The sequence below is a fragment of the Dendropsophus ebraccatus genome, chromosome 4, assembly GCF_027789765.1.
Source record: "Dendropsophus ebraccatus isolate aDenEbr1 chromosome 4, aDenEbr1.pat, whole genome shotgun sequence".
Lineage (NCBI taxonomy): Eukaryota > Metazoa > Chordata > Amphibia > Anura > Hylidae > Dendropsophus > Dendropsophus ebraccatus.
This window is the reverse complement of record NC_091457.1, coordinates 94096835-94951547: the sequence shown is the minus strand read 5'-3', so window position 1 is coordinate 94951547 and position 854713 is coordinate 94096835. Positions and strand designations below refer to the sequence as shown.

The following is an 854713-nucleotide window of genomic DNA, read 5'->3' as shown; positions in this document are numbered from 1 at the left end:
GAGGAGTGAGGGGGAGAGGAAGAGAGAGAGGGTGAAGGGGGTAGAGAGGGATAGAGCAGGTGATAGGGGAGAGGTAACGGAGGTGAGGGGGCAGAGAGAAGGTTATGGGGGAGAGAGAAGGTAAAAGGGGTAGAGGGAAGAGAGGAGAGGAAATAGGTGATAGTGAAGAGGACAAGAGGGTCCGGACATGTACTGGCTTAAAGGACAACTCCCCCGAATTTTTTTTTTGCCTTATTTAACACACATTAAAAAGTTATATAACTTTGTAATGTGGTTAAATACCTTCCCCCACTTTCCGACCCCCCCCCCCCCCCCGAAGTTAAAGAATGCATACATTACCTATTACGATCGTCACGGTCCTCTTCTCTCGGGTGCCATCTGGTGACGACGACGTCAGAGCCGGGGGGCGGTCCGGGTCTTCTTCCTCCTCGGTGTCCTCATGGAAAGTGAATGGGACAGAAAAGGCTGCTGGTGCACATGCACACCAGCAGCCTTTTCATTAGCTGAAGCGCATCACATGGCTTCCAGCTTGCTCAGCCCTGATTGGCTGAGCTTGCTGGAAGCCATGTGATGCGCTCCAGCCAATGAAAAGGCTGCCGGTGCGCAAGCGAACTGGCAGCCTTTTCTCTCTCATGGACCCGGAAGTGAGAGACAACGCTGGACAGCTGACGGAGGTGACGGTGAGTGAATCAAGTAGCGATCGTCACCAGAGGGATGGTGAATATAGTGGTTTTTTGGGGGGGGTCCCGTGGGAGTTGTCCTTTAAGCAGGGGGACACATGTGGCACTGCAGGATCTGAGTCCCTGGGGGCGTAGTGTGTTACTGATGGTAGGCTTTGTTACATTGGTTCCACCTCTCTGCAGTTCATTCACTAGGTCCCCCCCGCGTGGTTCTGGGATTTTTGCTCACCATTCTTGTGATCATTTTGACCCCACGGGGTGAGATTTTGCGTGGAGCCCCAGATCGAGGGAGATTATAAGTGGTCTTGTATGTCTTCCATTTTCTAATTATTGCTCCCACAGTTGATTTCTGCACTCCAAGCTGGTTGCCTATTGCAGATTCAGTCTTCCCAGCCTGGTGCAGGGCTACAATTTTGTTTCTGGTGTCCTTTGACAGTTCTTTGGTCTTCACCATAGTGGAGTTTGGAGTCTGACTGAGGGTGTGCACAGGTGTCTTTTTATACTGATAAGTTTATGTGTAATCTGATTTTATTGACAACCAAACGCAAAACAGCATATACAAAATCAATGCAATCTCAGTACATGGCGACCTGCAAGTCGCCTGGTGTCACATTTTAAACTATTTAAAGAGCAAGAAAAAGAGCAGTGCAATGTCAACATTTCCAAACATCAGCACTACACTACCACGGCAGTGCACTACAATGCAAACCACAAGCATAATAAAAGTCCTGCAGGTTGCAGGGGAGAGAAGGAAAAGAAAAAAAAAAAAAAAAGGGGGGGGGGGGAAGAAAAGGAGGCTGAGGAAGGAAATGGAAACTCAAGGAGAGGGGAGAGAAGGCGGGCAGGGGGCAGACCACTGAGCCAAGCGCCACAACAAGTACAGCGCTATAAGAGCATGAAGCACCCCTACCTAACAGGTGAGGGCAAGGAAAGCCTCTGAGTCCATGAACAGGGGCCAGGGGAACCACACCTTATCAAATTTAGTAGACTGCCCATGAGCCTCCGCAATCAGCTCTTCCATTCTACCCAGTTCTTTGAGTTCACTAAGCCACTCCATTAGTGTAGGCACCCTAGGTGTTTACCAGTGTCGGGGGATAACCATGCGTGCCGCAGTCAATAAATGTCGCAACATCCCTTTCTTAATGGTAGCAAGGGAACCCAGGATCTGTGACAGAAGGGTCAGCTGCGGGGAGTTGACGATGGTCCTTTCAGAATATGCGGTATAGATGGTCAAGATCTTATCCCAAAACTCTCGAATGCTCGGACATGCCCACCAAATATGTAACATGTCACCAGCTTCCGTGAGGCATCTCCAGCAGCGGTCAGAGACCTCAGGGAACATTGCATGCAAGGAGACTGGGCAAAAATACCACCGCGAAAGGATCTTGTAATTTTTCTCCTTTGCCTTAACGGCCATAGAAGCACCATGAGTGAATTCGCAAATTTTCTGGAGGGACTGACCATCAAGAGACACATTCAAATCGCGTTCCCACTTGTCAAAGAAGGAAGGTCTGTCAGGGTTTTCAATACCAACCAGAATCTGGTATAGTACAGATATGCAATGTGGGATAGCTGAGGTGGAAACCACTAGGTTGTCAAAATCTATGAGTGCAGCAACGTATGTGCCCCTCGGGAAGAGAGTTCGTAAGAATGAAGCTAACTGCCCGTATTCCAGCCAGGACAACTGACGGTCCGGGGACTAAGCCTGAAGTGTCACCACAGATGAGATGGCGTCACCCGTCATGCAGTCCCTAACCCTAGGGCAGTCAGACCGTTCCCACAGAAGAAATCTGCGCGTCTGCAGGCCAGGCGGGAATGATGGGTTCTGGAGTATCGGGGAAAGCGGTCCCGGTACCACAGATAGCTTGTATTTAGCAACGCTCCTATCCCTTACGCATAGCGTATGTGGGACAAAGAAGGGAAGACCAGACAGAGAGTGGCGTATTTCAGGAGAGATCCATGGCAAGAGAGAGGGTGCAACCGAGCTTAACGAAAACTCCAGATCCACCCACCTCTTAGAGCCCCGACAGTGTACCCTGTCCAGAACTCCACGCAGGACAGCCGCCTCATGATAGAGATGCAGATCAGGGAGCCCCATACCTCCCATGGACCGAGATTGAGTCAGGGTGGAATATGCGATCCTGGGCTTGCAGTTTCCCCAGATGAATTTTGAGATAGCCCTGCGTACAGTCCTGAAGAAGGCAACGGGGACTACAATGGGAATAGTTTGGAAAATGTATAATAGTTTAGGAAGAATGTCCATCTTTACAATGGCCATTCTACCAAACCATGAGGTCTGTTTCAGAAAATAAGAGGTCATGTCTGCGAGAACCCTGTTCAGCATGGGGGTATAATTCAGATCAAAAAGAGAGCTTAGCGCAGGCGGGAGCTTTAACCCCAGATAAACTATGAAGTCCGTTTGCCACTGGAAGGGAAAGGAAGCCCTGACCGCGTCGAACACAGCCTGTGGGATCGAAATATTAAGCCCCTCGGTTTTTGTCAGGTTGACCTTAAAATTACTGAGGTCACCAAACCGCTGGAACTCCTGCAAGAGAGAGGGAAGCGCGGTGGTGGGGGATGAGATGTAGAGCAGGAGATCATCTGCATATAATGCTAGCTTGTGGTGGTCCCGTCCAAACACGACACCCCGGATGGCAGGGTTATGTCTAAGAGCAACTGCCAGGTGTTCCATGGTTAGAATATAAAGCATGGGAGACAAGGGACAGCCCTGGCGCGTACCGTTATGAATCTCAAAAGAGCTAGACAACAGCCCATTGACTCGCACACGTGATACTGATAAGTTTAAACAGGTGCCATTACTACAGGTAATGAGTGGAGGAAAGAGGAGACTCTTAAATAAGAAGTTACAGGTCTGTGAGAGCTAGAAGTCTTGATTGTTTGTAGGTGACCAAATACTTATTTTCCACCATAATTTGCAAATAAATTTTTACAAAATCAGACAATGTGATTTTCGGGATTTGTTTTCTCATTTTGTCTCTCATAGTTGAGGTCTACCTATGATGTAAATTACAGACGCCTCTCAACTTTTTAAGTGGGAGAACTTGCACTATTGGTGACTGACTAAATACTTTTTTTTCCCCACTGTATGAGAGAGGAGATGAAGGGGGTATGGAGGAGGTGGAAGTGGGAGAGGAGGTGGAGGTGGGAGAGAGGAGGTGGAGGGGTATAGAGGAGAAGGAGGTGGAGGTAGGAGAAAAGAGATGGAGGGGGTGGAGGTGGGAAAGAGGAGGTGATGGGGGTATGGAGGAGGTATGGAGGAGGTGAAGATGGGAGAGAGGAGGCATGGAGGAGGTGGAGGTGGGTGGATTTGACGTGGGGGAGAAGTATGTGCTATTCGGGGAGGGGGGTATGCTAGGGGTCCGGCCAGCTCCCGGTCAGGAAACCACATCAGCGAGGGGGTTGTGGTGTGCCAGGCTACCCCGCCCGGGGCTCCTTAAGCAGTTGATTGTAGACCAGGAGATGGAACCCCCACATCCACCTGCTGCCGCCTCTTCTCCCCTATCCCACGACCTGATCTAGAGTATCACCTGCCCCTTTTGTGGCATTGTAATGTAAAATCCTGTCTAGCTTACTGTCTCGGTTACTGGTTGCATTATCATGGTGCACGGTGCTCATCAGAATGACACGTTTGTGTTTTTTGGAAACGTAAGAAACTACTGTTGTTGAATAAAACATATAACTATAAACGTCTCTCACTGAGGATACCTTGCAGCAGTTCTGGCTCATTTTTTTCTAACAGTACCCAGCATGGTCATTTTTCTTTTCAGCAACATCTTCCCCTAGTTGTTGTGATGGGAAAAAATTGTCACATGTAACATTTCGTCCTTTGATCCCATGTGTCAAATCCAAAACTACTCGCATATCTTGATTTTTTTTCAGCTCTTTTTCCTATGTATACCTGAGCATTTACAGTGTATGAACTTTTGCTGTCGCACAGAGTCCATATTTTGATGCCATAGTTTGCAGGCTTACTTGGAATACACTGTCTGAATGGGCACCTACCTCTGAATGACACCAGTTGTTCACTTACAGTCACATTTTCACCAACATTATATAAAATGTATGTATGTGTAACTCTGCATGGACGAAAAGGTCCTAGATAAACTGATAAATAGTAGTAGAGGAACCATATAGACCAAAATGAGATTATAACTGCTTTATTTTTTTCAAAAAATGGCTGGGGATTAGCATAAAAGGCTATCGGTCATTTTTGCTCAAATAGTAAAAGTGTAAAAAAAAGACGTGGAGCAAAAAGTAAACAAAAAATAAATAAATAAAAACTGCCATTAGTAAGAACCCCTCAAATGAGGAAAAGTCAATGAACCACAAGTTTCATGAATGAAATATTTTAAAAAATATCAAATTTGGTAACTTTTGACCAAACAGCAGGGTTAAAGTGACTGTACCACCAGGCCCAGGCTGAAGCACTGGAGGCGGGCCGACCCACCCTTAGTGGGAGGAAACCCCCGCCCCTCTATGATAGGGTTCCATTGATTCTAATTGAGTCACGTCATGAAGGGGCTGGGGTTTCTTCCCACTGAGGGTGGATCGGCCCGCCTCCAGTGCTTCAGCCTGGGCCTGGTGGTACAGTCACTTTAAGGCGAATGTTAGTCATAAGTCATTAAAGGAGCGTAAGGCACGGGTAGGACGGTAGACAGAGATGAGAAAGGAGATGTAGGGAGGTGCGGTACTGTGGAGAGACTTGTGGGTGAGCAGGGGGAGTTTGTATTGTATCCTGTGTTTAATAGGGAGCCAGTGCAGTGACTGGCACAGGGGGGAGGCATCAGTATAGCTACTGGACAGGGAGTTGAGCCTGGCTGTTGCATTGAGAATGGACTGGAGAGAGGAGAGCTTAGAGGAAGGAAGGCCGATTAGTAAGGAATTGCAATAGTAGGATTCATTAGCAAAATGAAGAGCAGAGTAGTAGCTTCTAAGCATGAACTTATGTAAAAGGTTGGCTGTTGTCTTAGATTTCCTTCACGAGCATTCAGCACACCTAGAACGCAGTCTAAGAAAACGAGTTCTGGATGTGTGCCAGGGTTGTGGCTGTCTGTGTCAGGCTTTTTGGGGTATGGGAGGTGCAAGTATGTCCAGGGTGGTTTTGAGGGTGTCATGGTATTGGTTGGCAGCCAGATTAGGACAGGAGAGGGAAGAGATGGGGGTAGTGATGACTGTACCGTGTCTAAGAATTGTTGGGTGTCTAGAGCATGTAGGTTCCTGTATGTGAGTGAGGTTGGGGAGTCAAGAGGAGGATGAGAATTTGTGACCATAAAGGAGAGGAAGTTGTGGTCTGAGAGATCATTGGCAGAGTTCGTAAAGTGGAAAACTGGGCAAAGTCTGGAGAAGACCATGTCCAGAGCAGTTTGGGGAGAGAAGTACACCCACTCCTCCACCATGCCTGCTATAAGGTCTAGGGGTATAGGAAAGGTGTAGACCACCATAGGTAAGAGCGGCGGGTGAGGCTGTGTCTGACTCTTGTAGCCATGGTTCTGTGAGCCAGCAGGTCGAGCGATTTAGTAATGCATGAATTTCGGTAAGTTTGTTACAGACAGACCGGGCATTTCACAGAGCACAGTTAAAGGGGTTATCCAGTGCTACAAAGACATGATAACTTTCTTTCAGAGGCAACACGACTTGTCTCCAGCTAAAGGTGCAGTTTGCAATTAAGCTCCATTCACTTCAATGGAACTGAGCAGCAAAACCCCGCCCAAGCTGGAGATAAGAGTGGGGCTGTCTCTGGAAGAAAGTGGCCATGTTTTTGTAGTGCTGGATAACCCCTTTAACGTGGATAGGATCTGGCAAGCAGCAAATCCTGACAAGGTTTTGAGAGTTTCTGTAGGTGGTAGGTGAAAAGAAGCTGTTAGTGAACATGGGAGGACTAGGGTTAGGAGAAATGTCTCCTGCTGCTAGAAGGAGGAGAATTGTAAGGGATATTTTTTTTTAACAATATTTTATTAGTGGCTTATGTTATATTTGAACATACATATTGAAAATTCATTACATATTCAAAAAGAAAGTCGCTCACAGGCAACAAAGGATTGTATGTTTACAATATCATACAGATACAATGAGCCTTTGTAATAACTTTAAAAGACATATCATATACAATACAACGTAGTCTTACCAAAAACATAGGTAGAAAAACTGTAACCTATAATATCACCTTAAAACATGGTATAGATGTCAGATATTCAAATATGCTACCAATAGAATGGAGAGAATTGTCTTTAACAGAGAAAGAGAAAAGCTTAAGATATTTGGAGTGCTCCCAGAGTTCCCTTTTGGGCGGCCATGCAATACCAATCACTGTCGTCAAATTTATTAATGACAGAGTCTCTCTCTTCTATAGTAAAATCATGAATTAGAAATTATGTCCATTTGGACATAAATGTTTTTGTTGATTTTTCTTTGGTGCGCAATACATCCAAAAGTTCCCAATGAAAGATCTCCTTCAGAGCGGAGATTAACTCAGAAATGTCTGGTAGAGTATCCAGTATCCAGTGTCTTAATAAACATTTCAGGGAAACTAATAGAGTTAATAAAAGATAACTAAGAGGGAGAAGTGGTATGGCATGGCCCCAAGTGGACAAAAGATAGAGCCGCACAGAGTCCCAAAATTCCTGCACTCGCGTGCAGGCCCAGGCACAATGAAACAAGTCTGCTTTAGGAAGTGAACATTTTGGGCAACTGTTTATGTGAGCAGTGTGGGAGTTGGAAAAAGGAATATTAAAGACATATATAGCCTTGTGTATAAAGCGGAAATGTATTTCACATAGAACCACATTAGGTGTGGCAGAATGCATTAGTTGAGATCCTCTCAACTCAATATTTGTTGGGTCAGATCCTGTGAAAAAATCACGGGAGGACCATTTTTTAAAAAAAAACTTGTCTAGATAAATTCTTTTGAGAGCGTGATCTAAGTTTTCCATATGTATGTGATAAAGAATTATGTACCGGTGGTGTTGGGAATAGATTATCAAATTCTATATCACTTTCTGCTTCTGCTATGTCCCGTACTCTGGAAGTAAAAAATTCAATTATAGAATCGTATTGAGGTAAATGAAATGAAGACAATTTAAATCGTGTTCTGACGATATCCCATGATAAGAAAGTGTTGGAATTAGTATCCAGCAGATCCCCAACAGAAGAAACATGTGCACTCTGCCACTCTGAGTAGTCCAATTTGTCTGAGTCAGGTGGGTAAAGTGGTGAATGCCACAGAGGAAATCTTTTCGACAGGCAAAAGGGTAAACCATATAATTTTCGTATCGCCTTCCATGTGGCAATGGTGTCTTTAAAGATAACACTTCTCTTAATTTCTGGGGGGAGTTCTGGTAATTTAGCATGTAGCAGGGTGGGTAAAGGCCAAGGTGCTGCTAAAGCTTTCTCAATTAAAATATTGGAGAAATATGACGTGTCCATAATCCAATCTTTAGCATGGCGAAAGAGAGCTGCTAAATTATATAATCTAATATCTGGGCATTGAGCGCCACCTTTAGAAGTAGGGAGACAGAGAGTGGAATAGGCAATACGAGGTCTCTTTGATTGCCAAATAAATTTAGTGAAATATGATTGGAGTAGGGAAACGTCAGAATGTTTGAGTAAAAGGGGTATTGTTTGCATTGAATATAACAGTTTTCCAAAACACATCATTTTAATTAAGTGGGTACAGCCTAGAATTGACAATTGTAGAGATTCCCATCTCTGGAGATCTTGTTTTATTCTCTTAATTATAGGGCGATAGTTCAGGGAATATAGTGAGGAGGGAGTTCTGCCAATCTGGATTCCAAGATAAGTAATATAGGATTTAGCGATGGAGACCCCCTGCAAGACCCGAAGTAGATCTCTTATGTGCAGTTAGGTAAAGAAGTTGACTTCTATGTATATTGATTCTATACCCACAGAAGGAACCAAAGAATTTTAAAGCATCTAATACTGCCGGAACATGTAGATCTGGGTTATCTAAATATATTAAAGTATCATCAGCAAAGCTTTGATGACTTGGGAACCAACCCGTATGCCTGAGAAAAAGTCAGAAGAAATAAGATATCTAGCAAGAGGCTCCATCGCCAAATTGAACAATAGAGGGGATAGGGGGCAACCCTGTCTGGCACCTTTTTGTAAGGGAAAGCTATCTGAAAGGAAACCCGGGGTATGAATTCTAGCTTTCGGAGATGTGTATATTATGGAAATAAAATCTTTGAATTGACCTGTGATACCAAATTTTTTTAAGGTCATTTCCAGCCACTCCCAGCAGAAATTATCAAAAGCCTTTTCAGTGTCAATTGCCAACAGACCTGGAGAGTGGCTGGAACGACCCCCAGATTGGACACCAGACTGGGCCGCTAGTACCGTTCTTATATTAGTGACACCAGAACGTCCTTTTATAAAGCCAACTTGATGGCTGCCTATTAGTGATGGTAGGATGTCTGCCAATCTATTGGTCATAATCTTTGCCAACAATTTTAGGTCTAAATTTATTAAAGAGATTGGCCTGTACGAATTAGGAGATGTCGCCGTCAGGGCCTGGAGCTTTGTTATTTTTAAGTGAAGAGATAGTGGCAGTAATTCCCTCCAATGTGACTGGGGCGTTGAGAGAATCAAGAGAAGGTGTATCAAGAGAAGGTAGAGTTAATGACTCTAGAAAGTTCTTACTTTGGAATATAGTGAGCGGTAAAATTGTTGTAAAAGTTGTGATATGACTTTAGGATCTTTTTGTATATTACCCGCTGAATCTTTGAGAGCAGGGATATGTGTAGTAGGTCTACGTCCTTTAGCAAGGTTAGCTAACATTTTCCCTGATTTATTACCATAGCGGAATAAACGGGATATGTATTGATCTCTATATATACTGTAGCATTGAGTTTTTCCTGTGCAATTTCAAAAGCTTGTCTAGCTGCTGTCCATTTAGATTTATTGTCATTTGTAGGGGAAGACAGGAAAAGAGTATATGTAGAGCGCAGATCTTGGGAAAGTTGAAGATAGTTTTTACGTGCTTCACGTTTCTGGGCAGCCACATAAGAAATTATTTGGCCCCTTAGAACTGCTTTTGCAGTCTCCCAGAAAAGTATTGGGGATTGTGTATGTTGAGCATTGTTAGAGTAAAAGTCTGACCACCATTTTTTAAATAGTTTGATAAATGATTCATCATTAGCTAAATGAGAAGGAAATCTCCAAATAATATCGGATCCCTTCTGAAAAATCTCTTAATTGTAAACAGGGGAGTGATCCGAAATTACTTTATCATGAATTTCAGAGTCTTCTACTCTGCCAAGAGAGTCTGGTGACACTAAACAGTAGTCTATTCTTGACCAGGCCGTTTGGGAGCGAGAGTAAAAAGAGTATTCTCTACCATCTGGGTGTAGATGATGCCAAGAATCAGATAGGGAGGTAGAATTAAGCAAGTTGGATAAAATATTATCTGATGAAGTATATACAGTAGGGGTCTTAGTTCTTTTTCTATCTTCAGTTGTATTAAGAACAGTATTTAGATCTCCACCAACTATTTTAAGATTATTGTCATCTTGCAGAATGAGGTTTTCCAATTTTTAAAAAAAATCAGGTCTCTTGAGTGTTCGGACCATAAACATTATATATGCTATATTTGCCCGCTGGAGTATCAATAAGAAGATGACATATCCTGCCTTCATCATCTTGATATTGAGATAATACCGTACAGGCTAAATTTTTATGTGTAAGAATAACTACCCCGCCTTTACGGTTAATAGCTGGTGAACCATAAACCCAAAAACGTTTGAGTCTGAAATAATCTGATTCAGTTAAATGTGTTTCTTGCAATAATACTATATCGGCCCTAAGTCTCTTAAGGTGTTTCAGTATAGAAGTCCTCTTAGATGGGGAACGTAGTCCCTTAACATTCCAAGTGATTAATTTCATAAAATATTAATAGAAGAGGAGGTGTTAAGAAAAGACCCTGGAAGCAGGGGCGGTCTTGGCATTTCTGGGGCCCCAAGGAAGTTATGTCTGGGCCCCCCCCCCTCGACACGCGTTCCAAAACAATAGACCGCTGTGTGTTGCCCCCAGTAGTATATACCCCTTGTGCGCTACCGCCAGTAATATATACTCCTTGTTTGCTGCCCCCAATAGTATATACCCCTTGTGTCCTGCCCCCAGTAGTATATACCCCTTGTTTGCTTCCCCCAGTAGTATATCGACCCCTGTGTGTTCGCCCAGTTATATATAGCCCCCCCGTGTGCTCCCCCAGAAGTATATAGACCTCCTGTGTGCTGCCCCAGTTGTATATAGACCCCCTGTGTGCTGCCCCCAGTTGTATATACCCCCTGTGTTCTTCCCCACTAGTGTATAGGCCCCCTGTGTGCTCCCTCAGGGGTATTTAGCCCCCCTGTGTGCTCCCCCACTTGGATATAGACCTCCTGTGTGCTCCCCCACTTGGATCTAGACCCCTGTGTGCTCCTTCAGTAGTATATAACCCCCCTGTGTGGTTCCTTCAGTAGTATATAGACCCCCTGTGTGCCCCACCAGTTTTATATAGACCCCTTGTGTGCTGCCCCAGTAGTATATACCCCTTGTTTGCTTCCCCCAGTAGTATATCGACCCCTGTGTATTCGCCCAGTTATATATAGCCCCCCCGTGTGCTCCCCCAGAAGTATATAGACCTCCTGTGTGCTGCCCCAGTTGTATATAGACCCCCTGTGTGCTGCCCCCAGTTGTATATACACCCTGTGTTCTTCCCCACTTGGATATAGACCCCTGTGTGCTCCCTCGGGTATATAAACCCTGTGTGCCCCACCAGTATTATATAGACCCCTTGTGTGCTGCCCCAGTAGTGTACAGACCCCTGTGTGCTCCCCCAGTTATATATAGACTACCTGTGTGCCTCACAAGTAGTATATAGACCCCCTATATGTTCTCCCAGTAATATATAGACCCCCTGTGTGCCCCACCAGTAGTATATAGACCCCTGTGTGCTCCCCCAGTAGTATATAGCCCCCCTGTGTGCTCCCCCACTTGGATATAGACCTCCTGTGTGCTCTCCAAGTTGTATATAGACCCCATTCTGCAGCCCCAAGTAGTATATAGCCCCAAGTAGTATATAGACCCCTTGTGTGCTGCCCCCAGTAGTATGTAGACCCCTCTGTGAAGCCCCAGTAGTCTATAGCCCCGTGTGTTCCCCCGTTATATAGCCCCCCTGTGTGCTCCCCTTATTTATATAGACCCCTGATGTGCGCTCCACCAGTTAAACAGACCCCTGTGTGCTCCCCCCCCGTTAAACAGACCCCTGTGTGCTCCCCCAGTTAAACAGACCCCTGTGTGCTCCCCCTCCCATATAGTATATAACACAATAAAACAAACACTTATACTCACCTGGGTCCCTTCCTGCGGCCACAAGAGTGACTGACAGGAAGGGAGCCAATGTCTCCCGCCCTGTCAGTGCTGCTGCATGTAATTATGAGCGCTCATTACGAGTGCTCATATTTACAGTTCAGATTGCAGCAGTGAGCGGGGCAGCGGCCCTGTCCAGCCGTCTTGAGCGCAAGAGCAGGGCGTGGGGGCCCCCCTGGATGTTGGGGGGCCCCAAGCGATCGCTTGGGGTGCTTGGTGCCAAAGACCGCCACTGCCTGGAAGCACAATAATATAGTGGGTAACCCTTTCAGGCAGAAAAAAAGAGGATAGCATGTAGCATATTCAGACAAACTTAAGGTGATATACTTAAGAATAAAACAGTCAACAATATAAACTAAGCGAATAAAGTGAGATGTGGACTTCACTTTTTTCGTATTGTCCAATGTTCGGAGCATTCGCAAACTCCGCATTATGGAGAAAAAATAAAGAGAAAGAAATAACTGGTGGAGAGGTCACATCAACCTCCGCTCCACTAAATGAGTATATATTAAAATTAAAGACATACACATCCCTACCCTCCTGAGAAATGTGTGAGTTGTCACAGGGAAGCAAATAAATAAAACAAAATAAAAGGAAGAGCCAGTATATAATGATTAGTACTTAATGGAGTTGTACTTAAACCTAAAACCATACAAGGTGGAATTATACATATACATACATATACATGCACACACACACACACATATACATATATATACACATACATACAGTAAATACATACTTACACACACACCACCAAATGCATTACTACCTAGACTAAAGAAAATAATAATGTAGTAACAAGGTGTCCCTAATATAGTATTTAGTCAACATACTGTATATAGGACTAAATAGAGAAAAAATACTCAGTTTTAATGTGCAGCATAGCGTCCAACAGAATAGAGATGGCATTCATAATCATTCCATTTTTTCTACCGTGTCAGTAGGACTATCCAAACGTCGTCTCTTGTGCTTGTCTTGAATAGGTGGAGTGAGACCCTTTACATCTTTAACCCCTTAGCGACCCATGGCGTATCTGATACGTCATGGTTCCGCTCTGAACGGCGCTGATCCCGGCTGACACGTGCAGCCGGGCAGTGCCTCTATTAGCCGGCGCGGGTCCCGTTGCCGCGCCGGCTAATTAAGCCTCTAAGTGCAGCTGTCAAACCTGACAGCTGCACTTAGAGGCTTCAGACCTCACGTCCCTGGTGCCTAGTGGGACGGATCTCCCCCCCACGATGCGATCGCTGGGGGGAGATCCGTTCTTCTGCCCGTGCCGGGCCTCAGCGTCGGAATGACGCTGATCCCGGCTCGGCAATAGATTGCTATGGCCTGCAGCAGGCCATAGTAATCTATGACCGATCTAATCGATCTTTGCTGTGTATATACACAGCATTGATCTCTATGAGAGATCAGTGCTGTCTATATACAAGTCCCCAAGGGGGGCTTCTAGTTACAGTAAAAAAGTGTTTTTATTAATAAAAAATCCCCTCCCCTAATAAAAGTCCAAATCACCCCCCTTTTCCCATTTTATAAATATAAATTAATAAATAAATAAACATATTTAGTATCGCCGCGCGCGTAATCGCCCGAACTATTAATTAATCACATTCCTGATCTCGCACGGTAAACGGCGTCAGCGCAAAAAAATTCCAAAGTGCAAAATTGCGCATTTTTGGTTGCATCAAATCCAGAAAAAATGTAATAAAAAACGATCAAAAAGTCGTATATGCGCAATCAAGGTACCGATAGAAAGAACACATCATGGCACAAAAACTGACACCTCACACAGCCCCATAGACCAAAGGATAAAAGTGCTATAAGCCTGGGAATGGAGCGATTTTAAGGAACGTATATTTGTTAACAATGGTTTGAATTTTTTACAGGCCATCCGATACAATATAAGTTATACATGTTATATATCATAGTAATCGTAACGACTTGAGGAACATGCATAACAAGTCAGTTTTACCATAGGACGGACGGCGTAAATGCAAAACTCCCCAAAATCAAAACAAATTCGTTTTTTTTTTCAATTTGACAGCGCAAATGATTTTTTTCCGGTTTCGCAGCATATGTTATGGAAAAATAATGCCTGTCATTGCAAAGTACAATTGGTTTCGCAAAAAATAAGCGCTCATATACGTCTCTAGGTGAAAAAATGCAAGCGCTATGGACTTTTAAACTTAAAATGGAATAAGCAAAAGCGCAAAAACGAAAATAGGCTTTGACCTTAAGGGGTTAAGGGAAGAAATGGCTTCCTCAGGAGAACTGTAAAGAGAGGCTGAACCATCCGATTTGAAAACTTTCAGTATGGCAGGATAAAGAAGAGCAAATCGTATTTGATTTTTCACCAATGTCGAGCAAATGTGTGCAAAAGCTTTACGTTTTTGAACCACTGCTGCGGAGTAGTCATTAAACATAAGGATTTTGTGGAAATTGCAACATCAACTGTAGATTTTTAAAGGGAACCAATCACGACGAAATTGCCCCCATTGATAAGGAAACGTGCTGGTACATCAGCCAGCACGCTTCCCAAACATCCCCCTGTCCCCTCCTTTATTACCCCATAATCTTACTTTTGTGATGTCCCGCGCCGTATGCTAATCAGCCCCAAGTAGTCAAGGTGGGCTGAACTAGTTACGGTCCCGGGCGCTGTAAGCACGCCCAGAGGGGCATGATTCAAAGACCTGCGCTCCGCCGACGTCATCTCTGGCCCGCGTTCACGTCGGCGGCGCGACGCGTCTTTCGCATGCCGCGCATGCGCAGTACAGCGGGAGAAGACGCTGACGTACTGCGCGTGCGGAAGACATCGTCGCGCCGCCTTGGAGCGCAAGCGTCGCCGACGTCTTCCGCACGCCATGCACGCGCAGTACGTCAGCGTCTTCTCCCGCCGTACTGCGCATGCGCCGCATGCAAAAGACGCGGCGCCGCCGACGTGTACGCGGGCCAGAGATGACGTCGGCGGAGAGCAGGTCTTTGAATCACGCCCGGGACCGCGACTAGTTCAGCCCACCTTGACTAGTTCAGCCCACCTTGACTACTTGGGGCTGATTAGCATACGGTGCGGGACATCACAAAAGTAAGATTACGGGGTAATAAAGGAGGGGACGGAGGGGACAGGGGGATGTTTGGGAAGCGTGCTGGCTGATGTACCAGCACGTTTCCTTATATGGGGGCAATTTCGGTGTGATTGGTTCCCTTTAAAGCTTTGTAAAATGTTGTTTTTATCATTATAATTCAGATACTTGACAATCACTTGTCTGGGTTTCTGTTCTTTTTTATTTGCATCTTGCTTTTGTTTCGCTGGTGGGGGTCCCACACGGTGAGCTCTTTCCACAGTAATGTGACCGGGGATACCCAAGGCTTGGGGAATTTCTAGAGAACATATAGCATGAAATTGCATGGCTGGAATGGATTCAGGTAAACCTATAATACGTAAATTGTTGCGCATAGAGCGGTTCTCTAGATCATCAGTCTTTGTTTGCAATGAAGCTGTGACATTCATATTCTGTTGTAGTTTTATTTTTGAAGAATGTATTTCATCTTCTAACATGCTGACTCTCTCCTGAAGTTCAGTAATCTGTGAGGTGTGCGTTGCTATATCTCCCTGTATGGTTGCTAGGGAGGAAACTATAGTGGCCTCAAGAGAGGATTTTATGTCATTTAATATCATCTTGGACACTTGAATTGCCAGTGCCTTGCAAGACATCTTTAGTCCTGGTATTATGGTGTCACAGAGGTCCGGCACTGGGGTTTGTGAGGTATGTGTTTCCTCTGTGTGTGCCTCAGCAGCAGCACCTCGTGACGGCGCCATCTTAGGTGTCCCTGTGACAGAGCTGTGAGGTAAATGAAGGAGGGCTTATGGGGAGGTGTATAACTGGTTCCCCGCTTAATGAAGTGGTGCCTCCGACTCCTCGGCTCTTAGAGAAGTCAGAGGTGTGGTCCGGCAGAGCTGGTAATGTCAGGAGTCAGAGTGGGGAGCGATATTATGAGCGGAGGGTGGAGGAGCTCACTCACACTGCTGCCATCCCATACGCGCCGGAACCGGAAGTCCTTGTAAGAGATATTAAATGATTTAGTGACTTATAAGGACGGTATCTGTGCTGCACCTTGGAGAAAGAAAGGTGATGGGGGTTCAGGAAGGTAAAGAGTGAATGTGCACAGTACATAGGTGACGGAAGGAGAGAGGGGCTGATGTGGACAGAGTCCACAGGGGGGATGGGTGGGGGATAGGTATATAGACATAAGATTAGCATGTATAAAGAAATACACAGCATAATGCAGGTAGAAAAAATAAAATAAATTAAAATTAAGCGGTTAATAGGTCTATAAAATGCATGTGAAGTACTCACAGGTTTTTTCTCAGAGGTTTCATTTGGTTTCTTTCTGGTTTAATTCTGGTCTAATTCTAAAGGGGTCACTTGCGATGGAGCGAACAATGGAATATTCAAAAGACCACTGTGCCCACTGATATAGTTCTATGGCTATGATTACCTGACTCCAAAAGGCTAGAGTCAGGCTCCAGGCAGGCCCGCTTCTGCCATGAGGCGGAATGAGCCTTCCGCCTCAGGCGGCAGAATTTGCGGTCCGGCAGGGGGCGGCATTATGTCCCCCCTGCTGTCATTTTTGTTAAGTATCACTTAACAAAAATGACAGCGGCCGCTCACCTGTCCCGTCGCCTGCGCTCTCCACATCCTGTCTGGTCCCGCAACGTCACTCTGCAGCTGTCACGGACCTCCAGGCTGTGGTGAGTGCCCGGGGTCGGTGGGGGACGCGCTGGGGTGATCAGGTCGCGCGGGACCGCCCCGCGAGACCCGATCACCCCACTCACTCACCACAGCCTGGAGGTCCGTGACAGCTGCAGGGTGACATCGCGGGACCTGACGGGATGTGGAGACAGCGGAGAGCGCGGGCCGGCTGCGGTGTGGGACAGGTGAGTAGATGGCGGCGGCGGCGGGGCGGGGCGGTGGTGGGGTTGGGGGGGGGCGGGGGGTCCGGGGGGATGCCGGCTATCACTCGGGGCGGCCGCCTGAGGTTTTCCTCAGGCGGCAGAAACCCTTCAATCGGCCCTGGCTCCAGGTGTCAATTTGGGAGGGGCAATTAGGGGTAAGAGTGAGTCAGAGGGCACAGATCTAGTGGGTTGTTACAAAAAAGGCCAAATGAGGGGTAATAAAAATCAGTCAAGACATACTAGACACAAAACAGATAGGGCCCTATTTCATGGGACGGTTATCGTGAAAGAAATAGTTAAATCATCCGAATTTAAACAATAATTGTTCTGTGTATTTGCAGGCAACAATCGAAAATCGTTTGTATGCCATTGATTTAGATCTGAACCTAAAATTATTGTTAATCGTTCGCTGTAATTCCACGTTACTGCATTTTTTCACTAATCGTTCAGTGTAATAGCACATTGTTCATTATTTTTCTGGGATTAGAAGGAATAAACGATCATAGTAACATTCGTAACTAACGATTATCGTTCTGTGTAATATGGTGAATGATTTCAGGTTAACGATAAACAATCTCGTTTGCGATCGTTTATCGCTAATCCTTAAAAATTGATCAGTGTAATAGGACCCATACAAAACAGCAAAGCAGATGATGAGGATGATAGTGACTCAATGGCTGACATACCAATACACACAAAGCAGATACAATGGCAGTGGGTGAACATCACAGACAGCAGCCGCTGTGTGACAGGGCCATGTCACACAGCGGCCGCTGTTTTTTACAGCGTCTGAATGTGGTCTAAGGCTATGTTCCCAGAACACACTAAAGATGGCAAACGTCCGTTACTGTAAATGATCATTAATTCTAACTATTGTTTTCCAACAACAGCCGTTGTTTGCGATCTTTAGTACATTGTTGTAACATAGCCTATTAGTTATGTAGTGTATATATAAGTTATGTAGTGTATATATAATCAGTGGCGGTCTTTGGCACCAAGCACACCAAGCGATCGCTTGGGGCCCCCAACATCCAGGGGGGCCCCCACGCCCCGCTCTTGTGCTCAAGACCGCTGGACAGGGCCGCTGCCCCGCTCGCTGCTGCCATCTGAACTGTAACTATGAGCACTCGTAATGAGCGCTCATAGTTACATGCAGCAGCACTGACAGGGCGGGAGACATTGGCTCCCTTCCTGTCAGTCACTCTTGTGCGCTTCCCCAGTTAAACAGACCCCTGTGTGCTCCCCCTCCCATATAGTATATAACACAATAAAACAAACACTTATACTCACCTGGGTCCGGGCGTCTCCTCTTCTCTTCACTCTTGTGGCTGCAGGAAGGGTTTTCCCTGCGGTCACAAGTGGCAGCTTTGTCCTTGTGGTGCCGGCGCTCCAGTGACATCACTGGAGCATCGGCGCCAGGACAAGGGGAGTGCGGCCTTTTGTGACCGCAGGGAAAACCCTTCCTGCGGCCACAAGAGTGAAGAGAAGAGGAGACGCCCGGACCCAGGTGAGTATAAGTGTTTGTTTTATTGTGTTATATACTATATGGGAGGGGGAGCATACAGGGGTCTGTTTAACTGGGGGAGCGCACATCGGGGGTCTATATAAATGGGGGGAGCACACAGGGGGGCTATATAACAGGGGGAACACACAGGGGGGCTATAGACTACAGGGGCTTCACAGAGAGGTCTATATACTACTGGGGGCAACACACAGCGGTCTATTGTTTTGGAATGCGTGTCGAGGGGGGGGCCCCAGACATAACTTCGCTTGGGGCCCCAGAAATGCCAAGACCGCCCCTGTATATAATCACCATATGATGCACAGTATATTGGTTGTATATAGACATAGAATGTACAGTATACAGGATAATATATAACAATCTATGAGGTCTAGTATGAAATAGTATGGCTGTATAATGGACTGTGATGGTATATTACAGGGATAGTTATATAGCCATGTACAGTATGGATAAAGAAAGTTCAACTGCAGCAGCTCCAGACTTGAAGTTGAAAAATACGTGATTTATTCCATACGTGATATACAGGGAAACAACAGCGACGTTTCGCTCCTCCAATAGGAGCTTTCTCAAGCCAGTGAATACACACATCAAAAAGCAGGTGTTATATACATCAGTGATAGGTCAATTAGTGACGTGTACTAAAGTGGGAGTGAATAAATTAATAAATTACACAGTTTTCGGTATCTCTCTCGTAAGGGAAATTACATTCCAAAAGATAAAGTGCACTATATAATAGTGAAATGTATCAGTGACATAGATGAAAAATGCAAAAATACATAATAGAGCAGTAGTGGATCCCACACGGACAGCCACAGTTCCGGCATCTCATAACAAAGGATGAAGGTGAACCGCACGCTCACTTGGAACGCACGGCCATATTGTGAATTGTAAAGCGTCTCGGTATCCAGGCAACTGGTGATGACGTCAGATGTAAACATCAACTGGAAAAACCAGTTCCCATGATCAGCCACATCGATGAGACCATCCAATTATCACAGGAATTCAAACCCTCCGGTAAGAGAGCGATCTCGTTCAGGTAGCAACCCTCTCTTACAGGGGTGCACATCCCGAGGATCTTAAGTCTTCTGTGGGGGCTCATCGGGGTTCGGCCGTGTATGTGGATAACAGTGATTCACCAAAATTGCTGTAGAGACTGTTCTGGATACCAGATGCATGGGTAAATCTAGGAAGATGCAGGAGTTCGTTACTGTCGGTGAGGATCCACGGATTCTGCTCCAATGGTAAGACTTGATAGCATGAATATCTAGATATACCAGATGAAGAAATGAATATAAGTAGTAATATCAAAAAAGCGATATATATATATAATTAATAAAATATATACAAGTGTATTCACAGATGCTCAAATGTGTTGGTTACACGCATACGGGACTGGAGAAATGATACTTATCTAGCATAACAGTACTTCGGTAATATTTTATAGTCTACGTTTAATCCCTGTGGTCTCAGGGTACCTAAGCGGAATATCCACTGTAGTTCCCTCTTCTTCAACATGGATATACGGTCCCCCCCATGGGACAAAGGTGGAATTTGGTCAATAAACATGATTTTTAAATCACTTTCCTTGTGGTTTTGATCGAAAAAGTGTTTCGATACGGGTAAATCTTGTTTGCCTTTCCTGATTGTGTAGCGATGTTGGGTTAACCTCGTTTTCACATCATATGTGGTTTCTCCCACATAAAGAGCTTACACGGACACCATATTACATAAATAACATATTCTAAATTACAATTCAAGAATCTGTTAATGTTATACCTTTTTCCTGTGTTAGGGTGTTGAAAAAATTGGCCCTTATGGACATATCTGCAGTTAACACAGCCTCCACAAGGGAAGCAGCCAACTGCACGTGGGCCCAGAAAGGTGAGTGATGACTGAATTGGTAATGTGACATCAGTTTTAACAATCATGTCTCTAATATTGGGCGCTCTCTTGTAGGACATCAAAGGTTTAATTTGCAAGCTGTCTATGTGAAGATAGCTTCTTTGTAGAATATGCCAGTGTTTGTGGATGATCTTTGTAATGTTAGGACTATGAGAATTGTAGGTGGTAACAAAAGGGATACGATTCATGGTTGACTTGGTTTGCTGTTGTGTAAGTAAGGAATTTCTATCAAGTTGTCTGACCTCATTTGTATGTTGTACGATTAGTGTCTTGGGGTAACCCCTTCTTTGAAAGTTACTAGCCAGAGTAGTTACTGCATTTTCCAGTTTGTTCTCATCAGAGACAATTCTCTTGGCACGTAAAAACTGGCTCTTAGGGAGTCCACGCTTCATTGGTGGTGGATGATTCGAATCATACCGTAAAAGCGTGTTTTTGTCGGTGGGTTTGACATACATGTCCGTAGCTAGTCTGTTGCCTTCTTTGTAAACTATGGTATCTAGAAACGGAACTTGAGTATATGAGTGTGTGATGGTAAACTGAATGTCATTGTCGATCTCATTCAAAAATTTCCAAAAATCCAAAAGCTCACTCTCTGTGCCTTTCCAAATAATGAACACGTCGTCTATGAATCTCCACCACCCCAAAAGACTCCGGGAGTGGTGGGATCCATAGATACACGTCTCCTCCATGTGTTCCACGAAAAGATTAGCATAAGTTGGTGCTACGGGACTGCCCATCGCAGTCCCAATCAACTGTAAATAGTACTGTTTATTAAATGTGAAGAAATTACAGGTGAGTATCATATGTAAAAGTTGTAGCAAAAAATCTTGACATGATGGTGTAAAATTAGCCTTGTTCAAAGTGTTCTTGATGGCATGCATGCCGTTTGTGTGGGAAATGGAGGTATATAGACTAGCTATATCCATGGATGCTAGAATAACAGTGTCATCTATTTCAATGTCGCTGATTTTTTGAATGAAGTCCGATGTGTCACGCACATAAGACCTCATTTTTGTCACATGTTCCTGTAGTATTTTATCAAGAAAAATGGCAGCATTACTCAAGATGGATCCTCTACCCGAGACTATTGGTCTCCCTGGGGGGTTATTTATGTCTTTGTGAATCTTAGGTAAAAGATATAATTTTGGGGTGAGGGGATATTCAACCCATATGAAATCTCCCAGTTTTTTATCAATGATTTTGTCATTTAATGCTGTATTAATTAAGGACCTTAATCTTTGTTTGATAGAGTCTGTGGGGTCTCGGTCAAGTTTAAGGTAAGTAATGTCATTCAGTTGTCGTTCTGCCTCTGTGATATATTGTATGGTGTCCATAATTACTATGCCACCCCCCTTATCTGCAGGCTTCACTGTAATTTCTTTCATGTCAGATAAGAATGTTAATACATTGTATTCTTCCGTAGTCAGACATCTCAGAAAACCGTCAGGTGTGTTACTTCTGAGAATGTCCAAGTCTTTTTTAACTAGAGATATATAAGTCTCCAGAGCGTGAGATGTGATAGGCGGCATGAAATTGCTTTTGGAAAATAAACCAAGGCATTCAGCAGATAATTCACATGAGTCATTAGCAATTTGTGATGTTGATTTATCAACCAAATCACTCCAAATCTTCAGCTTAATGCGCCTGAAGAATAGGAATAAATCAAGTTCCAAATCAAACCATTTGATAGTGGTATCTGGACAGTATGAAAGACCCTTACTTAATACATTCATTTGCATATCGGTAAGCATAATGGATGAAATATTTACCACAGAATTATCTCGATCAGAGTCCCTCAATTCGTTTTGTTGTCCTTTCTTTTTCTCCTTCTCCAGGAACTTTCTTGTCACTTGTGTCCGGGCTGGCTTGAATGCAGCTGTTCTTCCTATATCGGTGTCTCCTCTTCCCTCCGCGTCTGGTTGGGCATGTACAGTATGGAGAGAGGCGGCACAGAGGCCCCCTGGCAGCAGTGTGTAAGGTTTAGCTGGTCTATGGTGTAACCTGTGGGGTGTCAGGGGGCAATAAAGATAATGTCCCTCTGTGTTTCTTTTCTGTCTTTTTTTAGGTTTATAAGAAGCGACCCCCTGAGGCCCTCTATACTGCAGTAGCTATCACTGCCATACATTTGGGATAGCTGTTGGTTTGGCTTTCAGCCATCTCTCCTGAACATTGGGCAGGTAGGGATCCAACATCCCCTAAAAGTCACAGGGCGGGAGTGGTGACCCCATACACAGATGCTTGGCTGATCCACTAGATTTGTGGCCATTGACCAGATGGATTTATGTTGGCAGGACCCATCTAATGGGATGCACCCTCTGTCCCCTGGCTGCAGAATGTGTCCCCATTGATCTCTGTGGCCTTGCACACGAATCACCCAAGAAAGGGTTGTACAGGGGGTATATGAGACAAGAGGCACACAGGGGATGATTACTGTGGGTCATGGTGGGGGTGGTAGCAGATGCTGGGAATATGGGGGCACATGGTTACACTGCATGTCCCTCCCCCATTAGGGTAACCTCCCCTCTCTATAGGGATGCTAGTAGTGACTATAATATGGAGGCTGTGAGGCAGCCATACACCCGGCTGCCAGGTAGCTGCCTGCTTGGCTCCAGCTTTGTGCCATCACTGGGGAGACAGGAGGTTGTGGCTGCCAGACACCTTCCAAGCCCCAGGGGGCTTCTAGTATAAGTGTAAAAAAAAAAAAAAAGTATTGTTATTAGTAAAAAGCCCCCTCCCCTAATAAAAATCTGAATCACCCCCCTTTTCCCAAGTTTTAAATAAAAGTAAACAAATAAACATGTTTGCTATCGCTGCGTGCGTAATTGTCCAAACTATTAATCACATTCCTGATCTCGCACAGTAAACGACGTAAGCGCAAAAAAAATCCCAAAGTGCAAAATTGCGCATTTTTGGTCGGATCAAATCCAGAAAAAAATATAATAAAAAGTGATCAAAAAGTCGTATATGTGCAATCAAGGTACCAATAGAAAGTAAACGTCATGGCGCAGAAAATAACACCTGACACAGCCCCATAGACCAAAGGATAAAAGCTTTATAAGTATGGGAATGGAGCGACTTTAAGGAACATATATTTGTTAACAATGGTTTCGGTCTCGGTATTGGATGGGAGCAGGGGTACCCTCCTTTCATGAATGGAAAGTGCTGGTAGAGAGAGTATATAAGTATGAAAAGTCTACGGCGAGAAGACAGTCCAGTAGAAGATTAAAGGACAACTCCCGCGGGACCCCAAAAAAAAAAAAACACAGACACACACAGACACCATACTCACCATCTCTCCGGTGACGATCGCCACTCGATTCGCCCGCCGTCCGCCTCTCCGTCGCCGCCTTCCGCCATCCAGCGATGTCTCCAACTTCCGGGTCCAGGGGATGGAAAAGGCTGCCAGTGCGCTTGCGCACCGGCAGCCTTTTCACTGGCTGGAGCGCATCACATGGCTTCCAGCAAGCTCAGCCAATCAGGGCTGAGCAAGCTGGAAGCCATGTGATGCGCTCCAGCCAATGAAAAGGCTGCTGGTGCGCATGTGCACCAGCAGCCTTTTCATCCCCATTCACTTTGCATGAAGACGCCGAGGAGGAAGAAGACCCGGACCGCCCCTCGGCTCTGACGTCGTCGTCACCAGATGCCGCCCCGGAGAAGAGGACCGTGACGATCGTAATAGGTAATGTATACATTCCTTAACTTCTGGGGTGGGGGGTCGGGGGTCCGAAAGTGGGGGAAGGGGGCCAGGCCGGGTATTTAACCACATTACAAAGTTATATAACTTTGTAATGTGTGTTAAATGAGCAAAAAAAAATTTTTGTGGGAGTTGTCCTTTAATGCGTTTTAGTAGGACTTGGGCGAAATGGGAGAACAGGGGGATCGACTGAATGGTTACCGGCAATTGGGGTTCCTGGGAAAGTGGGGTGTGTTTTTTTTTTTTTTTTTTTTTTTTCTTCTGCCTTCTCCATTCCTTCGCTGGGGGGGGGGCGATAGGTCGGTAGGGTGGGGGGGATCGCTTGGGGGCATTATCTTGTATTTTGTATATTTGTTTATTATTTCTTTTAACTGGGTTGTGTCTGTTTTGTATATACGTGTTTTTTGCAAAATAAAAAAAGATTTAAAAGTTAAAAAAAACAAACAAAACAAAACAATGGTTTGAATTTTTTTACAGGCCATCAGATAAAATGAAAGTTATACATGTTACATATCATTGTAATCGTAACAACTTGAGGAACATGCATAACAAGTCCGTTTTACCCCAGGGCGAATGGCGTAAAAACAAAAAAACCCTAAATAAAAAAAAAATGCCTTTTTTGTTCAATTTCACCACACATTTTTTTTTTTCTGGTTTCGCAGTGTACTTTATGCAAAAATTCAGCCTGTCATTGCAAAGTTCAATTAGTGACGCAAAAAATAAGGGCTCATGTGGGTTTCTAGGTGGAAAAATGCAATTGCTAAGGCCTTTTAAACACAAGGAGGAAAAAACTAAAACGCAAAAACGAAAATTGGCTCCGTCCTTAAGGGTATATAGCCCCCCTGTGAGCTCCCCCCAGTAGTATATAGCCCTCCCTGTGAGCTCCCCCAGTAGTATATAGCCCCCCCCCTGAGCTTCCTCCAGTAGTATACAGCCCACCCTGTGAGCCCCCCTTGTAGTATATAGCCCCCGTGAGCTCCCCCCAGTAGTATATAGCCCCCTCATGTGAGCTATATAGTATATAGCCCCCCTGTGAGCTCCCCCTCCCATATAGCATAAAAAAACAACACTTATACTCACCTGGGTCCAGCGTCTCCTCTTCTCGTGGCCGCACGGCAACGGTCACAAGAGGCCGCTCTTCCCTTGTCCTGGCGCCGGCACTCCAGTGACGGTCCGTCAGTTGGGGACCCGTGTATACGGTGATGTTAGAGGTCGCTGTATAGCCGGTGCTCCCCGGTGCTCTCCAGCCGCCCTTACAAGTCTTCTTGTCCCCGCAGGTGTCATGACCGCAGCTCGGTGAGCGGAGGATGCAGCAGACGGGGCCGGCTCGGTGAGATCGCAGCAGCAGCGCTCAGCAGCGCTCAGCAGCCCCGGAGGGAGGGCGGGAGCGGAGGAGGCGGGCCCAGCCGGAGCGGGAGGCGGCGATTCGGTGCATCGCAGAGAGCTGGGGCTCAGCAGCCGCCGCCGGGTGTGTCCCGGGGCACCATGGTGGAGAAGCAGCGCTGCCCCCTGCAGAGGGACGGCGTGTACCGCTGGTTCTCCGAGCTCTCCTCCTCCCAGCGCATCGAGTTCCTGTGCGGCCTGCTGGACCTGTGCCTCCCGCTGGAGCTGCGCTTCCTGGGCTCCTGCCTGGAGGACCTGGCCCGCAAGGACTACCACTCGCTGCGGGACTCCGACATCAAGGCCAACAACCCGGCCGACCTGGGCAGCCTCACCAACCTGGCGGACGAGGTGGTCCGGAGCAAGCTGCTCGTGTCCCTGGCGCTGCTGGCCTCCGACAACCGGGAGGCGGCGGGCGTGCTGTGCCGGACCCTCACCCACATCGACTCCATCATCAACAACCTGGGCCTGCAGCTCAATGAGGGCCGCACCGGGGACGAGTTCCTGCTGCTCTTCACCATGGCCACCAACCACCCGGCCTTCAGCTTCCACCAGAAGCAGCTGCTGCGCAAGGAGCTGGCCCACATCCAGGGGAGGCACGGTGCCAGCTCGGGGCCCCCAACCCTGCCCACCACCACTGTCAGCAGCAGCAGCAGCAAGGGCTGCACCAAGGTAACTGTTACTGTGCACCCACCAAGCTACATGTCATTCTGCCCCTCCAGAGGCCTGTCACTGTTACCCCCTCCTCCTACCACTGCCTGTCACTATGCCACTCACCCTGCCTGTCACTGTTACCCCCTCCTCCTACCACTGCCTGTCACTATGCCACTCACCCTGCCTGTCACCGATCCCCACCTCATCTGCCTGTCACTATGCCACTCACCCTGCCTGTCACTGTTACCCCCCCCTCCTCCTACCACTGCCTGTCACTATGCCACTCACCCTGCCTGTCACCGATCCCCACCTCATCTGCCTGTCACTATGCCACTCACCCTGCCTGTCACTGTACCCCCACCTCATCTGCCTGTCACTATGCTACTCACCCTACCTGTCACTGTATCCCCACCTCATCTACCTGTCACTGTATCCCCACCTCATCTGCCTGTCACTATGCCACTCACCCTGCCTGTCACTGTACCCCCACCTTATCTGCCTGTCACTATGCCACTCACCCTGCCTGTCACTGTACCCGCACCTCATCTGCCTGTCACTATGCCACTCACCCTGCCTGTCCCTGTACCCCCACCTCATCTGCCTGTCACTATGCCACTCACCCTGACTGTCTGCCTGTCACTGTACCCACACCTCATCTGCCTGTCACTATGCCACTCACCCTGCCTGGCTGCCTGTCACTGTACCCCCACCTTATCTGCCTGTCACTATGCCACTCACCCTGCCTGTCCCTGTACCCCCACCTTATCTGCCTGTCACTATGCCACTCACCCTGCTTGGCTGCCTGTCACTGTACCCGCACCTCATCTGCCTGTCACTATGCCACTCACCCTGCCTGTCACTGTATCCCCACCTCATCTGCCTGTCACTATGCCACTCACCCTGCCTGTCACTGTACCCCCACCTCATCTGCCTGTCACTATGCCACTCACCCTACCTGTCACTGTATCCCCACCTCATCTGCCTGTCGCTATGCCACTCACCCTGCCTGGCTGCCTGTCACTGTACCCGCACCTCATCTGCCTGTCACTATGCCACTCACCCTGCCTGTCACTGTATCCCCACCTCATCTGCCTGTCACTATGCCACTCACCCTGCCTGTCACTGTATCCCCACCTCATCTGCCTGTCACTATGCCACTCACCCTGACTGTCTGCCTGTCACTGTACCCGCACCTCATCTGCCTGTCACTATGCCACTCACCCTGCCTGGCTGCTTGTCACCGATCCCCACCTCATCTGCCTGTCACTATGCCACTCACCCTGCCTGTCACTGTACCCCCACCTCATCTGCCTGTCACTATGCCACTTACCCTGCCTGTCACTGTATCCCCACCTCATCTGCCTGTCACTATGCCACTCACCCTGCCTGTCACCGATCCCCACCTCATCTGCCTGTCACTATGCCACTCACCCTGCCTGTCACTGTATCTCCACCTCATCTGCCTGTCACTATGCCACTCACCCTGCCTGTCACTGTACCCCCACCTCATCTGCCTGTCACTATGCCACTCACCCTACCTGTCACTGTATCCCCACCTCATCTGCCTGTCGCTATGCCACTCACCCTGCCTGGCTGCCTGTCACTGTACCCGCACCTCATCTGCCTGTCACTATGCCACTCACCCTGCCTGTCACTGTATCCCCACCTCATCTGCCTGTCACTATGCCACTCACCCTGCCTGTCACTGTATCCCCACCTCATCTGCCTGTCACTATGCCACTCACCCTGACTGTCTGCCTGTCACTGTACCCGCACCTCATCTGCCTGTCACTATGCCACTCACCCTGCCTGGCTGCTTGTCACCGATCCCCACCTCATCTGCCTGTCACTATGCCACTCACCCTGCCTGTCACTGTACCCCCACCTCATCTGCCTGTCACTATGCCACTCACCCTGCCTGTCACTGTATCCCCACCTCATCTGCCTGTCACTATGCCACTCACCCTGCCTGTGCCCCTGCTGGAGTCATTTTTAGTGCCCATCTTTCTGCCTGCCTGTTGCTGTGCCTCTCCTCCGTCTGGCAGCCTACCACTGTGCCCCCCCTTTGGGCACCTTTTTACCCTGCTTCTTTCGCTCTGGCGCCTGTCACTATACCCCCTCCAGCTGCCTTTTGTGAGTCTACCTACCAGCCCCCTGTCTTTTGCACAGGGTACAGTGTATAGTAGGTGTACAGGTTACACTGTGACATGTGCTCTATAATAAGACTAGGTTCACACTGCATGTGTGTATACAACTAAAGTGTATACATATAAATAGTCGCTATATTAGAGCAGAATCCATTTCTTATAGACTTTTAGACTTTCTTATAGACGTTATGGGGATAAATGCATTGCAACATGTTTTTTATGTTTTTGTTTTTTTTAATGACTGGACTCAGTAGTCCAAACTACTATCTTGTTCTATACAACAAGAGATGAGTAACTAAACCATGCAATGTGAATCCAGCCTAAGCTGATAGAAACCCTCTGCTCTTACCTATTCTCTTCTCACTTTGGCGCTAAAACTTACTGTGAGGCGGTGGAATAAGCATTGTCTGACTAGGACTGGTGGGTACAGGTCAGGGGGCACTGTGGGGCTGATAGCTCCTGTGCTACTACCCTGGAGTCTCATAGGCCAGGACACCCCTTCCCTTGTCTGACAGCAGCCCAAGGACCGTGACCTATGCCAGGGCTCCACAGTGACATATCTTATGCAAGGTGCTGTGGTGTTAGAAGTTGGGGAGGGCATTCAGTTTATTCACCAGCACATGCGGCCGCTGTCACTTGATTTGCTGCAGTCTTTCCTTGCATTCAGTGGGATTGGTTACAGAGCTCAGTGTGAACCCAAATGTCAGGTGAGGACACAGCCTGGCATATTCACCCCAGGCCCGTGACTGCCCACAGTGAATTCCAGGGTGATTGTCACAGCCTGTGGTCACACACTTGCCACCTGCTGACCTTGGTGTAAGAGGCGGCCATGATCAATTTGTGTCTTGCTGGGGGCTTATCAGTGAAATGTCACTTACTTGGCAGTCAGGCAAAGCCTTCTATAGATAGCACTGGGGGAGAGTGCCTGCAGGTATACAGGAGTAATGGTCACTTCGCTTCCTGTGCTTCCATTCTGCTGTATAAATATAGCAGAGCTGGCCGCAATTAGAGGGAATTTCCCTTTAAATATTTTTGCTCACACCACATGTGAGTGGAAAGATTGAGAACATCACTAGTTCTGTGCTGTACAAATCCCTTCCTGATGAACCATATCACTTCCATGTTGGTAAACCAAATAAGGTTTTTGTAGCTTTTTTTAAGTAACTAAATTATATATAAGTGCTGAGTTGATCTGGTGTCAAGTTTGATGCAATAAAGGTTAATGTGTGTATAATAAGGTTCTGCCATTTTCTAGTAGATTCTGATTGGTTGCTAGGGGCAACTGAGCCAGTTCTAATTTTCACCAGTTTGATAAATCTTCCCCTGTGTATTTTATGTTCTGATCATTTTTATGTCCTCTGCTGTCTGTTAGTGAATGTGACCATTGTTTTGTTAGGGCCGGTTCACACTGAGCAAATACGGCGGAATGCTATGGCGGATCTCTCCACCGCGGAATCCCGCCGTGCTCAGTGTCCCGATGTGAGTTAATGAGAGGGCGCGCGCTCCTCCGCCGCTTTCCGCTCAAGGAAGTGACATGTCACTTCTTTAAGCAGAGAGCGGCGGCTACGGAGGAGCGTTTGTTCTCCCATAGACGGGCTATGGCACACAGGCGGAATTCCACCTGTGTTACTCAGTGTGAACATACCCTTATAGTTGTGTCCAGTTGAAACAATGCTTTATAGCTTTAAAGGGGTTTAGTTTATTGTCACCTCCCGTACTCTGTGTGGTTCTCCACACCATCCACAAGCTTAGATGCTACATTCAATATATACCTGTATAACACTTGTCTGTGTCTTCGTTCTGCTCTAAAATTGCTTCATTTTATCAGTGGACAGTGGCACCTAGGTGCTTTGTGGCACTTAGATGGAGCCCAATTGCCATGAAGCCTGCCTGGATGACATTGTCCATATAGAGGAGAGGGTCCACCTGCTGTGAAACCCCGCCTAGATGACACTGTCAAAACAAAGTGATTTTAGAGCAGAAAGAAGACACAGACAAGTGTTATACAGGTATTAATTGTGCAGCATCTAAGCTTGTGGATGGTGCAGGGAGCCGCACATAAAGGAAGAGGGTGGCAATATCACCTTAAAGGGGTATTCCATTCAAATATAAAAATATAACTTTTCATATGTTGCTGCCCTTGGTGAGACTAACAATTTCTTTTATTCTTGTTTCTGTCTATTCAGACTCCTTCTCCCAGTTATAAGCTGCTGCTTTATGCTGAGAACACAAAAAAAAAAACTTCCGAGATGGCTGCTGTAAAAACGTCCCTATCTGCAACTTTGTAATGCTGGGAGGGTTAAAGGGGAACTCCAGGTAGAGGTTAAATAATGAAACTTCTGTAGAAGCATATAGCATTACTTACCTGTCTATCCCAGTTTTGAAACTACTAAAAATCCATTTGTTTGGGGTGGGTGGGGGTGCTCTTTATTGTGTTTCTGTCCTTCCTGGTTTAGCATTTCCCAGAATGCAATGCTTTCCATCAGCTGACCATCACAGTCCCCCACCCACACAATCAGTAAAATTAGTGCAGCAGCTGCTTCTGGCCAGTCAGAGATGGTGAATCACTTAGGGGATTGGGGGATTCAGCCAAGCCTCCTGTTATATCACGCCCTGCCCCCTGTCTGCATCATTAGCCTGTGCTCAGCAAACACATACAAGACAGAAGCATGGAAGATTTGTCTCCTAAGGGTACAAACACACACAGCAGATACGCAGCAGATTTGATACTGTGTTCAGTTATTTAGATCTAATCTGCTGCGTATCGCAGCAGTAAATACGCAGCGTATAAGCCGTGTGTGTTTGTACCCTAAGGGGGGATAGCAGAAGGAGCAGGAGACAATGTGAATTGGCACAGGGGCCATTTTTTCACTTCCTGGATTTCTATCGGCTACCAGTGTGGCAGAACTGTACAGATACGATAATACATTGTATAGACATATCTATATAACTTTTAATAGAAAACAAGTTTTTCTTATCCGGAGTTCCCCTTTATTCGCAATGAGTTTTTCAGCAACTCTACCCCACATTAATCCTCCCAGCATTACAAAGAAGCCACAAAGTTGCAGATAAAGCCTGTCAGTACTTATTTACATCAGCTGTTTCAGAAGGGAGGAGGAGGGGGAGATGGAGAGAAAAGCTCACACACAGATTTGTGTTCTCAGCAGTAAGAAGCAGCTCAGAACTGGGGAAAGGAGACTGAATAGATAGTTAATCTTACCATGGGAAGCAACATATGAAAAGTTATGTTTGAGCAGAATACTTCTTTATGGTGCGTTCACATCTACAGGATCTGCAGCTGATTTTCTGCAGCAGATTTTTAAATAACTGAACACAGCATCAAATCTGCTGCAGATCCTGTAGGTGTGAACGCACCCTTAATTAGCAATGCTGTGGGGGACACGACAGTAATGTGTACTTAACTGTCCTGCTACTCCGCAGCTGCCGGTTCCCAGGCCGCAGCCTCTATTCAAAGTGCTGACAGAGGCAAAGATCTGCCAATGTGCCATTCTCACAGGAAATGGCTGGTGAGCATAGAGTCCTTGCTGACTGGCCATTTCCTATAGAAACGGCACATCAACAGATGTTGGAAAACGCTGACCACAGTGCGAAGCAGGCTGCCCGGGGACTGGCCGCTGCAGCGGTGCGGGGCAGGTAAATATACATTAATGTCCTGTCTCCCCAAGCCCTGGCAGCATGGCTCATCAAGAAATAATCTTGACTACTTTAACAGTCTGGACTCCTTTAACAGTCTGGACACTTTCTAGTTACACTGATATCTAGCACCTTCCCAGGAGGTAGCGGTTCTGCTCATGTGTAACTCACACAGGATTGTCTAAACTGATGCAATGTAACAGTCCCTCAGCTGTGAGGAGTATTAGGTATAAACAGGTTTTTAGCTTTTGGGTCTAAACAAGAATGTTTTAATTCACTCAGAGCAAGCAGAGATCCTAATAATGAGGAATTAAACAAAAAGCGTGAGTTTACCAAAGACTGGCATTATATGTTCTGTTCTTAAAGGGGTTATCCAGGAGTAGAACAACATATTCAGCAGCCCTTTACATTTCTAGGGGTACATACATTCTTGCAAAAACTGTCTGTCCTCCGTGGAACTGAGCTGCAAAATCAGGACTCGTAGGTGTCATTTCTCAAAAAAAAAAACAGCCATGTTTTTCTAAGCCTAAGCAATCCCTCTAAGAAAAACATTGTCAGTGGCTTTCTACCAGCCACAAATAGAAATTCATCTTGGCTTTGAGCTGGTATAGTTTTCAGGTACAGTTAATGCCAGTTTTTGGGGTAAATGATGGCATAATCATCAGGGCTGTATGAGGTCATGCTCTTCAATCTAAGTGTGGTATTACACGGGCCAATGGGGGCCCGATATTAACTGTAAACGAGTGCTGATTTGCTAGATTGGCTCTCGTTTACTGGACCTATTACACGGCCCAATAATCGTTTAACAAGGGCTGCATGGACATCGTTACCAATGTCCTTGCAGCCCTTGCTAAACTGACATACATTACCTATCCATGCTCCAGGACTGCGGTCCGCTTCTCCTCGTGTCCCGCGTGCTGCAGCTTCAGAGTGGCCTGTCGGTTATGTTGCGCTGGTATCGGCCAGTCATTGGCTGAGCGGCCTGTCAGGTAAGACAAGCTGCTCTGAAGCTGCAGAGCGCAGGAGGAGCCCTGGACCATGGATAGGTAATGTATTTACTTTGCAAATCGTCAGCCTCACACAGCTATTAGACATAGCGATGTGCGGTCAGTGGCCAAAAATTATAGGTCCAAACCTATATCAACGATCATCGGCTGATCATTGTGTTTATTACACGGAACGATAAACGGCCGGATAGGGCCAATTATCGTTCCGTGTAATAGTACCCTAAGGGAATGTGCACACTACGGAATTCCGACAGAACACCAGTCACAGATTCCGCAACTCGCACCTGCTCGCGGAATCTGTCGGTCGCACACATCTCTGCTGCTACCATAGGGTTCATTTTATGGTTTGCCAGATTGCGCCGTTGGCCCAAAGAATGAGTGGGTTAATTCTTTTGGCAGAGGGCGGAATCTGGCAAATCATAGAATGGAGTCTATCGGAGCTGTGAAAAAATTACAGGAAGACAGGGGGAGAGGGAACACAATAAACAAAGTATACTTACCTATCCCCGTGCCTCCGTTGTACCTCTCTGATGGCTTTCATTTTCAGCCAGCACCTGGCTGATGGATTGCCGCTCAGCCATCTAGGTGTGTGACATTGCTGCAGGAGGAGCCGGATGCTGTATGAAAATGACTTTATGATGTTCCTTTACCCCTCTGTTTTTCTGGCATTTTTTTTTGTTTTATGGGCACTTCTCCTTTAAGCTTTATATACATAAAACCAGTCCCTAATGTTTCTAATGGAAAATCCAAAATGTAATCCTTCCCAGTTGATGTCACAGGCAGTGACTGTTCCCAGTGGCTTGTCTTGCATGATGTATTGTATCTGCTCTGTCTCACAGATGACTACAAGAACAGAAACCTCAATAAGCAGTGTTGGTAACAGTTTAGCAAATGCACTATACACATCGGCACATTCCATAGAAGATCCGATACCCAAGAGGCCTTCCGGAAAGTACTCCAAAGGTAAGACTGGACATTCTTACCCATTCACAGGGTTATATACTTCTAATTGTCAAAAATCCTCCAAATGTTCAAATAGGCTGATTTTAATATTTTTACTCTAATCCTAGTAGAAGCTACCTACAATGTGCAAGTTTTACCCAGTCTGTGCCCTATTACCAAGTTAGTGGGAAGGGAGATGTATGCTGCTCTTGATAAATCCCCTCTTTAGTTCGAGATTTTAAGGAAGGTTTCTTGCTTGTGGACCCCTCAGGACTAGTCTCCGGAGAGATGTGCTGTAATGAGCAGTTTTCAATATGGAGAATTCAGTAGGAGCAGTGGCAGTGTCACTGCAGGGAAAATTGGCCAATATTTACTAAAACCAAGTAAATGTAGACTAGACAAAAATGCACAGGATTTATCAAGGTGTATAATGCTGGTTGACCTGTTGCGTTCTTACATTGGCTATTCTAAGTTTAGACTAACTATTAGGCTTAGGGCGCCTTCACACGTAACTGGTTTGCATGCAATGCCATTATGGTCTATGGCCCTGCACTCTTATGGATTTTCATTCTGCTGCAAGAACGTAATGACAGCCATAGTTAAAGGGAACTTGTCACCCCCACCCCCCCCAGCGAGAGAGACACTTATACTTACCCACCGCTCCTGGAGCCGGTCCCGGGACGGAGATATCCCCGCCCAAAGCCGTGCGCGCGCTGCAGAGCTGAGTCTGACGCCCATAGAGAATGATTGGTTCCATTCATTCTCTATGGGCATCGGACTCATCTATGCAGCGCGCGCGCTGGGCTTCCGACGGGGATGTCTTCGCCCCCGGACTGGCTCCAGGAGCGGGACTTGGAGAGAAGGGGTAAGTATAAGGGTCTTTAGCAGGGGGTCGGGCAGCCTTCACCCCGGCACGGGGGGGTAATAGGTCTCCTTAAACTAATTTGATGCCGTGCCAGTAAAAAAAATAATCAGCCCATGCATACCTGCCCGCGCTCCTTCCCTAGTCTTTGTCCCTTCTTACAGACAACCCACTCAGCCAGTCACTGTGCTGTCCTTCCGCAGCCAGTGAGTGGCTGATCGGGCTGTCAGTGAGCAGGAATGGAGACTCAGGCAGGAGCGCGACAAGGGAGCACTGACTGGTAAACATGGGGGCCCAGATTTATGAAATGGTGTAAAATTTTGACTGGTGCAAACTGTCCACAGGAACAATTCATAGCTCCTCTTTCATTTTACCAGAGCTGAAAGTTGAGCTGCAATTGGTTGCTGTGGGCAGTTTGCACCAGTCTAAATTTTTCACCCCTTGATAAATCCTCTCCAGGCTGTTTAAAATTTTTAGCGGCACAGCAGCTAATTATTTGAATACGGTTGTCAGTTTATTTTCACAGCAGAATGAAAATCCTCCGGGAGAAGGCAGGGCTATAGATTATAATGGTACCAAGTATTGCAAACCATATCAAGTATTTGCTGCGAAAATGGCAGCATGAAAGCTGCTACTTACTCATTATGTGTGAAGACAGCCTTAAAGTGCGCCAGAATTCTGGCACATGGTGCTTCAGTTTTTGGCACAAATTACCTCTAAATTCTGGTGCAGTGGTAAGACTGCACTAATCTTCAACCAAAAAAAATGGCCCGCAGTGATAGTGACTCTCCTGCCTGGAGATGCATCATGTTAAAGGTGAATTCCTCACTAATCTCTGCCTTGTAGCTATGTTTTTGGCCGGGACAATAGTAATGTGTTACACTCCCTCTGTAGGTTTCAAATGCAGATTTTGCTGTTGATTCACCATGTATTTTTAGCTTTGGTATATATGTAAAAATAAATGCAGGTGAAATCCATAACAAACCCCACCCATGTGAACTTGCTGTTTGGGTATTTCGTCACGTACTAAATCTGCTGCAGATTTTATCAAAATAAATAGCTGAACATCTACAGCATGAAATCTGCGACACATGAAAGAAGTATTCGCATCTGGAATAGCTATGCTTTGTCTAGAGTATCCAGAGGATAGGACATAACTAAGTGATAGTGGAGGGGTCTGACCACTGGGGACCCCAAAATCGTGGCTGAATGAAGCTGCAGGCAATGGATACGCACTGCTGCTTTATTCATTTTATATGAAGCCCCCCTCCAACTTTGATCTTGGTTATTCCCTAACTACTCCAGAAGAAAATCCCCCCATGAGTGCATGCGAAAATACCCTCGGTGTACATTCACAGGTGTGGATCTGTTGCAGATTTTTTTTGCATCAGATGTGCAACCAATCTGCAGCAGATATGCAGCTGGTTTTCAATGTACAGTGGTGCCTTGGATTACGAGCATAATTCGTTCTGGGACGGATGCTTGTAATCCAAATCCACTCTTAAACCAAAGCAAATTTCCCCATAACAAATCATAGAAAGGCAGACAATTGGTTCCACACCCCAAAAATAATGATTTATTATTCTGAATAACATGTAATACAAATGAAACAAACATTCAGAAACAGCAGAATATGTGATATTATAAGTTACTGTACAGTAATGGAGAGGATGGGAAACACAAGGGCTGACGGAGACTGCAGGGAGCATGAAGGAATGAGCAGGACAGATGTGGGCACATACATGCAGCACTCTCTGTCCGGGGAGAGAGGGGTTACAGCTATGAAGAGATTACCTCCACAGTCCTGTCCCCTGATGCAAGCTCCAGCCTGAAGTGGATCTGCTATGGTTTGGAAGGTGAGGGAGACTTCCTGGGTCAGAGTACAGTGCTGTAGACCCCGCTATGCTGACCATGCCCCTCCCTTGCTCCCACCCAGTACAGGGAGCTCTTAAACCAAAGCAATGCTCTTAAACCAAGTCACAATTTTGAAAAAGTGTGAGCTCTTAAACAAAAACGCTCTTAAACCAAGTTACTCTTAAACCAAGGTACCACTGTATTTGATTAGTTTTAATGCAAATAAACACAGTACAGCACATCTGTACCATAGTAATCCCCAGTGGATACAATACAGTAATTGTAACCCTAGGTTATGTTCACACGTGCAATATATGCTGCAGAATTATTGCAAACATTGCATGCAACATTAAAGGACAACTCCCACAAAAAATTTTTTTTGCTCATTTAACACACATTACAAAGTTATATAACTTTGTAATGTGGTTAAATACCCGGCCTGGCCCCCTTCCCCCACTTTCGGACCCCGACCCCCCACCCCGGAAGTTAAGGAATTTATACATTACCTATTACGATCGTCACGGTCCTCTTCTCCGGGGCGGCATCTGGTGACGACGACGTCAGAGCCGAGGGGCGGTCCGGGTCTTCTTCCTCCTCGGCGTCTTCATGCAAAGTGAATGGGGATGAAAAGGCTGCTGGTGCACATGCGCACCAGCAGCCTTTTCATTGGCTGGAGCGCATCACATGGCTTCCAGCTTGCTCAGCCCTGATTGGCTGAGCTTGCTGGAAGCCATGTGATGCGCTCCAGCCAATGAAAAGGCTGCCGGTGCGCAAGCGCACTGGCAGCTTTTTCCATCCCCTGGACCCGGAAGTTGGAGACATCGCTGGATGGCGGAAGGCGGCGACGGAGAGGCGGACGGCGGGCGAATCGAGTGGCGATCGTCACCGGAGAGATGGTGAGTATGGTGTCTGTGTGTGTCTGTGTTTTTTTTTTTTTTGGGGTCCCGCGGGAGTTGTCCTTTAAGAGAGTGCACACACACTGTATGCTGTGGATTTTCTGCTGTAGATTTTATCTTTGACTGATCAGCATTAAAGGGATTGTACCATACAATACGGCCTGATCGTTGCCACTACCTACATTGTAAGTGTGCCCTCTATTTCTCTTATCGCTGCGCGGTGCCATTCCCAAGATCTCTGGTTTGTATATATGCAAATATGCTTGTTTGGTGCACTGGAAGCGGGCCTAGTACACAGATATCTCCTCCCCAGTGCTCCAAAGTTTGTCCCCCACCTGGTGCATCACTGAGGGGAGGAGATATTGGTGAACTGGGGGTGCTGGGACTGCCTTCAATCCACCAAACTAGCAAATTTGTATATATACAAATCTCAGGACCCAGGCAGCAATATGAGGAATAGATTGCACCAGTACAGTTTTAAATATGGAACTGTTTATTGAGTAAATCTAGCTGTACATTCACTTCAAACCCTTGAATATATATTTTGTGAACACATATTGTTAGGGTGCGTTCACAAGTGCCAGTGACAGCTCAGCGTTCCTATCATATTGAGCTTTGGTAAAATAAAAGCTGAGCCGTAATTGGTTGTTTAGGGCAAAATAGAAGATTTTTGGTATCGGGCAGATTCTTAAATCTGGGCCATAGTTTTTAAAAATGGTCACAAACCGGGGTTGTGCAGGAGCTGCCAGGATTGCCCCCAGTATAAGATACCCTCTGAGGCCTAACTTGAAGAAGAACAATACATTGTATGATTCTTTCATAATATTATTTTAATGTTGGAGAATTTGGAGGAGATTTATGAGGGCAGAGTTGCCCCTTCTCCCCGGCATACACCTGCGGTAACCTCTGCTCGCCACCTCCCGCGCCTGATTTATCATGATTTACGCCTGCTCGCAGGCATAAATAATTATACTAATCTATACCTGCTGGAATCTATACCTGCTGGAAGCACGTTTGTTGCGCAATACCTGCGCCAGGTGCAGGGCCAGCCAGGTTTTCTAGGAGGCGTGAAAAAGGGTGTGTGGCTTTATTTTAGTGATCTTGTCACCCCCTTTTTTTATAAGGCGTTCTCAGCTCCATTCTTGAAGGGGTTTGCCAATTTATGATAAAATTGCTTAGTATATGGTATTAGTAAGTGTACTCACTGCACTTACTTATGACAGCTTTCTGTGTACCTCATAAAGCTGAATTCAGACTCCCCTCATCCAGGCTGTGCTGTCCTGCTATGTGGTGAGATGGCCGTAAGATGGCCGACATGGAGGAGTATGTAATCGTGCCCCGCCACCTAGTGCCCATTACTGAGTTTGCATATGCCTATGGAGGACACTAGAGACAGGGCATGGTCACATGCTCCTCCATGTCGGCCATCTTATGGTCAGACGCACCACAGAGCAGGGCAGTACAGCCTTAAGGAGAGGAGTCTGATTTCAGCTCTATGATGTACACAGGGAGCTGCTGTCAGTATATACAGTGAGTACACTTACTAATACTGTAGACTGAACTATTTTACTATAAAATGGCCAACCCCCTTAAGCTTCTATTGTGGTCATTTCATATCTTACCGTATAAAGGATTTCTTTGTGGTTTCTCTGCTCAGAAAAGCATGTTATTGTTGATGGACAGTGGTGTAAGGGCAGCGCTTTACGCCTGTGTAACCCCATATCAATGCCCACATTGGCGGCACCCCACCATGACGTCATCACAGTCTAGGCCCTGCCCCCTCTGGAGCCATTGGGATGGGCTTACCTAGAGGGGACGGGGCCTAGACCTCTAGATCTGCCTATTCCAGTGGCTGTGGAGGGTGTGGGAAATAGATTGAAATGACCTAGACGGGGGAGGTGCCGCCCCTACGCCACTGTCCACCAACAATAACATGCATTTTTGAGCAGAGAGACCACAAAGAAATCCTTTATACGGTAAGATATGAAATGTCCAGAATATAAGCTTAAGAATGGTGCTGAAAACTTCTTATATGAAAAGAGTGTGACAATATCACTGTAATCTCTATAAACAGTTTTAATGGGGGAAGGGGCATTTGTCATTGTGATACCCCATAGTTGCGGCTTTAGAGTAAACCTCCTAGAACTTGCAAACTTCTGTGTCTTATTCCTTGTCTGTAAAGTCTGTATTTCTCTAGGCTACATTACTGCCCTGTTATCTGATCTCCACAGTGTTATCATAAATTGAATATTCAAGCCAAGGCATGCTGCCCCAACAGCTGCTGGGTATACCCTTAATCTGCTATGTGGACAGGTTAACTCTCTCATTGCTGGGGAGAGTACGAAACCTTAGCTCTTCACATAAGGCCCCGTTCCCACTGAGCAAAGCTAGCGGAATTCCGCGACGGAATTGTCCGCCGCGGAATGCCGTTAGCCTCCCGCTCATAATGGGAGTCTATGGGAGGCGCGCGCTCCTGCCCTGTCCGCGCTGAAGAATGAACATGTTCATTCTTCAGCGCGTATAGAGCAGCAGCGCGCGCCTCCCATAGAGTCCCATTATGAGCGGGAGGCTAACGGCATTCCGCGGCGGACAATTCCGTCGCGGAATTCCGCTAGCTTTGCTCAGTGGGAACGGGGCCTAACACTGATTCACATAGCATTGATGATCATCGAAAAACAGAACATGGATACAAATATTTGTAGCCACTTTCACTAGTGTTTCTGCAAACCAATTTAAAGGAGACCTGTCACTCCCTGTGTCGGGGTGAAGGCCGCCCGAGCCATTCATTCTCTATGGGCGCCGGACGTAACTCGAGTCGATCTGAACCCGAACTTTCGGCATTTGATTAGCGGTGGCTGCTGAAGTTGATAAAGCCCTAAGGCTATGTGGAAATCATGGATATAGTCATTGGCTGTATCCATGTTTTCCAGACAACCTTAGAGCTTTATCCAACTTCAGCAGCCCCAGCTAATCAAATGCTGATTCAAACCCGAACCCGGTTTGCTGTAATTGGGAGTAGTGGTGGGTTTGGAATTAATACATAGGAGCAACTGTTCTCTAGAGCTGTTATGGTGGCTGGGGGCTGTTTTGTAAGTGGGCCACCCCCATTTGTGAGGCAACCCTTTTAAGACTAGTATTTTTTTTTTTTTTGTCAAACCAGGAGTGGTTTTAATAAAGTTGAATGGAAGAATAAAGTTTAAATGAAAAGGTTTGCACTTTTGTTTTCTACCCAGTTATCATTTGGGCTAAAATGCTGATCAAAATGCTGTGTGTGAACCCAGCCTCAGAGTGACCTTTGCAGAGTTAGTTTCTCTGTTTCTCAGGCAGGGTTCCATGGACCCCTTTCCCCCCCCCCCCCCCCCATGAGAAGTATGAAACCGAGAGTTAACGCATCCAATTGAACAAGTGTGTTTCCATCCAATTTCTGCTTGGATTGCTTATTTTTCTATATTCCTGCGGCTTCCTCTCACCACGTCTGTTATTTGTCCAGCATTAAGCTCTGCATTTGTAGAAATTACAGTTGTGTTCTGTGTCCTTCCAGGATGATGAATACACACTGTGCAGATGAGAAGTGTGTTTTCCATATCTATCCCACTGTTATTTTATGTTTGTTGCACAGTAAGGCTTTGTTCCCACATTCACGTTTGAGAACAGAAGAGAAAATGCATAAAAATAAAAACAAAACGCAGTCATGTGAGAAAGTAGCCTGAGGCCTCATTCACACACCAGTTTTTTTTCTGTCAGGATCTTGATGTACGGACAGAAAAACGACCTGTTAATATTTATGAGGTTGTCCACACATCCATTTTAAAAACAGATCAGTGTGTGGCTGCCAATCATTTCCGCAAAAGAGTAGGATTGGTCCATTTTGTGGTCCAGCCTCCTTGCTTATCCCCTTCAGAAGGGCTTAGCCCTAGTCCATGATTTCTGCAGCACATCCTTGGACCACTGGCATTCACAGACCGTGCATTTCTGTCTTGCCCATGTCTGCGTGGATGAGACCTAAATGGGACAGAATCTTACTAATAAACTTGTGCAGCTGATCCACAGGACAAACGCTGGATATACACTGACTGTTCCTAAATGGGTGGAGATGGTATTGATTGGTCTTTTCTAGGAGAATACATTCCACCACACAAGTAGTGTTACTAACATAGTAATTTGGAATATATATTACCAGGACATTACTGATGACAAAATAGGGATTTAAAAAAAATACAGAATCTGTTTATATTACTAGTTAAGATCCTTGCACTGCAGCGACCCCATGTCTTTTAGGAAACTAGAGCTCTTTTATCCAGAGCTGCTTACAGAGCAGTGGAGAAAGAAAGATGGAACTTAAAAAGACCGTCAGTAGGTTTATGCCGTCCTATCTAAGGGTAGCATAAACTATTGACATAGAAGCTGAACAAAATAATGTATCACTTACATTGTTCTGTGCAGCGGCTTCAGATATCATGTGCGCAGTTAACTGTCAATCAGCAGGTGGGGGGGGGGGGGGGCGGCAGTGGCAAGAATCCTATTCTCCTGCATCTTAGGAGAACGGCTGAATAGAATGATGAGTAATTCATCGATCTGTTCAGCAGCTTATTCTGTCCTCATTTAAGATGGAGTAAACGTAGTGACAGATTCCCTTTAAACCTTATCGGTTTATATGCCATTCAGAATCTGTGAAAGGCAGTATGACATCCCTAAGGACATTAATGGCAGCCTGCAGTAGTTGACACCCAGTAACTGTTGCCCATGTAGGATAATCTATCGACAGATTATGTCGGTGGAGATAGGGAGTTGAGTGGGATGAAAAATCACCACCCGACCCCTTTGTTTCAGGAGAGATAAGCCACAGCAAGAGCTATCTTACAGTGCCTTTCTCATCCCCCATAGAGAACATAGGAACTCTTGGCTGTACGGAACTTTCCTGTATATAGGGAAGATGGGCGGTGGGCAGGAGAGATAACCGATTGCTGAATGATCGATCGCTGTCAGTTATTTAAAGTGTATAGGGACCTTTTATGCCAGTGCATTGTTTGACTTTGAGAGTCACCCTCCAGTTAGCAGCAGGGTTCTTTCTTTCCTTTTCAGCAGACCCTTTTCTCGAGTCTTGCATCCCAGGTCTAGACAATGTTGGAGTGGAAATTCTGTGAATAATAACATCTGGCAGTGCTGCTTGCTTCCCGTGGATGAATCATCACTGGCGCTGCTGCAGATGGAAGCATTTTACTCCCTGTGTACTGTATGGAAACCATGTGCAGCCACAAAGGAGAAATTCTTTGATCAGCATTTGCTGACGTAGAATGTTTTTTTGCAGCCGCCACGCTCTTTACTGGTGGAGCTGCATGTATATGAGGAGGTCACATTAATGCATCTCTCACCTTCTGCCCTGCTGGAATAAAAGCCATCATTGTATTGTGGCAGGATGACTTGTTCTAAGTAAATAGAAAATATAAGCAGAAAGCAAAATCCTCTTCTCTCTACAGACAATGAAAAATGCAGATGTGGCAAATTCTTAGTTATTGTAGAGTGTGTCTCTACAGAGTGGAGCAGAAAGCTGGATCCTAACCGATATGGCCTCTGTGACAGCTTCCACAGAATGTCATCCAGCTTTTCCAGACTTCCCAATGCCTAGTGTTACCTATAGTTATGGGATTATTATGGTTGATAAAAAAGCATGTCCTTGAAGTTTATCCAGGCAATATAAGATGATGTGGATGAAGTGGAAGGGTATGGGTAAATGTTAGAACTTGCGGTGCTGGAAAGTGAAAAAGACATAATAAGCTTAGCAAAGGGGGATTTCATTTGTTTACGTAAGTGAGGGTTTTTTTTTTAATCCATTAAGGGCCCTATTACATGGGCAGATTATCATGTGGAAAATTGTTGTATTGTACGAATTTTAACAGGCAGGCAACAATTGAGAAGTTTTTCATGTGTCATCGATCGTTGATTTAGATCGAACCCTAAAATCATTGTTAATCGTTCCCTGTAATTCCACATTCGTTTGCTGTAGTTCCGCATTTGTTCATTTATTGTTCAGTGTAATTGCACATTGTTCGTTCTTTTGCGGGGAACAGATGGAGTTACCGATTGTAACTAACAATTATCTTTCTGTGCAATATGGTCAACGATTTCAGTTTAACGGTAAGCAATCTTGCTTGCGATCGTTAATTGTTAAAAATCGCTTAGTGTAATTGGACCCTAATTGTTTCTGCTTTGGCAAAAGTGTAAGTGGTTTTGTTGGTCACCTGATGCTGAAACACAGCTTATTGTAGACCTGTCAGCAGCTCATTGCTTACTAAAGTAAAGGCAGTGTACAACAGGGCTTCTTACCTTGAATCAGAAGATATAACTATTTAAGTAATACCCATTCCCATGTGATTCAATATTATCTGATTTTATATAATCTAAATAAATATTGGGTTATTTTAATAAAGCTCCTTGTCTTGTATTTGACCTCTCCCCTGGATGAACTGTATTTTATCCATCTGATCTACGTAGCAGCATTTACTTATATCATCCAATTACATCTTATCTTTTACCGCCAGGGCTAACCACTAGTATTTTACATTTAGCAATTAATTTTCTAAGTTAATGCTGCTACATAGATCAGATGGATAAAATATAGTAACAATTGGCCAATTATGGTGCAGGTATGGTCCATACAATACTGTGCCGTGGACAGTATTGTATCTGCCGTGTATTGTATGCACTTTCTTGTTGCTCCGGGGGAGAGATCAGGCATAGTAAAAACTGCTCACCAGTCCTAATAACAGAGCGTTCTCGGGAGCAATCTATGTCACTCATGGCAGCGCGTCCTCATGGAGGTATTTACAATACATGTTTTATTGATGCAGCCGATTGCTACTTCTATAGTGACCTACTGTCCTCTGCATTCATCTCTTGAACTGTGCATAACAGTGAATATGTTTAAACAGTATTGTATGGACTGTATGAGCACCATAATCCGCCATTTGTTATTGTATTTATTCATCTGATCTGTGTAGCAGAATTTACTTCTAACTTGCAATTACACGTCATCTTTTAGGGTTAGACATGATCGAACCTCGAGCATGCTTGATTTCATCCGAACCCGATCGTTTGTCATTTGATTATAGCGGTGGCTGCTGAAGTTGGATAAAGCCCTAAGGCTATGTGGAAAACATGGAAATAGTCATTGGCTGTATCCATGTTTTCCAGACACCCTTAGAGCTTTATCCATCTTCAGCAGACACCACTATTAAAATGCCTAACAATCGGGTTAGGATGGACTCGAGCATGCTCGAGGTTCGCTCATCTCTATTTAGGGTGCATTAACACAGAGTTATCTGACAAATTTTTGATGCCAGGAACACACTATAACCAGGGAACAGGTCATAAAGGAAAGACTGAGATTTCTCCTCTTTTCAAAACCATTCCTGGCTTTGTTTTAAAAAATCTGTCAGATAAAACACACCATTATCGCCTGGGCCATTTGACAGCTTACAACTAGTATTATACATTTAGCCGCTACTTTTAGTTTCATTTTACTGTGTGTTGATTTTAATATTAAAACTCATTTAAATTATAGCTAACCAGGGGAGAGATAGATTTGACAATAATAGACTGGTGCCTACGGCACCTCTCACCAGTCGTGGCAAGGAAAAGGTCCCGAGAGTGGTCACAGACATAGGCACAAATGTTTTCAATTCTTGTATTTATAAAAATAAATAGGTCAGTCAAGTGGAGTAGTCAGGTAGCATAGGGCTGAGCCGCCAGTCTGTTTAGTTTATATTTACTTAAAGGGGTAGTGCGGCGGTAAACAATTATTCACAGAATAACACACATTACAAAGTTATACAACTTTGTAATGTATGTAATGTCTGTGAATGGCCCCCTTCCCCGTGTCCCACCATCCCCCACCCGTGTACCCGGAAGTGTGGTGCGCTATACATTACCTGTCACGTGCCGACTCGTCTCCGATCTTCAGTCAGCATAACATACATTACAAAATTGTATAACTTTGTAATGTGTGTTATTCTGTGAATAATTGTTTACCGTCACACTACCCCTTTAATACAGCATATTTTCCTTCTATCTTCGTTTTGCTATTTTTCATTAACAAAAGCAAAGCCAAAATGAGAGTGTTTTTAGTGCGGTTGGTTTAGGTTCGGTTTGCAAATATTTGTGAATTTGTGGTGAAATTTGCTCATTTTTAAGTGCTTTGCTCATCTCTAGTCTTGACAGTAATTCTTTACCAATTATTTCTCCTGTCTTGATATTTTTTTTACAGTGTCAGTACAGTACAGGAGAAATAGTTTTTGTTATGATGAGAGATCCAGATAAGGAAAATTTGTTTTCTATTAAAAGTACATTAAAAGTTACATAGATGTGTCTATACAATGTATTACCGTATCTGTACGGTTCTGCCACACTGGTAGCTGATAGAAATCCAGGAAGTGAAGAAAAATGATCTCTGTGCCAATCCATATTGTCTCCTCCTCCCACTGCTCTCCCACCTTAGGAGACAAATATTCCATGCCTCTGTCTCACATTGTGTGTGTTTTCTGAGCGCAGGCTGATGATGCAGACAGGGGGCAGTGCGTGATGTCCCAGGAGGCTTGGCTGGATCCCCCAATCCCCTGAGTGATTCACCATCTCTGACCGGCCAGAAGCAGCTGCTGCAACTTCACTGATTGTGCAAAAGTCTGCAGTGAAATTAGGGCTGTGTTCACACATGTTGGAGTTTCATTGCAGTACTGCTGCGTATTCACAAAAAGGATTCAGTAACACAAGTAATTGGCCGAGAGGATCAGAGCCGGCACTGCAAATCCCACCTGGACAAAAAACAAGGCATAACCAATATATCAAATGTAAGATAATATCGGATAAACTCCTTATTGTGGGGCTCAACTTCAAAAATAAAAGATGCTTAATTGTAATGTTTGTGGATTTGAAAAGAAAAAGTTCTTAATATAAAAAATGTATAAAAAACAACCGCGCTCCTGACAGACACAGCTATTAGTAGAATACCAGTGTCCGTATAGCTGCAGGCTACCAACAAGTGGTTACTGCTCCCACTCAATAAAACTATAATACAAGGTAATAATAATAATAATAATGTTGTGCCGCGCTAAAAGGTTACCATATTGTAATGAAATGGTTAACTAATTCACATACTATCATTCATGTGCTTGTAAAAACTAGAGTCACTCACCACATAGGTGTACTAGTTGTGCTCTGACTTGTGATCCTCCGTATCAGCCAATACTGCATCCGGTAGGCTTTAGTTTTCTTTCAAATTCCTTTAAGGTCCACGGGATAAGTTAGAGTTCTCTACGTCCTTTGTAGTTGTTTGTAACTTCTTTGCAAAGCGTGCGCCCCGGCCGGTGGCGCGTGCAACCACTTGCTGGGATAATCCTGAACGGAGTCCTCTGTGACGTCACAGTACGGATTGCTGTAGGAGGCAATAATGTCCTCAACGCGTTTCAAAGGTTCCGACCTTCTTTCTCAAGAGCTCTTGTGTGGTGTTAAGTGCTGTGTGGTGTTACAGGTAGAGAATACAGTGTGCTGTATGGTGTTACAGGGAGAGAATACAATGCTCTGTGTGTTGTTAAAGGTAGAGAATACAGTGCTGTGTGATGTTACAGGGAGGGAATACAGTGTGCTGTGTGGTGTTACAGGTAGAGAATACAGCATGCTGTGTGGTGTTGCAGGTAGAGAATACAGCATGCTGTGTGGTGTTACAGGTAGAGAATACAGTGTGCTGTGTGGTGTTACAGGTAGAGAATACAGCGTGCTGTGTGGTGTTACAGGTAGAGAATACAGCGTGCTGTGTGGTGTTACAGGTAGAGAATACAGCGTGCTGTGTGGTGTAACACATAGAGAATACAGCGTGCTGTGTGGTGTTACACATAGAGAATACAGCGTGCTGTGTGGTGTTACACGTAGAGAATACAGCGTGCTGTGTGGTGTTACACGTAGAGAATACAGCGTGCTGTGTGGTGTTACACGTAGAGAATACAGCGTGCTGTGTGGTGTTACACGTAGAGAATACAGCGTGCTGTGTGGTGTTACACGTAGAGAATACAGCGTGCTGTGTGGTGTTACACGTAGAGAATACAGCGTGCTGTGTGGTGTTACACGTAGAGAATACAGCGTGCTGTGTGGTGTTACACGTAGAGAATACAGCGTGCTGTGTGGTGTTACACGTAGAGAATACAGCGTCCTGTGTGGTGTTACAGGTAGAGAATACAGCGTGCTGTGTGGTGTTACAGGTAGAGAATACAGCGTGCTGTGTGGTGTTACAGGTAGAGAATACAGCATGCTTTGTGGTGTTACAGGTAGAGAATATAGTGTGCTGTGTGGGTGGGACCACAATAAAATAACGTACTGCAAATAATTCAGTAACGCAATGAATCTGCAATTTGTGAACACAGCCTAGATGTTCTGCAACATATTTGGCTGGGGAATGGGCAGGGTGGAGGACTGTGATGAACAGTTGAGGGAAAGCATTGCATTCTGGAACCAGTACTGCATTCTGGGAAATGCTCAACCAGGAAGTACAGAAACACAAAACAGAACAACCCCCCCCCCCCCCCCCCCCCAAAAAAAAAAAAAAAAATAGATTTTTGTTAGTTTCAAAACTGGGATAGATAGGTAAGTAATGCTATATGCTTCTGCAGAAGTTTCTTTTTTTTTTTATTTAACCTCGACCTGGAGTTCCCCTTTAAGGTCCCCATACACTTTTCATGGTTGTACCCGCCACTCCCATCAGTATACATTTTAAAGGGCTCCCCCAACCATAGATAGGGGTCAGGCATGATGTAAAATCAGGAGATAGAAGAGCTCTCACTGAAGTTTACACCTTCCCTACCCACAGAGAACACAGGAATGCTCTGCCGTGAAACTTTCCTGTGTATGAGAAGGACAGGGGGTGGTCAGGGGAGATAACTGGCAGCCATATTGTCATCTAGCTGTCTGTTATTGAAGGTGTATGGCCAGCTTTATCTCTCCAGTCCTTTCTATAATCATAATTGTTCAGCATTGTTGAACGTTCATGTGTTCTTTATGGGGGGGGGGGGGGGGGGCGGCGGCTAAGCCACAACCAGACTGCTCTGGTGCTGGCTTATGCCTCTAAGAACAAAGGGGTCGAGCAGTGCAATTTTATCTGGTTTGTCAATGAAGAATTGGGAGGCATCTATACTCATTATACAGCTGGTTAACTTTAGTATAATGTGTATAAGTACCTTTAAGGTGTGCTCACAATGGGTTCTGTTTTCTAGGAGCCATGATACATTTAATCTATCAATTATGAAGGTAAAATTCGACTATCTGAGTAATAATTGTTGTTGTTTTTTTTGTCTCATTTTAGTGAATGTTGAAAAGATTGAACTTAAGCTTTTGCCACCTAAGAAGAAAGACAAGAATGCTGACTGCTCTTTTGAGGTAACTAGTGTTCGCTTAGTTAAAAGGGTGAAACAGTACAGCATTTTGGATATGAAAGTAGAAAAAAAACAAACTTACATTGAAGAGTAAGTCCTATGATTATCGTTATTATTTAAAGTGACACTGTCACCCCCTTTTTGCATTCTGACATCTCTACACAGGTGTAAAGGGTAAATTTAGCAGTTTTCATACCTTATTTTATATCATACGTCATGGTGCTTGTTCAAGTAAAAAGTCATCTTTAATCAACTGCAGATTGTTTTAAGTGGGTGGGGCCTTGTGGCATAAGCACCACTTAGCCTCGCCCACAACACCACAGTTGGCCCCACCCCCTCACCAGCCATTTGAATAGGCTGGCCGAAAGGTCTAGACCCCACCTCCTTTACATAGGCCAACCAATGGGCGCCAAGGGGGCGGGGCCAACGATGCCGTTGTGGGCGGATCTAAGTGGCACTAATCCCGCGAGCCCACGCCCCCTTAATACAATCTGCAGTTGATAAAAGGATACTTTACTTGAACAAACACCATGACATATGATATGAAATAAGGTATGAAAAACGCTAAATTTACCGTTTACACCTGTGTAGAGATGTCAGAATGCACAAAGGGGGTGACAGTGTCACTTTAAGACTACAGTAAATTTAAACTGTCAGAATTAGCGAGCAGCCAGGGAGGGAATCAGCGGCCATGGGTTTCTCCATCGCAGGGGGTCTTAGATGGGACAGCATCATGGCCAGTGACTGGCTAACCAGGCTGTCACTGCCGAGACAAGTCTGACTCAGAAGCGGAGGCAGGATAATTTAGTGGGGGGCCTGGAGACCTGTAGGAAGACACCAGGGAAGCGCAGAGAGGTAGGCATCACTTCATTCTTTGTATACTTGCGACAATCCTAAATATAATTTACCCTATCTGGATAACCCTTTTAATTAGTGATTGGGTAGTGTGTCAGACATCCTAGTGCATTATGTTATGGTCCCTCAGCATAGATATGTTTAGGCTGATAAACCATACTTTGGTAAAACTAACTCTACTAAACCTATATGTGTGAATATTTTCACAAATTGTTTTTTATTTACTTTAGGTATTTTGGTCAGATTCCTCTGTGTCATTGGTTACCAAATCTTTAGCTGAAGTTATAGAGTTCATTTCTAAGGTAAGCAGACTACTAGTGCCCAATGTGATTACAGGGTAATGTCCTCTGTGTTTCAAGTGAATCAAGTGTCAAACTGCGGCCCTGCAGCGGTTGCAAAACTATAATTCCCATCATGCCTGCACAGCCAAAGCTTTAACTGTCCAGGCATGATGGAAATTGTAGTTTTGCAACAGCTGGCGGACTGCGAGTTTGACTCTGCTGTTAGACATTGAAACCAGTCATGCCTCCAGAAAGAAGCCCTTCACTTGGACAAAGGCCTCCTGTGGCAAAGCACATTGCAGAAATCAGGGCTGTGGAGTCGCAGTCGTGGAGTTGGAGCTAGTTTTGGCTGGTGTCGGAAAAAAATGTAGAATTTAATTTTGATATGAATTTTACAAGTTTTGCTCATGAATATATATTATGAGCAACATTCTAATAGGACACTGGCCCTACTAGATAAGGGTGGTCATGGAAAAGTGGTCGGTCACTATTTGGCAGTTTGTTTCTGAGCTGAAAGAGTCCACTGTGTGGGGGGAGATCTGTGCTGTTCTCTTCCTGGATGCTGGATATGAGCAGCAGTGTAATATGAAGATATCCTGTGTAATATAGAGGAGGAGGAGAAGACATAAGTAGTGTAGCAGTAACCTCTGTCCTCGGTGTGGTGTTTTCTCTCTGGGAGAAGATTTTTTGTGTGTATGTGCGCGCGCGCTATGGCTGCAGTAGGGGGTGTGTGTGTGTGTGTGTGCTATGACTGCAGCAGACTGTGTGTGTGCGTGCTATGGCTGCAGCAGGCTGTGTGTGTGCGTGCAATGGATGTGCAGCAGGCTGTGTGTGTGTGTGTGTGCTATGGCTGCAGCAGGCTGTGTATGTGTTCCATGGCTGCAGCAAGCTGTGTTTGTGTGCACTATGGCTGCAGCAGGGTGTGTGTGTGCGTGTGCACGCGCTATGGCTTCAGCAGGCTGTGTGTGTGTGTGCACACTATGGCTGCAGCAGGCTGTGTGTGTGCTATAGCTGCAGCAGAGTGTGTGTGTGTGTGTGTATGCTTTGGCTGCAGCAGGCTGTGTGTGTGTGTGTGTGTGTGTGCGCGTGCCATTGCGTGCCCCCACAGTGACCTTCTATATCACTGTGAGACCCCTCTCTATATCACTATGTGTGACCTCTCTCTATATCACTATGTGACCCCCTGTATCTCACTATGGCTGACCTCTATATTACAGGTATCTGGCATTGTTAGCTGTGTTTCTTTAAGTATGGTGAATATTTAGTTAGAAACATAGAAGATTGTCAGCAGGAAAAGACCACCAGCTCCATCTAGTCTAGTTCTGAGTTGTTCAGAACATGGAGGCTGGAGACTAGCTGCATCCACTGCACACACAGGAGAAGCTGCTTTATATACAGTATTCCTTTATTCACTCAGAAGTCGCCCCAGGATCATGTAGGACATTAGGGAGAAGCTGCTGAGCCAGTGTGCTAAATAACTCCACTGGTATATGACTGGCCATTTATGAAGGAGCAGGAGTCTGAGTCGGGAGTCTGAGTCGGTCCTGATAAAATTCAGGAGTCGGAGTTGGAGTCGGAGCTTCGGCTTACCGACTCCACAGCCCTGGCAGAAATAGTGATACACTCTTTTTATTTTCTTCCTGAGAAGAGAGAGAAATTAACGAAAAAAGCATGGTTCCTGGAAAGTAGAGTACACTTTATATGTCACAGAGATGACATAGCTGAGCTCAGCCGAGCTTCTGAGGTGTCTGTATGTTGTGAACCAAGTGTAGAGGAAATGCTCTGTTCAAACATTGTAGCCTTAGTGCCTTATAAAAAGCCATCTCAGTTCCAATGAAATCCAGCCATTTTCCTTTTAATCATCTGGTATAGATAAACTTTTATAACCTGTTGGATGTTTTCTTTAAAGGGGTACTCCGGGCAAAATGTATTTTAAAATATGTTATTACATAAAGAAAGTTATACAAATCTATAATATACACTAATTATGGGAAATGCATGTATTCTGCTATTTCCCTCAATTCAGTAGATCAGGCAGGCTTTACTTCCTCAATAAAAAAGTGACGTCACGTCTCAAGTCTATCCACCAGCAGGGGCCACATGTACAAGTATAGAAAGGGAATAGACGTCTATTCTCCCTGTGCTGGTCCCCCCTCCCCCTGCCCGGTCCTATTACAGCTGCTGCAGTGGGCTTCATATCCGACGCTCACCCCAACTAGCCGCCCGTCTCTCCCCGGCCCGGTCTCATTACTCCTTACCTTTTACCCGCCGCGGTGAGCGCTCATTCATCTTCTTACATACTGCCCAGATGTAAGCCGGCCGGCCCCTGCACAAGCACTCAACCCCGCTGCCCCGTCCCGCCGCGGTGAGCGCTCATTCATCTTCTTACATACTGCCCAGATGTAAGCCGGCCGGCCCCTGCACAAGCACTCACCCCCGCTGCCCCGTCCCGCCGCGGTGAGCGCTCATTCAGGGGACGGCCGGCTTACATCTGGGCAGTATGTGAGAAGATGAATGAGCGCTCACCGCGACGGGTGAGCGCTTGTGCAGGGACGGGGCGGCCGGCTTACATTTGGGGTAAAAGGTAAGGGGTAATGAGCCCGGGCAGGGGAAAGACGGGCGTCTAGTTGGGGTGAGCGTCGGATATGAAGCACTCACCCCACTGCAGCAGCTGTAATAGGACCGGGCAGGGGGAGGGGGGACCGGCAGGGGGAGGGGGGACCGGCAGGGGGAGGGGGGACCAGCATAGGGAGGGGGGACCAGCATAGGGAGGGATAATATACGTCTATTCCCTTTCTATACTTGTTCATGCGGCCCCTGCTGGTGGATAGACTTGAGACGTGACGTCACTTTTTTATTGAGGAAGTAAAGCCTGCCTGAATTGAGGGAAATAGCAGAATACGTGCATTTCCCATAATTAGTGTATATTACAGATTTGTATAACTTTCTTTATGTGATAACATATTTAAAAATACATTTTTCAAAAACTGACCTTTCTCACTTTGTGCGCTTATACCTCGATGAACTTTGAAATTCTATGCTTCTGAAAACAGAAAGTCGAATCACATAAAGTAGTTACTAGGTCACATTAACAATATGTCTTCTTTATTCTGGCTTCATTTCGTAAACATATTTTACTTTTTTTTAGGATTTTACAGGGCTTAGAATGGTATCAGCAAATTATCAAATTTCTTGAAATTTCCAAAACAGATTTTTTTAGGGACCAGTTCTGTTTTTTAAGTGGGTTTAAGAGGCTTGTATAATTGAAACCCCCATAAGTGACCCCATTTTGAAACTACACACCCTAAAGAATTTAATCTAGGGGTATAATGAGCATTTTGACCCTACAGGGGCTGAAGGAAAGTATTCACCATTAGGCTGGGTTCACACTATGTATATTTGAGGCTGTATTTGGTCCTCATGTCAGGTCCTCATAGCAACCAAAACCAGGAGTGGATTGAAAACACAGAAAGGCTCTGTCCACACAATGTTGAAATTGAGTGGATGGCCGCCATATAACGGTAAATAACTTCCATTATTTCAATACAACAGCCGTTGTTTTAAAATAACAGCACATATTTGCCATTAAATGACGGCCATCCACTCAATTACAACATTATGTGAACAGAGCCTTTCTGTGTTTTCAATCCACTCCTTGCTTTGGTTGCTATACAGCCTCAAACATACAGCCTCAAAAATACGTAGTGTGGACATAGCCTTAGGCCGTAAAAAATAGAAAATAATTTTTAAGTAATATATTAGTTTAGAATAAAATATCTCATTTTCACAAGCTACAGGAGAGAAAAAGTACCCCAAACTTTGTAACGCAGGTTCTCCTGAATAGAAAGGTACCTCATATGTGGGCATAAACCACTGTATGGGCACACAGCGGGGCTCAGAAGGGAAGGAGCGCCAATTATCATTTTCAGTGCTGATTTTGCTGTAGAAGTTTCTGAGCGCTAGGTGCGTTTGCAGAGCCCATGTAGTGCCAGCAGAGTGAAACCTCCCCCATAAGTCACCCCATTTTGGAAAGTGCACCCCTCAAAGAATACATCTTGAAATGTGGTGAGCATTTTGACCCCACAGGTATTAGAAAAAAGTATTCAAAATTAGACCGTAAAAATTAAAAAATAGAATTTACACCTGAGGACAGAAGTTACACCTACACTACTTATGTCTTCTTCTCCTCCTCCTCTGTATTACACATGATATCTTCATATTACACTGCTGCTCATATACAGTCATCCAGCATCCAGGAAGAGAACAGCACAGATCCCCCCCCCCCCTACACACACACAATGGACTCTTCCAGCTCAGAAACAAACTGCCAAATAGTGACCGACAACTTTTCCATGACCCCCCCTTATCTAATAGGGCCAGTGTCCTATTAGAATGTTGCTCATAATATATATTCATGAGCAAAACTTGTAAAATTCATATCAAAATTCAATTCTACATTTTTTAAAGATTTTTTTAAAGCTGGAGTCGGAGTCGGTACATTTTTTTCCGACTCCGACTCCAGCCAAAACTAGCTCCAACTCTGACTCCACGACTCCGACTCCACAGCCCTGGAGGAAAGTATTCAAAATTAGAAAGTAAAAATGAAAAAATTAAATTTTTCCAATAATATGTTTGTTTATCTTAAAATTTCTCAATTTCATGAGGAACAGGAGAGAAAATGCACTCCAAAATTTTTAAGGCAGGTTGGTTCCCCTGAGTACGGTACCCCATAAGTGGGTATAAACCACTGTATGGGCACACAGCAGGGCTCAGAAGGAAAGGAGCGTCATTTTCCTGGAGCAAAACCGCAGCTAGTATCGGTTATTAGAATAGCGCAGTTGCTGAAAAAAAAAGTTAAAATGAGATTACAAGTAATCTGGTGTGGTGACGGGCAACCTGGGGGTGTTTACTTGCTATCTGGGGTGGTGACGAGCAATCTGGGGTGGTACGAGCAGTCTGTGGCAATCTGAGTGTGTTTACTGGCTCTCTGGAGGTGTTTACTGGATATCTGGGGTGGTAACGGACAGTCTGGTGGGGGGGGGGTGTCACAGGCAATCCTGGGTGGTGACGGGCAATCCGGGGAGGAGTGACAGGCAATCCGGGGTGGTTACTGGCAGTCTGTGGCAATCTGTAGTGGTTTGGGCAGCCTGTGGCAATCTGGAATGTCTACATACAATCTGGGGGTGTTTACTGGATATCTTGGGTGGTGATGGACAATCGAGATGGGGGGCAGGGTTACGGGCAGTCTGTGGCAATCTGGGGTGGTTACGGGTAAACTGGAGTGGTTATGAATAAACTGGGGTGGTTACAGGTAATCCGGGGCACTTGACTTTTTATCCCCGGTCACCAATGATTTATGGTGACGGGATAAAAAGTGTGGGCAGCATTTGGAACAAGTGATCAGTGGTATATAGTATATATCGCTGATCACTTGTACCAGGACCACGTCTGGTAGTCCCTTATCTTTGCCCCATGCTCTCTGCCGCCTCTGGTGGTGGAGAGAATGGGAGTTTGATTTTTTTTTTTTTGTTTAGGAATCAATCACTGTGAACACTAGGGTGAATCCAGGGGGGGGAGTGGTGGGGACATCTATTCATCTCCTTTCGCTGTGGATTAACGGTGAAAGGAGATGAAAGCGTGCAGCTTCCTTTTCTGGCAGCCATCGTTATACTGTTAATAACGGCGATCGCCTGTGCGGGGACCGTTCGGGACTGACCCCACATTCTGCCCCAACCCCTCAGCTACCTCCGGTAGCTGAGAGGAGGGTGCTGCGGGCCTTACCGGCGCTGCTGCACTATTCTGTGCCATCGCCATAAAGAGCTGATGACCGCAGAATAGAGCCCATTAGGGACTGCCGTAAAAATCCATATTGGCGGTCACTAATAACATAATACATGTATTCTCTGGGTCACTGCGGTTACGGTGATACCACATTTGTGTAGGTTTTTTATGACTATTACCATTTTGGCGTAATAGAAACTAACTTCCTAGCAAAAAAACACAAAAACTGTCGCCACATTGCAAGATCCATATCTTTTGTGCGACAGAGCTGGTTTTGGGCTTATTTTTTTGCGGGAAGATCTGCAATTTCTATTGATACCAAGTTTTATATGTATATGACTTTTTTTTATCTTTTATGATGTATTTTCTAAAGCAGATTGATAAAATACAGCTGTACTGTTTTTTTTTTTTTTTTTTTTATTTACAGCGTGTATTGTGCAATATAATAATTGATATAGTTTTATAGATTGGGTTGTTACGGACGTAGCGATACCAAACATGTATATGATTTGTGTTTTTGATATGTTTTATGTAACGGTTTATTGTGTATAGGGAATGTAATGCATTTTTATTATGCACTACTGCACTTTTGTAGTGCAATGTATTGTATAATGTGCCCATCCTGCTGACAGGCAATCGCTTAAGCCATTCCTGTCAGCAGGATGGGATATCCATGGTAAGCCCGGGGGCCACCATGGTGACATCGGGGGACCGGACCGCCCCGGGACATCACGATCATGTGAGTAAACCCGCAGCGCCGCCCGGGACCCACCTTATCCCGTTAGATGCCGCTGTCATGATTTGACAGCGGCATTTAACTGGGTTAAACTACCGCTCCGGGTAGTTTCAGAATAAAGGCCCTTAGTGACCGCTGTGAAAAGGCAGCATGGCGGTCACTAAGGGGTTAAACAGAGATGGGGAACCTTCAGCCCTCCAGCTGTTGCAAAACCACAATTCCATCATGCCTGGACAGCCCTGATTTCAACTTTTTCCAAATTAAGTGTCCACCTCTACACTGTAGGTGAATGGTGTCTTTTCTTACTTCTATACTTGTAATAAGACTTCTGTTTGTGTCCCTGCAGCTCACTCATATGTTTTCAGAAGATTTGGAGAAATGCATTCCTTACCGTGGGGGAGTAGACTCTTATTCTATGGACAAAAACCATGTGGATCTTGATTTTGATCATCGGTATAATCTTTTACTGAAGTTCTTGTTTTGTTCTGCCCTTCTTATTCACAACAGTGTTTCATTGACAATTTTGTATTGTTTTTCAGGTGTTTGACGTCTTTGCCACCCCACATATTAAAGAGTGACCTTATTAAAAAATTCTTCAGTACTTCAGCAAACCACCAACAGCATCTGAACTTATGTGAGTTTTAGGCTAGGAACACATAATGGAGAAATGCGGCATATTTAAAAGGAATAAGAAATATTTCCTTCTGCCCCAGATCTGCAACGTGTGGCCATATGTGTAGCATCTACTTTACTGTGTTCTGTTTACTGTTTGTATAACGCCTGATTTGTTGGGGTTACATCTCACACAGGTCCCAGCAACCCATCCCATGTGAAAGTGAGCACATCTGTGGGCCCCTCTGTACGGTACGTAGGATGCAGTAGCAGAGTGTAGCCTGCCTGTAGCCTCACCTTTGTGTGACTGGATATTGCTTGTATTGCAGACCGATATGCGGTGTGGCCAGTATCCAGTCTTCTCACAGCAGCATTGCTTTGCACCACAGTGGAGCCGCAATGAACATGTCCCCATGTTCAAGCTCAACTTCTGTAACTTATCGACCTCCAGTGGAGCCTCCATCCTCTACCGGAATACCTTCCAGTGTGCCAAGCCCTCAAACTCAAGAACAACAGGATATATTAGAATGGCTCAGAAAGTTGCGATTACACAAATACTATGCAGTATTCAGTCAGTTGTCCATGAAAAAGGTAACAAACTGGTAACTGAGTTCACACACAGTATTTTGGTTCTTAATTTTGGTCACTGGTTTTACCAAAATTAGGAGTGGGTGCCAATCTTTCTGTTATAGTTTTTCTCTGTGTTAGATCCACTCCCTGTTTTGGTAAAATTACTGACCAAAATAGGGCCCCACACAGTCCACCTTAAAGGGGCTATCTGATTTGAACAGGCTGTACTTGTAAGACTGGTCACTTGAAAAATTACTGATCACAAAAAGTGTCCCCTGCGTGGAATCTCCAAGCTAAAAACTGTGAGGAAACGTGGCACTAGATGTTCAGTTTCCCTGCAGCCCTACCACAGTTGAAATTAAAGGGGTTGTCCACGTTTCTTTTAAAACAGCACCTCTCCTGTTCTCTGTTTGAAAGTGGTTTTGCAGCTTAGTTCCATTGAATGGGGCTGAACTGTAATGTCACACAGAACCTGGGAGCGAGGGTGGTGCTGTGTTTTTTCTTATCCTGGATAACATGACAGATGGCATAATGCATTACACAGTGCTAAAGGTGAGTGAATTTACTTTAGATACAGATTTGTCTAGAACTTTTTTAGAGAGTTTGCTTTGTTTAATCTGAAAAGTTAATGTAAATTTACTCACCTCTACAGAGTGTCTATTCGAATCAATGAATGGTCTGTGTTAATATAGCACAGGAAAAGTCCTCCTGAGTGATATACCGTCTTTGTAGCCCCACTACTCTGGCCAGGAGATGTGGATATAGAACAGAGCTGCCAGGATGCCCATTGACTCTCCATATATTGCTTTTCCTCAACATATTAGTTGAATATAAATATATAAATGTTATATATATGTTTCCCAGCCTGCTCAAGCAAAGTTCATTGACTTAAAAGCGCCACCTGCAGACTGAAATTATATAGTCCACTCTGGGGAATGTTCACCAGTGTAAATAAATAGAAACTACAGAACATTACAATTTGAGGCTATTGTTACCAGTGGTGGAACTACTGCCATAGCAGCCGTAGCCGCTGCTACGGGGCTCCTCACATCAAGGGGCACGGTCAGTTTGCCATGTGTGATGTTTCCACTCTCCCTGGTTATCTGTTCGGGACTTTTGTCCTGCCACTAGCTAACCAGGGGAGAAACTGTACTGAAGCCGTGCCCTGCCCCGCGTCTCGGCCGGCTCCTGCTGCACTGCTGGGCAGGCACAGCAGAGGTCAATTGCTAATTCCTTATGGTGTTCCAGAAAGCACAGGCACAGTCTCCTCCCCCAAGGTAAGTGTATTTACACAGGTCCCCTCTTCTGTGCCGTTACATGTCGTTGGGTTACATGTTGTGTATTGTGTGTGTACTGGATGTTTTGGATTTGTAGAATGTGTTTTCATGAATGTGTTAGTGTTAGTGTGTGTGTGTGTCTGTATATATACCAATCGGAGCAGAAGTGTTGAGGTGCAGTCACCATGTACTGTGTATTGGAGCTGCAGCCATTCTCAGGCCTCATCAGTCATATGTAATTGTTGCATGTGACCACTGGGGCCGGTGATTGGCTGGCTGCATCAGTCACTTGAGTAGTGTATGATGTCACTAATGTAATTCTGTGTTTTATTCTGGTGTTATTCAGTCCCTATATGGCGGTCACTCTATGGTGGTAATATTGGTCTGTATATAGTGTATTTCTGGCTCTTTATGCCCAGAAGAACGGGCGGGGGCCCTCACCTGGGATAGCTAAGTATATTGTACTGTATCCGACTTAGCTTTGTATTTGTATCTGACTTAGCTTTGTATCTTGTATTATATTTTTCTTACTTTTATCACTTAAATAAACTTTATGCTCTTCTTATTGTATGTGGACCTATTTATTCCCGCATCTTAGAACCTACTATAAAACAGAGTCATTATGTTGCGTTCACTCTATGGTGGTAATATTGCTCGGTATATATTGTGTTTATGTGGCATTCACTCTATGGCGGTAATATTCGTCTGTATATAGTGTGTATATAGAGTCATTATGCTGTGGTCACTATATGGCAGTAATATTGGTCTGTATATAGTGTGTTTCTGGGTCAGGTGGTGGTAATATTGGTCTGTATATAGTGTGTTTCTGGGTCATTATGCAGTTGTCATAGAGTGGTGATATTATCGATATTTATATAGTGCGTCGTCTTCAGTAACAGTAATTATTTGGTCCTAATATATTTAAAAAAAATCAACCAAAAAAATAATGCATATAAATAGTTTTTGGTGTCGGTCTTTTACCACACCAGTGACGGTCCTGGCTTGCCACCTTCTGAGCTGAGTAAGTGTGACTAAACTTTCAATAACTGTTGGCTGAACAATCCTTTGCTGACAATTCTCGCTCTGAGAACAAAGAGGTTGTGCATTGATTTGCCATCATGTCCGAACCACTATGTCCACAGACATCATTTGTCAGAGGACTGTCTGGAGACCCCATACACCTTATACTGACGTCCGAACCCGCCATGAGCAGCCGGTACCGCCAACAAAAGTGTGAAGTGTATGGCGACCTTAAATTGTGGCCACAATATTTCAGCATTTGGGGCCCCACCTTTAACTTTGCCCAGGGCCACATTTAGTCTAAAACTGGGGGGGGGGGGTATTGGAAAGTTTGCTATGGGGCCCATCCACTTCTAGTTACGCCCCTGATTGTTACCTTTTGACATGGGGAAAAATTAAATGTGCTTCTCTTTTGGATAAGATTGGGGGTGCCTTCACACCTACCGGATCCGCAGCGGGTCTCACTTCTGCGGATTCGTAGCGAGATCAGCTGTGGATCCGGTACCATTGACCCCCTATGATAGCACACACTCGCAGCGGGATTGACATCCCTCTGTCAGTATGTGCTTTAACCCCCCGCTGCCCGCAGCCCCGCCTCCCGAATCTACCATCCTCGGCCACATCAGTCTATCCCCGGCCGCATCAGTCTATCCCCGGCGCATCCCCCCATCCCCGGCCAAATCCTTCAGCCTGCCACCGCCCGCATCTCCGATCCCTGGCGCATCTCCCCACCCCTGGCCGATTCCTGCAGCCCACCGCCGAGAGCATACAGTACCTGCTAGGCGGCGTGGCTGCAGTGAGGCTGCCGGCTCCAGTCCCGCTCAGATCAGCTGAGCGGGACCGGAGCCGGGAGCCTAACTGCAGCCGCGCCGCCGAGCAGGTACTGTATGCTCTCGGCTGCGGGATGCGGCCGGGGATGGGAGGATGCGCCGGGGATCGGAGATGCGGGATGCGGCCGGGGATGGGAGGATGCGCCGGGGATAGACTGATGCGGCCAGGGATGGGGGGATGCAGACGGGGATGGGGGATGCAGACGGCGGCGGGCTGCTGGATGCGGCCGGGGATGGGCTAATGCGGCCGAGTATGGACTGATGCGGCCAAGGATAGTAGATTCGGGCGGCAGGGCTGCGGGCAGCGGGGGGGGGGGGGGGGGGTTAAAGCACATACTGACAGCGGGATGTCAATCCCGCTGCGAGTATGTGCTATCATAGGGGGTCAATGGTACCGGATCCGCAGCTGATCTCGCTACGAATCCGCAGAAGTGAGATCCGCTGTGGATCCGGTAGGTGTAAAGGCACCCTAAGTGTAGTTTCTGCTCTTGTTAGTTTATTATCAGACATGGCCTCTATCCTGGGGACCATATATTCAATGGATTTTTAGAACACGGAGATGGAAAAAGAGCTTGCTCTGTCCTCTCCAGACATTGACTGGTTATTGCAGTGCTTCCAGGTTCAGTGAAAAGAATGAATAAATGTGCATACTTTAGGGTTTACCTTGTGTTTTAGGCTGCAGTATTTATTTTATACGCTGCAAACCCCTGACTCTTCTTATGTGGGCATATCTCTCCCAGAAATATATGGCTGCTATCTCTTTTGTACCTGCACAGCTTTATTCATGTACTGATTTCTTAGGGCTTATTCCCACGTCCTGTAGCCCCAATAATATACGGCATGTGGAATAAACCCTTATTCTACGATTGGGTGATGGATCTTGTCTTCCTTGTGTTGACAGAGGGTATGATCCTTCTTTTTACTTTTATGGACAGTCTGTGTAATCCCTCCTTGTGTGTGTATATTTCCTTCTCTATTTACATTGTGATATGAACATCTTCTAGGGTGTGCTTTCTTCTTTTTCTGTGATGTATCTGCTATGTACACCCTACCCCTCCTTCCTGCTGCTTGAAAGGCAAAGAGAGCATACAGCCAGGAGCAGTTACACACTTAGTGTAGCAGCAAAATGATTGCAGCATTTTATTGAGTTCTATTGAGAACTTTGGTTAGTTTCTCATTTAAATGGGTTGTGCCATTAATAAACATGGGTCTGAACTGATTTATTATCTACAATGAAATATATGTAAAATGTCCAAGTATTTCTGCAGTTGTGCTGTTTGAGAGAGAGACCTAGGGTACTATTACATGGCCTGATAACTGTAAACGAGCGCCGATCTGCTAGATAGGCGCTCGTTTACTGGGCCTGTTACACGGCCCGACAATTGTTTAACAAGGGCTGCATGGACATAGTTACCGATGTCCTTGCAGCCCTTGCTTGAACTGCATACATTACCTGTCCAGGGCCCCTCTTGTGGTCTGCTTCTCCCCGGTCCCGCGCTGTATCTTCAGAGCGGCCTGTCTCAGCTGACAGGCCGCTCCGGTCCTGGCCAGTGATTGGCTGAGCGGTCTGTCAACTCAGACAGACCACTCTGAAGCTGCAGCGTGCGGGATTCGGGGAGAAGCGGACCGCAAGGGGAGCCCTGGAGCATGGATAGGTAATGCATACACTTTGCAAATCGTCAGCCACCGGCCGAGCATCGCTATTACTAGTAGCGATGCGCGGTGGGAGCCCAAATTTATAGGTCCAAACCTAAATCAACTAGCAGCCGAGGGTCGTTGTCATCAGCTGATCGTTGTGTTTATTACACGTAGCGATAATCTGTGAGATAGGGGTGATTCGGCTGATCATCATTCTGTGTAATAGGGCCCTTAAGGTTTTCCAGGGAAGTTTTAGCAGTTGGTCTCTACTGAGCCTGCAAATAAGGGGGATTGTGGGAAAGTGTGTGCATGGCAATGGTAGGGTCACAATTCAGAGATTCAGGAAATCAGTAATTAGTTACATAAAGAAATAAAACAGTACAATAGTTGCTAAAAACACCACATGTATGTATGTGGAACACATCTGATGTTACCTTTTGACACAACCCCTTTTAAAGGAGAAATCCATCTCTGGTCACTATTTTCTAAAAGGCAGGGCCAGGGGAGGGACACAATAAACTATTATTACTCACCTGTTCCTGTGCTTCTCCAGCGCCGGATTATCTATCCGGGATCTTTTCTAAACAGACCTGGTTGATGGACTGGCTTAGCCAGTCATTGACTGGGGTTGGACAACGCGGGGGGAGGGGGGATGCCTTCCCGGCGGGGGTCCCCGCAGTTTGCCGCACAGCGTTTCACGGGCACATATAGAGGTTAATAGTGGTTTGTTATTATGGCCCTCTCTGTCGTCTGCCAGTATTTTTAAATGGCCAGACTTCTCATTTAAGAAGCAATGAACAGTGGAAAAAAAGTGCAAAGATGTTCATCCCTGGTTTGGAAGATAGTGATGAAATAAATGTAGACCTCTGTGGCTTTGTCTACTAAGCTTGGTTTAATCACAGCATTACCATGACTCATACTACAACTTAAATATTTTCCTGTAACAAAATGTTTCCTGCACATCGGTTTCCTATTGGGAAACATTGTAATTGTCTCATGATTATGCACTGATTTTAACACATCTTACAGATCACATAGTTTTCCCTTGGAGTCCTGGACTAAAATGAGAAAAAGTCAATGTTTACAACAGTTAGATGAAAGCATGAAAGCAAAAATAGGCATTTACTTAATTTCCTATGGCAAAAAAGTAGCATATGCTAATGCCATTTTATCTATTGGTCTATGGGGCTGAGTAAGGTGTCATGTTTTGCACCATTATCTGAACTTTCTTTCGGCACCTTGCTTGCATATTTGCGAATTTTTGATCACTTAATACAATTTTTCTGGGATTGCGGCTGTTCAGAGTGGGGTAGCCGCGCAACCCCTCTCTGACTCAACCCCCCTCCCGTATAAGGACGTACAGTTACGTTCTGATGCAGGAAGGGGTTAAATAGCAGTGATTCACTAAATTTCAACAGTGTGTGAACATAGCCTTTCTGTGTTTTTAATCCACTCCTGGTTTTGGTTGCAAAATAGTGAGCAAAAAAAACTGTGTTAACCCAGCTTTCACATGTATGTTCTTTTCTTTTCAGTTCTTGAGTCTCACAGAAGAAGATTTAAATAAGTTTGAATCTCTTACGATGGGAGCAAAAAAGAAGCTGAAGACTCAGCTGGAGCTTGAGAAGTGAGTTCCATAGCCGCATCTTCACTAATGCAGTGTTATTACCTCTTGAATGATTAATGATTTTAGAATGATCTGTAGGGTGAAGCCCTTGTAACTGACTGGATATTTAAGATCCCAGTGAGCAAAGCAATATCTGGAAGACAATCCACTTAAAAGATAAAAGAAAGGTTTAAAATCTTTTACAGTCATGGCTGAAGTGTTGGCACCCCTGAATTTTTTCCAGAAAATGAAGTATTCCTCCCACAAAATTATTGCAATTACACATATTTTGTTATACACATGTTTATTTTCTTTGTGTGTATTGGAACAGCACAAAACACGGAGGAAAGAAAGTGAAATTTGACATGATTTCACACAAAACTCCAAAAATGGGCCGGACAAAATTATTGGCACCTTTTTCAAAAATGAGGGTAACTAATGCTGCGTTTACATGGAACGATTATCGTGCCAATTTGCATGATAATCGAATTTGAACGATAATCGTACGTGTAAACGCTGCGACAATCAAGCGCCGAGTGATAAATCGTTCATTTAGATCTTTTAACAAGTTCTCAAATCGTCGTTGATCATTTGCAAAAAATTCGCAGATCGTTCCGTGTAAACAGTCGTTCAACGATTTACCGTATGTGTGGGATGGGCTTAAGCGATCACAAAAAAATTTTCCGTATGATATATCGTACCGTCTAAACGCTGATCATTATGAAAAACACATCGTTACTTCAACATTGTTAATCGTACGATCGGGCGAATTATCGTTCCGTGTAAACGTAGCATAACTTTTGTTTCAAGCATGTGATGCTCAGTCAACTGTGACAAATAACAGGTGTGGGCAATTTAAAAATCACAGATAAAAACAGGGGAAGTTGACAATCTTTTCATTGTGTGTCTATGTGTGCCACACTAAGCATGGAGAACAGAAAGAGGAGAAGAGAACTTGAGAACCAAATATATCAACAATTCCAAGGTTCCAAGTCCATCTCCAGAGATCTTGATGTTCCTTTGTCCACGGTGCGCAACAAAATCAAGTTTACAACCCATGGCACAGTAGCTAATCTCCCTGGATGTGGACGGAGGAGAAAATTGATAAATTTTAAATATTAGTCCGGATGGTGGATAAGCAGCCCCAATGAAGTTCCAAAGAAATTCAAGCTGTCCTGCAGGTGCAGGGTGCATCAGTGTCAGCTCGAACTATCCAACGACATTTGAATGAAATGAAACACTATGGCAGGAGACCCATGAGGACCCCACTGCTGACACAGACATAAACAAGCTAGACTGCAGTTTGCCAAAATCCTTCTGGGAAAACATCTTGTGGACAGAGAGACCAAGATAGAGCTTTTTGGTAAAGCACATCATTCTACTGTTTACCGGAAACAGAATGAGGTCTACGAAGAAAAGAACACCGTACCTACAGTCACATATGGTGGAGGTTCAAAGATGTTTTGGGGTTGTTTTGCTGTCTGAAACTAAGTGCCTTGACTGTGTGCAAGGCATCATGAAATCTGAAGATTACCAAAGGATTTTGAGTGGCAATGTAGGGCCCAGTGTCAGAAAGTGGGGTTTGCATCCTAGGTCATGGGTCTTCCAGCAGGACAATGACCCCAAACATACAATAAGCACCCAGAAAAAGATGGAAACAAAGCGCTGGAGGACCATTTTTGGAGTTTTGTGTGAAGTTATGTAAAATTTTGCTTTTTTTCCCCTTCATTTTTTGTGTTGTTCCAACACACACAAAGGAAATAAATAGGCGTATAACAAAACGTGTAATTGCAATAATTTTCTGGGAGGAATACTTCATTTTCTGGAAAAAAAAATCAGGGGTGCCAACACTTTTGGCCATAACTGTATATAAAAATAGATTTTTTTGCACCATTTTGATGTCCAGGTCAGATTTTGCAAGTATAAAGAAAACAATAAAGAAGCTATGCTTACCACTCTGCAATCCTCCAGTGTCCTCCACTCCATGTATCGTAAGAGTGGTGTACTTTGGAAGTTTGAGGGACAACAGTCTCTGTCTGTGGCACTTTTAAATTGTTTTTGAACACTTATAATGCTAATTTACCACTACCACTCATGTAATATAATTTCAGTTCCGCTCCATCCATACATTTCATTATTGCGGCTGGGTCAGGAGATCACCACACAGACCACCAGAAAATGGTATGCTTTCCTGAGTAAGAGTGTGGGGTATCTCCTGCTTGGCTACCTTTTTGTAAACTGCAAAATTGTATAATTGCCATAATCAGATTCCTCTTGGCCGCTCTTGGCCTCCTTCTTACTTAGATCTGCCCTGGTTCATGTTTATGTGCCTCCACATTCTTTGTGTGTATTGGTACAACACAAAACACGTTAGTTTGTTGCTAAAAATATAATTTGTTTCCTAAAAGACCAGGAGAGCAGTGATATAGTAGTAGATTTTATACAGTGATTAGTTGCAGAGCTACGCGACAGAGTTTCTGACAGAGTTTCTTGACCTGGCAGAACAGATTCAGAAAATTTCACACAATAAAAGTTACAAACCTGATATAGTCTAATGCACTGCAGCCCATCATCTAAATGTTACCTCTTCTATTTTTGGAAGTTAATTAGCAACAATAAGAGAAAAGGGAACGTGCATCCAGCTGAGGCCCCAGGATATAATGAGTTTCCTTTGCAGGTTTCAGGAAATTAACTGTAATGTTCTGTAGGCGATGAGGAAACTTTGGAAAATCCAAGCACAATTTTATTTCCCGATAAGTTTGTGACCATTGAAATATTGGTCACAAATAAAAATCTTATTTGCTGACAGCTACTGAAGGAATGAAGAATCAACACAGTCTGCTAGAAAGCTGCTGGACCTTAATTATAAAGCTTTAATCACTCAAAACCAGATGTTCCCTTTAACACACCTCCTTTAGTAGCCACTACTTCAGCTGATGCATATCTAGAGGCTATTAGCTTTCATTGTACGCTATATTCTTTTTATTAGAGAGAAGTCTGAAAAAAGATGTCTGAATGCAGCATCGTGTACCTTTACCAGCAGTGGAGTTGCGCGGGTCCCTCCTACCAGTCATGTGGGGCCTGTTCAAAACGTCCATTGCATCCATTCTACAGGTAAGCCTACTTCTGTGATATCTGGATGGTCATTGTTCTCAAAGGTCATTGTAGTTTGTGACTGGGGCAGATGATTTGGAATCATAAAACAGCTGCTTTCTAGATTTCTTTAGTTTTGGACTGCACCTGTAGCAATTTTTTTTATCTCCTTACAGATGACGCTGAGGGTATGAAAATATAATTTGAAACTCATGATTGCTTTGTCTTTTATACAGATTTGTCGTATTTTGTTTTGGGTGCGTCCTCATATATCATGTGTATGAAGTTGAATGAAGGACCTGCATAGACTTATGACTCTAATGAGATTAGTGTTTATCTATATTCTGATAAATCATATTTATCAGTAATCAGTGAGTGCTGCCCTTTGCAAGCTGCCAGCCCTAAATTTTAGCAATATCCCATTTATGTTCTAGAACTGTCTGTAGACGTGGAGCCCACAGCCTCACAGATGCCTCAAGAAGGCAGCTCATCGTCAGAGTATTCCAGCTCACCATCAAGCCCGATGGGACTCCAGGCTCGAGAAGAGAGCTCTGATAGTGCAGAGGAAATGGACAGACGTAAGGAATATGCTTTTATCTTTATTAAGCAACACCAATTCTTTTGCTCATAAGTTGTTTTTTTATTTTAAATTCCTTGTTTATTTGAACCAGCACTGAAGCTGTCCATACACTTTAATGTCTTTTGCATTTCATCAGTAACAGCTAACACTGACAGAAAATGTGTAGAGATGGATCTGGCAGTTGGATCCCTTTACTCCCTAGGGAGAGGTTTCTGGCAGATAGAGGCTTGCTCCTCTATCCCCATTCAGAACACATGCATACTACAGAATTAGGCTACATTCATACATCTGTAACTTTGCAAACCTTATGGACAGGGAAGGTCTATAATGGATTGTTTCGCCACCCGGCATGATGTATCAACATCATGCCAGCAGTGGGGAAACTGTTTGAATGTCCGCTGGACTGTAGTGAAGAGCCACGCAGTTGTGTGACTACAGTACTGCAGAGATCCAAACATTTTCTCTGCTCCTAGCATGATGTTCATACATCATGCCGGGGGGTGGGGGGTGGGGGGGGAGACTCCATTACAGGCCTTCCCTGTCCATAATGTCCCCAAAATTTACTGGCGTGTGCATGTAGCCTTAAGCTGACAGCTATCTAGGGAATAGACCATACTATGAAACCCAACACCCATACCATAAAACGAGACTGTGATTTCTGAAGAAAATGAATTACAAAATTGACAGCTTGTAGCTTTCATTTTGTTGCTGATAGATGCAATCTATTTCTCATTGTTGTCAGCCTATATCAACTGACTGTATCCTTATAATCTGCTATTTAAGGGTATGTGCACACTGAGGAAAATACGCGGAGCACTAGTGGCGCACGCTCCTGCTTCCCTCTTCACCTGTGCCACAGACTCCGTTCTCTGTTCAGGCAGATTCCGCCCTCCGCCCAAAGAATAGACAAGTTAATTCTTTCGGCGGATTGCGGAATCTGCCTGACAAGTGAATACAGTCTGTGATTCCTGTGAGTCATGGAGAGGCTAGTTGTAATGTTCTTTTGTGGATGCGTACAGAGAGTATAGAAGCCTACCCCATGCCACTATTTTAAATGGGTTGTCCAGCGAAAAGCTTTTTCTTATAAATCAACTGGTGTTAGTTATAGTTATATAGATATAGTTATATAGATTTGTAATTTACTTCTGTTAAAATTTCTTAAGTCTTCCCATACTTATTAGCTGCTGTATGTCATGCAGGAAATGTTTTATTTTCAGTCTGACACAGTACTCTCTGCTGACATCTCTGGACGAGACAGGAACTGTCCAGAGCAGGAGAGAGTTTTTTTTAATGGGGATTCATAGAAAACTGAGACAAAGTTCCTGTCTCTGCCAGAGATGTCAGCAGAGAGCACTGTGTCAGACTGAAAATAAAGCAACATTTCCTGCATGACATATAAGAGCTAATAAGTATGGGAAACCTTGAGATTTTTTAATAGAAAGTTATATAGATCTGTAATTTATTTCTGACATCAGTTGATTTGAAAGAAAAAGATTTTCGCTGAACAACCCCTTTAAGACAAATATCTCAAATGCTAAGAACTGCAGAGCATTTACTTTATCTATTAGACAGTCCCACTTATTCTGATTCAGCATTTTTACTGCTTGTAAAAGGTTAGTTTATAGTATATGTTAAGTTTATATAACAACTTAAAGGGTTTTATTTTGAGATCCTTCCAGCGCTATAACTGTTCAATCTACCTGATCTTTTCAGGGATTTATTTTTGATTGATGGTTCTCTGATGACATCACTGCTACTGGCCTTAACATGTGCAACTCCAATGCTGCTATAGAAACCACTCATAGCAGTGTCAGGACACAGGGAAGCTTCCTGCTCCAGCATCAGCTTTTTCATTCCATTGGATCGTCACCATAAGACCATGATAAAAGCAGTTGTGTCGTTCCCTTGTTAACCTTTCTCAGTGCCATAGTACGTAGCCCTACAGCTGTCGCAGCAGTAGAGCTTCTGTGTGTGTGTATATGGGGAGAAAAAAAGTGTTTGTCCATACGGCATGGCCAAGAATATGGGGTAGCAGATTTAGAATTGTCCTGTATGTCAACTGCAAGAACAGATCTGCTTCCTCATATTAAAAGATACTAGGAAAGCCATGGGGAGGACTATAAATCAACATAATGTCTGATAAACAGACAGCTCCAGGATTTTTGCACCTGCCCTCAAGTTAACAAATAAGCCCACTGTCATATCTAGGGGATGGGAGCTACTGCACATGCATGTATATATACGAGCTCCCAAGCCCCGCTGTGCTCCTCATGCACGAAGTAGGGGAGATGCGGCTCACGTGTGTTCTGAGCAACCCAGGCCAGGAAACAATGGCAACCCAATGTGAAGAAGCAAAAGCAGGTTAAGAAACATATATGCAGAAATACTTATTGTGGCAAGGTTGATCATTAGAGACCATGTTTGTAAAGCGGGGAAATTCTGAGGTCAAAGAGGTCAGTGCTGACTTCAGAGGAGAGAGCCCGTAATTTAGCTGTAAATTAACGCTTTGTTGTCCGGTTTTGGTGCCTTATTTCCCTCCACCCCTCCCCCTCCATAGGAAAACCATTAAGACGGGGGAGAGCTTCAAACTGCTTTTTCATGAGTAAAATGCATTTTTCGGCTAATAAACCCAATTACAAAGTTTCTTAAAATCGCCTGTACTATTGATTTCTGAAAGAAAAAAAAAAAAGAAAAAAAATTAAACGACGGTGACACTTTAACCCCTAAGCGACCCTGGACGTATGTGTACGTCCAGGGCTGCCTCCATGTGTTCAGAGCAGAGCCGCGCTGTGAACCGCTGCGGTCTCGGGTGCTGCTCGTTGTCCGGGACCGCGGCTATTAGTGGGCACGGTCCGATCGCCGTGCCCGCTAATAAAGTAATCGGATGCAGCTGTCAACTTTGATGCAAATTGATGCAGCCGTTCACTGGTGTCTAGTGTGGTGGATAGCTCCGTCCGGGGTCAGCGCCGTAATGGCACTTATCTTGGCTCGGCACTCGATTGCTTCCGGCTGCAGCATAGATCTGTATGAGAGATCAGAGTACTTATACTAGAAGTCCCCCAGGAGGGCTTCTATTATAAGTGTAAAAATAAAAGTGTTGTTATTAATAAAAAGCCCCCTCCCCTAATAAAAGTTTGAATCACCCCCCTTTTCCCATGTTATAAATAAAAATAAATAAACATGTTTGCTATCGCCACGTGCGTAATCGCCCAAACTATTAATTAATCACATTCCTGATCTCGCACGGTAAACTGCGTAAGCGCAAAAAAATCCCAAAGTGCAAAATTGTGCATTTTTACTCGCATCAAATCCAGAAAAAATGTAATAAAAAGCGATCAAAAAGTCGTATATGCGCAATCAAGGTACCGATAGAAAGAACACATCATGGCGCAATAAATGACACCTCACACAGCCCCATAGACCAAAGGATAAAAGCGCTATAAGCCTGGTAATAGAGCGATTTTAAGGTTAAAGGAGAAGTCCGGTGAAAATTTTTTTGCCCTATTCCCTCCCCACATAAAAAGTTATATAACATCTCAATATACACTGATTACTGATTACATTCCCTTACCAGAGTTTTCCTGCTGCCTCCAGCCGCCGGAAGTCCACTACTTCCTCTTCTCTTGCCTATGTCACGACGAGTCCCTGGTCCCCTGCAGCTTCATGGGTCGTGACGTGCAGCAGTCAACGTCACGATCCGGGGCGTTCCTGAAGTGTTCTTCTGTGCAGTTGGCACGCCTGTGAGCCTTGGCACGCCCCCAGCCTCATGCATATGCAGACTAGGCAATCAGCACTTCCTCCTTCCTGGACGGGATTTCTGGTCACATGGTTCTCAGGGCAGAGCAAACAGCCCTGAACACCATGTGACTGCTGTGTGCCTAGCCGATGAGTAGAGCTTTTTATTGTGGTGGGCTAAGGTGAGCTAAGGTGGGCAATGCTGTTCCCATCCCCCCTAACATGTACAAATTGCAAAACAATAAAAGTTTTCTTTAGAACCTGGCTTGTCTTGGACTGTTTTCATTACTCCTCGTCTGGCATGCTGCAGTGTGAAAGTTTACTTTGATGCCTGTGTAATCCTCTGTGGAAAGGTAAGCCAAAATGGCTAAAAACATGATATTTTTATAATGTTTGCCTTTTTTCACTCAGATTATTTATTTATGGGGCACTATAAAAAGATAGCAGCAATGGAAATTCATATACAATAGCAGCTCCCTGTTTCCCTGCTGCTGCAGTGTCAGTGACACTGCTCTTGGTGTTCTATTCACTGCATATACAGGACGATTATACTGACAATAGATCATAATACTGCTGCTCCCTGCTGCTCTTGGTGTTCTATTCACTGCATATAGAGGACGATAATACTGACAATAGATCATAATACTGCTGCTCCCTGCTGCTCTTGGTGTTCTATTCACTGCATATAGAGGACGATAATACTGACAATAGATCATAATACTGCTGCTCCCTGCTGCTCTTGGTGTTCTATTCACTGCATATAGAGGACGATAATACTGACAATAGATCATAATACTGATGCTCCCTGCTGCTCTTGGTGTTCTATTCACTGCATATAGAGGACGATAATACTGACAATAGATCATAATACTGATGCTCCTTGCTGCTGCAGTGTCAGTAACACTGCTCTTGGTGTTCTATTCAATGTATATGGATGGTGATAACACTGACACCAATACTGGTGTCAGTATTATTGCCATCCATATATACTGAATATAATACCAAGAGCAGTGTTACTGACACTGCAGCAGCAGGGAGCATCAGTATTATGATCTATTGTCAGTATTATCGTCCTCTATATGCAATGAATAGAACAACAAGAGCAGTGTCACTGACACTGCAGCAGTAGGGAAGCAGGGAGCTGCATTTTTTAGTGATGCTGTTGCCCATCCCCTTGTGTGTACACCATGATATTATTGGCATAGAGATAGATAGATAGATAGGAGATAGATAGATAGATAGATAGATATATAGATAGATAGATAGGAGATAGATAGATAGATAGATAGGAGATAGATAGATAGGAGATAGATAGATAGATAGATAGATAGATAGATAGATAGGAGATAGATAATAGATAGATAGATAGATAGATAGATAGATAGATAGGAGATAGATAGATAGATAGATAGATAGATAGATAGGAGATAGATAGATAGGAGATAGATAGATAGATAGGAGATAGATAGATAGATAGATAGATAGATAGATAGATAGATAGATAGGAGATAGATAGATAGATAGATAGATAGGAGATAGATAGGAGATAGATAGATAGGAGATAGATAGATAGATAGATAGATAGATAGATAGATAGATAGATAGATAGATAGATAGGAGATAGATAGATAGATAGATAGGAGATAGATAGATAGGAGATAGATAGGAGATAGATAGATAGATAGATAGATAGGAGATAGGTAGGTAGATAGATAGGAGATAGATAAATAGGAGATAGATAGGAGATAGATAGATAGATAGATAGATAGGAGATAGATAGATAGGAGATAGATAGATAGATAGATAGATAGATAGGAGATAGATAGGAGATAGATAGATAGATAGATAGATAGGAGATAGGTAGGTAGATAGATAGGAGATAGATAGATAGGAGATAGATAGATAGGAGATAGATAGATAGGAGATAGATAGATAGGAGATAGATAGGAGATAGATAGATAGATAGATAGATAGATAGATAGATAGATAGGAGATAGATAGATAGGAGATAGATAGATAGATAGATAGATAGATAGATAGATAGATAGATAGGAGATAGGAGATAGATAGATAGGAGATAGATATAGATAGATAGATAGATAGATAGATAGATAGATAGATAGATAGAAGATAGATAGATAGATAGATAGATAGATAGATAGATAGGAGATAGATAGATAGGAGATAGATAGATAATAGATAGATAGGAGATAGATAGATAGATAGGGGATAGATAGATAGATAGATAGATAGATAGATAGATAGGAGATAGATAGATAGATAGATAGATAGGAGATAGATAGATAGGAGATAGATAGATAGGAGATAGATAGATAGTAGATAGATAGATAGATAGATAGATAGATAGATAGGAGATAGAGATAAATAGATAGATAGGAGATAGAGATAGATAGATAGATAGATAGATAGATAGATAGATAGAAGATAGATAGATAGATAGATAGATAGATAGGAGATAGATAGATAGATAATAGATAGATAGATAGATAGGAGATAGATAGGAGATAGATAGATAGATAGATAGATAGATAGATAATAGATAGATAGATAGATAGATAGATAGATAGGAGATAGATAGATAGGAGATAGATAGATAGATAGATAGGAGATAGATAGATAGATAGATAGATAGATAGGAGATAGATAGATAGATAGATAGATAGATAGATAGGAGATAGATAGATAGATAGATAGATAGGAGATAGATAGATAGATAGATAGATAGGAGATAGATAGATAGAAGATAGATAGATAGATAGATAGATGTTGCTAGCAAAAGTACAAGTACATATGTATATACACCAGTGCTAGCAACAGCTCAGTGTTGTTGTACTTGCTATTCATATTAGTTTTGTGTTTGCAACCATTCAGTACATTCAGAAATAGAGATTTTGATTGAGGTGGAAGGCAGGTACCAGAACAGGGGTGGGAGGTGAGGTGGATGAAAGCATGACAGGCTTATGCAGGCTCTGCAAACACCTCACTCTGTTCACTCAACAGGAGGAGGGGGGGGTGGGGGGGTGGAGAGAAGAGTGCAGGAGGAGACAGCCTGGCCGGCTGAGGAGACAGTGAAAGATTATCTCCCCCTGCACTCCCCCCTCCCTTCCTCCCGTTATGATCGGTGCACAGAAAGTCAGGCAGGCTGTGCAGACACTGAAAGGACTTCTGTGCACCGATCATAACGGGAGGAAGGGAGGGGGGAGTGCAGGGGGAGATAATCTTTCACTGTCTCCTCAGCCGGCCAGGCTGTCTGTGCAGCGATCATAACGGGAGGAGGGGGGGGTTTACAACAGGGGATGTGAAATCAATACTGTCATGTTTCTACACTATATGTTAGATAGTAAAGGTGCATATCTATGTGCTGTTTTTGGAGTATAATGATTTACTATTTTGCTAAGCTGTTGGTAGAAGATACTTCAGACTTCAGCAACAGGTCCCCTCAGGCCATGCAGACTCCGTACTAGTGATGCTATGCAGGATGAAGGGGCGGGGATATAGGTTAATGAGAGTAATAAGAATATTCAGAAGGTGGGCTGGACAAAGAGCAGAGGGGAGTGTACAGTAGGTGTGGCATTGTAAGAGCCACGAGGAAGAGGAGCTGGGAGCTCAAACAGGAAGTGAAGAGAGACCAGGTGATGATCAGAACAGGTGATGTGGGGGTCAGAGAGAAACCATTTTGGGCTCAAACTGTTACTACATAAAAGTTAGACATGATCCCTTGTTTATTTGAAAATTGTTTTTTTTTTACCAGACCCCGGAATTCTCCTTTAAGGTTAACAATGGTTTGAATTTTTTACAGGCCATCAGATACAATGAAAGTTATACATGTAACATATTGTTGTAATCGTAACGACTTGAGGAACATATATAAAACAAAAAAAAACCAAATAAAAGAAATGCGTTTTTTGTTTTTTTTCAATTTCACCACACTTTGAATTTTTTTTTCTGGTTTTGCAGTGTACTGTATGAAAAAATTCAGCCTGTCATTGCAAAGTGCAATTAGTGGCGCAAAAAAAAGGGGCTCATGTGGGTTTCTAGGTGAAAAAATGCAAGTGCTATGGCCTTTTAAGCACAAGGAGGTAAAAACGAAAACGCAGAAATTGAAGTTGGCCCGGTCCTCTAAGGCAGTGCTTCTCAAACTTTTTCTACTGGAGCCTCACCCAACAGACCAAGGTAATGCCTGGGCCTCACCAGACTAACCAAGAGGATGCCTGGGCCTCACTATCTGTGGTGAAAGTCCATTTAAAAGCTGAAAATAATGCTAGGGCTACCTTTTACCCATCTCCCAAGCTTTATATACTAATAAAGTAAGTACAAAATAAATTAATATTGTTGCTAAAATGGAGATTTTTGCAAACAGCTAAAGGACTGTGGCGATCATAGTTACTTTGTGAAAACTGGCTCTCCAGCTGGGCCTCACCAACAACTAGGGGGCGCCTCACAGTTTGAGAAGCACTGCTCCAAGGGTTAAATGTGTAGTAAACATTAAGTTAAATATTTTTGCATTCATTTAGCAAACTTAGTCTCCTTCTCCTGATAACCCTTATTGTTTTGTAGGTCTTGGAAGGCACTTGGACTGCACAGAGAAAGACAAGTCTGTTTTGCTGGTGAATCACTTTACATCAAGTTCAGTTCGCCCTACAGCTCAGGTTTTACCAGTGCAAAATGATAGTGGTTCCAGCCCTTCAAGCCATCATCCAGTATCACTTCAGATAATAGCCGGGGGCTCCTCTCACATTGCTCCCCTTCACCTCATGAACACTTTGCACAAATCAGATCGGGGTGGCACAGAGATTAAAATCCTTCAGCCGTCTCCACACTCCGTTTTGTCTTCAGAAGATAAGAGTAAAGTTTTATCTGGATCCAGAAGTGGCATGAAAATAGAGAAGAGCTTTGGGAATCTGCTCCTGGATGTTAAAGCTTCATCCAGCCCATTGCAGCCTGGTCAGGTACTTCCCATAATCCCTGACAGCAGCTCCATGCAGCAGACTGTAAACTTTGGTGTCCGGGCTAAAGTTGGAAATACTTTGTCTGGGGAGAGAACGGTAAAACCAGCTCAACAGCCAGCCCTAATGGTGGAAAGCAATGCCCCCACCACCATGCCATCTACTTCAGTCTTCCACGTTACCCGCACACCAGTGAAGCTTCTTGTATCGTCATCGGATTCTTCTGTGGTTGGACAGATAACTTGCACCAGTGTCTCTCCTGCAATAATAAACCCCAGAAGTGTTCTGTATACAGCCAATACCAAAGTTGCCTTTTCTGCTTTGAGTGGCATGCCTGTAGCCCAAATGCCTGGCAACTTCTGTGCAAACAGCATCGCCACTTCCAGCAACCATGCCTCAACGTCATATAGTAATGTGACAAACCTGCCAAGCTGTCCTGTCCCCAGCTCGAGCCCATCAGTTTCCTCCACATCTGATAACAGCCACTACAGTGGCAGTGGCAATGCACCAACCATGAACATTCAAATTTCCAATCAGACTCCCAGCCACCACCATGTTCACCACCATCATCATCAGCAGCAGCAGCCACCACAGGCGGGGTGCACAGTCTGCAGTTCCTGCGGCTGCAGTGGCAGTTGTGGGTCTGGTGGAGTCACTGTCAATTATGGCAACTATTTCCAGCATCAGTTTTCAACTCCCTCAGTGTTTCCTTTCTCTTTTATGCCATTCAGCCCAGTGTGCAATAACGGATACATTAACACCCAGCAATACAACAACAGTGGTTCATTTCCTGTAGTGCACACACCATACAATAACAGCTTGAATCCGGACTCTATGCTAACAGGGCAGCCAGGCTTTTCCTTGCCTCCAATGCAGAACTTTATAACAGGCACAGCAGGTGTGTACCAGCCCCAGGGCATGATGGGAACCATTAATGGCACAACACACAAAAAGACTGGGAACATTTCATGCTATAACTGTGGTGTCAGTGGCCACCGCGCTCAGGACTGTAAGCAGCCGTCAATGGATTTTAATCAGCAAGGTAACGTGTTCTCAGCCACAGATTTATGTTCAGTGAATTTCATTATATTTGTCTAGGATTATATGTGTTCGTATATGTAGGGGTTTTTTTTTTTTTTTATTTAAATTTAAATAACATAGCTTGTACATGTAAAGTGTTTTACAAAGCTGAGTGCCCCTGCATGGAAACATCATGGAGCCACTCAATCTTTACCTCACCCTGCTCACAGCCCTTTAGTCTGTGCAATGTACAGGTCACCTGCCTGTAATGTAACTAGTGTTGTGTACATTGCATTGGCTGGAAGGGTACGAAACTTTTTAAATTTCTGTCACAGAAATGTCTGTGACTATCCTGTTACTCTAAATGGGGCTTGTGGATCCCATTCAAATAAAATGAACCCATGTGTGAATCTACCTGAAGAGCCCTGCTGTTGTTTAATAAACCAAATACTCCCAGATGACCTCTTTTAAAGTGTTGTCTGAAACCATATTGATTGCCTAGCCTTAGGGTACGAATTTGAACGATAATCGTTCCGTGTAAACGCAGCGAACGATCAAACGACAAACGAGAAATCGTTCATTTTGATCTTACGTTCTCATGTCTTATGTTCTAAAATCGTCGTTAGCAAAAAATTCCCAGATCGTTCCGTGTAAACAGTCGTCACGAAAGTCCGGCCCCCCGCTCGCAGCCCGGCCCCCCGCTCGCAGCCCGGCCCCCTGCTCATCCGCCGCCCCCTGCGCCGGCTCGCTCGCCGCCCCCGCCGCGAGCATACCTTACCTGCTCGGCGTAAGTGCTGCCATGCATTCATTGGCTAAAGAGTAGAGGCGGGAATTTCAAACAGCACCTCTTCAGCCAATCAGTGCTCCTCTTCAGCACTGATTGGCTGAAGAGGAGCCGTTTGAAATTCCCGGCTCCACTCTTTAGCCAATCAATGCACGTTAGCACTGATTGGCTAAAGAGGAGCTGTTTGAAATTCCCGGCTCTCCTCTTCAGCCAATCAATGCACTGAAGAGGGGAGCCGGGAATTTCGAACACCCGCTACGCCGAGCAGATAAAGTATGCTCGCGGGGATGGCGATTGGAGTGGAATGGGTGGCAATCGGGGCAGCGGGGGTGGCGATCGAGCGGCGCAGGGGGCTGCGGATAAGCGGGCGGGGGGCCGGGCTGTGGGCGGGCGATCTTAAAACGATCGCAAAACGATTTTTCCGTACGATATATCATACCGACTAAACACGGATCGTTATAAAAAATAAAATAAAATTGTTACTCAGACATCGTTAATCGTACGATCGGGCCAATTATCGTTTCGTGTAAACGCAGCATTAAAGGGCTGATTGGTTGCAGTGTCTCGCTTTGACCATGGAAGTGTAGTGCACCGTGACAGTGGCGTCATTGGAGGAGTGAGGACATGTGTTTAGTATTTCCCCCCACCTGTCTGAGCAGAAAGTTAAAAAAAAAACAAAAGAAACGACATTCTACCTTGAAAACCCCTTGAAGGTCTCCCTGAGCATAGTGTTCCTCTATTGTTCAGATAGTTAGGAGTGACTTGCAATACTAGATATTGTCACTACCAGAAGTATGATATTGTGCATGGTAAAGAACAAAGGCAGATATGGTGTCTGCTGGCGCCTGTCTAATTCAGTCAGCCAATCAGCAGAGATGCTGGCAGTCAGACTTTCATTGATCTGATATTTATGGCCATCAGTAGTGTAGTCCCAGTAACCCTATATAAAACAGCCATAGATGCAATACCGCTTTGAATAATTTGACATTAACTATGATTATATTTATGTCTCCAGGGTTGAGAGTGGTGTAGTGATAATTCCTTTTGTATGCACTGGAAAATTCAGTGTTACATAGGGAGGCTGTCCTCTAACCAAGGTTAAGCTTGCATTTCATAGGATTATTAACTGTAATGGAGCCTTTGAAGTGATCATTTGCTTCAATAACCTTCTTAATCATTGATACCTGTCTCTGATAAAGGAATCTTGTACATTAGAGAAGCCCCTTCTCTAGTGAATTGCTAAGTCAGTTGTCTGTGCACATGTGACAGTTTATTTTCTATATTCTTGTTAGTAATGTTTATTTTTTTTATTTATCCAGGAACTTTCCGTCTTAAGTTTGCTCCACCATCAGACGGCCTAGACTCTGCCGATTAACCATCTGGACCTTGGTCTCCTCACCCTGCGTCCCCCATCTAAAGGTGCTTTAGTTTTACCCAGGCTGAAGTGAAACACGTTCAGGGCCTATGTTTCTGTATTGCCAAATTTTGCTTCAAGAATATCATTACTCTTAATGGCGACCATGATGACCTTGGACTGTGTGAACCTTACAATTTATAGGACATTTAATTGAGAAACCGTTTCATTGGTGAAGAACTTGTTTTGTTTTTTTAAATATGTTCTTTGTTTTTATTCAAACACTATCTAAAACATTTAGGGCAGCTACAATAAACATTAAGGTAAGGTCTAAGAGGTAACAGTGCCGAGACTTGTGTCTTTTCACCTGCGTTACATGACATGAGCGCTCGCCAGGAAGTAATCACTGGGATTCTTCTAGATTGCACTAGGGTAGGACTATCCAATTTATCTGTTTGTAAATTTTACTGGGATAAAAGAAATGTTGGACGGCCTATTAAAAGACTAAATTCTTTGTCCTCTTCCTCTGGCAGTAAACCCCATTATACTTTATCTATGAGGAATTTTGCACTTTAATTTTTTTAAATATCTTATTGGATCTGTGTTACAAATAAGGATGCCTCTGAGAGTGCGCCATCCTCAAAAAGAAGAAAAACATATGAGTGATAACCTAAAAGAAGACTTCCTGCTTGCTATTGAGTTACTGCAAGCACCAGGGCCTGGGACCCTAAACCTGACAGTATTATCTGTGCCGAGGACTCGTATCCAAGGGCTATAGCTTCTCTAAAGTGTAAACACTACGTCTAAACCATCATTAGATTCATGTGATGTTCTCTGGTCTTGAAAGCTGAGGCTGCTGGCTTAGAAGTGTTGCTCCTTTCCAGACAGGTGTTGATCAAACTATAGATTTTATTTAATTATTTTTTAAACCTATCTTGCAGACATTCACTGCAAGACAGGTCTGTGTTGATAGCCGTAAAGTATTAACAGCCGACAGGAGGAACGTCATTTAGCACTAAATCCTTGACTGCTGCAGTGACACCAGAAACAGGCTCTGAGTGCCTGAAAAACCAAAGATTCAAGTGATGTGTAGAGGAGACTCACAATGCTTTTCATGATTGTTTCCTACTTGGAATCTCAAATGATTGTGACGTACTAGACTCCGAGAGTCCTAAAGCCCCACTACAAGAGTCTTTCTACATTGTCACAAGGTTCTTTTCTACTGTGGGTTTATGCAGTGAAAACACTACAGAAAAGTCTGAATGTTCATCACCCTATCCCTAATGCCTGTAGTGAGGATCAAATTGTACTTTAATTGTGTTTTGAACGTCTCTTGAGATTCAGGTACACGGCTGTGTTATACATCTGTGCTGTATGGGTCCATAGTGCAGTACCAATCTCTTAGCTTGCATATGGCATTGTGCCATAGATATTGTTTATAGCAGAGCAAACAGCACCATATGGCAGCACACAAAGTACCTACAGTTCTGAGCTGAGCTGTGATTGGTTGGTATGGGCAGTGTACACCTGTGTCTATTGTACAGTCTGATAAATCTGGGCCTTTGTGTGCCACCGTCTAGGCTCTGTCCTCATGTCACTGCTGTGTTCAAAAAAACCTTATGCACTAAACTGACTGCACCAAGTGAATCCAAGACTAACATGTATCTTTGGTCTTAAATGTTGGCCAAGATTTACCAAGCTCCTTGAAGCCCACACTGTCTGGTTTTCTCAGCAAACAGTCACAGCTCACGTTTTATTTTACCAGACCTTGTTCAGATATGATACCTGAGCTATGGGGAAAGTCAGACAGTGTGCGCATCAGGCAGCTTGACAAATCTGGACCATTGTTTTATCATCTAAATATAATGTTGAGTAAACTTACAAAGACTTAACCCTCTTTGTGTTAGCTGATATTGTATTGTATTGTATTCACATTCAGGCATTTACTGGCATCACACATAAATGTCTGAACAGTGCGTGCAGGACTGCGGTGCATTGTTTTTTCTTCTTTGTTCTTCATCAGACTTGCCTGAACTCCCACAATGCAACACCACAGGGAATTGTAGATTATGATCTAGATATACATGGTATAATAATAATTAGAAGTCATGCTGCATATTAAAGCAGGTCGTAGAATGTCATCTGTTCATGTTGATCGTGACGTAAAATTGTAAATCTGCTGTTATGACAGAACAAGGCATTATGGGTTAATATGTAGTAATATATTGTCCAGGCCCTCAGCATAGAGCAATATACAACTGTTAAACGTTCCTTTATACTGTAATAAGCAAGAAAAGAACTTGCATCAAAGGATATTACATCAAAATGAATGGTTATATCTACAGCCTGACTTCTAAAAAGACACTAAGCCTTAGTATATTGTAATCCATGGCACGCACATTACCGGACAGTGTATAAAGAGTCTCTGGTTTTAGATGTATATTTTTTAATTTTTTTAGTTTTTTTAATATTATAGAAGATCTGCATTGGCCTTTTTACATGGTCTACTCGTGTGCTAAAAGCCAAACTTATGTTTTTTTAAGAAAAAAGTTGTCTAAACTTGAATTGTATTTAATGACATAGGAATAATAATGTAAATATGTCTATTTTTAAAAAGAAAGTGATGCCTTTTACTTCCATTTGATGTTTCAATGGCCAGCGCACAAAAATATACAAAAAATGGAAAAAGATGAAAATTTCTCAGTCATGTGCTGTGTTTCATATTGTCCCTGATGGGAATGTGTGGCGTCCAATGCCTTTGTCTCGTGCGTTACTGCTCTACAAGATTAGGAGGACATCCATCTCTTCTGTTACATTTCTAAGGCATTTAGTTTTATCTTGATCATATTTGCACCTTAGGATTTACCCTGTTGGTGGAAGCAAATGTCACAGTCATTCAGACCTTACTTCTGCTGACACTTGGCTACATTATTGGCCCGTGTGTGTGGAAGAAAGTGAAAGCACTTGTGTCAGTATTTGGAATACATTCTGCTTTGCTTTAGCACTTTTTTTTCAACCCTGATCATGAAACTGGAGCTCCAGTTGTACAGGTATATTTGTAATAGGAAGAAAATAATTACAAAGAAGCTGAATGTAAATGGCTTTCTTATGCACATGGTTATATTATCAGGGTTGTCTCACCAAGGGGAACCCTATCAATATTGGAGCTGCCATAGTGATCAGCTGATTTCTTCAGGTATGACTCCTGACACTCAGTAAGCTGCAGCCAGTAAGAGGATTTCATGAAAGGCCATCCATGTAAATCATGGTCAAACGGAGAACCACTCTCTGTGAATACCATAAACCCTAGGGCATGTAAACAGGGATGCTTGTTATACAGATCCATAATATGGTGTTCATTGATTGTGCCTCCAATGCATAGCAAGGATTTTTCTCACAAATTTATATGGAATTCTTAAAGGTAAAAATCATGGCATGTTTCCCCAGATGCCATATTCAAACATCGCCCTTTGCTTCATTTAGATGAGTGATTAGCTCATCTCTACTCAGGAGTCCTGATTTATCAAAATGTGTAAAATAGAAACCAGTGTAAACTGTTCATAGCCATTACCAAACACATCTCGGCCTTTTATTCTACCAGAGCGGTGATTGGTTGCTGTTGGCAATTCATACCAGTTTCTCTTTTACATGCTTTATGATTCTTGCCCAATGTTGCCATATAAACAGGCAACCTACCTGTTACAGTGAGCTGGAGTAGAGGGTTTAGGGGCATTAGTATTTGCTTCTTTCTTTACTATACTAAGGTGTTTGTTCATGTGGGGAAAAAAAAGACTTGTTATTGAATAAAGACCAACTCTATACAGTGATTAACATCCCCTCATGTTCACATTGTGTACCCTTTTTATTTCCTATGAATGAATAAGCACAGGTACAGTGGGCATGGAGAATTAAAACAAAACAAAAAAAAAAAAAACCTAGCCGCTTTCTTAAACAAAATTTTGTTTTGAGCCATTCTAGCTAAAATGGAGTGATTTCCTGCAGTATTACAAGGCATGCATGTTCCACCTGTACATATTTCATGTGCTCAAATTAACTGTACCTTGTTGTGTGTTTGGTTATTGTATTTTTTTATGTTTATTATACTTTGTTAAGAATTATAACTGTACATTTTTAGATTGACGTTTTTATCTAAGTACTGAAGATAAAATATGGTTTATACAGAAATGCACAAAAAGTGAATAAAATAAAAATGTTTCCTTTTTTTTTTTACAGGAAGTCTTTGTTTACTTTTTTTTATTGTGTTCTGACAAGTGGGCTACCAAGTGGTTTACATAACCACCGAGCAATGAAGAGAAAATACAGCTTTTAAAAGGGTTTAATAACATACCTTGTTAGTCTAACATCTCTCGAACATAGAGGTACCCAACATGTCCTGCATTACAAGAGTTACAGACTATACAAAAATCTTTTCCTTGGAGCCATTACCACCAAAACTGAAAAATGTAGGAGTCTCATGAAGTTTGTTGCAATAATTATAGGATGTTATAATAAAAAAAACTATACTGCGTGCAGTGGCCAGTATCTTCCTCCTCTTTGCTGGACAGTCAACTGTCACCTGTTGGGCAATGTGAAGCAGGTACAGATGGCAGAATGCGGGACACTGAGTTACTCTGAATCACAATTATAAAAAGCCAGAAACTGGAAAATGATAAACCCTTTGCTAAATCTCCCTAGTAATGTTTATAATTAAAGTCAAGCAGAAAGAAATTATATTGCAGAAAGAAATTCTATTTCAGTAATACAAGATCGGGGGGGGGGAGGAGATTAAAGCGCAAGAGGACATTTTAGAGTGTTTTGTAAGATACTATAAAAAATTATATACTACAGAAAACCAGTGTTCCACAGAGGAAGTACAATCTTTTCTGGACACTATTAACCTCCCGATTGTAACAGAGGTTGTGAATGTTACTACTAGGGTACAAGAATGTAGTGCCGGTCATGAAAGAATTGGGTGAAAAAGTAGAAACCTCGATAAAACTGGTGAGATCCAAAGTGGACAGAATAATGTTGATAAAAATAATTATACTCCCAAAAATACTTTCTCTTCAATACCTCCCTGGTATGGGTGGATGAGCAAACCGAACCGTAACAAACCAGTTTCGTTACGAACTTTGCAAAAAGTTTGTAACGAATCTGGTTAAAATAACAATAACAAATAAAATCACAGAATAGACCAGGATAGAAGGGATTATTACTCCTATAATCCCTCATATCCTGGTTTTCTTAGACATACCTGGGTGCTGCCTAATCAAATATGTAATGTGACAGCTGTCTGTGAGTATCAACCAAGACACATGAAAGCAACTTCAGTGTTCAAGCTGATCTACTTTATTAAGTCAAAATCTCAGTTCATATTTTTACAATAAAGGTTCAAAAAAATAGGAGAACCTCCTTTAGCCACAAAAATCAAAAAAGTCCAAAAAAAATCCCATCACTGCACAGTTGTGTAGAAAAATGTTGGCAACTCATTGGGATTCTTAGTGTCCAAGACCGTGCACCCCAGTGCTGATGTCTGGTCCTTTTAATTATAGGCAAGGGCAGTACATGTCTGTTACTGCCCATTGGGTCAACATTCCCCCAGAAGACCATCAGAAAGCTAGCCCATTCTTGCCACTGTCACCTCCAGACAGACAGCAGACAGTCAATATGACAGCCCTCTGTGCACCCATAACACCAGTGCTTTAGGGGGCCAGTTCTGCACAAGTTCTGCCTCCACCAACTTGCAACCATCCACTGCTTTGACTGCAGTCCAACCTGCCCCGGTGTCTTACCAACGATGTCAGGCCCGGAGCTCTCAGGCTGTCCTCTATTTTGTGAGCCTGGGTGAAGGGAGCCACAGTGTGCAGGAGCTCCTCTGGACTATTAGGTAGGAGATATATGATTGGCTGACCCAAGGTCAACTAACGGTGGGAAGTGTTGTAGCCCACAAAGGGAGGAACCTTTTCTCTGCAGTGCAGCAGGGAGGGCTAAGTCGTACACCTTGTATGGCACATGTGATAAATCTCAGGTTTCTGCGAACATGTCCTGACAATTGTTGATCTCTTTTGAGGACGCAACACTGTTAGCAGGCATGACTATGGGATCAACGACATCATCCCACTCATCCGTGTTCTGGGAAGTGGATCGAACCGAACTTTTCAAAAGTTCACTCATCCCTAATATATATCCAGTGTACAGCATATGACATATACACTGTGTACAGCATATAATATATACCCTGTGTACAGCATATAATATATACACTGTGTGTAGCATATGATATATACCCTGTGTACAGCATATATCTATACCCAGTGTCGGACTGGGGTACCTGGGGCCCACCAGAGGAAATGTTCCTTGGGGCCCACCAATATAGAACCAGTGAGACACGACATGCTGACCCGTTCCTCTCCTGGATTCATCTGTATCTTTTTTTTTTTTTTTTTTAAAGGTTTTATTTATGCAATTTTTTCAAAACCAACAGACAACCAGACTGTACAGGCATCAAGTACAACCAGACAGACAACCAGGAAGCAGATTCCATCATGAGGCTGGGTTCACACACAGTATATTTCAATCAGTATTTGGTCACTATTTTGCAACCTCAACCAGGAGTGGATTGAAAACACTAGGCTATGTTCACACAATGTTCAAATTGAGTGGATGGCCGTCATATAACGGTAAATAACTGCCATTATTTCAATACAACGGCCTTAGTTTAAAATAACAGCAAATATTTGCCGTTATATGGCGGCCATTCACTCAATTTCAACATTGTGTGAACAGAGCCTTTCTGTGTTTTCAATGGTTAAGGTTGCAATATGAGGACCAAATATACTGACTGAAATATACTGTGTGTGAACCCAGCCTGAAGCATAGAACATAATAAAGAGTCCCAAAACCAGAACGTTTCAACCATATTAACATAACCAAGAGGAAGGCCAAGTGGATTCATCTGTAGCTGTGACAAATCCCTTGTGAATAACATTTGCAGTTGAACTAAAACTTTTAGAACCCCCTACATTTATACAGCGCTCAGGGTATGCTGGGAGTTGTAGTCTCTGAGAGGACAACCCTTTAAAAATTACTGTATGCAGAGGCTCCTGGTGGCTGCAATCTGTGGGTGACAACCATCAGCCCTGAAGGTCCAGCCATACATCTGTCTACAGCGGCAGCTATCAGAGGATTGTACTACTGTACTACAACTCCCAGCATATCCTGAGGGCTGCAGACTGTCAGTACATGCTGGGAGTTGTTGTGCCCGCAGCTGTTGTAGTTGGGTCCTAGGTGCATCATACACTGGATGCTTTGTGGAAGGTGAGAATACATAGATTTGTGGGGGCTCAGTGCAGGGAAGTGACCCCAGAACATCACTAATAGGCGATAGAACAAAAACATCTACCCCTACCATATTATCACCATACTGTCACACTATTACTAGTCAAATCCAGAAAACCAAGAACAATATTACCAATAATACCTGTATATAAAAAAACAAATATTGTCACCTCACCATGACCCCCACCATTACCACCACATAGTGACTAAGGGGACATTAACACATTTGTAGAATTTTGTCCGTACATGGAAGGTGTTCTGTGGACTGGACCCCCATCATGATGTCAGGAGCTCCTAGGCAGTTTAAAAGTTTGCGCTAGTGTACTGTAGTGACCGCGGGGCTGTCGCAAACCACCACAAACCATACACTGACCCATTTAGACCCCAATGATACACAGGCTCTGCACTATAGAGGTGATTACAGTGCAGTTACTAATGACTCACAGGTGACGGCTTCTCTGATGTGGGGGTGAATGGGCAGCTGGGGGTGACTGGGGCAGCTGGGGGTGACTGGGTCAGCTGGGGGGTGACTGGGGAAGGGAGGCAGGTGGGGGTGAATGGGCAGCTGAGGGTGACTGGGGCAGGGGGGCAGCTGGGGGTGACTGGGGAAGGGAGGCAGGTAAATTTGAATGGGCAGCTGAGGGTGAGTGGGGCAGGGGTGGCAGCAGGGGGTGACTGGGGCAGCTGGTAGTGACTGGGGAAGGGAGGCAGGTGGGGGTGACTGGGCAGCTGGGGATGACGGGAGCAGCTGGGGTTGACAGGGGCAGCGGGGCACCTTGGCGTGACAAGGGAAGGGGGAGCAGCTCACGCCTCTGGAGAGGGGAGGAGGACCGCCTGAGTGGGTGATGGTGCCGCAGGGGTTGCTGGACAACCCCTTAAAGTGACACTGTCACCCCCTTTGTGCATTCTGACATCTCTACACAGGTGTAAAGGGTAAATTTAGCGTTTTTCATACCTTATTTCATATCATATGTCATGGTGTTTGTTCAAGTAAAAAGTGTCCTTTTATCAACTGCAGATTGTATTAAGTTGGCCTCGCGGCATTAGCGCCACTTAGCCCCGCCCACAACGGTGCCGTTGGTCCGCCCCCTTGACGCCCATTGGTTGGCCGACGCAAAGGGGTGGGGTCTAGACCTTTCGGCCAGCCTGTTCCAATGGCCGACGAGGGGGCGGGGCCAACCGTGGTGTTGTGGGCGTGGGTTAAGTGGCGCTAATGCCGCGAGGATATAAAATAAGGTATGAAAACTGCAAAATTTACCCTTTACACCTGTGTAGAGATGTCAGAATGCAAAAAGGAGGTGACGGTGTCATGTCTGTTCATATGTACCATAACTCCCAGCATATACTGAGGACTGCAGATTGTCCGTAAATGATGGGAGTTGTAGTGTTTGCAGCTTTTGTAGTTGAAGGGTCCTAGGTGCGTTGTACACTGCAGAAGATCGGAATACATAGGGAGAAATGTATCATTTATGCCCCTGGACCCACTAGATTTACTAAGAGGTGTTCGTTTCTTACTAAATCCATCAGTATGCATCGGCATATTATTGAAGACCAACGAACAAGTATGCTAATAATTTCCCCTGAAATGTTCTGTGGAGTCTTAGGGAGGCATTTATTAAGTCCGGCGTTTTTTACGCCGGACGTAAAAATGCCCCCGCAGCTCCGGCGCTACGGAGATTTATGTAGAGGCGGACTGCCTCTACATAAATCCTGTGCGCGCCTTTGCGCACCGCCGAAAACCTACGCCAGCTGAGGACTGGAGTAGGTTTTCGGCGTACATTTTGGCGGAACGGATGGTAAATCGCGCGGACTCTGAGTCCGCGCCCTCCGTTCCGCCCACTTTCCGCCCCTTTTCCGCCCCCTGGCGTACTCGGCGGAAAGTGCCGATTTGCGAATATTTTATTCGCAAATCGGCCATTTGCGTTTAAAAAAATACGCAAATCGGCACTTTCCGCCGAAAATCATCCGTTCGCCGAATGATACATGTGGCCCTTAGTGTGTAGAAGTTACTCCAGAACCCCAGGGGATATAACAAACTTTTGACATATCAGAGAGACATGTCAAAAGTTTTGATCGATCCGCGGCTGAGTGTTCAGACCCGTACTGATTGTGAGAAGACCGCACTCAGAGCAGTCTGCTCCCTGCTCCGTGTCAGTGAAATCAGTCGGGCTCCATAGACCCTGAGCCACATCACATGACACAGAACCCGGAGAAGAACGCTCTTACCACTGTCTTCTCCTGGCTCTCACAGTCTGTACTGGTCTGAACACTCAGACCAATCAAAACATTTGACATGTCTCTCTGATATGTCAAAGGTTTTGAGACACTTTAATGATGCTATTTGTAAGGGCATTTTTACACAGGCAAATTATCGGCAATAACCATTCCTAGAAATGCTCATTGTCAGACAGTGTAAAAGGGCCGGCGATCAGCTGATGAGTGGGAAAAATGTCCACCCATCGGCTGATTGGAACTTTTGACAATGGACCATGTAAAAGGACCCATAGAGCCATATTAGACAGACTTTATGTTATATATATTTGATTGTCCATGCAGCCCTTACTTAATAAGTGTAAAATAATAAAAGTACACATATCTGTCCGCGCTTTGGCTTTGGGAGCTTTGGCCCGCTCCCTGCAGTGTCTGAAGTGACAGGCCGCTCAGCCAATCACCAGGACAGTGCTGCGGTCAGTGATTGGCTGAGCGGCCTGTCACTTCAGACACTGTAGGGAGCGGGCCAAAGCTACAGGACATTAGGGTGCATTGACAGGTTTGTGTACATTTATTATTTTTTACACATTTATCAGCCGTTGGCCCCGCATCGATATGACATGTAGTCATGTGCGCCTGGCAGCTGATGATTTTAGGTCAGGACCAAAAGACATGATCTTTGTCATTGGCTGATCATTGTCTTTATTACAAGGAGCGAAGATCCGATTCGGCAGATTATCGCTCCATGTAATAAGCCCCTTACTATAGGAATATGGGTCCTGTACTGTGATTAGCTGTCACTTCTCTGGCCCTTTCAGTTTCTTTTTATTGGAGACTTCTGCAGCAGCAGACTATTGCAGCAGACAGGTTTAACCCTTACAGTGCCTTCACAGACAACTGATTCATGAGCTCCAGAAACTTTCAACAATAAATACAAGTTACTGTATTTATACTGTAATGAGAAACTAGGGAATCCAGAGAAAGAAGCTGACCCCCCCACCCCCTACACACACACACACACACACACACACACACACACACACACACACACACACATATAGCCTGACACTGCCTGCCGTCTTCCCACAGTGACACCTCACCCTCTCCCCTCCAGCTCAGCCCTAAAGAGATAAGAAAGAGCAGGACTTACAGAATGCTTTCTCTTCCACTGTGTCCCGGCCGGGTTGGGGGAGAAGCTGTCACCAGGTGCTGCTGCCTGTGTGTACAGAGCGGGAGATCATTATCACAGCAGCCAGGGACATCGGGAAGTTCCTGTTAGGGTCCTATTCCACGGGCCGAGGAGGGCCCGATCAACGATGTAAACGAGCAGCGATCTGCTAGATGCAACATGTTGAAAAACAAACGACTGCAACGATCAGCCGACATGAACGATGCCGGCTGATCATTGCTGTCAATTCCACGGGCCGATTATCGGCCGTAACAGCCGATATCAGCCGATAATCGTTCCGTTGAATAGGGCCTTTACTATGATCGTTTATTCCTTCTGATCCCAGAAAAACAATGAACAATGTGCAATTACACTGAACGATTAGTGAAAAAACGCAGAACTTGAGCAAACGAACGTGGAATTACAGCGAACGATTAGCGTCAATTTTAGGTTCTGATGTATATCAACGATCAACGTCATACAAACGATTTTTCAACCGTTGCCTGCAATTACACAGAACGATTATCGTTTAAATTCGAACGTTTTAACGATTTTTCCCACGATAATTGTCCTGTGTTGTTGGGCCCTTACAAGTCCTGGTTCCGCCTGCAATTAACAACTGCATATGCTATCTGTGGTGGCTAACACAGTGGGCAAGAGAGCACAGAAAGTGCTAAAGTGCTGTGTTCTCACATTGCTTTATTAACATAAACACAAAATGAGAACACACCGCGATGCTCACCCCTCCCCCATCCTGTCTCTAGGGCCTGGCATCTTCCTTTGCACTGCAACCTCTAGTGACCATCATATGCAGAAAAGAGGGGGATGCTGAGCCATACAGCCAGGAGTGAGGAGGGGTAGGTACTTAGTCCCCTACAGTAAGTAGCCCCTTGTATAAATCACTGTACGGTTTATCTTGTCGCCCAGGGCCTTCACCAACCTTAATCCGGCCCTGAATATATATATATATATATATATATATATATATACACACAGACACACAGTGGTCTCTCAGTTTAAAGGAGAAGTCCAGCGAAAAATTTTACTAAAGGCTTATAAAGTTCTTTTTCCCTGCACTTACTACTGCATCAAGGCTTCTCTTCCTAAATAAAATGGTGATGTCCCGACCCGACTCCCAGAGCTGTGCAGGCTGTGGCTGCTGGAGAGGATGATGGCAGGGGGACACAGAGGGACACAGGGCACTGGAGGGACACTGAGCATCCCCCTGCCATCATTCTCTCCAGCAGCCACAGCCCGCACAGCTCTGGGAGTCGGGTCGTGACATCACCATTTTATCCAGGAAGTGATATCACCATGTTATTCAGGAAGTGAAGCCTTGATCCAGTAGTAAGTGCAGGGAAAAAGCACTTTATAAGCATTTCCTGTAATAAGTGTATATTGGTTATTTGTATAAATTTTGGAGGGCAATACAATACTTTAATAAAAATTTTTGCCGGACTTCTCCTTTAAGAGAAGAGCTCACGTTTTTTTTTTTAAATGTAACTTGGTTTAACCCCTAGACGACCCAGGACGTAGAGTTACGTGATGGAAGTCTGTCACCAGACGACCCTGGACGTAACTCTACATCCTGGGTGTTTCTCCGGCTATGAAGCGCGCTCCGGAGCGGAGCGCGCTTCACAGCAGGTGGGGGCCTCACCTGGCAGCCGGGACCTCACCGGTAATGACACGCTTCAGCGATCGCACTGCCGCGTGTCATTAACCCCTTAAACGACTGCGGCGTTTAAGTGTAAGTGACAGGGGGAGTCCCCTGTCACTTACCGATCGGGACCCCCGCAGTGTGACTGCGGGGGTCCCGATCATTGAAACGGACCGCCGGAGGTCTCTCACCTTCCTCCGTGCGGTCCGATTGGCGATCTGCTGCACTAAGCCTGCACAGGCAGGCTCAATGAGCAGATCGCCGATAACACTGATCAATGCTATGCCTATGGCATAGCATTCATCAGTGTAGAAATCAAAGTACGGTATGTAGAAGTCCTCCAAAGGGACTTCAAAAGTGTAAAAAAAAAAGTTAAAAACACTATTACACTACCCCAAAACCCCTCCCCCAATAAAAGTTGAAATCACCCCCCTTTCCCATTATATAAATAAAACATATAAAAATAAATAAACATATAATATACCGTAGCGTGCGTAATTGTCTGATCTTTTAAAGTATAACAAGCGTCATTGCGAACGGAGAATGGTGTAGACGAAAAGAGGGAAAAAAGTGCGCGGATTACCCATTTTATGTTACATTATATATATAAAAAAATTCATAAAAAGTGATCAAAAAGTCGGATCTTCACAATTGTGGTATTAATAAAAACTAGAGATCATGGTGGAAAAAATGGCGCCCCATACAGCCCCATGGGGGAAAAAATAAAACCGTTATAAGCGTCACAATAGGGCCATTATATTATTAACTAATTGCCCAAAAAAAAGGATTTAATAAAAAAAATTTACATAACATTAGAGAATCTGTGTAACCTGCATATGGTTGTGATCGGACTGAGCTATAGAGTAATAGTATCATGTCGCTTTTACCATATAGTGTATTACGTAGACACAGGAACCCCCCAAACGTTACCATATTGCATTCTTTTTTACGATTTCACCTATTTATATCTTCATAAATAATATATTTGGGGTTCCATCATACATGTTATGGTAAAATGAAAGACGCCATTACAAAGTACAACTATTCCTGTAACAAACAAGCCTTTACATCGCCTTGTAGATAGAAAACTCGAAGTGCTGGAGCTCTTAGAAGGGGAGGAGGGAAAAACGAAAGCGCAATGATCAAAATTTGCACGGTCCACTGGGTCATTTTGGGCCTGGTCCTCAAAGGGTTAAAGAAGAACTCCGGGCAAAATCGATTTTTTTATATGTTATTACATAAGCAAAGTTAGCCAAATTCCTAGGCTTCGGGCAGGCTTCAATTTCTCAAAAAAAAAGTTATGTTACAACCTGGTCGATATACCTGAAGGGTCCAGCAGGGGGCGCAGAATATGTAGAAGTACAGTATAGAGGCAGAAAGTATAAGCAGTGAAATCATCCTGATCCTCCCCTCCCATGCTGCATCTTCCTCCCTCCCCAGGCTCCCCGTTGCCTTGCATCTTCCTCTCTCCTGCCATGTGCTGCCTGGTGCCGTGCAGCAGGGTGAGGGACAGATAAGGAGCGCTCACCCCGCTGTATGGAACCGGGCAGCACAGGGTGGGAGGGAGATGAGCTTATTGGCATCGGGAAGCACTGTCCTCCTCCACAGCTCTGTGATTCTCATTTCCTGATTGGTCCATGCTGAACCCACACCCCTCCCCAATTGCTGTCATGTGACCACACAGCCCTCTGACAGCAGCCCTGCTTCTCTATTCTAGCCTGTTGTACTACACTACTGCATTATAGGGATCTGCATTTACATCCTGTATCTCCAACCTGCTGCTGTGTTTTCAGGTTTATGCCCTTACTATACATTATACTCCACATACTGATTGCTATACTGTACAGTAACTTATATCACAGAATCAGCTGTTTCTCATTATTTGTTTAATTTGTTTTACATGTTATTCAGAATAAAAAAAAATCATTATTTTCCTGTGGAACCAACTCTCTGCATTTCAATGTTTTTTATGGGAAAATTTTCTTTGGTTTAAAGCGACTTTGTACCCACAATCTGACCCCCCAAACCACCGTCAGATAGCTGCTTTGAATCCAAGATCTGTCCTGGGGTCCGTTCGGCAGGTGATACAGTTATTGTCATAAAAACAACTTTTAATCTTGCAGCGCTGTGTCTAACGGCCGGGGCTTACATTTGTATATGCATTAGGCTGGCACACCCTCTCTGTCCTTCCTCCTCACCCTCCTCATCATTAGGAATGCTCCAGGCAGATTGCTTCCTATTCCTCAGCTGTGTGTATAATGAACATGGGCTGGATCGTTAATACACCTGTGCAAATCTCAAACAGCAGTAAATGTTCCTGGATCATTCCTAATGATGAGGAGGGTGGGAAGGAAGGACAGAGAGGGTGTGCCAGCCTAATGTATATACAAATGTAAGCCCCGGCCGTTAGACACAGCGCTGTAAGATTAAAAGTTGTTTTTATGACAATAACTGCATCACTTGCCGAACGGACCCCAGGACAGATCTTTGATTAAAAGCTGCTATCCGAAGGTACAAGTGGTTTGGGGGGGGGGTCAGATTGTGGGTACAGAGTCACTTTAAGAGTGGATTTGGATTACAAGCACAGTCCTAGAACGAATTATGCTCATACTACAAGGCACCACTGTATTTGCCATATGTGAGGGTGATCCGTAGTTTTTATTGGTAAAACTTTTTGATCACTTTTTATTCATTTTTTCTACACAGTGATGGGATCAAATATTTAAAATTTTGGACTATGATTCTTTGTGCATTTCTCCAAACATCATTTTCTTTGTTTACATTTTTGTGTTTGTATGATGGAATTGATAAAAATTTTGCATTTTTAGTAGATGACCCTTTTTTGTGACTAACTGAAAAAGATAACAAAATGTGAGCTTTCAAGGCTACTTCATCAGACATGGCCTAGAAGCCTCAGAAGCTCACATTTTGTCAGCTCACATTTCAATTTTAATTTTTATCATTTCTATTAGGGAAAGAATTATTTCTATAAAGCCTTACTACTCCTTTTCTTTCAGTTATTTAGTTATCTCAGTAGAAAAATGAAGAGGGTATATGCCTCCCCTCCTTTCCCACAGAAACCTGTAGGGAAATTACTATTTCAGGCAAAATGTTTTAGGCTATGTTTACATTATGTAAAAACAATAGCTGTATTTTATAACAACAACCATATTTCATAACAGCAGCTGTTGTTGTGCAAACAATGCACATTATATCTTAAACAACAGCTGTTGTTATGAAATACGGTCTTTGTTTTTACATGGTGTGAACATAGCCTTAGATTGTATGTATGTAGTAGTAAGAACATAGCCTTAGATTGTATTATGTTGTAGTAAAAAGTTTACTTCACTGGATATATTGGCTTTCATAATAACCATTATTGTGCAAATAGCGTACTTATTTGTGAAATATAGCTATCCAGCATTAGAAAAACATGGCCACTTTCTTCCAGAGACAGCACTACTCTTGTATCCAGTTCACTTCTTCTTTACAATTAAGCTCCATTCATTTCAATAGAACTGAGTTGCCAATACCCGCCCAAACTGGAGACAAGAGTGGTGCTGTCTCTAGAAGAAAGTGGCCATGTTTTTGTAATGCTGGAAAACCCTTTAAACACCATGTAAAGGTTTGTTTGTAGTTGAGGTTTATAAGAAAGTTAAAGGAGAAGTTCGGCCAAAAGTATTTTTTTTTTATATGTTATTACATAATGAAAGTTAGACAAATTCCTAATATACACTTATTATGGGAAATACACATTTACTGCTTTTTTCCTCAATTTAGTAGATCATGCAGACTTCAATTTCCCCCAAAAAACGTGACGTCACTAATCAGGGCAGAGCTGGGTGTAATTCCTATGAAGCTACCAGCATGGGGCGCAGTAAATGGAGAATTTACATTGTAATTCCGGCACAGGTTTCAGTCATTCATAGCAGCTTGTGCACTGACTGGGTGGCAGGAAAAGGCTCCCCTATGCCCCCCAAGGTCCCCCCCACACCGGTCCATGCCGCCAGCCGCCCTCCCCTAGCCCCCCTGCTCCCATTCATGCTGCCGGCCTCCCCCTGCTCCCATTCATGCTGCCAGCCCCCCCCCCCTGCTCCTATTCATGCTGCTGGAAGCGCGCCCCCCCCCCCGCACCTGGTTATGTCTGGCTGCCATCCCCCCCCACCGTACCTGTCCATGCCTGGCCGCCCCCCCCCCGCACCTGTCCATGGCTCAGCGCCCCCCCGCACCTGTCTATTACTCCATAATTTAGCATTCCATAAGTCAGCATTTAAAACCACGGGGCAGCACTGCACACGGGAGTGGATTGTCCCAATAAACTCACTGTAATAATATTACAGGTACAGTGGTGCCTCAGATTACGAGCATAATTTGTTCCAGGACTGTGCTTGTAATCCAAATCCACTCTTAAAGTGACACTGTCACTCCCTTTTTGCATTCTGACTTCTCTTCATAGACGTAAAGGGTAAATTTTGTAGTTTTCATACCGTATTTTACATCATATGTCATGGTGCTTGTTCAAGTAAAAAGTGATCTTTTATCATGCGGATTGTGCTAAGTGAGCGGGGCTTCACAGCAACTTCGTCACTTAGCCCCGCCCACAGCACCACCGTAGGCTCCACAGTTTTGTGGGCACTTGGGCGACACAGTCTCAGCGGGCCCCTTTGTGGACCACTCCTGTGGTGACAGCAAAATAGTTGCACTCTTATAGATGCCCCCCTCTGCCAGACAAACATCTTAGGCTCTTCAGCACCTTCCTCTATACAAGCTCCCAACAGCAACGGGCCCCTACGCTAGGGGGGGCCCGCACAGCCCCCCCTTGCCACTTCCTCCTGTGCTCCCCCAGCCCAGCACCTCCCATACAATAACTTTGTCCCGCTGCACCGCTGGCACATGCTGTCATCTGATTGGGCCTCTTACCTAATCAGATGACAGCAAGCACCAGCGCCCCCTCCTCCAGTAGTGGACTGCAGGTGACTACTACATTATCTGTACTCAGAGATATCACTGTGTTATCTGTGGTGTTACATAGGACTGCAGGTGACATCTACATTATCTGTACTCAGAGATACCACTGTGTTATCTGTGGTGTTACATAGGACTACAGGTCACTACTATATTATCTGTACTCGGAGATACCACTGTGTTATCTGTGGTGTTACATAGGACTGCAGGTGACATCTACTACATTATCTGTACTCAGAGAGATATCACTGTGTTATCTGTGGTGTTACATAGGACTGCAGGTGACATCTATTACATTATCTGTACTCAGAGATATCACTGTGTTATCTGTGGTGTTACATAGGACTGCAGGTGACATCTACTACATTATCTGTACTCAGAGATATCACTGTGTTATCTGTGGTGTTACATAGGACTGCAGGTGACTACTACATAATCTGTACTCAGAGAGATATCACTGTGTTATCTGTGGTGTTACATAGGACTGCAGGTGACAGCTACTACATTATCTGTACTCAGAAATACCACTGTGTTATCTGTGGTGTTACATAGGACTGCAGGTGACATCAGGTGACTTCTCCAGGTTGCAGAAGTTTAAACTTCATCGTGCCCTGCTGACAGTTTATTATGGGAGTTGTAGTTTTGCAGCATGTGGCTCTTCAGGTTGCAGCACTACAACCCCCATCGTTTCCAACTGGCAGTTAATGATGAGAGTTGTAGTTTTTCAGCTGGAGAGTCAAAGATTGGAAAACAATGATTAGACAGTGACAGTACAGTCCATTAATTATAGGGGGCAGCAGTGCAGTACATGGTGGTGGAGGTGGAGGCAGTGACAGTGCATTAGAACATGGTTGCACATTAGAGTAAGTGGATACAACGTTAGATATGACTTTGCCTGATCGGGTGAGATGGGGGGGGGGGCCCAAGCTAAAATCAGCCTTTAGCTACACCCCTGACGGGACCCTCTTTGTGCCTTTAAAGTTATTTCCTTTCTTTATGCCATATTCTGTGGTTAGGATCCCATCTGTAGTTGAGCCCCCTCTTAGTGCGCATATCAATAGTTAGGCCTCCTTTCTGCCCCTCATCTGTAGGTGAACCCTTTGGGCTTCAATCTGTAGTAAGGTCCTCTCTTTGTGCAAAAAGAACTTTGCCTTTATGAACTGTGCCACTGCTCCCCCCTCCCTACAATAAACTCTCACTGCCCCCCAATAATCCGTGCCACTGCCCCCCAATAAATTATGCCACTGCGCCCTAGATAAATTGTGCCATCGTCCCCATAAATCAGTGTTTCCCAACCAGTGGCTCGACAGTTGTGGCCAACCTACAACTCCCATCATGTCCTGCCAGCAGGGGATGAGGGAAGTTGTAGTTTTGCAGCACCTGGAAAGTCACATGTTGGAGAACACTGCACTAAATAAACTTTGTTCCCCAATCAGTGGCTTTTCAGCTGTTGCCAAACTACAATCCCCATTATGCCCAGCCAGCAAAGCATAGTAGTTGTAGTTTTTCAGCAAATGGAAAGTCACATGTTAGAGAACACTGCACTGATAAACTGTCCCACAAGTCACTGTTTCCCAAAAAGTGATTCTTCAGTTGTTGCCAAACTATAACTCTCATCATGTCCTGCTAGCAGTACATGGTGAAAGTTGTAGACTTTCTGTAATTGGAAAGTTATATGTTAGGGAACACCACACTAAATATACAGTCCCATAAATCAGTGTTTCCCAACAAGTGACTCTTCAGTTGTTATCAAACTAAAACTCCCATCATGTCCTGCTAGCAGTGCATGATTGGAGTTGGAGTTTTGCAGCAATTGGAGAGTCACATGGTCTCTAAACACCCCACAAAACCCTGCCCCCCTCCCCTTTGTACACTCACCAGTCTCCTGGCCGGGGAGATGAGCTGCTCTGCTGCTCTGGCCTCCTCTAATCAGGTCTGGGCCAGGGCAGAAAGATGCAGGGAGTTCAGATAAGGCTGATCTACAGCACCTAGGAGATGCTGGCTGGCCGGGCAGGTAGGTCAATGCTCCCTATCTCAAGCTAGTCTCAGTGAGGAAAGAGAGCAGCCCTGGCGGGTCTGAGCCCCTAGGGGTGCTGTGGGCCCCGGCACTTGCCCAGGCAAGCCAGGCGCTGACGCCGCCCCTGACCAAGGGGGCGGGGCCTATGTGCCGACCATGTCAGGGGCGTGACCTACTGTGTTGCTGTGAGTGGGGCTAAGTGGCACAGTTGTCGTGAAGCCCCACCCACTTAACACAATCTGCAGATGATAAAAGATCACTTTTTACTTGTACAAGCACCGTGACGTGTGATGTAAAATAAGGTGTGAAAACTGCTAAATTTACCGATTACACTTGTGTAGAGGAGTCAGAATGCATAAAGAGGGTGACAGTGTCACTTTAAACCAAAGCAAGTTTTCACATAAGAAATAATTGAAATGCGGAAAATTGGTTCCACACCCCAAAAATAATGATTTTTTTAAAATTCTGAATAACATGTAGAACAGATTAAACAAACATTTAGAAACAGCTGAATATGTGATAAGTTATTATAAGTTACAGTTATTATAAATGTACAGTATAGCAATCAGCATGTGGAGTATAATGTATAGTAAAAAAAACAGCAGCAGTTTGTAGATACAGGATGGAACTGCAGATGCAGATGCAGGAGCGTAGTACAACAGGCTAGAATAGCGAAGCAGGACCAATCAGGAAGTGAGAATCACAAAGCTGTGCAGGAGGACAGTGACAGAAACTTTTCTATACAGCAGTGTGAATGGTTGAGTGTAAGTGAAGGCACATTATAGCAGCAGTGTGCATAGCTGAGTGTGAGTGCAGGCACATTATAGCAGGAATGGAGAGGATGGGAAACACAAGGGCTGACAGAGACTGTAGAGAGCATAAAGGAATGAGCAGGGCCGATGTGGGCACATACATGGCAGCACTCTCTGTCCGGGGAGAGAGGGGATACAGCTATGGAGAGATTACCTCCACAGTTCTGTCCCCTGATGCAAGCCCCAGCCTGACATGGATCTGCTATGATTTGGAAGGTGAGGGAGACTTCCTGGGTCAGAGTACAGTGCTGTAGACCCCGCTATGCAGACTATACCCCTCCCCCACTCCCACTCGCACCCAGTACAGAGAGCTTTTAAACCAAGTTACAATTTGGAAAAACTGCGAGCTGTTCTTGAAAAATGCTCTCAATCCAAGTTACTCTTAAAGCGAATGTACCATCAGATACATTCGCTTTAACCTGACCCACAGGTAGATCGGCACCGGGAAGCCAGTGCCATGGTCCATTTTTTGAACTGCGGCCTGGTTCCCATGTACGGTGCCGTTCTATCCACGGGTATCGGGCCGGGGCTGAAGCACTGGAGGCGGGTCGGCCCACTGATTCTGCGGCTCCATTGATTCTAATGGAGCCGCGTCATAGAGGGGGGATTCCTCCCACTGGGGCAGCCCAGCCCGCTTCCAGTGCTTCAGCTCCGCCGGCGCCAAATCTATCTGTGGGTCATGTTAAAGCGAATGTACCTGATGTACGCTTTAAACCAAAGTACCACTGTATATATATTTGCTAGGGTCTGGAGAAGGGTCTTTGATCCAGGATTTATTCCAGATTTTGAATCCAGAAAGTTTTTTTGGGGTTTATTTAGATTAGGATGATGGCCATCTACTCAATTACAACATTATGTGAACAGAGCCTTTCTGTGCTTTCAATCCACTCCTGGTTTTGGTTGCTATGAGGACCTGACATGAGGACCAAATACTGCCTGAAATATACTGTGTGTGAACCCAGCCTTAGGCTATGTTCACACTACGTAAAACTACGGCCGTAGTTCTCGCTGCAGAACTACGGCCGTAGTTTTGCGGTGTGTGACATAGCTTTATGTTGAATGGGATCCCGGGTGGAGCGTACATACATCGTACACGCTCCGGCCGGGAGCCCATGCGGCACCGGAACAAAACTGTCAGTGCACACAGTCAGGGGCTTAGCTAATGTCTCCTGGGCCCTGGTGCGAGAGATCAACTTGGGCCCCCCCCCCCTTCACAACCAAGTAATGCTATTGGTATATATATATATATATATATATATATATATATGTACACACACACCAAGACAGATATTAACAATAACATAACATATTACCGCCATACTGTTACTGACCAAATCCTGTACACTGAGACCAATATTACTAATAATACCAGTATACAAGGGGGAAATATTACCGCCACACCACAACCACTACCATCACCACCATATTGTTATTGACCAAATCCTGTATACTAAGACCAATAAAAAACACAGTACCAGATAACAAGTAACAAATAATTTCACCACATGCTGACTAACACCGCCACATACCGACTAGCACTACCACATACTGAATAACACCGCCACATACTGACTAACACCAACGCTGCTACTAATACCACCACCACATACTAACACCACCGCTGCCCCTATCCCCGGCAGCACGCGCATCATAGAGATGCCTGTGGCTGTGACTTCCTGCACAGGGAGCGCACGTTAGAGACGCTCCCTGTGCAGGAAGTCACAGCCACAGGGAACTCTATGATGCACGCACTGCCGGGGATAGGACGCGACACCCCCGGCAGCCGCGCATCAGCCAGGGGCAGACGGAGTCGGCCTCTTGTGACCGCAAGCAAAACAATGCTTGCGGTCACAAGAGTGGTTGATGGGGGGGCCATGCGGGCCCCCCCTTGTGGCGGGCCGGGTCGCAGTGGCGACCGCTGCAACCCTGGTAGTTACGCCACTGCACACAGTGAAGCGAGTGGCTCCGGCTGCTCGCTTCACTGTGGGCTATGGGAAGCTCTGATGCGGGCGCGCGCTGATGCGCCCGCATCAGAGCTCCACGGAGGAAAGATCATCCTGCCGGTACTTAAGTACTGGCCGTGATGATCCGGACCTAGACCGGCTGTTCCGTGACCCGGCCGGGGTCACGGAACGCCCGGTCTGATACGCAGTGTGAACATAGCCTTATACTGTATATGCTACATCTTATATAATAGCAATTTTTACAATGGGTAGCTCTAGAAGCACTGCTGTGTCTGTATATATGCTGCATGTCTATAATCCACAGCTGCTAGATGAAGAAAAAAAACATGTGTATTGACACAAACCAGGGGATTAGACTGAATAAGGATTTTCCACAATCCTATTTTCACAATAAAGTAGCTCTCTGCAATCCTGCCTGATTTACCAGATACTGAGGCTTATGCTGCCGCTACCCGGCGTGACTGTTATGGAGATCTTCAGTTGTTTGTTCTATCCATTTCTAGAGTCCCTACCAATATGTCATAAGTGGCTGTCACCCAACTTTCCTAGACCACTGCATGTAAGCTATTATTCCATAAAACCAATGCAGAGAATCGCTGCTCCACATTGACAGGAATATATTACTAGCCCCTCTGGGTATTCTATACAGTAGAAGGGGAAGATGACAGTAGAGAATTAAGGAGATTTTGCTGCTCTTTTGTAGGATTAAGAGTAATTGATGTAATTATCCCCAGTGAGGAGCTCAGAATCACAAGACTATTGTGTCTGGACCGGGACTCCTATCTGATCTGTATTCTTCATCCTGTGAGTGATGCTTGCCTAAATTGTCTGAGCTCTTGATATTTAGAGGAAACTGGAAAAGAGACACTTCCTTGTATCTAGAGATGAGCAAATCACCCATCTAAATGAAGCAAATCGCTTCGTTTGATCGGCAACCAGCTTATCAGCCACTTGCCGGGGGCTGGGAAAAGCTGGATCCAGTCTTGGGAAACTTCTCCCAGTTCTCCAGGACTGGATCCAGCTTTTCCGACACCCGGGAGCAGAACAGGGTTGAAATGCTTGCGGCTGATAAGCCGATTGCGGATGAAACAAAGCGGTTTGCTTTATTTGGATAGGCGATTTACTCATCTCTACTTGTATCTGACATGTTCAATGTGTTAGTATGATATCAGTAGTGGATTATAATAGGGGCGGCAGCCCGGGGACCTGAGCTCCTGGGGGGCCCATGACCACCCAAAAAGACTTATACTTTCAGTGGTGTACTGTCTCCTGGCTACACTTCCGCCATGATTTGCAAAAATCACAGTTTTTTTTATGGCAATTTTGCACAAATCAGGACATCATGACATTATCTGTCCTGTACTATGAACGGCAGGCTAGTGCTGCCATAGTTACAGTGGGGTGGGGGGCCCAGGCTTGGTGAACAGCCCGGGGCCTATGGTAAAGTTAATCCACCCCTGTATGATATAGGATATGAACCCTTTTAGGCTATTTTCCCACACAGTATTTTTGCTCAGTATGTTGGTCACTATTTCGCAACCAAAACCAGAAGTGGATTGAAAACACAGAAAGGCTATGCTGAAATTTAGTGGATGTCTGTCATTTAAAGGCAAATAATGGTCGTTACTTCAAAACAATGGCAATTATTTCCCATTTATTGACGGCCATCCACTTAATTTCAGCAGTGTGGGAACATAGTCTGTGTTTTTAATCCACTTCTGGTTTTGGTAGTAAAATACTGAGCAAAAATACAGTGTGGGAACATAGCCTTAGGGTAGAACCATGCGTTGGCCCACATTTATCATAAATGTGTTCACAGCTCAAAGTGATGTCATTGGTTGCTGTCTGCCTGATACATAAACCAGACAGGTAATCCAGGCCATGTTGTAGACCATGAGCTCTGATTGTTTAAGCCAACTAAAAGAGTCTTTCTTTTATTCAGTTTGACAAATTTCTCACATTGCTCTGGTAAAATGAAAGCTGAGCTCTGATTGGCTGCTACAAGCGACTGACTGAGACTATTATGATAAATCAGCCTCATTGAGTTTTCTTGTATACTTTTCAGGGCTCTAATACTTCAGGTTGCCCAGCGTCCACTAATCTTCCTGTCTGGGTGGTCATAAGTTGTCATGGGCTGAGTCTTCCCGTTTCAGAATAATTTGAGCACATGTCTGTGCATCTCTATCACGCTATTTATTTAGGTCCTTAAACCCACAGTCCGACTGACACTAGGATGTGATACAGTTACAGATAACCAAATTACACTAATATAAAATTAACATATACTAGTTTTAGATATCTAACTGTAACAAACAATGCGATAAGGTTTTATTGAGCAGGTTGTGCAGAAAATTTAAATAAGACAGCAATAGTTAAGAAATCTATTTCCTTAAAATATTTGTTTGCTGAAAGACTGTGGTTACCCTACGTAAGCGCAGTACCTCTCTTTGTCCACTTGGTGACATACTAGTTCTATGTGACCATCTCACATAATATGGTGCTGTATTCCACAGTCACCCAAAGATTCCCAGATCCCACATCCCAGGTTCCTCCAGCGACTCCCTGATGCCCAGAATCTCACACAGATCGCCGCTGTTTCTACTGATTCCTGGATCTCAGGGCCTGCAATTTATGGGCTTCTCTATATACTGTAGCTTACACACACAGTGTAATATATTCTGCAGATCATTACAACACTGACCGCCCTTAACATTGTATTGCATTCAGATATGGGGGTAGTTTTCTGTAATTACATATAAATTATGACAAATCTGCTGTGTTTGGTATTTCCACAACAGAATCTTGTTACCTCCTGGTTACCTGCGGGTTATCTATTCAAATTTCAACCATGACCTCTACAGAGATCTGCAGAACATTGCTCTGCACTCTCTGCCTACTTCAGGAAAGATACATAGTGATATATTCTGATTGTTACACTACTGAATTTCCCTTGAGATCTGCTGTGTCTTCTCTGCCCCTAACAGATACAGAATGATATATTCTGAAAACTATTACACAACTGCATCTGCAGAACATTGCTCTGCCCCCTCTACTTTCTAATACATATTGATATATTCTGATTATTATTACACACATCTACACTCTCAGGATCAACAGAACATTGCTCTGTCTCCTCTAGTCATTGACAAATACATAACTATATTTTCTGCAGATTATCACACCTCTGACACCTTCCTGACAGATACATTGTGATATATTCTGACTTCTCTTCAAATCTACAAAACATTATTATCTTCTCTGCCTTGACAGATGCATAACTATATACTTTACAAATTGTTAGAACACTGACCTCTGTAGGCATCTGCAGAATACTCTCTTCCCTCTACCTTCTGTTAGATACATAGTTCTGTATTCTGCAGATCATCGCACTAACCTCTGAAGAGAAAAACATTGCTCTGACCACTCTACTTCTACATGATACATTTAGCAGCTTTTTACATCATTGACCTCTGCAGAACATTGCTCTGCCTGATTTACCTCTTGCCAGATGCATTCTATATTCTACAAATTATTAAACCAATGACCTCTAGCAGCAGACTACTGCTATTTTCCTTCAATATCCTGACAGGTACTTGTTGATATAGTCACATATTATTCTGCAGATCATTACATCTGTGACTTCTGTAAACATCTGCAAAATATTACCAAAGACGTTCAAGCTTTGTGGTGATAGACATAGTACCAGAGGAGCTCCCTCCCCCTTTTGCAGTCCTGGAATCTGCTGGAGGGGAATGTCCGACGAACAGCTCAGAAATTCCTCGGCTGTTCCAGAATAAAAGCACAGCTGGAGCATTGGTGGTTCAGTGGTAGAATTCTCGCCTGCCACGCGGGAGGCCCGGGTTCGATTCCCGGCCAATGCAACACTATGTTTTTATTAATGGATATATATATATATATATATATATATATATATATATATATATATTATTTTTTTTTTACTATTTATTTTTGAAATGCCCTTGATTCCAGAGTGTTATACAAATTACAGGTTAACATACAGAATTTACCCATATAGAGTGTAACATAAAACTAAGAAAAAAAAACTACATGACTAAAGTAAATGACAGACTGGAGCATAGAGAGAGAGAACCCTGCCCACAAGGGCTTACAATATTACCATGATCATAGAAAGTAGAGATGAGCAAATTTTAAGCGCTTCATTACACTCAGCTGTTAGCTTGTCAGATGGTTTCCTTTGATCTTCGCTCCCTGGGAAAGCTGGGTGCAGTCCTCGGAAACTTTGTTCTTCTCTAATAGAAAGCCTATTCCCAGCCATCTGTGATTTTTGTTCATTGTAAAAATCTTTTAATTGACCTTAAAGTGAATGTACCATCAGGTACATTGCTTTGGGTTTTTTACCTTAACAGATCTGCAGTGGATTGCCGTTGGCGAGGTCCCTGTGCCGCCGCCCATCCATTAAGGTAAAAAAAAAAACAAAGCAATGTACCTAATGGTACATTCACTTTAAAGTCTCCTGAGAAGTGGTTTCACAGATGATATTTTTCTAACAACAGAAAAAAAAAATCTATGAAAATAATGCCCATAAAAATTCAGTACATTTTTTTAATATAATGCAGTTTGGTCTAGGTGCATTTTTTTCCGTAGACCTCCATAGTTTAAGGTGAAAATGTATGTTGCACTTTTTGTGTGTTTTAGTGACATTTTTTTCAAATGCTTAGGCCTTATTTACATGTCCCTCAAAGTTGTGCATGATTCATATAGTCTGTTCTATTATGGATTAGCAATCCGTATGGCAAAAAAAACAGGACATGTCCTAGTGCGGGTTGTGATTGTGGTATGGATTACCAATAAAAGTTTAGAGGAGCCGTGTTTTTTGAAAATGTCATATTCATGAGGTCCATGAAAAAATCTGATCAAATCTAAGAAAACTAGTTATTTTTATTTTTTACCAGTTTAACTTTTGCTGATGTGGATGCAGATATGGATGCAATTATGGACCATATTTCACAGATCAGGGAATAAAAATAGCCTACCTTTAGGGGGGGACCTTAAAAAATCACTGAATGTGTGAATGCTGCCTTAGAAACACACTAGAAAAACTGCACAAAAAATGTGTTGCTAACCCCATGCTGCAAAATGACATTTCGGGAATGTCATGAAAAGCAGGGAGTTCTTGCAATATGATGTTCCTGGAACATCATGCTGTCTCTCGTGGAAGTGAAAGGTGGGTGATGCACATTGCCTCCTCCCGCCGCCACTGCACAGAGAGGAGCCGCACTTTCCCCCGGGCAATTAAAGGACAATGGGGAATAGGAGGAAAGATCGGCTCCCTCCTTCACTCGTCGGGCGAGCGATCACACAGCTCCGAGGTAGCCATAGAAACCCAGAAGCCAGCCGTTTGTTCTTGGTTGCTGGCTATTGTAACTGATCAGGCTCCTGCATTTAGGCAGGAGTCTGATCTGTATGAGTTGTCAGTGTGTAACTGACAGCTCATACAGGGTATATAATACATTATAGCACAGATCATGCGCTGTAATGTAATACATATATTTGATCAATTGTTAAGAAAAAAAATAAAAGTAAAAAAAAATGGCAATTCTTCCCTTAAAATTTTTTAAAAAAGCAATTAAAAGGTTGTATGCACTCAAAAAGTGCACCCCTACAAAATGTCAGCTTATGCCTCAAAACAAAAAAAGCACCCATTTAACTCCATTATTGAAAAAATTTAAATATTGCAGCTTTTACAATACAGTTTTTATAGTATAAATGTCATAAACTATAACAAACGCTATTCGTCCCACCTCATAAAAAATGTAAATAAAAAATTATCAGGGTGTCCCCCAGAATGGTACCAATGAAAATGTCAACTTGTCTTGCAAAAATATATAGGCACCCCTCGGTGACTTGATATAATGGCTAAAAAACCCTAAATAAAAAAAAGACCCCAAAATTCACCAAGCCTCTGTCATGTCTGAGGCCTGTGGTTGAGTTAGGTGACACTAAGATGAATCAATAGTGAGTTGCATTTCTAAGTTAGTATTTGCTGTGATTAAAATGGCATATTTGCAAAAAGAAAAAAAAAATAATAATTTTTAAATTTCCTCTCCAAGTTGATTAAATTTTTGTGAAGCACCTAAAGGGTTAATAAAATTATAAAATGTTACTTTGAATACTGAGGGGTGCAGTTTTTAAAATGAAGGGATTTATGGGGGGAACTAACCTACAGACAACACAATTCCACTTCAGAACTGAATTGGTCCCTAAAAAAATCAGAATTTGAGATTTTCCTAAAGATTTAAAAAATGTATGCAAAATTTCAAAGCCCTCTAACATCCTAAAAAAGTAAAAGGGCGTTCACAAAATGACGTTACCATAAAGTAGCCATGTTGTAGATGTTGCAGTGATAATTAGGTTATGCGGCATGACTATCTTTCTTAGAAAAAGATCATTTTGAATAAAAAGAAATTTTTCTAGATTTTGCACTCTTTTTTTTGTTTACAAAAAACTACTGAGTGTATCAACAAAAGTTTACCAGGAACATAAAGAGGAATATGTCATGAAAAAACATTCTCAGGATACCTGCGATAGTTAAAGGGGAACTCCAGGTAGAGGTTAAAAAAAATTAAACTTCTGCAGAAGCATATAACATTACTTACCTGTCTATCCCAGATTTGAAACCAAAAATCCATTTGTTTGAGGGGTTTTTGCTCTGTATTGTGTTCCTGTCCTTCCTGGTTGTTACGGCCGCGGCGGCGTCCCGCGTTCCGGGCCGCCGCCGCGACCGCTGCCTGCCCTATGCAGCAGCCGGTGTCCATAGTCGGGGACCCGGCGCTGCTGTCACCTCGGCCCCGGGGGGCGCCTCACCTCTCCACGCCCCTGTCTCCCGCTGTGCCGGCCGGCGCGCGCGTCCCCGCCTCCTCGGGCGCGCGCGCGCCGGCTGTCTCAGATTTAAAGGGGCAGTGCGCTCCTAATTGGTAGTTGCACCCAATCACTCCCCTATAAATCCCAGCATGCCCTGTCCTTAGTGTTGGAGCCTCTACATGCTTCCCATAGCGTTTGGCCCAGCCCCTGTTGTTCCTGAGTCCTATCTGTTACCTGGTCCCAGTCCCTGTTCCTGAGTCCTATCCGTTACCCGGTCCCCAGTCCCTGTTCCTGGTTCCTGTTTCCCAGCCACTCCATCTGTTCCTGCGTTCAGCCTGTCACGTGCGCTCTCACCTGCAGACCTTTGCCAGTGCCATCTCCTGCCTACTGCTCCTGCCACGCCTCGCCTGCCGTCACCAGCAACCAAGCCAGGGGTAGCGACCTGGGGGTCGCCCGCCGCAGCAAGTCCATCCCGCCTTGCGGCGGGCTCTGGTGAAAACCAGCGGCCCCTTAGACTCCGCTCCCTGGTGAGGTTTGTGCCATCGCTGGTGCCGGTCCAGTGGATCCACTACTCCAGGCGTTACAGTAGGCTCCAACCATGGATCCCGGCGAGGTGCCAGATCTCCGTGACGTCGCCAGAGTGGTCGCGCAACAGGCTCAACAAATCCAGAAACAGTCACAGCAGATCCAGCAACTCACTGCCGCCTTACAGCAGCAGACTACTGCCCAGCGCACACCATCTCCTGACGCTGCTTCTTCACTCCGACTGGCCCTCCCAAGCAAGTACTCTGGGGACTCTAAGTTGTGCAGAGGATTCCTGACTCAGTGCACCATGCACATTGAACTTTTGAGTAGTCAGTTTTCCACCGAGCGCTCTAAAGTGGCTTTCATCATCAGCCTATTAGAGGGTAGAGCCCTGGCCTGGGCCACGCCACTGTGGGACCGTGATGATCCTGTTGCTGCCAATCTCCGGGCCTTCCTATTCGAGTTTCGCTCCGTCTTTGAGGAACCTGCCCGTGCTTCTTCAGCCGAGACTGCTCTCCTCAACCTCTCTCAAGGCAGCTCCTCTGTTGGTGACTACGCCATCCAGTTCCGCACCCTGGCAGCTGAATTGGACTGGAACGAGGCCGCCCTATTGGCCACCTTCAAGAAGGGCCTGTCTAGTCGTGTGAGAGACGTGCTCGCTGCCCGAGACCTGCCTACCTCCCTGAACGAACTCATTCTACTGGCCACCCGAGTTGATACTCGTTTTTCGGAGAGGGAGGAGGAGGTTCGGCATGAACATTTACTAACCCGTTCCCGTCGCCATCCCCAGCTGGCGCCAGTTTTCCAGAATCCTGACCTTTCGATGTCCCAACCCTCTCCTGAGATTCCTATGCAGGTGGAACGGGCTCACCTGACGCCTGATGAAAGAATCCGGCGCCTGGAGCAGAATCTCTGTCTCTATTGCGGTGGTTCCGATCACTTCCGGCTGGGATGTCCCCTACGTCCCCAAACATCCGGAAAATGCTCGCACCTAGGTCCGGTGGGACAGGTGTCCCTAGGTGTAAATGCCACCATTCCAAGTCTGTCTATGCCAGTTTCCATCCGGACTCCCTCAGGACAAAATCATCTGACTACTGCCTTCCTCGATTCGGGGTCAGCAGGCAGTTTTATTGCGGCAACATTGGTCCAAAGATGGCGGCTACCCGTGACCCGACTAGCCAGGCCCCTGACTATCTCCTCGGTCACGGGCGAAATTCTTACCGACCGTGTGTACTACCAGACCGCATCTTTAGTCCTCCAGGTGGGTCCTTCACATCAAGAAGAGATATCCTTCTACGTCCTGCCCCATTCTTCCCCCGCGGTCCTCCTGGGACTCCCGTGGCTACAAGAACATGCCCCTCAGCTGGACTGGAGAACCGGGGAGATTCTCAGTTGGGGTCAGGACTGTTCCCACCAGTGTCGCAAGTCACCTCAGACCAAGTGTATTATGTCATTTCCTGTCCCGGCCAAGCCTCTATCCGGCCTACCGGCAGAAGACCAAGACTCGGCGGATGCCTTCTCTGCCGAGGTGTACCCTCTCCCCGTACCCAAGACTAAGGTCGTGTTCTCTCACCACCGGAAGAACTTACAGAAGGTCCCTTGCCACGTTATACCGCCTGATCGCCTAGTACCAGTCGTCACCTCCACTCTTCAGAGAGTACCCCCCGGAAAGACTCATGTTCACCCTGCGCTTCGAAGAGGTATTTTGAACTGGGGACATTCCTCGTTGGAGGCCGGGCACCCGGGAGTCCGTAAGACCGGCCAACGGATCTCTCGCCACTACTGGTGGCCCAGCCTATCCCAAGATGTCAAAGACTTTGTGGCTTCCTGTACCATTTGCAGGCAAGAAAGAGGGGGAGGCCAAAGGGGGGGGGTACTGTTACGGCCGCGGCGGCGTCCCGCGTTCCGGGCCGCCGCCGCGACCGCTGCCTGCCCTATGCAGCAGCCGGTGTCCATAGTCGGGGACCCGGCGCTGCTGTCACCTCGGCCCCGGGGGGCGCCTCACCTCTCCACGCTCCTGTCTCCCGCTGTGCCGGCCGGCGCGCGCGTCCCCGCCTCCTAGGGCGCGCGCGCGCCGGCTGTCTCAGATTTAAAGGGGCAGTGCGCTCCTAATTGGTAGTTGCACCCAATCACTCCCCTATAAATCCCAGCATGCCCTGTCCTTAGTGTTGGAGCCTCTACATGCTTCCCATAGCGTTTGGCCCAGCCCCTGTTGTTCCTGAGTCCTATCTGTTACCTGGTCCCAGTCCCTGTTCCTGAGTCCTATCCGTTACCCGGTCCCCAGTCCCTGTTCCTGGTTCCTGTTTCCCAGCCACTCCATCTGTTCCTGCGTTCAGCCTGTCACGTGCGCTCTCACCTGCAGACCTTTGCCAGTGCCATCTCCTGCCTACTGCTCCTGCCACGCCTCGCCTGCCGTCACCAGCAACCAAGCCAGGGGTAGCGACCTGGGGGTCGCCCGCCGCAGCAAGTCCATCCCGCCTTGCGGCGGGCTCTGGTGAAAACCAGCGGCCCCTTAGACTCCGCTCCCTGGTGAGGTTTGTGCCATCGCTGGTGCCGGTCCAGTGGATCCACTACTCCAGGCGTTACACTGGTTTAGCATTTCCCAAAATGCAATGCTTTCCCACAGCTGATCATCACAGTACCCCACCCATACAATCAGTAAAATTAGTGCTGCACCTGCTTCTGGCCATTCAGAGATGGTGGATCACTCAGGGGAATGGGGGATCCAGCCAGGCCTCCTGTGACATCACGCCCTGCCCCCTGTCTGCATAATCAGCCTGTGCTCAGCAAACACACACAATGTGAGACAGAGGCATAGAATATTTGTCTCCTAAGGTGGGAGAGCAGTGGGAGGAGGAGACAATGCGAATTGGCACAGGGGCCATTTTTCTTCACTTCCTGGATTTCTATCAGCTACCAGTGTGGCAGAACCGTACAGATACAGTAATACATTGTATAGACACATCTATATAACTTTTAATGTTTTTCTTATCTGGAGTTCCCCCTTAAAAGCATTGCAGAGTTATAACTGCATAAAGAGAGACAGGTCAGATTTGAAGCATAGGCCCTGGGCATTAAGGTCCTCAGCTGTTAACTAGTCACGGCTGACAGGAAACCTCTTCGTAAACACACCTACCTAGGAACATCAGGGAATAGCGGCCAATAGTGTCACAGAGGGGCAGTCTCTAAGTGCCAATGCTCCCAGGGAGGTGTGATAAATAAAGATGTTTTAATGCCAGCCGTGACTAGTTAGCAGCTGAGGACCACCCCCATGCTTACATAGGTAAGACTTACAAAGTACCTTTTCAGGCCATTTAAAGGGAACCTGTCACCCCCGATGCCGGGGTGACAGGCTCCTGACCCCCACTAGAGCACCTTATAAGTACCTGATCCCGCCAGGTCCGGCTTCTTGATTCGGTCGGGTGACGGAGATATCAGCCCCCGAAGCCCGGTGCGTGCTCCTGAGATGAGTCCAACGCTCATAGAGAATGACGGAGCGTCGGACTCACCAGTCATTCTCTATGAGAGTTGGACTCATCTCAGGAGCGCGCATGACGGGCTTTTGGCGCTGATATCTCCGTCGCCCGACAGAATCAAGAAGCGGGACCCGGCGGGATCAGGTACGTATAAGGTGCTCTAGTGGGGGTTGGGAGCCTGTCACCCCGGCATCAGGGGGTGACAGGTCCTCTTTAAGTAACACTCATAGCATTTACTTACAGTTGAAACCGAAGTTTACTATATAAAGTTTACTATATAAAAAGACACATGTGCATGTTTTTCTCACTGTTTGACATGAAATCAGAATAAACCTTTCCTGTTTTAGGTCAATTAGGATTAGCAAAATTTATATTTGCCAAATGCCAGAATAATGAGAGGAAGAGAAATTTTTAAGGCATTTTTATTACTTTCTGCAAACTCAAAAGTTTACATACACTAATTCCTAATATACTATTCTTTTAAAGACAATCAATTACCTTTTTTTATTCTTTCATTGAATTAATAATTACATTATTATTTTTTTTCTAAATATATAGAAAGATAGCTATATCTCTTTTCCTGGTATGCAGAGCGGTGGAATGGGCTGCCATGATCCTTTGCCCACTGCTCCGTCAGTACACAGTGATCTGGCTGAAGCTGGTAAGAGTGTGTGATGAATCAAACGAGTATTGTGTTGACATGGGCTGAAAGGCCACTCTGCCAGGAAGAAGCCATACTCCAAAATAAAACATGATAAAGCCAAATTAATAATTTCAAGTGCACACAAGACCTTTATTTTTGGACCTGTGGTCTGATGAAACTAAAATTAAACGGTTTGGCCATAATATCCAGCATTACGTTTGGAGGAAAAAGGGAGAAGCTTGCATGCCTTAGAACACCATCCCAACTGTGAAACACAGGGTGGCAGCACCATGTTGTGGGGTGGTTTTGCTGCAGGAGGGACTAGTGCACTTCTTAAAATACATGGCATTACGAGGAAAGAACGTTATGTGGCAATACTGAAGCAAAATCTCAAGACATCAGTCAAAAAGTTAAAGCTTAGGCGCAAATGAGTCTTCCAAATGGACAACGACCCGAAGCATACTGCCAAACTGGTTACAAAGTGGCTTAAAGGACAACTCCAGGCAAAATTTTTTAATATGTTATTTCAAAAGCAAAGTTAGACAAACTCCTAATATACACTTATTATGGGAAATGCACACATAGTACTATTTCCCTCAATTTTGTTGATCAGGCAGGCTTCAGTTTCTCTAAAAAAAAAAAAAAACGTCACCAGTGACGTCACCACTCCCCGCTGCCTACATCGGGGGCTGTCTACTGGAGGATTACCTACGGGGGGACGCCTGAATGGTGCACTGTGCCTACTGGGGCAGACCTATCTACTTAAAGGGGTAATGCGGAGCTAAGAAATCATTCACAAAATAACACACATTACAAAGTTATACAACTTTGCAATGTATGTTATGTATGTGAATCGCCCCCTTCCCCGTGTTCCCCCACCCCCGCACGTGGACCCGGAAGTGTATTGTACCATACATACCTGACGCGCGTCGTCCCCGTCCTCGATCTTCTGTCAACGACGTAATCTTTGCTCAGACGCGGCAGTGAGGGGCCGGCATCAGGGACGCCTGCAGCGATTCGGCCGGCCTCCTGAAGAATACGTCGTTGACAGAAGATCGAGGATGGAGACGACGCGCGTCAGGTATGTATGGTACACTACACTTCCGGGTCCACGTGCGGGGGTGGGGGGACACAGGGAAGGGGGCGATTCACAGACATAACATACATTGCACAGTTGTATAACTTTGTAATGTGTGTTATTTTGTGAATAATTTCTTAGCGCCGCACTACCCCTTTAACTGGGCACTGTACCTACTGAAGGCAGCACTGTATAGTGCAGGGGGCACTTTACTTACTGGGGATGCAACACTATTTACTGGGGGACACTGTACCTACTGAGGGGGAAATCCTACTTTACTGGAGGGTGTAGGTTTTCTTAATATTTTTCCTCCGGAAAAATGTTATATGTGGCGCATGCAGAGGCCATGCCCCCTCTGCATGCTGCCGCACCCCTCTTATGCCCCCTCCCCGCCCTTCTGGCGTGAGCAGAACAGAGAAGCGACTTGCGCATAAATTATTTGCACATAGATTTATGCAGGTTCGTACATACAAACCTGATGGTAAGTACATGTAGTTCATTGCACGCTGATTCGAAGTATATCCCTTGTTGTTTGATCTGTTGCGCTGACATTTGGTAATTTGGTGCACTGGGGGCAGGTGAGTGACATTAATGGGAGGGTGACGCTGTGAATATATTTGGTGGCAGGTAAATGACATTCATGGTATACATGGTGAGTCGCATAAATGATTAGATATGATGACACGCAGAGTATATCTGGTGAAAGGTGAGTGATATTAGTGGTATATATGGTGGCGGATAAGTGACATAGTGGTAGATATGGTAGATGCTGTGACATTAGGGGTCCATCTGATGATAGGTAAGTGACATTAGGGGTATATATGGTGATAGGTAAGCCCCAATATTGGTAAATATGGTGAGACTTGGGGTTTCTCTGGTGATAGGTGAGTGACATTAGGAGTAGATTTGGTGACAGGTGAATAACATTAGTATTAGATATGGTGACAGGCAAGTGACATTAGTAGTAGATATGATGAGACCAGGATATCTCTGGTGATAGGTGAGTGACATTAGTGGAAGAAATGGTGACACTCGTGGTATATCTGGTGATAGGTTTTAGACATTAGTGGTAGATACTGTATGGTGACAGTTGAATGACATTTGTGGAAGATATGGTGACACCAGAGGTATCTCTGGTGGTAAGTACGGACATGGAGGGAAAGGAGCTGCTGCACCTCACACCCATGGCTGACACTAATGCCTCTCGACTACATTTAAAAACCAATGCCAGGATGTTGGTATATAATTTGATTAAACCATATTGCTTCATGTAACATGTGCAGGTCCCCTGGTTCACATGAGTCCCTACACTAACTCAACACTGTGTCAGTCAGTGACAGCCAACCCCGCAAAGCGAGTGCAAGCAGGGAAGGGAGGCCACCGAATGACCCTGCAACCCCACTGTCACAGGACCAAACTCTAAGGGCCCCCCTAAACCTTGTAAGACCCATGTGACCCCAATAAGCAGGAAGCCCCTGTGCACACATGGTAAGTACCTCCTATTTCTCCAATTCTACCTCCGGTGTAGTGGTGAGTAGTAAGACCCTGTTCACACTTGTGTTGCTTGGTGGCCACTTTCACCGCCGCCGGGGCCTGCTGGGTTTGGGGGGCCCTTGGGGTTTGGTCCTGTGACAGTGGGATTGCAGGGCCATTCCATGGCCTTCCTTTCCTGCTTGCGCTCACTTTGCGGGGTTGGCTGTCTCTGACCGACACAGTGGTGAGTTAGTGTAGGGACTCATGTGAACCAGGGGACCTGCACGCGGTACAAGAGGCAATTTGGTTTGATCAAATTATATACCAACATCCTGGCGTTGGTTTTTAAATGTAGCCGAGAGGCATTAGGGTCTGCCATAAGTGTGTAGTGCAGCAACTCCTTTCTCTCCATGTCTGTATCTCTGGTGATAACTATGTGACATTAGTGGTACATATGGCAGCACTAGAGTTGTATCTGGTGATAAGTATTGTGACAGATGAGTGACATTAGGGGTATATGTAGTGACAGGTGAGTGACATTAGTGGTATATATGGTGAAAGGTTATATTAGTGGTATATATGGTGACAGGTAAGTGACATTTATGGTAAATATGGTGACAGATGATATTGGTGGTGTATTTGGTTACAGGTGACATTAGTGGTATATATGGTGACAGGTGACATTGGTGGTATATATGGTGATAGGTGACATCAGTGGTATATATATATATATACGGTGACAGGTGACATTGGTGGTATATATGGTGATAGGTGACATCAGTGGTATATATATATGGTGACAGGTGACATTGGTGGTATATATGGTGATAGGTGACATCAGTGGTATATATATATATATATATATATATATATGGTGACATTAGTAGTTTATATGGTGACAGGGGACATTGGTGGTATATATGGTGATAGGTGACATCAGTGGTATATATATATATAGTGACAGGTGACATTGGTGGTATATATGGTGATAGGTGACATCAGTGGTATATATATATATGGTGACAGGTGACATTGGTGGTATATATGGTGATAGGTGACATCAGTGGTATATATATATATATATATATATATATATATATATATATATGGTGACAGGTGACATTGGTGGTATATATGGTAACATTAGTGGTTTATATGGTGACAGGGGACATTAGTGGTATATATGGCGACAGGTGACATTGGTGGTATATATGGTGATAGGTGACATCAGTGGTATATATATATATATAGTGACAGGTGACATTAGTGGTATATATATATAGTGACAGGTGACACCAGTGGTATATGTATATGGTGTCACGTGACATTGGTGGTATATATGGTGACTTTAGTGGTATATATGGTGATAGGTGACATCAGTGGTATATAGATAGATAGGAGATAGATAGATAGGTAGATAGATAGGAGATAGATAGATAGATAGATAGATAGATAGATAGATAGATAGGAGATAGATAGATAGATAGGTAGATAGATAGATAGATAGATAGATAGATAGATAGATAGATAGGAGATAGATAGATAGATAGATAGATAGATAGATAGATAGATGATAGATAGGAGATAGATAGATAGATAGATAGATAGATAGATAGATAGATAGATAGAGAGAGAGATAGATAGATAGAGATAGATAGATAGATAGATTAGAGATAGATAGAGATAGAGATAGATAGATAGATAGATAGATAGATAGATAGATAGATAGATAGATAGATAGGAGATAGATAGATAGATAGATAGAAGATAGATAGAAGATAGATAGATATAGAAAGAGATAGATAGATTAGAGATAGATAGATAGATAGATAGATGATAGAAGATAGATAGATAGATAGATAGATAGATAGATAGAAGATAGATAGATAGATAGATAGATAGATAGGCGATAGATAGATAGATAGATAGATAGGAGATGGGTAGATAGATAGATAGATAGATAGGAGATAGATAGAGAGAGAGAGAGAGAGAGAGAGAGATAGATTAGAGATAGATAGGAGATAGATAGATAGATAGATAGGTAGATAGAGAGAGAGATAGATAGATAGAGAGAGATAGATAGATAGATTAGAGATAGATAGAGATAGAGATAGATAGATAGATAGATAGATAGATAGATAGATAGATAGATAGGAGATAGATAGATAGATAGATAGATAGAAGATAGATAGAAGATAGATAGATATAGAAAGAGATAGATAGATTAGAGATAGATAGATAGATAGATAGATAGATAGATAGATAGATAGAGAGAGATAGATAGATAGAGAGAGATAGATAGATAGATAGATTAGAGATAGATAGAGATAGAGATAGATAGATAGATAGATAGATAGATAGATAGATAGATAGATAGGAGATAGATAGATAGATAGATAGAAGATAGATAGAAGATAGATAGATATAGAAAGAGATAGATAGATTAGAGATAGATAGATAGATAGATAGATAGATAGATAGATAGATAGATAGATAGATAGATGATAGAAGATAGATAGATAGATAGATAGATAGATAGATAGATAGAAGATAGATAGATAGATAGATAGATAGGCGATAGATAGATAGATAGATAGATAGGAGATGGGTAGATAGATAGATAGATAGATAGGAGATAGATAGAGAGAGAGAGAGAGAGAGATAGATAGATTAGAGATAGATAGGAGATAGATAGATAGATAGATAGATAGATAGATAGATAGATAGATAGGAAGGAGATAAATAGATAGATAGATAGATAGATAGATAGATAGATAGGAGATAAATAGATAGATAGATAGATAGATAGGAGATAAATAGATAGATAGATAGATAGATAGATAGATAGATAGATAGGATATAGATAGATAATGTAGATGGATAGATAGATAGGATATAGATAGATAGATAGATAGATAGATAGATAGATAGGAGATAAATAGATAGATAGATAGATAGATAGATAGATAGAAGATAGATAGATAATGTAGATGGATAGATAGATAGATAGGATATAGATAGATAGATAGAGAGATAGATAGATAGATAGATAGAGAGATAGATAGGAGATAGATAGATAGATAGATAGATAGATAGATAGGAGATAGATACATAGATAGATAAATAGATAGATAGATAGATAGATAGATAGATAGATAGATAGATAGATAGATAGACAGACAGATAGATAGATATAGATATGGTGACAGGTGACATTGGTGGTATATAGTGTTTCTCCGGTAACAGGTGACTACTGTATGCCTGTATTCCCCTGTGGCCGCTGCGTCTGTCCCCGGGATGACGCTGCCAGAGACCCCGCCCCGGTGCTGACACTGGCCGCTGGTGTCTGGGATTATTCCGCTGTCGCCTTATTGCGCAGTCGCTGCGTCTTGTGAGCGCAAAGGGCGCAGCCGAGATCTATCAGTCCCGGGAGCAGCAACCAATGCAGCGGGAGGAGGAGGAGGAGGGGGCCGGGACATAGACCAGGAGGAGGGGGAGGAGGAGGGAGAGGGCTCGGCAGCTGCAGTGCTCATCCCCCCGTACACGGCGAGCATCCCCCGGAATGCTGGGGAGCCCGGGGTCCTTGAGTGCGCCCCTGAGCTGAGCCCCGGGCCCCCCGGAGCCCCGTCTTCACAGTGTGTGTGCAGGGGCCGCGGTACGTGCATGTCCACGGGGGGAAGATTTAACTTTGACGATGGGGGGTCTTACTGCGGCGGCTGGCAGGACGGCAAGGCGCACGGCCACGGCATCTGCACCGGTCCCAAGGGCCAGGGCGAGTACACGGGCTCCTGGAGTCACGGCTTCGAGGTGCTGGGCGTCTACACCTGGCCCAGCGGCAACACCTACCAGGGCACCTGGGCGCAGGGCAAGCGCCATGGCATCGGCGTGGAGAGCAAGGGCAAGTGGGTGTACCGGGGCGAGTGGACCAACGGCTTCAAGGGGCGCTACGGGGTCCGGGAGTGTACGGGCAACGGAGCCAAGTACGAGGGCACCTGGACCAACGGGCTGCAGGATGGCTACGGCACCGAGACCTACTCTGACGGAGGTAAGACGCTGCGCCGGTGCTGCTCCCCCGGGGGGGCTCCATGTTATACATAGATCAGGGCCCCTGCACTGGGCACAGCAGATACACAGTGAGGGCCCCTGCACTGGACACAGCAAATACACAGTGAGGGCCCCTGCACTGGACACAGCAAATACACAGTGAGGGCCCCTGCACTGGACACAGCGGATACACAGTGAGGGCCCCTGCACTGGACACAGCAGATACACAGTGAGGGCCCCTGCACTGGACACAGCGGATACACAGTGAGGGCCCCTGGACTGGGCATGGCAGATACACAGTGAGGGCCCCTGCACTGGACACAGCGGATACACAGTGAGAGCCCCTGCACTGGACACAGCAGATACACAGTGAGAGCCCCTGCACTGGACACAGCAGATACACAGTGAGGGCCCCTGGACTGGGCATGGCAGATACACAGTGAGGGCCCCTGCACTGGACACAGCAAATACACAGTGAGGGCCCCTGCACTGGGCATAGCGGATACACAGTGAGGGCCCCTGCACTGGGCATAGCGGATACACAGTGAGGGCCCCTGCACTGGGCACAGCGGATATACAGTAAGGGCCCCTGCACTGGGCATAGCGGATACACAGTGAGGGCCCCTGCACTGGACACAGCGGATACACAGTGAGGGCCCCTGCACTGGGCACAGCGGATATACAGTAAGGGCCCCTACACTGGGCATAGCGGATACACAGTGAGGGCCCCTGCACTGGACACAGTGGATACACAGTGAGGGCCCCTGCACTGGGCACAGCGGATACACAGTGAGGGCCCCTACACTGGGCATAGCGGATACACAGTGAGGGCCCCTGCACTGGACACAGCGGATACACAGTGAGGGCCCCTGCACTGGGCACAGCGGATACACAGTGAGGGCCCCTGCACTGGGCACAGCGGATACACAGTAAGGGCCCCTGCAGTGGACACAGCGGACACACGGTGAGGGCCCCTGCACTGGGCATAGCGGATACACAGTGAGGGCCCCTGCACTGGGCACAGCAGATACACAGTGAGGGCCCCTGCACTGGGCACAGCGGACACACGGTGAGGGCCCCTGCACTGGGCATAGCGGATACACAGTGAGGGAACCTGGATGGCTCCATGGCGGTTGTAAAGTGAGGGCCCCTGCACAGCCACATAGCATGTCTACATAGACGGGGCTCCTGGTTTAGTCCAAGTATAGAATGAGGGACCCTGGACAGCTCCATGTCCTGTATAGGTGCTGAGGGCTCCTGTGACAGCTCCAGCATGTAAAGAGTCAGGGTCCCTGGACAGCTCCATGTCATACATAGTCAGGGTCTCTGGACAGCTCCATTGCAACTTCATGTCACACATAGAGTCAGGGTTCCTGGACAGCTCCATGTCCTGTATAGGTGTGAGGGCTCCTGTGACAGCTCCAGCATGTAAAAAGTCAGGGTCCCTGGACAGCTCCATGTGATACATAGTCAGGGTTCCTGGTCAGCTCCATGTCCTGTACACTGAGGGCTCCATGACATACATAGAGTCAGGGTCCTACCAGCTCAAAAACAGTAAAGACAGAGGGCTCCATGACATCTCCATGTCCTGTAAGGACAGAGGGCTCCATGACATCTCCATGTCCTGTAAGGACAGAGGGCTCCATGACATCTCCATGTCCTGTACGGACAGAGGGCTCCATGACATCTCCATGTCCTGTAAGGACAGAGGGCTCCATGACAGCTCCATGTCCTGTACGGACAGAGGGCTCCATGACAGCTCCATGTCCTGTAAGGACAGAGGGCTCCATGACAGCTCCATGTCCTGTACGGACAGAGGGCTCCATGACATCTCCATGTCCTGTAAGGACAGAGGGCTCCATGACAGCTCCATGTCCTGTACGGACAGAGGGCTCCATGACAGCTCCATGTCCTGTAAGGACAGAGGGCTCCATGACAGCTCCATGTCCTGTACGGACAGAGGGCTCCATGACATCTCCATGTCCTGTAAGGACAGAGGGCTTCATGACATCTCCATGTCCTGTAAGGACAGAGGGCTCCATGACAGCTCCATGTCCTGTAAGGACAGAGGGCTCCTAACAGGCTCCTAACAGCTTCAGGTAAAGCAGCAGTCAGGTAAAGGCTGAGGGTCCTGGTCAAAGCTCCATGCCTTGAAAAAACTGAGGCCTCATTGACATCTCCATGTCCTGTTTAGTAAGGGCCAATCGACATCTCTTTATCATGTAAAGAATTAGGAAGGGTCCCTGTACAATTCCTGTCATGTATAGGGAGGCCCGGTGGATAGTTCCATGCCATCTATAGGGAGACCCCCTGGATAGTTCCATGCCATGTATAGCGAGGGCAGCCTCATGCCATGTATAGCTCCTGGGGGCCTCTAGACAGCTCCATGTCATCTATAGCTGCAGAGGGCCCCTGGACAGTTCTATGTTATTTACTTAGGGTATAAACCCACACACCGTATACACAGCGTATTTACTGCTGCGATTAGCTGCATTAGAGGATGGGGCCTCCTGTCCTATAACCCATTCACTGTACACAACACTCCTCCCAGAGCCAGAACTGTGGGACCGCTTCCAGGACTTATAACACAGATAATGTGTACAATAGGCAAAAATAAGTGAGAGATAAAGAATTTGACAAGATTCAGATTCAGGCCTGATGTGCAGTATAGTAGGGGGATCTGGTGTTCTGCTTTGGGGTGGGTGTGTTTGTGGGGGGGTGATAAGAGTTCCTAAGGTTAATGGTATAACACTGATAAGAATTATTCCACATTCACAGGAAATGTAGTCAGTGATGATGTTCTGTGGATTGTGAGCTGCCCTCATCCCCGGCTCATCTACTGGATCTTATCACAGATATGACAGTTCTCTCATGGAGTTAAAATAAGTTTAATTTCTGAGAAGTCACTACTCCCCCTCCCTCCTTTGGTCGCAGTGACAATGGGTGTCTGCTATAATCCACTTTACAGGGTGATAGCAGTATATAGAGAATGTGTGCAGGCCTCACCAGTAATACTCTAGTAAGCTGATCCAGAGATAATGCACCAGCGCTGCCATCACCGCCCTCACTGTCAGCAGCCTCTTCTCTCATAATATTCAATTATTTTTCCACCTCTTATACTTATTTAATTTTGGTGAGTTTGTACATGTAAGGGAACTCCATCAGTCCATGTCTGATGTGTCCACTATATGATGTAGGTGTATCCGTATGCCGTGGCCAATGACCATTATCAGGTGATACAATGGCAGATCATATACTACCTGTATTATGCAGCACATGTGCTATATACTGGTCCCATGTGGCCTGCTATAGTGATAACTGACACACACACACACACACACATCTCTTTCAGGATGATTTCAGTGTACTGATCGCTGGCTGTACCTGTTACATCTTGAAGGTATCTTTAAAGTATGCCATGCTGTATAATTGACTCTCTTTGTTGCCTGTTACACTAGATTGCCCATTACACCTCATATATCAGTGTAAATTTCTTTATAAAGTCCTATACAGAAACCCCAGGATGTTGCCTCATCCCCGTCCTGCCCCAGGTCTGATTAAACCTGCAGAGCTACCCATCACCATAGATGTAGATAGAGTACAGCTGTAACCCCTTTCTTCTGCCGTCAGCAGCAGCCGAATATTCTTATTAATATAGATTTTCTGTGAATACCTGTATAATTGAGGCAGCACAGCTCTGATCATTTCCTGTGTACCACTGACAGTGTATTATTTTGCAATGTGTCCCTATAATGAGATTTGCCTCTGGGTCCCCAGCTGGAAATATATTGGTATCTGGGGAGAAGCAGGCTCAGTGTGTCACTGCCGGCCCCCAGCCTACATCCCTGATCATGTGATTGATTGGTGTGCCCATTAATTTATGGAGGAGGGGGGGAGGTGTGCAAAGGTTGGAGTCTTGATCAATATTGGATGTGAGGTCTAGGTTTCTATATAGAGCATGTGCAGAGCATCAGATCCACATTGCAGTGCAGTCTCATAGCAGGTACCAGGGCATCAGACCTTGCTCCATCTGTAGCAACATATCATGTATGGGGAGGAGGGAGCGCACACACATACAACACATTGGAGCAGTCGGATGCAGCTGCTGTGATAGGACCAGGGCTTGTTTATGCCATTATAAAATGCTGAATATGAGTCCCCCATTGCTGTAGTATTGCTAGTGCCTTCTCTGCTCCCTCCCTGCTGGGGAATTGTCAGCATAATAAACAGCAGGTCTTATTTGTTACTCGATTTCCCTGAGAGACCAATACATATGCAGCAGCAGCATTCTGCAGAGACAAAATCATTAGTGAGGCCGAGATCTGCCGTCATGTTGTTGGCCATTCCTGGGCTGGATAAAGAAGGGGGGGGGGGCGCCTACCGTGTAGAACACATTAATATGATCACACTATCCCACTATACAGTCAGCAGCCGGTGGGGCCTAAAGCGCAGTGCAGAATCCAGAGGTCTGTGTAAATACTTTATCATACCTGTATGTTTCTTCAGTGCTGGAGATCTTTGTCTAGCTGGTGTGTACAGTGCAACTGTTGGAAACCTAGCTGGGCAATAGCAAGTCAAACAGAATCAGCTATTTGTAAGTAAAAAATAGAACCAAACCAATGTTTAATAGAGCATTGGAGCATGTACCTTTTTAAAAAAAAAAATTTTCTTGACTGCAGATTTTCAGTGATCAGTCATTGTAATAGTAAAGAATATAATTAGCGGGGACGCTTGGAACAGCAATATTTGCTATCTAAAAATCAGTCGCTGAGAATGCAGCCTGTCCATTCATTAGAGAGCAGTGAGGATATTACAGAGACTACAACCTATCCATTCAATACAGAGCAGAAGTGATATGACTGAGAATGTAGCCTATCCATTCACTAGAGAGCAGCTGTGACATCACTGAGAATGCAGCCTATCCATTCACTAGAGAGCAGCAGTGACATCACTGAGAATGCAACCTATCTATTCACTAGAGAGCAGCAGTGTCATAACTGAGAATGCAGCCTATCCATTCACTAGAGCAGTAGTGACATCACTGAGAATACAGCCTATTCATTCAGTAGAGAGCAGCTGTGACATCACTGAGAATGCAGCCCATCCATTCACTAGAGAGCAGCAGTGTCATAACTGAGAATGCAGCCTATCCATTCACTAGAGCAGTAGTGACATCACTGAGAATACAGCCTATTCATTCAGTAGAGAGCAGCTGTGACATCACTGAGAATGCAGCCTATCCATTCACTAGAGAGCAGCAGTGTCATAACTGAGAATGCAGCCTATCCATTCACTAGAGAGTAGCTGTGACATCACTGAGAATGCTGCCTATTCATTCACTAGAGAGCAGTAGTGACATCACTGAGAATACAGCCTATCCATTCACTAGAGAGCAGTAGTGACATCACTGAGAATGCAGCCTATCCATTCACTCAAGAGCAGTGACATCACTGGGAATGCATATGCTGACATAGATAATTGAGAATTTTAGGGTATGGGGTAGGTATATGCAGTAATGATGGATGCAGAAAGCCTGATATATTAGGGCGGCCATTCTCCAGTGCACAGATTTCACTGGTCATGCTATTTTCTGCTACACAAACTTTAGAGGTTAGGTTACAGGAGCGGAGGTCACAGTGGACCCATAAAATCATACGTAAATTTTATTGAACCAGTAACAGATGTGGAATGATCTCTGCTCTGTCCTACGGGTCATTACCTGCTGTATCCTCATAAAAATAACGTTATGGTCTCCTTAAACTATGAAACGAAGTTCAGTCCAGTTTATTGTGTATACATCCATGTTGCGTTCAGAGCTTTTCCCCTTTGCCATCGCTTGGAGAATAGTGTAATAGTCTTATAGTGTAATAGTCTTATAGTCTGCTTAACCTGTTTCTCCCATATAGCCAAACATCATGGGCCTTAGTTTGGATGGTGCTGTATGTAGTACCTTGTTTATCATGGATCATATAGGACCTACAGTCATACAGCATAGAAATAACCATATCATCAGTAGATTGCTAAATACCACAGACCAGTCAATGCAATCAATGGGCTGTGCAGCTGCCTTCAATAGGTCTGTGCATCCAGAGGGATTGGTGGTGCACTCTTCATGTGCCCATGCTATTGTTGTCCCCTTCATTAGTAAAAGATGACGTGCGCTGTGTGACCCCAAAGGTCAGCCCTGCCTCCTTGCTGCTCATTAGGGCAGAGACCAGACATGTTCTGGTTTTGCCTTGTTATAGGTGAGTTTATAATCGGCTTCTTAGTGTCACCATATGGGCATGCTCTGTGAGTTTTCTAAACACAACATTTGTTTTCAAACAGCCAGTTAAGGCTCTATTACATGATCATCCTATATGCACAATGTCTGCTGAACGTGGTCTTTCAACAGGTTGAAAAATCACAATATCGCTATGTTTAAGGATGCCTTTACCCAGAGAGATTTATCTGACCGATTTTTGAAGCCAAAGCCAGGAATGTATTTGAAAAGAGGAGAAATCTCAGTCTTTCCTTTATGACCTGATCTCTGTTTAAAGTCTGTTTCTGGCTTTGGCTTAAAAAATCTGTCAGATAAACCTCTCTGTGTAAAGGCACCCCCAGACGCAAAAGAATGATAGCTTGGTAATGCTGGATTTGCACTGTGTGTTTTTTTTTTTTTTTACTGTTTCTCTTTCAGTATGTTTAATTTTAACATACAGAAAAATGGGATCAACCACATTTCTGTGTACACAGATCCATTTAAATCAGAACCATTTCATTTTTTTTAAAATGTAAAACAATTGGAAACAGATAGAGGTCACCCAGCATCTGTACTCAGTATGATGGAGGTCACCCAGCTCTCCCAGCATCTGTACTCAGTATGATGGAGGTCACCCGCTCTCCCAGGATCTGTAGTCAGTATGATGAAGGTCACCCGCTCTCCCAGCATCTGTACTTAGTATGATGGAGGTCACCCAGCTTTCCCAGTATGTTGTACTCATGTGTATGGTCCCAACTCTAAATTTAATACAATGAAAGCAATAAAGGAAAACTTCATTAAAAAAATCAACACTAATGACAGGCCACACCGCTGAAAAAGCACCCACAAAAGCCGCACCCCCTTGTTGCCAAAGCCTTAGGGTCCTTTTAAACTCAAAGATATGTGATGGATTTGTGAAGCCAAAGCCAGGAACAGACTATAAACAGGTCATAAAGGAAAGACTGAGATTTTCTCAAATCCATTCATGGCTTTGGCTTCAAAAATCTGTCAGATATCTGTGTGTGTAAAAGGATCCTAAAGGTCCATTTACACAGAAAGATTATCTGACAGATTATCTGCCAAAGATTTGAAGCCAAAGCCAGGAATGGATTTGAAAAGAGAAGAAATCTCAGGCTTTCCTTTATGACCTGATCTCTGTTTATAGTCCGTTACTGGCTTTGGCTTCAAATCTTAGGCAGATAATCTGTCAGATAATCTTTCTGTGTAAATGGAAGCTCACTGCATCATAATGAATTATGAGAGTCCTGTTACAGATAAATGTTTAGTCTGTGATATGCAGCCAGCACACAGGTCGTATATCACAGGCTGCACATGGACGCGTGAAAGGGGCTTAAGACCTCATTCTCACCCCCATGTGTTTTCAAATAGTCGTGTGATGTTGCCAGGATTGTGGGCAGCATCGGGGGGGGGGGGGCTATTGGTGAACAAATGGGGCGTGGTTTCAGTCGCATGCAATTCTCCACATTTAGGAACGCAGCCTTAATAAACTTGTAGCAACTTAGTGCCAGTCGGCACGGAGTAAAACTAGCAGAATTCTGCGGCAGAACCCTCAGCCGCAGAATCCCGCCAGCCTTCGCGTATACTGGCATGTTAACATATTAATTCTTCCGAGCAGAGAGGCGCGGAGAGAGAAGGCTCACAAGCCCTCCCATAGACTGCCAGCATACATGGAGGCTGGCGGGATTGTTCGCAGTGGAATTCCGCCAGTTTTACTCCGTGTGAACTGGCCCTTAGAGTTGTGATCACGCGGCATCTCAACTCATGTAAGTGAATAAAGTTGCATTGTAACCTGGCAGTCGTCATAATCTAGGATGAATTCTGGATGAGTCGCTGTGTAGCCGTAGCCTTTATAGACATTGTAACAGGTCAGGTATTATCTGGACAGTCATTTTCTACATATAGCAAGAATGTCCCTATACACTCACAGTAGGCAGAGATCAAGAATATTACAACATGAAAATGAATAACAAAGCTGAAAAACATTGAATTTTTTTTATTATTTTTATAAATCCCCTCTAATAAAAAAAAAATCTGGTTGTCAACATTCTAGGTAAACACAGCAGAATGATCTTATGTTTGACTACCTTGTATAAGCACTAAGAGGGAAATTTACGAAAATTCGCCTGCTGAGCCGGTAGGGGGCGTGGCAAGGTGGTGAGAAAGCATAGCCTTCTGTCGCACCAGATTTACCATGATTTACCCCTGCTCGCAGGGGTAAATCATGGCAGAAATCCACATCTGCTCAGATTTCTGTGCCCGCCATATGGAAGGCGCAGGTTAGGCCAGTTTCACTAGTCATGCATTAGTGAATCTGGTGGGGTAATTGGGGGTCAGGGCCTTATTTAAGCTTGGCTTTGGTTTGGCATGATGGGAATTGTAGTTTTGCAACAGCATGAGAAGAACAGGTTTCCTATTCCTGGTCTAGTAAATAAGCAGGGAGGCGAGCTTTCGATTGTGTTAAGCAGTGTTCTGCAGAATCCTTTTCTCGTAATAAGTAAAAACACAATGAAGCAGGCTAATGGTGTGTTTACACAGACAGATTTATCTGACAGATTTTGGAAGCCAAAACCAGGAATGGATTTGAGAAAAGGAGAAATTTCAGTCTTTCCTTTATGATCCGTTCCCTGTTTATGGTCTGTTCCTGGCTTTGGCTTCAAAAATCTGTCAGATAAATCTGCCTGTGTAAACGCACCATCAGGGTCCATTTACACAGAAAGATTATCTAACGGATTATCTGCCAAAGATTTGAAGCCAAAGCCAGAAATGGATTTGAAAAGAGGAGAAATCTCGATCTTTTCTTTATGACCTGATCTTTGTTTATAGTCTGTTTCTGGCTTCGGCTTCAAATCTTTGGCAGATAATCTGTCAGATAATCTTTCTGTGTAAATGGAATCTAAGTAAAAACATAAAAGAAGGAAAAAAAAGCATTTTTACTGCCTCACACTGAAACCAAATGCATTTTTTGACAGCTGTTTTCATGTTAAAAAAAAAAGTAAAAGTGAACCCAGTCTAAGGCTTGGTTCCCACACAGTATTTTTGAAGTGGATTGAAAACACAGATAGGGTACACTGCTGAAATTGAGTGGAAATTGAGTCAGTTAACAGCAAATAATTATTTCAAAGCAATGGCTGTTGTTTTAACATAATGTCCGTTATTTGCCATTGAATGACGGCCATCCAGTAAATTTTAACAGTATGTGAACATAGCCTTTCTGTGTTTTCAATCCATTCCTGGTTTTGGTAGTAAAATACTAAGAAAAAAAATACTGTGTAGGAACATAGCCTTAGGGTAGCTTCACACTGACCGGATTTCACACTGTGAGTTTGCAGCGAAATCCACTGCGGATCCAGTAGTGTGAAGCTGAATGGGTCCCATACACGCTGCCTGTTTGGGACCCGGTCCCTTTAACCCCGCAGCCCCGACCCGAGTATACATTACCTGCTCGGCGTTGTGGCATTGTGTAAAGCTTCTGGCTCCCCTCGTTCCTCATCAGCCAATCAGTGCTGCCGTGCACTGATTGGCTGATGAGGAGCGAGGGGAGGCGGGAGCCTCACACAGCCGCAGCGCCGAACAGGTAGTGTATACTCGGGGCGGCTGGCGGCGGGGAGGTTGAAGGGGCAGGGTCCCATACAGGCAGCGGATCCACTGCGTGTATGGGACCCATTCAGCTTCACACTACTGGATCCGCAGAGGATTTCGCTGCAAACTCGCAGCGTGAAATCCGCTGCGGATCCGATACGTGTGAAGCTACCCCTATAGAGCAATCTGTTACATGTTATATATTCAACTCTCACTTGTTTCTAAGTAAACCCTTATTTACATAATATCCTGCAGGCAGTGAGTAAGATGTATAAGTGACCAGTAAAACTATAGAAACGTTTTTTTGCCGTTATCCAGATTAGACTTTGTTGCCGCATTGTGTAAAGTCAGACACGTGCTGTATTATCAGGTGTTGCAGAGTGCGGCGGAGCTCCATGGTGCCAGCTGTGGCACATCTCTGTCTTGATTGACACTGTGTTGTACCATATGCTACTCAGTCATCATTCTAGGGACAGAACGTAAACCCTGAAGACATTGTGAAATATCTGTCACATATGGAAATCAGACTTCACAGTCCCAGTAAATGCAGCTCTGCTTCCTAGCTGTTTGCTCACAATATATATATATATATATATATATATATATATATATATTCTCAGTCTAACTTTAATGCATGATAATTTTCTAGTAATATGTTATATTCCAGTAATTGTGCTCCTCTCTACTTTCCCTGTCATCACTAGTTACAGGTTCATGTATAACACAAGTTTCAATATTATGGAGCCAATTGTGGAATTCCTTACTACCATCTGTTTGCTGAGGAGTTTTGAGACTGAAGTTGTGATCCTGCTTGCCTTTAGTGATTGGACTTCATCCATTTACCTGATAAAGTGGGCCATGGAGTTGTCCAGCGAAAAAAACATTTCTTTCAAATCAACTGGTGTCAGAAACTTATTTAGATTTGTAATTTACTTCTATTTAAAAATCTCAAGCCTTCCCATACGTATAAGCTGCTGTATATCCTGCAGGAAGTGTTGTTAATTTTCATTCAAACTATCTGCTGACATCTCTGGCCGAGTCAGGAACTGTCCTGAGCAGGAGAGGTTTTTTATGGGGATTTGTTACTGCTCTTGACAGTTCCTGTCTCGGCCAGAGATGTCAGCAGAGAGCACTGAATGTAAATAAACAACACTTCCTGCAGGACATACAACAGCTAATAAGTATGGGAAGACTTGAGATTTTTAAATAGAAGTAAATTACAAATCTATATAACTTTCTAACAACAGATGATTTGAAAGAAAAACATTTTCGCTGGACAACTCCTTTAATGAGGATATATCCCTGTTATGCTCTATGTTACATGGTGCCCCATGAAATAATATTGGAGACAATAGGGGAGGGTAAATATGGCTCCCTGAAGGTTTATTCTACTTGGAATACATGTAGGCCTTCATCATGTTCACAGTATGAGCAATATAGACTTGATACAATCTAATTATACCCAGGTTTTTAATGGTCCTCATTATCCAGTTGGTAGTGCCGGAGTGGAGAATTATTCATTTTAAAGTGAGTTAAAGCTGGGTGACAGCCCTAATGTGAGTTTTTATCGTAGCTGTATAGTTTTACCCTCCCATCAGTAGATGTCATATAAAGCATATTTGCAATTTACATTCATAATTTTTTTTATCATGGAAGACACAGGACTTCCCAAAGAGTCTAAACACAGGAAGTCCTGTGTTTCACAGGCTAACTGAGCACTCACAAAGAGAAGGCAGTCATGTGATTGATGGACATGTTGAGCTGTGACTCTGTAGTGGCTGGCTCTTCATATGTTTAGTCACTTTTTTTTCAACCAACACAAGACTAAAAATCTGCCTTCAGGAGCCTGGACCTGGATTTCTGGTAAGTACAGTGGTGCCTTGGATTACAAGTATAATTCATTTCAGGACTGTGCTTGTAATCCAAATTACTCGTAAACCAAAGCAAAGTTTCCCATAAAAATAATTGAAATGCAGAAAATTAATTCCACGTCCCAAAAATAATGATTTTTTATTCTGAATAATATGTAAAACAAATGAAACAAACATGTTTATGTGATATAAGTTACTGTAGATTATAGCAATCAGCATGTGAAGTATAATGTATAGTAAGTGCATAAACCTGATAAAACAGCAGCGGATTGCAGATACAGGATGGAACTGCAGATCCCCATAATGCAGTAGTGTAGTACAACAGGCTAGAATAGAGACGTAGGGCTGCTGTCAGAGGTCTGTGTGGTCACACGGCAGCAATGGGGAAGGGGTGCGTCCAGCAGGAGCCAATCAGGAAGTAAGAATCACAGAGCTATGTAGGAGGACAATTGTGCAGTGTGAATGGCTGAGTGTAAGTGCAGGCACATTATAGCAGCAGTGTTTATAGCTGAGTGTGACTGCAGGCACATTATAGCAGCAGTGTATACAGCTGAGTGTAAGTGCAGGCACATTATAGCAGCAGTGTGTATAGCTGAGTCTGAGTGCAGGTACATTATAGCAGGAATGGAGAGGATGGGAAACACAAGGGCTGACAGAGACTGTAGAGAGCATAAAGGAATGAGCAGGGCATACGTGGGCACATACATGCAGCACTCTCTGTCCGGGGAGAGAGGGGATACAGCTATGGAGAGATTACCTCCACAGTTCTGTCCCCTGATGCAAGCCCCAGCCTAAAGTGGATCTGCAATGATTTGGAAGGTGATGGAGACGTTCTTGGTCAGAGTACAGTGCTGTAGACCACCCTGTGGAGACCATGCCCCTCCTCCACTCCCGCTCCCACCCAGTACAGGGAGCTCTTAAACCAAAACAATACTTTTAAACCAAGTTATAATTTTTAAAAACTGTGAGCTCTTCTTGCAAAACGCTCTCAATCCAAATTACTCTTAAACCAAGGTACCACTGTATAGCTTTGTTTTACAGCATGATAACAAAAAATAATAATGAATGTAAACTGCAAACTTGCTTTATTTCACATCTACTGTTTTGAATGTTGAACGTTATAATTACAGTGACACTTTAAATACAATTTTTACTATTTTGATAGAAGGCGATGTCTCCAGGGCTTATTAATACCGACTTATATTTGGGGTTTCTGACAGCAGTACAGGTGACTTTGGTGATGGGGAAACCGCTGTCTCTTCCTTTCTTGTCTTAGGCCGCAGTAACTGGGGAGGGGGACTATAAAAGAGAAGCGTTTGCATATGAGTTTTAATTGACAGGGGGAGGAGAATAAGATGCTTTATTGCTAAATCAACACCTCCACAGTGATGACCAGACAGCTGCTGTGGTGACGGCCTCTCTCGGCAGTCACATAATGAAGATTGATGGTGCAGCCAGTTAAGTATATATGTATATATTCCTGCTACATCTGTATATGAACAGGTTCCAAGACCACCGCCTGGAAATTCCATCTTAGAATCGGGTATTAGGTGATAGACTGGAGCTCAATAACTTGTGGAGGATTATATATTCTACTGTTACTGGTAATAATATGTTGTATGTGTTAGGTGAATTAAGTCTCCATGATTATTAGGGGGTGGGGGTGTTGCTGGGACTACTTAATAGATCAAAGGTCATTATAACTAAAGGTATACTGTAGACCAGGAGTGGGGAACCTTCGTCCCTACAGCTGTTGCAAAACTACAATTCCTATCATGCCTGGACAGCTAAAGCTTTAGCTTTCTAGGCATGATGGGAATTATAGTTTTGCAACAGCTGGAGGGCCAAAGTTACCCCATCACTGGTGTAGACAAAAAAAGGTACACAGTGTTGTGACTAGAACAGGGATTAAAAGAACACCTAAAAGAGAATCCCTGTATCATACCCATCCATGTGATGCCCAGTACTAGACTCTGTATCAGTGTAGTCTGGAGTGTTCCTTTAAATGCCCAGATTGAAACCTTTTGTCTGAAGGTCGCCATTGAAAATCCCCTGTTCTCCACATCCCTGCATAGACGACTATTAACAGTGTTATTACCCTATCACTCAGCTGAGAGGCAGGAAAAGGCTGCAATCTGACGATCTGTATTCTGTAATGGGAAAATGGGATTTATTGATTTGGAGTCCGTGCTGGATGCAGACTATGGAGAGATGCATTTTACTCAGCAGCTCCCTGATTTCCATAACATCACAGTGAAGCCAACTTACAATCCTCTGCGGCAGTTCACTGTGGTCATAGACACAGCCATAAGGATGAAATAGTAGATAGACCTAAGGGATTTTCCGATTGTTTGTGTATAAAGTTTAATCATTGTATAATGAAAGTTCTGCAAATTTCTAACGTACTGTGTTTTTCACTGCTTTACCATTTCCAAGATCTGACATCTGTGACTGGAAACATTTTTTTTACATCCAATGACTGAAAACCCTTTTACACCTAATATTTCATAGGTTTGTAACTTTAATGTTCAGGCAGTCCTATGGACTCCAGTTTGATGCATTATACCTACATTGATAATGTTACACTTTGTGAATCATTGTGTGTCACCATGGCTGGCTCCCTCTTCTAGCTGCGATCCCAGGGCTGGTGTGATGATTTCAGCACCTTGGAGAGCGTTGCCCATTGTTGCTTGTGTATCTTCTAGGCTTGGCTCTTAGCATGCACATAGCTGGACAGGATGCAGCTGCCGCCCAGTTGCAGCACAGGAGTGGATTCTGCCATGTAAGGGGTTTGTCCATTGGACGCAGTGTAACTGTTAAGTGCCAGAGCAGTTAATGGATAATGGAGATTACTAAGTACGCAGCTTCTTCCCTCCCCCAACTGCAAAGGCAGCAGCCAAACAGTGACTCAAGTGTTCAGTTCATTAAAGTATTTTATATCCAGGATCCAGCTAGGATCTGTGTACATAGCACTAGTGGCAAACAATGATTACCCTGCTGATTTAGCTACTACTGAGTATTACCATTCCTACTGTTCATGTTTGCATTGAATCTACACCTTATATTATTGTGTTGTATTAGTCCTGAACTAAAACTGTCGGGCACGCATTGCTACGTGTAATAGCGATGCCTGTCCAGCAGCTGATGGTTGTAGTATAAAATAATAAACATTAACTTACCTTACTACGTTCCTCAGTGTCCTTGGAGACCTTCCCCGCTGTCTGCAGCTCTGCCTTCTGTCCGGCCCTTTCACTGACAGGCCGCGGCCTGTCTTGGCCAGTGATTGGCTGAGCGGCTGCGGCCTGTCAGTGCAAAGTCCAGAGCAGAAAACAGAGCTGCAAACAGCGGGGAAGGCCTCCGAGGACACTGGGGAACGAGGTAAGGTGACTTAATATTTTATTATTTTACACTGAAGGCAAGGGCTGCATGGACATCCCTAACGATGTCTATGCAGCCCTTGCTGAACGATTATCAGGCCATGTAATAGGCCCAGATGAGCGCTCGGCACCTGTTTACAGTATTAGGCTATGTTCACACAACGTATGAGACCGGCCGTTCCGTGACCCCGGCCGGGTCACTTAAGTACCGGCCGGATGATCTTTCCGGCCGCAGAGCTCCGATGCGGGCGCATCAGCGTGCGCCCGCATCAGAGCTTACCATAGCCCACATAGCCGGAGCCGCTCGCTTCACTGTGTGAACTGACAGGTCTTTCTGCGGACGGAATTAACTGAATTCCAGCCGCAGAAAACTGACCTGTCAGTTATTTGCGGGGCCGCAGAGATCCCGGCCGGAGTGTATACGATGTGTGTATGCTCCGGCCAGGATCCCATTGCTTAATAGGCTGTGTTCCGCTGCGCAAAAACTACGGCCGTTGTTGCCATCGGCAACAACGGCCGTAGTTTTACGTAGTGTGAACATAGCCTTAAGTAGTAGATACCTGGAACAAACTTCCAGCAGACGTGGTTGGTAAATCTACAATAACAGAATTTAAACACGCCTGGGATAAACATAGATCTATCCTAAGATAATAAAAAGGAAATACTAAAAGGGCAGACTAGATGGACCCAGTGGTCTTTTTCTGCCGACAATCTTCCATGTTTCTATTAATTGGGCTGCTATTGGCCCATGTAATAGGACCCTTAAGCATGGTGGTGAAAATATCATACTTTGGGGATGCTTTAATGCAAAGGGGATAAGATAACTGCATCATACTGCATTGATGGGGCTATGACCAACAACCTCCTTCCCTCAGTTAGAGCATTAAAGATGGGTCATAGCTGGGTCTTCCAGCATAACAATGAAATGAATAACACAGCCAGAGCAAAAAAGAAGCCTTTTAAGGTCCTGAAATTGCCTAGCCAATCTCCAGACAATCTTGGCTCCGCTGGGTCCTGTTCTCACCTTCCCCGCTGTCCCCTTTATCCAACTTCAGCAGCCCCCGCTAATCAAATGCCGATTGTTCGGGTTCGGATGGACTCGAACCCGAACCCGGTTCGCTCATCTCTACCTGTGACGAAAAATAAATGCAGCAGCCATGCCATTCACTCCCTGGCCATATCTCCATTATGATGGAATATTCATCGGGGGACTTAACCCCCTGTGGGTCAGATTGTGCTCCGTTAGGGGACGGTTAACCTAGCCCCGGTCTTTATTACATCTTCTTCAACCGTACCCAGCTGCAGCTACTGATTCGCTGAGATGAGGCTTGTGCATTGTCATCTCAGCCAATCAGCATCTGCAGCTGTTTAATTTTTTAACCTGGCTGGTTATGGTAATAGGGGGAACCCTATGCATTTTTTGGAAATTATTTATTTAATAAAAAAAAATGCATAGGGTTCCCCCCCCTTTTTTTTTTTATAACCAACCAGGTTAAAAAATCAAACAGTAGCAGCCTAGTAGTATCAGGGTGGGAAGAGTCATTTTTTAGGCTCTCCCCAGCCTAATAATACCAGCCTGCCCAGTCCAGGAGAGCCAATTTTGACTACTGGTACCTGACTCTTCCCAGTAACCCTGGTGCAGTGGGTACTGTAGTAATAATGGAGAAGTTAGCATTAGTCATTTTATACCATCTAACACTAGGCCCTGAATTAGTAATGGATGCTGTCTATAAGCCTGTAATAAAAGAAAAAAAACACACAATGCAATAAAGAAAAGTATTGTATTAAAAAAAATAACACCTGGGCATTGACATAGTCCACTGAATCGGATACAATCCTGTGGATAACGATGTCTGAAAAACAAAAGGGAAAGACACAAAAAAGCCAGGAACAGAACACCCATCATTTTGACAGGTGTTCTACACCTTACAGGATGCAGAATCTTGCCAGATTTTGCTCACAGTCTGGCACACAAGGGGTTATGTGAGGATGCTTAGTACCCACAATCAACCCCATGGGGGCCATATTGATTTCAAACTGTACCCATCCCAGCAAGGAAGGGGGTTAAGTCCCCCCCCCCCCCCAACGGAGCACAGTCTGGCCCACAGGGGCTTCATTTAACCCCCTGGGGACCAGACCGTGACGTTCTGTTCCCCCTGCCCCAGCAACCTGGCACACAGAAAAGTAATGCCTAGAAAACTAGTGGTCTAGCGCCTGCTCCAGCAAAGAAAGGGTCCCTAAACCCCTTTCTACTTTCTCCCCTCCTTCCTAAAGCAGCTGCATTGGGGTTGTCATTTTTTTAATTTGTCATTTAATTCACACATAAAGTGAGAAACACCACAAAAAATGCCAAAAACAAACAAACGCATGGAAAATTTGCCATGCACCTCGTTGGCGTTTTTGGTGTGTTTTGTTTTTTTTTGCCTAAAAAACGCCAAACAAACAAAAAGGATGTGTGAGGGCACCCTGATGCTGGTTTCACATATGGCAGTTTTTTTGGAAAAGTGCCACTGCAGTTTTTGTGCCAAAATCGGAAGTAACCCCCCGCCCACCCCTTAAAAAGGCTGGTAACACACAGCAGTTTCTTGGGAAACTGCCACTGCAGTTTGTGTGCCAAAACCTGAAGTGGATTCAAATGGGATGGAAAATGTAGAGGGGGGACTTTTTTTTCAGCCTTAGGTCTATACAGACTTCTGTAGCAGAGAAATGGAGCTTTGACCACTACAAAGGTGCAATATCCCCTTTCCAGTGTTTGACATTCATGTACATCAAAATGTCAGGTGAGTATTGCGTGGGCTGAGAAGCTGATCCCATTCCATGTATGGTGAAAGCCGGCTGTGTTACACAGCTGACGCCCACCTGCAGTGACTGAGTTGGAGGTATCTTATAAAATGAGAAAGGCAGCTCACCCTTGCACGTGCTCCGGTGCACGGATTCCGCACTTGGCTTGTGCGTGGCAGTCCAATATAGTAAACAGATGATCCAGCAATCCGGTAAAACTAATATCTTTATTCCAACTCCAAGTTAATGTTTTACCGGATTGCTAGATCATCTGTTAACTTTAATCTTGTCCTTATAACCACTTTAATGCCACAATCAATAGTGACTGCAGTATCTAAGCCATTAGATTGGGGGACTTCCACTTTTACATTATGGCCACCATTGAGATGGATGTACTAGATTATATTATAGCACTATACACTGCAGTACCTAAAAGTACTTAAATAAAGACACAGAAAACAAAGACTTGTTATTTATCTTGCGCTATGAGTACAGAATTGCTGTTTTTTTTGCCCACCTCTCCTCCTCAAAGTGGAATGTAAAAGTGGTAAAAATCAGTCCCTTAACCCCTAGACGACCCTGGACGTAGGGTTACGTCATGGAAGTCTGTCCCCAGACGACCCATGACGTAACTCTACGTCCTGGGTGTTTCTCCCGCTATGAAGCGTGCTCCGGAGCGGAGCGCGCTTCATAGGAGGTGGGGGCCGGCTGCAGTGAGCAGCCGGGACCTCACCGGTAATGACACGCTGCGGCGTTTAAGTGTAAGTGACAGGGGGAGTCCCCTGTCACTTACCGATCGGGACCCCCGCAGCGTGACTGCGGGGGTCCCGATCGTTGAAACGGACTGCCGGAGGTCTCTCACCTTCCTCCGTGCGGTCCGATCGGCGATCTGCTGCACTAAGCCTGCACAGGCAGGCTCAATGAGCAGATCGCCGATAACACTGATCAATGCTATGCCTATGGCATAGCAATGGTCAGTGTAAAAATCAAAGTAGTGAATGTACAAGTCCCCCAAAGGGACTTCAAATGTGTAAAAAAAAAAAGTTCAAAACACTATTACACTACCCCAAAGCCCCTCCCCCAATAAAAGTTGAAATCACCCCCCTTTCCCATTATATAAATAAAACATATAAAAATAAATTAATAGATAAACATATAATATACCGTAGCGTGCGTAATTGTCCGATCTATTAAAATATAACAAGCGTCATTGTGATCGGTGAACGGCATACAAAAGAGGGGAAAAAGTGCGCAGATTACCGATTTTATGTTACATTATATATTTAAAAAAATCTATAAAAAGTGATCAAAACGTCCGATCTTCACAAATATGGTATTAATAAAAATAAGATCATGGCGGAAAAAATGACACCCCATACAGCCCCGTAGGTGAAAAATAAAACCGTTATAAGCGTCACAATAGGCCCATTTTATTAATATTTAATTGCCAAAAAAAAGGATTTCATAAAAAATATATATATAACATTAGAGAATCTGTGTAACCTGCATATGGTTGTGTTCGGGCTGACCTATAGAATAATAGTATCATGTCGCTGTTACCATATAGTGCATTACCATATTGCATTCTATTTTACGATTTCACCTATTTATATCTTCATAAATAATATATTTGGGATTCCATCATACATGTTATGGTAAAATGAATGACGCCATTACACAGTACAACTATTCCTGTAACAAATAAGCCCTTACATGGCCCTGTAGATAGAAAACTGAGAGTGCTAGAGCTCCTAGAAGGGGAGGAAGGAAAAACAAAAACACTAAGATCAAAATTTGCGCAGTCCACTGGGTCATTTTGGGCCTGGTCCTCAAAGGGTTAAATGGATCTGTTTTTAATTGTTTATTTTGAAAACGTGGTCAACCATGTTTTTCTGACTGCTTTTAAAAAAAAAAAAAAGGATTTTTTTCCATTTATATGGAACCCTATATATGGTTAATGTTGACCTTTGAAAGATGTGAATGAATAAAAATATATAAAAAAAAAATATTAAAAACTTTATTGAAAAGCTGGCCCATTGGCAGCAGTGGAGATGGGGTGCCTGTGACTGTCAGGCAGGGTTTTAGTTTAAAGTTAATGTACCATTCGGTACACTTTTTTTTTGTTGTTAACAATAGAAGAAGTAGCAGTAGTAGAATCAATGGAGCCGTGTCATAGTGGGGAGGGGATATCATCAGACTGAGGTCGGCGGGTATACCCCCAGTGCATAGAGCCGGGCCAGTGCACTGTGCCTGAACCAGTCAGCATTTTAAAAAAAAGGACTATGCCCCTGGGATCCACGCACCAGTGCTTATCTGCTAAAGTAAAAAAAAAAAAAAAAAAAAAGCAGTGGTACATTTACTTTATGGCCCTATTTCACGGCTCGTTCCCTGCTCGCTGCCGCCGCTATTTAACGCGGCAGCAGCAAGCAGGTGAGTGCAGGAGGGGCGTTGGGGAGCTGCGGGGGGCTGCCCGGGTGATCGCTGATCGTCCGGGCAGCCCATAGGATACAGCAGCGTCTGCTGCCGATGCTCCTATTCAACGGAGCGACGGCAGCAGATCGCTGCTATATCAGTCGCTTGTTTTTCAACATGTTGAAAAACAAGCGACTGCAACGATCAACCGACATGAACGATGTCGGCTGATCGTTGCACTCTATTCCACAGGATGATTATCGTCCATAGCGGCCGATATCGGCCGAATACGGACGATAATCGTTCCGTGGAATAGGGCCTTAATAGTAGCTGAAGGGACACATTGCAGATCACTAATTTGGACAGGTTAGGAACTGAAATAAAGACCTCTGGGGCTGAGTATTTTTTTCATCTGAGGAGAGGAGCTATGTTATAATTCCCAGGAGTGTGGTCACTGGTCATCTAATGACACAGTGCGTGTGATGAAAGGCAGCGATACATCATAGTGATAATTATCCCATTCCAGTTAGCCCAGTTATTAATCATTACATCGCACCTCCCTGGCTTCATAATACAACGCTCTTAGAGCAGGGCACAGGTTCCTATTGATATTTGATGCATTAGTAGGGAAAAAAACTGTGAGAATTCTCATATGACAGAAATGAGGCAATTATAATCAAAGAGACCTCGACTTCGGCACAATGGGAGCGTTCTGCTGTCTGCAAGGTGTCATGTGTGGAGAAATGAAGACAGGACACTCTAGCAATTAGAAACAAAGAAGATGTGGAAGCTAATGGGAAAATGAGCGATTGCCGGAGCTGAGAGCATTTACTGATGAGATGGACGAGGCTCCATAGAGACCTTTACTACACTACAGTATTACAGGGGAGGGGAACATGGATTCGCCTCTGGATAAGAATCCTAGAGATACTTCGCCCCTCATGGAGGAGAGTAGAGAGGGTAATGGCCCTGGTCCATTGCGCCTTAGTAATTACAATAATTAATAATAAAATGTCATCTCACCAACAGTGGTCGCAGCTAGTTAACCATGCATATTTATGCACGGGTTTCCTTTTATGAAAGTAAGAAACCTCTTAATAGAGTTTGCCACTAAAAGCTGCCACTTTGGGTGATAGCAATGAAACGTTCTAATATATTACTTGTCCCAATTCTGCCTCCAGACCAATTACAGGGAACCAGGTACAGATACCACAACTTATTCAGAACAGAGTTCTCCTGAATGATCCCACTACATTGTGGCCTTTGACCATCAACTAGGCAATACCTCCACAAGCCCCATTATTGGTTAAGGAAGGTGGATTGGAGCAGGATGTTTTACCCCTGTATTTATTTCAGCCTATGAGGGCAGTCTCCTATGAGGGCTTATTACCATGCAGAACCCCTGTAACCTCCCTATGACTCATGATACAGGGGTGCCTTCTACTAGTATCTCTGCTAGTATCTCCTTCTACTACTATGTCCACATATATATGCACAGTTGTGTCAATGCATTGATCAGGACGGTTTCCATGAGTGTAACCTTTCACTGACAGACAAGCTCTTGAAATGTTGAGGAATTGTGATACAAGTGATACAACATCTTGTGCACCTATACCGTATATATGGCATCTAGTGGAGCACGGCACATGGCATTTAGGAACAATCTGATAAAGTCCTCCTTGTACCTCCGTGACTGGCTGAAGGTATGTCCTGCACATGAGCGAAGGGCTTAGTCAGGAAGGTGATTTGGTTTTAGAAGTGTTTTTAAATCACATAATCCTCTTTGTGATGCTTGAAGTGAGAACTGTGGCCAGGGGGTGTAATTTATAGAGTGCCTAGGAGTTAAATGCTGCAAACTTACTACTTGCTCTGAAGTCTCAGGCCACACATAGAACACATAGTATACATAGCTAATCATGAATATGTAGAACAGAAATATATAAAAAAAATCCCAATAAAACCTTTTATTGATCATTACTACAATATACATACTAACAAAAAAATATCAGTGCACAGGGTGATAATTAAACTATGATATATTCACAGATAAAAATCATTTATGCTATTAGGGTCTATATGCTTGGGTAAGTAGTAAGTGTAGTATACACTAACTCAGAAAGGAACTAATTCACCCTTCACCAAGGACACAGCTACAGTTGTGCTCAAAAGTGTACATACCCCGGCAGAATTTTTGTTTTCTTGTTCTTTTTTCAGAGAATATGAATGCTAACATAATTTATTTTCCACTGTTTAGTGGTCGGGTGAAGCCATTTATTTACTGTGTTTTCTCTTTTTAAATCATAATGACAAACAAACACATCCAAATGACCCTGATCAAAAGCTTACATACCCCAGTTCTTAATACCGTGTATTGCCCCCTCTAACATCCATGCCAGCTTGAAGTCTTTTGTGGTAGTTGTAGATGAGGCTCTTTATTTTCTCAAATGGTAAAGCTGCCCATTCTTTTTGGCAAAAAGCCTCCAGTTCCTGTAAAGTCCTGGGCTGTCTTGCATGAACTGCACACTTGAGATTTCCTCAGAGTGGCTCAATGATACTGAGCTCAGAAGACTGAGATGGCTACTCCAGAACCTTCACTTTGTTCTGATATTCAAGGAATTGATAATGCCAACAGCAGTGTTCAAACTGTGATTAACAAATGGAAAATTAGGGGCTCTGTAAAAACCAAACCACATTTAGGAAAAAAACAACAAAAATGTTGGCCACAACTGCCAGGAAAATTGTTTGTGATGTAAAGAAAATCTACAAATAACATCAGCTGAAATACAGGACTCTCTGAAAAATAGCAGTGTGGCTGTTTCAAGATGCACAATAAGGACGCGCTTGAAAAAATGGGCTGCATGTTCTAGTCGCCAGAAGAAAGCCAGTACTGCACGAATGCCACTTCACCTACAATATGCCAAACAGCACAGAGACATACCTCAAAACTTCTAGAACAAGGTAATTTGGAGTGATGAGACCAAAATCAAAATTTTTGGCCACAACCATAAACTCTACATTTGGAGTGGTGTCAATAAGGCCTATGATGGAAGATACACCATTCCTACTGTAAAGCATGGAGTTGGATCGCTGATGTTTTGGTGATGTGTGAGCTACAAAGGCACAGTACACTTGGTCAGAGTTGAAGGAAGGATGAATGCAGCATGTTATCAGCAAATTCTGGAAGCAAATTTGCATTTTAACCCAGAAGCTGCACATGGGACATATTTGAACATTCAAGCATGACAACAGTCCAAAACAGGAAGCCAAGTCGACCTGTCATTGGCTACAGCAGAACAAAGTGAAGGTTCTGGAGTCTCCTGATCTCAATATAATCAAACTACTTTGGGGAAATCTGAAGAGATCTTAAGTGGGTTTACAAGAGGAAACAGTGAGAAGTTAGTTGGGGGAAAGATCAGAAGCAACATGAGAAAATATTACTTTACCTAAAGATTAGTAGATGCTTGAAACAATCTTCCAGCAGATGTGGTTTGTACATCTACAATAACAGAATTTAAACATGCCTGGGATAAACATATATCTATCATAAGATAATAAGAAGGGAAATACTAAAAGGGCAGACTAGATGGACACAGTGGTCTTTTTCTGCCAACAATCATGTATGTTTCTATGTTAAGCACACAGATCATGCAAGACAGCCCAGAAGTTTACAGGAACTGGGGGCTTTTTGCCAAGAAGTATGGGCAGCTTTACCATCTGAGAAAATAAAGAGCCTCATCCACAACTACCACTAAAGACTTCAAGCTGTCATTGATGTTAGAGGGGGCAATACATGGTACTAAGAACTGGAGTATGTAAACTTTTGATCGAGGTCATTTGGATGTTTTTGGTTATCATTATGATTTTGACACAATAGTTTGACAGTAAATGGCTTCACCCAAGCACTTACTATGAGTGGTGGAAAAAAGGTTTTTGTGTTATATTCTCTGAAAAAAGGACAAGAAAGCAAAAATTCTGCCGGGGTATGTAAATGTTTGAGCACGACTGTATATTTTGAGCTGTAATTTTGGAAATCAGTTTTCTTTTAGGCTATGTTCACATTACGGTCTTAGCCCGTATCATCCTGGCCGGTACTTAAGTACCGGCCGGGTGATCTTTCTGTCCACGGAGCTCTAATGCGGGCGCATTAGCGCGCGCCTGCATCAGAGCTTCCCATAGCACAGAGTGAAGCAAGCGGCCGGAGCCGCTTGCTTCACTGTGTGAACTGACAGGTCCTTCTGCGGCCGGAATTCACTGAATTCCGGCCGCAGAATACTGACCTGGCAGTTTTTTCCGGCGCCGCACAGATCCCGGCCGGAGAGTATACGATGTGTGTACGCGCTGGCTGGGATCCCATTGAAGATAGGCTATGTTTCCACCCCGAGAACTACGGCCGTAGTTTTACGTAGTGTGAACATAGCCTTAACCTGCATGATATATTGTAAAGCCTAACAGATATGTGAATGTTGATGCTGGATATCTATGCTCAAAGATGTAAGGAAAATTTACAACGTCCCCTAACTGTGTTATATCATGAAATGAGAAGGCTAGATTGTATGTCATTGCTGCACACTAGTGAATGGATAGGCTGCATTCTCAGCGTTATAATTGCTGCACACTAGTGAATGAATAGGCTGTATTCTCAGTGATATAATTGCTGCACACTAGTGAAAGAATAGGCTGTATTCTCAGTGATATAATTGCTGCACACTAGTGAATGAATAGGCTGTATTCTCAGTGATATAACTGCTGCACACTAGTGAATGAATAGGCTGCATTCTCAGTGATATAATTGCTGCACACTAGTGAATGAATAGGTTGTATTCTCAGTGATATAATTGCTGCACACTAGTGAAAGAATAGGCTGTATTCTCAGTGATATAATTGCTGCACACTAGTGAATGAATAGGCTGTATTCTCAGTGATATAATTGCTGCACACTAGTGAATGAATAGGCTGCATTCTCAGCGTTATAATTGCTGCACACTAGTGAATGAATAGGCTGCATTTTCAGTGATGTTTCCACTGCTGTCTAGTTAATAGGCTACATTCTCAGTTATTTTACCGCTATTCCATACTAAATTCATAGACTGGGTTCTTAATTACATCATTACTATTCTCTAGTTAATGGATAGGCTGTATTCTTAGTAATGTCACTGCTATTCTATAGTGAATGGATAAGCTGCAATCTCAGTGATGTCACCACTGGTCTCTATTGAATTCTAGTGATGTCACCAATAATCTCTAACTGCATTTTTAGTGAGGTCACCACTGTTGCATTCTCAGTGACGTCACCACTGCTCTCTTTTGAATAGATATGCCACATTTTCTGTGATGTCACTGCTGTTCTCTAGTAAATGCATAGGCTACATTCTCAGTGATGTCCCTGCTGCTCTCTTTTGAATAGATATACCACATTTTCTGTTATGTTACTGCTGCTCTCTTTTGAATAGATATGCCACATTTTCTGTGATATCACTGCTGTTCTCTAGTAAATGGATTGGCTACAATGCCAGTGAAGTTGCCACTGTGCTCTATTGAATTCTGGTGCGGAGTACCTTCTCTATGATCTACTCCGAGGCTTCACAAAGCGCAGTCAGCATAAAATGTTACAGTTGTATAAAAGGACCAAACCATGACCAATGAGAAGAGCTGTATTTGTGTGACATCCTGGATGAATAGAAAATAGAAATGTTGTACACTCGTGGCCTCACAATGTGCCCTCTCACAATCGTGAACAATTTAGTTAATGACAGCTACCATCTTCTATGCCATTCCTATACACCAGCCATTGACATAAGTTGGAAGTGAATGTGTTAGTCTGACTTGTATCCCTGCAGCTTAACAACCTGACTTTTCTACATGCCAATTTTAGCTCCAGAAAAAATAGAGAGAGAGAAAAAAAAAAACACTTTTGGAAGGAAACAGTCAGTGACCTAATTTATTCATCTACCTCTTAATATGTGCACAGTGAGTCAGTGCAATTTTTATGGCGACATTGAGGAAAACTGTTCCAGAAAAGGACAGCACGCTTTTTTATTTTATAACAAAGCTTTCCATTGAGCGTTCTGGGATGCGAGAAGAAAGGCCCCTGTCTTACAGACACATAGCAGATCAAAAACAACCTAAAGAACTGCATGCCTGTACCTTATAAAGAAGCTCGGTGCTGAAACAGCCTCCATCATCCAAGAGCATCTCCCTCAAAAATGAAAAAATTACCAGGAAATAGAAGTCCTTGAATCGTCCTCTTCTGTCAAGTTATTACAGTCTCTCTTTCCCTATCTAGAGCAGATCTGCTAATGGGAAAGCGGGGCGAAACCATTGTGATAACCAGTGCAGATTTTACTGTGTCACCCAATTCCAAATCTCTCTAGACTTTTTATGTACAATATATGCATTGGAAGATGTACCTAACCATTTAAAGATGTCCACTGTAATTCCGAGGAATCCTTTGATACCATAATATAGCTGGTTCTACTCCATGATGAACAGCTTTTGGCCAGTGCTTCCTATGATTTAGCATTTTACAGGAGCATGCAGTGAATTTGAGTGTTGAGATCTGACAAGGATAAATCTGACAATTATTGCAAACAAAGTCTTCCATGGGCCAAGACGTCAATGGACCTTGGACACATAGCAGATAGGTTTTTAATTTTGTGAAACAAGATTTTATTGACATTTTAATGCAATAGTACAAGAATATACAGGAGCATTAACAGATGACAGCCCAAAAATACCCATATCCCTGTCACATGCTTTTCTGTGACGTTGTTATAAACTAATCAGGTATTCATACAATAAACACCAATAGATGATTTCTGACATAATATGCCACAGTCCGTTTAACATATAGATTTTATGGAGGAAAAAAAAATGGATGTAATTGTGTGCAATCCATTTGGATCTGGTTGACCACATTTTTGTATAAGTTAAGACGACGTTCACACAACGTAAGTAGTCATCAAACAGCTGCTGTTGTTGCAGATTTGCAGTGGTCGATTACATTATAGCCTAGGGAACCATGGCCGTTATGTATACACACTGCATACACTACGGCCAGGGTTCCATGCGGCCGCACAGAAAACAGACATGTCTATTTTGTGCGGCCTCTATTTAGTGAACAGCGGCCACACAACATAGACTGTGCACACAATGTAAACTACGGCTCCTGGACGTACTTTACATTGTTTGCTATGGCTAATTGGAGTGTGGGCACACCCGAACGTGCCCACATTCCAATTAAAATGAAGTGATGTTCATCCGCCAGTCGGCCGTATCAAGCAACGTCAGCTGTTTTGCCATGTAACCATTTAAAAGGATGAGTTAAACGGATGGCAAAAACGAAGAGTGAAATCCATCCTAAGCTGCACTGTAACCCGAATGTTACTCGGACTTAAAGGCTTCCTTACAGATTCAGAAAGGTGAAGGAAGAAAGTCGTTAAACTTTTATAACAAAAACCATAAAACCAAATGTGGTCTGTACTTCACAATTACCTACTTGGGGGTCAGTCTGTCTACTTTATTATTTACACCACCTTAGTCGGTCTACTTTATTATTTAAACCACCTTAAAGAGGTATTCCACTCAAACATAACGTTTCATATGCAAAGGGTATAAACAGCATGCCAGCCATGTAGGGGCTGTGTAAATAGAGCCGGATATGGTACCAGCGGAGAGTCCTGATAAATAAAAGTAGCCCTTCCAGGGGTGCATGGATCAGAGAAGAGAATGCATGCATTGGAAAATGAAGAAAATACTTCCAGCACTCACTGAATCTTGATTGCAGGCATTACTTTATTGTTCGAAGATCTCATAGCAGGGAGGGGATGGGTTAAAGTGCATAACATGCCTCCTGTTTCAGGCACTTAGCCTTTCTGCAGAAGGAGGGCACGTCAGGGGGGAGGAGGAGTCTGAAATAATCACAGGTGAATACATCTGACAAAATGTGCATAAAATTCTAACAAGTAACAAATCTTACAGAAAGACACTTAAATCATTTCTTTTATTTAAAACCAGTGGGCCTGTAGCTTCCAGACCCACTACCCACAGAGATTCCAATCTGTTATCAGTCATTACTATCTTTCAGGGCATTAATCCTTTCCAGCCCTAGAAAGTTTATTGATCTTAAAGTGTCACTGTCATTAAAATTTTTATTGCAGAAATCAATAGTCTAGGCAATTTTAAGAAAACAGTCGAGATTTCCTGATTCTGACCAGTGGATGACAGAAAGGAGAGGAGAGAGGGGCCTGGGAAAAGGCTTTTTACATGCAGATAATGGCATATTTGCCTAATAAACCCAATTACAAAGTTTCTTAAAATCGCCTGGACTATTGATTTCTGCAAAAAAAAAAATTAAAAATTTTAACGACAGTGACACTTTAACCCTTTAAGGACGGGGCCAATTTTCGTTTTTGCGTTTTCGGTTTTTCCTCCTTGTGTTTAAAAGGCCATAGCACTTGCATTTTTCCACCTAGAAACCCACATGAGCCCTTATTTTTTGTGTCATTAATTGTACTTTGCAATGACAGGCTGAATTTTTGCATAAAGTACACTGCAAAAGCAGGAAAAAATTCAATGTGTGGTGAAATTGAACAAAAAAAAGCATTTCTTTTATTTGGGGGGACTGTGTTATTACGCCATTTTCCTGGGGTAAAACTGACTTTTTACGCATGTTCCTCAAGTCGTTACGATTAAAATGATATGTAACATGTATAACTTTTCTTGTATCTGATGGCCGGTAAAAAATACAAACCATTGTTAACAAATATACGTTCCTTAAAATCACTCCCTTCCCATACTTATAACGCTTTTATCAGGTGTCAGGTTTTATTTTTTGCGCCATGATGTGTTCTTTCTATCGGTACCTTGATTGCGCATATACAACTTTTTGATCACTTTTTATTAAATTTTTTCTGGATTTGATGCGAACAAAAATGCGTAATTTTGCTTTGGGATTTTTTCGCGCTTACCGTTTACCGTGCGAGATCAGGAATGTGATTAATTAATAGTTTGGGCGATTACGCACGCGGCGATACTAAGCATGTTTATTTATTTATTTATTCACTTTTATTCAAAACCTGGGAAAAGGGGGATGATTCAAACTTTTATTAGGGGAGGGGGCTTTTTACTAATAACAATACTTTTTTTTTTTTTACACATATACAAGAAGCCCCCTGGGGGACTTCTAGTATATACACTTTGATCTCTCATTGAGATCTTTGCTGTATACTTATACAGCAAAGATCAATGAGATCGGCACTCGTTTGTTTTCAGCTGCTGCAGCCGAAAACAAACGAGTGCCGAGCCGGGGTCCAGACCCTGGCCGGCTGCAAACACGCAGGCCCCCACTAGACACCAGGAAATGGCTGCCTCCGTTAATTGGAGGCAGCTGTCAACTTTGACAGCTACCTCCGATTACTTGATTAGCGGGCACGGCGATCAGACCGTGCCCGCTAATAGCCGCGATCCCGGGCTACACGCGGCACCCAGGATCGCGGCGGTTCAGAGCGGGGTCGCTCTGTTTTCATATGCGTATGCTCAGACTAACAATTCTATACCTGTTATCTTTTCTATTCTGTTATCTATTTTATTCTATATCTGTTATCTATTCAGTCTCCTTCTCCCAGTTCTTAAATGCTGCTTTCTGCTAAAGACACAAAAAAACTGTGTGTGATCTTTTCTCTCTGTATCCCCCTTGTTCCCCCTACCTTCCGACTGATGTTAACAACTGATGTCTGACTGACGACTGATGTAAACAAGTCCCTATCTGCAACTTTGTAGCAGCTTTGTAGTTCCGGGAGGATTAATAATAGTGGGTTTATCAGCAACTTGACCTCCAATTAACCCTCTCAGCATTACAAAGAAGTTACAGAGTTGCAGATAAAGCCTGCCAGGGACTTGTTTACATCCACCATCTTGGAAGGAAGGGGGAGGAGGGGGGACGGAGAGGAAAGATCAACACACAGTTTTTTGTGTCTTCAACAGAAAGCAGCAGCTCAGAATGGAGACTTAATAGATAATAAAAAGTATGGAATGAATTGTTAGTCTCATGGGCACCATGGGTAGGAACGTACGAAAAGTTATGTTTGAGGATGCCCAAAGATCCCTTCATTACTTGTTCTGGGACCTGAATGCTTCTAACGTGTAAATTGATTTTCCAAAGAGTCTGTAAGGAATGAAAGGTGGAATCTGATTGGTTGCTACGGGCAACTGAGCCAGTTTCACTTTACACCATGTTTGATAAATCTCCACCAAAGTATATAATGAAAAAGGAATTGCATAGGTTTTAGCCACACATTAATTCCAATCTTTAGAATAGACAGAATAGCAGATAGTTGTCTAGAGTCCATTTCCTGCCAAATCATACTGATTGCCACTGTCAAAAGCAAAAAGTTGTGCATGGGGTGCACTATTGGGGTTAAACAGGCTACAATGTCATGGTCTCCAGAGTGTTTAACTAGACAATTCTTGAATGGTGAAGGCTTTGGCGACTTGTAAGTTGACCATCTGCACCCATATCTTCTCCGCCACAGTGGCATCTTTCAAACTATGCTCTGTGAAGTCAGGAGCTCTTGCTCCTCGTTCTCCGATTGCTGACTGTACTATTACATGCACAGACATTGAGCAGGGAGGAGCAGGGGTGCCACGGGGAGCAGCGGGAGGGGCTGCCCTGACAATCTTTGGAGCATCGCTATGATTATTGTGATTTTGGTTCATATTGTAAAACAATTATTTTACAAAATGAGCTATTACATATAATGATTATCAGCCGCAACAACTAGTAATCAGCCAATAGCTTCGTATTAGTACCCTAACTCTCCCTTCTACCTTGCCTCTACCCACTCACCAAACTGTACCCTGTTGAATATATTTGGGATATAAGAGACTTAGGTCTGCTCCTACTACACCAAAAAATATGCCAGATTTGACAGAGCTGCTGCTGTGGGCATGGGTCATGTTGAGGATCGAGGACATTTTCCAACTTGTGGAATCTGTTCCCCAATATCCGCAAGCCATGATCACAAAAAAAGTAAGACACACCTGTTATTGAGTAGGTCTTTCTATGGTAGTGTTTATTTATTTTATAGAAGTAGTTCATGGAAATGGGAGGGCTGCAGCTCAGGCCTACCTCACACTCATGGTTGGTAAGAACCTTAGACTTCTCCTTTTCCAGGAAGTGTAACCTTAGCAACCCATCAAGTGTAGAAGAAGGGCAAAGAGCCATGATATTCTTATATTCAATTAAAGGGAACCAGTCAGCACAATTGTGCTGACATGGTTCCCTGCAGCACACTAACGGATCTCTCTGTCTGTCAATCATCCCCGCACTGCGCGCTGACAGGCAGAAAGCGGCGACTAGTCACCAGCGGCTTCCCACCCAGATGACTAGTTGCTGCCCCTCTCCCTGCCTCGCACGACATAATAAAACCTATTCTTCACCTTTATAAAGTTGCTGCTGCAGCCACAGCTGGTGTGCTCTGTGAGCTGCGCAGGAGCTCTATACTGTGCTACAGGGAACCATATCAGCACAATCAAGCTGATTGGTTCCCTTTAAAGAATGGGAATAGAGTGGCGACTGACAATGAGCCGGACGGATAAACTGCTTTTCTCATAAATTGGGATGCGGGCGCATCTGCGTGTGCCCTCATCCCAATTCACCATTGCACACAATGGAGAGTGCAGCTGGAGCTGCAATTTAACTGTGTGCTCTGTCAGTCTTGTGCAGCCGCTATTCAATGAATAGTGGACGCACAAAACTGACATGAAAGTTTTTCTTGCGGCCGCTAGGGATCCCAGCCTGAGTGTATACTATATGTATACACTCCGGCCAGGATTCCATTAATTTCAGCACAATGCATTTTTGTGAATTCATCAAAGTCGTTGTTGCAAATCGCAACAACGGCCGTGATTAATTTAAAATATATGTTGTGTGAACGTGGCCATAAAGGTAAAATATAAAGCCTACTGTGGCATGCTAGAGGCTCCTGCAGAAAATGCATTCGTGATAAGATGCTGTAAATTCTTATTAAGTTCTGTTAAGACCTCACCCGGTAAATGTTTGCATAATGCACGTTATAAATATTGTGGAGTGTGATCTACTGAGGTTTCACTCTTCACACTTGTGCTATTATGGGACACAAAAGGTGTTAAGTGTGTGACTCACAATTGTCAAGTAAGGAAAATGTGTCATTTGAAGAATGGTATTAAATCTGCAGATCTATGGCTGAAGCCTGTGATGTTGAATGGTGCTGTGCTCTGTTGTGTGCTTTGCCAGCTTCCTCTTGGGATCTGTGCTTGTCTGGCAATGTGATAGTGGGGAACATATCTCTGAGACCTAATGGTAAAAGTAATGATTAATGGAGCAACTGGCAGGATGCAGATAATAGGCTGAGGGGTGACTGATGACCTGCAATGCAATTTTGTGGGGGGGGGGATCTCCCTGCAGAGTGAGTATCTCTGGTGTATCTGCTCCCTGATGATGGTGATTTCTATGGAAGGTCTCCTGCGTTTTATAAGTTGCCTGAGTCAGGAGCAGATAATTTCAGGAATCTATGAGAGAAACAACATCACTATTCTCTAGAGTTTAATTCTTTTGTCTGTGTGTTTGGCTTCTTGTCTATTCTCTTGGGCTGAGCCGTGCAATATCGCAGCTCATGTAGTTGCCTCAGACTGTGACTCCAGGTATCAAAACAGCTTCTTCCCTGTAAAATGTAAAAGTAGAAATTCTTCTGACTCACCTGTAAAAAGAGGCAAAATGCTTTTTCAATTTGTGGAAAAACTGATAAACATTATGGCCGCTTGCCTTAGAAGACCTTATTTAACCCTAACTGGTATCTTAGTCCAATAGCATTCGAGAGACATGAAGAGGAATGAGCTAGTGTTACTACTAGTGATCTCATAAATCTTAGGAAGGAATTTAATTTTTTTAAGCAGTACTCCTTCTTGTCTTCTGAATAGCAACACGTTGCACATGTAGGGCCTGCAGAAAACAGGTGGAAATTCCGGGCGGAATCCCTGCTGTGGACTCCGCTTGAAATTCCGCCTGCCTCTGTGTCTCAATGATAAGATATGTATAGGGTGCCTCCACTCTCCGCGGCTCTCCGCTGAATGAATTGACATGGCACCCTTTACTTATAATTGAGACACTGAGGCAGGCGGAATTCTGAGCAGCAGGGATTCCGCTCGTAATTTCCGTCTGTATTCCGCAGTATGAACAGACTCTTATACTATATGGACCAAAGTTTTGGAACCACTATATATTTCACCTAAAGGAGCTTTTAGAGCATCCAATTCTAAACCCAACAGCATTAATAAGGAGTTGCTCTCTCAGAGTAGTTGTAATAGCTTCAACTGTTCTGAAAAGATTTTCTACAAGATTTTGGAATGTATCTACATGATTTAAAGGAAAGGTAAGACGAATCTAACCTGGTGATATATCCCTATTGCACATGAGACGCTGTGGAGAGAGGTATCTCTCTTACCTTCCTCCTTGGTGTTGTTCTGGTACAGTTACCCGTGTGCTCCAGTTACCCCAGTGCTCCTAACAGTCTTACCGGAACAGCTCCAAGGAGGAGGGTAAGAAACATACCTTCCTCCTTCACTGCTCCTGTACAATTGGGACATATACGATGGTTCCCCTTTAAACTGTGTCCAAAATGCCTGGGCATGATGAAGCATTAAGATTTTCCTTCACTGGAGCATTGCATCCAAATATGTGCATAATTGGATGCCATGGTCCATGCAATTTCCCAGAACCATTATACGGTATGGATGCAGCCTGGCCTCCATAGACTTTAAACCCTTTAAAAAATGCACAGTCCATGATTGTGGGTTGCACATGGAGTGTCATCTATCAGACACCTGCACTTATGAACCTCATGAATGTGTGTAAAAGGCCTAAGAAAGCAGAGAGCACTGTGTCAGGCTGGAAATAAAACAACATTTCCTGCAGGGCATACAGCAGCTGATAAGGCTTGAGATTTTTTAATAGAAGTAAATTACCAATCTATATGAATTTCTGACACCACTTGATTTGAAAGAAAAAGATTTTCGCTGGACAACCCCTTCAAACTTGTTGTCATCTCTATTCCTTAATATTGTTTTTTTCAGTTTTTTCAGTTCCCTGACACCTGTTAACCCTCAGAAAGAGAAACCTTATGACAAGTTTGATCTGTAAATTAAGATGCGGTGAACAGTTTGTACAAACAACCACAACTGCGGCAGCTCCCGGGTACTTAACTCAAGTGTTTGCAACGCTACGAATCTCAGTTGAGCTGGCGCCACATCTGGCTCCATGTGTTTAATCCTCAGGCCTCTACCTGTCACTTCCGAGTCAGATTAAGCGTTCCTTCTTCCTTTAGTCATGCAGAACATGTCTTGGTGCCTGCATCATTTCTATTTTATATTTTAAGATCACTACATCACATTTAGGTGCACATTTATAAAATGAAAGGAACCAGAAAAGAACGAGAAAGAAGTGGTATTCTTTCCAGTCTGGAGAGCAGAAGAAGTTTTCTATGGGGATTTGCTGCTGATCTGCAGAGTTAAGGGCATGGACAGGGGTGACAGCAGAGAGCACTGTATCAGACTGGAAATAATACACCACTTCCTGCAGGACATACAGCAGCTGATAAGTACTTTTTTTAAAAAAGATTTCTTTTATAGACGTAAATTAAATCAAAGATAAAAGTGAAAGCCAATGTTGTCTTGGGTGGTTTGTTCATCCTCTAAGGAAATAAGTTCATAATAAGATCTTTTCTAATAATTTGAAGGTTTTGAGCTTAATGCCATTCTAAGCTGCATTTTTTGTTTTTTTCCAGGTACTTACCAAGGTCAGTGGGCAGCTGGAATACGCCAGGGTTATGGAGTGCGCCAGAGTGTGCCATATGGAATGGCTGCTGTTATCAGGTCCCCCCTTCGGACCTCTATAAACTCACTCCGCAGTGAGCACACCAATGGGACAGCAATGCATCCAGATACCTCCTGTGGGGTGGCTGGCAGCCCGGCCGTTTCTAGAGGGGGGTTTGTATTGATGGCCCACAGTGACGCTGAAATGTTAAAGAACAAGAAGAAGGGAATCTTTAGAAGGTCTATCCTCAGTGGCCTGAAGCTTCGAAAGTCAGAATCAAAAAGCTCCCTCGCCAGCCAGCGGAGCAAACAGAGCTCATTCCGCAGTGAAGCCGGCATGAGCACTGTGAGCTCCACCGCAAGCGACATCAATTCCACCATTAGCCTGGGTGAGGGGGAGACTGAACTTTCGGTGATCGAAGATGACATAGATGCCACCACAACCGAAGTCTACATGGGGGAATGGAAGCATGACAAGCGGTCTGGTTTCGGAGTTAGTCAACGCTCAGACGGTCTAAAGTATGAAGGAGAATGGGCCAATAATAAGAGGCACGGGTATGGGTGCATGACTTTTCCTGATGGGACAAAGGAGGAAGGGAAATACAAGCAAAATGTTCTGGTGAGCGGAAAAAGGAAAAATCTGATCCCACTCAGAGCCAGCAAGATCCGGGAGAAAGTGGACCGGGCCGTGGAACAAGCTGAAAGGGCGAGTAACATTGCCAAGCAGAAAGCAGAGATAGCAGCTTCAAGGTGAGGATGGTGCATTCTAGGGGATTTTCCTGTACTGTATATGGGTGAATTTGTTGGGACAAAGCACTGGGCTCCTCCTGAAGCTCATAATGCTTTTTTTTTAAACAGATGTTACCCTGCAAATTACATACATGTTTTACAGTTAAATGCATCTAAATGTCATCAGCCATTTCAGGCTGCAGAGAGTATGGTGTACTTCAGTGGAATTTGTGACCCTTCCTGACTTCATTATCCCCTAATATTGCTTGTTGTATATATACCTTCCTGACTTCATTATCCCCTAATATTGCTTGTTGTATATATACCTTCCTGACTTCATGACCACATCCTTATGTCACATATCTGCAGTTCTGAAAACATGATACCTTTATTAAAGGGGTTTTCCCATAAAACAAAGTTGATAGCATAGTTGGCAAAATAGTATGTGTACCAAATACATATATGTAAAGGAGTACAAATGTGCATGTATTTTTTTATGTAAAATGACTTACGTCACTGTACGGTTTTAATCCCTCATGGATCATGATCCTGACCCTGATCCTGCTGTTGCCATTCAGCAAACCATGTATCCCCCAATCCCCAATTGCTTACATACAGCTAGTAGAGCCTAACAAGCAATATGCAGTTGCACTGAGCATGCTTGACTATCTCAATGGAAGCGCTATGAAGGTCATAACCAAAGGCAACGGGCCAAAAAAAAAAGAAGCACATAAGGGATTAGTATGTTTTTTATATAACTCTGAAATAGTACATTTTAGTACAAATATGGTTCACTTTACATAATGAATCAGTTTAGATAAATTATCTTTGTGGTACAAATTGCAGTTTGCCATCCCACTGTGGTACTGTTAGAGGGCGCTTGACCAGTCCCAAGGACAAAATATGAACCTTATGACATTGTTAAGAAGTTTTGATGTTCTTTATGTCTACCTGTAGAAATCATTATCATAGCTGACATACATATGCTGCATGTGATTCTCTTGTATAAGTTGTAATGATCATGTGTAAGCAACAATTTCTAGTGGGGCATTTTCATTTATAATCCCATCATGGTGAAAACTTTATACTGTTGTGGCAATTCTTCTCAAATCCCTCCTCTCCCTGTTGACTTTCGTTAGGAAAAAAAAGAATGTAACTGATCTTACACAATGGATACAAAGCATTTGTATGATAATTGTTAGTTTCGTATATCACCCCTAAAACAGTAGCAGTGTTAAAATACTATCCTACTGCTACTCATGTTGCTACTTAATAATACCCCTACACCAATGATCATGCATTGCCACAACGCTATTACTAAATAAAAGTGATTAGAGTTACATTTAGTTAGGGTGTGTTTACACAGAGAGATTTATCTGACAGATTATTGAAGCCAAAGCCAGGAACAGACTATAAATATAGCACAGATCATAAAGGAAAGACTGATATGTCTCCTCTTTTCAAATCCATTCCTAGCTTTGGCTTCAATAATCTGTCAGATAAATCTGTCTGTGTAAACACACCGTTAGTTCTGTTTCCCTTTTCTTCTCCATCCAGCTCAGCCCATCATGAAGACTTTTTTCAGCCCCAACAATGATATTGAATCTTCTATGCTCCCACGCACTAATAGTACCTGAGTTTGCCTCCACATAGTAACAGTGGCTCCTAAAGGGGTTCTCCAGCCTCAGCAAAAAATTTAGAATTTAGAGTGACACTTCCTGGTTCCTAGTAACCTCGGCCAGTGAGTGGCTGGGCAGGGAGTTCCTGCGGATCAACATGTCACAGGAACCAGGAAGCAGTGGTGAGTGTTTTGGGGCTGGGAGTATTAAAATGGCAGCTATGGGGGTTTATGGCAGGTGAGTATGACTTTACTTTTTATTTTTCTGTCACACAGCCAATTGTAAAAAATTGCTGGGGCTTAACAAGTGCCTCCATGCAGTAGTAGTTCCCTATTATTGCCTGTATACAGTGACAGTGTCTTCTTTTGTGTCTGAACCCAGTAATTCTGCTCTCAACACAGTTAAAGTCCAGCCTAAATGAAAAATTTACATAATGAAGAATGTATACTTACCCGTCCCTGTGCCCCCACAGCACTGCATCACTGCTACCGGACACCCAACAGTCTCCTGCAGCTCCCTACCGCTCATGTCACGTCACAACCCATGGAATGCCAGTCAGTGACAAGCAGGAGACTGCTGCAGTCACTGATTGGCTGAGCGGGTACTTTCCCCCAGGTCGTGACATACCAGGAAGGCAGGAGAAACTGTAGCCCATGGCAGTCAGGGAGCTGGTGACGTGGGGCTGTGTCTGCACGGAAATGGGTAAGTATACATTCTTTATTATGTTCCAATACCCCCAAAATTTGTTTCATTCTGGACGAAGTTCTCCTTTAATGTACTTCCTTAGTGCCTCCGCACACAGTAAATACCCCAGTAGTGCCACCATGCACATTAAGAGCCTCATAGTGCACTGGGTGTTCAGGTGAGTAAAGTGGTAGGGTATCAGTCTCAAGAGCCCCATAGTGCCCACACACAGTAAGTGTGTGGGCACTAAAGGGGCACTTACAGTATGTGGGAGCATTAATGAGGTACATGCCCTGGTAAGTCTAGCTAATGTCCTTTTTATCACCGCTCGCTGGCCTGTTTGCATCTGCCTGCCCTGTGTTACTGACAGCCATTAGATAAAGACGTCATGATCTGGAGATGTCATGGGCTGGACTTACCTGGGCTTCTACCAGGCTGGGGAGGGCCTCATTTGCATATGAACAGATAGAGAGAGGACTGTTGGGAATCATAATGACTTAGCTTATCTATATCCATGAGCTTATTTACAGCCTTGTTTTCCTGTTCCCAGGTCCACTTTAAGTTATGCTTACAGCAGTCACCAGCTACATTGGGGGACAGAGAGTCACAAGACATAGCTTTAGGAAAACAGCTAAATTAAGAGAAAGAAAGTGGTAGGGTGGCGTTACATGGCACCCTGCATTAAATAATTCTTTCTTCTGATCATGTTTATAGAGGCAATATAGTGCCTGATCCTATAGTGATGATCAACATGGCGTCATTTATTTTTTTAATCTAGTGTGCATGGACTGCTCCAGGTGTTTTCCCATGAAGTGCTGTATGTGCAGCTTTGATGTGATGTTTAACCTTCCGTGGCTACATTCTATCACATACATGTCAGTGCCCCCCCCCCTCCCACACACACACACACATACACACATACACCTACACACCTTCACTTATTACACAGGATGACTGTATAGAGGGAATTCCTCCACTTGACCCAATTCCCCTCCTCCTAATCCATTAAGGCTTTATGCTGTGCTGCCACACGTCTGCCCTCTTGAATCACCTTGCAGCAGTCAGAGGCAGCATCCTGTGCGCTCCGAGCTCCACTACATAACCTCACTGTTCCGCCCACATCTGTGACAGACGGGTTCTTTGTGCCACGTGAGCTGGGAGTGAATCATCTCTTTGCCTGTCATGAGTAGCATGACCTCACCATGCGGGGTGATGAGCTGACACTACAGATGGGAAAGTTACAGACCAGGAGGAACTAACTGATCTCTCGCTGTCTGCATCAGTATTTGGTATATCCCTGGCTCTGCATGGCCTCCATAAGTCTCTGTAACACTGACCTAAACAGCCAGGACTCCAGACCGATCCATTTAACCTGCACTAATACATGTTTACAAACTATGAAGACAGAAAAGCTGCTAATGTGCTAAACTAACTTAGACTAGGAACATGCTCATATACCCTCAGGCCCCTTTATGGATCTGTAATTGTGGACAGCAATAGCCCATTGATATGAATGGACCCTTTTACACATCCATAGTTGCTACAGATCCGTAAAAGGGCCATGATCCATGTCACAAAAATACTTGCAAGGCAAATACGGGCCATATTTGTGGATCAATGGGTCTGTGCAAATGCTGTTAGTTTCCCTTAAAGTTAGTTAACCTGCTGTTAGTTTCCCTTTAAAGCGACTCTGTACCCACAATCTGACCCAACAAACTACTTGTACCTTCGGATAGCTGCTTTTAATCCAAGATCTGTCCTGCGGTCCGTTTGTCAGGTGATGCAGTTATTTTCATAAAAAATTACTTTAAAATTGCAGCTTTGTGCCCTACGGGAGTATCTGTGCCCTAACTGTGCACCACCCCTTCGTCCCTCCTCCCCGCCCTCCTTATTATTAGGAATGCTCCAGGCAGATTGCTTCCTATTCCCCACCTGTATCAGCCCGGCACATGGGCTGGATCGTTTAGACACCTGTGCAATGTTCAAACAGAAGTAAATGTTCCAGTGGCATTCCTAATGATGAAGAGGGTGAGGAGGAGGGAAGGAGGGGTGGTGCAAAGTTAGGGCACAGATACGCCCGTAGGGCACAGGCTTCAATTTTAAAATTACTTTTTTATGACAATAACTGCATCACCTGCCGAACGGACCGCAGGACAGATCTTGGATTAAAAGCAGCTATCCGAAGGTACAAGTGGTTTGGGGGGGGGTCAGATCAGATTGTGGGTACAGAGTCACGTGCTGCCCCTTCTCTCAATGGCAGCAAATCTGAATAAACCCAACTCTATAGGACACTGTCTCATTAATACACTAGTGGGTTCACACTACGTATATTTCAGTCAGTATTTTGGTCCTCATATTGCAACCAAAACCAGGAGTGGATTAAAAACACAGAAAGGATCTGTTCACACAATGTTGAAATTGAGTGGAAGGCCGCCATTTAATGGCAAATATTTGCTGTTATTTTAAAACAACGGCTGTTATATTGAAATAATGGCCGTTATTTACTGTTATATGGCGGCCATCCACTCAATTTCAACATTGTGTGGACAGAGCCTTTCTGTGTTTTCAATCCACTCCTGGTTTTGGTTGCAATATGAGGACCTTAATACTGACTGAAATATACGTAGTGTGAACCCAGCCTAATTAGGCTACATTCACACAACATAAATTTTCTATTAATCATGGCCATTGTTGCCGATTTGCAACAAGGCGTGATTAATAGAAAATTTACATTGTGCTGCAGTCTATGGAATCACGGCTGTAGTATATACACATAGTATATGCTCCGGCCAGGATCCTCTAGCGACCGCAACGAAAACTGACATGTCAATTTTGTGCAGCCGCTATTCATTGAATAGCGGCCGCACAACACTGACAGTGCACACAATGGAGAGTGCGGCTTTTCCTGCTGCTCTTTCCATTGTGTGCAATGTTGAATTGGGTGTCAGTGAAGTTTATATACTTAATTTCTATTGAATTGGGATGTGGGCGCATCCGTGTACTGCAGTACCAGCTGGGATAAACTGCACTGACACTGGCCGTTCTGTGACCCGGCCGGGGCACAGAATGCCTGGTGTCATACATTGTGTGAACGTGGCCTTATCCTAAATTAAATAAAGACATTATGTGCCACAACTTACTACCAAATAATAATCTATGACGTCCAGAATATAGTAGATACAATTTTATTGTTTAAAATTTTTTAGACAAACAGTATAAAGTGCATCATGCCACAAAACCAGCACCCCAGGCTATTCAGCATAAGATAGAACAATGGTATAATATGTTGCACACAAACACCTATAGTGAGCCAGTAACAAAGCAACTGATCCTATGACCTAGTTAATCATCAATAAATGAGCTGCACTGCTCAACTATACGTATGAACCTCACAGATTAAAGTAGCCTTAAACTAGGCCCCGCACCATTTTCCCTGGCCGAATTAAGTAAGAGGCGCCTGACTCGACCCTGTGCCTGGCATACCAAAAAATAACTTCTATTTGCCCATTATATAACTACAATAAGGCTGAGTTTACACTGCATTTTCAAATTTGTTTCTCTGTTTCCGTTACAGTATGTTAATTTTTCTTTAGTAAGTCAATGGAAAATGGGTTCTGGAGTATGGCATACAACAACATATTTTTTATTATCTGTTTTTGCATCCTTTTTTTTCCATGCATGTTAAACAGACAGTAAAAACGCAGCCTAAACCTAGTCTGAGGCTGCATTCACACGTTCTGTGTTCCGCACGGAACACAGACGTGGAATGCCTGTAACGGACTTCTCCCTCCGCCTGGGCAGTATCTGTGATAAGATGCTGGGAGCGGGGGAACTGTACAGATGTGCGGCGCGCTGTAATGAATCAGCCGCGCAGCGCTGTCATTAAAACACGGCGCATATCTGTACAGTTCCCCCGCTCCCAGCATCTTATCACAAATACTGCCCAGGCGGAGGGAGAAGTCCGTTACATTATTGCGGAACACGGAACGTATGAATGCAGCCTTAGGCTCAGTATTTTGGTCAGTATTTTGCATCCAAAACCAGGAGTTGATTGAAAACACAGAAAGGCTATCTTCACAACCTGTTGAAATTGAGTGGATGGCCGCCATTTGATGGCAAATAATTTACAACCGCCATTATTTAACATTAAATGGCAACCATCCAGTCAATTTCAACAATGTGTGAACATAGTCTTTCTGTGTTTTCAATCCACTCCTGGTTTTGGTTGCAAAATATTGAGCAAAAATACTGTGTAGGAACATAACGGCCGTTTTTGCAGATTGCAACACTGGCTGATATTTATTGTAAAAAGTGTGAAATAACATTATTTTCTATGGAACAACAAGTGTATACTGTCAAGGCCGTGGCGAAGTCCAGTGTTCCAGGCCGCCGCTGCCATTCCCCTTCTCCCTCTGGTCCCGATAGAAGGCGCAGGAGCCTAGATGCGGGACTCCGGCGCTGCTGTTTGTTCGGCCCTGCAAAGCAGTTTACCATCCAGCTCTCCTGATCCCGGGCGCGCGTGCGTCCTTGTCTGCTAGGGCCTGAGCGTTCTGGCTGTCACAGATTTAAAGTGGCAGTGTGCTCCTAATTAGTTGTTGCACCAATCACATGCCCCTATAAATAAGCACCCTCCCTTAGAGTGTGGTTTAAGCTCGCGTTGTTCCTGCCCGTTGTTCCTGCTCGTGGTTTCTGCCCAGTGCTACTAGCCCTTGTTTCTGCTGTCTGTGGTTCCTGCCGTGAGTCCTGCTCCCGGCAGGAGCTCCCGACTCCCGGACGTACTTTACATTGTGTTCTATGGTTAATTGGAGCGCATACACTCCAATTTCAATTGGACAATTAACTTGAAGTGATGTTCACCCGGCCGGTACTGCGGTACCATACAGGTGAACATCATAGACAGCAGCCATTCTGTGACATGGCTGTGTCGCAGAACAGAAGCTGTTTTTACAGCGTTTAAATGTGGCCTAAGACTGTAGGTACTATAATATAGTATATACTTACCATAATAATCCTTGTATAATGAAAACACTCTCAAATATTTAAGAGTATAATTTCCCTAATACTGCCTGAGGCCCCCTTCACATGTCCGTGGCTATTTTTATAGTAAGGAAATAGTGATCAGCAAGCCTTTTAGGAAGCCTTGTAAAAATGGGGGGGGGGGGAACCCCAAAAACCACATACTTGCTTGCTGTACGCTGCAGATGTGTCCTCCTCCTGCTTCTCTTTTACTTTCCTGGCAATTCGTGCGCATGACTGATGTCATTCATGTGCCGCAATACTAGAGGGGGGGAAGGTAGCGGCCTCTTGTGGCTGGGGGTATAGTGCTGTCTCCAGCCACAAGAGTGATTGACAGGGTTTGGAGCCAATGTCTCCCAGCCCGGTCAATCAGAGCACCTCAGAGCCCTCTTTGTGGAAGAATATATCTACCACAAGGCTGTTGTCTTTGTTCAAAAAAATATAAGTACCACAAGGCTAGGTTGACGCTAGCTAGCCTTAAATGACTGTATTATTACATTCATATTACAGCTAACAAGTCTAATGACCGGAACCAATAGCTGTCAGTCCAGATCATCATAGTAACATAGTAAATAAGGTTGAAAGAAGACAAGAGTCCATCAGGTTCAACCTAGGAAAATCCTACTGTGTTGATCCAGGGAAGGCAAAAACCCCCATGAGGCAGACGACAATTGTCCCGTCACAGGGAGAAAACTCCCTCCCGACTCCAATGGCAACCAGAACAATCCCTGGATCAACATATCACCGGAAATCTAATGCCCATAACTTCTAATATTATATTGTTCAAGAAAAGCATCCAGGCCTCCCTTGAACTTATTTAATGAATCGGCCATGACAACATCATGTGGCAGAGAGTTCCACAGTCTTACCGCTCGTACAGTAAAGAACACGCGTCGATGCTGATTATAAAACCTTCGTTCCTCTATACATAGAGGATGCCCCCTAGTCATGGTTACAGACCTAGGAGTAAAAAGACCACTACAAAGATCTCTGTACTGTCCATTCATATATTTGTACATTGTGATCAGATCGCCCCTAAGACGTCTTTTTTCCTAGCATAAATAACCCCAAGCTTGATAACCTGTCCTGGTACTGTAACCCACCCATTCCCTTAATGACCTTTGTTGCCCTTCACTGCACCCGCTCCAGTTCAGCTGTGTCCTTCTTATATACCACTGCCCAAAACTGTACACAGTATTCCATGTGTGGTCTGACCAGTAATTTATAAAAAGGCAAAACTATGTTCTCATCTTTAGCATCTATACCTCTTTTGATGCACCCCATTATTTTATTAGCCTTGGCAGCTGCTGCCTGGCGCTGATCACTAAAGTTGAGTTTGCTGTCCACCAATACCCCCAGGTCCTTTTCGGAAGTAGTTTTACCCAGTGTTTTATTATTTAGCACATAACTGTACTTATTATTTCTACGGCCCAAGTGCATAACCTTACATTTATCCACATTAAACTTTATTTGCCATTTCCCCGCCCAAGCCTCTAGCTTCTCCAAATCCCTCTGTAATATGATATTATCCTCCTCTGTACTGATTACTTTACCCAGTTTAGTATCATCTGCAAAAATGGAGATTCTACTCAACAAGCCCCTCAACAAGATCATCGGACCCCAGCTCAGGCTGGGATTTGTGTCTGTAAAATGTCTGTAAAAATACATTCACATTAGGCTAGTGTGAACCCAGCCCTTTACACAAATATTACTGCACTCACAGTAAAGGAAATAGAGTGATGGTTATGTAAAGATTTACTGTTTGATGTAGCAGTAAATGTAGGAAGGTAATTGTGTCTTAATCTGCTGGGTCAGGTCAGAATCTGCTGGTCCCCCTCAAGCTTTATCCTGCTATACACCATCAATAATTTACACAGAATCCATTTCTAATGCACATGTTACAGCATGATATCAGTTGGGAACATATTACAGGCTGAGTATTTGCCACACAGTGAGCAGCTATGAATTATGTATATCTTGTTATACTGTTAGGGAGCCTCTCCTCATCCAGCACCGCATTGCCATAGATGTAAGGATTTCCTTGTCCCTGCTACTTTTTTTCTAAGCATTTTCCAGCATTAGTAAATGAAAGCTTAAAGGAGAAGTCCAGGCAGGGACTTTTTTTTAAACTTGCCGGGGAGGAGGTGGGTAAAAAAAATTATATGCGGCTATGTCAGTACACTAGCGCAAACTTTTAAACAGCTTAGGAGCTCCCGACATTATTATCATGATGCTGGGAGCTCCTAGGTCCAGACCACAGAACACAGTCCATGTACGGAATGAATTATACGGACATGTGACTGACCCAATAGCCACACAAGCATTTGTTTGCTTGATGTTACCTGTTGTTCTACTGACCTTTGCCTGTACCTTGTGTTTCCCTTTGTCTTTGTGATTTGGTTCTGACGTGCTACTCCTGAACTTTCTGACCTTGGCTTGGTATTTGACTTTGTCCTTCCTTTGTGATTGAGTTCTTCATGTATACTCCTGGTTTGGCCTGGCTAGTCTGACTTGTTGTCCTTTTCCCTATCCCTCACATTATCTTAGCAAAGGATCGTTGTCAAGTTGGGGCCACTGTTTGGCGTCAAGTAGGTAGGGACAGCAGGAGGGTTTAGTTGCAGGGCTGCACTCACCCTTCACCCCTCATGACATTACAATTGAACCTTATCCAATATTATTTTTAAAGGGGAACTCCGGTTAAGAAATATTTAATCCTTTTCAATCCCAACCCATAATCTAAGTTTGTAATAGGCTTCTATTACATGAATTGGACTGTTGGTCTGCAGCACATCCTGACTTACACCCTGAAGCTGCTGAAAATCCTCACTTCCTGGTCCACTTTGTCTCCACTCCTCTCTCCTTCCCCTCCTTTCTGAGACACAGGTTAAAGGGGATAAGAAAAACTTGTTTTCTATTAATAGTACATTAAAAGTTATATAGATGTGTCTATACAATGCGTTACTGTATCTGTACATTTCTGTCACACTGGTAGCTGATAGAAATCCAGCAAGTGAAAAAAAATGGCCCCTGTTCCAATCCATATTGTCTCCTGCTCCCACTGCTCTGCCACCTTAGGAGACAAATCTTCCATGCCTCTGTCTCACATTGTGTGTGTTTGCTGATTTTGCAGACAGGGGGCAGGGCGTGATGTCATAGGAGGCTTGGCTGGATAACCCAATCCCCTGACTGATTCACCATCTCTCTCCGGCCAGAGGCAGGTACAGCACTAATTTTACTGATTGTGTGGGTGGGGGACTGTGATGATCAGCTGAGGGAAAGCATTGCATTCTGGGAAATGCTAAACCAGGAAGGACAGAAACACAATACAGAGCAAAAAAACCCAAAAACAAATAGATTTTCGGTAGTTTCAAAAGTGGGATAGACAGGTAAGTAATGCTATATGCTTCTGTAGAAGTTTAATTTTTTTAACCTCTACCTGGAGTTCCCGTTTAAGTTATCTCTGTCTCTTCTGTTGCCAGGCAAGCTGTAGCCCCTCATCTGTAACCCCACCCACCACTGACATCACACAAGGATCACCTGGACAAGGATAGGGAAACAACATCCTCTTCTGAGTAATACAAAAAAGGAGACACTAATTCAACTCTCTCTCTCTAATCTATCTATGTAGATGAATAGATAGGCAAAAATAGGTAGATTCTGTGTTTACTGTGCAAAGCAGAAGCAGAGGGGAGGGCAGATCCAACAAGACAGAGGCTGGTGCCCAGCAGTTTGTTAGGAGGTGCAATGCATGCAGGGAACTGTAGTTTCACGGATGGTGCCATGATGTAAAATAGGGATCATTTGTAGAAGTTTGAATCTGGGGCTAGGAGCAGCGTAGACAAGTGGGAAAGGTGTCATTGGGGGATCGGTGAGTGCACTTATATGCGTTTTGTTTGTTTTATGTTTTTTATGGGATCACTGGAGTTCCCCTTTAAGGGCTTTTAAGATGTTCCAGACATAGCCAAAAAACATGCCCTCGCCCTTTATTTGCTGGAGTTTTTTGGGATATGTCATTTTTCCTAATATAAAAGGGTATCCTGAAACTTTTGACCCACCCAGTACATTTTTTAATATTATAGTTGAGTTATATTTCCCACATTATCTATGTATGTATATTTATGGGTATATTAAAGGAGAAGTCATTGGAATACATTGTCAAATCCAGACTGAAAATGAGGAGTGGGTGTGGAGCTCCACTTGTTGATTCTAATCGTATTTTTATATGTCTAGCATCAGGCTACAATGTCATCAATCAAACGTCTACACAATAATTTCCCTCATTGGGATCTGTCGTTTGATTTACGGGCTCTTGGGTTGTTGGAAATGGTTTGCTGCAGATTAAAAAAATGTTGTACAAAGTTATACAAAGGTGGCAAGTCTGCAGCACCCTCTGCTGGCTGGGAGCAAAACATTGGCTATTCAGGCTAAAACTTATAGTTCCATGGCAGCTATGGCCTTGAAACATTAGCAAAATTAGCAGCATGGGGGAGGGGTGCCTGATTCATAGAGACAGTCTCTGTCCAGATGGTGTGTTTCTACAAGGAGCCAGTGTTGTGTGCAGGAGGCCTATGAGTCACTTTCACTCCAGCAGTCACAGAGCAAGAAATTTCCATACACAGAGTGACACTTGTAAGATTTTGTACAGCAGCAGCTCAATACTGAGCTTTGTCCTGTGACAATGACCCAGCTCCATTCACTATGTAATTTAGTCTTTGATCTCCAACAAGACCTGCACATGCCTCACCTAAAATACTCTGTACTGCTGAGGACCCTGCTGCTCATACTATGTGAGTGTCAATCTGTAACCCCTCACAAGATCAGCAGACTGTTCTGTAATACTGGGCCGCTTAGAATACCCAGCTCTTTCCATCTTTTGACAGTATAAGTGACTATTGAATGTAACTACTATATTACTGACCTTATGTGTTATTCTAAAATGCTCTGTGCTGTAGTAGCAAATGCAGAGAGCTTATATATATATCAACCATATCTGTCGCATGTTAATTTATCTTCCCAGATACAACCTCAGACATTCTAGTTTTTCCTGCAACAGACCAACAGGGAATTGACCAATTGTGTGATATCTGGTTCGAAATCACTGAAGATCTGACACGTCCTTGAAGTTTTGCTATTTCGTGCCTTTAATTTCATGACGCACGCACGCACGCACACACACACACACACACACACAGAAGTGGAAGTATTGATTAAACAGGAGAAGTGTAAAAGAGTAGGTAGTGGAAGACTTGGGATAAACTGTATCAGTGACCCAAGAAATATCGACCTGAAGACCCTTTAATGACCTTGAGCTTCTGACAAAATCCAGGACAGCAGAGCCTCCTCCTGATAGATAGCTGGGCATCGTTCACTGTGAAGGAAGAAAAATCAATGGACTCTTCAGGAACCACAGGTTTCAGCATGTCACTTATTATTTACTTCATTAACATGTGGGGGTTTTAGTCAGCTAGAGCTGGAAGTGGACTGAGAGTTTTCTGGGTCCCTGTTAACAATGGTCATGGGCTATTTGGCACTCTCCATAGTTTTATATATTGCTTGGCAAATTTGCTCGTCAGGTGTCTGGAAAAGCTGGGTGACAGCTCATATGACTTATGTCATGGCAGTCTTTCCAAAGCAAATACAACTAAGAACTTGGTGACTGGAATTGTCCTCAATCTAACAGAAGACAATGAGTAAAGGCTTTACGTTTTTAAATAAAAATTTTGGGGTGGGAAGAGGGGAGGGGGTTCCTTCATTATGGTAAGGCCATGTTCACAGTTTTTAAAAAAAATTAAAATAATAGCTGTTATTTGATACTCAAAATGCGGCCGTTATTTAGTGGACAGCACCCGTTATTTTACATTAATCACACACAGATTTTTTTGTTCATCGTCCTTTCACCATATTTTCAATTAAAATCAATGCACCTTTTAAATGGGCCATCATCAACCTGAACTAGAATAATGTATCAATGGCCGTCATTGTAATTGCTACCAAAGTATGTTAAACAACTGCTGTTATTTTCAGTATCAAATTATGTTCGTTGAAAATCGTTGTGTGAACATAGCCTAATGATAGTTTGTGTGGGAGACCCATTCTGTTAGGCCTTATTCACACGATCCATGCCGCGATCCGGAGTAGGATCGTGGCACGGATCCCCTAGCCAGAACAGATAGCTCAGAAACAGCCCTAAAGGTTTTTTTTTTCTAAAATAATCTATAATTCTTCACCTTTAGCAGGGGATGGCAAATTTTAGCCTGAGGGGCCAGCACACAGCACTGGCCCATGTATCGCAGGCTAGCAGCCCATCCTTCAAGGACCACTTTTGCCCTTACCTATTATTACCCTCCCCACACCACTGGGGGGAAGGTAGATGCCTCACGTGCCACAGAATTAGGGTATTGGGGCCAGTGTACCCAGCCTTAGTTAGACTCTGTGATTGGCTTTGGCTGTGAAGGCCAGCCCCAACATTCTAATTCAGACACGTGACTCCAGGGGAGTTATTTATCACACTGGCTCAGCAGCTTCTCCCTAATATCCTACATGATTTCTGAAGGAATAAGGAAAGATATAAAGCAGCTTCTCCTGTGTGTGCAGTGGATGCAGCCAGTCTCCAGCCTCCATGTCCTGAACAACTCAGAACTAGACTAGATGGAGCAGGTGGTCTTTTCCTGCTGACAATCTTCTATGTTTCTGACTAATTATTTACCATACACAAAGAAACACTGCTAACAATGCCAGATCCCTGTGATATAGAGGTCAGCGATAGTGATATACAGGGGGTCACACATAGTGATATAGAGAAGGGTCACACATAGTGATATAGAGGTCACACAGTGATATAAAAGGTCACTGTGGGGGCACGCAATAGCACGCACACACACACACAGCCTGCTGCAGCCATAGAATACACACACAGCCTGCTGCAGCCATAGCACACACACAGCTTTCTGCAGCCATAGCGCACACCACACACAGCCTGCTGCAGCCATAGCACACACACACAGCTTGCTGCAGCCATAGCGCACACCACACACAGCCTGCTGTAGCCATAGCGCACACACACACAGCTTGCTGCAGCCATAGCGCACACCACACACACACAGCCTGCTGCAGCCATAGCACACATACACACAGCCTGCTGCAGCCATAGTGTGCACACGCACACACACACACACACACAGCTTTCTGCAGCCATAGCACACATGCACACAGCCTGCTGCATCCATAGCACACACACACAGCCTGCTGCAGCCATTGAACACTGAAGAAAAACACACAATATTCTCCTAGAGAGAAAACACCACACTGAGGACAGAGGTTACTGCTATACTACTTATGTCTTCTCCTCCTCCTCTATATTACACAGGATATCTTCATATTACACTGCTGCCCATATACAGTCATCCAGCATCCAGGAAGAGAACAGCACAGATCTCCCCCACACAATGGACTCTTCCAGCTCAGAAACAAACTGCCAAATAGTGACTGACAACTTTTCCATGACCCCCTTATGTAAAAGGGCCAGTGTCCTATTAGAATGTTGTTCATAATATATATTCATGAGCAAAACTTGTAAAATTCATATCAAAATTCAATTCTACATTTTTTAAAGATTTTTTTTAAAGCTGGAGTCGGAGTCGGTACATTTTTTTCCGACTCCAGCCAAAGCTAGCTCGGACTCAGACTCCAGCCAAAACTAGCTCCGACTCCGACTCCACCTCCACAGCCCTGGTAAGAATGCAGAGCCATAGGCCATAACTGTGCCGAGCATTACAGTGGATTTCACTGTGAAATTCGCTGGGTGAAATTTGCTGCAATGTGGTATGTGTGAAACTGGCCTCAGTTTCATGTAGAATACTGATGTTGGATTTTGTAGCAAAAGGGAGTTTGTGAAATAACTAAAGATGATCAAGGATTTGTTTAGGAATAAGTGAATCTGCCATTCAGTATATGTTGGATGATGTTGTGAACAATGATAATGGAAGTACCCCTCCTGAGAGCAGTCACATCCTTACGACCTTCAAAACAGCAGACACTCACTTCCCACCCACTTCAACTGATCGCTTCTCGGCTGGGATATCACTCAGCACACTCAGGTCTCCATGTCAAGTTTCAAGAATTGCGTACTTCATGTTATCACATTGAGATATCGTACACACACAGACAACTACACAAGTCATATTAGTGAAATGATATTGTGATGTTTTCTCTTATAATAAGTGAGGTGTGATGTCATTACTCGTATACAAATGTATAATGTATACGATGTAATGTTAACACTTTACTGCACATAGAAAGAGTGAAAATATCAGAGTTGTGTTAGCAAAGGAGAGAATTAGGGAGGCACTCTAGTAGAAAGAGATGTGAGCAAGTCATTTTAATAGAAGGAGAAGAGTGGGAAAGCCATTTTGGTATAGGGAAAAGAACAGGGAGGCATTCTAGTAGAGGGAAAAGTTCATGGAGGAATTATAGTACAGAAAAGTTATTTTAGTACAGTTAAAAGAACTACAATGTATTCTACTAGCAGGAGATGATCTGGGTGGCATTCCAATTGAGAGCGAAAAGAAAAAAGAGTTAGAGGATTTGGCGGGCATTTTAATAGAGGGAGATCAGGGAGACATTATAGTAGTGAGAGATCAGAGAGGCATTTTAGTAGTGAGAGAACTTAGAGACATTCTAGTAGTGAGAGAACTTAGAGGCATTATAGTAGTGGGAGATCAAGGAGGCCTTCTAGTAGTGAAAGAACTTAGAGGCATTCTACTAGTGGGAGATCAGGTAGGCATTCTAGTAGTGGGAGATCAGGTAGGCATTCTAGTAGTGGGAGATCAGGTAGGCATTCTAGTAATGGAAGATAAGGGAAGCATTCTAGTAATTGGAGATCAGGGAGACATACTAGTAGTGAGAGATCAGGAAGGCATTCTAGTAGTGGGAGAACAGGGAGGCATTCTAGTAGTGGGAGATCAGGTAGGCATTCTAGTAGTGGGAGATCAGGGAAGCATTCTAGTAGTGGGAGATCAGGTAGGCATTCTAGTAGTGGGAGATCAGGTAGGCATTCTAGTAGTGGGAGATCAGGTAGGCATTCTAGTAGTGGGAGATCAGGTAGGCATTCTAGTAATGGAAGATCAGGGAAGCATTCTAGTAATTGGAGATCAGGGAGACATACTAGTAGTGAGAGATCAGGAAGGCATTCTAGTAGTGGGAGAACAGGGAGGCATTCTAGTAGTGGGAGATCAGGGAGGCATTCTAGTAGTGGGAGAACTTAGGTATGCTAGTAGTGAGAGATCAGGGAAGCATTCTAGTAGTTGGAGATCAGCGAGGCATTATAGTAGTGAAAGAACTTAGAGGCATTCTAGTAGTGGGAGATCAGGGAGGCATTCTACTAGGGGGAGATCAGGGAAGCATTCTAGTAGTTGGAGATCAGTGAGGCATTATAGTAGTGAAAGAACTTAGAGGCATTCTAGTAGTTGGAGATCAGGGAGGCATTCTAGTAGTGGGAGATCAGGGAGGCATTATATTAATGAGAGAACTTAGAGGCATTCTAGTAGTTGGAGATCAGGGAGGCATTCTAGTAGTGGGAGATCAGGGAGGCATTATATTAATGAGAGAACTTAGAGGCATTCTAGTAGTGAGAAATCAGGGAAGAATTCTAGTAGTTAGAGATCAGGGAGGCATTATAGTAGTGGGAGATCAGGGAAGCATTATAGTAGTGAGAGAACTTAGAGGCATTCTAGTAGTGAGAGATCAGGGAAGCATTCTAGTAGTGGGAGATCAGGGAGGCATTTTAGTAGTGGGAGATCAGGGAAGCAGTATAGTAGTGGGAGATCAGGGGAGCGTTCTAGTAGTGGGAGATCAGAGAGGCATTCTAGTAGTGAGAGATCAGGGAAGCATTATAGTAATGAGATAACTTAGAGGCTCCTAGTAGTGGGAGATCAGGGAGGCATTCTAGTAGTGGAAGATCAGGGAAGCATTCTAGTAGTGGGAGATCAGGGAGGCATTCTAGTAGTGGGAGATCAGGGAGGCATTATAGTAGTGGGAGATCAGGGGAGCATTATAGTAGTGAGAGAACTTAGAGGCATCCTAGTAGTGGGAGATCAGGGAGGCATTCTACTAGAATGCTTCCCTGATCTTCCACTACTAGAATGCCTCCCTGATCTCCCACTACTAGGATGCCTCTAAGTTCTCTCACTACTATAATGCTCCCCTGATCTCCCACTACTATAATGCCTCCCTGATCTCCCACTACTAGAATGCCTCCCTGTTCTCCCACTACTAGAAATGCCTTCCTGATCTCTCACTACTAGAATGTCTCCCTGATCTCCCACTACTAGGATGCCTCTAAGTTCTCTCACTACTATAATGCTCCCCTGATCTCCCACTACTATAATGCCTCCCTGATCTCCCACTACTAGAATGCCTCCCTGATCTCCCACTACTAGAATGCTTCCCTGATCTTCCACTACTAGTGGGAGATCAGGGAGGCATTCTAGTAGTGGGAGATCAGGGAGGCATTATAGTAGTGGGAGATCAGGGGAGCATTATAGTAGTGAGAGAACTTAGAGGCATCCTAGTAGTGGGAGATCAGGGAGACATTCTAGTAGTGAGAGATCAGGAAGGCATTTCTAGTAGTGGGAGAACAGGGAGGCATTCTAGTAGTGGGAGATCAGGGAGGCATTCTAGTAGTGGGAGAACTTAGGTATGCTGGTAGTGAGAGATCAGAGAAGCATTCTAGTAGTTGGAGATCAGCGAGGCATTATAGTAGTGAAAGAACTTAGAGGCATTCTAGTAGTGGGAGATCAGGGAGGCATTCTACTAGGGGGAGATCAGGGAAGCATTCTAGTAGTTGGAGATCAGCAAAGCATTATAGTAGTGAAAGAACTTAGAGGCATTCTAGTAGTTGGAGATCAGGGAGGCATTCTAGTAGTGGGAGATCAGGGAGTCATTCTAGTAGTGGGAGATCAGGGAAGCATTATAGTAGTGAGAGAACTTAGAGGCATCCTAGTAGTGGGAGATCAGGGAGGCATTGTAGTAGTGGGAGATCAGGGAGGCATTCTAGTGGTGGGAGATCAGGAAAGCATTCTAGTAGTTAGAGATCAGGGAGGCATTCTAGTAGTGGGAGATCAGGGAAGCATTCTAGTAGTTGGAGATCAGGGAGGCATTCTAGTAGTGGGAGATCAGGGAGGCATTCTAGTAGTGGGAGATCAGGGAAGCATTCTAGTAGTAGGAGATCAGGGAGGCATTCTAGTAGTGAGAGATCAGGGAAGCATTATAGTAGTGAGAGAACTTAGAGGCATCCTAGTTGTGGAAGATCAGGGAGGCATTCTAGTTGTGGAAGATCAGGGAGGCATTCTAGTTGTGGGAGATCAGGGAGGCATTCTAGTAGTGAGAGATCAGGGAGGCATTCTAGTAGTGGGAGATCAGGGAGGCATTCTAGTAGTGGGAGATCAGGGAGGCAATATAGTGAGAGAACTTAGAGGCATCCTAGTAGTGGGAGATCAGAAAGGCATTCTAGTAGTGGGAGATCAGGGAGGCAATATAGTAGTGGGAGATCAGTGAGGCATTCTAGTAGTGGGAGATCAGGGAAGCATTCTAGTAGTGGGAGATCAGGGAAGCATTCTAGTTTAGGAGAGGCACCTTACAGCTTTCCAGCAAGATTTAAGGCAAATTCTTCCTGCTTGTTTCTACTTGAAATCTCTGTATTTACACAATAATCTTTTTCGGTGTGTTATAATTCAGGTGTGAACTGCCCTGTTATGATGGTGAATTCATTCTTAGGCTATGTTCACACTACGTAAAAAACACGGCCGTATTTCATAACAACGTCCGTATTTGCGCAAACAACGGCTGTTATTTTGCAAATAACGGCCGTTGTTTGCGCAAATACGACCTTTGTTATGGAATACGGACGTGTTTTTTACGTAGTGTGAACCCAGCCTTATAATGTAATACATCACATCAGAAGCTGAACTTGTATAAAGGAGATGATAATTTAAGATTATTGGTGATATGCAATAAGGAGAAAGGAACCAGATGGCCAACTCTTTTCTAAGAAAGAGGTGGGAGGAGATGACAAGTGCTGAACAGGAGAATATTCATGTGGTGGAGCAGAATTCATTGCAGTGTATCTTTTTCTGTTCGTAGACCTGGCATGCACTGTACAGGTGTTGATAAGAAGACATAGTTGTAGATGAGCTATCACTAGAGAGGCCTTGCCAGCATTCTGGCTGCATTCTTAGGCTGTGTTCACACAACAATCTTTTAAGTAAAATGACAGCCACGATATTATTTTAAAATAACGGCCATTGTTTACTGATTTCAGTGAGCAGCCATTGGTCTCAGTGGCCATCAAATTAATGTTTAGGACATTTATTTTAAGTTGTTCACACAGATAGATTTTTTGATTGTCCTTTCACTGTCTTATAAACAACGTTCCATGTAACTCACAAAATGGCTACACCCAAAGGCCATAGCAATGACGGCCACCAAAGTATGATGAATGACAGACATTGTTTTACACTCAAAACAACCGCCACAGTTTTGAGTCTAAATCTTTGTGTAAACATATCCTAATGCTGCATTTTATTTGTCTGCCATTAGAACTCTCTGAAAAGTTTTAATATTAAGAAATAGCAGCTGTCTACCTTAATTATTTGCTGCTGTCAGTGTCCCAGCAGGCCCAGATTAGACCAGTATTGATCCTACAGTCTTATTACAATTCACTCTTCTTTGGTTTCTGCATTTTCCTGGTGGGAGTTATATCATTGCAGATCCTTTTAAAAGACCATTTTATTTTAAATAAGATACACATGTAGCAAAGCTTAGCATGTAATTCATCACAGTGTGCAGTAATGGGATTTCAAAGAAATCTACTATATTATCTTAATCTGAGTGCCTAAAATGCACAGTTAACTGTCACAGTTAGCTCTGCTACATCTATGGCCATTTTTAGTTGTCAATGTCAGCATCCTGTACCCCAAGTGTCAGTGCATCTTCGCCCAGTTCCACCTCCCAAGTATCAGTGTGTCATTGTCATTTACCCCAAGTTTCATTGTGTCATTATTCTGTATCCTAAGGGGAGATTTATAAAGACCGCCATTTTCTGCGCCAGTCTTGCCCAGTGGTTCACAGGCGCAATGCCTGTACATACCAAGTGTCAGAGTGACATTTGTTAAAGGGGTTATACAGCGCTACAAAAACATGGCCACTTTTCCGCCTCTCTTGTCTCCAGATTGGGTGGGGTTTTAAACTCAGTTCCATTGAAGTAAATGGAGCTTAGTTGCAAACCACACCTGACCTAGAGACAAGAGAGGGGGAAAAGTGGCCATGTTTTTGTAGCGCTGGATAACCCCTTTAAAAAGTATCCTTCCAGTTTCCAAGTAGCATAGACTTCCTCCTACCCCACACTTTCTCTTCTTCACTATCAGCCTTTGACGCAAGAAGAAAAGTCAGCTCTAGGCTCCTCTCTTCTCCTTGCCCTCTTACTTGCATCAGTGATCCTATTGCTTTACCCCTTGTCCAGTCTCTCTCCTCAGCAGTAGCGGATTTTAATAGGTCCGTTTTGGACGGTAGCCCGGGGCCCTGAGCTCCTGGGGGGCCCGTGGCCTCCCAAATATGACTTATACTCTCAGTAAAGTATTGTCTCCTGGCTACAGTTCTGCCATGATTTGCAAATATTGCTGCTTTTTTACCACAATTTTGAACAAATCAGGGCATCATAACATATCTATCCTGTACTACGATAGTGTTGCCATAGTTACAGTGGGGTTAGGGGCCCAGGCTTGGTGAACAGCCCGGGGCCCATGGTAAAGTTAATCCACCCCTGCTCCTCAGCTGTCATTTTAATAAAATATTTAAAGCGTAACTATAATTTCAGTAGCCAAAAAATGAAATTCCTCAAATAAAACGCCCTTGTGTTACCCTTTAAAAAAAAACCTAAAATGCGTTAATACGCTCGCTGAGATATCCCCAGTTGTTTGGCTCAGAGGAATAAATGAATTTTTCTTCTGGCTGAGACAAAGTGGGCGTGGCCTATCCCTCATCTCCCTGGCTGGGTCCCTCCATTCACTGACCAGCACCTCAGCAGATGTATCACACAAAGTGGGATTAGATACAGCCCCAACATACAGTTTCACAATGTGAGATTAGATACCGAGCTCCAGCAGATGGTATCACACACAGTGGGATTAGATACAGTCATCTGCTCTCATTACACTGTAGGATAATGTCAGCCATGGAGGTGGGGGCACCTGCTGCAGACCTCTGATAGTGAATGTTATATGTACTATGGAAGGACTACAGCTGTGTTGTGCTGGGACTTATAGTCCTTCACTCAGTGACTCACCTACTCTCCCTTATGCAGTTCATTGGAGCCATGGCTGGCATGTCCCCCTGGGTGAAGCACTGGGTATTTGTCCCTCCATCCATCTCCTCCCCTGCGCTGCTCCTCACACACAACACCCTCAGCTCTGCTAAGCCACCTCTGTGAGGGAAGGGGGGAGAACGTGCTGCTAGGAGGGGGGAGGAGGGTTTGTTTATGTCTCTCTCTGTGTGTCAGGGCTGTTATCTGATCCTCCTGTCAGAGTCCGTACACTCAGGATCTCCAGGGAGAGGGCGTGTCCAGCAGGAATGCAGAGAGGGCTGTAAGGGGATAATCAGCCTTATGTATTTAAAAAACTGTTCATTTTAGGTTATTAATGTATATTGCAAAAATTCTTATCATGACCTACGCTAACTAAAACTGAAAGGTCAAAATATTTTATAGTTACACTTTAACCCCTCTTTTTTCTCTGAAAACAACAAAAAAACGTCAGCATACCGCTCCTTATAGCAATTCTACGCTGTACTTGGAAAGCCTAATGGTCCTTTTACATGGATCGATTATGGTTCAAATCTGCACAATAGCGATTACATTTGAGCAATTATCTGCTTGTGTAAATACAGCTAACGATCAAGCGACCAGCGTGGAATTGTTAATCGTGACCTTTCAACATGTTCTCAATCATCGCTGATAGTTTGCAGATTTGTCTATACAGTCTTTCGCAGATTCATGCTCTGCAAACTTTTGACCCATCTCTAATGTCATTTTTATCTTTTTCCCCTTAGTGACCAAGCCAGTTTGAGCATCATTGCCCAAATAGTTTTTTTTCTTCATTTTTTTTACATTTAAAGCTATAAGAGCTATAATTTTTATTACTTTTTTTTATTGGTATCATTTGACTTTCGGTTTAATTTTTTAAATACAGCATTTACTATGCAGGATAAAAAGTAAATCGTTTGTGGTAATACCAATAAATGTATTTATTTATTTATTCTATGTTATGTACATTTATTTTTAGGAAATTATATACATTTTTGCTTATGGGGGTTATTATCTTATTACATTTTTTCAACTAATCCCATACTTTAGTGCACTGAATTATGATCCTCATGGCTGAGTACTAGTGTATACATGGCAAGTCAAGTCTGCTGGCCTTCAGAAACTACCCATCAGCACCTCCATAAAAGCACTGTCACTAAGAAGTTATACTCCTGAAACATTTGGTCTACTATTGTTTATTCTGCTGTCTCTCTACTCTCTTCTTGACCCAAAGTCTGTTCTCTGCACACTACTCTATAGAAATGTCCCCTATCAATGTGTCAAAGGGAACCTGTCACCTTGGGAGAGCAGGCCTAACCTACCCACTCCTGAATAGAACCCCCCTATACTTACCCCCTCCTGCTGGTCCCACTCCTTATGCTGGTCCCTGTTCCTGGGAAATTGCAGATGCTTCTCTGCACAGTCTTTATTAAAATGAGCAGAGATGAGTCCGATGGTCATAGGAAATCACTGGAGCACCGACCGTTTAGGACAGTCATTGGCTATAGTGTCACATGCACAATTTATGCGACATCATTAAAGCATTTTCAATGGGAGACACCAAAACACAAGGGGTAGGTAGTTTTTCTTTTCTTTTTTTTCTTGTGTGCCCTAGCTTGTAGGGAAATTTAGTTAGTTATCAGAGAACAAGTTTTACGAATACTGCTTTCTTCTGGTTTTCTTCCTCTTAAATTTAAGGTACCTCAGGGATCAGTCCTAGGTCTTCTCCTCCTTCATTTCTATACAGTCCATACTGGGGAAACTAACAGCAGATTAGGCTTTTAATATCACCTTTTCTCATTTAACACCCTTTTATATACCTCCTCCTATAATACCATTCTTGTAGTGCTACAAAACAGCAGTTATTTCTGTCTTAATGCTCTCTATCTGAAAAATAATCTTTCAAAAATCCATATTTCCATAGATAGTAAGCTCTTGTGAGCAGAGCCCCTTGCTCCTCTTGTATAAGTTGTTCATTAGTTTGTACCTCTTTTGTTTGTTATTCATTTTGTGTGTATATGTTCCCTCTGTGTTGTTAAGTTGTTAAATAGAGGGTATTCTTAATAATAACTCAAGTGTGAGTGTGTCATTGTTCTATCCCCTGTAGTGTCACTGCTACTGTTTTTTTCATCACTAGATGTGTACATACCTCCTCTTTTCATCCACGTTGGTTAGACATCCAACTTACACCCAGTTTGAGACTAATTTCTTCCAAACATGGCAGCACCTCAGCCTTATCAAACCATCCACAAAGAACCTTCACCCCCCCTTTAGATTCAAACTAGCACAGAACAGCTTGATGTAATCATATGTAGAGAATGTGAATCCACAACCCCAAACAAGCATACGTCTAAGGTATTAACCATTCAATAGAAACTTTCCAATGAGTTCCCAAGTAATAAAATATCCAGTAGACAAATAATATAAATATTACAACAAGTTAAGGAGAGATACAACACTGGACTATATGAAGAAAACTAAAGGTCCTCTTACACGGCAAGATACAGGGCCATGCAGGGACACAAGCAAGCTCCAATCAGCGAGATCTGCATTTTCCTGCTCCTCGTCTGATCACTGACATTTTTCGACAGGCCGATTATCAGTCCAAGGAGCTTTTCAAGCATTGCTTCCTGCTAATAATTGGCCTCTGTAAAAGGGCTGTAATAAAGCATGTATAGTAGGAACACAGTTAGTGCTTCCAAGTTTATTTTATAATAATAATATGTATTTCTATAGCGCCAACAGATTCTGCAGCGCTTTTTTTTTTCTTAAGACAGTGAAGAGGCTACAATTACATATGATAAAATTAAATCATTAAAATAAATAAAAATACATCATAAATTTGAAACCTGCTCGCGAAAGCGTACAGACTACAAACTGGGGGTGACACGAGGCACAAGTGCTTTATTTTCCACTGGTCCAGTCATTGTACATAGGAGCTGGATGAGCCAGTTTCACACCAATGTCTTGTTACAGGTAAAACATATAAAGTGCATGGAATCGTCGAAGATATAGTAGAAAGTGAGGAGACAACAGAAGGGGGAATAAGATTAGGGAAGGTTATAAGCAAGCCTGAAGAGATGAGTCTTTAGGGCATGCTTGAAACGGTGAGTGTTAGGTATGAGTCTGAGGTCTTTGGGTATGGCATTCCAGAGAACTGGTGCAGCACGAAAGAAGTTTTGGAGACGGAAGTGTGAGGTACTGATTATGGAAGATGTTAGGGTTAGATCATTAGCAAAATGTAGAGCATGGGAAGGATGGTAGGTGGAGATGAGGGAGGAGATGTATGGAGGGGCAGAGTTGTGGAGAGCTTTATGGGTAAGGGTGAGGAGTTTAAACTGAATTCTGGATTTAATTGGTAACCAGTGAAGTGACTTGCACAGGGGGAGTGTAACAGCTGGAGAAAAGGTTAGCCTGGCTGCTGTGTTCATGATAGACTGGAGAGGGGAGAGCTTAGAGAAAGGTAGACCGATTAGTAGGGAGTTACAATAGTCAAGACAGGAATAGATCAGGGCAACAGTAAGGCTACTATTACACAAAGCGATTTTTAACGATTGACGATAAACGATCACAAACGAGATTGTTTATTGTTAACCTGAAATCGCTCACCATATTACACAGAACTATAGTCGTTAGTTACATCTGATCCCAGTAAAACAATAAACAATGTGCAATTACACTGAACGATTAGTGAAAAAATGTGGAACTTGAGCGAACGAATATGGAATTACAGTGAACCATTAGCGAACGATTATCGATAATTTTAGGTTCATATCTAAATCAATGATCAACGACACACAAACAATTTTTCGGTCGTCGTAAATTTGAACAATATAGCGATTTTTTGCATGATAATCATCCCGTGTAATAGGGCCCTATGAGTCTGAACTGTGTCAGTGGTGAGAAATTTTTTGAGATGTATGTGACAGGAGCGTGCAAGAGCTTGGATATAAGGAGTGAAGGATAGATCTGAGTCTAGTATATCCCCCAGACATCTAACTTGATGCACAGGAGTTATGCTAGTGCCACAGACTGATAGTAAGATGTCATGTTTATCCATGGCAACTGTAACAGATAATTTAAGGAGATAAAACCAATGGATTTTTCACTACTATACAATGAAATAACATGACTGCAATATGACAGAAGCAAAAATCCCAATCTGATGGGTTTTGTGTTACAAATTATGCACAACTTTGCCAGTGCGGTAAGTTGCTGGGTATCCCTAGCCCTAGACTGCACAGAAACTCTGTAGAAACAAATGAGAGGAAATGACATACACTGGATGTGTTTTGTGCTTTGGGGTTACAGGAAAGCGTCTTTACTAAGACAGGCTAACAGCTTAATTGTTGCCTTTCAGCTTGCGGAGCAGGCGTCTCAGTTAAAAAGCCTTTAATCTGCACGTGCAACATTATCCCATTAGCTCGTATGTAGTGAAAAGGATCCTGATGGGGAAGGTGGGAGAAGTCATACTGAGCAGTGATGGGTGGGTGGGTGGTGGCTGTGCTTCATGTTACCCTACTTTGTGCAAATTAATTTTTTACATTATTTCAATACTTTTTGATGGGGCAGTTATATAAAGGGATTAGATTAGATATTGGATGCAGGGTAAAATGTGAAAGGCCTAGTTACCATGGCAGGCTTCCTCTACTGTCACTTGTACCATGTCCTATTATATACTATTATTGGGTGACATTGTACCCTCTATGTTACTGCCTAGGGCAGCACCTTGCAGGGGGGCAGCGCCAGAAAGCAGGGGAAGGAAAAAACATTTTTTTTTTTGTTTTTATTTTTTTAGTCTCCCACCTCCTGTTCAGACTTGCCAGTAAATCTGGTGTCTTTTCCAGGGGGGGGTGGGGGTATGGGTGTATTGGTCAGGTCTGGCAAGGCCAATTGATGCGTGAGGATGGGGCATCTTCAGGTTTAGTGCCTAGGGCAGCAGCAGTTGTTAATACGACCCTGGTTACACCCCAATTAGTCATTGAAGACAGTATACGTTATACCTATCCCACCTCCCATCCTCATATGCAGGAATAGATCTGTCAGTAAGTATGTGCTTATGTGACCCCTAATGCCTTTGCTGAATGGCTGACAGGGCTTAGAAGGTGGAGGGACATGTGTGGCAGGCCGTTTTTTCTGTACTTTGCTTGAAAGGCTGTTTGCGCCCTCTCATTCATGGTTACTTAGATTACTTGTGGGGCTTCAACTTAAGGACCATCATGGGCAACTGTTTTTTTTTTTTTTATGGAAAATTGTCTGTATGGAAAAGTAATAACTGCTGTCACTTCCCTTCCTTCACATGGTATTTAAAGTAGTGTATTCATCCTTTTTCTAGTAAGTTCTTTTTACACTACTGGTATCCTGGTGAGTGTCTCCTATTTAATGCAGAGAATAATATAAAGGAAATAATGGCAGGGAGCGGAAGATATAAAAATGGTAAGTGGATGAACCAGTTATCAATATGTCTGTAGTGTATAGTAATGATGTATATAGGGGGAAGGGATAGGACTGAATTACAGCAGCTGATTCTTCAGGCACTGGTTCTGTCAGGTGCCCTTCCCATTACTCTTATTAATTATGCAGATCTCCCCCAGTCACTGCAGTTAATAAGGATGTGGTTGATTATGGGCCGAGAGCAGCTGCATATTCGGAGTCAGGAGGTTGCTGAACGTCCATCCTTACAGCATTGTCATTAATCGACATTTCGTCCACAGGAATTTTGAGGCAGGTGGTCACTGTAGGTGGAGAACCGAGTGTGAAATGATAGGTTGCAATGGCATAAGGCGTGTGGCACTGCTCAGATGATTTCTGGAGCTTGCGTAGGTTTCCTTCCCAGCGATGCCAGATTTCTCAGTCTGCAGGAGAAGGCCGGCTGTCTGCAGCGGACATTAATAATTCAAACACAATTTGCACTCTGGTGGAAGCGCGCTATGGCTAATACACTCCACAGAGGTCTCCAGAGATTTCTGTACAGGAAATAAGTGTAGATTCCACGTAACTACATTGTCTGCAGCAGTATTGAGGAGGTTGTAAAGGCTGTAGAACTGCAAGTCCCAGCATGGCTTACCAGTAACAGCATGCAACTAACAGCATATCTCATAAGGGTGTGCTAGGGCTTCTGTGTTCATAGGTTAGTCCCCTGCAGTATAATGCATTGTTAAAATAGTACCCCTATTTTATATTATTAACAGATGTAACTAAGAAACAAAATATAATAACCTGACAAAAGGGGATAGATACCTCAAGGCATTAAAAGGGGTTTCTAGTTTCATATATTGGTGGCACATTGCTAGGATATGTAATCATTTTATTATCAGTGTTGATCCAGCCTCTTGGACCCCCACTGCCCATAAATAAAGGGGCCGCACCACCCAGGAAGAGCCCCAGAACTGCAAATTTCTTAGGCAAACCTCCAAAAACCTGTCGCCAAGTGGGGCTGTTCATAAGACAGCCCCTAAACATGTTAAGATATGAAAAGCTAGCCCCCTCCACAATCTTTGTCCTCATCTTGCTGACTGCTATAAACACCATGCTGTATCCCCTTCATACATTTACAATCTTGTATTGCTCTTAATATCTAAATGATGAAATTATTTCTTCAATTATCTAATTAAGAGAAAACAATTCCACTCGTCTTGTCCACTGTAATCTCACCTATTGATTAACCGTGCCTCTTAGCCATGAAAAACAGCTGAATCTGCACCATTTCTTTTTAATCAGTTTGTCAAAGTGACTACAGCAGTAAACACGTGCAATTTCCCCCACTACATTCACCACCTTGTCACTGAAAAAAAAATGTACTCTGTTATTCAAGTTTAGCATAACATTCCCTTTTCAGCTGATTTATTAATTTATAATTTTGCACCATCTCACGCCACCCCGGACCAAACTTTGCAATATTACATTCACCCCCCATTAGGCTGGAGAGGCTTCAAAGGTGCCAATTGGATGGGGTGCAAAGCCTCACCCACGGTTAAAAAAAAGTAAGGTAGTCAAACAAAATTAACAAAAAAAAACATTGAAAGTTGTGTTAGAAAGAGATGAGGAAATTTACATACAAACTCTTCCAAGAAATTTACCTATGCATAGGACTAGGGCAGGGGTAGGGAACCTTGGCTCTCCAGCTGTTGCAAAACTACAAATTCCATCATGCCTGGACAGCCAAAGCTAAAGCTTTGACTGTCCAGGCATGATGGGAGTTGTAGTTTTGCAACAGCTGCAGAGCCAAGGTTCCCTACCCCTGGACTAGGGTATATCATGTGGACAAAAGCATAGGGAAGGGTTAAACTATGAAATGTCCAACCATGATGATCAAATATGATAATGAAATGTATAACTATCAATGGAACTGATCCTAGAAACAATTCACATCCTTTGTGTATCAGGAAGGATTTTTTGTTATAAATTTAGCTACTGTCATCCAGGGAGTTTTTGCTTCCACTGAAACCACTGATGTTGAACTTGATGGACGTAACTCTGTACCTTTATTATATGACAATGTGGTCATGTTATGCAAATGAGCATATGAGCAGAATAATAAATATACAACAGGGAGCCCGCATAAAGGAGATTACATTTCAAGAATATATATCATATTCCAGCATTGTCTATATATAGGACCTGGTGGCCATTTGTTCTGGAATTGTCATGCTTTTCTGCGTAATCAATTATGTTTAAAGCGACATTAAATAAAAATTTTCTGGATGCTGATTTCTACTGTGTTTTGCACGTCTTAGGAATAAATGGATTGTATAATACACTACGGGTTGGATTCATGTTCCACTGATATCACACTGAATGGTTTCTGATTGATGAACAAACTAGTCCCAGACTCACCTTTTTTAAAGTTGTTAATTGTATTAAGCCATTGCATGTGTCTCTAGGTAAAGCTGGGTGACATCCAGCATGGCTACCATTAGCGCTTTTGTATGGTTGCATTCACACATTCCATGCACATTCCATCCATATATGCAGAAAATGTTATATGGACCAGACTTTGGAACTCCAGACACCATCATTTCTTATTGAGCTCTGAAGTCAGGTCCGTAACACATTGCAGTAATTATGGAACATGTGAATGCCCACTGTGGCCATTGTCTCCCAGTTCTCATAGAATCTTAGATGGCAAATCTGATTAAAAAGTAGCCCAAAGAGACTATTATCATGTGAGTGAACATTCCTATGAATGCATGTTCCCAATAATCGGCCTGTGTAAAAGGGACAGATCAGCTGATGAATAAGAAAACACTTGTTCATTGGCTGATGACATTTTTTTTTATAAAACTCTTGTTGGTCCCACAAAGCCCTGTATAAACAGGGAAAGTGCTGCTGACAGTGATGTGGTTAAGGGCTTTCCAGAACGATCCAGCGATCAATTGTTTAGCCCAGTCGCATGAATTATTGACCTTTGTGAAGGCTCAGTAATAGAGATGAACAAATTTACATAAAGTTTTCCAGGACAGGATCCATCTTTTCCCAGCACCTGGGAAGGAGCGGCAGGGAGCGGAGCAGACTTCAAAGCCTGTAGCCTGATGAGCAGAATGTATATAGGAACTAAGCTACTGCTTTATTCTCTACTCAATAAGCAAGTGGCGATCACTGAGTTCAACGCTTGTTTTTTGAAGCCTGTCGACACCTCTATACAAATTTTTTTTTTATTGGTCGTATTTTGGCCATATTTTTGATCAGCCTTTATTTTGAAGCAAAAAATAGGCTATTTGGATAATACGGCCGTATTTTTGTCTCCAAATGATGGCCTTTCAAAAATATAGCCAAAATAAGGCCAAAAAAAGACGCTGGGTTTAAATATAATATTTTAGTTATAGTATTTTAAGCCAAAACTAGTGGAACTAGCACAGAGAAAAAGTACATATGTGTACCCTTTTCTGGTTTTGGATAAAAATACTGCGCAAGGCTATGTTCCCACACAGTATTTTTGCTTAGTATTTTGGTCAGTATTTTGCAACCAAAATCAGGAGTCCATTGAAAACACAGAAAGACTATGTTCACACCCTTTTGAAACTAAGTGGATGCCCATCATTTAATGGCAAATAACGTCAGTTGTTTTAAAATAACAGCAATTATTTGCCATTAAATGAAAGCCATACACTCAATTTCAACATTGTGTAAACATAGCCTTTCTGTATTTTCAATCCAAAATACTAAGCAAAAATACTGCGTCGGAACATAGCCCAAAAATGATGATCAAATACTGACTAAAATACTTCCTGTGAACCCGCCCTTACAAGAGTAAGTGATGTACAGTATGTGTATGTACCTAGGCAGATTTGCCATTTAGGACTTCAGACAGTTTGGTAACTTCTGGAGGAGCTGTAATGGTGGCCATATTGCTTTCTCTAACCATCTCTAAGAACAGATACAACAGACTTAAAGGGGTTTGCGAAACTATTTTTCTTTCAAATCAACTGGTGTCAGAAAGTTATATAGATTTGTAATTTACGTCTATTAAAAAATCTCAACTCTTCCCATACTTATTAGCTCCTGTATGTCATGCAGGAAATATTGTTTTATGTTTAGTCTGACACAGTGCTCTCTGCTGACATCTCTGGCCGAGACAGGAACTGTCTAGAGCAGGATAGGTATTCTATGGGGATTCATAGAAAACCGAGACAAAGTTCCTGTCTTGGCAAGAGATGTCAGCAGAGAGCACTGTGTCAGACTGAAAATAAAACAACATTTCCTGCAGGACATATAGGAGCAAATAAGTATGGGAAGACTTGAGATTTTTTAAAAGAAGTAAATTACAAATCTATATAACTTTCTGATATCAGTTGATTTGAAAGAAAAAGATTTTCGCTGGATAACCCCTTTAAAAAAACATACTGGCTCACCAGTTTGAGGAAGTACAAGTACCTGCACGCTTTGACAGAATGTGATATAGTTTAATGGCAGCCAAATAGCCACAAATACTACACTCTGCTTGATTCCATGAATACTGTGCATGCTCTGGGCCACAAGGGAGAGTTACTCCATTTTACCTATTTTTTTTCTTCTATTTATCTGGTCAGGACGTCACATTCCAGGGCGAAGGCTGACGCAGCTGCAGCAGCGGCTCTCAAGGCGCAGGAGGAAGCTCAGATTGCCAGAATTGCTGCCAAAGAGTTCTCTCCATCCTTCCAGCAGCGGGAAAATGGTCAGTGCCCACCAGAGCCCACACCCCTGTAGCTCAGACACAGCTGGATCTCGGATTAGTCATTTGCCTTTAGGATTTTTGCTGCTCGTTCACTGTACACAGCAAATGTTCTAAACAGCTGCATTCAGTATAAGGTGTATTATGTACACAGCTCCATGTACTCCATGTACAGAACCTGTTGGTAGTAATCTCTACAGTGTTGTCTATGTGTCATATAACAATCTGAACCATTTTACTATGTATATAGTAATCAATTACATATTAAGGCCATGTTCACACAACGTATCTTTTGCATAAATCATGGCCGTTGTTGCAATTTGCAACAACAGCCATGATTTATACAGAAGATATGTTGTATTGGAATGAATGGAATCTCGGCTGGAGTATATACACATAGTATATGCTCCGGCTGGGATTCCAACTGGTCGCATGGAAAACTGACATGGCAGTTCACACAATGGAGCTTGCTGCTCCGGCCACACTCTCCATTGTGTGCAACGGTGAACTGGGATGCGGGCGCACACAGGTGCGCCCCCATCCGAATTCAAAAGAAATGAAGATCATCCGCCCGATACTGGATGATCTTCTCTGACACAGGCCGTTCTGTGACCAGCCGGGGCACAGAACGACCAGTGTTATACGCTATGTGAACATGGCCTAAGGCTATATTTACACACAGTATTTCAATCAATATTTGTTCAGCATTTTTTTTTCCAAAATCAGGAGTGGGGTGAGTTTTTCTCAATCAAAAATCCATTCTTGATTTTGGCTACAAATACTAACAAAAACATTGGTAAAAAATACTATGTGTGAACATAGCCATACAGTTATAATACATACAATAAATATATTTCTTAAGTTATTCTTGCCAATTGTGCAAAATTTTCAAATCTTATTGATAAGATTATTGATTATTGATAATATGATTTTCCTGTCAACACATAGGCTGCTCACTCAGAGCCAATGTGAACAATGTGCAAAGTGTGCACCACCACATGAACTGTTCATATTAACTCTCATGTCATGTTACTGAGGTCATGTGATAGCTCAGAATTAATATGCTGACGGTAAGTAGTGTGATTAGAGTTCTGCCTCTGTAGACCAGGTTAGCATATTACTATTGATTCATAGGCTACTTGCTAGTTAATTAATAACAGTCAATATTCAGACATTATTGTCACTTATTTCATGATTACTCAGAGACAGTGGGCCACATTTACTAACAATGCATCAACTTTAGGCCATTATGCTGTTATGACTTTTTTTTGCGCCAAATTCATTAATGTATGAAAATGTGGAAGCTTTTTCACAGGACAAAACTAAAACCGACCATCCCGCCACACTAGTGACCGTTTTTTAAAATAGAAAACCCATCAAAAAAATGATGGTTTGCTTAGTAAATCTATTGGTTGTGGCAGGTTTTAAAGGACTTACCCATTACATGCCAACCTGGACAGAAATGATGGGTTTATCAGGTTTTGGACAAATTGTGTCACGCACCTTTAGTAAATGTGTCAGTACACTGAAAATGGATAAAAACCTCACAATTTGCTGCTGGGAACACCTTAGATTTTGTGTCAACATAAAAAAGTTCCAAATAGGAATTACAGTAATACATTATTTATTACATTGTAATATTACAATAATGATCATTATTTACCATGCAAATAATGAAAGGATCAATACCTTTCATTATTATTATATTCAGCATGCTGACCTTTCTTACTCAATTTATTGAAAAGCTGCCATGATCCTTAAGAGACCTGACCTCTGATACTAGTAGCTACGGTCATGGCTGTATAGGCAGTTACATAGTATATAGAAAGACGTCAACTTTAACCAAGGGATCTATACGCCAGTCTAAACTAAAGTCCTGTCCTTGTCACTCATGCCAATTTTATTGAGAGGGACATCCAGCGTATCTCGGGATGCTGTGTGGCAGCCGCAGTGATCTATACCAGCTCCGAAACCTATATGGCATGAAAAGGACTGGCCCAGTAAAAGGATTTATCAGTCAAAATACCAGGACTTACATTGATCTGAACAGAGGTCTTGTGAATGGAGCAGAAGTTCACTTGTGTGACCACTGCTCTGTTCACTGTTGTGACCCTGATAGAAATAGTAGTCAGCTATTGCTGTCAGACCCATGTCAGTGAATGAAGCAGAGGTCATGCAAGCAAAGTATCATTGTTTGTTTTTGTGTGGATTTTTAGCATATTTTGGATATAAATCTTTGTGTAGCTTTTGAAGCGCTCATTGATTTCAATGGGAATGAACCACACAAAAACACACCCAAAAGTAGAGTTTTTTTCAGTGCTACCTCGCTGTTCACAAAGCTGCACACAGATATGCAGTATGTAGATTGTCAAGCTGATTCCCAGTGAAATTGATGGGGTGGTTTGCAGATGGAATTATTGTGGATTTAGACACAGAATATTTTATCCTAGAATCCTGTATCAAAATTCTCCATATGAACGGAGCTCCCTAATAGTGTTCCTGATGTAGTCTATTCCACAGATTCCCAGCTCTTATAGTTAAGATGTCTTGTAGTCACTGAAGAAGGAACCCTTTTATTCTACGGGCTATTATTTATAGCTGCTGGCACACATGTAGGACACTACAGATACAGAGGCTCAGCAGTCAGAATCACACATTAAAGACTCTGACACAGCAGACAGTATTGCATGTGATGGAATTGGCTACAGTAGCTTATATCTGTGAAAAACAAATATAGATTAGGGCTTTTACTGGCAGCAGATATTTATATAGGTATATTTTTTTCTGGCTTAGAAATGAAACTATGAGATGACATTTATAGAAAGCGGTTTGTGACGTGAATTTTGCGGCTCCTGTACTGGTCCTAATTGCTTGCGCTATAGCAGCTGTGAGGCGGAATTTGTGCTAAAATCCCTCTGAGATTTTTGAATGACCTGCCTGCCTCCTATTTCTCCCGTGTGCTGCCAGCTCAGTGTCTGAGAGAAGACGCTGTGTAAGGCTGAGGTAATCCTGATCCTGAAAATATGGGGGGAAGGGGCAGGCTCGCGAGCAATTAGCTAGCGTGTCCCTAGAGTCAGGCTCTTACCACAAGAGCAGAATCCTGCTGCTGCCAGTCTCATGACCAGCTCTGTGCACCTTCAATGCAGACACTATGCTTTTGCTATTAGATACAGTTACCCTCTCACATGCCGTCGCCTTCACAATAATAAATCCCAGTGGACCACCGCGGCATGACATGCACAGCTCACTTCCAAACCAATCTAGTATACTGTTATAAACACCTGCTTAATAATACATAGGTCCCCCTTGTGCCACCAAAATGGCTTAAACCCATTGAGGCATTAGCTCTGCAATATCTCTAAAGGTGCCTTATGGTATCTGGTACCTAGACATTAGCAGCAGGTATTTAAAGGGGTTTTCTACAGGTGCTTGGGTATTGCAGCTACAGCTCGTATTTACTTCAATAGGAGCTAAGGCTGCAAGACCCCGACATAGCCACTGCACTAAGTACAGAGCCAGCTGTTTCTGGCTCTGTTCTCTATGTAGTGCAACTGCCAAACAGCTGATCACAGGGTTGTCAATTGTCAGCACCTTGCCAATCAACTATTAATAGCTTACCCTGTGGATAAACCAATCATCAGCTGATCGTTGTCTTTCATCATGTTTAAAAATTGGCCACTTTCTTACTTTCCCTTTTTTACTTTGATCAGCTGTTGGTTGTGCATCGTTATTTGCGCAACCGACAGCTGATGAAAGTGAAATAAGGGTAAGTAATAAAGTAAGGGAAAGTAAAATAATAAAAATTATACTTACCTGTCCACACTCCCAGGTTTCCTTCTGGCTTTTCCCCACAGGCCACAGTTGCCACTGAAGCTGCTCAGCCAAACACTGGCCGCAGCGCTGTCCCTCCCGTCTCAGCCAGTGATTGGCTGAGTGGCCTGTCACTTCAAAAATGTCTACAAAAGTGCCAGTGGCGGTGAGCAGGAAACAATTAGAACAGGCAGGAGGACACCGAGGTAAGTATAATGTTAATTATTTTACACTTATAGAGTTTCATTAGCTGTATGGACAGCCCTTGCTGCAAATAATCAAGCTGTGTAATATGCTTAGTAAGTGAGCACCAATTTAGCAGATAAGTGTTTGCTTACGAAGTACAACTGGCCTTTCAATACAGCCCTAAGTTAGCAACTTGAACTCTTTGTCATGTTTCTGAACAGTTTTCACAGTTTGTTAGGGCGCATTATCCTGTGAAAGAGGCCAGTGTTATAGTTATAGGGAATACCAGTACCGTGAAGGGGTGTACTTGGTCTGCAAAAATGTTTAGGTAGGTGGAACATGTGACAGTAGCAAGAACACTAGAACCCATATTTTCCCTGCATAACAAAGTCAAGAGCATCAAACTGCCTTGTTCATCTTGCCTTCTTCCTATATTGAATTCTCTGCAGTTGTGCTATAGTTGTTCTGAGGAATTGGACCAGACAGGTTAGTCTTATTCTGTTTCCGGTACACTAGGTATCCTTCTTTGGACCACTTTTGGGAGGTATTAACTCCTGTAAAAGGAAAAAACACAAGACCTGCCATTTTTAGATGCACTGAATGATTGAATAAACTTTATCGTTTCCACCTGCGACATAAAATTTATTAACCATATCGTCTCTCTGCTCCCCCCAGCCTGTCCGCTCTGCTCCTTGTCCACCTCCGCTGCCTCTCTGCTTCCCGTTCCACTCGTTTTTCCTGCTACGCGCCCCCTGTCCGCTCCGCTCACTGTCCGCCCCGACACCGTATGCCTGCAGGGAGGTGTGCCGCTCTGCTCCCTGTCCACCTCCGGTCCCGTCCGCCCGCCCTGCAACACATATCTTGCTCCCCTGGCCCATCCGCTCTGCTCCCCATCCGCCCCCGACGCCGTATGCCTGCCGGGAGGTGTGTTGCTCTGCTCCCCATTCGGTCCTATCCGCCCCACCGCCATATGCCTGCCAGGAGGCGTGCGGCTCTACTCCGCTGTTGGCCCTGCCGCCATATGCCTGCTGGGTAGGTGTGCCGATCTGCTCCCCCGTCCACCTCCGCGACAAAACATAGAGCCGGGCGACTCCTCGATGGTTCATTACATCATTTCCCTGAATTTGCATTTGATCTGCATTTGATCAAATCCCTAAGGAAATAATGCAACCGCGTATTCATTCCATCATTTCCTGGGATTTGATCAAATCCCTAGTGATTTGATAAAATCCCTGGATGCACCTGGTATTGTACTTGACCTCATGTCCATCAGTGCTATAGTGTGATGCACACACACACCTGCGGGCCGCATCAGATGCGGCAGGGGGCAGATGCGGCCCGTGGGCCGTAGTCTCCCCATCCTGCATTAGGGGATACTTAGAAGATAAGCTTAGGTTGAGAAACACTGCCCTAGATGACCATGATTGGCCATGAAGAACTATTAGAGATACAGGTGGCTGTTCAGCATAAGGCAAGAATTTAGATATTTTTTTAAATTCAGTCAATTTGTTGCATGTTGTATGAATATTTCTTATATATTAAAACTAACAGCAAAGCCACAAAAAACTGTGGGGAGAGTAGTAACTGCTAGAAGTGCACAGCTTGTCTGTGACTGTAATTGCACCAAGTGAATGTTCATAATTTTATGAGCGATAGTGTCAGTGAGAGGATAGTGTAACAGAGAGGCCTGGAATCTCATGATTTCATTTAGTTGGGTGGAAGAGCTCTTGATAATAGATTTACTTATCTAAGTACAATACCCTATAAAAATTAACTAAAAACACCCCAAAGTTAGGAGAAGAATTATTGTGTCTTCTAGTTTTATCTGAATGGCTGGGAATGGCTGGGAGTCCGTGCTTTTGTGGCAAATGATTTAACGGCCCTCTCATAGGGACTTTACTCAGGGAAATTACTCCCTCTAGTTTAGGATTATAAGGACATCTATAAAGAGGCATAGGCAGATCTAAAAAGGACAAGACCTTAGAAGCTAATTGTCATTGCTCTAGCTAGTTGGTTGTTGTTGTTGTTTTTTTTTTTTTTCAAAAACTTTTTATTAGTGTACAAAACAATACAACACTTGGTTCCTACAAATATACAATGTCAAATCTGAGTAGAATTGCGTCCGTGAGACAGGTCAAATTCTTTTCAGGAAAACTGCATTACTGTTTTAACAAGGCTGTTCATCAGAGTGAAGCATGTATACCTTGTTACACATATCCCTATCCAAGCATTTGTAGCAAAGGATTTAGAGATATTGAACCAGTGTTGTATAAAGAAAAACATAAAATCAACTATGTCCAACCCTTTACCCCAACTTTAGCCTCCCCTCCCCCCTCTCTTCTCTAGTTGGTTGTCTTAAGTAATCCTGCTATTTGTAACTTTAATTTTGAATTTTTTTGTGTTTAGGGCTAAAGTGCCAGAGGCCAAAACATCAGAACTCATGTGATGACATTGAAGTCATCTCAACAGAGACACCACCACAGCAGGACAGTCCAGAACTGTACAGAAAAGGGACTACACCATCAGATGTAACACCAGATGACAGCCCTATGAGAAGCCCACTCTGCAGCCCACCATCAACCCCGCCTCCACAACAGCCAGCACCCAAGCCTAGAAATAAGAGCGCCCACTTCTCTCGACAGTTGTCTGTGGACGAGGATCGGGGAGTGGACATTCAGATGTTGTTGGAGGGACGGGCTGGGGACTACATTAGACCTAACAACTGGGTTGAGGTTGGTGGGAGTAGAGTAGGGATATCAACAGGAAATCCTTTGGGACCTTGTTCCATCCCTGAAGACCTCATGATGAAGAGCACTGGCCACAAACATGTGGTTTCCAACCACAAGCCAAGAGAACGGTGGGCAGATTCCCCAACCACTGTATCGTGGACTTCCCATAGGACCCACAACCACAGCCCAGGTGGGAACAAGCTTCTGGAGGTAGATGAGGAAAAGCTCAGCAATTATGAGATGGAAATGAAGCCTCTGAAAAGAATGGATTCTTATATGCAAGAGATTCACACCCAAAAAAGACATTACAGCAAAGCAGGGCCCAGGAACCCAACTGAGGCCCACCACCTAGAGGACCGCATGTATGGAGTCCAGAGACTGAGGTCCAAACCTCAGAACAAAGAGAACTTAAGGCCTGCATCTACTGCTGAGCCCACCGTGCAGAAACTGGATACATTGCGGTTTGGGGAGAAAGGAGAATCGCGTCTCCTGAGGCGAGATTTAACTCTTTCCCCTCCACAGAAATCTTTACCTGTTGCACTAGAATCTGACGAGGAGAATACAGCTGAGCTCAAACCCACGGTAAGGTCTGAACCTTGATAAGTTCTTACAACTATGTAATTATTGTGCAGAACATGAATGTCCTAATGGGACCTGCAAAGAGTTGTATTGTTCCTTCTTGCTTGTGTCATGCTGAGGGACATTACTTAGGTTATACTTTAGATGTAATAATGTCCTATTTTTGGAGGTGGGGGTAGTGCACCTCATTCTTAACTGTAGTCATAGATAACAGCATAACAGTCAGGCTCCTGCCACAGCTGCAGTTTAGTCCTATAGATACAGTGGTCATTAGTGATTGCTGCATCCATAAGGTTGCCAGGGGAAGGGGGCTCCCCTGTCACCCATCAGGACCCCAAGCGATGCAATTGCGGTGTCCCTATGGTTGCCTAGCAGCCAGAGGTCAGATCATGACCTCCAGTCTGCTAGGTAAGAAAGAATGTGAGGTCCAGCTAAAAATAAAAAAAAGCTATGGCTTTCAGAATATGGCAACACCAAAAAGTTTTTTTTTTTTTTTTTAATTGTTTTGATATAACTGATTTTATTGTGTAAGGGTACAAACCCACTTGACGTATTTGCTGCGTGAATCAGTCTTAAAAATAAGCAGGCAAAACGCAGGTTTATACAATTGTTCTGCGTTAAAATACGCAATTGCGTATTTTTGAAGTGTGAAGCTTGTTGTTAGCAAAGCATCAGTTGTTAACAACCTGTGCGAAAAACGCATGTAGCTTCACGCTTCAAAAATACGCAATTGCGTATTTTAACGGAGAACAATTGTATAAAGCCAACCTGCGTTTTGCCTGCTTATTTTTAAGACTGATTCACGCAGCAAATTAGTCAAGTGGGTTTGTACCCTAAAGGTAGTAAAACATATTTTAAAAAAAATAACTCGGGTATCGCCATATTTGTACCAACCCACAGAATAAAGATGAATTTTTACCGCACAATGTATGTCATAACAAAAGGTGGAAAAAACGGTGTTTGAATTACTATTATTTTTATCTCTCCTCCCCATAAAATGTTATAAGAGCTGATCAAAATGTTATATGTACCCCTAAAATGATACCAATAAACACCATAACTTCTTTTGCAGAAAACAAGGCCCCAACACAAAATTATGGTTGGCAGAATATGGCGATGCAAAAAAGGATAGATTTTAAGTGATTGGTGGGGGTCTGACTGCTGTGAGTGACCCTGACTGATCGCAAAAAGGGGGCCCCTTAGTAAATGCTATATCAACACTGAACCACAGCTTCAGTCACGCACTATGGGACTGCTCAAGATAGCCACGTGCTATTATCCATACAGACCCTTAGCGTTTCAGTGGAACAGCAGTGCACATACATGACCGGAGGAGGATCCATTGTATTCAAATCATGGGCACACTGCAAATGCAAATTGGCTTAAAACCATTCCACAAAATCTGCACTAAAAATAGTGCCCCTCCCTTTCTGAGCCCTACTGTGTGCCCATACAGCGGTATATGGTTACATATGGGGTACTGCTGTACTCAGAGAAATGGGCTACACATTATGGGGTGCATATTCCCTTGTGTTTCTTGTGCTGCAACTACATATAACTCTAATAAATTCTTTTAAATATCTGTAGGGGCCAGACATGAAATATCTGTGGGGGTCACTGACCCTCTAATTAAATTCTTTGTAGGGTGTAGTCTCCATCCACAGTGGGGTTTTTGGGGGCAGTTGTTATGTTTTGGCATCTGAATTCTTAAGCAAACCCAACATGGTGCACGGAAAACAATCTAAACAACCGAAGGCCCCAAAATCCAGGCCTGTGTGTAAGGCAAGGACCGCACCAGGGTCACACATGGCATATTTCTTAAAACTACAGAATCAGGGGAACTGACTACAGGGGAATAAATATTGAGTTACATTTTTTCTGTTAATGCCTACTGTGTTACAGGAAAAAATTACATTGAATGGAAAATTTACAAACATGTAACTCTTTAAATTTCAGTCTCACTGCTATAATTCCTAAACGGCTAATAAAGTTTGTAAATCCTTTTGTGAATTGTTTGAGGCGTGCAGTTTCTAAGATGAGGTGGCTTTCAACTATACTGGATGCCACTTCAGATATCATCCATCTTGAACAGCCCTATAAGCTTAACTACATTAGTTGAGATGGAAATGCCCCTTTAACGTCTTTTAGGGCAGCCTTCCCTATATATCCCCTTCCTGCGGAGCACCTTGGCACTAGCAGGCCACACACTGTAACTTTAACCGACTATTCATTAATGCGTTTGTAATATCATCAGGATGCTGTGTGCTGGGATCATGGTGCATGCGTTGTATCGAGCCAGCAACCATCACTTTGTCTCATTTGGTTGGCTGCCTGGATCTTGTTGCTAAGCAACACCTTATGCTTCCCCTCACTCAGCAGCATCGCAGTCAGCTGACAAATGCTGAGAGGATGCAGAGCGTAATAACAAGGGGGGGGGGGCAGATAGTCAGCTGCTACTTAACTAATTACACAGGGCTTGTGGGGTCTTTGTGATGATATCTATCTATCTGTCTATCTCCTATCTATCTATCTATCTCCTATCTATCTATCTATCTATCTATCTCCTATCTATCGCCTATCTATCTATCTATCTATCTTTTGCCTATCTATCTATCTATTATCTATCTCCTATCTATCTATCTATCTATCTATCTATCTATCTATCTATCTCCTATCTATCGCCTATCTATCTATCTATCTATCTATCTATCTATCTATCTATCTATTTATCTATCTATCTATCTATTATCTATCTCCTATCTATCGCCTATCTATCTATCTATTATCTATCTCCTATCTATCGCCTATCTATCTATCTATCTTTTGCCTATCTATCTATCCATCTATCTATCTGTCTATCTCCTATCTATCTATCTATCTCCTATCTATCTATCTATCTATCTATCTATCTATCTATCTATCTATCTCCTATCTATCGCCTATCTATCTATCTATCTATCTATCTATCTATCTATCTATCTTTTGCCTATCTATCTATCTATTATCTATCTCCTATCTATCTATCTATCTATCTATCTATCTATCTATCTATCTATCTATCTATCTATCTCCTATCTATCGCCTATCTATCTATCTATCTATCTATCTATCTATCTATCTTTTGCCTATCTATCTCCTATCTATCTATCTATCTATCTATCTATCTATCTATCTATCTATCTCCTATCTATCGCCTATCTATCTATCTATCTATCTATCTATCTTTTGCCTATCTATCTATCTATTATCTATCTCCTATCTATCGCCTATCTATCTATCTATTATCTATCTCCTATCTATCGCCTATCTATCTATCTATCTTTTGCCTATCTATCTATCCATCTATCTATCTGTCTATCTCCTATCTATCTATCTATCTCCTATCTATCTATCTATCTATCTCCTATCTATCTATCTATCTATCTATCTCCTATCTATCGCCTATCTATCTATCTATCTATCTATCTATCTATCTATCTATCTATCTATCTATCTATCTTTTGCCTATCTATCTATTATCTATCTCCTATCTATCTATCTATCTATCTATCTATCTATCTATCTATCTCCTATCTATCGCCTATCTATCTATCTATCTATCTATCTTTTGCCTATCTATCTATCTATCTATTATCTATCTCCTATCTATCGCCTATCTATCTATCTATTATCTATCTCCTATCTATCGCCTATCTATCTATCTATCTATCTATCTATCTATCTTTTGCCTATCTATCTATCTATCTATCTATCTATCTATCTATCTATCTATCTATCCTCTTCCTCCCTGTATCTTTTTATTTTGGAAGTTATTATATGGCTTCATCGTTCCCTAATTGTTATAAGAACAGTGATGTCAGTCATATCACATAACCCCTGATTTATCTGTCATATTTTATGGGGCTGACATCACTGATATTACACTACTACTCTGATAGATGATGATGCTTACTGACGGAGAGCAGAGGAAGGGAGGATAGAATATAAGAACTCTGGTGCAGCAGTATGGAGGCTGACATTGCAGTCACACCCAGGGACCGATGATTGATTGTTCCCAGCATGGCAGTATTATATCAGGGTAAAGTAGACAAGTGATGGTGGACAGTGACAGCTCTGCCTACTATTACTACATACTAATATATGTGCCATGTTAGTCTGGATACACAAGTGGCTTCCCTTTAAATGGGCACTGTCATTTTAAACATCTTCCCTCCATTTAATAAGAAACTTACCGCAGAAAAAAACTAACATTTTTTCCACTAGATGTTTTACTTCCCTGCAGACTGCCATCTGCTGCCTGATGTTAGGGTAATTCAGTCTGTAGCAGCAGAGGCACCAAGACAGAAACCAATAAGTGGGGTAAGGTTTAGATTTTTTCACGCAGGGAGAAAGCCTGGGTGGTGTGTGCATGCAACCTGAGCCAGTATGCTTCCTCCAGAGGGTCCACTCTGTCTGATAGGTAAGTCAAGCTTCCTTCTTATGTTCAATCACCCTTAAAGCTCTGGGCAGCTGTCCCTGCTATAGTCTACACAGAGCTGCATCCTGAATGTAGTCTCCTCTCCCCAATTCCTTTAGCTTATCATAATGTAAACCCCTGTTTGTGTTCCTGTGCTCCTTTCTGATCACAAAGTACATTGCAAACCCAGTGCATCTGTAATACCAACTCCGCCCCCCGCCCCCCCCACACACACACACACTGGGCAACTATAATAATAAACTATGCGTATCCCGCAGCACAGTGTCAGGCTGTTCAGTCTATTGCACTTCTTTAACAGTATGTCACAGCATAGTAGTTAGGAGTAGATGCTGTTCTGTCTCAGAGAAGTTAGAAAAAGAATGTCCAGGTGAGAGTACGTCTGGCAAACCACTCAGTTTTCGTCTTCTCCCTGATTTGGAAAGGATGAGATTTAGCTGTGCACCATGAAAGTGGGTCTCAGATGCCCAATAACCAAAATGAGAGCTGAATAACCTTGTCACCACACTGAAGGGTTAGTGTAAAAAATAATATAGGTTTTTAACATTATTCAGAAAGTACAGCTTCACACGTACCGTATTGCAGTGGATTTTCTGCTGTGGATCCGCAGCAGATTTGACTAAATGAATGAATGAAATCTGCACTGTAAAATCTGCTGCGGATCTGCAGCAGATTTGATGGTGCAGATTTGATGCTGTGTACGTGTACGAATGAAGCTACCCTTAGGGTACGTTCACACTTACCGGATCCGCAGCTGATCCGCAGCAGATTTCTTTTAATTAACTGAACACAGCATCAAATCTGCTGCGGATCTGCTGCAGATCTGCTGCGGATCCTGTAGGTGTGAACGCACCCTGCTGGGTTCACACTATGTATATTTCAGGCTGTATTTGGTCCTCATGTCAGGTCCTCATAGCAACCAAAACCAGGAGTGGATTGAAAACCCAGAAAGGATCTGTTCACACAATGTTGAAATTGAGTGGATGGCCGCCATATAACGGTAAATAACTTCCATTATTTCAATATAACAGCCGTTGTTTTAAAATAACAGCAAATATTTGCCATTAAATGGCGGCCATCCACTCAATTACAACATTATGTGAACATAGCCTTTCTGTGTTTTCAATCCACTCCTTGTTTTGGTTGCTATACAGCCTCAAACATACAGCCTCAAATATACGTAGTGTGAACCCAGCCTAATTATAAAAGAGATTTTCCATGCAATATACATTAATGGCCTATCCATCAGTGTCTGAGTGGCAGGGTGCTTGAGCAACTTCTTGCTCAAACAGTCAATTGGTGGCGGTGCCATATGGTGGCTCCCCACAGATTAGACATTGATGGCATATCCCCTTTAAAGCCCCCCCTCCCCCCCCCAAGCTGGGGAACATGAAAGTGGCACAGTCAGACACTTTAGCCCCATGGACAGTGCAGACACTAAGGATTCCTGGGTTAATAACTGGTGGCTCTTTCATCTCTGGTTTCACTTTTAGTATTTTGCTATATAGGGTTTACATTGGATAATGCCCCCCGTTTTGTAAATTATGACAATACTATAAATCACGAGAGCAGGCTGAGTCACAGAAGTGTTAGATGACTTGTAAGTCTTTATACTTTGTGGTAAGAGGAACATTATTACCAAATGCTGAAGCATTATTACATTGGTCCAGACATGAGATTACATTTGTTAAAGGGATTTCCTGAAATCAGAAAAATAACTGAGGCCAGTGGTCATACGGGTATACAGGGAAATCATTTCTGCAGCACAGTGGACATGCAAGTTAGTGAATAAAAGTGAGATTTAAAGGAACCTGACTTTAATGCTACCATAACCACAAGTCATCAGGGCAGTCCCCAGCAGCTTCTCCCAGCCCCACTGTCTTTGATTGATAGGTATCTCCCCATTTGGATTTATGGAGAGATATATCAGTTAAGGCCACTGGGGACTGCCCCAATGCCCAGAATGAAAGGTATGTCAGGTTCCCTTTAAGGCCTCATGCACACGGCTATAAAATGTCTCCAAGGTCTAAGTTGTAGAGAGTCATTACCAATGCCCATAGATGTGTATGAGGCCCTTTTGTGTGAAGCCAGTCACTGGCTATGCAGAAACTGTTTGCATTGTACATTACTATAGAGGCAGCCATTGAAATCAGGTAGTAGAACTTATATTGGGTGTCATAATAATCGTATATCAGGGATGTATGTTATACACCTGTTGCTTATGTTCTAGTCTTTTTTTTTATCCAGTTCACTTCTGTTTACTCCCTGATATTTATACATACTGCTCTCTATACATTTCTTCCAGTTTAGTCCATCTACAACAGGACATCTCTGTCCTGTATTGACCACCTATGTAATTGCTGCGCTGGGATAAGAGCGGGGAATATGTCAGGGTTTCAGATCATCTTTCATTTTCAGTCGCACCTTGTAAAGATTTCTCCCCGGATGTCGGTATCACTGACAACGTCTGTATTTTGCAGCATTGACCCGTGGCAGGCAAGCACTTATCCTATCCTGCACGCACATACTCATTACCTGCAGGGGGTTCATATCTATTGATCGCTTTACTTTGAAGTTGATAATTTACAGTGTAATAAAGTTGCGTTTTGATCCTTGTTAGTGCTTTTGTCATGGAGGTTACTGACCATTGGTTCATGCCCATCTGCATAGAGTGCACAGATGATGGCTACTTCCCTGATGCCAGTTAGCTTGAATTGGTTCTTGTAAGGTGCCATAGCCTGTGGAGAACCATCAGTTTGGCACTAGTGGGTAAAGATTACACCTTATTAAAGAAAAAAAAATCTATGAGACTAACAACTAATTAGCATTTTATTATTGTATAGGAAAAGCTCACATTGCTTGTTGTCATATCCAACCCCTAGCCTCTTGGGTAAGGCACCCACTGAATACAGGTTACTGTAAATGATTCTGGTGACTCCACATGTAAAAAGAAAGTTCCAGAGGTGGTAACATATTTATCTTTCAGAGTGCAAGTCTCCAATATTATAATGTAGGTGATTCTTATGGAGAAGTTTGTGAGACAGGTGTGACACCAGTATTTACCTGCATTGTGGATTATTTGGAGTTTCTACAATATGAAGTTATGGAGCCAGCTTCTGTACTTCAAAGAAGTGCAGTCACCTTCTCATCCCATAGCATTATTGGTCTCTTAAGCACCGTCATTCAGGTCTGTAGGAGATGGTGGCATCTACTACTGTATATGTCCTTGGTGAAATGGATTAAGTACCCCCCCCCCCCCCCCCCTAATAGTAGGAGACATAGGCCCAGGCTTACTAAGGCTGCTGCACCATCAGTTTGTCCTTAAAATGCACCAGAATGGTGGTGTACAGCAATTAGCACATATTTATTAAGCAAAGTGCATAAAAAAACAGAACTGAGGGAACATTGGTTATTGGGAATTGGTTGTGGCATGGCTGGAAAATGAATAAGATTGAAATTTCAATGCTGTGTGCCACAAATGCGCCACAACTGAAGCACAACATTTTAGCCTACAGTAAGCAAAAAAATTATCTAAACTTAAAATTTCAACTCAACCCAAACTTAGGGTAGGGTCTTTTCGTCCCCAGTACTTGTTTAAAGTGCTTATAGTTTGGTGCTTGTTGAAGGAAACTATTACATGGCTGAAGCATTGGCTGTGCCAGTTACACAGGACAGTATTGACCTGTTCGTTCAATACTATCTTTGTGCCACCTGGATTATTTTTGATTTTTAAACAATATCTTTTTTGTCTTTCAGGGTTCTGCGCCCATCCTGGTCGTCATGGTGATTTTGCTGAACATCGGAGTCGCCATTTTGTTTATCCACTTTTTCATCTGACAGAACTCCTCCAAAGTTTGCAAAAAATAAAAAAAAGAATAAAACAATAAAATGTGTAAACAAAAAAATAAAACAAACTCTAGAACAATGGACGCTGCTTGTGGAGCCCGGAATGGAATGTAGCTCCGTCATCGGCTGATTTTCTGATTGAGCCTCTGCGTTTAATATTCTTTAATTTAATGAGAATTTTGTTTTTGTTTTTTTGTTTTTAATTTTTTCTTCCAAAGGAACAAGAATTCAGTTTCAATCACAGTTTGCCTTCCCCCTCCCCCATGGGTAATGTCTTTTATTTTTTATTTTTTGGAGTAATTTTTTTTTTTTCTTGCTTGTTTGGCATGAGAGAATGCAAAAGATAATGACATTTTATACCCGTCCGTCCCTCCCTGACAGTTGTGTTAATCATGTGTGTGATGGGTTTATAAAGACAAGACTTTTTCCTTATTCCACCCCCTTCAGATGGAAAGAGCCATTTATGGTCAGAGGATCTTCTTACTCTGCCGCCTCTGTCTGGAAATGGTTCTAACTCAGTAGGATTACAAGGATTGTGCCATCCACCTGATTTTCTGATCTTTCTTGGTTTTTCTTTTGGTTGTTACTTTTTACTTTGCAGCCGTCATCATTTTACCGAATGCTGACTTCAGGTCTTAGATCAGTAAACTTTTTGGTCAAATCACTGGCCATTAGGATCCACTGGGAGAATCAATTTGTCTATTTTTGGGAACAGTTGGAAAATAGTTTCTTCCATTGTATTCTACCACCAGTGCATTGGAAATCGGCGGGGAGGAGTTTAGCTCACTCCCATATATAAGTGCAAAGATAGACATTTTATTGGACTGATGGGCATATATAAATTTTCTTATAAATCCAGATCCATTCCAAATATTCAAAGTTTGTCAATGCAAACGTGAATTTAAAGAAAAGGAGGTTTAAAGGAAAACTCCAGTCCAACATTGAACATTGCAGTGGTATTATGTGTTTAGAGGGAATGTGTCATCATAAAAATTTTATCGTTTCAATATTTTTTTCATGTTAAACATATTTTTTTAAGAATTTTTTTTGAAGTTTTTTTCTAATTTTCCATTTCTCTGTCTATATTTAAAAAAAAAATCCTAAAATTTGCAATTTTCATTCTCACGACTGGAGCTAAAACAAAGCTGCGACTTCCTGTTTTGTCTGCTGTGATAAGATGAAGCTGATGTAAGGTGATCTGTGCAGCATTGCAGCGACATGTGACACCAGTAGATAGATAGCATCAGTTTAAAACAACAGCAGCTCCCTGTGGAATGACCTCTTTAAAGATCACAGATAGAGATGAGCGAATTTACAGTATGGCTCGGCAGTCGGCTTATCAGCCAGCTGCCTTTGAACTCTGTGTTGATCCATGCCTCTCCGCTCCTGGTGCCTAGAAAAGCGGGATTCAGTTCTTGGAAACTTCTCCCAGTTTCCCAGGACTCGATCCAGCTTTTCCAGGCACCCATAAATTTGCTCATCCCTAGTCACAAAGTATGCTTAGTAACAAAAACATTGCTCAGAAATGTTTCACATTTATCTCAAGGGGAAAGACTCTATTGTCGTCTATGACCATGAGTCTTGCTGTAAAGCATGTCACTAAAAGCTATTAAAAACAGAAAAAATTCTGTCAGAAAATAGAAATAATATAGAATTACGGTAAATACCAAGTTTTAGTATCTGGTTCTAATTAGCAAAAGAAAAGGTAGGTGATACATTCCCTTTAAGCACTACACTATAAAGGCTGTGCCATTCCTGTAGTCGTTGTTACTGTATAGTTTTCACATTGTAGTAACTTATGCCCCTCACTCCTAAGCCATTTCTCTTCACTACATGGTCACTATTCAACTAAGCTTCACCAAGGCTTGAAACTAAAGTATTAGTAAGTTTTTATTATTTATTTCCCAAGTTTGGTTATTATAGGCTTCTTGTGGAGTTTTCCTTTAAAGGGTTTGTCTTGGAAATTAAAAAAATTGGCCTAGCAGAAGAAAAAACAACATTACTCACTCCATTGGCAATACTCAACTGGTTCCTGCCAGTTTTCGCTTTTTTTTTCCTCTAGTTATAATATAGCATACAGCTATGTTACCGCTGCAGCCAATCACTGGCTGGCAGTTGTGGTCATGTGACATCATGGCTGCAGGAAAAGAAAATAAAGTCCATCCAGGGTTTTGACAGTAATGGCTGTTTTTTTCACATTTTTACCGTTAGACTGATCTTTTAAACTTCTGAACAACTCTTTTCACGACTCTTGTATTTTAAACTTTGCATTTCAGTCCAGTAAAAGGTTTTGCACTGATTCAGGTTTGCTGGTTTGAAGGTTCATCAGTCATTGGAACCCATCCTTACAGGGTATTGCACAATCCTCTTGACATGACTCCAGGCCACCACTGCCGACAGTCCGGAGAGCAAGGGTTTTTTCTTTTTGGCCAAGTTCTGAGTTCTCACTACATATCCTGCAATCTGCCCCTGCTGCATGCTTGCTTTTAATGTTCTGATCATCATCTTACGCTCAATCAGGTTGTCGCCTGTCTGTTCAATAAACCATTTTAGCAATGCAAACATTTGCAGAACATTGGAAACTTGTCATTCATGGTTTCAGTTGTGTTGTGTGTCAGATTTAATATTAGCAAACAATAATAGCAAGAGAAATTGTACAAGTTACCAGACACCATAGAAACATCTTATATAGTGTATGGAGAATGGTCTGCAAGATGGTTTTCCTTGCTGAACCCAACTCTTCTAACTCATGATTTGCTATAGTGAGGGTTGATGTGTTCTTCAGTGCCAGTCCTTGGCTTTGAGTCTATGTCTTGGGGTCTGCAGGACTGTGGGGGCTTTTATAATGCATCACATGAAAGTATAGGCTGCCAGTTAGTGGCGCACACAGTGGAGGATGTCTTGGAAGAAGTATTTTATGGTCTGCACAGCAACATGTGGGGGAATTTTTTGTAGGAGCCACCATTTCCTGTGTAAATCATACAAGTCCCAGTTGGAAGGAGCACAAACCAAAAAAATAGCATGTTGCAGCTTGTATATAATCTATATGAGCAGTGCACTCACTTGTAAATACATAGCATTACTTTTCTCGCATTATAATCAAGAGCTGCATTCACAATTGTGCTTGTAAGTAAAAACTGTGAGCAAGCTTGTAGACAGACAACCCCAAACAGCTTCTAAAATGTAGAGAAATATTTCACTTTTCCTACATCGGATACATATACGGAGCTTTGTGTAAAGAGGTCACTTTTTAGAATGCAGATCCCCAGAACAAGCTCTTTGTAAACACTGAACAAACTGGGAATGTTGTGGGATTTCAGCTCTGAAGCCTGCAGGATAGTGAGTTCAACATTGAAGCATAACATAGAATGTAACTCAGGATCAGTACAAGGTAAGTAATACAATGTATTTACAAATTAAGAACACTAAGAATTAATTTACATAAAACTGTTCTTTAGTAGATATTTGGTACTTCTACCCAGATCTGAAACACAAGGCATTGATACCTTGTCTAGTCGTTAACATATCATGTCACAATCTTTTGCAGGTATGGGTCATTCCCATTTTACTCACTTCATAGATTCAGCTGCTTCGTTCCACCTGTTAATCATTTCCATTCATAAATATGGTGCATAATTGACTGTAGGGGTGCATGGAGCTTTCCTCTTTCACCCATGTGTCATTGTCAGGAAAAAAGAGTTAATAAATCAGACATTACAGCCACAAAGTCTTCTTCTCTGTTGCTTCCAACATTTGTGTTTTTGGAGCCCTAACAGGATATGAGCATTGATAAACATCACAGGGCATGCATCACAGAAGAAGCAGAAAATCTTGTCTCAATTTTTTTTTTTGCCCCAACATATTGGAGCTAATTTGACAGTGTGCTGTAACATGGTGAGCATGGTACCTTTTGGTAATTTGAGCAGTGTATTATGCACAATCCTACTGTAATGAAGTGTCAACGTGTTGTTTTAGCCACACTCTGGCACACCACACTCCTCCTTCCTCCTCTTAATGAATAACGAGTGCTACCCAGCCTCCTGCTCGCTCAGCTGTCAGTGTCTCTGATTGCAGATCAGTCCTCTGAAGGCAGTTTATTGAAACAATCCAGGTATAGTTGAATCTCTGACCCAAAATGAGTTGGAGCTGTGGTCTAAGGGTAACTCACCTGTCTAGAGACCTGCCAGCAGTTTATTCTTTGGTTCATTATTGTAATATTTTTAAGGCTATATTCACACTGTATTTCTGCTTAGTATTTTGCAACCAAAACAAGAAATGGATTGAAAACACAGAAAGGCTATGTTCACACACTGTTGAAATGGAGTCGATGGCCATCATTTAATGGCAAATAACGGCCATTATTTAAAAACAACTCAATTTCAACAGGGATTTGAACCAAAAAATTACCTGCTACCAGGTCTTTAGAGAGGTGAGTTACCCCTAGATGACAGCTCCAGCACATTTGGGGTCAGAGATTCAACTATATCTGAGTGTTTCTTTCAGCCATAACCTGCCTACAGAGGACTGATCTGCAATCAGAGACACAAGCAAGGAGTGGTAAGGCAACACTTTATTACAGTAGGATTGTGCACAATCCACTGCACAGACCAAAAGGTACCATGCTTACTAGGGGACTGCCAGCTACAGCACACTTAGGTAGGGCCCAGCAGCTGACAGATTTTCTTTAAAATATGCATAATAAATGGGGCACACGGCATACACATTTGAGTTTGTTTCTGAGCACTTAAATTAGTAAATCTAGATCTTTGTGTTTTAATTCCTCCCCTTTATCAAAACCTCTGCTTGCTGTCATAAAGTGCGAACATTCATTATATTTAGGGGCTAAAAATACTTTCTAACATAGACCTGCTTACATTACTGCTGGGTTTGTTGCAATGTATTGGTGTAAGCGCTATGAGGCTGGATTTACACTTGCAATGTTGATGCATTTTTGAGCCAAAGTCTAGACTTAATACCTCCTTCACACCTTTTTCTTCTCCTACAATCTAGAAAAGCTTTGACTTAAACAATATTAAAGGATGTTGGAGTTCATTGGAGCATTGCTGAAGTATTGGGATCAATGATCCCTCCACTATTTAGATGAATGGCACTCTATCCTTTTTATTTCATTGTTAAACTATGCAGCTAAGAGTTCTATCCAAAATATTTTTTTCTTAAAAATTAAACTTTGCCATCATGCATCATAGAATGCAGAGATTTACAGGCATATTGTACCTTCATTGCAACTTGGGTGGCTAAATATTGCTTCATTTCACAGATTTCATCTGTGTTCCACATCCTACATGACTCACTTAGGGAACATGGCTTCCATATTGGTGGGGGTGGGACAATGGGGCAGGGATGGGGGTGCTTAATAAATATCATGCTTTTGATCACAGCATGTTTCCTTTTTGCACAATATATGCAAATTGATACTGTCCCTGTACAAAGTTCTTTTGGCAACAACAGTCAAAAAACAAACAAAAACAATGTATCCTTTTGTATTTGTCCCTGGATTTTCATTTGTTCAAACTTTGTAACACTGCCTGCTGACCCGTCCTCTGGTTCCTAATGATAAATATGCATATTCATTAAAGATTACGCATTCCTGTTTCAAGTCCCTTGTGGAGGTTGATATTTTAGGCCGGAGCCGTCTCGCAGAGCCCTCTCATAAAGCTCCTGCCACGATTTGCTACTATATCTTTTGCTAACACTCTTTTTGATCCCTTGCTGGTATAAGGTATGGAGGTGAGGAAGTACAGGACCAATAACCACAGAAGGTAATGGGTCATTAAAAAATTACCTTTGGTTTAAATCAAGTTTTTGGGTTAAACCTAATTTGTATGAAATTTTGGTGTTTCACCAAAACCACCACCATCACCAGCTCCAAAATGTTATAAAAATACAAAACTTTATTCAATCACATTGAAGTAAAATCCTTTCATGATGATGAAAAAAATATGTATCAGTTTCAGGCTCTGAGCTCATTACTCATAGATAAGTTTATATCATAATACAGTTTATATATAACCACTGAACCGAAACATACAAAAACCCCACCTCTCCACAGGTGTGCAAACACAATCTCTCTTAAATGGAAAGAGGTACACTATGGGGGAGATTTATGGAAATGGTATAATGTAGAATTGGCTCAGTTGCCCCTAGCAACCAATCAGATTCCATCTTTCATTTTTCAAAGAATCTGTGAGGAATGAAAAGTGGCATCTGATTAGTTGCTAGGGGCAACTGAGCCAGTTTCACTTTACACCATGGGGGAGATTTATCAAACTGGTGTAAAGTAGAACTGGCTCAGTTGCCCCTAGCAACCAATCAGATTCCACCTTTCATTTTCCAAAGAGTCTGTAAGGAATGAAAGGTGGAATCTGATTGGTTGCTAGGGGCAACTGAGCCAGTTTCACTTTACACCATGTTTGATAAATCTCCCCCTATATGTTATATCAAGCAATATATATAGTAACTCACATATGGCTGTTCAATACACATACAACGGGTTTCTAATAAAACCATGTGGGTGTCTGCTGTCCGGTTTAAGGATCCAAAACGCTTTCATCATCCATGGAATAAGTTTAACATGACTGAATAAAGTTGTGCTTTTTTTTTTTTTTAACAACAACATATTTGCGCTGGAAGGGCATTTTCCTTTTCTGTATGTTGTAAGGGCCAAGAAGAGGGAAGTAATGTAATTTACATAGGACTGTATATTGTATTAGGCTGTAGGGGAAGAACTGATATTCCTTACACGGGACTGTATGTTATAAGGGCTGAAGTGAGGGCTTGTAGGTGGTCACTATGCCCCTTAAAAAAACTGCCAAGCAGCATGTTGTCATACTATCAGAAACTTTATTTGCCTACCTAACAAACATGCTGCATGGCACAGTTTTTGGTACTCAACAGGAGATACATCATGGGGCTGTGCCCTCGTGTTCCTCACTGCACCATGTAGTTAAATAAATATGTGCCATGTAAGAAAGAACCACGATTTGTTATATTCTAACCCACATGGCACACTACAACCTCATCTTCAACATCTAGGAAATTTAGGGAAGAATGAGGTGTGTTTACAACATGCTGCCTTGTGCTGAACAAAGTCACAGGTAAAACCGCAGACACTGAATGTATACAGCAGGCGCTGCTGCCTATTTCTGCAACTTTCTGCTGTAGCTCTGGGCAAGGGGAATTGCCAAAAAGTTGTGGGAAAAAAGTAAAGGCCCTATTTCACAGAACGATTATTGTCCGTATTCGGACGATGGTATTAATAAAAACTAGAGGTCATGACGCAAAAATGACACCCCATACAGCCCCGTAGGTGAAAAACTAAAACCGTTATAAGCATCACAATAGGCCCATTTTATTAATAATTGCAAAAAAAAAAAAGGATTTGATAAAAAAAATATATATAACAGAAAATCTGTGTAAACCTGCACATGGTTGTGTTCAGGCTGACCTATAGAAAAATACGCTTTTACCGTATAGTGCATTACGTAGACACAGGAACCCCCCAAAAGTTACCATATTGCATTCTTTTTTACGATTTCACCAATTGATATCTTTAGGCTATGTTCACACAACGTAAAACTACGGTCGTAGTTCTCGCCGCAGAACTACGGCCGTAGTTTTGCGGTGTGGAACATTGCCTTATTTGCAATGGGATCCCGGTCGGAGCGTACACACATCGTATACGCTCCGGCCGGGATCCCATACACCGCCGGAAAAAAATGACAGGTCAGTTTTCTGCGGCCGGAATTCAGTGAATTCCCGGCCGCAGAAAGACCTGTCAGTTCACACAGTGAAGCGAGCGGCTCCGGCCGCTCGCTTCACTGTGCGCTATGGGAAGCTCTGATGCGGGCGCGCGCTGATGCGCCCGCATCACAGCTCTGCGGCCGGAAAGATCACCTGGCCGGTACTTAAGTGATGATTCGGCCAGAGCCCGGCCGTTCCGTGACCCGGCCGGGGTCACAGAACGGCCGGTCTCATATGTAGTGTGAACATAGCCTTATAAATAATATTTTGGGGGATACGTCATACACGTTATGGTAGAATGAAAGACGCCATTACAAAGTACAACTACTCCTGTGAAAAACAAGCCTTCACGTGGCCCTGTTGATAGAAAATGAAAGTGCTAGAGCTCCTAGAAGGGGAGGAGGAAAAAACAAAAACACAAAAATGAAAATTTGCGCGGCCCACTGGGTCATTTTGGGCTTGGTCCTCAAGGGGTTAAAGTAATTTTCCAGGAAAAAAAACAAATTGACAGCCTATCCACAAGATAGGTCACCACTCACCAGTACCTGATGAGCATGGCGTCAACATCTTGCACCTCCATGTAAAGAATGTACTGAGCCAGAAGCCTCTGATCCATACATTGTGCAGTGGTTGCACTGTAATACTGCAGCGCAGCTTCTTATATATGGAGGTAAGGTTTTAAGGCTTGTTTACATCTGGGCACCACAGCTGATCAGCAGGGTGCCAGATGTCAGCACCTCACCATTCAGCTATTGATCACCCCTTTAATGATAACTGCTACTTCTATGGGTGGCTCAGAGTTCAGTTTATTATGAATCTTCTCTGGTTATCTTAACTTCACCATCCTGCTTTAAAGCTCTCCACATATTCTGCATTGTATATGGAAGAAATAAGATTCTTCAAACAGAAGCCACATAGGGTGCAGGAAGGGTCTATGCTCCATCCCTGCAGGTCCTATACATCAGCTGCTATAAATGGGTTTACCAGGCCGTAGCTAAATGTTTTATCCGGCACAGTGACAGATGTGTGCAGCAGCAAGGTCTGAGCTCAGGACTAGCTGCACACATTACATTAACAAGAACTCAAATACTGGAGTGGAAAATTGTTCAGACAACACGCGGAGAAACCTGACAGATTCAATTCTGTACACCCCATATAGTGAGTTCACTGGCTGATGTCATGGCGGAGAGCGGACCTGTGTCATTTAACGGAGGAAAACAAACAAGACTGGAAACAGTGACAACCAGAAGTGGCTGCACCAGCGAACATACAGATATATAGAAGAACTATAATACTGCCCTTGCTTGTGAGTATAATATCTAAAATACTGCCTACTATAAACAATAATATAACTAATAACACTTGCATACATGTATTAGCTCACTAATGGTTCAGCCAGGAGGCCCAAAGTGATTTGTTTTTTGCAAGAAGCTAGCTGTGTTTTTTGTTTAACACCCCCTTGGGAGGGGTTACAGCAACACCACACATTTATGGGCTATGTTTACACATAGTATTTTGGCCAGTATATCTGTCAGTCTATTGGTCAGTATTTGTAGGCAAAATTAGGAGTTGAACCAACAGAGAAAAACTGCAGAGGAAAGGCTTGCAGTTTGTGTTTTCAACCCACTCCTAGTTTTGGTTGAAAAAACACTGCTCAAAATGCTGAGCGAAATACTGTATGAGAACATAACTGACTGTCAGTCAGTGAGGACATGCCTGCTCCACACTTCCTCCTCTCTGTACATATGATGTCCATTTCAAATCAACCCAAACTTACTTTCTTACATTGTTACATTTGAAACTATTAAAAATACTGCTAATAATACAAGAATATCATTAATATAACGCTATGGTAGTTATTTTAACAATTTTGATGGCAAATGACATGTCACTTCTTTCGGCGGATAGCGCAATACGCCGGCCCGTAAAATGGTGTCTATGGAGAATGGAGCCGGCGGAAAGGCGGACATACTGCAGAATTCTGCGGACATTATCCACGATAATTCCTCAGTATGAACCCACCCTAAGATAGCAGTGCCGACTTGGTTATGTGCTTAGAAGAGTAGAGAGTTTAGAGAAGCGGAGAGAAGTTTGTCTTGAGATTCCCAACCCAATTTAGTACTGTGCTCTGCCGAAACTTTAGAAGAAGAAGAATACTTGAGAAGGGAATACAGTGGTACCTTGGTTTAAGAGCTCACAGTTTTTCAAAATTGTGACTTGGTTTAAGAGCTCCCTCTACTGGGTGGAAGCGCGAGTGGGGGAGGGGCATGGTCTGCATAGCGGGGTCTACAGCACTGTACTCTGACTCAGGAAATCTCCCTCACCTTCCAAATCATAGCAGATCCACTTCAGGCTGAGGCTTACATCAGGGGACAGGACTGTGGAGGTAATCTCTTCATAGTTGTAACCCCTTTCTCCCCGGACAGAGAGTGTTGCATTTATGTGCCCACCTCTGCCCTGCTCATTCCTTTATGCTCCCTGCAGTCTCTGTCCTCCCTTGTGTTTACCACCCTCTCAATTAGTGTACAGTTACTTATAATATCACATATTCTGCTGTTTCTGAATGTTTGTTTAAATGGTTTTATATGTTATTCAGAATAATAAATCATTATTTATGGGGTGTGGAACCAATTGTCTGTATTTCTTTGATTTCTTATGGGAAAATTTGCTTTGGTTTAAGAGTGGATTTGGATTACAAGCACGGTCCTGGAACGAATTATGCTCGCAATCCAAGGCACCACTGTACTTGAAAAAAGAATACTTGTGCCCTTGTTTCGACCTTTGTCGCGATACCACCTTTTGCCCTGTAGTTTCGAGTTACCCCTCCTGCCAGGGTGACAGAAGCCCCAGTCCAGAGTTGTGCAAAGTGTCCGAAATGATCCGGTGTAACCTGAGCTGCGAGACAGAATACGTAAGCTCTTGGCTCCTTTGCTCTATCCGGATCAGTTCCTCTGATTTAGGATACTGTCCTGCACTGTGTAGATATGTTCACAGCGTGGGTTGAGGTGTCCTCTGACTTGTCCTCTCTTTAATGTTTAGCACTGCATCATTGGTGGAAGAGTTGCTTTAAGAAAGAAAGTCTCTGTTCTCCATATGTTTCTGTACACTACAGCTGGTCTGTCCCGGACAGGAAACCTTGCAGAGCCAGGACTAAGCTCAGCAGGGATGCCTGATCTGTGTGTGTTACTCCTCAGAGAATCATAGAAGAACTGAACTACACTTCTTCTCCTAATGTGACTACTTACTACAGGGTGTATGCAACAACTTCTGTGAGTGGTGAAGAAGAGAGTGTGAGAAGAAAAGAGAATAGAGATATGCAGAGAAAGAACAGCATCTCTCATTGGTGTACAGGATCCCAACATATAATACAGTAACCCTTAGGTGACTACAGCTGTGCAGCATATATACATAAATACAAATAGTGACATCTATTGGCAAAAATTGTACAATACTTCATCACTTTACTTCTGAAGTACCAGGCTTTTGCGAGGGGTGTTCAAAACAGAAACACCCATAGTGGGACACCTCGCTATTAAAGTACAAGGATATTTTTACTATAATACTGTTTTTAATGTACAATATAACCACTATAATATAGTGTAGTATTGAGACAGATGCTTACACTACCAGAAAAAGCTGAATTTGAACACAGACCAATAGAGGTATGTGATGTAGTATAATATTCAGACCCAACCGGGATGCATAAGACAGAGCAGTAGATGGAACATGCAGCAACAGAGGAAAGAGTCCAGCACTCACCAATATGCAGGTATCCAACACAGGAAGAGGAAAAGATGGAGCAAAGGTGCAGGTGCCTTGCCTCAGACGTCCGTTTCAGCATTAACACCTTCTTCCAGCCAGGACAGTCTATGCCTTACACACATGGGGGGAGATCTATCAAACTGGTGTAAAGTAGAACCAATAGATTCCACCTTTCATTCCTCGCATATTCTTTAAAAAATGAAAGGTGGAATCTGATTGGTTGCTAGGGGCAACTGAACCAATTCTACTTTACACCAGTTTGATAAATCTCTCCCCTTGTGTGTAAGGGGGAGATTTATCATACTGGTGTAAAGTAGAATTGTTTTTGTTGCCCCCGTATGATAAATCTCCCCCCTGGTGGTTTTTTTTTTTTTTTTTTGCTTTCTGGCGTTTTTGAGGATCGGTGGCAGTTTTTCTAAAACGCAGCTTGCTGAGGGTGTGGCGTTTTTTTTTTTTAATTATTTTGGATTTTTTTTTTAAAAGACAATGGGATTGTTCTGGTTGTCTCAAAAACGCTATTGCTGTGCGTATGGCATTGTTTTTCTTGGAGTTTTTGTCACCTTTTGTGGTCCAGCAACTAGATCATGTAATGGCAGAGGAAAACAAAAGTTCAGCACGCAATAACGCCTAAACCACAAAATAGGTTATTCACACAGTCAAAAATGCTAGAAAAAATGCAAACTCATAAAAAAAGGCTATGCGCCCCACTGTCATTGTTTTTTTTTTTGGCTTGAAAGGTGTGTGTAGACCCTAAGGCCATGCTCACACACTATTTTGAAGCAAATTGCATAAAATGGTCAGGCATTTTTTGCTACTTAGGCTTCTGCCAATTTTAACACCCCTTTAGAAGAGAATACAAAAACACTACACAGTAAAAAATCTGACTAACAGTTGAATTCTTGTAGGAATGGTTTAATAAAATTAAACTTTGTGTGAACTGAAACAGCTTTTTTTGCATATTCTAATACTAATCCCCATATAATAATATATAGTATAGCTCCTATAATATTGCCTCCTACGTAGGAGGAATATAACTAATATAATAACCTCCTGGCCAGAAGAAGTTCTCACACAGTATGTTTCAACCAAAACCATGAGTGGATTGAAAACAAAGAAACAGAAGAGTTCTCACACACTGTTGAAATTTAGTGGATGGGTGTCTTAATATCCTTTTAGTTTTTTTTTTTTCTTTTAATCCACTCCTGGTTTTGGTTGAAAAATACTGACCAAAATACTGAGCAAAAATACTGTGTGGGAACATAGCCTTAGGCTGCATTCACACGGTTTCTGTTTCTGACAAAACACGGACGTGGAAGGCCTGTAACAGAGTCCCCTTCCCCACCGCACGGGCAGCATCTCTGATATCATACTGGGAGTGGGGGAACTGTATGAACGTGTCATGCTGTAATGACAGAGCCATGTGGCTACTTCATTACAGTGAGGCATATATCCACAGTTCCCCCGCTCCCAGTATAATATCAGAGATGCTACAATACAGTAGTAGAGACAGCACTTCCAAAGAATCCAAGTGAAGTTTATTGTACACCAGTGCGACTTTTCCGCATGATAGCCTTTTTCAAGCAGTGATGACTATCATGCCGAAACGTCGCACTGGTGTACAATAAACTTCACTTGGATTCTTTGGAAGTGCTGTCTCTACTGTATTGTGGATTCCCTGATGCAGACCTGGTCCGGTTTGGTGAGGCATGCAACCACACTTCTTTAAATTGGCTTTTGTGCTGCTGAAAGACTTCTTTGCTTTGTGGATATCAGAGATGCTGCCACCCTCCCCCTCATTACAGTCCTTCCACGTCCGTGTTCTGTGTGAAACACAGAACATGTAAATGCAGCCCTACGTGGAATGGCCGTCCCAGGAATGTACTAACCTGTTTGACCCCTCCCTGCAGTGCCTCGGTGAGGGAATAAACTCTATTTAATTGCATATGGCAGTGAATGACGGACTTTTTTTCCTTTGACTTGTCATATTGAATTTCTTATCCTCCTAAGTATGATAGCTGGTGATGGTGTTTCTGTATTTTGAGACTGTTGTTATAACTTCTATAATGCTGTCCCCTATGTACAAAAATACAAAAACTATAATACTTCCCCCAAAGCAAGATAATAATAACAATAATAATAATAATAATAATAATCAATAGGTACCAGAATATTAATACTAAAATTCTGCCCCAGGTGCCATAATATACTTCATACTGTTATACTATCTCTTAAGTACAAAAACACAACTATTCTAATACTAACTTATGCTCCAGACTATATGTACTATACTTTTTCCTACATACAAGAAAAGGAGTACTAACACTTTGGGGCTCACCTTATGAACTACCTGTATAACTAGCTCTTTAGATGACCTGTCCTGTGATTACGGATCATGTGAAGGCCTTTGGGAAAGCATTCTTCTCAGTGCCAGCAGACTGTTCCTATCACATGGCCAGCTCTGGTGCTAGAATGTAGATAGGACTCAGGGCTCTTTGAAGACTAGAGGTGACTGTGAACAAGGTTTTCAACTGAAAAGACCAGATTATCAAGGTCCCACTTGGAAGGAAAGTATTTCAGGAAAAGACTTATGGTGGACAGCCCCCACATGATAACAGAGACCAACAGACACTTACAGATATAGAACAGACTTCTTGTTTTCCAATTCTACAGATGTAGCAGAGCTACAGTATAAACGTTTTAGAAGGGCTTGTCTTACTTTAAGAAAATAAAGCTTAACTGTATAATGAAAAATCCTTTAAGCTTCTAATATATTTTTTGAGTTTTAAAGGGAACCAATCAGCCCGTTTGGGCTGATATGGTTCCCTTGAGCATTGTATAAAGCACCTGGAGCAGCCCCTGCACATACCGGCCGCAGCAGGTGCTTTATAATGGAGAAAATGACTTTTATTCCCCGGCTCGTGACTAGATACGAGCGGGGAAGTAGTCATGGTGGGCGGCTCCCCGCTCGTATCTAGTCACTGCGCTTTGCCTGTCAGCGCGCTCGGCGGGATGATTGACAGGCAGAGAGGCAAGTAACAGACCTCTCTGCCTGTCAATCATCCCCTCTGAGCGGGCTGACAGGCAGAGCGCAGTGACTAGATACGAGCGGGGTGCCGCCCACCATGACTACTTCCCCGCTCGTATCTAGTTACGAGCCGGGGAATAAAAGTCATTTTCTCCGTTATAAAGCACCTACTGCGGCCGCGGCCGGTAGGTGCAGGGGCCGTTCCAGGTGCTTTATACAATGCTCAAGGGAACCATATGAGCTCAAACGCTTTTATGGGGAAAACCCGTGCTGTGATCTCGTCCGAGTTATGACATGAACGGATTGCGGATCTGTGAAAAAAATGGAATGCGTGAATAGTTGAATAGAAAGCAATGGGCTATAAAATTGTTTATGACCACGGATCCATGATCACAAACAACTTCACGGAATTTGTGAATAAGCCCTAAGGGTGGCACAAGATGAAGCTTTCTGGATACTCTCTGACTCACAGTACAGTATTTTCAATGTGACTACCTGTGGAATATCACATAAGCAATACAAATGTGAAACAGGCACTGTGAGGGGATCAGTCACAAAGGGGTACATAGTGATAAGTATTGGGGGGCCTGGACTCCAGTGGGAATAATACTCAGGTTAAACAGTGACTGAAATAAACAATTGTCTATGGAACTGGTTGCGCTGGGCTTACCTAACAAAACCTTCCCGCTTCACAAAAATTCACTGCAGGCACACCTACTATCTGCAGTAAAACGACAAATCCCATTACAAGAGGTCCCATCCAGACGGCAGTGGATAGAAAAAGTGAACCAAGTCTGCAGAATCTGTTAGAAGAACTAACAAGCATACTGAGCCATACCAGAACAAAATTTCAGAAAACCTGGGCTCCATGGATAGCAAACAGAGATGCTACTCTATCGCAGTTATGATACGGTACCCCCCCCCCCTTATCTCCCTCTCTTCTTAATATCCCTCTTTGCCATTCCTCCCCTACTTACTCCCCCCCCCCCCCCCCACACCCCTCTCTTTTGACTACCTCTCCTTGATCCAAAACACACACACTGGGCACATCTCCTAGAGGTGCACATAATGACCCTGCACCTTGGTAATGAAGAAAAATAAATAAACCCCAAACTGCTAATCGATGATATCTTGAGATGTACAATAACTTCTACAACTGCCCCCTAAAAGAGATCAGAATACTTATTAACAACTACCAGCCAACAAGTTGTATGCCCTACACAGGATATCCATATTTTCCGGGATATATCATCGCTATTGCTGTAAACTCCTTTCAACCCCCATATCTCCATTCTGTCTGGACACATATCCCCACTAAGATATGTACTAAGGTTTCTGTATGATGCGATAGCCTTCACAAAGGCAACTTACCAAACCTGATGTACTATGGAGAGACTTTGCAGCAGGCTATACCCTGCGGTATCATCGCTAGTGATCAACAGACACTTTTCTGTAGCTATTTTACTTATGTGGACAGTTAACCAGTTGATATGAAAAATGTCAATCTGTTTACTCCCTGCTACATCTATTCGTTTTATTACTGTAAGAAAAAGAAAAATGTCTTATGTAATTGCACTATTATTGAAAAATAAAAATACAGATTTTAAAAAAAAAAAAAAAAAAAAGAAATGTACAATAAACGTAACAGTTTTGGGCTATGTTCACACACAGTATTTTGGTCAGTATTTTGCAACCAAAACCAGGTTGCAAAACATAGCCTTAGGCCTTAGCCTGCAACACAATGTAGGTAAATGATTAATCACGGCTGTGTTGCAAATTAGTAACCACGGTCGTAATTAATAATTTACTTACATTGTGTGAACATAGCCTTATTCTGTATGCAGGATAAAAGAAATATGCCTTGATGTATGAGTATGTGCAGAGCAGTGAGCAGTGATCTTTAACTCTAGTTCGATTGCTGCACCTCCTGCATCTTATCAGACAGTGGTAAATTCTTCCACTATCAAATGAAAAAAAAAGTTAACATCTGGTCCAAAATCATAAAACTTCAGGAGATGCACAAAGAACTGAAAGGGTTAAACCAGTGAGGCTGGCATAATAGTCAGGGATACAAGGAGAAGCTGTCCGCAGGGAGAGACGAGCATTGTTTATGTCACATTGCATCAGACAGGCTGCCATCAGGTGTTTCCTCGCCCCCTACTAGTCACCGCAGTAAACAGGGACTTTATGTAACATGGGAGAGGAGGCAGAACAAATCCCATCACTAATCATGATAGAAGCCCACATCATGAAGGCACAATATACAGTATGGTTATAATTATTACAGTACAACTGCTTCAATCCAGGCAGAACCACAAGACTGGATTATCAATCAAAAAAGGATATAAAATTCACTTCATTAAAGGGGTTATCCAGCGCTACAAAAACATGGTCACTTTCATCCAGAGACAGCCCAGCGCTTGTCTCCAGCTTGGGCGGGGTTTGCTGCTCAGTTCCATTGAAATGAATGGAGCTTAATTGCAAACCGCACCTGAACTGGAGACAAGAGTTGTGCTGTCTCTGAAAGAAAGTGGCCATGTTTTTGTAGCACTGGATAACCCCTTTAAAAGGACTTATGTACTGGATTCATAGAATCTATGGGCTACATTTAAGATGGATTTTACTATGTTCTTTTCATATACAACAAATATCTGTCAATTTGCTGATCCTGCAATGGCAAATAATGGTTCTTTATTTCTATTTTTTAACCATTTTTATTTGTTAAAGTTTATCAAAACCAATGGACATTTCAGTGACATCTCTGGGTCAAATGGTACCACTTCTGGTTAAAAGTGGCTGTCTGCACCCTAATGTTAATAAGGCCACCTGAGAGTCAGAAGCTATGATTAAACAGGGACTGTGACCCTGACAATGTGGCAGCACCATCCCATTGTACAGATTTCCATTAGAAGCCTTTGCAGTTATTACATTGTCCTCCATGGTGCTATTTATCTCTAAATTCATAAAATGTCTTTGCCATGGCATGTGCTACTTTAAGGACTTTCTTCTCTTTGGCTTCAGGGCCCATGTTTGCTCGAGCGAGCTGGACCCAATGTTGTTCTGTGCGGGGCAAATAATTGGAATACTTCTCATGGGGTTCCACTGGGGGGTGTTCTTCATCTGCCAGTAGGAATAAAAAAAATAGGAGACTCATTAAGCCAGTCTACTGGAAATTACAATCATCTTACAAGATACTGCACTCACCACTGTCCTCCTCCTCGCTTTCGTCTTCTTCTTCTTCTTCTTCCTCCTCATCGTCCTCCTCCTCTCCCCCCTCGGCACCTTCTTCTTCCTCAGAGTCAGATTCACCCAACCATTCTTGGGTCTCTGCACAACAAAGGAAAAAAAAACACCATAACAGATGTCACTACAATTATTATGACAAAATATGTCATTAGGTTACAGCAAATCAGGAGATTTATGCTGAATTGCAATGTGCCAACACCGCACCTGTTAAAAGAATTTAAACAGACTTTAAAGTGCCCACCATTTTCAAGAGTTCCACTTGCTGTCAGTGAATGAGAACAAACATTCAAGGTAGAATCCTTTTGACCTATTAGCCCTTTAGACTGTGTACTTCAGTTTTTCAAAAAAATTTGCCAGATATTAGCAGAACTTTGCATTATACAGTGATTATGCTCTATTTATATGTCAGGTATTTAATATACATATGATGTTTACATGGCCGCTCTACATGCACTTACTTGGATCCATCTCCACAAGTACTTTCCATTCTTCCATTTTATGGAGATCGAGGCTGTAAAGGTCATTCAGAGTGAACTGTCGGTCACCAACTTCAAACATCCCACCATACAAGTACAGGATGCCATGTTTGACAGCCATCATGCTGCTGGATCTTGGACAGGGCTCCACCTGTGGTCCTACAGCTTCCTCCTTGTCCTCCTCTTCTTCCTCGCTGTCATTATCATCATTAGCTTGAGGTTGCTGGCTTGAGATCACTTGCTTGACGGTCATCACTGTCCCATCTTCAGCCACAATTTCCTTTATGATCTCAATAGGTTCTGCTGCACTCTGGGCTTTTGCCTCAGATGGTTCTGCCTCCATAGTTTTATCTCCACGCCGCCTCTTCTTCCGATCTGACCTGTACCCCTGAATTTGAGAAAGGTCAAAGGCCTAGTTATCAAAAGGACTGTTCAGCACAAATCTCTTTCCTGTATTTGTTACCAGTATCAGATATCACTACAGGTAAAAGGTATCAGTTTGGGGTCTAGAGGAATAGGTAGATTGAATATAAATGTAACAAATCCTAAATTGGGAAGTATGAGGTCAGAACAGGTTTTCAGTCTCTATATGTAAACACAAATATTCACACTCACTGACTGAAAGCAGACAGCTTGCATATGAAGAAGGATTTAAATACACAGTATAACAAAACACAATAATCACTGAGCTTAAGGAGATCAGCGATTCAATAGAGTATTAACTAAAATTTTGCATATTTATTGGCCAGAATCCTACTCCACACTGACGAGGGGCAATACCCTGAGACAGCTGTCTGTGGATGGATGATTGGCTTTGGTAATCCCTTGTCATGTTGTAATACCTGCAAATGAGTTAGACTGACACCAAACCACCCTGATACACGAGTGGGACTTAAAGAGGATGTACCACCAGGTACGTCCTCTTTAACCTGACACAGGGATAGAATGGTGCAGTCACAGAGAAGCCGGCGCTGCAGTCCGTTTTTAGAACCGCTGTCCGGTTCCCCTGTACAGCGCCGTTCTTTTCACGGTTACCGGCCGGTGCTCAAGCACTGGAGGTAGGCTGGCCCGCCCCCAGTGGGAGGGAATTCCCTCCCCTCTATGACGCGGCTCCTTTGATTCTAATTTCGAACCGCGGCACCGGCTTCCCCGTGACAGCGCCGTTCTATCCCTGTGTCAGGTTAAAGAGGACATACCTGGTGGTACATCCTCTTTAAGGTGCTATGAATCAGGGTGGTTTGGTGATCTGCCCACTGTGAAGCACCCCTTGGCAACAGGGTTCCGTCCCTGTAGGGATATCTGGCTATTCCTGGGTTTTAAGACTCACAACCAAGGCTTTATATTTAAATACACAGTATGCCAGAAAGTTGCAGAATTAAACTCAAAAACCCCTTTAACAGTCTGTCAGATGATAAAACAAAGGTCTATATTGAAAATGGAGCCATCACCGTTCTTTGCTTTAGTTAATAGAATTTGGTATAAATTAAAGATTTGCTGGTCAAAAGCTACTAGGTGGTGAAACTCCATAACCCTTAAAAACAAGAGGACCACACTAAGAATGTGGTAATCGAGTTCTAACAATGCAACCACATTTGCAGCAGTGGGTGGTGAGCGTGAATTCAGGATCAGACACTAAACTGTATCATACAGTACTACTTACATCATTTATTGTGAAAACTGTAACTTCTTTATAATTTATGTGGTATCAGGGGAACTTTTAGTTCATACTAGAGAACAGTGTAGCTGTGAAAGATGTTAAAGTGGTACTCCAGATGGGAGCCTTTTTTAATATATATATCCGGGGAAGTGCACTTACCTCCCCAACTGCCGCAGCAACATCTTACCATTCCATATTACCGTTTGGCTGCCAATCAGGGGCTGGACACCAATTTCACAACAACAGGTCAGATTGGTAACAAGTCAGATTGATAACAAATCGACAGCGCTGCAGGAGTCGGGGAAGGTAAGTGCGCTTTATTATTTTCAAATGACTCATCCCCGGGCATGTATTAAAAAAGGCTCCAGCCGGAGTAGCTGCTACACAACTAAGAACTAGATCACAGATGTGTCCCCAAAAATTTTATCCTCAGGGGCTAAAAAATATACATTGTGGCCTCAGAGGGGGCAATGTGTAGAAAGTTCTTTTTTTTTAATCAGATTGTTTTTATTAAACAGATTTTACCACACACACAAAGCGTGTCTTTTTGTTTACAAACAAACCAAACAGATCCCCCACCCTCCCCCCGCCCGCCATAAAGCAACAACACCCCTCCCCCTCCCCCCTTGAACCAGCTTCCCTGTCAATGTGAAGGGAGTTCTAGCCCCAAGGGAATGAAGTAAATAGTTACAATGAGGTGGTGTGGTGCCCCCAGCCCCCAATGGAGCTCAGCCACTGGAAGGCTGCGTTCCAGTAATATCATTCTGTGCAGTGACGTCCGCTACAGAGGGCCTCTCTTGCTTCATGCTGTGCTGCCCTGTGGCACAGCCTGAAGTAAGAGACGCCCTCTGCAACAGACGTCACAGCATGGAATGGTAGCACTTGAACACAGCCGGGCTGTGACATCAGGTTTCCGGCGGCTGAACTTCATTCCAAAGTAAGCTGGCCCGGAGTACCCCTTTAACTTAAAGGAAAACCTGTCATCATGTACATGCTACCTGGACCACACTGCTGGAATGGCAGAATAAAAGTGATCACAGGTTCCCTTTATTTGCTGGAAGGGGGCAAAATTCAAGTAAATTGGCAAAACCATCTTCCATTTTAATGGTCCAGGATAGACAATACAATACTCCCTGAGTAAACCATTAAAATGAAATGGATATTGGGGTGCTATGCTGCATGGCATATACGATTTCAAAATTGGGCAGCACACTCCAATATTATACTACAATGTCAATTATAGCCCTATAGGGCTATGATAAATGTAAATCTACCTTAAGCTGTGCAGCGAACCATCGATTCTTTCCCTGGTCATAAAAGTAAAGGTCGTTAAAAAAGTCTCCTTCAATGGTCTCCTCCTCCTCCTCATCGTAGACTCCTCCAAAGAGAATGCTGCGATTGTTGGGTCCCACAACCATGGAGAAGCCAGTCCTGGGAGTGGGCTTCACGCCAGAGGGGTTCAGACGACTCCACATCCATTTCTCTGTAAAATTAGGAAAAGAACAACAAAACTGACTATAGCAAAGACAATAAGAATGATGACCCATGGTTACTCTCTAGTTGTTCTCTGCTCAGAAATTTTGGTCATTTGCTTGCTCATTTCTGGAAAAGCTGGATGACAACATGGTAACTTCCCAGAATTCAGAAAGCAAATATACTTTATTAACCAGCAGCGAATCAAGACTGGAAAAATGAGAGACATCTCCTGCAGAAATTATATTGGCAGCCATATTGCTGGAAACCCAGCTTTCCCAGAAGCAGATAAAATGTATTCTAATAGTAACATACTGTGTCGGTCTGATCCATTGCCCCCTCTGTAGCTCTATCAGTATTGGTTCCTCTTTGAAGAGTCTATTTTGTAGAATATTTTTCTGAAGCTTAATCACATGGTTCCTTCCATATGCTCCCAGTATCGTCTGTGGGCCCCCTGGATATTTGTTTATTCAGATGAGGACAGATCAGCTGGTTGATGCAACAGTCCTGATTCTAGCTACAGTCTTTACCATCATAGATTCATCCTAGTATGTATGGCAGCGCCCCCTGGTGGACTCCGGTGGACACTGCCACCATTGCACTGCACATACAGGACCATCTGTTTTAATTTGGTCTTTACACAGATGCTTCGCGGGTTACACACAGGATGATCAAGCTGATGGTTTGTTACAATTGTATCTAGTTTAGACTATCCTTAGTGAGCTAAGCACACCAATAATGCATATTTACACCCCTTCCTGGGTCTGTGAAAATGCATCAATATTTACTTTACAGGATTGTCTGTACCAAATATCCAATGTTTTCAGACAGTGAATATCAAGAAACATGTTTCCAAACACTGAGAGCAAACAGTTCATGGAACTGGTGAAGAACTCAAACAAAGTTCAAAGGGAAGATGCACAACTTCCACTGTACAGCAATGAGGCTTCACTTGGATAAAACCTTTTTAAGACCTTCCCTTACAATATAAAAACCTTATTTATTTATTTTTTTTTTTTTTTTTGGGGGGGGGGGGGGGGGGGGGGTTATTTATCATCCCTGCACTTGCCATATTTGTTTTTAAAAAAATGTGGGTATGTGGTATTTGGTGGAACTTGCGACCTCTCGGGGTCTTGAAATGAAAAACACTCTCTCGCTAATGCTGTATATACTTTATTCACGTTGTCTATGTACCTATGTACTGATTGTGTATCGTGTGAGAGATTAATAAAAACAGATTTTCCATAAAAAAAAAAATGTGGGATGCAAGACATTTGTGAAAACTCCTGCTTTGTGCAAACATTTTAAGGCCATGTTCACACAACATAAGTTGGGTATTAATCACAGCCGTTGTTGCCGATGTACAACAATGGCTGTGAATAATACACAACTTACGTGCACTGCAGTTAGAGGGGATCCCTAGCGGCCGCATGAAAAACTGACATGTCAGTTTTGTGCGCCTGACACAAGCCTGACAGGTCACACAATGGCGGCCGCACTCTCTATTGTTGGCTATGGTGAATTGGGATGCGCCCACATCTCAATTTAGTACAAATGAAGATCATGCGGTCAGATGATCTTCACTGACACTGGCGGTTCTGTGACACAGCCGGGTCACATAAAGTCTGGTGTCATACGTTGTGTGAACCCGGCCTAAAACTTTTTAACATCCTGCGCCAAGTTAAAAAAGTGGTTGTGCATTACACTCGCACCTGATTTGTTATTTTTCTAATGTAAATCTATTTTATTCGGCACCTGCACAGGTTTCCGAGTACCCGTTGTCTTCATTGCTTATAACTATACATTATCAGATAAAGCATCCCTTTGCATCTCTATAGCTCTTGTCTCTAGTGCGAGACCCAGTGCCATACCAAATCATCCCCCCCCCCCCCCCCCCAAACAAACAGATTTTTGGTAGTTTCAAAACTGGGATAAATAGGTAAGTAATGCTGTATGCTTCTGCAGAAGTTTCATTTTTTTTTTAACCTCTACATGGAGTTCTTCTTTAACTTCACTCTCGGTGTGTGTTGCCTGACCACGGTATCAGACACCGCAGCTGGGCTTGATGCCTTTTTATAGGATTTTATTGATTATGATTAATTAAAAAAGCTTGTACATTTTTATTCTATGGCAGCATCTGTGCATGTTTTTTATTTTTTTTGTTATTATGAGGTGAAAGAGAAAAGACAGTGCTATGATTTTTCACCTCCACCAATGGAGGAACACTTTAAAAATGGCATGTTAGACGCTGGTCTTGGAAAATCCCCTCTATATTGTCTCTGTGAGTAAGTTTGAGAAGAAGATCTTAACTGCTGCAGATGAAAGGGCATGTTTGCCATCCTACTGCTATGGTTTAGATTATGGGAACTGCACATGGACATGTTTTTGCAGCATGAAGCATAAGAAACTGCTAGTCATACACTGATATTACCTCCTGGGTACACAGCCACAGACCCCCAGGACCCTCCTTACTTATTGTTTCTCAAGTTACAGCACGCTGCAGCCGGCCTGCTTGAGTCTGTAATTACTAGTTAGGGAGCCTGGCATCAAACTGTTTACCAGCTGAATGCTGTTGTGTGGGCTGGGTGAAGGCAGCACCAGCCCACTTGTGATATAACACTTGATGAGGGTGGGGGGCTACTAATCAGAGACTGGAGAATGAATTATAATTTCACATCTTAAATGTTAAGGCTGTGGATAGACATGTGCAAATATATTGCAATCGCCGTTCCGGCTCAATGCCAGCACTGCGACTGGTGATGTTCACAGGGTTATTCTTACCATCTATAGTCACAGTTTTATGCTCAGAACCTTAGCACCGTTTATACTAATCTTTCTGGTTAATAAACAGAAGGATTTGCAGTAGAGGAGCACTAAAGACAAAAAGAGCCTTTCTTAAGCAAAAGCTTGGAGCTGAAACATTGCAATAGAGTAATAAAGGTATCTTTTCTTAGTGCTGCTTTATGAGCACTGTTTATGAATCAGAAAGATCCGGATGAACTTTTCAAAAAGAACCTATCCAGCGTTAGAAAAACATGGCCACTTTCTCCCAGAGACAGTACTACTCTTGTCTTCAGTTTAGGTGTGGTTTGCAATTAGGCTCCATTCATTTCAATAGAATTGAGTTACAAAACCTACACCCAAACTGGAGTCAAGAGTGGTGCTGTCTCTGGAAGAAAGTGGCCATGTTTTTCTAATGCTGGATAACCCCTTTAATGTACTGATACAGATCATGAATAAGGGCCCTATTATACAGCCTGATGACTTTATGTAAGCGAGAGCTCGCTTACTGAGCCCATTTACAGCCCGATAATCGGGCAGCAAGGACTGCACGGACATTGTTAGCAATGTCCGTGCAGCCCTTGTAAATAAAGGCAGTGATTGGCTGAGCAGCCTGTCAATTCAAACAGTGCACGGAGCAGGCCGAAGCTAGCAGGACATCAGGGAGTGTGGGGATGTATATAGGAGTTTATTTTAGTTTTTTTACAAAGTCACAAGCCGTCAGGCAAGGATCGCTATTACACGATTTTAGATCTGGACCTAAAGAAACGATCAGCCAATGACCGTTTCATCAGCTGATTGTTGTCTTTATTACATGGAGCCATAATCGGCCAAAATGGCCTGACTCGGCCGATTATTGCTCGGTGTAATAGAGCCCTAAGATGGTCACTCCCCCAATCTTTTTGCCTACCAATGCACTGTTTACTAGAAGAGGCACAGTAGGGGAAGGCCCACACAAGGGCTTAATTACAGCCCACAGTGTCAGTAAGCTCATATAGTGACCTTGTAGAGTTAGAATGAAGCATGCGTACCATTACACTGTATTGCTGCACATCCTCCACTCCTTTTCTTCAGCATCACAGGCAGGGGCGAATTAACTTTACCATGGGCCCTGGGCTGTTCACCAAGCTTGCCCCCCCCCCCCCAACCCACTGTAACTATGGCAGCACTAGCTTTAGCTTTTTCTTCTATAATGCAGCCTGTTAAGGACCTGTGATGACATCACTGTCACATGATAAGGTCCTTCAGTATGTTCTGTAATGTTACTGCATTGTCTCCGGGCTGCAGTTTTGCCCTAATTTGTGCAAAAAACTGAAAGTATAAGTCTGTTTGGGGGGCCATGGGCCCCCCAGGACCTCAGGGCCCCGGGCTACCGCCCGAAACAGACCTATTATAATCCGCTACTGGTCACGGGACTACCTGAAGCTGTGGGGTCTGATAGGAGATGAGGACTCCAACAGCAGTTCATGACCCACAAATACATACAATAGCAATCTCTAGCTTGACCGCAGGTCAGATAGCAAAAGGGGGTCTTTGCCCTGGATAATTTGGGACCCTAGCAAGGGGTGTTTCAGGCAGCCAATGCTGTGTATAGATTTGAAGTACAGGCTAACACAAAAGTAGAGCAATAGAAGAGTGTATAAAGAGTGTAGCTGTATACATGACTGCAGAACTGTTTCTTGTGGGAAAGTTAGCTGGTAATGTAATGGCTATGACTATGTTACCCTGCCTTTATTACTTCAGTAGGTGATAAAGTAAAATAGAACTCAGGGTGACTGATCAAAGTATATTTCGAGGTCAGATAGGACTGCTCACCTGCACTTTCCATCTTCAGCAGGAACATGTCTGTGTGCACTGTCCCTTTGTCTACATCCTTCTTCACTCTCTGGGGAGCACAACAAACACACAAATTAGGCTAACAAGCAGTTGAATGTAAAGCCCCTTTTACATGGGCCGATTATCGCTAGAAAGTGCTCTCTTGGCCTATAATCAGCCTGTGTAAGCATCAGCAATCAGCTGAGGAGCGAGAAAACGCCTGCTCCTCAGCTGATCGCAAATCACTGCAAACAAGCACTGATCTCGCTGATCGACGCTCACTTACGTCCTTGCACTGCCCCGTATCAGGCCATGTAAAAAGGACCCTAATTTATTATTTCATGATATCAGCCATTTCAAACCAAAGCACGGCTGACTGTAGGACAAATTAACTCTGGCTGACGCCCAAAAGAAAAGCTGACCATGAGGCCCAGCTCGCATCAAGTTAAGGTCTACCATTTTATATATGCTGGGAAATGTTCCAAATGTGTACCTCCAAAATAAGGTTGTATAGGCGCACAGCACAATATATCATCCACAGACTGCCACTATAAATTATTTTAACGTAGTATATTGTTATATACCGGGCCAATGGAGGGCAAATACACTCTTAGTTTCTGAAGCCCTGTTATTAGCCATTATAGTGTGGTAAGAGGATGACTCTAGGACACCTGAATACAGTCTATTGTTCCCTTTTATCAAAAATTCTGGCGGGGGTTAAAAAGTTTTTAGAACAGATTGCTCCGTTATCAGTTACTTCAGGTTAGAGGAATGACCACTATATATGACTATATGTTTTCTGTTAAAACCAAATTTATGTTAAATTAACCTCAAGAAACTTTTTTATCCATACTTGTTACCAATAGTGATTGGGTCTCTTGACACGGTTTTGCACTGTCCTAGGTTTCTATATTTGCAGGTCACTGCCCCCCAGTTTTATGTCGGCACTGATTCTACAGAAAGTAATATGTTGAAAGTCTCACCAGCTTAGAATATCCCCCATAGATAACAACACCTCCATCCTGGGTCAACTGACATCCCGACCGCGGTGAAGGGCCAGTGCCAGATGGTGAGATCTTCGCCCAAGTGAAGGAGTCCAGGTTAAATGTGTACAAGTCGTTATAATAAATGTAATCCCTAAAAAGAGTATCAATAGCAAAGGAAGTGTCTTAATAGGTGTTAAAAGGTATTGGTGTGTACTTACACGCTACTGGCTGAAATAATAAAGACTGCAAATCACAATTTTTTCAGCATAAGAGGCCTAGTCAAAAATGTGTGCGTGTAATTTTGTGTCTAGGGATTAATAAATCTCCCTCAAAATTATCAAAGGGGAACTATCAGCAGGTTAGACAAATCTGTATGTCTCTTACCTTCATCCTCTAGCTGTTCCCATGCAGTTTGTAGTGTAACCTTGTGTCCGGTAAGGCTGTTTGGAGCACTGAGGGCGGGGGCAATGCTCCAAAGGATCCATCCGATCTGGTGGATCTGCACTCTAAGGGCGGGAACCCTACCCCGACACCACAAGCGGCACAGGAACGGTGCGGAGGATGATGGTAAGAGACATACCTTCTTCCTCAGCACCCCATGCGCAATAGGGAGTTATCAGTAGGTTAGATTTGTCCAACCTGCTCATACTTCCACTTTATATAAAATCAGCATGTCCCTTTAACTAGGGGCACAAAGTAGATGAGGGTGGATTGAAGGCCCCATGATGGAAATAAGAACAGTTAATGCATTATGGTAGCTTGACACCATGAATTCCTCAACATGTGGCTCTCCAGCTGCTGCAGAACAACATCTGTAAGAATTTTAGTCTATGCTTGAAGTAGGAGTTTCGCCACAGCTGAAGGCCGAAAGCAGGTTAGAGATGAGTTGGTCGCACACTACTCAGAGATCTCCCAACAGACTTTTAACACCCTTTCTATGGCAAGTGTGGGTCTGAGGATGGGCATGTCACTAACTAAGGCTCTCACCTTGTGCTTTCATGAAATCCTCCAAACACTATAAGCTGCTTCTTAGAATACAACATGCGGTGGCCACTTCTTCCAGAGGGTCCTCCTGGGGATCTACACAGTAGACATGTATGTGAAACACATCAACAAATACATCCCTAAATTGTGCAGATACTTTATATCCTTGATCATTGTTTATTTAGTCCCCATTAGGGCTTGACACCACTCAGCTATATAAAGGAAGGGGATTCAAATTAGAATACCTCAGAATTTAGGGACTGCCACAGTAACAGTGGCTATATTGGTGGTCACCTACCCACAGAAGCTGTGCAAATCTTTCCATTATAGTTTTGCCCTGTCAATTACACTTCTGATTTTGGTTGAGAAAATACTGACCAAAATACGGAGGGAAACACTGTGTGTGAACATAACCTAACAATATAATGGAAGGTAAAGACTTGAGGCTCTACGTGAGAGTAAAAGTGATTGGACAAGAGTTGCAGTACAAGAGATGCAGATTTACATGAAGGAGAAACAACCGACCGTTATCTTACTTTATCTGCTCCCATGTTTTGGTATTGAGGTGAAGTACCCAGAGGTCCTTGTAATGGTAAAACTGTTCCCCATCGGGAGATGCAAACTCCCCTCCGAAGACCCACAGCTGTCCCCCAGCCTGAGGGACTGCCACTGCCTGCCAAGAGAGGAAGATACTTAGTGAGGGGTGTGGAGGGGAAGATACATAAGAAACATGATGTACATGGTTTGTGCTGCTTTGGATATAGCCTTAATACATGAGCCTCATAGAACCTAAACACTTGTCATCGACGCTTAGCAATGAGAACAAAGTGTCAAATCTGATGGGATTTATCACATATGTGTAGGGCCAGTGAGTGCCATGCTCTTTTCATAACTGAGGGACATATTTCAATCTGTGGCCATAATCCAGGAAGCCATGTACACATCAACAACCTGCAGTGTCAGCAAAAGTCAGGACTGTGCAGCTAGAGTGCCACCTACAGGCAATTTGTAGTATTATATGTTTGGCTTGGGTGTCATTAGTGCTACTGAGAACAATTAGGATTTATTGTTGCCCCGCTATACCATTGTGATGCCCATTTCAGACAGGATTACACAAAATGATTACCCTTTTTGTGTGATATCGCACAACTTTATTTTTTTCCTCTTTCATCTGACCTTCTAAATTCTCACATTATGTTATTCCCAGTAGCACTGAGGCACCAAATTGTGTACTCCTATAGATGTTAATGTCATATGACTAAAGGTGCCATGAAGTCCATTACACTTACATTTTTGAAATTGCATTTGATTGAATAGAATTGATTTAAATTTATTCACACTAATAAGGAAAAGGATTAAATAGATATTAATTTAATTTGTTTAAAAAGCTGCATATAATCATATGTTGTATCCTAAAGCCTTACTGGCTGTAGAATAGAGGTGCTGTGATTTGTTACTTTATACATGTTGTGGGCTCTTTAAGATGATGCTGAAGAAGCTTCTGTGCTTGTCATTGCTGTGAACGCCCACATGTCCTCTCTCAGCTTTGCAACTGGCACACCCACTCATTAGGCGTACAGAGCTTTATACAGTGTGACAGGGGGAGGATGGAACCCCCAGTGTCCATGCCAGAATACCTACCCTAGCATTACCATATCAACAGGCGTCAAAGCAGAATTAACTAAAGAGATGCCGTGGCTTAATAGTGCAAACATCCACAGAGAAAGTCAACCAGCAAAATAAGTCAGTCACTGTATACATTTCTAATATACTTTTGTGTTTCTTACCAATTTTTTACCAATATCAAGATCTCCACTTGCAGCCAGTGAATGGTAACATTCTTCTTCTCCTGTAAACTTCTAAGCTAAACTCATCGGTATCACACATCTCTCCAATTCTGATTGTTTGTTAAAATATATCAGACGGATCTTGCATGCCCAGAGCATAGGCGTATTACACGCCATGGAGAGGCCATTACAGTGTAGGGTCTGCCTCGATATGAGTCCACCTTATCCTGGTGAGGCAGTTTACGCTGTTTGGGAATTATTTTTTTTTTTAAGTTGGGGGGGCTGCTTTTAACTATTTTCATGTCTGTGGTGGGTCTGTATCTTGCTGTTGCAGTGAGCTGTTGCATTTTTCTGTGTTTTTGTGTGTTTAAAATATATCAGTGCAAGTACAATGTATAAAGAATGCAAACCTAGGGTTTGGTCCTGTGACAGTGTGGTTGCAGGGTCATTCTGTGGCCCCCTCTCCCCTGTTGGCTCTTGCTTTGCAGGGTTGGCAATCGCTGACCGGCATAGTGTTGTATTAGTGTAGGGACCCATGTGGGCCAGAAGACCTGCACGCGGTACATGAGGCAATATGGTTTGATCAAATTATTTACCAACATTCTGGCGTTGGTTTTTAAAAATAGCCAAGAGGCACTAATGCAAGCCATGGGTGTGAGGTGCAGCAGCTCCTTTTTAATCGATTGCCAGGGGAATACTTTTTACTGTGCCCAGCTTTCCTACACCGACAGAGCCTGGTCACGCTGTGTGGCACTTCCAGGTCTTGGTCTTGATACAAGTAAGTGCCAATGACTGGCCGACACTTCTCTGTATAGAGACCAAACCTAGAAAGGCCATGCAGTAGGATCAGGTTCAGTTGGCACAGCAGTGATGGGGGAGCAGGGCAGAACAGAGAACATTTTGGTTCCAAAGTGTTTCCCTTTAGGATGGCACCATGGATGCTCCAATATAACTGTAGGGACAGGGAACAGAGTTTAAAAAGAAGTCCCACCCCTTTCTCCTTAGCGTTTTTCTGTCCCTACATGGATGGGTCAAAGAGATGGCCAGTAGCCGTGAAATATTGCTGTTTCCAGCAGATCAGAGCCTGAGGGGTTTATTCCTCCTTGGGTTGGAGTCCCCCTTGTGCCAAGGAGCCAAGCTGTTTCAGCCTCGGTGAGTTGTGCATTGGCAGGGACGCCATCAGGGCAGTATTGGCGGTACAGCTGTAAGGGGCCCGGCCTCAAACTAGGATCCAGGGGGGCCTGGTCGTCCATCCTCCCTTCATACAGGCTCCTTACAGCTGTACCGCACAGGCAGAAAGAGGTAAAGACAAAGGCCCCCCCCGAAGCTGCTGTGTGAGGAGCAGAAGACTGCATCACGGGCCCGGAGCTTCCCTGCATAGAGTAAGTGTGTGTGCGAGTGTTAGTGTGTGTGTGCCCATCCTGGAATAGTATATAAATCTGCTACTGCTGAACCAGTCCCTACTGCCCAGACAACTCAGCTCTGCTGTGCCTGCCTATAGCCCAATGTAGCCCAGGTCATTATTACAGTGTATGAGGGGCTGAGGGGGCTCTGCTATGGTATATGATGATATAGGAGGGATTATTACAGTGTATGAGGGGCGGAGGGGGCCCTGCACTGGCGGAACTACCGCCGTAGCAGCCGTAGCGGCTGCTACGGGGCCCCGCCGCATCAGGGGCCCGTGACGCGGGCCCCTGGAGCTTACATATCCTGCAGCACCCGGCGGCTGAGCATGCCTCCCGGGTGCTGTAGCCGGGGGCCGGTCCCGTGCTCCTCCCGACCCGGAGACTCCTTTCCCCAACCATAGGGAAAAGGAGTCACTGGGCCAGGAGGAGCACGGGACCGGTCCACAGCGCTCCTGTCACCCCCTGTCTGATGCGCGGCTGCCGTCTGATGCCGCGTCCTAGCCCCGGCAGCGCGCGTATCATAGAGTTCTGTGTGGGCTTGTGCTGCGGTTCAACTTCCGGCACAGAGACGTGTGCCGGAAGTCGCGGCCACAGGCCCACACAGAACTCTATGATACGCGCGCTGCCGGGGCTAGGACGCGACATCAGACGACAGCCACGCATCAGACGGGGTGACAGGAAAAAGGCTCGACGGGGGAGCGTGTTGTTAGGTGAGTTTTTTTCTTTTTTTTAAACTTGCTTTCCTCGGAAGGGGGCGAGAGAAGGGGGCATCTATAAGGAAGGGGGGGGAGAGAAGGGGGCATCTATAAGGAAGGGGGCATCTATATGGAAGGGGGGAGGAGAAGGGGGCATCTATAAGGAAGGGGGGGAGAGAAGGGGGCATCTATAAGGAAGGGTGGGGGGGAGAGAAGGGGGCATCTATAAGGAAGGGTGGGGGGGAGAGAAGGGGGCATCTATAAGGAAGGGTGGGGGGGAGAGAAGGGGCATCTATAAGGAAGGGGGGGGAAGAGAGGGGGCATCTATAAGGAAGGGGGGGAAGAGAAGGGGGCATCTATAAGGAAGGGGGGGGGAGAGAAGGGGGCATCTATAAGGAAGGGGGGGGAGAAGGGGGCATCTATAAGGAAGGGGGGGGAGAGAAGGGGGCATCTATAAGGAAGGGGGGGGGAGGAGAAGGGGGCATCTATAAGGAAGGGGGGGAGAGAAGGGGGCATCTATAAGGAAGGGGGGGAGAGAAGGGGGCATCTATAAGGAAGGGGGGGGGAGAGAAGGGGGCATCTATAAGGAAGGGTGGGGGGAAGAGAGGGGGCATCTATAAGGAAGGGGGGGGGGAGAGAAGGGGGCATCTATAAGGAAGGGGGCATCTATATGGAAGGGGGGAAGAGAAGGGGGCATCTATAAGGAAGGGGGGGGGGAGAAGAGAAGGGGGCATCTATAAGGAAGGGGGCATCTATATGGAAGGGGGGAAGAGAAGGGGGCATCTATAAGGAAGGGGGGGGGGAGAAGAGAAGGGGGCATCTATAAGGAAGGGGGGGAGAGAAGGGGGCGCAAGAGAAGGGGGCATCTATAAGGAAGGGGGGGGGGGAAGAGAAGGGGGCATCTATAAGGAAGGGGGGGGAGAAGAGAAGGGGGCATCTATAAGGAAGGGGGGGAGGGGGACATCTATAAGGGGGGGAGAGAGAGGGCCATCTATAAGGGGGGGACACCATAGGGGGAGAGCAGGCCATCTATAAGGGGAGAACATAGGGGGAGAGGGGGACAACATAGGGGGAGAGGGGGATATAAACGTACAACATTGGGGGAGAGGGGAACATCTATAAGGGGACAATATAGGGGAAGAGGGGGCCATCTATAGGGGGGGCAACATAGGGGACCATCTATGAGGGGACAACATGGGGGGGCATCTATAAGGGGGACAGCGGGGGGGGCAACATAAGGAAGCTATCTATAAGGAGGGGTGACAGAGAGGAGGGCCATATACTAAAATGGGATCACATAGAGTCAGCCTACCCACTAAATGTGGGTGTAAAGGGGCCAATACAGATGTGCAGTTGGTAGAGATGAGGATGGTGACAGAGTGTGGAGCCTAATATGTCTGTCTGGCAGATTCTGTGGATTCGTGGCCCGGAAAGGTTCTCATAACGGCCCAGGGCAGATGGAAAAGAAAATGAAAAGGGAAGAACTCCGATCAGAGAAGACGTCTCCTGTAAGTCACCTGATGTAACTGTACTGTAATTTATATGGTGTACAGAACCTGTGTAGAGCTGAGTGTGTTGATGGCATAGTGGTCGATCGAGAGGGGGTGGGGCGGGGGGGCCCCAATCAAAAGTTTGCTATGGGGCCCAGCCATTTCTAGTTACGCCCCTGGGGCCCTGCTATGGTATATGAGGAAATAGGGTGGATTATTACAGTGTATGAGGGGCTGGTGGGGGCTCTGCTATAGTATATGAGGATATAGGAGGGATTATTAGGCTGGGTTCACACACAGTATATTTCAGGCAGTATTTGGTCCTCATGTCATGTCCTCATAGCAACCAAAACCAGGAGTGGATTAAAAACACAGAAAGGATCTGTTTACACAATGTTGTAATTGAATGGATGGCCACCATATAACAGTAAATAACTGCCATTATTTTAATGCAACGGCCGTTCTTTTAAGATAACAGCAAATATTTGCCATTAAATGGCGGCCATCCACTCAATTAAAACATAATGTGAACAGAGCCTTTCTGTGCTTTCAATCCACTCCTGGTTTTGGTTGCTATGAGGACCTGACATGAGGACCAAATACTGCCTGAAATATACTGTGTGTTAACCCAGCCTTACAGTGTATGGGGGGCTGAGGGGGCTCTGCTATGGTATATGAGGACATAGGAGGGATTATTACAGTGTATATGGGGTGGAGGGGGCTCTGCTATAGTATATGAGGATATAGGAGGGATTATTAGTGTATATGGGGCTGAGGGGGCTCTGCTATGGTATATGAGGATATAGGAGGGATTATTACAGTGTATATGGGGTGGAGGGGGCTCTGCTATAGTATATGAGGATATAGGAGGGATTATTACAGTGTATATGGGGCTGAGGGGGCTCTGCTATGGTATATGAGGATATAGGAGGGATTATTACAGTGTATATGGGGTGGAGGGGGCTCTGCTATAGTATATGAGGATATAGGAGGGATTATTACAGTGTATATGGGGCTGAGGGGGCTCTGCTATGGTATATGAGGATATAGGAGGGATTATTACAGTGTATATGGGGTGGAGGGGGCTCTGCTATAGTATATGAGGATATAGGAGGGATTATTACAGTGTATATGGAGCTAAGGGGGCTCTGCTATGGTATATGAGGACATAGGAGGGATTATTACAGTGTATGAGGGGCTGAGGGGGCTCTGATATGGTATATGAGGGATTATTACAGTGTATGGAGGGCTGAGGGGGCTCTGCTATGGTGTATGAGAACATAGGAGGGATTATTACAGTATATGAGGGGCTCTGCTATGTTATATGAGGACATAGGAATTATTACAGGGTATATGAGGACATAGGAGGGATTATTACAGTGTATATGGGGCTGAGGGGGCTCTGCTATGGTATTTAAGGACCAAAGTGCCATTACTTTGTGAAGCACTATGAGGGCAATTAAAGGGGTAGTGCGGTGTATAAAAATCTTTCACTAAATAACACACATTACAAAGTTGTACAACATTGTAACGTGTGTTATTGAAGTGAATGGCCCCCTTTCCCATGTTTCCACCCTCCGATGCTTAACCCGGAAGTGTGTGTGTGTGTGTGTGTGTGTGTCGATTTGTGCTGATTTCTGTGGACATGGAGTCTGGGGGGTGAGGCTGTATGGCTATCTGTATACTATATCCAGGTTGTATGATATCTGTATGCTATAGCCGGGCTGTATGGTATCTGTATACAATATCCAGGCTAGGCTGTATTGTATCTGTATACTAAATATATTAGCAGTGGCTGACCAGGCATGCTGGGGGTTGTAGTTGCACAGTAGGTTAAGTGTGTTAAGTGTGCTGTTTGTCTGCCGGAGCACTCATGTCCCAGCTAGCTGGGAGTAATGCACGCTGTGCACCCGCCAAAGGTCGACCCTGAGTCAAAGATACGTTCTATGTTTTTTGTTAATGGGGGGTGGGAACAGACACTTCGACTAAATTCCAGATGGCGGCCCTGTGCATAGAGGATCTGCAGGAGGAACTCCTTATGGGGTTCAGTGTAGAAAGTGGCAGGTTTCATGTATACCGGAGCGACGATAACGTGTTCCACGTAACCCTGATCTCTCTGTCTGTGAATAGGTACACCCATTTGCACAGGGGGAGACACTATATGCTACCCATGCTCTGCAAGATGGATGCACCTACCAATCCATGCGGTGACCCTGCAGAACCAGGAAAAAATGCAAGTTCTGTAAGTAAGGCTCACTCATGTTATATGTGGGTCTCTGCAATTAAGTCTTCTTTCTTTGTTTTATCAAGGAGAGAAGGATGCATTTCTTAAAACTACAATGAAGACAAAAAAGGGTGCTTTCTCTCAGAACTGGGATTCGCCGCTGGCATGTGCCTTTCCTCTGTTTCCTCCAATAACTGCAGTACTAAGGAAGATCAGAACAGGGGGAGCCACAGTAATCCTAGTTGCTCCATGTTGGATCAAACGGAATTGATCCCCCAAACTGGAACAACTTAACAATAATCCTTATGCTTCCTCTTCCACACAGACCACATCCCCTTCAGCAGGGTTCCTGGCACATTTAGGGGCAGATGCATCAAAAGCTGGCTTTTTTTTTTTTTTGCGCAGTTCTAATTTCCTCCTTTTTTGCGGTTTCCTTCCACAAAAAGTTTAGACTTTTTGCTGGCTTCCTTTAGGCGTAAACCTTAATGCATCTGACACTAATTATCTTGACATCTTTTTAATTCTAGATTTTCTCCAAACAAGGGGTAGACTTGGGTCTTAGTTGTAGACACCATCATTGTACAGATAGCTGGTTTATGTAACTTTCCCCTTTCAGAGAATAGTTGGGTAAAAAAATTTGCAAAATGAGTTACTCAGAACCTCCCTCTATCCTTACTTGCTTTAGAAATTAAAAGAGTTAGAAAAATATGGCCACTTTCTTCCAGCAACAGTACCACCCTTGTCCTCAGTTTGGGTGTGGTTTTGCAGGTCAAAGCCCATTGAAGTTAGTAGAGCTGAATTGTAATACCACACGCAACCTGAGTTGGTGCTGTTTTTGCATGAAAGTAGTTGTGTTTTCTCTAACTCTGCATAAACCCTTTAACTTCATAACTTGGAAAGCAGCTTAGCTGCTATACCTACAGCCTGTACAGTAGGGGAAATACAGGCTTTATCTATGATACCCCCGAGTGTTGTATGACAAGATTATTCTTAGGTATAATCCAGAGTCGTTTGAAAATCTTCTTCTGAAATTAACAGATAAATACTTCTGTCATTTTGTCCAGATCCAAAGAATGAGAAAAAAAATCATAATTTCACTTAGTGGATGTACAGGAGATTGGATAATCATCTTCTCTTGCAGTTCTTAGGATACAATAGCAGTCTGGATCAGATCGGCTATAATGGAGAGAATGTCCTCTAAAGATTAAGGCTCAATCCACACTTCTTAGGCAGAGAAAGGACACGTCTCTAGAACAAATTTGCAGAGCGGTGGTATGGTCTTCTCTTCACACATTTTTCTACCATTAGAGAACGGATGTATGAGCCGATTATGCCTTCACTTTTAGACGTTAGGTCCTTTGGGTAATTTTCTCAGCCTGAGCTCCTTTCATGGTGCCGTCATGGGGGGGGGGGCGGTTTAAGGTGGAAGAACTTTTTCTACCATTAATGTAGTTTCCACAAATCCTTCATGAGGGCACCGCCATATAGTCCCTCCCTTTGTTTTAACTTCCTTTCATAGTGTTGTCATGAAGGATTCTGGGGAAAATAATTAACTGTAGGAATAACTCCTTTTTTTCCTTTACCACAGTCTGAGCCTACTACATAGTAAAAATATTCCCCAAATATCCCCATAATTAAAAAGGGTAATCTCAACCTGTGGAAATACAAGTGGATTAAGTCTGAACTACAACACTGAAGACACTCACCAACTGTAGTAAATGCAATGTAATATGGAGAGAAGACATTACCTGATGAGCACAGCGCCGTGGTGGGGGGTTTGGGATATCCACTTTACTCCAGCTGTTCTTTTTTATGTTATAGGTGTACAGCTCGTTGTATAGGAAGGTCTGAAAAAAAAAAACCAATAAAACAGTTATAAAAAGACAAACAATACAAACTATTATATATTAGAGCGTTCTATATTTCTCCTAAATTACTCTACAAAATCCCTGGACCCATCATTCCAACAAACCTTGCATAAGTAAATAGTACAGGTGACTAGAAGAAGCTTTGTAACGTATCTTACTAGAGAAAAGTGTAAGATAACAGCCATAAATAATGCTTCTCCACACATACACATTAGATTATCCTGAAACTACAGCTATGCTTTACACACTCCCGCCAGAGACTGATCTGCATTTGGTTACATTTCAGGTTGTTCAGAGCCATGTTTAGCTCTATACAGATCACCCTCTAGTGGTAATCACAATCACATCCTTACATTGATTAAAACAAGACATTCCAGTGTACTATTCACAACTCTATAGGGAAAGCATAGCAGCTTTCTCACCGCAAACAGCCTATAAGGCTGGTAGTCAGGTGAAGCAGCCCTCCTTTTTTGCCAGTTATTACCCCCAAAATACATCCCAGCGCAAAACAGCTGTTTTTGGGATACAGCTTTTCCTAAAGCTCCAAAAAAAATCCTAAAACATCTACCCAAAATGCTGTACTTTAAAGGTAAAAAGCCACAAATGAAAAAACATAAAAAAAAAAAAAAAAGTGACATTAAGTGCAAGTCTTATAAATATCGTTTCAGTCCACAAAGTAAAACCCGACATACGGTATTTGGTATACCCATACAGTACAATAAACATGTTATTAATGGTGATCAGTAAACAGTGTGATTTATTAATAATAATTATAATAATAATTTGTATTGTGCATTTATTTATATAGCACCAACAGATTCTGCAACACTTCAATAATAAAAGTGCTGACAAGCCAAAAATCTGCAACAATTTACAGTAAAATTCATGAGGAAGGGGATTTGGAAACATAGCCACGTGTAGCAGAGATAAGCCACAGAAAAGCAAGCGCAGCAGATTCTTAGCACATATTCTAACCATCCACTATATAGGATGAAATCTGTTGTGAATCTGCAGCAAAAACTGTATGTAACGTGACTTACAGTAACTTCCTGCTGCATGTGGAGCATAAGGGGCCCCAAAGAATTCTTTGATGTAACATTTTAAATTAAGCGACCGTCAGTGGGACCTGGGAGTGACGATATGGAGGCAGGGGGACAGGTAAGTTTACTTTGTTTATTATCTGCTAAATGCCAAAGCCTCACACCAATACTCTGTGCTCCTTCCTCTTGACGCATTTTCTGCCTTTGACACAGTTGACCATTCCCTCCTCCAACAAACTCTTTCATCCCTTGGTGTCACCAGATTGGCCTTTTTCTTAATCTCCTCTTACCTCTCCAACCGAGCTTTTAGGGTCTCCCATTCCACCTCCTCTCCTCACTGTTGGTGTCCCTCAAGGCTCCATCCTAACGCCTCTTCTCTTCTCCATCTATACCTTTGGCCTGGGACACATCATAAAATCCCACAGCTTCAAGTACCACCTGCATGGCGATGACACTCAGATCTAACTCTCAGGCCATGGTGTCACCTCCCTGCTATCCAGCTATATCTTCCTTCTTCTCCTCTCATTTTCTAAAACTTAACATGGAAAAAACAGAACTGATCATCTTTCCCCCATGTTGCTCCACCCCTCCATTTAATCTGTCAATCACAATCAATGGCTGCACTCTGTCCCCCAAGTCCGCTGCCTTGGGGTCACCGTTGATTCTAATCTGTCTTTTAAACCACACATTCAGGCCCTGACCACCTCCTGCTGCCTTCCCCTTAAAAGCATTTGCCGTATCTGCTCTTTTCTCAACCCTGACTCCACAAAACTACTGGTACATGCTCTCATAATCTCCTGCTTGGACTACTGCAACATCCTTCTCTAATCATCTAATACCCTTGCCCGACTAATCCTCCTCTCCCCTCTGCCAATCCCTTCACTGGCTCCCCATTGCCCAGACATCAGATATAAAGCCACAGACAAAACCATCTGTGAAGCATGCTGACATTTGTAGATCACAGTCCTTACAGGCTAACCTCATTAAAAATTGGAAAAAATTAAGGTGTACTTTACTTTTTGGCCATTGAAATATTCACCTCCAAAGAGAATAAGTTCATCCTTCTCAGGATGCGGAGTAAGAGAGGCGTTTAACCTGGTCAGAGAGAAAAAAAAATTATTTTATATTTCAACAAAGGTAAGTTATCCAGCATCATACAATAATCTACATGTCTATATGCTATGTATCCAGGTTTCTGTCTGATGCTGTCTGTAGAGCTAAGTAACTGTGTGGCTTAGGTAGTATACTGTCTGATGAGCCACTTATCATAAGTGATACTGTCTACTGAGCATACACTTTATACCGATGTCGGAAAAAACGGCTGCTGTGTTAGTTGAGGATGGGATAGATAGGCATCAGCAAATCCCTATTCAGAGGGAACAGGTTTAGGGTCCTGATGGCCTGATGCTCTATGTAAACAGGCATTGATCACATATATTGGCACAACTAAAGCTCCAGACAGGAAGGGGATGCATGAAAGATCGCTGAATCGGCCCTTTTTTGCAATTCGTTAACAGTTTAATGTCTTGATCAGTAGGTGAACGAATGTCAGAATCAATATTCAAGAAAAAGGGGGCATAGCACCTCATAGGGTTACACTATCTCAATATACAATGGGGCCCAAGAAACCTCTATATAACCGTTCACCTTGCTTAGTTGTGTCAAAACCAACTATGAATATAATATTGATGCTGATGTCATACAGCATAGTTGCAGCAGAAGTAAGCATTCGTAATGCCCACAGGTACAGACAGACATCGAAAGCAGCAAAAAAAAAAGGCATCTTCTCAACAGACCATGTATATTTAAGAAATTTATTCAGCAAAATCATAGGTAACGTGATTTGGGATCTCTGGTTTCCCTGTCTCAGACATGCCGGAGTCTGGAAGTACAATCCCTCAGGCAAGGGCCTTCACACATGCGTACTTGGATTGCTGCTACAGCAACCAGGGACGCTACAGGTCGCCTCACTTTTTGGCTCCACTAGTCAACAGTAATGATGGCTGCATTGGGATAACCAGTCTGTCATTGTGTAGACTGTTCTCAGCCCCCTCAAGGAAAGCCTGAAGACTTGACTGTGGCGCCAAATCTAACACTTAACAAGTGCTACCAAGGGGTCGGAAAGTGAGGCGACCTGCAGAGTCCCTGGTTGCTGTATCAGCAATCCAAGTATGCATGTCCTTTCCTGATAGATTGCACTTCCAGACTCCGGCATGTCTGAAGAAGGGTCACCAGAGGTCCCAAAAAGCACTACCTACAATTTTGCTGAATACATTTCTTAAATATACATGGTCTGCACAGAAGATAACCTTTTAACTGCTTTGGAGATTCAGAATAAAATATCTGTGCACAGACAGACACAGGCCCCAGTGATTTCGGAGGCCCAAACGTAGTATGGGTCATTTTCTGAGTGTATATGAGTTTTTTAGATGCTCGGAAAATGACCTGGGCAGGGTCACTAGCTATGTTTGGGTGACTGAAATCTATACGGCCAGTGCTATTCTGACATTTTGCCGTCACAGACATGATGTGAAGAAGCCCTAATACTGTCTGTTGAGCTGGTAAATCTAAGTCTATCATGTGTGATACTATCCTCAGATCGTGGCTGTGTGCTTTTTTTGTGACATACTTAAGGGTGTCATAATACAGCAGGGTTTATTGTCGTCTCACCTGGGACTCGGTGGTGGACATGATGTTTCTACCACTTGGGTTTTCTTTGCATCCAGTGACTGGAATTCTGCTATTAAAGCCTCCAGATCCTCCTACAGCAGAAGAGACAAAAAGAGAACATGTTAAGACTTTGATAGTTCCTCCATAATAATCACCTCCTTACACTTAGAGCATGCAGAATCCATGCACACTTCCATCTCCAAATCAGGGCATTATCTTGTCAGTGTCTACACAATGCAGAAAATCACCGCACTTTCTAACAACCAAATTGCACAATCACAACCAAAATACCACCTCACTTCTCCCCATAATGTTGTTGCAGATATCCTCCAGTGTACATCCACACAGATTAGATCAGGGTGTGACCAAGCCCTTACAGATTATTAGGTCACTGACTACTGCATATAAACAATGGGAGGCACTATGCAAAATGATGACAGCAACAGAGCAGAGAACCATCAGGGCTTGTGAATACTGGATCCTGGAGCCGACAAGCTGCCATTATGTGCCCCGGGACACGTGTTCTCACCCCCTCCCCAACTCGCCTCATCCTTCTTAGATCTCTTGGATACTTTCTTCTCCATCTTAGAAGCAGTCTTCTCCGCTCCCTTCACTTTTTTCTCCTTCTTGCCTTTCTTCCCCATGATAGCTCAGGTCGTGCACACTCCCAAGAATCACACTGCAGACAGAGCCCAGGATGACGTCATCAGTGTCAGACCAGGCAGCGGAAGATGACGTCATTACTACCACGTGACTGCTGTCAGTGGAGGAGGGCTGTGCCTAAGGGTGGAGTCATGTGACCAGACGGTATAGCACTGTATTACACGGTAGCCAGTAGCGGAACAGAGCCGCGTGTAGGGCCGGGTGAGGGTGGGGGGTCGGGACTAGTATCTCCCGTTATGTTGTCAGCTGTGGGTTGGTAGTTCCTTGTGTTCGCAGTGTGTTGGGGCAGGGGCTAGAGCCAATGGGCTGAGCTGCTGTAGGAGGGTGCGACACAGGGTCCAGAACCATATGTATTCCTTATAGAAGTATGCAGAACTATTGTATATAACATAATAGACTAATAGAGGTATACAGCACCAGAAATATATATACAGCCATAGAGGTGTACAGCACCAGAACTATTGCATATACAGTCATAGAGGTATACAGCACCAGAAATATATATACAGTCATAGAGGTGTACAGAACCAGAACTATTGTATATACGGTCATAGAGGTGTACAGCACCAGAACTATTGTATATACAGTCATAGAGGTATACAGCACCAGAAATATATATACAGTCATAGAGGTGTACAGCACCAGAGCTATTATATATACAGTCATAGAGGTATACAGCACCAGAGCTATTATATATACAGTCATAGAGGTGTACAGAACCAGAACTATTGTATACACTGTCATAGAGGTGTACAGCACCAGAACTATTATATATACAGTCATAGAGGTATACAGCACCAGAAATATATATACAGTCATAGAGGTGTACAGCACCAGAAATATATATACAGTCATAGAGGTGTACAGAACCAGAACTATTGTATATACAGTCATAGAGGTATACAGCACCAGAACTATTGTATATACAGTCATAGAGGTGTACAGCACCAGAGCTATTATATATACAGTCATAGAGGTATACAGCACCAGAGCTATTATATATACAGTCATAGAGGTGTACAGCACCAGAGCTATTATATATACAGTCATAGAGGTATACAGCACCAGAGCTATTATATATACAGTCATAGAGGTATACAGCACCAGAAATATATATACAGTCATAGAGGTGTACAGCACCAGAACTATTGTATATACATTAATAGAGGTGTACAGCACCAGAACTGCTATATATACAGTCATAGAGGTGTACAGCACCAGAACTATTGTATATAGATTCATAGAGGTGTACAGCACCAGTACTATTATATATACAGTCATAGAGGTGTACAGCACCAGAGCTATTATATACAGTCATAGAGGTATACAGCACCAGAGCTATTATATATATAGTCATAGAGGTGTACAGCACCAGAGCTATTATATATACAGTCATAGAGGTATACAGCACCAGAACTATTGTATATACAGTCATAGAGGTATACAGCACCAGAAATATATATACAGTCATAGAGGTGTACAGCACCAGAACTATTGTATATACAGTCATAGAGGTGTACAGAACCAGAACTATTGTATATACAGTCATAGAGGTATACAGCACCAGTACTATTGTATATACAGTCATAGAGGTGTACAGCACCAGAGCTATTATATATACAGTCATAGAGGTATACAGCACCAGAGCTATTATATATACAGTCATAGAGGTGTACAGCACCAGAAATATATATACAGTCATAGAGGTGTACAGCACCAGAACTATTGTATATACATTAATAGAGGTGTACAGCACCAGAACTATTGTATATAGATTCATAGAGGTGTACAGCACCAGAGCTATTATATACAGTCATAGAGGTATACAGCACCAGAGCTATTATATATATAGTCATAGAGGTGTACAGCACCAGAGCTATTATATATACAGTCATAGAGGTATACAGCACCAGAACTATTGTATATACAGTCATAGAGGTATACAGCACCAGAAATATATATACAGTCATAGAGGTGTACAGCACCAGAACTATTGTATATACAGTCATAGAGGTATACAGCACCAGAACTATTGTATATACAGTCATAGAGGTGTACAGCACCAGAACTATTGCATATGCAGTCATAGAGGTGTACAGCACCACCGGGAATATATATATACAGTCATAGACAGGGGCGCCGCAATGATGAGGCGACCTGAGTCGTCTGCCTCAGGCGGCGCCACCAGCTATCTTCATGGGGGCGGCATTCAGGGCCGCTTTAACCAGAGGGCACATGGTGCACGTGCACCGGGCCCACTGGTTAAAGGGGCCCCCCCCGAGCAGGCCGGCCGTTGCTATGTGCGACCAATGCGGTCGCACAGGGCTCCGGCCACCAGCCTGTCAGGGGGGAGCGCCATGGATGGGTAATCTACTTACCCCTCCATGGCGCCCCCTGCAGGGCCCCCCCGTCCGCCGCTGCCCCCGTCCGCTGCTGCTGCGGCGCTTCAGCGCTGCAGCAGCAGCGACACTGACAGAGAGAGAGCCATTGGCTCCCTCCCTGTCAGTCACTCTTGTGGCCGCACTTCCTGCGGTCACAAGAGGCCGCACTCTCCCTCTAGCGGCCGACGTCACTGGAGCGTCGGCGCGAGGGTGAGGGGAGTGCAGCCTCTTGTGACCGGAGGAAGTGCGACCACAGGAGGGAAGAGAAGAGGAACGCGTGGACCTAGGTGAGTAACAGTGTTTGTTTTTTTCAATGTTATATGGGAGGGGGAGCTATATACTACGGGGGGGGGGGGGGGTTTAGGGGGGGCACAGGGGGCTATATACTATGGGGGGGCACAGGGGGCTATATACTATGGGGGAGGACGGGGCTATATACTATAGGGGAGGACAGGGGGCTATATACTATGGGGGAGCACAGGGGGCTATATACTACTGGGGAGCACAGGGGAGCTATATACTATGGGGGAGCACAGGGGGGCTATATACTATGGGGGAGCACAGGGGGCTATATACTATGGGGGAGCACAGGAGGCTATATACTATGGGGGAGCACAGGGGAGCTATATACTATGGGGAGCACAGGGAAGCTATATACTATGGGGGAGCACAAGGGGCTATATACTACTGGGGAGCACAGGGGTCTATATACTATGGGGGAGCACAGGGGAATATATACTATGGGGGAGCACAGGGGAGCTATATACTACTGGGGAGCACAGGGGAGCTATATACTACTGGGGAGCACAGGGGAGCTATATACTACTGGGGAGCACAGGGGGCTATATACTATGGGGGAGCACAGGGGGCTATATACTATGGGGGAGCACAGGGGGCGCTATACTACTGGGGAGCACAGGGGGCTATTTACTATGGGGGAGCACAGGGGGCTATATACTATGGGGGAGCACAGGGGAGCTATATACTGTGGGGGAGCACAGGGAGCTATATACTACTGGGGAGCACAGGGGGCTATATACTACTGGGGAGCACAGGGAGCTTTATACAATGGGGGAGCTTAGGGGGCTATATACTATGGGGGAGCACAGGGGAGCTATATACTATGGGGGAGCACAGGGGGCTATATACTATGGGGGAGCACAGGGGAGCTATATACTATGGGGGAGCACAGGGGACCTATATACTATGGGAGAGCACAGGGGACTATATACTACTGGGGAGCACAGGGGTCTATATACTATGGGGAGCACAGGGAATCTATATACTATGGGGGAGCACAGGGGGGCTATATACTATGGGGGAGCACAGGGGGGCTATATACTATGGGGGAGCACAGGGGGCTATATACTATGGGGGAGCACAGGGGAGCTATATACTATGGGGGAGCACAGGGGAGCTATATACTACTGGGGAGCACAGGGGAGCTATATACTACTGGGGAGCACAGGGGAGCTATATACTACTGGGGAGCACAGGGGGCTATATACTACTGGGGAGCACAGGGGGCTATATACTACTGGGGAGCACAGAGGGGCTATATACTATGGGGGAGCACAGGGGAATATATACTATGGGGGAGCACTGGGGAGCTATATACTATTGGGGAGCACAGGGGACTATATACTATTGGGGAGCACAGGGGAGGTATATACTATTGGTGAGCACAGGGAGCTATATCATATTGAGGAGCACAGGGGTCTATATACTATGGGGGAGAGCACAGGGGGGCTATATATTATGGAGAGCACAGGGGGGCTATATACTATTGGGGAGAGCACAGGGGGCTATATACTATTGGGGGGAGCACAGGGGGGCTATATACTATTGGGGGAGAGCACAGGGGGGCTATATACTATTGTGGGAGAGCATAGGGGTCTATATACTATTGGAGAGCACAGGGGGACTATATACTATTGGGGGAGAGCACAGGGGGGCTATATACTATTGTGGGAGAGCACAGGGGGGCTATATACTATTGTGGGAGAGCACAGGGGGGCTATATACTACTGGGGAGAGTGCACAGGGGGGGCTATATACTAATAGGGGAGCGCACAGGAGGGCTGTATATAACTGGAGGAGCACATGAGGGTCTATATACTACAGGGACACCTTAAAACTATGGAGGCACAGAGGGGTGTAACTATGTAGGAGTACAGAGGGGTGTAACTACTGTATAGGGGTACAAGGGACCTAACTACTGGATGTGTTGGAGCCTAAAATATTTGTCTGGCAGATTCTGGAGAGAAGATTCACAGCCAGGAGAAGACTTCAAGGTGGCCCAGGCTGGATGGAGAGAAAAAGAAAAGGTGACAGACTCTGATTGGAGAAAACACCCCCGGTGAGTCACTGGATGTAACTGCACTCTGTTATAGGATTGTAGTGTTAGGGGTCATGATGTGGCGGTATTATGTAATGGTATCATTGGTAATATCTTTCTGTTTTGTTTAGTGCAGTTTTTATGTAATATGTAATCACTGTATTGTGGAAATAGTGTTATAAGGTAACTACTGTATGTATTGGGGCTCTTGATACAGTGTGGGGGCAAATTCAGTACATTATACAATGTGCAGAAAGGTAAGGGGGGGGCCACTCTTGAGGGCTGTGCACTGGGCCCACCAATGTATTAAAACGGCTCTGGCGGCATTCAGTGGCAGATTATAATATGGGCGGTTCGGGCGGCCGCCCACATTATAATCCGCCACTGATTGTACCATGTACTGGAGTCCCCCCGCGCCCGGGCAGTATCTGTAATGAGATGCTGTGAGCGGGGGAGACTGTATTCATAAGCGCCCCGCTGTACTAAATCAGCCGCGCCGTGCTGATACTACAGCGCGGCGCTTATGAATACAGTCCCCCCCGCTCACAGCATCTCATTACAGATACTGCCCGGGCGCGGGGGGGGCTCCAGTACATGCAGACGGATCACGGAACGTGGGAATGCAGCCTTAGTCCCCCGGGTGATGTGCGGCTGCCGGGGGTGTCCCGTCCTGTCCCCGGCAGCGCACGCATCAGAGAGCTCCCTGTGCGCCGGAAGTCACAGGCGCACGGGGAGCTCTGTGATGCGCGCGCTGCCGGGGACAGGACGGGACACCCCGGGCAGCCGCACATCAGCCGGGACCAGACCAGAGAGGCTCGACGGGGGGAACGGAGGGTAGGTGAGTTGTGTGCTGTTTTTTGTTTTTGTTTTATCTGCTGTGCAGGGGGGGGGGGAGAGGGGGACCATCTATAAGGTAGGGTGGAAAGAGGGGGACGATCTATAAGGGAGGGGGGAAAGAGGGGGACGATCTATAAGGGAGGGGGAGAGGGAAGAGGGGGACTATCTATAGGGGGGAGAAGGGGACCATCTATAAGGGAGGGGGGAAAGAGGGGGACCATCTATAAGGTAGGGGGGAAAGAGGGGGACGATCTATAAGGGGGGGGACCATCTATAAGGGAGGGGGAGAGGGAAGAGGGGGACTATCTATAGGGGGGGGAAGGGGACCATCTATAAGGGAGGGGGGAAAGAGGGGGACCATCTATAAGGTAGGGGGGGAAGGGGACCATCTATAAGGGAGGGGGGAAAGAGGGGGACCATCTATAAGGTAGGGGGGGAAGGGGACCATCTATAAGGGAGGGGGGAAAGAGGGGGACCATCTATAAGGGAGGGGGGAAAGAGGGGGACCATCTATAAGGGAGGGGGGAAAGAGGGGACGATCTATAAGGGAGGGGGGAAAGAGGGGGACGATCTGTAAGGGGGGGGGGCCATCTATAAGGGAGGAAGAGAGGGAAGAGGGGGACCATCTATAGGGGGGGAAGGGGACCATCTATAAGGGAGGGGGGAAAGAGGGGGACCATCTATAAGGGGGGGAGAGGGAAGAGGGGGACCATCTATAAGGGGGGGGGGGAGAGGGGGACCATCTATAAGGGGGGGGGAGAGGGGGACCATCTATAAGGGGGGGGAGAGAGGGAAGAGGGGGACCAACTATAAGGGAGGGGGGAGAGGGGGACCATCTATAAGGGAGGGGGGAGAGGGGGACCATCTATAAGGGAGGGGGGAGAGGGGGACCATCTATAAGGGGGGGAGAGGGGGACCATCTATAAGGGAGAGGGGACCATCTATAAGGGGGGGAAGAGGGGGACCATCTATAAGGGGGGAAGAGGGGGACCATCTCCTAAAAGATCAGCACCCTCCTCTCCTGACATCCTCTGTGCTGCTGGGACTTCTCCTATAGGATTAGCACCCTCCTCTCCTGACATCCTCTGTGCTGCTGGGACCTCTCCTATAGGATTAGCACCCTCATCTCCTGACATCCTCTGTGCTGCTGGGACCTCTCCTATAGGATTAGCCCCCTCCTCTCCTGACATCCTCTGTGCTGCTGGGACCTCTCCTATAAAGTCAGCCCCCTCCTCTCCTGACATCCTCTGTGCAGCAAGGGACCAAACATTATGTTTATTGGGGACAGCAGTGGGGGGGGGGGGGGGCAGTAGTGGATTATAATGTGGGCGGATTGACCGGGGGGGGGGGGGGGGCGTCATTCTATAGTTCGCCTCGGGCAGCAGAGAGGCTAGAATCACCCCTGGTCATAGAGGTATACAGCATCGGGACTATATATACAGTCATAGAGGTGTACAGCACCAGAACTATTGTATGTACAGTCGTAGAGGTATACAGAACCAGAACTATTGTATATAAAGTCATAGAGGTATACAACCATAGATGTGTACAGCACCAGAACTATTATATATACAGTCATAGAGGTGAACAGCACCAGAACTATTATATATACAGTCATAGAGGTGTACAGCACCAGAGCTATTATATACACTCACCGGCCACTTTATTAGGTACACCATGCTAGTAACGGGTTGGACCCCCTTTTGCCTTCAGAACTGCCTCAATTCTTCGTGGCATAGATTCAACAAGGTGCTGGAAGCATTCCTCTGAGATTTTGGTCCATATTGACATGATGGCATCACACAGTTGCCGCAGATTTGTCGGCTGCACATCCATGATGCGAATCTCCCGTTCCACCACATCCCAAAGATGCTCTATTGGATTGAGATCTGGTGACTGTGGAGGCCATTTGAGTACAGTGAACTCATTGTCATGTTCAAGCAGAAATCGAGACTCATCAGACCAGGCAACGTTTTTCCAATCTTCTACTGTCCAATTTCGAAGAGCTTGTGCAAATTGTAGCCTCAGTTTCCTGTCCTTAGCTGAAAGGAGTGGCACCCGGTGTGGTGTTCTGCTGCTGTAGCCCATCTGCCTCAAAGTTGGACGTACTGTGCGTTCAGAGATGCTCTTCTGCCTACCTTGGTTGTAACGGTTGGCTATTTGAGTCACTGTTGCCTTTCTATCAGCTCGAACCAGTCTGCCCATTCTCCTCTGACCTCTGGCATCAACAAGGCATTTCCGCCCACAGAACTGCCGCTCACTGGATGTTTTTTCTTTTTCGGACTATTCTCTGTAAACCCTAGAGATGGTTGTGCGTGAAAATCCCAGTAGATCAGCAGTTTCTGAAATACTCAGACCAGCCCTTCTGGCACCAACAACCATGCCACGTTCAAAGGCACTCAAATCACCTTTCTTCCCCATACTGATGCTCGGTTTGAACTGCAGGAGATTGTCTTGACCATGTCTACATGCCTAAATGCACTGAGTTGCCGCCATGTGATTGGCTGATTAGAAATTAAGTGGTACCGTGCAGTTGGACAGGTGTACCTAATAAAGTGGCCGGTGAGTGTATACAGTCATAGAGGTATTCAGCACCAGAACAATTGTATATACAGTTATAGAGGTGTACAGCACCAGAGCTATTATATATACAGTCATAGAGGTATTCAGCACCAGAACAATTGTATATACAGTTATAGATGTGTACAGCACCATAACTATTGTATATACAGTCATAGAGGTGTACAGCACAAGAACTATTGTATATACAGTCATAGAGGTGTACAGCACCAGAACTAGTGTATATACAGTCATAGACGTATACAACCATAGAGGTGTACAGCACCAGAACTATTATATATACAGTCATAGAGGTATACAGCACCAGAACTATCGTTTATACAGTCATAGAGGTATACAGCACCAGAACTATTGTATATACAACCATAGATGTGTACAGCACCAGAACTATTATATATACAGTCATAGAGGTGTACAGCACCAGAACTATTATATATACAGTCATAGAGATATACAACACCAGTACTGCTATATATACAGTCATAGAGGAGTACAGAACCAGAACTATTGTATATACAGTCATAGAGGTATACAGCATCAGAACTATTGTATATACAGTCATAGAGGTATACAGCACTAGAACTATTGTATATACAGTCATAGAGGTATACAGCACCAGAACTATTGTATATACAGTCATAGAGGTGTACAGCACCAGAACTATTGTATATACAGTCATAGAGGTATACAGCACCAGAACTATTGTATATACAGTCATAGAGGTATACAGCACCAGAACTATTGTATATACAGTCATAGAGGTGTACAGCACCAGAACTATTGTATATACAGTCATAGAGGTGTACAGCACCAGAACTATTGTATATACAGTCATAGAGGTGTACAGCACCAGAACTATTGTATATACAGTCAAAGAGGTGTACAGCACCAGAACTATAACATATATAGCCATAGAGGTGTACAGGACTAGAATCATTGTATAGTGATTTATATAGGTGTACAGCACTAGAATTATTGAATATTCATCTATAGAGGTGAGTAGCAGAAAAACTCTTAAAAAACAAAACTGTAAATAAAGATGTGCACTGTATAGATGCAACCACTAGGGGACACACTAATATAAGTTTAAGCAGGAACTTTGCAAGCAAGAACCAAAAAGCAGTTGAATAGATCACTGAGCTAAAATATGGCAATATACTCCAGGAGGCTGTTATAGCCCCTTTACACGGGCCAGTTATGGCTAACAAGCCTTCCTAGGAACTCTCGTCCTACTGATAATCGGCTTGTGTTATGGTGCGTTTACAAGTAACGATTGTCGTGCGAATTTGCGCGATAATGATCGAATTGGAACGATAATCGTACGTGTAAACGCAGCGAACGATCAAACGACGAACGAGAAATCGTTCATTTTGATCTTTCAACATGTTCTCAAATCGTCGTTCGTCGTTCACAAAAATCGTCGTTCACAATCGCAGATCGTTCCGTGTAAACAGTCGTTCACCAATTTAACCAATGTGTGAGATAGGCTTAAGCGATCGCAGAAAACAAATTTTTCGTACGATGTATCGTTCCGTCTAAACGCTGATCGTTATGAAAAAAAACCCCGTTACTCCGACATCGTTAATCGTACGATCGGGCCAATTATCGTTTTGTGTAAACACACCATAACAGGGTCAGCGATCGGCCGACATGCGAGGAAACACCCACTCATCGGCTGATTTGATCTTTTGTGCAGGTAGTAGAATCATTGTTATCGGCCATGCATCTCTCTGTCTGAACATTTAGGGGTTCCCTTTATGACATAAAACAGTGGCCCAGATTTATTAAGAATGTGCCATGCACCGACTCAAAGCAAAAAGTCTAAAGTCTTCTATACAGACAATGCAGTTGTGCAAAATTTGTACTTTTTTGCGAGGTCACCAACTATGACATGGCACAAAGGGGGGTGGCCTCCCCCTTGCCAAATGTACTACAATTTACGGCTGTAATCAGGTATATATGTTAGTAGAAATGTCACTGCTGGCACACAGCCTGCTATATGCCTGGATGCATGTAGAGGCTCATGAGACACTGATTTTATTAAATCCCCACATTATGTTCTGTGATATTAATTTACCTTATATTGTCTAGTCTGTCACTCTCCGTCACCCAAGCTCAGCCTCTTTGGCCCCTTGACCTCTGTAATATTAATGATGGGCTTGACACAGATTATTGTTTCATCCCTGTCTGCAGATTTCACGGTTGACACCATATTTGTAGTCACTGATTTTTTATGGATGGACTGGCCTGTGCTCTTGTTCTTTAATGAATTCATTCAGCAGGAAAGTCATTTGTGCCGTTTCAGCAAAGCTAAAACTCAGGAACCTAACTGTGTTACATAACAATGGAATCAGGATATGACCCTGAATTACCAGGGTGTCAGCTCCATCACACTTATGGGAATATACTGATGGGAGAGCCCTTTGTTGCCTACAATTTTGCTTGTGATCCAATATAAATATCATGTGGCAGGAAGGCCATCTTTATTGTCTTAGCCCCCCATAAGTGAGCTGAGTGACAACACTTGCGGCAGCTGGTATATTACTGGGACAGGTAGTGGGTAGTTTTGCGCAAACTTGCTGAACGTTCGGCGAGTTCGCTCATCACTAGCAGTGGACCCTCTCTATCATGATCTTGTTGGTGCAACTTTATTAGGAGTCTTCTTTACCTTTTACACACTCACTGACGTATGTTATTTTATGCAGAATACCAGGATAATCTCATGTTGGTCATAACTGTATTACAGTAGCCAAAGGGTAAAGGTTAGGTCAGTGCCAAGCCAGAGACCAGAGCAGAAGGTCAGAAAACAGTGATAACAAGAGACAAAGTGGCAGAAAGTAGAGTGTATCTGAAAAGAAATGCTCCAAATATGTTTAAACAACATTTGGGAAAGTGGGTGGTAATGGAAAATGCTGAAAATTTGCCAAAATACATCTTATATATGACAAGTATAAGTATATACTGCTGGGGTATATCTTCTTTTTGGATTGGGGAGCTTTGGTCTTTTTTTTAGTTTGTTTGTTTAATTCTACATGTGCACCACTGCGGCCACCTGTGCTCCTGATACACATGTGAATAAGCCCCTTTCTTTATATGGCCCATGCTGGGTCCAATTCCTATAATATCCTACAGGGGGCAGCATATTTCAGGTTATGCCATTGATTCCTCCAGATTTTGTCTAGTGTAATCTCCCCGCCAGTGTTGCATCATTGTCTTGTCTGAGACGTTACACTGCAGTCCTGGAAGAGAAAGGAACAGACTTATAAAATCTCAGGCGTGTCCAATCCTATAATAGGGTGACGCACAGCAGATGACTCAGCCACTACATTTACATTCTTTCCTGTTCTCAGACCCTTGTATGTTAGATTACATTTCAGTAAACAAAGCAAAAATCATTCTGGTTCTCATTCAGAAGGGTCCTGGGAGTGATTAGTGGCTATGCTACAATTAGAGCTTTATAAGGGTTAACTCCATGTCCCAGGGAACGCAGCACTGCATTATTTACCGCCGCACCACATTGTCACATCGGTCGTCTACATCCATTGAGTTCTGTCTGGAGTCTGCACACAGGGAAGAGACAGATGACAGACATTCTAGGTAATTAGACAGTCAGTATTGAAACCTGGGGAATTACTTAAATGTGACCCTAAAGAAGAAAGACCTGTTTTTGGCTATAGGAAAAATAAGTCATTAGCCGACAAATTTATCAGAAGTGATATTAAGAAGAAAAGAGGTCAGCAGACAGACTTTCACGTAAGGATACATTTGCATCAATGCAGTGCCAACACTGTACCAGTATAATCAAAGGAGTTGAGGTATATCACCCCGCTTAAGGTGTCAACTACCCATGAAAGGATTCCATACATGCAATGACGCTAATTTGGTCTATTTATTAAAGTGGCTATGCGGAATGGGGTGGGTCGGTCAAACAAGCAGGGGAATTAAAATTTGCTTAAATGAGCTATTAGGAAATATAATGAACTAAGGACATTAACCCCTTGAGGACAGGCACCAATTTTTAGTTTTGCATTTTTATTTTTTCCTCATTGTCTTCTACGAGCTATAATGTTTTCCATTTACAGGGGTATGCGAGGGCTTGTTTTTTGTTTAAGGAACAGGTGTACTTTCTAATGCTGCCATTCTATCTGCCATAAAATGAATCACAAAACCCCCAAAATATCATTTATGTGGTGAAATTGGGGGGGGATACAAGTGCGCAAATTTTGGGGGGTTCCGTGTTTACGTAATGCACTTTATGGTAAAACCAACATGATAACATTATTCTATAGGTCAGTCTGAATAAAGCGATATGCATGTTTATATAGATTTTCTAATGTTTTACTGTTTTTTTAACAGTAAAACTTTTTTTTTGCAATTAGGAATGGTTAAAAAAATTAAATTTTACCTATGCATGGGGCATCATTTTTTGGGCCATAATCTATAGTTTTTTTAGTACCATAATTCTGTAAATCGGATGTATTGAACACTTTCTATTAATTGTTTTTATATAAATTGTAATAAAAATCAATCTTGCTTTTTTTTTTTACTGCTTTTTGTTTACACCATTCACTGTGCGGGAACAATATTGTTTTATTTTAATAAATTGGATAATTACACACGCTACGGTATATAACACGTTTATTTATTCTTATATTTTTTTTATAAAGTGGGAAAGGGGGGTTATGTAAACTTTTATTGGAGGAGGGCTATGGCATGATTTTTAAAACCTTTTTAAATTTTTAATTTTACACACAAGGGAACTTTAACATTTTTACATTACATTGCTTACACTGATCATTGCTATGCCATATCATAGCATTGATCAGTGTTATCTGCGACCAAGGCGTAGAAGCTGCCTGTGGCAGACTCTATACATGGATCGCAGAGCTGACTGCCGGGAGGAAGGTAAGAGACCTCCAGCAGAAAGTTACAACACACAGATTATCTGACAGGTTTTTAAAGCCAAAGTCAGGAACAGACTATAAACAGATAACAGGTCATAAAGGAAAGACTGAGATTTCTCCTCTATTCAAATCCATTCCTGGCTTTGGCTTCAAAAATCTGTCAGATAAATCTGTCTGTGTAAACACAACATAAGGGTCCCTTTACACACACAGATTATGTGACAAATATCTGACAGGTTTTTGCAGCCAAAGCCAGGAACAAACTGTAAACCAGGGCTGTGAAGTCGGTAAGCCGCAGCTCCGACTCCAACTCCAACTCCTGAATTTTATCAGGACCCACTCAGACTCCCGACTGGGGAGTTATTTATCACACTGGCTCAGCAGCTTCTTCCTAATGTCCTACATGATCCTGGGGCGATTTCTGAGGGAATAAGGAAAGATATAAAGCAGCTTCTCCTGTGTGTGCAGTGGATGCAGCCAGTCTCCAGCCTCCATGTCCTGAACAACTCAGAACTAGACTAGATGGAGCAGGTGGTCTTTACCTGCTGACAATCTTCTATGTTTCTAACTAAATATTCACCATACACACAGAAACACTGCTAACAATGCCAGATACCTGTAATATAGAAGTCAGCCATAGTGATATAGAGGGGGGTCACACATAGTGATATAGAGAGGTCACACATAGTGATATAGAGAGGGGTCTCATATAGTGATATAGAGGGGTCACACATAGTGATATAGAGAGGGGTCACACATAGTGATATAGAGGGGTCACACATAGTGATATAGAGAGGGGTCACACATAGTGATATAGAGGGGTCACACATAGTGATATAGAGAGGGGCCACACATAGTGACATAGAGGTCACACAGTGATATAGAAGGGCACGCAATAGCACACACACACAGCCTGCTGCAGCCATAGCATACACACACACCCACACAGCCTGCTGCAGCTATAGCACTAGCACACAGCTTGCTGCAGCGATAGCACACACACACACAGCCTGCTGCAGCCATAGCACGCACACACACACACACATAGCCTGCTGCAGCCATAGCACACACACACAGCCTGCTGTAGTCATAGCACATCAATGAAGAAATCCCGGCACTCGCAACTGTAATAACATGTGCAAATCTTTATTGCGTGAAGGCTGCACGCGTTCCGACCTCACCGGTCTTTATCAACAGCATACAGATCACTGGTTAACGGTACGATTTAAACAGAAAGAATCGCGCCAAATATGACGTCACTATTCCTGGCCTCCATAGTGACAGCGCCAAACAAAAACAAACAACAATCCAAACACATGGCTATAGGAACTATATACAGAGCGCATAGAATGAACGTAATCAGATAATGCAATAGTGCTCCGTAGACTGAGCGGAACTAGCGTTTATCCCACTCTTCCGTCTTGAATCTGAAAAGGAAACATAATCAATAAATGTGTCATATAAATGTATCTTAACCCAAGTGGCTAATCTCATAATCTCTATTTAAACCGTGTGGTTCTAGTGTGCGGAGGTGATGGATCCAGTACGCTTCCCTCTTCCTCAATAACTGTTTCACATCACCTCCTCTTCTCGGCTGTTTGACCTGTTCAATAATCTGATATCTTAGTTGTGAGATCTGATGTTTGTGTTCATGAAAATGTGCGGGAACAGGTAATAATAAATTCTGACGCCGAATTGAAGATTTATGTTGGACAATCCTCTCCCTGACTCGTTGTATTGTTTCACCAATATATAACAAACCGCAGGGACATTTCAGACAGTACACGACATTTCTGCTATTACAGGTGAAATGACCCCTGATCTGGTATGTCTTTCCCGTATGGGGATGAGAAAAAGTATCACCTTTAATGATATTAGAACATTGTTGGCAATTAAGGCAAGGGAATGTACCATTTCTCAAGGGTCTAAGTGTCATCTGTCTGGAGATGTCTGACCTAGATCCGCTTTGACCAGTTTATCCCGTAAATTGGGTGCCCGTTTGTTACACAGGATGGGTGGTGATTTGAACTCCTCTACTGTCGGATGTGCCTCACTCAAAATGTGCCAATTTCTTTGGACAACCCTATCAATGATATAGTTCAAGGGATGAAATTTCCTTACAAACGGGATCCGCGGTAAGGGGTCGCGTGTCCTGTTGGAGTTATTGCCAGAGGTGTTCGTGAGTAACTTTCTGGGATACCCTCTTTGTGTAAAGCGTCCCTTCATCTCTTCTAAACGTAGTTCACATTGGGCAGGATCAGTCACTATACGTTTGACACGCTGAAATTGAGATTGTGGTATGGATTTTTTTGTAGCATGGGCATGACCACTCGAAAAATGAAGTAGACTGTTCCTATCTGTGTCCTTACGATATAGATCTGTGTGTATCCTGCCTGTATTGTCCTTAAGTATGGTGGTATCCAGAAAATTAACTTCAGTCTGACTGTATGTTATCGTGAATTTTAATTCATCCCAAACCTGGTTAATGGCAGTGTGAAACAGGAGAAGAGTGTCAAGGGGTCCCTCCCATATGCAGAACACGTCATCAATAAAACGAAACCAGCATTTAGCCTGGCCCAGAAAATCATCTCGGATATATATATATCTCTCTTCAAATGATGCCATATATGTGTTTGCATAGGGAGGGGCCACATTTGACCCCATCGCCGAGCCCCTTTGCTGTACATAATACGAATCCCCAAACAGAAAGTAATTTTCACGTAGTACTAGATTGAGTAGTTCAATAAAAAATTCCCGTTGTGTAGGAGTGTATTCAGAACTAGCGAGTAGATCGTGCACTGCCTGAATGCCTTTCTCGTGCACAATCGACGTGTACAAACTCTCCACGTCGATTGTCACGAGCCAAGCATCGGCCGTGATGGGACCCAGAGCACTGAGTTTTGTCAAAAAGTCCCCTGTGTCCAGCAAAAAGGATCTAGTTTGTCTCGTCAGTGGAGTCAGAATTTTTTCGAGAACAATGGATAGAGGACTCAAGACTGAGTCCGTCGACGCCACAATGGGGCGTCCTGGAGGGTTGTCCAGTCGTTTGTGCACTTTGGGTAGTATGTACATGACCGGTGTTATAGGTGTTTTATTAGTGAGGTAGTCTGCCATGGCTGTATCTATGATGCCTATCTCAGAATATTTATGTATGACTCCTTGTATTTTATTCTGAATGGTAGTGAGTGGATTGCGTGAGACCCGTAAGTAGGTGTTTGTATCTGACAACTGACGATATATTTCTCTTATGTACATGTCTACATCCATAACGACAATTGATCCACCTTTATCAGCTGGCTTAATTATACATTTTTTCTCGTCCAACAGAGATTTAACAGCTGCAAAGTCCTCCTTAGAAAAATTCCCTTGTAGCTCATACAATCCCCTTTCATAGTCTCTTCGGAATCGATCTGCCTCTGATTGGACTAAATGAACAAAAGTCTCTGTGGCATGATCCGTTTTAGGAGGGTTGTATGTGCTACGATTTCTCAGTCCCAGGTTTTTGAGGAACAACGTCTCACTAGATGCATTAGTGGAAGTCACAGGGGAAATGTCTCTATCCATCTTAGAAAAATGGGTTTTGAGTCTCACGTTTCTGAAAAAACGTGATAAATCAATGTCCATTTGAAAGGAATCAAAACGTTCAATTGGACTGAAGGACAGACCCCTTTCTAGTACACGCATCTGTGCAGGTGTAAGTGTCATAGAAGAAATATTAATCACTAGTGATTGGTTCCTACCTGGGACCGGGTCACTGTTCCAGATGTTCCTTGGATGTTTGCGGCCCCCTCTGCGTGTCTTTCTGGTGGCTGGCGTGGACGGCCTCTCCGGAAAAAAGGACGCTGGTCTTGGGGGGCACGTCGATCGCTGCTCGAGCTGGATGAACGGGAACCCCCTCCGCGTCTCCTGGAAAAACCTCCGGCACGAAAGGATGGATCTTGCCATCTGTAGACCCTCTGGTTGTTGTAATCCTCGATGTCACGAAGGTATTTATTCCTTTTCTTTGTTTCTAGGTCTTTGCGATGAGAAGCCAAGTGTGTTTCAACGGTCTCTTTAAGCTGTGTGTATTCCTCTGAATTCAGGGAGTCACGAAGCTGGCTCTCAGTAGTTACCACTTGTTCCCGTAATGCAGTCACCTCCTTTTGAATTCTTGAAATGGTCAAAGTCATGATATCTTTAGCACATTTATTGAGAATTTTCTCAAAATCAGCACAATATGCAGAATCTTCTGTAAAGAATGTGGGTCTCAGGTTAACTCTCAATCCACGAGGAATTTTGTCGGCTCGCACGTATTCAGCAAGCGTTGCTGCGTGCAAATCATAGCCCAAGAGTTTTTTAGAGTCCCGTTCATACGTGCGTTTCTTGAATTCACTGGGTGGTATTCGTAGGAATTCAGTCGGGGTTGTGATTTGATTCAAAACCCTTGTAGTCTCCTCATCATTAAATGTTAGCGTTGTGCTAGTGGAGGTAGACATGTAGATCTTCTCCGGGTGCTCGTATAAATATTAATAGCAAATACCGAAACCACCGGCACTCCGGTCTCATCTGTGGTGCGGTGCACGTAGTAAAATTGTTGCATCAATGAAGAAATCCCGGCACTCGCAACTGTAATAACATGTGCTATTAATATTTATACGAGCACCCGGAGAAGATCTACATGTCTACCTCCACTAGCACAACGCTAACATTTAATGATGAGGAGACTACAAGGGTTTTGAATCAAATCACAACCCCGACTGAATTCCTACGAATACCACCCAGTGAATTCAAGAAACGCACGTATGAACGGGACTCTAAAAAACTCTTGGGCTATGATTTGCACGCAGCAACGCTTGCTGAATACGTGCGAGCCGACAAAATTCCTCGTGGATTGAGAGTTAACCTGAGACCCACATTCTTTACAGAAGATTCTGCATATTGTGCTGATTTTGAGAAAATTCTCAATAAATGTGCTAAAGATATCATGACTTTGACCATTTCAAGAATTCAAAAGGAGGTGACTGCATTACGGGAACAAGTGGTAACTACTGAGAGCCAGCTTCGTGACTCCCTGAATTCAGAGGAATACACACAGCTTAAAGAGACCGTTGAAACACACTTGGCTTCTCATCGCAAAGACCTAGAAACAAAGAAAAGGAATAAATACCTTCGTGACATCGAGGATTACAACAACCAGAGGGTCTACAGATGGCAAGATCCATCCTTTCGTGCCGGAGGTTTTTCCAGGAGACGCGGAGGGGGTTCCCGTTCATCCAGCTCGAGCAGCGATCGACGTGCCCCCCAAGACCAGCGTCCTTTTTTCCGGAGAGGCCGTCCACGCCAGCCACCAGAAAGACACGCAGAGGGGGCCGCAAACATCCAAGGAACATCTGGAACAGTGACCCGGTCCCAGGTAGGAACCAATCACTAGTGATTAATATTTCTTCTATGACACTTACACCTGCACAGATGCGTGTACTAGAAAGGGGTCTGTCCTTCAGTCCAATTGAACGTTTTGATTCCTTTCAAATGGACATTGATTTATCACGTTTTTTCAGAAACGTGAGACTCAAAACCCATTTTTCTAAGATGGATAGAGACATTTCCCCTGTGACTTCCACTAATGCATCTAGTGAGACGTTGTTCCTCAAAAACCTGGGACTGAGAAATCGTAGCACATACAACCCTCCTAAAACGGATCATGCCACAGAGACTTTTGTTCATTTAGTCCAATCAGAGGCAGATCGATTCCGAAGAGACTATGAAAGGGGATTGTATGAGCTACAAGGGAATTTTTCTAAGGAGGACTTTGCAGCTGTTAAATCTCTGTTGGACGAGAAAAAATGTATAATTAAGCCAGCTGATAAAGGTGGATCAATTGTCGTTATGGATGTAGACATGTACATAAGAGAAATATATCGTCAGTTGTCAGATACAAACACCTACTTACGGGTCTCACGCAATCCACTCACTACCATTCAGAATAAAATACAAGGAGTCATACATAAATATTCTGAGATAGGCATCATAGATACAGCCATGGCAGACTACCTCACTAATAAAACACCTATAACACCGGTCATGTACATACTACCCAAAGTGCACAAACGACTGGACAACCCTCCAGGACGCCCCATTGTGGCGTCGACGGACTCAGTCTTGAGTCCTCTATCCATTGTTCTCGAAAAAATTCTGACTCCACTGACGAGACAAACTAGATCCTTTTTGCTGGACACAGGGGACTTTTTGACAAAACTCAGTGCTCTGGGTCCCATCACGGCCGATGCTTGGCTCGTGACAATCGACGTGGAGAGTTTGTACACGTCGATTGTGCACGAGAAAGGCATTCAGGCAGTGCACGATCTACTCGCTAGTTCTGAATACACTCCTACACAACGGGAATTTTTTATTGAACTACTCAATCTAGTACTACGTGAAAATTACTTTCTGTTTGGGGATTCGTATTATGTACAGCAAAGGGGCTCGGCGATGGGGTCAAATGTGGCCCCTCCCTATGCAAACACATATATGGCATCATTTGAAGAGAGATATATATATATCCGAGATGATTTTCTGGGCCAGGCTAAATGCTGGTTTCGTTTTATTGATGACGTGTTCTGCATATGGGAGGGACCCCTTGACACTCTTCTCCTGTTTCACACTGCCATTAACCAGGTTTGGGATGAATTAAAATTCACGATAACATACAGTCAGACTGAAGTTAATTTTCTGGATACCACCATACTTAAGGACAATACAGGCAGGATACACACAGATCTATATCGTAAGGACACAGATAGGAACAGTCTACTTCATTTTTCGAGTGGTCATGCCCATGCTACAAAAAAATCCATACCACAATCTCAATTTCAGCGTGTCAAACGTATAGTGACTGATCCTGCCCAATGTGAACTACGTTTAGAAGAGATGAAGGGACGCTTTACACAAAGAGGGTATCCCAGAAAGTTACTCACGAACACCTCTGGCAATAACTCCAACAGGACACGCGACCCCTTACCGCGGATCCCGTTTGTAAGGAAATTTCATCCCTTGAACTATATCATTGATAGGGTTGTCCAAAGAAATTGGCACATTTTGAGTGAGGCACATCCGACAGTAGAGGAGTTCAAATCACCACCCATCCTGTGTAACAAACGGGCACCCAATTTACGGGATAAACTGGTCAAAGCGGATCTAGGTCAGACATCTGACATCTCCAGACAGATGACACTTAGACCCTTGAGAAATGGTACATTCCCTTGCCTTAATTGCCAACAATGTTCTAATATCATTAAAGGTGATACTTTTTCTCATCCCCATACGGGAAAGACATACCAGATCAGGGGTCATTTCACCTGTAATAGCAGAAATGTCGTGTACTGTCTGAAATGTCCCTGCGGTTTGTTATATATTGGTGAAACAATACAACGAGTCAGGGAGAGGATTGTCCAACATAAATCTTCAATTCGGCGTCAGAATTTATTATTACCTGTTCCCGCACATTTTCATGAACACAAACATCAGATCTCACAACTAAGATATCAGATTATTGAACAGGTCAAACAGCCGAGAAGAGGAGGTGATGTGAAACAGTTATTGAGGAAGAGGGAAGCGTACTGGATCCATCACCTCCGCACACTAGAACCACACGGTTTAAATAGAGATTATGAGATTAGCCACTTGGGTTAAGATACATTTATATGACACATTTATTGATTATGTTTCCTTTTCAGATTCAAGACGGAAGAGTGGGATAAACGCTAGTTCCGCTCAGTCTACGGAGCACTATTGCATTATCTGATTACGTTCATTCTATGCGCTCTGTATATAGTTCCTATAGCCATGTGTTTGGATTGTTGTTTGTTTTTGTTTGGCGCTGTCACTATGGAGGCCAGGAATAGTGACGTCATATTTGGCGCGATTCTTTCTGTTTAAATCGTACCGTTAACCAGTGATCTGTATGCTGTTGATAAAGACCGGTGAGGTCGGAACGCGTGCAGCCTTCACGCAATAAAGATTTGCACATGTTATTACAGTTGCGAGTGCCGGGATTTCTTCATTGATGCAACAATTTTACTACGTGCACCGCACCACAGATGAGACCGGAGTGCCGGTGGTTTCGGTATTTGGTAGTCATAGCACACACACAGCCTGCTGCAGCCATCGCACACACCACACACACACACACACAGCTTGCTGCAGCCATAGCGCACACCACACACACACTCGGCTTGCAGCGGCCATAGCACACATACACACAGCCTGCTGCAGCCATAGTGTGCACACACACACAGCTTGCTGCAGCCATAGCACACATACACATACCTCCCAACTTTTGCGCGGAGGAAAGAGGGACAGTCACGGCAATGTGGGACGCCCCCCCCGTAGCCACGCCCCTCATAACCGCATCACCTGTCTCTGCAGATAGGTGATTGTATTGCAGGTATTCATTGACTCACAGGGGACGTCTTCTCCTCTTCAATTTTGTGCTTCTTGCCATCTTTCTCCTCCCCCTGTGCAGCCGTCCCCATAGAGTATAGCCCTCCCCCGTAGCAGCCCCTATATAGTATAGGACCCATTCCTGTGCAGGAGCCCCCCAAAAGCACATAGTATAGCCCCCTTTGTAGCCCCCACATAATATAACCCCTCCTCTTTAGCCCCCACATGGTATATACCATGCCCCTATGTTGTATTCCCCTTAGTACTCCCTTAGTATGCCCCTTAGTACCCCCTCAGTATGCCCTTTAGTACCCCCATAGTACCTTTTTAGTATGCCCTTTAGTACCCCCCTTAGTATACCTCTTAGTACCCCCTTAGTATGCCCTTTAGTACCCCCATAGTACCTTCTTAGTATGCCCTTTAGTACCCCCTTAGTATGCCCTTTAGTACCCCCTTAATATGCCGTACCCCCTTAGTATGCCTTTAGTACCCCCTTAGTATGCCCCTTATTATGCCCTTTAGTACCCCCTTAGTATGCCCCTTAGTATGCCCTTTAGTATGCCCCTTAGTATGCCCTTTAGTACCCCCTTAGTATGCCCCTTAGTATGCCCTTTAGTACCCCCTTAGTACCCAATCTCGTGGAGCTGCTGGTGCTGGCTACCATAGTTGCCAAGAGTCCTGAGTATGACCCGGTAAGCCCCGCCCCCACCGTGTTAAGCCCAGCGCCCACCGCGGGGCTAACTAACCAGCAGAGTACACAGGGCCAGAGGAGGAGAGACACCATGGACAACTGGAAACATGGTAAGTAAGCTGACTGAACCATTATACTTACCATATTTCCAGTTGTCCATGGCGCCTCTCCTCCTCTGGCCCTGTGTACTCTGCTGGTTAGTTAGCCCCGCGGTGGGCACCGGGGGCGGGCTTACCGCGTTGGGGGCAGGGCTTACCGGATCATACCCAGGACTCCTGGCAACTATGGGCTTCCTCTTCCAGCTCCACGGCGCCTGCACTCTTCTCTCCTTCTTGGCACCGGATGTGACATCATCTGTGCCAAGCAGGAGAGGAGTGCGGGGCTGGAAGAGGAAGCCTGCACCAGAAGCCTGTGCATGGCCTCCTCAGCGTCGGGAGCGGCATACGTCTGGCCAGTAGGTGTCGCTGTGAGCGCTCGTCAAGAGCGCTCACAGTAAAAGGGCCGCACTCTGCACCCGGCAGCTGCCGGTGCGAACGCCTGGGCCTGGCCAGGGTAGGGGACAGCGGGACACATGGGGGACGGCGGGACATCACCCCAAAACCGGGACTGTCCTGCCGGATCCGGGACGGTTGGGAGGTATGCATACACACAGCCTGCTGCAGCCATAGCACACACACACACACAGCCTGCTGCAGCCATAGCTTACACACACAGCCTGCTGCAGCCATAGCAAACACACAGCCTGCTACAGTCATAGCACACACACAGCCTACTGCAGCCATAGAACACTGAAGAAAAACACACAATCTTCTCCCAGAGAGAAAACACCACACTGAGGACAGAGGTTACTGCTACACTACTTATGTCTTCTCCTCATCCTCTATATTACACAGGATATCTTCATATTACACTGCTGCTCATATACAGTCATCCAGCATCCAGGAAGAGAACAGCACAGATCTCCCCCCACACAATGGACTCTTCCAGCTCAGAAACAAACTGCCAAATAGTGACCGACAACTTTTTCCCGACCACCCTTATCTAATAGGGCCAGTGTCCTATTACTGATATATTCCCTGACCCCCCTTATGTAATAGGGCCAGTGTCCTATTAGTATGTTGCTCATAATATATATGTCGGGCACAGTTGAAAGAAACAATGTTATGGGTTAAATGTATGTATGTGACCAAAGTTATGCATCACTGGTGTGTAATTAACTGAGGATTTTTTGGAAGTGCTGTCTCCATTGCCTATTTGAATTTTCTGCTGCCAGCCTGGTCCGGTTTGATGAGGCACGCACCCACACGCTATTTTTTACATCGTGCTGTTGAGTTACTTTACTGCGACTTGAGACATGACGTTTCCAGCCCGCTCAGCCATTCATCAGCAGAGGCGGGATCGCGCTGCAGTCGCTAAATGGCTGGGCAGGCTGGAAACACCACGTCACAGACCAGGAAGAAGCTAGGCACTGCAGAGAGGAGCAGCATGATATGGGTCCTGGCACTGGAACCGGGGAGGTAAGTGGACGTTGTTGCCTTCATCCACCCCTTCCCGGCCATAGAAAATAAAAAGCCCTCCTGCGGGTGGCATCCTTGTATTATGGATAACTCACTGGGCCTGAGGCAGCCTCTGTTAACCCAGGATATATATCAGTTGGCCACTCCAATTGCCCTCCACACAGATAAGAGGACATCACACTCCTTGAGTCTTCTGAAGTGCACAACCAGGGTTGAGTTTATGATCCAAATCCAAGGCAAACGATCTGGCCCCACATATACCTTGTTGATTATCCAACTGTCCATTGTATGTGAATTGGCATGTGCTTGCTGATGATAACATACACCTCGGTGATCTTGCATACAATCTCTTATTGTCCATTGTAGTGGTCTGATGATAGCAAGCACCTAGGGTGTTCTTGCATAAGCTTGATGAATGCCTATTGTCCATTGTACTGCTATTCCAAACAGCCAATGTCTCAGCCAGATTTTGTCCATCCTGTGACCTTTCTTGATATTAGGTCTCATTCAATATTATACATATAAAAATACCTAATATCACTCATGTTGATCTCCAACATGTATTCAGATCAAGGGAGGGCATATAGCACTCCGAGCCCGGTGACAAGTGCCACAGCGGTACTGCAACACCTGTCCTTGCGAGTTCCATCTAGCACCCTCTGGGTCACCACACTCTGATCCAGTCATCTAGTCATCACAAGTTGGCTGTTGTTCAACCCGACACTGCTCCCTGCTCCTGGCCCGCACCCTCCGAGATGGCATCACGTGTCCTTCTCCTCTTCAATGGGCCGGGCTAGGCTTCTAACCCAGCACACTGAAGTGAGGGAGGACACTGACGGGGATGGCTGCTGTTAGAGACGGAGAGTGTGACCAGTGCAGCTGTCACTGTCTCCCTCTCACAGCAGCCAACCCCGTCACCCGAACCGCGTGCCCCCAGCCCCGGAGCACTGTTTCCCCCTGACTGTGACCCCCGCACCGTTGCTCACCCGCAGCACCCGAACCGGCCACCCCCACACACACACACTCTCACGCTGCTGTGAGAGAGGGACCGACCCCGCTGTCACCTGCGGAAGTCACAGAGCACTGTTCCCCCCTGACTGTCCCCTCCGCCCCATCACCCATGGCCGTCACCAGTACCCCCTCCACGGAGCTCACCCGCGGCGCTCACCCGACCATCCCAATCACCGACGATTGCAGCAGCAGGCTGGTGTTGGTGGGGGATTCGGGTGCCGCGGGTGAGCGCCGGTGGGGGGTACTGGTGGCGGCAACAGTGCTCTGGGTCTGGGGGGGCACACAGTGTGGGTGATGGGGATGACTGACTGAGAGGGAGACAGTGACAGCTGCACTGCTCGCTGTCTCCCTTTCTAACAGCAGCCATCCCCATCAGTGTGTTGCAGCTGCCTTGGGTGAGAGCGTGGCAGAGGGATGGTCGGGTGCCGCGGGTGAGCGCCGTGGAGGGGGTACTGGTGACGGCCATGGGTGAGTGACGGGGCTGGGGGGACAGTCAGGGGGGACCAGTGCTCTGGGGGGGTGGGGGGACACACAGTGCGCAGGTGAGCTTCCCCCAATACCCCCCGTCCAGTGCACAGTGCGGCCCGCCCAACCCCCGTTCACATGCGGCTGTCAACTCCCCCCCTTGACAGTGCCGCCCCATAATCCCCCCATGCTCACCCGCGACCCCCTCGACTCACCTCTGCTGTTCCGCTGCCCCAACTCCGCTGCCCCAACTCAGCTACCTCAACTCCGCTACCTTGCTGCCCCAACTCTGCTACTCCGCTGCCCCAGCTCTGCTTCCTCAACTCTGCTGTTCTGCTGCCCCAACTCTGCTACTCCGCTGCCCCAACTCTGCTACTCCGCTACCTCACCTCTGCTACTCCACTGCCCCAACCCTGCTACCTCACCTCTGCTACTCCGCTGCCTCACCTCAAATCTGCTATATCTTATGGATATCATCTCTGCTACATCATGGACCAATCAGGCATAAGCATTGCATGATGGGAGATGTATTTTTTTGGCCGGCGCCGTGTTGAATATAGATCAGCTTTTTAGAAAACATGTAACTATGGAACGGAAGCAGCTAGAAAGACGGGAGACGGCTCAACATACTCAGGGGGACTTGGTGAGTAAGACCAGCTAGGTTTGGGAGCATTTTTTTTTTTTTTTTTTTTTTTTTAAGCTCATGGGGGGAATACCCCTTTAAGCACAGATTCTGCTTGAAATTTTTTGCCTGTTCCTCAGTGTGAACTTTTGCTTATTTTTCTGCCTTTCAACATATCAAAAAACGGACTGTTCACTAGCTGCCTAATATATCCATCTGTTGTCATTAGGTGATACAATAAAACGCCCCCAAAGTTAAGAAAAATGGCATATAAAAAAATCTTTGTAGGGCATTTTATATATCCCTATATTGACTTTTAGTTAACATCACCATGAAAAATGCAGGTAAAAACACCTCCAAATATGTGACTCTGGCCTGGCAGTTAATGAGTTAAGGGTCCAGAAGCCAGTAGTTTCCATTATGCAGCTATCATGTTGTGATCGCAGATTGTGTTTGCTCCGGTGCAGGTGACTCAGGATAGCTCCTCATCTCAGTGTTAGCCAGGATTATCTATTACTGGCTCTTATGTGTGTATGTTACTGTGGCCACAGGCGTCATGTGATAATGCACTGCATAGGAAATTAGTTCTAAAAAAACAAACAAACACCATACACTGGGCATGCTGCAATTTACACTATATTGCAGTACTTGATCATTTCAATGCATTGCTGCATCATTTCATTGTGTTGCTGCATCACTTCATTGCAATAACCATTTAAATGCCCCCAGCCGCCTTTCATTGCGTTAAGCCCCTGTCAGGTCGGCTTTTACTTTCTCCTCGTTCCCCGGCGCTATTATACACACCCACAGCAAGTAAGTGTGGGGGTGCCGCAGGGAGCTGCAGGATCGTCTGGGGAGCCCATAGGAGATATGGGCGGCCTGCTGCCGCCGCTCCTGTTACAGCAGATCGTTGCTATTCTAGTCGTTAGTCTTTCAACATGTTGAAAGACAACAATCAGCTAACATTGTGCATGTCGGCTGATCCTTGCCCTTTATTTCACAAAACGATTACTGGCCATTATGGTCGATAATCGCTTTGTGTCATAGGGCCTTTACTGCAATTAAACTAAAATGTGTGCGAACATACCCTTTAAGTGGAGGATTATGGGGGAGAATGATCAAATAGTTTTACAGTGGGAATGTTCTCTAATTCCTCATGCTTTAGTGATATATACTGGCATCAAGTGACTTTGGATTCAGCTGTTAGATGCCTGAGATCATTACATGCCTGCACTGTGCATACAACTACATACTACATCAAGCCATTTACCTTTTCCCTTAGCTGTAACCATTACGCAGCTGGATCCCTACATTGTCCCGTATGTCAGCTGTAATGTTTACATGCAGTACAATGGTGACTCATTGTAAATTAGTCACACATCAACAGACTGCTCCCGCCGTATCTCCATGTTCTGTCTCAGGCTGGGGATTCTCTCCTCAATAGCTGTGCGATATTGCCGATAATCCTGGCAACATTGCGTGACAATTGGGGGGGAACTGGGGGCATGGTTTCCATAGCAGCCATTTTGTATTTATGGCCTTTAGTTTAGATCAAATATACATTTATATCCAGCCTTGTGCATGTAGGAGTGACTTCACCACTAAGCAAATGTCATGTAAAATAAAACAAAAAGTTTTACTCCGCAATTTAAGTGTAAGGTATAATTGATAATGTATATCACAGCAGCATCCAAGCCATGAGGAGGAAAGAGCTGCCTGTAGAGCTTAGAGACAGGATTGCGTGGAAGTGTGAATCTAGAGAGGGGTACAAAAAATCCTGAAAGTTCCGAGAGCACATTGGAACAATTTGAACTCTTCCTAGTTCTAGGCGCCCCACCAAACTAAGAAATTTGGAGAGAGGAACCTTAGTTTTAGAAGGGGATCAAGAACCAAATGGTGATATGTATGTCTGGCACATGGTGTGGTACATGTCCCAATTTCACACATTTATTCCCACCTGGGTGCCAGATGAATAAAACAAAAATGACGCTTGTTCCTAAGTGCAAAGTAAAGCATTGTAAATCTCCCCCTATGCATTTTGTAAAATAGTGAGAACTACATGGGTTGTCCAGTTCCACTGCAGCTCATCACCAGTTTGCACAGTGGAATATCACAGGCGCACTGTGCAGTGAGGTGGAAGGACCTTCCACATGAATAGGCCATGAGCAGACTCAGCAAAGCCAGGAATGTACTTATGCCCCCCACGTAGACGCGGGATGTAATGTGCCCTCCCATTGGGGGAGAGAGTGGGGCGTATGTTCTTTCCCCACTGCTTACCACAATGCGACATATTAGGAGAATGATGCAAGGAAGGATAATTGTACCTGAAGGACCTAGACGAGACACATAGAGACGCTCAATAGGTAAAGTTTAGCAGTAGGACAATAAGATGCATGAAATTAAGAGTCGATGACTATGGAGCAAAATGGCATTTATTTTATGGCACCATAGATCTGGGACATTAAAATATTAAGTAATTTCTATTGACCATATCCCTTTTTCTCAGACATCGGCATCTCCAGGTTTGGGTCCCTTTAGGCCATGTTCCCACACTGTGTTCCACACATATGGCATAAACCAGCAAGTAGTCACCAATAGTGGCACAATGTTGCTGATGTATGAGGGTGTGATTTTTGGCTCCACGTGTCCTGATTGACAATGTGCAGACACAAAAACAGAAAAGCGCAACATCACACTGCAAAAGCCAATTGGGAAACTGCTATAGAAAAAAAAGATGTTCTTGACATACCATTTGACCAAATTCATGGACCACTACATTACAGGCATTGACCGTTGCTGCAATTGCGGGTCTGTGCTACAACGTGTCCTTTATTTTTGCGGCACAGATCACTCCCTATTTACAGATCCGCTAAAAAAATTGTAAATAATTGAAAAAGCACATTGAAATCAAAGGCCCAGATTCACTAATGTGTCTCCACCAGAATTTTGGCTGAAAAAGTGCAGTGCATTTATTATGCCACTACTTTCAGACACTTTTCCGAGTACGAAAAAGGGGCAGAATTTGTGCACAAATGGGGTGTGGTCTATTTTGCAGCAAAAATGCACCTGAATCTGGCTAAAAATTCTGGTGGACTTCCAGCAGATGGTGTAAACTTTTTGCCAAAAAACTAGACAGTCTTTAAGTGCGACAGATTTATCAAACAGGCTGATACATATGACACATTTAAAGATTGTCAAGTCTAATTTTGCACTTATACAGTTTTAGTAAATGTGGGCCAATGTAGGTAAATGTAGGTACAATGCTTTGTGTTTTTTGCATGAACAGACCGTCACCGGTGCAGGGATGATGGTGCAGCGGATCTTTTTTTGAACTGCCGCCCGATGCGCGCACATGGTTCCTTTCTATTACTGAGCACGGCTCAGCATGAAGCACTGGGGCCCGCCAGACCCCAGTTTGACGAAACCCCTTCCCCTCTGTAATGCGTCTCTATTAGAATCACAGAAGAGTGGGGAGATGGTCACACAGGGCTTTATGCTGGGCCAGTGCGCGGGAAGAGACCAGCGCCGTGCGCATGAATCAGCGCTCGTTTAAAAAAAGGACCGCTGCACTGGTATCCCCATGCTGGTCTGTTCATGTAAAAAACACAAAGCGATGTATCTAGTGGTACATTCACTTTAAATTTGTCCATAAGTACAGATCTGCAGTTGTGGACAAATTTTGCAGATGTGTGAAAGAGGTCTAAATAAGGAACATTTGTTCAGCCAAGGGCAGAACTACCGCCATAGCGGCCTGGGCCCCCTAAACTGACATCACTTGCAGCACCCGTGGTTGTACGGGCCTCCTAGTTCTGAAAATGGCCTCTGAACTGTCCCACACTGGCTCTTTAACTGCAAGCACCCCTTATGAGCGATCACAGTAAAATTTTCGTGCATGCTGTGGAGTTGTTTTATTGCATATTCAAGGGGTCAGTAAGTACAAGGGAGGCTTCTGGGGCCAGTGATGGGACTAGTGTTTGCGTTATACACTAATCTCATTAGCTCCTACAAGTGAAATCTAACACAGTTTGTATATTCAGAGTCGCAGAGGAATGTAGTGCAGAAGAATTGACAAAAACCCTGGAAAACAGTATCACTTGCTGGTGATAAAAATGTAAGACGTCTACTGTGAAAGTGCTAGCATGCAAAATCTCACTTGTGAATTCATGTGTCCAGCGAGAAATGAGGAATAATGAAGTAGATATTGGGTGATATGCAAGTGGGGGGTCAGTCCATACACCCTTATTGCCAACTTCCTGATTCCACCTATAAACCTAGCTATGAGCATCTGTTGACTTCTACCTTTTGGATTTATGGATTTCATTCATTTCTTTTTTTACAGTATATTTTTTATATAGATTAGTCCCTCCACAATGTCTTTTCTATGGAAGAAACTGAAAACAAAAAATACAAATTACAGTTCACAATACGCCCTTTACCACATATTCCTCTTAAAACAATGGGACACATACTGCATATGCAAATGCTTCTGACATTTTTCATCCACACCTTATGCTACCTCTCTGGTCAGGAGCCTCAGTCCTTAAAGGAATATTTTCAATACAGCCTTAAAAAAAATTAGACCCTCTGTCTCTCCCACTGAAGCAGGCTTCTTTTATGTTGGTAAGAAGGATGGTTGGCTCCACAGACAACTGGGTGTTGAAATCAGTGTAAGGGTAATATTACACAGGCCAATAAAGGCCTGATGCATATAGTAAACGAGTGCCGATCTGCTAGATTTGCAATCGCTGACTGGGCCTTTTACACGGCCTGATAATCATTTAGCAAGGGCTGAACGGACATTGTTAGCGATGTTCATGCAGCCCTTGCCCAAACAGTTAATACATTACCTCTCCACATTCCCTGTTGGCCTCGCATTGCCATTACACATAGCTATGCGCAGTTGGCGGCCGATTATCACTCAGTGTAATAGGGCCCTAAACAACCAGTATCCACTTCATCCCAGATTTAATTATATCCCTGAGATAAAATGGTTTTCAAAATTGGATTTGAGAGGGGCCTACAGGATTCACGGGGCTCCGTACAATTTTTTGCACCATGAATCCTACCCATGCCCCTGGTGTGTTCTATTTTTATTTTAATTCTGTAACCATATGATCTGTATTTGTGATTTCTAAATTGATTTCAATGGTGGAAGTGGCTTAGGGCAGAGATAGCACTATTCCAGGCCACAAGCTCCTGCACAGCTATGACTGGAATGTGAAGTTTCATACTCACATAGCCATACTATAGTCAATAAAGTCCTGCAGCACCAGGTCACTCATGTCTTTTCAGCATAACTCACATTGATGTGTCACATACATTTCTCAGTCATTTCTTAAGTCAAATGAAAAAATCTTGGAACGCTCTGAGGCTAGTAATGTACTCTTGGAATCTTACATGGCACCACAAACTATTCCTGGACAACTAGATTGTGAGCTCCAAGGCAGCTCTGCAGTTCATTTACTAACTACTCCTGTCCATTTACCGTTTTGTAAAGTGTGTGACAGTGTAAAAGAAGCCCTAGCTGTACTGCCCCACCCCGGCCAATAAAGGTCCAAGTAGTTAAAGGTTAAAGGCAACATCTAACAGGAAGACTTCCCTTAAGTACATGTGCAAAAGGTCATAGACAGTGACAGATTATAATATGACTGTATTAGAGATGAGCGAACCTCAAGCATGCTGAAGTTGGATAAAGCCCTAAGACATGGATATAGTCATTGGCTGTATCCATGTTTTCCAGACAACCTTAGAGCTTTATCCAACTTCAGCAGCCCCAGCTAATCAAATGCTGAACGCTCGGGTTTGGATGGACTCGAGCATGCTCAAGGTTCGTTCATCTCTAGTCTGTATATATTTGGGGTCTGGTTGAGGTCTGAAGCAATATTGTGGATTGATTGGGGGGGGGGGGGGCTTTTTTATACTTAATCCTTTGATGCCTCTCTGGGACTAAAAAAAATGTAAAAAGAAAAGGAGCTAAAGATGTCTGGGCATCAAACCCTGTAGAGATGAGATGTAGTTTTAAATTACTGAGGTCATTGTGTAAAAGTAAATGTTAGGCCAGGTTAACACACCCTTTTAGACTCTGCCTCCTGTTCAAAGAAGTTCCTAGAGGTAAGTGCTTATTTGTTGCTTTTCCTTCACCCAGCAGTCTAGGGGTACTATTACACGGAACAATTTTTAACGATTAACGACTAGCGATAAACGATCGCGACGAGATTGTTTATCTTTAACCTGAAATCATTCACCATATTACACAGAACGATAATCGGTAGTTACGATCGTTATTGCGATCCTTACTATGATTGTTTACTCCTTCTGATCCCAGCAAAACAATGAACAATGTGCAATTACTCTGAACGATTAGTGAAAAAATGCAGAACTTGAGCGAACGAATGTGGAATTACAGCGAACAATTAGCGAACGATTAACGATAATTTTAGGTTCAGACCTAAATCAATAATCAACAACATATGAACGAGTTTTCGATCATTGCCTGCAATTACATAGAACGATTATCGTTTAAATTTAGAGATGAGCGAACCGGGTTTGTGTCGATCCGAACCCGAACGTTCGGTATTTGATTAGCTGGGGCTGCTGAACTTGGATAAAGCTCTAAGGTTGTCTGGAAAACATGGATACAGCCAATGACTATATCCATGTTTTCCAGATAGCCTTAGGGCTTTATCCAACTTCAGCAGCCACCGCTAATCAAATGCCGAAAGTTCGGGTTCGGATCGACTCGAGCATGCACGAGGTTCGCTCATCTCTATTTAACGCATTAACGATTTTTCGCATGATAATCGTCCCGTGTAATAGGGCCGAACTATGTTAATTGCGTTAGGTAAGACGATTGTGGGGGACATGTCATCTAACGCAGCATCCCATCACTCTCCTTCTTGGTCAAATAGCTCATACATAGCCTGGAAGTGTGTTAGGGCCAATCTTTACTAGTTGCATGCTGCACAAAAACGTACATAGTTACAGTCACAGTGTTAAAAAAAATGATAGTTTTAGATCACAAAACCCATCTGACAAGTTAAACGGGTAGTGCGGCGCTAAAAAATTGTTCACAGAATAACACACATTACAAAGTTATACAACTTTGTAATGTATGTTATGTCTGTGAATCGCCCACTTCCCGTGTCCCACCACCCCCGCCCGTGTACCCGGAAGTGGGGGGGGGGACGGCGGCAGGGATTCGGCCGTGCGTCCGAACATGACGTTTGGCACAAAATGGCAGACGGCCCTCGACACGGGTCAGGTAATGTATAATGCACCACACACTTCCGGGTTACATGGGCGGTGGTGGTGGGACACGGGAAGGGGGCGATTCACAGACATAACATACAATACAAAGTTGTATAACTTTGTAATGTGTGTTGTTCTGTGAATAATCTTTTAGCGCCGCACTACCCCTTTAATATACTACATAAAATATAAAAACTGTACCCAGGTCCCTGAATTAATGTGTCCCTTACTGTTACCTAAGACAATAATTGGTGTTTACCGCACCCTATATTCAAGTTTAAGCCTGGTCTCTAATCGCTTCTCTTATGGAATTTTAGGTTTGAAAGTATGGGAATTTTTATATTTGTGGATTAAGAGGCTTCCATTAAATCATAACCACAGGGCACATATTTGCAAAAACTCTGTCTGAGACACCAGTTACAACTGGAAATACATGCCCTGCATTTATGAGCAGTAATTGTGCTTAGGCTGCTGCTGGAGTCATCCAGAGGGTACACACAGTATGGCTATATTCCCACAACGTTTTTTCCTGTCCGTTTACTGGCTTTTTAGCCACCCGTCAGTACAATGACGGCTGTTGGTACATTATTTTAGCTTGGGTACACTAATTGGCCTTTGGGTCTTTAACTGAAAAGTCCATTGAGTTTAATAGTAAGGAAAAAAGAAAAACTGTGTGTAAAAAACTAAAAAATAAAGTCAGCTGCGAAAGACGTCAGAAAAAATTTGTCATGATCATTATTTTGACGTCCGTACAGACAACGTCCATCATTTAATACACTGTGCATTTGACGGCCTTCATTCCATTGACTTCAATGCATTGCTTTGAGGTCATGTCACGAGCCGGGCTGTGCGCTCAGCTCCCGACACTGCTGGAGTGCACGGCCTGCCTGTCAGATGCGCTGATGGTGTCCCTGGTAATCGCCCCGGCCAGTTTCTAGGGGCGTGCCAGCAGTGTCTTTAGCTACCACATTGCAGCCAGGGCCGTACTGCTCCCCGGCCGGGCATTCAGCTGTACATTACTGTGATGCTGACTGGCAGATGCCAGTCAGCTTTTGTTTTGAACAGGAGGTTGGAGTCCCAGGCCCTAACCTCCCATGTAAGCCTGTCTATTCCCCTCCCTCCTTGCCTGCGATATAGCCTTAGTTCCTGAGTGTCCCTTGACCTAGTGTTTATTCTGATTGTGTTCCTGGTTACCTGATTCTGGCTTTTGTACTTTGCAATGACAGGCATTATTTTTCCATAACATATGCTGCAAAACCGGAAAAAAATCATTTGCGCTGTCAAATTGAAAAAAAAAAAGGAATTCGTTTTGATTTCGGGGAGTTTTGCATTTACGCCGTTCACCCTATGGTAAAACTGACTGGTTATGCATGTTCCTCAAGTCGTTACGATTACAACAATATATAACATGTATAACTTTTCTTGTATCTGATGGCCTGTAAAAAATTCAAACCATTGTTAACAGATATATGTTTCTTAAAATTGCTCCATTCCCAGGCTTACAGCACTTTTATCTTTTGGTCTATGGGGCTGTGTGAGGTGTAATTTTTTGCGCCATGATGCGTTCTTTCTATCGGTACCTTGATTGCGCATATACGACTTTTTGATCACTTTTTATTACATTTTTTCTGGATTTGATGCGACCAAAAATGCGCAATTTTGCACTTTGGAATTTTTTTGCGCTTACGCCGTTTACCGTGCGAGATCAGTAATGTGATTAATTAATAGTTTGGGCGATTATGCGCGCGGCGATACTAAATATGTTTATTTATTTGTTTATTTATTTATATTTATATAAATCTGTCCCACTAGACACCAGGGATGCACGGAGGAAAGCCTCTAAGTGCGGCTGTTAGATGCACTGCCGGGCTGCACATGTCAGCCGGGATCAGCGCCGTTCAGAGCAGGGTCCCGGCGGGACCCCTCTCTGAACACCCCGCGCGGCACCATGACGTATCAGATACGCCATGGGTCGCTAAGGGGTTAAAGGGGTAGTGCGGAACTCAATTTTTCACAGAATAACATACATTACAAAGTTATACAACTTTGTAATGTATGTTATGTCTGTGAATGGCCCCCTTCCCCGTGTCCCCCCTCCCCCGCACGTGTACCCGGAAGTGTGGTGCGCTATACATACCTGATCCGTGTCGACCGACCCCGTCCGCCATCTTTTTCAAAGACGTCATCTTCAGGAGGCCGGCCGACCCGCTCCTACCGGCCCCCCTCTGCCGCGTCATAACTGTGCTCAGCGATTGGCTGAGCACAGTTATGCTCAGCCAATCGCGGCAGAGCAGCTGATGACGCTGCATGCGGGACGGCTGCAGCGAGTCGGCCGGCCTCCCGAAGATTGCATCGACAGAAGACGGGGGTCGACACTCGTCAGGTATATATATCGCACCACACTTCCGGGTACACGTGCGGGGGTGGTGGGACACGGGAAGGGGGCGATTCACAGACATAACATACATTACAAAGTTATATAACTTTGTAATGTGTGTTATTCTGTGAATAATTGCTGAGCGCCGCACTACCCCTTTAAGTCACACATTTATAGCCATTTATTAGTTTTCATTGGAAAGTGGACAACCCCTTTGAATCAGTGATGTGTATGGATTTGTTGGGTCTTCTAAAATGAAATATGCCTTATTGTGGACCAGTATAGCTCTTTTGTATTTGGGTTATTATGTGAATCAGCTCTGAGGGACAAACAGTCACACAATAAGTCAATTTCAGGGCAGTCGGATTTCCTTCTGAACAGCAAAACCTCCTACACATGAAAGCCTCCGATTGTTCCAGCAGCATGGAGGTTATAAAAATCAAAGTTTTCATCTTTCCTGAAGATTTTGTTTCCTGTAATTTTTGTGATGAAAGTTTCTGCTCTTTTCCTGTTTTGGTTTTATTTATTTTTTTCATTTTTTAATCTATTTTCAGCAGCTTCTGCAAAATTTTAAGAAATTTCAACCGATACTTGTGGTTTACGACTAAGTACATTAACATTACAGAGAACAAATGCTTCCTTTATAATGTTTAGATGTGGTACAATCCATAGAGACATGCTGTCATGTAACATTGCTGTCAAACAGAGGCAAAACCTAAAACTCCTGGGCCCTAGCGCAAAATCTGTACAAGATCCCCCACCCACCATGTGCAATACATAATACTGGTGTCTTTTTATGTGGTAGTGGGGTCTCACCCAGGCCCATGGTATATCATGGGTTCCCTTACATAAAGGCTTCTTTAGGGGTACTTAGGCTGAGACCCCTTTTTCGGCATTTCCTGGTCTGAGATGGGACTAGAAACATGACATGGCAGGCCTGCTTAGCACTTCAGCTGCTGTAGCGGTGTCCCACCTGGCGCTGAACAGCTAAGTGGGCCTACCATGTCACATCTCAAGTCCCGTCTCAAACCTGGAAGCGTCCATTCACTTGGGGACCGCAGCTGCGAAATGCAGACAGCATCACTAGAGCCGGGAAGGAGGGTAAATGTTTTTGTTTTCAGCCACTCGCTCCCTGAGCATTGCAGGAAAGGGGGTGCAGGTAGAGAACTCCTTTAATCTGGAGGCTAGGCTTTTTTCCGTTTTTTTCCTATTGACTGACAGCACAGACACAATGCAATGTCAACAAGCGCTGAGGTCTGGATGTTTCTGGGCTGGCAATCATTAGGCAGTAGGCATGATTAGAGCCTGAATGAGAGTGATTACAGCCAAGGGCACTGTGGGCGCACCCAAATGACTACCTGTGGGTCATTTACATATAGTGCGGGAGATTTATAAAAGTCTATTTTACATAAAACTGCTGACATCCATAAATGGGGGGGGGGGGAAGCTATATAAAGGTGTAATACATGTTGCTGATGATTATATAATATAAATATAAGCGTCAGGTTCCCTTTATCTGATAATTTTATAATAGTCTATATGAAATGGGTTGTCTGGACAAGCAAAACACAGCAATCGCTGAGCTCAGGGAGACCAGCGACAAAAAAATCAGATAAAGTACTCACTGAAGAGTCTCCACTGATGCATTGCCCCCTATAAATTTAAATCTGCAAAAGAAGGGTCCGTGGAGTCTCAGTTACAAGTCTCAAAACGGGAATAGCCAGATATCGCTCCAGGGGAGGGAAGCCTATTGCCAAGGGGGTGCCTCCCAGTGGGGAGATCACCAAACCACCCTGATACATAGCCCCTTAAGTCCCACTCGGTTGCGAGTATTGGAACATAAATAGGGAAATACCAGGGTGGCCCCTTATACGTCAAAGTCTAACTCAATGTCTGGACAAGCCTCAGATTGACCTGTTTATCGCTCATGAATGGAGCAGATACCTTTGCCCTTTGTATATCAGATAGGGTCCATAATGGGACATAGTTATCTGTATAGGGCAGAACGAAGAGTGTCCATTTTTAGTCTTTTACAACAGGAACAGTATGGTTAACTGCAGCAGTAACATTAGTAAAGCCAAATCATGTTCCCAATGAAGGGACAGGGGGTGTTCCAAAGTGAGACATCTGATTGGCTCAGACTTTGGGGTGGTTTTCATTCAGTCCATGTGTGGAGGGAAATTTGCTAGTCAATTATATCCAGACAGCCCAAAGGCCCATGTTTTTCATGTTACAGATGCTGGGAGGGAAGCACAATAGAAGTCTTATTTGTTGAGAGATGTTTCCTACAAAGTCATCATGTAACAAAACTGTGCAGAACTGGTTCTTGTTAGTTTGTAATATAGTTATGGCTAAGAGACACTGTGAATGCTGAAGCCATATCCTCTGTTCTAATGATATGCTAATGGTATAAAATAAATCATATTAAAACATTTCCAGGGACAGAAGGTATTTAGTCTATTATGTGTGGTACTGTTCACTAAGCTGCTGTGTCTAAGTGCCTATCATGTATGATACCCTTTCCTCAGTTGCTGTATCTAAGTCTATCATGTGTAATACTGCGTAGTGAGCCAATATATATTAGAAGATGATGTCCTTATTTTGTGGGATGGAGATGTAGAGCTCTTCCAAGAATTCGTAGATGCCCTAAATAACAACCAAATCAGACTCCTGCAGTGTCCCAGCACAGAGGTTCTTTCTCTTTATACAGATATCCTGCTTGGTGTGGTTCTGGAAAAGTTTAATGGCCACTGCAAAAGCTTGTTTTATGTTGCCCCCAGTGTTTAAGTCTAGTATTGCATCTTATATTATCATAATGCTGTTATGTATATTGATTTGCATATTTGTTGGTCATGTGGTGTGATGATGCAAGGCCGTGGCCTAGTATCACGTGACTTCCCCGGCCGCCATAGCAACTCCAATAGCCATCGAGCTTTTGGCTGGGGTTAAGTTAGTTCCTCTCTATTCCTCAAGAGAGAAGGACGCTTTGCTACCACTCCTCTGTCAGATATCTCAAAAACTCATTCTGGTCCAGTCAAGACCTGGCGTATTCTTCAAGATTCCTGTATATTCTAAGATCTGGGTTTTGGGTGCTGTTCCAATAAACATACAACTCCCGTTGTTTCCGAACCCTGGCATTGGTCTCATTGGTGCCTTGACTAGGGGCAATGAAGTAATGGTGGCCCGTGTGGTAAGGTTCCCGTGGATTAGCCACATACCCTCATGCCATAACCATGACCATACCATCTGGCATAGTGGCAACCCGGGGCCTGCTTCCTCCCCACATGGCATACCGCACTCCAATTTACCAGTGAAATCAGCTTCAATCAGGTAAATTTTTTGGATCCTGCCATAACCATTCAAGAAGGCGCTAATCGTTTTCTACAAAAGCCACCATCCAACCTCACTTTGAAGAGGTATATCGGTGAGACAGAATTTGGGAGCTTGCAGAAACTGCTCTACCAAAGAGGCCTTTCAACAAGAATGCAACATTCTATATGCAAGATTTGTACAAAAAGGCTATACAAAAAAAGTCTTATGTATGATCTACTTCAGAGCAAAAAATAACTCCTTACCTAACTCAAATACAACAAAAAAAATTGACAGAACAGTAAGACACAAATTTGTGTCATCATCAAAAAAATTCTGGCCTGTGCTCAGGCAGACCCAGATTTGTATTAACATCATCGCCCAGCATCACCTACAGGCGCAGGAGGAATTTGGATACCCTAATACATAGCTATTTCTCTGATATGCATGTTAACACACCGGGAGGCACCGGGAGTCCTAAAACACTGGCTCATTTGCCTGTGGCTCCGTGCGCCTTCTGCAAATATATTTCAAAACAAAAAAAAATTCAAAAATCCAAAGAATATCAAATCTGAAAATTCTTAAATTGCCAAATGACAGGTGTTATCTAAGCTAAGTGCCCGTGCAATTTAGTATACACTGGGACAACAATACAACAAATGAGACAAATGATAGTAAAGCACATTAGTAATACCAACACAAAAAACAATACCAGCCTAGCATGTCATGTTAACACGTATCATGGTGCCAAGAAGCCTCACCTTGTGTGGGGTCTAACAAGTCAAAGCTAAATGGATCCATCGATTGAGAACACTTTCACCACACGCCTTTAATGAGGGGTTCATGTTTACTCCTTTTCTGTAACTCCACTAAATAACTGACTAACTGACAAATTTTAGTGCAATTTTAGATCTAGTATTTTATGACAAACCCATCCAAATCAATCTGTCTAAAAAGGTCTATTGGCTAATCCTGTCCCATTGATTCAATGGTATTTCTCGTGCGCCTCCACTTTCTGCTCAAAGAAGTGATATGTCACTTTCTTATCCGATAGCAAGGAGTATATCCCGCAACAGCAATTCTCCGACAAATCACTCAGATCGCTAATAACCTGGACAGCAGTGTTTTAACTTTGTACTCAAAATCGTTACTTTTTTTTTAAATACATTTTAAACTGATTAAATAAAGGTAACATTATAACCTTCGGATAAAACAGGGAATTTCTCTGAGGCAAGCCTCAAATAATAGCCTATAAGGGTTCCACATCAGGCGTATAAGGAGGATGATCCAGCACCTTGATGCCTGGGGTCAACTTTTTGCACCTGACAACTTCTGCACTCTGTAGTTTTTGGATGTGGGGAACCACTGTGTCCCCATTGTTTTAACTTCTCTTTGACTCTTTTGATGCATAATAATTTACATTTGATCCATGTTCACCAGTCGACAAAGGAAAACATCAGCATCCAGGTAAAAATGCTGCAGAATTCTCCATGAGGCTTACACTCAGGCATGCTTATCTGCTGACAAAATTTTTGAACCCACTCGGTGGACACCTTTCCCATGCCAAGTTGATCAAGAATTATAGACCCGACTGTTTTAGAACCTTGCGTATCCTCAAAGCAGAAATTTTCAGTTTTTTTAGAGTCATGTCATAGATAGCATCTATGATTTCTAGAATTGTCATCACTGGAGATCATCAGTTCAGAATCTGGCAACCAAGTTTTTTTTACTTTGCAGTATGAGGGGCATTTGTTGTCTAATGCAGGGCTTCTTAAACTTTTTGTCCTCCGGCCTCACCCGGTAACCCATGTTGATGCTGAGAGCTCACCGTCAAACATATATTACTATACTTTGCCAGATAGTGCACATAATATCCCTGAGTAGCACCAAATTAGCACTATAGTGCAGAATAATAATAATAGTTATTTGTATGGCAACAACAGATTCCGCAGCGTTATACAAATAAACATTATTATTATTATTATTATTACCTGTATAATCCAACACCACACTGCAACAATACACAGTGCTCCAGCTGGATAAACCAACAAAGCATCAACAAAAATTGCTCCACCTGTATAGCCCAACACCAAGTTACACTAATACATACTGCTTCCCTTGTAAACCAGCACCACAGTGCAGCACTCCTGTCTTCATAATCCACCCCTCTAAAATTCTAATTGCAAAGCCAAGGACTTATCAGCACCCCTCATACACAGCACATTGATTCCCCTCAGTTTTATTAAAGGAAACCTGCTATGCAAGGGACCAGGGCAAACAGCACCATACCCTGTAATAAGGATCTGCTGGTCGCCTTGCAGAGAAATCCTCACTTCTTTTCTTCACGTTCATTATGCTAATGAGCAGAGATCCGATGTCCATAGGAAATCACTGATCACTTACATTTAAAGTGACACTGTCACCCCTTTTTGCATTTTGACTGTTCTCCACAGGTGTAAAGGGTGAATGTTACAGCTTTCATTACTTATTTTATATCACACCTCATGGTGCTTGTTCTGATAAAAAGTCATTTTTATCACCTGTGGATTGGTATATGTGGGCGGGGCCTCGTGGCCTTTGTGCCACATCTCTCCGCCCCTAGCGATACTTAGCCCCGGCCCAATACGTGACTTCACCGCATAGGCCCCGCCCCCTCAGCAGCCATTGGAAGGGCCAGCCTAAAGCTCTAGGCCCCACCTCCCTAGATTGTCCCACACCAATGGCCACTGAGGGGACGGACCCTATGCGGCGATGATGTCACGGATGGGGCAGGGCTAAGTGGCGCTAAGGGTGTGGTACAAATGCTGCGAGGCCCCACCCACCTATACCAATCCACAGGTGATAAAAAAGACTTTTTACCAGAACAAACACCATGAGGTGTGATATAAAATAAGTAATGAAAGCTGTAACATTTACCCTTTACACCTGTGGAGAGCAGTCAAAATGCAACAAGGGGGTGACAGTGTCACTTTAAAACTATCAACAATGAAATTTGTTAGCATCCAATTAATTAATATCCTATAATTCATTTGCAGATAAGTAACATTGTTAGTGATAAATGTCTGGCCTGCAGAGCTGACGTTCTCTTTCTGGCTGTTCCAAATCAAGCAATAATGAAAAGTGGAGTTCACATGATGTCTGCTTTCAAGGTAAAACCTCCTGCTGTTTAATGGCTAATATGAGCTCAGATGTGAGATGTCTATAGTTTGATGTTATGCTATAGAAGTTTACAAGCACAAAGGCACACACAGACTAGGGGTTAAACCACGTTGATACCCCCTGGTGACCTTAAATTGCACAGTATGAACCTTTCCTACTCACTTCCCCTTCCAAGCTGCAAAACAATGGACTATGCTTTGTAACACTTGGACTTCCTAAACGAGCAGGAGGCCAGCCTTACAGGAAAGGTGCCTCAAAGTAAGCTGCCAATAAAGGTATTTGAGTTCATTAACCACTGACATCGTCGATGAGTCTTTACTTAGTATTTGCAAAGTTATTAGCTAGTATTAGTATACTAGTATTGACCTTCATGGCAATATCAGCAAACATTGTGACCATGGCCTTGCACTACTGGGACATAGGTAAAAATCTGACCCACACAGATGTACTTACTCTCATTATGAGAGTTTCCTTATTTCAGAACATTACTTTAGTAGTCCAATGGGGAAACTGGCCTGTATTCAGCATCAGAAAACAGTATATGTACAGTCATGGCCAAAAGTTTTGAGAATGATACAAATATAAATTTTTACAAAGTCTGCTGCTTCAGTTTTTAAAATGGCAATTTGCATATACTCCAGGATTTTATAAAGAGTGATCAGCTTAACAGCAATTACTTGCAAAGTCAATATTTGCCTATAAAATGAACTTTATCCCCCAAAACACATTTCAACATCACTGCAGCCCTGCCTTAAAAGGACCAGCAAACATCGTTTCAGTGATTGCTCCATTAACACAGGTGTGGGTGTTGATGAGGACAGGGCTGGAGATCAATCTGTCATGATTAAGTAAGAATGACACCACTGGACACTTTAAAAGGAGTCTGGTGCTTGGCATCATTGTTTCTCTTCTGTTAACCATGGTTATCTCTAAAGAAACACGTGCAGTAATCGTTGCACTGCATAAAAATGGTCTAACAGGGAAGAGGATCGCAGCTAGAAAGATTGCACCTCAGTCAACAATCTATTGCATCATCAAGAACTTCAAGGAGAGAGGTTCCATTGTTGCCAAAAAGGCTCCAGGGCGCCCAAGAAAGACCAGCAAACGCCAGGACCGTCTCTTAAAAGTGTTTCAGCTGCGGGATCGGGCTACCATCAGTGCAGATCTTGCTCAGGAATGGCAGCAGGCAGGTGTGAGTGCATCTGCATGCACTGTGAGGCGGAGACTCTTGGAGCAAGGCCAGGTCTCAAGGAGGGCAGCAAAGAAGCCACTTCTCTCCAGAAAAAACATCAGGGTCAGACTGATATTCTGCAAAAGGTACAAGCAGTGGACTGCTGAGGACTGGGGTAAAGTCATTTTCTCTGATGAATCCCCTTTCCGATTGTTTGGGACATCTGGAAAACAGCTTATTTGGAGAAGACGAGGTGAGCGCTACCACCAGTCTTGTCTCATGCCAACTGTAAAGCATCCTGAAACTATTCATGTGTGGGGTTGCTTCTCAGCCAAGGGAATCGGCTCTCTCACAGTCTTGCCTAAAAACACAGCCATAAAGAATGGTACCAGAATGTCCTCCAAGAGCAACTTCTCCCAACCGTCCAAGAGCAGTTTGGCAATCAACAATGTCTTTTCCAGCATGATGGAGCACCTTGCCATAAAGCAAAGGTGATAACTAAATGGCTCAGGGAACAAAATATAGAGATTTTAAGTCCATGGCCTGGAAACTCCCCAGATCTTAATCCCATTGAGAACTTGTGGACAAACAAAAACCAACAAATTGTGACAAAATGCAAGCATTGATTGTGCAAGAATGGGCTGCTATCGGTCAGGATTTGGTCCAGAATTTGATTGAGAGCATGCCAGGGAGAATTGCAGAGGTCCTGAAGAAGAAGGGTCAACACTGCAAATATTGACTTGCTGCATTAACTCATTCTAACTGTCAATATAAGCTTTTGTTACTCATAATATGATTGCAATTATATTTCTGTATGTGATAAAAACATCTGACAAACACACATAAAAACCAGAGGGCAGCAGATCATGTGAAAATCTAATATTTGTGTCATTCTCAAAACTTTTGGCCATGACTGTATATGTAAAAATCCCTTTGTTTTCAATAAGAATCATATAGTGGTGCACATCACAGAAAATAAATAATATTTATCATGGAAAAAACATTAGATGGCCAGTCACCATCTAACACCCTCCCTCCATCTAACATTCCACCCTGCAGCTTTATCACCATGTGGTGTCTTGCTTTAAAAGGGTTATCCATGCTTAGTAACACATGACTGCTTTCTTCCAGAAACAGCACCACTCTTGTCTCCAGTTTAAGTGTGGTTTTGCAAATCAGTTCCATTGAAGTGAATAAGCCTAATGGTCCTTTTAGGTCTAAAGGTTCTTGGCTGCTTGCGTAAATGGGTGCAGGTCAGCAAGATCGGGGCTCATTTGTAGGGCCTTAAAATAGCACAATAATTGAGTGATTGGAAAAATGGAACAATCAATGTATTGTTCGTGTGGCCATTTAACGAAGGGAATCTGAAAGCACAAATTTGCATGCATCCGTGCTGCCATTTTCCAGATGATGATCACCATCAGCAGTCCATACTTACCAAGAGCGCTACTGTGTGATCTGGCATCTTTACTTTCTTTCTGACTGTCACAGGTCCGTCCTGCTGCTGCCACTGTATCTCCCGCCCCGTTCTTCCAGCTGTTAATCACTGTGAAGGAGCGGCCTGAAGATACATTGGAGGCCGGAGGGTGGGATGATGCATCTGTGACACTGTCAGAAAGAAGGTGAAGACGCCTAATCACACAGGAGTGCTGATAGTAAGGGCCCTATTCCACAGTAACGATAATCGGCCGAATCGGCCCCATTCGGCCGATTATCGCTCGGTGAAATAGAGAGAACGATCAGCCGATGATCATGTCATCGGCTGATCGTTCATTTAGGGCCAGACCTTAAATCATTGTTCCCCCACCGCGCATCGCTACGGTTGAATAGCGGTGCACGGCGGGCGACCAACGATTTGAGAAGTAGCAGCAGCATACATTACCTGTCAGGTCTTCTGCTCCGCTCAGTCTTCCTCCCCGGGTCCTCCACGCTTTAGCCTCATAATGGCCTGTCAGCTGAAGGATCGCTCAGCCAATCACAGGCCGGGACCCCAGCTGACAGGCCATTCTGAAGCCAGAGTGCGCGGGACCCGGGGAGGAAGACGGAGTGGAGCAGAAGATCTGACGGGTAATGTATGCTGCAAGGGCTGCAAGGACATCGGTAACGTGGAATAGGCCCAGTAAACGAGCGGCGATCTAGCAGATCGGCGCTCGTTTACATCGTTGATCGCTCCTCGGCCCGTGAAATAGGACCCTAAGTGTGCACTGCATGTCTGCTAGGCATCTGGAAACTGGCAGCACGGATATATGCATATGTCACTTTGCCTGTTTACACAGGAAGATGTGCGGCCGATATTGATAAATTTTAAATTCTGCTGTAAACATGTGATCAGCCGAGGATTACGTGTTTTCCGGCTCCTCGCTGTCACTTTTACATTGGCCGGAATGCAAGTTCCCAACAATCGGCCTGTGTAAAAGGCCCTTAATTGCAAAACTGGGAACTGGAGGCAAGAATCATGCTGTTTCTGGAAGAAAGCATTTATGTTTTTATAATTTATATACAATAGTTCCAATGGACACACACTATCAGCATTGGTCTCTGCCCTGCAGAGTTAATTGACCACAACGTAACAGGTCCAAGGATTATATACAGGATTAATTAGCTTTTTTTTAAGAATAACAATTACACCACACAAAGCTAAATTTTAAATATCATAATTTTTATTTAACATAAAAATCAATTAAAAGATCTTTTTAGTGCAAAAGGGAATCCAGCAGAAAATGACAACCAGAACACCTCGGTCTAACAAAGTCCTATTATATACCACTATACCATGTAAACGTCTAAGTCATTATACAACTAACCATGTAGTATATCCACACAGCCTCGGATGGCTAAAAACAATGTCAGCCCATACCCGCAAGTACTTAGAAAAGTCTAATAAGACGCTTACCCATCGTGGTGTCTGGCATCAATAACCCCGACGCACGTTTCGCGTACAGGTCGCTTTATCAGGGGGCGTCATGTTTTTATAATTCTAAATAACCCCTTTAACCAATTTTGATTCTTGTGTTTTCATCTACACAGCCAGGATCAATTGTATTTTGTAATGACACCTTTCATTTTTGCCGTAAAATGTACTGCGAAACAAAAAAAAATGAGGGATGAAATAAAAAAAGAAGGAAATTTAGCAAATTCCTGGGGGCTTTTGTTTTTATGTAGTGCACTTTACAATAAAACTGACTAGTCATCTTTAGGCTAAGTTCAGCCCCCATCTATAAAGCATGCTCAGCTCCTGTGTTTCAGGTGGAGGATAGCAAGCAGGGCCGTCTTAACAGCATTATGGGCCCCTGGGCAGAGGTGCGAATTGGGCCCCACCCCCTTCGGCCGCCGCCATCAAAACCCCCAATCTTTGCAACCCCGCCCCTAGCCAGTACAATTACGTACAATAAAAAATACAAATTATTGTTAACATAAACTTTAATTCACAAAACAGTCTTTCAGCAGCGCAAAAACAAAAAATAACCGTGCGTGCGTGCCGCACCAAACCAGACCAGGTTGGCTTCAAAGTATCCAAAAAACGCAATGGAGACAGCACTTCCAACAGCAATCTGCAGGGTTTATTGTCACACCAGTGCAACATGTCTCATATATACAGAGGGGCAACAACATGACTATTATATATGAGAACCATGTTGTCTGCCTGTATGTATACTGTATTATACAATATACAGGGAAACAACATGGCTTATATATAGAGAAGGGCAAAACAACATGTCTCATATATACAGAGGGGCAACAACATGACTATTATATTATATATGAACCATGTTGTTTCTCTGTATACAGAATACAGGGAAACAACATGGTTCATATATAATATAATAGTCATGTTGTTGCCCCTCTGTCTATATGAGACATGTTGTTTTGCCCTTCTCTATATATATGCCAGATAACAAGCAACAAATATTACCACCGCATACTGACTAACACCACCGCTGCTACTGACTAATCCACTGTACACAGATCACTATCACCTCATCCAGTCATATAGAGGTACCCAGCTCTACACAGGTTCTGTACACCATATACAGTACATTACAGTGCAGATACATCAAGTGACTCACATGGGACGTCTTCTCTGATCAGAGTTCTTCCCTTTTCATCTTCTTTTCCATTTGCCCTGTGCCGTTATGAGAACTTCTCCGAGCCACAAATCCACAGAATCTGCCAGACAGACATATTAGGCTCCACACTCTGTCACCATCCTCATCTCTCTACACACTGCACATCTGTATTGGCCCCTTATAGATAGCTCCCCCTGTATTACCCCCTTATAGATGGCTCCCCCCTGTATCCCCCCCCCCTTATAGATGGCTCCCCCCTGTATCCCCCCCTTATAGATGGCTCCCCCCTGTATCCCCCCCCCTTATAGATGGCTCCCCCCTGTATCCCCCCCTTATAGATGGCTTCCCCCTGTATCCCCCCCCCTTATAGATGGCTCCCCCCTGTATCCCCCCCGTAATAGATGGCTCCCCCTGTATTACCCTTATAGATGGCTCCCCCCTGTATTACCCCCTTATAGATGGCTCCCCCTGTATTACCCCCTTATAGATGGCTCCCCCCTGTATCCCCCCGTATAGATGGCTCCCCCCTGTATCCCCCCCGTATAGATGGCTCCCCCGTATTCCCCCCTTATAGATGGCTCCCCCCTGTATCCCTCCCCCCTCGTATAGATGGCTCCCCCCTGTATCCCCCCCTCGTATACATGGCTCCCCCCTGATTCCCCCTTATAGATGGCTCCCCCCTGTATCCCCCCCCTCGTATAGATTGATCCCCCTGTATCCCCCCCTATAGATGGCTCCCCCCTGTATCCCCCCCCTCGTATAGATGGCTCCCCCTGTATCCCCCCCCCCTATAGATGGCTCCCCCCTGTATCCCCTCCTATAGATGGCTCCCCCTGTATTCCCCCTATAGATGGCTCCCCCTGTATCCACCCCTATAGATGGCTCCCCCTGTATCCCCCCTATAGATGGCTCCCCCCTGTATCCCCCCTATAGATGGCTCCCCCTGTATCACCCCCTATAGATGGCTCCCCCCTATAGATGTCTCCCCCTGTATCCCCCCTATAGATGTCTCCCCCCTGTATCCCCCCTATAGATGTCTCCCCCCTGTATCCCCCCCTATATATGGCTCCTCCGTATTCCCCCCTTATATATGGCTCCCCCCTCTATCCCCCCCGTATAGATGGTTCCCCCGTATTCCCCCCTTATAGATGGCTCCCCCTGTATCCCCCCCTATAAATGGCTCCCCCCTGTATCCCCCATATAGATGGCTCCACCCTGTATCCCCCCCTATAGATGGCTCCCCCGTATCCCCCCTTATAGATGGCTCCCCCCTGCAAAGCAGATAAAAAAAACAAACACCCAACTCACCTACCAGCGCTCCCCCGTCGCTGCTTCCTCTCCTCTTCTGCCCCCGGCTGACGCGTCGCTCCCCGGAGGATTCTCCGGGAGCGCACACATCCGGAAGCTCAGTGTGCACCCAGGCCGGGACTTCCGGTACAGGAAGCCCCAGCGACGCGCACTGAGGTTCCTGATGCGTGCGCTCCCGGAGAATCCCCCAGGGAGCGACGCATCAGCCGGGGCCGGATTTCCTCTTGCGACCGCAAGTAAGAAAGTGCTTGCGGTCGCAAGAGAAGGGGAAGGGGGGCGCGCAGGGCCGTCTTACCCATTGGGCATGGGAGGCGGCTGCCCGGGGACCCTTGCGTCCTAGGGGGCCCCTGCCCGCTGTCACAGTGGGCAGGGGCCCCCTAGGACGCAAGGGCCCCCGGGCAGCCGCCTACCATGCCCAATGGGTAAGACGGCCCTGATAGCAAGTTATCACGGCAATCATAAATTAGACAGGTATACTGTTCTACCTCTCAGAGATGGTCCGCAGATTTAAAGGACAGGACATTATACATTAATTCTGGCACATTCACAATGAATGGGGCTGGAAAACATGCACCATTCCTTATGCAGTGGTGACTCTGGGTTTCTGCGGCTCAGCTTGTATTGAAGTGAATGAGAACTAAGCTGCACTAAGGCCGCATTAACATGTTCCACGTTCTGCACGGAACACGGACGTGGAATGCCTGTAACGGACTTCTCCCCCACCCCTTTGATAAGATGCTGGGAGCAGGGAAACTGTATTCATATGCATTGTGCTGTAATGAATCAGCCGTGCAGCGCTGTCATTACAGCACAGTGCATATGAATACAGCTCCCCCGCTCCCAGCATCTTATCACAGATGCTGCCCGGGTGGGGGAAGAAGTCCGTTACAGGCATTCCATGGCCGTGTTCCGTGCAGAACACGGAACATGTGAATGCGGCCTAAGGCTATGTGCACATTGCGTAAGAGACTGGCCATTCCATGACCTGGCCGGGTCATGGAACGGCCGGTCTCTGCAAAGATCATTCCGCCTGCATCAGAACTTCCCATAGCACACAATGAAGCAAGCGGTCGGGGCAGCTCGCTTCATTGTGTGAATTGCGGCCGCAAAAAACTGACATGTCAGTTCTTTGCAGCGCCGCATGGGATCCCGGCCGGAGCGTATACACATCGTATACGAGATCCCATACAAGAATAGGCCGACCGGGCAGGATAAAGAGAAATGCTCCACACCAGCCTCTTCTACATGTCAGCGCCAACAGATTAGTATGTATATCACAATATATGAGGTCTGATGGTACATCCTCTTTAAGCGTACTGTGCAGGGGTTGATTAACTCTACCATAGGCCCTGGGCTGTTTACCAAGCCTGGGCCCCCCTATCCCACTGTAACTATGGCAACACTAGTGTAGTGTTCATAGTACAATATAGATAATGTCATGATGTCCTGATTTGTGCAAAACTGCAGTAAAAAAAAGAAGCATTTTTTTTGCAAATCATGGCAGAACTGTAGCCAGGAGACAGTACACCACTAAAAGTCTTTTTGGGTGTCCATGGGCCCCGGGCTACCGTCCAAAACAGACCTATTATAATCCACGACTGGTACTGTGAACTTAGCCTTTCACTACATATCTTATAGAGGAAGTTCCTTAAAACCGACACCAGTCTTAATACAAAATGCATTTAAATTAGATGCAGCAAATGAATTTCGGGGTGCAGGCCACTTAATATACCGGCACATGTTCATGTTTCACAAACTGAAATCTACACCTGCTATCCACTTAACAGATTTCTGCTGTAATGTAGGCCAGTTCCTGGTGTAAAGTCTAGTAAATCTCTCATGCAGTGGGAGGTCATATCTCTTGCTATGAGCCATGAGTTAGAGATACAAATGTGTGTGCATTAAAAGTTTTATGAGATTGGCACAATAACACCAGAATTGGTGTAATGGCATCTATGAATTCAAACCAATGGCCCAGTTTTATGGGTCTGTCCTAGACAAAAATTGTTTGGCTTGCTCACAGCAACCAATCACAGCTTAGTTATAATTAAATGATATATGAGCTGTGATTGGCTGCTGAGGGCAAACCATTTTTTTTGGGGACAGACTGATAAATCTGCACTATTAGGTGGCTGGTTCCCATTGAGACTATTCAAATAGTCTTGTATACTTTAAACATGGGTGTGCTCACTTTTTTGTTGGAATCTGCTTTAACATACACTGAATCATGAGACATGTAAAGTTTTTTGAATTTAACACTCCTCATTGTTTGCTATGTCAGAATATGTTTCTGATGTATTACAGGTTTCTTTAATTAAAGTGGCATTTTCATCTTAACTAATATAGTTACACTTGTAGGGTTCATCAAGTTAAATATTTTTGCAAACGTATTCATTTACCAAACCTGCCTTTTTTCCCTCATATTCTGCTCTTTCCCTCCTAATATTGATAGCTCATTGTCTAGGTTACTGACCACCACTCTGCTCTAAAAACAGTGGTCTGGTGGGTGTTTATATAGCTGTAATGTAGATGTATAGAGGTACTGTGTATATAAACTGTATAACATAAATAAATATGTACACTATAGATATATATACACTCGTCAAACAACTGTTTTAGAGCAGAAAGGTGGTCTGTAACCTTGAAAATGAGCTGTCAACAATAGAAGGGGAAATATGTATTTGCTAATTTATTTAACATGACAAGTCCCACAAGTATAACTATATTAGCTCAGATGGAAACACCCCTTTAAAACAATTTAAAATATATCATGTTGTATTTTGTTTTGCAGTAGTGATGCAATGTAATCTCTAACATATTGCAACAAACTGTCTTTTAACTCATGACCAGCACAGCATGTTGTAAACAAAGCCCTTACCAGATACACAGACACATACTAAACATGAATTTATTTTAGTGGTCAACTTTATTCAGGGGAAGAAAAAAAAACATAAAATGCACAAAAATCTAATATCAGGTAACTCTACGTCCAGCTGTAACAAAAATACTGCAAAGGCCTCAAATATCATTAACCCTATGAAAAGAATACTAATACAGTTTATCCTAGGTACAAACCAAAACACAATAGCTCCAGGACTTTAACAGCCTCTAATAATAATATTAATAAAAAAAAACAAAGAAAAGCATAAAAAGCACATCTGAAATGTAACAACAAAGTAAACAAATAAATGATGGTCCCGAAAGGGCAGGAATGTCCCCAATTATATCTTAGCACATGAGGTGGAGGGGATATAAGGAGAATGACTGATATCTCCTAGAGGGTCCTATCCCTTTAAATTCAAGAAGTGCTTAATAAAGGTTACCTTACCTTGGTTACCTTCATGTTGGCGGTAGGTAAGAATATCACTGTATAGCAATGATACACTAAAATGTAATTTATGTAACACATTTGTTTTCTCTGTGAACAGAAGACTGGTGAAGAGCTGTGCTTGGAGTTAGGTGATAATGTGTGTGGACAATGGTAATGTCAAGAGAACAGCTGCCATTTATCACACAAAGGCACACACTGTAAAGCTTAACAGACACAGGGTCACAACTCAACTCAGCAGGGGCAGGACTGACAAAGCTTGCAGGAGGAGCACAAGAAGGGACTGACAATACAAACAAAATGGCGGCCATCTTCAGAAGAACATGGTCAGATATATCTAACTGTTATATCAGTAAGCTTCTTGATCTAATTTTGGAAACTTCTTAATACATATATACTAAAAGACCCTATATTCTAACTGGTGATAACAGGGACATGTACTCCTTTAGGCTAGGTTTACACGATTTACAAATGATAGCTGTCTTTCATACCTACAGCCAACATTGTGCAAATAACAGCCATTTAAAAAGTAATGGATGTTATTTGTGCATTGACAGACATTGTTATAAAAGCAGGCCGTCATAAAATAGTGTGAACCTAGCCTTAAGCTGCACTGATTGTCACCTGGGCAGGTTCACCTATGTCATATATACTGCAACAAAGATATTTTTACACAAATCACATTGATTGTAGTTGGCACAATTTAATGGAAAAAAATAAGATTTATAAAATACTTGGGCAAGTTTGTTGACAGCAGCTAAATGCAGTCCTGCATAGGGTGGAGGATATATCATAATGTTGTTTTTTTTCACAGGGATCCATCACTGTATTTGCTATACCTTCATTTTTTACATAGGGATGAGTTAATTTACAGTATTAACAAATGAAGCTCTACTTTAGCTTGGCCGTCAACAGCCGGCTGCTTTTGAACTCTGTGTCACTCCATGCTGCTCTGCTCCAGGTGCCTGGACAAGCTGGATCCAGCCTGGATCCAGCTTTTCTAAGCACCCAGAGTGGAGCAGGGTTAAAATGAAGACTGCTGAGCTAATGTAGCACTTCACTTTGTTAATACTATAAATTTGCTCATCTCTAATGGAAACCATCAAAATGCAGGCTAGCTGTTGTTGATAAATCTTATTGTGGCTTGTGAGAATACCCAGAGTGATCTGACACTCACATATGCACACTCAAATAACAAGCATATGGATCTGTGATGTTTGTATTCGGTACTAACGTGCTATTCTTTACTATTATGAAGCTATAGGTAATAAGGTAATAATAAGTCAATAGGACTCACAGCTCCTTACACACAAAACATATATTACCATACTACAGAGGTCCCCAATAGAAATTACATATTTGTCAACAGCAGTCTCTAGCTAGCATTATATTATTGGCTACAGCCTCTTCTACTTCAAATGCTTTATATCTGTAGCAGGCAACCATTTTTCCTTTCACAATGCACTAGGAACCCATGACCTTCCTTTATTACATGGCAGCAAATGCCTCCCTCCAGAGCGTATGTTATACATCAGTAATAGAGATGAGCGAACCTCGAGCATGCTCGAGTCGATCCGTACCCGAACTTTCGGCATTTGATTAGCGGTGGCTGCTGAACTTGGATAAAGCCCTAAGGCTATGTGGAAAACATGGGTATAGTCATTGGCTGTATCCATGTTTTCCAGACCTTAGAGCTTTATCCAAGTTCAGCAGCCCCAGCTAATCAAATACCGAACGTTCATGTTCGGATCAACTCGAACCCAAACCCGGTTCGCTCATCTCTAATCAGTAACCATAGGAATATACTTTGTCCAGAAATACCATATAAACATTGAGCAGTGGCTCAGCTGGACATCAGACTATGTCAAAGCAGTGGAGCCAGCTAAAACTGTAACAGAAACACCGGTCAGCTGCCCTGGAAGCGACACATTGAAGGTTGATTGTAAATGCTACAAAAACACACAAAAGAAGACACATATTCAGTGAATAAATCTGTTACCTTGTTAATGTTTAGTAATAAGTTGTGTTGGATAGGAACTATTCAATGAGAAAACAAATAGATAATTCTCACTGTGGACAGGTGTCACTAATGTCATCAAGTTAGTTTAAGTTCTAAATGGCTAGTCTTCTGTATACTAGAACTTGGAGTGATTTCATGGTGTAAAAAGCAAATGCCTTGTTATCTTAAGGTGCACCTTCTACATGTAAACTGCATATAATATGGAGTAATTAAAGAATATTTGTACTAATCTGCAATAGCCTGATGTTTTTCACCCAACTCACACCTAGAGAGCTGCATTTACAATGACTTCTCCTATAAGTCCATTGGCTAATTTGCTTTCATCAGTACACCCTGCAACACTTCATTCTGGAATAGTTTTTTTCTTTTAAAGAAAAAAGATGTAAACACATCTCCAACAATGCACTACAGCAGAGCATTCTTTGTACAGACACCAGAAAGGGCTACAGAAAGTTGTGAGCCCAGAAGAAGCCAGCAGAACTTTGAATGCAGCTCTGGATGTAAATGGGAGTATAAGAAATGATAAAGCAGTAATTGCAAACAATCTGAACATGATGCATAGACGGCATATGTGTACACAGAGGTGGAGTTGCCCTTTAAAATACCTGCATAAGTAAATTATATATTATTGAGTTTTAAGACTAGAAACATATCTACATATATAGATACAGGAATAAATAAAATATATTCTAAGAGATTCAAAATAAATTTAAGTTAGTATCTAAAACATAAAATATAACAATTCTAATAACAGACTGTACTGCATCGAGAGAACTACTACTAAACAGTGATGTGGAGTAATGGCCCAAATGTTGTGTATCTGGTTAATTAGTATTATAGGCTGCTCTGATATGACTATTACTTTATGGGGAATTCCATTTTAGGCCACAACCACACATTGCCTTTCTTGGCTGTTTGATGGACATTTTTTGTGAAATAACGTCCATTTTTGTGCGGAATTACAGTCGTTATTTGAGCAAAAAATGACATTCGTCCATAAAAAACGCCCGTCAAACAGCTAAAAAAGGACGTTGTATAGTCTTAGCCTAAATGTGTTCCTCCAGTTAGTGAGTTGGGAGAAGGCCGGGAATCGCATCCTGAATCTGGATAAATTGGGATCTCAGTCATCCACTTATATATTTTTTTACATGTCCTTATCACAACATGAGATAATTTATTGTAGTACTGCCTCTCAGCATGGCCATAGAAGTTAGGAGTGCCTCCATAATCAGAGGAACCTTTTGATATTTTCTGGAAAGTTCTTCCATAATTGATGTGAATGCTCAGATATTACTAACAGTTCTTTAATTACAGGGAAATTCTGGGCAAATATACACTGTGTTCTGCCTAGTGCAGGATCTGGGAATAGGGCATGACACAGGGGTTTTCTCCTTTGTGTTTATTGGAGATCATGCTCCACCACCACTAAAAGTAGTGAACATTCTCTTTTCCCATCTATGGCTACATCTGTGCATATAATGTTGCAGTAGTTTGGGCTGAGGGCAGTGCCAGCAATACTGGACATTAAGTGCTATAAGTAGATAAAAGACCTTTTTCTTTTTACAACAAAATATAAAAACTTTTGCAAACAAAACTAAACTTTTATCAGTGGAGAGGATGGTCCAAACCAGACAGCAGTAAACCGTGTGCAGCCAAATGCTGGCAGTCCTGTGTAAGCGTCCTCCGTTGACTAGGCAGTGTAGTTTATGTTAATTGCATAATAGAGTCAGTTCTAATCTTGAGGCAGAGGGAACACATTTGGGGTTCCAGCTGCACAGTCAGCCTGGTCAGTGGTTCTAAGGTCCAGTGATTCCAGAGTCCGAGTTATCATGAGCCATAAAAGCCTGTTTGCAGAGGCTGCAGGAAAGAAGACCTTTATCACAGAGACATCATCGACTTCAAAATAGAGATCACTTCTTTGCAGACTTTTGTGGCCGTTTTGCTTCTGAGGTAACTAAAAATCTATTTCAGAGTTTTATTTATAAAAAGAAAAAAACAATAAAGCAAAAGAAGACGACCACTCTACAAAAATGAGGACCCCAATACAATCTGGGTCAGGGGTTATGTTGGATAAGAAACTGCATATATTTTGGGTGGTGAAAAAAGGGGTCTTAAGTCTGTATTTGGGGGTCTTGGTTTGAAAATGACCCCAGAAATAATCTGGGCTGATAGTTCTGTTTGTAACTGAGAGCAACATTTAGTCAGCTACTTAAAGAACAACCCTTTTCCTTGTGCACAGTAGCAGAGACAGGGCATTGCAAAGGTTTAGGATTCCTGAGGGACGACCTCCATCATCTTCTGTAAAAAGACAGTTGTGGAATCTATAGAGACACAGAAACCAGATTCATTAATGCAGCCAACAGATAAAAAGATTTACCCAGATTTAGTCTAGCATTCTGGTACTGCATTTGTTCTCATAACATGACTATGCACAGGTATCCGACATGGAAAATAAAGCTATAGGACATATCCAGGGGTCTTTTTAACAATGAGCTGAACAGCATAGACTTCACACTAAAAAACAGCAATAGCGAGTCAGCACACCTATGTAGTATTCCCAGTGTCACTGTCACATAAGAAAACTTTTGACACGTCATAGAGACATGTCAAAAGTTTTGATCGGTCCAGGTCTGAGTGTTCAGACCCATACCGATCGAGTGATAGAGCCGGGAGAAGACGCGCTGCAGCGTCCAACTGAACAAGTGATCAGTTGGACTTATAATGGAGCTCTATGGGTCCTGACTGATCATGTGACACAGAGTTGGGAGAGTACACGCTACAGCCAGTCCTCTTCTGACATGAGCTGTTGTACAGTACTCCCAGAAGCACCATAGATCGCAATGGAAGTGTGTTACAATGCCGTCTATGGCACTTCTGGGAGTTCTGTACCACAGCTCATGTCAGAAAAGGACCGCCCACCTGCAGGATTTGTTCGGGGGATCCTGCCACTGTCACCAAGTGATAGGTACCCTTTAAAGAGACTGAGAGAGAACGTAATTTACAGATTATGGATAAGTATCTGCTGGTTTGTTGAACACTCAGCTTATCCTAACTGCTGATCCTACAGCAAATGTAAAACTCTTATTCCCTATACCTGGGATAGCTGCAAGGACTACATACTGAAGAGGACAAGATTATATTCTTATACTTTGGTCAGCTGTATGTAATATTTAAGAAGAGATAGATGAGTTCCCTTACATGTAAACTGTAATGTCATAAGAGATACTTACGTATAGCCTGCTGTACCCATTCAGGCTTATTCTGCCACCAAACCCCAAAGTAGTAAACGGGAACACCCGATAATATGATGACAAAGCCGATCAAGCACTCAATGGGGGTCATGTAGAATGACACAACGATAAGGAAGACACAGGCAAGGATGAAGAAGATGGGGAGTGAGAGATTTAGCTACAATGAGAAGGAAAAAAAGCAAGTTAGGTTATTTCTGATTATGTAACCTATATTACAGCACATTAACACAAACACACACTTAGTGTGATACAGAATGAGTGAATTGTGAACCAACTAAGTGCAGGTTACCTTTGATCTCCACTATTTAATTTATGTATTTAACCAATCTACACAAACAGTGGAGTCATTGTGTACATATACTACATTGCTGAGTTATATCCCGTATTATACTCAATATTCTGCTGGAGGAGACGCTGTAGACATGCATTACATTTCTTATCCGTTATTAATCCTGAGTTACAGCCTGTACAGTACTCCAGAGCTGCAACCACTGTTCTTCTAGGTCAGGGATGGGGAACCTTCGGCCCTCCAGCTGTTGCAAAACTACAATTCCCATCATGCCTGGACAGCCAAAGCTTTAGGGAATTGTAGTTTCGCAACTGGAGGGGCGCAGATTTCCCATCCCTGTTCTAGGTGAATCGGTGTGTACATATATTACATTGCTCATCCTATACTGACAAGCAATGTAACTCAGGATCAGTGTAGCATAAGTAAAGTCGTGGGCCAGATTTATTTATCTGTTTGAGACAAAAAAAATCAACCACATTTTTGTCTCAGACATATAACCACCAATCACGGTCCATGAAAGACAGATTAACAAATCAGGGCCAGTGACTCCACCAGGAGAATAATGAGTGCAGCTCTGGAGCATAATACAGGCAGTAACACAGGATACTGTCAAAAGTGTATGCAAAGACTTTTCTGTTCCTACAGACTATACAAACAAAAATATATAAAATGCTATTTATTCTGTATATATGTGTGCTTCACCTGTACCCTTAGATCATGGGGACTGCCCTAGTTGCTTTGTTACTATTCCTGTCTTCCCTATACTCCCACTGTTTTCAGACTTCACACTGTGTGTGAATGGTCTATCCTCAGCAGGTGAACTTCTCCAGGAAACTTTGAAACAATGAGCGGCAAAAAGGACAAGGAAGAGGAGCAGTGGTCAAAAGTTTTGCCTCCCCCCTCCCCCTTGGTTGTTGTCTGAACTAACTCATAACATCAATACGGGGGCGACAGGAAAAAATGAACCCTTAAACTGTATCCAGCTGAGATCAAAGAAGCACAGCAAGTGCTGTGTGTTCTGACCAAAGCGGTGGAAACATTGTAAAAATGCCATTGTACCTGTCTACGGCCTCCAAGGCCAAGTTAGCCTTCAGTTTAGGGACCTTACTGCTCTCTGGTCATCTGAAATTTTAGGTCTATATTGCACCTTTAATGCCATGTTAATAAATATATTAAAGTACTCCCAAAATAGCGACTCCATAAATAAGCTGTTATTATGGGAATAGATTTCAGTGGCCATGGGACTGTTCCCAACTATCTCAGAGGCCAGCCTTGCGTGTTATTCTAGACATCGCTCTTGCAGCTAACAGGTGCACGTCCCATAATAATGTTATATTAGCGAATTGACATTTAAAATACATGTGGGAGCAATCTATTAAAAGAGCTGGAGAGTGCAGATGATGATTCTACGAAGCTAAGGGGCCTATTACATCAACAGATTATCTGACAGATTTATTTAAGCCAAAGCCATGAATGGATTTGAAAAAAAGAGAAAGCTCAGTAATTACATGTTCTCTGTTTATAGTTAGAGATGAGCGAACCTGGAGCATGCCCGAGTCCATCCGAACCCGAACTTTCGGCATTTGATTAGCGGTGGCTGCGAAAGTTGGATAAAGCCCTTAGGCTATGTGGAAATCATGGATATAGTCATTGGCTGTATCCATGTTTTCCAGAAAACCTTAGAGCTTTATCCAACTTCAGCAGCCCCCGCTAATCAAATACCGAACGATCAAGTTCGGATGGACTCGGGCATGCTCGAGGTTCGCTCATCTCTATTTATAGTCCATTCCTCAAAAAGAAAATCTGTCAGCTAGTATGTTTGTGTAATAGGGCCCTTACCCATCACCTGGACTCGGCTGTGGGCATGCTGCTTCATAGACAGAATAAAGACTGCTGTAAAGGCAGCTTGCACTCTGCACAGGGATTCACAAATCAGCCATGGGAATCTACTCTTTCCACTGCCTGCCAAGATTATTATTAAACTGTTATACCCAATAAATGGGGTGATTACATTACTAACTATATACTAGGGGATTTACATATATTAAGCTAAAGCACTGCAGCATGAAAAGATCCTCAACTTTTTAAAGGGGTACTCTGGCGAAAATGTTTTTTCTTTTAAATAAACTGGTGTCAGAATGTTATATAGATTTGTAATTTACTTCTATTTAAAAATCGCAGGTCTTCCAGTACTTATCAGCTGCTGTATTTCCTGTAGGAAGTGATGTATTCTTTGCAGGCTGACACAATGCTCTTTGCTGCCACATCTGTCCATGACAGCTAATAAGTTCTGGAAGACTGGGGATTTTTATATAGAGAAAAAATTACAAATCTGTAGAACTTTTTGATAACAGTTGATTTAAAAGAAAAAAAAATCACTGGAGTTCTCCTTTAATGACTTTCGTGTTTCAATTCCTCAACCTTTTCCACATTGCTTCTGCTTTCAGTGAACTCCTTTGCACCCAATGTCCTGTTCTGACTTCATACTTATTATAGCTGAAGGTTTGGATACCAATCTAGACATTCCTCTGTCTGCTAAACACATCAGCATCACTTTAGTCATGTTTGTTACAATTAGAGATGAGCGAACCTGCCGAGGTTCGGGTTCGTATGAACCTGAACTCTCAGCATCTGATTCCCGCTGTCTGCAGCCTCCGTGAAGAGGGTGGATACAGCCGGAGGACCGCCTGGAAAACTGGGATACAGCCTATGGCTGTCATTAATTTTGGGAAATGCACATATAGCCAGGCTAATCTTCCTCTCCAGCCGCTATACCGACGTCTCCCTTCTGTGCCAGTCACTGCACTGGTTACCCATTAAATATAGAACACAGTTCAAACTCCTCACCCTCACCCATAAAGCTCTCCACAACTCTGCCTCTCCATACATCTCCTCCCTCATCTCCACCTATCATCCTTCCCGTGCTCTGCGTTCTGCTAATGATCTTACACTAACCTCTTCTTTAATCAGAACTTCTCATTCCCGCCTCCAAGACTTCTCTCGTGCTGCACCAGTTCTCTGGAACTCTTTACCCAAAGGCCTCAGACTTATTTCCAACATCCCCAGTTTCAAGCGCGCCCTGAAGACCCATCTCTTCAGGCGTGCTTATAACATTTCGTAATCTCGTCTCCCTTTGCTATCCCCTCTCTATAACTTCTTTGGTGCTATGTACACTGTCCTTGTTATCTGAGCTAAGAAAATGGAATGTGACTGGCTTGCCCAGCCGCCTATAGGCACTTAGAGACTCCATGTACAATGACTGGAACATTGACAAATAAAGCACTTGTTGCCTCTCGTGTTACTCCCAGTCATCCTAGCCTGTAAGCTCTTGAGAGCAGGTCACTAATTTGTTATTGTAACTTATTCATTGTATAATTTAATATATAACCTGTAATGTATTTATATATTTAAATAAGCGCTGCGGAATCTGTTGGCGCTATACAAATAAATATTATTATTATTTCCCTTAATTTAGTAGATCAGGCAGGGTTTAGATTCTGTAAAAAAAAACGTGATGTCACAAATCAGTTGTAATTCAATTGTAAAGTGTCCTTGCTCTCCAAAGTATTCCATAAATGTATTCAATCAATGCATTTGGAGGGCACCGAGCAGGGAGGGAGAGAGGTGCCTGTGCATCTAACTACCTCCCCCCTCCCTTTCTGCTCAGTGCTGTGGGACACATATACACTGTACTACTACTCCCATCACTGTACTACTACATCCCATCAGTAGTACCAAGGCCATCCCCATCACCCACATATACACTGTACTACTACTACATAGTATGAGCAGATGATGGGGGAGTAGTACCAGGGCCACACCCATCACCAACCCCCCTCCACCACATATGTACTGTATCACCCCTCCCATCATCTGCTCATAGTATGAGCAGATGATGGGGGAGTTGTACCAGGGCCATCCCCATCACCAAACCCCACCCGCCGCCACATATGCACTGTACTACTCCTCCCATCATCTGCTCACAGTATGAGCAGATGATGGGGGAGTAGTACCAAGGCTAACCCCATCACCAGCACCTCCTGCCGCCGCTGCTGCACTGCAGTTCACATACCCTGCCGGAGACTGCAGAGCTCACCGCCGCCCCCACGTCTTGCCGACTCGTTCCCTGATGTCACCCCCGGCGGCTTGGGGCAGGGGGTGCTGTTGATGGAGATAGCCCTGGTACTACTCCTCCATGATCTGCTCATACTATGAGCAAATGATGGGAGGAGTAGTACAGTGCATATGTGGAGGCAGTTAACTGATGGGGATGGCCCTGGTACTACTTCCCCATCATCTGCTAAAACTATGAGCAGATGATGGGAGGAGTGGTACAGTGCATATGTTGCGGGGGGCATTGGTGATGGGTGTGGCCCTGGTACTACTCCCCCATCATCTGCTCATACTATGTAGTAGTAGTAAAGTGTATGTGTGTCCCACAGCACCATGCAGGGTGGGAGGGAGGGAGGGAGGAGGTAATTAGATGCACAGGCACCTTTCTTCCTTCCTGCTCGGTGCCCTACAAATGTATTGAGTGAATACATTTATGGAATACTTTGGGGAGCAAGGACACTTGCTCCCCAAAGTATTCCATTAATGTATTCAATCAATAAAGCATAGTGTACATTACACTACATAACATTACATACATTTCCATAGACACAATACAGTGCCATAGACTTCTAAATATAGTGCGCCCCCAGCTGGACACTCTATAGGAATTACAACTGATTTGTGACATCACTGTTTTTTACAGAATCTAATCCCTGCCTGATCTACAAAATTAAGGGAAATAGTACTATATGTGCATTTCCCATAATTAATGTACATTAGGAATTTGTCTAACTTTCCATAAGTATTAACATAGTAAAAAATAGCTTTTGTCCTTAAAGAACGATGCCTGGGATACCAATCTTAATAAATTCCCCCAAAGTGAATTAGAAGTCCCTTAAAGGACTAATTAAAGGTTAATAAAAAAAATAATGTATTTCAAATAAACTGGTGCCAGAAAGCACCAGAGTTTTGTAATTTACTTCTATTAAAAAAAATCTCACCTCTTCCAGTACTTATCAGCTGCTGTATATCCTGCTCTAAGTGGTGTATTCTTTCCAGTCTGCAGACCAGTAGAGGTTTTCTATGGGGATATGCTACTGCTCTGGACAGTTCTTGGCATGGACAGAGGTGGCAGCAGAGAGCACTGTGCCAGACTGGAGAGAATACACCACTTCCTGCAGGACACAGCAGCAGCTGATAGGTACTGGAAGTCTTCCGATTTTTTAATAGAAGTAAATTACAAATTTCTGGCACCAGTTGATTTGAAAGAAAACACTTTTTGATGAACAACCCCTTTAAATTTTAGTGGCATAAATGTTAAAACCCTTTTGTTTCTATTTCAGGGGAGGATCATAAAGGTACAGGCAGGGGTATAATCTGACGTAATTTGAAAGCAGAACACGTTGGTACAGTGTTGGTGAGTACACAGATTCTGGACTTTCTACTTCGTGTGATTTGGTATCTGTGCAGCCGGTGGGCATCATTTATGCTTCCTATCTTATTATTATCGTTAAATGGAGGGAACTGCCATTGTCACCGCTCTGTTACCTTACAGCAGAAGCTGCATTAACTGAGCTATGGATAAAAACCTGCCTCCTGGCTACCATTATTGTCTGCAGAAAGATGATGAATTCCTGAGGTTTAACATGATTTAATGGCTTGATCTTTTATGGATGTAATTGTACATAATCTCTCAGGTCCTTACAAGCTGTGCATCTATCCACCCCACCCTCCCTAAAGTCACTGACTGCCAGACACGCGGCCTGGTATTAGTTTAATAGTAGTGCCTAAGCGATGCTATGCAACAAGTACAGACAGCAGATATAATAATACAGGAGATATACACTGCTACAAAAAAATCTTGTTTTTTTTTTTACAATTGTATTAAGTATATCTACTGTTTGTATCTTTCTATGTACTTGCATTTTTTGCTATAAGCCCACAAACATAGGAGTCTAAGTAGTACTTTGCATAATATTCTTGAACTAAGCAGTGCTCTCTATGCACCAACATGCCCAGTGTGCTGGCTTAGGTACAGTTTAAAGAGGACCGGGAGAAAAAGGAGCATTGCACCTCACACCTATGGCTGACACTAATGCCACTTGGCTACATTTAATAACCAACGCCAGGATGTTGGTATATAATTTGATCAAACCATACTGCCCCATGTACCACGTGCAGGTCCCCTGGTTCACATGAGTCCCTACACTAACTCACCATCGTGTCGGTCGGAGAACACCCACCCACCCAGCAAAGCGTGCACTAACAGGGAAGGGAGGGCATAGGATGGCCCTGCAACCCCATATTTTAAAGAGGACTTCTCACATAAGTTATGATACAGTAATGATGCCACAACCAGGGGGGAAAAGGTCTGCCCCAGCTGCTGAACTGGCCGCTCAGATAATAAGTGACTGGAGCAGCATCCCACCCATCAGCCGGGTCATGACGTAGACATCCGGGCATCCCGGAGCCCGGTGGGGGTCCCGCGGCTGGTCCCGATGGGGGTTCTGCAGCAGGTAAGTTAGTAATTGTGATCAATTTGCCCCCTTCCCCTGCAGGATGCCTGGTTTTAGAAAATGCCAGACTTCTCCTTTAATAAGGAGACAACTGGGCTCACTCTCTAATGACTGGTGGGTTTCTCCATATTACTGTGTATAGGAAGAAATCTGCCAATCGAAAGTAGGTGAGCAGGACCAGCTGCCGATGGGTGTTGTTATCCTCTTTAACTTAAAAAACAAGACATCTAGCTATTGAAATCAACTGTTAATATACAAAAAGCACCAAGACCTTACTACTACTACTCAATCATAAAACTTCAGTTTTTTCTTAAAGGGGTGTTCTTATCTCAACTAGCATGGTTAAACTGGTAGGCAACATCAATATTTTTGGAAGTACATTCATTTAGCAAACTTGGCTCCTCCTCATTGACAGCTTGTTGTTTAGGTTACTATCCACCACTCTGCTGTAACAGCAGTGCTTGGCTCAAATATATACATATAATAGTGTAGATAGATTGATATATATTAAATCTATATAAACACTATATCCAGGCCTGTATTTGCAGTTCATACTGCCGATGACCCAAACCTACACCCCCAGGAGACGGGAGAGGTAAGTGTTCAGCTCTGCTTCTATATTACGGTTATGTTAAAAATGCATTATAAGAACACAGCACTTCAGCGTTTTGTGGGTGGTCTTCTCTTTTTTTGCGCTAGGTGTCAGGCTTAGCATATGCGCTTTTTAACTGCAGACAAAACTTGCAATGCCAGTCCCACCTGGAGTTCGCAAGCGCATGCAGTAGTCACAGCTGCTAACACAACAGGGACACACAGGGACATGTGGCCTCCATTTACAGCTTTTTTTTTTATTTTAATAAAAGTTTTTCTCTGGTGTATTGTTTTTTTAACTCACTTTGCAAGCTTCACTAGTAGAAGGTGTAAACAGCCTGTAAAACAGCTAGCTTTAACCCTGCATTGTTACCCCAGTACCCACAAGCACAGGACTACTAGGAAAAGCCGGGTACCATCCTTTCTGGAGCTTAAAAAAATGACACTTCTGATCCGGAGTGCTAGCAGGCTAGTATTATTAGGCAAGGAAGGGACAAAATAAATGGTGACAAATATGGCCCTGACTATATCTATATAAATATTTCAGCCCGGCAACTGCTTTTACAGCTGAGAGGTGGTTGGTAACCTAGACAACAGAATGGAGGAAAAGTGCAGGCATATCGGGAGGAGGAAAGTTGGCTAAATGAATATATTTTCAAAAATATTTATTTTTATGAGACCTACATGTTAACCTACGTTAGATCTGGGTACCCCTTTAACTGGGCCTCATTGGTTTCTTACCTTAATGGGTCTCTCCAGTTCTGGTTTCTTGTATCTGAGCCACAACATTCCAATGATTGCCAGCGCTACACACAGCCAGTTAAAGAAGCTGAAGAAATTGATGACTGAAAAGATGTCATTTGAGAAAGCATACAGCAGCGTCATGGCACACTAGAAGAAAAATAAGGAAAAGAATGAGGCAGAGAAAACAGACAATAACACAGATTCATTTAATATGCTACATGAAGAGATCTTGTGAGGGTTTACATATAGACACACAATATGTAGATGCTTTATGAATAATGCATGATGAATAGAATTCCAAAAGGGGTTATCCGGGCTTAGAAGAGCATGTTCATTTTCTTGCAGAAATAGCACCACTCTTGTGGGTTTTGCAGCTCAGTTCCATTTAAGTGAATTGAGCTGAATTGTAGTACCACATACAACCTGAGGACAGGGATGGTGCTGTTTTTGCAAAAAATTAGCTGTATTTTTTAATCCTGCATAACCCCTAAAGCTATAGTGAACACACACAGGCAGCAGAAGGAGATTTGGTAAGAGGGCTGTTGGAGTGTAATTTTACAGGACAATATAGGATTATTTGCCATTCAGGGTCTGTGAAAAGATGGGGTCCATTTGTGACTGTCAACAAGCATCTGTTACCCTTGTAAGAGATGACTGAAAGCAGAGAATGACTTATACTTCCAAGTAGTTCTTTGGTTTTTGGGGAAAAACTCTTATATAATGAACAGATTTCTCAGCAGCAATCTCTTCCAAATAAACAGTGACATCACATTTTCAGCAGATGACTGCCCTCTGTCCCCTGTTTACAAAACTAATAGAATAAGTACATCCTTCTCATCCTTTCTCTCACATAATAAACTTTACGGAACAGAAATATGGCTAAAAGCCACCAAAAATGAGCAGCTTTAACATGCAGCCCACATTCTGTTCCTTAAATTAAAGTAGCTCTAAACAAATAAAGTTTAAAAAGCATTAATGTGATTTAGTTTTTTAAACATGTCTCACAGACATGTCAAACGTTTCGATCAGTGTTGAGACCCCCACTGGTTACTGGAGCACTTCACTCTATGGCTTGCCACCTTATTTTTATTTTATTTATTTTGGATAGCCACTTGAACTATTTGAGTTGGAGACGAGCCAAGGAGTGAAGCACCCTGATGTGAGCTTCTCCCAGCTATATGTAGAGATCATAGAAGTCTCAATACTAAGGGCTATTGCACACGTCTGCAGAATTCCGTCCGTGCATGGACGGTGTTCTGCAGACTAGACCCCAGGGCTCCCAGCATCATGATTAATTATGCCATGTGGCTGTGTCAGTACACTAGCACGAACTTTCAAACAGTATCGGAGCTACTGACATCATAATTGATCATGATGCTGGGAGCTCCGGGTTTCAGTCCGCAGAAAACCATACATGCACGTATGGAAATCTGCGGACGTGTGCATTGGCCCTAAGACCCAACCAATCAATACTTAGAAATGTCTATGTGACATTTCAAAGGTTTTTTTTTTTTAAATGACCGTAACACTTTAAATAGGGTGATGTGGGTTTTAAAAAAAACCTGGTGTCCCCTAACGGGTTTGCGGTGATGACATCACATACATCATGACACTGAAGCCAATCACCAGCCTCAGAGGTCATGTGCCATCTATGCAGGAAGAGACTGCTCAGACCTGTGATTGGCTGCTGCATCACATAGACAATGTATTTGAAATGATCGCATTAGGTGTTGCAGGGAACAACTTTTTGGTGGATTCTATCCTGTAGCTATTGTTTGAACCCCTGAAACCCCTTTAGTGGCTGTATAAAGAAAGGTTCTGCAACTTTCTACTATACTTCAGAGGAGATTTATGCAAAATGTAGACAAAAGCTGTGTTTAATGTCTATAGCGGCCAACCACACCAAAACTTCCTTTTTCAAGAGTACTATGAGAACTTAAAGGGACACTTTCACCCCCTTTTTGCATTCTGACTTCTCTACACAGGTGTAATGGGTAAATTTAGCAGTTTTCATACCTTATTTTATATCATACGTCATAGTGCTTGTTCAAATAAAAAGTGATCCTTTATCAACTGCAGATTGTGAAAAGTGGGCGGGGCTTCACGGCATTAGGACCACTTAGCCCCGTCCACAGCGCCACTGTTAGGGGTGGTGATCCCTACCTATTGGGAGGTATTGATCAAGGTTGTGGATATTGCCTGTGGCAGAATACCTGTATTTCCCCAAAGCGCCACTGTTGGCCTAGACCTTTAGGCCAGCCTGTTCAAATGGCCGACAAAGGGGACGGGCCAACTGTGGCGCTGTGGGCGGGGCTAAGTGGTGCTAATGATGCAAAGCCCCACCCACTTAACACAATCTGCAGTTGATTAAAGATGACTTTTCACTTGAACAAGCAGCATGACGTATGATATAAAATAAGGTATGAAAACCGCTTAATTTACCCATTACACCTGTGTAGAGAAGTCAGAATGCAAAAAGGAGGTGACAGTGTCACTTTAAAGTGTGCTGTGATTGGCTGCTATGGAATCAATAATAGTTTCTTTTTAGACAGCTTTCATAAACCTAAGCCCTTTGTGTTTTACTTCTGGAACATTCTAGTTTACTTTTAACTTTTCCAGGTCTAAACAATCCAATTAGCTTTTTCTCTGCATTTTGTTTTAGCTTATAATGGGGTATTCTAGGGAGATACAATTATACCTAACCCCTTCATGCCAAAGGTCATTGATGCCCGGATGTCCAGGTGAAATTGAAGCAATGTTCCTCCCCACCTTTTAAGAGCCATACCGCTTTTAATTTTCCACCTACAAGGCTGGTAGGGGTGTCATTTTTTGCGCCATGATCTCTAGTTTTTATTGGTATGATATTGGTGTAAAAAGAAAAATTTTGATTGCTTTTTATAATTTTTTTCTAATATATAATTTTAAAAAAATCTGCAATCTTGATTTTTCTCCTCTTTACGGGTATAAACACACACACCGTATATGCAGCGTATTTACTGCTGCGATACACAGAAAATACGCAACAAATACGCAGCAGATTAGATCTAAATAACTGAACACAGCATCAAATCTGCTGCAGATCTGCTGCGTATCTGCTGCGCATACAGTGTGTGTGTGTTTGTACCCTTAATTTAAGCCCCTTCACTGCACTGAAGGAATATGTGAGATGTGGAAACTAAAAAGAGGCAAGACAAGCAGAGGCTGCAGAGTTGGTACGACAATAAAAAAGAAAGAAGTGCAAAGTCACGGTAGAGTAAATCTACAGTAGAAAATCTGCACCAAACTGTGTGGATTAGCCACTGTGGATTTGCCTGCGGATTTTGAAGAGAATAAAAAAAATCGACTGGTTTGAAATCCGCAATTTCATATTTTGATGCAGGTATGACATTTAACATGGGTTTATTGCAAATGTTTATCCCAAATAAAGTAATTGTGTAAAATTAGCAACAAATCAATTACACAGACTGACTAGCATAAAGCCAGACCACTGTACAGAGTGCAGTTCCAGGCACATACCGTGAAGATGAGAGATGGCATTGGAGTAAGCAGTCTGGGGTGAATCATTGATAGGAGAGATGGCAGATGTCCTTCTCTGGACCCGACATAGAACAACCTGAGGGAGGAAAAAACACACACTTAGGACTAAAAATCATATAAAGGGACAAACACACAGGCCGGATCTGCAGCGGATTTCCATCCCGCTGCGATTATGTCTTCTCAAAGAAACTACAGGGAAGTGATGAGCAGCAGATATCGCTGCTAATTTCGCGGCGAGAAATTCGCTGTGGATCTGGCCTGTGTGTTTGTACTCTAAGGGGGTTTCCTGAATTTTTTTATTTTTACTTTTTAAACAAAATTATACATGGACTGCTAATGAGAGTGCACGTGATTGAAGAGGCCAATGATTGGTTGTGGTGCTCCATTTCTAGCATGTCCATCAGGGACTTGATGGCAATGGCATTTCACCAGTGGTGAACTGAGAGAAGAGTTCATAGCTACATAGTTAGTATGGTTGAAAAAAGACACATCTATCAAGTTCAACCAAAGAGAGGGTGGACAATGGGTAGATTCTATACATATGCATTATTGTTATTTTTGTTCATAGTTAGTACGAGGAATATTTCCCCCCCCCCTAATTTCTGCTGCTATGTTATTTAGTACATGCAACATGTCCAAATGCCCTTTTTGCAGCAATTTCTTTCCAGTGGCCACATGTTATATCAAAGTCTAGTGAATTATGAAATCATCTACAAGCAAAACATATTTCTGATGGTGTTCTTCTATTGCATTTTAACCATTTTTTGTGAAAAAGGCACAAAAGGCAACAAACACTAAGCGTGAGTTTTTTTTCTCTACAGGAAAAAAAATGACTGAAACTTGGCCCCAAAACTCCTAGTAACTCTCCCAAAATGTCACCTAAAATGTCCAAGTATATTACACAGAAATTTGCAACTATTTTATATAAAAAATAAATGGGAAATCCCTTTCAAGGTTTTCCCACTGTTATTTTAACATTCAGAACTAGTGCAGCTCTGCCACACTACATCTAGCACATGTGAATCCAAGCAAAGACACCTGCTAGCCCTTCGCTGTCCTAAGGGTGTTTTTGATAATAAAGCTTCTGTAATTAGGTTGGTTACTCTTTACTTTGGCAGAACACGATCTGTTTGTCATGTTACATCAACATATTCATCAATTGTAAAGACACATGAAAATTCATAGTCAGTTTGGGGTTTGTCTCTAGAACCTTCATTACCTGGAAGATGTAAACAGTGACCCGTTCACAGAGCCGAAACAAGACAATCCCACAAAGACGGGAATGATCCAGGCCATGACTCCTAAGTGATAGTTACCGAAATCCTGGTGTAATAAAGAAAACAAGATCTTGTCATATAGCTGCTTAGGAGGAAACAATACAAGACACAACTGATACAAAATAAAATCAGCTAAACAAGCTGAGGATACTCTGGTGTGGGGGTGTATCACTTTATAATGGGTGGAAGTCTTACAAATCTGGATGGCACCCCCTATAAAAGCTGCAGTGGTAACCATATTACTTGTTAATCATTTTCCTAAAAACAGACATGGCTAATGTACAATTCATGTACAATAGGATGTTTGGGCAAAATAATTTTTAACTGTTTCAAACAGTTGTGATTCCTCCCAACAGTAGACCGGACTAAAATGACCTGTCGTTTCTGCTGATCATCACAGTCCTAGATTTCTTTAACAGTTATTATTTTTCAGTGGTCTATAACTATATGTGACATCCAGGACTGTGGAGTCGGAAGTAGTTTTGGCTGGAGTCGGAAAGAATGTACCGACTCAGATTCCAGCTTTTTAAGAAAATCTTTTGAAATTTCATTATTGTATTTTCACATAATTTTTTATAAATGTTTCTCATCAATATATTTTATGTTCTATTAATCTAAGTACCTTATTTATCACAACTAGAAAAACACTTTCTCACATACATTTAGTTTCCTCAAAAAATCAGAAATAAAGCACTGGCCCTATTAGACAAGGGTGGTTGGGGTTGTATCTGGTCCATGGTTCCAGGGCGGACTGTATCTGGTCCATGGTTCTATGCTTTATTTTCACCTTTATTATTAGGTTATCATTTTACATTTTTTTTGGCCAGATTTTTAGGCGATTTTTGCACAGATATTTTGTTGCACTAATGCACTTAGATTGTACTATGTAGCACTTTACTGTGTATGATTGTTTATTTTTTTCAAATGGTTTACGCCTCACTATTATTATTCATAGCAGAACATATGGACCGGCCACAGATAGGGGGAGCTATTTACTTCCCTTATTAGTGCCCTGTAGGTTATTACCCTGATTATTTTTCAGGAATACCTGACTATTTTGTATCCCCTGTATTGGGATTTTTAGTGCGTTTAACTTTTTTGTGTATTAATAAAATTGATGTGTTTATAATTTTCTAAATTATTTGTTGTGATTTTCTTGTGGGGTGCACTCATAAACATAGTACCTTCTTGGTTCTTTATATTGTTCTATGTAGTGTGGTTGCTGGTACAGAGTGGCACCCTCAATTTTGGATTGTTTACTACTTAGGTAGAGCCCCCACTCTTTTTATTTTTCATATTAGGGGTTGTGTACTATGGCTGCAGCAGGTTATGTGTGTGTGCTATGGCTGCAGCAGGGTGTGTGCGCGCGCTGTGGCTGCAGCAGGCTGTGCATGTGTGCTATGGCTGCAGCAGGGTGCATGTGCTATGGCTGCAGCAGACTGCGTGTGCTATGGCTACAGCAGGCTGTGTGTGTGGGTGCTATAGCTGCAGCAGGCTGCATGTGTGTTCGCTATCGCTGCAGCAGGCTGTGTGTGTTTTTGAGAGAGAGAGAGAGAGAAATTAAAGGGGTATTCTGAGCAACAGCGAAAAATCCAGGGGTGCAGGGGGTGGTGGAATATTAAAGCAGTCCTTTTTACCCATCCCAATGCCCCGTGACACTGCACAGTGTCACGGCTCATGCCCCCCCCCCCCCACTGGGCTCCTGATCCTGTGATGTCATGACACCACTCAGAAATGCCAACTTAGCCAATCAGTGAGTGAGGCAGAACACAGCTGCAGTCACTAACTGGCTGAGCGGGTACTTTCTCTGGGGCTGCGATAATTCAGGAACACAAACGCTGACAGAGAGCTGATAAATCTGGGCCTATGTCTGACCCCTCTATGTCACTATGTCTGACATCTATATCACTGTGTCTTACCCATATATCAATATGTCTGGCCTAAAGCATTTTTATTATTACTACTATGTCTGACTATTTGATGAGCTCTGTTTAGTGTGTATATAAGTCTGTGATTTTTTCAGTTCTGTATAACATCTTGTCTGACGAAGGGAGCTAGATTCTCGAAAGCTTACACCCAAATATACTCAGTTAGCCTCCAAAAGGTATCGCCTGATTTCTTCTCTATTCTACTATGTCTACTATGTCTGACTACCTGGTCCATCTAGTCTAGTTTTGAGTTGTTCAGGACATGTTGGCTGGAGACTGGCTGCATCCACTGTACACACACAGGAGAATCTGCTTTATATCTTTGCCTTATTTCCTCAGAAGTCGCACCAGGATCATGTAGGACATTAGGGAGAAGCTGCTGAGCCAGATCTACTTTACACCAGTGTGATAAATAAGTCCCCTGTTGTCTGACTGGCTATTTATAAAAGAGCTGGGGTCGTTCCTGATAAAAAATTTAGGAGTCAGAGCTGCAGCGTACTGTCTCCACAGCCCTCCACAGCTCTGCTGACATGAAGAAGGGTACTTAGCATGAAATGTTTTCAGGATATCAGTCACATACCACAGCTACAGCCTCGGAGGTCAACATCTGCTCTGGTGTAAGAGTTGTGAAATACGCCAGGTTAGTGAGGACGTAAACCAAAGTGACGATGGGCAGAGAAATGATTATCGCGCGAGGTAGGTTTCTGTAAAACATAAATAGTTATTATATATAGAGGCTGCACAGTCCTACTTATTTATTGATCTATCAATCAAGCTCAGTAAAAAAAAAAAAAATGTGGACTACTCTGGCAACTTTATGCCAGAATCCTTGCTAGTTTACAAACTACTAAAACGCTGCAGCATAGACAGTTATAGACGGATGTAATATGGCAGCCTGCCCATATTTCCTTCTGCCTATGGTTCAGGCTAAATGGAACCAACTAAAAAATTTTAGTTTTATTCTGTTATAAGGGTATCTGGTAACAATTGGGGAGTTAATAAATAGAGATGAGCGAACCGGGTTCGTGTCCATCCGAACCTGAACGTTCGGCATTTGATTAGCGGTAGCTGCTGAAGTTGGATAAAGCTTTAAGGTTGTCTGGAAAACATGGATACAGCCAATGACTATATCCATGTTTTCCACATAGCCTTAGGGCTTTATCCAACTTCAGCGGCCACCGCTAATCAAATGCCAAAAGTCCGGTTTCGGATGGACTCGAGCATGCTCAAGGGTCGCTCATCTCTATTAATAAATCCTCTCTTTAAGTGGCTGTGCCTGAAATTCATTAGTTTTAGAGGTTTGTGCTGGCAAAAGGACAGTAAGAACTGTCAGGTCACTTACTTGTAAGGTTCTATCATTTCTTCTGTGACAAAATTCAAGTAATTCCTGCAATAAGAATAAAAGAAAACTGTCAGCAATGAATCAATCAGATGCAATCCCTAGTGTTTTAGGTCAGGCAGATCTCATTGTGGACTTGCTGCTATAGATCATATGTAACAGTTAACCTACCATCCTCCATAAGCAAAAAGTCCACTGTATAATGCCAGGACCCATTTGCCAACATCTTTACTAGTGTTATCAAACGAATGTTCTGGGCTCAAATTGCTGACGTCTCCTATAAGAAAAAATGGACATGAATATTATAGAAGGACAATGTACAAGTCTTGGTAAGTGGTATGTGGCTGGTAAGACTTACAGTCTGGCCTTCTAGAGTCCCCACAGTTACTGTAAAATGGCAAGTGATATGAGGTGGTTCATGGAGGTTCCCATGGGCAGGGAATGGGAAGCAAAATAAAAAAAAAAATTGACTGCTTGCAGAGTCACATGCTCAGTATATAGTAATGTGATCAGTGTACCAAGGGGTAAATATAGTTTTTTTTTTTTTTATCATGCCCAACATCCACTGCTCCTTGGTAATATTTAGAAAAATCTTAACTGTCATTAAAGAATTATAATTCCACAAGCCAGGAGAAACACGCAGGCAAGTGCTTCTTTCCCCATCTAACTCATTGCTGAATTTCAAAGAATTACCATAGAGGCCATCTTCAGCAGTAAGCAGCATGACAAGGAGAAACGTGCTTAGCCGAGTGCTCCTGGCTCGTTCTAGTGATCAGTTGTGACAGTGACACTTCAAAATAAAAATTCTCAAGTCTATCAGTAGTTCAAGTTATTTAAGATTCTGTTTGGCTAACTCACGGTCATATCAATTTAAAAGAAAACTGGGTAGTAACAGATACAGCTATCACAATGTCCCTCAAACGTCTTTCCCAAACTCCTGAAAGACAATTTTGCCTAAATATGCTATAGTATCCTTAGATATTGTGTCAGATGGCTCACAAACCTATGTGAATGTCAAACTACAATGAGCCATGTAAGCGCTGTACAAGGCCACTTCTTTCCATAACATAATCCGTCCTTGGAAGGCTCAGGCTTGAGAAAATTATCCTGGAGTACAGGAAAAAAATGTAAAAACATAAGAAGCTTTTACATCCCTGAAGCTCCTGAGGATTTTTAATTGAAATGAAAGGACCCATTCAATGAAATCTCTGTTAACCTGCTCTCTAATACATGATAGGCTAGAGTCACTCTGCCACAATGACACACTAGCGGTGATAGAGATGTAAAACACATGACAACGTGGGATAGGGCATAAATCCAGCAGGAGCCACAGCCTCAGCCCAAGCTGAAGCAGCTGACTAGCCGACTGGCTAACTGTGTGCAGAATCTCAGCCTAATCTGCTGCATGACCTGTCACATGTGCCATGACCTCAAGGGCAAAATACTATCTAACACTTAGGGCCAGGGACATACAAGGGTTGGTAAAACATGTATATACCACATAATGTCACACAAACAGACATACAATCACCCACATAATCATACACTCATATACCCCTAGGTCAGTAGCAGACTAGTGTAGTACAGATGCATTTTGGATCCCTATGAAGCTTTTAGTTCAGGTCCATAGCCGTGCAGCCGGGATGGAACATTGTGTCCGTATTATGGATGCAAAAATGTGGCTGTATTAGTCAGAAAATGCCCACAGGCACAAACATTCATGTGATCAGCCTTGACAGTAAAGCCAGAGACAAGTGAAATTGTATTGATTATATTAGGCAGTTTGAAAACAGTCTAAGATGGTGTGTTTAAAGCAGGAAAAATAGGCAAGCATAAGAATTTTTAATAAGGACCAAACTGTGATGCATACATACAGGTCCTGTAGTGGGTCCCTGGTATACAGTGGTCGATACCAACCAAAAGGGGTACAAGGGAGGATAACTGGTGAACAAGCAAGAAGAGTGCCAAAAGCTCATTGATGTGAGTGGGAAGGCTATCCCATTTTGTCTGATCCCATAGAAAAGCTACTGTAGCACAAATGCTAAATAAGCTAACACTGAATATGATAGAAAGGTGTAAGAAAACACTACGGAGCCCAATGCAGTCTGGTTAGAATGCCTATGCTGACACCTGAGCATGGATGAAAGCACCTCTATGACCTCAAAACATCAGGACTGGACCAAAGTGCAATGAAAGAAGGTGGCCTTTTCCTCATGTTGGCTGCTGGGTGCTTGTGTGTCCCATACCTGGGGAAGAGATGGCACAATGGGAAAAAGACAAGCCGGTGGAGGCAGTGAATTACACTCGCCAATGTCCTGCTGGAAAACCATTTCTATTCATCTGGATCTATTCATTTCCTGGTTTCCTCTTTGAACTGTGACCCTACTGTTGCCATGCATCAGTGCAGACACTTTCCCACAATCCCCCTGGCTTGCATGTGAAGTGAAAACCAACTGCCAGTACTAATGGGACAGATCAGGTGACTGCAACTGAACTGAGCATGAGTGATCTAAGATGGTGGATGCATGGCAGGCAGTAACAAAGGGCAACAGGTTACCAAACAATCCAGGTACATAAGGGATTAGTGAGTGTATAGCTTTCAAATGATATATTTTAAGAAATGCTTGAAATAAGCTTCATTTATCCATAATTATAAGGGTGACAAACCCTTTAACTAAGGTTTCATATATTTAAAAAAGTACACCTTAGGCATGATAGTAATTATACTAATCCACAGAAATACATTATCATGTTGTGAACACCAAAACATGGGCTCCATAAAGTCATTTTTCCCAATACACCATTTAGAATTTTGAAAGACTTTTTCAACACACTTTCAATAAACTGCTATCATATGGAAGTGTACCATACATGTGGACGCCAGATAAGATGTCATTGCCCGTGTCTAGACAAGACACTGAACAATCATTCTGTCCAGGACATGGGTAAAGCTGTGGGTGCAGTTATCAAATAACCAGATGGGTCAATGGATAAAGGGTCTCTTTTTAACTTTTTATTTCTAAGGGGTGTGTACAGAAATGTTCTCTGATGGTTTGGTTCCTTATCTTCCCTTCTAACACACTGTCCTCACAATGTGCAGACCAGTCACGATATATCGGGAGCACATGCTGTAAAGTGGACAAATCTCCTGTCTACATTAAGTACTTAGTACTACAAAATGTAACATACAAACACCAAATGGATCTATCTAATTTCCAAATAAATGATTGGTATGTTTATTAAATGTGGGAGGAAACGCAGGAAGAACACACAAACTCCACAGGGATGCTGGTTGGTTGTATTCAAATCCTGAACCCCAGTGGTGCAATGCGACAGTTCTAACCACTGAGCCATCTTGCTGATTCAATCTTCTACTTACAATAAAGTGTTAAAATTTATTTCATTGGCTGTCTATAGAAATGTTAGTTAAAAAGAAGTCTGATGAGAAAGGGAGAGGTTTGGATCTCCAAAAGTCTCTTTCTGATCCTTAGCAAATTGTAATTTGGACTAAAAACCTGACAGAGACTTGTTGCTAGGGATGTGTTGCCTGACAACTTCACTAAAAAACTGTGGTTGCTAGGCAGCAGAGGCTTGGCAGCAGCCGCCCTAGGTTGGTGCCCATCCTACTCTATTAATCAGCTTTTACTAAAAATGGAGGTAAAGACTATTTAATAAGTATCAGGCCAGCCTCCCAGCTATGACGTTCTTGGCTGTATTCCAGCTAATCTCCTATATAAACTGGATTCTGTTGTCTACTTTGCCAACTCCAAAATGCAAATATTCCAAAGCTTCAGTCACTAGAGGTTTGCAATTCAAAGCAAGCACTTCAGCTCTGTGACCCAGTTCTAGGTGTCCCCAACAGTCATGTATGCTGACGCCTTCAATGTTCCCCTCTGAAAATGGGAATAATCAATTCAGAGAAGCCACCTCTTATTACTTTCATAGGTGCAAGTGTAAATCTATACTTCATTTTCAGACGCTCTGCCATATTGGTCATAAATTACAACATTCTTTTTTACTCCAATTACAACCAAAGCTGCATATTTAATTTCCTGTTTTTTTCCAGGTTGCGGGACTTTACATGTCACTGCTGTCCCATGCTTATTCACTGTCTGCACAGACTAAGGGTACTACTGTGATGCAGGGCCGGGACAAAGAGTAGGCAGGGGTAGGCGATGGCCTAGGGCGCCAGATGACACGGGGCGCAATCTGGATGGGTAATTAATCTGTTTACCCATCCATGCTTCCCCCCTGCAAGGCTGGACTCAGCACCCACGGCCCGCCCACCCCCTGCACTGTTACCAGGAGCGTAGGCAGAGGGGGCAGCTGCCCCAGGCCAAAGTCTCCCCTGATACATAATGCCTTCAGCAGCAGCTTTATCCTGACAGAGAGGAGGTGTGTTGGAGCCCTGCATGTACACAGCACCCTCGCTGTAATACTTCTGATGCAGGGGTCGGGTTGTAAGGAGCCCCCAGTCCCTGCTCTGTGCTCCCACTGTGAGACGGAGGCAGCAGTGATAGGTGAGTAGCTGCCTCCATCTCACACTGATGTTCCCTGACAGAATGGCCTCTGACCTGCCTAACTAATCACTTCCTGTGTCCCCTGCTGTGAGGCCCCGAACTCAAGATACTGTGGGGCTGCAGGCAGCTAGAGTCCACACAGGGTCCTGAGGCCGATCAGCATGAGGACCCCACAGGTGACTTTTCAACTTCCTGGTTAGTCCATCACCATTATAGAAGCAGAACGTATGAGTGCAGGTATGTGGCTGGTCAGATGTGTGATGACAGGGGGAAGGTGTGTGTGTGATGACTGGGGGCAGATGTGTGTGTGATGAATGGAGGCAGATGTGTGGGTGATGACAGGGGGCAGATGTGTGTGATGACTGGGGGCAGATGTGTGTGTGATGACTGGGGGCAGATGTGTGTGTGATGACTGGGGGCAGATGTGTGTGTGATGACTGGGGGCAGATGTGTGTGTGATGAATGGAGGCAGATGTGTGGGTGATGACAGGGGGCAGATGTGTGTGATGACTGGGGGCAGATGTGTGTGTGATGACTGGGGGCAGATGTGTGTGTGATGACTGGGGGCAGATGTGTGTGTGATGACTGGGGGCAGATGTGTGTGTGATGAATGGGGGCAGATGTGTGTGTGATGAATGGGGGCAGATGTGTGTGTGATGAATGGGGGCAGATGTGTGTGTGATGAATGGGGGCAGATGTGTGTGTGTGTGTGATGACAGGGGGCAGATGTGTGTGATGACTGGGGGCAGATGTGTGTGTGATGAATGGGGGCAGATGTGTGTGTGTGTGTGATGACAGGGGGCAGATGTGTGTGATGACTGTGGGCAGATGTGTGTGTGTGTGTGTGTGTGTGATGACGGGGCAGATGTGTGTGATGACTGGGGGCAGATGTGTGTGTGATGAATGGGGGCAGATGTGTGTGTGTGTGTGTGTGTGTGTGATGACAGGGGGCAGATGTGTGTGATGACTGGGGGCAGATGTGTGTGTGATGAATGGGGGCAGATGTGTGTGTGTGTGTGTGATGACAGGGGGCAGATGTGTGTGATGACTGTGGGCAGATGTGTGTGTGTGTGATGACGGGGCAGATGTGTGTGATGACTGGGGGCAGATGTGTGTGTGATGAATGGGGGCAGATGTGTGTGTGTGTGTGATGACAGGGGGCAGATGTGTGTGATGACTGGGGGGGGCAGATGTGTGTGTGATAACTGGGGCAGATGTGTGTGTGTGTGATGACAGGGGGCAGATGTGTGTGTGTGTGATGACAGGGGGCAGATGTGTGTGTGTGTGATGACTGGGGGCAGATGTGTGTGTGATGAATGGGGGCAGATGTGTGTGTGTGTGTGATGACAGGGGGCAGATGTGTGTGATGACTGGGGGGGGCAGATGTGTGTGTGATAACTGGGGCAGATGTGTGTGTGTGTGTGATGACAGGGGGCAGATGTGTGTGTGTGTGATGACTGGGGGCAGATGTGTGTGTGATAACTGGGGGTAGATGTCTGTGTGATAACGGGGTAGATGTGTGTGTGTGTGATGACAGGGGGCAGATGTGTGTGTGATGACAGGGGACAGATGTGTGTGTGTGATGATAGGGGGAAGGTGTGTGTGATGACAGGGGGCAGATGTGTGTGATGACAGGGGGCAGATGTGTGTTTGATGACAGGGGACAGATGTGTGTGTGTGATGATAGGGGGAAGGTGTGTGTGATGACAGGGGGCAGATGTGTGTGATGACAGGGGGCAGATGTGTGTTTGATGACAGGGGGCAGATGTGTGTGTGTGATTGGGGGCAGATGTGTGTGTGATAACTGGGGGTAGGTGTGTGTGTGTTTGTGAGATGACAGGGGGCAGATGTGTGTGTGATGACTGGGGGCAGATGTGTGTGTGATGACTGAGGGACATGTTACATACAGATCAGACATGGTTTAGTCACCCTGATCTCCCTGTGATTGATGGGGCTGCAGTCTGTTGTCTATTAATAATAATCCTGATCCTGCACTGACCAGAGCACCATGGAGCACATAGACAATAAATCTCTGTATGCAGACACCTCATAGGGCTGATATTACAAGCTCCCATGGGTGCAGTGCAGGCATCTCATCATAGCACAACTGAGGGCAGAACATAGGTGGCTATATACTACTGAGGGCAGCACACAGGGGGTCTATATACAACTGTGGCGGTATTATTCAATGGTATCATTGTTGATATCTTTTGGTTTTGTTCAGAGGCAATATGTAATCACTGTATGGTGGTAAGAATGTTAAGGTAACTACCAAATGTATTGGGGCTCATAATACAGTGTGGGGGCACTTTCAGGGCATAATACTATCTGTGGCACACTGATTCTAATAACACTGGGTTGGGGGGGGGGGGGGGCACCATTTGCCTTCTCTGCCTAGGGCACCAAAACTCCTTGTCCCGGCCCTGCTGTGATGCATTGTGAAAGATGTAGTAATTACATCTGACACCATACAAAACATTCCACATAAATAGTGGAATAGGTTCAGACAAGTTTTGAGCAGCAGATCACAGAATTATAAATGCAGCTCTGGAGTGATGCTCAGAATAAGTGCAGTGTCACTTATCCTGGTGTATTTGAAAAGATGAATCGTAGAATAGTCACAAGCTGCTGAGAAAACAATTGGCTCTGATACCATGCTGAAGCACAACTATCACAGAGACATAGCACATACATCAAAACGCCACTTTTATTCATTTAGGCAAAAAGAAACAAAAAGAAAAAGGATTTCATCACACAATAAAACTGGGTCCACCTACAGCTTACGATAAGCTATATCATCATTTGGTAATGTTATACTTGAAATGGTGTTGTTTAACATTAGTATTAAAGGAGAACTATGGGCTGGGGGGATTTTTGGCAGAGTGCTGGGGGGGAGTTGAAAACTGGTCGGGAATGGTGCAGAAGATGAAGGTAAGACACATACTCCTCGGCATCCCTTGTGCAATAGGGAGCTATCAGCAGGTTACATTTGTCTAACCTGCTGATAGTTCCCCTTAGGCTGGGTTCACACTACGTAAGTTTCCGTCCGTAGCGCGTTCCGTGAATAAGCGGCCGGAAACTTACGTAGTTTGCGTACAATGTAAAGTATACGATCTACGGCCGCACAGTTCACACTACGTACGAACTTACGCCCGGATCGTATGCGGCGCCGTAAAAAATGAACCAGACCATTATTTCGGGACGGAAATGCCGTAACTTACGCCCGTAGCGTAACATGCGGTCCCGTACGTAGTGGTGATTTCTTCATTTTTCAAGCTTTTTGTGCCGATCCAAAAGGTTCTGTGGGGTGTCCGGGGCTAGGCGAAGATTTCGCTACGAAGAGCGCTCAGGAAGCGTAAGTACACTACGGGCGTAAGTTTGCGTTCCGTACGTATCCGGCCGCAACTTGCGTAAAGTCCCGGCCGGAGTTTCATACGTATATGTCCGGCCGCGAAAATATGCGGCCGGACATATACGTAGTGTGAACATAGCCCCCAGCTGTAGGTAGACCCAGTTTTATTGTGTTTTGAGACTGTGTTTGTTTTTTTGTCTATTACAGCATATTTTAACATAATAAAAGTGATGTTTTATCGTATATGATACACCTCTGTATTTGAAAAGATAGCTAAATAATACCTGGCACAATTTAGCGTGAAGTGCTACGTGTATTCAAAAAAACAAAAAAAAAAACAATGTACATATGTTTCATGTATTTTGGTGTGTAATATTCATCTTTACATATGACAAAAAAACTCTGTGTGAACATAACCTCAAATTTTATACAGCTCAAAAATAGTGCCAAGACAGGTAAAGCAAAGGATGTGGTAAGTCACAGAACAATACATGTAGCGCCCTGCTCCTGTAAGCCTCACGCATCAGGTGGAGTATAAAGGGATAAAATATAATTTGTATTGTGGGTATTTTTTGTGGTGAGAGGACGCCAAGCTTTTACTAATTAGATAAACATTCAGTCTGAGTTTAAGCAGCGGGTACAACAACCGGGCAGACAGAAGACAGGTTGCTTTAGGTACAAAGCCATGCCAAATAAGTGGGATTTGGAGGTAATCCTCTTAGGGTGAGATTTTCTGATGAGGCAAGCAGCGGCCTTATCATATTAATTCCAGTCGAGGTGTTCAACTCTTGTGATGGCTGTTGGCAGCGGAGAAATGGTGAAGTTGTAATACAGCAGGGGGAAGCCGAGACACGTGCTCCCATAAAACCGCACAATCGTTTATAATTCCTGCAAAACTAATCACTGCTCTAAAACTATACTCTTACTATACTCCTTATGGTAACCAAACATTGGAATGATATCATTGTATTTTCCAGACATTACTTAGATAGTAGCATCCTGTATTAAAGACAAACGTAGCAGTCACAATTCTCCTGGCTGTTATAGGAAAGAGTTAGCAAGCATTTGGATGAACACGTCCCTAAAAGCCTATTAAATCACCTGTAAGGTAGGGGGCAGTTTGTTTTTCTTACATCAGATGACTATGTAAAGTCTGTCAGTCTATGACTAGCACTGTGTGCATGGCAGCCTCTCCGTCATCCTCTATGAGCGTTGGACTCATCTCGGGCTGCAGCGGCTGAGATCTCCGTGACCCGACCGGATCCAAAGCGGGACCCGGCGGGATCAGGTGAGTATAGGGGGCTGTAGCGGGGGGTCGGGAGCCTGTCACCCCGGCACGGGGGGTGACAGGTTCCCTTTAAGCACAGGTTCTAGGGCATATTCAGGATTTTTCATTTGCCGAATGTGTGTTTTCCACTATTTCCTAGTCACTAGAGGAGAGATTTATCAGACTGGTGTAAAGTAGAATTTTCAGATTCTGTGAAAAATTAAAGGTTAAATCTGATTGGTTGCCAGGGGCAACTAAGGCAATTCAACTTTACACCAATTCAATAAATCTCCCCCCTTGTTTCCGACATAACTAAAGTAAAGCGAACCTGTCAAAATGTTTGAGTTTGGCTATTTTATCCAAACCTGAAAACTCAGCGTTTGATTTCCGGTAGTTGGATGCAGCCCTAGGGAGTCCTAGAAAACAGGGATACAGCCACAGGTATTCATCTTCTGCAGATATAACTTTAGGGAGGAGTCTGAATGGTTTCACATAGTGTAACTTAAAGCACCAGGTATGGGTTTAAAGTGCCGTCACAGGCATATCTTAGGATTTGTGAACTTCTGCGGAAGTGTAGATAAATATATATATTTTTATATGTGCAGCAAGTACTCAAATCTAAAGTTAAAGAGAACCTGTCAGGTGGGGCAGCCCCCCGAACCCACCCCACCCCCGGACGGGACCCGACATACGTACCCTCTCCTGTGAGTCTGGCACCCGATCCCGGTCCCGCCACGGAGATATGGCTGTCGGCTCAACTGCGCTTAATATGTATAAGCGCAGATGAGCCGATGGCCATATTTCTGCGGCAGGACCGGGAGCCGGACTCGCAGGAGAGGGTACGTATGTCGGGTCCCGTCCGGGGATGGGGGTGTTTGGGGGGCTGCCCCACCTGAAAGGTTTCCTTTAATTCTGTGAAGACGCTTCTAACCCTTTCATGGCACTGTGATTAGTTACACTATGTGAATCCATCCAGCATTTAAGATAGGATTTGTTCATTTGTATCCATTAATATCCTTGGTTGCCAGTGGCAATGGCAGCCAATTCAGAGGAATTTATTATTGTGAGCATTTTTGCTCTGTGCAAAGTGGGAGTGTGCACATTTTTTTTGTGAAAAGTCGGGTTTGTGCTTCTAATCAGGAGTGGATACAGTTGAATGTGGTGCTGTGTTCGAAATTGGCAGTATTACGTCTTTGTCCACAAGAGGCCGCTCTCTCCCCCAACATTCCAATGCACAAATGACATCACATGTGCGCTCACAGAGCAGGAAGGGAGAGGAGAAGCTGAAGGAGAGAAGTGCTGCAGTCTAGCAGCAAGTGACTATGGCTATTTATTTCAAAGTAAGGCCTTATTTACACTATTTGCCATTACGAACAAATTTAGAGCACCTAGCCAGAATCCTGCTCCACACTGATGAGGGGCAACACCCCAAAACAGCTGTATGTGGATGGTTACCTAGCCTTGGTTTATCCCTTGTCATTACATTGACTTATAGGGCCACTTAATATGGTGGTTTTGGTGGTTTCCTAACAGGAGCTGCCCCTTGGCTGGGTCCTTCCCGGAGGGATATCTGGCTAGTCCTGCGTTTTGAGACTCTTCAATGAGGCTCCACGGGCTCCTCTTTTGCATGTTCATGTTTCCCAGGGGGCAATGCACCTAGAACTTCACTGCATTGAGCGCTTTCACTAGCAGCCGGCAGTGTTGTCGTTTGGCTGGTCTCCCTGAGTTCAGCAATCTGTTTCTCTTATGGCTCTACTAGGCATTGCTCACACCTAGCCAGAATCCTGCTCCACACTGATGAGGGGCAACACCCCGAAACAGCTGTATGTGGATGGTTACCTAACCTTGGTTCATCCCTTGTCATTACATTGACTTATAGGGCCACTTAATATGGTGGTTTTGGTGGTTTCCTAACAGGAGCTGCCCCTTGGCTGGGTCCTTCCCGGAGGGATATCTGGCTAGTCCTGTGTTTTGAGACTCTTCAATGAGGCTCCACAGGCTCCTCTTTTACATGTTCATATTTCAAAGTAAGGCCTTTTTTACACTATTTGCCATTACGAACAAATTTAGAGCACATTGATTTCTATTGGGCTATTCACATTATCTGTAGTTTTACGGATCTGTGCGGATTCCCCCATAGAAGTCAAAAAGAGCACCTGTAATTTTTGCGAATCCGTTATTTTTATGGACAAAACATCTGTAATATTTGCAAAAAAATAGGGATTACAGGTGCACTAGGGAATAATTTTTTTGACAATTGTGGACATAATATATGGTCCAGAAAAACTACTGAACGTGTGAATTTATTTACATATATATTTATTATCTATATGTAATTGTAAAGCAATACAATTACATATAGATGGTAAATATGTTGGCATATGTTTTAAGAAATACAAGATGAGCACAATGCTTTGAGGCTATGGTCACACGTTGTCATGGTTTTCAAAATCAATTAATGTGAACACAGCAGGAAAAAAAAAAAAAGTAAAAAAGTGGCAAAGGTGGAATGTGTGAAATCTCCAAGTAAGAACTGACTCACCTCTGCCGAGCTGTATAAAGCCCAGGATGATTATCAGACACAGGGCCAACAGTTTTGCAGCAGCAAATGCATCTTGTACCCTTGTGGCAGCTTTAACACTGTAGCAGTTAATGGCAGTCAGCAGCACTGAAAGAGAGAAAAAGAGGAAAGTATGGTTATCAGCAACAGCCTACAACTGTGAGTTCTCCGAAACAGGAAGTACTTGGGCAATAATACAACATGTGCTGTGAAGGGCTTAGGTGGAAACTCAGTGTGTCATGAATGCAATACGACGCATGTTCCTGTATCAATATATACAACATATTGTCACAAAAAATCGTTGCCTGTGCTGCACTTAAGGTTTCTCTATTGACTTTCATATAAAGGGGTTATTCAGCGCTACAAAAACATGGCCACTTTCTTCCAGAGGCAGCACCACTCTTGGCTTCAGTTCAGATATGGTTTGCAGTAAGCTCCAGTCACTTCAATGGAACTAAAAGCCCTATTACACAGAACGATTATTAGCCGATATCGGCCGTTACGGCTGATAATTGTTCCATGTAATAGAAGGCAGTGATCAGCCGACATAAACGATGTCGGCTGATCATTGCAGTTGTTTGGCTTTTAACATTGTTGAAAGACAAACGACTTATATAGCAACGATCTGCTGCCGTCACTCCGTGGAATAGGAGCGGTGGCAGCAGACCGCTGCTATATGCTATGGGCTTCCCGGACGATCAAGCAATCACCTGGGCAGCCCCCTCAGCTTTTTACCTGCTTGCTGCTGCTGCGTGTAATAGTGGTGGCAGCGAGCGGGGAATGAGGAGAAAACAAGCACTGACAGCACTTGTTTGCTCCTCATAGTCACCCGCGTAATAGGGGCTTTAGTTACAAAACTCCACCCAAACTGGAAGGAAGAAAGTGGCCATTTTTCTTTAGCATTGGATAACCCCTTTAACATCTGGTTTCAATGTCTGTTAGCCAATAAAATGCAGGCAAAAACACATAAAAAGTGTTGTTTTTCCCAATATACACCAGCCTGAATCTAATCGTCTAGAAATCATTATTTCTCCTCTGAATTCAGGCCCATGAGGCCACTACTACTCTGCATTTGAGTCCATTTTAAAGACCCAAATGTATGTGCCCCCATGTCTTTGGGCGATAAAATAGTTAACCCTGCTCGATAAGCGCCTATATTTGGAGCTACCACAGACTTTGTTAATCGGCTCACAAAAAAAAAAAAAAAAAAAGTTGACTGTATGGCATGCACCCCCACTTCACACTACAGGATCCTGGCACCAGATGCCCTAAAATCCCCTTATCAGCCTTGGCTTTTGTAGAACCCACTAATAATGCTACTCTCTAGCGCTCCCGCACAAGACCTCCAGTTCTTTTTTCCAGCCGTCATGCTATGCTATGGGGTGATTTGTTCAATGTGATCAGGACAAAGGTCTCATTGTGTGATCTGGCAGGTATGGAGCTGCACAACGCCAGGGCTTTATTCTGCCAGCAATTAGTTAGGGGCGCTCATCGACTTGCCCATGGTGTCACAAAAGGGGCCAGGGCACAGTACCAAACAGCCAGACAGCACACTGTACCTAGTTTAGAAAACTATGCTGTTACCATGCTTTACACTACAGTTGTGCTTGTTGAGACAGAATGCTATGTACAGTACAAGCTTAGCAGGAAGGCAGTGCAGAAATATCTCAGACAGAATATTTATAATCTACAAGTGGCTGAAGGTTATAAGGACAATGCTGCACTATTTAAGGACTGGGCAGAGGAGATATAATTCCCACATAAGTCTGTCCTATTAAACCCCCTTTGATTAGGCAGACCCATTTGTAAAGGCACTTGTTGAAGTAGTTATTTCCAGCCGACAACAACATCTCCCTGTCTTGGGGCACAGCACTGATATCACCAGAGGTCACTGGAGAGCTTTGGCTTCTTATAAGATCCTGCTTCCTGGACTGATGTTATTAACAGGAAAGATATTTTCTAACCCCTTGTGTAAATACAGAGCTGAGACGCCTTCAGCTCTGTACAGCATGACTTGTACCTTCTGCTCAGAAGATGAGGGATTCCTTCCAGTAGTGGTGAGACCCAGCATCTGAGTCAGCACAATTCCTCATACAGGGATGTCTTTATCTTACGGTTGGTTCTTCCTGACTCCTGATGATGAAGCCATGGGCTGAACACTCAGCCAAAGCTGTGCAGGCTATTGGGGGCTAAAATAGTTCTCAGGTTCAGGCTATGTTCACACATAGGGGGACATGTATGAAAAGGCGTAAATGCCTTTTTTAGGCGCAGATGGGGCAGATCGGCGTAAAAATATTCGCAAATGGTCTTTTTGCGAATATTTTTTTCGCATCTGCCCCATCTTCGCCAGTGGGGCAGAGAGGGAAAGTTACGGGGGTGGGGAAGCGGCCTCTGCGTGCGCCGCATTTATCTTTTTTCCAATGGAAAAATTATATTGAAACCTACACCAGCTCTGAGCTGGCGTAGGTTTCAAAATTTTGCATGAACGGGCTCCATGCGATCAGGATTTATGTAGAGGCATACATAAATCCCCTGAGCTCCAGGGACATTTATAAGCCTGGCGTAAAAAAGGCTAGACTTCATAGATGTCCCCTATAGTGTGTCCTTCAGTCTTTTGATTAGTATTTTTTCAACCACACAAGGAGTGGAACTCAAAATATGAGCAGTTAATGCTTCAATTTAATAACAGCAAGCAGGGGGGCCATGGAGGCCAAAACTATGGAAAGCAAGAATAAAATAACAGAAATACCATATATCCTATGGACAGGCTACTTCATGGAAAATATGGTGATATAATCTAGACTTCCATTATCATCTCTCTTCCCCTGACTGTTTGGCACTTCATCAAAACACTGCAAGGGATCTGTATAAAGATCTACAAAAAGTAATGTTCCAGGAAATACCTTGTCTAAAAGCTTTAATGCAGTAAGAAACATGCAAAGAAATGTCAAACATCTCCTGTATATAGGATACTGAATAGATATTGCATCTGAAGTCCTCCATAAATCTGGGGTGGTTGTTCCCTCATTTCTGGCAAAGGAGTAGATGGACGCTCATAGACTGTGACTATATAAACAATGAGCGGGATTTTTCATTGTCATGACTGGTAAGGGTCTTGAAAGTCCAAAGGAAGGCAGTCAATGATTTAGTCCCAAAATCCCTGCATCATTTGGGTCAGTATTTTGTACCTGTGTTTGTGAACAAAAAACAGGGGTGAAACAAATACAGATGCATGTTCTGCAATGTGGAAGAGGCCTAAGTGATGCTCAAAGCTCCAATCCATAGGACTGCATCCTTACTAGGGATGGTCCGAACTGAGTTCGGTTCGGGTTCGTATGAACCCGAACTCTCGGTAATGATTCCCGCTGTCCCACTCCGTGGAGAGGGTGGATACAGCGGGAGGACCGCCTGGAAAACTGGGATACAGCCATAGCCATAGGCTGTATCCCAGTTTTCCAGGCGGTCCTCCCGCTGTATCCACCCACTGCACAGAGCGGGCAGACAGCGGGAATCTGATGCTGAGCGTTCGGGTTCATACGAACCCGAACCTTGGCAGTTTCGGACCATCCCTAAATTCCTTACACAAGATTACTGGTGCAGCCTGCCTGCCCCCTACAGTGGCTGCAGTTTAAAACTCTTTCGCAGGAACACTGACGTTCTGCTGTATACGAATAATAATGAAGACTTGGCACAACCAATCCTTGGGAGACGTGAGGAGTAAGGAATGACGCAGGTAAATCCTTTATATGTCAGATGGAAACCTGAACAAGCAGGCTGTCAGGAAGCCACACCAGAGCCAGATCAAACACATTTATCACACTGCTGAAGACGGCTGTTAACCCTTCATGCCTGACAAGTCATGGGAACTGGCCACTTTAATTTAGGTGGCTTCACCAATCTACACATTGTAGAACTGCAAGACCCAGGATGCCCTGACAACTGCAGAGTACACACCTCTAGATTAGAAAAGCTGTACAATATTCAATAACATCTGAAGTAGCAGAAGACAGACAGACAGATAGATCTGAGACGGATGGATAGGTAGATATATACAGTACATACACACATAGATGGATAACAGCGGAACATACAGCAGATATGAGATATGAGACAAATATGCAGCTGTCTTCCTGTAACATCAGAGTGAAAGTGCCTCACACTTATACATATGTTATATTGATGCATAAAGCGGAATGCTGCAGAAATGCTGCATTTTTTTTGGTACTACAAATGATGCAATAAAGCCCATTTTATGGTGCGTTCACACCTACAGGATCTGCAGCTGATTTTCTGCAGCAGATTTAATTTAAATAACTGAACACAGCATCAAATCTGCTGCAGTTCTGCTGCAGATCCTGTAGGTGTAAACGCACCCTTACACATATTTTTATTGGGAGTGCTATGGTTTTTCCAATCTATATTTAAGTGGACCTTAGGGCCCTATTCCACAGGAATGATTATCGGCCGAATCGGCCCCATTTGGCCGATTGTCGCTCGGTGGAATAGAGAGAACAATTATCCGATGATCGTGTCATCGGCTGATCGGTCATTTAGGGCCAGACCTAAAATCATCATCTCCACCGCACATCGCTACGGTGGAATAGCGGTGTACGGCAGGCGACCGACAATTTGAGAAGCACATCATACATTACCTGCAGGGCTTCTCCTCCACTCTGTCTTCCTCCCCGGGTCCCACGCGCTTTAGCTTCAGAATGGCCTGTCAGCTGACGGAGCGCTCAGCCAATCACAGGCCAGGAGCGCCGCGGCCTGTGATTGGCTGAGTGGCCTGTCAGCTGACAGTCCATTCTGAAGCCAGAGCGCGCGGCACCCGGGGAGGAAGACAGAGCGAGGAGAAGACCTGACAGGTAATGTACGGTATGATGCAAGGACATCGGTAATGATGTCCCTGAAGCCCTCGCTCAACGATCATTGGGCCATGGAGTAGGCCCAGTAAACGAGCGGCGATCTAGCAGATCGGCACTCGTTTACATCGTTGATCGGGCTCTGCTCGGCCTGTGATATAGTACCCTTACAGAGACTGTGCTGCTTTGTCTTGGGGATGGATGCATAGGTAGATATTGTCACACACGTGACACATGCAGAACATATCCAGGTACAGTGGTACCTCGGTTTTAGAGTAAATTGGATAGAAGGCGTTTTGCAAGAAGAGCTCACAGTTTTTCAAAATTGTGACTTGGTTTAAGAGCATTGCTTTGGTTTAAGAGCTCCCTATACTGGGTGGGAGTGCGAGTGGAGGAGGGGCATGGTCTGCATAGCGGGGTCTACAGCACTGCACTCACCCAGGAAGTCTCCCTCACCTTCCAAATCATAGCAGATCCACTTCAGGCTGGGGCTTACATCAGGGGACAGGACTGTGGAGGTAATCTCTTCATAGCTGTAACCCCTCTCTCCCCGGACAGAGAGTGCTGCATGTATGTGCCCACATCTGCTCTGCTCATTCCTTCATGCTCCCTGCAGTCTCTGTCCACCCTTGTGTTTCCCATCCTCGTCATTACTGTACAGTAACTTATAATATGACATATTCATCAGTTTCTCATTGTTTGTTTCATCTGTTCTACATGTTATTCAGAATAAAAAATTATTATTTTGGGGGTGTGGAACCAATTGTCTGCATTTCAATTATTTCATATGGGAAAATTTGCTTTGCTTTAAGAGTGGATTTGGATTACAAGCACAGTCCTGGAAAAAATTATGCTCGTAATCCAAGGCACCACTGTACTAGAAATGCTTGGTGATACAGTAGTCAGTGGTCGCCCCTCCTTCCTGAGCTGCCCCCTGCTGTTACAAGCTGTCTGTGTTTTTCATGGTCACAGGACCAGCTCAGCAGCCTCTATTATTCCTGACATATTGCCCCCAGGATCTCAGCAGAACTTGTTCCTCACGGAAGGTTACAATAGCGTTACGCAAACCCACCATGTACAGTACACTACAGCCAAGAGATCTGCAGGACGGCATTCTTTCCAGTCAACTGTTTACATAGGAACAAAACTAAACTGCAGATCTCTGGCTTTGGCACATAGCAACTCTGGTAGCAACAGCAGGGACTAACATTAGACACCCTGTCTTGTGCTTGTCATTGCAAATAAAACCAGTAGGTGAGAACATAACCTCGAAGAGTTTCTTAAAGGGGTATTCCCATCTCAAGTAACATAATTCAACTTGTATGCTTTAATGTTTTTGCAAATACATTTATTTAGCTAATGTGTCTCCTTCTCCTGATATGCTGCTCTTTTACTCTCCATGTTGACAGCTCGTTGTCTAGGTTACTGACCACCACTCTACTCTAAAGGCCCTATTACTAGAGATGAGCGAACCGGGTTCGGGTTCGAGTCGATCCGAACCTGAACGTTCGGCATTTGATTAGCTGGGGCTGCTGAAGTTGGATAAAGCCCTAAGGTTGTCTGGAAAACATGGATACAGCCAATGACTATATCCATGATTTCAATTGCACATAAGAAGAGAAAGTGTATGTCATAAATCACAAGGCACACAACTATATGTTCAAAAATATATAAACATCATCTTTATTAATATATTAGTACATACAGAAAACAACCCTACCCAAACCCCAAAAACATTAAAAACACTTAAAATACCCAAAGAAATATCCAGGAGGGACCCTTAACCAATACATGGGGTCCCTACCTCCCCACACTCAGTTCCAAGATATATGAACTCACACTCCACAAATAAATTACAAATGATACAAGAGACACAAAAGAAACCAATAACTCATAATTACCAAAGTGCACGTGCCTATAATCAACAAAGTGCAATACACAATGTGCATGTATATACATATAAAAGAAGTAAATAAGTCAAGAGGTTAACTAAACCAAGGTACATAAACTCAAGTGTCACCCCATGGAGTGTGGTCAGCTGAATGGGGTCCAAAGCACCCTACGCGTTACGTCCCGAACCCGGAACTTCGTCAGGGGTTCCGGGTTCGGAACGTAACTTGAATGGAGCACTTGAATGGAACTTTGTTGCTGTCCAGTGAACAGCATGTGAGATTTGAGGATTTCTCACCAAACGTGGTGGAGTTGAAATCCACAGCAAACTGCAAATCCGTGTAACCCAGTGGACTGTCTACTTTCTGCTTTGTGTAAAATTACCTTAAGGGTATTTTCACACAGGGCAGATAGAATGCTGATTTTCCGCAGCAGAAAATCTGCACCATATCCGCCCTTTGTTAACATGCCCTCATAGTTCATCTCATCGCTGCAGGGTTAATCAAAATGAGCTAGTGTTTTTGGTAAAACTTAGAAAGAAAAGGGTAACTAATAGAGATGAGCGAACCTGGAGCATGCTCGAGTCGATCCGAACCCGAACTTTCGGCATTTGATTAGCGGTGGCTGCTGAAGTTGGATAAAGCCCTAAAGCTATGTGGAAAACATGGATATAGTCATTGCCTGTATCCATGTTTTCCAGACAACCTTAGAGCTTTATCAAACTTCAGCAGCTGCCACTAATCAAATACCAAATGTTCGGGTTCGGATCGACTCGAACCCGAACCAGGTTCACTCATCTCTAGTAACTGACCCAAACCAGCCAAACCTGTAAAGCATCATTGCCTTGGAGTTTAATGTAATAGACTAATAGGGCACTAGGGACTTCTATTCTTATAGGAAAAAATTTTACCATCTGCCCCACTTGAATTGTAGACATCATCACTTTGTTTGGAAGACATAGTTATACCACATGCACTTATGAAAACATTAGACTCCTTAAAACCAGTTAGCATGGCCACGGCTGGCTTAACGGTATATAGCATTAATAATCTCATCAGCAGCAAGGTAAACAGGATTTTCTAGGAGAATCCTCCTCTTACACATCTTATAGCAGTTCACCTGATTACTGACGTCCTCATCCCTATACTATAAAAAAGATGATCTAAAGTCTATACGATAAATACAGGATTTACAACTGACTACAACCTGATAGCAATTAAAACGGAATTCCGGGACATTAAAGGGGTACTCCAGCAAAAAGAATGTTCTTTCAAATCAACTGGTGTCGGAAAATGCCAAAGATTTGTAATTTACTGCCATTAAAAAAAAAAAAAAAATCTTGCATTTTCCAGTACTTATCAGCTGCTGTATGTTCTGCAGGAAGTGGTGTATTCTCTCCAGTCTGGAGAGCAGGAGAGTTTTTCTATGGGGATTTGCTAATGCTCTAGACAGTTCCTGACATGGACAGAGGTGGCAGCAGAGAGCACTGAAAGAATACACCACTTCCTGCAGGACATACAGCAGCTGATAATTACTGGAAGACTAGAGATTTTTTAAACAGAAGTACATTTTTTTCTCGCCAACCTTATCTGGCACCCCACACTACCTGCCTTATCATCCCAGTTTGCTATAAAGTGTAGACTATGTATATATGTACTTCTGTATAACTGCATTTTGATGACCACTGGAAATGTTATCACATGGCACCCCGCTCCCCCAGGGACACATGCATAAGAAATGTATGCCTTCTGTCGCATGCAGCAGCTGTGGAGAAACCTAATATTTAGTCTGTAATTCTGGTTTTAGACCAGTTCTAGAGGCTTTAATAATAGGAGGGGTGTGCCTTGGGACAGTAGAATTAATGGGCTGTATATAATCGGAAGCTCCTGCTCCCGGCCTCAACCGGTTTGGGTAACAATGATGTGTGGTTTAGAAGCTGATGTAATGCTGGAGTGACAGCGAGGAGAAGGGGAGGAGACACACACATGGAATGAATGGGAGGTGGAGCACCAACCATCCATAGACCATGTGCTGGAGTAGAGAGCGGCTGATATGATGCAAACTCTGAAGCCAGGCACCATGACACCCATTATCTACAATGTGAAGATTGCTTACTATGTATCAGCATCTGTTCTTATTTTGGGTAACCTGAAGAACTCACATACTGTACACAGAAGGTTTATAGTATTATGCAATAACATTTCTTTAGTCTGACATCCAAAAATCCAGAAAGCTTAATAATCTGACACTTAAAATGTAGAATTTCAGAAGTATATGCCTTTAAAAATATTAAAATACCTAGGAACATATTAGTCATAGTGATCCATTAAAGAGGTTTTCTCATCTCACAGCTTTATTAAATGTAGTCCTGAATCCCATAGTCTGTAGGAGCATCTATGTGCCATGAGTGTCTGGTACCCTGCATGCTGCAATGTAATCCTATAATCCTCATCATGGCAGCCATGCCTGGTAACAGCGGCATCTACAGGACTGGCTGCCATCCTATGCCTGTCCGCTCCCTGACCAGGAGGAGGTCCGGAGTCCCTGCACAAGGAGATGGCACTACAAGGGATGGATTACTGGATAATCCGGCATCTAGCACATCCCATTGATGCCAGTCTGTCAGAATTCAAAATAATAAAGACTTCTGACCAGAACGATGGTGGTTAATCCATTGTCTGCAACTTTCTATATAGCTACGGTAGATTAACACATAGCGAATGATGCAGATAGAGCTGCCATGTGTATAGATACATACTTCTTATATACAACTATTTGGGTTCAGACTTTACCCACAAGCTTCAAGATGTGTATAAAATGCTATAAAAAAATTTGGAGGGGAAAACTGAACCTCACCATCCTGTGACTAAGTAAGACTCTTGTGTGTATATAAGAGAAACTGTATATTGTCCTAGGTGTTACATTGTTTCAACAGAAGGTTACACAGCTTTAGAAGTTATAGTGTATAGTTTTATACAGTTCTAGATGTTATAGTGTATCTATAGTTTTTTACAGTTCAACAGGTGCCACTGTCTCTATAGGTGTATACAGCTGTAGATGTGTCACTGTCTCTACAGGTGTATACAGTTCTACATGTGTCACTGTCTCTACAGGTGTATACAGCTCTACAGGTGCCACTGTCTCTATAGGTGTATACAGCTCTAGATGTGTCACTGTCTCTACACGTGTATACAGTTCTACATGTGTCACTGTCTCTACAGGTGTATACAGTTCTAGATGTGTAATTGTTTCTATAGGTGTATACAGCTCTAGAAGTGTCATCTCTACAGAAGTTTACAGCTCTAGATAGGCTATTGTCTCTATAGGTGTATATAGTTATAGATAGGCCATTGTCTCTATAGGTGTATACAGTTATAGATAGGCCATTGTCTCTATAGGTGTATACAGTTATAGATAGGCTATTGTCTCTATAGGTGTATGTAGTGTATGTGTCACTGTCTCCATAGATGTATATAGTGTATGTGTCACTGTGTCTATAGGTGTATATATAGTGTATGTCTCTTTGTCTCTATGGGAATGCAGTGACGGTATGTCCAGCACTGTGAGGAGGGGTCAGCTACTTACAGACACACAGACAGGCCACCAGCTTGGCCGCGTCGTCGGGCACCGGGCAGGTGGGGAACAGGGGCTTGAGCAGGTAGGTGGCGAACACCAGGGCCACGATGTACTGCGAGGACGGGCGGATGATGAGCAGCTCCACCCAGAGCTTCAGGAAGGCGGGCAGCGGCCCGTACACCTCCAGCACATAGGCATAGTCTCCCCCGGACTTGGAGATGGTAGTGCCCAGCTCGGCATAGCACAGGGCACCCACAATGGAGAAAAGGCCGCATACGGCCCATACCAATAGCGACAAACCGGGGGATCCCGCCTCTCTTAGCACGCCGGTGGGGGTAACGAAGATGCCTGAGCCGATGATGGTGCCCACGATGATGGCCACACCGTTCACCAGGGTGATGGAGCGCTTCAGCTCCACCGCCGACTCTCCCGGGGCTGCGACTCCATTCTCCCGGAGCATTTTCTCACTAGCCTCTTCCTCCTGGGGCCCCGGTGACCCCGACTGCCGGCGCTTCAAGCTGCCGCCCGACATGTCCGGTGTGGTGGCTGCCCGCTGGGGATGCTGGACGCTCAGCAGGTGCCCGACCTGACGCTGCTCCTCTGGGCTGCCCCTCACTATGGCAGCTGTCAGCTCAGTGAGTGGCCCGCCAGGTGACGCGGTGCCCAGGTGCGTGCCCTCTGTCTGATGGCGGACGCTCTGTCACTGGCTGCCCCTCTGTCACTGGCTGCCCCTCTGACTGATGGCGGACCCTCTGTCTAGTGCTGGACCCTCGGAGGCTGCTGGTGCCACGTGGGTGGGTGCCTTCCCCACGTGCTCCCTTGTCCGGCAGCTCTTCCTGGGTGCTGTGTCCCCGGTCCTTCTGGTCCCCCTGAGTCCCGAGTGAGCTGTGTGGCTGTGCCGGACACCTGTGCCCCCGTGCTGGCTGCTGTGCTCGTTACCCCCGGTGCCGGTTCACTGACATCCTCCGCTCCCGCCGCTCAGGTTTTATTCTCGGGCTCTTACCGACGTCACGAGAAATACATATTAATGTGATGAAACGAAGATGGAGCAGATGGAGAGTAGGGATAGGCCGCCCCCTGCTGGAGGATGGCCGCACTACACATTAACCTCTTCCACCCCACACGCGCAGAATGTGGAGGCTGGAAAAGTATGACGCAACTCCTGCGTCACTAATCCACTCTTCACTGTCTTATATGTTACGGTGTCTTTACACAGAGAGATTTATCTGACAGATTTTCGAAGCCAAAGCCAGACTCTAAACAGGGTAAAGGTCATAAAGGAAAGACTGCGATGTATCCTCTTTTCAAATCCATTCTTGGCTTTGGCTTCAAAAATCTGTCAGATAAATCTCTCTGTGTAAACACACCACAGAGTGTGGTGTGTATTTTGGTTTGTGCTAGGGGCAGATTTATCAAGCTGTCTTTTGGTAAGATTCTCATTGTTGCACATGGCAACCAATCAGAGCTCAGCTTTCATTTTCCCAGAGCTGGTTAATATATGAAAACTGAGCTGTGATTGGTTGCTGTGGGCAAGAGAGAGAATCTCACTATAGGCCAGCGCAATATACTTGCCACCATTGCTGCGTATTCCCAGCCATTTTATTAAAGGGGTAGTGCGGCGCTAGACTTTTATGTAAATCCAGCACCACATTACAAAGTTATAGAACTTTAATGTGATGCTGTTACCTGTTCTGCCGTCTTCTCACATTTTTTAGATGTCCCGTCCACCGCCGGAAGTTCTGTAGTTCCTAGGTTTTTCTCAGCATGTCGACCCCCTATGCCCGGCGGCCATTTTGTTCCAATCCGTAATCGCATGACGTGTTGCGGGCCGTCCCGGGTTGTGCTGGGCTGTCCGACCCGTTTCCCCATCTACAGCTTGTCCCATGGTTCGGCCCCCCTCTCTGACGTCTTGGCTCTTCTCCCATTGACTATCATGCAGCATCACATGCTGCCGCCGCCATCCAATAGAATCCCATGTACAGCGCATGCGCCGCTCGGAACAGCGGCATCTCCTCTATACATTCCCAATGTGTCTCCGCTCTGTATTCACTCATTTCTATGTAATCGCAAAGAGCAAGTACAGTGTCAGACACCCTGGGATGCTTGTGCCCCAACGCACAATTCATTATCTGACACTGTCTCTCCGCCCGGCCATCATTGTACACTTTTAGACAGGGGATTCCCAGAGTGTAATCGCTCTCTGTGATCTGTAGGTAATGACTGGAATGAAGGGCGGGCACTAGAGGGCTGGGGGTGTGATCAGAGTAGAGGGGAGGAATATGGATTAGGTGGGCGGGTAGAGGGGATGGCGATATGATGTAATGATGCGCGCTGCAGCCTGGGAGTTGTAGGCATTCAGCATCAAGCATCACGCTGGCTCAGACAGGAAGTGCAGGCTTTTTGAAAAATGAACAGAGGGCAGACCGGAGGCTGGGAAAAGGGCGTCTAGGGTCCTGGCAATGCAGAACATTGTAGGTAGGATATATGAGCAGCTTGGGAAACGTTTTGGTAATTTCATGCAGCGCCGCACTACTCCTTTAAGACACAGCTCAATACCATCTGTATAAGTTTCCATAAAGCGGCAGTGTGCTGCACATGTGCTTTACCATGCATCTCTGCAGCTTTGCAATGCAGTTACTGGCAGCCCAGTTCAGCCTTAAAGAAGCAGTTCACTAAAAAAAAAATTTTGGCCACCCTGGTAGCCGCTGGCATGTATACTCACGGAAGCTGATCGATGTCCCGCGGTGCCGTTCCAATCCGGCAAGCGCTCACATCTACCGGCGCTGTGATTCCTCTTCTCTGAGCTGTCATTATAGGCCCGAAGTCACTTGCTTCCATGCATTCTCTATGGAAGCGCGTGACTTCCGGCTTTCAATTTACAAGGCAGAGAAGAGGAGTCACAGCGCCGGCGGATGTGAGCGCTTGCCGGATTGGAACGGCAACGTGGGACGGGAACGGAGCCACGCCGCGGGACATCGATCAGCTTCCATGAGTATACATGCCAGCGGCTATTATAAAATAATCCTGAGATCTTGAAGTTTTTATTCTCACCACTTGGGCTAAAACTAAGCCAAGACTTCCTGTTCTGTCTGTGGTGATAAGAGGAGGCTGCTGTAAAGTGATCTGCACAGCATTGGAGCAACATGTGACGCCAGAAGATAGATAGCATCAATACAAGACATTATCTGCTCCCTATGGGATGACCTCTTCAAGGGTCAAAAAGTGCTTTCAATTATATTTTAGGAGACTTGGCACAGAGGCAAGTGAATTGGCACAGAGGCAATTTTTCTTCACTTGCTGGATTTCTATCAGCTACCAGTGTGGCAGAACCGTACAGATATAGTAATACATTGTATAGACACATCTATATAACTTTTAATGTACTTTTAATAGAAAACTCATTTTCCTTATATGGAGTTCCCCTTTAAGCAGGTGCATTATGACTGATTGGTGTATACAGCAATGCTGTACATACCACTTCTGGATCGTCAGGGGTTAATTATGAAGTGTTGGGAACAAGAGGCTATTGAGTGAATCCACACAGAGCCTGACTGATAATACAAGGTACATTGGACAAATAATCATATTTCAATAACCTGTGATTATGCTGGGAGTTAAACGTCTAAAGAATATTGAGCGAGTAGTGCAGGGAGCGCCATCTGCTGGCAATGAGTCCTGAACATGGAGTCAATGAAGAGGAAACTACATGAATTCATCATTATACATTTCCTTTATCACTGAAGTGGCTCCATGCTGGAACTTTACTGTAAAGCAGCACAGTCTATTAGAACTCTAGAGGGTCATGGTGTATTATAACTGGGGGGCGGGGGGATTGTACATTTACCAACCACATCTGAACATTTTAAAGCATCTACTACTCAATTGGTTAAGAAATATTTTCTTACATTGATGTTCCCCTAACTAACCTCAGATTGTGCCCCATTGTTAAAACTCATTAACTCAAAACTCAGGTTTCTTCACAAGTCTCCCAGACAAAATAGATATGCGAGATATGGTTTTATATCTGATAATATACTATATATTTCCAAATTATAGTCATACAGCTAATAAATAATACCACTATACAAGGGATACATGTAATAAATGTTACCGTCATACTGTTACTGACCAAAGTCCTATTAGTATTATAGGTACTTATGATACGATTGCAATTAATATATGTGGGAATTTTTAAATACTGCATTTTGCATCCAGATCCTATACTTTTCAAATCCCCAGCTATCACACAACCAGAGATGAGCGCTGTTTGGCATTCAAATACCAGTGGCTGAAGAAGTTGGATGCAGCCCTTGGCTGCATTCACACACAGTAATTTCTTCAGTATTTTGATTAGTACTTTTGCAGCCAAAACCAAAAGTGGGTTGAAAACACAGAAACTGTGCAAATGTTTCCATTATAATTTTGCCCTGTCAGGTCATCTCCTGGTTTTGGTTGAAAAAATATTAAGCAAAATGCTGAGTAAAATACCATATGTGAACATAGCCCTAGGGTGTCCTAGAAAACATCGCTACAGCTTATATCTGTCTTCTATAGCAGAATGATTAATGATTGGTCAGAATGATTGGTCTCCGCTACACGGAATGTCAGCAACCACTTCAAAGCTACCAATTCATGACAGGCCTTGGGAGGTTCCAGCCACAGGATTTCTCAATAGAAAATGAAGAAATAATCCAATTGTCTTACCAGGGCTTAGTAGTGGGTATCATGGTTAGAAAGACCAACAGGCTAAGCTGGTACATAGGAGATGCATGGGACAGTGAAGTTTCCAGGAGTCATGTGACTAAATACAGAGACAGTAAGAACATGTATAATGACTTTATTTTTTTTTATTTCTAAATGTTAAAACAAAAGCAAAATTTATACCATATTACTGGGTTATTAAAAAATAAGCAGATCATTTCACAGGGAACAGTATAGATGTAAGACTTCTCAGCGACACAGACTCAGGAAAACATACAAAACACTAAAATGTGTAGTAACAGGGACACTAGTGAACAAAGTTTCTAATAAAGTGAAGTGAGGTAAACAAAGGCAACATTTTCCAAAATGGCAATAAACTCTTAAAAGGGAAATTGTACCTGACCCCCCACCCCCATACACACACACACACACAATGGTCTTTTTACACGGAACGATTTATTGTTCGAATTTGTACGATAACGATCGAATTCGAACAATAGTCGTACGTGTAAGCGCAGCGAACGATCAAACGACGAGCGAGAAATCGTTCATTTTGATCTTTCAACATGTTCTCAAATCGTCGTTGATTGTTCGGAAAAAATTTGCAGATCGTTCCGTGTAAACATTCTTTCAACAATTTCACCTATGTGTGAGATAGGCTTAAGCGATCGCAAAACGATCGCATAACGATTTTTCCGTACGATGTATCGTTCCACCTAAACGCTGATCGTTATAAAAAATATTGTTCATTCAAAATCGTTAATTGTGCGATTGTGCGAATTATCGCTCCGTGTAAAACCACCATTAGGGTTAGCTTCTTGCATGCCCATCAAGTATTTCTGTAAGTCATAATTCGCCCGATTGTACGAATAACAATGTCGTAGTAACAATTTTTTTTTCATAACGGTCAGCGTTTAGACGGTACGCTATATCGTACGGAAAATTCGTTCTGTGATCGCTTAAGCCTATCTCACACATTGGTTAAATCGGCGAACGACTGTTCACACGGAACGATCTGAGAATTTTTTGCGAACGATCAACAACGATTTGAGAAGTTGTTGAAAGATCAAAATGAACGATTTATCGCTCGTCGTTTGATCGTTCGCAGCATTTACACGTACGATTATCGTTTGAATTCGATCATTATCGTGCGAATTCGCATGATAATCGTTCCGTGTAAACGCAGCATTAAAGACAACAATGAAGTGTCACTAGTCAGGTAGAGTGATAGCTCATTCAATTTCATATGATGATCAGCTGTGCTCACACTACAATTTTAACATGCATTAAAACGCATGTTAGGGCGGTAATACTCAGGCAAAGCCATGTGCGCAGCGAGCAACGATCAAGTAGACTGGCGCTCATTTGCCTATTACATGGCTCCACTAATAAGCAGACGGGGTCGCATGAACAATCGCTGGATTTGTCAGATTTATTACACAGGGCCATTGTACAATAATTTTTAACCTGCTAAAATATTCACCCGACAAATGAGCATTTGCTTGCTAGTCTTGTAATAAGATTCCCTTAAAAACATCACAGTAACACAGCTTGAGAACAGCCTTCAGGCCTCTCACACATGGGGCAGCTGCAACATTCAAATAATTATAAAAATAGTTGAAGGAATTTACTAATATGGTCTAATTTCTAGTGTTCAAAAAGCTAGGTTTACCAAAGTGTATTGGATGCATCTAAAGAGTTTCCAGTCCAAGTTTACACCAAATATATTTGGTTTACTTTAAGGCCATGTTTACACTATATACAACATCAGCCGGTGTTTGCAAATGTGTGTGATGTTCACCGGGCAGATTCTATAGTATTGTCCGGATGAACATAATTTTATTTAAAATAGAATGCAGTCGGGAGCTGTACTTTACATTGTGTGCAGACGCTGTTCACTGAATAACGGTTGCACAAAATAGACACGTCATTTATTTTGTGCGGCCACAGAGAAACATGGCCGTAGTGTATACACTACGGTCGTGATTCCATAGAAACTAATGTAAAGCCGGAGTCTCAGTCTTCCTAAAAAAAATACCAAGTGAACTTGGCCTAAATCAGAATTGTGTGGCCAAGTGTTTTGTTGGCGCAAACCGTGCAAGTTTTCTGCTGCATTTGCAATAGTATATCTGGGTATTTAGTAGCTTAGTTTTTGTAGCCAAATCCAGAAGTGTAGCCAAATCACACTGCGTTTTTGTAATGAGTTTAACATTTTATGATGAAACGGATGTTTACTACATTTTACTGTCTGTTAATAGTAACCAATTAAAAACAGATGCATTAAACGGATTTGAAAAAACGCAATGTGAACCCAGCCTAACCAGGGGGGGCGGGAACCTATGGAAAGATTTTTTTTTTCGTATTTTTGTTACAAATTCGGACTAAAATAGGTCATCAGAAATGTTTATGGTCAATGTAAAGACAATGGCAGGGCAAGGGTTACAAAATATCCAATATGACTAAAGGTAATAACTGTTCCACATACAGCATATTCTTTCTTCCCACAGACACAGTTACATTCTGCAAGGGGGTCCACAAAGTGGTGACTGGACATACACAGAATTGGCTTTACAGGCTCCTACATAAGAGAACAAGTTTGGCCTCATTTTATTTCTGCTTCTGCAATTTTGTCCAAAGCTCCCACACTGGTGGCCAGAAACAGACTGCCTATTTATAACAGTCATATGGGAAACGCCTATCAGTGCTGAATTGCTATAGGACAGATTGTAATCTGCAAGGTTCAGCAGCAGGAATTTCCAGATAAGTCTGTACAACAGGATTACAATACATTGTAATAGTCCTTCAGTTTTTCTATTATGTTACAATACTAAAGGCCCTATTCCAAGGGCCAACTGACAGGAGCAAACAAGCGCTATTAGTGCTCGCTGCCAATGCTATTCCACACAGCAGCAGCTGGGGGGGGACCTGCCCGGGTGATCGCTAGATCATCCGTGCAGCCCATTGCATACAGCAGTGGTCTGCTGCCGCCGCTCCTATTCCACGGAGTGACGGCAGCATATCGCTGCTGTACAAGTCTTTTGTATTTCAACATGTTTGAAAGACAAACTACGCAATGATCAGCAGACATGAACGATGTCAGATGATCAATGCCTTCTATTCCATGGGACGATTATCGGCCGATAATTGTTCCGTGGAATAGGGCCTTTATTCCTTCATATCAAGGAAAATTCGCCATTCAATATTCTAGTAATACTGGGTGAAAGACTCAGCAGCAATGAGGGTTGTTCTTAGCCTACAGCAGTAAAAGCAAAGGCTGCAGTATTATCATTTTTTATATGGTGGGGTGGCTGCGGAGCCCTTCATATCATCAGTATCCCCAGAATCCTGAATGGGAGGTCTACCTAGTTTTACAGTGGATGCCTAGTTAGATGTCTGCAGGGGACGTGCAAAGCTGGATAACAACTCCTGATGCTCTATAGGTTTTACCTCCACAAGGAGCCATACCTAAAGGGGAAACTAAAAGCAGGTTAGAAGAGTGCTTCTCAGACAGAGGTGGGTCCAATCAGTTGTTGGCGAGGCAGCTTTCACTGTTTGCAACAATCTCCATCTACATTACTAAGTCATTTTGTACTTATTTTATTCGTATAAAGAGCTTAGAAGACAGGTGAAAAGGTAGCCCTAGCATTATTTTCAATGGAGCTTTTTAATGGACCTCCACTATAGATGGTGAGCCCCAAGCAGCTTCTTGGTCAGTGTGGTGAAGCCCAGGCATTGGTTTGGTCTGTTGGATGAGGCTCCAGTAGAAAAAGTTTAAGAAGCGCTGGGTTAGAAGACTCTAAGGGCCCTATTCCACCGGACGATTATCGTTTGCATAATCGTTAACGATTAACGATCTCAAACGACCGCTATTGCGAAAGACCTGAAAACGTTCACTCATTTCCATGGAACGATAATCGTTACTTATGATCGTAATTGCGATCGTTTCTTCTTCCGTATTTATTCGCTATTGCTTTCGTATCTATTGCGAACGACCGAACGATGTCTTATTCAATGCGAACGATTTGCGAACGTTTTGCGAACGAGCAACGATAAAAATAGGTCCAGGTCTTATAAAGCGATCAACGATTTCTCGTTCGGTCGTTAATCGTTACTGCATTTCAACCGAACGATTATCGTTGAGATTCGAACGATTTAACGATAATCTGAACGATAATCGTCCGGTGGAATAGGGCCCTAAGGGTTAATGCACATCCACAAAAACACATCCATGCACAGACTGTGTCCTGCAGACTGGACCTGGGAGCTCCCAGCTGTAATCCCACTCCCAATGCATCAAACCGCCTGATTGAAGTGAAGATTTAGCGAAACCAGCGCTAAGGATTAGAGTAAGAAAATTACCTTTATTCTCAGCATCCCATGTGCTGTAAGAACATAGCAGCAGGTTAAAGTCTAACCTGCTGTCGTTTCCCTTTAAGGAACAGCCTAGGTGAGTTCAGACTGTACAATTTTCCCTAACGTCAGATCCATATTAACATCACTGTATGCGCCATTAAACAAACCCTCTTATCTCAAAAGCTGTACTGGACTGTATCCTGTGCCAGCTCTGAATGTAAGATCACACAAGAAATTACTTAATTTGGAGCATTTATAATCTCTACAGAATTAACCCTGTCCTCCCATGACGTCTATCAATGAAAAAATAATACCTTTAATTGGATTATACATGACTTGAAGAATTCGTCTTTACACTTTGTAGGATCGACCTATATTCAGTAGCCAAAGAGCAGAGCTTTCTAAGCGGCCTCCATCTGATGCTCAATAGAGCCCCCTCTAATTATCTCCTCATATAAAAAAAGATCCAGTTTCCCACAAAGCTGGAGGAAGCACAGTTAATCCACACAGAAAATGCTCAATGGATGAATTGTTGCAAGAAACAAATAGGTCGGATTGTCTTATGTATGGGAATCAGAGCCAGCTCCTTGTGGGATTGTGAGCGGAAAGAACAACTTAAAGAGAAAGCATATTTCGATCACCTTGTTTGGTTCAGCCAAGTATATGTCTGTTCCTTGGGGATAAGTGCCTGCCAGATAACTCTGGGCCACTGATCTCCTGAAGAATGTAGGGCAATATTACTGTGTACAAATAAGTATACCCCACAGTAGTAGGATCGGCTTTTGAAGGGAATCTATTAGCAGGTTAGGGCATCCTAACCCATTAACAGATCTTTATAGGGGACATCAATATGGTGCTCCATTTTTTATGAAATATGCATTTTATTAACATGTTGAAATTTATAAAATGCATTTTTTAAAATAAAAACTGCATACCGAAGCACCATGTGCCGCGAGGTAATGTCCCCTATAAAGATCTGTTAGCAGGCTAGGCTGCCCTACCCTGTTCATAGGTTCCCTTCAATATGAGAATTAATCTCTATACCTACTGGGACGCATCAGAAGTTGCATAAATGTGAGCCTTTACATTTACCTTGATCATAAACAGATTAACCCTGCTGTTCTGTTCTAAAATACACATATAATGATTTGGTCATTTTTGACCAGGCCTATTAAGGTCTTGATTTTTAACTAACTAGTGTTTTATTTGAATATCTTTTGCATTATTATACTGTATGTGAACAACATAGTTGTTCATAAACAAATGAAAAATGAAATAAAAAAAAAACTTAATTTATATATTTTGTGTCAAAAAAATGTTAGATGGCCTTATTGCATTGTTCATTTTTCTTCAGCATGCTGTTGGATCCTGTGGACAATGGCTGCAGCTCCATCACCTCTGGGTTTTACTTTTCTTTGTTCTTTTCTTTTATACAGTTTATTTTTGTTCCAATTTGGATTATTTCACACCATAACACAACTGCATTGTACACCGACACATCAAGAATATTGTAAAAAACAACCATTGGCCACCGATTAGTTTTGCGTTTACAAGTCTAAGTTAATAAAATTATGGCTGGCTTTCTATTGTCTCGGTTACTGAGTGACCAAAATGAGATAACTCCTTTACTTTTTTTCAAAAAATGGCTGGAGATCAGTATAAAAGGCTATCGGTCATTTTTGACCGAACAGTACAAGAGTAAAAAAAAAGACATGGAGCAAAAAGAAGACAAAAAATAAATAAATAAAAACTGCTATTAGTAAGAACCCCTCAAATGAGGAAAAGTCAATGAATCACAAGTTTCAGAGCCGCATAATGAATATTTTAAAAAATATCAAATTTCAAATTCGGTCATTTTTGACCGAACAGAACAGCAGGGTTAAAGGGAACATGTCATCACTTTCATGCTGCTTGAAACAGAAGCCATTAGGATGGTTCCCAGTGGCTTCTCCGCACCCCACCAGCCTTGATTGATCATGGTTGATAGAACTTTCCCTGTTTGGGTACAAACAAAGAATGGTGAGGCAGAGATAAGCCTGCTGGGATCACTTCGATGACCTGTGGTTCAGGTGGCATGAAAATTATGAGAGGTGGTGGTGATCTCACCAAGTGGCACTAGTATCTCTTAGACATTACGGCATATCCAATTGATGTGTCATAAAATGTCTAACCAGACTACAGGTAACAGAGAAACTCAAAAATCAAAAAAAGAAAATGCATATACATTTATTAAGATTTTTTTTTAGATTATAAGACCAACAATAAAAAAAAATTACATTATTTTGCACCTTATTCACTCTTTTAACCCAGTGTAAACCCCAATTACTCATAATATCTATTTATCAAATCACTGTTATTATACAATAAACTATTTAAAGTGAACCTATCTCTTGCACTTGAGACGTAACCAGCATGTGCAGCTCCCTGCAGCCTGTAACCTGGGGCTCTCCAGCCATAGCCCAACCACTAGTTCAGCAACTATTGGTAAATTACCAGTTGCAGCACTATAGTGTAAGCCCAGCCCACACATAACATTCAGTGTAGATAGCTAGAACATGAAACAAGTAGTTCTCTCAGCTATATACACACACACACCTATGAAATACTTGTATGTATATTATTAACTACACAAAGTTGTAAGTAAGTATGATGGCAGGAGCCTAGCTAGATTTCCTAGCAATCTTAATAAACCCCAGGCCTGAAAGTACACACACTTTTCCAAGGGTCAGCCTCTAGGAATCTCAGGAAATACAGGGAGCAGCAGCATGCTTTCATCTGCCCCTCAAGTCTGAAAACAACCCACTGATCCCTGTCAATTTAACTGCAAAGGGAATTAAAAGAAAACAGATTGCAGGTTTCTAGTGTCTTTAAGAAACCAACTTTTCTAGGAAATATGTGTATTTATTTCTGAACTACAACACCAAGTGAACATTTGTTGGATGTATATAGTTTCCTATAACCAGATGTACATGAACAAACCTATGTCAAAATGGAACTGTTCAATTAGGAGTAATGCCCAATGTCTCCACAGTGCACAGGAAAGCAACAATACAATAAAAGTCCCTCATATAAAAAGACAGAAGACGTGTTCGATTACACAACAGGACTACAATGTAGGGGATTTACTTCACCTATTACATGTGATATGTAAATCTGCCAAGGGATTGCTACATGGTCCAGGGATGTATGGTCATGGGTTACACCTGTGTCACGGTGCATACTGTCTAAGCACCATTATGGATTCCAGGCACAACATAATAGTCCTGCACCTCAAACAAAACCACAAGGTAGTATCAGTCTTCATGTCTAACAAGACTATTCATGGCAAACCCATGGGTTCTGAGTTTAAGACACCTAATGTTATTCTAAGGTCACTTAGAACCAGATATTTCTCTTTAACAGAACAAAATTCTTAAAATCAAATGAATATAAAATAAGGCACAGATGTTCAGCTCAGACGTGCCTGTAAACAGGTAACTGTAACATAGAAAAAGTCAGAAACATGATTCCAGTGTCAACATTAGAGGCAGTATCTGTTCTATAGTAATGCAGAAGTTGGTCATACATAATATCACTATGTCGTGTAAAATGCAAACATGGCTGTTGTGAAAAGGGTTGCCATCTAGAACAGAAGGTCCATGCTTTAACCTGCCTGAACATCAGCCTTCTTGAAGTTGGAAACCTTTAAGGCTGGTTCAAAGGAGGAATGGACTGTGCGGTTCATAAGTGGCTGAAGAGGACGGAAGTTATCCACCATGTTTTTCTCTTCTTCCCCCACAGCAGAGTAAAGTAGACTGCGAAAAACTGCCAGCTAAAAGAAAGAATAGAAAATTACTAGTCTAATATATAGAAATAAATCAGTCTAACTTGTCATGATAGTACATGTCATTTCTGATTAACAATTTTTATATAGAAATAATATACACTTATGGATGATGGTAAGATCTTGAGTAAAAACACAGAAGGAGTTTTAAAAATAGAAGTAGTACTTGACTTTGCGCCTCTATGGCATAACAATTATTTGATTTAATTTAAAAAGCTTGGAGTGATAAAAACATTATATGATGCAGGGAATCAGAGTGGAGTTTAAAGGCCAGCCAATTATAAAGTCCAGCAGCTGCCGTGGCGGAAGCGGCCAGGGGACCCCCACTAGAAGGCATTCCCCAACACCCCCACCCCCGAGTTGTGATGATGTCTGACTCAGACCGGGGAAAATGCCTGTCACGGCTGATGGACTGGCCGCTCAGCCAATCAGTGATTTGAGCAGCGTCCTGTCCCAGTCACTGACTGGCTGAGCAACCAGTCCATCAGCCGAGTTGTGACGTGTCAGCTCCAGAGATCCTGCAGGCATAGGGAGAGGCAAGTTACTACTTGGACGGGACCTTTCCTTTTATCTACAAAACAGTATGGTTTAGGTTTTGTTGGATGATAATGTTTTAAAAGAGGACTTAAGAATAATAGAGAAATTTCCTGTAGGTTTTATCTCTAAGTTGAAAGAGAACTTAAGAAGTCAGACTGTCAATAAAAAAGGACTGGCAATTATCTATGCATATCTGACTCAGGTCCAAGAGGGGGAAATAATAAAAGTAAATTAAGGTGGCAAGAAAAGATAGGGGGGTAAGAAGAATCACAGTGGGATATGATAATGAGTAATACAAAGTTGGTTTCCTCTTTGGGAGACCACAGAATAATGCAATTTAGTGTTATAAACCGATTGTATTACACCCCAAGCTTTTTATTAAGAATCAGAATAAGTCCAACATGTAGTAGAAACAGCACAAGTTTTGCACATGTGCTTTGAACTTGTGATGCCCTAAAGGAGTGTTGAATACAGGTACACAATAAGATATCAGAAAAAGTAGGAGTGAAATTGGTGCTAAACCCAAGGATAGTTAAAGGAGAAGTCCGGCCAAAATTTATTTTTTATATGTTATTACTGATGGAAAGATATATAATTTTCTAATGTACATTAATTATGGGAAATGCTCATATACTGCTATTTCCCTTAATTTAGTGTATCAGGAAGTGTTAGAATTCTCTCAGAAGCAGTGAAGTCACGACGAAAGGTGTAATTCCTATGGAGTGTCCAGCAGGGGGCGCACTATATATAGAAGTCAATGAGTACCATTGACTTCTATATATAGTGCGCCCCTGCTGGACACTCCATTGGAATTACAATGGATGTGTATGTAAATGTAGTATACAGTGTTTTTGATTGCTTACATTTATGGAATACTTTGGGGAGCAAGGACATTTGCTCCCCAAAGTATTCCATAAATGTAAGCAATCAGTACATAACAGTAAGCCCGCCGAATCGCCGCTGACCACCGCTACCGAACTCCCGCCGCTCTGGACTACTCAACTACTACTCTCCCCACCTGCTCATAGCATGCACAGGTGATGGGAGAGTAGTAGCTGGGTTATATCTCAGAGATCGCCGCCGCCGATGCCGCGCAGGGGAGCCGCTAATCACTTCAGCCATCAGCCCCCTCCTGCTGCTTCCTTACTCTCTGAGATATAATCCGGCTACTACTCTCCCATCACCTGCGCATGTTATGAGCAGGTGGGGAGAGTAGTAGTTCGCCGCCGCCGCAGGGGAGCTGCACGTCACTGCAGCCATCATCCCCCTCCGCTCCCCCCTCCTGCTGCTTCCTTACAGTACTTCCTTCCTGGGTCTCCAAACTGCAGCCCTCCAGCTGTTGAAAAACCACAATTCCCATCATGCCTGGACAGCTAAAGCTTTGGATTTGGCTGTCCAGGCATGATGGGAAATTTAGTATTGCAACAGCTGGAGGGCCACAGTTTAGAGACCCATGGTTAAATTGTACCTGTTGTTATAACTTTTAAAATCTAAATCAACAGTAGATGTGAAATAAAGGAAGTTTGCAATTTACATTCATTATTATTATTTTTTAGCTATCATGGACAGCACGGCACTACCTGTTTTCTGACTTTTTTTTCCCTAAAAAAAAAACAGGAGTCAGAAAACAGGAAGTCCTGTGTATCCCAGGCTGAGCGCTCACAGAGAGAAAGCAGACATGTGATTGATGACACAATTTTTGTATGAATAATGGAAAATTGGTAAAATATAAAGATATAAAAAAAAATAATCTACACTAAAAGTTGAGTCACTGTATACATACATACATTACTTAACCTCCACTGAGTCATAGTGACAGACTGTATTATGTTCCAGATCTGCACTCACTATTCTGCAGTTTTAGAATAAAATGGGCCATTCCAGCATTCCCCACTTGATCAGCAGCAATCTGCACTCAGAACTGCTGTCTTTACACCATGTGCTGTACAGTCATCTCCTGGGAAAAACTAACTTCCCGTTTACTATATGACTCCTCAACTAATTGTGTGTTTACACAGAGACAGTTTTAAAGCCAAAGCCAGAAATGGATTTGAGAAGGGAGAAATCTCAGTCTTTCCCTTATTACCTGTTCTCTGTTTATAGTCTGTTCCTGGCTTTGGCTTCATCTGTCAGCTAAATCTCTCTGTCTGAACACACCATAAGCGGTTGTGAACAGACATCTTAACTGAGCTCTTAACATGCAGGGGTATTTAGTTTTTACCACATCACAATGCTATAAATCCACTAGAGAGGTGGACAGTGGTAATGAACAGAGGGTCTTTAGCACCATTCTGACCCCTTAATGTCACATTTATAGGGGTTAGAGGTCGGGTCATAACATGGAATGTAACAAAAACACTCATTCAGGCAGATCACCTGACTGTGGTCAACTTCAATTGGTTTCTTCATTATAATCCAAGTCACAGACTCAGTTAGTGGTGGTGTGGTCAGCGAGCCAGCATACGTCCAATAATCACTACAGGTTGGTAACATGCAGGAGGGGTCAAAATAATTAAACTCAGTAAGAGCATCCTAAAAAAAAAAAAAAAAAAAAAAAAAGTTAAAACAAATGTTACAATTAAAAAAAAAAAATAAATTCTCTATATAAGTGTGTACATAGTAGAATTTTATTAATGCCATTATAGTAATAGGAGCTCCCCAGGTGGCAAGGATTAGGAATTCCATACTTACAGTAACCAGCTACATATTTTTTGGAAGTTAATTTTTTTAACAACATTACTAAGAAAAATAAACACACTCCTCTGTCATTTCTATAATTAAGCTTTTCAAGCACTGACTGAAATTTACTTTCTCCATTCATTCTGCATAGATATGCATTCTACAATATATACTGAGGTTTTTCAGCGCCTCCTTGTGGCCAATCTATAGCTTACGGTCAGCAGTAAAAGCCATATCCAGCTGCAGTCAAAATGACTCAACCACCATTGCAAACCAAGTTTATTCCCAAAAATATAAATAATTTCAGCTTCTTGCAAAAAATATAATCAAACAAGACCAATAACTCAGCACAACCGATATACAAATTCAATGGATATACTAATATACTGGGTTCAACAAGCAGCGGTAAGAGCTTGTGGCTACTGTGCAGGTTTAATCACTAAAACTGGCACCAGGAGTAGTTTTATCAGTGTACAGCATACAGTCTGATAACTTCTTGCCACAGTTACCAGGGACTCTTGAGCACTACAGGCCAACAGATGACCACTAGCACTTGAGATTCTCCGATTGCTAATTGTGGAATAACTTTGATGGACACTGTAGCCCCAACTAATAGTTTACAGCACCCAAACAATATATTGAAATCAACTTACCTTATAGCGTACAGAAGGCAATATGTCTACCAGCTTTTGCAGCTTCTCATGGTGTCTTCCAAGCTGTTGGAACAGAAAGTGTGTGTCTCACATAACAGTAAAATTAATTCTAAGTTTTCCACACAGATATAGAATTACCTTCATAAATATGCCTATAACAGCCAAACCATTCTCTTCCATGATGGCTTCCTCAAAAGTCCGGTACCTGGAGCAATTCCAATGCACCAAGTGGAGCTGCAATGGTAGAAGATTCAAAATTCACTATACAGGTAAGGCCACACACAGCGTATATATACACTGCAGAATTTCTGCTTAGTTTTTATTAGGAAACACCACACTGTTTAGAGTAAAAGCAACCATGATGAAGAAATCTCATCCATACGCTGTAGAATAAAATCCACTATGATTACGCATCTGCAGCATATGTCAATGTATGTTGTGAATAAGCTGATTTATTGAGGACTTTTAGTGGGTAGGTCAAAAACTGCTGACTGTTTGGACAGTTTTAGTTTTTATTTTGCATTTTCTGTACTACAAAAATCCAGAGACAACCCTGTTTGACTGGATTGGTTGATTCCCCCATGTGCATATTGGTGGGGGAATGCTGACACATTGCAAGTCATGTGGCCTTTATGAATGTATCAAGTTATGCTATTGGGTACCTGGTATTACAGTAGGTGCCAGCTGCTCTGATGTACATTATTCTCACACACATACTGTATATTAACTTATCGGATGTCTTATCTTGAATGTAAGTACTATAAACTTTTTTATATATATTGTATACTGCTATATTATATATACTATATATGCTATATAATATACTATTATATTGATGCACTGGTCACTCCATCCTTCTATCAGTGCAATTCACATAAAATCATTTTACATTAGTTATTTACTTAGTATCTGGAGGAAGCCTTGAAAAAGCCTTTATTTATTCTAATTATTTGTGTATTATGTCACCTCTGTACTGTATGTATAAAAAGCGCTGCGGAATCTGTTGCCACTTTACAAATAATAATAATTATTAGTTATTATTATTATTATTATTATTATTATTATTAAAAAGCTGTAGTATTAGCATAAATCACACATCAAAAAAGTGCACTAAAAAGTGCTCCAAATTATCACAAATTGTATGACAAATGAATACATACAGCATTAAAAATAAAAGTTCAAGCTTGAAAACAGGCATGTACCATACTAGATTCCTTTATCCATGATTAGAGTATCTCACCTCTGCAGGAAAGACTTTGCTGTCCACTGTATGCTCTGAGCCCCAGTCATTATTTGCCCCCCAATGGAAATGGAACTGCTTTAGTCTGAATGGGTTTTCCAGTGGTCCGCCACTCAAAACTGTGACCAAAGAAAGAAATAAGACTGACATCAGACTTTTTAGTATAGGACCGGACATCATGAACACAATGAATAGTATGGTCAAGGAGCTACATTATAGGCAACATTTAAAATTCTACTACTGAAGCCAAGCAACATCTCTAGTCTATTGTTTCCTATGATCCATTTAACTGATGCACAGTTTATCTCTGAATGATACTGGCAGAGCACAGCAGCAGCTCAGGAAAGATGTCGTACCCTTCATCACATACAAAAAATTTTACAAAATTTTTCAAAAGTCAGTACATAAAAAAAAAATAAAAAAAGGATGAAAAACAAATATTTATCAGTATCTGGTTTTAAGTTTGTAAAACATACATACAGCCACAAAGAAACAGTTTATATAAAGACCATTCAGCACCCTTGACTGTATCCTTTAGGAGGATGATTGCACCGTTCTCCCAGCAGGCAGAGGTGTAACAGTCTTTATCTGCCCATGTGATTTTGCGCTGATGCATTGTGGGATTAAAGGGGTTGTCCGGCGATAAAAAATTATTCACAGAATAACACACATTACAAAGTTATACAACTTTGTAATGTATGTTATGTCTGTGAATGGCCCCCTTCCCCGTGTCCCACCACCCCCACCCGTGTACCCGGAAGTGTGGTGCGCTATACATTACCTGTCACGTGCCGACCACGGTCTCCGATCCTCAGCAGTGACGTCTTCTTCGGGAGGCCGGCGGATCTGCCCGAGTGCCGGCCGCCCTCTGCAGCGTCATCCGAAGCTCAGCCGCGATTGGCTGAGCATAACTGTGCTCAGCCAATCGCGGCTGAGCAGCTGATGACGTGGCCGCGTCATCAGCCGCGATTGGCTGAGCACAGTTACGCTCAGCCAATCGCGGCTGAGCTTCGGATGACGCTGCAGAGGGTGGCCGGCACTCGGGAAGATCCGCCGGCCTCCCGAAGAAGACATCACTGCTGAGGATCGGAGACCGTGGACGACACGAGATGCGGTGAGTATAATGCACCACACTTCCGGGTCTAGCGTGGGTGGGGGGAAACACGGGGAAGGGGGCCATTCACAGACATAACATACATTACAAAGTTGTATAACTTTGTAATGTGTGTTATTCTGTGAATAATTTTTTATCGCCGGACAACCCCTTTAATGGCAGGTTTGAAAGGGAGAGTCATGGTGGTGGCTGATCAGAGGTCACATGACCCAGACACAGTAATGAAATGTATGAATTAAACAAGAACTTGAATGAAAAAGATGACACTGTGGAAATATAGATGAATGTTAAAGCATAACTGTCATTTCAGGGTCATTTTTCTGAAAACAATATCTATAGTACAAGCGATTTTAAGAAACTCTAATAGGTTTTATTTACCAAAAGAGGTTGCTTTTGTACTGAAAAAGCAGTTTCCCTAGCTCCCCCTGACTTCAGAAGAAGCAGGATTTCTGTGTCCATTATGCTCTATGGAGAGGGGAGGGGTTGAGAGGAGTGAGTGAGCACAGAGGAGTCCTGCACAGCACAACACCATGCAATCTTCTCTCAGCAAGTTCCTAGATAAGCATTGAACTTTCTGTTTTAGGTGCCCAGACAGTCTACAAACAGCTGTACTTTATGTCACCTCTTCCTGCTTACTCATCTCCCTCGGCCCCTACCCCCTCCATAGGGATATAATGGACATAGCAGAACCTGTCTTCACTTGCTTCTCTGTAATGAAGATGGCTTTGCCTGATGAACAGATAAGTGTGTGGGGGGGGGGGGAGGCTTGGAAATTGCTTTAAGTACAGAAAGATGCTTTTTTGCCTAATAAAACCTATTACAGAGTTACTTAAAATCGCTTATACTACTGATTTCTGCAAAAAAAAAAAAAAAAAAAAAACCTGTAATGCTTCTTTATTATATGACAAAACCATGTGGTCCTGCAGAGGTGGGGGTGGGAATTTATTAATAAATGGTGTGAACACAATCTCCCCGCTGATAACTTTCATACAATGACTGCTGGGAGATTACATATCAGCAACAAGAGTGCATTACATCTACAGTGTGTTAACAGACTGCAATAAAAGAACAAGCACAAGTAAATATTAGTGCAGCAAGTCACACGAACTTCAGTCATCTATTACTGGAAAGAGGGGAACTGAATTAATTTACCAAGATACAGAACGAGCAATCAGTGCTGTGAGGTTACACAGAGACATAACAGGTTAACTAGATAGGGAGAACAATCCCCAGAGATTACTTTAGACTCCTGGTCACAAGTTGTTCACACAGAAACATACCTTTTCTGAGTAAAGGAAAACACGAATGACCCTGACTGGTTATACTGCAACTCCTCTGAAACCTGACTACTCAGCCTCAGTAACCCCCTCTCGTGCACATTGTACACAGGAGGATGAGATATGAGGAGCAACCTAGAATACTTCAGCTCTGCCTGTACTGCCTATAATGGGGAGAGGCCATAGGGGCAGGCCTGTATTTAGAGTTCATGCTGCCCTAGGCACTTTGCATGCCGAGGCGCCCCCCCCCCCCCCCCCCCCCCGGCGAACTAGTGCCCCCTTCCCCTCGGCACTGGCAGGTTACATGCATGGTATATACCCTGGCACAGCTGGCAGGCCGGCACTCCAGCACCCAGTACTACTGAGCGGCACACCCCGACTGTCAGTAGTACTGGGGTGCCCTTTTGCTTGATGCCCGCTCTTCTCATCATCAGACGTGATGGAGGAAGGAAGGAGGGCGGGGACTTAATTTGGGGACAGCTTCTGTCCAGTGTCGGACTGGGGCACCTGGGGCCCACCAATATAGAACCAGTGAAACGCGACATGCTGACCCGCTCCTTCCTGGATTTATCTGTATCTGTGACAAATCTCAGAACACCCTCCATTTATACAGCTCTCAGGGTATGCTGGGAGTTGTAGTCTCTGAGAGGACAACCTTGTAATGACTGTGTGCAGAGTCTCCTGGTGGCTGCAATCTGTGGGTGACAACCATCAGCCCTGAAGGTCCAGCAATACATCTGTCTACAGCCGCAGTTATCATAGGATTGTACTACTTTACTACAACTCCCAGCATATCCTGAGGGCTGCAGACTGTCAGTACATGCTGGGAGTTGTAGTGCATGCAGCTGTTAGGTCCTAGGAGGCTTGGTGGAAGATCAGAATACAGAGATCTGTGGGGTCAGTGCAGGGAAGTGACCCCAGAACATCACTAATAGGGGATAGAACAAAAACATCTACTCCTATCCCCTATTAGTGATGTTCTGGGGTCACTTCCCTGCACTGAGCCCCCACAGATCTATGTATTCCTATATGTCATATAATGCACCTAGGACCCAACTAGAACAGCTGCAGGCACTACAACTCCCAGCATATCCTGAGGGCTGCAGACTCAGTACATGCTGGGAGTTGTAGTGCCTGCAGCTGTTGTAGTTGGGTCCTAGGTGCATCATACACTGGATGCTTTGTGGGAGATCAGAATACATAGATCTGTGGGGGCTCAGTGTGTGGAAGAGACCCCAGAACAGCACTAATAGGGGATAGGGGGAGATGTTATTAGTGATGTTCTGGGGTCACTTCCCTGCACTGAGCCCCCACAAATCTATGTATTCTGATCTCCCACAAAGCACCTAGTGTATAGGACCCAACTACAACAGCTGCAGGCACTACAACTCCCAGCATGTACTGAAAGTCTGCAGCCCTCAGGATATGCTGGGAGTTTTAGTACCTGCAGCTGTTGTAGTTGCATTCTAGTTTAAAAGTTTGTGCTAGTGTACTGTAGTGACCGCAGGGCTGTCAGTACACTACCGCAAACCATACACTGACCCATTTAGACCCCAATGGTACACAGGCTCTGCACACTATAGAAGTGATTACAGTGCAGTTACTAATGACTCACAGGTGACGTCTTCTCCGATTGCCGTCGCTCACTTTTTTCTTTCTTCTCCATCTGGTGCAGCCATCATGATGACTTCTCCGACCACAACTCGTCTGCAGGCGGGCAGAGCAGGGTGACTGGGGAAGGGAGGCAGCTGGGGGTAACTGGGGAAAGGAGGCAGCTGGGGATGGCAGGAGGAACAGCTGGGGTGATAGGGGGAGGGGGAGAAGCTGGGGAGTAGCTGGAGTGACAGGGGGAGCAGGAGAAGCTGGGGAACAGGGGGAGCAGCTGGGGCGATGAAGGCAGCTGGGGCAATGGGGAGAAGCTGGGGCGACAGGGGGAGAAGATGGGGTGGCAGGGGGAGGGGGATAAGCTGGGGTGACAGGGGGAGCAGCTGGGGGTGGCAGGGGGAGAAGATGGGAGGGCAGCTGGGGTGGCAGGGGGAGAAGCTGGGGTGACAGGGGGAGAACCTGGGGCGACAGGGGGAGAAGCTGGGGAACAGGGGGAGCAGCTGGGGCGACAGGGGGGCAGTCGGGTTAACAGGGAGGGGAGAAGCTGGGGAACAGGGGGAGAAGCTGGGGCGACAGGGGGAGGGGGAGCAGCTAGGGGTGGCAGGGAAAGGCGGAGAAGCTGGGTAACAGGGGGAGCAGCTGGGGCGACAGGGAGGGAGAGCAACTAGGGGTGGCAGGGAAAGGGGGAGAAGCTGGGTAACAGGGGGAGCAGCTGGGGCGACAGGGGGAGGGGGAGTAGGGGGAGAAGATGGGAGGGCAGCTGGGGTGGCAGGGGAGCAGAGGGACCAGCCGGGGGGGGGCGCAGAGAGACCAGCTGGGGGGGGATGCAGAGGGACCAGCCGGGGGGGGGGGGGGCGCAGAGAGACCAGCTGGGGGGGGATGCAGAGGGACCAGCGGGGGGGGGGATGCAGAGGGACCAGCGGGGGGGGGGGGGATGCAGAGGGACCAGCGGGGGGGGGGGGGGGGGTCAGTCGGGCGGCAGGGACAGAGGCAGGCTGGGAAGGAAGGTCCCCCTATGCAGGGCCGGCGTGAGCTTCCGGCACAGACTGTCACACAGGCCGGAAGCTCACATTGCAGCCCCGCGATGCCCAAACTTCCCTGCTCAGCAGCGTGCGTGTGACGTCATCACGCCGCTGCTGAGCAGGGAAGTTCGGGCATCGCGGGGCTGCACTGTGAGCTTCCGGCCTGTGTGACAGTCTGTGCTGGAAGCTCACGCCGGCCCTGCATAGGGGGACCTTCCTTCCCAGCCTGCCTCCGTTCCTACCGCCCGACTGACCCCCCGCCACCCCCCTCCCCCCGCACCACCCGGGCGCGGATGTCAGCGGCGGGGCGGCGGAGGGGGTAAAAAAAAAAAAATTAAATACAAAAAGAAATGTGTCCTGCGGGTGCCGCCCCCCGCAGGGCGCCGCCCTAGGCACCGGACCACGGGTGCCTAGTGGCAAATACGGCCCTGCATAGGGGTCAGAGATTGTTTTCCATAGCAAAAAATATCAGCTCGGCAAGGACTCAAAAAGGGAAGAGGGGTCAGATTGAGTGGCTTTACAGTTGCAGGATCTATTGGCCATGTCTATTGTGAGTGTCACCATGAAGCATGAAATGAAAGCAGGCATGGTGAATCTATCATGCACTGGGCACATGTAGATAAATAGCCAATACCTTAGACAGCACCAGTCACTAACACAATGTATAATAATAAGAATAGTAGCAATGTAAAGGATTTCACTCAATGTAAAGATTTCCCAAATGACAGCTGCCCTTTAACAATTCAGAACCTGTCAAGTCCAATGAAACTCCAAATTAAAGGCACCCGAGTATAATTCATTAGAGATTTTGTTCAAGGCTAGTCCAGCGGAATGTGGTGGCCAAAAGCCAAAAGGTAAAGCTGCTTGTTAGAACACAAATTACACAATAAAGTCGCCAATTAATTTTGGAGCTGAAAGCAGGTTCTGGAGGAGGAAGCAGTGATTTACTCAAAATATGGTTTTTATGCTTTAAATCTTAACAAATACATTTCTAAAAAAAAACAATTCAGGCTGGGAAGAGGCTGACAGTAGCCCTATTTTCTCCAATAAAATGAGTTAAACGAACTTGCCCCAATGATCCCAACTTCTTTCACATATGTGAAGTGCTGAGAATTTCCAGAGACATTTTACTGTTAGAACAAGATAAAACATGGAGGCACAGACAGATATATGAAAGGTACCATAACATAAAAAAATGCTATAAATCCCCGCTGTAAAGAGTCAAAAAGGCTTTCTCAAGCTCCTGAGATGCAGCAAGCTGGAAGGCTTCCTCATTCCCCCTCCCAGCCTGAGCCTACGTGGGACTCCCCTTCCAGCTGTCAATGAAGGAGACATTCCAGTGTGAATAAAAGCATTTTTCTATGTTACGTACAGCACTCAGATCTTTCCTTCGTCTCCATAGAAATGAACAGAGCCGTGGGTCATGTGCCAGTTTAAGGTAATAGGACCCTTATGAAGAGTATTTAGAAAGGTGCTTCATTTTTCCTTCACAAAAAAAGGGCAAAATGTGTCCTAAGCCTTTACACCTCTAATAACAAATAATTACATTATAATTCCATAACAGAAAATCCAATACAGTTTTTTTTTCCCTACAGAGACATGAATAATTCAGGAGTAACAACTCACCTGACTTGTTAGTGGAGTCATCATACTCCACCAGGAAGGAGTAACCATTGTTCCAAATGTGAAGACAAGTATTAGGGTCATACTGGGTAGAGATAGGCGCAAGATTTGGGTGAAAGACACTATCCCGTACACGAATGTCAATAGGGGACTGGCGAGATCCTCCAGGGATATCTAGGGGGCCTTTCCATAGAGGGTGCACTGCAAAAGTTAAAAATATTAATTACTGAGAAAAAGCAATATATAAATTACATAAACCTAATTTAACTATAAAAGAATCTTTAATAATGTTGAGCTAAGTTACAGCTGTTTATCCAGGCTTTTAAAACAAATAGCAAAGGGTCCTTTTAGAGTAACCTATACTCTGCCGAGTAGGGCTGCTAATTGCGACAACTGTTCTTGCTTGCAGTACCTTCAGAATACGCAATAAATCGTGAGGCAAGGCCACACAAACGATTGCTACATCATCTACACAGAGATAGATATGCGTCCGATAACTATTCTAGTTTATACGGTCGCACAAGATCAAATAAGCCAGAGTTTTCTCACTCATTGGCTGATCACTGTCTCTTTTACATTTTAAGAAATTCTTTTCACCATTTTCATGCTTCCAGAAATCTTTTATTATAGAAAATTCATCAGATTTTTTTACAGCGGTAAAAAACAGGACGTTTCGGCATCAAGCCTTCAGTTGAGGAAGGCTTGATGCCGAAAAGTCCTGTTTTTTACCGCTGTAAAAAAAAAAAAAAAAAAAAAAGTCTTTTACATAGGCCAAATTATTGGCCGAATGAGCGTTTCTAGGAATGCTCTATGATGATAATTGGCCAGTGTAAAAGGGCCTTTATCCTTCAACTAGGCCATTAATATTAAATCTGTGGGAGTCTGACTGCCCCACTGACCCATTCGCGTGGATAAGCTCCGGTGGATTCTGTGCAGGCCCGGATTGGTAATCTGGCAAAGCGGGCAAATGCCCGCTGGGCTGCCAAGATTACCAATCCGGGGGCCGCCGGTCCTGGCCCCAATGTGCGCCGGCCCTCAGCAGTGGCTGCAAGAATGCGCTATTCATTCAGCCTCTGCAGAGGGCCGGCGCCCTGGCTCTTTAACTGTGAGCGTTCAAGATGAACGCTCACAGTCTGCAGCGGCCGCGCTCTGACTGACAGAGCCAGGGAGCCATTGGCCCCCGGCCCTGCCAGTCACTCTTGTGGCATGTTCCCCCCCGGGCCGGTCTTTGCAGCTGGAAGTAGTTGACAGGGCCGGCCCGGGGCCGCAGACGTGCCGCGCGCAGGCACGTCTGCAGGCACCTCTGCCAGGCCCGCAGCGGCTGACGTCACTTCCCTGATGCGCCGCTGAGGACCTGGGAGGAAAGCAAGAAGAGGCCCCGCCGTGCTGCAGCAGGAAGAAGCAGCTGTGGACCGAAGATCCGGGACCGAGAGGAAGAAGCTGCCGGGAGCGAGGTGAGGATGTTCTTTTTTTTTTTGGGCTGTCAGGGGCTCTACAAGGGGGCTATTCTATATGGGGGGGGTGCTATTCTATATGGGGGGTGCAGGGGGGCTACTCTATATGGGGGGATACAGGGGGGGATGGCTGTCTGGGGCTTTACAGAGGGGCTATTGGGCTATTCTATATGGGGGGGATGCAGGGGGGGCTATTCTATATGGGGGGATGGCTGTCTGGGGCTCTACAGGGGGGCTACTCTATATGGGGGGATGGCTGTCTGGGGCTATTCTATATGGGGGTGCAGGGGGGGTGGCTGTCTGGGGCTCTACTCTATATGGGGGGAATAGCTGTCAGGGGCTCTACAGGGGGGCTATTCTATATGGGAGAATGCAGGGAGGCTATTCTATATGGGGGGATGCAGGGGGGCTATTCTATATGGGGGGGTACAGGGGGGGATGGCTGTCAGCGGCTCTACAGGGGGCTACTCTATACTGGGGGGATACAGGGGGGCTATTCTATATGGGAGAATGCAGGGAGGGTATTCCATATTGGGGGATGCAGAGGGGCTATTCTATACTGGGGGGATGCAGGGGGGGCTATTCTATACTGAGGGGATGCAGGGGGGGCTATTCTATATAGAGGGATGTGCAGCGGGGGGGGGGGGGGGGGGTGGCTATTCTATATGGGGAGATGTATAGATGAGGATATTGCTGGAGAAAGAAGCCTAAAATGTCTGTCTGGCAGATCTCGTGGAGAGGAGTCATGGCCAGAGAAGCCTTCATGATGGCCGGAGCCAGATAGAGAAGAAAAGGAAAAGTGGACGTCTCTTCATGCAGAGAAGACGCCTACTGTGAGTGACAGGATGTGACTAGCATTATTTTTAGGTGCTGATGGTGGGTTCACATGTTTAAGGGAGTAGTGGGGGACACGGCTAAATGAAGCAGAATTTGCTACAGGGCGTATTTTACACCGCTATCCATGATATGGTATGTGGACTGCTGGGGTTTGACTGCCAGGGCTGATTTTAAGTCCCAGTCCGGCCCTGATTCTGTGCTCGCTGCCACTTGAACATCTGGCCTGGCACGGAATCCTCTGGAGGTTATCTGCGCGGATTCCGTAGTGTGAACCAGGGCTAAGCCGCATTATCCACTGCATTGTTTAAATTTCATGGTATGAATTGGCTCCAACTATCAACTCCTACCCCCATTATCCACTGCATTGTTTAAATTTCATGGTATGAATTGGCTCCAACTATCAACTCCTACCCCCATTATCCACTGCATTGTTTAAATTTCATGGTATGAATTGGCTCCAACTATCAACTCCTACCCCCATTATCCACTGCATTGTTTAAATTTCATGGTATGAATTGGCTCCAACTATCAACTCCTACCCCCATTATCCACTGCATTGTTTAAATTTCATGGTATGAATTGGCTCCAACTATCAACTCCTACCCCCATTATCCACTGCATTGTTTAAATTTCATGGTATGAATTGGCTCCAACTATCAACTCCTACCCCCATTATCCACTGCATTGTTTAAATTTCATGGTATGATATCTGGCTCTACTCTTCTCAGCATTGACTTTTATTGCCCTCTTTTCTAAGCAGTGAACCCAAATTGTTTGTTTACAATCTTCTCTCTATCAGTTACCCCTGCCCTCTTCCATCTCTTCCCCACCCACCCCATGTTTCACACCTGGTAGTACTTCTCAGCTAGTTATCTAACTATATAGTGAACTGCTCTGGTCATTCCTGATCACTCTAAGTGCTGATCAGTCAAAGTGTCTAGATGAATTAAGCCAGAATTGAACCAGAAGGGAACTGAAGGTAACTGCATTCCATATACTCATCTGCTCTCCAAAAATGTTCACCTTTGCTATCACTTTTGCTTCCCTAACACTCAAACTCTGCTCCAAACCCCCAACTCCTATATCAAGCAATAGTATATTTATCTCTTCTTCCCTTCTACCTGCTGATCTAACCCCCCCTGCTGTCTTTTTCCCATACAATAAACCATTTCTTCCCATTCCCTCCAAACATCCTCCCTCCCTCTCTTACTCACACCTGCTATCTCTATCTCTGCTCCTGCTTACTGCTGGAGACATCTCTCCTAACCCTGGTCCTCCAACCTTTACTAACAGCTTCTCTTCATCGGCCACCTACAGAAACCCTTTTAACCTGATTAAGATTCCCTGCATGCCAGACCCCATCTCCATTAACTGTGCTCTATGGAATTCTAGATCTGTCTGCAACAAACTCACTGAAACCCATGACTTATTCCTCAATAAATCGCTCAACCTGCTGGCTCTCACAGAAACATGGCTACAAGAGTCAGACACAGCCTCACCTGCTGCTCTGACCCATGGAGGTCTTCAATTTTCCCATACTCCTAGACCTGATAACAGACATGGTGGAGGAGTGGGTGTACTTCTCTCTCAGGACTGCACTTACCAGGTCATTCCCCCTGAGCCCTCCCTCTCATTCTCCTCTTTTGAGGTGCACACCATTAGACTCTTCCAGCCCTTTTCCCTGAGAGTCGCAGTCATATATCGCCCCCCTGGTTCACAACTACGCTTTCTTGACCATTTTTCTACCTGGCTTCCTTACTTTCTATCTTCTGACATTCCCGCCCTCATCATGGGCGATTTTAATATCCCTATTGACAAACCACTTTCCCCATCGGCCTCTCAGTTTCTTTCCCTAACCTCCTCCCTTGGCCTCTCCCAGCATTCTGACTCTCCAACCCACAAGGGTGGGAATACCCTGGACCTTGTCTTCTCCAGACTTTGCCCAGTTTCTCGCCTTAATAACACTCCTACCGGGCTCTCGGACCACAATCTTCTCTCCTTTTCAATCACTAATACTCATTCTCCTCCTGACACCCCAACCTTGGTCATGTACAGAAACTTACGTGCCATCAACACCCAACAACTTACAGACTCTGTACAGTCATCACTGCCTCCTATCTCTTCGCTCTCCTGTCCCAATCTGGCTGCCAAGTGCTATCACGACACCCTCAAAACAACCCTTGACAAAATGGCACCCCTCACACCTCAATCAGCAAAACGCAGACGACCACAACCTTGGCACACACCTTCAACTCGTTTTCTTAGACGGTGTTCTAGGTGTGCTGAACGTTCGTGGAGGAAGTCTAAAACTGATGCAAACCTCCTACATTACAAATTTGTGCTTAGAAGCTACTACTCCGCTCTTCATTCTGCTAAACAATCTTACTTTACCTCTCTCATTTCTTCTCTATCCCATAACCCAAAACGTCTCTTTGATACCCTCAACTCCCTCCTCAAACCCAAAGTTCAGACACCCGTAACTAACCTCTGTGCTGAAGACCTAGCATCCTACTTCAAGGAAAAGATGGATACCATCCGTCAGGAGATCGCCTCCCAGTCCCAAAGAAGTGTTGATCCCATTCCCTCTTGTATTTCCTCCTCTTCCCTCTCAGTATTTGAACCTGTAACAGAAGAGGAAGTCTCCAGACTCCTCTCCTCATCTCGTCCCACCACCTGCCCTAGTGACCCTATTCCCTCACACCTTGTCCAGTCTCTCTCTCCTGTTGTCACTACTTACCTTACTAAAATCTTCAACCTCTCCCTCTCCTCTGGCATCTTCCCCTCGCCTTTCAAACACTCCATTATCACTCCCTTACTGAAAAAAACCTCTCTAGACCCCTCCTGTGCTGCCAACTATCGACCTGTCTCTAATCTTCCTTTTATCTCCAAACTGTTGGAACGTCTGGTCTATTCCCGCCTAACCGGCTACCTCTCTGACAACTCTCTCCTTGACCCCCTTCAGTCCGGTTTCCGTCCTCACCACTCTACAGAAACTGCCCTTACTAAAGTCTCTAACGATCTCCTCTCCGCCAAATCTAAAGGTGACCATTCACTTCTCATCCTCCTGGACCTATCTGCAGCTTTTGACACAGTAGACCACCAGCTCCTCCTCTCCACGCTCCGCTCTATCGGCCTCAAGGACTCTGCTCTTTCCTGGTTCTCCTCCTATCTCTCCGACCGCTCCTTTAGTGTATCACTTTCTGGCTCCACGTCATCTTCTCTCCCCCTTACAGTTGGGGTTCCTCAGGGATCAGTCCTGGGCCCTCTCCTTTTCTCACTTTACACTTTACCCATCGGACAAATCATCAGCAAGTTTGGTTTTCAGTACCATCTCTATGCTGATGATACCCAGCTATATACCTCCTCCCGTGATATCACCCCCGCACTTCTACAGAACACCAGTAACTGTCTGTCTGCCGTCTCCAACGTTATGTCCTCCCTATTCCTAAAACTAAACCTTTCTAAGACTGAGCTTCTTGTCTTCCCTCCCTCTGCTAAACACCCTCCACCTGACATTTCCATCTCTGTCTGTGGTGCGACCATAGCCCCTACACAGCAAGCCCGCTGCCTTGGGGTTATGTTTGACTCAGATCTTTCCTTCACTCCTCACATTAAATCTCTTTCACGTTCCTGTAATCTGCATCTAAAAAACATCTCTAAAATCCGTCTCTTCCTTCCTGTCGAATCTGCTAAAACTCTCATTGTCGCTCTGATTCATTCCCGTCTTGACTACTGCAATTCCTTACTAATCGGCCTTCCTTCCTCTAAACTCTCCTCTCTCCAGTCCATTCTCAATACAGCGGCCAGGCTCATCCCCATGTCCAGCCGTTATACTGATGCCTCCCCCCTGTGCCAGTCACTACACTGGCTCCCTGTTAAACACAGGATACAATATAAAATCCTCCTGCTCACCCACAAGGCTCTCCACAGTGCTGCACCTCCATACATCTCCTCCCTCATCTCTGTCTACCGCCCTACCCGTGCCCTACGCTCCTCTAATGACTTACGACTAACATCCACCTTGATCCGCACCTCTCACTCCCGTCTCCAGGACTTCACCCGAGCTGCACCAGTTCTATGGAATACATTACCTAAGACTGTCAGACTCACCTCCAATACCCAAAGCTTCAAACGTGCCCTCAAAACACATCTGTTCAAACAGGCTTACCAGGTTCCCTAATTTTGACTCAACCCTCAACCCCCCCTCCACACACACACACACACACACCTCCACCACGCACACAGACACATACATACACGCACACACACACACACACCAAGCATTTAAGCACTTAGACCTGTGCATGCAGGCATTGGCTGGTGACAGGTTCACCCCCCCCTTACCCGCACTGCCTTATTCATAAAGATGGCTGGACCATAAGAACAACGATGCACTTTGCCCCTCTGCCATTTTGTCTCGCACCCCCTCCTGATAGTCTGTAAGCTCATGCATGCGAGCAGGGACCTCACTCCTCATGTATGGATAATTATATGTATCTCTGTAATGTCGATTTTTTTTTTTTTGTCTATGTATGTACCTCCAGAATTGTAAAGTGCTGCGGAATCTGTTGGCGCTATATAAATAAAAATTATTATTATTATTATTATTATTACGACTCAGACTCCTGAATTTTATCAGGACTTACTCAGACTCCTGCTTGTTCATAAATGGCCAGTCATATACCAGGGGAGTTATTTATCACACTGGCTCAGCAGCTTCTCCCTAATGTCCTACATGATCCTGGGGCGACTTCTGAGGGAATAAGGAAACATATAAAGCAGCTTCTCCTGTGTGTGCAGTGGATGCAGCCAGTCTCCAGCCTCCATGTCCTGAACTACTCACAACTAGACTAGATGGAGCAGGTGATCTTTTAGTTTCTAATTAAATATTCACCATACATACAGAAACACTGCCGGATACCTGTAATATAGAGGTCAGCTATAGTGATCTAGATATAGAGGAGGGGGGGATGCTGGATGACTGCTGCTCATATACAGTCATCCAGCATCCAGGAAGAGAACAGCACAGATCTCCCCCCACACAATGGACTCTTCCAGCTCAGAAACAAACTGCCAAATAGTGACTGACAACTTTTCCCCGACCACCCTAATCTAATAGAGCCAGTGTCCTATTAGAATGTTGCTCATAATATGTATTGATGAGCAAATTAAATTTCATATTAAAACTCAATTCTAAGTTGTTCTAAGATTTTTTTTTAAAGCTGGAGTCGGTACATTTTTTCCGACTCAGACTTCAGCCAAAACTAGCTCCGACTCAGACTCCACAGCTCTGGTGTGAACACGTCCTAAAGTTGCTGCAGTACTTATGTGAGCACTGAAGCCCTTTCAAAACAGCCGATCAGTGTCTGAATATAAATAAAAAAAGTTTCTGCACATAAAAAACGCAAAATGCTGGTAAATTTGTATCTATATATAATAGAAAGTTGCCGATTTTTTTTTATTATTATACAAGAATTAAAGGGTATCTGTCATTATTTGTTGCCACATGGTTTCCACAGTCTGGTGTGTAAAGACATACCTCACACTGGGGGATTAGGTGGCCTCAGTAAGGGTCCTCTTACACGGCCTGATTATAAAGTGTAAACAAGCCCCAATTTACTGAGCAATTATACGGGCCGACTATTGGGCTGCATGGACATTGTGAGCGATGTTCCTGCAGCCCTTACCTTTAGAGTAAAATAATAAGGCATTGCCCGGTGTAGTCTGGCCTTCCTCCGGTCTCTGCAGCTGCAGCTTTGCCTTCTGTTTTAATCTCTGCACCGACAGGACACTCAGCCAATCACTGGCCATGGTCCTATGTTGGCCAATGATTGGCTAAGCGGTCTGGCAGCGTAGAGACTGGTCCAGAAGGGAACAGAAGGCAAAACTGAGGCTGCAGAGACCGGGAAAGGCCTGAGGACACCGGGGAACGTGGTATGGTATGTGAACTTTTTTATTTTTTTTTTTACTGCAACCATTAGCCATCGGCCGCACTTTGCTATTACATGTAGCAATGTGCGCCCACCACCCACTGATTTTAGGTCTAGAACTAAAGAAGCAATCAGTCGATGATGGTTTCATTGGCTGATCGTTGTCTTTATTACACAAAGCGATAATTGGCCCAGTATGAACTGCGTCACACACACGTACATCAAACTGTGGAGAGCAAGTGACAGCGCCTTGTGATGGGTACCTTTTAAACTTTGCAAAAAGCTAAAAAGAAGCGATCTGGAATTTCAGAGATGCTCTTGAACTGCAGTGTAAACTAGTTTGACAAGATCCCCCAAGAAATAGCTCCAGGGGTCACTTGTTTTTCTCCATGGCTGTAGTAAAACAATCACAGCTAATTTGAGAACAGCTCGTTCTGTAACCTGTAGCACACAACCTAGGATAATAAACATCTTGTTTACAAGAGGAGCTGCAAACCCCTACAGATCATCTCAGAGCCTATCCCTTGTGTGACACCACTCAGAACGAGGTTTATGGCATCGCACAGGGACAGGCACAAGACTCCAGGCACAATCATGCACAGATCTCAGGTATACAGTCAACGTTGTACAAGTTTGATTGCAAGAAAACAATGTAAAGATTACTGCACACAAGACAAATGACGTAAAGAAGAAGCATAGCACCAGCACGTGGAGACAACCCCTACCCCAATTCACACTTTTTTTATACAGCTGCTGGGGCAGAGATCTGTCAAGTGTGAGGACCAGGGTGGTACTCTGATGCCCGAAATCTTGGATCTTTTTGGTTGGATTTTATTTTCTTTCAATCAAGCAAACATTTAAAAAAGGCATTTTGAGAAACTTATTGACGGCAGCATGCCTTCTCTAAACATTGGAAGACTCCATGGCTGAATGGCTGTGCGAGCTTAAAGGGGTTATCCAGTGCTACAAAAACATGGCCACTTTCTTTTAGAGACAACACGACTCTTGTCTCCAGTTCAGGTGCGGTTTGCAATTAAAGGGAACCAATCACACTAAAATTGGGCATAAAGGTAAGGAAACGTGCTGGTACATCAGCCAGTACGCTTCCTAACCATCCGCCTGTCCTCCCCGTCCTATGAACATGGACGTGCAATGGGCGTGATTACAGCCCAGGAGCCGGCCCAGGACCCAGTGACTACTTGACAAAGACCCCGCCCACCGTGACTACTCGAACAGCCGTCCCGCCCACTGTGACTACTTGTATGGTAATTTGCATAGAGCACGGGACACGATTAAACTAACTTTGCGGGGTGAATGTTCATGGGACGGGGGGGTAACAGGGGGATGGTTAGGAAGCGTGCTGGCTTATGTACCAGCACGTTTCCTTACCTTTATGCCCAATTTTAGTGTGATTGGTTCCCTTTAAGCTCCATTCACTTCAATGGAACTGAGCAGCAAAACCCCGCCCAAGCTGGAGACAAGAGTGGGGCTGTCTCTGGAAGAAAGTGGCCATGTTTTTGTAGCGCTGGATAACCCCTTTAAGGCAACCGTACCACCAGGTACATCCCTTTTTTTCTTTTTATATGAGCCAATCGGTCATATGAGCCAGTTATACTTTTTATATTCTGATTACATTGCTTGCTTTGTATTATTTTATATTATTTAAATAAAAACCAGGTTACACCTAATCAGAGATGAATACAAGTCCTTTGATGCACGTTCCTTAAATCTAGAACATTTGCCTGTAGAAATAGAGGTAGCCACAATGCTGGGTTGAAAGAGGCTGCAACTGACTATACTGATGATAAATATTCTGCATCAAGCTGGTTACAACTTTCTTGAATAGCTGTTGCCAGATCAGCTTTGCACAACAGAGTTGTGTCATGGAATTATTTTTTGAAGATTTTCACCATAAATTTTCAATTGGATAAAGTTCTGGACTATTTGCTGACCATGTCAATGAGTGAATATGCTTTTCCTAAAGAAATGCTTTAATGCTGTGCTCTGGGCAAAGATGCCTACCAAAAATGATTTATTCAATGGCAAACCTATATCAATAAAGTAAGAAAATTCTAAACACTCCATGATCAGTCCTCTTTGAACCCTTATAACCCACTTCTGTGTAGATGTTAGTGCTTTATTGTGCTTTCCTATATATAAATCAAATTCCATTCAGACAATTTTTTTACTGTTCTGTTAACACCAAAGTGTGCCTTTTCTATTTTGCAAAGCATATTGCTTTAAGTTTTTTATCCCAACGCTTTGATTTCCTTCTTTTAGAATGTTTCCAATCAATTTAGAATTAAACCAAAATGTTATACACAGCTGACTGGGGACAATGAATACCTTTTGTCATGCATGTTTGATTTCCATGTTTAGGGTATGTTCACATATGCTGCAGTTCAGTTGCGGGTATTCCTATCTCAACTAATTGGGTCCACAACAGCCAAGTCTTCAGTAATGTCTAACCCCTTTCCATTTTAATTGCAAACTAGTGTTTTTAGGATTGTGTCAGTATGAAATGAAGTAATAATGTAAACACGGAACTTGTGTGGCCTGTGGCCTGTGCCCTGTCCCAAAATGAATGTTTCTATCACATGAAAAACTGAGCAGGCAGGTCTCTATGAGAGCAGGTGGCAGACTACTGAACATAAAAGTGCTCCCAGTGTCACTGGATGTCCACATGACTCCAGCATGCACCACACTCCTCCTGGGAAATGACCAAAAAACATTTGCCCTAGCAGTAGAAGCCTGTTGAGGAGGAGTCTTTTACAGTGCACTTACATACATCATGCAACTGGCTTTAAAAGCAAGACGTGCCTCTCAGCATCTTCTACTCATGTGGATATGAGAATAAAAGTCCACCTGTCCTTGACCTCCATATGGACCTGCACTTCGCTGCCCTGGAAAAATAGCCCAACCAGACCCTATACTGTTAAGCCCCTATTACACAGGGTGATTCAAAGAAGCAAATGAGCGACAACCTGTCAGGTCAGCGCTCGCTTGCTCCTCTTTCCCCACTTACTGTCGGCGCTATTACATGCACTGACAGCAAGCTGGTAAGTGCGGGGGTGGGGTTGCTTGCCTGGGTGATCATTAGATCTTCCGGGCAACTCACTACTGCACGTACTATTGCATCAAGGCTTCACTTCCTGGATAAAACGGTGATGTCACGACCAGACTCCCAGAGCTGTGCGGGCTGTGGCTGCTGGAGAGGGATGCTCAGTGTCCCTCCAGTGCCCTGTGTCCCTCAGTGTCCTCCTGCCATCATCCTCTCCAGCAGCCACAGCCCGCACAGCTCTGGGAGTCGGGTCATGACATCACCATTTTACCCAGGAAGTGAAGCCTTGATGTAGTAGTAAGTGCAGGGAAAAAGGCACTTTATAAGCATTTCCAATAACAAGCGTATATTGGTGTATTGGTGATTTGTATAATTTTTAAGGGGCATTACAATACTTTAATAAAAATTTTCAACGGACTTCTCCTTTAATAAGGTGAATCTAAAAAAAAAAAAAAAAAAAGAAGAGGTCAAACTGCCTACATGGCTACACAGTGGAACTCTCAGCCGTGGAATCCCTTCTGCCTCAGTGTGCCATAGCCTGTCTATGTGAGAGCTCACACACCCCGCTCCACAAATTGACATGGAATTCCGCCTGATTTACTTAGTGTGAACATACCCTTCTAGTCTAATTGCCACTAAGGTCTATGGCACTCCATTCTCACAGCGGATTTTCATTCCACTGCAAAATGGATTGCCACAGCCATGTAAAACTTAAGACACTGTGCTGCTATTATATTAAAAGCAGCCATTCTTACCTGTACATGCTCCATCAAACTTAATTTGGCCAGCACAGTTAAAGGGGAACTCCACATAAGAAAAAAAAAATTTCTATTAAAAGTACATTAAAAGTTACATAGATGTGTCTATACAATGTATTACCCCATCTGTGCGATTCTGTCACACTGGTAGCTGACAGAAATCCAGAAAGTAAATAAAAAAGGCATCTATTCCAATTCACATTGTTTCCTGCTCCCACTGCTCTCCCACCTTAGGAGACAAATATTCTATGCCTCTGTCTCACATTGTGTGTGTTTGCTGAGCACAGGCTGAGGATGCAGACATGGGGAAGAGCCTGATGTCACAGGAGGCTTGGCTGGATCCCCCAATCCCCTGAGTGATTCACCATCTCTGACCAGCCAGAAGCAGCTGCTGCAAGGACTGTGGACTGTGATGAACAGCATTGCATTCTGGGAACTACTCGACCAGGAAGTACAGAAACACAATACAGAACAAAAAAAAAAAACCAAAACAATTGGATTTTTAGTAGTTTCAAAACTGGAATAGATAGGTAAGTAATGCTTTATGCTTCTGCAGAAGTTTCATTTTATTTAACCTCTACCTGGAGTTCCCCTTTAAATTGTAGACAGCAGGTTGTCTATGAAGAGATTTACCTGCCTCCTTAGAACTGTATTTGAATCTATTGCACAACCAGAAAACATCAGAAACCCTTTACAAACACACTGGGCGGATCCGCAGCGGGTTTCTCGCTGTGGATCCCTGCCCTGTACACTCTATGGGCGAGTTTGTCAGCAGCCCGTCCCGTTTACCCCCGGCCGCCGGAGCATATACATCACCGGGTCCCCACTCCGGCTTGCTTCGGGGCTTCCTGCCGGTCCCACTCGGCCAATCAGTGCGCTGCCCCACCGCAGCACACCGATTGGCTAAGCAGGACGTGAAGACACCGGGAGCCCCAAAGCAAGCCGGAGCAGGGCCCCGGTGATGTTTACGCTCCGCAGCCGGGGGATGCCCATCCTGCTGAGAGTTTGTCTGCCCATAGAGTGTACAGGGCAGGGATCCGCAGCGGGTCTCGCTGCGAATTCACAGCGAGAAGACCACTGCGGATCCGCCCAATGTGTTTGTACCCTAAAAGGGTTATCCAAGATTAGAAGGAAAAAAAAAACATTCTTCTTGCAAAAGCTGAACCACACCTGTCCTGAGGTTGCTTGTATCTGTAAGTAGATTTACCCATAACCTTAGGATTGTATTGCATTCTGGTTGTGTAGTAGAATCAATAAGGAAACCTTAATGGGTCATGCATAGTAATTTGCCATGTTTAAAAGGTTTTCTGTGGGAGCTGAAGCTTAGTATCACACAAGCCTGGGGAAGCAGTAGGCGTTAGGATTTATGCTGCAACAGAACAATTAAGTGCTAGGTGTGGGCAGGTCAGAGGTGCGAGTGTCAGCGCAGGTGAAGTAACTTGCACCAGGCCCTATTCACACATCTGGTCTGTGCATGTCCTGTATACTGCAGACCGGACATTGGAACTCCTGGCATCATCAATTATGATACCATGAGCTCGGAAACTGTTAAATCATTATGCTACTGTACTAACACGTCTGTGTCAGTACAGTAGCACAAAGACTTACCTCTTCCGTAACTCACAGCATTATAATGCCAGGAGTTCCTAGTATACAGAACATGCACATACCGTATACTACAGATGTTTGAATAGGGCCTTACTATCCTCTCTGCAATCATACTGTGAGTGAGTGGATAATCTGTGTCACATGTAGTAAGTGTGACAGTAAAGCCAGTCACAAAGTTCAGAATAAGCCCCCGATACAACATACCTAATAACCATTCTCTCTAAAAAGGTTGTCCAGCTAAAATCTCTTTTAAATCAACTGATTTCAGAAAGTTATACAGATTTGTAATTTACTTCTATTTTAAAGGTCTCAAGTTTTCCACACTTATCAGCTGCTGTATGTCTTGCAGGAAATGTTTTCTTTTCAGCCTGACACAGTGCTCTCTGCAGCTACCTCCGTCTGACACAGGAACTGTCCAGAGCAGCAGCAAATCCCCATAGAAAACTTTTCCTGCTCTGGACAGTTCCTCTCTCCAACAGAGAGCGGACATACAGCAGCTGATAAGTATGGGGTATGGTTGGATCATTCATTTATGCCCAGTGGACATTCTATTAATCTTCATGCAGTAAAGGGAATGATGAGGGATTAGCAGTAAAAGTGGCAGCACAAATCATGCTATACAATACATCCACTGGCTACACACTATATAACAAGGACGGTCATAGCTGCAATGACTGAAGACCATATAAACACACCCAGATAAGGCAGTACAAGTGAAGAATATGGGTGAGAGTTGAGATCAGGGTGTACTCACACTCTACTAAACTGTGTTGTTATTGCTGCGTTTCATGTGAGTAAATACCCTTTAGTAGACATTGTAGAATGTACTGAGGATCCAATGAAATGGCTAGATGAAAATTCAATGAAAGTTGCAGGAGCCATTTACACATATAGAAATATGCATGTCACAATAATGCACATCATAGGCCAGCCTTAAAATGAATCTGTCAGCTGCAATTCATGTACCAAACTGCTGACACTGTTAGATAACCATTACAGCAAGGTGACATATGGTACCTTCCATATATCTGTCTGTGATTCCATAGTGTACAAAATGCTTTTATTTTCCTGTACAAAGAGTCAGAGAGGCATTCCCAAGCCCCTGATCTGCAGCAAGCTGGAATGTCTCTTTGCTCCCCCTCCTGACCCTGCTTGACAGTCCACTTTAGCTAGAAGTGGAGTCCCAAGGCGGGTCAGGTACGGGAAGGGAAGCTTTCAGCATTATAGGAGCTTGGGAACGCCTCTAACTTTTTTCAAAGGCAAATAAGAGCCTTTTTCAATGTTATGGAGGCACAGATATATAAAATATGCCATACGTCTCAGCCTTACAGCTAAACAGTGTCAGCAGTTTGTAAAATGAATTACAATGGACAGGTTCACCGATGCAGTGAGGTCCTAAAATACCATAGTGGTATGCTACTGAACGGACAAAGCAGTGTCAGCCTGGGAGCTTTTGAATCATATGCCATTACAGGTAAGTGTTTGGTCTGCTTTATGCAACCAGCACACAGGCCATATATCACTGGCTGCATACAAATGCATGAAAGGGGCCTAAATGTGATGCCCATGCCCCTTTCATGTGAAGCCCCATCTACTTTTTAAAAAGTAGCAGGAACATAAAGAGGCAAGAGCAAATTAACTTTGTGCACAAATGTGTCACTTTTAAAGGGGTTATCCAGCGCTACAAAAACATGTCCACTTTTTCCCCTCTCGTCTCCAGTTCAGAAGTGCTTTTGCTATTAAAGCGACTCTGTACCCACAATCTTCCCCACCCCCCCAAACCACTTGTACCTTCAGATAGCTGATTTTAATCTAAGATCTGTCCTGGGGTCCGTTCAGCAGGAGATGCAGTATTTGTCCTAAAAAAATACTTTTAAACTTGAAGCCCTGTGCCAAACAGCAGTATCTGTGCCCTAACTTTGCACCACCCCTCTGTCCCTCCTCTTCATCATTACGAATGCCACTGAAACATTTTCTCCATGCTGAACACTGCACAGGTCCTTAACGATCCAGCCCATGTGCTGGGCTGCCACAGGTGGGGAATAGGAAGCAATCTGCCTGGGGAGGGGAGGGGAGTGGAAAGTTAAGGCACAGATACTCCCGAAGGGCACGGGGCTGCCAGTTTAAAATTTGTTTTTTTTAGGACAATAACTGCATCACCTGCCGAATGGACTGCAGGACAGATCTTGGATTAAAAGCAGAGTTCCCAACTCCACCCAATCTGGAGACAAGAGAGGGGAAAAGTGGCCATGTTTTTTAGAGCTGGATAACCCCTTTAGGGTAGCTTCACACGTACCGTATCGCTGCACTTTAAACGGTGCATTTTTTACATGCGCATTTTGATTTTCACATGATTTTCATGTGAAAATCAAAACTCGCATGTAAAAAAAAAAAAAAAAAAAAAAAAAATAAATCGCACCAAAAACGCAGCATTAAAGACGCACCATTAAAAACGCAGCGATACGGTACGTGTGAAGCTACCCTTAAAGTGACTGTACCACCAGGCCCAAGCTGAAGCACTGGAGGTGGGCCGACCCACCCTAAGTGGGAAGAAACTCCAGCCCCTCCATGACGTGACTCCATTAGAATCAATGGAACCCTATCATAGAGGGGCTAGGGTTTCCTCCCACTAAGGGTGGGTCGGCTCGCCTCCAGTGCTTCAGCCTGGGCCTGGTGGTACAGTGACTTTAAGGGTGCCTTTATACCTACCGACTTGCAGTGTTAACAACACTGCAAGTCGGCTAGGTCCTGGCAGATGACACCAAGCTTTGTAGTACATTACAGTCTATGGAGGATGTGCAGATGTTACAGGATGACTTAGACACACTGAGTGTTTGGGCGTCCACTTGGCAAATGAGGTTCAATGTGGATAAATGTAAAGTTATGCACCTGGGTACTAATAACCCGCATGCATCATATGTCCTGGGGGGAGTTACACTGGGAGAGTCACTGATAGAGAAGGATCTGGGTGTACTTGTAGATAATAGACTACAGAACAGCACACAATGTCAGTCAGCTGCTTCTAAGGCCAGCAGGATATTGTCATGCATTAAAACAGGCATGGACTCACGGGACAGGGATATAATATTACCGCTTTATAAAGCTTTGGTGCGGCCTCATCTGGAGTATACTGTCCAGTTTTGGAACCCGATTCATAAAAAGGATGTTCTAGAGCTGGAGAGGGTACAAAGACGGGCAACTAAACTAATAAGGGGAATGGAGCATCTTAGTTATGAGGAGAGATTAAAAGAATTACATTTGTTTAGTCTGGAGAAGAGACGTTTAAGGGGAGATATGATTAACTTATTTAAATATATAAATGGCCCCTACAAGAGATATGGGGAAAAGATGTTCCAGGTAAAACCCCCTCAAAGGACAAGAGGGCACTGCCTCCACCTGGAGAAAAAAAGGTTCAATCTCCGGAGGCGACAAGCCTTCTTTACCATGAGAACTGTGAATCTGTGGAACAGTCTACCACAGGATCTGGTCACAGCAAAAACAGTAGAGGGCTTCAAAACCGGCCTAGACAAGTTCTTAGAGCAAAATAATATAAATGCATATGTATAGAACCTATCACCCCTCCCCCTTCCCTGTATTCATCCCCTCCTTGGTTGAACTTGATGGACATGTGTCTTTTTTCAACCGTATAAACTATGTAACTAAAATCACTGTCAGTACATACACGCAGCGGTCTGAACGACCGCTGCGTGTATGTAAATATGCCGGCTGCTTAACCCCTTCTGATGCCGGCCGCCTCCCGCTCAGCTCTGTATACATTACCTCCTCGCTCCACGGGGTCCCGGCGTCCTGCTCTCCCGCCAGGCCAATCAGTGGCTGCGACAGGGCAAAACACTGATTGGCCGGGCGCGAGAGCAGGACGCCGGGACCCCGTGGAGCGAGGAGGCAATGTATACAGAGCGGAGCAGGAGGCGGCCGGCAACAGAAGGGGTTAAGCGGCCGGCAGATTTACATACACGCAGCGGTCGTTCAGACCGCTACGTGTATGTACTGACAGTGATCTGCCAGGACCTAGCCGACTTGCAGTGTTATTACCGCTGCGAGTCGGTAGGTGTGAAGGCACCCTAAGGCCAAGTCCACATATGCATTGGACTCTCAGCCTCAAATCTGTAACATTTGGGCAACAGAGAAATGGACATAAACTAATGACTAGCAAATTGACAAATGGAAAGCCCTTCTGCTTATATCCTCCATTGTATTGATAGTATTCGATGGTTGAAGACCGCTTGGGAAGGAGGTTTTAGCCACATGCATGGTTTATCAGCTACAAATGCAGCTCAAAGTAATCCACTGAATTATATGCAATCATGTGCACTGCAGCTGGCGCTCAATAAAGTCACAGTGTAGCCCTGTATCTAATATATGCATAAGAATACTGGTAAACATTACAATAGTGACAAAAAGGTATTCTGACATATACTGTGGCGTGCCCATAGGGTTATGTGGGCAAAAAGTAGTCTACTCCAGACTATAGCTGGTCTGCGTCACCATTATTTACACACAGAGGCTGAAAACTCATCTTGAGGTCTCATCATACCAGCTGGGATAGATATATATATATATATAAATATATATATTTTTTTTTATTATTACAGTTGTATCCAGTCTAGGAAACCCTCAGTGATATGGACAGCTCGGACTCCCGGCACTGATACAATGTAACACATTAGAACAGGGAACAGGGAACAGGGAACCTTCGCCCTCCAGCTGTTGAAAAACTACAATTCCATCATGCTTCGCGCTTTGGCTGTCCAGGCATGATGGGAATTGTAGTTTTGCAACAGCTGGAGGGCCGAAGGTTCCCTATCGCTGCATTAGAAGGCTAGAGAGATATATTGCTGCTGAGGTTTTCCAGCTGTTACACAACTACAACTACCAGCATGCCCTGACAGCCGCTGGTTGGAGTCTCCACAGCCACAGGTTGGGGAACATTGCTCTAGGGACTTTCCACTGTTAGGATTGTCTTATGGCATCAATAGGATATTACAACCAGCGGCTCAGAGAGGCAATACTGGGCCCTGGGGGGCAGGTGGTCGTCGGCCAGGTAATACTGGGCCCTGGGGGGCAGGTGGTCGTCGGCCAGGTAATACTGGGCCCTGGGGGGCAGGTGGTCGTCGGCCAGGTAATACTGGGCCCTGGGGGGCAGGTGGTCGTCGGCCAGGTAATACTGGGCCCTGGGGGGCAGGTGGTCGTCGGCCAGGTAATACTGGGCCCTGGGGGGCAGGTGGTCGTCGGCCAGGTAATACTGGGCCCTGGGGGGCAGGTGGTCGTCGGCCAGGTAATACTGGGCCCTGGGGGGCAGGTGGTCGTCGGCCAGGTAATACTGGGCCCTGGGGGGCAGGTGGTCGTCGGCCAGGTAATACTGGGCCCTGGGGGGCAGGTGGTCGTCGGCCAGGTAATACTGGGCCCTGGGGGGCAGGTGGTCGTCGGCCAGGTAATACTGGGCCCTGGGGGGCAGGTGGTCGTCGGCCAGGTAATACTGAGCCCTGGGGGGCAGGTGGTCATTACGATAAGCCCAGCAGATGAGGGGCACACCATGCAATGCTATGGGGAGCTTGCAGCACAACATCCCAAGCCTTGTCCCACTCCTTCAGTGCAGCAGCTGAAGGGAGGGGCAGCTACTAATGGACCATGGTTGTCCTAAGTGCACACCCTCTAAGTAACGCAGTCCCCCCCTAACACCAGTGCCCGCTGTCACTTACAGTCCACGTTTCGCAGCCTGTAGGAGCAGGCGGAGATATTACATGCCCGGGAGGGTACTCTGCCAGGGAGCCTCAGCCTGAGGGCCCGTCCCGTCCAGCCGGGGCTCAGCAGCGGTAACAGAAGCCTCCTGCAGCCGTGCGTCAACATGTCAGCAGCGCACAGGTAACTAAAGCATCGGTTCTGCCAGCTAGCATAAAACACACACACACAGGGGGAAAAAAAACACAACACATGAGGCCACGCCCGTGACCCGCCCACCAGTGCTTAACGCTCCACCCAGCAACAGCTGACCGAGACTTTAAAGCCAATCGCTGTCAAGAACTGTCCGCGAGGTTTGGAACGCACGCTTCCGGGTTTTAGACAACTGTGCGTGTATTAGCTAATCAGCGTCAACGTGTTCCTATCCTCCTCCTCAGCTATTGTATAAGTCACGTGTGCACACACTTACAAATACACATTCCTGGGCGTGGTCATATAGGCTGGGGCTGGCACTCTTAGGGTACGTTCACGCAAAAAAAAATTTTTGTTTTTTAACCTCCTGTATTAACTTAAAAATGTGTGTTTTTCTAAACAGTGAGGATCAAAGAAGTGACCTTACCCCTCTGATGTTTCTGCAGAGTACTTCTGCTTTTGTCTCCCATGGAAATCGCAAAAGATTAGAAACAGCGCTGCTTTTATTAATGTTACAAGATTTTAGGCCCTTTTTTATGCGGAAATGGCTCCAAAGTTATGCCTAAAATGCTTGTCAAACAGGCTGACCTCCAAGCTGTTCTTATAGATTGCAAAGACATGGTTTTGTTTTAGGGCTCGTTCCCACTGAGCAAAAGTAGCTGAATTTCTGCGCTGAATCAGCGCTGAAATTTCAGCCGTTAAAATAGGTGCAGAGCTAATTTCCATTGTGTTGAATGGAAATTCTGCTCTGCAGTTCACACAGTGGAATTTCTGCACTGAACTAATCCGCTTTCCGCCAGAAGAATGAACATGTTCATTCTTCCGCTAGCGGAAGCCTATACAAATCAATGGGGCTCTGATTTTCTGTTTCAGCGCGGATTCAGCGCGGAATACAAGCGTAATACAAGCGGAAATTACTCGCTGAATCAGCGCGGAAATGGGGAAAAGGGGGGGGAGGAGGATTCTAGTATATGGTCTGGTATAGTCTAGTTTACTCGCCAAATACTCGCTGAATTTCAGCGCTGAATGCATGCGGATTCAGCGCGGATTCCTCGAGTATTCCGCGCTGAATTTGTCAAGAGCTGATTACGAGCTGAACACTTTCCTAGCAGAATACGCAGGGATTCTGCTTACATTCTGCTTATATTCTGCTCGGAATTCAGTGTCAGTTGATTTCAGGCGGAAATATTTCCTTGCGTAATCCGCTCCTTTTGCTCTGTGTGAACGTAGCCTTATACTATGTGAACATACCCATACAAGTGGATGGGGTTGTGTTGCAACTCCGACCATACAGTAACATAAGGCTCGCGGTACATGGCGGCCTCGGTTGTGGGACTTTATTGCAGTTGTCACAAAAAAAAGCTAAGTCCCAAGATGCAGTGAATTGTATAAATGATTCTTCACTCTGACTTCTGACTATGCGCTAATATGGACACTGTACACCTGTGATTTCTGACCTGTTAACAAAACGGATGGATTTATCGTGATTGAGGCGTCTCGGTCCCTGCTGAGTTGCAGCATAACCCCAATCACTTGTATGAGTGATGGAGTTACATGGTTTGGCATTGCAGTATGTGACCAGGAATTGCAGTGTAGCCCTAACCTTGTCAGGGAATCAGCATCTGCTGCTTCTATGCAGAAAGCTGAAAACCTCTAGCTTAAAGGGGTTATCCTGCGGTACAAAAACATGGCAACTTTATTCCAGAGACAACACGACTCTTGTCCCCAGTTCAGGTGTGGTTTGTAAGTAAGCTCCATTCACTTCACTGGAACGAAGATGCAAAACCTGCACCCAAACTAGAGACAAGAGTGGGGCTGTCTCTGGAAGAAAGTGGCCATGTTTTTGTAGCGCTGGATAACTTCTAGTTTCCCAGGACTGGATCCAGTTTCTTCAGGTACCCAGAGTGGAGCTGCAGAGAGGGGCAGGGAGTTCATAGGCAGCCAAGCCTAGCAAAGAGCTTCCCTAGTCATCACCCCTGACATTTCTATAATAATTCTGGGACATCTTTTGTTCTGTGATGTGACGTTTCTCTGTTATTCTGATGTGAAATGTGTGACTGAATAATCAACTGGATGTCACCAGTTGTCGGGTGTCCCTACACAGGGCTGTCATCTATGATTGGATAGTCAGACTGTGTAGGGAAACCCCCAATTGGTAACACCAATGGTACAACACAGAGCTATTAAAATGATCCAGAATTGTTATTTTATGGGCATTGCATGTATTTGCTAAAACAGACAGGCCAGAGTGATGACAGGTCCTCCTGGCTGGGTTCACACTGGGTTTTTACAATCCTTTTTCTTTTTTTTTTTTTATCCGTTTTATGCAAAACACATGCATTTGTGTGCATCCGTTTTGATCCATTTCTCCATTGACTTCCATTATAAAAAAAAAAAAAACTGATCAAAACAAGTTTTTTAGCATACACAAAAATGATCCGTTTTTTTTTGTTTTTGTTTTTATGGAAGTCAGCGGAAAAAACACATGCACACAAATTTTTAATCCGTTTTTTTTTTTTTTTTTTGCATGAAACGCATGAAAAAAACTGATTGCAAAATGCAAGGTGTGAACCCAACCCAAAAAGCTTATAAGCTCATTATGAAGTATAATGTCACAGAGGTCTTTAGCATTTGGATGGATGAAAACAAATAGTATTAAAAATGACAAAGAATTGAAATAAAATTTCATGCTGCGTGTTCCGTAATTTTCTATGGCTTTACATACTAGCTGCGGATTTTCCAGTGGATTTTTACTCACTGCGAGTATGTAAACCCATAGAAAATGTCAGAACACAGGATCGCAGTAGATTTTGCTGCGGAACTCACAGCGTGAAATCCGCTGTGGTCCTGTACGCTAAAAGAAGTGGTCCAGGCAAAATTAATTTGTCCACTATCAACAGGATAGGGGACAAGTAAGAGACTGAGGGGGTCTTACTTGTCCCCTATCCTGTCGATAGTGGACAAATTAATTTTGCCTGGACCACTTCTTTTAGCGTACAGGACCACAGCGGATTTCACGCTGCGAGTTCCGCAGCAAAATCTACTGCGATCCTGTGTTCTGACATTTTCTATGGGTTTACATACTCGCAGTGAGTATTTTAGATAGTTCCTGGTAAAGGGATGGATTGAGCCCCCTGGTGAAATCCCCTCCGGATTATATTGCTGTTTGGTTATGGTTTATTATGGATGGTAATGAACTAGACCGGGTATATTTAGCGGATGGAGATAGTATGGGGTAGGATGTGGATTATTGAGGTTTTAACATGATTTTGTACTATGAAAATTTTCTAAAGTAAAAAAAAAAAAAAGAGACTGCGGGGGTCTTACTCCGTACCCCCCACTGATTTCTGTATTGGGCCCCTGGCTTCTTTGTTATGATTACAGCCACGGGTATGACATGTGGCTAATCATTCCTATGGAGCCTACGAAAAGTGCATTTTCTAATTCCACCAGTAGAGGACAGCATAGTGCCATGCCTTTATTTATGTAAGGCCATCTAAGGAAACATGCACATCCATCATATCCACCATCATAAGCTCTAATAAGCAATGAAGTCTCCTCGAAATAAATAGTAAAATCCTCTGTCATTTACAAAGTGTTCCAGAAAGCAGCTGCAGAACCTCAATACAGCAAATAGAACAAACCTTTAAATGGGAAAAGCAGGCTTATGTGTGCAGACGAGAGGATTGTGTCAGAGGATAGTAGCTAAGGACACACAGCTTCTACTAAAAAATCTACTTGGGGTTAAAGAGAATGTACCATCAGGTACATCCTCTTTAATCTGACCTACGGATAGAACGGCGCCGTCACAGGGAAGCCGGTGCCTTGGTCTGTTTTTTGAACCGTGGACGGTTTTCGTGTACTGTGCTGGGTATCAATGGAGCCGCGTCATAAAGGGGTGGGGGATTCCGCCCACTGGGGGCAGGCTGGCCCGCCTCCTGTGCTTCAGCCCCGGCCCGTTACCCGTGCATAGAATGGCGCCGTACACGGGAACTGGGCTGTGGTTCAAAAAATGTGAGGTGTCGTCCTCTTTAAAGTCTGTTCCTAATAAAAATTCCTATCTAAAACATTTTTCTAAGTAGTCTTAGGGCCCTATTATATGGAGCAATCGTCCAAATCGGCCCGATTTGGCTGATTATCACTCCGTGTAATAGAGACAACGATCAGCCGATGAAACAATCATCGGCTGATCGTTTCTTTAGGCCCAGGCCTAAAATCATCGGCCACTGACCGTGCATCGATATGTGTAGTAACAATGTGCGGCCGACAGCTGACGATTCAACTAACAGTTTATATTGCTTCTCCACGTTCCCGGTGTTCTCCTGCTCTCTGCTTCCTCCCTGGTCTCGTGCTGCAGCTGCAGCTTCAGCTAATCACTGGCCGTGGTGATCAATACTGTAAATGTGCACCGTTCTGCTAGATCAGTCATGTCAAACTCTGGCCCATTATTTTTGGCCCGCTGAGCTTTTCCATTGCTATATTAAATCTTGCCCGCCTCACGTTGCAGAAAATTATAATATGGCTGGTCGGCCTGGCTACTATACAAGAGACTATTTGGAGGGCTGGCTACTATACAAGAGACTATTTGGAGGGCTGGCTACTATATGAGACTATTTGGAGGGCTGGCTACTATGTAAGATACTATTTGGAGGGCTGGCTAATATATAAGACACTATTGGGGAGGACTGGCTTCTACATAAGAGACTAGTGGAGAGAGCTGGCTATTATATAAAACTATGGGGGAGGGGTGGTAATGTATAAGATACTATTTTAGGGACTGGCTTCTATATAAGAGACTATAAGGGAGGGCGTGCTACTATATAAGAGACTATTTTAGGGACTGACCTCTATATAAGAAACTATTGGGGAGGGCTGTCTACTATATAAGAGACTGATGGAGGGCTGGCTGCTATATAAGACACTATTGGGAGGGCTGGCTACTATGTTGGGCACTATTGGAAGGGCTGGCTACTATGTGGGGCACTATGGGAAGGGGGGCTTCTACATGGGGCACAATTATGGGATTGCCTACTGCTTGAGGGATATAATGGGTAACTATAATATAGTATAATGTGGGGTAGTTTAGGATAGGCAGTGCTAGGAAACGGCGCATGCTGCTCTGACAGTGCCAGAAACGCTGCATGCACTCTTCGTTAAATATTAAAGGGGTTATCCAGCGCTACAAAAACATGGACACTTTCCCCCTACTGTTGTCTTTAGTTTGGGTGGGGTTTTGAAACTCAGTTCCATTGAAGTAAATGGAGCTTAATTGCAAACCGCACCTGAACTGGAGACAACAGTAGGGGGAAAAGTGGCCATGTTTTTGTAGCGCTGAATAACCCCTTTAAGGTTGGCCCTCGACTTTCTCCAATTTTTTTTATTTTGGCCCACTGTATTTGAGTTTGACACCCCTGTGCTACATTATTAGTGTAACCCCCTATCACCAGCAACAGCTCAGGGAGTGTGAGGAAATGCCTGTATAAGCCCCGACTGTCTTGGAATGATGGGAATTTTAGTCTGGATGGTCGTAGGTTTGACACCTCTGCCCTATAGCTATGGTGACTATAGATGAGCGCAACTCAAGCATGCTGGATTGTTAGTCATTTGAAGAAGTTAAAAGCAGCCTTTGGAGATGTTTACACAGGGTATGAACATCGGCACTTTGGGGTGCCCCCACTCCACTTTACCATTGACCACAGTGTAAAGTACGTCTGGGAGCCATAATTTACAATTAGGGCACAGCCTATTTTCTACGGCCGCTGTTCAGTAATCTGTGTTCGTAGAAAATAGACCTGTCAATTATTTTCTGCAGCCGCAGAAAATAATGGCCGTTGTGTATACAGCGTGTAAACACTGTCAATAAACAACAGCCATTTTGCAGCCTGCAACAATGGCTGTTGTTTATTGCTAAAATACAGTGTGTGAATGTGGCCTTAGGCTATGTTCCCACACAGTATTTTTGGTCAGTATTTTGCAAACAAAACCAGGAGTGGATTGAAAACACAGAAAGGCTATGTTCACAAACTTTTGAAATTGAGTGCATGGCCGTCATTTAATGGCAAATAATTGCCATTATTTTAAAACAATGGTCGTTTGTTTTGAAATCCACTAAATTGAAACAGTGTGTGAACATAGCCTTTCTGTGTTTTCAATCCACTCCTGGTTTTGGTTAAAAAATACTGTGTGTGAACACAGCATTAGGCTATGTTCACACTACGTACTGTAAGGGCCCTATTCCACTGGACGATTATCGTTCAGATTATCGTTAAATCGTTCGAATCTAAACGATAATCGTTCGGTTGAAATGCAGTAACGATTAACGACCGAACGAGAAATCGTTGATCGCTTTATAAGACCTGGACCTATTTTTATCGTTGCTCGTTCGCAAAACGTTCGCAAATCGTTCGCATTGAATAAGACATCGTTCGGTCGTTCGCAATAGATACGAACGCAATAGCGAATAAATACGGAAGAAGAAACGATCGCAATTACGATCATAAGTAACGATTATCGTTCCATGGAAATGAGTGAACGTTTTCAGGTCTTTCGCAATAGCGGTCGTTTGAGATCGTTAATCGTTAACGATTATGCTAACGATAATCGTCCGGTGGAATAGGGCCCTAAGTTCCGTAGTAATCACGGTTGATGCCTAGCGGCGCCACAAGAAACTGACATGTTAGTTTTCTGCGGCTGCTATTCACCCGCATCCAAATGCGCCCGCATCCAAATTCGGCAGCTGTAAAGATCATTTAGCGGGTACTGCAGTACTGGCCGGGATGATCTTTTCTGACAACAGTGTCTTACAGAGTGGGAACATAGCCTTAAAGTGTACCTGTCGTTATGGCTTTCAAAATCTAAATCAACAGTTTGCAATATACATTCTTTTTGTTGTTATCATGCTGTAAAACAAAGCTATACTTACCAGAAATCCAGGTCCAGTCTCCTGAAGGAAGATTTTTAGTCTTGTGCTGGTTGAAAAAAAGAGACTGAACCCATGAAGTCCCAGCCAGTACAGAAAGTCACAGCTCAATGTGTCCATCAATCACATGACTGCCTTCTCTGTGAGTGCTGATGACCTCGTAAACACGGGACTTCCTGTGTTTAGACTCTCTGGGGAAAAAACGAGTCAGAACACAGGAAGTGCCTGTTTTCCATGATAAGAAAAAATAATGAATATCATTTTCAAACATGCTTTATATCACATCTACTGTTGATTTAGGTTTTCATAATTATAACAACAGCGACACTTTAATTAAATGCAAAGTGCTCGGGTTTGCTAATCTCTAGTGACTAGCTAAATATTAATTTAAAAAAAGTTTTTACCAGTTTGTATCTTTGTCAAAAACTTTGTCTAACCTAAAAGAGTATGGGTCACTACCTAAAATGGATCTACACTCCAATTCAGTTCTTCTTTCTGACCTCCATCCACAATGTACGCCAACTGTATTTCACCTATGCCTATAGGGGTCAGCCTCCTAGGTATACTCAGGCCCTAGTATACCAATTTTAATATCCCACAGGTTGCCAGCACCTGTTCTTACCAAGTTAGCAACAACCCAGCTTTGGTCCCCTGCTGAGTATTTCCTGACAGTAAAAACTGACAGACGTCAGACGTGTGAGGCCTTACGACCAACCTGCCCACTGCCTCACTCCAGCACCACCCTAACCTCTACATAAAGTTCCCATCTGTATTGCTCCTCCTATACCATCACATAGACTAAGGCTCTCAATTGTACCATACCTCCAAACTGTCCCGGATTCCGCGGGACAGTCCCGTTTTCGGGGTGCTGTCCCACGGTCCCGGAACGTCACCCAGTGTCCCGCATTATATGTAGCCCCACCAAAAAAAACAGTAAACCAGTAACTCACCTGTCCGCCAGCCCCAGCAGCTCCTCTCCCGGCAGAGCACGCACTCCCGTCATCCTCCGGGGCGGGCAGCGGGGTATACAGACACTGACTGTGCCGGAAGTGACCTGCCGCCTCCATCATGAATCACTTCCAGTACAGTCAGTGACTCTGTACCCCGCCCCGGAGAATGACGGGAGTGCGCACTCTGCCGGGAGAGGAGCTGCTGGGACCGGCGGACAGGTGAGTTACTGGTTTATTGTTTTTCTGGTCGGGCCACACAAATGGGGAGGATTAGCTACTATGAGGGGCGCTATATGGGGGATTGGCTACTATGTGGGGCACTATATGGGGGGATTGGCTACTATGTGGGGCACTATATTGGGGGCATTGGCTACTATGTGGGGCATATATGGGGGCATTGGCTACTATGTGGGCACTATATGGGGGATTGGCTACTATGTGGGGCACTATATGGGGTATTGGCTTATATGTGGGGCACTATGTGGGGGGATTGGCTACTATGTGGGGCACTATATGGGGATTGGCTACTATGTGGGGCACTATATGGGGATTGGCTACTATGTGGGGCACTATATGGGGGCATTGGCTACTATGTGGGGCACTATATGGGGGATTCGCTACTATGTGGGGCACTATATGGGGGATTCGCTACTATGTGGGGCATATATGGGGGCATTGGCTACTATGTGGGCACTATATGGGGCATTGGCTACTATGTGGGGCACTATATGGAGGGATTGGCTACTATGTGGGGCACTATATGGGGGGATTGGCTACTATGTGGGGCACTATATGGGGGATTGGCTACTATGTGGGGCACTATATGGGGGGATTGGCTACTATGTGGGGCACTATATGGGGCATTGGCTACTATGTGGGGCACTATATGGGGCATTGGCTACTATGTGGGGCACTATATGGGGCATTGGATACTATGTGGGGCACTATTTGGGGGCATTGGATACTATGTGGGGCACTATATGGGGGCATTGGCTACTATGTGGGGCACTATATGGGGGCATAGGATACTATGTGGGGCACTATATGGGGCATTGGATACTATGTGGGGCACTATTTGGGGGCATTGGATACTATGTGGGGCACTATATGGGGGCATTGGCTACTATGTGGGGCACTATATGGAAGCATTGGCTACTATGGGGCATAGGCTACTATGTGGGGCACTATATGGGGCATTGGCTACTATGTGGGGCACTATATGGGGGCATTGGCTACTATGTGGGGCACTATATGGGGGCATTGGCTACTATGTGGGGCACTATATGGGGGATTCGCTACTATGTGGGGCATATATGGGGGCATTGGCTACTATGTGGGCATTATATGGGGCATTGGCTACTATGTGGGGCACTATATGGAGGGATTGGCTACTATGTGTGGCACTATGTGGGGGGATTGGCTACTATGTGGGGCACTATATGGGGGATTGGCTACTATGTGGGGCACTATATGGAGGGATTGGCTACTATGTGGGGCACTATATGGGGCATTGGCTACTATGTGGGGCACTATATGGGGCATTGGCTACTATGTGGGGCACTATATGGGGCATTGGATACTATGTGGGGCACTATTTGGGGGCATTGGATACTATGTGGGGCACTATATGGGGGCATAGGATACTATGTGGGGCACTATATGGGGCATTGGATACTATGTGGGGCACTATTTGGGGGCATTGGATACTATGTGGGGCACTATATGGGGGCATTGGCTACTATGTGGGGCACTATATGGTGGCATAGGCTACTATGTGGGACACTATATGGAAGCATTGGCTACTATGAGGCATAGGCTACTATGTGGGGCACTATATGGGGCATTGGCTACTATGTGGGGCACTATATGGGGCATTGGATACTATGTGGGGCACTATTTGGGGGCATTGGATACTATGTGGGGCACTATATGGGGGCATTGGCTACTATGTGGGGCACTATATGGGGGCATAGGATACTATGTGGGGACTATATGGGGCATTGGATACTATGTGGGGCACTATTTGGGGGCATTGGATACTATGTGGGGCACTATATGGGGGCATTGGCTACTATGTGGGGCACTATATGGAAGCATTGGCTACTATGGGGCATAGGCTACTATGTGGGGCACTATATGGGGCATTGGCTACTATGTGGGGCACTATATGGGGGCATTGGCTACTATGTGGGGCACTATATGGGGGCATTGGCTACTATGTGGGGCACTATATGGGGGATTCGCTACTATGTGGGGCATATATGGGGGCATTGGCTACTATGTGGGCATTATATGGGGCATTGGCTACTATGTGGGGCACTATATGGAGGGATTGGCTACTATGTGTGGCACTATGTGGGGGGATTGGCTACTATGTGGGGCACTATATGGGGGATTGGCTACTATGTGGGGCACTATATGGAGGGATTGGCTACTATGTGGGGCACTATATGGGGCATTGGCTACTATGTGGGGCACTATATGGGGCATTGGCTACTATGTGGGGCACTATATGGGGCATTGGATACTATGTGGGGCACTATTTGGGGGCATTGGATACTATGTGGGGCACTATATGGGGGCATAGGATACTATGTGGGGCACTATATGGGGCATTGGATACTATGTGGGGCACTATTTGGGGGCATTGGATACTATGTGGGGCACTATATGGGGGCATTGGCTACTATGTGGGGCACTATATGGGGGCATAGGCTACTATGTGGGACACTATATGGAAGCATTGGCTACTATGAGGCATAGGCTACTATGTGGGGCACTATGTGGGGCATTGGCTACTATGTGGGGCACTATATGGGGGCATTGGCTACTATGTGGGGCACTATATGGGGGCATTGGCTACTATGTGGGGCACTATATGGGGCATTGGATACTATGTGGGGCACTATTTGGGGGCATTGGCTACTATGTGGGGCACTATGTGGGGGATTGGATACTATGTGGGGCACTATATGGGGGATTGGATACTATGTGGGGCACTATATGGGGGCATTGGCTACTATGTGGGGCACTATATGGGGGCATTGGCTACTATGTGGGGCACTATATGGGGCATTGGATACTATGTGAGGCACTATATGGGGGCATAGGCTACTATGTGGGGCACTATATGGGGCATTGGATACTATGTGGGGCACTATTTGGGGGCATTGGCTACTATGTGGGGCACTATATGGGGGCATTGGCTACTATGTGGGGCACTATATGGGGCATTGGATACTATGTGAGGCACTATATGGGGGCATTGGATACTATGTGGGGCACTATGTGGGGGATTGGATACTATGTGGCGCATGTGGCGTTTACACAGACAGATTTTCCGTTGCAATTTTTGAAGCTAAAGCCAGGAACAGACTATAAACAAAGAACAGGTCACAAAGGAAAGGCTGCATTCCCACGTGGGGGGGGGGACTGTATTCATAGGCGCCGCGCTGTAATGAATCAGCCGCGCGGTGCTGTTACTACAGCGCGGCGCTTATGAATACAGTCTCCCCCGCTCCCAGCATCTAATTACAGATGCTGTCCGGGCGCTGGGGGACTCCGGTAAATGCATTCCACGTCCGTGATCTGTCAGGATCACGGAACGTGGGAATGCAGCCTTAGATTTCTCTGCTTTTCAGACCCATTCCTGGCTTTGTATTCACCAATTGCAACCAAAAATCTGTACATGTTAACGCACCATTAGAAGGTAGTCAACCGTTTGTAGGTAACCCAGCTCTAGTACGTAGTTTCCCCATGTAGGCATCCCCCTTTAGGTAATCCATCTCTCAAGGGTTCAGACATGGATTTGTTTTGACATTATCATATTAGTTAGGTTTTAAAGCGTAACTGTCATTTCAGGGTCATTTTTTTAAAAACATTAAATATCAACAGTACAAGCGATTTTAAGAAACTCTATAATAGGTTTTATGTACTAAAAGAGTTTCCTTCTGTAGTGAAAAAGCAATCTCCCAGCCTCCCCCCTCACATCAAATGAAGCAGGATTTCTGTCTCCATTATGTGGCTATGGAGAGGGGAGGGGCTGTTAGGAGTGACTGAGCACGGAGGATTTCTGCACAGGACAACACCCTGCAATCTTCTCTCAGTAAGTTCATAGATAAGCACTGACCTTTCTGACACCTGAATCCTGCGTTTTAGGTGCCCAGAGAGTCTACAAACAGCTGACCTTCATGTCACCTCTTCCTGCTCCCTCATCTCCCTCAGCCCCTCCCCCCTCCATAAGGATACAATGGAGAGAGCAGAACCCGTCTTCACTGGCTTCTCTGTAATGAAGACGTGTTTGCCTGATAATGCACAGATAAGAAGTCAGGGGGGGAGGCTGGGAAATTGCTTCTTGAGTACAGAAAGAGGCTTTTTTGGCTGATGGAACCTATTACAGAGTTTCTTAAAATCGCTTATACTACTGATATCTGCAATTAAAAAAAACATGACAGTTACGATTTAAGCAGGCTCAGGCCATTACAGAGATCTTTATCAAGCTTTCCTAGGTTCCTAACTCTGTCTGCTCTCCAGATCCCCAAACTCTTATACTGGTGTGCCACTACCCCTGAAAAAGCTGGGTGACCCCCATCATACTGATTACAAGATGCTCGGAAAGCTGGGTGACACCCCCCCCCCCCCCCCAAAAAAAAAAAAATAATACTCAGCATAAGATGCTGGAAAGCTGGGTGACCTCCACCAAACTCAGTACAAGATGCTTGAAAAACTGGGTGAGCCCAATCATACTGAATACAAGTTGATGGAAAAGCTAGGTGATTTTTTTTATGGAAGACTGCAAAATGCAGTGTGAACCCTGTCTAAAACATAGTGTATCTAAAATAGTGGCCTGAAATGGGTGCTGCTTTCACTAAGTGAAAGGGTAAAAATGTAAAAGGGTAAATAAGATAATGAAAATTGTATAATCCTCAGCGGGTGCCGCCCTAGGGTCTGTCCCACAAAATCCCACAAAAAGAACTTAAAGGGGAACTCCGGATAAGAAAAACTTGTTTTCTATTAAAAGTACATTAAAAGTTATATAGATGTGTCTATACAATGTATTACCGTATTTGTACGGTTCTGCCACACTGGTAGCTGATAGAAATCCAGGAAGTGAATAAAAATGGCCCCTGTGCCAATTCACATTGTCTCCTGCTTCTTCTGCTCTCCCCCCTTAGGAGACAAATCTTCTATGCCTCTGTCTCACATTGTGTGTGTTTGCTGAGGACAGGCTGATGATACAGACAGGGGGCAGGGCGTGATGTCACAGGAGACGGGGCTGGATACCACAATCCCCTGAGTTATTCACCATCTCTGAATGGCCAGAAGCAGGTGCTGCACTAATCTTACTGATTGTGATGGGTGGGGGACTGTGATGATCAGCTGAGGGAAAGCATTGCATTCTGGGAACTGCTCAACTAGGAAGGACAGAAACACAATTCATTAATGTACCTATAACACACACTAACATATGAGGCAAACAATGGAGCAGTCCCTTTGATAACAAATGTCCAGTTAAAGCTTAGGCTTTCCAAGCATAATGGGAATTGTAGTTCAGCTGGAGGGTCAAAGGTTTCTCATCCCTGATTTAAAGCCACAAGAGGATTTATCACTGATTTTTCTCCTATCTTTTGACTACATTTTTGTATTTTTTATGGCCATCTTACTATACTTTTGCACCATTTTTGGTGCACGTACACCTTTTTCATAAGTTTTACCTATTCACAGACTTGGGAGCGTGGCTTACCTGCAGTAAGGTTTTCAGACATATTTATTATTACCTTTTAAAAAGTCACAATTTTGTTTCTCATAATTTTACTCCACTTGTGTGGTAAAGAAATCCAAACACCCAAAACAGTGTTTGGAAAGCTGCATCATATTTGCTATACATCATGCATCAATAAACTTGACATCAACATAAGAGATAAGGGCATGCTAGAAAAGTGGTGAGAAAAAAAACTGCAGAAGATAAATTTAACCATAGTCTCTAATATTTGTGTGTGTGTGTGTGTGTTTTTATGTGTGGAGGATGGAACCATAATATTACAACTTTTTTGTTTGTTTCAAGAAATCTTTTATGTGTTTTATTATAATTAGTTCATTGGCAAGGAGGTTTCTGTTTCTAAGATGTGAAAAATAAGATAAATCAGTAAAAAGAACAAAAAAATTACTCCTGCCTGAGTAATGCAATGGAAGCAGTTTCCACCCCCCTCCTTCCGTTCCATCCAGTACATGATGTTCATAGCACCCTGTGAGCTCCAACAGAATAAATGCCAAGAACATCAGAAACCACACCCAAATCCACATTCTACCATCATGCCCAGCAGGGCTGCTGACAAAACAATCCTAACTTCTCATACAAAGGAGGGAAACTGGATGTGGGGGACTGGAGAAAGGGGGGTGAAAATATGACCCCTGTACTTAACATTATGTTTAATCTGCCTTATAGTTACAATATATTATTAACATATTTTGTAATGCATGCAGATACTAACTCTGCAAATAAAGAATCTTCACTGATCTATTTAGGTTTTGCATAAAGACTCATTCTATAAAGGTAATCTGTCAGCTGCAGTTTTTATATCTTATTTTATATCATAAATCATGGCGCTTTGTCCAGTAGAAATTGATCTTTTATCATCTGTGGATTGTACTATGTGGGCGGGACTTCACAGCAAAGCGCCACTTTTCCCCCCACATCGCTACCATAGGCCCGCCCCATGATGTCATCACAGCATAGGCTGGCCTGTACCAATGGGCAGGGCCTATGTGGCAGTGACGTCATGGTGGCGGTGCATACTGTGGCGATGTGGACGCTTCATTAGTGAAGTCCCGCCCACGTAGCCCAATCCACAGATGATAAAAGATCACTTTTTACTGGACCAAGCACTATAATTTATTATATAAAATAAGGTATAAAAACTGAAAAATGTACCCTTTACACCTGTGTGGAGAAGTCATAATGCAAAAAAGGGGGTGACAGTGTCATTTTAAGTATTCAAGTAGCCGGGCCACACGAATAATCACTGTATTGTTCTTTTGGCCATTGAAATAAACAGCTAAAGACCACACCTCTACTGTTCACACAGGGAGATGCGCAGCCGATAAAGAGAAATGTTGCCGCCATACAAAAGATGTGATCAGCCAAGGATTGGACATTTTCCTGGTCCTTGACTGACTGCTGCCTTTTTTACATGGGCCAGTTATCAGACGCAGGAGCATTTCTAGCAATGCTCCTTGCCGATATTTGGCCCATGCAAAGAGGCTTTACACCTCCTTAGCCTGCTTCATACTCAAGTCTGCTTGGGACTTGCTTCCTGGTGTTAAAGGGGTAGTCCGGCGGGGGGGGCATTTTTTTCCTGACACCGGGGAGTAGGTGGGAATTGACGTTCACTCACCTCCCCGGTTCCAGTGGCGGGTCCCGCATTGCGGCGCTCTGGTCCCCGGCCGCTTCCTGGTGTCTGACGCGGGCCCGAGACGTGACATCTCAGGTCCGCTCAGCCAGTCAGTGATGGAGGCGGGATCCGTTTCGCTCAGATCCCGCCTCAGTCACTGACTGGCTTAGCGGACCTGAGACGTATCGTCTCGGGCCTGTGTCAGACACCAGGAAGCGGCTGGGGACCGGAGCGCCGCGATGCGGGACCCGCCGCTGGAACCAGGGAGGTGAGTGGATGTCTATTCACTCAGCCACCTCCTCCCCGGTGTCAAGAAAAAAAATGGCCCCCGCCGGAGTACCCCTTTAAAAGGTTTATCCAGCGCTACAAATACATGGCCACTTTTGCACCACGCTTGTCTCCAGTTCAGGTGGGGTTTGCAATTAAGCTCCATCTACTTTAATGGAACTGGGCATCAAAACCTCACCCAAACTGGAGACAAGAGTGGCGCAAAAGTGGCCATGTTTTTGTAGCAATGGATAAACCCTTTAATCAAGTGGGGGGAGGCGGGCTAGAGGAGACATTACAGCTTACAGCTGTTTCCAGAGCTTTGAAAGGCCTCTTTTTTCTTGTACCACAGAATAAAAGCTTTTCTCTACATCCTGGAAGCACAACTGTATATATGAAAGGTACAAGGTGTCTTCTCGTCCTAACAGTGTCAGTAGGGCATATTGATGCTGTAGATTGCCGAATGACATGACCATGTACCAGAGTGCTGTTTGTGGCAGCCTGTATTCTGTTTGAAGCAGCAGATACACAGCCTGTGTCTGCTGAACAATAAAGACATTTGAAGTCCCCCAGACTCAGGATGCTGCATGAGCCCTTATTAGTGCTATATTACCTCTACTTACTGGCTCCTAATAGTTCATGCTGCTGTTTGTGCTGTGCAGCAGCTCCCAGGCCACATAACATGTGGCAGCTCAGCCTGAGGGAGCAGAGAAAAAGTGAACATTCAAGGCTGCAACTGATGCATGTGAACTTTCTCCCAGTTACTTACAAACTCTCTGACCTGACATCTCTCACCTGAAAAATAGCCAAATTCTTAAACGGAATATTTACCTCATAACAACATCTCATAGTATTTGCACATAAGGGGTAATATATAAGTTGCTTATTATTACACATTGTTATAATTTGCTGTTCTTTTACACAGATTGTATTCATTTATAATGTATGAAATGTATATAAAAACTAATTACCATAATACTGATAACCCATAATATAAGTACTATAATAAAACTCCTATATGCCATATATCCACTGTATTACACTGTCTCCTTTGTGCAAGAATATAAGGCTAACACTACATCCTATGTACTACATACATCTGTTCTTCTTTTTTTCTTTTCTCTTACTACATTAGGCTCCGTTCACATGGAGCAAAACTGGCGGAATCCCGACAGGCTACCTGTCATAATAACAGTCTATGGGAGGCTTGCTAGCCTCCTCTCTCTGCACTGAAGAATGGACATGTCTATTCTTCAGCACGGAGAGACATGGAGAGAGGAGGTGCGCTAGCCTCCCATAGACTGTTATTATGACGGGGAGGCTCAGTTTTGCTCCGTGTTAACGGAGCCTTACTTATTTGTTATTGTAGGGTGTAATGCAACTATTGTTTAAGAAAATGAAAACTAAGAAGTAAAAAACACAAAAGCAAGCAAATAAGGACTTGTCAGGTTAACGGAGAAGTCACACATAAGTTTTTGCGGAATGTATTTGCAGATCTAGGCTATGTTCCCACGCTATATAAACAATGCCGTTCCGTTGTAAACGGACATTGTTTAATAATCATTAATTCTGACCATAGATAGCGTTAAACAACAGCCATTCACGGCGGAACGCCTGCTGTTTGTACAGCGTGGGAAGATAGCCTTAATCGGCTGTTATGCTCCCATAGTGTACGTTTCTGGAAATCTTGACTTTATTTTATATGCAAATAAGGCAGTCTACTCCGGCACTTATCACTGCAGATTGCCAGATTAATACATTAGGAGGGGTAGGCCAATGCAGAAAATGTTGTTTTTTTGTTTTTGCAAAACACCAGATAACCCTCTAAAGTGTCACTGTCGTTATAACTTTTAAAATCTAAATCAACAGTAAATGTGATATAAAGCAAGTTTGCACTATACATTCATTATTTTTGTTGTTATTTTCATGCTGTAAAACAAAGCTGAACTTACCAGAAATACAATTCCATTCTCCTAAAGGCAGATTTTTTGACTGGTGCTGGCAATATACATTCATTTTTTTGTTATCATAGAAAACACCGCACTTCCTGTTTTCTGTCTTTTTTTTTTTCCCCAAAAGAGTCAGAAAACAGGCAGTCCAGTGTATCCCAGGTCATCTGAGCACTCACAGAGAAGGCAGTCATGTAACTGATGGACTCATTGAGCCGTGACTCTCGGTACTGGCTGCAATTCCTGTGTTTAGTCTGTTTTTTTTTTTTTTTCAACCAGCACAAGTCAGAAAATCTGCCTTCAGCAGACTGGACCTGGATTTCTGGTAAGTTCAGCTTTGTTTTACAGCATGAAAACAACAACAAAAATAATGAATGTATATTGCAAACTTGCATCTACTGTTGATTTAGATTTTGGAAGTTGTAACAACAGTGACACTGTTACACAACTGCATTTACATTTCTGAGTTTATTTGTTTTTGTTTTTGTTTTGTTTTTTGCAAAATGCCAGATAACCCCTTTGAGTTACATAACTGCATTCACATTTCTTAGTTTGTTCCTTTAAAGTCTCTTTTTTATGAAAAGGAACATTCAGTAACAAAAATACTCAGTAAACACGATGAATCATAAAACCTACAAAATGAGTCACCAGGAGAGACAGTGAACACTATTTAAGGGAAAGAAAACTTCCCTAGAGTTCTCCAGTAGAGAACTTTCAGAATGCAAAATGTTTTATGGTTCTTGAGAATGTACACATGTTGGCTGAGATATACAAAAACAATATAAAAACACTACTCTTATATATACTCCTTCACTTCTTTTATATATGATCTCCTATATCACTTTTCCATGTATGTTTGACCACTGAATTAAATGTTAGGTAAAGTGTTAATGAAGGTAACTGGATGTTACAAGTATGATTGTGGAAACCAGATCTCCATACTTATTAGAAAAATGTCATGTCTAATGTATAGGGTGGCCCTTTTAGAACAGATGAGTGCAGACTGTGTATAGAAGGGATCAGGAGAGATAGCGAGTTTGTTTGGCTGACAGCTATTGTATGTTATGAGTACCTAGTCATATAGGTATGAGTAAGGTCCCTATTACACCAACAGATATCTGACAGTTTATCTTATAGATGTCTGCAGCCAAAAGCAGTAGCAGACTATAAACAGACTGAGATTTCTCCTTTTTTCAAATCCATTCCGGGCTTTGGCTGCAAAAATCTGTCAGATAATCTATCAAACATCTCTTGGTGTAATAGGGCCCTAAGGGCCTTATTACACACACACATATATCTAATAGATTTGTGCAACCAAAGCCAAGAATTGATTTGTCCTGGGTTTGGCTTCAAAAATCATTAAAGGGAACCGGTCACCCGGCATTCCGACGCTGATCCCGTCTGACTCCCCAATGCAGCCCCAGATACTTACCCTTTCCTGCAAGTCCCGCTCCTGGACCCAGTCCCGGGACGGAGATATCGCCGTCGGCAGCCGTGCACGCGCGCTCTAGATATGAGTCCGACGCCCATAGAGAATGACGGTTCCAGTCATTCTCTATGGGCATCGGGCTCATCTCATGTAAATTGGATACAGTGCGCGCTCACCCGATATCTCCGTCCGGGGATCGGGTCCAGGAGCGGGACTTGCAGCAAAGGGTAAGTATCCGGGGCTCCACCGGGGGGTCGGGCAGGCTCAGCGTTGGAATCCCAGGTGACAGGTTCCCTTTTAGATAAATCTATGTAATAGGGCCCTTACAACTCTGACATTTCAAAACATTCACAGGAAGCTTCAGGACATTTACAGGGGCCATTCACACGTACATAATCTGCAGCAGGTTTGAAGCTACAGATGTAATGCTGTGTTTAGTTGTTTAGTTACATTGATATCTGCAACAACAAATATGCTGCAGATCCTGCACATGTGAATAGACCCATAACCAGAAACCTATAGCTAGAAGTGGTTGGAATGAATTTTATCACATGCAATACTGTAAACTGCCAAGCAGAATTGTAGCTGTAGGGTATACAGAAGCAGCAGTTGCACTAGGGCATGGCTATCTCTATCACATAAAAAAGATGTCAGTATGATAAGTGGCTCATGGTGGGTGAGGGTCTCAAGTAAAAGCAAGGAAAGACAAAATGACGGATGAATGCACTAGAATAAGGTGACTGGCTACTTTCATTGATTTATTCAGTAGTCGGATGTTTCCTCCTGTATGCTGTACACATGGATGCAAGATGATAAGCACCCTGACAGGCTGATGGCGTGGTGTTCATGTGTCCTGACATGGCCTATCATCTCTGATGCCGCATAGCACGACAGAAGTGCTGCTATATGTAGCTATATCATGATTTATCAGGGTAAATGTACAGTGATGTCATTATGCAGAGACCCCTCATAAATATTTCACTTTAGGGCCACATGTACATAGTAAAACCTGCATAGTGTGCCTCCTGATAGAGGCTTTACAATTTAAAGGAGGATGCCAACTTTTTTTTTTCCCTTTTTAAACACAGATTCTTTGTAATATGACAGATACTGTATAGGGTGAGTTTTTATTGCTGACATATTACAGATCTGTTCTGCTATACACTGAAATACATCTAAGTGCACAAGCCCTTATATTACATATACTGCCGACTGTGACATTGTAGTCAGTTCGATGGTCGGCTCAGGTAAGGTCTTTACAGTTGAATGGAAAAGCTCTGTCTCTGTTATCCAGTACCCTATACATTATTGCTGGATGCTGTGAACATACTGTCCTATATACAAAGATGTTACTAAACGGTGTCTTATAGACATCTCATTGTGTTCTCAGGGTAAATAGGTAACCTAGCACATTCATGCATTTACATGCATACTCACCAACTTCAATACGTGGTGGTTAGAGACAATAGCAGAAGGACACCCAATTTGTTTACCCTTGATGCAGCCCAACCGCTTAAACAGTATAAGAGTATATATATATATATATATATATATATATATATATATATATATTTAGAGTTCCCATTTAAATCACTAGCTGTAACCCTAAGTAATTTTCCTGAACTCTGATACATTACAACGTATCTCATGAAATTAGGTTATTGTTTTTGTTCCTTAAACAGAAGGAGCAAAATACCAAGATAAAATTATCCATTCTGTTGAATTACATTCAGATCTCTTAAAGGAAATCTGTCAACTATAATTCACATTCCATACTGCTGACACTGTTATCTAGCTGTTAGGTCAAGGAAACACATGGTACCTTCTAAATATCCATCTGTGCTTCCAGAATGTAGAAAAAATACTTTTATTCTCTGGTATAAAAGGCTTTCTCAGGCCCCTGAATAGCTATAAGATGCAATGCCTCCTCTATATCCCTCCCTGCTGGATTGACACCTGGAAGCTAAGTCCCAAGCAGGTTTAGGTATAGGAGGGAGGAGGAAGAAGATGTCACAGCTTGCTGCACTCAGGAGCTTAGGAAAGCCTCTTTGACTCTTCTTCCTATATAATAAAAAACATTGCTCTGCATTCTGGAATCACAGATATATAAAGGTACCATGTGTTTCCTTGTAACACCAATCTAACAGTGTCAGCAGTTTGGAAGATGAATTGCAGCTGACAGATTCCCTTTAAGGTTGGATGTCACATGGTTCATTAGTGTTACATTTAGAGCCAGCTTAGAATTCTGTTATTATACATTTGGTGCCCTTGGCTGCAATCAGGAGTACAGTTTCATAGCCCTGGCCAGATGATGGTATACTCAGTTACTCACAGTTTGCGTCCTTGTGCTGGAGAAGAGAACATGCAGCCAGGTTGCAGTGTCTAACTTGGAGCCTTTTATGTGGATGGAGAACACATTTTGCTAGTTGTCTACTTAGTGTAAGGATAGATTTTGCCCTCATCACTGTGTCCTATCTGGAACTGGGTTATCAAATGCAGAAGGGAATGCCACAGATACACACGAGTGCTTCTCTTATTTATATTGAGATGCTTAGTGTCTGTTTGTTTTGAGCAGCACAGTTAATATTCCACCCAGGTCTCCTCATTGGCTCCAAGTTTCTCTGGGTGGGGACAGAAGTCAGAGTGTTTTTTTTTTCCCATTAAGTACTGAGTATGAATGTAAATCAGAATTTAGCTGCAGCCTTCTATCAAATATCTATCTATCTATCTATCTATCTATCTATCTATCTAGGCACACATATACACTATTGACTAAAAGTTAGGGGTATTTGGCTGCAGGTGAAACTTATAGAAAGCATAAAAAGTTCACGCCACAGTGATATTGTATCATTAAATTAGGGCATTTAAGTACTGTAGAAGCATGCAATAGTGATTTCCTCATCTCAAGCTCTTTATTGAAACAAAAGCTGACAACCGTGGTGGGTAGATGAGAAGTGATGAGCAATTGTCAGAAAATTGTCCAGGTTTGGACACGTGGCTGAACCCAAATTCTGCATTCAACTCCTGGTATCTGTAGGAATTGAATGCCAGGAGCTGAATGCTGAGTGTTTGGGTTTGGCCACAGACAATGGTCCGACATTTGCACCTTGCGTACTGGTCAAAGGCTCTATGTCGAAGCATCATATTGTATCCTTGATTCTTCAATAAAGTTTTGAAGAATACTCCACTTGTATGCTGTTGGACTCCTTGGATGCCTTGGACTCCTCTGTTCACTTGGGGTTGTTGACCAACCAGCGAGTATCTGACACACAGCTGCAACATTGGGACTACTGGTGCTGTTGGATCTACCTCGTTCCCATTTGCTCATTACTAGTCATGTGGCCTTGAGCATCTATTACAGGTTGACAATGGTGTCTCATGCTATTCACAATACAACTTATTGTCTGCTTAGGCATAGCATCTCACTCCCCTTAAAGGCAGCTCTTGAGTCTGGCGTACAGAGTTATGAGCCTCTATATGACAACTCTATGAAAGGTTTTCTATGGGATTTAGGTCTGGAGTGCAGGCCACACCATTTGAGGTACCGCAGTCTCTAGCAGCATGATGTGACCTGGATGAACTGGAGTATTGTTGTCAATGAAGATGACATTAGGCTTGTGCTGTTCATGCAGAGGCACAATGTCTGGCTTAATGGTGTTACTCATGTAGTATTGACTTGTCACTGTAGCATTCGCAAAGTATAGAGCAGTTCTGTATTGACTAGACACACCTGCTTACGCTGTAACACCACCACCAAGGGCAACAGTGGCTGATGCATAGTGCTCTGCTTCTATGCTGGATGAAGGACCAGTGGGCCTCAGTGCTGTTTACTAATGAAAGTCAATTAAATAGTCAACTTTTTGTAGTGCTACTGATTAATTTAAGCTTTAGGCCTGTTTCATGAGTGTTCAAACCCTGCCTGTTCAGTAGAACAAGTGGGGAGAGCAGTGCGCTGCTTGCGCTTCTTTAACCTCTCTTTGTCTATAAGACCCTGACAACCCCATAGACTTAAAATGGATATCCAGCCAGGTCACGTCTCACAGAATTGGGAGAGAATGTGCTCTGTGCGTACTCCTCTTGGCTTGTTCTTCTGATCAGTCAGGGTCTGAAAACTTTTTGTCTTCTTGACATAACAAAAGTTTTTATGACAGGTACCCTTTAAAGTACAGTATCTTACAAAAGTGAGTACAACCTTTACGTTTTTGTTAATATTTTATTATATATTTTCATAGGACCACGCTGAAGATATGCCACTTGGATACAATATGAAGTAGTCAGTGTACAGCCTATATAACAGTTTACATTTGCTGTGCCCTTAAAGTAACTCAATACACAGCCATTAATGTCTAAACGGCTGGCCGCAAAAGTGCTCCCATAAGTGAAAATTGCCAGTTTATGCCCAAAGTGCCAATATTTTGCGTTGCCACCGTTATTTTCCAGCACTGCCTTAACTTTCTTGGGCATGGAGTTCTCTAAAGCTTCACAGGTAGCTATTGGAATCCTCTTCCACTCTTCCATGACGACATCACAGAACTAGTGTATGTATGCCCACAGATATTCAATAGCATTTAGATCTAGAGATATGCTTGGCCAGTCCAGCACCTTCTCCCTCAGTTTGTTTAGCAAGGCAGTGGTGGTCTTGAAAGTGTTTTTTGGAATTGTTATCATGTTGGAATACTGCCCTGCGGGCCAATTATCATGGGGTGGAGATCAAGCTCTGCTTCAGTATGGCACATGACATGTACATGTAATTCAAGAAGAACTTCACGCCACAACTTAAAATCCAATGCAGGCAGGGGTGTGGGGGAACATAATAAAGAATACATACTTACCTGTCTCATTGCCTTCGTAGTGACACGTCACTATCTCCCCAGCTGCCAGACTTTGTTTTCTCCCAGCTTCTTGCTACATCAGGACCCGGGGGAAAATACCCATTCAGCCTGTCAGTGACTGCAACTGTGTCCTGCATCAGTCACTGATGGGTTGAGCAGGCATTTTTGAGCCAGGGATGTAATGTTTCAGGGGTCCAAGAGTGGTGTTGTGGTGTTGCAGGGGCACGTGTAAGTATATCATTCTTTTTATGTACCCCATCCTCTGCCTACACTGAATTTTTAGTTGTGGCCAGACTTTTCCTTTAATGCTTTGTAGCTTTCTGCAGCATGCATGCAGCCCTAAACCTTGACACTCCAACTACCATTCTTGACTGTAGGCAAGACACACTTGTCTTTGTACTTCTCACCTAGCTTCCACCAAACACACTTGCCCCCATCTGAACTAAAAAGTTTATCTTGGTCTCGGCAGACCCCAGGACATGGTTACAGTAATCCATGTCCTTAGTCTACTTGTCTTCAGCAAACTGTTTGCAGGCTTTCTTGTGCACCATCTTTAGAAGAGGCTTCTTTCTGAGACAACAGCCATGCACACTAATTTTAAGTGAGTGTACCATTTCCTAAGTAACTTTTTTTTACCACCTTGAAAAACTACAGAGGAGTCACTAGCAGCAGATACTGCAGCTAAGTTCTGTATACTACTAACTGATAAGCGAATTTTAGAGAGTGCAAGTGTTTTTTTTTATCTAAAGTGTGTTTTTGTCTCAAGTGTGGGACTTAAAATTCAGGGACTTTGTGGGAGTTTAGAGAGCAAAATGTTTTATTATCTGTCTGCTTTTGTGTAATGCGGTCCAATGTACATCTTGTATGTATGCAATCCCTGAAAAACCATTTAAAGGGTGCATATTATTGTTCGAGATGTGTGCACAATGCTGATTAGGAAGCCCAGATTCTGAATCTAAATGGGCCGTTGGCAACATTTAGATCCATTGACAACTTGAAAAGAAGAAGTCTGCTGGTCACTGAGTAAGCACTCGCAGCACAGATGGGGGAAGAGGGTCATAGCATGGAGGTGCAGGAGGATTAGGCATCTAGTTGGGTGACAATTAGTAGAGGGAAGAATGCCAGGGGGGCTAGTCCTGATCTGACACAGCCAAACTAGTTGGCTGATGAAGGTGATGAAGTTGGCTGATGAAGGGGATGTTGGTTCAGGAGTGCACTTTTGCTGTAGAAATAATGCATACAATTAAGTGCCAAGTAACCAAACACTGGGTAAAACTGCTTCCGAAAAGGACCTGGTGGTATTGGTGGAGAGTAAACTCACCTTTAGTGATCAGTGCCAGGCAGCAGCTGCCAAGGCTAATAAAATGGGATGCATCAAACGAGGCATAAATGCTAAAGATGGGAACATAGTTTTGCCTCTTTATAAATCACTGGTCAGACCACATATGGAATACTGTGTACAGTTTTGGGCAGCGGTATATAAGAAGGACACAGCTGAACTGGAGCGGATGCAGAGGAGGGCAACAAAGGTCATTAAGGGAGTGGGTGGGCTATAGTACCAAGACAGATTATTAAGCTGGGGGCTACTATGTAGTTCATAATACAACAACTCAATACTAACTTTCAGTAGTAAATATATCTTTATTATTCGCATTTGCAGGCTGGGTTCACACTACGTATATTTCAGTCAGTATTGTGGTCCTCATATAGCAACCAAAACCAGGAGTGGATTAAAAACACAGAAAGGATCTGTTCACACAATGTTGAAATTGAGTGGATGGCCGCCATATAACAGTAAATAACTGCCATTATTTCAATATAACAGCAGTTGTTTTAAAATAACAGCAAATATTTGCCATTTTATGGCGGCCATCCACTCAATTTCAACATTGTGTGAACAGATCCTTTCTGTGTTTTTAATCCACTCCTGGTTTTGGTTGCAATATGAGGACCATAATACTGACTAAAATATACGTAGTGTGAACCCAGCCTAAAACATCATATATTAAAAAAGAAGGAGAAAGAGACCATACATTAAAAACATAGTAGCAATCCCGGGGGGTATACACAGTACAATTTGTTGTTATAATACTATCTGCCCCCCCCCCACCAAAAAAAATAAACATAAAATAATATATATATATGTATATTTATATCTATCAGGGCATCTTATCCATCATGAAAATTAATAGAAGGTCCTCACATAACTAACAGCATAAAGTGCAAGTGCAAATGAATAAATGTAAACTCACTGGGATACTACTAAAGTGCATTCTATTACTAAATGCAACTATATAGTTTACGCCATATCTCAGTGACTCGACTGGACCACATTAGCCCTAACTCTATATCGTACCCCATATAGGTTTGGGACAAGATAGATACTGTAGATCACCTGGAAGTTGTTATAGATCAAGCTCTTCCGGGACGCCACCACCCCATCTATCTATTTAGTTTAGAATAAAAACGTCTTAGGGGCAATTTGATCAAAATGTACAAATATATGAATGGACAGTACAGAGATCTTTCTAGTGATCTTTTTACACCTAGGCCTGTAACCATGACAAGGGGCATCCTCTATGTATAGAGGAAAGAAGGTTTTACCACCAGCACAGACAGGGATTTTTTCCTGTAACAGCAATGAGACTGTGGAACTCTCTGCCACATGATGTTGTCATGGCTGATTCATTAACTATGTTCAAGGGAGGCCTGGATATTTTTCTTGAAAAATATATTACAAGTTATGGCCACTAGATTACATGTGATAGACTGTTGATCCAGGGATTCATACTGATAATCATTTTGGAGTCAATAAGGAGTGTTGGGGCAATTGCCACCTGCCTCATAAGGGTTTTTGCCTTCTTCTGGATTAACACGGTAGGGCTTCTGTAGGTTGTACTTGAGGATTTGTCCTTTTTCAACCTTAATAACTATGGTACTTGCCAGCATAGGGATCCTCGTGGTGTGGTCTATTTTTCAAACTGTTGCCCAGTTTCCGTGCTTGGTACTTGGTACATGTGCAACAATGTAAATTTGGAACAAGAAATCTCAGGGTCTTCTTTAGACTTCTGTTGCGGCTGCAGTGCATGTATTGTGTTTGGCAGCTTTTTTTTCCGATTTTGCAAGGTAAAATGTAAAAACTATTAAATTTGACCTTCATCTCAGTGGCAGCCTGTTCATGATATAAAGTGGCTGTTTATCAGTAGTTAACTCTGGATTTGATTTGGAACACATGTAAGATTGCACAATGGGGTATGTAGCAAGAAATGTTTGATGCCAGGACATGAAACAAGGGGTCATCTGGTGCCAGTATGATGCTATGACCTGCAGTGTACATTATTTTTATACATATGATACATAGGAACACATAAGGATGGCCATAGGCATAACAAGAATGATGGCATGTACAAGTTGTGTGCAATCATGGGAATGAGTTAAAAAAAAATAAAGATGTAATATGCCTGCACTTGTAATGGCACTTTGTAATTACACTCACATACTCTTTAGTTAACACATGGTATATCTTTGTCTGTATCTAAACACACCTATTACAATTAGTTCTGCATCATATGCATTTTGCATTTTAAAAGGTTTGGCTGTTTAGAGTACTTGGATGAAAAGTAGGGTACCTCCTTCTATGACCAATTTCATAAGGCAGTTCATATAACTGTATAACGGCACGTGGCCATGTCCGTTACCCAATACCTCCTCAGGGTCGTACTGCACTGTGATAATCTCCCTTTCTCTCCCCCTGCTTGTTCTCTGGCAGTTTCTTTTGCTCTGAGCTAGCCTCCTGGAGGATTGGGGTCGCTCTAGTGGCAGACATGTACCTGCCCACCTGCATATATAGCTCAGCAGCTGCTGCCCTAGGCACTAAACCTGAAGACGCCCCATCTTGGGGAGCGTGGGGAGAGTGGTTTCGGCCATATGCATTTTTCTACATGTAGAAACATTGTCTGAATCGCGTTTTTCATGGTTTTAAGGGTACAAACACACACACCGTATACGCAGCTTATTTACTGCTGCGATACGCAGCATATACACAGCAGATTAGATCTAAATAACTGAACACAGCATCAAATCTGAACCACCAAGCGGGGTCCGTACAAACCCGAACCCCCCGCAATCATTACCGCTGTCTGCCCGCTCCGTGCAGCGGGCGGATCCAGTGGAAGGAACGCCTGGAAAACTGGGATACAGCCATAGCCATAGGCACGGAGCGGGCATACAGCGGGAATCCGATGCCGAGCGTTCGGGTTCAGCCGAGCCCGAACCTCTGCGGGTTTGGACCATCCCTAGTTTGTACCCTTAAACAAATTTCCACATTGAATAAATAATTAGAGCAGTCTGCATATTGTTTGAAGGAATTCTCACTACAGGATTGGTAGATTGGTAGGTAATAGCTCCAGACGTTACAGTTAACTACGCCACACCAGACCTGACCAATACCGCCATACTGTGACTGGATAACACCGCCATACCAGACCTGACTAATAATTGTCAGCATCATGCTGGCAATCAACACAAACATTCCTATGAATGTACATAGCAGGCCTTGGGGCCTTCAGAAGGCCCCTGGTTGCCATGGGTATCTATCGATAGCCAGAGATCTTGATGCTGGACTGATGATAGGTAAGTAGTAGAGATGAGGGAATCTCGAGCATGCTCAAATCCATCCGAACCCGATCATTCGGCATTTGATTAGCGGTGGCTGCTGAAGTTGGATAAAGCCCCAAGGCTATGTGGAAAACATGGATTGTCAGGACTGGCGGTCAGAGCGTCCGTGCCATCGGTCCTGTCTCTGACACTGCAAGTGATGTGGGTGCTCGCTCCCGTTCTCAATCATTAGCTGCACGCCGGAGAACGTGAGCATTTATTCATTGCCATGTTGTTCTGCCCTGGTCACACCAGGGTTAATTGTTTCTACAGTTCTCCTGCTCTCACCTGTGGGGGTGGGGATTCCAGCCTGCATTTAAGCTCTGCAAACTGGCTGCTGGCTGCCAGTGTTTGTTATCCCTGCACTAGTTAGTTTGGTGATTTGATTTCTACAGTTCTCACCTTGCTCTGTGTTCTGACCATCTCTTTGCCTGACCCCTTTGTACCTTGCTACCGGTTGGTTTTGACTTCCGCTTGTTTTTGACCTTTCTTAGCTTTCTGATTTTGTCCTGACGCTCTTTCCTGGTTTTTGACTCGGCCTGATTGACAATTCTTCTGTGTTTGTCTGTCTGTCTCTTGTCTCCCATCCCCTGCACCCTAGTCAGTGTATACGCAGTCTTCGTGGTTGTCGCCCCACGGTCTAGCGTGGGTGGGGCAATAGGCAGGGACAGAGGTTGGGGTAAGAGCAGGGCTCACGTTGCTCTGTTGTCTGTTTATCCCAGCCCTGACATGGGTTATAGTCATTGGCTGTATCCATGTTTTTCAGACAACCTTAGAGCTTTATCCAACTTCAGCAGCCCCCGCTAATCAAATGCTGAACGATCGGGTTCGGATGGACTCCAGCATGCTCGAGGTTCGCTCATCTCTAGATGTCAGCTGTTTGTTTACATGACACTGTTATGATTTGACTGTGGCGTGTAAAATGTTCAACTACCTGTAGCGGGAGAAACTCTGGGTAGTTACGGCGGGAGCCCAGCTGACATCAACTGACAGCTGATCTCCAGTGATGCTGGCACAAGAGCGCAGCATTAACTTATTCCGATCCTGATGTAAAAAATAGGGATGACTGAATTTAAAGTAGTAGTGAAGCCATGATTTATACAAAACATACGCTGTATCGGAATGAATGGAATCCCAGCCGGACGAATGAAAAACTGACATGTCAGTTTTCTGCGGGCGCTATTCATTGAATAGCGTCCGCACAGAACTTGTCAGTTCACACATTGAAGAGTGCGGCTCCAACTACACACTCCATTGTGTGCAGTGGTGAATTAGGATGCGGGCGCACACGGGTGTGCCTACATCTGGATTCACCAGAAGTGAAGATCATCCGGCCGGTACTGCAGTACTGGCCAGGATGATCATCAGTAACACCGGCCGTTCTGTGACCCAACCAGGTCACGGAATGGCTGTTGTTAGACGAAGTGTGAACCCGATCTAAGGCTACATTCCCACGTTCTGTATATAAGGTCTGTGCAAGGACTCTGTGCTATGGACCGAGCTATCAGAACTCTGAAACAGTTAAAACTCTCTGCTGTACTGAAATTTTGGCTTAGGGTCCTAGCCTGTAAGAAGAGATTTAATTAAAGGGTATTTTCACCTAAAATATCCCTTCTTTATAAGCTGTATATACCTGTTACTATTTTATCCATAGCTGTATATTATAAGTAGATAATGTTTGAAAAGAATTAATATGTTCCCACTGCACACAGCTGATACAGGGGTGGTTGGTTAATCTTTATCTAGTATATCTCTTCTGGCCTTGTGATTCATGGAGAGAATGGAGTGTGATGTACAGCAGCAAACAAATGACTGCGCTGTACAATAGGTGTCCAGGTGGCATTCAACCAAGAAAAATAAGCTGGTACACAGCAAGGACACTGCTAGCCCCAAAAACAACAAGATATCAGAACTGATGACCTGAAAGCATAATCATCAAAAAGTGATTTGGTTTCATTGACCAATCTGCAACAGATCTCTCTGTTGGTGCATACAGGGTCTTGAAAAAGTATTCAAACCCCTTAGACTTTTCCCCGTTTTTCATGTTACACTCACAGGCTATGTTCACACATAGTATTTCTGTCAGTCTTTTTTTCCAGCAAAACTAGTGGAACTGACAGGGCAAAATTATAATGGATAGATTTGCCCAGTTTCTATGTTTTCAGCCCAAACACTGACCAAAAGACTGATGGGAAAACTGTGTGTGAATGTACCATCTTTCCTTAAAAATAAGACAATGGGGGAGATTTATCAAACATGGTGTAAAGTGAAACTGGCTCAGTTGCCCCTAGCAACCAATCAGATTTCACCTTTGATTTTTCTAAAGAGTCTGTGAGGAATGAAGGTGGAATCTGGTTGCTAGGGGCAACTGAGCCCGTTTCACTTTACACCATGTTTGATAAATCTCCCCCAATGTCTTCTATTAATTTTCGCTCAAAAGATACGCTAGGTCTTATTTTCAGGGGATGTCTTATTTTTCCATGAAGAATTGACATGTCACATACACAGCAGAGACAGAGCGTACGGTATGGTGGATTCTGGCCACCAAGGGGAGCTCGCAACAGCACACTCATACAGCTTCGCAAGGACAGTGTACAGTATGGCGGCAGGTGACTGGATAATGGCAGACTGTGTGCAGCTCTACATCTGTGTAACGCCTGGAGTAGTGGATCCACTGGACCGTCACTAGCGATGGCACTAACCTCACCAGGGAGCGGAGTCTAAGGGGCCGCTGGTTTTCACCAGAGCCCGCCGCAAGGCGGGATGGACTTGCTGCGGCAGGCGACCCCCAGGTCGCTACCCCAGGCTTGGTTGCTAGTGACGGCAGGCGAGGCGTGGCAGGAGCAGTAGGCAGGAGATGGTACTGGCAATGGTCTGTAGGTGAGACCGCACGTGACAGGCTGAACACAGGAACCAAAGTGTAACGGGGAAGCAGGAACCAGGAACAAGGAGTGGGGACCAGGTAGCGGACAGGAATCAGGAACAAGGACTAGGGACCAGGTAGCAGACAGGAATCAGGAACAAGGACTAGGGACCAGATAGCGGACAGGAATCAGGAACAACAGGGAGCTGGGCCAAACGCTATGGGAAGCATGTAGAGGCTCCAACACAAGGGACAGGGCATGCTGGGATTTATAGGGGAGTGATTGGTGCAACTAACCAATTAAGGGCGGACTGGCCCTTTAAATCTGAGACAGCCGGCGCTCTCAGATTTAAAGGGCCCTAGGAGGCGGGGACGCGCGCGCCGGCCGGCACAGACCGAGACAGGAACGGAGGAGAGGTGAGGCGCCCCAGGGGCCGAACTAGCAGCAGCGCCGGGTCTCTACACATGGACCCCGGCGGCTGCATGGGACAGGAGGCGGTCGCGGCGGCGACCCGGAACGCGGGAAGCCGCCGCGGCCGTGACAGTACCCCCCCCTTTGGCCTCCCCCTCTTTCTTGCCTGCAAATGGCACAGGAAGCCACAAAGTCTTTGACATCTTGGAACAAACTGGGCCACCAGTAGTGGCGGGAGATCCGTTGCCCGGTCTTTCGGACTCCAGGGTGCCCGGCCTCCAATGAGGAATGTCCCCACTTCAAAATCCCTCTTCGAAGCGCAGGGTGAACATGGGTCTTTCCGGGGGGTATTCTCTGAAGAGTAGAGGTGACGACTGGTACTAGGCGATCAGGAGGTATACTGTGGCGAGGGGATGTGGGTTTGTGGATGAGATCCTTCTCGGCAGAGAAGGCATCCGCCAAGTCTTGGTCTTCTGCCGGTAGGCCGGATAGAGGCTTGGCGGGGTCAGGTGACGACACCGAGTACTTGGTCTGAGGTGACTTGAGACACTGGTTGGAACAGTCCTGACCCCAACTGATAATCTCCCCGGTTCTCCAGTCCAGCTTAGGAGCATGTAATTGCAGCCAAGGGAGTCCCAGGAGGATGGCGGGGGATGAACGGGGCAGGACGTAGAAGGATATCTTTTCCTGATGTAAAGGACCCACCTGGAGGACTAGAGATGCGGTCTGGAAATATATCTGGTCGGTAAGAATCTCGCCCGTGACCGAGGAGATAGTCAACGGCCTGGCTAGTTGGATCACGGGTAGCCGCCATCTTTGGACCAATGTTGCCGCAATAAAACTGCCTGCTGACCCAGAATCGAGAAAGGCAGTAGTCTGGTGATTTTGTCCTGAGGATGTCTGGATGGAAACCGGCATAGACAAATTTGGAAAGGTAGCGTTCACGCCTAGGGACACCTGTCCCACCGGACCTAGGTGCGAGCATTTCCCGGACGTTTGGGGACGTAGGGGACATCTCAGCCGAAAGTGATCCGAACCACCGCAGTAGAGGCAGAGATTCAGCTCCAGACGACGAATTCTTTCATCAGGCATCAGGTGAGCCCGTTCCACCTGCATGGGAATCTCAGGAGAGGGCTGGGGCACCGGAAAGTCAGGATTCTGGAAAACCGGCGCCAGCTGGTGATGGCGACGGGGCAAGCCTAGTAGATGTTCATGCCGAACCTCCTCCTCCCTCTCCGAAAAACGAGTATCAACTCTGGTGGCCAGTAGGATGAGTTCGTTCAGGGAGGTGGGTAGGTCTCGGGCGGAAAGCACGTCTCTCACCCGACTAGACAGGCCCTTCTTGAAGGTGGCTATTAGAGCGGCTTCATTCCAGTCCAATTCAGCCGCCAGGGTACGGAACTGGATGGCGTAATCGCCAACAGAGGAGCTCCCTTGAGAGAGGTTGAGGAGAGCAGTTTCAGCTGAAGAAGCACGGGCAGGTTCCTCAAAGACGGAGCGAAACTCGAATAAGAAGGTTCGGAGATTGGCAGCAGCAGGGTCATCTCGGTCCCACAGCGGCGTGGCCCAGGCCAGAGCTCTACCCTCTAATAGGCTGATGATGAAAGCCACTTTAGAGCGCTCAGTGGGAAACTGATTGCTTAGAAGTTCGATATACATAGTGCATTGAGTCAGGAATCCTCTGCACAACTTGGAGTCACCAGAGTATTTGCTTGGGAGAGCCAGTAGAAGTCTCGAGGTAGCTGCAGGTGGTGATAGGCGCTGGGCTGTAGTATGCTGCTGTAGGGCGGCAGTCAATTGCTGGATTTGCTGAGCCTGTTGAGCGACCACTCTGGCGACGTCACGGAGATCAGGCACCTCGCCGGGATCCATGGTTGGAGCCTACTGTAACGCCTTGAGTAGTGGATCCACTGGACCGTCACTAGCGATGGCACTAACCTCACCAGGGAGCGGAGTCTAAGGGGCCGCTGGTTTTCACCAGAGCCCGCCGCAAGGCGGGATGGACTTGCTGCGGCAGGCGACCCCCAGGTCGCTACCCCAGGCTTGGTTGCTAGTGACGGCAGGCGAGGCGTGGCAGGAGCAGTAGGCAGGAGATGGTACTGGCAATGGTCTGTAGGTGAGACCGCACGTGACAGGCTGAACACAGGAACCAAAGTGTAACGGGGAAGCAGGAACCAGGAACAAGGAGTGGGGACCAGGTAGCGGACAGGAATCAGGAACAAGGACTAGGGACCAGGTAGCGGACAGGAATCAGGAACAAGGACTAGGGACCAGGTAGCGGACAGGAATCAGGAACAACAGGGAGCTGGGCCAAACGCTATGGGAAGCATGTAGAGGCTCCAACACAAGGGACAGGGCATGCTGGGATTTATAGGGGAGTGATTGGTGCAACTAACCAATTAAGGGCGGACTGGCCCTTTAAATCTGAGACAGCCGGCGCTCGCGCGCCCTAGGAGGCGGGGACGCGTGCGCCGGCCGGCACAGACCGAGACAGGAACGGAGGAGAGGTGAGGCGCCCCAGGGGCCGAACTAGCAGCAGCGCCGGGTCCCTACACAAGGACCCCGGCGGTTGCATGGGACAGGAGGCGGTTGCGGCGGCGACCCGGAACGCGGGAAGCCGCCGCGGCCGTGACAATCTGGCAGTAGGGAACAACGGGGATGGCGGTAGGCAAGAGGCCAATTGATGCCTTGCCTGCACATTTGTGGGGAAGATCAGGGGTTGCCGTCATGTCCTGCATGCAGCTGCTCTGCAACAAACAGTGAAGGAAGGGGACAACAGCGGCAGGCTAAAAAGATTCACAGCTGCGTGCCCTGGTGTTCTGTTCATCCGGCATGATTCCAAACAGAAACTTTGCTAGGTCTTACTGTCAGGGGAGACCTTATATTGAGCAATTCTCCAAAACCTCTACTAGGTCCTATTTTCACGGGATGTCTTATTTTTGGGAAAACAGGGTAGTCACAACTTTAAACCCATTTTAGTTGGATTTTACGTGAGCCAAATAAAAAATAAAAAGAAAAACATGGTTTATTAAAGGGGTTGCCCAGGAAATTAAATACTTAACCAGGCTACCAGGGCTGTGGGGTATGTGTCCGTGATATATACTTACCTGTCCCGTTCCCCGCCGCTACTGGATACCGGGCCACCCAACTCTGCATTGCTGCCTGTGTTTTCAGAACATCCGATGACGTCCTGCTCCCATAGGAAATGACCACTCAGTATAGAGTCTATGCTGACAAGCCATTTGCAGTAGGAGCGGGACATCATTGTATGTTATAAAAACACAGGCAGCGGTGCATAGCGACAGGCCTGGGATCTGGTAGCGGTGGAGAACAGGACAGGTAAGTATATATCACAAACACGCCCCCCCCCCCCAGTCCACAGTAATTTTTCTTGGACAACATCTTTAACCCCTTAGCGTCCCATGACGTACCTGGTACGTCATGGTGCTACGGGGGGTGCTCAGAGCGGGGTCCTGGCGGGACCCCGCTCCGAACGGCACCGCTTCCGGCTGTGATCTGCAGCCGGGCAGTGCCTCTATTAGCCAGCGCGGGTCCCGTTGTCGCGCCGGCTAATTAAGCACTTCAATGCAGCTGTTAAACCTGACAGCTGCATTGAAGTGCTTTGTACACAGCATCCCTGGTGTCTAGTGGGACGGATCCCCCCCCCCCCCCCCCCGCGATGCAATCAGGGGGGCGAGATCCATTTCCTGGCCGGCTCGGGCCTCAGCGTCGCAATGACGCTGATCCCGGCTCGGCAATAGATTGCTGTGGCCTGCAGCAGGCCACAGCAATCTATCACTGATTACAATTATCTTTGCTGTGTATATACACAGCATTGATCTCTATGAGAGATCAGTGCTGTCTATATAGAAGTCCCCCAGGGGGGCTTCTAGTTTATGTAAAAGAAAAAGTAAAAATGTGTTTTTATTAATAAAAAATCCCCTCCCCTAATAAAAGTCCAAATCACCCCCCTTTTCCCATTTTATAAATCTAAATTAATAAATAAACAAATAAATAAACATATTTGGTATCGCCGCGCACGTAATTGCCCGAACTATTAATTAATCACATTACTGATCTCACACGGTAAACGGCGTCAGCGCAATAAAATTCCAAAGTGCAAAATTGTGCATTTTTGGTCGCATGAAATCCAGAAAAAATGTAATAAAAAGTAATCAAAAAGTTGTATTTGCGCAATCAAGGTACCGATAGAAAGTAAACATCATGGCGCAAAAAATGACATCTGACACAGCCCCATAGACCCAAGGATAAAAGCGCTATAAGCCTGGGAATGGAGCGATTTTATGGAACATATATTTGTTAATAATGGTTTGAATTTTTTAAAAGCCATCAGATAATATAAAAGTTATACATGTTACATATCGTTGTAATCGTAACAACTTGAGGAACATGCATAACAATCAGTTTTACCATAGGGCGAACAGCCTAAATGCAAAACTCCCCGAAATCAAAACAAATTCGTTTTTTTTTTTTTTCAATTTGACAGCGCAAATGATTTTTTTCCGGTTTCGCAGCATATTTTATGGAAAAATGCCTGTCATTGCAAAGCACAATTGGTTTTGCAAAAAATAAGCGCTCATATAACTCTCTAGGTGAGAAAATGCAAGCGCTATGGACTTTTAAACATAAAATGGAAAAATTGGCTTTGACCTTAAGGGGTTAATAAATTAGGGGGTGCTGCCCAGTGTCCTTACCTAAACCAATAACACAGAAGGATGCTGTAAATTTTTGAACAGAGAAAAGACCAAATATCGGTATGGAAGAAGCATGGACCACAGTTTGGCCGTATGTAAAATGCTGATAAAAACAGTATAATGAATATAATGAAAACTACAGTGTAAAGTGCGAGGGGACTGATGGAGTCACCGTAGAGTGATGACACAAGTAGTCCTAGTGTAATATTTATTCCCGTTTAAATTGTTTTCTGTCTTAGATTTTCAAACTGATGTTTAAACTTGTGTAGGGTATCTTTGTGGCATGTTTATATGGCACTGGTTGTGTTTTGATATTTACATGGATCAGGTTATTTTTATATATATATATATATATATATATATATATAAATGTATACACTCACCGGCCACTTTATTAGGTACACATGTCCAACTGCACGTTACCACTTAATTTCTAATCAGCCAATCACATGGCGGCAACTCAGTGCATTTAGGCATGTAGACATGGTCAAGACAATCTCCTGCAGTTCAAACCGAGCATCAGTACGGGGAAGAAAGGTGATTTGAGTGCCTTTGAATGTGGCATGGTTGTTGGTGCCAGAAGGGCTGGTCTGAGTATTTCAGAAACTGCTGATCTACTGGGATTTTCACGCACAACCATCTCTAGGGTTTACACAGAATGGTCTGAAAAAGAAAAAACCTCCAGTGAGCGGCAGTTCTGTGGGCGGAAATGCCATGTTGATGCCAGAGGTCAGAGGAGAATGGGCAGACTGGTTCAAGCTGATAGAAAGGCAACAGTGACTCAAATAGCCAACCGTTACAACCAAGGTAGGCAGAAGAGCATCTCTGAACGCACAGTACGTCGAACTTTGAGGCAGATGGGCTACAGCAGCAGAAGACCACCCGTTACTAGCATGGTGTACCTAATAAAGTGGCCGGTGAGTGTATATTAGAATTTCCTGGAGGAAGGATAGTTTATTTTTGTTTCCTCCCCCTTTGTCATTAAAGGGGAACTCCAGGTAGAGGTTTGCTCTGTTTTGTGTTTCTGTTCTTCCAGGTTTGGCATTTCCCAGAATGCAATGCTTTCCCTCATGTGATCATCACAGCTCCCACCCATTACAATCAGTAAAATTAGTGCAGCAGCTGCTTCTGTTCGGTCAGAGATGGTGAATCAGTCAGGGGATTGGGTTATCCAGCCAAGCCTCCTATGAGATCACGCCCTGCCTGTCTGCATCATCAGCAAACACACACAATGTGAGACAGAGGCATGGAAGATTTGTCTCTTAGGGGGGGATAGCAGCAGGAGCAGGAGACAATGTGGATTGGCACTGGGGCCATTTTTTTCACTTCCTGGATTTCTATCAGCTGCCAGTGTGGCAGAACTGTATAGATACAGTATTAGGCTGGGTTCACACACAGTATATTTCAGGCTGTATTTGGTCCTCAAGTCAGGTCCTCATAGCAACCAAAACCAGGAGTGGATTGAAAACACAGAAAGGATCTGTTCACACAATGTTGAAATTGAGTGGATGGCCGCCATTTAACGGTAAATAACTGCCATTATTTCAATATAACAGCCGTTATTTTAAAATAACAGCAAATATTTGCCATTAAATGACGGCCATCCACTCAATTACAACATTATGTGAACATAGCCTTTCTGTGTTTTCAATCCACTCCTTGTTTTGGTTGCTATACAGCCTCACAAATACAGCCTCAAATATACATAGTGTGAACCCAGCCATACATTGTATAGACACATCTATATAACTTTTAATGTACTTTGAATAGAAAACAAGTTTTTCTTATCCAGAGTTCCCCTTTAACCAGTATGTTATTAAGTGTTTTAAACATTTTTTGGTGCTTTTCATCTGACATGTTTAATAAAGGCTATTTCTAATCTTGATTTGGTGGTGAGTGTACCAATCATTATAGTATCCCTCTGTTTTACTTCTTTGATCATTATTAGCCAAATACAATGTAGCAGTAATTGAAGTATGAATAGTTACATGGGGGGAGATTTATCAAACATGGTGTAAAGTGAAACTGTCTCAGATTCCACCTTTCATTTTCCATGTGGTTGGTTGGTTCATTTACCATGTGAATCTGATTGGTTGCTAGGGGCAACTGAGCCAGTTTCACTTTACACTATGTTTGAAAAATGTCCCCCATGGTTTTTAATCATTTTTAAAAATAAAAATCTGGAAGTGTGTGGCGTGCATTTGTTTTCAGCCCCCATAAGTCACTGCTTTGTAGGACCTCCTTCCTCTGAGATTACAGCTGCAAGTCTTTTTGTGATATGACTCCACCAGCTTTGCACATCTAAAGGCTAAAATTTTGTCTATTCTTCTTCGCAAAATAGTTCAAACTCAGTCAGATTGAATTGAGATATCTGTGAACGGCACTTTTCGAGTCTTGCCACAGATTCTCAGTTTATTTTCTTTAAAGTTTTCTATGTTTAAATACACATTACACCCCCCCTTGACGGCCCCGCCTACATCCTCTATTCCTACTTTACAATAAGGAGATATGATTCTGGTATTCTTGCTTGCACTATCTATATTCTTATGTATAAAGAGATATGTGATATGTGATGTTATGGAGCACTATAACACTGTTTGAGATGCATTGTTTACTCGCTATGTCTAAGCAATACTTTGTTAAGCACTATGCCATGTTGGCATCTATTTGCATTTATGTGTATATGTTATGTCATGATTCTCTAATTTTATGAGTCAATAAAACAAGTTAAAAAAAAAATACACATTACACATACGTCCAAACTGTGGTCCGAGCTTCCTCCGTGCTGATATTTGGACCAAACACAAGGAAACTCACTTGTTCATCATGCTTTATTGTATATCAGTTGAGTTTAAGGCAATTAACTAAAGCTAATTATATTATTATTTTTTTGTTAATTGTATTATCAACTCTGCATGCTTCCAAAGAGACAATGCTCTCCGTTATGCATCACTTCAGTCAGCATAATGTGTGGTTACTGAGGTGTGACAGGAAAGCTGACCATTTAATGTGAGCACCCCCAGGATTCTCTGCTACTGAATGTGGATGTGCAGCGGCTGTATACATGTGAAGTGAAGGGAGACACCTAGTGGCCATATGTATAATGTTGACTTAAACAGAAATCTTGAAAAAAAATAAATAAATAAAAATAGAGAGGATAATGCAAACTGCTTACGACCCATGTTGATTCCCTAGACAAAATTTTTTAAGCCTTTAAGTCTGGGCTTTAGGCTATATGTTATGACGTAAACTGTGCCAATTATATATCTGGCTTTATGTTTAGGATTGTTGTTCCGCCGCAAGGTGTACCACAACAACAGTCTTTTGCAGCTTCTAACAGGTTTTCCTCCAGGATTGCCTTCTATTTAGCTTCATCCATCTTCTTATAAACTCTGACCAGCTTTCCTGCCCCTGCTGAAGAAAAGCATGCCCGCACCATTATGCTGCCAATGCCATGTTTCCTGGTGGGGATGGCGTGTTTAGGGTGATGTGCAGTGATCAACACATAGGCCCAGATTTATCAACCTATGTAAAACAGAAACTGCTGTAAACTCCCCACAGAAATAAAACACAACTCAGCTTTCTGTTCTGGTAAAATGAAAGCTGATGGTTGCTGTGCTGGTAGTTTATGCCAGTTTCTGTTCTACTCAGTTTGATAAGACTGGGTCTATGTGTTTTGCATTCAGGCCAAAATGTTCAACTTTCGTCTCATCTGACCAGAGAACCATTTTTAAAACATTTGCTGTGTCCTATACATGTCTTGTGGCAAACTGAAATTTGGTCTTCTTACTTTCAAAAATAGTCTTCTTGCCACTCTTCCATAAAGGCCAGATTTGTGGTGTACACATCTAATAGTTGTGCTGGGGAAAGATTCATTCTGAGCTGCGGATCTTTGCAGCTCCTTCAGTGTGACTATGAGCCTCTTGGCCGCTTCTCTAGTTAGTGCTCTTTTTGCCTGGGCTGTGAGTTTACACTTGTCCACAACTTTATCCCTGATCTGCCTGGTAAGTTCCTTGGTTTCCATGATGCAACGTCTTTCCAGCCATTAGGCTGCCCATACACATTTTATAGCGGTCAGGCAAATGCGTACTTGCATAACAGCTGTTTCCGCCCCTGTATTTAGTATAAAGGGAATCCCTAAGAAAAGGTTTATCTCTTGCAGGAACAAAGGTCAGTTATGTTAAATTCCAACATGCCTGATCTTTCTTGTTGCATTTTCTGACAGCAAAAGTTGGGACACTGTCATACATGTAAGTCAACCAGTCCTTACAAATTCAGCAGGTGCAGCCAACATTTATATACTGTGCAAGGGCACCTTGGATTGAGACATACTGTATGCAAAAAAAGATGTAAAGAAGTTTAGGGTAGGCTGTACACTTGCAGAAGTTTGAACTGTCTAGCGTTACTAGTTTTGTTTTTATTACAATCCTGCCACCTAGTGGTCACCAGTCATAAAATCAGCCTGGAATCTTTTGTTTTACCATCATCCTGTCTATCACATATACAGCCCATATCTACCCATGTAAAGTTTGCCATTTTTGAAAAAGCTGTGCAGACTGGTGAAACATGCTAGGGGCGGTATGGTATTAAACAGTTTAACATCTCACTGTTAGTAGTATTAAGGGGTATAATGCAGCTGCTCTGAGCATTCTGGGAGTTACTTAGATATTGAAACTGGTCTGATATAAATAATTCGAGGAATAAAGGGGTTATCCAGTGAAAATCTTTTTCTTTTAAAACAACAGGTGTCAGAAAGTTATATAGATTTGTAATTTACTTCTGTTTAAAAATCTCTAGTCTGCTCATACTTATCAGCTACTGTACGTCCTGCAGGGATTGATGTTTTCTTTCCAGTCTGACACAGTGCTGACATATCTGGCCAAGAATTGCTGCTGCTCTGGACAGTTCCTGTCTCGGATAGAGATGTCAGTAGAGAGCACGGTGTCAGACTGGAAATAATACACCACTTCCTGCAGGGCATACAGCAGCTGATAAGTACTGGAAGACTGGAGTTCTTAAAGTAAATTACAAATCTATATAACTTTCTAAAACCAGTTGATTAGAAAGAAAAATAAAGTAAAACTGGTGAAATTCTCTGCCGCGGAATCCCGTCAGCCTCTGTGTCATACAGGCAGTCTATGGGAGGCTCGTGCACCTCATCTCTCCGTGCGGAAAAATGGACATGTCAATTCTTCCGTGCGGAGAGAGGAGGCGCACGAGCCTCCCATAGACTGTATGACACCGAGGCTAAATGGAGCCATTATTTTTTCCTGCATGCAATGACAGGAGGGGGGCAGCAAATAGTAATCTGGGCAGATAGCTGCCCATGACTAGTTACAGCTCTCTAGGAGCAATCGTAGGAGACAGCACCTTTTGGTGAAAAACATGTTTTTTTTATTAACATCAAACGCGACGTTTCGGCTGGTACTTTAGCCGAAATGTCGCGCTTGATGTTAATAAAAAAAACACATTTTTCATTTGAGCCGAACAGAAGGGTCCTGTGCGGTGAGACGTGCACTGTATTCTACTACCTCTGCTATTTTCTTCTTCTACCAGTGCTGCTCCATTCTGATTTTTTCATAATTACGGCTCTCTGCCTGTCAGTGTGCCCTGCTGGGATGATTGACATGCAGAGAGCTGCACAGCAGAGACATGGGGAGCTGCACAGCAGCTATTCTGTGCAGTAGGGCACCATATTGTGCAGATTGATTCCCTTTAAGAGTACCTCTAAATAACTTTTGTTATGTCATCACTTGCTTGTTCCGACACTTTAGCCTCATGGCGTATACTGAAGCAAAAGTGACAGAATTAGCTGGCAGCCGGGGAGTTGAGGGCACTGCCACCGCACTTTCTCCCCGGGTGTATCTTTATATTGCAGGGACTCTCAGGAGTAAGACCCACTGCAATCAATCACTTATGACATGCCGGATGACATATCAAATGTTACTAATAATACAATGACAGTGAGTGCTGGGCACTGATCAGAAGCCCCATAGAGAATGAAAAGACTGATGCATTTCATTTGTTTCAGGTTACAATTTCCCCCATGGGAAGGGGGGTCCCCAGCAGGTGGACTGTCACCAGCTTGTTATGCCCTATCCTTGAATAGAGGATAATTTTTTGAGATGGAATACCCCTTTTTAGCATAAATAAGACCGAGGATCTCCAAAAGTCTTTGTAGGTGCATCATGCACAGTCTGTCCTATCACTGCTTCTATTGTGGCGGTGACTCTTACTATTGTGATGATGATTGTCAGAACACACGTGATTCATCGCCTCGCACACAGACCGCTGGAGTCGCAGTTCCACGTTGTGACCAGTAGGGGGACACGAGTCACACAGTGTCGAATCACGCTTGCGTTCCTCATCGCGGCCCGCGCAGCCGCAGTCTGGTAGCCGCGGCAGCGAGGAGGAGAGGAGGTGCTGGATTCTCTCGCGAGGAAGGACGCCATTATCGCCCACAAAACACCACGAGAACTCGCCCCCAAACGGTAACTGGCGACCAGCGGCGGAACTCCGTGCTCTTAGGGCTCTCGGAGCCTTCCCGCCACCCTCCCCGGCTCCCCAGAGATCGGCCGCTTTTCATGAACACCCGGAGAGAGCGAGGAGGAGGGCGGGAAGGGAGGCCTGAGGCGGGAGGTGCGGGCTGTGAGGGCAGTGGTGGCTGAGGCCTGGTCCACACCCGGCACTGCTTCCTCCCAGGCCCGAATATCGAGTCATTATAGCTGCCCAGCCGCAGCGGCCTGGTGAACCTACCGTGTGAATAGGGATGTGCGGGGTAATAAACACCGGGGTGTCTTATACATTAGTATCGGTTGCGGGGGATCTTGTGGTGACGTGCTGCTGTACGTGCAACTATCGGTGAGCTGTGTCCGTGTGGTGGGGCGCTCAGAGGCGGGCTGCTGGCTGCGGAGGATCCCGCCATGTTTCCTGGTCCAGGCCGGTCATAGTAGTGTGCAGTGCCGCAGTCTCAGCTGATGAGTGACCTGCAGTGGATGATGGCAGTGTGCCTGGCCGAGCGGCGTTCTGTGCCTGTGTCCTCACACCCAGGGCTGCAGAGCCTGGCCACCCATACTAATGCACAGGCATTAGAGGCCTCCGTCACAGCTTGGTCAGGATTTACATGGAACTGTTTTAGGGTAGCTTCACACGTACCGACTCGAGTCGGCTAGGTCCTGGCAGATCACTTGCACTACATACACACAGCGATCTGAATGACCGCTGCGTGTATGTAATTCTGCCAGCCGCTTAAAGGAGAAGTCCGACGAAAATTTAGTATTGTTTTGCCCCCCAAAAGTTATACAAATCACCAATATACACTTATTATGGGAAATGCTTATAAAAGTGCTTTTTTTTACCTTCACTTACTACTGCAACTAGGCTTCACTTCCTGGATAATATGGTGATGTGACGACCCTAATCCCAGAGCTGTGCGGGCTGTGGCTGCTGGAGAGGATGATGACAGGGGGACACTGAGGGACACAGGGCACTGGAGGGACACTGAGCATCCCCCTGCCATCATTCTCTCCAGCAGCCACAGCCCGCACAGCTCTGGGAGTCGGGTCGTGACATCACCATTTTATCCAGGAAGTGAAGCCTTGATGCAGTAGTAAGTGCAGGGAAAAAAGCACTTTATAAGCATTTCCCGTAATAAGCCTATATTGGTGATTTGTATAACTTTTAGGGGGCAATACAATACTTTAATAAAAAATTTTGCCGGACTTCTCCTTTAACCCCTTCAGCTCCCGCCCGGCTCCCGCTTCCACTCCGCTGTATACATTACCTGTCCTCACGGCACGGCTCCCGGCGTACTGCTCTCCCGCCCGGCCAATCAGTGTGTTGCCCAGCCGCAGCCACTGATTGGCCGGGCGGGAGAACAGTACGCCGGGACCCCATGCAGCGAGGACATGTAATGTATATAGAGTGGGAGCTGAAGGGGTTAAGCGGCCGGCAGAATTACATACACGCAACGGTTGTTCAGACCGCTGTATGTATGTAGTGAAAGTGATCTGCCAGGACCTAGCCGACTCGCAGCGTAAATCGCGCTGCAAGTCTGTCAGGTCCTGGCAGATCCCTTTCACTACATACATGCAGCAGTCTGAACGACCGCTGCGTTTATGTAATCCTGCTGGCCCCTTAACCCCTTCGGCTCCCGCTCCGTATACATTACCTCTCTTCGCTGCACGGGGTCCCGGCGTACTGCTCTCCCGCCCGACCAATCAGTGTGTTGCCCAGCCGCAGCCACTGATTGGCTGGGCGGGAGAGCAGGACGACATTTACACTGCGAGTCTGTACGTGTGGACAGACCCTTAAGGACACTATAGATTTTGGCCTTAAGGGTGCCTTCACACGTACCGTATCGCTGCTTATTTCTCACACAAAACTCACATGAAAGTAGCTGCGTTTTTTGTGGTGTTGAACTCGTCTGTGAAAATCATATGAAAATTAAAACTCGCATGTAAAAATCGCACCAAACACGCAGTGAAAATACACATACATTGACTTGATAGCAATCAGTATCACTGTGGATTTATGTGCGAGAAACTCGCAGCGATAAATACACAGCGGTACGTGTGAAGGCACCCTAAAGGGGAACTATTGTCACTATCGTGCAAATAAACCTGCTGATACCCCCTGCGTCTGTGTCCCTCATGTTAGCAGCGCTGGTCTTTTTTCCGTCAGTCCTGCCGTTTTGGATTAGTTTGACAACAGCAAATATGCAAATGAGGTCCTTAGGAATATTGGGGGCATTGCTCAGCGGCACATAGCACCCACCTTAGCTGGCTCACCCACCGCCTCTTGTGTTGCTGCCTACTATGCATATTCGTATAGGTAGAATTATGCCGCCTGTTGATTAGAGATGATCAAACAGCGGGAATTTTCAGGTACGTTTGAACTCGAACTATTGATATTTGACTCACGCTGCCTTTCCGTTCTGTGGGGGAGGTGGAGGCAGCCCGAGTACCGCCTGGAAAATGGGGATACAGCCTATTAACTAGGCTGTATCCCTTGCTGCTGCAAGATGGCGGGACTGGCAGAAAAAAGACCAGCGCTGCTAACATCAGGTACACAGCTGTAGGGGGATAGCTACAGGTTCACTTGCACAAGCCCTTTTAAGGACTAGGCCAATTTTAATTTCTGCTTTTTTGTTTTTTTCCTCCATACCTTCTAAAAGCAATAGCGCTTTTATTTTTATGTTTTGTTTTGTGCATCAATCTGTGGTTTTGACTGGTACCATGTTTGTATAGATGAGACATTCAGCAATCAGCAATCCTGACCTTTTTTGCTTTTTTCGTTTACACTTCCCTGCACAGGAACACTATTATTATACTTTATTAGACCGGACAATTGTATACACTACAATGTATAATATGTTTTTTTGTGTGTGTTTTATATGTAAAAAAGTAAAGGGGGTAATTTAAACTTTTGTTGAGGCATAGCAGCCAGTCCTCACACTCTGTGAAGTGAGTTCAGCTCCTGAACTTGCTTTATAGAACCCCCGGACCCTCTGGCATACTAGTATATCATGGGCCCTTAGATGGAAACCCTGCAGCTGATATCCCCCTGCCTCATCTTTCTGGTGATGGTCTTCTTTCTTTTTTTCTTGGTCCCGCTGTTTTGGAGAAGTTTATTATAAAGTAAATATGCTTAAAACTTCATTAATTTGACTGAAAATTCATGAAGCTTGCAAAACGAATTTCCGTCTGCTTCGCTCATCTCTAGACATGATCAGTAGATTACAAGGACAAAAAACAATCCTGAAAAAAATGGACATCATAGAAATCAATGAGAGCCGATATTTTCTATGGATTGTAACCTTTTGGCTTCTGTATTTCCGTTAAAAAAAAAAAGGATGGGTCATTAGTCACATATTAAAAGGTTATATTTCTAAAAACAGAAACATCTTTACAGAAACACGGACGCACTACAGATGCCCATTCTGTAATTTTTAGTGGATTGTACGGGTGGATAGCAGGAGGAATCTACGGACATGAAAAAACTAGTGAACATGTGCGTAAGGCCCAAGACCAGCTAGGTTTGGGAGAATTTATTTTTTTTAGCTGCAAGGGCACATCAGTGGGTTTATTTGCACGAGCCTGCTGATATTTTCTCTTTAAGAAGTTAAAGCTACATTTTGAGATATCTACACAAAGATGGAAGGTTTATAAGGGTATGTTCACATGTGGCACATTTTTTTGCAGAAGTTTCTGAAAGTAAAAATAATTTCTGTTTATCCGAAGGGGGTTCTGAGGTACATGGTTATTACTGTTAGGCTGCAAATATGGGGCATATACTCCATTAGCTACAAAGGGGAATATGAACCTAAGGGTATGTGCTTATGGGCAAAAACTGTTGCTTTGATGTATGGAGTGCACACATTTTCACACTAATAACTGCACACATTCAGCTAAAACAAAACACAAATTTCCCAGTGGGATACATGGTACCATGCAGAAAAATATGTCGCCATATCCACATGGCCCTGCTTTAAAACATAACTGTTTAAATTTTAGTACAAGGGATATTAAAGGGAACCAATCACACTAAAATTGGCCATAAAGCTAAGGAAACGTGCTGGTACATCAGCCAGCAAGCTTCCTAAACATCCCCCTGTACCCTCTGTCCCATGTACATACAGCCCGCAAAGTTAGTTTAATAGACTCCCGCGCTCTATGTAAATTACCATGCAAGTAGTCACGGTGGGCGGGTGGCTGTTCAAGTAGTCACGGTGGGCGGAGGCTTCTTCAAGTAGTCACTGGGTCTTGGGCCGGGTCCAGTGCTGTAATCACACCCCTCTGGGCGTGTTGGAGAGTGGCGCCTGGTGACGTCACTCGGAGGGGCCGGCATTTCACGTCGGCCAAGCCGACGTCTTTACTATGCTGCGCTTTCGCAGTGCAGCCGGATAAGACGCTGCTGTACTGCGCCTGCGCGGCTTAGTACAGCGGCGGCTTCACCCACATGCGCAGTATAGTAAATACTGCAATGCCGCCCCCCCCCCCCAGTGACGTCACTAGGCGCCGCTTTCCAACACGCCCAGAGGGGCGTGATTACAGCACCGAAGCCAGCCCAGGACCCAGTGACTTGAAGAAGCCCCCACCCACTGTGACTACTTGACCAGCCACCCGCCCACTGTGACTATTTGCATGGTAATTTACATAGAGCGCGGGAGACTATTAAACTAACTTTGCGGGCTGTATGTACATGGGACAGAGGGTACAGGGGGATGTTTAGGAAGTGTGCTGGCTGATGTACCAGCACGTTTCCTTAGCTTTATGGCCAATTTTATTGTGATTGGTTCCCTTTAAGAAACTCTAATAGATTTTATTAAGCAAAAGAGTTTTTCTGTATTCAAAAAGTTGTTTTCCTACCTCCCCCCTCGCTTTAGAAGAAGCAGGATTTCTTAGTCAATTATGCTCTAAGGAAAGGAAGGGGTCGAGGGGGTTGATTGAGCACGGTGGGAGAAAAGGCAGTCCTGCAAAACACTATATCCTGCAATCTTCTCTCACTCAGCTCCCACATAAGCACTGACCTTTCTGACCTCTGAATCCAGCGTTTCATGTGCCCAGTCTTCAAACTGTATAGCTTCTTGTCTCCTCTTCCTGCTCACTCATCCCCCTCGACCGCTCCCCCCCCTATAGGCAGGGCTGTGGAGTCGAAGCCTATTTTGGCTGGAGCACAGATTCCGACTCCAGCTTTAAAAGAAATCTTTAAAAATGTTATAATTGAGTTTTCATATGGATTTTATAAATGTTCCTCATTAATATAGTTTATGTTCTATCAATCTAAGCCCTTTATTTATAACAACCAGAAAAACCCTACCCCCGGTAGGCTTTGTCACGTATACTCCCGGCAGCTGATCATTCCGGTCCCGCGGCGCCGCGTTCACATCCGCCTTTGCAGTGACTACTCTTATCGGTCCTGTGACAATACGCCGGATCTCATGCACTTCCATGCATTCTCTATGGAAGCACTGACTTCAATTACAAGACAGAGAAAATGAGTCACTGCAGAGGCGGATGTGAGCGTGCGCCGGATTTGAACAGCGCCGTGGGACCTTGATCAGCTGCCGTGAGTATATGTGACAGAGCCTACCGGGGCTCTGCTTCTTTAAGTTTCCTCCATATATCAGTAGTCTGGTCTCTATTTGCCAGCTTGTTTTTGAGCTGGAAGAGCCCATTGTGTGGGGGGAGATCTGTGCTGTTCTCTCCCTGGATGCTGGATGATTGTATATGAGCAGCAATGTAATATGAAGATATCCTGTGTAATATGGAGGTGGAGGAGAAGCCATAAGTAGTGTAGCAGTAACCTCTGTCCTCAGTGTGGTGTTATCTCTCTGAGAGAAGATTTTGTGTGTGTGTGTGTGTGTGGGGGGGATATGGCTGCAGCTGGCTGTGTGTGTGTGTGTGCTATGGCTGCAGCAGGCTGTGTGTTTGCGTGTATGTGTGCTATGGCTGCAGCAGGCTGTATGTGTGTGTACGCGCTATAGCTACAGCAGCCTGTGTGTGTGCGCGCTATAGCTGCAGCAGGCTGTGTGTGTGTGTGGGCTATGGCTGCTGCAGGCTGTGTGTGTGTGTATCACTATGGCTGACCCCTCTATATCACAGGGATCTGGCATTATTAGCAGAGTTTCTTTGTGTATGCTGAATATTTAGTTAGAAACATAGAAGATTGTCAGCAGAAAAGATCACCTGCTCCATCTAGTCTAGTTCTGAGTTGTTCAGGATATGGAGGCTGGAGACAGTTACATGTTAAGGCTCCTATTGATATTAGTGGACTTATGACCCATCCTGCTGTCTAAAAAGAATACTCAACTAATAAATCCATGGAATTTTCTATAATTGTGAGACTTGGAGCAATTTATTGGGAAATTAACAGATTTTCCGTAGAAACAGGCACAATAATCTTCATTTGTATTAACAACCTGTAATGAACAGGATATATGTGGAGTTTAAAGTGGCGGAAAATTAATATGGTTCTATTTCTTTGGAATAATGTTCATTCCGCTGTAAACTATACATTTATCATGTTCATTCCTGGTGTATCAATCTCATGGAACATAATATGCATCTTATTCTATGTAATGCATGTTAATTCCACTATAAACAAGGCATGCATCCTGTTTATTCTAGGCTTATCAAGATTAGGAAAATGATTACGTATCTGTTTCTATGGAATATATGTTTATTACCCTATAAAGTACACATATATTATTTGCTATCCAAGTCTATTACTCTTAGGAAAATTATTTTCAATCTTTTTCTATGAACCTGTAGAGAGTGCTGCATACAGAGATTGTGTCAGGCATCCTTCCCCCAGGTACTGTAGATAGAAATATACAGTACACTAGTGGAAATTGGTCCTGCTCTATATAGTGCTGTGTTGCAACGCTTAAGAAAAGAGCCCTGCAGTTCCTGGCACAAACAATGTAGGTAGCAGAGGGGGGTTTATTCCCCATCACTGTTGCCAGTCAGCGGCAAAAAAGGAAATAGCATGCTCTTGACTTCCCCGCTCCAGCGCTGGTGGCCGCATACCACTGCTCTGGTGCCCGGCCACTTCCTGGTCTGAGCGGGGACCCGGGTTGTGATGTGTGAGGTCCACTCAGACTGTCAGCAGCCGAGGTGGGATCCCAATACGGCCGCTGACTGGCTGAACAGACCTCACAACACATCACAACCCGGGTCCCCGCTCAGGAGTTAAGAGCAGGTTATTTATTTTATCCTCCCCAGCACTTGCTAAAAATGGGTCTGTCCGAACTTCTTTAATGCAACGCATTTGCAAAATAAAAAAAGATATATATAATTTTTTTTGTAGTACCTCTCCGTTAGGCCTGGAAGGTACATCCTTGGGACATAAGGCCTTAGATGCTGCACATTTGATATATACCCGTAGAGTAAGGGGTGGGGGGGATGACGGTATCACTTTAAGTTCTAACAGATGTAACACTTTTATTTTTCAATATACAGAGCCATATGATTTGCTTTTTGTTGGATCAATTGTAGTTTGCATTGACATTTTTAATTTTTACCATAAAATGTACAAAAAAGAAAAAAATATATATACTTCATTTTTCGCTTTATAAGATGCTCCTAGGTTTGAGAGGAGAAAATGAGAAGAAAAATATTTAAAGGGAACCTGTCACACAGGACACCGGGGCAGAGAACCCACCCTACCTGTTAATAAAGCTTTGGATACTCCTGGTGACGTGACGGATGCTGTGACGTGACGTGACGGTTGCCAATAAATCCCTGCCGCTCATCTTGTGCTATGGAGCAGAGATGAGTCTGATGTCCATAGGAAATCACTGTGCAGTGGTTCCCGATGGACATCAGACTCATGTCTGCTCACTTCCATCTGTTTCTACTACATGAAGTTAGGCATTCTTCCTGATGGTCATGGAAAATGATAAGGACCCTCACAATAACACTGAGGGGGTCCTGACGGGGAAGTGACAAGGGCTGCGTCTGCCACTTACACTTGAATGTTGCAGTGTTTAAGGGGTTAATAATGGGCTGCAGCGAGTCATTAAATAGTGAATGGTACCCTGCTTTTTACAGTTTCTTGAGACACCCTTCTGTTCCCAAGATGATATGTAGATTTAAAATTTGTCCAACAAATCAGTCAGATAGGGGTTAACTTAAAGGGGTTGGCCACTTTATAGTAAAATAGTTCAGTGTACAGTATTAGTAAGTGTGCTCAATGTATATACTGACAGCCGATCCCTGTGTACCTCATAGAGCTAAAATCAGACTCCTCTTCGCCAGGCTGTGCTGTCCTGCTCTGTGGTGAGTCTGTCCATAAGATTGCTGACATGGAGGATCATGTGACCAGGCCCCGCCCCCCAGTGTCCACCACTGAGCCTGTATATGCCTATGGAGGACACTGGGGACAGGGCATGGTCACATTCTCCTCCATGTCACCCATCTTATGGACAGACTCACCACATAGCAGGACAGCACAGCCTGGAGGGGAGTCTGATTTTACCTGTATGAGGTACACAGGGAGCTGCTATCAGTAAGTATAATGAGTACACTTATATTGTACACTGAACAATTTTACTATAAAGCGGGCAATCCGTTTAATTATTAAGTGAGTATCATATAAGGCTGGTCGATATGGCAAAAAGATAATTTTTTTTTTTTAGCTAAATGTGAATATGTGAATGGCTCCTACATCTGAGCCTGCTGTCATATTGACCTCTATTTATTCTCTGCTTGTCAATAATTTAACAATTTTAAGTAAGAAGTAGTGAACTGTCGTAAGGGAATATGGCTACAGGATTGTTCTGCACATGAGTTGAATATAGTCCATTACTATGGAAACACGTCAGAACCGAGAGATGTGGCGCGCGAGCAACTCATAGAGTTGTTATGACAGGGAGGCTGGCGACATTCTGTGGCGGACAATGCCGCTGCTTTTGCTCTGTGTGCACGGGCCTAAGGCAAGAAAAATCCCTGTACTTGCAGCAGCTGCTGTGTTATCTGAAAGGTTTTATGTATAAATTGATTGAAGCCAACATGTGAACATCTGTAGTGTTTTGACGTAGGTGCATCTGGTGTCGAGTGTTTCATTCCTATGCTAAAATCTAATGACATGCACTCAAAGCTTTTCTCTTGTTCTTCATATGAGAGTGATATAAAACCTGTTTGATTTAAGAAGATCTCAGACCAGAACCTCACTAGATACAGAACACCTGCAGCATCCTATTTATTTCATTCTAGATTTAGAGGTGCTAAATATTTGACCTAATGCTATGAAGGGCTTATCGTGAGATTTGTGTCTGGTTAGACATTAGCTTTTCTCAGACATTGCAATTTCAGCTGGGATATTTTCCTGGAAGACTTCTCTCTGATAGAATCTCAAAATAACAAAAGGATGTACATCTTGGTGAAAGTTTGAAAATGTAATCCTTTATTTCTTAATATTATCTGGAGTTAATCTTGAATTTGACTACACAGAATGCTTCAAAAAACAAAACAGCCCTTGTTATATGCTCCAAAGCCCCATATTTCCTCTCAGTTCTTGTAATTTAGCATATGCTGATCTGTATCCAATCTTAAATTAAAGTGCTGAGATTCCATAGAAGTTTTGTTTTTGTTGGACAGACGTTGACCTGCGCAGTGTTGCACTTGGCCATCTAGCTCTGGTAGCTTAATATTCAAAATGAAAACAATTACTAAAGAATGCATAGATCATTTTTTTAGACCTGCTGTGGATGTATTGAGCTACGATATCTCTATGCCGTCCAAAAAATAGAACCATACCGCAAAGAAGAACGGCTACGGCAGGTGTAATTCTAGGCATTATGCATTATTCTTTGCTCTGGTTCAGGCTAGGAAGATCGCACATTCTTTAAAGAATTGTGTAACTTGTGTTTCTGGCGCCAAAGTGTCAATGCCAGCTTGTTCTAATATGCTAATATGGATGTTTAAGGATGCTGGGAGGCATAAAAAGCCACTGCTACTTTAAAAGGAATTATCAGTAAGGGCTCTATCGTTTCTTATTCTTTCAGAGCATTACTTGTGCTTCATGATATTGTTAAATTGGGATGCAATACAGTGAGGGGGGAAAAATAAAACTGTCTGGATCAAAATTTGGTAACATGTTATGCTAAAAATGTGGAGCTTATTGAAAAGTAAATCTGGTTTATTAAAAGGGGAAGGGGCTTAAGTGTGCCAAAAATACACCATTCTAAAGATGCCTCAGATTGGCTACTGTTTAATTTAAAAGGAATCTGTAAGCTACTGGGCCCTACCTAAGGTGCTGACAGTGTTCTGTAGCTAGCAGTCCCATAGTGAGTATGGTAACTTGGTAATTTTCTGTGCAGTGGATTATGCACAATCTCACGTCTCCTACTGTACTGAAGAGGCAAAGAGGAGTTGTTTGTGCCACACTCTGGAACGCCTCACCACTCCTTCCTCCTCCCTCTTCTTCATGAATATTCAGTGCTGCCCGGCCTCTTGCTCGCTCAGGTCGGTGTCTCAGATCAGTCCTCTGTAGGCAGTTTATGTCTGAAAGAAACATTCAGATATAGTTGAATCTCTCAGCCCAAATGTGTAGGAGCTGTGGTCTAGGGGTAACTCACCTGTCTGGAGACCTGACAGCAGTTCATTCTCTGGTTCAAAGCCCCTGATGGACATGAAATAGAGGTCTTTGTTTTTTTAATTTTTTTTTTTCTTTCTCAATATTATATCATTTTTAAGGCTGTGTTCACATACAGTATTTTACAACTAAAACTAGCAGTGGTTTGAAAACATGGGTTGTAGAAACACTGTTGATGAGCGGATAGCTGTCATTTAAAGTGACAGCTGAGCTAGCAGGAGGCGGGGCATCTTTGATTATTCATGAAGAAGAGGGAGGAGGAAGGAGTGGTGAGGTGTGCCAGAGTGTGGCACAAACAACTCTTCTTTGACTCTTCTTTACAGTCGGAGACCTGAGATTGTACATAATCCACTGCACAGAAAATTACGAAAAGGCACCATGCTCACTAGGGGAACGCCAGCTACAGCACACTGTCAGCACCTTAGGTAGGGCCTGGGAGATTACATATTCCCTTTAAGTTTACACTGTCTTAATAATTAGATTACATTTACTGTGGCTGATACTCCAAAATTCTAAAGCCAATTTTGGTTTCACTTTAACTCCATGCAAGTTACCATAAAACATTCAATTCTGTGGATAAGTGCGATTTTGACGATACCCAATTTATATAATTTTCGTCTCATGTTACTACATATTTATATTGCATTAAAGTGTCACTGTCGTTATAATTTTCAAAATCTAAATCAACAGATATGATATAAAGCAAGTTTGCAATTTACACTCAATATTGTTTTTTGTTATTATGGACAACAGGGTACTTCCTGTGGACAGGAAGGCCTGTGTTTCCCAGCTCATCTGAGGGCTCAGAGAGTGTAGTCATTTGATTGATTGACACATTGAGTCGTGACACTATAATTCAGACTTCCTAGTACTTATGTAGTTTCTTTTTTTTTCAACCAGCACAAGACAAAAAAAATCTGCCTTCCGGACACTGGACCTGGATTTCTTATAAAGTATAGCTTTGTTCTTTGAAAGTTATAATGACACTGAAAAAAATAAAAACTTTTAATTTTAATTGAATATGCTTAACCTCTTAACCATGCAGGACAAGCATGCTTGTCCTGCCGCCATTAGGGAGAAGCAGAAGGGGCTCACGGTGCAGGCCTTCTCTGCAGTGCACTGCTCCCAGCAGCCAGGGACCATGTGTATTAGCCAGCACAGCCAATCGCCGCTCTTGGCTAATTAGCTTTTTAAATGCAGCTGTCAAGACTGACAGCTGCATTTAAATAGCTTGTGTCCCCCATCCCTGGTGTTTAGTGGGGGGATCTCTGTGGGGGGATGCTGCACTGACGCCAATCGTGGCTCGGCAATCTATAGATCTGGGCTGCAGCAGCCCAGAGTGATGCAGCACTGCTGATTTTTGGTCACATCAAATCCAGAAAAATTGTAGTAAAAAGTGATTGAAACATTGCAAATATGCAAGCAAGGCACCAAAAGAATGGCTCAAAAAATGCCACCTCACACAGCCCCATAAACCAAAATATGAAAAGCATTATAAGGATCAGAATAGAGCAATTTGAATAGAATAGAGCAATTTTTTAAGTTTTAATATTTTAAAAGCCATCAAGAAATATAAAAGTTATACAAGTTGCCTATCACTGTAATCGTACCAACTTGAGAAACATAGATAACAAGCCAGTTTTACCATAGGACAAACAGCATGAACATGAAACCCCTCAAAATAAAAAAAAATACTACTTTTTTTTTCAATTTCACTGCATATTTTATGGAAAATCTAAGTCTGTCATTGCAAAGTATAATTGGTGCCGCAAAAAATAAGGGCTCATTTGGGTCTGTAGGACAACAAAGGAGGACAAAATTAAAGTGGAAAAATACAAAATTGGCTCGGTCTTTAAGGGGTTAAAATTGCTCTGTTCTAATTCCTATACCTTTTTAATATTTCCGTCCATGGGGCCGTATTAGGGCTTATTTTTTGTGTAAGTTTAGGAACTTTTTGAGTTTTGCTACTTATTCATTTATTTTTTGATATATATGTGACCAAAAATCAGTAGTTTAGGCATTTTGGCAGTATTTTTGTTTACATATTTTACCGTGCAGGTTTATAACATCATATTTTAATAGTGTGGACAATTCTGTACCCGGCAATACCAAATATGTTTGGTTTTATTGTTTATTAACATTTTTTATTTGAAAAATTGAAAAGGGGGAAGATTCAAGCATTAATGGTGGAGAGTTTTGTTCTATATTTTATTTATTATTTTACACTCTTTAGTCCACCTAAGGAACTTTCATAAGCAATGTTGATAATGTTGCTAATGTTGATCTCCGCAATACTATGGCATTGCATAGATCATTTAGATTGGTGCTCTGCTAGGAGAGTCTGCCTGAGCCACATATCAGCAGATACGGAGGGAAAGTAAAGGCCTCCACCTGCAGAAGTAACCGATCGACACCCCTTGATCAAGTTGTGGGGGCGCCAATTGGACACCCGACACCTGTCATTTGGACATTTAAATGCTGCGATCGCTTTTAATTGTGGCATTTAAATGGTTAAATCAGTGATGTCAGTCTTTAGCTGCCAGTGTCACAGTGGCTGTGCTTGGCGCAGGCGTGTGTGTTGTTGCCATAATTTGCGTGACTAGTCTTACTTCCATGTCAGTAACCTGATATTTATAAATGTCATTCACCTATGCATTGTATTTTTGTAGGATCAGCTGCTCTTTTTTTATTCTTTATTTTTAGTGAGCTTCTCAACATAATGATAATGTCCAAAGTCAATAAGTGACAGAGGTGCTGTAGACAGGCAGATTTTAACCCATTGTAACTAATTACATTTTTTGAGGGGAGAAAGTACAATATATCTGGATTACATCTAAACTGCAGATTTCTTTATGTCTCGACCATCAACGCTACTTGTTTGAAGTACGAGCTGTCCTCCCAGGCTTGGATATCTCTGTGTAATTCTGTATAGAGGGCCAGATGGCTCATCCCAAAATCATATTTCATCTCTGAGCTCTCTTGGGTTGTCTGTCATAAGCCTTGTAGAGCTTTCAAAAGTTCTGTCTTCCAGGCATATTAGCTGTTATGAACCTGTTTATGGATGGGTTTTTCCAGATAGGAGGTTTTGGAGAAGGGTGTAGGAATGTGTTTGTCCATCTACAAGTTGTAGTTACAGTCCTTGGAGACTTTGATTGATCAGCAATTGCACTCACAAGATTTATGTTTTGTGAGCTGTGCCACAATTTTGTTAAGAAGTGGCAACTATAGTTAAGCAGACCTATGGTGAGTTTTTCTGAATCCAGATTTACTGAATCTGTCGATTTATTTAGTCTTGTAAAAATCGCTTTGCTTTTGAAGTCTTAGGGGATATCTAGAACTCTCACTCAAGACTTTTCTGTGGATTCGGAACATTTGAAAATTGGAATGTCTTTTACAAGATTGGGGAGGTGGGGGGATTTAAGAAGATGGCGTTTTATATGCCATTCTTAAAAATAAAAATCCATTGCAAACCACACAGGCACACATCAGAGCTGCCGTGCGTTCTCTGAACAGCTTGTGTGAAGGTCAGGTCCCTCCACACACACAGCTGGGCCCACCATTCTACCCTAAGGGCCAGTTCACACTAAGCAAGATCGTTGGAATTCTTTGTTAGTTCCTTGAGCGGAGAGCAGCGGCAGCGGACGAGCGCACACCCTCTCCATTCACTTACAGCAGCACACTGAGCACGGCAGGAATTCCGACGATCTTGCTCAGTGTGAACTGGCCCTTAGGGTGCGTTCACACTACGGAATCAGCGCTGAGAACTTCCAGCAGATTCCACTGCTCGCTCCCGCTTGAATCTCCGCTCGTCCTATAGACTCCATTTTATGCTCAGGTAGATTCCGCCGTCCATCCAAAAGAATTGACATACCCCTTTAATTTATGGGATAATAACTTTACATATGCTTTAACTTATCCAAGTGATTCTGAGATCATTGTACCTTATGTAAGTGTTACATTTTGGGTGATTGTTGGGTGACACAGCAATTATTTGTAAAAAAAAAATAGCAAAAGCTAGCATTTCTGGTGTGAAATTCTCTGCTTGTGGGACAGTCATAACATATTAATGAGTTATTAATTCCCATATTACAATATGTCTACTTTATGTTGTCATCATTTGGTAAGCATTCTTTTACTTTTTTAAGGACAACAGCAAATCTGTACATTTCTTTGCATTTTCCAGCATTTTTTAAGGGACCAGTTAAGTGGATTTGAGAGATCTGTATGCTAAAAAACCACCCATAAAGCAGCCCATTTTAAAAACTGCACCCCTAAAGTCATTCCGTCAGCTGCAATTAATGTTCCAAACTGCTTACACTGTTAGATCATTGTTAGATCGAGGAGACCCCTGGTATGTTTCATATAGCTTGCTTTCAGAATGTAGAAAAATGCTTTTATTATATAGTACAATGAGTCAAAGGGTGTAGTGAGCATCTGGACCCCACAGGTGTTTGAAAAAGCTTATAGCATTGGGCTATAAATTAAAGTGTCACTGTAATCATAGAAAACTTTTGACATGTTGTAGAGACATGTCAAAAGTTTTTATCCATCCAGGTCTGAGTATTCAGACCTGTACCGATCAGGAGAACTCATGGGTAGAGAACCACATCAGCAGTGTGTCTCCTCCCCGCTCTGTGTCAGCATGATCAGTCAGGCTCCATAGATTTAATTTTTGAGCCCAACTGATCAATTGACACAGAGGACCGATCGGAACAGGTCTAAACATTCATACCCGGACCGATCAAAACTTTTGACACGTCTCTATGACATGTTTTGGCATTTGACATCTTTGGCAGATAATCTGTCTGATAATCTTTCTGTGTAAATGGACGCTAAAAGTGACACTCGACAGCTTGCTGGCTAAATTGATCTGTTGTACAACTGTAAAATCTATCGGTATTTATCGATAACAATGTATTAAAATGGCCTCACAAATGATACAGTGATTATTCCTGTGGCCCAACTATACAATTGTGCCTGCAGGCACTGCAGGCAAGCGCCGATATTGACGATAGACGGACGAATATCAGGCTGTCAAAAAGAACAATAAGCACACAGCAGGATTTAGAAGGGTAGGAGCATCAGTGTGCATATTTGACACAGATATAGTTTGAACGGCTGTTGTGCACCATGCGCATTGTTAGTAAAAAAATAAAAAACAATAGTGACCCTAATTTTAAAACTGTACTCCTTCAAGAATTCATCCACAGGTGTAATGAGCATTTTGGTGTTACGGGAAAGCTTTTAGCGTCAGCCAAAAAAGTTAAAATATATATTTTTTGTAATAATATATACATTTTAGCTCAAAGGGGCTTATTTTCCCAAGGAGTACTGGGACAATGTTTCGGGAAACTTGCCATGTATTCATTTAGGCCTCTGCTTATCTAAAGTGGGTGGTCCTACTCAGTGATTGACAATTCTTTGTGTGTAAGTAAGCCTTCAGAGCTGTCTATGTAGCCTAGTATGAGCAGAGATTAACATGAATTAATGCAAACTGTCCTGGAGCTTTTTCAGCAAAACTCTGTATATGCTCAGCTTCTCCTGTTCTACAGCACAATGTCTGCAGATTGGACTGCACTTTTCATGTGATAGATTCCCTTTAAAAAATGTTAAAGGGGTACTCCGGCCCGGGGGTATTTTTAAGCTATGGCCGGGGAGGGGGTGGTTATAGACGGCGGCGGTAACTTACCTCCCCGGTTCCAGTGCCGGGTCTTGGATCACGCCGCCCCGTACACCCGTTCCGCGGCCGCTTCTTGGTGTGAGCTGCGGCATGACACGTGACGTCTCAAGGCAGCTCAGCCATTCAGCAGCCGAGGCGGGACTCCGCTACAACTCTGCTGGAACTGGGGAGGTAAGTGACCGCCGCCTATAACGACCCCCTCCCCAGCTATAGCTTAAAAATACCCCCGGGCTGGAGTACCCCTTTAAGAGCTGGTTTACATCATAGATGCAAAACAGTATCAAGTTCCTATAGTGTGAAATTAATGAATATTACCAGGGTAAAGATTAAAACCTATTCATGTATTTCCACTGGCACTTGTAGCTTCGATCCTAATAATGCAAGAACGAATGCATTTGTCTGGGAATTCCTCCCTGAGGCTTATCCACTAGCTGTGTCTCCAGGAATACAGACTTTGATTTTCCAGTTACCTTTTGGAGTTGAATGCATTCACCTCAATTGCCTGTCTCTACAGAATTACAATTATCTGCAAAATGCTCTTTAATCTTCCAGTAAGGTCTGTAATTATATCATTACTTGCCAAGTAATACAAATTGGCAAAAATGGTAAATAGTTTTTCTTTCTATTAATTAAAGTACAATCTCTTGAATTATGCATGGCGCAGGATCACAGTAGTGCTTTAAGAACGTGTTACATGAGGGAACAGAGATTTTCTGCATCTGTAACAACCAGCTTCTGTTCCAAACTAAATCGTGCACAAGTATGTTTTTCAACTGTTGACCTTTTCATAGTACAAAATAGTTTTGCTGGTGCTCTGATGCAAGGTCTGGGGGGAGGTTTCTTTTCACAAAAGGATGCTTAGGGTATGTTCACACTGAGCAAATATGGCGGAATTCCCTCTGTGCTCAGTGTCCCATATCACTTCCTTGAGCCGAGAACGGTGGCTGCAGAGGAGCATGCGCTCTCCCATAGATGGCTATGGGACACTGAGACATGCATCAGTTTTTCAATATTTTTTTGCAAAAGTGGATTGCAAAAACCTAGTGTGAACTCAGCCTTAGACTGTTAGGAACACTGAGGCACCCATTAGCAGCACTGCCTGCCCCCCATAGTGCCCATCCGCGCCTGGTTGGCCAGACCCTTTCTAATGATGATGAATAAAGCAGGCCGGCAGTGGGCAGGCAAATTGGTGCCATGGGGGGCAGGCAGTGCTCCTAACGGTGTTACTGGAGCAAAGAGTGCACGTCTAACTGCACTGAATTACGCCGAGGAGGAAGGTAATACCTTCATCCTCCGTATCTCCTATGCAATAGGGACATATCAGCAGGTTAGATTCGTCTAACCTGCTGATAGTTCCCCTTTAAAGCAAATATACCACTTCTCCAAAGGAATTTATTTTTTTATATCACCGGTTCGTACTATCTGCATTGGTTTCTCCATCTTCAATTAGGACCTGCACAGATGGCGGGAACTGGGCGGAGAGTTGAAAAATAGACTGAATTTACACACTGGCACCGACCCAGGGATACAATTGCTTTAAATTGCTTTAAATTGGCTAGATAAAAGTCAATAGGACATACAAAAACTACAACTATATTAACACCTATGACCCTGAGTCTGTCAAAGTGCTCGCTAAACTATGTCAATAAACCTAGGAAAATTGCAGTATATATTACTCACTGAAAAAGGCGACTGTATGTCCCAATACCAAAGAAAAGTCAAAAGAACTATTATGCCATATCTGTTCACAGATCACATTTCAGTATAGACAGAAAAAGAATGTAGAATCAATCCATTGATGAAAAATTGGTGTGCATGTAAGGCAGGCCAGAATTGCTATTCTGTACCCCTAGTCATCTGGTCACTGACAACCATGTCAGTTCTTGTTCACTATTCTCATTTATTTTCCACATCAGAGAACGCAAGCTTTCCTTAATATTTAATAATTTTTTTTACATTTTTATCAAAGTTTTGAAAGTACATAATACCCTATATTCTCCTTAATTTTCTTTTCCCCTAATTTATTAGAATTTAAAAAACATAAAATGCAGGAAACGCAGCGAGTCCCTGGCACCATACACACTGTACCCTCTGCAGCAGGCCTTTGAGGTGAAGGGCTGTAGACTGCAAGATAGGAGACAAGTATGAGATTGCGGGGGTCTGACCTCGTAATCTCTGCACCGTGCCCTGGCTCCTTTTTTATGAAAAGAGTTGTGGGTTGGCTATTCATTCACCAGAGCTTCCAGAGAGAGAGCTGAGTATAGCCTGGGGGTCCTGTGGATAGGGGGCAAGTATTTTTAAATACCTGTCATGACGCCCTGCTGCCGGATTAGCGGAAATTTCCTCTGTTAATCCAGAAGTTTGGGTCTCCACTGTTATAAACGGGCCATGAGCCTGTAAAGCGTACAAACCCCATTGGATCCAGTTAGGGTTGCGTGCATTATGGTCGCATGGTGTGTTCTTAGCCATGGAGAACTGAACTTCCAGATTAACAGAAGAAATCTCCACTTATTCGGCAGTGGACCATGATGACAAGTACAATTTAATACATGAAGAAACGGCAGTGATGATACAAGTGTGAGTATTTACATTGGCTCCCAATGATGTGTATGCTGTATAGTTAAAAAAAAAAAAAAAAAAAAAAAAAAAAGCGAGTATTTAAGTGCCTTAAAGTTTTTGGTTGTGTTTTGCATCTTTACTCTGGCAACAAAGTAAACTATATAGAAAAGAATAAGAGTGGACTCTGCTTTTTTAATAAAATTGTGTGCCCAAGGTCATAATCGTATTTCAACAAGGTACAGTAATAATTGTGTTGGCTTGCAGTTTCGGCCTTACCTCATCCTCTAATCACTTTGACTTGGAAACAATGCTTTCTGTTTTATGTTCTAAAGTTCATTTTGGGTACAAAAAAAAGTTCTATTCAACTGCTGAAGAGAACGTTAAGCTGTGTACATCATAGAACTTAGTGTTAGAACAATGCTAGTCATTAAACTCCCATCCAAGTCTACCCAAAATATATTGCTAAAGACAATAAATTAAAGATCAAATACTGCATTGTGGTTCATTTGACTGCATGTCCAAGAACAAGATGTATTTGTTTGAGATTTGCCCCATTTACATACTACAGAACATCCTTGGCTGTTGAAACAAGTAAGTAAGGAAGCTTAGTTTGGCATTCTTCTAGACACCAGAGCAGATTTTGCTAGAGCTCCTGTATTGCTTTTGCAGTCTGTGAAATTGTGGGAGTAATGATCTTTCTATTGTTCTGAAAGCCATTGTAAACATGTTTCACTCACATCCGTTAGGGTTGTATGAGATAGTAGGTTAGTGACTGTAGAAGCAGATTACTTGGGAATTTGTATGAGGTTAATTTCCCGTATAGAAGCTGTATACACACTACTGTAGGATATAGTTTCAGGGTACTTCACACATTCCGGATTGAAGCTGATTTCATGCTGTGATACTGATCAAAGCCTGTGGCACTCCATTCTCGCAGTGGATTTTTATTTCATATTCTTGTAAAACCTAAGATAGCTTGCTGCTGTGATGTAAAAAAAACAATAAATCAGCCATTTTTACTTGTTCATGCTCCCCTGATGCCCTCCATTGCTATGTCCAGGTCTCTGCAGCTAAGAATATGTGAATGTACCACCAATCTTTATTACTGGCGTTTTAAACATCATTCAGTGTTCTTTAGACATAATCCATTGCAATTGTCACCACTTGTTTGCATGTTTTATAGTTATTTGTATGATCCATGCAAAAAGCCTTTCATGTAGGATTGCGAATAGGGCATATGATTTAACTCCTTAACGACATCGGGCGTACGTATACGCCCCCGCAGGGTGGGCTTTAACGCAAACGGGCGTATACGTACGCCCGATGTTTCCCCGATCGCTGTGTGTTCACACACAGCGGTCGGGGAAGATGGCCTGCTATAATGTATAGCAGGCCATCTCTGCTCGTCGGCACGGGGGGTGATTAACCCCTCCCATGCCGACGATCGCTGCTATATGCTGATCTATACAGATCAGCATATAGCAGCTAAATTCAGCTTTCCGGGTCATCGGTGACCCGGAAAGTAATGGCGATTGGTGCTGTCCGAGATAGCACCAATCGCCATTAGTGTCCCCACTAAAGATGGCCGCGGTGCCACCCCCACGATCGCCGTGATAGGCCGGCCAGTACCGGCCGGCCCATCACGGCGATCATACTGTAAAAAACAGTTTTGCCGGGTTCTGCACCCCCCAGCTAGGTAGCTGAGAGGTGCAGAACAGGTGTGTGTGGTGCAGGTGTACCATACTCACCTGATCTGGCCGTCCGGAGCGAAGATCTTCAGTCCGCGCGTCTTCTTCGCGTCGCTTCCGGGTTCGTTCGTCCAGCGTCGGAAATCTTCGGAAACACTCGGGTCCTCGTGTTCGGCGGGCCTCGGTAATCTCCGGCAATCTTCTCTCTACTGCCACCTAGCGGCTGATCAGTGAATATCATTCACTGATCAGTGAATATCATTCACTGATCAGTTGCTTTGGGTTAAAAAGATTTTTTTTTTTTTTTTTCCCAATTTTTTTTTTTTTACTTTTTTTGCGCCCTAACGCCGCTGAGTACTGATCAGCATCGCACGTAAGTGCGCCACTGATCAGCAACTCCTCCTTTTTGGCGTAGGAGCGTTTTTTCCCCCTATATCCTACCGCCACTGTCTGCTGATAAGTGCCGCACATAAGTGCGGCATTTATCAGCAGCTCCTTTCTTGGCGTAGGGATATTATTTTCTTACTGTCAAAAAAACACTACATTACACTACACTACATGAAATAAAGTTTTACAATAAACATTTACATACCCCATATACTAGTCCCCGTATAAAGATGGCCCCCAGGGTGTTTTTGGCGTCGGACGCATATGCTATTATTGCCTCCAACACCGAAACAGCCAGTGAGAATGAATGGGGGGATCCTTCTTTCCTCCATTCATCCTCATCATCATCATCATCATCATCATCCAGTGAGGTGTCTGGGGGTAGCGTAGCGTACGCTGCCCCCCAGACACGTCTTTTCCGCCAGTACGGTCCCAATAAGAGATCACGGTATGGCGTGAAATTCTACAAACTCTGTGAGAGTACCTCAGGGTACACTTACAGATTTAGGGTACGTGCACACTGCGGAATGGCGAAGGATAACCCTTTGTGCATTCCGCAGCTGGCACCCGCCGGCGGACTGATGCAGGCGTGCGTCTCCGCTCGTGTCACACTCCATCCTATGCACGGGCGGATTCCGTTGTCCGTCCAAAGAATGAACACGTTCATTCTTTGGACAGAGGGCGGAATCCCCCCGTGCATAGAATGGAGTGTGACACGAGCGGAGACACACGCCTGCATCAGTCCGCCGGCGGGTGCCAGCTGCGGAATGCACAAAGGGTTATCCTTCGCCATTCCGCAGTGTGCACGTACCATTACAGTGTATGAAGGAAGGGACACCCGAATCCAGCCCCAGATGCCCCCAGATGAACCCACTCCCCTCCTCCCGTCCTCAGAGTTAGTGGGGAGATCGTCCGGGAACTGATCTTCCCACTGCTGGATAAAGGTCACCACCACCTGTACGGGGATAACTTTTATACCAGCACCCCCTCCTCTGGTCTCTCGCTGCCCGAGCTACTGTAGCTTGCGGCACAATACGAAAATATCAGAAGTAGTAATAAAGCCCTAATATTTAGCAGCCATGGAGCGGACCCAGCGCTTCTGGATATGAAGGACCCCGTATCGCACCAGGACAACATTTTCCAGGTGACGTCCCCCACACTGGAGAACGGGAGACCCCAGAAGAAGTGCAGAGTGTGGCGTAACAGGGGGATCAGGAAGGACACCATTTTCCAGTGTGACACCTGTCCTGATCCCCCGGCCTCTGCATACTGGATCGCTCCAAGGCGCACCACACGTCATTGGAGTTCTACATTATCTAAATTCTGTCCCTTTTTCCTATTTCTGGGGTCACGTTGATCCAGGGATTATTCTGATCGCCATTATGGAGTCGGGAAGGAATTTTTCCCCTGTGATGAGGCTACTGTCGTCTGCCTCACGAGGGTTTTTTGCCTTCCTCTGGATCAACACAGGTTGAATTTGATGGACACCTGTCATTTCCAACCTTATAAACCAATAATTGGCCTAATACCCCCAAATAAATTAGAATTGTCCCTTTTCCCCAGCTAAGTAGGTATGGCCGCCATTCCCATTAGAGGATGCCATGATGCAATTACAGAGCCTCTGTGCTGCCGGGACAGAAGAAAACCCCCACAAGTGACCCCATAAGGAATCTAACAAGTGGGGCAGCGGGGATATGGCCCCCTGGTGACGGCCACATTTGTGGCGTGAAAATAAAAAAAAAATATTTTTTATTTTCACGGCACATGTTCCACATATGTGCCCATCACCAGTGGGGTCCATATCCTCACTGCACCCCTTGTTGGATTCCTTATGGGGTGTAGTTTTCATAATGGGGTCACTTGTGGGGGGTTTCTACTGTCCTGGCAGCACAGGAGCTTTGTAAATGCGACATGGCCTCCATCCTCCATTCCAGCCTCTAAATGGCGCTCTGTCCCTTTGGTGGCTTGCCCTGTGCCAATATGGCACATTATGTCCACATGTGGGGTATTTTCGTACTCAGGGGAAATTACCCTACACGTTTTGTGTTCACTTTCTTTTTTAACCCCTTGTGGAAAAGGAAAAAATCAAGGCTAGACCAACATTTAGTGTAAAAAATGTTTAATTTTTACACTAAATCATTGATCTTGTCTTGATTTTTTCATTTTCACAAGGGGTTAAAAAAAAAAAAGATAAAAAAAAAAAACACAAAATGTGTAGAGCAATTTCCCCTGATTATGGAAATACCCCACATGTGGACATAAAGCGCCATGGGGGTGCAGGGTAAGCCTCCAAAGGGAAGGAGCGCCATTTGGTTTTTGGAGGCTGTATTTGGCTGGAATGGATTTCGAGGGGCCATGTTGTATTTAAAAGGCCCCTGTGTTGCCAAGACAGTTGAACCCCCCCCCCCACAATTGACCCCATTATGGAAACTACACCCCTCAGGGAATGTAACAAGGGGTGTAGTGAGCATATGGACCCCACTGGTGACGGGCACAAATGTGGAACAATGTGGCGTGAAAATTAAATATTACATTTTTTACACTATAATGTTGGTTTAGCCTTAAATTTTTCATTTTCACAAGGGGTTAAAAGAGAAAAAAACACACAAAATGTGTAGAGCAATTCCCCCTGAGTCCGTAAATACCCCACATGTGGACATAAAGCGCCGTGTGGGTGCAGGGCAAGCCTCCAAAGGGAAGGAGCGCCATTTGAATTTTGGAGGCTGGATTTGGCCAGAATGGATGATGAACGCCATGTCGCATTTACAGAGCCCTCGTGCTGCCAAAACACTGGAAACCCCCCACAAGTGACCCCATTCTGGAAACTGCAGCCCTCAGGAATCTATCAAGGGGGGCAGCGGGGATATGGACCCCTTGATGACGGGCACATTTGTGCTTGAAAGTGAAAAAATTAAAATTTTCCCTTTCACGTCACATTGTTCCACATTTGTGCCCATCACCAGTGGGGTCCATATGCTCACTGCACCCCTTGTTAGATTCCTTGAAGGGTGTAGTTTCCAAAATGGGGTCACTTGTGGGGGGTTTCCAGTGTCTTGGCAGCACAAGGGCTCTGTAAATGCGACATGACCCTTGAAATCCATTCCAGTAAAATCCAGCTTGCAAAGGCCAATTGGCGCTCCTTCCCTTTGGAGGCTCGTCCTGCGCCCGCTTGGCACTTTATGTCCACATGTGGGGTATTTCCTTACTCGGGAGAAACTGCGCTACACGTTTGGTGGTTTTTTTTTTTCTTTTATTCCCTTGTAAAAATGAAAAATGAAGGCTAGAACAACATTTTAGTGTAAAAAATAGAATTTTTCCTTTTTTACACCACATTGTTCTGAAAATCTGTGAAGCACCTGTGGGGTCCAGATGCTCACCGCACCCCTTGTTACATTCCTTGAGGGGTGTAGTTTTCTAAATGGTGTCCCTTTAGGGGTGTTTTTTAGGTTTTGGCACCCCAGAGCCTCTGCCAACCTGAAGTGGTACGGTCAAAAATAACCAAATATAACGGAGGCGTTGAAATTCACTGGGCGCTCCTTTATATCTGAGGCTTGTGGTTGCGTCAAATAGCGCAATAGGGCCACATATGGGGTATTTCTATAAACTGCAGAAACGGGGCAATCAATATTGGGGTGCATTTCTCTGCTAATAGGTTTATAATTATGAAAAATATTGGATTACAATAAAGTCTCTGCACAGAAAATAAAAATTTTCAAATTTCTTACACACTTAGCTTTTATTTCTGTGACTCCCCTAAAGGGTTAAAACACTTTCTGGGTGTGCTTTTGCAGAGTGTGGGGGGTGCAGTTTCTGAAATGGGGTGCTTTGTGGGGCTTTCTAACACACAGGCCCCTCAAATACACTTTAAACCTGAACAGGTCCCTGAAAATATCTGATTTTGAAATTTTACAGAAAATTTGGAAAATTGCTGCTAATGTTTTAAGCTTTCTATTGTCTAAAAAAAATGAAATATAGTTTAATAAATGCCGCCAACATAAAGTAGACATGTTGCTAATGCTATTTAATGTATAATTTATGTGGTATAACCACTTCCTGTATAAGCAGAAAGGTTTCAAAGTTTGAAAAATGCATTTTTTCACAATTTATCAGTTTATTTTGGTGTTTTTCATAAAGATTCGTTATGAGTATCGACTCCATTTTACCAGAAATGTAAAGTACCATATGTCACGAGAAAACAGTCTCAGAATCAGCCAGATAGGTAAAAGCATCCCGAAGTTATTAGTGACTAAAGTGACACAGGTCATATTCATAAAATTTGTCTCTGTCCTTAAAGAGGACCAATCACCTAAATATAACTGTCCCTATTATGACAGTACATCTCTCCCTAACTCTATTCATGAAGATACAGACTGCATTTGCAGTCTGTATCTTTATACTTTACCTGATCCTCTGTTCCCTGGCTGTTCCGGTGGGCGCCGCCATCTTGATGACGTCACTTGCGTTCCAGCGGTGCGTTCCAGCGTGACGTCATCAAGATGGCGCCGCCGCCGGAACAGCCAGGGAACAGAGAATCGGGTAAAGTATAAAGATACAGACTGCAAAGGCAGTCTGTATCTTCATAGATAGACTTCATGAAGATACAGACTGTATTTGCAGTCTGTATCTTTATACTTTACCTATCCTCTGCTTCAGTGCCGCACGGCCGGGCGCCGCCATCTTGATTACGGGCCTTGCGTTCCACCGCTGGAACGCAAGTGACGTAATCAAGATGGCGGCGCCGGCCTTGCTGCACCGAAGAAGAGGATAGGTAAAGTATAAAGATACAGACTGCAGAGGCAGTCTGTATCTTCATAAATAGATTAGAGGAAAGGGACTAGAAAATACACAGCGATCTTGCGCTGTATAGCGCGAGATCACTGTGTATTAACGGAGCGGCGGGCAAAGGATCATGGGAACCTTTCCTGCCGCTCTGCATGACGGGAGTTTCCTGTCTCGCGCCGGCTCTTTTGAAAAGAGCCGGCTCGAGACAGGAAAATAAAAAGTGAATAATTAAAAAACGTGACAATAAAAATAATGAATTATATTTACAAATGTTAATAAAATGATGATTTACATCTAATTAGGGAAAAAAATTTTTTTAACTTTCGTCCATGATTGGTTCTCTTTAAGGCCATTTCAGGCTCTGTCCTTAAGGGGTTAAATAAAAAGACAGCCTGGATACACGCGACACAAATCCAGTTGTCACCTTAGAATTGTGACATATCATTTTAGAAATTTGCTCCAGCCAAAACACAGGAAAAAGTACCCAAACAACGTTTTCCTTATGTACAGACAGATTATAAATATGCCTCAAGAGTTTAGAATACATTGATTTTTCTGCCTAAAATCCTTTCTCCTATCAGACTGTATCTCGCCATGTTTACCTAGGTAATGCACAGACTCCTTGCTATCCTGTGCTTTATTTTCACATACTCGGGTTACTCTGTTCCTGTTCGAGATCATTTATTACCTTGTTTTCAAACTGAGTAGGTAACTTATTTTCCAATTCTCTTAGAAATAATGATCCATAAAATCCATAAACAAAACTTAGTTTGGCTCACTCTCTGTTGGTCTGCTTTATTTGCAGTTCCTGCTGGCTAGTAAAATCTCACGTGTGTTTGTCAGCAAGGTATTAAACGTCTTGATTTGCTTTGTTTCACAGCATGATATGAAGGGAACATCTGTTGTGCATGTACTGTGCATTTGTATCAAATGTTCCTGCATTTGATCAACTATGGGGGGGGGTGCTTATGCCACTCATTCTTTATTATACAAACAACAACTCTCAAAATACCTAATGCTGCATCTGTGCACCCTAGTACCCCCCTCCTGTGGTAGTAACTTTGCTACAGGGGCATTGATGCTATTTGTTCCTACAAGATTAACATTTTAAGTAGTGGCCAAAAAAATATTTACCTTTTTTCATTTATACTAAACTTCCAGTTCCCAAAAACTTTTAAGGGTGCCCATGCTTACCTCTCCACACTCCCCTGGCGTTCTACAGTGTTTCCTGTATCCCCCACTGGTTGCAGCTGTCGCCATGACAAATTTGTTTCAGGAGTGACAGCTCTCTCAGCCAATCACTGGTTGAGGTGCTGTCTTTTCTTAGTCAGTGATCGGCTGAGAGTGCTGTAACTCCCAAAATGAGTTTGTCTTGGAAGTGGCAACGGCTGAGACACCACAGAACAATGCAGGGGGAGGGGGTGAGAGGTAAGCATAGGCTATTTGATATTTTCCAAGTCAAAATACTTGATATTTTCCAAGTCAAAAGTCCTGGATAACTACTTTAAGGGTATGTAAACATAGATTTTCTGAGGATTTGACAAGAAAAAAAAAAAAAAACACTTGAAAAAAATAATTTTCAATACCTTGTCATATCCATGTCAAAATCCTTTTCAGTCCCTTCTTAGGCCATGTTCACACAAGGTATGTTTAGCATAAATCACGGCCGTTGTTGTAATTTGCAACAACGGCCGTGATTTATGCTAAACATACAGTGTATTTGAATGAATGGAATCCCGGCCGGAGCAGACACACATATTATACACTCCGGCCGGGATTCCATTCGGCCGTCAGTTTTCTGCGGCCGATATTCATTGAATAGTGGCCGCACAGACATATAATCTCACGCAATGGAGTGTACGACTCCGGCCACGTGCTCCATTGTGTGCAGCGGTGAATTGAGATATGGGCGCACACGGGTGCGCCCACAACCGAATTCACCAGAAGTGAATGCAGCACACCGGGGTAATGGGAAGAAAGTGAGGGGAATGAGGAGAGGATGATGGTGATAGTAGTCTCTCCTGAGTGTGGCGCTGAGCTCCTCTGTGAGGGGATGCACTGAGGGCTGCAGGGGGAAAGTGTGCTATACCTGCAGGATGGCTGGAACTTTGTCACGGTCACAGGTGGGCACGAGGGCTTCTGCAGGTACAGGGGGACTCTCTGGCACTTCCCTGGTATCACTCTCTCTTCTGTGGCTGCTGCAGCGGTTTCTGTAGGGGGGGCTGCACCTGTGTGTAAGGTGGTCGGTGGTGTGGACCTGTAGTTCCCCCGGGGCCAACCACAAAATACTGCTGCCTGGTAATATGGCCCTTGATGGAAGATGGGTGCCAAGGCCTACGTTAGCTCGGCTCCCTCCTACAGCCAAGTCTCTCCACTTAGGGTTTCTGTCTCTAGGATTCCCACTGACTGTATATGTGCTGGCCCTTTCCTGAGGGGGCACCTGACAAACTGTCTCTCAAGGTCTCTCTTTCTCTCTCACCTCCAGCTGTTTGTTCTCTTGCTACTCTGTGTAAGATCTTTCTCCTTGTTCCCCTCAGCAGCTTTTCTCTCTGTGGTGATCTCCTGAGGTGATGTTATTCCCTCTACAGCTGGTCACTTGTCTCACTGGTCACTGGTCTCTTGTCTCCTGTCTCTTGTCTCAGCTAAGCTCTGCAACAGCCAGCCTTATATAGGGGGCCTAATCTGCGTAATCCCACCCCCTTCTAGCAACTTCCTAAGCTTACCACACTACCTAGAGCAGTTCCCACTACGATCAGTAGGTGTTGCTGTTGTGTGGTGTGCAGGGTGAAGCATGTAACCCATCTCTGCCTGCCAGTTACTGGTACAGAGAAATACACAGAATAGTTGCACATAAAACATGTTAACTCCTAAAATATATAATAACACTTGTTGACAGGTGCCATCCTCAGCCCAGCCACAGGAACCATGCTCTTGTATACTACATGAAGATCATCCGACCGGTAGTGCAGTACCAGCTGGGATGATCTTTAGTAAGAACGGCTGTAGGTCTGCACTGCACCCCCCAATTCTGCTGTACAGCTCCAGTTACTGTAGCGACGCTGTCACCCTATTCTTCTCTACTGTGCCTGTTTTCTGGGCACAATGGCAAGGCAAGGGAAAGCTGTCTAGCTGGACGCTAGTAATGAAGGACAACAGGGGTAAAGTTTCATTAAAGGGGTAGTGCGGCGGTAAAGAATTATTCACAGAATAACACACATTACAAAGTTATACAACTTTGTAATGTATGTTATGTCTGTGAATCACCCCCTTCCCGTGTCCCACCACCACCGCCTGTGTACCCGGAAGTGTGTGGTGCATTATACATTACCTGATCCTTGTCGAGGGCCGTCCGCCATTTTGTGCCAAACGTCATCTTCGGACGGACGGACGGCCGAATCCCTCTGCCGCGTCACAACTGTGCTAATCCGCGATTGGCTGAGCACAGTTATGCTCAGCCAATCGCGGGCTGAGCATCGGATGACGCTGCAGAGGGCGGCCGGCATTCGGAACAGTCGAAGCTGTTCGCCCGCCGGCCGAAGAAGACGTCACTGACTGAAGATCGGAGACGGGTGTCGGCACGTGACAGGTGAGTATAGCGCACCACACTTCCGGGTACACTGGTGGGGGTGGTGGGACACGGGGAAGGGGGCCATTCACAGACATAACATACATTACAAAGTTGTATAACTTTGTAATGTGTGTTATTCTGTGAATAATTCTTTACCGCCGCACTACCCCTTTAAAGCACAGAGGCAGAAAATACAATATTTTCAACACTATTTTAATTTAAAACACTATTTTATTTTAAAACAGCTATAACAGGCTTTCTTATAGCTCAGACCTGTCAAACTCAGGCCCTCCAGCTGTTGCAAGTCCCATCATACTTGGACAGCCAATGCTTTAGCTTTGGCTGTCCAGGCATGATGGGAATTGTAGTTCCCATTATGCTGATCAATGTAAGCGCCCCTAATCCCTCCATTCGTGCTGTACAGCTCCAGTAACTGCAGCTACACTGTCACCCTATTCTTTAGTCCTTGCGGCCTCCTCCAGAGACCAGGAACCTCTGTGTGCCCGGGGTGAGAGTAGGTGAAGGAGGGGTATACCGAATATGTGCCCTTCTGCCCCAGTCACCCCCATCTATACCTGTACTACTACACCCATCATCTATTCCTATACTACTACACTCCTCATCTGTACTTGTTCTACTACTACACCCCTTATCTGTACCTGTACTACACCCCTCATCTATACCTGTACTACTACTACTACTACTACACCCATCATCTATACCTGTACTACTACAACTCTCATCTATAACTGTACTAACACTCATCTATACCTGTATTATTACAAACCTTATCCACAATACCTCTACCACTACACCCTTCCTAGATGGAAGCACAAATATCTCCTATACTATATGGGGCACAGAGTGACACATATTTGGCAAACCTACTTATATGGGGCACAGAAGGGGCTTGTCTACTACATGGGGGCACAGGGGGAGCACTAGTACAGTGGAAAGCAGTACAGTTGTCTCAAACGTCATTAAAATAGTATTTGACATTGTAAGGAGAAAAATGTTCTATTTAGCAAAAAGGAAAAAATTCATGATTATAATCGAGAATCGTCCAAAAAAATTTAAAAATCGAGATTTTATTTTTTGGCCATGTCACCCAGTCCTAATCACAGTATATTGGTAAACGTGACCTTAGATCCAATTGTTTCCCACAAGGCTTCCTATATAAAAATGCATTTTATACTGTACCTTTTCTGTATTCTACCAGTGAAGCAGTGAATAAAAATGAAATAAGCTTATTTATTTTATTTGTCATTGTACCTGACCCTCTATATCGAGGCAAACTCCCTATGCCCTTAGAGATGAGGGGAGGAGGGGTGGGGCATCCTTAATATCACCAAATACTATCAAGCTGCAATAGTTCCTCAACTAGCCGCCTTACACATTCCTGTTTTCCTATATCAGCATATTTAAATATTCCAGATGTCCATCCTTTACTCATTCAGTCCTTGCTTTTTCTCCATAATGACCCTAAAGTAGCTCTTTTGCATGGATAATGGACCAACCAAAGTCACAATTAGCCACCTTTTGGCCTGTTAAAGTGAATAAGCATGTTGATGTAGATATAGAGTCTGACAGAAAGGCCAAAATGGGGTTTGAATGTAGCCTTACTAATAAGAGCCTCTAAGGAGTACCATTGCAGAAATCCCTATAGTCTTTATTATATTGCTCTACATTTATTCCTATCTTCACCATCTTAAAATTAGCCATTGTTCTGCTATGTACTTACATTGTCACTTAGCTGATGCACCATTTACCAGTATTATTTTCAAAACTCTTGTAGAAAAATTAATTTTATGTCTGTCTGATAAAGCCCCATTAATACTAGGTTTTTGCATCCAGTTGAAATGTAGTATTTTTTACAAGATTAAAATAAAATAAAAATGTAATTCTTTTAGTGTCTATATCTGTAATTACTGTAAACAAAGGTGAGCTATAACAAGCTTTTCCACTAGATGGAGCTATAGCTGCTATTTAGTATGATGCTCATTGCAGCAACACACTACCTAATGTTTGTGTAATAGAATTTGATTGAAACATTTGTTAAATTAACAAATTTTAAGCATGACATCCATTGCTTTGATGATAACCAGTTCTCAGACTGTAATACTGTGTCTTCTGTAAATAAGTGATAGGCTCCTTATCAAAGGAGATGTCTGGCCAATATAAAAAATCTCATGCAGACAGGGGCAAGAGGGGAACATAAAGAAGCTTTACTTACACGTCTCGTATCGCTGCCTTACCACTCATGTGAACCCACCAGCCTCCTGGATCTCCAGTGATGTCACACCCCAGTTGATAAATTGCCTGCTCAGCCAGTCAGTTACTGGGGTGGGAAACCGCTGCAGTAACTGACTGGCTGAGCGGGCTCTCCATCAGCCTGGTAAGGTACTAGAAAATTTGTTCTGGTAGCAGTCAGTAAGCTTGTGATTCGGCCTACAAGGACAGGTAAGTATAGCTTTTTTATTATGTTCCCCCCTACCTACATCCAATTTATCATTTTGGCCAGAGTTCCCCTTTAATGGTAATTTTTTTTTTATTAAAAAATCACAACCAGTAAAAATGCACCAAACACATACAAAAAAAAATCAGATTTGTTTTTAATGTAACTGTGTAAGTGTGGATGGTTGACCTATTTTGTGTCTAGCTCTTTGAGCCTTCTTTTTAAAGTTACAAAGGTTTTTCAGAGCTAAAATTATTGGTGGCCTATCCCCAGAATAGACCATTAATCGATGATTGGTGGTGTACTGTTTATTGTGTAGTGGTGGTGCCTGGTTACTGCAGCCCAGATACTATTTACTTCAGTGGGAGCTAAGCTATATTAACCCCTAGCTTCACCAGGACTTTACTGTACGTCCTGGCGCCGCTAGGGGCGTTCAGAGGGGGGGGTCGTGCGGCGACCCCGCTCTGAACTGCCGCGATCCCGGGTGCTATATGCAGCCGGGAACCGAGGCTATTAGCGGGCACAGTCTGATTGCTGTGCCCGTTACTTAAAGGACAAGTGCCATGAAAAACTTTTTCCCAGTAATTGAAGCACATTACAAAGTTATATAACTCTGTAATATGCTTCAATCACCTATCTGCCTTTCTTCCCTGTCTTTTCCCCCCTCCACCCCCCATCAGGAAGTGTAAGAAACTCACACAGACCTTATTACTGTCGTCACCAGTTTCTTCTCTCAGCTCCTTGTGACGATGAGTCATTAGCAGGGAGGCTGCTCTAGCTCCTGTTACACCAGCCTCCCCCTCCCCTGCCTTGTCAGGTGACTTAGCTTGCTCAGCTCCGATTGGCTGAACAACTGCAAGCCATCTTAGTCCATGTCACTTGCTTATCTTCCCTAGTGACATGACTCCTTCACTCACTGAGTCCACTCGGCAGCAGCAGAGAGTATGAGGGGAGGGGGGAAGCTGCCTTTGTGCTGGGGGTCAGTAACGGAGGGAAATAAGCAAGTGACATGACTAAGATGGCTTGCAGTTCTTCAGCCAATCGGAGCTGAGCAAGCTGAGTCACCTGACAAGGCAGGGGAGGGGGAGGCTGGTGTAACAGGAGCTAGAGCAGCCCTCCTGCTGATGACTCATCGTCACTAGAAGAAGCTGAGAGAAGAGCTTGGTGACGACAGTAATTAGGTATATGTGAGTTTAGTGCACTTCCTGGTGGGGGGTGGAGGGAGGAAAAGACAGGGAGGCAGATAGGTGATTGAAGCACATTACACAGTTATATAACTTTGTAATGTGCTTCAATTACTGACAAAAAGTTTTTCATGGAAATTGTCTTTTAAATATTTAGATGCAGCTGTCAAAATTGACAGCTGCATCTAAATGCTTGCTGTCCTTCATCTGTGGTGGTCTAGTGGGGGGATCACCGATGCGATCACGGAGGAGCGGTCCTTGCACCTGTGCCAGGCCGGGGTCTGCGCCATAATGGTGCAGATCCCGGCTAGGCATTCTATTGCTCTGGGCTGCAGCAGCCGAGAGCAATAGAACACTGATCTCATCGATCTATAATGGGAGATCAGTGTAGTCATACTAAAAGTCCTCCAGGGGTACTTCTAGTATGTGTGTAAAAAAAAAATAAAAAAAAATAATTGTTTTTTTTTCGTGAATAAAAAAAATCTCCTCCCCTAATAAAAGTCATTCCCCTTTCCCCATTTTATAAATAAAACTTAATTAAAAAAATATTTTTTAAAAATAAACATTTTGTATTGCCCATGTGTACTCGCCTGAACTATTAATTTATCACATTCCTAAACTCGCACGGTAAACGGCGTAAGCGCAAAAAAATGCCAAAGTGCAAAATTGTGTATTTTTGGTCGCATCAAATCTAGAAAAATTGTAATAAACAGTGATCAAAAAGTCGCATATACGCAAACAAGGTACCGATAGAAAGTACAGATCATGGCGCAAAAAATGACACCTCACACAGCCCCATAGACCAAAGGATAAAAGCACTATAAGCTCGGTAATAGAGCAATTTTAAGGAACATATATTTTTTTTAAAAGGTTTTAATTTTTTAAAAGCCATCAAATAAAACAAAGTTTATACATATTACATATCCTTGTAATCGTACTAACTTGAGGAACATGTATAACAAGTCAGTTTTATCCTAGTGTGTAACAGCGTAAAAACGAAATACCCCCAAATTAAAAAAAAAACTTTTTTATTTTTTTGCAATTTCACCACACATATAACTTTTTTCTGGTTTCACGGCATATTTTAGGTAAAAATTACTTCTCCTATTGCAAAGTACAAAGTAGGTGGAAAACTGCACGCGCTATGGCCTTATATACACAGGAAGGAAAAGAACGAAAGCACAAAAATCTAAACTGGCTGTGTCCCCTAAGGGTGCCTTCACACGTACCGGATCCGCAGCGGATTTCACACTGCGGGTTTGCATCGAAATCCGCTGCGGATCCATGTAGTGTGAAGGTCTATGGGTTACATATCCGCAGCTGAATTTTCTTTCCACTGCGGATATGTAAGCCACCCCCTTTAACCCCCCGTTGACCGCAGCCCCGGCCAGAAGCATCCATTACCTGCTCTGTGCCGTGGCTGTGTGTGAGGCTCCCGGCTCCCCATCAGCCAATCAGAGCACGGCAGCACTGATTGGCTGATGATGAGCAAGGGGAGCCTCACATATGCTTTGAGGGGGGGGGGGGGATTAAAGGGGCAGGTTTACATATCCGCAGGGATTGTCCAACGAAAATCTTTTTCTTTCAAACATACTGGTGTCAGAAATTTATATAGATTTGTAATTTACTTCTATTAAAAAATCTCAAGTCTTACCATACTTATTAGCTGCTTTATGTCCTGCAGGAAATGACTCCCCATAGAAAACCTCTCCTGCTCTGGACAGTTCCTGTCTCGGCCAGAGATGTCAGCAGAGAGCACTGTGTCAGACTGAAAATAAAACAACATTTCCTGCAGGACATACAGCAGCTAATAAGTATGGGAAGACTAGAGATTTTTTTTATAGAAGTAAATTACAAATCTATTTAACTTTCTGACATAGTCCTGACACTACATTTTCGCTGGACAACTCCTTTAAGAATATCTCTGTTCTTTGCTTTGTTTAGATTTCCCTCATCCCATCTCTCAGCTTCTGAAACCACTCCCACAGTATGATGCTCTCACCACCATTCTTTATTGTAGAGATGGTATTGGCAGTTCTAAAAAGAGTCCTGGTTGTTCCAAACTACTTCCATTTAAAAAATATGAGAAATTATAGTTTTTCCTTTTAATACATTTTTTGAACATTCTTTTTTTTCATGTAAGGGATATTCGGTGCTGAAGGATGGGCAAAAATTTTAAAACATAAAATATTGTTAATGGTAAAAAAAAATTCAAGGGTCTGAAGACTCCGAATGCGCTGTCCACTATTTATCGACTAAGTTTACTTTGTTTTTTTTAGATATATTACTCTAGAAAAGAAATAATTTGTAATCTACTTCTGATTGGTTTGCATTTCCAGGCCACATTTTAGACTCCTTTCTGTCCCTTTGAGATACACAACAAGCTAAGACATTTCACAGAGCTTTTGATGTCTGCTGATTTATATGACAGTGTTAGTGAAATCTATTGTTACATTTATTATAACAGTTATTTTTTTTCTTAAATTAATCCCTAATGTGGAATAAAATAGCAAAAGATTGTGTGTCTGTTTCCAGTTTAGTAACACTATGTGATTGGTATCTGGACAGTGTCCGGTAAATACAACTCCATTGAGTCAAGAGATATTTAAGGGGCCAGGCTCCTTACACTTATAGCCAGTGTTTTTGACTTAAGTAGCATTGTAGACAATGCTGTGGTGGGCATACCTGGGAAACCTGTTACCACTTTGCAACCATTAGCACATTCTCCTGCCTTGTTTTTTCACCAAATTGCACAATTCAGGATAGTCATCGCCTCTTTGATCAGTTTCAGATATGTCAACCGATATATTTGGAACCACTTTAAGCTTTGGGATCTTGTGTTAAGTAGGGTACTGTCAGCAGTAAGTTAATTTATTAGCTATGAATGTAATCTTTCGAACTGAGTACTTAATGACGTCATGTAGAAAAACATAGATTGCGCCTCATCAGAAGTAACTTAGAAAAGAAAGGCTTTTTACATTAATAAATGTAACACACCACACTCTGAAAGCGTAAGTCTGTTTTCACAGTTGCTTTTGTATCTATCACACATTGTTAAAGGTTTTCTATGCCTGCATGCCCCCATCACATAGAAAATCAGAAGCATTTTTTATTTATTGATTTTATAATTGCTTATCAAATATATTCTGTGTGCAAATGCAATAACATACATAAGCACACATGCCTGTGTAAGGGTTGGTTCACACTATGGAATTTGAAGTTCAGCCTGTCCCAGTCTGTGGATTTGGCGGAATTAGCGTAAGACATCCTATTGAATAAATGGGACAGGTGGAACTTCAAGCAGAGTACGCTTAAAGTCTTGCACAAATTCCATAGTGTGAACACACCCTCACCTGCACAACTGTTGATAGCTTATACTGTTGAGTAGCTTCGATTGAAATGAGTGAGAGATGCTCTGCTGTTGAAGGGGTTTTTAACATATTGCTGATGGTGCATATTAAACAATAAACATGTTATGTTAACCTGGCTGCCTTTCGCCAGTGTCCTGTTGTGTATGTTTCTGGTGTCCCCCGTTGACTCCAAGATGAACTCGTTGGGAGTCTATTCTTCGGGTGGACGAGCGGCAGATTCCGCACAGTTTTCCGACACAATTACTCATTGCATATACCCTAATTGGGGATCCGTAATTATTGACAAAATGTGTGCCCATTGATTTCTATACAGCTATTCACACTATCCATAGTTTTATGTATCAGTAATCCATACTGCAAAAAATTACGACATGCCCTAGTACTGACCATAATTGCGGCGCACTTTAGCCAGTAGAGGTTTCTGGGATCTGCAATTTCTTGTGGATGTTATAGATGTGACATCTGTAATGTCTGCAAAAAATACTGATCTGCAGAAAAAATTCAGATTCCTCAAGAAACGCCTCAGGCTGAAAGCGATTACATGACTTTTTTTTTTAACCAGTTCAACTTCATTAACTAGCAGTTTTCAATTTTTGCGGATGCACTACAGACAATTTTTTTGGCGATTGGGGACTGAGGACATTAATGTACAGACCAGACAATAATCACTGACAGTGTGAATGAAGCCTAAGGCTGGTCCAGGGTGTGTGAACAGGGCAATTCAAACGCCTTCAAATTAACCCCTTCCCCCAATATGACGTACTGGGACGTCATGAAAAGCAGTGCCAGAACGCATCATGACATCCCAGTGTGTCATGCTTTCCCTGCCTCCCCCCTCTGTCCATCCCCCCAGGCAGTTAACCCCATAGACGCCACGGTCGTTGCGACCGTAGCGCCTTTGGGGAGATTTGCCGTCTTCAGCTGATCGGGTGGCAGGAGGAGGCTGCAGCACGTTGCCTCCTCCCGCCGTCCCTGCCTTAATCCTTCCCCCATGCCCCGCTTCCTTTCGCCTGCCCCGATCCAGCTCCCCCCGTCACCCGCCCGCCCATGATGCAGCTCCCTCATCCCCCCGCCCTCCCCGATGCAGCTCCCCGTCCTCCCGCCCTTCCCGATGCAGCTCCCCCGCCCGCACCGATCCAGCTCCCCCCGTTCTCCTCCCTTTCCCGGTCTGGCTCCCTTCCCCCCGGATTCCGTTCGCTCCCCCCTGCCTAACGATCAGGTCCCTGCGCTGATGGTTTGAATCAGCTGCACGGACCTGATCGTTTGAATGAGTGTCAGTGACACTCATTCACTATATAATGCAGTACAGCACAGATCAGGTGCCGTACTGCATTATATATACGGTATACCAAAAGTAAAAAACACACACAAATACATAAATAAATAAATTAAAACACTATAAGCGGGCGGAACATTAAAGTAAGCAGAATATAGGAGCAGGAAGTGTCAGCGTCCTGCTCCTATATTCACTCCCATAGACCGCTGGCACTTCATGCCAGCAGCCTATGGGAGGCCGGGACGTGACCTCTCCGGCAGGCGTGATGATGTGACGTCATCACGCCTGCCGGAAGTCCCGTCCCCGCGGCTCGCAAGACGGAGCCCGAAGAGGAGGAGAGCTGCTTCCTGCAGCCACAGCGCGGATTAGGTGAGTAGGGGCAGAGCAGGGGGCATTATTAGTTCATGGGGGGCACCTCTGGGGGCATTATTAGTATATGGGGGCACCTCTGAGGGCATTATTAGCTCATGGGGGCACCTCTGGGGGCATTATTAGCTCATGGGGGCACCTCTGGGGGCATTATTAGTATATGGGGGCATTATTAGCTCATGGGGGCACCTCTGGGGGCATTATTAGCTCATGGGGGCACCTCTGGGGCATTATTAGTATATGGGGGCACCTCTTGGGGCATTATTAGTTCATTGGGGCACCTCTGGGAGAATTATTAGTTCATAGGGGGCACCTCTGGGGGCATTATTAGTTCATAGGGGGCACCTCTGGGGGCATTATTAGTTCATAGGGGGCACCTCTGGGGGCATTATTAGTTCATAGGGGGCACCTCTGGGGGCATTATTAGTTCATAGGGGGCACCTCTGGGGGCATTATTAGTTCATAGGGGGCACCTCTGGGGGCATTATTAGTTCATAGGGGGCACCTCTGGGGCATTATTAGTTCATAGGGGGCACCTCTGGGGGCATTATTAGTTCATAGGGGGCACCTCTGGGGGCATTATTAGTTCATAGGGGGCACCTCTGGGGGCATTATTAGTTCATAGGGGGCACCTCTGGGGGCATTATTAGTTCATAGGGGGCACCTCTGGGGCATTATTAGTTCATAGGGGGCACCTCTGGGGGCATTATTAGTTCATGGGGGCACCTCTGGGGGCATTATTAGTTCATGGGGGCACTTCTGGGGGCATTATTAGTTCATGGGGGCACCTCTGGGTCATTATTAGTATATGGGGGCACCTCTGGGGGCATTATTAGTTCATTGGGGCACCTCTGGGGGAATTATTAGTTCATAGGGGGCATCTTTGGGGGCATTATTAGTTCATAGGGGGCACCTCTGGGGGCATTATTAGTTCATAGGGGGCACCTCTGGGGGCATTATTAGTTCATAGGGGGCACCTCTGGGGGCATTATTAGTTCATAGGGGGCACCTCTGGGGGCATTATTAGTTCATAGGGGGCACCTCTGGGGGCATTATTAGTTCATAGGGGGCACCTCTGGGGGCATTATTAGCTCATGGGGCACCTATGGGGGCACCTCTGGGGGCATTATTAGTTCATAGGGGGCACCTCTGGGGGCATTATTAGTTCATAGGGGGCACCTCTGGGGGCATTATTAGCTCATGGGGCACCTATGGGGGCACCTCTGGGGGCATTATTAGTTCATAGGGGGCACCTCTCGGGGCATTATTAGTTCATGGGGGCACTTCTGGGGGCATTATTAGTTCATCACAGCAGGGGATCCTACATACAGGGGGCATGCCACATTCCTACTCGCTTTACTGCACATAACACCAAACAGCGCAGTTACTTTGGGAGCCGACAGGAGGGAGAAAGGATAGGAAGTTGCTAGAAATGTGCGGAGCCTAAATTGTTTGTCTCGCAGGTTCTGAAGAGATGAAAAGTAGCTGGAAGAAATCATCATGGCGGATGGAGAGGAAAAGGGAAAGTGACGCCTCAGATCAAAGAAGACGTCACCTGTGAGTCACTGTATGACGGTTTTCTTATTTTGTAGAACATTATTTAGGAGGGGTGCCCCAAGGAAATTTTTTTTTCCCAAGGTATGCCCTGAGGTGGAAAAGGTTGGGAAGCACTGGTATACACATTCCACATCCCCCTTTTATAAATGATCCCCCATAAATAAGACACATATTTGGTATTGCCGCGCCCGTAATGACCCCGTCTATTAACCCATTAGAATAATTATCCCGCACGATTAACACTATTCAAAAAATAAATAAAAAACTAACCAAAATGACAATTTTTTGTTAATCCCGCCCCTAAAAAAATAACGATAAAAGATATCAAAATGTCACAAAACGCCCAAAATGTGTACCACTAAAAAAAAAAAGCCCTCACATAACTCCATTGGCGGAAAAATTTAAATATTACTGCTCTTACAATATGCTAGACACAAACAGTATTTATAGTATAAATGCCATAAACTATAACAAAAGCTATATAAAATGGATATCACTGAAATTGTACCGACCTGACGAATAACGATAACATGTCATATGTAACGTATAGTAAATGGGTTACAAAAAAAAATGATGAAAAACAGCTGATAAATTGTGTTTTGTTATTCATACCAACTCTTAAAAAATTAAATAAAAAATTATGAGGGTGTCACATGTCCCCCAGAATGGTACCGATGGAAATGGCAACTTGTCTTACACAAATATTTTGTCCCCCCTAGGCCTCTGTCACATGGTATAATGGCTATAAAAAACCTGAAAAAAAGAAAAGACCCCAAAATTCACCAGGTCTCTGTCATGTCTGCGGCCTGTGGTTGAGTCAGGTGACGCACTGTGGCCACATATGGGGGATTTCTAGAAACATTAGAATAAGGGGAATAAATAGTGAGTTCCATTTCTCAGTTATTATTTGCTGTGTTAGAGGAAAAAATGGATTAAAATGGAATATCTGCCCCAAAAAATGAAAATTTTAAATTTCCCCTCCAACTTGCTTAAATTTCTGCGAAACACCTAAAGGGTTAATACGCTTATGGAATGTTACTTTGAATAGTTTGAGGGTTGCAGTTTTTACAGTGGAAAGATTTATGGGGGTAACTAACCTACGGGCCCCACAAATCCACTTCAGAACTGAACTGGTCACTAAAAAAATCAGAATTTGACATTTTTCAGAAAATTTGAAAAATCTCTGCAGAATTTCTAAGCCCTCTAACATCCTAACAACTAAAAGGACGTTCACCAAATGACATCATCATAAAGCAAACATGCTGTAGATGTTGCAGTAATAATTAGTTTATGTGACATAACAATTTTTCTCAGAAAAAGAGAATTTTTAATATAAAGGATTGTAAAATTTTCAAATTTTTGCGCAAATGTGTTTTTTTTTTTACAAAAAGCTACTGAGTGTATCAACCAAAATATACCAAAAACATAAAGAGGAATATGTCACGAAAGAACAATCTCAGAATAACCGCGATAGGTAAAAGCATCGCAGAGTTATCACTACATAAAGAGAGGCAGGTCAGATTTGTAAAATAGGCCCCGGGCATTAAGGCCAAAACAGGCTGCGGAGGCAAGGGGTTAACCCTTATAGTCTGTCCACAATTTTGGATCGACTACAGACCCATACATTTGAATATCCCCATTCACGTATCACACTTTACGGGGCCGTGATCCGTGCTGCAAAAGAAACTGACAAGTCCTAGTACTGACTACAAATGTTGGGATGGATCAGCATTCACTAATGATAAGGTCTGTGCATTGCGGACAGCTACGGATGCACATATGTACTGCAGTCTAGCTATGGGTCTGCAGCTATGGACAGCCCTACGGACGTGTGCATCTAGCCTAAGGGTTCTACTAGACGGATGGATAACGGCCCAACTAATAATGTAAACGGGCGCTGATCTGCTAGATCGCCGCTTGTTAACTGAGCCTATTACACGGCTTGATTATCAATTAGCAGGGGGTGCACTGACATCGTTAGCATTGTCTGTGCAGCCCTTGCCCTAAATTGTTCATACATTACCTCCACACGCTCCCGGGTCTTCTCAGGACCTCTGTTTGCTTCTTGGCGCCATTGCTGTAGCTTCAAAGCGTCTCTGACGTTGATAGGCCGCTTAGCCAATCAGTGTCTGGGAAGCAAGCAGAGGGTAGGAGAAGACCAGGAGAGTGGAGAGGTAATGTATTAACAGGTTATTCAATTGTTATCCCTCGGCCGCACATCGCTATTACAAAATCATTGGCCGCGGATGGAGGCTAATAATTTTGGTGTCGGACCGATCATTAATTGTTGTCTTTATTATACGGAGCGATAATCGACCAAATTGACCTGATTTGGCTGATTATTCCTAGAATAAAAGCATTTGTCTAAGTTCTGGAAGCACCGAGGGATATACGAAAGGTACCTTGTATCTTCTTAGCCCTAACAGCAATAACATAAATTACGGTTGGTAGATTTCCTTTAAGAGTAGGATACAGTGTATACCATTTATAATGTTGCATGTTAAGTTTTTTTATTTTTCTGGTGTGACACGTCGAATAATGTAAACATTTCACCAGATGTTTATGTAGTTCATTATAGGCAGTGTTTTCTCTTTGTAACTTCATTGACTCCATCTGAAATCATTTCCAGCTGTCCCAAGGGGCAAACACCCACCTAAAAATGCATTTATTCTTCCATGTCCTGATTAATATCCAGAGAATTACATTTCTTTTAATTGACTGTTTTTAGACTTTTTTGGGGTCTGTGGAAAATCACAGATTGTACCATTTTTTTTTAAGCTAATTTGTGCATTATTGAAGAAACAAAACCATTATTATGATAGAAACATTACAGTCATTTTGAGGTTCAGCCCTTAAAAAAAAAATCCCCTTGGCTCGTGATTTGGCCCTTTGTTTTGTGTGCAGGACAGCTGTTCAGGAGTTGAGTCAGTGAGTGCACCCTAACAGAACACTGGTAAATCGCTCTTCCTTTACAGACGAGGAGCATGCATTTGAGATCAGAGCTATTTCTTGTACTTTTTTTTTGCTTTATCTTCCAATGCCAGTTTCTTATTGCCAGTGTAAGGCAGCTGAATTCAGTGTCCTGGAAGCTATTAACTTACTATTGCCAACAATGAATTGTACTGGAATCTATGTTAGAAAAAAACTGTTCTTTTGTCTGATTTTTGACATGTATGGAGCGCTTATACACGCAGGACTCACATTTATCAAGCACATTGCCATTTTACAAAAACGTATTTATTTGTTCTTCATTATGGTTACCAAACAATACAAATAGAAAGTCTTGATAGTGTGTTGTTATTACTGGTATTATGTGATACGTTCTAAAATTGCGTCATTTCATTGGTGGACAGTGTCACCTAGGTGGTACTTCACAGCAGTAGTGATGCGCGGCTGACAGCTAATGATTGTAGTATAAAATAATAAAGTAATAACTTACCTTACCACGTTCCCTGTTGTCCTTGGAGGCTTTCCTGATTTCTGCAGCTCTACCTTCTTTGCATTGACAGGTCGCTGGCCGCTCAGCCAATCACTGGCTGAGACAGACTGGGGCCTTCGCTTGGCTGAGTGGCCGGCGGCCTGTCAGTGTAGGCAACGAAGGCCGAGGACACCAAGGAACGTGGTAAGGTGAGTTATTATTTTATACTAAAAGCAAGTGCTAACGATATCCTTGCTGCCTGATATTTGGCCTTTCTAATTGCTTACTAAATGAGTTACAGTTTATGATCAGGCCGTCTAATAGGACCCTAATCTTGTGGATAGTGCAGAGAACCACACACAGAGTAAGCGGGTGACAATAATACATAAGCTGTTGGTTTCTGCAAACAGCATCACTTTAGTATAGAAATGTCAAGCCAGGTTTTTCCAGCTGGTCAGGTTTAGTTATTTTGAGTTTGATACAAATAACAACTTTTTTATTTTAATACTTAATAAAGTACCAATTTTAATACTTAATGAAGTATAAAAAAAAAAACCTCACAAAAATATAGAAATGGAAAAAAGTATTTTTTTTTTAAATAAATGTTTAAAATTAGTCTATTCTGGCTCTTATAGCTTTATGTTTTGATCTTTTGATTTTTTGCACCTTTAGTTTTGATCGGTAGGAAGTTTCAATATATGTGACTTTTTTATTTAATTTTTTCTTGGATGTGATGTTACCAAAAAACAGCAGTTTTGGTCATTTTTTTGTACGCTTTTTTCTTTACGCTGTTTACTGAGATCAGGATTTGATAATGTTATAGTTCGGGCAGTTATGCCTGTGTTAATGCCAAATATGTTTTATTTTATTACTTTTTTCACACTATTCTAAGTCCCCTTTAGGGATTATTTTTAATCAATAAATAGACTGCCAATTGTGATCTATGCAATGCTATAGTATTATTGTAACAGATTGCTGAACTCAGGGAGACCAGCCAAACGACAACACTGCCGGCTGCTAGTGAAAGCGCTCAATGCAGTGAAGTCCTAGGTGCATTGCCCCCTGGGAAACATTAATATGCAAAAGAGGAGCCCGTGGAGCCTCATTAAAGAGTCTCAAAACACAGGACTAGCCAGATATCCCTCCGGGAAGGACCCAGCCAAGGGGCTGCTCCTGTTAGGAAACCACCAAAACCACCATATTAAGTGGCCCTATAAGTTAATGTAATGACAAGGGATAAACAAAGGCTAGGTAACCAACCACATACAGCTGTTTCGAGGTGTTGCCCCTCATCAGTGTGGAGCAGGATTCTGGCTAGGTGGGAGCAATGCCTAGTTGAGCCATACGAGAAACAGATTGCTGAACTCAGGGAGACCAGCCAAACGACAACACTGCCGGCTGCTAGTGAAAACGCTCAATGCAGTGAAGTCCTAGGTGCATTGCCCCCTGGGAAACATGAGTTTGCAAAAGTGGAGCCTCATTGAAGAGTCTCAAAACACAGGACTAGCCAGATATCCCTCCGGGAAGGACCCAGCCAAGGGGCAGCTCCTGTTAGGAAACCACCAAAACCACCATATTAAGTGGCCCTATAAGTTAATGTAATGACAAGGGATAAACCAAGGCTAGGTAACCATCCACCTACAGCTGTTTCGAGGTGTTGCCCCTCATCAGTGTGGAGCAGGATTCTGGCTAGGTGGGAGCAATGCCTAGTTGAGCCATACGACAAACAGATTCCTGACCTCAGGGAGACCAGCCAAAAGACAACACTGCCGGCTGCTAGTGAAAGCGCTCAATGCAGTGAAGTCCTAGGTGCATTGCCTTCTGGGAAACGTGAGTATGCAAAAGAGGAGCCCGTGGAGCCTCATTGAAGAGTCTCAAAACACAGGACTAGCCAGATATACCTCCGGGAAGGACCCAGCCAAGGGGCAGCTCCTGTTAGGCAACTACAAAAACCACCATATTAAGTGGCCCTATAAGTCAATGTAATGACAAGGGATAAACCAAGGCTAGGTAACCATCCACATACAGCTGTTTCGGGGTGTTGCCCCTTATCAGTGTGGAGCAGGATTCTGGCTAGGTGGGAGCAATGCCTAGTAGAGCCATACGAGAAACAGATTGCTCCCACCTAGCCAGAATCCTGCTCCACACTAATAAGGGGCAACACCCCGAAACAGCTGTGTGTGGATGGTTACCTAGCCTTGGTTTATCCCTTGTCATTACATTGATGATGTACACAGGGAGCTGCTGTCAGTATATACAGCGAGTGCATTTACTAATACTGTACACTGAACTATTGTACTATAAAGTGGCCAACCCCTTTAACATAAAGTATCAAATACCAGGGAATCCTGGTAACAAACTGATATTTTGTACAAAGTATTGGCCTATGCCCTATGGCTGTTTCCATGTTTTCCTGGACTACTTAGGGCTGCATCCAATTTCTTCAGCTACCGCTATTCAAATGCTAACTATTGGACTCGCGCATGCTTAAGTTGTGCTCATCTGTAGTGATAACCTGACTAGTAACGCATCAAAATATCATGCTCAAGTTACGCTCACCTCTATCATAGAGATGAAATAACATGATGGTAATCAAAGGGATAGGAGAAGGAAGAATGGGGAGAGGGAATGGAATGGGGAAGGAATGGGGTAAATAGGGAAGGTGTAGGCAGGGGAGTGTGGCCAAAGAATTTCTCTGCCACGCCTGGAAAGGCAAGCATGAACTAAAATAAATTGGTAACATAAGCGGTAAAAAAACAAAGTAAGAGCAGCCAACACAGTGTTGTCTAGTCAGGATAATCTGCCTGTTCAGTCCTCGCCTTGTTGCAGATAATCAGTTTGGTTTTGCAATAGAAGTTTGGAAAAGTCTTGAGTTGCTACGTGTATTGGTTTGTTTTTATTATAAATTAAAAATGATTTAACTCTTTGTATTTCTTTTCTACAGAATCACCAAAAACTGTGTGCTGTGCTGTAGTAAGGGACGATTTATAAATGATGTCAGGACAGGAACTGGCAGAAGTGGTTCAGATAGCAGTAGAAGACCTGCATCCTGATCATCACCCTGGTGAGTTTTTTTTCTTTACCCTTATCCATTAACCAAATACAGATTGTTTGAAATACACGGTCCAGTCGCATTATTAAGAACATTTTCTACTTTTCATTCTTAACGGAAGTTGTCAGCTGGTTTGGTCAGTATATAAAGTGTGGCTGTCTGCAGACATTTATCTTGATGAAATATCAACACCATGTAACCATTGTTGTAAGAAGACAAGCTGGTTTTGGTTGTGTTATGGTCTAGGGAATGTTTTCATGGCTTTCTCTGGGCCCGCTTATCTGTGTGGACGTCTCTTGCAACTAATTTGGGTATAAATCAATCCTTGCAATCACTAACACACATACATTCTGATTGTCTTTCCTGGGGCTGATGGAATCTTGTGCCAGCACAGTGGACATGTCTTAGGCCCCTTTACACGTCCGGAAAAACCACCCGAATTTCCTATCAGGAATTTTCCGGAAGGGTGTCCATTCCGGAAAATAGGACCGGATTTTTTAGAACCGGTCCTATTTTCGTCCGGAAATCCGGCCCGGACGCCCCCATAGAAGTCTATGGAGCGCCCGGGCCCCGAAAGCTTTCCTGATGCACATCAGGAAAGCGTCCGGAGTTCCACTCACCCGGACCACCTTCCACCGCTGATCCCCGGTTTGCCCCGGCCACCTGCTGCCTCTTCCTCCACTCCCTGGACCTCCCCGACCCGGTGTCAACGTCTCCCCTGCACGCGGCCATTTACACAGAAAGATTTGAAGCCAAAGCCAGAAACAGACTATAAGCATAGACCAGGTCATAAAGGAAAGCCTGAGAATTTTTCTATTTTCAGAGCCATTCCTGGCCTTGGCTTCAAATCTTTGGCAGATAATCTTTCTGTGTAAATGGACCCTTAATCAATTAAGACTGCCATCTCTTTAATGATATAGTTTTGCTATAGCATTGAATAGATCAATGAGATAAGGTCTGTGCTAATAGAGTCTTCCTGAGCCAGACCCTAATACCAGAGGGATACCTGCAGTGATGGGCGGTAAATATAGACCTCCAACTGTGAAACAACCCGGCATCTCGCAGTCACATTTCGTACAGCACCTGTCAATCATCAATTTCAATGCCACAATCGCATTGCAGCATTGAAAAGGTTAAATGACTGCCACAGTTGGAATTGCTCTACATAGCCGACCCCCGCTGGGAATACAGTTGTGGCTCAGGAGGGGTTAAGTGCTGCTGCCAGTTTTTACAGTAGCATCCACACAGTTATATAGCCCACACAATTGACCGCTGTGTGCCGACAATTTGAAGTTGGAGCTACTGTGAGGCTATAGGGGGAGTAATTGGGTGGTGTGCAGAATGGATCTGGCAGCTGCTGATAGCGGTTGAGCAATCCGACTTAAGCATGCTGGAGTTTTGCTCATCTCTGGTTGCCATGTCTGTGCGGGAGTTATAGAAGAGCCATGTGGGTGCTTGCATGGTTGTTTTTTTTTATTTACTTAAATTCATCTAATCTCTGTCCAAGGCAGGAACCGTTAGGTGAATAGGAAAAATACATATTACTAATATTACTATTTGGGATTGTATTTTGTAACAGTTTCTTATTAAATAAACTGCATTTAAGGCTTAAAGGGGTTATCCAGTGCTACAAAAACATGGCCACTTTCTTTCGGATACAACACGACTCTTGTCTCCAGTTCAGGTGCGGTTTGCAATTAAGCTCCATTCACTTCAATGGAACTGAGCAGCAAAACCCCGCCCAAGCTGTAGTCAAAAGTGGGGCTGTCTCTGGAAGAAAGTGGCCATGTTTTTGTAGCGCTGGATAACCCCTTTAATGCTCTTTTAATACATTGTTTGAGAACTGGCTGCATGCACTTTTGTATTTAGCACCGACATATAACTCGTTATAGTTCTCTTAGTTTATTTTTATTGGCTAATAAAATGTACTTCAGATTGATTTTTATTAACCACTAAACCAAGTTTTTTTTCATTTGCAGTTTATTTGTAAGTTAATTAAAGTAACTTGTCTGCCGTGTAGATCGCCCACTGTACTTTTTACTGAGTTCTGCTTAGACTTAAATAGCCTTGTCTCATTTCCCTGCCTGCTTTTAAGATGTCTTAAAGATTTGTGATGCAAGTCCTTATCTCCTTTTCAAGCAACCATTTCAATTTAATTTTAAGATACACATTATCTACTTGTACAACTGTGGCTAGGAAAGTGCACGGAGGAAGACGGAGAGTTTTTTTTTAAGTGCTTTAATAAACCCCCTTTTTTAAAGTAGCCAAACAGAATTTTTTTCTTAATACTCAATAGAAGAAGTTGGCTGCGATACCTTACACAATTAACCTAGCGATACACAAATGATAGCCGTTAGGTAAATGAGCCTTCTCTCCTCATTCTGTTATACACATAACCTCTTAGCATGGGTAAGCATTCATGTGTTCTGTGTAGTGTAATGCATTGCCAGACAATAATGATGACTGATCTCTTCAAGGACAAAAGTTTAATTCTATGTGTGCATGACAAACTAAATTTTAATACTTTTAGGGTGATACATTATTAACACCCCCAGGAGCATGAAATGTGTCTGTCCGCTTTAATTGAAATCTGTGGATTTTGCAATCATCTTATGTGTACAGGAGCCTCATGACTCCCCTGACACATGAGATGGTTGGCCGGTTCCACCAAAACCATTTGCTTGGCTGACACAACTAATGTTTATGGGGCCTTAACTTTGAACTTGTCACAGTGATCCCACTTACTATCTTGTTACTATATTTTAAGAAAAAAAAATTAACATGTCACACAGACTTATTAAAAGTTTTGATTACTTGGGGTCTTGGTGTTGAGACTCACACCGATCTCTAGATATAGATGGGAAAAGTGTGTGGCTGTGCGCTTGCTCCTATTAATATGTGGAGCCCATCTCTTGCAATTAAATGGATCAAGCGCCAAGCTGAGAAGTGAAATGCACAGCTGCACACTTCTCCCTGTGATATTGATAGATCAGTGGGGCCTCATCATTGACACCCCCACCAATCAGAACTTTATAATGCTTGAAGAATTATCATGTGCACAAAACTTAAATATTCTAATGAATATTCTCATTAGGGCCCGTTCACACTGTGGAAATTCCAACATGTCAGTTCTTTGAGTGGAGCGTATAGGCACCCTATACATAACATTGAGATACTGAGGTAGCTGGATTTCCTAGTGGAGTCTGCGGGGAGTCCTAGCGGGGATTCTGCTTGGAATTTCTGCCTGTTTTCCGCAGTGTAAACGGGCCCTTAAAGCTCACGTTTATTTAAGCCTATGTTCATTAGGAGACAAGTGGCTGCCTAATCTGTGCTGCACCGTATCTTGGAGGAAACTACAAATAAGATCCAACCTGTCGAACCCTAAGAAACCCAATGTTTATCAGTGATAAGAGCCCTTCTGCTGATACATTTATATCAGCCACTACTGGATCTTGATGTGTGGTTACTCTCTGATTGCATTGTCTTCACTTATAAATGATCTCACTGGCTAAGAGCCAGATGTGTGGTCACTTGAGGGAAATTACAGACACTTGGATTTTGAACAGATGCTTACAAGAATAATTTATTCTTTCTAGGTTTTACAAACTGTTTACTCATTGATCACTCATAGCCAACAGAGGATTGGCCTTATATAAAGCCAGAAGAATGTGTTATCGTGTGCCATCACCACACCCATTTTGTGTCATCCGTAAGACATCTTTATAAGCTGCCTTAGGACACCGGGTCAGAGAGTGGACACTAGGGGCAACCTGCTCCTTAAACTTATGTCTTTATATTCTTTTTTTTTTTTTTTTAACAGTTGTTTTAGAGAATCATGAAGTCACAGAGGATGATATGGCTCCGTCACTGAAACGACAGCGTATAGAAATCAACTGTCAGGATCCATCCATAAAGGTTTCGGTGTTAACCATATCTACCCTTTATTTCCACCAATGTGTTGATGTCTTGTCATTGCGGTCTTTTAAGTCAGCAAAGAAATCCCTCCCTGGAAGATGACTTCTTCTTTATTATAGATACTGGCCATTATGTAACACTTAATTTCCCCTCACTAACACTGCTTATTTCTGTAGCGGAGTGAACTGTAATTTGAGAAGCAGTTATATTTTCGATGATGCATTTTAAAAGCTTTATTTCTGTAAAATTAAAGTATTTAATGTGGAAAAAGTTTCCCCAAGTGCTGTTCCCTTTTCCTGATTGTCCTATTAGTATCCAAATGGACAAGCATTACCCACAGACTTAGGGGTCCTATTCCACGGGCCGAAGAGGGCCCGATCAACTATGTAAACAAGCGGCGATCTGCTAGATCGCCACTCGTTTACTGGGCCTATTCCACGGCCCGATGATCGTTGAGCGAGGGCTGCAGGGACATCGTTACCGATGTCCTTGCAGCCCTTGCAGCATCTTACATTACCTGTCCAGGCTTCTTCTCCGCGCTGTCTTCATCCCCGGGTCCCGCGCGCTCTAACTTCAGAATGGCCGGTCAGCTGACAAGCCACACTCAGCAAATCACAGGCCGCGGTGGTCACGGCCTGTGATTGGCTGAGCGCTCCGTCAGCTGACCCGCCATTCTGAAGATAGAGCGCACGGGACCCGGAGATGAAGACAGCGCGGAGAAGAAGCCTGGACAGGTAATGTATTACTGCTGCTGCTTGTCAAAACGTCGGTCGCCCGCTGCGCACCGCTATTCAACCGTAGCGATGCGCGGTGGAGGAACGATGATTTAAGGTCTGGCCCTAAATGAACAATCAGCCGATGACATGATCATCGGCTGATCGTTCTCTCTATTTCACCGAACGATAATCAGCCGAATTGGGCCAAATGGGGCCGATCCGGCCGATTATCGTTACTGTGGAATAGGGCCCTTAGATCCCTATTACAGTAAAGACTATGATCAGCTAATAAAAATGATCATGGACTGATTGTGTCTTTAGTTCCAGACCTAAAATCATCATCCGCCAGGCGTGAAATGCTATGAGCAATATCGATGCTCGGCTGACGACTGATGAATCTGTAAAGAAAATAATAAAGTTCATACATACCTCTCCACTCTCCCCGGTTTCTTCCTGTCTTCTCCACACTCCCTCCCTGCTGCTGGTGCAACATCACAGTGGTCTTTGAAGTGACAACCTGCTCAGCCAATCACTGGCTGGGACGGGCCTGCCACTTGAGAGACCGGTTCTGAAGTTCCACTGGAAACTGTAGGGAGAAGACAGGAAGACATTGGGGAGCATGGACAGGTAATGTATGAACTTTATTATTACACTTTAAAAGCAAGGGCTGCACAAACATCGCTAATGATCTGTGTGCAGCTCTTGCTGGACAGTAATTGAGCCGTGTAATATGCACAGTAAATGAGCGGTGATCTAGCAGATTGTTGCTCATTTACGTCTATATTAGACAGCCCTTAACTTTTTAAGTTAAGTTCCATTAGTAGTGAACTTGTGACTTTCATCCTACCTTCAGCCACTAGATGGCAAACTTGCTACTTTTGAATGTTATGCCTGAAGATTGTATTTTCAATTCAAATGATTTCTATACAAGGTCAGAGATTAAATTCCTTTCTTTACCTACATTTTTCTGTCAGCAAGTCTGTAAAAAATGAAAGTGAGTTATGTCCCAGCTTAATCTCAAAACTGGATATATTTCTGAAAATTAGACATCTGGATTATACAGGGACTATTTTAATATAGGTTTTGATTTTTATGGCATTGAAGGAGGCATAATATGACTTACACTTGTAAATATTCTTAATCTGAGCATTCAAATGTTCAGTTCCTATGTTGTAAATAATATTTGCTGTGAAAGGTCAGTAAAACTCAACTGCTAGACCATATGTGCAGTGATGTAGAGATATATAGCTATAGTAACATATTTTGCTTTGTTTCTATAATCAGTCTGAATATTCTTAAACCTTTTATATTATTGCTGTTTCACTGATGATCTGGTATTCTTATTTTTCCTTTCCTTTCCAGTCCTTCCTTCTCTCCATCAACCAAACAATTTGCCTGCGGTTGGACAGCATTGAGTCCAAGTTGCAAGTTCTTGAGGCAACGTGTAAGTCTTTAGAGGAAAAGCTGGACCTGATCATGAACAAACAGCCCACCCCAATCCAAGTTCCCATGGTGGCTGGGTCCCCTCTTGGAGCCACTCAGACATGGAACAAAGTCCGATGGTAAGAGACTATATAAACATAGTACATTGTCTACAGAAATAAACCACAAGGTCCATCTTTAAACACCTACAAAACGATCACCCATCATACAGTTAATGAGTCATAAAATGTCCAAACCATCATTGGTTAATTGAACAACAAAAAAATGCTTGAATCATTGAAGTATAAGGAGCCCTGGATTGCCAATACAGTACAATTAAGAATATTAGCTTACATATAAAAAAAAGTGCAGTTCAGTACATAGCTCAAATAAATACATAATGTGTTATTGGGGTATATGTAAATAAAGGCTGAAATAGCAACAATAATAACTATTAGTGGATATTCCTAGTTTGTATCAGTTTATAATTTACATTATCACTAACATGGTCAAAGTCTGCAAGAGTCTGATTGCATACTATATTTTAGATACAGTATACAGTGAAATTAAAGGAAACCAATGGGCACAATTGTGCTGATTAGGTTCCCAGAAGCGCATAATAGATTTGGTAAGGAGCCTCCCTACAATGTCCTGGGTTGCTCCCTCTGTACCTTCTTATGCCGGCAAAATGTCTTTTACTACTGCACATGAGCCAGGGAGAGAGACAGTCATTTGGGCTGTGACTAGTCTCTGTCCTGTCAGCATGCTCTGCATGGTGATTGACAGGCAAGAAGACCTGTTAGAGCCTGCTAACAGTCCTGGATTTCAGTAAAGTGCTTTTTTAATAAATAATTAGCCAGACCTTTATAAGGGAATGTCATCTGTCATTTTCTGTATTATGCCTATATATCGAGTGACCTGGCTAAGTCTACCTCTGTTGTGGTAATACAATGCAGTAGGAGATTGATGCCAGAACTGTTGTTAGTAGGGTTGTTCCTGGCACCTGACGTGATGCCAGAACTGTTGTTAGTAGGGTTGTTCCTGGCACCTGACGTGATGCCAGAACTGTTGTTAGGGCTCGTTCCCACTGAGCAAAAGCAGCTGAATTTCTGCGCTGAATCAGCGCTGAAATTTCAGCCGTTAAAATAGCTGCTCTGCAGTTCACACAGTGGAATTTCCGCACTGAACTAATCCGCTTTCTGCCAGAAGAATGAACATGTTCATTCTTCCGCTAGCGGAAGCCTATACAAATCAAAGGGGCTCTGATTTTCTGTTTCAGCGCGGAATACGCGCGTATTCAGCGCGGAATACAAGCGTAATACAAGCGGAAATTACTCGCTGAATCAGCGCGGAAATGGGGAAAAGGGGGGGGGAGGAGGATTCTAGTATATGTTCTGGTATAGTCTAGTTTACTCACCAAATACTCGCTGAATTTCAGCGCTGAATGCATGCGGATTCAGCGCGGATTCCTCGAGTATTCCGCGCTGAATTTGTCAAGAGCTGATTATGAGCTGAACACTTTCCTAGCAGAATACACAGGGATTCTGCTTACATTCTGCTTATATTCTGCTCGGAATTCAGCGTCAGTTGATTTCAGGCGGAAATATTTCCTTGCGTAATCCGCTCCTTTTGCTCTGTGTGAACGTAGCCTTAGTATGGTTGTTCCTGGCACCTGACGTGTCAGCTGAGATGCTAGACTTGTCCTGAAGCTGGATAGGAAAACGTATTCCTGCTGCCTTTTTTAATCTAGCACTAAAACCTATTAGAAAAAGGGTGAAAAGTCCTGATGGTAAGTGATGGATTTTTCCTCCAGCTGTCTCATCAGTTAAAGCACGAATAAATTGAACTGATACTTGGGCCCAGCCTTATTTTTTATATAATCTAATGTGTGTACACAGAATAGATGCCAAAAAAGGGATAGAGGGATATATCAAATAATTAAATGTTGTTCATTGTCTGGATTTCAGTACAGTGTACGCTATACTTCACCATGAAAAATGAAGCCTTTAAAAACATGTTCTGTAATTGGTAGTGCTAGTTTTTCCCAGGGGTCCTCCCTAAAATAATAGGGCATCAACTCTTTGTCCTCCCACATCCTATTTTTCTGCAACTCCTTTGTAACTTTTGAAAATCTCTTTTTTTATATAAATCGATCTAGTAGATGAAAAGGAGCAGCACTCGCCATTCAGATCCTCTTGTAGCTTTATTGTAGCAACATCAAACAACATCATATAACTATTTTTGTAAATACTTGTTCATTCCCTGACATTTTCTATGAAAACTTTTTGTAGATATTCAGTTATCTCCTTAATAACTGTTAGCATTTATTCTATGTCTTACGGGCATAACAGTTTAAGGTGTCACTGTCACCATAAAAAAAAATTTGACATGTCATAGAGACCCATCAAATTTTTTGATTGGTGTTGAGTATTTAGACCAGTACCGATTGTCAGAACAAGCGGGGAGAGGACTACGCTGCAGTGCTCCCCGCTCTGTGTCAGCATAGTCATTCGTACTCTATAGACTTACATTCTGAGCCTGATTGATTACATGACACAGAGCCGGGAAAGGAGTGCAGTGCGGTCTTCTCCTGGCTTGTTCTCCCGGCTTGTTCTGACCTGGACTGATAACAACTTTTGATGTCTGATGACATAAGTAGGGAGAGATGAATAAGCTGATGGGTAGTGGCACAGTGCACCGAGGGACTGGGAAATATCCCCAGTGGGCCAAAGCAGTTCTAAAATGGTGCACTTGATCCACATAGAATTAACATTGCTGGAAACATCATCACTTCTTACAGGTACAAAACACTAGGTTCTTAGGTTGCTAAATGCCATAGACCCACATATGTTGCTTTGGGTGAAATACTAATCCTTAAAGTACATTGTTTTAAATTGTACTGTAAATTGAAATATGCATGATTTTCTTCTTTGAAATGTCTATTATATCAGCGTATTCATTTTTGTGTACACTCCTCCCTTCCTGTATCTGCTAGGAAGAGCTTTTGTCTTGAATGTGGCTACTACTTGCTAGCATCCTCAGGGCATTTGTAAATTCAGCTTATATTTCAGAAAAAAAAAATCTTAAGATAATTTCTAAGTCACATACTTTACTAAAACCTTAAAACAGTAGGTAATGCACTCAGGCAGGTGAATGATGTGTGTTAGAAGTGTGCTGCGGTTATTGTGTAGCATCAGCTGTGTTTTGATGTAGACTTCACTTGTTAGTTCATATCCTGCCAATTTGTAGCTCCTGAGCTCCTGGTTAACTGATACTTTCAATACATTGTATCCGGCTTGCAGATGTGCAATTATTTTCTTATTTAATGTTGATTTGAATCAGGATGAATCATTGCCCTTGAGAATAAAGGCAACTTAGTTTTGCAGATTGTTGCATCCAAACTCCTTAGTGCATTCACTCCTGAAGGCTGGTGGTCTTGTGTGCCAGAGCTGCACCATTAAGCCCTTAGATAGGCCATTTATATTAGATTGGTGGGGGTCCCTCACTTTTCAGTTGTTTGAAGAGGCTGTGGCACTCATGGGGGCACTGTAGCCTATTTAATGTTTATGTGGAATGTGAGCCTGTTTCTACTTGCAAATCAGATACTATACTATTTGTAACAGTGGTGCAAGGTATTACCATGCTGCCCTGTTCAAGACCTTTCAGACAACAGCTGTCTCTACCGTTCTCAGCCTAGAATGCAATATTGTAAAAAGGTAGGTGGTAGAAAAGTTTCCAGACTCCTCGTGGTGAATTATGTCCCTAAAAAAAGGATGAAATGCAACATGCCTGAGTTTTCTCTCCTTGTACATTTGCCTTCTTCAGTTGAATGGTCCTTGTACATATTAGATGGTAGACAGTGCCTCCCTATATCGAGCACTATCCACAGTGGTAACAGCAGTAGCCTCGTGGCTATATGTAGATCCCTGATTCATTCCTCCAACACACCTATGTACAGGATTACAGTAAGTTTATGGGTGCTGCTGATCTTTCTGATCCAGTAATACAATCATACGACGCCATGCACAAAGAAGTATGAAAAGGCTCATTGTCTGTCTTACCCAAATTGCATTATACAATGCATATGATAAAGGCACAGATATGCTGTCAGTATGGATACTTTTATACAATTCCAAGAAAAGGTTATAAAATATTTTGACCAGAGGGAGGGTAATGTATCTGTCACTGTAAATCAGATTACATACTTGCAGCGGGATTGGCATCCTGCTGCAAATATGTAAGAGACAGCCACCTTAACCCCCCCCCCCCCCCCCCCGGAGGCTGGAGCATACATTACTTGTTCCATGCTCCAGCTTGCTTCTGGGGTTCCCGGCTGGACTTCCCACTCAGCCAATCAGTGCGCTGCGGCAGGGCAGCACACTGAATGGCTGAGGGGGACGTCCAGCCGGGAACCCCAGAAGCAAGCCGGAGCGTGGAGCATGTATGTATTCTCATTGAAAATGACAAGCAAAGGATCGATGCGCAGATTTCGATGCGCATTTGCTGTGTGAAATCCGCTAAAGATCCGTTACGTGTGAAATTGGCCTTAAATAGGACACCACTTTAAATTATTGCCATAGGCTGCACATCGTCCTGTGTGTTTTTTTTTTTTTTTTTGCAAGTACTCTTAGCTACTCAGCAGACAGGACACACATCTTGGGCCCTGTTCAAATGTGGCGGAATTCCACGGCGGAGGTCTCCACCACAGAATCCCGCTGTGCTCAGTGTCCTGCTGTGTGTGAATGAGATGGCGCCCGCTCCTCCGCTGCGCTCCGCTCAAAGAAGTGACAAGTAATTTCTTTGAGCGGTGAGGGGAGGAAGTGGACACGCACGGGCCCTCTCATTCACTCACAGCGGGACACTGAGCGCGGCGGAGAGCTCCGCCACGGAATTCCACCGCATTTGCTCAGTGTGAACGGGGCTTTGAAGTGCTGATCCATTGAGTGCAAAAGAGTGGGCTGACTCAGCCCCCCATATAGTTTGCTTGGGCATTTCTTTGAAGCAGTTTTTCCTTGTCTTGTCTTGTGAGCTTTCATTCCATAATTGGGAGCATAGCAACACATACATTGATGTGGATCTGCTTTTGAGCCATCCTTCTGAAGTTTTACAAGTGTGCGGTTAGCAGAGCCAGATACTTTAAGCTTTTTTATTTTATGAACAGAAAGACAGCAGTTTGAGATCTGCTGGGAAATTGATGAAATAATGGTTTATTCGTTTATTTTTCCTGGATGTTGATGTTTTGAAGGCTTCCTCCAGCTATTGTTTATCACAGTAGTGCTGACAATTTTCCATTGGTTTCATCCCTGCTGCCTGGATTTGGTTATAGTGCAACTTCTAGAAAATGTATGCATTAATTGACAACACACAAAAATAAAAAAATAAATTTAAGTCAAACGCTTTTCAGGACAGTACAAGTGGTCCTCTTAAAGTTCTTCTTTGCTTTGGACAATTTCAACTTGTTAGAACGGTCTTGGGACTAAAAGCTGATGCCGTTCCGTGGGGAAGGTGGAGACAGCCCGAATCCCGCCTGGAAAACAGAAATACAACCTATGGCTCAGGCTGTCTTTTTGTTTTCCAGGCAGGACTCGGGCTTTCTCCCCCTTCCCCACGGAACGGGAAGACTGCGGGAGTCAAATACCGATGGTTTGAGTTCATACTCCGCGCTGTTCGATCATCTCTAGTGCAGCATTAAAGATTGACAGGTTTTTAGTTCAGCCTTTCACTTATATCATTGTGGGTTGTACATCCCATGTTTACACTGGAAGACACTTAAGGGCTGACAGCTGCGACACTGTAGATTTGCAGAGGGATGAGGCCCTGGGAGAGTGACTATACAGGGTGCTGCCCACAGGACTGCTATGGAGCTTGTCCCCCTCAGTTATGGTGAAGCTGTACCAGAGGCTGCGGAAGAGGAGTGTGCACAAGGCTCCTATGCTGGTGGAGCTCCTGGTGCACAAGGGCCACAGTGCTCTACCAGGGGGAGTGCTGGCTAGAACCAGACTGGAGAGACTCTTTATGGCTCCTGGAGTGCTGAGGGTCAGGCTGAGGTAAGACTACTACTCTCAGCAGGTCAATTAATCCATAATTATAGGGAAACTATCAGCAAATAACCCTCTGATATGGTTATCGGTATTTGACTCCCGCAGTCTTCCTGTTCCGTGGGGAAGGGGGAGAAAGCCCGAGTCCTGCCTGGAAAACAGAAAGACAGCCTGGACCATAGGTTGGATTCCTGTTTTCCAGGCGGGATTCGGGCTGTCTCCACCTTCCCCACGGAACGGGATCAGCTTTTACACTGGATCGTCTATTCTGCATTATGCTTAAGGACCATAACATTAATATCTGACACAAATCTTAATGATGGGTAAAAGGAACTAGTAAAAACTTTTATGTTGCCTTAACCTCAAGTCCCTGGCACCTTCTCCCTGCCCCACCAGCCAATTGATTGATTGATCTCTCCCTTTTTGCGTATGGACAATAGGCAGAAATCAAATATCATAGCTAGCAGAGAAGGCAGAAGCTACATGAATTGTGGTACAGACAGCTTGATATAATAGTTCTATTCAATCACAAATATCATAGACTTTACACTAAATGGTCTTCTGGACTGTTTTCTGCCTCACTTCCAGGCAGATTCTGTCGCTTTTATGTCTGATTTAGTCTCGCTTCTGACTGGATCTCTTTGTCTCTGTCTGGAAAACCTGTCATCTGCATGTGGCTGACAACTGTCCTGGAACTGGCACTCTAGGTATCATCTTGGTCTAGAACCTGTAGGGAGCATAACAGCTTTAATGTTCAAAGGGGTTATCCACCCAAAAGCTAAAATAAAATGAAATGGTCCCATACCTAGCTGGTCTTACTCACCAATTCTTCCTGAGTATTTTGAGCAATCTCCTGTCATTCTAGCTGCCGCCGTTCCTGAGTTCAAATATTTCCTAAAAGATGGTCTATATGCAAGATGGCGCTGGCTGAGAAACTACATTTCCCAGCATGCATTGCACCGCAGAGCGAACTGCCAAGTGTCTGCCCATCGCTGTCTCAATTTGCTACTGTTGCATTATACTGTAAACAAAGTATGTATCTTTTTATCTGGATATATTACAGCACTTGTTGTTGCGGTAGTGCTTACCGCTGGCACACATAGAGCGTTGATTTTTCCGGAGTGCTACAAAGTTCTTTGTCTGTCTACACAGATTGGAAAGTGAGAGAGAGGGGAAACAACTGTGTTTCCTTTCTCCTATACTGCTCAGGTGGCTGTCATAGTTCTGTTGTTTCCCTGCCCCTTGGCCAGGTGCTCACTGATTGGTGTGATATCAGTTGTAGTCAGGGTTCAGATGAGGTGTTACAGCTAACCTGTCAACAGAAGAGACAAATGTCATGTGACTTTGGTCTCAGAAGGCAGGGGGAGCACAGAGAATTTGAGACAAAGTGGACCAGGAAGTAAGGATTCTCTTCAGCTTGAGGCTGGGTTCACACTACGTATATTTGAGGCTGTATTTTTGAGGCTGTATAGCAACCAAAACCAGGAGTGGATTGAAAACACAAAAAGGATCTGTTCACATAATGTTGTAATTGAGTGGATGGCCGTCATTTAATGGCAAATATTTGCTGTTATTTTAAAACAATGGCTGTTATATTGAAATAATGGCAGTTATTTACCGTTATATGGCGGCCATCCACTCAATTTCAACATTGTGTGAACAGAGCCTTTCTGTGTTTTCAATCCACTCCTGGTTTTGGTTGCTATGAGGACCTGACTTGCGGACCAAATACTGCCTGAAATGTACGTAGTGTGAACCCAGCCTGAAGGTGTAAGTCAGTATGTGCTGCAGACAGACTGCCCAATTCATGTATTAGAAACCTATTACAAACAAGTGGGTGGGGATGGAACAGGGTTAAATCTTTCTTAAGTGGATTACCCCTTTAATTTTAGCATCAGTTCTGCATCTTTTTGTTGAACTGGGATTCACAAGTTGTTGAATTATATTGAAATTATACTGTAATCTGAATTTTTTTATAGTTAATTTTTTGGCTGTGTTCATATAATTTTTATACCCACTCTCTTTTCTGCGGGTTGATGATTATGGCATACATCCATAAGCAATCAGCAGTGTAAACTATTGTTCTTAGAGAGGAAAACATACATTTATATGTACTGTAAAAATAAAATTTTACAATCGTTTAGAATGTGTACGGTATTCTCCCACAGAGGTCTGTGATGTAATATATATCATCTAGTTACAGTACAGAAAACATATTTCAAAGCACAGAATGACAAGCTGGTTAAGGCTATGTGAGATGTGTACCAAAGGGGAACCATAAATGATATCCCAATAATAAAATATAATCTTTATTACGCACAATTCATAAATATATTAAACTGATGGCTCATCCTCAGGGGCAGTAGCAAATACTGATCAAATGGGGTGGTGAGAGAAAGACACTGGGCAGTCTAATATTACGAAGGTGGATAACTGCTTTAAGTGCACCACAGAAGTGGCCTATAAGGTTAAGTGACTCCACAGGAATTTAAGTCTCTCATTAAAGCAGACCAGGTCTAAGGGCCGTATTAAACAGCCTAATAAGCAGTGTAAATCAATGCTGATCTGCTAGATTGGCACTGTTTTACTGAGCCTTTTACACGACTTGATAGTTGTGCAGCAAGATCCTGCACATACATCTTAAGCGATGTCTGTGCAGCCCTTGCGTTAAGTGTAAAATAATAAACTGTATACATACCTGTCCATGCTCCCCTGTGTTCTTCTAGCTCCTGCCCTCTGGATGCAGCCGCTGCTGGCACTTCTGAGATGGTCCCTGAAGTGCAAGGCGCCTCAGCCAATCGCTGGCCGTGACAATGCCCCGGCTCGGTCAGTGATTGGCTGAGCCAGTTCAGAAGTTCCAGCGCCGGCTGCGGGCAGAGGGGGTAGGTATGGACAGGTATGTATAAGGTTTTAATTCATCAGCCGTTGGCCATGCATAGCTTTTACACACAGCGATGTGCGCTCGGCAGCAGATGATTTTTAGGTAGCATTAAATGTCATGATCAGCCGATGATCATTTTCATCAGCTGATTGTTGTCTTTATTACACGGAGCTCTAAAACAAAATCTTTTTGTATTGGTAAAACCGATTTAGAATTTTCAGGCTCCACCTAAGCCATATGCATGAACTGACATTTTCTTGGGCTAGCCTAATGTTTCTCTCTCCGGAGGCAGCCCTAAATTTTACTAGGATTTTGTAAACAAACATTTTTCTAGTCATAAATAGAGTTTTTCTTTTCTTTTATAGTCTTTTTATATGAGAGCTGAGTGACAATGAAGGGCCTATAAAAGAAAAATGTGCTCTCCTGCCGTAGTGTACAGTTAAATATCCAGTGACTAACCTCCTATGTATCCTCTCCGGGAACAGCTGGCATTGTCTCCTGTAGAGCAGGCTCGGAGTGTTGTAGACAATTTATCTGGCAGCAACGACGGAAGATAAAACCGCAGGGGGAAAATGTGTTTTACTTAAAGATGCTTTCAGCTCTAATAAAACTCTTAAGAGGAGAAACTGGTTAAGTGTAGCGCGTTATACTTCACAGACTCGCCTGCAAAGCCAGTTTCAGCTGGGACTGAGCCAACAACACCGTTCAGTGAGAAGCTTGGCTTTCCTGATTTAGATATTCACATTCCCATCAGACTTCAGTAAAAGCTTGACTATAATCTAATGGACTTCCAGCCTCCTTGACTGTTTATAGGGATAGTGATATGTCACACTCGTGTTTTAGGTAGTTGTTTTGCTGCACATTGCTATAGAGGAGTAACAAAGCTAATTAATGTGATGTCAGTAAGGGTGCCTTTACACAGAGAGATTTATCGGACAGATTTTTGAAGCCAAAGCTAGGAACAGACTATAAACAGAGAACAGATCATAATTGAAAGATTGAGATTTCTCTTCTTTTCAAATCCATTCCTGGCTTTGGCTTCAAAAATCTATTAGATAAATCTCTCTGTGTAAAGGCATCTTAAGTGACAACTCTCTGCCCACAGCCAGTTTCAGAGTTGAGATAACTGATAAAGTTGCCTAAATAACATCTGCTGTACTGTTAAAGGGGTATTCCAGGTTATTTTGATATTAATTCTACTGATTTCTCTTGTAATATAATTAATATATCTCATTGGTTTCTATAATAAATTTTGTCTCTTTCTCTCTGTTTTTATGTAAGTCACGTGTTTCTGTGACGTCACCGAACCGGAAGTGTGGGGACTTCCCCGACTCGGCCGGCCTCTTGGTGTTTATGTAGTTAGAAAGCTAGCAGAGCTTTACAAACGGCCTCCCTGCACACGGGAGGTCACATGACACCCTGTTCCCGGGCGGCCTGTCAGTGTGAAGGAGGTCGCATCCACCTCCTGTATAATCACTAAAACCCTCCACCCCCTGCCAGTATAATCCTCCCGATGTCTCCCCCGGCCCCCTCCATCCTGTGTATACAGTCCTTTTCAAAGATCTCTCACCCCATCCCCCGGTCTCGGCACCTCTTGCACTCAGCTGACAGGCTCTCTCTCTCTCTCTCTCTCTCTCGCTGTGTGTGAAGCAGGAGAGATTTCTTTCCTGCTCCGTACACAGTGCCTGTCAATTGCCCCGATAAAACTCAGCTGCCAGGAACTGTGTACGGAGCAGGAAAGAAATCTCTCCTGCTTCACACACAGCGAGAGAGAGAGAGAGAGAGAGAGAGAGAGCCTGTCAGCTGAGTGCAAGAGGTGCCGAGACCGGGGGATGGGGTGAGAGATCTTTGAAAAGGACTGTATACACAGGATGGAGGGGGCCGGGGGAGACATCGGGATGATTATACTGGCAGGGGGTGGAGGGTTTTAGTGATTATACAGGAGGTGGATGCGACCTCCTTCACACTGACAGGGCGCCCGGGAACAGGGTGTCATGTGACCTCCCGTGCGCAGGGAGGCCGTTTGTAAAGCTCTGCTAGCTTTCTAACTACATAAACACCAAGAGGCCGGCCGAGTCGGGGAAGTCCCCACACTTCCGGTTCGGTGACGTCACAGAAACACGTGACTTACATAAAAATAGAGAGAAAGAGACAAAATTTATTATAGAAACCAATGAGATATATTAATTATATTACAAGAGAAATCAGTAGAATTAATATCAAAATAACCTGGAATACCCCTTTAATCTTTCCCACCCTGGTATACAGTAATGATATGGCTCTTGTCATGATGAATTCAGATATGACTTGTTCATCGGTCTGTATTTCAAAATTAGGTGATTAGTTGGAGCATTCTCAAATTTAGCAGTTCCAATGATGTGTGCACGTATTAGATTTCTGTAGTGGTGAGAGGATTGCAAGATATTTAGTTGCTTTTGCCTAGACAGACTTGTCTGTCTTGCATTAAAGGGTACCTGTCATCAAACTGATATCTCCCGATCAGCATGCAGATGCAGCTGCTGCCGGAAGATCCACAAGCCATGGATACATCTCATTCTGGCTGGTTTACTCAGTCGCATGGGACGTATCCAAGGCATTCTGATCTTCCGGCGGCAGCTGTGTCTGCATGTCAATCATTAGAAATAAGCTTTTTGACAAGTACTCTTTATTTAACTTCTTAAAGAGGAACTTTCAGCAGGTTTGTGCATAAGTTTTCAGAATTAAAGTGTACCTGTCTATATAACTTGAGCAATGGAAGCAGCGGTTAGTGCTCTGGGGGCCAAGAAACGCATCCATTGCTCCTTATTAGCATTTTTGTATTACATTAATTATCCTGAAAACGACAGCACTTGAGATGGTGAGAAGACTGGAGCCATTAAAGAGGATGTACTACCAGGTACATACTCTTTAACCTGACACAGGGATAGAACGGAGCCGTCAAGGGGAAGCCAGTGCCGTTGTCTGTTTTTCGAACCGCGGCCCAGTTCCCGTGTACGGCACTGTTCTTTCCACGGTTATTGGCCGGTGCTCAAGCACTGGAGGTAGGCTCGCCCCCAGTGGGAGGGAATTCCCTCCCCTCTATGACGGGGCTCCGTTAGAATCAATGGAGCCAATAGCTACTTCAGTAGCTATTGGAAACTATCAGCAGATTCTTACCTTCCCCTTTAATGACCAAGCAAATTGTGTAGTTGTATTCTTTTTGCAGAGGGGGTGGGGGATTTTTTTTATATTTAACATAAAAGAATTATATTTTCCAAAACTTTCTCTCTTGCAATATTTTTCTTACATTTTAAAGGAATAGACAATAAAAAGAGTATAAACTTTACGGAAACAAAAACACAATTTTGCAATATCCTCTTATGTCTGAGCATTATAGATATTAAATTAATCTAATAAAATGCATAAAGTAGACAAAGAAGAGCAATTATAGTCTAAATAGTAGGGACTAGTAAATTTCTTATTCATAATTTTATGAGCTTGTTATCGATTCAAGCCGAGTTAAAACTACTCTTCATCCAAGGGTTCTAAATAGAGTTGAATTTAGAGAGAGAGTTTTTTTGCATTTGATATTTTTTCTCATACATACAAGTAGAGTTTACGGTTGTAATAACCTAATGGAATGTAAGTGGTTGTTCCGATTTCCAGTGTCTGGTTCTAGTTAGCTTAGTTGCCATCACTAAATGAGCGAATGTAGTTCTCATGGGGTAGAGAACATCCTGTAAATTTAAGAAGTAAGGCTGATTCACCAAAGGCAAAGCTGAATAGGCACAAATATATGATATACCTTGGGGCCCTCCATTAGGCCCATCCCAGAGATCGTATCACCCTGATGCTGATGGGATGACAAAATTCACTTAAATGTCACAATCATAATTTGACCACAGCATCTAAGGGGTTAAACTACAAGGATTGAAAGTTTCTCTGCTTTTGCTATGTAGAGTAGGGCACCTGCTGTCATGTAACATCCACTGATATTCTCCACAGGAGAACAATACCAGTCTAAATTTGCCCTGTCAACAAAAGACATATTGGGGGAGATTTATCAAAGGATGTAAAATTTAGACTGGTGCAAACTGCCCACAGCAACCAATCACAGCTCCTCTTTTCTTTCACCAGAGCTGGAAGCTGAGCTGTGATTGGTTGCTGTGGGCAGTTTGCACCAGTCTAAATTTTACACCCTTTGATAAATGTCCCCCATTGTGGTTAAGGGATTGAACTCTATAGGACCTGTTAACAAATACAGCCTCCCCCCTAGGCACAGAACAGTGTATAGGGCATTTTGACTATTGCCTGTTGGGCTAATACATTTTTCAATTATGTAGTAGTGAGGTTCATGTTTAGTATCTCAAAATGTAATACAGCTTTTATAATAATACAGCTTTTTTATAATACAAAAGAATAGAAATCTAAACAAAAAAAACATTTCTAATAGTGGTTTTGGTAAATCTCAATCTGTGGAAATCAGATGATCTATTCTTACTGTAGGCGCATGATTTCATCCACTCCTCCCACTAAAATTATTTCAGAATCTTAGATTTCATACTGGAATTTTGCTAAAGCATCTTTGACCCTTTAAATGACATACGCACAAGTGACGCAGCTGCATACATGGTAATCATTATGTAAATTGTGGGATACATTTTGTGTAATTGAGTATTTTAGTTGGATCATTTTTCTCTGCTACCTTGTCCCATATGTGAACTTTGGTTAACTATAGCTTAGCCAAATTGTTTTCTAATCCAATAGGATGTTATATTATTGCGAATGGGAAGGGGTTATAATGACCAAGGGGCTCTATGACAACACCAGCCTTGTAAGCCAGATCTGCTCTTTGTATTGTCCCTATCCCCTGAAGACTGAGAAACTTCCACTCTGTTTTTCTCGTCTTTATCATCCTAACGGTAATTTCAAATTTATTCTATATTCTTGGCCCTTTAGTGGATTCCAAGCTTCAAGAACTATCTCTTTAGTTTGGAGTAAGGGGATGGCGAGGAGAGCTTTGCCTCTGAGTCAGAAATATGACCATGTGTAATCTTTGTGAGTTTGTATTGAACAAACAAAATAGTGCATTTCTTAGAAGTTGGGCAAGATTGTGCTGGCATTATGACAACTGGTTATGATCCATTAGAAATGAGATTCTGAGGAAGAAAGGAATACTTTTTTGTGTGATTGTAACGTGTGTTACTTTCTAAAAGTAATTGAGACACGGATATACCCATCTAATATAGCAACACTATATAGGGGGTCTCCATTTCCTTTAATAAAAGCTGGGACTGGGAAAGAAAAGAAATAAAACAAAAACATTGACACCTCTGCTTGCACCTGCTCCAGTCTGTGCAATGGAAGTGCCCAGATCTATGCCCTCATATACTTGATCAGCTGCAGATTTGATGGTTTAGATCTCTGCTATTTATTGATTAAATCAGCAGCATTAAATTTGCAGCGAATTAAAAGAATTATCTATGTTTAAAAAAAAAAAAACCCAGATGTTAAAATGCCCTCAACTTCACTGGTGTAACGCTGGTCCCCTGTTCAGGCTCCGGTTGCCACTTTGGTCTTCCTATTGGAGTGGACGTCATGTGACCACTGCAGCCACTCATGTTGTAAAGAATCATTGCACTCACCAGGTAGGATAATTACTATTTGTTCAGTGAAGCATGTAATCATTTATGTCTTCCTGAAGTTCCGTAGGCTTTTATTATAACCATAGACAGAAGGCGTGTGCTGCTGAGTAGTGATGGGAAACTAGTTCATTTTGGGGATTAGTTCACTATGATCTAGTCCAGTTAAAAGAGTTGTTCAAAAGATAAGCACATTTATTTTTATATAGTTCATTATATCCCCGGATCTCGGATACTGATAAGAAGTCACTTGAAACAGATCTTCTCTATTACACTTTCGGCTGCTTGGATGAGATATTATTTCGGTAAAATGATCACATTTGATAAGTAATTTTTTTGAATGGATTCACTTACACAACAAGCTCCTGGTGTCATACTGAACTCTGCAAAATTATCATTTTATGTACTATGAAATATACAAATGACTTTAATGTTTTTTTCTGCTTTTAATACTTTTTTGCATTTTTTTCTGGTGGAGAAAAGAGAAGTACAGTGCAGGCTCCAACATGACTGCAGCTTACAGCTCTGTGTCCTGAGGAGCCTCATAGGTGATGGAGATACATGGTAGAGTATAGAGAAGTACAGTACAGGCTCCAACATGGCTGCAGCTTACAGCTCTGTGTCATGAGCAGCCCCATAGGTGATGGAGATACATGGTAGAGTATAGAGAACTACAGTACAGGCTCCAACATGGCTGCAGCTTACAGCTCTGTGTCCTGAGGAGCCTCATAGTTGATGGAGATACATGGTAGAGTATAGAGAACTACAGTACAGGTTCCAACATGGCTGCAGCTTACAGCTCTGTGTCCTGAGGAGCCTCATAGGTGATGGAGATACATGGTAGAGTATTACAGTACACGCTCCAACATGACTGCAGCTTACAGCTCTGTGTCCTGAGGAGCCTCATAGGTGATGGAGATACATGGTAGAGTATAGAGAAGTACAGTACAGGCTCCAACATGGCTGCAGCTTACAGCTCTGTGTCCTGAGGAGCCTCATAGGTGATGGAGATACATGGTAGAGTATAGAGAACTACAGTACAGGCTCCAACATGGCTGCAGCTTACAGCTCTGTGTCCTGAGGAGCCTCATAGGTGATGGAGATACATGGTAGAGTATAGAGAAGTACAGTACACGCTCCAACATGACTGCAGCTTACAGCTCTGTGTCCTGAGGAGCCTCATAGGTGATGGAGATACATGGTAGAGTATAGAGAAGTACAGTACAGGCTCCAACATGGCTGCAGCTTACAGCTCTGTGTCATGAGCAGCCTCATAGGTGATAGAGATACATGGTAGAGTATAGAGAAGTACAGTGCAGGCTCCAACATGGCTGCAGCTTACAGCTCTGTGTCCTGAGGAGCCTCATAGTTGATGGAGATACATGGTAGAGTATAGAGAAGTACAGTACAGGCTCCAACATGGCTGCAGCTTACAGCTCTGTGTCCTGAGGAGCCTCATAGGTGATAGAGATACATGATAGAGTATAGAGAAGTACAGTACAGGCTCAAACATGGCTGCAGCTTACAGCTCTGTGTCCTGAGGAGCCTCATAGGTGATAGAGATACATGGTAGAGTATAGAGAACTACAGTACAGGCCCCAACATGGCTGCAGCTTACAGCTCTGTGTCCTGAGGAGCCTCATAGGTGATATAGATACATGGTAGAGTATAGAGAACTACAGTGCAGGCTCCAACATGGCTGCAGCATACAGCTCTGTGTCCTGAGGAGCCTCATAGGTGATGGAGATACATGGTAGAGTATAGAGAAGTACAATACAGGCTCCAACATGGCTGCAGCTTACAGCTCTGTGTCCTGAGGAGCCTCATAGACAATGAAGCATTATGTGACCTGTGAACTGAGCTACAGGAGAACAAATCAGAAGAAGTCTAGTTCAATCAGTGAGCTATGAACTATATTAACAAGTAGAACTAATCACGTGTATATGACTGTGCTCATTAGTGACACCTCTGTTGGTTAGAGGTACTGACTATGGTGAATGTGTGAGGGAGAACAAAAGCAGTAAAGCTTGCTCCCTCTGTCTTTCTCTCTCTCTCTCTCTCTCTCTCTCTCTCTCACTCACTCACTCACACACTCACCCCTCTCTCTCTCTCTCACACACACTTTGTCACTCACAGACTCTCTCACACATGGGCTGTGTCTTGGCAGTGCAGTTTCATTGTTTTTTGTTTTTTTTTATTTGATGTTGGATTCACACACACACAATATACAGCAGATGTAGACTTAAAATTTTCCCTATAATATTGAAAGGAATCCTTATGTTACATATGTATTGTGCATGGATGGATGTGTGCATTGATTTCACTATTGTGAGTAGTGGAAAACAGGTAATTGATGTTTCTTGCCTACCAAATTTTTGAGGTGACCCCATGGTCTGAATTGTGTTGGATGCAGTGAGTGCTCATACACGCACTCTTAGACAATTCCATCCATAAAATAACTATGTTTTTTTTTCTCATTGAAGTATTATTAAAGTTTTGGCCTTCTTGGTAGAAATCTCAGTGTGGATATACCTCATATAATGAGAAAATAAACACAAGCAGTGCATACAACCTAACCCAAAAAGTGATTATCTATCTGATTTAGATGTAACTTGATTTGTGCACAGCTGAATTTTAGCTTTTTACTTTATTTTATTTTAAAGAGGAAGTCCGGCAGGGGAAAGATAAAAAAAATCACTAGGGGCAGGGATTGGGGGCAAATTGAAAAGGCAAATATACTTACTGCTCCCTGAGCCTGCACTGCGGCTGCATCACGGAGCTCCTTGACCCCACCGCCCTTCTCTCTGGGTACGTCACAACGTCGCCGGCTGGGAGCTCAGAAGACTAACAGCAAATGCTTACCTGCCCGCACTCCATCGTCACGCTGCTGCTTCAGTCTGTGGTTCCTTGCACATTGACGACCCACTCAGCCAATCACTGGCTGCTGCGGGACAAATCAGTGATTGGCCGAGCGGGCTTTCAGTGAGTCAGGATTTGGAGGCTGAAGCAGGAGTGCGATGAGGGAGCGTGGGAAGGTAAGCATTTGCTGTTTATCATTTTTACTGACAGCTTATTAGTTAAATATGGCCATCACTTCATTCTCGCAGCCTAATGAAAATCCATAAGAATGCAAGGCCATAGGTTATAATGTTACTGAGTATCACAGTGGATCTGCTGCTAAAATCACAGCCTGAAATCAGTTGCAAACTCGCTATGTGTAAACGCAGCCTAAAGGAGTTTTCCCATCTCTTATAGGGATAGCATATCATTACCCCATTCGATTGTGTTTGAGGTGCATGCAGCAGTGGTGTATTGCTGTGTTCTCTTAATTTTTCTTTCCTGCACAGTTGTTCTTAGCCATCAGAACTGCATTGCAGCCTCAACTAGGCAGATGGGGCCTACTGCAGTTTTCTTCACAACCAGGTGGCTAGCAGTGACATTGTGTGAAGGAAAACTTCAGAGAAGGACACAGTACTCAAGAGCTGCGTCCTGTTTATTATTTCAACTGTGTCCCAGAAGTCAGACCTTTACAATTATGAAGTAAATGAAAATTATAGGGTCATCTCACTGTTCTTCTGAACTTGTCAATTTTATGTGTAAGTTCTGTGTTTGAAGTTGAGATGCACACCATACAGGCAAAGCAAGAGGTCCAGCAACTGGTTGCCGTTTCCAAACATATTACATGGTAGGTACCTAAACATATATCATTCCAGTGTTCGAGGGTTTTTCTTCAAGGGTGCCTTCACACTTATCACAGTGGATTTCACAGTGAGATCCGCTGCAATACAGAGTACTGTTAAAGTGTATTGCACTCCATTATCACAACAGATTTTCTTTTTGCTGCGTCAAAGCAGCCATGCTTACCTGTCTGTACTCCCTGATGCCCTCCGGTGCTTTCTCTGGCCTTATCAACTTTATCAGTACAGTAGCACAAACATTTGAAAGTATTTCGGAGCTCCTTGCATCATAATAATACATGCTATGATTCCAGTCCGCAGCACATCTTCCATGCATGGACCGTAATCACAGAACGTGTGAATGCCCATCTTGCTCTGTGCGTACAAACACACAATCAGTGTCTAAGGACGGTGACCATAGCAGGGAAACTGTGCTGCTAGTTCTATCCATGGGGCATATGCAGTGTATATGGTGTGATGATACTTGCATATACTAGGGACATGATCCGTAATTATTATTATAGCTATAGGAAAAGCAAGTGTGCAGAGATTATACATGTGTTTGATCCTGTGGCTTAAAACCATTCTGTTATAAAAACCTGAGTTAAGAGAAATTGCAGATTTGTGCACCATAAACTACTAATGTGTTTATTTCCTCTTTAATGGCAAATAAAACCCTGACAAAAATTCAGTAATAATATTGCAATGTGTTCTCCAGTGCTGAATGGCCACAAGGCATTCCTCTTCCTACTGCAGAAGAGATTTAAAGGGCATTTTAGGTCACTTCATGTGAACACATCCCTTCCATACTAAAGATCTTCAGTGTTTCTGATATCTTAGGCATTTTCCTCAAATGGATGCAATTTCCTTCTTTAAATTTGTTTAGGAACCATTGTAGCTACTAAGGGAGTCAGCGAGGGTCAGAGCTGCCCTGTATGTGACTTTTGCAGACTTTCCTTCATGCTAAACAAGATTATCTGGATCTTTTGTAAAATTGTGTAGGAGATTTCTCCCAAACATTTTAAAGGATTTAACATGCTTGGCATAATACAGCATTGCTGTTTAGTGGACTTACCTTTATTGAAATGATTTTGCTTCCTTTGCTCAAGGCCATTCCTGTTTCCTGTTTCAGGTCAAATTATTGACCAATAAACATTTTTGAACTTTCTCACAAGAAGAGTTTCTTTTACTTTCAGTAGTCAAACACGGTTAGTGGGGATTGAATCTGGTTTCATGTCATTTCAGCCAGTTTGTTGCATAGTATGATACAGGAAAGAGAAGCACTTGGATTTCTATTATGTAGATATTAATATAAGGTGATCTCAAGTCCTGTTTCTGTAAGTTGGCGATGGGAGGAAATTCAGTGTGTTTTTTTTTTTTACTTGTGTATTATCCACACTGTTAGGATAAATGTGTATGAAGCTGCATTTATATTCCATCAATTTAGATGTGACGTATCTAAACAAACTTTGTGTCGCTTTTCTTAAAGGGAATCTGTCTGATGAAATTCAGGTTCCAAACTGCTGACACTGCCCCAGAACTGCTGAGATGGAGACCTCCTCTCCAAATTCCAGCAGGTATAACAGGCGCAGCTACTCCCAACAAATGAAGTATAAAACTACTTTATTAAAATAATAAAAACATGTATAAAAGGCTCAGCATTACGCGTTTCTAGACCAGACTGGTCTCTTCATCAGATCTTCATCAGATCTCTCTGATGAAGAGACCAGTCCGGTCTAGAAACGCCTAATGCTTAGCCTTTTATACATGTTTTTATTATTTTAATAAAGTAGTTTTATACTTCATTTGTTGGGAGTAGCTGCGCCTGTTATACCTGCTGGAATTTGGAGAGGAGGTCTGCATCTTGTTACGGCCCTGGCGTGGGTTTGCAGGAAGGCTGCACACTGGTTCCCTTTTTGAGGATACGCATGGAGAGTTGTGCCTTGATCTTGCACAACTTAGCCAAGTGAGAGGGGAGCCGGTTTCATTCCGGTACTGAAATTCTGTTTTTTTATGTAAGTCAAAAGTATTGGCATTTAGCAGCATACCTGCTGGTATTATATTTGGGTTCATTGTGAATGTTGAACTTTCCAAACAATGATGACCAGAGCCACAGCCTTGTTGGACCAGTAATTTTCAGTCTATAGTGTACATCCCTGAGATTATATTCATTCTGTACAGTGCATTACGTTTATATATCGGTTTAGCACCAGGCATGCAGACAGCACATCTAGCATCTATCCACACAATTAAGAAAGATAGTTGGCATCTGCAGGAATGTAATTCAGTTTTTTTCTTATCTAGTACACACTTACATGAGAAATGGTATTCATGTAGATTATTTGTATTCCTTTGACCACCAGGGGGACCTAAAGATAAATTGCTAATCAAGTTGAATAGGAGAGATGTAAACTCATCATTAGTGGTTAGATTCTATCTTGTCCATAAAGGGAATTAAAGTGTAACAGGGACAAGTCAAAAATGGGGGTCTCATAGCACTTCCCCAATGTAAGTCATCTTCGTCCTGGCAGCACCATAGACTCATAATAGACCTGCCTGTATGTAAATTGCTGCGAGCCAGGGAATGAAATGTGCTACCGCATGTTTCTCCTGGCCCATTTTTCTGATAGGTAGGGGTCTCTTTCAGGACTGTATCGGCAAAATCAAGCCTTGACTGCTATAGACATTTAAAAACAAAAACTGCTACTTAATGGTGGACCTGTTTATAGTTGGGAAAAACCTTCAATACTTCTGTTCCTCCCGTTTCCCTGAAATACACATTTAGGTTTTATTACTGCACCATGAATAGATCTGCAGATCTCAGCAGTTTGGGATGCTTCTATGTTAAGACCTCTGTACTAATCACATGGTGCAACACAATAGAGTCAGACAGCAATCCGCTTTTAATTATCCTCATCATGAATATTCTGCTAGAGCTTTTATTTATTCTGTTTTCGCTTATACCATAAAATATATTAAACAATAACAATGGCTGTTTCTTGGCTTCATTGTGCCCACTTCTGACAAACAGAAAGGATTTTATGCATCCCAGCCCTTGTCTTTAGTCCTTTAGTCAGACTGTAAAATACCATTAATCAGCAAAATCAGAAAATACACGTGTGAAATATTGTTATAGCGCCCCCCCCCCCCCACCGAAAAAAAAAAATGCAGTCTGAATAATTTTGCAGAGGTCTGTATATTTGAAGGAGAGAGAATTTTAACATTGACAGATGGAAGAGTTTGGATAGGCTTTTGTACAGCTTGAACGTGGCCCAATGCATATGCAAGTATGTAGTGTTATATAAAATATGTAACTAGGGGAAGGTGAAATTAGGTCATGAACAATTTGATACCTGGAATCCAAATCTGAAATGTGAGAAGAGCAAGGTTTAGGCCAAAAATATACATTGTTCCTTATGGCAGTGTCCCGAGCCTGTGAGACGTGACTTTACAAGCCTTTTATATTGCATGTATAAGCATTTACATTGGAGTGTTTAATGTATCATTACATATTCCAGTGATATAACGTAAGCATTCTTATATGTTCCTTTGCACTAGTTTGGCCTTGGGGATAATAAGCAAAGTAACGAAAACTATTTTAAACAAAGAGCCTCCTGTCAGGGTAAAAGTACTTGCTGAATGAGCTAAAAATTGGAAATCTGTGAATGAAAAGTCTTCACATGTGCCATATTGAGACTTGTAAGGGTGGGGCTTGACGGGAAGGGAGCGTGGTATAAGCACTGCTGGATTTATTCCAATATACGCTAGAGAGCTAATGTATATTGTGTCTGAAATGTATGCTAGCTCAGGGACTGGTGTACATTTAAAAGTGCAGCATGTGGCACAGACGCTGCAGTGGCTAATTCATTAGGTGGAGTACAACTCCTAACGAATCAGCCAAATGCTGAGGCTACAAGATTTTACTAAGAAATGGCGTGTAAAGGCCCTATTAAACTAAACAACTTACTTTGCTAATTACCGAATAAATAATCATTTAGTGTAATGGCGCATGTTGAAAGGCCACGATCAACTGACATGCATGAAATTGCCTGATCATGACCTTTAGCATATTGAAAGATCACGATTTGTGCACCGACTGTCTGCTGCTCAGCACTACATGTAATAGATAGCAGACCACCACTGACTTTAATGGTTACCCTGAACGACTTTCCTATTGTTTCCCACTCGCTGTCTGTGCATGTAATACCATAGGCCACAAATGGGGGAAAGCAAGCGCTGAGCTGACAGTTTTGTGTTCACTTCCCCCTGATTTACTAACTTACTAAAACTCTGGGCTTAGTATATTCTCCCCCATGAATTTATTAAGAATGATGTTTCACTCTCCTTTGTGTAAAAAATTGTGTGTATCAGGATGTTTCTCATTTTATGTATCCTCTGGTATATGTTTACCTGTGTATGCCATGTTACTTACTTTAATAAAACTGAGTTTAAAAAAAAGAATGACGTTTCATATGCTGCTTCCTATGTAAAACCTGCCCATGATGGCTGCACTGGGTTTCTTTAGGTAGATGCCTTTAAATAAATCCATCTGTGGCATCTTGCATGGATGCCTACTATAATTTATGCAGGCTATCAGTGTAAATTATATTAAATGTGGGTTCTGATGGCCCACCCTGCTATTCGTGAAACCAATCCATTTAGTGGATCCACCCATCCACTGAGTTAACATGCTTGGCATAAAGTTGCCTAATGTAGAATCTGTGACTGATCCTTACAGATATGAACATTGCCTAACAATGTTGGAAGTTGTTTATGACCGTAGTTTCTCAGCTAGACTAAGATACAAGTATATCCTGTAAATATCACGTTAACAGCCAACTGTGCTCAGTAAATGAGGGAGCTAGTATAGTTTTTAGTTGGGGTTCTCAGCTATTATGTGGTTCCTGAGGTTTTTTAATAACTGATAATATCCAAGATAAAATGCCATTTTATTGCTTTTGTCTAGAAGATAGAGCACATTGCTGTTTTATTTTCTAGGAAGTTGGTTTAATGGCCGGTTGCAAATACTTTTGACAGTTCTGTCGTGTATATTAAAGTTTCACAAGATGGAGTGTTGTTTTTTTTTTTTTTTTTTAACTAGCATTAAATATATGTCAAACATTTCCATAAAACACCTTTTTACAAGTGTTTATCTTTGTGGCTGTTTTATTCATGGAACCCGCAATTTGTGCTTGTAATACTGCAGTTATAAGAGCAGAATTACCAGCTCCCCAAAGTCAAAGTGACTGAATTTCATCTACACATCAAGGCCAGGGGAGCAGATGCCAGAAAGAGAATTGGGTGTCCGTATGATGTATGTGTTTTGTGAGCCTTGGCGTAATCTTTCCTTCTCCATGGAACCTCTCAATAAGCCCGCTTTATGTCCTTTTCTTATACATCTTCTCCTTCCTGGAGCCAGCCACACATTTGTAATATTCAACATCAGTCAGGAAATATGTTTTTAATTTGTCTGCAGTGCATAGTAATCAGTAGAGTTCCAGCATTTTACCTCATCATTGTGGTTCTATACATTACTCAGAATTAACCTAGTCAGTGCTGGCCTTGTGTAGCCATTCTGTAGGATTTGTTTTAATTCCATCTGTTTTAGGCTATATTCACACATAGTATTTTTGTCAGTCTTTTGGTCAGTCTTTTTTCAGGATTGTTGTATGGTTTACAAGTTCATATATGGTTTCATAATCAATTATTGTGACATGATTACAATAAGTACAGATATATAGTACTGGATTTGGATCTATGCAGTCACAATAAGTGTAATCCCTGAATACAGATACTGAGAACTGCTCCCAATATACAGTAGGTGCAAGAGAAATGGTACTGTACACTGTCCATACATACATACCTACCTACATACAGAATAACAAGCAGTGTTTATACATCCATGCATGTTAAGAAAGGATACAGAGAATTGCACCCGATACAGAACAAGAGAAGTGGCACTGTGCAATTATAGAGCCATATGTGATGAGAAGAAAAACTGAGAAATACACGTGATATACAGAGCAAGAGAAGTGTTCTGTTGTCCTTTAAAGGGGTTGTCCGGCGCTAAAAAATTATTCACAGAATAACACACATTACAAAGTTATACAACTTTGTAATGTATGTTATGTCTGTGAATGGCCCCCTTCCCCGTGTCCCACCACCCCCACCCGTGTACCCGGAAGTGTGGTGCGCTATACTCACTTGTCAAGTGCCGACCACGGTCTCCGATCCTCAGCAGTGACGTCTTCTTCGGGCGGCCGGCGGATCTTCCCGAGTGCCGGCCGCCCTCTGCAGCGTCATCAGAAGCTCAGCCGCGATTGGCTGAGCATAACTGTGCTCAGCCAATCGCGGCTGAGCGGCTGATGACGCGTCCACGTCATCAGCTGCTCAGCTGCGATTGGCTGAGCACAGTTATGCTCAGCCAATCGCGGCTGAGCTTCGGATGACGCTGCAGAGGGCGGCCGGCACTCGGGAAGATCCGCCGGCCGCCCGAAGAAGACGTCACTGCTGAGGATCGGAGACCGTGGTCGGCACGTGACAAGTGAGTATAGCGCACCACACTTCCGGGTACACGGGTGGGGGTGGTGGGACACGGGGAAGGGGGCCATTCACAGACATAACATACATTACAAAGTTGTATAACTTTGTAATGTGTGTTATTCTGTGAATAATTTTTTAGCGCCGGACAACCCCTTTAAACCCTTAACTTTTAGGTGGAGTTTGCTGTAATCCCATTCCATTGGCATTGCAGTTCATGGGTTTGTCCAAGAAATTGGGATTTTGGTTTTATAAGCATACATATGGAGATTTGAAAGGATGGTCCTATGTTGGACTGTACATGCTGATCAGTAGTGTAAAACTAAAATACTTATTCATGAATAAAAAGAATACAAGTTAATTTATTGGGTTATACCTGGATAAAATGTCACACATTTGGATATTTTGGGATAAATCATCTTAATCTAGAATTATATTTACAATCCCAACAGTAAAGAAATTTTCACATCCTTTTCCCCCCAGCAGATAATTGCCACCGCCCTGTGAGATGTTAACCTATTAACATAAGAAATCCTGTAGAATTCCCTGTGGCTCTGTTACTGAGTGATAGGTTCTTAGCACTTGGCATGTAGCATTGTTATTTTATAGACCTCTTCTTAAAATAAACAGACTGATTTCAGACCAATACATAGTGCGCACAGTTTTCCAGTTTGCACTTTCTCGGCATGCTCTTCAAACAGGAGAACGTGGGAAGTCACCATCTAGCCAACATAACCATGAGGCCAAAGCTGGTGTTAGAGCAAGACCGATGTTTGATGTATTCTCATGTGTATTTAGACATTTGGCTCCAATGACAGCACATCAGCCTTCTCTCTCTTTAACACAGAGGGATGCTGAGACCCAAAGACTTTTTTTTTTTTTTAAAGACTTTTTAGTATAATTTTATGCACCACATATCACTTTTGACACAAATTTTATTTAGTCTTTCATCTGCTGCTTGTATTGGAAATTGCACTTAGGGTCCTTTTACACGGTCTGATATGGGGCCATGCAGTGATGCAAGTGAGTACAGATGAATCGAGTGGCCCCGCCACAGAAATGATCACTGTATCATTTGTACGGCCATTGAAATCTGTTGCTATCAGCCACACATCCTTTGTTTATACTGGAAACAGGCAATAGCAATAGATTTTAAAGCGCACACGAAAGATGCGATCAGCCGAGGATCGGGCTTTTGCCTGCTCCACAGGTCAAAATTCTTACACGTAATTGCAGCTGTAAAGTTGCCAGGGGGTCATGTGATGGAGCGATCATTGCAGCATTTACTACAATGACCTTGTTAGCCGAACTGATTTACTATAATGAACACCTTGTTGTTGTAACCTCTGCCTGTATGAGTTTGAGGTGGGAAATTGTTGCAGAAGGGAACTTGCTTTTAGCTGCCTGCAGAATAACACACTTAGGAAAAGTCATTTCTGCGCACCGTGACACTGTCCAGGCGCACCTCTTCATTCAAGTTTCCGCCATCACCTAGCCAAACAATCCTACAGAGAAATGGTTTTACTGTAAATTATACTTAAAAAAAAGAGTAGACCCTTTAAAGAGATCTGTATCATCTATCAGAAGGGTTAAATACACTCTTTAGAATGAAAGAGGTTTGTTTTTTTTCCCTCCTTGTATCGGTATTAGTTCCAGCTTTTTGCTTGCCAGAGCACCCTCAACACTTTTCATGGCTTCCTCTGAGACACTTATAAACAGCTAATAACTGTTAATCAAAAATGAATGTTGGAAGATTGACACCCTCTTCTTTAAGTGTTCTGGGGAAATTTACTAGAAGAGCCAGCAATGGTGCATTTGGCACACAAATTATGGGAGACTGAGGGAAGGTTCACACAGGGTCAGGGGCCATTCCATTTCATGGATAACACTCTCCAAATGATTTTGCTTTGCCAACACAGCACAGGATATAAAATTTGTCATTTTATGAATGCCCACTGTGACCATGCCAACCTCGAAACAACTCGCCTCAACAGAGAATTAAACTTAACAGATCCTGTTCAAATAGCTTCCTTATTGGTTGGCAAAGCTTGCCTAGCAGTGGTTAATCACCTCCATATATTTCTCAGCTGGATCAAAGACTCTCTGTGTACGGTTCCAGCCAGCGAGGATCACTGTCCGTCCTGCACACACCATGGCATAGATGCCTTTTGTAGCTATGGAAAAATGACCTAAATATGAGGGCTCTGTGCATTAATGAAATCCTGCCTCTCCCGTTTTCATGTGCACAGGTTTGTAAATGTTTTATAAGTGTTTATTATCTAGGGAAGGTGTGAGGGTACCGAGTGCAGAAAAGGTCAGGTTATTTTTTTTATTTGTTTTAGCCCAAAATGTCTTTTTTTTTTCTTCTTTATCGCACGTGTGCCATCATAGTATCTTATCATCATGCTTCATAATAAAGTAGAAGTCTAAGAGCTATGGTACTTCATTTCTTTAGTACAGAGAATTGTTCTTTTACTCTTTGGTACATGCAGACATTTCAGCTGCCTGTTGTTGCGGCTAGAGGGGACAATCTGTTGGCAGCTTCAGTTTGCAGATTGTACATCATCAAGTAGCCATGAGTTTTGCAGGTATTTTTTTTTTGGAATAACAGGTAACCTGCTTTGTTTAAAACAAAACAATTGCAGCTTCATTCAGAATGTTAGGAGAATGCAGTCATTTATACTGCTGGCTTCTTGGTAGTGCTAATCTTACGTTTTATTCTGTTCTAATAGAAGAATAGATCCCGTCACACACCAAGTTGAATTCTGCTTATTTATTAGTGCAGTGTATACAGGAGGGAGGACGCATTTCGGCTAATTAGCCTTCATCATCAACTAGCCAAAACGTGTCCTCCCTCTTGTATACACTGCACTAATAAATAAGCAGAATTCAACTTGGTGTGTGCCGGGATCTATTCTTCTATTGTTCTGGGACATGTCCTACCACAAGCACCACCAGCCTTACAGAGTGCCGTCCTCTCCTACTATACTATATTCTGTTCTAATGACGTTATTTTGTACATTTCTATAAAATGTTCTGTGTAATTCATTATTTGACAAAACCTCATTTGACTTGTAAATTACAATGAACTGACATGAGAATCATAAGAGTGGTGTTTCATTCATTAGTAAGTTCATTATGTTTTGATTTTATGGTTTATGACAAGTTTAGATTGGATTAACTCAAAGTTTTGCCTGGACAGTGTCATAGCCAATTCTTGTGTCTTGTTTTCATGTGCTTATCAGCTCAACATAATATGTGGGTCCCCTGTAGAATTTAAAGGAGTACTCCGACGCTGATAAACAAAACATTCAATTAATCATAAACATATTTTACCACTTACCATCCCTTCTGAACCTGTCTCTGTTTGAATTTCCTGCTGTTTGCAGGTCCCTGAAGCTCCAGTTGGTGTCTTCATTCTTTCTTTACTTCCTGGTTTGGGGTTTCCCATGATGCACTTTGTCTCCTGTGATGTCTAACTGACTCTGTAAAACAGTTAGATTGCTTATATCTTGTTCAGCCAATCAGAGCTGAGCAACCTGAGTTGCTGAGTCATCTGACAAAAAGAGGCTGGCTTAAAGGGGTAGTGCGGCGCTAAGAAATTATTCACAGAATACCACACATTACAAAGTTATACAACTTTGTAATGTATGTTATGTCTGTGAATCGCCCCTTCCCTGTGTCCCCCCACCCCCGGTCATCAGATGCTCAGCCGCGATTGGCTGAGCACAGTTATGCTCAGCCCCACATCATCAGATGCTCAGCCGCGATTGGCTGAGCACAGTTATGCTCAGCCAGTTGCAGCTGAGCGTCTCATGATGCGGCAGAGGGCGGCCCGCACTCGGGACGATCGGAGAGCTTCGACCGGCCGTCCAAAGATGACGTTGTGGCACAAGATGGCGGACGGGCGCGACACTGATCAGGTATGTATAATGCACCACACTTCCGGGTACACGTGCGGGGGTGGGGGGACACAGGGAAGGGGGCGATTCACAGACATAACATACATTACAAAGTTGTATAACTTTGTAATGTGTGTTATTCTGTGAATAACTTCTTAGCGCCGCACTACCCCTTTAACAGGGCTTAGACCCGCCTCCCTCTTGATGATGTCATTGTCACAAAATGGCTGCCACAGAGCAGCCTGGGGACAACAGTCATTAGGTAAGAATGAGTTTACTTCACTTCCTGATGGGGGGATGAGGGGGGAAAAGATAAGGACGGCAGGCCCATAGGTGATTGAAGCATATTACATAGTTATATAACTTTGTAATGTGTTTCAATTACTGGGAAAAAGCTTTTTGCTGGAGTTGTCCTTTAAGTCTTACTAGATACTATCTTAAAGAGTCACTGTCGTATTTTTTTTTTTTTTTTTGCAGAAATCAATAGTCCAGGCGATTTTAAGAAACTTTGTAATTGGGTTTATTAGCCAAATCTGCCATTATCTGCATGTAAAAAGCCTTTTCCCAGGTCCCCCCCTCCTTCCTCTTTTTCATCCACTCTGAAAAATCTGAAAATTGTGACTTGTTGCAGGAGTCGTACCCTGTCTGCTCTAGGGAGAGGGGAGGGGGGAGGAGGAAGGAGAGAGTTAGCCGGCAGCAGAAAGCAGATAACAGAGGATTACAGGCACAGAGCTGGGTGACAGCTGTAATCTGAGCTCAGACAGGTCACTGGTGACTGTCACAGGAGATATCCCGTGAGGGATTTGTAGATTAACTCTTTGTTGTCCTGTTTTGGTCTTTTCTTTAGCTCTCTCCATAGGAGAACAATGAAGACAGGGGGGAGAGCTTCAAACTGCTTTTTCATGATAAAAATGCATTTTTCGGATAATAAACCCAATTACAAAGTTTCTTAAAATCGCCTGGACTATTGATTTCTGCAAAAAAAAAATTCACGACAGTGATACTTTAAAAAAAACATAAAATAAAACCTAATGCACTGCTGTCAGAAATAGAGGTATTGCAGGGTGTAACCCCAAAATATTATTTTCCAAACTATTATCAGCCTTGGTGGGCAATGCACTGTGCATATCACTGAGGTCCGGCTGTGCGGGTGATAACTACTAACCTGCCCTCACTGGCTCTTTTCTAGTATGATGTGGTCTTGTTTCATTGGGACTTGAGGATTTAACCAGAAATTCATCTAAAACTGTATGACATCACAGTTAATAAAGATATTGAAATGTTTACATTTCTTGATACTGAACTAGATTGTTGCCAGTCTTTATTATTTAGTTGGCAGCAAACAAGTACAGTCTTATTTTAGCTATAAATAAATATATATATATATATATATATATATATATATATATATATATATATTGTGGACATGTCACAGGAAAAGTGCTCGAGGGGGTGTACATCTCACCCAGGTTAATACGGAGCGTGAGATGGTGAGTCCAGGAGGCATCTGTGCTCAGCAGTGTTATGCTGCTGAGCTATTATTTATTATTGCCGGGCCTGGACTTACATGGAATGGCAGATAGGTTTTGGTAGTGGGATTTGCCATTCCCTCCCCCCGATCCAGGTCAGGTTTTGGGGTCAGGTGTCTCTGGCCCTAATCAGCCTGACAGAGAAAAGCCCTGCAGAGGATCCTTGGTTTGCTCTCAGACAGGAGTGAACAGCCTGCATGGTGTGTTTGCTGGGAGCTGGGGATACAGCCGCTGCTGGGGCTTATGCACACCCTGCAATACTACCTGCCGAGTGAAGTGTCAGGAAGGGGACCTGTGTATTAGTAAGCGCCCAGACGGGCAGGACTTTTTGTTTTGTTTTATTCTCAATGCACGGTGTTGCTGTATTTATGTTGCTGGACCGTTTATGCTACAAATAAACACCAAAGCTGTTTTTATAAGTCCAAGTTTGCTGCCTGAACTGTGTCCAAACACACCATCCCCCGGGAAGATCCCTACAATATATATATATATATATGTATATTTTTTTTTAAAGATAAGAATCACTTTTTGGGCAAAACACAAATGCTAGAGGGAGAGAGAGTGGGAGTCATCACAACTCAGGGGAGAATGACTTCCAGCAGGGGTCCTGTGGCCGCTCAAGCGGCTCACCGCGGGCATGGGAAGAGATAAGTTGTTACTTGAAATCAATTTCATAGTTACATAGTTTATACGGTTGAAAAACGACGCATGTCCATAAAGTTCAACCAAGGAGGGGAAGGATGCAGGAAAGGGGGATATACAAGGCTGCTGGCTTTTAGAAAACCCAAGACTTCTCCTTTAGGTTTTTTTTAAATTCCTTTATCTCATCCAGTTTTCAGACAGTGATTATTATGGGGTTATCATTGCTGATTGCACTTTGGTTAACTATTCTTTCTAGAATGCAGATCACCAGAGAAAATCATATGCCGACATTAAGTTAGTAAGGAATGCTGAGAGGTTTTAGTCCAGAAGACTGTAGAATAGTATATGCAGCCCTGGAGTATTGTATTAGTTGTAAGTCAGGACAAAATAATTATTGCCATGTATTGCGTTCATCCTATAATGTAGCTATTCATTTTAAAATTGTTTACAGTTTGCAGACACAATTTTTTAGCTCTCACTGCTTGGTTCTCAGTAACATTTCTTGCGTTACTGAGTAATTTTACTGTAGAAATCCAATGTATAAACCCTGTAAAATGTTAATATAATGCATTCTGACTTTATTATAAAACATGTAAATAGTTTGAATTTACCAGTATTGACCACAGGCCACACACAGCAGCATTTCTGGTGGTATACAATTTCTGCGAGCTGACTTGCTTCTTTTTAATGCCTTTTGGTCTACATTCGCAGTTAGCACTATTGGTGATGAAAGGAATGCAGCCTGGGAAGAGGGGTATGTGGGGTTCAGTGTCTTGCCAGGCCTTGCTGCAAACGGAAAGCCTTGTTGAGGCTTTCACTAGATTTAGTCGTAAAATCCTGTAAATTTTCTTTTAGTAATCTCATATGAACAGGCCATAAATTATTGCTGACTAAGCAGAGACTCACTGGTTCTAGCCAGTAAATGTATGGGATTCCTTGGTATTACCAGTTTCCAGTTTATTAAATTGAACCGATTACATGTGTGATGTGGGAAAATTGGAGTTACATTTATTCTTAATGCCTAGTGTGTTTTGCATTGCGCTGAAATTTCTTTTTAAGGCTACGTTCCCACGCACCGGATCCACAGCAGATTTCATCTAAATAACTGAACACAGCATCAAATCTGCTGCAGATCTGCTGCGGATCCTGTACGTGTGAACCCTAAATGAGCTTAAAATACATATTAAAAACCATGCAAAATGCACATGCATTTTATTGATTTGAAAAGAAACGTGTTTATTTCAGACTCCTTTCTATTCAATGTGATTTCTACATTGCCTTAGTTTGCCATCATCTTGCGTGCCTTGATCTATGTCCGTTTGCCAAATTTCAGTGGTTGTTAAACACCCCCCCCGCCCAATATTATGGCTACATTGTATATGTTTGGCACAAACCAGTCTCTCTGGTAAACTTATGACTTTATAAATAAATTTATCTCAGACTGTTTGGCCCAGATGTGTTTGTTACTGATGCTGACAAACCAAAGTCCGCTTTAGGCTCCGTTCCCACTGAGCAAAGGTAGCGGAATTCCGCGACGGAATTGTCCGCCGCGGAATGCCGTTAGCTTCCCGCTCATAATGGGACTCTATGGGAGGCGCGCGCTCCTGCCCTGTCCGCGCTGAAGAATGAACATGTTCATTCTTCAGCGCGTACAGAGCAGCAGCGCGCGCCTCCCATAGACTCCCATTATGAGCGGGAGGCTAACGGCATTCCGCGGCGGACAATTCCGTCGCGGAATTCCGCTAGCTTTGCTCAGTGGGAACGGGGCCTTACATATATTGGGAGTCTCAGGCTGATTTACTGGGTTCAGTGAGAAAGCAACATGGGCGCCAAGATTCATGGGTCAGGAAGAGCAATTAAGAAGGTGTAATGATGCTGGCAGCCACATGTAGATTTATTGTCTGCAGAGAAGATTGTAAATCAAAACAGTTTGTAAATTCAATGAGCAAGTGTTCCTTTTCTTCTGTACTTGTGTGCTAACTGTGCTTAGGGTTTGTTCACACATTTCTTCACATGCATTTGGGTTTGTGTTCTACAATGAAATCAACTTGACATCTGCCAACAATTTTGTTGCATTGATATTAATAAAAATTACATGCTTTAGTCCACTTTTAGTCCAATTTGTCCCAAACAAATTGTACATTTAGCTCAAAATTAATAATTTTCACAAGTATATCCACCCCAGATTTGTCATGAAATTTCTTCTGAGTACAGCAGTACCTCATATGTGACCATAAACTGCTAGGTGCGCTCACTGCTGTGCTCAAAGGGGGAGGAGCAGCATTTTTAGCATAGATTTGCAGAAATGGTTTTTGGTACCAGTTCAGTGGGGACCACCGACAAGTGACCCCATTTTTTAAACTATACCCCTGAAGGAATTTATGTAGGGTTATAGTGAGCATTTTCACCCTACACATACAGTTTTTTTAAAGTTATCCTTGGTAACCTAAACAACAACCTTTCCACAATGGGAGAAAAAGAGCAACATATCAGGAGAAGGAGGCGAGTTTGCTAAATTCATGTATTTGCCAAAATAATTTACAAATCCAACTTTGTTAGATGTTCTATGGGTGTAGGGTGAAATTGCTCACTGATCCTATAAATTTGCTGCATTGTGACTTAAAGGAGAAGTCCAGCAAAAAATGTATCTAACTATTTTATTGCCCCCCAAAAGTTATACGAATCCCCAATATACACTTAGTAAGGCAAATGCTTATAAAGTGCTTTTTTTCCCTGCACTTACTACTGCATCAAGGCTTCACTTCCTGGATAAAATGGTGATGTCACGACCCGACTCCCAGGGCTGTGGGGGCTGTGGCTGTTGGAGAGGATGATGGCAGAGGGATGCTCAGTGTCCCTCCAGTGCAGTGCCCTGTGTCCCTCAGTGTCCCCCTGCCATTATCCTCTCCAGCAGCCACAGCCCGCACAGCTCTGGGAGTCGGATCATCAGCATTTTATCCAGGAAGTGAAGCCTTGATGCAGTAGTAAGTGCAGGGAAAAAGCACTTTATAAGCATTTCCCGTAATAAGTGTATATTGGTGATTTGTATAACTTTTGAGGGGCAACGCAATACTTTAGTAAAAATTTTTGCCAGACTTCTACTTTATGTATTGTTTACACCAAGGAGAACACAGTTAAAAAAAAAAAAAAAAGTTGAGTCTCTCACAGTGCATTACAGCAGCGCATACTAGATATTGAGCCCAATTCAGTAGGTGCGTCTAGTTGTTGGACAATTTGAGGTCAAAGCTATTAGATCCAGTTCTCCATATGACTAAAATATAAGCACAGTTATACTGTATCATAGTTACTGATGGAACATTGCTTTAAGAGTAGGTTCTCACCTGCATTTGTCCATGTTAATGAATGGATGTGTCCATATTAAATGAACCGATTGTAAAATTAGCAGTTTTTTTTTAATCAGTCAATTTGCATGTTGGCTTTCAAAACCAGATCACTTACATAATTTTGCCTCAGTTGGCATATATTTGCATATCGTTTTTTATTCTGTCCTGGGTTAATCTTCTGCGCATGCTTAATGAAAGAAGTATGCTGACAGATAACTTGTAAACAGAAATACCTTCCATTTAGATCTGTCATCATTGACTATAATGTGAAAACAAACAAACTTATGTGTACTTTCCATTTGTGTTCCCTTTTTCTTTAAAAAAATGGAGCACAACTGAGCCAAACAAAGTATAATATAATCCCATTAAATTAATAGGGAGTATGACTGATCCGCTAGTTTCTGTTTCTCTGTTATCAAAACGGAAAAGAAAATGGGATTGTGCCGGAGGGTGAGATGCTGGTGTGAACCTAGCCCTACACTTGTCTTTACTTTACTTTACTTTTATTTAGCCGTTGTACTTTAAAATGTTCTTTTTTTGCCCGTAGCAACCAATCACAGCTCAGCTTTCATTTCACTATAGATCTAATTGGTTGCCATGGTTAATAAAGGAGATTCTTACTATAATACAGCTTGATAAGCTTCCCCTTTGGGTTGGTAAACTTTATGGCTACTGGTGCTTTACTTGGCCTCATTGCACTATGCTAGTTGAGAAACCAGAGGAAAAAAGTTTTGAACTTGTCCATTAAGTGTAGGATCTGTTGTCAATAAAACTGATCTTGGACTTACCTCTGTGGCTTGCTGTAGTCATTTTTCCACCTTGTATGCCAGTGTTTTTATGTGGAACAAAGTAGACTATAATACTTTGTGGTGAGCACTCGGAAACTGAAGCCCGACCAGTTCCCCTGTTAAGATGTTTGTTTTGGGGGCAGTGCTCGGAGCACTGGAATATTGTGACATGTGCTAAACTGCTGCAAAGTGATAAGACAGAATGTAAAAATCCGGGAACCGACACAACTTGGCTGAACAGCGCACTTTTGAAATTGTAGGTTATTTAACTGAGAAAAGCAGATTCCACTCAAGAGCAGTAAACACAATTACTACGATATATTAAGGCTTTTCCAAGTTGTGTTTTCTCAACTATTTTTCCTTCCCTGTTTGGCTGAAGTGCCTGTACTTGACCTCATAGGTTTGGAGAAAAGTGTTGATTAGTATTTGCCTTTCTTTTAGAAAACAGCATTGTTTGGTGAATAAATGACACTTAATTCAATTGCGAGCCGTCTATACGTGTACATAAGCTGGTCACACATAGCCTGTTAACACTGATTGCTCATTATAATAGTGAGATTTCTGACATGGTGGAAAATCTTTGGCTTTTCCAGCTGGCAGCACCAAGGGAGCTCTTTAGTTAAAATGATGACTCATTGATTGTATATTGAATTCACATTAGTTTGCATGTTTATCTGTTTACCAGTTTTTACTATTGCCATGCTTTGTGCAGGTCATCCTAATATCTAGTATAATCCTTTAAATCTTGTAATATTTTCTCCCATAGTGTCGTTCCTCAGACAACTGTTATCCTAAACAATGAAAGACAGAACTCTGTAGTGGCCAAACTGGAGGGTCAGGAGGAGTCAATGAACAGAGCAACAGAAAGCCTGGAAAATATGCTTAATAGGTAATATGTCTGTTTACAGCTAACCAACTCTTAGTACTAATTGTGTTCTCACAAGGGCCCGTTCACACTACGGAAACGGCACTGAAATTCCGTACATAAACCCCCTCTGCGCGGGTGGACACCCTGCCGAATTATGCCTTCTGTCTCTTTAAATGGGAGGGCTTGTGCGCCTCTGCTCTCTGCGTCTTTCTGCTCAAAGAATTGACATGTCAGTTCCAAGAGCGGAGGCGCGCAAGCCCTCCCATTTAAACAGATAGAAAGCAGCATTCAGTGCAGAGTCCGCGCGGGGGGAGTCTTACACGGCATATCTGTGCCAATTCCGTACTGTGAAAGGGGCCTAATATCTGCAAGATGCAGGTTGTAATGACTGTGCACAGACTTAAGGGTTTTCCAGTGTAACAGTGAAGATAAATGTTTAAAACCTCTTGGTGAATCACCCCCTGTCTGCATCTTCAGCCTGTGTCTAGCAAACACAATGTGAGACAGAGGCATGGAATATTTGTCTCCTAAGGTAAGAGAGCAGTGGGAGTAGGAGACAATGTGGATTGGCACAGAGGCCAGTTTTCTTCACTTCCTGGATTTCTATCAGCTACCAGTGTGGCAGAGCCGTAGAGATACGGTAATACATTGTATAGACACATCTATATAACTTTTAATGTACTTTTAATAGAAAACTAATTTTTCTTATCCAGAGTTGCCCTTTAAGGTGCCATATTCAATATTGAAATACCTCTCTGGAATCCAAACCACCAGGCAAAGTTAATGGGGAGAATGAGGGGGCAAGTTAAGCTGTGGCACCTCGGCAGCATTTAGTAACATAACATACTGTAGGTATATTTAATCATACTTTCCTAGTAGCTTTTTGGAACTGGCTGTACTTTTATATGGAAAATTGTGCGAAAAGATTCCCTTTAGGGTGCCCTCATACACACTTTGTGTCTGGTGTTTTTCAAGCCCCCCCTACCCCCCTCTTAAAAAAAAGCCAAAGTTTTAGGTATTTTTGCGTGCTATTTTTTTCCATCACACAACCTAGCTGCTGGAGGACAAAAGGTGACAAAAATGCCAGGAAAAAAAAAGGCATACGATCAACAATGGTGTTTTTGGGACAACCAGAACAATCCCATTGAAGTCTATGGGAGAAAGAACATCACAGTTTGCAAAAGAAAAGCCACACCCTAAACATGCTGTGTTTTAGCAAAACTGCCACAGAGCCTCAAAAATGCCAGAGAGGAGAGAAAAACGCCACAAAAATGCTATGTGTGTAAGGCAAATCATAAACTTCCACTGACTTTCAGCTAACATCTGTCTGCTGGCGTTTTTGCAAAAAAAAAAAAAAAAAGCCATGGCATTTTTTTTTTTGGCGTTTTTCCAGGATTTAAAGGCAGTGTGAAGCCAGCCTAAAATTATTACCTAAAACAATAGTCATGAGGGACTGTCAGAATTCAGCTATTTCAAGTGTATGATTCACAAAAGAAATCAAGTTTTTTTTTTGTTTGTTGGTTTTTTACTGTGAGGCCATTTTTCTTATATATATTATTTTTTCTTTAAATTCCCTCTCATCCTTTCCTCTTCCCTTACATTTGTTTGCTCTACTGTGAAGCATTGCAGAAGTCTGAATTATATGTATGTTCAGACGCACACAGACATGAACACTGACCCAGAGTAAGAAAAATGTCAAATTATGTTACAGCACTAGTGGACGAAGGCACAATACAATTGTCGTTAAGGTTCCAGGCCCAGAAGACAGCCACAATGATGATGACAGTGGATCTGAAGCCAGTGACACATTGTCCAACTGTGGAAACTCTGGAAACTCCAACATGGGAAACAACGTGACTCTTATCACCCTCAATTCTGAAGGTATGTGATGTATAGCCTGCTCTGAGGGATAAATTGTGTACTGTTGTCCAGCGTGTTCTGTACAATGAGAATTATACTTCAATGATCACAGGATTTTGGATATTTTAACATAACTTTACAGCGTGGTGATCTCCTTTCAAACTAAATGTTTACATTCTGCTTGTATCTGTTAGATAATCCAGTGTTTTAACCCTTAGACGACCCAGGGCGTATAGTTATAGTCCCCTAGGTCGTCTGGGGACAGACTTCCATGGCGTAACTGTACGCCCTGGGTGTTTCTCCCGCTATGAAGCGTGCTCCGGAGCGGAGCGCGCTTCATAGCAGGTGGGGGCCGGCTGCAATCAGCAGCCGGGACCTCACCGGTAATGACACGCTGCAGCGATCGCACTGCCGCGTGTCATTAACTCCTTAAACGCCGCGACCGCGACGTTTAAGTGTAAGTGACAGGGGGAGTCCCCTGTCACTTACCGATCGGGACCCCCGCAGTGTGACTGCCGGGGTCCCGATCGGTAAAACGGACCGCCGGAGGTCTCTCATCTTCCTCCGTGCGGTCCGATCGGTGATCTGCTGCACTAAGCCTGCACAGGCAGGCTCAATGAGCATAGCGCCGATAACACTGATCAATGCTATGCCTATGGCATAGCAATGGTCAGTGTAGAAATCACACTAATGTATGTACAAGTCCCCCAAATGGACTTCAAATGTGTAAAAAAAAAAAAAGTTAAAAACACTAACACACTGCCCCAAAACCCCTCCCCCAATAAAAGTTGAAATCACCCCCCTTTCCCATTATATAAATAAAACATATAAAAATAAATAAACAAATAAACATATAGTATACCGTAGCGTGCGTAATTGTCCAATCTATTAAAATATAACAAGCGTCATTGCGAACGGTAAACGGCGTACACGAAAAGAGGGAAAAAAGTGCGCGGATTACCGATTTTATGTTACATTATATATATAAAAAAAAAATAATAAAAAGTGATCAAAACGTCCGATCTTCACAAATATGGTATTAATAAAAACTAGAGATCATGGCGGAAAAAATGACACCCCATACAGCCCCGTAGGTGAAAAAATAAAACTGTTATAAGTGTCACAATAGGCCCATTTTATTTATAATTAATTGCCAAAAAAAAGGATTTCATTTAAAAAAAATATATAACATTAGAGAATCTGTGTAACCTGCATATGGTTGTGTTCGGACTGACCTATAGAATAATAGTGTCATGTCGCTGTTACCATATAGTGCATTACGTAGACACAGGAACCCCCCCAAACGTTACCATATTGCATTCTTTTTTACGATTTCACCTATTTATATCTTCATAAATAATATATTTGGGGTTCCATCATACATGTTATGGTAAAATGAATGACGCCATTACAAAGTACAACTATTCCTGTAAAAAACAAGCACTTACATGGCTTGTAGATAGAAAACTGAAAGTGCTAGAGCTCTTAGAAGGGGAGGAGGGAAAAACGAAAGCACTAAGATCAAAATTTGCACGGTCCACTGGGTCATTTTGGGCCTGGTCCTCAAAGGGTTAATTTATGTTCTGTACCTGTTTTAGTATTATTATTATTATTATTATTATTATTATTATTATTAATTACTACTTAAAACACACTTATTTGAGTCTACATGGAACAACAGGACACCTACTCCCATGTATTTGTGTTCTAACTTGTTTTCAGATTGCGGGCAACTATTAGCCTGGAGGCACTGTAACAGTAACTAATCATTTCCAATAATAGACCATTATGGGATGGAATTTTTAGAAGTAGATAATTGTACAGTATTGGGTGACATATTCTCTCCCCTAAAGTCACATTAAACAGTGATTTCATCCTTATTTCTTGACATTTTTTCATATTCATGACTATTGATTTTGTCTAAACCATGGATCACTTCACTATATAGAAGTGGTGATCCCCTCTCTCCTTTTTTTTTTTTTTTTTTTTAATAATTTCCATCTCATTCCCAGACTTTCAGCATTGACTCCTGTCATGGTTTCAGCAGTCTTTTGCTTACGTTTCTTCCTGTGTGGACGTACGTTTTGCGATTGCCAGCCAGTTCCTTTAGTTGGAGGAAGAGTCTCGTATTAGCTTTCCCACTCATATGCAGTGTGTCCAGACCGCAGTTAGCTCTAACAGAGTTGGGTATGGTTTCTCTCAGAAAAAACAAGCATGCAATGTTTGACTGATTAGCCTTGAGCAGCAAGTACATTGTAAACATAGCAGCCTGTAGAAGAGCTCGCTTTTTTCCTTTGAGTTTATACTGAATATATACTGATGGTTTCAAGCACAAATGCCTGAAAGTTTATATCTACTGGCCTGAGTGTTGAATGCATTTGGTGGTTACTGGAAGTTTTCAAGAGGGAGCCCAGAGGCTGGTTGCATATCTAATCATGCCAGGACATTGGCACGAGCTACTCTTTAAAAATAAACACGTTAGCAATGATCTGCTTTTCTCAGGAAACTCACAGCAGGACCTTGTTCTTGTTTGCAGTTAGGTCATTTACTTACTGGTTTTAATTAATTTATTGTTTCTCTAAAAGTGTTAGAGGGGCTCCGAATTACAGATATAAATCATAATTTCAGCAAATTTCTTGTTGATCAGTTTCTAAAGATCCTGTTTTTTTTGCTTTTATACTTCTGTAATTTTGTATGTCATCCATTAAATATTAAAACAGACCATAAACTAAATGTAAGGCATGTATTCATGAGGAAAACAAATCTAAGTTGTTTGTCCAGGGCAAAGGCAACTGTAGCGTGTGTGCGTTTTCTGTGTAAACTGCTGCAGTTATGGAATGCACGTTACAAGCTCTATAAACCACCTTTCCCAAAAAGAACTTGCACACACAATTGTTTTCTGCCAGTAATTTCCACAACTGGAATACATTAGTCTTTTATGGTGTCCCTCAGACTGTAATAGCGTGATCTAGAAACAGTGAGAAAGTCTGTATTGTACAGTGGCTTTGCTGGCTCCAAAATGACAGAAGCGTTCCTGCTAATCCTAGGGTTGTTAGCAATGTCAGAGCATGTATCATAGTGCAGTTTATTAAACGGGTCAAGCACTGTGCAAAAGAATCAGATTTCCCAGCATTAAACTTGATAATCCATTAGTTCTGTCTCTCAGGTAATAAGAAAAACAAAAAAATCCTTGGTTGATAATGTATGCTGGAAAACCCAGCGGATTCTGCCAACCCATTTACCTCCTGGAAGTAACTCCCAGAGAGGACATCAGTGGCCTCTTCGGATGTTATCTACTGACACGAAACAAGTTGGTTTTCTGGTCTGGAGATGGATTTGTTTTCATTTGCGTACTTGCAGATGTGGACTCTGTGCCTGATTCTGTAATAAAGCCACGTCGGCCTTGATTTTGCATAACTTGTGGTGAAATACAAGTTACAGTGCTCTGGGCCTTTTCCATTTAGATGAGACTTTGAAGTCTTCTCAAGATTGTTTCAATAAAGCATGGGAATTTCTAGTTAGATGAACAGTCCCTTGTCACTTTCAGCCCCGTTCATGCCCAGTGCGCAGACCTCCCCAGTGTTTGTTTTTCTTTCAGAGCTGGGTAAGACAGTGTGATTTTCCAATAGGCAAAAGCAAGCCTCTTGAGGTGTTTTTATAGGAAATTAGGAAACCTATTCTGACAGAAAGCTCAAAGAGTCAGATATATGATTTTTCTTCTGTGTGTTTGGAAAGTGTCACCAAGCAGGGCTTTAGGGCAATTGAGCCTCATCTCCTGGCTAGGGAGAGGACCCAACCGCCTACAAACTCTGCCTAGGTGTTATATAGGTATATATCAATGTATATATATGTGCAGTATCTAAGATTGTTGATGTGGCGGAGAATAGCACATACTATAAGGAGGGTGACAATATCAGGGCTACGTTCACACAACGTATCTTTTATATTAATCACGGCCGTAGTTGCAGATTGCAACAATGGCCATGATTAATACAAAAGATACATTGCATAGAAGTCAGAGGGAATCCCGGCTGGAGTGTATACACATAGTATACACTCTGGCGCAGATTCCAACTGGCTGCACGAAAAGCTAACATGTCAGTTTTGTGCGGAAGCTATTCATTGTATAGCGGCCACACAGACCTGTCAGTTCACACAATGGAAAGTGTGGCAAATAAGATCATGAGTGTGATGCCCTAGTGGAGCTACATTAGTGAAAATAAATTTTTCTTTTGTCCTGTGACTTCAGTTTTTGAGAAGTCTTGGAGTATAAGTCAGTGTCACATTTACCCCTATTAAAAATAAAAACCTCCAATTGAGACATTACAGTTTTGACTACAGGTAAAACATAACTAAATGAAAAAAGTTACAAGTGTTGTAGTAGCATTGTATAGTTATGGCTGACTGGAAGTGAACAGATTGCAGGCCACGCTGCTGCAGCCCGCTGACCGACTATTCATTGCTGTTTTGGATATAAGATCATTTTGAAGTGGCATTCTTTTCTCTTTTTTTCCACAAAATGGTTCCCTGGTCCACTCTGTAGTCCTCCCTTTTGAATAGGAAGTTTTTAATGCAGTGGAAATATTTGGTACCGTCTATTCCGTGTGCATGGTTACTTGGCACATCCCTGTTTTGAACAGATGTTTCTGGCCTTTTATGTGCTCGCTTCATATGTAAATGTCAAGGAAACTGCCAATCCATTAATATTTCTTGGGATTGGTTTCCTTGGGATGCCTGTAACAATGAGCTATGAAATATCTATTTGGGACTTTTGGAGACTTTGAGCCATTACTCGCCTCCCAGCCCTGTAATTATGTGAGGCTGTGATCAGCTGTAAGGAATAAAGCGAGCGCTGGCCGCTCACATCGGCTTAGAGGAAAACAATGTGGCTGTAGAGAAGTGTTAAACTTCAGCCGCGGACAACATAGTTATTATGATGAGCTGCGTTTACTGAGGTGCGATCCATCCAGATTATAAAGGCCACTTCATTAATCCCCTCACGGGTGTATCTCTGTAGTGACTGGCATGGATCTCACAGTAGAGCCTCTGTCCTTGTAGCAGCTACGATTACAGAAGTGACACAGGATGTCATCCAGCTGGCAGACTTTGTTCCCTCACAGTCCCAGGTGTTTTGGTGACTTCATTCTTTTTATGCCTGCAATGAAATAATACTCAGTCATCAACACCTAAACCCCAGTAGTTTTAATGGAAAGCTGCTTCCAGGCATTTCAGGGGCCATTGAAACCACTTGCATTTGGTCATTATCTTGTTGCGCTCATGGCATTCATAAGATACAACAGACTGGTGTAGTGGAGCTTGGGGTTTGAAGCTCCCCCTTTTAAAATATGTGATGTTTACAAGTTTATATAGGATGTTAAGTATCTTTTCAGATTTATTTAGTACTTTATTTAACTTGGTTTCCCTTAAATCCAGTCAGCAGTCTCAGTGGTTTGTTAACTACAGGTAAGGAAGCTGCTGAGGAACATTTGGCTAATATGTTTTTATATTCTCTATAGTATAAGAGGAGTGCACACTTTTGCGTGGCTTTTTATCAGGCAGATGCATGGGCAGCCTAAATTATATTGTCTGTCTATGGTAGAAAAAGGTGAGCAGAGATGAAGAGACACGGTACTTTCCAAGCGATATTCAGCCAGTGTATTTCAGGTGTCACCACTAAGTGAGATATCTTTGTACTGAAGTTGACGTATAAATCAGATTGCATTCTCTCATGACAACTACTGTATGTCTGATCTCATAGCACTGCTCCTTCTTGACACTGTGGTTACAAATATACAACTATAATCATCACATTAGAGTTGGTGACCTGTGTGGACAGTAACTCACAGGTGTGACGAGCACCAATGAAAGACATCTGATTTATTTATATAGTGAGGCTACTGTGTTGGTTTTGAGATGACCTCGATCAGTCTGAATGAGCCAGCAAATGCTTTGCAGTATTCAGTTTTTCCTTCCAGCTTGTAGATCTAATATTTGGTCTGGATAAAGACTTATTGTCATGTTGGAGTATTCTTTTAAGTAATGTACTCTCTGCCTCCTACTTACAGTAGCAATTTCCCTCCTCCTCATCCCTGCTTTATTTTTCTGCAGATGTACAGTTATATATCCCAGTAGGCTGTTTTTCCTAATAGCAGATTTACAGTGCCCCTTCTCAAAGGACATAGGGGTAGTGGATGGCTGAATCCTGCGTACAATATGGGGAACACCGGTTAGGGATAACAGGGCCCAAAGGATAAGTCCTAGCCAAAACATGTTCTCTCAGAAGTAATCATTGTTTGCAGTTGTTCAGAGTTGTAGCGGGCAGGTGCTCGATTAAGAACTATGGAAGCTAATTTTCGGAGATTGATGAGTGCGCTGTCTCCCTGCAGTGAAGAAGAAGCAAGGACTTTGGTTTGGTTCTTTATTATTGCAGACACTTTCTTTTCCCATATTTTCCTACGTCATATTACAGTCCCTGGCTATTTATATTAAATTATTTGCCAATGCAATTTGTATCTTTCTGTGTCCTCTGGAGCAAATTAGATCAGTTTGGATCCTAATTTTATCAAATCCTGTCCAAGGTCAGCAGTTTGCACGCAAAGTTAAGTAATCCCACGTGCGTCTGGCTTGACTGTGTGTTTAATTGGCAGCTTTAAATATACACAGACCAGTCCCTACTGTACTGCCCAAGTGCCTGTCTGTGTCACAGTGGCGTATAAAGTATGCCCCTCTATTGAACCAGCCTATGGCGTTGCACATCTATGCATCTGTGACAGCTGGCTGTAATTCTATTGCTGATTCACTATCTTTGATTGACATGTGAGTATGGCTTACACTGATTAAACATATGTCACTGTTATTTTCCCTGCCTTCTTTGCCTGTGGCCAAGGTACTAGACGTTTTATGGCTAATTCCATTCACAATGTATAATAATCATATTTAGAATTCTGCTGCTTGTCTGCTCATCCAGATGTTAAGTTCTGTGTAATTCTTTCTTATTGGACGCCAGTAGTTATTGTTGCCCAATAAGTATAAAGTGTTTATAGGCATTGTAAATAGCTGATCTCAGAGGGGAAAAAACGACAGGGTGGGGCACACACTTTACATTCAGAAATGTAACTTTCCAAAACCCTTGACAGATTAGTCTGGTGTGAGATAGTTGGGATACTTAGCTTTTACCCTAAACTTTTTTTCTTTTAGCTTACAGTTTAGTATAGCATGGACCACACGCTTCCTGTCTTCACTGTTTGTATAGGCGCTGTATGCTGGAGGAGTGTCCCTTGTACAAACATGGAAGTTGGTGCAAGCATAGTGATAGTTGAATAAGAGAGCCCAAACCGGGGCAACTAAACCATTACCATCTTTAAAATCGAAATAAAAGAAGGTAAATAAAAAAAAAACATTACCATCTTTGCCTGCTCGGAGGCAATGTAAGAATCCTTGTCTCTCTATATTTATCGCTAAATAAACTAAGATACTGTAGGTATGCAGTCAGAGAGGCTAAACTGTCTTCAGATCCATTTTTATTGTGTGACAGGAGCGGCATAATCGTGACATTAGTTAGGGCTGGGTTCACACTACTTTTTGCAATCCTTTTTTTGCAAAAAATGGATGCATGTGTTGGCTTCCGGTTTGATCTATTTTACCATTGAATTCCATTATTAAAAAAAACTATAAAAACAGTTAATTTTTTATCTGGACACAAAAATGAGGTCGACTACGTTTTTGTGTACGTTAAAAAAAAACGTATCCGCTTTGATCCGTTTTTTTTTTTTTTTTTAAATAATGGAATTCAGTAGAAAAACGGATGCACACACATCCATCAGTTTTTTCCCTCCGTTTTCAATCTGTTTTTTTTTTTTTTGCAAAAGAACGGATTAAAAAAAACGTAGTGTGAACCCAGCCTAACTGATGATTATTATACAGGTGGAGAACCTGTTTGCTACAAAGGTGCACAAGGATGCATGACACGCTAAACTAGAGTAGTTCACTGCCAAAATGAACCAGGGACTAATAGATGTGTTTCTGAAACAACAGTTCATTAAACCCTGTTGGTTGTGGGGCTCCAAAGCAGAGGGATAGTCACTGCACCTCTGCAAACATGCATTGGCAGAAAGGTATTTTTTACAGCAGTATGAGAATTGGACCTCCTCTTATTGCCAAAGGATTGCTATTGGCGTGTCAGGTGAAAAACATCATAGAACAAAGACCCTGCAACATTGCTGGAAGTACATTGCTGGTGGTGCCATTTTTATTGTTTTTGTGGCATTCTCTGGAGCCACTCATCCGTGAGGAAGGCCTTTTCAACCGATTTGGGTATGAATTCATCCCTGCAGATCGTAAACATTGATAAATGCTGATTGTCTTTCCTGAGACAGCTGGGATCGCTCAGCAAAACAATGCAACATGTCACACAGCTAGAAGTGTCCAACATTGGTTGAAAGCAGATAACAAAGACTTCAAAGTACATCCCTGGCCCCCTAACTCTCCAGACCTTAATTGCTGCATTCATTTTATGGGTTATTCCCATACATCCTCCAGTAGCTTTAGACTTGTGGGGGAACTACTTGTGAGCATCTAATGGGTGAGTGTGAGGAACACTGATGATGTATCTTGTGGCTTGGTTGTGAGTGGGCTGTGATTGCAGTGCCCTATTGGGGGGCTCAACTTCACATAGGCATGTGACAGAGGCACAATGGTAATAGAGGGTTAATGGCTCACTCTTATGTGTATGAGATAGATATATGATGTGAGTAAAATACTGCCACCTGTTGTTTCTTCTTAGTCTGGTTTGCCTCTCTGTTAATTTATGTAATTGTGTTTTTATGTTTTTTATTAAATAAAGTAAGAGTTTTATGGTAACTAGCCCCATTCTTTTGGTATGCAATTTCAGTCTTGGGGCTTGAATGTCCAGGTTTATTATTCAATCTTCATATTGTATACAGATAGGTGTGGGATCAGTAACTCTGGTGCTATGTATTCTGTATCAAAAACAAATACTATTTAAAAAAAAACCAATAACAAAAAACAGAACAACCTTCACTGTTGGGAAAAGTGTGCAATGCCTACCTGTGATGAGTTTGCAGTGTGTTCTTAGTTACAAAGTATACAGCTCTCAGGATGACAGCAGTACAACAATGTGGAATTTAGCTGTAATGGGAAAGATATATTCACAAGAAATGAGTTATATTCCCAAAACATATGATAATACAAACTATGAAAGATGTTCTTGGGCTCTTCAAATAGTAGGACCAGTTTACATGTAACTATATATTGGTATCCCTCTTGCACATTAGTAATACACATTAGGACTATACAGTGCCATATGTATAATATACCAGGGCTCCAGATGGCGACCAAAATGGTCGCCAATGCGACTGACTTTTTGCAAATGGCGCCCAGATTTATTAATCTGGGCGCCATTTGCGACTGGCCCCGGCGGCGGCGCGCTGTCTCTTTAAGATGCGCGGCTGATGCGCGGCTGCCGGGGGTGTCCCGTCCTATCCCCGGCAGCGCGGCGCATCAGTGAGCTGCCTGGGGCCCTGACTTCCGGCACAGGAAGCGCACGTCAGAGACGCTTCCTGTGTCAGAAGTCACAGCCCCGGCGTACAGGAGCTCACTGATGCGCCGCGCTGCCGGGGATAGGACGGGACACCCCCGGCAGCCGCGCATCAGCCGGGGACAGCGTCCGAAGAAGAAGAGGATCGCCGGGGGAGCGGGTTGTCAGGTGAGTTTGTGTGTTTGTTTTTTTTTAAATATTGCTTAGCATAGAGGAAAGGGGGGGGGCATCTATAATGGGGGGAGAAGAGGGGCCATCTTCAAGGGGGGGAGAGGGGGCCATCTATAAGGGGGGGAGAAGAGGGGGCATCTATAATGGGGGGGGGAGAGGGGGTCTCTATAAGGGGGGGAGAAGAGGGGGCATCTATAAGGGGGGGGAGAAGAGGGGGCATCTATAATGGGGGGGGGGAGAGGGGGTATCTATAATGGGGGGAGAAGAGGGGGCATCTATAATGGGGGGGGGAGAGGGGGCATCTATAAGGTGAGGGGGTATCTATAAGGGGGGGAGAAGAGGGGCCATCTTCAAGGGGGGGAGAGGGGGCCATCTATAAGGGGGGGAGAAGAGGGGGCATCTATAATGGGGGGGGGAGAGGGGGTATCTATAAGGGGGGGAGAAGAGGGGGCATCTATAATGGGGGGGAGAAGAGGGGGCATCTATAATGGGGGGGGGGAGAGGGGGTATCTATAATGGGGGGAGAAGAGGGGGCATCTATAATGGGGGGGGGAGAGGGGGCATCTATAAGGTGAGGGGGTATCTATAAGGGGGGGAGAAGAGGGGGCATCTATAATGGGGGGGAGAAGAGGGGGCATCTATAATGGGGGGGGGGAGAGGGGGCATCTATAAGGTGAGGGGGTATCTATAAGGGGGGGAGAAGAGGGGGCATCTATAATGGGGGGGAGAAGAGGGGGTATCTATAATGGGGGGAGAAGAGGGGGCATCTATAATGGGGGGAGAAGAGGGGGTATCTATAATGGGGGGGAGAAGAGGGGGTATCTATAATGGGGGGGAGAAGAGGGGGTATCTATAATGGGGGGGAGGAGGGGGCATCTATAATGGGGGGGGGAGAGGGGGTATCTATAATGGGGGGAGAAGAGGGGGCATCTATAAGGGGGGGAGAAGAGGGGGTATCTATAAGGGGGGGAGAAGAGGGGGTATCTATAATGGGGGGGAGAAGAGGGGGTATCTATAATGGGGGGGAGAAGAGGGGGTATCTATAATGGGGGGGAGAAGAGGGGGCATCTATAATGGGGGGGAGGAGGGGGCATCTATAATGGGGGGGAGGAGGGGGCATCTATAATGGGGGGGAGGAGGGGGCATCTATAATGGGGGTAGAGGGGGTCATCTATAAGGGGAGGGGGCCATCTATAAGTGTAGGGCAGACTGGCTGCAGACACTGGGAGATAGATATATGCACTATTATTATTATCAGGGCCCCTCAGGTGTCTGTATTGTAGGGGGTCACTTGCATTAGTCACTAGGTGAGAGATATATCTATCTATATACACATCTTGTGGGGGTCACTATGGCTGCAGTCATAAGTCTAGCTCAGTATGTATAGACTGTTGCAAGCTTTTAAAGGGAACCTGTCACCCCCCGTGACGGGGTGACAGGCTCCCAACCCCCCATTAGAACCCCCTATACTCACCTCATCGCGCCGGGTCCCGCTTCTGAAGATGGTCGGGTCACGGAGATCTCAGCCGCTGCAGCCCGGCGCGCACACTGAGAGATGAGTCCAACGCTCAGAGAATGACGGAGCGCTGGACTCTCCCATCATTCTCTATGAGCGTTGGACTCATCTCTCAGCGCACGCCGGGTTGCAGCGGCTGAGATCTCCGTGACCCGACCATCTTCAGAAGCGGGACCCGGCGCGATGAGGTGAATATAGGGGGCTCTAACGGGGGGTTGGGAGCCTGTCACCCCGGCACGGGGGTCGACAGGTTCCCTTTAAGTTCAAGTTCAGAAGAGTAAGCCTCATTAAAAGGCTAGCCAAGTGAGGCTGAAGTACTGAGTCAGACTGGATATGGTTGTCAGACTGTATATGGTTGTCAAGTTGCAAGTTTCCATGTTGAACGTTTTCAAACTAAGAAAAGAAAGGATCTAAAGGAGGAGGCTGCTGCCGTGGCCTCTGCACACAGTAAGTCCCATGTAACATAACATTAATTTTACATGGTTTAAAATGTTGGCGACCAAATATTCTATTTGGCGCCTAAATTTTTCAGGTTAGGAGCCAATGGCTCCTAGGTAAATTTTTTAGTCTGGAGCCCTGTATACATAGCCAGGTTTTTGTAACAAACCTTTTCTACTTGCTCTATTTAATTTTTGCATATAAATCACAAATCAAGATCTGGTCAAGATCCAATAATAGGGAAAGGGAAGGGGAAAGGAGAGGCAAGGGTGGGAGGGTGTAAGGGCTGGGGGGGGAGATGGGGCGGGTTGCAAGGAGGGACATGGGAGGTACTCAACCATAAAACAGAGTAGAAAAACAACAACTAGCTCCAAAGTACTGGCCTATCAGTTAAACCAAAAGAGAAGAAAGTAAAGGACCCAAAAAAGAAACACTTTAACAATACAAAGAGTATTAACAATACAAAGAGTATTAACTGTAGTTAGACAAAGCAAGTTTATAGGGGTTCAAGGCTCCCTGAGGGCCAGTCTTCTTGTTTTAGAAATGTAACGTATTTGCCCTGCCTCCTTGCAACAAGGCCTTCCATAATATAATTGTGTTGCACCACGCCCAAGATAGCCTGTACAGTTGGGAGATCTAGAGTTTTCCACTGTCTAGCTATGGCTGTACGTGTGGCCATTAGGACATGAAATGCAATAGTTCAATGAGAGATGGGCAAATCATCCAGTGGCAAGGTCAATAGGGCAACCTCAGGTCCCCACGGAATGGGGTAGTGAAGCAACTCTGTCAATTTAACTTTAATAAGGTCCCAAAGGGGTGTGAGCTTAGTACAGGTCCTCCAGATGTGCAGTAGTGTACCTACTGCTGCCCTACATCTCCAACATAACGGAGAGGATGAAGGATAGATATGGGATAGACCAGTGATTTTCAACCTTTTTTGAGCCGCGGCACACTTTTTATACTTAAAAAATCCCGGGGCACACCACCAACCAAAATGACACTAAAACAGTACATATTATACATATAGTTAATAATATAGATTCTAAATGTATTTAAACTGACTCAGTGTGAAACCTGGGCCTGTTTTCTTCTCCCCCCTGTGCTTCTCTCCTGTGCTTCTCTCCACCATACTTCTCCCCCCTACTTCTCTCCACCATACTTCTCCCCCCTGCTTCTCTCCTGTGCTTCTCTCCCCCATGCTTCCCTCCTGTGCTTCTCTCCCCCATGCTTCTCTCCACCATACTTCTCCCCCCTGCTTCTCTCCTGTGCTTCTCTCCACCATACTTCTCCCCCCTGCTTCTCTCCTGTGCTTCTCTCCCCCTGCTTCTCTCCTGTGCTTCTCTCCCCCGTGCTTCTCTCCTGTGCTTCTCTCCCCCGTGCTTCTCTCCGGTGCTTCTATCCCCCGTGCTTCTCTCCTGTGCTTCTCTCCACCAAACTTCTCTCCCCCCTGCTTCTCTCCGCTGTTTCTCTCCCCCCTGCTTCCCTCCCCTGTTTCTCCCCCATCCCCAGGTTTCTCTCCCCCATTGTTTTCTCCTGTTTCACAGGGGCACCATAGTTTGGGGAACTTTCCCCGCGGCACACCCGACCATGTGTCGCGGCACACTAGTGTGCCACGGCACACTGGTTGAAAATCACTGGGATAGACGATATGGGGTATAATACCAGTGGTACAATAATTTTCTTGAAGCTTCTAGGTGGTTGGCACATTTGGAAACAGTATATGGTAATTGGAATACAAATTTCCACTGTGCAGGTGTGAACTGGAGGTCTAGGTCTGATTCCCATTTCAGTTGAAATGGAAGGGGGCCTTTAGCGTGCAATATAACTAGATTAGTGTATGCCACAGATATCCCTTTAGTTCATTTAGTAGTATTATAAAAATATTCCTCATATTGTGTCTTAGGAACATCCCAGTCCCAGTATATCTAGGCTAGAAAGTGCCTAAGCTGCAAGTATTTATAGAAATCATGGTTGGATAAGCCATATCTAGCAACAATGTCCTGAAAGGGAGGAAGGGTTCCTTCCAGTAATAGGTCACCCATTGTATGTATACCTGACGCTTTCCAATTGCTAAAGTCTGTTCCCCTTAGGGCAATCTGTATGGCTGATAATGAAAGTGTTTGGAATCGTAATGGACATAATTGTTTTGTGGGATTAGCTTAGGTCCATAAACGTGCTCCTGCAATTATTGTGGGGTATTTACAGTCAAATGTATGGTTAGGCATGTCAAGAGAATATAGACAGTCCGACATGTCAGAGGTGCCTAATACCTGCTTCTCCATGGCAACTCATTGTGGAGTATTTACTGAGACTTCTCTCCATCTCTTCACTTCATCCAGAATAGCATCCCTATAGTAAGATAGAACACATGGACAACCTAGACCCCCCATATGCTTAGACAAATACAAAACCGATGCCGCCATTTGGGGCCTTTGCCCTCCCCAAACAAATTTTATCAGAACAGATTGCAGTCTTCGTAATATTGGGAGAGGAAAAAGGACAGGCAGGTTCCTAAAAATGTACAGGATTTTAGGCAATAATACCATTTTAGTAATGGCTATGTGACCTAGCCACGATAAGGGGAGGGAGGTATAGGAAGATATATCTTTCCCCAATTGGGCCAGGAGGGAAAGGAAATTAACTTTAACTAATTTGTTGGGCGATTGGGTAAGTACTATTCCCAGGTATGTGATTTCGCCATTGGACCACTAAAACGGAAACTGTTTAGCTAATTCATTTTTAAGGATTGGAGGGACATTCAAGTCGATATAACCGACTTGGTGACATTGAGTTTGTAGTAGCTAACCTTGCTAAAGGTATTCAAAATGGACATCACTATTGGGAGAGATTGAGTTGGCTTGGAGATAGAGATAATGACATCTTCGGCAAAGAGCCCGATGCGATGCTCACTTTTATATAAAATTTTTTTTAACTTTGGATAAACCCTTTAACTAATCTGCCATACATTCTTGCTGAACTTTCTAAAGCAGAAAGGCCATTATAAGCTGTGGAAGCTGCAATCAAAGTAATGACTTAGTAATATAAGTGGTTGCTGATGGTGGCAGGGGTTCTCTCAGATCCCTTGAGGACAATCAGCCATCATTGACGTTTCACCCTGTTATTAGTCAGAGTTGCCAGCTAATGCAAAGCCGTTTTCCTTACCAACCTCTTGCTCATAATATTATATTATATAATAGGGTGGGAGCATGTTAAATGTTGTAATCATCTTTTTTTATTCTATTACTCTAGGGAGTAATGTTATATTTTTATTTCCTCTAGTACAGAGTGTTTATCCCAGTCACCTGCAGGGGGAGCTGCTAATCTCTATTTGAATCAAATTCTTGTCAATCTCTGTGAAATCACAGCTGTGTTTTAGAACGTCTGTTCCCTACTTAGACATGAGCTAAAATTAGTTGATCCCCCAAAGAATTTTAAATAATAATCAGTTTCATTTTTGTTTATAAGCGGGGAATGTGTATGTGAAGATTCTGCTTCAATATAAACACAGTAACAGAGAGAAACAGTCTGGATATGACTGCAGCCTGCACTGTCTGCTGGCCTGTCCCTTACATCTCCTGGTCCTCCTCAGTTATGTTTAATTGAGATTTAGGCTACAAACACACAGGGTGGATCCACAGCATATTTTTCGCTGCAAATTCGCAGCGAATTCTGCTGCTGATCCCTGGCCTGTAGTCTATATCGAAGACATACTCGCAGCAGGATGGACATCCGGCTGCGAGTATGTAAAGAGACTGCCCCGTTAACCCCCTGCCGACCGGAACATATACATTACCTGCTCCAGGATCCGGCTTGCTTTGAGGGTTCCCGGCTGGACGTCCCGCTCAGCCAATCAGTGTGCTGCGTCGGGGCAGAGGACTGATTGGCAGAGCAGGACGTCCAGCTGGGAACCCCCAAAGCCAGCAGAGGGTTCACGGGGCGGTCTCCTTAAATACTGGCAGCAGGATGTCCTCTATATAAATTGAAGGCCAGGGATCCGCAGCGGATTTTTTGCTGCGAATTCGAAGCGAGATCCGCTGCAGATCCCTGCCCTGTAGTCTCTGTGGCAAGACATACTCACAGCAGGATTGACATCCTGTTGCGAGTATGTCGGGAGACCGCCCTGTTAAACCCCCGCCGGCTGGAGCATATGCATTACCTACTCTGCGATCCGGCTTGCTTTGGGGGTTCCCGGGTGGATGTTCAGCTTAGCCAATCGGTGTGCTGCCCTGCCACAGCGAGAAATCCGCTGCAGATCAGTTGTGTGTGTTTGTACCCTTAAAGCTACTCTGTACCCACAATCTGACCCCCAAAACCGCTTGTACCTTCGAATAGTTGCTTTTGATCCAAGATATGTCCTGGGGTCCGATTGGCAGGTGATGCAGTTATTGTCCTAAGAAACAACTCTTAAACTTGCAGCCCTGTGCCCAACGGTCGTGGCCTAGATTGTGTATGCATTAGGCTGGCATAACCTCTCTGTCCCTCCTCCCCACCCTCCTCATCATTAGGAATGCTCCAGGCAGATTGTCTCCTATTCCCCACCTGTGTCAGCCCGACACATGGGCTGGATCGTTAAGGCACCTGTGCAATGTTCAGACAGGAGAAAATGTTTTAGTGATATTCCTAATGATGAAGAAGGTGGGGAGGAGGGACGGAGGGGTGGTGCAAAGTTAGGGCCCAGATATTCTAAGCCACGCCCGTTGGGCACGGGGCTGCAAATTTAAAAGTTGTTTTTTAGGACAATAACTGCATCAAGTGCCGATCGGACCCCAGGACAGATCTTGGATTAAAAGCAGCATCTGAAGGTACAAGTGGTTTGGAGGGTCAGATTGTGGGTACAGAGTCACTTTAATGAGATTGTGTGCTGCAGAGGCACGGCAGTATAGATTGCCTGTCAGCATATAACTGCCACACTCAATACACTACACTAGAGTACTAGTGCAGGGCATTGTATCAGTGATCAGATCGCTGGTATACATGAACTAGTAAAACGTAATAAGAAGTTTTTTAAAAAAATAATTTAAAAAAAATGCCCCCAGTCTACCCCCAAATGATAAAATACATTTATTCCCCTTACAAAATAAATTGTTACAAATTAAAACTGGTTTGGTATTGTCATGTTCTTAACTACCCAAGCTATAAAATTGTATTTTATAATGATACCTTTCATTTTAAAGTAAAAATCTAGGATGATTGTAATTTTAAGGGTGTTTTCCACGCAAAACCTACTGAAAACCTATCCAGCTATCCACAGGATAGCTTATCAGTCACTGATGGGCAGATTGTCGACACCCAGTACCGCCAACAATCAGCCAGTCCATGAAGTCAAATACCCACAAACAGGGCCCTATTATATGGCACGATAATTGTCCAAATCAGACGAAGAGCTGATCATCATGCTACCTGTAATAGGTAGCACAGCCGACGGCTGATGAATGCGTGTATAAAATAATAATAAAGCTATCACTTACCCGTCCAGGCTCCCCTGTGTCCTCCAGCCTTGTCTATGGGATTCCCCAGACACTGCAGCTTCATCTCACTTCTGGTCCCGTCTCTCAAGTGACAGGCTGCTTAGCCAGTCCCTGCCAGAGATGGGACAGCACCTCCATCCAACCTTACATTGTGCCCCCTTGTTCTTGTATTTACCTATATATTAAATATTTAGTATTAACTCTTTCACAATATGGGTAATGCGTAAAGCATTTCTGTCATTAAAGGACAACTCCCACGAAATGTTTTTTTTTGCTTGTTTAACACACATTACAAAGTTATATAACTTTGTAATGTGGTTAAATACCCGGTCTGGCCCCCTTCCCCGACTTTCGGACCCCCCGGAAGTTAAAGAAATTATACATTACCTATTACGGTCGTCACCGTCCTCTTCTCCCGGGCGCCATCTTGTGACGACGACGACTTCCTCCTCGGCGTCTTCATGGAAAGTGAATGGGATAGAAAAGGTACTAGTGCACATGCGCACCAGCAGCCTTTTCATTGGCTGGAGTGCATCACATGGCCACCAGCTTGCTCAGCCCTGATTGGCTGAGCTTGCTGGACGCCATGTGATGCGCTCCAGCGCACTGGCAGCCTTTTCCATCCCCTGGACCCGGAAGTGAGAGACATCGCTGGACGGCGGACGGTGGTGACGGAGCGGCGGACGGCAGGCGAATCGAGTGGCGATCGTCACCGGAGGGATGGTGAGTATGGTGTCTGTGTGTGTCTGTGTTTTTTTTTTTTTTTTTTTTTTTTTTTTTGGGGGGGGGGGGGGGTGCCCCGCGAGAGTTGTCCTTTAAGGAAAAAAAATAACACTGTATGCATGCTGCACAGTACTTTCCAGAAGTAGCCCAGTGTTCTTTTTCCTCTAATCCAATTTTGCCCAGCACACCTTGCCCTAGCAGTCCTTCTCCGACATGTCCTATAGGCTTGATACTTGCCAGCACTACACAGTAAGAAACTTCCATTCCTCTATCATTATACAAATATCTACCATCAGTAATAATCTTGCATGCACCATAGTTTACAGCCAGAGAATTATTCCAAGTTTGCTGGGCTGCTTCTCTCTGCTAATGTTATCAGCTGAATATTGAGTGCTGCTCTGAAGTGTAATACAAACTATAGTACAGGATAAGTAAATAACTGCATGTGCACAGGAACTCCACATTTATGCTGATTATTTCAAAGTGTAAACTGATCAGAGGTGAACATGTGCTTTACATAGCAAAATATAAATAGGCTTTTCCCCTTTGGATGGATAGTATGTGTTTGCTGTGGGAGATTATTGCCTACTCTCAGTCTGACCTATTGTTTTTGGGCTAAAGATTATAAAAGATTTATAGCTGTCCCTTTCTTGCTCAAGCTGCCTGCATAGCTTCAAAATCAAAGTATTTTGACCCCTATCATAAAGAAACAGCCTGGATTTGTTTAATGACTGTGTACGTTTATACAGAGACTAAGTTATTTTATGTTACAAATGTTCAAGTTTATTTTATCTGATTGCTCAGTTTTTTTTTCACGTTCATGTACTCCATTGTCTTTTATAGAAGTCATATGTTTTGGATGTTTCAGGAATCCCATCACAGCCAGGATGTTTTTTCTTTATAATGTGCTGTTTCCTAAAAATTAAATAAAAAAATTAAAATGTCTAACAATTCTTTTTTTTTTTTTTTTATAACTGTAATTTTTATTGAAAAGATTTTTCATATTTTTAACAAAGACAACCAAGAGAAAAAAGAAAACATGTACATAATAATACGCAAAGTAAAAGAAAGAAGGGGTGACCGGTTCCGGCGCCATGCAATAGAGACGTGGGTTGATCGGCTCCGTGGTGAGACCCCCCAAGTCGGCTGCCTACTCACCCGCAAGAACCAAATTCCGGGCGATCGGGTCTCTGGTAGTGCCTGGCCCCTTAATGGACCGCTTTGTGCACAAAAAAGGCACGCAGTCAATGCCTAGCGGGCGAAAATCTCGGAGACTGGGGAGCGGGAACTCCAGCATGGCGGCGTCACCTGCTTCCTCCAGAGCGACATCTCAGGACGGGTCAGTAAGAGGGTCCCCGGGAGGGGAGGACGAAGGGGATATGCCCACGATAGACTATGCAGCCCTGGCTGCGGAGGTGGCAAAACACATATCACCCGGCTTACAAGAATCAGTGACTAAAGCTGTTTCCACCACGCTGCTGCAGCTGCAGAAGGAAGTGGCCGCTCAGGGAGCAAGACTAACGGCAGTGGAAGAACGGGTCAGTGTAATGGAGGACATGTCTGACGCCATGTCCTCTAGACTCAAAGCTATTGATCAGGACTCTAAAAGTCTATGGGACAAGGTTGAAGACCTTGAAAATCGGTCTAGACGGAATAACCTCCGGATAGTGGGGATTCCTGAAACTGTGCACCAAAGTGATCTGCTACAGCTATGTGAATCTACTATCCCTACCCTGCTAGGTCTCCCGCACATGTGCAAAGTTGAAAGAGCTCACCGGCTCGGTCCTGACCCGCGCCAAAACTCTGATAAAGGCGTCCCTGCTGGGCTACATCAAAGGGAGAGACCACGGCAGGTCATTGTGAAGTACCTCGATTTCACAGACAAGTTAGCTATCCAACGAGCATTTCGAGGCAAAAAAGACGGGATTGATCTGCAGGGGCACAGGTTATTGATTTTCGGAGACTTTTCGGCAGAAGTCACCAGATGGAGGAAATTATTTGCCCCCTTATGTACCGCTCTCTTTCATCAACAAATACGCTTTGCTTTAACGTATCCAGCCATCCTCAAAGTATTCCATCCAGATGGGTCACTATCAACGTTCACCTCGGTGGAAGCGGCAGCGGAAGCCCTTGAAGAGTACACTTGTCATACTTCTCCACGTGCCAGGGGGAGCACCTCTCCTCGCGGAACACCCTTCATGGCGGCAGGATCCTCTACCGACAATGGCCGTCCATCACCGCGTGAACGACGCCTGCCCGAGCTTCCGGCCCGGGAAGAGAGACCTCGGAGATCACCTTCCCCGAGGAGCCAGAGAGATGATCGCAGCCCCACGGTCCGGAACCGCTGAGACTTCTTGGGTGATCAGACGATATGTGAGGGCGAAGGCTATCTATTCGGCCTGCGCTGCTGTTGGTGGTATTCTCTATGGGGGCCTTAACGGTCACTAGCCAGTGTTGTTACTCAATCACTGGACTCCCAGCGACTCTCTATTGCCGGGCATTGCTCCTATATATACCAGGGCTCTCTATATCCTACCTACTATCTCAATATTCTCCCCTTTCCTTTTCCCCCCTAAATTTTTCCCTGCCCTCCCTTCCCCTTCTCCCCCCCCTCCTCTTTCCCCTCCTTCCCCCCCCTTTTTTTTTTTTTCTTTCCTTCCTTCCCTCCCCTATTCCTTCCCCGCTTCCCTTCTCCCCACTTTTTCCCCTTCTTTCTCTTTTCCCCTCTCCCTTGTCTTTTTACGAGTCTTCTCTATAGCCACACCCGCTTAGGCCTTTAGCGCACTCATTTATGTTACGCAAGTGGGGTCCTCCATGTGGGGTCGAGTCTCCGGTATATAGGAGAATGAGGAGGTTATACCACTCTTGTCGCTTGGAAAAAAGCGAAGTCCATAGTCCAGCTGCCAGCAGGGGGTCAGAGGAGTTGTTGGCCCTGCTGGGGACTTCTACTTCGGGCACAGTTGGTGCCTTCTGTTGGTATTCTTGTTACGGTGTTTGTTGGGGGGGGGGAGTTTGGGGGGGGGGGGGCTGCTCGCAATCTAGGAAGGTCAGGGTCTATATCAATATGTTTTTTAATCTTCAGTTTTACTCACCATGGTCCGTATAGTATCTTGGAACGTTAAGGGGCTTAGATCCCCTCACAAGAGGAACATGATCTTGCGCCACTTGAAAAAACTCTCCCCTGATGTCGCACTTCTACAGGAAACACATCTGACATCGGGTGACTTTTTTCGAATGCGCAAATTTTGGGTCAGAGAGGTTTATGGCTCCCCTGTGGTGGAGCACAAAGCTGGGGTGCTAATTTTACTTAACAAATCTTTTAGCTGTGAGGTACTCAGCTCATGGGCGGATGAGGAGGGCAGGATATGTAAACTCCACTTAAAATTACCGGCAGAATTATTGTTGGTTGTTAATGTGTATGGCCCTCATCATACTAATACTACCTTTTTTTCTTCTCTATCTACACTGCTTCTGAGAGAGACGGTAGACGCCAAGGTTGTAGGGGGCGACTTCAATGCTGTGATGACCCATATAGAAGACAGGCGGTCTGGAGACGATAGGTCGATAAAACCTAGACGTAGAGATCAGGCACTACCTGCCTGGTGTGCGGCGGTGGGAGTGACCGACTCCTGGAGATGGTGTAATCCGGTTGCCAGGGAGTTTACACATTATTCCCATCCTCAAAACTCCTGGTCGAGGCTAGATTATTTATTTCTCACAGATTCTCTTGTTTCACGTATAGATAGCTCCTCGATAGAGGACCTTGTCATTTCTGACCACGCTCCGGTGTTGCTCACTCTCTTTGACGTACTACCACGGGGTACTGATTTTCTCTGGAAATTCCCAATGGGTCTGGCCAGGTATGAGAACTTCAAGGCCTTTTTAAAGGGGTGGTGGATAGAATATTCAACATATAACTCTGCCCATATTGCTAATCCTCAACTATACTGGGACGCCGCAAAGGCGGTTCTAAGGGGTAAAATCATGTCTTATGTAGCCTCCCTAAAGAAAAAGGTTCAACAGCAGCTTAAGACGTATAGCGAAGAGTTGAGGACAGCATATACCAATTTCCTTCGGCAGTCTACACAGGAGGCGAAAGACAGGTGGTTAGCCGCCAAGGCATCATATGAGCGTTGGATTGAGACTAAAGAGAACGTATACAGATCCCACTATGACGCCCAGCTGTTCAGGTACGGCAATAAACCTGGGAGACTTCTAGCTAAATTGGCAAAAGGTCCTTACAATTTGCATCATATACAATCTTTGAAAGACAATAATGGCGTTTCTCATAAACATCCGGCTAAAGTTAACTCTATCTTGAAGGACTACTTTGAGGTCCTATACTCTGACTCCCCTTCCTCGGAAACCCCTGAGAGAGACTGGATACATGATGCTTTCCTCCCGAGCTTGTCAGATGAGGACAGGAACAGTCTAAACTCAGCCATTACCTTGGAGGAAATTCAGAAAACAATTAAGGGCCTTAGGCCAAACAAAGCACCCGGGCCTGATGGCTTCTCTGGAGACTTTTTTAAACTGCTGACAGACGAAGTGGGCCCTACGCTCATGTCGCTGTATAATTCCTACCTTCAGGGAGCAGCAGTCTCGCGAGACATGAATACGGCAGTTATTAAGGTCCTGCCGAAACAGGGTAAAGATCTGACCTCACCAGGGGGATTTAGGCCGATCTCCTTGATTAACATAGACCTCAAAATCGCCTCCAAGATCATGGCTGATAGGCTGTCGTTAGTACTTCCCCAGCTGATATCTCAGAATCAAGTAGGCTTCATAAAAGGTAGGTCCGCAGTCACAAATATGCGGAAGGTTATAGCAGTCCTAGATGAAGTCCTCCAGCATCCTGACCGACACCCTTCCCCCGCCATATTATCTATCGATGCTGAAAAAGCCTTTGATAATGTGCGGTGGGAATGGGTGTGGCAGGTAATGCACAAGATGGGTTTCCAGGGAGCCTTTATGACGTACTTGAAAACACTGTATGCCTCTCCCCAGGCCAGAGTGGGGACCCCGGGATTTTTATCCCCCCCGTTCTTTCCAGAAAGGGGCACCAGACAGGGATGTCCCCTATCACCATTATTGTTCAATTTAGCCATTGAACCCCTGTCCAGGGTGCTAGCCCAGCGCTCCTCGATAGAGGGAGTTGTGGTAGGGGGCATCCCTGTGCGGACAGCATTATTTGCTGATGACCTTCTCGTCTTCCTGGAAAACCCATCAATAGAACTCGAGAGTTTTTGATTGCATTGCGGATTTTGGTATTCGGTCTGGATTTAAGATTAACATAACCAAAAGTACGTTGTTAGACCTCTCAAAAAGGCCAGTGGGGAGCTTGGATAGGTTGTCTGACTTTCCAGTGTCTATCTCCCGATCACACATGAGATATCTTGGTATACTCATAGGGAAAGACCCAGGGTCACTCTATGGGTTGAACTTTCCCCCCCTCTTCCAGTCTATATTGTCAGACTTGGGCCGCTGGAAGTCGCTTCCCCTTCCCTTTCTGGCCAGATGCCACTTGGTCAAGATGATGTCATTCTCGAGGTTACTATACCCGATGCAGACTATCCCGGTGCTTCTGAAACATGCGGACATCAACAAACTTAACTCTGCGTTCCTGAAATTCATCTGGAAGGGGGGTCGTCCCCGTATTGCTCTGCGCAAATTGATGTTATATAGAGACCAAGGTGGATTGAACTTCCCCGACATTCGTCGCTATAATTTAGCTTGTTTGCTGCGACATGGGGTGGACTGGATGAGGGGGGATGGTCCATATTCCAATGTCCGGTTAGAGACGGCCATAGCGTCACCCTGGCCCCTACAGGCCCTCTTATTTACTAAATTGCCTGCAATTCCTTCACATGTTAAACGTTGTGTGATCCTGAGGGACACCATTATAGCCTGGAAGTCCAGTCTTAAAGATGCAAGACTTCCATTCAGGATAGGCAAATTGATGCCCCTGTGGTCTCACCCCGAATTACCTTCTGGGGTCAAAAACAGATTCCATTATAAATGGAAAGAAAAAGGTATAACAAAGGTGGCTCACCTTTTACATGACTCGGTCCACCGTTATCTTACATTTGAAGAGCTCAGATCTAAATATAATATAGAACTGGGTCATTTTCTATTATATAACCAATTGATGTCCTTTTTACGGCCAAGGTTGAGTGATGTGAAGGCTTTATATCAACAAAATCTCTTAGATGATGTTATACACACAGACACGCCTATACATTCCCTTTCCTATATGTACTGGGCAATTAGGAGGCAGGTCTCAGGGCTCTCACCACTCCGGGTCTTTAAATATTGGGAAACATTCTTTAATAAGGATGACTTAACAAAGCCTATCTTGGATGGATGGACGTCGGTCCGTAAAGCGGTAATTAGTGAAGCATGGAGAGAAACGCAATTTAAAATAATGCATCATGCCACATATGGTTTCACTCTTCCCAAGACCCTCGAGAAACCTGAGCGCATTGAGGCCTGTCCAAATTGCAACACTCAAGGCACTGGCTTGGCCCATGGTCTAGTCACGTGCCCATTGGCGAAACACTTCTGGATTAAGGTTAAAGAGGCACTGTCTACCAAGCTAAAGATTTCTCTATCCTTAGATCCGCTTTTCCTCCTGTTTCACGTTCCCCTTGAGGTTGGTTCTGTCACCCTACTAACCCATGTATTTGTGCTAGTCGCCAAACGCTGCCTCCTTTCTAAATGGCTGGTCACTTATGCCAACTGTGGAGGAGGTCGTTCAACAGGTTAAACGGTATATGTTCTTTGATCAAATGGAGGTGCAAAGATCAAAAGAAAAACTGACAACCAGCTTCTTTAAGAAATGGCGGACTTTTATTTGTTGTTTCTTGTCGCAAGCGGAGATATGGCAACTCATGTTGCCACTAACCGATACCCGGTGGTACCTCCGGCAGGATGCAGCGGGCAACATAGGTAAACTAAAAAATAACAAACTAATCATATTCTCCAAATACACTTGGGGAAGCTAAAACTCGGGAGTGCGAGATATGGCAGATGAGATTGCGAGCAGGGGGGGGTGGGGGGGCGGGGGGGTGGGCGATGGTTTTTTTCAGTTCTATCAACCTGTTAGTTTAAATCTTGATGATATGATATTTTGTATCGTTTTATGCCATCCGTTAGGTGGAGTGTTATATCCACCGCTATTGTTTTTATATCTGTGTCTTTCTACTTAAAAAGCTAAAAAAAAAAAAAAAAAGAAAGAAGGGGTATTGGTAGTATGAAACATGTCAAATAAGGGCATATAGAAGCAACATTGGCAAGAGCCAGCTCTTACATAGGTATAATGGCACAATGTACTGACATAAGTAGATACTATACAGGGTAACAATGCAGCAGCTGCCAGCAGAGGAGGAGTATCCTCCACACACAACCCCAGCATGGTATCAAAACAGTACTACACCCCAATAATGGAACACAGGAAAGACAAATAACATATATAGACCAAGACAGGACGAAACACAGAGAGGGCGGAGGCAGGGAAAGAAGGAAGGGAGGGTGGGGGAGAGGGGGATACTAGGGTCTACTGCCAGAGGAGTAAGAAGCTATATCAAAAGAGTCCCATGGAATCCATACGGACTCAAACTTATCAATGGTATTATTGAGAGAAGCAGTAAGCTTTTCTAGGGAGCGTAACTCCCGAATTCTGGTAAACAGACAAAGCTTGGAAGGAGGGGACATCTGCTTCCAAGTACGAGCAATTAAGGATTTGGCCGCTGTTAGAATGGTGAGTAGCAATTTGGTCTGTTTCTTCCGGAGAGTCTTAGGGAATAGATTCAACAAACAAACTTTCGGGTCTCTATCAATGGTAGTTCCCAGGACTGTCGAAGCCATACTACATACCTCTAACAATTCTTTTATGTAGAGTTCAAAGGGACCATTGCAAAGTTGTATTATTGTTGTTGTAGTAGTGGATTTCTGTGGAGCATGGTGGAAGTGTTAGCTTTCATATAGAGGAATAGACAAGTTACCTAATGTTTAATGTAGAGCTGCAGATTAGACATCCCTTCCAACCAAAGGCTAATAGAAAGTAGCAATATTGTGGGTGATGAGATGTAGAGACCTGCACCGCTCCAGCTATGCACTGTGTGGGATGGGTCTGTGGATCAGTCTTGAGCCAGACAATGAATGTGAATGTGGCTGCTGGATGGGGGTGCAGACTACAGAGACAAGAGGTACCAAAGTTCAAACAGAGAAACACGTAGTAGCACTCACCCTTTCTTCAGTTTAGCAACTTTATTGCATTCACAAGTAGCGGGGAGGGGAAGGATTCAGGTGTGTGCGCGTCCTGGGACGGCCGTTTCGGGGATACGCCCCCTTTTGTCGACCAGGTGAGGCAAAGGGGGCGTATCCCCGAAACGGCCGTCCCAGGACGCGCACACACCTGAATCCTTCCCCTCCCCGCTACTTGTGAATGCAATAAAGTTGCTAAGCTGAAGAAAGGGTGAGTGCTACTACGTGTTTCTCTGTTTGAACTAATAGAAAGTAGTTTTAGGCTATGTTCACACTATTTAAAAACAACCTCCATATTAGAACAACAGCCACTGGTGTGCAAATGGTGGATGTTATTTCTGAAACAGCAACTGTTATTTGCACAACAGCGGTCATTGTTATAAAAAATGGATGTTGTTTTTACATAGTATATGTATTGATACCTTTTATTTTAAAGTAAAAATCTAGGATGATTGTAAATTTAAGGGAGTTTTCCAGGCAAAACTTACTGAAAAGCTATCCATAGGATAGCTCATCAGTCACTTATGGGCAGATTGTCGACACCCAGTACCACCAACAATCAGGCAGTCCATGAAATCAAATACCCACAAACATGGGGATTCAGTTTCTGTTTGGCTTAACCGCTTAGGGCCCTATTATATGGCGGTGATAACCGCCGGAATCATACAAAGAGCTGATCATCATGCTACCTGTAATAGGTAGCACAGTTGATGGCTGATGAATGTGTGTATAAAATAATAAAGCTTTTACTTACCCGTCCAGGCTCCCCCGTGTCCTCCAGCGAGGTCTGTGGGATTCCCCAGTCACTACAGCTGCACCTCACTTCTGGTCCTGTCTCTCCTGCTTAGCCAGTCACTGCCCTAGATGGGACAGCACCTTGACTAGTGATTGGCTGAGTAGCTTGTCACTTCAGAGATGGGACCAGAAGTGAGAGCTGCAGCTGCGGAGACCAGGAAATCCCACAGACAAGGCTGGAGGACACTGGGAACATGATTAGGTAAGTATTAACTTTATTATTGTATACATCACTAACAATGACTGTACAGCCCAAGCAGCACAATTATCGAGCCATGCAATAGGCTCTGTAAGTGAGTGCCGATCTAGCAGAACGGCACTTACTTTTCGAGAATATCAGGCCGTGTAATACAGCCTTTACAAACATAAAGCTCCCACTCATCAATAGTCAAAGTGCAAGGTGCATCATATAAATAGTTAAAGCTCATACAGACCAAAGAATTACCTCTATTAAAGGGGTTATCCAGCGCTACAAAAATATGGCCACTTTCCCCCCTACTATTTTCTCTAGTTCAGGTGTGGTTTGCAATTAAGCGCCATTTACTGAAATGAAAACTGAAAACTGGCTGCCCAGCTGTGCCTCACCAACAACTGGGGGCGCATCACAGTTTGAGAAGCCTTCATAACACTGCCACTGTCTTTTCTTTTTTCAGCAATGGTTACAGGGTGTTTCTTCTTCCATATGTTTAAAGCAGAAACAGAGACTTCTTAGAGAAGCCTCTTCCACTGATTCAACTTTGTTAGCAGAGGAACAGCGACCTTCAGTCTGCTTAGAACTGTTGTTTTATACACACATCTGGTAGTTCCCTGGTGCGAGTCTACCCTTGTGCACCTTTAGTAGCATATGTTCACCTCTTGCATCAGTGTCACGTGATGCTCCACAGTTTCCAGTTTACTTTTTCAAAGTGGTGTAATTTGTCCACTCACAATACACTTTCGCTACAGCAAGCACCAGAAGGTTTCACAAAGAGCACAGTTTATAGAAATGTTGCCAACCTTGTACCAAATATTTATCTCTTTTTGCAACTCTGATTAACCCCCACTTTTACATATGACTATCGGGGACTTGTGTGCAGACATCTTATTTACCCACCAAGCCAGTTCACAAGTTCATGTCAAAAATAGCAAGTGGTCATAATAATGTTGTTTGCCTATCTGTCTGCCTATCTCTACCAGTAGCAAGGCATACATAAACAACCCTTTAGAATACATCTGGTTTGTATGCTGCGCATACGTACCACTTGCACTGTAGGAGCCTTTGCATTTTAACCATATTCCATCTTGATGAAACAGCATATCCAATACAAGACTAATTTGTGTAATTTTCACAAGAAGACAATAAGCCTTTCTGAACTGCTGTGGTCTTGCAAATTTTAAACATCATAATTTTAAATGCTCTTTAAGTCTCTTCTTTCTGGGAATTGTGGGAATTTCAAGGTCATAGACGCTGGGATTACCCTGACGTTACTTGATAATGTGCCAGAGGAAACCCAAAAGTGTAATTTCCTTTCATATGGAGGTTTTCTGTATTGTAAATGTCTTGTATAATTTAGGGCAGTTCATCTACTCTTTATTTGAACAATATTCCTTATTCTACGTGCATAGATCCAGCAACGTGCGTACAGCTGAGATAAGAATGTTGATTGCAGAAAAAAGTTCCAGCAATTCGGTTCATTGAATTGCTTTACGTCCTGACAAATGATTTATGCTGTATCACTGAATCATCTCATTTACTATTTTCTCCCAGAATAGCTGCAGACCCCAACCTTTTCCCCCCATTCCCCACTCTGGGGAGAAATAAATACAATGCAGGATGCGTCCTCTCAGTGATCTTACTGGCTGCGTCCACTTCCACTGGAGGAGAAGTATGGAATAACAGATGTTATGTGTACAAGGCAGGAAGGGATGGCAGATATCCAGCAACGGTCATGTTTGCTTTTCAGGTTATACTGTGCTATTATCAGCCGCTATACAAACAATTATGTTTTTTCTGTTTTGTAATGATAACGAATGGTTAGCAGAGCCTTTATAAAAGGTCCACCATAAAATGTGTGGGAGGATTTCTCTGTATTATACAAAATTAGTAGTCAAGTCCGTTCCCCCACCTGTGCATGATATTTGCATCTTGTCACCTTAATATGATTTATTGGCCCAGGTTTACTAAAACTGTCTAATTTGTAGACACTGTAAAGTCTCTTTTACACTGGCTGCTTGTTGCTAATGAGTGTTCCTGGTAATGCTTATTCAGGCAATAAGCAGTCCCACTAAAAGTGCTAGAGAGGAGCCAACGAACAAGAAAAAGCCCACCCGTCACCTGATGTGTGTGTGTGTGGCCGCAAAAATCATCATTGTCCTCTGCACATCTCTCTCTCTATTCAAGAGATGTGCCACCGATAACAGTGCTTGTTAATGGCCGCACAATTTATCATTCCCTGTAAAGGCGATGCAAGCGAGTGCTGATCAATAGATCAGTCAGTTCAGCAATGTGTCATTAGACTGTCTTAAAGGGACTCTGTACCCACAATCTGCCCACCCCAAACCACTTGTACCTTCGGATAGCTGCTTTTAATCCAAGATCTGTCCTGGGGTCCGTTCGACAGGTGATGCAGTTATTGTCCTGAAAAACAACTTTTAAACTTGCAGCCCTGTGTCAAATTTACGTGGCCTAGAGTGTCTGTGCATTAGGCTGAGACAACCTCTCTGTCCCTCCTCCCCACCCTCTTCATCATTAGGAATGCTCCAGGCAGATTTTCTACTATTCACCACCTGTGTGAGCACGGCATATGGGTTGGATCGTTAACGCACCTGTGCAGTGTTCACACAAGTGAGGAATAGGAGAATACCTGGCTGAAGCATTCCTAATGATGAAGAGGGTGGGGAGGAGGGACACAGAGGTTTTGTCAGCCTAATGCACAGACACTCTAGGCCACGCCAGTTTGACACAGGGCTGCAAGTTTAAAAGTTATAATCCACTCGACCCGTCTAGGAACACTGGGATCAAGCTGTGCTACTCCCTCTAAGATGAAATTCATAAAGTTTATTCGGAACAATTTAAATAAGAAACATGATTTGAATACATATACCATAAAAACATTTTCAAAGGAGGACAGCACATACAAACAACACAACATAGGGAAGGAGAGACTACACGGATCATAAACCAGGAGGTAAAAGTACAAGGTGTATAGAAAATGACTAATAACCAATGAGTTAATACCTCAAGGTAACACAATACAAAGCTGAAAACACAGACAACATGCCATTGAGCCGTGCAGCTCCCTTACCCACAGAAACACCCCAACACACGTTTCGGAAAGAAGTACTGATTCCAGTTCTGGATATAGAAAAGGCAGTATCCGGGCAGTATCAATCCTGGCAGTATATCGCTGGTCTGTAGTTCCAATACTATTCCGGAGTCTGGATAGTGGGCACGCTCCGGCCGACAGCGTGCACCACTTACATCGGCCTACACTTGCCCTGTGACGTCACAAGGAGCTACGGAGGCCGTGGAAGACCGCAATTACTCCAACGTGTTTCCGAAATCCACAGATTTTCTTTGTCAGGGAGAAGTCCCCACAGTCCATTGTAGTCTTCTTATAGTATCGGTAGCAGACCTGCCGCCAAATTTTTTTAATTAACCCTTTCAGGTCATGTTGTATAGTCATAACGTCATTTCTGCTCTGCTCCTTTGCATTTAGACTCCAATCTCAAAAGCGCTCATCATCATGCAAATAGGATAGTGTTCCTTTTCCCATATGTAACGCTCGATGTCTATATATTGCTAATATTGCACTGATGCTCGTTTAAAGAAAAGACGCACAAGAGGGCTCAAAAAAAACGCACATGCAGTTGCTTCAATCCGCTATGCTGCCTAGGATTTCACAGGAGCAGGGGGAGATGCTCTGGGCTCCTATTACTTTAGAAGAGCTTGAAATTACCCTGGCTGGTACCCCCGGAGGATCATCATTGGGACAGGATGGTATCCTGTTTGAGATTTATAAGAGATATAAGAAAGTTATGCTCCCAGCACTCCTGCGGGTGTTGGAACATTCAGTGGTGTATACAGGGTACAGTATACAGCTCTCAGGGACAGTGGGGGGGGTGCGGGTTTGGGGGTTCCCACTCCATCCTGTCGTTGGATGCCGCTAAGGCCTTTGACAGGGTGGAGTGGGAATTTTTGTGGGCAGTGATGGACAGCTTTAATTTGGGAAGGGAGTACATAGATATGGTGAAATTGTTATACGAGAGTGCAATAGCCGCTGTTAAAGTGAATGGCTTACATACAGCCTCATTTGGGCTGGGTTGTGGCACTAGGCAGGGTTGTCCCCTCACCCCCTTACTCTTCGCCCTAAGCATAGAACCGGTGGCAACTTTGATCAGATTGGACCCGGCCATAGTGCGGTTTTGGGCGAGGGGTGAGGGGGATAAGGTGTCTTTGTATGCGGGCGACATGCTTTTGTTCCTTCCTGACCCCGTTGTGGCTATCCCGAGAGTTGTCAATTTAAAGTGGAACTCCGGATAAGAAAAGCTTGTTTTCTATTAAAAGTACATTAAAAGTTATATAGATGTGTCTATACAATGTATTACCGTATCTGTACAGTTCTGCCACACTGGTAGCTGATAGAAATCCAGGAAGTAAAAAAAATGGCCCCTGTGCCAATTCACATTGTCTCCTGCTCCTGCTGCTCTCTCACCTTAAGAGACAAATCTTCCATGCCTCTATCTCACATTGTGTGTGTTTGCTGAGGACAGGTTGATGATGCATACAGGGGGAAGGGCCTGATCTCACAGGAGGCTTGGCTGGATCCCCCAATCCCCTGACTGATTCACCATCTCTGACCGAACAGAAGCAGGTGCTGCACTAATTTTACTGATTGTAATGGGTGGGGGCTGTGATGATCACATGAGGGAAAGCATTGCATTCTGGGAAATGCCAAACCAGGAAAAACAGAAACACAAAACAGCACCCCCCCCAAACAAATAGATTTTTCGTAGTTTCAAAACTGGGATAAACAGGTAAGTAATGAGTTATGCTTCTGCAGAAGTTTCATTTTTTTTAACCTCTACCTGGAGTTCCCCTTTAATACATAATGGGGGGCAGCATTCGGGATTAAAAATAAATTGAAAAAAATCGGTGTTGATGCGGGGGGTGGGGGGGGATGGTTTAGAGGGAACAGAGGTGTGTGGGATGGGACAATTTTTTGGAGTGTGATTTATTTCTTGATATTGTAATAATTTGTTAGTTTTGTATAAGAAAGTCGATTTCATTTTGTTATATCTTGAAAATTTACAATAAAATAATTTTAAATAAAAATAAAAAACCTCATGTAGAGGCAAACTAGATGGACCAGGTAACCCTTATGTGCTGACAATCTTCTGTGTTTCTTTGTTCAAAATTCTGGTGTATTTTTGACGCATGTTGTTGCATTCTAGACTTATGTTGCGTTTACACAGAGAGATTTATCTGACAGATTTTTTAAGCCAAAGCCAGGAATGGATTTGAGAACATGAGAAATCTCTGTTTATAGTCTGTTCCTGGCTTTGGCTTCAAAAATCTGTCAGATAAATTTCTGTGTAAACGCACCATTAGTCCTGTTTATGAGCCAATGCCCCTTTTCTCAAACATTTGGGGAAAATGTCTAAAATGTATAGTGAAAATAAAGACAGATTTTTTTTCTTTAAATGCAAAATATGCCAAATTTCTGGCACATTTGTAATAGTAAACCTTCCCCATTGTGTCCAGAATATTGGTGTAAAGCCAAAGATTTGTGTATAAGAATTCTGTGCATCGTTAATATGCTGTAATTGTCTGAAAACATAATATGTCTTTAAGTTTTATTGCAGCCCTTGGGAATGGTACATACGGACAGTTCTTCCCGGATGCTAATCTTTGCTTTGTGGAATTAACACTTTAGGATGAAAAAACTGTTACCTGGCGACAAAGCAAACTCCATCCCCAAACAGCGCCCTAACTTTATGAGAGGTGTTCATAAAACCAGTGAAACGTTGGAAAGAATGTGTTAGCAGCATGTAAATGTCTGGTTACAGGTTGCACCTCTGTGGAAATGGAAGCGACCAGACATAACCTCCTCTCATCTAAGTGAAAATTTAGATTTGTATAGTTATAGTGAGCTCTTTGAAGTACTCACTGGTTGGAAAATCTCTGTTAAATTCATTTTGTACATTCATACATGCAGTGTTCACAGCATGTTGGATGCTGCATGTTTTCAGCTGGTTATTCTTGCTTGCTTTTGTGCTACAAACTGGTAACAAAACATGCAGCATGCAAAACATTCTGGTGAAAACAAAGTTCATGTAAATGTATCTTAAGTCATTTTCCTAATAAACTATACAGAGTACACAGAAGATTTTAAGATCTTAAGGTGGTGTAGTAACAAGTTCATTCTCTATCACCAGCCCCTATATAGCCCCCCTGTGCGCTCCCCCAGTTGTATATACCCCCCTTTGCACTCAACCTGTTGTATATAGCCCCTATTTGCACTTCCCATTAGTATATAGCCTCCCATGCACTCCCCCAGTAGTATATAGCCCCCCTGTGCGCTCCCCCAGTAGTATATAGCTCCCATGTGCGCTCCCCCACGCCCGCTTTGTGCTCCCCAGTAGTATAAAGCCCCTCTGTGTGCTCCCCCGTTTGTATACAGACCCCCCCTGTGTGCTCCCCCCGTTTGTTTAGAGACCCCTTGTGTGCTCCCCCCGTTTGTATACAGACCCTCTGTATGCTCCCCCTCCCATATAACATAAAAACATAAAAAAAAACACTTATACTGACCTGGGTCCGCACGTCTCCTCTTCTCTTCACTCTTGTGGCCGCACTGCAGCGGTCACAAAAGGCCGCTCTCCGCTTGTTCTGGCGCTGGCGCAGCGTCGTCACTCGAGTGCCGACACTAGAAATGGAGAGGGGCCTCTTGTGACCGCTGCGGCAAGTGAGGGGTGACTGACAGGGAGGGAGCCAATTGCTCCCTCTCTGTCAGTGCTGCTGCTGCACGGTAACTATGAGTGCTCTTTACGAGCGCTCATAGTTACTGTGCAGAGGGGAGCAGCACTGCAGTCGGGGTCCGGAAAGCTGGCCTCCGTGGTCCACGTTTTCACCACGGTCTGCCAGTTGAGGACCCCTGCTGTAAAGTGTATGCAATCTTTATGCAGGGATAGTTAGCAAATTAACTTTTGTAATAAATATTATTGATTATTAAATAAACTGCTATAAAACAGAGCATGAAAAAGAGGGGGGAAAGGAATGTTCTTCTTTCTTGACATTGTTCCCTAACTAATATCTACCACTTTCAATAATATCAGTTTCAAAAACCTTCCAAAATGTAACATTCTTAAGGCTATGTTCACACTACGGATGAGACCGGCCGGTCTCAGCCCGGATCATCACGGTCGGTACTTAAGTAGCGGCTGGATGATCTTTCCTCCGTGGAGCTCTGATGCGGGCGCATCAGCACGCGCCCGCATCAGAGCTTCCTATAGCCCACAGTGCCGGAGCCGCTCGCTTCACTGTGTGAACTGCCAGGTCCTTCTGCGGACGGAATTCATTGAATTCCGTCCGCAAATAATAGACCTGTCAGTTGTTTGCGGCACCGCATGGGAACCGGCCGGAGCGTATACGATGTGTGTACGCTCCGGCCGGGATCCCATAGCAAACAATGATATGTTCGACCCCCCAAATCTACGGCTGTAGTTCTGCGGCGAGAACTACGGCCGTAGATTTACGTAGTGTGAACATAGCCTAAAGGAGAAAATTTGCTTTGATAACAAGGCCTTGGTCATGAAAGAGTCAGCAGGCAGTAAAAGGGCCTGCATTGGTGGTTTACCTTGAAGCTAAATATTGTGTAATATTGATAGAGTAAACCTTGACAGCAAGCTTAGTTATTGTTTCTTTCTCCACTGTTTCATAGAGAGCAGTAAATATTACGTGATTCCTCTTACTGGAATCAACAGGGAAATGTACTGACGTGCTATCTGTTTTATGAGTGTATTTAATAACCTAGAATGCAGGTTATATAGACCTGCACCAGCGTGTAGCTAAAGAGGAATCCTCTGCAGAATAACACACACCAGAGTGATTGGCACTTTTTATATGATCTGTCATCTATACCCAGAGCTCTAAGCAACATCGAGGAAACAGGCCGGACTGTAAACCCCTCAAAGCAACGAGCCCTGTCCTCATCAAGATATTCAGATTATTTTATTTGAAGAGAGGGCTGAAAATACAAATGTACAAATATTTGCCCATGGCTCCAGCCATTGTTTTCTTTGAAAATACAACTTTATGTACCTAACATAATTCAAGCTTTACCTAGATATGTTGATGTTGGGTATTTTCACATTGGAGATTTGATTTTATAGTGCCATATTATGTATAAATATCAGGAGGAAAAATCTAACTCTTGTGCCCAAATGATAGTTGTTAGTGTTGGTGTGCTGGGTAATTTTCCAGCGATCTAAACAAATTGCTTAAGATATTATAACTCAGAAAAGACTGGGTCTCATATTATTTATTTTAAGGTAGGTCTTTATTTTTTTTGTGGCCCTACACTATATCCCCACTGTATACAGTAGTTAGCCGTCATACTGTATGTTCCACTGTTGTTAGGCTCCTATACTGTAAGTTCCACTGTAGTTAGGCTCCTATACTGTAAGTTCCACTGTAGTTAGGCCTTCATACTGTATACCTCCCCCCCTCTGTAGTTTTTCCCCCATACTGTATACACTCCTCCCCCTCTGCAGTAAGGCTGACCATACTGTATATATCCCTTCCCCTCTATAGTTGGCCCACATACCCTCGATCCTCTCATATTCATAGTCCCCTACTGTGCATCTTCTTTTTTAATATTATTATTATTATTATTTTTTTTATAACACTTTATTTAAAATATTTTCAAATAGAAAAATGCACAATACAAAAGAATGCAATATAAGTACAGTGGAATACAACAGCACGAGTATTGAGCTAGGGAAAGGAGGTAGAGGGGGGAAAGGGGGGGGGGGAGGAGAAATGGGGGTAGGGTAGGAACCGGAGGATTAAGGGCTGGGCTGAAGAAGGGGAGGGGAGGAAGGGATGAAGGGTAAAGAAGGGAAAAGAGTGTAGGGGTACACTACTAAACAGCAGTAGCGTAACAAAGAAAGTACAACAAGGAAATCATCATACAGTCCGGGTTATTCCACCAATTACTCTAGACAAACTCCAATCCTAATACAATAAGAAGAGAACCTGACATTATTCAACAAGGATGCTGGTCCCTCCACACGTCCCATCTAGCTAAGTATGAGGGGTAGGCATTTTGGCGCCTAGCCACTAGACCCTCCATAACGTGGTTATGGTTCACTACAGCGACAATGCTTTCTATTGTGGGAATACTGGTAGACTTCCAATTCCTGGCTATAGCCGTACGTGTGGCTGTGAGGAAGTGTAATATAACTAATATTGTGCATCTTCTTACTATTCCTGCCTCCCCTGCAGCTTGTGTTGGAGCAGGTGGGAGCGGATCATAACAAGTCTGGCACTGATTGGCTGATGCTCAGCCACCGAGTGTCAGGGATCTGGTCAGCTGACTTCAAATAGGGCTTATTTTTGGAGTGGGGCTTATATTTCAAGCCTACTCCAGAAAGCCTGCAAAATGAAGCTGTGTCTTATTTTTGTAGAAACAGTAATATTAAAAGGGAACTTCAGGTAGAGGTTAAAAAATAAATAAACCTGCTGCAGAAGCATATAGCATTGGGTTTTTGTTCTGTATTTTGTAGCTGTACTGCGCTGTATTCTCAACCTGTAACACCACACAGCGCGCTGTATTCTCTACCTGTAACACCACACAGCACACTGTATTCTCTACCTGTAACACCACACAGCACGCTGTATTCTCTACCTCTAACACCACACAGCACTCTGTATTCTCTACCTGTAACACCACACAGCACGCTGTATTCTCTACCTGTAACACCACACAGCACGCTCTATTCTCTACCTGTAACACCACACAGCACGCTCTATTCTCTACCTGTAACACCACACAACACACTGTATTCTCTACCTGTAACACCACACAGCACGCTGCATTCTCTACCTGTAACACCACACAGCACACTGTATTCTCTACCTGTAACACCACACAGCACACTGTATTCTCTACCTGTAACACCACACAGCACGCTGCATTCTCTACCTGTAACACCACACAGCACGCTGTATTCTCTACCTGTAACATCACACAGCATGCTCTATTCTCTACCTGTAACACCACACAGCACACTGTATTCTCTACCTGTACCACACAGCACACTGTATTCTCAACCTGTAACACTACACAGCACGCTGTATTCTCTACCTGTAACGCCGATATTGGAATAAAGTAAAGAACTTTTTGAATTTTAGTAAATTTTTCCTTTTTCTCATCTCCACGCACTGTAGACATGTCACTGGAGAAGTATTTGAGGGGAGGTACATCTCACCCAGGCTAAGGCATATGGTGAGATGGTGAATCCAGGTGAGATCTGTCACTCAGCAGTGTTATGCTGCTGAGGGTTTTTTCCATGTTCCGGGCCTGGATTTACTGGAATGGTGGGTAGGTTGGTAGTGGGACCTGCCATTCCCCTCCCCCGGTCCAGTTCGGGTGTTGCAGGCAGGTGTGCCTTGTTAAGCCTGCGGCAGGGTAAAAGCTCCACAGAGCTAGAGGAGATTGCTCTCAGCCAGGGTGAACAGCTTGCATGCTGTGTTTCCTGGGAGCAAGGAGTTATATCACTGCTGGGGCCTATTCACACTCCACGATACCGCCTATGGAAGTGACAGATAGGTGACCTGTGTTAGTAAGTGCCCAGACGGGCAAGACCTTTTTGTTTTGTTTTATTATCAATGCACGGTGTTGCTGTATTTATGTTGCTGGACCGTTTATGCTACAAATAAACACCAAAGCTGTTTTTAAGTCCAAGTTTGCTGCCTGAACTGTGTCCTAACACACCATCCCCCGGGAAGATCCCTACAATTGGTGCTGCGGAGCGGGCAAAACGGTTGCTAGGGGCAACGGTGTGCATCAACTTGGCCACAGCTACTCATGTCCTGGGTGAAGGCTGCTGCTTCACTCCAAAAACAGCCAAGCAACATGGAGGAGATGATGAAGCAGTTAATGCAAGTGAGTTTGCAGCAACAACAGGCTCTGACAGACGCTAACCTGCGCCATGAACAGACAATGGCTGCACAACAGAGACTTATTGAGCACCTAATAGCAAAGCAGGAGGCGTCTGCAGGTGCTAATCCCCAGCTGGTGGCAGCAGCCGCGCCAGAGACTTTGTCTGTGAAAAGAGCCGTGCAGCGTGCGCTGCAAAAGATGACTGCGGATGATGATATTGAGGCCTACTTAACTGTCTTTGAGCGGGTGGCTGAGAGAGAGAAGTTACCCTCCACTGAGTGGGCAGAAGTGATTGCGCCTTATTTAACAGGCGAACCTCAAAAGGCCTATTATGACCTCAGTGAGCAAGAGGTCAAAGACTATCCTCGGCTAAAAGCAGAGATACTCGCCCGACTAGGAGTTACTGCTGCTGTCCGTGCCCGAAGGGTCCGCAACTGGAGCTACAGTCTGGACAAGTCAGCGAGGTCCCAGATGTATGACCTGATTCATCTGGCAAGAAAGTGGTTGGAGCCAGACACCTCTACTCCTGCCCAGATCCTAGAGAGGGTCGTGATGGATCGCTACCTCCGTGCCCTTCCTGCTGATCTACAACGCTGGGTGGGACAAGGCGACCCTAGGAGTGCCGACGAACTCGTCAGCCTTGTGGAGAGGTTCCAGGCGACCGAGGACTACCTCCGTGATGTTCCTGCCGCACCGTCACCTCCCCGGAGTGCCAGATCTGTGCCATCATCTGGTAAGAGACTTCCATCTATTGGGGGAGTGTGGAGGGGTGCTGATAGAGGGAAGAGCGCTCAGGAGGTAACTCAGCGGCAAAAGACTGGTGAGGGTCCCCGGTGGCTAAGTGGCCCTAAAAAGGACTCCCTGCCAAGGAGACCAGGCCCTATCCAGTGCTGGAGATGCCATGAGACGGGACATGTGTCTGCCCATTGCCCTCTTACCACTGAGCCCATGGAGTGTGACGCTAGCCGGCGTCAGTCGCTATTTGCGGAGCCGTCTCTTGTTGCGGTCACTGGACTAGAGACTGAACCGCAAGTCTGCCACATTACTGTCAATAACTTCCCTGTTAAGGCGTTGCTGGACTCAGGAAGCCTTGTCACCTTGGTGCATGCCAGCCTGGTGACTGGGGACTTTGTGCCAAAAAGACATATGAGTGTGGTATGCATACATGGTGATACAAAGGTTTACCCTATAGTACTGGCTAATGTCGGGACTGAACTAGGCGCTGTACAGTATGAAGTGGGTGTGGTTAAAAACCTTATGCATAATGTGATATTGGGGCGTGATTTTCCATTGTTCTGGGCTCTATGGGGAAAACAACAATCCCCTGAAAGGAGTAAGGATACCCCTAAGTCTATTGCATTACCCATGGTAAAAGATAAAAATGTACAGGATGAAAATGCTTTTCCTTTGCAGGTCCTGGCTGGTGAGGAAGAGGCTCCTCCCACTGACCCGAATGTTCCCGACTTAGAGGTGTCCAGGGATAATTTTGGTACTGCACAATTACAGGACCCCACTCTCAAAAATGCGAGAGAGCAGGTCACTGTTATGAATGGGGTACCTCAGGAACCAGAAGCTGAGAAAAAGTTTCCACATTTTTCTGTGACTAATGATCTCTACTATAGAGTCACTAAGATTAATGATGAGGTTGTGGAACAGCTTCTGGTGCCTAAGTCGTACCGGCGTCAGGTACTCGACATGGCCCATAATCATGTCCTTGGGGGCCACTTGGGGACAGATAAAACGCAGGAGAGAGTCCTCCAGAGGTTTTATTGGCCTGCGATTTATGCTGACATAAAAAAATACTGTGAGTCGGGCACCACTTGTCAGCTTAGCGCCCCAGTGTCGCATTTCCGCAGCCCAATGGTTTCGCTCCCCATCATAGAGGTACCTTTTGACCGCATTGCAATGGACTTGGTGGGTCCCTTTGTAAAGTCAGCAAGGGGACACCAGTACATTTTGGTGGTCTTAGACTACGCAACCCGTTATCCTGAGGCTGTACCCCTAAGAAACACTGCGTCTAAAACAATTGCCCGTGAGTTGTTTTATATGTTTTCCAGAGTGGGGATCCCCAAAGAAATCTTGACCGACCAAGGTACCCCGTTTATGTCAAAGGTAATGAAGGACCTGTGCAAACTGTTTAAAATCTCACACCTTCGTACCTCTGTATATCACCCACAGACGGACGGGTTAGTGGAGAGGTTTAATAAAACCCTGAAACATATGTTAAAGAAAGTAGTGGAAAAAGATGGTCGGGATTGGGATCACTTACTACCTTACCTAATGTTTGCTATTAGGGAAGTGCCCCAATCATCCACAGGGTTCTCTCCCTTCGAATTAGTCTATGGTCGTCACCCTAGGGGTTTGTTGGATATAGCGAAAGAGACATGGGAAAGTGAGTCCACCCCATACAAGAGTGTTATAGAGCATGTAGCACAAATGCAGGACCGTATAGCCACTGTAATGCCCCTAGTAAGGGAACACCTCCAGAAGGCGCAAGAGAGCCAAAGCAGAATTTACAATCGTTCTGCAAGAATCAGGACATTTAGCCCTGGTGACCGAGTACTCATACTTGTTCCCACAGTAGAAAGCAAATTCTTAGCAAAGTGGCAGGGTCCCTATGAAATTGTAGAGAAGATCAGTGAGGTCAACTACAAGGTACACCAACCAGGTAGAAGGAAGCCTTTCCAAGTTTATCACATAAACTTGATCAAGCCCTGGAAAGACAGGGAATCCTTGGTGGCGACAAAACCTGTTGGTCATCTGTCCCCACCAATCCCTCCGGTCAGGATTGGTGACACCCTGTCAGTATCCCAGAAGCAGGAAACTAAGGAATTCCTGCAGAAAAATAAAGACAAGTTTTCTGACCTCCCAGGGCGTACGCATCTCATTAGTCATCATATTGAAACTGAGCCTAGAAGCAGAGTAAACCTTAAGCCCTATAGGATACCAGAAGCACGGAGGGAGGCGGTATCATCTGAGGTAAAACGTATGCTTGACCTAGGAGTCATTGAGGTGTCCCAGAGCGAGTGGTCCAGCCCGATTGTGTTAATCCCAAAGCCCAATGGAACTTGGAGGTTCTGTAATGATTTTAGAAAGTTAAATGAGATCTCCAAGTTCGATGCCTACCCCATGCCCAGGGTAGATGAGTTGATCGAAAGGATGGGTAATGCTAGGTACATAACTACCCTCGATCTCACTAAGGGCTACTGGCAGATCCCCCTCACTCCTAAGGCTAGAGAGAAGACCGCATTCTCCACCCCTGATGGGCTCTTCCAATATGTAGTGATGCCATTCGGGTTACATGGAGCCCCTGCCACTTTTCAGAGGTTGATGGACTTGATCCTGCGACCACATCGGGACTACTCTGCTGCCTACCTCGATGATGTGGTCATTTTTAGCCCTGATTGGGAAAGTCACCTCTGTAAGGTCCAGGCGGTGTTAGATGCCATAAGTGATGCGGGGTTAACCATCAATGCAGAGAAGTGTGCACTAGCCTTAGAGGAGGCCAAATACCTGGGATACATTATTGGGAGGGGGTTAGTGAAACCACAACTGAATAAAATTGAGGCAATACAGAATTGGCCCAAACCCCTCACAAAGAAACAGGTCAGAGCTTTCCTGGGTATTACGGGCTATTACCGTAGGTTTGTGCCAAACTTTGCCACAGTTGCAGCCCCGCTAACTGACCTGACAAAGGGTGCGAAGTCCGCAATGGTGACATGGACTCCAGAGGCCGAGAAGGCTTTTCAAAGCCTTAAATCTGCCTTGTGTCAACAACCTGTACTAGTTACCCCTGACTTTAGGCAAGAATTTCTGGTCCAGACAGATGCCTCCAACACAGGGTTAGGTGCCGTCCTCTCACAGGTCGTGAATGGCGAGGAGCACCCAGTGATGTACTTAAGCAGGAAGCTATCCCCGGCCGAGAAAAACTACGCCATTGTTGAGCGAGAGTGTCTGGCAGTGAAATGGGCCCTAGAGTCCCTGAGGTACTACCTGCTAGGCAGAAAATTTAAGCTAGTGACCGACCATGCCCCCCTAACATGGATGAAGGTTAACAAGGAGAAAAATGCGAGGGTAACTAGATGGTTTCTGTCCCTCCAAAACTTTAATTTCACGGTGGAACACAGGCCAGGAAAGTTACAGGCAAATGCTGATGCCCTATCAAGGGTACACTGTCTGTGGGGACAGAATGCTCAGCCCTCCGGTCTGAAAAAGAGGGGTGGGATATGTAGACATGTCACTGGAGAAGTATTTGAGGGGAGGTACATCTCACCCAGGCTAAGGCATATGGTGAGATGGTGAATCCAGGTGAGATCTGTCACTCAGCAGTGTTATGCTGCTGAGGGTTTTTTCCATGTTCCGGGCCTGGATTTACTGGAATGGTGGGTAGGTTGGTAGTGGGACCTGCCATTCCCCTCCCCCGGTCCAGTTCGGGTGTTACAGGCAGGTGTGCCTTGTTAAGCCTGCGGCAGGGTAAAAGCTCCACAGAGCTAGAGGAGATTGCTCTCAGCCAGGGTGAACAGCTTGCATGCTGTGTTTCCTGGGAGCAAGGAGTTATATCACTGCTGGGGCCTATTCACACTCCACGATACCGCCTATGGAAGTGACAGATAGGTGACCTGTGTTAGTAAGTGCCCAGACGGGCAAGACCTTTTTGTTTTGTTTTATTATCAATGCACGGTGTTGCTGTATTTATGTTGCTGGACCGTTTATGCTACAAATAAACACCAAAGCTGTTTTTAAGTCCAAGTTTGCTGCCTGAACTGTGTCCTAACACACCATCCCCCGGGAAGATCCCTACAGCACGTATTCTGTTCAAGCATCTTTTATCCTTGAAGTTGAGCTTCACGATAAGGACGTTATCTGATATTATCTTACATGAGATATATTGTGTATGCCTTGTTTTTTGTCCAGGTGGGATTGGCAGTGCCGGCTCTGATCTTTTGTACCGTTAGCATCATTTAAGTGTGTTACTGCATCATTTTTGTGAATACACTGCAGTACTGCAATGAAGCTCCTGTCACTCCTTGCCTGCTCAGGTGTAGGCTAGAAAGGCTAGTAAGAGATGGTGAATCAGGGAGGTGGGAAATGAGATCCAGCCAAGCCTCCTGTGACATCACGCCTCGCCCCCATGAAGTCTGCTTTATCAGCCTGTGCTCGGCAAACACACACAATGTGAGACAGAGGCATGTAATCTCTGTCTCCTGAGGGGGAGAACAGAGGGAGGAGGAGACAAAGTGGATGGGCACAGAGGCCATTTTTCTTCACTTCCTGGATGTCAATCAACTACCAGTTTGGCAGAACTGTACAGATATGGTCATACATTATATAGAGACATCTATATAACTTTTAATGTACTTTTAATTGAAAATTATTTTTCCTACCAGGAGTTCCCCTTTAACCCCTTCATGACCAAGGTCATTGATGCATGGATGTCCTGGTCAAATCGAAGCAATGTTCCTCTCCACGTTCTAAGAGCCATAGCACTTTTATGTTTCCACCTACAGGGCTGGTTGGGGTGTCATTTTTTGTGCCATGATCTGTTGGAACAAAATTGTTATATTTTAGATCGGACAGTTCTGCACGCTCTGATATGTAATATGTTTATTTTTTATATTTTGTTATTATTTTTATGTGCATAATAGGAAAGGGAGTAATACAAATCTTTATTGGGGCATTTTATTAGAGTGTTTTTAAAAATATGTTGTTTGTTTTTTACACATTTTGCATTGCATATATAAGGGGACTTATTTATGCAATGCTCTGATTGCATTATAGTGATGAATGCTATGCCATAGCAAATTTGATCGATTGCTTGTCCTGTCACTGACTACTTTTAAACACCTTTATCACTGTGCATCATGGCTTTAAAGGGGTTAATGACAGTCAGCTTCAGGACCGCGGCTGTCTGTCATTAGCCCTGGAGCCGGCCACACTGATGTGTGCGAGGCCGCCCGCATTGGAGCTGTCCCACACACATTTAAAGCCCCTGCAGTCCAGGTACATAACCATGCATTCCTTCTGCACGGGGCATGTGCAGTAGGGACGTATATAGCAGTATTATGAATGCGAGGGGGTTAGGGGCCGTCTTTATTCTGAACATTATTTTACAGTTTACACCAAAAATAATCAAAAGATTTTGAGTCTTCTCCACTGTTTGGATTGACCTCTTGTGCTGATGTGAAGTTATGTCTTATATTTTTCACATCCAGAGCTGCAGTGAGTTTTGTCATATATTCCTTTCATATATCTGTCTGTGCTCCCAGAATGTAGAAGAATATTTTTATTCTATAGTACAAAGAGTAAAAAAAAACCTCTGAGCTCCTGAAGTGCAGCAAGCTTTAACACCTCACTCCTTCCTGCCATATCTGACCCTCCTTGGGACTCAAAAGGTACCATGTATCTCCTTATAAAAAATAGAACAGCATTCCATGGTATGAAATCTGGGGGATAACAGCAATCTGGGAGAGGGGTTGGAAGACTCTCCTGATGGTGTTGTACAAATGCAAAACAATACACTCACAATGTGTAATAGAACCTCTGGGATCTGTTCTAATGAGGTTAATGTAAGCTCTGCTGGGCTACTCTGCTGTTTTGCAAAAAAAAGAAGAAGCTTAGACACGCTGTGTAGAAGGAATGCTCTCTTGTTATTGGACCTATGTTTATTCATGCGAGACCGCACTGCCTGAACGGAGCTTGCGGATACATTCTAGAAGGTACGCCGCAAACTGAGTTGCACAGTTACATGTGCCACGTATAGGATAGGACTCACCCATAGTGTTGATTTTAAATGTGGATACTGGAAGAGGGGGGATCTATTCACAACATAAGCAATGACTATGCTGACATCTAATGGTGCCTGTCCCGTTGTCACTAATCTGCAAAGGAATAGGAACTGGTTGACATTGCCTACGGAGTCTACTGGGAGCCAGGGGGTTCCGTTAATTTTTAGTTTTCTGAAAGATAATATTAGGTTTTTTAGGAATACAAGATTTTAATATAGGTTAATCTAAGAGGATGGAATAACTTTCTTTTGTAAATATTCTTTGATATCAGCTTCTTCACAATTATATTCAGTAACAAAGGAACACCTGAATTTTCCACTGTCATCTTGTTTTTTCAATTTTTTTTCTTTTATTGTTCATATTGTTTAAGATGTCAATTTTTGTAGTTATCTTTTAAATTTATATTATAAGCTTTTTAAAAAAAAATAAAAAAATCTGTTCAGGATAACCCTTATTTGCAAATCTATTTATCAGAATTTTTGCGTATTGAACATAGTCTTCCTCTGAACTGCAATTCTTCCTTATGCCTTGATACTGCCCAAAAGGTACCTTTTTTAACCACTGGGGCAGGTGGCAGCTGCTGTATTCAAGAAAGCTATTAACATCCACACTTTTAAAGTGGGTTTTAGTAATAATTTTATTACTCTAATTCTTCAAAATTTCTAAATCCAGATAATCTATATTACACAGGTCAACAGCATTTTTGGGGCCAAAGATATTTCAACGAATTTAGGGTAACTTTGGGGTGCTGATTCTGAATATGTCATCAGTTTTGCCAGATTGGCTCAAGTTTTTGAGATTTTTTGTGAAATGTGTAAAAAGACGTAATTTGCTACACGCGTATTAACTTTATTGACATTGTCATGAATACAATAAATTTAACAAAGTATATGTTGATTTTAGTTTATTTTAACTAGTTTTAGAAAGTAATCTTCAAAAATGAACACGACATGAAAGATAGGAGACATTTAATCTCTGGAAAAGCGCTTTTTATATGATTTTCTTCTATGTGAGCTATTCGGGCAGTCACGCTGTAGATTCCAGCAGTAATCAGCCATCATATGTCTGTCCCATCTGCCTTGGTACCTTTCCTCCATCACCATAATATCCTGATGAAATCTCTCCCCGTGTTCTTCGCCAAAATCTCCAAGGTTTTCTGGAAATCTGTCCAAGTGACTGTGAAGATAATGCAATTTAATGCTCATGTGTACACCCAGATTTCTAAATCTCAATAGCATGTTTTGTACCAGTTCTTCATAATTGTCTGCCTTTTTATTTCCCAAGAAGTTCTTCACTACCAACACAAAACTACACCATGCAGCAGCTTCAATGTCATTCATTTCCTTAGGAAAATTTGAATCTTTAATAAGTTTCCGAATTTGAGGACCATCAAAGATTTTTGCTCTCTCCACACCATTGGAACACCAAATTTGAAGCTTTTTCTTTGTCCTTTGCTCCATTTTCGTAATAATTCGATACATGCTTTGCACACTATGTGTGGTGCCCAAGACTTGTCTTGGTCCCCAAGCATAACCCCAAAATAGGCCAAAAACACTTTTTTTATGAAGTCTGTTATGTTTCTTCTATGTTTTTGCAGTGTATATTCACCACAAATGTAACAGAATGAGTCTGGATCGTTAAGACAACTTCTTCTTGACGAGTTTATGCTTTTCACTGGAAAACAGACAACAACATAAAGTTAGTGCAAAAATCAAGCTATGAACAAACTTTTAGAACACTAATTAACAAAAAACTATATTGAGAACGGCTCAGTTCAAGTACTAATCCAAAGAAATTAATGAGATGATGCGTCGCATTTACCAACAAGTGCTATAAATAAGATACCAAAAATCTCAAAAACTTGAGCCAATCTGGCAAAACTGATAGCATATTCAGAATCAGCACCCCAAAAATACCCCAAATTCATTAAAATATTTTGGACACCAGTAATTTTTTTTTTTTTTTTTTTTGTTGACCTGTGTTATTCAAGCCAAAATTAGGTGTAAATTTAAAACCCCACTCATTGTGATTTAAACTATCCAAAAACAACTTAGCTTCCTCCTTAGTGCTCCTTGATGTAACAATGATAATATGTGGCAGTCTTAAAGGGAACCTGTCACCAGGGACGCGGGCACAGAGCCTGCCCGACCCCCCGGTGCAGCTCCCGGATACTTACCCTTTCCGGCGAGTCCCGCTCCTGGAGCCGGTCCCGGGACGAAGATATCAGCGCCCGAAGCCTTGTGCGCGCTGTATGCAAATTACGAGATGAGTCTGATGCCCATAACTGGGCATGACTGGAGCCGTCAGTCTCTATGTGCATCGGACTCATCTCTGCAGCACGCGCGCACGGCTTCAGGCGCTGATATCTTCGTCCCGGGTCCAGGAGCAGGACTCGCAGGAAAGGGTAAGTATCCGGGGTCTGCATCGGGGGGTTGGGTGGGCTCTGTGCCCGTGCCCGCGGTGACAGGTTCCCTTTAATCAAATTATATGGTTGTGCGAGGACACTTGGGGCGAAGCGAGTGCCCACTGTGGAGAGGTAATGTTTACAGTTTTATTTTTTAACACAATCATAAAGCCGTTGGCCGTGCATTGCTATTACACACAGTTAGCTGCCGATGATTTTAGGTCAGGGCCAAAAGACATGATCAGCCGATCAGCATCTGATCGTTCTCTCTATTACACAGATCAATAATTGGCTGAATTGGCCTGATTCGGCCGATTATCACTTAGTCTTAGTCGTAGGAGTGACTGCACAACAATCGGGTGACGCTACCTAATGACAGGTACGTTTTAACACTCTTCCTGTAGGTCCCCACTTTTTTCCCCTTCATAGTCTCAGTCTTTACAAATCATGCTTTGCTGTGCTGCACTGGAGATGTAATGTTTGCAACAACAGTCATTGAGATTGGCCTATGGGCAATGTTCTCAAATTAAATATTCTATCAGGATTTAGGTTCAGATTCAGCACACTGACATTCCATTATCCAAGTAAAAGGGGTATTTTGTATCTTGTTCAGTTGATCTGGATAACAATACTGAAGAGTAATGAAGGTGCTGCAGATTTTTAAACATACAATTTTTTTCATCAGATTCAACTAAATTAAGGTGTACCTGTCACAATGAGATCCGCAGTTAATCCGGAAATAAGGATCTCCATGGATTTGGACACTAAATGAGACCATAATGTGCACAACCTCTAATGGAATGAGGGTCACATGCATTATGATCTTCTTATCCTGTTCCCGTATTCATGGAAACCCAAACTTCCGGATCAACAGAGCATCTTTCACTGGTCAGGTAGTGGGCTGTCGTGACAGGTACACTTTCAGCAGTGGATTAATCACACTGAATTATGACATCAGTCTGGGATTCACTTTTGACAGCTGTGCTGTTTCAGAGTAGTCATAGTTTTAGGTTTGGCCTGGAAAGGGACATATGAAGCGGAGAGAGATCTGTTAAACATGACTGTAAGCCCCATTTCAAGGCTGTATTACAACTATGATTACTCTGAAATAGCATATAGCTATTGTTTTGATATCAGAGGTTGTTGAGATCAGATCAAAGGTTTATGCAGTTAGTGACAGGTACATATAAAGGGGTTATGCGGGTAACAAAAAGAATATTATAAATGATCCCCCTTCCTAATTTCACACTATGTCTAATATGCATGTGTAAACTGTCTCTGCACCCTTTACCTGTTTTTTTTTTCTCATTCTTATCCACTCTAGATGTCTAAATTCATCTTCTCTATGTCCACTCTGACAACGCTGAGCAGTGTCGGACTGGGGTACCTGGGGCCCACCAGAGGAAATGATCCTTAGGGCCCACCAATGGACAATCAGTAAGACACAACAGGCTGACCTCCGCTCCGCTCAGAATCCCGCCTGCCTCACTGACTCAATGTGATGTCTCGCGTGCCTCTGCTCTCCTCTATAAGAATTGACATGTGAGTAGAGGCATATGAGACATCACATTGAGTCAGGGAGGCTGGCGGGATTCCAGAGTCTGCATCGTGGATCTATCTAATCTATCTATCTATCTATCTATCTATCTATCTATCTATCTATCTATCATCTATATATCTCCTATCTATCAGATGGATAGGAGATAGATAATAGAACAAAAGATGAGATAGAGATATTATTAATACATAGAACAGAAGTGATCAAACAACAGTGGCACAGGTAGACATGGAGGGAGATAGAAGATCCCGGACGCTGCATAGGGGGGTTGAAGAGGAGGAGGGAGGACACACACAGGCCCAGAGGTCACAGGTCACCACACCGCAGGGAAGCACGGCCTGTGAAGATAACCCTGCAGCTTCCTCACACATACATCCTACACAGGGTTATCTCATCTTCCTTCTCCTCCACCAGGCCTTACAGTTACAGGAGAAAACGACCCCCCCTCCCCTCACTCGCACAATGCGACTCCTCAGTCCACTGCTCTCTTCCCCTGCACTGTAAGCTGGCACTCGCAGAGTTAAAGGGGACCCGTCATCCCAGCTGCCCTTTATACTTACCCCTGCCTCGAAGTCCCGGTCCCAAGTCACAACAACGCCAGCAGAGAGGTAAAGACTAGAGATGAGCGAACCTTTCGGCATTTGATTAGCGGTTGCTGCTGAACTTGGATAAAGCCCTAAGGATATGTGGAAAACATGGATATAGTCATTGGCTGTATCCATGTTTTCCAGACAACCTTAGAGCTTTATCCAAGTTCAGCAGCCCCAGCTAATCAAATACCGAACGCTCATCTCTAGTAAAGACCACAGATTTGGGTGTTTGATCTGGGCTGGGAGAGGGGCCTCAATCCTGCAAGTGCCGACTTACTGTACAGGGGAAAGAAGCAGTGGATAGAAGTGTCGGTTCCTGTGTAAGGGGGGGGCATACACTGCATGTGCCGCCTGGTAATGTCACCCAAGGGCCCAGTCAGATGACAGCATGCCCCTTCAGTTGTGGGAGCAGCTGCACACACTGACTAACTGTACCCTGCAACCGGCCGGGGACAGTCAGATTCAGTGTGTGTGCGTGTGTTTGTAGGTGCTAGGCTGGGGGCCCACCGGTGAATCCTCCGGTGGCCCAGTTTGACACTGACGCTGAGCTCCCTCTTTGCTTCTCCCTTTGTAGACACAGGACATGTGAATCCCCTCTTGGGGCCAGGTTAGCTGTCTCTGTAATATGAAAAGTTATAGTTCTATCTCTTCTTGCTGTCACAGTGAATTCAGGTATGTACCTGTCTTTGTGTCACAGCTCTGTATATTGTAAGTGTTATGGATGTTCTTAGCATCTTGATGGAACTAGAATGTTTTCATTCACACTCAGCAAGCAGAGATTTAAACCTGCTCTGTACCTCTCACCCCCGGTGAACAGATGCCTATTAAACAGCACATAGCTACACCATACGTGCGTCAGCTCTGCTACATTATCAGCTTGTATGGAATACGTACTGGGGTGATGTGATGCAAAATCAGTGATAAAAACAGTTTAGTGTTTACTGTGCGATTGTAATGACAGCAGGAAAGAAAGCGCTAAGGGGGCGAGTACTCAAACAGACCTATAAGGGAGATGCATGGTGGGAAATGTATTTTCCTGGCTCGCGCCATCTTAGATGTAGATCTGCTCTTAGAAAAACTTGTAACTCAGGAATGGCAGCAGCTAGAAAGACAGGAGAAGGCTCAAAATACTCAGGGGGAGTAAGAGTAAGAGCAGCTAGCTCTTAGGCCAATAGCCCCTTTAAGATAAATTTCCTTTTGCAATTTTGAGCTTGCTGCATTTTTTCCTGCATTTTCAATCCTTTTTTAGTGTGATTATGCAAATAAATCAAATATATTGTTTTTACATTAATTTGCATAAAATTATCAAAAAAAAAAAAAAATTTAAATGAACACATAAACACAGCCTTATCCTGTAATGATGCTATTCATTTATCCATGTGACTTCTCACCTGTTTGGTGTCTTAGGTGTATGTTATTTATTCTATGCATTTAACATACACCGCTGGTAAAATTAAGAACATTTACATATATATGAATGGATATAAAGCAAAACAGCCCAATTTACTATGTACTGGCCCGATAAGGATGTTTTTTTGGCTTAAGTGACTTGGCTTAAGTGAAGATGAATTATGGACAAAACAATATTAGGTCAGGAAGGTCATGCAGAGTAACAGGAAATATTATGTTAAATTAATTTATGGAGCTTAAATTCTTCTATACTCATTATATTAAGAGAAACGTGTGAGGCTTTGGTATTCTTTGACTTTTACCCTCCAATATTCTTTATTATTTCCTCATTGGAGGATTGTTAAAGTTTATAAAGCTCATAGAGCAACCTGTGAATCAAGAATTCAAGTTATTGACCAATAAATAATCAGCTGATAGGGATGTGTTGCTTGCTCTTCAGGTTTCCCTTAACGGATTGCAACTTTATTTCTATGCCAAACGTCTGTAGGGGATTTAAGGAATGATTGAATAGATTTATGGTTATATTATTATATTCAGGCGCCAGCATCCCGTAATGTGGTTTCTGTACAGCTGTGTATCCAGATGTATGAGTCTTATCACGGTCATCTAAAACAGAGGCTAATCCTCTGCTGTACCAATAATAGTGCACCTCTTTGCTTTTTCTCTGGGTTTCACTTGCTTTTTATTTAAAGGGGCATCACAGGAAAAGATACAATGCAAGAAATATTTAATAACTTTAACTGCTGTATAGGGACCAATTAAAGCGAAACTAATGGCAGGTTAGAAGAGTCTAACCTACTGTTATGTTCCAATAGAGCCGGGGACTCTGAGAATGAAGGTATTTTTTTTATTTTTATTTTCATTGAATCTTGAAGGGGACCTGAGGCCTGCCCGACCCCCTGGTGGAGCCCCTTATACTTATCCCCCTCTCGAAGTCCCGGTCCCAGATCCCGTCCTGCCGCTGAGAAATCCCCGTCGAAAGCCGTGCGCGCGCTAACTAGAGATGAGTCCGATGTCCATAGAGAATGACTGGAGCAGTCATTCTCTATGGGCGTCGGACTCCTCACTGGTGAACGCTCGCATGGCTTCTGATGGGGATTTCTCGGTGGCGGGACGTGGTCCGGGACCAGGATTTCGAGGAAGGGGTAAGGGGCTCTACCGGGGAGTCGGGCGGGCTTCATCCCGGCAGCCGGGGTGACAGGTTCACTTTAATTTTTTTTAATATGTAGAATAGGCATTTTGGTGCACTGGGGTGGGACTACAGTCCTTGATATGCCCCTCCCCCTGCTTTCCCACCCCTCCTCATGCCCTCGTCAAATGGGAATCTTTCACTAGGTTAATAGGCTTAAATGAGGACAGCATAAACTAGTAATATAAAAGCTGAACAGATCAGTGTATTACTTAAATAGTTTTGTTCAGCCATTCTCCTAATGTGCAGGAGAATGAGATTCTTGCCGCACGTCCCCTCCCGTGCTACAGCTGCTGATTGACAGTTGACTGCCTACACACAACATGGATAGATAACTGCCAATCAACAGGCCTACTGTCAGCCGGTATAATATAGCTAACACTACCCCCCCCAATAGTTCCCACCGTATAGCTTTCACCACTAAGCCTGAAATAAATAAAAAAAGACAACAACACATTAGAGAAAAGTCTTTTTATTAAAAAAAGAACACCTCACACCCCTCTTTGACCATTTTATTAAAAAAAAAAAAAAACATAAAAAAACCAGCTGGTCAACGACACAGTCCACAGAATCCGACGTAATCTTCTGATATCTGAAAATCAAAAGGAAAAAACACACAAAAAAAGGCCAGGAGAAGAACACCCATCATACCCATCAGGTGTTATGTACCTTACAGTGACACATGCTGCTAACAGTCTGCCACACAAGGGGTAAAGTATGCCGTCTTCACTTAACCGCATGGGAGCCACATTGAGCTCACAATGTACCCATTCCAGCAAGGAAGGGGGTTAATTGCCCCCCTTCCTTGCTGGGATGGGTGCAGTGCTAGTAGGAAAAGGGGGGCCCTATTGATACTCACCCCAATGTCTTTATTCTTCAGCAGAGCCTGTTACACTGAGCTACAAGTGTGCCAGGCTCCAGCCGGGACACTGCTGCAGCCGCTGATTGGCTGAGATGTTGATGCTCCAGCGACATTTCAGCCAATCAGCAGCTGAAGCAGTGTCCCTCCTCAGCTGATCAGTAGAAGACTTTAAAAAAATGCAGTGTGAAGGCCAGGGCTGTGGAGTCGGTAAGCCGCAGCTCCGACTCCGACTCCTGAATTTTATCAGAACCGACTCCAACTCTGACTCCAACTCCTGAATTTTATCAGGATGGACTCCGACTCCCGACTCAGACTCAGACTCCTGCTCCTTCATAAATGGCCAGTCATATACCAGGGGAGTTATATATCACACTGGCTCAGCAGCTTCTCCCTAATGTCCTACATGATCCTGGGGTATTATAAAGGAATACTGTATATAAAGCAGATGGATGTGCAGTGGATGCAGCCAGTCTCCAGCCTCCATGTCCTTAAAGTGACACTGTCACCCCCAATAATCATTTTTCAATCTTTATAGGTGTGTGTAACCCGCCTATAGCTCTCTGCATACCTGTAATTGTTTTTCTTTTTCATGAGGTGGCTTTGCCTGAAATTGTACCTTTGCCGAGTATCTTCTAGCGCCACTGGGCGGGGCTTGGTCCCTGAAGTGCAACATAGCCCCGCCCATTACAGCGCCATTGACCCCGCCCCCTTGGGCTCCGTTTTGAGGCCTCCTTGATGTGCGCGTCCACATCTCCCGCCGTCTTCCGCGTGCGGGAGCGTCATGTGGCGCGCAGGCGCAGAAGGTGACCGCCGGGTCACCCACAGCCGGGCTGTGCGTGCGGTCGCACAGCCCGCCGATTACACCGGACGCACCGTCCCTTGTTGTGTGGGACTCTCCGGAGGCCTCGCTGAGGCTGAGAAACCCTCCTCACAGCCAGCAGCGAGGCGCAGACATAGTGCGCAGGCGCACTGCGGCTGTCCTTTTCGGCGCACGTCATGTGCGCATGTGGACTATGTGGCGCTTCAGGGACCAAGCCCCGCCCAGTGGCGCTAGAAGATACTCGGCAAAGGTACAATTTCAGGCAAAGCCACCTCATGAAAAAGAAAAACAATTACAGGTATGCAGAGAGCTATAGGCGGGTTACACACACCTATAAAGATTGAAAAATGATTATTGGGGGTGACTGTCACTTTAACTACTCACAACTAGACTAAATGGAGCAGGTGGTCTTTTCCTGCTGACAATCTTCTATGTTTCTAACTAATATTCACCATACACACAGAAACACTGCTAACAATGCCAGATACCTGTAATATAGAGGTCAGCCATAGTGATATACAGGGGGTCACACATAGTGATATACAGGGGGTCACACATAGTGATATAGAGAGGGGTCACACATAGTGATATAGAGGTCACACAGTGATATAGAAGGACACTCTGGGGGCACGCACACACACACACACACACACACACACACACACACAAACACACAGCCTGCTGCAGCAATAGCATACACACACACCCACACAGCCTGCTGCAGCTATAGCACACACACAGCCTGCTGCAGCCATAGCGCACACCACACAAACACACACAGCCTGCTGCAACCATAGTGTGCACACACATACACACTGTCTGCTGCAGCCATAGTGCACACATACACACAGCCTGCTGCAGCCATAGTGCACACCACACACACACACAGCCTGCTGCAGCCATAGTGTGCACACACACACATATTGCTGCAGCCACAGCACACATACACACAGCCTGCTGCAGCCATAGCTCACACACACACAGACACACAGCCTGCTGCAGCCATAGCACACACCCACACACAGCTGCAGCCATAGAACACTGAAGAAAAACACACAATCTTCTCCCAGAGAGAAAACACCACACTGAGGACAGAGGTTACTGTTACAGTACTTATATCTTCTCCTCCTCCTCTATATTACACAGGATATCTTCATATTACACTGCTGCACATATACAATCATCCAGCATCCAGGAAGAGAACAGCACAGATCTCCCCCCACACAATGGGCTCTTCCAGCTCAGAAACAAACTGCCAAATAGTGACCGACCATATTCCCTGACCACCCTTATGTAATAGGGCCAGTGTCCTATTACTGATATATTTCTCGACCACCCTTATGTAATAGGGCCAGTGTCCTATTACTGATATATTCCATGACCTTCCTTATGTAATAGGGCCAGTGTTCTATTAGAATGTTGCTCATAATATATATTCATGAGCAAAACTTGTACAATTCTATAAAAATTCAATTCTACATTTTTTACAGATTTTTTTTAAAGCTGGAGTCGAAGTCGGTACATTTTTTTCCGACTCTGACTCCAGCCAAAGCTAGATCTGACTCCAACTCAGACTCCAGCCAAAACTAGCTCTAACTCCGAATCCGACTCCACGACTCCGACTCTACAGCCCTGGTGAAGGCAGCCTAAGATAGGACAGGATAAGCTTACTGACGGAGTCTCTTTAATATAAAGGCGGTAATATTAAGTAACGTTACTCTGGCCACTCATCAATGCAGAGTATAAATGATTGGATTTATCCTGGATAAGGAGACAGTGAGTGGATTGATGTATTGAGGGTGGTAGTCCTGCCCCCAGTGCACCAAATTGCCTAATTTACATATTAATAAGACTGAGTTACCTTTATTCTTGGCCGTTAACCTGCTGTTCATTTTCCTTTTGGTAAAGCCAGATAACTGCATTTTCCTGTAAAATATATGAATTCCTTTGTCATTTAAAACCTTTTTCTGCAGTCCCTTTTGCCTGAGAAAGCTGGATTGCAAATAAAGCTACGGCTGTGGCTGCTTTATAGTTTCTTAGTGATGTAATTTCCAGTTGCATCATATTTACTGTATGAGGACCATAGTCCTTGTAGTTGTTGTACGTGCTCAGTCTGGTTGCAGATTACTTTTCATAGTGGCTTCAGATGTTTAGTTTTACTCCAACTTGTTTGAGCATTTGCATCATCTGACATCTTTATTTAATCTGCGTAAGTTGCGTTTCTACATCTCATGAATTTAATATAAATAACAATTTCTATTGTCCAGAGATTATTAATGTTCTATGCAGTGAGAGTTTATTGCCAGCAAGTCTTTTTTTTTTTTTTTTTTTTTTTTTTTAAGGGTATTGTTGGGATTTCAATTACTATTGGGTTCACATGTGAGACATAATCCCCGCCAGGAAACAATTCTCTTACTACCGAGTCTTTATACTAGTTTACACAGGTTTTATTGTGGCCCGACATGGTCACAGGGCCCCATTGTCTTGTTACATTTACTTCATTTTTGGAAACATTTATTTTATTGCTAATATGTATTGGGATATGGCAACAGTTGAAGAGAATTTTCCAATAAATGTTACTGTTATCCGCCATGGAGAATAGAAACAGCTGTATAACAGTATGTTTATATAATAAGTATTGCAAACAGTCCCAAAACAAAAAAAAAATGGTGCATTTCACTGAGGCACAATTTATTTAGCATACAGTGCAGGAAATGATATAATGCAATGTCCCTACATACAGCCCACAGAACAATTAAAGCATTCCTGTCATTTCAGGTGTCGTTTCAGATTGGGTGGCAGTCTATATGGTAGCACTATTTCTGGCCATTATCTAGTCTAATCACTATGATTTCTTCCACACAGTACACATTCACAGAAGAGGGGGTACTTCTCCCACAGCTGCTGCATGGAGGACATTATAAAACAGTACTGAGGAGTGTAATCTGTGGGCAGGATCTTAAATTTACTACAAACTAATTGGATGTTTCTTTCCTTTATCTCTTTTCATAGACTTAAAGGAGAAGTCAGGCGAAAATTCTTAGTATTGTATTGCCCCCTAAAAGTTATACAAATCGCCAATATACACTTATTACGGGAAATGCTTATAAAGTGCTTTTTTCCCTGCACTTACTACTGTATCAAGGCTTCACCTTCTGGATAAAATGGTGATGTCACGACCCGACTCCCAGAGCTGTGCGGGCTGTGGCTGCTGGAGAGAATGATGACAGCGGGACACTGAGGGAGAGAGGGCACTGGAGGGACACTGAGCATCCCTCTGCCATCATCCTCTCCAGCAGCCACAGCCCGCATAGCTCTGGGAGTCGGGTTTTGACATCACCATTTTATCAAAGAATTGAAGCCTTGATGCGGTAGTATGTGCAGGGAAAAAAACATTTTATAAGCATTTCCCGTAATAAGTGTATATTGGTGATTTGTATAACTTTTGGGGGGCAATACAATACTTTAATAAAAATTTTCACCAGACTTCTCCTTTAAGCCATAACCAGTTTTTTTTAAGCTGATCCAGCCAGAGTCCCCTCTTACTTCCTGGTTTGGCGGTGGAAACAAGGACAAGGACGCAGCAATGCTGAGCTGAATTAGCTCTGCATCGCTGTGTCTCCCATTGAGATTTCACATGTATCCAGGGACAATCCAAGTCCTGGAAATGTGTATGACCTATGGGTAAGATATGTAATGATAGTACCATGCCATTTTTTTGAGTTGGCTACAGATCCTCTTCAACTCCATCCTATGAAATGTGAAATCCAGAGTGTTGTCAATATGCACAGAATAGAAGTGTCACTTAAGTGGGTACAGTGAGCCTTGATTTTATCCACAGCCTCTGTCGTTGTCTGCTTGTTGATCTTGTGATAGGCCGCAAGCAACAACTGGATGACAGTTCCTGTGCTGCTAAAGTGCAGAGGCCATCAGATGGTGAGAATAGTCAAGCAGTCTGGGTCATTAACAGTACGGCTACGCCAGGCCACAAATCAGAGTACAAATAGAATAACCTGTAATACACTCCAGAAATCAGAACCAGGATAGTAAAGCAATACAAAATGACAGTCAGTGGGAATACCGTAAACTAACCACGGTCAGACACAGGAACGAGGTACACAGAAGGCAAGCCAAAGTCAGGGATCAATAGTCGAGGTCAGGATAACAGGATAGAATTACAAAACACGCTGAAGTTAAGGAATGCAGAAACTATAGAGCAGCAGCTGCTCATTTAAATCTCCCACCCCTGATTTGCATGGACGGCCTGGCTACTTTTGATTGGCCCGGCGCTCTAGCACAGCACAATTTCCCCTAGAAGTTTTTTTTGGTACTTGAACATTGGTATCTGAAAAAAAAAGGGCAGATGACAGTTATTGAGCTGTTCAGACACCAAGGCTCGCAGAAGCGAGGATTCCTGTCATATTAAAGTGAATGCCCTCTCTAAACCAAGCTCCTGCACAGTGACATCCTCCCTCCCCAGGCAGCCGTTGTGTCTCTATGCAGCTGAGTGCGCTGGCCACCTAGAGAGGGAGGACATCACTGTGCAGGAGCTTGGTTTAGGCTTAGGTTTAGTTGGGATTCCCATCATTATGATGGGAATCCCAACTCCTGTATAGTAAGTAATGGTGCACGATGCACGGCTACTTACCGCTAGTCTTTCCACTCTGTGGTTCCCTGCACCTGCCCGATGGAGTGTAAAAATGATTAAACACATTTACATTGTTCCCTATGGTAACGCACAGCTGTCTTTTTACTTGGAATTATCACAGTTGCTGACAGGCTTTGTTTTCCTCTTTCTTCATTTTCTTCCAATACAGGTTACTTATTGTTTATTTGTTGGCAGCAAGGGCCTTCTTTTTGGAATCATGAGACTATATTTGACTTTCAAAATGATCAACTTCTTTAAAATGCCCTGTAAACATGGAGAAAGCACGATCCTTATAGGACTTTAGGAGCCAATTGTGATCCTCTAAAGTGCATAGTGCAGGTACAACACTAGGAATAGGTAATCACTGGTATAAACCGCATCCACGGTTGCCAAATATATAACTACCAAAACACTAGTTAGCAGAAAACAAAAACAAAATTTATTAAAAGTAGCGACGCGTTTTGGCACTATAATCCATCAGTGCCTTTCTCAAGCCTAACCTTTGAGCTCCTAAAGTCCTATAAGGATCCTGCTTTCTCCGTGTACCCTACACTATATGCTGTGTGGACGATCCTGTGCTGAGCTGCGGTACTTGATTCATGCGTGATATGCAGGCCAAATCGGTGCTCTGGGGCTGTAGCCCCACCCACAGTACTCCAAATGGCCTTACTAGACACAGGATTAAACTACAAACTGCTGAGGATGAAGGTAAAAGACTTGCCTTTTTCCTCAGAACCCTGTGCGCATTAGGGAGCGATCAGCAGGTTAGATTCATCTAATCTGGTGGTAATTTCCCTTTAATACAGACATATCAAAGTGAGCGTGAGATTTCTAACATTTCTGTGGAATCATTAATACTTGCGACCTGTAAGGCTGCTTTATGACGTGTTGTCACTGATGATTGTGCCTTTTTTTTTCTTTAACAATCTTTTTGCCTTTCATATGTAATTTTATTATTACTTTGATCTTTGTTTAAAGTTTTCTTAGAAATTCCACTTGTGAATGGAAAATTGTTTGAATTACAAATGTTTGAACGCAGTCTTTATAATTGGACAAAGCTTAGAAAAAATACATTCCGTATGCTGTGTTTAATCTGACTTAATGAAGAAAACTGCACATGGCTTTCCAGATCTCACTGGAAAATGCCTGAAACGTAGCTTAGTGTTCCCAGTTGTCACGACTGACAGCATAAGCGCTCTGAGCGCCACGGTGGCCATGGGGTTGAAGAAAAGGAAGTATCTGGATCATTGGCAAATTAATAGAGATAAAAAGAAGGCTGCAATGATCTTTTACTTATTTTTAAACTATGCCTCTACTTTTCTGTTTCTTTGCAATTTGCATATACAGTATCTCTGACTTGCAGTGATTTCTCCAGTGGAATTTTTTTTATAGCATTTAGACCTGACATATAAATCAAAGGAAATGCCTGCAGCTTCCAAGGCGCTGTGCTGTGCAGATATGGACACTGGCATGTGTTAGGTCATTTCTGCTTACTTGACCAAGAATAAAAAAGTAGAAAAGGTATACGTTTATTGATTTTTTTTTTTTTTTATAATGCCTCCTTTTTTGCTGTCCCAAAACTTTTTTAGATCCAGTAAAGAAGTTTATTATTTCAAGAAATTATACACTTTGGTTAATTGTGTCTGCAGTTAAAGGGATTATCCAGCACTACAAAAACATGGCCACTTTCCCCCTACTGTTGTCTCCAGCTTGGGCGGGTTTTGAAACTCAGTTCCATTGAAGTAAATGGAGCTTAATTGCAAACCACACCTGACCTGGAGAAAACAGTAGGGGGAAAAGTGTCCGTGTTTTTGTAGCAATGGATAACTCCTTTAAAGGATACCTGCCTCACAGTGTAGCCTTTTTATCTTCTATGTGCAGCTGACAGCAGAAGTTTGGGTTGGTCCCAGACACCATTAATTTCTGTGTACAAACCTATTTTAGGGTGCCTTCACACAGGACGTATCTCAGCAGAAATCTCGCTGCGAGTTTTGCAGCGAGATCTGCTACAATGTAAGGTCCTGGCAGTTCCCCACCCCTTAACCCCTTAATTGGCTGCCGCTGTATACATTACCTGTCTTCAATCCTTGCTGCACAGGGTCCCGGCTTCCTGCTTTTCCGCCCAGCCAATCAGTGGCTGCTGCTGGGCAACACACTGATTGGCTGGGCGGCAGAGCAGGAAGCCAGGACCCCGTGCAGCAAGGAGACAGGTAATGTACAGTATACAGACAGCGGGAGCCGATTGAGGGGTTAGGGGGGCGAGTGATTTACATACCGCTGCATTCTGCTGCTGCTGCTTCTTCACAAATCCATTCCTGGCTTTGGTTTAAAAAATCTGTCTGTGTAAACGCACCATAAGTCCCAAGCATGGTTAAATGTGGGAGGGGGGAGGAAGGAGATTTTACAGCTTGCTGCACTTTAGAAGCTCGAGAAAGCCTTTTTGACTTAACAATAAATGCATTTTTCTATATTCTGGAGGTATATATATATATATATATATATATATATATATATATATATATATATTAGTATCAGCAGTGTGGAATGTGAATTGCATCTGACAGGTACCCTTTAAAATGAATTTACCAGCAGTTACATCGCTTAAAGATTTTTACATCAATAAACAGGCGCAGGGATGCCAGTGCAGCGGTCCTTTTTTTGAACCCCAGCCCGATTCCCGCGCATGGTGCTGGTCTATTCCCAGTCACTGGCCTGGCCTGAAGAACTGGAGGCGGGCCAGTGTTTTGTCCTCCCACCTGAGACGTGGCTTTATTAGAATCAATGGAGTTGCATCACAGAGGGGAGGGGTTTCGTCACACTAGGGGCGGGTGGGACCACCTTCAGTTCTTTAGGCCGGGCTGGTGACTTTGAATAGACCGGCACTGTGTGCGGGAACCAGCCTGCAGTTTAAAAAAAAAAAAAAAAAGACTGCGGCATCGGCATCCTCGCTCCTGCGCCGGTCTATTGATGTAAAAATCTTAACGCGATGTAACTGCAGGTAGATTCGCTTTAAAGCTACCTTCTTGATATTGAGTAAGTCGCCCTTGTGCTGCTAAAACAAGTTGAGTTCACCAATAAGGCTTAAAGGGGTTATCCAGTGAAAATATTTTTATTTCAAATCAACTGGTGTCAGAAAGTTATATAGATTTGTAATGTAAAAATCATCTATTAAAATCTCAAGTCTTCCCATACTTATCAGCTGCTGTATGTCATGCAGGAATGTTCTTTTATTTTCAGTCTGGCACACTGCTCTCTGCTGACATCTGTGGCCATACAGGAAATGTCCATAGCATGAAAGGTTTTCTATGGGGATGCATAGAAAACCGAGACAAAGTTCCTGTCTCCGCCAGAGATGTCAGCAGAGAGCACTGGGTCCGACTGAAAATAAAAAATTTCCTGCATGACATATAGGAGCTAATAAGTACAGGAAGACTTGAGATTTTTTAATAGGAGTAAATTACAAATCTATATAACTTTCTGACACCAGTTGATTTGAAAGAAAACTATTTACCCTGGACAACCCTTTTAAATCACAACATATATGGGGAAGCATTACAATATTCTAATGTTCTCAATCACACATCCCCACAGATGCACAAAGCCTCACTGCTACCTCAGTCTATATATACTACTACCTACAAAAAATTGCTTAGTCAAACGTAGAAAAAAACATAGATTTTATTACACTTATAATGGATACATAAAAGCATAAATCACACATTAAAAACGGAAGGCGTCCACAGAGAAAGCATAAATAACTATCGATTACTGATGACTATGAAATATGGAAAAAAGGGAAGACAAATGGCTTAAAAAGGAAGTCCAGGCAAAATAATTTTAAGATATGTTATTGCCCAAGAAAAGTTATAAAAATTACTAATAGACACTTATCATGGGAAATGCACCTACAGTGCATTTTCCCTGCACTTACTACAACATGGAATGTCCAGGTCTCTGTATAGTTGGTGATGTCACGTCACATAATCTGCACACACCATACTGTAGTAAGTGCAGGGAAAATGCACTATAGGTGAGTTTCCCATAATAAGTGTCTATTAATTTTCATAACCTTTGTAGGGCAATAACATATCTTAAAATTTTTTTTGGGCCGACTTCCCCTTTAATATAAAGTGCACATGCTATACTTCCAACAAAGAAGGACTTCCAATAGGATATATATACAGTGGTGCCTTGGATTAAGAGCATAATTCGTTCCGGGGCCGTGGTTGTAATCCAAAGCCACTCTTAAACCAAAGCAAATTTTCCCATAAGAAATCATATAATACAGACAATCTGTTCCACACCCCAAAAATAATGATTTATTATTCTGAATAACATGTAAAACAAATGAAACAAACATTCAGAAACAGCAGAATATGTGATATTATAAGTTACTGTACAGTAATGGAGAGGAGGGGAAACACAAGGGCTGACGGACTGCAGGGGGCATGAAGGAATAAGCAGGGCAGATGTGGGCACATCAATGCAGCACTCTCTGTCTGGGGAGAGAGGGGTTACAGCTATGGAGAGATTACCTCCACAGTCCTGTCCCCTGATGTGAGCCCCAACGGGGATCTGCTATGATTTGGAAGGTGAGGGAGACTTCCTGGGGCAGAGTATATGGCTGTAGACCCCGCTATGCAGACCATGCTGCTCCCCCTCCCACTTAATACAGGGAGCACTTAAACCAAAGCATTGCTCTTAAACCAAGTCACAATTTTGAAAAACTGTGAGCTCTTAAACCAAAACGCTCTTAAACCAAGTTATTCTTAAACTAAGGTACCACTGTATATCTATAGTGGGTTCTGGTGCCTTTGCGTCCCAAGGTAAGTGACACACAAGCACGTGGTCACCCAAGTGATGTAAAAGGAAATTAGGCCATGCCAGCTCCTTCCACCATTCTGTAGTTAGGTTCTCATGCCCCTTTGTCCATTGTGCGGCACTCTTTCCTACCAGCTACTAAACAGCTCCATACACAGCAAGCTGTGGTGCACTGTGTTTTATGATGCCTTTCTGTCATAGCCAGCATTAACTTTTTCAGAAAATGATATTACAGTGCTCTTCTCAAGGATAGGACCACCCAGTCTGACCTTCTCTCACTCTCTGTGTACATTAGCCTAGGAAGCTGTGATCCTGTGGACGGATCCATAGTTGTCTTTGGACTGCTTTTGTATTAGCAATGTAATTAAAGGAATTTTCTACACTATTTTGCAGCCTCAAATCATATTTTGTAAATAAAGAGTTGACCATAGAAATCAGACGCATCTCCCTATGTTTACTAATATGCACGTTAAACCTAACGATGAAGAAATGTGTGTCCTTTGTTGAACTAAGAATAGGGAGGGAACAGCTATTACTAGTGCACAGTGGAATCACAACATGGTGCAGCTGCAGTGGTGGGCTTCAAACTCAGGCCAGGGTAGATACTAGCGATTGTATTCTCTGCTACCGTTCACCTCCAGCTCTGTTGACATTGGGTCTGTAAAGATATGAATACATTTTCATCAGGAACATTGGATTTTGAAGTGAAGTCTGTAATCTTCCCAGAAAGTGTTGGCCCCTTTGAACCTGGTGGAAGCTAGTCGCTTTTTTTCTTAAATAAAGCCCTAATCCGCTCACAAATCAGCCAAAGATATTATTTAATTGCTCTAGAGACTGGGTTTATTTTCCTAAGTCAGGAACGAGCTGTTTTGATAATATTAATGCAGCTCTGTGTCTCGGTAATACAGCTACCAGGAGTGGTCATATTCTCTGCCGAGTCTGAATAGCACCTAGATTTGTAATGAAAATAAACATCCCAGCTTCAATAATAAAACACATTGATTCCTGGAATATTTTTATAGGCAGGTAGCTTCCTCAGGCTCTTTCCTTGGTGATTGATGGAGAATTAGTATAAAAGGGATAAAAATCTCCTTTAAATTTAGTTAATAAAAAATAAAAAGATTACATTTTTATTCCTGAGCAGTTTGTTTAGGTACATCTTTTACAAAGTGAGCAGAATTTACAGATTATTCTGAATGTTAAATAATAGGTCAGTAGCTCATAGTGTAGTCTGTTGTTGTAGCTTTGGTTTGTGAGGGAATGAAAAGTTTTCATTGTTTGCTTGTAAAGTGGTTGTCCGAGGAAATACTTTTGCAGTTAAATGTGCTCTGGCTGGGGTGAAAACAATAAAAATAAATGTGTATGTACCTGTTAAAAAAAAGATTAGTTAACACATTTTTTTTTATTGTTTTTTACCACAGACCGAGCACATTTTTACATTTAAAGGAATTTTAAAGTGTCACTGTCAAATAACTTTCAAAATCTAAATGTGGTTGAAAAATAGAGACCAAACGCAGAAAGTAGTGGCCCAATGCGTCCATCAATCAAATGACTGCCTTCTCTGTGAACGCGCAGATGTACGGAGCTTCCTGTGTTTGGTCTCTTTTTTTTCAACCAGCACAAGATTAAAAAGCTGCCTCAGGAGACTGGACCTGCATTTCAAGTAAAGCCACAATCACACAAATCAGGGACGTGGAAGGCCTGTAACGGACGTGCAGCATCTCTGATATGATGCTGGGAACAGGGAACTGTATGAATATGTGCCATGCTGTAATGACAGCGCGGCGCATATCCATACAGGCATTCCACGTCTGTGTTCCTCGCGAAACACGGAAGGTGTGAATGTGGCCTTAGTGTAGCTTTGTTTTAAAGAATGATAACTAAAAAATAATAAGAGAAAAGAAGCCATGTGTCAGAAAGGTTGCACACCATAATGAATTTCAATAAAGCGCTATATTTATTGTAATAATAAATAAAAGTACTATTTATTTGTATAGTGCCAACTGATTCCGCAGCGCTGGTATAATAAGCAGGGTGTTCAGAAAGATCAATAATCATAAAAATATAAAGCCAAAAATAAACAATTAAGATGACTTAAAAACTGGAAACAGCAAAAAACAATAAAATACAAAACAAAACATGGCAGGCTCACAACAGCGTCACTTGACAAAAGTCAATACTTCATCTTCTTACAGGCCCTAATATCAGCTGTGATACCTGGGTATCTATATGTCCAACAAGTCAAACCTGTGGGGGAAGGGTAAGAAATGTAACCCCAGTGTTGGTGAGAGTACCCCACGCGTATTTAATTAAAAAAAAAAAAAATTATATATATATATATATATATATATATATATATATATTGCAAACATGCTTTATATCACATGCCCTGCTAATTTAGATTTTGAATATTGTAACGACAGGTACACTTAACCTCTAGATGACGCATACCATACTTTAAAGAGGGTGTGGATCAGCTGCTATCAAAAGCCAGGCTCTCACTGTTAGGCTGGGTTCACACTACGTATATTTCAGTCAGTATTGCAACCAAAACCAGGAGTGGATTAAAAACACAGAAAGGATCTGTTCACACAATGTTAAAATTGAGTGGATGGCCGCTATATAACAGTAAATAACTGCCATTATTTCAATATAACCGCCGTTGTTCTAAAATAACAGCAAATATTTGCCATTATATGGCGGCCATCCACTCAATTTCAACTTTGTGTGAACAGATCCTTTCTGTGTTTTTAATCCACTCCTGGTTTTGGTTGCAATACTGACTGAAATATACTGACTGAAATATACATATACTGACTGAAATATACGTAGTGTGAACCCAGCCTTAGGGTACAAACACACTCGCTGCGTATTTGCAGCGGGACTCGCTGCGGATCCCGACCCTATACTTTCAATGCCAGACAAACTCGCAGCAGGAATGTATATCCCTGCTGCGAGTTTTTCCGCAGCCCGCCCCGTTAACCCCCCGCCGGCTGGACACTATACATTACCGGGTCCCCGCTCCTGCTTGCTTCGGCGGTTCCCAGCACGTCCCGCCGGCCAATCAGTGCGCTGCTCCGCCGCAGTGCACTGATTTGCCGAGTGGGACGAGCAGACACCGGGAGCCCCGAAGCAATCAGGAGTATAGTGTAAAGCCAGCGGGGGGTTAACGGGGCGGGCTGCAGACAAACTCGCAGCAGGGATGTACATCCCTGCAGCGAATTTGTCTGGCATTGAAAGTATAGGGCCGGGATCCGCAGCGAGTCTCGCTGCAAATACGCAGCGAGGGGACTCGCTGCGGATCCGGCAAGTGTGTTTGTACCCTTAATGATGGGCCCCAGCGATCACACTGCTGTCTGTCATTAATCCTTTAAAGGGGAACTCCAAGTAGAGGTTAAAAAAAATTAACCTTCTGCAGAAGCATATAGCATTACTTACCTATCTACCTATCCCTGTGTTGAAACTACCAAAAATCCATTTGTTCTGTATTGCGTGGCTGTACTTCATGTTTGAGCAGTTGTACACAGTACTACAGGTTCCAGAATGCAATGCTTTCCCTCAGCTGTTCATCACAGTCCTCGTTCTTTGTCAGATAATCTGTCAGATAATCTTTTTGTGTAAATGGACCCCAAGTGTGAGTGACATGAGCTGCTTCTGTCTCTCACATTATGGGAGTCCCAATTGATTTCAATGACTGCCAGAGGTGTACTGCTATCTTCTCATAGAGTCTTGACTCTATCACAGATGCAACACTGACCATTGTATGCAACCTAATGATCGCATGTAATGGACCCCTAGGGGGATTTTAAAAATATGCCAAGCAGGGGCGTAGCTAATGTCTCCTGGGCCCTGGTGCGAGAGGTCAACTTGGGCCACCACCCCCCCTCCCTTCCTCGACCAAGCGATGCTATTGGTATGTGTATATATATATATATATATATATATATATATATGTGTGTGTGTGTGTATAATCTCAACACTGATATTACCAATAATACCAGTATACAGGAAATCTCACCATACATATTACTGCCATACTGTCACTAACTAGATACTGTATACGGAGACCAATATTACCAATAATTCCAGTACACAAGGGGGAAATATTACCACCACAACCATCACCACCATATTGTTACTGACCAAATCCAGTATACTAAATCCAATAAAATACAGTACCAGATGATAAGCAACAAATAATACCACCACATACTGACCAACACCACCACATAATGACTGTCACCATATACTGACTAACACCACCACATAATGACTAACGCCACCACTGCTACTGAATAATCCACTGTATACAGATCACTATCACCTGATACAGTCATATAGAGGTAGCCCCAGCTCGACACAGGTTCTGTACACCATATACATCATAGTGCAGTTACATCAGGTGACTCACAGGGGGCGTCTTCTCTGATCGGTGTTCTTCCCCTTTTTATCATCATCTTCTTCTGTCCTGGGCCATTATGAGAATTTCTCCGAGCCACGAATCCACAGAGTCTGCCAAACAGACATATTAGGCTCCTCACTCTGGCACCATCCTCATCTCTCTACTAACTGCACTTCTGTATTGGCCCCTTTACACCCTTGTTTATTGAGTAGGCTGACTCTACCCCATGTATCAACAAAACACAACAATCACTGAACTCAGGGAGAACAGTGAAAAAATCCAATGGAGTAGGGGGCAATCAGTGGAGACTCATAAATGAGTACTCCATTGGATTTTTTCGCTGTTCTCCCTGAGTTCAGTAATTGTTGTGTTTTGTTGGTCTATTTTCCCCGGTAGCCAGAATCCTACTCCACACTGACGAGGGGCAAATACCCTGAAACTGCAGTCTGTGGATGGATGCCTAGCCTTGGTAACTCTTGTCTTATGTCGTTATATTTGCCACAGAGTTAGACTTTGACTTACAGGGGACACTCTGGTGTTTCCCTATTAAGGTCCCAAAGCTCGCAACAGAGTGAGGACCTGAGGGACTAGGTATCAGGGTGGTTTGGTGCTCTCCCCACTAGGAGGCACCCCTTGGCAACGGGTTTCCTTCTCTGGAGAGAGGGATATCTGGCTATTCCCGTGTTTTGAGACTCGTAACTAAGACTCCACGGACCCCTTCTTTGCATATTAAAATTTTGTAGGGGGCAATCAGTGGAGATTCATAAATGAGTACTCCATTGGATTTTTTCGCTGTTCTCCCTGAGTTCAGTGATTGTTGTGTTTTGTTGGTCTATTTTTCATTGCCCCTGGTAGCCAGAATCCTACTCCACACTGACGAGGGGCAAATACCCCGAAACTGCAGGCTGTGGATGGATGCCTAGCCCTGGTAACCCTTGTCTTATGTCGTTATACTTGCCACAGAGTTAGACTTCGACTTACAGGGGCCACCCTGGTGTTTCCCTATTAAGGTCCCAAAGCTCGCTACAGAGTGAGGACCCGAGGGACTACGTATCAGGGTGGTTTGGTGCTCTCCCCACCAGGAGGCACCCCTTGGCAACGGGCTTCCTTCTCTGGAGAGAGGGATATCTGGCTATTCCCGTGTTTTGAGACTCGTGACTGAGACTCCACGGACCCCTTCTTTGCATATTCTACCCCATGTATCCCCCTTATAGATGCCCCCATGTATCCTCATTATTGATAACCCCTCCATATTTCCCCCTTATAGATGACCCCCATGTATCCCTCTTATAGATGCCCCTCCTGTATCCCCCTTATAGATGGTCCCCATGTATCCCCCTTATAGATGTTCCCCATGTATCCCCCTTATAGATGGACCCCCATGTATCCCCCTTATAGATGCCCCCCAGGTATCCCCCTTATAGATGCCCCCCATGTATCCCTCTTATAGAATGCCCCCCATGTATCCCCCTTAAAGAATTTCCCCCATGTATCTCCCTTATAGATGGCCCCCAGTCTGTGCAAAAAAACTCACCTGACAACTCGCTTGCTTTCTTTCTCCTCCTGTCCGGCTGACGGCTGATGCGCAGCTCCCCGACTCTGTCCAGTCCCGTCCCCAGCAGCACACACCAGTAAGCTTTGTGTGCATCGGGGATGTTACTTCTGGCACAGCAGGCGCTTGTTATAGACGCTCCCTGTGCCGGAAGTACCATCCCTGGCGCACACAGAGCTTACTGGTGTGTGCTGCCGGGAAGGGGCTGGACAAAGCCGGGGAGCCGGGCATCAGATGGGGGCCCGTCCCAGCCTGCCTCTTCTGATCGCAAGCAAAACCCTGCTTGCGGTCACAAGAGGGAATGGGAAGGGGGCAGTGTGGTGGCAAGGGCCTCGCGGGCCCCTCCTAGGTAGCGGCCTGGTTGCAGCGGCGACCACGGTCGCTACGCCACTGATGCCAAGGCCCGTCCCTCAATAAAATTTTAAATCCCCCCTTTCCCATTATACAAATGAAACATGTAAAAAATAAACATATATTATGTTGTAGTGTGCACAATTGTCTGATCTATTAAATAGAACAATATAATTTCTATACGGTTAATGATCTAAATGAAAAGAGAAAAAAAATATACCAGGGTTGCTTAATTTTTGTTGATTCATATGTAATTAAAAATGCCCTATCTACACAAATTTGATACAAAAAAAAAGAGAGAGAGATCATGGTGCAAAATAATGACACCCCCTACAGCCCATAGGTGAAAAAAATAAAACTGTAATAAGAGCCACAATTTTAGTCATAGTAATTTGCAAAAAAATAAAATAAAATAAAATAAATATCAAAACAGAAAAGTTATATAAACATGCATATCATTGTGTTCTGACTGACTTATAGAATAAATATGTTATGTTAGTTTTTACTGTAAAATGCATTAGGTGGACATGGAAACCCCCCAAAAGATACTAAATTGCTTTTTTCCCCATTTTCTCCTCATAAATAATATTTTGGCGGTCACATAATTGTATAGTTAGTATGGTTGAAAAAAAAAAAAGACACATGTTTATCAAGTTCAACCAAAGAGGGGATAGATGGAGGAAAGGGGGAGGGATAATGGGTATAGTCTATACATATGGCATTAATGTTATTTTGGTCTAAGAACTTGTCTAAGCCTGTTTTGAAGCCCTCTACTGTTTTTCCTGTGACCAGATCCTGGGGTAGACTGTTCCACAGATTCACTTTTCTCATGGTAAAGAAGGCATGTCGCCTCCGGAGATTGAACCTTTTTTTCTCCATTCGGAGGCAGTTTACTCAGACAGATTTATCTAACAGATTTTTGAAGCCAAAGCCTGGAATGAATGTGAGAGGAGAAATCTCAGTCTTTCCTTTATGACCTGTTCCCTGTTTATAGTCTGTTCCTGGCTTTGGCTTCAAAAATATGTCACATAAATCGTACCATAAGTCAGCCTGTAACATCTGCACATCCTCCATAGACTGTACTGTACTAAAAAGCCTGGTGTCATCTGCAAAGATAGAAACATTGCTGTTCATTCCATCTTCGATATCATTAATAAACAAGTTATACAGAAGGGGGCCCAGTACTGACCCTTGGGGTACACCACTTTATAACCTGAGACCATTCAGATTGGGAATCATTGACCACCACTCTGGGTTCTGTCATAAATTTTGTGCTTAATCAATAAGGGGTTAAAGAAAATTTCTCTTTATGTAAAATTATTATTATATTTTGTAAATTTATCAAGATTTTATTAAAAGGTTAATCTAATCACAACAGAAATTGAACCTATATTGTCACTTTTCATCTTCTCAAAAACATGTCCATAGCAAAAACTGCCAATTGTTTTTTATCTTAAACATATTTTTAAAGAAATTTTGATGCTTTTTTTAAATCTATATTTTAAAATAATCCTTAAATTTTGCTGTTTTTATTCTGACCACTATACAAAAATGTCTGTCAGTCAGGATCTGAGTGTTTAGAGTAGACCATAACAGATTAATAGAATGCCTCATTGTCCACACCCCAATCTGTCAGTGAACAAGAAGTCTTTCGAAAAAATTTTTTTAAAGTATTGTATTGGTTCTGGTCTGGGTGTTCAGATCCTGACCAATCAAAACTTTTCACATGTCTCTCTGACATGTCAAAAGTTTTTTATGGTGACAGTGCATCTTTAAAGGAGAAGTCCGGCCAAAATTATTTTTTTTTATATGTTATTACTTATGGAAAGTTATACAATTTTCTAATGTACATTAATTATGGGAGATGCTCATATACTGCTATTTCCCTTAATTTAGTGTATCAGGAAGTGTTAAAATTCTCTCAGAACCAGTGACGTCACGACGAAGGGTGTAATTCCTATGGAGTGTCCAGCAGGGGGCGCTCTCTATATAGAAGTCAATGAGTACCATTGACTTCTATATATAGTGCGCCCCTGCTGGACACTCCATAGGAATTACAGTGTATGTAATGTATTGTTATGCACTGTACTTTTGTGACTTTATGAATACATTTATGGAATACTTTGGGGAGTAAGTGCCCTTGCTCCCCAAAGTATCCCATAAATGTATTCAATGAATACATTTGCTGGGCACCGAGCAGGGAGGGAGAGAGGTGCTATCTACCTCCCCCCTCTCTCCCTGCTCGGTGCTGGGAACATATACAAAGTACTACTCCCCCATTATCTGCAGATAATGGGGGAGTAGTACCTTTTGCTATCCCTAGCACTGTCCGCGCCGCCGCCGCCACCGCCGCTCACACAGGGGCAGCTTTTCATGTCCCCCGCGCTCCCCCTCCTCCTCCCGGCTTCAAACTTACTATCTCGCCGCTGATTCCCCGCTGTCCACGCCGCTCCTCACTATCCGGCCGTTCCTCACACTATGTAGCCGCCGCTCTCTGCTCTTGCATGCCCGCCCCCCACCCCGGCCGGGGACACCAGGAAGCGCTGTGCTCCCGGCAGGGGTGGGGGCAGGCATGCAAGAGCAGAGAGCGGCGGCCAGATAGTGTAAGGAACGGGGCGATCGGGCGGGCGGTAGGGAGTCAGCGGCCGGCCGTATAGTGAGGAGCGGCGTGGACGGCGGGGAATCAGCGGCGCGATAGTAAGTTTGAAGCCGGGAGGAGGAGGGGGAGCGGCGGGGGGCATGAAAAGCAGCCCCTGTGTGAGCGGCAGTGGCGGCGGTGCGGGCAGTGATATGGATAGCAAAAGGTACTACTCCCCCATTATCTGCAGATAATGGGGGAGTAGTACTTTGTATATGTTCCCAGCACCGAGCAGGGAGGGAGGCGGGAGGTAGATAGCACCTCTCTCCCTCCCTGCTCGGTGCCCAGCAAATGTATTCATTGAATACATTTATGGGATACTTTGGGGAGCAAGGACACTTGCTCCCCAAAGTATTCCATAAATGTATTCATGAAGTCACAAAAGTACAGTGCATACAGGCTCGGACTGGGCCACCGGGGAGCCGGGGGATTCCCCGGTGGGCCCCGCCCCTGAGCCGGAGAGGGGCCTCCTAATTAGATCCCGTTTAGTATGGGGAGCTCAAGGGGGCCCCCTGCTGGCTCCCACACTGCTGTGGGGAGTAAAGATCGGCATCAGCACCGCCCGGTGAGCTAATCATGGGCCCTCCCCAACCCCTGCACTCAGTCAGTGTGGCCCAGCTCCCTGCTTGTTATCAGGAAGATGCAGAGAGAAGGAGCAGCTGCAGGGCCCCTCCATCCCCCTCCCCTCTGCAGTGACATCTCTTCTCTTCTGCCACTGTGTGTGCTGTCGGTGCAGAAGAGAAGGGGGAGGGGCTGCAGGCTGCCGGGTCTGGCTGGGAGAAGAGGAAGTGAAGATGGAGACCAGAGGACTCCATGGAGCTTCCTGCCCTGCTTAACATGTGAGTTTTGTTTACTGTATATTTGTCTGTCTTTGTCATCTGTGTGTGTTTGTACATCTGTGTCATGTGTTTATGCATGTGAGTGTTATATCTATGTAATGTGCCTGTGTGTGTGTGTGTGTGTGTGTGTGTGTGTGTGTGTGTGCATCTACCATGTTTATAGTGTATATTATGTAATGTAGTTCTATAGATATTTTATTGTATATATGTAATCTGCATGCTTTTGTATCTGTCTGTCCTGTGTGTGTGTGTGTTAGTATGATTAGATGTATGTATATATGTAAGGTGTGTTGTGTCTGCATGTTTGTGTATCTCTGCAGTATGTCATTTTGTGTGTATGTATGTATGTATGTGTATGTGATGAGAAGAAGTTCGCCTTTTGGAGGTCCCAGTTGTGCAGGAGATCTGTGAGGCTTAGGCGCCGATCAGCTGATTGAGGATTCTCACATCAAAGATGATAGGAGTTGTAGTAGACGTAACAGTAAGACTTTAATCAATGGATGAGGCGTTTTGTAGAAAACCCTCAATAGATCTGATGAAGAAGGTTCCCCTCAAAACATCCATTGATTAAAGTCTTACTGTTACGTCTACTACAACTCCTATCATCTTTGATGTGAGAATCCTCAATCAGCTGATCGGCGCCTAAGCCTCACAGATCTCCTGCACAACTGGGACCTCCAAAAGGCGAACGTCTTCTCAATTATTGCACCGACTCAAAAAATAAATATATAAGCAGCATCAGCTGCCGCAGTAGCCGCAGGTAGGATAATGCACTCCATCTGAACAGAGTTTTAAAAAAGCAGCAGAGACAGCACCGAAGTAGTAAAAAAATTTTGTGACTTTATTCAAACCCTCTAGTGTGATGTTTTAATTTTAGTCGCACAAGAGGGAGTGAATAAAGTCACTTTGGTGCTGTCTCTCCTGCGGAATGATTGTACCGAGTCTCCTGGTTGTGTTGAAAGGGCTGCAGATGGCGTCAAGGTGTATAAACCACCACTAAAGTGACTGGCAGTGTTGGGCTTGTAGCCCCCATGGTGAGCAGCAAGTTTAGCTACTGGCACAAATCTGTTCTGCAGTAATACGCCATGTGCGCCTTATGGTGTTCTCTGCCATTTCCTTGTACATGTATACAATGGCAGATCACACCTTGATAAGGCTAGATTCACACTATGTAAAAGTACTGCCAATATTGCCATTTGCAACAACGGCTGTACTCTGTACGGTGTAGGACACTGCCTTTACTGCTATGGGATCCCGGTCGGAGAGTACACACATGGTATACGCTTCGGCCGGGATCCCATACTGCGCCGCAAAGAACATGTCAGTTTTCGCCCGCCGCAATTCAGTGAATTGGGGCCGAATCCTCTGGTGCGCTCCCATCTGCTTCTTCCGGTCCTAACTAAAAATCTCCAGTCTTCCAGTACTTATCAGCAGCTGTATGTCCTGCAGGAAGTGGTGTATTCTCTCTAGTCTGACACAGTGCTCTCTGCTGCCACCTCTGTCCATGTCAGGAACGGTCCAGAGCAGGAGAGGTTTTCTATGGGGATTTGCTGCTGTTCTGAGACAGTTCTGGACAGTCTCACTGTGTCAGACTGGAGAGAATACACCAAGTAAAGCAATTTACTGATCTGTAACTTCTGACATCAGAGTTGAAAATTGTTTTTTCTTTACCAGAGTACCCCTTTAATGCTTTAATGACCACTGATATGCCATTCATGAAGGTCCTTAAAAGTCTTATTCTAGCCCAACAGCTTGTGGTGAGGCTAGAATGAACCGTTATGGGTCTCCTCTGCTGGAAATTGTAATAGAAGAGAAGACTAGATGGTCATTTTCTCCTTCATCTTCTGAGGCTGTGTTCACACATGACATTTTTCATATGTTTTTGCAGCAATATTCTTGAAATTTCATTTAGGTTTCTACATAAATAATCCTGTTTTACCGTAACTGCATAAACCAGTAACAACTGTACAAGTGACTGGCAGTGCACTAGCATTGCTGCTCACATACACAGCTCAATGCAAAGTCGCTGTAGTAACGTGAAAGGTTTGCCGCTGATTATGGCTATGTTCACACTACGTAAATCTACGGCCGTAGTTCTCGCCGCAGAACTACAGCCGTAGATGTGCGGCGTGGAACATAGCATTGTTTGCTATGGGTCCGCAGAAGGACCTGGCAGTTCACACAGTGAAGCGAGCGGCTTCGGCCGCTTGCTTCACTCTGTGCTATGGGAAGCTCTGATGCGGGCGCGCGCTGATGCGCCCGCATCAGAGCTCCATGGAGGAAAGATCATCCGGCCAGTACTTAAGTACCGGACGTGATGATCTGGGCTGAGACCGGCCGTTCCGTGACCCGGCCGGAGTCACGGAAGAGCCGGTCTCCTCCATAGTGTGAACATTGCCTTTGTCTGTGTATGTCGGGTGGGCCCCAAGAATCAATTTACCAGGTGGGCCAAGGTACCCCAGTCCGACACTGAGTGCATAACATTACATTACATACACACATTGTAATTCGTATGGAGTGTCCAGCAGGGGCGCACTATATATAGAAGTCAATGGTACTCATTGACTTCTATATAGAGAGCGCCCCCTGCTGGACACTCCATAGGAATTACACCCTTCGTCGTGACGTCACTGGTTCTGAGAGAATTCTAACACTTCCTGATACACTAAATTAAGGGAAATAGCAGTATATGAGCATTTCCCATAATTAATGTACATTAGAAAATTGTATAACTTTCCATAAGTAATAACATATAAAAAAATAATTTTGGCCGGACTTCTCCTTTAAGGGTTCTACCTCATTATTATTCACAACACTTATGCATAGTAAGTACAATGTTCATGTTATTTTGCAGTTGCTCGTGGGGGGTCAGCCGCTTACCTTTCGTTGTCCACCTCTGTAATGATAACATGATGGTGGAAGATTTTTTTTAAAATCAATCTAATGTGTGGATGAAGCATAGCAGCATGCAGCACCTGCAGATCACGTAACAGGCACCCTATTGACGCTACATTACAGTTGGCAGTCACAATATGAGTGGCCTGTGCAGATGGGAGAGGAGATAAAATATTATGGACAGTGCTTTGGGAGGATTTAAATTTTCTAGCTGTAATCAATTGAAGTATTAGTTTAAAATGATCAAATGTAACTATGCAGCTAGGATATAAAATACCACAGATCTGTAGCTCTATTCTCATTATCTAAAAATGCTTAAATACAGGGACTTTCTGTTCTGTATAACGTGATGGAAAAAAGCACTTTAACTGAAAAGCCAGTGATTTCTTAGCATATTGGAGTATTCTTCTGGAGAAAGTTTAAGTAATTATGGACATGAGTGTCTTTTATGTGGTAAATCCAGTAACACCTGAGACAAGCTTATGAACGAGATGTCTCGTCTCGAAGGCGGCAATAAGTAGATGTAATTTGCCTACTCTGTCATTTGTTCACCCGTATGAAGCACTCTTGACAGCTGTGCCGTCTCATACTCATTATCTCTCCTGATTGTTCCAAATATATTTTCATTATCCGGAGTCCCTCTCTTTGAAGTGAAAAGAGGCAATGTTGTCCAAAATGGAGAGCAGTTCACAGAAAGATCTTATTATGCTAGCAGAGGAATTCCGCCGGGCTTACATTACATGTCTACATTAATAACTTAACTCAATTAATCACGATTACTGTTATTATACAATACCTAGAAAAACATACCAGGACGCTTTGTAATGCATGACTTGGTGGCAGAGCCCAGAGTCAGTACACAGGAGGGTGCTGCGGATGTATAATATTATACTCCAGAGCACATTACTCAAGATGAGCAGATATATTATCTAATAGTATTGTACACTTAGGAAGTTGAAGAATGAATGATTGATGGGTTATACATTGCAGTTCATTTTTTATAACATGCTGCTTGGATAAAATGGTTTTAATTTAATAGAAAATTGTACGTTTGCAATTTAGCGTACAGTAGCTAGTCTCTCTTAATAACAAAGATTCCTTTTTGTTTTGTTTTCTATTTTTCTTAGATAAATATTGGTCCCCAGCCAGAAAAATCTTTGTTTCGGCAACAAACTTTGAAACAGCATTTTAAGATAATCACTAACACCCCCCCCCTACAGTTTTGCCCAAGTCTAGCTTGGGTTAAATGCCTGAAGCCATCACAGTGTTGCCCGAGCTATACTCAGACTGTTTGCAGGGGGCTGTACTGCACCCCTGTAATCAATCAGAAGGATCTTGGCTGTGTGTCACTGCTGTAACTGTCGGAACAGAGAGAAATCCATTCCGGGGCAGTTTAACTCTTAACATGTTGTGGTCAAAAGAGGCTGGCCAAGTAAAGTGAATGAAAGATGGAGGACGCTCCCTCTGTTACTCTGCAGTATCAGAGCAGCAGTAGTCCATAATATACACGTCAGCATGGTGTGGATGCAGGCCAAGGTGTGGCTGAAGTGGGGGATCACAGTGCGCATGACCACCGTCTCCTACACCTTTGCTGTGTGTGAGTGGACAAGCTGACCAAGGAGAATGCCATAATAAAATGGTGTGGCACTTGCTGTAGTTTTGTGAACTGTATACTATTCTGATTGGCAATGGAACATGACATTAGGCTATGTTTACACACCGTATTTTTTTGTAAAACCACTGCCGTATAATTATACGGATTTATACAAAAATATTGCTGCCTTGGAATCCTTGCCGGAGCGTATACACACACTACCGTTCAAAAGTTTGGGGTCACATTGAAATGTCCTTATTTTTGAAGGAAAAGCACTGTACTTTTCAATGAAGATAACTTTAAACTAGTCCTAACTTCAAACAAATACACTCTATACATTGCTAATGTGGTAAATGACTATTCTAGCTGCAAATGTCTGGGTTTTGGTGCAATATCTACATAGCTGTATAGAGGCCCATTTCCAGCAACTATCACTCCAGTGTTCTAATGGTACAATGTGTTTTCTCATTGGCTCAGAAGGCTAGTTGATGATTAGAAAACCCTTGTGCAATCATTTTCACACATCTGAAAACAGTCTAGCTCGTTACAGAAGCTACAAAACTGACCTTCCTTTGAGCAGATTGTGTTTCTGGAGCATCACATTTACGGTGTCAATTAAACGCCCAAAATGGCCAGAAAAAGAGAACTTTCATCTGAAACTCAACAGTCTATTCTTGTTCTTAGAAATGAAGGCTATTCCATGCGAGAAATTGCTAAGAAATTGAAGATTTCCTACAACGGTGTGTACTACTCCCTTCAGAGGACAGCACAAACAGGCTCTAACCAGAGAAGAAAAAGAAGTGGGAGGCCGCGTTGCACAACTAAGCAAGAAGATAAGCACATTAGAGTCTCTAGTTTGAGAAACAGACGCCTCACAGGTCCCCAACTGGCATCTTCATTAAATAGTACCTGCAAAACACCAGTGTCAACATTTACAGTGAAGAGGCGACTGCGGGATTTTGGGCTTCAGAGCAGAGTGCCAAAGAAAAAGCCATATCAGAGACTGGCCTATAAAAGAAAAAGATTAAGATGGGCAAAAGAACACAGACATTGGACAGAGGAAGACTGGAAAAAAGTGTTTTGGTGACGGATGAATCCAAGTTTGAGGTGTTTGGATCACAAAGAAGAACGTTTGTGAGACGCAGAACAAATGAAAAGATGCTGGAAGAATGCCTGACGCCATCTGTTAAGCATGGTGGAGGTAATGTGATGGTCTGGGGTTGCTTTGGTGCTGGTAAGGTGGGAGATTTGTACAGGGTAAAAGGGATTCTGAATAAGGAAGGCTATCACTCTGCACCGCCATGCCATACCCAGTGGACAGCGCTGGATTGGAGCCAATTTCATCCTACAACAGGACAATGACCCTAAACACACCTCCAAATTGTGCAAGAACTATTTACAGCAGAAGCAGGCAGCTGGTATTCTATCGGTAATGGAGTGGCCAGCGCAGTCACCAGATCTGAACCCCATTGAGCTGTTGTGGGAGCAGCTTGACCGTATGGTACGCCAGAAGTGCCCATCCAACCAATCCAACTTGTGGGAGCTGCTTCTAGAAGCGTGGGGTGCAATTTCTCCAGCTTACCTCAACAAATTAATAGCTAGAATGCCAAAGGTGTGCAATGCTGGAATTGCTGCAAAAGGTGGATTCTTTGATGAAAGCAAAGTTTGATGTAAAAACAATGTTATTTCAAATACAAATCATTATTTCTAACCTTGTCAATGTCTTGACTCTATTTTCTATTCATTTCACAACGTATGGTGGTGAATAAGTGTGACTTTTCATGGAAAACACAAAATTGTTTTGGTGACCCCAAACTTTTGAACCGTAGTGTAACATATGCTCCAGCTAGGATCCCTAGCGGTGCCGCAAAGAACTGACATGTCAGTTCTCTGCAGCTGCTATTCAGTAAATAGCGCCATAGAAAGCCATGTCAGTGCACACTGTGGAGCGAGCGGATCCGGACGATTGCTTCATAGTGTGCTGTGGGGAGTTCTGATGCGGGCGCACACAAGTGCAACCGCATCAAAACTCTGCGGCCCTAAAGATCATCTGTCCGGTACTGCAGTACTGGCTGGGATGATCTTTTCAGAGACCGGCCGGTCTCTTACGTTGTGTGAACATAGTCTTAAAAAGATATTTTAACCCCCCTTCCCTTCTTACTCTATTTGCGGTACTCATCACCATCCACAAGTTTTGATTTGATTTGATCTACACCTATATAAAACTTGTCTGTATCATCTTTCTGCTCTAAAATCACTTCATTTCATCGGTTAACTGTGTCACCGAGGCAGAGCTTTTAGGCAGATGGGCCCCATCTCCTGGCTGGGGAGAGGGCCCAAGTCCCATGTAGCTCTGAAGCGAGAGTTAGTGGCAGTGACAGTATCCCCTTAAATATTCTGTCGACATAGTTTGGTTAACTGATTTTTTAACAGGTTTAAGGCCCCTAAGTGTGCTAGTATCAGACTTTATGAATGGTGAGTGTGGTGTGGCTTCTTTTTTTCCCCCCTAGTTCCAGCATCCTCCTTTTTAGGGCCGGCTCCAGGCTTTTGCAGGCCCTCGGGCAACAGAGCCTCAGCGGGACCCTCAACTGTCCACTATGCACTTATTATCCACTCACTATGCAAAATCTCTTGAGACACCACTAACATACACCAACAGACTTTATTGACACAGATACTGGCTGATAAACATACTGACTTACTAACTGCCTGACTGACACAGACAATGACTGACATTAGCACAAAGCACTTAGAGCTCAGTCTTCTTCCTCTTTCTCTCTTTTGGGCTGCTCGCCACACTGTAAGGTTGAGGACCTTCATGTGATAGGTCCTCCACCCTTTTCTCTCTCTGTGCAGGTCCTGCTCCATCTACTGTGTCTTCTGCTGTTCCGCGCCCACCCTGCACTACAGTAAGCGGGCAGAACATTTGGCCTTTCTTCTTCTCTGGGCCCTGACACTTGCCCAGGTAAGCTCAGTGCTGAGGCACGTCTTGCTCCTTTTATGTACCAGTCTCTTATGTGGCAGAGTATCAGATGCCTTTGGAAAGTCTGTGTATACAACATCTACCGCCTCACCCAGCTCCAGTCCTAAACTGCCCTCCTTACAGAAGCTTGAAGGTTATTTTCAAGTAGACACTTTGGGATACAACTTATACTGAGATTTTTCTGTAAGTGAAGCCAACCATCTGCTCAGTGGTGTTTGTGCCTATCCTGAAATAAACTTTGTTCGTTTGACGTATATATTTGCACATGGTAGAGAGATTAAGCCTAGCTCTCCTGTTGATTAATCTCTGTACAGAATTGTATTTCCCTGTGACAACAGCAGTCCAACTTCTTCCACCTGTTGACAACGTGTTCCATGTCCATATGTTTATCTGTATAGGTAATTGGACCTTATTGCAGATTATGTTCCAGTGATGCATACAGACCGCAAGCTGCAGCCATGGAGCAGACAGAACACTTGTTTGAATGTAACCAAGGAAGTTCTATGAACTCTCAGTGGTGCTGTAACACAAGCTGTGTCCACATCAGCTTCCAAACAGTGTGCTCTTTTTGTTTTCTGTAAATGTTAATTTATATCAGTAAGGACCCTTGGTAGTCACACAATATGTCCATAAGAATCCAAGTGCATATATGTGTGTGTGTGTGTGTGTGTGTGTGTGTGTGTGTGTGTGTGTGTGTGATCAGACTGTTTAGGTTAGCAACTTACATATGGATCAGGTACTGTTAGCACTGCTCACATATTTAGTCAGACAGAAAATAAACTAAGATTCTGATTTTATTTGGCTGAATAGAAATATTTTTCCAACTGAAATGAAATGAGGAGAGAGGATTTTTCCTTTGCATTGTCCCTGTTTGGGTCTGTTGGCAATGGTTTTCAAGAAGTGCCTTTCTAGTTAAGGTAAAGGGCATATTAGTATGTGAAGTGTAATATTCTGCTGTGAATCTCCTTTTACAAGCATAGAAATGACTAGAACCGTCATACAGACTGCGGGGTTTCATATGTGGCTGCTTTCATGTATGAAAATTTTCTATGATAGTAAAAACAGACACATCATTGGTTGATTTTGGGGGTTATTGTTTTGCTGCAGTCTATCATTATTGAGCTTAGATGATCGGTCACGAACACACTTTGCAGCTCGATATGCACAGTGATAATTAAAAAACTTCAGAAGCAAAATCGGTCAGAATTATTTAATGCAGTTTAGCTATGATAATAAACACAAAATACACATAGTTCAGTAAAAATATCCCCCCCCCCCCCCGACCCGATAGTGAGCGGCAAGGAAGGGAGCGCACTGGGCGGGCCAAGGGGATTGCTCTGGGCCACCCACTATGCATATTCATATATACACAGTGAGCGGCACAGGAGGGGGCAGGCGGAGCTGGTGTTCCGGGTCATCGAGTGACACCCCAAATGCTCATAAGCCCCCGATTAGCATGGAAGCAGAACTGCATTTACAGGTCACCACCACTACACAGTGTACTGAGAAAAACAGGTTCTGGCCAATTCAATGTGTAGCCCAGGTGCTGAACAGTTGTTTGGTGGGGATGCTGGGTGTCGCACCTTACTGATCGAACAACGATGAGCTATTTTGGCCGGAAAACACTTAAGAGGTTAGGGCTGAGTTTGCACAACATTAATGTTATGCGAACCCAGCAATTTGTAGAGGAGTAGTAATACAAACAGTTTCTTAAGGTCTATGGCTGTCAGGGCATGCTGGGTGTTGTAGTTGCCTATAGAAGGTATGGAGTTAACACTTTGTATTTAGGCCACATCGCTCTAAAAGTGTAGACTGCACACCCTCTGTGCATCTCCCATACAGTACATACCCTTCTCCCCCGTAAACTCCCCATATAGCTAATCACACCCTCTGTGAAGTTCCCATATAGCAAAATCCCCCCCACCCCTTTGCACCCCCATATGGCATATGGCCCCCTTACAGTTCTAGCCTGATCTGTGCAGTCTTTATTTAGTAGGTTGACCTCTCTAGTAGATGGCCCCCACTGTGCTGCCCCCCTTTGTTATGCATCCCCTGTAGTAGTGGGACCCTCTATGTGCAGTCCCCTACATAAGGTGCACCCGTGCAGTCCCCTATAGTACATAATGCTCTCCCATGTAGTCCCCAATAGTAGAGAAGCCCCTCCTCTGTGTATTTCCCTATAATATAAGCTGCCTATCCCCATGTAGTCCCCTACAGTAGATAAGTGGATAAGCCCTCATGCAGTCCACTATATTAGAAAAGCCCCCTCTGTGCAGTCCTCTATAGAAGATGCTGCCCAGCACCATGTAATCCCCTATAGTAAATAAGCCCCCCTCCCCATGCAGCCCCTCCACTGCTTCTCTTCCGGCACTGGGAGAATGTGTCAGAAATGCCACCTGCGTGCCGTGTGCGCGTCTTACGAACACACACAATTGAAAGTAGCACCTACCTTGGAATTTGGGACAGGTGTCCTGGATTCCCATGATTGCCCTGGAGCACTGCACAGCCATCAGGGCCCACCGTGCCAGTCGACACTGGCCTTCCGTGGTTTGGTCCCCTCTTCCTGATGGGTAGGGGGGACTGGCCCACAGTGGGTACCATCCCATCTGGCATTTGCCTGAAATAACAGATGCACACTCTGGCCCTGGTCTGGTTCATTGTGCTGAAAAAGTAACAACCCCCTTTCCCCCGAAATATAAATAAAATTGCAATAGTGATTTTATTTATCTCTTAGAAGGCAGCTTGGTGTCAGGTTTGCTTGTGTGTATACACTAAAGACATTTGAGCACCCTGGACAGATGCCATATGAACGCTGTATTCCTGTATGGTGGGTGCGGCACCGACTGCAAAACTGGCAAAACTTTCTGTAGCTCTTACTTCACGTTATAAAATTTCTTGAGTTCCTCTTACTTTCATACTGTTCCAGCTCAGCTTTCATAGCTCAGGAATCTTTCAGATGACGAGAGATTTTATTGCTCAACCCAGCAGTGAGTTTGTTTTTGGAGATGCCATTTACACCCCACACCAGTGACTATTTTTATGTTCCCTTCCTCCCAATTTCGGTAGTAATAGGAGAGTAACCAAGAAAAAGCCACAGGTTCCATCAACATTGCACAGCTCTGTTTATTCCTCTGACATCCAGATAAAACCTTCTATTTACTCTTCTGTCTCATACTTTCCATATTTCAGGGAGTAGTAATTTTCCAGTTGGAAATCTGAATGAAAAAAAATCAGACTCTATTCTGTCCATGACCAGGTAGACTGCTGTTATTGGTCCTGGCAAGCACCTCGCCCTGGGTTTGTTGGGTGGTGCATTTGAGACATTAGTGATGATTCATTGCCCCCAGCAAGAGACAAGCCAGAAATTATGGAATTACAGCCTTTAATTTGGATCACCTTAGACAATTATATCTATATCTTCGCCTTTCTTCAGGTTTTCATATAATTTAGTTTCCGCTACCACTAAGGCATAACAGCTATTCTATAAATGGGTCAGAATGGTAATAGAGCAACAATTTAATAAAATGATTCTACAATTCAGCTTGCAGAATAGCATATTCTATGTTATTTTAATAGGTTTTTGGAAGGTAAAACAGTTTATTTTGAGCCATTAGACCTATGTTCTGTGAATGCCTGCAATAACCCAGCTAGTTAGAAATGGAATTTAATTTTCCCATCCAGGGAACACATTAATAATAGTGGTCGTAATAGTGGTGTTCAATTTAATATAAAAACCCAAACTACTTCACCCATTGACCAGCAGCTCTTCTGCATTTTGGGCATGTTAAAACTTCACCTCCATATTTTTCCATGTGTTATGAGAAGACTCTACAATCAAGTTACTTCACTGTAGTGTTAAAAAGTGAAAAAATTATGTGGATCCTGCCATACTACAGGTATGAAAAGTCTATAAGCAGTGATTGTCATGGCTGCAGCTACTGTACATTGATTTCTATTGAAGCCCAAACAGGAGAAGCTAGCCACTTATCACACATACTGGCTACAATACTGCTAACTTTTTGCACAAAGATAGCCTTATCCAAGAAACTGCACTTTTCCAATGATACTACTCTGTGTGCAGATTGTCATCTAGCCATGTAGGCGTTTCTTCAAGGTCAAGTAATCATGGTTCCAGGCTGGATCTCACTGTAATTACGCCTATGGACATGATTCACAGCTTTGTGTCATGGAATCGGCATCCAGAGGCGGGCCTAGTAGCGTGTAGCTCCTCCGACGTCGTTCTGGTGGACATGTGCAATAGAACAGGGTCCTATCCCTGCTGTACTGCGCATGTCCGAAATAGCCTTGGACTTATCATGCTTCACAGAGTGTTCCTGGATGGATTGTTTGACCCTGCTGAGGCCACCACCACAGTAATAACACGTCTTTCGTCCCTGAGCATTTCCTGCGGTGATGGCTATTTCAGACATTGGTAGTTCAGCGGGGATAGGATGCCGCTATATAGCGCACATCTGCTGAAACAAAGATGTTGAAGCCGCTTTGCGCTGTAGGCCTGCTTCTGGATGACAATTCCATGACACAGGTCTGAGAATCATGCCCATAGATGTGTTTTTACAGTGAAACTCAGCCCTTAGACAAGTGACTACTTGGCCCTGAAGAAACACCCAGACAACTAGATGACATCAGTTTGCATACAGCACAAGAATTGGTCACAGTGTGGTTGCGGGGTACATACCTGGCAGGGACACACGCTATAGATATTTGTTTAGGAAGTGTGTTAGGGTGTGTATTAGCATGGATTGAAAGTATTATAATGATTTTTCAGCTGATTGTTTTCCTTTTGAAACAACTAATTTAATTCTAAACTTGTTTTATTGTAAACAAAACTGCTTCTAACAGATGATGATGATGTAATGTAAAGCTTAAAGGGGTATTCCCCCCCAAGAGCTAAAAAAATGAAATGCCTCCAAACCTAGCTGGTCTTACTCACCACGTCCCCCTGAGTATTTTGAGCCGTCTCCCATCTTTCTAGCTGCTGCCGTTCACCAGTTACAAGTTTTTCTAAAAGATAGTCTATATCCAAGATAGGAAACTACATTTCCCATCATGCAATGCTTATGACTGATGATGGTGATGTAGTAGAGCTGGGATGGAGATGCAGCAGAGCTGAGATGGTGAAGATGCAGCGGAGCTGAGATGTTGAAGATGCAGCAGAGCTGAGATGGTGAGTATACAGCAGAGCTGCACTGTTGGCGTCTAGGGGCTGCGGGGGGGGCGCAGGTGAGTTCGCAGGGGGGGTGGGACTGGGGGGCCACATGCACAGGAGCGCCATGAGCTGCGGGCGGCCACCGGTTGAACTTGGGTGGGGGTGGGGGGGTTTAGGCGCACAGAGTTGGGGCTGCGTGGGGGGCGCAGGTGAGTTCGCGGGGGGGGTGGGACTGGGGGGGCCACACGCACAGGAGCCACCGGGTGAACTTGGGGGGTGCTCGGGGCACACAGAGTTGGGGCTGGGTAGGTGGGGTGGGGGGGGGTGAGGGTCGTTCTGCACTGGCCGGGGACACCATGTGAGCACAGGCCGCAACCAGCGCCGCATACTCCGCTCCCCGGCGGTTTCAGGTAAGCACACGTAAGCGGGGAGTGACAGGGGAGGGCTGCGGGCGGAGAGGGCAGGCTAGATCCGGCTGACTCCACTGCGGCTGAGTCAGGGACCTTTCTGCTGGAGCGGCCACTTCATCAAGTCCTCTACCTTGCTATGAATGAGACGGGGCGGCCGGGAGTTGCGGGCTGAGAAGGATGCAGGCTCTGGGCAGTGAGGTGCGGGACCGCTGCGGTTCCCAGAACAGCAGCACCGCTCCTGGCCTGCTCCGTATAATGTAATGGCCACATGGTGCGGCCACCGGGTCAGCTGCAGGGGGGGGGGGGATCAGTCTGCGCTATAAGGAGCATCGCGGGTGGGCACCGGGTAAGCTGGGGGGGGGGGGGATAGGGGGCAAAGACTGTGGGTACGCTCTGGGTGGCGAGGATACACAATGCCGGTGAGCTCCAGGGTGAGGGGGGATACACAGTGGGGTGAGATCAGGGGGGTTTGGGGTGCTGCTGTCAGAGAGGCAGACAGAGATCAGCTGCAGCTGTCAGCGTCTCACTGTTCTCCCTCACTTCAGTGGACTGGGTTAGAAGCGATAACCCGGCCCATTGAAGAGACTGAGGACACGTGATGCCGTCTCGGAGGGTGCGGGCCAGGAACAGGGAGCGTGTCGGGTTGGACTGAGAGCTGATGATTCTATGCAATCTGTGGGGGTGGATGCATCTAGATAACAGCAGAACTGTGCAGAATCCATAATAACTTTATATTGGAAAGATGGAAAGCTACGGGTGGGCAATGTATTAATGCAAAAATAATTTGGGGTGGAATACTCCTTTAACTTGCTGCTTCATTTGCTACTGTATATTAATAGCAAAGCAGCTGTGTTCTACATAGTCACTAGAGGTGTATGCACAATGCTGAGTATCCTTGTATAAAAACAAGTGGAATATAGTCATGGCCTGTAGTCTCTTTTTTATGTTTTGCTGTTTTCTGTTTAGCTCTGCTAAGTGAAATAAATAGTCTTTTTTCATGCCCTTATAACTTACTGCCTGAATTTCTGCCTGGGAATAACAATTAGGCATGTTGTACAAGAAGAGGTATTCCTGCTCTGCTTTATTTTACTCTTGAATAATAGAAGAAATACCACCTAATATTCTGAATATTGAGATTACTGTTGTAGTTTCTCTCTCCTTTCATATGTCAAGAAGCTAGAAGTTTTGACAATTCAACTTTGTCCATTTAAATCTCCATTTAAAGTACTGTTCTCCCGACATTGATATCTGTAAATCCAAATATTGTGACAGCACTTGCACAGACCCAAGCTTCCACTAGAGGGTACCACTGAATTCTAGAAGGTTCAGTTCTCCATATGTATAGATTTCCGTTCATACATTGCTGCTTTTATTTCAGCATTTGATGGATGCTGTTTTAAAAGATCTGGACAATATTGCAGGGGTGATAAACCGGGCCTGCCATTGTTTATACAACAGGATTGATATTGGATATCTTCTAACCTGGGGGATTACTATAATAACATTATATTTGGAAAGTTTTCGATAATTATATAAAACAAAGCAATAAGTGATCACTAAACCCATGAAAATATTGTATATAGGAGCTCTGTATATCTGGATTATGCACTGACTTAAACAAGAGGACAATATGGCACAATGTAAATAAAATGGCAATATTTTATTAATGCTTAAAAAAAAAGAAAAAGAAACAGGCAACAGACACATAAATTAAAAGTCGATCATGATACAGAGTTGTACTTAAAAGTTTAAATACCCTGGCAGAATTCTTGCTTTCTAGTGTTTTTTTTTTTTTTTTTTTTTTTTTTTATTAGAGAGAATTACAAGCCACTTATTGACAAACTACTGTTTTTTTTTTTTTTTTTTTCTTTTTAAGTCATAATAACAACCAAAAACATCCAAATGAAGCTGATTAAAGGTTTACATACCCCAGTTCTTAATACCGTGTATTGCCCCCTCTAACATCAATGACAGCTTGAAGTCTTATTTTGGTAGTTGTGGATGAGGCTCTTTATTTTCTCAGATGGTAAAGCTGCCCATTCTTTTTGGTAAAAAAAAGCCTCCAGTTCCTGTAAACTTCTGAGCTGTCTTGCATAAACTGTGCACTTGAGATCTTCCTAGAGTGGCTCAATGATACTGAGGCAAGGAGACTGAGATTGTCACCTTCTCTTCGTTCTGCTGTAGCCAATGACAGGTTGACTTGGCCTTATGTTTTGTGTTGTTGTCATGTTGGAACATCCCATGTGCAGCTTCTGGGCTGATGAGTGCAAATTTGCCTCCAGTATTTGCTGATAATGTGCTGCATTCATCTTTCCTTCAATTTTGTCGACGTTTTCTGTGCCTTTGTCGCTCACACATCCCCCAAAACATCAGAGATCCACCTCCGTTCTTTTTAGCAGGAATGGTGTTCCTTCTATCATAGGCCTTGGTGACACCTCTCCAAATTTAATGTTTATGGTTGTGGCCAAAAAGGCAAATTTTGGTTTCATCATTCCAAATCATCTTGTTCAAGAAGTTTTGAGGCTTGTGTCTGTGCTGTTTGGCATATTGTAGGCAAGATACTTTGAGACATTTGCACAGTAATGGTTTTCTTCAGGCAGCCCATTTTTCTTCAAGTGCCTACTTAAGGCCCTAACGATTATAGTTCATAAACTTGCTCCAACGACCGCTCGTTAACGATAATCTCTTTGTGGAATTGGTGTAAACGAGCGAACGACAAAGGCAAAATCGTTATATTGTCGTTCAAAATTGTTTTTTAGCATATTGGAAAAAAATCGTTGGTCTTTGAAAGATAATTCGCTAATCGGTTCGTAAAATTTGAAATCTTTTAGTTGTTCGTAAAAAGGTTTAAAAAAAGTACGTGTGTCGTATGGTTATGATCACCTAGGCGAACATTTGAAACGACCATGTAATGACCGCAAAATAATCATTACACTACATATATCGTTCCCGTTCCCACGTGTGTTATGTGTTATCGGTTGCTTAAAAAAAATATAGTTTAGTGATCGTTAACGAGCGGTCGTTGGAGTGAGTTTATGGACGATAATAGTTCCATGGAATAGGGCCTTTATTGTGCATCTTAAAACAGCCACACCACTAGTTTTCAGAGTCCTGTGAAATTTGTTATTTGTGCTTGATGTTATTTATTTATTTTTTTTGCATCCTGAACAATTTTCCTGGTAGTTGTGGCTTAAATATGTGTTGGTCTACCTGACTGTGGTTTGGTTTTTGAAGAGCCCCTGATTTTCCTCTTGTTAACCATAGTTTGAACACTGCTGAATGGCATTATCAATTCATTGGACATCAGAACAAAGTGAAGGTTCTGGAGTGGTCATCTCAGTTTCCTGACCTCAGCATCACTGATGCCGCCGGGGATGGGCTGATGCGGCCGGGGATGGGGGATGCGGCGGCGGGGCTGCGGACAGCGGGGGATTAAAGCACATATTCACAGCGGGATGTCAATCCCGCTGCGAGTATGTGCTATCATAGGGGTGAATGATACTGGATCCACAGCTGATCTCGCTGCAAATCCGCAGAAGTGAGATCTACTGCAGATCCGGTAGGTGTGAAGGCACCCTAAAGGATAAAGTTATCCCCTGCATGAGCTCAATGGTAGGCAGCAAAAAAAGTGCTTGCTTGCAGTGCCTTCACAAGGCTCAATAAATCGTATGACCAACCACGCAAACAATATCTGGATTGTTCGTGCAGTTGATAACAATAATTTACATGGTTCCACGGAACATTTCAGAATTTTTATAAAAAAAATTATGAATACTCATTACAGATAATCAGCCGGTGTAAAAGGGCCCTAAATCTTTTATTTTTTAATCAATCTCTGTGTATTTTATAGGGAAGGGTAGTAAACAAACCTCTCATTGTTTTACAATGTGTGATGAAATTGGTGAATTAGCCAAATGAGTTTTTCTTGCATTGTGGATTTCTACACATCAAGCACAGTAAAACTGCACAGAAAAATTACTTTTTAAAATTGCAAGTAATAAATAAGTCTACAAGCCTTACCCCAGATAAGCCAGACCCTAGCATTTGTAAGAAAGCAAAACTGGTGAGCAAGGTATAAATGCATACTAAATATAAAGACAGCAGTTATCACAATTGGCACAATTTACACCAAAATATAGGCCCGAGAACAATGATCATGTCCTCCTTTACGGTTTTGGCGATATTGGGTAGGTGTGTATGTATAGATCTGTATGAAATGTTTTCTCTCTGAATATAACAAGCCTTCATGCTCATCTTCTTTCCTTAGTTTATTGGTAGTTCAAAAAAATCAACAGGCAAGAAACAATTGCATAATGTCTTTTTCTGAATTCCAGTGGTTGTTCTACCTGTATGTGACATTTTCCACATGTCTGTTTGCTGTTACTGATTAGTGATGTTTTTTACCTACCATTCTACTATGGCACCTAAGCAATAAAAATGGCTTCAGATTGTAGCGCATACCACAGATGTGGGACAACCCGCTATTTCTTAAACCATCTATGAATTATGGCCACGCGGCATTGCAGCAGTTTAGATTTCTTGTTTATTATGTGATTTTCCAGTTCTACATCACTGTTTGTAAAAGGGAACCTGTCACCCGGCATTGTGGCGCAGAGCTCGCCCGACCCCCTGGTGGAGCACCGGATACTTACCCTTTGCTGCAAGTCCCGCTCCTGGACCCGGGCTCCGGATGGAGTTATCGGCGCCGGAAGGTGAGCTTGCGCTGTATGCTAATTAGCAGAGATGAGTCCGATGCCCATAGAGAATGACTAAAGCCGTCATTCTCTATGAGGGTCGGACTCATCTCTGGAGCGCGCGTGCAGGGCTGCCAACGCTGATATCTCTGCCCCTGGACCGGGTCCAGGAGCGGGACTTGCAGCAAAGGGTAAGTATCTGGGGCTGCATCGGGGGGTTGGGCGGGCTCTGCGCCTCAATGCCTAGTGCCGATTGTTAGAGATGCTAGACCCCTCTAATAACTGATCTGCTACAGTATCTTTTATAGAATATCACCTTGGATTTTACAGGTAGTAATAGTGTGAATAAATGTAATGAATATTTATGACAATTTTGCCATTTTTCCTTTTAGAGGACTTCCCTAATGGCACCTGGCTAGGAGATGAGAGTAATCCTGAGATGCGAGTGAGATGCCCCATCACAGCTGCAGATATGCTTCACATCAGCACCAATTGCCGGACAGCAGAGAAGATGGCACTAACGCTGCTTGACTACCTTTTCCATCGTGAGGTGCAAGCAGTCTCCAACCTTTCAGGGCAAGGAAAACATGGAAAAAAGCAGCTCGATCCCTTGATGATTTATGGCATCCGCTGTGAGTAGGATGAGTGGTTACAGTGCTGTGTTATTCTGATAATGGAGTATCTTGCTTTCATATAAATTTTTTAACTTGTACATATATAAACCTGTCATTGCTTGCCCTGAGTAGGGCTCTACAACTAACATAAGCCTGTTCTGCCACCAAAAATCAAATGTCTCTGGCTTCCTTTGGGATTTTCAGACTCTTTGGGAAAGTATCCATTATTCTCATATGAAACAAATATTTATCCCCGGGAATCTTTCCAAAGACCCCTCCTCCAACCACACTAATGTCTGCATTTAACTTTAAAATGCCTCATTTTCAGGAGGTTTGTTCTGACGAGTAAAGGTTTGTCCATGCATTTTCTATCTTGCTTAGCATCAACAGCAGATGCTAAGTGCAGCTGGTCAGAATCCTGTTATTATTGTATTAATATTCCCAGATATTGCCCAAAGCCATTTCTGATTGTGAATATTCTAAATCCACATATTGGAAAAAGTTCATTTTAACATCTGTTTTTTTATGAAAGACTGTCATGTGCATGCATTCTACTATAGCAAAGCAGAAGTAAACCTGTATGACACAGGACATCGATGATGGATGGTGCTCAAAGTGCTGTTTTATGTTCTGCTGCGGATTACCTTGACAGACTCTTGTCTTTTCTGTAAACCGCACCCAACTATGTAAAGTAAATCTCCCAGAATCTCCAGGAATCATTCTCTTCCTGTAACCTGCAGTAATGGCAAGATTTAAACATGTCCCCAACTCCTTTCATCTCACATAGTAATTTCCAGCACACAGGTTTCTAAGGGTTGTTTAAAAGTGTTCTGTTTCTCAACAGAGTGCAGTCTGTGTGGGAGTCATCTTCGGTCAATGTGAGTTCTGAATCTGTGGGTCTTGCCCCTATCCTTTCTCTATTCTCATTTAAGGCTCTTGGGCTTTTAGTAGGTTGAAAGTTGGAAGCAGCTTAATCCATGAGGAAGGGTCCCAACCTTCATAGTCCATGACTAATGATTTCCCACCCAGATAGAAGCACACACTGTCTTTTCATCTGGAGACCTCTTAAAGGAGCCATAAGTACTTCCTGTCATGCTGTAAGTAAATTATCCTGCTTGTGTATTTAATTTAAAGGCACAGTACTCGGCTGCCTTTGTTTCTTTTTCTTTCAATAGAACATTTTGTTGCACAGCAGGATTAGACGATTTTCTTGCTCCAATTGTTTGTGTATAAAGCTGGAGCAAACAAAATGGAATAACAAAAACAAACAAGTTGTATTCTGGCGTAAACAATCTGTATATAATCAAGACTTTTTTCTCAGGAATACCATATACCATGTGTAGTCTCCTGTTAAGCAAAGTTTTACTAAGAATGTGAGTCACAGTGAAATCACTGTATTACTGCTACTTTTAAGAAACCTTTCAGCAAACTGAAGACAGTAATGCTGTGCTTACACGGAACGATTATCGAGCGAATTTGCACGATAACGGTTGAATTTGAACGATGATCGTACGTGTAAACGTAGCGAACGATCAACAATTGATCTTTCAGCGGGTTCTCAAATCGTCGTTGATCGTTCGCAAAAAATTCGCAGATCGTTCCGTGTGAACAGTCATTCGCCAATTTAACCAATGTGTGAGATAGGCTTTAAGCGATCGCAAAACGATCGCAAAATGAATTTCCGTGCAATATTTTGTACCGTTTAAACGCTGATCGTTATGAAAAAAAAACATTACTCCGACATCGTTAATCGTACAGTCGGGCAAATTATCGTTCCGTGTAAACGTAGCATAATGTTGGATCATTGCAAGTCCCTCTTTTTATTCCCCTTATAGTGGATAGTGCTAGTGCTGTCATTTTAATGCAGCTCACAGGGCATCAGATGTTTCCATAGAGCCCTAGTCTTTTCCTCTGGATTTTTACTGGTTGTCCTACTGCAGAGCTCATAATTTACTTCATTTATACCTAGGTGACTTATTCTAGCAATTATTTTATTGCTTATTTTGTATAAGCAGATCGGTTGTGGCAGTAACTGAGACCTTCAGAAGGCCTGAGGCTGCTTTGGCAACAGAGACAGCAATAATGCAACTGTACTGTGTACATGCCGCTGTTAGTTTTGACGGTGGAATCTAAACCGTTAAAACAGCCGATAATGGAACTTGCTTCGAGCCCAGTCCACACACAATATATTCGTCCTCTGTCCTCAACTGGGTAAAGTGTTCCTTTTCTGAAGCTTTCCTGCCCTACCTGACATCAGGTATTGAGAGGTAAAACTGCATAATGGATATTCCTGTTACCTCTGTATATATAAGCTAATGTAACGCAAAAAAGGATTTTGTAAGATTAGAGAAACTTGGCTACTTTCTCCAGGAAACAGCACCATGATTTTCTATGCACTATGCCTTGTAGTCAAGTGAATGGAGCCAAAGGGGTTATCTGTGGTTTAAAAAAAAAAATACAAAAAAAAAAAAAAAAAAAAAGGTGCTTTCTTACAAAAATTGTGCCACAACCACTCTTTTTACTTTAATAAAACTGAACTGCAATACCACACACAAAGTGAGGACAGATGTGGTACAAATGCTATGCTTTTTGTTCCTGTGTCTCTAAGAGTATCCGTACGGCATATGTCCGCAAGAGGTGTTCAGAGGGGGGGGGGGGCGCTGTGACCCCGCTCTGAACTGCCGCGATCCCGACTGCTATCTGCAGCAGGGGACCGCGGCTATTAATGGGAGCGGGTCGATCGCCGCTCCTGCTAATTAACACAGTTAGATGCAGCTGTCAAACATGACAGCTGCATCTAACAGTGTTATTTGCAGCCCATCCCTGGTGTCTAGTGGTGGTATTCCCCCGCGCAATGTGTTAGCAGAGGGGGGATCCCTTGGTCTTACTGGGCCAGGCCGGTTCTGCAGCAGACTATAGCAATAGAGCACCAATCTGATGGATCAGTGCTGTGTTATACAGCTACACTGATCTTAATGGGAGATTAGTGTAGTTGCATTAGAAGTCCCCCAGGGGTACTTCTAGTTACTGTGTAAGTTAAAAAAAAGTCTTCATTAATTAATTTTTTTTTTTCCATTTTATAAATAAAATAAATAAATAAATCACTTCTGCATCAATACTTCACTTCCTGGGTAAAATGGTGATGTCACGACCCGACTCCCAGAGCTGTGCGGCTGTGGCTGCTGGAGAGGATGATGGTAGAGGGATACTCAGTGTCCCTCCAGTGCCCTGTGTACCTCAGTGTCCCCCTGCCATCATCTCCCAACTGAATAAGAGTGGGATGATGATCAGATTTTTCAGATTTTTTTCAGTCTCAATATGCATGCACCTTTTAAATGTCTTTCTATATGAAAGCCTCTTGTACCGTGCACCTCTAACTTTTGCTCACTCGAACATTTCCATTGCAATTCTGTTTTATGAGCATTCATTAACAGTAATGTGAGAATATGGCTTTTATGATGCTTGGAAGAATAAGGATGGAGAAAAATATATAAAAATATTTACTATATTCTCCTTCCTTTAAAAACAAAAAACACTGAGCTGTGTTCCATTAGATCACATTTGCCAGATTTGGTGAAAGAGAATCTGGAAATGTAGAAAATTGTGGGGCATTTCGTTTGAGCTTTATCTGTGTCTCACCACCACACTGAAATAAGTATTTGCACAAAGCCTTACCCACTACAACTGCCATGTCAGCACGGACTGCTGGATTTGCCTTTCAGCTGGGAGACATCTCAGTAGCTAATAAAAACACTTTGCTATAAGTGTACTTTACTGCTCTGCGGTGTCCTGAAAATCCTTAGTAGGCATAAATGGAAATGCAGAATGGAAACAGACGCGTATTAGCTGTGAGGGATGGAATCGCTATCAGAAAACCACAGACAACTCCAGACTTATAGTGTTTATAAGCCTATTTCAGCCACTAAGGTATTGAAATGTATTGTTAGTGATATATTCTGTTAGAGCTTTGTGTTTTAGAAGACTACCCCCAAAGTTTGGTTTTATCTAAAGCAGGGGTGGGGAACCTTTTCCATGTCGAGGGCCGGTCGGGCATTAATAAAATCATTCGAGGGCCGCATACCGTGCGCGGCAGTTAGTAGCGGGGGTTTGCAGCACCCAGGGCAAGGCAAAGTATTGTTCCCCTAGTTCCCCTGCTATTGTAGTTAACCCCCCCAGTGATGCCCCTTGTAGTCTAGTTAACCCCCAAGTCATGTCCCTGGTAGCCTAGTAAACCCCCCCAGTGATGCCTCTGGTAGGCCTAGTTAACCCCCATCAGTCATGTCCCAGGTAGCCTAGTTAACCCCCATCAGTCATGTCCCAGGTAGCCTAGTTAACCCCTATCAGGCATGTCCCTGGTGGCCTAGTTAACCCCCATCAGGCATGTCCCTGGTGGCCTAGTTAACCCCCATCAGTCATGTCCCTGGTGGCCTAGTTAACCCCCATCAGGCATGTCCCTGGTGGCCTAGTTAACCCCCATCAGGCATGTCCCTGGTGGCCTAGTTAACCCCCATCAGGCATGTCCCTGGTGGCCTAGTTAACCCCCATCAGGCATGTCCCTGGTGGCCTAGTTAACCCCCATCAGGCATGTCCCTGGTGGCCTAGTTAACCCCCATCAGGCATGTCACTGGTGGCCTAGTTAACTCCCATCAGGCATGTCCCTGGTGGCCTAGTTAACCCCCATCAGGCATGTCCCTGGTGGCCTAGTTAACCCCCATCAGGCATGTCCCTGGTGGCCTAGTTAACCCCCATCAGGCATGTCCCTGGTGGCCTAGTTAACCCCCATCAGGCATGTCCCTGGTGGCCTAGTTAACCCCCATCAGGCATGTCCCTGGTGGCCTAGATAACCCCCATCAGGCATGTCCCTGGTGGCCTAGTTAACCCCCATCAGGCATGTCCCTGGTGGCCTAGTTAACCCCCATCAGGCATGTCGCTGGTGGCCTATTTAACCCTCCATCAGGCATGTCCCTGGTGGCCTACTTAACCCCCATCAGGCATGTCCCTGGTGGCCTATTTAACCCTCCATCAGGCATGTCCCTGGTGGCCTAGTTAACCCCTATCAGGCATGTCCCTGGTGGCCTAGTTAACCCCCATCAGGCATGTCCCTGGTGGCCTAGTTAACCCCCATCAGGCATGTCCCTGGTGGCCTAGTTAACTCCCATCAGGCATGTCCCTGGTGGCCTAGTTAACCCCCATCAGGCATGTCCCTGGTGGCCTAGTTAACCCCCATCAGGCATGTCCCTGGTGGCCTAGTTAACCCCCATCAGGCATGTCCCTGGTGGCCTAGTTAACCCCCATCAGGCATGTCCCTGGTGGCCTAGTTAACCCCCATCAGGCATGTCCCTGGTGGCCTAGTTAACCCCCATCAGGCATGTCCCTGGTGGCCTAGATAACCCCCATCAGGCATGTCCCTGGTGGCCTAGTTAACCCCCATCAGGCATGTCCCTGGTGGCCTAGTTAACCCTCCATCAGGCATGTCCCTGGTGGCCTAGTTAACCCCCATCAGGCATGTCCCTGGTGGCCTAGTTAACCCCCATCAGGCATGTCCCTGGTGGCCTAGTTAACCCCCATCAGGCATGTCCCTGGTGGCCTAGTTAACCCCATCAGGCATGTCCCTGGTGGCCTAGTTAACCCCATCAGGCATGTCCCTGGTGGCCTAGTTAACCCCCAAATAAAAAAAATAAACATCCCACTCACCTTACCTCCGTTCCCACGCTGACCATGTCCTCTTCTGTCCCAGGTCCTCTGTGCCGGTTTTTCTTCTGCAGGCGGCGCGCGATGAAATGACGTCATCGCGCGCGGCCCGCAGGAGACTGAAGACACGCGCCGCTCTGCTGGGGAAGAAGCCGGCATAGACAGCATCCTCCTGTGTCCGGCAGCTGTCACAGACACCGGAGGATGCCGGCTCCTTCCTCCTCCAGAGCGTCGCGCATCACAGGGGAGCTGCGGGCCGCGGGCCGCATCGGGTGGTCTCAGGGGCCGGATGCGGCCCGCGGGCCGGAGGTTCCCCACCCCTGATCTAAAGTATCCCTTTGCATTGTTTGTATGCTTCAAAATTTTATTCTCAAGAGGTTAAGAGCTGTTACTAGGCTAATGTGTTTGCAGCTCTCTTCAAGGAGCATTCAGAGTGTTCTTTCATATGCACAACACTGCCAGTTTCCATGCATACTGTACCTTTGGTGACGCTCTGTGATTTCTCTTCTTTGGTAAAAAGCACCTATATTCTTGTCTGTCAGTGCCCGCACAGGCACGGACCAACCTCTCTCTAACTGCTGCTCTATCTTCAGGCAGCTGCCTTACCTCCTCCATGATTAACAAGGGGGGTGGTTGGTTGGCTGCAACCTGAAGATAGGGGTCAAAGACTGGGGCGGGCTAAGGCTGTGTGGAGTGGGCGCTGACAGTGTCACAGACACACCCCTGTGATACTGTCAGCTCGGAAAGATGCTTCTAACCAAATACACCGTATCACTGAGCATCGCCAAAGGTACAGTATGTATGCATTGCCCCTATGATTGGCCTCTAGAAACTGGCAGCACAGATGTAAGCATATCCGTGCTGTCAGTTTATCTTTTTTTTTTATAAATGTAATTTTTATTGACAGTTTTTAGAAGAAAACAAAGTAAACAGGCAAACAGGGCTACCAAACACATGCCAACTTAGGTGTATGGCTTAATGCAAAGTTTGAAAGCAGACAAATAGCATTGCTAACCGTAGTAGACATATATCAGCCAGACCATCAATACACCTATGCAATTCAGTCAAAAAGAAACATTGGGTAGCCCCCCCAAAAAATAGAGCTATGGGTAAAAACACAGATACACGCAGACTTAGGGAAAACACATAAAGGAGAAGCAGGGAAAAGGGAGGGGGGGTAGGTACAGATCAACCCAGCCAATACTCTACTCTATTAGTGAGGTATTCCAGAGCGCCCACAGTAAGCTTCCCAGGGAGCCCAAACCGATTCAAACAATGGAAGTTGATTGTTCAGGGATGCGGTGAGTCTTTCGAGGCCCCTGATTTCTCTTACCCTAGCCAGTAGGTCCTCAAATGATGGAGGGGATGTCTGCTTCCAATTACGGGGGATGAGGGTCTTAGCCGCTGTAAGTATCTGTAGCATCAATTTAGTAGGTTTTTTACCTAGTGTTTTAGGCGTAACATTAAAAAGATACGTTAGGGGATCTAAAGGGACCGGAACTTCCAAGACTGATGAAAGCATTGCAGCCACCTGAAGCCAGAAGCCCGTTATGAGCGGGCAGTCCCAGAAGACATGGAGCAGGGTGCCCACCCCACCATTACACCTCCAGCAAGCCGAGGGGATACTGCAATTCAATTTATGTAGCAATTCAGGGGTATGATACCAGTGCATTAGGAACTTGTAGTGGGTCTCCTTATAGTTTGTACAGATTGAAGAAGAGGCCGCCCTGCTCCATATCACCTGCCACAGCTCAGGGGAAACCACTCTACCCAGTGAAGCCTCCCATCTATCCATGTATTTGTGTCGAACAGGCATATCCCCCACAGGAGAGTTCAAAATTTGGTATATGGCCGAGATGAGGCCTCTGGTGGATCCTCCAGCCCTTATCAACTGCTCAAAGGCTGTGGGTCTCGAGACTGTGAATGACCCAAAAATCGAGTGCATATAATGCCGTATGGCCAGGTAGGAGAAATACTCCGACCTAGGAAGGTCGTACTTCTCCCTGAGCTTGTCAAAGGGCTGGAGGGTTCGCGTCACCGGATCCACGATGTCCGCGTAGTGGAACAACTTTCTATCTATCCAATGTCTCACCACTGAGGGGGACATGCCCGTCTCGAGGGCGGGCGTTAGCAAGAAGGACATGAGAGGAGAGGCCCGAGAGTAAAGGCCGAACCTAGCTGCGCACGTGGTCCATATCTGTCTAGTGAAGAGAATCGGGCCAAGTGTGGAAGAGGAGGGAATGGGGGGAGGGGCAGAAGACCACAGATAGGAGTTCGGATGAACAGGAGCCAACCATAGTTTTTCTATCACCGCCCATACTTTAAACGTGCTTTGGGACGCCCATCCTGAGATCTGGCGCAGGTGTGTGGCCCAATAATAATGGAGGATGTTGGGGGTGGACAGTCCCCCCTGGGACTTGTTATGCATCATCACTGATTTAGGAACCCTATGCCGCTTATTAGCCCATATGAAGCGAAAGACCGCCGCCTGCAGTGCTTTCAGCTCACTCAGGGGGACTCGGACAGGAAGGGTTTCAAAATAATATAGGAGTTTCGGTAAGATGGTCATTTTCACCGAGGCTATGCGACCCAAGAGGGAGATATACTGGGAATTCCACTTCCCCAGGAGAATCCTGAGATCCCTAAACAGCTGCGGAAAGTTTGCAGCATACAAAGTCTCATACGAGGGTGTGAGCTCAATACCCAAATACTTTAAGGACGATGTAGACCATTTATACTTATAATTGGCCTGCAAGTGCACCACTTGGGCCTGAGGGAGGTTAATAGGAAGGGCCTCAGTCTTAGTCGTGTTAACCTTATAACCAGACAGCTGGCCGAAAGAAGTCAGGAGGGTGTGGAGGACAGGCAAGGTAGTGAGGGGGTCCGTCAGGGACAGCAGGATGTCATCTGCAAAAAGCATAATTTTAAATTCCCTATCCCCCACCTTCACTCCCCGGATATCAGGGTTGTTCCGAATGGCACACGCCAGGGGCTCTATGCACAATGCAAACAATAACGGTGAGAGAGGACACCCCTGGCGCGTGCCATTATGGATCTGGAAGGGGCTAGACAATTGATTGGGTAATTTAACCGAAGCTGTGGGGTTAGTGTAGAGGCCATGAATTGCAGTCAGGAACGAGCCCGAGATACCGTAGTAGCGTAAAGTCTCAAAGAGAAAAGGCCAACTAAGGCGATCAAACGCCTTTTCCGCGTCTAAACTCAGCATCAGAGCCCGTCCCGACTGCTTATTCACTGCGTCAATGATATCTATAGCCCTGCGGGTATTATCCGCCCCCTGGCGTCCAGGTACAAAACCAACCTGGTCCTTGTGTATAAGGGTGGGGAGCCAATATCCCAATCGGGTCGCCAATAACTTGGTATACAATTTGAGGTCAGAATTCAGTAGCGCGATCGGCCTGTAATTAGCACAGTCCGACGGATCCTTCTCCGGCTTAGGGATAAGGGTAATATATGAGTGGAGAAGGGGGGTGGGCATCTGTTCCCCTCGCATGAAGGCATTAAACAAAAGGACAAGGTGAGGTAGGAGAAGAGAAGAAAAAGTTTTATAGTACAGATACGTAAAGCCATCCGGGCCCGGGGCTTTGCCAGACGGCAGGGACTTCAAAATCTCCTGAAGCTCCTCCGTGGTAACTGGGGCGTTAAGCTCCTCTAGTGCCTCTGAAGGCAAAGTCGGAAGCCGACATTCCTTCAGGAAGTCCCGTATCCGCCGCTGTCGAGCCCCCGGGTCCGAGGGCAAGGTGGAAGGGAGAGAGTACAGTGTAGAGAGAAAGCGAGAGAATACAGAGGCAATATCCCGGGGGTGGTACTTTGGAATGCCCATATGATCCTTGAGGACATGCGGGGTCTGAGCGGCCGAGCGGTCAGAAAGCATGCGTGCCAGTAATGTGTGGGCTTTATTCCCCTTCTCATAAAATCTCTGTTTAGAGTAGAGCAACAAACGCTCCACCTTGTGCATGAGAAGGTCCTTTAGGCGCGCTCTAGCCGCTATGAGCTTACGCAGTGTCCCAAGGGAGGGCTGATCAGTCAACTTCCGTTCAAGTGTCGCTATCTCCGTCCTAGCAGTCTGTGCCTGTGCCTGGGTGTCTTTTTTAAGTCGGGAGCCTAGTGCGATACAGTGCCCTCTGACTACCGCCTTATGAGCCTCCCATAGGGTGGACTGCAGCCCAACCGTGCCCTCGTTTTCCCTAAAATATGTGGAAATGCATTCTTTTATAGAGTCCCTATGAATCTCAGTCTTCAAGAGTGTTTCATTTAGCCTCCAATGACAGCAGCGGGTAGGGGATAACAGAGAGGCCACTGATATGGCGACATGACCATGGTCCGACCAGGAGATCGGCCCTATGGAGGCACCTTTTAATAAACGCACAGTCGGCACGTTCCCAAAGAAGTAGTCAATTCTAGTATGCGTCTGACGGGGATGAGAATAGAATGTATAGGAGCGCTCCGCAGGGTGATCAATGCGCCACAGATCATAAAGATTGTGGGCACGAATTAGCTTCCTGAATTCCCTAGAAAGTCTAAGCAGCTCAGGAGATGGAGGCGTACCCGCAACAGAGTGCCTATCCATTATCCCCGACACGGGAAGGTTAAAATCCCCTCCAATCACACGTGGCGATGGTGGATAGGCAGCCACTCGCTTGAGGACCCTGCGGAGAAAGGGAATCTGAGTGCGGTTCGGCGCATACACATTACAAAGTAGAACCGGCCGCCCCTGAATAGTACCCTCCACGATAACATATCTCCCCCCTGGGTCTTGAAAGGAGGAAATCACCTGCATAGGGCAGTGCCGTGATATTAAAATAGCCACTCCCGCACATTTACTACCCGCCGAGGCAGAGTACACCTGAGGAAACTGATGCTGAGCAAACCTAAAATTAGCAGTGTGATCAAAGTGTGTCTCCTGCAAGAAAGCTACATCGGCCTGAGCCTCCTTCAATTCCCTCAGCGCCATTCTCCTCTTAACATTAGAATTTAGTCCTTTCACATTAATTGAAACACACTTAATCATTGGAGGCAATTAAGGGAGGATACTTGCCCATATGGAGGCTCACCCGGCTCCAGGGTGCAACAAAGACCCGCAGGCGGAGGACCTTCAGTAGATTCGACCCGACAAAGACGGTGTCGGACTGGAGATCTGTAAACTAGGACAAAACTATGGAGAGACAAGGTAGGGAAGGCAAGGGAAGACACAGACAAGACTAACCCATAGGGGTAAAGTGTTAACATTACAATGAAGGCACAAGGCCAATGCCCCATACACCAAACGTAGGGAGTGGGGTAGAGAGAAAGCCAGGGAGATAAACTCACAAGAAGAAAGCCTGAACCCCAACAGAGGCGAAAGAATAGGGACAGAGGAGGAGAGTGCAGAAAAAGAAACAAACTCCGATCTACAGAGCAGACCCACGCAGCAAAGAGAAGAAAATGCACATTTCAAAGACCAATGAGAAGACCCTAATTGCAATAAGAATACCGTTAATGCATTAAGGCAAACATAGTCGAACCCAAGTCCTCTAGCTCCAAGCTACCATGGGTTCAGGTGGGGGTCCCATGGGAGGACCGATGACCAGGGGACAGAGTTCCAGATCGACGTCGACGCTTCTTTTGTCCCACCTGTTGCCAAACCGGAGGAAGAGGGGGGGGGCGGCGGTGATAGTGTCCACTCCTCAATCTTGGGTTCTCGGATATTCAGAGTGTCGCAGAATCGAGTAAGATCCGAGAGGTCCCGTAGAACAGCAGAGCGTCCATCTTTGCGGGCAGATAAGGCAAATGGGAAGTTCCACCTATAGGTAATGTCGTTGTCCCTCAGCAAGGTCAGGAGGGGGCGGAGTAAACGTCGTTTTTGCAGGGTGATCCAGGAGAGATCTGGAAATAGCTGAATTGGAGCCCCATCAAACTCCAGATTATGCATATTTCTTGCCGTGTTCATTATACGCTCCTTCAGCTGAAAATCATGTACACAGCAAATTACGTCCCTGGGAACACCAGAGGAGGACCGTGGCCGTAGGGCCCTATGAGCCCGATCGAGCTTCACTTTGTGAGATGCAGGCTCCCCCAGGATGGAGTTAAAGATAGCCTCCAGAGTCTCAGATAGATCCTCATCTCGTGTAGCCTCTGGTAAGCCTCGAACCCTTACATTATTCCGCCTCCCCCTATTGTCCAAATCCTCAAGGTGTCTTTGCATGTCGCTCAGGGCAGAAGTTTGGGAGCAGACCGTGGATTGTAATTGTGTTATATAGCCCCTGGTAGCGTCATGATCATCCTCTAGAGTCTCCATTCTAGTCGTAATCAGCTGGATATCCTTTCGCACTTCAGATATTTCCATACATGCTTTCTTGACCTCCGAAATCAATGAAAGGAAGTCATTTTTTGTAGGGAGTTGGGATAGGAGGTGGCGGACATCTTGCATGGAGGCCCCTTTAGGGGGGAGAGAGTCAGAGTCCGAGTCCTGGGCCATGGGCCAAATCCCTGAGGGAGAGCTATCCGCACCCAGCGGGTATAGGGGGTCAGCAGGGGAGGCATGACTCTCAGCAGCTACATGGGTGAGGGCCCGTGTGGTCAGGCGCCCCTTTTCAGCTCTCTGTGGTTTAGGCTGGGAGGCCATGGTAGGGCTATAGGCCTGGGCCTTAGTGATGGGGGCTGCACGTAGCGAGGGGGGGGGAGTCCCCTTTATCAGCCCTGAGAGGGTTAATGGTGGGCAGTCCGGTTTGTCAGGCCGATGGAGGGGCTGCAGGAGCTGAGTGGGGGTGTCCAGCAGGTGCACACTACCTGGAGAGCCGCAGTGAGGCACAGTCCCCAGCCTCCGTGCAGGGGATCGCGGCGGCACAGTTTGCAGGAGGGGAGATGGCGGGCTCCCACCACAACAGGTCCCCCCTGATCTCTCCTCAAACGGAGAGGGCACCAGAGAACCCCCGACCGCCGATGTCAGCTCAAGAAAGCCGGTCCGCTTGTCCGGGCTGCTGCCGTGCGGTTCACCCAGCCGGCCCTGCGGTCGTCCCACGTGACGGCAAGATGGCGCCGGGCCCGGAGCCGAAGAGTCTTCTAGCGCCTGCCGGAGGGAGGGCTGCGTGGACAATACCGGGGTGCTTGGAGGGGTCTCCCCCGCTATCGGAGCACCCGCTCGTCCGTGGGGTAAGACAGCAGCAGGGGGATCAGTTCGGGGTCGGGTGCGGGCTCTCCTCGATCTCCGCAGCGCTGAAGGTGGAGGGCTGGGGGAGAGAGAGGCCGCGGTACCGAGGCGGGCAAAGTACCTTTTTATGGGTGAGACCCCCGGACCAGGTCTGGGGGTAGCGGAGGGTGCCTTTGAGGACTTTCTGGTAGTTTTCCCCATGTACGGGGTGCCTTGGGAGTGAAGGGGTCTTCTGTATAGGCTGCGTGGGTCAGGAGCTCTCCTCTGCACGTCCTACTCCATCGGCTGCTCGCTCCGCCCCATCGTCAGTTTATCTTTAACATGTAGATGCAGCTGTCATTGCTAACAGTGGCATCTTTATGGCTAGCTACGGCAAACTGAACACTTCCGTGTCCAAATCGCACCCGTGAAACTTAATTGCAGGGTGTCAGTGAGTTTTTACAGGAGCCAGGGGGCATGTTAATTCTACTATTACAAAAGAAATACCAAATGCCATAATTACTGATTTTTTGCTTACATCACATCCCAAAAAAAAAGGTGATCAAAAAGTCTTTTCTACACCCAGAATGATACCAATAATTTATTACAATAATATATATATATATATATATATATATATATATATATATATATATATATATATATATATATATATAGAATATGGAGGCAAAATCAAGCTCTCGTATGGCTCTATAGACTAAATAAAGGTGTCAGAATAAGGTAATGAAAAGCCGTTTTATATTAATATGTTTTCTTCCTTTTTTTTTTCTTTATTAGTATATATATATAAAAAAAAACAAACCTGTAGACAATGGTAGCACCGTACTGACCTGCAGAATAAAGACGTTTTACAGCATGGTGAATGGCATAAAAACAGAAATCTTCAAATGTTGTGGAATTGCTTTTTGTTTCACTCTATGAATAAATATTTTTTGTGTCACAGTACATTTGATGCTTAAATGGGCTCTGTCGTTATAACTTTCAAAATCTAAATCAACAGGGGATGTTATATAAAGCAGGTTTGCAATTTACATTCCTTATTTTTTTTAGTTATCAAGCTTTAAAACAAAACTATACTGTATCAAGGTCCAGTCTCTTGAAGGCAACCTTTGTGTCCATCAATCACATGACTGCCTTCTCTATGAGTGCTCAGATGACCTGGACTTCCTGCGTTTGGTCTCTTTTTGGGCATTTATAAATTGATTTGAGGGCAATACACTACACACCCGCTGTACTCAATGTTATACTGTGTGTGGCAGTGGCATTGTGTGGGTTTGGCAGTGATGCCCCTGGTAGTTGTAGTTAACCCCCCAGTGATACCCCTGGTAGTCATTACCAGAAATAAAAAAATAAACCTCCAACTCATCTTTCCTTTTCTCTGGCGCAGGCTGGATCCTCTTCCTTTTCCTGCCGTCTGTGCCAAAGCAGTGCAGGTCTCCATGACACACAAGTCTGAGAGCTGCTTCCGAAGATCTCTATGGCTGCATGGTTCTTTGGATCTTCACCCCTGTTAAAGCATGATAATACCAACAACAAAAAATTTATGTAAATTGCAAACTTCCTTTATTTCACATCACCATTTCGATTTTTGAAGTTATAACGACAGGTACACTTTATAAATGAATGGTGGGATTACAAAGTACAATTAGTCCTGCAAAATACAAGCCCTCAGTTGGCTCTATAGATGGACAAAAAGAAGGCAAGGAGTAAATAATAAAAAATCATAATTAAAAGCTGCTTGCATTCACAGCATATCTGAAGGCTCTACCAGGAGCTAAGAAAGTGGTGCTTTATGGCGATCATCTGACTCCTTGACAGATCAGCCCCTGAAGTGCCCAGGATAGTAGTATTTTCAGGCACATGTCATAGCTTGCACTAGTTTATGGGAGTAGTAGAGATGACCCTGTTGTAGTAAAACCTTATTCATGGATATTTTTCTGTCACATATAGATTGTATTTTCTTATGATGTAAAAAATTCTCAGTTATTTGTGTGTCAGGGCAGCTTGTCATGATGCGTAGCCTCTACTTGAATAAGAGAGATTTTGGAGTTTTAGGGACATCTGTACAAATGAATATGCATCCTTTATTTTACCCTATTATGTGGTTAGCTTGTCTTGCAGGTCTTTAGCTATGGAGTCAAGAATTCTGCATGATGTTTCTTGCCTCTGGCAGCTTTTTAGTGTTCATCGCTCATCAGTGTAATCCGTTCCTGCAGATTGCAGCAGCTGCCATTAGTAGGGCCAAAGGCACTAACTTGTATTATCTATGCATAAATTATATCATTAGATGAACTTTATTCCTGGAAACCAAAAGTCTCAGTGATTGTAACATGATAGACGGAACCAGAGAAACACTTAATGCTTAATCTCTATATGTTCAGCATTCCTTTCAGCTATTTCTTATTTTAATCTATTCCTAGAAAAGGTAGGTGACAATCAGTACGGCTACTGTTACTGAAGGCACTCTGCCAAAATAGTCTGCTAGGGGCTGTATATTTATACCCCACAGTATCTTGTCAGTATATCAGCCCCAAGCCTTGTTTTAGTACATTTCAGTATGGTATGTCATTCTGACATGACTATCATATACAATAAACATTTTTTACATTTTCAGCACAGCATGGCCTGTTTCAGTTTGATGATTATTTTTGTTGTAATTTAGCAAATTAGTTTTTATGAAACATGTTTATTTATACCTCTGCAGTCTAACCTGAAAATTCATGGGCAGTTAAAACCAATGTCCATTGCTCCCACATATTATGTTCAAGGGGTTGTCCAGCGATCGCAAACATTTAACATGTTGCTGCCATATAAGAAAACATAACAAACATGTTATCCTTACCTCAGTGCTGGCTGTGGAGTTGTCCCACCTTAGTCAGTGATTGGCTGAGCAGGCTGTCACTCTGAGATGAGCTTGTCTCAGAAGTAATGGTGGCCACAGACAGCAGGGGACACCGGCGACCGCATCAGGACATCTGGGGACCACCGAGAGGTAATCATAACATGTTTGTCATGTTTCCTTTTATTGCAGCAACATGTTAAAAATGTGCGAGCTCCTTTAACCACGGTCCATGGAGCTGAGCTTTTGACTGCTGTATGCAGTGAACCTAAGGTAGCAGAGTTACCTGAAATTCTTGCCCCACAATTCAAATGGCATTACCATCTGGACTAATATATTTAAACATGTAGGGCTTGTCAAGTTAAATATTTTTTCAGATACCTCAATGTAGCAAACGTGCCTCCTTCTCCTGATTTACTGCTTTTTTACTCCCCCTGTTGACAGCTCATTGTTTGAGGGGGGCGTTCTTATATGGTGGTAGACATTTTAGGTACTGTGCTCATAATCTCCAAGTTTAAAGAAATGATTACTGGTTACTGATTTTCAGCCCTTGGTATCAGGCTTTGGGCACATCTCTGTCAGAGGTTTCATTACACTCCACAAATCACATATGCAGCCTTATATTGTCCAGTTGTAACGCCATATAATTTGATAGAAACTCAGTGGACTCCTTTATAGACAAAGGGCTTGTTTGACCCCTGTTATGACAGAACAGAACGATGGACATTGTAACACAAATTTAAGCAAGGGTGGCAAAGAACATTGACAGCTGTTTACTAAGAGACACAAACTGTTTGTTAATAATCTGGCTTATATATTTAATGGTAAATATGATCTGGGGATAGAAGTGGGGAATAGAAGTGTTTATTGCATCATTTGTCTCTCAAGCTGAGTTACAGCTGGATATTTCCGTTGCCTCCAAGGCCTGTGCTGCATTAACAGTTAGTTCACGTTTGTTTTTTAACTAATGATGGAGCTATAACCGCTGTAGTCTATAAATATGGTTTAGCTTCATTTTATTCCTCTAATGTGAAATGCATAGGATAGTGCAGGACAAGCACTAAAAGCAATTCCTCTGCACTTGACAGCACAGCTTGCAGCAGAATAAACGCACCTTAAGTTTGCCTGTTCACACTGAGCGGTTTAAGGTGTGTTTTTTCTGCTGCTGGTTGTGATTTCAAGAGGAATTGTTTTTATGCAAATCTGGTCCATGTCCTGCACTATCCTATACACCTTGTACACTTCAGTTGATACCCCGTCATTGGTTTTCTGAAAACTGCACTTTTCTACTCTCATAAAAGCTGTATGGAGTTGTGTCTATTATCTTGTATAACCTAAATAAATAAGTGTTTTTTTTGCACTACTTCTGTATAGCGTGGATGCTTATTGGTTTTACTAGCCCAGAAAGGGCCCCCACCTCTTTTCGTCTCTAATGTAAAATAACTGCCATTAATTACTATGCAGTAATCCCTATGTCCTACACTTCAAATTGATTTCTGCACTGTTGACATTGCAATGGAAAATCTTCTGGCAAGCTAAAAAATTTAGACCCTAAAATTATGATGTCCACCGCTCAAAAAAGAAAAAGGGAGCTAAAAGTACTTTTTATTTTAAAATAAACTTTTAATATGTCAGAGAGACATATGAAAAGTTTTAAAGGTCAGGGTTTGAGTGTTCAGACCTTACCGATCAGTAGAACTAGCAAGAGAGGACTGTGCGTTTCTCTCCCAGCTCTGTCTCTGAGACCTAAAGAGCTCTACAGACTTGCATTGGAAGTCCATCTAGGGCACATGACATAGAGCCAGAAGTGAATGTGCTGTGCACTGACTTCTTCCAGCTTGTTCTCCTGATTGGTCATGGTCTGAAACTCACACCCCAACCAATAAAACATTTTTGATATGTCACCCTGAGATTTCAAAAGTTTTTTTTTAATGACTGTGTCCATTTTAGCTTCATATATATTCATATTAGATCAGCGTTTCCCAACCGGGGTGCCGCGGCACACTGGGGCGCCGGGAGAACCCGCCAGGGGTGCCGCGGGATCCCGGTGGGAAATGTGCACTGTCACTTTAAGCATCCCGAGAAGCTGCGGCCGCGCAGCTTCTCGGGATGCACAGATCACTTTAATGTTCCGCCCGCACAGTGAGCGGGCGGAACATTAAAGTGAGCATAATGTAGGAGCAGGAAGTGTCAGCATCCTGCTCCTACATTCACTCCCATAGGCTACCGGCACTTCATGCCAGCAGCCTATGGGAGGCCGGAACGTGACCTCTCCGGCAGGCGTGATGATGCGACGTCATCACGCCTGCCGGAGGTCCCGTCCCTGCGGCTCGCAAGATGGAGCCAGAAGAGGAGGAGGAGAGCTTCTGCCTGCAGCCACAGCGCGGATTAGGTGAGTAGGATGTTTGGTTTTTTAGGGGCAGAGCAGGGGGCATTATTAGTTCATGGGGGGCACCTCTGGGGGCATTATTAGTTCATAGGGGCACCTCTGGGGGCATTATTAGTATATGGGGGCACCTCTGGGGGCATTATTAATTCATAGGGGCACCTCTGGGGGCATTATTAGTATATGGGGGCACCTCTGGGGGCATTATTAGCTCATGGGGGAACCTCTGGGGGCATTATTAGTTCAAAAGGGGCACCTCTGGGGGCATTATTAGTTCATAGGGGGCACCTCTGGGGGCATTATTAGCCCATGGGGGCACCTCTGGGGGCATTATTAGTATATGGGGGCACCTCTGGGGGCTTTATTAGTTCATGGGGGCACCTCTGGGGGCATTATTAGCTCATAGGGGCACCTCTGGGGGCATTATTAGTATATGGGGGCACCTCTGGGGGCATTATTAGTATATGGGGGCACCTCTGGGGGCATTATTAGTTCATGGGGGGCACCTCTGGGGGAATCATTAGTTCATGGGGCCACCTCTGAGGGCATTATTAGTTCATGGGGGAACCTCTGGGGGCATTATTAGTTCATGGGGGCACCTCTGGGGGCATTATTAGCGCATGGGGGCACAGCAGGGGATCCTACATACAGGGGGCACCTCTGGGGGCATTATTAGTTCATGGGGGCACAGCGGGGGGATCCTACATACAGGGGGCACAGCGGGGGGATCCTACATACAGGGGGCATCCCACATTCCTACTCGCTTTACTGCACATAACACCAAACAGCGCAGTTACTTTGGGAGCCTACAGGAGGAAGAAAGGAAAGGAAGTTGCTAGAAATGTGCGGAGCCGGAGATGTTTGTCTCGCAGGTTCTGAGGGGATGAAACGTATCTGGAAGAAATCATCATGGAGGACTGGACTGGATGGAGAGGAAAAGGGAAAGTGATACCTCAGATCAAAGAAGACGTCACCGGTGAGTCACTGTATGACCGTTTTCTTATTTTGTAGAACATTATTTAGTAGGGGTGCCCCGAGGAATTTTTTTTTTCCAAGGGGTGCCCCGAGGTGGAAAAGGTTGGGAAGCACTGTATTAGATATTGCTGGATTCTTAATTATTTATACTATGAAAATATAATGTTGTTTGTCACCCAAAACAAAGGGTCCTTTTGCACACACAGGTATGTGACAGATTATCTGACAAATTTTTTTTAAGCCAAAACCAGGAACGGACTATAAACAGAGAACAGGTCATAAAGGAAAGACTGAGATTTCTCCTCTTTTCATCCATTCCCAGCTTTGGTCTCAAAATTCTGTCAGATATCTATGTGTTTAAAAGACCCTTAGCCAAAATTGCTGGTTATGATCACCTAGCCTCCAAAAGAAGCATAGTAAAAGTGTTCAAAAGGTCACATATACAAGACTGGTATCAATAATCAGTACAGCTCATCCCACAATAACTAGGCCCTTTGGTGGCTGGAAAAAAAAAGTTATGGCAGTCAGAATATGATATCCATATTAAAGTTTTCTTTTTTTAATTATTGTTATTGTGCAAAGGTGTTCAAACAGACAAAATATATATAAATTATTGCCTGGGAGTATGGGGTTAAAATACTTAATGTAACCCTAAATAAATTCCTTGAGATATGTGTATTACAAAATAGGGTCATGTGTTAGGGGGTCCCTGTCTTACTGATACATCAGGGATTAAAAGTTACAGCACAGATATACATATTTGTGCTGTCAGTTTCAAGGGCTGTGCGAACGATACAAGCCTGGATTTTTGATTTCTTGTTTAAAGGCACTGCAAACATGTTAGAAAAAAAGTAAAAAAAAGAAAAAGAAAAAAGAAAACACCAGTCTCAGGACTTTGCACACTCACTCAAGGAAAGACACCTGTTTATCATGCAGGTGGTATATCAATTGAGGGCAATTAATATATTAACTGAGCTAATTATATTATCAACTATGCATGCTTACTAGGAGAAAATGCACTGTGTGGTTATAGAGGTTTTGGTGCTGTGTGACAGGAGAGCTAATCATGCAATACGAGCAACCCCAAGATTCTCTGCTACTGAATGTGGATGCTCTGCAGCTGTACACATGCACAGTAAGGCTATGTCCACACTACGTATATTTGAGGCTGTATGTTTGAGGCTGTATAGCAACCAAAACAAGGAGTGGATTGAAAACACAGAAAGGCTCTGTTCATACAATGTTGAAATTGAGTGGATGGCCGTCATTTAATGGCAAATATGTGCTGTTATTTTAAAACGGCTGTTGTATTGAAATAATGGAAGTTATTTACTGTTATATGGCGGCCATCCACTCAGTTTCAACATTGTGTGGACAGAACCTTTCTGTGTTTTCAATCCACTCCTGGTTTTGGTTGCTATGAGGACCTGACATGAGGACCAAATACAGCCTCAAATATACATAGTGTGAACCCAGCCTAAAGACTTATCCCGCCCTGTGTGCTCTTGGGAGTATCTTTCAATCATTTCTAAGCTATGTCTGTGAGCTTGCAAATGACTGGGGCTTCCTGTATTTGGTCTCTCTTTTTTAAACAGGGAAAAGACCAAATATCAGCACGGATGGAGCATGGACGACAGTTAGACAGTAGGGGAGACACATAGTGGCCATATGTATAACATTGATGTAAACATATAAAACAAACATTTAGAAACGGCTGAATATGTGATATTATTATTAAGTTATTGTACAGTATAGCAATTAGCATGTGAAGTATAATGTATAGTAAGTGCATAAACCTGAAAAAACAGCAGCAGTTTGTAGACACAGGATGGAGCTGCAAATCCCCATAATGGAGGAGTGTAGAACAACAGGCTAGAATAGAGAAGCAGGACTGCTGTCAGAGGGCTGTGTGGTCACATGTCAGCAATGGGGAAGGGGTGTGTTCAGCATGGACCAATCAGGAAGTGAGAATCACAGAGCTGTGCAGGAGGACAGTTGCAGAAGTCTCTCTATACAGCAGTGTGAATGGCTGTATGAGTGTAAGTGCAAGTGCAGGCACATTATAGCAGGAATGGAGAGGATGGGAAACACAAGGGCTGACAGAGACTGCAGGGAGTATGAAGGAATGAGCAGGGTATAGGATGGGCACAGTATAGCAGCACTCTCTGTCCAGGGAGAGAGGGGTTACAGCTATGAAGAGATTACCTCCACAGTCCTAGCCCCGATGCAAGTTCCAGCCTGAAGTGGATTTGCTATGATTTGGAAGGTGAGGGACACTTTCTGAGTCAGAGTACAGGGCTGTAGACCCCGCTATGCAGACCATGACCCCCCCCCACTCCCCCTCCCACCCATTACAGGAAGCTCTTAAACCAAAGCAATGCTCTTAAACCAAGTCACAATTTTGAAATACTGTGAGCTCTTCTTGCAAAATGCCCTTAGTCCAAGTTACTCTTAAACTGAGGTACCACTGTATATTGTAAAAATGCTTGTGGTCACAACCACTGTAAATTTTTTTATTTTTATTTTTTTAAACCTTTTGCCTTTTTTAATGTACAATTTATTCATAACTAGAATATCAGGGCACAGGCCATTACACGAGGAGAGCTGTCTAGGGATGCAGAAGGGTATCCACCCAGCAGCACGACCAGCATGCAGTAGCCCTACAAAATGGCCTCCACCAGTCTATTGGTGTGCATGTTTCAGACCAAACTGTCAGAAACAAACTCCATGAGGGCCTTTAGTGGGATCTGTGCTCACTGCTAAGCACCCTTCAGCCATTGGCCTAACTGACAGCAGGTTAGGCCGTTAGTGAATGGGGACCTCCTGAACTGAGACTGCACATGTGCCTCAAAAAGTGGAAAGAGTAATGGGTCTTAATACTTATAGCTCTGTTGTTTTCTTTTTACAATTAATCAGCAAAACTTTTTAATGTTCAATTTGCCACTATCAGGGCCACTTTAACCAGAGGGCACAGGGGGGCTATATACTACTGAAGGAGCGCACAGGGGGGCTATATACTATTGAGGAAGCGCACAGGGGGGCTATATACTATTGAGGGAGCGCACAGGGGGCCTATATACTATACCATGAAGCAAACCGACCTCCCTCCAACCCCGGTACGTAGGGCGCAGGTCCAAAAAAAGGGCAGAGTAGTATTTAAAATTTATTGTGAATAAAAACATTCATGGCGACACAACGCGTTTCCAAACCGAACTGGTTTCTTGCTATATACTATCAAGGCAGCGCACAGTGGGGCTATATATTATTAAGGAAGTGCACAGGGGGGCTATATACTATTGAGGGAAGCCACAGGGGGGCTATATACTATTGAGACAGCGCACAGGGGGGCTATATACTATTGGGGGAGCACACAGGGGGGCTATATACTACTGGGGGAGTGCACAGGGGGGCTATATACTACTGGGGGAACGCACAGGGGGGGCTATATACTACTTGGGAGAGTGCACAGGGGCCTATATACTACTTGGGAGAGTGCACAGGAGGGCTGTATATAACTGGGGGAGCACATGTGGGTCTATATACCACAGGGACACCTTAAAACTATGGGGGCACAGAGGGGTATAACTACTGTATAGGGGTACGAAAGACTAAACTACTGTATGTGTTGGAGCCTGAAATATTTGTCTGGCAGATTCTGGAGAATATTGTTCCAAGCAAGAAAGACGGTGGCCTCTAGGTGGGTTGACTCTGAACCCCCTGTCATAACCGATTTTGTAAACAGAATGAATATGATTATTAGATTGGAAAAGGGAATCTATGCTAAAAGAAAGTGCTCCCGTAAATTTGTGCAAATCTGGGGTCGATGGTTAGACGCCCCGGGGATACCCAGCCAGATTTTCCTGCATATGTGTAGAAACCCTTTCCAACAATTTCTCAATGCAATGGGTAGATAACGTGAGATAGATTAGTTGAAGACAAGTAGCTCCATTGCCCATGGTTCCAGGTTTATGCTCTTACGTTCCTGAGGACAACAGGTTGATAGCCTCAGCGACCTCGTAGGTTCCCTGGGGTGCAATGCGGGTTGCTTGGCTCCTGTTGAGCCGAAAGTTGTGTAGAGTTTTTTCTTTTTGTTCACTACCATTGAAGGTTATTTCTGTGCACTTTTACTGTTACGCGATACTCACTAATTTCCTTGTTCGGAATGTGCAAAGTAGTGGTACAAGCATGCATAGAGGAAAATACGGAAAAAGGAGTGGACTCATTGCATATACATCCACCTTTAGGCTGGGTTCACACTACGTATATTTCAGTCAGTATTGTGGTCCTCATATTGCAACCAAAACCAGGAGTGGATTAAAAACACAGAAAGGCTCTGTCCACACAATGTTGAAATTGAGTGGATGGCCGCCATATAACGGTAAATAACGGCCATTATTTCAATACAACAGCCGTTGTTTTAAAATAACAGCAAATATTTGCCATTAAATGGCGGCCATCCACTCAATTTCAACATTGTGTTAACAGAGCCTTTCTGTGTTTTCAATCCACTCCTGGTTTTGGTTGCAATATGAGGACCACAATACTGACTGAAATATACGTAGTGTGAACCCAGCCACAAACTGGTTTTACTCAGTGCCTTTACAAATAATGTTGAAAATGTAATTGTACCTAACAACTTCTTTTTTTTTCATTTTCAATGCTTTATTTTACTGTACATGCATTACCTGTTATGCAATGAGATGGATAATAAAACGTTATCTGATTTGAAAAAAGAAAAGATGACAGATTCTGATTCTGAGAAGACGCCCCCTTCGAGTCACTAAATGTAACTGCACTCTGTTATATGTAATATGTAATCACTGTATGGTGTTAATAGTGTTATAAGAGAACTACTGTATGTATTGGGGCTCATAGTACAGTGTGGGGTCATTTTCAGAACATTATACTGTGTGTGGAGCTTCTATTTTGATAACGCGGCGGGGCACTCTTGAGGTATGTGCATCGGGCCCACCAATGTATTAAAACGGCCCTGGCCACTATAGGGAATTGAGTGCGGAATTATATATTTACGTTTTAGCACAAGGCAACAGAATGTCAAGAAAGCGAAATGGTCTAAAGACTTTCCCAGTGCAATACAGACTGACATTTTACCTATTGCGTTTTGCACAATGTGTTTTATTACATCCTTGACCTTACTAGCTGGTCAGTAGCTATCACTGCAGCCCAAAGGAATTGTTAAATGTAAGCTTGTGGACTGTCACTCAATAGTTAAAATAAGTTTAATTAGTAGTGATAGAAAAAGTTGCCGTGTAGCCCTGATTGTGAGCATCTGATGCCAGGCATTGCCCATAGGTTTGCCAGGAGGATTTATCTCTCCCTCCAAATAAAAGTCTGTTTACCTATGTAGATTTCATGTACAGTATCTATTACAGCACAAAGGAATTTTTATTTATATTTTCGCTGTCCACAAAAATGGCATTAGGTCTTTATTGGTGGCAGGATCTCTGACATATAATGTGTCACTGATGCTACAGATAACTACAGCAACCGTAACAATGTGTTCTCATACAGAAATTGCAGCATGCCAGGACTGCGCTTCCACAAGGATTACATGTTCACAGTCACCAGTCCAAAATGTTAAATATTTGCAGATTTTATGATGGCCGCTGAAACTCTGTCTGGTCAGGGGATACTATCAGCATCTCTGACAGCAGCCCCCTGAGCATGTCTCATTTGTAAAGCCATAAGTTGTATGCACCATGAGTCATAAAGGGCGTTTTCCTGTTGTATGTGTACACAAGCTCAGCGGTTTATAGACCGTGGGTAACAGAATACAGCTAAGAAAATCATTTTTCCTGCAATGATTAGTTATAGCACATGGATTTCCATATTTGATTTATATAACCTATTCAGGCCATTATAGTACCTTCAAGTGCATCTGTCTGAGGTGTTAAACAGTCAAAGAGGCGTTCCCGAGTGTCTGCAGTGCCTATCTGCTGTGCTTCCCCATTCTCTGTCTGTTTGATTAGCAAGATTTGGCAGTTTTTTTTCCACACATGCTCCCTGTTGTGGTGCAGGCACGTTGAGATGGTGCCTATGCCCTGTATATGAAGCAGCAAGTAGACAGGGAGGGACCTCAGAGAGGCATTGTAGCCCAAGGGTGACCCAGACCCTCAGGCCTCTTTGACAATTATATGCCACAAGAAACAGGAGAAATAAAGATATTCACAGCATAGTAAAGGTATTCGGGTGGCACATGTACTTTTAGGGCAGTTTCACACGTAACGGATCCGAAGCGGATCTCACGCTGCAAAATTGCCGCAAAATCCTCGGCAGGTCTCTTGCCTTTCATTAACCCCCCTCCGGCCGATGCATACATTACCTGCTCCACACTCCGGCTTGCTTTGGTGGCTCCCGGCGTCTGGACGTCCCGCTCAGCCAATCAGTGGCTGTGGCTGGGCAGCGCACTGATTGGCTGAGCGGGAGGTCCAGCTGGCTACAGCGAAGCAGGTAATGTATGCTCTGACCAGTGGGGGCTTAAAGGATCTGTCACTTACGTGCTCGCAGTGGGATGCCAATCCCGCTGCGAGTATGTATTCTCATTGAACATGACAGGCAAGGGATCCTCAGCGGATTTTGCTGCGAATTCGCAGTGTGAAATTCGCTGCATATACGTTACATGTGAAACTGGCTTAAGGGTAGCTTCACACGTACTGTATCGCTGCGTATTTAACGCGTTTTTATCGCTGCGTGTTTGGTGCGATTTTTACATGTGAGTTTTGATTTTCACATGAAAATCATGTGAAAATCCAAACTCACATGTAAAAATCTCACCAAACATGTAGCGATAAAAACGCAGCGTTAAATACGCAGCGATACGGTACGTGTGAAGCTACCCTAAGGGTGCGTTCACACCTACAGGATCTGCAGCAGATTTGATGCTGTGTTCAGTTATTTAAATGAAATCTGCTGCAGAAAATCAGCTGCAGATCCTGTAGGTGTGAACGCACCATAAGGGTAAATTCACATGAACAGGATGTGCAGCAAATTTGATGCTGCAGATATAAATGTAACAGAATTATTAATCAAAGTACCAAATCTGCTGCAGATCCTGTACCTATGAATGTACTCTTACTTAGGGCCTAAATCAATATCGCGGTTAATGGTATATGTAGCTGCGGTAACGATAACTGAATGATAAGTATGACATGCCCCTTTTGCAAGACACACTCCTTTTTACAATACAGGTATAGAGCCACTACAGGAGGTGTATACACAGGTGTACAACTATTTACACACTACAGGAGATGTATACACAGTGATAGGGATTTATGACTATACAGGGGGGCACATAGGGACAGGGGTGTATGACTATACAGGGGGGGCACATAGGGGTAGGGGTGTATGACTATATAGGGGGGTCACATAGGGATAGGTATGTCTGACTATACAGGCAGCACATAGGGGTAGGAGTGTCTGACTATACAGGCAGCACATAGGGATAGGGGTGTATGACTATACAGGGGGGCACATAGCGATGGGGGAGTATGACTATACAGTGGGTACATAGGGATAGGGGTCTTTGACTATACAGGGGTGAGCACATAGTGATAGGGGTGTATGACTATACAGGGGTGGGCACATAGGGATAGGGGTGTATGACTACAGGGGGGGCACATAGGATAGAGGTGTATGACTATACAGACAGCACATAGAGATAGGGGTGTCTGACTATACAGGATGGGCACATAGGGGTGTATTACTGTACATGGGGGGCACATAGGGATAAGGGTGTATGACTTTACAGGGGGCACATAGGGATAGGGGTGTATGACTAAAAAGGGGGAACAGACTATGCACAGGCTTGCGGGCCGTGCTTATACGCCGGGGGGCACTCTGGTAGGTAGGGGTGGTATTGCGGGCCGCACTGTCAAGACATCGCTGCACATAAAGCACAGCAAACTGTGCAGCGCTTAGAGAGTGAGATAGAAATAGCACAAATGGCGAAGTTGAGGTCGGTTAACCGAAGCCAGAACGGTATCAGTATTTTCACGGTACATCGCCCAGCTCTACTATAACCAAGGGGATTAGAGTGAAGAACATGCATAGTTTGTTTTTTTTTTAATCTAAGAGGTGGGCTATGTCTTGCCTTTGAGCAACAACAGCACATTGCATAAACCTAATATGTTATTTCCCTCCATTTTGATCCAATTGTTAATGTTTTTATATTTATTTTCTAAACAAATGAACATGGCCACCTGGTCTGGAACCCTGCAATAAACAGGGAATGCTCGAATGTTATCACTAATAAACTATACACAGTCCTTAAAACTTGAGAGACTTGACTTGAGTATATTATAGTATACTTTGTCAGAACCTTAACCACTATGCCATATCTTGAAGTTAAAGGACAAGTGCCATGAAAAACTTTTTCCCAGTAATTGAAGCACATTACAAAGTTATATAACTCTGTAATATGCTTCAATCACCTATCTGCCTCCCTTCCCTGTCTTTTCCCCCCTCCACCCCCCACCAGGAAGTGTCCTAACTCACACAGACCTGATTACTGTTGTCACCATCACCAAGCTCTTCTCTCAGCTCCTTCTCCTGTTACACTAGCCTCCCCCCTCCCTTGCCTTGTCAGGTGACTCAGCTTGCTCAGCTTCCATTGGCTGAACAACTGCAAGCCATCACTTGGACTGGGGAGGGGGGGCTGCTGTAACAGGACCTAGAGCAGCCCTCCTGCTGATGACTCATCCTCACAAGAAGGAGCTGCCTGGTGAGGGTGACGACAGTAATCAGGTCTGTGTGAGTCAGGACACTTCCTGGTGGGGGGTGGAGGGGGAAAAAGAGAGGAAGGGAGGCAGATAGGTGATTGAAGCACATTACAGAGTTATATAACTTTGTAATGTGCTTCAATTACTGGGAAAAAGTTTTTCATGGCACTTGTCCTTTAAGATCCTTATCGGTTGTGAACATAGCCTAAGCATTTGTTAACTTTTCAACTCTTTTTACGGCTCCTATGTATCAAATAAATAAAATTTGCTAGCACTCATGCTTAATAGGTTGGCTTCATTTTTTGCCTCCACCTTTTAGGTAAACCTCTTTGTCTCTATACTATAAAAAACACTGCATAGTCTAATTCTTCATTTATACAATCTCCTCCTGGCACCATGGGAACAGGATACATCACTGGGGATGCCTATATGTGTCCCCCCTTGACTGGTCTGCTAAGATGCTTCTCAGTAGCTGCTACAGGAATATTTGCTCCTAAATTTGAAAGGAAAATATATATGTAGGAAAAAAGTCCCTTATTGGAGTAAACTACCCAGTGTCAATCACAGTTATCATGACTTCAGTTTATTAAGCTACAGTTCACCAGGGACAGCAATAAAATACCCCTGAGTGTTTCTGAACTGAGGGACCTCAGCCAAAATAAATCAACTGTAGTATTTCTAACAAAGCATCTGGATATACCAAAGTATTTACAATTCATGAGAGCTTCTTGTACAAAAGGCTGAATATTTAAAGTCTTCCTTCTGTGCTTCCCACCAAAGGTGTTGTTTTTCCCTACTGGGAGTGAGTCTTATTTTGATAGGCCATTACATAGTAACATGGATCAACCTCCTGTGTCTGCTCATCTGTCAGGCAGGTGGGTGGAGTGCGGGTCACTGTCAGCAAGCCGCATTGTCTACACATGTGCCAAATTGTATTGTGAACATGTGGTAAAGTAGTTTCCTCTTTTTGTTGGTGTTATTTGACTACTGATGAGATTCTTGCTTTATGGTTCACCATGTGTTAATGTTGTCTTTTTTTATAATTCTTTTTTTTTTATTATTATTAATGTTGTAATTTTTACGTGTGTTACTGGTTTTATGTTTCTGAAAATCAGGTTTTTAGGATGTTATATGGTGAGCACATATGCAGAGCGATACCTTATAACAGCCAAGACAAACCTAGCCTCGTTGCTATACTTTTAGGACTGCTAAGGAAATCCAATGATTTCCCACTGCTTGCCCGCCGAGAAACTTAAGAAATTTCCTACAGCTGGTCTGCAGACATATCTTGTAAACATATCCCACCACAGCCCATAGGCCCTTTCAGATGGGAAGAGGTGTTCATGTTACTGCCATACGTACCCATAGGATGCCGGTACATGTGGCAGTGGCGTAGGCGCTCGTTTCCAAGGAGGACCCTGCAGCAGCTCCGGGTCCTTTAGGTGAGACCCTAGACTGAGCGGGATTAGGGTTTACAGTAGACCTGGGGAAGATGGAGGGGGTTAATAGCAGATGTGAGGAGGATGCTAATTGCAGATGTTGGGAAAGCAAGGGGGCTTAATTGCAGACATAGGGTATGCAGGGGGTTTAATTGCAGACATGGAGGGATGGGGTTAAATGGGTTATCCAGCACTTTGAGGGTATGTTCACACTTACCAGATCCAGATCCGCAGCAGATTTCATTTAAATAACTGAACACAGCATCAAATCTGCAGCATCAAATCTGCTGCGGATCTGCTTCAGATCTGCTGCGGATCCTGTAGGTGTGAACGCACCCTAAAACTGTTTATATTGTGTTCCAGTAATAAGAAAAATAAAGAAGAGCCTATCTTCACCTGACTACACCTGATGTCCCCCTCTGACTGCTGCCACTCTTGAGGCATGGGGAGTACACTGTGTGTGGGGAGATGACAATAGGCTCTTTATTATTTTCCTTATAATTGAAGCAATTTTTAACTGCTGGATACCCCCTTTTAATTGCAGATGTGCAATTTATTATAGTGTTTAGCGCCTAGAGACGTACACCGCTCTGACAGTGCCAAAAACACCACACGCACACCTCAATATATATTAAAGCATCACTGTTGTTTGAAAATACTTTTGACATGTAGCAGAGACATAAATAGACACCACAACTGCAAGTGTCTCACCGCATATACTCCCTCCAGCGTACATACAATAAAAACATGTTCTAAAGTTTGTTTTTTATATAAACATTGGGTTCTTAGCAAATCAGAGCAAATTGGACTTTTTAAGTCATAGAGACATGTCAAAAGTTTTAATTTGTCCGAGTCTGTGTGTCCAGACCTCTACTGATCAGAAGAATGAGTGGGAGAGGACTGCATCTGTTCCCTGCTGTGTGTAAAAAAAAAAAAAAAAAAAAAAATAGTTTGGCTCCATAGACTTACACCATGAGCTCAACTCATCACAGGACAGGGAGCTAGGAGAGGATCACACTTAGCACTGTCTACTCTTGGCTTGTTCTCCAAATCAGTATGAGCCTGAACACTTCTACCAATCAAAACTGTTGACATGTCTCTATATCATGTCAAACGTTTTTACAAACAACAGTGTCTATTTTTGCAACTTTTTCCAAATTTCTAAATTTGGCCCACTGTGTATTTGAGTTTGACACCCCTGCCTTATAATAAGGGACTATGCCAAACAGTGTTATCATGTAAGTTTGCAATTTTAGAATTAAGGAATGCTGGACAACACTTTGTGAGAGTTTTTCTGTCTGCAGTATTTGTTGTCCCCCATCTCTCCTAGACAGAAATAAAGTGGGAAGACGTTAAAGGGGTTTTTCAGTGCTACATAAACATGACCACTTTCTTTCAAAGACAACACGACTCTTGACTCCAGTTCAGGTGTGGTTTGCAATTAAGTTCCGTTCACTTCAATGGAACTGAGCAGCAAAACCCCGCCCAAAGTGGAGACAAGAGTGGGTCTGTCTCTGAAGTAAAGTGGCCATGTTTTTGTAGCGCTGGATAACCCCTTTAAGTAAATTTTGTTTAGCAGCTTGAGAACAACCTGGCTTTCTGTCTGTAGTTGGTCTAGTCTCAAGCACTGTTGTTGTCATCTGATTACAATATGAAATCTCAGTACAGTCATGGCCAAAAGTTTTAAGAATGATACAAATATAATTTTTTACAAAGTCTACTGCTTCAGTTTTTAAAATGACAATTTGCATATACTCCAGAATGTTATAAAGAGTGATCAGCTTAACAGCAATTACTTGCAAAGTCAATATTTGCCTAGAAAATGAACTTTATCCTCTAAAACACATTTCAACATCCTTGCAGCCCTGCCTTAAAAGGACCAGCTAACATCGTTTCAGTGATTACTCCATTAACACAGGTGTGGGTGTTGATGAGGACAGGGCTGGAGATCAATCTGTCATGATTAGGTAAGAATGAGGCAACTGGACACTTTAAAAGGAGGCTGGTGCTTGGCATCATTGTTTCTCTTCTGTTAACCATAGTTATCTCCAAAGAAACACGTGCAGTCATCATTGCACTGCACAAAAATGGCCTAAGAGTATCGCAGCTAGAAAGATTGCATCTCAGTCAACAATCTATCTCATCATCAAGAACTTCATGCAGAGAGGTTCCATTGTTGACAAAAAAGGTTCCAGGGCACCCAAGAAAGACCAGCAAGCGCCAGGACCGTCTCTTAAAAGTGTTTCAGCTGCAGGATGGGGCTACCAGCAGTGCAGAGCTTGCTCAGGAATGGCAGCAGGCAGGTGTAAGTGCATCTGCACGCACTGTGAGGTGGAGACTCTTGGAGCAAGGCCTGGTCTCAAGGAGGGCAGCAAAGAAGCCACTTCTCTCCAGAAAAAACATCAGGGACAGACTGATATTCTTCAAAAGGTACAGGGAGTGGACTGCTGAGGACTGGGGTAAAGTCATTTTCTCTGATCAATTCTCTTTCTGATGGTTTGGGACATCTGGAAAACAGCTTATTCAGAGAAGACGAGGTATCCTGAAACCATTCATGTGTGGGGTTGCTTCTCAGCCAAGGGAATCTTCTCTCTCACAGTCTTGCCTAAAAACACAGCCATGAATAAAGAATGGTACCAGAATGTCCTCCAAGAGCAACTTCTCCCAACCGTCCAAGAGCAGTTTGGCAATCAATATTTTTGTCATTCTCAAAACTTTTGGCCATGACTGTAGATGGACCAGCGTGTACAACTTTTATACAGTATATTGTGAAAATCAGATAGATTTAACCTAATGAAAATGAATTTGCCATGATGTTGGACTGGTCAGTGGCTCCGGCCACCTATAGGGCAGGGAGTTCACTGTGTATGAAAAACTGTTGGATATTGTAGTTATTGACATTTGAGGAGGAGACGTTTATTTTGAAAATCCATTCATCATAGCATATGGAGAAGCACTTATTCCTGGATTTCATATTAATATTGTAGAAAGTTATCTGGGATCTGCAGAATACATCTAGTGTTGGTGGTAAGATACATGCTTGCTTTGTATTGGCAACATGGACTTCATCCTAATCTCTAGACTGATCAGTCTTTGGTCACAATAAACCTATATAATATATATGTGATATATTCATAGAATTACATCTTTCTGCCTTCAGATGATACTGCTGAGAAAATAAACTTGAATTATTGGACTAAATGGCCCAATTTCTAATGTTTATTGCATTTCTATTTGCCCCCTCCCCATGTTGCAGACTCTGAGCCATTGGTCAGATAAGGACATAATTATAGGATGTGTTGCATCCTTGATCTCCACCTATGTTTGCTATTCTGGGTGGTGCTGGACTATATATGGCTGTCACCACATTCTCGCAGTGGAATGAAAATGCTGTATATGTATGGCAATGTTGGGGCTTGAATGAAAACCTTCTTGGAAACCCCAAGTACTTACATGCCAAATTTGCATCCAAACTATTGAGGCATTTGCATGCCTATATAGGACAGACTGTGATAATTGCTGATAACAGATGGCAAATGCTGTATATGTCCAGGATGGTTCCTCATCATCCAATCCAAGAACAGGCTGTGATAATGGCCGATAACAGAGAACAGTGGTGGGCAAGTGCTGTATATGTCTAGTAAGGTCAGCATTATTTTGTGCCAAATTTTGCACCAAAGGGTGACATTTATCAAGCTGTATAGTGAGAGTCTTTTTGTTGACCAATCAGCAACCAATTGTTGCTAATATCGCAACCAATCAGAGCTCAGCTTTTTTTTCTCACTTTGCTGTAGTAAAATTAAAGCTGAGCTGTGGTTGCAATGGGCAACAATGAGAACCTTTGCTGTGTATATTTGGCAAGGTCAGGACCATTACAGAAACCTGGGCACATTATGTACCTATGTGCCAAATTTGGGGTCAAACAGTTACAAGGGTTGAAGGCTTATAGAACACTGATTGTCAGACAGCCAGCCATGCTGCGGATTCTGTATGCGCTATACAAATAAAATAAAATATTACATAGATTCCAACCGTCACAGAGGCAAACCCAGTGTTAGGTCAAATGATGCCTTTACTTGAACTAGAGACATTTTATAAGCAGTTTCCCTTTGCAGTAGATCTCTCCCTTCTTTCATCTTCAGGTTTCAGCTTTTCCAAGCTTTTGCCAATTGTGACACCCTGGCGTTGCTCACAGGTCTTAAGACTTGTCCCGTATGTTCTTGCCATTCTGTCCCACCTTTCTCAGGAGTGGTTATTATAACAGGGTGTCTGTTGTAAAGTTCCATTAGGCAGAAACGGCTCCAGCTTGGTGACTAGCCAAGAGTCAGAGCTGGCCAAAAAAAAGGGAAACAGGGATGAGGTTGAAGGAGAGTCTTGACAGCAAGGGGCAGGTCGGAAACTCAGTAGATGAAGCACAGGCACCTCTCCCACCCCTCCTCACCTTTCCTCATTTCCTAAGTCTGGTATTGCAGAAAATATTAGGATAGGATATAGCATTATAATGCTATAAAATTACCAGAGGAAGGGCAAGCGGACAGACAGACAGATGCTATTGCCAAATAAATGTGTTATGCACCAGTTACTGGTTGTGTGCAGTTGTGAAAAAAAAGTGCTGCCTATGGAAGACTCTTATTGTTCGTCTGTACAGTTTGCAAAAAGTAAAGTGTAATAGACTGCAGTAAAAACTGCACCTTTATCGTACTTCTCCAAACCTGTTAGTTATAATCAGCATCAACTATTGAATATTACAGTTATAATTATCTTCAATATTAAAATAGCATATTTTAATTAAGATCAGATAGGCCTGGAGCACAGTCAAGAAGGATCTAGTTTTTATTAGAATTTATTACACTGCATGTTTTGTATACTAGGATGTATACATGACTCTGGCATTATAAAGGTACACAAATATCCAGTCATGAATTTTGCTGGGTTCCAGATGATCATAGTGGTTAAAGGGGTTTCTAACTGCTAGATCCCCCACCCATCAGGAGTTTGGGGGTCTTGTGTTCCCCTGGGTAAATGAATCGGCAGTTGAAATGTATAGTGATGATCTTTTTAATTACATGGCAACTATATGACAAAGAAATGTGAACACTGTACTTGGCTATATTTGTCAGGCCAATAGAGTTAGATGGTGCAGCAGTACACATTTGACTGCCACTCCATTCATCTGGGAAACATGGGACCCCTGTTTTTCTGATCTGTTGGAGGCCCAGCAGTTAGACCCCCACCTACCAGTTACCCATTACTTATCCAGCAGATAGGTTACAAGCAGGGCTGTAAAGTCAGAGATAGTTTTGGTTGGGAAAAGTGTACCGAATCCAACTACAGCTTTTAAACTCTTAAGGACAGAGACAATTTTCGTTTTTTGCTTTTTCGTTTTTTCCTCCTTGTGTTTAAAAGGCCATAGCACTTGCATTTTTTTTTACCTAGAAACCCACATGAGCCCTTATTTTTTGCGTCACTAATTGTACTTTGCAATGGCAGACTTTATTTTTGCATACAATATGCTGCGAAATCAGAAAAAATTATATGTGCTGTGAAATTACGCTGTTTGTTCTATGGAAAAACTGACATGTTATACATGTCCCCCAAGTCGGTACAATTAAAACAATATGCAACTTGCATAACTTTTATATTATTTGATGGCTTTTAAAAAAATAAAACCTTCTACGGAAAAAAAAGTTACCTAAAATTGTTCTATTTCCATGCCTATAACGCTATTATCCTTTGGTCTATGGGGCTGTGTGAGCTGTCATTTTTTGCGCCATGATGTGTTCTTTCCATTGGTACCTTGACTGTGTATATGCTACTTTTTGATCGTTTTTCATTACAATGTTTCTAGATTAGATGCGACCAAAAACGCGCAATTTTTGGTGGGTCTTTGCACTTATGTTGTTTACCGAGCGAGATCAGAAATGTGATAAATTAATAGTTTGCATGATTACGCTCGTGGAGATACCAAACATGTTTATTTATTTATATTTATAAAATTGAAAAAGGGGGGTGATTCAGACTTTTATTAGGGGAGGGTTTTTTTTATTAATGAAAACACTTTTCTTTTTTTTCAACTTATCCATTAATTAGAAGTCCCCCTGGGGTACTTCTATTACACCTACACTGATCTCCCATAGAGATCAGTGTAGCTGTATTTTACAGCACTGATCCATGAGATCGGTGCTCTATTGCTTTGGTCTGCTGCAGACAATTGCAATAGAATACTGAGCCGGGATCATTCCAACGCTGAGGCCCGGCCCCGTAAGTCCAAGGGAATAGCCGCGGTCCCGTGCTGCAGAAAGCAGTCGGGATCGCGGCAATTCAGAGTGGGGTCTTGGCGCTGCCCCCCTCTGAACTCCTCTTGCGGACATATGCCGCACTGGTACGGCATATGTCCTTAACCCTTAGAGGACCGGGCCAATTTAAATTTTTGTGTTTTCGTTTTTACCTCCTTGTGCTTATAAGGCCATAGCAGTTGCATTTTTTCACCTAGAAAACATGAGCCCTTATTTTTTGCACCACTAATTGTGACAGGCTGAATTTTGTCATAAAGTACACTGCAAAACCAGCAAAAAAATTCAATGTGTGGTGAAATTGAAAAAAAAAAAAGTTTTTTTATTTGTTTTTTTTTTTCGTTTTTACACCGCCCGCCCTGGGATAAACGATATGTAACATGTATAACTTTTATTTTATGAGATGGCTTATAAAAATTTCAAACCATTGTTAACAAATATATGTTCCTTAAAATCACTCCATTCCCAGGCTTATAGCGCTTTTATCCTTTGGTCTATGGGGCTGTGTGAGGGGTCATTTTTTGCGCCATGATGTGTTCTTTCTATCGGTACCTTGATTGCCCATATGCGACTTTTTGATCGCTTTCTATTACAATTTTTCTGGATTTGATGCGACCAAAAATGCGCAATTTGGCACTTTTGGATTTTTTTTGCACTTTTTTGCCGTTTACTGTGGGAGATCAGGAATGTGATAAATTAAAAGTTTGGGCAATTACGCACGGGCGATACCAAACATGTTTATTTATTTATTTTCATTTATAACATGCGAAAAGGGCGGTGATTCAAACTTTTATTAGGGGAGGGGATTTTTTTTTTTTTTTACACACATACTAGAGGCCCCCCTGGAGGACTTCTAGTATATGCACACTGATCTCTCATTGAGATCTATGCTGTATAGTTATACAGCATAGACCAATGAGATAGGCACTGGATTGCTTCCGGCTGCTGCAGCCGGAAGCAATCGAGTGCCGAGTCGGGATCAGAGCCATTACGGCGCAGACACCCGGCTGGTAAAGGACGTGTGGATCACTCCTCTGGGACAATGTCCCAGGGGGGCGATCCACCCCACTAGACTCCAGGGATGGCTGCATGCAAGTAATCAGATGCAGCTGTCAACTTTGACAGCTGCATCTGATTACTTAATTAGCTACTATTACTACTACTATTACTACTGCGGCTGTGTGAGGTGTCATTTTTTGCACCATGATGTGTTCTTTCTATCGGTACCTTGATTGCGCATATGCGACTTTTTGATTACTTTTTGACCAAAAATGTGCAACTTTGCACTTTGGGATTTGCGCTTACGCCATTTACTGTACGAGATCAGTAATGTGATTAATTAATAGTTCGGGCGATTACGCACGCGGTGATACCAAACATGTTTATTTATTTATTTATAACATGGGGAAAGGGGGGTGATTCAAACTTTTATTAGGGGAGGGGGCTTTTTATTAACAACAACACTTTTTTTTTTTTAACACATATACTAGAAGCCCCCCTGGGGGACTTCTAGTATATGCACTCTGATCTCTCATTGATCTATGCTGTATATAGTTATACAGCATAGATCGATGAGATCGACACTTGATTGCTTTCGGCTGTCGCCGCTGAAAACAACCAAGTGCCGAGCCGGGATCAGCACCATTTTGGCGAAGACCTCGGCAGGTAACTGACATGGAGATCGCTCCTCCAGGACAACGTCCCGGAGGAGCAATCTCCGCCACTAGACACCAGGGACAGCTGCATACACGTGATCGGATGCAGCTGTCAACTTTGACAGCTGCCTCCGATTACTTAATTAGCGGGCACAGTGATCGGACCGTGCCCGCTAATAGCTGCGGTCCCGGGCCCCTCTGAACTCCTCTTCCGGACATATGTCCATAAGAGGTGTCACTGTCGTTAATTTTTTTTTTTTTCAGAAATCAATAGTACATGTGATTTTAATAAACTTTGTAATTGGGACTATTAGCCGGAAAATGCATTTTTATAATGAAAAAGCAGTTTGAAGCTCTCCCCCCTGTCTTCATAATTGTCTGTTGAGAGGGAAGGGGTTGAGGGAGATGAGGCACCAAAACAGGACAACAAAGAGTTAATTTACAGCTACATCACCAGGCTCTCTCCTCTGACATCAGCACTGACCTGTCTAACCTCTGAATACCAGCTTCACACCCTGCTCCCTGCTGTGTAATCCTTTATTCTCTGCTCTCTGCTGCTGACTAATCTCCCTCCTTCCTCCTCCCCCCTCCCCTCTCCATAGAACAGACAGGGTCTGACTGATGTAAAAAAAAAACGAGATTTCCTGATAATGAGCAGTGGATGACAGAAATGAGAGAAGGGAGGACCTGGGGAAAGGCTTTTTGAATGCAGATAATGGCATATTTGCCTAATAAACCCAATTACAAAGTTTCTTTAAATCGCCTGGATTATTGATTTCTGCAAAAACTATTTTAACTACAGTGACACTTTAAAAAGAATCTTTAAAAATTTCATTTTCATACTTTCATATGAATTCTATGAATGTTACTTGTTAATATATTTTATGTTCTATCAATCTAAGGACCTTTATAAAAAAAACAAATATAAACACTTTCTCGCATACATGTAGTTTGAAGGGGTGAAGCATTTCCTCCGCATATCGGTAACGATGCACTGGCCTTATTAGATAAGGGTGGTTGGGTAAAAATTGGAGGTCACTATTTGGCAGTTTGTTTCTGAGCTGGAAGAGTCCATTAAGTTAGGGGTGCCTGTAAACATAGAGCACTTCTGTGTTCTCTTCCTTGAGCAGCAGTGTAATATGAAAATATCCTAAGTAGTGTAGGGGTAAACTCTGTTCTCAATGTGGTGTTTTTTCTCTGGGACGAGGTTGTATGTTTTTGTTTTTTCTTTTTCCAGTGTGCTGAGGCTGTGTGTGTTTGTGTGTGTAAAAGAGAAAGAGAGAGAGAGAAAGAGAGACAAACACGCAGAAATCAAGACCGAGCCCATTGATGCCTGGATGTCCGGTTCAAATTAATGCAATGTTCCTCCCCGCCTTCTAAGAGCCATAGCGCTTTTATTTTTCTACCTACAGGGCTGGTTGGGGTGTCATTTTTTGCGCCATGATCTCCAGTTTTTATTAATATCATATTTGTGTAACAGAAAAATTTTGATCGCTTTTTATAATTTTTTTTCTGATATTATATTTTAAAAAATCAGCAATCCTGGTGCTTTTTTATTTTGTTTCGTTTACACGGTTCGCTAATATGTTTATTTATTCATTTTTAAAATATTTTTATTTTTATTATGGACAACTGGGGTATTTTAAGCTTTTATTGGGGGGTTATAAGGTTTTTTTTTAATACTTTTAAAACCTTTTTTTTAATTACTTTTTATTTTTTTACTTTCACTTTAAAACATGCAATCAATAGATTGCAAATACTGATCTATGCTATCCCATAGCTGAGTATCTTAAACGCCGCAATCGCTATATATTGCGACCTTTAAGGGGTTAATGACAAGCAGCTGCGGGATCTGTTTGTCACAGCTGTTTGTCATTACCTCCGGACCTGGACACACTGATGTTTTCGGGACCGCTCTCACTGCAGTAGTCCCGCACACTTCTACAGCCAGGAACGTATATATACATTCATACTGCACAGGGTATGTGCAGTAGGATAGTATATATACAGATTACTGATGTGAAGGGGTTAAAGGAGTACTCTGGGCAACAGTGAAAAATTCCTGGGGGAAGGGTTTCAGGCTGGAGGTGGTACATAATACAGAAGTCCTACTTACCCGCCCCTGTGCCTCCGCAGCACATTGCCATCGCTAATGGTCCTCTGCAGGGCTTCCGATCCTTTGATGTCACAGTCCCACGCTGAAATTTCCGCTTAGCAAATCACTCACTGAGGTGGGACACATCTACAGTCCCTGAAAAGAGATTCAGGAGCCTGGATGCTGACAGAGGGCTGATGATGCTGTGCTGCAGGGGCATGGGTAGGTAGGACTTATTTATTATGCTCCCAGTTTGTAATGATTTAGTTTGTATTGAGTTCTTCAAGACATGGTGGGTTCAGACAAGCTGCATGCACTGCACACACAAAGGAGAATTTGCTTTATATCTTTGCCTTATTCCCTTAGAAGTCACCCTAGGATCATGTAGCACATTAGGAAGAAGCTGCTGAGCCAGATCTACTTTTTACCAGTTTAGGCTATGTTCACACTACGTATATTTACGTAAAACTAGGGCTGTTGTTGCCAATGGCAACAATGGCCGTGATTTATACAAATATATATGTTACATTGCCGTCTATGGGATCCTAGCCAGAGTGCATACACATGGTATACACTCTGGCCGGGATCCCTAGCAGAGCAGTGAGAAACTGACATGTCAGTTTTCTGTGTCCGCTATCCAATGAATAGCGACTACAGAAAACCCTGGCAGTGCACACTATGGAACGAGCAGCTCCGGTCGGTTCACGGAACGCCCAGTCCTTCACGAGGTCTGAACATGGCCTTAGGGTGCGTTTACACAGACAGATTTATCTGGCATATTTTTTAAGCCAAAGCCAGGAACAGACTATATACAGAGAACAGGTAATAAAGGAAAGACTGAGATTTCTTCTCTTTTCAAATCCATTTCTGGTTTTGGCTTCCAAAATCTGTCAGATAAATCTCTCTGCGTAAATGCACCAATAATAAATAACTCCCCATTTATCAAGGAGTCTGGGGGCTGCAACCCCCCTGGTTGTGCAATAGTCTGCAGTAAATTGAAATGTTTTCTAACAGCTCTGTGTGGGAATTGGCAGGAGTGCTGTGGGAGGGGTTAGGCCTGGTGATAGAGAGCTGAGAGACACCAAAGCACTTTGGGAGTTGTAGTACTGAGCCACTGCTCAACCAGAAAGCACAGAACAAAGACCCCAAAACAAATGTATTATTGGTGATTTCAGAACTGGTGCAGTCAGGTAACAAATGTGTTCTTCTGTAGTATGTTGTTTTTTTTAACCTGATGCTGGAGTACCCCTTTAAGCTTTGTTTAAGAATGTTCATTTAAAAAGCTACAAGGACCCTTGGAAGAGCTGAAACTCTTGGTGATTCATAACCTTGTTTGTCTTGGCGTCTGGTTTGAAGGTTTCTTGCCATCCAGATGGATTTCTGAGATGCTCTGGAAAGGGCTTATGTAACAGGATGTCTAGGGAGCATTTAAAAAAAATATGTAACTGTATAAATATGAATCTGCATGTGCACACACTTATGTTTGTCTTGTAGGTGCCTCAGTAAATGCGTATTTATCTGTGACTCAGGCAGCCACTTATCCTCATATTAAAAGGAGGAATCTGTAAAGACATCCCTGGCCTCTGCAGGAACGAAGGAAACCAAAATCTTAGAGGCTTAGTCAGTGTCTTCTGTGACTTCTGTTCATTCCCAAACAGCAATTGCCATAGTTGTTCTTTCAAAATGTCTGAACAATTGTGCCAGAGTAGTTTGTCATGTCATGTCATTAGTAGGGTATTAAGAAAATAATAATTAAAGTCATGTTTCCAAGTAGAAGGTGCTTCTGTATGACCTGTCAATTTGGAATATTTTCAGACTTATTGGTAATTCTTTAAAATTTTTCTGTTAAAATTAAATATTTGTAGATTTGTCTAGATTTATTCTTGTGATCTACAGTTTCTTTCGATTTCCTTTTTAAAGTAACACAGAAAATGCACAAAAACTATCCCACCACTTCCTCCCTTAGGGTATAAACCCACACACCGTATATGCAGCAGATATGCAACAAATACGCAGCAGATTTGTTGGTACAGATTTGACGCTGTGTTCAGTTATTTAGATCTAATCTGCTGCGATTTTGCTGCGAGTTTGCTGCGTATCGCAGCAGTAAATACGCTGCATATACGGTGTGTGGGTTTATACCCTGAATCTGATCTTTGCTTTGATCTTATTTTGCATCATATTACAATTAATACAGGGAAATATAGAAAAATATCTACCTTGTGTGTTCCAGTAGCTCAGTTATGTTCCCCAGCTCTTCACAATCCTGTGTCTGGCTTTAATACAACTGGCTGCAGCTAATGCTTCTCTCCTTTGGCCTGTTTTTTAGTGTGACAAGCTTCCCTCCCTTGATTACTTCCTTTCCTTCAGTTGGTCATTTGTACAAACATGTCCACAGTCATTGCCCAGTGTAATCATGCCACACATTCACGTGACAAATAACAAAATGCTCTTAATTTATTGATTGCATCTTTTATGCGGGCATAAAAGTTATTGGCAGCACATCTGCCTGTATAAACAGGAGATTTGCTGCCAGCAGTAATTCGAGGTAGTTTGTACAAATGCTTGTACAATGGTTGCCTGAGGTCTGACGTATCTACTTTCATTTATTTGTTAGTATTTCTGCTACCCTTCACTTCAAGATGGGTTTTTTCCTGACACAGTGCTCTCTGCTGCCACCTTTGGCCATTTTAGGAACTGTCCAGAGCAAAAGCAAATCCCCATAGAAAACCTGTCCTGCTTTGGATAGTTCCTGACATAGAGGTGGCAGCAGAGGGCAGTATGTCAGACAGGAAGTAATCACTTTGCGTTCCCATAACATTACTACACTGCTCAAAAAAATAAGGGGAACACTCAAATAACACATCCTAGATCTGAATGAATAAAATATACTCATTGAATATTGCTTACAGCTGACAACAAAATCACACAAAAATCATCAATGGAAATCAAATGTATAAACCAATAAAGGCCAGGATTTGGAGTCACACACAAAATTAAAGTGGAAAAACACACTCCGGGCTGATCCAACTTTGATGTAATGTCCTTAAAACTAGTCAAAATGAGGCTCAGTATTGTGTGTGGCCTCCATGTGCCTGTATGACCTCCCTAAAATGCCTGGGCAAGCTCCTGATGAGGTTGCGGATGGTCTCCTGAGAGATTTCCTCCCAGACCTGGACTAAAGCATCCGCAAACTCCTGGACAGTCTGTGGGTCTCTTAGCTTCCTCCGTGCCACAGGCAGGTTCTATCAGAAGATCACAGATTACACTGATCAATGCTATGCTATTTTGCAATGTTTTGTCTTACCACCATCTGTGAATGCTGAGTAATTAAAAAGTAAGAGTATTCATATTTTCATTTATTTTAGTTGTTTCTAATTGTTAGCAGAGATTCCATGTTTGGTGGACACATTGACACATGGCAGGCTTACCATATTTCACATATGTGTATATTTCAAGGGTTGATTCTGAACCAAGTAAATAAATAGATTTCTCTAGACGCTTGTGTTTTCTGTTTAAAAAAAAAAAAATCTGGTCATCATATGGACTGTAAGTGTTAGCGGTTGTCCTCACATACAGTTATCGTTGCACCCTTTTTGTGGTTATGTATGTGACTTCTGCCTTTACCAGACAATCTGCTGTTAGTAATAGATGGCTATTAATGTTCTGCTATCTATACACATGTGAAGTGACCCTGTCACCTTTGTGCTTTTATCATTGTCAGACAGTGTCACTAAAGCCCCTATTACACGGGGTGACTGTGAGGAGCAAACGCATGCTGCCAGCGCTCATTTGCTCCTCGTACCCCACTCACTGCCAGCGCTATAACACGCAGCGGCAACGAGCGGGTAAGTTCAGTGGGGAGGGGCTCTCCGTGTGAAGGCTAGATCATCCGGGCAGCCCATAGAGGATATTGGCGGTTTACTGTCGCCACTCCTATTCCATGGTGCGATGGCAGCAGATTGTTTCTATCAATGTCATTTGTCTTTCAAACGACAGTAACGATCAGGCGACATAGTTCATGTCTGCTGATCGTTGCTTTCTATTACATGTGACAATTATTTGGCCAATATCAGCCGAATACGGCCGATAATGTTCTGTGTAGTAGGGCCTTAGGGCGAAGCGTAGCATCCACCCAGGGAGAGGGGGCTAAGCCCCGCCCAGGTGACACTGTCCACTAATGAACTAAAGTGATTTTAAAGCATAAAGATATATACTGTGTAGCATCTAACCCTGTGGATGGTGCAGATGGTGGAGAACTGCACATAAAGGGGGGATTTATATGAAGTCCTGTCCCCTTAGTGAATCGGGCAGGCCGGGCGTCCGAACCTGCGCCCAGCGTACTAAATCTACACCTAGATTTGGATCATGATTTATGATAATGAGGCATGGGAGAAGGCCACACCTTGTCACGCCCCCCCCTACACACACACGCTCCCCCATCCTGCCCATCGGGCGAGCAGGTCATACAGCAGGCGTACGCCAGGGAGAAGGGGCGTATCTGCAACTTCTCCCTGTTGTACACCTCATAAATGTGTTTGTGTTTTTGGGTGTGTTGGGGGGGGGGGAGGGGGAGAGTGTGACTCTATTACTTTAAAAAAGGGGAAGTCCTTTGGCATCATGTCCCAATATAAAATCGTCACTGGTGCTGAAAAATTTCCATAACAAATCAGCTGCTTAACAATGTAATGTACTCAGATGACTTCAGCATTTATCAGGAGTTGTTTAAAAGGAAGCTGTCAGGTTCTAAACAACTGAGACTGTTAGGTCAAGGAGTCACATTGTATATATCTCTGTGCTTCCAGAACGTAGAAAAATGTTTATATTCTATAGTACAAATAGTCAAAAGGGCTTTCCTGAGCTTCTAAAGTGCAACAAGCTGTGACACCCCCTTACACCCCCTCTTATACCTGACCCTGCGGGAGACTCAGCTTTCAGGTGTCATTCAAGCAGAGGCATCGGGAGTGGAGGTATTCCAGCTTGCAGCTATTGAGAGGCTTGACTCTTTGTACCAGAGAATAAACTCATTTCTCTACATCCTCGAAGCCCATTTGGATATATGAAAGGTACCGTCACCTTGCTCTAACAGTTGGGGTTTTGAATTACAGCGGACAGATTCCCTTTAAATCTAAAATCTCTGATACATTTCACAAGTAACTATAGTTTTAATAATACAATAAAGAAGAAAATGAAATGCGTCACAGATTCCAGATGATGGGAATCTTTGATCAGGATTGAAATGGTTTCAGCACATTCGGTAGGGCCACAGGACCTTTGTTCCATCACTTAGTAGTTTTCCTTTTGATGTCTATAAAAATTATATCTTCATTGAGCACATTCCCTTGTCTAGAGTATTTTGTTAATCTCTGGTTTAATACATTGTCCTATTAGTCCTATTAATAGGACATTGTCCTATTATTAGAAACCAAATTTATAATTTTATATAAATCCTGTAATCTGCCATACAAAAAATATTTTTGATGTAGTAAGTCTTGGAGGAAAAAAATCCACATTAATGCAAAAAGATAAAAGAATATACAGTGGTTCCTTGGATTACGAGCATAATTTGTTCCGGGACCGTGCTTGTAATGCAAATCTACTCTTAAACCAAAGCAATTTTTCCCATAAGAAATCATAGAAATGCAGACAATTGGTTCCACACCCCAAAAATAATGATTTATTATTCTGAATAACGCGTAAAAAAGATTAAACAAACATTCAGAAACCGCAGAATATGTGATATTATAAGTTACTGAACAGTAATGGAGAGGATGGGAAACACAAGGGCGGACAGAGACTGCAAGAAGCATGAAGGAATGAGCAGGACAGATGTGGGCACATACTGTAAATGCAGCACTCTCTGTCCGGGGAGAGAGGGGTTACAGGTATGAAGAGATTACCTCCACAGTCCTGTCCTCTGATGCAAGCCCCAGCCTGACATGGATCTGCTATGATTTGGAAGGTGAGGGAGATTTCCTGGGTCAGAGTACAGGGCTGTAGACCCCGCTATGCAGACCATGCCCCTCCTCCTTTTGCACTCCCACCTAGTATAGGGAGCTCTTAAACCAAGTCCCAATTTTGAAAAGCTGTGAGCTCTTAAACCAAAATGCTCTTAAACCAAGTTACTCTTAAACCAAGGTACCACTGTATGTTTTCTGCAGCTGCTAAATCCACTGTTAAAAAAAAAGAAAAAGAAAAAAGAGTGACATGTTATATGAGTGTATTCCTAAGAACATGCAATACAGGCTCACTGGATTTCTGTTTGTACACTTTAATTTAAAGTTTCCAATTCACCATTGATGCTACTTAACTAGGGATGACTTTCTTGGTAAGTGATAATCCTGTGATTAAACCATAGTCATTTCAATTCTGGCTCAATAAAATCCTCTGCAATTGTGGTCAATTTTACTGTAATTGTATAGCGGAACTCTCAATTCCTGTCCAAGCAGCCATATAAGAGCTGTCCCGATATTGGCTTAGGATTCCTCTCTAACTGAGACACAACATAATAAACAGTACACTTGTAGGTCTTCTGGGAATGTCTGTCCGACTTTACCGTGCCAGGAACAGTTACTAGTTGTATTGCAGAGGGCGTTCTTCTTATACTTCGCTAAACCACGCAGGAGCAATTCATTGGGCAGGCATTGGATATAGGTCTGGGAAACATGGCCCCTTTTTTGTATGACATACACAAAGCTTGCAATGGTAATATATTGCCAAAAGGCAATATGCACTTTTCCCCCACTTTTGCTTTCCTTCTTTTTTTTTAAATAATCATTAGACATTTATGTCCCATTTGTCTTAGAGAGGCAATTCAGCTGTGAAGTTATGAAGTTTGTCCAGGGACAAATTTTTATTTTAGACACGACCACTATCCATAGTCACAGTAGTTCCAAAGACTTCCATCCCTTAGTATTCTCAGTAGACATGAGCAAATTTACAGTAATATTGAACCAAACTACTTTGTTATCTCTGCAATCCGCTCATCAGCATGCTGCCATTTAACTCACTGTCGCTCCAAGCCATTCCTCCCTGGGTGCTGAGAAAAACTTTTCCCAGGACTGGATCCAGCTTTTTCCAGCACCCGGGGAGGAGCGGCTTTGAGTTAATCTGAATCTGAAACTCCCCCCCAACTGCTTGTACCTTCGGATAGCTGATTTTAATCAGGGATCTGTCCTGCGGTACGTTCGGCAGGTGATGCAGTTATTGTCCTAAAAAAACAAATTTTAAACTGGCAGCCCATGCCTTACGGTAGTGGCCTACATTGTGTATGCATCATGCTGGCACAACCTTTCTGTCTCTCCTCCCCGCCCTCCTCATCATTAGGAATGCTCCCGGCAGATTGCCTCCTATTCGTCAGCTGTGTCAGCCCGGCACATGGGCTGGATCGTTAAGACACTTGTGCAAATGTTCAGCATGGAGAAAATGTTCAAGTGTCATTTCTAATGATGAAGAGGGTGGGGAGGAGGGAAGGAGGGATGGTGCAAAGTTTGGGCACAGACACTCCCGTTTGGCACAGGGCTGTAAGTTTAAAAGTTGTTGTTTTTTTAAAGATAATAACTACATCACCTGCCAAACGGACCGCAGGACAGATCTTGGATTAAAAGCAGCTATCTGGAGGTACAAGCGGTTTGGGGGGGTCAGATTGTGGGTACAGAGTCGCTTTAAACGGCAGCAGGCTGATGAGCAGATTGCAGAGATAATGAATACCTTCGCTTCATTATTACTGTAAATTCGCTGATCTCTGATTCTCTGCTTCTTCCTGCTTACAGTGATGCGCTGATCCTGCAGGAAATGGCCACTCATTGAATCACTTGCTGAAGTGGGTGACGTCTGTGGACAATTTCTTCAGGTCTGGCACATCATTGGAAGCAGGAAGAAGGAGAGAGTATGGAGACCAGGAACCATCGAAATGGCAGTGGCAGAGGTTTAGGGCAGGTGAGTATACTCCTATTAGTGCAAGTTTGGTTTTAATTAGCGCAAAATATTTTATTTTATACTGGAATATTTTTCTGTTAGAACTTGCAATCAAAGATAAAGCGGGACATAGAAAATGATTGGGAAGCAGTAACAAAAATGATAAGTTGTTATTTTTTTAACACTTCTTCAAGAGGTGCTTGAAGTCACTGATGGAGGAACCTGAAAATAAAGGAGCATGATTTTTTCTTGTCATTGCTAGTAAACAATAAAGGTACCTATTTAATTTTATCAAATCGGATACCAAAATATAGCTTTTTATTGTACAATAAACCAATGAATTTGTTGATGTTAGAAAGTGTTTTTACAGTTGCATGCAGCTTTCTCTAATACAAGGTACTGTTAACATGGCAGCCCTAAGCTCAAGTGATGGTATTAGATGGCTAGTAATAAGTCTTGGGTTATTATATTACTGGTCATTATATAACTGGTGCCAACCTACCATCACGTAGATCTGAGAACTAGCAACCAACTCAGGAGGAGAAATACAATAAACCAGTGTTTGCTGGTTGAACATATTCATACCCTTGAGTGAAGTTATGGGACAGCTTGCAATTCCACAGGAGCCAATACAATTTTATTTCTCTGTTTCTACAGAGCATGTAGAGAATAATCTGCTGGTTGTTTAAAGCTGCAACTACCCCTGGGGCTTAGATGTTCCGTCAACCAACCCTCATTCATTCTACATACTGTATATCAAGGATGACCTCTCGCTGTACGTTGTCCCTCTTCCTGTCTGCTTTCTTATTGAGTCCTGAATTAGGGCCAAACAATCTGGAAATAGTGTAAGATAATGGAAATCAAGCCCTTGTCTCATAGTTACGTGGGAGTTTACTGATTTTCATTAATGCCAGGTATTGCTGAGCTGTAAGGCTAAGGGAAATGAACATGTTTTTTAAATAACCTTAGGTTGTGTTGACGTTTTTGTTGAAGTAGATGTCTCGATCATAAATTCTGTCAAAAGTGCTGAATAAAACAGAGCCACATTTAGTGCTATCCTCACTGATAAAACTATAGAAGGCTGATAAGCCGTATTATAGACATTGGTGTCCATCATGTAATGGATCTTGCACAGCTTTCATTTCCATAAATTTTCTTTTGTAATGGAGCTAAACAGTGGAATTAAGCAGCACAGATGTCAGTATAGAGGGATAATATTGAGACTTGTGCCTCCTAAATGTCTGTTAGCGTGAGGTGCACCACATATATTAAAGGGAACCAGTCAGTGTGATTGAGGCTATAAAGACCAAGTCATTTCCCTGTAGGTATCTTAATAAGGTTTCCCAAGATATTTTTGTTCCAGCAAGTGAACTGTTTAAATGTCCAAATTAATACTTTTAATCTGGCGTGCAGTTATGCAAATATTATTTACTAATATTGAAGAGTTTTTTTTAAATCTCTATACCTTAGGTGGCTTAGTTCCTCACCCCACTAGATTTATTATGTGTCTGTTTGCCCTTAGTGTATTTGCCAGTTTTTTTGCATGTGACTCCAGTTTAAAGTTACCAAAGCAAAAAGTAGATGACCAAACACTATAGTAAAACTCTTACTGAATATGTTGAGAAATCTTAACATACTCTTATTGGGTTTGGTGAGCTTTGTAAGGGTCCTTTTACACAACTGGATATGGGGTTGTGCAAGAATGCAACTTGCATCATATAAGAAAGCGCCAGTCAGCTAGTAAATCTGGTCAGTTAGTAAATCTGAACCCATGTGTCTCGGCAACCCTGCCCTATAACTTTACATGGTCTGCACTTGTTGGCTGATCTGATTTAAAATGTTACTCTTTAACCCCTTAACGACCCATGACGTATCTCAGGGGAGTTCAGAGAGGGGCTGTGCCGCGACCGCCCTCAGAACTGCTGCGATCCCGGCCTCTTTCTGCAGCCCAGGACCACGGTTATTAGCTGATCCCCGCCCTCGCTAATAAGGACATTCAAATGCAGCTGTCAAACATGACAGCTGCATTTAAATGCTCTCGATAGCGTCTCCATGGTGGTCTAATGGGGGGATCCCTCCTTACGCAGCCGGCCTCAGCGTCGGAATGACGCTGATCCTGGCTCGGTTTTCTATACGTGTGGTCTGCAGCAGACCAAAGTATTCAAGCACCGATCCGATGGATCAGTGCTCTATTATATATACACATACATGTCAAAGTTTTTTATTTTAAAAAAGTGTTTTTATTAAGAAAAAATCCCCTCCCCTAATAAAAGTCCAAATCACCCCCCTTTTCCCATTTAATAAATAAAAATAAATAAAAAAATAAACATATTTGGTATCGCCGCGTGCTCAATCACCCAAACTATTAATTTATCCCATTCCTGATGTCACACAGTAAACGTCGGAAGCACAAAAAAATTCCAAAGTGCATCAAATCCCGAAAATTTGTAATAAAAAGTGATCAAAAAGTCGCATATGCGCAAACAAATGACACCTCACACAGCCCCATAGACCAAAGGATAAAAGCGTTTTAAGCTTGGGAATAGAGCAATTTTAAGGAACATATAGTTTTTTTAAACAATGACATTTTTTTCATAAGCCATCAAATAAAATAAAAGTTATGCAAGTAACATATCGTTGTAATCGTAACAACTTGGGAAACATATATAACATGTCAGTTTTACCATAGGGTAGATAGTGTAAACATTTTTTTTATACAAAAATTAAGTCTGACATTGCAAAGTACAACTAATGACGCAAAAAAATAAGGGCCAATGTGGGTCTATAGGAAAAATACAAGCACTATGGCCTTTTAAACACGAGGAGGAAAAAAAAAAAGTGCAAAAATAAAAATTGACTCAGACCTTAAAGGGTTAAAATGATCTATTGCTTTACAAATATTTATTGGGAGGGACTGGATTTTGTGCACCCCTGGCAATGGGACTAAATGAAATACCTGAATTCAGTAAGGCCTGAGACTTGTACTTGTATGTTGTTAATGCACCATTACTAGTATGGAAACGATTTGTAATCCCTTGTAATATAGATTTTGTTATGCATTAGTCTGTAGGGTTATCATAAATAGTGGCCGCATAGTGTATTACATTCAGACTAGAAAGCTGCAGAATGATTGATATTCAGCACTATACCATTACAACTGCACCACAGCATTGTCACATCTGTTGTTGGCCGTCATTGGTGTGTAATGTGTGTCTACACCTGGAAATTGTTATTCATCTGATCATTACGGATCACTCCAGATATATCACATGTCAGCCGCAAGGGGTTAATGTAGCAACAAAAGACAGGCTCAGCTGGCAGGATGTTACTTTGGCTGGACCTATATCTTGATTAGATGAGAACAGAGTTTAGTTGTTACTTTCTTTCCAGGCTTTTGTCATGTTAGTAAAGATTTCAGTGTGTATAATGTGGAACAGCCTAATGCTTAAAGCCTGTTTCTTATAATACAACATTTTGGAATCAACGGCGATGCATTTTATGATTTCATCACTGAAACTGGAGATAATTGTGCCCCATTATGGGATTGTTACAGAAGATGATCTGGGTGTAAGCAGTATCAGCCATTCACTCCTTACATTCAGATATGAATGTTTAATGAGCCATACATGCACTTCTAAGCTTATGATGTTACAGCCCATAAAGTATTTATATATGATGCCATGATCCTCATTAGAACCGCTTAAGCCTTTCTATTAATTTACTGTCCTGGTGGGATCTTGGGAACGGCTCTCATTTACCATGAAATATAACAGGGACATGGATGGTTTGGGATTTTTGTAATACAGCGAGCTTCTTCCCAGATTCTTATATAACCAGCAGTGATGTTTGTTCAATTGTTGCTTTTATTTGTCTGTTGTTATGTAGTTAACATTGCTTTATTTCAGGTGGAATGAAGTCGTTCTCATAACAGGGACCTTCTTATTCTGTGATGGAAAGTCTGAATATTACTTTTTGGCTTTTTGGTAGTTGGTAAAGTCTAGAGATCATTCCCTCCAGGTCTAGGAAAGTAATCGTATTACATTAATCCCTTAAAATTTTGGTTATAATTCACAGGAAGCTAGAGAGTCCCTTCCCTTGTTACCTTGCATTAGTATCTGTAATACAGTGAAACAATCTGCAACAGATTTTGATAATTAAAGGACAACTCCAACGAGACACCCCCCCCCAAAAAAAAAATAAAAAACACAGACACCATACTCACCATCCCTCCGGTGACGATCGCCACTCCATTCGTCCGCCTCACCGTCACCGCCGTCCAGCGATGTCTCTGACTTCCGGGTCCTGGGAATGGAAAAGGCTGCCAGTGTGCTTGCGCATCGGCAGCCTTTTCATTGGCTGGAGCGCATCACATGGGTTCCAGCAACCTCAGCCAATCAGGGCTGAGCAAGCGGGAAGCCATGTGATGCGCTCCAGCCAATGAAAAGGCTGCTGGTGCGCATGTGCACCAGCAGCCTTTTCCGTCCCATTCACTCTCTATGAAGACGCAGAGGAGGAAGAAGACCCGGACCGCCCCCCGGCTCTGATGTCGTCGTCACCAGATGCCGCCCGGGAGAAGAGGACCGTGACGATCGTAATAGGTAATGTATACATTCTTTAACTTCCGGGCGGGGGGGTCGGGGGTCCGAAAGTGGGGGAAGGGGGCCAGACCGGGCATTTAACCACATTACAAAGTTATATAACTTTGTAATGTGTGTTAAATAAACTAAAAAAAAATTTTGTCGCAGTTGTAATGATAAATTGTTTATAGTCTTTTCTGGAGAATAGCTGTATTTTTTCAACAGAATGTTTATTAGTTTTTTTTAATCATCTCATTTATTTTTATTTTTTTTTTCTCTTTATGCAAAGCATTGATTAGTGTGATATCGTAGCTTAGCAAAAATCCACCTAATGTTTAGTGAGATGTTTAGGGGTCAAAATTACATATTTAGGCTATGTTCCCACTCTGTACAAACAACGGATGATCCCCATGAACGGCTGTTTAACACTACCTATGGCCAGAATTAATGATTGTGACATGGAACAGCCGTTGTTTATACAGCGTCAATCGGGGTTTAAAACTGAAAGTTCGAACTGTGGATCGGGTTTTGGAGCCCTTGCTATGTTCATCATTCACAGTACAATGCTGGTGGCCAAACACTGATTCAGTCAACACCTATCTTATTGCACCCACTGATGATGCACATGCACACTAGAGAATGCATGTGTTATTACTGGGGAGAGGGAAGATTTTCTCCCTGAATTAATTCATCATGTCAGAATCCGGTATGTCCCAAACACTCTCTCTTCTGCCCTTGGGGGGAGAGTTGGGTGGCAACCATACACATTAGATGGTTGTAGATGGCGGATAATATGTATGACCAGCTCTACTCACACATTTGCTTATATGAATGACACTGCACTGGAAATCCTTAGTTAACTGTTTCATCAACTATTAAGAACAGCATGGGATAATATGTGGCTCTAAACTGATTATTAGCTACAAATCCTATCATGCAATGACAGACCAAAGGCTGCTGGCAAAAGAAGTTGTAATATCAACTGCAGTGGACTGATTATCCAGGAAGGAGGACCTCCTTGACCTATCATTTGGCTTTGAGTGCAATTGGCTGAACACATTCTGAAGTTGCAGTTCTTCATTAATTATAGCAGTTGGCAATGTATTCTCCTCCATTTAACATGGCTTCCAAAGTGCTAACTGTAATGGAACAGACCCTTTAATACAGGGGTGTCAAACACAGTGGGCCAAAATTAAATAAATAGACAAAGTCGCGGCCAACCTTGATATTTATTGAAAAGTGCATGTGGCGTTTCTGGCACTGCCTATCCTAAAGTAGTTACCCATAATATCCCTCAACCAGTAGGTAACTGTACCCCATGAAGTAGCCCCCCCCCCCCCCAATAGTGCCCTACATACTAGCCAGGCCTACTATTAGAGCCCCACATAGTGGCCAGCCCTCCCCATAGAGACCCATATAGTAGCCAGCACACCTAATAGTGCCCAATATAGTAGCCAGCCCCCAATAGTGTCTTACATAGTAGCCAGCCCCCCACAGTGTCTTATATAGTAGCCCCACTCCCAATAGTGTCTGATATAGTAGCCCCACTCCCAATAGTGTCTTATATAGTAGCCAGCCCTCCCAATAGTGTCTTACATAGTAGCCAGCCCCCAATAGTGTCTTATATAGTAGCCCCACTCCCAATAGTGTCTGATATAGTAGACCCACTCCCAATAGTGTCTTATATAGTAGCCAGTCCTCCCAATAGTCTCTTATATAGTAGCCAGCCCTCTCCCGTAGTCTCTTACATAGTAGCCAGCCCTCCCAATAGTCTCTTATATAGTAGCCAGCCCTCCCCAATAGTCTCTTATGTAGAAGCCAGTCCCTAAAATAGTCTCTTATATAGTAGCCTGTGGCTTACGAGACTATAATATAGGCGGTCTGAGCAGCTATCCGGACCACCCATATTATAATCTGCTGCAACGTCAGGAGGGCCGGATTTAACAAAGTAATGGAAAAGCATGGCTGGCCAAATATAAAGGCAGATCATTTGACATCACTGCTTTAATAGAAAAAATCTTTAAGGATACAAACAGAACCCCTCAAAACCCTGTATGATTTAGGAATATGCCTGCAGCCTGCCAAAGAGTGAGCTGTCAGAAGCCATAGTTTATTTCAGCTCTGCGAGTTCAAGGTTTCACGGTTACACGCCCTTACGGTGCAGGAACTGTGTGATGCTACATGCGTTTTGGAGGAATAGAGCTTGGCGAAATAGCTTATTATGAGATGAATTGTTCTATTATTCCAGCTTTCTGAAGTATCCGTTACTCAGAAATGTTGAAGCCTTGCAGATTCAATTCCTTAGTTGATGCCTACCTCCTATTTATCATCTTGGTTCCAAAAGCAAGGGTACCAATTACATGCAAATTGTCAAGTCTAGTCAAACTTAGAATATTAAGTTAATAATCTGTAACAATAGTCTAAATAGAAAACAGAATAGGAAGTCTCATTACTTGAAGGCTGAAGATGAAAATGAGGACCATAACACATAACCATACACTCTCTTGCCCACTCTGAGTATTAAATACGCCTGGAAAAGTATGACAACAATTAACAATACTTACAGTCAAATTAACAACCATGAACAATTATACACACCCACTCCTGGCTTCCTTTGCACATCACTCATGTAAACAGAATGAACCAGATGGAAGGGAAAAAAGAAGGGGTGGGTAAAAGGAAGAAGACAAAGAACAAAAAAACTGTTTTCTTAGGCTCATTTACTGTTAGGGCCAGTTCACACTGAGGAATCAACGAAAGTGTTCTGGGCAGTAGTGTTCTCTTTTCCTGTAGTTAATGGGAGCATCCATAATTTTTGCAGATCTGTAATTTTTACTTAATACTTTACTATCACTTTCCCCTTTTTTGCGGATCCACAAAAAATACGGATTAGGGACGCACTGACGAGTTTTTATCATATTGTGGGTGACGATTTCAGAGATAATAGCTTTTTGGGCTTATTTTCCCTTGTCAGTGCAGAGCAGGTTGGTGGCTGGCTAGTGGCTAGAGCCTTCTGTTTATATTTTTTCATATCAACACTTTCATGTTGGTAATGTTGTGGTCAGAGCTAGAGATATGTGATTTATGTACAACCCCAATTTAAAAAAAAATTGGAATGGGGCTCATGGATCTTTGGATTATTTTTAGTTTATCTCATCTTCAGATTTTCATTATTTCAAATCAAGTTATCGCTACAACGTCTTTATAAAATCAATAAAGTGAAATGTTCAGCAGTAGAGACTGGCAGATCAGGCAGACTAGCACATTTGTCAGTTTTTACTGAAATGAATAGTGTGCAGATGTTAGGTATTGCATAAGAGGTGGCAGGATATATGCTCCTTCCAGGGAGAATTTTTTGTATTTCATGTTTGAGCTTTTTACTGGAAAGAAAAAGGGGGAATACAGCGCACGGCGCACATAGTGTGATTCTGCAGGGTAGGTTGATGTATGAGTAAGTGATAGGATGTTGCTCACCTTTGCGGGTCGTGCTACGAGCCCGACACCGCCAGATGCTTTGAACGCCCGCCACCCGGAGTAGTTTAAGATTTTAGCACTACGACTTCAATCATCTTTTGGAAACTATTGGAAGACCCGCTCAGCGCCGGACACCAGAGGACACCACGTATCCTGCCTGGATAAGTGATCTCGTACACCGATGTTTGAGCTTTTTGTATTACAGGGTTATTTCGCTAAAACATAACTTTTTATATATGCTGCCCACGGTGAGACAAACAATTCATTCCATACTTATTATCTATTCTGTCTCTTTCCCCCAGTTCTGAGCTGCTGCTTTTTGCTGAAAACACAAAAAAACGTGTGTGAGCTTTTCTCTCTGTCTCTTTCTCCTCTCCCCTCTCTTCCTAGACGGCTGATGTAAACAAGTCCCTGGCAAGCTTTAACTGCAACTTTACTTCTTTGTAATACAGGGAGGGTTAATCTGAGGTCAAGTTGCTGATGAACGCCCTGTAATTAATCCTCCTGCCAGTACAAAGTTGCAGATAGGGACTTGTTTACATCAGACATTTCGGAAGCGAGGGGGAGACAGAGAAAGGCTCACACAGTTTTTTTGTGTCTTAAGGTACAAACACACACACCGTATACGCAGCAGATTTGATGCTGTGTTCAGTTATTTTAGTGCTTGAAAAGCACTATATTGTAATCCGTATTCTTCTTCTTCCGTTTCTTCCAGCCATTTTTCTGCGCGTAATACAGCCCGAACCGCTTTGCGCACAGACTCCGTTCAAACTGCGTTTCGAAGCCCTCGGCGGTGTGTGGTGTGCTATCTATTTTTTGTTTTGATCCGATTTGGCGTTTTTAAGAATTTTACGTTTAAAGACCCCGAATTTTCCATAGAAAGTAATGGCCACACTCTAACCGCTAACAGCCAATCACAGCACATATGCAAATAGCTGAAATATAGCAGCCAATAGGAACTCTAAGGTCTTGTCAGGCAATGTATCACACCATCCACAGTCACATGTCCACTATTGGCCAATAGAAGGTGTAATATATGGAAGGTCCTTAACGATTTTGTTTCACTGACATGAGTAAGATTGTCATGGTAACCGAGCAATGATCTTTACCATTATAAGTAGCAGAGTTCAGTCAGTAAAATAGCAGAGCTGGGGCAGCCATGTAGCAGGGAGGGTACCCAAATCGCTCTTAAAGGGACAGTACCCAAGTCGCTCTTAAAGGGACGGTACCCAAGCCGCTCTTAAAGGGACGGTGCCCAAGCCGCTCTTAAAAGGACGGTACCCAAGCCGCTCTAAAAGGGACGGTACCCAAGCTGCTCTTAAAGGGACGATACCCAAGCCGCTCTTAAAGGGACGGTACCCAAGCCGCTCTTAAAGGGGCGGTACCCAAGCCGCTCTTAAAGAGACGGTACCCAAGGCGCTATGTAAGGGGAATTACATAAGTTTTACCAGCTGCAGATTGTATTAAGTGGGTGTGGCCTCTCGGCATTAGCGCCGCCCACAATGGCACCCCCTTGACGCCCATTGGTTGGCCAACGTAAAGGGGGTGGGGTCTAGACCTTTCAGCCAGCCTGTTCCAATGGCCGGCGAGGGGGCGGGGCAAACTGTGGCGTTGTGGGCGGGACTAAGTGGCGCTAATGCCACGAGGCCATGCCCACTTAACACAATCTGCAGTTGATAAAAGCTGACTTTTTACTTGAACAAACACCATGACGTATGTTATAAACTAAGGTATGAAAACCGCTAAATTTACCCTTTACACCTGTTTAGAGATGTCAGAATGCACAAAAGGGGGGTGACAGTGTCACTTTAAGAGCGAAATATGTCTCTTTAAGAGTCACCTGGGTCCCTTTAAGAGCAAAATATGTCCCTTTAAGAGCAAAATGGGTCCTTTTTAAGAGCGACCTGAGTCCCTTTAAGTGCAACCTGGGTCCCTTTAAGAGCGAAATGAGTCCCTTTAAGAGTTAAATTGGTTCCTTTAAGAGCGACCTGGATCCCTTTAAGAGCGACCTGGGTCCCTTTAAGAGCGACCTGGGTCCCTTTAAGAGTGACCTGGTCCCTTTAAGAGCGACCTGGGTCCCTTTAAGAGCGACCTGGGTCCCTTTAAGAGCGACCTGGGTCCCTTTAAGAGCGACCTGGGTTTCTTTTAAGAGCGACCTGGGTCCCTTTAAGAGCGAAATATGTCCCTTTAAGAGAGATCTGGGTCCCTTTTAAGAGCGACCTGGGTTCCTTTAAGAGCGAAATGGGTCCCTTTAAGAGCGACCTGGGTCCATTTAAGAGCGATTTGGGTCCCTTTAAGAGCGACCTGGGTCCCTTTAAGAGCGAAATATGTCCCTTTTAAGAGCAAAATGGGTCCCTTTTAGAGCGAAATATGTCCCTTTAAGAGCAAAATGGGTCCTTTTAAGAGCGACCTGGGTCCCTTTAAAAGCGACCTGGGTCCCTTTAAGAGCGAAATATGTCCCTTTTGAGAGCAAACTGGGTCCCTTTAAGAGCAAAATATGTCCCTTTAAGAGCAAAATGGGTCCTTTTAAGAGCGAAATATGTCCCTTTAAGAGCAAAATGGGTCCCTTTAAGAGCAAAATGGGTACCTTTAAGAGCGACCTGGGTCCCTTTAAGAGCGACCTGGGTCCCTTTAAGAGCGACCTGGGTCCCTTTTAAGAGCGACCTGGGTCCCTTTAAGAGCGAAATATGTCCCTTTAAGAGCGATCTGGGTCCCTTTTAAGAGCCACCTGGGTTCCTTTAAGAGCAAAATGGGTCCCTTTAAGAGCGACCTGGGTCTCTTTAAGAGTGAAATATGTCCCTTTAAGAGTGACCTGGGTCCCTTTAAGAGCGACCTGGGTCCCTTTAAGAGTGAAATGGGTCCCTTTAAGAGCGTAATGGGTCCCTTTAAGAGCGAAATGGGTCTCTTTAAGAGCGACCTGGATCCCTTTAAGAGCGACCTGGGTCCCTTTAAGATCGAGGGTCCCTTTAAGAGCGAAGGGACCCAGGTCGCTCTTAAAGCAACCCGCGTCGCTTCTAAAGGGACCCAAGTTGCTCTTAAAGGGATGGCACCCAAGTCTCTCTTAAAGGGACGGCACCCAGGATTAAAGTTTCTCTTAAATGGAAATTACTGGTAAAGGGGCGCTCTTTTCAAGCACTATGTATTTCCCTGGAAATGCAAATCTAGTTTAGATCTAATCTGCTGCGTATCGCAGCAGAAAATACGCAGTGATACGGTGTGTGTGTTTGTACCCATAAGCAGAAATGAACAGCTCAGAACTAGGGTAAGATAATAATAAGTATGGAATGAATTGTTAGTCTCAGCGGAATACCCCTTTAATCACAATCAGCAGGTTTTTCATTGAGCATTTTCAGATGTAAGCTTTGTTTTGTAATATTGTTGTACTGTATGTTATATTGAATATGAAGCATTAAATGCTGCCTGATTGCCGCTCCTCTTAGAGCTTTCTTTGTTGTCTAGTTATGATTGTTGTGATGTATTATGAATTGTGTGTGGCATTGTTCTGTCTTTGCAGTAAATGTATCATCTGTGAATGTTTTAATACAAACACCTATTGGTATGGTGGACAACAGCATGTTACAGAGCTTTAATCTTTTCCCTCAGGTCACCTTTTCCACAAGTTCAGAATCACAGAATCTGACTGGTATAGGATAAAACAGAGTATTGATTCCAAGTGCCGCACAGCCTGGCGCAGGAAACAGAGAGGACAAAGCCTGGCTGTAAAAAGCTTCTCCAGACGAACTCCATCTAATTCCTCCTACAGCACGACAGGTGAGTGGCCACAGTCCACTATACCGTTCAGAAACATGATGCCCATGATGGCCAGTTTGCCTGCAGGCAACATAATGTCTTATAGTGTCCGTGCATGGGTCACCCTGTTATCAGTTTATTTTTATGCAGCTTTAAACAAAGAAAACATACAAACTCCACATGTATCCTAAACATTGCCATCCAATGCTTTATCCAATTACTATGAGTTTGAAGGATGTATTTGTTACCCTATTTTATAATATGATAATATGATAGTTGTAGGCTGTTGAAGGAATAGAGTTCAGCGACACTATTTATTGACGGCAATGACAAGTTGAGCTGTGATGGAACTATGTCCTGTCGACCACATTTCAACACTGATGTCATGAGCACAGGTGACCCCAGCCTTCTTGGTGCCTTACTAATAGGAAATGCTAGTTTTCTTTCATGTTCCAAGTGTTTTGTTGCTGCATCCTAGGTTCCCACCTTTCTTTCAAAAGCAGAGTTGTGGAAGAGTTGTAAGTCTTATATTAAAAGCAGCATTTTGGAGTCTCTCCCAGATAAAAGGGGAGCAAAATGTATTCCATGTATCGGTCTTTTGGCTGCTATCAATAACCACTGTATCTTCAGCATCAGAAGCCAAAACTTGATTTTAATGGAAAAATGTAATTCTCTAGATCCAGGAGACTGAAATAAAAATATTCTAAATGTTATTATTACAACCTTTTCTTTTTTGTTAGTAGCATCACAGTATGAGAAATCTTGTGAGCATTGTAGTTGTATGAGTTGGGGCAGCAATGAAAGAAACAGTCTGATTGCTATCTTGTGGTTATTTGTGTGCCACATTTTACATCTGTTATGCACGTGTTCAGTGGTGCCTCAGAATTGTTGCACACCTAATGAGTTAGTGCCATATTACGGTGCCTGTTCACTATAGTAAATGAGCGCTGTTTACTAAGCCTATTACACAGCTCGATTATTGTGCAGCAAGAGTGATGTCCGTGCAGCCTTTGCTTTAAAAGTGTAATAATAAAGTTCATACATTACAACTGGCCTCTCCTTGGTGTCTTCCTGTCTTCTCCCCGCAGCTGCCAGTGCAACTTCAGAGCCACTCAATCAGCCAATCACTGGCTGCAGTTGTCCCGACCCGGGGAGTGATTAACTGAGTGGCCTATCACTTCAAAGACCGGCTCTGAAGTTGCATCGGCAGGGAGCGTGAAGAAAACAGGAAGACACCAGGGAGCGGCCAGAGGTAATGTATGAACTTTATTATTTTCTTTACAGATTTATCACCTGTCGTCCGCGCACGGATATTACACGTAGCAATGTGCAGCTGATGATTTTAGGTCAGGACCAAAAGATACGATCAGCTGTCAGATCGTTGTCATTGGCTTATTGTCTTTATTACATAGAGCAATAATGTGCCGAATCTGCCTCATTTTGCAGATTACCGTTCTATGTTCTACGTGTACAAAGAGCAAGAGAAGTGGAATTGTCAACTGCGGAATGCCGCCAGCCTCCGTGTCATATTGACAATCTATGGCAGGCTCGCGCGCTGCATCTCTCGGTGCTGAAGTGCAGTGATGGTCTTTGAAAAGGTTTTACACAAACAATCTGCTTTGGTTGGCTCTTTCTGTAAGATGTTTTGGCCTGTGATATATGTGGCTGGAGCTGAGCATCATCTTGGGGTTTCTCCTTTCCCCTTGGCAGTCTCTGCAGTAGAGAGGACAGTGTACATCCCTTCATTTGCATGATTTCACACTGAGCGTTTCTGCAGCATTTAGGTACTTAAGAATTTCCTTGCCAAGTACCTAAAATAATGGTCTGGACTCCTGGGTCATAGATTGAAAATGCAGCTGTTTCCTTTTGTGGGTATCACATCTGCAAAAGAAAATATGTTTTGGGATCAGCTTAGTAGAACTTATCCTAAAATGAATATTATTGCCTATGGTATTTGCACTCTTAACTATATGAGTCAGTGTGTACAGATGCACAGCTTGTAGAGAGGCCAGTTAAAGGGAACCTGTGTTCACTTGATTGATATATAATTTGGTATAGAGAGAGAGAGAGATAGATCTCTCTATCAATAAAGCTTGGCAAAGCAGAGAAAACCCAATGACTTTTGGTCCAGGCAGCATGAAAGTCAGGGCAGTTTCTCTTTAAAGGGAATCTGACGCTCCAATATCAGGTTCAGAGCTGCAGGTGCAAGCAGATAGGTAATAGAGAGAGAGAAAACAAATGGTTGCTTTGTCTTGGGTGATGGCCATTTGCAGAGTTATGAAGAGAGAGGCAGCGCTCCATAGTGTAGGTCAGATTAGAGCGAGTGAGAGGTACAACAGAGAACTCTCACCTGATAGTGCTGTGTGATCAAGAGGCACAACACTGACAAGGGCGTTTGAATATGAAACACAGCCACTCCCAAGTGCTCCACTAGGGAATCCAAATGTAGACAAAGCCCCTCCACTCCACAACCAGGGTATCCGGACACAGATCAAGGTATAGGCAGATAACATGATAATTTGACAAACATATATTAAAAAGAAAGTGAGTCTATCGATTATTCCCTGCGGGCCCGCAGACAAAATTCTGAAGTCCAATTGTTATACACCGGTGCAGTGAAGTTAACTGCCATAAGTGTATATTTCAGCGCCTATATACCACTTAGTGCAGCTGACTAACTGGATAAAACACAGCATAAATTAACCAGAAGCAGGTACTTTCTAGGGATTATGCCGTGTTAAGTGACACACTACAGATATCTACTGCAGGTGCATCAGCATGTGTCTATTTTAATTAACACTGTATATACACTACCCCACAATTATCTCTTTTAATTAATTCTATTAAAAGTTATGTTTTACTTTGGGGCAAGGATGGTATCTATCCTTTTGGCATAAAATAAAATGTATTAAAAAGACAACACGTTTTAAGACTGCACCGGTCTCTTTATCAAGTGTCATCTTTGCAGTTATAACATTTATAACGTTTTTCTTTGGAAGTTGAAGTGCCACAGACATAGGGGGAGATTTATCAAAGGGTGTAAAATTTAAACTGGTGCAAACTGCCCACAGCAACCAATCACAGCTCAGCTTTCAGCTCTGGTGAAAGGAAAGAGGAGCTATGATTGGTTTCTGTGGTCAGTTTGCACCAGTCTTAAATTTTACACCTTTTGATAAATCTCCCCTATAATGTTGAGCTACAGCATGCATGCCTCCATCCCTGTTCATCAATTAATCAAGGAAAGGAGAGGTGGAGGAGGAGGCTTGCATGCTGCGCTGAAGATTCTTTAGCACTTCAGTTGCCAAGGAAAAATGCAATTTTATAATTCTGCAAATATTAATTAATATTTTAATAAAAAAAAAAAGAATAGTTTTCTAATTTTTCATGATATTTTGATGGGGTTTTTTTTAGAAAAAAAAAACCTAAAAAACACACAGGATTGTGACCAAATTTTGCAGCAGATCTGCAGCAGATTTGATGCTGTGTTCAGTTATTTACATCAAATCTGCTGCATATGCGCTGCGGATCGCAGCAGAAAATTCACTGAGATACGGTGTGTGTGTGAAAAGCTACCCTAAGGCTGGGTTCACACTGCGTTTTCACAATCCATTTTTTTAAATGTTTTGTACAAAAAAAGGATGAAAAACCAGATACATTTGTGTGCATCCGTTTTGTTATGTTTTTCCATAGTCTTCCATTATAAAAAAGATCCAAAAAGTATCAAAATGCATATTTTTTTTGGCGTACACAAAAACAGTTTTGGGGTATGCTAAAAAAAAACTTGTGCGTTTTGATCTTTTTTATACTTTTTTCTTTTTTTATAATGGAAGTCAGTGAAAAGATGGATCAAAACGGATGCACACGAATGCATCCATTGTTTTCATCCGTTTTTGCATAAAACGGAAAAAAAAAAAAGAAAGATGAGGAAAATCCAATATGAACCCAGCCTAAGGCCTAAACTAGCTGCATGTTGTGGATAAAGACAACATGTGACAGCTGCTTCGAATTGTAAGATTATTATTTAATGCTACAATCAGATAAAAACATTGGGTTTTTATAATGTTCAAGGGTCCATGTGATGTGTTTGTGCTAATCCTGGAGCTTGAAATATGGCCATCAAGTGTATTTTTCTTATCTTCTACCACATTGAGATGTATGTGCATAATTCTTGGGTCCTTTGTCACAAGGTGGATGATACAATAAATATAACATAGTACATAAACCATGGCTGAATTGCTTTTTTTTTTTTTTTTTTTTAACATGCAGCACAAAGGGGTTAAGCAGTGAAAGGGCCTAGACTGACTGACTGTTCACCAGATGTTTGTTCATACTGAACCACAAATTACTAATGTAGTTTTCACAAATGACCAGCAGAATACAGACTGTATGAGATGTAGATTAGTTTAAAAAAAAAATCCAACCTGCTCTTTACTGCATTATCTGAAGGCTTCAAATAGCAATTCTATCTAAAATGCTTCACATTACTGTTTATACATATCAGACCTTAACAGGCTGGCCTGCTCCATTTATTATCGTTAGATAGGGGAGGGCCAGGAAAGGGTGGATTGGCGCTGTGGAGGCGGGCAGTGCTTCTAACGGTCTTACCAGACCATGGAGCAAAACACTAACTGGAATGGCGCTAAGGAGGAAGGTAAGGGACATACCTTGCTCATCGTCGTCTCCTGTGCAGTAGGGGCTAATTAGCAGTTTAGACAAATCTAATAGTTCCCCTTTAATAAAAGGACAATTTAGTGTTAGGTTAAAGAACTTCCATCATACTCATATAAACAGACCAAGGCCTCAGATAGATGATCTTGATAACTATTCTTCAGGATGACAGATGATTGTTTGATTTGGATGATGTTGGTCCATAGTGTCCAGTAAAGGTTGGCGGAAGATGTGATATTTCTCTGCCATTAGAATTGACCTAAACCATTTTATGATCTCATTGTCTCTTAAATCTAGTTCTAATCTTACTCTGTTCATAAAACAAAAGTGCAGTGTTCGCCTCTGTCCTGTCAGTCACTTGTATTGCGGCATGTGTGGGCTTATTGTCAATCATATCAGGACATCTGGCTCCTTCCATTCCTTGCCACAAGTAGATCCTGGTTAGACATTTTATTAATATGCACACTGCTTTATTTATTACCATGTCTTGGACATTATTACTGTTAATGAGATTGCTGGAAACCTAGAAGATTGTGAACTCTGTGATGCAACCTGGACTTCTCTATTCCCATTAGAATATCTTGTGTTAGACAGAGAATATCTCCAACAGGATTAAGCATATAATGGAAAATATTCACTGTGGGTAACTTGGAAGATGTTGACGGCAGCTTTTAGTAAATCTGGAACGTCACTCAAAAGAAATGACCATAGGACAAATAAACACAACATTGCATTTCCTATAGAGTAGAAGTTCAGCCTGGGGAACTCAAGTCCCAGGATACCAAGTTTGGCTCTTATTTCAAACTCACATGTTTTTTACTATTTGAGTTCTGAATGTTCTGAAATTCCATATTCAAGACACAACAAATTGTTTAGGACAGATATTTGCTCTGCATTTTCCCCTAGTATTTTAGATCCTGCCAGCTCCTAAATATCACAGACTGACAGCTTAGAGCATGTAAATACAATTGCTGCACACATTTGGTGAGACCTCTGTCTTCCGCCTAACCCCCTTCACAGAAAGTTAAACAGCTGCCTCTCTAAACCTCTGCAGTTCCTGTATCTCAGTGTGATATTTGCTATGTAGAGTTTCTGCCATATACACTTATTCCTAAACTCAGAAAAACAAATGACAAAAACAATTACAAAGCTCCAAACCGCACAAGACACGCCAGAGCATAGATCACTGGAGTCTGATGGATGTTGTTAGTTCTTTGCGAGATGGATGATGCCTTGATTTTACATTTGCTTTTTGCAACGGATGTGTCTCTCATCTGGTCTCAGAAAGGTTATACTGCAGCCACAGCCTGTAAGAGGGGACACTGTTTCAAGCTACAATCAGGTTAAAGCCCATTACTGTTGCTATAGACCATAATCTGCAGAAAAACAAGCTGCTGACCCAGTGCATTGCCTTTACTAACTTACAAGACTGCAGACTACGCCATTTTTCTCCTAGAACTGTTTTCTTTTAGTGGCAGGAATGGTAAGGTGTGATAGCTACAGATACCTTGGTTAGGCCACATTCACACATCAATATATTTCAAGGATGAAATTCACAATCCGCAATCTGCAAAATCAGAAAAATGCGGATTCCCAATTGCGGATGGTTTTGCATATTGCTATGTGTCTTCTGCAAATTTTGCACTTTCCCATAGACTTCTGTTGGAGTGTCCGTACAGCAATGCAGATCCGCAAATTTACTGTATGTATGAATAGCACCATAGAAATTAATGGGTTGCAAAGGATTCATGAAAAATACTTATGTGTAACTGAGGCCATACTGTGTTAAGCTGAATACACTAATCACAACAATGAAACTAATGTAAGGTAAATAATCTAATGGTTTTCCTCCCCCTTCAGGCCTTTGGTACTGTGTACCAGTCTTCAGATTTATAAAAGAATGTCTTCAAGTCAGAAACTGCAAGAGTGAACTGTAGCCTTATATTACCACCAACTCAGCAGCCTCTGTCTCCTAGGAGCTCACAACACAGTGCACTAGATTTACAGGGTTCGGTGTATTGTCATTCATACAAACTTTACTGGCCTTTCCCTCCCCTCACCGGTCTGCAGCAGCTGACTTCTCATCTTCACTGACATTTTACAAATTCTTTTTTATAGAATTAGCTTTTGCATAGGACCAATTTGAATCATACATTTTATTATTAAGTTATAAATAAAAACATTATTGACAGAATCTGGAAGGCGGAATTGACTATTTCCTAAGCACTGCTACTCTAGTTGACTAAAGATCACACATTAAGATCTGTTTAGTTGAACTTTCATTGACTTTTCGTGTCCATTTATTGCTGGAGGGGTCAGAACAGAGGACCAGTAATACAACTACACAGGCTATTAAATGTTATTAAAAACACTGGCTGTAGCCGAAGTTTAGAAGCGAGAGCGTCAGTATGCGCTGTGCATTGAAATAGGAGCTGTTTATTCAGTGTGTATGCTATACCTAGACATGGGCAGCTTGTCGAATAAACCTCTATCAAGTCATTAATAGGTCAAGGCTTATTTGAGTGTAACATGGCTGACTACTCAGCAGAGATTTTTATTACCTTTCAGCTTCATTTAAAGCAGAATAAAAAAGCAGCGGTTGGAGCTGGACTTGGCATGTACAAACACGGGCTCGTCGTAAGAATAGATTGGTACAATATGTTTCCAGCTTTTGATTGGCAAACGTTTGTTTGTAATGTTTTTCTACGCGTTTGACCCGTCAAGCCACATTAGTTCTGAAATTCCATTTACAGGGGAGAAAGAGAGGAAAAATAATAAAATGTAGACTGCTGTTTTTTGGTAGGCAAGTCATATTTTTGTGTGGTCCATTTTTTTGTTCAAAGGTGAATATGGATAGATTTCTCTTGGATTTATTTGGGGTAAATTTAAAGAAGCAAACGTCTAAGATTTCTGATTAAATGTTTTTTCTTGTTTAACAAGGAATTATATGAACAAGTTATGCAACTATTATACTTTGGATATAATGAAAATGCACTTTACTTTGAGTCTAGTACTGCTGACGCAGGTGCACAGTTATAACAAAGCTCTGAGACACTGTAATGAGTCATGTACCTTTGTGAGTAGTACTAGATCAGAAGGTTTTTTCATCTAATGAAAGTATGTTTAATAAGCTTTATTATTGTAAGAATAGAAAATCTTAACCTGTGGCTTCTAACATGCCAATTTTAGTTAAAGGGGTTATCCAGCGCTACAAAAACATGGCCACTTTCTTTCAGAGACAACACGACTCTTGTCTCTAGTTCAGGTGCGATTTGCAATAAAGCTCCATTCACTCCAATGGAACTGAGCAGCAAAACCCCGCCCAAAGTGGAGACGAGGGGTGCTGTCTCTGGAAGAAAGTGGCCATGTTTTGTAGCGCTGGATAACCCCTTTAATGTCTGCAATCCCCATGACATAACAATCCTGGAGCATCTTCTCTTATTACTCTGTGTTGTGCAGTTCTTGTATTATTTCCTGTGTTATTCCTACTAGATATATATGAGTAAATAGCCAACTGGGTGTTACCAGTCTGGACATGTTCTTACACAGTCTGGCACTTTGTCACTGTCAGCTTTGATTTCATAGTGTTAGTCAGTGGAGGGACATACTTGAAGTGGTGGAATATTCTTTAAGAATAGAATACCCCTTTAAGAATGTAAATAATGTGTCTAGTTTTCTTTTATGTCTTTGCCTAGTTGAAGGCAGCATCAGTAGGCATATAGGGGGACATTTTTTGGTCTTAAAAAAAGCCCGTCCCCAGTTTCCTATAAAGGTTTACTAAGAGGCGTACACTACCTAGTAAGTCCAGACAACCCTTCGCCCAACCGCCTCGCGACAACTCTACACCTGCTCAGGAGATTTGCTGTAGATTTGTGCCATCATGATAAATTACTTTGCCGTTCCCCCTTCTCCCGCCAATCAGATGAGATACAGCTGGTGTACACGTCAGAAAGGGGACAAATCTGCATACGCCTCAAGTGCATTTTAATAAATGTCCCCCATAGTGTAAAGATGGTTTTGTGTCTTATTTCTGTAAGTTAGTAAACCTTTGGTGATCCTGCAGCCCCAGTGGTTTTCCCATGTGTGATGCAATTAATAAATCAGGTAGTCATTTGTTTAGGATTATACATAGCCCTGATATGGAGCGTCTGTGATCTGCTCTACGTCCCAGTGACTAAGAACAGGGTTTCTTTCTGTCAAGATTCCAAGGGCATTACTGGATCGTCAAGAACTTTTATTTCAGTTTCCTATATAGGTGGGAGAAAACACATTGGAGTAGCCTCCTTGCACTGAGAAAATGGAACAGATTGTTGGGATCACAGAAACGTTGCGTCTCAGTATTTCCTCTGGCACAAAGAGTTGGAAACAATGCACTTAGTTGTGCAAGAGGCTGTGAGCGTTGCAGTTGTGCTGCGCTCTCTACAGCCAGCTTCTAATCTTCACAGCATATGTGTTCTGTTTTATTTTTCTCTTCTTGAAGGCTTTGTGCCTGGCCCTGTCACAATCTGTTAGCTGTCAATAGCAAAGCATTGGTCTCTTTCACATTTTTTTTCCTGTCCCTAGAAGGATTCCTGAGGTCATTTTGAACTTTGCTGCAAAATTCAAAGCTTTTCATTTACTGTTCAATAAGTTTTGCAGTTAAAGGCTCCAGATTTGGTGAACAGATGAACTGTGAAGCCGCAGTAAAACCAAATATCATGCCAAATCGTTCTTCCAAGCCTGCATAACAAATTACTTTGATTGTTTTACTTTGCTGATATTTTCCTATGGGATTCTCTGGCACTGGATGGAGCTCATGCTTCTTAGTTCTACAGCCCCTGTGAATGCTCTGTTGACTTCCAGAGAATTGCTGTCACACACATACCTGCATGACCAGGTAAAGCATTGCCAGTGGCTGGTGTTCAGTTCAAAATGATAACATATGACAGATGCATAATTTATTCATTATGTATAGTGTAAATTTGGACACCGCCCCTTCCTAAGCCATAGTAAAGTAGGCTAATTTTGTAAGTAATTACATTGGCGTCACATTGCCCTCCTATATTTTTGTAATAGGTCCCATTACTACCAAGATAGCTTCTGGCCAAACACTTGTTTGGTTGACAGCTATTCTTCCCAGCTATTGAGACCAGCCACAGCTGGGCACCCCTGGCAGCAGCTTCCCACCCACAGGCCATTGTCTGCCATTGGGGAAAAGTCTTAAAGGAATAAAGATAAGAGAGCAAAAGATCCTCCTGTCCAGCTATGAAAATGCAGGTGTGGTGTAAAAGTGAACCCAGATAGCATTTCCATTCATTTTTCTCTCTGTGGAGAAAAGTAGGTCACATTAACCAAGTAGTTGAGCTTCTCTTACCTGTTTAGTCATAAATATATTGATTTGAGCGACAGGTACTGTGTGCTGTAATGCAGATCAGTTATAATATGACATCATGGATATGTGAAGCAATCCTACCATCTGTGCACAGTAAACACATCACAGATTGAATGATTGGCTTAATGCTTCAATGTATTATTAGGCAGGAATGCCACAGCCATAACTCACCTCCTTCAGCCCTTTCTCCCTGAGCCAGGATAGAAGATTGTGAATTTACACAGGATATTGAAGTAAATTATTCCCAGCCTGGAGGTTAGGTGACGCTTTGCAGAGAACACCTGACTTCTATCAACCAGTAGCCCCTATATCATCTCTTCCCTTTTTTCTTGCACTTGTATCCTGGAGGTGCCGTCATTATAATATATGACACTGACAGGGCTGCTCTATGTGGGGGGAACCCAGAGGATGATATGTCTGACAAACTTCTGTCATCTGCTCTTAGAATCTTTTTTCTTTTGTTGTTAAAATATATTCTTCCCATTTGTAATAATATTTTCCACTTGACCTGTAGACATGTCTTTCTGTCTGCAGAGAGGTCAGTCCTAGCCTGCCTGCAGTAGATCATTTGTCCCGTGTACAATGAGAGGTGCATGCGGTTACCACGGCTCACCCACAACTTGTGTGCAAGGGCAAATTTATTGTATGGGAAACATAGTATATTGACCCTGATTAACTATTGCCAATACAAATGTTTTTCTCTTTAAATGGCAGCTTAATTTTTTTTTTTTACTATAATATATTACAATCACCATTCATGGATTCTGATTATTTATTGAATTCTCATTGCACTAACATTACTTTTGTGCCAGAATTGTGCAGTGTGTTAGTTGGGAAAAGCAATATCAGATATGGGAAGCAAGTGTGGAAAAAATGTCATTTACAGTAAATCAGGGTCATTCCTTTATGATCCTACTATACAATCTAGGTGAAATATCCTTGTGCTTGTTGCCAAAATCATCCATTGTCTGTATCAGTTCATCAGATGCTCATGATGTGACATAGCCTTCTGCTATTATCTGATATTGGCCTGTCTTTTCTCTGTAAAATATATGGAAGGTAGGGATATAAAAACACAAAGAAAGGTCTTCAAATATTTCTCATTTTCAAATGATTGATTCAAGGTGTGGATGAAGAGCTGTGGAAAAAAGCCCAAGGAGACTGGCCCTGGGGTGAGGAATGTTAGTAATGGGGTTACAGAGGAAGAAACTAGTTCCACCTTATTGGCAGGTTAGAGCATGATTGTGAAAATCTCAGCTGTGTGTGCTAGTGTAATAGAAAGGAAAGAAAATGCTTTAGTGCATGCAATTGGAAATGTGGCTGTAGGTATCTAACTCTTGCTTTACAGTGCGTAAAGCAAACACGAGTCCTTTCCAGTACGTAATTATTATGTACTGTACATCCAAACCATTATCTCATGCAGAGCTCAGGTAAAGCCGTCTATCTGAGAGTCCACATAGTAAATTTACCCTAATCCATCAAACATAAAGATCGGGATGCTGGTTGTAAAATATACAGACACTGCCAAAAAGCTGCAACCAATCTACCGGTATTTCTGGGCCAGCCATAGGAGTGTTACCTGTGCATTTCTTATTGTTTTTGAAGGGGACACCACTGGACTTGATGATCTGGGTAGCCTGAGCTTGTCTTATTTTGACTTCATATTTAGTCCGGGTTCACACTTAGTAAGACAGCAGGCGTTCTGTGACACGATCGTGTCACAGAAAGGCTGCTGTCTGTGAAGTTCATCCCTCAACTTAATTTCTTTTGAATTGGGAAGCGGCATATTTGGGTGCACCCGCACTCCAATTAACCATAGCTGACAATGTAATAGCGACCACACATAATTTGTGCGGCGCTTAGAATTCCGCTTGGAGTGTATACAGTGTGTGTACTCTCCAGCCAGGATTCCATAGACTTCAATACGATCGGCCAATTCATTAAATTACGGCCATGGTTGCAAAACTGCAACTCCCGCCATTGTTTAATGAATTTTTACGTTGTGTGAATGTAGCCTCATAGAACATTTTGCACACGATACAGCCCTCAGTCATACTTTAACCCCTTCATGCTGCAGCTAGTGTGGGCATTAACCGTTTAAGGACACAGTGGATTTTTGCCTTAAAGGGGAACTATCAGATGAATCTAACCTGCTGATATCTCCCTATTGCACAGGAAACAATGACAATGACAGTTTTGAGTAAACAGCTAAGTGCACGGGAATTGCGGTTCAATGTCGGCGTCTCTGCAGGCAATCCGCAGGTTAGCCTGCTGATAGTTCCCCTTTAATGACCATGCCAATTTTAATTATTGCATTTTCGCTTTTTCTTCTCATCTTCTAAGTGCCATAAAGGGCTGGTTGGGGCATTTTTTACCCTTCAATCTCTAGTTTTTATAAATATTATATTTGTTAAGATTTTTTAAATATTTTTCTTTTTAAATCATTTTTTTCTTATTAATACTGTGACAAAATCTACAATCCTGGCGCTTTTTCCTCTTTTGGTTTACACAGTTTACCGGTTTAAAGAATAGTATTGTTATACTTTAATATATTGGACAATTGCACACACTACAATGTCTATGTATTTATTACATATACAGTGGTGCCTTGGATTACGAGCATAATTCGTTCCAGGACTGAGCTTGCAATCCAAATCCACTCTTAAACCAAAGCAAATTTTCCTGTAGGAAATTACTGAAATTCAGACAATTGGTTCCACACCCTAAAAATAAGGATTTTTTTATTCTGAATAACATGTAAAACAAATGAAACAAAGATTTAGAAAGAGCTGGATGTGTTATATTATAAATTACTGCACAGTATAGCAATCAGCATGTGGTGTATAATATATAGTAAATGCATAAGCCTGAAAACACAGCAGAGGATTGTAGATAGAGGATGGGACTGCAGATCCCCATAATGGCGGGGATGGGAAACGCAAGGGCTGACAGAGACTGCAGGGAGCATGAAGGAATAAGCAAGGTATATGTGGGCACAGTATAGCAGCACTCTGGGGAGAAAGGGGTTACAGCTATGTAGAAATTACCTCCACAGTCCTGTCCCCAATACAAGCTTCAGCCTTAAGTGGATCTGCTATGATTTAGAAGGTGAGGGAGACTTCCTGGGTCAGAGTACAGTGTTGTAGACCCCGCTATGCAGATCATGTCCCTCCCTCACTCCCTCTCCCACCCAGAACTGGTAGCTCTTAAACCAAAGCAATGCTCTTAATAAAGTTACAGTTTTGAAAAACTGTGATCTCTTAAACCAAAACACTCTTAATCCAAGTTACTCTTAAACCAAGGCACCACTGTACACATATATGTCATAGCCATACAGAGGAAGCATCACAACTGGACAATAGATTTTCAAAGGTAAGTAACCTGAGGTTTATGCTGGTTTTGTTACATTATATTGTGAATCGAAACTTACATTACATTGTGAAACTTTATGGTCATCTTTTATTCAGAGCTTCTTTGTTTGTCTGTTCCACATTACAGATGGTGTGCAAAATACTGTGTCGTCCTCCAGTGACCTACAGCAGGCTCCACCCCAGGCGCTGCACTATGCTTTGGCTAATGCTCAGCAGGTACAGATCCACCAGATTGGAGAGGATGGTCAAGTCCAGGTGGTAGGTTTCTAAACTTTTTTGATTCCTCAAGCATATCAACTGTTCTAAAGAAAAATTATTAGATGGTGTGAAGATAAGAACTTTCTGTATAACATACATGGTTTCCCAGGTTTTTCTATAATGAGTATCTTAGTTTTCCTGCCTTTTGCATTTTTTTAAAGGTACCTGAATGTTCAAAATAGTTTTAACATATTGTAAGGAGGGTGAAGAGAAGCATTTGGCTGAGTGCTGCTTCTTCCGGCGCTTCACTGGCTTAAGTTCTCCCAGCTTATTCTAATGATTAGTTGGGGTCTGATCACCTTGCCTTAGATTATGTCACAAAAATGTAAATTAAACTCATGGAAGTCACTGTCATTTTGTGTGATGTTATTAAAGGGGTAAAATGTCAGGTAAAACCTTCTTATACAGTGCTGCCCTTATATAAAACATAATAATTGGGGCAGTCCCATCTTAGTCACGGACTTGCTGAGTGGGCTGTCGAGGCGAGTTCACCTCAGAAGTAGCTTCCGTCAGCGGGGACCTAGAGACACTGCAGGAAACCATCGGGGGAGCATGGTGGGGTAAGAATAAGATGTTTATTATATTTTATATAAGGCCAGCACTATATAAATTTTTAAGGTGCCAAATAGCCAATTTAAAACTCTTTTATATTCACCTGTTATCTTTGTGGGTAACAAGGGCTGGGTGACAACCTCTAATGGACACCATTGGCATATAGATATACAGTGGTGCCTTGGATTACGAGCGTAATTCGTTCCGGGACCGTGCTTGTAATCCAAATCCACTCTTAAACCAAAGCAAATTTTTTCATAAGAAATCATAGAAATGCAGACAACTAGTTCTGCACCCCAAAATAATGATTTTATTTTCTGAATAACATGTAAAAAAAAATGAAACAAACATTTATAAGCAGCTGAATATGTGATATTATAAGTTAATGTACAGTATAGCAATCAACATGTGGAGTATAATGTATAGTAAGTGCCTAAACCTGATAACACAGCAGCAGTTTGTAGATACTGGATAGAGCTGCAGATCCCCATAATGCAGTAGTGTAGTACAACACTCCAGAATAGAGAAGCAGGGCTGCTGTCAGAGGTCTGTGTGGTCACATTACAACAATGGAGAAGGGGTGTGTTTTCAGCATGGACCAATCAGGACAGACAGAGACTGCAGGGGGCGTGAAGGAATGAGTAGGGCAGATGTGGGCACATACATGCAACACTCTCTTGCAGAGGGGTTACAGCAATGAAGAGATTAACTCCACAGTCCTGTCCCCTGATGCAAGCCCCAGCCTGAAGTGTATCTGCTATGATTTGAAAGGTGAGGGAGACTTCCTGAGTCAGAGTACAGGGCCAAAACAAAAGTCAAAATTTTGAAAAACTGTGAGCTCTTAAACCAAAACGCTCTTAAACCAAGGTACCACTGTAGTTTGCTACTGTGTGTTCCACAGATACTGAAATGGTAACTAACATTCTGCTGTGCATGATATACGTTAAAACTCCTGGCAGCTCTTTAGCACCAAAGTAAGCGCTTTATGCAATTGTTCAGAGTCCCATAGACTTGCATTTCACGTGTTTTGCAAATTTGTTATGCTTCTTAAGTCTTCACAGTAATTCTGGCATTCTGGTTATAGACCAAGTAGAGTAATAAGAGGGATACTTGAGGTATGTTTGACCACACTTGACCAAAAATGTTGACACAGGTCCTAACATTTACTGACATTAATAATATATACATTTTGAGACAGAGGGTAGTACACCAGGAGGGTTAAAGGGTTATAAATTCAGCAAAGAATCCATCCAATAAAGAAATGTTTATTTCCTCTGGCAAATGATTTTTCCCAGACAATGTAAGATTATCTTGCAGAAATATCTCATGTTAGCCTATCAGCAATAGAGCAATGACACATAACTTCACAGTTAATAGGTGGAGCTTGGAGCTGAGTCACATTAGATTTAAGTCTTGCATTCAGAACACAAAGTCTCTTGTAGAGTAGTTAAAGCAATGCTTGATTATTTATGAGCTTATAGCGTCTCTTCTGAGACAGATCTGGCCACTTTGATTTCCTAACATTAAGCTTCAAAGCCTTTATAACACAAAGAGAATTTCAGGTAGATTGTAAATGTGTAGGTTTATAATAATCATTGAAAGTGCCAATTAAGCAACCAACAATTCTCCATCAGCGTGGTGAAGGTAAATGTCTGCATTGCTCCTCTTACCATGCAGTAGCAATATTGTGTGTCTTATAGGGTTATATTGAGAATGTTAAGTCTACACAACAAGTGCTACGTCACTGTAAGACTAGAACCACCTTCGTATGGGTAATTGAGCTGCCTGGTGAGAAGGGGAGCCAGACAGCCATTTACCCTCACCATGCTGATGCCGAGAGGGGATAGTGGGCTAACCTCTCCGCCCTTCCCTGGGGACCTGTTGTGGGCATCTCTTGTGCCCCCCACTGACAGCAGCTGCTGCCTCTTGTCTGAGGAGTGATGTCCTGTCTCAGCCAATCACTGACTGAGACAGGACAGTGCCATGGCCAGGTGAGTTAGTCTCGGAAGTGGCTGTGGCTACAGTCAGCCGGGGGGCACCAGAGATGCTGCGACAGGACACCAAGGTAGCATGTTAAGCATAACTTGTTTTATACGTTCTCAAGCAGGACAGCATTATATAAAAACTTTCCTAATCCTTGATAGCCCCTTTATAATAGTTCTGCAAGTAACCTGTTTAATATTTAAATATCTTCATATCTGAAGTGGATTTCTAGTCTGGGCAGAATATAATTTTCAGCTGCTTCCCTTTGCCATAGTACACCATGGTAGATCTGGGGTTAATTCCCTCCAGTCTTCTTCAGGCTGCAGGGAACAGAAGGCAAAGTGTCTCTTATCAAGTCTGAATGGAGTTTGGGCTTACAATTTTCCTTGGAGTCCCTATTGTCAGTTTGATAAGTTCAGTCTGTTTTGTTTTGCCTCTTATGAATAGGATGACTTCCTTCCAAAGGAAATGAAGCTGTTTGATATAGAGGGAGCTGTGTTTCTTTGAAATTCACAAGCAATTGTTCTTGTTTAAAAAGAAAAAAAAATAATAAAGTCATCAGAGGCTTTTTGACTGAATTCCAAATTGAGCATCTTAATCTCCCCTCTGTGCAGCATTTTTTATTTCTTTCAAAACAAGTTCAGTGGGAAAATGAAGATTTTAGTTGTTGGAGAACCAGGAGTGTCCACAGTATCTGTACAGTTCCCCTCACTAGACCACCAATACTTCCCTACCAATCAGAGGTCATTGTGACCCCTGGTGTTTGGTCTGCTGAGTGGTGTGTTATTCTGCCTTAAGATTTATGCATATCACACTAAATTGCGTAGAAACAAATGGAAAGAGCAGAAGTAGGTTCAATTTTCTTTTATCTTGGAAAACTTGAAAATATATTTTACAGATCAGATGCTGAGTTTATATACAATATTGGGACATATTGTAAATACATGCAATTACTTATTCTGTCTTTATCCTAAATTACAGTCTTTGTGATGAGGTTTTCAGGGCTGTCACTGGGCAACCTTGAGTTTCAGCTCCCTTAAAGGATTTGCTATTGGGTTCTGGTTTGGAGACTCGCTAGGCCACTCATTCCAGGACCTTGAAATGCTTCTTACAGACCACTGCTAAGTTGCCCTGGCTGTGTGTTTCAGGTCATTTTCATGCTGGAAGAAACATCTTCAATGCTCTTACTGAGGGAAGGAGGGTGTTGACCAAAATCTCACAATTCATGGTCTCATCCATACTCTCTTTACTATGGTGCACATATCCTTTTCCCTTTTTAGAAAAGCACCCGCACAGTAGGATGTTTCCATCGCCATGCTTCACGCTTGCCACTGTGTTCTTGGAATTGTATTCATCTTTCTTCTTCCTCTGAACACTTTGCATTGAGTTGATCCCAAAAATGTTTATTTTGGCCACATCTGACCACATGATGTTAACTCATGCTTCCTCTGGATCATCCAGAGGTGGCTTTGGCAAACTTCAAACAAGCCTTGATGAAGGAGTTTGACAGTCATCTTGTGTTTCTTCCATTTTCTAATAATTGTGCCAGGAGTTGACTTCTCACCAAACTGTTTTTCTGTTGTCCTGTAGCCGATTCCAGCCTTGTGCAGGTCTACAATTTTGTCCCTGGTGGCCTTAGACAGCTCTTTGGTCTTGGCCATGGTAGAGAGGTTGGAGTTTGATTGACTGACTTTGTAGACAGATGTATTTTATACAGGTAACAAGTTCAAACAGGTGCAATTAATACAGGTATGAGTGCAGAATAGGAGGGGCCTCTTAACCTTTTAATGACCATCAATGCACTTTTTCACGACGGTCATTAAGGGTCCTTATTATAGGACGATGGCTGGTCTAGAATAAGGGATTGTAGGGGCCGTGTGCAAGGGTCACGGGAGCCTGGCTGCCATGGATGCCTTTGTACCCGGCCATGCTGCAGTAATGGACAGGTACATTGCCTGTCGGGTTTTATTTCTGGCTGTAATACACTGCACTAGATCACTTGTGCAGAGTATTACAGTAGTGATCTGGTAATCACTGTAATAGTCCCATGAACAGGTCATAGGACTTGAAAAAAGTTTTAAAAATAAAAGTGCAAAAAATGTAATAAAATGAATCCCCCCCATTCTCCCATAAAATAAACTGTATGTTTCCCTTTCCTTAATCATCTTCTATATAAAACATAAAAAAACAGAAATGCATTGAGTATCGCTGCATTCATAACAAGCAGAACAATAATGGTATATTCAGGGGCGGATTAACTTTACCATAGGCCCCGGGCTGGTCACCAAACCTGGGCCCCCCCAAACTATGGCAACATTAGCGTAGTTTTCATAGTACAGGAAAGATAATGCCCTGATTTGTGCAAAACTGCGGTAAGAAAGCAGCCTTTTTTTTTTTTTTTTTTTTTTTTTTTTTTAAATCATGGCAGAACTGTAGCTAGGAAATATACAACACTCAAAGTATGTCTTTTTGTGTGGCCATGGGCCCCCTAAGAGCTCAGGGCCCCGGGCTACCACCCAAAATGAACCTATTATAATCTACTACTGGTTATATTCACTTTTTATCCCACACTGTCAATGTGGTAAAAAAAAATGAATAAATAAATAATAAGTCAGGATTCCTTTATTTTGATAATCCTTCCCCCAAAAATGATTAAGATTAAGATAAATATATATATATATATATATATATATATATATATATATCTTACATATTCCAAAATGGCTGTGTTGATAGGAAAAATAGAAAATTTACACTGCTTGGGAGGCGACCATGTAAACATGAAAAAATTACCTGAACATTAAGACCAAAATGTGTTATAAGGTAAGGGGTTAAAGAAAAACTAACAGGTCTATGAGAGCCAGAATTTGTGCTGGTTGGTAGGTGACCAGATACTTATTCCAGGCAATAAAATACAATGTGATTTCCTGGAATTTTTTTTTCTTGACTCTGTCTCTAACAGTTGAAGTGTAAAAATCACTGATCTCTCCATTTTTGTAGGTAGGAAAACATATATATATATATATATATATATATATATATATATATATATATATATATTATTATTTTTTTACTTTTATCTCCACACAAGCCAATGTGCTTGTATCTTTGGTATGGATGATACATAGACTACACCTTAATTATGTGTGTCTGGTAGGAAGCCTGTGTAATTCTTATTAAAATTAATAGATTACATCAATGACAATGAAATTTACCCATGACATCACTATGTGACATTTCTTTTTTGGGGGGAGGATTTACGATTGACGGAAAATGTGCCATCAGTTTCTGTAAAGTGAGATTTACACAGAAAACTGATTAGTGTGAATTCCACTTTACATGCTTTGAGCTGTCACCCCGGGGATGTTATAAATAAACTCATTATAGATGAATTTAGGCGAGGGTAAAGAAGCTGTATGGATAGTGAATTGTACTCTTACAAAGGAAAACACAGAATAGGGATAGATAGTTACATAGAGGCTGTTCTGTGCAGATCTAGAGGACATGCTCATAAGAGACCACATATTGCATGGAGCCGGCACGATTCTTGTGAATTATGTTGATATTAACTACTTTTATCACACGACTGATTGTCTCATTATTATTGCTATTGTATATAGTCAAAGTTTTTACCTGCTTTGTACACTGATGTAGGATTGAGACCAATATTAGAAAAGGGCAGTACAATTGGGAGGTTAGTATCTCCTATTTGTATACCGCAAAAAAAATGGCTATGAACTATAGGCCTGTGTACGTGTGGTAAATGTTGGTGTGAGCTATGTATATATATAAAATTTAGACAGTGTGACTAAAGGAAAAAATACCAGATATATACCTTCCTAAATGTTATTCTAGGCATATTGGCCCAGATTTATCAATCTGTCTGAGACCAAAAAAACACTCAATTTTGTCTCAGACAGATAGCAACCAACCAATCACAGCCTATTTTAGGAACTTTAAATTACCTATAGTGACCCTAAGTTACAGCCTGTACTGACACCAGGCTCTGTATACAGTCTTCTGTTATAGGAATACCACATTGCCTCCCAGCTTTATAGAAGTTGATCTAAGGTAGTTGTCTGACATGGAGCTTTCTGTTCTTATTGGCAATCGGCAAGATTGTGATTGCAGCTCTGGATTTAAATAAAATAAGTATTGTACTATATTTGCAATGTTACTAAACAAATCATTTATTTGTAAATATGCTATAAAAGTGGGACCCAAGTTTGGGGGAGATTTATCAGAGGGGTATAAAGTAGAACTGGCTCAGCTGCCCCTAGCAACCAATCAGATTCCACTTTTCATTCTTTACAGATTCCTTGGAAAATGCAAAGTGGAATCTGATTGGTTGCTAGGGGCAACCGAACCAATTTTACTTTACACCAGTTTAATAAATCTCCCCTGTTAAGTTTAAGCTCACATGCCATGTTTTTTCAGTATAGGGTTTTTTTTATAGCCAGCTCAATCTCTCTCTCCCACAACGACTCTCAACCAAAGGGATGGATCACACTGACGACCTTGGTGCAGAAGGAACAATCCAATTTCAAGCGGTAGATTCTTTTGATGTAAATCCTCAGGCAGACAATTACATAACAGTCCAGAGTGACGCGTTTCAACGCCCAGCCAGCGTCTTCCTCAGGCTCCAGTGGAATTTGGTTGTTCTTTCTGTGCTGTAGGTGTGATCTATCCCTTCGGTTGAGAGCTACTGTAGATAGCCCACACATTGGGATGGATGCTGTTTGCTGGGATCGCAGTCCAGGCTGCGAATTGATTAATATATGTTTACCATAGAGTTGTGCCAATGCTGGAGCACAACTCCAACAGGTTAGTTCACAGGCATTGAATCTAGCAGTCATAGACTTCTTCATATCTACTACACTATATTAGCACCCCTGTGTATTTGTGTGTTTGTCACAATCAGCTCTCTTTCACAAAAGCACTGATGCATTGTAACACATGTGCAGCTATTGAGGATGACTATGGCTTCTACATCGTCACATCTTTCCTTTATTTTTTGCAGGGACATCTTCACATTGCACAAGTTCCGCAGGGAGAGCAAGTTCAGATAACCCAGGACAGCGAGGTAATTTACTGCAATTATTGTGCAGGATTAAAAACATAAGTAATTGCTTATGTTGTACAAGATGTAGAAGCCAACGCTGAGACGTGCAGAGGCTATATTACCATTCTGGCACTCTCTTAGCTTTGGTTTTGTCTTGTGATCCCCAATACATACCAAGAACAGCACTTTAACCATCAGAACGTGTGTTTCTTATATTGGTGAAAAACTGATGACATTACAGGAAAATCAAATATTTGAGCCGCTGTGGTTTTTAAAGACCTGTTTCATATCTTGCAGTTTGCAAGTTAAGTCAGTTATGAGTTTCCAATGAGCTGTAGACTCACGGGTGTATCTCAAGCATCACTTGGATTTCTACACATGAGTATGCAGTCTCAGGACAATGGAATGAAAGGTGTTACATAGTAAGGTGGTTTTTCTATATTGCTTTGTTGGCAGCCAGTGTCTAACTCGCTTAACAGCTGTCTAAATTGCTGTGCATTTAAAGGGGCTGTATAGATGACAAAAAATGATCCCTTTTCAGAACAATTCAACTTCTGTTACGACCCCTTGTGCAAAAGAATGCCTCTTCATGGAAAAACAGCTATGTAAAATATCAAAACTCTAGTATATGCAGACTTGAATAACATATGTAGCAGCATTTGTCTGACAAATCACATGGGAGGCATTGCCCTGATACCCTCATTTGCTGTTTGCAGTGTTTCTCTCACTTTAGATGAACATTTTATGCAGATGGATGAGCTGCTACCTATAGACCATTACCTTTCATTGGCAGCTACTTGCTTAACTAATGACCTGCTGTTTTCTCCTCTGATTTTCTGAAAAACAATAATTTACAAGCAACTATTAAGTGTTCTTTGATTTGCCCCAAAGATGATAAATCGAGCAGCGGCTCTTAAAAATTCCTTCCACGTTCTTGAAAGAATTAAACATCCTCCAAGATAAGTTCTGAAAGAAATATAGAGGATTTGCAAGCTCTTTAAGTACTGGGCACCAGCTGTAAGTCTTGTTTTATCACTAATAAATAGCAACATCACGAAGAACATTCTGGGTTAATAGACCCCCGATTGTAAATGGCTTTAAGCTTCTCTCTGGATTTTACAAAGTAAAAACTGCTGCTCAATAATTCCTCATCTAACATCCATATGTGTTTTTACAGGGGAACTTGCAGATCCATCAAGTCCACGTGGGTCAGGATGGGCAGGTAAAGTTTTTGGTTGTCGCTACCCTTACTGTACAGATACATTTTTTGTTAGAAAACACAGAACCATCAACCAAACATAAATTCAACATATGGCCCAATGCTGTTTATTTATGAGGACTCTTGTATATAATGTGAACATACTATACTCCCTCAGCCGCGGAATGTAAGATCATTTTTTTATATTTGGCATAAGTGTCGAAGGGGGAGGGGTACGAAGCAGCGCCAAGTTTACATTCCCTTTTTATCTTCAAAGATAAAATATTTTAAGTGAAGGCATACAAATAGAACTGATAGAAGAAAAGGAAGAGTTTTATTTGGCTTAAAAACCATTAGACATTACAAATTACTGCAGCACATAGTATTTCAGGAAGAGAGGGTGCTGATCCTGTAGTAGGTTACAGACCGAGAATTACACAATAAAAGGCACAGGGGTTTGCAGACTGTGATGTGTCCACCATATTAAAGGCAGAATTCTATCTCACAGAGGTAGTGTCAATTTTGTGAGGGGCCAGTGAATATAACCCTTAATATTTTGTACCATTTCCTGTGTAATAATAATCTAATAGGTTTTCAGTTTGTCAGTTAAAATTTGACCTTTTCTCCTCCAGGGTTCAAAGGTAACATAATCCAAGTTTGATTTACCTGCTTTCGTACTTTTATACCGTATATTAAGCTATACCTGCTGTAAGTGAAATGTTATCTTGCCCTCAAAGACCGGACTTGTAACTCTGCCTATTATTAACTTGACATATAGCTGTCATGGATATCCCTTTTATAACTTTTGTCAAAATATTTCCAGATAGATACAGTACCTATAAACACATAGGGGGACATTTATTAAAGCGACCCTGTACCCACAATCTGTCCCCCCCAAACCACTTGTACCTTCGGATAGCTGCTTTTAATCCAAGATCTGTCCTGTGGTCCGTTCGGCAGGGGATGCAGTTATTGTCATAAAAACAACTTTTAATCCGGCAGCGCTGTGTCTAACGGCCGGGCTTGCATTAGGCTGTCACCACCTCTCCGTCCTTCCTCCTCACCCTCCTCATCATTAGAAATGATCCAGGAACATTTACTGCTGTTTAAGCTTTGCACAGGTCTATTAACGATCCAGCCCATGTTCATTATACACACAGATGGGGAATAGGAGACGATCTGCCTGGATCATTCCTAATGGGGAGGAGGGTGGGGAGGAAGGACAGAGAGGTTGTGCCAGCCTAATGCATATACAAATGTAAGCCCCGTCCATTAGACACAGCGCTGCCGTATTAAAAGTTGTTTTTATGACAATAACTGCATCCCCTGCCGAACGGACCCCAGGACAGATCTTGGATTAAAAGCAGCTATCTGAAGGTACAAGTGGTTTGGGGGGTCAGATTGTGGGTATAGAGTCGCTTTAAGTCAGACGTTTTCTACGCTGGGTTAGAAATGTCCCCGCATCACCAACACTTCAGTGATTTATGTAGAGGCGCACTGCCTCTACATAAATCCTGTGTGCTCCATTGTGTGTGCCGAGGAAACCTACGCCAGCTCAGAGGTTTCCTTATCATTTTTCGGCGTTTTTGTCATTCGTGAACAAAACTTTAAAGGTCCCTCAGATAAGTTGATGATGAAGCAAAAGGTAAATGTTTTTGATTATATTATTTAATTTTCCGTATACAGCCTCCTTGCCTATGCCTCTGAGGCTGTATTCTCACCTGGCAATTTTGCTTTATTTTTGCTATAATTTTTTATGATTTTTTTCTTTGTTGCTTTTTGCCATTTGTTTGTATGTTTGCAAGAACATGAACAGATTAAAGATGTCTGGACTTAGGTTTTTGTTTTTAAACTGCAGAGGGGGATCATAAAAAAACTACACTAACTCACCTCTTCCCATGCTTCTTTAGCATTTAGCATTGGATTGTCGCCTGGCAGCCCCACCAGGCTTAAGGATCTCCACCAGAGCCGATGTCACAACCCAGCTCATGGACTGGCCATCAGCCAAGATGGACATTTTCCCCTGAGTCGTGACATTATCATAGCTGGGGGGAAAATGCCTTCTAATGGGGGTTCCGGGCCGGTCATGTAGCGCATCGCGGGAACAGGGAAAGGTAAGCACCGCTTGCTATTTATTTTCACCCCTGCCGTTTGTCAATAGTTTGTTAGAGCATGACGATTTCTTTAACGTGAGTAAAGGTCCTGTTACATAGGACCCTTGACCCTGTTTCCACATTCCCGTTTTTGCTGAGTTTCTCTGCTCATATAATCAGAACAAGCGCTTATCAAGGCTGGATTGTTTGTGAGGGCCATTTAAATGCTTTTTTATTGGCTGCACATCCTCTGAATAATCTATAAAGACAAAAGATTTAATTAGCTAGTGAAAAAACTGATTACACAGGCCGATTATTGGCAAAATAAGCCTTCCTAAGAAAGCTCATTACCAATCGGCCTGTGTAAAAGGCTCCTTAGTTTCAAGCTGAAAATGGATCTCTTGGTTCCCATAAAATGTTTTGTTGCTGGGAAGCAGCTATTTTTGTTACGTTTATTTTCTTGGCATCTGAAGATCGCGTATACGCCAAGTCATAAATCGAACCGTCCACTGATCTTGACTCTGGCACTTGTGCTTATAACTAATTTCTGTGACAATCTGTTCTTCATAGTTACAGTCCTATCTTTAAATATATTTGACCAGAAGAATCTGTATGATATTCAAAATCATCATGGTTTTTATTTCTTTTTTTTTCTATTGTAAAGTAAGAAAATTGAGTTAAAATATCCTGCTACATACTGTTTCGGGAGCTATTCCTCTTTTGTCATAAGATTTTGTTGCAGGCAATAAAACACTGCGGGGATGACTTTCTAAATGGCAATGTGGTCTGAAGGCATGTCATTCTGATACCATTGTTCTTCCTTGTGGCTGACTGCAGACACCGCGAGGCTCCGAAGGGGAGAGTAAAAAAGTCTTCAAACAAATGGGAATTATTTTTTATTTGAATTCTACATAGTAAATCACTTTGTGTATGTGTGCAGAGTATAGGTACCGGCTAAGTCCCCAATTACTTATGGGTTGGATCTGAATAATTACCTTTTTTCATGTGGATAGGAAATTATATGCTTAGTGAAATGAAGAGGTTAATTTTATATTTGTAGTTGACCCTTGGAGAAAATATTATCTTAAAATGAATAGGGCAAGGAAGGCATGTCGGAAACACAGGACACTGATTAGCCACATTGACCGGGGCTCACCATCCATGACTGCAAAATGATACATGGTCAAAGAGGCAAATACAGTATGTGACAAAAATGTAAACCTCTTTTTGCAGTTCTGCCACGTATTTCACAGCATATTTTTCCACTATCTAAAAAATATGTTGTCTTAATATATCCTAACATTGTGTATGTTCAGGATAATTGCTGCATATCAGTATATAATAATGCACAAAAAACATCAGTCTAACATCTGGTGAAGTGACCTAAACAAGCTGAACTTCAGACTAAGCATTTTTAGCAAATTATTGGGAAAGGATAGAGGTTTGTAACACTAATGTATCAAGCTGACAAAGGATTGTCTACAGAGTACAGTTATAGCAAAGATTTAGTGGTACAACCTATTTAGTCTCTACAACTTTTCAGCCACTGGAAGTATACAGTTAAGATTGCCATTTACTGATTGTGATCAGAGTACATTTGTGCTGATTGGGCTCCCACAGCAGCTGTACCCACCTGGCAGCCGACTCTCTGGTGGTGTCTGGGGATCTGGGCTTCGTGGTCTTCATGTGTGATACAAATGCATCACAGGGAGCAAAACAGGCGGAATTCCCAGCTGCGGAATTCCGCCAGCCTTCCTGTCATAATGACAGTCTATGGGAGGCTCACACGCCTCCTCTCACGGCGTCTCTTCAGAGGCGCGCCAGCCTCCCATAGTCTGTCATTATGAGAGGATGGCTGACGGGATTCCGTGGCTGGGAATTCCACCTGTTTTGCTCCGTGTGAACGGAGCCTAATACTGCACCGAGGCAGAGGGAGAGTCGTGAACTAGTCATCTAGGCTGTCACTAGTCATGGTTCTCGGTTCTGTCAGTGCGCTCTGCAAGGAGGCTGCAAAATAATTAACCATTAGTGAGGTTGGAGCACCTGCTGCATTTACTCTATGTCTGCCTTTTCTGTGGCATTATTCATCACTAGGCAGCAAACTGTAAACACACCTCACTATCTGTAAATGTGCCAATAAAGATATATATATATATATATCTGTGTATATGACTGAGAGATGCTGATGTAGGCTTGAGGGACTGGTTAGAGATGGTGACATAATTCAGGAGGGGAGGGACTAGAGCTCAGAGAAAAGATCCAGGAAAGCCTAATGTGACATCAAAGAACAATAAATTGTACTGGGAGAGACGCAGAAAAAAAAAGAGCTGGGGATTTTTTACACTCGGGGTAATAAATATATAAATAGTTTGAAAACAGAATTATTGTTTTCACAGTTGTCTGCTAAATAAAACTCATTTCTACTTTTTAAAAATGAAGAATCCTTACATGTAAAATACATTTTTTTTTAAGTTTCCATAAAATATGTGATGAAAACAGTAAAGTGTGTGGTTTGTGCGCATACATGAAAACATACCTGTATTCAGGGACAGATTAAGGGTCATATTATACAGATTGATTTTTAACGATTAACGATAAACTATTTCAAAAGAGATTGTTTATCGTTAACCTAAAATCATTCACCATATTACACAGAACGATGGTTAGTTACGATCGTTACTACGATCGTTATTGCGATTGTTACTATGATCGTTTATTTTTTCTGATCTCGGCAAAACAATGAACAATGTGCAATTACACTGATCGATTAGTGAAGAAATGCGGAACTTGAGCGAACGAATGTGGAATCACAGCAAACGATTAGCGATAATTTTAGGTTCAGATCTATATCAATGATCAACGGCATACAAACGATTTTTCGATCCTTGCCTGCAATTACACAGAACGATTATCGTTTAAATTCGAACGATATAACAATTTTTCGCACCATAATCGTCCTGTGTAATAGGGCCCTAACTTTAACATAGGCTGTTCTCTGAGCCTGCCCCCCCCCCACAGTGTGTCTGTAGCAGCAATAGTGTGGTGTTCATAGTACGGGATAGATAATGTCATATACCTGTAAAGTTTTATAAAACATAATTATCAGACAGCACTGTGCTCACTTTTTATTTTCTAAATTACTTCTATTTTGAATTTGGTGCCTAAATACCTTAACAGAGGCGCCATTCATTGTCTCTGCTCCATGCTGTCTGTACCTGTGGAGGTGCCATTGTCTCCGCTCCCTGCTGTCTGTACCTGTGGAGGCGCCATTGTCTCCGCTCCCTGCTGTCTGTACCTGTGGAGGCGCCATTGTCTCCGCTCCCTGCTGCCTGTACCTGTGGAGGCGCCATTGTCTCCGCTCCCTGCTGTCTGTACCTGTGGAGGCGCCATTGTCTCCGCTCCCTGCTGTCTGTACCTGTGGAGGTGCCATTGTCTCCGCTCCCTGCTGTCCGTACCTGTGGAGGCATCATTGTTACATAGTTACATAGTTATTACGGTTGAAAAAAGACACATGTCCATCAGGTTCAACCAAGGAGGGGATGGATACAGGGAAGGGGGAGGGGTGATAGGTTCTATACATTGTCTCCGCTCCTTGCTGTTTGTACCTGTGGAGGCATCATTGTCTCTGCTTCCTGCTGTCTGTACCTGTGGAGGCGCCATTGTCTCTGCTGTCTGTACCCGTGGAGGCGCCATTGTCTCCGCTCCCTGCTGTCTGTACTTGTGGAGGCGCCATTGTCTCCGCTCCCTGCTGTTTGTACCTGTGGAGGCATCATTGTCTCTGCTCCCTGCTGTTTGTACCTGTGGAGGCGTCATTGTCTCCGCTCCTTTCTGTCTGTACCTGAAGAGGCGCCATTGTCTCCGCTCCCTGCTGTCTGTACCTGTGGAGGCGCCATTGTCTCTGCTCCCTGCTGTTTTTACCTTTGGAGGCACCATTGTGCCATTGTCTCCGCTCTCTGCTATTTGTACCTGTAAAGATGCTATTGTCTCCGCACCCTGCCGTTTGTACCTGTAGAGATGCCATTGTCTCTGCTCCCTTCTGTTTGTACCTGTGAATTATGAGAAGGAGCTTCCTGATCCATCTCCAGCTTGAGCCCCCCAGTGTAATGTTATTCTGTTGAGCAAGGCTGGAGACAGGTGTCATCAAGGGGTTAAAGTATAAAATAATGTTCTACCCCCTTCCTCCCATTTCAATTCACAACATTATTCCAGACCTCAACCAGACTCCTAAATACAGACACTGGACCCCAAAATAAATTTTACCCCAAAATACCCCCTTTCCTTACACATACACACACTGCTCCCATGACCCTGTTCTCCCTGTGTCCCTACCCTCACCCCAGACTGGTCACCTTGTATATCCCACTGACCCCATCCTAGACTGGTCACCCTGTATCCTAATGCCCCCTCCCCAGACTGGTCACTTAGTACCTCTCTTCATTGATTGTTCTTCCTGTCCCTTTTCCACATACCTGTAGCTTTAGTCTTCCTCCTCCATAGTGCAGACTGTAGACCTGTGATGACAGCATAGTCACATGTTAATGTCTTTCAGTATGTTCTCTAATGTTACTGTATTGTCTCCTGGCTGCAATTTAGCCATAATTTGTGCAAAATTATGGTAAAAAGCATCAATTTTTTGCAAATCATGGCAAAACTGTAGCCCGGCAGACAATACACTACTGGAAGTGTAAGTCTGTTTGGGCGGGCATGAGCCCCCCAGGAGCTCAGGTCCCCGAGCTACCGCCCCAAAATGGACCATATTTGTAAAGAAGTCGTCATTTTGTAGGGCTTTTCATAAGTTTTCATAAGTGAAAACCTTTTTTCTAATTAGCTCTATTGTGTAGTTCTTCTATTTTCAACTTTGTGTCAGTAGTGAATTACGCAAAAGCTTAAGAAGTCATGACTATTAGTGAGAACACTGTTTTAGTTAGTAATATATCTTGGGATGATATAGTTTATTTAAATACAACTTTCTGATAACAGAGTACCCCTTTAAGATCAGAGCAGTTTACTGATCTTCTGGTTCACACATCCAGCTAATATATTTAGTGTAAATGCACACATTATTATGAAAGTGACTATTGTGTTGGTTTTACAGATTCTCTGTCAGAAAATTATAGTTTTTCAAAAGCCTCATTGATGCTTCACTTTATTTAGAATATCTGACAGGTGTTAGTGGATTCTCCCATCAGTATGTTTTTGGAGAGTAAGCTGGATACTGGAGTACCTGTAGGAAGGCCATGTTAACAAAAGGAGAACATACTGTTCTTCTTCCAATGTTATCCTAGGTCTGATTTGATCCCAGAACCCAGTGCATCAATGCTAACCATAAGTCACGGGACTCCACTAAATTAATAAATCTGCCTGGTGTTAGTAGATAGCTGGTATGTTATCCCAATTTGCATCTGTAAGATTTTATGGCAATGCCATTTTTCTGAGCAGATATTGGCCTCTTTCTTAGCACTTCCAATTACTATAAGAAACATAACGGGAAAGGGTCAGACAATATCTCTTTAACCGAGTCTGTATCCGATTTAAAAATAGCACCCGGTGCTGTGAGACTTCTGAGCTGCCTTTATGTGCTGGAGCTTTGATGTCAAACTAAAACCACAAGACTCGCTGTTGTTTTAAGTCTGGCAGCTTAAACAAATTCAGCACTCAATAGCTTTTCCAGCAAACAAGGGAAAAAAACATAGTAAATAAAATAAAACTTATTTTCCTGCATTCTGATAATGAATGTGATTCTGCAATTAGAAACCCTTGAAACCCTCAGGAAAGGCAGGGTTTTTTGTTTTTTTTTAATCTAGCATTTTTCTAAACTCAAGACTATTCATCATTTGCATGTTACAACTTGCAACCATGCAAAAGATTAGAGGAAAGCTCCAGTATCAGCAATACCCTAATAATGTTGTTATCAGCAGCATCACTCTTATTACGCAAAGGAAACAAAGCCTATGATAGAGCAGCAGTCAGGAAATCAGCCTTTTCTTCTGGTACAGAATTTAGTCAGGCTGCTGCTATGTTGTCAGTTGTCAGTCAGTGCTAAAGAGCAAGAATCAAAATGCCACAGTTCACTTTTCAGTGCCTACTGGTTGCCTGTCAGCATGAGTAACTTGAGTGTAAAAAGGGTTGAGATAATGACCATATCTTGCCATAGTGTACACATTGTGCTGTCAAAGGAGGACATTGAGTGTAAAAACTTATTTTTCACTTTTCAGCATACCTTAAAAAAGTATAGACGCTCTTCTCTAATCCAATCTAGACACAATGCAGGAGAATGTGTGGTTCCTACAGCCAGGACCGTATTAACAGCTGCTGCTGCCCTAGGCACTAAACCTGAAGACGCCCCATCTTGGGGTTCATGGGGGAGAATCCTTTTGGCCACATGCATTTCTCTACATGTAGAAACATTGTCTGAATCGTGTTTTTCATGGTTTTTAACTGCTTAAAACATAAACTGTGACTGGGTAACACCGCCATACCAGACCTAACCAATAGCAGCATACCCCCCCCCCCCCCCTTGAAAAGGTACCAGATTTAGTGACAAGTCTGAACAAAAGGTGGGAAACTAAAAAAATGTAAAAAAAAAAAAAAAAGTTGATTCCTTCCCTCTGCTCCCTGGTGCTGGTCCCCTGCAAAGAACTGCCCTAGGCACTGGACCATGGGCGCCTAGTGGTAAATACGGCCCTGCCCACAGCCAATGGTTGGCTGGTATGTGCTTTGTCAAGGCCTATGTCATGCTAATTTACATGCACAAAAGTCTTACATATGTGTATAAAAATTAAAAGCATCAATCCATTATAAAAAGAAAAAAAACAACTATTCAGAGCAGCAACAGCAGTCACTAAAGCAGAAAAAAGAAAAAAAAAAAAAACCCCACAAAAAATAGGAATAGGCATGCATGTCACATTAATGTCAATCCACAGGAGGCTCTAAAATCTATTCTGCCTTATTGACCACAGGAGGGATGTGCATAACTGATACAACTGTTTGCTGGTATGAACAGTGTGGAACCCAATAGACTTTATGATAGACATAGGAAGTAGGAAGGTATTACAGCTGGAAACAGTATGCATCATAGAGTGTCAATCAACAGGCTAAATGGGTCTTAATGATAAAAAAAAAAAAAAATCTTCCTTTAGTCAGGGGCGTAGCTAGGATTCACAGGGCCTCATAGCAAAACATTGTAAGCCCCCCCCCCCTCCCTAATAAAAACTCTTGTGGCCAGAGCCCTTATGGTTAAATACATAGGTGCAGGAGCAGACTACCTTCTGCTTAACCCCTTATATGCTGCAGTGTGTAAGAGACCCAGTGTTCAGAAGAAAAGGCTTTACTGCTGGTGCACTGATAACCCCTAACCTCTTCAATGAGTCTTGCACATTTTCCTGCTTGGTTGGGACAGGCAGTTGAGAACAGAGTTCAAGGGTTATCAGTGCAGTGAAGCAAATATCTTTGTCTTCTGCTTGTTAACCCTTTTTTGTGATGCAGCATGTAAGTAAACATTGGGTCACTAACACACTGCACTACATAAGGGGTTAAGCAGAAGGATAAAGGCCCCAGGCCCCCTTCCCCACGGCCCCATATCAGCTGCCTACCCTGCCTGTATGGTAGCTATGCCACTGCCTTTAGATGCTTTTTGTGATGAAATACTGGATTAAGGTTTTAATTAGTATATGTGTATAAAACAGTGATGTGTGTGTGTATATAAATATATATGGCTTTCCCATGAGGCCTTACCTAAGCACATGCATGTGTGAAATGACTGTAGGCTGTGGAAACCATATACCTTACTGCATGGTATCTCTGTATTGGACTACTATATGGCTATGTTCACACAACATCTTTTGGCCTCAGATCCTATGTCTAGAGGAAACAAGACACAATGAGCAAAGTATATAGATATTCTTAATAAATACCTGGTTTAGAGGGCTCTGGATCACAGAGTAGGCCCAGGTTTATCTTCCAACAAGACAATAACTCTAAGAAAACGGCCAAAGCAACACAGGAGTGGTTCAGGGACAACTCTGTGACTGTCCTTTAGTGGCCCAGTGTAGACCTGAATTTAACCCAATCTCTGGAGACATTAAAATTGCATCCACCGACAGTCCCCATCGAACCTGACAGAGCTTGAGAGGATCTGCAGAGAAGAAGATCCCCGAATCCAGGTGTGCAAACCTTGTGGCATTGTACCCAAAAAGACTGGAGGTTGTAATTGCTGTTGTAATACTGGATGATTCAAACTTATCCCAAAAACTTATTTCCATCTAAACTCACTGGAATTATTTTATTTATTGTAATACCAGCAAATGGCTAATTGTACCTCCTTTCATTTGGAAAGTAATGAAATCTGGGCTGCAATCTCACTTCCTCTCTGTGATTTCTATCCATGTGCGACAAGTGAGTGTAACTTTTTTCTAACCAGTAGAGGGCAATGGAATGTAGTTCAACGCATCTTATTTCCATGCTGCACTATGATATTGCCATCTTTTAGCAGCAAGACACATTCCTGACCTGTCCCAATCATTGTTTGCTGATTATAGGATTATTTAACATCTCTTTAATTTTGCAACTCCAATTTTTAGCAACAAAAACGCATCCTAAAGTAAACATAACATTCCTGTCATAGCAGTACTCTGGCAGCTGTGAGCACGACAGTCAGCAATTTACTACACACATTGGTGTAAGATTAACTACAAATGAATCATTAATGCCTGGCATTATTCCCTTGGGTTATAAGACCCAGCTGTGACCTAGAGGAGTCATGTTATAATTCACAACTTTTCTTTTTCATGTTCCATTGCCTGCCATAACTGTAAGTACCCTCCAAGTTCCCTCATACCTGGTCTTTATTTACTGCCCTACAGATTAACCTACCAGTTTCTTCTTTACTTGGCTACTTTGTCTCCACATTTCCTATTTTGTGAAATGCCTTGTTTTTGGGGACTTTAAAACTCCCAACCTCATCTTTAGGACTTCTAACACTTCTGCTCATAAGGATTGGTATTCTCTTGAGAGGGTCTTCTTGTTTCTGACTGTTCTCTTACTATAAACTTCTGTCCTTTACATTAAAAATTCTCAGACTTCTTAGAACACCCATTCATATCACTTATATGCTTTCAATACTCTGCTAGGTCAAGAAAGATTAGGCTAGATTCACACAGGACAGATCCACAGCGGATTTACACTGCGAAATCCGCTGCGGATCCTATGCCGATGTCTTTCAATGAGAATACATACAATACACTGATTGGCTGAGCGGGACGTGAAAACGCTTTCGGATTTCGCTGCTAATTCGCAACATAAAAACCGTCCTTTGTGAATCTAGCCTTACAGTGAATCTCTTAAAGCGTACCTGTCACTGTGTATTAAATTTCCACATACAGATGCAGTTGATGCTGGAAGTTTGGTTTGCTATAAATCTGTTTCACCTTTTAACGGGTTCCATGGAACTCCCTGATGTATGGGATGTTTCCACAGAAGGCCAAGCATCAGCTGGGTCTGCACATGGAAATTTCAAAGTCTACGCTCTGAACAGGTATTCTTTACCCATTCCCGTTCCAGCCACTATTGGATACCGGCAATTACACTCTGCACAGGTCATAGAACATGCCTAGAAATTCTAGAAATAAAAACTTTCAGTATCTGACTCTAACCAGTAATATAAATCTAGGTGACGCATTCCCTTTAAAACTTACAACTCTTTGGCATCCTAAATTGCAGGTTACTACCATAGATCTCCTTGCTAAAGACCTAGACACATACTTAAAGGACAACTCTGGTGAAAAGCTTTTTTCCAGTAACTGAAACACATTACAGAGTTATATAACTTTGTAATATGCTTCAATCACCTATCTGCCCCCCTTCCCTACTGTTGACCACAGGCTGCTCTGTCTACAAAACAAAATGATGTGGTGGGCACCGCATATTAGATATTAAATGTAGAGGTGCAAACAAATAGCTAGTCAAAAAATGAGAATCATTGACAACAAAGAGAAAGCGAGAAAGAGAAAGACTACCACAAACTAATGCACACTCAAATAGTCAAAAAATGAACAATAGTTTATTAGAAAACCAACAACAACAAATATGTTAAAACCACTTCAAAAGCCTGTAAAGGCCAAAATGTAACTACACAAGTGCCCCCAGAATGAAAAGAGCAACAAGTAATGTGCTAGGTGGGGTACATCCCTAACAATACAGATCCTGCCAATATTGCACTATACACTATAACAAAAATGAGAGAAAAAAGATGAAACATATACATCAAATAATCAAGGCAAAATACTATATAAATAAATTAATCCATGACGTAAACAATAACTGCAATAGCAGGACTACCCGGCACACAGCACCTACACCCCACGCGTTCCGTTATGCCACCATAACTTCATCATACAAGCTTTTTAAGTGGTTTTAACATATTTGTTGTTGTTGGTTTTCAAATAAACTATTGTTCATTTTTTGACTGTTTAAGTGTGCATTAGTTTGTGGTAGTCTAGTCGCTTTCTCTTTGTTCCCAGGCTGCTCTGTGGCAGCCATTTTGTGACAATGACATCATCAAGAGGGAGGCGGGTCTAAGCCCTGTTAGGCCAGCCTCCCTTTGTCAGATGACTCAGGTTGCTCAGCTCTGATTGGCTGAGCAAGCTGTAAGCCATCTAACAGTTCTACAGAGTCAGTTAGACATCACAGGAGACAAAGTGCATCTTGGGAAACCCCAAAGCAGGAAGTGAAAAGAAAATTGAAGACACCAACTGAAGCTTCAGTTCTTTTACTTTTTTAGGAACAATTTGGGTGCTCTGGAGGGGGCAGAAAGGCTCCTAAATTGCAGGTACACAGTCCAGGCTTTTTCTCGCTCTCCTGACATAACACTAGCTAAGTTCCTCCCCCACTTTTTGTATTTTATCTTGATGTCTCAGTTACTATAAAATAGTATAAATAGTATAAATCAGTTACTAGAGAGGGTTTTTCTGCTTAGGAATATTACCAGGATGTTTCATCACTTGATCGCTCGGGATCCGACTGACAGGCTCCTAAACTTCTTCAGATCCTAAACTTTTTTTTTCTGTGCTGTAAAGCTGAGTTTCTGACTATCTGCTGCACAACAAACTGCAGTACAGCTTATTTCTTTAGCAGGTGTATCATGATTATGACGATAACATAATGATTTTTTTCCAGTGCCAACATATTTCATAGCACTTTACAGAGCTTGTCGTTGTCACTTACTGCTCTCAGATGTGGTCCTTGTTTGGATTTGAACCTAGGGCTCCAGTGCTACAAGGCAACAATGCTAACCATTATAGGACTCTCAGTAATATTGCTTCAGGATTTATTTTTATCTATTCATTCCCCTTTAATTCCTGAAACCCTGCACTGCCGGACCAGCTGCAAGTAGATATAAAGGGCAGTTCCTTACATATAGGACATCTGCTTTGAATAATCAACACAAGGAAACAAACAGAATTGTTAGAAAGAGAGAGAAAAAAAGAGAATTATAAAGTAAACAGTGTACAGCTGGAGATGCAGCTCTTGTACCTTTGTTTTGAGAAGGGGAAGTAGATCATTTAGGACCATTTATAACGTGATTGTATTTTTACAAGGCACAGAGATGTTTCAGAGTTAATCACTGAGGAAGCAGTAAATGATCCTCCCCGAGATAGAATCCATCAGAAAAATGGATACTCTGCTTGTAAATAGGTGCTGCGAGGTTAAAGGAATCCACTTGCACTGTATTGCAGAACATTGTACTAGGTGCAAAAATAAACTAAATTTATCATAGATGCACACAGCACATGTATTATATTTATAACTGTAGTTAGGTTAGATTAGGTTTTCAACTTAATGGGAATCTATGACAGCATATAATGCATATGATGCTGGGAATCATTCTGGTAAAGTGGATACTAATTACAGGTTATTCATTGTGGCCACATCAAGGTTCTGACTATTAAATAGCACAGACTATAATGTATACAGATTTTCACCTGTATTCAGTTATTGAAAACTTAAAACAGATTTATTCAATGTCCGTATTGCATTGTGCTCACTCAACTGTACTGTGCAGAAGAGATTTTACTGCAGTGCCTATTTGTCTAAACTATTGTCTTCTCAAGTTCTTGGTGCAGTTTTCAGAACACAGATTTTTAAAATGCTTCTATTTAACAATCTCAAACCTTCCAGTACTTATCAGCTGCTGTATGTCCTCAAGAGAGAGGTGTATCTTTTCCAGTCTGACACAGTGCTGACAGGAACTGTGCAGAGCAGTATTATAGCCCCATAGAAAACCTCTCCTGCTTTCAACAGTTGTCACAGACAGAGGTGGCAGCAGAGAGCACCATATCTGACTGGAAAGAATACAGCCCTTTCCGTAGGGCATACAGCAGCTGATAAGTATTGGAAGACTTGAGATTTTTAAATAGAAGTAATTTATGGCGCATTTACACAGATTTATCTGACAGATCTCTGAAGCTAAGGCCAGGAACAGACTATAAACAGAGAACAGGTCATAAAGACTTAGATTTCTCCTCTTCTCAAATCAGTTTGGCTTAAAAAAATCTGTCAGATAAATCTCTCTGTGTAAATGCATCACTACAAATCTGTATAACTTTCTGGTACTAGTTTATTTGGGGGAAAAAAATATTTTTCGGTGGAGTACCCCGAATGTGACACTTGTGCATTTTTGGATATACAGATGATCTAATAATGGAAGATAGAAAAAGACTTAAACAAGCAAGAATATAATACAAGGCCAGAACAGTGATTGCCAGACAGTGATTAAGGGAAAACCCAGACAAAAAGTTTGTAGAAAGAGATAACCTGCTAATAATGGATACAACTGTGAAAACATATGAGCCAAATAGTTAAAGCGTACCTGTCATTGCAAGGAATGTCGCAGGGTCATGTCAAATGTTTGATAGGTTGAGGTCTCACTGCTGAGACACCCACTATTTAGAAAAACAAACTGGGATATGCGTGGTATTGTGCTTCACTTCTGCACTGTCAATCATCTCTATGCTGCAGCCCCCTAGATTTATAATGGAGTGGCAGGATGAAGATTGCTTTAAGCCAAGGACTAAAATATGCTACTGCACCTCTCCCAGTTCATTGTCTTACAACATCTAAAAACATTTTTAGGTGGCAGTTGGCCATTTAAGGATTTCTGGACTAGTACACCCACACTTGACCAGGGAGAGAATCTCAATAAATAAACTGATGACTTATGCTGCGTTTACACGTAACGATTATCGTGCGAATTTGCGCGATAACGATCGAATTCGAATGTTAATCGTACGTGTAAACGCAGCGAACGATCAAATGACGAACGAGAAATCGTTCATTTTGATCTTTCAACATGTTATCAAATCGTCGTTCGCCAAAAATTCGCCGATCGTAAACCGTGTAAACAGTCGTGGTGCGATAGTCCGGCCGCCCGCAGCCCAGCCCGGCCCCCGGCTCATCCGCAGCCCCTGCGCCGGCTCGATCGCCACTCCCGCCGCCACCCCCGCCGCTCTGATCGCCACCCCCGCCACCGCTCTGATCGCCACCCCCGCCACCGCTCTGATCGCCACCCCCGCCGCCGCTCCGATCGCCCCCGCCGCTCCGAACGCCCCCGCCGCTCTGATCCGGCCCCGCCGCGAGTATACATTACCTGCTCCGTGTAGCACGTCTTCGACATCCCCCGTCTCCGCTCTTCAGTGCACTGATTGGCTGAAGAGGGGAGTCGGGAATTTCAAACGGCTCCTGATTCAGCCAATCAGTGCTGCCGTTTGAAATTCCCGGCTCCCCTCTTCAGCCAATCAGTGCACTGAAGAGCGGAGCCGGGGGATGTCGAAGACCTGCTACGCGGAGCAGGTAACGTATGCTCGCGGCCGGGCCGGCGGGGGCGATCGGAGCGGCTGCGGCGTGGGGGGGCGACCGGAGCGGCGGCGGCGGGGGTGGCGATCAGAGCGAAGGCGGGGGTGGCGATCGAGCCGGCGCAGGGGGCTGCTGATGAGCGGGGGGCCGGGCTGCGGGCGCGCGATCGCAAAACGATTTTTCCGTACGGTATATCGTACTGTCTAAACGCTGATCGTTATGAAAAAAAATCGTTACTCCGACATCGTTAATCGTACGATCGGGCCAATTATCGTTTCGTGTAAACGCAGCATTAGTACCTGTTATTACTGGGTGAGTGAAAAGGGGTCTACCTGGTACTAAGGAGAAGAGGGAAATGACATCACACACACCTTTTTGTTCAAACTGTTAATTGTTTTTAATAAATGTAAAATACCTTGGAAATTCAGTATGCACAATAATATCAAATATGCTCTCTACTGTATCTTGGTTTACAATATAGGGGGAGGACATACTTTAGTTTGCAAAGAAAGCTTTTTGCGACATCAATAAAAAAACACACTTCCACTAAATGTATTTAGAATATTGAGCAATGTCCACATAAATATTTCCTAGTTACTGCTCAGTTAGCTCACCATACTAAACTGGAGTCATTTCTCTGAGAGCCCACCAGAGGCTGTTCCCCTGACATACTCTGCTCTGCCAACAGCAATTTTTACTCTCATTTTTTGGCCTAAACTTAGATAAATGCTTTTAAGTTGAAATCATAAAGAGAGATTTATCAAACTGGGTAAAACACAAAACTGCTGTAAACTGCCCTTAACAACCAATCACAGGTGAGATTTCATTTTGCTAGAGTTACACACTACGATATATCTGGGCCATACTGTGTATTTGATTAAAGAAGCACACTCCCTTCCCACTATGCTGCCAGATGTCACAGTGGGTGCAGTAGCACTGTAATGAAGTGGCCCTACGGTAAAGTGATCATTGCAGGTGAGGGGAACAATTAAAGTTTGCACAGAGTGAATATACAGCTTGGCAGTCTAGAGGGCAATTAGTGACTTTTCAATTAAAGACACATCCAAAGGGCAATTAGCCCACCTAAACTAGAATAATATACCAACAGCCGTCATTGCACTGACGGCCAAACAGCGAAATGACTGAACGTAATTTAAAAAAATGTATAAACGGACAAGAAAAAATGTTGTGGGAACATAGCCATAATGTTGCAAGAGTATATATATATATATATATATATATATGTATATATGCATCGGCGCTCTCTCATTATGCCTGCGATCCCGGCCACATAGTTGCGCTCCTGGGAATATGTGGCCAGCATATTCCAGGGAATCCATGGTGAATTCCCTGGAATATCCTGGCCGCATATTCGCGGGATCGCAACTATGCGGCCGGGATCTCAGGCATAATGAGAGAGCGCTGACGGTCTGCTCATCTCTAGTGTCCTCCTACACTAGCTTCTTTATTATTTAACATTGCAACGTTATAGATGATGTTTTCTCTATCTGGATAACCCCTTTAAGACTTGGTAAAATGTAATCCTTTGATTTGTGCTAAGCCAGTCCTGCGGTCAGCAGTGCACCTTTCTTATGGTGCGTTTACACAGGCAGATTTATCTGACCAATTTTGGAAGCCAAAGTCAGGAATGGAATTGAAAGGACAGGGAATCTCAGTCTTTCCTTTATGACCTGCACCCTGTTTATAGTCTGTTCCTCGTTTTGGCTTCAAAAATCTTTCAGATAAATCTCTCTGTATAAAAGCACCATTAGTATTTAATTCCTTATTGACTGGGTTGTGTAAAGTGATGGATAAGTGTGTCAGTGGAAGGTTGCTGTATAGGGCTCACCCAGAATCTAATGTTCATCCTCACATATGGCTGAACTTTTTCATTCACATATGATGGAATGTTCTTGTTTAGAAAACTAATCTCCTTTGATCTATTAAAACCCTGTCAGTTACTTAGCACAGTGCCAAATCACCCATAGAATCTCCCGCTGCATTTATGTAAATTCTCATCTTTTTAAAGGAGACATTTGATAATATACTGTATCTTACAATGAAAAAGGAAAGAAAAACATGTCAGTAAGTGGTGATGATTTAAGGCAGAGTTTTTGGTCGCCACATTCCTTGCGGAAGACTGTGATGAAAAAATGTTTTCTGCACAGCAAAGAAGCTGAGATAAGTCTTGTCCCGGGTCCATGTCTGGTTGTAGACATGTCAAGAATGCTAATATCTATTCTTAAATGGGTTATTTCATAACTGATATTTAAAAAGCCTTTACAGCCACTTTATGCTTTTTTCCTGAATCTCCCATTTTTTTCCCTTGGATGACCATACTGTTTATGTAACTAGGGTTTTGATCTCTGCATGATTGATAGATCTCCCCTGCGTATGCTGAGGGAGAAAACACTAAATTTAAGCCCAAAGGTGTGTGTGTGTGGGGGGGGGGGGACTGGCTGGCATCACCCCAGTGACCCAAAGCCCTACACCTAGACAGTTTTAGAACTGTCCCAGGATTACAGGGAACGGTAACACCTATGTTTATATAAGTGAGTATCACACCATTCACAATAGGTGTTGCCAAAGCCCCCTCCCTGAACAATGACCTCTGTCCAGGTGAGCATGCCCAGAACACTCTCCCAAATAAGTCACTAAGTCTTTCCTTGACAACAGGCTTCTGTAGTTCCTGCTATGAAGTATAGACATGACAGACACCCCCATAATCATGTACTAACAAAATACAAAAAGGAATATATATTCCTATAGTATCTGGTTTCAGATATTAAAAAATAATCATACCTTACTTTTCACCCTTCATTTATAGGTACTGACTATAAAATGGATAAAAACATATGAGATTGTGACATAATGTGAATATTTGAATACATGTTTGCATCTGCAGCTGTACCATGCCGTGTGTGGCTTTAAGTCTTAGTCGTGCAGCTCTTGCATGGCGTATGGTGCTTTTCTCCTTATGGTATTTCTGAAACTAAAAGTGACAGGTCATCACTAGACAGGGATTTTAATGTTCTGGGGCTTGATTGAAATTCTGAGAATTTAGTGTTTGATTTCGAACCAAAGCAGCTGCCTCCACTGACTCCCAGTTCTGCATCATAATCCATAAGTGAGGGCTGTAAATATCAGGACAGCTTTTTGTTCAATCTTAATAAGAATATCTATGGAAATATCACTAAGGGTCTTGTTAGGGATGAAGGGATTTTGGCACCGTCTGAGATCTGTGACTTATTTTTATGGCTGTGCTTGCAGGTTTGCCAGCTGCTCTTTATATTGTGGACTGTAAATAATACATTGCTGACCTGTGTGATGAAGAACCTGCTCTGGCTAAGATGGGATGAGCAGGCCACTGCTCTGGCACTCATGGATGTAATACATATCACAAATGCAGCCATGTCAAGCAACGCTGACAACCCATGTCCAAGAAGAGAATAGCACATGCAATTGGTGTCTCACAGGGGCCATTTAGGCATTTTCCACCAAGTAAAATGGCTGGAATTGTTTACCTTTAATACCCAGTGAAGGTTTAGGGCAGTTAGTTATCTGTCCCCCAGCTTAAGCTTTTACAGAATCGTCACCATTTCTAGCTCTTCATGTTTTCTTTCCTGTCAGACATCCTTTAGTCCTGTTGGCTTCATTTCCTCCTCTAGCCCCATGTTTGCACCTGAGATGTCTTTTGTAATTTAGAGTAGCTTTGCCCTCCACCCCTCTCCCAGTGAAACAACATATCATCTTCTCAGTCCCTGCAGGACAACAAATAAATCTTAACCATCTTTCACTTGTCATGCTGCCTCTCAGAAACTTTTAGCAATGTGGAGGTGCTGAATTATATTGCCATTTTTCCATCAATATTTTAGAGCACACCTGCCAATCTCACCATGGGTGGGTACACTTTTGTTTCAATTGTCAATGGTATTGATGTAGATCTCTGGCTGCTTCTCACACCTTTTATGTGTAGTGTACAAAGAAAAAGTTATGCAGATCTCCCCCACACTGGATTGAGCGTTTGCTGTCCCATGAGTTGAGGATAACGTGTGCAAATAGTATGAATGGGTTCTAGTTGCAAACTATAAACCTATAAAAAGACCACTGAACCTCCTTGAAATATGAAAATACAAAAAAATATACAATGAAAATATAGAAAACAGTGAGCTACGACTGGAAGACACATTAAAAACAACAGAAAACATTCAAGCGAGGGGTGCTGCTGTCGGACAAGATAGAGATAAATAAATGTAATAAGTACTTATATCAATGGTAAAATACCATGAAAAACCCCAATAAAAGGACTCTATAAAAACGTGAAAAAATAGATAAACGTTAAAATAGCTATACTTTACCCAAGTGAAGAGAATAAGCTGGCCAGACAGCTGCCCCCACCCCGACGTACGTTTCGGCAAACAACCTTTTTCGAGGGGTGCTATGTTGTTGAAGTGCCCTGATATAAATATCCAAACATAGGACATGGCATCCAATCCCCAATGCCTCCAACAGATGTAATGAATAACATTAATTATCTGGGCGGAGTGAACGCCGCACGGAATCCATGCAGCCCAGCTTCCGGCGCATATGTGGAAACGTCCTGTGGTGTCATGTGACATGTATTTGGATGTGACAGGTTAGATTTCCCATGTTCATGTCAACAGCAGTTGTTTTTTTTTTTATATCGAATATGATTTTGCTCTGGTAAATATAGTTAACAGTACATTTAAAATTAAAACCTACTTGTCCCTTAAGGTGAATTTTCTGAATTAAAGTTGTATTACCTGGCGTGATTTGCAGGGGGAAGCAAGCACCGACCTTTCAGGTCAGCACTCGCTTCCCCACTCGCTGCCTGTGCTATTACATGCACAGACAGTGGGGAGCTGCTGGAGGGGCTGTCTCTAGACGATACTTAGATCGTGCAGGTGGCCCATTGTAGTCTGAGGCGGTCTGCTGGCGTCGCTCCTATTACACAAATTGACAAGCAGCAGACCATTGCTGTCATGATTGGGCTGTTTCAACATGTTGAAAGACCACAAGCAGCCGACATCATGCATGTCTTTTACCACGTGCTATTACACTAAACGATTATTGTCCGGATCAGCAGGTAATTAACTCCTTAGACCTGAACTCAGTTAAGCACCTTGAGCACCTTGAGCACCTTAATTGTCATGTTCTCTCTGTGGATGCACCGTCCAGCAGCTGTGGGAGCACTGCAGTCAGTATAGCTCTAGATACCTGTGTCAGCCTACCAGGACCTTATTGAGTAACACTCAGCATCTAGCTGCTATCCATTCTGCACACAGCGGTTACAATGGTTATTAGCCGGTGGTCATACTTATGCGATTCAGTTGTGTATAACACTAATGAGATTTACCACTGAATTATGTTGAATTGATCAGTATCCTGCAGCAATGCGAAATGAAGCATAGAGTATACACACAGTAGCTCAGGTATGAGGGGGATCCGATATTCCTTCTATTTGTATATCTCAAAGTCTTAAGACAGAGTGGTACCAAAGATTAATTGCTCAAGATGATGTAGGATGCAGGTGCAGGGCAGAAGTAGAATTTACAAGAAATTACATCAGTTCCCAAACCTCTGAAGAAGTCACAATATCTTACATCCTACAACACATTAATGCCAACTCTAGATATCAGAATATTAATGCTTAATTTCAGTGAGATTCCTGCACACCCATGAATCTGATATCTCACATACATCTGTGTATCATAGATGATATATGTTCTCTTTCACTGCTTCTTTCACTCTTTAGAAACTTAGATGAACACAGGTTGACTGACACAGTGTAAAATTCCTTTAACTGGGAGTCATACCTGGCAGGTGCTGCATTATCAGATATTGTGGACCATTGGGTGGTCATAGAATGCTAAAGGTGGAAAAAAAAACACATTTAATCATAGAAAATGGAAAAATGTCACCTCATGTTGCCTACAGCAGTTACTGTGTGGGTTCAATAAGTTGACTTTTTTCTAATTGTTTTTCTCTGCTCTGTTTCTCTGATGATCGTCCACTCTACACTGCGGCTCTCTGCCCTGTCTTCTCTGGCAATCGTCCTCTTTGCACTGCAGCTCTCTGCTCCGTCTTCTCTGACGATCGTTAACATTGCACTGCAGCTCTCTGCTCTTTCTTCTCTGACGATCATCCGCATTGCACATTGCATTGCACATTGCTCTGTCTTCTCTGATGATCGTCCATGTTGCATTGCGGCTCTTTTCTCTGTCTTCTCTGATAATCGTCCACATTGCACTCCAGCTCTCTGCTCTGTCTTCTCTGACCATTGTCCACATTGCACTGCAGCTCCCTGCTCTGTCTTCTCTGATAATCGTCCACATTGCACTCCAGCTATCTTTCAAATGGCAAATACAGAGAGCGATCGGCACTACAGATCCCAAAATCACCACAAAAAAGGCTGCAATAGTGCAATGGCAAACAAGCTCTGGATGATAACAAGTCTGGTGGTGCTCACTAAACATTAGAAACCATATCGGCAAATGCAATTCATCCAAAGAAATAGCAGTGGCGACTCACCGATAAGATGACTTGTGCAGATATTTTTTATTCAACGCTTGGACATAAACATCGGGCGGACGCCAGACAGGTGCAGGTTACAAGCTCGTTTCGCGCTGTCGCGCTTCAATAGTTGAAACGAGCTTGTAACCTGCACCTGTCTGGCGTCCGCCCGATGTTTATGTCCAAGCGTTGAATAAAAAATATCTGCACAAGTCATCTTATCGGTGAGTCGCCACTGCTATTTCTTTGGATGAATTGCACTCCAGCTATCTCAGTCTTCTCTGATAATTGTCCACATTGCACTGCGGCTATCTGCTCTGTCTTCTCTGATAATTGTCCACATTGCACTGCGGCTATCTGCTCTGTCTTCTCTGATAATTGTCCACATTGCACTGCAGCTCTCTGCTCTGTCTTCTCTGATCGTCCACATTGCACTGCGGCTATCTGCTCTGTCTTCTCTGATAATCGTCCACATTGCACTGCGGCTCTCTGCTCTGTCTTCTCTGACCATTGTCCACATTGCACTGCAGCTCTCTGCTCTGTCTTCTCTGATAATTGTCCACATTGCACTGCAGCTCTCTGCTCTGTTTTCTCTGGCAATCGTCCACATTGCACTGCGGCTCTTTGCCGTGTCTTCTCTGACGATGGTTCCCTGCAGCTCTCTGTCCTGTCTTCTCTGACGATCGTCTACTCTACACTGCGGCTCTCTGCTCTGTCTTCTCTGATAATCGTCCACATTGCACTGCGGCTCTCTGCTCTCTCTTCTCTGACGATGGTTCCCTGCAGCTCTCTGCTCTGTCTTCTCTGATAATCGTCCACATTGCACTGCGGCTCTCTGCTCTCTCTTCTCTGACGATGGTTCCCTGCAGCTCTCTGCTCTGTCTTCTCTGATAATCGTCCACATTGCACTGCGGCTCTCTGCTCTCTCTTCTCTGACAATCGTCCCTTGCAGCTCTCTGCTCTGATGTAGGGTGGTGGCAGAGCGCTGCTTTGGGACACATTTCCTGCAGCATTTCTCTCTGCCTAATAAGCCAACAAGTTGTATTTTTTAGATTATAATAAAAAACAGTGATATGTTTTGGCTGCAGAGCGGTCATATTTGGCTGACCTTATCAGCCAACTTTCCTGTCAGCTACAACATTTCAGGAATATATTAGATTCCGTTTTGTATATTTACACAAGTCTGTCTCAGGCATTCATTTTATTGTAGTGTCTATCACCTCTGTGTAAAGCCAGATACTTGAAATACCGTTTTCTTCTGTCTATCTATAATTTTAAAGGGGAAATTTAGCCTTTTATTGGGGAGTTTACTCTGAACTCTGCATTCCTCTTGTATTTTTATTTCTTATTTTACAATTCCTGACATATACATTCAGAAAAGTGATGTCACGTATTCTTAAAAAGATTTGACTGAATACATTCCTGCAGTGTGTGGCTGCATGATATGCTATAAATGCCTCTTGCATCTTTTATCATTGAGAACACTTGTCCCTAACCTACAGGGCTGATCCTCCAGTGACTGCATGCCCCTTACACACAGCTCCTTTATTCTAGCTATGGGTGGAGACAGGGAGACAGCAGACCTGTACTGAACTGTAGGTTGGATGATATCTACACATCTGGCCAACATTTCCGCTAGTTTGCTTCAGATGTTTTTCCCTATTATCCAGGTTATTCCAAGCACTGGGATTGTCAGGGAACATTGTAGAATTATACAGAGAAAATAAATATAATTAGCTTTTTGTTTTACTACGAGACAATCTGCTTATGATTACATCTGATATTGAATGTCTTACTCAGCGTAATAATTTAGTAATCTGTAGGACAATCTGGCCTTTCCCCTGACAAAATATTGAGGTGTACAGTTATGATGCACATCTTGTGCTATGGTGTATGCAGAAGTCTTAAACCTGGCAGTGACAGTTCTACAGATTTGGCACTGTTGTTTACGATGTGTGCCATTACACCCCCCACTGTATAATCGGGTACATCATCTCTTATTTATTCATTATTGAAAATAAGTTCATTAATAAAATATATATATATATATATATATATATATATATATATATATACACACACACACACACACACACATATATATATATTTGGGGAACAGAAGGGTGGATCAAGAAAACTCAGGGTAATAAGGACCCCCAGCCAACATATTTTTACTTCACAGTGCAAAAATAGTTGATGGACTGTTACATACTAGGACAGTGGGGTGAACAAGTGACACAGTGGTAATGGATTCTTTTTTTCACTAGTAGGCAATTAGTATTTAGTATTTGGTTTCCACCCCCTGTGTTCTAACCATTATACTTGTGCTATAGCAGGATAGAAGAACCTATTGGCTGAGAGACATAGAAAGTGATTTTGTGGGATAAACACTGGCGAACAAATTATGTTTCGCTATATCAACATCTTTACAAACCTGCCTTGGTGGCCATGAAAAATACCCTAAAAATCCCAAGTTGCTTCTTTATTCCTGAAGTAGTAAATAATATTTTTTTCTGTTATTCCTGCTGATTTATAGAAAAACATAGATTTTAAATTTCACTGAGCCTCTTGAGATCCTTATTGGTCCCTAAAAAATTGCTTTTGTAAATGTGAACAATTGCTGCTTAGTTTTTTAGCATCTTAAAGGGAGCCAATCACCTAAAAAAAAACACTATAACGCTATTGAAATGTTGTGCAGCAGCGCCCAGCATACTTCCCAGACATGCTTTTTTAACTTTCCTCCCTGCAATGTATATTCCCCAAACTTACTTTATATCCTTGGCGTGCTGTATGCAAATTCCCCGCAAGTAGTCATCTGGGTGGTGAGCCGTCGGCATCTAGTCACGGTCCCCTGGCCGTTCCTCCACGTCAGGGCGTGATTCAAACTGAATAATTAGCCTGACATCAGAGGCTATCCTATTAGAGGCTATTCTGCACTTGCGTGGCCCACGCGGATCAGGACCGCTTTACTACGCATGCGCAGTGTAGCAAGAATGTGGGCTATAAAGTAAATTTGGGGAATATACATTGCAGGGAGGAAAGTTAAAAAAGCATGTCTGGGAAGTGTGCTGGGCGCTGTTGCAGCACATTTCAATAGTGTTATAGTGGTGATTGATTCCCTTTAAAGAAGCTAAATAACAAATCATGCCAATATAAAGTAGACATTTGTTAAATATTCTCCTTTAACCTCTTCACAACAGCTATTTACTTATGCTGTCATGAAGTGGTGTATGAATTGTGCTGACAAGCTGAGAAAACTTTATACCCAGTGAGAACAGTCGACACTCATCACTAAGGACCAATATCAGTGATCACACTTATGGCAGTCATTTAACCCTTTAAATGCCATGATCAATAGCGACTGTAGCTTAATAATAATAATAATAATAATATTTTTTATTTATATAGCGCCGACAGATTCCGCAGCACTTTTCAATTCTGGGGGTACATACATAGACCAAAAATAGACATTACAGAGTTATACTGTACATATAATTATCCATACATGAGGAGTGAGGGACCTGCTCGCATGCATGAGCTTACATACTATCAGGAGGGGGTTTGCGACAAAATGGCAGAGGGGCAAAGTGCATCATTTTTCTTATGGTCCAACCATCTTTATAAATAAGGCAGTGCAGGTAAGGGGGGTGAATGAACCTGTCACCAGCCAATGTCTGCATGCACAGGTCTAAGTGCTTGAATGTTTGGCGTGTGTGTATGTATGTGTCTGTGTGTGTGTGTGTGTGTGTGCGTGTCTGTGTGTGTGTGTGTGGGGGGGGGGGGTTGAGGGTAGCAGTCAAAATTAGGGAACCTGGTAAGCCTGCTTGAACAGATGTGTTTTGAGGGCACGCTTGAAACTTTGGGTATTGGAGATGAGTCTGACAGTCTTGGGTAATGCATTCTATACAACTGGTGCGGCTTGGGTGAAGTCCTGGAGACGGGAGTGAGAGGTGCGGATCAAGGTGGATGTTAGTCGTAAGTCATTAGAGGAGCGTAACGCACGGGTAGGATGGTAGACAGAGATGAGGGAGGCGATATAGGGAGGTGCAGCACTGTGGAGAGCTTTATGGGTGAGCAGGAGGACTTTATATTGTATCCTGTGTTTAATAGGGAGCCAGTGTAGTGACTGGCACAGGGGGAAGGCATCGGTATAGCGGCTGGGCAGGGAGATGAGCCTGGCCACTGCATTGAGAATGGACTGTAGAGAGGAGAGTTTAGAGGAAGGAAGGCCGATTAATAGGGAATAGTGTTGCATGATGCACCGAAATATCGATACTACTATTGATATTCCGGGCAAAAAAACGGTTCGGTACCAGGATTTCCTGGTATTCGATACTCTGTTAAGCTGCGCAATAGCGCAGCTTAACAGAGTATAGTACAGAGAGCACGGCCGGTGGCTAGCTGAGCGCCGGCCATGTTCTGTGTGCTGCCCCCTGCTCTGCAGAACCTTCACCTCCTGGGTCACCAGCTCCTGCTCTGTGATGGCCGGTCCCGGTGTCGTCCTCTCCCCGCTGTGCTGGGGAGATGTTTTCTTTAGTGAACCTGGGTCTTATTGTCGGCTTCGGAGCAGAAGCCGGGCCGGGGCCGCAGCACACCAGGTCAGAGTTCACCGGCATGTCCCTGTGTCTGCCAGATAAGCTGGTGATTGATGCTCAGCGATACACTGGGACGCCTCACACCGGAGCTCAGCACGGCCGAGAGTTAACCCCTCACTGCCCACTGACATAGCAGAACAGACCCCCCCTTAGCTACACTCCTCTGCATCCTGTGGGGTCCGCCCGGGTAAAGATGCATGCTGCTGAGCCAGGAGAGAAGACCACCACAAAGGTTTACTATGGGGCTCCCCTCTCCTCTCTGTGATCCTCGGCTACAGGACGTGCCCAGCACATCACTGTTACAGCTGCTGCTGCGTTCCATTGTGTCACCCCGAGCCATGGAACAGTGCAAACTTCAGGCATGTGAGATCCATTCACTGTACATTGCTCATGCAGAGTTCTGCAGCTTTCTGTTAGACCTTATTACCTTACATATGACTTATGTGGTCCAGCTGAGGATTTGTTACAGTGTATCAGTCTGGCCTTTCCACTGAGCAACAGCACAAGCTTTTCTGACCTGGACTGCTTGCAGAACACAGCTGACATTTGTGACAAAGTTCTTCCCTTCCTGGTCACACAGCCTAGATTGTAACAAACAGCAAAGAGAGGTGTATGCAGCTCACAGGGGATGGACAGGACTCTCAGCTGAAAGTATATAAGATCTATGTAGAATGATGAATTTGCACATAGGTAGGACTGCTGGATCCAGGGCAGTATTCATCAATCAATCAAATCAATCGCCTGTGTGTGTGGAGCGGTTCGGGAGAGGTTAAATACTGCTATCATTTTTTACAGCAGCACCTACACAGGTAAATAGCTGGTTTAATTGTGTCGATGCCTGTAATACATCTTTGTAATTAACCTCTCCCAAACCGCTCCATACACACAGGTGATTTGGACATTGTACCAGGACAACAGGAGGTAAATAGTGAGGATGCAGCAGCCTGTGTAACAGGGCCGGACACCACCGGGACTGAGCAACATGGAGCAGAAGCTGCTGAGCTGTGAGGTGAAGGTTCTGCTGCGGAACAACACCTCCACTACTTCTCCCAGTATACTATACTAGTGCTATGTTTCAGGCATACTACTACCCCCAACATACTATACTCTGTGTCAGCCTTAATACTACTAACTCCGATTGGTATCATCGCATTGTACGGTATACAGTGTTTTCGCAAAACAAAAACCAAAATCATATATGCAAACATGTTACCAATCAAAGCTGCAGATCATATCGCACATGTCAGGTTTATTACACAGTGAACAGTGTAAAAATTAGGGAGCATTTTGTCTGCAGTTGGGGGGGGGGGGGATTATATTGTTTTTTACAGGGGGTTATATGTTAAGTATCGAAATGGTATCGAGTATTGAAATAAAAAAGTTGGTATTGGTATCGAACTCAAAATTCTGGTATCGTGACATCCCTAGTAAGGAATTGCAGTAGTCTAGACGGGAATGAATCAAAGAGACTATGAGAGTTTTAGCGGATTCGACAGTAAGGAAGGGACGGATTTTAGAGATGTTTTTTAGATGCAGATTACAGGAACGTGAAAGAGATTTAATATGAGGAGTGAAGGAGAGATCCGAGTCAAACATAACCTCAAGGCAGCGGGCTTGTTGTGTAGGGGTTATGGTCGCACCACAGACAGAGATGGAGACGTCAGGTAGGGGGCGGTTAGCAGAGGGAGGGAATACAAGCTCAGTCTTAGCAAGGTCGAGTTTAAGGAATAGGGAGGACATAACGTTACAGACGGCAGACAGACAGTTACTGGTGTTCTGTAGAAGTGCGGGGGTGATATCACGGGAGGAGGTATGTAGCTGGGTATCATCAGCATAGACATGGTACTGAAAACCAAACTTGCTGATGATTTGTCCGATGGGTAAAGTGTAAAGTGAGAAAAGGAGAGGACCCAGGACTGATCCCTGGGGAACCCGTACTGTAAGGGGGAGAGAAGATGAGGTGGAGCCAGAAAGTGATACACTAAAGGAGCGGTCAGAGAGATAGGAGGAAAACCAGGAAAGAGCAGAGTCCTTGAGGCCGATAGAGCGGAGCGTGGAGAGGAGGAGCTGGTGGTCTACAGTGTCAAAAGCTGCAGATAGATCCAGGAGAATGAGCAGAGAATGGTTACCTTTAGATTTGGCGGCGAGGAGATCGTTAGAGACTTTAGTAAGGGCAGTTTCTGTAGAGTGGTGAGGACAGAAACCGGACTGAAGGGGGTCAAGAAGAGAGTTGTCAGAGAGGTAGCGGGTTAGGCGGGAATAGACCAGGCGTTTCAAGAGTTTGGAGATAAAAGGGAGATTAGAGACAGGTCGATAGTTGGCTGCACAGGAGGGGTCTAGGGAGGGTTTTTTCAGTAACGGAGTGATGACGGAGTGTTTGAAAGTCGAGGGGAAGATGCCAGAGGAGAGGGAGAGGTGGAAGATTTTAGTAAGGTAGGTAGTGACAACAGGAGAGAGAGACTGGACAAGGTGTGTGGGAATAGGGTCACTAGGGCAGGTGGTGGGGCGAGAGGAGGAGAGGAGTCTGGAGACTTCCTCCTCTGTCACTGGCTCAAAGGGAAATGATGACAGGTGCAACACCTGTTGGAAGTCCAGTGAGTACCCCTCTGTGATTCACTGGGCCTCTGTGTCTTCCCTAGTTAATTGGTTAAAAAAAAAAAATCTTGTTTTAGCACAGCACAGATTAATGGTGCGTTTACACAGACAGATTTATCTGACAGATCTTTGAAGCCAAAACCAGGAACAGACTATAAACAGGGAACAGGTCATAAAGGAAAGACTGGGATCTATCCTCTTTTCAAATCCATTACTGGCTTTGGCTTCCAAAATCTGTCAGATAAATCTTTCTGTGTAAACGCACCCTAAGGCTATAATCACACACTGTCAAAATGAGGCCCGGTTTAATTGGACGGCCTTAATTTAACAACAAGCAACGACCATTATTTTATATTAAAATGACAGCCATCCAATAGAAACGTCCATAGGAAATTACTGCTCCAGTGATTTCCTATAAACGTTGGACTAATCTCTTCTAATTTACATATTGAGTGTGCAGACCGTCAAACGGTAGAGATGAGCGAACTTCGAGCATGCTCGAGTCCATCCGGACCCGATCCTTCGGCATTTGATTAGCGGTGGCTGCTGAAGTTGGATAAAGCTCTAAGGTTGTCTGGAAAACATGGATACAGCCAATGACTATATCCATGTTTTCCACATAGCCTTAGGGCTTTATCCAACTTCCGCAGCCCCCGCTAATCAAATGCCAAACGACCGGGTTCGGATTGACTCGAGCATGCTCGAGGTTCGCTCATCTCTATGAAACGGCAATTTCTCTGCACTGTGACCGGCAGTAGCGGTTAAGTATCCAGGACTCTACCTGGGGGTCGGGCGGACTCTGCCCTGGGTGCTGGGGTGACAGGTTCCCTTTAATGTAGGTTTTGCCGTGATTTAGGCGAAATTGTGGCAAAACATAATGCTATTTTTTCAGGATTTGCACAATTGTGATAAAATAGGGTTATTTTTGCAATAGTTTCGACAGATTGCAGCAAAAGAGAATGAAAAAATGAACATGTGAACACAGCCATATATTCTGGATAGTATTCATTACTTTTCTTTTGCTGCAGCCAGCTTTTAGCAGACTTAAATTTTGCTATAATGGGTATACAGTACAGTAAAAGCTTTATTTTTGGACAGAATAACAGTAGTTTTAAAGCTTCTATTATAGGCCCTGAGGCCCACAAATGGGGATTCTTAAGTGTGACAATTTTATTTGTGGCAGAGAATGTGCATGTTAAAATATTATATAAAAGTGAAAAATAATCCTATCCTGAAAGCATTAGCTCCTAATGGAGAGCTGATCACATAACTGAGCTGACTGTATAATCGATCGGTTGCAAAAAAAAATATATATATCTGTACATGTAAAATCTGCATCATGGTTTCACTTCATAAAAGTACACATAATAGGGAGATAATAAAAAACTGTCTAATAGTAAAACTGGCTTAGTAGCACATAGTAACCATAACATGTAAAATCTCATTCACACATCCCGCAATGCGTTCCCTGATTGCAGTTCCCCAATTGCGTGGTTGTCTGCAATGCATGGACTTTACATAGACAGATAGTGATACGTGCCACTATTGTGGGTCCTTACGTTTGTTTTTTTTTGCATCACAGATCACGGCCCAGTAACATGCATGTATGTGTGAATGGGGACCTATGAAATATATGGGTCCACAGTGCAACCCACAAAGAGGCCTAAGGGTGAGATGACAAAATACTAATTGTAGTGTTTTTTTTCTTTAATTTTTGTCAGCACTAATAAATTGCTTGGTTCTGCAACTGTAGTGTGGAGTGCTGTAAAACCACTCAGCAGTGTTTTAGCAGTCATCGGCTGTTTTCTCTGGTGAGAGAGGTAAAAAGCATGTTTCTGATTTTACCAAAAACCGTGCTGCAAAAATGTGTGGTTTTGCCATGCAGTTATTGGTGACTGAACACAACTAGGTAAATATGAAGCTAAACTATCAGTGGAAGAGCATTATGCTAACATCTCAATATTCCGTGCAGAAGATTTAAGAATTTTATTCCGTATGTGAATTTCATTGGCCGGGGAGCTCACTTATAAATATTTTTCCAGGTCTATGTTGGCCACAGTAATTGTATTTTCTGCACACATTGCACTTTTTTGTGACTTTTTTGTGCTCTGTGCTTATGGCTGGTAAAGCAACTGCAAGTTCACATGACTGAACTATGGCCGAACAGCTGGGCAGCACCTGTAAATCCTGGTCAGTGATTCACGTGTATGTCAGAGTCTCGTAATGAAATCAGGGCCCAACCTGTCAGCACTACCTCAACAAATAAGGATTTCTTAGAGCTCACTCTGTACAAAACCACCGAAAGATTATCTGACAACACTACAGGTAACGCCAGGTGCCAAAGAGTCTTTGTTTCCTCCCTGGCAGTATTAACAATGATCTCAGGTTAGTGATGTATGGCATTAGCTTATAAAGATTGGTTTTACAAAGACTACATTTATTGCTTGTCATTTCTTTTTTTCTCTGCTTTCTCATTGTATTCCTCTTATAGTAACATGTAGATTTAGCTAGTATCAGCATTAGTCAGTTGACTGCATCCTAATGCCTCAGAGTCCCATCTACCTTGTGGGTTAAAGCCACAAACATCTGACCTGCGTAGTAAAAACTGCTCTGCTCCATCCATGGGGGGGGATACAAAAATAATCCCTTTGTTTTCTCTGTATTAGGTCCTTGCAGCCTCAGTGTGATGAGTGAGCAGAGGTTGCTTTAGTGGGGAAATAATGAAATGTTACATAAAGCTGACCTCAATATTATACTATGACAGGGATCAAGCTGAGCTTGCAATAATGTCCCCTGAGCTGTAGAGGTGATCTAGGTGGCCAATGTGGGGTCTATGCATTTAGACCTCTTTCATATACCTTTTTTTTGTTGCTTTTTTTTTCTATTAAATAGAATACACTTTTTTTGTGTGTATGTACAGTTTTTTGATCATTTTTCTAAAATAATATATTGGCATATGTAAAATATATATTGGTATATGGACTTTTTTAGTTGCATGTCATGATTAAAGAATTTTTCATGAAGAATGTTGGGGAAAACACATTTACAGATATCCATTTTTAAGCATTGAAATTAAAGGGGACTGCCAGCAAAATTCTTCCAGATAACTGGTGTCAGAAAGTGATATGCAGTTGTAATTTTCTTCTATGTAAAAATTTCCAGTCTTCCAGTACTTATCAGCTGCTGTATGTCCTGCGAGAAGTGGTGTATTCTTTCAATTGTGAATCTGCCGCCATCTCTGTTCATGTCAGGAACTGTCCAAAGCATGAGAGGTTTTCTATGAGGATTTCCTACTGCTCTGGACAGTTCCTGACATGGACAAAGGTGGAAGCAAAAAGCACTGTACTGGAAGGTTTCCGATTTTTAAACAGAAGTAATTTACAAATCTGTATAACTTTCTGAAACCAGATGATTTGGCATCAAGTACAGAAGTAAACGCCAAATAAAAACTGCCTTTACTAATACACTCTATTTTCTTTTTTTTCTTTTTTTTTCATAAAAAAAAAAAACTTTTGACATGTCAGAAGTGTATATTCCTGCCAATAGCTAAAACGAAGGCGCTGCCACGTGCGTTAGCATGCGCTCTGCCCCTTCATCTCTTCTGCAGGGAGCTGAATTCCATAGACTGCTAATACGAGCAGTCTACGGAATTTGTTCTAGCTATTGGCGAGGTTCTCGGCAGCCACACCCGTGCGATATACATATCTGACGCTATGTCGTTATGACATGGCAAAAGTTTTTTAAAATAGTACTTACAGTTTAAATGTGGTCATTCACACATCTATTTTTGACCACTAATCTGTTTTGCACAAAGGTAGGACCTGAACTTATAGGGTCTGTTTTTGTGGACTGGAACCTCCAATAGAAGACAATGGGTTTGCCTTTAACAAACGACGACACATAGATGCACCGTGTTGTCCATTTTCGGGCTCGGAAGCCCTAGACAGACTCCACACTGTGGCCTTTTATTACCTTTCTGACCATTTTTGCGGATCCACAAGAACTAATGCAAAATGAATTCATCACTAATATCACAGTCCAGTACATCCAATGCATTACTGATCCTGGAGAAAAACTGATGTGGGGATGAGGTCTAGTAGATAGACAAAGTAAGTTTGCTGCAAGGGTAGGGTCTTATTTCTCATTCATAATGGCCACAGCATTTTTAATTTTAGAACTACATGGCCATTAAAGGGGAACTCTGGATAAGAAAAACTTTTTTCTATTAAAAGTACATTAAAAGTTATATAGATGTGTCTATACAATGTATTACTGTATCTGTACGGTTCTGCCACACTGGTAGCTGATAGAAATCCAGGAAGTGAAGAAAAATGGCCTCTGTGCCAATTCACATTGTCTCCTGCTCCTTCTGCTATCCCCCCTTAGGAGACAAATCTTCCATGCCTCTGTCTCACATTGTGTGTGTTTGCTGATTATGCAGGCAGGGGGCAGGGTTTGATGTCACAGGAGGCTTGTCAGGATCCCCCAATCCCCTGAGTGATTCACCATCTCTGACCGGCCAGAAGCAGGTGCAGCACTAATTTTACTGATTGTGATGGGTGAGGGACTGTTATGATCAGCTGAGGGAAAGCATTGCATTCTTGGAAATGCTAAACCAGGAAGGACAGAAACACAATACAGAACCAAAACCCCCCAAACAAATGGATTTTTTGGTAGTTTCAAAACTGGGATAAATAGGTAAGTATTGCTATATGCTTCTGCAGAAATTTCATTTTTTTAAACCTCTACCTGGAGTTCCCCTTTAACAGTTCATTACAAACCACACCAAATACTGTGTCTGCACTGTTTTCCTCTAATGATTGCTGTGTCTCTGTTGTGTTGCTTCTGCTGTTTGCGTACATAAGTCTGATCAGAGTCCTCTTTTCCATGATTCGATTCTGCAAATACAAGCAGTAACACCACACGTACAGAAGAGAAGCCTGCGGGGACAGTGAAGAAAAATCCCTCAAAAGAAAAGTTCAAAGGTCTTTTTTTCTGTATTGACTTGTTAGGGCTTGGGCTGAATGTAAGCTTAGTCACTTCAAGCCATCCTTTAGCACTTCCATTAAGATGAATTTATTTCTCTCAGGACATATTTCTTTGGTTTATAACCTGTGGTAATTACTACCATCAGTATCAAAACAAAACTCATTTATGTAATACCTATAGCTCTCTGCGACTTACTCATCAAAATATTTATGTATGTGCCAAGGATTCACTCAGGTGATCCTCACAATTCCTATGCTGAGCGCCTTCCATAATGCCCCTTTTCAGGTTTCCATCTGTCATAACTGAGCTTCATGGCCTCCTTTCAACACAGTAAAGACCAAACTGCAGCCATGTGCTAGACCTGCTCCACTGTTTATTAAGGAACAATAGTTTCTCTTTGTAAATTGTCTGTAGAAGAGTATAGGACAAAATATAGGATACCGTGGGGGGAGTCTGTAATGTACTTTGCTTTGTTCCCACCATTTGCCATCTCTTTAGCTACCTCAGCAGTGTGGGCAGGGATGATGGGCAGTGGGTGTGTAAGTGCATGGTCAACTAGTCAGTCTCAGGGCTGACAGCTGATGACATCACAAGGGGTGCCACCAATCTATACACATGGGCTTCAGTCAGATAAAAAGTCTGGTCTGCAGACCAGTGAGAGTGCTTAAATTAGCTATTTTGTTAAAAAATAACCAAAGTAAACAAGCATATTCCATTAAAAGTATCACATATGCTGATGACATGATAGGCTTAGATACACACATGTAGGGGCTTAGCTTAGTTTCACAAAACGCTGTTCCAGTACATTGGCAATTTGTTATCACGTCATACAGGCAGCAAAACCATTAAGTTTAATGGGCTGAACGCAGATAACTAGTCACAATGTTTAGGCCATTTTAAAAATGTATGCTTTCATTCTGATGGACTAAACAACACAGCAGACAATGGTTTTTATTCCTGCCAAACAAATATATACGTTTGGAAAGTGGATCAAATGTAATCACTTGTTGACTGAGTTTGATCCATTATACTCAGTGAACCTGCTGGCTATATGCTGCAGTATCTGTCAGCATCACTTCTGACAGGTTTCCCACATATACCCCAAACATACAGGGAAAATGTGCTGTGAACTTTGGCTAAACTGGATTACTGGGCTTGAAACTACTTATATTCATGATAAAACAATTAATAGTCGATCCACTGCCCCCTTCTGAACAGCTGTTAAGTGCCCGCATGACACTGAGAATGGAGCTGGATTCCATTGGTTCTTTACCCAGTGTAGCGGCTGCGCTGCATTACTGCAGCGGCTGCACTGCATTACTGCAGCCTTGGCTTCTTGGTAATTGAATAGGAGCCAAAGCTAAAGTAACCCAGTGTTGCCACTACACTGAGTACAGAGCCAACTACTTTCAGCCCTGTTCTGTCTGGTAGTGTGGTTGCTAAACAGCTGATTCGAGGGGGAGCTAGATGCCAGAGAGACAACAAGAACTAAATTAAAATTGGAGCAGTCATTTTCTATGTACGTCACACTCATCTCTGTCAATTAGCATAACACATGCAGGGCTTCCGACGGCAATTGAATGGCAGCAGGACTGGGTCCAAAAGCAGAACTTCATGGAAGGGGTAGATGATGGTGGAGTAGTACCAGGGAGATCCCCATCACCAAGACCCCCCCCCAGGTGGGTTGCTGGCTGGGAGATGGTAGCTTGGGGGGGGGGGTGTCTTGGTGATGGGGATTTCCCTGTTACTACTCCACCATCATCTGCTCATAGTATGAGCAGATGATGGGATGAGTAGTAGTGTGTATCTGTCCCGCTGCACGAGGGAGGGAGGGAGGGAAGAGGTAGTTAGATACACTGGCACCTCTCTCCTTCCCTGCTTTGTCCTCCTTAAATTATTCCTTCAAACGTACTGCATCAATAAAGCAAAGTGTACATTACACCACATTACATTACAAATACAGTGCCATAAACTTATACATATAGTGCGCCTCCTGCTGGACACTCCATAGGAATTACACCTGATTCGTGACGTCACTTTTTTTGAGAGAATTTAAAGCCTACCTGATCTACTAAATTATGGGAAATAGCACTAAATGTGCATTTCCCATAATTAGTGTACATTAGGAATTTGTCTATCTTTAACATATTGAAAAATACTTTTGGCCAGATTTTAAGGTCCTTCAGAATGTTCTCTAATGTTACTAAATTGTGTCCTGGCTGCAGATTTGCCCTGATTTATGCAAAATAACAGTAAAAAAAGCTGTGCTTTTTTTTTTTTTTTTTTTTTCAAATCATGGCAAAACTGTAGCCAGAAGACAATACACCACTTCAAGTATAAAGGCCCTATTACACCAAGTGATTATCGGCCGTATTTGTTGGCTATGTGCAATAGGAGCGGCGGCAGCAGCAGGCCGCTGCTATCTCCTATGCGCTGCCCGGACAATCTAATGATGTTGGCGCTTTATAAAGATTCTTATAATTATTATTAAAGTGTGTTTGTGTAGTTCTCTATTAGTCCTCCACCTCACTTTATTGCTGTTGGTGGGGTTTGGGTATCCATGTAAAGTGCTCCTGCAGAGTTCCTTTGTTGTTACGTTGCTCTGTGACTGTCACCCTTCCAGCATAGCCACTTCCCTCTCACATCTGTGGGTAATATGTGCGCGCTTCATGTGTGGCGTGTTTATGAGTCTGCTGCTTCGGAGCAATATACAAGAAGTAAACCACGAGCAGAGCCTCACATGTTTTCTTTAGATTATATATTTTTATAATATCATGTGGAATATTAAATCCACCTTTCTTTTATAAGGGCTACATGCAATGTATAGTTTCTCCCATAGGTTTCTTCTAGTAGTTTATAAACAATTGAATAATATGACCCTGCTGTATGTAAATTAGATTGGAAACTCCAGTAAACATATAAATGTACGTCAGATGGCATTTGCGCCCTCCCAAATTATACAGCTGCAACCTCTTCACAGTTCACACAGGTCTATGTTGCAGCTCATTAAAACTGGGACTTTGTGTGTTTGTATATCGGCCATATAGGATCATAGGATTCTGCCATTAGATAAACACCATTTATCCTTCTAATCTGTTTATGTGGTGTATTCATTCTCAGAACTAACCGGTGTTTATTCCTGTTGTGTTTAAATAAATTGCTTTTTGTCTCACAACATCCGCTGTTCCAAGTATCTACTGACCTAAAAGAAATTATAAGAATCTTTAAACAGTGATAAGAGTATGAAGGGCAAGGATTCCCTGATGAGAGAAAAAAAGTGTTCTCAATATGGTCTAGTATGCCAACATACATCACAAGAACCCACATCGCCCCCCTTGTGTACCCTGCCACTGCGCCCCCCTCGTGTACCCTTCCACTACATCCCCCTCGTGTACCCTGCCACTGCACCCCCCTCGTGTACCCTGCCGCTATGTACCCTGTCACTGCGTCCCCCTAGTGTACCCTGCCAATGCGTCCCCTATGTGTACCCTGCTACTGTGTCCCCCTCGTGTACCCTGCCACTGCCTCCCCCTCGTGTACCCAGCCACTGGGTCCCCCTCGTGTACCCTGCCACTGAGGTCCGGGGGGGCATATGGCGGGTGCTGATGTGCGGGGGCGGACGTCATTGCGGCACCATCAAGAAGCTGGGGCAGCGCAGCCGAGCAAGCCGGTTGCAGGCCGGTGAGTTTGGGGGGAGAGGGGTACAGGTGGGGAGTGCGTAGACAGTCCGGAACTCCGGACGCTTTCCTGACATGCATCATGGGCTGGTTCTAAAAAATCTAGTTCTATTTTCCAGGACCGACACCCTTCTGGAAAAATCTGGAAGGGTGTCCGTGACTAATGAAAGTCTATAGGTAAACAAGGTTCAAGAAGAAGTGTTTTTTAGGGACATAAGGGACATAATCTAAGGTTAGTTGAGGGAAAGATTAGAAGCAATGTGAAGAAATATTACTTTACTGAAAGAGTAGTAGATTCTTGGAACAAACTAAAAGGGCAGGCTAGATGGACCCTGTGGTCTTTTTCTGCCGACAATCTTCTATGTTTCTAAACTGCATAGTTTCTAAGACATACTATTACAACAGAGGGTTAAAGGTCTCTGAATCTTTTCTCCACTCATAGATTTAGCTTATCCATAAACAGACGGCATTCAGCAAATTAACATATGTATTTCTTTAGGAACAGATGAGTGATGCTTATAACTTATGCCAAATGACATACCCACCATTGCAGCTCTATTCTTCCCCTAATAAGTAATCTGTCTGGCAGACAAAAAAACCTCAGATTGATCTGGGGCTGTAGATTGCTCAAGCTGAAGATGTAACACTGTCTGGCAACCATTTTTATGTGGCATGGGGTCGGGCATTGTTGGAAATATCCATCTTAGGGGAATGTGGGTAAGTGTGTCACTGACATGCAGGCTTAGAAAGGCCAGACTTCTTTATTTCAGTCTTTCAGAATAAGTATTGTTTTTATAATGAAAGAGGTTGTCCAGGCTTAAACAAAACATTGCTATTTTTGTCTGAAAAAAATACACTTTTGTCCTTTAGTTGTAAGTGGTATAACAACTCCATTGACGTCAATGGAAGTGCTTTGCAATACCACACAACCTAAGGATAAGAGTGGTGCTGTTTCTGCAAACAAAAGCAGCCATGATTTTTTTTTTTTAATCCTGGAACACTCCTTCAGTTTTGCAGCAGATACATTACCCTGTGTATCATGCATTCATCTGGTTCATCCTCTTGGTTTGGGTAGAAAACTGGCCTGCCAGTTCCTTCACTGGATACTCATTGTCTAGCAAAAGCATTTCAGAATACTGGCTGTGACATACAAAGCAGTCTACAGAATTACCCCACCACAACTCTCCATCCTCCACTCCAGAGTATTCACAAAACAGTGCATGAAAAGAGCCATATACCATCCTGCCGGCACATTTCTTAGAGCCCTATTACAAAGAGCAATAACCGGCAAAATCGTCCCAGTTTCTGCCGATTATCATTCTGTGTAAGGGTGCGTGCACACTATGGAATTCCCGCATATTACCCGCGGGGGATTCTGTCGCTCGTACCCGCACGCGGAGTCGTGCATCTCCGCCCGTGCCATAGACATTATTCTATGCACGCGCGGATTTTGCATTCTGCCGAAAAAAGTGACTTGTCAATTCTTTCAGTGGAATGCGGAATCCGCCTGTGCATAGAATAGTATCTATGGCACAGGCGGAAATGCACGCCGCTGCGTGCAGGTGCAAGAGACGGAATCTGCCGCGGGTATTCTGTAGTGTGCACGCACCCTCATAGAGACAATGATCAGTCAATGAAATGATCATCAACTGTTCGTTTCTTTAGGGCCAGACCTAAAATCAATGTCCGCCAGCCGCGTATCTCTACATGTAATAGTGATGCATGGCTGACAATTGCCCAAACAGTCCCAGTGTTTTCCTGCTCTTTGTAATCATCCTGGCACCACACAATGAAGCTTTAGAGCGGCCTGTCTGAGCTGACAGGCTGCTCAGCCAATCACAGGTCGGGACCGCCGTGGTGGCCAGTGATTGGCTGAGCGGCCTGTCAGCTCAAACAGACTGCTCTGAAGCTCCAGCCCGCGGTGTAGAGCACAGGAGAAGACTGAAAGAGTGGACAGGTAAAGTAATAACTGTTTGGGCAAAGGCTGCATGGACATCAATTATTATGTCCGTGCAACCCTTGCTTAACAATTGTCGAGCTGTGTAATAGGCCCAGGAGCAATGTAGCAGATAGGCGCTCGTTTACAATATTGATCGGGCCTTCATCAGCCCATGTAATAGGACCATTAAACAGTAAATGAGACCGGTGTTATCCCTTATATGAGAAGTTACCTGTAACATGTACAGTATAAAGGCCTCATGGATAAATGTAGATTCTGAAAATGACAGTGTTTGATGCATGATTGTAACAAATAACTTTTCTCCCATGTAGTGTTATGTGATTGTGGGGATTTCTAAATTTATTCTAATGGGTTCATTGCCCTGTAGTTATTCACCTAAGCTCTGTGTTAAAAGTGATGGAGTAACACGGGTAAAGCAGTTACTTCTACAGTCTGGTAGTGACTGGTTGCCTATGTCATTATTGATTGCTCCCAGTCTGTATGTTGGCTAAGAACTTCCGCTAAGCCTTCCAGCCATAATTTAGACAATATATCAATCACAGCACACATGAATATGGGGTTAATAAATCTCAGTAGTGTGATGAATTGTGCGGGAGGGAGGCTTGATGTCTCATGTTCATTTGACTGTGTTTCTATAGATAAAGGACTAGAGTTCAAATACATAAATTCAAATAATTATACTATTTATCTGAAGAACAATGAAGAGTTAATACTGCTGAGGTCAAAGCAGAGTCCCCCCAGAGGTTTAGACAGCAGATACTTGAATATACCTCATTACTCACTCCTCCTCACTCTGGGAAACCCCAACAACACACATGGGCTTTCTGATGAGTAAATACAAGAACTGTTCCAGACACATCAAAGAAACACAAGAGAACACATTGTTGACTCTTCCATGTGTTTGTCCATTTTCCAGTCATCCTCACATGTTCTGTGACTTCTGTCTATGGACAAACACCAAACCGCATCACTCACACAATTCAATAATGATAAGAGTAGCTAGCACCTTTGCCAGCTGCCACGTACCCTTTAGTTACGAATATAGAACCTGGCTGCAAAGAGCACTAGCCAAGAAGCTCTTGTTGGATTGGCAGACGTTTTACTTGTATGATGTATGTATGTGTGTGTGTGTGTGTGTGTGTGTATGTATGTATATATATGTACACATATATATGTATATATATATATACTTTCACCGGCCACTTTATTAGGTACACCTGTCCAACTGCACGTTACCACTTAATTTCTAATCAGCCAATCACATGGTGGCAACATGGTGTGCATTTAGGCATGTAGACATGGTCAAGACAATCTCCTGCAGTTCAAACCGAGCATCAGTATGGGGAAGAAAGGTGATTTGAGTGCCTTTGAACGTGGCATGGTTGTTGGTGCCAGAAGGGCTGGTCTGAGTATTTCAGAAACTGCTGATCTACTGGGATTTTCACGCACAACCATCTCTAGGGTTTACAGAGAATGGTCCAAAAAAGAAAAAACATCCAGTGAGCGGCAGTTCTGTGTGCAGAAATGCCTTGTTGATGCCAGAGGTCAGAGGAGAATGGGCAGACTGGTTCGAGCTGATAGAAAGGCAACAGTGACTCAAATAGCCAACCGTTACAACCAAGGTAGGCAGAAGAGCATCTCTGAACGCACAGTATGTCAAACTTTGAGGCAGATGGGCTACAGCAGCAGAAGACCACACCGGGTGCCACTCCTTTCAGCTAAGGACAGGAAACTGAGGCTACAATTTGTACAAGCTCATCGAAGTTGGACAGTAGAAGATTGGAAAAACGTTGCCTGGTCTGATGAGTCTCGATTTCTGCTGCGACATTCAGATGGTAGGGTCAGAATTTGGCGTCAACAACATGAAAGCATGGATCCATCCTGCCTTGTATCAACGGTTCAGGCTGGTGGTGGTGGTGTCATGGTGTGGGGAATATTTTCTTGGCACTCTTTGGGCCCCTTGGTACCAATTGAGCATCGTTGCAACGCCCCAGCCTACCTGAGTATTGTTGCTGACCATGTCCATCCCTTTATGACCACAATGTACCCAACATCTGATGGCTACTTTCAGCAGGATAATGCGCCATGTCATAAAGCTAGAATCATCTCAGACTGGTTTCTTGAACATGACAATGAGTTCACTGTACTCAAATGGCCTCCACAGTCACCAGATCTCAATCCAATAGAGCATCTTTGGGATGTGGTGGAACGGGAGATTCGCATCATGGATGTGCAGCCGACAAATCTGCGGCAACTGTGTGATGCCATCATGTCAATATGGACCAAAATCTCTGAGGAATGCTTCCAGCACCTTGTTGAATCTATGCCACGAAGAATTGAGGCAGTTCTGAAGGCAAAAGGGGGTCCAACCCGTTACTAGCATGGTGTACCTAATAAAGTGGCCGCTGAGTGTATATATGCAGTGCTACCTTGGTTCTTAAACTGCTCAGTTCCCAAACTGCTTGAAACTCAAACTGAAGGTTTGCTTTGTTTCTCGAACTCTTGCTTGGTTCTCAAACACTTTTTGGCCCCCCAGGCATGAAGTACTTGGTATCTGAACGTTCTTGTGAGTGTGGATGGTGGGTTGTATGTGGTGAGTTTAGCACTGGAGAGGCTTTACATGTACTGTATAAGACTGCTGTGTACATATACAGCACAGTAGTAGTACAGTCAGTGCACCATCATCTCCCATACTGGGTACATATACAGCACAGTAGTAGTACAGTCAGTGCACCATCATCTCCCATACGTTACAGTGCTGGGATGGGGGGGGGCACTATACAGTAAAGGATAAGTGAGGAGTCAGTGACTACTGGACTATAATTGCTGGATTTGTTAAATGTTCAGAAGACCAGGACAGGTGAGATCACCCCTCCCCCCCTTAGAACTAAAACTCCCAGGATGTCCTGCTGACAGGTCATGATGGAAGTTGTACTTCTGCAGCCTGTGGCCATCCAGGTTGCAGAAGTACAACTCCCATGATGCCCTTCTGACAGGTCATGATAGGAGTTGTACTTCTGCAGCCTGTGGCCATCCAGGTTGCAGAAGTACAACTCCTATCATGCTCTGCAACCTGGGTGGCCACAGACTGCAGAAGTGCAATTCCCACCAAGACCTGTCAGCCGGGCATGATGGGAGTTGTAGTTCTGCAAGCTGTGACCATCCAGTTTGCAGAACTACATCTCCCATTGTGTCCTATTTTTTTTCTTCTGATCAGGAAATCCTGAAGGCTTTTCCTGATGTTTTGCTGATGATTTCCTGAAGGTAAAAACAGATTACTGTCAGGAAATCCTGATACTTTCCTGATGACATTTGAGGCCTCCTGATCAGGATTTTCTGACAGTAAAGGCCCCCTTCACACATCCGGAAAAACCACCCGGATTTCCTATCAGGAAATCCGGACTGATTTCCGGACCCATTGACTTTAATTAGTCACAGACACCCTTCCGGAAAATAGATCCGGATTTTATAGAACCTGTCCTATTTTTGTCCAGAATTCCGGCCCGGACGCCCCCATACAATTCTATGGGAGCGCCGGAATCATGGGCACTTTCCAGATGTACATCAGGAAAGTGCCCGGGATTCCGGATTGTTTAAGCGCCCGCCGGCACCCCTGCAACCTCAGCCCAGCACCTCTCTGCCCTCGCTGCCTGGCGATCACCCCGCCGCGCCACCACTAACCTTACCACTGTTCTGCCCTGCACCCGGACACCAGCACAGGGCTGCCCAACGATCACCCCGCTGTGCCCCTGCAGTGCCGGCCGAAGCAACACGCTCCATTGAGCGCCGACCGAAACACCCCCGCAGCAGCACCAGCCCCCCCCGGACCTCATCAATCTCCACCCGCCGGTCATCTCCACCTGCCGGCCGAAGCACTCACCATATTCTTTCCCCCCGGACCTTCAGGAACTCACCTCATGCTGCCGTCCACCGGACTGCACCAAACGCATCGGCATCGGTGGCACCGGACCAGGTACCAGGACAGGTGAGACCACAAACCCCCCTCCCCCCAGGACTAAAACTCCCACCATGCCTGGCTGACAGGTCATCATGGGAGTTGTACTTTTGCAGCCCGTGGACATCCAGGTTGCAGGTCATGATGGTAGTAGTAGTTCCGCAACCTGTACGGCCACAGACTGCAGAAGTACAACTCCCATCATCACCTGTCAGCAGCGGCATGTCCTATTTTTTTCTTCTGATCAGGAAATCCTGAAGGCTTTTCCTGATGGTTTCCTGAAGGTAAAAACAGATTACTGTCAGGAAATCCTGATACTTTCCTGATGAGATTTGAGGCCTCCTGATCAGTATTTCCTGACAGTAAAAACTGACAGGGATGTGTGAAGGGGGCCTAACAGAGCCTGGCACTGATCTGGCACCAACCTTATTTTTATTCTGTTTAGTTGACAGAGTGGAACATTAAAAGATATTATGGTGTTTGGAACCCAGTCTTATAAGATAATAGACAGTTTGATAAATAGAATATCACCTTGGTATGGGACAAGGATCAGGATAGCACACAGTGCTCGCAGTCTGAGGTTGGGATGTTGAGTGTACATTTAAGTCAATACAATGGTTTTTTGCACCAGACTTATTAACCAAATATATAGTGACTGGTAGCAATACAGCTTAATATAACATGCACACCAAAAGGTCAGTTATCCCCAGGAGCCATAGAGTTAATGAAGACGCGCAGATTTTGTTGTGGTTTTTCCTGTGTAGTCATTCCCCCATACTTCTTTGATGGGCTAGGATCCTTTACCATACTGCAACACAGATGTATTTTCAGTGCTGTTTGGTGCAGACATCAGCTGGGCTCCTCATTGCTATTAATATTAAAGTTTATTTATACCCCTTGAAACAATTATTGTGCCCGACAAAAGCCCTACAGAATCTGTCTGCAACCTTAATCATCATGTTTGTCTTGGATGGATTTCTTCAAAGGGCTTACTCAGAACATTTGCTTGTTTATCTCATGTTGCCAAAAAGCTTGAAACATTGGCTCTTCGCTTGGAGTTATAATTAAGCTCTACAACTTGCAGACTTTCTTTTCCAGTAAATTGGTGAAGAATTTCTTCACCAAATATAAAGCCTCAGTATATTCCTATCCATCTTAAAATTAAATAAAGCTCTGTGGCTTGGTCCTGGGTTATATGCTATGGTTAAGTGAAAGTGCTGATTTCTCCACTGATAAAAGAGAGTATGTGAAAGTGAGTGGCAGAGGGTTGCAGGCCTAGTATCATGGACTTTGACATAGACTTCTATTGAAGCAGTTTGTGCAGCTTTGGCTTTGTGTTTGAGTATGTTACTGACATTAATGGCCAGGACCATCCTGACCACAATAAGGAAGGAACTGTGGTTTTCTCCCATGTAAAGTGCTAATTTACCATAAAGTGAATTTGTATTTTGACCAGTATTTTTCAACACTGTTAAAATTTAGTGGATGGCTTTAATTTCAAATGTACAGCATTTTTATTTTAAATTAACAGCAATTATTTGCCAGGAAAATACTGACAAAAAAACTGTGCAAAAATAGTGTGTGGGAACATAGCCTAAGGCCTTATTAACACATTCAGTAGTTTTTTCTGGTCCCTAAATACAACCCATACAATCCGCCAAAAATTACGGATTGAGAAATTGGATCTGCCGAGGCAGAAAGTTACCTTCTTTCCCCATAGGGATAAAACTTAACTTTTATTGAGCAACTTAAACTGAAAAAGTAACACGTGCTAGTGTATATACAGTGCTATATTAAAAGATAATCATTATGGTTGTTGTGGTCCGTGTTGGTATGTGAGCCTGCTATATTTGATAGGCTTGTTACAGTATATCGCTGGGCTGCGATGAGTATACTGTATTTTATTTGTAATAGTATGCGCTATACAACACTTAACAGTTGACTAGTTTCATTTAATATGGGACAAGCGATTGCCGGCTAATCGCATATGTCTTCGATTCACTTGTTTAATATGAATAAAGAGCTGTTATGACAAGTATGCTCTGCGTGTTACGTGGTTTGAGACTGGTACTGTTAGTGTCACTGCTGCAGTTGTTGATAGGCGGGTGATTTCAACCGCCCTTTATTCTTTCTTTTAGATTTAGAGGTAGCGCTATTCTGTGAACTGTATGGGTTACCGCGTATTTGACAGCGCTGCGGCTTGTCACTTTGAACAGTGCGGTATCTCCCTTACAGTTGTCCGTAGAGGTCCTACTCTTGCGGTCAGCGGGTCTGTGCCTCGCTGCACCTGAGTACGGGTTTGACTACTCTAATCAGCTATGTTCACATATCGCTGTATCTTTCTTTAATATCAGAAGTAGCGCTATTTTACAAGCTATCAGAGTTGCCGGCAGTGTTGACAGCATACGGCTTGTCACTTTTATATGTGCGGCGTATTTCTTGCAGTAAGCAGTGGAGATCCTACTCGTATGGTCAGCAGGCAACGTGCCACGCTGCCCTTGAGTACGGACTTCACTGTCTGCAATGCTCACATATACCTATGTCAGTAATACACTGTACTTTGAACACCGGACTAAATACAACTCATCTGACTATCATTAAAATTCAATGCCTAGAAGGTCCTGACTAGTTTCGCCAGAAATTCTCTGGCTTTCTCAAAGGAGGCACTGGGGGGTGGGGGGGTGGAGCTATGTGCGGCTTTTATGCCATTTGTGATGAGACTTCACCCCCGGTCACTAGTAGGTGGACCTATGATGTTTTAAATTGACAATGAGGCTTGGATGGTAAGTGGTATTATGTTTCTGATTGGGGCTTCTACACTTAACGCTCTTGGTTTGAAACGGGCGCCAAACCTTTGGAACTCCTCCTTGGAGTTTCTGACGTGCACCGAGTTAGTGCCCATGTCAGAGGACTTGGAAAAATTATTGACCGATGCAGCTTGAACTGCGCATGTCGTGGCACTTAGATTTTTTGGAGGGTAGAGCTATTGCGCATGTCTTGATACTTAGAACAATTTGGATTGGTACTTCATTCTGCGCCTGTCACGACACTTGGGTTTGGGCTACGTGTATGTCTCTGGGCTTAGTTGTAAGTGAGTTAGAAATGCGATCTGCGCATGTTCCTGGACTTTGCTGTTGGCAAGATCGCACTTGGTGGGGAACCTAAGATTACCCATTCAATGTATGTATTATAATCATTAGATGATACCTATTGTATGCGTTGGTGTAATTATTATCCAATACTATATTTATGATTTATGATGTCTTATACTGCCCAAGCTTATTATCTGTTGGAGATCCGTGTGATAGTACTATGATTATTGGTAGCTTTACATATTCGACAATCTTGTTGTCTTACATACATTTGTATGGTTCTTTTATCTTGATGGGTTTGGCTTGATGAGTATCGCTTAGTTGGAAGACGAGCGTTACTTGTTATGTGTAGAAAATTTGTTTTGTCCACCCATAGTGAACTAAAAATAGTACTATATATCTATGCAACGTAGTGTCTCTATAGGAAAGGGGTGTAAGTAAAGCCTTCGTTTAGGCCACCTGGAGACAAAGTCTTCAATCTGTGTATCCATTTGGCTTCCTCTTGCAGAAGTTTAAGGTCCAGGTTTCCTCTTCTGGGGCCAAGTTTAACTTGTTGGATTCCCCAGAAAGTTAGACCTTTGGGGTTTCCACCATGTTGGGCATTGATATGTCGAGCGATGCTCGTTTCTGTTTTAGTCCGAATATTGCTTAGGTGTGAGCCAATTCTGTTTTTGAAAGGCTGGATGGTTTTGCCTATATACAGTAGGCCACAAGGGCACCTTGCGGCATACACAATGCCTTTAGTCTGGCAATTGATGAATTCCTTTATGGTGTATTCGTGATTATCTGCTGGATTTACGAATGTTTTGGTCTTAGGCATATATTTGCAGTATGTACAGCTGCCACACGGGTACGATCCTTTTAGGTTAGATTTCAACCATGTTGTTGGTATGGCACTTTTTTCCTCATAGTGACTATGAACTAATTGGTCTTTAAGGTTTTTTCCTCGTCTGTAGGTTATTGTGGGATTCTCTAACTTTCTGGGGAATCCAACAAGTTAAACTTGGCCCCAGAAGAGGAAACCTGGACCTTAAACTTCTGCAAGAGGAAGCCAAATGGATACACAGATTGAAGACTTTGTCTCCAGGCGGCCTAAACGAAGGCTTTACTTACACCCCTTTCCTATAGAGACACTACGTTGCATAGATATAGAGTACTATTTTTAGTTCACAATGGTTGGACAAAACAAATTTTCTACACATAACAAGTAACGCTCGTCTTCCAACTAAGCGATACTCATCAAGCCAAACCCATCAAGATAAAAGAACCATACAAATGTATGCAAGACAACAAGATCGTCGAATATGTAAAGCTACCAATAATCATAGTACTATCACACGGATCTCCAACAGATAATAAGCTTGGGCAGTATAAGACATCATAAATATAGTATTGGATAATAATTACACCAACGCATACAATAGGTATCATCTAATGATTATAATACATACATTGAATGGGTAATCTTAGGTTCCCCACCAAGTGCGATCGTGCCAACAGCAAAGTCCAGGAACATGCGCAGATTCCATTTCTAACTCACTTACAACTAAGCCCAGAGACATACACGTAGCCCAAACCCAAGTGTCGTGACAGGCGCAGAATGAAGTACCAATCCAAATTGTTCTAAGTATCAAGACATGCGCAATAGCTCTACCCTCCAAAAAATCTAAGTACCACGACATGCGCAGTTCAAGCTGCGTCGGTCAATAATTTTTCCAAGTCCTCTGACATGCGCACTAGCTCGGTGCACGTCAGAAACTCCAAGGAGGCGTTCCAAAGATTTGGCACCCGTTTCAAACCAAGAGCGTTAAGTGTAGAAGCCCCAATCAGAAACATAATACCACTTACCATCCAAGCCTCATTGTCAAATTAAAACATTATAGGTCCACCTACTAGTGACCGGGGGTGAAGTCTCATCACAAATGGCATAAAAGCCGCACATAGCTCCACCCCCCCACCCCCCAGTGCCTCCTTTGAGAAAGCCAGAGAATTTCTGGCGAAACTAGTCAGGACCTTCTAGGCATTGAATTTTAATGATAGTCAGATGAGTTGTATTTAGTTCGGTGTTCAAAGTACAGTGTATTACTGACATAGGTATATGTGAGCATTGCAGACAGTGAAGTCCGTACTCAAGGGCAGCGTGGCACGTTGCCCGCTGACCATACGAGTAGGATCTCCACTGCTTACTGCAAGAAATACGCCGCACATATAAAAGTGACAAGCCGTATGCTGTCAACACGCGTCAACTCTGATAGCTTGTAAAATAGCGCTACTTCTGATATTAAAGAAAGATACAGCGATATGTGAACATAGCTGATTAGAGTAGTCAAACCCGTACTCAGGTGCAGCGAGGCACAGACCCGCTGACCGCAAGAGTAGGACCTCTACGGACAACTGTAAGGGAGATACCGCACTGTTCAAAGTGACAAGCCGCAGCGCTGTCAAATACGCGGTAACCCATACAGTTCACAGAATAGCACTACCTCTAAATCTAAAAGAAAGAATAAAGGGCGGTTGAAATCACCCGCCTATCAACAACTGCAGCAGTGACACTAACAGTACCAGTCTCAAACCACGTAACACGCAGAGCATACTTGTCATAACAGCTCTTTATTCATATTAAACAAGTGAATCGGAGACATATGCGATTAGCCGGCAATCGCTTGCCCCATATTAAATGAAACTAGTCAACTGTTAAGTGTTGTATAGCACATACTATTACAAATAAAATACAGTATACTCATCGCAGCCCAGCGATATACTGTAACAAGCCTATCGAATATAGCAGGCTCACATACCAACACGGACCACAACAACCATACTGATTATCTTTTAATATAGCACTGTATATACACTAGCACGTGTTACTTTTTCAGTTTACGTTGCTCAATAAAAGTTACGTTTTATCCCTATGGGGAAAGAAGATAACTTTCTGCCTCGGCAGATCCAATTTCTCTGTTAAAGGACAACTCCCGTGGGACCCCCCCCAAAAAATAAAACACATACACACAGACACCATACTCACCATCCCTCCGGTGACGATCGCCACTCCATTCGCCCGCCGTCCGCCTCACCGTCACCTCTGTCCGCCGTCCAACGATGTCTCTGACTTCCGGGTCCTGTGGATGGAAAAGGCTGCCAGTGCGCTTGCGCACCGGCAGCCTTTTCATTGGCTGGAGCGCATCACATGGCTTCCAGCAACCTCAGCCAATCAGGGCTGAGCAAGCTGGAAGCCATGTGATGCGCTCCAGCCAATGAAAAGGCTTCTGGTGCGCATGTGCACCAGCAGCCTTTTCCGTCCCATTCACTCTCTATGAAGACGCCGAGGAGGAAGAAGACCCGGACCGCCCCCCGTCTCTGACGTCGTTATCACCAGATGCCGCCTGGGAGAAGAGGACCGTGACGATCGTAATAGGTAATGTATATATTTTTTAACTTCCGGGCGGGGGGGTCGGGGGTCCGAAAGTGGGGGAAGGGGGCCAGACCGGGTATTTAACCACATTACAAAGTTATATAACTTTGTAATGTGTGTTAAATAAGCTTTCGTGGGAGTTGTCCTTTAAGTTATTACCTCCCAATAGGTGACTGATCAAAACATCCTCAAAAATTAGGATTGGGCATCTGTATTGCATCCGTATTTCCGTAAACCCGTTTTTTGTACTGACTGCACAATACTAGTTAATAAAATTGAGAAGGTTAGAAAAAAAATAGCACCAGCATGCCCTACCCCTAAAATAAGTCACGTAATCGCTTGTCAGCCATTTTACTTTTCCGTTTTTTGGCTTGCTTTACTGTGAGACAGTTCTGTTAATTAATTAGTTAATTCTCTTTCTGTTTGCAAGCACCTGTGCTTCTGCAGCTCCTTATCCCTGGTTGTGGTCATCCATATTTTTTTATGGAAATGCAGATGCCACAGGTAACAATCCGTTAAAATAGCGGATCCCATTGATTTCTATGTGAGGATCCATAAAAAATATCTGGGTCCACACTAGGACATGTCCTTTTTTTTTCAGAATTGGTTTGCATCCTTGTAATCTACTAATTGTGTGAATAGCCCAATAGACATCAATGTGCACTAACTCGAATACAGAAATACGGATCCATAAATTACGGGATGTGTGAACAAGGCCTAAGGCTAATTTCACACGTCCGTATATTTTGCAGACCTACGGATGGTGAATGGCTCTCCTCGATTGTTTCCACATCCAGCATGATGTATGAACCTTTTGCCGGCATCGGGGAAACTGTTTGAATCTCCGCGGCACTGTAATGACTTAGCTGCACGGCTCATGGTAGGTGGGAAACAATCCCGGATATACGGACCTGTGAATCCAGCCTACAAAGCAAAGCAAGGCTATGTTCACTCATGAGCTGTACACATTCGGGAAGTATTTAGGGCCGTTTGCAACTGAAAGAACTACTCAAAATATATCCAAAAAATATATGCAGCCTTATATTGATCTATAAAAAGTGGGAAAAGGGCATATCAGTGTCTTTTACTCATGTCATATGCCACTCTCAGGGTTGTAATAATACCTGACAGTATTAGGTATTAATCACCTGTATGGTATTAGTATTTGTTTGCATTTGACATTGAACACAGCTGTTTTTAACCCTTTCACATCCACAATCGATATTTATACGTTCCTACTGCACATGCCCCCTGCAGTAGGAATGTATATATACATTCCTGCAGTGAAGGGGCTTTAAATGTGTGCAGGGCTGCTCCATTGTGAGCAGTTCCACACACACCCGTGTTTCCGGCACCAGAGGTAATGACAGGCGGTCACGCAGCTGCCTGTCATTAATCCCTTAAATGCTGCAATGCATAAGTCCCCTAAGGGTATTATATATGCAATATAAAATGTATAAAGTGTAAAAAAAAAAAAAAAATGTATTGCCTCTATTACCATTATACAAAAAAAAATATATAAAAAAATTATACAGTGATGCCTTGGATTACGAGCATAATTCGTTCCCGGACTGTGCTTGTAATCCCAATCTACTCTTAAACCAAAGCAAATTTTCCCATAAGAAATCACTGATATGCAGACAATTGGTTCCACACCCCAAAAATAATGATTTATTATTCTGAATAATGTAAAACAAATGAAACAAACATTCAGAAACAGCAGAATATGTGATATTATAAGGTACTGTACAGTAATGGAGAGGATGGGAAACACAAGGACTGACAGAGACTGCAGGGAGCATGAAAGAATGAGCAGAGCAGATGTGGGCACATACATGCAGCACTCTCTGTCCGGGGAGAGAGGGGTTACAACTACTAATAGATTACCTCCACAGCCCTGTCCCCTGATGTAAGCCCCAGCCTTAAGTGGATCTGCTATGATTTGGAAGGTGGGGGAGACTTCCTGGGTCAGAGTACAGAGCTGTAGACCCCGCTATGCAGACCATGCCCCTCCTCCACTCGCGCTCCAACCCAGTACAGGGAGCTCTTAAACCAAAGCAATGCTCTTAAACCAAGTCACAATTTTGAAAAACTGTGAGCTCTTAAACCAAAACGCTCTTAAACCAAGGTACCACTGTATATAGTAACATGCAGGATTGTCCGATCTATTAAAATAAAACAATATTGTTCTCGCATGGTGAACAGTGTAAACGAAAAAGACAACAAACAGCTCTGTAGGTGAACAACGAAAAGCGTTATGGCTCTTAGAAGGCAAGGAGGAACAGTGCTTCAATTTACCTGGACATCAATGCATCAAGGGGTTAATAACCCTTTCATTCTTCCATTGAAGTCTGCTGTCCTGATGGCTACAGAGAGGACTTTATTTCTCACGGCATTAGGTAAAAGAACAACCAAAATAAATCTCCGCTCCGCTTTCCTTATAGAGATAGTTTACAATTTGATTAAGTTGTGTTGAGATTCATAATTTGCTCTATCATCATTCAGTTTGTAATGGTAACAACTCCCTTTGCGCCTATGTAAAACCACTCTCACATGGCAGTATTTTGCATCAGTGTTTATAAGTCCAAACCAGGAGCTGGTCCAGAACTGATGAGGTGCAATTCTTTCCATTATGCTCTTCCTTTCTTTATCTTAGGTTTTGGCTTAGAAATACTGACCAAAATACTGCTGTGTGAAAGAGATGAATGAATAGTAAACTGGGGTAGTAGAAATGTTATGTGATCAGAGCAGATCACAGGATGTACAATTCTCTCTTCCTGAAAGTGTCCCCATAATGAACCAATGACAGATTGTTCCTTTTTTATTTTAATGTTTAATGCTTATTGGATTATGTATATTTCGATAAGTAACCCTTCAGATTTTTTAAGTGGATAATAAATAAACACAGCCAGTTTGGCAGCAAGTTTGGCACCACATGTTCTTAGCTGCTCTTTAACAAATTTATCCAATTAATCACATTTTAGGGTTGTTGGTTTTCATCTAAGTTAGTGGAGGCAAGATATCAGATGTACAAAAAGTACAGCAATAGTGAGCTGATGTTTCAGCCATATCGCTGAGGCCCTGTAGAATGCAGACATCATTGCATTTCTTCAGATAATGTCTGTTCTATGTATAGCTCTCCAGTTATTCACAATAATGGTATGTACGTGTCTTCTCAGTCCAAGTCTCTTTGGTTTTTTCCTTAAACCATGCAATTAGCAGCTTCACCAGAGTGATAAAAGGGTGACCCCAGACTGAAATGTTACATAGTTGGACACTCTTATAGCTCTGTGTTATAGCTTTAATTTTGATTAATGGCACATTGAATGTAATTTTCCATCCCAAGTTAAGGAAAGAAAAGGCTTTCGGATTTCGGTATTCAAAAAAAGAAAGGCATCTGACTAACTACTATTGAGAACTGATGGATGTGTGGTACTAAAAGGATTATGACTAAGGATCAGCTTTTAATGTAAGGCAGATGCTTGTGTTGAGGTGAGATCACTGTTGTTGTTCCCGATTAGTTGTTTGTCTCAAGTATCGGAATAGAAGCTCATACTTTACAAGAATATTGTGAATCTCCTGACTAAGCACATTGAGCACAGCCACAACATTCATTCCACAATGATTCACAAGCTGGGGATATTTTTAGAGCTTCAAAAAATTGAGTTATTCTATAGTAAGAGGAGAAGCTCCTGAGCTGGGTGTAGAGAATAGGAAAAGGGAGTCAGATCTTTGCTGTAAACTACCTGAGATTTCTCTGTAGTCACTGAAGGGTAAATATGAGAACATTATGCAAATAGTGGGGACTAGGTTAAAGGGGTGTTGTCATGAAGCAGATAAGGTAAAATCAGATTTGTACCACATATATTTATAGGAGAACAAATATTTTTAATTAAGTAACTTACATCCCAATACCTTTCTTCTTCCCCATGGATTTATTCAATCCCTGGTTTCCTCTCTAAACTGTGGCCCTGCTGTTGTCATGCAACAGTGCTAACACTTTCCCACAATCCCCCTGGCTTGCATGTGATGTGAAAGCCAAGTGCTAGTACTAACGGGACAGATCAGGTGACTGTGATTAAGTTGAGCACAAGTGACCCAATGCTATGGATGCCTTGCGGGCCTTAACCAAGGGCAAAAGGTTATCAAACAAATCAGACACATGGGGGATTAGTAATTCTATATATTTCAAATGATATATTTTAAAAAATGCTTGTACGTTTGAAATATTTAATTTACCATAATACATCAGTATAGACTAGCTTTTCTTTGTAACACAACCTCTTTGTCACTGCTGCAGGGATTAAAATGTAAAATAACATAAAAGGCTGGGCAATGAGCCCTGGGCTCCATTCCTAGCATCCCTGTCAAATAGCTGATTGGGAGCATAGCCTGCCAGCAGGCCCGCTTCTGCCATGAGGCGGAATGAGTATTCCGCCTCAGGCGGCAGATTTTGCAGGCCTGCAGGGGGCAGCATGCCCGGCTGATAATCTGGCGGACCGGGCAAATGCCCGCTGGGCCGCCCACATTATCAGTTGTAGGGTCGCCTGCCGGGCCCCTCCAGAACATACACTACCACCCCCACCTCCTTGGAACACCCAGGGTCCGTGGCCACTGGAGCTCTTCAAGGCGGATCTGCCCCTTTAAAAGCAGGGGGCTCCGCTACCACTAGCTGATCTAACCAGTCCACTGAGCTTCCGGGACAGGTCACCTGATGCACGCCAGCCCCGTAAGCTCACAGCTCCAGCCCCGCGCGCCGCACCTCTCCCGCGGTCCTGTGCGGTCAGCTGTTACATGTATGCCACCGAGCAGGAGAATAGAGAGGTGCAGCGCGCAGGGCTGGAGCTGTGAGCTTACGGGGTCGGCGTGCATCAGGTGACCTGTCCCGGAAGCTCAGTGGACTGGTTAGATCAGCTAGTGGTAGCGGAGCCCCCTGCTTTTAAAGGGGCAGATTCGCCTTGAAGAGCTCCGGCGGCCGCGGCCCCTGGGTGTTCCACGGAGGTGGGGGCTGGTAGTGTATGTTGGTGGTGGGCTTGCTGCGGGCCCGCGCACGCGGGGGGAGGTGGTTCGAGTGCCAGTGAGGGGGGGCGGCGGCCTGAGGTTTGCCTCAGGCGGCACAGACCCCAGAATCGGCCCTGCCTGCCAGAGAATGGGAGCTGCCTACAGATTGGGAGCATAGCCTGCCAGAGAATGGGAGCTGCCTAAAGAATGGGAGCATAGCCTGTCAGAGAATGGGAGCTGCCTACAGAATGGGAGCATAGCCTGCCAGAGAATAGGAGCTGCCTAAAGAATGGGAGCATAGCCTGCCAGAGAATGGGAGCTGCCTACAGAATGGGAGCATATCCTGCCAGAGAATGGGAGCTGCCTACAGAATGGGAGCATAGCCTGCCAGAGAATAGGAGCTGCCTAAAGAATGGGAGCATAGCCTGCCAGAGAATGGGAGCTGCCTACAGAATGGGAGCATAGCCTGCCAGAGAATGGGAGCTGCCTACAGAATGGGAGCATAGCCTGCCAGAGAATGGGAGCTGCCTACAGAATGGGAGCTGCTTGCTGGTTTAGAGGGGTTGTTGAGCAGGAAACCCTCTCTATGATGTCTGTATATCTTATTAGGGCATATGGACAGGGGATTCCTTTGTGAGACAACCCCTTTAACTTCTGTTTATATAGTGCCAGCCTGTTATAAGAGTTAGTGATGTATTTATTGTAGTCTCCAGCAATCAAATGACAAATTAAAAACTGTGCTTCTGTGATTTTTTTTATTTTTTATAGTCTGGTAACACATAACTGTAGAAATTAGAATACTGCAGCGTGAATCACTTAAAGGGTGTTCAGACTCTTTCTTCTTGGCTATAAGCTCCCTATGGAAACCTGGTAACTGGTCAGTTCACTACCATTTTGGTGCTGGTGACACCCAGAGTAGTCTTGAGCAGTCTTCTGATTCTCCTCTGTATTAGGAGCAGTCTATCCATGACATGATCATTGTCAATGTACCAGCCCAGTGTATGTGATGTCACTGTCTTCTTCCCTGCTAGTCCTTTCTCAGCCTTGAAGCTAGTCTGCAGCATCACTTTTTCACGTCTCTTTACCCTCAGGCTTCTTTATAACAGCACATAGAGAGGTACGTTGAATTCCTGCCCACAGCCCTTCTGCACAACAGCGCATACTATGGTACTATGGCGTTTTTACCCTGATTTTGTGAAATGGTGCAATTTTACCATAATTATGTGTGAACAGTCCAGAACGCAGACAAGAACAATCATTGCCATGTAGCTCCACACTAAAGGCATAGGGGGAGATTTATCAAACTGGTGTAAAATAGAATTGTCTCAGTTGCCCCTAGCAACCAATCAGATTCCACTTTTCATTCCTCACAGATTCTTTGAAAAATGAAAGGTGAAATCTGATTGGTTGTTAGGGGCAACTAAGACAATTCTACTTTGCACCAGTTTAAAAAATCTACCCCATAGTTCTAAGACACCCCCTTTAGGCATTTACCCCATGTACTTTACTCCCACTGTTCACATGATATCAATGTCAATGGTTCATCACCTGGTCGACAAAGGGGGCGTATCCCCGAAACGGCCGTCCCAGGACGCGTACACACCTGAACCCTCTCCCTCCCCGAGCTCTGTGAATTGCAATAAAGCCGCTAAGCTGAAAGTCCAAGGGTGAGTGCGACTGCATATTTCTCCTTTTCCACTTCAGTACCTCTTTGCTCTGTAGTGTGCACCCCCTTTCAGCAGCCTCATTCACAGTTGCAGCTCGGTCCTAAGGACTGGTCCTTGGCTTCCATCCATAATAGTGCACAGTCCGGGAGCGGTGCAGGCTTCTACACCTCACTACCTATAAGACAATTCTACTTTGCACCAGTTTAAAAAATCTACCCCATAGTTCTAAGACACCCCCTTTAGGCATTTACCCCATGTACTTTACTCCCACTGTTCACATGATATCAATGTCAATGGTTCTCTACTAACTTGTCTCAAAGAGCATATTTTAGGATGTTGTTCAGCATTTGAGGTAGCATATTCCCTGTGTCAGATTCCCCTGAAGGGTTGGTAAACTTGGTCATCGAAGAACTGACAGCTGTAATAGCTGTAAATCCTTGAAAGTTGATATTTTGTGCTATGCACTTTTATCATCTTTCACACATTCTCTCCTTTCATTTAATCTCTGAGCTATGGCAGATATTTTAACAGAAATTGCTACATATATCATTGCTGAGCAGTTTAGCCAAAGAAAAAGTTGAGATGGACTTAACAGATTTCTAAGTAAGAATTTGTAACCATGCTCACCTTTGGCCTCTATGAAATCACACAACTGTTTTCTGAGAGGAGGCTGCTTTGTCTTGTTGCGTCAAAGCAGCTAATGAGACATAAACTACCAAAACTCGGTCTAAGCCGGTCTAGGGCTACAGCATATTGAGACTATTTTTAACAATACTGAATGATTTCCCACAAGATTGTAAAAACTCATTTTATTTCTGTGGAGTGCTACAATAGCTTCTGTAGTTAAAGGGAATCTGTTAGCACCTGGGCCCTTCCACTGGTGCTGACAGTGTGCTGTAGTTGGCAGTTTCCTAGTAAGCATGGTGCCTTTTGGTAATTTGTTAATGGAGTGGATTATGCACAATTTCACATCTCCTGCTGTAATGAAAAGTCAAACAGGAGTTGTGGCACAGCGTTTGTGCTGCACTCTGGCACCTTTACTTCCTCCTCCCTTCATGAATAATCAATCCTGCCCGACCTCCTGCTCGCCCAGCTGTCAGTCAGTGTCTATGATTATAGATCATTCCTCTGTAGGCAGTTTATATCTGAAAGAAACACTCAGATATAGTTGAATCTCTGAGGCCAAATGTGTTAGAGCTGTGGTCTAGGGGTAGATCACCTGTCTAGAGACCACCAGCAATTATTTCTGTGTGTAAATAATTATATTGCATTTCCATGAGGGGATTCGAACCAAAGAAAGACCTGCTAGTGGTCTTTAGACAGGTGGTTTACCCTTAGACCACAGCTCTAACACAGGCTAGAAGATTCAACTATATCTGATTGCAGATCAGTACTCTATTGGCAGAGAATGACTGACTGCTGTTGAGCAGGAGGTCGGGCAGCATTATTAATGAAGAAGAGGGAGGAGGAAGCAGTGGTAAGCTCAGGTGTGGCCATCAACTGCACTGACATGCAAATGAGTGGTATTTTCAGTGTGACTTCAGCTGCAAGCTTAAAGGGGTTGTCATGAAACAAAGAAGGTATACATTAGATGTGTACCATATACTTATATGTAAAGAAGAACAAATGTTTTTAGTAAAGAAGTTTACATCACTGTAAAAAAAAAATCTCATCTGCGCATTTGATTACTTCCTGGTTTCCTCTCTGAACTGTGACCCTGCTGTTGCCATGCAATAGTGCAGACACTTTCCCACAATTCCCCTTGTTTGCATGTTAAGTGGAAATCAACCGCCAGTACTAATGGGACCAATCCTTGAGCAGAGCATGAGGGACCCAAGCTAGTCGGTGTCTGGTGGGCCTTTCAGGAAACAACCTCTAGGCAATGTTTAGGCTATGTTTTCACACAGTTTTTGGGGTTATAAAATGGACATTGTATCCCTTCCACTCATTGGGACAGAGTGAGTACCCCCATCATCGTTAGTGTTCTCTTATCCCTTCCTAATGGCTAAGTGCATATCTCTTAATGTCAAAGGCCTAAATTCTAACACCAAAAGACGCCTTCTCCTGAGGGAACTTCGCAACCTGCACGCGGATGTTGCCTTCCTTCAGGAGACGCACTTCGATCAGGAGGCATCTTTTAGATTTGCCTGTCATTCTTATCCCACTGTTGCTTCGGCCTCTAGAGGCAATAAGACGGCAGGAGTAGCTATCCTATTTTCTCACAGGTGCCCCATACAGATTTCCTCCTCATATTCTGACCCAGGGGGAAGATATGTTATTGTGGACGGCACCCTACAAGGCCGCCAATTTATTTTCTGCAACGTTTATGCCCCTAACCGCTCCCAGATACCCTTCCTCCGTAGGGTTCTCAATCGATTGGCGAAATACCCTCCGGCTCCACGGATCCTTGGAGGGGATTTCAATTTGCCGTTCTCTGAGATAATGGATAGGCACTCAGTAGACGGCCGGCCTACCCCTACGGAACAGGCTAAACTGTCAGCAGAATTCCGCAAGCTCATACGTGCTCATAAGCTTTATGACCTTTGGCGGCTCGATCACCCTACGGAGCGGGGGTATACTTTCTTCTCCCATCCCCACAAACTCCACTCTCGCATTGACTACCTCTTTGGCAACATTCCTACTGTTCGATTGCTCCAGAGTGCGACCATTGACCCCATTTCCTGGTCTGATCATGGCCCCGTGATAGTACACTTCAAGGCCATTCTCTCCCCTACGCGACACTGTCATTGGCGTATGAATGATACCCTTTTAAAAAATCAGATTACCAGAGACTCTATCAAGACTGGTATCTCTAATTACTTCTCGGAAAACGAGGGGTCTGTTGCCTCTGAAGGGGTTCTATGGGAGGCCCACAAAGCAGTTGTCCGGGGTCATTGCATAGCAATAGGATCCCGCCAGAAAAAAGATTCCATGATAGCCATTCAGAATGCTAAATCTGCCATAGCTTCCCTGGAACAGCGTCTGGCCCACCGTCCCTCCCTGGGTGTCCTGCGGAGACTTGTGGCGACTCGTGAAAAACTCAAAGACCTTTCGCTGCAAAAGGTGGAGAAGCTTCTCCTCTACTCTAAGCAGCGCTTCTATGAAAAGGGCAATAAGGCTCATACTCTCCTGGCGAGGATGCTCAACGACCGGGCTGCCGCACAGTCGCCGCAGGCTCTCAGGGATACAACGGGGACCCTACACTATCACCCTAAAGACATCTCCTCTATTTTCCACCAATTCTATTCTAAACTTTACTCCCTCCCCTCAACCTTACCATCGGACCTGGAAGCCCGTTCCCGATGCCTTTCTGATTTCCTTAGCGAGTGCAATCTGCCTTCCCTGACCGCTAGTGCGCTCGAGGAATTGAACGCGCCGATCACCGTGGAGGAACTTGCAGAGGTCCTTAAGGCCCTTCCATCGGGGCGGGCGCCTGGGCCGGATGGCTTCTCCTACCTCTACTACAAAACTTTTTCTTCTGAACTGTCCCCTAAACTGCTTTCTCTCTATAACTCCTTTCTCCAGGGATCTCCTATCCCTACTTCCATGTCTCACTCTTTCATCACTCTTATCCCCAAACCTGGCAAGGACCCCCTGGATTGCTCCAATTACCGGCCGATTGCACTCCTAAACTCAGACTTTAAAATATTCACTAAATTGCTGGCTACTCGATTGGGGTATTGGCTCCCTTCCCTAGTTAATGCAGACCAGGTGGGGTTTGTGCCGGGGAGACAGGGTGGGGACAACACGAGGAGGGCTATCGACCTCATTGATGTTGTTAATCAACAAGAAGAGAGTGCCCTTGTGTTGAGCTTGGATGCTGAAAAGGCCTTTGACCGTCTTGGGTGGCCTTTTATGTTTGAGGCATTGCAATGCTATGGCTTCTCTGGGCCTTTCCTAACGGCGGTCAGGGCCTTGTACTCCAATCCCACAGCGGCACTTAAATTTCCTCATATGTTGTCTGAGACCTTTTCCCTTTCGAATGGCACCCGCCAGGGTTGCCCTCTGTCACCCCTGCTTTTTGTTCTTTGCATCGAGCCCCTGGCGGCGGCGATTCGAAACTGCCCGGACATCAGAGGTGTGTCGGTCAGAGGCAAGGAGTTTAAAATCATGTTATTCGCAGATGATGTCCTCCTCACCCTGTCAGACCCGCTCATTTCCCTCCCGAACCTACATTCCCTCTTGGGTACGTATGGTCGCCTATCGGGATACAAAGTCAATACCTCTAAATCTGAAGCTATGCCCCTAAATCTGCCGGACCCCTTGATTGCCCAGCTCAGCTCAAATTTCAAATTTAAATGGACCTCTACCTCCATTAAATATTTAGGTATCCGCCTTACTCCCTCCTACCCGTCCCTATACTCAGCTAACTACCCAGCCCTCTTCCGAGATATACGGAACCTCCTGACTTAATGGTCCCCCCACTATATTTCGCTCCTAGGCCGTGTGGCGGCAGTAAAAATGACCATCTTACCTAAACTTCTATACTACTTTGAGACGCTCTCGGTCCGTATCCCCCTCTCAGAGCTGCGTTCTGTCCAAAGAGCAGTATTCAAGTTTATCTGGGCGTCCAAGGGGCACCGCATCCCCAATTCGGTTATGATGAGTAGCAGATCTCGAGGAGGGCTGGGGGTCCCTTACTTTCTCCACTATTATTGGGCGGCACACCTACGCCAAATCACGGCATGGTCCAAATATCTGGCGTACAAGAAATGGGCGGAAATTGAAAAAATATGGCTAGCTCCCTTCCATCCTAACTCTTTCTTGTGGCACTCTTCACCGCCTAGCTTCTCACATCTCTCGCTCTTGGGACCTATCCGTTTTACCCTCCATATATGGTCCTCATGTTCTGCCAGGTTTGGGCTCACCTCCTCTGCTTCCCCCCTGAACTCTTTCTTGCTCTTTCCAAATTTCCCTCCTGGTCTTCAGTCCCATACTGTCAAACTCTGGGGATCGAAGACACTCTTTCAGTTTGCCGACATAGTTGATCCCATATCTCGTACACTCCTTCCTTATGATAAATTGGCCGACAAATATGCTCTCCCTTCCTTAGCGCACTTTATGTACCTCCAGCTCCGACATTTTATGATGTCGCGTCTGGGAGCCCTCACAGTTTCTAAGCCTTCGGCTTTTGAGCAACTAGTCAGAATGGGGACTTCAACCTCGGGCCTTATCTCTGACATCTATCGCATCCTGGGCTCCCCAGTTGCGGATACCCAGGTACAGCACGCCTATATGACTAAGTGGGAAATGCTTTTAGGGAGGACTTTGCCTCCAGAGTGCTGGGCCGCTATATGGGACAGGGCTGCCACCTCCTCCATATGCACTACCTACAAGGAATCCCATTATAAAGTCCTGATGTTCTGGTACCGCACGCCGGAGGTACTTCATAAGTTCAATGCCTCAATATCCCCATTATGTTGGAGATGTGCTAGAGTATTAGGCTCCCAGTTCCATATCTTCTGGGAATGTGGACTTATCCGACCCTTCTGGCGGGAGGTGTGCGAGATATCATCAGCTGTCCTCGGTGTTAAAATCCATAGGGACCCAGGCCTCTGCCTCCTCAACCTTTTCCCCAAAACTATCAGGAAGAAACAAGCTAAATTGCTATTGGTCCTTCTGACTGCAGCCAAGTCCCTAATTGCCAAATGCTGGAAGCAATCGACTTCACCTTCCATTCCACATTTTAAGGCTAGAGTCAGGGAGTTACGCTCTCTTGAGCGCCTTACGGCATCCCTGAATAACCGGTTGGAGGCCTTTGACTCTATCTGGGCTCCTTGGGACTTGTATTCCTCCCCGGCGGCTCCTGCCTCTGGTTCATCCTAGATTCCCGTCCTTGTCCGTCTGTTCCCGTCTTTGTCTTCCCCTGTCCTTGTCTTCCCCCCTCCCCCTCCCCCCCCTCATCATTCCCTGCTCCCTTCTCGTCCTACGTCTGTGTCTTGTTCTGTGTTGTTTCGTTACTGGCTTAGTATGGTCTATGGACCTTACCCAAACGGACATTGTTTTTTCCAAACCCTGTTCGGGACCTGGTAACTGTTGTTTTATTACGGTTTATTATTCTGGACTTCCTACCTGCTCCTGCCTAAGGGTTAAGTTACCTCCTTGACATTTATGTTATACATTTTAACAATGTTCTGCTGCCTCTACATGTGCTCCACCCAGGTTGTACAATTCTATGTCTTTCTTTTTTGAAAACTAATAAAAATTACAATTGTTAAAAAAAAAAAAAAAAAATGGACATTGTAGGCCCCCCTGCATACTGCCATGTTCAGTCCATGATACATAATGTCTAATATGACCACATAGCATGGATTGAACATGTCCCTGCCAGTGGGACTTGCAACACCATATTACTTTATGATTCAGTGAGCTCCTAAATGGCCAGAATAATTAATAAAAAAAAACAGAAACCACATGCTCTTTTCAAATGCACACTGCATGTGATACCTCCCTCAAGTCAGTTCATATAGTTAACACTTTACAAAATAATTACCAGTGTCAGTTGAAGGGAATCACCAGTGATGTGACAAAATCCTTAGTGGACTACTGATACAGCAGACAACTGCATAGTTTATTACACTAACTTCAGTTTCCCGGCTAATACAGAAAGCGTTTATTGTTTTTGCTAGGATCTGGCAGACTATAACTATGTCTGATATTTGGGGTCTATAGGCGCTCTGTGTCCTGACCTGCTTTAATTTCACATGGGATCTTTGCTTGGAGTAATTTACTTAGTTAAAACATGAAAGTCTTTCTTTTTGCCTACTATTGTGGGGATTTGAGCTTAGTTGAAGCTGTGAAAAATGGTCATTCCTGAGTTTCCTAATAATGAGCTGGTTGGGAATAGTCTTCTGACCTCCTCTATAGACACAGTTCTATGAAGCCAGCTGGATCCCATGGCTGCTGTTATTCACAGGCTTCTCCGTCTGGCCTTTAATGGGTTTCATTTTTCTTTTTCCTGCTTTGATAAAAGATTGACTATTTAAATGACAATAAGGGTAGGGTCTCACAGTGCAGAAGCTGGGTGTTTCTTGACTTTTTATTGTAAGAAAAAAACTGCATGGTTTAGAGAAAAGTTTATGATACAGTGTGTGCCCACATGATCAGTAGCCCCCAATGCTTAGAAATGTTCAAAAGCTCTATAGACAAGTAATAGGGCGTTGGCCTAGCATGTTCTAGAACGCATGCTCTGGCTAGTATGGTTGATGGAGGACCCAGTGATTGGATTTCCACCAATATATAACTTATTTCCAATCCTTTGGGTAGGGGATAACTTTTAATTTTGGGACAACTCCTTCATGTAAAACCTGAAGATTATTATTTTGATGCTGTACGTACAAAATATTTGGTATGACACTCATAAGGAAACCTTGCCAGAATTGCATTAAAAGTGAATTTCTATAAAGGAGATCTTTGCGAGTCACGTGGAATTTCACATGAAGATTGGCCTGGATAAGGAGGTAGTCTTCTTGTGGAGGTTTCACTATATATCTGCAGAAACCTGAACCCTACCACAGAAAGCATTGTGCACATGAGACCCTCAAAAAGATATTTGGGGTAGAGCGATACAAAGCCACTGGAGCAAAGAACCAAAATGAAGTTGTCATAGGTAAGTATGGATTTTAGTTAAGTTATTCAGCGGCACAATTATTAAAAAGAAAAGTTCAGTTTTTTTCCCCATATGGTATTGACTCACAACTAGTATTCATGCAATAACATTTGTTTCATTCTAGCTAAGGCTAGGTTCACACTGCGTTTTCAGCATCTGTTTAACGGATCCGTTTTTTGCAAAAAACAGATTGCAAAAAACCGATGCATTTGTGTGCATCCGTTTTTGATCCGTTTTTCCATTGACTTCCATTATAAAAAAAAAAAAAAAAAAAACGGATCCAAACGAATGCGTTTTTTTTGACGCACAATAAAGTACTGTTGACACTACTTTTTTGACTGTTAAAAAAAAGGATCTGTTAAACGGATGCTGAAGACGCAGTGTGAACCAAGCCTTAGCTGTAGTCTGACTTTACTACCATGCATACTATGGAGACAAGTCACAGCTCGACCACATTGAACTGACAGCTGTCAATGAAATATTATAATAATAATTATTAATAATAATATTATTGCTTAGCTTCCAACCCTAGTAAAACCATTTTCACCTAGTAGTATAGCAGTGTTTTCTAGCAGTATTTGGAAGCCAAAACTAGGAGCAGAATGTAAACAAAGAAAATATATATTAAAAAAAACAGGACCATCTCCTGTTTTTTTGTCTTATAGATACTGATGCAAAATACTGACTGAAATAGTGGCGTGTGAAAGTGACCTAAAATATAAATGTTACACTTTGTGGAGGAGAGTGGACAGGGTAGGGCAGGATATACATCCCCACCCTGTAATTACCAGACTCTTGATGTATTGGGGCCTGGGACCCTCAGTCACATACAGTACTGTTGCTTTATACAACTACAGGTTCTGCTAATAATGAGAAGCTTATGATTTCAAGCAAATTGCAGCATAATAATGATTTATGTTAGTGAAAACAGCTTTTTAGGTCAGCTCTGTAACCCTTTGCTCTTGGGAAACAATGTATCAGGGTAACATTATTGTACTTAATTTTCTGGCAGTCTATACATTTGGAGGAACTTATCCAGCTAAAGAGGTGCTGTTGTTTCAGCAAACTTTACTTAGATCAAGTACAAGCAAATATAAGAAACTTTTTAATATATATTATCCGATAACAATTCGGCCTTCTGTTATCAAGCATTTTGTTGATTGTTTCCTTCCTTTTACAGTGAAACTTTTTACACAATCTAGTAGATCTGGCACGGGTGGTGTATAGTCCTGATCGTTCACTAGATGATTGTTTAAGTGGCCATTGTCATTAAGAAAATACGGGAATTCGGGAAAAGGGTTTTTTGTTTTTTTGGGGGGTATATTGTACAGTAATATGTATGTATTTATGAAAAATGTTGTTAAGATGTTAAAATGCTTTTTATGGGAAAAATTAATAAAGAGAATATATAATAAAAAAAGAAAATACTTCCGATATGTCACAATGACATGTCATCAGTCTGCTGAGACCCTAATGATCTGGAGAGTACGCTGGGAGAAATAGAACATTTCACTTCTCAGTTCGCAGCGTAGATGATATGTCAGGGGTATTCGACTGAAACATAACTTTTGATACGTTGCTGCCCATGGTGAGACTAAAAATTCCTTCCATACTTGTTATTATCTATTTTGTCTCCTTCCCCCAGTTCTCAGCTGCTGCTTTCTGCTGAAAACACAAAATTCTGTGTGAGCTTTTCTCGCTGTATCCCCCTCATTTCCCTCCCTTCTGACACAGCTGATTTAAAAGTCCCTGACTAACTTTATTTGCAACTTTCTAGCCTCTTTGTAATGCTGGGAGATTTATTCTAAGGTCAAGTTGCTTATGAATTCACTGTGATCATCCCTTCCAGTATTGCAAAGAAGCTACAAAGTTACAGATAAAGCCAACCAAGGACTAGTTTACATCAGATGTCTCAGAAGGAAGGGGGGAAGAGAGGGAGAAAGAGAGAGAGGTTTACACACAGATTTACAGGGGATACAGCGAGAAAAGCTCACACAGAATTTTGTGTTTTCAGCATAAAGCAGCAGCTCAGAACTGGGGGAAGGAGACAAAAAGTTGATAATTATGGAATGAATTCTTAGTCTCACCATAGGCTGCAACATATCAACTGTTATGTTTGAGTGGAATACCCCTTTAACTGCTTAACAACACAGGGTGTACATGTACGCCCTGGCGTTGCTAGGGGGGTTCAAAGGAGGGTCGCGCGGCGACCCCACTTTGAACCGCTGCGATCCCAGCTGCTATCTGCAGCCCGGAACCTCGGCAATTAGCGGGCATGGTCCGATTGCCGTGCCTACTAAACAAAGCTGACAGCTGCATTTAAATGGCTTTTTTCCCCTTGTAGACCACCAGGGGAAACAGTCCCTCCATGTTGTCCGGCCGGGGGTCTGCGCCGTAATCCTGACTGGCGCTGATCCTGACTCGGCAATCTATTGTTCCTGGCTGCAACAGGCCAGAGGATAAGATTGCTAGTCTCATTGATCTATGCAGTGTAAATGTACTGCATAGATCTCAGTGAGAGATCAATGTATTTATACTAGAAGTCCTCCTGGGTTAGGCTATGTTCACACAACGTGAACACCCAGCCGTTCCGTGACCCCAGCCGGGTCACGGAACGGCCGGTCTCAGCCTGGATCATCCCGGCCGGTACTTAAGTACCGGCCGGGTGATCTTTCCAGCCGCAGAGCTCTAATGCGGGCGCAACAGTGCGTGTCCGCATCAGAGCTTCCCATAGCCCACAGTGAAGCAAGCGGCTGGAGGCGCTTGCTTCACTGTGTATACTGACAGGTCTTTCTGTGGCCGGAATTCACTGAATTCCGGCCACAGAAAACTGACATGTTCCACCCCTCAAAACTACTGCCGTAGTTCTGCGGCGAGAACTACGGCAGTAGTTTTACGTAGTGTGAACATAGCCTTACTGTGTAAAAAAAAAATTTAAAATTTTTTATTAATAAAAAAAATCCCCTACCCTAATAAAAGTCTGAATCACCTTCCTTTTCCCATTTATAAATAAAAATAAATTAACATATTTGGTATGGTATCGCCGTGTGCGTAATCGCCCAATCTATTAAATTATCACATTCGTGATCTCCCACTGTAAACGGCGTAAGCACAAAAAAATTCCAAAGTGTAAAATTGCTAATTTTTTGTTGCATCAAATCCAGAAAAATTTTAAGCACAAGGAGGAAAAAACAAAAGTGCAAAAATGAAAATTGCCTCTGTCTTTAAAGGGTTAAGGTATATATTGCCTGTCAAAATGTCTCTTATATGACTCACTTATTGTATCTCCTAAATTTTTTAGTTAGTTTGCAGAGCTTAGTAGCAGTAAAGAAGAATACCAGACAAGTCCCACACTTCCATAATATAACCATCTGCACTGCAAACTCTTACACTTTCATTACCTCCTTCTAGGTAACAACTGTCAAATTGCTGCCTCATAACCTTGAATGAGACATTAAGTTTTCCAGACCAAAATATGCAGTCAGTTCTCTTCCTATAAAACTGTTCTAGGCAAAATGTTCCTTCTGAATGTTCCAAGATCAAAAATGTGTTGTATGATGGAAAGCCTAGGGAGGAGTCCATTACAGGAAGCCATTCCCCACACTTACAGCACTGACAAAGTTCCTTATAGCGACCGCAAGGCTAATAATGCTTGTGAATGGGTTAATAGTGGAAACTAGGCAATAAGATTTTGAACAAGGTGGGCTATACTAAATCCAGGAAGCAGTGGGACATGCTGGGATGCATTATATTATGTTTGGCTGGATCTGCTTGGGAGGGACATGACTAATTTTGACAGATTTCTTATTCTGTCATTTCCTCTTTAACTGGGCCCAGCAGCTTCTTTTACATTACACAAGTGATCTCACAAGTGTCCAACTAACTCATATCAGGCTACAATAACAATGAACAAAGTACAGCATGAAAAACTGCAAGAGCTGCAGACCACACAGTTATATAAACATTCAAAATGTACTTTAATATCATCTCTGAACACTGTCAGTGACAACCAATATGGCAGAAGATCCTTTCATCACTTAACAAAAATATAGCCACCACAAAATACACTAATTCCAATAAACTTTAAATCAGTACACCACAAGAAGGTTAAGAGTAGTGTATAGGGATGGTCCGAACCTACAGAGGTTCGGGTTTGTATGAACCCGAACGCTCAGCAGCAGATTCCCGCTGTCCTATGGCTATGGCTGTATCCCCGTTTTCCAGGCGGTCCTCCCACTGGATCCGCCCGCTCCACAGAGCGGGCAGACAGGGGGAATCATTGCCGAGGGTTCGGGTTCTTACGAACCCAAACCGAACTCGGTTCGGACCATCCCTAGTAGTGTAGTAAACTACAGTATTTCATACCTCTGGACCTCTTAAATTTAGCAGATACCTCTGGAAGGAAGGCATACAGCCACCCAACACACATATTGCATTATACATTTTCAGTGTTGAGTGGAAGACTAGCTGACTTTTTCAGGACGCTCCAGTCCCATATATAGACTGTGAGCATATATAAATGATGCATGTATAGATATCTACATCATCAGAGCTTCCATGGGGCTCCTCTCTGGGAGTGCACAATGCATCTCAATGTATGCACTTAAAGCAGATGCATTGCTGCATTCTATTAAAGGTATATATCAGGGATTCTCCTTATGTATACCTCCAACAAAAAGCCAAAATGTTATGTAACTTACTCTGAGATTTGAAAGAAACTCTGAGTTTCTCTATAAAACTCCATGAGACTCCTCACCTACACCTCAGCATGCTAGGACCAGAACCAGAGGATTATTACGAGAACAGAGATATGCAGTAAGAGGGGAGCAGGATCGCTGTTTAGCCCCTCCCTGATAAAATCCAAAATAAATAAAATTTATGGCTGGAGTTGCTTTAAAATTTAAAGTGACTGTACCATCAGGCCCGGGATGAAGCACTAGAGGTGGGCCAACCCACCCACAGTGGGAGCAAACCCCTACCCCTCTATGACACTACTCCATTAAAATCAATGGAGCCGTGTCATAGAGGGGCAGGGGTTTCCTCCCACTGGGGGTGGGTCAGCCCGCCTCTAGTGCTTCAGCCCGGGCCTGATGGTACAGTCACACTTTAACATAAATCTGTCAGCTGCAATTTCACTGATTTTACTCAGTGTGAACATACCCTTAGAGTTAGGTGAGGCTTGGTACTTTTTGTCTGTCTGTGTTTCCGTAAGGTAGGTATATGTGTTTGTTCTTTTGTGCAAAGTGTCAAAGAGGCGTTCCCAAGCCCCCAATTGCAGTAAGCTGGGATGCCTCTCCCATCTGTATGCCTGTTTGAGCTCCGCTTCCAGCTCCCATCCAATAGGGATAGGAGGGGAGTGAGGAGGCATTTCAGTGTGCAACGGTTCAGAGGCTTGGGAAAGACATTTTGCACAGGAGAATAAAAGCATTTTCCTGTGCCATGAAACCACAGAGCGATATATGAAAGGTACCATGTGCCTCCTTCCAGTGTTAGCAGTTTGAATAAAGATTTAGAGAAAGAAAATGATCCACTGGGCTTAGCACTAAGGAAGGTATATATTAAAAACGTATATTTATTAAAAGCACAATGCAACAATAAGTTCCAAAGTTGTGAACTTTTTCACCAGGTAGGTGCCCAGAACATCTACCTGAAGGAGCATCTACCTGAAGAAGTTGTTGTTCCTACTTTGAAACTAATTGTTGCATTGTGCTTTTAATAAATCTATGTTTTTATTATATACCTTCCTGAATGCAGGGCCCAGTGAATCTTATTTTCTATTAATTTTTTTTTCAATTTTTACCGGAGCATTTTTTCTACTACAGGATCCGACTATAGCTGCATTTCATGTCGTGACTTTTATACCCACCAAGGTCTCTTCCTAGTACCTTCTGTGGGTGTTGTGCCTCCTGCCTCCATGTTTTGTTTTTTTTTGTTTTGTTAGGGTGCGTTCACACGTACAGGATCTGCAGCAGATTTAAAGTTGCAGATTCAAAGCAAATCAAATCTGGGCCTTCAAATCTGCACCATCAAATCTGCTCTTGCTCTCCTGCACATAGTGAACTCAGTATTGGGTGCCTGCATCACTGCTAATAAAAGTGAATGTGCTTTCATTGTAAGCATGCAAGCTGCTGTGACTGCATTTCTGGAAATTGTTGGGTTTTGGCAACTTGTGGCAAAATAAAAGCTGATCTGTAATTGGTTGCTGTGAGCAGTTTACAATAGTTTCTTTTTTATACAGTTTGATCTAGACCATTGTGTATATATACTGTTTAATAGCAATGAAGGTCCAGGGAGGGAAGGGGAGAGGATTGTAAATGGCCTGTCTATGCCATGGGGTCACCTTTCACTTTAATCCTGTCTGTAATGATAAAGAGGAGACTGCTGACAGGTTTTCTTTACAGAACAGGAAGTGTCCGCTAAATACTAGGCTCTTTAGACAGACTGAAAATTGCAAGATTTCAGAAGTATTTTGAAATATATCAAATTAAAATTCTGAAAAGAAAAAAAGGCTTAAAAACAAAACTATATTTTAATAGTGATTTTCTGATGGCACATTCCCTTCAAAGCTTAAGCTTTAGAACTATTTTGTCTGAAAACTATATTACACAGGCAGAAGTTGCAGTGTTCCCAGCCTGCATAGCATATTTAAGTGTACCTATTATTTCAGGCTGGCGGCAGGATACACTGTAAAAATCCTGCCAGTATGCTATCTATTCAGGCATAAGTTGGGGACAGAAATCTTCCGGAATCACCATTCATTGACTGCATTGTATACACTGATGATGCAGTCTACAGTGCTTCCGAAAAATTCCATCTCTGACTTGCACCTGAACAGACAGAATCTGGCAGGTTATTTATAGCGCATCCTGCCGCCAGCCTGAAATGATAGGTATATGTTAATGTGATTGTGTTGCGACACAAGTTCCTAAAACCCAACAATTTCCAGAAATGCAGTCACAGTAGCTTGCATATTACAATGAAAGCGCATTCACTTTTATTAGCAGTGGTGCAGGCACCCGATATTGAGTTGTTTGGCCTTACAACGTGTGTTGCAGCCTAAGTGGCCATGTTGTTCTTGCCTAGTTCCTAGTATTGAGTCATGTTGCAGACCCCATGTTGAGTGTTGAGTCACATTCCAGACCCCATCCACTAATGGCCGACTATAACTGCCTGTATACTCCACACTGGAATAATTGAATTCATCTATAAATATATATATAATTGCTGCAGGAAAATAAAGCTGGACATAGAGTGAAAGCCTGGAAAATTCTAACTCAATTACAGCAGATATCACTAATATGTGTATTTAGCAAAATTCAATTACATCTGGTATTTGGCTCAGTGGGTAATTCCAAAGAAGTAATATGCATCGTTTTGTGTTCTCAGACATCTTAATTTATTTACTCTGTCCCTCACCTTTTTATGATGAAAAATGGTTGGATGTCTAATAGCAGGAAGAACTTTTGGGCAGCTAGATCGTACCTAAACTTCAAAGATGAGGGTGGGTCATTCATGTGATAAGTCTACACTAACTTCTCTACTTGCTGAAAAGGGGTATTCCCATCTCAGCTAGCATAGTTAAATTTGTGCCTCCTCCCTTGCGTACGCCAGGGGCGCAACAATAGTAAATGTCCCCCATAGTGTATGTATACTGTAATATATACACACACACACAAAGTTTGTTCAGTAAATGTGATGGCTAAGGATTCCTCCCCTCCATACAAATTTACATGAGAATTTCATAAATTCCCTTAGAATAAAGATTCAGAGAAAGAAAATGATCCACTGGGCTTAGCACTAAGGAAGGTATATATTAAAAACGTATATATATTTATTAAAAGCACAATGCAGCAATTAGTTCCAAAGCTGTGAACTTCTTCACCAGGTAGGTGCCCAGAACATCTACCTGAAGGAGCATCTACCTGAAGAAGTTGTTGTTCCTACTTTGAAACTAATTGTTGTATTGTGCTTTTAATAAATCTATGTTTTTATTATGTACCTTCCTGAATGCAGGGCCCAGTGAATCTTATTTTCTGTTAATTTTTTTTTTTAATTTTTATCGGAGCATTTTTTCCACAACAGGACCCAACCATAGCTGCATTTCATGTTGTGACTTTTATACCCACCAAGGTCTCTTCCTAGTACCTTCTGTGGGTGTTGTGCCTCCTACACAACCCGATAAGATGAGTATGTTTTTTTTTTTGTTTTGTTAGGGTGCGTTCACACGTACAGGATCTGCAGCAGATTTAAAGTTGCAGATTCAAAGCAAATCTTTACTAAAGGGGTATTCCTATCTTAACTTATATAGTTATACTTGTAGCGCTTATATTAATTTTTTGTGCAAATACATTCATTTTGTAATGTAATGTTTCAACTTCCTTTTGAATCTTTTCTCAAGCCATAAAGAACACCACTTTTTTCCATATTGATTGCAAGTGCTTTAAAGTTCTACATTGCTAATATACAGTATATATACACACACTATGGCCCAGATTTATCAAACTGTATAAAATAGAAACTGATGTAAACGGCCCACAGCAACCAATCTCGGCTAAGCTGTCATTTTGCCAGAACTGAAAGCTGAGCTGTGATTGGTTTCTATGGACAGTTTTTACCGACCTTCTTTTAGCACAGGGATGGTTGGTAACCTAGATAACGAACTGTCAACAATACATGGTAAGGAGCTAGCATATCAGGAGAAGGCAAGCTTGTGAAAAAATACCTACCTGGACAAGTTTAAAGGGAATCTGACAGCTGTGATTCATGTTCCAAACTGCTGACACTGTTAGATAGCTGTTAGGTCAAGGAGACATGTACCGTTCAAATATCCAGCTGTGCTTCCATAAGATAGAAAAATGCTTTTTACTCTCTTGTACAAAGGGAGGCTTTTCCAAGCCTCTGAAAAGCCAGATGATGGAATGCCTCCTCTCTCCTCCCTTACTGCTTGATTGACACCTGGAAGCTAAGTTCTAAGCAGTCTCAGGTTTGGGAGGGGAAGTGAGAAGGTGTTATAACTTGCTGAGCTCAGAAAAGATTTTTTGACTATTTGTACTATAGATTTAAAGAGGAAGTGTGTAAGGACCCCTTTTTTCAGAATGCTCAGGGATGAGTTGGGTGAAAAAAAATAACATCCATTTACCTCCCCTGCTGCCTCCTGCATTTCACCGCTCTGGTCCCCTGGAGACGAGACTTAAGAAGTGAATTGGCAGGTCGGCTCAGCCATTCAGTGGTAGTAGCAGAGATGGGACACTGCTACAGCCTCTGAATGGCTGAGCGGACCTGTGATATCCTGTCCTAATACCAGAAAGTGGCCATACTGCAGCCAAAATGAAGACTGGATTTAAAAGGCACAGGAACTATAAAAGATGGACTTCTGCTTTCTGTTAGATCCATTTCTGGCTCAAAAACTTCAGTGGTAGTTTAAAAAAAAAACTGCCTTGCGTAACGGCAGCCTAAAACTTTTTCTATGTTTTTGGAGCACAAACAGATAAGGCTGGGTTCACACTACATTTTTTTCATCTGTGTTTGCAAAAGGGATGCATTTGTGTTTATTTGTTTTGATCCTTTTCCCCATTGCATTCCATTATTTAAAAAAGGACTTAAAATGCTTTCGTTTTTTTAACGTACACAAAAATGTGGGCTACTCAAAAATGTAGTGTGCACCCAGCCTAAAGCGTCTCCTGGAAATAACATCTATTTAACAATGTCAGCAGTTTGGAACATGAATTGCAACTGACAGATTCCCTTTTAACTATGTTAGTTGAGCTGGGATTACCCCTTTAACAACTTACTGTGTCATAGACCTAAATGATGTTAGAGTCTTGTCCCCAACTGTCATAGAAAACTGCAATAAAACACCTCCCAGCAGGCATTCAGGAACAGACTATAAACAGGGACCAGGTCATAAAGGAAAGACTGAGATTTATCCTCTTTTCAAATCCATTCCTGGCTTTGGCTTCCAAAATCTGTCAGATAAATCTCTGTGTAAATGCATCATAAGACTTCACACTGATGCCAAATGGAAAAATGTGCTCAGTCATCATGCCAGAGTTTTGAGAGAGAAATCTGGCTCCAAAAACTCATTCCAAACGAGGAATAAAATGATGTGAGATTGTTAGAGATAGGAAGGAGTATTGGTGGTAAGTGATAGATGCCACAAACCTGAGGTAAATGTTTGTGACAGGTCCATGAGACCAAAGCTAGTCATAGCGCAAATACAATTCTAAGGCTGGGTTCACACACTGTATACTTCAGGCAGTATTTGGTCCTCAAGTCAGGTCCTCATAGCAACCAAAACCAGGAGTGGATTGAAAACACAGAAAGGCTCTGTTCACACAATGTTGAAATTGAGTGGATGGCCGTCATATAACGGTAAATAACTGCCATTATTTCAATATAACAGCCGTTGTTTTAAAATAACAGCAAATATTTGCCATTAAATGATGGCCATCCACTCAATTACAACATTATGTGAACAGAGCCTTTCTGTGTTTTCAATCCACTCCTGGTTTTGGTTGCTATACAGCCTCACAAATACAGCCTCAAATATACATAGTGTGAACCCAGCCTTAGGTTGGGTTCACACACAGTATATTTGAGGCTGTATTTGTGAGGCTGTATAGCAACCAAAACCAGGAGTGGATTGAAAACACAGAAAGGATCTGTTCACATAATGTTGTAATTGAGTGGATGGCCGCCATTTAATGGCAAATTTTTGCTGTTATTTTAAAACAACGGCTGTTATATTGAAATAATGGCAGTTATTTACCGTTATATGACGGCCATCCACTCAATTTCAACATTGTGTGAACAGAGCCTTTCTGTGTTTTCAATCCACTCCTGGTTTTGGTTGCTATGAGGACCTGACTTGAGGACCAAATACAGCCTGAAATATACTGTGTGTGAACCCAGCCTTAAAGTGGAAATCTGCTCCCTCACCATTGCTTACAATTGTCCTCATTCCTTAGTGGTAAATACCTAAATTGTGAGACAACGTTAATATATGATTTTTCCCACAATACAAACAGTCTTATATGGAAAATGTTAATACTAGTGATGCAACTGTGACAATGTAATGTCCTGACAACTAATAAGAAGGGTCAGAAATTATTACATCCGCTGTTCATATACTCACCACCTGTGGCCTGCTTCTCCAGCACACTGCCCTTAGGTAATGCTGGGTTTACACAAAACGATTATCGTTCGAATTTTCACTATAACGAACGCATTTGAGCGATAATCGTTCTGTGTAAACACAGCAAACAATCAAGCGATGAGCGAAAAATCGTTCATTTTGATGTTTGAACATGTTCTCAAATCGCCGTTCATCGTTAGCTAAAGATTCGCAGATCGCTTTGTGTAAACAGTCTTACAAAGATTCACCCTATCTTGAAAGATGGGCTTAAACGATCTTAAAAACGATCTCAATAACGATTTTTCTTACGAATCTTCTAACGATTTTTCTCTGTCTAAGCGCTGATCGTTATAAAAACCAAATTGTTGCTTCAGAATCGTTAATCGTTCGATTGGGCGAATTATCGTTCCGTGTAAACCCAGCATTACATTTGCCTATCTGACTCCTTCTGTACCATTTGCCTCACCTGTTGACAACCCGTAGCATCTGATTCCATTCTGATTCTCCAATTACGGCCCAGCCTGCCTAATGGTGGTTTTACACGGAGCGATAATTCGCCCGATCGCACGATTAACGGTTTTGAATGAACGATGTTTTTTTATAACGATCAACGTTTAGACGGAACGATACATCGTACGGAAAAATCGTTTTGCGATTTTTTTGCGATCGTTTAAGCCTATCTCACACATAGGTGAAATAGTTGAATGACTGTTTACACTGAACGATCTGCGAAGTTTTTGCGAACGATCAACGATGATTTGAGAACATGTTGAAAGATCAAAATGAACGATTTCTCGCTCGGCGCTTGATCGTTCACTGCGTTTACACGTACGATTATCGTTCTAATTCGATCGTTATCGTGCAAATTCGAACGATAAATCGTTCCGTGTAAAAGAACCATAAGCACTGTCTGGTTATTAGGACTAGCTGCTGTCCATACCTGGACCAGGTGGAGAGACCGGTGTGTTCTTGCAGCTGATGTCTAGCTTCCATATCCTGGAACCGGGATAAAAGATAAAGACCTGAAAGCCACTTGGACTCTGCTCCCTGTTATGGTTCAAGGACAAACTTGTTCGGTAGCACAGCCGGTCCACCTCTGCTGCCCTACAGAAATACTATTCCCCTATCATCTTCTGAAATATCAGCAGAGCAGGCTTGCTGGGGTACTGAAGCCAGCCTCTTCTTTTAAACAGTAATGCTTACTCAGGTAGACACAGGTCACCACTTTCCACAATGGACTTTTGACTGGCAGAGCTCTCATGGGGCTTTACATTGACAGATCAAACTGCATTATACGTTAGACCACCTGTAGGTATTGTATCATCGGCCCATCTGTGCTTACATTATATCCTTCCTAATAAAACAAGCAAAATCATCTAGGGAAGCTCATTGGCAAGCTTAGGATGCAGTTTGCATATTATGAATATTATTGATAGCAACTTATAACAGACAATGGTCTGTTATATTTTACTACATAGAATAAACTTGCAGCAAGTAGAATAATGAATTTTATAGACAGACATAGGTCTTGGTGGTCAAGGCTGAATCTAACAAATGTGTGTGTGTGTGTGTTTCTTGTACAGTGATGTCTAGTAACATAACACTACACCTCCACCTTCTCCATATTAAAACGCTATGTAACTCAGGATTGTTGGCTGCAGCTCTTCATAGTAGAGGTACTATTTTAGTAGGCTCGCTCTTTGAACATTAGGCACATGTTGTCACAATCTTTAGTGAGATGGGTTAAATTCCATTCAATAACAGAATGTTATGGTGCATTTACACAGAGAGATTTATTTGCGGATCCGCAGCAGATTTGATGAAAATAACTGAACACTGCATCAAATCTTCTGCTGATCTGCTACGCATCGGTCGTGTGTGTTAGCACCCTTATGCTAATTTTACGAGGCGATTATTGGCCCGATCGTACGATTACCGATTTCGAAGTAACGATTTTTTTTATAACGATCAGCGTTTAGATGGAACGATATATCGTACAGAAAATTAGTTTTGCGATCGTTTTGCGATCGCTTAAGCCTATCTCACACATGGGTAAAATCAGTGAACGACTGTTTACACGGAACGATCGGCGAATTTTTTGCGAACGACGATTTAAGAACATGTTAAAAAATCAAAATGAACGATTTATCGATCGTTCGCCGCGTTTACACGTACGATTATTGTTTAAATTCGTTATCGCAAAAATTCGCCCGATAATCGCTCCGTGTAAACCTAGCATTAGGGTGCGTTCACACATGCAGGATCTGCAGCAGATTTAATGGCGCAGATTTGAAGCTGCAGATTCAAAGCAAATCAATTCTAGGCCATCAAATCTGCTGCAGATCTGCTGCAGATTTGCTGCAGATTCAAATCTGCGCCATCAAATCTGCTGCAGATCCTGTACGTGTGAGCGCACCCTAAAGGGAATTTACTGGTAAATTGTGACCATTAAATGGGAACTAGCAATCCTCTGCCCGGTTAGCTGATAGGAGCTCTGGACCCCTTGGTAGCAGTTCGACTGTTGTGTTTTTAATACTTTTTTTTTTCTACCAGTTGATACAGTTTTTATTCGTATGTAAGATTAAAAGTTATATTTTAGTTGGGTCCCATTAAAGGGGGCATTTGTCCCCAGGCGTTTACCCTGAGGGATTGGGAGTATCTTACATATAACATCGACAAATATGTGGCTCACAATGTATGTAGACAAATACTGTACTTGTGTCACCAATGAACCTGTGGACATATATTAATTAAAAATGCATGAATTCCAGATAACTACATGAGCTATAAGCTATACAGCACAACGGTAAATGCAACATGTGTAATGTTTGATGGCTCACAATTCTCAATAAAGAAAAATATGATTTTTACCTTGGCCACTACTTCCACTTCTCTTCCAATAATAACTTAGACTATTGGCTGGTGCCTTGTATTTGCAGTGTCATATTCCTCTCAAAATAAAGAGGGACACTGACATTCACTATATTTTGGAGTGCTGTGCCATTTTTCCATATACATGATGCATATGCACACACAAGGAAACAAGGGGCTGGTGCTATTATGGTATCATCTGTCCTCAGAATCTTCAGGCTGCCTTCACACTGCGTTTGCAAAAACGCCAGTGGACAGATGTTAGCTGGAAGCTTATGGTCATAAGCTAGGGAATGGCCTATGGTTGTTGCAGAACTACAATTCCCATCATGCCTGGACAGCCAGAGTTCTGCAAAAGCTGGATGGCAGAAGGTTCCCCATCCCTTGTCATAAGTAATAGTCTCCAACACAAGACCACAGGCTGTCAGGGCATGCTGGGAGTAGTAGTATTGTAAGAGGTTGGAGAAGACTTATCTAAACAATATTCACCATCTTGCTGCTCCCCATAATACAGCCAAGGCATGCTGGGAGTTGAACTTTTGAAACAGGCAGACTATATTAGAAAAATTCATATGAGAGTCCTTCAGAAGGCCCCTGGATGTCATGTTAACTGATTTACACCCCACAATTGCTATAAAGGGGTGCTGATCTGAGGACAGACAGTGTGGGCAGCAACCTAATCGCTAGGGTGGTGGATGTCAGTTATTAGTGGCAGGTTACTGCTGTAGATAGCAGTTTATACACCTGCAATGACCATTAGAAGCCACACAGACTATTAACAGATAACAGGTCATAAAGAAAAGACTTAAAGATTTTTTAGGCCAAACCCAGGAATGGATTTGAGAAGAGGAGAAATTTAAGATAAATCTCTCTGTAAGCACAGCATTAGACTTTGATTATTTCTATTATTGCTGTCATAGTTCTGTCTTAGTTATTCTATGCTCAGTCCTAAAGATCAGTTCTATTAGATTAGAAGAAGTAGCTCTATATTCTTTTTAATTTGTGTAATTATTGATACAAATTTTATTGTAGGCAAATATTAACTAACTGATATGGCGCATATTATTGGTGGCTCGTGGCAGCTAGTCTGTGGGGGCCAAGTCATCTTGAGGTAAGGTTACAAGTAGGGGCTGCAGTGTGGACCAAAACCATGCCAACATGCCACCTAACCTTAAATCAGTCTTTTTTTTTAAATGCTTGTTTATATTACTTTGTCCTTTATCACTAACTTACAACACTCTGCAGCAATTAGAAAGCATTTAGTAACTGCAGCAAGGTGTCATGGCAGTGTAATTTTAAGCCACATTGTAGCCCTGTCCTGCTCAGCCAGTCAGTGACTGCAGCAGTGTCCTGTCCCAGTCACTGATTGGCTGAGCAGGCAGTCCATCAGCGGGGTACATGATGTTGCAGCTGGAGGAGCTGCAGAACATTAGAGGCTGCCTGTGATTTTTAACTTTGGTGGGACTTCTCCTTTAACCCCTTCCCCCATATAGATTTACCTGCTCGTCCAAATCCGCATAGCATTCCTGCAGATGTACGTGCCGACACGTCTCAGGGATGACACGGGCGCAGAAGCTGTCATATCAGAATCAGAAAGAAAAGTTATAGCATCACGTAGCTACAACCGCATAAAGTGAGACAGGTTGGATTTTTTTTTTAAATTGGCTCCGGTCCTGAAGGCTAAAATCAGTCCAGTCCTGAAGGTGTTAAAGCAACTCTGTACCCCCAGTCTGTCCCTCCCAAACCACTTGTACCTTCGGATAGCTGCTTTTAATCCAAGATCTGTCCTGGGGTCCGTTCAGCAGGTGATGCATCTTATTGTCCTAAAAAACAACTTTTAAACTTGCAGTCCTGTGTCAAACTGCCATGGCCTAGAGTGTCTGTGCACTAACTTTGCACCACCCCTCCGTCCCTCCTCCCCACCCTCCTCATCATTAGGAATGCCACTGGCAGGATTCTTCCTATTCCTTTGCAGTGAACGTTGCACAGGTGCGTTAACGATCCAGCCCATGTGCCGTCCTCACACAGTTGATGAATAGGAGAATACCTGCCTGGGGCATTCCTAATGATGGGCAGGAGGGACAGAGAGGTTGTGCTAGCCTAATGCACAGTTTGACACAGGGCTGCAAGTTTTAACGTTGTTTTTTAGGACAATAACTGCATCACCTGCCGAACAGACCCCAGGACAGATCTTAGATTAAAAGCAGCTATCTGACGGTACAAGCGGTTTGGGGGGGACAGATTGTGGGTACAGAGTCACTATAAGTAGAAATCCCAAAAATTGCATAAATAAATAGAAATGTAATAAAGTCCTTTATTTCAATATTGGTCAAATCATTAAAAACAGATGAAAGGTAAAACAGGTAAAGAACACAGAGGTAAAAAAAACAGAGAGGATCATATCGGTGTGGTGTACGTAACACAATAAGTATGAAATATTATACTACCTCATACTTACTGATACTGACACTGATATCTTCCTCCCCCTCTGTTTTTTTTTTTTTTAAACCTCTGGGCTCTTTCCCATGTTTTACCCTTCATCTGTTTTTTAATGATTTGATTAGTATTGAAATAAAGGACTTTGTTACATTTTTATTTATTTATGCAATTTTTTGGGATTTCTAGATTGTATGTTTTTGTACTATAAGGTATTTTTGGCAGGACTTTCTTTAGGGTTGTTCTCCTTTAAGTAATAGCTTTTTAATCACAAACCAATCTCCTTGTGTAAAACCAAGACAAAGTTACTAGTGAAATATGCTAAATAGATTTAGATCCGTATTTTACTGTATGATATGTAAGCAGGTAGGTCTATTCATTTCTCCTTTGTGTCTGCTGATGGATCTGTCTACATCCTTCCTTTCCGATAGGTAGAACTAAAGTCATTACCTTCTTTGTAAGCCACATCCTTTGTTTTTGAATAAATCTTTAAGATTTGATGAAAGAATAATGTGTTAAATCCTGGAACAGTGTAGCCTAGAACACGTCAAACTCTAATCACTAACTATCTGATCTAAAGGGGTTTTTTTTTGTTAGATTTCCAACGGTTGTGAATAGAATTTGCATCCGCCCGAAAACCAAACCTCCTAAACATCAAACTACTAATGTAACAAGTCATTAAAAGGCTTTAAATCATTAAAGTCTTGTAGGATTGACAATAGCGGCCATTCATAGGCGTAATTACCGTCGCTGGCGGATATTTAATAACTAAGTGGTAATCAGAGACCTCTCACTGTATGGGAATTGTTTAGCAGCAGGATGCAATTCTTAATCCACTTAATAAAATCAGCTCATCTTAAAGGCTAATTAAACCTGACGAACATTAACAGAAGTAAATAACTTTACTGCCAAACCAAAGGTACAATTTTTCTTCTTAATAAAACTTTTATAGCCATCCTACTGAGATGCTAAGGCCAAGGCTATATTGTGACATTGTGTAGCTCTACAAGATTGAATTTAACAATTGTGGCAACTCCAGTTCACAAGCTCAATATAAAACTTTGCCCTGCAGCTATAGCTCAGTAGTTATAATTAGAAATTAGCGGGCTTTGTTTAGCTTCATACGAAGCTGAAGGATAAGCTTGTCTGTCCGCTCCATTGAGAAGGTGAAGACAGCCCGAGGACTGCCTGGAAAGGGTGCGTTTCTGTGACACTGCTGGTGCCGACCCTGTTCCATCCCTACTGCCCTACTGCACATGCACCTACACTGACAGGCTGAATGCTAGAGTGAGAGATCCTTGCCAATTAACAACAGGTTACAGCTGCAGCTGCCAATGGGCTAAGCAGGCAATGCCTCGTTACACTCCCAAACACAAGGAGCACTGTGCAACAGGCCTCACTCCAGGAGAGCATCAGTAGCAGGGGGAGTGGAGCAAGTATAGTTTTTTTTAATGCCTTCCAATTAATTTGTCTTCAGCTGCTACACCTGATGAAATACTAATTATCCTTTTGGTGTGTTTTCCATTGTGAAATATTTGAACACATTCAATTTTAATTGTTTTTTCAAAGCATACAAACTAGGTGGAACACCATAGTGACATATTTCACATAGTCACAAATAATGTAAGTCACAAATTTGTATGCAAAAACAAGGTTTAGGTAGGGTCTGGACTTTCCGTAACATATCTATTTTCACTTTCATCATAGTAGTGCAGGTTTGACATTGGCAGTGCATTCTCTGTTGGGATTTGAGTTATTTGCCTTATTGTTATAAGGTTGGATTTGAGTTTTTGTCATTAGGCCACCTTGGCATACTCTGTTTGGCCACTTGGTATATACAAAAGCATTTTAAGGGCCATTGCTTTTCTCTTTCTAACCCAGGTGTGTGAGTTTATATTTATTTCCATTCATACAGTGGTATATGTTGTTTATCCTTTCCTTTTTACTGAATAAAATTATCTTTTATCCCAATAACGCTTTTTTGTTCCCTTTTGGTTTACCTATTGTTTTTGCGTAGGATTGCACTCTCTATGGGAGTTCTTTTTTCCTAAAAACAAGGTTAAGTAAAAGTTTGTGTCAAAATTGTCACGGTTTGAGACGTTAACCCCTTCATGATCGAAGGTCATTAATGCATGGATGTTCAGGTCACAATGAAGCAGCGCTCTCCTTGCCTTCTAAGAGCCATAAAACTTTTTCCATCTACAGGGCTGGTTGGGGCGTCATATTTTGTGCCATTTTTATTGGTATTATAGTGGTGTAAAAGAAAAGTTTTGATAGCTTTTTGTTCACTGTTTACCGTACAGTAATAATATTGTTATATTTTATTAGATTATTGAACAATTTAGCACACTTCAATATATAATTTTTATTTTCATAATAGGAAAGGAGTTAATTTAAACTTTTATTGGGGGCAAGTCTCACTGCAACAGGGGTTCGGCGTCATGACGCAGTGACGCACCTTGGGTCCTCCCTCCCGCCCATCACCCCCCCATCCCACCTGGGCCGATCCGTGATGTGTGAGCATCCGTGGACTAATCTGGGCTGCTGGAGCCGTCCAGGATGTATGTGGCCGGGAAGAGCTGGTGGTGTGACGCTTGTGTGGGGTGGAGGAACGCAATCCCGTCTGGGGGCTCGGAGCGTGGTGCGCCTACTCTGAGAGAGGTGGTTCCGGTCAAGCAGGGATGGGTCTCCCTGTCCCCTGGCGGATGGATTTGCCGGAGGAAGCTGATTTTGGGCCGCCGGACGGTCACGTGCTGTGGTCACGGGAATGGAGCTGCTATGCATAAAACACAGCATGGGTCGGCCGGAAGAGGATCCATCTGCTCACGTGGGACGCCGGAGTCGGAGATTGTGGTGGCGTTGCAGCCCCAGGAGTTCATTCGCAGTGAACTGAACTGTAGTCCCTGTACACTTGCCCTCTGTTACCACAGCACTGGTAGGCTATGCGACTGCCACCATGCTAGGAATTGTCTACCTTAATCCTCTCTGGATTGTGCCTCTATATAGGGATTGGGGATTTATTTTCTAAGGTGTATATATATATATATATATATATATATATATATATATATCTATATAATATATATACAATCATTTAATTGCACATACTGATTAATGCTATGCCCCATGGCCCCTTTTCCCCTCTCTTCCCCTCCAGTTCAGGTGCAGTTTGCAATTAAGCTTCATTTACTTCAATGGAACTGAGTTTGAAACCCCACCCAATCTGGAGACAAGAGAGGGGGAAAAGTGGCCATGTTTTTGTAGCGCTGGATAACTCTTTTACTAACTGGGATGGGACAACATAGCAGCGAGTGATCGGCTGAGCAACCTGTCTCTGCCAAAACAAGTTTGTTTTGAAGTGACAGCGGGAGAATTGGAGAAGCTGCCGGTGGACGCTGGAGGGACACGAAGAGGTAAGAATACAATGTTTATTATGTTATATAATTGCAGCACAAAACATTTTAAGTGCTGGAGTACCCCTTTAATAAGTTTCCCCTTATATTGATTTTATCTGCAGTTCTGATCCATGTAATGAATTGCTGTGTTGGTTTATGTCATGTTTAGAATAATGGATGGGGGGTGACCTGACTTGTCTTGTCCCTGGGGCCTACTAAAGATTACTTTAGTTATACAGCTGACATTTTTGAATCTGGATATATGTTTTGGTCCTAATCTGTGTCAATAAATCAGTCAACATATAGCAGCAGCCAGAAAGGACACGTGAACGCAGTATCTGGGTGTAATCTGAGAGTCCTGTGGTCTGTGGTTTATGTGCTCTCCCGGGGTTCGGTTAGATATATGCACAGAAAGTGCTGGTGATATGCCACACATGACATTTTGCAGGTGACATAAACATTTCTCTTACATCTTCTCCTGTATCCACCCACTAATGCCCCCAAGCCTCTGCCATATTGTTCGTAAATAGTAATGTTTAACCTTATGTGGTTAATGCGGATACAGCTTTTTACGGCAGTCACTAATTCTGGCCTTATTCTGATCCCAACAGGTTTTTTTGTCGGGATCAGAACAAGTGTTTACTGGGCCCCTGCACTTGTATCAATAAAAACTATTCATATTCCTGCAAAAAATAAGACCAAAACCAGCACCGTCATACGAAAGATAACAACGCTATGGATCTTGCAATGTGGCGACAGTTTTTGTTGTTTTTTTAGGAAGATAGCTTTTTTTTTTTTTTTTAAACTATTAACACTTTGGCACAATAGAAACTATAGCTGTAATCCTAGTGACCCAGAGAATACATTTATTATGTCATTTTTTACAGCACGTTGAATTGGGTAAGTTTCATGTAAAAAATATATTTTGAAGCTTTTTACTCTGAGGCTATGTTCATACAACTTAGTAATGATGGACGTTCTTTAGTGGATGGCCGTCATTTAACGCTAAACCACAGACTTTTTTGTAAAGTGAATTATCATGAACATTAATAACGGCCATTCTTTTGTATGTTGTTTGAACATAGCCTGAGACTGCATTCATAGGGCTGTCCATAGCCATGGACCGTGTGCTCTGCACATCACAGAATAACAATGACAGCCCACGGGCTAGTTGTGCTTAGGGCCCTGGAGAATCTGAGCATTATTGTTTGTATCAAGTTGTAATGAAGTACAGTAAAAACAATGAGGTTATAACATCAAATGTAATATTTGTTCTGTGTGGATGAGGCTTGTTTGAATTTATATACTAACTGTAAAATGCCATCAAAATTGTAGTTCAATAGTATTTGAGTATTGAAACAAAATCTATTTTATTATATTCAATAACACCCCAGAAACATGTAGATGAGCTCCAGTGAAGCTGTTGGTGTGTGGATACCAGTGAGGTGACGTGCTCGGGCGGCTGTCATGTTATGTCAGAAACTGTGATCAATCATTTCTACAAATACATTCAAATATTTACACTTCAGGAATACTCCCAGTGAGTCCAGATTATGAAGAGAATTACATCCATCCGCCAGAGCAGCTGTCTTTCTCTATTGGATTTACTAAAACCCCTTTCCCACCATGTTGTGGATGTGCTCATTCCCACCACTGTTAATAATTTTTCTTCATAGAAAGCTTTCTGGAGCATTGCAGCCACTGAATCTGTTTCTCAGCAGGAAGGTGAAGTTATTTCAGTTATTGCATTATTTGGATCACTTTAGTTTTGGAAAATATTTAATGTCCTGGCAGATGGTTCTGGATTGTTAAGGTTCTAAACCTTAACCTTCTAAAATTGTTAACTTGTACCCTAAGGGACAGGAAAAGCACAAACATGAGAGGTGAGAAGCACCTCCTCTTCCACTATCACCAGTGCTTTTCCTGTCCCTGTAGGGTAGTCATGAGAGGTGAGGGATCCTTCTGAAGATTAGAAAAAGCTCTCCCTCCCAGAAGATGTGACCCTTTCCATCTGGATCAATCGGGGTCTCTGCCATCTTCCTTCCTGGAGTGAGCTGTTAGATCTTCGGATCCAGGACTAGAAGATGGCTTGTCGGTGTTTCCCACGCAATCCCTGGGTGGCTTAGGACGTGCAGGAGATTCCTCCTAGCCTTGGCCTCTTTAGTATATTTTCTTTGTGCTCCCATCTCCGGTCTAGGCTGCGGTTGCTCCTGCAGCCTACTTCTGTTTGTGGTGTACAGTAGAAGTTGCGTAAATGGACTAGTCTAGCAGCGGCGCCCCCTGGGTGAGGGGGTTATGTGCCAGAAGAGGCGGAACTTCCAGTTCGACTGTTGACGTGGCAAGTATAAAAAATGACTGTGATGCTCTGCAGGTCCGATTCCACTGCATCTTCATGGATTCTTCTGCTGCAGACAAGCCTCCTCAACTACTCAACTGTGCCAACTATGTGTGCTACACTGGGGGACAATGGGGCCCAGGTTTATCAAAAGGTGTAAAATATAGACTGGTGTAAACTGCCCACAGCAACCAATCACAGCTCAGCTCTCATTTTACCAGAGTTAAAGGTTGAGCTGTAATGGGTTGCTGTGGGCAGTTTACATCAGTGCATTTTACACTCTTTGATAAATATTCCCCTAGGTGCTTACATATGTGAGGAGATGTATAACATTCGGCATCTTTCTTCACTGGATCTCTCTCATAAAGGCTGTGGGGTTTTCCTTATATGAATATGTTGGTGGCCTCCCCTTATTTCCACCCCCCCCTCCCCGTATATGTAATAGATTCTAGCTGTTGAGATTAGACAGATGATGAAAGACGATTTTATGGCTTCTCTGACTAATACTCCTTCTCTACCTCCTCCTCCTACTTCTCCTCTGGTGACAGTAGCACCTAGTATATCTGAGGAGTCAGTCAGCATTAGGTCCAAAATGTATTAAAATGTATCTTCTGACTGCGAATCTGGACAGGTTTTGGAGAATTTTCTTCTTAAGATTGTTTTTACCTTTGCAAAAAGAAAAATGATAAAGATACAGCTCACTCAAACTTTGTTGATGGTAACAGTAATGAAAGTTCTATGGCGGGTGCACGGAGCTTCATTGTTGGCCAAGTGCTTAAATCAAATAGTAGATTCCAGTAGAAGGTGAAGAAGCAGGCACTCCAGGACGTGGTATGCTCTAAAACATAACTTTATTTCTATCATGTTAAAAATGAAGGTACAGTGTAGATAGATGTGTTTTGCGCAGGTGCGCTTAGTCATGGTCTAAATAAAGCAGTGTAACAGACAAATTATAAACAGTGACCAACCAATGGTTACACGCCATGTCACAAGTTTGTAAATCACATGATATTAAAAACACAGGACCAACTAAGTTTTGGAATAGTCTACTAGTTCACTTTGGACATGTGGTTATGCTTTTGCGCTGCATAAAATGTCAGTTCACATTGAACATGCAATTCTGCATATATGCGCTACACATTACTATATGCACTATGTGCAATTATGCTTATGCGTAATATATAGTATGCAGATCTGAGGATGACCCAATGTAAAGACCCTACAGAGTATAATGAATAATGTGAAGTTAAAGTACTAGTTCACATTAGACATGCAGTTATGCTTAAGTGTTACATAGAATACTGATTTACATTAAACATGCAATTATACATATAGTTTCTACCTTTCATCGTTCAGACATAATTTCCATGCCATCTTTCCATAAAAACCTTTAAAACTACAGTATCTGGAACTCAAATTCCATATCTTGGATGTAAGAGCTATCCTGTAGTATCTAGACTTATGCAGCATCTTGATTGATCAATTTCAGGGGGGGGGGGGAAAGGTTTCCAAATGTGTACCAGCACATTGGATACGAGGTGCTATTACGGAATCTTACAAAATACAGGACTTACCTTCACCTTTATTAGTAAAGGCCCATTCCACTAGGGCTGTATCTACCTCATGAGCAGAGAGAACTGCCGCATCTATAGAACATTTGCAAAATGGCTACTTGGTCTACACCACGTACAGGGGCGTAACTAGAAATGGCTGGGCCCCATAGCAAACTTTTCATTGCCCCCCCCCCCTCGACCGACCACTACGCCATCAACACACCCAGCTCTACACAGGATCTGTACTACATATAAATTACAGTGCAGTTATATTTAGTGACTCACTAGGGGACGTCTTCTCTCATCAGAGTTATTTCCTTTTCATTTTTCTTCTCCATCTGCCCTGGGCCATTATGAGAACTTCTCCAAGCTACGAATCCACAGAATCTGCCAGACAAACATATTAGGCTCCTCACTGGCACCATCCTCATCTCTCTACAAACTGCACATCTGTATTGGCCCCTTTAAGCCCTCTTTCAGTGGGTAGCCCTGACTCTTTGTAGTGTATATTATATATACTTTCATATAGATGGCCCCATATGCATCTACTAGAGAGCCCTCCTCTGTGTCCCTTTATAGTAGATGACAACCTCTGTGCATCCCCGATATCAGGGGTAGGGAACCTCGGCTCTCCAGCTGTTGCAAATCTACAACTCCCATCATGTGTGGACAGCCAAAGCTAAAGCTGTAGTTTTGCAACAGCTGGACAGCCAAGGTTCCCTATACCTTCCTAGATGCCTCCTCTGTGTCCTTATAGATTGCCCCCCTTATAGATGGCTCCCTGTGCTGTCCCCCTTACAAATGGCCCCCTTGTGTTATCCATACCATATAGGTAGCCCCCTTTTGTTGTCCATCCCCCATATAGGTAGCCCCCAGTGTTTGCCATCCCCCATATAGGTAGCCCCCAGTGTTGGCCATCCCCATCCCCCATATAGGTAGCCCCCTTATGTTGTCCATCCCCATCCCCCATCTAGGTAGCCACCGGTGTTGTCCCTCTCCTATAGATAGCCCCCAGTGTTGTCCCTCCCCCAATAGGTAGCCCCCAGTGTTGTCCCTCCCCCAATAGCTAGCCCCCAGTGTTGTCCTTCCACCTATAGGTAGCCCCCATATAGCCCCCAGTGTTGTCTCTCCCCCTATAGGTAGCCCCCAGTGTTGTCCATCCCCCATATAGCCCTCAGTGTAGTCCATACCCCATATAGCCCCCAGTGTTGTGCACCCCACATATAGCCCCCAGTGTTGTGCATCCCCAATATAGCCCCAGTGTTGTCTCTCCCCCTATAGGTAGCCCACAGTGTTGTCCATCCCCCATATGTATCCCCCAGTGTTGTGCATCCCCCATATAGCCCCCAGTGTTGTGCATCCCCCATATAGCCCCCAGTGTTGTGCATCCCCCATATAGCCCCAGTGTTGTCTCTCCCCCTATAGGTAGCCCACAGTGTTGTCCATCCCCCATATGTATCCCCCAGTGTTGTGCATCCCCCATATAGCCCCCAGTGTTGTGCATCCCCCATATAACCTCCAGTGTTTTGCATCCCCCTATATGTAGCCCCCAGTGTTGTGCATCCTCCACATAGCCCCCAGTGTTGTGCATCCCGCATATAGCCCCCAGTATTGTGCATCCCCCATATAGCCCCCGGTGTTGTTCCCCTCTGATAAAAATTAAAAAAACAGAACACAACTCACCTAACCACACTCTCCCCTGTCGGTTGCGAGTGTCTTCTTCTCTCTTCCACACCCGATGAGCAGCTCCCTAGGTGAATCCCGGGCAGCACCACCACTGAGCTCAGTGTGCTCTGCGGCGGCTGGGATGATGGTCGCTCTGCCATCATCCTCTCCAGCAGCTGTAATAAGTGTATATTGGTGATTTGTATAACTTTTGGGGGGCAATACAATACTTTAGTAAAAAATTTAGCTGAACTTCTCCTTTTAATATCATACTCACATGGTGCTAAAAAATTGATTATAATGCACTGGTGATAGTTGGAAGGGACGGAGCTTATAACCTCTCATGTTTGTGCTTTTCCTGTCCCTTAGGGTATGTTGCTTTCATGAAGTTTTCAGAGAAACCCATAAGACATACTATGTTCTGTATCAGTGAGGTACCTGGTTGGCTTTTCTTGTGTTGATAAGGGCTACCCATATTAAAAATCCACTCCTTGATTCTGTCATGTTTAAGAGACCATATATAAATGGTTAGATTTTGTGGGTGCATGAATCATATATAGTGTTCCTTCTATGTTTTACTTTTCATTAGATTTACTGTACATTGTAGTTTCCCTTCCACTTGAGAACATTAAAATCAACTAACCTAGCCCGTTCTGTGGCTGCTTATATTCAATTATCTGTATGCGAAATTTCACCACTTGTGTATAGTGTCTGAAGAAGATGAAGGCTTCACACTGAGCTGGGTAAGGAATGTTTTTAGTTTAAAAAAAGGAATGTTTTTACTTTAGAAAAGTAGTGAGTGGGAACAAATGGAAGCGTTCTACAGCCAAAACAAATGTCACCACAAAGGCCAATGCAATTATTGGATAACCTGACACAATGTGCTGTCATTTACTATGTGATCAAGGCTGAGAAATACCAAGAGTTACAGCAGGTTCAGGAAAGCGCAATAGACCAATCAGGTGACACAATAATTGTATGGTTATAGTGACAGCAAATGCTCTGTTTTGTCATTGTGGTTATTTCTCAGCAGTGGTCAGCCTCTTGTTCTGTAGCATCAGTTTGGGTGTTGATAGCATGTCCTCTCCTTTCTCCATGCTTTGTGTATTTTTAAAGGGGTTATCCAGCGCTTCAAAAACATGGCCACTTTCTTCCAGAGACAGCACCGCTCTTGTCTCCAGTTTTGGTGGGGTTTGCTACTTAGTTCCATTGAGTTGAGTTGAATTGAGCTTGATTGCAAACCACACCTCAACTGGAGACAAGAGTCGAGTTGTCTCTGGAAGCAAGTGGCCATGTTTTTGTAGCACTAGATAACCCCTTCAATGTCCTGAGAAATGTTGTCTTCTTTACTGAATTTTTGCATCTATTGTATGTCCCTTTAAATGTTCAGCCATCATAAATTACCAGAAGTGTCCCACTTTTCTTGTAATTGTTCTTAAATTAAACAAAGGTTCTGACATTTTTGGAGTCAGAGATAAAGGTAGAGCTCTATACTTTCTTCCTTCTACTTTCATCCATGATATTGTCTTTATTATAGAAAAATATAAACAGCTGGCTTAACTGAGGCTCAGCACTGCAGGTTCATGGAAGAGAAAGCTGTAACTTGACATGGATCCATCCAGAACACTTAAGTTCTAGAGTCCATCCCTGGGAAAAACTAATTTGGAAGCAGAATACAACAGGAAATTCCTCTTGTTGTTCTTTACTGTGCACAGACAAATCTTTGTGCCATAAATTGAGATTATTTAGCCTTCTCCATATCACAGATGCATCTTTACTTTAACCTTTATTCTCTCAGGATTATTTATATTTACAGTATTTGTATTTCTGGCTCTGTATTTTCCCAGTGGTCTCCTCACAGCCACAGAACTTGACTCCTAGACAGCCATTTTGTACCTTGGGGATCATTCAACGTGTGAGGGAATTCTTTTACGTTTAGTGAGGAGAAAGAACATAAATTGAGGACTTTGCACCTTCATCATTGACTTTTTCCTGAGATTGGTTCCAGTGGGGGGAAATTCTTCTATATGGAGGAATGTGTTTCCCTTTCTATACTTTATACTTAAATGGTACCTGGTTTACTTTGATTCTAGGTTTCCAAGATACCCAATTGGTGGTAACTATGCCCTGGGCAGCATGGAGAGATGTTCTGTTGCCTAACTGGCTGTAGCTTGCCTGACAAACAGATGTGCTTCCCTTGCTTTTTTTTTCTTTCTTTCTGGAAGTTGTGCACCAGTTTCACATTTTCCCTGGTGGGCAGTAAAGTGAGTAACGTTGTTGGCAGCCATTGGGGGAAAACAGATGTGTACTCTAAGAAAGTAATCATCTTAGACTCAGAGCTTTCATTGAAGTCTGCTTTAAATTCACACCCCATATTACTCTCCTATTGTCTACAGAATGAAAAAAAAAAAAAAGAAGAAAACTAAGGGGGAAAAAACAATACAGTAATTGGAAAGCCTCATGTGTCTTGAGGTAACGCTGCACATTCTCGTCCGAAAGGAAAGAACTTTGGCTGGCCCAGAGTCTTGGCTTTCCTGCTGCAAATCAGGAGTCCAGTTCTAACTGTTTGAACTCTCATGCCTCAAGCCAATAGCAGCTGGAAGCTCTGCAGACGGGTCATACTCAGAAAGGGAGGCCAGGAAAAAATGCCTTATTATTTTGAAATTATGTTGTAGGAACGGCTTTATGATCATTGGAATCGTATCCAAGGGTCATTTGGAACGGTATGGAAGATTGATAAGAGGTAGGAGCTCATTTGTGTTTATATGAGGAAAATGTGAATGGGTCTGTTGTTTACATACATTTGCTCGGCATGAAACACCAGTAACAATTCAAGCCACAAAGAAACTAATCTGGAATGAAACACTTCTGAGAAAGAAATTCATACATACTATACTATCATACATACTATCACTACTAGGACGCAGTATGATGGTACATGTATCTGAATTATTGTAGGAGGCAGGATGTTGGTGACCTTAAAGAGTCACTGTCGTGAATTTTTTTTGCAGAAATCAATAGTCCAGGCGATTTTAAGAAACTTTGTAATTGGGTTTATTAGGCACTATTGCTATTATCTGCATTCAAAAAGACTTTCCCCAGGTCCCCCCCCCCTCCTCTCCTTTCTGTCATCCACTGCTTATAATCAGGAAATCTCAGATGCATCCTGTCTGTTCTATGAAGAGTGGAGGGGGGAAAAGAGACGGGGGGGGGGGGGGAGAAATGTCGGCAGCAGAAAACAGAGAACAAAGGATTCCTCAGTGGAAGAGCTATTCAGAGGTCAGAGAGGTCAGTGGTGACATCAGAGGAGAGAGGACAGAGGGTAATGTAGCTTTTAATTAACTCTTTGTTGTCCTGTTTTGGTTTCTCTTTTTCCTCTCTCCATAGAGAACAATGAAGACAAGGGGAAAGCTTTAAACTACTTTTTCATGATAAAAATTCATTTTTCGGCTAATAAACCCAATTACAAAGTTTCACCTGGACTATTGATTTCTGCAAAAAAAAAAAAAAAAAATTCACGACAGTGACTCTTTAAGTCCTTAATTCTCTATATTCTGATGCCTCATTCTCCCCAGGCATCACTGACTTTCTGTATTGAAGACCAGGGTGTCTGAACTAGTAATGGCCCTATTTTAGGGGTCGTTTAGAGGAGCAAACAAGTGCTCTCAGCGCTTGTTGGCTCCTCGTTCCCCGTTCGCTGCCGCTACTATTCAAAGCGGCAGCAGCAAGCGGGTGAGTGCGGGAGGGGCGGCGGGGAGCTGTGAGGGAGGGCTGCCCGGGTGATCGCTGATCGTCCGTGCAGCCCATAGGATACAGCAGCGGTCTGCTGCCGATGCTCCTATTCAACGGAGCGACGGAAGCAGATCGTTGCTGTATCAGTCGCTTATTTTTCAACATGTTGAAAAACAAGCGACTGCAACGATCAGCCGACATGAACGATGTCGGCGGATCGTTGCACTCTATTCCACGGGACTATTATCGTCCGTAGCAGCCGATATCGGCCGAATACGGACGATAATCGTTCCGTGGAATATGGCCTTAAAAGGCTAATCACATCACATTGTTAGTTTTTCCCTGATGTATACCTTGTATGTATATTGTTTAACAGTCGCTATGATGGGTGCTTTGTTTTTCGAATGCAAAATGAAGCAACTTTCTAAATAGTTGTGATTAGAAATTTCATACCATGTATACCAAGAAAGTAATTTGTACCAAAAAAAAGAAGAGAGAATAAAAACAAGTCAGAGATAGGCTTAAAGGACTCACTGCTTACCGCTATGGACATTTGACATGTTTAGCATGTTCTCCAAAACTTCCCCCTGAGAACACGCTAAATGTAGATCACATGTGACCAGCTACTAGTAGACACGGTCAATTGCAGCAGGAGTATTTCTTTTACAAACTCCTACCTAGCTCACAGAGCTCTGCTGAATTTTATGTCCAACACAGACTTTAGCTACAATACCTAAGAGAAGACAGTAAGAAATCTCCAGAACAATGATATTCACATAAGGCAATTTAAAGCTCCATGACTCTTACCAAAAGTAGCAATTCCAGTGGATATGCATATAAAAAGGGCTTACATTTTATGACAGGAAAAGGAGACATCAGAGCATGCAGCTGTATGGGGACTGCACAGATGTTACTTTCCAGTGATGATACTTAGTGTCTCTCAGTAATTATGGCTCCTTCAGCACTTCTTACAGTAGCTAGAAAATCACTTAGAAATAATGTAAAGTTATTGTAGTTGTAATTTTCTCAGTATTGTCCTCATCATTCTTAGGACTGCAGAAGCTCCTGTGCTTTGCTATATGCATGTTTGGGTAATTAGGGTGATCACCTTATATATTGACTTGGTATTTAATAAGAACGAACACAGGATGCTGGACTCTTCCTTCTTTCCCTTCTAATAAGAGCATATAAATATAATAGAAAAAAGGGGTGTTCCTTTCCAGAAAGTGAGTCACTGTTAAAAAAAAAAAAAAAAACTACAAAAAAAACACCTCTCCCTACCTTTGGAGATATCTTGTCTGTGCATTACCTGGATTACAATGGCCTCTGGCCATAACAGTATGGTAACACATCAGGGAATGGTTTATCTGGACAGGGGCTGCCAGTAGACATTAGCGAGCCAAGCCTCCCGAACCCAGATTTGTTTCTGCAAAGTTCGGAAGAAGTTTAGGAATATGGCGCAGTCACCCTGTAATTGGCTGAGTAGGCTGTCACTCCCAAGAGAAGAGTGACAGCCTGCTAAGCCAATGACTGGCTGCAGGTGCTGTCTCGTCCTAGTCAGCCTGTAGTTGGCTGAGCCGGCTGTCACTCTGGAGACAAGAGGGACAGCCCACTCAGCCAATCACAGGCTTACTAGGACAAGACAGCACCCCAGCCAGTGATTGGCTCAGCAGGCTGTCACCAGAGAAGACCGAAAGAAGCACACAGGGGGAGTGCAGTCAGGTAAATATGATAAGCAAACTTTTGGAACCACAGTAAGGGTAGCTTCACACACACCATATCGTAGCAGATCAGCATCAGATTTGATCTAAATAACTCAACACAGCATCAAAACTGCACCATCAAATCTGCTGCGGATCCTGCATGTGTGAACGCACCCTTAAACAGCTAAACGTCTTCAATTGTTTAGCTGTTTTAGTGCAGTTCGGTTAACGATCGATTCAGATGAATCCAAACTTTACATTAAAGTTCAGCAAACCTGATGAACTGAACTTTTCAAAAGTTTGCTGAAGGTTTATAAAATTGCTTTGTAACCATCTTGGGCAGTTGTTTGGTTACTTCTTTGTTTACCCAGTTACATCTGTCTGTCATGAGGATTACATAAAATAACACTATTCTTTTCCCACCTTTTCTTTCCAAATCTCCACCCAGCTTGCAAGAAACAAGAACTTCTTGAAGGTTGCAGCTTTCTGTAATCACTGTAGACTTTCCTATTTAATTAATGTTGGAGATTTGGCAGGGAGAATAAAGGAGCAGAGCTTTGTTGACAGTTGCAGAGGGAAATCCCATCCGGGAAAGCGACTAGCATTAAGTATTCATTGTTCAGTTTTTCTTAGGTTTTTGCCCTTGGCTGAGATGAGTCGGAACTGTGCTGTCAGAAATGCACTGCCACATATATCACCTGTAAAGGAGGCAGTAAACTTTTATGGATGCTGGTCAGGGTGTCTTTTTCTACTAAGTAAATCTTTTATTTTTCACTTGTATTAGTCAGTTAAAATTGCTTTTTTGACATATAATGGTACATGGATGCTACAATGAAAATGGTGATTACATTGTTAAGTTTCTCAAAGCCATACTTGCATAGATATAAAGTGTCCGTTGAGGGAGTGGACATTTTCATATAAGACAGCTGAATTCTTAGGTCTTTGGTTAATGGCCATAAGTTTGAGAGTTCCCACCAGCTGAGACACTGCGGTGAGTCATCTACAAGTAGCAGAATGTGACTCATTCCCTCAGTGTTATCTGCATACAAGAGAAAACATATAAGGACAGGGAGGTTATGTCTCTCCCGACTTCCTGCACAAGCTGAGATCTCCCAGGGAAATCATATTATTTGGTGGAGTTTTATCAATGAGTCATTTGTCCTGCAGATTGGTACATTAATGGGAAGTGGATATCAAAGGAAGCTTTCAGCATAAAATACTGCCTGTGTGTAAACTGTCAGCGGATTGATCAGACATGTTTAGACTCATTCTTTTCTTCATTTCACTTGTTTATCTAAGAGGTTAAATCAGAGAATAAACTTCTTTGCTGTGAAACCAATCATAAAAACACACAATTATTAAGTACAAAATATATTTTATTACACAGCAATAAAGACTCTACACTTTTTAGGTATCCACACACCATAACCTGGAGAATTTTATTTACTGTATCAGGTTATTCAATGTGACACCTGAGCAGTATGACAACTATTAAAAATGTTGCAAAGATTTTATAGCATGCTCAATTAAAGAGGTACTCCAGGCTAAAATGATTGGTGGCCTATGTTCAAGACATTAATCGCTAATTGGCAGGGTGCCGACACCTGGCATCCTGGATGATCAGCTGTTATGGAGAGTCATGGTGCCCACACTACACAATAAACAGGGCTGAAAGCCATCTCCCATTCATTGTGTAGTGGTGGCACCAAATTATTGCAGCCTAGCTCCCTTGGAATTTCAGGGGCAAGAATTAGAATGTTGGAGTTTATTTTGATTGTTCCTGTTTGTTGATTGGTGGTTACCACATCTATAGGTATTACATCTATTGCCTACTGTCTAGCTAAATAGTCTATTCATTTACAATGAGTAATTAGCCTCCATGTGGAAACCAGAACTAATCCTATGTACGTCATTTTTGTAATATTGTGACTGAGCTGTAAAGTCCTGTAACTGAGTAAGTCAGCACTGTGATTGTTTACACATGGCCATCCACAGGGCAGTGACTATACTGTATACAGTACATCTTTCTGCTGCTCTATGAGTTATTAAATTGCATGAGGAATAATATACAGTACTGGGTACAGATTTTATCTATTTCACTTCCCATGACGTAATATTAACAACATTATACTTTGGAGTGCACAGAACATATCACACATCATAAGGATCTAACAAAGTGCTGGGGCGTTCCCAGCTATTAACTCATTACATACTCAGCAAGTACATAAAGCATGGCATGAGGGCTTACATGACTTCGAAGTATGTACTGATTTGATCTTTTATTAAAGACATGATCTCTCAGTCCTGTAAATAACTTTTTATCCTGAGAACCAATTCCTAAAAATTAACAAATTTCCCAAAATGTGTGACTGACATGAAAACATTTCCGCTGTGAGGTCACATTGTTGCATGTGAACTGAATTGGAGCCTTTGTTGTTTTTGTGCAGGAGATTAGAGGCTACATGTTTGGTAAAGACTGTATATGTACACCACGTGGTTGTACTTTGTTTATGTGGCCCTGTAGTTGGCAGTCTTCTGGTACCGCTCCATCCTGTTATGGCCATTGACATGTAAAAATAATGAAGCTTTGTTTGAAAGGGACATTAAAAAAGGATACTCCTTTGAAGCTATGTATGGTTTGGATATAGAGCACCACCACAACATCCAACAGTTCAAGATAAATACCCATCTGCTGCCAAATACAGTAGCCTCCTATGTGCTGTGGGTATTGTTTACTGACTGATTTATCCATGTACTGCTGTGACATCTCATTGTCAAAGAATAAATCTAATATCCATCATTCTCAGATTGATTAAATTGAAAGACTGTTTACATTCTAAAAACATCTGAAAAAGTCCATTTATTTGGCTAGACTGCATCCATATGTCTTTTCACATTGTTATAAATTTATAAAATCTTAATTCTACACATTTTCAGGGTCATAGCTTGGACTGTACATATTATTATATATATTTAACAGGATGTGAATTCATTGTTTTCCTGGCTACATCTGTGTATTTCCAAGGAAATCTGTGATTCAAAGTAACCTAAATAAAAGTTTTCAGGGGAATATTGAAATTCAGGCCTTCTGCCCTGGAAACATTGTGCAGGACTCCCTTTATTACTGGCTCTTGCATATTCAAGCTATCACAATAGTTGAATGGTCATAAAGGACATACCTGTCACAAGCTGCCTTTTTGTACATGTGACTTAGCACTATATCTGGTCATCATATCACTTATATATGGCATTCTTCTGCAGAATTCTGCTCTGCAAGCTAAATCTGAATTTTTCCTTCTCCACGAGCTAGTGGATGGAGCCTAATGTCTATGATGTGTGCACACACGGAGGAGGAGATCGTACACAGTGTTTGTGTTCAGCCTAAATAGCAACAGCAGCTTGGAACCCATAAAAAAGCTGTAGTGAGCAATCTGCAGTGATATCACTTACCTTAAGGCCCTATGACACAGAACGATCATCTGTCAAATCAGGCAGATATTGGTCCATGTAATAAAGGCAATGATCAGCTGAGGATTGGGCAACCGTTCATCGGCTGATCATTGTCCTCCAACAAGTCCGCACACTAATTCATGTAATAGCTGATGCGCCGCCAATGGCTGGTTAAAGGGATACTCCAGTGTTGCTATATAGAAAATGGGTTCTTCTGCCTTGTTTCTGAATTCTCTGTGGCTGCAGCCATCACCAACACTTCTAAACCATCTCTACAGTGACAGCCCGCTCAGCCAATCAATGACTGAGATTGAAGAGAGCCACGATCAGTGATTGGCTGAGCTGGCTGTCACTGCAGAGATGGGTTCAGAAGGGTCAGCGGGGTGGGGTTGCCATTTTGACACGACTTTGCCAAAGTCATGGCAAAGGTTTATCAAAAACGCCATAAATAGTCATAAAGGATCTTAAGCCTGGCAATCATCATTACATATTACAGTCATATTACAAAACCCACACAGACACTTTGAGCTCTAAAAACTGCTACAAAAATGCAAAGTGGGAACGGAGCCTTATTGCCTTCCTGTTAATGCAGCAAATCCATGCTGATTGTTCCCAAAGTTTTCACTGTTCCAGGTTCCATTGTTAAACTGACACATTAAAGGGATTCTGTCACCCCTGTGTGCTTTTGACATTGTTGGACAGTGTCAGTAAGGCGGCTTAGTGACACTGTCCAACAATTTTCACTGTTGGATGAGGTTTTATAGCTATAAATGACAACTATGCAGACGACACAGGGAATAAATGATGACGACTTCAGTGTTTAGTGAAAGACATAATATAGGACAGTACTTTTATATACAGTACAACATTTTGTGCGGACTTGTATAGCAAATACTTTATTGTAAGTTCAAAAGGTAGGTCACAGTTGTCCATTGGTAAGCCATTCAAGAATACTATAATACGTTCTTGAGATTTAACTAATGCCAAGTATAGATGCTTCCATAAACTTAAGGAATGTTACAAGATGTCTTTCCACAGCTACCAAAGTGGCAGAATTGTGGTGATGAGATGTTGATGTAATGGAGACCACAAATCACTGCTAGCGGCTGCCTTCACCAGTCTTCTCTCTCATTGCCCTCATTGTGGAAACAACCCATAGGCAGAACAGTAGAAACAGTCAAATGTTTAATAGTTATTTCTGGAGGTGAAATCATACCCACTGTGGGACGCACTCAACCACATGGTGTACAATAGCTTGTTTTCATTTTTAAGTTTGGCCAGAAAATCTACCCACCAAAATCATTGCAATCTGAAAAGTTTTTGAATTATTCAGATATGTTATTCATGCTGGGGCTTAAATGGAACTATTTACTCTGACTCCTGGGTGGTCTCTTGCACTGTCCTGTACATTCAGCTTTACCAGCCATGTAGTATATGACAAGTGTGACTGTCACAGCTTAAAGTGTCAATTACAGGAGTTTACACATGTGTAATTTCAAGTAATCATCATCTTGTAACAGCAAATAAGAGGACAAACAATGTCACACTGGAAAATATCCTACATCATAACTTTCAGCAGAATTCAAGTCAGGTGATTCTTTTAACCATCACATATACCCATACTAGTAATTATATTAAGAAATGTGTCTGAGTATTTGGTGCGATCACTGGTTTATATTCACAGTGGAGTCACATTATTATGATCACCAGCTAATATCTAAAATAACTACCATATGCAGCACAGACAGCAGCTAGATGGGCTGGGAGTGACTCAGTAATGTCCTGGTAGGTTTTTTACAGATATCTGTGGAAGATCCAAAGAACAAACATTATAAGGTGATCCCAGAGATACTCATTTAGGTTCAAGTCTAAAGAATTAGGGGGCATAGTGGTACTCAGAAGTTTTGGTCATGCTCTTCAAACCAATATTGGACATTTCTAGCCATGTATCATGTTGCATTATATTGTTGGAATATCCCATCAGCCCCAGGGAAGACAACCAGCATGCATGGGTGTGCGTGGTCTGCAATGATGGATTCATACCCAATTTGCTTTAGTAAGCCTTCCACATGGATAAGTGGCCCAGAGAATGCCCCAAGAACATTTGCCAAACCATAACACTACCACCAGCTTGTGTCCTTCCAGCAAAGGATGTTTGTTCGTTAATTTTTTTGACCTGACACAATAATAATCCATCAATTTGATGAAGCTGAAAATTTGACTCATCAGACAATTCAACCTTTTGTCAATCAGCAGAGGTCCCATTCCTATACTGCCCTTAATCTTGAAGCCTTTTTTGCTGATACAACTTTGTTATCAGAGGTGCAGTAACCATTTGGCTGCCTAGGAGCAGTAAGGTTTGCGGAACTGTTTTAGAAACATGTCTGGTTGCCCCCTGATTCATTTTGGTGTTAAGCTGCTTTGCTATAGTGTGTTGGTCCACTCTTGCGTAATTTTGTTGCTGATATTGGCATGTGGTGATCTGCAGTTTTTTTTGTAGTGGTGCAATTTGTCCACTCACCATACATTGTCACCACAGCAGCGTGCTCTGCTTTTCAGAAGTCATTCTTTACTGCAACTAATTATATTTTCCCCTTTAAACACTACACCAATGAGGGAAATGTGTGCAGATGCCCTTTTGCACACCTAATATACCCAACAAAGCAGCTTATGATACATGACTTCCTTCATGGGCTCTGCACTGCCAGTGGTGAAAGTAAGGGTCCATTCACACAGAAAGATTATTTGACAGATTATCTGCCAAAGATGTGAAGCCTGAAACAGACTATAAACAGAGATCAGGTCATAAAGGAAAGACTGAGATTTAGGTCATTAATATGGAAAGCCAAAGAAATTCTGTTTTACTGTCCATTTGGGATAAACCTAGAACCCATGCTGTCACCATTAGCTGTGCAATGTTGTCAATGAATTTGACCTGAGGCTAGAAGCAGTTTTCATGTGCAGTTTACAGTTGTCATCGGTTTATTGTAGCCTATTGGTGGCAGGTGTTGCTGATATATTGTATGACAAAAAGTGACTTCTGGTTTGTGCAAACATCTGTATATTGTTTACAACGTGTGGGTACATGAAATAGTAGAGATGAATATATGTTAGTAGCTCTACATAGTGAAAGACTGCGGCCCTGCAGACACATGAGCATTCTGGCAAACTATAACTATAAGACCATCAAAAAAGTTGTGTTCTCCTCAGCAGTTAGCTCATAAAGGTAAAAAGTATTCACCACCACATAGATTTTTCTGGTTATCATGGTACCATACTATTTTTTTCTGTATAAGGGAACTACTCTTAATAACAGCAACATCAGTCAAGCAGAGTCAGGTCCCTGCAGCATCTTTTATAATCCTCCTAAACATTCTTGGTCTACAATTGACTTTCCCGAGAGACAGTGGAAAAGAGAGAATATAAAGAATTGTTTATAATAATTCTCCCTGGCCATATGACTTCACCTCTAGGACCATTTAGCTGATCATAAAATAAGTGTATAAATATGGTACATTTACAAGGACGTCCCTTCATCTGCTGCTATATTCCTGTACTTACTGCATTCCTTGCTCAGATCCTGCACTCAGCATCTTTCTAGCTTTACTAGCTTCCTTGATGCCTGATAACCCTAAATTAAACAGTTATGGAAAAAAGTCTACCCTCTAATGGCGGGAAAAGATTGAAAGTAACGTGAATGTGGAAAGCAGCGGCAGCGTTCTATAGTACCTTAGTAAAACATAATTACTGTGTAACAAGTAATTGTCTGTGTACATACAAATTGCTGGGGAACGCTCCTGTTGTGTTGTGATTAGTATGAACTCCATAATCTTAGCAAGACATCAGTCACTTTTTCCTGACTGGAAAGAATGTGTAAATGGATGTCATCAATGTAATTTATACGACTGAGATTTACATTGAGAGCAATAGGGATTTTAAGGATTGAGTAATACAGTTTGGATTGTTATTTTTTTATATTTTGCTTTCCTAGCAAAAGGAGGAGAGTGACAGGCAGATGTGTGCGAAACATCTGCATTTCAATTAGAAGCAGCACTCAATGAGTCATCAAAGACTAGCTTTAATTTCTGCCTGTAGGCCCAGGCCAGACTCCCCCTTCCATAACTCCCTAATACTTAATTACAATTTGACATTAAAATCCTTTCTTGGGCCAGTCACTATTTTTTTTCATGGTCTGAGTTAAACCAGTATTCAGTCTCCTGGATGGAAGTGTGGGATGAGAATGGACAGTTACCACATTGTGATGGAGAATGATTTACATTTTGGTGTTAATAGAAGTTGTGTCAAAGTGACGTCAAACGGACAGAACAGCCGTGGTCAGAGTCTGAGTCATGTTTTTAGGAATGCATAGTCACATGTCATACGGTACACATGGCTCATACTGAATGCTGGGTACAGATGTGAGCTGTAAAGTGCAGCAGCTTCACACAAGATGGAAACTGCAGCCTGTGTCGGTCAAGAGTTCTTCTTTCTGTCTGTCTGTTCTAAATATAAATGTATGCTCCTTTTAATGAGCATCCACAGACACTATGATGTATATAACCTCCATTACTGCTGTTTATTGGGCGGCACATATCTGTCTGTTCATATTCTACAAAACTTACTGCATTATGTTTTGATTTATGATTCTAACAACCCATAGACACACATTTAAAGGGGTAGTATAGCAAAAAAAAAAAAAAAAATCATCTTTCAAATCAACTGGTACCAGAAAGTGGAGATTTGTAATTTACTTCTATTAAAAAACTCCAGTCTTCAGCTGCTGTATGTTGTGCAGGAAGTGATGTAGTCTTTCCAGTCGGACATAGTGCTGTCTGCTGCCATCTCTGTCCATGTCAGGAACTGTCAAGAGCAGTAGTAAATCCCCATAGAAAACCTCTCCTGCTCTCCAGACTGGAAAGAATACACAGCTTTCTGTAGGACATTCAGCAGCTGATAAGTACTAGAAGACGAGATTTTTTAAAGTAAATTACAGATCTTTGGCACTTTCTGGTACCAGTTGATGAGACAGAAAATGTTTTTTTGCTGAACTACCCATTTAATCAAGAAAAAGACTGTTCTGCCAGAACTAGTGCTGTAAAGATGCCACAAGCGGACAGAGCGCTCTTAAAATATTCTACACTACAACACACATGTGTAGTGCAGTGACTTCAAGAGCACAAATCATTTTACACACTTAGGCTGGGTTCACACACAGTATATTTCAGGCAGTATTTGGTCCTCATGTCAGGTCCTCATTGCAACCAAAACCAGGAGTGGATTGAAAGCACAGAAAGGCTCTGTTCACATAATGTTGTAATTGAGTGGATGGCCGCCATTTAATGGCAAACATTTGCTGTTATCTTAAAACAACGTCCGTTGTACTGAAATAATGGCATAATTTACCGTTATATGGCGGCCATCCACACAATTTCAACGTTGTGTGAACTGAGCCTTTCTGTGTTTTTAATCCACTCCTGGTTTTGGTTGCTATGAGGACCTGACATGAGGACCAAATACTGCCTGAAATATACTGTGTGTGAACCCAGCTTAAGAAAGGATGCTCTTCCTGGCCCCTCTCAAACTTTTTCCCTCCGCTGCCTGAGGTAAGAAAGCATTATGCCAGGCAGGCTTAGTCTACTGTGGGAGTGGAGAGGTCCCTTATACACACACTATAATCAAATACAGCCCATCATGTCACAAGGAAAATGTGGTGTCAGTCACTATTGCAGAAAGAAAGTGACCTGAAATGCTATGCATGTATTGTTTCTGCAATTGTTTTAGTGTGCTATTGTGTAAAATAACATCCTAACATCCTGCTCATAGACAAACATTAAGCTATCTATTACACACTTAGATAACAACATGCTTTAAATCTTATTTTTTCTTATTAATTGTAATTTTTTATTAATTACAATACAAATAGACACATACACATTTTTAAGGTAGTTGGATCCTTCAGTATTACAAAATCAACATTATCAGCAAAGACGTCTCATCCCAACAGGGGACCAGTAAACTATTATTTTTCTGACCAACTCAATAATCACCTCTTTTCAGGTCAATAACGCACAAAGACGAGACATTATAACATTAAAGGGAGGGTCATACGACAAGTAGGGGGAGGGAAAGCTAGGGCTATCCACTTTTATGAGCGGGCGAGATGAAGTAAGAGTCCCACTGACATCAAATACAGTCAAATTAATCTTATTATTCAGGGAAATGCTTTAAATCTTATTACAGAAACACCCTAAGTTATATATTTTAGGTAACTATGCGCTGTAAAGAAGACATAATATTGCCTTCCCCCTCCTGATGATTTATGTCAGTGACGGTGCTGATAAATAGTTTACTCAGAGGTTCACCACCCATGTGATGTATGGATGTGACCGCGTATCTGAGTTTTGGGATGTGCCATAGAACAGAGTTAAATGTTATTAATGAGAGGTTTCCCAGTACTGATGACTGCTTCTAAGCACCACTGTAAGGTTTCCCCTGGGAGTAACAAATCTCACTGTCTTATTAATCAGTTTCCTCTCCATTCCTTCCTCACCAAGTCACGATGACCTTACTTGTGAAAACCTTTCTACTTGGACGTTTCATTCAGAATAATTTTTAACATGAATAAATACAAGGTGCAGATATAAGTGGTAGTCAGTAAATATTAAAGTCCAATTGATTTAACATATTTCTTATATGTATTTTATGATACAATGATATTTGCAAAGTCTGTAAAGGGTGGTTATTAGGTTTCAAGGCCTAGGGCATTTGGGGCACTGCATGATGCTGCTGCCATTTATTTGCAGAGGGTCTGGAAGGTGTATTGTGTAGGATTGCTCTCATCTGCTGTATGCCAGTCACCATTATAAAGCGCACTTCTGGGGATGTTGATAGGCTAAGAGTAGTTAACACAGAGAACTCTCACAGAAAACAAGTACATCGGTGTGGGCTACGCAGAGCCATAAAAAACAAGAACAAAGAGTCATACAGCATCATGTCCAACCCTGACCCAAAGTCCTCTATCAACAATGACATGTAGGTTGGTAAAAGCCAAAGCACAAATATCATTGTAGAGAAAATAGGGCTCCTTCAATGACATCATACTTGATAACATCAAAATACACCTTTTGATGTAAAACTTGTGTACCAAAGCAATAGTAAAGAAGAAATATCAGTAAAGAAGAGAAAGAAAAGAAAGGAGAATTAGACGATGAGACAGTAGACAAGACAGAAAAGGAGAAATAAGGTATAACAATACAAGTTAAATTAAGGTCAGACTGAGGAGTCGCAGAAAGTACACGAGGGGAAGGGAAAGGAGGGGGGGGGGGTTATTGGATTGGTTTGCACAGCGTCAGAACACAATTTGGAGACTATAGAGAGGCGAAAAAGGATTCAGGGGGTAGCAAGCCAGTTCGCCATTTTAGGGCTGTTACGGAACAGTAACCACTGGGTCCAGATCTGCGAGAATTGTTTGTTTCGGTTAGCCTCTTCTGCCAGTAGTTCCTCCATATGCATAATATGATTGACCTCCGAGACCCATTCCGTCAATGAGGGAGGGGTCGAGGATTTCCAGTGGCGAGGTATCACGGCTCGGGCAGCAGTCAGGAAATGGTGAAGGATATTTCGCTTAACTGAGGAGATAGAGCCCGGTATCATAGTGAGGAGGCCTATGTGGGCTAGAGTAGGAATAGAGAATTGTATAGCTGAAAGATTTTTTGCCAGAGCGGTTGGATGGCTGTGCAGCTCCACCATACATGTAGCATAGTTCCAGTGGCCGCGGAACAACACCAGCAGATATCTGACACGGAGGGAAAGATGGTATGTAGCATTGCAGGACATCGATACCATCTTGTGAGAATTTTGTAATTCTTTTCCTGCGCATGGCACGCTGCAGGAAGTTTGTGGGTAAATAAAAAGCACTTCTGCCATTCGTCTTCATCAAAGTGGGCTCCCATCTCCCTCTCCCAGGCCAACACGAAGCTAAGGGGTTCTGGAGGGACATGTGAAATAAGTATATTATACATGCAGGAGAGGTGTTGCGGAGGGCCATCCAGAGTGACCAGGGTCTCTAACGATGTGAGACTTCTATGGAGGGTTTGTGGTTGGGCAAAAGTAGAAAGGTATGAGCGTAATTGGAAATATTTCATCCACAACAAGCGTCTCTCTGGGCGAAGGTCTCCAAGCTCGGTCAGTGACGGTAGGGAGGATGTATGAGTGGAATTTTTTGCCAGCCTGGTCGCAGAGGTCCTATCCCATATAAGGAAGCTTTCTTTTCCCACAACTGGGGGGGAATCCTGGATTATCAAATAGTGGTGTCAGAGGTCCAGGTCTATGTGATAGGGCAGAGGGAATCACCATTCTGTCCCAAAGTGATAGGAAGTGCTGAGTGAGTAAGGGAAGGTCACGGTGAGTAATATGTTCCCTATCTATCCACGGCAAAGAGGAAAGGGACCACGGGGACATTGCATTTTCCAGAGCGACCCATTGTTTGGTGTCCATGGATCTGTGCCAGTCTACAACTCGAGACAATACTGCCGCTCTATGGTAAGTTTTTATATCAGGTAAGCCAGCCTCACCCTCTGTTTTGTGAAGACATAGGGTTTTAAATCTCACCTGTGGGCGTGAGGAGCCCCAGATGAATTTGTTGATTGCCTTGTTAAGTTGAAGGAAGAAAGTTTCGGGGATAGTAATGGGCAGGGCCTGAAATAAGTAGAGTAGTTTCGGTAAAATGTTCATTTTTACCGTATTAATACGGCCAAACCACGAAAGGCGTTTTAGATTGTATTCTAGAAGTGTAGACTTCAGCTTTTGCAAGAGGGGGGCTTAGTTAAGTTGGTAGAGCTTAGTGGGGTCTGTCGGGATATGAGTGCCTAGATATTTGATGGCGTCCTTTTCCCATTTGAATTGGAAGTTAGATTGTAAGGAACTTAGTGATATGGGTGGGAGAGTAATGTTCAGCGCCTCAGTTTTAGAGTAATTAACTTTAAAGTTACTAACTTTGCCAAATTTTTCTAGTTCCGATATTATAGAGGGGAAGGAAGTGTGAGGGTCAGTGACGAATAAAAGAAGATCGTCAGCATAAAGTGCTAGTTTATACTGAGTATTCTTGACCTTAATGCCATGGATATCCGGATTGGATCTCAATGCCACTGCAAGATGCTCCATCACGAGCACATACAACAGGGGGGACAAGGGACACCCCTGTCTGGTCCCATTGCCAATTTTAAAGGGGTCCGATAATATGCCATTAGCTCTGACCCTGGCTGTCGGATTGGAGTATAGAGCAGTGATCCGTGATATCATAGTTGGGCCTAGGCCTATCTGGCGAAGTGTATGATCTAGAAAGGTCCAGTGTACTCTGTCGAACGCCTTTTCGGTGTCGACAGATACAAGGCACGTCGGGGTATTTGTTTTTTGTGCATGAGAGTGCATGCAGCAGTGTTTTGTTAGTGTTGTCTCTTGCCTCACGACTTTTGATGAAGCCTACCTGGTCATTAGAGTTCAGAGAAGGTAAAATGTCGGCTAAGCGGTTGGCGATTAATTTAGAATATAATTTAACATCTACATTGATTAGCGAGATGGGGCGAAAATTTGCACAGGTTGTGGGTTCTTTGCCAGGTTTCGGAAGAACTGTAATATGGGCTTCAAGAGATTGCGGTGGGAAAGGGGTAAGGGTGGTCCCTGAGTTAAACACCGATTTAAGGAAGGGGCTAAGAAGAGAAGAAAGAGTTTTATAGAACCTAGTAGTGTACCCATCGGGTAAAAGTCTGAAATTTAGCTGTTTTCACTCTTACTTTGTTATGTAGAGAAACCTTTACAGCGTCCTTTATCCACACAACACTTTGAATTCAACAGTAAAACTGCTGTAGTTGTTATAGCCGTAAAATCAGACGCACAAACCTTTTTTGACCATTAAGAAAAAAAAAAAACTAAAATTTTTTGGTCTTTATTTTTGCATATATTTTGAGCCTTGAATGCCACAGAATTTAAAAAAACAAACATGTTTTGGTTTATAGTTATTGCTGTACCCCAAAAGGACTTAAAGGGGTAGTGTGGTGGTAAAGAATTATTCACAGAATAACACACATTACAAAGTTATACAACTGTGCTCAGCCAATCGCGATTGAGCCTCTGATGACGCTGAAGAGGGCAGCCAGCACTCGGGACAGTCGGAGGGATTCGGCCCGGCCGGCCGAAGACGACATCGCTGACTGAAGATCGGAGACGAGTCGGCACGTGACAGGTATGTATAGCGCACCACACTTCCGGGTACACGGGTGGGGGGACACGGGGAAGGGGGCCATTCACAGACATAACATACATTACAAAGTTGTATAACTTTGTAATGTGTGTTATTCTGTGAATAATTCTTTACTGCCGCACTACCCTTTTAAGAAAAACCAAAAAGGTGAAAACATGCTGAAATGCCTTAATAAATGTGGTAACATAGCCTTCCTTATTGATAATGCAGGATCTACCATTCACATAATGGCATGGTGACATCTCCACACCCTACTCAGTAACCTTTGTACATGTCACGGAGCAAGCTATCACTACAAATATCCCGTTTATTCTCATGATTGTAGGGGGTGCCAGCGGTCAGACCATACCATTCATAAAGATATGGCATATCTTAGTGATATGCCATCACTTTGAGATGTGAAAAAGCCTATAGGCAACCTATAAGATTATATTGGATTACTTGGGGAAGTGTCCAATCGGTGGTTTGCCTCAGTCTACCCCATCTTGGAAATATCACTCTGTATCTGTGTATAAAGTGAGAGCTATCAGGGACAGAAAGGGGGGGGGGGCATTGTTACCTTTTTAGATTTTCCCCAAAAACCCTTGGTTCGCAGCTTTAATTTATCAGGCTGGTAGCACTGTTGGCTTTGATGTCTTTCAGTGGACTTGTTCCATTGTAAGCTGAACCCCCGGCACTTCTTTGGCTCTTCATTCGTCAAGGCTTAGAGATATTATTACCTTGTATATATGAGAAGCTGGTGATGTGTGCGGATTCATGAGATCCATGGAATGGATAATACAATGCTAGTACTGGAATATCCTGATGGGTAATTAATATAGACATAATTAAAATGTCTGTTATCTCCTATTACATAAATCTTCAGCTTGCTACTGAATCCTTTTCCTTTGCTACGTGAGAATTCCATGAAATAAAATTCAGCCAACACAACATATTCACACTTGCCACACATCTGATCAACCAACTCCATCCTTGAAGACAAGTCACCAAAAGGACACTCCTGCCTTGATGTGATGCCAAGCCCTGTAACTGTATTCCAAGCTAGCTTCCTTCCTCACACATTTTGTAACCTGACAAAAAAAAAAGCTAACACTAGACTTCCATATAATTTGGTAAATGAGATTGTATTTTCTGACCTCTTTGTGACAAACTGCCTATTAAAAAAATATAAGTTAAATTCATATTAATAATAGAGCTGGATGAACTACATTTTTAAAATATTTGCTTGCACTATTTTTGATAAGTTAACCCCTTAACGACAAAGGGCGTATATTTACGCCCTATTGTCGGTAAGGGGCTTCAGAACGGGGCCACACGGCGACCCCTCTCTGAACCGCCGCGATCCTGGGTGCTGCGTGTAGCCCCGGGACCACGGCTATTAGCGGGCTTGGTCCAATCGCCGTGCCCGCTAATAAGATAATCAGATGCAGCTGTCAAAGTTGACAGCTGCATCCGATTACCGGATCCAGCGCTTCCCTGGTGTCTAGTGGCAAAGATCGCTCCCCCGGGACATTGTCCCAGAGGAGCGATCTTCGTTTCTATTACCTGCCGGGGTCCGCTCCAAAATGGCGCTGACCCCGGCTCGCCACGTGCGTAATCGCCTGAACTATTAATTAATCACATTCCTGATCTCGCACGGTAAACGGCGTAAGCGCAAAAAAATCCCAAAGTGCAAAATTGCGCAATTTTGGTCGCATCAAATCCAGAAAAATTGTAATAAAAAGCGATCAAAACATCATGGCGCAAAAAATGACACCTCACTCAGCCCCATAGACCAAAGGATAAAAGCGTTATAAGCCTGGGAATGGAGCGATTTTAAGGAACATATATTTGTGAACAATGGTTTGAATTTTTTACAGGCCATCAGATACAATGAAAGTTATACATGTTATATATCGTTTTAATCGTAACGACTTGAGGAATATATATAACAAGTCAGTTTTACACCAGGGCGAATGGTGTAAAAACAAATACCCCCCAAATAAACAAAATGCGTCTTTTTTTTCAATTTCACCACACATGTATTTTTTTCTGGTTTCGCAGTGTACTTTATGAATAAATTCAGCCTGTCACTGCAAAGTACAATTAGTGGCGCTAAAAATAAGGGCTCATTTGGGTCTCTAAGTGGAAAAATGTAAGTGCTATGGCTTTTTAAGCACACAGAGAAAAAAACAAAAACGCAAAAATCGAAATTGGCTCTGTCCTTAAGGTTAGGTCCTTTTACACGGTTTGATTATCAGCCAGGTGCATTGAAAGAAATATTCCTTCGACATAATTGGCCCATGTAAAAGTGATATCGAAGGAGCAGAGAAAATGCCTTGGCTGATCGCATGTACCTGTGCTGACGGTTTTTCAAATGCGCTGCTGTGTGATTCGGCATCTTCACCTTCCTTCTGCGGGGCTGACAGAGGCGGGTCTGTGACACTGTCAGCTCCTGCCCTGCTCTCCAGCTGCCTCAGTATCTAAAAACACAGTTGAAGTTGAAGTTGCTGAATCACATAGCAGATGGTATGTATGTACTGTCTGTGTTTTAGGCATCTGAAAACTGGCAACATAATTATATGCATATCCGTGCTGTCAGTTTACCTTTTGCTGTCGGCTGCACATCTACTGTTCACACAGGGAGATATGCAGCCAATAGCTATATTTTTTGCCGAAGTCCAAAAGCCAATCAGCCGAGGATTGGGTGTTTTCCTGCTCCTTAGCTGACTGCAGTCACTTATGCAAGGGCCAATTATTGGCCAAAGGAGTATTTCTAGCAATGCTCCTGGCTGATAATCAGCCTGTGTAATTCGGCCTTAAAGAGCCACTGTCGTTTTTTTTTTTCTTTTTACAGAAATCAATAGTCCAGGGGATTTTAAGAAACTTTGTAATTCAGTTTATTAGGCAAATATGCCATTATCTGCATTCAAAAAGCATTTTCCCAGGTCCCCCCTACTTCCTCTTTTCCATTCACTGCAAAAAATCAGGAAATTGTAATTTGTTGCATCAGACATACCCAGTCTGTTCTAGGGAGGGGGGAGGAGGGAGGAGGGAGTAAGCCGACAGCAGAACAAAGGATTAGAGGCAGGGAGCTGGGTGACAGCTGTAATCAGAGCTCAGAGAGGTCAGTGCTGACTGTCAGAGGAGATAGCCCGTGATTAGAGATGAGCGAACCGGGTTTGGGTTCGAGTCCATCCGAACCCGAACGATCGGCATTTGATTAGCAAGGGCTGCTGAACTTGGATAAAGCTCTAAGGTTGTCTGGAAAACATGGATACAGCCAATGACTATATCCATGTTTTCCACATAGCCTTAGGGCTTTATCCAACTTCAGCAGCCACTGCTAATCAAATGTCGAAAGTTCGGGTTCGGATGGACTCGAGCATGCTCAAGGTTCGCTCATCTCTACCCTAGATGTATTTGTAGATTAACTCTTTGTTGTCCTGTTTTGGTGTTTTATTTAGCTCTCTTCATAGGAGAACAATGAAGACAGGGGGGAGAGCTTCAAACTGCTTTTCCATGATAAAAAAAAAGCATTTTTCGGCTAATAAACCCAATTACAAAGTTTCTTAAAATCGCCAGTACTATTGATTTCTGCAAAAAAAAAAATTCACGACAGTTACACTTTGAGGCTGGGTTCACACTATGTATATTTGAGGCTGTATTTGTGAGGCTGTATAGCAACCAAAACCAGGAGTGGATTGAAAACACAGAAAGGCTCTGTTCACATAATGTTGTAATTGAGTGGATGGCCGTCATTTAATGGCAAATATGTGCTGTTATTTTAAAACAACGGCTGTGGTATTGAAATAATGGCCGTTATTTACTGTTATATGGCGGCCATCCACTCAATTTCAACATTGTGTGAACAGATCCTTTCTGTGTTTTCAATCCACTCCTGGTTTTGGTTGCTATGAGGACCTGACATGAGGACCAAATACAGCCTCAAATATACATAGTGTGAACCCAGCCTAAGACTGCACAGATCTGCCTGGCTCTGTGGTCAACCCTTAGGTTTCCCCTTGTGAGTCTGTGACTAGATCTTACTGGTGGACAGAAAAATCAATGTACTTGGTGGCTGAAATGATACACCGTCTACAGCCAGATTGCTCAGTGTATGACCAGATTTTAACATGGTGTGGTTTCTACTGTATACAAGTCTGTTATGTTTTTCCTCACACGCATTGCATTTCTCCACTAGGGGATAATCTAATTCATAAATACCCTAACGTTATAGGAAATCTGTTTAACTGGTCTCTGGTGTTGAAAGTCAGGAGTTTTCTCTTGGAATTTGTTTCCAAATGTTAGTAATGCCTTAGGTGTTGGCACTAGACTAAGTTTTTTTTTATGAAAGGCTTATCTGTGCAGTGTTTAAATATCTGAATTGAATGAACACTCAAGAATTTTTTTTTACAAGTCCTTGAACTGGTAAAAATATATTCCTATTGACTCATTTACTCTAAATGTGACCACATGCCAGCACTTGAGCTTTTCCAGCTTATCTATACATGGGTCATTATGAGAGACTATTATTACTCATAAAACAATGTGATTATGGCTATTAAAAACGTACATTGTACAGGGCTGTGGGCAGAGTGTTGGCTTTTGTCTGTGGTATATAAATTTTCATGTATTGAGGACCTTTGGTTTATTAAAAATAAAGTTTATGGGTAGCCACACATGTACTATACCGGATTTGCAGCGGATTTGACGCTACGAGTTTGCAGAGAAATGGGTTGAGAATTCTAGTACAGTGAACTTCAATAGGGTTGCATACCCGCAGCAGATTTTTCATTCTTCTGCAAGTATGTAACCTGGCCCCTTTAACCCCCCACCACCCGCAGCATACATTACCTGCTCGGCGCCACGGTTGCATGTGAGGCTCCTGGCTGCTGTTGTACCCGCTCAGCCAGTGCTGCTGTGCAAGTAATGTATTCTGCAGGGGGGGGGGGTGTTAAAGGGGTGCAGATTCACCCCTTTTGCGTGTCCTCCTCCCACACCTCATTTATCATGATTTACACCTGCTCACAGGCTGCTGGAAGCAGGTATAGATTTGGTACATCGGCCAGATTCACTAAGAGGCTTGCGTCTCTTAGTGAATTTGGATGGGAAAAAGGGGACGGGGCCTAATTTAAGGCTGATAAATTTGATAAATCCCGCCCTTGTGTCTGTTTGTCAGCTCGTCTTACTCACTCATCCCCCTTGACCCCACTTCTCTCCACAGGTGTTTTGTAGACAGTGTAAGCTTGACTTCAATCTGCTGAAGTGATTGACAAATAAGTAAGGGAATGGAGAGAAGGGAAACATTTTTGTTAGTACAGAAGGAAGCTTTGTTGCCTAGTAAGATCTATTTCATAGTTTCTATCACTTGAACTATTGATTTCTGCAAAGTTATTTGATATCACAGATGCACTGTAAAACTTGAATAGATAGGCTTTCTTAACATTCCGTTGTGATGCATTTTTAGTAGTAATTCCTCCACTGCAGCATGCCAACATTCTTGCAGTATACTACAGGATAGAATACTCTTAGGGGTTTGTCTCACAACAAGACGCCATCTTAATGTCACTGAGATATGGTTTGCTGTAAAAATAAAACAGTTATCTTAGAAACTAAAGAAGTAGAAGGGCCATTCCATCCAAACTGAACCTTTCGTAACACCCCTAACACCTAGTTAAACCTAGTAAAACTGCAATTTAAACACTAAAGTTATAAATATACATTAAGAGTCTTAATGTATATTTATAACTTTTGTGGTTAAATTGCATTTTTTTTAATTAGCTGTTGAAAAAAATGTTTAACTAGGTGTTTCAGGTGTTACGAAAGGTTCAGTTTGGATAGAATGGCCCAGAAATAAAATGAGCATTTAGGCCTAAAACAGGAAGAATCACCTTGCTAAACTATAATCTGAAGGATTAACCTTTGGATGGAACATTAACATGATTGTGGGTCAAACATTCGCTGAGCTTGATGCTTCAATTACATTTAAACACTGAACAGATCTTTTTTTCAGATTTTTAAAGCAGAAGATGTTACTGTTTATTATTATTGTTTTATCATGTTGTAATGCTGCTAGAATATTTCACCCTATACACAGTGTCCCAGGGCAGTCCATGGAAAGAGGATCTCACTTCTGTCAGTTGTTGGAAAACAGTATCCCAGTAAGACAAGCAAAAGTTTTGGGCCTGTTTTTCAGCCATTTAATGATGTACAGTATATACAATACAGAACATGCAGACCTTTTTTAGGGGGGTTCAGCACTTATGAGGTTCTCATCTGCAATTACAACTCACTACGGACAACTTAATCTGTCACGAGGTACATGCGCATAAGGTACTGAAATATGAACTGTATCCCTACCATGTGTGTAATATTGAGGTGAGAGGTACAGATCTGTGCCATATTCTACATGCTAGAAAACTTTGGTAAAGTCACAGTGGACTGGAAAAAGCTATGTCCAGGATCCTGGTTTAAGTTTTTAATAGACATGAAATGGAAATACCAAATGACTTACTTCAAGAAGGTCCTCATGCACTAACACAATTTCCCTCTCATTCCTTGTAGGGGTGCGTTCACACTGCGGACATGTCTATTCTTTGGGCGAACGGAATCTGCCCGAGCATAGAATGGAGTCTATGGCACGGACGGAGAGTGAAATGGGAGCACGGGGGCATTTGCGGGATGTAATCTATGCTGATTCCGTAGTGTGAACGCACCTTAAGGCTGGGTTCACACTATGTATATTTGAGGCTGTATTTGTGAGGCTGTATAGCAACCAAAACCAGGAGTGGATTAAAAACACAGAAAGGCTATGTTCACATAATGTTGTAATTGAGTGGATGGCCGTCATTTAATGGCAAATTTTTGCTGTTATTTTAAAACAACGGCTGTTATATTGAAATAATGGCAGTTATTTACCGTTATATGACGGCCATCCACTCAATTACAACATTATGTGGACAGAGCCTTTATGTGTTTTCAATCCACTCCTGGTTTTGGTTGCTATGAGTACCTGACTTGAGGACCAAATACTGCCTGAAGTATACAGTGTGTGAACCCAGCTTAAAACAGAATGCTGTTTTAACCCTGTAATCTGTATTTAATCCCTCCTTATTTGCTGATGTAGGGGAAGTGTTCTATACAGTTTTTTTTTCACCTCTTGTGGAACGAGGGCAGTTTGGAGCCTGGCCCTCCTCTCAGTGAGCCCTATAGCAGTCAGACATGTTGCCTTGTTTTTGTGTCCAAACATAGTCACATGTACAATATGATACTGTTTGCCTGGTACTTTCACTGGTGGGTACTAAGGGTCTTGTTCCGGACATTTCATTTGTTGTTTCTTTTTCCATTGTGTAAATTGAACTGTAGTTGTTTCAGCCAGAAGAGATGGCTCAACTACTCTTCTCTTCACCTACTCAGAGCAGTTAATCTATTTCAGATGCTTTCTGGTAAAAACGAAGAGGAAATATTTCACGCAGTCCTGTGATTCTTTCCCTAAATCTTCCTCAGACAAATGCGACTTACTTGTTATTGTGCATCATCAGCCAGGAGACTCTCCAAAATTAGAAAATTCAAATTAGACTGTGGAAGGAAAATTAGCCTTTTTCAATATTTTGACTCAGTAAAGGGCTGTGGTTCTGTATTATTGGATTAAGCATGAAGTTCTGTGCTGGAGCCTCTCCAACATCTAGAGTAAATATCCTATGATATAAATCTATGGATTAAGCTTAAGTTCACAATAATAGTCCTTTTTTTTTTAATAAGGTAATGGCTTTACTTGCCAAGTTATGTGTGTCTGTGATAGTAATAGGACTGTTCAGACAATTTAGAGTGAAGCTTCAGTTTAGAAGTTTTCTAATGAAAATATTATTGCATTTACCAAATTATTCAGGTTAAATATTGTGAGTCGTTTAGGGCTTTACAATAAGATCTAAAACAATTGTATCTACAGCAACTGAGGGCAAATGCCGACAATCGTCTAAGCTAAGGCTACATTTGTTCTTTTACATTTTGGTATTTTACGAATAACTTTCTCACACACACACACACACACACACACATCTGATATTTAAATGTCAATTAAGTGAGAATGTTTATATAATGACATCATTGCGGTTTCTGTGCACCCACTGACCTAAACACATCAGTCAAGCTACAATTTGCTGCAGTTGTCCCAATATCAGCATGAAGAGAAGACACAGGGGGCCGATGTTTGTCTTATATTAAATACTTGCACTAGGAATGTTCAGTAGCGAGTCATAATGCTGCATTGCTCCAAGTCAAACACATATGGAACTGGCAGGGACTTTTGATAATGAGTCAATACAAATGTTTGAACTTTCTATTCCTCGCAAAATAGATTTAATGTCCAGACATTTTTTTAAATGATTCTTTTATTGCTTTTCTCTATACATTTTTTGTTGCCTTTGTAGAATTATCTACACACCTATCTTGTAAATCATTATAAATTATTAACAGTAGAACGATAGTGAGCTGCCGAATAATAATAATTCCAGTATAGTCCACATTCTTGTATGCAAGTTCTTAGCTACATCTCATGGTATATGGTCATCAGCTGTGGAGCCCAAGCTCAGCCCAAGTCATTTCAACATCAAGTTTGGACTATATGGTACAGATTTGTTGAGCTAGTCTGCCCTTTTAGTATTTCCTTTCTTATTACCTTGGGATAGATGTGGTAAACCCAGGCATGGGGGGGAACCTACCACATCTGATGTGATATTTTCTTGTGTTGTTTCTGACCTTTCCCCCAGTGTGGCCCCCTGTTTTAGTATAGTGTTTGCCTCTTGAATCTTATTTAGTCATTTAACTTATTTAAAGATTTAGATCATGCCCCCCTTTTCCCTTCTTTCCTCCAGACTATACAGGTTTAGATTCTTTCCTGGTTTATACCTTACACCCTCCACCATTTTTGTAGCCCATCTTTGTACCCATTCTATTTTATCAATATCTTTTTGTAGATGAGGTCTCCAGAACTGGACAGTATTCCAGATGTGGTCTCACAATGATTTTTCGACATGTTGTAAGACGAAAATCAGCCGATAATCGTTTCTTCGTCTGAGCGTGGTCTTTATTACGCAGAGTGATAATCTGCGCACATTAAAGCTATGCGGGTTTGGATGATTCTAATCATGATTCTAATGGTATGTTTACGGTATGGATGGGTATAACATTGGCCATTCCCTAATTATCAGGAACATATCCTGTTAAAAGGGATTGGTTATACAGATCTTTCAGAGGGGCAGCAATCACTGATTCCACTTTAAAGGGGAAAGTTTCTCTGAAACATCATAATAACTGGAGGCAATGCTGTGTCCAACCATATTGTGATTGTGAAAGCCTCCTCCTTAAAATATTGAGCAGAAGTGGCTTTTTAGATGACAAGTACTGTATGACACTGTCTAGGATTGACTATTTGATACATTTATCAGGAAAATTGTTCATGTACAGGTATCAACTATTCATAACTATTCCAGTCTTATAGTGGGTGGACCCTGTGTTGTCAATGCTTTTCACAAGGCTGTCTCCATTGTCTTTGTTTTTGTTGGTCATCCATGAATTTCATCAGCTGAAAAAAGGGATCAAAGCAATAGACCTGGTTGTGTCATCAGAATGTAATGGAGCTGCAAGGGTTATGCTTTTGGCTGCCTGTTCTAGCAGCTCTGTATACACATGCCACTCAGTGTTTCCTGGCCATCTCAGAAAGCTCAGTGGTTGTCTACTCCGGAATTCCACCCCTGTAATCATTACTGCGGTATGCTTATTTGGCTGGCATTGAGTATACAATAGTTTTCTGGAGCCTCTCCTAAATTCCTGATTTACCTTTTCAGCGCTGGAATAAATCAAAGGGCATTGGGCAGACAGGACTTTCATGTTGGTTTGGTTATCCCGTCTATATCTTTTAGGTCTCCAGTTCATTGTATTAAACCCATCTATACAATAACATCTGATAGAGTTTTATAGAGATTTCTCTTTTGTTTCAGGTTCTCCAAGGAGCACAACTCATTGCTGTAGCCTCTGCTGACCCAACATCTGGTGTAGTTGATGGCTCTCCCCTGCAGGCCAATGATATCCAGGTTCAGTATGTCCAACTTGCACCAGTTAGTGAAGCCTCAGCAACAGCTCAGGTAAGTAGTATAACTATCTATGGTATATAATATAATCAAATAACTTCTTATAAAGAGTTAATGCATCTCGGAAGGACTATGGTATAATCTGGTATTTTCTGTGGCCTCACCCTTGTTACATGATTACAGTAGTATCTGTTTATACCAGACACACTTTTAAACACATGTAATTTAAAAACATTGTAACACAGAGACAACAAAGTACATGCCTTCTGTGGATCTCCCAACCTTCCTGCATTGTAGTACAGTGTTTCTCAACCCCAGGCCTCAGGTACCCCTAATGGGTCATGTCTTCATGTTCTCCTTAGAATTAATTTATAGTATTTATAGTCTCCATATACCTTGAATTTGTTAAATGTGTTTGGCACATGCCAGGCCAGTGCGTGTCAGGATATCCTTTTTTAATTGTATGTGAATGCATAGTCTGTTTGCTATATGCCTACTTAGTGTCATATCGGCATTTCAGTGTTGACAAAGACTACAGAGGAGAAGGATTTAGGGGTAGTGATTGCTGACTGGTTTAAAGGAAAGACTTGAATCTGTATAGTCTGGAGGAAAGAAAAGTAAGGGGGGACATGTTAACCTCTTAAGGACGGAGCCAATTTTCATTTTTGCATTTTTGTTTTTTCCTCCTGCTTTTTAAAAGGCCATAGCACTTGCATTTCTCACATGAGCCCTTATTTTTTGCGTCACTAATTGTACTTTGTTATGGCAGACTTAAAGCGAATCTGTACCCACAATCTGACACCCCCCAAACCACTTGTATCTTCGGATAGCTGCTTTTAATCCAAGATCTGTCCTGTGGTCCATTCAGCTGGTGATGCAGTTGTTGTCCTAAAGAACAACTTTTAAACTGGCAGCCCCGTGCCCTACGGGTGTGGCCTAGATTGCGTATGCATTAGGCTGGCACAAACTCTCTGTCCCTCCTTCCCACCCTCCTCATCATTAGGAATGCTCCAGGCAGATTGCCTCCTATTCCCCACCTGTTTAGCCCGGCACATGGGCTGGATCATTAAGGCACCTGTGCAATGTTCAGCATGCAGAAAATGTCCCAGTGGCATTCCTAATGATGAAGAGGGTGGGGAGGAGGGACGGAGGGGTGGTGCAAGGTTAAGGCACAGATATTCTAAGCCATGCCCGTAGGACACGGGGCTGCAAGTTTAAAAGTTGTTTTTTAGGAAAATAACTGCATCACCTGCCGAACGGACCCCAGGACAGATCTTTGATGAAAAGCAGCTATCCAAAGGTACAAGCGGTTTGGGTGGGACAGATTGTGGGTACAGAGTCACTTTAATTTTTGCTGCGAATAGAGATGAGCGAACCTGGAGCATGCTCGAGTCCATCCGAACCTGATCGTTCGGCATTTGTTAGCGGTCGCTGCTGAAGTTGGATAAAGCCCTAAGGCTATGTGGAAAACATAGATATAGTCATAGGCTGTATCCATGTTTTCCAGACAACCTTAGAGCTTTATCCAAGTTCAGCAGCCACCGCTAATCAAATGCTGATCGCTCGGGTTCGGATGGACTCAAACCCGATTCGCTCATCTCTAGCTGCGAAACCAGAAAAAAATTATATGCGGGGTAAAATTGAAAAAAAAGTTGGTTCCTCAAGTTGGTACGATTAAAACGATATGCAACTTGCTTAACTTTTATATTATTGGACTTTAAAAAAAAATAAAACCTTCTACAGAAAAAAAAGTTCCTTAAAATTGCTCTATTGCCATGCTTAAAGCACTTTTATCCTTTGGTCTATGAGGATTGAGGTGTCATTTTTAATCACTTTTCATTACAATGTTTCTTAAATTGATGCGACCAAAAATGCAATTTTTGCACTTTGGCGGTTCTTTGCGCTTACGCCGTTTACAGTGCGAGATCAGGAATGTAATAAATTAATAGTTTGCGTGATTACGTACACGGCGATACCAAACATGTTTTTTTATTTATTTATTTATTTATTTATAAAGTGGGAAAAGGGGGGTGATTCAGACTTTTATTAGGGGAGGGGTTTTTATTAATGGAAACACTTTTTTTTAAAACTTATACAGTAATTAGAAGCCCCCTGGGGGACTTCACTATGGGAGATCAGTGTAGCTGTATAAAACAGCACCGATTCACCGAGATTGGCGCTCTATTGTTTTGGTCTGCTGCAGACCATTGCAATAGAATACCGAGCTGGGATCAGTGCCATTCCGAGGCTGAAGCCCAGCTCGGTAAGACCAAGCGATCCCCCCTCCGCAAGCACATCGCGGGGGGTGGGGGGTCCCGCCACTAGACACCAGGTATGGGCTGCAAATAACACTGTTAGATGCAGCTGTCATGTTTGACAGCTGCATCTAACGTGTTAATTAGCGGGAGCGGCGATTGCCCGCTCCCGGTAATAGCTGCGGTCCCGTGCTGCAGATAGCAGTCGGGAACGCGGCAGTGCAGAGCGGGGTCGCGGCGCGGCCCCAATCCGAACTCCTCTTCAGGACATATGCCGTACGGGTACGGAATATGTCCTTAAGAGGTTAAAGGACTAAAAAAAGGTTCAGGAGGGAAGTGTTTTTTTTTTTTTAGAAAATAAAACTGAACTTATTAACAAGAGGGAAAAGTTGCTGGAAAGATCAGAAGCAATATGAGAAAAAATTACTTTACTGAAAGAGTAGTAGATGCTTGGAACAAACTTCCCGCAAATGTGGTTGGTAAATCTACAATAACTAAATGTAAACATGCCTGAAATATACATGTATCTCTCCTAAGACCAAAAAATAAGGAAGGAAATACTAAAAGGGACAGACTAGATGGACCGTGTGATCTTATTTTATGCTGACAATCTTTTTTTCTTTCTAATCTTTCTTTACATCTAGGAATCTAGTATCTGAAATTTAAAAGGTTTTCCGGGTAAAACAGATTGATGGCCTACACACTATGACACCCACACTACACAGTGAATGGGGTCAGAAGTAGCTGATGCCCTTTAAAGGAAATCAGTCCATACTAGGTACAGAGCTTCAGACATAGGCAAATAGGTGATGGAAAGATTAAAAAAATTATGCCTTTGTCTTTGCTGATGTCCATATGCAAAGTTATAAAATACAATTTTTCCTTGAAAGCTGGCGTGCCAAAGCTATCTGAAGGTTTGTACCTGGAACAGACCTGACCTATTCCCTTTAATGTGTTGTGGCTAAGCCTGGTTACTGCAGCTCAACTGCCATTGACTTGAATGGGAGCTGAGGTGCAGTTACATGTAGCCACCACTGCACAGTGAACAGAGCCAACTGCTTCCTGTCCTGTTCAACTGGTAGTGTGGGTGTTGAGCAGCTGATCAGGGATTCATGACATATCCTGTAAAAAGTGCCATCAATCTGTTTGCACTGAAATCCTCATTACAGGGGTCGTGCATGATTTAAAAAAACACAGCTTTCATTAAAAGCAGAACCACCACTGTACCCCAGGTTGTGTGTGGTATTACAATTTAGATAATAGAAACATAGAAGATTGTCTGCAGATAAAGACCACTGGGTCCATCTAGTCTGCCATTTTAGTATTTCCCTTCTTATACTCTTCGGTTAGATAGATAGATGTTTATCCCAGGCAGGTTTAAATTCTGTTAGATCCATTTGCTTCAATAGAAAGGAGCTGCTAAACTATACCTAAACAGAATACCATGGTTTCCTAAACCTGGATATCCCCTTTAAAGATAACATCTAGTGACATGGATCAATGAAAAATGCATTGATAGAAAGTAATATAAAGCTTCCCTTATCAATCTACTAGGTGAAGCCCCTACTGTGTTTGTGTGATCAAACATTCTGCTTGATAACTCGTATTTTACTTTTCAACACAAAACCTCTTTTTCGATTGCACCTTTTTAATGATTAAGGGTTGCATGAAAACATTTTTAAAAACATCAAATTGGAATGTCGAGGTACAATTCATGAGTACCAAAATGCACATTCATCTCTTGCTGGTCAGATATAGAATAATTGCACTAGCCCCCCAGCACAGCAGGGTTACTTTTTAAGGTTTTATCAATGCCAGCAATGACTTGTATGATGCCAAGACCTGAACTATTCTGTTTCTGTATTTAATTTGAAACACCTTCTTCTCTCGAACAAATAAATCCAAGTAAAAGCAAACATCCTCCAAGAATCAGCAGGAATCCCCTGTACTGAGCTTGACCTTTTCAGTCACTTTTCTTTTCCCCATAAAGAAGCCAGTTGACCTTGGGACTGATAATATATTGACAGTCTAATTCTCAGAACACCGAAGGTGCCTGTAGATTTCTGTCCACTACCCCATTACGTCTGAGCTGGAAAAGCAGGTGTATTCCATGATACTTTGCTGTGTAGTCTCCAGAGGTCAGACTGCACATAAGATAAGCTTTAGGAGGTGTCTCCTGTCATCACCCAGTCACATCAATGATTCAAAATGGCAGCAGTCTAAATGTTAGTAAAAGGGGGTGCCGACATATCGTAGACCTGACAGGACCTCTCAGAATAACAAATACGTTCATAATTAAAGAATTGCACAATGTTGCATAATATGATAAAATGATGGTATATTTTAATGATTATATTTGTGGTGAATTTCTTTTTTTAGGCAGTGGAGCCTCTGCAGTCTGCCCTACAGCCAGAAATGCACATCGAACATGAAGATATTCAGATCCAGTAACTAGAGCTGTGCACAAGCTGTATAGATCAAGCACATCTGCTACAAAAACCTACTCTGCCAATGGGGGGACATTCAGACATCCGGTCATCTTACAGGACAAGACTATTGTATACAGGACTAGATGGGAAAGAGCCACATAATTCATTATTTTCAATGCTTTGTACTCTTAATAATGGATTTTTTTTTATATTGTTTATAAGTGATCTCTGGCATAACTTGTTCTTTTTCTGTTACTATAAATTTGTTTAATTTGCTGTTCCATGCATTCTATAAGCGTACTCTTTCATGAAAATTGGCTTATTTCAAGAACTTTATGATTCATTATGCCTAAAATATAAGTTACATTACCTCACATGCCTTTCTCAGTGCTATATATGGTTACTTCCAATGTGTAGGCTATACATTGAACACCATTTAAAGTAACCCACTAGATGTAAAGACATTGCTTTCAGTAAGCTGGGAGCTCCACAGCTTGTCAGAGCTAAGGGGTCCAGGCACTCGGCCATGCATAGTACTCATTCACATTTTAATTTGAAGTTTTCCAGATCTCTAAGAAAATGTTGATACAGGATTCAATGGAACTGTGCAATGTCCAGATAGTAAAGACTTTACTATCTGTGAAACTGAAAGGACCAATAAACAGATAATGCCAACAGCTATTTGCAAAGCCATATACTGTATATGGATATATGTAATGTCCATCTGAAGTCTCGCTAACATTGTAGAGGGATTGCACTGAATGTTCTGGGCATCATTACCTACGTATTCCCATGATAAATATTGTGGTACATTTATATAAAGCAGTTTATATTTTAGCTTTAGTGGTTCTTTCAAAGTTTCCACAAACCTCAAGTACATTTGAGTTTGTTAAATCTACTAAAAAGTACTCTGTGCACGCCAATATGTCTTCCCTGAATGTCTATGAAGCATTGTCAGCTCCTGCTGAGGTGGTCAGAAGTTATTGGTGCTGTTTATCTAATTATGAGTTAACTAAAGGTATGATTTCTAAAATCCTGAAATGAAAGGGGTTGCATGAGATGAAAAAAGACCTTTTGTTTACTTGTGTCATACAACCCCTTTAAAGAAAAGGTAGTATAGTACCTCTCCTTGCTCTCCCTGGTGCTCTACTTTTGCCTCTGTGTTGTGAGTATAACTTTTGAGACAAGAAGGGGCAACAGATGCTACATCATAGTCGTTACATTTGGACAAAACCACACCCACATGCGGTGACCAGTGGCATTATAATGAAACCAACCAAGAAAATGGAGTGTGTACGATCCCTGGCCTTTGTTATAATAGACACTCTCCTGCTGTACATACTATAGGTAGTGCTGATGTTGTGCTTAAAAAATAGCTACTAACTTGTACGTGATATAATAAATCTCTGTAGTATTGATAAGGTGCAACATGTATACCCTCAGTAACCACATATGAAGATGATAGAGTACCCCCGACCACCTTGTCTCCGCAACTATACTTCCGAAACGACACTTAGGCACAAGTGAAATGCTGGGGAGCGAGGAATAGTAATAACTTTCCTGATCCCAGATAACCTTTTGAATTCTAATTTATTCTACTTTACACCAAGATGGTAAAAACAATTCCAAGAACAATTGGGAGTCTATTGTTGTATAATAAGGATCCATGACCATTTCCATATCATTTCATGGCACATTCTTGATTTTTGTATACATTTTACAGTCTATTAACCAGCAAAAGAGTCCCCTTTCTGATCATTAGTTCCATAACAATCCTCACACAATTCCTCATGATCCTGCTCTGATTGTGGACCATAAGCTATGTAAGCCTACATTTGCATTTATTTTTTCATTAAGCATATGTGCCAAACATGGGCTTTCTGTGATCCCACATAGTCCAAGATAGTATCCGGGAGAGAAAAAAAACAAGATGTAAACAGAGCCTAAAGCCAGTCACAATGTATCTGTACAGATAATGTGTAACAGGGACTATCTGCAGTGTTTCCACCAATGTCATTGTTGCTTCTCTGCGTTGTGTAGAATATATGAAATGTCTTATTTTACAGATAAATATCACAAGAAGGAAATGGAGGCCTCTGTGTAGGATACAAAGCAGTTGTATTTCACATCTGTGGTCACTTTACTATTGTTATCAATAATGCTTAGACATTTCTGAATTGCCTCAATAAATATGTATTTATGATGTCTGGCATTGGCTTGATTTGTGTCAGCCGTCAGCTCGCTAGCAGGGGACAAGTTAACATAAAGTAGAGATGGCATTGCCCGCGTCTGCAGTGGTTGTGTTTATTTAGGAGCAGGCTCTGTGGTTGGCTGCAGGCACGCGATGAAGCCAGCTGGCAACTGACAATGTCATAATTTTACTACAACCACAGGCGTCATGTCATGAGCATTGAACACACGTAGCACCTTCACGGCTAAGCAACACTTAGTGACAAGGGCATGAGCTGAGAGTTGAGCCTCTGATCCTCATCTCTGTTAGTTGTTCTTATTGGACACAAAACAAATGGCAGCTGAAGGTGAACCACTGTATTTAGAAAGGATATGTGAGGCGCTGATGACAAACCAGTGTGAAACAATTCGCAAATGCAGCAACATGAGAATGCATATACATACTGTACACTACAGGTTAGGCACATCCCAAGTCTACCACTATCAGAGCCAAGCTCAATAGTCTCTTCACGCCATGCACAAATAGTGGTCAGGTACGGTGCGATGCGGAATATCATATAGTTTCTGACACAGTTGGCTGAGATGAATGTTCAGTCTCTGTTTACAGAACAAGGTAATACTAGTAACCATTTTGCGCAGGGAATGCTCCTTTAAGTTCACATTTCAAAGTTGGCAACAATGTCTTACAGTTCTGTAATTTTAGCTGAACTTCCCAGTAGCAATCATATTCCAACCACCAAAATAAGGAAGCTTATAAATATACCCAAATCATATATTTTCCAAAGAGTGGGTGGGGGTGGGGTTGTCAGAGAAATGTTGCTTTTGTTGTTAGGAGTAAAAAAGTAATATGCCTTAGGAATGTCAGACTTCTCAGTGGAATAAACATGAGACATCTTACTAGTAGTTTATAGAGCCATGGGCGTCTTGTTGAAATTTCCAGTACAGCAGTCAGCACTAGTAATGCTAAGAATATATGAGGGTTATGGCGGGCAGGCATCTTTGGTGTTATGGCACCTTATTTCTCCTTGAGGTGTATAAATTGTCATGTGCAGTACCAAAAACAAAGGTCAAAAAGTCTAAGGGTCCTGTTAGACGAGGCAATTTTCCAATCAACTATAAACAATCACTAAACAAGTGTCTTTGTAAACTATATTAATTTTCTTACCATTTTATAGGCAGCAATTGTCGTACTTAACGACATTTAAACAAACTTCTGGCATGGCATAGCGACATGTCAGAAATTTGTATCAGTCGATACAAACTTCACCACTGGCACCAATTGATTTAAAAGTAAAAACATTTTGGTGAACAACCCCTTTAACAATAGTTATTGAGGTCGTCATACGCTCACTCAGGACAACCCATACAGCATGTTTAACCCTTAGGCGACCCTGGACGTACCCGTACGTCCAGGGCCGTCTCACCGTGTGCAGAGCGGGGCTACACGGCGGCCACGCTCTGAACCGCCGCGGTCCTCAATGAGAGATCAGTGCACTTATACTAGAAGTCCCCCAGGGGGGTTATAGTATAAGTGTAAAAGTTAAAATAAAAGTGTGGTTATTAGTAAAAAGCCCCCTCCCCTAATAAAAGTCAGAATCACCCCCCTTTTCCCATGTTATAATTAAAAATAAATAAATAAATAAATAAACATGTTTGCTATCGCCGCGTGCATAATCGCCCGAACTATTAATTGATCACATTCTTGATCTCGCAATCCCAAAGTGCAAAATTGTGCATTTTTGGTCGCATCAAATCCAGAAAAATTGTAATAAAAAGCGATCAAAAAGTCACATATGCGCAATCAAGGTACCGGTACCGGTATCATGGCGCACAAAATTACACCTGACACAGCCCCATAGACCAAAGGATAAAAGCACTATAAGCCTGGGAATGGAGCGATTTTTAGGAACATATATTTGTTAACATTGGTTTTAATTTTTTACAGGCCATCAGATACAATGAAAGTTATACATGTTACATATCGTCGTAATCTTAACGACTTGAGGAACATATATAACAAGTCAGTTTTACCCCAGGGCGAATGGCGTGAAAACGAAAAAAACACCAAATAAAAGAAATGCGAAAATGAGAAATGTGAAAAAATTCAGCCTGTCATTGCAAAGTACAATTAGTGGGGTAAAAAATAAGGGCTCATATGGGTTTCTAGGTGAAAAAATGCAAGTGCTATGGCCTTTTAAGCACAAGGAGGGAAAAACGAAAACGCAAAAATTGAAATTGGCCCGATCCTCTAAGGGTTAATCTGCGAACAACTTGTAAGATAAACAGATATGCGAACTATCGTTGAAATACCAACAATTATTTTTTTAGACATGTTGAAAGACAATGATGAACAAGTTATCGCTCCTCATTTGATCACTTGGGACAGTTAATTGTTAATTTTCTGCTGTTATAGTAAGTTTTTACAGGATAATAGGATAACAGTGTAATAGGGCCTAATGCAATGCAGTGCTTCTTTTTCTTGTTTATTAGTGGTGGACCTACAGTAATACACTTATAAGGAATCATCACAAATGTTGCCATGTGAATGCTTCATTCATCATGATTCAGACTGTCACCTACAGATACCTGCCTAATAAAGTCTATACTGGTGAAGGGACAGAGAAGGCATAAGGGTTTTGATTCCCAGTGCCTTCCTTTCTCTATTCTGGGCAGTGAATATATATAGTACAAATACATTTAATATTTACATAGTATTTTGTGATGATTAAGTTAAATGGTAATGGGAAGTTCACAGCAAACATTGTTGAAAGGGAAACTATCAGCAGGTTAGAAGCACCCAACCTTCTGATATGTCCCTATAACACACAGGGTGCTGAGGGTAAGTTTCTTACCTTGATGTTCTGCACCAATTTTGTGTACCTTGCAGTTTAATCCATATTCTAATGAGGCAGTTTAGTGCACTTGGGGTAGGACTGCTACCCTCCTAGACTGAGCAGTCCAAACTGTGAACACCTTTAGTAAGATCTTAATTCACATGTTCAGTGATATTTCAGGACCATATATTATGTCTGCATTCCGCAAAAAATTTGTCTGTAGTGCACTCACCATCTGCATTTTTGGTGGATCTGCAAAAAAAGAGGAAAGATCATAGTTTAAATTAAAATGATCCTTATTTTTTGCGGACGTCAAGGATGTTACATCTGTAACGTCAGAAAAAAATGCGAATCCCATAGACTTTTATTGGCTAATTGTTGCACAAACATATCTTTTAATGGTAAGCATTAAAATATTACATCAACTTGTTGGATCATAAAAACAAATAACATTGCACATTTTAATCATTGCGGTCTTAAACATGGCAGTAGGCAAATACATACATATATATAGTTAGTGGTGGCTATTGGGCATATGAAAATGGGGAAAAAATGGAAATTGCAACATGTAAATCAGCACATAATTAACACTGATATAGAGAAAATTGTATACATAATAACAGGGATAACATAAACATATGCAGCCCATACTGTCTCCAGGTTGCTCCTTCTGGAAATGAAAATTGGCTGAAAGCTGTTGGTATCTTCAAGTGTGCCAAACCAAAGGTGCTCATTATACCCCTATATGAACACATGTACAGTACATTAGTCACTAGATAAGACAAAGTACAAAATATTTCATTGTGACAGTTCTCATGCCATTTATCTGGTCACACTGGGGGCTGCAGCAATGTCAGATTGGGGCACTTCGGACCCGACAGGGAATTTGATTCTAGGGGCCCCAGCTACATACACCAGATGTAACCAGCGCCAAATCTTTCACATTACTATAGTAGCTTTGCACAGAGCTGTGTATGTGACCAGTGATGCTGGCTCACTGCTAGTAACTTGTCAGTCAATCTATGCAAACAGCAAACTTGTCACTTGAAGAGTCCCATAAAACTAACAAATCGTAGGCAGTAAGGGTGGGTTCACACTACAGAATTCTCGCGGATAATATCTGCGGAATTCCGTCGGCTGTCCGCACGCACGGCCGTGCGCCTTTCCGCCGGGTCCATAGACACCATTCTATGGGCCGGCGTATTCCACTATTCGCTGAAAGAAGTAGGCTGTGTCCCAGTTTTCCAGGCGGTCGTTAGGCTGTATCCACCCACTCCACGGAGCCTGCAGACAGCGGGATTTAGACGCCGAGAGTTCTGATTCATACGAACCAGAAATCCGGCAGGTTCGCTCATCTGAACTGCTGCGATCCCGGGTGCATGCAGCCCATAGAATAGCTGCGATCCCGGGATTGCAGCAGTTCAGAGGGGGGTCACCGCTAGAGATGAGCGAACCCGCTGGATTTCTGGTTCGTATGAACCAGAACTCTCGGCATCTGATTCCTGCTGTCTGCAGGCTCCGTGCAGCGGGTGAATACTGCCTGGAAAACTGGGATACAGCCTACTAAAAAATAAGTATCATGCTCTTATCTAGTTTTAATTATTATTATTTTATTGTTTATTTAAAATTTTCCAATATAACAACAAATAACAAACAGAAATCGGGTACACAATAAGGCATTAAAGACAACATACACTTAATACAATATTTTGAAGGTAGCCGCATTGAAAACAGACAACATTATTAGAAGTAGAGACTGCTGAACCTCAAGCTCGTGGTTTGACAAAGTAAAAAAGAAAAAGAGGAGGAAGGGGGGTGAAAGGAGAGGAAAAAAAGGGGGGAGGGGGTAAGCGGATCAAGAAGGTGTCCCGCACCATACTCTCTGATCCATGTCCACCCCTAAGCCAAAATAAACTGTTTATATTCTGGAGAAGATTCAAAGACTTGTACCCATGTAGAGTTAGTGAGAATTGGATCTAATCCCTGAATAGTTTAGTGTATTTGTTGTTGGCTGAAGGATAGATATCAGAGGGTTTACCGCTTCATACAATTCCTCCTCTCTTTTCTTTGCGCCTTTTTTACACAATGATATTTTATGATGTAGTGTGCCTCGTAGAGTCGCCTTTAAAGCATCCCAAACAATGCAGTGTCCTTATTGATTTCAAAGAATCCCCTATTTTCCCCCTCTAAATCTATCTGAATTAAATTCAACCAAAATTCTTATGGGTTTACACATTCTAAGTTCACTCTTGTAAAGCTCCAGTATTAGCGGGGCATGATCTGAAAGTCCTCGCCTTCCAATTTTTATCTTCTTCACTAAAGACACACTATTGTCTGTACCCAGCGCTAGATCTATACGAGACATCACCTTGTGAGATTTGTTAACACAAGAATACTCTTGATAATCTCTGTTTACCTCCCTCTATAAATCTCTCCAACCCAGTTCTCCTGTCACTTTATTGAGCTGTGTATTTCCCTGACTCCCCAATCTCCCATCCCTTCTATATCTATCCAGAGAGTCTAAAAACACCTCATTGAAATCACCTATGATATATTTGGAACATCTAGCCTTTTTATGCATATGGATATCTATCTCTATCAGCATCTTGGTGGAAAAGGGGGGAGGGAAGTACACAGCTGCCAATACCATCTCTATACCTTCACACCTCATATGGACTATAACAAATCTACCCAAATTGTCTATATGGGAGTTAATTACTTTTACTTTAAGAGACTTATGGAACAAAATACTAACCCCTCTAGAGTAGGAAGAGAAGGTAGAGTGATAGTTCTCCCCTATCCATCTTTTTTTTATAGTTTCTAGTGTCTCTGGGACCAAGTGCATTTTCTGCAATAATATAATTGCTGGCAAATAATGATTAAGGGCACTAAACACTGCAGCCCTCTTTATTCTATCAGACAATCCTCGTATATTCCAAGAAATAATTCTAAGGCTCTCCATCATTGTTCAAAAAGTAGTAGCACACGGGGACACGTATATAGGAGATCAAAAAAAAAAAAATGGATGCAAGAAAGGGACAAATTAGATGAAGTACTAGCTCTTAAGGTGGTAATTAGAGATCAGTTCTGGAAGGCCAAAGGTGGTACAGAAGGCGAGGGGCCAGGGAGGTTTTTTATCCCGAGTCAACCGTATTGACTAAGTAATTAGACACCAACAGAGTAGCAAGGGGATTGTAGCTATTAAGAACGGAGATAAGATAGTTACATCCACTAAGGAAATATTAGCGGTGTTTAAAAACTACTATGAGGTATTATGCACAGTTTCTCCCGAGTACGGACATACCCCACATGTGGACATAAAGTGCCAAGCGGAAGGAGCGCCAATTGGCTTTTGGAAGCTGGATTTCACTGGAATGGATTTCAAGGGCCATGTTGCATTTACAGAGCCCTCGTGTTGCCAAAACACTGGAAACCCTCCACAAGTGACCCTATTCTGAAATCTACACCCCTCAAGGAATCTAACAAGGGGTGCAGTGAGCATATGGACCCCACTGGTGACGGGCACAAATGTCGAACAATGTGACGTGAAAGGGAAAATGTTCATTTTTTTCACTTTCACGGTACAAATGTGCCCGCCATCAAGGGGTCCACATGCTCACTGTACCCCTTGTTAGGTTCCTTGAGGGGTGTAGTTTACAGAATGGGGTCACTTGTGGGGGGTTTTCACTGTCTTGGTAGCACGAGAGCTCTGTAAATGCGACATGGCGTTCATCATCCATTCTGGCCACATCCAGCCTCCAAAATCCAAATGGCGCTCCTTCCCTTCGGAGGCTTGCCCTGCGCCCACATGGCGCTTTATGTCCACATGTGGGGTATTTACGGAAATTGCTCTACACCTTTTTATCTGTTTTTTTTATCTTTTAACCCCTTGTAAAAATGAAAGATTTAAGGCTAAACCAACATTATAGTGTAAAAAATTTAATATTTCATTTTCACGCCATATTGTTCCACATTTGTGCCCGTCACCAGTGGGGTCCATATGCTCACTACACCCATTGTTACATTCACTTGTGGGGGGTTTCAACTGTCTTGGCAACACAGAGGCCTTTTAAATGCAACAAGGCCCTCGAAATCCATTCCAGCCAAATCCAGCCTCCAAAAACTAAATGGCGCTCCTTCCCTTTGGAGGCTTACCCTGCACCCATATGGTGCTTTATGTCCACAAGTGGGGTATTTTCGTACTCAGGGGAAATTGCTGTACACATTTTGTGTTTTTTTTAATCTTTTAACCCCTTGTGAAAATGAAAAAAATCAAGACAAGATCAATGCTTTTGTGGAAAAATTTAACACAAGCCACCAAAGGGACAGAGCGCCATTTAGAGGCTGGAATGGAGGATAAAGGCCATGTCGCAATTACAAAGCTCCTGTGCTGCCAGGACAGTAGAAACCCCCCCACAAGTGACCCCATTCTGGAAACTACACCCCTCAAGGAATCTAACAAGGGTTGCAGTGAACATATGGACGCTATTGGTGGAGGGCACATATGTAGAACATGTGAAAATAAAAAATACAATTTTTCTCATTTTCACGGCACAAATGTGCCCGTCACCAGGTGGCCATATCCCCGCTGCCCCCCTTGTTAGCTTCCTTATGGGGTGTAGTTTCCAGAATGGGGTCACTTGTGGGGGGTTTCTACTGTCCTGGCAGTACAGAGGCTTTGGAATTGCATCATGGCAAGCCTCTAATGGGAATGGCGGCCATACCTATTTAGCTGGGGAAAAGGGACAATTTTAATTTATTTGGGGTATAAGGCCAATCAAATTCAACCTGTGTTGATCCAGAGGAAGGCAAAAAAACCCTCGTGAGGCAGACGACAGTAGCCTCATCACAGGGAAAAAAATTTCTTCCCAATTTCCTTAATGGCGATCAGAATAATCCCTGGATCTATGTGACCCCTGAAATAGGAATAAGGGACAGAATTTAGAAAATGTAGAACTCCAATGACGTGTGGTATGCCTTGAAGCTATCCTGTATGCAGAGGCCGGGGGGATCAGGACAGGCGTCACACTGGAAAATGGTGTCCTTCCTGATCCCCCTGGTACGCCACACTCTGCACTTCTTCTGGCGTCTTCAGTTTTCCAGTGTGGGGAACGTCACCTGGAGAATGTTGCCCTGGTGCGATACGGGGTCCTTCATATCCAGAAGCGCTGGGTCCGCTCCATGGCTGCTAAATATTAGGGCTTTATTACTGCTTCTGATATTTTCGGATCGTGCCGCAAGCTACAGTAGGTCGGCAGCAACGGACCGGAAGAGGGGGTGCTGGTATAAAAGTTATCCCTGTACAGGTGGTAACCTTTATCCAGCAGTGGAAAGATCAGTTCCCAAACGATCTTCCCACTAACTCGGAGGATGGGGGGGGGCATCTGGGGGCTTGATTCGGGTGTCCCTTCCTTCATACACTCTAAGGGTACGTGCACACTGCGGAATGGCGAAGGATAACCCTTTTTGCATTCCGCAGCTGGCACCCGCCGGCGGACTGATGCGGGCCCGCGTTTCCACCCGTGTCACACGTGTTCATTCTTTGGACGGACCACGAAATCCGCCAGTGCATAGAATGGAGTCTATGACATGTGCGGAGTCGCATGTCTGCATCAGTCTGCCGGCGGGTGCCAGCTGCGGAATGCACAAAGGGTTATCCTTCGCCATTCCACAGTGTGCACGTACCCTGAGGTACTCTCACAGAGTTTGTAGAATTTCACGCCATACCGTGATCTCTTATTGGGACGGTACTGGCGAAAAAGACGTGTCTGGGGGACAGCGTATGCTACGCTACCCCAAGACACGTCACTGGATGATAAGAATGAAGATGAATGGAGGAAAAAAGGATCCACCCATTCATCCTCACTGGCTGTTTCGGTGTCGGAGGCAATAATAGCGTATGCCTCCGCCACCGAAAACACCCTGGTGGCCATTTTTATATGGGGATTGGTATATGGGGTATGTAAATGTGTAGTGGTGTAGTGTAAAATTTATTTTGTGTAGTGTAGTGTTTTTTTACTGGGGTTTTTTAACAGAAACGGAAAAAAAACCTACGGCAAAAAAAGGGTTGCTGATAAATGCTGCACTTATCAGCAGCCAGTGGCGGTAGGATATAGGGGGGAAAAAGCCCCTACACCAAAAAGGAGGAGTTGCTGATCAGCGGTGCACTTATGTGTGATGCTGATCAGCACTCAGCGGCGTTAGGGTGCATAAATAAACAAACAAACAAACAAAAAATCTTTTTACCCCAAAGCAAATGATCAGTGTATAATATACACTGATCAGCCGCTAGGGGGCAGTAGAGTGGAGCTGCTGAAGACCGCCGAAGATAGGGGCGACGGAAAAGCCCGAAGAGCCGAGGATTTCCGACGAAGACCGGCCGGACCCGGAAGTGAGACGAGGAGGAGAAGAGGACGCCGGGGGACCGCAGATCTTCGTTCCGGACGCCGGGATCAGGTGAGTATAGTGCATTACACTATACACAAACCTGTTCTGCACCCCTCAGCCACCTAGTCCCGGACAGCATCAATTGCCATTGCTTTCCGGGACAGCACCAACCGCCATTGGCGATAGAAGCTGTTTTCAGCTGCTATCGGCTGATCTGTATTGATCAGCCGATAGCAGCGATCGCCGGCATGGGGGGGGGTTAACCGCTGACTGATTTACCATCTCTGAATGGCCAGAAGCAGCTACTGCACTAATTTTTCTGATTGTAATGGGTGGGGACTTTGATGGTCAGCTGAGGGAAAGCATTGCATTCTGGGAAATGCTAAACCAGGAAAGACAGAAACACAATACAGAGCAAAAAAACCCCAAACAAATGGATTTTTGGTAGTTTCAAAACTGGGACGGGCAGGTAAGTAATGCGTTATGCTTCTGCAGAAGTTTCATTTTTTTTTTTTTACCTCTACCCGGGGTTCCCCTTTAAGTCAATTTCTGGACACAGACAGCCTGTTTCCCAGGTAAAAGGAGATACAGAGTAGCTTAATGATATCAGCTCTGCTGTGTCATGCAGGTATCGGCCCTGCTACATATCACTGGCTCAGCTCTGCTGTGTCCTTCGGGTATTGGATCTGCTAGATCACCGGCTGAGCTCTGCTGTGTCATGCAGTTATTGGCTCTGCTACATATCACTGGCTAAGCTCTGCTGGGTCATGCGGGTACCGGCCCTGCTACATATTACTGGCTGAGCTCTGCTGTGTCATGCAGTTATTGGCTCTGCTACATATCACTGGCTAAGCTCTGCTGGGTCATGCGGGTATTGGCTCTGCTACATATCACTGGCTCAGCTCTTCTGTGTCATACAGATATTGGCTCTGCTACATATCACTGTCTCAGCTCTGCTGTGTCATGCGGGTATCTGCCCTGCTACATATCACTGGCTCAACTCTGTGTCATTCGGGTATGGGCTCTGCTACATCACTGGCTCTGCTCTGCTGTGTCATGCAGGTATAGGCTCTGCTAGATCACTGGCTCAGCTCTGCTGTGTCATGCGGGTATCGAATCTGCTACATATCACTGGCTCAGCTCTGCTGTGTCATGTGGGTATCGGCTCTGCTACATCACTGGCTCAGCTCTGCTGTGTCATGCGGGTATTGGCTCTGCTACATATCACATATCATATTAATTATTAATAAAATGGGCCTATTGTGACGCTTATAACAGTTTTATTTTATCACCTACGGGGCTGTATGGGGTGTCATTTTTTCCACCAAGATCTCTAGTTTTTATTAATACCATATTTGTGAAGATCGGACATTTTTATAAATTTTTTTTTATATATAATGTAACATAAAATCGGTAATCCGCGCACTTTTTCGCTCTTTTCGTCTATGCCGTTCGCAATGACGCTTATTATATTTTAATGGATCAGACAATTACGCACGCTATGGTATATTATATGTTTATTTATTTTTATATATTTTATTTATATAATGGGAAAGGGGGGTGATTTAAGCTTTCATTTGGGGAGAGGCTTTGGGGTAGTGTGTTAGTGATTTTAACTTTTTTTTTTAAATACATACACCAGCCTGGGATAAACATATATCTATCCTAAGATAATAAGAAGAGAAATACTAAAAGGGCAGACTAGATGGACACAGTTGTCTTTTTCTGCCAACAATCTTCTATGTTTCTATAAAAAAATATATAATTTTGTCCTAAAAATTCAGGTGTTTTCATCCATTCTTGTTTGTAGATCCTAACAACTTGACTGACATCCCCACACATATTAACATTATCATCAACATTATCTATCCTAATGCTGCGTTTACACGGAACGATTATCGTGCGAATTTGCATGACAACGATCGAATTCGAACGATAATCGTACATGTACGTGTACGCAGCGAACGATCGAACGACGAGCGAGAAATCGTTCATTTTGATCTTTGAACATGTTCTTAAATCGTCGTTCGCAAAAAATTCGCAGATCGTTCCGTGTAAACAGTCGTTCATCGATTTTTGCTATGTGCAAGATAGGCTTAAGCGATCGCAAAACGAATTTTCCGTACGATATATCATTCCGTCTAAACGCTGATCTTTATATAAAAAAAATGGTTTCTTCGAAATCGTTAATCGTACGATCAGGCGAATTATCGATCTGTGTAAACGTAGCATAAGGGTCCGTTTACACAGAAAAATTATCTGACAGATTATCTGCCAAAGATTTGAAGCCAAAGTCAGGAATGGATTTGAAAACAAGAGAAATCTCAGTATTTTCTTTATGACCCGATCTCTGTTTATTGTCCGTTCCTGGCTGAGGCGTCAAATCCGGGAGGGAAAGACCAATTATAAGAGAAAGATGGAAGAGCAAATGGAACACAGAAACATTAGTTAGGTCTGGAAAAGTCTTAAAGGGGAACTCCGGATAAGAAAAACTTGTTTTCTATTAAACGTTATATAGATGTGTCTATACAATGTATTACTGTACCTGTACAGTTCTGCCACACTGGTAGCTGATAGAAATCCAGGAAGTGAAAGAAAAATGGCTTCTGTGCCAATTCACATTGTCTCCTGCTCCTTCTGCTATCCCCCAGGAGACAAATCTTACATGCCTCTGTCTCACATTGTGTGTGTTTGCTGCTGTTGCAGACAGGGCGCAGGGCGTGATATCACAGGAGGCTTGGCTGGACAACCCAATCCGCTGACTGATTTACCATCTCTGAATGGCCAGAAGCAGCTACTGCACTAATTTTTCTGATTGTAATGGGTGGGGACTTTGATGGTCAGCTGAGGGAAAGCATTGCATTCTGGGAAATGCTAAACCAGGAAAGACAGAAACACAATACAGAGCAAAAAAACCCCAAACAAATGGATTTTTGGTAGTTTCAAAACTGGGACGGGCAGGTAAGTAATGCGTTATGCTTCTGCAGAAGTTTCATTTTTTTTTTTTTACCTCTACCCGGGGTTCCCCTTTAAGTCAATTTCTGGACACAGACAGCCTGTTTCCCAGGTAAAAGGAGATACAGAGTAGCTTAATGAGCTCAATCTATTGTTCAATAAGTTTGATCACACACCAGCTCCTCCCACCCCAGCATGAGTACTCTCCTACACTAACAGTGACCTCACCTCCTGCTGGGAGCTCTCACCTCTAGATCAGTGAATGCAACAGTCAGTCATCTGACTCCAGGCTGATCTTCACAAGTGCCCAGGTGAGAAAGGAACTCAGAAAGATTAAGGTTGGAAAGGCTGCAGGGCCAGATGGCATCAGTCCCCGGCTACTTAAGACTTGTGGGGACCAGCTGTGTGGTATTATTACATATATGTCTCATATTAACCTGAAGCTATAAATGGTACCACAACTGTGGAAATCATCATGTGTGGTACCAGTTCCAAATACCCCACATCCCAGAGCGGCTATAGACCTGTAGCACTGACTTCCCACCTGATGAAGGTCTTGGAGAGATTGGTTCCGCCCTCGGACCTTCTCCAGTTTGCTTATTGGCTGGGCATTGGAGTGGATGATGCCATCATCCACCTTCTACACAGAGCCCTTTCTTACCTGGAGAAAGCGGGGAACACTGTGAGAATCATGTTCTTCGATTTCTCCTGTGCTTTTAACACCATAGAGCTGAGGCTACTGAGAGACAAGCTGGCCTTTGTTGGAGTGGATGATGGAGTGGAGATGGATCTCCATCTCTCAAACTGGATCCTAGACTACCTCTCAAATCGACCTCAGTATGTGAGAGCCAGGGACTGTGTGTCAGATACTGTCATCTGTAATACGGGGGCACCTCAGGGTACAGTTCTCAGGCTCCCTTCCTCTTCACACTGTACACTGCAGACTTCAGGTACAACTCACCTACTACTTAAAAAGTACTCTGATGACTCTGCAATAGTAGGCCTCATCACAGGCAAAGACGACATGGAGTACAGAGAGATGAACAGGGATTTTGTTTATTGGTGCCAGCGGAACCACCTGAGGATTAATGCTGGAAAGACTAAGGAGATCGTGGTGGATTTCCGCAAGCGCAAATTTCCTCCAAGTCCAGGGGACGGACATTGAGACAGTGAACACGTATAAATATCTGGGTTTGGTCCTCAATAATAAGCTGGACTGGGCTGATCACATGGACACACTGTACAGAAATGGCCACAGCAGGCTCTACCTGCTAAGGAGGCTGAGGGCCTTTGCAGTCCAGGGGGCACTTCTAAGGACCTTCTTTAACTCTATAGTGGCATCAGCTATCATGTTCGAGGTGGCCTGCTGGGGGAGCAGCATATCAACCAGCGATAGGAACAAACTGGACAAGCTGATCAGAAGGGCCAGCTCTGTCCTTGGAAGCCCCCTGGAACCGGTGCAGGTGGTGGGGGAGCAAAGGATTTTGTCAGTGGTGAGCTCCATACTGGAGAATGACTCCTATCCTATGCACGAAACCGTGATAGCACTGGGCAGTACTATCACTGACCGTTTAATTCACCCAAAGTGCGAGAAGGAGCGGTATTGGAAGTCCTTCCTTCCTGCAGCGGTTAGGCTGTACAACCAACACCGACCCATGCAGAGATCACTCTATAAAAAGAAGTAAAATAGTCTAATGTTTTTATAGTTTTTTTTACCTTTTCTTCTCTTTGTCTACTTAAACCCCTTCTGGACTGGGCTAATTTTCGTTTTTGCCTTTTCGTTTTTTCCTCCTTGTTCTTAAAAGGCCATAGCAGTTGCATTTTCACACCTACAGACCCACATGAGCCCTTATTTTTTGCGTCACTAATTGTACTGTGCAATGATGGGCTGAATTTTTGCATAAAATATGCTGTAAAACCAGAAAAAAATTATATGCGCAGTGAAATTGAAAAAAAAAAAAACGCAATTCTTTTTCTTTGGGGGAGTTTCCTCTTTACTCCGTGTGTCCTATGAATTAAAACGATATGTAACATGTATAACTTTTATTTTATTTGATGGCTTGTAAAAAATTCAAACCATTGTTAACAAATATATGGTCCTTAAAATTTTACCATTCTTATAGCACTTTTATCCTTTGGTCTATGGGGCTGTGTGAGGAGTCATTTTTTGCGCCATGATCTGTTCTTTCTATAGATACCTTGATTGTGCATATGCGACATTTTGATAGCTTTTTATTAAAATTTTTCTGGAGTCGATTTTGCATGTCGGGATTTTTTTGTGCTTGCGCCGTTTACCGTATGAGATCAGGAATGTGATTAATTAATAGTTCGGGCGATTATGCACGCGGCAATACCAAACATGTTTGTTTGTTTATTTATAAAATGGGAAAAGGGGGGTGATTCAAACTTTTATTAGGGGGGCTTTTTATTAAAAATTTTTTTTACACATATATACTAGAAGCCCCCCTGGGGGACTTCTAGTATATGCACACTGATCTCTCATAGAGATCTATGCTGTATAGTTATACAGCATAGATTGATGAGATCAATGTTCTATTGCTTTTGGCTGCTGCAGCCAAAAGCAATAGAATGCCGAGCCGGGATCAGCGCCATTACGGCGCAGATCCCGTCCGGCACCAGACGCAGCGATCGCTCCTCCGTGACAACGTCTTGGGGGGGGGGGGGGCCATCTCCCCACTAGACCACCAACAGCTGCAGTAAGTCTTTAGATGCAGCTGTAAACTTTGACAGCTGCATCTGAAGACTTAATTAGCAGGCACGGCGATCGGACCGTGCCCACTAATAGACGCGGACCGTGGCGGTTCAGAGCGGGGTTGCCGCACGGCCCCGCTTTGAACTCCCCCACCTGCACAAGGACGTACAGTTACGCCCTCATGCGGGAACGGGTTAATCATAATGCCTTTACTTTACCTTTTAGCTTTTTGTGTGTGTAATATCTATGCTGCTGTAACACACTGAATTTCCCCATGGTGGGTCTATTAAAGGATTATCTTATCTTATCTTTGGCTTCAAATCTTTGGCAGATAATATGTCAGATAATTTTTCTGTGTAAATGGACCCTTAGACAATGAGAAAGGAATTACTAATAGGGTGGACTAGATGGACCAACTGGTCTTTTCTGCTGACAATCTTTTATGCAACAGTTCTATTATATGGTTATTATACTGAGACATGGAGTAACTGTTGAGCACAATACTGAGGGTTTTGATTTTTTAGCACAGGGTACAGACCTATAGATAGTGGAGCACTAGTGAATGTTTTGATGACTCTCTGTCAGGACAATGAGCTCACTCTGGACACATGAATGTTGTTGACTTTACAGATATTTAACCTGGAGTTAATAAAATGTAGTTCAGTGAAATAGGACCAGCTTTAGGTCCTGCGAAAAGTGTATAAAGCTTCACATTCAGGAGACAGAAGCCAGGAAAAACCCACAGGAGGTGGTGAGAACGTGGCTTCAATTTAGGGAAAGTGATATGAGCAGAAGTTTTCCAGACATTAGAAAAAATGTCTCAGTCAGCTGATTCCTTGTGTTTGGAAATAAAATCTCACATGACGTGTCAGGGATAGAATGACACAAGTCAGTAGCTCCACAAGTACAGTGGTGCCTTGGATTACGAGCATAATTCGTTCCGGGACTGTGCTAAATCCACTCTTAAACAAAGCAAATTTTCCCATAAGAAATTATTGATATGCAGACAATTGATTCCACATCCAAAATAATTTTTTTTTTTATTCTGAATAACATGTAGAACTGATTAAACAAACAATGAGAAACTGCTGAATATGTTATATTATTAGTTACTGTACAGTATAACACTAGTGTGTATAGCTGAGTGTAAGTGCAGGCACATTATAGCAGCAGTGTGTATAGCTGAGTGTAAGTGCAGAAATAGAGAGGATGGGAAACACAAGGGCTGACAGAGACTACAGGGAGCATGAAGTAGGAAAGATCTGCCATGATTTGGAAGTTTAGAGAGACTTCCTGGGTCAGAGTACAGTGCTGTACACCCCGCTATGCAGACCATGCCCCTCCCCCACTCCCCCTCCCACCCAGTACAGGGAGCTCTTAAACATTAAACAGAGTTATGATGGGCCGCACAGTGATTTAAGGCAGTGGAAATCGTAGGGCAGTGTCTTTCATCATCCACTGTACTTCTTGTATATAGAAGAAATGCCCACAGAGTTTCAGCTTGTGCTTACATAATATAATACCAGTGGTTTATTGGTGAATGTATAAATCACAGACATAATGGCCCAGATGTATCAATCTGTCTGAGACAAAAATGTGCGGAAAAGAAACGAGTCCAGCTCCCGGCAAGGTGGAATCAAGTGCGTTGTTTATTGTATCTCCGTCACCGTACACACGTGCGGCATGCCCCCAACTGAAGCCTACGCGTTTCGGCTGCTACACCGCAGCCTTAATCATGGCTTTTTTCCGTTCATGAGACAAAAATGTGTCTGACTTTTGTCTCGGAGTGTATGTCTAATAGGTGAGATATCCAAGAGGGCAAGTAAACATAGGTCATAATAGATATATATAAAAGTATACTCAAACTGTATCAGCTTAACTACTAGGGTGGGGGATGGGGTGTCAGCACCAGGCCTGTATATGCCATGAGATAGGATGCTCAGGCAGTAGAGATGAGCGAACCTGGAGCATGCTCGAGTCGATCCGAACTTTCGGCATTTGATTGGTCGTGGCTGCTGAACTTGGATAAAGCCCTAAGGCTATGTGGAAAACATGGATACAGTCATTGGCTGTATCCATGTTTTCCAGACAACCTTAGAGCTTTATCCAGGTTCTGCTGCCCCAGCTAATCAAATACTGAACGTTCAGGTTCGGATCGACTCGATAGCAGATAGCAAGGTCCTTCATAAAATAGGGGAAAAAAGTAAAGAAAAAAATTCAGATCAGAGAGGCCATCACTGGATGTACAGTAACTGCAATGTAATTGTACATTCTCCACAGTGTCCAGTATTCCCAGACCCCCTCACCCTCAGAGTACACATTCTCCACAGTGTTCCTAGTCCCTGCCTGCTCACCCCTTAACATGAGGCAGTGGGCAGGTAAGAGAGGTCAGAGGAGGCAGCGGCACAGCACACTCCATCATGTGCCTTGCCTTCCTCCTCTCCAGTGATTGGTCCTTAGCAGACAAGGGGTGGGGCAGACAACCTCACACAGCAGAGAGGTGAGTAAAAGAGCAGCACATACTGTGGACAGGGACAGAGCATGGTGCGTGGCGAGCAGTCCAGCAGTAGCTTCATGATCCATGGGTCTGTGTGAAGCAAGCAGCTGGAATATGCAAGTCAGGGAGTTCAGTTAGTGATGTGGCAAAGGGGGGCCTGGGCAGTCCCTCCTGGGCAGCCGGGCCGGTCACCATTGTGCCTGCTGAGACCATTGTAGCTACGCCACTGACAATGTTAATATGTATGGTGCCATTTTTTTTTTTTCTTGCATAAAAGTATTATTTTGTAACTGTATACCTAATATATAGGGGTACACCGTCCACTTTGCTAATACTTGTTTACACCACAGAAATTCTGTGTTTTACTCATTCAGAGGGGACACCATTGTAGTTTTTGCCTTAGGAAGAAGAAAATCTCGAATCATCCCTGGTTAAAGCTTTCTGTGATACACAGTTTCCTGTCTGATCAAATAGGTGTAACTACTAGGCTGTAAGGCAGCATGGTGCACAACACATATCTGTAACTGGCATCCAATGGATACCGTAGGAAAGCGGTCATCTCTTTTCCTCCTATATGGTATTGTGGCTTGTCTGCAATAGGGTATGTTCACACTGAGCAAATACAGTGGAATTCCGCGGCATAGCTCACCGCAGCGGAATCCCGTCATGCTCAGTGTCCTACAGTAAGTGAATGAGAGGGCGCGCGTCCGCTTTCTCACCTCTCTGCTCAAAGAAGTGACATGCCACTTATAAGAGCGGAGAGCCGCGGCAGCGGAGGAGGGCGCGCTCTGCCATAGCCGGACAATGAGACACTGAGCACGACAGGGTTCTGGCGCGGAATTCCGCCTGATTTGCTCAGTGTGAACATACCCTTATGCTGGAAATCTAGTTTTCTTAATTTTTAACAAAACAAACCAACAACTGTAATATTAAGCAAACATACTAAAAGTACATACTTCAAATCAAAGATTAGGGCCAGTCAATATTAAATAATAAAGTACAGATATGTTTAATTACCAATAGCATTAGCAACCTTTCCAAAAGTGAGGAACTTAAGTGGTAACAACATCACAAATGCAAACTGGGAAGCCATCAGGGTGGACCCCAGCAGCTTCTCCCCATCCCACTGGCCTTGATTTATAATTTTCCAGTTTGGGTTATTGGAAAAGATCTATTAATCAAGGTTGGTGAGGCAAGCAGAAGCCACTGGGGAACCACTTTATATGGTATGTAGTCCATATAGTTCAAGCAGCTTGAAAGTGATGACAGATTCCTTTTAACTTGCCCAGGTATCACAAACCAGTAAGTATGGCTACTTTTTGTGAATTTTAATAAACTTCCCATTTTATGTGATTTTTTTTTATAAAACAATGAAGTGACCAAAATGCTCAATATGTGAGAAAATAGAACAACACACTTATATAAGAACTTAAAGTAAATAATAGACTATTATAAGGTGTTTCAGAAAACTGCAGGCTAAAAATTGAAGTCTTTGGGTAGCTTTACACACACGGTATGGCAGCGGATTTTATGCTGCGGATCCACAGCAGATTTGATCTGAATAACTAAACACAGCATTAAATCTGTATGTGTGAATGCACCCTTAGCACCATTTTGTGGGCAGGGGGCACACTTTTTTGAATATCCTTACGCTTAATCCACCCCTAGGAACATGACAGATAATATACAGGAATACCTAAAAATTTTTTACAATACGCTACAGTAAGTATCACTTCAATGGTATTCTAAGAATAAGAAATAAAAAAAAGAAAACAAAGAAAACTTGATGGAAGCCAGACGAAATTAAACACTTGATCCACATGACAGATCTTTAACATGGCTGGAATGAGTTATCTTCTGTTCATCATGAGTTTTTTTTTATTTTTATATATACATAATGAGGTCCTTTAATGTTACTGACGATTGATGCCATTGATATGGCTGGATTCTTTTAATCACAGAATTAAAGGAGGGGTGTATCCTAGTTTTTTAGCTCCTTGACATTTTGAGGAATTTAAAATATTTGAATGAAAGGCGTTTGTGCTGTTTATTTGCTCTTTTAATGGTTTAAAAGAGTAAAGGTCTTGGAGATTCCTAATTCCATTGTCTGTAACTTAATTATTACATAAATCATGGTGTATGTGTGAGAAAAATGAATCCTAACCTCCTTTGTTTTGCAGAGAAAAAAAATCCCTGAACCCCTGATGAAACATAAAGACTGCAGATTCTCGCACAACTGATGTCCAACTTAAAGAGAACCTGAGACCTCATTTTTTTTCTCTTTGATGGAAGATTTGGAAAGTGTGTTTGTAAGCCAGCAGTATGTTTTCCCAGTAAACTGGATGCTAGTCGGGTGTGTTGGCAATCCTATGTGCCATATGATCAGATGGGCATGTGTAGAATTAATATGTATTCCATGCAGCTTGCAGTACATAGTAAGATGGATCTAGCCATTATAAGAGTGGAGATCATTTTATATTGAAGTGGCTGGGACTTGCTGTAACCGCCAAATGTTAACATCGCTCACAGAAAGGAAAAGCTAATTTTATGCTGTATAGCTAGAAGGAAGAGGGAGATTGTGATCCTGCTGTATAGAACTCTATTGAGATCACATCTGGAATACTGGACTTAACCTAAAAAAGGATATTAATGAAATAGAATGGGCCCAAAGATGGGCTACAAAATGGTGTATGGTCTGAAGCATAAACCCAGGAAAGACTTAAGGATCTAGATCTGTATAGTCTGGAGAAAAGGGAGGACATGATCAAAACCTTTAAATATGTTAAAGTACTAAATAAGGCTCACAAGGGAAGTGTTTTTAATTTAAAAAAAAGCACAAAAGCAAGGGGGCACAATCTGAAGTTAGCTGGGGAAAGGTGAAAAAAACATAAGAAACAAGATTTCTAGATCACTGGCTCAACTCGGCCGTGTCATGCGGGTATCGGCTCTGCTACATATCACTGGCTCAGCTCTGCTGGGTCATGCGGTTAACGGCTCTGCTACATATCACTGGCTCAGCTCTTCTGTGTCATGCAGATATTGGCTCTGCTACATATCACTGGCTTAGCTCTGCTGTGTCATGAGGGTATCTGCCCTGCTACATATCACTGGCTCAACTCTGTGTCATTAGGGTATGGGCTCTGCTACATCACTGGCTCTGCTCTGCTGTGTCATGCAGGTATAGGCTCTGCTAGATCACTGGCTCAGCTCTGCTGTGTCATGCGGGTATCGAATCTGCTACATATCACTGGCTCAGCTCTGCTGTGTCATGTGGGTATCGGCTCTGCTACATCACTGGCTCAGCTCTGCTGTGTCATGCGGGTATTGGCTCTGCTACATATCACTGGCTCAGCTTTGCTGTGTCATGCGGGTATTGGCCCTGCTACATATTACTGGCTCAGCTCTGCTGTGTCCTTCGGGTATCTGCTCTGCTAGATCACTGCCTCAGCTCTGCTGTGTAATGTGGGTATCGGCCCTGCTACATATCACTGGCTCAGCTCTGCTGTGTCATTCGGGTATCAGCTCTGCTACATCACTGGCTCAGCTCTTCTGTGTCATGCCGGTATCTGCTCTGCTAGATCACTGGCTCGGCTCTGCTGTGCCATGCGGTTATTGGCTCTGCTATGTATGACTGGCTCAACTCTGCTGTGTCATGCGGGTATTAGCTCTACTAGATCACTTGCTCAGCTCTGCTGTGTCATGTGGATATCGCCTCTCCTAGATTACTGGCTCAACTCTGCTGCGTCATGTGGGTATCGGCTCTGCTAGATCACTGGCTCAGTTCTGCTGTGTAATACGGGTATTGGCTCTGCTAGATCACTGGGTAAGCTCTGCTGTGTCATGCGGGTATCGAAACTGCTACATATCACTGGCTAAGCTCTGCTATGTCATGCGGATATCAGCTCTGCTGTGTCATGCAGGTATCGGCCCTGCTACATATCACTGGCTCAGCTCTGCTGTGTCCTTCGGGTATTGGATCTGCTAGATCACCGGCTGAGCTCTGCTGTGTCATGCAGTTATTGGCTCTGCTACATATCACTAGCTAAGCTCTGCTGGGTCATGCGGGTACCGGCCCTGCTACATATTACTGGCTGAGCTCTGCTGTGTCATGCAGTTATTGGCTCTGCTACATATCACTGGCTAAGCTCTGCTGGGTCATGCGGTTATTGGCTCTGCTACATATCACTGGCTCAGCTCTTCTGTGTCATACAGATATTGGCTCTGCTACATATCACTGTCTCAGCTCTGCTGTGTCATGCGGGTATCTGCCCTGCTACATATCACTGGCTCAACTCTGTGTCATTCGGGTATGGGCTCTGCTACATCACTGGCTCTGCTCTGCTGTGTCATGCAGGTATAGGCTCTGCTAGATCACTGGCTCAGCTCTGCTGTGTCATGCGGGTATCGAATCTGCTACATATCACTGGCTCAGCTCTGCTGTGTCATGTGGGTATCGGCTCTGCTACATCACTGGCTCAGCTCTGCTGTGTCATGCGGGTATTGGCTCTGCTACATATCACATATCATATTAATTATTAATAAAATGGGCCTATTGTGACGCTTATAACAGTTTTATTTTATCACCTACGGGGCTGTATGGGGTGTCATTTTTTCCACCAAGATCTCTAGTTTTTATTAATACCATATTTGTGAAGATCGGACATTTTTATAAAAATTTTTTTATATATAATGTAACATAAAATCGGTAATCCGCGCACTTTTTCGCTCTTTTCGTCTATGCCGTTCGCAATGACGCTTATTATATTTTAATGGATCAGACAATTACGCACGCTATGGTATATTATATGTTTATTTATTTTTATATATTTTATTTATATAATGGGAAAGGGGGGTGATTTAAGCTTTCATTTGGGGAGAGGCTTTGGGGTAGTGTGTTAGTGATTTTAACTTTTTTTTTTTAAATACATTTTAAGTCCCTTTGGGGGACTTGTACATACATAACTTTCATTTTATACACTGATCATTGCTATGCCATAGGCATAGCATTGATCAGTGTTATCGGCACTCTGCTCATTGAGCCTGCCTGTGCAGGCTCAGTGACCAGAGCACCGTTCGGACCACACAGAGGAAGGTGAGAGACCTCCGGTGGTCCGTTTTAACGACTGCAGGGGTCCTGCGACTGTGTGACTGCGGGGGTCCCGATCGGTAAGTGACTGGGGACTCCCCCTGTCACTTACACTTAAACACCACGCCGCGATCGCGCCGTTTAATTAGTTAATGTCATGCTGCAGCGCGTCATTAACAGTGAGGTGCCGGCTGCTGATTGCAGCCGGCCCCCACCTGTTATGAAGCGCACTCCACTCCGGAGCGTGCTTCATAGCTCAGGACGTACCGGTACACCAGGGTTGTCTGGGCACAGACTTCCAGGACGTACCGGTACGTCCTAGGTCATCTAGGGGTTAAAAAATAAACTTCCTGCATGTGGTTGTTAAATCTACAATAACTGGATGTACACCTGCCTGGGATAAACATATATCTATCCTAAGATAATAAGAAGGGAAATAATATAAGAACAGACTAGATGGACCAATCTTCTGTGTTTCTATGGAAATATGACATTTTGCCCTGGGAATTGTGGTGTTTTCATCTATTCTCTTTTGTGGGTCCTGACTAGTGATGATCGAACAGTAAAATGTTCGAGTTTGAGTCCAACCTTGAACAGTAATGGTGTTCAGTTCGAGGTTCAACTCAAACTCGAACCCTATTAAAGTCAATGGGAGATGTTCGGGTTAATTTTTATACCTATACAGGTGAGGAGAATCTGGAATTACAATCCAGAAGAGTAAACTGGATACATGGAACAACTTAGTGAAGAAAATTTGGCTCTAAGAAGGACAGAAAAAAATAAAAGGGTAAAATACTTCATTCCTTGCAATGGATAACTGAGGTAGCAAAGTTGAGATAGTGACATAGCAGAGTTGAGGTAGTAAAGTAGTGACATAGCAGAGTTGAGGTAGTAAGGAAGTGACGTAGCAGAGTTGAGTCGGCAGTGATGTAGCAGAGTTGAGGCAGTAGTGACGCAACAGAGTTGAGGCGGCAGTGATGCCAGTTGTAGGTCACTCAGCTTTCCTAGCATGTTGTATAGTAGTCAGTATAATGGAGGTCTCTCAGCTTTCCTAGCATCTTGTATAGTAGGCAGTATAATGGAGGTCACCCAGCTTTCCTGACATCTTGTATAGTAGGCAGTATAATGGAGGTCACCCAGCTTTCCTAGCATCTTGTATAGTAGTCAGTATATGGAGGTCACCCAGCTTTCCTAGCATCTTGTATAGTAGTCAGTATATGGAGGTCACCCAGCTTTCCTAGCATCTTGTATAGTAGTCAGTATAATGGAGGTCACCCAGCTTTCCCAACATCTTGTATAGTAGTCAGTATAATAGAGGTCACCCAGCTGTTTTACTAGCATCTTATATAGTAGTCAGTATAATGACGGTCACCCAGCTTTCTTAGCATCTTGTATAATGGCAATCACCCAGCTTTGCTAGCATCTTATATAGTAGTCAGTATAATGGCGGTCACCCATCTTTCCTAACATCATGTATAGTAGCCAGTATAATGGCGGTCTCCCAGCTTTTCTAGCATCTTGTATAATGGAGGTCACCCAGCTTTCCCAGCATCTTGTATAGTAGGCAGTATAATGGAGGTCACGCACCTTTCCTAACATCTTGTATAGTAGGCAGTATAATGGAGGTCACCCAGCTTTCCTAGCATCTTGTATAGTAGTCAGTATAATGGAGGTCACCCAGCTTTCCCAACATCTTGTATAGTAGTCAGTATAATAACGGTCACCCAGCTTTCCTTGTATCTTGTATAATGGCAGTCACCCAGCTTTGCTAGCATCTTATATAGTAGTCAGTAAAATGGCGGTCTCCCAGCTTTTCTAGCATCTTGTATAATGGAGGTCACCCAGCTTTTCTGGCATCTTGTATAGTAGTCAGTATAATGGCGGTCACCGACCTTTCCTAGCATCATGTATAGTAATCAGTATAATGGCGGTCACCCAGCTTTCCCAGTAACCTGTGTAGTAGTCAGTATAATGGTGGTCACCCAGCTTTCCTAGCATCATGTATAGTAGTCAGTATATTGGTGTTTACTCAGTTTTCCCAGCAACCTGTATAGTAGTCAGTATAATGGAGGTCACCCAGCTTTGCTAGCCTCTATATCATATAAATGAAAGTCTTTCTGTCTGTCCGTCTGTCCTCTATAGACTTCAAAACGCCTGAACCGTTTAACCCCAAATTTGGCAGGCAGATACGTTGGGTGCCCGGGAAGGTTAGAGCGAAGGTCCAGTCCTTGCCAGATGGATGGGAGGGGAAGGGGGAAGAGCGTCCCATAGAAATGAATGGTAGAATCTCCACACTGCACACTCAGGTGACATAATTAGTGCTGCAGCTCCCCAGCAATAATGGCAGTTGAAAGTCTAAGCAACCAATAGGATTACTACTTTCATTTTAAAAGGGAGCTGGAATCTGATTGGTTGCTAGGGCCAGTTGCTTGAGAACTGATCCACTGAAATATATGGTAAACCCCCTACTCTAACTATATACTACAGTACATGTATACAGGACTCCAAAACTATACACTATGGGTACACAGGACCTCCACCAACTATATACTACAGGTACACAGGACCCCCTACTCCAACTATACACTACAAGTATACAGGACCCCCAAAACGATACAATACAGGTAAACAGGACCCCCAAACTATATACTACAAGGGCACAGGACATCCACCAACTATACACTACAGGTATACGGGACCCCCAATACTATACACTACAGGTATACAGGACACCCAAACGTTACACTGCAGGTATACAGGACCCCCTAAACTATACACTACAGGTACACAGGACCCCCAAAACTATACACTACTGGTATACAGCACCCCCAAACTATATACTACAGGTATACAGGACCTCCACCAACTATATTCTACAGGTATACAGGACCCCCCAAAACTATACACTATAGGTATACAGCATCTTCACCAACTATATAATACAGGTACACAGGATTGCCAAACTATACACTACACCTCCACCAACTATACGCTACAGGTATACTGGACCCCCAGATCTGCACTTCAGGTATACAGCACCTTTAACAACTATACATAACAGGTATCCAGGACCCCCAAACTATACATTGCAGGTATACAGGACCCCCCCCCCTCCACACACACACACTCTAAACTTCAGGTATACAGCACCTTCACCAACTATATACTACAGGTAGACAGGATCCCCAAACTATACACTTCAGATATACAGGACCCCCCAAACTATACACTACAGGTATACAGGGCACCCAAACTTTACACTACAGGTATATAGGACCCCCCAAACTATACACTACAGGTATGCTGTAACCCCAAACTGTAAAATACAGTTATCCAGGACGCTCAAACTATAAACTACAGGTATACAGGACCTACACCAACTATATACTACAGGTATATAGCACGTTCATCAACTATAAACTATGGGTATACAGGACCCCAAAACTATACAATACAGGTATACAGCCCCTCCAACTATACACTACAGGTATACAGGACCCCCTTCAATTGTACACTACAGCTATACAGCCCCCACCCCAACTATACACTACAGGTATACCCCTAAAAACTATACACTTTAGGTATACAGAACGAATTCCACTGATTAACTCAGATGAAACAATAACTTTTAGACGATGGCTGTTTCCTATTAAGCACCATTTACAATGATAATAAACAAGGCCCAAGACCAATCACTGTAGGTGGTGGGATAAATCTGGATTCTGCATGTTTTCTACATGGACAATTGTATGTTGCTGCTCCAGGTTGCTTAGGTAAAAATCTTTATGTCAATGCACCTGGCAATAACACTGCCAATGTTGTATATAACCAGGCTGTTAATAACACTGCCAATGTTGTATATAACCAGGCTCTGTATACAGTCTGAATATATGACATCTCAGTTTGGCTTTCAGGTATTTAGGATGTTTAAAGTTTTTAGTTTATTTGTAATGTGCATAAGCTACAATTTACATATACAGTGCAGATCTTTTGGGGTATTTAGGGCTATATAGGGCTCCTGGCGATTTCCCGTTAAACAAAAAAAAGGGGGCATAGATTGGCCTCCTAGGCACCCTTGGAACAAATCTAATTAACACACTGACACTTTATACCCGGGCAGTGCCAGGTACATTTTCTAGTTTTGTATAGTAGTCAGTATAATGGCGGTCACCCAGCTTTCCTAGCATCTTGTATAGTAGTATAATGGCGGTCACCCAGCTTTCACAGCATCTTGTATAGTAGTCAGTATAATGGCGGTCACCCAGCTTTCCTAGCATCTTGTATAATGGCAGTCACCCAGCTTTCCTAGCATCTTGTATAGTAGGCAGTACACTGGCGGTAACCCAGCTTTACCAAACCCAAGTATTGCTGTCTATGCAATGAAGAACGCTATCTAACTAAATCTATGCTTCTCCCTAAGTCCCTAAGCTTGCTAAACACCCCACTAGCTAACTAAATAACTAAATAACTAAGCTAAATAGCAGCATGCAAACAGACAGAGAGCAGTCTGTACAGCACAGTGAGTGAGCAGAAAATGGCACCCAGAACACATCACAGTATATATATGAGATGGTCATATGATTTTAGCAGGCAATGAGACCCCTACACCTCAGCAATGACGTTTCTGACACTTCTATGTGCTGATTGGCTGGCAAAAAGGCACTCGAACTTGAACACTAACTCGAACGAACAGTAAAAAGTTCGGTTCGGTTCGAGAAAATCGAGATGTTTGACTAAAACGTAACTTTTCTCGAACAGTTCGATCAACACTAGTCCTGTCAACTTGACTTTAGCTGTCTTCATCTCCCTGGTCATCCCCACACATATTAAAGGGGTAGTGCGGCGTTTAACATTTATTCACTAAATAACACACATTACAAAGTTAAACAACTTTGTAATGTGTGTTAAGTGAATGGCCCCCTTCCCCATGTTCCCTCCACCCCGGAAGTGTGGTGCATTATACTGACCGACTCACCGAGATGACATCGTCGACCCAAGATGGCGGCCGGGGTCAACAGCAATTGAGTAAGTATAATGCACCACACTTCCGGGGTGGGGGGAACACGGGGAAAGGGGCCATTCACTTAAATAACACACATTGCAAAGTTGTATAACTTTGTAAACTGTGTTATTTAGTGAATAAATGTTAAACACCGCACTACCCCTTTAACATTACCAGTACTGGTTCATTGGTGTACTCATTCATATCTGGAGAAATGATTAAAAATACCAAACCCCAGTAACTACACAACATTTGTAGGTGGTCATGATTAAAGAAGTAGGAAACAAAAAGAAAGACAGTGCTCCAATGGTGCAGACCTTAGAAAGCGTGGTTGGTACACAAAGTGTGATGGAAACGCTCACCTTCGATGGTTGTGCAAAGATAAGGCACAACTCTCCACAGTGCATATATAATGTAGTGATCGGACCGCAGCCTCTCCTATGGCGTCCTCACTGGGAACAAACTGTTGAACTTTACTCCACTCCAAATGATACCTATGATTTGGAGTGAAGTGAACTGCAATGATTAAAGAAGTGGTGAAATGAATGGTCTGTTTTGTTGGAAAAAATATTATTTATAGTGATTTGTTATTTAAACAAATCCAATGTAGAGGACCTCAACATCAGTCCCCAGCAACATGGTGTATATGATGGACATTTACCAATGAGGACATGATTTTTAAACCGATGAAAATATCACTTTTTATCATTCTGTTGGTTAGTTTCTTATGTACCAGACAATCCCAGGAGAAGGTATATAGCTGGATATGGATTGATTTGTAGCCACTAAATATCTCCTGGGTTTATCCTTCTATGTATCAAGCACAAGATGAAGCAGCTATAAAGATCAGTCGCAGCTCTTTGTATTTTAACAAAAAATATGAGACAGATTCTGTAAGACTTACATATGGAAGCCAGATGTTGCTTCAAAAGTTTCTAATCTTAACATTTTAAGTGTTCTATCAATGATGATGGCTGTTTGTGTGTGTTATATGTATAAGTGTGGTGTACTGTTTCTTTACTATGATACCTGATGAATTACACAGAGAGCTTCCTCTACTGTCTGAATAGTCACATTTCGTATTCCTGCTGTTATATCTTCCCTACTGACTCAACAAAGTCATGTGGAAACATAATGCTGTATTGTCGCATGTGGAATTGTGTAATGTGTATTTCCCCCTAAAATTAAATTTCCAAAAGCAAAATCAATTGAGGCAGCCAGCCAATTCCCCATAGTGCTACTAAGGATGCACTGCTTATTTCACATCCAATGAGAATCCCAATGTCCTCCATATTTTCCTTACATGATGGGGATTAGACTGTTTAAGAATTGACATACATAATTCCTATTAATGCTGCCACTATTTTTATATAAAACTAATTGTTCACAATACACATCAAGACACATTTTTCTGGTTATATCTGGCAGTGTTTACCTACCACACACACCCACCATACTTGGATTGTAATGAGGCTGTCTTGTTTACTGTGCATTGGATTCAAAGACAAGTTATTTGAATAGTTCTCTATGAACTTAAAGGAGTACTCCGGCGATTTTTAAAAAAGTTTAATTAACACACATTGCAAAAGTATATAACTTTGTAATGTGTGTTAATAAGCTATCTGGCCCCATCCCCCCCCCCCTTCCCGATAAGAAATAAAGTACACATACCAAATAACTGTCGACCCAGTCCTCTTCTCTCAGGCGCCATCTTGGGTCAATGTCATCAGAGCAGGGGGCAGGCCTGGTCTTCTGCTCACTGAGCAAGCTGGAAGCCATGTGATGCACTTCAGCCAATGAAAAGGCTGCCGATGCGCATGCACACCGGCAGCCTTTTCTCTTCCATTCACTGCTCCGCAACCCGGACGTGAGGGAGATCTAAGGACGGCGGACAGAGACGCGGACGGCGGGAGATTCAAGTGGCGATCGTCACTGGAGGGATGGTAAGTATATAAGGTGTGTTTGTGTTTTTTTTCTGGTCTGCCGGAGTACTCCTTTAATGGCCTTTAGGCTGTTTATCCCAGATGTAGCAGAGAATCAAACTCATGAAAATAATTTCATTTTGGTCAAACCTGCATATTTCTCTCAACCAAATTGCCAAGGATATACTGTATCTGGGTTCTTAAGATCTCCTCTTTAATATCGGTCTATACCTAAGATGGTTGGGCTCAGGCCAAAAGACACATGGCTGGGGTGGAATACACGATAATGTTTCTCTGAGTCTGGGTCGTCTAACCTGCTGGATCTAAGGAAAGTTCAAATCTTAATCCTGGGTTTATTGCTCTCCCTTATCAGATTTCTGCAGCAATAACTGCATCCACAATGATAACATATGAATCAAATAATGGAAAAAATCCTACTTTTTTGTCAGCACATGGCAGAAAAAAACATACAGTACAGAGTATGTCTATTAGTATAACCATGTACAGTATGGGGGGAATGAACAAAAAAAAAAGAAAGTTCAATATGTTGTGCCCAGATCATAAGTAGGGATGAGCGAAGCATCTTCGCTCAATTGCTATGCCTGCGATGCCTGTGATCCCGGGTGCATCGTTGCGCTCCCAGGAATCTGCGGGCAGGATCTTCCAGGGAATTCAAGATACATTAGAATAGTTTCACACAGACTCCTTAGTAACGGCCTGTTCACACCATGGAATCGGCACCAAAATTCTTTGTGAAACCCCCACATTCGGACAAGTCAATTCTTTGAGTGGAGAGGTGTAGAGAGCGAAGGCACAGGAGCCCTCCCATTTAAACAGGTGGCAAGCAGGATTCATCGAGTCCGCACGCTGGACTGTATATTGTGCAGGCCTCACACCTCAGGAATACCTCAGGATGAAGAGTGACCAAAATGAGAGTTGGGATGTTTCTGAGGTGTGAGACCCGCAGGATATACAGTTTTTTATTGGTTATCTGTCCGTTCCTACCTTTAAAGCGACTCTGCACCCACAATCTGCCCCCCCCCCACCCCAAACCAGTTGTACCTTCGGATAGCTGCTTTTAATCCAAGATCTGTCCTGGGGCCCGTTCGGCAGGTGATGCAGTTATTGTCATAAAAAAATAATTTTAAAATTGCAGCCCCGTGCCCTACGGGCGTATCTGTGCCCTAACTTTGCACCACCCCCTCCGTCCCTCCTCCCCACCCTCCTCATCATTAGGAATGCCACTGGAACATTTACTTCTGTTTGAACATTGCACAGGTGTCTTAACGATCCAGCCCATGTGCCGGGCTGATACAGGTGGGGAATAGGAAGCAATCTGCCTGGAGCATTCCTAATGATGAGGAGGGTGGGGAGGAGGGACGGTGGGGTGGTGCACAGTTAGGGCACAGATACGCCCGTAGGGCACAGAGCTGCAATTTTAAAAGTCATTTTTTTATGTCAATAACTGCATCACCTGCCAAACGGACCCCAGGAAAGATCTTGGATTAAAAGCAGCTATCCGAAGGTACAAGCAGTTTGGGGGGGGGGGGGTCAGATTGTGGGTACAAAGTCGCTTTAATAATTTTTGGTTTGCGGTCTTACTCTCCCTTTATGTTTGGATGAATACATTAAAAGTTATATAGATGTGTCACATTGTGTGTGTTTGCTGAGCACAGGCTGAGGATGCAGACAGGGGGCAGGGTGTGATGTCACAGGAGGCTTGGCTGGATCCCCCAAATCCCTGAGTGATTCACCATCTCTGACCAGCCAGAAGCAGGTGCTGCAATAGTCTGCAATGAAATTAAGGCTATGTTCACCCATGTTGGAGTCTCATTGCACTACTGCAGCCTATTCAGAAAAATAATGCAGTAAAACAATTAAATGATGCTAAACAGCAGAGAGAATCAGAGCCGTCACTGTCAATCCCACCTGGACAAAAAACGAGGCATAAACAGCATATCCTATTTAACATAATATTGGAGAAAAGCCCTTATTGTGGGGCTCAACCTCAAAGATAAAAGATGCTTGATCATAATATGTGTGTAAAGATGAAAGGGGAAAAAAAATTCTCAATTTCCAAAATAAACGTTTAATACACCTCCTTGCCCATTATAAAAATAAAAAAAATAAAATAAACATATTATATATTGTAGCACGTGGAATTGTCCAATCTATTAAAATATAACGTTATTGTTTCCGCAGGGTGAACGGTATAAATGAAAAAAAAAAAAAAAAACACGGATTGCTGATTTTTTTAAAATTATATATCAGAATTTTTTTTTATAAAAAGCCATAAAATTTTTCGTTTACACCAATATGATATTAATTAAAACTAGAGATCATGGCGCAAAAAATGACACCTCAACCAGCCCTGTAGGTGGGAAAATAAAAGCACTATGGCTCTTAGAAGGCAGGGAGGAACATTGCATTATTTTGACCCAGACATCCGTGCATCAATTGGTTTGGTCTTGAAGGCATTAATATAGTAGTTATAAACCCCCTCCCTGGGAGATTTATCAAAGCCGTGTAAACTAGAATTGTCTCAGTTCCAACAGAGCCAATTCTACCTTACACCCCTTTGATAAATCTCCCCCCACCCCTTTTTTTTTTTACAGTAGTGCCCATGTCCAACATATTATCAACACCAGCTTAATGCCTCGCCACAGTCCGAAGTGCAACCCATGCCCCAAGATTAGGATTACCCAGACACACATTGCCATTGCTATGTGCCACAAAAAGGACATTTACCTTCTTGTTAAACATAGTCATGGAGTTTCAAGCCAAGGAATCTTACCATTTGTGTCTGATTTTTCAAGACGCGTGGTAACTGGACCAATACTGTACTGGTTTTTAAGATATCACAATAGTCCTTAGAGCTCACACAATGGTTCCTGATTACTCTTGGGTACTCCTTGTGTACCATTTTAATGGCTTTTGTGATTTCTTGAGTGCTTTAAAGCTGTAGGAAGAATTCCTGATGGTGTATATATATCACAGAGGTAAAGGTCCTCTAAACCTCTAAAGCTACTATTAGCAGCTATCTGTTGCTGAAAGGCAGGTTACTCTGCCTTATAGGGCATTCATCTGTGAATGGTTGCTTTTTGGTTTATGTTGCCTACAACACTCAGTGGATGCGCAGCTATATTTCTGCCACCTTTTAGCACTATGGGGTGAGCTGATAATACACAGTTCAGTGTGTAACTACCTGGTTCAACACTGAAAGTGCCTATTTCCCAAAGTCTGCATAATTCTGACCGCATAAAGATCTGCCGCTGCCAGGCCGATGTCTGTCCCAGGCCCCTCAGGGTCGAAGAGAGTCTGAGTGCTGCCCCTGCCACGCCAGCTCCTGCTCTACCAATGTCCACTTTCCTGGGAGAAAACTGATGTTACGCCGCTTCTCCAATGATGTCCACTTCTTTCCTGGGAGAAAACTGACATTGCCCCGCTGCTCCACCAATGTAAACTGCTGTCCGATTTGGATGATTGACTGGCTGAGTTTTTTTTTAAATTGTAATTTTCCAATTTTTCACACTTTTACAAGAACATAAATTAAAAAATATGACCTTCTTTCATAGTTCCAGTACTGTATCTAGTATAGTTTGGCTATTTTATAGAATTTTTTTTACCCAAAATTTGCCAAGCTTGAGAAATGAATTTCCAACCGCTTCGCTCATCTCAAGTCATTGCAATAAAAGCATCATAGAAACTTCTATTGCAATGACAGAACTGATCCGGTTCTGTCATTACAGTACTGGATTTGAATCTGCCGCCAGCTCAGGAGAGTTTGTCACAGTGGCAGGGGAGGGAGGGTAGCAGGCACAGATAGTGGCAGTGCTTTTCAGGTTGTAACATAACCTGAAAGGTACTGTTGCAATCTCTGACTACCCTCACCCCTCTCCCCTGCTGGCCTCCGTAGCCAGGACATCGGAGGCCTCGGGGAGGCCTTTGGTGTTCATGGCTACCATCGGGACTCCGTGATCACTTCACAGAGCCCTAATGGTAACAGAGGGAGATTTTAGAGTGACTGCAGCATCTTTAAAGGGGTAGTCTGGAGGGGGCATTTTTTTCCTGACACTTGGGAGGAGGTGGCTGAGGGAAACGACGTCCACTCACCTCCCCGGTTCCAGCGGCGGGTCCAGCATTGCGGCGCTCCGGTCCCCGGCTGCTTCCTGATGTCTGACGCGGGCCCGAGACGCCCGTTTCAAGTCCGCTCAGATGCCGCCTCTGTCACTGACTGGCTGAGTATCGTCTCAGGCCCGCGTCAGACACCAGGAAGTGCCTGGGGACCGGAGCACCACGATGCGAGACCCGCCGCTGAAACCGGGGAGATGAGTGGACGTCGTTTCCCTCAGCACCTCCTCCCCGGTCCCAAGAAAAAAATGCCCCCCCCACCGGAGTACCCCTTTAAGGTTACCTGTCAGCATTGGTGTGTGGCTCCAGTGCTGCCAGTTGTGGCGGGTGTCCAGCTATTGCTGATAGCCAGAACCTGCCACAGAATACTCAGACATAGCTGCTGTGCCCATGTTATCCTGTGTACTTTAACTAAAGTCCCTGCAGCATCAGGTTTATAATTTCTGTATATAATTACAATACAATACAATGTCGGGAGGGGGTTAACGAAAAATACACTTTAATAACAGATTTACTAAAAGGAGCACCAATAGATGAATGTCCTGTGTATAGCAAATTAGATTCGGCAGCAGGTGCTGATCTCAAGCCCTTATTCCCAGCACTGCCACCGGCAGACTCTATTATACATTGCACAAGGGAGCATGGACATGAAAAATTCTGCAACAGTGAATATTAGATCTAAGTAGAGCAAATAAACTACCACTAAAACATGCAAATACAAAACCCTGGTTTGTAAGAATTAAACACTCCTGCATTTGCAGAGACTCATGATAAGTTACTAGTTGCCAATAAGCAATTATGTAGTAAAGAATGAAAAATGCCCTGAGTAAGTTCATGCATTCCTAGCCTGTGCTCTGCTCTCAGTGATTCACGCTTTCCTCTCCCCTAGTTGGCAGTGATTCCTGGCCTGGCAGGATTCCCACTTATAACTTATACCGATTTGCTTCTGTGTTTGTACACATGTAATGTCAGCACACCCATCACCCACCAAATGGATTGGTTCACACTCAGGTCAGTGACTTGGCAGATGCCCAGCAGACATTGGGTATAACCCCCTGTGAGCTGTGACATGCTTATTGCCTTCATCCAGAGGGTTGTGTAATCTTTGTGAATTGCTCAGGGGTTGGATGAGAGAGTTGTGAATATTCTCATCACAGCATGAAGTTATTAAATGTGCTGAAATACCAGGAGGTACAAAACATCTAACACATCACTGACATAAGGTCCCTGAGATTTTCAGATGTTTAACAGGATGTGTCTGGCTATCCTCTCAGCTGATACATCTGATGCTTTTACCTACATAGGTTTATTTGTAATATCCATAACTTGAATCTGCAGCTGTAGTATCCAGGGGTCTATGGTGACACAGTATTTGCCTATGTTATATAAGCAGTTGATCACCCCTAAGTGAAAGAGGGTAAACAAATGTCAGGATGGTGGCATCTCAGGGAAGTTCTCTTACTGGCGGTCACTTTGGTAAGTGACCGCCAGTAAGAGAACTCCCCCCCCCCCCCCCCCAAAGTGAAAGAAAGCTTACCTTACCTGTTCACTGTTGACCACATCCTCTTCTCCCGGCAGCATTTTGTGTTGTTGTGGTCACAAGTAGGGGGCTGGCCTGGTCTTCCTCTGTTATGTATGGGAAAGAAAAGGTTACTGGTGCGCTCCAGCCAATGAAAAGGCTGTCGGTGCACACCATTAGCCTTTTCTTTCCCATTCATTACAGAGGAACCCGGAAATGAAGAGGAACTGAAGATGCGGACTGGGGCTTACAGGGACTGCGGCCGGCACTAGTTACGAATGGCGATCGATTCATGAGGGATGGTGAGTATAAGATCTATGTCTGACAGTGTTTTTTTTTCTTTTCTAGTGCCCGAGTTATCCTTTAAAATGTATTTTAGTAAGATTGGAATCTGTTTCTGTGCTTAAGAACCCACTCCTGGTTTTGGCTAAAAACACAAAAATGAAGATTAAAGGGGTATTCCACTCCAAATCTTTTTTGAATTGCTAAATAGCCCACCCATAGCTCCATATATTGCAAGTAATTAAAGGGGTTGTCCGGCGATAAAAAATTATTCACAGAATAACACACATTACAAAGTTATACAACTTTGTAATGTATGTTATGTCTGTGAATGGCCCCCTTCCCCGTGTCCCACCACCCCCACCCGTGTACCCGGAAGTGTGGTGCGCGATACTCACCTGTCACGTGCCGACCACGGTCTCCGATCCTCAGCAGTGACCTCTTCTTCGGGCGGGCGGCGGATCTTCCCGAGTGCCGGCCGCCCTCTGCAGCGTCATCTGAAGCTCAGCCGCGATTGGCTGAGCATAACTGTGCTCAGCCAATCGCAGCTGAGCAGCTAATGACGTGGCCGCGTCATCAGCCGCTCAGCCACGATTGGCTGAGCACAGTTATGCTCAGCCAATCTCGGCTGAGCTTCGGATGACGCTGCAGAGGGCGGCCGGCACTCGGGAAGATCCGCCACCCGCCCGAAGAAGACGTCACTGCTGAGGATCGGAGACCGTGGTCGGCACGTGACAAATGAGTATAGCGCACCACACTTCCGGGTACACGGGTGGGGGTGGTGGGACACGGGGAAGGGGGCCATTCACAGACATAACATACATTACAAAGTTGTATAACTTTGTAATGTGTGTTATTCTGTGAATAATTTTTTATCGCCGGACAACCCCTTTAACTGTTCTGGGACATTTTGGAGCTAAACAATGAAGTTCGCCAGTTGCGAACATTGAAGTTCTGTTCCTCTTCCCCAGTGCATCGGGTAACTCTGTTCTCCACCAGCCCATTCTGGTGCCATTGTCTGGTTGGGCTTTTCACAGTGGCCATCTTAATGTCCCTCTGCTAACTGTGATGGCAAGCTCTGAACTCTGCATAGAGGCTTCTCCTCATCCTACAGGGAGTCAATGACCTGCCACAGCCAAAGTATGCTGATGCAAATGGACCAATCAGGTAGAAGCTGTGCATGATGGGAATGTTTCTGAGAAATAAAAGCTGAACTGTGATTTGTTGATTTTAGTCTCACATTGATAAATCTTGGCCTGTGCGTTAACCTCTCCCCAAGGCCTTATTTCACTGAGTGATTATCAGCTAAACGGGTCGATAAGTGCCCATGTAAAGGACCCAACTATCATCATCCTTAAGCGTTGGTGGTCGCATACCACTGCTCTGGCTCCCCCGAGTCCCCACATGCTTCCTGGTCTGAACAGGGACTTGGGTCATGGCGTGTGAGGTCCACTGGGCCAGTCAGCAGCTGTATGCGGCCACCAACGATGGAGCAGGGGAGGTAAGAGCATGTTATTTCTTTTATCCTCCCTCTACCCAAAAAATGGGTCTGGCTGGCCCTCTCCTTTAAGGTGTCTATACACCTTCAATAACTACTAACAGTTATCTCTGCTTTCCTTCCCATACAGAGAAATATTCAACACGGCCCCACATTTATGTGTTCCCTATAGGCAGGGGAGTCACAGCCAGACAGCTTTGGTGCTGGCATATGCCTCTGAAAAGAATGGTGTCCAACAGTGAGAAATCATCATACAGAACCCTATCTCTATCACCATCATCTGTTGGTAAAGTTTTGGAAGGCCCCATACACCCTATACTGTGAGCCAAAACAGCAGTAGGTTTGGCTGACTTAAGCATATAGGCTCAGATTTATCAAAGGTTGTAAAATTTAGACTGGTGCAAACTGCCCACAGCAACCAATCACAACTCAGCTTTCAGCTCTGGTTAAATGGAAGAGGAGCTGTGATTGGTTGCTGTGGGCAGTTTGCACCAGTCTAAATTTTACACCCTTTGATAAATTTGGTTTGCATCTTATCATGTCGTTTATCTGTTCCATAATCCATAATCTGCTTTTATATATATATATATATATATATATATATATATATATATATATATATACTGTATATTTTCATAGAAGGCTATGTTGACACATAGCGTGTATTTAGTTTTAGGCTGGGTTCACAATCCTTTTTTTCATCCAATTTAACAAAAAAAGGATGGAAAAACAGATTTTTGTGTACATAAAAAAAAAAATGATGCATTTTGATCCAAAACAAATCAAAACAGATGCACACAAATGCATCCGTTTTCCATCAGTTTTTTTGCAAAAATGGATGAAAAAAGATGGATTATAAGAATGTAGCGAGAACCCAGCCATAATTATAGTGCTTCTTCCAGCCATTCTTCTGCGAATAATACAGCCTGAACCGCTTTGCACACAGACTCTGTTCAAACTGCGTTTCGAAGCCCTCGGCGATGTGAGGTGTGCTATTTTGGGTTTCGATCAGATTTGTCGTTTTTAAGAAATCTAAGTTTAACTCCTTAGCGACCTATGACGTACCTGGTACGTCATGGTGCCGCGGGGGGTGTTCAGAGCGGGGTCCCACCAGGCAGCCGGGCAGTGCCTCCATTAGCCGGCGCGGGTCCCGTTGCCGCGACGGCTAATTAAGCACTTCAATGCAGCTGTCAAACCTGACAGCTGCATTGAAGTGCTTTGTAAACAACATCCCTGGTGTCTAGTGGCACGGATCTCCCCCCCGCGATCTCCCCCCCTGTCACTCTTAAAGGGACAGTACATAAGCTGTTCTTAAAGGGATGGTACACAAGTCACTCTTAAAGGGGCATTAAATAAGTCGCTCTTACAGGGACAGTACCCAAGCTGCTCTTAAAGGGACAGTACCCAAGTCGCTCTTAAAGGGACGGTATCCAAGTCACTCTTAAAGGGAAGGTACCCAAGTCGCTCTTCAAGGGACAGTACCCAAGTCACTCTTAAAGGGACGGTACCCAAGTCACTCTTAAAGGGTCAGTACCGAAGCTGGTTTTCAAAGGATGGTACCTAAGTCTCTTTTAAAGGGACAGTATATAGGTCA

At 43.4% G+C, this 854713-nt stretch overlaps 6 protein-coding genes and 2 non-coding genes across 11 annotated transcripts; 5 read left to right on the top strand and 3 right to left on the bottom strand.

The window, feature by feature from the left end:
- The first annotated feature begins 25512 nt into the window (after window positions 1-25512).
- LOC138789790 (zinc finger CCHC domain-containing protein 14-like) lies at window positions 25513-79881 on the top strand. Its single transcript, XM_069968601.1, has 13 exons — window positions 25513-26189; window positions 33819-33942; window positions 48878-48951; window positions 50033-50104; window positions 56947-57053; window positions 57140-57234; window positions 57410-57464; window positions 57542-57803; window positions 64080-64171; window positions 67140-67264; window positions 67678-67821; window positions 76137-77567; window positions 79649-79881. Exons 1-13 carry the CDS (start codon window positions 25623-25625, stop codon window positions 79702-79704), a joined length of 3204 nt encoding a protein of 1067 aa, XP_069824702.1. The 5' UTR covers window positions 25513-25622; the 3' UTR covers window positions 79705-79881.
- Window positions 61347-61544, top strand: LOC138790174 (U2 spliceosomal RNA). Its single transcript, XR_011362868.1, has one exon. It is a non-coding gene; the product is annotated as a U2 spliceosomal RNA (small nuclear RNA).
- Window positions 79882-105625: 25744 nt separating the features above from the next.
- TRNAG-GCC (transfer RNA glycine (anticodon GCC)) lies at window positions 105626-105696 on the top strand. Its single transcript has one exon. It is a non-coding gene; the product is annotated as a tRNA-Gly (tRNA).
- Window positions 105697-119389: 13693 nt separating this feature from the next.
- Window positions 119390-204190, top strand: LOC138789789 (junctophilin-3-like). Its single transcript, XM_069968599.1, has 5 exons — window positions 119390-119898; window positions 154996-155773; window positions 187453-187577; window positions 193977-194881; window positions 203109-204190. Exons 1-5 carry the CDS (start codon window positions 119517-119519, stop codon window positions 203187-203189), a joined length of 2271 nt encoding a protein of 756 aa, XP_069824700.1. The 5' UTR covers window positions 119390-119516; the 3' UTR covers window positions 203190-204190.
- A 16128-nt stretch (window positions 204191-220318) lies between these two features.
- KLHDC4 (kelch domain containing 4) lies at window positions 220319-245000 on the bottom strand. Of its 2 annotated transcripts, XM_069968597.1 has the most exons (12): window positions 244890-245000; window positions 244345-244436; window positions 242691-242769; window positions 240515-240613; window positions 231701-231837; window positions 231168-231260; window positions 230178-230331; window positions 229195-229264; window positions 224400-224608; window positions 221451-221856; window positions 220951-221073; window positions 220319-220866 (listed from the first exon to the last, which is right to left on the bottom strand). In XM_069968597.1, exons 1-12 carry the CDS (start codon window positions 244986-244988, stop codon window positions 220691-220693), a joined length of 1737 nt encoding a protein of 578 aa, XP_069824698.1. In that variant the 5' UTR covers window positions 244989-245000; the 3' UTR covers window positions 220319-220690. The 2 variants fall into 2 exon arrangements, with proteins under 2 accessions (XP_069824698.1, XP_069824699.1); XM_069968598.1 differs by lacking the exons at window positions 244345-244436; window positions 244890-245000 and having other exon boundaries at window positions 220320-220866; window positions 242714-242766.
- A 51317-nt stretch (window positions 245001-296317) lies between these two features.
- Window positions 296318-341412, bottom strand: SLC7A5 (solute carrier family 7 member 5). The gene is made up of 10 exons (XM_069966295.1): window positions 340320-341412; window positions 329965-330090; window positions 318455-318560; window positions 318287-318331; window positions 317525-317648; window positions 314959-315062; window positions 313719-313815; window positions 310200-310349; window positions 301989-302166; window positions 296318-301079 (listed from the first exon to the last, which is right to left on the bottom strand). Exons 1-10 carry the CDS (start codon window positions 340840-340842, stop codon window positions 301024-301026), a joined length of 1509 nt encoding a protein of 502 aa, XP_069822396.1. The 5' UTR covers window positions 340843-341412; the 3' UTR covers window positions 296318-301023.
- Window positions 341413-351574: 10162 nt separating this feature from the next.
- On the bottom strand, window positions 351575-405921 carry CA5A (carbonic anhydrase 5A). Of its 2 annotated transcripts, none has more exons than XM_069966294.1 (7): window positions 405715-405921; window positions 364941-365138; window positions 358297-358415; window positions 357195-357290; window positions 357057-357119; window positions 356101-356256; window positions 351575-353175 (listed from the first exon to the last, which is right to left on the bottom strand). In XM_069966294.1, exons 1-7 carry the CDS (start codon window positions 405842-405844, stop codon window positions 353008-353010), a joined length of 930 nt encoding a protein of 309 aa, XP_069822395.1. In that variant the 5' UTR covers window positions 405845-405921; the 3' UTR covers window positions 351575-353007. The 2 variants fall into 2 exon arrangements, with proteins under 2 accessions (XP_069822395.1, XP_069822394.1); XM_069966293.1 differs by lacking the exon at window positions 405715-405921 and adding an exon at window positions 384306-384537.
- A 21295-nt stretch (window positions 405922-427216) lies between these two features.
- On the top strand, window positions 427217-815827 carry BANP (BTG3 associated nuclear protein). 2 transcript variants are annotated; one of them, XM_069966291.1, is made up of 13 exons: window positions 427219-427351; window positions 473199-473318; window positions 477127-477221; window positions 479300-479499; window positions 515088-515210; window positions 516901-517070; window positions 608130-608369; window positions 667181-667348; window positions 680865-680995; window positions 688551-688613; window positions 689770-689814; window positions 809330-809473; window positions 814054-815827. In XM_069966291.1, exons 2-13 carry the CDS (start codon window positions 473246-473248, stop codon window positions 814123-814125), a joined length of 1524 nt encoding a protein of 507 aa, XP_069822392.1. In that variant the 5' UTR covers window positions 427219-427351; window positions 473199-473245; the 3' UTR covers window positions 814126-815827. The 2 variants fall into 2 exon arrangements, with proteins under 2 accessions (XP_069822393.1, XP_069822392.1); XM_069966292.1 differs by lacking the exons at window positions 689770-689814; window positions 809330-809473; window positions 814054-815827 and adding an exon at window positions 688890-689760 and having other exon boundaries at window positions 427217-427351.
- The last annotated feature ends 38886 nt before the right edge of the window (window positions 815828-854713 follow it).

Excerpts from the sequence above, each read along its gene's own strand:
- LOC138789790 (XM_069968601.1), top strand. The coding sequence starts at position 25,623 with ATGGTGGAGAAGCAGCGCTGCCCCCTGCAGAGGGACGGCGTGTACCGC. Across the intron at positions 57,235-57,409 it reads CCAACAGCATCTGAACTTAT|GTCCCAGCAACCCATCCCAT; the intron begins GTGAGTTTTAGG and ends CATCTCACACAG. Across the intron at positions 57,465-57,541 it reads TCTGTGGGCCCCTCTGTACG|ACCGATATGCGGTGTGGCCA; the intron begins GTACGTAGGATG and ends CTTGTATTGCAG.
- SLC7A5 (XM_069966295.1), bottom strand. The coding sequence starts at position 340,842 with ATGTCGGGCGGCAGCTTGAAGCGCCGGCAGTCGGGGTCACCGGGGCCC. Across the intron at positions 310,350-313,718 it reads TGCCATCTCTCATCTTCACG|TGTGCCATGACGCTGCTGTA; the intron begins GTATGTGCCTGG and ends TTTTTCTTCTAG. Across the intron at positions 302,167-310,199 it reads AACTGGAGAGACCCATTAAG|CTAAATCTCTCACTCCCCAT; the intron begins GTAAGAAACCAA and ends TTCTCATTGTAG.
- KLHDC4 (XM_069968597.1), bottom strand. The coding sequence starts at position 244,988 with ATGGGGAAGAAAGGCAAGAAGGAGAAAAAAGTGAAGGGAGCGGAGAAG. Across the intron at positions 240,614-242,690 it reads AATATTTCAATGGCCAAAAA|ACCTTCCTATACAACGAGCT; the intron begins GTAAAGTACACC and ends TTTTTTTTTCAG. Across the intron at positions 230,332-231,167 it reads GGATTTCATGAAAGCACAAG|GGATTACATTTATTATAACG; the intron begins GTGAGAGCCTTA and ends TACTCTTTTTAG.
- CA5A (XM_069966293.1), bottom strand. The coding sequence starts at position 384,453 with ATGTTGACGCACGGCTGCAGGAGGCTTCTGTTACCGCTGCTGAGCCCC. Across the intron at positions 358,416-364,940 it reads TGACTCCACTAACAAGTCAG|TTTTGAGTGGCGGACCACTG; the intron begins GTGAGTTGTTAC and ends CTTTGGTCACAG. Across the intron at positions 356,257-357,056 it reads TGCCTTCTGTACGCTATAAG|GATGCTCTTACTGAGTTTAA; the intron begins GTAAGTTGATTT and ends TTTTTTTTTTAG.
- BANP (XM_069966291.1), top strand. The coding sequence starts at position 473,246 with ATGATGTCAGGACAGGAACTGGCAGAAGTGGTTCAGATAGCAGTAGAA. Across the intron at positions 515,211-516,900 it reads CTGGAAAATATGCTTAATAG|CACTAGTGGACGAAGGCACA; the intron begins GTAATATGTCTG and ends ATTATGTTACAG. Across the intron at positions 680,996-688,550 it reads AGGATGGTCAAGTCCAGGTG|GGACATCTTCACATTGCACA; the intron begins GTAGGTTTCTAA and ends TATTTTTTGCAG.
- LOC138789789 (XM_069968599.1), top strand. The coding sequence starts at position 119,517 with ATGTCCACGGGGGGAAGATTTAACTTTGACGATGGGGGGTCTTACTGC. Across the intron at positions 119,899-154,995 it reads CGAGACCTACTCTGACGGAG|GTACTTACCAAGGTCAGTGG; the intron begins GTAAGACGCTGC and ends GTTTTTTTCCAG. Across the intron at positions 187,578-193,976 it reads CTTCCAGCAGCGGGAAAATG|GGCTAAAGTGCCAGAGGCCA; the intron begins GTCAGTGCCCAC and ends TTTTGTGTTTAG.